This window comes from Schistocerca serialis, chromosome 2, assembly GCF_023864345.2.
Source record: "Schistocerca serialis cubense isolate TAMUIC-IGC-003099 chromosome 2, iqSchSeri2.2, whole genome shotgun sequence".
NCBI lineage: Eukaryota > Metazoa > Arthropoda > Insecta > Orthoptera > Acrididae > Schistocerca > Schistocerca serialis.
Genome location: NC_064639.1, coordinates 1,025,048,073 through 1,026,000,062, shown reverse-complemented (window position 1 = coordinate 1,026,000,062; position 951,990 = coordinate 1,025,048,073). Strand labels below are relative to the sequence as shown.

Below are 951,990 nucleotides of genomic sequence, written 5' to 3'. Positions count from 1 at the left end.
ATTTTAGTGCCTTCTTCAATGTCAGGTACTTTGAGACCTGTCATGAGTGTAAAAAAAAAATGCAGATTCTCTGTCTTCAGTCCTTACTTTACATTTAGCAGCCTCAAAGCACATTCTAGTCAGCCTGGTTGATTTAATAAGATTTCTTTATTATTCCATTATCTTTCATATGCCTTCATAGCCTACATTAAAGTTTGTAAATAGACAGTGGTTTCAGAAGATGATTGTTTGAGAACAAGATATACAGGAAAAAGAAATATCAGTGGGTAGAGCATCTCTCAGTTTCATTTCATGTACTCGCATAGTTGCAGAGCACACCACTAGAAGTTTGTCTTCGTCTGCTATACTTTGATTAAAGTAACTTTGTGACTGACTGCCATGGTGGCTGGCAATGTTGCGAAGTGGAGCACTAGGAGGCTGGTGTGTCACAACGTGGTGAATAATGGAGAGACATGTGCATTTTGTACCCTTGAATTCACTAAATGTGAATCAGTTGTGACAGTCCAACAATGATTTCACACCAAATACCAGGTAAAAGCTCCATCAGACAAAGGAATCAATGGGGGTCACAACACATTCCGTAAGAGTAGCTGCTTACAAAGTGCAAAGAAAACAAGCCAGCTGGGATCATCACTAGACAATGTGGAGCATGTGAAGGAATCATTTGTGCAGATACTGCAGTCAACTGTCTCGTGCATCCTTTGCAAATGCATGCTTGTAAGATAATATTGGCTGCATTTGTTAAATCTGCAGACTAATCAAGACAATAAACTTCATTATTACTTTTGCTATGACTTGCACTGTCTATAGGAGAAAGATAGTTTTCCATAGAAGTTGGTTTTCAGTGACGAAGCCATGTTTCATGTGTCTGGAAAGGTGAAATGTCATACTGTGCATGTTTAGGGCTCAAAACATCCACATAAGATTGTAGAACACGTTCATAATTTATCTAAAATTAATGTCCTGTCAGTGGAGTCTTCATTTTCAAGAAGACTGTGCTCCACCACACTTTCTTTCTGGCATCTGTGATTACCTCTTTGTCTTAGCATTGGATTGAATGTGCTTCCCATCATGACTCGGTTTATCAGGGCCCCATGATCACCTGACTTCACTGCATGTGATTTCTTCTTATTGGGGTTATGTCAGAGACTGTGTTTTCCTGTCTCCACTGCCACGTAATCTGGGAGAGTTGCAAGGAAGGATAATTAATGTGGCCGTGGGTATCAACCATGGCGTATTGGTATGTGTATGGGAAGAGTCTTACTATCACAATTACTTTGCCTATATCACAAATAATGCCCATATCAAGTGCGTGTAATACGAGTTAAAACTTTAGAACAAAGCTCCATCCACATATGTGTGTCTGTGTCTATTTTCTGCATGTCTTTCAGTTTTCCATACTGTTGTCTTCTGAAATACTTTGCACAGCTTTCTTTTGAAACACCGGCAGTACTTAATGAATAATGCTGTGTACCTTATTAACAAATTCCTACTTTTTCTCAATCAGTCATTTGTCTGAGTGTGAATATTGGTCTGCCAATGACATGCTACTCCAAAAACAAGCCTATTGTTCCAAGGTTTTCCTCCATACCAGAGAGTAACTTTTGTAAGACAATGCTAATGAAGATCTTGTATGTACTACATAGTTCACCTCCCTAAAAATCTCATATTTGGACCTTTTCTGTGTGTTATGTATACAGTGAAACTACTATTTTATGTGTTCGTGCAGTCCAGACTTAATGCACAACTGAGAAAAATGTTAAAACCCTTCAAAATACGAGCAAAAAGATGTGGAATTGGCACATATGATGAAAAATCGCAATCCTCTCCAATACATTGTATAAAATATGCATAAGTGAAGGAAATTAAATTACAGTTCTAAGTTTATATAATAATTTGCTGTGATGAATTTCATCAGTGTGTAACAGCAAGTAAAAACTCGTCAAAAAATTGAAAATGGAATTTGGGCACAAGGTAATCGAGCAACTTTCTGACATGCTACGACCACAGATCATACGTCAAAACACACGTTTTTGAGAGATCTTTCCTCTGTGCTCATAAAAAAAAGCAAAAACTGATGAACATGGTAAATTAAAACAAAAATATCACACCAGTTAAGTGGTTAAACCATAGGCATAGATGCAGACATCTGCTTAGTGACAAAATTTGTCAGCATTGCTGTTACTGTTTAATGCTTTTCTTACGAGCCACATTATAGATGCTTGCCACTGTCAAAATGTAGACTGTGTAAAATGTAAATTTGAAAGAAAGCTCAAGGCGTTACTGTTTTGCTTCATGTCCTCTGTCACTGCTGCCAATCGTTACGGTCTATTGTGTGTGGTGCAAAGCATATGTGTGAGTAGTCTATGTAATTGTTGCAATGGTATTGCATCAGAGTTGAACACAAAAATCTTTAAAATGTGCTATAGCGTGTAGCACATGATCTGCATAAAAAGTAATTTTCAGCATTTCACAAAATGCTTTCACCCCTACCTGCACTCCTGTTGTTGAAGGGCCACTCCCTCTCTCCACACCTCTAGCAGGTGAGCTCATTTTGTGTGTGTTAGTGTGGTGTGATGGATGCATTGGATGTTAAGTGACTTAAACAAGTCACCAGCAAATAAAAGCCCACTAGCTGGAAATAGCCAATGTTTCCTCGAATATGAGAGGATATTCAAGACTTAGTGTTTGGATTTAAAAGGTTAACAATTGATATTGTTGCTGAATACAGTACATCAGAAATACATGTAAAAAGATGAGACTGAATGTAAGTGGAATAAGAAAAGTTGGTGACTGGTCCCCTTTGTCACCTATTGGCTGGGTCTGAAACACTTTGCGTCAACTGTTTTGCTTTTCCATTGTTGCTGCAGTCTAGCAGTAGTTGTATCATAATTTCGTGGTGAAGCTAAACTTTGCAGGTTGTACTGGCAACACTGATTGTGGATTATGTCAGCATTTCCTTTCTCATGTCTCCCCTCTCCACAATGGACTAAAATATTCCCTCAACTCTGCCACCACCTGCGGACCAAACCATCTCTTTGTGCCATTTATAACTTGTTCAGTCACTTTAAATGTCAATAGGAAGAAAACGGTATGAAGTCAAGCAAGACTTCGAGTAAGAACTTACTGTATGAAGTCAAGCAAGACTTCGAGTAAGAACTTACTAGGAGGAAATGTAAAATCAGGGAATTTTTAGTATTCGTCTTACGGGTTTTTTGCAAGTGTTATGAATTATGGTGTAGAATTGCGAAAAACATAAAATCGGAGAATGTAAAATTGAAGTTCCGCTGTATTAAGAATTCCGAGAATTAACAACGTGAATATAAAAGAGTGCACTTGAGTGATAACATACCACAGCAGCATATTTGCAGATGACCGACACAGTGGGATATCAAAGTGAAAGCTGGAACAATGGCCTTCAAGTTATTCTACTGTCAGAAATTTTGAGGCTTTACTTAAGGTATCGAAAGGCTTACATTGCACAGGTGTTTATGTTCCCGAGGGTGTTTTCATTCCGTCATCACACCAACAAGAAAATGTGTGTTTTTGTCACCAGGCGTGTTTGCTTTATTGAGGCAAACCATCATCAGTGGTATGTAGCTAAAGATATTTACAATTTGGTTTTGTTTACAATTTGTTGGATTTGCTTACGGTAATTTCTGCTTGGTTTTTACGTGCTTTTTGGAAACAGCACAATGTATGATTAACTAAAAAGTAGGAATAGATATTTAATAATACTAGTACATAATGAAAGCTGAACCTGTAATATCAACCAATACTGCAGCAAACACAGGCTCCCTAAAATGAAGTTCTTGTAATAGTAGCAGATAGTTCATTTCACTTGGAATTTACTAGTGGGTTACTATCTCTTAAAAAATCCATGATTATTTTGCAAGCTATGTATGATGGGATAAAGTAAATCATTCAGATAGTTAAGGGAGATGAAAATTTAATTGTGGTGGGGGACTGAAATTTGATAGCAAGAAAACAAAACTAATGACAAATAATAGGACAACGACAGGGGCGGGGGTTAGCACACTGGACTCGCATTCGGGAGGACGACGTTTCAATCCCGCGTCCGGCCATCCTGATTTAGGTTTCCCGTGATTTCCCTAAATCGCTTCAGGTAAATGCCGGGATGTTTCCTTTCAAAGGGCACGACCGACTTCCTTCCCTGTCCTTCCCTAATCTGATGAGACCGATGACATCGCTGTCTGGTCTCCTCCCCCAAACAACCAACCAACCAACAAACTGCAGATCAAAACTGAAGAAATTGAAGAAAGGCTAGATACTAAGGAAATAGGACCTGCATAAATTGCAAGAAACAGAGATTATTGGAGTTTTAAAGGGAGCATTAGGAAATGATTAATCGAAATTGGGAAATGAATATAACAGAAGATGAATGGTTAGCTTTGAGAAATCAAAAAGCAGCAAAGGATTAACAGCCAAAATGACAAGGTCCTGAATAAATCCTTGGATGAAACATGAACTACTGACTACTTATTTAATTGACAAAAGGATAATATATAAAATGCTGTAGGCAAAAGGAAATGCAGACGTATACAAAAGTTTGACATAAATTGTACAATGCCAAACCAAGAATGGTTAGAGGAGAAGTGGAAAGCTTTAGAAGCACGCACTACTGTGAGAAAGATAGATACGGCCTGTAGGAAAATTAAGAACACCTTTCAAGAAAAAAGAAGAATATGAATACCAAGACCTTGGGTAGCAAAGCCACTGTGAAGCAAAGAAGGGAGAACTGAAAAGAGGAAGGAATATACAGAACTATACAAGGAAAACAAATGTGAAACAGAATTGACAAAATTTTAAAAGTAGAGAGAAGAATTGCTAGAACATGCATAAATAAGAAATATCAAAAAGCTGGGCAATGGCGGATAGTTCCAAATGAAGTGGTATACAGAGAACTGGAGCCCACCACTGATACTATACGAAAGAAAAGGATCTCTTTTTGTGGTCACATTCTGAGGACACCAGAAACCAGATTATCAAGGAAAATTATTGAGAAACTCTGGAATTTGAAACAACAAGGAGGATGGCTTAAGGAAATAAGAGAGGATATGGAAGAACTGGAAATAACTCTGGATGATTTGCAGAACAAAACGCCAAATTTAAAGAAGTTGAGGGACACAGAAATAAGATTTAAACCAAAAATTGACAAACGACATACAATGAAAAGGGTATTTACAGATAAGGAACGACGAAAAGCATCGGAACGAATGAAGAGATACTGGGCCACTCGGAAGGGGAAAATACCAAAGAAGAGGACCAGAAATGATTGACTGAAGTGGTCCAATGAGGCCGTAAAAGCAGAAGAAGAAGAAGAAGAAGAAGAAGAAAGGAAAGAGGAAGTGAGATGGGAGATGTGATAACACAAGAAGAATTTGACTGAGTATTGAAGGGGTTAGTCAAGAAAAGTTCCTGGAGTACACAACATTCCCTCAGAATTAATGAGATCCTTGAGAAAAGCAACCATGACAAAACTATTCCAGTTGGTATGCAAGATATATGAATCAAGCCAAATACTCCAAACTTCAGGAAGAAAGACAAAGTATCGTAGGCAAAAGAGTGAAGTAAAGGAAATATTTGTAGATTTAGAGAAAACATATGACAATTTTGGCGGTACACACCTTTTTTAAGTTCTGAAGACAGTAGGAATAAAATACAAAGAATGAAAAGTTATCTACAACTTGTACAGAAACCAGACTGAAGTTACGGGGAGTAAAGAATTTGAAATGGAAGCAGTAGTTGATAAGGAAGTTAAACAGGTTTGTAACGCGTCCCTGATGTTATTCAATCTGTACATTGAGCAAGCTATGATGAAAACCAAGGAGAAATTTAGAAAGGGAATTAATGTTCAAGGTGATGAAAGAAATCTTTGTGGATTGCTGATGACATTGTAATTCTGTCGACAGTTATGGTCTTGGACGATTAGTTGAACAGAATGGATAATGTTTGTAAATAGGGTATGAGATCAACATCAACAAAGTAAAATAAAGGTAATGAAATGTAGTCCAGTTATATCAGATGATGTTCAGAGAATTACGTTAGGAAATGAGACACTGAAAGCAGTCAATGAGTAACTTTATTTGGGCAGCCAAATAACTGACAATGTCTGAAGTAAAGAGGATATAAAATGCAGACTTGATAACAAGAAAAGCATTCCTGAAAAAGATAAATTTGGCAACAGAAAATATAAATTTAAATGTTAGAAGATCTTTTCTGAAGGTGTTCGTCTGGAGTCTAATCATGTACGGAAGTGAAATGTGGACAGTGAACAGGCGGGACAGCAAGAAAACAGAAGTTTTGAAATTTGGTGATGCAGAAGAATGTGGAAGATTGGATGGGTAGACCAAGTAACTAATGAGGAGATAAAAAAGAAACTTGTGACAGAACTTGACAAAAAGAAGGGGTGAGTTGAAAAGACACGTCCTGAGGTGTGAAGTAATAGTCAATTTTTTTATAGAAGGGGGGGGGGGGGGGGGGGGTGCACGCGTGTGCGGGTGTTGGGGGGTATAGAAGTTCCAGAAAGAGACCATGGCTTGGCTACAATAAGCAGATTCAAAAGGATGTTTCTTGCAGCAGTTACGCAGAGATGAAGGGACTTGCACAGGATAGACTGGTGTGGTGAGCTGCATCAAACCATTCTTCAGACTTAAGAAGACCATGACAAAGATGACATTAGCTCAAGGACAGGACATCTCTGCTTCAGTTTCGTAAATTTGAGTCCATGGTGCTCCTATGTGTCACTGTATGGCATAATATCATGTATAGATTCTTTTTCTTGCCTCCATAAGTCTGGTCACAGTCACAACAGATGCTACCTTTGTATGTGTTTTATGGTAATATGAGAGGGTAATCCTTCACAAATTGTATATGTTGTTCTCACTTTCTACATCTGTGTGCATCCATTTTACATATAATCCCACAGTGCTTACGATGTTAGATATTTGGCACATGCTTGTTCTGTATTAATAAGTGATGGCATTACAGAACTGCTTCAAAATGGCTGCAGACCGAAACCGATAGTGGAATTTACTGAATTTCATATATCAGACAGTTGCCTGGTGAAAATGTTCTCTTTACGCGAAAGGCAGGTAGTTGGACTTCGCCTGGCTGTAGATATACTTTTCTTGTTGTGGTCTTCAGTCCAGAGATTGGTTTGATGCAGCTCCACATGTTACTCTATCCTGTGCAAGCTTCTTTATCTCCCAGTACCTACTGCAACCTACATCCTTCTGAATCTGCGTAGTGTATTCATCTCTTGGTCTCCCTCTACAATTTTTACCCTCCACGCTGCCCTCCAATACTAAATTGGTGATCCCTTGATGCCTCAGAATATGTCCTACGAACTGATCCCTTGTTCTAGTCAAGTTGTGCCACAAATTCCTCTTCTCCCCAATTCTATTCAGTACCTCCTCATTAGTTACATGATCTAACCGTCTCATCTTTAGCATTCTTCTGTAGCACCACATTTCGAAAGCCTCTATTCTCTTCTTGTCTAAACTATTTATTGTCCACGCTTCACTTCATAGAAATACTTTCAGAAATGACTTCCTGATGCTTAAATCTATACTCGATGTTAACAAATTTCTCTTCTTCAGATTTTTTCCTTGCCATTGCCAGTCTACATTTTGTATCCTCTCTACTTTGACCATCATCAGTTATTTTGCTCCACAAATAGCAAAACTCATCTACTGCCTTAAGTGTCATTTCGTAATCTAATTCCTTCAGCATCACCTGATTTAATTCGAATACATTCCATTATCCTCGTTTTGCTTTTGCGTATGTTCATCTTGTCTCATCCTTTCAAGATACTGTCTATTCCGTTCAACTGTTCTTCAAAATCCTTAGCTATCTCTGACAGAATTACAATGTCATTGGCAAACCTCAAAGTTTTTATTTCTTCTCCATGGATTTTAATTCCTACTAAAAACTTTTCTTTTGTTTCCTTTACTACTTGCTCTATATACAAATCAAATAACATTGGGGATGGGCTACAACCACTGCTTCCCTTTCATGCCCCTCAACTCATATAACTGCCATCTGGTTTCTGTACAAATTGTAAATAGCCTTTCATTCCCTGTATTTGACCCCTGCCACTTTCAGTATTTGAAAGAGAGTATTCCAGTCAACATTGTCAAAAGCCTTCTGTAAGTCTACAAATGCTAAAAACGTAGGTTTGCCTTTCCTTAATTTATCTTCTAAGATAAGTCGTAGGGTCAGTATTGCCTCACATGTTCCAAACTGATCTTCCCCCAGGTCGGTTTCTACCAGTTTTTCCATTCGCCTGTAAAGAATTTGTGTTAGTATTTTGCAGCTGTGACTTATTAAACTGATATTTCAATAATTTTCACACCTGTCAACACCTGCTTTCTTTGGGATTGGAATTATTATATTCTTCTTTGAGTCTGAGGGTATTTTGCCTGTCTCATACATCTTGCTCACCAGATGGTAGAGTTTTGTCAGGGTTGGCTCTCCCAAGGCTATTAGTAGTTCTAATGGAATGTTGTCTACTCTCGGGCCCTTGTTTCGACTCAGGTCTTTCAAAGCGCTGTCAAACTTTTCACACAGTATCATATCTCCCATTTCATCTTCGTCTATATCCTCTTTCATTTCCATAATATTGCCCTCCAGTACATAGACCCTCTATGTACTCCTTCCACCTTTCACTTCTTTGCTTAGAACTGGTTTTCCATCTGAGCTCCTGATATTTATACAAGTGGTTCTCTTTTCTCCAAAGGTCTCTTTAATTTTCCTGTAGGCAGTACCTATCTTACCCCCTAGTGATATATGCCTCTACATCCTTACATTTGTCCTCTAGCCATCCCTTCTTAGCCATTTTGCACTTCCTGTTGATTTCATTTTTGAGACATTTGTATTCCTTTTTGCCTGCTTCATTTGCTGCATTTTTATATTTTCTCCTTTCATCAATTAAATTCAATGTCTCTTCTGTTGCAATACACATTAAGGATCAAATGAAACAGACCCACTTAATAAGTAGCACTTAGCAGTGCCTTAACCCAGACGATAGCAACAACACTTTGTGACATGAACTCCAAGAAAATCCTTGCAGGTATCCATGATTGCTAAGCCACCATTCACATTAACAGATTGATAATAGCAGAGTCCAAGGTGCCATGCCAGATGCGCCCAATATATTCTTAAGAGCCTGACTTAACCCAACCCTCTCTCAAGTTTTCTAATAAAATGTATATTTTTATACAAGGTAAAAATATATTTTAAAAAAAATGGTGTGACTTACCAAACGGGAAGTGCTGGTAGAGAGACACAATAAAAAACACACAAACACACACACAAATATCAAGCTTTCGCAACCCACGGTTGCTTCATCAGGAAAGAGGGAAGGAGAGGAAAAGACGAAAGGATGTGGGTTTTAAGGGAGAGGGTAAGGAGTCATTCCAATCCCGGGATATGTCTGTATATGTGAGGATGGATATGTGTGTGTGCGAATGTATACCTGTCCCTTTTTCCCCCTAAGGTAACTCTTTCCGCTCCCGGGATTGGGAAGGGAGTAAGACAGGGTTGTAGCCTGTCCCCGATGTTGTTCAATCTGTATATTGAGCAAGCAGTAAAGGAAACAAAAGAAAAATTCGGAATAGGTATTAAATTCCATGGAGAAGAAATAAAAACGTTGAGGTTCGCCAATGACATTGTAATTCTGTCAGAGACAGCAAAGGACTTGGAAGAGCAGTTGAACGGAATGGACAGTGTCGTGAAAGGAGGGTATAAGATGAATATCAACAAAAGCAAAACGAGGATGATGGAATGTAGTCGAATTAAGTCGAGTGATGCTGAGGGTATTAGATTAGGAAATGAAACACTTAAAGTAGTAAAGGAGCTTTGCTATTTGGGGAGCAAAATAACTGATGATGATCGAAGTAGAAAAGAGATAAAATGTAGACTGGCAATGGCAAGGAAAGCGTTTCTGAAGAAGAGAAATTTGTTAACCACCGAGTATAGATTTAAGTGTCAGGAAGTCGTTTCTGAAAGTATTTGTATGGAGTGTAGCCATGTATGCAAGTGATTTAAGTGTCAGGAAGTCGTTTCTGAAAGTATTTGTATGGAGTGTAGCCATGTATGGAAGTGAAACATGGACGATAAATAGTTTAGACAAGAAGAGAATAGAAGCTTTTGAAATGTGGTGCTACAGAAGCATGCTTATGATTAGATGGGTAGATCACATAACTAATGAGGAGGTATTGAACAGAATTGGGGAGAAGAGGAGTTTATGGCACAACTTGACAAGACGAAGGGACCGGTTGGTAGGACATGTTCTGAGGCATCAAGAAATCACAAATTTAGCATTGGAGGACAGCGTGGAGGGTAAAAATCGTAGAGAGAGACCAAGAGATGAATACACTAAGCAGATTCTAAAGGATATAGGCTGCAGTAAGTACTGGGAGATGAAGAAGCTTGCACAGGATAGAGTAGCATGGAGAGCTGCATCAAACCACTCTCAGGACTGAAGACAACAACAACAACATCATGCATTAACAAAATGAAAATGGCGTGTCAACTGATTATAGGAGTCTACAATAAGATATCGATATCTGTAAATACCAAAATTGAGCACTACCTGCCCTGATGCTCTACTGGACGCCCTTTATGTGGCAGAGGCTGTTAAAGTGAACAAGAATGTCTAATGGAGAAACTTGAGGCCAAATGAAGGAAGATACTGAGAAAAATCCTGGGCACCATCAAAGAAAGCATCACAACCATGAACTATACAAACACATGGAGAAGATAAGTGAAAGGTAGATTGCCTTTTATGTGAATGTGACACAAACGAGTCAAGGAACAGTATCTAAAAGAATATTAACCTACTTTTGAGATAAGAAAACCAGAGGGGCATGGTTCACAGCAGTGAAGTCAAATAGATCTACGGGAACTGAAATTAATTCTAAGGATATCCGGGAGCATGATCCGCTTAAGGCAAAATTACAAATTCACTGACATTTCCCAGGAAAGCTGAATACAGGGAAGGCATAGACCAAAGAGTGAAAAGAACACCAACGGAGAGAAATGTAGGAGCATTGGGCGGCAGGTAAAGTTTGGGAAAAGAGGCAATTGAACTGACATGAACCCTAGTTTGTAGAGATGAAGACATGTGGAAAATGTTTTATGGTGTTTGAAACTTACTGTCAAGTGCTTTGTGTTTTGAAGCATGCAATAATTTCCACTGTATAAATGTACAATATTCACTTACCTCTCAAATTTTATGTAATTTATTTACAAAAGGGGATTAATAAATATGAGTGAAAGAAAATAATACTTTAAAAACCAATTATTATGTTTGTTATAATAGAAACAATTTATCATAGAATTTAAAATACAAAGAGTTCATATGCTATTGTTATTCAGAAGTCGATGGATCACAAATTGCAGTACTGAGGAATTTTCACCATTATTTTCCCTGTCTATAACTTGTAAAATTTCATCAATTTGCAAGGGTATTGGGTCCCCGAAGAAGCCTCGAGCTTTTAAATAGCCATCCATGTATCATCCCGAAAATTCAGGCTGTAGTTTTGCAAAGAAACAGTTGATAGCATTAAGCCGCGTTGATTTTAAATTTATTGGCGCAAAGTTTTTTGTTTTAACAATTTTCATTTTGCTGGAACAGAAGCCAATAATTTTTTTTTGTAAAGTGCTCATTTTCTTTCTTGGCTGAATCACTCATTTGAAAAGTACGAAATCTTGCATCATTAAAACATGTGCACTGCTTTGTGCTGTAATTATATAGAGCAATAAGCTCTTGAACCACCTCAGTTTTTTTGCTGATGAGAAATCATCACCACCTGTTCGCGATGCAAAAGTTCTTTTATATGTTCCGTTCTTTGAAAAAATTTTAGGTCTGACTCATCCTTTATTAGAGAAAGCAACAGCGTAATCACAGCCTGTAAATGTGTGAAATTCTGGTAGACTTAGGTACAATGAGTATCATGTAATTGATGTAGTTAAAGGCTTTATTATTTTTTGTCCTAATTGCTGAACGTGGCAACTAAATTTCAGATTCAGAACATTAAGCATATTGGCCAGCAAAATTATTATACATCAGTATAGGATGCTTTTTCTAAATGTTTAAAGTTGATGGCACTTTGCTAACATGACACATACATTGCATATCCATTTCTTCATGTTGACATTCATAATCTTTACATCAGTTGCATTTAGTTAATACGAGTAGCACTGACTCCCAATGGTTATACAGACTTTGTTTGCTAAGTTGATGCCAAAGTGGTCATTCACAATAATCATTAAAGCCTAAATTGTAGAGGGCCTGTAATTCTATACGGAATATCAAACCATTGATGTCATTCAAAATCCTTGACGGTAGACAATAATTAGCTATCAAATATAATATGTATCTCTGCAACATTACTTGAACAAAGTTTAATTAGAACCAATTGAGCTAACTTACCAAAGATTTGTAGCAAGGAAAATCCAATCTGGCATAAGAAGTAAAATCCATTATTATTTCGACATTAATTTCTGTTGGCTGCTAATGTGGACTTGTCTGCTTTTAACATTTCACTCGTACCCCAGGAAAGAGCAGGCGGCATTGGTGCTAGTGTAAATGTCAGTGTTCAACTTGGCTAATTGCGAGTTGCCGACCAAAGACGTCTTGTTCCATTTTTAGTGCTGCTTGTTTATCTTTATTCAGCTTAACTGTGGAGGTGCACTGTGCAAAATTAAGAATTTTGTTTTGTGATATCAGTATCTCAAATATTCCACTAACAAATTCCATTAACTCCTTCTGCTTTCCCACTGACTTAACAATAAGCAGGGAATCAGTAATATTCTGTATTCATGTCAGCTACATAGGGACTTTAAGCAGCACCAGTGGCAATGAGGGAAAAGGTGTGCCAGAATGGGGTTCGAACCCGAGATCTACAGCTTACTAACCGGTTGTGTTAACTACTGTACCACCAGGACACAGGGTTTATTGCAATTCCATGGACTATCTCTGTATCTCCCTTCCCACCCAGTGTCACCTATCCCCAGTCCCCGTCCAAGTCCTCCACGTTCATTACTTTGAGATTTCTGCAGGAGCTCAAATGTAATAGTACATCTGCGCTGAAGTTGGGGAATTAATTATTTTAATGCGTGGTGTCTGTTTTTTCGGATGTAGCCAAAAAAACATTTCGGACATGTCTGGAAGAACAGCCACCACACATTCAAATACCAAACTGAATCCACATAGAGAAGCAATGTGCCTATCAGTGATCCTTCTAAACAACTCTGCCAACTCCAGTACAGTACTGCGTAACAATTAATTGGAAAGTTACTCCATAGAGTACAATAAAATCAAAACCTTGGCATTCCTGTCATATTGTATTGGAACTCGAGTTATCCAAAAAGATGTGAAAATATGTATGGAAGATGATCTGATTTACCATGGCAATAGATTCTGCCTTAATAAAAGCTAAATTTGGTTTTTAGATACCATGGAAACTGTAACTACTTTGAACACACACACTATTTGTTGCAGACTTTGGAACAAAAGATTGGACTTTTAAGACATTTTTCTCTAATCATTAACAAGCCTGAACTTTTGATATATGTTATCAAACACAGACTCAATGATAGATAATAAAAAGTGAATGCCTATACAACATGGACAGTCATCAGACTCCACCGGTAGATGGCTTCAAAATCCACAGTTGAAATGTTAGTTGATGAAGCCAACTAAATCTTATTGCAGGCCTGAAATATGAGTATTAGTAGCCTGGGGCAATCTGAAAAGCTGTAATTAATGTACTCTAAAGCATATTGTAGTGTTTGTACTGTAAAGGATGAAAAGAAACAAGGCTACAAGTTACTGTATAAAATTTATATTCTCTGTACACTCTTCACTCCTAAGTGGCACAGCAGAAACATCTGGTATTTAACGTACTGTGCTGATACACATTCTGACAAATAGAAACTGTACACTTTTATTCCATATTGACAAGCACCAAAACTGTATTGCTATATGATGAAACAAAATTTTACACTTCTGTTTAGGAATAAACAAGTTACGGATGACGTATCTCAAATTTTGACTTGAAGATGAGCCATATTTGTTCCTCAGAGTGACTTTCACTTCATTTGATGTATTGTTGGACACAATACTGGATGAAATAATAAAACCAAAGTTGAACCACCAGTTTTTAGTTTTTTTTACTTTTATTTTTATTATTATTTACATGAAATATATAACGCTTCATACAAATTAATTCTTATGCTGTGGACGTAGACTCACATCATTTCCTCTGTTTTGTGTTTGGCATCTCAGATGTGTCGAAGTGGCTCAGTATAAGTGGTTCCAACTGTTTATGACACTGTCTAGATATATCATCAAATTTCAATGCCTATTTTTTTAACTAACAAAAATGATGAAAGGTAACTAGTTGCCTGCAAATAATTGATAGACGACACATATGTGAGTGCACAGAAAGTTGACTAACTTTTGAGGCATCATGGTTTTCCGGGTTAAGTACACACAGACATTCAAATGCATGTAGGAACACACACACTCACAGCCACAGTGGGGTGGCACTGTGTGACAGAATGTAAATTTAAAAAAATAAAAATAAATTAAAAAAAAAAGTGGCAACTTGAAGGTGTGTGTGTGTGTGTGTGTGTGTGTGTGTGTGTGTGTGTGTGTGTGTGTGTGTGTGTGCAGATGTCAGACACTCATATCAACCAAACCTCCGATTTCGTTCGTGCTATGTGCTCTCATCCAGCATCTGTGAATAATTAATAGATTTGGCTACTGACTGGAGTTTACAGCAGTGTCCTCTTGGCAGTCTGTTTTTGCTTTGTTTATTTGAAAGTAGTAAATATATAGGGCACATCTGCAGTTTCACAGAATACACAATCGGAACAGAGAAATAAAGAAGCAGTTGCATCACACATGTGGAAGTAATAGTAATACACATAATAAAATTAATAATCGTAATAATAAACAAAATAATAATATGAATAATAAGTACATAATGTTCAAAAATCAAGAACAGTGTCCCCTCACGCTCACACACACACACACAGTGTCATTCATTCAGGAGCAAAGGCTTCACAATAATGGTTGCATATGAAGAAGTGTGACATTTGATGAATCCTACATTTGTGCATCCATCCTATAGATTGCAGAATGATAGCTTGTGTTTAAAACAGAACTTTGTCAAAGGATCTGGGTTCATCAGTAAGTTCAGCCATTATTCACCTGCAATGGTGAGAATTATAGAAACATGGAGAACTCAACTGATTGTATGTGACGGACTGCAGCTTAAGAAGATTATTCTGTTGTTGCAAACTAATCTCTTTCAAAGAATCTCAAGCAGCATCAGATATTTTACATATCATATGCTTGTACATTCTGAAGAAATGAAGATCAAGGGGTTGGCAAATTGAGGTTGTGTTTGCTGCAATTATGTGAGTCATGGTTTTGTCTTCTGGCAAGTTATTCTGTACATGCAGGTCATGCACACTTGCGTCTTTGTGGGGTTCGTAAGAATCTAGTATTAGCACAAGTTTCTCTCCACTGATTTGTTCCACTACGGTTTCTTGTAAAAATGTCCTGAACTGTTCTTTGGTCATTTTGCCAGAAGACTGAGAGTAGATGATTACATTGCCCATCGATGAAAGCAAGGGGATAAATGTATACGTATGGGCTATTGTGTGAACAGACTGTACAAACCCTACAATATCTTTAGAACCTCTAGTTGCAAGAGTGCGACCAACAGGCATCTTATTGAATCTGCTTTCACTGGCATTGTAGATATTTTCTCCTGTGCAGGCTGTCATGAGTGCTCGAGTTGCTCGTTGCCAGTCCTCTACCATTTTCTGGATGTTATTCCTGTTGTGGTACATTTTCACTGTAACAAAAGATTTGTCTTTGTGGTTTACAATATTGTTTTTGCGCTTACTGGTGTCAAATCTTAGGAAATTAAACTGTCTTGCTTTTGTTTTCACCCACAATTGACATTATGAATACATCAACCTGCCTGGTGGTGGTGTTCGAATGTCTCCATCACAAGCATTGTGATATGCTTGTACTTCTCCTTCACAGACATTAACTCTCCACTTTCCCACTCCCGTTTCCGTTCATACAACGTACACTATGCAGAACATCTAGTGTGAAATCTGTTTTTCATTGCAGATGTCATGCGATATGCAAATGTTTGGTTTGGCTTCGGCTGCTTTTTGACATTAAGTCAATATTTGAGGAGTCCAATTTTCTCGTTTCTTGAGTAAAACACTACCCTGTTCTCCTTCTGTGGTATTTCATTATTTACATCACTTGGAAACCCTTCTGGCAATGATATCAAAGAGGTCGACTCTAGTCCATTCACTTGGTAACAAACAAACTATTCCACTCCAACTGTGTTTTCAACAGATTCCATTATTGATCAATTACGTCTAATATGAATGCTGCACACTTTTCTCACCTTCAGTTATTTCTGTTGTTGTACGTACACACCAGTCACTATGCAACAGTTCGATGAGAATGTCATGTCAATAATGTTCCACGGATTCATGTTCCACAACAGCAGTACCTGTACCTTGAAGACTGAACAGCAACTGCAGACCCATTTGTCTGTGTATGCACAAACACAAAACTCTAGCCACAGCTCGCACATTTAATGTACACAGCATTGCCATCTGCAGTCAATAATTATTATTATTGTTAAAATCAAACAGTCGAAAATCCAGGATGGAATGTAACAATATTATGAGAAGGAAAGTTGCTACTCATCATATAGTGGAGATGCTGAGCTGCAAATAGGCACAACAAAAATACTCACAATTAAAGCTTTCGGCCATTAAGGCCTTCGTCAACAATAGACACACAAGCATGTGCACCTACACACACACACACACACACACACACACACACACACACACACACACACACACAATTCACACACATGACTGCAGTCTATTATTGCTACTATTAATTCCGCAGCTGTGATGTAACTTGTTTCTTTATTCTATTCTCTCATTATTTAAGTTTATTCTGTGAAACTAGAAATGCACTAGCTGCTTCATCATGAGTGGTGCCCATTCTGTTACACATATCTGACTGAACACCACACCTACGTATACAAATGTACTCTATAGGTTTGCTATTTCAACTAACGAAGCAAAAGCAGACTGCCAGAACAACATTCCTACAAATTCCGAAAAACCGTTTTACATGTCAGGAAAATGTTCTCCTATATAACAGTTCCACGCCTAAACAATTAAAAAAAATTGTTATTAGGATTTGAACCCATGAGTGTTGGTACGGTGATCTAACACTCTACCAACTCACCCATAGTAGCCACATCTCCCAATGTCTAACAGTCTAACAGATGTGCTTTTCCCATGCTCTGGTAGTTCTGGTGTTACTTTTGTCTAAATTGGAGTTTTCATTGATACTCTATCGACATACAATGTTTGATACCGATCTGTGTGTCTGACATTTGGAGGTTTTATTATGGCACCTTGAAGAAGCAGTTTTTAAGAAATATTATCGAACTACCACTATCTTTCCCACAAGTTCTCACACACATCTGTGGTGACAGTGGCTATTTGCAACTGGCAGCCACAGCTAACAAGTACAAAGAGGAAAGGAGTGAGGCAACTTCTTAGAAAAGGCTTGTGACTTGTTACCTTCTATTCAATTGCTCCCCCTCCTTCCCATTAGTCTGGACAACTACTGCGTGCATATATGTATTTGTGCGCGCCCGATTGGGGTGGCAGGGGTGGGTGCGCAGGCACACACATGTGGGTCCATCGCCAAACGTCATTTAGCTGCATATGAGTGGTAGCCTATCCTCATACATAGCCTACCAATGAAACAAGATAATTTCAGAAAGTAACTGTTCTTGAGGAATTATTTCTTATATTTTATTAGGTATAAATTCAAATAACAAGAACAGCTTATGTATAAATTGAAATAACAAGAACAGCTGGTGTACAATACCAAGAAAATTATTTTCTGAACATTGCGTCTGACAAACATACTCCAACGTCAGTAAAGCTTTACCTCTTGCAGCATATGATGGGATTCCACAATCTCATGTACAAAATGTTGTCAGTACACCAGCCTAAAATACTTTTTTTTGTTTTTACACCCAGAACAAAAGTCAGGGAGTTAAATCAGGAGAACAAACAGGGGCCAATGAATATCCACATTGTCAGAAATGACAATTCAGGAACAAAGAATTTATTCAGGTTGGTGTGCCATGGCTTGTAGCCTCATCTTGCTGGAAAATTATGCTCTCATTTGCTGAAAAAATGTCAAGTTATGGTGTGAGAACATTACACACCATTTCACCTCATCACTAACAGTGACTGAATTATGATGAACACACTATACTAAAAAAGAAAAAGAAATATTGCAAGAAGACAGGATTTTTCAAAGAAAAGCAATTGATGTGTGCAGACCTGGTAGATCATCAAAGAAACAGAACAAAATTTGTCACTGTTTCTTTATAGTAGTAAAACCTGGCGAAGACAAAGGAATGAAAGCTCTACAAACACTTTTTCTTAATCTATCATTGAAAAGATATTCATTGCTGGTTAAGACATGAAAGAAAGTAGTAAGGAAAAAGTTAAAAGGGTTCATCATCAATAGAGAAGAGATGACGGAAGAAATTGTACAGAGGGTCTGAATCCTGTTAAGTTTGCCAGTATGTGTCAGTAATGGAAATGTCAGTACTTGTACAGCATTGGAAAGATTAGATTAGATTCAGTTTTCATTCCATAAAACCAAAAAAATGATATGATTCTTGTGGGTGTGGAACATGTCAGAAAGAATAACATAAAATCATAAAACATTTGAATATAATACTTACTACCATGATCATTTGTCAGGAGATAGTCAAAATAGGTTAATACAATGCAGTAAACTGGAACAGCTAACATTTACAGAATTAACACACTGTCAGAATGAAACACTGTTATGCTCTATTAATAAATTTATCATACACAAAGTACCTAATCTTCACTGATGTGACCAAGTGTTGTCAAAATCGAAATCTAACAGATTACTTAAGCTGGCTTAACAGTCTCCGCTAAGGTATTCATCTATGGAGTAGAAGGTGTTGCCTATCAAAAAGTCTTTCAAACTCTGTTTAAACCGTGCTTTATGTGAAACTAAGTTTGTAATGGTTGCTGACAATTTATTGAAAATGTGCGTTCCTGAATAGTGGACCCCTTTTTGGACCTAGGTAAGTGATTTTAGGTCTTTATGTAGATTGCTCTTATTCCTAGTATTGATACTATGTATTGAACTATTGGTTGGAAATAAAGAGTATTACTTGCAACAAATTTCATTAGGGAATAAATTTACTGAGAAGCAGTGCTTAGAATACAAAGTTTCTTGAACAGGTTTCTACAATACGTTCTTGAATTCACACCACAAATGATTCATATCAGACACTTTTCCACCCTAAAAACTTTTGCTCAGTTTGCTCATGAGAGTTGGAAGTTCACAGTTAGGAGGACATTAAAATAAAGTCCATATGTTAATGGTCAGTTTGGTATAATGTCACACTCTTTACAAATTTGAGTACAGGGATACACACATTTATTTCAGTCACTTCATCTCATATATAAAGGCTGCCTGTGTCTAAAATGTTATACGGTTGATAAGAGTTAGCTTGGAGAGAGAGAGAGAGAGAGAGAGAGAGAGAGAGAGAGAGAGAGAGAAAGTAAGTCATCCTATCATTCATTGCCTACAGTATACCACATGAATGTTTCTCTTTTTCTGCCTTGCTCATCCTGACCCCTTCCTTATTCCCAAGGAAGGGTGTTCTGTTATGGAACATAAAAAGGTTGTCTTATTTCATTTCATTTTTTCTGCTATTCTGCATTGTTGTAGGTTTCATTTCAAATTTTGTAGTTCTAGTGGCCAGTACTTAATATATAATTACATACTCTGATATAACACTTCAGAGTTTGTACAAAGATTACACTAGTCAAAATCTTCCAAGTCCTCAATGTCCCATTCTGATAAGGGTAACTGCTTCATACTCACTGTACTTGAATGAGTTTGTTGTTTCATCTGTGTATACCCTACAAGAGCTTGAGCAGCAGAAGTAGTGGACACAGGTAAGTAACTCAAAGTATCTACTCCTCCTGTTGGCTTTTCCCCTCTAGCAGATATCTGAAAGGCAGAAAAACAAATCTGTATAACAAGCTTCAGAAGTGAGCTGCCTGTAATAACACATAATCACCATTAATAGTACCATGTAATGCCTACAAAGTGTAACTTACTTAAAAAAGAAACAAACCATTATTTATCATCATGAAAGTAGCCCCATTAATTGTTTTAGAAACATCTTTTAATACTATCAAATCAATACCGTGATGTAACCCTTAAGTACTTGCATGATATTATGATACAAAAACTCACATTTGGTCTATTTGACCTGAATCTAAAAGACAAAGAAGAAGACAATACTCCATCATTTTATGAAAGACTTTAATTATTTTAAATATAAATATGGTGTGGAAAGTTCTGGCAGAATGTAAATAATTAGGAATAAAGGAGACAACTAACTATATAGTAGAAGCATTGAGTCACTGACAGATTCACAATAAACAATAAAAACAGGTGTGTGTGTGTGTTTATTTAAAATATACATTTTTATTCCCTAATTTGGAAATAACTGACGATGCAGATATCCCTGCTATATTATGACTAATGTCAACCCTTTTTCCAATGGAGTTGCTGCATGATCCATGCTCATGACCCAGTTGTCAGTAGTCACATTTCTGCTAGTACCTACAAGAGGAATAGTAAGGCATTGCACAATTTCTGAAAGCTTTATATATTTTTTTTTTCTTCTTCACCTGGCTGTGTGCCAACATAAATTTCAAAGTTCATAAAATAATGTGCTCTGGAGCCCAACAGAGCAAAACCTTTGTGCCGTATTTCCTGGCTTGGCTTTTTTGGCAGGTATTATCAGAAGTAACATTGTGTTCAGAATGGAAAGAGTCAATTGTCAGTTGTCACATACTCTCCAAGAGCATACAACTTCAAATGCATGTCTTGCAATGGAGTGGTAAGGTCATGCACAGAAGCTTTCTAGTCAGTTTTGTTTCCTCTTGTCTCTCAATGTTTTTACCATTGAAGCAAATACAATGATATAAAAACAGGATACAATGATACAAAACCAGGACTCTACTATATGGCATAGTAACTGTGAATACACCATGCTCATGCCCATCTACATAGATGGGAAGCTTTGCAAGTTCTGCATATAGCAGGAGGCTCAGGAAGGCATTCACATCCACATGATCTGTATCGTGTGAAAGATTACTCTCCCTTCATTCACTTACACAGGAACAGAATGTACAGAAAAATGATATATTGGACAGCTTTGATGTAATGTCTCCTTCACAAATGTAACAACAGAAGAGACAATCAACATCATTCAGGACCTGATATCTGTAACCTGGTGCCATTATGTTTATCATCAAACTATTTCACCTGGCATGGTAAATATTGCGTAAATGTTATGAACAAATGAACGGAATGGCAACTGTATACCATCTCCCTCCATCTCTACAGACTACGCCGAAAACACCCGAGAGCACCATGAGAGATATAACTAAAACTATTCAATATTGGAAAGGCAACAGTTCTTGATGGCATACAATAAGGATTCTACAAAGAGTATGTGAACTATTAGGTCACTGGAGGAAAGTTCTTTGAACAGATGCACAAAACTATAATCCTATATCAGTGACATGAATCTGTTGTACAATTTTGAAACATGTTTTAAGGTCCCATATTAAGATTTTTCTAGAAACCAAAGATCTCCTTTGTAGGAATCAATATGGACTCAACACAGGCAGTACAAACCAACACCCAGATTGATGCTGTGCTCCTTGATTTCTGGAATGCAGCTGATACAGTTACGCATGAATTAACAGACCACTTTTGTGACTAAATTATAAAGTTCCTGGCAAAAACAGAACACAGACATACACAGATCTGATAAACAGTGGAGCTGGACAAGCTCATTATTCCACTTCTGAGAGGAAAAGAGAGAGAGAGTTGGTAATTGTCATGTGACAGTAAATATGGTCATAATAAAGCATCCCAGTGTCTGTGAGATTAATCAATGTGCTACACTTTGCTTTGACATTTTGTTTTGAGAAACACAAATTAAAAAGTAATAAAAACACCTATGATTCATTACCAATGATATGACTGAAGGAAATGGGGGAGGGGAGGGATCATTTTTCATTTGATCAAGAAAGTTAAGCTACATACTCTTCTAACAATTTTTTTTTTTTTTTTTTTTTGTGAAGGTTTCTGGGGTCATTTTGGTTCATGTATTTATCTTAAGGCTAGCATGACGTAAATGTAATTTGACATCCATATTAAATGATGCTCTTTCCTCATAAGATTCCTCATTCATTCCACATTTTATCAGTTTTCAATAGTGAAGGCATCCCTGAACAAAAGTTTGACTTCCATTGAAAACCTTTACTCTTGGTAATAAATACTTCCCATTAACTAGTTGCAACATTTTGTAAATCAAACTTCCAGGTTCTTCAAACTTCACAGAAATTTTGATGGCACACTACTGCTTAAAACGCTTTTTTGTAATACATTACAAAACCACATTGTCATTTACACTATGTGATTGTCATTTACACTATGTGATCAAAAGTATCCGGCCACCTGGCTGAAAATGACTTGCAAGTTCGTGGTGCCCCTCCATCGGTAATGCTGGAAATCAATATGGTGTTAGCCCACTCTAAGCCTTTATGAAGCTTCCACTCTCGCAGGCATACGTTCAAGCAGGTGCTGGAAAGTTTCTTGGGGAATAGCAGCCCATTCTTCATGGAGTGCTGCACTGAGGAGAGGTATCGATATCAGTCGATGAGGCCTGGCACGAAGTCTGCATTCCAAAACATCCCAAAGGTGTTCTATAGGATTCAGGTCAGGACTCTGTGCTAGCCAGTTCATTACAGGGATGTTATTGTCTTGTAACCACTCCGCCACAGACCATGCATTATGAACAAGGGCTTGATCGTGTTGAGAGATGCAATCGCTATCCCCGAATTGCTTTTCAACTGTGGGAAGCAAGAAGGTACTTAAACATCAATGTAGGCTTGTGCTGTGATAGTGCTACACAAAACAACAAGGGGTGCAAGCCCCCTCCATTAAAAACATACCGTAATACCACCGCCTCCAAATTTTACTGTTGGCACTGCACATGCTGGCAGATGATGTTCACCCGGCATTTGCCATACCCACACCCTGGGTCTGTGGCGGAGTGGTTACAAGACAATAACATCCCTGTAATGAACTGGCTAGCACAGAGTCCTGACCTGAATCCTATAGAACACCTTTGGGATGTTTTGGAATGCAGACTTCGTGCCAGGCCTCATCGACTGATATCGATACCTCTCCTCAGTGCAGCACTCCATAAAGAATGGGCTGCTATTCCCCAAGAAACTTTCCAGCACCTGCATCGCCACATTGTGTACTGTGCTTCATCACTCCACACAACATTTTCCCACTGTTCAATCGTACAATGTTTACGCTCCTGACTCCAAGCAGGGCGCCGTTTGGCATTTACTGGCATGATGTTTGGCTTATGAGCAGCTGCTCGACCATGATATCCAAGTTTCCTCACCTCCCACCTAACTGTCATACACTTGCAGTGGATCCTGAAGCAATTTGGAATTCCTGTGTGATCGTCTGGATAGATGTCTGCCTATTACACATTACAACCCTCTTCAACTGTCAGTGGTCTCTGCCAAGTCAACAAGTGACACCCAATCACCTGACTACGTTTGAAGCCTGTGAGTTCTGCGGAGTGCCCCATTCCGCTCTCTCAAGATGTCTAATGACTACTGAGGTCGCTGATATGGAGTATCTGGCAGTAGGTGGTAGCACAATGTGCCTAATATGAAAAATGTATGTTTTTGGGGAGTCTGGATACTTTTGATGCTACACTGTTCTGAAGGAAAAAGATAAATCTTGTACTGCGTAGCATATCAATAAAGGATTGACTTTGAAATGTGTGAAAGGGAAAGTCTGCTGTGCTGCCACATGTTTCATAACTTTTCTACCACGTAATTTGCACTCCTATAGTTTGGAATCTTAACAAAGAGACTACTTACAGATCTCTGAAGTGACCCATGTTGGAATATGGCTCAAACGTGTGGGATCCATGCCACATAGGACAAACAGGGTGTACTGAACATATAAAAGGAAGGGCAGCTAGTGGTGATGGCATGTTAGACTCAAGGGAGAGTGACACAAAAATGCTATAACACCCGAACTTTGTGCACATTGTGTAACTACAAATTATTTTCATCATTCATGTGCTTAAATAAAGCCCTGGCATCCTTTTCTTTTTCTGGTCTCACTATATTAGTGGTAAATTCCACTGTTGATAGTCTCAGGTTTTTCAATACTCCATTACGGTATTTCTGTTTCCAAAGTCAGAATATTGTATACAGATGTTTGTATGTTAGTGAGCCTAGTACTGAACCACGTGGTTTTTCTTTTTATTTCAGAACAAAATACTTCTAAATTTTATACACACAGTTTCCTCCGTGATACGTTTCTTGAAAACATCTTTGTCATGACCTTGTTTCCACTGCTTTATTAGTTTCTATCCATATGAACAATAAAGGGTGATGGACAACTTCTGCACATCATCATTACTTGTAAAGAAGGCTTCGTTGCTTTCATGCTGCCCAAAGGAATGTACCCTAGTTGTGAAAAGATGAGTAACCTCCATGTGGAACACTCATGCTATCCATAGCAAAAATGACACTACCTTCAAGTTCTTATTCGGACCACCTCGTGAACGGAGAGCAGAATAATATGCTTAACGTGTGGAAAGTCTTTCAATTTGATTTCTAGAACATTATGTATGAATGATCCAATTATGTTGGGGACATTTTTAGCTTGCATTTCCATGAAGCATTACATATATGAGGAGTTGTCATGATGTAGATGAGCACTGAAAGCATATGACCATAACAGACATTTGTAAAAGTGGCGGGTCACATTCAGTTTTGGTACAGGCAAGTTCAATGAATAATCAAACTCAATCACAAGATGCGCAGAGTCAGATTTGGCTTCGTGAATAAAGAATTTCTTAAGTGGGAGGTATGTCTAAGCATTACTTTTATGACTTAAGTACTCTGCTAATCTGGGGTCATTTTTATCAGCTTGAAGGTTTTTTTTCAGAAGCAGTGCAAAAGGCCCAGACATATGCTTTAGGTTTTATGAAGCTGTAGTCACAGTTTAGCTTGAAATACTTAAAATGGGTTACATAACTCATTTTAAGCTTTTCACCTGTAGTTTTAGAGAATCAAGTGAGGGATTTTTTTAAGAAATACATACAAAATATTCCCAGGTGTCTTCCATGAATTGTTCTTGATTTACTGTCAGCTCCTTGTTAAGCAAACTAGATTACTTCACTATACATCGACATGAGATAAGACACCACCTTGTACTGCTTTACCTTGATCTGCGTAGGAATTGTCAAAGAGTTCTTCTTGGTGACTACCATTACTTGAACATAACACTTTTTTTGACAACATGATGACATAAATGATGTTTCTTTCCTTTAATGCGAATGCTGCTGGCAGAAATGTAGCTGTCACTTCTCTGCCATTTTATTTTCCTATTGTCTTTCTCCATATTCAACTGTCATAGGATTGTCATTATTCCCTACCCATTACTACTACTTATTGTTGCACAACTTTGAAATGGGTTTCTTCATAATGTAAACACAATACCAACTGCTGGTACTCCAAGCAAGCTCACCTGCAAATAAACCCTCTATACATTAAACTGAATGAGAAGTATTGCACTCATGCATCAATAAAATGCTGCTTTGACCTCAAGCACTGGGATAATGAAACAAAACCTACATAGATTATTCTTCATAATCTGCTCTTTAATTTTAAACAATTTCCCAAAAAAAGGGCACACAGACCAATGGACCGTTCTTTCAGAAAATACCTCAACTGTCTGTATGCATCATACAAACATTACTGCGTTGTTCTTAAAGGCAGATTAATGTTAAATCTGAAATTCATGGTTACTGATCCACTGCCTGAAATGTACGGGAAATGCAGTTGTGAACAAGGCTGATGGTGTATTTCAAGAAGGTGGGGGGGGGGGGGGGGGGGGCAAGCAGGCTGGCTGCATATTTTTGTAGGATACCAGTATACCAAAGCTGTAATGAGAACATATGGAAATGACACCAACAGTTACTGTCTGCTGGTGCATACTTATTGAAGTATACAGCTGGCTATCAAATGATTGTCAACATAAAAAAAGAACACGTTGAAATTTCTTTCTGAAAACGATTGATGTGTTCTAAGAAGTCTATCACTTCATAACCATCATTCCAAACTGAAAATAGAACCATGGGAATCCATAGACACTAGGAGTGTCCTCTTTATGGAACTGACAATAAATATCACATAAGATGGTGCCTTCGTCTTTTCCACAGTTGTACCAATGACTTGTTTGCATGCCTGCCTTTCAAAGATGAAGAAGTTATTACTGAATGGGAAACTAATTTATAGCTTTTTATTCCCTGTCAACAATTAGTGGTTATTTACTAATGTACTATTTTTCATCTTTTACGGTTATGTTTTTATGATTGTGGTAAGCTTTAAACTATCTGCAGAACATGAACAATCCTTATCTCTATATGGAACTGAACCAGCATATATCACCGAGAGCTCTGTGCCATCAGCGCGGTGTAGCAGTTAAAGTCACTGGCTGGTATGCTGCTGGCCGCCAGTTCAAACCTGACCACCAGCAATTGTTATTTTGAATTTATCATTTCTGGACATTTCTTGAAATATTTTATTTTTTAATGTTTGTACATTTGGAACATTTGATGTTTCTTACACATACTAGCTTCCTGGAATACCAGATGTCTGTATAAATAAATGCACTCTACTTCCAGGAGATTATTTCTGTTCTGGCTGTAAACTGGTGTTAAGTGTTCTACGAGAGCTGTTCAATAAGGAATGATGATAATTTTTTTTGACAACATACCTATAATCATCCTCATAATTTTGATGGTCCTTCTCAAAGTAGTCTCCCATGAATGTGATGCACTTGTCCCAGTATTTCTGGCAGTCTTCAAATACATGCTGGAAACCATTTTTTGAAAGGTCCTTCAAAATTGCCTCTGCAGCCATCACCACTGCTTCTGATGATTGATAGTGCCTCCCACAAAGGCATTTCTTCATGTTAGTGAACAGAAAAAAGTCACATGGGGCTTAATTCAGACTATATGGAGGGTGAGGGATGTATTCACTTTGATTTTTGCAAGATATTCAGCAACATCATTGGCAATATGCAGCCGCACATTATCCAGGCTACTTCACAGAAATGTGGTCTTTTGTGCCAGATATGTTTTCATGACATCCCTGCAATACTGTCCAGTTACTGATGTTTGTGCAGGTACTACATGCTAATAAACCACTCCATGAATATCAGAGATTGCGATTACCCAACTTTCTCAGCAGAAGCAGCCACTTTTGCTTCTTTGAGGGTTGGTGATGAAGGAGATTTCCACATTGAGTTTGCTGTTTGCTCTCAGGATCAAAATGTTGTAGCAAGTTTCATCAGCAGTGATTACATTTGAAAGAAAATCTGGATCTTCCTCTAACATCAATTTTAACTGCATGCAGACCTACACGCGAATGTCCTTTTGTTCGGGAAGCAACAGTCTTGGAACGCATCACGCACAAACACGTGTCATGTGTAATTTTTCTGTCACCAACATGTCGGTGGCACCCAATGAAATGTTCAGTATTTCAGAAGGTGATCTTAAAGTAATTCATCGATCCTCTCTCACAATGACAGCGGCAGTGTTCATGTTTTCTTCCATAACAGCAGTAACTGGAGCACCAGGTCCACCTTCCTTTGAAATTCATTGTCTTCCCTCTTTAAACATTTTAAACCACCTTCGAGCTGTGCTGTAGGGAAGAACAGACTCTCCAGAGGCCTCCTGTAACACTGTATAGGCCTCAACTGAAGATTTGTTGAGACGAAAGCAGAATTTCAAACCCATATATTGTTCCTCGCGTGTTACCTCCATTGCAGCAGTAGGCGATACTGAACATGTATGACCTTGCCTGCCTCTCACAGTTGGGAACCAGGAGTCCCAACAATGAAACTACTATGGCGTGTTTGTTGCACATTAAGCTATTAGAATATCATAAGATTAAATTTTAGTGCGAGAAATTATGACCATAAAAAAATTATGATCATTCCTTACTGAACAGCCCTTGTATTTCACAGATGACCCAGCTTTCAAGTCTGGATGACATAACATTGTTTAGTGGAGACACAGGGTGTTTCAAAACATCTACATCACCGAGTCTCCAATTCGGCAACATAAAAGCCTTCACCTGCAAGGATAGGTACCAGAATACGAACAGTACAGTGTTCCCACGGTCCATATATTCAGGAGGCCAAAAGGTTTCAAGCCAGCAGTAAGTCAGCTCTACATCAGGCATCCATCAGTGTTCTCCAGAGATGCTGGTCAACACACAACAAAATGGCTGAAAAGATTCGACCAAATCACCAAATATAACAGGTGGTATGACATAATGTATTTAGCTAATGTGTACTTCTACTTGGATGGTGCAGCCTAGCAATGGTTTCAGAACAACGAAGAGAAGCTCAATAACTGGGATCAATTCCAGGTCAAATGAAGAAAATGTTTTGTGACCATCAGACAAATATGGTTGAAATTGCATGTGTTTCTCGTAAACCACTTGGCCAAAATGCTACACAAAGACAGATTTGAACGCATGCAAAAAACTGAATCTTTTAACATGAGACATAGTGAAACAAAGTGCAAAATGGGAGAACCCTGGACAGGCACATTATTTTTGCACGTATCTCCTTGTCCAGGGTGGGGACATCCATGCGCCTAAGCACAGTGACCAGTGTGCACAATTCAGAGGCATGCATGACTGCACCGGTGCATCCATCTTCTTGCCTCTTTATGCAGTGGTCACATTCACCTAGTGTGCACAGAAAGTTGCACATGTGAAAATGCACCTTAGCTAATACCAATGACAGAAGCATATACTGCAGTTACCTCTGGAGCATCTGGTACCCATACTGCATGAAGCAGTGTCATTCCACCAATCAACCTCTCGGGAAGGTTCCCGAAGTCAACAAACAGGAATCAATGGATAATAGTCTGCAATGTCACCTCATCTGCTTTGCTGTCACTAAAGCTGTACCAAATGCTACGGCTCAGGAAATTTCAAAGTTCCTTGTAGAAGACATCATTTTGAAGCACAGAGCACCCTATGTGATGATCTCTGATCATAGAAAAGTTTTCCATTCGATATAGTATCACAGATAATTTCATATTGTGACACCCACAGCGTGACACTTACTATCTACAGACGAATGGTCTCACAGTACACATCAATAAGACATTTGCAGATATGCTCTTGATGTACGATGAAGTCAAACAGAGAGATTGGACATTCACATACAACACAGCAAAGCAAGACAATACAGGCTTCATACCGTTCTTTCTGTCCCACGATCATAAGACCAAAAGGACAATGGATACACAGCTCCCATTTTACCCACGTGATACGCAAGACGAATACATGAAACACCTCATCACAAAGACTGACAATGCCATGCAGCTGGCTCACATACGAACCCTGGACGGCCAGGAGAAAGACTGAGAGCGCTATAACACCAAGCACAGCCAGTTAGATTGTAACATTACGTGTATACAAGTGAGCTGATTGGTTGCCTAGAATTGGCATGAGGTAATACGAATTTGTTGAATGGCTGAACATTAGAAGGCCCAGGGCTCTGGGCAAGCTGCAGCCAGCCAGGCTAGTTGATCTTTCTGGCAAGCCAGGTGCCAGAGACGAGCAGCGTCAATGGAAACAGGAAACTCCTGGTATGGCGAATTTGGATGATGTGTCAGTCACTTAAGAGGGCCAACTATGTTCTCAGTAATGGCAGGCTCTGAGACAAACTGAAAGATAGCTTGTTACAGCTCTTCAAGAGTCTATAATAATTCACATGAAGTACTAAAGCAAATTTGATTACATCAGCAATCTGAGATAAATGAGGTGCATCCAATGATACAACAACATTTCAATATCTTTACAATTACAGAAGTTAATGTTTTGCAGTGAATACACATTTACACAATGAACCTCTGAACTAACATCTTTTAACTGATTCATGTGATTACAACAAACAATATCTCAAGGATAGCATTGTACTACACCTATCATCTCTGAAAGCTACTTATCTGTATCTATTTTATTTATTGGTTTACAGCACCTTTTATATCTTTTTCATTATGCAGATGTTTGTCAGAAAATTATATTCTTCACATTTACACAGCATCAACACCTCATATTTTGTCATACTTGTGTGTTTATTTAATGAGCACTTTATTATTTTGCCAGAAATTTTATTCAAATGTTGATTGCAAGTGCCATTAAAAAACTGTGCTAATTTAAAAGTGGTCAACTGCGTGTGTCAGTAGACTCCTCAGTTTTAAAGAGAACCAAAAGATGCCTCTGTCAAAATGTAAATAACTGTTTAAATAATATATAACAAAAATTTGTTATCATTTATAGTGAGTCCACCTGCACAAGAATACTGCCTTATTTATTTATGGTCAAACCTTTATTTATTATCATTGTAAATTATCTGAGGGTGACAGAATATTTATAACATTTCTTCACTTAAATATTGTTATAATATATTAATTTAGTAAGGAAAAGTGGTCATGTTGAATCAAATCATGTCTTTAGAGTTGAAGAAAGATGTATTTTTGGTGAGGATGAAGTAGACACTAGCAGAACACTACGAGAGTCAAGTGGAGCTCAAGGCAGCCATTCTGGACACTTTTCTGTGAGATCTGGAGGGAGGCAGACCTGCTCGTGGTAACAAGTGGTATTCGGTTGTGGAGATGATTAATTCTGGGCAGTGAACGACTGCTACCACACTTTAACTTCTGAAGGGACTTACATTTTGTGAAGTCTGGATGTGCCCCAGCGTAAGACTCTAACTTTTGCCACTTGATTTAGAGAAATGAGAATAGACAAAGTATGAGTTACTACTGTTCATATCACATGCATTAATTTGTGAATCATCATGTTGAACTCTGAGCTCTTTGAGCTGGTGAATATTTCGTGTGTCGTGACTGCAATATGGACTTAGTTTTTGCATATTGTTGGTGACTATTTAGTTTGAGGAATTTGCTACCATTCTTGTAACACTCTCAACATAAGGGTATTTTCTGTCTGTATTTTAAATGAATATTGTAGGACCACTTCTCATTCATTTGGGAAGTGATTTGTCATCTACAGTGGTTACAGATGATAAGATACAACCCTTTCTATTAAATTATTTATTTAACTTTATTTTTTATTTTTGTGTATTTTATTTACTCGCAATTCTAGCCAATGCATAGACTATTTGGCTATACAATCACAGTTGCAAGTTATTTTTGCAGTGAATCAGCTGCAGGGCATGAAAGCAGACACGCGCGGCTCGATTCCGTGAGTACATCGAGTTATTCTTTTTAAACAGAGCCATGCATAGCCCATCTGCCTAGAGTATGAGCAACTGCAGGTAAAGACGCAACTGCTTTGCATGTATGGTCTGCTGTTAGAAAGAGCAACTGCTCAGCAGTAACCATTAGGTACAATTGCAAGACACAGCCTGGGAGACTTGATACAGCTTTTTATGCCTATGTGGGAAGTGGGAATATCAGAAAAGTTACTAAAACATATATCCTTCATCACTTGTCGGATGTAACATACGAAGTCAAGGATTATAATCATCGAGGAGACGAAAGTACAGAAACATCATTGATGTCCTCTGTATGAAACCCTACTTCAATCTAGAGGCTCAGATTGATGATGGGAGCTTCCAGGAAAACGTTGAATCACTCAACTACCGTGAAGCTTCAATAGGAGGACTTGGCTGTGATGGGAGGAGCTCTTTTCAATTCCCGTCATAGCGAAGAGAACATAACAACATAATCAGAAAATGAGTATTCACCTGCATTGCCATACAGAGGATCAGTGACAAGATATACCTGGTTCAGTGCTTGGCTCCAGTGAGGACTTCTGAAACTGCACGTTACTATTTTTACAGGAGAGGGAGCAATGCTGCAAGCTCAGGTGTCATCAGTGTGGTGTAGTGGTTAGCGTTGCTGGCTGGTGTGGTGTGGGTTGCTGGTTCAAACCCGATCATCAGCAATTATTTGTTGTTTTATATTTATCACTTCTGGAAGGTTTTGTAATGTCTATATGTCAGAATATTTGATAGTTGTATAAATACTAGCTTTCTGCAATACTTGATGTTAGTATAAATAACTGCCCTCTCTGTCCAGGAGTCAGTTCTGTTCTGACTGTAAGTTGGTGTTCTTAATAAATGGACCTTCAGTGCTAAGAGTTCTGTTTCACTGATGAGACAACATCTGGATTTAGACTCGAATGTGGCTACAGTGTGACAATATTCTCTCAATACCCATATCTTTTGCATCTGAGCTACTATTTTTTTAATACTATAGGCAGGAGGCAAGATATTAAAAATATGATAGTGACAGGTTAAACTCTTAAAAGTATATGGTTAATACACTCATTTTTTGGAGAACAAAGAAAAGTGCCTATGTTGGATCAAAGTTGTTACGATAGTATGACTGAGGATAAAAACAGGAATAAACTTCAAGTATGCTTCTGCTGTCAGTCACTAACTTTGAGTTTTCAGAATTTATTAAATAATACTATGTTTACTGGATGAAAAATGCAAAAAGGAATATGAAAGGATGAAGGAAATATTCATTAGTGATAGAGGAAGAAACTCCACTCTGTCTCATTATCATACTTTCAAGAAGTCCAATATAATAAATAACAAGTGGCTTGTTTGTGTTTCATATCATACCTTTTGTTGTATTTCTCTGCTTTTCTGAGCAACTATGTTTCCAGGAGAATTACCCTTTTGCTTTGCTGTCTGTAGCTCTGTAGCCATTTTTTCCTGAGGTTTCTTAATGAGCTCTAGTGCTTCATCATCACTAAACAAAAGGGAAAAAATGTCAAGTGCCATGCAGTTTTTAAAGCATAGCAGACATTGTTTCATTAGTCTCTTAATTTATCATAGTGGTTTTGCAAGTATTAATTGAAACATACCATTTACTGCGTGCACAATTCATTCAAACTTTTTCAATATTTCCCTTGTCAAATATATAATGAAACATATAGTTTACCAGGTCATTGCTTCATTCTTTACCATGCAGCAGGGTATCACCACAAAAACAAAAACTACAAAACTCATAAGCTTTGAGAACTTTGAATTCCCTCACCTGAAAGAAAAAGGCTGCAGGCAGTTTGGAAAGATAATCGAGCTAGGAGGAAATTGGACCTTTTAAAGCATTACAATTCTAGAATGAGATTTTCACTCTGCAGCGGAGTGTGCGCTGATATGAAACTTCCTGGCAGATTAAAACTGTGTGCCTGACAGAGACTCGAACTCGGGACCTTTGCCTTTCATGGGCAAGTGCTCTACCAACTGAGCTACCGAAGCACGACTCACGCCCGGTACTCACAGCTTTACTTCTGCCAGTACCTCGTCTCCTACTTTCCAAACTTTACAGAAGCTCTCCTGCGAATCTTGAAGAACTAGCACTCCTGAAACTAGCACACAGTTTTAATCTGCCAGGAAGTTTCATATCAGCGCACACTCCGCTGCAGAGTGAAAATCTCATTCTGGAAACATCCCCCAGGCTGTGGCTAAGCCATGTCTCCGCTATATCCTTTCTTTCAGGAGTGCTAGTTCTGCAAGGTTCGCAGGAGAGCTTCTGTAAAGTTTGGAAGGTAGGAGACGAGGTACTGGCAGAAGTAAAGCTGTGAGTACCGGGTGTGAGTCGTGTTTCAGTAGCTCAGTTGGTAGAGCACTTGCCCGCGAAAGGCAAAGGTCCCGAGTTCGAGTCTCGGTCGGGCACACAGTTTAAATCTGCCAGGAAGTTTCATATCAGCACACACTCCACTGCAGAGTGAAAATCTCATTCTGGAAACATCCCCCAGGCTGTGGCTAAGCCATGTCTCTGCTATATCCTTTCTTTCAGGAGTGCTAGTTCTGCAAGGTTCGCAGGAGAGCTTCTGTAAAGTTTGGAAGGTAGGAGATGAGGTACTGGCAGAAGTAAAGCTGTGAGTACCGGACGTGAGTCATGCTTCGGTAACTCAGTTGGTAGAGCACTTGCCCACAAAAGGCAAAGGTCCCGAGTTCGAGTCTCGGTCGGGCACACAGTTTCAATCTGCCAGGAAGTTTCATATCAGCGCACACTCTGCTGCAGAGTGAAAATCTCATTCTGGAAACATCCCCCAGGCTGCGGCTAAGCCATGTCTCCGCTATATCCTTTCTTTCAGGAGTGCTAGTTCTGCAAGGTTTGCAGGAGAGCTTCTGTAAAGTTTGGAAGGTAGGAGACGAGGTACTGGCAGAAGTAAAGCTGTGAGTACTGGGCATGAGTCGTGCTTCGGTAGCTCAGTGGATAGAGCAGTTGCCCATGAAAGGCAAGGTCCCGAGTTCGAGTCTCGGTCGGGCACACAGTTTTAATCTGCCAGGAAGTTTCATTACAATTCTGTATAAATTCTGTGCACATTACACTTAGGTGAGAGCTGGCAAATAATGATACATCAATCAACAAAAACACAGTTTGTTTAAAAGACTTTCAGTTTCATGTGTTCGAGTTTGCTACTACCTGTTAAGCAGTTACTCATTCTGTAACTATTTGTTAATTGCTAATACATAAGTAACTATGTTAATTTCAAATTCATACACTACTGGCTATTAAAATTGCTACACCAAGAAGAAATGCAGATGATAAACAGGTATTTATTGGACAAATATATTATACTAGAACTGACATGTGATTACATTTTCACGCAATTTGGGTGCATAGATCCCGAGAAATCAGTACCTAGAATAACCACCTCTGGCCGGCCTTGATGCGCCTGTGCATTGAGTCAAAGAGAGCTTGGATGTCGTGTACAGGTACAGCTGCCCATGCTGCTTCAACACGATACCACAGATCATCAAGAGTAGTGACTGGCGTATTGTGATGAGCCAGTTGCTCGGCCACCATTGACCAGAAGTTTTCAATTGGTGAGAGATCTGGAGAATGTGCTGGCCAGGGCAGCAGTCAAACATTTTCTGCATCCAGAAAGGCCCGTACAGGACCTGCAACATGTGGTCATGCATTATCCTGCTGAAATGTAGGGTTTTGCAGGGATTGAATGAACGGTAGAGCCATGGGTCGTAACACATCTGAAATGTAACGTCCACTGTTCAAAGTGCCGTCAATGCGAACAAGAGGTGACCGAGATGTGTAACCAATGGGACTCCATACCATCACGCCGGGTGATACGCCAGTATGGCGATGTCGAATACATGCTTCCAATGTGCGTTCACCGCGATGTTGCCAAACACAGATGCAACCATCATGATGCTGTAAACGAAACCTGGAATCATCCGAAAAAATGAAGTTTTGCCATTCGTGCACCCACGTTCATCGTTGAGTACACCATCGCAGGCGCTCCTGTCTGTGATGCAGCATCAAGGGTAACCACAGCCATGGTCTCCGTGCTGACAGTCCATGCTGCCGCAAACGTCATCAAACTGTTCGTGCAGATGGTTGTCGTTTTGCAAACGTCCCCATCTGTTGACTCAGGGATTGAGATATGGCTGCACGATCCATTACAGCCATGCAGATAAGATGCCTGTCATCTCAACTGCTAGTGATACGAGGCTGTTAGGATCCAGCACGGTGTTCCGTATTGCCCTCCTGAACCCACCGATTCCATATTCTGCTAACAGTCACTGGATCTCGACAATGCGAGCAGCAAAGTCGCGATACGATAAACCACAATCGCGACAGGCTACAATCCAACCTTTATCAAAGTCGGAAACGTGGTGGTATGCATTTCTCCTCCTTACACGAGGCATCACAACAATGTTTCACCACGTAACGCCGGTCAACTGCTGTTTGTGTATGAGAAACTGGTTGGAAACTTTCCTCATGTCAGCACGTTGTAGGTGTCGCCACCGGTGCCAACCTTGTGTGAATGCTCTGAAAAGCTAATCATTTGCATATCACAGCATCTTCTTCCTGTCGGTTAAATTTCGCATCTGTAGCATGTCATCTTCATGGTGTAGCAATTTTAATGGCCAATAGTGTAAATAACTAAAATACCTTCTAAAATATTATGAACAAATTAGAACAGGCCAAAACATAAATTTCTGCATTATGTTATAACACTGTTAGATGTAGGGCATTGTAAATCAGTATACTTGCTGAGTTTACAAATCTTCTACTTCTATAATGACAATGAAAGTGACACTAGACATGTTAGATGTAACATCACTGGTTATACTGTAAGACTACAACAAACGAAGTAGAGGATTCCTGATATAATGAAAACTAGAGAGCTAGCTACAATGCAATAATCACACCATATATTTCAGTTTAAGAAGTAACAAATGTGTGAATTAAAGCAAACTCTGCTGTTAAACTTTTCCTGGAACAGTTAAACATTATTTTTTTAAAAATTGTATCAGATTAAAATTCTCAAATATCCTTCTTTCAATCAACCAACAAAATAAACTTATTATTTTATTCAAGGCTGTAATTTTCAGTGACTTTAGTATACATTTTTCAGAAAATATTCAGTTGTCAGTTGCAAACATATTTTTATTATACTTTACTAGTTTCAACAAATTAATTTGTCATCTTCAGGCACTTAGTATTGATTTAGCAGGTGTCGATATCTTCTTCATAGGTGCGTAATGCCATAAAATGTCCAGAATCACATAGATTTGATCCAGTTTAGGAAATTATCAATCTGTGTTTACAATAATCACATACAATATGTACATTTCTGGACATATCATGGAATTATGCTTCTATGAAGAAGATACTGACATCTGCTAAATTAATAGGGTTGTGGGTTGTTTTTGGGGAAGGAGACCAGACAGCAAGGTCATTGGTCTCATTGGATTAGGGAAGGATGGAGAAGGAAGTCGGCCGTGCCCTTTCAGAGGAACCATCCCAGCATTTGCCTGGAGTGATTTAGGGAAATCACAGAAAACCTAAATCAGGATGGCCGGACGCGGGATTGAACCGTCGTCCTCCTGAATGCGAGTCCAGTGCCTAATGCTAAATTAATACTCAGCTTCTGAAGATGATGAATTAATTTGCCACAAGTGGTAAAGCATAGTAAAAATACCATCTTATTTTCCGTTTTCTGTTTTTCCTTCAAAATTCACACATATATAAATGCATTATGTAGTAGTTACAAGTATGTTACATTTTCTCTTTTTTTTCTAGTTTCTTATGTTAGAAACACCTTTCGCAGCAAAGTTTTGTGAAGTTAACCAAGTCTATTCTGGAAATCTTGCTCTTTGTGCTACCAAAGGGTTGTTTCTGAATTTTGTGTTAATATAATGTGGAATTACATTATTTATTTGTCAAGACTAATTGAACCTGATATGTTGGATGGTCTTGTCGAGTCTGATGTGGGTAGTCTTGAAACTGTTGCATAACATGATGGGAAATGCCTGTCATGGCTGTATTATCACTATTTTTTTCCATTTCCCATCACTTCTTTGCTGCTTCAAAAGTCATGCAGACATGTTCTGCCTTTGCAACTAAATGAAAGGCAGTTTGTTATTTGCATATACATTTCACTTTTTTTCATTTATCAAGCATCTTCAGTGGCCTGTAATACATGTTTAAATCAGTTTTGCAAAATAAATAATGTAATTCAACATTATATTGATGTTAAGGTTAGACACAACTCTTTGGTAGCATGGAGAACTAAATCATTTGCAGAAAAAAATTGGTTATCCTCATGAAATTTGTGCTGCAGAAGCTGTTTCTAACCACAATAAAATGAGAGAAAAACATGAGAAAATGTAATGTAGTAACATATTTGTATGTACTAAATAATGCATTTACTATATACATAGGAACAAACATGTATAATAGGCCACTGAATATGCCTCATAAGTAAAAGAAATGAAACGGATGTTGCAAAAAACAAACTGCCTTTAATTTAGTTACAAAGAGGAAACATAACTCCATGAGCAATAAAAAATATTTGTGTCCGATGACCACATTTTATTCTGGAAAACAAAATAAACCTTAAAATTTTCACATAATGTTATTTCATTTTTTAACATACCTGCTGTCCCAGGTGGCACTATGCCTTTCCTGTTGTTTCTCTGATGGAGTACTGGAGTATTTAACAGCTGAAAGCAGAAGTAGAGAAATTGAGCACTCTGCACATTATCGTACCATTTATATCAATGAAGCTGGCATTCATAAACTTAATATTTTTGTTCAGTGCTCTAACCCAATTGTTTATAAATGGTACTGCACATATTTTTGAATAAGTGCAGTACAATTATCCAAAAATACTAAGTAATAAGGAGAACTTTACAGAACACAACACTGATAAATTATCTTGGTAAAGCATAGTTTGTAAGAGTGAAGTATGGGCATTTGTTTCAGCTTATAGGTTTATAGCTACTTGTAATAAGACATTTTCAGTGATCTGTCTGGTGGTCAATCAAATTTACTCATTTACAGAGGAAGGAGAGCTGAGAGGGTACAAAAAGTATGTAAATACAATACCGGATATAAAACGCAAAAGGCTGTTGATATTTTCACATGAAAATTAAAGAAGGAAGTACATACAAACCAAATTAATAACATGTCGTTATATACTGTATTTATTAGTATTCTGTATTTTGTGCTGTTTTTGGTAGTCACAGGCTCTGAAGCATTGTTCCACAGCCTGACAGACTGAACAAAGCAACCATCCATCAAATACATCACCTAGTATAACTTTACTACTACTCTCACAAGAAGTAATAATCCTATGAAAGAATGACAGATTATTTTCTCGGAACGTCGATCTAGGATTAGCCAAGTTTAGGTCAGACGCACATCATCTCACATTGTCATGTGAACAGCATCAGTGTAAGGCATGTTATTGTGTAACTCAAAACGATAGTAACCACACTAAGGAGGCACTGGATAAAAAAAGCTTACTACATATAATCAGCTATGAACTAAATCTCTCTTCAGATGCAGATCTCTCTCTCTCTCTCTCTCTCTCTCTCACACACACACACACACACACACACACACACACACACACACACACACACAAACACTGTTGTCTTTGGTTGCTAAAATCCAACTGCAACTGTGTTGGACATTAGTACAGAAGAGGTGGGGGATGGGAAGGGGTAAGGATAGCAAGGTAGGAGTGGAAGAAGATACTAGTGCTGCCTGTGGGAGCATGCTGGTATGTAATAGGGACAGGATAGTGGACTGCTAGGTGCAGCATTGACCATTGGAGAGCTGTTCTGTGGTGGAGGTGGAGGGGAAAGGGAAGGGGAGGGGGGTGGGGTGTCAAATGGGAAAGGAAAGAAAAAAAGAAAGAAAGAAATATAGAAGGATAAAGGGCTAATGCAGGTGCTCTGGCAGGAAAGAAGGCATGTTTAGAGCTGAACTGGGAGCAAAGAAGGTGATAGACAGGTGGAGGGCAAAGACTACCAAAGGTTCAGGCTAGGGGTTATGAGAACAAAGGATATGTTGCAAGTGGAGTTCCCACTTCCCCGATATAGAAAAGCTGGTGTTATTGAGAAGAAAATCAAGTTGTGTGGTGAGAAACTGGACTCTTGGCCACAGCTTAGTGATGGCCATTCATGTGGACAAATAGCTTGTTAGATGTCAAGTCCACATAGAATGTGGCACATTGGTTGCAGCCAAGTTGATAGATCACATGCCTGCCTTTGATATGGTAGCAGATGCCTGTGATAGACTGAGTAGGTGGTAGTGGGAGGATATATGGGACAGGTCTTGCATCTATGTCTATAGTGGATTTGAGCCCTGTGACAAGGGACTGGGAGCAGAGGTGAAACAGGGACAGACAAAGCTACTGTGTAGGTTGGGTGGGTAGCAGAATACCACTGTGGGAGAGGTGGGGAGGATATTGCTCACTCCAGTGCATGACAAGAGGTGGTGGAACACTGGCAGGGGATTCAGTTTTTCTAGTCCTGGGTGGTACCTGAGTTATGAGGAGGACGATCCTTTGTGGCCAGACAGTGGGTATGTGGGAAATGGTATGTGACCAGGGAGACAAGCACCACAAATCTGTTTCTGGTCATGATGGGAAGCATAATTTCGGTCTGTGAAGGCCTCAGTGATAGCCTTGGCATATTTGGAAAGATGCAATTGGAGAAGGTGTTATGGTTCTAGAGGAATGTGAGGATAAAGTGTCTTCATCCTCCATCCAGATCTTGAAGATGTCATCAGTGAATCTGAACCAGGTGAGGGGTCTGGGATTGTGGATGGTTAGGGAGAATTACTCTAGATAGTTCATGAATGAATTGGTATAAGAAAGTGCCATACAGGTGTCCATCGTTGTACCATGAATTAGTGACAGGTAATGCCTTCAAAGGAGAAGTAATTGTGGGTGGGCATACAGCTGGTCATGGTGACCAGAAAGGACAAACTTGCGTCCGACCATCCTGATTTAGGTTCTCCATGATTTCCCTAAATGTCTTCCTTTGAAAGGGCATGGCTGACTTTCTTACCCTTCCTGCCCTAATCCAATGGGACCAATGACCTCACTGTTTGGTCCCCACCTCCAAATCAACCAATCAACCATCTAGGAAGGAAGTTGTAAGTCTGGTGTCAGTCAGGTGCTGAGAAAGGCAGTGTTCCATAGCAACAAGAATGGGGATGTTAGTGCAGAGGGAAGTGAGGCATTGATAGTGATCAGCAGGGTGCCAGGTGGTAAAGGGAGAGGAAGTGTGGAGAGTTGGTAGATGAAATGATTGGCGTCTTTTATATAGGAGGGCAAGCAGTTGGTACCAGGCTGAAGGTGCTGGTCTACAAGGGCAGAGATTCTCTCTGTGGGAGTGCAGTAACCACCCACAATGGGCATACTGTGAGGTTGGATTTACATACTTTGGGAATTGCGTAGAAGGTAGGAGTACGGGGAGTGGCAGGTGTGAGGAGGAAGACAGATTCAAGGGAGAAGTTCTGGGATGGACCTAGAGATTTGAAACGTTACTGGAGATCCAGCTGGACTTCTGGTATGTATCGCTGTGGTAGGTCTTGTAGATGGACACATATGACCAATGGCAGAGTTCCTGTGTCAGTTAAACCCTTTGGTTCATAACTACCATGGTGGAGCCTATGTAGGCAAATAGGATTATAAGGCTAGGATCAGTTTTTAGATGGAGGGTTGAAAGTTCCCTCTATGCATGTGAGGTTGGTGTCCATTTTGAGGGATTTGGGGATTGATAGTGAGGCAATGTTTGGGGTTAAGAAATTCTGGGAACTTAACAGGGGATGTTTTGAGGGCAGTGGGAATGGATCAGTGGATCACAGTTAGGTGGAGGAGTAAACTGAGTAACTTTGGGTCTCTCATTCACTAATATTCTTTTATTTGCTGACTCATCATCATCAACATTTATTCTGAGGATTCTCTTCATGTTCTTGTTTTCCCTTTGGACAGAATCACATCTCCATTATTTTTGCTCTGAACCACCACTTTTCTCATATCCTCTTTACTGATTCCACACTACCCTAATCCTTTATTTCTGTTACTCATGGGACTCTTGTCTTTCTAGTTTCCTGGTAAGCCGATATCTTACTTGCAACATTTCTGGTTTCATGCTTTTAATGGATCTATTGACCGGGATCTCATCCCACAAGCAATGATGAGGAGGAGTATGCGGATTGTGAATCTCATTAAAAAAACAGGGCCCAGATGGCCTCAATTTGTTACAGATCCCTGTCTAGAGATACTAATTCAAGATGGTCAATGGTCTCTATGGTGGGGGAGGAAGTATTTCCCTGTGAGTTGAAAGTGCATAGAGAGCAAACCCTGAAGAAACACAATAAAACTAAGTCAGTCTGTTTCCATTTTATGTGACTTCCTAATCAATGGTTGCTCCCATGTAACAAACAGATATTCTTTTACAGCTCCAGGTCTTACAACTCAGTTTATGGGACCTACTGCTATCCCATAAATGCAATCACACACAGTTATCTTGCTGACTATGTAGAAAGAGTTGGATATAATTTTCATTTGGTTAATGAATGACATCTAATTTGGTCTGGGTGCAGAAATGCATTCTCATTCTCAGCACTGGGTGAGTCCATCCCTCTACTCCAAATGGGCATCCACCTCAGTTTGCTGTTGCCTACTGAGCTGTGAGCTTCACCCATTACAAACAAAACATTCTCTACCAGTTTTGGTTACACAACATTATTGGAGGCTTGCACACACTTGCGTTTCTACAGTCTCTCTGAAATGATTTTACAGAAACTATTTGGTAACAAAATTTGATTCTTTTGCCTGTCACAGGCTCTTTCACCAACTTCATGAGGAACTGCCCCCCCCCCCCTTTTTTTTAATTTTTTTTTTATTTTTTTTTTTTATCATCAGTCTTTTGACAGGTCTTATGTGGCTCACCACGAATTCCCTCTTGTGCCAACCTCTTCACTCAAAGTAGCACTTGGAACCTACATCCTCAATTATTTGCTGGATGTATTCCAATCTCTGTCTTCCTCTACAGGTTTTGTTCTCTACAGCTCCCTCTAGTACCATGGAAGTCATTCCCTGATGCCTTAACAAATGTCATATCATCCTTTCCCTTTTCCATGTCAGCGTTTTCCACATATTCCTTTCCTCTGCGATACTGCGTAGAACCTCCGTGTTCCTTACCGTATCAGTCCACCTAATTTTCAACATTCATCTGTAGCACCACATCTCAAATGCTTCGATTTACTTCTGTTATGGTTTTCCCACAGTCCTTGTTTCACTACCATACAATGCTGTACTCCAGATGTACATTCTTAGAAATTTCTTCCTCAAATTAAGGCTTATGCCTGATACCAGTAGACTTCTTTTGGCCAGGAATGCCCTTTCTGCCAGTGTTAGTCTGATTTTGATGTCCTCCTTGCTCTGTCCGTCATGTTAAGTTTCTCACTTTTCTCATTTCTGCTACTTCTCATTACTTTCGTCTCTCTTTGATTTACTCTCAGTCCATATTCTGTACTCATTAGATTGTTCATTCCATTCAGTAGACCATATAGTTCTTCTTCACTTTCACTCAGGATAGCAATACCATCAGCAAATCATATCATTGATATTCTTTCACCTTGAATTTTAATTCCATCCTGAAACTTACTTTTATTTCGATCACTGCTTCTTCAATGTACAGATTGAATAGTAGGGCAAAAGACTACAGCCCTGTCTTACAAGCTTTTTAATCTGAGCACTTCGTTCTTGGTCATTCACTCTTATTATTCCTCCCTACAGCTCACCCCCACTTTTCTCAGAATTTCAATCTTCTTGCACCATTTTACATTGCCGAATGCTTTTTCCAGGTCAACAAATGCTATGAACGTGTCTTGATTTTTCTTTAGTCTTGCTTCCATTGTCAACTGCAACATCAGAATTGCCTCTCTGGTGCCTTTACCTTTTCTAACGCCAAACTGATCATCATTTAGCACATCCTCAATTTTCCTTTCCATTCTTCTATACATTATTCTTGTTAGCATCTTGGATGCATGAGCTGTTAAGCTGATGTGCAATAATTGTCAAAATTGTCAGCTCTTGCAGTCTTCAGAATTGTGTGCATATTTTTCCAAAAGTCAGATGGTATGTTGCCAGACAGTCAACACACCAAAGTGAGTAATTGTTTTGTTGCCACTTCCTGCAATGATTTTAGAAATTCTAATGGAATGTTATTCATCCCTTCTGCCTTATTTGACCATAAGTCCTCCAAGCCTCTTTTAAATTCTGATTCTAATACTGGATCCCCCACCTCTTCTAAATCTTCTCCTGTTTCTTTTTCTATCACATCAGGCAAAAATCTTCCCCCTCATAGAAGCTTTCAGTGTATTCTTTCCATGTATCCGCTCTCTCCACTGCATTTAACAGTGGAATTCCCGTTGCACTCTTAATGTTACCACCCTTGCTTTTAATGTCACCGAAGATTGTTTTGACTTTCCTGTATACCGAGTCTGTTCTGCCGACGATCATTTCTTTTTCGATTTCTTGACGTTTTTCATGCAGTCATTTCATCTTAGCGTCCCTGCACTTCCTCTTTATTTCATTCCTCAGTGACTTGTATTTGTGCATTCCTCAGTTTCCTGGAACATTTTTGTGCTTCTTCCTTTCATCGATCAACCAAAGTATTTCCTCTGTTACCCATAATTTCTTTGCAGTTAAGTTCTTTGTATCTATGTTTTTCTTTCCAACTTCTATGAAGGTCATTTTTAGAGATGCCCATTCCTCTTCAACTGTACTGACTACTGAGTTATTCCTTATTGTTGTATCTATAGCCTTAGAGACTTCAAGCATATCTCTTAACTCCTTAGTATTTTTATATCCCACTTCTTTGCATATTGATTCTTCCTGACTAATGTCTTAAAACTTCAGCCAACTCTTCATCACTGCTACAGTGTGATCTGAGTCTATATCTACTTATGGGTATGCCTTACAATCCAGTATCTGATTTTGGAATCTCGGTCTGACAATGATGCAATCTAACTGAAATCTTCCCACATCACCCGGTCTTTTCCGAGTATACCTCCTCATGTTGTGATTTCTGAACAGAGTATTCACTATTACTAGCTGACATTTATTACAGAACTCAATTAGTCTTTCTCCTCTCTCATTCCTTGTCCCAAGCCCATATTCCTATATTTTGTTAATGGTCATAGTTATTTTAATATTCTGACATTATTTAAGGTGCTTCAAAAAATACAAATAGTTTGCAATGGAAAATATGGGTCACTATGAATTTGCATTTGGTGCATGTTAGGTCATATATTTCTGTGTACAAAATGGAGTTAATAATTTGAATTTTTCTTTAACTTGAGATGAGATCTGTACCTGTCTCCAGCTTCTAGAACATGGAATGTATGTAGTGAACTCATTTCTGATCACCTGCACAAGTAACAGAGTGAAAGTGAAATATTCGTAACATCTCTCTTATCTCATACACAGGGTAGGATACCAAAACAAATTATTGCCTAACTATCTCCTGTGACAGATGAGTGACTATAGATTTTTTTTCCAATTGAATACTGCAATTATTTTCAGGGCCACCAGCAGCTAGTGAGATAACAATTAGTATGTGTTTGTAACAACATAAGTGAAGGATTTTTTTATTTTTATTCCCAGCAAGCGCTTTTCTTAAGCTATTGGCCTTACTTGCCGTCAACTTTTTGTTGAATTGTAGACTGTTTCAGGATCCTGTCGCAACTGCAACTGCATTAGCATGTTAGCAAGGTGAAACTGTGTAAACCCCACAGTGCTTTGACAAAAGAAGCTAATTTTAACATGAGAACAACAAGAAAAAAAGAAGGTGTACAAGAAAGGTGAAAATAAATTGCTGCAGTTTCAGTATAATCCTGTGCATATAACTGGTTGACTTGTCGAATTATTGATTGTACTGGCATAACCTGTTAATAAAATCATTTGCAGATTTTCTAGCTGTAACTTACAAATTCTGCATGGTAGGTGTTTGTGTGTGTCATTCAGCGATAGAACTATGCCTCCCTTACAGTGCTGTCTCATCACAAGGAAGTCCCCACCACTACCATCGTCTCTTCCCCTAACCCATCATCTGGGACACTAGGGACCAAGTAATTTTATACCTACTCTACTAAAAAACTGGGACCCAGCTTGAAGTCCTATGATTAAACATGTCTGTATCTTACCATTTTTGGTTGAGCCCCTTGGGTGTGTCTGCTATATTTTTACTGCTGATATTTACTCATTCCAGTGTTCACATTTACAAAATTCCACATAATCTACCCTCAGAAATTGCATGCCTAGCAGACAGATAAAAAGATATTTAAAATACAGATTAAAGTTGTTTCTTAGGAGCCTCACCTATATCATGCCCAAATCATTGAGCAAATATCTGTCAAGAGAGAGAGAGAGAGAGAGAGAGAGAGAGAGAGAGAGAGAGAGCACTGAAATATATTGACATCTAGTGTTAGTTTAGTGAACATTCCAACACTGGAAAATGAGAGGGTTATTGATATTTGGTAAAGAACATATTTTTTGGGTCATAAGATCTAATGTTTCAACCCCTTGAACACAATTAAATATATGTAGCATTTAAAGATTGCTGTATCAAAACTGCTGCCAACAGAGGGAACAAAATAATTGTCAGAAGAGCAGTGGAAAATAGCAGAAAGTTAATGAAGGCAACTACTGGATTAGAAAACTGATATATCCAGCTTACATAGTACTGTAGAGCAATGAACCACTCTATACACGCCTGATTTGACACAGCAACAAAAATGTTAAGCCTATTCCACAAAATTTCCATTACTGCTATGCCTCACATCATTTCACCAGTAGAAATGAAAGCTCTGTTGTCATAAGCATGCTAACTACACTGCCTGATAAAAAAGTGAGCCACCCAGAAGAGATGGTTGGATGTCAATGCAACTTCATATACATCTAAAAACAAAGATGATGTGACTTACCGAACGAAAGCGCTGGCAGGTCGATAGACACACAAACAAACACAAACACACACACAAAATTCAAGCTTTCGCAACAAACTGTTGCCTCATCAGGAAAGAGGGGAAGGAGAGGGAAAGACGAAAGGATGTAGATTTTAAGGGAGAGGGTAAGGAGTCATTCCAATCCCGGGAGCAGAAAGACTTACCTTGGGGGAAAAAAGGACAGGTACACACTCGCACACACACACATATCCATCCACACATATACAGACACAAGCAGACTTTCTAGTTCATAAACAGATCCATGTCTGCTTGTGTCTGTATATGTGTGGATGTGTGTGTGTGTGTGTGCGAGTGTGTACCTGTCCTTTTTTCCTCCAAGGTAAGTCTTTCCACTCCCGGGATTGGAATGACTCCTTACCCTCTCCCTTAAAACCCACGTCCTTTCGTCTTTCCCTCTCCTTCCCCTCTTTCCTGATGAGGCAACAGTTTGTTGCGAAAGCTTGAATTTTGTGTGTGTGTTTGTGTTTGTTTGTGTGTCTATCGACCTGCCAGCGCTTTCGTTCGGTAAGTCACATCATCTTTGTTTTTAGATATATTTTTCCCACGTGGAATGTTTCCCTCTATTATATTGATATCAGTAATTTGAACCCAACAATTACGTTTTTTATTGTCACTGTTGCATTTCGAATTCTTTTCTGTTGTCTTATTTTCTCTTTCTGTTTTTGCCAGTAGTTTCACTTTGTACTCACCTTCTCCTTTTTACCGTAATCTGCTATACAATTTTATCCCGCCTATATATACTTAATAATACGTAACCCACTTCCAAACCATAACAAAAAAAATTTTTTTACCGCTTTCAACACTACCGCCACTATAAAATCCACCATTTCTAGTTCACAAACAGTTCCATGTCTGCTTGTGTCTGTATATGTGTGGATGGATATGTGTGTGCGTGCGAGTGTGTACCTGTCCTTTTTTCCCCCAAGGTAAGTCTTTCCGCTCCCGGGATTGGAATGACTCCTTACCCTCTCCCTTAAAACCTACATCCTTTCGTCTTTCCCTCTCCTTCCCCTCTTTCCTCATGAGGCAACAGTTTGTTGCGAAAGCTTGAATTTTGTGTGTATGTATGTGTCTGTTTGTGTTTCTATCGACCTGCCAGCGCTTTCGTATGGTAAGTCACACCATCTTTGTTTTTAAATATATTTTTCCCGCGTGGAATGTTTCCCTCTATTATATCAACTTCATATACATACGCACTACCAGTGAGTATGAAATGATTACAGTTGCAATCCTCTGTGACAGGCAGAAAAGCCATCGGAGTGCATTAGTGTTGTTACCAACCATGGTACGGTATACAAGGGATGTGACCAGCATCAGATGTTGAGTGAGATCACTATGAAGGACACGAAGATGCTGCATATTTGGTGAGACAGCATTATCAGCACCAACCAGAGTTTGGAAGAGGCCTCATTGTGCGTCTCCATTTGGTCGGCCGGTCATATTGTGCAATATCTAAATTTGTGTGGCATTCAGATGTGAAAGTGGCCGAATGTTGGACTGCATTGAAATGTGAATGCAAGCAGGTTCACTTTCATTGTGCCTGCCGTCCAAGAACAAGTAATGGGTTCTGCAATGTTTTGTGTCATCTCGCATCATTGGTCACAAACTAGCAGCACCCTAACTAGGAAATTACTGTCCCATGCATAGATTGTTGTTACTTTCTTCTGTTGTAGTTCTACAACTCATTGTGAGCATTGGCTTCTTCAACAATATTCTGCCATTTATCTCACTCTGTTGCTAAAACTCTCCAATATCTATAACCCATTTTCTAGACATCCTCAATGACTCCATCCACCCATCTGATTCTTGGATGACCATGCCCTCTTGTCCTCCTGGACTTCCTTGTACATAATACCTTTTTGGGCACTTCCGCATCATTCACCCATGCTAGATGCCCAGCCTTCCTCAATAAGTAAGATTTCACTAATCTTGTGAGAGGTGGGTCTTTATAAATGATGTAAAACTCATGACTGTATCTTTTCCTCCACATTTCTCTTTCACAAATTGGGCTGACAACTCTCTGAAGAATCCTCCTTTCAAATGCATCCAGTATTTCATGGTCTTTTGCTATTAGGGCCAAAGTTTCGGAGTGATAACTGGTTCTATAACCGTTATGCAGATAAGTAACTTGGTGGTGCAGGTCAGAAGCCTTGATGATTACAGGCCTGATAGAGCAAAATAGCTTCTATTGGCTGCTATTAGTCTCTGATTTAATACAAAGTGTTGTTTAAGCAGATGACTATCGAACCTAGATACCTGAACTGCTCAGCTCTCTCGAAGGTATAGTTTCCCACTGTTATTGAGGCTGACATGTTCTCCTTGTGTGACTTTCTGGCAGCAATGTATTTTGTTTTTTGTTGGTTAGTGTTTAATCTCATGTTCCTGATAGCCTCTTCAAGAGTGATAAATGTCACTTTCACTGCATTTCAGGTTCTTGCCACTATATCTATGTCATATGCATACATTAGTACTAGGACTGATTTCTGAAAGATCATCCCCCCGCTGAAAAGATTTGCATCCCTCACTGTCTTCTCCAGGCTGACATTAAAAAGGAGGCAAACTAATACATGGCCTTACAGTACCCCATTTTCAATGTTTAGTGTATCAGACACACGTGTCTCGTTCATTCTCATTCTCATGAGACTTACCAATTTTCCAGTGACTCCCAGTTCAGCTAAGGCATGATATAATTACTCTGTATCTATACTATCATACCCTGCTTTTAAACTCTAGAAAGAGGTGATGTGTGCCAATCCTGAATTTGAGTTTCTTCTCTAGAATTTGCCTTAGAGTATAGATCTGGCCCGCAGTTGATTTTCCTGGGAGAAATCCACACTGTTACACTCCTGTCCGTTTTTGAATTATTGGGAGGAGATGGTGAAACAGCACATTGGAGAATAGTTAAAATCCCAAGTTAATTAATACAGTTATCACATCCGTATCACTAAGTGACTGTCTCTGAACCCAGAACGAAGGTTGTCTAATGGCCGCCAGAGGCAACAAAAATTTGATTTTCAATATTTCACTTAATTATTGAACAAATTTAAAATGCTACCACAAACTATTCATTAAATGATATAATCTTAGTTAAAAGTTTAACACAATAAGACAAAGATTACAGTTAGAAACTGTATTTGTTTTGAGGCAGCAAAACTGCAGAGGCCCGGGCTTTATTCACTCAGTATTTCAGAATGAGAGCACTTCATGGCTTAAAACAAAATTTACACATAATTTCAAATCTTTATAAAACTTTTTCTCATTGACACCCCACAAAATGATGAGAGGAAAAAAGTTTGTTGCTTCTATATTTTTGCTGTTCATGCAGTAAAACTTCAGCATCAGACATGACATTTTAATCAGTACTTTTTTTTTTACTACCACTATATTTGCAGTGCTGTACCTGCAAAATTATATAGTAGCATGAAAACTGTTCAGGGGATTATGACATCATAGACAATTAGATGAGAGAAAAACAAGCTTTAGTTTAAAATGGCACACAGTAAGACTTCAGCGTCGGGTTGGTTGGTTGATTTTAAAGGGGGGGGGGGGGGGGGGGGGACCAAACTACGAGGTCATTCGATCCCTTGTTCTTCATAAAAAAAATGCCACAAGTGTGAGACTAGAACAGACAAGAGATATAACACAAAACGGAAAGAAAGGAAAAACCACAAGAATGAAGGAAAGGCAACTAACACTAAAAGGAAAAAAGGAGGACAAGAAAACAACAGAGATATGCTAGAAACAGAAGAGAATGAAACAAGAAAGCAGATTACAGTGGCTGGCCAACCATGAGAATAAAAAGGCGAAGCCAGTCACTCTGCAACACATTAAAACCTCCACCCTAAAAGCACTAGAGTGGAGAACACAGAGCCACAAAGGACATGTGCTAAAACTTAGATCAAATGATAAAACTCACCCTCGCGAATAAAACATAGAACTAAATCAGCCAATGAGGCATTGTCAGATAAAATGAGTGGCATTGAATTCGGTAACCCATGATTTCGTTGCTGGGCAGTCAAAGTGGGTCAGTACACCAGAATATGGGCCACTGTCAGCTGGGTGCCACACCAACACAGAGGCAGGTCTTCAAGGCGCAAGAGGTAACCGAGCGTCGCCCAAGCATGGCCAATGCAGAGCCAGCAGAAGAAAACTGATTCCCTGCGAGGGGCCCGCATGGAAGACTTCTACACATTTGAAGTCTCCTTAATGACACGCAGTTTGTTGTGTATACTGTTACGCCATTTCGTCTCCCAAAGCCGAAAAACCCTACGGCGTAGGTCAGAATGCAGGTCAGGTTCAAAGAGGCCCATCTCCAGAAGCGGTTTCCACATAGCCTGTTTGTCCAGCCTGTCGGCAAGTTTGTTGCCTGGGATCCTGACACGTCCTGGGGTCCACACAAACACCACTGAATGGCAGGACCAGTCCAGGGCATAGATGGACTCCTGGATAGACGCCACCAAAGGATGGTGAGGGTAGCACTGGTCGATACCTTGTATGTTGTTCAAGGAGTCAGTACACAGAATAAACGATTCCTCGGGGCATGAACAGATATATTGAAGTGCACAAGATACAGCCACCAGCTCTGCAGTGAATACACTGCAGCCACCAGGCAAGGAATGCTATTCAATATATCCTCCATGGACATACGTGAAGCCGACGTAAGCATCAGCCATTGAGCCATTTGTGTAAACCACTTTGTGGCCTCCGTACTTGTCAACAATCTAGAGTAAGAGGCAGCGGAGATCCGCGGGTTAACTGAGTCCTTAGGGCCATGTGAAAGGTCCAGGTGAAGCTGCGGCCCAGGTGTACACCATAGAGGTGTACGTGAATGGACCTCAAGTATAGGTGGTAAAGGCAAGGACTCCAGTTCAGAAAGAAGGGATCGGACATGAACTGCAATTGGAAGCCCTGACCTGGGCCAGCGATTCGGGAGATAAACCGCCGTGGGTGGGAAAAGGAGACGGTAATTTGGATGCTCAGGAGAACTACGAATGTGTGCAACGTAACTGGCGAGCAGTTGTGCATGCCCAACCTTCAATGGAGGGACTCCGGCCTCCACCAGGATGCTGGTCACCAGACTCATTCTAAAAGTTCCAGTCGCTAGGCAAACGGCACAGTGGTGCACTGGGTCGAGTAAACGCAACGCTGAGGATGCCGCCGAACCATAAACCAGACTCCCATAGTCAAGGCGGGATTGAACAAGGTTGCTGCAGAGCTGCAGCAGCGTAGAGCTATCTGTAGTCCAGTTGGTGTTGCTCGGGCTGTGGAGGGTATTGAGGTGCTGCTTAAGTTGACGAAGGTGAGGAAGCTAAGCCAATCTGACATTGGTAACCAGTCCTAAGAAATGATATGTCTCCACTACAGTGAGTGGATCGTCATTAAAGTACAGTTCTGGTTCTGGATGAATGGTATGACACAGACAGAAGTGCATAACACACGCTTTGCGGTGGGAAACTGGAAACCGTGGGCTAGAGACCATGACTGTGCCTTGTGGATGGCTCCCTGTACATGCTGCTCAGCAACACCAGTACTGGTGGAGCAGTACGAAATGCAGAAGTCCTCTGCATACAGAGAAGGTGAGACGGACGGCCCTACAGCTGCTGCTAGACCATTAATGGCCAGTAAAAATAGAGAGACACTCAATACAGAACCCTGCAGAACCCATTCTCCTGGATATGGGTGGGAACTATGGGATGCACCAACTTGGACACGGAAAGTACGAAGTGACAGGAAATTCTGGATAAAAATATGGAGTGGGCCTCGGAGACCCCACTCGTATAATGTGGCAACGATATGCTGTCGCCAGGTCATGTCATATGCTTTTTATATATCAAAAAAAGATGGCAACCAGGTGTTGGTGTCTGAAAGACACTGTTCAGATGGCAGGCTCTGGGACACAAGATTATCAGTGGTAGAGCGACCCTGGCGGAAGCCGCCCTGACATGGAGCCAGTAGGCCACGTGACTCCAGGACCCAACCCAACTGCCAACTCATACGTTCCAGCAGCTTACAAAGAACATTGGTGAGGCTGATGGGCCGATATCTATCCACATCAAGTGGGTTTTTACTGGGTTTGAGCACTGGAATGATGGTGCTCTCCCACCACTGCGATGGAAAGATGCCATCGCACCACATCTGGTTGAAGATGATGAGGAGATGTTACTTGTAGTCAGATGAGAGATGTTGAATCATCTGACTGTGGATCCGATCTGGTCCAGGAGCTGTGTCGGGGCAATGTGCAAGAGCACTGAGGAGCTCCCACTCTGTAAATGGGGCATTATAGGATTCAATGTGGCATGTAATGAATGAGTGGACTTTCCCTTCCGGCTGGCGTTTGAGAGGGTGAAAGGCTGGGGGGTAATTCTCCAATGCAGAGGCTCAAGCACAGTGCTCAGCAAAGTGCTTGGCAATCACATTTGTGTCAGTAGATAACACACCATTTACGTTAACACCGGGTTCACCTGTTGGGATCTGGTACCCGAAAACACGTTTGATCTTTGCCCAGACTAGGGAAGGTGACATATGGCACCCAATGGTCGAGACATCTCTCTCCCAACACTCCTGCTTCCATCGTCTGATAAGATGTCAAACGCGAGCACAGAGCCATTTAAAGGCTATGAGGTGCTCCAGGGAAGGGTGCCACTTATGCTGCTGCAGAGCTTGCCGATGCTCCTTATTTGCTTCAGCAACTTCCAGCGGCCACCAAGGAACTGTCTTTTGCCGGGGGCACCCTAAAGAGCGAGGGATCGTGTTTTCTGCCACAGAAATGATTGATGTAGTCACCTGCTCAACCATCACATCGATGTTCCCGTGTGGGGTAGAATAAAAGGTGACAGCAGAGGTGAAAGTTTCCCAGTCCGCCCATCTGGGCAGGAATCCGTAGGCTTGATTCTGGGACAGTGACAGGAAGATGGGGAAGTGGTCACTACCACACAGGTCGTAATGTGCTCTCCAGTGGATAGATGGGAGAAGTCCTAGGCTGCAAATTGATAATCAATGGCTGAGTAACTACCTCAAGCCACACTGAAATGTGTGGCGGCCCCAGTATTTAAGAGACAGCTAGTAAGCACAGTGCCACCCCACAAGGAGTTATGGGCATTTAAATCTCCTAAAAGTAAGAAGGGTTTAGGGAGTTGATAAGTCAGTGCAGTTAATACATTCAGGGATACTACACCATCTGGTGGAAGATATACACTGCAGACGGTTATTTATTGTGTTGTCCTTATTCTGACAGCCACAGCTTCAAGAGGGGTTTGAAGGGGCAAAGGTTCATGACAGACTGCGTTTAGGACATAAACGCAAACTCCACCTGACACTCGATTATAGTCGCTATGGTTCCTGTAGTATCCCTTATAGCCATGGAGGCAGAGGTCCATTTCCGGGAACCAGGTTTCCTGGAGGGCAATGCAGAAAACAGGTGTAAAGCTTAACATTTGCCGCAGCTCAGCCAGGCGGTGTTAATAACTGCTGCAATTCCACTGGAGGATAACATCATTATGAGACTGGGAAGGCATAGAACATTCAATGAGGCAGTTTACGCCTCAGTGTCCTCTGCTGCCACCGACTTTTTGCCTGAGTAGTCTATATCCATTTTGTCTGAGGGTCTGGCAAGATCTAGGTCCTCATTGGACACCAAAATCTCTACCTCATCCGCAGACGCAGAGCTTGAATGTAGAGGTGGTTTGGGTGCCACCCCAATTCCTTTGGTCTTGGGGACCTTCTTTTTGGATTTCTATTGCTGTTCCTTGGGTTTCCCTGGCTGGGAGGACTTCACTGATTCAGTCTCCAGGACTGAGGATGAGTGTGAAGCCCTGCAACCAGCTGCTTCTGAGCTCTTCTACCACAGGCAGGTGTCATCTTTCACACTAGCAGAAACCTGTGAAGGGAGTGAGCCAAGGGACCCCTTCCTAGCGAGAGCAGCTAGCAGCAGAAGAAGTTGTACTCTTCTCTCGCTCAGAAATGAGGACGGACATCCTCGATGTTTGGGCGGGGAGGGGGGGGGGGGGTTGCTTCTGAAGTAGGTGGTGCAGGAGCAACAGGGAGGGAAGTGCCCCTCACCATCAAAGTGGCAGGTGTAGTCTTCTGTCTCTGAGAGGTGACTGGGGTTGGTGGAGCTGATGGGGCTAGAACTGTTGTAGCGGGGGTGTAAGAGGATGTCATGCGTACAGGATGTAGGCGTTCAAATTTCCTCTTAGCCTCAGTGTAGGTCAGTTAGTCCAGGGTCTTGTACCCCATGATTTTCCTTTCTTTCTGGAGAATCCTGCAGTCTGGCAAGCAAGGCGGATGGTGATCTCACAGTTGACACAGATGGGAGGTGGGGCACATGGAGTATTGGGATATGACGGGCATCTGCAATCTCGACATGTGACGCTGGAAGTACAGCGGGAAGACATATGACCGAACTTCCAACATTTAAAGCACCGCATTGGGGGAGAGATATAGGGTTTTACATCACAGCGGTAGACCATCACCTTGACCTTCTTGGGTAATGTATCACCATCGAAGGCCAAGATGAAGGCACTGGTGGTAACCTGATTATCCCTTGGACCCTGTGGTGGACACGGCAAACGAAATGTACACCTCGATGTTCTAAATTGGCACGCAACTCATCGCCGGACTGCAAAAGAAGATCCCTGTGAAACATGATACCCTGGACCATATTTAAGGTCTTATGGGGCATGATGGTTACAGAAACATCCCCCAGCTTGTCACAAGTGAGTAACGCCCGTGACTGGGCAGAGGGTGCTGTTTCAATCAAGACTGACCCTGATCTCATTTTGGACAAGCCCTCCACCTCCCCAAACTTGTCCTCTAAATGCTCAACAAAAAACTGGAGCTTCATCATTGTGAAAGATTCCCCATCAGCTCTCGAACATACAAGGTACTGGGGTGAATAAGAGCCTTCGCCATCCTTAGCCTGTCGTCCTCCCACGATGTGGCCAAGGAGGGAACGATTTAGGGTCATACTTCTGTGCACTGAATTGAACCCATGAACGCCTAGAGACTGCTGGTGTTTGGCTCGCTCTTTGGGAAAATTTTGAAAAATGCAGGTCAAACCCTATAGGGGACCATCACATAAAGGCCAAAACGTGTGAGACTCCTTTTAGTCGCCTCTTATGACAGGCCACCTGGCAGGATGGCCATTGCCAGGAGTCCCGATGCCCTAGGGAGATGGGGATCTGTTCCTTGGCATACACGGGGGGTTAACGGTGCAGGTATCAGCAGAGCGATCCCTGTGTGGTCGGGGGCTACAACCAACAGGGTACATGGCAGCCCCACTACAACGGCCTGGCTACCGTGCTGGATATCAGGTGCAACCAAGCAAATAAGTCCATTATCATTGTGAGTGCAGAAAACGATATTGCACAGTTGATGGAAAAATACACACCCAGGAGGGTGACCTCACCCAACAGTTGGAGAATGAGCAGAAGTGCAGATCCGCGTTTACGAAGGATGCGATAGGTCTCGGTGCATGATGGACACAATGCACCATGTAAGGCGCCCTTTCCCAATTGGCTCACTCTTTGGGAACATTTTGAAAAATGCAGGTCAAACCCTATAGGGGACCATCACGTAAAGGCCAAAACGTGAGAGACTCCTTTTAGTCGCCTCTTATGACAGGCAGGAATACCTCGGGCCTATTCTAATCCTTGAACACACAGGGGGCTCTGCATCAGGCACAATTTTTCAATGCAATACTTCTTTACTACTTACTCTATTTACAGCAAACTTTGCAGACAGTATCTACATATCTCACTGAATGTACCTGAAAAATTATTTCATTGTAAAACATATAGTTCTAGAGATACGACATCATAAACAATGAGATGCTTGAAAGACTTGCTTTTGCTTAAAATGGAGTGAAATTTTCCAGACTCTCTTCAACTAGTGTTCCATAATGATAACACTTAGAGACTTCCAACAAACTTTAAATATTATTTCAAACCTTCTCTAAACTTTTTCTTGCTTAATGTCAAACATTTAACACATTAACTCATTTGTAAAGTAATCAGATGTCTGCAGCTGTTTTGTACATGTAAGTTCACATCTTTAAATAATTAGGAGCTTATTGATTCTAACTAACCTTCCTCATATATGGGGCATATTATTTCTTTCCATTGGTGGGCATTTTCCCCCCTTTCCACATCAAAGTAATTGTCTTTAAAGAGATCCCTTGAAGTTCGATCCTCCTGGCTTAAGCAGCTGTGCCGAGATACAGTCTCTTCCTGCTTCCTTGTTGTTTTTTCAGTTTCTTCATGGCAGTTCTCATTTCTTTTAGGTTTGGTGGACCTAGCTCCTTCATGTAACCCTGATGAATCTGTTATTCTGGGGTACAGGTATTTGTCAAAGTGTTGGTGCCATCTTCAACGTATCTCTTTCCCCATACATATTTTATCAGGCTTGTTTTACCACTGAAGGGTTTCAATGTTGCATTCATTCCTCTCTAAAATTTCCTTGCCTCATCCTTACTCTTCAGAAGGCCCATCAATTCATTTTGCTTCCACGCACTCTCTCTTTCTTCTTCAGTTGGCCCTTTTTTCAATCTTCTTTCTTTATAGTCTCTCATCATGCTTCTTGCACACTGTGACTGTAGGATCTTTTTTATGCCTTGTTCTTTTCTATTTCACACTCTGCATCAAACCATGGAGACCTCATATGCCTTAGTTCACTTTCTAGCATTTCATTTGTTGATTTCCCCACTGCTTCTTTAATTATTTCCCACTGGTATTCAATGTTTATGCATTCTCCAGCTTTTTTGAGTAGTTGTGTTATCCTCTCATGGTACTGTTCTCTAATTTTAGTTGATTCTAAACATACTACAGTATATTTAGTCATACTGGGTTGTATTCCTTGCACTGCACTGGAGATCCTAACCTTCATTCAAACCCAAATCAGAAAATGATCCAAATCTATACTTGGGCCTCTAAGGCTTCTCACACCCAATAGATCTGATCTGTGCCTTGCATGGTCAGTTTGACGATGTCAGTGTTCCTTTGTGTATTTCTTTACATGAGAACAGTGTTGAACCCATCACTATATTTCTGGGTGCTGCAATTTATATAAGCCTTGTTCTGTTATCATTACTTATAATATGTTTCCTCTAAAGTCCTAGCGTTGATCTAAAGATCTGTTCTTTCACCGCTTCAGCATTTGGGGCACCAGCTGTTATTCTAATGCCATAACATATTCTTTCCTTAAGTTCATAGAGTGCTACTTCTCTTCTTCCTCCGATTTTTTCATTAATGCATTGACATCAATTATAGAGTAATTAAAGAATTTCCCCTTTACCCTAAGAGTTAATAATCTTGGATTAGTATGTGTAAAGCCAATTACCAAATGTTTTAGTTGGTGATGTACCATGAACCTGTGACAAACTTGTACTTCCTCTCATTGTAGCTGTAAAATATATTAGCTTATCTCGTTTCGAGAATCCCACTTCCACACCACCTTAGTTCTTGCAGCACTATGACACCATACTTCAATTTTGTTATTTGATCCAGCAGCATTCTCACGGCTCCCAGGCAGTACATAAGTCCCACATTCCAAGTTACAATCAATAAATCTAGCTTACTCTCTATGTTTTCTCCCCCCCCCCCCCCTCCCCCTATTTATTTGTCCATTACCATCAATTATTTCCATGCAAAGTCCATCTTGATTGATCTGTCTGGTATCCCTTTTCTGAAGTTTCACAACAGATGTTTTTCTGTGGGTGGGTTGTCAGCCTTACATACAACCTCTGCTGGAGGACGTGTGATTTTTAAGTAGGATTTTCTTCCTTAGCCTTCACAGAGCCAACCCAATCAGCTAAAATGCAGCAACTTCCCTCTTAATTAACCCCGAGACAGAGAGAGAGAGAGTGCCTCTTCTACCAGCTATGCCTCCAAAGGACTCGTTTTCTGCCACAGCTGTCACTGTGACCTTTATCATATTCTTGGTTAGGAGCCCTTACATGGTGCTATTACCCAGGCTAGGTGATCTAAGATTTTTTTAACAAGGTGTTACTCCTCTGATTCCTCCTATACCACACCTTGTGGGACCCCAGACTTACCACCAGTTTAGTGGAGTTAGGCTGCTGTTAATACCACAGCACTAACAGCTGTGTTTCAATGAATAATGATGATTCAAGATTCTGCATTATCCCAGATTACCACTGTTGGCAAGTATGGCAGCAAACTGGGCGGAGGTCCCATTCTTCCAATGTTTTGGAGAGGCACTGTGGTGTTACTTCTGGCATCAAGGTGTGGGGGATATCAGGCATGACTTCATGTCATGGTCAGTACTGACTGAGGAAATCTTAAGGCACAACAGTATACACTGTCACCCTGTGTCGCCATGCGTTACCTCTCATGCAACAGATTCATGGTGCCATTTTCCAACAGGATAATGCTTGTCCACAAACTGCACACATATCTATGAACTGGCTGTGTGATGTTGGCATGCACTCAGAAATTCAGGCATACAGATAGGTGGGGTCATACAGTGAAATTATCTGCAAATTTGACTTGATTTTTTAATCACTGAAATAACATCTAAAACAGCCTCTCAACCCATAGAGTTTCATTTTGTTTTCTTCTTCTGTTCTGGAAACTTTACTTCTTTTATGGGGCAGTGTGTATGGTTGATGAAGAAAATGGTGTTTCTGTAGTGAGCCACCACTGTTCCTGCAGTCAACTCCACTCCACTCTGCAACTGCATGTGTGTGTGTTTGGCATCAACAATATAAGGCTAACCGTCCATCGTACCCTGTGTCAACAGTTTGGGTCAGTGACACCAGCAGTCACGGTGTGGTGAGAAGAAATTGAATATCTATAACTACATCTACATCTACATCTATACTCTGCAAACCACCATGAGGTGCATGGCAGAGGATATGTCCCATTGTAACAGTTATTAGGGTTTCTTCCTGCTCCATTCATGCACGCAGCATAGGAAGAATGATTCTTTGATTGCCTCAGAGTGTGCAGTAAGTATTCTAATCTTATCCTCAAGATCCCTAAATGAGCGATACATAGGGGGTTGTAGTATATTCCTAGAATAATAATTTGAAACTAGTTCTTGAAACATTGTTAACAGATTTTCTCGGGATAGTTTATGTCTATCTTCAAGAATCTTCCACTTCAGTTTCTTTAGTATCTCTGTGACACTCTCCCACTGAGTAAACAAATCTGTGACCATTCATTCTGCCCTTCTCTGTATACGTACAACATGCTCAGTTAGTCTTATCTGGTATGGGTCCCACACACTTGAGCAATATTCTAGAATCAGTGACACGGGTGATTTGTAAGCAATCTCCTCTGTAGACTGATTTCACTTCCCCACTATTCTACCAATAAACCGAAGTCTACCACCTGCTTTGGCCACAACTGAATCTAAGTGATCATTTCATTTCATGTCCCTACAAGGCATTACACCCAGGTATTTATTTATAGCAACGAAAACAAACAATTACTGGCAACATTATTTAATTGGATAGACAAAAAATCTACTCACCAAACAGCAGCAGAACACACACATAAAAGACAGTTGTAATTGGCAAGCTTCCGTAGCCAGTGGCTCTTTCTTCAGGCAGAACAAATGAAGGGGAAGGAAGATAGGTGACGGAAAAGGACCGGAGAGGTCTAGGAAAAGGGCTAGATTTCAGGAAAGTCACCCAGAACCATGAGTCAGGAGAGACTTACCGTACGGGAAAGACTGACTGTTGGGGACTGCATTGGATGAGATTTGAAAACCTGAGAGCTTAAAGATGGAAGACAGGGTAATATGCATACAGACATTACTACTTAAATATCACGCATTAATAAGAGTGAAAACCTAAGTGCATTGTACATAACAGAGGTGGAAGGGGGACGGTGAAAAATTGATGGGAAAGACAATGAAAGATGTGGAAAACTAAAACGGAGTGAAGCAAAGAGTAGTTACAGTAAAGAAATGCTGAGACAGAAGAAATTAACATAAATTAAGGTCAGGTGGAAGGTGAGAACCAAGGATATTTTGTAGTGCTAGTTCCCACCTGTGGAGTTTTGAGAAACTGGTGTCTGGGGAAAGAATCCAGATGGCACATGTGGTGAAACAGGTGCCGAGGTCACGAATGTCTTGTTGTAGAGCATGCTCTACAACAGGGTATTGTAAGTTGCCAGTATACACCCCCCTGCCTATGTCTATTCATCCTAATTGATAATTTGGTGGTAGTCATGGCGATATAGAAGGCCAAACAGTGTTTACCTAACAGCTGGTATATGACATGTCATTTCGCAGGTGGCTCTCCCTTAGGTAGTACCTGTTTTGCCAGTTACAGGAGTGTTATAGGTGGTGGTAGGAGGGTGCACAGGCCAAGTCTCACAGTGGGGGCGGTCACAGGGGTAGGAGCCATAGGTTAGGGAGGTGGGTGCAGAAGGAACATAGGGTCTGACAAGCTATTCTAGATGTGGTGAGCAAAATTTCAGACACGATGGATTTCATTTCAGGGGATATTTTAGGAAGTCATGTCGCTGTTGAAGTAGCTGATTAACACATTCCAGACCAGGATAATACTGAGTCACCAATGGTGTGCTCTGAAGTTGTTTTTTGGAGGGATCAGCAGTACCAGGATTGCATGTGATGGCCTAGGAAATCCACTTTTTAACTAGATTGGTGGGGTAATTATGTGCAGTGAAGGCTGAGGTGAGAATGGTGGTGTATTGCTGTAAAGGGTCTGCATTCAACAAATACATTTGCCTTGGATGCCATGGTTGTATGGGTGGGAATGTTTGACATGGAAAGGATGGCAACTGTAAAAATGTAGGTACTGTTGTTTGTTGGTATGCTTAATGCGGATGGAAGAGAGTAGGTGGCCTTCGGTGAGGACAAGATCAACATCAAGAAAAGTGGCATGGGACTCAAGTGTAGTACCATCTGAAATTTAATAGGGAGAAGGTATTCAGATATTCTAGGAATTTTAGCAGGTCAGCCGCACCATGAGTCCACATGGTAAAGTCATCATCAATGTATCTAAACCAAACCAGTGACTAAAGACATGGATTCAAGGAAAGCCTCCTCAAAGCAACCCATGAAAAGGTTGTTGGCAAACTGCTCTGATCGACTTTTATCGCTGTCTGTTACGTCACTTTAATTGCCAAGGTAAGTAGTTTACATTTTCTCCTATGACATTCACTTCTGTTTACACAGTTCTTAAAATTACACCTGTTTCATGACTTTCCCAATAGATTTTTCCTTTTTTCTTTTCCAATCACTTTTTTTTTCATATCATGTAGACCACACACTCCTTACCTCTTATTAATGATTTTCATATGAATTTTTCCAATTTTTCCAACTTTTTTCCTGGCTATTCTTCCATTTTTCTATTTTTTCCACCCCCTTGCTTATTTATTTGCCACTCCAAGATTTCTAACTCTCCAAACTGTCCTCTCTTGCAATGATGAATCCCATCTCATATTACATCTGTTCTTTTTGAAAACATGCTCTTTTACTATCAAAACTAAGGTCCCACATACTGTTTCTTGAAATCTGCCTGTTCCTTGGAGTTACTCCAAAAGACCTAACATTGTAAGTCCATGTTTCTGGATGCAATACTACACTACACCAGGCTCTTTTACAGTTTCAAATATACCAATCTCTTGGTCTTACCTGGCTGATCTGTGACCTATATGCCTCATCTGCCAATTTACATTCTACCAGACTTCTCTCCTTCTACAAAATCCTGCAGTTATCTGCCCCTCATGTTTCCTTGAATGGTATCATCCACCTAGCCAACTTCAAACTGCAACAACACGCCAGACTTTATCTCAAAAAGTTATCTCACCTCCTCCTAAACTATCTGAACTGTAGTGTTTCCCTTCCTGTCCCTCTGCAGCTTCCTATACAGCCACAACATCAACCAACACTTCTCTCCTACAAACTGAGCTTGGCCAACCTCCTTAACATCCCACAGCCTTCACCACTACCTCCCAGACCAAGAATAACCCGTAACCCCAAGAACCAGTCCCAACAGTACAGTGCCCTTAACCTCTCATCTAAAGCACTCTCCCCTCCTGAATTATGCGTATTATCTAAGGGCTCACTTTCAGCCCTAAACCTGCATTTGAAGATGCTCCTTTGGTGAAGGAGCTACTTTCCTTCACATGTAATATCCATAGGAAATATCACTTTGCAACCCAATCCAAAAACCTTTCCAACAGCAAACCTGGCACTGCACCCTGCCTTGAACAGTTCAGACCACAATCCCAACTTCATCCACCACCACTACCTCAAAATCATCTGTTACATGCCTTCCAAGAATTCCTCACATCCAGCACTGTTTCACAGCCCTTCCACAGATCCCTACAACATGACCCTACCCTGTCCTCTGCAGAACTCCAGGCTCTATGTTCCATAAAAGCTGACAACTCCATCATGAACCTCCCAGCAGACAAAGGATCTACCACTGTAGTACTTGGCCAAAAGGAGTATGTTAGTGAAGGTCTAAGCCAGCTGTCTGACACATACAGTGTCTGCCATCAACATCCCATCTCTGTGATTCAACCTGCCCTGCAGTTCCTTCTTAAAGCCTCAGGCCCCTCACAAGGACTAACACCTCAATCCACAGAACTTCTCACCCCACCCAAAACATGCACCACCATCTTTACCTTCTTCCTTAGACCCACAAACCCAATCATCCTGGCCATCCTATAGCTGCTGGCTTCAAAGCACCCACCGAACGTATATCTGCCTTAGTTGATCAACACCTGCAACCCATAGTATAAATATTCCCCTCCTACATCAAAGAAACCAATCATTTCCTAGATCGTCTGAAATCCTTGCCCATCCCACTCCCAAAACACACTTTGCTTGTTACCATTGACGCCAAGTCACTCTATACCAACATCCCCTACATACATGGTCTGTCTGCTGCTGAACATTTCCTAAGTCAGTGCCCACATGATTCAAGACCTGTGCCATCCTTCGTACTCAACTTTGAGAGGCAGACATACAAACAGATCAGGGGCACGGCTGCAGGGATCAGGATGGCTCCTTCCTATGCCAATCATTTCATGGGTCACTCTGAGGGGGCTTTCCTGGGATTCATAAGTCTTAAGCCCGTGGTTTGTTTTAGATACATTGATGACATCTTTAGCATATGGACTCATGATGAGGCTGACCTGCTAAAATTCCTGGAATCTCTGAATACCTTCTCCCTATTAAATTTCACAGGGTACTATTCCGAATCCCATGCCACTTTCCTTGATGTTGATCTTGTCCTCACTGAAGGCCACCTATTCTCTTCCATCCACATTAAACCTACCAACAAACAACAGTACCTACATTTTGACAGTTGCCATCCTTTCCATGTCAAATGTTCCCTCCCGTACAGCCTTGGCATCCAAGGCAAACATATTTGTGCGGATGCAGACTCTTTACAACTGTACACCACCATTCTCACCTCAGCCTTCACTGCATGTAATTACCCCACTAGCCTAGTTACAAAGCAGATTTCCCTGGCCATCACACTGAATCCTGCTACTGCTGATTCCTCCAAAAAACCACTTCGGAGCACACCCATTTGTGACACAGTATTATCCTGGTCTGGAATGTGTTAATCAGCTACTTCAACATGGCCATGAATTCCTATAATATGCCCTGAAATGAGATCCATTGTGTCTGAAATTTTGCCCACCACATCTAGAATAGTTTTTCGTTGCCCTCTCAACCTCCGCAATATTCTTGGTCAGAACCTATGCTCTATCTGCAATCATCTCCCTACCCTGTGCTCCTACCCCTGTGAGTGTCCCCACTGCAAGACTTGCCCTATGCACCTACATACCACCACCTATAGCAGCCCTGTAACTGGCAAAACATATACTATTAAAGGGAGAACCATCTGTGAAACAACACGTAATTATACCAGTTGTTATGTAAACATGTTCGGCCTTCTACATCGGCCCAACAAATTATCAATCAGGATGAATGGGTATAGGCAGGGGGTGTATTATGGCAACTTGCAATATCCTTCCATGTAGGCTTTCACGGCCGGCGTCTTTATCAGTAAACTCTTCCGGGCTAAGTTGCCGCGGTCGATCTGTAGAACTTCTTCTCCCTGACATTTCGTTCTCAACTACGGAGAACATCTTCCGAGGTGAGTCGACGACTGGCTGCTAGGAGCTGGGGCCGCCGCTTATATAGAGATCGTAGGGGGCGCCACCACAATATCCTGTTGCAGAGCACGCTCTACAACATGACATTCATGACATCGGCGCCTGTTTCACCACACACATCTGGATTCTTCCCCCAGACACGTTTCTCAGAACTCCGCAGGTGGTAACTAGCACTACAACGAGTCCTCGGTTCTTGCCACCCACCTCGCCTAAATTTATGTTAATTTCTTTGGTCTCAGTATTTCTTCACTGTAACTACTCTTTGCCTCACTATGTTTTCGTTTTCTACATCTTTCATTGTCCTTCTCAATTTTTCATTGCCCCCTCCCACCTCTGTTATGTTCAATGCACTTAGCTTTTCACTCTCATTAACTCATGATGATGTTTAAGCAGTAATGTCTGTATGCATATTGCCCTTTCTTCCACCTTCAAACTCTCAGCTTTGCAAATCTCGTCCAATGAAGTCTTTGCTGACCTGCAGGTCTGGATGACTTTCCCAAAATCTGCCCCTTTTCTTAGACCTCTCCACTCCTTTTCCTTCACCCATCTTCTCTTCCCTTCAACCTTTCTGCCTGAAGAAGGAGCCACTGGTTCCGAAAGCTTGCCAGTTACAAATGTCTTATGTGTGTGTTCTGCCACTGCTTAGTGAGTAGATTTTTTATCTGTCCAGTTATTTGTTTGTATGAGTTGGCCAATTCCAACAGTGAATCACTGATATGATTGTCATAGGACACTACATTTTTTTCATTTTGTGAAGTGGAAAATTTTACAGTTCTGAACATTAAAACAAGTTGCCAATCTCTGCATCAAGTTGAAATCGTATCAAGATCTGACTGAATATTTATGCAGCTTCTTTCAGACAGTACTTCATTAGAGATAACTGTGTCACCTATAAAAAGCCTGTTTTTAATATAATATTGTCTACAAGGTAATTAATATACAATATGAACAGCAAGGGTTCCATCGTATTTCCCTGGGGCACATCTGATGACTCTCCATCCAAGATAACATGCTGTGTCCTCCCTACCAAGAAGGTCACAATCCAGTCACAAATTTCACTTGATACCCCCATATGATCGCACTTCTGACAGTAAGCATAGGTGCGGTACCGAGTCAAATGCTTTTCGGAAATCAAGACATACTGCATCTACCTGGTTGCCTTGATCCAAAGCTTTCAGTATAGCATGTGAGAATAGTGTGATTTGGGTTTCACATGATTGATGTTTTCAAATCCCATGCTGGTTGGCACTGAGGAGGTCATTCTGTTCAAGGTACCTCATTATGTTTGAGTTCAGAATATGTTCTAAGATTCTACAACAAATTGATATCAAGAATATTGGACAGTAGTTTTGAGGATCGCTTCTACTACCCTTCTTGTAGATAGGTGTGACCTGTGCCTTTTTCCAAGAACTGGGTATGGTTTTTTTGTTTGAGCGATTTACAACAGTATGTAGTTAGAAGAGGGGCTAACTCAGCCGCAAATTTGGTATAGAATCTGATTGGGATTCCATTGGGGCCAGGAGCTTTGTTCTATTTTAATGATTTCAGCTGTTTCTCAACACCACTGTCACTCCTCTCATATGAAAGGAGAGATGTACAAGTGGTTTCTGTTATTGCAGCCTTCTTAAAGTTGAATGAGTTTGTCATGTGTAAGTGGGTGTTAATGATGAGCTTCTGCCAGTTACTGAATAACAGGTTATTGAAAATCCCTGCAGTTCACAGAGAGATGCATCATTTCACACAAACCAAGCATTATGATTTACATATCACAACATAGTAAAATTGCACTTAACAAGGAAAATATTCCCAAAATGTGAGGCACAACAGGACAACTTAAATACAAAAATACTTAACACTGCTAGCAGTAAGAGTTTTTGATGATAAAAAAGGTGCTATACAATGCAAGCTTTCAGGGCCAGTATTTGTGTCCATGGTGATTTTTATTTTATGGGCATCAATCCATATTCCATAGCATGTTTCTGTCCCTAGCATTTCATCTCTTGATGCTGGACACATTATCAGAGACTGTAACAGCTCAAATAGCACTTTCAAACTTAAACAAGCTCAGCTTTATTTATTTATTTATTTTTACTTATTTTGTGTTCTTTAGGTCCAGATAGTGAGGAAATCACAAGGATATGAAATGGTTCAAATTGTATATAGCTCAGAGGTAACTTACACAAGTACAATACAAGATATAATGTAAATAAAATATCAGGTTACAAACATACACTCAATTAACGCAAAGTTGTGCCACACTGAGGAAGAATCAGTAATATATACAGGAAGCAAAGTTAAGTATTACAATCAATAAATAAACACATGAATTCCAAAACCCAGATTTTTAATGGCTATGATAGTGCTCAAAATGAGTTTTTGTAAAACAATTGTGAGTTTAGTAGTGGTATTTATTTTATCTCAAAAATTAATGAACTGTATAAAAAGATTTCTCTGTTAGGTACTCTTTCAGAACTTGTTTGAATTTTGGCAATTGTTTATGAAGGCATTTGATATGTGGTGGGAGCGCATTAAACAGCTTACTGCTGGAGTAATAAACTCCTTTTTGAACCACAGACTTCTCTTTAATGTGCAAACTGTTTTTCATTCTTGTATTGTGGTCATGATATTTGCTGTTGTCATGGTACAGAGAAAAGTTATTACACACAAAAGTCTGCAAGAAAAAACTTTTATGGGACAAACTAAAGACTGAAATGCCAAAAATTAACAAAAGTGAAAGCTAACAAATATTTATAATTGTAACAAACCACTGTCACTTATATTTTATGCTTGCATTTCAAATGGAAAACAGTAATAAAACTGGTATGGTATGACCTCTCTTTGTTTCATTGTTACAGTAGTCAGTCTATATTTAAAAACACATTTACAACTGTCATACTTACATAAGTCTTGGAAGGCTACATGCTTTTTAGGGAGACTACTGCTGCTGGAAGAATGTTTCAAAGCACTGTTGGGTTTATTGGTGTCTGCTATCTCACACTGATTATCAGTATCATTTATTCTGCTTGGCAGGTGAGAGTTTTCACTCCTGCAAATAATATTCATCATATTCAGTTGCTTCTGAAGAGTTAATCAAATGGACTGAAATAATGAGCCTCTGATGGAATACTTTTTAAAAATATAACAATTTGAGAAACACAAATGTTGCTTTCTCTTTTACCACGTAATTATATAATGGTATTAACATTAATTAAATTTATATTTGTAGTCACAAACACTTCATGATTAAAAAACATAGAATTACATGCCAAAACGAATTGGTGCCAAGGCAATAACAAAAACACAATGGAAATGGTATCAGAGAGTTAGTCCTATTTATGCCTTTCACAGGTACTGAGATACTTGAGGTCTTAGAATCATTTAATAAAAGAAAACTTCTAAGTCAAGTAGCGAATCCATTGAAAGGCATTTTCTATGAATTGTCATGCTCTTTTGCAAATACAGGAAAATATTTTTTATTAAATTTGCAAATTAGTGACTAGAAAAATATTTCTACAGTAAATAAAATGAGTCAAGCTTTTTGCTGTACTTAACCAAAGAAAATAATGGCAGGAGGCCTGAAAGCTATATAATCATTACTTTTCCTCAAAAATCCTATTTAGTTTACTGCCATTTTTGTTCTTCCCTTTGTTTCTTTTGCAGTTCATTGTCATTCTCCTCAACTGTTCTAAATACAAACACTCGTCTACCAGTTCAATAATGATAACGTCAATTTGTACTATTTTATTTTCAGTATGTTGGTTATAAATTACTTTAGTCTCATTGTAGCTGATTTTTTAACTTCTTTCAGATCTACTCTATTACATTCTTCTATTTGTACTTGATGTTTATTGGCACTAGAGGCAAACAGTACAACGTCATCTGCAAAACAAATGTTGTTCAGGTATGTTCCATTAACATTTTTTTTTTTTTACTTTCCCAATTCAAGGATTTATCACTATTCTGAAGAAGTCTAGGGTGGTGTGCAGGAAAGAAGGCAGCTGAGCATTGGTTCTGTACACACACACACACACACACACACACACACACACACACACACACACAGAGAGAGAGAGAGAGAGAGAGAGAGAGAGAGAGAGAGAGAGAGAGAGTTCTGTTTGCTGTCTGTGTGCTGACATTTCAGCCTAGGCAGATGGCTGAATGGGATGCACATGCTTAGCAATACTATTATACATTAGATTTTAGAGACCCCAATTAAAATGCTGTGCACATAGTAGGCAATAAACTACTGCTTTGGTAGACAGTGCAATTGTCTGGTACCGTGACAGAAATATCATAGGACACAACAAGAAAAATAGACTTAGAAATGATTTTTGGACATGAAAATTAAGAAATTGATGGACAACCAAAGATGACAACAATGAGATCAAATGTTATTCCATCTTGTAGAAAAATATACATAATTACTTATCATAAAGATGACACACTGAGTTGCAGACAGGCACAATTAAAAGACACTCACATAAAAAGCTTTTGACCAGAGCCTTCATCAGCAAAAGAGAAATACACACTATTCTTACACACAAGCAAGCACACCTCATGCACACATGACCACCAACTCAGCAGCTCAGGCCGGAATTCGTTTTTACTATTATTAGCTGGAGATATTCTTTTGTGTATAATAAATAAATCAACAGCAAAAAAAAGCACACATAATGAAAATTCATCACAGTAGTTATGTCCACAACTGTAATTGTCATCCACAGCAACAAACACAACAGAAGATGTGACCAAGTTCATACTCTGATATGCTACTGCTATGGTAGCTCTTCCGTAGACCTCTACCTGTCAATCACTTTTTTTAATCTGATTAGGGTAAGTGTGTGTGTAGTAACACTGATATATGCCAGGGGCCAAAATAAAAATAATAAACTATGTGCTGCTAAAAGAGGTTTATTTATCTATATAAACACAATCACTGTTCCAAAGATGGAGCCTTGGCTAGTAATAATTTGCAGTCCAACCACAGATTTAACAGCCACAGTTTAATAAATTCACTTCATCATCTTCATAGTTTGATTAAGATTAGTATGTTTCATAAAGATTTATGATGAAAGGCTCCATAACAGAATTCTTGCTAATTTCTCATTATTAATCTTCGAGTTGCATGTCTTTATCAGTCTGCCCAAGCAGAGACTTTTGTACTTTTGAGAGCTTCATTTCTAAGATTCTCAACATCGCCAATTTTAAATATACTGTTTTTCTCTGCAATGTATGATTGTATCAGTGCCTATTTAACCTCTGCAGGACTGTAATGACTTGGTCTCCATGTTGTTTTGCATTCTTGTCTGATTCACAACAAACGGTTGCAGACTTGTGGGCACTGACAAACAGCAGCACCAATCGCACTTTCTGATAAGTTGTGGGAGAAGCCACTGCTCTATAACTGATGATGATATTTGTTTTCCCAGTATTTGCAGTATGGACTTTGCTGGTTTTCACTGAATGGATTATGGCATTGTCCATCAGAGAGACACAACCACACAAACTCACAATTATCAGAGTGTCATGCCCTCAGTTCATTTAAATCATATTGATCTTATGTCAGTCTGATTTACACGTGTTCATCACTGTAACAAATGTGAGAATTTCCATGTTTCGGATATTTTGTGTTGTTCTTTGCAGTCACATGATCGCTCCTATTCACAAATACATCATTGTACAATGACTGAAGTCCACATCCTTTAATATTCATATTACCCATCATGTTTCATTAACAGCTGCAGCTTCATTCTCACAGAAAACAACATTTTCTGCAATATGGTATCAACCTTTATAATACACATTAAATATTGTGTGAAGGATGATTTTTTTTTTTTTTAGTGACAGTATCACTTCCCTCATTATGATATAAAAGACGGGCACCCACCAATTTTAATGCAAACATTTACTTAGCTCAGTATCCACTGCACAGTCCTCACACACTTCAGTTGCTCTCACCCGGGAATTTACAATACATGGGAATATCTTTTCTGTTTGTGACTACTGAAGAAATCCATACATAGCCCTGTATTATAAAAACAGATGTATGTTTGTGTGTTCCATATCTTCTTCTAAACCACTGGACCTATTTCAATCAAACTTGGTACATGTATCCCTTACTGTCAGGCAACAAGTGCTGTGGGGGTAAGAACCACCTACCTATCATAGTTCAGGAGAGAAAAAAATCATAAACAATGAGATGCGTGAAAAACTGCCAAATCATGCATGGCATTTAAATTTATTACTTCTGAGCTACTAACTCTATTTGCAATATATTTCACAGACAGTATACACGTATGCTGCTAAATGCACCTACAAAATTATATCATTGTGTGACATGTATAGCACATAGATTAGAAGATATGATGCCATAAACATTGAGATATTTGAAAAACTGCTGCATTATGCATGACATTTAAATTTATTACTTCTTTGCTACTAATTTTATTAGCAACATATTTCACAGACAGTATCCACATATGCTGCAGAATGTAACTCCAGAATTATATCATTGTATGACATACAGATTGGGAGATATGATGTCGTGAACACTGAGATGCATGAAAAACTGATGTATCACACATGACATTTAAATTTATTACTTCCTTGTTACTAACTTTATTCGCAACTTATTTCACAAACAGTATCCACATATACCGCTGAATGTACCTACAAAATATATCATTGTGTGACCCATAGTTCAAGAGTTATGACACCATAAACACCGAGATGCATGAAAACATGCTGTATCATGCATGCATTTTTAATACATTTATTCTTTACTACTAAATACTTCTACACTGGAGTCAACTTAAGGAAATCCGTGATACCTGGCAGTGCTTTTGACAGCTTTCAACTGCAAAGCACAAATGGCTGTAGGCCAAAACAATAGTTGTCTATAGAGTTACGAAGAAGTGTTGCCATAGAAATGTTTACAAAACTGCATTGCAGACACGTGAAGCAGCTGCACCCAACATACAGAAACTGTCCTGGATCAACTCAAACCAAGTCTACTGCAGGGGTACATATATGGTTTCATTTCTATTAGAAAATTGGTAAAATGAATACGCGATAAATGCGGGATTTGCCAGCTAGTTATACATACAAAATACTATAACTCTAGCCTGCTAGTGTAACAATGGGTTTATTTATTTTCTGTCATTCTAACAAACATTACCAGAATGATATAGCTGTCAACAAAGGTAGACTCAAGTGATAATCACCAGTGGCGATTCAAAGCAAACTCAGTCACATCTGAAATTAACAGGAATGGAGGAACAACAATACTGGCTGCAGCATTACATGGTTTACAGTTTCTTGTTACTGTGGATCCTCGCATCACCTGTCCTCTAAAAGAAGCAGTAGCATATAAACTCAGTTACTTTTCTATAGATACAGAAAGTACAGATAATTTGCAGACAAAAATTTCTCTTCCTCTCTCTCTCTCTTTGGCTTGGGCAATGGGTTAGACAGTAGACAATAGTTAATGTAAAAAGTTTTTGTTTATACATGATGTGTCTAAAAAGTTTGGTGAATGGTGCCATAACTGAACGGCAACTTGGAGCATGTGTGCGTGCATGCGCAGTGGTCTTCAGAGACTTGAGGAGAATCGATACACAGCATGCACTGCATGTGATTGGCTCTGTAAACAGATTGCAATCAGCTGACTGTAGTCAGTGTGAGAGGAAGTGTCACGGCACAATAGAGCAATGTGTAAACATCTAGTTCTGTTACAAACTGGGGAAGACTGCAACAGAGGCACATGGAATGTTGGTGCAGGTGTACGGGAGGGCAGCTGGGGCAGAAAATGTGTTTACAAATGGTTTAAACAATTCCATGAAGGGAAGGAAACAACTGAGGATGAGCCACGTTCCAGTCAGCCATCGACAATCAGAACCTCAAAAAAGATCGAGAAAGTGTGACAAATGCTGGCACAAGAACGGCATCGGACTCTCACATTGATTGCGGAGGCATTGGGCATTAGCAAGTACATGATGAACACCATCAGCCACGATGATTTGAGTAAGCGGAAGATCTGCTCCTGATTTGTGCCACACAAGCTCACAGATGAGAAGAAAGCAAAACGGATGGAAACTGCTGGTGATTTCATTTCCATGTGTGACCAGGATCCATTGCTTCTGAGCACCATCATCACGGGAGATGAGATTTGGTGCTACCAGTTTGATCCAGAATCAAAACGGCAACTGATGTCATGGTGCTCACCATCTTCCTCATGACCAAAAAAAACCTGTCTGCAAAAATCCAACGTGAAAACACTGTTGATCGCCTTCTTCGACAACAACAGCATCATTCACAAGGAATTTGTTGCTGTAGGTCAGACCATTAATGCTGTGTTTTACCAGTCCATTTTGAACTGATTGCTACATATCCAGCGTTTGGTCCGAGTTGCACAGGACCGGAAAATGGATGCTGCTCCATGACAACACACCTGCACACTGCGCGATCCATGTGCGCCAATTCCTGGCGCAGAAGATGGTAACTGTTCTTGAACACCCTCCATAATCCCCTGATCTGGCTCCTGCCAACTTCTGTTTCCCCACTTGAAGGTGGCCATGAAATGTAAACGTTGTGCGGACGTGAATGCCATCAAACGTCTTGTGGCAGCTGTTCTGTGATCGATTCCACAGGAGGCCTTTGCTGATAGATTTCAGAAGCTGTACGAGTGTTGGCAAAAGTGTGTTGTAGTGGGTAGCGACTATTTTGAAGGGCAATAAAGAACATTTGATGTACGAGGGTGATTTGAAAAGTTCTCAGAACTGAACAGAAAAAAAGTACTTACAACACTGAAATTTTTTTAATTTTTCAATGTAGTCTCCTTGTAGATTAATGCACTTGGTCCAACGATGTTCCACTGCCTTGATCCCATCTCAAAAATGAGTTTCCTCCCGGCCTTCAAAAATAGTTGTCAACTCTGGCTTTCAATTTTCGTTTGAAGTGAATCTTCATCCAACAAGAAAAATTTTCAGTTTTGGGATGAGATGGAAGTCTGATGGAGCCATATCAGTTGAATAAGGTGGGTGTGGCGACAATTCATACCTTAGTTCGTGTAATTTTGCCGAGGTGACAGGACACGTGTGCATCGCTTCACATCAAGAGCCATGGCAACAATTTTGCAGACAATTTTTTCCATTTCTAATTCTTCAGTTAAAATGTGATATACCCTTTCAGATGACATTTGGCAAGCGTGAGCAATTTCACACACTTTCAATCGGCAATCCTCCATGACCATTTTGTGCACTTTTGCAATGATTTCTGGAGTAGTGACACACCTTGGCCAACCACTATGCGGATCATCATCTAATCTCCCCCAACCAAATTTAAATTCTTTTTTCCACTTGGCAACAGTTGAATATTAAGGAGCAGAGTCCCCCTGTGTATTCTGGGAATCAGCATGAATGTCCTTTGCTTTCATACCTTTCTTTACGAAGCACTTAATCACTGATTGAATATTGATTTTTTCCATTTTCGCAAATCACTATGCTGGAACAACAACAGAGCCAGGTCTCCACCACAGCTGTCTTCCAAGAGCACTAACATGGCACATGTTTACACGCAACAGTCCAATGAATATCACGTGAACAACTCATTGTGCTAGCGCTGACCTCTCTTGGCGATTCCGAGAACCTTTCAAACCACCCTCCTATCATTTGTTTCGTTTGTTGTCTGATAGAGTTCACCGGACTTTTTAGACACATCACATATGAATGAGCTTCAGGCACTTCCAGTGGCCAAATAGGAAGCTGTGCACAAATGCCAGAACAAGAAGCTATGGGTGAGACTTCCTGGTTTGGGTTGAAAATATGTAACAGATCTGTACAAGCGAAAGTGTGTCACATTTGCTAGAAGACCCACACCAGTGAATGCCAGAAAAAGTAGGGTTTCCCCAAGTCATGGCCTTCTTTTGCTTCTTGCACATGTTTCATTTAGATAAAGCACCTAGAAATCTTTGTAATGTGTTCATTCTAGATAATTAATTTTATGATCTTACAACTTCTTTTTCATGACCTGCAGAAAAGTAGTGATAGCTCTGTAAATACTGGTTTGTGTTAAAAATAGTACAAACTTTTCAACTGCTTACAGCATTATCTATACACCATTTGATTACCCATATACATAGAAAAGTTAATATATACAGGGAGTTCCCAAGAAACACTGACACACTTTAGGGATCCTTACACCAGAACAAGAAAGAAATATCTGGTAAACAAGGGCTCTAAAGTGCATACCTTAAGAGATATGAGCACTTGTTCATCTTCAATACTATGAAACACATCTCTTTTACTGCAAACTATTTGCTTTTCACAAATATCCCCCAGGCTGTGGCTAAGCCATGTCTCTGCAATATCCTTTCTTTCAGGAGTGCTAGTTCTGCATGGTTCGCAGAAGAGCTTCTGTAAAGTTTGGAAGGTAGGAGACGAGATACTGCAGAAGTAAAGCTGTGATGACAGGGCGTGAGTCGTGCTTGGGTAGCTCAGATGGTAGAGCACTTGCCTGCGTAAGGCAAACGTCCCGAGTGTGAGTCTCGGTCCGGCACACAGTTTTAATCTGCCAGGAAGTTTCATATAAGTTTAAGTTTTGTTTTCTTCATACCTTTTTATGTTTCTCTACTCAATTTTTCATTGTACTTTCTCACAGTCTACTGAAAATATCTACAAGCGCAGTTTTATTTAATTCAACACATTTTATCATATTACTATTATGATTTCCTTTAAATTTTCACCCTCTCTTTAACCCTCGAGCAGGTGCATTGTTTTTCACAACACCAGGAAGGGCTTGGCACACATTGCACACATGTAAGGAATTGCTGTATTTATATTGCCGAGATAAATGTGAATGAGTAAAATTACAGCTTAATCATATTTTAATTAAATTACAATAAAATAAACTAAAATTATTTGAGCTAAATCACTGTTTAATTAAAAATTACAAAATAAACCTTTGATTGTATGACTCTGTTGCTGCACACATCACCCAACCATAATAACATACTCAAAGCATTAAACACTACAGTTGCATCAGATCCCTTATTTGATTCCTAATTATCTCATAGATAATTCCCTCACTGTGAGATTGTGCTGCTAGCTTAGAACCTGGGTTATTTTCTTGCGTGGATCATAAATTTTTTCCTCACTTTATTTGCTGTTTATTTTGTATTACTGTTGATCACTCGGACACCTGAGAACACATTACTGTGGTAACTGAAGCAGTAATGAAGGAATAGGTATGGGCTCACAACTGTAAAACAACTATGAAACTGTACATAACAACATTATATATATATATATATATATATATATATATATATATATATATATATATATATAAAATGGAAGGAAACATTCCACGTGGGAAAAATTTCCCTTCCCTCTTTCCTGATGAGGCAACAGTTTGTTGCGAAAGCTTGAATTTTGTGTGTATGTTTGTGTTTGTTTGTGTGTCTATCGACCTGCCAGCGCTTTTGTTCGGTAAGTCACCTCATCTTTGTTTTCATATATATATATATATAAAAAACAAAGATGATGTGACTTACCAAATGAAAGTGCTGGCAGGTCGACAGACACACAAACAAACACAAACATACACACAAAATTCAAGCTTTCGCAACAAACTGTTGCCTCATCAGGAAAGAGGGAAGGAGAGGGAAAGACGAAAGGAAGTGGGTTTTAAGGGAGAGGGTAAGGAGTCATTCCAATCCCGGGAGCGGAAAGACTTACCTTAGGGGGAAAAAAGGACGGGTATACACTCGCACACACACACATATCCATCCACACATATACAGACACAAGCAGACATATTTAAAGACAAAGAGTTTGGGCAGAGATGTCAGTCGAGGCAGAAGTGCAGAGGCAAAGATGTTGTTGAATGACAGGTGAGGTATGAGTGGCGGCAACTTGAAATTAGCGGAGATTGAGGCCTGGTGGATAACGGGAAGAGAGGATATATTGAAGAGCAAGTTCCCATCTCCGGAGTTCGGATAGGTTGGTGTTAGTGGGAAGTATCCAGATAACCCGGACGGTGTAACACTGTGCCAAGATGTGCTGGCCGTGCACCAAGGCATGTTTAGCCACAGGGTGATCCTCATTACCAACAAACACTGTCTGCCTGTGTCCATTCATGCGAATGGACAGTTTGTTGCTGGTTATTCCCACATAGAATGCGTCACAGTGTAGGCAGGTCAGTTGGTAGATCACGTGGGTGCTTTCACACGTGGCTCTGCCTTTGATCGTGTACACCTTCCGGGTTACAGGACTGGAGTAGGTGGTGGTGGGAGGGTGCATGGGACAGGTTTTACACCGGGGGCGGTTACAAGGGTAGGAGCCAGAGGGTAGGGAAGGTGGTTTGGGGATTTCATAGGGATGAACTAAGAGGTTACGAAGGTTAGGTGGACGGCGGAAAGACACTCTTGGTGGAGTGGGGAGGATTTCATGAAGGATGGATCTCATTTCTGGGCAGGATTTTAGGAAGTCGTATCCCTGCTGGAGAGCCACATTCAGAATCTGATCCAGTCCCGGAAAGTATCCTGTCACAAGTGGGGCACTTTTGTGGTTCTTCTGTGGGAGGTTCTGGGTTTGAGAGGATGAGGAAGTTGCTCTGGTTATTTGCTTCTGTACCAGGTCGGGAGGGTAGTTGCGGGATGCGAAAGCTGTTGTCAGGTTGTTGGTGTAATGCTTCAGGGATTCCGGACTGGAGCAGATTCGTTTGCCACGAAGACCTAGGCTGTAGGGAAGGGACCGTTTGATGTGGAATGGGTGGCAGCTGTCGTAATGGAGGTACTGTTGCTTGTTGGTGGGTTTGATGTGGACGGACATGTGAAGCTGGCCATTGGACAGGTGGAGGTTATATATATATAATACACTCGCACACACGCACATATGGACATATTTAAAGGTCTTTAAATATGTCTGCTTGTGTCTGTATATGTGTGGATGGATATGTGTGTGTGTGCGAGTGTATACCCGTCCTTTTTTCCCCCTAAGGTAAGTCTTTCCGCTCCCGGGATTGGAATGACTCCTTACCCTCTCCCTTAAAACCCACATCCTTTCGTCTTTCCCTCTCCTTCCCTCTTTCCTGATGAGGCAACAGTTTGTTGCGAAAGCTTGAATTTTGTGTGTATGTTTGTGTTTGTTTGTGTGTCTGTCGACCTGCCAGCACTTTCATTTGGTAAGTCACATCATCTTTGTGTATATATATATATATATATATATATATATATATATATATATATATATATATATATATATATATATATATATATATATATATATATATATATATATATAATTAAAAAAAAGCTGTAACTTACCAAATGAAAGTGTTGGTATGTTGATAGAGACAATAAACACACAAATTTCAAGCTTTCGCAACCCAAGGTTGCTTCATCAGGAAAGAGGGAAGGAGAGGGAAAGACGAAAGGATGTGGGTTTTAAGGGAGGGGTAAGGAGTCATTCCAATCCTTGGAGCGGAAAGACTTACCTTAGGCGGGGAAAAGGGACAGGTATACACACACACACACACACATATCCATCCGCACATATACAGACACAAGCAGAGATTTGTAAATGCAAAGAGGTTGGGCAGAGATGTCAGTCGAGGCGGAAGTACAGAGGCAAAGATGTTGTTGAATGAAAGGTGAGGTACCAGTGGCGGCAACTAGAAATTAGCGTAACGTGTTACCCACCAGGCCTCAACCTCCGCTAATTTCTAATTGCCGCTGCTCTTACCTCACCTGTCATTCAACAACATCTTTGCCTCAGTACTTCCGCTTCGACTGACATCTCTGCCCAACCTCTTTGCATTTACAAATATCTACCTGTGTCTGTATATGTGCGGATGGATATGTGTGTGTGTGTGTGTGTGTGTGTGTGTGTGTGTGTGTGTGCGTGCGAGTGTATACCTGTCCCGTTTTTCCCCCTAAGGTAAGTCTTTCCGCTCCCGGAATTGGAATGACTCTTTACCCCTCCCTTAAAACCCACATCCTTTCATCTTTCCCTCTCCTTCCCTCTTTCCTGATGAAGCAACCTTGGGTTGCGAAAGCTTGAAATTTGTGTGTTTATTGACAGCATCTTTGTTTTTAGATATATTTTTCCCACGTGGAATGTTTCCCTCTATTATATTATTAACAACATTATTTGTGAGACTGGCTCACTTTATACACAGGCGAACCCACTCAAGAGTTAATAAATGGGTTTTTAATTTGATATTTAACTAAACAAATTTGAAAGTTTTGAATTTTTCACTATACAGTGTCGTCAAAACATATAAATTGTACAATACATATCGATTTGCATTACTTTTCTTTGGGTACTGTACTCTGGTTTCCAGAGCTTCTGCTGCTGATCACTGTTGAGTCTTGTAACAGGATTCCATTCTGTGAAGTCTGTGACTTCTCCTCATCCCGCGTTGTAGACAAACCAGTTGAAGGAAATGTCAAGCCAGATAAAGAATGCCTCTCCTTGGACCTCCTTGGACTAACAACTGTTGTCACTGATGACTCAGTGCTAGAGTCATCACTCTCACCATTCATGGTAAGTTTTGGCTCTGTTTCTGGCTTTGTCAATTTAGCATTTCCTTCTTTGACACTGGAAGCCTATAAATTAATAGAAACACAGATATGAATTCCAAATACACAGTAAAAATCAAGGTTCTTGCTATTAGTAAGACAAAGAAAAATTTGTGATGAATATACACACTAGTAAAAGAAAAAACAAGCAGTCATCCCAGGAAAGAAGTATAATACACTCATGTTTTTACAGAGTCTGGGGAACTACATATTTAGCACGGCAACATACAACTCTTCATTCCACAACTATAGCAATTTGAAAAACACTCAAAGGATGTGGGGACATTTGGGTCACTTGATCTCAGTTCTACCGAGCATGTCAAACTCTATGTGAGAGATTGCAATGGCTCATGGGTGGCTGAGGGAAAAAATATGTGAATGTCATTGGGCTGCTAATTACAATCCGTAGGCTCTTCTTGTCATTACTGGGGATGATAAATTTAGATTCCCTTTCCTGCATTAGTAATTATGATGATGAGATAAAACTGCTCCTGATGATATTAACTAGTAAGATAATCACTAGGATTAGCCAATCCAGGTGCAAACTACGTGAAATGATGAACTGCATTACAATGTTTCAAAAGTTTATTGTCTTTAAAATGATCACACAATCTCGAAGAATGGTGACACCAACTATTTCACTGAGTGGTTAAAAGGAACTTGAACCCACAATATTGGGGCTGGTAAGCTCATTATATAAAATTTTATAAATTGAAAAACTGCTGAAAACATTAATGAAGATCACTGCTAATTATTAAAGGAGAATAAATCACAGTCTAACTTGCACCTAATTACAGTCAAACTGCACATGACAGGAAATTCTATGTGCTGATAGGTAAAACTGAGACAAAGTTCAAATTTAGTGTTCAGAAATAGTCTGAAACCCACTTAACATAAGAATCACAGTTCCAGACAGTCACCTGGCAGAAAATAATCAGACAGCTAACTAGATCCTGAGTTTTCTAAGTTCACCTACTAAACTAACTGTAAAAACTTTTCTCTTCCTAAAGCATATGCAGCAGGAATCACCTCTCAGCCTGACCAAGATCTTGCTTCAATGAGCTCACACCAAACACTCCCTGACCAGCATAGGTCCATCTCCAACCAGGTCGTACAGAACTCTTCCCACCTCATGATGGCCATCACCCTCACATAGCTCAGTCTATGTGCCTCCACAAAATTCTCCTTTATGTCACTTAACGAGGTTCACAGTTTTCACTAGCATCACTTACATCTTTTTATACAGGGTACTTATGAATGATTTGACTGCGCCATTAACTGTGCACTGAAATTCTAGTCTAAAATGATACATAAAGTTGTATGTGTAATAATTCACCCAATAATTAAAGTTGAATAACTGCAAACTTTGTTGCAGTGCTCAAAAAGGGTTCTTTCACCTTGTACCATTAATGTTACTACAATTATTAATTTGGCACCAATTTCATAATGAAATTTTACAGCTCTTTTTTTTGTATTACTCAGAATTTACATATCTTTAATAGCTCACTAGTTACTAATGAAAATACGCAAAACAACAAACAAACATACAATAACAATTATAAATCTTAAGAACTAATGATTGTAAATTATGTTACAATCTCTGCCAATGTGTATTGCATTGCTGTATGTTAACATATTTTGTAGTAGTTTTTATATCAATTTTCAATTAATTCCAATTAAAATGTGCCTCACTCACTGCTGAATTAATTACACTACAAGCCATGTTAATGTAATAGTTGAAGTGCCTCACTGAGAGCTACAAATTGATTGTCTGATCTTCATTGTACATTAATTAGTAAAGAAATTATTATACTTTTGCACAGGAAAATGTCTCACTGCTGTATCTTTTTATATACAATGGTTACAGATAATATTTATTCATTGGCAGAATTTTAATGCTCCCCTCTTTCACATGATGTATCATCCATCATTGTATGACTAACCATTTGCTTCCTATGAGCACAAATGTGAATAATAGTCAGCCGCCATTGTGCAATCAATGACTGAGCTGATGCCACGTCCATAGTATTTCAACTTTGACAGATAAGCATGGCGCAGCCATTTTACAGTTGTCAGCACGCATGGAAATGGGACCAACACAAGTTAGCGCATGGACCAAATACAGCACTGCATCTGACTACGCATACAAGCCCAGCTGGCAACATGGCTGACCTGTAAGTCATGAAGCATGTGCCATTCAAATGCCACTCACAACCAAATGTCTCTTTCATACATAAACACAGAGTCATGTCACAAGATACATCATGACTATCCTCCAATCAGTATCAGAGAACTTGTGTAGTAAACAGCTAAGTGATCATACTTCTGTACAGCTTCCTATTATTGTTATTGTTCTGTGATGATCTAATGATGAGATCAGAGAGAGTTGAAGTTCAGACATGACTAAAGAGAGATCTCTAATTCAGTAGCTCACAGCGTACATAGACAATGTGCAAAATAAATATGGTCTGTAAAGTGTTTGTAAAGCTGATCTGGGACTGTCCCTTGTTAATGTACAGGTAAACTGCCCATCAGAGAAAATGCTGGAAACCATGATAGCAATGCACCATTCGGTTGCTGCCACGTATCTGTGCATATGCATTTCCTGCATGCTATGTCCTGAGTATTTCACTGTGTCATTATGTATGAATGAGTGAGAGGAGCAGACACGTTTAGTGACTTATTGAATTCAGCACAAAATGATGCTTACCATAAAATAGCTTCCAAATTTTTTTTTTCTTCTCCCCAAAATTATTAGTTTTTTCCTTCAAATTTTATGATATATTCAATCTGTCGATTTTTGTGAAATGTGCACATTCCCTAAAAATTTCAAATATCGACCCAGGGCTTATTCAACTTAACATGAATATCTATTACATGCCTTTGATTATTAGGAGTTAATGAGCTAACTAGTTTGCCCAAAAACTGTGCTAACTGCATCAGTAATTGCAGATGTCATTATCATACTTCATATGTAAACGTACACTTGATTACTGACTTCCTGATAAAGCATATGGCAAAGATGTAGAACTCAGTAAACCACCCATCCAATGATGAAAATATGTTAGCAATTCTTGGAATCACTTAGTTTCAGAGTAATTAAAATTCTTAGTTAAATCATTGTTACTGAAATAGAATCCCATATTTAGACAAACAAGCCAGTATAATTCAATAGAAATTATTTATGTAAATTGTAATTTATGAAAATCCAGCAAACAACAATAGCTAAATTCAGTTCTAATTAATGTGAACTTATAACTGAGGCATATTGGAAGCTTTCTTAAGTCAGGCTGCAGTGAGTTTGAAAAGAGCAAGTCCTATGTCCACCAATATGGGGAATGTACCACAGTCAATGTGGTATAAATTACAAGTTAGAAAATGTAGGATTTCTTGTCTGAGAGTTTATTCAATAATTCAGTGACCGTTTTAAATGATTAATCGGACTGTGAATGTGCTAACTAGTATCATGGGCTGTATCAGATTTCAATAATGATCATCATCACTGTTACAATAAGGTCAGATTGTGAACTGCTTTGTTTCCAATAGTTATTTACTGTGCACATCGCTTTCCTTTCAAGAAAAATGACTTACGAACTTTAATCAATGATTGTGTTAATTATTTGTTTGCCATCTGTGTACTTTTGTGAATAATCACTTCAGTGTTGGGTTATTGCACTCAAACAATCACATCATGCGATATGAACCGAATGTAGTATATACCTATCTGTTTATCAGTGCGTAAATTAAAAATAGATGCTACACGAACTGGCCATAAACATTAGTTCCTTCAGTGATCAATGTGCAATTATGGTGTCTGAACTGTAATCTCAGCGTAGACTAGTTTATTGACAACAGCCTACTTTCAACACCAACTTTTCAGCCAGTTTCAATGGACGCGCAGTTACCAAGGCCAAATTTCTACAGGTAACAGAAAGGCTACAGGGTCAACCATATATCATTCTTATTGTAAATATTTTCTGGGCCAGTTTTATTCTGCCCATCCCATACAAGAATAAACAGAAATATTTGTATCACATTAATAGAAAAAGAAGGAAACATTGGCACAGGTATTTACAGCAAAATTTTCTCTTTCTATCAAAATTTATGACCATGCCGCTCAAATTTTAAAGGGGAAGCTGAAGCCATCAGATTGTAACAAGTCAGCTAAACAACTTTTCACACACATTCAACAGAGTAGTAATATATTTGGATTACAGAGCAGCAGTATCCACAATTATCAATATACGAGATCAAAAAATAATTAAAACACTACAACAGAAGAACAAGATAACTGAAGTTCAGTGGATACCATCTCACTGTCGCTTAGATGGGAACAAAAAGCACATTTTCTAGCCAATAATAGAACAAAAATCAAACAGATTGAGATAGACCACTATTAACAACATATTTCAAGAAGAATTAAAATGATCCAACAAAATTTTATTTGAGGGAAAGATCTGGAAAAACCTCATGTATGACTTGTTAGTACCAGACCAAGAAGAGAAGCAGTAACCATCTTCCACTAGGCTACTGGACATGATTGTTTGCCCGCCCACCTGCATAAGATGTACAGAATGTTTTCTATGTCACAAGATTGGTTCAATCATGAACAAACAACATTTAAAAGAGCATACAAAATTAAAAGACTGTAATTTAAGCCTCAAGACATTGTATTGCGAATCATAGACCCAAATGACAATAAGTCAAGTGCAGGACACTAAAATAATAATAATAATAATTATTATTATTATTATTATTACTACAACAGCTGACAGCTAATATCACATATAGAGAGATCCTTTTATAACGATTGTTGCTGAAATAGTGTCTCTCTATTCCATATCTGCAAAAGTTCTCTTTCATACAACTGAAGTTGGTTGGTACTACAGGCTACTGAGGAACATGGTCTGCTTCCTAACTGCTGTTTATGATAATGTGCTTAAGATATTACTGAAAAATGATAAAGGAGTGCGATGGCGTTAGCATATCAATGTGCTATGTGGCCAATGCTGACTAACAATTAAGCAAAATAACTATGTACCCTTCACATAGCTTTTAATATCTATGAGGCTCCCTGGGTCTTACTCCAGGGCTCCAAATAAGGTAAAATCAAAACACAGGTCTTCTAAGAGGTGAATGATGTGATGTGATGACTTTTTAGTCATGAACACAGGAGAATGGAGGTTTTTCTTCATACTGGGATTTAGAAAATACAATGAGATTGGGAAAAATCTGAATCCAAAGTATCACATGTCACAGTTAGTATGACTAAGAAAAAAGAAAACAGGATCACAGGCGAAGAGAGAGAAGTGAAAAAGAAAGCAGGAATGAATAAATCTACGAGGGACATAATATGAGGTTTTATTTTTTATTTTATTTTACACGTCTAGTTCTTTAGGAACAAATTGAGGAGCAAATCTCGAAGGTCATGGAATATGTCAGTACATGAAATTACAACAAAAAAGTAATAACAGGTAAAATAAAATGTTTATGACCCCAAAAAAGATAAGCCATAAATTTATGCAAACACAATCAACAATACAACACAGGAATCATCTTAATTTTTAAGGACCTCCTCGACAGAATAGAAGGAAGGGGGCTCCTTGACAGAATAGGAGGAATGCATTCAACAGTATAACACAATAATCATCTTAATTTTTCAAGGAACTCCTCGACAGAACAGAAGGAGTGACCCATGAGGAAACATTTCTACTTCAATTTGAAGCACGTGGAATATTGCTAAGATTTTTTAATTCTTGTGGTAGATTATTGAAAATGGGTGCAGCAGTATACTGCACACCTTTCTGCACGAGAGTCAAGGTAGTGTGATCCAAATGCAGACTGGATTTCTGTCTAGTCCTAACTGAGTGAATGCTGCTAATTCTTGGGAATAAGCTGATATCATTAACAAGAAAAAACAGTAAAAAAAAATATGTATCGAGAGCTCAATTTCTGAATACCCAGACTAGTGAAGAGGGGTCGACAAGAGGCTCATGAGCCTAAACAGCTTATTGCCCGAACTGCCCATTTCTGAGCCAAAAATATCCTTTCAGAATGGGAAGAGTTACACCAAAATATAATACCGTAAGTCAGAAGCAAATGAAAATAAGCAAAGTGGATTAAATTTTGTGTCAAACTATCACATACTTCAGATACCGTTCCGATAGCAAAAATGGCAGCGTTAAGTCTTTGAACAAGATCCTGAATGTGGGCTTTCCACGACAGTTTACTATCTATCTATTTGAACTGATCAGTTTCACTAATCATATGTCCATCCTGTGATATTAAAATGTCGGTTTTGTTGAATTGTGTGTTTAAAAACGTAAATACTGAGTCTTACTGTGATTTACCATTAACTTATTTTCTACAAGCCGTGAAGTTAAGTCATGAACTGCACTATTTGAAACAGTACCAATGTTGCACACAACATCCTTTACTACCAAGCTAGTGTCATCAGTAAACAGAAATATTTTAGACTCACCTATAATACTAGAGGACATATCAATTACATAAACAAGGAACACGAGAGGCCCCAGCACTGATCCCTGGGGCACATATCTCTCTCTCTCTCTCTCTCTCTCTCTCTCTCTCTCTCCCCCCCCCCCCCCTCAACCCATGTGACTATGCCCCACTCAGACCCCACATCCCACATCATAGCCATTCACAATGCTGTGTAAATGACCTTTTATTGCTGCCTTGTAACTACTCTCCTTATTCCATAACGGTGCAACCTCTGGATCAATATTTTGTGATCAACACAATCAAATGCCTTAGTTATATAAAAAATTTGCTTAGTGTTTGAAACCTTTTGTTTAATCCATCCACTACCTCACAGGGAAAAGAGAATATAGCATTTTCTGTTGTTAAACCACTTCAAAAACCAAACTGTACATTTGATAGCAAATTATGTGAAATAAAATGATCAATTATTCTTATATACACAGCCTTTCCAATAATTTTAGCAAACACTGATGGCATAGATATAGGTCAACAACTGTCTACATTATCTCTTTCTCCCTTTTTATAAAGTGGCTTTACTATGGAGTACTTTAATCGTTCAGGAAACTAACCATTCTTACAAATATGGCTAAGTAAAGGGCTAACATGTGCAGTGCAGTACTTTAATATTCTGCTAGGTACTCCATCATGTCTATGAGAGTCATTAGTCTTCAGTGATTTAATTATTGATTCCATATCCCCCTTGTCAGTATCACAGAGGAGTACATGGTGTATCAAAAAGAACCATCTGATTTGGCACATCTGTATTTCTGAAACTAATAAAAATATTCAATGGATTTTGTTTTTTGATGAATGGGAAACTCAAGAAGTTTTTTTTTTTTTTCGTACCTTTTCATAGGTGTTCAATATGCCCCCCTTGAGATGCACAGCATATATCAATGCAGTATTCAAACTGTTCAGTGAGCATGTCTTGAATTACAGCTTCCACAGCTGCTGTTATGCGATGTCTCAATTCATTCGCTGTTTCTGGTAACAGAGGCACATAAACAGAGTTTTTTATAAACCCCCACAAGAAATAATCACATACAGTCAGGTCTGGTAACCTTGGAAGCCAGTAATATAAGGCTGAATCATTTGGTCCAGTGCAAACGATCCATCGTTCAGTAACCCTGTGATTCATAAATTCCTGCACTTCCAGATGCCAGCAGGAACCATGTAAAACTCGAGAGTTTGTTCTTTCCAACAGTATGTTTTTCATGCACATATCTCAAATAACATAATAGTTATGATGTTTTTGAATCAGATGATTCTTTTTGATACAACCTGTAATACACTCTGTATTTCAGACATCAGTCTTGGTAAGGCATTTTCCAAGAGAGTTATATGATTCCCTGTAGAAACTAAATTTTTATTTAATTCACCAGCAATTCTCAGAAAGTGATTGTTAAATACTATAAATATATCTGACTTATCAGCAACAGAAATATTTTTACTACGAACTGATTTTATATTGTCGACTTTATGCTGCTGACCAGACACCTCCTTCTATTCTATTCTATCACTTGAGCCTTGTCCCGCAGTTACACAGGGTCAGCCATCGTTAATCGGATTTGACATGTTAATGGTTAAGGGGTGGCAGGATGCCCTTCCTGCCGCCACCCCGTACCCCCCAGGACGGAAGTAGTGTACCCCAACTGTCTGTGTCGAGTGTAATCCACGGAATAGTGTGAAAGTGTTCAGATGTCTGCAAGCCACATAACTGAGGCGGAACATGGGGACCAGCCCGGTATTGACCTAGTGGGATGTGGAAAACTGCCTAAAAACCACATCGAGGCTGGTCAGCACATCGGCCCTCATCATTAACCCACCAGGCAGATTCGATCCAGGGCTGGCGCACCTACTCGAGTCCAGGAAGCAGCGCGTTAGCGCTCTCAGCTACTCTGGCAGGTGACCAGACACTTCCTTTGTGACTGATCATATGGTTTTAACTTTAATTGTACATTAGCTAATCTATTTGTGCACCACATACTCTTTGCCTTCCTAATAACATTTTTAGCACCTTACAATACCTTTTGTAATGGGCTACTGTAGCTTGATTGTAACTACTTGGGACCGATGACCCCAGCAGTTTGGTCCCTTAGAAATTCACACACACACACACACACACACACACACACACACACACACACACACACTTTTTTTAACTAATTCTAAAATTTTGATATAATTCCCACTTTTTTCTACATGATATCCTTATCCCAATAGTCAGCTACCTAGGCTGGCTTTTACTGCTAGTACCCCGCTTAGAATGTTCTAATGGAAAGCAACTCTCAAAGAGCATGAGAATTGTGTTAAGGAAAGCATTATATTTGTCATCTATGTTACTGGCACTATAAACATACTGCTACTCTTGTTCCTTAACGAGGTTAAAAAAAACTCTCTATTGCCATTGGATAAGCTTTCCTACATAGTTTGTAATTATATGTAACTGTTGTTTGAGTACAAAAGCAAGCATTCTGAAGCAGAGGTGGTAATGGTCTTGATGGTTGTGTAAATTGCCTTCCTCCCTCTTCCCATCCTCAATTGTACAGTGCACTAACTAGTATTCATCCTTTAATACAGAGTCTTAATTGCTTTCACATTGGTCACTATTTTCAGCAAAGTTTCCTCACAACAAATATTCTCTGCTTCCTACTCTTCTGCACTCAACATGCTTTCCTCAACTTCTTCACTTTTGTGTTAGGCAAACATACCCAAGCTTGAACCTCTCTGCTTTCTCAAGTCTCCGATCTGTCTGTTTCACTCTGTGGGCCCCTTCCCCCCATGGGCCCCTCCCTCCCACCCCTTTCACATTCCATTCCCGTTAGAGATGTGGTTGAAGCTCTCTCTTCCAGCTCTCCAGCTCTGTAAATCTTGGTGGTTATGTTTTTCTGAGACATGACAGATATAACAGATTAGACAGTCGAGTAGCTGTGTGTGTGTGTGTGTGTGTGTGTGTGTGTGTGTGTGTGTGTGTGTGTGTTTTCACTGAAAGTAAGGCTCTCAACAAAAATTGTCTTATCTGTGTAATATACAATCCACCCAAAGTTGGACTGATCTCCAACTTTGAATCCACACTCTCAGTTGTTTAATCTTTGTATGAGCACACAATTGTACCCAGAGATATAAACATAATTTTTCTAAATAACAGTCCTTCCACAACAAAATTTACTTGTACACTTTCCTGCACAAACCTTACATTGCTTCCAATTGAAAAAACTTGTCATACAACACTCATACCTCTATCAATACAGTTGCAACCAAGTCTCTAAATACAATAATTTGCACTGATCAGATCTCTGTACCTGGCTTGTCTGCTTATGATGTAATATTCATGACTTACTCATTGTGATGTTCAAAGAACAAATCGCAAGTGGTGACTTTTAAAGATTTTAATCACGTGAATATGTCTGAACATACAGCTGCTACTCATGATATTTCTTGGCAGACAATAACTTTGACATGAATTATGGAGTATCTTATTTCACTGAGAGACTCAATAATTTATATGATAAACATGCTCCTATAAAAGCTGTAAGAGATAGAACCTGCACCATGGCTTACCAATCAACTCAAATGTCTTATGGGTATCAGGGAAACAGCACACACTAAATATAAATGACACCCCATCTCTGAGAATCATCTTGCTTACAAGCAACTACATTACTCAGTTTGCGAGAAATGCAAAACTCAGGTTCACCTGCTCGTTAACTGAGGACTTTCATAGGCTCTCCATCTTGCGAAAAAATCTAACGAGGTCTTGGGATCACCAGACCCAAATCCACAGCTCACAGCTGCACCTCTATTTCTTATTCAGGATCTAAATGAATATTTCACCAAGCCAACACCTTTACTTGACCAAGACAAAAAGAGTGCAAACCATCAATTCCCTTAAAGAATCGGGGGTTGGTAGAAATGAAAAATTTATTCTGCATCTGGTAAGCTTTAATATGCCACGAAGTCAATCACACAAATTCATTTGGCAGTGGCAGGACACAACAATACTACAGTGGACATGACCAGTTTCCTCACTGATCCACTTCTGCCCAAGATAACAGACTTTTCAACAATTCTCAGGCCTCCACCATCTTTCCATCAGCCTGGTAGCAGGGGCTCATAAAACCAATACCCAAAAAAGAATCTGCCAAAGAACCCTCCGATTACACGTTCAGTTGCATTCTGCCAACGTTATCTAAGGCTTCAGAATACACAGCTCACAATCGGCTTACAAATTGCTTAACATCAAGTAACCCTCTAGATGAACACCAGTCTGGTTTCTGGAAAGAAATGCAGCTCGATCACTGCTCTTATAAAAGTCACTGTTGACCTGAAGCTAGCTATGGACAAACAAGAGGCAACTGTTATGTGCTTTTCGGATTTCAGCGAATCTTTCAACCCTCTCGACTTTGATATTCAACTTGCTAAACTCAAAATTTTCCTTCAAATGCTGTACAATGGTTTCACTAATACCTTACACATGAAAAACAGTGTGTAATGATTGGAACAAAGAGGTCACAATGGTGGGGTTTTATTTCAGGGGTCTCACAAGACCAGTATTGGATCTGCTACTTTTCTGATCATATTTGTCATATTATCTTCCACTGAAAAATTATACATACACTGGTGACCTACAGTTATACCTAAGAGCTAGTCCCACAAACCTGTGCACAACCATCCAGCATGTAAATGTTGACTTACTCGCTTTAAACCCATCTAAAATGCAAGAAATCTTCATCACTTACAAAAGACATTACCTGTCAGTGCAGAGAGTCTCTTCCACCTTTAGTTCCAAACAGCACAGAAATAACTTTTTCTTCTTCTGTAAGAAAATTGGGGTAATTTTAGACCATCATTTGGGTTTGACTCAACACAACCCACAGACTGAAAGATGTCAGCGTCACTTCGTTCATTACAGAAATATAAAAAAAGTATTTCCTCTCAAGCTTAAAAAGAAACTTGTACAGTCACTAACACACTCCATTCTTGATTATGATTCTCCGAGTGCCCCCGCCCCCCCAAAACCATGGACCACGCCATTGGTGGGGAGGCTTGCGTGTCTCAGCGATACAGATAGCCCATTGTAGGTACAACCACAACAGAGGGGTATCTCTTGAGAGGCCAGACAAACTTGTGCTTCCTGAAGAGCGGCAGCAGCCTTTTCGGTAATTGCAGGAGCAACAGTCTGGATGATTGACTGATCTGGCTTTGTAACATTAACCAAAACGGCCTTGCTGTGCTGGTACTGCGAGTGGCTGAAAGCAAGGGGAAATGACAGCCATAATTTTTCCTGAGGACATGCAGCTTTACTGTAGGGTTAAATGATGATAGGGTCCTCTTGGGTAAAATATTCAAGAGGTAAAATAGTCGTCATTTGGATCACCAGGTGGGGACTACTCAAGAGGATGTCGTTATCAGGAGAAAGAAAACTGCTATTCTACAGATTAGAGCGTGGAATGTCAGATTCCTTAATTGGTTAGGTAGTTTGGAAAATTTAAAAAGGTAAGTAGATAGGTTAAAGTTAGATATAGCGGGAATCGGTGAAGTTCAGTGGCAGGAGGAAGAAGACTTCTGGTCAGGGGAATATAGGGTTATAAATAAAAAAAACAAATAGGGGTAGTGCAGGAGTAGGTTTAGTAATGAATAAAAAAATAGGAGTGTGGTAAGCTACGACAAACAGCTAGTGAACACATTATTGTAGCCAAGTAAGACACGAAGCCGACACCTACCACAGTAGTAAACGTTTATGTGCCAACTAGCTCCTCAGACAACAAAGAGATTGAAGAAATGTATAATGAGGCAAAAGAAATTATTCAGATAGTGATGATGATGAGGTCTCACACTCCAAGGAGTGTAGGGGACGATGCGGGAGACCCTCACTGCCATACTAGGCAAGGTCCTAGTGGAGGTGGTTTGCCATTGCCTTCCTCTGACCGTAATGGGGATGAATAATGATGATGCAGACAACACAACAACACCCAGTCATCTCGAGGCAGGAAAAACCCCTGACCCCACCAGGAATCGAATCCGGGACCCTATGGGCAGGAAGTGAGAACACTACCGCAAGACCATGGGCTGCAGACAGGGAGACAAAAATTTAATAGTCATGGGGGGACTGGAATTCGATAATAGCAAAAAGGAAGAGAAGGAAAAGTTGTAGGTGAATATGGAATGAGGATAAGGAATGAAAGAGGAAGTCACCTGGTAGAATTGTGCACAGAGCATAACTTAATCATAGCTAACACTAGGTTTAAAAATCATGAAAGGAGGTTGTATACATGGAAGAGGCCTGGAAACACTGGAAAGTTTCAGACAGATTATATAATGGTAAGATAGAGATTTAGGAACCAGGTTTTAAATTCCAGGGGCAGATGTGGACTCTGACCACAATATATTGGTTATGAATTGTAGATTAAAATTGAAGGAACTGCTAAAAGGTGGTAATTTAAGGAAATGGGACCTGGGTAAACTGAAAGAACGAGAGGTTGTAGAGAATTTAAGAGAGAGCATTAGGGAACAATTGACAAGAACGGGGAACAATTGACAAGAACGGGGGAAAGAAATACAGTATAAGAAGAATGGGTAGCTTTGAGAGATCAAATAGTAAAGGCAGCAGAGAATCAAGTAAGTAAAAAGAATAAGGCTAGTAGAAATCCTCGGGTAACAGAAGAAATATTGAATTTAATTGATGAAAGGAGAAAATATAAAAATGCAGCAAATGAAGCAGGCAAAAAGGAATACAATGTCTCAAAAATAAGATCAACAAGAAGTGCAAGATGGCTAAGCAGGGATGGCTAGAGGATAAATTTAAGGATGTAGAGACATCTATCACTAGGGGTAAGATAGATACTGCCTATAGGAAAATTAAAGAGACCTTTGGAGAAATGAGAACCTCGTGTATGGATATCAAGAGATCAGACAGAGAAACAGTTCCAAGCAAAGAAGGGAAAGCAGAAAGGTGGAAGGAGTACATAGAGAGTCTATACATGGGCGATGTACTTGAGGGCAATGTTGTGGAAATGGAAGAGGATGTAGATGAAGATGAAATGGGAGATATGATACTGCGTGACGAGTTTGACAGAACACTGAAAGACCTAAGACAAAACAAGGCCCCAGGAGTAGACAACATTCCATTAGAGCTACTGAGATCCTTGGGAGAGCCAGCCCTGACAAAACTCTAGCATCTGGTGAGCAATATGTTTGAGACATGCGAAATACCATCACACTTCAAGAAGAATATAATAATTCCAATCCCAAAGAAAGCAGATGTTGACAGGTGTGAAAATTATCGAAGTATTGGTTTAATAAGTCATGGCTGCAAAATACTAACACGAATTCTTTACACATGAATGGAAAAACTAGTAGAAGGCGACCTCGGGGAAGATCAGTTTGGATTCTATAGAAATGTTGGAACGCGTGAGGCAATATTAACCCTATGACTTATCTTAGAAGATAGATTAAGGAAAGGTAAACCTAAATTTCTAGCATTTGTGGACTTTAAGAAAGTTTTTGATGATGTTGACTGGAATACTCTCTTTCAAATTCTGAAGATGGCAGGGGTAAAATACAGGGAGCGAAAGGCTATTTACAATTTTTACAGAAACCAGATGGCAGTTATAAGAGTCGAGGGGCATGAAAGGAAAGCAGTGGTCAGGAAGGGAGTGAGATAGGGTTGTAGCCTATCCCCAAAGTTATTCAATTTGTATACTGAGCAAGCAGTAAAAGAAACAAGAAATAAAAACTGTGAGGTTCACCGATGACGTTGTAATTCTGTCAGAGACAGCAAAGGATCTGGAAGAGCAGCTGAACGGAATGGACAATGTCTTGAAAGGAGGATATAAGATGAACATCAACAAAAGCAACACGATGGAATGTAGTCGAATTAAATCGGGTGCTGCTCAGGGAATTAGATTAGGAAATGAGACGCTTAAAGTAGTAAATGAGTTTTGCTATTTGGGGAGCAAAATAACTGATGATGATGGTCGAAGCAGAGAGCATATAAAATGTAGACTGGCAATGGCAAGGAAAGCGTTTTTGAAGAAGAAAAATTTGTTAACATCGAGTACAGATTCAAGTGTCAGGAAGTCTTTTCTGAAAGCATTTTTATGGAATGTAGTCGTGTGTGGATGTGAAACATGGATGATAAATAGTTTAGACAAGAAGAGAATAGAAGCTTTCAAAATGTGGTGTTACAGAAGAATGCTGAAGATTAGATGGGAAGATCATGTAACTAATGAGGAGGTCGGGAATGGAATGGGGAGAAGAGAAATTTGTGGCACAACTTGATTAGAGGAACAGATCGGTTGGTATGACATGTTCTGAGGCATCAAGGGGATACCAATTTAGTATTGGAGGGTAGCGTGGAGGGTAAAAATCATAGAGGGAGACCAAGAGATGAATACACTAAGCAGATTCAGAAGGATGTAGATTGCAGTAGGTACTTGGTGATGAAGAAGCTTGTACAGGATAGAGTAGCATGGAGAGCTGCATCAAACCAGTCTCTGGACTGAAGACCACAACAACAACAAAAACAAACAACAAGAACAACAACAATTCTCCAAGGACTTTGCTACAAAAGCTCACGTCTCATAAACTGCTACTGGTCATGAATGCTTGTGAGATACATTTGGAAGAACAGTGTTGATAAGTGAACAAATTGTCTTCCCTTGTGACAGCTATAATGTCTTCTCAATCATTGCACTCCCTCTTATTTATCTTGAACCTTTACATTACTATCTGAACAGCATACAAGAAATACACCTTCACAACAACGTAAAATCCCCTCTGTGCCTCTACACAACACTGCTATGTCCTCTAAATCATTTTCTTTATCAGGAACTCAACCTTGGAACAATTTTTTTCAAAGTATTAGAGAAAGTAAAATCCTTTCAAACTTCAAAAGACAGCTAATGGTCAACCTTCTATCACAAAGCTGTCTCTTTCGTATACTTGTCTGCAGCTCACTCTCATCAACCATCCCTCCCCCACCATTTTTCCTCCCCCTTATCTACAGAATCCTCTATTGAAATTCTGTTTTTTTCCTAACAGCTGTTGTCAGTTTCACTGCAATCTTCTTTTCTTTCACTATCCCTTCCACTTCTTATAATACTGAAAATGGTTTCACAAGTGCTAAACTAATAAATATCATTCTTAATGCCTTTATTTTATTTTTACTATTATTATAACTGAAAACAGTCTACATTAGCTTTTAACTGCCTGCAGGTATGTATTTTTGTGCACCATGCACCAACCCTCTGTAGGTAAATGGTGCCCTCCTTTTATTTTATTTATTTTTCCATTCAGGAATTTCCATTATTATTATTATTATTTCCAATGATTATTTTTATCAATAAGGCAAATTATCATTACTGTGATTGTGACCATAATACTGTTTTGGTATGTATTGTTCCTGGTCAGATGTTAAGAGAGGCTCTTAAAGTTCTAGCTGGTCTTGGTAAATAACCAATAAATAAATAAAATAATGTGTTCATCAGTATATTTATACAAGACTTTGTTAAAATAAATCTTGACTAGTGTCACTGAAACATAACATTCATATGTCATCATAATAAATTGATATTATAATTAAGAGGGGCAAAGGTAGAAAAATGTGATTGTTGACAACTTCACAAATAAAATGAAAGGGCCAGCCACTCTGAAACGTTAATAAAACCTTATCCCCAGCAACTTAGTAAAGAAAGTACTCATTGACTCCAACCAGGCAACTTGAGCTGTTTTACAGTGACAACGATCAGGCATATAATTATAAAAGTTGCACCACATTAACCATCAGCTAAATCAGAGGACAATACAACATTATGCCTGCCATGTGTCCTCCCAGTCAGCCATAATTCAAGAAAAAAATTTGTGATTGACATTCCAATGAGTGGAATGGTGGTGCCAAGCCACCAGTCAGTCACAGTTCTTTTTTAAGTTCCTTGTGTTGAGTGTGCTGCATGTTTTGTAAGCACATGTAGAATCTTGTGAAGTGTAGCTGGCTGCAGATTGGCAACACCGCAGCCCTCCTCTCCCTCCTACTTTGGTCACTACAATCTGTCACTCATTAAATTATTTTATTCGGGCTATATACTAGTAGCATATTACTTGATACGTGCAATACATGAATATGTTACAAAGTCAATAATCTGAGACATCCTTGAGGTACATCTACAAGTATATTCACAAATTTTTGTACTCCAGCGTCACGAATGCACTGAAGGTAAAACAAGTGGACCGGAAAAACAGATGAAACTCATCTATACCTGAAGTGATAGGTTTCATTAAGACTTGAATGTAAGGATATCAATGCGATAGAATCAGACAACATGTTAGAGAAGATTGTTGTCCACTGGCTTACACATATTTTGAGAAGATATGATGAAACATTGTTTACTGGTGTAACAAGTGGTGGGCAAAGAATATGGTGTTTGAGATTCACAGAAAAACTGTAAAATTTGATGGAATGAAAATAAACATAAATAAAATGAAAATAATAAAAGCAAGAGGAGGTGAAAGGTATACATTCATGCTGGATGGAGAGAAACTGAAAACTGTGCAAGATTTCACGCACCTGGGAAACAGAATGTAAAGCAACTGGAGGTGCATCTCAGACATTAAATTAATAAAAACAATTCAAAAAATGGCCTTCTCTAATAGAATGGGGATTTTCTGCAAGAAATGGATTAAGGTAAAGAATGATGAAACACAGGAAGCAGTAGGAGGCTTCTGAAATATGGTTACTGAGGAGAATAGAAAAAATAAAATGGGTAGAGAGAGTGACAAAGAAAGAAGTTCCAGGAAGGACAGGACAAGAAAGGCATTACTACTTTAAATGCAGAAAAAAGTTGTACAGCACATGTACTGAATAAGAAGGAAGGGATTTAAAAAAAAATGTTTTGACAACTTATGTAGCAGAGAGACAAGTGAAAGGCAGAAGGCATCTCAGATCCTGGGTGACCTACTAAACTGATATCAACAAAAGAACTGAAGAACAAAGTGATTGACTGTGAATAATCAAAACAACAACAACTTTCTCAAAGACCAGAAAGCTGCTGCTCCTGCTGCTGCTGCTGATGATGATGATGACATGATATCACAGCTATAGCTTTTTGTCTTATGATTACGATAAACTGAAAAAAAGAGGTAAATACGAAATTTGGGAAACAGTCTGAAAGATGAAATATGAGGTCTGTTCAAAAAATTGTGGAACTCTGTCTACAAAACATTTCCTTGCAATCCCAAAGACATTTTCTCTTCCGGAAGCAGTCTTGGTACGCTTCTTGGTGGATTGTGTGAAGTACCATCTGCGAATTTTCTTTTATCTCATCTACTGTTGCAAATCTTCATCATTTCAATGGTAATTTCAACTTTGGAAATTAAAAAAAAAAAGTCCGCAGGGCCCAGGTCTGGGGAGTATGGAGGCTGAGGCAGGGATGAATGTGCAGGTGCATTATCACAATGCAAATGCCACAACTTGTCTCACCATGTTTCAGGCCGTTTCCTTCTAACATTTTCTTGATGGTGTCACAACATGTCCCGATAGTACCATCAATTAACAGTTTGTTCTTGTCACACTAATCCTTCAAAGTCAAAGAAAACTATCACCATGACTCTGAGATTTGACCTAACCTGATGAACCTCTTTTGGTCCTGGAGAACCTTTCCCAACCCATTGTGAAGACAGAACCTTGATCTCAACATCATAACGTAGACCTACGTCTCATCACCAGTTATGATTCTCTTAAGGAACATCTTGTTCTATTTTGGTTGGTTTGTGGGATTAAAGGGACCAGACTGCTATGGCATTGGTCCCCTTTTCCAAAACTTCAAACACCCACACAGAATAAAAACGAACAATGGACATGACAACAGACGACATAGGACAAGAAAGACGCAGACTGAGACCAGACAAAAGGAATTAAAATCACACAGAGTGTGACAGTGGTTGGTCGACCATAGAGCCAAAAATGAGAAGTCAACCACCTAGAAACACACTAAAAAATAACCCAGTCAAAAATCGTAGGCCAAAGGCCAGACTCAAAAAAAAAAAAAATGACAAACACTCAGATTAAGTGATAAAAACCCCTGCCCGAATAAAAGGCAAAACTAAGCCTGCCATGGCCCAGTGTCATCTGTTAAAATGGTAGGGAGCATATCAGGCAGCACAAATGTCTGCCTGAGCACAGTTAAAAGCGGACAGGCCAACAAAATGTGGACCACTGTCAAAGCCGCCCCGCAGCGACTGAGATAGGGGTCCTCGCGGTGCAGTAAATATCTGTGCGTCAGCTGCGTGTGGCCAATGAGGAGCTGACAAAGGACAACTGAGTCCCTACGAATGGCTCGCATGGATGACCGCCACACAGTCGTAGTCTCCTTGACAGCACGGAGTTTATTGGGTGTGGTCAAAAGAGACAGCACGGAGTTTATTGGGTGTGGTCAGATCACGCCATTCAGCGTCGCAAAGCTCCAAAACTTTGCGGCGTAAGACTGCTCACAAATCAGTCTCCGGGAGGCCAATGTCCAGAATTGGTTCACTGGTGGCCTGTTTGGCCAGGTGGTCAACATGTTCATTGCCCGGGATGCCGACATGACCAGGGGTCCACACAAAGACCACAGAGCGGCCGCAAAGGGCAAGCGTATGGAGGAACTCCTGGACAGCCCTCACCAGATGAGAGCGAGGGAAACACTGGTTGATAGCTCATAATCCGCTTAGGGAGTCACTACAGATAATGAAGGACTCACCTGAGCAGGAGCGGATATAATCTAGGGCACGAAAGATGGCAACCAGCTCAGCAGTGAAAACGCTGCAGCCAGCCAGCAGTGAGTGTTGTTCGTAATGGTCCCCTAGAGTGAGAGCATAACCGACACGACCAGCAACCATCGAACCATCAGTGTAAACAATGCCAGAGCCCTGATACGTGGCAAGGATGGAAAGAAAGCGGCGGCGGAAGGCCTCCGGAGGGACTGAGTCCTTCAGGCCCTCTGCCAATTTGAGCCGAAGGAAAGGGCGGGGCACACACCATGGGGGTGTATGCAGGGGGGCCCGGAAAGGAGGTGGAAGAAGGAAAACCCCAAGCCCGGAGCGAAGCTCTCTGACGCGGACCGCGATCGTACAACCCGACCGGGGCCGACATTCTGTGAGATGGACGACCAACTGAGGGAACAGGAGACGTTAATTAGGATGCCCGGGCAAGCTGCAAACATGTGTAGCATAAGTGGCCAGTAAACATTGGCGCCGTAACTGCAGTGGAGGGACACCTGCCTCCACAAGTATGCTGTTCACAGGGCTGGTCCGGAAAGCTCCAGTGGCAAGTTGGATCCCGCTGTGAAGACTTGGATCCAGCACCTGCAATGCAGAAGGGGATGCTGAACCATAAGCCAGGCTCCCATAATCCAGACGCGACTGGATTAATGTCTGGCAGAGCCGTAAGAGGGTAGATCGGTCGGTGCCAAAGCTGGTGTGGCTAAAGCATCGCAGAGCATTAAGATGCCGCCAACACATCTGTTTAAGCTGCCGAATATGTGGGAGCCAAGTCAACCGGGCATCAAAAACCACACCCAAAAACCGATGTGTCTCCACCACAGCAAGAAGTTTGCCAGCAAGATAAAGCCGTGGCTCAGGGTGAATTGTGCGTCGCCAGCAGAAATGCATAACGCAGGTCTTGGCAGCCGAAAACTGGAAGCCATGTGGTACAGCCCAAGACTCTGCCTTGCGGATAGCGCCCTGCAGCTGACGTTCAGCAGCTGCAATGCCCTTGGAGCTATAGTAGAGGCAGAAGTCGTCAGCATACAACGAAGCTGAGACAGACGTTCCCACCACCGCAGCGAGCCCATTAATTGCAATTAAAAACACGCAGACACTTAGGACAGATCCCTGTGGAATCCCATTCTCCTGAACTCAGGGGGAACTATGGGAGGCTGCAACTTGCACATGGAAGATACGATGTGACAGAAAATTTCGTATGAAAATCGGCAGCAGACCCCGAAGACCACAACCCTGAAGCGTAGAGAGGATGTGATGGCCCCATGTCATATCGTACGCCTTCCGCATGTCAAAAAAGACAGCGACGAGGTGCTGACGGCGGGCAAATGCCGTACGGATGGCTGACTCCAGGCTCACCAGATTGTCGGCGGCAGAGCGGCCTTTACAGAACCCACCCTGAGACGGAGCCAGACTCAAACGCCGGCTCACCATGCATTCGAGCAACTTGCAAAGAACATTGGTGAGGCTAAAGGGGCAGTAGCTGTCCACCTCCAATGGGTTCTTGCCAGGTTTCAAAATGGGAATAACAATGCTTTCCTCCCATTGTGAAGGAAACTCACCCTTGACCCAGATACGGTTGTAAAGGTCGAGGAGGCGTCGCTGACAGACCACTGAGAGGTGTTTCAGCATCTGACAGTGGATGCGATCTGGCCCGGGAGCTGTATCAGGGCAGGCGGCTAGGGCACTATGGAATTCCCACTCACTGAATGGAACATTGTAGGATTCAGGATGGCAGGTGTGAAATGAAAGGCTCCAACGTTCCAAGCGCTCTTTAATGGAGCCGAACGCCAGTGGGTAATTCACAGAAGTGGAACTGACCCACCCCACAGAGGGTTATGGGCGTTTAAGTCACCCAGTAACAGGAAAGGCGGCGGCAATTGGGCTATCAGTGCAGCCAGGACATGCAGCGGGGCATCACCATCTGCTGGAAGATACAGACTGCAGACAGCCTGTGGTGTCCACACCCGAACAGCAACAGCCTTTACAGATGTTTGGAGAGGGACAAACTCACTGTGAAGAGAGTGAAGGACATAGATGCAGACGCCACCAGATACCCTTTCATAAGCTGCCCGGTTCTTATAATAACCCTGATAGCCACGGAGGGCGGGGGTTCGCATCACTGGAAACAAAGTCTCTTGAAGAGCAATGCAGACGAAAGGATGAAGGCTGAGAAGTTGTCGGAGCTCAGCAAGATGATGGAAGAAACCACCACAGTTCCACTGGAGAATGACATTGTCCATTGCTGAGAAAGGCGTGAAGGGACTGGGGAGGCAGATTACGCCACTGGGTCACTTGCTGCTACCGATTCAGTACCCACGCAAGTGATATCCATTGCATCCGAGGGTCTGGCGAGATCCAGGTCTTCAGCAGACGCCAGAATCTCGACCTCATCCTCAGACGCTGAGCTTGTAGGAAGCGTGGGATGGGTGCCACTGATATGGCTGGATTCTTGGGGACCTTTTTCTTTTTCAGCTTTTTGCGCTGCGCCTTCAGTGGTTCTGGCTGGGAGGGCTTCACCGGGTTAGTCTCAGGGACGGACGAGGACAGTGAAGCCCTACGACCAGCACACTGTGGTTGCTTCAGCAAACTGTGGTTGCTTCAGCCACTGGCGGGTGTCCGATTTTCCACTGGTCTGAACTTGCGAAGGCAGGTCCCCAAGAGACCCCTTCCTGGCAAGAGGAGCCAAAGAAGTCTTACGCTTCTCCGACTGGGAAGTGGGAACTGATGTCCCCGATGGTTTGGAAGGGGGGAGGGGGGAGGGGGGGAGGTGTTGCTCCTGAAGTAGATGGAGCAGAAGCAACAGGGAGTGAAGTACCCCCCACAATCAAGTGGGCAGGTGGATTCTGTCGGATCATACAGCCAACCGTACATGACGACACGGGAGATGGGAGAACCGTTGTTGCAGCAGCGGTGTAGGTTGACGTCATTGGCACAGGATGTAGCCTCTCATATTTCTGCTTAGCCTCAGTGTAGGTCAGGTGGTCCAGGGTCTTATATTCCATGATCTTCCATTCTTTCTGGAATACCCTACAGTCCGCCGAGCAGGTGGAATGGTGTTCTCCACAGTTAACACAGATGGAAGGTGGGGCACATGGAGTATTGGGATGCGAAGGATGTCCACAATCTCAACACGTGATGCCGGAAGTTCATCGGGATGACATGCTCAAACTTCCAGCATTTAAAGCACCACATCAGAGGAGGGATATATGGCTTCACATCACAGCGGTAAACCATCACCTTGACATTTTCGGGTAAGACATCACCCTCGAAGGCCAAGATGAAGGCACCGGTGACTACCTGATTATCCCGTGGACCCTGATGGACGCGCCGGACGAAGTGAACACCTCGTCATTCTAGGTTGGCGCATAGTTCATCGTCTGATGGCAGAAGAAGATCCCTGTGGAATATATAGAACCCTGGACCTTGTTTAAACTCTTATGGGGCCTGATGGTAACTGAAACATCCCCCAACTTGTCAAAAGCAAGCAACCTTCGTGACTGCGCAGAGGATGCTGTTTTGATTAGAACTGATCCAGAGTGCATTTTGGACAAGTCCTCCACCTCCCCGAACTTGTCCTCTAAATGCTCCACAAAAAACTGAGGCTTCATCGACATAAACGATTCACCATCAACTCGCATACAGACGAGGTACCGGGTGTGAATAATCTGCACTGCCATCTTGAGCCATATGTTCCTCACATGGAGTGGCCAGGGAGGGAAATGATCTTGGATCATATTTCTTGCCACTGAGGTTAGACCTTGATCCCTTAGAGACTGCTGGTGGAGGCCCACCAGCGAGAGATGATGTACCATGCTTCATTGCAGGTCATCCGCCCTGATGCCACCCACTCCGACCAGGGGCTCTCCCCACAGGTGCCACCCAGCCACAGCAAAGACCACCTGGCAGGATGGCCTTTGCTGGGAGTCCTGATGCCCCAGAGGGATAGGCATCAACTCCTCAACATACATGGGGAGGTAGCAGCTCAGGCATCAGTAGTGCGATCCCTGTGTAGTCAGAGGGCTACCACCAAGATGGTACATGACGACCCCAGCAACACGGACTGGTTACCGTGCTGGATGTCGGGTGTTGAATATCCATGTATATCACGAGGGCGAAGATGGAAGTGCACAATGGAGGGCATGTATGCTACCTGTAACACACTGCAGCTGATGTGGCCGGAAGCTCAGTGAAAGTCCAACTACAAGACAATATCGGGTGTGCCAGATCTTAGGGCAAGATGGATTTAAGATGCACCACGTAAGGCGTCCTTCCCCAAATGGTATGCACTAATGGAAAATTTAGAAATGTAGTGGTCAAACCCCTTAGGGGACCATCACATTAAAGGCCGAAACATTTGAGGCTCCTTTTATTCACCTTTTACGGCAGGCAGGAATACTGCGGGCCTATTCTTACCCCCAAACCTGCAGGGGGGTGTTCTAATTTGTGTGATACAAAAGCTCTTCACAGATTGTGAGGCGAAGGTCTTTCTGGTCTTGACTCATGAGCGATGGGGCAAACTTAGTGGCAATATGATGCATTCCAAGATGCTATGTCAGGATTTAGTGACATCATCCAACTGAAATGTTACGTTCTTCTGCAACCTCTCGGACAGTCAATTTTTGATTGGCATGCACAGTTTGATTAATGTTCCTGACATGAACATCGGCGGTAGATGTTGAATGGCATCCTCAACAAGGATCATCTTTAACTTCCATCTGGCCAGTCTTAAACCATATGAACCATTCGTAACACCGAGTATGGCTTAAGTACTCATCACTGTAGGCTTCCTCCATCATTTGGTGTGTCTCTGTAAGAGTTTTCTTGAGTTTCAAGCAAACTTTAATGGTCAGTTGGTTGGTTGATTGATTCAGGGGAGGGGACCAAACAGCAGGGTCATCAGTCACATCAGATTAGGAAAGGAAGTCAGCCGTGGACTTTCAAATGAACCACCCTGGCATTTGCCTGAGGCAATTTAGAGAAAACCTAAATCTGGATGGCCGGACATGGGTTTGAACCGTTCTCCTCCCAAATGCGAGTTGAGTGTTCCAACCACTGTCCCACCTCGCTCGGTGTAAATTTAATGCAGATGCATTGCTCCTCGAATTTAGCCATCTTGAAATTCGCAAACTATGTGACACAATGTTCTATTCAATGTAGTAGTGAAAAATAACTAACAGAGGTGCAACAATGAAACTCCCAGCAGTTACAATTAAACACATGCATGTGCAGGGATGCCAATCACATTTCGCTCCAACACACCACTGGCGCGAAATTACGAATGTTCTGGAATTTTTTGAACAGAGCTCGTATAGAAGACATTGACATAACTAAAGTATAGTTGGTTAGATAGCCAAGTATATACCAGAAAAATCCATGCCATTTCCAATGTTAAAATGCACTAGTGTTAGATTCAGAGAAGCAAATGATAAGGATGTAGCAGTGACTAGTGTTGAACTGAAAATATTAATGTTACTGGACTTAAAGGAAACAGAAGTATGAAGACACAGAAACAGGACTCAACACCAAGGAATGCCATATGAGGTTTAAATAATTTTGCAATAAATTTTACAGAAGGAAAATAATTAAACACTACAATAAATGAGTTCATCCAGCAAAGACGCCATCATAAGCCACTCATAAAATATATTACTGTAAGAGAGAGCCATACACTAATCTTTCGTCATGTTTGGCACCTCTATTGAATCATATTACTTTTTAGTTCTTTTCTTTTCTTATATTTGTGCTATACGTAAACTGAATGAGTTATAAAACACCGACAAAGGTACATTAACGAGTTTTTTGTGGCAAGGATTTTTGTGGTGTCACCGCCAGACACCACACTTGCTAGGTGGTAGCCTTTAAATCGGCCGCAGTCCGCTAGTATATGTCGGACCCGCGTGTCGCCACTGTCAGTGATAGCAGATCGAGCGCCACCACACGGCAGGTCTAGAGAGACCTACTAGCACTCGTCCCAGTTGTACAGCCGACTTTGCCAGAGATGGATGACGGACCAATAAGCTCTCTTTAGCCGAGACGATAGTTAGCTTAGCCTTCAGCTAAGTCATTTGCTACGACCTAGCAAGGCGCCATTATCCTTTGTTATTATTGCTATTATACTTCTGTATCATCAAGAGCGATGTTCTACAATTATGAATTAAAGTTAAGTATTCCAGAAGCTATGTACTATTTTTGGCTACTCTAATTCCTTGTAATGTTCCAGACCTCACGCCAGTCTGCGTGAGCGTAAATGCGTGCATTTCGGCTTCCTCGCATAGTGACTTGGCTGTCTTGCCAAGTCACAACATATTTGGCGACGAGTCTCAAAAGAGGCTTTAGCGTTCGTATTGCCCTAATTTCCTTGTGTCATGGCTTCGCCACAATCTCCAGATGTACTGTCCGAATTTTATCGCTTGCAGAATCAGCAGACGCAGGCGTTATTGGATGCCCTTGGACAGCTCGTCCAGGGTCAACGTGCTATGCAAAACGATGCGGCAGCCGCCGCTCCACTACTACAGCAGCCACAACACGCAGCTGCACCACCTTTTCGTTATTTTGATGCGGAAATGGAAAGCTGGACGGAGTGGTCATGCCAATTTGGATTCCATCTCGCTGCCTACAGAATTCAAGGTAACGAGTGGCAGCCTCATCTCCTTTCTTGTTTGTGTAGGTGTGTCCACCTACCGTGTGATAGTGAAATTGTTTCCCCGACGCGACGTAGCAACTCTGTCCTACGAAGAAATTTTGTCTGCTTTAGATGCCTATTTCAAAGAATCAGTCAATGTAGTTGCAAAAAGGTATACTTTCTTTCGTACCAAACGTACGGCCGGTCAGACTAATCGGGAGTGGGTTGCAACTTTGCAAGGCCTTACAAGGGATTGTGCTTTTGAGTGTGAATGTGGACTCCATTATTCAGATACTATGGTGCGTGATGCAATTGCACAGAACGTTTCTGATGTTCGCATACGGGAACAAATTTTGAAACTAGTCAATCCCTCCCTTCAACAAGTGATGGACATATTGGATAGGCAAGACACACTTGACTTTGCTCAGGAATCATTTGAAACTTCGCCAGCCGTGTGTCACATTAACTGGCCCGCTGGGCAAGCTGCCCTTCCGCGCAGCCACGTGTGCCGCGCAAGCACGCAAACGCAGTGAAATCATGCCCGCGGTGTGCAACTAGACATTCGCGTGAGAATTGCCCGTCACGCCAAGCTATTTGCTTTTTCTGTAATAAAAAAGGACATGTTCAAAGTGTTTGCCAGAAAAAGCTCCGAACGGACACTACCAACCATTCCAGGCCCTTTGCTTCGCGCCAGAATCGAACCAAGGATACTCAGGCTCGTGGACCTTCGCCCATGGAAATTCATGTAGTTAATTCCACTCCGCACAGTGCCACTCTCTCTAACAGTGACTGTGTTCGTCCCACAAAAAGTGTGCATCGACATCGACGGAAATCACGTCAAGTCGCAAGTGATTGTGTACCAGTGTCAGTCCATGTTGCAAGAGACAGTCGCTCTTGTCATCAACAGGACAATAAACTTTTTGTAGACTTGGACATTAATGGCAACGTGATCCCATTCCAGCTCGATACCAGAGCTGCAGTTTCATTGATCAATAAAGACACGTACAAACAACTGGGCACACCTCCGTTGCGTGCCGCAAATGTTAAGTTACATAGTTATTCCGGACGAGCTATCCCTGTGTTAGGACAGTGCAGCCTTCTTGCAACATACAAGGGACAAACAAAACTTGTGTCATTTTACGTCCCTCGTTCTTCTTCTGCAGTGAACTTGTTTGGTTTAGATTTATTTCAGTTGTTTAAGTTGTCTATCGTAAATCAGGTCCTCTCAGTGAACCAGACTGTGCCTTCAGCCAGTGTTTCTCGTCTATGTGAAGAATTTGCAGACATTTTTGCACCGGGCCTTGGTTGCGCTAAGAACTATGAAGCACATTTGGAACTGAAAGTAAACGCGCAACCGAAATTTTTCAGAGCGCGCAATGTTCCCCACGCATTGCGTGATGAGGTCGCAAGAACATTAAATGATTTGGAATCACAAGGTGTAATTGAACGTGTGCAGGCTTCTCTCTGGGCTTCACCCTTAGTCATTTTGCAAAAACCTTCCGGAAAGTTGAGACTTTGCGTGGACTTCAAGGCAACAGTGAATCCACAACTTGTGACTGCTACTTTTCCTTTACCCTGCCCGGAAGATCTTTTTGACAAACTGTGCCCGGGTAAATATTTTTCGAAGTTGGACCTAGCAGATGCGTACTTGCAAATACCGGTGGACGAAGAATCCCAACGCGTATTGGTGGTTAACACGCATCTTGGATTGTACCGATTCAAAAGACTGTCATTCGGGTGTGCATCCGCCCCTGCATTGTTTCAGCAATATCTGCAAACTGTTTGTGCGTCGGTCCCTACTGCAGCAAACTATCTGGACGATATTGTGATCTCCGGGAAGACGGAAGAAGAACATTTAGCCAACTTCAGAACATTATTTCAGGTCGTGCGACAAAATGGTCTTCGCTTGCGGAAGGAAAAATGTGTGTTTTTTGCTCGTGAATTGCCATATCTGGGACATGTACTCAATGCCCAAGGCATACATCCCAGTCCAGAGCACCTCCGTGCCATACAAGACTTGCCTTCACTGCAGAATTTGAAGCAGCTACTGAGTGTGCTGGGAAAAATTAATTATTACCATGAATATATCCCCCATGCCTCTTCCATTTCAGCTCCGCTTCATCGCTTACGCCGTAAAGGTATTCCGTTCGTCTGGACGACGGAATGCGAATGCGCCTTTCGCCAGTTGAAATCGGCGTTGCTTTCCAATACTTGCCTTACGCCCTTCGATCCCCAGAAACCCCTTTTGTTGATGGTAGATGCATCGGAATTCGGGATCGGTGCTGTGCTTGCGCACAAAGATGGTTCGCATGATCGCCCTATTGCCTTTGCATCCAAATTGCTCTCGTCAGCACAAAGAAATTATTCACAGATCGAGAAAGAAGCTTTGGCTCTCGTATTTGGTGTTACAAAGTTTCATGATTTCTTGTATGGTTGTCACTTTACCATCATCACAGACCACAAACCTTTGACATCGCTTTTTCATCCGCCCAAGCCTGTACCTCCACGTACAGCGCAGAAATTCATTCGCTGGTCTATTTTCCTCTCGCAGTACCGCTACGATATCTTGTATCGGTCCACTGCTAAGCACGGAAACGCCCATGCGTTGTCCCGTTTGCCTGTTGCTGAGGATAGAGCATTCGATTCCTCCGAACTTGCTTGCATGTTCATTGATGCGGAAACTGATGACGTGGTCGAATCGTTTCCGATTGATTTTCGTCGTGTAGCTACAGCCACAGCTGCCGACCCTGTCCTTGCTACCGTTTTGCGTTTAGTTGCTACGCAATGGCCCTTGTCAAAGTCACGGATCGAGGATCCGTTGGTTTGCCGATTTTTTGCTCACAAGGAGAGACTTTTTGTACGACGTGGTGTTTTGTTGTTGCGTTCTGATAATGATCAGTCCCGGGTCGTGGTCCCACATTTGTTACAGTCCTCTGTCTTACGGCTTCTCCACCAAGGACATTGGGGTATAGTGCGAACGAAACAACTTGCTCGTCAGCACTGTACTTGGTTCGGAATCGATGCTGCGATTACGCGTATGTGCTCTTCTTGCATGGCGTGTGCCGAACAACAATCCGCACCACCACGGAAATTCTTTGCAGGGCCAAAAGCCACTTCCCCTTGGCAACGCTTACACATCGATTTTGCCGGTCCATTCTGGAATGCTCAATGGTTGGTTGTTGTTGATTCATTCAGTAATTTTCCTTTTGTTGTCCGGATGTCTTCCACTATGTCTTCTGCCACCATCCAAGCGTTGTCCGCTATCTTTTGCATTGAAGGTCTTCCACAGACTATTGTTTCCGACAATGGCCCACAATTCATGTCCGCAGAATTTCAGTCATTCTGCAAGGCCAATGGTATTCAACATCTGACGTCCGCGCCATTTTCGCCACAGTCAAACGGTGCCGCTGAACGTTTGGTCCGGACTTTCAAGTCCCAGATGTTGAAATTGAAAGAGTCGCATTCTCGGGAGGACGCGTTATTGCTCTTATTGTCTTCGTATCGCTCTCAGCCCCGAGATGGTCGCTTGCCGGCTGAGCTACTTCACGGTCGCCCTCATCGAACCTTGATGTCTTTGCTACATCCGCCGCATCAGGTTCCTGTGCAGCGGCAGACACCTGCTTTTGCTCCAGGCGACGTTGTATACTATCGCGGTTCACGGCGTTGGCTCGCAGGGCGCATTCTTCGCTGCCTCGGCCGCGCTATGTATCTGGTTTTGGGGGCCTCTGGTGAGGTGCATTGGCATCTCAATCAGCTGCGCCTGTCGTCGCATGGGTTCTGCCGCTCCCCGTCTGCTTTCAGCGACGGTGCCGTCCGGTCAGCGCCCTGGGGACCCATCTACTGGCTCGCCTCATCCCTAGGTGTTACCGACAATGCCTTCCATTTTGCCCCATGGCGACATGCCGCCGCCGCCGGCGGTCCTCCCGCCGGTGCCGCCCTCAGTGGACGCATCGCTGCAGCCGCCAAGCGCCTCCCTGGGTCACGGGCCGCCGATCGCTTCCCGTGACCAGCCGTCCTCCGACATGGACCTCTTGCCCGCTCCTGACCAGATGTCGTCTTCGCCCGTCGGGTACCCCGACGCGATGGAGGTCGACCCTTCGGCCCCTCCTGTCTCTCTACGGGCGCATACACCGCATGTTGGCGTGCACCCTGGACTAGGTTTTCAGGCATTTCCTAGCTCCCCTCGGACCGAATGGCCGGGTGTGGGTGGCACAGCCTCACCTGTTGTTGAGCTCCCCACCTCGTCGCATACGTCAACATGGGGTCCTCCCCACAGCGGGCGGAAGCCTTATAACACAACCGTTCGCCGATTTGTGGGGGAGGAATGTGGTCTCACCGCCAGACACCACACTTGCTAGGTGGTAGCCTTTAAATCGGCCGCGGTCCGCTAGTATACGTCGGACCCGCGTGTCGCCACTGTCAGTGATAGCAGATCGAGCGCCACCACACGGCAGGTCTAGAGAGACCTACTAGCACTCGCCCCAGTTGTACAGCCGACTTTGCCAGAGATGGATGACGGACCAATAAGCTCTCATTAGCCGAGACGATAGTTAGCATAGCCTTCAGCTAAGTCATTTGCTACGACCTAGCAAGGCGCAATTATCCTTTGTTATTATTGCTATTATACTTCTGTATCATCAAGAGCGATGTTCTACAATTATGAATTAAAGTTAAGTATTCCAGAAGCTATGTACTATTTTTGGCTACTCTAACTCCTTGTAATGTTCTAGACCTCACACCAGTCTGCGTGAGCGTAAACGCGTGCATTTCGGCTTCCTCGCATAGTGACTTGGCTGTCTTGCCAAGTCACAACAGTTTTGATACATCATTAAATATCTGTATGCTTGGGTCAGTTCATTAAAAGTGTTATAAAAAGTTATTGGAAAAGCAATATTTATTCAGATGGTTAAGAGGTCAACTCATATCTGTTCATCATTACACTCGCAGCCGAGATCATACATCATGAGGTTTGGTGCAGAGAAGAAGAATTTACGCGGTATCCGCAGGAGCGTTCCTGCATCGACATTGCCACAATCAATACTAAGCATAATGGAATTAACGTGAAGCAGTACATAATGCAAAATATGTTTATTGACCTTTAATGTATTGATATTAAAGGTCTGTTGATACTGGTATCAGTTGAACTTCACTCTGGTTCATAAATTACCTTCAAATTTCTTTCAACGATTCTGTTGAATCAATTTTTCCATATTATTCAAGCAATTATAAATCAATTTCCATTCCCACATCCCTATTCAATGTCGACAGTTTAATGAACTGTGTTGAGTGAAATATGAACAGACCGTTCAATTGTTGAGATAAAAATTTTCAAGATAAATGACTCATACTATTGTTACAAGAAACTAATGAAACTTTCATCGTATTTGTTATATGTCCACAGAATTGGAAATGTTAAAAACATTGAAGGAGCAAATTAAAATTAAATTCTGCCTAAAAATGAGATGAGCTGGGAATGCTGATTTCAATGGTAAAGGTAGGCAGCTACTACGCTGTATGCTTATATGGCTGCACTTGGCACCGCCTGTCTGGCAGTAGATAATCTCTTTTCCTTCCAAATAATATCCTTTACAGAAAGTACATTTCTACAGAAAAGACGAAAATTTGTACAAAGTCATCATCAAAGAGCAAGATAAGTCATTCAAATTCCATAAGACTATGTCAGATAATATTCAGGTTCATTAGTAAATACACAGTTAAACCTACTTTAATTTAAAAGTGCCGACACAGACAAAAATTCATTTTTGAAAAATTTTGTCCATTATTTTGTTAAAAACTGTTCACAATGGAATCAAAGGAAATGACCATTGTTGAAAATTCATTACAAAATGCATTATGCCAAGATGTCGGAAATCCAAGCTTGGCAAAAGCTGAATGTAACACACCAACTTGTAAACTTGCTGATGGCAACCAAAACAACGAGGACGGTGTCCCACTATCAATAAATGATGATGACACTGGTAATATAACTAATTACGATGTCACTTTTATGAAGGTTGATGAGACAATTTCTCAGTTCTACACTGGTAAACATTCTTTGAATAGTGAAACTGAAGAGCACAACAGCAAAAATTCCTTTGATTACTTGCTCACGACATTGCGAATGCAAGAAAAGGAAAGAGTTCATAAAAACAATGTAAATACTAGTGAGACATACAATACAATACAACTCGTGCAACAAACAACACAACAGTTTACAAAACAACAGGAATTTCAGGAAAGCGTAACACAACTACTTAAGGGTACAGGACAACAGTTTACACAGCAAAACGGGCATTTAATGATTTCCAGAATAATATTAGTCAACAGTGAGGTGAGGTGAGCAAAACTATACGCACTGAATTATCTGATGAACTATCAGGGACGTTGACAGAGCAGGATAAGCAACTGAAACAAGAAATAATTATCGACATATCCCACAATATAAATACATTAACGGACAGAGAGTCAACCGTAGATGATAAACAGGAACAACTAGCAGGTGAGCTACAAAACCTCAGTGAAGCATATTCCCAAATTCAGGAGAGACAATCCCAAGTCCATGTATCGGTATAAAATGTGACAAATGCAGTCAGTGAGCTGCAAGACATAATGCAAAAACTTACTTAGAGAAGTACAAAACTTAAGGCTAAGAGTGAACCAGTTAAGTTTAGAGTCAAAATTTGCCAAAAAAACACAGAGAGGTAAGATATTTGCGGGTGTAAAGGAAATAATGGAAAAGCTGAAGCTGGGTTGCTGGATAAGGGCAACACCCTTGCTAAAAATGTAGCGTCAGAGTGCAGGATTTGTGTAGATATAGTAGAAGCAGCTCTAAGAGAGAAAGAAAGTCAATTTCTAACTACAAAAGGTTCCGGTTTAAAAGAAGCAGAGGAAAGGTTACAAGGTAGTATTGTTAAAACTACTGATATTCTGAAACAACACTTGATAGAAAACAAACCCATGCTTTTAGAGAAGTTAGATACTTTCACTGGTTACCCACAATAGCTGGCTAGCCTGCCGAAGGAAAATAGCAAAGGTTTCAGAATGCAGCAACACTTGCTGGCAGCTGTACCTGTCAAGTAAGTGCAATTGACATGCACTACACCACAAGCGAACATAAACATGCCTGTCAATGACAGCGCAGCATTTTTGTCAACATAACTTGCAGACAAGGGATTACTTAGGCATCGACAATTTCCAGTATTTACCTCTGAAGGGAAAGGAATAAACCTCGTGGGTGATCTTCGTCAGAGCATTTCGAAATGTTTTACCTCGTACCTGGATCCAATCCCACAAAATTAGATTTGTTGTTGGATACACACAGGGTGACATTCTGCTATGGGCTACGGACATGACGGAACACAGCCACTACTATGAAAAGTTTGAGAAAGCCTTTCTGGAGAAATATTGGACTGAGGCCGTATAAGAGAGGCTCAGATGTGAAGTACTCAATCCAGCTCTGTTCAATAGCAAACATGAAAGCTTAAGGGGTTATTCTGAAAAATATTTGAATAAAACCAGATACTGGACAAACCCGGTATCTCAAGTAGGCGTGCTGAAAATTTTAAAGTGCCGTCTTCCTGCCCACATTAGGGGAAAACTCATCACCATTCCAGAATATGACACAAAATACTTTCTGTCTGTACTGGACTCAATAGATTTGATATATGAAGAGAGACCAGTACAAACCAACCCTGTTAACCTGCAGATAGTGCCACAGAGATTTACGGGCCAACAAGTGAACAGTGGATTCATAGTACAACATGGATGGCAACCTTACCCCACACAGACCTAATGTAACAGTACTGGTAATCACAATGACAATGGCAAAAGATGTAAATTCAAGGGCAGATGTAAGAGAAATGGGCAAAAATTTAACAAAAACAACTACAACGGACAAGTAGAGTATGGCCAGCCTGTACAATATGTACGGACACGAGCTACCAGCAATACCCCCAATCGCTTGGCAAACACAAAACAATACCAAACATTCAAATAATCCACAGACAGTGGAATTCGGCCAGCAAAGGAATGCACATATGCCGAATAACATGCCAAGGCAAAGAGAAATTCAGTTGATAGCCTCACAGGATACTAACCGGCATAATCAAACACCAACAGTCCATATAGTTGAAGTTACCCTAACCCACAGACTAATGCAAACACGACGCCGGATAACTTGAACCAGTCATGGTAGGCCCCCATTCTGTGACTTGGGAGGAGAGCTGGGGCATGTGTTTGATCAACTCTTGCTTTATCAGATACAATCAAGGTAGTGATGTGAAAGATGATCTGTATCAAAATAATGAGTGTAAATTGGAAAACAGAACTGTACGTGGCAACTACTACACACCGGACCATACATAATTACTAAAAACCTTACCTGGGAGAATACAGATTGGTACACAAGAACATGGGTAAAGACGAGGGTGTTTACCCACAAAAAGACTTGAGAACGTTTATATATTTTGTAGAAGAGCTATGTAACCTGTAAGTTGTATATATGTATAATTATATTAGATTTAGGATGCTGGAAAGTCACATTCCAGAATTTATCTTTTTAGTTGTTAAGGAAAATTTCTGCTCGTGTTTTTTCTTATATGTAAAATGTGTAAACGATGAGATGAGTGGTTGTAACAAGGAATAATTTTACTTTAATGTGTCTAGAGACGATGATACTCTAAATACAACGCTTTGCCTTGCGTGTAGCCCAGTTGTAAACAAATGAATGAACTTGTGAAACACACGGTAGTAAGCAATGCAATAAGCAACTTGCCGTGATGCAAGTGGTATCAGGACAACACAGCGCATGCACAGCTGGATGTGCTACAGCCCGCACTAGCAGTTGTAAAGCCCACTCAATAAACAGGGACATAGAAAATTAAGAGACAGTCTATACTACAACTATGACTATCTACACAATACACAAACACACATAGATATTAGGTAAGGGATTATATACACAGGAAAGGGAAGATAAACTACGAGATATTTATTTAAGGCATGCTACTATATACATTATATCTATATATGTTCAATATTTACAAATTTAAGTGTTGAAAGTGCATGTACTAATTATATTTGATGGACAAGAAAAGTCTTATTGCAGGTAAACAAGCGAGTACAGTATAAGTGGCAAACTGAATAAGAGGTCACACCATGTCTCTAATACATTTTATCTTTCAGATTTATAAAGTAAGTAGCGATGCACATATGACATTAAATAAGTTTTGTGATAGCATGACTGTACATTGAAGTGAATGAGTACATGGTTGACTGCATGAAAGAGGTATTAGTAGCCATCGAGCCAGTATACACGTATCTATGAAGAATTAGTTTTAAGTTAGTATCATGTTTTTTCTTCCAGGGGAACGATGAATCGACACGTCCTAAAGTGAAGAAAAATAAATGCTTGTAGAGTGTTAAGTACCATATAAACACAAGAAAGGACCGCACTACAAGTAAATACAGTTGTAAGTTTATGATATGTATAAATGTGTTAGTGTGAAAGTATGTGAAGAAGCAAAGAGTTGCAGTAAATCACATATCACGATGATGAACTAAGGTTGAGTACTACCAAATAATAAAGGGGTTGAAACCCAACTACTTTGAGTGTCGACTACCCATGAAAGCGTCAAAAACCTGAATTACGTTGAAATTTTTATGCACATTTGTTACTTACATGCCCATTGTTTACGCTCATTATATGTAACATACCACATTTGTGATACAATTCTGTAAACCTCAGCACATGAAGTGGTTATCCTTTATACAATGAACATAACAAGTAAATACTGAGCTGCCCTTTATACACTGAATAAATATTTGATATGATTGGTATCATCAGATTTGAGTTGTGTTTATAAACAACAAATTATTTTCTTCTTGGGATCACAGTTAAGTCCATTAATGAGACATAACTGAGCACATAAATGCCTTTCCATGGAATTTCCACAACCCTGTAGTGTGTAGGTCCTTTCTAGAGATTGCTATAGAGGCAAGGCCATGTGTAGTTATCTGAGCGGCGCGTAGTATCAATTGTAGTGATTACGGTTTGCTTCTCTGATTCTTTTGAATTTATAAATATGCTCCGACAAGAAGTCACTGTAAATTGAAATGAAATGTATGTCAATTTATGCTATAAATGAAAATAGACTCTATTATTGTATGAATGTTATATGAACCATGTATAACCAAATGAGAGTAAAATGTGTACTCATGTAATTGGAATCGAATAATGTAACGAAAAAAAAATCAAACAAAATGACAAGTAATGACCCTACATATAAATAGGAGAGAGCATGTGTTACAGACTATAATGTATATGAGCGACGATAATGGCATGTCAACAAATGAATAGGGTAAATGTATTTTGTAATTGAATTTGTATTTTATTATGTTATGTTATGTGTACAGTATGTGGAAAGGACACTATAGAAACTTTATGTAATGCAACTGTATGAAAGACACTCAAAAACAAAGTGCAAAGACATATGAAACCTGGCTCCAAAGTGTAAGCGTACGTGTGTTACGACAATACATGGATGTGCACGTGGTAAACTAAAATTGGCAACACTTCATGTAGCATGAATTTTTTGTGCTCGGCAACTGCATAAAAGCAGCAACGAACTTACCTTGTCGATGGATGTCAGATGTAAAGCTGGTCTCCCCACCGAATAAGTGAGAGCAACAACATGAAATAAATTCCTCAGGCCGCTGATACGGAAACCAGTTGGCACGACATCGAAGATTTCACAAAGGATTATGCTGTTGAACACAAGCTTCACGAATCTGTGCAGTGTAAGCTACTGTAAATCCACGTCATGGACACTCTGGCCTTGTACTGATCATGTGTGCACAGACTGTGACAATACTGGACGTTGGACTGCGCATGCATACTTCTCAAGCTAAACACTGTGCAGATGCTGACTGACAATAATGGGACTATGCAGTTACATCATGCACTTTGTTAGGAGAGAAAACTTTTACATATATGGGTTAAAAGAAGCTAACATACCCATATAAATTGATAACAACTCAGGATAACTCCAACGTCTGAAGATAAAGGCTATGCCCATACCGGCTAGGATTATCAACCTTCAAAAAAGGAAATAAGCTCAGACACTGTGCACCTCCGTATGAAGTCATTGCACAGTGAGGGCAACTGCATTGAATCATATTATTTTTTCATTCTTTTCTTTTCTTATACGTGAGCTATATGTAAAATGCAAGAGTTATAAACACGGCCAAAGGTAAATTAATGAGTTGTTTTGTGGCAAGGATACATAATTAAATATCTGTATGAAACGAAATAAGAAATATGATCTCCAATTTATTATTTCCTGTATCTTCACATTCTCATCTTGAGAAGTGGTAGCGTACGGACGTTGCTTGGATCCGTCATACCAGCATTGTTAAAAATGCGTGCTTCAACCGCATTCATTAAATGTGTTATACATAAAAAGTTATTGGAAAAGCTATATTTATTCGCATGTTTAAGAGGTCAACTCCTATCTGTTCATCATTTCACTTGCTGCTGAGATTCTGCATCAAGAGGTTCGGTGCAGACACGAAGAATTTATGCGGTATCCAGAGGAGCATTCCTGCATTGACATTGTCACAATCAAGATTAAACACAATGTAATTAACGCAAAGCAGTTTATTGACCTAGACTGTATTGATATTGGTATCAGTTAAGCTTCACCCAAGATTGTGCACAGATTCATAAATCACCTTCAAATTTCTTTCAACTATTTTTCCCAATCAATTTTTCCAATTATTCAAGCAATTATGAAACAATTTCTATTCCCACATACCCATTCATGCCATAAAAGTGAGACAATTATTGGTCAGACAAAGGGAACAGGAATCACAGTGAATGAGATCAAGGTCTGAAATCAAAGGAGTGGTAAGCAGTTTACACTCTGTGTGTATGAGTGCAGGCAGATTCGACATCGTATTGATAAGTGTAATGCCTGATGGCATTATGTTTATGTGTGAAGGTTTCAGATCACTGAAAAAGTAAAATAGTGGAGGTGGATTTAGTATGGAACTTAAAATAGCCAACAAAAAAATGGTCCGGTTTAATTTAAGATGAAAGTTTCTCTCTGTAGTAGAATATGTACTGAATAAACCATTATAGCAGATTAAAACTGTACCAACCTAAAGCTTTGCTCTCTATAAGCAGGTCTTTATCAAGGAAAATGAAAGGATCAATTTCCCATCAACAACAAAATCGTCAGAGATAAAGCACAGCCTAGACTGGATAACAATAGCGAAGGAAAGTGGTCCTTTTCAGGAAAACCTACATCTGAATGAGCGGATGGGGATTTTAGCTCCACTGACATCAACTGTGAAGTATTCATATTTCCAACAGTGACATAATGTGTTAAGTTATTGATTTCTGTAACTTCAAAGTTGGTGATAATCATTACAACAAAAATATGTAGACCTAAATATTTCAACAGATCTGTGATTTTCATCAACTTATTTGACCAAGATCTTATAACTTTCTACTCTATTTATTCTTTTTGATGGCAGACCACATTGAATGAAGGATAACAAACAATGAAATGAGTAAAGGTAACAACTCATAATATCATGTAGACACATGGTAATTGTATAGCTATATAAAAAAAAAAGAGTTCAGATTGCAATCTTGTGTTCTTCAGACTACACAGACACATACAGCTGTGTTCTTCTGAAAAGGATGTGCTGGCTTATTCTGGGCCTTTAGCATGTATGATATAGCACTTGAGGAGTGGTTGCCCGTGAAAGCAGCCATATTGTAAAAAAATTTGTTCCAATAACTATACGACCACTAACCAGTTAACGAAGGTAAGTTCACTACCAGTGGCAGAGCCTGTTATTAAAGACAGCACGTTGGACTTGAATGGTTGCTTCACACACACACACACACACACACACACACACACACACACACACACACACACACACACACACACTAGCAATTCAGAATTGTGAAGCTGAAAGGTATCCCTCCAACACATTCCATATATGCTTTATTCCCACAGACCATGTTCTAATTCTATGCATGTTTCTACCTGGCTTACACCCCTACACAGCTTTTCTGTTAGCACATGGTCTACACCTATCTACACAGCTGTTCCCATTCCTAATTCCCCCCCCCCCCCTCCCCTCAATCAACCATTGTATTTTTTGAAAGTGGAAAGTTTTACACTTTTTCTTAGCTTGATAATTATAATTTTAACAAAAGCAGAAAAAGTGCTCCTACCACAACTGTCCAACGAGACTCCTGAACCTTGTTCTGGCCATTGGCTGACAGTTGAGTGCAGGATGGGCATTATATGTGATTTTGGTGCATTTGATGATGGCCAAATCATGGATGGCTTAAGCATGGGACACTCCATCTCTGAGATCATGTAGGTTTTGGGTTCTTTACGTTCTACCATGACAATGTGTATATGGAGTACCTCAATTCAGGGAACATTCTTACCTCCAGAGTTTAACAGCCATGGTAACTGTGGTAACACCATAGCACCTACCACCACATGACCACAAGTCACACGTCACACAGCCTACGGCTGGCTTTTCCTGACTCATGCACAGTGCCACCCAGCTGTACAATGCAGGAGTGGCCCTGCACATAGCTGCCTCCACAGTAACTTAGCAACACCTGGATGGTATACCCACATCAAATAGCTGCACAATGGTACTACACCAATAGCACTATGCCACATCTTTGTAGACTCAGCAAAGGTGAGCATATCTCTCAGCCGCCAGGGCTTTATAAACGCATGCAGCACACCACTTTGCAGTCTTATCTTGTACTTCATTGTTACTTCGCCACTGCTGGTACCTCAATGCCACAACAATTGGTCTTCCCTCATCTAGACTATCGACTACAGCTGGAATTGGACTATTCAGGGATTTCTGCTTCTCGGCACTTAAGTCATAGAGTTCTTCCACAGACTTAGTTGATTGCCGTCCCAGGGACAGTGCTTGCTCAGTTACTAAACTGATGGCAACACAGCAGGTTGAATCTCCAGACTGATGTACAAATTTGCAGTCAGGGTGCACGGGATAACCACAAGCGTGCTCCTGCTGTCACATGCAATCATATCCCAAACCATATTTCCAAGTGTAGGTCCAGTGTGTTTGGCACACAGATAGGTTGATTGCTGGCCCGCAACTGGCCTCCTTGCCAACACATGGCCATCACTGCCATCAAGGCAGAACCAGCTTTCATCAGAATACACAACACACTTTTACTCTACCCTTCAATGAGCTCTCACTCGATGCCACTGAAGTCGCAAATGGCAGTGTTCGGGGGTCAGTGGAATGCATGCTACAGGGCATCTTGCTCAGAGCTATCCTTGAAGTAACCAACCTGTAACAGTTCGTTGTGTCATTGTACTGCCAACTGATGCTCACATTGCTGCTGCATACAAAGTACAATGTGCCATTATGCTGAACACGATGGTCTTCCCTCTCAGTAATGGCACTTGGCCATCCAAAGCTTGGTCTTCTTGTGACCATACATTCCAGTGATCACCACTGCCAGCAATCATGTACCATAGCTACATTCCTGCAAATATTTCCGCAGTATTGCAGAAGGAATATCCAGCTTTTCCTGCCCCTATTACATGATCTCATTCGAACTCAGTGAGTTGTTGATAATGGCATCTTTGTGACCTTAGTCATTCTTAAGTAACGTTAACTCACTACATCTCATTTCTAAGGTAACATGCTCACAACCGTAAGAGCATGTATTTAAAACAAACCCGATTTGCAGCCTCATAGGGCACTACTAGTGACACTCTTATGCAACTGGCGCAAAATGTGAACAGTCACCATCTTTCAGGTGTAGAAACATGCCTACCAACTTTTGTTTATGTTGGACAACTCCTTGGTGTAGCAATTTTCTTCCATCTGTGTAGTACTATTTAGGTAGTTGCTGAAGTAATTCATGTATTGGGGGATATTTACACAACACAAAATGAGACCCTTTTATCTGCCATATCTCTCACTGATCGTGTGCCTCCATTTGTTCGCATTTTGAACTTTGGGAAAACAATCTACCACCCACTGCTCTCGAATCATGTCAAAATGATCTGAAGAACATAGCTGTAAGTATGCTAGTGTGACCCCATTCAACCCACCCCTCCGCAAAGATGCCTCATCTCAATTCTATTGAACACTGTAATGGACTTTACTACAGAGACCTGGCCACCCCACACCCAGTCACCGACCTCCTCTGTAGGAGGCACGCATGTGCCAACTGACTGAAGAGTGATCGCCCCATACCAGACATAAACATTATTGTAAGTGAGAATGTTTTTCTGTGTTTTTGAGTAGAAGGAACACATTAACAGATTAAGGTATGGAAGGGACAACTGAATGCCTCTACAGGACATGAGATGCCACTGTGACGATATGCAGTTTTCCGATTGCTATGAATGCCTTTTAACATTTGCGTGTTTTCTGTTGGTGAGAGATGTAGGCGAAAGTTAGCTGAGGAAGAGGAGATGGTGACAAATGGATGAGACACAGGATATTTATACTTAACTGGCAATCAAGAGTTTCCCCACTGAAGGAATCCCACCTACAATAAAGTCAGTGTGTGGTCTTCCTGTGTGAACTCACTGAACGCTGATGTCAAACTCATTAATTGGAGCTCGAACTCCCACACTGACTGGCAAGCTGCTGTGCGGTGTCCTTTGAAGACATACTTGTATCACGTGGCCTGCAGAGGCAAGCTGCTGCTTGCCAACACATGGCCCTGTAATGTTCCCATATACTGCAGTGGCTGACAACCTACGGAGTAGATGATGGACCATTCAGCTCCCCCTTTATGTAGTCAGCAGCTGCAGCATAGGTGACAGCCAAGGATGCAGCATCCCTGATGTCAAACTCATTAATTGGAGCTCGAACTCCCACACCGACTGGCAAGCTGCTGTGCGGTGTCCTTTGAAGACATACTTGTATCACGTGGCCTGCAGAGGCAAGCTGCTGCTTGCCAACACATGGCCCTGTAATGTTCCCATATACTGCAGTGGCTGACAACCTACGGAGTAGATGATGGACCACTCAGCTCCCCCTTTATGTAGTCAGCAGCTGCAGCATAGGTGACAGCCAAGGATGCAGCATCCCTTTCCTCCACAGAGGAGATGGCTCCACCATCCCTCTGGAATTGGTCAGCTATGACAAACATGACACTGCAGATGCAGCAAACCTTCTTTCCCAAGGGAGAGATGGCAAAGCCATCACAGGGAAGTGCCTCCTCGAGGAAGGCAGTGTCCCAGTGTGGAACTGCAGAGCCAAAATCATGGCAAAGATCTGGACTGGAAGCAGGGAGAAGAAAATATGAGACACCTGTGTGACAGAAAACAGAGAGTAGCAGACCTAGAAAGTAAGACACACAATTCTGTCATCAAAACAGGGTGACCAGACCACTGAATGTGCTGTGACCTTGCGAGACCATGCTTGCACCAAAACTTCCACGATCGGCACATACTGGCGCACTGGGGAAGTCCAACTGAAGACTCATGAAGAGTGTCCTGAAGAGAATAGACATGCACTCTGCTGAGACTGGAGGATACAGGAGATGACTATGACCGAATATGTCCAAGACAGGAAACCTGAGTGCTGGGATGCAGAGCAGGGCCCAGGAGAAAGTGTGTTGTGTTTCACAAAGGCTTTGAGGATGTGAACTAAATGTCTGGAACAGGCAGAAGAGGGGGGGCAAACTAAGGGCAACATGTCCAGAGGGGACAAAGTGTGGTCGGCAGAGTCACCAGTGGACAGAGCATTGTTGCCACCAGATCAAGATGCTGAGGTCACAAAGAGGACAGGACTTGAAGGCACTGGAAGCAGAAGTGCAGGGCCAATGGAGGAAAGCATTTAGTGTGCTGGCAACATGCAGGACAGTGGCATATGGGCTGGTGGTGCGCAGGACGGCAACGTGTGGGCTGGCAGCAAGGAGGATGCCAGTGGAGCTAGAACAGAAGAGAGGCTTGGACTAGTGGCAAGCGTGGTGGCCATCTTGGAACCAAGAGAGACAATGCTGTGGGTGGTGGTGCCAGGGCTGCAGGCTGGAGGTCATGGGGTGGGAGATGTCAGAGCTGGAGATGTTGGAGTGGGGCAGCACAAGAGCAGGTGGCACTGGAGTGGGCAGTGCAGCACCAGAATTGGTGACACTGAATTAGGCAGCACCAGAGTGGGTGGCACTGGTATGGGCGGCATTGGAGCATGAGGTGTCAGGAGTTGCAGGCGGAAGGGGGGGGGGGGGGGGGCGGCACAGGCAGGAACCAGTGGGGGTCGTGGCTCAGAAGCTAGCAGGCACCATGGCAGTACAGGATCTGGTGACACTGAACTGTTGGTGCAGGAACTGGTAGCATTTGAGCAGGAGGTGTCAGAGCAGGAGGGACCCACTGCAGAGGAGCCAGTCGGGCCCTTGACTCAGGAGATAGTGGGACTCATAGCTGAGGAGACAGTGGGGCCCATGGTGCAGGAACAAGCAGGGCTTGTGGCTTAGGGACCAGATAGGCTCATGGTTCAGGATCTGACAGGGCTCATTGTGCAGGAATCTGCAGAGCCCATGCTGCAGGAACCAACAAAGCACTATGTGCAGTAACCAATGGAGTGCTAGGTGCAGGAGCAGGCAGAGCCTGAGGTGCACGAACCAGTAGCCTCAAAAGCAGAGCCTGAGGCACAGAAGTGAGTGCTCGGTGGAACCAGTGGCATGGATCTGGTGGTCCTGGAGCCAGTGGTGCTGGAGCCTGCAGAGGCGCCAGGGCCATCACCAAGTGTGTCAGCAATGTCAGAACCTGAAGAGGTGGTCTCAGTGCAGTGGTGTTGGGGAAGGTCAAGGGAGGCAATGCTGGGGGCAGGTATGCTAAGCAAAGGGAAATAGCAGAAAGATGAAGGAGGTGATCCAGTGCAGCAAGGAAGGCAGGCCATGAAATCAATGTGTTGCTGAACTTCAGAGGGAGTGGGAGCAGCACAGCTGACTCCTGGGCAAGGGTAAATTGAGACAGGCAAGGCACTGTACAAGTAGTTTGGTGGCGTGCAGGAAGTGTTGTGCATGATGTAGAAGCTGTGCTGTTGCATCAGTTGCACATGATGGCAGCACCAGCAAAAAATGCAGTCAAGCAACTGGTGTTGGTGCAACTACTGACATATAACTGCTTCTGAATGAATGCAATAGAAAGATAGTCCAAATCTGATGTCAAACTGGAATACTCAATAACATTTCTTGAAGGTAAAGTTTGAGTACACAGTCTGCACCATAAGGAAACACTACTGTAGATAGTATCTATATCTGCTACGCTACTGACATCCTGGTTCTGACTGGCATGCACTGCACTATGACAAATGGAGCTCAATGAGCAAACCGTAACTCGCAGGCTGAATGGCAAGCTGCTAGGCAACATCTTATAAAGCCACCTAGCAGAGGAGTACTGGAAAGTCATACTTGTGTCATGTGGCCCGTGGATATGGGCTGGTACCAGTAACTTCAGTGCTATGGCATCCACTTGATACCACAGCAGCTGTCACAGGTATGATGAGCTGCAGCTCGGCTGTGTGCGTCTTAGCAGCATAGCAACCTGTGGCACTCTGTTATGCGGCTGGTGACTGGATTGTAAGGTGCCAGTCAAGATGCCACACATCTCTTTACTATGGAGGAGATGGCAGTCATCTCACTGCATAGTTCGGAACTGTGATGTAGGTGACAGCTGAGGGAGTGGCAGTCTCAATACTTTATTGTTTCTGCACCCATTTTCAGCAATATACTACTGTTAAAATTTGTATAGTGTACTGCAATTCCAGTACAATTAGGCTTATTTTCCATTAGCAAACAAATGGATATTTTTACATGCAATATTAAGAACAGGACCCACAAAAATTCGTAATGCACTGATACTTTAATTTAATCCAGTGATGCAGTTCAAACACTTGCGGATGTCAAACATGTGCTCATAGATGCATTTTTTTTTACTCTAAATATGAATTAAAGTATATGCACAAACACAGAGTGAAACAAGTAAAACTCGCACAGAAAATATTTCAGAAATGGGAAGTGCTGTTGATGTGCAGTTTTCACAGAATGAGTTGTTAGTCAGGGGCTTGTACTGTTAGTCGATAAATGGATAGCAATAAAACTTAGAAAGCATATTTTTTGTGCAAACATACACCATATAATGTTATTTATATCAAACATACCCATTGTGCTGGCTCAATGTAGACTTTACTTTGTGAGGGAACATTCGAATTTGTGTGAGAGTTCTTCATAGAAGTTCGTGGGCGATTTCCTTGGAGTGAGGTATTTTTATTATCAAAAGCTCTGGTTTCTAGCCTGTGCTTTGAAGTTGCATTCCTTTCACCAGAAAATCTTTTACCTAAGAGAGACTGTGCCAGTAATCCTGCAAACACAAAAATAATTATACATCTCTACAACTCAGTACTCCAAATGCAGCTCATGATGAACAAAATGTGAAAATTTGAGATACTAAATTAACCTCCCATTAATACAGAAAATCTGAAAGTAATCACAGAATTAATACAATGAAAGGATCGTTCTACTATTGAAGAGTAAAACTGATAAATGAGATGAAGCAGTCACTTGCATTTAATTGTAACTGTCAGATTTTAAAGTAGCAAAATAAATCCCCCCCTTACAATCTGATTTTTAGAAACTAGCTGTAAAATGGAGAACTGTGGTTTTTGCTTTCTTCCCAATGACAGGAGTTCTTATTTAAATTAATGAGGAAAATTGGAAAATTCAAAGCTATAAAGTGTAGCATTCCTAATCTCATTGCAGAAAAAACCTGTCCAACATGCTGAGCAACCCAGTGGCCTATGAGAGAAATAGACAATGCAAAGCATTTCTCATATCATTTGTTGATCTAAACATGACAGCACTCAGTGACTTGCAACAAAATTTACATATAATTTCAAGTCTTTATGGAACTTTTTATCACTGACACCAACCACAAAATGCCAAAACAAAAATGAAGTTTATCACTTATTACATTTTCACTGTTCATGCAGTAAAACTGCTGTATCAAACATGACATTTTTTAATTAATTACTTCTTTACTACTCACCATATTTGCCACACAACTTACATACCACTGAATATACCTATTTATTACGTACCTGTGCGATACATAGTTTACGAGATATGATGTCATGAACTTTGAGATGAGTGAAAAACTAACTTTTACTTAAAATGGTTCACAAATCATGCAGTGTTTGACAATGAGACCACTTAGCGAATTCTGACAAACTTTAAACATATTTTCAAACTTTACATTAGATTTTTCTTGCTTGCATGCTTTATATCAAATATTTGAATACATTAACTTATTCATAAAGTAATCAGGAGTTTGAAGTTGTTTTATACATTGTGTGCTCCGTACACTGGCACCAGCACACCATGTGGCATAGAGGTTACTAGAATATCGAAAGAATCCAACAACAAGACTCGCTGGAAACACACCGCCAATGCCCTCTCAGCTGCCAGTATTTAGGATTACTGCCGTGGACCAGAGGGCTGTTGAGTTACATCAGTTCATTCCAGTTAGTTCGAATCTGTAAGCCATGGAGTTCCAGCATGTCACCAAGACGGAGGAGCAGACTTAGCCTCTAGCACAGAGACACGTAGCACATAGAAACCTCATAGTGAACGTAGTGGACTTCTATTTCAACAGCATTGAGGCTACATGGACTATACAGAAGAGAGCTTGTACCACAGCACATGGAAACTTATGTTAAGTAACTCTTTGTTTATGAATAAAGAACCCAGTTATTAATTGCATGCTGTTTGTGTTATAGGAGGAGGATACCAGCCACTAACCAACATCCCCTCCTAGCTTCCCAAGGCAGAGCTCCACAGAGACAACAAGACAACATAAAAGTGGCTAATGAGAATACAACACATGGGAGTTAAATTATTAAGGAATTGGGGGTTTAGTGGTAATATTAAATAACAAATATTTGCTGGTGATCAGATCTAAACTGACGATACACGGCACCCCAGCCAGCGATACTAACTGCTGCTTCACCATGTGAGAAGCACAACCTGTAGCATTGCTCCCTCTCATGGAGAAAGTTAGATCCACAGTTTCAGAAGCTTTCATTCGAGCCAACAACAGCATCCTACATCTAGATCTTGTCAATGGTCCTCTGCATGACAACACTGGAGGACCCTTGCATTCAGGTCATTTTGTAATATCTTCATCTTCTTCATTACGATGAGCATCAAGTAGCCCTCCATGACCATCAAGTAGGCCTTCTGTTCCCTTGGACAAGAGGTCTCCATCACCAATCTGCACCTTAGGACTGTAGTAGGGCTACATCAGGGGACATAGACAAGGTATCTGCATGTTTTGTCTTCCTGATGAAGGGCCATAATCCTCAACATTGTATATGATGTCTGACAAGCCACAAAGGATATGACACAGCCCAAAGTAACATTTTAGAAACCATCTCATTTTAGAAACCATCTCAACAGTATCTTTTTCCACTCAGGACTAAAAATTCATACCAGGTCTCCCAGGCTGTATCTCATAGGTGGGTGCTTGGTGTTACAGTGGTACTGGTCAGTCTGTTGGGCATCCAGGGGCCGTAAGTGAGCCACCTGTCTTGTTTCATCAGTCCTGGTTATGAGGTGTTGCACATAGTCACTCTGATTACTGTCTGGTGGAAATGGGAACAATGCATCCACTGTTGTTTCAGCCTTGTGACTGTGGAGTAGAAAGAACACTGTGGAGGCTGTAGTGTGCAGCTTCACGGTGTTATATGTGAATGTCACACAAGACAGTATTGTACCCCAATGTCTTATATTAAAGCATTCAGTGAGGCCATTCGGGTGTGGGCAGTATGCATTTGTCATCCATTGAGAGAAGTCGCAACATTAAATTACCTCTGATACTAGTCTCGACAGGAAAACTTTCCAATGATTAAAGAACATCACATGGAGTGCTCCATGCTTGAGACTGATCTCTTTTACATGGAACCTTGCATTTTCTGGAGCTTCAGCACTTGGCACAGCTCTGGTGGCAGCTTAGTGGGTGGAATAATTTTGATTCCTCAGTGGATGGTGCTGCTGCAGGTGACATTTATATCAGATGCCACAGAAGTAACTGTGCCATATGCTTCTGCTGCTGGCACTCTTTACAGTGGCTCATAAAGCATCTAACAGAACAATAGAGACCTGGTCACTGATACCTAGGTCTGATTCTGTTTGAAATCTTCCAGAATACCAAGTGACCAGATGTTGGAGCATCATCAAAATACTTCAAGATAGTCTGCCGTAGATGGACTGAGGCAAAGCCTGAATACCAAGTGACCAGATGTTGGAGCATCATCAAAATACTTCAAGATAGTCTGCCGTAGATGGACTGAGGCAAAGAGCAACCATTCATGCCCATTAGATCACAGTTACTCTTATCCAATTTCCACTTAATAAGTGGCACTCTCCTTTGGTCAGTTCCTCCTTATTCAGTGTTTGATGATTATCAGCGGTGTTGAATCTTTCAATATAACACATATGGTGGCGAGCTATCAGCAACCGAAAGTTATTGAAATCTTATAGTTGTCAGTAACAGGTTGGTTAAGGAGCTGAGGCAAGGTATGGAGGTGCTGAGTCGGGCTGCGGCCAGCCACAGTGACGAGGGTCAAGCGGTCGCCAGCCATGGCGAACAATTTAGAGGAATGGAAGTGGGCTTTACCAAGGCTTGGAAGGGGTGAGATGAGCATTGGCTTGCGTACCAGCACATGGATGAAAGTACTGGAACTGAAGATGGCGGCTGTTGCAATATGGTAGATTGGGGTTACTTACAATGAATCACATCAGAGTAATCTCGGCACTGAGGTGCACATATTGAGACATTAATATCATGTATACCACAAAAACTACAAAAGTTACATCATAACAGTAAGTGACTACTCTTATGAAAATCATTAAAAATTAATAACAATTACAATGGTTCAAAATAAAAATGCCTTTTACATGTTGCACATTAAGTTTTTTATTTAAATTGTGCACAAGATAAATAAAAAAACTTAATGTGCAGCATCAGAAGGCATTTTTCTTTCAGCCACTGTAATTTATATACAGCTGCTGCGAAAATGGCCAGCAGAAGAAACTTGGAATTAATAATTATTCAACACTTATTGTGATCTTGACAAACAAGGTATTACATAATAGCGGAGGATACCAGCTATACCTTTTTAGTTATATAAATGTGCAAGATCATCGTATTCTCCTCGCTGACAGAACATGAATATAGCACGGCATTCCTCATACCTTACCCTTTGTAACTATGTATTATTTATATGACTTAGTATGTGAGTCCTAGTTTATTTAATTAAATATTAAATTTGGGCTATAATAAAGACTCTCAACACTTTACAGTGCTAATTTTAATGTAATATTTGATACCAACACTGAATAAAGCACAAAGGTATGCTTCTATTGAACAGGCAACCTTTATTTTTGATTATGCTTTAATGACAATTTCTTTGTCATTATCATAAGCACATGTGCACAGATTTCATGTTTTATTTTATAGTACGTAAACTATTATACATAGGATAATGTATATGATCTGAGGGGGACTGGGAGAGAAAGACTTTTAACATATATGTTGTAATTGTAGTTCGTATAGCATGTATGTATTTTAAATGATGGTCCCTTTTCCGTACTTTATGTTCGTTGTAAATTTTGGCAGGACAACAAAAGACTTGTAAGTGTGAGCTAATGACAGCTCCAGATCATTCTGGCTGGACAGTCATACGATGCAAATCAGTCTTGGAGGTAACATGAATGTTCAGGAGCTTATAGCACGAGTTTAGGACTTGGAAAGTGATAGGTTTAGGGTTGCAAGTGGCCACTTGAATACTTTCAACATTTTGAGTCGAATGGGACTAAGTCAACTGGAACTTTAACCCTTTGTGAATAGTAGGCAGTGTCGAGTGTTGAACTTTGATTATTTTTGGCTGCAAATCTAGAATTATTATTGAATAGACTGTGGGCATCAACTCATGATCACTAGATTTCTGATATGTTGATTGCCGTAATGAACGTTACTTATTTATGGGCTGGTGAATATTTTGTGTTTAGTTTAACGGAATGGGACTGGGCTTTTTTTCACCGATGTTGTTTAAATAGTAATTGGGGGATCTACTACCACTTTAAATACTCAATCAAGAAATCTGATATTTTTTTAAAATTTTGTTTCTTAGTTAAATGGAATGCTCGTATGGCTTTTATTGGCCGGGGTACCCCCTTCGGGGTTCAGCCGCCGTATTGCAAGCCTTTTTAGTTGATGCCACTTCGGCAACTTGCGTGTCAGTGATGATGAAAGACACCACTTCGGCGACTTGCATGTCAATGACGATGAAAATGACGATGGACACACAACACCCAATCCCCTGCCGGGAATCAAACCCAGCCCCTTTGCATGGTTGGTGGTAACGCTACTGCTGCGCTATGGAGGCAGAATGTTTCATGGTCAAACAATATCTGTAGGACCACCATTTTGATATGTGTATTCTTTACCTGATCAAATAAATCATCAGTGTCAACTACATCAATTTTTCTTATTTCTATTAATTTCTGCTTTTACTGCAACTTGTATTTATTTAAATTCACATTACTTGCTGATGCTTGGATAAATCTGAATAAAATATCACAGGATAGTAATATTTCTACAGCAAATTTAGCTGCTGGGCATGAAAGCAGACTATGCACAGCTCAACCTTACAATGATAACAAGCCAATATTACAAATACAGCCATGCATTGCCTAACTGTCTCTCGTGTTTAATCACATCACAGCGATTTCTACAGGAAGCAGCATTAGGTGAGTTTGAGTTTCAGCAGAAATGTCATTTAATACTTATACTGATGCTTGTAATGTCATTTAATGCAGTGAGGACCGAGATTTCATCTACACTGCTGTGTTCCACTAGAGGATTCATTGAAAGGCGGAAAATGTCCTTATGTTTGTGTGCACTTTTGTATATCATTGTGACATTATATTCCTGAGCCCTCCACACCCATCTCGCATGTCAACCCGACAGCTCCTAAGTTAGCCAGGATAAGGAATACTGGTCCATCAAAATGATGAATGGTTTTCCAAATAAATAAGGAAGGAACTTGTTGATGGCCCATCAACTGCAAGGCAATTTTTCATGGTTTGCCAAATAAATATGGATGGAACTTGTTAATGGCACATCAACTGCAGGGCAATTTTTCTCGGTTGTCCAGTTGTTCATCTTGGACTTGAAGAATACTCTTTAAGCATTGGTAGTAGAACTGCAACTACCCCATAATCATGTGTGTGTGTGTGTGTGTGTGTGTGTGTGTGTGTGTGTGTGTGTTTTATGAGTGCTCAGCGGTGAAGCTGTCTGTACCCTTATAAAAATTAGTAGAAACAAATGTAGCGGTAACTTCAAAAATTTGATAAAAGAAGTGAGAAGCAAGAGGATACAGAACTGCACTCTCTCTTTCCCAATCTCACCTCCGGTCATCAGCGCACTCTCACTGGCTCACATCCTGTAACAGAATGCTAAATGATCAGGTGCTCTAAAAGTGTTAATTAAAACACATGAAACACGAGAAGATACAAAGGAGTACGTGGTTGGCTGATCACTAACAAAAAATATGGATGAGCCAGCCACCCGATAGTACATTAAAAACTTCACCCTAAAGTTTTAGGGAAAAGTACAGCATTTCACAAAATATTAAAACATGTACCACATTTGTCTGATTGTCAATTAAAGTAGAGGGAAAACCTGTTGGCAACTAATTTTCTTCCCTACTGTCAGGCTATAAAATAAAGTCCACTAAAATGTAGCACACCATGATCTGTATGTCACAAGCATTACACATCAGAGAGCCCTCTCACCAGAAAAAGAAGGCGTGCGTCATAGGGCTGTGTTGTATGCCAAGAAAAGTGAGAAGAACCTCATGGCTCGGAGCACTATGGGACTTAACATCTATGGTCATCAGTCCCCTAGAACTTAGAACTACTTAAACCTAACTAACCTAAGGACAGCACACAACACCCAGCCATCATGAGGCAGAGAAAATCCCTGACCCCCCTGGGAATCGAACCCGGGAACCCGGGCGTGGGAAGCGAGAACGCTACCGCACGACCACAAGATGAGGAGAAGAACCTCATTCTGTCTGCATGGATGGAAGGAGGTACACCATGAGTGAGTAGTTAACTTAATCATTTGCAGCTAATTGTCAATTCTAGCCATTCTTCTTCCCATCGACACATGACTCTACACTGCAACAAAGAAAGACACCTGCTTCCCCAGTCTCTGTAGGCGGAGAAGGACATCCTGGATAGTCTATATTAACTTTATCTGCTCGGTACAAATGTTGTAGAGAGGTAAGGGCACTCTGAAAGGTGGAACAGACACAGAATTTTGCATGTCATCTGCTCCATTGCCCTCAAGATCAGTACAATTCTGCATCAAACACAGTGGATTCTTGAGGCAATCAGATCTTGAGGAGTCCATCTGTGAAAACAACAGAGCAACCAACAGCGTCCCCCTGTTTCCTCCCATTTGTGAATACAGCTATATAGCTGTGGGACTCTTTTAAAATGTTGCAAAAGATGGTATTAAGAACACATGCGGGAGTGCAGCCTCTCCCGTACTACACTAAACATAAAATTACTCTGGTCAATTGCAGTAACCAAGGTAGCAGTCAGTTAAAACCGTGGATTTGTGTTTGTACTTGCTCCACACTAAGTGACTACTGTACATGCTTCATGCAAATGCGAAATGACCTTGATGCCTTTAGACAACTGGAGATAAGGTGTTCCATACCTGGACAAACAACATTACCATACACTGGGAAAATGGAAGCATTGAGTATCTTATATGCTTTACACACCATGAGGTGTTGCCACCAGATGGTGAGTGGCACAGAGAAAGGGGTATGGGGCTGGTCCTGTAAAGCACCTGCATACAGTCTGATACCCTCATAATGGTCTCATTGATCCACACACTGAGCACCCACAGCATCATCACACAAAAGCCCTATAAAACTGGAGCACACACACTCTGACAGAACTCCCCCCCCCCCCCCCCCCCCCCCCCCCGAGATCTGTGGCTAAGACATTTTAAAGACATTGTGCTTTCTGGGTCCTCACCTTCAAGTTCTTTAGATGTGGTTACCTCAAACCTCAACAGTTTGGAATCAAAAAATGTGGCCCAGAAACATTGATGATGAAATGAAGTCCCATGCTTCTTTACAGAGCGTAGGGGAACTTTAAGAAGTAGAATGGTGTTTCTCATAGGCAAATCAGGAAAATTAAAAATATTATGATGATGGTTAAAATGAACATACACACACACACACACACACAGAGAGAGAGAGAGAGAGAGAGAGAGAGAGAGAGAGGCAGGCTTATCTGCAGAAAATGTAAAACCCTTCTTTGCGGCCCACTCCTCCGACCTCATCACCTTAAGTCGTAACTGACAAGTTACTGTTGCGGAGTTGGAGGAGGAACAAAAGAAACTGCAAAATCATCCACAGATAAGGAGCACTGCACAGGACTCCTTACCACAGGCATTACGCAGTTTATGGCTATAACAAAGAGGGTGACACTATAAACATTTCCCAAGGGGACACCATCCTCCACCTAAAAACTATATGACAGCATGTCACCAACTCAGTACAGAAAAAGTATGTTTAGATAAGAAGGACCAAATAAATATGTGCAGGTGGCTGTGAAAGCCTCATTGGTAGAGCTCTCCCAAAATATTGTCTCTCTAAGTAATGCCGTACATCTTATTGATGTCAAAAAATATCCCTACACAACGCTGTCTATGGTAAGAAAGCCTGCTGGATAGCTGCCTCTAGCAGGATCACATTGTTGATCAGAAACCAACATCTCTAATATCGAAACTGAGAGCAGCTAAGGAGCAGTCTCATCTCTAAAATCCACACCAGATGCTGGTTGACAATTCATGCCAACGTATTTCCTATACAGATCACGAAGGTGATGCTCCATTAACTACTGGGACACATTTGTTCCTTTTTCTTTTGATTTGAGGAGAGGTATCAAAATTGCCTCCCTCTATGAAATACAAAATTGTCCTTCTGCAACAATGAATTAAAACATTCCAGTAGGACCGGATTCGATGCTGTCTGCAAGTGTTACAGGATGCTGTATCGGATTTGGTCATGACACGCAGAAAGAGCAGTAGTAATACTCAGAATAGTTGACTCTGAAGTTCAACTCATGCTTCCCAATGGTTGCACAGCAGTGGAGGAATGGCTGGTAATGTCAATAATCATCTCAAAATGATCCGCCAGAGTCTGGGAGATGGGCTGTTTGGCACCGCCCCTGCTTCAGTACCACTGCTATAGTTACATGACAGTGTTAAGTATAAAACCTACTGAAGGCTTCCCCAAAATTTTTAGAACAAATGGAGCAGGAATGCATGCAATGATCTTTTCTTACTCTCTCTAAGCATTCATTGAGCTTTGGCTCTTGCAACATGAAAGACTGTGAGGTTTACTGCTGTTGGGCTGCAGCTAAACTGTCAAACAGCTGCATGCCTAACCCAAATTGCTGAGCAGCACTCTTCAGTTCACAATTGCAGGACTTCAGAGTGGATAAGTTTGTGGCATGATGGATTGTACGTGTGATGTCGTCCACCCACTCTTGGACACTGCCTCAGTACTCAAACATAGCCAGGTGGTTGAAAAGCATCAACTTAGCTGTGATTACCATCCATCTTGATAGCTTCCTTTCAAGAATTATGTGGACCTAGAGTGGGACATGATCAATGGAATTGCGTCATTAGTAACCTCTCACTAAGCAAAACCTGTGAGGGCTGAGTAGCAGAAAGAGAGATCTATGGCTGATAATGATCCAGTAACAATACTGAAATAAGTTGGATTGCATGTGTTGAACATGCACAGCCCTTGACACATCATGAGGCTCTCTAAAACTCAACCACTAGGGCATGTAAAGGTTGAGCCCTCTAATACATTATGGGAATTGAAATTTTCCAGTAGGAGAAATGGTTAGCGAAGTTGATCTCTAAGAGCCGTGAAAGCCTCAGGATCTAATGCTTCCTGTAGCAGTCAATACAGGAAGCATATTGTGACCCTGTGACCCACACGAACTTCAATGGCAACTGCTTGCAGGTCAGGAATGAGGATAGAACAGAGGAGTGGTGTGTGTTATTGACAAACACAGCCACCCCTCTCCTGGCCTTTCCCCAGTCAGGTCATCCTTGTGGTGGGGGGTAAAGCACTGTAGCACAGGGGCATCAATAAGCGTAAATCAGTGAGATTTTTCTTTTGCCCTTGCTCTCTGCCTTACTAACCAGTCACTTTTGTTAGTCGATTGCTGGGCTGTGACAAGTCCAAGTTGGCAGAGCCCATTCTTCAGGGCCCATTGAACTGGTGACAAAGATTGGTGCTAAAAATTGATACATCTCTTTTTCAACATTCTCTATTACCTACTGATGTGTGGGTTTAATTCATGGCTGCTAGCTCTCATGTACTCAGTCCAACATTTCTGGCTGCCATAAACTGTTGTATCTCTCCTCATGCCACCCATGTATGAGAAAGGCAAGGTCATGGAGGTTGTCCACAACAGCCCTAGGAAAAACATTCAGGAGTCAGTCATACTTCTCTTGTCCGACTCTTTTCTGTTGGATTTCCTTGATGTCCTAGCATGACTTGAATTCCTCTGCTGTTATGACATCCGTTACCGGAAGAGCTTGGTGGCTGTCTTCTGCAACATCTGAGATTTTGTCAGCTTCTGAACTGTCCTTTGACCAAACAGAATTGCTGCTGATTGTCACCAAATATTTTTCAGTACAGTCTGGAATGTGTCTCTGCTATTGAACTTCTCTTCATGTTCTCAGACCACTGTTTGGCTGTGCCATCCATGTGAAAGTATACATTTACCAAAAACATAATATCATCCCACCAGTCATATTTGGCAATTTGGTTGAATCCTTTGAGCCATTTTGACAGGTCTTGTCCAGCATCTTCGGAAAAAAATTGATGGATGCCAAATGTGCAGCTGACTTACTGCTGTTTTAGTATCCATTGGTCTCATGAACACACAAACCTTAGGAATGAAATACTTCTTGTATTCTGTTCTCTGTCCATGTAGGTGACAGCTTTTACATCACCTAATTGGAGTCACTGTGATGTAGAGGTTTTGAAGTACCCAACGTCTTCGCCATGCAATGTCATGTCATAACCACAACCAAGTCCAAATCCAAAAGCAGGATCAGCAATATACAAGGTGCATTCAAGTTCTAAGGCCTCCGATTTTTTTTCTAATTAACTACTCACCCGAAATCGATGAAACTGGCGTTACTTCTCGACGTAATCGCCCTGCAGACGTACACATTTTCACATCGCTGATGCCATGATTCCATGGCAGCGGCAAAGGCTTCTTTAGGAGTCTGTTTTGACCACTAGAAAATCGCTGAGGCAATAGCAGCACGGCTGGTGAATGTGCGGCCACGGAGAGTGTCTTTCATTGTCGGAAAAAGCCAAAAGTCACTAGGAGCCAGGTCAGGTGAGTAGGGAACATGAGGAATCACTTCAAAGTTGTTATCACGAAGAAACTGTTGCGTAACGTTAGCTCAATGTGCGGGTGCGTTGTCTTGGTGAAACAGCACACGCGCAGCCCTTCCCGGACGTTTTCATTGCAGTGCAGGAAGGAATTTGTTCTTCAAAACATTTTCGTAGGATGCACCTGTTACCATAGTGCCCTTTGGAACGCAATGGGTAAGGATTACGCCCTCGCTGTCCCAGAACATGGACACCATCATTTTTTCAGCACTGGCGGTTACCCGAAATTTTTTTGGTGGCGGTGAATCTGTGTGCTTCCATTGAGCTGACTGGTGCTTTGTTTCTGGATTGAAAAATGGCATCCACGTCTCATCCATTGTCACAACCAACGAAAAGACAGTCCCATTCATGCTGTCGTTGCGCATCAACATTGCTTGGCAACATGCCATACAGGCAGCCCTGTGGTCGTCCGTCAGCATTTGTGGCACCCACCTGGATGACACTTTTCGCATTTTCAGGTCGTCATGCAGGGTTGTGTGCACAGAACCCACAGAAATGCCAACTCTGGAGGCGATCTGTTCAACAGTCATTCGGCGATCCCCCAAAACAATTCTCTCCACTTTCTCGATCATGTCGTCAGACCGGCTTGTGCGAGCCCGAGGTTGTTTTGGTTTGTTGTCACACGATGTTCTGCCTTCATTAAACTGTTGCACCCACGAATGCACTTTCGACACATCCATAACTCCATCACCACATGTCTCCTTCAACTGTCAATGAATTTCAATTGGTTTCACACCACGCAAATTCAGAAAACAAATGATTGCACGCTGTTCAAGTAAGGAAAATGTCATCATTTTAAGTATTTAAAACAGTTCTCATTCTCGCCGCTGGCGGTAAAATTCCATCTGCCGTATGGTGCTGCCATCTCTGGGACATATTGACAATGAACGCGGCCTCATTTTAAAACAATGCGCATGTTTCTATCTATTTCCAGTCGAGAGAAAAAAAATCGGAGGACTTCGAACTTGAATGCACCTCGTAGTACACCACTTAGCACAGGAAGAATGTTTATTAAGGACACTGGAGGGAGACTGCTGCTATTTAGGCAAACACTGAGTATGCAAACATTACATGTATAACATATTTATAAGATCTCTTCGTCAGGAAAGAGGGAAGGAGAGGAAAAGAAGAAAGGATGTGGGTTTTAAGGGAGAGGGTAAGGAGTCATTCCAATCCCGGGAGCGGAAAGACTTACCTAAGGGGGAAAAAAGGACAGGTATACACTCGCACACACACCCATATCCAACCGCACATACACAGACACAAGCAGACATTTGTAAAGGCAAAGAGTTTCCTAATGTCTGCTTGTGTTTGTGTATGTGCGGTTGGATACGGGTGTGTGTGCGAGTGTATACCTGTCCTTTTTTCCCCCTAAGGTAAGTCTTTCCGCTCCCGGGATTGGAATGACTCCTTACCCTCTCCCTTAAAACCCGCATCCCTTCGTCTTTTCCTCTCCTTCCCTCTTTCCTGACGAAGCAACCGTTGGTTGCGAAAGCTTGAATTTTGTGTGTATGTTTGTGTTTGTTTGTGTGTCTATCGACCTGCCAGCGCTTTCGTTTGGTAAGTCACATCATCTTTGTTTTTAGATATATTTTTCCCATGTGGAATGTTTCCCTCTATTATATCCATATTTATAAGATCTTCTAGAAATGATAAATACTAGATAACAAATAAATGTCAGCAATCAGATTTGAAATGGACATCTGCAACATACGAGCCAGTGACACCTACTTGTCTATAAAACACTAGTGCAAATAATGCCACGGCAACATTTAGGCAATTTATAATTAGGGTATAGAAAACACATACAATTTTTCAATTCAATTTTCAGTATATTTGGTATAATCAATCCATGAACTATGAAGAACAGCAAAGCTTTTTTTCATGTTGTCTACTGTACATGCATGTTACCAAATTACTGAGTGAATTAAAATGACACTAGAAAATATGTAGAAAATACTTCATGTGTAAGAACTCCACAGTTTAGTGAAAAAACATAAAGCATATACGGTAGTGCATAAACTATTATTTTTGTGACATTTTACATAAAAATATGATAACATAAATATCTTAATAAAACTTTTAATAGTGCATAATTTCCAAAAGCAGTAGGCAATCACTCATTGTTGCATGAGAGTGAGTGCATGATGTGGAGAGACTGGAGAGCACACTTGTCTTACATTCTGAATTCCAAAACTCATAACAACATTAACGCATCAAACACAAACTGACTTTTCAGTACAAAATCAGATGTCAGCTGTCTTTTCACCAATCAGTTTTCAATTCTGATGAGGACAATGCAGTTAATCACCAAAAGCAAAACTGTCAACTGTATAAGGCATGGCAAGGGATGTGAAACCCACACGGTAAGGTAACTTCCCCAAACTTTTTATTTCAAAATTATCATTAACATGCACAGCAAAAATTTCTAAACTGCTGTGTTTCAGAAGATCTGCCAAACTGTATATCTGATTAATCCTTGACATAAGGAAGGTGATAAAATGGTTTCTAATAACTAATGCTGCATTTAATTGTCTTCATAACATATAAAGTACTATCCAAAGCATGGTGCATGAGGTTAGTGGAGCAGATATATCATCAGCTTGTAGAATACCAAGTGCACTTCAAGAACAAAGATCGCAGAGACTGGAGTGTGACCGAGCGAGGTGGCGCAGTGTTAGCACACTGGACTCGCATTCGGGAGGACGACGGTTCAATCCCGCGCTCGGCCATCCTGATTTAGGTTTTCTGTCATTTTCCTAAATCGCTCCAGGCAAATGCCAGGATGGTTCCTTTGAAAGGGCACGGCCAACCTCCTTCCCCATCCTTCCCTAATCCAATGAGACCGATGACCTCGCTGTTTGGTCTCTTCACCCAAACAACCCAACCCAATCCTGGAGTGTGAAAGTAGCACTGGAAATCAATCTCTGCAAAAATCTAGTAAGAATCTTGATGATGAGGATTGGTGGTGTTGGTGCATGACACCAAGGTCTTTAGCACAATACAAAAAATATTGATAAAAAGCAACTCATGGAATTATAAAATTTCAACTACAATAAAAAAAAAAAAGGATGCAGCAAAACGTGTGTGCGTGCGCACTCACTCACTCACTCACTCACACACACACACACACACACACACACACACACACACACAAAAGTACAAAAATTATGGTGGTATCTAAACCATAAGACTAAAAAAGGAAAAACTGATGGAAAGCACTAAAATAGCATTAACATATAGTTGTGGTTGGTTAATGCTGGAATAAGAAGGATGAGCCAGCCACTCTGCAAAACACTAAAATGTCCAGTATTAAAAGCTTGACCATAATCATCTCAGCATCAGGTAAAACAGAGGCAGACCTCCACTTAAAACTGCTTCTGCACACTTATCAAAATTTAAAATGCACTCATTTAATATGTGACATACAGTGATTTGCACCAAGCCACAGGTAGCACAGACTGGGAGGGGGGTTCTTCTTGCTGGCATAAAAAGCCATGTTTTAGGAGACAGTGCCCAATTGAGAGACAGGTGAGGGCCATTCATCGAGCCTGAATGATCAACATGTGGAACACCACAGCTGGACGGATGGCTTTACCTGCTGCAGCTATTTGTCCCTCTCTGTTAGTCACTCCTTCTCCCACAACTGCATGGATCTCCAATTCACGAGCAAACTGACAGCCTGCATATTGGACCATTTTCTAAGCTGGGTACATAAGCTGCCATGATTGTAAGGCACTAAGGGAATCAAAGTAGATGAGAAACCTTTTGCCTTGACACCTGAGGTAGTCCCATACTGGGATTCATCAGTGTACACAACTTCCAAACTGAAACGTCTATCTCAAAAGTTAAAAAAACAGAGATTTAAATTTAAATCTGCAGTCCACGCTTTCTTGAATTTTGTCAAGTCTTAAATAACTTTGGGCCTCTTTAGTACCCAAGTTAGAGATCTGCTCCAACCTTGGTGTAAAACAACCAGCCACACCCACCTCTAAAAGTTAGCCCTTCATGCAAAGTCCATAGGGCCTCATCACCTATTGTCAATAACAATAAAGCTCTTCCATTCGTGGTCAAGTAAGGGTATGGTGCATAGGTGTGTATGGCATGAAAAGTGTTTCACACACCTTTCATACCATGAGGAGATGTCACCTGATGTGAATGTTCACTGGCCTCAGTGTAAAGGCTCAATATCTGGCTGTTTCTGAAGGCACCAGTAGCCAGCTGAATTCCTGCATAGTGTACATGTCAGATATTTTCAAATAAGAGGGTTGTGGAGATCCTTAAACTGTATGCCCATAATCAGGCCAAGATCACACGAATGGACTGTGAAACTGGAGCTGAAAAATTCAGTCTAGTCCCCTTGAATTTTGACCAAGACATTTTCAAATACTAAGTGCTTTTAGGAACAGTCTATTAGGTGCCTAAGGAGTGGCAACCATGTAAGTTTAGAGTCAAAGGTGCGGCCCAAAAACCACAGCATGTTTTTAAAATTGGAAACAGTATTCCTCATCCTCAACTCAGGAAAGTTTAAAACAGAAAGTGAATAGTTAAAAATAACATTCACAGATTTCTTGGTGGAGAAATTTAAACTCTTCTTCACTGCCCATTCCTCCAACCATCGAATAGTCAGTTACAACTGACAAGTTGTTGCAAGGCTCAAGGAGGGAAAAAAAGGCAGTGAAGTCCTCAACAAATAAAAATCATTGGACAGGATATTTAACAACTGATGTGACACTATTAACATCTATGACAAAGACAGTCACACTTAAAACACTACCTTCAGGGAGATCGTTGTCCTTCTCAAAGCAATCTGAGAGGACACCACCAGTTCAAAACTAAACTAGTGTGGTAAGAGGAAGGACCATATACAGGAGGGAAGACATCATCTAAAACCCCACTCATGGAGCTGCCTGAGCATAATATGCCTCCAATTATTATCCTCAGCCTTCTTAGTGCCAAAAGATACATCCAGTAAGTGATTCTGGTACAAGAAAGCTTGTTGTATAGTCACTTCCATTAGGGTCACGTTATCGAAGGTGGAGCAATATCCTGGGGATCTACAAGGTGTATGATGAAAGTAATGAGACTGAGAAAACTATGAGCAATGTGGCAACATGTGTTGTTGTTCTTGAGTACACTGGTGTGTTCATCCCTTCCAGAGGCTCAGTCCAAGTTTCATCTCCGTACAATTATCACGAGTTTTGAGAGCACCATCAGTGATGCTGTTACGCCATAAAGTTTTGTGTTAAACTTGGGGAATCCATGAGTGTTACCTGTGAAAAGTTTAAACAGGGCTTTGGGGAATGTTTCTTATTAAGAGCACAAGCTTTTTGCTGGAACAGATCATTTTTAGAAGGCCAAGAGCACATTGAAGATGAACCTTGTACAGCAAGATCTTTAACTTCGAAAACCAAGGAAAACATCAACCCTGTGCATGCTCTTGTGAGATCAGACTGATGTATGATGAGTGATTAGTTAAATTTAAACACTTTCACCATACAGCAAATTTTGACCAAAGATTTACACATGTGAAAAGTTTGTGCCAAAATGGTTCCGATAAACTTTACAACTGATTACAAGACTAACTGATGAAACCTGTGCTTTGATCTTCTTAATAAGATTGCCAATGACTACAAAATGTTTTGTCATGTGATCACAGGTGATGAATCCTGGATTTTTGAGTACAATTCTGAGACAAGGTGACAAAGTGAGGAGTAGTACACTGAGACGTCTCCTTGACCGAAAAAAGCTCAAATGAGAAAATAAAAAATCAAACCAATTCTGATTTGCTTTTGTTTTTGGCAGTACGGGTATCGCACATAAAGAATTTCTTCCTCTAGGACAAACTGTTAATCAAGTGTTTTACACAGATCTTCTTGAAAGGCTCAAGAAAAATATGAACTGTGTGAGACCAGACACTGCAGACAAGTGGATGCTGCATCATGACAATGTCCCACGTCTCACAGCCTCTTCCATGACAAAATTCTTGACCTCAAAAGGCATTCCTGTTGTTCCACAGCAGCACCCAATTCACCTGATCTTAGTCGTTGTGACTTTTTTCTTTTCCTAAAATTGAAAAATGTCTTAAAATAACATCAGTTTGAGACCCTGGAGAACATTCAAAGGAATGTGGCCAGTATGTTAAAAGGTCCCACCAGATGAAGCCTTTCCGTGCTGCTACCGAGACTTGGAACAATATCTTCGCTGGTATATAGCTGTTGAAGGGAACTACTTTGAAGAAGATGATGATGACTGGTTTGTGAGGTGCTCAACTGCACAGTCATCAGTGCCTGTAAATTTCACAGTCTAATCTAGCCACTGTCACAAATGAGGATGAAATGATGAGGACAACACAAACAGCCAGTCCTCGAGCAGAGAAAAATCCCCAACACGACAAGGAATCGAACCCAGGACCCCATGATCCAGAGGTAGCAATGCTAGCCACTAGACCACGAGCTGCAGACGGAACTACTTTGAAGGGAACAATGTTGCTGTCTGAAAAAAATAAAAACTTTTAGATAAAAAAATCAGTTTCAATACCCTTCTCACACGCCTTGAATACTGAAAGTAACAGAAGCTGCCTGGATTCTATGATCCCGACAAGGTGACTGACCACCCACTTCAAGTTCTTTCCCAAGCAGCTAACAAGGTAACACCACAATAACTACTCAGGCATGTGCAGTCCTTCCCAGGTTTTAAAAGTGGAATTAAAATTGCCTCTTGCCATGAGTTGGGAAAGTGTCCTGTAGCCCAAATGACGTTAAAAAGCATGAGGAGGATTTCTTTGCTCCACCCTGTGTGGTGCCATAACATATTACAATGGATCCTGTCATGACAAGGTGATGTGTCACAAGCCACAAATAATGGAGAGTCCACCTCCCACAGGGAGAAGGGACTATTGTATTCTTCATCAGTAGAGGAATTGAAGTCCCTACTGCCTGCCCTCTGCAGCCACTCAGTAGCATCAGAAACCTGAATCCTGATTGGAATTTGTTGTAACTGTGGAAAAATAGGCTGCCATAGTCTGGGCAATGTCTTGTGGGTTGGTCTGTAGTCTTCCACTCCTCACTACAGCAGCCACTGTGTGGTGGTCCCACCTGCTTTATTTATTTCGTAGAACATTTGTTGTTCTTGGTGTCGGCATACTGCATTGCTACACTGGCTGAAAAATGGAGTTTGTAATTTGGACAATGACTACTGTAAATAATGTAGCTGACATACGCACAGTTGTGTTTCACTGTCTTTTATTTTCACTGTTTACAACTGCCCCAATATTACACAGTTATATGACCAGTGCACTATTGTTCAACTTTCCATAAGCCTCATTAATAGTGTGCAGGCAAACCTCCACGTACTGCTACAATAGTTTACTATTGAACATCTACAAGCAGTAAAAACCTAACCACAAAGTTCACAATTCTTGAAGAATAGAAAGGTACATATGGAACAGACACTGTCATTGTTTTTACACATGGCCTAACTGTTTAACACTTATTCCACTGTTAATCTGAAGCATTGTTGTTGTCCTAACCAACACAGATTTCTCGTCTGAAACTTGGATGTGGACTGACTGTCTTATGACCAAAAATCGGGCCCTTATATATCATCACAATAATAGGCCCAAAAACTACACACTGTTTCAAGATAAATTTAAATAAATTACAATTTAAACTTAACTCATTAAATTAACTGATCGCATCAAAAAATTCCGTCTTTTTAACAGTTTCTTCTACAACAAGGTTTAGGCCTAATTATTTGTTTAAATGATGAAATTAACATACATCATTATGTGAACAATGCTTCTGAAAAACTGTTAATTACTTTGGAATTAATGAAGGGCTGGCTTTGCTAACACGTTTTCGAATAGAGACAAATAAATACTTTAAGATTACTAATATTTCGTCTTCCAAATGTTTATAATTAGTACATAGCTTATATTTGTTTATCAGTCAACAATAGAATTTAAGTTATGAAACAATTACTGATTTTGTCCTATAATGAAAGATACTAACTAAGAGTAGTCAAAATAAATTATAAAATCAGTTACAAACATAAAACTAGGTACAAAATTAGGCCTGGTGTTATATTTTTTAAAACTACGGGCCAATCTTACTCTTTTATGACAATGCAGATTATATTCACATATGTTAATGGTAACTAGTTAAACATGAAAAATGAAATTAAGGAGGCAGAAGGCAAAACAAGAGGGTTATTACAATTATCCCAGCCTGCTTCGTCACAACTGGGCACCTACCTCCTCTTCCAGAAATCTGCCTGATGGTCTCCCATACAATTAATGGAATGATTGATAGGGCTCAGGAACTGTTGCCACAATCTCCCTTTACTGTCCCTAACAATTCAGCAACATTTCGCATCACTACCGAGAGACTACGAGGTTCTCTGCTGTTGCCCAGGGCTTGAAGCTATGCGCAGAGGGCCCTCTTGTTCCTGCTTGCAGAGCAGCATTTGTCCAGCCACCAAGGAACAGGCTGCCTTTTCAACTGACCCGAACACTGCAGAATGGATGCCTCATTGGTGTGGTGGATTATTTTGATAATATAATCCACCCATTCCTGGACACTGTCACAATGATCGAACACAGAATGTGGGCTGAAAAGTGGCCAGTCTATGCTACAGAGCACCCAATGCAGTGGCTTTCTTTCAGGTGCCACTCTGTCTGGCAGGTGAATTCAGATCAGGAACTTATGCCTCACAAAATGATCACAATGACAATATTTGAGAAATCAGAGTTAATACTGAGACTTACCAACTATCATTCTTTCCATGCACCACTCGCAAGTGAAACAGAGAATCAAGGATCAGTCAGTGGTAACAGAAGTACCCCTGCCACACACCATCAGGTGCCTTTGCAGTATTGATGTAGATGTAGGAAGTGATCGCTTGAGCAAAAGTCTTCAACCATTTCCCACTGAGCAGCGTGTCCAGTGGCTAGAGAGCATACCGACAGATCGAGTACAATGAACGACCATGTTGCATTGCTGAGGTGTGTGTGCTCTATTCCATCTTCAACAAATACACACACACGAGAACATGAGAATGCTCTCAATTGCTCTGCCCCAGGGGCAGCTGACTTAGAGTACCAAAGCAAATTGTGTGTGTTAAAATTACCACAGAGAAGGAAAGGTCAAGGGAGCTGAGTAAGGAATCCACTGGGAGCCCCTCTGTCAAGCACATCATAACGGAAAGGAAGAGTGAATATAGTGTTAACTTATGAAGCACATGTACTGATACAGTGACTGATTCTGGATGGTTGTGAGGGAGAGAAGTGAGGAGGGTAGTTGTTTCTTACGAAAAAAGCCTCTCCTCCTTAGCTCTCCTCCACTAAGATCACCCTTTTCTTGGAGAATGTAGCCACATATCTTGCAGGTATCAGACAATTTAAAATGTGTCTCTTCAAGACAGATACACATTGATTTACTCTGAGCTAATAGATGCAGTTCCTCTAAATGTGTCCTATACCTCTTAACTATAGAAGCCATCTTAATGGTGAGGTTTTCCTCTGTCTTTTCTTCCCCCTGTCGTTTCTCTTTGGTCGAGAGGTTGCAGCAGAGGAGGGACGGAGGGAGGGAGGGAGGGAGGGAGGGAGGGAGGGTGGTGTTACTTGAGGGACTTGCTGGTTTTCTCAGGCAGATGTCAATGTTCGTAGCATTGATGATATGGTTAGCATCTGATCTGTCAGACAGGACCACGGTCATATGGTCTGATGGCTTCAGACTTCATCATCTTAGCCTGTTGGTTTTTGTCCTCAGTTTGGAGCTGGTGGCAAGGCCATTTTAACAAAGATATTTTGCTGTCTCTCTTTTATTGTCTACCATGAGAGTTTGCTATTCTTTCTGATATTAGATTCATTAGCCATCATTACTTCAGTGGTATGAGAGGTTGGTTGTGGGACTAGTGATGCAGGCTTGCAGCTGCACTGACAGGTTCATGTGCTCTGCTCAGCTGTCAAAGTCTGAGTACCAACACTAGTCTTCTCTACAGTCCGCTTTAATACTGAGGTAACTGGATACATGAAAGCAGGTGACTGTGTGGCCTTAAATGCCCCCCCCCCTTTTTTTGCAGGTTAGGAGATTTGTTGGGTGACTTTAATCTAATGTATTTTCTTCTCTTTCATGAAGACAGGACATTCCTTGCTCCAAAGCAGAACAGACTGGGAGCAATTGACATACACACTGGAGGGGCATTACATTAAATACTTGATTTATGGACAACGGGGCAGTGCATCTTTCACATGTGTTACACAGCCTATGGCGGTGTAACCCAGGCATTGAAATGTAAAGCAGCATACTGGATTAGGTACATAGGGCTTGACTTTCCACTTTCCACAATATATACAGGCAACTCTGGTAGATTGAATGTTGAATGACTTTGGTTGCTCATCATAAACACTTTTTACAAAATTCTGTTTTTTGGTGACACATTCGTTTTCCTGTTCCTGTTGGAGTTCCATGGTATCTATATCATTTTATCAAGTTGTAGCACATCACAACTCTTTTATAACACTTTAGCCCAGCGTGCAGTAACTGTTGCTGTTGATAGCATATTCTCCATGTAGTTTAGCGTTCAAGAATTTGTTCACGTGGGAAACTTTCAGTGTCTCCCGCTGGAGTATATGATTATGCAGCCTCTTGAAGACTTAACTTGTCCTGGAACCCCTTCACGAGGTCTCCTTTTTTGAGTCATCCGTCTTCTGATTGGTTTGATGCAACCTGCCAGAATTCCTCTCCTGTGCCATCCTTTTCATCACAGAGTGGCATTTACAATCTATATCCTCAATTATTTGCTGGATGTATTTCAAATCTCTGTTTGCCTCTACAGTTCATATCCTCTGGAGCTCCCTCTAGTACCAAGGAAGTTTTTCTGTGATGTCTTCACAGATGTCCTACCATCTTGTCCCTTCTTTTTGTCTGTGTTTACCATACAGTTCTTTCCTCCAATTCTCTGGAGGACTTCCTCATTTCTTACTTTAACAGTCCACCTGATTTTCAACATTCTTCTGTAGCATGACATCTCAAATGCTTCAATTCTCTTCTTTTCCAGTTTGTCCACAGTCCATGTTTAACTAACATAGAAGGCTGTGCTCCAAATTCTTAGAAATTTCTTCCTCAAATTAAGGCCTAAGTTTGATACTAGCAGACTCCCCCTGGCCAGGAATGCCCTTTCTGCCAGCATCAGTTTGCCTTTTTTGCCCTCCCCACTCTTACAGTCATGGGATACTTTGCTGTCTAGGTAGCTGAATTCCTTAACTCCATCTACTTCATGATCAATAATTCAGGTGTTAACTTTCTTGCTGTTCTCAATTCTGCTACTTCTCATTACTTTCATCTTTCTTTGATTTATTCTCAGTCAATATTCTGCACTTATTACCAAATCTGTAATTCTTCTTCACTTCCACTGAGGATAACAATATCACAAGAAAATCTTATCACTGATATCCTTCCACCTCGAATTTTGATTCCACTTTTTAACCTTTATTTTATTTCTGTCATTGCTTCTTTGATGTATATAATTGACAGTAGGGGTGAAAGACTACATCTCTGTCTTACAAACTTTTTAATCTGGGAACTTTACTCTTGGTCTTTCACTCTTATTATTCCCTCTTGGCTCTTGTACATATTGTATATTAGCCATCTTTCCCTACAGCTCATCCCTATTTTTCTCAGAATTTCGAACATCTTGACATTGCCAAATGCTATTTCGAGGTCAACAAATCCTATGAAGATGTTTTGATGTTTCTTTAGTATTACACCCATTATCAATCGCAAAGTCAGAACTGCATCTCTGGTGCCTCTCTCTTTCTTTTCTAAAGTCAAACTGATCATCATTTAACACATCCTCAATTTTCTTTTCCATTTTTCTGTATTTTATTCTTGTCAGCAACTTGGATGCATGTGCTGTTAAGCTAAATGTGTGATAATTCTCACACGTGTTGGCTCTTGCAATCTTTGGAATTGTGTGCATAATGTTTTTCCAAAAGTTTGATGCTATATCACCAGTCTCATAGAATCTACACATCAATGTGAATAGTCATTTTGTTGCCACTTCTCCCAATGATTTTAGAAATTCTGATTGCATCACTTCTACCTTATTCATTCTTAAACTCATCCAACGCTCTTTTAAATTCTGATTCTAATACTGGTCACCTATCTCTTTCCTGTTAACTTCTGTTTCTTCTTGTGTCACAGCAGACAAATTTTGCCTCTCACAGAGGCCATAAATATACTCTTTCCAATTATTCACTCTCTCCTCTGCATTTAACAGTGGAATCCCAGTGTTACCACCCTTGCCTTCAGTTTCACCAAAGATTGTTTTGCCTTTTGTATAAGCTGAGTCAATCCTTCCGACGATCATTTCTTTTTCAATTTCTCCACACTTTTCTTGTAGCCATTCTGCTCTAGCTTCCCTACACTTCCTATTTATGTTGTTCCTAAGTGACTTGTATTTCTGTATTCTTGAATTTCCATGAACATTTTTGTGCTTCCTTCTTTCATTGACCAACTGAAATATTTCTTCTGTTACTCATGGTTTCTTTGCAGTGACCATTTTTGTACGTATGTTTTTCTTTCCAGCTTCTGTGGAGGTCCTTCTTAGAGCTGTCTATTCCTCTTCAATTGAACTGCCTACTGAGCTATTTCTTATTGCAGTATGTATAGCCTCAGAGAATGAATCTTCCTTACTAGTCTCTTTCAACATTTGCCTACTCTTCATCATTATTAAATTATGATCTGAGTCTATAGCTGCTCCTGTGTAGGTTTTACAATCCAGTATCTAATTTTGGAGTCTCTGCCTGGACATGATGTAATCTAACTGAAATCTTCCCATATCTCCTGGTCTTCTCCAAGTATACCTTGTCCTCTTGTGATTCTTGAACAGAGTATTCACTATTATTAGCTGAAATTTATTGCAGAATTCAATTAGTCTTTCTCCTCTGTCGCTCCTAGTTGTTGTTGTTGTTGTTGTTGTTGTTGTGTTCAGTCCTGAGACTGGTTTGATGCAGCTCTCCATGCTACCCTATCCTGTGCAAGCTTCTTCATCTCCCAGTACTTACTGCCTCCTACATCCTTCTGAATCTGCTTAGTGTATTCACCTCTTGGTCTCCCTCTATGATTTTTACCCTCCATGCTGCCCTCCAATGCTAAATTTGTGATCCCTTGATGCCTCAGAACATGTCCTACCAACCAATCCGTTCTTCTTGTCAAGTTGTGCCACAAACTCCTCTTCTCCCCAATTCTATTCAATACCTCCTCATTAGTTATGTGATCTGCCCATCTGATCTTCAGCATTTATCTGTAGCACCACATTTCGAAAGCTTCTATTCTCTTCTTGTCCAAACTATTTATCGTCCATGTTTCACTTCCATACATGGCTACACTCCATACAAATACTTTCAGAAACGACTTCCTGACACTTAAATCTATACTCAATGTTAACAAATTTCTCTTCTTCAGAAACGCTTCCTTGCCATTGCCAGTCTACACTTTATATCCTCTCTACTTCGACCATTATCAGTTATTTTGCTCCCCAAATAGCGAAACTCATTTACTACTTTAAGCGTCTCATTTTTCTAATCTAATTCCCTCAGCATCACCCGATTTAATTCGACTACACTCCATTATCCTCGTTTTGCTTTTGTTGGTGTTCATCTTATATCCTCCTTTCAAGACACTGTCCATTCCATTCAACTGCTCTTCCAAGTCCTTTGCTGTCTCTGACAGAATTGCAATGTCATCGGCAAACCTCAAAGTTTTTATTTCTTCTCCATGGATTTTAATTCCTACTCCAATTTTTTCTTTTGTTTCCTTTACTGCTTGCTCAATATACAGATTGAATAATATCGGGGATAGGCTACAACCCTGTCTCACTCCCTTCCCAACCACTGGTTCCCTTTCATGTCCCTCGACTGTTATAACTGCCATCTGGTTTCTGTACAAATTGTAAATAGCCTTTCACTCCCTGTATTTTACCCCTGCCACCTTCAGAATTTGAAAGAGCGTATTCCAGTCAACATTGTCAAAAGCTTTCTCTAAGTCTACAAACGCTAGAAACATAGGTTTGCCTTTCCTTAATCTAGCTTCTAAGATAAGTCGTAGGGTCAGTATTGCCTCACGTGTTCCGATATTTCTACGGAATCCAAACTGATCTTCCCCGAGGTCAGCTTCTACTCGTAGTACCAAGCCCATATTCTCCCTTAAACGTTTCTTCTACTCCTTCCCCTACAACAATATCCCTGTCCCCCATGACTATTAGATTTTCATCTCCCTTTATGTACTGAATTAACCATTCAATATCCTCACACACTTTCTCTGTCTCTTCATCGTCAGCTTGTAACATTGGCATGTGCACCTGAACTAATGTTGTAGGTGTTGGTTTGCTGTCGATTCTGATGACAACAGCCATATCACTGAACTGTTCACAGTAATTCACTCTCTGCCCTACCTTCTTATTTACGACAAATCCTACTCCCATAATACTATTTTCTGCTGCTGTTGATATTACCCTATACTCATCTAGAAATCCTTGACTTCTTTTCTTTCAGTTCAATGACCCCCCCACCCTACGTCTAGTCTGAGCCTTAGCATTTTCCTTTTCAGATTTTCTGGTTTCCCTACCACATTCAAACTTCTGAGATTCCACACCCCGACTCATAGAATGTTATCTCTTCACTGGGTATTCAATCTTTTTCTCTCGATCACCTTCCCCTTTGCAGTCCCTTCCTGGAGATCCAATGAGGGACAAGTCTGGAATCTTTTGCAAATGGAGAGATCATCATGACACTTTTCTATTACAGACCACTTGTCCTGCGGATACACCTTATGCATCTTTAATGCAGTGGTTTCCATTCCTTTCACAATCTCATGCCGTTGATCACTGCTGATTCTTTGGTCTTTAGGGGCAGTTTCCCACCTCAAGGGCAAGAGTGTGCTCTGAACCTCTCTCCACTCCTCTGCTCTCTGTGACAAGCCCATTGGCTGAATGGGGTGACTTCGTATCATGGAAGTCTTTGGCCACCCTTGTAGGTGAATTTTATTCAGAATTTCAGCAGTGGCAGGGTTCAAACCCAGGACCGAGGATGTGTTGATTATTAATCAAAGACACTACCTATAGACCACAGTCGCCAAGAGCTTTGCAAATGTAGAAAGCTGACAACTTTTCAGAGGAACCTTTTACTCATTTAAGAACAGTATGTACATTATCTACCAAAGAGTGTGGTCTGCTTCACTGCTCTGTTGTACATCCACCAACATACCAGGTGGACTAGAGACACATGGTCTTTTAGGAGTTGGGGTGTTAATACTGCCCAATGGACCACCAAAACAACAGGGAGTAGAAAAAATGATTTAGGGTTCATGGAAATCCCACGCGTAACTAGGGAATTAAGTGTATACCCAGACAGAGCCTGTTTCTCTGCGTAGGCCTGGTGTGTGTGTGTGTGTGTGTGTGTGTGTGTGTGTGTGTGTCCCAGTTTGGCAAAATAGGGACGAAGTGCCAATTTCAATTTCTTCCCATCTTTTCTTTTCTTTTCCTTCAATATTCTTTCACCATTTTATCATGTCTCTTTTTTTCTTTCTTCAGACCACTTCAGACCTATTCCCTAACTGCTCCTGCCCTTAACACTTTCTTTCCAAAAATGTTTTTTTCTGGTGCTTCTGTCTTTACATTGCGTACATCTAAAACTTTTTTAACTTCTCAAATACAGCTTCTTGTTAATTTTTTTTCCCACAGACACTTGAATATATGTTTTATCGGCATATTGTCATTTATACTATATAAATGTCCAAATATTATCAGTCTTCTGTTCCTCATTTTTTTCTATATTTTGTAAATATGTATTACAGTTTATTTTCTTTTCTTTTCTGACATGTTCTACACTAGTAATCTCCTCACTATTGGTCTACAAAATAAACTGTATATCTAAGCTAATTTTATGAGAGGGAAATGGCTAGGAAGATGATAATGATGAATATTTGAGAAAAGTTGGTTTGAAAATGCCATAAATATTAAAAATAAAATTACAGAGTCATCATATAACTACATGAATACTATTTCTGCTGTATGTTTCTATTAATGAAATATTTATTAATAAGAAAACTATACACAAATAAGTCATTAAATTAAAGATAATTTACTTGAATTTCCAATGTCCTCTGATTGGTTCAAACCATGTGCTTTTCTTTTCACACGGTTTATGATGCTGTCAACTTGCAAAGACCTGGGATTCCTCACAGCAGCTGTCTTCTTTGTTGAAATATCATCTCTCAATGTTTTTGTGCCATTAAGGGTAATGAGTCTCTGTCTGACCTTATTTAGTAAAAATTCTCTGACTTTGAAGTAATCCACATACCTCTGTAAAATAAATCATCATTTTCATCAGCATCACAATCATGTAGGCACAGAAACATATACACACAAGGTTAATGAAGCATATTTTGAATTTCTCTTTTCTTGTGATAATATTTAACTATTCAAGAAGTATTTTGATAAAGGTATATACGATAATTCAGTAATTATATTTTGAGTTTGAAGAATGATTCATTCACACATTGCACTCCATATAGCCATATAGAGAGGATCCTCAACTATGAAGAAAGGGACAAAATATACATTATCATAGAGGTGAAATTATGATGAAGTGTGTCTGTTGATTCCATTAAAAACTACAATGCTTGGAGAAAAATCTATCTATACACTCTCAAAGCCACCTTATGGCAAGTAGTGGACAGTACTTCGAGATTCATTTTTCCTGTCACGATCATCATGTGATAGGTTTGTTGGGGGAGTATTGTGTTGCCCGATTCTTCTTGTAGTGTAAATCCTCAGAATATTACAGTAAACCTTTCATAGCACACAATACTTCTCTTGCAGCATCTGCCACTGGAGTTTAATGAACATCTCTGCATTGCTCTGCCGCTGTCTGAAAAGACACTGATGAAACATTCTACTAGTCTTTAGATCTTCTCTGTCTCCTTTCCTTCTCTGTTCACTGCTATTCCCACTGCAACTGAAAATGCCAAATGGTTCTTGGTTCTAAAAGCTTTCAGCAGTGATGTACCTTCGATTTATGATTTTTTTCTGGTACTAGCAGTCAATATCAAAAACTACTAGCGGATAGGGGAATGCCTCCTAGATATAGGTGGTACCGAAGAAATGAAATACTCGGGGCGGACCAAAACTACTAGTAGCGTCTGTTCCCACAGTGGGCGGCTACAAAAGGCGTCTGCTCCACATGTCAGTGGCGGCCTCAACCAATCTCCTGATCTGGAAAGTCAGGTTGTAGTCGGCAGCATGCCATACATCCAACTACTAAACATTATGATGGTACAACGAGAAAAATCTCATTACCCCGGGCCCCAGTCAATAGACTGGGATTGTCGTGAGCATCGGATTCCGGGGGCTCACGGACATCATGAGAAGAATCGGAGCTTCTCAAACTCCCTCAAGACCAAATGCAAACACTACATCGGCACACTCAACGTGAACACACTGATGAAGACAGGAAAGATGAAACAACTGACAGACACTCTCGAAAAATTTCAAATCAAAATATGTGCACTGCAAGAAACACGATTCACAGACGAAGACCATTTCAACACGGAGAATTTCAGAATATACAAAGGAAAACCATCGAGACAACTGAAATACCTAAGGCTTTTTGGCACAGGATTTGCAGTACACAGGTCCATCACAGACAGCATAATCGACTTTTCGTCACCAAACGAAAGAATCAGCACCATCACAGTGAAATCAGCCAATAAATCCTACACAATAATCAACGCACATGCACCAACTAATGACTACAACAGGAAAAACCCGGACGAAATTGATGACTTCTGGACGACAATGGAAGAAACTATCAGAAAAATTCCTGCACATAGAGTCAAAATAATACTGGGAGACTTCAACGCCAAACTCGGAAAAGAAAAGATATACAGACATATCACAGGAAAACATACTCCACACAAAGACACCAAAAAGAACAGAAAACATCTGATAGACTTTTGCAAAAGCCACGACCTCGCCATTATGTCAACAAAATTCAAGAAACCAACACGAAAACTTACCACATGGAAATTCCCCAGCGGAAAGCAAGAACTACAAATCAACCTCGTAATAGTGCAGAAAGACTCACAAAAAGAAATTTTGAACATAGACACCCGTAAAGGCTACTTCGACTCAGACCACCACCTACTACAGATCAAGATTCGTCTTTTGCCCAAGAAAAAGCTCCAGAAGAACAAAATTGTTAGACCAGATCCAGAATACGTTACTTTAAACCAGACACAAATATTACACAAAATTAAAATGGAGAAAACGACAGACTGGACACAACTTTCACGAAGAATCCGAGAGGCCATGAAACTAGCACAAGCACCACGCACACGGAAACACTGTTGGTGGAACCACACATGTGACCAAGCTACTGACCAACGAATCCGTGCATGGAAAAACTTTAGTAGCCATAAATCCCAAGAGAATTGGATGAACTTCTTGAAAACACAGAAGCAATCAAGCACAATCATTCGCAGTGAAAAACGACAGTATGACAAACGGCGACTGACAGAGATCGAATCGGACTTCATGAAGAACAATACAAGAAACTTCTACAGAACGTTCAGAGAAAATATGACTGGATATCAACCACCCAACTTGTGCTTCAGAAGACTTGATGGAACCCTAGAAACCAATACCAAAAACAATTGTGACATTCTGGCAAAGTACTTTGAAAAACTGCTCAACACGGACCACCCCCCCCCCCCCCCCCCATGGAAGAAATGATGACAGAAACGAGCACATACAATCCAGATAGTGAACCTCCAACTCTAGAAGAAGTTAAAGAAATAATAAAGTCACTCAAGAATCGTAGAGCACCAGGAGACTATGGCATCATCGCGGAAATCTGGAAGTTACAAGACCCAGAACTCACCAAAGACATCAACAGGATCTTGGAAGACATCAGGAAGACCATGAAAATTCCTGACGACTGGAAAACTGCCCTGATACACCCACTACACAAAAGAGGTGACAAGACTGATCTGAACGACTACAGAGGAATATCCCTACTACCGGTCACATACAAGATCCTCTCTAAAGCTTTACTGAACAGACTAGAATGCCAGACCGACCACTTGATTGGGGAATACCAAGCAGGCTTCCGTAAAGGGCGGTCTTGTGCAGAACAAATTTGGAACCTGAAAATAATTTTACAACACAAACAGAACCTGATCATTACCTTTGTTGACTTCAAAAAGGTGTACGACTCTATCGACCGGAAAACTCTCTTCAAAATTCTAGCAGAATACAAAGTAGACAACAAAACACGGGCTACCATAGAGCAAACTTTAACCAACACAACCTCCAAAGTAAAGTTCTGTGGGGAACTATCAGAGCCCTTTGAAATTCGCACAGGTGTCCGACAAGGCGATGGCCTCTCACCTCTCCTTTTCAATCTGGTGTTAGATAAGGTCATAAAAGAATGGGAAACATCACAACAGGGGATAACCTTAGGAAACCTACATATTAAATGCCTGGCTTTTGCAGACGATTTGGCGATTGTCACGAAAGGTATAAAGGAAACAAAAGACGCTATTGAAAAACTGCACGAAATCGCTTCCAAAACTGGACTACAGATCTCTTACGAAAAGACACAGTTTATGAACACAAAGAAACTCTCATCTCGGAACACAAAGTATGGCACGATTTACAAAACGGCAAACTTCAAATACCTCGGTGAAAAACTACAAATGAGTGGACATAACAGAGACTCAAACGAAGAAAGAAAGACTAAACTGGACAAGGCATACAAAGTAGTGTGGAATCATTACAACAAGAAGTCTATCTCACAAAAAGCCAAATTACGCCATTACGACACGTTGGTGCTCCCCGAGGCACTATATGCAGCAGAGCCCACACTAATCCTAGGGCATACACGTATCAGACAACTAGAAAAAGTAGAACGGAAAATACTTAGGAAAATATTTGGCGCAACTAACAACAATGGAATTTGGATCAAGAAACCTACAGAGGAACTGTACAAACATACGGAGACAATCACAGAAAAGATTAGAAAACGCAGACTACAATTCTATGGACACCTATACAGAATGCCATCACACAGGCTGACCAAACAGATCTTTGACTGGGTAACCACTAGAAACAACAAATGGGTGGCAGAGGTAGAAAACGACCTGAACCAACTCAACATAACAGCAGACACAATAAACGACAGAATAAAGTTCAGAAACATCATTAAGAAAAGTAAACTACATGAGATACAATGTGACAAACAAACAGGCATTAAATGGACCGAAGAACGCAAGCAAGATCACAGCCAGAAGATGAAAGAAATATGGGCAACCAAAAAGGCAGTCAAGATGAAGCCGAAGACACAAAGCCGACAAGAAGCATGGACAGAGGACCGGAAACAGAAACACAGCAAGAAAATGAGGGAAGTTTGGGCAGCAAGGAAGGCAGCAAAAGGAACTGGCCATGTAGTTTAGTCAAAATGCGCTCTTTAAGGGCAAAACACCAATAATATATATATATATATATATATATATATATATATATATATATATACGTGGGAAAAAAAATCATCATATATATATATATATATATATATATATATATATATATATATATATATATATATATATATATATATATATATAAGGTAAGTCTTTCCGCTCCCGGGATTGGAATGACTCCTTACCCTCTCCCTTAAAACCCACATCCTTTCATAGTATGAAGGCTTTCACGACCGAATGACATATCTTCTGGTAAACCTTCTGGGATGTAAGGTCATGGTTCATGAAACTCTTCAGCTCCTAACATTTCGTCCAGAGCTGCGCTGGACATCTTCAGAGGGGTGTTTCTCCTCCGGTGAGTCTTGCCGACTGACGGGTCGGATGTCTGAGAGCGACTTATATATCGTAGAAAGTGGGCGTGGCCAGAGTTATACGTGATATGCAGAGATAATCTTTGTCAGAGATAAAACTTAACTATCGATCGTTATCTCGTCACGGATAAAACTGTCTAGCAAGTCTGTAGTGCTACTGTCCAAATATCACTAAGTTTCATGGTCTCTTCTTTCCGATTAAAATTATCCCTATGTTTATCCCTTTATTTACTATGATTCCAGTTAATGAAGTTATGGATTTTATAACGGATATTTTTCCAGAAGATCTGACTACTCTTTTCAGGCATTGTCTTACTTCCTGTCAGTTCCAGTGGAATAATGAATTTTATGAGCAACTTAAAGGCGTAGTAATGGGTAACCCATTGGGTCCTGCAGTAGCTAATTTCTACATGGAGAAATTCGAGCAGTCAGCCTTGGAAAAAGCAGATAAGAAACCATCTCGCTGGTATCGGTATGTAGACGATACATTTGTGGAATGAGATTTTCACTCTGCAGCGGAGTGTGCGCTGATATGAAACTTCCTGGCAGATTAAAACTGTGTGCCCGACCGAGACTCGAACTCGGGACCTTTGCCTTTCGCGGGCAAGTGCTCTACCAACTGAGCTACCGAAGCACGACTCACGCCCGGTACTCACAGCTTTACTTCTGCCAGTACCTCGTCTCCTACCTTCCAAACTTTACAGTGGTCTGGCCACATGGTAGAGAAGCCTTAAACGAAGCCTTAAACGAATGTTTTGATTACCTTAATAATATAAATCCAAGAATACAGTTTACCATGGAGAGAGAAAATGACAACAAAATACCGTTTTTGGATGTTTTAGTTATGAGACAGACAGATGGAAGATTGAAACAACAGATTTTTAGAAAAATAACGCACACAGCAGATACTTACATAAAAACTCTAACCACCATCCACAACAAAAGAGAGGTGTGATTAAAAGTCTCGTTGACAGAGCCAGGCGGATTTGCACGCCGGAGTATCTAGACACCGAATTAAAACATCTGAAGCACGCTTTTGAGAAAAATGGCTACTCAAAGAAAGAAGTAAGCAGAATTCTGCACCCAAACAACAAAAAGCCTAAGGACAAGCCCGAAAAACGAGGGAAGAATACAGTCTCTCTCTCTTTTATAAAGAAAGTAACGGATCAGATTGGAAAGATTTTAAGTAAACATGATATTAGACCTGTTTTTAGACCAACGAAGAAAATTTGTGGCCGGTCTGTAAAAGATAAACGTGCTCCTCTATCAGCCAGAGGCACGTATAAAATTCCGTGTACATGATGTAAAGTTTATATTGGAACAACAAAAAGAAGCGTAAATACACGGTTAAAAGAACACAGAAGTCTTTGCCGATTAGGAAAAACAGATAAATCGGCTGTAGCAGAACACGCTTTTCAGTCAGGAAATCATCAAGTAAGTTTTCCGAAACAAAAATTTTATCTACGACGATGAACTATTACCCACGGCTTTGTAGAGAAGCAATTGAAATATATATACATAGGGATCATTTTAATCGGAAAGAAGAGACCATGAAGCTTAGTGATATTTGGACAGTAGCACTACAGAATTGCTAGACAGTTTTATCTGTGACGAGATTACGATCGATAGTTAAGTTTCATCTCTGACAAAGATTATCTCTGCATATCACGTGTAACTCTGGCCACGCCCACTTTCTACGCTATATAAGTCGCTCTCAGACGTCCGACCCGTCAGTCGGCAAGACTCACCGGAGGAGAAACACCCCTCTGAAGATTTCCAGTGCAGCTCTGGACGAAACGTTAGGAGCTGAAGAGTTTCATGGACCATGACCTTACATCCCAGAAGGTTTACCAGAAGATATACCACATCCTTTCGTCTTTCCCTCTCCTTCCCTCTTTCCTGATGAAGCAACCGTTGGTTGCGAAAGCTTGAATTTTGTGTGTATGTTTGTGTGTCTATCAACCTGCCAGCGCTTTCGTTTGGTAAGTCACATCATCTTTGTTTTTAGATATATATCCCGTGTATCTTCTCCCCTTTCCATGAAACTGAATTGTCCAATCCCACCCTGCTGTTCAGATACTGGATGCAGTTTTGTTGAATCCTCCTTGGAACCAATGCACTGAATCCCGAGTGATATGCAATTACAATATCATTCCCTTTAGCAAAGAAATAGCTCCATTTTTAAGTTTCTTTTTAAAAAATTGTTGAGATGAAATGAATGTGGTTAATGGACTCTTAATAGTTTGTTCATCAGACTACAATACCCTAATTGCACCCAAAACCAGAAGTTACAGAAGCCAGGGTGCAGTTTTATCCGCAAGCTCAGCAAGCTGATATTGAACATTTCAAGCAGTGTGAGTGGAAGCATCATCAACTTGGAAGATGCAGTTCCCAGCTAGGAATTGTTCTCACAGTAATGAATGACATAATGACCGAGTCATGAAAGTTTGCCAGAACAATCAAAAATTGTCTAAGTGCCAATTTTAGCAGTAAGCTTTGTGGCTTTGGTTGAGACTTACAGCACCAAGAGACAAAACCAGTCACTTTCACCAGTTCGGTATGTGACTATATGCATTCAACAACTCCCAATGTTATGATCACTGATTGCAAACTGGACACAATAGGTGACTCAGTCACGAGCCATTTGTAAGGCCAATTATAGCAACAGTAACTGGCTTCTTTCACGATTCATGATTTAAATACCATATTTAGATGTTACTTTGGGTACCCTAATCATTATACAGTGTCAGGCCACTGTGGCAATTTGGTCTGGTAATTGGATGAATCATCTATTAATAGCTTGAAGATACAAGCCTCGTCCATCTTTTATACTTATGTTAAGTGGATCCCAGATTCAAGTAATAAACCAGTGTGTGTGTTTTCGGCATAACTGTGTAAACTTGTGAAGAACAAATAAAAGAAACATGTGAAGAACAATTAAAAGCAGACCAGAAGCCAACGCAGAGTCTCAGTTCCATATCAACACCATATCTACCTCACTGGCCTGACATCTAAGTCATTTTGTACTGTCTCTCACCACAGAGACCTAAAACATCTCAGCCTGACCTTTGTCTCCACCCCAACTCTGCATATATCTACTCCCATGCCAAAGATGGCAGACCTAAAATCCTACATCACATTCAATCTAATTTTGGGATTCAAATTTTGCAAAGCATGTCGGGTTACGAGAATGAAGATGGTATGTTAAAATTCATTTGATATGTACTACAAGTAAATCTTCCTCCCAGTGTAACTACATGACCCAATTTTAGTACTCCTTGTACTATTAATGTCTCTACTTTGTATTACTTTGATTTACAAGAGTTTAGACAGCAGCTTCTCTACCACGAATCTTGTGGCACTGTCACAGCAGATTCAAACAAAATGTTTCCATTGTTTGGCAACAGAGTTTTATGCTCCTCTTTTATTTATGTTTTACTAGTGAGCTGACAAGAAAAACCCTATTGTGAATATTTTCTTCATGCAACTCCCATCAAATCATTTACTCAAAAACACATACATTCCTCTGTCACTTCTGTAGCAGTAGTCTTCTAATATTAGAAGTAACAATCATCCCCAATATCCTGTCCTTATCAGCAGGTAATGTTTTCCTTCTATTACTGTATTTAGTAGATCAACTTTACTAATGAACTCTGTAGTCTGATGAATTCTTCAATCAGTTGAATATCTTGTTTGATGTGTAACAATGTTTTGACAAGTTTCGTATTTGCCATCTTCAGGATATGACTAGTAACAAACTTTGTGCAGCACTGCTGTATGTTGTCCAATTTATCACATTTAATTCTAAAGTGATGAGCCAAAACATTATGACCACTGCCCACCACAAGACTGAATGTCACCTGGTGGAGTTGTGACTATGTAAAGCAGTAAGAAAAGTCTACAAGTGGAGCAGAGAGAAACGGGGAATCATTCTAGTGATGATACGGACCACACATGGGGAAGTCACCCAACATAGCAACTTTGACAAGTGGCTGATTATTGTGGTCCAGTGTCTGGGAATGAGCATTTCAGAAATGTCATACCTGGCTGGCTGCTCATGTGCTGTGGTTGTGAGCATCTGTGGAAACTGGTGGAAGCATGGTGAAATCACAAATAGAAACCAGGTGTTGGTTGTCATTACCTCATCACAGACTGTAGAATTCGGAGGCTTGCCGACTTTGTAAAGCAGGGTAGACAGTGATATGTGGCAGATCAGAAGACAGAGTATAATGTTGGTACTGAAGCAAGTGTTCCTTAGCACACTGTTCAGTGCACAGTGTTAAACTACGCAGCAGTCAACCACTATGGGACCCCATGTTGATCCGACATTGTCAATTACAATTGCAGCACACACAGTATCAATGAGATTAGACCATGTATCAATGGAAATGTGTTGCCAGGTCAATAAATCATGTTTTCTATTACATCAGGTCAATGTCTGAGTCTGGATATGCTGTCATCCAGGCGAATGGCTGCTCGACTCTTGCACATTGTCATTGACACAGGTTAGTGGGGGCAATATTATGCTACTGGAACATGAACCTGGTCTTCCATGCAGTCTGTGGTAGTAATCAAAGTCACCACGACAGCTGTGGATCATAAGAGCATTACTGTAGACTGCCTGCATACCTTCATGCTATATGTTTTTCTCAACAGCAAAGGTATCTTATAGCAGGTAAATATCAACGTCACAAGGCCAGAATCGTACTACAGTGGATTGAGGAGCATGCTGTGTATTCATACTATGCCTTTGCCACCAAATTTACCTGATATGAACCCTATGGAAAACATCTGGGATGTTATCATGCACCAGCTCCACACCCACAAACAATCAGCCTGTAATTTACACGATATGCATAATTTGTGTGTAGACATCTGGTGCCACATACCTCTGGAAATCTACCATGGATTTATTGACTCTACGCTACATAAAAACACAGCTGGGTTGCATTCCAAGAAAGCTGACCAACATACAAGTGGTCATAACATTTTGACTCAGAAGTGTATATGTTGCCATGACTAACAGAGTCTCTGACTGTAACACTTTTTGGTTATGGGTTGTTGTACATTTGAGATACTGGGCAGCACTGATGCTTGCTTGCTTACTTGGTTTAAGGCATTATTAAGCTGGTCAGCACAGTCATGGGTGAGTTGACAGTTCCCTGACGTGCATAAGGGAGAGACCAAAACTGTACACATGTGTCAATGTGTAGGAGTTGGTGCACGAAACACAAATATTATTTATGAAAGGTGAATGCAATGAGGAAGTGTGTTCAGCAAATGAAACATAAAATATAAAAGCAGAATCTGTTTGAATGATCATTAACCATTTAGCGGGTGCACTGGTTTTCATAATCTGAGTGGGCGCATGGTGTGCTTTGTACACATGTAAAGGGTAGCTGTCTTTATGTTACCAAAGTAAACATGTACGAGCAAAATCACAATTTAATCTTGATTTAATTAAATAATGGTAAAATAAACTTATATTGTTTGAGCTATATCATAGTTTAACTAAACAATAATAAAACAAATTTCCATTATATCACTCTTGCAGTCTCTTGCACAGTAATGACCCAATCGGAGCATTAAACCGGCCAGTTACATCAGACCTCCACCAAACATTTATTCCATTACTAATTATCTGATAGGTAACTGATTAATTGGCGATTTGTGCTACTAGCTCACAATCTGGGTCATTTTCTTACCACGATCGTGAATTTTTTTCTCACCTGGTTCGCTGTTTATTTTATATTACAGCTCCTCACTTGGATGTAGAACAACAAGCTTATCACTGTCTTAGAAGAAGCAATAATGAAGGAATAAAAGCAGGTTTGAAATTGTAAAACAGCAATGTAACAGTGAGAAACAATGTTATTTGTGGTTGCTGCACTTTATACGTAAGTGCACCCCCTCGAGGGTTAATAGTTAAATGGTATGTGTGTGACAATGCCCGTTGTGATTGTTACTGAGTGTGACAGTAACTTGCAAGCTAGATTATTCTAAAGCTGGCTATAACAAATACTATTTATTTTTTAAAGAGACCAGTAATTAAAGCAGTAACTTGTTTGGAAGTAAATGTCAGAAAATGTGAATAATCTGTGTGAATTAGACTACAACTTGATAAATACATACCAATGATCTAACTGACAATAAATGCAGGATTCTTTGACCTTTATCACTTGTTTTACATCTGATAACGATTTGTTAATACAAAAGATAACCAAGTTGCACTGTAGTTCAGAGTACGTATTAAACAATAGCTCACAATATAACTGGCCATGAAAGTTACTTCAAAAGGTCAGAGGAAAGTAATGCATATTATTATTAAAATCATTCCTAGTAAAACACTGTGGTGTTCAAATCAACCTTTACGGTGAGCACAGCTTTACTTTACTAACTGAGCTTCATGTTTTCAGTTGCAGCTTTTGCATCTGAAATGCAAAACAAATGTTAGAGGCAGTGAGATATATCAGAGAAAAACAATGAATGACTATTAGAAGGTGACACTAACAGGGGTATATAATGACAATGTTATGAAAAGACTGCTACTCACCATATAGCGGAGATGTTGAATCGCAGACAGTCACAACAAAAAGACTACTACATACGTACAGTGGCAAACCGATCCTTCCAAAAATAGCAGATGCAACTTTACATGTTTAGTAGTCTTCTTGTTGTGCCTGTTTGCAATTTAACGTCTCTGCTATATGGTGAGTAGCAATGCTTTCACAATTTTGTCATTATTCCATCCTGGATTTTCCAGTTCTGATTTTGTCCAACAGCATTATATATGAAAGCAAATGTGGACAGGTGCTATGTGACGTGAACAAACTGAATTACAGTGAAGAATTATAGACCCTGAAAATGGAATGCAAGCTATCAAACTTCAATTTACCATCAGATTCACATTGGAGGAAGTCCACCACTGACCAGCAGAAGATAATGCATCAGTCTACACTTTCAATGTTGCACATGAAGTAAGGGTTGCAAAAATACCACATGCATTTGGAACAGTTTTGATGAAATACCTCCTCTCCACATGAGCAGTGCGCTAGTGCAAAACATGAGAGATGTGAAACAGTTAACAGAAATGAAACAGAATCAAGAAGCCACAGAAAACTGATAAGTACAACTAATTATGGGCATACAAATGCTGGTGTCTTATCACATTCCTGATTGGTCTGGATCCAGAGTTTCATAAAGAGGAATTACTTTGTTTTCACCTAGACATGGAAGTTCAAAATCTTTTTGATGCTGGCTGGACAAACCTTTGGGTCAAGCTTGTCATCCTTTGAGAAATTATTTTGCATTACAAAATCAGGCATTGTTGGGGAAATAGCTCACGTTGTTGCAGCCTGCCCACAGTGTGCCAACTATCAGGTGCCTCCTCGTACTTCTTTGTCACTGTGGCTGGATCCACAGCAGCCTCGGGAATCAACTCTCATAAATATTTGCACCAGAAGGCCTTCCATATATCCTAGTTACTGACAATTGCTCCTAGTTCATATTTCACAAATTTGAAGTTTTTTGTAAAAAAAAAAAAAAATTAAAAAAAAAAATTGTGTTTGTCATGCCATGGTTCCTCCTTTCCGCCCTCAACAAACAGGGATGCAAAATGACTAGTGCGAACATTTAACACTATGCCATCCGGCGACACCACAGTGGAGTCGTGTGGATGGTATTGCTCAGTGGCCGGTGACACCATAGAGGTGTCGTGCGCAAAATAGAGGTCAAGAGCTGGTGACACCACAGTGGTGTCATGTGCATAGTATCGCTCAGTGGCCGGCGACACCACAGTGGTGTCATGAACACGTATTGCACAGTGGCCGGCGACAACACTTTTGTATCTTTTGCATTCTGTTGGTGTTTTGTTTAGGTAACAGTAAGTTACACACGTCATCAAGTTTTTTGCTTCTATAAGTACTTGTGGCCTTTCATCATGGCAGACGAAAGAGACGATATGATTATTTACGACGAATGCGTGAGCATCTTGTCTGAAGTTCCGGACGACTTGGCCGATTGGGAAGAAAAGACTGGATACAGAAAAAATGAAAGTGAAGCAAAATCATCACAAGATAGTGAAATACATCGAAGAAGAATTTGGTGAACGCCACGGTTGGCAACTGATTTGGATGAATTGGACGAAGAAGACAATACACAGTGGTCGGACTTTGATTTACCGAGGACCAATAATGAATTTGAAGGATCTCCGGGTCCAAACATATTTCCCAAAGATACATAGAGTGTAGAGGATATTGTAGAATTATACATTAGGAACAATCTATCTGAATATATTAGCAACGAAACCAACAAGTACTACAGTCAAAATTGCAATATAAGGAAACTGGATTTAAAAAATGTCAAATTTGTTGATGTTACGGGACCCGAACTTAGAAAATGGTTTGGGCTTGCTATCCTTATTGGAACTGTAAAAAAAGCAAGGATCGATGATTATTGGTCAATGAATTCATTGATAGACACACTGATATTTTGCAAAACGATGTCCCATATCCGATACAGACAAATATTATCACTTTTAACATTTTTCCAACAACAACAATAAACGGGATAATGCCGACTGGCTTTTCAAAGTGCAATTTGTAACTGATTATTTTTCCAAAAAGTTTAAAGAACTTTTAATCTAAGTCAAAACACTGATGAAGGAATGTTACCGTGGCGTGGACGATTAAATTTTAAAGTTTACAATCTGTCAAAAATTACAAAATATGGCATACTCATTCGGATGCTGTGTGATTCGAGAATGGGGTACATCTCCTCATTGAAAATATATTCCGGTGCTGGACAGCCTTTAGCAAAAACAGTGGTGGAATTATTGACACCTTCTTATCGAAAGTGGCATCACCTCTACATGGATAATTATTATAACAGTGTAGAACTTGCAGAGAAGTTACTTGAAAAGAAAATTTGAATTTATGGAACGATATGAAAAAATACAAGATTTCCGAAAAAATTAAAGCGCACAAAAGTCAATGTGTGTGCAGATTGTCATCAATGGAAAGGTGAAGTACTTCCACGGGTATGGAGAGCTTTGAAAACTAAAATGATACAAATGACCTCTACAAAACATAATGCCACTTTGACTGACACTCAAATAAAATGTAGAAAAACCAATTACACAATAAAAAAACCTGAAAGTGTATTTGACTACAACAAATACATGAAGGAGTGGTTCAGGCAAACCAATATTTGAGTTGTTACCCCATATACAGAAAAACTATAAAATGGTCAAAAAAGGTTTGCATGTAACTCTTTACTTGTTCATTATTTAATGCATTCTGTACATGTCAGTATTTCAATACACAACACAAGAGTCTCTCCGATTTCATGATTTTTTATTAAAAGTGTCCGATTCGTGGATAAAACACCATGTACCTGCATCTGAGCAAAACTTTGAGGTTGCCACTACATTGTGTACGTCTCATCATGATCCAGTTGACAGACTTTCCAGCCACATAAACCAACACCAACTAATACTTATTTCCAAAACGAAAACAAAGAAACTGCCATTTATGTTCCAAATACAAAAAAATAAGAACAACAAACTTAATGTGCAAGTCTTGTGGAGTTGCATTACATCTTGGAGACTTTTGCTGCATATTATACGAAACAAAATACTAAGTACCAAAGACAATGGAAATCAACAAAAATATGAAAGAAACAAATTTTGTATTTATTTATATATGTTGTTGTTGTGGTGGTGGTGGTGGTGGTCTTCAGTCCAGAGACTGGTTTGATGCAGCTCTCCAAGCTACTCTACCCTGTGCAAGCGTCTTCATCTACCAGTACCTACTGCAGCCTACATCCCTCTGAATCTGCTTAGTGTATTCATCTCTTGGTCTCCCTCTACGATTTTTACCCTCCACACTGCCCTCCAAAACTAAATTGGTCATCCCTTGATGCCTCAGAACATGTCCTACCAACCAATCCCTTCTTCTAGTCAAGTTGTGCCACAAATTTCTCTTCTCCCTAATTCTATTCAGTATCTCCTCATTAGTTATGTGATCTACCCATCTAATCTTCAGCATTCTTCTGTAGTACCACATTTCGAAAGCTTCTAGTCTCTTGCTGTCCAAGTCTCTTGTTGTCCAAACTATTTATCGTCCACGTTTCACTTCCATACATTGCTACATTCCATACAAATACTTTCAGAAATGACTTCCTGACACTTAAATCTATACCCAGTGTTAACAAATTTCTCTTCTTCAGAAACGATTTCCTTGTCATTGCCAGTCTACATTTTTTATCCTCTCTACTTCGACCATCATCAGTTATTTTGCTCCCCAAATAGCGAAACTCATTTACTACTTTAAGCGTCTCATTTCCTAATCTAATACCCTAAGCATCACCTGATTTAATTCGATTACATTCCATTATCCTCATTTTGCTTTTGTTGGTGTTCATCTTATATCCTCCTTTCAAGACACTGTTCATTCCGTTCAGCTGCTCTTCCAAGTCCTTTGCTGTCTCTGACAGAATTACAATGTCATCGGCGAACCTCAAAGTTTTTATTTCTTCTCCATGGATTTTAATTCCTACTCAGAATTTTTCTTTTGTTTCCTTTACTGCTTGCTCAATATAAAGATTGAATAACATCGGGGATAGGCTACAACCCTGTCTCACTCCCTTCCCGACCACTGCTTCCCTTTCATGCCCCTCGACTCTTATAACTGCCATCTGGTTTCTGTACAAATTGTAAATAGCCTTTTGTTCCCATATTATACCCCTGCCATCTTCAGAATTTGAAAGAGAGTATTCCAGTCAACATTGTCAAAAGCTTTCTCTAAGTCTACAAATGCTAGAAACGTAAGATTGCCTTTCCTTAATCTATTTTTTTAAGATAAGTCGTAGGGTCAGCAGGGCCTCACGTTTTACAACATTTCTACGGAATCCAAACTGATCTTCCCCAAGGTCAGCTTCTGTCAGTTTTTCCATTCATCTGTAAAGAATTCGTGCTAGTATTTTGCAGCTGTGGCTTATTAAACTGACAGTTTGGTAATTTTCACATCTGTCAACAGCTGCTTTCTTTGGGATTGTAATTATTATATTCTTCTTGAAGTCTGAGGGTATTTCGCCTGTCTCGTACATCTTGCTCACCATATGGTAGAGTTTTGTCAGGGCTGGCTTTCCCAAGGCTATCAGTAGTTCTAATGAAATGTTGTCTACTCGAGAGGCCTTGTTTTGGCTTAGGTCTTCCAGTGCTCTGTCAAATTCTTCATGCAGTATCATATCTCGCATTTCATCTTCACCTACATCCTCTTCCATTTCCATAATATTGTCCTCAAGTACATCACCCTTGTACAGACCCTCTATATACTGCTTCCAATTTTTCTGCTTTCCCTTCTTTGCTTAGAACTGGGTTTCCATCTGAGCTCTTGATATTCATATAAGTAGTTCTCTTTTCTCCAAAAGTCTCTTTAATTTTCCTGTAGGCAGTATCTATCTTACCCCCTAGTGATATATGCCTCTACATCCTTACATTAGTCCTCTAGCCACCCCCACTTAGCCATTTTGCACTTACCTGTCGAGACATTTGTATTCCTTTTTGCCTGCTTCATTTGCTGCATTTTTATATTTTCTCCTTTCATCAATTAAATTCAGTATATCTTCTGTTACCCAAGGATTTCTACTAGCCCTCATCTTTTTACGTCCTTGATCCTCTGCTGCCTTGACTATTTCATCCTTCAAAGCTGTATTTCTTTCCCCCATTCCTGTCAATCGTTCCCTAATGTTCTCCCTGAAACTCTCTACAACCTCCGGTTCTTTCAGTTTATCCAGGTCCCATCTCTTTAAACTCCCACCTTTTTGCAGTTTCTTCAGTTTTAATCTACAGTTCATAACCAATAGATTGTGGTCAGAGTCCACATCTGCCCCTGGAAATGTCTTAGAATTTAAAATGTGGTTTCTAAAACTCTGTCTTACCATTATATAATCTATCTGAAACCTTCGATATCTCCAGGCCTCTTCCATGTATACAACCTTATTTTATGATTCTTGAACCAAGTGTTAGCTATGATTAAGTTATGCTCTGTGCAAAATTCTACCAGGTGGCTCCCTCTTTCATTTCGTACCCCCATTCCATTTTCACCTACTACGTCTCTTTCTCTTCCTTTTCCTACTATCAAATTCCAGCCACCCATGATTACATATGTATATCTTCGAAATTTCATGAAAGTAGGGGAACAGGATTGAGAACTTATGAGAACTAATGATGAGATTAGTAAAACTTAACAATTTATAATCTCCTGATGTCCGCCCCGGTAGCTGAGTGGTCAGCGTGACAGACTGTCAATCCTAAGGGCCCGGGTTCGATTCCCGGCTGGGTTGGAGATTTTCTCCGCTCAGGGACTGGGTGTTGTGTTGTCTTAATCATCATCATTTCATCCCCACCGACGCGCAGGTCGCCGAAGTGGCGTCAAATCGAAAGCCCTGCACCAAGCGAACGGTCTACCCGAGGGGAGGCCCTAGCCACACGACATTTCCATCTCCTGATTATGTCAAGAATGGCTGACAACAAGCCAAGTAATCTGAATTAGATCTTCTGATGCCAGCAGATAAATTTGTTTGAGACATGTGGACGACAAAGTGTTAAGACTTGGAGCAAAAAATACGTTTTGGTTGTGTCACCAGAAGCAGCTCTTCATCGGTTCCTCAGTTCTTATAGGTTCACCCCTGTTGGTGAAAAGTGTTCAGCAGGGTTGTTGCACAGTCATCAGCCCCAGACTCTGCTGCATCTGCTACCACTGTCCATCAGCACTGGCACCACGATGTTTCTTGTTTGGCACAGCTGTTTGGGCATCATCCACATGGCTGAGCGGAGAGTGTCGTGACGTGTCAACCAGCTATGACCTCGCAAGGGTGGCTGCATACCAGGTGTGCCTCCGCTGCTCCCACATCCTCCGTCTGCCCAAGAGTCTTCCACATAGTGATTAGTGCCCTCGCCATCTCCACTACTGCTGCTGACATTTTCAAAACTGTCCCCTCTGTTGTGGGTGCCCCCTTCAGTTGCCAGGGGCCATGGCAGTCGCCCAGCTCCTGTGGTGTCGCCGCCATGCCTCCGCTGCAGCTGCCGCCATCATCACAGCCGGTGCCACCAGTACCATCACCTTCACCACAACCTCCTTCCCTGGGGTAAACTTCTTAAGTGATGCATTTAATTAATTATAAATCTCAGGTCAAAGGAAAGAAAGGGTACACCACCTTACATGGCTAGTAACAAACTGTGGTACTCAAACTAACATTTGAGGAAGACCAGTTTTAATTTCGACATATGTATAAGAGAGTGATGTGACTCCCATGATGCCTTGTTGCAAATCATACTATCAGTTTAAGCATGGTTCATAAGGACACTCTGACAGCTGTGTAGTTCGGTGTTGCCACCCACTATGGCTTGTACCACTGGTGGTCACTAGTCCGATGCAGAAGAAATACAAGTCGACAGAAAAATCTAATGCAGGGGGCAGTTGATTATTTGGTTGCTTTTGATGATGATTATAGTGAATAAAGAAGTATGGAAGCAATTCATCATCTAATCATTCACAATATAATGGTCAATACATTTTATATAAATTTATTTGTGCTCAATATTTATATTTAAATTTTTTTTAAATTTGTATGTTTTTATGTCTCTGTCACAGTCCACAGCTGGAAATGGTAGTGAAGCTCACTACTGTTTCCCTCTTCAAGGCAGATTAACCTAAATGGGCCTGTATGATGTTACTTCTTCATGACTTCCTTTGTTCCTTTTCGTATTTAACAAAAATGAATCTTTTAAGTTGAGGCCCATAAAAGTCAATCTATACTTATAGAATGATATACCTTAGCAGCAATATGTTGATGATGTTTCAGAGTTGTCATCTTGTGCTGCAAAGAAGCTCGGGGTAAATGAGACCAGTCTGGATCAACACCCATTTCCCGTAGCCGACGATCTAGAATTAGCTGCAGTTCTTTACGCAGGTCAGCTTGCAATTGTTTGCTTGTAGTATGAAACTTTCTCCTGTGTTAGCAAATGACAAAATTACATTACAATCAAGCAAGTAGCAAAAAAATTATCAACTGTTTTCATTCAGATTAAGAGCTCTTGTCAGATTAAAAAATCAATACACATGACAGGTACAGGGAAAGACCAGCTACAAATAGCAAATAAAATTTTATGCAATTTTTAATGCACATGAAAATGAGTTCCACAAACTGTATCTGTTATCAACCATAACTATGCATTTAGGACTCTACTGAAACAATCTTTCAGTCTTCTTACATTAATTTGATATTCATTGCTTCACATCTTCGTTAGAACACTATCATGTTACAATTCATCAAAACAAAGTTAAATGTCTGCTGTAATTATACGTACATAATTAAGTCTAATGACATTTACCCAGGGTTTTCAAAGTACCAGAAAGACTGGAAACCACTATCACATTTATGGAATTGTGAGCCAGAAAGTGAAAAGGGACCTCTTGTGAGACCTTAGTGTCTCCCAGCATATACACTGTTCAAACAATGTTCAAACAACTTACAGAAATGCAGCCAGGTGACTTCTTCAACAAATGCTGATATTTTGAAGACAAAATTGCAGCAAGTATGGACTGTGCAACAGAATTTAATACATCAGTTTTCACAGAAACTCTGTAAAGAATACAAACGCATGCACGCACGCACGCACGCACGCACGCACACACACACACACACACACACACACACACACACACACACACAATGTAAATGCTGCCACCATCAACAACCAAAAACAATTACGTCAGAAACTATCAACACTGAAATTAAAAAATCAAAGGGTGAGGTAGCATAAACTCTGTCGCTCTGTTTTTTGACACGCGAAAGAGCAGGATTCCATGCAGAATCTAAAGAAAAACCACCATCTATATTTGTAAAGTTACTTGCTAATTTAATTCCACCATCTTCCTTAATAACACTATCCCAACAGCTGGAAGTGCAGGCCAGAATCTCGATGTTGTTACATTCCATAGGATGACCAGTGCCGAGACAATGTTCTGCAAAGGCAGATTAGCTCGGTTGATGTAAGCATGTGTGTTGCTTATGCTCAGTATACCAGTCCGCCACAGTCCTAATAGTCTGGCCAATATATGCCAAGCCACAACTGCAAGGAATACAATAGACACTCACCTTACGGAAACCAATATCATCCTTTAAGGAACCTAAAAGGACCCTGATCTTAGATGGTGGTCGAGAAACACACTTCACATTATATTTGCACAAAATACAACCAGTCCTGCTTGAAATGTTCCCTGCGTAAGGCAAGATGGCTATAGACTTTGGTGCTACTTTGGTATTATTATCACTCACCCACTGCATAGCACAACGCATGTCTGACCTGTTTTTCACTATAACCATAATGACGAAAAGTGGTAGTGAGAATTTGAATAACTTTTTAGAACACCTGAATTTAATCCACCTGAATATTTGTTTTACAATGAAGGTGGAAAGGGACAGCTTTCTTCCCTTCCTTGATGTGTTGGTCAGAAGGAAGGTGGATCGCATGTTGTATTTGCAGGCTGACAGTTGTCACCACCTGGCTCAACATGAAGAGGTACTTCATACCTAGGTTCAGAGGGCTCATGTCACTCAGACCCTGCGAGTTTGTCAGCTGACCCAGCCTATTTTGAAGTCACCTTTCATCAGAATGATTATAGTGAAAGACATAGTAGTCATGTGCTGCCCTTTCGACCAACTGTGCACCAGGTGAGTAACGATAATACCGAGGTGGCAACAAAGTCTACAGCCTTTTGCCTCACGCAGGGAGCATTTCAAACAGAACTGGTTGTTTTTCAGTTGTGGCATGTCATATATTGGCCAGACTATCAGGACTGTGTAGGACTGGCATATTGAGCATAAGTAACGCACATGCTTACAACAGCTGAGCAAATCTGCCATTGCAGAACATTGTCTTGGCACTGGTCATCCTACGGAATATAACAGACGTTGGTTTTTGTTTAAATTCTGCATGGAATCCTGTTTTCTCACTTGTCAAATAACAGAGGGACCGAGTTTATGGTGACACACCGTTGATTATAATGTCACTTTGGTTTGTGATGGCACTAGTGTTTACAGTGTGTGTGTGTGTGTGCGTGCGTACGTTACCTTTATGAAGTTTCTGTGAAAACCGAGGTATTAAATTTGCTTGCACTGTGCTTGCTTGCTTGAAAAGGCAGGGTCGAAATATCAGCAGTTGTTGACGATATCACCCAGCTGCATTTCCATAAGTGTTTTGAATAAAGGACCTCTTGTCGAAAATTTTGGATTTTGCGCTATTGTAATTTTTACATTCAGGATTAAATTCTGAATAATCTGAAAAAAAACCTCTGACCCTAAATTTGATTGAATTATAACTGGTTGAATATTGATGATGGAAAATAGGTGTATTGAGATAATGTATTTTAAAGTTTCACTATATTGTCATTGTTTAATTTGACATATTTAAGATACAAATTCTGCATATATTACCCTTAAAATGTCTTTTATAAAATGGTACACAGTTTTTTAAATTATAACAACATATTAAGTGGTTAAACCTTTCAGACCTATAGCACACTGTAGTGTACAAAAACTTAAAACCAAATAAATTGGCCTCAAAGTGAGAAAAATTAGCATACCCAGCACAGATTTTTTTAATGTTTGTTTTTAATATTTATTTATTTATTTTGGGAGGAGAGGCAAAGTACTGGTATTTTTACTTTGTGTTATGTCATCTTTCTGACAAAATTTTGATTACTGATAGAGCATATTTTATAGTGGCCACAGGAGTTGATTTTCTACTTCTAAAATACTTGTGTCTGAAGGGGTTCAAGATCGTTCATGAACATTATTTTTGCCTCTTCCTGTTTGTTTCTGGAATATCTGGCTGGTAAGATTCTTCCTCAGGATCCTCATTCTCACTAACTTGAGATTCTGGTTCAGTTTCTGTTTCCACTTCAGGACATACAACATATTTTTATTCCTCTTTGCAATAGGTCATGATGTTTTTAAAAAGATAATCTTTTCATTGTTTTGTCATCCCTGTTTATAATTACTGCACCAGGAAACTCAACAGATCCACTTGCTTCATGAAAAATGTGGTGCACAAATTCATTTCCATCAATGTCTATTTTGCAATGTGCACTATCTTTGTAGCTACCAATCAATTCAAAGTGGATACATTTAGTTATGTGAGGCACTTTTTTAGAGTTAGTATTCTTCAAGAGATTTAGCCAGTCATATGTTTCCACAGCAACTTCCCCCTTTTCATTTTTAGCAGCAATAGCAGAGTTAACATGTTGTAGGTGTATGTTTTTGTTACTGCAGTAATGTAAGCTATTAGCTGGTGTTTTGGGGTGGGTGGTGACAGCTTTCCTGTGGCCTATCCTGTGTGTAGGCATCTAGTGGATTAAGCGAGATGACTGATCAAGCACGGAGGAGGTCAGCTTGATGTACTGTCACCCAAACGCGACGGCCAAACGCATTGCTGCCTTGTAGCATAACCAGATGAGTAGTAAGAATAGCAAGAAGAAGAATACTTGGGATAAAAGGAAGAAGGCCCCCTGTCAGCTGAGTTTTCATCTGAAACATGAACTGTGGGCATCCCAGATTAATGTCGAGTGTTTTAGCAGACCCAAAGGAGAAATCCTCACTAGACTGGCTACTGACAAAGATGTTGACATACTGGCTCTCCACGAGACATACCTACAAAATATTAACAGTCAGAAAGCACATGGATTCACTGTAGTTAATTGCATTAACACAAAAAATTTGGAATCGCCATACTTGTAAGAAATGGGTTGGAAAATATGACAGATAATCTAACACAAGTACATGAACATGCAGTTGGAGTAAAAATAAATAGAATAGCTATCTACAAACCAACCATCTACATAGGTGGCTTTAACTCGCGTCATGATAGATGGGCCTATGCAACATGCAGCGAAGATGGCCTGAAACTAATGGACTGTGCAGACTTGAACAACTGCCACTTAGTATACACTGGCAAAGATAAATGAACCTTCCCGTCAAAGACTTATGGCACAACAACATCACCCAAACTGTGCTTTATAACAAAGTCAACATCCGGCATAGCTCAACCAATCACAATAGCTCAACCAATCACAAGAAAAGTCTTAGCTCAATTCCCAAAATGTGCAATCATCTCAAGACTCAAAACTACGGCTACAATTACACATTGTAAGAAGTAAACCACTTCAGAAGTGAAAGCTCAGGAAAGCCAACTGGCAACTATTTTCACAGACTGCTGGGAAAACAGCAGAACTACATATGATTTGTGAACTGATACTAAAATCAGCACAAATGTCCATACCTCGATGATGCCAACTGGCAACTGTTTTCATAGACTGTTGGGAAAACAGCAGAGCTACATATGATTTGTGAACTGATACTAAAATCAGCACAAATGTCCATACCTCGATGATGCTATAAGAAATAAGTTACTTCCCGGACTAAATAATGCACAGCCCTACTGAAATAGAATAACAGAACTCAAGCCACAAAAGTTGGCGACTCCTAAGAAAGCTGGGACAAGCCACCCACCAACCCAGATGAATGGGCAAAGTCACTCCAAACAATATTAGTTCTAACATACTTCGGACCTAAAAAATATCTGTGACTACAAAACAAAAGGAAATAATGGCGGAGAACATGAAAGAAGCAATGAATAACTGTGAAGATGAGAATACGGTGACATAAGGCAGAGAAATAGAAAATGCACTAAAATGCACCAAAAATTGGAAAGCAGCTGGTGTGGATCAATTGCTCCCCGAATTCTTGAAGAATATTGGTGAGGATGGAGTGAAATGGCTAACACAATTGTTTACAATCATGATAAACAATTGTAAGATCAAAAAATATGGAAGGAATCTACAGTCATTGCTATCCAAAAGCTTGGAAATACTGGAGGTCACCCGAAACACTACACGCCAATTTCACTGCTGTGCACTATCTGTAAACTGTTTGAGAGAGTATTAATGGGCAGAACAGGACCAATTATCGATCAGATACTACCAGCAACACAGGGAGGGTTGAGACAGAACAGAAGCCGCTGTGACCAGGTCCTAGTGCTCAAAACCTACTATATGTAGAGCAAGGTTTTCAAAATAATTTGAAGACTGGAGAGGTGCTGCTTGACCTCACATCTGCTTATGACCCAGTCTGGATGCAAGATCTTATCTATAAATTAATGAAGGCTCTCAAGTGCAAGAATACTGTGAAACTGCTAATGAATATGTTAAAGAGAATGGAAATTTACATAGAACTAAATGGGAGAATAAGCAAACACAAGGTTCGGAAAAATGGAACACCACAAGGATCAGTACTGGGACCAGCTCTGTTCAATCTTTATATATCTCACATCCCATTTTTAAATTCACAGGTATTTGCATGTGCCAATGACTTTGCAGTAGCTGCACAAGCAATGTTTTTCAAGAGATTAGGAGAACTAGTTAACATGATATGAAAACCCTTGCAAAATACTACAGTGAGTGGCATTTAATCTCCAGCCCAACAAAAACTGTAAGTACCGTGATGCACCTAAACAATAGGGAAGCAAACAGAGAACTAAAGCTAAATGTAATGGGCCAAGCATTAGACATGAGAGAACCCCCAAATACCTGGGAATAAAACTGGACCATATACTAACATACAAGTACCACTTGGAAGAAGAAGCCCAGAAAATGAAAACAAAAAATAATGTAACAGGAAAGCAAGCAGAACAACTTGGGGCAGTTCAGCAGTGGCATTATGCCCTTCAGCACTGGTTCTTGTGTACAGTGTTTGTGACTACTGTGCCTCAGTAAGGGATGGGCCAGGAGCATCCACACAATAAACGTTGACATCCAATTCCATGAAAACACAAGGATAATCTCAGGAACAGTATGATCAATCCCCTTTCCCTGGTTTCCAGTCCTAGTACATATTGAATCTCCACACATCTGAAGATGAGCAGCAGCTCAGCTGTTAGCTGACTCGATCAGACACACCCATCCAACAAAATATTCCCACCAACGACCATCTCAAATCCCAAAAACCCTTCATGATGTATGAAGTAACACCCAAGGATGCAAAGACTACACGGAGAGAAAAATGGCAGCAGATAGTCGTGAAAAATAGCAGCCTGGTGACTGACCTAACAGCGCAAGTGCCAGACTTCGACCTGCCACAGGGGCAGTGGACTGCGGTGAACAGACTGCAAACTGGATCTGGGTGATGCAGACAATTAATGATGGAGTGGGCACTTACCATAGATGCCAAGTATGAATGTGGAATGGAACACACCGAGCACCATATTTTAAGTTGTGATGTGTATGGTTTTCCTGGTGGGTGTCTTAATGACATTCACATACTTACAGACAGCACCAAAGATTTGCAACAAAATTCCATGTTTGTAATGTAATAAAGTATATTTTTGTGCTTTGTTGTTTCTGGTTTAGTTTAAAACTTATTTTAGTAGTCTGAATGTTGAACACAAAATAAATAGTTGGTGTTTTCAGGCTGCCAATTGCAAATTGGAAACATCAATAGCCATTTATAACTCCCACATAAAAAGGGACCACTTACTTGTCTTTTTTAGCATTACTATATTCACAAAACATTCTTCACCTACACAAAGCAACTCTGAGGTCCTCAAAATGCCTGTAAAATTTAGGAGATACTATTCTGATTTCAGGTGTTACGCAGGGAAGTGTCGTAGGACCGTTGCTATTCACAATATATATGAATGACCTTCTGGATAACATCAGAAGTTCACTGAGGCTTTTTGCAAATGATGCTGTAGTATATCATGAGGTTATAACAATGGAAAATTGTACTGAAATGCTGGAGGATCTGCAACGAATTGACCCATGGTGCAGGGAATGGCAATTGAATCTCAATGTAGACAAGTGTAATGTGCTGCGAATACATAGAAAGAAAGATCCTTTATCATTCAGCTACAATATAGCAGGTCAGTAACTGACAGCAGTTAATTCCATAAATTATCTGGGAGTAGGCATTAGGAGTGATTTAAAATGGAATGACCATATAAAATTAACAGTCAGTAAAGCAGATGCCAGACTGAGATTCATTGGAAGAATCCTAAGGAAATGCAATTCGAAAACAAAGGAAGTAGGTTACAGTACACTTGTTCGCCCACTGCTTGAATACTGCTCACCGGTGTGGGTTCCGTACCAGATGGGGTTGATAGAAGAGATAGCACACTTTGTTATAGGATCATTTAGTAATTGCGAAAGCATTATGGAGATAGTGGATAAATTCCAGTGGGAGACTCTGCAAGAGAGACGCTCAGTAGCTTGGTACGGGCTTTTGTTGAAGTTTCGAGAACATACCTTCACCAAGGAGTCAAGCAGTATATTGCCCCCTCCTACGTATATCTCGCAAAGAGACCATAAGGATAAACTCAGAGAGATTAGAGCCCACACAGAGGCTTACCGACAATCTTTCTTTCCACGAACAATACAAGACTGGAATAGAAGGGAGAACCGATAGAGGTACTCAAAGTACCCTCCGCCACACACCGTCGGGTGGCTTGCGAAGTATGGATGTAGATGTAGATGGAGGGATACAGCACGGGAGATCTGTTTTTGTACAAGGTTGGCGGAGGGGGGGGGGGGGGAGGGGGAGAGCTACAGTTTGTGAAGGTCTCAGTGAGACGCTCAGCATATTTAAAGAGGGACTGCTCATCAATACGTAAGCAGCAGCCACGGGTGGTTAGGCTGTGTAGAAGGGACTTCTTCAAATGGGACGTGTGGCAGCTGTCAAAATGGAGGTTTTGCTAATGGTTGGTAGGTTTGATGGAGATACTGATGTAGCCACCTTTAAGGTGGAGGTTGACATCGTGAAAGGTGGCTTGTTGTGTTGCATAGGAATGGAAGAGAAGGTAATGAGGTTCTGGAGGAATGTGGATAGAATGTCCTCACCATCGATCTAGATCATGAAGATGCCATCAATGAATCTGAACCAGATTCCTTTACACTAACATCCCTATGACCATGGTCTTACCTCTATTGAACACTACACCTCCCAACACCTGACAGTTTCCAAACCTACAACCTCCTTCCAAGTCCCCATGACCAATTATAGCCTCACCCAAAATTACTTATCCTTTGGAGGCATTACCTAAAAACAAATCCAGGGTACGGCTATGGGCACCTCATAGCACCATCCTATGCCAACCTATTCATGGGCCATCTAGATGAATCCTTCCTAAACATCCAGAATCCCAAACCCATCAGATACACCGATGACAAATTACAGAGACTGTCTGCTGGCTGGCAGCAATGGGCATGATCTTCTTTGCAAAACATCACAATGTTGTTGGGCATCTTTGCCGGAAATGCTGACAAGTTGTAAGTTTAGCATTGAAGTGACATTGGTGATGGAAGTCCGGAGCACTTGGTTGTCCTGCTGAGCCTGGGCCTGTTCCAGAAAATCGATAGGTCTTGAAACATTGCTGATGCTTGATAGAGTCAGCCACTACATTATTAATGCTAGAAATGTGTTAAATGTCTGTACTAAATTGGCTTATAAACTCAAGAGGATTGTATGATGGAGGGGAGCAGTTTTGCTATTCTGCTTGAAGGTGTAGATTAGGAGGTTTGTGATCCATGTAGATCATAAATTCTCTCTCTTCTGTCTGTGAGCCGAAGCATTTAACTGTCTCATACACAGCCAGGAGTCCACAGTTGTAGGCACTCCACTTCTGCTGTAACAGTGGCAATTTATATGGGAAGTGTGCAAGCGGTTGCCGTGAACCATCCAACAACTGCTACAAAGCCACACTGATGGCTTGAAATGATTACTAAGATCAAGGGTGCGTCAAGTTAGAGGTGTACAAGCAGTGCTGCATTTGGCAAACTTTGCTTTGAGACATTGGAAGCGAGCACACTGCCTCTGTCCACTGCAGTGGGGTGCTGTCTCTGACCTTTGGGCTGGTGAGTGCCATACTTAATGGTTCCTGCAGGTGGTAGATGGTGGCAGTAAAAGTTCAACATCCCCAGGAACCAGCATAATTCCTTAATTGTTGACATCCTTGGAATCTGCAGGATGGCTTCGACTTTCTCAGTTAATGGTAGGGAGCCTGCAGATGATATCTGGTGGCCTAGGAATATGAATTCGGATTGTCCAAACATGCACTTGGCCATGTTTAACATCACACCATACTGTTCCAAATGACTGAATACTTTGTTAAGGAGCTGGTGATGTTGCTCCTTGTTGGCTGAAAACACATGGAAGTCATTGAGGTATGCAAACCAAAACGGCAGGCCTTGCAGGACAGCATCGATAAATCTTTGCCAGGTTTGAACAGCATTCTGTGACCAAAATAAATTAAAAAGCTTTCACATATTAAAAACAGAGTAATAATTGCCATTTTCAAGATGTCTTTCAGCATCACAGGAATCTGCGTGTAAGCTTTGGCGCAGTCCAAAATTCTGAATATTGTTGCTCCATGTAATGTGTAATTGTAGTCTAGCAACAAGAGCACAGGATAGAAACTGGGCACAGTTCTAGAGTTGAGCATATAAAAATCACCATATGGAGTGAGGTATAGAGCAGATGACCAAGGGCTAATTGTTGGTTGGATTATTCCTTCTCTAAGCATCGTGTTGAATTCAGCTTTAGCAATGGCCATGTAATTTGGTGCAAACACCTAGGCCTGGAAGACACTGGCAGACCATCTGTGGTTTCTATGTGATGCACCTATTGTGTAGAGCTTTCTCAAGTGCACCTGGAGGTTTGTAATAATTAGGGCATTGTCTTGGCAGAGAGGTGTACTCCTCATCACACACCTGCACCAGTTTAGCACTGTGCACAGTTGCATTGTGATGAAATCCTGCAGCCATCAGTCCAGTAATGCTGTCAACCAGGCGAATGTTGGCTACATTCAGCAAGAGGTGGTAATGTTCCAAGAGATCCGCTGCTATAATTGCCTCTTTGATGTCCACGATAGTAAAGTGCCAGGTGAATGAGCGGCATAATCCCAAATTCAATTTGATCTGCTGTGTTCCATATATCAAGACGGACAAGTTTTAAACAGAATGCTGTCAGTGGTGATGCATCCCTATCGATTTCTCTGTGGGCGCAATTGACCCCATCAACATCGATGGCGGAAAGCTGGAGCAGACATGCTCTGTGGCAAGGAAAAGGCTTCTAAGCAGTGCTCTGGACGAGAGGTGGGGTTGAATAGAGTTGGAGGTTGGTGAGTGGGACACGAAGTGGCGTGGAAGACTTTGGTGCTCACAGTAGCTCTCCATGTGGCAGTCACAAGAGACTGATGTGGATGATGGAACTGAGCAAGCAGTGCAGGCTGAATACGACACCTCATTTTGACGTGCTGCAATGTGCAGACATCCTGTGGGGTGTGAGGTGTCCAGTAGCAATGTTGGACAGCTGTTTCTATGGTGATCTGGTGCTCTGAACTTTGGAGTACTGTGTTGGCATTGCGAGTCATTAGACATGTTATACAGTGCCTGCAGTGCTTTAATTGCTAGTATTAATCTCACCTCTATTCAAGTGGCTGCTTGTATATGTCTTTACTGGAGGTTTAAAATTGCAAAAGAAGCTCTTTTAGATAGTTGACACATTTCACCGCCAAGTAAAACATTTTTCAAAGAACCATTTTGGTTTGCTGTGCTTGTTGATTGTGCACGTTGGTTTGCTGTATTGCCTCTAGGAATTTAATTTTGTGAATGACTCCAGAAGCTTACAGCTAATCATTTAATAAGGACCCTCCTGCACAATTTTTCTGATTTATGGGTATTACCTTGCACTTATCCATTTTGAAAGAGAGCTGATATTCATTACACCAAATGGAAACAATAAATGCATCACTAGTACAGACTATTTTTCCAGATAGATTACAGTAGGACATTGTGAAACCCCTTACAAGAAAAGGTGACATAAGAGGTATCAATTAGTGATGTTTTTCATTGCTTACATGCTTTTATGGAATGTCTTCTATAAAAATCGAAATCTTATGGAGTTAATAATGTAGCATATGTCTGTCAGACACACACACACACACACACACACACACACACACACACACACACACACAATTTAACCAAAAGAATGAAGATAGCAGGGCTAAATAACTCAGCAAAAGGAGAAAGGGTAACTTTTTGGACTTGCTTGAGAAAATTGGAATTTCACAGTGTTTTACCTTGGATGGGCTGAAGCATGCACAGATACTCACTTCTGCTGAAGGTCATCAGGATCTGTTGCCTTCTTTACCAATTCAGAGGTAATAGATGTTTCAGAGTTATCACCTTCTTCTTCTTCTTCTTCTTCTTCTTCTTCTTCCTCCTCCTCCTCATCCTCCTCATCACCATCCACCTCTTCCTTTTTTTGTTCTCCATCTTTCTCTGTTACATATTCCTCTATTGTCTTTTCTTTCTCATGTATTTCATGCCTTTTCTTAAATTTTGTTGCCACAGGGGATGCATTCAATTTGTTATCTTGATCCTTCCCCTTAACCTGGGATGTGTAGGGAAGAAAATGAAGCTGTTGAATGTATATAGTGTTACTACGAAACAAAAGACAGCACATTTCTGTTTAGGTGTAGATCATATTTTAAACTTAATCTGCATGTAACTATATGGCTTTCTAAAATAAAGCACAACATATATGATCTATACAAGACACATATTAATACATTTTGAATGATTACATAGAATATCTGTTACAAGAGAACACTGTGTGTGTGTGTGTGTGTGTGTGTGTGTGTATGTGTGTGTGTGTGTGTGTGTGTCAAACTTGATGAATTCTACATGAAATATTACTATCTTGCCTGATCTATAAATTCTGTAACAATGATGTCTTGCATAATGTTCTGTCAAATCAACTAATTATTCACACAGAGTTGTCTGTGTAAGGAGGAGTTCATTTAATACACTTGACTGTAACTAATCAGTATTACCTTCTGTGCACCAGCTGTTAGGAAATGATAACAACATTATAAGAGATACAAAATTTCATTTTAATAGTTCTATGATCACCACAGAAAGCAAAAACCTAACTTAAGAATGTTCAACTACAACTTGTCATTGCCAAGTCTTCTTCAGTAAATATGAAACCAACTGTAAGTACCCTACATGAGAGCAATTTGATAACAAGCCTCCATTAGGCTATTTATAAGATACTGGAATTTAAAGCTAATTTATTAGAAAAATATTAAAACTACAGCTTCATATTACCTCTTTACATATCAATCAAATTTTAATATTTATCATATCTCTTTGAAGTTGACAAGCTCCCTCTATATAAATTTCTGCTGTCTGTGACTGCAGACCGCTTGTGACATCATCTTGAAGTTCTTTATCAGAGCAAAAAGTTGGTAACAAAGTAACATTAGCATATGCTCGTACAGGTGGAAATCATTTAGGAACAAGGCCAGGTGATAGTCTAGAAGTTAAAAAATTCTTTTGTTTGCCACACAAAAAGTGACTGAGCACTACACACAAAACATGACACTGGTAGTCAAAAAGATGCATTGCTTGTTTTGAATGGCTCTTCTCAGTTTTCTAAAAATCTCGCAGGAAGTTACTGAATTGATTGACCTTCAATATTCCATAAAAATTACAAACAAGATTCCTTTAGTGTACCAAGAAACTGAAGCAATAATCTTTCTGGCTGGCATGGTTTGGCATGGTTTTATTATTATTATTATTATTATTATTATTATTACGAGGCAGTTTGACGTCTAAATTTGAGCACCCATTTGTCTCTCCATTAGCATTTGAAACCTACATCTCATTACTGGCCACGATTCTGTTCAGTAAGCCTTCTCCTAGAGCATCATAAAAAAAAAAAAGGTCCAGAGAAACAGTAATTTGATACATTTTGGGATATTCATGAAAACCCAACAACCCAGAATTTGTGGAACCCTTCTTAGAAGAAGACTTGCACTCATCACCCATGTGACTCGGCATTGTTGTGTTCAAATGTGGCATGTAGAGTTGCTAAACGGAGAGGGGAGGGCAGTACCTAAAACTTCATTAATGTGATAGTTCATATTCACACTGATTTCAATACATACGAGACACGATCACATATTCTATCTACTAGCACACCAAAACATCACACTTCAAGTTTGTCTACTGTATCACACAGGAATGTAGGGTGGCAGATTATGGTCATTATGATAGTGTTTAACACAAAATGAACCATCACTGTAGTGAGCATCACATTTTGCCACAAGATACACCAACAATGGCACTCACATGCCAATCGCAGTCAGAAGTGTGTTTGACCAATGGAAACCTATGCAATGACAAAAATTTCACAATTCTGCGGTAGCTGGAGTTGTACAATCAATAGTTTGATCCATCCCCACTGCAGTGCTCCAGTGCCAAGCCACCACTGTGGCAAAAGCTATTTGGTCTGTTACTACTACGTGGACAAGAAAGTGATCATCCAGTGGCTCTGTAACATTACACGGTCCACTATCCATTTGTCACTTCATACAGCCTTCTTCTACGAACTGGTTCTACATGCCCATAGTAGCATGCCCTGTACGGTCAGAGTGTAACATTATACCAAACCCATTTACTGGGGATCTATCATTCTGCCCCAGTAAAACTCACTGATGGTTACATTGGGCCCTTTCATTTCAATGAAGCACCCTGGCATTTGCTGTCAGGTTTGAAATTCATTTGATGCCTCTGCATTGGGTGAGATTGGCATAACACTGACTTTCCTACTCAAACAAGGGGGGAATCACAGGTGCCAACTCCATGGGGCCTGAGGGGGCTCGAGCCCCCTCAAAAACTCGTTTCAGGTGATGGAGCCCTCCAATAATTTAAGAAAATTATTAGTTATATTATGCTTAGTAAAATCACAAAATTACGTTGGAATTTTTTATTTTCCTTGTTTGACGATAGCTACCTTTTAAAATACATTCAGTAATGAGTTAAAACAAATAATTATTATGGTAGTAAGCAAGTTAACTAAAAATGAGTGGTGCGAATCATGACAGTGTTACGGTGCTGTGGGAAAACTTAGAATTTGTCCCCTTTTGTGAACCTTCGGGTAAAGTCTGGCGCAGGCACGCCAGCACTGCAGCCACAGCATCATCAAAAGGACTGGAGCAGAAGCACCTGGAACCCTCCCCCTCACGTCACCTTGATGCTTCGAGAGATTACGACGACGCGGCAATATAAAGCTCACCCTGCTGTCACAGTCATTCAGTGTGGATAGTTTCATTCAGTTCATGCTGAAGATATGTTTAGTGTTCCAAATTTAGTGTCTAGTGGACTATTTTATATGACTATTTTTATTCATTTACTTTAGTCTCTTAGTGTATTGAGAATTAAGTTTGCAATGGATAAATTTGTTACCAAAAATGCACGCTTGGAAGTTGATGATACTGCAAGTCAACCTCCTACAATTATTCCGTCATCAATTGCTTCGTCGTCTTCAGGCGAGAACCATTCACAGCCGAAATCTGGACAATCTGATAAGGGAAGATCATTTCAGAAGTCTTGGTTGATCAAATACACATGGCTAGAATATGAAGCATCTACCGAAAAAGTTTTTTGCATAACCTGCACAGAGGCAAATGCTAAAAATCTATTACAATTTCCTTCAAAAAAAGAAGATGCATTTGTTTTCTAACTGCAAAAAGGCTTTGGAAAAATTCCGTCTTCGTGAAAATATGTTTACGCCTAAAGAAGGTGTTCTGAAACTAAATTCTATCACAAACGAAGTGTGGCTTCCCAATTGAATTAACAGTTAGATAGTGATATGAAGAAAGGCCGTTTAGCTCTTGAGACAATTTTTACAACCGTGCAATTTCCATGCCGACAAGGACTAGCAATTAGAGGACACAAAGATGTAAATTCAAATTTTTTCAATTGTTGGAACTCCGAAAGAATGACATACCTAAGTTTAAAGATTCGTTAGGGCGTTCGGGGTATAAGTAGATGTTCCACGATATTCAAAACGAGATCAATGATCTAATAGGAAAGTCTGTGTTGAGAAAGGTATTGGCTTCAATCAAGAAGACTGAACATTTTTCTATTATGGTTGACGAAACAAGGGATTCTTCGATTCATGAACAAGTGTCATTTTGTATTCGTACTGTCGATGATTCCTTAATCATCAATGAAGAATTTATTGGCTTATACGAGACCCCCAACACTGAATCACAAAATCTGTTTAGTATTTTAAAAGACTTTTTACTCGTCTTCATTTGTCAATGTATAACTTATAAGGACAGTGTCTCAAATATGAGAGGTAAGTTCAAAGGACTAAAAAAGTTAGTTTTGGATATACAACCAAAAGCACGATATGTGCACTGCACTGCTCACAATTTAGACTCAGCAGTTTTAGACAGTCTCCGCCATCTTATGTCTATGAGTAATACTATAGCTTTAGCCAAGAACTTAATAAACACTGAAAGCGAATCCAACAAAAGGATGGGACTTTTCAGAAGCATGCGCCATGACAGCGCCAACAACCAAGCTGGTCTACGACCCCTTTACCCGAATCGATGGACTATGCGAGCTTCTAGTATCTTGAGAATATTGAAAAACTTTGAAGAACTTGTAGAGTTTTTTGGAACATTTTCTGCCGATGACAAAACAGAGCATGCAATGAACCCAGTAGAGGATGTCAATGAAAAAATTCAATGCCCTCATCTAAGTGTTGCTGATTTGGAAAAAATATATGAAGGCTTGAATTGTATATTGAATGGAAGGCGTGATAGTGTTGAACACTTTTGGGAATTGTGTTTAAAAGAAAACCTTCACAAGTTGATGATCCTTCGCTTCCACAGAATCAAAGTATACCAAAGAAGTATGAAAACAACGAAGCCAGCTCACCGCACACCTTCAAAACCCCAAACTACAAAGCTATTTACATTGAAGCTTGTGAAACAGTGCAATCTTGCATTACTGAGCGGTTTGCTTTAACTGGACTCGCACAGGTCATTGCAGTTGAACAAGGGTGCTTGCTTTTAGTAAACAGAGGTGAACCAAATTTGGAAAAATCAACTGAGTTTTTCAAAAATGACCTAGACATTGAGAGACTGCACTTACACTTGAATATATTAGCCGATATCACTAATAAAAAACAACTGGTCTTAAAAAAAGTGTGTGATGTACAAAAGTACATTACACAAGAGCCTGCAGTTAGAGAAACGTTATGTGAAGTGCATTAAGCTTTTCTAAGTAGTTCCAATCATGACAGCAACAACAGAACAGTCATTTAGAGCCCTTAGATGTCTGAAGTCATGTCTCCAGTCAACAATGGGACAGAAGCGATTGAACAACTTGGCTATTCTTCATGCCCACTGAGATGTTTTGGATGAATTGGATATCCGACCAGTCATCAATGACTTCATATTCAGTAATCCAGTCAGACAGTCAACATTTGCATCTTTCTAAAGACACTCTAGCGCTAATAATGGCGTTTAGAGCAATATTAAAAATCTTTATAAAATAGAGAATTAAATACACACAAAATGTTAAATTTTCATTTTTAAAATATTAGTACTAGTTTAGTACTGTATTACTATGTTACTATAAAACTGTATTAGTTATTTTCAAATACTTAAATATTCTTAGGGTGTAAGACCCAATTAAAACCCGCTATTTACATACTTTTTGACTGAAAGTATTAGGCATACTGTATTGACCTCATTAACTGTATTAAAGCATTAACTTTGAGATATTGTTTTTATTTAATGAATCCAGGGCCTTATTCAAATGAAGCTTGAATTAGCTATTTCACTTATTAATCAAAGTTCTATTGCTGTGCGACAGCAATATTTTATGTTTTGTTGTTTTAATGATAGTTTACGATTTATTTAAATATAATTTTAGTCTTTTCAGAGCTATACATTCACTGCTTTGTAATAGTCTATAAGCATGATTATCAGTGTAAATTAAATTAGATTTTTATGAAAATATTGTGCATATTTATGTTTTGTTTCTTTTTTCGAAGCCAAAAAATGTGACAGGCTTGTCAAGTTTTCTGGAGTGAGGAGTTATCGAGAGTCCAGTTTTCGGGGTTCTAATGTTGATCATATGACTCTAAAATACTTTTAAAAAACTTTAAAACTCACTATTTTTCATCTAAAATTTAGAAAATTTCCCAGGGCAAGACCCCCAGTATGGGTCCCTCCAATATTTTTTATAAGTCAATGCCCCTGGGGGGAATACATCTAAGATTGTAATTTTGTCTTAATTTCAAGATGCTGATGCACTGTTCTACACATATTCTCCAAGCATGGATTCATTTGGGTCATTATTTTTGGGTACTGCAGTTTCACAGCCATCAGAGTTGTTCAATTGATTCTCAAGATTGATGTTATTGCGACACATTTATATGAGGATAACAAAAGAAAAATTCGGAGTAGGTATTAAAATTCATGGAGAAGAAGTAAAAACTTTGAGGTTCGCCGATGACATTGTAATTCTGTCAGAGACAGCAAAGGACTTGGAAGGGCAGTTGAACGGAATGGACAGTGTCTTGAAAGGAGGATATAAGATGAACATCAACAAAAGCAAAACGAGGATAATGGAATGTAGTCAAATTAAATCGGGTGATTCTGAGGGAATTAGATTAGGAAATGAGACTCTTAAAGTAGTAAAGGAGTTTTTCTATTTAGGGAGTAAAATAACTGATGATGGTCGAAGTAGAGAGGATATAAAATGTAGACTGGCAATGGCAAGGAAATCGTTTCTGAAGAAGAGAAATTTGTTAACATTGAGTATAGATTTAAGTGTCAGGAAGTCGTTTCTGAAAGTATTTGTATGGAGTGTAGCCATGTATGGAAGTGAAACATGGACGATAACTAGTTTGGACAAGAAGAGAATAGAAGCTTTTGAAATGTGGTGCTACAGAAGAATGCTGAAGATAAGGTGGGTAGATCACGTAACTAATGAGGAGGTATTGAATAGGATTGGGGAGAAGAGAAGTTTGTGGCACAACTTGACTAGAAGAAGGGATCGGTTGGTAGAGCATGTTTTGAGGCATCAAGGGATCACAAATTTAGCATTGGAGGGCAGCATGGAGGGTAAAAATCGTAGAGGGAGACCAAGAGATGAATACACTAAGCAGATTCAGAAGGATGTAGGTTGCAGTGGGTACTGGGAGATGAAGAAGCTTGCACAGGATAGAGTAGCATGAAGAGCTGCATCAAACCAGTCTCAGGACTGAAGACCACAACAACAGCAACAACAACAACCACTTCATACATGTCATATAGAATACACTAAAACTACAGCCCAATCTGATCTTGTTGAGGGTGCAGTCTTATGGTGGAAGGTTGTAGATTACTAATTCTACACTTGAAATATTAAGTACATTCATAAGGTACAAGATAGAGTTTCATGGCGGTTGAAGAATGCTAGAAGGGATTCTGTAATAGGTAAACATCTGTTTGTATATATATTACCATGTAAATAGATACAGATCTCTCTGGAGAGCTGAGACATGAACCCTTAGATCCTGGAAAACTGGAAAATTTTCCAGGCATGTGAGCGGTATTCAAGGTGGAGCTAGATGATGAACTTGATGATGTACTCATATGCTGCTCAGTGGCAGTATTAACATACATTTGAACATCAGACTCATTAGATTTAACTTTATGCATGGATGTTGCATCTAAAAGAGCCTTTTTCATTAACTCCAGTTCACTAGATTGTTGTTGGAGCTGATTTTCTTGTTGTAAAGATACTTGATGCAACTGGTTAAGACGGGCTTCATAAATGAGAAAATTTATTTTGTCTGAATGTCCTGCAAATAAAAGAAAACATTGTCTTACTGTATGTCACTATTCAAATGCAAGTGAGGTACAAATACATCAAATTTGGAAGTTCATGTGGAAATTTTAAAGTTCATTAAATAATTTTGAAACAGCAAAACTTGTATCATTTAAAAAATGAGAAAATCACCAAGATATAGTTATAAAGTAACCTGATCATTCAAATCACTTAATATGACTGTGGAAAATTCATATGGAATGTAACAATGTTATGAAAACGATAGTTGCTACTCAGATAGGCACTACAAAAAGACTGTCACAAAGTAAGCTTTTGGCCAACAAGGCCTCTGTCAAAAAAGACCACACACACACACACACACACACACACACACACACAAACGACCACAGTCTCCGGTGCTGAAGCCATACTGTGTTTGTCAGTGAATGTGGCTTCAGCTGCCAGAGACTGTTGTCATGTGTGTGTGAGTTGCATTTGCGTGTGTGTGTGTGTGTGTGTGTGTGTGTGTGTGTGTGTGTGTGTGCGTGTGTGTGTGTTTTCGTCCCTGTTGGCCATAAGCTTATTTTGTGACAGTCTTTTTTTGTGCCTATCTGTGACTCAGCATATCCACTATATGGTGAGCGACTATCTTTTTCATAACATTGTAACATGGTGGGATGTGTGTAACAGCCATTAAGTTACAACAGACATGTAGAACTTTGGATATGATTTATATGTCTTATACAAACTACGTATTTACACCAGAAAGATGGCAGGTACGATGCTGGGTTCAGTTTCTTACCCCCAGTAAAAATGTCAGGTTTCTTGAGGTATAAAAATGAGTTGAAACCACACTGGTATCTTCATTAACATTCAAAACAAGAAATCAATTACCTTCAGCAATGCATGAAAAAAACCCAGCGATATCACCGAGGTATGAATCTTCTTGGCTCTGTGTTAGATACTCACTTTTGATGCATAGTGAACTGGAGAAAACCTTCATTCAGATTTTGTTAAGGCCGATGGAAATAACAAAATGTAACAAGTGGGCACATGCAATTGCTGCAAATGCTCTTGAAGGAGAGATGCTTCTTAATCATATTCACTGTTAGTTTTATAACAAAAGTGACACTCTGTAATGTTGTTGGAATACAATTAAAACCACTGTCTGGGTGTCACCATCTGTGTGTCATATATGCACTGCAGACTGGCACTGAAGCAAGTCTTGATGGTACCTGTGATACCATCGCATGGACCTTTATCATTTAATATGGCGAAGAAATGCCACTCTCCACAGACACTGAAATCATTCTGATAAAAAGATATGTTTGCAAAATTTTTGAAGTTTTTATACTGAGCTACAGCATCATCTGAGAAGTAATAAATGTACTTGCATGTTTAATGGAAACAGGATATCATGGAGTTAACCAAGTGACACTGGAAAATACGAATACTCATCATGTCATATTTATGGCATTCTGATAGGATAACAAATAAAATGTGATCTATTCTATAGGTTTCTGGTTGTCTCTAATAAACAACAAAAGGATGAATAGTAATCTGTGCATTGTTCCAGTGAAATCACTGGATCTAATCGTGCAGGCCAAATTCATAATTCTCTGCAAAATCACATATAACCACGTACTCATTGCCAAAAAGTGTCTCTTTCAGATGTTGCAGAAATTCAAACAGTTAGATGGCTATGAAGGAGTGGAGCAAGAACTTTTTTAATTTGTTGATGAGGTTTTCCAAGAAGTATTCCACAGAAGGCAGGTGAGTCTGGAGAGTTGTTCTATTTGTAGACATCCACAGTTTAAATATTATTTCATCAATTCCATTTTTCTGCACAAGGCAGTAAAGTCTGGAGTGCTGTTATGCTTGTAGATGTTCACAGCTTGTAGATGTTCACAGCTTGTAGATGTTCACAGTTTCATCAATTCCATTTTTGTCAAACAACTCTCCCACGTATGTCAAAAAAGACTGTGTACCTAGGCTGTTCTCATGTGCTGATATAATTACAACACTTCAGCTTGGCGAGATTACAAATGATATGAGCAGGACAGTGTTTGTATGTGTTAAGTCGAGAGTTGGATCACATGTTTACTACTTCAGTCTGGAACCTCCCGACATGAGCTTCACATTTTGGAGAATACTGCACACAAATGAACAATTAGAACTGGTTGCATCAGCCAGAACTCAGTTCTTGGCTTGTAACTGGCAGAATTTGAATAATCCTACTTTCAGTCCTGGGTGTTTATCTTTGAATGCTTGATGCAGCTCATTCAGGTTTCCCAACATCACTCATTTCTTTTATGAACCCTGGAACCATTTTCCTTGACAAAAACAAAATCCTTCTTCCCAGGCAAACAGCGGCTTATGAGATATCTTCTCTTAGGAGAATTCTACGACATACTTCACAATATGTTTACTAAGGACACGCCCAGGTCTCGGATTAGGAGTTACTAAGATATCACAATATGTGACTCATTATCTTGCCTTCCTCATTAAATAGTTTGAGGCACCAAATTCATTTGCAGTCTTTCAAATTCTCCAAAATTTTGGAAAAAGTGTCAACATTTGGATCTTATGGTGGTAGATCTAAATTTCCATTTCAGTTACATTATAATTTCAGTTTCCACATTTGTTTCATCCTCAGCATTTTCTCATATTTACTTTGGAATACTTCAAACATTTCCTTGACATTTTTCTGAGCATATGTTTTCTGTGTCTTCTTTTCCACCAACCACTGTCCAAGGGATACAAGATTATCATTTAATGCAACTAAATTGATACCTTAGGCTACAGATGTGCCTGTATTATCCTTTCTCAGCTAAGTGCCTTTTTCACAAAACATAAACTGCTTGTAGATTCACAGCATGGCTTCAGAAAAGAGCTAAGTACAACCACAGCAGTTACTCAGTTCATCCATGAAGTTTACTATCTGTTGGACCAGAAGATGCAGACTGCAGGTATATTTGTGGACCTGACAAGAGCATAGGGTACTTCTGAAAAAGCTAAAATCTTATAGTATTGGGGATCAAGCCATGAATCTTCTAACCACATACCTGCTGAATCGTAAGCAAAGCCCTAAATTGTCATACAAACTACATAATAAAATCATGAACTCCCAGTCCACCAGTGAACCTGTATAACAAGGTGTACCACAGGGCTCAATCCTTGGACCCTTTCTCTTCCTTATATACACTCCTGGAAATTGAAATAAGAACACCGTGAATTCATTATCCCAGGAAGGGGAAACTTTATTGACACATTCCTGGGGTCAGGTACATCACATGATCACGCTGACAGATCCACAGGCACATAGACACAGGCAACAGAAAATGCACAATGTCGGCACTAGTACAGTGTATATCCACCTTTCGCAGCAATGCAGGCTGCTATTCTCCCATGGAGACGATCGTAGAGATGCTGGATGTAGTCCTGTGGAACGGCTTGCCATGCCATTTCCACCTGGCGCCTCAGTTGGACCAGCGTTCGTGCTGGACGTGCAGACCGCGTGAGACGACGCTTCATCCAGTCCCAAACATGCTCAATGGGGGACAGATCCGGAGATCTTGCTGGCCAGGGTAGTTGACTTACACCTTCTAGAGCACGTTGGGTGGCACGGGATACATGCGGACGTGCATTGTCCTGTTGGAACAGCAAGTTCCCTTGCCGGTCTAGGAATGGTAGAATGATGGCTTCGATGACGGTTTGGATGTACCGTGCACTATTCAGTGTCCCCTCGACGATCACCAGTGGTGTACGGCCAGTGTAGGAGATCGCTCCCCACACCATGATGCCGGGTGTTGGCCCTGTGTGCCGCGGTCGTATGCAGTCCTGATTGTGGCGCTCACCTGCACGGCGCCAAACACGCATACGACCATCATTGGCACCAAGGCAGAAGCGACTCTCATCGCTGAAGACGACACGTCTCCATTCGTCCCTCCATTCACGCCTGTCGCGACACCACTGGAGGCGGGCTGCACGATGTTGGGGCGTGAGCGGAAGACGGCCTAACGGTGTGCGGGACCGTAGCCCAGCTTCATGGAGACAGTTGCGAATGGTTCTCGCCGATACCCCAGGAGCAACAGTGTCCCTAATTTGCTGGGAAGTGGCGGTGCGGTCCCCTACGGCACTGCGTAGGATCCTACGGTCTTGGCATGCATCCGTGCGTCGCTGCGGTCCGGTCCCAGGTCGACGGGCACGTGCACCTTCCGCCGACCACTGGCGACAACATCGATGTACTGTGGAGACCTCACGCCCCACGTGTTGAGCAATTCGGCGGTACGTCCACCCGGCCTCCCGCATGCCCACTATACGCCCTCGCTCAAAGTCCGTCAACTGCACATACGGTTCACGTCCACTCTGTCGCGGCATGCTACCAGTGTTAAAGACTGCGATGGAGCTCCGTATGCCACGGCAAACTGGCTGACACTGACGGCGGCGGTGCACAAATGCTGCGCAGCTAGCGCCATTCGACGGCCAACACCGCGGTTCCTGGTGTGTCCGCTGTGCCGTGCGTGTGATCATTGCTTGTACAGCCCTCTCGCAGTGTCCGGAGCAAGTATGGTGGGTCTGACACACCGGTGTCAATGTGTTCTTTTTTCCATTTCCAGGAGTGTATATTAACGACATTGCACAAACCATTAACTCCTATATTGTAAGCCATGCAGATGACACATCAGTCTTATTCTATGGGAGGGAATCTAATGAGCTAGTATCTCTTGCTACTAGTGGTGTAACAGAAATAACAAAATACCTCAATGATCAGGGACTCTAGGTAAATGTCACCAAATCTCAACTAGTGACATTTAAAACAGGCAGTTCTCACCACAACAATATGAATAGTGTGTGTAATATCTCTGCAACAGAAAATGGTAACTGTAAATTCCTGGGTGTGTATGTTGATGAAAATTTGCGGTGGACATACCACATTAATTTCGTATGTGGAAAAGTCAGTAGTGCCGTATATCTCCACAGCTAGCTCGCAAAGATAGTTCCTAGCCAAGCACTGAAATTAGTATATTATGGAACACTTTAGCCCTTTCTCAAATATAGAATTGAACTAAGGGGCTGTGCAGCTGATGTACATTTGAAAAGGATACTGCTACTACAGAAAAGAGCACTAAGACATACACATGGGATGGGACATAGAGATTCATGTCGTGAAGTGTTTGTGCAGTACAAATATCTAACAATATATTCTCTGTACATCTTCAAAATAGTTGCATTTTTTATAAGTCAACCAACAGAAGCTATCAAGGGCAGTGATGTACATGATTTCAACACTGAAACAAAGTGTATCTATTTCCGTAACAGAACAACGTTAAAGATGACTGGTAGAAGTCCACATATCAGTGGTTTGATTTGGTATAACAAGCTACCAAACGCTCTAACAATGTACACGGGAAATGTTTTTAAAACAAAATTAAAATCTTTTCTAATAGAAAAATGTTTATATTCTTTCAATGAATTTTAAGATAGTGATTGTAACATGAGGCATTAGCATTTCAGTTGTAATGTGATAAATGTAAAAAATAGACATAAGAAGCAACAGCTACAATGTAGTGTATTTTAAAAGTGTAAATATAACCATAGTATTAAGTCTGACATTTGCAAAAGCCATCAATTTCCTACATATATCACATATTTTGTGGTCTGTCATTATGTCACTGATAATATCAATCATCCTCATTTGCACTTTGTATATTACAATTGACTGCTAATGGCCTGTTCATATTGTTACCTTACTGTGAACTGCTATAACACCATCTTTTTAACAGTTTTTCAGTACTTTATGTCATTCTGTTACAGTTTGCATTCAACTGGTATTGCTTTACTGTATCACATTGCTGTAGATATTAATTTATATCTTCTGTTCCAAATGCCATCTCACCTTGATTTTTTACTATGTTATGTAATGTACCATAAAGAAGCAAATACATTTTTTCAGAAATTCTGAAGGTGACATGTTTTGAGATATTCAAGGTAAAAGGTCAACGTCACTGACCTTAATTACACACATTAATGAATATGGCTATGTTGGATGTCTTCTGAAAGCTTGTTATTAATCCTTTCCTAAATTATCTGTTTCACAGCTATATCTCTATTAGAATAGATGTTAAAGCCATTTTTGTCAGCAATGTTTGTCAAATTTTCCGCACATTTTTTAGAACTTTGGGCAGCTATATTTTTGTTTTGCTTGTGCTACAATTCTGAAATTTGGCATTTTCACTCCCTTGACATGTGCAATGAACACATCAAATTTGAGGAAATTTGGACTTGATTGAGTCAAAAATGGTACTTTTCTGTATTGATCTGTCATGGAATGACTCACAAGTATGTACACTTATTCACTTTTATAAGGGACTTTCTTTTCTTTGTTGAAATCCTTACCAATACAACAGCAAAAAGTCTCATATCCTCTCAGTATCCAGAAGATATGGTCAGACATCAATGTAACTTTGTGCACATGCACACCATTGGGAGTATATAAACGATTAGAGCTGCAATTCTCTGTAACAGGTGGAATGGCCACCAAAGTGTGTTACTGTTGTTCACACTTAGTTTTGTTATTAATCTCAGTAGACTGTATAAGGGGCATGAAGAGTCATATCTTGAGTAATCATTGAGTGCTGACTTGTTTTCTCTCTGGCACTTTTGAAATCACTTCACAGCCATTGATTCAGTAGTTCCTCTGCTGCTTCACCTACCATGCATGCACTGCTATCGAGAGGCACTGCTGATGCCTGGAGTGTTCAAGAGGACGGAGTGCTTTCTGGGAGGCTCTGAGTTGCTTGTTGTCAATGATTACAAAAAGAATATTGTTTAAGGACTCTAAGCGTATATGTCGAGTTTTGGTGTTTGCCGTAGTCCTGGTATTCTATTTGGTTCAGCAGAACATGGTTGTAATTCGGATGCCTCGAGATGGTAAAAGGTGTCATTGCTTGTATAGATTAACCACTGCTGATTGGTATGTTTAGTTGCTTGGTCACAGCGAAGGTATGGGCCAGTGTAATCGCCAATAGAGTGGTGCTGTTGGTTCCAAGTGTTCGCTGCCTTGTTTGCAGATCGTTACACTGTTATTGGCAAAGTTGATAATGGTATTTTTAATTTACTGAGTTATGGCTCAGTCACCATTCACATCAATTTACATGAAAGTAAGCAGCAGCCGGCACACAGCCATGAAGGATACCCCTGTTTACATTGCTGCTGTATATTTCAGTAAAACTTGATAGCAACAACAATGTCAGTTTGTGTCAAATAGTTTTTCCTTGCCACAGTGTGTTGATTAATGCTTAATTCATGAAGTTGAGAATCCGAGGCGAGTGTAGCTATGTTTGTGAACACCTACAAGTTAAAATGGCTTTATGCTTTTGACTTCCTTAATCTGGCCATTTTCTGCAATTGATTATTTGAGTAAGTGTTGCGGAGTGTTGACAATTGATCTATGTCTGGTTATGCACCAGCAAACCTTGTAATGAGGAAGGAATGCTGTGGATCTGAATTATGTTGTTGGATGGTCAAGCAATTCCGGGAGCAGACTCATGTTTTGAAATGATTTCATTCTGGCCATTTTTTTATTTAATGGTATGGCTAGGGGCCCCCCCCTCCCTCCTCCTCCCCCCCCCCCCCCCCCCCCCCCCCCGTCAGGCAGACCATTCACAGGGTGGCGGTCTTTCAAATTGCTGCCACTTCAGCTACCTGCAGTCAATGAGGATGATAGGATGATGATGAGGACAGCACAACATCCAGTCCCTGGGCAGAGAAAATTCCCCGACCCAGCCAGGAATCAAACCCGGGCCCAGAGGATTGGCAATCCGTCACGCTGACCATTCAGCTGCTGGGGGCAAACATTCTGGCCATGACTGAGTGTCATACACAGTCTTTATTGACTAAAAAGGATCTTGTGGAAGTTATTCTGTGTGGTACGTTATCAAGAAGTAGTTGTACAATTCCTTGGTTAATCTAGTAGTGGTGAACCACTGTAGTTATCTATTTCATTTAAGTTATTGATTTGACTGAAATTATTGATCTGGGTGCAGTTGCACTGCCTGGTGGTTAACCCATACAACATAGCTAGTCTGATTATTCAAGGGTACACACAGTGGACTGGCATCATACACCTGAAAACGTGTTGTTGTGAGATGTATTTAGTCAAGGCAGCAAAGCCAACCTGTTATCCAGTGGGTCTGCTGTGTGGCCACATTGCACTGACAGAGTGTAGTGTGTCAATTGAGAGATTCTGTGCACCCCTTCTGAAGTTACCATTATCACCTTGATGTTTTGTTATACTCCTATTTTAAAATCACATTGCACTGGCAGTGTGTAGTGTGTCCATTGAGAAATTCTGCACACCCATTCTGAAGTTACCATTATCACCTTGATGTTTTGTTACACTCCTATTTTAAAATACACTTAGCAGGTATATTTGGACAGTATTTCAGTAGAGTTGCATATTTAATTGCTTATTAGGGGCCTTTGTAACTAGTTTGCCAAAGCAGCTTTGGTTATTTTTAAGGTTGTCTAATAACTGACAATTACATAATTCTTTTCTAAATTACATTGGTAAAGTCTTATTCCAGCTTTAAAATGACTAGTTCTAGTTAAATTTATTGCTGAGATATGATGAGCTTGTTGTATCTGTAATTTTAAGGGCCGCTCTTAAATAGTACTCTTGGTTATACAGATTATTAATTTTAAGATGGGTTGCATAGTTCTCGTTATGCACACACAAAGCAACTGTTTTGACTGAAGGAATGATTTCATTAAATATCCTCAGCTTTGAATGGGAGTGCATTCAAGGGCAAATTAAATTGCTCTTAAAGGATTTTCTTTAATGTCATATTGGTCATCAGAGTCTGTACTAAGCTATCACCAATGCTGCTGTAGTGATTTATGGTGATGGTTTCAGGCTCTACAAGGGCACTACATTGGAAATTCTGCTGTGCACAAGTCTCTGCAACCAGGGTGCTGAAGATGCCTCCATGCAGCCTGAGTAACAAGTGGACATAATGTGCCAGTCACCGTTGAGAGCTTCAGCTCTTCTGTCTCAATCTTTAATTAATAAAATCAGGATACAATCAACCTCATCAGAATTAATATCCAGCCCTCCACTCCCACTGTGTGATCATATCCCGGTTCAACTGTGAAGGACATGGAGATGCTGCACACCCATGTGAGATAGTGTCATCACACCTGATACTAGTTTGAAAGGGGCCACATTGTGGGTTTCCATTTAGTCAGCTGGATGAATAGTGCAATATCCAGATTTGATGGTCATTTGGATGTGACAGTGACCCAATGTTGTAATGCTTGAGTACAGGCCTACTCATCATCAACAACTGATTAACTATGTCTGGCCACTACAAGAAAGGATCATTACATTGTGCTCTAAACACATTATAACCCCTTCACATCTGCATCTGCCTCAGAACAAGTAATGGACTCCCTGCAACATTCTGTGTCGTCTAGCACCATTGGTAATTCATCCAGCACCATTGGTCAAAGACTAGCAACAGCTGCATAAATGAATTACCGTCCCACTCGTAGGCTACCTTTAACACTACAACACAAACGGCTGTGTTTGGAATTGTGCCATAACTGGGGAGCATGGACTGCTGATGAATGGCATCACACTGTGTTCAGTGATGAATTGCAGTTCTGCACTACCCTAGATAACAATAGAGGTCCCATTTTCCTAATGTTTTGGAAAGTCATAGTGAGCTTACTTACAGTGTCATGGTGTGGGAGCCAACTGGGTATTACTTAAGGTCACGACTGCTAGTTATTGAGGGAACTTTGATGGCAACAACTGTCTGTTAAGGACATCCTGTGACCATATATGTTACCTTTCATGCAACAGTATCGTGGTGCCATTTTTCAACAGGACAGTGCTTGGTCACTCCTGGCAGGTGTCCCTGTGACCTGTCTGCATAATGTTTAGGCACTCTCAAGACAATCAAGTTTACCAGATCAGTCCCCAGTGTGTGGGACCAGCTCAGATGCCGACTCTATCCCAGTTGCAGTATTTGTGATATTAAGGACCAATTACAACAGTTGTGGACCAGCTTACTTCAGGAGAGCATACTATGGTTTTACGTCATCCTTCTCAACCAAATCAGTGTGTTAAACCAGGTCAGAGGGGGTGCAACATCATACTGACAAGCAGACTCATATTGACAAGTTCTTGGTAAATTTGCATCGATTTTGTAATCACTGAAATAACATCACATACCCTCTTCAATGGTGAAGTTTCATTTTGTTTTCTCCTCCTCTTCTGGGTGATTTTTTTCCAGGCAGTGGAGATACAGCATAACCTCCTAGGGAACCAATGATCAGAATATCCACACAGACTTAAAAAAAGTCGACCTGTCTGGCATAGTGGTAATTTTGTTTACAGGCCATTGTGTAGAGTTTTGCATAAAATTCAGAGAACAATGTTAGGTAACTGAATATCATCACTTACATACAACTCAAAAAAAAATTCAAGCAGTCCATGACAGGAAAGTTTTTAGGAACCAGGATTGTTATCTCTTCCATATTTAATTGGTGTTTGGTGTGACATCTCATGGCAATGACTGGAGCTAATCATGATTTTATTAACACTTAGGCGCCGACGCCCATAAAAATACGGGCGTGCGCGACCTGCCCAAAAGTCCGGCGCCTGTAATTTTATGGGCGCGTGTTCTCATTCTTCCCCTTCTTTCCTTTGTGTGTTCTTACGGCTCCCGCTTGTCTGGGAGGCGCTGCATGGACTGTAGTTCGAGTATTGGTCACTAGATAGTGTGGGCATGCTGTGAAAGGTGTGCTTCCCTTTTTATTTGTCGGGTTTTGTGAGCGGCGATCTTTTCCCGCGCGGTGTCAGTAGCGTTGACATGGTGAAGCGTGGCTTGATGGTCGAAGAAATTGCTCGCGAGTTATATCGTGATTTAGAAGAAATTGACGTTGATTTGTCAGAGGAAAATATTGTAGATGACTCTGATGATGATGATGTGGACTATGTTCAAGAAGAAGATTCTGGCAGTTCAGGTAAAGAAATCTGACAACAAAACATCTATAATTTTTGTTCAGATTTTCACTGAAAAAACTCTCAGTACATAATTATGATTTTATTTGCAAATACTACTCTTCTGATAGACTCAGAAGAGGAGAGCAGGTGTCCAAGCACTTCAGCAGCAAGTAATCCCGTCGATATTGTGCCTGAAGAAAGAGTGAGACTAACAGCGAGAAAGAGTGAGACTAACAGCAAGGGGGAAGCCGAGACATGCGCGCCAAACCGATTCTGAGGAAGGTTGGACGACTACTGATTGTGCACCAGATATCAATCTATTCTCAGGACAATTTGGAATTTGCAATGTTGTCAGTTTAGACCAGAACAGTGCACCTCTAGAATTTTTTTTTTATATTTCCTGACAGACAGTATGATGAAACAGATAAAGGAACAAACTAATCTGTATGCTCAACAATGCATCAGGAAATTATGAAGCACAAATTCCCTTTCACCCACCTGCTCATTATCAAACTGGAAAGGAGTTACACTTATGAAAATAAGGAAGTTTCTGGCAAAGTGTGGCGAAAAGACACAAGCTACCAGTGTAGTGAATGTAAAGTAGCATAGTGCAAAATGCCGCGCATCAAAATTTACCACACAAAGAGCAAAATTGCATCCTAAAAGAGTTACAGGAGGTTACTGTAGATAAGACATACTGTATCCATCATAATTACAATTTTTGTGTAAAAAAAAAAAAAAAAATTCCTTCTAGAAAATACAGTGAATATACCATTGATCAATTTTTCCTTTTTTCAAAAACAATGTTATAATAATAACACTTGTCAAAAGTATGTATTAATTCAAGAGAAAGGTATTATATATGGTTTTAAACAAGAAAGTCTAGGTTTTTCATTAAGAGTAATTTTATTGCTATAACTGAAACCTTTAATGAGTTGTAGTAGCTTAAAATACGTTAAAATCAGCCAGTCTTTACGGTAGACAACCGCGCGCAATGGCTCAGGACCCAAAGTGTTAATATGTTTACAAACAATGTGAACATTCTATGCAAAGTGTGTGTGTGTGTGTGTGTGTGTGTGTGTGTGTGTGTGGGTGCATGCGCGCGTGTGTGCGTGAGAGAGAGAGAGAGAGAGAGAGAGAGTGAGAGAGGGGGAGGGAGAGTGTGTGTGTGTGTGTGTGTGTGTGTGTGTGTGTGTGGGCGCGCACGTGAGAGAGAGAGAGAGAGAGAGAGAGAGAGAGAGAGTGTTTAATTTATAGCATATCATGTATTGGAGGCACGTGCGCGTGAGAGAGAGAGAGAGAGAGAGAGAGAGAGAGAGAGAGAGAGAGAGAGAGTGTTTAATTTATAGCATATCATGTATTGGAGGCACGTGCGCCTGAGAGAGAGAGAGAGAGAGAGAGAGAGAGAGAGAGAGAGAGAGTGTTTAATTTATAGCATATCATCTATTGGAGGCTGGGTGAGTAGGTCATGCCTGAGAACCACAAATAAGACAAAATAAAAATGAAAAAAATCATGCTCGATCTAAATGTTTAGCATATGACAACACTCCCCTCGTAAAACTTGGTAAGCATTAATTCATTGTTCAGACTCACTGCTGCAATTCTTTGTCATGTATGTTTTGTGGTAGACTTTTTCACTTTGCCACATAAAGAACTGAGTCCACATTCAGGTTTGATTCAAGGAAATCAGAAAGCTGAAAGCTTAGTCATCTGCTGCACCACTGAAAACACTTCCTTTATGAAAATGAAGCAAAGTAGCATCACAAAAGTTTTACTTTTTCCATAAAAAATTAAAAACCATAAATTTTGGATTCATGTGTATTTCACCATGCAATTGTTCTCATATGATAGCTTATAATGCTTCAAGATTAAGTAATTCACTGCCCACTGTTCAAAAAACGTGCAGTGAATTGGGTGTGCAAAGTGTGATTGCTAATCTGAGAGAATTATAAATCAACAGTCTGAAATTGTCACCTTTTTTCCAAATGCATCCTCCAAAAATACACAAAAATTTTTCAAAATCGTCTGTAGTCAACCACAAGGAATTTCTGAATCCCATTATAACCTCTATATTTGAGGTGTCGAGAATATCATGCCCATGTCTGTTTCTTCTTTAAGCAGATCACGAATTCACCAACATTTATGAGCATGCTGCTAATTTTTGGTTGCCGCACTTTAGGTTATAAAGTACACTGCTGTTCATAAAATGTAGCTAAAACACTTTTAAAAAAAAAAAAAAAAAAAAAGGGTCATAAAATGCTTATAATTTGTTCTCGCTAGTGGAGATTTGTTTACTGGTCTTATGCATAACTTCACAGCATCCAAACAGCTAGTATCTGAATATGTTAACGTATGTCCACACTGATTGCACAGAGTCGAACATATTCTGCCTGTTGTTGGTACCTCAAAGGGAGTGGAGCATTTGCTGGTTTTCAGTTAGGCTGGAGCTGCACAGAGCTGTGCTTACAAGGAGTTCTGTCAGTCACTGTTAAATCAGCAAGGGCAACATTTTCAAACCAGCAATGTACTTTTATTCATCTTAGCCCCAATCAATTTGCATGAAATATGTATAAATAATATACACAAACTTTCCTTGAGAATCAGTCTATCTGCTAGTAAAAAATGTATTAAAATCCCTACAGTAGTTTCTGAGATTAGCCTGAACATACAGACAGAAAATGTGGTAGCGGATTTTTATTTAAATATATATAGATCAATGTATGATGGATTTAATTGAAATATGTATGGATGGATGGATGGAAGTAGCAAGAGAATTCACTGCATTACATTGTTTACAGCTATTGGACTCTTGATAAGTCCATGTGAATACATCTTGCAAGCAGTTATCCACAGAAAGAAAAACATTGTTCAGTATACACCGAACACGTCTCCTCTACAGATGAGCATTGAACAGATCCAGCCACCACAACAAAAACAAAAACCCAGATTAGTTTACTACATAAGGGAATTAAAAAACAACCAACTTCCACAACTGACCGAAAATAATGGAGAAACACCCTAAAAAATTATCTGTTAGAAAAGAATTTTTGTAATAATATTGTGAAATGGGAAGTTGTCACTCAACATATAGCAAAGATGCTGAGCCACACATAGGCACAATAAAAAATCTGTCCCAAAAGTTTTCGGTCAGTAAGGCCCTCGTCAGAATTAGACGGCAAACACACACATACACACTCACGCAAACACAACTCACACACACGACTGCAGTCTCAGGCAACTGAGGCCACACTGCAAGCAGTAGCACTGGTGCATGATTGGAGTGGCGACTGGTTGGAAGTAAGGAGGAGGCTGAGGTGGGGCGGGGAGAGGGAGGGACAGTAGGGTAGGCATGGCAGACAGTGACGTGCTGTTGGGGAGCATGGAAGAACGAGCTGGAAAGAGGGTAGAGCAGCTACATGCAGTTGGGAGGTTACACAGAGGGAGCAGAGAGGTGGGGAGGTGGGGGTGAGGGATAGCAGAAAAGGAGAGAAGTAAAAAGACTGGGTGTGAGGGAGGAATGAGGACTGTGTAGTGCTGGAATGGGAATGGAGAAAGGGCTGGATGGGAGAGGACAATGACTAACGAAGGTTGAGACCAGAAGGTTCAAAATGTTCAAATGTGTGTGAAATCTTATGGGACTTAACTGCTAAGGTCATCAGTCCCTAAGCTTACACACTACTTAACCTAAATTATCCTAAGGACAAACACACACACCCATGCCCGAGGGAGTACTCGAACCTCTGCCGGGACCAGCCGCACAGTCCATGACTGTAGCACCTTAGACCGCTTGGCTAATCCCGCATGGCAGACCAGAAGGGTTGTGGGGATGTAGGACATATTGCACGGAAAGTCCCCCACCTGTGCAATTCAGAAAAGTTGGTGTGGTGGGAAGGATCCATATGGCACAGGTTGTGAAGAGTCATTGAAATGAAGGATGTATGTTTGGCAGCGTGATCAGCAACAGAGAGGTCCACTTGTTTCTTGGTCACAGTTTGTCGGTGGCCATTCATGCGGACAGACAGCTTGTTGAATGTCATGCCCACATAGAATGCAGCACATTGGTTGCAGCTTAGTTTTAGCATCACATGACTGGTCTCACGGGTAGCCCTCCCTTTGATGGCATACGTGATGTTTGTGACTGGACTGCAGTAGGTGGTGGTGGGAGGATGTATAGGACAGGTCTTGCACCTAGGTCTTATACAGAGGTATGAGCCATGAGCTAAGGACTTGGGAGCAGGGGTTGTGATGATGAAGTTTGGTTTGTGGGGCACTCAACAGCGCAGTCATCAGCGCCCATACAAAGTCCCAGTTTTTACACAGTCCATTTTCTTTTCACAATCCAATCTAGTCACTCTCACAAACGATGATGATGAAGATATGATGAGGACAACACAAACATCCAGTCCACAGGCAGAGAAAATCGCCAACTCAGCAAGTAGGGGTTGTGTAGCGATGGATGACTGTATTGTATCAATTCAGTGGATGGCGGAATACCACTGTGGGAGGGGTGGGTAGGATAGTAGGCAGGACATTTCTCATTTCAGGGCACAATGAGAGGTAGTCAAAACCCTGGCAGAGAATGTAATTCAGTTGCTCCAGTCCTCAGTGGTAGTGGGTTACGAGGGGAATGCTCCTCTGTGGCCATACAGTGGGACTTTGTGAGGTGGTGGGAGACCGGAAAGATAAGGCATGGGAGATTTGTTTTTGTACAAGGTTGGGAGGATAATTACTGTTTGTAAAGGCTTCAGTGAGACCTCAGTATATTTCAAAATGGACCGCTCGTCGCTGCAGGTGCAACGACCATGGGTGGCTAGGCTGTATGGATGGGACTTCTTGGTATGGAATGGGTGGCAGCTATCAAAGTGGACACACAGAATCCAGAACCTAAACAGACCTGAAACACAATCAAGAACCTTTGTAGCAGAAGCCTTAGCCCCACAGAAATATCAGTTCTGTCCAAAGATTGCACTTTTTGCCCCACTCCCAAATTCAATCCCTTTACACTAACATCCCTAATGGCCATGGCCTTACTACTACTGAACATTGCCTTTCCCAATGCCTGACAGATTCCAAACCAACTACTTCCTCCCTAGTCACCATGACCAGCTATATCCTCAACCACAATTACTTCTCCTTTGAAGGCTTAACTACAAACAACTCCACAGTAGGGACAAGGGCACCAGCATGGCACCAACCTATGCCAACCCATTCATGGGCCATCTAGAGGAATCATTCCTGAACATCCAGAATCCTAAACCCCTCGCCTGGTTCAGATTCACTGATGATATCTTCGTGATTTGGATCGAGGATGAGGACACTTTACCCACATTCCTCCAGAACCTCAACAACTTTCCCTCCATTTACTTCACCTGGTCCTACTCAACCTAACAAGCCACCTTCCTAGATGTTGACCTCCACCTGAAAGATAGCTACATCAGTACCTCAATCCATATCATACATACTAACCACCAACAATACCTCCACTTTGACAGCCGCTACCCATTCCATAGTTCCATAGCAAGAAGTCCCTTCCATACAGCCTAGCCACCCATGGTCATCACATCTGCAGTGACGAGCGATCTCTCTCGAAATATACTGAGGGTCTCACTAAAGCCTTCACAAACCGTAATTATCCTCCCAACCTTCTACAAAAACAAATCTCCTGTGGCTTATCTTTCCAGTCTCCCACCAACTCACAAAGCCCCACCAGCCGGCCACAGAGAAGCATTTTCCTTGTAACTTAGTACCATCCAAGCCTGTAGCAACTGAATTACATTCTCTGCCAGGGTTTCAACTACCTCTCATCACGCCCTGAAATGAGAAATGTCCTGCCCACTATCCTTCCCACCCCTCCCACAGTGGTATTCCGCTGTCCACCGAATCTACTCAGTATACTCACCCATCCCTACACAACCCCTGCTCCCAACCCCTTACCTCATGGCTCATACCCCTGTAATAGACCTAGATGCAAGACCTGTCCTATACCTCCTCCCACCACCTTCTACCCCAGTCCACTCACAAACATCACCTATCCCACCAAAAGCAGAGCTGCCAGTGAAGCCAGTCAAGTGATCTACAAGCGAAGCTGCAACTACTGTGCTGCATTCTATGTGGGCACGACAGCCAACAAGCTGTCTGTCCGCATGAATGGCCACCGACAAACTGTGGCCAAGAAACAAGTGGACCACCCTGTTGCTAAGCACGCTGTCAAACATGACATCCTTCATTTCACTGACTGCTTCACCGCCTGTGCCATATGGATCCTTCCAACCACACCAGCTTTTCTGAGCTGCACAGGTGGGAACTTTACCTGCAATATATTCTACGCTTCCGTAACAATCCTCGTTTCAAGCTTCGTTTGTCATTGTCCTCTCCCATGTAGCCCCTTCTCCATTCCCATTCCAGCACTACACAGTCCTCATTCCTCCATCACACCCAGTCTTTTTACTTCTCTCCTTTTCTGCTATCCCTCACCCCCACCTCCCCACCTCTCTGGTCCTTCCGTCTAACCTCCTGACTGCACATAGCTGCCCTACCCTCTTTCCAGCTCATCCCTCAGTGCTCTCCAACAGCATGTCACTGTCTGCCATGCCTACCCTACTGTCCCTCCCTCTCCCCACCCCAGCCTCCTCCTTACTTCCACCCAGTCGCCACTCCCATCATGCACCAGTGCTACTGCTCGCAGTGTGGCTTCAGTTGCCTGAGACTGCAGTCATGTGTGAGTGTGCTGAATTTTCGTGAGTGTGTATGTGTGTGTTTGCCATCTAATGCTGATGAAGGCCTTACTGGTTGAAAGCTATATTTGTGACAGTCTATCTGTGACTTAGCATCTCCGCTCTATTGTGAGTAGCAACTTTTCATTTAACAATATTGTTACATTCCATCCTGGATTTTCCTTTGTTTGAGAAAATCATTTCTGTACTGTCAAGGTTTACCTGAAATGATATTAAAATATGTTGACAATAATGCTAATGATCAACTGCTATTATTAAGATTAATTTTACAATATGTTCAATAGAATAGTGAAGTAAGTGTGTAAACATGTATTAACATATTAAGCACATAACTCAAATAGCTGTACATGTATGCATTGAAGTATTTATACCTTAGTGTTGAATACATTTATTTTTTAACAATATGCTTCAACAATACTGTCTATGAATGGCTAAATTAATAAATAAATAAAATTATTGGTATATGAGGGGTAGTAAAAAAACCACTGCTGTGGGTGGAGCTTGTGTAGTATGCATTTCTGCCATTAGGCATATCTAGTACAACTCACTGCCAGTTAAGAAATACCTGTCCCTTTTTCCCCCTAATGTTAGTCTTTCCGCTCCCTGGATTGGAATGACTCCTTACCCTCTCCCTTAAAACCCACATCCTTTCGTCTTTCCCTCTCCTTCCCTCTTTCCTGATGAAGCAACCATTGGTACAGAAGCAAATAACCAGAGCCACTTCCTCATCCCCCCAAACCCAGAGCCTCCCACAGAAGAATCCCAAAAGTGCCCCACTTGTGACAGGATACTTTCCGGGACTGGATCAGACTCTGAATGTGGCTCTCCAGCAGGGATACGACTTCCTCAAATCCTGCCCTGAAATGAGATCCATCCTTCACGAAATCCTCCCCACTCCACCAAGAGTGTCTTTCCGCCATCCACCTAACCTTCGTAACCTCTTGGTTCATCCCTATGAAATCCCCAAACCACCTTCCCTACCCTCTGGCTCCTACCCTTGTAACTGCCCCCGGTGTAAAACCTGTCCCGTGCACCCTCCCACCACCACCTTCTCCAGTCCTTTAACCCGGAAGGTATACACAATCAAAGGCAGAGCCACGTGTGACAGCACCCACGTGATTTACCAACTGGCCTGCCTACACTGTGAAGCTTTCTATGTGGGAATGACCAGCAACAAACTGTCCATTCGCATGAACGGACACAGGCAGACAGTGTTTGTTGGTAATGAGGATCACCCTATGGCTAAACATGCCTTGGTGCACAGCCAGCACATCTGGGCACAGTGCTACACCGTCCAGGTTATCTGGATACTTCCCACTGACACCAACCTATCAGAACTCCGGAGATGGGAACCTGCTCTTCAGTATATCCTCTCTTCTCATTACCCACCAGGCCTCAATCTCCGCTAATTTCAAGTTGCCGCCGCTCATACCTCACCTGTCATTCAACATCTTTGCCTCTGTACTTCCGCCTCGACTGACATCTCTACCCAAACTCTTTGCCTTTACATATGTCTGCTTGTGTCTGTTATGTGCGGATGGATGTGTGTGTGTGTGTGTGTGTGTGTGTGTGTGTGTGTGTGTGTGTGTGTGTGCGCGCGAGTGTATACCTGTCCCTTTTCCCCCCCAAGGTAAGTCTTTCCGCTCCTGGGATTGGAATGACTCCTTATCCTCTCCCTTAAAACCCACATCCTTTCGTCTTTCCCTCTCCTTCCCTCTTTCCTGATGAGGCAACAGTGTATACCCATCCTTTTTTCCCCCTAAGGTAAGTCTTTCCACTCCCGGGATTGGAATGACTCCTTACCCTCTCCCTTAAAACCCACATCCTTTCGTCTTTCCCTCTCCTTCCCTCTTTCCTGATGAGGCAACAGTTTGTTGCGAAAGCTTGAATTTTGTGTGTATGTTTGTGTTTGTTTGTGTGTCTGTCGACCTGCCAGCACTTTCATTTGGTAAGTCACATCATCTTTGTTTTTAGATATATTTTTCCTACGTGGAATGTTTCCCTCCATTGTAATCATATATATATATATATATATATATATATATATATATAGAAGGAAACATTCCACGTGGGGAAAAAATATGCCTTTTAATATGTCTGCTTGTGTCTGTATATGTGTGGATGGATATGTGTGTGTGTGCGAGTGTATACCCGTCCTTTTTTCCCCCTAAGGTAAGTCTTTCCGCTCCCGGGATTGGAATGACTCCTTACCCTCTCCCTTAAAACCCACATCCTTTCGTCTTTCCCTCTCCTTCCCTCTTTCCTGACGAAGCAGCCGTTGGTTGCGAAAGCTAGAATTTTGTGTGTATGTTTGTGTGTCTATCGACCTGCCACAAACTGAGCTGCTAGTTTGAAAAAGTGATATATTTTTAATGACAAATTTCATTAAGGTATAAATATATTGGGAAGCAGTAGTTAGTATCCCTAGTTCCTTAAACAGGCTTCTGCAGGATGTTCTTGAGTTCACACCACATATAACTCTCACTGCACGTTTTTGTGCCCGGAAAATTTTAGCTTGGCTTGATGAATTACTCCAAAAAATAATCCCATTCGACATTATGGAATGAAAGTAAGCATAGTATGCCAGCTTTTTCATTTTTATATCCCCTATATCTGACAAAATTTGCATTGCAAATAGAGATTTGTTAAGACGCTTCAGCAGTTCTGTGGTGTGCTCCTCCCAGTTGAATTTATTATCAACTGTAATCCCAAGTATTTAACACTGTCCACTTCTTCTATCTGCTTGTCATTGTATGTTTGGCATATACTCGTGGGACACCCCTTACAAGTTCTGAACTGCGTGTAGTGTGTTTTTTCAATTTTTAGTGACAAAGAATTGGCTAGGAACCAGGGATTAATATTCACAAATATTTTATTAGCTGATATTTCTAAGACTACACTTGATTTGCTATTTATTACAATGTTTGTATCATCGGCAAACAAAACGAACTTTGCATCTGGTAATGTTACTGATGAAAGGTCACTGATATACACAAGAAAGAGTAAGGGCCCCAAAATGTAACCTTGTGGGACCCCAGATGTAATTAATTCCCAGTTGGATGATGCCTGATAGCTTGATACATGTCTCTTTCCTAATAACATCCTTTGTCTCCTGCCAGAGATATAAGATGTGAACCATTTTGCAGCATTTCCTGTTACACTATAATATTCTAATTTATTCAAAAGGATATTGAGATTTACACAGTCAAATGCCTTTGACAGATCACAAAATACACCAGTTGCCTGCAATTTTTTGTCTAATGAATTAAGCACATTTTCACGGTAAGTGTAGATAGCTTTCTCAATATCAGAACCATTTAGAAATCCAAACTGTGACTTTGACAGTATGTTATTTGAGATAAGATGGTTATAAAGCCGACTGTACATTACTTTTTCTAAATTTTTTGAGAACGGTGGTAACAGTGAAATTGGACAGAAATTTGATGCTATTTCTTTATCTACCTTCTTAAACAGTGGCTTAACTTCAACATATTTCAACCATTCAGGAAATATTCCACTGATAAACGACTGGTTACACAGATAGCTTAATATGTTAGTTAGTTCAGAATCACATTCTTTAATTAGCTTTATTGATATTTCATCATACCCACTAGACGTTTTTGATTTTAAAGATTTTATGATGGACATTATTTCTGATGGGGTAGTGAGGGTCAAATTCATATTATGGAAGTTTCTTGAAATGTCTGGTCTGAGGTATTCTATAGCAGCATCTACCAAACCTGACAACCCCATCTTTTCAGTAACAGTTATAAAATGTTTGTTAAAAACTTCTGCAACACTATACACATCTGTCACCAATGTATCATTTACTCTTAATGCTATTTGTTCCCCTTCGTGTCTGGTTCTACCGGTCTCCTCCTTCACTATATCCCATACTGTCTTTATTTTGTTATCTGATATTACTATCTTTTCCTTGTAATATATTTGCTTTGATGTCTGTATTACAGTATTTAATATTTTGCAGTATTTCTTGTAATGTGCTGTAGCATCAACATCAGAACTTTTTCGGATTGACAGATACAGTTTTCTTTTTGTTTTACAAGATATTCCTATTCCTTAAGTAATCCAGGGCTTCTTTGTAGACTTTGCTCTAACCTTGGTAAGTTTTGGGGGAAAAACAGTGTTCGAATAAGGTAAGCACTTTATTAGCAAAAGTGTTATATTTTTCATTCATGCTGTGAGCACTGTAAACATCAGTCCAGTTAATGTCTCTGATGAGTGTCCTAAAATAATCAATTTTTGGCTTATTGATTACCCTCTTGAGCTCAGATTTAACAGATTTTATATCCTGTTTAGTATTAACATTTAACAGAAGGAATTGCATGTCATGGTCTGAGAGGCCATTGACTATTGGTTTTGTAATATAATTTTGTTCATTGGACTTTTCTATAAAGATATTATCAATGACTGTTTGTGAGCATTTGGCTACCCTAGTGGGAACTTTACAGTGGGAATTAAGTTGAATAATAGTGTTACTACCTCAAATAAGTTCTTATTGGGAGAGTCTTTAAGGAAATCTACACTGAAATCACCAGCAACCACTGTTTCTTTGTTTTTGGTTGTTAAATGGGCCAGTACAGCGTCAAGGTGGTTTACGAAGAGATTAAAGTTACCTGCATGTGCTCGATACACACATAATATTATGAAGGATTTTTTGTGAAATTCTACTTCTGTTGCGCATGCTTCCATATGCTGTTCTAGGCAAAATTTATGAATGTCTATGTTCTTAAATTTATGACAGTTCCTGATGAATGTGTCAACTCCTCCTTTCTCCATTTCTGATCTACAAAAGTGAGATGCTAACCTAAACCCTGTAACACTTAAAGTTCTATACCAGTGGTCACATGATGTTCAGAGAGGCAGAGTATGTCAGCTGGGTTTTAAGACTCTAATTCATCTATACAGATGCATCTACATCTACATCCATACTCCGCAATCCACCATACGGTGTGTGGGGGAGGGTACCTCGTACCATAACTAGCATCTTCTCTCCCTGTTCCACTCCCAAACATAACGAGGGAAAAATGACTGCCTATATGCCTCTGTACGAGCCTTAATCTCAGTTATCTTATCTTTGTGGTCTTTCCACGAAATGTAAGTTGGCGGCAGTAAAATTGTACTGTAGTCAGGTTCAAATGCTGGTTCTCTAAATTTCCTCAGTTGCGATTCACGAAAAGAACGCCTCCTTTCCTCTAGAGACTCCCACCCGAGTTCCTGAAGCATTTCCGTAACACTCACGTGATGATCAAACCTACCAGTAACAAATCTAGCAGCCTGCCTCTGAATTGCTTCTATGTCCTCCCTCAATCCGACCAGATAGGGATCCCAAATGCTCGAGCAGTACTCAAGAATAGGTCGTATTAGTGTTTTATAAGCGGTCTCCTTTACAGATGAACCAAATCTTCCCAAAATTCTACCAATGAACCGAAGACAACTATCCACCTTTCCCACAACTGCCATTACATGCTTGTCCCACTTCATATCGCTTTGCAATGTTACGCCCAAATATTTAATAGACGTGACTGTGTCAAGCGCTACACTACTAATGGAGTATTCAAACATTAAGGGATTCTTTTTCCTATTCATCTGCATTAATTTACATTAATCTATATTTAGAGTCAGCTGCCATTCTTTACACCAATCACAAATCCTGTCCAAGTCATCTTGTATCCTCCTACAGTCACTCAATGACGACATCTTCCCGTACACCACAGCATCATCAGCAAACAGCCGCACATTGCTATCCACCCTATCCGAAAGATCATTTATGTAGATAGAAACAACAGCGGACCTACCACACTTCCCTGGGGCACTCCAGATGATACCCTCACCTCCAATGAACACTCACCATCGAGGACAACGTACTGGGTTCTATTACTTAAGAAGTCTTCGAGTCACTCACATACTTGGGAACCAATCCCATACACTCGTACCTCAGTTAGCAGTCTGCAGTGGGGCACCAAGTCAAACCCTTTCCAGAAGTCATGGAATATGGCATCCGTGTGATACCCTTCATCCATGGTTCGCAAGATATCATGTGAAAAAAGGGCGAGTTGTGTTTCACAGGAGCGATGCTTTCTAAAGCTGTGTTGATGCATGGACAGCAACTTCTCTGTCTCAAGGAAATTCATTATATTCAAACTGAGAATATGTTCGATAATCCTGCAACAAACTGATGTTAAGGATACTGGTCTGTAATTTTGAGGATCCGTCCTTCTACTCTTCTGATATACAGGCGTCACCTGCGCTTTTTTCCAGTCGCTTGGGACTTTATGTTGGGCAAGAGATTCACGATAAATGCAAGCTAAGTAAGGAGCCAATGCAGTAGAGTACTCTCTGTAAAACCGAATTGGAATCCCATCAGGACCTGGCGATTTATTTACTTTCAACCCATTCAGCTGCTTCACAACCCCAGGGATGTCTATCACTATGTCCTCCATACGGGAATCTGTACAAGACTCGAACGGCGGTATGTTTGTACGATCCTCCTGCGTGAAAGATTTCTCAAATGCTAAATTTAAAATTTCAGCTTTCGTTCTGCTGTCTTCCATTGCAAGGCCAGACTGATCAGTGAGTGACCGGATGGAAGCCTTCGGCCCCTCTTACCGATTTTACGTAGGACCAGAAATTCCTTCGGTTTTCAGCAACATCTTCTGCTAAGGTATGACGGTGGTAGTGGTTGAATGCTTCGCGCATCACTCTTTTTACAGCAGCAAGAATCTCTACTAACTTTTGCCTGTCCTCATTCTCCTGATCTTTCTTGTACTGTCAGTGCAACTGCCTTTGCTTCCTGAGCATTCTCCGAATTGCGCTGTTAAACCACAGTGGGTCTTTTCCGGCCGTAACCCACTTTTTCGGCACATACTTGTCCAATGCGTGATTTACAATGCGTTTAAAATTTGCCCATAATTCTTCCACATCCCTCATACCGGAAGTAAATGAAGTCGATTCATGTACTAAGTGGGATGCTAACAACTGCTTATCTGCTCTTTCTAGTAAGAATACTCTCCTAACCTTCTTGACTGATTTTTCAACTCACATAACCATAGTCATAATGACAACATCATGATCACTAATCCCTGTCTCAACACTGACACCGTCGACGAGGTCTGGTCTGTTCATGGCTACCAGATCTAAAATATTTCCATTACGCGTTGGCTGTCGATTTAGGTGCTCAAGACAGTTTTCGAATTATGTGTTCAAAAGTAATTCACACAACGGCTTGTCTGTACTACCTGTAATGAATCCATAGACATCCCAGTCTAATACTAGGTAGGTTGAAGTCGCCTCCGACTAATATAGCACGATCCGGGTACTTCTGCGATACAGAATGTAGACTCCCTTTGAATGATTCTAGAACTGTCATGGTGGAACCTGGTGGCCGGTAATAACACCCAACAATTAACTTTATTTCCCCTAGCCTTATTAAACGTGTCCAGATAACTTCACAATCACACTCTACTTTGACCTCAGTAGACACAATATTTTTGTCAACTGCAATGAAGACACCACCCCTACGGTGTCTAATCTGTCTTTCCGATACACGTTCCAACCCTCACTAAATATTTTAGAACTTCCTGTCTCAGGGTTCAGCCAGGTCTCAGTCCCGAGAATAATTTGCGCACCACATGCTTCCTGCAGGGCAGTAAATTCAGGAACTTTATTCCGAACACTCTGAAAATTTACTGCGAATATCTTGATAGCTGAAGTGTCTTTACACTGAGCACGTCCTGATTTCCCTGCATGCACGTCGACTGGTGAGTGTTCATCAGAACACCTCGCACTACTGCCTAGCCTAAAAAGCTCCCATGTGCATGCCACAAGTACTCTGCTACCCGAGTAGCCACTTCCTTTGTGAAGTGCACCCCTGACCTATCTAGGGGCATCCTCAAATTCCCCACCCAATAGCGCAAGTCTAGAAATCTGCAGCCAAGACCGTCACAAGAGTCGACGAAGCCATTAGACCCTCCACTTGGCTCCAAACCAAAGGACCGCGATCCACTCTTGGAACAATGCTGCATATAGAGAGCTCTGCTTGCACCCCGAGTTTAAGGCCAGCGGTCTTCACCAAATCCGCCAGCCGCCTGTACGAACTGAGGATCGCCTCAGAACCCAAGGCATCACTGGTGCCGACGTAAGCAACTACTTGCAGACGACTGCACCCTGTACGCTCGATAGCCACAGACAAGGCCACCTCCACATCTTGGAATGAGGCCCCCCGGCAGACAAACCGAGTGCACGTTGGAATTCTTTCCAGCCCTGTACGCTATTTCCCTAAGGGGCTCCATCACCCACCTAACGTTGGATCTCCCAATAACCAGCAAGCCTTTGCCCCTGTGTGCCTGCTCAGGTCCTGCTGAATGAGTGGCCACCTGCCCACTGACAGGACAAACGGGCGAGGCCAGCCGGCCAGCCTCCACATTGACCCTCCGCCTCGAGCAACGTGAACGCACTGCAGTCCACCACTCACCCTGAGGTGAGGGCGGCCCTAATGCACCAGGTACACTAGAAGGTGTCAGCAGACACAGCAAGCGACACCTGGGGTGTCTCAAGCGACGCGCCACATCCTCCGCCGTCGCTGAACCTTGAGGCAGCAGCCTGAAGGCGGCTGACCATGGCCAACAGCACGCTCAGCTGCTCGCGAACTGCAGCCAGTTCCTCCTGTGCCTGCACACAGCACGCACACACCCTATCCATCCTACTGCTAATACCTAAGGACTCCGCGAATTTATACTCTATGGCTATAAATAAGCAATATTACTCCTCTCAAATACGAGAATACACAAGGACTTTATGTAATTAAATATGCAAGCACACAAATAGTTAATTCATTAATTTTATTTCTCAGTCCTTGAATATTTTGATGCAATAAAGACAGGTGACATTTCACACCGACTGAGTTAAAATTGGGTAGAGTTAAAATATCTGCTCACTTGAAAATTCTTAACCAATAGCTGTTTATGCTGACGTAATAAGCTAGAATTATGTTTTTTTTGTTTCTTTCTCAAACTGAAGGTTTGACTCAATTCTAACCTCTCTTAAAATTTGGTTTCTTTCTGTCCTCCCTACCCTAAAAAAGGGTCTTTTCTGAACCCTATAACCACTGGTATTTTACCACTCATGACAGTGCCTCCCCCTTTAACTTTCCTGCTATTTTCCCAGCCAATCTACCCTTCCCCTTCCTGTTGAGGTGAAGGCCATGCCTAGTATAATCCCACCTATTGAGAGAATCAACAGGAACCACACCAATGTGTGACCCTGCACCTGACATAAGCAGCCGTTCCAGCTCCAAATTAACTCTCTTAACAGAAGAGTTCAAATGAGGTCGGTCATGGTGCCCAAGAACAGATACAAACTCAACACTAGTATGCTTCGATGCTGATGTAATCTTTGCCAGGTCACACACTATACTGTACCCAGGATCTCTGTCAATACTGTTACCTGCCCCATCTACTATAATCATGGTGTCATCCTTAGTGAAATCTTTGCAAAGTGATCCTAAATCCTCTGTCACCTGCTCCAGACCAGCACTAGGTTTAAAAAAAATGGTGACCTGGTATTCTGATCCTAGTTCATCCTGCAAAAGTTGGCCAACACCTCTTCCATTGGAACTACCTAACAACAACACTTTCTTTCTCTTTACTGATTTCCCTACATTCTTACTTTTCAATTTGCTGCTGAAAGTTTGTTGTGCCCTGTCTACACCTGCAACTGCTTGAGGCTCACCAGCTTCTAACTGAAGCAACAGGTCAAATCTGTTTTCCACGATCATCACGAAGCTGTCAGACAAAGTTCTAGGCCTGTTCCCCCCGTTGCCTGTTGCCACTTCCCACCTCTCTTTACCCTTCTCCCTCTTTAACCTGTCAAGATCTCCCCTGGCCTTGTCTAACTCAGCCTGAAGGGCAGCAATTTTCCCCTCCTGTTCTAGTATCTTCCTATCTCTACTGCAAATCCTACAAAACCACTGATGAGTCTCATTTACTTCCCCTATTCCCACGCCACTACAGTCACCCACATGGAAAAACCACAGCACCCATCACACCAAAGCCCCGACCTAACAATCCTATGGCAAGTCACGCACTTTTCACTCATGATAAATGTAACAGTTTATTAAGAATAAGTCAGTTAAATTACAGATAAACACGAAAATATGGTTCCATAAATTTGGCCTACACTCAAATGTGTGTAAACAAAAACAACAGTGCAAAGTTTCTGAAACAACAACTTAAACTTTACGCTACTATCTGGAAATGCTAGTTCTACATCTACATCTCCATCCATACTCCGCAAGCCACCTGGCGGTGTGTAGCGGAGGGTACCTTGAGTACCTCTATCGCTTCACCCTTCTATTCCAGTCTCGTATTGTTTGTGGAAAGAAGGATTGTCGGTATGCCTCTGTGTGGGCTCTAATCTCTCTGATTTTATCCTCATGGTCTCTTCTTGAGATACACGTAGGAGGGAGCAATACACTGCTTGACTCCTCGGTGAAGGTATGTCCTCGAAACTTCAACAAAAGCCCGTACCGAGCTACTGAGCGTCTCTCCTGCAGAGTCTTCCACTGGAGTTTATCTACCATCACCGTAACGCTTTCACGATTACTAAATGATCCTGTAATGAAGCGGGCTGCTCTCCGTTGTATCGGCTCTATCTCTTCTATCAACCCTATCTGGTACGCATCCCACACTGGTGAGCAGTATTCAAGCAGTGGGCGAACAAGTGTACCGTAACCTACTTCCTTTGTTTTCGAATTGCATTTCCTTATGATTCTTCCAATGAATCTCAGTCGGGCATCAGCTTTACCGACGATCAACTTTATATGATCATTCCATTCTAAATCACTCCTAATGTGTACTCACAGATAATTTATGGAATTAACTGCTTCCAGTTGCTGACCTACTATATTGTAACTAAATGATAAGGGATCTTTCTTTCTATGTATTCACAGCACATTACACTTGTCTACATTGAGATTCAATTGCCATACCCTGCACCATGCGTCAATTTGCTGCAGATCCTCCTGCATTTCAGTACAATTTTCCATTGTTACAACCTCTCGATACACCACAGCATCATTTGCAAAAAGCCTCAGTGAACTTCTGATGTCATCCACAAGGTCATTTATGTATATTGTGAATAGCAATGGTCCTACGACACTCCCCTGCGGCACACCTGAAATCACTCTTACTTCGGAAGACTTCTCTCCATTGAGAATGACATGCATTCTGTTATCTAGGAACTCTTCAATCCAATCAATCTAGGAACTCTTCAATCCAATCACACAATTAGTCTGATAGTCCATATGCTCTTACTTTGTTCATTAAATGGCTGTGGGGAACTGTACGAACACCTTGCGCAAGCAAAGAAACACGGCATCTACCTGGGAACCCGTGTCTATTGCCCTCTGAGTCTCGTGGACAAATAGCGCGAGCTGGGTTTCACACGATCGTATTTTTTGAAACCCATGCTGATTCCTGCAGAGTAGATTTCTAGTCTCCAGAAAAGTCATTATACTCGAACATAATACGTGTTCCAAAATTCTATAACTGATCGACGTTAGAGATATTGGTCTATAAGTCTGCAGATCTGTTCGACGTCCCATCTTGAAAACGGGGATGACCTGTGCCCTTTTCCAATCTTCTGGAACGCTATGTTCTTCTAGAGACCTACGGTACACTGCTGCAAGAAGGGGGCAAGTCCCTTTGCGTACTTTGTGTAAATTCAAACTAGTATTCCACCAGGTCCAGCAGCCTTTCCTCTTTTGAGCAATTTTAATTGTTTCTCTATCCCTCTGTCATCTATTTCGATATCTACCATTTTGTCATCTGTGCAACAATCTAGAGAAGGAACTACAGTGAAGTCTTCTTCTGTGAAACAGCTTTGGAGAAAAAGACATTTAGTATTTCGGCCTTTAGTCTGTCACCCTCTGTTTCAGTAACATTTTGATCACAGAGTGTCTGGACATTTTGTTTTGATCCACCTACCGCTTTGACATAAGACCAAAATTTCTTAGGATTTTCTGCCAAGTCAGTACATAGAACTTTGCTTTTGAATCCATTGAACGCCTCTAGCATAGCCCTCCTCACACTACATTTTGCTTCGCGTAATTTTTGTTTGTCTGCAAGGCTTTGGCTACATTTATGTTTGCAGTGAAGTTCCCTTTGCTCCTGCAGCAGTTTTCTAATTAGGTTGTTGTACCACGGTGGGTCTTTTCCATATCTTACGATCTTGCTTGGCACATACTCATCTAATGCATATTGTACGATGGTTTTGAACTTTGTCCACTGATCCTCAACACTATCTGTACTTGAGACAAAACTTTTGTGTTGAGCCGTCAAGTACTCTGAAATCTGCTTTTTGTCACTTTTGCTAAACAGAAAAATCTTCCTACCTTTTTTAATATTTCTATTTACGGCTGAAATCATCGATGCAGTAACCGCTTTATGATCGCTGATTCCCTGTTCTGCGTTAACTGTTTCAAATAGTTCGGGTCTGTTTGTCACGAGAAGGTCTAATATGTTATTGCCACGAGTCGGTTCTCTGTTTAACTGCTCAAGGTAGTTTTCAGATAAAGTTAAATAATGAAGAGGTATGCTAAGTTAAATTTCTGGAGAGAGCAAAGAACAACTAAACGAAAATCTATAAATTTGCTGTGGCAAAATGTAAACAGAAAATACGTCTGTACGATCTTTTCGTGTTTTCTGCTATATTACGTAAAGAAAAATGAAACCTTTAATGGTACACTTAAAAGGCACACTAATGCACCTATTTACCACGTAATCAATACTAAACTATATGTTTTATAATCTAAAATGACTTATCTTTACGAGAACACCAAAACTCGTGCTAGTCGTCTGGCTGCAGGGTATATCTGGTTCAGTCGAAATTGCTGAAGGCATTCCAGAGTTATACCGGAATGTACACATACATTTTCACACAGTAATATGGTATGGAAAGTTCTGCCAGCATGTAAACAGACCATTAGACCTGTGCAAGTTGACAACCTACTGTCTCTGCTATTTGGTGAGTTGTTACTTCTTACCTTTACCTCTAAATTATTCTCACACATTAATATACACAAATTTCCTGCGACTGTATCAGCTGTGGAGAGCTGCATTACAGGAACAGTTATGAATACAGTCAGTATTTCAACGGAACTAGCACTGCTGAAGTGTTTATACCTTCTAAAGCCCCTGTACGATTCATCAATTGCTGCGTTAACTCCTCCACCTTTTTAAGAGCTACAGCGTGTTGTTGCTCTAACTCTTTCAAATGGTTCTGCCATTCTTTTTCTTGTGAATCCAACTGTTCTTTGACCGTTTTTTGTGCATTCTCTGCCTGGAAAAAAGTAAGACATTTTAGTGATAGGGAGCTTCTAGTGCAGAAAGAACTGTATCATCATAAAAATAACTGCTAAATCCTTTGTCTTTTCTAGGACAAGTGAGTCAGATGCAAACAATTGTTTTTGGGCTGAAAATTAACATAAATGCATCAAATACAGTACATAGACTCATGACAAGTCCATGACAGTTTTCTGCTTAGGCCTCTGCATAGTAAGATAATACTATCTACACAATACTGTGATGCTAACTCAACCATTAGTTCTTTTTCCTGGAAGAACTGTGATACAAAGTGCTGTGTTAGTATGGGTAATATTTTTAACCAGGCATTAGTCTACAGTCTTCCAGTTAATCTTGCTGGTTCCCCTTTTCTTAGATGTAGTGGTTCTCTAAGCATAGGCTGGTTTGATGTTTTTTAAAGGTTTATTTCTAATCATTTTTCTGCAAATCATGATGATCCAGCACATCACATATATCTCTCTAATCAGCAACACTTCTGTGGAAAGTATTTTGCGAGTTGCCCACATATTATGCTACCCCTAAAAGAGTGCACCTACCTCTGCTTATTGCTCTGATTTAGAATTATTGGATGACTGATATTCCAGCCTCGATTACCTCCAAATCATTGAACACGAAAATCATCAACTAGAGAATCAATGGGTGAAAAGTACTGGCAGTCACTGCTAGTGGGTTTCATTCATAAATGTGTTGTTCTGAAGTACATGCAGTCTCACAATGGCATTAGTGAATTACCACCATTAAAAAACATTAGTCAATTCTGGCAGAACATTTGTAGGAATCTGATCTCTTGTAACTTACCAGATTCTTCAAACAATCATGTGAATGTATTAGTGCTCCATGAGTTATTTCCTCAAGCTAGAAAATTAATTGCAATTTCCAACTGACTAAGTGCATTGAACTCCTGTTAATCAGAAAAATGTAGCAGTAACAATTTTTGATATTTTTACATTCTGCTGCAGTAGCATTCTGATGCAGTTATTCAGTGTATTTGACAGAAGGAGCTGCAACACATAACAGCCTTACATTCACAGCAACTACTAATAACAAGCCTTTGAAATCTATTCATCATCAGCTACCATATATTAAAGTCTACCACCCTGCTTTCCTCCAGAATATTTTTAGCTCACAGCAATACTTTTGTATCAGTCCTCAATTATGGTAAGTGAAATATCAAGAATGGCTCTACCTATTCTGTTCTCCTCACCATCCCTTTTATTTTGCGAGTTAATAATCTGAAACTAAGAATCAAGTAGACATGATAGTATAGATTTCTCTTGATAATGTAGTGGTCCGAGACAAAAATATTCAGGCAAAACTATTTAAATTTAAACATTCAAATAGAAAATATGTTGTCATAACTGAAAATCTGTGCTAGGCAAGGTCTCAAATGCAAATTTCTGCTTTTTACAATCATTAGAATATCTGAATATGCCACTAACCAGACTCAAACTATTACTGTCATTAGTGTTCAACATAACTAAACTGTTTTATGTAAAATGAAGGTGGGGAGGTGGGAGAGGGGGGGGGGGGGGAGGAGGGGACGAGGAGGAGGGGGAGGGAGGAGGGGGAAGGGGGGAAGTGGGAAAGTGGGAAGGAAAGGGAAGGGAAGAAACTATTGACGTCAGCTGTATTGGCACTTCATGCAGAATCAGCAGCGATGAGATTTGAACCTGGGTTATCCTGCTTACTATGCAGTTGCGTTAACCACTGCACCACCCGACATAGTATTTATTGCAATTGCGCAGACCTTCTCAGCTTGCTTGCCCGTCACCTCAAATTACCACCTATGCCACCCACCCATAGGCCCAGTCTCTGTCCTTCATGCTCGTTGCTTTGAGGTTCCCACAGGAGGTTGAACATGTTATGCATCCACACTGAAAGCAGTGGGTTCATTACTCGTGGAGGCAAATTAATTATATGAATATGCAGTGTCTGTTCATTTGGACATGTCCAGAAGAACAGACAACATGCATGCATATAAAAACTGAACTGATTCCACTAATATTACATGTGTCACTGTACTTACTTCAATTTTTTTTCATTTATTTATATTTATCTTCAAATGTATGTATCTTTTATTATGAAAAATTCAATACTTGTCTGTTCTGTTCAGTAGTTTCCTTAAAGCTCAGTTAATATCAAAGAAAATAGTACAGCAATCTTAAGTTTATAACTGCTCCTCTTCCCTATCAGATTTTCCTTTAATTCTGAACTTTCCTTTCATTTCTTTATAAGAACTGAAATGTTGTTCAACATGCATCAGCAAAATTAGAAGGGAAAGAATTAGTAATGTCCAGTAGGCTATCTAATACTTTATCATGAATGAATTGCCTACAGAACTAGAAATGACTAATATAGTCCTCCCAAAGGAGAGTGTAAAACTAATCAGAGAGGATTCCTGAAGCAGCAGAAATAAAAATAATATTTCAGGGAGAGTAAAGGACTAAACTAACACTAAACTGATCACTCTCTCTAATATAAATAGTTTACAATAGGAATTGGGAGTAATTTTACGTTAAATAATCAAGATATTCTGACACACAGTGGCAGGTGATCTAAATATATGTACACTGAAAGACAATTGTCATATAAAAACCGTTTGTAGTTTAATCAGTTCTTACAATCTGATATTTGCAGTACAAAGCCTCATAAGAATTAATGTGCCTCAGAGTAGGCAATCCGCAAGTTAAAAATAAAGCGTAGAAAGATGAGCTTGCAAAAAATATTCGTGAAGTTTAGGCAAACAAAACCAGAAAATTTAAATGAGCTACACACCTCACTGAAGTTAGAAGGCTGGAGAGCAATTGACTCATGTGAGAATATAGAGAACAGATGGGAAGATTTATGCTCAACAATAAGTTGTTATTTAAATCTAGCATGCCCCATTGAACACAAGAATAAAAAGTTAACAAATTAGCATACAAATACTGACAGGCAGACAAAATCCAGGATGATTCTGACATCTAAGAGAAAAAGAAATCAATACAGTAAATTAATAAGGGATACCAAATTTAGAGTTCATCAAAAAATACTTACAGTTTCAAATAGTTTTCTGAAAACTATATCGCAAATACAAATAAAAGCAAGATAAAAATCAAACAATGAAAAATCCAGGATGGAATGTAACAATATTATGAGATGGAAAGTTGCTACTCACCATATAGCGGAGATGTGGTAGGCACAACAAAAAGATTTTCGCACTCAAAGTTTGCGGCCAATGGCCTTTGTCAACAATAGGTACACATGCGCAGGCACACACATGCATGCAAACGCAACTCACACACACGACTGCAGTCTCAGGCAACTGAAACCACACTGTGTCTCAGCTATATGGTGAGTAGCAACTTTACTTCTCATAATATTGTTAAAAACAAGATAAGTTTTCATATCAAATTTTCTCAGTGTTCATGCCATGTCAAATGAGTCAAAGCTGCAGCTTTCAACAGTAACCTCTGTTCACGTTGTCAGGAGCAATTGAAACTCCTCAGCTGTTTTTCTCCTGTATGACAGAGTTGGATCATGTTTTGGAACCTGTATGTATTGTTCTCCAACAGCAATTACATTTTGCTATGATACTCTGCAACATTAAGAAAGACAATGACATTTTTCCCCTCAGCTGGCTGAAACAATTATATCTTTATCTAATCTGAGGTTTTCCTGGTGTATTTCTAATTTATAGAAAACTTGAGTGTCCAGCAGGATCACATCATAATTCCTCTACAATATTTTGGCAAACAGACACGTTGCAATTATCAGGTGGTCCCTGATGAAAGCTGCACTCCTCCCCTCAGCATCCTCAATATGCTGGCCATTACCCCCTCCCCCACCTTGCTTTGCTTGTGGCTGACATGACGGATTGTGGGGGAAGCAGTGTCTCAGTTCGTGCTCAGGTCGGCAGTGTCCGCACTATCTTGGAAAGCGAGCACAGCGAGGTGGTGGAGCGTACAAAAGCCAGCACATATAGGAAGCAGAGAGGAGCAGCGCAGCATTCATCAGGGACCACCTGAAGATGGCAACATGTCTGATTGCCAAAATATTGTAGAGGAGTTACATGACCCAGCCAGACACTTGAGAATTATATAAATATCTTCATCCCTCCACAAAGCACCGAGATGTTCTCTCTCTGCTCTGCTGAAGTTCAACTTGGGAGGAGAGGCTTGACTGCTACTAAAATGTGACATGTGACAAGCCTTATCTCATTGGTAATGTCCTGTGAGTGCCATCGCATCACCTGGTCCACTCCACTAGTAATGTCCACAGTAGACTCTGTAAGTAATGTAAAAGTGATATTCAAACCTGTATTCTTGGCAGAAAGGTTCTTTCATGAAGATTTCTAGCTGACTGATTGATGACTTACATAGGTCTTACTAAATCATCCCAGGCCTAGGGTAGTACAGGGTAAATTTTTGCATTAGTTTTGCTGAGGTGTAGCTAACAGTAACTCTGCTGCTGCTATTGCCCTATTCTTCTTCTTCTTCTTCTTCTTCTTCTACTACTACTGCTACTACCACTACTATTATTATTAATATTAGTGAATATGCCCAATTGGAGTACACAAAGTACTTCCTTTGTGCCCATATATTTTTTTTTTTTTTGCATTCCCTTCCTGTGGGCTTCCTTCTTCTTCTCAGACCACATTGTTCAAATCTTCTTTTGCTTTTCCTGTTGGTCAACTTACCATGTGTGAATTTTGGAACTGTACGCTTAAGCTTCTGGACAAAAAAGTGCTTCTTCAAAAAAAAAAAAAACAAACACACATTTACACAAGCACAACTCACACACACACAGCCACTGTCTTTACATATTCAGGTAATAGTAGCTGGAGACAGTGGCTGTGTGTGTGTGTGTGTGTGTGTGTGTGTGTGTGTGTGTTGTGCTTGCATAAATGAGTGTGTTTTCTACTTACAAAGAACTATTTTGCCCAAAAGCTTAAATGTTTAGCAGTCTTTTTCATTATGCCTGTCTGCAACTCAATGCCTCCTCCATGTGATGAGTAGCAGTCTATCCTTCTCATAACATCATTGTTATTCCAGCCTGGACCTTCCACTGTTTGATTTTGGACCTGAAGGTTTCGCGGTTATGGACCATTTCTGGAGTAACTACTGCCAATTTCATATCAGTTTTGATCTTGGCAACCAATCCATCATGTCCATTTTGGCTGTACACTTATTGTCAAAACAATAAATAACTGTTCTACAACTGGTGGCGCGGCGCTACTGTATCCTGATGTCATGGTGCCAGAAATGACTTTGGTGTTAATGATGCCACTGCTTCTGTGAATTTCTCAGTAATCTCTCGGTGTTAAGAACTCACTTTCATGCACCACTAATGTTACAGCCATAGTCTTGATTACAGCATTTGTTGCAAATCCTGTTCGCTACAGGTTTTTGCTGGCAGACACCCATTAGAGGGCAGCTGTAAGGAAATTGTCCAAATGTGATGTTCAAAATAAACATCAAATAAGATCTCATGAAAGCAACAAGATTACGGAGGACAAGACCAGTCATCATTAAAGAAGGGATAGGGCATATCAGTTATAAATGGGATACTAATTGTCTATGTTCTTGAAATAAATTAAAACAAACTCCAATCCCCCCCAGTTACAATCCAGGTTTTTTGGAGTGTTCCCTTAGTTGTAAGGCATATGCAAGTTCTCGTTATCCCTTCCCAAACATTACCAATGAATATCCCCATTTTCCCACTATCATCTACCCTGGTATTTGGCTGAGAACTGGATTCTACAATAAGTCTGATCTCAAACAACCTGCTCTAGCCTTTAGGGAATACAATGAAATGTTAAAAACAGAAAGATCTGCTTTGTAGAATTGAATAACCTAGTACTTTAATCAAATTTCGGAATCTGCCTAGACAGCCACCATACAGTCAATTTTGTAATTCTTTGGTTTTTAACATTTCAAAATTAAACAAGAGATACAAAGTTTGCTAAACGGAATCTTGCTGTACATCATGTAAAAATATTTAACTGCTAGGCCAGTATTTGGACAGTATTGCAGTAGCATTACTTATGCCTATATCAAGTAACATGTCTCTTTATGATGTCAAAATTGATGTGGGCCTCTTGGTATGCAGGTTGTCATGTGTACACAGTCTGTCAAATGCTAAATGGCCAACTTCTTTGTCGTATTGAACACTACTGTCACTAGTAGAAAATATGGATACAAAGTTACCTAAATAAATTTATTAAAGTATAAATTTTCACACAGTGTTTACCATAAAAAGTGGATAACATGAAGAATAATCCGCAGGATACCACAGTACTCTAATTGGAAATTCAGTATAAATTGATATGATTTTTAATATTGTATAGGTTCTTTAAACGGGAAGTGTAAACCTAATTAAAATTATATTACAAATTCCTGAATAATAACAGCTTTCCAATCTTTCAAACTAGGAGTAGGTTGATATTACCACATCATTTCACCAAAGACCTACTCTCAGCTACACCACAGCAAAATGAACATTTCAGGCTCAGCTTTTTCAGTAACATTTACTTAATACCGAAAGACTGAAATCTAAATTTAACATCAAAAAAAGATTATGCCCTTGGACCTGGAGGTAGATACTTCCACAAGTAGCAGTGGGCCCCCACTCCTTCCTTTATAGATTTTGTTTTCTATCCAGACAATTTCCCTTTCCCATTCCTATCAAGACATAGGCTTGTCTCGTAAAATCTCCTGTAAAACTTCACCTGTCGATGTCATCAACAGAACCCAAATCTATTTTGAACTCTGCAACTGACAGAAGCAATCAATCCAACTCCATATTTACCTGATTTTCAAAGATCTTCAACAGGGGCTAATCACAACTGATTTTTACAGGAACATATTCAATGTTTGCTTGGTTCATTTCCAAAGCTATCTTTATCAGGCTACACTCAATAACATAGGGTTGATACCTCTCAATACTGTTTCCTATCTACCCATTATCACACAATTTTCATTTCCAAAATCCTTGTACAAAGAACCTGTATCCTCTGTCCCTTGGCGAAGACGTGGAGCTGGTTGAAAACATTTGCAACCCTGTACTTGTTTCCCAATTCTTTCTGCAACAACTGGCCCACATCTCTTACATGAACACAGTGTAATAGCAGGACCTCATTAGTTGCTTTGTTCCCTATTGAATGTTTGCCTTTACTTCAGTACACTTGTATCTACTAAAAACTATATACTGATTGTACCTTCACTCTGTGTCTATGACACAATCCTAATCTTGAAGAATAACGACTAAATTTAGTTCAATAGAGGCTTATATAATAATAATAATAATAATAATAATAATAATAAAAGAAATATGGGTGATCATCATCTTTAAATGCAATGGCTTAAATTAACCAAAAATGATCCTACAGTTGCTGAACCAAGGGTATTAATGACAATTTATGTAACGGGGGTCGGGGGTGTGGGAAGATTCTAAAATTGCAATTGTTTATATAACTGGTTGGTATTTTACAAAATGTGTTGTGCCCTATGAAATAACTTTAAAAGAAAATACATATTTCCAGAATGAGACTTTCACTCTGCAGCAGAGTGTGCGCTGCCAGGAAGTTTCGAAATACATATTGTATCACAAATGTCTGATGATTATCCAACAACATTTTTTTGAAGGTAGATATCTAGAAGGTAACTATATTCCATTAGTATGAGGGCTGTTCAATAAAGAACGATTTTTTTTTTTTTTTTTTTTTTTTTTTTGACAGTCTTCAAAAATATGCTGGAAACCATTTTTTGAGAGGTCCAAAATCGCCTCTGCAGCCTTCACCACTGCTTCTGATGATTGATAATGCCTCTTACGAAGGCATTTCTTCATGTTAGGTAACAGAAAAAAGTCAGATGGGGCTAAATCTGGACTATAGGGAGGGTGTGGGATGCACTTCATGTTGATTTTTGCAAGATATTCAGCAACAACATCGGCAATATATGGCCATGCATTATTGTGGTGCATCATCCAGCCTGCTTCACAGAAATGTGGTTTTGTGCCTGATATGGACTTGCAATGTTTTCAGAACATCCCTATAGTATTGTCCAGATACTGATGTGTGTGCAGGTACAACGTGCTGATAAACCATTCCATGAATATCGAAGAATGAGATGACTATAACTTTCTCAGTAGAAGCAACCACTTTTGCTTTTTTGGGGGTTGGTTATGAATGAGATTTCCACACTGAGCTTTGCTGTTTGCTCTCAGGATTAAAATGATGTAACCAAGTTTCATCACGAGTGATTACATTTGAAAGAAACTCCGGATCTTCCTCTAACATCAACTTTAACTGCATGCAGAACTGCACACGAATGTCCTTTTGTTCGGGAATCAACAGCCTTGGAAACCATCGCGCACAAACACATGTCATGTGTAATTTTTCTCTCACCAACGGGTTGGTGGCACCCAATGAAATGTTCAGTATTTCAGAAAGTGATCTTAAGGTAATTCGTTGATCCTCTCTCACAATGACAGCAGCAGTTTTGATGTTTTCTTCCCTGACAGCAGTAACTGGAGCACCGGGTCCACCTTCCATTGAAACTGATTGTCTCCCCTCTTTAAACATTTTAAACCAGCTTCGAGCTGAGCTGTAGGGAAGAACAGACTCTCCATAGGCCTCATAACATTATATAGGCCTCAACTGGAGATTTGTTGAGACGAAAGCAGAATTTCAAAGCTGCATATTGTTCCTCATGCATTACCTCCATTGCAGCAGTAGGCGATACTGAATATGCCTGACCTCGCCTGCCTCTCACAGGCAGCAACCACGAGTCCCAACAATGAAACTACAACGGCGTGTTTGTTGCATATTAAGCTAACAGACTACCATAAGATTAAATTTTAGTGCAAGAAAGAATGGCCACATAAAAATTATGATCATTCTTTATTGAACAGGCCTCATATTATTATGCAAAACAGATCTTCCTATCTTTCTTTGTTATTAATATGAATATGGATGTAATCTTTTGGTTTAAGAATCAATATCCTCATATGCTGCAAGGAGTTCACTGTGAAAGAGAGGAGTTGCCATTTATGACTCGTGTAAAGTTTCACTCAAAAGAATTGATGTACCAAAACATTGTGAAGAACAAATATCTGTGTTGTGCAGTAGGGAAAATAATTTCAGTATAGACCTCTACAGACCCCCAGTTAAGAACACTGGGTTTTACTTTCCATTTCTGGTGCTGTGCTACATTCGGTTCTCAAGAAAGATGTGTGAAGTTGACTTTGTGTGAGGATTTAATACTCATTTTCTGACCGATTCTCCAAATATAAAAATGTTAATGCATTTATTTAAGTCTTTCAACCTGGTACAGACGGTGTGCTTTCCACAAAATGCAAGGAAACAGCAGCACAACATACACAAATTTTCGCGGATTATGATTTTTATTATTACTTATATTGGTCCCATGTATTACCTTTTGTGCAGTTATGTACTTGTAACATAGGCCACAAAATTATTCTTACAATCTAGACAATGTATACATATAATAATATATATAAAAAATACAATGATTTATAATAATGATGTTACCCAATAAAAATGATTTACATTACCAGAGTTTAAACAACATAATTTTTGGATAAAATATTATCTTTGATAGTACATGATAAGTATAAGACAACACTGGGTCTAATGCTAGTTCATTTTCTCTTAATATGGCACATAAAATTTATTATTCACAGAATGAGCATGTAACTTTAGGTCACTACCTATTCATCTCCTCTGCTATCCTATTTTTATATATCTGCTTGTGTCTGTATGTGTGGATGGATATGTGCGTGTGTGCGAGTGTATACCCGTCCTTTTTTCCCCCTAAGGTAAGTCTTTCCACTCCCGGGATTGGAATGACTCCTTACCCTCTCCCTTAAAACCCACTTCCTTTCGTCTTCCCCTCTCCTTCCCTCTTTCCTGATGAGGCAACAGTTTGTTGCGAAAGCTTGAATTTTGTGTGTATGTTTGTGTTTGTTTGTGTGTCTATCGACCTGCCAGCGCTTTCGTTCGGTAAGTCACCTCATCTTTGATTTTATATATAATTTTTCCCACGTGGAATGTTGACCTCCATCTGTCCAATGGCCAGCTTCACACGTCCGTCCACATCAAACCCACCAACAAGCAACAGTACCTCCATTATGACAGCTTCCACCCATTCCACATCAAACGGTCCCTTCCCTACAGCCTAGGTCTTCGTGGCAAACGATTCTGCTCCAGTCCGGAATCCCTGAACCATTACACCAACAACCTGAAAACAGCTTTCGCATCCTGCAACTACCCTCCCGACCTGGTACAGAAGCAAATAACCAGAGGCACTTCCTCATCCCTTCAAATTCAGAACCTCCCACAGAAGAACCCCAAAAGTGCCCCACTTGTGACAGGATACTTTCCGGGACTGGATCAGACTCTGAATGTGGCTCTCCAGCAGGGATACGACTTCCTCAAATCCTGCCCTGAAATGAGATCCATCCTTCATGAAATCCTCCCCACTCCACCAAGAGTGTCTTTCCGCCGTCCACCTAACCTTCGTAACCTCTTAGTTCATCCCTATGAAATCCCCAAACCACCTTCCCTACCCTCTGGCTCCTACCATTGTAACTGCCCCCGGTGTAAAACCTGTCCCATGCACCCTCCCACCACCACCTACTCCAGTCCTGTAACCCGGAAGGTGTACACTATCAAAGGCAGAGCCACGTGTGAAAGCATCCACGTGATTTACCAACTGACCTGCCTACACTGTGAAGCGTTCTATGTGGGAATGACCAGCAACAAACTGTCCATTCGCACGAATGGACACAGGCAGACAGTGTTTGTTGGTAATGAGGATCACCCTGTGGCTAAACATGCCTTGGTGCACGGCCAGCACATCTTGGCACAGTGTTACACCATCCGGGTTATCTGGATACTTCCCACTAACACCAACCTGTCAGGACTCCGGAGATGGGAACTTGCCCTTCAGTATATCCTCTCTTCTCGTTATCCGCCAGGCCTCAACCTCCGCTAATTTCAAGTTGCCGCCACTCATACCTCACCTGTCTTTCAACATCTCTGCCTCTTTACTTCCACCTCGACTGACATCTCTGCCCAAACTCTTTGCCTTTACAAATGTCTGCTTGTGTCTGTGTATGTGCGGATGGATATGTGTGTGTGTGCGCGAGTGTATACCTGTCCTTTTTTCCCCCTAAGGTAAGTCTTTCTGCCCCCGGGACTGGAATGACTCCTTACCCTCTCCCTTAAAACTCACATCCTTTCATCTTTCCTTCTCCTTCCCTCTTTCCTGACGAAGCAACCAGGGGTTGCGAAAGCTCGAATTTTGTGTGTATGTTTGTGTTTGTTTGTGTGTCTATCGACCTGCCAGTGCTTTTGTTTGGTAAGTCTCATCATCTTTGTTTTTAGATATATTTTTCCCACGTGGAATGTTTCCCTCTATTATATATATATAACAAATTTTTCACAGTTGCAGGGAAAGTTTTCTCAGTTTCAAGGTGTTGTAAAGCTCTTTGCATTGCTTTCATCAATCCAATACTGGAGTGCTGAGATCCTTTTTCAAAAATCTATAGGCTATATGAAAGGCACCATAATTGTTGTGTGTTTCTTGTTTTGCACGGATGAACTGGCTCATTAGTTTCCAGTTTTGTGATATCTTATAATGCAGTCAAAATGAACTTGAATATACATAGCAAAGGAAATGTTAAAATATTACAGTCTTTGAAACAACTTTTACAAGGGTCTCTTCGCTCTTTTTTCAATATGGCTTTTTTCTTTATACTGGTATCAATATTCTTTTCATTCCTATGATGGTAGGGTTTCTCCACACTGTGATTCCATATTACACATATGGCTCAAAAAGTCCATGACAGTGCACAAGAGGTCTTAATGTGCATACTGAGCCAGTTGTTTCATTACAATTGTTATTATGCCTAACTTACTGTTTATCTGCCATTTCCAGTTTAGCTCACTGTCTATCAATATATGAGCGTTGGAACTTAAATAGTGGTAACTGTTTATTCACAACTGATACAAAAGAGTTACATGTTTGCATCTGTTACTGTCTTTGAAAGTAGTCATGAGCGTTTTGTAGAACCCATTGCTAGCGATGTGGAAGGTGTAGTATATCGTTAGCAGACCCTGTTCTGTTTATGGTGCGAATGGAGCGGTCTAAAGTTAAAGTGAGTCTTCTTTATTACTGTGACGGTGTTATCCTAACGCATTACGTTCCTGCACGGCAGACCATCAGTGCACAGTATTACTGTTCGTTTTTGGAGCATCACCTGTCACCAGCTTTGCAAAAGAAGCAGCGACACTTCCTGCGCAACCCACCCTTACACAACAATGCGTGGGCGCATACAGTGCAAGCTGTGGCTGCTCTGTTCAGTCAATGGGACTGAGAAGTACTGTACCATCCACCATACTCTCCGAACTTATGTCCTTGTGACTAAGATTTGATTCTGAAGATGAAGGAACCTCTTCGTGGCATTCGCTTCAGAACTGTTCCAGAGATTCAACAGGCAGCAGACCACTCCATTCACACCCTCAACAGAACAGGCTCTACTAACAGTATACTACGCCTTCCACATTGCTGACAATGGGTTCTACAAAACACTGGTGACTACTTTGAAGGACAGTAACAGGTGCAAATATTTAACTCTTTTGTATCGGTTGTGAATAAATAGTTGCCGCTATTTAAGTTCTAACCCTCATATATAGCTAAAAATTTAGCTGAAGCTATTTCTTCCAGTCCTTTTTCACCTACAGGTATATCCATGTGTTCCTCTATTTATTTATTGTTGAAAACCACATAAATAGTTCATTTTTTTCAGGTTAATAATCAGCTCATTTTCCACTAACTACTGTGCTGTATTAATGACAGGTATTAAAATATTTTTCTCAAGTACCTCAAAATTGCTGGCCATGTTCAGACAATCATCTTATTTTCATTTTCATGTGTTTGTACACTGTTTACACGTAAACTGAACAGGATCATATCCAGCAGATTCTCTGCCTTTAGCTTTTTTATTTACTCATCTATTACGTTCTGTGAAACCACAAGCACCAAAGCAACATGGTCAGGGAATGAGTCATTACATAGTTTGTGGAATGCTCATTAAAAAATTTATAAACAAAATAATACAACATGAAAAAACTTTTAAGGGTCTACATGAATTAACAACACATCGCATAGAAAAGGTCTCAACTACTGTGAGGAGCTCCTGAACAGAATAGAAATAGTGTGCCACAAAGAAACCCTTCAATCCTGATTCGAATAACTGGGGTTTATTCACTCAGTTTTTTCTGTTCTGCTGCCTATTGAAAATGAAACTGGCTCAATAGTGTATTATGTTTAAGGAAATGTTATCCAGCTGCAAATCATTTTTTCGTCTAGTTTCCAGTGATGAATGTTGCAGTTTCTACCAAAAATGTCAATATTGTTAACTGATGGTATATATGTACAGGGATGTCAGATCAGAATTCCAAGACACATATAAAAACAGCCTACACAAAATTATGAACTGACACTGAAAATCAATCTGCCTGCCTTTTTCTGAGCTAAGAATGCAATTGTGAGAGCACAAATCACCATACAAGGTAAAAGAGTGAAAGTAAGCAAAGAAATGCAGCATTTGCATTTCAGTGTCAGAGACAGTCGAGGCCATCCTTACATTTAAGATAGCAGTGTTCAGTTTCTGTACAAGTCTTCCACCTACCCTCTCTGACCGCCTTGAGACAGTAAAATTTTACTTTTCCAAGATTTTCATGACAGAAACTGTGTCCATTGTAGTTTGTTGCTGTTAAACATTAATCTGTTGCCTGAAAGTCGTGTGCGGACGTTAGACACTATCCTGTCAGATATATCATTTACATTGCCTTCCATGTCTTTGACAATAACATTTGTTTCACCTTCAAAAGAGAAATATTTTTGAGTCATTGGTCGTGATTAGTGGCAAATCACTGATACATATCCAGAAAAGCCACGGACACAATAGAAACTCATGGCACCTAACACTTTACATGATCCCAGATAGATTCAAACCTCTTCCCTCTTTCTTTGTGTCATTACAAAAATGTTATAAACAATTTAAGATTTTAAACATGGCTGCAGCAGCAACTGTTAAAATTCTTCACAATAAAGGATGGCAGCCAAAAACAGTTGCAGGATAGAATTTTTTTATTAAAATTCTTGACCAAGGTAACCAGTGCATGATGTAATTTTAGAAGTTTTACTTCTGATGAAGGTATATTTATATGTACCGAAACCTTGGTCAAGAATTTTAATAAAAAAATTCTATCCTGCAACTGTTTTTGGCTGCCATCCTTTATTGTGAATAAACAATTTAGTTCATTTTAAGTAAATACTGCCATAACTATAAGATCCTCCACAGATATATAATTATTATTAGCATGAATATCTCTTACCAATCCAACAATTTTGACGAACTCAAACAATCGAAAATCCAGAATGGAATGTAACAATATAATGAAAAGGATAGTTGCTACTCACCTTATAGCAGAGATGCTGAGTCGCAAAGGCACAACAAAAAGACTGTTAACGAGTTAGCTTTCGGCCTACAAGGCCTTTGTCAAAAGTAGACAAAACACACACACACACACACACACACACACACACACAGTCTCTGGAAGCAGACCAGACAGATGTGGCAAAATATATATTTAAGAGCTGTCTGAAATTACTGAAATGATGCACAAATGGTTTTTTTAAAAGGTAGCAAACTGACTGCAAAGATTTATAAAATGTTGTATCATATGTATTAGACTGGTGCATAAGTTCATATCATTTTTCTGTAAGTTTAACAAACACAACAGATACACATAACAGAGACCTAGTCATGAATAATATATTCTCTTTCACTATTTACAACAGTCTGCCAATGCTGGGGTAACTTTTTGAGTGTGCAATTGTAGAAATAATTATGCTTTTGAGCCGAAGAACTTGTCAAACCATGCTCAGAGCGGATTTTGATCTGGAAAGGAAGTTCCCTGAAGGTTGTTTGATAGAGAGCTGGAAAGGTAGAATCCGACAGCACAAGAACAGGTGAATAAGGTGGATGCAGAACGACTTCCCAACCCAACTCCTGTATAGCATTTTTTGTCAGTCTAGCAGAGTGTGGAGTAGCATCGCTTCGCGCAGCCTTCCTGGTGGTTGTTCTTGTATTGTGTCTGCAAGACATCTCAGCCGTTGACAATAAATCTCAGCAGTAATGGTTACAAGTTGGGAAAGGAATTTGTAGTACACCACATCATTGCTGTTCCACCACATGCATAACATTATCATTTGTGGATGCACACAGGTCTTTGTATGGAGAGTTGCTGCTTTGTTTGGGCTCAATCATTCCTTTCTTTTCCTTATGTTAGTGTAAAGATACCATTTCTTGTCACCATTAATGATACAGGATAGGAATGCTCAGCGCTGTTCATAAACCAGTCGACAATGAGCTAGTGGAGATACACATATGGCCACCCACTGATTTTTGTGATTTAGGCTTAGAGTTTGCCATTTCCGTACACCCCATTGTAAAATCTTCCTCACTGCATACAAATGTTGCATGATGGTGGAACGATCATAGTTCATCACCAGTTCTAGATTACACTGATGTGGATTGCTGTGGGTTAATGCATTTAAACAATCTTCATCAAACCCCAAAAATATTCCTGAATGTAGAGAGTCACTTAAGTCAAAACGATCCTCCTTAAAATGAGGAAACCATTTTCTTGCTGTGCTCTGTCCCACAGAATCCCCACCCCCACCCCCCCACACACACACACAGCGCAAATGTTTCTGGCTGCCTCCACTGCCGTCATCCCTTTATCGAACTCAAACAGAAGAATATGTCGGGAATTTTCCGATTTCTCCACTTGGCACACCATTTTCTAGACTCCACAGCTCCACTCAGTGTCTCCAAATGACAATATGCAAACTCAAATAGCATCAGTGAATTACAAATAAAAAATGGCAATCAATACACAAACCAGAATGCCAACATGCAAAACACGAATGCTACAAACCTATGTACCAACCTAATACCATTTTGTCAGGATTCTTTTTCTACTTCATTTTTCCTACACCAGCTCCTCACAATGAAGAATAAATTGGGCCATCTGGCCATAACGCCAGAGCTCTTAGAACAAAATTAAAACTATATTGTCAATTATAAAAGAGCTATTAGAGCAGAATGTGGATACTCCAACATATCACAACTCTCTTATGTGAGAATGAAACTGTCAGCTATCCACCAAAGGTGTGTACAATAAATAACAATCACTTCTTGTCAGTATTCAGGACCCTGCACCAAAATATCATACCAGCAAGTTACTGACATCCAGCAGTTCTGAAATTTTTTTGAACAATTCTTCTCCACAGTTGGCAAGTTAAATCAAAATTTTACTGATGTAGATAAATACGCAGAACTCTTGAAACTGGTGTTATGATGCAACTACGTCACATCCAACAACTCAAAAACAAGCAACAATGAAACTGAGTCAACAATTACATCATTAAAGAGTGAAGATTCTCATGGCCATGACCAGATTTCAAGTACAATTATGAAGACCAATGCACCATATATCAGTTCTGTATTTGTTCAACTTTGCAATTTGTCTTTCAGGAGTGGTCAGCTTCCTAACTGACTGAAATACTAGTTAGTAAAACAATTTTATAAAAATGATGAGAGTGAGGATGTGCACAATTAACGGCAGTTTCTCTGTTACCACAGTTTTCACACATTTTTGACAAAGCAATGTGCAGGAGAGCAGTGGCACATCTCAATACACATAACTTGTTGTCAGAATTGAATCACAGTTTGGTTTCAGGAAAGAGATTGACATCAAAAATGCAATTTATTCATTTGTGTGTAAGACACTAGGAGGACTAAACAAGAGGCTGAGGACAATAGGCATTTTCCCTAACAAAGGTATTTGGTCATGTGGACCATGCAGCGCTTTTGCCAGTGTTGGAACTGTTGTGACAGTGCCACGACATTCAAAAGTGCCGCTACGTTAGTACGCGAACACGGCGATAGAGGCGCTCCGCAGCTCGGCCGAGAGCGGGAGCGCCACCTGGTTATGAACGGCGCCGGCCGCATGTCACGGCCCGGCAGTCGAATGACAGATACGGAGTTAGTAACATGTAACCCGCTAGTGTTTCTACTTTTGTATCTCCACGCACGTTAGTAGTGATTAAAGGTTATAACACTTTTTGGCGACGAGGTCGGATATTTTTTTTCCTGCGTTGTGGACTTGTGTGTTCGTGTCGGGGCAGACATGGAACAGCTTATGCAAGCGCTTATTGAACAACAAACACAGCTGACGGCTGCTATTCAGGCGTTGTCGACGTCGCTTACTCATCGTCTGTCTTCCTCTTCTCCGCCTCCGTTCCCTCCTTATGACGAGGCCGCTGAAGACTGGGAGGATTACGAGAAGCGTTTGCGGCAACACTTCTTGGCTTTCGGCGTTGTCGACGCTCCTATGTGTAAGTCGTTATTTCTATCTTGGATTTCCCCACGGATCTATCAGCTGCTATCTCAGTTAGCCCCTCTGCGGGAACCTGCCTCTCTGTCCTTCCAAGAAATGTGTGACTTATTGTCTAACTATTACCGAAAAAACACCCATGTCGTTGCCGCCCGCGTGGCTTTTTACCGGTGTCGTAAACAGCCCCATCAATCTTACCGGGCTTGGGCGGCGGAACTCCACGTTCTGAGTCGGAAATGTCAGTTTGTCACGGACACTCATCATGAGTCTTACGCTGATTCAATGGTTCGGGACGCTATTTTACGGCTTGCTCCTGATAAAGAAGTTCGGCAACGTGCCTTACAATTGCCAAACCCGTCGTTGTCGGAAGTTCTCAGCATCGCTCAATCCTTTGAAGTGTCTCACGCTGCTGGTGCGCAAATAGACGCGTGGTGTGATGTAGGCGCTGTCCAGACCACTTTCGACGCAGACAATGTGCCTGTTTCACAGGGAAACGACGATGTGGCGGCGGTGCACTCGCGTCAACAACGTCGCGTTGGGCCGCCACGCTCGCAGCGAAAACAGCAACCACAGAAGCAGGTTCGTTCCGCCCTTCCTTCTTGTCCACATTGTTTCGTACAGCATGACAGACCCGCGTGTCCAAAACGTTGGGCCACGTGTAATTCATGTAGGAAAAGAGGCCACATTGCTTCTGTGTGTCAGTCCCCTAAAGTTCCTGTCGACGAGGCATCGGACATGGATGTTAACTGTGTGCTTTCTCAAACGAATAAGTTGTTTGTTACTGTTCGTGTTCTGGATAAAGACATTCGCATGCAAGTGGACACTGGCTCTGCAGTAACTCTCATTAATTCTCGCACGTATTTGGAGTTGGGCTCCCCTCCCTTGTCTCCCGTTACGCGAAATCTACGAACTTATAATAAGCAGAAAATTCCTATTGTTGGCCAGTTTGATGCTTCCACTGCCTACAAGTCTGTTGTTAGGCCCCTCACGTTTTATGTGGTGGATCATGCGGGCACTGAAAACCTGTTCGGTTATGATGCTTTCCAGTTGTTCGGGTTTTCCATTGATGATGATGATGTGCACCTCATATCTGAGGACATTCCGTATCCACAGCTGGATGGCTTGTGTTCTGAATTCTCGTCCGTGTTCTCTGCTGGTCTGGGTCGTGCCAAGGAGTTTGAAGCCCACATTACTCTTAAACCTACGGCTCGCCCTAAGTTTTTCCGGGCACGCCCTATTCCAATGGCGTTGCGTGCGCCTGTCAAAGCTGAGATAGACAGGTTAACAGCTTCGGGGATTCTCCTTCCTGTTACCTCCAGCGAATGGGCATCGCCCATCGTGGTGGTTTCTAAACCAAACGGGAGTCTGCGATTGTGTGGTGATTTTAAAGCCACTGTCAACGCTCAAAGCCTCATTGACACTTATCCTCTTCCCCGTCCTGAGGAGTTATTTACCAAGCTCGCTGGGGGCCAGTTCTTTTCCAAACTTGACTTATCGGAGGCGTACCATCAGTTACCGTTGGATGCATCTTCCAAGAAATTTCTCGTCATCAACACTCCTTGTGGGTTGTATCAGTACCAGCGGTTACCATTTGGCGTCGCTAGCGCGCCGGCCATTTTTCAGCGGTTTTTGGAACAGCTCACGGCGTCCGTTCCCGGCTGCATCAACTACCTGGATGACATTGTTGTCACGGGGGCCTCCACTGAGGAGCACCTTCGCAATTTGCGTTCACTGTTTCGGGTTCTGCATTCAGCAGGGTTGAAGTGCAATCTGGACAAGTCTCAGTTCTTCCAACCCTCCATTGTGTATCTTGGTTTCCACTTGTCCCGTGAGGGTATACGCCCTCTACGACAGCACGTTGCGGCCATTACCGCTCTACCCCGGCCGTCTACGGTCAAAGAACTTCAGGCGTTTCTAGGCAAGGTTGCTTATTATCACAAATTCATTCCCTCCGCGGCGGCGGTGGCTCATCCTCTGCATCAGCTGTTACGCAAAAACGTTCCTTTCTGTTGGACCGCCGAGTGTGAGCAGGCTTTTGTCCGCCTGAAGGCTCATTTGCAGTCGGCGCCTTGTCTTGCCACATTCCGTCCGGGTCAGCACTTGGTTCTGGCGACTGACGCGTCACAGTATGGCCTAGTGGCTGTTCTCGCCCATCGGTATGAGGATGGGTCGGAACGCCCCATCGCCTACGCTTCCAAGACCCTCAACGATGCCCAACGGCGTTACTCTCAAATAGAAAAGGAGGCGCTCGCTATCATTTATGCTTTGAAAAAGTTCAGTGTTTTTTTGTATGGTTCTAAGTTTCACCTCATCACCGACCACAAGCCGCTGGTCTCTCTGTTCAGCCCCTCGGCGTCGCTTCCGGATAAGGCAGCTCACCGCCTGCAACGTTGGGCCTTATACTTGTCTCGTTTTCACTATGAGATTCACTATCGCCCCACGGCCCAGCACGCCAACGCTGACGCGTTGTCGCATTTGCCGATGGGCCCCGACCCGGTTTTCGATCGCGATGAACTCCTCTGTTTCCACATTGATGAGGAAGAACGTCGTGCGGTCGAGGGTTTTCCACTTACAGGTTCGCAGGTCGCGTCGGCTACTGCGCGGGATCCGGTCCTGCGTCAGGTGATCAGTTTTGTTCAGCGTGGTTGGCCGGACAGGACCAAGGGCCGGGCGTCAGATCCCCTTCGCAACTACCATGCCTTGCACCTTCGTCTGTCTGTTCGTGAGGGTGTTGTTCTTCTGGCCACGGATGGCGCATCTCCACGGGTTGTGGTGCCCGCCTCTCTTCGCACAGCTGTTCTCAAACTATTGCATGGGGGCCATTGGGGGATTTCTCGGACTAAGTCCCTGGCCCGCAGGCACGTTTATTGGCCCGGTATCGATTCGGACATCGCCCACATGGTCGCTGCGTGTGATCAGTGTGTTCAACAACTGGCTGCGCCTCTTACTCTGCCCTCTCCGTGGCCTGATCCGGCGCAGCCGTGGGAACGGGTGCACGCTGACTTTGCCGGCCCTTTCCTCGGCACTTATTGGCTACTGTTGATTGACGCCTTCTCGAAGTTTCCGTTTGTTGTTCGCTGTCCGTCGCCCACCACTGCGGCGACGACGCTGGCTTTGTCAGAAATCTTTGCGCTAGAAGGTCTTCCATCCACGATTGTCACGGACAATGGCCCTCAGTTCTCTTCGCAGGCCTTCCGTGATTTTTGTACTGGACAAGGGATTCATCATGTTACAGCACCGCCCTTCCATCCGCAATCGAATGGGGAGGTCGAGCGCCTTGTCCGCACTTTCAAAAGCCAAATGAAAAAATTCCTTAGTGATTTTTCCACACATGACGCTCTGTTGCAATTTCTGAGTTCTTATCGCTTCACGCCTCTGGGTGATCGCAGCCCTGCTGAACTCTTGCATGGCCGCCAACCGCGCACCCTACTGCATCTGCTTCACCCTGTCAGGCCTTGTACAGTGTCCCCTAGTGCGGGAAAATACCAGGTGGGCGCCGACGTGTGGGCACGGGGGTATGGATCTCGCCCTAAATGGATTCCAGGGGTGGTCCAGGCTCTTCGCGGCCGCCGGCTTTGTGAAATACGTACGGACGACGGCATGGTTGTTCGCCATTACGACCAGATGCACCCACGAGTGGTGGCTACGCCGGTACCACCGCCCTTTTTTTCGTCTCCACCAGCCCGAGAAGCCAGTCCTGTCGCTGCTGCCGATCTTCCGGGCGTGTTGCTGCCGCCGCCGTCGCTACCGCTTCCGAGTACGCCGGAACCGGCCCCAGTCGCGACGCCGCCTTCTCCGGGACCCATCTCGCTGGAGCACACCCCCAGGTCCACGACACCTATGGATGCTGCTCCGGAGTTTTCACCCATCATCTCGTCCAGGAGGCACGTTCCACGCGCCAGCTTCCGTCCTGGACATTTTCGACCATACTCTCGTGTTTCTCCGCGGGATCTTCTCGGGACCTCCCAAGAGGCCATGGATGTCTCCGCACTGTCCGTGTCTCCACGAAAGTGAGCGTTTTTTTTTCAAGGGGGGAAAAGTGTTGTGACAGTGCCACGACATTCAAAAGTGCCGCTACGTTAGTACGCGAACACGGCGATAGAGGCGCTCCGCAGCTCGGCCGAGAGCGGGAGCGCCACCTGGTTATGAACGGCGCCGGCCGCATGTCACGGCCCGGCAGTCGAATGACAGATACGGAGTTAGTAACATGTAACCCGCTAGTGTTTCTACTTTTGTATCTCCACGCACGTTAGTAGTGATTAAAGGTTATAACAGGAACATCATGTAATTATGGGAAAAGCTCAATAATGGTTCACTTCGTATCTAGAAAACAGGAAACAGAAGGTTGTCCTCCAGTGTTAACAAACAAGGAAGAGGTTTGCAACTGACAAGACTTACTGTGAAAGACAAAGAACATCATATAACAGATGTAGCTAATAGGATAGTCATTAACATCAGCATGTGGCATTCAGAGAACAGATTAACATTTAATTGTAACAAAATATATGCATACAGTTTCTGACAGGCAACTCTTGTAGAAGCAAAACTTTGTTGTCCCAAGGTGATTAGCCAATGAAATTGTCCATTTTAAATTCACAAGACTGAGGGGAGATGGTTGGCTTTCTTGGAAGTATAACATTCAAGGTATTTTTCAGAAACTAAATGCTACTATTGTCATTATGAAAATGATCTCCACTGTGTCTGATACTGAAATGTAAAGTATTGTTTACTTTGCTTACTTTTACTCATTATCTCATATGATGTTATATTTTGGGATAACTCTGTATACTCACCAAGAATGTTCTTAGCCCACAAAAGGGCAGCCGGACTGATTTGTGGCTGTAGTTCGCAAACTTCCTGTAGGCAGGTGTTCAGGTGTTTCAGAATTCTAACTTTGTCATCCGTGTACATACACTGCTCTGTAAAACTTAACACAGTACCTACTTGGTGGAAATGAGCAAGATTATGGGAGCTTGTTGTTAGAGGTCTCCCAGTCACATACAGAAAGCTTGTCATCACATGGCACGAGGTCAGCATGACTAGTAGTGCCAAAAGGGGCTGGCCCTGAGGCATAAGGCAGTTGAAGGAACAGGAAAGAGATAGTGTATCATCAACGAGCAGTTACCATGCACTGTGGTGGTGGTCTTCGTTCTGGCCTGGGGACATCATTCAGATGACTTCACACTGGGGAAAATTGGGAAACTGAAAGGAAGACAAAGTGTAGAAAACTGTAGCCCAACAGTTTGGTGCTACTCAGAGCAATGATCCACATGCATGGGGAACTTTCCAAACAACAGTTACTGCTGCCTGAGAGAGAGGTGGTGGTCAGCCACAGTCAGCTACAGCAGTAGATGATCGAGATGATGGCTACATTTTGGAAAGGCAAGAAGGGACACACATCAAACAGCGGGTACAATTGAAATCAAAACAGGACTGCAAGGCAGTTAATCTCACGATCCACAGTGACGCAGCAACTACATTGTAGTGGTCCCTCTGCCCAACAACCAGTATGTTGCATTCTGCTGACACCCGCACATCACTGCAATGTGGCAAGGGACTGGATCAACGAGGAGTGGTGCCACTTGCCCATCTCATATGAAAGCAGTTGCAGTTTGAGTAATTATTCTGGTTGCACACTCAAAGGACGAGAGTTGGGTATAAATAATGCACACAAGAACATTGTTGAACATGACTGTTTTGGTGGTCCATGTATTATAGTGTAGGGGGGGGGGTTACAATGCCACATGGGCATACTGACCTCCAAATCTTTCATCATGGTACACTCACTGCTCAATGTATTGCAAAACTGTATCTCACCACATAGCTCTTTTCAGGGGTGCATTCAGCCCTGACTTCATTTTTATGGATGGTAACACATGACCGCATCAAATACCACAGATAGTGAGGCACTTGGAAGCACAGCATATTTAGCAAACAGACTGGCCTATCTGTTTCTTCCTGACTTAAATCCCACTGAGCACCTGTGGGAGGCATGGGGGGGGGGGGGGGGGGGCATATTGCAGCACACCCACACACACCAACAACCATCCAGCCACATTACCAACTTTGTAGCCAGTGAGGAAGCACATTGGAGAGCATGCACTGCTTGTATGGTGATCACACACACTGTTGAGAAGCTTTTTTAATGTCCAGGGGACCATCATAAATTTCATTGATTTCAGTGTAATTACTGTCTTCAAATAAAAGTGTCATTCTTGTTCATCTGCATCTTTGGTTACCTTCTGTGTTATAACTTAGCAGTTCTTTCTATGTATGGTCCAAGTTTCATCAAGCTATGTTACTTGACAATAACACATCATGCAAAAGTTACTTTCATCCTAAAGTATTGCACATCAGTGTATATACCATAATGTGATTTGTTACAGACAATATTGACTTATTCAGGAGAAACTGCAACATTCATTCTCTGAACACTAAACAGAAAAACAATGTGCATTTGGACAACAATTACTTAAGCACTGTACAGAAAGGTGTGCACTATTCAGCAAGTTTAATCTTCAGTAGATGTCCAGCAGAACTTAAAAAATTGAGTCTTAAACCTCAAATATTCAAATATAAGCCGAAAGTTTTACTTGTGGCATTCTCCTATTCGGTATCCTTGCAGTTGTTCAAAACTTTGCTCTTTAATGTGTTATTTAGTTGCATGTCCTGTAATGCCGGAAATGCATATCCTCCTATTTCCATCTATTGTGCTATAATTTTTTTTCCTTGTTTTGGTACCTCAAGATATGACATTTCTGTGTTTTTATATATTGTAATTGTTTTACTATTTGTATACATATGCATTTATGTCGATGTATAATTGGTTTGTTTTGTGAATATTATTTGTATTTATACGCTGGGTCTGGCCTAGGGAAAACTATGCTATCGAACGAATACATCGATAGGTTGTGTAGAGAACCAAAGTGTTTAGCATCTTTGGTAGGGTTAACTCTGTCGCGTGGAGCGCGGGCAGAGCAGAGGGAGTTTGGCTGGAGTAGTGCAGTGGAGCAGGTGTGTTGTGTGACGCTCCCGCGAGTTGCTGCGCTTTCGGGGTTTGGCAGCATGTAATTGCGCTCGACTTGCTATGTTAGTTTCTGACATGGTGTCACGGACGGGAAGCATTAGCTGGCGCACATCAAAAGCCTGTTTCGCCTGGTGACCGTGTCGAGAAGAAGGCGCGCCAACATCCAGCTTCTGCAACAGCGATGGCCGACAATGAGTGACTGTCGCCACCTCCTCAATCGGCGGCTTCAAACCTTCAATCAACCAACAAGGAAGACTGGAAGCACGTAAAGTTTTAGAACTGTATGGCAGACCTCAGCTTTTCAAACTGTTCCATTTGCATCACAAAAATACAGCAACGTAGCATGAACCTTTGTTGTTTATTGTCCAAATTGCATTACCAAGCAGGGTCCCTTCCTTTTCCGGAACAAACCCGAGTGTCGTTGAAATTCAAATGCCAGCATCATTCGATTTCACTGCTTTAATTTCAAAGTTCAGTTAAGGTAATCATAGCTGGCTACAATATTTAGATTACACAAGCACAAATTAAGAGTGCGAGTTTTGTTACTGTGTTTTAGCTTACCTGTGACTGCAGCTCAGCTTGGTACATACTAAATTTTACTATTGTTAATTGTTCAGAATCATTTAATTCAAGTTCAAAGTTAAATCTCTTATTTCTAAATTGCGTAGATTCAAGTAGCTTTTGAAATGATTGTTGAGGTAGTCCAAGACTAACCGTATTTTACTGAATTTCGATGTGCTTCAAAAAGAAAGCTCACTATTAACTTTAGTCACTAAATTAACTTTCGATTTTCCGGTTTTATTAATTCTTTTGCTAAATTAAGTCAGAGTGTAGCGAAATTTATTACTTCTGACAAACTTTCAGTTTTCACACTACACGTGTCAACCTTCAGTTGCCACGCTTCTAGTCCTAATTATATGTGTAATAACCTTTCCTTTTCAGTTACTATAGTAATTGTCCTTACGACTGGCGACCGTAATTTCCCCAAATCTCAAATATCTAATTACCGCTAGTTAACTGTTAACGTAACGGCCGAACATTTACTTTCTTTATTAACTTTACCCCTTTTCAAAATTAATTTCCACCAGTTTCATTTGCATTTTTCCTTTCATTTAGATGTAACCCTTTCCTCCCTCTTTACCGACAAATTAACTTCGGTGACGATTGCTTTTCCCAAATTTCCATTAGGTACACGCAGTTTAATTTTTCACTGTCATTAAGGTCGTTAAGTGAGGGGGAGGTTACAGTCCTCTCACAATTTACTTTGTGTTTTTTTTAATTCTTTTGTCCATAAATATTTTAATCTGCATTTTGAGAACTAAGTTCTGAATATTCCATGATTACGTAGCTTTTGGCACCATGACACCTGATTAATGAAAGAATGACTGAATGAATAAGTAAACAAATAAATAAATCCAACAAGCTTACCGTGTGAGGTGGCACGGTGATAAGAGACTCTTAATTGTTAACTGCGAGGACAGTGGTTCAAATCCCCATTCAGCCACCTAGATTTGTATTTAGTATTATTTCTCGTAATGGATTAAGGTGAGTGCCCACATGGTTCCTTTGAAAGGGAGAGCTTATTTCCATTCTCCATCTTTCCACCTGTCTCTAATGACCTTATTATTGACCTCATATAAAATCCTAATATCTGTTCCTTCTTATTTTCTCAGAAAAGGAAGCTTACCATCCAGACTGTTCCACTCTTATAGGAGCTTGATACACTAAGCTTCCTTCATTTCTACCTTAAGAGTTACACAAAATGAAGCCAAAAATTTATGTCAGCCAATTATGTTTGGTTGACACTAAAATTAAAAATATGAAATAGAAAAAATAAAATAATTCTGATAATTGAGGAAATTGTTTTTCATATCAACAAAAATAACCAGCAAAACATGTCACTAATTAATATTGCTCAAATGGGAGAAATGAAATAAACCTTAAAATACAACTGTAACACATTTTTTCTAGATTAGATTAGATTCAGTTTTCGTTCAATAGAGCCAAATAATGAGATGATTGGTGTGGGTGTGGAACTTGTCAGAAAGTATAACATAAAACACTGAATATAAATACTTACTACCCTGTCAGGAGATAGTCGAAATAGGTTAATACAATGCAGTAAACTGGAACAGCCAATATTTACAGAATTAACATGCTGTCAGAATGAAACACCGTTATGCACTATTAATAAATTTATCATACACAAAATACCTAATCTTGAATGTCATGACCAAGTGTTGTCAAAACTGAAATCTAACAGATATTTTTACTTCAGCTGGCTTAACAGTCTCTGTTAAGATATTCATCTATTGAGTAGAAGGAGTTGCCTATCAAGAAGTCTTTCAAACTCTGTTTCAACCGTGCTCTATCTGAAACCAAGTTTTTAATGGTTGCTGGCAATTTATTGAAAATGTGTGTTCCTGAATATTGGACCCCTTTTTGGACCAAGGTAAGTGATGTTAGGTCTTTAAGTAGATTATTCTTATTCTTAGTACTGACTCTACATATTGAGCTATTGGTTGGAAACAGAGATGTATTGTATTACTTGCAATAAATTTCATTAAGGAATAAATATGCTGAGAAGCAGTGGTTATAATATAAAGTTCCTTGAACAGGTTTCTACAAGATGTTCTTGAATTTAAACCACAAATGATTTTTATCACACGCTTTTGCACCCTTAGATTTTTTCTCAGTTTTATGAGTTGCCCCAGAACATGATCCCATATGACATAACAGAATGAAAGTAAGCAAAGTATGCAAGTTTTTTTATATTTATATCTCCTACATCTGACATCATTCTCACGGCAAATACAGACTTGTTTAGGTGCTTAACCAATTCTGTGGTATGCCCTTCCCAAATGAATTTTTTACCGAGTTGTAATCCCAGAAATTTAACACTGTCAACCTCTTCAATCTGCATGTCTTCATATGTTATACTCATGCTGGAAGGAAATCTGTTACAGGTTCTGAACTGCATATAGTGGGTCTTCTCAAAGTTAATGACAGTGAATTAGCTTTAAACCACTTACTAATGTCAGTGAAAATTTGATTAGCAGCTATTTCTAAATCTGTACTTGACTTGCTAGTTATTGCAAAGTTTTTATCATCTGAAAACAAAACAAACTTAGCATCTGGCAATGTAACAGATGAGAGGTCATTAATATACACAAGAAACAGCAATGGAACCTTGAGGAACACCACATGTTATTAATTCCCAGTCAGATGAAGACTGGCTGCTTATTGCACAGGTATTTCCAACAACACCCTTTGTTTCCTGTTGGATAGATAACATTCAAACCATTTCGCAGCACTGCCGGTGACACTATGACAGAATTTCAGATCTGATCAACTTCATTAATATATTTCATTACTTTAATGCTTATCATTTACAGTGTTGATTAATATAACAAAAGCTGAACAAAAGTGTTGAAAACTTTTGGGTAGGCCCTAATGCAGGGCCAGTATTCCACAAGATGAACACTGGTAACCAGCCAAAGCAACACTCAAATCGACTGGTACTATTGACTGAACAGCCAAGGACTGATTGTTGTCATTCAGTGTTTGACACACAATTGTGCAGTTATACTAACAGGAAAGTAGAATTCATTTGTATACTACATGTCAATTTAATTGTGCAGCAGGGAAAGAGACTGTCTGTATGAGTATTGGGGACGAAAGTCAGGCAGGTATTACTTAACAAAATGAACTGTAGACCTGGCAATAGCAGGAACCAGGTTCATGATGTGACCAGGCACAGACCCATTTCTGAACAAAGTGTAAGTGTTGTAACCTTGCCGTGAAAACAAGGAAGGAGATTATGTACAATACTTTTGCAGGCAGCCATGGTGGTTTGCTGTTAATGTTATTACACTTATTAATAATAAGAAGGAGAAAGGAGAGTAAGTGCTGATGGAAAATGTGATGGAACTTCAAACCTCCCTACTTATTTCTCAAGATTAAATTTACTGTAAAAGTGGCAAACCCTTCTTTGTGTCTGTTTGTATGATGATTGTTGTGCCACTTAGAACAAATATGAGTGGAAGATGACTTATTTATAAAATTATGTTTGTGTACTTTGACATCTTTGTTGGCTTGTCCAATGGAATGATATCTGCCTGCACTACAACATTTAGGTTTAGCTTTAAAATTAGTACAAAAAATGAGCTGTTGCAGGCAATATGAAATCTTGAGATGGTACAGCTTCGATTTCCCAATGTAACAAAACTCCACAGTAAAATATTTCCAACAGTACAGCACAGACTCCGGACTACTACTTATAATAACACATGCCAAAAAACATGTTAGATAAAGAAGGACAAAGATATAAAAATGAGTCAAGATGCAAATTTCACAGTACAGAGATGATGATGTCTGCTTATTGATTTTTTAGTCACAGAATGCAAACATAACACATCATTTACTTTACAAACATTTTCATGTTGTTAGCTAGGGTAAAATACAGAAATAACAATAATGTCAATAATTTCAAATGTAATTACAATTTTGAGTTATTTCAAAAATATGAAAATTAATTATAGTATCATCATTTTTTCTATTTATATTATTTGGAAAAAAATCATGTCCATGTATGTGTCACATACATTGTTTGAACATCAATTTTTTAATTAATGTCACTTCCATTGTTAGAACACCAATTTTTTAATTTGGATATCAATAAAATAATACGCTCCTGTCTCAGGTTCTTCGGCCGACGTTCATCTGACGATTTTACTGGCATTTTTCCAGCACGAGTGGCTGGCATTGTCAAAGCTTCACCTCCACTGCCGGTGGTGAACTGGAGCCGAGCTTGTGGACACAGACTATATGTACCTGGCACGCCAATGTCTGAGGGCTTCTCCGCGGTCATTTACGGTGCAGTCCTGCTCTTGCTACCAGCAATGGTCATCGCTGCAGTATGTTTACATTAAGGCTTTCTTCTTTCTTGTTGAAGCTATTCCCATGTTTGTGTATTTCTACAGCTTCTCTGAACAAGCGGGTGTGATAGTGTTTCTCTAGAGCCAGCACTTCCGTGTTGGTGAATTTTATTACATGGCTGGTCTCATTCAGCATGTGCTCTGCCACAGCGAATTTCTCCACCGGCCCCAACCTGCAATGTCACTTATGTTCTTTGATCTTGGTGTGGACTGATTGTCCAGTCATTCGGACATAAACTTTTCCGCATGTGCATGGTATACAGTATATTCTTGACATTACAAGTGGGCCCCTTTTATCCATTGATGATCTAAGACATTGTTTGATCTTCCTTGTTGCTTTGAAAATTGTCTGTACGCCATGTTTGTGCAATATTCGGCTGATTCTGTCCGTCACTCTGGAAATGTATGGCACAAAGGCCATACCCGACATTTCTTTTTCCGATTTCTTACTTCGTCGAGTGTTTGGCTCCGTTACACTTCTAATATAATTTGTAGAGTACCCACTGCTCCTCAGAACACCTTCCTGGTGTTGCATTTCAGGTGCTGCAGCCCCCATATTCACCCTGATCACGTTATGAGCGTATGAATCATGGCTCTTTTCTGGCTTGGGTGGTGCTTTGATAGTTTGTGCAGGTATTAGTCCGTGTGTGTCAGTTTTCAGTACATATTACGTCCCAAGTTTTCGCCATCCCTTGTGACCAGCACATCTAGAAACAGTAGTTTTTTGTCCTTTTCTACTTCTATGGAAATATTTATGTTGGCATGGAGGCTGTTCAAGTGGTTGGCATGTTCAAGTGTCTTAGGAAGTCACTGAGCTGTTCTTCACCATGGCTCCACACAACAAAGTATCATCGACGTATGTGTACCACACCTTAGGTTTACAAGTAGCTGAATCCAGTGCCTGTGCTTCGAAATGTTCCATGAAGAAGTTGGCCACCACTGGACTAAGAGGATTACCCATACCAACGCCTTCCAGCTGTTCACAGAAATTGCCATTCCATGTGAAATAGCTTGTGGTGTGACATGCATGGAAGAGCTTTATGATGTCTTGCGGGAAAATGGAACCAATGTGCTCCAGAGCATCACTGAGTGGCACTTTCATAAACAAAGAAACAATATCCGAGCTGCCCAGGATGTTGTTTGATGCAAGTTTTAGTTTCTTCAGCTTCTCAATGAAATGTCCTGAGTCCTTTATGTATGCGTCAGTCTTCCCCACATGCGGTTGGAGCACAGAGGCCAAGTGTTTTGCCAGTTTATACTTCAGTGTGCCAGGAGCGCTAACAATCGGTAGTAGTGGAACATAGTTCTTATGGACCTTAGGTAATCCACACAGCTGAGGTGGTAGGGCTTCTGTGTTGTGCAGGTTTCTCTGTATGTCCGCCGGCAGAAAAGACCCCTTGATTAACTGATTTGTATTCTGTGTGATACACAGCATTGGATCTATGCTTAGTTTTTGGTATGTCATTGGATCTAATAGGTATCAGATCTTTTGCTCACAATCTTCGATCTTCATTCAGGGTGTATATGAGGACAAGAAAAAAAATTCCCGGATTTTCCCCGGATTTCCTGTTTAAAATTACACTTTCTCCGGGGTGAAAATACACTTTTTAAGTGACAGTATACTTTTCCTCGGAACTGTAAAACTTATCAATCCTTTGAATGGTTATGGTTTTATACACCAGCATAGTACTTCTCGACCCTTTAGAAAACAAAACTCAGAAAAAAAAAAACCGTTTAGGAAACATGTACGCTGCATACTTTCGTATTATGAAAGTGTAAATTTAAATTCCACCAAACGCCACATGTCACTTTCCGAAGCATTGAAATCAAGATTGCAAATGCGCTTTTGTACCCAGTCATAGTTCATGTCACGTGATCTCACCAGCGGATATTCGAGCATAGGACACGTGATGTAGTCAGCCAATAGCAATGTCACTGTTAAGTAGCGTGTACACACAAATAGGAAACGTTAATGGTTTAAATTAATGTACCTACTGTTACTACAGGAAAAGCAGAGCTTTCACATATAATATTGGTCTCTAAGATTAATAAGCTGCAAGAGAAGCAAAGCTTTCACCTGTAATGTTGATCTTTTTTGCGTGTGTTACACTTTAAGATACGTCCCACAAATGTGACAGTAAAATTTTTAATAAAGACATAAATGTCTGATCTTCTGGGCTTGAAAGTTTTCTAAATGTTCATACTCAAAGACTTGATTTTTAAATGAGTGCCAAACGCTCTGTGATTTAAGAAATTCATCCTACATTCTCAAACATAGTTCATCTTACATAAAAGGAAATTTACTTTGAAAGTAACGCTTTTCAAACAACCATTCCCAATATTATCCCGTGACCTGTTAGAAATAGGCTCGTTTCAGTAGTTAGATAACAGGCGTCACCACACTTGCGCAGCTACTAGGATGCTGGAAGCGCGTATGTTTGTAGGTATAAGACATTAGAAGATCTTACAGTGTCATAAAAGAAACAAGACATCAGAGGATACTCCCAAGAGCATCGAAATTTCGTGGCCCATACTAAAAAGCATAATTCAGCTTAAAGTACACATTCATAAGTCCAGATTTGGATGTAAATTTTATTGGAGTACCAGTACTGTATTATCTCGTGTTTGGTTCTTAATAATGGCATAATGTCATACGTGCTAGAAGATGAAAAACATGCACTTTTGAAATGCATCGAACAGTTGAAACTAGCCAATAGTGTGGAATTAAACACTTCGTTTCAAATAAATTGACTGCCTCAGCGGAAAAGATTAACAAAAGCCAAATTTCTTTAGCAAATTGACAAAAAGAACTTCATTGTTGTGCAAGGTGATTAATGCTTGACTGTCAGAAAGGTGGAAATAAAATAAAATCTGAAACTAATAACATATTTTAGCCTTCCGTACTCACGTCAATGCATGTTAATTCACTTGATAGCTCCCATCCACAGAAATCCATTTTGTTTTCACTCGACGTGAGAGCAATAAACGAAGTGGAAACAGCAAAATCACTAAACGTGAACGCTAGTCACATGGAGATTATCCACTTTCCCACTATAACTCAGACTGCTCTGTGCATCAGGGGGGGGGGGGGGGGGGGGGGGGGGGGGGGGGGGGGGGGGGGGGGGAAACCTCGCAATCAATATTGGATGGGACAATTTGTAACCAGGAGAACAAGAACTCTTCAGAAAATTTGCATTATTTACTGCCTACAGCTAATAACCTGCTTTTTTGTGTGACAAACTTAAATATAGGATACATGAAACTAGCAGAAGAGACAAGCAAGACAGTACACATTCCTTCAATCCTTAAGTCCTAGCATTTTTTCTCTCAGTTCCAGCTTTACATGATGTGCTTTCCTTTCTGGCAAAGAATCTATTACCTCATCAAAGATCATCAAATGTTTTGCTACACAAAAAAAGAAATGTCTTTGTCTAATACTGAAACAGCTAGAATGAAATTTTCACTCTTCAGCGGAGTGTGCGCTGACATGAAACTTCCTGGCAGATTAAAACTGTGTGCTGGACTGAGATTCGAACTCAGGACCTTTGCCTTTCGCGGGCAAGTGCTCTACCAACTGAGCTACCCAAGCATGACTCCGCTCTATCCTCACGGTTTTAATTCCACCAGTACTTCATCTCCTACCTTCCAAACTTTGCAGAAGCTCTCCTGCATACCTTGCAGAATGAGCACTCCTGGAAGAAAGGATATTGCGGAGACATGGCTTAGCCACAGCCTAGGGGATGTTTCCAGAATGAAATTTTCACTCTGTAGTGGAGTCTGAGCTGATATGAAACATCCTGGCAGATTAAAACTGTGTGTCGGACTGAGACTCGAACTCAGCACCTTTGCCTTTTGCGGGCAAGTGCTCTACCAACTAAGCTACCCAAGCACGACTCACGCCCCACCTCACAGCTTTAATTCCACCAGTACCTCGTCTCCTACCTTCCAAACTTCGCAGAAGCTCTCCTGCATACCTTGCAGAACTAGCACTCCTGGAAGAAAGGATATTGCGGAGACATGGCTTAGCCACAGCTTAGGGGATGTTGCCAGAATGAGTCGTGCTTGGGTAGCTCAGTTGGTAGAGCACTTGCCCCGAAAGGCAAAGGTCCCCGGTTCGAGTTTCGGTTCGTCACACAGTTTTAATCTGCCCGGAAGTTTCACTGAAAAAGCTGTTAATGCAGACAGTACCCAAGACTTGTGTGGTTTCTCAATCTGATTACATGTTTTTGTCACTGTCTGCTATGTAAAACAAAATAGGCCTGTCTAATATTGCAGCTATTGTAACAAACACCAAATAAACGAGACTGTTTTGGCACAAATGGTCATTTTTATAACACGAGAAAATATAATTCATGAAGTACCAATATCAAATGCTTATCAGGCCTACTACAAGCAAAAGGTTTTATGTTCGGAAATAGTTTCATACTTCATTCATACGCTCCAGCTTCTCAAGCATGAGATCGAAAAGTATTACTATGAAATTTTTATATAAATTTGGAATCGTCTTATTCTTCCCTAATTTGTGTGATGTCCCTGTTTCTTCTCCTTCCTCATTCTAACAAACAATCTTGTCATCACTAATTACGTAACTTATTCTCCAGTTAACTTCACTAACCCTGCCACAATCAACGGTTCAGTTATCCCGCGTTTATTCTCCGGTTAGGCGTTATTACTTAATCATACAATGCGTTTTCTGCGCTACTCCCAGAATAGAACTCGGGCAGCTGCTACCGGGGACGGTAGAACTGGTTCTTACTAGTGTAGCGGTCTGGCCTAAAATTTTCTATCAAAATTTCATTTTCTTGGATACACCAAGAAGAAAATACGAAATCTTTCTTACCTATCAATCCTGTGTCATTTACTTCCACTCTGGCAATCTGAATCTATGGATTCTGCTGGTAATTATAACAACGCTGATCATTTGCAAACCCAGTCAACCACATAAACAAACAGCGATAGCCATTCACCCGTTCGGGTTTATTTTGCTCAGTTCGTATCGCCCCGTCCCCTTCTGTCTGCAGGAAAGTTTATTTCTAGATGCAAAGGGGATACCCCTGGCAGATACATGACGTACACTATACACACATTCAAAATTCGTCTTATGATTCACTCAGAAATAAACTTAGAATATGCTCAAAAATGTTCAAAAACCAACAGGGATGCGTTTCAAAATCATATGACTAATCAACAGACCAATGTGCGCTGGATATAGGCGCTTTGTGAAACAAGGGTTTTTTCCTCTATGAATTTGGCGGCCCCCTCCCATTCCCTGAAATTGCTGCCCGGGGTAGATTCCCCGGTTTGCCCCCAGTGAATGTGGCAACTTGCACGCGCCAGTAAAATTTTGCCAGGTAACATCTTGCTGCTTGTTGCTGCTGCTGCTTATACAGCTAACAGCCACACTTCTGCAGCCAGAAGCGGGGAGAAAGTACTACACATGCGCGACTCAACAGCGCATGCGCATGAGACCACCCACAACTGCTCAAATGAATCTAAAGTAAACAATTGTGACATCATGCTCATTGGAGACGGAGGCAATTTGTTGTTACGAAGCATTGCACAGTCTTCCTAAGGCCTTTAACACCTTTTGCTGTTGGCAGACGCTTGTATGAGCACCGTGTTTTGTTGTTTTATATGGTGCATTTCCTTTGCAACATAGGATTTTTTTTTTTCTCATTCATGTTTCATTGCTGAAGTATTATTCTGCAGAAGTGGGATACATAATATCTTTTGTTAGAGTACTGTTTCTTACCAGTCAAAATTACAAAAATTTAACTGAAAGCCAAAACAAAAAAAATTCCTGAAATTCCAAAAAATTTACTGGTTTATCCCGGTTTTTTCCCAGATGAAAAAATTCCCGGGTTTTCCCCGGATCTCCAGGTAGTCCTGGGTCATAGACACATAATTACGACAGTCGCATTCCCCTCATTGGCAGGCAGTACCAATATACTCTTGTCAATGTTAAGATTCTTAATAGCTTGTACCTCTTCTTTCTTCAGATTACAAGCTGGTGGTTTAGCACAGCGCAGTATCCTGGATGTTTCAGTGTGTATTTCCTCAGCCCTTTCATAAGGAAGGGTCCGAATCACTGCTTCAGTGTTAGCAATGATGTCCTCAATAGGTATAGTTCACAGGATGATATCGAAATTCCCTCCTTTTTGAAGGACAGAAACTTCCTTGTGATAGTGCACAGGAAGTACCAACAAACAGCCAGGATACAGCACTGATCTAAACCACCAACTTGCAATCTGAAGAAAGAAGAGGTACAAGCTTTTAAGAATCTTAACGCTGACATGAGTATATTAGTACTGCCTGCCGATGAGGGGAATGTGACTGTCGTAATGAAGACCGAAGATTATGCGCAGAAGATCCTAGACCTATTAGATACGACGGCATACGGAAAACTAAGCGCAGATCCGGCGCAGCATATCGTATGGAATACGAATCAGTTAATCAAGGTGTCTTCTCTGCCGGCAGACATACAGAGAAACCTGCGCAACACAGAAGCCGTAACACCTCAGCTGTATGGATTACCTAAGATCCATAAGAACTGTGTTCCAATACTACCGATTGTTAGCGCTCCTAGCACGCTGAAGTATAAACTGGCAAAACACTTGGCCTCTGTACTCCAACCACACGTGTGGAAGATCAACTCATACACAAAGAACTCAGGACATTTCATTGAGAAGCTGAAGAAACTAAAACTTGCACCAAACGACATCCTGGTCAGCTCGGATATTGTTTCTTTGTTTATGAAAGTGCCACTCAGTGACGCTCTGAAGCACATTGGTTCCATTTTCCCGCAAGACATCACAAAGCTCTTCCATGCATGTCACACCACTAGCTATTTCACGTGGAATGGCGATTTCTACGAACAGCTCAAAGGCGTCACCATGGGTAGTCCTCTTAGTCCAGTGGTGGCCAACTTCTTCATGGAACAATTCGAAGCACAGGCACTGGACTTGGCGACTTGCAAACCTAAGGTGTGGTATAGATACATCGATGATACTTTCGTTGTGTGGAGCCATGGTGAAGAACAGCTCGCTGACTTCCTAAGACACTTGAACAGCGTCCATACAAATATAAAATTTACCATGGAAGTAGAAAAGGACAAAAAACTGCCATTTCTAGATGTGCTGGTCACAAGGGATGGCAAAAACCTGGGACACAGCATGTGTAGAAAACTGATACACACGGACCGATACCTGCACAAATTACCAAACCACCACCCAAGCCAGAAAAGAGGCATGATTAATACGCTCGTAACGCAAGCAGGACGAATATGTGAGCCGCAACACCTCAGATGCGAAATTCAACACCTGGGAAGTGTTCTGAGGAGCAATGGGTACTCCACAAATTCTATTAGAAGTGTAACAGAGCCAAACACTCAGCGAAGTAATGAATCAGAAAAAGAAATGTCGGGTATGGCCTTTCTGCCATACATTCCCAGAGTGACGTACAGAATCGGCCGTATATTGAGCAAACGTGGCGTAAAGACAATTTTCAAACCGACAAGAAAGATCAAAGAGTGTCTTAGATCGGCAAAGGAGGAAAGGGACCCACTTGCAATGTCGGGAATATACCGTATACCACGCACAAGCGGAAAAATTTGTCGGAATGACTGGACGATCAATCAACACCAGGATCAAAGAACATAAGCCACATTGCAGGCTGGGGCAGGTGGAGAAATCGGCCGTGGCAGAGCACGCACTGAATGAGACTGACCACGTAATAAAATTCGCCAACACAGAAGTTCTGGCTGTACAGAAACACTATCACACCTGCTTGTTCAGAGAAGCTGTAGAAATACACAAACACGGGAATAGCTTCACCAAGAAAGAAGAAAGCTTTAAGGTAAACGGATCCTGGCTTCCCGTACTGCAGCGAACAACCATCGCAGGTAGCAAGAGGAGAACCACACTGGAAATGACCGCGGAGAAGCCCTCTGACATTGGCGTGCCAGGTAAATATAGTCTGCGTCCACGAGCTCGGCTCTAGTTCATCACCAGCAATGGAGGGTGAAGCTTTGACAATGCCAGCCACTCGTGCTGGCGAAACGTCAGCAAAATCATCAGATGAATGTCGGCCAAAGAACTCGAGACAGATGCAAATAGGTAGTTTGTCAACAAGTGGCCACGAAGGCCTTAACAATTTTGTTATAAAATAATATTTCACTATTTGTTTCTTCAACAGCTAAAATTTACATTATTTCAGGAAAATTTCTCTGTACTGTGTGATCCAGCTGTTTTACTGTATCGGGTACTCCAGGTATTTGTACTTACCAAGTATTCAGCTTGTTTGTGGGTATCATAAAATACAAAACATTTCAAAAATGGCCACAAATCAGTTCCATCACAAACTTATAAGCAACATGTTAATGTTAAGTAAGTTGATGGTGCGCAGATTGTTGGAAGAGGAACACAATGCTGGAAGGAGCAGGATTCAAGTGTGTACCCCAAAGAAGAAGAGGCAAAAAGAAAACATCTCATTAATGATGCGGATACATGTGTTTCTGGATGAAAGTAGCTACAGTACTATGGACAGTACAAATAAATATGAACTATACGAAAAATTAACAAGTTTTGTCACACAGAATTTGTCTTCAAGACTTCCAAGAAAGTTACGTGAAAAAATTTCCTGTCAGTGGGATATGGTTTTACAAGTGCTGGAATAAATGACTCATTATGTGCAAATGAGATGACATAATTTTAAAAATGGCCAGATTACATCAGAATTTCATGAAAAAATATTCAGAATCATGGGGGCCAGTGGTTTATTCAGGAAAAACACTGATTCATACACATCAGATAGTGAATAAATGTTTTCGAAATTACAGTTTGCAGGAAGTTTAGTTAAACAAAAGTGTCAGGCAATATTTAATTTTTGGGCTTTGCAGTGCAAAGACGTGTGACTGTGCTTCAGTTGTAAGAATACTGGGGTGTAACTGTTGCTAACATCCTCCCCCCTTGTCTCCCTCCTTATTTCTCTGACAGAAACACAATGATCCTGTCATTCTGATCTTCAGTTCACTGTTGGATATTATATTGTAGCCAAGCTTTACTTCACACTGGCTACTGAAACTACAGCTTGATAATGGCTATACTACAAAGCAACAAACGAAAGACTGGGGACTCCATTTTAGCAATGTTAACACCTGTCGTGACTGTGAACTGTGATATAGTACCAAAATTACTGACTTGCCCCAGAAGCAGCATAATTTACTTTCATCAGGCTCACAACAAAATGAACCCATGCTATGTACTGGTTGTTAAGGCCCACTGCATTCAGCTGTGCTAAATATGCAGTTTAGGTAGTCATTCTTTGGGGTGAGTGGGAAGTCTGTAATGAGTAAACAGTCTGTACTCTATGTTCTAGGATAATTTAATTCCCCCCCCCCCCCCCCCCCCCCCTCCTCTCACAGGTCCTGCATTTTTTTTTTCTATTTAACTTTACACATTTAGTTCTGCAGGACTAAACTGAGGAGCAAAATTCCATGACCATGTAACGAGTCAGTACTTGAAAATAACACCAGAAAAGTTAATAACATGTAAAATACGTATTTTCTGTTTCCCAGCATTGATCCCCGAGACACTGACAACTTAACTGTAGCCCAGTCAGACACCATGTCATATCCCTTCTCATTACATTTACTGTCTTATCTTAAACTAGTTTTATCTAATATGGGAAAAGGAGGAATCAATCAGACACAACACAAGTTCAAAAACATTGAGACAAGTAGATTTGTAGTGATTAGTGATGAGCACACAGAAGTGTGCACTTGTGAATTAATACTGAAAACTAGCTCACTTGCAATAGTAACTGTATACAGATCCCCACTAGGAAATTTTGAACTGTCTATGATGAATCTGGATTCTTTATTATGCAATCTAAATTAATTGGATAGACAAAAAGACTACTCACCAAGTGGCGGCAGATCACACATACAAAAGGAGGTTATAATTAGGCTCATTTTAACCTTATTTTATGTGTGTGTTCCGCCACCACTTGGTGAGTAGATTTTTTATCTATCCAATTAATTTATTTAGTCAAAAATTGATTGTTTTTGTTGTTTTATTATGCTATCTGTCAAACACCAGCAAGCATTTAAGGGTCTGTGGTGCCTTCAATATAGATTATCTAAAGGACTCTGATAGGAAAAATGATCTGGGAACCTTATTTGGATCCTACAATTTAATCTCAGTAATTAACTTTCCAATATGGGTGGATAAAGATAGTTGGACCCTAATAGATAATGTTTTCTTTGGTGATACACAAAGTAAGAAAACATATGTCTACCCAGTGACAAGTGCTCTCTCTGACCATGATACACAATTAATTAGGACAGATAAGATAGGGTCTTACAGTATGGATACTCCTCAGTGGAAATCAGTCAGAATAATTGATGACTCCAGGACAAACGATTTTGAGAGCAGTTTACATGAGATGACCTGGGATGAAATTTATAATGAACCAAATGCTAACATAAAATTTAATCTATCTCGTGTTGTTATTGTGGTGCAGAGACTGGTTTGATGCAACTCTCCATACTACTCTATACTGTGCAAGCTTCTCCATCTCCAAGTAACTACTGCAACCTACATCCTTCTGAATCTGCTTAGTGTTTTCATCTCTTTGTCTCTCTCTACGATTTTTACCCTCTATGCTGTCCTCCAATACTAAATTGGTGATCCCTTGATGCCTCAGAACATGTCTTACCTACTGATCCCTTCTTCTAATCAAGTTGTGCCACAAATTTCTCTTCTCCCTAATTCTATTCAATACCTCCTCATTAGTTATGTGATCTACCCATCTAATCTTCAGCAATCCTCTGTAGCACCACATTTCGAAAGCTTCTATTCTCTTCTTGTCCAAACTATTTATCGTCCATGTTTCACTTCCACGCATGGCTACACTCCACACAAATAATTTCAGAAAAGAATTCCTGACACTTGCATCTATACTCAATGTCAACAAATTTCTGTTCTTCAGAAGCACTTTCCTTGCCATTGCCAGTCTACATTTTATATCTTCTCTACTTCAACCATCATCAGTTTTTTTGCTTCCCAAATAGCAAAACTCATTTACCACTTTAAATGTCTCATTTCCTAATCTAATGCCCTCAGCATCACTTGATTTAATTTGACTGCATTCCATTCTCCTCATTTTGCTTTTGTTAATGTTCATCTTATATCCTCCTTTCAAGACACCATCAATGCCATTCAACTGCTCTCCCAGGTCCTTTACTGTCTCTGACAGAATTACAATGCCATCGGCGAACCTCAAAGTTTTTATTTCTTCTCCATGGATTTTAATTCCTACTCCAAATTTTTCTTCTGTTTCCTTTACTGCTTGCTCAATATACAGATTGAATAACATTGGGGATACGCTACAACCCTGTCTCACTCCCTTCCCAACCACTGCTTCCCTTTCATGCACTAGACTCTTGCAACTGCCATCTGGTTTCTGCACAAATTGTAAATAGCCTTACGCTCCCTGTATTTTACCCCTGCCACCATCAGAATTTGAAAGAGATCCCATGATAAATTTATATAATTATCTGAAAATAGCTTTCTGTGTAAGCTAATCAGAAAAGACATCAAAAACAGCCATGCAAAAAACTATTGATCACTAGAAGGGATTAAAGTATTGTGAAAGAAAAGGGGAAATGTATCTGTTCTCAAGAACAAGTAGAGATCCTGGAGTAGCTGCATGCTACAAAAACTTCTCCAAATTGCTAAGAAAACTTATCAAAAAAAGCAAGAAACAAGCAGTAATGTCAGAAATCAGTAATCAAGACAACAGACTTAAAAGACTATATGGAATGTAGTGAATCAAGATACACGATAACTAGCCACAGAGCAAGACAACATCACTATTGAACTGAATTGAAGGGCTACAAACGATGAGTCACAGGTAGCAAACATATTTAATAATCATTTCTCAAATATAACAGAGAGGATAAGGGTGAACAGTTCTTGAGAAAAATCCCAGCAATAAGTTGAAGAAACAAATCTCATAAAATTCAATTACATGACTGTATCACCAACTTCTTGTATGGCTAACGGAGTCAAATGCCTTTTCAAAGTCAACAAAGGCAATGCAGAGAGGCAGTTGGTATTCATTCGCTCTGCTTATCACTTCACTAATGGTCAGAATGTGGTCAATAGCGCTAAAATTGCTTCGGAATCCTGCTTGTTCTATAGGTTGGGCTGAGTCTAGGGTGGAACTAATTCGGTTTAACAAGATCTTTGTGAAAATTTTGTACAAAATTGAGAGCAAGCTGACAGGACGGTAGTTTTTAATATTGTGAATACTTCCTTTCTTGTGTATCAATATAATCTTAGCCTTGTTCCACGATAATGGGATTGAAGCATAGTGCAGGCAGGAAATAAATACTTTTGCCAAGTGATTTATTGTTACCTCTCCTGCCAGTTTGAAGATGTCAACACTGAGCTCATCATCACCCGGCACTGTTCCCTTCTTCATGGTATCTAGAGCACACTTGACTTCCGATGGGAGTATATCTGGAACACTAGGTACATCATTTAATTTAGATACACTCAAATTTTCCCTTGGATTGCTATACAAATTGCTATAAAAGTCTCTGATGAACTTCAAAACGTCCTCCTTTTCAGTGATTCGACTGTCATTTCCATCGAGTGCGATGATCTGCTTATTACCGATTGTAAGTTTGCATTTGGCTGACTTTAAACTTGTGTTGTTCTCCAAGCTTGCTCGTAAGGTGTCTTCAGTGAATTTCTGTATGTCAGTTTTCATTTCTCTTCTCACTGCCTTACATAGTTCAGAATACGATACCATGTCACGATCGGTTTGGATTTTCATTTCTCTCCTCTGTTGTAAAAGGGTTTCAGTTTTGGCACTGAATTTCTTTGGTTGTTTATTTTTTTGGCATAGGCCACCGACTTCTTGTGCACTTGAAACAATCATTTCCACCAAATCACCATCTTTAGTTATGTGGAACTTGCTTTGGAGGACTTCTTGGAATTTCGAGGAACGTTCTTCCAGATTTTTGAGGTTGATTACCCTTCTCTTCCCCTTTCATAAGTTTATTCCTTTCATTTCTTACATTGAGTTCGACCCTTGCTCTCACAAGACAGTGATCACTGCCAGTGTTGAACTGGTTTAGCACTGATACGTCTTTTACAATCTGTGGAATGTTTGACAGAATAAAGTCTATCTCATGAAATTTGGGCTCCTCCAAGTCCATTTTCGGTCAGGGTGCTTCTTAAAGAACGTGTTCATGATGGACACACTGGTGTACTCAGCGTACTGGACTAATCTCTCACCTCTATCATTTCAGTCGTCAATCCCATAGTTGCCCACCACTGTGTCGCCTTGTTTCTTGGTGCCAACTTTTGCATTGAAATCGCCAATGACCATCTGGAAGTGACAATCGCTACCTTTTTTACAGGTGCTATCCAGACTTTCATAAAAGGATTCAATTTCTTCGTCATGGTGACTTGAGGTGGGAGCATACACCTGAACAATCTGTATTTTGTACCTATTCGACACCTTCAGGACCATTCGAGCTGTCCTGCTGGAAGTTCCTTCTAAGACAGATACTCTATCAGCAATATTCTTGTTGATTAAGAACCCAACTCCATTGAGTTTTCCTTCTGGGTCGCCACAAAAGTAAAACAAGTTGCCAGACTGCAAACTGAGACAGTCTTCCCCTTTTCGGCGTACTTCGCTTAAACCGACAATACTCCAGTTGATTTTTGTAAGCTCTTTGTCAATCTCTTCTAGTCTGTCGTTGCCCATTAGAGAGTGATAGTTATATGTACAGACTTGAAGAGTCTGTATCTTCTTCTCAGCACCACTGAGATCCGACTGTGGGGCTATTACTTTGGAAAATTTAACATTAATGTCACACAACATAACTCGAAGGTGAGAAGGGAAACTTAGGACAGCACAGAGAACCATGGAGAGATCAATGCTGGGCTATACAAGAAAGGACAGGAAAAGGGCAGATGACATCCGGTCTGTGACGAAGGTTAATGACATCTTAGAGACAGTAGGTTCCTTGAAATGGCAGTGGGCTGGGCACGTCGCAAGAAGAAAAGACAACAGATGGACGAAGCTAGTACTGGAGTGGAGTCCGAGAGAGCACCGGAGGCCTAGAGGAAGACCACCAGACAGATGGGACAAAGACATCAAGAAGATCGCTGGCAACACCTGGCAGAGAACTGCCCAAGACCGTCCCACTTGGAAAAGACTGCTGAAAGCCTACCTGAATCCACGACTCGAAGAGGCCACATTATTTAATGATCGAATTGGCTGATGATGATGATGATGATGATGATCACCAACTTCTCCTGCTGAAATTAAGAATATATATATCCTCTCAAAATAAAAACTCATCTGATTTTGTCAGTGTTTCCAATTTATGACTTTGATCTGTTACACTGCTGACATCATTTTCGAACGTTTTTGAGAGAGTTAAGCATTCTATAATAGCAGCTCACCTGAGCAACAATAATATTCTCAGCAAATCACAATTTGGATTTCAGAAGATTTACTCCACTGAAAATGTCATTTACACGTTAACTCACCAATTTTTACAAGCTTTAAATTATGAAATAGTGCTGGTTCATACTTTCTGTGATTTACCTAAGGCAGATAACTGTGTGAATAACAGCATTCTCCCACATAAACTGAAGTTTTATTGGACTGATTGTATAGCCAACCAATGAATAACATCATATCTAACAAAAAGAATGCAGAAAGTTGTTCTTAGTAACTCAACCAATGAAGACATTATTGTCACTTGTGAGAAATCACATATGGGGTTCCCCAAATAATCTTCCATCTAACATACAACAATCAAAATTAGTTATTTTTGCAGATGAGATGGCATTGTAATCAATCCAAGCATACATACAGAAATGGAAGAAATGGTAAACAAAGTTCTTAAAAGTATCATTGAGTGGCATTCTGCAAATGGTATCCCCCTCAATTTTAAAATGAAAGAACATATTCAATTCTGCACATAAAGAGATACTACACCAATGATAAGTATAACACAGAGTGAGGAAATAATAAAATGGTAAAAGCTTTAAAAAATTCTTGTGTGTCCATATTGATGATAATTTAAACTGGAAAAAGTGCATTCTGGAACTCCTAAAACAACTTAGTTCAGTCACATTTGCACTTAGGATCATTGCAAATCTTGGGATGAGTGTTGGGCTAACATGCTATCACAGTGCTTTAGTACCTTACTAGATACCCTGTCATATCCACGAGTCTTGAGTCTTCAACAATTTAATTACTGACTCAATCTCCCCCTTGTACAACAGTTTATCACAATGAATAAAAAACGTGTGTGTGTGTGTGTGTGTGTGTGTGTGTGTGTGTGTGTGTGTGTGTGTGTGTGTGCGCGCGCGCGCGCGCGCGCGCGCAGGACTATTGCTGTAAAATATTTTACTTCTAAATTATACATATTTAATTATTGTCATCCTCAATACACTCTCCTCCTCTATCCATACGGAACTCCATGCAAATCTTCCATTGATAGAAAAAGTATTGGAAGTCTCTATCCGTGTGCTCCTGGAAGACACATGCCGCTGTTTCTTTCAATGCTTCAATGGACTGATATTCTGTTTAATGCGGTACACGCAAGTGCGTTGTCTTGATGCAGAACCCAAGACTTATTCTTACACAATTCAAGTCTTTTTTTCTTATTTTCTCAGAGTTGAGCACGGACCTCAAGGCAGTAATGTTGGTTAATAGTTTGATCTTCAGGAACCCAGTGAAGATACACAAATCCATAAAAAAATCTTCATTGCTTTGAATCTTGGATTGCCTCATTCAAACTTTTTTCGCTCTTGGTGAAGTTGAGCACTTCCAATGCATGAATTGGCACTCAAAACATGGATCATATATGAAAAACCAAGATCAATCATGTTTTCAATTTTTCCAAGGAATTAGGATCATTTCTGATGGTAATCGAAGTGTCAGTACAATAATTTTCACAAGGTTCATTTTGTTCAACCTTGAGAATTTTTGGCACCAGTTTCACATCCAATTTTCTCATGTTACACTGGTTATGTAAAATATGCTTTATGTATTCTTTCTCAATTCCTACAGTTTCAGCATTTGACTTAATACTCAATCATTGGTCAGATCGAACCACGTTACCTTTTCTATACTTTTCATATGTTTTGATTTTAAGGGCATCCAGAGTGTAAGCCATTTTCAATGTATTCTCAGCTGTATTGGAAACCCATGAGACAGTCAAAAACTTGTGTGCGTGATAAACAGTCTTTGCCACGCACTTCTTTTAGTAAAATATAGTTTTCAGTAGCAGTTTTTAAAAGTTTCATATGAAACTTCATGACAATTCATTGATCTATTATTACACTTATCATTTTCCTGGTAAAAGGAAACAACAGCTCTTACACAAATGAAAGCTATGGCCACACTGATTTGTCTACAGAAACCAGAGTTACTGCATTCAACTGAGAAAGCTTCATGCTTCACAGCTACTGGTTGTTCATTTTTGGTGCAAGCATACTACTTCTGTGACAGCATCAATCCCATCATTTTATAGCCGCACTTTGTACACTGATCAGCTAAAACATAATGAACATTTGCTTAGTAGCATACTGATTCCACTTTGGAATGCAAGACAGCAGTGATTCTAGCTAATATGGATTTGACAAGCCCTTGGTAGATTTCCAAGGGCATCAGATGTCTACACACAGGTCACACAAGTCACGTAATTTATGGACTGAAGGTCAGTTGGTGCAGAGTTGATCCCCAATATATGCCACGTTTTCCAATCAGTTTCAAATGATTGAAAGTTGGTGGCCAAGAAATCAATGTGAGTTTATTATCACATTACTCAAACCACTTTAGCACAATTCTGGCTTATGTGGAGTTATCTTGCTGGACGATGCTGTTGCTGTTGGGGAAGAATCCTTCATGAATGCATGCAGGTGGTCCATAATGTCCATGCAATCCACAGTTGTCATGGTGCCTTTGATTACCACAACTAGTCCAATGGAACCCCACGTCAATCTCCCACACACTCTAATACTGCTTCCACTTGCCTATGTGCATGGCAGGCATTTACCTAGATGATGACTTAACCACACAAAACCAGTTAACTGGTGTAACAAGTAATGGTATTCACCCGACCAGACATGTTTCCACTGATGCACAGTCCAATCTTGATAATTCTGTATCCTCTACAATCATCACTGACAGTGTCATAAGGTCAACATGGGAACACTTAGGAGCCAATGTTGAACTTGAGCCTGCATCAGCACTGTGCCTGCACCATCATTATACTCAGCCACAAGTCATTGCCTATCCTTCTTCCAGAGCTCGCAAATGCCCGACCTCTACGATATGTGACAAGGTGTGGATGCCCAATAATGTGTCAACCACTCGTGGTTTCACCACCCTTTAATCACTTACAAGACTCTTTCCCTCTTGTTCGTGCGGTAAGTCTCCCCTGAACTGCGGTTCTGGGTGACTTTCCCCTAATCTACCCCTCTTTTTAGACCTCTGCAGTCCCTTTCCTTTACCCCTCTTCCTTCCCCTTCAACCCTTCTGCCTGACGAAGGAGCCACTGGCTACGAAAGCTTGCCTAATTACAACCCTCTTTTATGTGTGTTTTCTGCCACCATTTGGTGAGCAGACCTTTTATCTATCCAATTAAATTATTTTGCAATTATATTGTAGAAAATTGATTAATAGAGTTGACAGCATAGTCATGTTACCAAATTTTATCAGTACCTACTCACCTCTAATGTAGATGCTGTCTTACAGTTAGAGATACAACATACAAATGTGATGATGACAAGCATATTATGTTACATTATTTTTAGGGTTTGACATGTATTAAAGCACAATTAGTTCCATTTTATAATAGCCAAATTGTCAAAACTGCAATAGTGGGTTGTTAAAATAAAGAATTTTACCATCAAAGATAAATGTGATGTTATTTTACAAAGTTTTGCTTGACTGTGAAACCCAGCTATGAGAAGCTAATATTTCTATTAACATTAATTGCTGTGTAGGATAGCCCACTATCCTACATCCATTCATACACTAGGTCCTTTCTTGCCCTAACTAAAGCAAAACATATGTGGTCAGTGAGAATTTTAATAGAAATGTAGATCTCTCATACAACGCCAACAAGTTTATAGGACTTATATCTTTTGTGTTCCCTTTCCTATTAGTAATTAAAGGTATTACAATCTTTTTTACAATCACATACAATTTTCTTAAACAAACACTATGTAAATAATTCTCCAAGTATTACATTCACCATATTATACTGTCTTTCTTGTTATTCCATTTTTCCGAGATGTTTCCATTGTTCGGTGTTCTGAACTGGGGGAACTATGCAGAAGTTTTTAGATTCTTTTAATTTCTTTATGTCTTCCATAGGATCACTGGCACCATCTGCCTTCCTCCAACCTATGAACTGTCTTACCCAGACAGTTATAGAGGGAGTTGCAGTTTATTAGACTGCAAATAATGATACAACTTCAGATTTTTCACATACGGAAAGAAATAATAACAGACAAAATCCTGGAACTGATTGATACTGAACCTTCAACCTCTAGGTTTGTAGTCCAGTACTGAGCAAACAACATTAATGTTCTTATTTTTACATGCTTTTGGAAGTAGAAGTACAGTATAAAATCACAGAATAAAATGTAGTTCCCCGTAATACCAATTTTGTACAAAATCTGGTTATAAACAAAGTTTTAAGCTACCCCTCCAGCAGCAAGACTAAAAAACTATCAAATGAAACCAGTCCCCTGAGTGTGCCACAAAAAGCTGTCTGTGGGAGAAACTTAGTGATCTCAAATCCACACCACAGTATTTAAGAACAGGTTAGTTTGTAAGAAAAAAAATTACTACATCAAGAAAGGGTTTAAAGTCATGAGCTGGACAGTACAGATATTTTAAATGACAAAAAAGAACCTATCTGGGAGGGTTGGCCACTAACAACTTTCATACTTATATGACATTAGTACTGCATAATTCTGAGGAACGTGATGCAGATAGCCAAGCAAATTTATTATGATAGACACACCAGGCTACAAAAGAAAATAGCATGTGGTATATTGAAAGAGGAGACAGGTAAAACCGAAATGGAGAAGCAGCACACCACTTCAAGAATAAATCACTCACTGACAACATGTGTAGTGGAAAAATTAATTTTAATAAATACTTTATCTCTGGTACTAATAACACAAAGTTGCCAACTTCAATAAATAATGCTGAGAAAATCTCAACTCACCATTACAATAACTTTATCACCATCAGTATGACACACTTCATGAGAAAAAGAAAAATCTGCCTTCAAATCTTTTGATCTTAACTACTGTAGCTATTCTGATAAATATTAACAAAATTAATTAAAGGGTGTGCCTGTGAGTTTAATAAGATCTTAAGTTATTTATGTAACCAATCATTTATATAAGCAGAACATTACCTGATAAGCCAAGTCACACAGCAGTTAAGCTTCTGTAAAAGGAAAGATATATACCACTAAACTTTTGCCTGCATCTCAAAAATTTTAGAAAAGATTATGCCAAAGTAGTTTCTTAAGCACCTGAAAAGAGGTACTGTACTTTCAATTTCATATTTTGGATTTTGAAGAGTTCTTATATTGAGAACACTATTTCATGAAATGAGAATTTTTTCAACTCATCAAATAAAAAATTAAAAGCTATCAGTATTTTCTGTGACTTGTCAAAGGTGTTTGACTGCATAATTACAAAAAATAATTCATTTTCACTATATTAGAATAGCATGCCATGATAGACATTTTGCAGAATGGTTCAAGATTTTTCTAACAAAAAAAGGGCATTAATATGAAAGAGCAATAAGTATGTTATGACGTCATCTGACTGGAACGTAATTGTGTGTGGTGCACCCATGCTTCAATCTTGGTACCTCTAACCATTGTGTCTATTAATGAACTTTCAAAAATTGCTCCGCAAAATTTCAAATTTGGTTTACCTGAAGACAACAAATGTATCCTCAGAAACATTAAGTGAAATGCAGATTTAAAAAGGACAGCTTATTAAATTTCAAAAAGAATTAGATCCTACAAGAGATCTCCAACCAATGTAAGCGCCACATGGAAAGAGATCCAAAGTATTCACATCATGGGATTACAGCTTGACAATAAATTCAGTTCCCAGATCTCCCCATTATTGGTTTATGGAATAACGCAAACATCTAACGTCCTGAAGTGTTGGTGAAAATAGCACACCTTTATCAGCAGGCAAGGTTGCAGTAATTATAGAAAATAATTAATTTGCTAGTAAAAACACACTGCTGACAGCTTGTTCAAAATTTTTAAGTCTTTAAATGACATATTTTTTTCTTAACAATAATCAAGGAGCAAATGGGTAAACAAGTCCCTTGTAAAGTTAGGGTTAATTGCAGCTTTTTTAAGTGGATGGTGTTCAAACAGAAAAGTATAATTTATACGCTCTAATAATAAAACAAGCTGAAAAATATAGGTAATAACACCTTTGATAAGAAGTTGTAATGCAGTAAAAAAAGGCACACACCTGTGCATTAAGTAAATCTTCCAGATATTTAATTTTTTTCTCTTGTTCCTGTGTTACCTCATGAAGTGCCTTAATTTCCATAGGAGATGCTGCAGTTGTTTTCTGTGAACAACAAAAGTTTTACATGAGACTAATTCCAAGTCAAGAAGGTTGCTATCTAACCAACACATGTCTATCTATTGCAGCAGCAGTCTGGGGGAAAAAAAAAACTTCAGTAACTTTGATATCCTATTTTGTGTTGGGCTTCTATCATTATCAAACTGCGCATCTCCACAACAAAGTGTTTTGTAAAATAAACAGTTGCTAGATAAAATAAAGTTATGTCAAAATAATGAATATTATTTAGTCCAGGAAAGTAAAAGAGAGGTAGAGGAAAGGCAATTTGTGAGGTGTCAAAAAGCAGCTCATGTAATTAAAGTTATACTGTTCTGATTTAATGAATCTAAAAGTATAAAACAGAATATAATTATTTTTTGTTATTTTTTATTACAGCTTATCATATCTATTCCATTTCAACTGTAGCCTCCTACAATTATATTCTAGTGTTCATGCAAATAGATAATTTGACACACATTTCACAGAAATGACACTAATACTCAAGAGACACCTATACAAACAAACAAAAAACACCATTACTAATACTACCGAAAACACTTAAGTTGGCAGTCTGGAGGAAATCAATGTTTTTATGCAGGGGAATACACTGATACTTTCACCAGATGTTGGCCACTGCTCCAAGCTGTGAAGCAGTCAGAGGAGTCTCCTTAACTGTACAAGCAATGGAAATTTCCTCAAGCTTAAGAAAAATTTTTTCTTCCAGTATATTAAGTTAGAAGTAAATACAAGAAATCATAACCTCTGTATGACAAAATTCATAGCAAGCTACAAATCTGGATTAATGAACACTCCACACCTAAAATAATGTTTACTGTGCTCACATACCTCTAAGAATAGTATCTATTCAAACAGCAAACCTGGGTAAATAACTTCAAAAGTAATTTCAAAGGCATTAGAATTAGGTATTAAACAGCCTAACTGAACTCAATGTTTTTAAGATGAGTAGTACACCAGGACTTTGCCACATAGTAAATGTGAGAAACCAGTTATGTAACTGATTCACATGGCAGTCCCAAACAGGCTGGAAGTGTAGATTCTCAACAAGATTTGGAAGCCTTTATATCAACTGAGAAACATTTATTCCCAGCTGAAGAAAGTAACAGAAAATTAACTGGAAAAAATTACAGATTAAGAAGAGAGAAAATTAGAGCAGGTAAGCATCCTGTATAAAAATAATATTTGCCAAAAGTAAATAACTAATTTTGGAATGAAAACAAATTAATTATAAGATTATTAACAATAATTAAACTACTTGGCTTGTTTATCATACAACTCTATAAATAAATACAATGAAATAATTTATCAGTACAAGTGAGGCCTCTGAATAAACAATGAAATTTGTATTTTTGTTAACAATGACATTTAAATAACTGTGAATTCTCAAATATAGTGTTACATATTAAGTGAGATGCTGTGAGTCATAAAAATTTGACTGAACACAATGACAGAAATACTTTCACAAGTATAATAAACTAAGTACATATTACACATTTCCTATGCCTACAGGATATTACACTAATATTTTGTCACATGTTTTTCACAGACATACAGAAGTTTTGTCACCATCAGCATCAATATGGAGAAATCTGTTAAGTTAGACCTTATAGCAGCTGCTGATAGAAATATGGGTATTGGACAAAAGAATATGCTTCCATGGAAGCTCACTTCTGAGTTCAAGTATTTTCTCAAAATTACAAAACCACCACAAGGACAAAGGAATGTCATAATAGTTGGGCACAGAACATGGGAAACAATGGGAGAAGTGGCTACACGTCCCTTTCCTGGTGCAATGAACATAGTTATTAGCAGGTCCATGACTACTGTTCCTTCTGATATATCTGACACAGTAGTGTGCAGTTCATTGGACAATGCAATTAATTTCATCAAGAACCTCCAGCCTCAACCATACAGAGTGTGGGTATTGGGTGGAGCTCAGATATACAAACTTTGCTTGCTGTCACCTTATTTTCATCGTCTGTATCTCACACGAATCAATCGAGTACATCATTGTGATGCATTTTTCCCTGAAGAATTCAAAGTGGAAGAATATGTGAGGGTTCAGGATCCAGATGTCCCACAAGGTATGCAGACTGATGAGTTTGATGGAACACAGTTTGAAATTTATGTTTATGAAAGACGTATACAAGAACATCTAGCAAAAAAGAAATTGTGACAGAAATAACAATGTGAAAAGTAAAATCACAGCCTCTATCAACCAAAAACCACAAATAAATTTACTTTCTCACATTATATGTGCATTTTTGATTATCAAACAGAAAAACTGAAAGAAATAACACTTTCTGTCAGAATATACTTCATAACTATTGTATAAGTTTGTATTATATCATAATTATTGTGTAAGTTTGTATTATAGTTTTCCAGTATAATATGTTGTATCCACCTGTTAGTGCTTAAGATGTTATAAGTACCAACAATAGAAACACCAAGAACACAGTCTTTAATTCTGGTTGGAGTATTTTGCATCTTTACAACTGATTACTACTCGCCAAATAGTAGAGGCACTCAGCAACAGACAGACATGTAGGAAGGTTGAGAAATTGTCCTCCTCCTGACATAACTAAAACAAACACACACACACACACACACACACACACACACACACACAACTTTGAAATGTTAGAAATTTATTGTTCTTTCTACACATCTGTTCACTGGTCAGCATTTCCTCCTATATTTGAGGAGTGTAATCTAGCCTTGCACAAGCATTTATTCTATCCTCGATTTCTTATCAATATACACTTTTAATTTAGGAATGTAACATCAAATGTAGTGTACATTTTTATACACAATGGTTAAAACAGTCTTGTCCAAACAAATATTTTGTTCTTTCCTAGAGAACAATTGGTGATTGCTGTAGTACAATTGGAAATAATCTATGCTTTTTAACCACAAATCATATACTGGTACGTATACCGTGACAGTAGAGATAGAATTCTGACAAAAAGGTTGAAAATGGATCCCCCAAAATTTTTCAGTTTATTATTATCTAGATAAGAATATCTTTAAATTTCATGTTTAAAATAAATGATTCAATAGTTCTATTCCTGGCATTTCCTAAACCCATATTCCTGGTACAGTACAATGAAATGTGTTACTTCTCCTTACAGCACACACAGTCTGCATTACATACAGAAAGTTGGCTGAAATTGATAGCAGCATAATTTTTGGGTAAAATGTAAGTGTGCTGAAATGATACACTAATGGCAAATGGAGGTGGTGTATTTGTCACAGCAGACAAGACGCTCAAATCCACCAAGACAGAAATTGAAGCAGCATGCAAGATTGTTTCAAGTGTATCAGGTGTGGACATAAAATGGTAATTGGATCCTTCTATCACCCACAAGACTACCCTCCTAATGTAACTGGAAACTTTAGAGAAAACCTCAGTTCACTTGCATGTAAATTTCCCAATCATACTGTAATCATCAGTGGAAACTTAAATAATCCAAAAATCAAATGGGAAAACTACAGTTTTGTTAGTGGCATGCTTGACAAGACATCCTGTGAAACATTACTAAATGCTTTCTCTGAAAACTAACTAGAACAGATAGTTCAGAGCCCCACTCATCATGAAAATACAGTGGCCCTAACAGCAACAGACAGACCTGACCTTTCCAAGGATGTCCTTATCAAAGTGACCATGACACAATTGTGGCAACAATGATTACCAAAGCACAAAGGACAAACAGAAGGGACAGACATATAAAAACAGATCAGGGGTACGGCCATGGAAACCAGGATGACTCCTTCCTATGCCAAACCTTTTCATGGGTTACTAGGAGAGGGCTTTCCTGGGATCCATAAGTCTTCAGCCCCTGGTTTGGTTTAGATACATCAATGACATTTTTACCATATGGACTCATGCTGAGTCTGAACTGTTAAAATTCCTCGACACTCTGAATACCATCTCCCAATTAAATTTCACATGGTCCTATTCCGAATCCCATGCCACTTTCCTTGATGTTGATCTCGTTCTCACCAAAGCCCAACTACACACTTCCGTCCACATAAAACTTACCAACAAACAACAGTGCTTACATTGTGACAGTTGCCATACTTTCCATGTCAGACATTCCCTCCCATACAGCCTTGGCAATCTAGGTAAACATATTTGTTCGGATGCAGATTCTTTACAGCAATACACCACCATTCTCATCTCAGCCTTCACTGCACGTAATTAGCACATCAGCCTAGTACAAAAACAGAATTCCTGGGCCATTACATCCAATCCTGGTAATACTGATCCCAACAAAAACCATCTTCAGAGCACACTGCTGGTAACTCAGTATTATCCTGGTATGGAATGTATTGATCAGTTACTTTGACAGGTCCATGACTTCCTAAAATCATGCGTTGAAATGAGATCCATTCTATCTGAAATTTTGCCCACAAAACCTAGAACAGCTTTTTGTTGCCCTTCCAATCTTTGCAATATTGTTGTCAAACCCTATACTCCTCGTTCACCCATCTCCCTACCCTATGGCTCCTACCCCTGCGACCATCCCCGCTGCAACACTTGACCTACGCACCCTCCTACCACCGCTTATAGGAGCCCTTTAACTGGCAAAACATATACTATCAAAGGAAGGGCCATCTGTGAAACAACACGTCATACCAGCTGATATGTAAACACTGTTCAGCCTTTTACATCGGCATGACTACCACCAAATTGTCAATTAGGATGAATGGACATAGGCAGAGGGTGTATACTAGCAACACACAATATCCAGTTGCAGAGCGTGCTCTACAACATAAGAATCATCATCTCAGCACCTGATTCACCACACATGCCGTCTGGATTCTTCCCCCAGACACCAGTTTCTCAGAACTTTGCAGGGGGGAGCTAGTGCTACATGTCCTTGGTTCTCGTCACCCACCTGGCCTTAATTTATGTTAATTTCTTCTGTCTCAGCATTTCTTCACATTAACTACTCTTTGCTTCACTCCCTTTTTTGTTTTCTACATCTTTCATTGTCTTACCCACCCATGTTTTACTGCCCCTCTCCCACCTCTGTTACATAGAATGCACTCTGCTTTTAACTTCTAGTAATTCATGCATGATGTTTAACCAGTAATCTCTGTGTTGAATATTACCCTGTCTTCCACCTTTAAGCTCCCAGGTTTTCAAATCTTGTCTGATGCAGTCCCCAACAATCAGTTTTTCACTTCTCATACTGGGTGGTAAGTCTCCCCTGACCCACAGTTCTGAGTGACCTTCCCAAAACTTACCCCTTTTCCTAGACCTCTCCAGTCCATTTCCTTACCCCTCTTCCTTCCCCTTCAACCCTTTTGCCTGAAGATGGAGCCACTAGCTCCGAATACTTGCCTAGTTACAACCTTCTTTTACATGTGTGTTCTGCTGCTGCTTGGTGAGTAGCTTTTTATCTATCCAATTAAATTATTTTGTCAAAACAAGAAGAAAGATGTATATATTCAGTAAACTAGATAAAAAAGCAGTACTGTCATATCTCAACACAAAACTTGAGACTTTCAGTACAGGACATGAGCATATACTGGAACTATGGCTCAAGTTCAAATAAGTAGTCGTCCATGCATGGAGAGATAATTGCCCAGTAGAACAGCTCATGTTGGGAAGAACCCTCCACATGGTATACAATCACCATAAAAAGCTTCTAAAGAAAGAGAGACTACTGCATAATAGGTGTAGGACAAAGCATAGAGCTGTAGATATAGAGATGCTGAATGAAATGTGTTTGGCTGTCAAGAGAGCAATGTATAAGGCCTTAAATGACAACAATAGCAGAATATAATCAAATGATCTCTCACAAAACCCAAGAAATTCTGGTCATGTGTAAAGGCTGTTAGTGGCACCAAAGTTAGTGGCCAGTCACTCATGAACCAGACAGAAATGAACTTCAGGGTAACAAAGCAAATGCAGAAATGTTTAACTCTGTTTTCAAATGTTTCTGTACACAGGAAAAAAAAACAGGAGAATTGCCCCAATTTAATTCCTCATACCACTGAAGACATGAGTGAAATCAATATTAGTGTCAGTGTGTTGAGAAACAATTGAATTCATTAAAATTGAACAGAGCTCTCCAGGATATAATGGGATCCCTATCAGATTCTACACCCAACTCAAGGCTGAATTAGCCACTGTTCTAACTGTAATCTAACATACATCCCTTGAACAAGAAACAATGCCCACTAGAAGAAGGATGAAAGCACATGTCTCACCAGTTTACAAGAAGGACAGTAGAAGTGATCCACAAAATTATCATCCAATATTCTTGACACTGATTTATTGTAGAATCTTAAAACATATTCTGAACTCAAACATAATGAGGCATCTTGAAGAGAATTACCTCCTCCATGCTAACCAGCATGGATTCTGAAAACATCAATCATGCAGAAGTCAACTCACACTTTTCTCACATGACATACTGAAAGCTTTGGATCAAGGCAACAGGTAGATGCTGAATTTCTTGTTTTATGAAAACATTTGACACAGTACCACATCTATGCTTATTGCAATCAAGCAAAATTTGTGACGGGATTGAGAACTTTTTGGTAGGGAGAATGCAGCATGTTTATTTTGGTTGCAGAGTCATCATCAGATGCAGAAGTAACTTCGCGTGTGCCCCAGGGAAGTGTGTTGGGACCCTTGCCATTCATTTTTTTACATTACTGACCTAGGAGATAATATTAATAGTAACCTCACACTTTTGCAGATACTGCAGTTATCTACAGTGAAGTACTGTCTCAAAAAAAGGTGCATAAATGTTGTCCAATCTTGATAAGATTTCAAAATGGTGCAAAGACTGACAACTTGCTTAAAATGTTCAGAAATGTTACACTGTGCACTTCACAAAATGAAGAACAGTACCATCTGATTATAATATCAACCTGTCACCGATGGAATTGGCCAACTCCCACAAATGCCTGGGTGTAACACTTTCTAGGGATATGAAACACAATGATCACATAGAGTCAGTTGTGGGCAAAGCAGGTGATAGACTTTGGTTTTCGGTAGAATCCTGGAGAAGTGCAATCAGTTTACAAATGAGATTGCTTACATGTCACTCGTGTGACCTGTTCTGGAATATTGCTCAATGTATGGGACTCAAACCAAATAGGACTAACAGGGGATACTGAACATATACAAAGAAGGGCAGCACGGATGGTCACAGGTCTGTTTGACACAGGGCAGAGTGTCACAGAGATTCCGAAGAAACTGAACTGACAGACTCTTGAAGATAGATGTAAACTATCTCGAGAAAGCTACTTACAAAGTTTCAAGAACTGACTTTAAATGATGATTCTATGAATACACTGCAACGCCTGACTTATCACTCACACGGGCTCTGTGAGGACAAGATTTGATTAATTAGAGCATGCAAAGAGGCATTTAAAGAATCATTCTTTCTGCACTCAATACATGAATGGAACAGGAAGAAACCCTAATAACTGGTACAATGTGGCGTATCCTCCGTGAAGCACTTCACAGTAGTTTGCAGAGTACAGATATAGGTGTAGAAACCTTTAAACTAGGAAGAAAATGGGTTTTTTATTGTTTACATATTTTCTTTGTTTTCAAACTATTTTAGTTTCACAAATGACAGCATCTGATAGACACATTGTACTGGTGAGTTGCTGGGACCCTGATGTATGGTACACACACATATTCATAAACATATTTAATATTTCATCAAGCTCATGTGAGTTTTTACAAATAGTATTTCCTTTGTGTGTATGTGTGTGTGTCTATATTATATATAGTATCCATCAAGCTTTTGTTTATCACCTTCACACAGCAAAGGAAGCACAAAAATTGCAATTTAATACTGCAGAGTCACTGTTATGATTTCTCCCCAGGTCAATGCAGTTGTTTCACTGTGTAGATGTGTGAAAATTCATTGCCTGGCATACATTATGAAAGGGCAAGTCTATTGATTACCCTCTTATTTTAAAAGAAATCTGATTAATTATGATAAGGTTAAAAGACATTCCATCAGGAGCAGCTTTCTTGAACTGAAATCACAACTCCATTAATTAGCAGTAACAACTGTCCAGCCACCTGTTTCAAATTGTTCTTAGAACAATATGTAAATGGATGACTACGCAGAATATTTGGCATTTGCGATATTAAACAGATGGCTTAAGCTAAGACAGAGCATTTCTCTGAAAGTCAAATGTAGCTACTACTGTGTTGTAACCTGACACAAAAGAAGCAGGTAGTTACTGTGAATCACAGCATGTCGAAAACAATGTCATTGCTAAATCAATGGTTAAAGAAACAGACAAGAGAAAATGTTATGACTGCAAGTAACATGAACTCAATTTATTACAGGTAACAAAACCAGAATTGCCTTAAACAGCAACACAATCACACATATCTCAAAGTCAGAATCCAGGTTCAGAAAAGTGAGTTCTCTGATACGAGATACAAACTGCAACAGCATCCACAGGGCTGGGTATTTATTTCCTGAAGAGGGTCAACGACCACCCCATATGATGTATTTGCTATAAACCCTGGAGGTTTGTCAGTCGTAAGCAGAACTTTGTGCTACACAAATAACACCACTACCACTCTCCAAATCTGTCTCCATATCGCTGGGGTGGTGGGATATTAGAACAACAACCACAAAAATGTTCCTTACTTCATAGCATACATCCCAAATTTCACTTTATCCATTTTATAACACAGTGGCGTACACCATTTAAAATTTTAACATGTGTAACTGTCTATGAAGAAATCAATCTCAAAATTAAAATGAAACCAAATACCTAATTACACACTTGTGAACTGATCGGCACAATTGCTCAACAAATATCATAGAAATGAATGGGAAGTTCAGTCTGCTTTCCCAACAACACAATGAGGACCACAGATCCAAATGCAGTGCCATCAACTTGACAGCAAGAGAGACACTGGTGCCATTTTGGCAATTAATAAACGAGTTAATTGTACACCTTTGCTGCTGGACTTCCCTCTCTTTGAAATGATATGTGGCATTAAATGAGCAGTTCACAAGTTAACCAGAAAAACAGTGGACAAAATACATGTGAAACAAGTCATATTCCCACTTAAACAAAACCACCAATACCCAAAGTGAACAGGGGTAAGCATAATAACCTGATTGCACTATGCAATGAACAACATAGTGTGGTTCTTTCTGCTGATGAGAGTAGTGCAGTTGTAGTTACAGAACACAATATGAAGATCTGCACGCTACTGGATGAGGATGCCTACCACATGCTTCCATGTGACCCAACACTGTGAATAATGAAAATGACATCCAAATTTCGTGCTAATCACGGGAAGAAAGTATCGTCAAGAACCTTCTTTCTCAGTGTCTACAACCTAATATGGCTTACACTTTACTTAAGATCCACGAGGATTTTACATCCTTCCACCACCAATGGTTCACCAATGTACAAATTTGTGAAATACTTCACTAGCCTCCTCATTCACATGTGGATTTCTTCATGCATAATATAAATAACTCTGAGGAATTACCAATCTTTGGCAAAGTAGTACATTTCATTTAGTCTGCCATTGCTAATGAGATCACTCATTACACACACTTGGTACAAGTTAAAGAGAGAATCAGGTATTACTTCATAAGGTTCAATTTGAATTTGGATGAACTACGGGGTGTTTATAAATTATATATACAAAAGTGGCCTTTAACTGTGACAAGGGTAAATCACTTACAGACAAGTTTGATACAGCATTGAATGCAATATATGTTGAAGTTTTACTCCAACCAAACACTGTTATGTCCTGACATTCCCACTAGGCAACATGTGCAATTGAGTTATTTCAGTGGTCATAATGGAGTCATATAATGTTGCAGACAGTGTGCTGTGGTATTTATGGCTGCATGGACCAAATCTGCTACTACAGCTCAGGGACAATTCAGGACTAAATACCGCAAGCCACCACTTCAAAAACAAACTGTTATTAATTGGTAAACTGTTTTACAACAATGGGCCATGTAGCACATAGGATGCTGGGTCTGCATCAGCCAGCAGTCAAGTTTGGCAGTCTTACATTCTTAGTCCACGTAAATCAATGAGATGTGCTGCTTAGAACTGAATATGCCTAGTGTTACAGTGTGGGAGGTATTATGGAAACACTTGTCATTCAAACCTTACAACTGGAACAGCTGCAAGCTTTAACAGAAAGTGACAAAGGAAAACAACCTGAGTTTTGTGTAGAAATGTTTAACAAAATGCAGACTGAAGATGATTTTCTTAATAAAACTGTGTTCAGTGATGAAGCCATCTTTCAATATCTGTGGTAAAGTGAATCGGCATAATGTTCGAATATGGAGTGGGAAGAAACCGCATCACATAACTGAACACGTACAGGACTCACTAAGGTAATCGTTTTTTGTGTAGTAAACTGTAACAAGGTCACAGTCCCCTCTCTCTCTCTCTCTCTCTCTCTCTCTCTCTCTCTCTCTCTCTGCCAAGTCAAGTTCTGTAAATAGCATGTCGTACCTGGACAAGCTAGAACATTATCTGATGCCTCAATTACAACAGGATATGGGCATAGAATTTATTTTCCAGCAAGATGGCATGCCACCACATTATCATCATGTAGTTGTCACGAATCTCAGTAGGAATGTGTCAGGTTGGATTGTATGTGGTGAAACAATGTCCCGGGCACCATGATCACCTGATTTAACCGCACTGGGCTTCTGTGTATGAAGTTACATTAAAGACGGAATGTTTGTCCCTCTGCTTCCATGAAACGTTGACAAGCTACAAGAACAGACAACAAACAATTGCCATCATATATCTAGACTCGTTTCATAGGGTTTGGAAGCAAACTGATTACAGATGGGACATTTGTCGTGTTCCAAATGGTGGCCACACTGAACATTTGTAAATAAAACTTGAGGATATTCTGCAGTCAGTGCGGTATCAAACATTTCTATAAGTTATTTACCTTTTTCACAATTAAATGTTACTTTTGTATAACTAATTTATAAACACCCTGTATATTACTTATATCTCAAATAGCAATTAGGTTCCCTTCTATTTCCTGGGAGTGGCCTGGTGGTATAACTTAACCATGCACTGTTATTGTATAGTGTATATTGTTTATCCTATGTAGCTTTTGCCAAACTGATGAGAAATTTCATAAATATCTGCTTTCTGTGAAAGTAGCTCATGTTTCAGAGATCCCAAAAGAGCTGCCACCCTGTTTGGTGTGTGGAAGATGCACAGCTCAGTGCATTATTTAAGCATGCACCAACTTCCACCAAGTTCAGTATTATAAACATATTGAAGGTGTCATCAAGGATTATAAACATATATTGCTATGAAGAGACATTTACATAGAAAAGAGGTACAATTTGCTTGAGGATATGACATATTGTAAGGCTGGCAAACATCCCACCAAAGAAAAACTGCTTCAGTTCTGTACTCCAGCTCTCTATCCAAGGAATTTACCAACAGACTGAAGGAACACAGCTCTGGGACTCATAAATTATACAGTCCTCCCAAGGTCGACAAAGTTATACAAAAAAGTGGCTCAGAGAAAAAATCACATCAATATCTCAGCAGATTTTATTAGTGGGTTCAGTATTTTGAAACTTAAATGGCTCTGATTTTCTGGTTAGCTTTGATGTCTCCTTGCTTACTAAAGTACCCTTTGTTGACTCTTTATCATCAATTAGCAGCAAGTCTGAGGCAGACACATCAGCATTATTTAAGCATGCACTAACTTCCACCAAGTTCAGTATTATAAACATATTGAAGGTGTCATCAAGGATAGCCCTATCTCTCTCACACTGTAGCTAATTTATTTATGCAGGATTTTGAAGAAAAAGCTCTCAACTCTGCAATTTTAAAACCATCAGTGTCATGGAGATTTGTCGATGGTACAGTCATAGTTTGGTCTCACTGTGAGGATAAATTAGTGGTGTTTCTTGACCATCACAAGTCCACCCATAAGAACATCAGGTTTGCCATGGAATGGTTTTGGGTGCATCAGTTCGCCATAAGGAGGACAGGTTTTTAAAGCACTGTGTGTACTTTAAGTCCACCCATACCAGTTTGCATTTGGAGGTGTCCAGCTGCTACCATCCCTCACAAATTACGAGGGTACTTAAAACTTCATCCGTTAAGGCCCACATAGTGTCCAATATTAACAGCCTACAGGATGTACCAGTACAAATGGAAGAGGTATTTAGTAAAAATGGATATACAAAACATCCGATTAAGAGAGCTATGCATGCAAAAATGCCACATCAACCAAAGGGAGAGCAGGAAGAAAGAAATTTAAAGACTGCAGCCTTTCTACCATATGTGGGAAATGTTTCTTCAAATATTGCAAGAATAACAAAGAAGCACATAACAGATGTGATCTTCCACACACCAGACAGGGTGGCAGCTCTTTTGGGATCTCTGAAACATGAGCTACTTTCACAGAAAGCAGATATTTATGAAATTTCTCATCAGTTTGGCAAAAGCTACATAGGATAAACAATATACACTATACAATAATAGTGCATCGAACACCAGTGACACAGTGGCCTTCTACAGCTCAACAGATCTGGAGTGGCTGAAAATTACATTTCCACAGGCTAGTCCTTGGATTACGGAAAAGTCAAAATTGTGGCCACAGCCTTATCCTATTGGGATTCATTGGTCAAGGAAGCAGTGAAATTACAAACAGAGGACAACCTGCTCAACCAAGGCGAGGGTTTCCTCTTCAACAAATCATGGAAAACACTCATTTCACATCTGCACTCCCAGGGGAATTATTGTTCTGCATCTTTGGTGTCAAGCATTCCAACATCTTCCCTCCATTTTAATAATCAATCACATAATTTGTAAGCACTATGGATTTGCTGACTTGGCACTTGCTGTTTTATTCTTAGATGCATAAAGTTTCATGGATGACTTATGCTCTTGTGACAGTTGTCTTATCTATGACACAAACACATTAACTCCACACTATGTTTGCATCAAGTGTTTTTAATTCAGACACCAACACACATTTAAAATAGCTGTATGTGTATCAGCTAAAATATTGGAAAAAGAAACAATTATGTCTCAGATGCATGCCCACAAGATGATGATATATTCAGTCAACTGGGAAAATAGCATGAAACACATCTTATTATCAATTTACTTATTAAATGCAAACATACACTGTCTCCACTAATTTTTAATGATAAAAGTGCCCATTTATGTGTCATATAGCCGGAAAACTATTAAGAAGGAAACCAGAGCAAAACTTATGTTTTGTTATTGGTACCTCAATTTCAGCTTGCAAAATTTGTTGCAATTTTGCAAGTTCTTGTTTCTTGCTAGTTTGGTTAACTTCTGCTAATTTATCTTCAATTGCTTTTTCAAACTGTTTCACCATTCCATGGTACAAGACATTTTCTTCCTGTAAAAATAAAAAAAAATACTTTGTATATTTATGGAAAAGACACACACACACACACACACACACACACACACACACACACACACACACACACACAGAGAGAGAGAGAGAGAGAGAGAGAGAGAGAGAGAGAGAGAGAGAGAGTGTCTGGCTGCTGAGGCCACACTGCAAGCAGCAGTGCGTGATAGGAGAAGCACTCAGGTGTTAGAAGATGGGGCAGCGAGGGGAAGGGATAGCAGTGTAGGGGTGGGGAATGGTAAAGTGCTGGTTGTGGGAGCACACAGAAACGAGGTGAAGAGAGTGCAGGGTAGCTAAGTGCAGTCACGAGTTTAGATGGAGGTTGGGATAGTTAGTAGAAAATGAGAGAAGTAAAAAGACTGTGGGTGCATTGGTGGGAAGGATCCAGATGGAACAGGCTGTAAGGCATCCACAGAAATGAAGAACATCATGCTGGGTGCCATGCTAAGCAACTGTGTGATCCAGGTGTTTCTTGTTGGTGACCATTCATCCAGACAAACAGCTTGTTAGTTGTCATGCCCACATAGTATGTACCGAGTGGTTGCAGCTTAGCTTGTAGATCATGACTGCCATCACAGGCAGCCCTGTCTTTGATGGGATTGGTGACGCTTGTGACCAGACTGAAGAATTATTACAGGGATGTGAGCTGTGAGGCAAGGGGTTGGCAGCAGGGGTTGTGAAGGGAGGGACTAGAACATTGTCTAGGTTCAGTAGATGACAGAATACCACTATGAGAGCAGTGGAAAGAATAGTGGGTAGGACATTTCTCATTTCAGGGGATGACGAGAGGTCGTCAAAACCCTGGCGGAGAATGTGACTCAGTTGCTCCAGTCCTGGGTGGTAGAGTGTGGGAATTTGGGAGGTGGCAGGTGGCTGTAAAGATAAGGCAAGGGAGATCTTTTTTTTACAAGGCTGGGAGGGTAATTATGGTCTGTAAAGGCCTCAGTGAGACACTCTGTATATTTTGAGTGGGACTGCTCATCACTGCAGATGCAACAGACACAGGTGGCTAGGCTGTATGGAAGGGAAGGGAATTCTTGGTGTGGAAAAGGGGGCAGCTGCCATAGTGGAGATATTGCTGATGGTTGGTAGGTTTGATATGAATAGAGGTACTGATGTAGCCATCAAGGAAGGTGGCTTGTTAGGTTGAATAGGACCAGGTGAAGCAAATGTCGGAGAAGACTCTGAGGTTCTGGAGGAATGTGGATATGGTATCTTCACCCTCGATCGAGATCACAAAGATGACATCATTGAATTTCAGCCAGGTGAGGGGTTTAGGAAGAATGTAGAAGGTAAGAGTGTGGGGAGTGTTAAGGGTGAGGAGAGAGATGTAGGTTCTGGGATGGGCCAAAGGATTTGAGAAGAGACTGCAGATCCTCCTTGATTTCTGGAATGGGGTCACTGTTGTAGCATTTGTAGGTAGATGAATCTGACAGCTGGCAGAGTCCTTCTGCCAGATAATCGCTGTGGTTCAAAACAACAGTATTGGAGATTCAATGATGACATTTTTGTGATCTGGATCGAGGGTGAGGGCATCCTATCCACACTGCTCCAGAACCTTCTGCCCCATTGCTTCACATGGTCGTGTTTAACCCAACAAACACCTTCCTTGATGTTAAACTCCACTTCAAAGATGGCTACATCAGTACCTAGTCCATATCAAACCTACCAACCACCAGCAATATCTCCACTTCAACACCTACCACCCATTCCATAGCAAGAAGTCCCTTCTATAAAGCCTAGCCAACCATGGCCGTCACATCTGTAGTGGTGAGCAGTCCCTCTCGAAATGTACCAAGGGTCACACTGATGCCTTCCCAGACTGTAATTACCCCCCCCCCCCCCCCGCCTCCACAACCTCATACAAAAACAGATTTCCTGTGCCTCAACTCTCCAGTCACCTGCCACCTCCCAAAGCCTCACCATCCGACCACAGAGGAAAATTCTCCTCGTGACTCAGTACCACCCAGAACGGGAACAGCTGAATCACACTCTCCACCAAGATTTCGACTGCCTCTTGTCATGCCCTGAAATGAGGAATGTCCTACCCACTATCCTTCTAACCCATCCAACAGCAGTATTCTTGTCACCCACTGAACCTACACAATATCCTCGCCCATTTCTACACAACCCCTGCTGTCAACCCCTTGCCTCACAGCTCATATCCCTATAACTGGCCTAGATGCAAGACCCGTCCCATACATCCTCCCACCATCACCTACTTCAGTCTCGTCAGTAACATCACCTATCCCATCAAAGACAGGGCTACCTGTGAAGCCAGTCATGTGATCTACAAACTCGCATGAATGGGCATCGACAAACTGTGGCCAAGAAACAACAGGACCACCCTGTTGCTTAGCAGGCACCCGACACAATGTTCTTCATTTCAGTGACTGCTTCACAGCCTGTGCCATATGGATGCTTCCCACCAACACCAGCTTTTCTAAATTGTGCAGGTGAGAACTCTCCCTGCAATATACCCTATATTCCCATAACCCTCCTGATATCAGCCTTCGTTAGGCATTGTCCTTATCCATCAGCCCTTTCCCTGTTCCCATTCCAGCAATGCACAGCCCTCTATTCCACCAACACACCCACAGTATTCTTACTTCTCTCGTTTTCCACTAACCACCCCACCCTCCGTCTAACCTCTTGACTGCACCTAGCTGTCCTACCCTTTCTCCACCTCGCTTCTGTGTGCTCCCACAAGCAGCACTTTACCATCCCCACCCCTACCCTGAGATCCCTCCCCCTCATTGCCCCAGCCACCTCCTTATTCCCATTAACCAAGTGCTTCTCTCATCATGCACTGCTGTTCACAGTCTGGCCTCAGCAGCCTCATGTATATGAGAGGTGCATTTGCATGTGCATGAGTGGGTGTACGTTTTCTGTTTCCCTTGAAGAACTTGTTAGCCGAAAGCTTACTTTCTGACAGTCTTTTTGTTGTGCCTATCTCTGCTACATGGTGAGTAACAACTATCCTTTTCATAATATTGTTTTATAGGATTTATACTGTTGTTGTTGTTGTTGTGGTCTTCAGTCCAGAGACTGGTTTGATGCAGCTCTCCATGCTACTCTATCCTGTGCAAGCTTCTTCATCTCTCAGTACCTACTGCAACCTACATCCTTATGAATCTGTTTACTGTAGTCATTTCTTAGTCTCCCTCTACAATTTTTACCCTCCACACTGCCCTCCAATACTAAACTGGTGATCCCTTGATGCCTCAGAATACGCCCTATCAAGCTATCCCTTCTTCTAGTCAAGTTGTGCCACAAATTTCTCTTCTCTCCAATTCTACTCAATACCTCCTCATTAGTTATGTGATCTACCCATCTAATCTTCAGCAATCTTCTGTAGCACCACATTTCGAAAGCTTCTATTCTCTTCTTGTCCAAACTATTTATTGTCCACGTTTCACTTCCATACATGGCTACACTCCATACAAATACTTTCAGAAACTACTTCCTGACACTTAAATCTATACTCGATGTTAACAAATTTCTCTTCTTCAAAAATGCTTTCCTTGCCATTGCCAGTCTACATGTTATATCCTCTCTACTTCTACCATCATCAGTTATTTTGCTGCCCAAATATCAAAACTCCTTTACTACTTTAAACGTCTCACTTCCTAATTTCATTCCCGCAGCATCATCCGATTTAATTCGACTACATTCCATTATCCTCGTTTTGCTTTTGTTGATGTTCATCTTATATCCTCCTTTCAAGACACTGTCCATTCCGTTCAGCTGCTCTTCCAGGTCCTTTGCTGTCTCTGACAGAATTACAATGTCATCGGCGAACCTCAAAGTTTTTATTTCTTCTCCATGGATTTTAATACCTACTCCAAATTTTTCTTTTGTTTCCTTTACTGCTTGCTCAATATACAGATTGAATAACATTGGGGAGAGGCTACAACCCTGTCTCACTCCCTTCCCAACCGCTGCTTCCCTTTCATGCCCCTTGACTCTTATAACTGCCATCTGGTTTCTGTACAAATTATAAATAGCCTTTCGCTCCATGTATTTTACCTCTGCCACCTTCAGAATTTGAAAGAGAGTATTCCAAAAGCTTTCTCTAAGTCTACAAATGCTAGAAACATAAGTTTGCCTTTCCTTAATCTAGCTTCCAAGATAAGTCGCAGGGTCAGTATCGCCTCACGTCTTCCAACATTTCTACGGAATCCAAACTGATCTCCCCCAAGGTCGGCTTCTACCAGGTTTTCCATTCGTCTGTAACGAATTCGCAGTAGTATTTTCCAGCTGTGACTTATTAAATTGATAGTTCGATAATTTTCACATCTATCAACACCTGCTTTCTTTGAGATTGGAATTATTATATTCTTCTTGAAGTCTGAGGGTATTTCACCTGTCTCATACATCTTGCTCACCAGATAGTAGAGTTTTGTCAGGACTTGCTCTCCCAAGGCCGTCTGTAGTTCTAATGGAATGTTGTCTACTCCCGGGGCCTTGTTTCGACTCAGGTCTTTCAGTGCTCTATCAAACTCTTTACACAGTATCATATCTCCCAATTCATCCTCATCTACATCCTCTTCCATTTCCATAATATTGTCCTCAAGTACATCGCCCTTGTTAGACCCTCTATATACTCCTTCCACCTTTCTGCTCTCCCTTCTTTGCTTAGAACTGGGTTTCCATCTGAGCTCTTGATATTCATACAAGTGGCTCTCTTTTCTCCAAATGTCTCTTTAATTTTCCTGTAGGCAGTATCTATCTTACCCCTAGTGAGATAAACCTCTACATCCTTACATTTATCCTCTAGCCATGCCTGCTTAGTCATTTTGCACTTCCTGTCGATCTCATTTTTGAGACGTTTGTATTCCTTTTTTGCCTGCTTCATCTGCTTCATTTACAGCATTTTTATATTTTCTCCTTTCATCAATTAAATTCAATATTTCTTCTGTTACCCAAGGATTTCTACTAGCCCTCGTCTTTTTACCTACTTGATCCTCTGCTGCCTTCACTACTTCATCCCTCAGAGCTACCCATTCTTCTTCTACTGTATTTCTTTCCCCCATTCGTAACAATTGTTCCCTTATGCTCTCCCTGAAACTCTCTACAACCTCTGGTTTAGTCAGTTTATCCAGTTCCCATCTCCTTAAATTCCCACCTTTTTGCAGTTTCTTCAGTTTTAATCTACAGTTCATAACCTATAGATTGTGGTCAAAGTCCACATCTGCCCCTGGAAATGTCTTACAATTTAAAACCTGGTTCCTAAATCTCTGTCTTACCATTATATAATCCATCTGATACCTTCTAGTATCTCCAGGATTCTTCCATGTATACAACCTTCTTTTATGATTTTTGAACCAAGTGTTAGCTATGATTAAGTTATGCTCTGTGCAAAATTCTATCAGACGGCTTCCTCTTTCATTTCTTACCCCCAATCCATATTCACCTACTATGTTTCCTTCTCTCCCTTTTCCTATTCTCGAATTCCAGTCACCCATGACTATTAAATTTTCGCCTCCCTTCACTATCTGAATAATTTCTTTTATCTCATCATACATTTCATCAATTTCTTCATCATCTGCAGAGCTGGTTGGCATATAAACTTGTACTATTGTAGTAGGCATGGGCTTCATGTCTATCTTGGTCACAATAATGCGTTCACTATGCTGTTTGTAGTAGCTAACCCGCACTCCTATTTTTTTTTATTCATTATTAAACCTGCTCCTGCATTACCCCTATTTGATTATGTATTTATAACCCTGTATTCACCTGACCAAAAGCCTTGTTCCTCCTGCCACCGAATTTCACTAATTCCCACTATATCTAACTTTAACCTACCCATTTCCCTTTTTAAATTTTCTTACCTACCTGCCCAATTAAGGGATCTGACATTACATGCTCCGATCCGTAGAATGCCAGTTTTCTTTCTCCTGATGACGACGACCTCTTGAGTAGTCCCCACCTGGAGATCCAAATGGGGGACTATTTTACCTCCAGAATATTTCACCCAAGAGGACGCCATCATCATTTAACCATACTGTAAAGCTGCATGCCCTCGGGAAAATTTACGGCTGTAGTTTCCCCTTGCTTTCAGCTGTTCACAGTACCAGCACAGCAAGGCCGTTTTGGTTAGTGTTACAAGGCCAGATCAGTCAATCATCTAGACTGTTGCCCCTGCAACTACTGAAAAGGCTCTGCCCCTCTTCAGGAACCACACGTTTGTCTGGCCTCTCAACAGCTACCCCTCCATTGTGGCTGCACCTATGGTACGGCTATCTGTATCGCTGAGGCACGAAAGCCTCCCCACCAACGGCAAGGTCCATGGTTCATCATCTAAAATATTTACTATGTGAATTTATGTATTCTATTTGAGGCAGATACTTCAGTCCTGCTCCACTTGGCATTGTGCTCATCCTTCCATAATTTGCACACCAGTGACTTACTTAACTTCTGATTTAAATTTCTGTCAAACTTTTTATCAGCACCATTGCACCTTTCTCATTCTCACTGTTAATACCAATAAAATTAATGATGTTAATAGCAAGTTTTTTTTTTGCCATCCATGATCACTTTCTGTGCTTGTGCTGCGAGGTAACAATGCACATTACTTTGAATTGAATCGTAATTATCCCTAGACATGTGACCAGATTAGTTCCCACTTTGGCTGGGTAACCTCACCAAGTTATACATTCAGAGTTAGTAGCAGTAGCAGTAGTAGTAGTAGTAGTAGTAGTAGTTGTTGTTGTTGTTGTTGTTGTGGTCTTCAGTCCTGAGACTGGTTTGATGCAGCTCTCCATGCTACCCTATCCTGTGCAAGTTTCTTCATCTCCCAGTACCTACTGCAACCTACATCCTTATGAATGTGCGTAGTGTATTCATCTCTTGGTCTCCCTCTACGATTTTTACCCTCCACGCTGCCCTCCAATGCTAAATTTGTGATCCCTTGGTGCCTCAAAACATGTCCTACCAACCGGTCTCTTCTTCTCGTCAAGTTGTGCCACAGGCTCCTCTTCTTCCCAATTCTATTCAATACCTCTTCATTAGTTATGTGATCTACCCATCTAATCTTCAGCATTCTTCTGTAGCACCACATTTCAAAAGCTTCTATTCTCTTCTTGTCTAAACTATTTGTTGTCCATGTTTCACTTCCATACATGGCTACACTCCATACAAATACTTTCAGAAATGACTTCCTGACACTTAAATCTATACTCGATGTTAACAAATTTCTCTTCTTCAGAAACGCTTTCCCTGCCATTGCCATTCTACATTTTATGTCCTCTCTACTTCGACCATCATCAGTTATTTTGCTCCCCAAATAGCAAAACTCCTTTACTACTTTAAGAGTCTCATTTCCTAATCTAATTCCCTCAGCATCACCCGATTTAATTCGACTACATTCCATTATTCTCGTTTTGCTTTTGTTGATGTTCATCTTATATCCTCCTTTCAAGACACTGTCCATTCCGTTCAACTGCTCTTCCAGGTCCTTTGCTGTCTCTGACAGAATTACAATGTCATCGGCGAACCTCAAAGTTTTTATTTCTTCTCCATGGATTTTAATACCTACTCCGAATTTTTCTTTTGTTTCCTTTACTGCTTGCTCAATATACAGATTGAATAACATTGGGGAGAGGCTACAATCCTGTCTCACTCCCTTCCCAACCACTGCTTCCCTTTCATGTCCCTCGTCTCTTATAACTGCCATCTGGTTTCTGTACAAATTGTAAATAGCCTTTAGCTCCCTGTATTTTACCCCTGCCACCTTTAGAATTTGAAAGAGAGTGTTCCAGTCAACATTGTCAAAAGCTTTCTCTAAGTCTACAAATGCTAAAAATGTAGGTTTGCCTTTCCTTAATCTTTCTTCTAAGATAAGTCGTAAGGTCAGTATTGCCTCACGTGTTCCAATATTTCTACGGAATCCAAACTGATCTTCCCCGACGTCGGCTTCTACTGGTAGAAGTAGAAGTAGAAGTAGTAGTAGTAATAGTAGTACCTCAGCCTTATGTAGAAGTTGTTCAGCAGCTTGCAGACGGTCCTTCAGTTCATGGATTTCAGTAAACAATGCCACCGTTTCCCTATTATCTTCTTTAGATTGTTTTTGTACTTGTTGTTCAGGGTCTTTAGGATGACGACGAGCAAGATGTGCATCCAAGAATGTCCCATTCAAGAAAGATTTGTCACAATACATGCACTGTAACAAAAATTTGCACTATTTAGATACATACATCACATAAATAATGTCCAAATGCATATAAGGTATAAGCAATAAGAAGGAACACAGGGTAAGAACTAAATTAAAAGTACTCGCAAACACACAGCTCATCAGAGAAACTGATACAATACCCTTTGCATTTAACAATGACCAGCATGTATACTTAATGAAAGCACACTAATGTTTTACATCATTCAGTGAATGTAGGTGATATCTTCTTTACTTTTATTTACTTCCCGTCTCCTTGCCCCTCCCGCCACCACCACCACCCTCCCTATGGATAAGTCATTACTGAAGGCCAGAAAACTGACTAAGGTCCAGTATCAATTATCATACATATCACGAGTTAAAACAGCCCTAATGTAGCTCATTCACTGTAGCAATTGAGGTATTCAGTGTAACATTTTAACACCTTCCTTTCATAAGGACTGCTAAATGAAATTTAGCCAGATGTCAGTGGCTTGATGCAACTATACTCAGTACAGAGCATTCTGGCAATATTCACTTATATACTGGCAAAAGTGCTAATCACACACTTTAACTTGGCTCCCATGCAGACGATTTTGAGAGTCAAAAATTGCGATCAGCTCATAGCCTGGCTCATAGTGCAATGGCTGCTAGGATAAGTGCTGCCTCTGCCTCCTCCTCCATGCCACAGCTTGTGAAGAAAATGAACAAGCAATGGGCTAATGCATCACAGATGTGACTCAAAATTACGCATCACGTAAACAGAAAATGGGTCTTACTGCTATGTAAATGTGGTTGGCAGAGGTCCCTTTGGCTGATGGCCTTGCATGGGATGTATGCAGAGTTCACAATCTGTAGAATTGTTTCCAAAGTTGATACGGGTCCTGTGATTTCGAACTCAGTGGAGGGTCTCAACAAAAAGCTTCATCAACTTTGACGATCTTGGATGGGTTATGATTTGGGAAATTATGGACTCCCCTTGATAGGGGTCAATCCATACCAAGCGGTCCAAGAAAAAAATAACTGGTTGCTTGACCATCTCAGAAAAATTTTATATTTTCTGGGTGAATTCCCCAATGTTTAGTAGTCACAAAAACATTTTTTTAAAATTTATTGTTTATTATTTTGAAATGGAGGCCATATTTGTTCCAGGCCGCATGCATTTTTTTTTCTTATTTGCAAGCATCTACATTTTTTACAATTATTCAGTAGTGGATTGTCCTAAGCCTTTCAGATAAAATGCATTTAGTTCAACACACTCTGGGCTACAAATTAACACCATTATCACTTAGCTGAATGTATTCTTTAATACATTTTTTAATAGTTCCAAGTTATCAGCCACAAATTAAAAAAAACTCAATTCTTGAACAGTAGTTTTCCAAAGAAAGATTAATTTCTTAGCTTCAATATGTTTTCTGCTATTACACTGTATAGTATATTTACTTTTTAAAGAATATCAATGGTGAGCAGCTTACACTTAAAAAATAAACTATTTTAAAAAATGGATTTTTTTTTAATTTTTCCATTTTGTGGCCTGCAATATCTTTTTTGAGGGACCAGATAAAAATCTGAAAATTTCACAGTTTATAGACCTTTATGATATCAAACTTCAGTATAAATTTCAACTTTGAGATTCAATTGGAAGTTACGGAAAAAAATTACAAACACGAGTCAAAAATACGTTTTTTAACATCTGCAATATCTAAGCTTATGGAATAAAATATATCAGTTACAGTATATAATTTAACCAAACCTATGATTACTTACTTTTTTTATTGAAAATAAGCTTACTAATTACATTATTTGTTCTCTTGTTATTTGTTTTTAGTAAATCGCTCACTGAACATCTGAGACATTTGTTCACTCAGTTTGGGTGTTAGATTATAAGTTCGCCCAGTCAACGTTGTAAATTCCATGAGAGACAGTTTCCTTAGTACATTTTTAAGCGGCATCCAAACTTGATCCTTCTCAATTTTTTTAAAAGATGTCCTCGGTCCTGGAGGGTGATAAAATACATCATGTACATCTTGGTTTTGACTCTCAATATTATCAACTTCGCCAATCCACCACTGTTGATCACAAACACAAGCCACTATGTTTTTATTTTGAAGAAATAGTTGTACAAGTTTTCCACACTGACAAAGTTCACTATCAGGAGAAGCTGATGTGATCTTACACTTTAGTAAGTTGTGTAAATACGGAACAAAACAATGAAAAGATCGAGTGCCTTTAATCTTCTGAGAAGAGTTGTACCTTTCCTTCAAGACACTGTCATAGACTTCTTGTATTTCCTCTCATTGTACAAAAACATAGGTAACTCCTTTGATATGTTTTTTTTTACAGAATTCAAACATTTCTTGAGGTGTTATGATATGATTGTCATCGGTCCACTGCAGACTTGCTTTTATGACAGCTCGCTTTGTTGTACCCCCGACACCATCATAAGCATTCTTCCCATGGGATGAAGTGAAAAAGTGTCATTCTACATCAAACCCAAAATCTTCTTTATGATGTTAATAACTTTTTTTTTTATTGACTTGCCGCCCCATCTGAAAAGTACATCAGTTTTTTTATGGAAGGGTGGTGCTGTTTAATGTAGTTTGTTAATTTTAGTTGAAAAATGTGCACTGCTGTAGTGTTGTGTTCAAGGAAGTCACTTATGACACAAAAGCTGTGGCTCATTAGTTTATCTTCATCTTTATAATAGAATACAAATGGATGAACTGTGGCCTGTTTGTTTACCCACTGGTGCCCTTGTACTTCATCTTGAACAACGAAGGAATAATTTTCCGAAAAGTCAGCAAGAACTATGCATTCATCAGCTGCCAAGGTTTGATTTTTGTCTTTCAAAAATTTACTTTGAGCTTTTGCAATAAAATGATACATTTTGAGATTTTCTAAGGTTAGCCACCAACACTTCAAAAAACTCTTCTTGTGATTTTATGACTGTCACCATTTCAGTTCTGTCTTGTGTCACCCATTGTTTGTATTTTATATTGTCAGGCATCAAATCGTCTTCTTCGGATTCTTCAAACGTGTCAAGTAACACTTGTTTGCCTGGACAATCTTCACATTTTCCCTTGATCATACAATTTTAACCGTCAATATTGCATACCATAACTTCCAAAAGGTCTTTATAGTCAAATGTAAGATTGGCCCCACCTATCATCAACTTTACGTTGTGATGATACAAACAAACACAAATATTATGGGTGCCAGATGCCCCTGCAACAATACACCATCTTGGTCTCAACTCACAAAACTTTGATCTTCCAATTTTAATGTTAGGATTTTCTTTTTTAAAATTCAGTGAATATTTCATTTAAATTACACAATATTAACTTTTTTTGTCTTTGAATCTCATAACCATTTTCTTTCACAGAAACATAGTCTTTTTTGCCAGACATCAAACAGCTGTTATTGTCATCGTCATAATACTTAATAACTTTATTGTGTTTTCATCGACCAAATTAGATGCACTTTTCTTAGTAATGCTGGAAAAATTCCCTGTTCTTTTACTAATTGTCTTGTTAACTTAACAAGACATTCTGACATATTACATTCATCACTAACTTTTGCTCGACTCCAAGAATTTGACAGTAAATTGATAATCTTAATTTTATCCTCTCTGTTTGAAGTACTGCACTGAGTTTTTAGTTTTTCTATCAAATCATCATATTCGGTTGGTGAAGTTTTAGAACTTCCATCTGTTTTAGTACAAATTGTATTTTGAAATGAAACTTCCAAATTCTTTCTGACTGTAGCTGCCACTTTCTCAATTTTTGTATTCAAGCACTTGGTCTTTTACCTTGACTTAGTTTCCTAATTTTACTCGCAGGCGATACACTCAGGATTTCACAAGCTGTATCTACTTTTTTAATGGTTGCTGATAAGTCACAAAATTCTGTATCTGAGGTTTCACTATCCTCTCTCTTGTGATTTTATGAGACTGACAAAAGGGCTTTTATTTTTAGAATAATGATCAAATGTTATTTCTCGCAAACCTTTTGTTATAGTTTTCTTATGTTTCTCAAAAGGGTCTGTGCAAGACTGACCAAACAGGTGATGAAATTTTTTTAAGTATTTCATTTCATGGTACTTGCATGTTGATTTGACCATTGGGCCGACTTGTAAGTAAAACAACCCTTTTTCTTCTTCACTGTGATCTTCGATTAAAGTAATGTCTTTAGGATACACTCTATACACACTTTTATGACATGTTTCATTAATAATAACACCAACAGAACACAGACACCATTTTTCAACTGCACACTTCAAGAACTTCTTGCTAAATAAGTGTGAGTAGACAATTGTTGGTGTAAGGGGTAAGACAATAATCAGACTTGTATAGGCTTGCAGATGCAATTGTTAGCCTGCTGAAACAATTACCAGAGCATTGTTTCGACAAAAAATCATTACCTAGTGTAACATGGTGTGTTACATTATGCAATTGGTATACTTTATTTGATTAGCCTACCAGGTATCGCAGATGTTAAAAAACGTATTTTTGACTCATGTTTGTAATCTTTTTTTCCATAACTTCCAATTGAATCTCAAAGTTGAAATTTATACTGAAGTTTGATATCATAAAGGTCTATTAACTGTGAAATTTTCAGATATTTATCTGGTCCTCCATCAAAGTATTGCAGGCCACAAAATGGAAAAACTAAAAAACATTTTTTAAAATAGTGCTTTTTTACGTGTAAGCTGCTCACCATTGACACTCTATAAAAAGTAGCTATACCATACAGCATAACAGCAAAACAAATATTAAAGCTGATAAATTAATCTTTCTTTGGAAAGCTGCTGTTCAAAAATTGTGTTTCTTAATTAGACTGATAACTTTGAACTATTAAAAATATATTAAAGAATACATTCAGCTAAGCAATAATGATGTTAATTTGTAGCCCAGAGTGAGTTGTAATAAATGCATTTTATCTGAAAGGGTTACGACAATCCATTTCTGAATAATTGTGAAAAATGTAGATGCTTGCAAATACAAAAAAACAGCATGTGGCCTGGAACAAATATGGCCACCATTTCAAAATAATAAACAATAATTTTTTTAAAAAAATATTTGTATGATTACTAAACATTGGGGAATTCAGCCAGCAAATATAAAATTTTTCTGAGATGGTCAAGCAACCACTGCTGGACCACTTGGTACGGATTGACCCATAGGTCAGTCAGGCACTACAAAAAAGGAAACAGCTACCCAGGTAGCAGAGCACTTTTGGAGTGCACATGGGAGCTTTTCAGGAAGTAGAAAGCTCTGAGATATTTGGCGAGACATGGAACCTATATTGGAAAGACAGAACAGGCACCATAAATGGGAGAGTGTTCATTGTAGTTGACAGAAATACTGTCTCTATTGATGCTGAATCTGAGTGTGACACTGAAGTTATCTGGTCGTATACAATGAGGTCCAGGTGGAAATCAAATTAATTGTTGGATGTTTTTACCAGTCATCCGTTTCCACAGTGGCAGTTTTAGTCATTCGAAGAAAGTCTACGGTTAGTAATGTAGAATACCCAGATCATACAATATTAGTTGGAGGTGACTTTAACCTACCAAGTATAAACTGGGACATTCATTGATTCAGTGCATGGAGTAGAGAAAAATGGTACTGCCAAGTACTTACGAACACTTTTTCTGAAAATTGTCTTGAGCAGCTAGTCAACAGCACACATGCAGTGGAAATATTTTAGACCTTGCTGCTTTAGCAGGTATGACATTATTGACAATGTCAGTAGAGGGACAGGATTAGTGAGCATGATATCATAGTGACTATTGTTACTAAAGTTAATAAATCAGTCAAAAAGGACAGGAGAGTATCTCTTCTAGAGAGAACAGATAAGCAGCAGTTAACATCTCACTTGGACAGTGAATTGGCATTATTTAGTTCTAGTATGTTGCATGTAGAGGAATTATGATCAAATTTTAAATGGATTATCAATTGTGCTCTGGAGAAGTATGTGCCTAGTAAGTGGATTACAGACAGGAAAGATTCGTCAATCTGTGAAAAGATCTATGTTCGAAGCATACAGCTACAGCTGTCATATCTTATGAAAGATCTGTCAAAGAAGTCGAGAAAATTCTGGTCCTGTCCCACGTCAAATTGCTAAGCAGGTCTAAAATTTCTATTCAATCACTCGTTGTCAAGTCTGTTGTGTCAGTAGAAGATAGCAAAAGGAAAGTTGAAGTTTTAAATTAAGTATTTAAGAAATTTGAGCAGGGGAATCATATAAATATGCCATCATTTGACCATCACTCAGACTCAGTTACAGATGACATAGTAATAGGTAGCGTTGACATAGAGAAACAACTGAAAGAGTTGAAAACAAATAAATCATCAGGTCCGGACAGAAACGCAGTTTCGTTTTACAAAGAATACTCTGTAGCATTTGCCTCCTACTTAGCTTGCATTTATTGTGAATCACTCATCCACTACAAAGTTCCAAGTGACTGGGAAAAAGTGCAGGTGAGACCTATATATAAGAAGGGTAAAAGAACAGACCTGTAGAATTACAGACCAATATCCTTAGCACTGGTGTGCTGCAGAACTCTTGGACTTATTTTCAATTCAAATACAATAAATTTCCTTCAGACAGAAAAGCTGTTCATGAATCAGCACTGCTTTAGAAACTTGGCTTGCCCTTTTCTCACAATATACTATGAACTATGGATGAAGTTCAACAGACAGATTCTATATTTATTGATTTCCAAAATGCGTTTGACCTGATGCCCCACTGCAGACCGTTCTCAAAGGTGGAATAGGTTTCCAGATACGTAAGTGGCTCAAAGACTTCTTAAGTAGCAGAACCTAATATGTTGTCATCGATGGTAAATGTTTGTCAGGGACAAGGGTACCATCAGGAGTACCCCAGGGATGTGTGACAGGACCATTATTATTTTCTATATACATAAATGATCTGGCAGGTAGGTTGGGCAGCAATTCACAGCTGTTTGCTGATGACGCTGTGGTGTACAGGAAAGTGTCATCGTCGAGTGTTTGTGGAAAGATACAAAATGACTTGGACAAATTTTTTAGTGGTTGTGATGAATGACAGCTAGTTTTAAATGTAGAGAAATGTAAGTTAATGCAGATGAGTAGGGAAAACAAACCTGTAATGTTCGAATATAGCATTAGGACTGTTCTCCTTGACACAGTCATGTCGTTCAAACATCTGGGCATGATGTTGCAAAGTGATATGAAATGGAACAAGCTTGTAAGGACTATACAAGAGAAGGGGAATTGCTCAACTTTAGTTTATGGGCAGAATTTTGGGAAAGTGTGGTTCAGCTGTAAAGGAGACCACATACAGAACACTACAGTGCAACCTATTCTTGAGTACTGCTTGAGTGTTTGGGATCCCCACCAGGTAGGATTAAAGGAAGACACCAATGCATTTCAGACACAGGGTTCTAGTTTTGTTACTGGTAGATTTGAACAGCATTCAGGTATCAGGGAGATGCTTCGGGAACTGAAATGGGAATCTCTGGAGGGAAGGTGATATTCTTTTTGAGCAACACTATTGAAAAACTTTAGAGAACCGTCATTGGAAGCTGACTGCAGGATACTCCTACTGCCAACGTACATTTCGCACAAGGATCATGAAGATATGATAAGATAAATTAGGGCTCATACGGAGGCATTTAGACAGTAGTTTTTCTCTTGTTCCATTTTGAGTGAAGCTGGAAAGTAGTGGTACAGGGTACCCTCCAACACACAATGTACAGTGGCTTGCAGGGTATGTTCATTTAGATGTAGATTTTATGCTGAGGTATTTGAAATTAAATTTCTAATAAGCTTTCACAGACTGTCCATTGTAGTGCTACAAATATTGATGGTAACACTGATGTCTTCCCCACATTAATTCTGTCAGGTAAATATTTATAAATCTTTCCTTCAATATATTTACATTAGCTTTATTCCAAAATAGTCACCCAGTTTTGTTTGTTTTCTGTTTCATGTAGAGTTTGTGAGATTATGACTGCATAGTATTTCTCTTTAGACAGTGACTTGCTGTGCTGGTCATCGTGACATACTAGCTTACAGCCAGCGACCATGAGAAAATGGGATTTGTGTTGTCTCGAGCCTTGATGCACACTGTTGTACTGTTGTTGTGGTCTTCAGTCCAGCAACTGGTTTGATGCAGCTCTCCATGCTACTCTATCCTGTGCACACCCCTTCATATTCGAGTAACTGCTGCAACCTCCTTTCTTTCTGTATCTGTTTACTCTATTCATCTCTTGGTCTCCCTCTACAATTTTTACCCTCCATGCCTCCAATATCAAATTGATGATCCCTTGATACCTCAGAATGTGCCCTACCAACCGATCCCTTCTTGTAGTCAAGTTGTGCCACCAATTCCTCTTCTCCCCAGTTCTATTCAGTACCTCCTCAATAGTTACATGATCTATCCATCTAATCTTCAGCATTCTTCTGTAGCACCACATTTCGAAAGCTTCTATTCTCTTCTTGTCTAAAATATTTCACTTCCGTACATGGATATGCTCCATACAAATACTTTCAGAAAAGACTTCCTGACACTTAAAGCAATACTCAATGTTAACAAATTTCTCTTCTTCAGAAACACTTTTCTTGCCATTGCCAGTCTACATTTTATATCCTCTCTACTTCGACCATCATCAGTTATTTTGCTCCCCAAATAGCAAAACTCCTTTACTACTTTAAGTGTCTCATTTCCTAATCTAATTCCCTCAGCATCACCTGATTTACCGGTAATTCGCCTACATTCGATTATCCTTGTTTTGCTTTTGTTGATATTCATCTTATATCCTCCTTTCAAGACACTGTCCATTCCGTTCAGCTGCTCTTCCAGGTCCTTTGCTGCCTCTGACAGTATTACAATGTCATCAGCAAACCTCAAAGTTTTTATTTCTTCATCATGGATTTTAATTCCAACTACAAATTTTTCTTCTGTTTCCTTTACTACTTGCTCAATGTATACGCTGAATAATGTAAGGAATAGGCTACAACACTGTCTCACTCCCTTCTCAACCACTGCTTCCCTTTCACACTCCTTGACTCTTATAACTACCATCTGGTTTCTGTACAAACTATAGATAGCCTTTCGCTCCCTGTATTTTACCCATGCCACAGTCAGAATTTGAAAGAAAGTATTCCAGTCAGAATCATCAAAAAGCTTTCTCTAAGTCTACAAACCCTAGAAATGTAAGTGTGCCTTTACTTAACCTATCTTCTAAGATAAGTCCTAGAGCAGTATTGCCTCGTGTGTTCCCAACATTTATATGGAATCCAAACTGATCCTCCCCAAGATCGGCTTCTACCAGTTTTTCCATTAGTCTGTAAAGAACTCGTGTTAGTATTTTGCAACAATGACTTATTAAACTGACAGCTCAGTAATTTTCACACCTGTCAACACCTGCTTTCTTTGGGATTGGAATTATCATATTCTTCTTGAAGTCTGAGGGTATTTCGCCTGTCTCATACATTTTGCTCACCACGTGGTAGAGTTTTGTCAGGACTGGCTCTCCCAAGGCTATCAGTAGTTCTAACGGAATGTTGTCTACTCCTGGGGCCTTGTTTCGACTGAGGTCTTTCAGTGCCCTGTCAAATTCTTAATGTAGTATCATATCTGCCATTTCATCTTCATCTACATCCTCTGCCATTTCCATAATATTGCCCTCAAGTACATCACCATCGTATGGACACTCTATATACTCCTTCCACCTTTCTGCTTTCCTTTCTATGCTTAGGACTGGTTTTCGATCTGAGCTCTTGATATTCATACAGGTGGTTCTCTTTCCTCCAAAGGTTTCTAATTTTCCTGTAGGCAGTAACTATCTAACCCCTAGTGATATATGCCTCTACATCCTCACACTTGTCCTCTAGCCGTCCCTGCTTAGCCATTTTGCACTTCCTATCACTCTCATTTTTGGGACTTTGTTGTGCTAATAAGATAAATAACTAAATGAAAACACTGTAATAAAGCTAAGTATTTAATGCTGGTTAAGTGCCCAGTAAAATTATGAGCTGGCTGACAGCAGACATGGTCTGTTCATATTGATGATATTTTTATTGTTTACTGTTGTAGATACCCTTAGCACCATGTGTGTAACACATAGCACTTTCTACAAATAAATGGTGTTTTAAGCATTAAACAAAGTGTTTTGTATTCAGCCCACTCAAGATCAAATTATTAACTCAAGCATTACCGATTAGAGAAATTAAACCAATGGAGGTGTTACTTCGGATTCCATTGGCAAAATGCGAAAACCATGAACTTCAAATCTGAAAAATACACACCATGAATATAATGACGTAAATTAATTACTATGAGAGTAAAATCAACATTAATCATTATTTTAAATGATGGTTTTGGTATCATTCACCTCTTATTTGTGTTATGCAATAATGCAGCAGTATTCTACTATAATAAGAATAAACATAAGTATCTCATAACCTCACTTACAACAAAAAGACTCGATACCCTTCTTGCTTTGAACTTTCTTTTATTATCTTTGGGGCACGAGCATTATAATCAATCCTGATAGACATACAGCATCAGAAGAAATTGTAAATATGATATTTAACACTAAAGTGCAAAATTTTTATGGTCAAGATAGAGCGATCCAGATGCTTGAAGCTGAAGAATGTATACTAGTCATTGATAACACCTGGATAGCAATAATTTCTAGATGAACAAACTGACAACAATTTGAAATGGAAAGAAAAAATTCTCGAGTTGTTCAATCAACTCAGCTTCCAAAATTTCAGAGGGAAATAATATTTTAAGTTAACATAGTTTATTTCCCCTCAATAATATCCTGCAATATCATATTCTGGGCAAACTTATTTTTATGATCAGTCATTTGTTATGACACTCTGCAATGAGTGCTGTCTATTTGGTGTGTTCTGGATGTTAATGGGTGTCACAGCAACGTCAATCTATTACTGGTCACTAGATGTTTTCATTACTGGATTATTGCTTTGAACTTAAATGTGCACAAAGGTAGGCTGTTTTTCAGTTTACAGTAATATGGAAGAAGTGACCCATACGTTGAGGCAGAGAACAGTTTGGCTAAAATGCTCTTACAGTGTACCATGGATTTTCCATTGTGTGCTGCTGTCGGCAATTCATTGTTGTTGTTGTTTGTAGCCAATCAGATGGTAGTACATGGCAGCCAACGAGAATCTCTCAATCTAATGACTTGTTTCAGCGGAAGATATGAATTGATTACTTTTGTTTTCAACATGAAGAGTGCAAGATCAACAATTATTGATTCAGTTGTTCTGTATTATAAGACTTGTTGGTGATTTTTGTATTTACTTCTTGCATTGTATATTTCTTGGCATCTGACATGATTCCTTGGCCTAGTATTTCGTATTCCAATGTTATAGTTTTGTTGAGACTTGGTGACGCCAATTAACATGACTACATGACTGAAGTAAAATTGGCTGTGGTGACTGACTGATGCACAGAGTACCCTGATGATCCTTACACAAACTTCATTGCGTGTTTTCAGAAGGCCCCAATTTCCACGGTGGTGGCTATACCGGAACCTAAGAGGACAGTTTAGATTTTACAGAACATTCTGTTTCATACAGCAGCATTCTGCACAATTATTCCATTAACGTGCCACATACTTTCATACATTTGACAGCACGACATTTATTGAAAGCTATTTGCTCATTGGGTCCACCATCTTGTCTTATCATTCATCTCTTGATCCGTCATGTCCATTTCCCCTCATTCACCACACCAATAGGCATCAACTGCAGTATGCAAGAGAAAAGCTGTGGTACACTGTAAGGTGCACTTTTACTGATATTTTGATTCCCTCTGTAAAAGGGTGATTAGAAACATGAGCTATCGCCACCTGTGTGTTGACTGAAGTAATGTGTGGTATTCTTTCCCAATATTGATTGGTGCTTGTTAGCTACATAGAAATGATGATGCTCCCAGAAAACAAGTGAGGACAGATATGTCAGTCTGCAAGAAATATGATAGAGAGAAAGATAATAGCATATGTGAAAGGAAGCTACTGTTGATGTAGAGCTGCAGACTGCTTGGTGTTCAATGTTCTCTGGTTTGAAAGAAGCACTAATCGTGTATTAGTCAGCGAGAAAAGGTTTAACTAGAAACACAGCAACATCTGCAAAATTACTGAATAATACAGTACTTGAAAGCCAGCAAGTGTGACAGTAAGCAGACTAACTTGGAGACACTGCTGAAGAATGTGTGAAATTCTGTGAATGGGCGGTAGTGTGATCAGGCAGGACAAAGGGATACAAGTTGGTGAATTTAAAGTAAGATGAGGACTTTTTTGTAGAAATAAGCATTTTTAAGTCTGTTACTTTGCATGAGCAAGTATGTCGAGTTGATTATTTAAATATATTTAAATATGGAGGGCCACATAATAAGAGCACGACTCTGAAAATGTACAGCTGTCAGTTAAAGTATTTTGCCCATTTTATGATGAATAACATAACAACTGACTGAGCAACCACCACCTTTGATCTATATGAAGGATGACTGAAATACATATCCACTTGCTTTATTAAACTAAACATTATTTAGCACCAAACACCCATTTTGTAAATGGTCAGCAAGCAATCATATTTAAATATGAATCACTCTGGACAGCGCTTATTCCAATTCACTTCTCACATTTACTGTACAAATGATACATGGAACACTGTACACTAAACTGAAAACTTCATAAAATGACATAGCCTTCCTGATTTGTCAGATCATGACAGACCTGAGCTTTCTAAGAACAGCTTCTGGGTCATTTGAAAGCTTCTTTCTTCTCTTCCAAATTGTAGAGACGCTGCTGTTAAATCAAACAGAGCTCTCTACGAACTACTTACGGGTCACTTGGAAGCTTCTATTACTATCTATGTGATTTCTTCTCTTGCAAACTGCAAAGACTCTCCTGCTACCTCCTTTGGAGAAAAGCCTCATTGGATTGGATTCAATAAAGAAAGATTACTGATATACAAGTGTTTGAATTATGGCACAGCAACTCCAATAACTTACGAGATGTTTTAAAAATCATACTGCAGTGGACATTTCACAAAGATATAGTCCTTTATTGAGAACTAAAAGCACCAGTTAGTAGAGCTAGCACAGGTGAAGTTTGAGTTTCTCACTACTTCATACAAGAGTCTCTCAAAGCATACAATTAGTGGCACATCTTGTGTGAATGAACAGCACAAATCTGGAAAAGCTCTTACAGCCACCAATTAAGAGACTAATTCTGAGAAAGTATATGGTACAAGAAAATAGCAAACAAATAATGAAACATGCTGTTCAAAGCAGTTGTCAGACAAACCTGTGGCTAGCATGAGGCAGACATCCAACCGGAACTAAAACATAGCTTGCATATAGACTCAACTGCAACTTTACAAGTCACGTTTAAGGATGGTTGGTAACTTACCTACCTTGAAACATTGCGAAATAAAATTCATATAGTAGTGAGTCTTGTGGTACTGATCCAGAACTTTTTTCATATTTTCCCTCTCTTTCAAGCTTTTCTTCATATACTTTAATTCTTCATTTCTTCTCCTGCATTCATTCTTAAGCTTCTCATTTTCCTGTAACACAATACAATGGTACATCTGTTACACTCCTACTGGTACTTAGAACACACTCGTTAAGCATTTTCATAGTAGCAAGCTAAAGAGACTAGTGTCTTCCTCTTCTTCTTAGTGGCTTTATTCCCATATCTTCACAGGGTTGGCACATTACTCTGGATCTGTCAGCGTCAGGGGCAGGGTACTCTCAAGTGCCGAAAGATGGTCAGGTGCCAAACTAAGAGACTAGTTTATCACCTGGCAACTACATGAAAGACACAGTTACGCTTCACCAGCTCTCAACCAAACTGCCACCTTTCAGCCTAAGCTTGAGCTAGACTAGACAGCAGTCTGTCACCCTACATGCATTGCAAAAAATATAAACACAGAAAAAGAGATTGTCAGTTTTCTGTTCTCCTCCTGTTAGCACATGTATGATGTCACATGCCTCATCATCGTGTCATGATACAAAATGTACATCTGGTATCAATTGACTCACATAATTTGTAAAAGGCTAACAAGGAAATAACAAATTAACAATGCCTACTGAAGGAGCACAAATGACAAAACATCCACTCTGCTGTGGACCATTACCTTAAATAACCTTTCCTGACACGAAGCTTCACACCACGAATTGAACCCTGATCATCTTTCTTCTGATAGCTGTAATCAACCAAGAATTTTTTTAACAGAGCATGTGTGGAATTTGGAGATTTAGGAGCAAGCTCTAAAAAAATGAAGCTTTGTGTCAGAGTGTTAAAATGTTCCCTGAAAACAGAAATTGTCCTGATCTGAGTTCCCGCCCAGCACATTGTTTTAATACAGTATGTCAAGAATACCATAAACTTCCATAAGCACATTACTTGATGAATGTTGAAGACCTATGTTCAGTTCCTTATCATATTGTTAGTCATTGTGTGTTGGCAGTACATAATTTTTTTTTTTTTTTTTTTTTTTTTTTTTTTTTTTTTTTTTTTTTTTTTGCATGTTTAATTTAAACAATATGTTTGAGATTGCATTCATAATTATTTCTCAACCACTCATTCAAATATCTTTACCTACATCTACACAAATAATCAGCAAGCCACGATACGGTGAATAGCAGTGTGTACCCTGACAACTGCTAATCATTCCCTTTCCGTTTCAAATAGCAAATGGACTGAGGGGAAAGCTACTTTCTATAACATAGGGCAGTACGTGAAAGTAAAAATAAGTTAGCCTATGTCTACTATCTTAGTGAATTGTATAATTGTCATCAACATAATGAAGAAAGAGATTATGATTACTTTAGGAAAATACATACAATTTCTATCCTTCGGTTTTCCTGTATCAATTAACTGCTAGTATAGATATTATTTCTATACCTCTTAACTGTCATTACAAAACAGCGACAACGATAAACCAATGTGTATTCATTTGTCCTTTACACTTTACTCGAGGAGTGACAGGCCGTGTTTATGTCAATCACAATCCATTTAGCCACAGACATCAGTTGGTCTGATACACAGGTTTTTTGACCAATTGAGATATACAAAATTCAATAATAGTTACACTATGGGACCTCCCCTCCATTACTTCTTGTAGCTTACGTATAATATTTGTACAGAATATGTATCAAACTAGTGACTAGAGTCTTGTCCTTTATCTAATATATGTTTTTTGTTGTTTTAGCTCTTACAGCAAAAACTGGGTTAAGTGTGGGACAAAAGTAGCCTGATGGCTATGCTACAAATCATTGTTACTACAGCAAACACAGTTTACAGATCTGTCTAAAATCTCCAAGGAACTCTGAAACAACAGAGCAGAATCAGTTCATAACATTACTTGGCTGACAGACTAACAGCAGCATTTCGCTATTCCACGTCTTTTACTGTTAAATAACACTGCTGTACAGTGTATTTCTATTCTTCTGGCTGCATTACAATCTGAAGTGATGTGTTGCAGGTGTAAACCCATTGACTATTACTATTTTGAAGCAAGCTCCACTTTATAACTGTCTGCATAGGAACTGTGGTTTAGGCCTACTGTATGAAACACTGTTTTATTGTTACTGCGACCTCTGTCTACATGTGGAATGAGTCACTTTTACAATGCTCATATACTTTCTCACTGGAAAAATTGGCAACAGGCTGAACATTTACAGAAGTTTTTAAGTTGCAGCTCTTTGCTCTCAGACACTGCTACTGTGTTACATTTATTTTTTCACATATTAAATTGTTCACATCACTGGATATGAGACCAAAGATTTTTATGGCTCAATACCCTCACTCTTTTCTATGCTACACTAAGGGTGAGTAATTGACAGTGTACATCATTTCTCCTTCTGGTGTTATGCTTATGAATATTACTTTGGTTTCCTAATTGTGACTCATTATTAACAATAAGGTTTACATTGGTGTAGATGCACTGTGAAGATGTCAATACTGTCAACTGTTTAATGAGCTGTCCACAAGAGCTTATAGTGGGCACACCACCTATTATTCATATTACATACTTGTGTGTAATTAAGAAAACGTTATTTCCCTTAATTGTTAAAACATAAATCATGCTCTCTCTTTCTATATGACAATTCCTACAATATGTAAATGATAAAATGGATGATAATAAATTGAAGTGTGTGACAATTTTTTTCCTTCAGTGACAAATTGCCCTAGAATATGAAATCATAAGACATTAATGAATGAAAACTGCAAAAGTGCACGTTACTGATAGGCATTTAAGTCAACAATCACGAATACCCAGTAGCTACTATGAACTATCTGCCATCTGGTGCTCTGCTAATCCTCGATATTTTCGTATCAATCTTTTACAACTAGGACCTTTCCAGCTCTGGAAACGATATGTGGAGACAAATACCGACAAACCAACTACTGCTAAATGCCTTTAACTTACCTCCAACGCCGTATTCAGTTGAGCTTGAATTTTAATCATTTGCTTACTCGTATATTCTTCCATAAACCCGAGATAATCAACTGACAGCTGCGCCAATTTAAAAAGCTTCACAAAACTCGGATCCAATACCCTAACATCATATTCTGTTTCCAAACTGTAATTCGTTATGTTGAAAAGATTGGCTCGTATTGTAACTATATCTCTCTCTTGTACTACTCGGTCGATGTCGATCGCATCTGTAAAGAAGTATGAGCAAAAGAGGCATAATTTGGAATCTAAATCATCAACTCCATTCATCTGATTATGTCACAAGACCCTTACTTATTTTATTCCAGTCAATACGTCCTTGCTTCAGACAAAAGTAAAAACCTGCGTCTCTTGCGATTTTGGCATAATATTCAGGTGTCCTAGAAACCTCATCCATCGTCAGTATTTCAGCTTTTAATATCATCTCTCTTATTTTGGCCTTTACGAAAGACGAAATAACCTTGCCATTATACAAAAGAGGTACATATCTATTCAATTGTACTGGTATATCATTGATTTGTATCTTTTCTATTACGCTGAATAACACCTCAGCTATTAAATTATCTACAGCATACAACTTATTTAGTTATTAGACAATACACATTGAGTTCCTAACTTCATTCAAATTGGCGTCCACCTCGAAATGCCACTAATCGATATAACTCGATTACCGACGTGTGTGTCCCACTTGAAATATCCATCTGGTGCTGACTGAAGACGCGAAGAATGCGTTGTACACACATCTTTGTAGTCGTTGATATATTTAATTTTATTTTAAACATTAATACAGTTCAGTGACCGACTTGAATATTATGAATACTTTTGTACTGCCTAATTTGATGTTTATCTTAAGAAGTGCACTCACTGTGAGTGCCAAACAACAGACACAGGTTTACATCGACTGTAATATTTGAAATGACGTTGTCACTACGAAAAATTTTCTAGCTTCAAAAGAAAGATGATTACTTCTTTAATGGATCAGTCTGGTCCCAATTCTTTTAAGATTTTTTTTCATATTCGTAGACGTCATCACTTCAATAATGTTGCGGTGGAGAACAATTAATGAACAAGATTGTTACTTTACGTGACACAGTAAGGTGTTGTTTATTGATGTGACATCTCTTCGCTCCACTAGAGATATGTTTCCGCCTTTGTATATTTACAGTTTGGTTGTTATGGCAACAGTAGTAATATCGTAGCTACAGCAAACTTAGCACTAAATTACGCCGCTTCGGGAAACTGATATTCCGGTTGTTTCACAAAACTCACTTTTATATACATTATAACATTTCGTCTTTCAAAATGCTAAGGAGTATGCCTCTACCCTTCCTTCCAGGATTTACATTCACTAACACGGTAAGTCATATTACGTACAATTTTCACGATTGGTCTCGTCAGTTGCATCTAGAACGATCACTGCTACTACCGATACTAGTAGTAGTAGTAGCAGTAGTTGCGTTTACTTTGAAAACGTAATCTACGCACTCATTCGAAACAAAATATTTTCAGATTGGGCAGACTAGATTTCATAAACCACATCATTTCGAACTCTACAACAAACTCCCGATTTTATCGGTTAGAGAAAAGCCTGGAATAGGAGGAGAATCTGTAACAAAATCAGAATCAGAAAAGCGCATAAATCTACCAAAGCCAGCTGAAGCTCCAGAACTTCCGGCATGGATTGCATATGACAAACAGGTAACGTAGTTTAAGATATTTCCAATTTTCCTTGCACTTGATATGTAATGTTATTTCTTACTGAATCATCCGACTTGACACGAGCAAAGTTTGCCACCCTCTACTACGGAAACAGCGGGGAAAGGGTACTAAAGATCTTACCGCTTGACTTAAAACAGTTTTAATATTTGATATTTACCAAGTGTGGTAAGTAACAGTGACGAAATCCCTCCCTCATGGCAAGTGGTATGTAGTATTTACTGTAAATTTGTAGTGATTCAGTTGGTCCACAGCTTAAGAAATCAGCGAGTATTCTTGATAATACGAAGTTATCCAGATTGTGAAAAATCCTAAGACATGCTATGGTACTAACGATATCCTTACGCAAGAATTCAGTGTTGTTCTGGAAGAGGTCCAGTGCTTTACCGAGTGGCTGGCGAGAGGCCCCCATGAAGGGTGCACGCACAATAGGAGCGCAAAAGCTGACCAAAAAACAAACAAGTCAGAAAGTCGATTTAAGAATCAATCGGGAGAGGTACCCGATGTTCGTCTATTCTGTGTGCAACAATAGCGGGTTGATTCGTGCAAACAGCACCCTAAGAAATCTACTTACATAGCTCGCTCAGGTGCAATAGCGGAGTTCTTGCTACTGCTTCGTTACGGTATTACAGGATCTCAATGGCTTGTGACTGGAGCGAGACGCGACGATGGCAGAAACAAGAAAAATAGGTGAAAGGGGTATGTAATTTATCCTCCTCCAGACAATATATTTGTTGCCTCTGAGTTGTAGGTGGTACGATCTACTGGATAAATAAAGAAAGATCGAAGAATAAATCTTCTGTGACTGACAATAACGTTACAGGAGCTGTTATACTTTGATTACAATAATCAAATAATTTTGCGATTGATGTTTCAGCGAGTGAAGTGGCACCAACGTCGCCGTCACCGAATTATTATTACTGCTTTCTTCTATTCTTTTTATGCCAGTATGGTAGTGATTCTGTTATATGAGGTGGTTTGCAGATGTGATGTATGTATTTACACTTTTCAGTGCTTTGAGTGCTCACAGTAGCTTATTCTACAAATTTACAGGTATTCTAACCTCCTCCCCTCAACCCCTCCAGAGCCATGAGGTCGATTTTTTTCTAATTTTTTTGTTTTTTTTGGGGGGGGAGGGGGGGAGGTGTGCCTTAAAGTCGTTTGGGTTGAAATATAATAGTTATTAGTTGTAATAAGTTAGATTAAATTTTGCATCTTGAACACTTACTACTTTTAGATAGCAAAGTTTGGCAGCAGCGAGAAGTGGGCATGATGTCTTAAGGTTCGTTCGAGTGAGGTTATCACAACCGAGTGCGATAGTTTTCAAAACTGCCTCTATTGCGCATGCGCAGTCTCGCGATCGTTTCGACAGTTCGATCCCTTAAGGTTTCCACGGACGCGTATTTCGCGTTTTTTGTTGCCTGACTACCAGTAGCGCTAGTTGACACCTGTGCTGTCTTGGCATTGCACAAATGTTTATGCTTTAAATAATGATACAGTGCACCGGGTACATATTTTTTTCATACTTAGCCTTACGCATTTCGAGAATTCATTCTCATCGTCAATCGAAAATATTTGCGTAAGTATTTTGTGTGCTTATGTTTTTGGATGGGGTCCGCCTTTAGCAAAACACAATTTTGTTTTTTGTCCCAAACATGTTTCAGTGCAGTTGCAGCATCATCAGTGGGTTTTTTTATTTTATGGCTGTTAAACATAAGGAATGTTCTTTACTGTTTATATACATGTCAGTAGTACTTTTTAAATTGTAGTTACAGATTTTTGAAGAGCACGTAAAATTATGTATTTTTACCTTCTTACCACATAGTGTGGTTTTCCCGCTGTACTACATTTTTACGATGTCTGTTTTTCTTTAAAGTTTGTCATCTGCAACCACATACAACTTAATATAGACAAAACATTTACGCAAAAATTACGATTTCTAAATTGTTGTGGCTATCTCTGAAATTAATTAATTTTATGTGAATAATTTTGTGTGTGTGTGTCTACTTATTGTTTTTATTTGTGTTTCTGTGATTTTTTTACTGTATTCATTATAACATGAAATATATCATAGATTTGGGACCAAAAACAAAATTGTGCTTTGCTAAAGGCGGACCCCATCCAAAAACGTGTGTATGGTTGAAGCAAACACAGACAAAAGAGCTTCAACCTCAAGATGATTTTGTGGGCTGTTTGTCAATTTTGCCAATTTATTTGTTTCCCAATTAGATCCTTTTTTTTTAAAAAAAAAAAAAGGCCATCTGGTTGGGAAATTTAAGATCTGCTTGCTAGTGGGAGATTTAGTCTTTTTAAAACATTATCTGGTTGAATTCTAGTCTTTCTAATATTATATTCTTCGAAAAGTTTATTTTGTTCGTTCTAGTTCATTTCAGTATGCTCAACAGGTTATAGAAGAAATTACTTTCTTGTAACTGCTTATACTATAAAATCTGTTAAACATAAAACGTTCGTTCGAAAGGCTGCTTTCTGGCTACCGCGCATGCGCAGAGCGGAAGTCTCGTTCGAAGCGCGTCTGGTCCCAAATTTGGCTACTTGAAGTGGGGCGCCAGCTGTTTGAAGAGCAACTGGCAAGTAGCATCAAGTAGCCAAATGCTACCTGAGGAAAATTTTCTGGTTCTGTCAAGCTGTCAGTTTCACGCATGCGTGTAATTAAGTGGTTTGTAGTCAGGGTACGTGGCCGCGTTTTTCCAATTGTTTTTCAATTGCCGAACTATTTCTGTATCTACGATAATTGCAAGGTAAGCACTTTATTTGTTCTTATGTTTTATTTTTATTTATTGTTATAAAGTCACCTGTAGAAGTTCAGCTGTTCGTCACTCGGTGACAGTCGATCAGTAAAATGCGTTTGAAGAGGCCAGACGCGAAGCACGGGCTCTTGACGTCAACGTTGATCCGTATGCGCAGTAGCGCCTGTTTGCTGGTTCTTCAAGTAGGTTCCTGGCAACTCTTCGAACGAACCTAAGCTTAATTGCTACAGTTACTCGACAATGTAAATAACGAGTGCAAGAAGTATTTAAGTACAGAACTCTCATACTTTATTTTTGTAAAATTATTTTAAATGTAAGAAAAACTGAAGTGGTAATGCATGATACGTTATAATATTTCTATTATATATTCCTACTGTCGAGGACCGAGCAGCTGGACGAAACGCAAACTGCTTGTTATTATCCAGTTATTGTCGAGTTCGAGTCAGAAGTGGCTGTGCTTAGTGCTTGTTCTTCTCGTCATAGTGATTGATTATAGTCCTGTTAAAATGGGTAAAGTTAAACCTCAATGCACCCAAAAGTTTAGGGAAGAATGGTTAAAAAAACCGAAATTTGTGCAATGGTTATCACAATCTTTAGGAGATAACACAAAGGCATTCTGTAAAGAGCGTCACTGTTATGTAAGAGCTCGGTTAGCAGATATAGAAAATCATGCAGAAAAAAAACATAAATCTGCAGTTTCTTCCTTTTCCTCCCAAAGACAGACAAAAAGTTCATTTTAAACCAGTTCAGGATTCCATACAACGTTACGAAGCTGAAGGGTCACTCGCCCTCTGTATGTCAGCACATTGTGCTATAATGTCCTGTGATGAGTTAGGAGAAATGTGTAAAAAAAGGTTCAAAGAAAGTCTTATTGCAAGTCAGATTAAGTTACGTCGTACAACGTGTAGTGCTACTGTCAAGAATGTTCTTGGGCCCTATTTTACGAACGGTCTGAGAAGTGATGTTGATGGTGGTATGTTCAGTACTTTAATTGACGAATCAACTGATATTAGTGTCACTAAACTTCTAGCAATGGCTATAATTTATCATAGTAAAACATCTCACAAGAAGATAATTTAGATTTAAAGAAATTGCAGGAAATAGGAACAGAAGCACTTTAGAGGGAGATTCTGCATTTGGTACTTATAAGGTGTGTCTCTCGTTCTATGCAGTTGGCAACCTCTGCAGCAACTGCTGAATGTCTCCCAAGAAATTTGGACTTTTTGATTAGGGAAACTTACAACTGATTTTCTCGATCTTCTTCATGACAGCTCTTTTACCACCAGATTTTCTCAGTCCTAAATGATGGGGAGGAGCCACTGAAAACCTCCCACACTTGTGACTCAATATGGTTATCTATTGAACATTCAGTATGTGGAATAATTCATCAATGGCTCGAGTTAAAAACTCATTTTGAAATTGTTAGGCAAAGCGAAAAATGCTACACAGCTGGACTGCTCTATTTAATGTTCAGTGACAAACTTAATTTAGTAAATTCGCTATTTTTGAAACCTATCCTTTCAAGTCTTCAGAGAGTCAATAAGGAGTTCGAGTCAAATGTTATGGATCCATGCAAGTTATTAGATGACCTGGTAATTCTTATTCAATCTCTTCTTAAGCAAGTTGTCATTCCCAACTATCCAATTCAGAGAAAATATTTTGACAATGATTTCGAAAATCTAGATCCAATGCCATACCTTGGATACCTGTTTGAAAAAAAATTCAGAAATTAGAAACAAAATAACCGAAGGTGAAGAAAAAAAATATTAGAGAAAGATGTGTAAAATTTGTTTCTTCACTTGTTAAACAATTACAGCAAAGATTGCCTGATAATATTGAAGTATTGAGGAAATTATCTCTTCTTGCAGTTTCAAAGAGGCTTGTAGCGTTAAAGAACCCTTAAATCCCCTGTTAGAAAGCTCTCACTTGGATAATGATACAATTACAGCAATTGAATTACAGTGGCAAAAAATGACCATCGGCCAATGGGATAATGTTAACAGTTCTGTCGTTTCTGGCGTGAGGCTTTCAGTTGCCATGATGCCAGTGCTGAAAATCCTTTTAGAACTTGCAGAATTTGCGTTATCTAGGCTCATATTTTCTTGGTCCAACGGCGAGGTCGTAAGAATATTCAGCCGTTTGAATCTCGTCAAAACGAAGATAAGGAATCGAATGCGTACAGATATGGTAAATGCCATATTAGAGATTCATGCAAGTCTTCGCGGAAAGAATCAGTGCAGCCATAATTACAAATTTCCTGAGTCAGTTCTCAGAACAATTGGGACAACTGAAGCATATAAATCGAGACCATCAGCTTCTACTGCACCTTCTCTTTTCCATAAGGACGATGGCGATAATGATGTAGACGATGTTCTTATCCAGATTTAGGTAAGTTTAGTAAGAAATATGTTATTTGTGTAGTGTATATCTCGAGTGAGTGGCGTTTCATTGTCATTTCTATGCTTCTGAATAAAAATTTAAACTCTAGTTCTTTTAAGGCATTTTTTAGTCTTTTTTACTCTCAATCTGGTTGGAAAAGGTTGTATACTGTTGGCAACACTGCTGTTTGTATGTGTGTTGTGCTCTCATACACTGTATTGTACCGTCTTTTTGAAGTTAAGATACCGTACTGTGCCAATTGTATTAAGCAGAAAAACGAACTTTGTGAAATTTCACAAACAGTATGAATGATGGTTTTCGTGTGTCTTTTTTCTGCTTGATGGAGATGGCACAGTGTCTTATATCGACAAAGAGACGGCTACAGTGGAAGACAGGCAGCACAACACACACGTACATATGTAAATATTTGATCATGACGATGAGAAATTCTCGAAATGCGTCGTGCAGAGCACGAAAAAACACGTAAGTGGTGCAATGTTTCATTACCATATTTAAAGAATTAACGACAATTGAAGGATTTCCAAAAACATCGATTATGACGAACGAAATTGAATCAAACGTTTCCGCTTTTCACTTGTGGTCGGCACTTCTTGGAGAACCAGTGATATAAAGTGTTAACTGATGACGTTCTTCATTATTCCTGACACCACTTTCCTCATCAACATCCTGTTTTCCTTCACATATTTTGCTTATATGCATATGGTGAAAAAATTTGATCAGCTTGCCTCATCGGTTTTGGTAACACAAATTTTATTGCTGATTCGCAATACATAGCAGATAATTAGTATCAGTGTTAATAAACAACAAGATAGTAAGTGCCGAAGCATTAAAAGTGTCAGACATTATCTAACTCGAAGAAAAATTATCATTGGTGGGGAGTGACCGCAATGTGTTCACTGATGAGGAATGTGGTATACAGCTTAATTTCACAGGATGCTTATCTCTACTTATTCCACCTCCCCTCTAAATGAGCCACACTAATGTGCGTGTGTCATTTATAGCAATGAGTATAGTATGTGACCCCCCATTTCGCCTCTTATGATCGGATCTTTGTATGCAAGAAAATAATTTGCTCGTTTTCAAAGTGACATTAAAAGATAGTGAGATCCTTTTGCTTTTGACTCCCCAGGCTTTATATATGCAACACATTTCTACAGAAAAACTCCTCAAAGGAATAACATTACACGAGGATGTACGGTATTAAATTTTACGAAGTTTGAGATATACAGTTGCTTTAAAAGTGTAGCAGTAATTTGAAACTTCTTATCTTCAACGTGAATACTACGAGACTGAACAGTAAAAAGCTCTGCACATGCGGGCGCTGATATCTTTGCAGCAGGCTCAGTAAAAGCTTTGGAGCCAATCAGAAGAATTTCCTATGATCGGTCGAAATTGTTTGCAACTGTGCATTGCCCACAATTCGAACAGCTTTCACTCAGTCACAAACCATGGGACCTTGGAGAATGCCTGCGTCAGCCGCATTCGCGTAGTTGCAACGATTGCAGCTGTATCTGGAACGAACCAATTTTTTAAGTTGTCGATTCTAAGTTGACCTTTGGCTCCAAACCTGTTGCCGGTACATGTTGATATATTATGTGTCGACTATCTTAAGTTTATTACTGCTGCGAACTGCAGTGATCTAACAGCTATAGCATCGTAGAAGAACGACAAAGAAGTATTGTGTGTGTCAACTGTAAAATAAATAGCGTGACGAACGTGTTCGAACAAGAAAAACTTAACGATATTCTTTCACATAACATTATAACTTCCGTGTGTAATTTACATCATAGCTGCTGATTATCAGTGCACATGCAAGCCTAAAGATGCATCATTGTGCAGCAGACATTTCCCCTCTCTTACGCCCCTCCACAAGTTGCGACGAAGTTCTCCTTCCACCTCACACATTACGTTTATGTACGACACATCTTCCGAACGACTAAAACCGAATTTCGGGAACCGTTTTGCGCTGTCGTGATTACATGTTAAGGTCTGAAGCGGATTTGCTAGCCCAGTTATATATGGCTCCTGGGAAACAGCTGTTGCAGTTTATGATTTAGTCAGCACAATCGCTACCTCTCTTCAATTAGACGAGGTGCAAAGAGCTTCAGTCTAATATCCTGCTTCTCCTTCACTGTGCAAAAGCCACTCCGTCCATATTAGCCAAAAATTTGGTTACGAAATCTGGTTTTGGGAGCTCCATGCACCCCACTTTATATGGGGCCCGCAACACCAGATTACGGAAACCGGTTTCCCAATACCGCTTCTGGGTGGTCATATAAACACTTCAGAATCAGTTCTCGAAATCCGCTTCTAGCTGCATGCGTTCAAATTTCGCAATCGATTTTTTTCTTGACATGCTTTGGTTCTCAAGCTACATCTTGTTTTCAGAATGCTCGGTTAATATGGACTAATCGTGAGGTGAAGTAGGATCAGAAATATCAAACTGAGCATGAAGCTGTCTACCTATAATATTTAAGTGAAGAAAAATAACGATTGTGTCGTGTGATCGGAGGCTTTCCAGCATACGTGTTGTTTCCAAGGCTCTCGGGTGTCCAGCCGGATGTGATAGTTGAAGTCCCATGATATTTCGGCGAATAACCTTTCCGCCATCATCATGTGGTTCAGATGGACTGGTCTGTCTGCTCCTTCCTTGTTCTCTGTGAATGACAGCCTCCCAGAGGTTGCCTAAAATGTGAAGTCTTTGTCATTTGACATTTACTCCAAAAATAATGGGGTGAAGATTGTATCTGGGACAAGAGGAAAGACTGGACTTGCCTGAGCAAGTCAGGATTAAATAACTGGTATGTGCTAGTAGGACTAGCGGTTTTTTTCCTTAATCCTCGCTCTTGGTACCACATCGATGATGCATTGCCAATCACAGGGCGTGAAGATGGGACGAGAATTGATCAAGGCTAGGTCTTTTTTGGAGACGAAGTTGTGCAGGTTTGCGGCTGCCCAACCAAAGACATATGGTTGGTGGGTAAATGGAGGTTTGAGAACATTGGGAGGGGTAAAAGGGATATGGATGGTATAGGTACAAATATGTACCATCTCACAGCGAATATGCTAGCATGTCCATCACCATCTTAGCAGCTTGCGGGTTGTCTGGCAGTGATAGGTGGTTGTGTTAGGCAGCCTCTTCTTGAACCACAGCAGTGATGGCAGCGACTTGTGCTGCTTCTTCCGGCTTCTGTGCCGCCTCCGCCACCTCCTCGACCACCTCTCCAGAAACTTGCGTTTCTGCGTCAGCCAGTGAGGCGGTCGTCTGGGTTTCCACATCTACCCCCATCCTAGTGGGGTTCAGCGCCTCTTCTTTGTGAGTTACAAGGATCAAGGCATTCGTCAGTTGCCACATCTGATGCCGTGCCTCTTCCGGTTCCGCCCTCAGGGACGCCCTATCCTCCGCCATGGCGGATTTGAGTGCAGCGATGGTTACATCCGTGGCTTTCTGTAACGATTCATGGAAATTATCATAGTTGTCTTCTTCGCGGCGGGGCGGCACGCTTTCCATTCTTGGATAGGGGGGTGGGGTGGCTGCCTTGTCTTGTTGGGCCACTTCTTCAGATTTAGCGGCCTCAGTTTTCTTATTCTGCTTGCTCCAATTCTTGATATAGCTGCAGCGACGATGATTTGCAGCATGTGCGCCACCGCAGTTGATGCACTTCAGAGCAGCATCTCATGGCTTATTGCACTTGGGTGTATCATGCGCCTTTACACACGTCATGTACCTGACCGTGTTGCCACAGGACTCTGCTACATGGCCAAACTGTTGGCACTTGTAGCACTGCTGTGTCTTCTTCTTCTCGCTCTTCTTTCTGCTTCACACTTCATCGGCCAGGTGCTCCAGTAGGATGGCAAGAAGGCGGCATCTTGACTTCTCCTTGGCTTTGCTTCCCTTGCCACGACCAGCCATGTCTGCAACGTACACCAATGGCAACAGCGACAGTGACAGTGACGAAGTGAACTGCAGTGAGTCCAGCAGCTGAGTCCCAGTCTGTCTGCTCTCTCTCTCTCTCTCTCTCTCTCACCTTTTACTTTTCCCTCCTTGGGGAAGTGTATGGAGGAGTTTATAGTCTGTTGGCTTTTACTCCATAATGTATGTTGTGTATATGTGATTATCTTTGATTTTTTTGGTTGTCTGTGTATTGTGGTGGTGTTCGGGTGGTGTCTTGTACTTGCCTAAGGTTGGCGAGATGTTGGGTATCTTAAGGATTAAGGATTGGTATTAGGAATTGGAGATTTTGGGATTTTTCTCTTCGGAAAGACAGATTAGACACCGTAGGAGGTGGTGTCTTCATTGCAGTTGACAAAAATATTGTGTCTGCTGAGGTCGAAGTAGAGTGTGATTGTGAAGTTATCTGGACACGTTTAACAGGGCTACGAGAAATAAAGTTAATTGTTGGATGTTATTACCGGCCACCAGGTTCCACCGTGACAGTTCTAGAATCATTCAAAGGGAGTCTACACTCTGTATCGCAGAAGTACCCGGATCATGCTATATTAGTCGGAGGCGACTTCAACCTACCTAGTATAGACTGGGATGTCTATGGATTCATTACAGGTGGTACAGGCAAGACGTCGTGTGGATTACTTTTGAACACATTATCCGAAAACTGTCTTGAGCAGCTAAATCGACAGCCAACGCGTAATGGAAATATTTTAGATCTGGTAGCCATGAACAGACCAGACCTCATCGACGGCGTCAGTGTTGAGACAGGGATTAGTGATCATGATGTTGTCATTACGTCTATGGTTACGAAAGTTAAAAAGTCGGTCAAGAAGGCTAGGAGAGTATTACCAGAAGGAGCAGATAAGCAGTTGTTAGCATCCGACTTAGTAAATGAATCGACTTCATTTACTTCCGGTACGATGGTCGTGGAAGAATTATGGGCAAATTTTAAACACATTGTAAATCAAGCATTGGACAAGTATGTGCCGAAAAAGTGGGTTACGGCCGGAAAAGACCCACCGTGGTTTAACAGCGCAATTCCGAGGATGCTCAGGAAGCAAAGACAGTTGCACTCGCGGTACAAGAAAGATCGGGAGAATGAGGACAGGCAAAAGTTAGTAGAGATTCGTGCTGCTGTAAAAAGAGCGATTCGCGAAGCATACAACCACTACCACCATCATACCTTAGCAAAAGATCTTCCTGAAAACCCAAGGAAATTCTGATCTTAAGTAAAATCGGCAAGCGGGTCGAAGGCTTCCATCCAGTCACTCACTGATCAGTCTGGCCTGACAACGGAAGACAGCAAAACGAAAGCTGAAATTTTAAATTTAGCATTTGAGAAATCTTTCACGCAGGAAGATCGTACAAACATACCGCCGTTTGAGTGTCGTACAGATTCCCGTATGGAGGACATAGTGATAGACATCCTTGGGGTTGTGAAGCAGCTGAATGGGTTGAAAATAAATAAATCGCCAGGTCCTGATGGGATTCCAATTCGGTTTGACAGAGAGTACTCTACTGAATTGGCTTCTTACTTAGCTTGCATTTATCGCGGGACGGATCCTCAAAATTACAGACCAATATCCTTAACATTGGTTTGTTGCAGGATTCTCGAACATATTCTCAGTTCGAATATAATTAATTTCCTTGAGACAGAGAAGTTGCTGTCCATGCATCAGCACGGCTTTAGAAAGCATCGCTCCTGCGAAACGTAACTCGCCCTTTTTCACATGATATCTTGCGAACCATGGATGAAGAGTATCAGACGGATGACATATTCCTTGACTTCCGGGAACCGTTTGACTCGATGACCCACTGCAGACTCCTAACTAAGGTATGAGCATATGGAATTGGTTCCCAAATATGTGAGTGGCTCGAAGACTTCTTAAGTAATAGAATCCAGTACCTTGTCCTCGATGGTGAGTGTTCATCGGAGGTGAGGGTATCATCTGGAGTGCCCCAGGGAAGTGTGGTAGGTCCGCTGTTGTTTTCTATCTACATAAATGATCTTTCGGATGGGGTGGATAGCAATGTGCGGCTGTTCGCTGATGATGCTGTGGCGTACGGGAAGGTGTCGTCGTTGAGTGACTGTAGGAGGATACAAGATAACTTGGACGGGATTTGTGATTTGTGTAAAGAATGGCAGCTAACTCTAAATATAGATAAATGTAAATTAATACAGATGAGTAGGAAAAAGAATCCTGTAATGTTCGAATACTCCATTAGTAGTGTAGCACTTGACACAGTCACGTCGATTAAATATTTGCACGTAACATTGCAGAGCGATATGAAGCGGGTCAAGCATGTAATGGCAGTTGTGGGGAAGGCGGATAGTCGTCTTCGGTTCATTGGTAGAATTTTGGGAAGATGTGGTTCATCTGTAAAGGAGACCGCTTATAAAACACTAATACGACCTATTCTTGAGTACTGCTCGAGCGTTTGGTATCCCTATCAGGTCGGATTGAGGGAGGACATAGAAGCAATTCAGAGGCAGGCTGCTAGATTTGTTACTGGTAGGTTTGATCATCACGCGAGTGTTACGGAAATGCTTCAGGAGCTCCGGTGGGAGTCTCTTGAAGGAAAGGAGGCGTTCTTTTCGTGAATCGGTACTGAGGAAATTTAGAGAACCAGCATTTGAGGCTGACTGCAGTACAATTTTACTGCCGCCAACTTATATTTCGCGGAAAGAGCACAAAGATAAGATAAGAGAGATTAGGGCTCATACAGATGTTTATAGGCAGTTCCCTCTTTCTGTTTAGGAGTGGAACAGGGAGTGAAGATGCTAGATATGGTATGAGGTACCCTCCGCCACGCACCGTATGGTGGATTGCGGAGTATGTATGTAGATGTAGATGTAGACTTAGCTGTCGGAGATCGTCATAGGGCGTTTGTGCTTATCATGGGACATGTCATACCGACCTAAGGAGTGGTTGAGGTTACTTACAGATCTGGAAGAGCTCATGTAGAAAGCCCTTGCTAGATCTTGGAATCTATCCTTGAGGAGGAGGATTTCGGCAGCAGCGTGCAGATTGTTGGTGGGGAATCCCATGGGTAGATGCAGAGCTCCCCTGAGGGTGCGGTTCTGCAGCCTCTGGAGTTTGTTCAGATGCTGCTTCGCCGCATATCCCGAGACAGGACACACATACTCCATTACTTTCCGTATAAGGGCCTGATAGACATTTACTCCTACAGAGCAGGGAAGGGAGCTGGTTGTGTTGAGGACTGGGTATAGGATGGACATTCTGGCACAGACCTTCCTGTGGACATCGTATATGTGGGGTTTCCACGTTAGTCTTGAGTCCAAGGTTTGCTGAGATACTTGGTGGATCTGTGCCAGGGGAATCGGGATCCATGTAGGTGTAACTGAAAGGGGGGGGGGGTTGAGGGAGTCCACATCTCCTGAGAGTCTGGGTGATCAACATAGCTTGTGTCTTTTCAGGGTTGATGGTGATGCGCCAGCGACAGGCTCAGGAGGCGCTCATAGATCTTGCTGAAAGTTGGCAAGAGGCTAATCAGCCTATAATGCTGTGGGAATAAAGGGTCTTTCCCTGGTTTGTGTATCGTGACCACTTCCGTGTGTTTCCGGTAAGCTGGGAACTCACAGGTAAGAGTAATCTCGTTGAAGACGTTCGTGAGGTGTTCGATAGCCGAGGGTGGGAGGTTTTTGACTATCTGGTTGGTGACGCTGTTGTGTCCTGGCTCCCTTTTTGTATGGAGGGACCTAATTGCTTTTGCCACGTTTTTCGGGGCGAAAAGTGGTGGTCTGTCCTCTGGGTCCTCCTCAGCATTGAGGAAGACAACCATCTGACGACAGACTACCTCTTCGTGTCGTTATCCTGGGGTTCTGCCGCTTGAAACTGCTTCTCAAAGGTGTCGGCGAGAGCGTTGGCCTTTTCAGTATGGCTGTAGGCCAGACCCCGCTCGTCGTGCAGTGGCGGCATCCTAATGCGTCTTTTGGTGAATTGCTTGGTTGCTTGCCATAGTGGGTGATCGTCCACGTTGAGGGCTGTGAGGTAGTTTTGCCGTTGCTGGTTTCTGTGCTTGTTGAGCGCTACCTTCAGCTCTCTCTGTAGACGATTGAGAAGCCTCCTGGTGGCCTGATTTCTGGTGATCTTCCACACTTTTGCCACCCTGTTCTTGTGTCAGATTCGAGCTAACAAATGGTCTGGGAGTTGTACTTGCGGGGGTGGACCGTCCCTTTGTGGGGGAGTGGCATCTTCCACTGCCTACAAGATGGTACCTGTTAGGTCTTGTAGCGCTTGTTCTACTGTTTCGGCAGTGGGTGGTGGAGCACGAGCGATATCAGAGGCGACAGTTTCTCGGTATCGCTCCCAGTTTGTACGTTTGTAAGACGTCTGGTACCGTGGGAGTGCTACCTATTCTCCCACATCGACCTCTAGAATCGCTGGGTTGTGGTTAGAGGACATTCTGTTGATTGTCCATGCAGCCACAAACACCGCGATCCTCCTAGTGAGGTCTATGTCTAACATGTCGAGCCTACCTCTATTTTTTGGAAAATGTGTGGGCTCGACCGGACTCCATGTTTCGAAGTGGTGGTTGCATGCTAGTTGTTGCAGTTTGGCGCCGACTCTGGAGATTACTCTAGAGTTCCAATTGCGGTATTTGGCATTGAAGTCTCCTTCTGTTATGAGTTTGCCTTCAACTTGCCCTAGAGCATCTATGTCTCCCTCGTCTATCTCGACTTGTGGGAGGTCAGTAGATTGCAACAATTGTTAGGGGTCCTGTGGCAGTGGTTACTTCCATCGCCCCTGCTTCGATTTTATTGGCAGCTGGTAAGAATACCTGGAGGTGAGGGATCTCTCTTTTTAAGTATATGGCCACTCCTCCACCTTGGGTTGACCTGTCTTTACGGTAGCTAACGTAGTTTGGAACTGTCGCTTTTATTCCCAGTTTTAGGTGGGTTTCCCCCATCGAGCATATGTCGATGGAGAACTCCTTCATGAGTTCTCTGAACTTGACCTGTTGATTAACAATGCCATTTACGTTAAAGACGCACATTGTCAGGTCTCGGATATTTGGTCGTCTATCCATGATGGAGTTTTGAAACTACTGAGGAAGTCACAGAGGGGAGCGACTGCTGGACTGCTGCCTGAAGGACAACGAGGATCTGAGTGTTCTGCTTCTGGGCCTTCCTGAATTCCTTCATCATTTCCATGACGAGGTTCATGGTTATGGGGTGGACTGAGTGTGGGGTTCCGTAGAGCTTCCTCTGTCTTGGTGGACCTGGTCTTTGTTGTATTTTCCCACTCTGCCAACCCACCAGAGCTCTTCCAGCCTCCATCCAACTACCACTCGATAGGACAGTAGCAGAAAATTCCCCCCCCCCCCTCCCAGAACCGATAGGTACATTCTTCCGAAAACGACGCCTGCACCAAGACGACAGACATCAGACAGGGGTCAGGTACCACTACATCAATCCCTAGACAGAGGAGAAGGTTCCCTCAAACGAAACAGGTATGTTAGGGAATCGGAAGAGATAGCCAAGGGCTTGCTAAGAAACGTGGGGTCGGAAGACTCACTAGAGAAGTCCCCTGCAGCTAAGCGAGGCGCCCAAGAAACAGCCCCCACAAAAGCACCCTTGGACATTCCGATAATCGACGACACGGTTCCAGAGACGAACATTAGTCTACCATTCGACAGCGAGCAAGCCAACGAGAAGGGCGACGAGCCGCCCTTCGAAATGGCCAGAAGAACGGCTCACTGTGAGTCACATCCAGGAACAATCCACACCCACCTTCCCACCGAAAACAGGTTCGATGCAATTGCGCCATCTTCCGTGCTGGCAACAGGCGCGCCAACACGCCCGCCACCACCAGCTAGAAAGTACAAGATCCCAGCCATAGTTGCAGGATTTCCGACCACATCCTCGGACCTCAATAACATGATCAAAGAGGCCCTAGGGAACAGAGACTTTCAAGCGAAGTAAGCAGGGGGTGGGGGGGTGGGGGGTGGGGGGACAGGATCAAAATCACCCTGTCAAACAGAGAGGGCTACCTCACAGTCAAAAACGCGTTAAAAGAGCGGAACAGCTCTCTTTACACGTTTAGTATAATCAGAGAAAAGCCACTAAAGCCAGTCTTCAGGGGAACACATATCAAAACAGCCACTGAAGACATCAGGAAAGACCTCATCTCCCAAGGCTTTGAAGTACGCTTTGTTGGGCTACTCAGAAAACCAGGGAGGAGGAAAACAATGCCACTGTTCCTAGCGACACTCCCTGACACCCCTCAGAATAGGAAAATCTTTCAAGTCACCAGAGCAATGGCTGTAGATGTGGCTGTAGAGACACTCAGACAAAAAACAGGCTTCAGGCAGAGCTACAAATGCCAAGGGCTTTCACAAGTTGCAAAAGACTGCGACATGCCCCCCAAATACGTGCGCTGTGCAGAACACCTCCCACCACGAGACTGCCCCACGAAAGAAATGGAGATAAAGTAAAATGTGTCAGTTGCAAACAGACAGACACCCGCTAGCTACTAAGGCTGTGAGGTAATAAATTGGGCAACAGACCGCACGAGAGGAAAAAAACAACAAAACACCTACAAACCAAACAACCGTACAGCACACTCCCAAACAAGGACAGGGAACAACACAGCTAGGCAGGCATCCACTATACAAGCTCCAACTACCACCACAAGCGCACCAGCACGGAACAGGCAGGGAATCGCCGATCTACGTCGAAATAATGTCCCCCAGAGCCAGAACCGATCAGCCAGGAGAGGACAACAGATTAGGCGACAAACACCATTCCGTGTTCCCTGCGTCTGAACCAGTACGACAGTCTAAGGAAGCAAAAGGCATGCAAGCACGACCGCCCAGGAACGACACAATTTGTGACCTGCAACGAATAGCTGCAGTCCGTCCTGCAGCATGCAGCAGCCATTCCGACCTCTAACAGGACACGCAGGTTGCATAGTTGCCCAGTTCAATGAACATAATCATTTTAGCAGTCACCAAGACTCTCGGCATGCTGCAGGAACTAGCAAAGCAACTTGTGCAAATTTCAGCCTCTATGGCAGTCATGTCTTCGCACTTCGCTGCGACAACCCCAGTAAACACCACCTTCCACAAAAATGAATAGAACACACATCCAAGGCCTAACCTTTTGCATCTTCAATGTAAACGGTCATCAGGTTCAGGAATTCAGACAATTCCTAAAAGATGAAGACATCGACGTATGTTTGGTATCGGAAACTCACATGAAGCCAGGCATTAAAGCCTCGGTGCCAGACTAATCTAGTTACCGACAAGATAGGCCACCAAGTCCACTCCCCAGCCACTCAGCTAGAGTCAGTTGCCATAGAGATAGCCACAGCCGCAGGGCCACTGACCACCATAGCAGTATATAACAAACCCTCCTAGAGCATACGAGATGAAGACATCTCGGCAGTGGGTCAGCTAAGAGGCAAACTCCTCATTGGAGGAGACCTCAATGCTAAACACCCGGACTGGCACTCCAGAACCACCAACAGAGCCGGCCGCCAGCTCCGCCGACTTGCGCGCGCACACCACTTCTATGTGTGGGTCCCAGAGGAACCCACACATTTCCCCCTCAACAGAAATCGTGAGGACACCCTAGACATAGCCATGACAAAGGGGGTACCGGGTTTTGTGGCCACAAGTTCACTGAACAGAATGTCAACCTACCACAACCCTGTAGTCCTCGAACTCGACGTAGGCGAATTGCTCCCCATAATGCAGCGTCAGTATCCATGCAAACACACCAGCTGGGAGCAATTCCGTGATGACTTGGCCACGGGCACCTCTGACACACCGCTTCCCACAGCAGGAACCACAGAACAGGCGCTGCACCACCTCACCAGAGCGATCCTACAAGCAGCTCAGGAAGTCACACCCAGGCCTCCAGAAAGCGACGTCCCCTCTAAATAGCTCCCACCGCACCTGCTTGCTCAGATTAGGAACAAAAACAGGATCGTGAAGGAATTGAAACTAACAAGAAATCCAGGCACCAGAAGACTGCTTAACAGGCTCCAGAGAGAGCTGAAAGCAGCCCTCATAGAACACAGAAACCAGGAATGATCCGCACGTCTCTCCACTCTTTAAAGTGGAAGACAACCAAACAGTCTACCAAAAGACGCGCAAAAATGCCCCCTCTGCACGATGAGCGAGGCCACGCGTTCAGTGCTGCTGACAAGGATAAAGCGCTCGCGGACGTTTTCGAAAAACAACCGGCAGAGTCACAGGATAGGGGACACGACGCCATCGTCAGGAGGAAGTTGGCCGCCTTCCTCGCTATAGAAGACGACGAAGTTGACGCACTACCGCTCTTCACCGTAGAAGACGTAGTAGCAGTCATAAAATCGCTACCAACTAGCAAGGCGCCTGGCCACGACAAAGTCACAAACGATCTGGTGAAACAACTCCCCCCCGGTAGCGATTACGCACATTGCGAACATCTTCAATGAGATCACGCAGTCACGCAAGTTCCCTAAGGAATGGGAACATGCAGAAGTGATCGCGATCGCGAAACCAGGCAAAGATCCAATCTTTCCACGACATTACAGGCCAATAAGTTTGCTAACATCACTAAGCAAACTATACGGACGCCTCCTGCTTCTCCCCATACAGCAGCACATAGCAGGAGAGCAGGTACTCCCAAGGACGCAGTTTGGCTTTCAGAGAGGCCATTCTGCCCCACAACAACTAATGAGGGTGACAGAGGCCGTCACCCAAGCCCTTAACCACTGAGGCTACTTTGGAATGGTCCTACTAGACGTAGCCAAAGCTTTTGATACGATCTGGCACGAGGGACTACTAAAAACTGTACACGCAGGGTTTCCCAGGGCCCATAGTCAAATTCATAAAAAGCTACCTCTCAGGTTTAAGTTTCACAATAAAGTCGACAACACACAGTCAACAAAAAGACGCATCCGAGCGGAAGTACCGCAAGGTAGCGTCATAGGACCCATCCTACACAATTTATACACAGCAGACACCCCCACCAAACTGGCAGTAGAAACAGCGCAATACGCTGATGACACTGCCTATTTCGCACAGTGCTCAAATAGAAACCTAGTCACAAGACGATGACAAAATGTACTTCACAAAAAAGACAGATGGGCCAAGAAATCGCGCATAACCCCGAACAGTGAAAAAACTTACACAGTTATGTTTACACATAGAAAAGGAAAGAGATCTCCACGCCGCCGCCCACACCCCATCCTCCATCTCCACAGGCGCAACGTCGAGTGGTGGCCCGACGTAAAGTATCTCGGGGTGACTATGGACCAATGCCTCGCATGGCGTAGGCACATAGAAGCACTGAGGATAGAAGAAAGTGAAAGGCTCTACGTACTATACCCCATTCTAAACAGAGAAAGCAGCCTAGCAGCCAGTGTAGGAGTTAGGGTGTGCTGCAATCTAGTGCGTCCTATCCTCGAATACGCCTGCCCTGTGTGGGGCTACGCTGCAAAAACCCACATAAAAGGATTGCAAGCAATATAGAACAGAGCCTTGAAAAGAGCCATACATGTAGACTCACGTTTGCCCACTGCAGACTTGCAGGCTGCCGTCAACATAGAACCACTTAAAATACGTTTTAAAAATCTCGCCCAAGCATTCTACGATAGATCCAGGCAATCCCCAAATGCGCTGATACGTTCCCTTGGTAACTACAACTCAAGAGAATTCAGGATCAAAACCTCCAAATTACTACTAACATGAAAATTCACAAACTCACTACCTAGTCCCAGATAACCCAGGAAAATAAAACACATCTCTCACAAACGACAGGACCCCACAAAAAAAGCCAGGACCATTACCCTTCCCCTCCAAAAAGCAGAAACAAATGTCACAAAGACAAAACACTTCTACAAATTCAGCCTTCAAGTAAGGCTTATAGTAAGACAGAGGGAGACAGACAGACAGACAGGCAGACCATTTCATCAGAACCACCTCATGATGGCGGAAAGATTATTCGCCGAAATATCGTGGGACTTCAAAGATCGTATCCGGCTGGACACCCGAGAGCCCTGGGAACAACGATTATGTTGACTGAATCAGAAACTGGATTAGCTATTTTCCAGACGCCATATTACCTGAGGTAGCAAATCCACTTCAGACCTTAACATGTAAACACGACAGAGAAAAACAGTTTCCGAAATTCGGTTTTCATCTTTCGGATGATGTATCGCATGTAAACATTGTGATGCAAACAAGGTGACACTCCACTGAGGTCGAAGCTTAACTTAGCAACGATAACTTATACCGACTTCTATCGATATATACAGAGTGGAACTATGGCGCCTGAGATCATTAAAATTTCAAATAAAAGAAACATGGCTTAAACAATGCAGCAAACACCAAAAACCTGAAGGCTTTTAAAACTTTTAGAGTACCTCAAAGTTTAATTTATAGTGATGTAATTACAGTGCACCTAATACTTAAGTTGGACCTGTTTCCAATAGCCCAAAACCACCCAGTGGCTGTGTCCTAGGGTCACTGACCAATCACCCAACATGTGTTTCTTTGCATGAGGGTGAAAAGGCGAATAGAGACTAGGAGTGCAAACAGAGACTGTTGGAGTTGAAAGGAACAATGGAGTTGTAGTACTTGGTATGATTGAAATTCTGTTGATTGTTCAGTTCGCCTGAAGTGGTATTTCATAGGAAGATTCTTTATTTATATTTTGGAAGAGTAAAGTGTTACTAAGCCAGTTGGCGCAAAAATGGTTCTGAGCACTATGGGACTCAACGTCTTAGGTCATAAGTCCCCTAGAACTTAGAACTACTTAAACCTAACTAACCTAAGGACATCACACACACCCATGCCCGAGGCAGGATTCGAACCTGCGACCGTAGCAGTCCCGCGGTTCCGGACTGCAGCGCCAGAACCGCACGGCCACCGCGGCCGGCCCAGTTGGCGCACAAAAAAGGCAAATATGCACCTCTTGACAAATCTCTAACAGACAGACAGAGTACCACCAGCCTCAAGTCTCATTCTGCCGCCTCACCATAAACATTCCGACATTTTCGAGCTCTTTTAATATAGAACATTCTACATCTTTTTACCCAGTCTCCTTTCCTGTAGTAAAACCTTCATACTTAGCATCTCCCTCTCACTGCCACTGTCTGCATACGTCTCTCTCTGTCTCCTTTTTCTCCCATTGTTTTCCAGTATAACCAACTGTCACTGTCTCCTACTGTCTCCTCTCTCATCACTTGCACTGTCTCGCTTTGTCTTCTTTTCACACTGCCACTGTTTCCAACATATCTCGGCAGCTCAAAAATTCTGAGGGTTTAACTTTTTTTGTACTCTATTCACCTGATTAAAATCTCAGTCCAAAATGCCCCCCCCCCCCCCTGTACCCATATATAAAAATTCGCCGGTCTGGGATGGTTCAGAACCCCCCTCCCCCTCCTTCCCCCCAATCCTCTCACCTATATTTCATTTTGACTGTCTCCTCTCTTTTTTGTTCCCACTGCTTCTATCTCCATCTATCTCTCTATCTCTTTTACTACCTCTGACCGTATTCTCACTGAACATCAGTATATCCCCTCCCTTGCACTCTCACAGATATTGTCTTTATTTCTTCTTCTCTTTCACTGCCACTCTCTCTCTCTCTCTCTTATCATCACTGTGGCGTCTCCCTTTCTGTCCCACTAGCACTGTCTTCTCTCTCTTCCACAATCACTGTACCTGCTTCTCTCCTTCAGCACAAAAAGCTTGAATATGTTCCCATGCTAAAATTCTTGGTGAGGAGGATGGAATGAGGAGTGAGGCAGCTAGTTGCTTTTCTGTTTTAAAGAGGAACAGATTCGCATCTTTCCCTGCTACAACAGGGTGCACTGTTTATACAAAACGAATTCTATAAATCAGTAAAGATTGGACTGTTTATTTATCTACTTCTATACATTTATATTCTTTGACACATACAAGCAACAAACGAGTATGCATAATATAATTTTAACACAAAACTGTTTGCTTTGCACTTTTCCTGGATACTTTGCTCATCGCTTGCCATTTAGTCAAATTGTATCTTAGAAGAGAAGGAATGTTATTAGAAATAGTTTGCTGAATTTGCAGTCTTTCCAGTTTTACAAAATATCTGGTGATCATTTTAACTTCTTTTCAGGCATGTTAAGACACTTCTTAGCCCATTTTTGTCCCACTTTGGGCATATTTGTACAGGTCTGAAACGTCCATCATACGGAGACGGCGTATCAAAAAGATTAGTTGGTAAAAAAATGCTGACTAAAAACATAGTTTGGTGACCTCAGAACCGTTGCGATGACCCTAGAAGTAGTAGGACAAAGGTCGTGTCACCCCACTCTCCATTGTTTCCAAATTTATTTAAGATGTCTGATCCAAGAAGGTGACAGTAGATATGGCAATGTTGCAATGATGTCTTGATGGGAAGTTCAAATTTTGGCGGGAAAATAGGTCAATTGGGCTAATTCCATTAACCTAATCCCCTCCCCTCCTCTCTTTCCTCCTCTCCCCCAGAAAATGGCGGGAAGTTCAAATTTTGGCAGGAAAAAGGTCACTTGGGCTACTCCACTAACCTACGAAAATGGCAGGAAAAAAGATCACTTGCGCTACCTCCACTAACCTAAGTCATCTCACCGCCACCTCTTCCTAGGAATTGGCAGGAAAAGGACTCTGTGCTGGGCTGCTGGATAAGATGGACATACGTCTTTATTTTGTAGGCAGTTTGTATTTAAGCAATTTGAGTTGCCATGGGCAGTGTGTTCACCATGAGGTCCAGAGTCCAACTGACATAGTACACATACTGCCACCAGAGGGTGCTGTTGTCCCTCCTGTGACATAATCCAAGATGGCGGTCTGGAGGAAAAATGGTAGGAACCAATAGGAATCCATAATCTAGTCACAAGTTAGACTTCAGCCAGTGGGATGGCTGTGTCTGGTAACGTCACTGGAGGGGGTATAGGGCAGGCACAGTAGGTCTGGGACTTCAGCCTCGCTTAGTTAGCCAGCAGCAGGAGGAGAAGAAGAACCATGAAGTGTCAACAGCAGTCGAAATCCAACACATACATGGAGAACGGGAAAAAACGGAAAAGTAAGTATTCCCTATCACGTCTTTGTCTGTGGTTAGCAGTATTATTATTATTGTTATTGGTTGTTTTGGCGTCTTGGTCCACATGTAATGCTTAATCATCTTTGTTCAGCAGTAGCCTTAGACGTGTCCAAGCCTGCAGGGTCGAGTGCCAACTTACTGACCTCTGCCACATCCAAATCTGTAGCAACCTCAGCTGCCATTTTGTCGAGACCTGCACCGACCTCTGGACCTGTGGCAGCAACAGCCTCCAGCATGTCTGAACCTGTGGCGACCACGTTGGATCCTGTAGCGCACATAGTCCATTTGCTGGAGTAGGACAAGGTGCTGTTGTTTTCTGTCCCACTCATCTATTAGTGTGATGAGGACACGTGATCTGCTCCTAACACATCGAACACTTCTGGTGGTCCTAAACAACAGCAAGATGGAGGACAGTACAGGTCACCAACATATGACCCATTCCAGCAGAAAATTCCTGTGCTAGTGCAGGCACAGAGTGCAGATGCTGCGGATAAGAAGGCATCGAGTGTACCCATACTTTTCAGTCCTACATACAATTTAAATCCCAGTGGAACGAAAAGTGTAAACGATGGTATAGAAGCATATCATATCTGGGGCTTGCATGCGAGAATAGAAATTGAAAATGCATTGAAGGGTGTTAAAGTGCCAATTTCTGAGGTTCACTGGGACGAAATATGTCGTGCAGAACACTACATCAATCAGCAGGTAACTACAGAGTATTATCCAACTCGTTCCCCCCCAGAATTCGTCTTACTGGTGTGACACTATCTATTACAACAGTATATGATAACTCTGCACTATGTGTGAAATCAGGTGACAAGTGTGTTTATCTATGGCAAGCCTCAGTTATGAACTTATATCATCTGAATACTGTGCTACGTATTGCATTGTAGAGAGTGAATCGTTGGTTCTGAGCATAGACTCTGCATACAGTGATGCTGTAAACTCCCTACGTGTGCGTAGTGTGCATGTTGATGATTTGGAGCAGTCCTTTGTTTGCACATGAATGCTGAACTCAAAGAGAAACAGATTAAACATGTGTGTGAAATACCCAAGTACTGTGAGGTATCCATTGGCTTGAGGGAGATACACATGGAATTTATTGCATATCAAAAAGCTTTGTTTGGGAAATACTGTACAGGTGTGAAGAACAAGTTAAAGAAAGAGTCAGACGATTTTTTTAAATACTGCTTCCGATGTATGATATTTACATAAACAGTGTATGTATATATAATCTCAAACTGTGTTTGTGTTTTATTTCATCCCTCTCTCATTATAGTCCAAGTATTATGCCTATTAACATCATTATTTTCAGTGCTACACGTATAATGATGCAGCATCAGCAGCAGACAGTTACCCCAAAATCTCCTCACTGGTCATTGACAAAATGAGTGATCAAATTACTCTATATAGCTGATTCGTCTGTGTAGCCAGTATAGCTCAGTTGGTTAAATGATGGAGTTATAGTGGCTGCACATATTTGTACAGTCCCTACAAGTGTATCTTTCTATATATGCCAACTACTTGTCTATACCTGGCGTAGTTAGCATCATGGCAGTGTGGGCGAAGCATCCTCACCACAAGGACTTTGTTGTTGGTGATTGGTCCTGTGAACATGCAAAACAAAACACGAAGAAGTCGAACGGAATTCTCCTTCCTGATAATATACAAGCAATTATTGTAGATCCACCCAATTGTGGCAAGACTTGTGTTCTCATAACGCTGCTAACACATGTAGATGGAGTCTGACATGAACATGTTTCTGTATTCTCAAAAACAGCCTAAGTATCAGCTGTTACGGGAGATATTGCGCGGTGTAGATGGTGTTACATACACGACATTCAGTGAAACTGGTGATATCCCCCCACCTGAAAAAGCAAAGCCAAACACCGGCTTCATATTTGATGATGTTGCTGTGGAAAACCGAGACCAAATTCGAAAATATTTCTTTTTCGGTCGTCACATGGGTGCTGATGTATTTTATCTAAGCCAAACATATTCCAGAATCCCGAAACAATTGGTTAGGGTTAATGCAAACCTCATTATAGGCTTTAAACAAGACAATCTGAATTTAAAACACATGTACCAGGCACATGTAGGAACTGACATGTCGTTCAATGATTTTGTAAAGATACGTGCTGATTGCTGGAATCATTCACAGTATGGGTTTCTCGTTACTGATAAAACAAGAAAACTGAATTATGGTAGGTACAGGCGAAATTTTCGAGAGTTTCGGTATACATAGCCGGATAGCCTTATAAAAGAGGTTTGTACATCAGTATACGCTGCTCTATTGACAAATTCATGCGCATGTCTAGCTCTCACCCCAAGAGAATGGGTGTACACAGACAGAACATTCGCCTGTACATGGATGCGAAAATTCAGGCTTTTGTGCATGAAGTTGGAGGTATGCTCAGGGAACTAGAGGCATATTACCAGACTCCTCTGAGAATGGTCAATGCGTTAAATGAGTTAGTTAATAAAATCGGTAAGAAAGTAACCGACTTAACTGAAAAGGTCGAGCCTATTGAGGGGAAAATAGACGTAGAGTTCCTTGTTGAGAAGGGAGGGAGCAGGCACGTAGTAAGTGAAAGAAGAGCGGATATATAAAGCCTCACGCTGCGGAGACGTCTGATTAATATACACTGAGATATCAACGAAGCAGTAAGTCATTCAAGCGCGGAAAGCAGTTCGAGAGAAACTACGGTTGCTAATGTTAGAGCATATGGATCGATAATAAACACAAAGAGAGACCTTTAAGCCGGTTACTAAATCTCTCAGGCAGCTCTTAGCAAAAACAAATTCACACGACAACGATGGTGTTGCCATTGACGAATTCATTATCCGTCACGCCTCTGGTCAGATAGATAGAACATCCGGCGTTAGCAGGGGGAGACCGTACATGTTAGGCATGCATCCTATAAATTTAACTGATGACACAATACAAGTTGTTGACAGGCGATTTGAGAGAACACCTGACTTAATGAATCTTATTTTCCTAAGACCTACCAAAAGACCTATAAATTATTCAGTTAATGATAGGGGAATGGGTCATGAAATACTGCATTTAACTCATGTACATAAGATCGCAAAAAGCCTGAGCAACAAGAAATATAAAACCATTATAAAAACAATACTTTATGACGAAAACAGCAACAACAACAGCAGCAGCAGCGGCGTTGGTATTGATATTGAGCGTAAAGCAGTGAACAATAGAATCCCGCAGTATATATATTATGATGACCCCAACGAGCTAATAGATCGACTACGGCTGCTCATGGCATCAGCTGCTGCAGGTAATACGGCTCATTCGAATAAGGCTGTTTCAGTAATCTCTGAGCTAAGAGAGACAGATATCGTCGAATAAGTATGGAGACAGTAGTTCGAGAACTGCACAAACCAGCACGCAAAACATACCCCTGTAGGCATGTTATGATTAAAGGTTTGGATAACTTACGACAAGCTGATCTTATAGATATGAGGGAATATTCACATGAGAATAATGAATTCAAATATATTTTAATGGTTATTGATACATACTCCAAATTTGCCTGGGCATTACCTGTTAAAACAAAAACGGGTAGAAATGTCGAGGATGTGTTTGAGCGTTTGCTACAGACAGGGACGAATCGATACCCAGACAACCTTCAAGCCGATCACGGTGGAGAGTTTTGTAATAGGTATTTCAAGACCGTGATTCAGCGGTATGGAATACATCAGCACTCAATATTCACTCACTTGAAGGCAAGTGTTGTGGAGCGTTTGAACAGAACAATAAAAGGTCGAATGTGAATGCGTTTTAACCTTCGCGGCGCATACAAATGGACAGATGTCCTGCCTGAAATAATTGCTCAGTATAATCGAACCAAACATAGCAGAATAAAAATAGATCAATCGACGTCCACGATAATGGACTCATGGATACTGTGTGCTATCGCATTTAAATGCTGGATCCACGCAGACAGAAATTTAATGTAAGTGATTTGGTACGCATCTCAAAACAGAAGACGGCATTTGAGAAATTATACCTACCGAAATGGTCAACAGAGATATTTGCAGTTTCAAAGGTGCAAAGAACGAATCCTAGAACTTATATATTGAAGGATAGTAAAGGCGAAGAGATTGCAGGCTGCTTCTACACCGAGGGATTGCAGAAAAGCTCAGAACAGGATGTGTTTCTCGTGGAGAGAATCATAAGACGTTGGGGAAATAAAGTACTAGTCAAATGACTTGGTTTTCATGGTGCACAAAACAGCTGGATTGATGCTAACGATTTGCTATATAATGGGGGTGCACAGTCCTCAGCCACCGCAGTAGCACAGTACGCGTGCTAGGAGACGCATTAGAGAAGGTGGTGGTATTCTAGACAAACTACCAGTGGAATTACACATCCCAGGGTATGACTACTGTGGACCTGGTTCAAAGCTTCAGAAACACTTGGCACGAGGTGATAAGGGGGTTAATCTGATCGACAAAGCATGTATGGAACTTGACATTGTATAAGCTGCAAATAAAGATCACTCAAGTCGTCACATTGTTGATAGAAGTTTAGCCGATAAGGCTAAGGCGATACGGAGAAGAAAGGATATTGGTATAGGTTAACGCATCGCAGCATTTGCAGTTGATAAAACCATGGTGGGATAATTAAGCTGGGTTTAGGAGTGATGAATTTCAAACGAGTTATGAATGCTGCCACGTTGTGCACTAAACAAGAAGGACAAGAGCGGGAAGCAGTGCTGTTTGAAGAACTGTATCCTGACAGCGATGTATGCAGCTAAAAACGTACTGAAGCAGAAAGGTGCGGGAAGAAGAAGAAGAGGATCGGTTAAAGCACCTCGAGTTCTACCAATACGCAAGACATCTGACAGTTTTCTTCCATTTCTCATCCCGGCCCTCTCCGCGCTCTCGGCGGTAGGGTCCCTCGCTGTTGGTACTGTAGCTATTGCTCGAACGGTCAAGAACGTGCAAAACCCTCAAGCGCAGTTAGAAGAGGCAGCCTTCGGGAAAGGACTTGATCTATTCCTAAATTTTAAAAAAAGCCCATTAATGGTCCTACCAGATGACCACTCAAAATACTGATCATCTTAAGTTTGTTAGAAAAAAAAATTCAACATTCCAAGATTCCTTGGTGTGTTTGTGCGGGATACATTACCGAAGACTGTGCGGAAAACTGGTGAATGTGATATTTAGAGTTCAGATGTTGCTGCAGGCTCCGGCACCCACTGGATATCATAGATATGAAAAATGCGGACACCGTCTACTACTTTGACTCATTTGGTGACCAGCAACTGCCAGAAGAATTACGATATTTCACTCACAGAAGACGTGTGTTCTACAGTTTTTGGAGCTATCAGGGCTTTAATACATACCTCTGCGGACATCAATGCCTTATGTTTCTCTTGACGTTTACAAAGAAGAAGAAGCATGCTATATAAGGAGGAGCTTTAAACATTCCTTCATCAGTTGAGGTTCAGGTGCAATGTTGTACACCTTGACGTTAAAAGAACGATCGTCTGTATTGTGTGAAAATTACTTCCAACCAATTAATTTGAGCATTGGTGAATGGAGTATTGCATTCATTGGACTGGAGACGTACAACAGCACCCCAAATATCACCGAGAATAACAGCAAACTTCACCTGGATATTAATGGTGAAAAAGATATTGTGTAAATAGAAATGGGTGCATACGATATCGACGATTTAAACGAAGCCTTAAAACAGTCTAGAAAAGACATTGAGCTACGCGCAAACATCAATACGCTTAAATCTGAAATAAGGACTGTCAATGCAACGATTGACTTTAACCAGAAAGGTTCAGTAGGGTGCCTACTGGGTTTCACAAACGGCAGGTTTTGAAGAAGGATCCTAGTAAATTTTAGAAGTCAGATCAGACTGTGGACATACTGCCTGTCAGCACAATCCGAGTCGAGTGTAAAATTGCAACGAACTCCTATCTCAACGGCAGTCTGATTCATACTATTTACAAATTCTTCCCAGTTGCAACGGGGTATAAGATTGTTGAGGCCCCCACCAATGCAATATACCTTCCAGTGACAGCTCAGACACTGGACTATTTCGAGCTGCGTATTGTGAACCAGAATAACCAGCTTGTTGACTTTCGTGATGAGTAAATCATTTTATAATTACATGTAAGACAGGATGGGCGTACGGTATAAAACCAGTGTACGCGATCCACAGCACATCACCTAGCTGCTGAACCCCTAAGTGATAACATGTGCGAACTACGAATTTCTTAAATCACTTGGCTTGAAGCCTCGCAATGATGTCCTCTCCCAATATTACACTTCAACCACATTTAACAAGAATGATGAAATTATAATTGTCATCCAGCAACAAGACACACTGACGCTTCCATGCAAGAGTTTCATAAAGCTAGAGGGATCATTCAAGAAAACCGACGGAAGTGATACAACGGGATCCAAGCTTACATGTAATGCTATAGCATTCTTGTTCCAAGAGATATGCTGTGAACTCAATGGGTCTGAGATCGGCCGTACATGCAATGTCAGCATAACATTAACCCTTAAAACATATGTATCTGCATCACCCGCGGATCTGCATAGTTTAGAAAATGCGGGATGGTTCATAGACGACCCGGAAGATAGAACAGTTGCAGAGTACAAGCGATTTACTGCGTCCATACCTCTAAAAGTGCTTCTGGGCTACTTTGAGGACATGAAGGAACATTATTATGAAGGCGAAAGAGGAACTCATTCTGGTACGGAGTGCGACGGATACTAACTCATACATTCAAGGAGCTGAAGAGGCGCATATGATCACAATCAGCAGGATAATATGGAAAACACCTCACATCAGTGTATCAGACGAGGAGCGTTTGAAGCTCTTAAAAGTCCTGAATTCCTGTACATTTCTATCACTGACATTTCACTCGTGGGAGGTTTTCGACTACCTAGTGTTACCGACTGCAACCAGACAAACATGGGCTATTAAAACCTCTTCGCAGCTAGACACACTTAGATTCATCATACTTGCTTTTCAGACTTATAGAAGAGGGAATATAAAAAAATGATTCCACCATGTTCGACAACTGCAAGTTAACTAATGCCAAAGTCTACATGAATTCAGAATTCTACATATATGACGATTTACACCTGCAGTGGAAAGAAGATGTATACAGTCTAGCATATGACATGTATGCAAGGTTTCGTGCTTCTTCCTATGAAAGTCCATGGAAGTTCAAGGAGCTACCACTGATCATCGTAATAGATTGCTCGAAACAGAATGAGATAATTAAGTCTGGACCTATAGATGTGCGAATTGAATTTGAATCTTCGACAAAGTTCCGAGATCACACTGCAGTGTATGCCCTAGTTCTACATGAGCATGTGATCAACTACTGCTCACTCACTGGTGTTGTGCAGCGAGCTGTATAAATGGACAGGTGCTGCACCATACCTAGAGGATTCCACAATGGCATCTCAAGGTGTGAACATCATTGCAGTCGCTCAGGGTTTCTATGATTGTAAGCGTAGACAGTTTATATTTAAAGATGTTCCATTCATAGCATACACATATGATGAAGGAATAATAGAGACGTTCTCAGCAAACACTGCATCACCAAGGTCTTTCAAGTATGTGAAGTGTGCTAAGACACAGAAGAATGCAAAGTTGTTAACACATTTCTACCATGGAATTCACTGGGATTATCCTGGCATACCCTATAAAGATATGATGATGTCGCTTCAACTATTCGACCACATGGATACCACCATCTATGTGAAGGGGAAGGAGAAGACCACATGGATGCATCGAATCTTTAAGTTTGCTGCTATTCAGGAGCTGGAATTCTACAGTTGTTCTTCTCCTCATCGACTCAAGAACATGTGTGAAAATTGTGTTGCTGTGTCTGCTTATGAAAATGTAAAATTACTTTTAAGTTGGATGAGAAATAAATGAATTTTTACCTCACAATCTCTGTGTTCTTTTTTTTTTTCAATCCTGTTCCCGCTTTGACATTGTACAGTTTTAACGACATGCTATTTCTGTGGTTTTCTTCAAGCACAGGAGATACAATTTTAGGCATGTCTGCTATATATCTGTGGAAGCAGACACAGTCATGTGCCTCCTGCTCCCATAACCCAATTTGTGCTGCATGATAGGTGTAATTCCATCCAACCATTCTATATATTTTGTTGTCTTCCATCTTAAACTTTACCTCTTTAATAGCACTCATCTTCAGCAAAACTAATGTCTTTTGTGAACTGCACATACTTTATATACATACTTAATGCAACAGGGGATAGGTTTCTTTTTTGTAAATAACAACAACAAAGACGTAAGACAAAGGATTATTTTTTCTTCATTCATTCAGTTGACACAAATACAATATAATTCTTGAGGTACAATATAGAATTTAAGGTACAATGCAGTTTTTGAGGCTCAATATAGTATTCTTGAGGTATAAATTGAGTATGCTATTCCAATGCAGAAATACTTTTAACTTACTCACTACAACAGTAACACTGATTGGATTTTTTTTTTACAAATCTACACTAAAAACTTATGCGGAGTTACTTTCTTTACTACAACTAAATTCTACAGCCCCTGTAATTCTGATGGACTTGCACACTTAGAATCCGATTTCAACAGCCCCGATAATAAAGGTTTTTACAATAACAATTCTGATGGACTGTGAGGTATATATACACACTTAAAAACTATTCTGACTTGAATGGCTAGCGGCAGGTGAAAAACTTAAAAGCTATTCTATTTACAAGATGCACATGGAGCATAGACATATACACTCCTGGAAATGGAAAAAAGAACACATTGACACCGGTGTGTCAGACCCACCATACTTGCTCTGGACACTGCGAGAGGGCTGTACAAGCAATGATCACACGCACGGCACAGCGGACACACCAGGAACCGCGGTGTTGGCCGTCGAATGGCGCTAGCTGCGCAGCATTTGTGCACCGCCGCCGTCAGTGTCAGCCAGTTTGCCGTGGCATACGGAGCTCCATCGCAGTCCTTAACACTGGTAGCATGCCGCGACAGCGTGGACGTGAACCGTATGTGCAGTTGACGGACTTTGAGCGAGGGCGTATAGTGGGCATGCGGGAGGCCGGGTGGACGTACCGCCGAATTGCTCAACACGCGGGGCGTGAGGTCTCCACAGTACATCGATGTTGTCGCCAGTGGTCGGCGGAAGGTGCACGTGCCCGTCGACCTGGGACCGGACCGCAGCGACGCACGGATGCACGCCAAGACCGTAGGATCCTACGCAGTGCCGTAGGGGACCGCACCGCCACTTCCCAGCAAATTAGGGACACTGTTGCTCCTGGGGTATCGGCGAGGACCATTCGCAACCGTCTCCATGAAGCTGGGCTACGGTCCCGCACACCGTTAGGCCGTCTTCCGCTCACGCCCCAACATCGTGCAGCCCGCCTCCAGTGGTGTCGCGACAGGCGTGAATGGAGGGACGAATGGAGACGTGTCGTCTTCAGCGATGAGAGTCGCTTCTGCCTTGGTGCCAATGATGGTCGTATGCGTGTTTGGCGCCGTGCAGGTGAGCGCCACAATCAGGACTGCATACGACCGAGGCACACAGGGCCAACACCCGGCATCATGGTGTGGGGAGCGATCTCCTACACTGGCCGTACACCACTGGTGATCGTCGAGGGGACACTGAATAGTGCACGGTACATCCAAACCGTCATCGAACCCATCGTTCTACCATTCCTAGACCGGCAAGGGAACTTGCTGTTCCAACAGGACAATGCACGTCCGCATGTATCCCGTGCCACCCAACGTGCTCTAGAAGGTGTAAGTCAACTACCCTGGCCAGCAAGATCTCCTGATCTGTCCCCCATTGAGCATGTTTGGGACTGGATGAAGCGTCGTGTCACGCGGTCTGCACGTCCAGCACGAACGCTGGTCCAACTGAGGCGCCAGGTGGAAATGGCATGGCAAGCCGTTCCACAGGACTACATCCAGCATCTCTACGATCGTCTCCATGGGAGAATAGCAGCCTGCATTGCTGCGAAAGGTGGATATACACTGTACTAGTGCCGACATTGTGCATGCTCTGTTGCCTGTGCCTATGTGCCTGTGGTTCTGTCAGTGTGATCATGTGATGTATCTGACCCCAGGAATGTGTCAATAAAGTTTCCCCTTCCTGGGACAATGAATTCACGGTGTTCTTATTTCAATTTCCAGGAGTGTATATTTACAGGCTACACATACGTTGCGTATGAACAAATAAATAAATATACAACTTTTTTTTGTTTATGATTTTTAATATATATGTATATATATATATATATATCATTTTTTATCCTTTTTTCTGCACTTGCTCTCTAAGTGTGTATATACATGTGTACATAGTACACATAAATATTTACATGATACACACACTTACAAACTACTTACACTATGATAAAAGAGTCATACTACTACTCTGCAGGTGCACTCTCACTCTCTCTCTCTCTCTCTCTCTCTCTCTCTCTCTCTCTCTCTCTCTTGTCATTAGGCGACAGGCCGATTTTAGACTGCAGCACAGTGTACACCTTATGTCCTATCGATTGGATACTGGTCTCTCATACCATATGCAGTGAATGCGGTGCAGCACTGCGAACACCACTGTACAGGCACCACAAATAGTCTTCGATAGAGAGGGCTCTCGATGCCATATGATGCACACCCTTAGCCCACCTCTGGGTGGTACCTTCCAATGTGCGATACACATAGATTTTTTTAGTGTAGACCTAAAAACTTCACAATCGGCAATCCATTTGCCTCGTCCCTCATAAGACTGATAACCTTTTTGTTCTGTGGAATAAAGCCATAAGGATTATTGGCCGTGTATGAGGACGTGTCGAAATCATTACTGCGCCACCTCATTACTTCATAGGGATCGCAGTTCTTCACCCAATAGTTGAAGCTATCTGTATCCATATAAAGTAATTTAGGATCTGCGAAATGAGTATTCACAAACTCACAATGAAAGCGCTACATGTGGAGTTTGGATAGGTCTAGTATGCACATCCCCACATAAATAGGTTTCATAAACTCTATTGCAGTCTTCGCCATCCCCACAGCAACAAAGTTCTTATTCAGTATGGTGACACGCTTGAAATTTGGTCTGGCAATGCACTTTCTTACGCCATAATGCCCATCCCATTCAGTTCTAATCAAAATTTCATGTCATTCCATCAAATTCTTCATTGTTTTACCAAAAATTGAATTATTAATTAATTTGTAAAAATCTTTCTCAAAGTCATACGTTGCGGAAGCTCTCTGTCTCGTATTCAAATCAATATACTCCTTCAACCAGGGCGACTGCTTGAAGGAGATAGCCCGGGTGATTCTAACCAGCTCCATACAGAAGCTGAGACACTGCTGGAGATTATGGTAATGAATACTGTATCTCCGCTTATCCCCCAGCGTTTTCATCAGTTTTGTCGTGGAGCCACCTCATGGAACTAGTTGCTCTGGACACAGTGGCAAATCAGCGTGCACATCATTCAAACTAATAGGGTGTGTGAGTTCTGCCTCCACCACATACCCTATGTCAGAATCAGCTGCCATATCCCCCATGATTTTTCCATCTAATCCCTTGCATTTGTCTTCAGGCACTCATCAAAACTCGCCAATCGGCGGTGATTGCTTCATGGCATGCCCGTATAAGTTATTTACAACCAGGTACATTGTGTAACTCGGATCAAGGGATGCACTGAACCTGTCACCCATCCGCAGGTTATTTGCCTTTGCGTGCCTATGGACACATTGGCAGTCCTCCACAGATGCCTCACTCAAAGGAAAGAAGCATTGGTCAACAATTCAATGCTGCACTTCGTTTTCTTGAGCATTGCGTCCCAAGACAACCCAGGTGCCATGTAATAAAAGGCAGGATCCAGAGAATATGTGGTCATGCATAGACTCCAGAATTTCTCGAAAATGTCCGCAAGCAAGCACACATCTGTGACCATGTAAAACCCTGCATACTCTCCTAAAATGGAGATGTTAAATTCCCACCAGACATTCACGGCATGCTCATACTGTGCATATGGCATCGCCTGTAAGGTTGCTGAAGTATGCAGTTATGGTGGGTAGCCTGGTTTCGTTGAGTTTTGCCATACTATCCGCATACTCATATGTGGAAAAACCCCTTCCTAGTCACAAGTTGAAATTTTTCCTCGTCGGGAAATGCAGCTCGAGTGATATGCATATCCTCCCAAGGTAGGGTTTCAATGAGTTTCTGGAGTGACGCCTGCAAAAATGTAGCGTATCAAGGAAGCAGAACATAATTCTTGGCATCATTCGTTTGGAGAATGAAATGTATTTCTCGACGCTTTCAGGTAGGGCATTGACGATTTTTCTCCCAATGGAAATCAGCCAAGTGCTCAACCAGAAAGTGAGCGTCATACGCGCTTAAATTATGGAAGAAAATGGGGGTAATAATACATACAGGGTCCTTGGAAACACAGCCTACTTCAAATTGCACGCATTGTGAGCTGCACCACAGAACTTCCCCGTAAGATGACAGTGGTCCCTACGAGGAGTTTCCGCTTTTCTGTCTAATGGCAGCCCACAAATATGACAATCAACCGTATTGTTATACAAATCTTCATTCTCCTTCGATTTAGTAATGGGAACGTCGTTGCTGTAAAGCTTATCAACCTCACATGAAAGTTTTTTGAGCTCAGTGAGCAGCCAAACCACAGGATTATCCCTGACATAAGATTTTTAGCGGTTAAGACTGGAATCATAGGACAACACAATTTGGTACACTGCTGCATATGGTACATGCTTTTCTGTAAATGTGATATGTGGGGCCGCGGGTTCACCTTCACAGCGGGTCAAGGAGCGAGGAGGCACTCAAAGTCGGCATACACTACGAACAGGCATTGCTCCTGGTGGTGAGCATTCTTAAACTTTATGAATTTGTTTTCCTCTGTAGGCGTAAGAACACATACAGGGTCCTTGGAAACATAGTCTACTACATGCGCTTGTCTGAGGAGAAATAATTCAGACACCTTAAGCAAATATTTTTAACACAATGATTAGTCAATAGTTGGTAGGAAAGGAGTCGGGACATGTCTTTGATCCAAACATAGTGATAATTATCACCTTCAGAGAAGAGCAGCATGTTTACATGCAGCTCACGCTCACTGGCAAATTTTGAGAAATGGAGGGGCCCGCCAACAATATGCTTGGCTTGCTCATTTGAATTGCTTTTCTTCTCTAGGCCATAAACATGAACCAATACTCTGGTATTCTGTACCTCAAACTTAGATACGTCCTGGATCTTGCCAGGGAAATCTATACCATCGAAGTTAAAAGACCCACGAATATTATCACATATGTGGTATGTGCTGGGACGCTCAGGATGATCTCTGTAATTGTAATTTCTCTCGCTACCCAGGACTGACCATGCAAAACAAGCCTGATCAGTCTTATTTTCGACATTAATGCGTGCCCTCTTGTTAGCTATATCTTTAGGGAGCTTCATATAGCTTGACCCTCCATTTACCGGATCATAGACATGTGTATGGATGTCCAGGTGTAGTATTCAGCTGAGTGCTTTAGCTGACCCTCTGACCTCCATCTCAGAAAACCGGGCCAGTATAGCACTCAAGGTGGATTTTCGAAACCACTCAGCGGTTGACGAGCTCCGTGTTATCACGCCATTCCCCCCCCCCCCCCCCCTCCACCACCCCCTACCAAGATAATGAAGCGTTGTCTCTTCAACACCAGAATCAACTTTGGGGGTGCTATAGTTTGATGCAGAGCACCACACTGCATTTAATGGCGGGATACTGCGGATCATTGACTACTTTGAGAAGCTCCATTTCCATGACAGGAAGGCATGCCCTTAGAAAAACAGCAAGATCGCCGTACCCTCCAGCCAGGTTCTCGATCTTCGTGAATGAGATTCGCTCCTCAAAGGCGTTTGCAATCACCGAGTATTCTAACTGCGGTATGGTATCACTGACCTTACTTCCTTCTCTAAAAGGATGGGAGAGAGAACTGCCACTAGCCACAGGATCATCTCTATCACTATCAATGCTATTCTGAGTCCATCCCATTGATGATGGTGCTGGGGAGGGGAAAGTCGGCATGCTCCGTAGCACACACGTCTTGCATTTACACCGATTCTGACGAGGCTGATACGATGATGATGACGGAGGAGGATACTGCGATGATATTGGATCAGAGCAGTGGAACAGCCGGGCTTCAGTGATGGTTCCCGATGCTGTTGTTGCTGCTACTGTAGACCCGACCCAGTAACTTGAGGTGTGGTGGTTTGTTGCTCGGCCCACAGACGCCAGAGTTGTGGTGTCGGGGCGGCTGCGGCGGCGGCGGCGGCAGACGGCGCCCTTATAGGCGATGCATACCTTAACAGGCTCCACTTTGTGTTGTGACTGCGGTGACCCCTACAGAAGAAGAGATAAAAAATAATAGTTAAGTACACTGCTTACCGCTGCTGGTGCGGTGAAAGAAAGAATTCTCACAATCACAAGATTATAAGCAGAGTGAGTAATTACCTTTTTGGTTCTGGCTCCAAGACATTAACACTTCATCGGGCAACTTCATTACACCCACAGAGAAGTCATCATCATCATCTTCATCTAATAGGGCCATATCACAGCGCCTTTCCTCCTCTAATTCAGTGGCCCTTTGTATGACCCACTCAGGCATGTCATTGTCCCTGTCAGAATCGACATCTGGCAGTTGGTCTGCCTCGTCTACAACAACAACAGCAAACCAATTACATAAACCTAAAAAACAAGTATGAAAAAAAATTTGAATCGCTACTATACAAGAAAAAATTACAATAAAAATTATACTCACATGGCAATTCTGGCTGGGAACCCAACACAGGATGGTGGACTTCGAGAGTCTGCCACGGTCCTGCCCTCTCCTCACTCTCCAAGTTAAAATCCTGGAGTTGTACTATAACAAGGAGACGGAATTAATAAGGCGAATTTAACATACACACGAAAATTTACACTCAAAATACAAATTATTTACTCACTTAGTAATCCTGTCTCCAGAACGCTATGCCTCTTGCCACTACACTCTGAAGCATTGCTGCAGCAACCTCTCTTCATCTTGGGGAGAGAAAACAACAAGTACACACAGAGACAACAAGATGGGTAGTAGCGGACTGAGGACAATTGAGGTTGGTTGCGGGTTTATATATAGACCGAGGCAACCAATGGAAGAGCTTCATTTGAATGTACAGCCAATGAGAAGCTTTTATGGAAAGTCACTATTTCTGGAATGGCTTGATGCGACCATCGTCTTTCTCTCTCCAAATAACAATAATGCTGTTATGATTAATGGTGTGTTTGCAAGCGTGCACATAGTTGATAAAGGCTTTTAGCGCTGAGAAGTTTACCATTTCTGAGGCGTATGTTGAAAGCAGGACATACGATTTCTGGGAAGGGTAACACATGATGCCTCGTTAGGACCATCAGGAAGAATGCAATCGGTGTTATTTTGGGCTATTTTCGCGAACAGGTCCTGTTAGGACAAAAATTTCCATGCAGACAAGCTGAGACGTCACGAAAGCTCCAACAAAAGCGATGGTTAACTATTTCTGTGACACTTTACTGGACTTGGCTCTTATTTACATAGACATGTGACATCAGTATAACATTGAGAAACTTTTAACTGCACCTGTGCAGGTGAGTTGCTATGCAAACATCTTGCACATCGCAATTAGGTCTGCACTGGACTGGCAGATATGCGTGGTGGCTGAGTAAACATGTGCATGGCCAGAGGCATCTTGCATGTCCAGTTAGGATTGCTAGGGAGAATTCTGGGAAGCATTGCAACACATTTCTATAGTGCGCCCAGAGAAAGACTTGCCTGTTATTTACATAGACATGTGATGTCAATATAGCATTGAGAACCTTTTAGCTGGGTCTGTGAGGGTGAGCCATTATGCAAACATCTCTCTTGACTCTGGACCAGCAGGTATGCCTCAGCTATGGTGGTTAGCTAAATATGTGCATGTCCAGAGGGTGACTTGGCTGTTATTTACATAGACATGTGATGTCATTATAATACTCAAAAAATTATAACTGTATACCCAAAAATACATGGACTTTCACCTGCTTGCTGTAGGTGGCAGCAGCCTGAGACCAATGGCTCACACCCCTGCATTCGTCTCTCCGGTGGTGGCTCATGTCCAGAGTTGGCAGTGTCGGTGCGTGCGCGAGTTGGACCTCTCATATGTCACGGTCGAATTCTTAATGATAGGCTGAAAGCGATTTTACGTGCAATGAGTGTTTGTGCACTACATTATTTTCGGCTGTTTAAGCGTTGTGACCGTGTTGGCAGAGTGTTATATATGCATTATTTTGACAATTTTACTTGTAGTGGACATGTCTGTTGCATTATTTTGTGAATAGGTATGTAGGCTGTGCTATGCATTATTTCGGTAATTTACGAGTTGTTTGCATGTCTGTACATCAGTGTACTGCATTATTTCTATAATTTACAAGTAGTTTGCAGGTCTGTAGGCTGTGTATTGTGACCCCTGGCACGTCAGAGCAAGTGTTTTCTATCAGTGTAATAAATGAAGTATGTGAAATCCGTCCCTAAATAAATTGTTCCAAAATAAATAAAGTACATTTCTTCCTCTCTCCAGCAGCCCAGAACAGGCTGAGTCCTTTTCCCCTCATTTCTCCCACAGACCGCCATGTTAGATTATGTCACGGAAGGGATGACAGCACCCCTCTGGTGGCAGTACTGTGTACTAGGTCAGTAGGGCTCTGGACTTCATGATGAACACACTGGATGGAGCTACTGCCTCAAATTGTTTAAATAAAGACTGCCTGCAAAATAAAGACTAACATCCACCCCATCCAGCAGCCCAGCACAGGCTGAGTCCTTTCCCTGCCAATTCCTAGGAAGAGGTGGCGGTAGCCCAGGTGACCTTTTTTCCGCCATTTTCTTAGGTTAGTGGAGGTAGCCCAAGTGACCTTTTTCCGCCAAAATTAGAACTTCCCACCATTTTATGCGGGAGGGATTGGTTACGTTAGTTGAGGTAGCCCAATTCACCTATTTTCCCGCCAAAATTTGAACTTCCCGCCATGACGTCTTGCGACGTTGCCATATCTACCGCCGCTGTCTTGGATCCGACATCTTGAATAAATTTGGCGACAATGCAGTGTGGGGTGACTCGAACTTTGTCTTACTACTCCTAGAACCCCTGACATCTGTGTGATACATCAGTTAGAACTACATTTACACCTCAGACCAGATGTTATGTGGATATTAATGTGCATAAGTATGGTAACTTTGAACCTCTGGACATTGGTAATGGATAATCGTATCATAAAATTTTTGGAGTTCCCTGAGAATATTGTCTGGAACATATCATAAAAAGTTCGACGATCTACCATGAATGAAAATTACAGAAATAACCATCCCCACAATTTTTACTTTGTGTACCCAAAAATCATGGTTTTTCTGGCTTTTCTCAGGAGTGGCTTGTGAACAAATGGTGCTTTCACAAGCCGCCTAAGGCCCACCCTAGGCCATACCTAATGCAATAGAACTGACAGATTTGTTCAATTTGCGTGGGGTGGAAGAAGTGTGTAATGTTTCAGTTTCAACTCTGTGCTGTAGGATAGCTACAGTATACTCGTTTTTCCTATAGGTTTACGAGTGATCACTATGTCAAGGACTACCCAAAGCAGTTGCCCCTTATCTCTGTGGTCAATAGAACCTGAGATATGACCCCATCAATAATCACGTTTTCGTGCAAAGATTTTTTGTACTTATTCGTACCATGCACAGACTGATAATTGTGAGTTTAATCATGCTAACATTACACGACAGTAAATGCAACTTTGTAACAGCCATTCAATATTAGTGTTAGGGGGCTGCCATTTAAACAAACCACAAATACCGGTAACTTATTTTTAGTGGACTTTTAAATGCATTAAAAAATAAGGGTAATGCTCCAGAAGACATATTCGTTAGGGTCAAAACACTTTAAGAATGGAAATGTGACTTCATGAGTACTGTAAAGTACAGAATAATATTCGCAAACTAACGGAAAATGCTTCATTATTCACCAAATACATGGACATAATTACCATGACCACAAGACCTGTCGTGTGTGAGAAGAGGGGTGCTATATAGCGATCCTCTAGTTTTGTATACCTAAATACATACTTTTGTTTTTTTATTCGTATTTCATTATGGTAATAGTTCCAAAGAGTTGCCGATCCTTTCCTTGATATGACATCTACAAATTGTATGTGAGTGCAGGCTTTCTCGGCGAATTTCATATATGAAGTCTTCACGGGTTGTCAGCCGGGAAGCGCCGAATGTAGGATGCAATGTATAGGACAGACACAACGTTGCATCTCACAGAGCCGCAATGAACACATCAGGTATGTATGCTTGGGTCTGACCAACAAATCTGCTGTGGCGGAACATAGTATTGACGAGAAGCACACCTTCGAATTCGAGGACACAAAGAAAATATGCAGTACAAACGGATTTTGGGACTCAGTAATCAAAGAGTCCATAGAAATACGGTTACACGACAACCTAATCAGTATTACAGTAACTGTGGAAAGAGCGTACAATACTTACTACATTTGAATAGATTTTGTCCTCCTTGGCACAATAGACTCCAACCACCCAAGCACTCTAAAAACTGATGTAGGGGATCGGACGTACTGTGACCAAGCTGTTGGCCATTGTTATTGGACGACATCTAGCAACAATGTCTAGTGACCATTGCTACTGCTTTTGCGGGCACTGCAGAATCTTGCCCGGTGAGACAGGTACACGAAGTGAAGGGGTAAATGGCAAAATGTTTCATCCAGCATAGCTATGAAATATATGTCAGTACGTACTCTTTTGGAATAGTCACCAATAAAACTGCTCAACTTACTAAGCATTTCGAAGTTCACCCTGAGTTATGGAGTGATAAATATTCATACTAATGAATCAACTGCAAAAAATCTTTTCTGAAAAAGACTGAAAACATCTGCAGGAAATTAGTAATGTCAATTTCTCTTCGTAAATACACTCCTGGAAATTGAAATAAGAACACCGTGAATTCATTGTCCCAGGAAGGGGAAACTTTATTGAGACATTCCTGGGGTCAGATACATCACATGATCACACTGACAGAACCACAGGCACATAGACACAGGCAACAGAGCATGCACAATGTCGGCACTAGTACAGTGTATATCCACCTTTCGCAGCAATGCAGGCTGCTATTCTCCCATGGAGATGATCGTAGAGATGCTGGATGTAGTCCTGTGGAACGGCTTGCCATGCCATTTCCACCTGGCGCCTCAGTTGGACCAGCGTTCGTGCTGGACGTGCAGACCGCGTGAGACGACGCTTCATCCAGTCCCAAACATGCTCAATGGGGGACAGATCCGGAGATCTTGCTGGTCAGGGTAGTTGACTTACACCTTCTAGAGCACGTTGGGTGGCACGGGATACATGCGGACGTGCATTGTCCTGTTGGAACAGCAAGTTCCCTTGCCGGTCTAGGAATGGTAGAACGATGGGTTCGATGACGGTTTGGATGTACCGTGCACTATTCAGTGTCCCCTCGACGATCACCAGTGGTGTACGGCCAGTGTAGGAGATCGCTCCCCACACCATGATGCCGGGTGTTGGCCCTGTGTGCCTCGGTCGTATGCAGTCCTGATTGTGGCGCTCACCTGCACGGCGCCAAACACGCATACGACCATCATTGGCACCAAGGCAGAAGCGACTCTCATCGCTGAAGACGACACGTCTCCATTCGTCCCTCCATTCACGCCTGTCGCGACACCACTGGAGGCGGGCTGCACGATGTTGGGGCGTGAGCGGAAGACGGCCTATCGGTGTGCGGGACCGTAGCCCAGCTTCATGGAGACGGTTGCGAATGGTCCTCGCCGATACCCCAGGAGCAACAGTGTCCCTAATTTGCTGGGAAGTGGCGGTGCGGTCCCCTACGGCACTGCGTAGGATCCTACGGTCTTGGCGTGCATCCGTGCGTCGCTGCGGTCCGGTCCCAGGTCGACGGGCACGTGCACCTTCCGCCGACCACTGGCGACAACATCGATGAACTGTGGAGACCTCACGCCCCACGTGTTGAGCAATTCGGCGGTACGTCCACCCGGCCTCCCGCATGCCCACTATACGCCCTCGCTTAAAGTCCGTCAACTGCACATACGGTTCACGTCCACGCTGTCGCGGCATGCTACCAGTGTTAAAGACTGCGATGGAGCTCCGTATGCCACGGCAAACTGGCTGACACTGACGGCGGCGGTGCACAAATGCTGCGCAGCTAGCGCCATTCGACGGCCAACACCGCGGTTCCTGGTGTGTCCGCTGTGCCGTGCGTGTTATCATTCCTTGTACAGCCCTCTCGCAGTGTCCGGAGCAAGTATGATGGGTCTGACACACCGGTGTCAATGTGTTCTTTTTTCCATTTCCAGGAGTGTATATGTCATCAGGAGGAAGAAGTTTCCCAAAGGACTGGGATTTACAACCAGATTAAGATCATGCTCATAAATCTACATTTGCAGCCACTTCAGCATCAAGTAATTTTCAAGACTTACGAAATGTTTCCTCAAGCACAAGCAAGCAGTCTACTACAGCTGTTGCGACTGTACTAGACCTTTTACGCAATGATCCACTTGGCTCGTGTTATCTAGACTACCATCATTTACTGTAATTATGTTTGAGACAGTAGAAATACAGTCACAGCTTCTGCATCTGAATCTCCTCTAAATTCTGGCTCTTCTTTGTGTTCTTTGCAGAAGTTCATTACACAATCAACCAGAACCTCATCTACCATGCAACTATGCCACCTCCATTAAGTCGTTCTTACAGATCTAAAACAAATATACATGAATGTTAGTATGACACCTCTAAATATACAAATCAACAAAAAATAACTGAATAATATTCCTATTACATTCAAGTGTTTGCATAAACTGTTTTCGTCATGTTGCTTATTTTCAGTAATCATCCTAAATGTACACTGTCAGAGAAAAAAATTTATATTATCTCAGCAGCTAACTTTTTCGAGTTAATTTTTAAAATATTACTATATGCAATGATAATTCTTCAGAAGGAAAAGGTTTTCACAGCATAAAAACAGTAAAATTGGTTGTAACTAGGAACAGGACTCACAGCTAAAATGGTTCAAATGCCTCTGAGCACTATGGGACTCAACTTCTGAGGTCATTAGTCCCCTAGAACTTAGAACTAGTTAAACCTAACTAACCTAAGGACATCACACACATCCATGCCCGAGGCAGGATTCGAACCTGCGACCGTAGCGGTCTCGCGGTTTCAGACTGCAGCGCCTAGAACCGCACGGCCACTTCGGCCGGCGGACTCACAGCCATCTGTTTGTTTCCACATACGGCGCAGAAGAAAACTGGATGTAAATGTGCTTTGGGGGCTTTCAAAATACTAAAATGATTGAAACGAGGTGGTGGTGGCCCCCAACTACGTACCCTCCGACTCAGAGTTGCGATATTAAAAGTTTTGTCTGGTTTCGTTGTCTAGGGGCTGGGATACGAAGTTACATCTACATCTACATCTACATTGATACTCCGCAAGCCACCCAACGGTGTGTGGCGGAGGGCACTTTACGTGCCACTGTCATTACCTCCCTTTCCTGTTCCAGTCGCGTATGGTTCGCGGGAAGAACGACTGTCTGAAAGCCTCCGTGCGCGCTCTAATCTCTCTAATTTTACATTCGTGATCTCCTCGGGAGGTATAAGTAGGGGGAAGCAATATATTCGATACCTCATCCAGAAACGCACCCTCTCGAAACCTGGCGAGCAAGTTACACTGCGATGCAGAGCGCCTCTCTTGCAGAGTCTGCCACTTGAGTTTATTAAACATCTCCGTAACGCTATCACGGTTACCAAATAACCCGGTAACGATTACCGCGTTACAGGCCACATACTGTATACGATAAGAATACACACGTGAATCGAATGGTCGAAGGTTTCTATAACTCGGCAATTGTGAATTATGAATGCAACATATAAATTTATAAATGATAGATTGCAATTAAATAAAATCTGCAGTTACTTTCTTAACGACTTCAAATGATGAGTACGACAGTAGAAGTACTTTTGAGAATGCGGTATATTTCTGCAAAACACTTATTGGTGTCGATGGTCCAGCAATTAAATAAAATACAAGTTGAATAACAGGGAAACGATAGACTCCTACTTCCCGTAACTGGTTATGAATAACAACATAGCTTGTGAGATATTCACTTCCAAACGCGTACTACGTCTTCACTGCAAAAGCCACGGAAATCTCACAAGAACAGAAGTCAGCATTACGAAATGTTTCTATCTACTACGATCACGTGCAAACTGCTCCACCCCAAGTCTTTCCCGCGTCTGCCTGTCGCGCCTTTACGTCCAACACTTCCCGCGTCCTGTGCGACTGTCCCTCGCGCTGCACTCCCAAACTGCCCTCTCCCGAGCTCGCTTCCATCCGGTCTCCCCATTCACGAGCGCTGTGATTGGCTAGAACGCTCGCGCCATGTCTTCAAGCCAACGTACACTCACAAACATATTTAAGCACCTACGAAATACTGGATTTACATTTAAATACTTGGAATTAAATAAATTGTCCTACGGCTGGACCATAAACACGCTCTAACTCACATTATTAGATACATAAACAAATTAAATAAACATACATCAATGGAATAGAACAAAAGGTAGCCAATAGCCTAATGTCTCTGTGTTTTTTCTAAAACACAGTAAATATTTAACCAATCTCTACGTTAATAGTAAATATCGGCTATAAACAAAGACATAGATGAATAAATATATTTATAAGCATGCTGCTACCGTTTTTTCGCGTAATTGTGGAGTACTTATGGCCTGACGCGATCGATAGTAATCGGCCACTTTGACTTCCAATAACTCATGTACTATTCAAGTTACATGCCTGTAATTCATACTAATTTAGGTTTACACTAATAGCTTTCTAAAGACACAGTGATCGACAAAATCGGATGAAGCGTTTATATTTTGGAAATTCGTTGCTGGGTGTTACTTGTATAATTTACCGTCTGATTGTTGTTGTTGTCGTGGTCTTCATTCCTGAGACTGGTGTGATGCAGTTCTCCATGGTACTCTATCCTGTGCAAGCTTCTTCATCTCCGAGTACTTACTGAAACCTACATCCTTCTAAATGAGCTTAGTGTATTCATCTCTTGGTCTCCCTCTACGATTTTTACCCTCCACGCTGCCCTCCAATGCTAAATTTGTGATCCCTTGATGCCTCAGAACATGTCCTACCAACCGGTCCCTTCTTCTTCTCAAGTTGTGCCACAAACTCCTCTTCTCCCCAGTTCTATTCAGTACCTCCTCATTAGTTATGTGATCTCATCTAATCTTCAGCATTCTTCTGTAGCACCACATTTCGAAAGCTTCTATTCTCTTCTTGTACAAACTATTTATCGTCAATGTTTCACTTCCATACATGGCTACACTCCATACAAATACTTTCAGAAACGACTTCCTGACACTTAAATCTATACTCGATGTTAACCTATTTCTCTTCTTCAGAAACGCTTTCCTTGCCATTACCAGTCTACATTTTATATCCTCTCTACTTCGACCATCATCAGTTATTTTGCTCCCCAAATAGCAAAACTCCTTTACTACTTTAAGTGTCTCATTTCCTAATCTAATTCCCTCAGCATCACCGTCAAATACTAAACTTTAAACTAATAAAGATATTGAAAATCTGATTACACCATCAGAATCGTCGAGGAAATAATAGTAATGTACATGTTTCTTTTTGAGCTATCATGATTCATCTGGCTACTATTAATTTCTATACGAACTGTGAAATGTCTGCCATTAAGGCTTCACAAAGTCCGCCATCTTTGGCTCTCCCGGCATGTCTCCCTCATTGACACAGCGTCATCATGGAATCTCCAGCCACGTGGCTGGAGCGGCAGTTGTGGGGCATCACGCGGTTGCTAAGCTAAAGTTCAGCACTACGTGGTCGCTACCGGGTCGCGGCTTTGACGAGTGTCCTGTGCGGCCGCCCCAGCTCTGAGCATATTTCCAGGGCGCCACAACTCGCCCATTACCTCACAGCTTACTAACGGCTTCCATACTGATTTTATACTTTACAATATAGGAAATGTAGCTGTGAACTGAATTTATCGTCTTTTAGATCGGAAGTGTAAATCCACATGTAGCAAATACTAACTGAACACAAAAACAGCTCTGAAGATGAGTGCTTCAAAGGCCATCGGCAGATATTCATACCATTACTCACTCATCCACTGCTATCTCAAGACTACTGACTTAGACACGTAAAGATGGTATGCATGCTTATCACAGAAACTATTGTGAATACGCCAATATCAATAGAATAGACTGTTTACAGTAAATAAAATAAGAAAAATAGTATTTAAGACCAGTGGTATATACAGTATATTTGCCAATGTCACTCAAAAGGTCAATCACAAATTTACTTTATTCAAGGTGAAGACGTTTTACCTATTGATAGTTTTACTTTCGGCATCTAAGTTGAACACTCGTCTAAACAAACATAACGCTCTGGTACTGGTGATGATTAGTCATGTGGCTGAAAAGTGACACGACCTAGGTTTGCTGCCATTCCACTTCGGTGCTTCAAAAACTCTAATGAGGTACCTTCACTATTAAGCATCCACGAACAAGGCGCCAAACACTTTTAGACCCAAGGGGAAAGTCATGGGGACCATGATCCACCCCAAAAAACAGTTTATTAAAAGTATTTATATTTTTTGGTATATTAATAATTTCCAAATTATGGCAGGATTGCAGTCCGTTTTGCCTCCTCTACTTAAGAAGGCACCTACGAAAGACACCTGGTGAGCAACTAGCAGCAAGTTTTAATAAACTGTTTTATGGGGTGGATCATGATCCCCATGACTTCCTCCTTGGGTCTAAAAGTGTTTGACGCCTTGTTCTTGGATGCTTAATAGTGAAGGTACCTCATTAGAATTTTTGGCAACAATGTACTGCAACTTTAAGTACTACTAAAGATGCGAGCATAGTTTGCAAACATGCAATATTTCCGTAATCTTCGAGACTTTTACATTCAATAGAACAATTCGTTAGCCATATGCATAATTTTTAAGCAGGATATCAGTGTCAGATGAGGTCCTCACTGGACCACAAGTGCAGTTCCTGGAGAAAACCTTGTGCATGCGGAAATGATTAAGGAATTATTCCCAAATAAGTTTTAGGAGGAATGATCCTTGAACATCGAAGCACTGCAAACTTTCACTAATCCTTCATACACACGTATTCTTATAAGAAAATTCTGCCTCCTTTAGGTGTCACATCTCACAGACATTCACAAAGATGGAGTGGGAAAGGGGGCCACTTGCCACATCTTGAAATCTAGGGTACACACTTATCTACATCCACAGCTATACTCTGCAAACCACTGTGAATTACATGATAGAGGGTACTTGCTATTGTACTGCTTACTAAAACTTCCTCCTGATTCACACATTGAGCTTAAACCTCTCTATGCATCCTGTAATTAGTCTAAACTTGTCTTCACAATTCTTGTGGAAGTGATATGTAGGGGGTCGAAGTACATTCCTAGCCTCCTCACTCAAAGCTGATTCTTGAAACTTTGTAAGTAGGCTTTCACGGAATAGTTTGTGCCTATCTTCAAGAGTCAGCCAGTCCATGTTTTCCAGCACTGCTGCGACACTCTGGCCTGTGATCATTTGTGTTGCTCTTCTAGTACACATTCAACATCCACTGTTAATCCTGTCTTGTAAGTGTCACACACACACACACACACACACACACACACACACACACACACACACACACACAAACATATACACATGCACACTTGAACAATATTTCAGAATGTATCACATGAGTGTTTTGCTAGCAATCCCATTTGTAGACTGCTTGCATTTTCCTAATAGGCTGTCAGTCAACTGAAGTCTGCCACTTGCTTTAGCTACTCCTGAGCCTATGTGATCATTCCATTTCATATCCCCACAAATTGTTACATCCGGGGATTCGACTGAGCTGACTGATGCCAACTGTGAATCATTGAGATTGTATTTTTTATTAACTACAGAATTTTCGTGAATTTCTATACATGATTTTGAGTTTATTAAATGTTGGATTTGGAGTTCTCAAGCACAGTGCGTGATACTATGGCCTTTGCAATCACTACATAACTTGAGTTTATTTGGTTTGAAGGCTATTCATGGGAAACTATCGTTTCCTTGGCGCAGCAGTGGTTTCAGTGATGCCCTGCAGTGAAGTCAGATCTGAACAGAGCTGAAACAAGAGGCTCCAATATTTTCTTTGTAACTTCGTCACACAACTCTTATATAGCTGCAGAAAACCACAGGTTCAGCACCAAGGGAGTGCCATGTATCTAGGGCAGCAGAGAAGAGGGGGTGGGATGGGCTTCAGGGATGAATGCCAACACAGTTTTCATGCCAAATGATTCTAGGTTCACACTACTACTAACTAATAGTCAGTGTTCATTAACATACTGTCTTTCTTGAAACTGATGCCGAACTGATATATTTTTATGTGTGACAGGCCAGGATTCGACTTTGGTTTGTGATGATCACTTTTCGTAATTGGGAGGGGGGACGAGAAGTAGTACCCCCACACCCAATTGGATACAAAAAGTAATGGGTCAGTGGGCACATGAGATAATCTTAACCACAACCTAGAGGCCACTCTGGGGCTCAGCCAATTGTGCTTGTTATGTTTTGCTCACATCAGCACTTTCTTATCATCAAGGCCATTCCAAAGATTATGCCAGCATCACATCTGACCATGTGTACCAAGGCCATTCTGGATATCCTAACATAAGCATCAGCACCTTTTTATTACTGAGGTCACTCCCCTCCCTCCCCAGATCCACACTCACCTTTCTGCATTCCCAACCCATGCACCCCTACCACTGCATACCCGCCCTCAGTGCCCCCGCTATCCAGCTCATCAACGACGTCATGCTGTCAGCCAGTGCATGCAAAGCAGTTTTCCTGCTGCTTATTGTAGAGAAACTGTGATCTGGTGAAGCATGCAACTGCGAAATCACGAGAATGGCTTAATATGTAAAACGCATAGCCCCAACGTAAACGCCATCATATCATTGTCTGTAAGTATGTGTAGGTCTCGAGTTCAATTGACAAGACGCTTGTGTTGAGCAAAGAGTAGTTTGAGAAGTCGAATGGTTGAAAACACCCTTCAGAGAAAGGCACATACAGTTTTCTGCATCAAGAATGAAAATGCATGATAGCGGAGGAGTGTATGACTGTAGACAAGAGATATTTTGTTCGACAAATAATGACAATGCAACAGAATGGCAAGACGACTCATTACTTGACTGGAACCACCAACCTGTCGTGGTGCATGTGCTGGAATTTAAAACATCTATCCAGTCTCCTACCATACAAGAAGAGCCAGCAATCGCAGTAAGTATTCATCCATCTATAATTAACATTAATATGTTTGTATGACGGTATATTTAGGAGTTCATTATTATTACAGTGTTAGCAGAGCTACTACGGGACCAATGCAGGTGTTGACAGCAGCAGCAGTCCACAATCAGATGGAATATTGTAAAAATGTGTTGCCATGTAAGCAAATATATCCTAAGAATATTTTGTTTTGCACCCAACCCGCCACATGCATGAAATTTATAAAGGGGGGGGGGGGGGTGTTCACTGATAGCCATGCTTATAATGGTGTAACAATGCCATGCAGAGTGATATTCAGTACTCAGTGTACATAGTCACAACAACCGCAGCTGCGACTGCAACACACAAACCACCTAGAATAATTTCCTAAATGTTTTTAATATTTGTATTTTAACTACTTGTACCTAGACAAGGGTAACTGCAAATTTAGTATGAAAGATAGTCATAACCTTGGTGAACTGGCAGTAGAGGTCGCGAATAGTAATATGATTACTCTGATCGATAAAGAGTTTACCCAGTTGTGAGACGATTGTCCAAGGTTAAGGATGATGAGATGTATATCAACACTCTCTGCTGTGAGGCACTGTAAATAATAACGCAGTGGTGATGAATAGGAATGTAGTCCAATAAAGAAACAAATATGCTTAACTAATAACTCCTTTTCCTCGCGGGCGAAGTGAAGTCATTCCAGCAACAGCCATCCCTGACATGGAAATAATGGATTCAGTCAAACCTACTGTTTGGAACACCCGTGGCTGTAAGCATGCCAATGTCAGTATGAGTTCGAATTGGTAGTTCTGTCTTATGGTAGTATTTGAAAACCCTCGATTTAATGACATCAACATAATATTATTCATGGATGAGTGGCATTGACCACGCGACATGTCAAAGCAGATTTTAGCCTTCTTTCACGGAATGTTCACTGTCCATCAGTGACACTGGATGATCACACAATCTCTATAAGGGACTCCACTGGGACAGTTAAAATATTTAACGACAGTGAGTGCATACATCTACAGGAGCAGACTTTTAAAAATTTAATGAATACCAGTTACGCAATACAGCATGAATTAGAGGGTCGACTGAGGTGACAACATATGTCCACAGATTCTGATTGTGGAGTAATCTACACTCTCAGAAGGAATCATAGCTCAACGCTATAACGCTTGTTGTGTGTCAATGGAGGTGCAGATGTATGATTCAACTTTGACAGATGTGGGCATAAACTATGATCTTATTTAAGTTTGTTTGTATACTCAACTACATGCAAGTGTTTAGGTATTAAAATAAAAGTTTAAGGGCCATGTGTGAGTTATCTATTTTCCTATAAAACTTCCTCCATCCTAATGTAAATGAACAGTTACCACCAAGACTGAGTAGATGAAACGACCTTGCCATAAGGGTCTTGCAGGAAGCGACTGATCCTGCAATGATGACTCTGGAAGCTGTAGGAAGGGCAGTGGGTCGTTACTTTCTGATAACATAAGTGCTTTAATTATCGAACCTTGTGTTTGTGGGAAGATTAATCATGCTTTAATACTGTTAACATATCCTGAGGGAGTCCTTTTGAGTATGGTTCAGCTAAAATAACGGCTATTGCAAGAGATTTTGTTCAGCATTGAAAGAGTAACATACCAAACGTTCAGCAAAAGTAGTGATACTCCACCACCTGAAAAAGTAAAGCCAGACAACATATTCATATCTAATGCATCTCATTGGAAAATCAGGCTGAGATTCAGAGATATTTCTACTTTGTCTGCTGTATACAAGTCAATATATTTTTATTTGAGCCAGACACACTCGAGGATCCTGAGGCAGTTGGTCTGGGATAATGCAAACCTTATTATCGCTTTCAAACAGGACAATCTGAATTTAAACGTATTTACCAAGCATCAGTATACTGTAGACTACAGAGCAATTCACACATGTGTTGCACTGTCGTTTGTAGTGTGCAAAGCACATGCATCTATATGTCGACAAAAATCGAGGCATTTACGCTAAATTAAAGGAACTGGAATGTCTTATCGAGTCGGTGGCTGGAAATGGTGACGTGTTGGAGCACTTTAATGATAGAATCCAGCAATGTGGTCTATATGTCAATGAGAAAATTGAAGAAATCGACTCAGAACTAATGGACATGTGTGGATATATGAATGTGATAAGTGATAACTAACCAGCTGACTCCCATCTTCATCATCAGTAGTCTCAGAGTATATATAAGTTGTACACTATCTCAGACACGACTTATTGTACAGCAGCACGTCGTCAACTAAGTTACTGAAGCATGGAAGGCTATTCAGCAGAGATTATGATTGCTGAAATTAGGGCAGTTGCAATGAGATCAGTCGCTGACACAAACGTTTAACCAGTAGCTGACAGTCTGAAAAGCCTGTCACACACTATGGACAGAGGAAGGAAATAAGAGCAAGAAGAAGAGGAAGGAGATGAAGATGGTGTATAAGCTACCACTGATTTCATTAACTGATAGACAGAGCACATGGGGCCAGCAGGAAGAAGCCATATATCAGATATTGACCCAGTGTGTTTAAATGAGAATGGAATACGAGTTGGCGATAAGGAATATGAAAGAATGTCTGGTTTAGTAGAGCAACGTCATTAAGTATTTCCCAAAAGAACTAAAATATTACACATGAACAGGAAGCATATGAAGAGCAGCACCTCAAAAGGACGAATGAAAGCGTCAAAGAGTGAAAAATACAAGAATATAATTAAACCAGGGTTAGTAGATGCACATAAGCAGGCACAGGGGTCGAAGTTCAGCATAAAAGAATGGACACTCTACCTGTGGAGTATATATATTAAGATGATCTTAATGAAATCATAGAACACTTATGACTACCTGCCTACTTGCAGCATCAGCTGCTGCAGGAAATACAGATCACATGAAGGAAATCATACCAATCATTTCAGGGCTTTGACAAAGATGCATCATCCAGTAATTATGGAGACAGTTGTCCTTTTGATCTCGACGGGCCAGCACCGAAAATATTGCTATGCAGACATTTTAATATGAGGGCTGGATGATTTATGGCAGCCTGATCTCATAGACATGTGAGAATAGTCACGATCGAATAAAGGTTTTAGGTATCCTAATGGTCATAGATACGTATTCCAAATTCACTTGAGCTCTACTGTGAAGGTAAAGCTGGAGAAGAGTGTTGCAGAGTTGTTTGAACAATTGCTGCAAACTGGAATGAATCAATATCCTGACAATCTTCAAACCAACCACAGAGGCTAATTTTACAATAGGTATTTCAAAGCAGTAATGGAACGATACAGAATAAACAACTGCTCAACATTTCCTCATTTGAAAGCTGGTATTGTTGAATGGTTGAACAGGATGATCAAAACCCATGGGGATGCAATTTAATCTTAGAGGGTCATACAAATGGCTAGACATTTTACCACAATTCATTGACATGTATAATCAGACTACTTGTCGTGCACTTAAGACAAGACCTATTGATGTCCATGATAATGGGCTTCTAAATACAGTATACAGTGGTATTAAGATGGTGGATCCATGGAAGTAGAAGTTCAATGTACTTGATTTGGTTTGTATTTGGAAAAAACAAAATTGTGTTGGAAAAGTCCTACCTATTGACCTGGTCAACGGAGATATTGACAATTTCCAAAGTGCAACACACAAACCCAAGCACTTACTAAAGGACAGCGATGGTGAAAATTTTGCAAAGAGTTTTTACATGGAGGCATTACAGAAAAGACGTGAACTGGACTAGTTCCTTGTAGAGTGGGTTATAAGACATTAAGTGAGCTTGACATTAGTCAAATGGCTGGGCTTCCCCATCAAAGCACAACAGTTGAGAGAACACTTATGATTCGTTGTGTAATATGACACACAAACCTCAAACCACGCAGTAGCAGGACATGAGTGCTAAGGAATGCATAACCAGAGGTGATGATTCTATTCTCAATATCCTACCAGTTGAACTTCATATTCCTGGATAGAACTTTTGTGGACCTGGTACGAAACTGTAAAAGCTCCTAGCTCGAGTGGATAAGGACGTTGATATAGTAGATGATGCGTAAAGGTGCACGGTATTGTGTAAACTGTAAATAAAGATCGTCACATTGCGGACCAAATATTAGCTGATAAAACTGAGCAGACACAAGAAAGAAGAGACCCTGGTACAGGATAACGTATTGCTACACTCGTGGTTGATAAGGCAATGCATGCTAAATTGGTTGCTGGAATGATTGTCAGCCAAATTATGAATGTAGTTCATGGCACACTAAAGAATAAGATAAGACCTATGAGATGTTTAAAAATAACGTCTAATCAGCAGTGGCATCGTACCGTATTGGTGATAGAGTGGCGTATGGAGATGTGGTGTCATCGTAGAGACAGCATAGTTTACATCAAAGGTCATGACAAGATGTCCTGGTTTAAGAAAGTGCATTTATTCAGAATCTGAAGACACAAGTGTGTTCTGCATTCAAGCAGCTGAAGCACAGACATGGACAACATGAGTTTATGAAAGCCTCAGAAAAAGTACAATTGCTATTGAATTGGTTTGCCAATAGATTGTTTCTTTTTTTTAAGTCTTTGTATTTATTTCTTCAGTTCCTATTTCCACCTCCTCGCTTACAGGCTTGATGTAAGTATTTCAAATATGCTCTCTGTACTCCTCTTCAAGAACAGGAGAAATAATTTTGGAGACATCCTCAATACAATGATGGAAGCACCACTGCTGATTACTGCTTTTATCCAGGGGCATTTGCGGGCCTCTCCATATGTAGTAAAATACCAGCCATTCAATATGTGAATTGACGTACACACATTGTGCAGAAAGTTAACTCTTTTTCCAACTTCCATGTCTGAACATGGTACAGTCTTGACTGATAACGAGAAGAGGCTTATCGACTCCTCAGTTCTGAGGTTGCTCCAGCGGGCTTGGTACAGTCTTGGCAGATAATGAGAAGAACCTAACAGACCCAGCTGTTGTCAGGCTGCGCCAGCAGACTCTTCTATTCTTCACCGTAGGTGTCCACACTTAGTTTGCCACACTTTTCGGAAAAATGTATTTTTTTTTACCAGAGTCACTTTCTGCATGAATGTGAGAATGAATGACATCTCCTAGCCACAGAAGGATCGCAGAAATATGCATGACAATATTGTTTTTGTCATGAGGATGAGTGACAGTCCTGGACACAGCAGGAACGACTCGCGTCAGAAAAAAACCACAAAGTTATTTATGTGGAAGCGGTAGCTTGCCTGACGATTTCCGTCAGTACACATATACCCACAACTGTGTGATTGCACATCCTGCCCACCACATATAGATAGGGTGGTCCATTGATAGTGACCGGGCCAAATATCTCACGAAATAAGCATCAAACGAAAAAACTGCAAAGAACGAAACTCGTCTAGCTTGAAGGGGAAACCAAATGGCGCTAAGGGTTGGCCCGCTAGATGGCGCTGCCATAGGTCAAACGGATATCAATTGCATTTTTTTAAATAGGAGCCCCCATTATTATTACATATTCGTGTAGTACGTAAAGAAATATGAATGTTTTAGTTGGACCACTTTTTTCGCTTTATTCATATATAAAAAAAAGAGAAAGAAAGAAACTGCGTAGAGTTTTCTTGTGTGGGAAAGCAAATAAAAGTGTCATTAATGAATATCTTAATAGTCAGCTTCAAGCATTCACCGCAGGACACAAAGATATTGAGCATCTTTGGTCGGAATTTAAAGATATTGTCCACCACATGCTAGAGATGTATGTGCCTAGCAAAGATATAGGGGAGGGAAAGAATCCACCTTCCTACAACAAACATGTTAGGAAGTTGCTGAGAAAGGAGAGAATTTTGCACAGTCGTTTTAAATGTAGTCACTGCCCCACTGACAAACAGAAATTATGCGAAATGAAAGCAGCTGTCAAAAGGTCAATGAGAGATTCTTTTAACGAATTTGAAAGCAATATTTTATCTGCAGTTTCTAAAAAACACCAGAAAATTTCGGTCGTACGTAAAATCTATGAACGCTACAAATAATTCAATACATTCTCTTGCTGACATTACAATGTGTTAACTGTAAGACGGCTGAGTTGTGAAGGGAGTGCGGGGAGAGGAGGAAGCAAGCATTGGCTGGCGAGGGGAGAGGAGCCGTTGGCGGGGGGACAAGGCACGCCTACCAGCTGCAGTGCAGGTGCGCGTCATGCTTACACGAAAGCAGACGAAAGGCTGGGAAGTAAAACTCGCTTTAAATGTTGTTCGTAAACGAAACTGAAATCGTCATATATATATATATATATATATATATATATATATATATATATATATATATATATATATTATATATGGTGAGTCACCTAACATTACCGCTGGATAGATTTCGTAAACCACATCAAATACTGACCAACCGATTCCACAGACCGAACGTGAGGAGAGGGGCTAGTGTAACTGGTTAATACAAACCATAAAAAAATGCACGGAAGTATGTTTTTTAACACAAACCTACGTTTCTTTAAATGGAACCCCGTTAGTTTTGTTAGCACATCTGAACATAGAAACAAATACATAATCAGTGCCGTTTGTTGCATTGTAAAATGTTAATTACATCCGGAGATATTGTAACCTAAAGTTGACGCTTGAGTACCACTCCTCCGCTGTTCGATCGTGTGTATCGGAGAGCACCGAATTACGTAGGGATCCAAAGGGAACGGTGATGGACCTTAGGTACAGAAGAGACTGGAACAGCACATTACGTCCACGTGCTAACACCTTTTTATTGGCCTTTTTCACTGACGCACATGTACATTACCATGAGGGGTGAGGTACACGTACACACGTGGTTTCCGTTTTCAATTACGGAGTGGAATAGAGTGTGTCCCGACATGTCAGGCCAATAGATGTTCAATGTGGTGGCCATCATTTGCTGCACACAATTGCAATCTCTGGCGTAATGAATGTCGCACACGCCGCAGTACATCTGGTGTAATGTCGCCGCAGGCTGCCACAATACGTTGTTTCATATCCTCTGGGGTTGTAGGCACATCACGGTACACATTCTCCTTTAACGTACCACACAGAAAGAAGTCCAGAGGTGTAATATCAGGAGAACGGGCTGGCCAATTTATGCGTCCTCCACGTCCTATGAAACGCCCGTCGAACATCCTGTCAAGGGTCAGCCTAGTGTTAATTGCGGAATGTGCAGGAGCACCATCATGCTGATACCACATACGTCGACGCGTTTCCAGTGGGACATTTTCGAGCAACGTTGGCAGATCATTCTGTAGAAACGCGATGTATATTGCAGCTGTTTGGGCCCCTGCAATGAAGTGAGGACCAATGAGGTGGTCGCCAATGATTCCGCACCATACATTTACAGTCCACGGTCGATGTCGCTCTACCTGTCTGAGCCAGCAAGGATTGTCCACGGACCAGTAATGCATGTTCCGTAGATTCACTGCCCCGTGGTTTGTGAAACCCGCTTCATCGGTAAACAGGTAGAACTGCAACGCATTCTCTGTTAATGCCCATTGACAGAATTGTACTCGATGATTAAAGTCATCACCATGTAATTGCTGATGTAGCGACACATGAAACGGGTGAAAGCGGTGACGATGCAGTATGCGCATGACACTACTTTGACTCAGTCCACCGGCTCTCGCAATGTCCCGTGTACTCATGTGTGGGTTCATGGCAACAGCAGCTAACACACCAACTGCACCCGCTTCTCCTGTGACGGGCCTGTTACGGACCCTTTTGCGTGCTACGACCGTACCTGTTGCATACAGTTGGCGGTAGATGTTTTGCAATGTGCGGCACGTCGGATGCTCTCTGTCCGGATACCGTTCTGCATACACCCTGCGGGCTTCAGCTGCATTTCGTCGACACTCGCCATAGATGAGTATCATCTCCGCCTTTTCAGAGTTCGAATACACCATGGTCACAGTTCCTACAACACTACACTATCACAGACGTCTGGTAACCCGGTGTACTACAGTTGGTCTGCGTGCGGAGACGAATGCAGAATAAAAATAGCAGCAAGCGCTACATGCGGACACTGCGACAGCTAGACCAAACCACAACAGTGCACTACAGCCACACTCGTAAACACGGTCGTCATCGTAAACATGTCCCTGCAGATGCTGCTCGCCGACCGAGCCCCGTGTTTGTTACAACACGCAACTGAACGTCGGAGGTTTCAAGCGTCAACTTTAGGTTACAATGTCTCCGGATGTAATGAACATTTTACAATGCAACAAACGGCACTGATTACGTATTTGTTTATATGTTCAGATGTGCTAACAAAACTAACGTGGTTCCATTTGAAAAAACGTAGGTTTGTGTTAAAAAACATACTTCCGTGCATTTTTGTATGGTTTGTATTAACCAATTACACTAGCCCCTCTCCTCACGTTCGGTCTGTGGAATCGGTTCGTCAGTATTTGATGTGGTTTACGAAATATATCCAGCGGTAACGTTAGGTGACTCACCCTATATATATATATATATATATATATATATATATATATTACAGGGGCCGTGTGGCCGAGTTTACATGGGCCTTTAACACAGGGAGATAACGCCTTATACACAGGCCTGCAGACTCCGCCACAGCGTGTTACTGAGTTCTGCAGCGCCTGGCGTTATATAAGCGAGCGATAAGCGCCTTAGCGTCATTCGCGCTGCTGCTGTCGCACACGCAACTGCATTGGACCGCTGCCAACATGCCGTATAGAAGACGCTTTTCCTTTACACCAAATAAATACAGTTTCATTTACATTAATTTTAGCTCTCTTACGGGTATACAGGACAAAGGGTGAAGGAGACATATATGATGATTTGCCAAAGTCTTTATTAGCATTTTCGGTGACATGATATGTTTTGTAGGCTATGATGTCTCTGTCGACGAAGCTTTCCAGTCCAGATACATTGGGTACACCTGTACCACCTCGTACAATTGCAACAGTTAGCCAGCCGTTCCCATGGGAAAATGTATCATTCAGATCAATACTGAAGTTCAGTCTACATCCACAAAAGACGGCGGGTGAAGGAGACATATATGATGATTTGCCAAAGTCTTTATTAGCATTTGCTGTATATATATATATATATACAGGACAATGAAACTGTGGTGTGTTGTTCTCCGAACGCCCGAAAAGAGTAATGGACAATGTTTCAACAGTTAGGTCACTGTAGCATGCTTTGTTCAAATGGCTCTGAGCACTATGGGACTCAACTGCTGAGGTCATTAGTCCCCTAGAACTTAGAACTAGTTAAACCTAACTAACCTAAGGACATCACAAACATCCATGCCCGAGGCAGGATTCGAACCTGCGACCGTAGCGGTCTTGCGGTTCCAGACTGCAGCGCCTTTAACCGCACGGCCACTTCGGCCGGCAGCATGCTTTGTCCTGTGTATGTAGCAGCTTTCACTGAAGATTTGTAAATGGGGTGAAGCAATTTTCTCTGCTCCCTTTCCCTTTCGCAGCGTTCAATCACACGCAGTACAATTTTGCGAGCATCGCTACGTAATACTGGTTTCCTTCTAACCGTAGGCCTACCGGTAGGGGTTGTTGGCGACTCCCGAGATTTTGATAATGTTTAGCACAACTGCACAATAAAAACACGCAGAACAGTACAGCGCAAAACAATAACGAAGCAGACGACAATGGCTACCTTGTACAACACAGTCAGTCAGGTACGTAATGTTGTCAGCAGTCGAAACTGCGTGCCTACCGAAGCCTCCCGACGTTTACCGACTTCTACCGATTCAGGACTAGGGAGAGGTCTGCCATCTAAAAGTTTACACACTGTACAGGTAATGTAATGGATGATGATAAACAGAAGGCCGGAATTCTAAATCTAGCTTTCAGAAACTCGTTTACGGTAGAGGACTGCAGCACCATTCCCGCTATCAATTATCGAACAAACTCAAGGATGGCTGACTTAGTGTTTAGTGTATCTGGGATTGTAAAACAGTTAAGATCGTTAGATGCCAGGAAGGCATCTGGCCCAGACGGTATCCCCGTAAGATTATACGTTGACTATGCTACAAATATAGCACCATTCTTATCCATCATCTATCAGAGATCACTGGAACAGCGGAAAATTCCACGGGACTGGGAGGAGGTCCAGGTCATAGCAATCTATAAAAAGGGTAAAAATCGGATGCACATAATTACTGGCCAATTTCACTGACGTCGATTTGTTGTAGAGTCATGGAACATATTTTGTGTTCAGACATAATGACCTTTCTAGACTCTGAGAAGCTCATCTGCAGAAACCAGTACGGTTTTATGAAACAGAGGTCATGCGAGACATAGCTGGCCCTCTTTGAGCATGATATACAAGAGGCTCTAGATACCGATTCATAGGTTGATGCCACGGTCTATCCGATGACATATGCCGTCGGATAGGAAGTTTTCTAACAGACACAGAGCAGTATGTCGTCCTGAATGGGGTGACTTCAACAGAAACAAGCGTAACTTCAGGTGTGCCCCAGGGCAGCGTAATAGGTCCGCTGCTTTTTAAGATTTACGTAAACGATCTGGTTGATGGTATTGACAGCGGCGTTAGACTGTTTGCCGGTGATGCTGTAGTCTCCAGGAAAGTAGTATCACACGAAAGTTGTGAACGAATCAGTGAGGATTTGCAGAAAATAAATGTGTGGTATAATGACTGGCAGTTATCTCTCAATATTAGTAAGTGTAACCTACTGTGTATAACAAGGCGAAAATCCCCATTGATGTACGAGTACAAAATAAATTCCCAGTCTTTGGAAGCAGTAGCATCCGTCAAGTATCTGGGTATGACTATTCGAAATGATCTCAAATGGAATGATCAGATTACACAAGTAACGGGCAAGGCGAACGCTAGATAGCGGTTTATTGGTAGAATCCTGAAGCGATGCAGTCCTCCAACAAAGGGAATTGCTTATAATACATTAGTTCGTCCAGTCTTATTGTTCGTCTGTATGGGACCCTTACCAGTTGAGTCCGATCAGGAGATTGAGAAGGTCCAAAGAAGAGCGGTAAGATTCGTGACTGGTACATTTAGCCATCGCGAGAGCCTTACAAATCTCACAGAAAGTTTGAAGTGGGACCCACTTGCAGATAGACGACGCGCTAAACGGAAGGGGCTGCTCACTAAATTCCAAAATCCGATCTTCGCCGAGGATTTAGAGCATATATTATTACCACCAACTTTCAAATCGAGCAATGATCACCATTCAAAGATAAGGGAAATTAGAGCTCGTACTGAGGCGTTCAGACAGTCGTTTTTCCCTCGCTCGATCCGCAAGTGGAACAGAGGGGGTGGGGGGGGGGGGGAATATGACTTTGGCGCGAATTGTGCCCTCCGCCACACATCGCTTGGTGGCTAGCGGAGTATAGATGTAGATGCCAATTGCTGTGCAGTACTAAAGTGGTACCGTCGTGACCCTGCGGCCAAATAACAGTCGTCTCTTTTTGATGTCACAGATGGTCGGCCCTGCCCTGCTCTTCAGGATACTGTTTAAGTCTCTATAAATTGTCACCACATCCGAGAAACAATAGAACGATTCACATTAAGCCTTCGGGCCACATCAGTTTGCGACTGTCCTGCTTCTATTCTTCTTATGGCCCTCCACTGCAGAGAGTCTGGTAGGCGTGTTCTTTTTGCTATACTGCACCGTCTGTGACTATATACACAGCGATTGTGGATGTGGGACTATCTGGCAAACACTACACCGTTTGATAGGTGTCCTGACGTCGTCACTAACTGGTCCATTTACCAGAATGTCATCTTTCATGCTGAACACGATTGTACGGACATCTGTTTACATTTTGTATGATTATACAATGCATTAGACCCAACACAGGGAAACAGCGGTTTGTTGCTTTAATTTTTGACACAAGTGTATTTTTCCCTCTACTTCACTAGTTTTTTTTTTTTCAAATTTCAGAATCCGTCGGTCTTAATCCACCATTCCTGATACTGTGAATCAGAGGGACAGTGTGTGGAGATAACTCCACATGTTGATATGTTAGCCATACCATCTCAGATATCTACCAATAATGATGAAATCATCATCACCACCTCATCTGGGCCCATTTGGCCACCATCCCCAACCTAGAAGTAGCAGGACAGACCTATTATTGATTCAGCTACTGAATTCTCCCTCGTGATCATCATCTCGTCCAGGCCCATGTGGCAATTGTCCTACACCTAGCTGTAGCAGGGCAGACCCATTGTTGATACAGCCATTGACATATACATTACTGTCATGTATCGTCTGGACCTGTCTGGCTACCACCACGAATATAGCATTAGCAGAATGGAACTGTTGTTGCTGCGGCTAATGACATGTATGTCATTGTCATCACCTCGTCCCCAGTCTAACAATAGAAGCCCACAGCCCGCCTTGTTCACCAACGCCCGGTAAATCACACTGCCATATTAGACTACTCATTGGTTGTTGGGGCTTTCATCGATAGGATCTCGCAATCCTGCTTTCATAATGCCAACGTGGGGTATCGAGATCCAGCTACAGTTCTTTATGCATGCCAAGCAGCGTTGGAAAGGGAGATCCTTGAAATCATCAACACTCAGTGGCATCCTGCCATCAGTTTCAAAGCAGTTCTTTGTTGCAAGCTGAGGCACCTTCCTAAAGAAGACAGTAACTATACTGCAGAGAATAGTATCGTCAGACTTTGGGGGCAGGATGACCTGATATTGTGAGGCTAGTCAATTCCAGAGTGGTGTGGAACTTTTCCCGAGAACGTCATCCTGAGGTGCTTTTTCGATACGAATGGAAGAGGCTCTGATTAGGCGCCCAGATGTGCACTCCATCTTGATGTGTACTCACATGTTTGAGATCCAGTCAATGCGGGCTCCAATTTCCTCCCTCTTGCAGACGATATAGCCGTTAAACAGTCATGTATTAATGTCCAGGCTCTAGATCAGAAGGATGAATGCTGCTTCGAATGGTCACTTCTGACTTGTGACATAAATTACTCAGAAAATGCAAGTACATGCATGTACATACAAGACATCCAACGCCTTTGGACGTTATAAATTCGAAGGTATCTCATTCCCCATCACAATCATATATCTGCCAAAATTCGAGAAGCAGAACCCTAATTATTCCGTTCATATTTGTAGTCTGTGTTTAGATGAAAAAAGATGCAAGCCAGGCGATGTGAAGCGTAATGTAGCTGTCCCCTCTACTTTTTCAACGTAGCATGTCATTATCCTAAACACGTAGAATTACTGCTATTCTTTAAAGGTATGGAGCATCACTACTTCTGAAGCAAGAACACGCCTTGCCTACTTTCCACTCAATTGTCCAAACATCATGAGGCAAAAGCATCTGCCAGGAAGTTTCATATCAGCGCACACTCCGCTGCAGAGTGAAAATCTCATTCTGGAAACATCCCCCATGCTGTGGCTGAGCCATGTCTCCGCAATACCCTTTCTTCCAGGAGTGCTAGTTCTGCAAGGTTCCTAGGAGAGCTTCTGAGAAGTTTGGAAAGTAGTAGTATGTGTGTGGAATAGGTTGACGAAGCATTTGTCATGGTTGTGTATGTCTGTGTGTGTGTCAATGATTGCATATGACGTTTGCTTGCAAATTGTATATTATTACGTGTACCATGTACACCTTTTTCCTTGCACACTTTGTATGTGGGGTTCTTCATTGCGGCTGCTAGCTGAAATACACTACAAATATGGTATACAAGACAATTCTGTGGTAGTTGATCAGTTGCCGATATGTAAATATTGTGAGTTTTGTCAATAAAAACTCACTCTCCTCCTCTCTCAGTATAACGCATGTTTGCTAGTCATGTATAGTGTATGGAATATTGTATATAAAAAATCGATAGTAGTTGGTCAGTTACTGTTACGCACATATTGTGTATAAAATCATTTTCCTCGTCTCTTAGCATGATGTACCTCTGCAATTATGATGTGTCTCTCCAATTATTTCTTTGAGAAATGTACTGTTACCGATAATAAACCAGAAGTTAATTTGCTAAATCTGTGTTATTATTTGAGCCTCCCACCAATTAAAGTTATTGTAGAGAAATAGCAAATACACTGCAAGAAAAAGATTAGTACATCCTTTTAGAAGTTTCCAGTCTACTCAAGATTTATTGTTGCAACAGTGCATAAGGAGTAAATGAAATGATAACATTTACAGATCAATAACATGAGTGGTTCTGAGGTAGCAGGTATTGACTCATACTGAAACACACATATCGGTATGTGGTGCAGCCTCCACATTCAGCAATGCAGGGGCTGACTCTGGTATCCAGTTAATCATATGATAGCGGATAATGTCCTGGAGTATGTTTGCCACCCCTGCTCGACCTATTCATGTAGTTCTGTAAGACATGTTGGTTGACAAGTCGCATGAGTCACTTATCGTCCCTTCATATCCCACACATGCCTGACTGGAGACAAGAACGGAGATGGTGTTGGCCAGGGAAGTTGCTGCATATCTTGCAGAGTGTGTTCAGTTTTACAGGCAATGTGTGGGCTAGCATTATCCTCTTGGAAAAACACATCACCTTCCTGTAGCAAGAATGGAAAAAGAATGGATCTAACATCATTCAGCATATACCGTGCAGTGGTTAGCATCCCTTCCAGAAACACCAAAGGTGAACAAGAGTTGAAGTTCGTCACATCCCAGACCATTAGATCTGGTTGGGATCAGTGTGTCTTGCATGAATTCCTCTATGAGACAGAACTCACTAGGTCTACATCGTACACGCAAATGACCATCACTTGCATGCAGGTAGAATCTGCTTTCATCTCTGAGGATCACAGCGCACCATTCCAGCTCCAGGGGATCGTCTATTGGCACAAGTTGAGTCATGCACGTCGATGCTGTGGCGTGAGTGGAAGACGGGCTAGAGGTGTGTGCGCCCGCAGTCCCACTGCTAATAACCAGTTTGCAACAGTTCGTGTGGACACATCTGGTCTCACAAGCCCAGTTCTCCGTGTTGTGGTAGCTGTACAATCTGCCACTGCTGTCCTTACAACACGACGATCCTGGCGGGCATCTGTGCTGTGTTGACGTCTAGAACCTAATTTATGGATGTGAGAATGTTCACGTGACCGTTGATACCACCTTTGTTACACAACCGACGCAGCACGTCCAACTGTGTGGCAGTTCTCCGAAAGGACCGTCCCACCACTCGTAAAGCCACAATTTTACCCCTTTAAAACTTGCTCATTTGGCTGTAGGAAGCACGAGTGCATCTTCATGGCATGGTTGCCTGCTTCCTTCACACGTTTGCACCACATTGAGCCTTCTGACTGTGAGCATTCCCTGTGAGCATTCTCTATTAAAGGGTAGACACAGATGGTGCTGTCTTAGCTATACCACTTCGCCATCTGCTGACATGCGATGCTGATACTATTACCAGCACATCTCCTATCTCCAGGTGGCATATGCTGTCACCAGATAAAACTGATGTCGTCTTTCCAGGCGTAATACTTTTTTATCTGGCAGTATAAAAACAATTTTTCAGAACTTTTTTATTTACACAAATATATACATACACACAATCACTTGGTTTTAAAATACTGTCAAAATAATTGTTTTCTATAGCCCCTAAATTCGGCCTGAATCATACACAAGCCTATAGGCGCAATCATGTATACATGGGCATTCCTTCAGTAAATTCAGACTACACTGATTTTGTAGTTACAGTTTCAACACTTACACACTTTGGTACAGAGGGAATATAGGCACTGATGCATTACTTCACTTGGTCTATATTTACGCTGTTGCTGCGCAAATACTTAACAAATTCATAGTATGTATGAGGAGGGATGGGGTAGGAGTGGGGAGGGGGGTGACCTTGATGACAAAAAGGTTCTGACCATGATGTCAGGATTCCTGGAATGGCCTTAGTGCACATTGCCAGACGTGATGATGGTGGACTTCTGGGAAAGGCTTTGATGATAAATGGTTTTTGCTGTCAGCGAACTATAGCAAGCACAACTGCCTGACCACTGGAATGACCTGTATGTTGGGATCAAGCTTATTTCCTGTGCCCACTGACCCACTAACAGCCCATGTTCAACACTCTGACACACCAAACCTGGTGCTAACTCTCATCACACCATAAACTTCACTCCTGTATACCTCCTTAATATGTGTTGTGATTCCAGAAGCCCCCTTCCCAATAGTTACCATCATTTATTGCACAGTATAATCACATAACTGAAATACTTTTTTGTATGTGGACAAAGGAGGTCCACTTCCTGAGATTACATTCAGTTTTGTGTAGTAGAGCTATTGTTACTGTAAGCTATGATGAACATGACCATGTCATACTGTAGGTGTGATCATCTATATTTCATTTATGGATTTAAATTCATATGACAAAATGAAATATTAGCATTGAAAATAAGTTTTGTCTAACTCTATGATAGTCAACAATTAAATAATCCATCTCATTTTCGTGTCTGTTTAGATTTTTCGGTTTCATTGTCAATTTAACATTTTTGGTACATGACTACAAATATTGTTAGTATTTGGATTTAACAGTATATGATGATGATAATTTCAGACTGTGCAAAGAAAAATAATCATTTACATGGCTGGCTGGCTCTGAGCACTATGGGACTTAACATCTGTGGTCATCAGTCCCCTAGAACTTAGAACTACTTAAACCTAACTAAGCTAAGGACATCACACACATCCATGCCCGAGGCAGGATTCGAACCTGCGACCGTAGCAGTCCCGCGGTTCCGGACTGAGCGCCGGAACCGCTAGACCACCGCGGCCGGCAATAATCATTTACAGATATGTAGAGTATAGCGGGATATATAAACATAAATATAAACTTAGCAAATGTGGATGAAAAATGGTTACCTTTTACGTATCAAAATCGTGTATCTTTTAAAAACGTGTTGAGTGGATAATAATCAATCATTCGATATATAATAAGATTTGCGTGTTTCCTGTCAAATTGCAGTGTACAATACATCGTCACTGGTAGTGGACGTTTTTACCTATCAGTTTTTGTTATAGTCTTCAGTCCAAAGAGTGGTTTGTACGGCTTTCCCCAGGCCAGTTTAAGGTGGCACGAGGTCCGTGGCACCAACCATCTGCAGGGTCTTCTATTCATTAATATGTATAGTTTGTTCATAAAGTTCTGAACGAGGGCTCCCTAGTTCTGGATCGTTTGAAGCTGGTAGAAGTCGGTCGACTTCGGGCCACGTTGCCAGCACTGGCAATCGAACAATGCAGTAGTTGTGTCTAGCGTAGCTCTGGGGAACTTAGTAACCAGTGAGCAGAACCAAACACATTTCTGCTATTGCGCACTTGACATCACTGAGTAACCCTGGGGCACCCAAACTGGTAGTTGGTTGCTGTATGATTTCAATATGCTCACAATCGTAGCACGAAAGGAACTGAAGTAATGCTTCCCCTTGCGATACAAGTTCACAAAATATTTTGATGTTGAAATGCTATAGGAAAGGCCCTGCGAATGTTGCAAGCGCTAGACTGTCTTACAATGTATTTATCGACAATGGTTTCAATCACTGATCGTATCCACAGTGGAAAAATATTGTGAGAACTTCACGTGTTGTACATGCTAATTAACCAGAAAAGCTGCCATAGCTGACTTGCAAACACCAGAAAATATATAAGACAGCTCAGTGTTTACCATGCATTTCTCCAAGTATGTCGATGCTGTTGGCAGTCACCTGAAAAAATTTTTGAGCTAGACTGTGCTATCGACATTTCGAAGAAACTGACTGTGTGGGAGACTTGCGTCGGGAACTGCCAAATTCACGGAAACGAGTGCTTAAGGCTGATGCATTACCGTCGTCTTATTTGCCTTGTAGCAGCACGAGTGACAGCACACCATGTGCAACAGAAGAAACTTAGATTACTGCCAGAGGCTAACCGTCAGCAGTTCAAACATATGGCGAGTGATGGTACCCCTTATGAAAATGGCAGCAAGGGACAGGAAAGCATAACAGGTGCACTGAGTTGAAGAGGCTATTCCGGCAGCCACTGAGGGAACAGGATGCAAGCAGCTGCAGATCGTGGCGCACATTTAAACAAATGATGCCTGTCGTCTGGGCTCCGAGGTCATATTTGGATCATTCCAGTGACTGGCAGAGAAGATTAAGAAGACCAGCCTCGCACACCGAGTTTCAACGAAGCTTACAATTTTCAGCAATGTCACCAAAAGTGATCGTGACCCTTTGGTTCTGAATCGAGTGGAAGAACTGAACCAGAGACTTCGGAAGTTCTGTGACAAGCTAGGCTGCGAATTCCTGGATTTGAGCTATATGGTTGAAAACTGTAGGGTGCCCCTAAATGGGTTAGGTGTGCACTACACATCAGAGGCTGCTACCTAGATGGTTGATTTTGTGTGTGTGTGTGTGTGGGGGGGGGGGATATTAGGCACAGAAAGTTGGTTGAAACCTGAAATTGGTTACAGTGACATTTTTGGGAAAAGGATAGACTGATGGGAAATGGAGGTGGAGTATTTGTCGCCATAGACAAGAAACTCGGACCCACTGGGATAGAAATTGAGGCTACATGTAGGATTGTTTGGGCAAGACTCTGTATCAGGGGTTGGCATAAAGTGATAATTGCATTCTTCTGTCGCCCACCAGACTCATCTCCTAATGTAACGGAGAACCTTAGAGAAACCCCAGTTCGCTTGTATGTAAGTACCCAGTCATACTGTAATCATCGGTGGAGACTTCAATCATCCAACTATCAACTGAGAAAGTCACAGTTTTGTTAGTAGCGAGCATGATAAGACATCCTGTGAAACGTTACTAAAAGCCATCTTTGAAATCTACCTGGAAAAAATACCACTTATGATGGAAACATATTGGATCTAATAGCAACAAACAGACCTGACCTCTTTGAAGGTGTCCACATCGAAACTGGTATCAGTGATCATGACGCAGTTGTGGCAACAATGATTACCAAAGTACAAAGGGCAACTAAAACAAGCAGTAAATACATATGTTCAGTAAACTAGATAAAAAATCAGTAGTGTTACATCTCAGTAAAGAACTTGAAACTTTCAGCACAGGGCAGGAGCATGTTGAGGAACTATGGTTTAAGTTTAAAGGAATAGTTGACCATACACTGGATGGAATGAACCCAGCAGAACAGTTCAAAATGGAAGGGACGCCCAGTGGTATACAGTGACTGTAAAGAAGCTTCTAAAGAAACAGAGATTACTGCATACTAGATGTAAAACAAAGCATAAGGCTATAGATAGTGAGCCAAATGATCTTTCGCAAAACTAAAATAAATTCTGCTCACATGTAAAGGCTGCTAGTGGCACCTTAGTTAGTGTCCAGTCCATAGCGAATAGAACAGAAACTGAAATGGTGGGTAGCAGAGCAAATGCATAAACGTGTAACTCTGTTTTCAAATGTTCCTTTACAAAGGAAAACCCCAGAGAAATGTCACAATTGGATCCTCATACCACTGAAAAGATGAATATTGTATTGTATAGGAGAGGCTCTGTCCCCGTTGCAGCCACAGTGGTCCACAACCCCACGACGACTACCACAGTCCACTTCACCCCTCCGCCGCCCCACACCGAACCCATGGTTATTGTCCGGTTCGGCCCCTGGTGGACCCCCCAGGGAACGTCTCACACCAGACGAGTGTAGCCCTTATGTTTGCGTGGTAGAGTAATGGTGGTGTACGCGTACGTGGAGAACTTGTTTGCGCAGCAATCGCCGACATAGTGTAACTGAGGCGGAATAAGGGGAACCAGCCCGCATTCGCCGGATCAGATGGAAAACCGCCTAAAAACCATCCACAGACTGGCCGGTTCACCAGACCTCGACACAAATCCGCCGGGCGGATTCGTGCCAGGGACCAGGCGCTCCTTCCCGCCCAGAAAGCCGTGCGTTAGACCGCACGGCCAACCGGGCGGGCGAAATGAATATTAGTGTCAGTGGTGTTGAGAAACAGCTGAAATCGTTAAAACTGAACATAGCTCAAGGGCCTGACTGAATTCCGATCAGCTTCTCATTGAATCTAGGGCTGAGGTAGCCCCTCTTATAACTACAATCTACCGTAGATCCCTCGAACAAAAAACCGTGCCTAGTTTTTCGGAAAAAGGCACAGGTCACACCCGTCTACTAGAAGGGTAATAGAAGCACTCCACAAAATTGTCATCCAATATCTTTGACACAGATTTGCTGTAGAATCTTAGAACATATTCTAAGTTCAGACATAATGAGGTATGTTGAACAGAATAACGTTATCATTGCCAACCAGCGTGGATTCCGAAAACATCGATCATGTGAAACCCAACTCGCATAATTCTAACACGACATACTGAAAGCTTTGGATCAAGGCAGTCAAGTAAATGCAGTATTTCTTTACTTTCGAAAAGCATTTTACTCAGTACAACGCCTAAACTTACTGTCTAAAATTCGATCATATGGGGTATCAAGTGAAATTTGTGACGGGACTGAAGATTTTTTGGTAGGGAGGACACAGCATGTTATCTTGAATGGTGAGTCATTTTCAGATAAGTAAGTAACTTCGGGTGTGCCCCAGGTAAGTGTGTTGGGACCCTTGTTGTTTATGTTCTCTATAAATGACCTTGCGGACAATATTAATAATAACTTCAGACGTTTTACAGATAATGCAGTTATCTATAATGAAATACTGTCTGAAAGAAGCTACATAAATATTTAGTAAAATCTTGTTAAGATTTCGAAGTGCTGCGAAGACTGGCAGCTTTCTTTGCATCTTCATAAATGTAAAATTGTGCATTTCATAAAATGAAAAAAACGTAGTATCCTATGACTATAATATCAATGAGTCACAAGTAGAATCGGCCAACTCATACAAATACCTCGGTGTAACACTGTGTGAATGTGAAATGGAATAATCATATAGGCTCAGTTGTGAGTAAAGCAGGTGGCAGACTTCGGTTTATTGGTAGAATACTGAGAGAGTGCAATCACTACAAACGAGATTGCTTACAAAGAACTCATGTGACCGATTCTGGAACATTGCTCAAGTGTGTGGGACTCATACCAGATGTGACTAGCAGGGGATATTGAACGTATACAGAGAAGGGCACCACGAATCGTCACAGGTTTGTTTGTCCCATGGGAGAGTGTCACAAAGATACAGAAGCAACTGAACTAGAAGACTCTTGAAGATAGACGTAAACTATTCCGAGAAAGTCTATTAACAAAGTTTCAAGAAGAGGCTTTAAATGACGACTGTAGGAATATACTACAACCTCCTACGTATCACTCACATACGGATCAGGAGGGTAAGATTAGAATAATTACTGCACGCACAGAGACATCAAACAATCATTCTTCCCGTGGTCCATAAGGGAATGGAACGGGAAGCAACCCTAATAAATGGTGCAGTGGGACGTCCCCTCTGCCATGCACTTTCAGACTATGGATGTAGATGTAGATGTAGAATTGAAGCCCCTGACAATGTATGTGTGACGACATTGGAACTCCAACTACCTAGCAAGATTCCAAGATAAAAAGTGTCAAGGTCCGGCTAATTTTCCACATCCCATCCCAGTGCTGTGCAGAAGAGAAGGCATAGCAAGTGAACTCGGTTATTTTTCCTGTAAATCATATTTTGCTGCGGTGGTTTTCGACCTAATGTCGTTTTTGTGGATGAATTTCGACAACATTCCCACTTTGATAGAAAATCCAAAGGGCTGTGGTGTGACTGAAAGTGTAAAAATCTATGCAGCAGGTAGATTAGCTGATAGAAATGCTTTCCAGAACTAAAGCATTTGAAGAATAACCTGAGTGAAAGCGGCGGCGTCTATAAGTTGAAGGTTTTTTTCCCTACTTATGATGCGTACAAAATGAAAATAGTGTCCTGCTTAAATCTTATTTTCTCATTAAAACTTTCCTCAGGGCCAACTTAGAAAATTGAATGCCTATTTCCAACTTTGACAGAAAACTGCACAGACAGGCTATGTTTTGCGCTTTCTGAGAGCTATACGTGTTCCCAAGGGCCAGTTGCATGAACGTTTTTAAGTCAACTGTGTCTGTTTAAAGGCAGAGTACGTTACAGAATGTAGCACTAAGGTTTTAGCAATAGCAGAATAGGGATTTACGTTTCATTATTTCAGTAGAATCTGAAGCATTCCATAAAAACAGGGTGAGCCTGGGGCTGTTCCTCAGTGACGTCACAGTGTCAGGTAATAGTATCTCAGAACGCTTATTGCTAAGCCTTATTTTTTCTATGGACCCTGTAGTAGACGTTACGAAGGGATTGACGTACCGTGCCGTGCCGAACCAGTAAGCAAACATGCAATGCCAGAACTGCTAGAGGAAAGTACGGCCTGTTTCCCCTGAACCGCCACTCTCTCCGCAACAGTCAATGTACATCTACATCTGCGTGATTACTCTGCTATTCACAATAAATTGCCTGCCAGAGGGTTCAATGATCCACCTTCAAGCTGTCTGCTACCGTTCCACTCACGAACGGCGCGCGGGAAAAACGAGCACTTATGCGAAGCTTGCTTCCTGTGGTACTCGCACTCAACTGAAAACTCGATCAGTACGTCATGAATAAACTATACTTATTTCAAATGTTTTATTTTACTTCCGCATAATAGGCAAAGATAAGGTGAAGATAAGAAGATAACATTTTAGCTCGCCAATAAGGGCACTAATAATTGGTATACAACTTGATTTTTTTATTACACTGCACAATACATTTAAAGCATCACTTTTTGAATTGTCGTAATCGTTTCCCGTTGCGACGTGTAATGCTGAAATTTAGCTCAAAGGTCCCTGCAATCCTCCTCTGTTATGATGCAAACCGTGACGCCCTGCGACGTCATCATCGGGCTTCAAATAGCTAGATCTCAATACATGTGGGAAAAAAAGGTCAGAGTTCAGAAGTACATGTGAACTGCAAGGTTGGTTAATGACGTCACATTGGCACCAAATTTCACCACAACTCTGCCCAACGCCACCACGGACGTGTCACACGATTGGAAGGCCGTCACATCCCCTCTTAAAATTATTTTACCGCTTCTTTTAACGTCTCTACGATGGAGATCAGAACCGCGACGCTCATCGTTGGAATCACGTGGTCTTCTTATGTGTGGACGAGGAAAGCTTATCAGACACACCGTTGCTCAGAATCGACAAGAAAAGGCCTAAGAGGGTGGCATAAAGAGCGTGAATGAAACCACCCCTTCCCTTGACGCTTGAATTCCCACACATGTTGCGGTCTAAAACCACAGTCCACACTGCGATGAGCAACAACACGACGTTGTTGACAATTTTTGACACTGATGACACTCCCAGTTCGAGTCAACCCTTCTCTAATTGCATCATGGTCTAGCAACCCCACTAAATGCGATCGCACCCATTTGGAATGCAGCACGACTGCAGTACACTTTGGTATACTGTATATTTAACCACAAGTCACCGTTCAAAACCAGTCAACGAAACCTGAATGCGATCAGAAGTAGTAAAGGTTGCTTACACCTTTCCAGCCCTCCTGTGGCATGATCACAGAGGGGTCGGCAGTGACACAAGAGTGAATAAAACGGCAGAGGGTCCCTCTAAGATCCCTCAGTTCGGCAATACTGTCAGTGCAATCCGTCCACATTGGTTTAGCACTTTGAAAATATAACTGCACAGAGAAAGCCCATGGGAGAGTCCCAGCCTCCTGCTAGTAGACATGCCAAAATGGAGATGTGTCAAGTGGTTGCACACCTGCAGGCGCCTAAAACTCTCATCACGACTTTTCTCTATACACGTACATTTTTAAAGTGTTCAACAAAAGTAGACAGGTGACACTGAGGGTGCTGCCAAACTCGGGGGTTTTCGAGCAATCCTTTACCGTTTTATTCACTCATATGACAATGTCACACCCCTTCATGATCGCGGCACTGGACAGTGTAAAGCAGGAGGGCTAAAAAAGCACAATAAACCTTTGCTGCTTCGGATCACGTTCAGATTTTGTCGAATGGTTTTGAACTGTTGCCGGCCGGAGTGGCCGATCGGTTCTAGGTGCTTCACTCTGGAATCGCGCGACCGCTGCGGTCGCAGGTTCGAATCCTGCCTCGGGCATGGATGTGTGTGATGTCCTTAGGTTAGTTAGGTTTAAGTAGTTCTAAGTTCTAGGGGACTGATGACCTCACCTGTTAAGTCCCATAGTGCTCAGACGCATTTGAACCATTTTTTGAACTGTTGCTTGCAGTTCATAATGTACACCAGAGTGAAAAATCCTATCACACTGCACACTAAAGGGGTGTGATCACATTCAGTGGGGTTCATGGCCTGCGATGTCTTTAGAAAAGGGTTGAAGCGTCCATGGGATGTATGCAGTATCGAAGATTGTCCAGAACGTCGTCCTGTTGCACATCGCACTGTGAACTGTTGTTTTAGACGGCAAGATGTTTAGGAATCAACGCCTCAAAGTGGTTTCATTCACACCCTTTATGCCACCCGTTGAGGCTTTTCGTACCCATTCTGAGCAGTGGTGTGTTTGAAGTGTTTTCCTCTGCCGCACATAGCAAAACTGCGTGATTTCAAAGGTAGGCGTCGCCATTATAACCTCTATCGCGAAGGCGTCAAAAGAAGAGGCGAAATCTAAGAGGGGGTGCGACGACCTTCCAATCATGTGACACGTCCAGAGTGCCGGTGGACAAAATTGTGATGAAGTTTGGTGGCAATGTGACATCATTAACCCACCTTACACCTCACATGAACTTCTGCACTCTGGCCTTTTCTGCATGTGTCGAAACCTTGCTGTTTGAGGTGTCGCCACGCTTTTGCATCGTTACAGAGAAAGGCTGCAGACACCTCTGAGCCAAATTTCAAATTTATACGTCGCAATGGTAAATAATTACGGGGTTTAGAAAAGTGATCCTTTTAATTTTGTTGCACAGTGTATTATCTGACCATTATGATCATCGAAAGACAGCTAAATGACATTCTTTGGCTATTATCTACTTAGTCCAGAATTAAATTGACTACATGGGGAAGGTGCTGTTACTCTTGTATTTTCTAAGTGAGGAGAATACAGTAACCACTTTAGAAATGCCATTACATAATACCTTAACCTGCTGTGTAAGTTATTCCTTAATTTAAACAACAACTTACAGTAGTATACAGGGTGAACATTAATAAAACTGACAAACTGCAGGGACGGTTTCCTGACTGGAAATGGAGGAAAAAAGGTCCTATGAACATGTGTCTGGAAATGGACGGTGTACGTGCAAGGATAACAAATCAACCCAGATACAGTACAGTGCTGCATCACATCCACGTCATAACAGATATTTCAAAGTGGGCTCAATGGGATTGCAGATGATACGGATAGTAGAAGTTGTCATGCAGGATACACATAATCGTACTTTGTCTTACATCATGTTGGTGGGCCATGTGCCTGGAGCTTGTACTAGTGTAGTCTCAGTATCATGTAGAACCCGGTCCTCCAAATTTGGTGTATGTGAAGTCCGCTGCCTCTCTGCATGTTCGTCTGTTTGGAAGAATCCATGATCGCAAACTCCCAAAAAGAGCTTGAAATGTTGTGTGATGTGGTTGGCGTCTGTGAGGGTACTTGTTGTTTTGGCATAACCGTGCTGCCTCTCGACCGTGTCCATCTACTCGGCTGTACACCATCTCGGCTTGTTCCCGACATGAATACCGGACCATTTTGCTGCTTTAAAGTACGCTGTGTCAATCACACGACTGCAACACGCAAAGAACACACGGCACGTGGTCAGAGGAACTGTCATTCGTCAGTGCCGCCTACTGTGGCCACCGTCCATTTCCAGACACATGTCCATAGAATGTTTTTCCTCCATTTCCTATAATGTCATTTCTAAAGTTTATCGAAGTAGTGGAACACACAAGGTGACCAGTGTTCCAGGTTTTTACCATCTCTCGAATTACCAGCACGCAGAACTGACTTTGGACACCTATGATGGTGCCGGCCTGTGCATACTGTGTCGAAATGGATTACACATTACTACAGCTCACGTGGTGAGGGGGTTAAGAGATACAGTAAGCTGTATTATAAATTATGTAGAGTATAGCTCTGGACAGAACAAAATTTTGACAAAACTCCATAATTCTGTGCTACAAAGCAAAACATTGCGACACACTGACTTAGTGGTGGAAGGTGAAGACGTTTATCAGAAGAGAATGAGAACACTAGCGTATCTGAATAGGTTAAACATTAGAGCAAGCATGGAAAGTTAAAAAAAAAAAATCATTCAGACTTGGGAGACAAATGTGGTCTAAAGGCACATTGCGGCTGAATTAAAAAGTAGAGAACGGAAGGTAAAACACAGTAGCTGAAACAGCACCACGTGAGGTAATTTACCACTAACCTAATGGCAAAATTTAAAACGAAAAAAATGGGGCGCTTGCAATGGGTAATATTAGGGAGGTGAACTACTCATGAAACAAGAATGTTTTGCATGCATTCCACGTTTTTTTTTTTTCGTTTTAAATCTTACAAATATTTTCGCAGCTGTCAATAACTAACAATCACAAATTTTCCCAAGAATGTGTAGGGCGTTAGGAAATTGTATGGGGCTAGGAGAAATTGTGTTATGCTTTGAAGCCAATTCTAAAGCATGGTATATTAAAAACAAATTTTTTATTAAAATAACTATTTTCTGCTTTTTAGTCTTGTGTGTATGAAATTTCTTAATCGAATTTGAACATGTTGATGAGGTTGCTGTAGCGATATGTGATGAATTCCTGGATTATTTCAGTTTCTCTTCACTTGAATCAGTCAATATATTTTTTCCTCATGTGTATCTTTCGTGAAAATACCATTTTTATTTCACACAACGGTTTATCAGCAATCGTTCTTCCTGTGAACCATCTGTGACTGGAACAGAAAACGGTTGACATGGCAGTCCTACGCAAATCACCCTCTGACACACGCCAGACAAGAAAGCGAATTAACATTACTATGTTACTTTGTCGTCCAATTTTGAGCTATATTGAAGGTTTGAATTCTTTAGCTCATAGGGAAGGTAGTTTAAAATGAACAGCGGATTTCTATCTAAGAGTCAAACAGACAGACAAGAAAGCAATCTAATAAAAACATGTTTGTAAGAAGTAAGCTGCAGAATGGGGTCAGCTGAACCTACCTACCTGGATCTTTGTTTTGTACCCAATGGTAGTAGTAGATCAATGTATGTCGTACAAAATTTATGGGATAACTAGCTGGGGTACCAGGCTTCACTCAGGGAGTTGATATGAGATTGTGTAGTAGTTGGAACAAAAGCATAAACTTTAAAGTATAAGAGGTAAAAAAAAATATTGAGAACACATTCTAACTATTTACAATACTTGTTAGAGTATAAGAGGTAAAATTTTTTATTGAAAACATATTCTAACTATTTACAATACTTGTTTATAAACAACATCTTTCATTTTGTTATCTGGGGTATATATGTACAATTTTTCGAATTTCCTACTCGAGAGCAAGCTAAATATAGCTGACTGTGAGAGAAGCAGGAGTCTTTGAGGTTGATGCTGCAGTATTGCAGCTTTGTTAGTTATAAGACTTCAGGCTAATTTGATTGTAAATTGCAATCCTTTGAATTGGAATGACAGTTCAGTAGAGATCAGTGGTGCTCTGTCGATAAATAATGCATGTCCTTGGTACTTTCCACTCATAATTTTAGCTTCGATGATGTTATTTGATAGCTGTTGGAAGATTATCCTTGTTCCATTAAATAATTTTGGTGAGCTGTGATTTCTGCGTAGTATGATCGGAGATCCAATTTTAAGTCAAAGGCAGCTTAATGACGTTACTGGTACTTAAAAGAGTTTAGAAGCACTGTAGGGAAGTTCACACTTTCTTCAATGTGTACCATCGTCTTGATCGACTTGCATATCATTTATTCACAGGGAATTTTCTTTTGAATATTAAAGTCGATATCGTCGACAATATTATTTTTAGTTGCCAATACTGCCCTTTCAAATAGCCAGTCCAGATTGGTACAGTCGTGAACAATGTTTGGATAAATTTGGTTGATGAGTTCGTTTTCAACAGTGGCCAAATTGCTGTTGAGGTTAATGAGGCCGGTCGTCTGTTCAGTAGGATATGTGCCTTCGGCTATTTGTAAAAGTTGTTGAGCAAAATGTGGTGTTGTTTCGTCTTTCGATAGTGCAACTCTCATATTTTTTGTTAGTCGCAGTATTTGTATGTGTGGACAGAGATGTGATTGAGCATACATTGATCTCGTCTGCTAGTATTGACTTGGGGGTAACTGTAAGTGTCCGTCGAAAATCTGCTGAGAGTATGAGTAGGGTTTCCTCGTAAGTCTTGTAACGTTTTGTCCATGGTTTCGAGTGGTTTTTTTTGTGCCATTGTGCATTCGTCCCAGAAGATAATTTTATGTTGCTTTAGCAGTTCACCCCGTCCAGATGCTGTTGAGATTTTACATAGCGGGTCAGTGCTAGGTGTAGGGCGGAATTGGCAGTTCGTCCTCCTTCCACAACTGTGGATGCAATGACGGATGGTGCCAGTGCAAGCGCGATGTGTTGTTTAGCACGTATTTCCGCCAGCAATAGATTTATCAGAAACGTTTTTCCGGTACCGCGTAGTGCGACCAAGTAAATAATTCCACCAGTGTTGTCCACGATGATGTAAATTTGCTTGTGAGTGTCGTTGAGGAGTGTTTTTTGTGAGCAAGTATTGAAGTAGTAGTTTGTTGATGTTATAGCATTTTTCCTTTGTAATTTCGAAGTTCAGCACACTGATAGCATCTTCCAAAGTTGTACTTAAGTCTGGTTTTTTATTGTTAAACATTTTGCTTCTAGCCAAATGAGTGTTTCATTGAAGATGACGTCGTTAAATTCAACGGTCAGTTCAGGATGAGCCTCTAGGGTTTGGTACAGTATTTCAACACTCATACTCTCTTTGAAGGAGTCCCAAAGCTGTTTTGGATTCGATGGGTTACATGTTGTTAGAATTATGGCGAGTAAGTCTCTCATTTGTTCAGCTGAGGCTGTGAGTGAGGCTTCGTGAAGTGTTAATTCCCAGTGGTTGTCGTTTTCCAGTAGTCCTAAGTGTTGGCATGGTTATATGTATGTCTGACATACAACCTAGGTAACCATAAACAGTCTTGAGATCTGTGAAACTTGTTGGTCCCAGCATTTCGTGTAGCAACATCCGGAGATAGAAACATTCAGGGTTGTTCGGATGTACGGTGTATGCTCGGACTAGTGCGCCAGTTTTCATGATTCCTGGATGATTTTCTAGTGGAATAACTTGTTTGCGTCGTTGTAAAATTTTTCTTCCTGTGTTCCATGTATAATAGGTAGGGACGTCGACAGTCAGTAATGTTTTCGAGAATTGATCGTTTGGAACAGTTGGCAAAAAAGCTGTTAATATTGTGTTCTGAGGTGGCTCGCATGCAATTTTTCTGGTGGTGATTTTTGTGAAGTACACTGTCTATCCAATCTCCAAATGTACTGCTAGACGTTGCACAGCTAGTTCGCGTTAGTGTATGGAAAAACTGAAAATCCGTTACGCTGCTTCGTTAGTGTTGATGTTTCTTCCCATTTGGTACATGAAGATGTCGTCGTTTCTGTTTTATTGTTCGCTGTCTTTGGCTATTTGAAATACTACCATGTCACTGCCTTTGTTCACATACTTACAGACATATTTGATGGATTTCACTGAACTGCAGTATTCTAAGTTTATGTGTGCCTGAAACATTTTGGAAAGCAGTCTGTTATATGGCGCTACTCATTAATTATCTATGTCCAGGTCGTCGCTGGCTCGTATTCGTATTTTTGCTGTGAAGCCACCGTTTTTAGGTGATCGTCTTCTGTATTTGGGATAGCCATCAACTGCGGTTTGTGTGTCGTCCAGGTATGGTTTTGGATATTTTTGACATTTTTCTTCCATCAGTCATAAATGGCGAATTCCGGTTTAATGGCCCTCATGGTCCGTGAATCATGTTTTTCACTACTATGTCGTACAGTTCCGGATCTCCATGTCCATTGAGAAGTTCAGCTTGGATGATTTTGTCGATATCCGCGGGGTGAATTCTGGCGTGTAGCCAATGAGACTGTGTGAGTGTTGCAGCCCTCGTTTGTGCCATTCGATTGCGTACATCCAGCATCTAACGGTTTCAAAAATGTGATATTTTGTGATGGCTTCAATAAATCTCATTTCTTTTCGTGAGAAAACTCGGGCCATTACGTCGTGCCGATGCGTGGGGGCTTGTCCGTATCTTAGTTGTTCTCTGATTTCTGGTCATGACGAGTTGCATGTGAACATTACGAAGAGATCGTGTCATCCATATTTTCTTATATAGACCATGGCATTTTGAGTGTATTCGTGATTATGTCTCGGACTTCCTATTATGATGATGGTAAGATTACCATTGTGCCAATGTCCTCATTATGATGGCGTCCTGAAGGTCGATGTTTTCTTCTGTGGGTAGTTTCTTCTGGTTCAGTCTTATGTAAGGTGCCCATTCCGCCTCTAGTTTTGCATACATATCTACCAGGAATTGGAATAAACGGTGAGTGCTGCCGAGGTGATTGTACAGGGTGATTCAAAAAGAATACCACAACTTTAAAAATGTGTATTTAATGAAAGAAACATAATATAACCTTCTGTTGTACATCATTACAAAGAGTATTTAAAAAGGTTTTTTTTGCAGCTCTCTGCTAGCTCTGCGAGTCGATTTTCCTGGGCTGCGAACAAATGCTTGCTGGATGCGTGCTACATTTTCATCACTCGTTCTCGGCCGTCCAGAACTTTTCCCTTTGCACAAACACCCATTCTCTGTAAACTGTTTATACCAACGTTTAATACACCACCTATCAGGAGGTTTAACACCATACTTCGTTCGAAATGCACGCTGAACAACTGTCGTCGATTCACTTCTGCCGTACTCAATAACACAAAAAGCTTTCTGTTGAGCGGTCGCCATCTTAGCATCAACTGACGCTGATGCCTAGTCAACAGCGCCTCAAGCGAACAAATGCACAACTAAATGAAACTTTATAGCTCCCTTAATTCGCCGACAGATAGTGCTTAGCTCTGCCTTTTGTCGTTGCAGAGTTTTAAATTCCTAAAGTTGTGGTATTCTTTTTGAATCACCCTGTATATTTCATTGTCTCTGATCATTAAGCGGTAAGCGTAGAACTCCTTGGAAGTGAGTTTTTTGTTTGTTTCTACGCCTTTTTCAGGTTGAATTTGTTTTCACATTAAAATTATTTCCATCCTCTCCGTGCAGAAATATTAATGGCTATTGGAGGGCATCATATAAACGCAAAGCGCTATAGTCCTTCTTTCTCCGCTGTACAGTTATTTCACAGCTTGCGTTTTCGCTGTCCACAATTACGATGGTGATTTCGTGTATCTGAGGTGCATTAAATCGACGTTCGTCTTCTCCAGCGGTCCTTTGTCGGCTCGAGTCATAACTTTACAGTCGTCAGAAGTGCTGTTTTGTACATGTGAATCAGTTGACTATATTTGTGTAGGATCCTCTGTACATCCTGGACTACTACTAGTCGCCTGCGTTCGAGAAGACCACCAACAAGAGATGGCATGAATTTCAAGAACAGCAACTACAAAACTACCATTGAATGGCAGAAGAGACTTAACGACAAATGCTGCCCAACAATGCCTCCTGTGAAGAAGACGCCGCCACCTGGTTTCAATCTCCTTCGCAGACAATGGTCCACACTAAACAGAATCCAAACCAACCGTGGGAATTGTGAAGCCTCCCACTTCAAGTGGAACATAACTTCAACCCTTGAGTGTGACTGTGGTGCTACACAACAAACGATCCAGCACATCATCGACTGTAGGACGAGAAAGTATAATGGCAGTGCTAGTGACTTTTCTCTCGCGACTCCACAAACTATAGACAACATTCGTTATCTAGACATACAAATGTAAATTTCAGTCATAATAGATGTCGTATCTCTAGACATACGCTAGATAAATAATTGGTAATAATGATCCCATGTTGTGACAGATTTGTCCATGGACAGAAAAAAACATAATCGATTTCATCTATGTTAATGTTGATCGAAGTGACAACGAAAGAAGACATTTGGAAGCAGGCGTTGTACACTCTTATATATACTATGTGATCAAAAGTATCTGGACACCCACAAAAAATACATTTTTTATATTGGGTGCACTGTGCTGCCACCTACTGCCAGGTACTCCACATCAGCGACCTCAGTAGTCATTAGACATCGTGAGAGAGCAGAATGGGGTGCTCCGCGGAACTCATGGACTTCGAACGTGGTCAGGTGATTGGGTGTCACTTGCGTCATACGTCTCTACGTGAGATTTCCACACTTCTAAACACCCCTGTGTCCACTTTTTCCGATGTGATAGTGAAGTGGAAACGTGGAGGGACACGTACAGCACAAAAGCGTACAGGCCGACTTCGTCTTTTTACTGACAGAGACCGCCGACAGTTGAAGAGGGTCGTAATGTGTAATAGGTAGACATCTATCCAGACCATCGCACGGGTAGTCCACACTGCATCGGAATGCACTGCAAGTACTATGACAATTAGGCGGTAGGTGAGAAAACTTGGATTTCATGGTCGAGCGGCTCCTCATAGGCCACACATCACGCCAGTAAATGCCAAACGACGCCTCGCTTGGTGTAAGGAGCGTAAACATTGGACGAATGAACAATGGTTAAACGTTGTGTGGGGTGACGAATCACGGTACACAATGTGGCGATCCGATGGCAGGGTGTGGGTATGGCTAATGCCCGGTGAACGTCATCTGCCAGCGTGTGTAGTGCCAACAGTAAAATTCAGAAACGGTGGTGTTATGGTGTGGTCGTGTTTTCCATGGAGGGGGCTTGCACTTCTTGTTGTTTTGCGTGGCACTATCAACAGCACAGACCTACATTGATGTTTTAAGCACCCTCTTGCTTCCCACTGTTGAAGGGTAATTCGGCGATGGCGATTGCATCTTTCAGCACGATCGAGCACCTGTTCATAATGCACGGCCTGTGGTGGAGTGGCTACACGACAATAACATCCCTGTAATGGACTGACCTGCACAGAGTCCTGACCTGAATCCTATAGAACACCTTTGGCTTGTTTTGGAATGCCGACTTCATGCCAGGCCTCACCGATCCACAGCGATACCTCTCCTCAGTACAGCATTCCGTGAAGAATGGGCTGTCATTCCCCAAGAAACATTCCAGCACCTGACTGAACGCATGCCTGCGAGAGTGGAAGCTGTCATCAAGGCTAAGGGTGGGCCAACACCATACCGAATTCCTGTATTAGCGAAGGAGGGCGCCACAAACTTGTAAGTCATTTTCACCCGGATACTTTTAATCACTTAGTGTAAGTGTTTTGATTCTGGAGTTTCCCCGGTTACGTAATGTAAAAATTCCTGCGGAGGTGCTTCTAGTGGAGGTAATCGAATTTTTCCATTCATGTAACAGAGTACTTCGTTTCTCTACTGAATTTTTTCGTGTTGCAAAATTGGCAGATGTTATCCATTTTTCCGATTACGACGTGTTAGTGTTTGTTATTTTCTTTCGTCGGGTCGTAGTGGAATACTTCTCTTGTTAGGTTGTACTGTTTACTTGTCCTCGTCCGTGCTTCTCGGAATGTGGTATTTTCATGGCTGGCTTGATTTCGCAGTCTTTTATTCTAACATTGTGTCGCAGTTATTGATTCTTCAATCCGTTCACTTCGTTGCCCTTCGGTTTCTCTGCTTCTCAGAGTACTCATTCTCGTTCGTTGGGAATTTAAACGTGCTTCGCGCTCTTTGTCTGTTTCGTTTTTTCGCTGTTCTTTTTGTTTTCGCCGTTTTGCTTCAGAACTGACAAGATTTCTGCTTTTACGTTTGGGCCTAGTCTAAAATATAAATCAAATCAACTTTTTTATAAATAAACACGTTAAGTACATCTACATACATACTACGCAATCCACCATACGGTGCGTGGCGGGGGTTACCTCGTACCACAACTAGCATCTTCTCTCCCTGTTCCACTCCCAAACAGTACGAGGGAAAAATGACTGCCTATGTGCCTCCGTACGAACCCTAATATCTCTTATCTTATCTTTGTTGTCTTTCCGCGAAATGTAAGTTGGCGGCAGTAAAATTGTACTGCAGTCAGCCTCAAATGCTGGTTCTCTAAATTTCCTCAGTAGCGATTCACGAAAAGAAGCCTCCTTTCCTCTAGAGACTCCCACCCGAGTTCCAGAAGCATTTCCGTAACACTCGCATGATGATCAAACCTACCAGTAACAAATCTGGCAGCCCGTCTCTGAATTGCTTCTATATCCTCCCTCAATCCGACCTGATAGGGATCCCAAACGCTCGAGCAGTACTCAAGAATAGGACGTATTAGTGTTTTATAAGCGGTCTCCTTTACAGATGAACCACATCTTCCCAAAATTCTACCAATGAACCGAAGACGACTATCCGCCTTCCCCACAACTGCCATTACATGCTTGTCCCACTTCGTATCGCTCTGCAATATTACACCCAAATATTTAATCGACGTGACTGTGTCAAGCGTTACACTACTAATGGAGTATTCAAACATGATGGGATTATTTTTCCTATTCATCTGCATTAATTTACATTTATCTATATTTAGAGTTAGCTGCCATTCTTTACACCAATCACAAATCCTGTCCATCTCATCTTGCATCCTCCTACAGTCACTCAACGACGACACCTTCCCGTACACCACAGAATCATCAGCAAACAGCCGCATATTGCTATCCACCCTATCCAAAAGATCATTTACACTCCTGGAAGTGGAAAAAAGAACACATTGACACCGGTGTGTCAGACCCACCATACTTGCTCCGGACACTGCGAGAGGGCTGTACAAGCAATGATCACACGCACGGCACAGCGGACACACCAGGAACCGCGGTGTTGGCCGTCGAATGGCGCTAGCTGCGCAGCATTTGTGCACCGCCGCCGTCAGTGTCAGCCAGTTTGCCGTGGCATACGGAGCTCCATCGCAGTCTTTAACACTGGTAGCATGCCGCGACAGCGTGGACGTGAACCGTATGTGCAGCTGACGGACTTTGAGCGAGGGCGTATAGTGGGCATGCGAGAGGCCGGGTGGACGTACCGCCGAATTGCTCAACACGTGGGGCGTGAGGTCTCCACAGTACATCGATGTTGTCGCCAGTGGTCGGCAGAAGGTGCACGTGCCCGTCGACCTGGGACCGGACCGCAGCGATGCACGGATGCACGCCAAGACCGTAGGATCCTACGCAGTGCCGTAGGGGACCGCACCGCCACTTCCCAGCAAATTAGGGACACTGTTGCTCCTGGGGTATCGGCGAGGACCATTCGCAACCGTCTCCATGAAGCTGGGCTACGGTCCCGCACACCGTTAGGCCGTCTTCCGCTCACGCCCCAACATCGTGCAGCCCGCCTCCAGTGGTGTCGCGACAGGCGTGAATGGAGGGACGAATGGAGACGTGTCGTCTTCAGCGATGAGAGTCGCTTCTGCCTTGGTGCCAATGATGGTCGTATGCGTGTTTGGCGCCGTGCAGGTGAGCGCCACAATCAGGACTGCATACGACCGAGGCACACAGGGCCAACACCCGGCATCATGGTGTGGGGAGCGATCTCCTACACTGGCCGTACACCACTGGTGATCGTCGAGGGGACACTGAATAGTGCACGGTACATCCAAACCGTCATCGAACCCACCGTTCTACCATTCCTAGACCGGCAAGGGAACTTGCTGTTCCAACAGGACAATGCACGTCCGCATGTATCCCGTGCCACCCAACGTGCTCTAGAAGGTGTAAGTCAACTACCCTGGCCAGCAAGATCTCCGGATCTGTCCCCCATTGAGCATGTTTGGGACTGGATGAAGCGTCGTCTCACGCGGTCTGCACGTCCAGCACGAACGCTGGTCCAACTGAGGCGCCAGGTGGAAATGGCATGGCAAGCCGTTCCACAGGACTACATCCAGCATCTCTACGATCGTCTCCATGGGAGAATAGCAGCCTGCATTGCTGCGAAAGGTGGATATACACTGTACTAGTGCCGACATTGTGCATGCTCTGTTGCCTGTGTCTATGTGCCTGTGGTTCTGTCAGTGTGATCATGTGATGTATCTGACCCCAGGAATGTGTCAATAAAGTTTCCCCTTCCTGGGACAATGAATTCACGGTGTTCTTATTTCAATTTCCAGGAGTGTATGTAGACAGAAAACAACAGCGGACCTACCACACTTCCCTGGGGCTCTCCAGATGATACCCTCACCTCCGATGAACACTCACCATCGAGGACAACGTACACTTTATACACTTTTGACACTTTATTTTAGATTTATATTCAGCCACTGTATCACTTTGACAACTCACGCGTCTCTGTTCGTTTTTATTCACTCACTGCACTATCTTTTCGGCTTCTCACTTCGTCACTGTTAAGAAATTGACATTCGAATCCACGACGGGTCTTGCTTTATACATACCTACCAATGGGTAGCCCAACCAGAGTCGAATTCGAGAACGTACCAGAAAGGCTTAAAATGGTCCACAATGTTCCAGAACATTCCACAACATTTGAGAGTGTTCTGGAATGTTCTACAATGATCTGGGATGCTCTGGGATGTTCTTGAACATTCTGGAATCTTTCCGAATGTTCGAGACAATTCCCGAATATTCCTGAACATCCCGTATCATTGTGGAATGTTCTAGAAACTTCTAGAGGGCGAAACTTCCCAGCCCTTACATCTTCAAAAGCACACCTGTCAGGTAAATCCCGTCATTTCGTGGGTGTGGGATCTAGGGATACCACACCATATAACTCCCTTGAGTGTACCGAAACTCGTTTCTGAGTTCTAGCAGCATGCACACTGTACACTTACTTTATAATATATATTGATACTGATTACGCCAATGAGGTTTTACTTTCAGGAGAGAGAGAGCCGTACTGCAACACATGGTTAACGCAATCTTCGCCCACCGCTCCCCAGTACTTGATATGTAGCAAGAAAAACACGCCACTCACGTTGATTTAATTTTCGTCAGTAGCTGATAGTCTACAGCTCAGGGACGCAGATGCGGATTGTGGCCGCAGATGGTAGCCTGTGTATGGTAGCCTTGAATCAATTATCACAAGTATGCCAGCCACAGTCAGACATTACTCTGGACACGTTCAAGGGAGGCAGGAACCCCAAAGTGTACCTTAATTCAATTAACACATTGCCACCATCCTGCAAGCAGATGGCAGGGCATTGCGCTGTCACCTGGAAGCACTGCGGCATGTTGGAATGGATAAAATAGCATCACTATTTGAGGGTGGGCTCCGTCGGATTTAAGACCTAAAAAAGTCTGAATTCCCTCCAAAATAGTTGTTCAAATTTCCGTAAACATTGGGAAATTTAAAAATGGTGGGAAAATCTATGATATCTGGATTATTGCAAGAGAAAATTCAAAAATCTCACTTAAGCTTGCTTGTTCCAAGTGCTGCATCCCAGAAAAGTTCAGCGTGTGCAGTGTGAATTTTTACAGTTTTATCTTTACCACGACCGGGCAGTAGAGGCCAGCCCAGCCAATGTGCTAATCAGGTACGTCACTGGACAGTATTTTTGGCATTATGATAAAACACTCTGGCAGGTGGGGGTTTGTGACATCGGTCACAGGTCGAGTGTGTGGAACTGCTAACAAAGACCAAGAGTGAAGTAATATTTTGTAATTCAGGCAATTGTATGCTAGAAAGAGCCTCACTCGTTGAAAATTTAACTGCACCTAGCGACGCATGCTCTGTGCCAAACGAGCCAAGAAAAGCTGACACGACAAGCAATATAAAGCAGATGTACTCATCCCATTTCAGAACAGCTGCTTCAGAAGCATAGTTACAAGGGTATAAATAATCGAGCTTAGAGGCTGAATGCATTCAATTGTCCTGTCATTCTGTCTGTGTCTTGAACTGGAGAGGATGATGGGCTCTTGAATTTCAGAGAAACCATGACTCACCCTTGGTGCTGAAGATCGGCTGACTACCTACTCACTGAATGACTCATCAAGTTCTGGTGAGGCATGCCTACATGTTGCTCAGCGGCAGCGGAAGTTGGGAAACTTCTCCAATGCATGGAGCTGGGGTGCAGGGATTTTGGCCAGTGGACTGCAAACTGTTTATGATCCAACTTGAGGAGGTGTGCCCTCACAGCCCACCTAGATGTCATCATCGACCATCGTCCTGACCGGTCCCTGGAGGGGAAGGGGGTTGACCATGCCACCACTGTTCACTAGTGTGCATGTGGTATTGACTACTGCATTCGAGCACACGACATGGGCCGGCCGAAGTGGCCGTGCGGTTAAAGGCGCTGCAGTCTGGAACCGCAAGACCGCTACGGTCGCAGGTTCGAATCCTGCCTCGGGCATGGATGTTTGTGATGTCCTTAGGTTAGTTAGGTTTAACTAGTTCTAAGTTCTAGGGGACTAATGACCTCAGCAGTTGAGTCCCATAGTGCTCAGAGCCATTTGAACCATTTTGAACACGACATGGGGACCATGAGTAGGTGTGGAGGTGTGTAGCTGGCAAGACTTGAGAGGAACTGGGCAGGTCACACTCATTCTTCACCACTGTTTGCACACATGGTGTCGCCTGCTTGTGGGCTGCTTGGCATTGCAGGAGCTGCTGTCAATGACCCACGCCAACAGGTCACTGATGCATTGGGGCGTCAGCGCATTCTGCAGTCGTCTGCATTTGCAAGCACCCAGTGCAGCCATGAGGACGGCCATAAAGCTGTACAAGGCTGCTTGAATAAGCACCTGTCAATACTACGACTGTTTAACTGTACGCCCTAGTGTAAATCGTCCCTCTCCTTCACCATTTCTCTTCCCCATACTGATGCTTAGTGCCCTGACATACGCTGGGTCTTTACAGTTGGTGTCAGTGAATGGTCCTTATTCTCTACAACACAGGTTGTGTCGGGAAGTGTTTATCCAACGTCCAAACGCTAAGGTCTGCTGAGAGAAGTGCTTGTATGGTAATTTTTGATGTATTGTTTATAACATAAGAACTGACTGCGACAGCTTTTCTCAGACACTCAATTTCGTGAAAGACGTAGGGGTGGAGGAGGGCTGTGGGGAGAGTGTAGCCGGATTACAGGGGAGCACGGGAGAGGGTAATCATGAAAGTGACAGCTCACATGCATAATTGTTCCATAAACTGTGCCAAGACATAAATTGCTCCACTATTGATGATGCTGTGGTGTGATGTAATACATGCACTTGCAGAAAGACAACAGAACACTGCGGATATTTGTTTTACGTGTGTATTATTTTTTTGGGATATGTAGGTTATGGTGACAGAGTGGCTTGTAGTGTAGCCTAAAGTCTTGGCTAGGTTGAAAGGTGACAGACTGGTTGAGGTGAAAATGAAATCTTAGTGGGGTCATGACCCCTCCCCCAAATATAATTTACTGTCATCCTCATTTCTAACGGACCACAGATAACTACGATTTTAATAATAATAATAAATATATAAAATGTTTTAATATAATAATAATTTCTTTATATTAGTACTCAATACATCACTTTAGTACGGTTTGCAGTTCTGAAAATTACACTATTTTAAAAATATTTGACCGAAAATTTTGGAACTTACTAGGTCATGCACTTATGTTAAGAATTATAATAGCAACAAACTCTCACAAGTTTGACAGTGTCATAGTTTACACAACATTACATCGTAGTATGCACTCCCATTATAAGTATTTCACTTAACACTACGACTGCCTACACATTGTGGCTATGTGAGAGTGTAGACGGGGCGGGGGGAATATCGTCCCTCTCTTCATCTTCTCCACTTACTTTCGGGAAAGGCAGTCTTCCTGATGTATATTTTTTTTCTTTCTGATGTACAGGCGTAAGAGAAGAGGAGCCTGGTCAGGATGGAAGAGGGGCCGTGGGAAGGGAGGTGGCTTGAAATTAAAGAGCGAAGTTTACTGTACCCTCTGTACACTGTGCAGAAGAACTTAAGGGTCACTTTTATGAAACCCTGTCATTTTCACTCACAGCGAGGCAGAAGTATAAAATTTGGGTCAAAGGTCACTGCAATGGTCCTCTGGAATAGTGCAAAAGTATGGCAGCCTGCGACCTCACCACATGGCACAGCGACGTTTCAGACTACAAGGTGTCGATACACACGAAAAAAAGGCCAGAGCTGAGAAGTCTATCTGAGATGTACAATGGGTTAATGATGGCACACTGACACCAAATTTCACGACAGTTTTGCTCTTCACTACCATGAACGCGTCTCACGATGGGTAAGTCGTCGCCGCCTACACTCCATTATCCACATCTCACCCTCCCTCTTGACCCCTCTGCGATGGAGATCAGAACCGCGGCGCTCAGTGTTGAAGTGAGGTGGTTTTCTTATTAGTGGTAGAGGAAAACGTTTCACACACAGTGCCGTTCAGAAGCAACACGAAAAGGCCTCAAGAGGCAGCATAAATGGTGTCAATGAAACCATCCTTTCCCTTGAGGCGTTCATTTACACACATTTCGCGGTCAAAAACGGCAATTTGCCGTACAACGTGGAACAGAATGACGTTTTTGACAACATTTGACGCTGTTGACATTCCCTGTACGATTCACCCATTCTCTATGGCCATAGTATGGCTGTAGCCTCATTAAACCCATATTGAAGTGTAACGCGACCGCAGTTTTTACTCTGGTATAGAGGTGGAATCACTAGGGAGCGTTCAAAATTATTCGACCAAAGTTGGACGTGATGCGAAGCAGAAAAGGATGTTTATGGATTTGCAATCCTCCTGTTTCGCGTCCTCCGATGCAGTCATCACTAGGGGTTGCGATATTGACATGTGCATGAATAAAACGGTAAGGAGTCCCTCTAAGACTCCTACTTCGGCAACACCCCCTTGGTGGCACCTTTGGCACTCTACACCTTAGTGACACTCCACTGCTGCCCTAGTGTCTGCTCGTGGTCATGCAGAGTGTGAATGATACCCTCTATGCCCCCTTCTGGTGCCTCTTCGGGTCGTATCTGAACGGTGTGTCAGAAATGTTTTGCTTGGACGTCCACAATAAAGTCGCATGATTTCAATGCTGACCGACGGCGTTCTGATCTCCATCGCAGGTGCATTAAGGGAAGGGGTGGAACATGGGTAAGGACACATCCACCGTGGCGGTGGGCAGAATTCTCTGAAATTTGGTGCCAGTGTGATATCATTAACTCATTTTACACCTCACATGAACTTCTGAGCCCTATCATTTGATTTTCATTGTCGACACCTTGCTGTTTGAAGCGTCGCCGAGCCCGACGTTGACGTCGCACGGCGACTCTCCTTTGTGCTATTACTAAGGAAGGATGAGCATTGGGGGAAAATGACGGGATTTCCAAAAAGTGACCCTTTAATTCTCTTGCAAAGGGTATATTCTGAAATTACGGTATACAGAAGGGCTCACTTGGGGCGGCAGTGAAGGATAACTGCCAGTCTACGTGTAGAAAGGGAGCTTGAGAGGAGGCTGTGCACGTTCCTCTGGCTAGTAGGTGGTCCCGGAGATAAACGCTGTGAGCTTTCCGCTCTAGCAGAAAGCTGAAGTACAAAAGAGCGGCTTCGCTGCTCCCTGCCCTTCAAGACATTCCGGCAACCACACACTTGATTCGTCTCCCATGTTTCCTGTTTATCGTCTGGGTAGCGCATGTAGATAGTTTTGTCAGCACGGAAAGGGTGGCACGGTGTTTACGTATACAGCAACAACAAAAAGAGTGATATGGTGCTGACGTTTACACATTCCACCAGGTATGTACGCCACTGAGAAAGTGTTTGAAAGACGCTGCTGGTAACTTTTGACATAAACATTTTGTAACCAATTCCCAAAATATTCCCAACTGGCTGGCGATCCTGTGCAGTGTCTTTCCTTATGCAACTTCAAATGGTTTGCAGGTCCTACCTATGTACTGCCAGCTTGTGAATGGGGGTCTTTTGCTGGATGGAATATCTTCCTCATCCAGACGAACCACAACTTGATATGTGTCCAGAGCCTCATGCAAGCAACTGAAACACATGCCGCATAGAGTAAAGCTTGTAGTTCCATGCGATTTTCGAGATTCGGTTTTCTGATGTTAACTGAGAAACTTAGAAACTGATACATGTAAAAATACAAATGTGTATAGGAAAATTGTCTTGTTTTGGGACGGGCGGAGTCATGGGCCCTATGACCTCCAATGGGAATTTAAAATTAACAAACATGGAGAACATGGGCGGCGACTGTGAACAGGTGGCGCTAGGAGGGAATGTGAGTCGGACAGGGAGCGAGCCGGGGTAGTTCTCGCATTTGCGATAAACAATGTGTGCAGTTGCCGCAGTGGGTAATGCAACTGCCTATTAAGCACGAGGTTCTGCATTCGAGTCCCGGTACGGCAAGCATTTTCACTCGTCACCGCTGATTCCGCACCAAGTCCCGATGCAGCTGCCGTCATTAGTTCCTTTCCTTTCCTTTCTTCTCTCTCCCCCTTCAATTTACCTAGTAAAATGATTCGGTTACTTAATTATCTCTACGGCCTTCCTGTGCAGCCTTTCATAGTATCAGCTTGTGGTTGCTATTGTAAGTCTTATCAACTCGAATCCGGTGATCTGTCTGCAAAGTGTGTTTGGTAAATCTGAGCTCTCCGTTTTTCCCATTTTACAGTTGCTCTTGTGTTCTTTTAGTCATTTTTCGACCTTTCTTTTAGAAATAGCCACGTACACGTCTCCACTACAACACGCAATCCCGTAAATTGCTGCGTTTTTCAGCGCTTTCCTACTCTAGGTAGCGCCTTTAATGAACATCAGGAAAACCCTGTATTTTACACACTTTCATTTTCGTGGTTTTCTTAATGCTCTCCCTGTCTAACAGACTAATACCCATTCTTCAGCAACCCCTCGGTAAGATATTCAATTCCGCGCCGAGCAGCTGCATTTCACAAATGTTCCTCGCTCTGTCCTCTGTTGTTATTATAGCACCTCGTTTTGTCGTGGGTCGTAATTGGTATCCAGTTGTGGGTAACGGCCCATGTGCCCGGGCGGACACAGAAACAGAATTTTGCTTCAGTCAGTAAGTCAGTTGCAACCCAAGGTGTGCATTGGACCTCCGAAAAAGGTACCACTGCCCCCCTCCCCCCCTCTTTGAAGATGTTCTCCGCAGGAGGCGACGAAACGTTGGGTTGCAAGAAGGTTTTCATCCTACATCGGAATAATAGCGCGGAATATTTTAATACGTCCGACACTTGCTACTGAATTAACACGTGCTCTTGCCGAGGCAAGCTGCGAGATATGCGTTCGGTTTGGCAACTCATTGGGCACACCCTTGGCTCCTTGTCTTTTATTACATACGCTGAAGTGACAAAAGTCATGGGATACCTCCTAATATCGTGTTGGATCTCCTTTTTCCCGACGTAGTGTAGCAACTCGGCGTGGCATGGACTCAGCAAGTCGTTGGAAGTCCCCTGCAGAAATATTGAGTCATGCTGCCCCTGTAGCCGTCCATAATTGCCAAAGCTTGGTGATGCAGAATTTTCTGCATGAACTGACCTCGCTATTATGTCCCTTGAATGTTTGATGATATTCCTATCGGGAGATCTGGGTCGGCAGTTCACTCACGCGAACTGTCCAAAAAGTTCTTCAAGCCAATTGGGAAAAATTGTAGTCTGCTGACGTGGCGCATTGTCACCCCTAAAAATTTCCTCTTTGTTTGGAAACATAATGTCTATGAATGGCTGCAAATGGTCTCCAAGCAGCCGAACATAACCATTTTCTGATAACCATTTTCAGTCAACGATCACTTCAGTTGGACCAGACACCCAGCCCAAACGATTTTGGCGCCACCACCAGCTTGAACAGTGGATTGTTGACAACCTTGGTCCATGGATATGAGGGGTCTCCGGTTAGTTGTTGCCAACCGAAATCTGGACTCATGTGACTAGCCCACGATTTTCCAGTCGTCTAGCCTCCAACCGATCTGGCCGGGAAACAAGGAGAGGCACTGTAGAATATGGTTTGCCGTTAGCAAAGGCACTCGCATAGGTTGTCTGTTTCCATAGCTCATTAACGCCAGATTTCGCCGTACTGTCCTAACGGATACGTTCGTCATACGTTCCACATTGATTTCTGCGGTTATTTCACGCGTTGTTGCTTGTCTGTTAGTACTGACATTTCTACGCAATGCCGCTGCTCTCTGTTGTTAAGTGAAGGTCGTCGGCTACTGCGTTGTAGATGATTAAGAGGTAACACCTGATACTTGGTATTCATTGGAGGCTCTTGACACTGTGGATCACGGTATATTGAATTTCCTATTTCCGAAGTGGAAAGCCCCATGCGTCTAGCTCCAACTATCATCCCCCGTTCAAAGTCTGTTAATTTCCATTGTGCGGCCACAATGACGTCGGAATCGTTTTCACATGAATCACCTGAGAACAAATGACAGCTACACCAACGCACTGTCCTTTTATACATTTTGTACGCGATACTACCGCCATCTGTATATATTCATATAGCTAACGAATGACTTTTGTCACTTCCGTGTATTAAGAAGCTTACAGATGTGCTAGTAGAACAAATATTTGTTACAGTTCATAACTGCATTCTTGTCTTTTTTCATTCAATTACCACTCATCAGGTGGAAAGTGGTAGAAATTGCAAGAGACTACCCTGTAGCAACACTTTTGGTAACTAATATTCAACCAAATACGTCAGGGATATGGTAACTGGCCACTGTGTCACGCGTGTAGGGGAAATTTACGTTGGCTATAAATATGAAACATGGTGCAGTGTAAATTATTCACTGTAAATACATACTAATAGTAACTGTTTTCTGTACTGATCGGTAAAATCGGATGTAGTAGTGGCACTTGTTCTCGAAACTGTTTAAAAAACTACAGCGATCCTGTTATTTTTCAGGTTCTCTGTTTCGATGGCTTCTTTCAAGAGTCTGTTGAAGAAACGAAAGGATACGCCTACCAAATACGAAAGTGCAGAATATATTTTTATCTTGAAGATGGTACTGTGCAAGTTATTGAGCCAAAAGTGGTCAACAGTGGAATTCCGCAAGGTAAGTGCATCTCTCCGCCTTTGAGAACTTCGAACACATCTCATCATCACTCAGTACATCAGTATGCCACTTCTTGCCACATTGATTCATCCTGGACGATACTCTTGAACTTCAGTCTGCCTTTCATCATTACTAAATTGTGAGTTGGTACTGTATATGCTCCTGGATACACCTTATGATCCAGTATAAGATTCGGAATGTCTGTCTGAGCATGATTTCTCCCAGTTGGTATCTACTTTTGTGTCCAGATCTTTTCCAAATATATGTCCTCCTCTTTTGATTTTTGAACAGTGTATTCGCCATTACTAGCTGAAATTTATTGCGTCCTAATAACGTGCTGTAACTCATCAGGTGTCATGTCTGTCTTTTGTCATCATGGTATTAACTTGGCAAGAAATCAGAATCATTGGGAAACCGTTTAAAACAATAATTGACCGTGCATTTGACTGATATGAGTGGTACAGCTGTGTGAGTTCGATCGCTGGGGCAAGGTAGGTGGCCAACCTGCTCCATGCATTGACAGGGACTTCAGATAGAAGTATAGCTGTGCGGGTTCTGAAACAAAGGGAACTACCACCACTCTGTCCCACCTCCAATGACGACATCGATGATATTGTGCATTGTTGCCAGCTTCCTCCCTCTCTGACAATGACCTGTGTATAAAATGGTGTAAAATTCAAAAAATTCAGAGAAATTCAAAACAACCCAATTGTTTTACATGTTGGCTCCCCCCTCTCTCCTTACGATTTCACTCAGGAATAGGACTGTTGTCTTGACTATAAATCGGGAGGAAATCCAAGATAGTGCATTTTTCTGTTGGTATGAAATTCAAGAACAGTTTGTATGACGTCAGAGTCTAAAATGGCGATCCAAAAACGGGACCTTTGCATGCTAAGACAGTCTGTACGACGCCAGAATGCAATGTATCAATCTAAGATAGCACCAGCCGCTTACCAATACAGCCTGTATCATGTCAGAATCCAAGATAGCGATCCAAGATGATGGACAAAACATTGCAAATGTCAGTCATGACCACACAGTGCTCTGTGTAGTTATGAGTGCATTATGCTGGAGCTAAGTGACTTCGAACGTGGGTAAATTCTTGGTACTCATATGATGGTGCTTCCATAACCAAGATAGACAAAGTGTTTGGTGTTTCTAGAGCCACTATTTCGAAAATTTATACCGCGCACAAGGAAAGCTGAAAAACGTCATCTGCTAAGTCGCATTGTGTACGAAAGTGTGTACTGAGTGTTTGTGACCGACGGTTATTGAAGGAAATTGTGACGAAAAGAAAAAGGACAACTGCTGCAAAAGTCACTACAGAACTGCGTGTTGCACTCACGAAACCTACCAGCACCAAAACCACACGACTGGAACTCCATAAACAGGGAACTACAGGGCAAGCTAGAATTCAAAAGCATAAATCTGTGATGCGAATGTCCGTCGGAGGTAAATGTGATGCCAGAGCCATAAAACTTGGGCTGTGGAGCAATAGAAGAAAATCATTTGGTTGGATGAGCCTTGTTGCACAGTATTTCCAATTATGGCTGAGTTTACGTCCCAGGAGAGAAACATTGCGGAGGTTCAGTGATGATCCAGGCAGCCACATCGTGGTATTCCATGTGCCCCATGGTTATTCTGCAAGGCGTCATTACTGTCAAGGATTGTGTGATTATGTGATAATTTTGGCTAGTCTGGTCCATCCCACAGTACAATGTTCGTTCCCCTATGGTGATGCTGTGTTCCAAGACGACAAGGTTCTCCCCTGGGCACCTAAGCCCCCAAATACAGCATTTGCTATACCCTCCCTATGTGTTTCACTATTTTGTGGATTTAATCACAAAAGGTTTTGTTTAGAACTTGTAGATGAAATAAATTATACAAAAGTGAAACTTGCACTGTATTATTTATATTAAAAGACTTGACAACTGCTGTCGATAAAGCAGAAACCACTTTAAAATCTTTGACTTGCTGGTTGGTTATATTAGAAGATATTTTGATAGTTGTAACTTTCACTGTTTTGACAGACAGCGGTAACTCTTTAACTACTTTTTTTTTTTTTGAAGAGCCACACTCAGTGGGCCAAAGAGCCGCATATCACTCACGAGCTGTGGAAAGAGGCCAGAGTGTTTCCAGCATAACATCGCTCTCTACAAGTGGTGCTAACTTACCGATGTGCAGAGACATTTTTGCTTCTCTCACAATCGGTCTCTCTAGTACTGGGATGTCTTGATGCACATTGCCAATAAACTTGGAGTCTTGTGTCAGCTTGCTCTGACTGTTTGGCAAGTGAAGTCTTTGTGTGAACAAGCTCGCTCCTGGTGGTCGCTGAAGTATGAGGACCTGTCTCACAGGAGCGGATCCAGTGAGAGTCATGACGCTTCCCCTCAAAATACACTTAAATAGAAGCATTTACATTTTGTCATAGGCCAGTTACCTAATAAAGGTTTCTCAGGCTTCCAGTCGCGTCAAGTGGTTTAAAATGCACCAGCTTTCGGCCGAGTACTCCTCGGCCGTTGTCAAGTGGTGTTATCTTCTTGTTGCTGCTGCCATCCTTATATAGCCGCGCTGACTTCTGTGACGTCACTGGTACCCGCTCCGGCACCATATATGGTAATGTTTGCGTGTTGCGGCCGCTGCGCCCGCTTCAACCGTCCGATGGCCGGGTCCCGCGCTGTGCTTAGCTGCAGGCCGCCGCCTTTATTGAGCGTGTTGTCACAAATTTTTATTTCGATCGCTTCTTTTATTATGCTATCCCAAAAACTGTTAGTCCGTGTGATAATAGATGTCTCGTCGAATGCAACACGCCGGCCGCGGTGGCCGTTCGGGTCTAGGCGCTCCAGTCCGGAGCCGCGCTGTTGCTACGGTCGCAGGTTCGAATCCTGCCTCGGGCATGGGTGTATGTGATGTCCTTAGGTTAGTTAGGTTTAAGTAGTTCTAAGTTCTAGGGGACTGATGACCACAGCAGTTCAGTCCCATAGTGCTCAGAGCCATTTGAACCATTTTTGAATGCAACACGATAACCGTTTCCTAATGCATGCTCTGCTACCGCTGATTTCTCTGGGTACCGTCGTCAAGAACATCTCTCGTGTTCTACATAGCGCTCTTCAATGGTACGCACAGTCTGGCCGATATAGAACCGTCCACATCCACATGGTATTTTATATACTCCTGGCGTTCTGAGGCCTACGTCGTATTTCACAGGCCTCAAGAGTTGTCGAATTTTTGCTGGAGCCCTGAAGAACAAATCGACTTTATGCCTCTTTAGGAGCCAGCTTATCTTTCCTGTTATTGAACCACAGAACGGCAAGAACGCGAACTTCTTAAAGTCTTTCTTGGAGTCTTTCTGCTTACGTATTTTCGGAAAGATAGTTTGCGAAATCTGGTGGTTGTTGTAGCCGTTTTCCTCGAATACTTTCCGCATGTGGCTCTGTTCCGTCTGAAACTTTTCAGAGTATGAGACGGTTTCGGCTCGATGCACTAAGATCCTCCGAACAGAACTTTTCTCCGAAGGATAGTATAGCTGGTAGCGTGCAGATATCAGTTTGTGTGGGTGGGTTTCCGGTAAACGCTGTGGCTGAGACACCCATTTGCTTTGCTGCGGACGAGGACATTAAGGAATGGCAACGCACCATCTGTCTCTATCTCCATCGTGAAATTGATGTTGTCATGGATGTTGTTGATGTGGTCCAAGAATTCTACCAGCTTTTCACGTCCATGAGACCAGACCACGAACGTGTCGGCGACGTAACGATAGAAACAACTAGGCTTTTCAGGAACCGTGTCCATGGCGATGTTATCAAAGTACTGCATGAACAGATTGGCTACAACTGGAGCTAATGGGCTCCCATCGCAACAACGTCCGTCTGGTTGAAATTTTCACCATATGGAGAAACCTTTGTTAGTACATATCGCCGTGAAACTATGCACTTCTATGCCAGTTACCTTTCGGAGAATAAACTACCATGAAAACTTAGAATCTAGAAAATGGCAAGGAATTCTATAAATTAGAAGCACTAATAACTTTTTATAATACTTTTAATGAACGGTGAAAATACACATTTCTTACAATGCTGGTACGACAGATCCAAACATACATCCGTACGCTACCACTTCCCGAAAGAAAGGGGTGAAGATACATGAATTAATAAATTGAAGAGCGAATTTCTTACTTTGTTTCATACAGAAATTTAACGATGTATCAAAACATTATCCTTGCCAAAAAGCAACTCCTTTTGCGGTGTGCTTGGTTTATAGTTCATTCAGTTTACATATATCTCATATATCATGAAAAAAGAAAAGAAAGAAAAATAATGTGATTCAATACACGGTGTAACATATATGATTGTCAAATACTTGTCTATGTTATGTAGTAGATAGGATCGAGAGAGATGTGCATTATCATAATTATGTAATCACCATGTTGTGCCATGCCAGGGGATTGTAGAACTCCTCGTGATGACTGGGTGTTGTGTGATGTCCTTAGGTTAGTTAGGTTTAAGTAGTTCTAAGTTCTAGGGGGACTGATGAACATAGATGTTAAGTCCTATAGTGCTAAGAGCCATTTGAACAATTTTTTTGATTGTAGAACTGACACCACATCACACTAAGTCCATCAGCCTCTTTGTCTGCAAAGAGCTGTCGCCATTAGGAGTGGCCCCCATGTCAGTAACTGGATGCTCAATAGGTTGCCGGCCGACCACACGCAAGGGAGCCTAGTGTGGAATAACTGCAAGGATACAAGAGCAGCTGACACATCATTTGATGTCATACAGTGTTTCTGTACCCACCCATCTGGCCAGAGCCTGCCTGTACTGACATGTCTATATGATGTTTGGAGTGCAGGTAAACATCTAGTGTTTGGAACAGTCTGTGTTCCCCACTGTAGCCAGCTACATGATTTCACACTTTAGAATGGCGTTGTCTTGTGATGCACGGTGGTCCTCCTCATCTACTGCGACTAGAACACACGTTCTGCACCTCTTTCTCTTCCCGAGTTCATCGAGCATAATAACACAATGTTTATCTTCGCCGTATTGAAGCATAAAGTACATTTCATCACAGGGCCCCACATAACAGGTGTTCACACAGGGGCATTCCTAAGATCTTAATCAATCCTTAATTTTAGAACTGAACAGTACCCTATTGTGTCGACGAGCGTCCATCCTGAACACTCAATAAAATTGCCTCGGTTTCAACTGTTGGGGAGAAAAGTATGACCAGCGTGAAAAATAGGTCTGATGCTTTTCAAAAAAAAAAAAAATCATGAGATAGTTACTTCCCATTGCTTTGTGTGCACACGTTTCCAGAAGAAATTCGCAAAGTCATGAAGTTGATGATGAAGATTGTTAACTCCGTAATACTAAAGCTGTTAATCATCGCTAATTTAAAGAGTTTTTAACTGAAATGGAGAGTGAGTACATAGCTCTTCTGCTGCATAAGAAGGTATAAGGGGCTTTCAAAAAGAAACGAGCCGGAGTCTGGAATGCGCAAACCGGTGACAGGAGGGTAATATCGTGGGGTGTGTAACGAGGTGTGGTTCCAACCAGACCGTGGAAGCTCACAGCCCATCGCTAGAGGGCACACGTGCACGTCAAGTGACTACACAGAGCTAGCAGCAGCATGCATCAATCGTCCAATGCTCCCGGTCGCATTGCAAACAGTGGCATGGAGGCGTCAAAATAAGAACAGAGAGGTGCTGTTCGTTTTCTGACAGCGGAAGGAATAGGAGGAACGGACATTCATCGACGAATGTCACAAGTGTACAGCGAACACTGCATGTCCCTTGCAAGGGTTAAGGCTTGGCACAACCGCTTCAGGGAAGGACCGATGTCGTTATCCGATGATGCACGGTGGATGCACTGATTACCCAGGACCGCCGAGTGACAGTGAAAGCCATAGCCGCCATGGTCGGATTGAGCGTCGGAAGTGTTCACACCATCATGAAGGAACGACTGTACATGCGCAAAGTGTGTGTCAAGTGGGAGCCCCACAGTCTTCAACCACACGAGGAAGCATGTCGAATGGTCCACTGTATTGCTCATCTGCAGCGCTACGCTCGGGAAGGGAATGCGTTCCTGGCACGAGTGGTGGCTGGAGATGAGTCATGGTGTCATCACTTCGAACCAGAATCAAAACGACAATGTCTCCAATGGAAGCTTCCAGGGTCACCACCACCAAAAAAATCCAAAGCCATCCACACGAGTGCAGGAAAGTTTATTCTGACGTTCTTCTTTGACCAAATGGCCCCCTACTCATTCACTTCTTGCGGCACGGGACAACAGTGAATGCCCAGCGTTACTCGCAAACCTTGATCACCCTTCGGCAAACGATCAAATCAAAAAGACCAGGCAATCTCACCCACTGGGTCATTCTGCTCCATGGCAATGCAAAGCATCGTACAGCCAACACAGTCGCGGCACTCCTGCAGAAATTCAAATGGGAGGTTCTCGGCCACCCTCCATACAGTCCGGACCTCTCTCCCTGTGATTAAGCCATTTTTGGTCCCCTTAAAAAGGCTCTAAGGGGCAAACGATTCATCTCGGACGACGACGTCCAGCTGTACATGCGGAACTGGTTAACATCACAGCCCCGAAAATTTTATGAGACAGCCATTCTCCGCCTTGTGTCACAGTGGGACAAGAGTCTCAACAGCCAGGGTCAGTACTTCTAACATACAGGTACTGGTTTCTGCAATTATACCTCCGGCTGATTTCTTTTTGAACGCCCCTTATAATTGATCATCAAGAGGACATGTTCTGAAACGTTTCGTATCCTTATTTAAAAAATTAAAGCATTTCTCCTTGGGAACAATCTTCATTATCCGATACTAACGAACGATCACTGGAACCAAAAAGTTTATTTCTTCGTAGAAACTACGTCTCATTTAAATCGACTAAATCGTAAACTACACGGGAATTTTTAAATGTTAGAGCAAGTTGTTTCATTTGAAAATTTATTATCTCTTTTTGTTTAAGACTGTGAAAGAGAAACTTTGATTCACTTTCGAAGCCTGTTGAAACATCGCCAAGAAAACAATTCTGATATCGACATTTGCACTTTTAAATAGGAGGGAAGCTTTTTCTCAACAGATTTCAGCACTGTAGAAATAACAAAGCAACATTAGCCTTTGTTAGAAAACGTTTAATGCTGTTGTAACGGAATTCAATTTTTCTCCTTTTAATAATGGCAATGGCAACTTTGAAATGCAATTGCTCGATATAAAAAAAACTAATTCTGTAGCTCAAAATTTGAACGTCTTCGTTATGATATAGAAATACTGGAGAAAAAGAAACGTGCATTTACTTCACAGCCTTGGTGGTCTGCTTTGGAAGACATGGAGAAGGAAAATACATTGATTTTTAACATCTGGAATAATATTATTGTCACATATAGTCAAGTGAACAGTCATGTACAAGCATGAACCGTATCTAGAGTAAACTGAGGAATCGAGTTATTCGTGAGAACATAGAATCGCGTTTAAAAAAAAAAAAAAAAAGACACACATACACACACACACACACACACACACACACACACACACACACACACACACAGCATACAAATTTGACCTTCGCACACTTTTCCAGGAGATGCAAGACCATTGTTCACATAAATGTTTCTATCAGTGTCATGATTTAATTGTATGGATACCTCAGAATTTAATTTTATCAATAAATAATATAATTAATAAGTACGATATCGAGTTTTATTCACCGTAACTTCAGTTTAATGAAGACTTAAAACATCAAGTATACGTTATTACTTTAATTTTAGGGATTGTTGTGGAATGAAAGAAAATGAAGTATCGAGTTTTGAGAAAGGTATGTTGAGGTGTGTTGGACATATAGGGAGGATGAACGAAAGGAGATAGACGAAACAAGTATACAATTTGAGTGTGGATGGGAGAGTTTGAGACGGTGGACCTCAGCAAACGTAAGTCAGTCAGACTGAGGACACTGCTAGCAAAGGCCGGTTTAAGAATACTTGAATTTAGTTAATAACAATGTACCTACCTGTATACTTGAACTCTAAAAATTTAGGCTATCAAAATAAATTTCAATCGTTCTACTGCTGAAATTTGGCTCAACTGATTAATGGATCTACACTCCTGGAAATGGAAAAAAGAACACATTGACACCGGTGTGTCAGACCCACCATACTTGCTCCGGACACTGCGAGAGGGCTGTACAAGCAATGATCACACGCACGGCACAGCGGACACACCAGGAACCGCGGTGTTGGCCGTCGAATGGCGCTAGCTGCGCAGCATTTGTGCACCGCCGCCGTCAGTGTCAGCCAGTTTGCCGTGGCATACGGAGCTCCATCGCAGTCTTTAACACTGGTAGCTTGCCGCGACAGCGTGGACGTGAACCGTATGTGCAGTTGACGGACTTTGAGCGAGGGCGTATAGTGGGCATGCGGGAGGCCGGGTGGACGTACCGCCGAATTGCTCAACACGTGGGGCGTGAGGTCTCCACAGTACATCGATGTTGTCGCCAGTGGTCGGCGGAAGGTGCACGTGCCCGTCGACCTGGGACCGGACCGCAGCGACGCACGGATGCACGCCAAGACCGTAGGATCCTACGCAGTGCCGTAGGGGACCGCACCGCCACTTCCCAGCAAATTAGGGACACTGTTGCTCCTGGGGTATCGGCGAGGACCATTCGCAACTGTCTCCATGAAGCTGGGCTACGGTCCCGCACACCGTTAGGCCGTCTTCCGCTCACGCCCCAACATCGTGCAGCCCGCCTCCAGTGGTGTCGCGACAGGCGTGAATGGAGGGACGAATGGAGACGTGTCGTCTTCAGCGATGAGAGTCGCTTCTGCCTTGGTGCCAATGATGGTCGTATGCGTGTTTGGCGCCGTGCAGGTGAGCGCCACAATCAGGACTGCATACGACCGAGGCACACAGGGCCAACACCCGGCATCATGGTGTGGGGAGCGATCTCCTACACTGGCCGTACACCACTGGTGATCGTCGAGGGGACACTGAATAGCGCACGGTACATCCAAACCGTCATCGAACCCATCGTTCTACCATTCCTAGACCGGCAAGGGAACTTGCTGTTCCAACAGGACAGTGCACGTCCGCATGTATCCCGTGCCACCCAACGTGCTCTAGAAGGTGTAAGTCAACTACCCTGGCCAGCAAGATCTCCGGATCTGTCCCCCATTGAGCATGTTTGGGACTGGATGAAGCGTCGTCTCACGCAGTCTGCACGTCCGGCACGAACGCTGGTCCAACTGAGGCGCCAGGTGGAAATGGCATGGCAAGCCGTTCCACAGGACTACATCCAGCATCTCTACGATCGTCTCCATGGGAGAATAGCAGCCTGCATTGCTGCGAAAGGTGGATATACACTGTACTAGTGCCGACATTGTGCATGCTCTGTTGCCTGTGTCTATGTGCCTGTGGTTCTGTCAGTGTGATCATGTGATGTATCTGACCCCAGGAATGTGTCAATAAAGTTTCCCCTTCCTGGGACAATGAATTCACGGTGTTCTTATTTCAATTTCCAGGAGTGTATGTATCGAATTCGAAGTAAGTAAGCTGACAACAACCTTCACGCCACGTGAACTTAATGCTCCAGGGACGCTCATCAACCGACAGCGCATCCCGCGGCCGCCGCCGCACAGCGACGAGTTCTACGACATTCTCGACTTCAACGTCGGCCGCGAAATTGAGCTGTTCGGGCGCGTCTTCAAGCTCACCAGCTGCGACGCCTTCACCCGCGCCTTCCTCAGCCGAATGGGCGTTCCCGTTCCAGAGGCCATCGCTCAACCCATAGATCCGTACACCAACATCAGAGAGCAGGTCAGTAACACGTAAGGAATGAGTCACCTGCACTCAAACATAGAGGAAATGATTATCAAGTACTTATCAGAATGGAACAGTGACCCATTTCCTTTTAATTGGTGTAGTGCTGGCAACTTCCCAGTACAGACAGTAAAGAAACGCTCATAGCTAAAGAGCAGAGGAGTTAAAGGGAAAGTATTTATGACTAAGTTTTAGCAGAAAGAAATTAAAAAAAGTAGTCCAAATAATTCATACACCAATACTCTGTCCGTAAAACCTTATTCTTTTAAGTAAGACATAGTTACTGGAGCAAGTGTACACCTTTACACCTTTACTTGGTATAATATGGTCCATATGTACACTACTGTTTGGAAAAAGTGAAACACAAAGACCGAGAGATGTCATCGCAATGAAATTTGTTCCACCGATTAGGGACATGACACTACACAAATGATTACCATTGCAGACCTGTATGTGCACTGTGACTCGAAATTCAGTATGGAGTAGCGCCACTACGTGCTGCAATCAGAGTCGCTACACTTCATGTCGTGGAATCAAAGAGTGCCCGAATGTGCTGCTGGGGAATACTCTGCCATGTGGTTTGTAAGCGTGTCCACAAAACATCAACTGTGGCTGCAGAAGGACCTGAAGGAAAAAGTTGCTGACCGACCGTATCCCAGACATGTTCGATGGGTGACATGTCAGGCGAACGGGCAAGGCGAGGAATGCAGTGCTACCATCATTCTTTGAAGGAGGCTTGCACATCCCTAACCACATGCAGCTGGGTGTGATCTTGCTGAAATATGGCATTGGAAAAGCCTGCAGGAGGGCTAGTTGTAGAACCTCCCTAATGTAGCGGCAGCTGTTCAGATTGCTCTCAAGACGTAAAGGCGAGATGTGTGTTACAGGCAATGGTACCCCAACCAACACACTTCGCATTTGTACGCCATATCGCCCAGTTATACAGTCTACTGGATTGCGTCTACAACGACGGCGGTGAATAATTATGTGGCCATCACTGTGGGACAAGTTGAAGGAAGACACACCCGGAAACGTTACTTTTTTCCATTCAGCACGCCAATGTCGGCGTTCGCTTGCACACCGCAGTCTGCGGTGTTAGTGGATTCTGGTCACCGGAAGCCGATGCAATTGCATGCATGCAACCAGTCCAGCCTGCAGAAGACGGCGTCGAACCATCAATGCAGACTTGTCCACTTCCGTTGCAGTGACCCACTGTCACACCAACACTGTGGATGAAGCTGTCTGTCTGTTACGCAAGATGATAAGATGGCCGCCATCTCGCGCTGTGATCATATTGTGTCGTCCAATACCCTGTTGGTACTTTGTAATTCCTTCTTCTATCCACTTGTTCCACGTACGCCTCGCTGTTGAAGCAGCATGCCCTGAAAAAGCTGCAGTGTTATGGAACGACAGGTCCACCTCCCAGAGACCAATCATTCTTGTAGGTTTATTCTTACAAAGAAGAAAACAGCAACCAGCCACTATTAATACTGCTATTTATTTAGGCAAATAGCGCAGTTACCGGTTTCGAACTGGCAAGTTCATCATCAGACGGCTGTTCACATGATTTTCAAGATACATTTTACATTATCGTCCGTTTTCGATTTTTATTATTCCACTGTGGCGAAGTAGTTCTGGTGTGTTGTTGCCGTCGAAAATTCCGCGCGATTTTGTTGCGAAGTTGCGCGCAGACCATTGGTTCTGAGTATTTCACGTCTTGCAAACAGTAGTGTATCGTGAAAATAGATGTATGTCTATACTCCACATCTCTTAAACCACTGGACCAATTTCAACCAAAGTCGGTACACATATCCCTTACTGTCAGGCAACAGTCGCTGTGGGGGTAAGAACCTCCTACCTCTCATAGTTCAGAAGATATGACGTCATAAACAATGGGATGCGTTAAAAACTGCCCCATCATGCATGACTGTTATTTTGATTACTTTTGTGCTATTTACACTTTTCGCCAAAAATTTTGCTGACAGTATCCACTTAGCCGCTAAATGCACCTACAAAATTGTATCATGACCCCACGCATAGTTCAGGAAATATGACGCCATAAACGCTGAGATGCGTGAAAAACTACCAGATTGTGCATGATGTTTAAATTTATTATTTCTTTGCTACTAAATCTATTCGCAACGCGATTTTCAGACACTATTCACATATTCTGTTGAATGTACCTACACAACTATACCACTGTACGGCACAGTTCCAGAGGTATGACGTCAGAAATAATGAGATACATGAAAAAATTACATTACATTTATTTTTACTACTAACGAAGAGAACACGGCAGGTGTCATAGCCCGATTTTCCAGAAACTTAGCTCAGTGGAAGAGGAGTTAAAATAAGAGAATGTGTGTCTCGGCTTATCAATAGATAATCGACCGTTTCTGAAAAAACGACGGTCAAAGTTTTCGAGGTATTTTCCAAGTAGTTTATGTGCCTTTTTCCAGCGATACTCTCAGAGGAAACGGTGGCAAAGTGATTAGCGTCGCGGCTTAGTAATTTTGCGCCCCGTGTTCGAACCCGATTACTACTTTTATTTTTGGTTTTCGTTTATATATCCACTAATTACTAAACGACTGTTTTCCAGTATATATTGATATAATATTGTCATTCACCTGCTAACTCTATGTCAGATGAATGAATTTAAAAAACAAGAATGAGAAAATTATTTGAAATTGTTTTTGGTGAAATTCCTGTTGTGTATCTTGAGTCCTAATCAGTTGTAAGCGCGTTTTCAGAAAAGTGCATGGTTTGCCACGAAATTATTTCCAGTGTCCGACATCTTCACCAATTTTAACGACATATCTTTCCCGACTAAGAATCGTATGAAGAAATGTCATTGTGGGGAAACTGCCTTCGCACGATGATCGAGGTGTTCGGAATATCTATGTTTCGAATACGTATGTTTTTGAATAGGGTCGCCTTTAGCAAAACACAATTATGTTTTTTAACCTAAACATGTTTCACTGCAGTTGCAGCATCTTCAGTGGGCTTTTATTTTACATTGTTAAAGATAAATAGTGTTCTTTGCTGTTTGTAAACATGCAGCTATTAGTTTTTAAATCGTAATTACAGATATCTGTAATTACGATTTAAAAACTAATAACTATAGATACCTATAATTACGGTTTAAAAACTAATAGCTACATGTATACATCGGCAAAGAACACTCTTTATCTTTAACAGATGAAAAATAAAAGCCCACTGAAGATGCTGCAACTGCAGTGAAACATATTTGGGTTAAAAAACAAAATTGTGTCTTGCTAAAGGCGGATCCTATCCAAAAACATATGTATTGTTAAAGCAAACACGGAAGAAAAGAGCTTCAACCCCAAGATGATTATGTTTCTAATGTTTCTACGACCGGTATGATCCAAGAAAAGGCACAAAATCTTCGTGAACAACAAAAATATGAATAAAATATAAGAATTTAAGAATTTATATGAGTACGATATATCTACATCTACATCTACATCTACATTGATACTCCGCAAGCCACCCAACGGTGTGTGGCGGAGGGCACTTTACGTGCCACTGTCATTACCTCCCTTTCCTGTTCCAGTCGCGTATGGTTCGCGGGAAGAACGACTGCCTGAAAGCCTCCGTGCGCGCTCTAATCTCTCTAATTTTACATTCGTGATCTCCTCGGGAAGTATAAGTAGGGGGAAGCAATATATTCGATACCTCATCCAGAAACGCACCCTCTCGAAACCTGGCGAGCAAGCTACACCGCGATGCAGAGCGCCTCTCTTGCAGAGTCTGCCACTTGAGTTTATTAAACATCTCCGTAACGCTATCACGGTTACCAAATAACCCGGTGACGAAACGCGCCGCTCTTCTTTGGATCTTCTCTATCTCCTCCGTCAACCCGACCTGGTACGGATCCCACACTGATGAGCAATACTCAAGTATAGGTCGAACGAGTGTTTTGTAAGCCACCTCCTTTGTTGATGGACTACATTTTCTAAGCACTCTCCCAATGAATCTCAACCTGGTACCCGCCTTACCAACAATTAATTTTATATGATCATTCCACTTCAAATCGTTCCGTACGCATACTCCCAGATATTTTACAGAAGTAACTGCTACCAGTGTTTGTTCCGCTATCATATAATCATACAATAAAGGATCCTTCTTTCTATGTATTCGCAATACATTACATTTGTCTATGTTAAGGGTCAGTTGCCACTCCCTGCACCAAGTGCCTATCCGCTGCAGATCTTCCTGTATTTCGCTACAATTTTCTAATGCAGCAACTTCTCTGTATACTACAGCATCATCCGCGAAAAGCCGCATGGAACTTCCGACACTATCTACTAAGTCATTTATATATATTGTGAAAAGCAATGGTCCCATAACACTCCCCTGTGGCACGCCAGAGGTTACTTTAACGTCTGTAGACGTCTCTCCGTTGATAACAACATGCTGTGTTCTGTTTGCTAAAAACTCTTCAATCCAACCACACAGCTGGTCTGATATTCCGTAGGCTCTTACTTTGTTTATCAGGCGACAGTGCGGAACTGTATCGAACGCCTTCCGGAAGTCAAGAAAAATAGCATCTACCTGGGAGCCTGTATCTAATATTTTCTGGGTGTCATGAACAAATAAGGCGAGTTGGGTCTCACACGATCGCTGTTTCCGGAATCCATGTTGATTCCTACATAGTAGATTCTGGGTTTCCAGAAATGACATGATACGCGAGCAAAAAACATGTTCTAAAATTCTACAAGAGATCGACGTAAGAGATATAGGTCTATAGTTTTGCGCATCTGCTCGACGACCCTTCTTGAAGACTGGGACTATCTGTGCTCTTTTCCAATCATTTGGAACCCTCCGTTCCTCTAGAGAGTTGCGGTACATGGCTGTTAGAAGGGGACTTTAAAAAGATTGTAGCCCGTCAACATACTACACACACATGTATAATATAATAAATGTGTGACACGTACTGCGAAATCCAGTTGTATCCGCTAATTTGATGCGAAACATTCGTGTAGCTATCTTTTACCGACGTGGGTAGATAATTGAAAACAATAACCGCTGTGCCACCATTTCGTCCATGGATATCGTGCGGTAAAACGCATACTTAGAAAACTCCGATCGTCATTTTTTTTTCAGAAATGGTCGAGTTTCTACGGATAAGCCGAAATAAGCGTACGCTTATTTTGAATGCTCTTCCACTGAGCGAATTTCCTGGGAAACTGGCTGATGGCACTTGCCGCCTTCACCTCGTAAGACACTCCAACAGTCGAGTCAACTTAACAAAAATCCCTGACCGTTGGAAGCGCTTTTGAGAGCTTTCAGCTGCGCAGAGCAAACAGCCGTAGATGAAAACACTAGCCGCCCGCCTCTGTATTTGCACTGTGAGCGCAGCCGGATTGTTATCCTAAGGGGCTTGGGTTCGGTTCCAGACCGGATTGGAGGTTTTCTCCGCTCGTGGACTGGGTGTTGTGATGCCCTTACGTTTGTATCGTCGAAACTGATATTCCACCGTTGAGAGGGCTATGTAGGCACGTCCAGAAAGCCACTAAATAAATTATAAAAAATCTGTACTTGATGCTTAGGGTAAATGGAATACCCTGATACTACGGAAAATGATTAATGATTTTCTTAATTTTTTCCAGTTTTTAAAGGACTGTTCGTCAGAGCAGTCTTTTTTTTTATGGCCGGCCGTTGTGGTCGAGCGGCTCTAGGCGCTTCAATCTGGAACCGCGCTGCTACTATGGTCGCAGGTTCGAATCCTGCCTCGGGCATGGACGTGTGTGATGTCCTTAGGTTAGTTAGGTTTAAGTAGTTCTAAGTCTAGGGGACTGATGACCTCAGATGTTAAATCCCATAGTGCTCAGAGCCATTTGAATCTTTTTTTTTTTCACAGCTCAGGAGGCTCTATTCTGTGAAGCTTACGTTTTTGACGTGGCGCTGTGCTGTTGCTTGCAGACGGACACGCGGCTGGCGAAGAAACCGAACCGCACGATAGACACTCGTGGGCAGTTCCTGTCTCTGGACCGCAAGGTGCTGCGCTTCTACGGCTACTGGGACGACAGGGAGAGCGAGCACGGCATGCTACACCGGCTCGAGCTGCAGTACTTCCTGGCGGACGACACGATCGCCATCAAGGAGCACGTGCCGCCCAACTCCGGCCGCGACTCGGGCTTCATGTTCTGCCGCCGGGGGAAGCTGCCCAAGGTGTGTACAGCTCTCTGCGCTACACGCCACTAGTTTGTCCCATGCCGTACCGTTTAATTCGACGATGTCCGTGCCCCAGCAGTTCGAGACAACTCACTACAAGCTGACATGTAGATGCTATGACGTAGCTGCACGATATTTTTTCACGGGATACTGCTCTTGTGGCTATATATACAGGGTGGTCCGTTGATCGTGACCAGGCCAAATATCTCACGAAATAAGCTTCAAACGAAAAAACTACAAAAAACGAAACTTGTCTAGCTTGAAGGGGGAAACCAGATGGCACTATGGTTGGCTCGCTAGATGGCGCTGCCATAGTACAAACGGTTATTAACTGCGTTTTTTTTTTAAATAGGAACCCCCATTTTTATTACATATTCGTGTAGTACGTAAAGAAATATGAATGTTTAAGTTGGAAAACTTTTTTCGCTTTGTGATACATGGCGCTGTAACAGTCACAAACATATGGCTCACAATTTTAGACGAACACTTGGTAACAGGTAGGTTTTTTTAAATTAAAATACAGAACGTAGATACGTTTGAACATTTTATTTCGGTTGTTCCAATGTGATACATGTACCTTTGTGAACTTATCATTTCTGAGAACGCATGCTGTTACAGCCGGATTACCTGTATATACCACATTAATGCAATAAATGCTCAAAATGATGTCTGTCAACCTCAATGCATTTGGCAATACGTGTAACGACATTCCTCTCAACAGCGAGTAATTCGCCTTCCGTAATGTTCGCATATGCACTGACAATGCGCTGACGCATGTTGTCAGGCGTTGTCGGTGGATCACGATAGCAAATATCCTTCAACTCTCCCCGCAGAAAGAAATCCGGGGATGTCAGATCCTGTGAACGTGCGGGCCATGGTATGGTGCTTCGACGACCAATCCACCTGTCATGAAATATGCTATTCAATACCGCTTCAACCGCATGCGAGCTATGTGCCGGACATCCATCATGTTGGAAGTACATCGCCATTCTGTCATGCAGTGAAACATCTTGTAGTAACATCGGTAGAACATTACGTAGGAAATCGGCATACATTGCACCATTTAGATTGTCATCGATAAAATGGGGGCCAATTATCCTTCCTCCCATAATGCCGCTCCATACATTAACCCGCCAAGGTCGCTGATGTTCCACTTGTCGCAGCCATCGTGGATTTTCCGTTGCCCAATAGTGCATATTATGCCGGTTTACGTTAACGCTGTTGGTGAATAACGCTTCGTCGCTAAATAGAACGCGTGCAGAAAATCTGTCAGCCTCCCGTAATTTCTCTTGTGCCCAGTGGCAGAATTGTACAGGACGTTCAAAGTCGTCGCCATGCAATTCCTGGTGCATAGAAATATGGTACAGGTGCAATCGATGTTGATGTACCATTCTCAATACCGACGTTTTTGAGATTGCCGATTCTCGCGCAGTTTGTCTGCTAATGATGTGCGGATTAGCCGCGACACCAGCTAAAACACCTACTTGGGCATCATAATTTGTTGCAGGTCGTGGTTGACGTTTCACATGTGGCTGAACACTTCCTGTTTCCTTAAATAACGTAACTATCCGGCGAACGGTCCGGACACTTCGATGATGTCGTCCAGGATACCGAGCAGCATACATAGAACACGCCCGTTGGGCATTTTGATCACAATAGCCATACATCAACACGAATCGACCTTTTCCGCAATTGTTAAACGGTCCACTTTAACACAGGTAATGTATCACGAAGCAAATACCGTCCGCATTGGCTGAATGTTACGTGATACCACGTACTTATACGTTTGTGACTATTACAGTGCCATCTATCATAAAGCGAAAAAAGTGGTCCAACTAAAACATTCATATTTCTTTACGTACTACACGAATATGTAATAAAAATGTGGGTTCCTATACACAAACAGAAATTATAGTTTTCTTGGGCATCTTCAGGTGTGACTCCTGGAGAAGGAATGTAATAGCACCACTCCTGAACGTATATACTGTCCACAAAAAATTTAATTGCGGGAAGAAATACTCAATCCCATGTTGTTTCACTTCGTACTTCGTGTTTCATGCAAATTCGCACATCCTTGTAGAGTGCTTTTTTTTTCTTAGGCACCGGATAGACATGTTTGGTGAATGGGCCCAATATTTCGCTTGGAATTGAAGAAGGTTTTCCACGTTTTTCGCAGTCCGGTAGTTCGACATATTTTTTAAATTACCTCTACCATATTTATTCGGTAGTCAACATGTTTTTCCTTTCTTTGACAGTGTATTTTTTTACAGATAATATAAATAATAATTTTGACAATAAATTCCACCCATTCCCTTATTGTATTCGAGGACGCATTTGGGCTTCACTGGTTTCCTAAACTGTTCGTCTATGTGTTGAACCCTTTCTACCTTCGTGCTTTGTTGATCTCATGTACACTTCACGATTGTCTTTCCATCTTAGAGCCAACAAATTATTACAGCTACTACATAAATATTTTCCTTTCTTTAAAATTTGTTTTTGAATATTTTTGGCATATTTTGCTTATCGCTTTGTACTGACCCGATATCTGTCTTTTCCTGCTGTAATATTAAAAAAGAGGTCGAGGGAGTAGTACCACTTGTCAAGAAACAAAGCATATTGTTCAGTATGGATTATGACAAGTCCATGACAACATTCGGTGATGCTCTATTATTCCTATCAGTTCTATCCTGGCCAGTGTATATTTTGAAACCGCGACAATAATCGCGTTCTTTTCGACCGATTAAGTTGTTTGTATGCTAAACGCCCTTTATATTTCAGTAAGAATTCGTCTATAGTGATATTTTCATCTGGTATGTAAATTTCTCATTCCAAAAGTTCATGAAAGGTCTTACTTTTCGAAGTCGGTCAGTACTGTTAGCAGTTTTCTTGTTACCAATATGCAAGATTCTGGAAATTTGTTTAAATCTTTTACATAGGATTTGGATATTTAGTTTTCTGATTTACACCATTAAAATGCACGGTGCATAGTAGGCCATTTCGTCAAAAGTAACAGGATTACAAGTGTCGTTCACTTTCCGTTTCTTCCTTTCGCTGTCTGTCATCTGACAGGCGAAGAGATTTGTTTCCATAACAAGCATTTCCCACAATTTGTCATCAAACATAATAGAAAAGAGTTCTAATAATCCTGGGTGATTACTTAAATAATTTGAAACAGGTACTTTTACGGCACGAGTGTCAGAATACATCCAAATGATTGGTGTGTTTTTCGCTTCCTGCTAAATGCATGATTTAGATATTGCATTTTCCTCTCCACTTTCGTCGTCTATGTTTAAATGTTTTGCATGCTTTTCCCCTCGTACAGTCACATCAATATTTTCACGTAAACGCCCGTCTATTGACGGTATGTAAGTGTTTATTAAATATTTCTCCAAAAACGAAGGTCTAAAACCACTAGCATCCTTGCTTTATAACATAGATTTAACGAGTGGTGGCTAATTCTTGCGGCTTAATGGTAAGAACTAAAGCAGGATTATAAGTAACAGGTGTTTGTTTCTTCGGTTTCACTTGTGACGTTTGGGTTTGGCCCGACTTTCGTTCCTGCGACTGTGACTCGTGACGTTTACGTTTGGCCCAAATTTTTTTCCGCGAATCGAGAAGTTCGTATTTGGCCCAAAATTGTTATCACGATTCAGACTCGTCAAAGTATGGGAAGGATTTAATTAAATGTCTACAAACGAGAAAATCGTAAGTGGGTGAGTGCGCTTTCACACACAATTTGGTAGTCAATGTCGACTGCTGTGTCGTGTGTATTGTAGACAGCTCTGAAGAATGTCTGCGAAAGGTGAGGTGGAGAGCAAAGAAACACTCCTTCCCACTGCTCTCTTCCGTCCGTGGATGCCTATGGTATACGATATTTTCCGTCTAGCAAACCTCATTGTCAGGTTTCCTGTAGGCCCACTGTGTTCCACTGTTCGCTATTTGTTCTCTCAATTTTTTTTTATAACGGCGTTTCAGAAGGCTCTTACGAAGAATTTTACCTGTATTATTCCCGAAGCCTCAGTGTACTGGAAAAATGTGACTACTTAATACGCTGCCTGACAAAAACGGCGAAACACCCAGAAAGGGAGGATAAACTAAATGAAATTTTGTGAGATGAGAGGGTATTTGATGTTATTTCAGTGATTTACAATATCGAGTCAAATATGCAAAAAACTTGGCTGTCTATCAATATGACGTTCACACCCTCTAGCCTGTTCCCACACATATTCCATGGGGGACAGATAGGGGTACCTTGCTGGCCGTAAGAGTACCTCAACATGATGCAAACCAATTAGTTCATAGAGGCACGTGCTATATATGGACGAGGATTGTCCTTATGCAGGACCTGACCATCATTTTGCAGGACAATGCTCAAGCACGTACAGTGCAAGCTGTTACTGATTTGTTTGACTGATGGGTCTGCTAAGTGCTATACCACCTACTGCACTCCCCTGACTTAAACCCTCGTGAGTTCACCTCGGATTCTAAACTGAAGGAAACATTTCACGACATTCGCTTCAGAACTGCTACAAATTCGTCGGGCAATAGACCGCGCCACTCGAACTGTCAACACAACTGGCACTGCTAAGAGTACCGTACGACTTCCACATCGCTGGCAACGGGTTATACACAATGCTGGTGACTACTTTGAAGGTCAGTAAAACTTTGAAACACGTATCTATTTTTCACGAGCTGTAAATAAATAGTTGCCACTATTAAAGTTCCATTGAGCAGAAGGAGACGTCAAGCAGATATGATTTGCATTTGTATCTGAAGTTAACTTTATTATCCATTAAATCCTTTACACCATTGCGTAGATTGTCAAAGATTTTCATGGCCGAATATCTCACTCCTTTCTACAGAACTAGCAAATTGCGGGTATGTTGATTTCTACGTTTCACCTACGTTCCAAGTAATCTCAGTCATTTTGTGTGGGATTAAGATCAGGTGATTTACTAGGCTAGTGTAGGTGGCGGTAGGATGCCTGAGTGTTCGTCTAATCAGAAACGTATGCTTAGAGCCCTGTGAAACGAGTGCTTTTATCCTGGAAGACGGGACTGTCTACAGCTTACTTATCATGAAGATGTCGAAGAAGGGGCAACACTTAGTCACCAACGATTTTGAAATAAAAGTCCTGGTACATGCTCACGGTAACCTGAATAAGTGATCTCAAGTCATGGTTCAAAAACCACTACCAAAACATCACTAAACTACCCCAACCTGACATACACCATCCACATACTTCAGGTTGAACGCCTGAGTGGACCTTCAGTGTCCTCTACACGTCGTATCATCTGAAACGAGGCAAAATCGCGACTTGTCTCAACCCACAGTACATACTTGAAGTCAGCTTCTATCTAGTTTCTATGCTGTTTGGCCCATCGCAGCGTGCACCTTCGATTTTTTGTGTTTAGTCAGAGAAAAATGGAATGCTAGATTGCATTGTGCCTCAGAATACTACCGTTCTGAAACGGAGAAAATCGCAAGACAGTGAAAATAATTCTGTTTAATTTTGGATTAAGGTATGATTTGAATAATCTCCCTCTATAGCTGACTCTGCGTGCATTACTATTATTTTTCCTGCTGTGATGAAACCACGTGCAGAAATCGCTATAGGAGAGCAGTAATTTGTGTGATGGCTAACAGTGTTGAAATGCAGTACCTTGCAATGAAATATATCGCAGAGAGCAGCAAGAGTATTCGGACTTCGAATAACAAACGATTTAGACTGCAGATTGTAAGATAAAGGCTGCAGATATGCATATGATAGCAAGCTGGTGGCGTGTAATAGTCATATTACCGAACTCAGGCCTCCCAGCGGAATTAGATAGTTGTAACGTGCACGGTGCAACATGTATGAGTGCAGATACTTTTATTTGTGGTGTCTTAATACGTACACACAATACTGTGTTGGTTCTTTTTCTCTTGGCCGGCCGCGGTGGCCGTGCGGTTCTAGGCGCTCCAGTCCGGAGCCGCGCTGTTGCTACGGTCGCAGTTTCGAATCCTGCCTCGGGCATGGGTGTATGTGATGTCCTTAGGTTAGTTAGGTTTAAGTAGTTCTAAGTTCTAGGGGACTGATGACCTCAGATGTTAAGTCCCATAGTGCTCAGAGCCATTTGAACCATTTTTTTTCTTTTTTCTCTGCATTGAACAGCCTTTCCACAAACAAGGCACAAACTTTTCGACCTATTGATTTCTGCTCGATCGTATATGTAGCAGTAAACGCACTACGCCTGTCAGTATAGACTAACCATTTTGCGTCCAACACCTGACCTTCTGTTCAAGGGAAAACAGGCATTAATGGCTTGCTCTTGCCACATGTACTTGGAGGCACTAACCAACGTAAAAACATACGACTTGTAATGGATCTAATTATTACTCTGTAAATGACGTAAATACTGATCTAATGTTGTTCAGTACAGCGTCCTCAGTCACCAACAGAAATCTCTTCGCTTATACCCATCACGCTTTGTATAAGAAATTTGCACAGACGATTAGTGACATTTAAAATATATAATCAATAAATAATAAGTCACTTTTAGCTCAAAAATATGATTATTCTTCACAATTACTTTAAAGACATAAAAATGGCGTTCCTACACGTATCAGTATAAAAGTGGGAGCGGGAAGTAGTAGGACTCTAGTGAACTTCGTTTGTTTCGTACAAAAGAAGAAAGAAAATAATCTATTGACACTAATAGACGAAGATAAAGGATATACACATATCTCTTCATAGTACTCAATTAAACGACAAAAATTAATCTACACTGAAGCAGCAAAGAAACTGGTATAGTCGTGCTTATTCAAATACAGAGATACCAAACAGGCAGAATACGGCGCTGCAGCCGGCAACAAGTGTCTGACGCAGTTGTTAGATCGGTTACTGCTGCTACAATGGCAGGTTATCAAGTGGTTTTATGGTCGGCGCACGAGCGTTGGGACACAGCACTTCCGAGGTAGCGATGGACTGGCAATTTTCCCTTACGACCACTTCACGAATGTACCGTGAATATCAGGAATCTGGTAAAACATGAAATCTATAACATCGCTGCGGCTGGAAAAAGATCCTGCAACAACGGGGCCAAAGAGGACTGAAGAGAAAAAAATGGTTCAAATGGCTCTGAGCACTATGGGACTCAACTGCTGAGGTCATTAGTCCCCTAGAACTTAGAACTAGTTAAACCTAACTAACCTAAGGACATCACAAACATCCATGCCCGAGGCAGGATTCGAACCTGCGACCGTAGCGGTCTTGCGGTTCCAGACTGCAGCGCCTTTAACCGCACGGCCACTTCGGCCGGCTGAAGAGAATCGTTCAACGTAACAGAAGTGCAACCCTTCCGCAAATTGCTGCAGATTTCAATGCTGGGCCATCAATAAGTGTCAGCGTACGAACCATTCAACGAAACGTTTTCGATATGAGCTTTCGGAGCCGAAGGCCCAGTCGTGTACCTTTGATGACTGCACGACACGAAGCTTTACGCCTCGCCTGGGCCCATCAACACCGACACTGAACTGTTGATGACTGGAAACATGTTGCCTGGTCGGACGAGACTCGTTTCAAATTGTATCGGGCGGATGGACGTGTATGTGTATGGAGACAGCCTCATGAATCCATGGACCCTGCATGTCAGCAGGGGACTGTTCAAGCTGGTGGAGCTCTGTAATGATGTGGGACATGTGCAGTTGGGGTGATATGGACCCCTGACACGTTTAGATACGACTCTGACAGGTGAAGCGTCTGATCACCTGCATCCATTCATGTCCATAGTGCATTCCGACGGGCTTGGGCAATTCCAGCAGGACAATGCGGCACCCTACACGTCCAGAATTGCTACAGAGTGGCTCCAGGAACACTCTTCTGAGTTTAAACACTTCCGCTGGCCATCAAGCTCCCCAGACATGAACATTCTTGAGTATATCTGGCATGCCTTGCAACGTGCAGTTCAGAAGAGATCTCCGCCCCCTCGTACTCTAACGGATTTGTGGACAGTCCCTCACGATTCATCGTGTCAGTTCCCTCCAGCACGACGTCAGACGTTAGTCGAGTCCACGCCACGTCGCGTTGCGGCACTTCTGCGTGCTCGCTGGGACCGTACACGATATTAGATAGGTGTACCAGTTTCTTTGGCTCTTCAGTGTATTACAAGCTTTATATGGCCGTGTGAGAAATGGCCTTTCACGAACCTGCACAATTCACTCGGAAAATGGATGAGATGGACCTGGATTCATTGACAATTCCTGTAGAGTTTGAAACCGATTCTCATTGACTAGGCATGGCACTCGTATCCTGCCGCTGCAGATTTTCATGCCACTGTTTGTATACTGTGTTATAGGCGTACGAATAGTACACAATTCCTTCTAAACACGTTGGTTAGCGCATTGATAAACCAGCGAATGGGGTAACTTCTTTCATGGTGTGATCACGGACACGTTGAAACACGATGGCTCCTTTCTGCCATTCTGTCACCTGTCCATGGCGACTTGTCTTACTGCACCGATTCCTCACAGTCGAATGGCACATACACATCACATCAATGGCATGACACCGAGGGAAGTGCAGCACACTGGACTCGCATTCGGGTCGAACACTGTTCAAATTCGTGTACAGCCATCTAGATTTAAGTTTTCCGTTTTTCCTTAAATTGCTCCAAGCAAATACTAAGATGCTTCCTTCGAAAGGGCACGGCCGATCTCCGTCCCCATCCTTCAATCAGTGCGAGCTTGTGCTCCGTCTCTAACGGCCTCTATGTCGATGGGACGTTAAGGGGACGCGGTCGTGAGCGAATATCCTTTGATTCACCATACTAACGTTAGTCATTTATAAACTATTTGTTCAAACCAAACCAAATTTGAAACATACTTAAGTTTTCGTATTTTTTTTCAAGTTGTTTTACTTCTATGACAGTAGCATTGCTATCACAGCAGATATTCGAAAATATCTTTGTTACCTAAAAAACTGGCATTTAAAAAAATAATTTCTAAATATTTGTCAAACTGTTTACTCGAATGCCGTAACTCTATTACATTTTATTTAAAGTGATGTAGTTAATCTCTGTACCAAGTTCCATGAATAAAGATGTATTACTTTCAGAGAAAATTGTACCTATGTCATACCTCAAGGAAAATGCACTTAAAGTTTTTGATACAAATCTTTTCAACCTACATTCAAAGTTTAGACTAGACAGGTCCATAGTTGTCATCGTTGAGGGTTTCTGTATCCTGCAATTTACGTCTGGAGGTCCTCGTTTGAATTCTGGCCTCTTTTATTATTTGTAGTGCACTTTTCTCAGCCTCCTGCACTCTCAGCTGCTCAATTGACAGAAGCGCATTCTTCATGTTCACCCTAGGTTCTATGCCCATATGAATGAAAACTTTCAGCCTGCTGTCTGACCCATCACTGAAACTCAACACTGCATCCATGACACCAGTTTTTAGCGGCTTGAGGCTCACAAATACAGTTTTAGGCAAGCGTTCGCACACACAGTTATTGAAACATTCGATGGGATTTTGTGTTCTCCCGTGCATGCATTTAGCAAGCAAGGTTTTGCTAGCTAACTCTCTCTAGATAGGTGTCAGAACATTTGCTACTGACATTGGTACGGAATTGTTAAGTTCATATACATCACCAGTTACACTAGCTCTCTGATACTTACACCATGACTCGTAGCCCGTTGAACCGAAAGAATGATAGGGATCGTCTTTTACCTTTAACCTTATTTCTACTGTGGAAATTCCTATTCTGCCAATATTTACGATCTGCACAGATAAAACAAAACTATCAACACAGGAAGATTCCCTCCTAAAATCAAGTACTATTTCAAATCACGACTACGAGTGAAACGAAAACAGAACGGTGAACTGATTTTAGCTGTTACCTACATTCGCTTAGCGCCAAGTTGACCAACTTTCGACGTAGTGGTTACAGAATAAAGGCAAGGAACGTCTGCTCCAGCTGGGATAAACACAACTCAATTGACAGCCGACAGAAGGGAGAAGGGGCATGTTGTTTAGAAAATGCTCTTTCTGTCCTGTTAATACAACGTATAAAAGCCATACATATTCTGGTTCAGGAAGGAGTGGAGTGTAACTTATCAGTAAAAAAGAATTCATTTTATCCATTGTTTTTCAGTGTGTCGTCCGCGACTGTTTTATTTTCGTAAAATGAAGAACAAACCGCCTTCAGTCACAAGTTGCGTTTATTTACTGCACTATGCATTTCGAGCCCTGGAGGCTCATCTTCAGATGCTTTTTAGTGATTTACATCAGGTTTTTTAGTTGTTTGCCTGTTGATATTACATTTTTGTGTTACAACATGGTATATTGTAGATGATGGCACTAAAGATGAACTGGAAGAATTCCTCACATCATTCAACTCACTCCACAATAAAATAAAGTTCACAATAGAACATGAAACAAATCAATCCATAAATTTCTTAGACCTCACAATTGTGAATGAACAACAAGAACATAACTTGTACATTTACCGAAAACCAACCTACAATGATATCACAATACATGAATCTTCACACCACCCGAACACGCATAAGTATGGTGCGTGTGGATCAATGTTGAACAGGGCACATACATTACCTTTAAAACCCAGCACACTGACACAATAAATAGATACTATCAAAACAATTGCAGTAAATAATGGTTACTCTGTAAAATCAATTGATAAACTATCTAGAAAAATGCAGACCAACATCACTCACAAAAACACTGAAAAGAAAACTACCGACACAAAACAAATCTTCACAAGCATTCCATACTTAGACACAGTATCACAAAAAATAGCTAACTTATAAAAAAAACGAATATTAAAATATCTTTCTCCACAAACAGCAAACTTGGATACCACTTACCTCACACAGTGAACACAAACAAGCCAATAACACAACACAGTGGAATATATAAATTACAATGTAACAGTTGCCCTGCATTTTACATAGGAAAAACTGGAAGAACCTTCCACACACGGTATAAAGAACACACCGACGCCTTTCGACTAAACCATTTTGAAAAATCTACAATAGCTAACCACATGTGTATTAATAAACACATACTTGACGACATCCACAACAGCCTAACTGTACTTCACACATAACCCAACAGTAAAAAACTTAATCTACTAGAACAGTTAGAACTAATGCTACACAAAGAAAAATATTCCGAAAACTTGTTGACTAAACAAACAGAGTTTAACAGCCACATTTTTTTTCTTCACCTTTAAAAGTTTATTTTTTCCTGAGGAATCAAATCTATAATAATACAAACAGCTGACAACCTACAACATGAGGCCAAATAATTATTTTAATAATACCTGTGTGCTAGTAATACTATATCATATTATCTTCTGTGAAACAAGAAAATCGATTATATTTAGAAGTAGAACATCTATATGAACGAGAATCTTTGGCATGTTTACGTTCTGCTACTACAATGTGCGAAAAAGTGTGTGACAATGTATATATCCCAGTATGTACTGCAAAATTAAAGAAGTGTATTATGTATACCAACTGCACAACAGAAGCAGACATCATACAATGTTAAACTGTAAGTTAGTTTCATATTATTAACGCTGTTAAACTTATATCTACAATATACCATGTTGTAACACAAAAATGTAATATCAACAGGCAAACAACTAAAAAACCTGATGTAAATCACTAAAATGCACCTAAAGATGAGCCTCCAGGGCTCGAAATGCATAGTGCAGTAAATAAACGCAACTTGTGACTAAAGGCGGTTTGTCCATCATTTTTAAAAAAGAATTCCTCATTTCAATGGATTTTTAATTCCTGTTACCCTTAAACTGCAATCTTCCTTTCCTTCTTCACTGCATGACCTATGTCAGTGGAAGAGGCGTTATGGCAGTCTGGTTACAGATCTATGCCATCTACAACGCTCCGCGACCAGTGTGCTCTGTTAACGAGGTAAATAATATTTTGTCCGGTGTGGCTCCTTGTTACTCAGAGTGGGGTATCTTATTAAGGTTAATTCGTTCCACGGTGAACACCAGGTCAGAGAAACATTGTGCATACCTCACATGTTGTTGTTGTGGTCTTCAGTCCTAAGACTGGTTTGATGCAGCTCTCTATGCTACTCTATCCTGCGCAAGCTTCTTCATCTCCCAGTACCTACTGCAACCTACATCCTTCTGAATCCACTTGGTGCATTCATCTCTTGGTCTCCCTCTACGATTTTTACCCTCCACGCTGCCCTCCAATACTAAATTGGTGATCCCTTGATGCCTCAGAACATGTCCTACCAACCGATCCCTTCTTCTAGTCAAGTTGTGCCACAAACATCTCTTCTCCCCAATCCTGTTCAACACCTTCTCATTAGTTACGTGATCTACCCACCTAATCTTCAGCATTCTTCTGTAGCACCTCATTTCGAAAGCTTCTATTATCTTCTTGTCTAAACTATTTATCGTCCATGTTTCACTTCCATACATGGCTACACTCCATACAAACACTTTCAGAAACGACTTCCTGACACTTGAATCTATACTCGATGTTAACAAATTTCTCTTCTTCAGAAACGCTTTCCTTGCCATTGCCAGTCTACATTTTATATTCTCTCTACTTCGACCATCATCAGTTATTTTGCTCACCAAACAGCAAAACTCCTTTACTACTTTAAGTGTCTCATTTCCTAATCTAATACCCTCAACATCACACGACTTAATTCGACTACATTCCATTATCCTCGTTTTGCTTTTGTTGATGTTCATCGTATATCCTCCCTTCAAGACACTATCCATTCCGTTCAACTGCTCTTCCAAGTCCTTTGCTGTCTCTGACAGAATTATAATGTCATCGGCGAACCTCAAAGTTTTTATTTCTTCTCCATGGATTTTAATACCTACTCCGAATTTTTCTGTTGTTTCCTTCACTGCTCGCTCAATATACAGATTGAATAACATCGGGGATAGGCTACAACCCTGTCTCACTCCCTTCCCAACCACTGCTTCCCCATCATGCCCCTCAACTCTTATAACTGCCATTTGGTTTCTATACAAATTGTAAATAGCCTTTCGCTCCCTGTATGTTACCCCTGCCACCTTCAGAATTTGAAAGAGAGCATTCCAATCAACATTGTCAAAAGCTTTCTCTAAGTCTACAAATGCTAGAAACGTAGGTTTGCCTTTCCTTAATCTAGCTTCTAAGATAAGTCGTAGGGTCAGTATTGCCTCACGTGTTCCAATATTTCTACGGAATCCAAACTGATCTTCACCAAGGTCAGCTTCTACTAGTTTTTCCATTCGTCTGTAAAGAATTCGCGTTAGTATTTTGCAGCTGTGACTTATTAAACTTATAGTTCGGTAATTTTCACATCTGTCAACACCTGCTTTCTTTGGAATTGGAATTATTATATTCTTCTTGAATTCTGAGGGTATTTCGCCTGTCTCATACATCTTGCTCACCCGATGGTAGAGTTTTGTCAGGACTGACTCTCCAAAGGCCGTCAGTAGTTCTAATGGAATGTTGTCTACTCCCGGGGCCTTGTTTCGACTCAGGTCTTTCAGTGCTCTGTCAAACTCTTCACGCAATATCATATCTCCCATTTCATCTTCATCTACATCCTCTTCCATTTCCATAATATTGTCGTCAAGTACATCGCCCTTGTACAGACCCTCTATCTACTCCTTCCACCTTCCTGCTTTCCCTTCTTTACTTGGAACTGGGTTTCCATCTCAGCTCTTGATACTCGTACAAGTGGTTCTCTTTTCTCCAAAGGTCTCTTTAATTTTCCTGTAGGCAGTATCTATCTTACCCCTAGTGAGATAGCCGGCCGAAGTGGCCGTGCGGTTAAAGGCGCTGCAGTCTGGAACCGCGAGACCGCTACGGTCGCAGGTTCGAATCCTGCCTCGGGCATGGATGTTTGTGATGTCCTTAGGTTAGTTAGGTTTAAGTAGTTCTAAGTTCTAGGGGACTAATGACCTCAGCAGTTGAGTCCCATAGTGCTCAGAGCCATTTTTGAACCCTAGTGAGATAAGCCTCTACATCCTTACATTTATCCTCTAGCCATCCCTGTTTAGACACTTTGCACTTCCTGTCGATCTCATTTTTGAGACGTTTGTATTCCTTTTTGCCTGCTTCATTTACTGAATTTTCATATTTTCTCCTTTCATCAATTAAATTCAATATTTCTTCTGTTACCCAAGGATTTCTACTAGCCCTCGTCTTCTTACCTACTTGATCCTCTGCTGCCTTCACTACTTCATCCCTCAAAGCTACCCATTCTTCTTCTACTGTATTTCTTTCCCCCATTCCTGCCATTTGTTCCATTACGCTCTCCCTGAAACTCTGTACAACCTCTGGTTTAGTCAGTTTATCCAGGTCCCATCTCCTTAAATTCTCACTTTTTTGCAGTTTCTTCAGTTTTAATCTACAGTTCATAACCAATAGATTGTGGTCAGAGTCCACATCTGCCCCTGGAAATGTCTTACAATTTAAAACCTGGTTCCTAAATCTCTGTCTTACCATTATATAATTTATCTGATACCTTCTAGTATCTCCAGGCTTCTTCCATGTATACAACCTTCTTTTATGATTCTTGAACCAAGTGTTAGCTATGATTAAGTTGTGCTCTGTGCAAAATTCTACCAGGCGGCTTCCTCTTTCATTTCTTAGCCCCAGTCCATATTCATCTACTACGTTTCCTTCTCTTCCTTTTCCTACTACCGAATTCCAGTCACCCATACCTCACATAAGCTGTTAAACTTTGAGGAGTGTGATTTGTGACTTACTGAACTATTTTTTTTTTTTTAATTACTGTGCCACTTTTGCATGTGCGTGATTAATAGTGAACCCAGAAGGTGAGTAAGTGGTAGAAGCAAACTGTGTGGTGTGAAGACGTTCGAGGCGCTGCCGCCGGTGGGGTCGGAGTCTCCGCTGACGCTGCTGAACGTGCTGTCGAGCGCGGGCAAGGGCGAGGGGCCCACCAACTACCGCTACGTGGCCGACGCCCTCGGCTGCGCCGCCGCCAGGCCGCACAACTTCTACCGCGACTCCGACCTGGCCATCGGCGCCTGCATCAACTGCTTCGGCCGCAAGGTCGTGCTCACCGACTGCGACGACTTCACCAAGGCCTACTACCACGCCAAGTACGGAGTCGGTAAGAACTGCGGCCAGGCCTTTTCTGTCCGTCAGTGCTGCATTGTACAGTCTTGGCAGTAAGTCGAGAGATCCTCGAGGTCTACGAAACAATGTTAAGCCGTAGGCACAGGGGCTGTGCATCCGAACGTTGAGCGTTGAGCGTGCCGAGTTTCTGACGTCAAAGCGTGGAAACAGCACATTGGGGAATCTTTACGAACGTGCAGAGCAAAATCTAGTATGTCAGGTATTCTGAACGTGCTCTTGAACGTAGTCCAATGAGGTGGGAGGACGCCATCTACGTCACATGCGCGTCGTCTCCCTTCGGTACAGAGTTGTGAGGCGCCATATTGGCTCCCAGTTGAAGCCCGTAAGTATATATGCAGTTTCTGAGCACAAACAAACTGCAGAGCTCTCGAAAACCCTCCGTTAATTGTGTCATTCGTTGTGATAAAATGACGAGAAACGACATATTCGTGTAAAAGAATTATTGTAACTGGCGTGTTATAGGAGTATCCCATTTGAAATCAACAGCATGTTGAGAATTCATTAACAGCGCATTGTTCATGGTACAATTTGTTATTATTAAATCTCTGTCAGTAATGTAACTACAATTAAAGTATTCTGCAAATAGTAACCTTTTTGTCTCTTATCATCCGCCGTTGTGTAGCGCAAGTTTCGTAACGAAATTCTGAAGTGATGGAGGTTCCCGTCCAACTGCACCTAATTTTTTTTTCTAATCTTCGCGTTTTTAACAGGTTCTGATACCTTCTTATTAGTTTAATACGAGAATATACTATAATATTCAATGTTATATAAATATAAGTGCGTTCTTTCTGAGGGGTGAGTTTGTTCTATTGGCTTAATCTACAGGACACCTTACACTACTTGCAGTAAGATATTTTGCCCTTTTCTCCCTTTAAGTTTTGCAACTCACATGTAGATATTCTGCTGCTGGGCATGCATTGTAATCAAGTAAGAATGACCTTAGGGTTTTACTAAAAAGTGAGCATGATGAAATAATTTTTATCTTATGTGGAGAACTATTGTAAATTTGTATTGCACTGTTTGTAATGGAACTTGTATAAGCCGATGTCCTTACTGACCGGATATGGTACTTTCCTTTTTACCTTACAATATTTTCACGGATATAGAACTTTTTATTTTTGTATACTACAGACAGATCAACCTAATTAGCATATGGACAAGGGAGTAAAAAGTACATTTTAACAGTGCTAATATGGCAATTCTGCGCTCGTCCATTTCGTTAAGAGCGTGATCTAAGAGCCAGATGCAGCCGACGACTGCCATTGGAGCGTGTTGCGATCACGTATACCACGTTGGGACCCACGTACCGTATGCACAAGTCGCATCATTTCTGAGCGTTCACCGGCACGTTGAACTCGCCACGCCGGCCGGTGTGGCCGAGCGGCTCTAGGCGCTTCAGTCTGGAACCGCGCGACCGCTACGGTCGCAGGTTCGAATCCTGCCTCGGGCATGGATGTGTGTGATGTCCTTAGGTTAGTTAGGTTTAAGTAGTTCTAAGTTCTAGGGGACTAATGACCTCAGATGTTAAGTCCCATAGTGCTCAGAGCCATTTGAACCATTTTTGAACTCGGCACGCTCAACGTTAACGTTCGACAGCACGGTCCGTGTGCCAACGGGTTTAGGTACGATAGTAGTGATTACACTAAATGGTGCCCTAGCAATATAGTGACACGTGATACAGTCACAAAGAGACTAGATATACTGGAAAACCGACCATTAAGCGTGAGTGGAAATTAATACGTGTTGTATTCACTGACAGTGGCATACAAAACGTCAATTCGGAGTTTCATGCCTTCGGAAAAAGTGATACAGGGTACGTAACATCTCCAAATACGAGGGGAATTTAATAAGTAATGTCACGCATTTTTTCTCGGCAAATTTCGATTGAAAAAATACGGAATTTGTTGTGGGACATCATGGAATATTCCCTCTTAAGCCCCTATAGTTTCATGAAGTTCCGATAGGTTGCGACGCAATACGTGGCCTTCAAAATGGCGTCTGTAGTGTAGACGCGTTCCAAGCAGTTAGCTGTCATTGAGTTCCTTTTGGCGGAAAACCGGAGTATCTCAGGTATTCATAGACGCTTGCAGAATGTCTACGGAGACCTGGCAGCGAACAAAACACGGTAGGTTGTTTGGCGAGGCGCAACAAGGTCGCGCAAACCTGTCAAATCTCCCGCGTGCCGGCTGGCCGCCCACAGCTGTATCTCCTGCAGAGTTGACACGTGCCACAAAAATGCAAACGAACTTCTCTGTGACAATGCACGGCCTCATACATGTCTGTGTAGCAGAGAGGAGCTCACTAAACTTCATTGGACTGTTCATCCTTATCCTCCCTGTAGCCCGGATCTCATATCTTCCGATTTCCATCTCTTTGGCGCAATGAAAGATGTACTCCACGGAGAACAGTACGTGTATGATGGGTAGGTTATCGACAAAGCAAGACGTTGGCTCCGATATCGCCCAGTAGAGTGGTACCATGCGGGCATTGCGGGCTTTCAAAATAATAAAATGAAATGATGAGTGTGGTGGGGTGGCCCTGAACTACGTACCCTCCGACTCAGAGTTGAAATATTAAACGTTTTGACTGGTTTCGGTGTCTAGGGGCTGGGATACGTAGATGCCGCATTACAAGCCAAATACTGCTGAGTCTACAGTATATAATATGAATATACACATGAATCGAATGGTCGAAGGTTCCTATCACTCGGCAATTGCGAATGTAACGTAGAAATTTATAAATGAAAGATTCCAGTTACATCAAAGTGTCGATGGTCCAGCAATTAAATAAAATGTAACTTGAATAACAGGGAAACAAGAGATTCCTACTGCACGTAATTAGTTATGAACAACAATATAGCTCGCGAGATATTCACTTCTAAACGTACACTACGTATTCACTTGCAGAAGCCACGGATATCTCTCAAGTGCACCCGTCGGCACTCCGAAGTATTTCTATCTCTGGCGACCACGTGCAAATCACTCCACTCTCCAAGTCTTTCCGTGCGTCCGAGGCCCCGTCACGTCCAGCGCCTCACTTGTCGTGTGCTGTGCCCTTCTCCTACTTCCATCCAGTCTCCCGATTCACGAGCGCTGTGATTGGCTAAAGTGCTCCCCCCACGTCTTCAAGCCAACGCACATTCGTAAACATAATGAAACACATACGAAATACTGGAGTTGCATTTACATAACTTGAAATTAAATAAATATTCCTACGGCTGGACCATAAACACGCTCTAACACACATTATTAAATACATAAACAAATTTAAAAAAAATGGTTCAAATGGCTCTGAGCACTATGGGACTCAACTGCTGAGGTCATTAGTCCCCTAGAACTTAGAACTAGTTAAACCTAACTAACCTAAGGACATCACAAACATCCATGCCCGAGGCAGGATTCGAACCTGCGACCGTAGCGGTCTTGCAGTTCCAGACTGCAGCGCCTTTAACCGCACGGCCACTTCGGCCGGCAAACAAATTAAACAAACATATATCAAAGGAATAGCAGCAAAAGGTGGCCAGCAGCCTAATGTCTCTGTGCTTTCTAAAACACAGTAAATATTTAACCAATTTCTTCATGAATAGCATATATCGGATATTAACAAAGAAATAGATAAATAAATATATTTATAAGCATGCTGCTATCGTTTTTTCGTGTAACTGTGGAGTACTTATGGCCTGACGCGATTGATAGTAATTGGCCACTTTGACCTCCAATAACTCATGTACTATTCAAGTTAAATGCCTGTGATTTATACCAATTTATTACAATTACACTAATAGCTTGCTAAAGACTAGTCGATCGAGAAAATCGGATGAAGCGTTTAGATTTTGGAAATTCGTTGCTGGGTGTTACTTGTATAATTTACAGTCAGATACTAAACTTTAAACTAATAAAGATATTGAAAATCTGATTACACCATCAGAACCGTCGTGCAAATAATAGTAATGTACATGTTTCTTTTTGAGGTATCATGATTCCTCTGGCTACTGTTAATTTCTATATGAACTGTGAAATGTCTACCATTAAGGTTCTACAAAGTCCGCCATCTTTGGCCCTCCCGATGCACAAGTCTCTTTCATCGACACAGCATCACCAAGGAATTCCCAGCCATGTGCTCAATGGGCCACACGCAGGGACTCCCCCCATGCTCAGCTTACGTTCGGCACCGCGCGGTTGCTGCCGGGCCGCGGCCCTGACGAGCGACCTGTGCGGCCGCCCCAACAATGAACACAGAATATTTCCAGGGCGCCACAGCTCGCCCGTCACCTCACAGCATACAGGTCCCCCCAGTTAGGTGGTGTGAGACAGTCGCATTGAACAGAGATTATGTTTAAAAATAGGATTTTGCAGCCAGAGGAGTAGGGAATAATATTGTGTATTAGAATCCTCAATAAAACAAACTTTCAGAAAAAACATGTTGCATTACTTACAGAACATCCCTTGTACTTTACATCAGCTCATCCAGCATGACCAGGGATAGCGCCCTCCTTTGCTAGCGAAGTGTTCTCCAGAGATTACCAGTGATTCCTGAAGGCCGTATTAGAGCTTCTGTATTTTGATCTAGAGTGTTCCATATATTTTCAGTCATAGGTAAGTCTGCTCCCCAGAATGAGGTGGTCACTACAGATCTGTGATGTCCTTTGGTTGGATTGTCATCCATCGATTCCAAAAAAGGTACTCGTACTTGGTGATTAATCAAACCTACATCAGCTGTACAATTATACTTTTGTTACGATTAGTTTCATTGTTAGAACATCTCCAGGTTGCCCGAAGTTAAATAAAACAGAAAATTAGCTAAAGCAACAGCATCTTAACGAATGAAATAAGCAACTCACACTGACAGCAGTATTATGCTAAATTCTCTCTGCATTGTGCCAAAACAATGATAAAGTGGTCCGATTGTCGAAGGACCAAATCCAGAAACAATGATCACAAACATTTTGCCGACTACCTGGCAGAAGTAGGCGAACAGCCACGGCATGCTGTGTACAGTAAACTGCGCAGACAGAGCAGCTCCACGAGAGAGATAAACGTCTCAACGTAGTACGTTGTTTGGCCTCTGTCGAGTGCTATAGTAGATCGTGCGATCATAATACGTTACAAGCAATGAAAAAACCGTAAGTACAGAATTGATATTGGAGAGTAAAAAGCCACCACATATTTAATGAAAACAATTGAAAAATAGATGCGAATGAAGGTTAAAAAAGGTGCTACATAAGTAAGATAAAAAGTGTTTAAATGATTAACAGTAATGTATACCAGCCATACATACCATAAAATAATCCGATGTAGTATCAACGTCAAACCAAACATGTAAGACATAGTAAGTGCTGACGATGATCAGAATGCGTCTGGTATTTATACAAAAAGCGTTATGTCTTCAATTGATAAGTCTACCATGTAGCCACAATAATGGCCGTTTACGGCAACAGGGATCGGGTCGGCAGGTAGGCAATGGTGAGCACAGCATGAGGCTACGGAGCGTAGTTGGAACTGGTAAGTCGACGAGTAACTGACAACAGTGCTACAATGCTAGTGGTACTGATACAAATCAGAGCAATGGCAACGATAGGCAAAACAAACATTGCATTATGCCTACGACAACTGTTGTCGAAGTTCATGTTTAGTCATAAAGAAACCCATGAATTTCGCACAGGAGAAAGAAGTGGCAGATGAAATATTAGCGTTACTGCAAGATCAGTCAGTGGAATGTATGGTGTCGTACACGCTCGACTGTGCGGGCAAGCGGACAACGTACATGAGGTTTACAATGATGACGATACGTGCTTAACAACCGAAAGCGATATTGAAACAGCTGTCGAGTCATGTAGTTCATCGTCCTTGTCGGACAGGAAGCCACAAATCTCATCTACAGTAAAACGTAGTAAAGGACAATTGTTGTCGGAGGGGAGGATACTAAACATAATTACGTACATAAAAGATCATCCACAGCACAGTTTTAAAAAAGAAAAAAAAAAAAAACAGTTATCAACAGATGTCGAATAAGTCCACAGCAATATGACGTGTAATGCATAAGAAAAACTACGGATATTCAAGGGAGGACAAGGTACACTTGTTACAGAAACTGGTGTTTGTGGATTTCAAGGATGTTAGATACAGTTTACAGACGCGCATGGTAGTGACCTACTACGTTATATTCATCAAAATGCGCACGACATACAGGGTTATTACAAATGATTGAAGCGATTTCACAGCTCTACAATAACTTTATTATTTGAGATATTTTCACAATGCTTTGCACACACATACAAAAACTCAAAAAGTTTTTTTAGGCATTCACAAATGTTCGATATGTGCCCCTTTAGTGATTCGGCAGACATCAAGCCGATAATCAAGTTCCTCCCACACTCGGCGCAGCATGTCCCCCATCAATGAGTTCGAAAGCATCGTTGATGCGAGCTCGCAGTTCTGGCACGTTTCTTGGTAGAGAAGGTTTAAATACTGAATCTTTCACATAACCCCACAGAGAGAAATCGCATGGGGTTAAGTCGGGAGAGCGTGGAAGCCATGACATGAATTGCTGATCATGATCTCCACCACGACCGATCCATCGGTTTTCCAATCTCCTGTTTAAGAAATGCCGAACATCATGATGGAAGTGCAGTGGAGCAGCATCCCGTTGAAGGATGAAGTCGGCGCTGTCGGTCTCCAGTTGTGGCATGAGCCAATTTTCCAGCATGTCCAGATACACGTGTCGTGTAACGTTTTTTTTGCAGAAGAAAAAGGGGCCGTAAACTTTAAACCGTGAAATTGCACAAAACACGTTAACTTTTGGTGAATTGCGAATTTGCTGCACGAATGCGTGAGGATTCTCTACCGCCCAGATTCGCATATTGTGTCTGTTCACCATTAAGAAAAAATGTTGCTTCATCACTGAAAACAAGTTTCACACTGAACGCATCCTCTTCCATGAGCTGTTGCAACCGCGCCGAAAATTCAAAGCGTTTGACTTTGTCATCGGGTGTCAGGGCTTGTAGCAATTGTAAACGGTAAGGCTTCTGCTTTAGCCTTTTCCGTAAGATTTTCCAAACCGACGGCTGTGGTACGTTTAGCTCCCTGCTTGCTTTGTTCGTCGACTTCCGCAGGCTACGCGTGAAACTTGCCCGCACGCGTTCAACCGTTTCCTCGCTCACTGCAGGCCGACCCGTTGATTTCCCCTTACAGAGGCATCCAGAAGCTTTAAACTGCGCATACCATCGCCGAATGGAGTTAGCAGTTGGTGGATCTTTGTTGAACTTCGTCCTGAAGTGTCGTTGCACTGTTACGACTGACTGATGTGAGTGCATTTCAAGCACGACATACGCTTTCTCGGCTCCTGTCGCCATTTTGTCTCACTGCGCTCTCGAGCGCTCTGGCGGCAGAAACCTGAAGTGCGGCTTCAGCCGAACAAAACTTCCAGAGTTTTTCTACGTATCTGTAGTGTGTCGTGACCGTATGTCAATGAATGGAGCTACAGTGAATTTATGAAATCGCTTCAATCATTTGTAATAGCCCTGTATATTACAGTGATTTTAAAGGATGCACAGAATGGCTGCATAATTTCAAACAGTGCTACAGAATTGGAAGACGTAAAATAACGGAATTTCACCCAAAACGTCAATTTAACGATACACAGCAAATTACGGAATAGGGCTGAAAATTTGTAGATGAGACAAACAAATTTATCGCATCGTTCAGTATGGAATTTGCTTTCAACTCCGACCGCTCGGGATTTGAAGAGGAAATGCAAATTAAAGGAACCCTGGAAATTAGAGGTATAGAGAGTTGTAACAAGATTAACGAACATCAGTGCCTTAACGCATTCATATACAATTATGCCGACTGGATGGTAAATTGGCTGGGAAGTTATTTATTGTGCTGCGAGAAGTTGGAGATGCCCTGCTGCCTTCGATTCTTTCATGTGTGCGTGGTCTTGCAAGGACAGTAGGGAATATTTATGTCACAGCAAGCAAGAGTGTGAAAATGAGTGTAAGAGAACTACGACTATGGTATGAGTGCTGCTTTTGGCCAACTGCTGGTCAAAATAATTTTCTTTTGCTGATTCGTGGTCTGTGTGTAAAAATCGTACTCCTTTAGAGCAAAATATCCTTCCCGAAAAGTGTGTGAATTGCAGTTCATACCCTCTGGAACTACTGGACCAATTCAGCTTCTGGATGTTTGTTTGGTTGTTTTTTCTGTGCCTATAAAACATATTATCTCACTATCTGCAGCTACGCCTTTAAGACAAGCCAGTTTCACGATAAGCTCCACAACAGACTGTTTCGCATTCGATTGCATGCCATCACATTCCATCAGTTCTCATCACGCATTACACGAATATGATTCTATATGCATTCTTTAAGAGTGAATACCTAACTGAACGTCCTGCACGATTTGTAACTCCCAACGAATTCGGCTTCATCTTGATGACCACTGTGGCGCACCGCTTTTCGTTCGGTGTTCCTGGTGTAAGTTAACAGTTTGTTTTGAACATATCTTGAATATCGAAGATGTCCTTTTTTTGTGAAGGATAATACACAAAGCTCATATAACGGCCTTGATACGCCTGGGAATTGGGTCAAACAGAGCTTGGATGGCGTGTACAGGTACAGCTGCCCATGCAGCTTCAACACGATACCACAGTTCATCAAGAGTAGTGACTGGCGTATTGTGACGAGCCAGTTGCTCGGCCAGCATTGACCAGACGTTTTCACTTGGTGAGAGGTCTCGAGAATGTGCTGGCCAGGGCAGCAGTCGAACATTTTCTGTATCTAGAAAGGCCCGTACAGGACCTGCAACATGCGGTCGTGCATTATCTTGCTGAAATGTAGGGTTTCGCAGGGATCGAATGAAGGGTAGAGCCACAGGTCGTAACACATCTGAAATGTAACGTCCACTGTTCAAAGTGCCATCAATGGGAACAAGAGGTGACCGAGACGTGTAACCAATGGCACCCCATACCATCACGCCGAGTGATATGCCAGCATGGCGATGAGGAATACACGCTTCCAATGTGGGTTCACCGCGATGTCGCCAAACACGAATGCGACCATCATCATGCTGTAAACAGGACCTGGATTCATCCGAAAAAACTCGTGCCCCCAGGTTCGTCGTTGAGTACACCATCGCAGGCCCTCCTGTCTGTGATGCAGCGTCAAGGGTAACCGCAGCCGTGGTCTCCGAGCTGATAAACCATTCCGCTGCAAACGTAGTAGAACTGTTCGTGCAGATCGTTGTTGTCTTGCAAACGTCCCCCTCTATTGACTCAGGGATCGAGACGTGACTGCACGATCCGTTACAGCCATGCGGATAAGATTCCTGTCATTTCGACTGCTAGTGATACGAGGCCGTTGGGATCCAGCACGGTGTTCCGTATTACCATCCTGAACCCATCGATTCCATATTCTGCTAACAGTCATTGGATATCGACCAATGCGAGCAGCAATGTCGCGATACGATTAACCGCAATCGCGATTGGCTACAATCGCACTGTTGTCAAAGTCGGAAACGTGACGGTACGCATTTCTCCTCCTTACACGAGGCATCACAACAACGTTTCACCAGGCAACGCCGGTCAACTGCTGTTGTGTATGAGAAATCGGTTGGAAACTTTCCTCATGTCAGCACGTTGTAGGTGTCGCCACCGGCGCCAACCTTGTGTGAATGCTCTGAAAAGCTAATCATTTGCATATCACAGCATCTTCTTCCTGTCGGTTAAATTTCGCGTCTGTAGCACGTCATCTTCGTGGTGCAGCAATTTTAATGGCCAGTAGTGTACTTGTTAAATGGACTATGAAAATCTCTTAACTTACGAACAACAGTGCCATTGCTGTCGTCATAAAGTTCTGAAATTATTGCTATGACATTGGTTAATTCTTTTGTGCCAGTTTGATTTTGTCTTAATTTTACGTTTGCTTGTACTGCCTTATCCCAACTTCTCGTCGGAGGTGGCTAATGCGCACTGGTATAGTGGTTCTTGGTTTGCGGATAAATATTTCGAATCCGGTCATAAAAGAATTTGGCCAACATACAACAAACACATCGGTTACACAGTGATCGATGGAAGGCACTGCTTTAAAATCTGGAAATGAGCAACTCTTTACTTTTTAAGTCGACGGGGCATAGTGATCCCACAAACAATGTTTATTTTATCACTGGCAGGCACAGTGCCCACCATTCAGCCCTTCCCGATTTTTTTTTTTTCATTCATTTTAGTTCGCAACATGACGATGTGCTGACAGCATCTACGTTGCTACTCAGCACCCTGTAATAAGTTAATATAGAAAAACAGGTTGCTACAGCACAATCGTTGAAGCCCTTCATATTAAAACACAATACAGAATGCACTACATTAATGAAATATGATGGTGAGACGTTGATAATATGGAATCCTTAGATAATTTCAGTTTCAGCGAGCTGCTCTTTTCCTAAAGCCGACACATCTCTCTGTCGTGCTTCGGGCAAACTATCTTGTTTAATGGCCAATTTAGACGAGCTCTAGTGTAATTAGTTTGTGCAGGGAAATTACAGTAAGTGATGCTAGACTTTTTCAAATGTTTGTAATACCACCTAATACTTCCAAATTCGTAGACCACGTTCAAAGAGTGCCACAGCAAGACGATTTATATCATCATTTGAATTTTGAAGACTCATCTGTTGATTAAGAACAGAACCACTACGGAACAAATATACGGTCTTTTATTAAACTTTTTCGTTACACATGTCCGTATCATGTACCTCTAACAACTGCTTCAGAGAAAAACAATTTTCATGCGAATATTTGCAAGCAGCAAGCTACAGAAAGCTATTCAAACCTTAAATCTTGAGCATACCAGGCCAAGAAAACATTCGACGGAAGTTCACACAAACGGCCTCGAAATGAAAAGTGCCGCTAGTATGTACCGCCAGTTGCCACCTGTACACTATTTGCCGGCCGGAGTGGCCGAGCGGTTCTAGGCGCTACAGTCAGGAACCGCGCGGCCGCTACGGTCACAGGTTCGAATCCTGCCTCGGGCATGGATGTAAGTGATGTCCTTAGGGTAGTTAGGTGTAAGTAGTTCTAAGTTCTAGGGGACTGATGACCACAGCAGTTAAGTCCCATAGTGCTCAGAGCCATTTGAACCATTTGTACACTATCTGACCAGAAGTGTCTGGACAACTGTTAGTGGACATTAATAACCCTTTACGACATCTTTAATTCTGTTGGGGACCCTGTCAGCGAGGTATCTGCAGAGGAATGACAGTCCATTATTCCTCGACAGACGAAACCACAGAAGTTAATGATCTTTGACGATGAGTGCTGGAGCAAAGTCGACTTTCTAACTCATCCGAAACGTTAATCAGTCACGCTGAGAAAATCTGGGATATCACAACAACCCAGAGGTGTTCTACTGGGTGCAGGTTGGGACTCGAAACAGGCCAGTCCATTTCAGGAATGTTATTGTCCACAAGCCATTACCTCACAGATGACATGGAGCACTGTAATGCTGATACAATCAGCATGAGCGAGCTGTTCCTCTACCGTACGCAGCACACAATGTTGTAAAATGTGTTAGTATCCTTCAGCATCTAGGATTTTCTTAAGCGCAATAAGAGAACCACACTCTAATCAAGAAAAACACCCCGATACCATAATACCACCTCCTCTGTATTTTACTGTTGACACCACACGTGATGTGTAAGTTCTCTCTTCCATCGGACTGCCACAGAGTATACCGCAATGCATCACTACAATTTACTCGTTTTTAGTCACCGACTGTCCAATGGCGTCGCTCTTTGCAGCCTCTCAAATGTCACTTAGCAGTGACTATAGAAATGTGGAGTTTATGAGGAGCTGCTCGACCATGGTAGCCCTTATTTTTAACTCTCTACGTACAATCATTGTACTAACTGGCCTGCTGATAGCACAAGCGGTTCCTTTCGTTAATTTCAACCGATTTTTTAAAACTACCCTCCCCAATGTTCGACGGTTCTAGTCCGTGAGGTCTTCCTGGTCTTAATTTAGCTGTAATTCTTCCTTTCGCGTTTCCACTTCATATTCACATCATCAACAGTTAACTTGGGCAGCTCCTGAACGGCTGGAATTTTCGTGATGGATTTGTTACTGATGAGGTATCCAGTCACTGAGCGGCCCGTTCTGCTGTTATTGCTTTTCTAATTACGACATAATACTCGCCGCCTCCTTTTATACATGTTGGTCCACCTCCCGTGACATCTAGTGGTCAGTTTCGTATTACATAGGGTATCCGGATACCTTTGATTAGAGAGTGTATATTTCAATGTTAACACAGTCAGTTAGTTCCAAAATCGCTCATACAACTGAATATGCCCTCCTGTAGTATAATACGACTATGGAGATTAAGCTACACTACTGGCCACTAAAATTGCTACATCTACAGACGCGAAATTTAACCGACAGGAAGAAGATGCTGTGATACGCAAATGATTAGCTTTTCAGAGCATTCACACAAGGTTGGCGCTGGAGGCGACACCTACAACTAGAGGTGTACATGTCCCGCTTTTAACCCGCCCATGCTTGCCCGGTGGCCAGGCGGGCAGGCCGCCGCTCGTTGTCAACAGAACGGGCAGGCTGCTTCACTCCCAGCCAAGCCAAGCAGAACCCAACCCGGGCAGGCTGCGGGAAACTTGCTTGCCTGCCCATATTACTGCTGAGCTGCGCTACGCAGCCGTTTAGTCTGCGCGCGTCATTGTCGTATTATGAACGTTAATCAAAAGTTTTTATTTTACCTGAGCACCAAAAGACAAACCCCAACATTATATATATATATGTATTAATTTCAGGTAAAAAAAATATTGGTTTTATTTGTATATTCTTCCTTTACGCGTATATTTCGGGCTTCTTATCTATATAAATAAAAATTAATTGCCAAATGTGTTGATAAGCGTAAAACTCGAGAACGCCTGGACCAGTTCGGCTAAATTTTTTTTGCTGTGTTCGTAATTCTCAGGACAAGGTTTTTATGAAATAAATTTTTTCGAAAATCGACCGAAAAATTGGAAAATTTGACAAAAACTGAAAGTGCGTTTTCATTGTGTCCGTGTGTTTGTATTGCATACAATCTTGATGAAATTTTGCACACTATACCTTGAAACCAAGAGGAAGGTCACAGTCTACATAAAATTTCAAATGGTGCATGGCAGAGGTTCCTTTACATAACGGAACTCGACAAATTGTACGTATTTATTCCGATCTTGATGAAATTTGGCACACTTGATATTCAAAGCAGGATGAAGGGCGCTGCCTGCTTAAAATTCTGAATGGTGCATGGCGGAGGGTACTTTAGGTACACACTTCTACACCAACCTACAATTTTATTCCGATCTTGAAGGAATTTTGCACACTTGACCATCAAGAGGAACATCACTGTCTACATAATATTTCGGACAGTACATTGAAGAGAGTACCTTACAAAAGATTTTGACATCGTTTGCAGGTTACCATGAAAGTTCACTATGTACGCATGTTTCCATGGAGAAGGTTTTTGAATATTTACATGTGCATGTATATATATATATATATATATATATATATATATATATATATATATATATATATATATGCGTATATATATGTATATATGTATGTATATGTATATATATATATGTATTTGTCTATGAGTATAGACATTTCGTTTAAAAGAAATATATATATATATATATATATATATATATATATATATATTTCTTTTAAACGAAATGTCTATGATCTTTTTGAAATTTGAGAGCTGTCTGACACATTCACAGTCATCGTGTTGGACAATTCGCGCACAGCAAATGTCATTTAACAGATGCAAACCATTTTTGGTTGAGTGAACGTGTCATATTGGCTGCAAAAAACCTTGATGTTAACGAAATGAATTTTCAGATCCAAAATATGACACCTGGCGAATTGCTGACATACAAGTCGGTTTATTCCGTTACTAACCAAGATGATGTAGTCAACTATCCTACGGAATTTTTAAATTCGCTGGATTTCCCCGGATTACCGCCTCCCAATCTGTAATTAAGTCGGATCGGCAATTATGTTGCGAAAGGTAAACCAGCCACGTCTTTGTAATGGCACCCGGCTTGCGGGGAAGAAGTTAAAGAACAACGTAATCGAAGCCACAATTTTAAAAGGAAAGTACAAAGGTGAGGACAGTTTGATTCCAATATCACTAAGATTCCGACCGACATGCCATTCGACTTTAAACGGTTATAATTTCCAGTGCAGCTTACATTTGCCATGTCGATAGATAAATCGCAGGGGCAGTTGTTATATGTTTGTGGCATCAATCTTGAAAATCATGTTTTTCACATGGCTATTTGTATGTCGCATATTGCCCTGTCGGGACACCTTCAACTTCATTTGTTTACGCACCAGAAAACAAAACTATCAATGCTGCGTATCAAAAAGTACTACAATAAATGCCACCTAGCAATAAACTTTGACACTGATTCACTGATCACCACAAAAGTTGACAGATATATATGAGTTTTCATAGATAGGTGAAGAGGAGATGAACTGAGGTGGCGGAATCCAACAGAGAGAGGACGAGGAGAAGGATAGAGGGTGGGGGTGAGATGGGCCAAGGGATGGGTTCAAAAATGGTTCAAATGGCCCTGAGCAATATGGGACTTAACTTCTGAGGTCATCAGTCCCCTAGAACTTAGAACTACTTAAACCTAACTAACCTAAGGACATCACACACATCCATGCCCGAGGCAGGATACGAACCTGCAACCGTAGCGGTCGCGCGGTTCCAGACTGTAGCGCCTAGAACTGCTTGGCGACTTCGGCCGGCCAAGGGATGGGGAGTGGGGGGGGGGGGGGGGGGGGTGTGGAGATGATCAAAGAGATAGTGGGAGAGGACTAAATGGATAGAGAGAAAATACGGGAGGGAATATGGACTACGAGAGTATGGAATAAATAAATGCCCAGGCAACGCAATGCAGTCTGTGCTGCACTTTTCAACACCGAAACGGATGGATGTTTGTACTAAAGAAGTGAACCTCCACCCCCCAAAAAGAAGATTGGTCACCTCCCCAGAAGAATAAATTATATACGCCCCTATTAACCACTGTACTGCAATGAGAACCAAATTAAGATTTTGGAAGTCTAGATTCTTTAACTTTAGTATGTTTCAGCCAAGTATGACACCAATTATATAAATATTTAACTACGTTTCCAGGATGTATTTTACTGGTTCTGTGAATTCATTCGAAGTTGGAAAAATCATTCTAAATTGCCAAAATGCATTTTAACAAAATCGAAGGACTTGTTTCGTATCCAGTTCGTCTAAAAACTATAGTACTGGGAATACAATGGCGACCCTGAGCCATTTTTCGCGGCTCCTACGTTTGCGTCATGAGAGTCCACACTTGTAGTCTAGGTCTGCATCATGAGGGACCATATTTCGGACCATCATGATGCAGACTAAGACGACGAGTGTTTACTTGCATGATGCAAATCTAAACAACGACTCTAGACCCTCATAACACAGACCTAAACGACGAGTCTGAATCCTCATGACGCAGATATAGACGCTGTGGAGAGTGGCTCAGAGTTTCCATTATATTCCTACTACAATACATTCATGGAAAAAGACGCTCTTCATTTTAGGAGTATTTGTAGTGTCTAGGTCTTCAGCATCTTGACTCTGCATGTGGGATTCCCCTTAATATAGAAATACAAAAATAAAATTACATTTTGCAATGTGTGTGGAACTCAACAAAATAAATTGTAATTTAAACTCATAATGTGTATTGCCTTACTCCACAAATGAATATTTTATTTTGCAGAACACTTTTCAACATAAAATCTTTACAAATTTTCCTTCAGTTCCCCTGAAAGTATTATTTAGGCCAAACCAGATACTCCTAAAAATATTTGGCTACTTTTGCAAACCCAAGTAACAGAAAATGGTTTACAAACAATAATTAATGTCACTTGGAAGGATTGAAATCAAAAAGTTTAGTCTAAAATAAAAATGAACTGTATGCATTACAAAATTTCTATCTCAGAAATTGACGCCCAGAAAGCACAAGAAAGAAATCTGCACTCTTAATTAGTAAATTTGCGCTCAAACTCATAGTTTCCCGTTTAATGTTCTACTGTATTTTCAGTGTGTCTGCTGATTAGTGTTTGAATTAATTATGACGAGATCGTTAAGTCTGTCTGCATTAAGACGTGATCGTTTTTCGCTAATTAAGTTTCCAGCGCAACTAAAAATTCTCTCACTAGACGCACTAGTGGCTGGTATATTTAATATTTTTCTTGCCACACACGCAAGTCGAGGAAGTCGTTGAGAGTTATTTTTCCACCACTGTAGAATATCTCCCTCGTTCACACAGTGTTCTTGCAAGTATCTGCTGACTTCATCATGTAGGAGAGGAGGCTCTTCTGCCCAGTCCTCAAATTTCGCCATTTTGTACGGCCCTGGATTTGTTTCTTGGTTGCTGTGATTGGGCACTTGTACTGAAACTGTACAGGTTCCAATTAATATTTGCAGAATAATGTGAAGATCGTACTACACATAGTTGATATTATAATAGGTTTTAGATGATGCTATCATTTATCGTCCTGTAAAGTCACCAGAAGATCAAAACTAACTGCAGGACGATTTAAATAAGGTACATATTTTTGGTGTGAAAATTAGCACTTGGCAATAAATAATGACAAGAGCGAGGTTATCCCTGTGTGTACTAAACTAAGTCCGTTAAACTTCGTTTACCAGATCAACCAGTCAAATCTAAAGGCTGTAGATTCTACTTAATACCTCTGATTACAATTACGACCTACTTAAATAGGAATGGACACACAGAAAATGCTGTAGGCGTTTTAATGACAAAACACTCTTTTGGAGCATTGCTACGAAGTTGGAGAGCCTTACTATTGACGGAAGAGGTCGAAAGAGTCTAAATAAGGGCAGCTGGTTTGGTATTATCGTAAAACAGGGGAAAGAGTGTCGCGGAAATTACACAAGAGTTGGGGTGGTAATCATTTCAACAATGGCGTTTTTTGACGTGGCGCGATCTATATATGAAATTTCGATCACCAACTTACACCTCCGAATTCGAAGAGATATTGTTGAGTCCCATATACATTGGAAGAAATGATCATCAGAATAAAATACAAAAAAGCAGCGCTCAGACGGAGAGCTGTAGGTGTTCTATCCCGCGCGAAATTCGAGAAAAGGAGACAAATAAGTTGAAAGTGGTTCGATGAACCCTCAACTAAGCACTTGCGTGTGTCTTGCAGAGTAACCATGTACATGTAGATGAAGAATATATGCATTATCTTAGGAGCTTACCTTCAGCACACATCTGTCGTGCTGCTTGGTAAACTTCAATTTTTTCATCCTCGGTTAACTTTCTTAATGTGCGGTAGTTAGCCACCATAAACGTTGCAATTTTATGCAACATACTAACGCACATTTTCTGTTCTAGGAAGGCATCAGCGGCTTGTTTCAAAGGTTTCATGTCCTGAAAATACATTTTCTCAACATACATATTTCACAAGTGGTTCTATAATATTCAGATGGAATAAAATTACAAACCTCTTCATCGTTATCCCGTACGGTACAGTGAGTTTTTAAGGCATAAAACCACGGTAGAACTAAATGTAGGGTTGGATCCTTGTCACTCTCTAGATCAACTGTGGCTTCTTTAAACGGCTTAAGAAATTCTATAAGCTGGCCAGTTATATGGTGGTCATAACCCAGCATCTTATCAGAGGCACCTTCATTATGTAAAACAGCCTTCACTGAATCAATCTGAGAATGGACTGATACAAGCATGTCAAAATAACTATTCCAACGGGTTGAAACCCACTGCTTTAAAGATGAGTTCAGTTTCACACAGAGACCTCTTCTCTTGAAGTACGAAACCGTAGCCCGCACTGTATTAAGAATGGCTAATATATTTGGAACATTTTCTTTCAAAAACTGTTCGCTCAGAACATGTTTCAAGACTGTGTTTATACTATGAGCCATGCATGGAAGACGCTGATATACTTCGAGAGCTTTGACAATGTTACTGCCCTGGTCTGTGACAAACGTAATTTTGGCAATGTCTTCACGAGAAACACCCATAGTTTCTAAGCCATCTTCCAACTCGTTTCGAATATTCGAGCCAGTTTTTGGGCAGTTAGGAAACGCAGAGCACATTAGTACATATTTATTCAAACACCAGTCTGAATTTATGTAATGCATTGTCACGGACATGTAATGCACCCCTTTGTAATTGTCTGTCCATAGATCAATTGTACTGGCACATATACCAGAACGAATCGCATGCACTATATCTGGGAGCATTTTGCTGCGCACTTTATCAGCTAAGGTTTGAACTTTCCTAGCTACTGTCACTCGGGAAGGCATAACATTTTTAATATCAACTGAGCCATATTTTTTACCTATGTCGATCAGTGTCTGCCCTAAATTAAGAAATCCTTCTCCCTCTATACTGCTAAATGGTCTCAGGTCCTTAGCACACATATCGACGCACTTTTCGGCCACTAAATCTTTGTCCTCTTTCAAGATATTTACGGAGTGAGGGAACTGCTTGTCAAATTTGCACACATGTCGTAACATACTCGAGGTTCCCGAATAAGTACTTAAGAGCTTTTTACATAGTTTGCATTGAGACACACCTACCGATTTATTTGAAGCGGCCTCATAAACACACGAAAACGTTTCCCAAGCGGCACTTGTGCTCTGTTTCGTTACCAGCATGTATTCGCCAGTTGTCAATTTTTTTTCAATCTCACTAAAGTTCGACCTATTCATTGTGCTGCCTCCACCGTTGCGATAAATGAACTGCAGGCTAACTACCTGGCTACTCTAGTCACGGTAGCTTGACAGCGCAACCTGTTGTCAGGCGCAGCAACCTGAGCGGGTCCCGTGAAGCTTGGCAGGCTTGCGGGAACCCAGGTAGCCCGGGCTTGCGGGAGCCCGTATCGCCCGCATTGCCCACTATGCCTCAGTACACGCGCACTCTTGTGTTTACATCGCGGCAGGCTGACCTGCATGAATGGTTGCAGAGGTGCTAGGGGCAAGCAGGCTGCAAGGGGAATTTGTACACCTCTGCCTACAACGTGCTGTCATGAGGAAAGTTTCCAACCGATTTCTCATACACAAACAGCAGTTGATCGGCGTTGCCTGGTGAAACGTTGTTGTGATGCCTCGTGTAAGGAGGAGAAATGCGTACCATCACGTTTCCGGCTTTGATAAAGGTCGGATTGTAGCCAATCGCGATTGCGATTTATCGTATCGGGACATTGCTGCTCGCGTGGTCAATATCCAATGACTGTTAGCAGAATATGGAATCGGTGGGTTCAGGAGGGTAATACGGAACGCCGTGCTGGATCCCAACGGCCTCGTATCACTAGCTGTCGAGATGACAGATATCTTATCCGCATGGCTGTAATGGATCGTGCAGCCACATCTCGATCCCTGAGTCAACAGATGGGAACGTTTGCAAGACAACAACCATCTGCACGAACAGTTCGACGACGTCTGCAGCGGAATGGACTATCAGCTCGGAGACCTTGACGCTGCATCACAGACAGGAGCGCCTGCGATGGTGTACTCGACGGCGACGAACCTGGGTGCACGAATGGCAAAACGTCATTTTTTCGGATGAATCCAAGTTCTGTTTACAGCATCATGATGGTCGCATCCGTGTTTGGCAACATCGCGGTGAACGCACATTGGAAGCGTGTATTCGTCATCGCCATACTGGCGTATCACCCGGCGTGATGGTATGGGGTGACATTGCTTACACGTCTCGGTCACCTCTTGTTCGCATTGACGTCACTTTCAACAGTGGACGCTACGTTTCAGATGTGTTACGACCCGTGGCTCTACCCTTCATTCGATCCCTGCGAAACCTCATATTTCAGCAGGATAATGTACGACAGCATGTTGCAGGTGCTGTACGGGCCTTTCTGGGTAAAGAAAATGTTCGACTGCTGCCCTGGCCAGCACATTCTCCAGATCTCTCACCAATTGAAAACGTCTGGTCAATGGTGGCCGAGCAACTGGCTCGTCATAATACGCCAGTCACTACTCTTGATAAACTGTGGTATCGTGTTGAAGCTGCATGGGCAGCTGTACCTGTACACGCCATCCAAGCTCTGTTTGACTCAACGCCTAGGTGTATCAAGGCCGTTATTATGGACAGAGGTAGTTGTTCTGGGTACTAATTTTTCAGGATCTATGCACCCAAATTGTGTGAAAAAATAATCACAAGTCAGTTCTAGTATAATATATTTGTCCAATGAATAGCCGTTTATCATCTGCATTTCTTCTTGGTGTAGCAATTTCAATGGCCAGTAGTGTACATACCTTACACAATCATATTAGATTCTCTGAAAGGTTGCCACTGGGACATAGTCGAGAATAATCAAATGCGGGATAACAAAGCTACATTTATTATATCGATACTCATCAAACAATTGTTGGATATAAGAAGCCACAGTGGAATAAATCGTCACAGGTAGAGCAGATCACGCTTATGCTTTATTTGTCCCGTGATCTTAATTGTTCAAATCAAATGGTTCAAATGGCTCTGAGCACTATAGGACTTAACAGCTATGGTCATCAGTCCCCTCGAACTTAGAACTACTTAAACCTAATTAACCTAAGGACAGCACACAACACCCAGCCATCACGAGGCAGAGAAAATCCCTGACCCCGCTGGGAATCGAACCCGGGCGTGGGAAGCGAGAACGCTACCGCACGACCACGAGATGCGGGCGATCTGAATTGTTATAATTATTAATAGAGTGCTTATATCAATGAAACCACATATCAGTGTGGGAATCCATCAGCTTTGACTGCCAAAATGACTAAGTTAGAGCCTACACTTTACGCTTTCGTCCTGAATCTGGGAAACGCTCCTCTGCTTCCAGATCAGCTGGCCAAGTGGTTGCACCACTGCTTGAAACTGGCCTCTCTCTCTCTCTCTCTCTCTCTCTCTCTCTCTCCCAAAAAAAGGTGGCACTAACTGACCAGCCACGCGGCTTCACTTCTCTCACTAATTCACCTTCCTGTCCTTACTTCGATACTTATTACGACTTTTGCGATTAAATTCAGATACTTGTGGTAACTTCCGAGTTAAATGTGTGAAAACAGCAGTGTCTCGTTCCACTATTGCCTTTTATCCATTTTATTAATCACGACTTTACCTTTGATTGCAGCCTCGTCCTCAGAGACAGCTGCTCAGGTTGTTGTTACCTACTGTTTCCTGCGCTTGGATGACCTCGCTTGGTGCCAGCAAGCTATGGTACCGTTACAAATATGAAAGCGAATGCAGTCTCGCCCTCCGGCTGAACAGCACCTCTCACTTCCTCTATGAAAGCATCGAGATCCCTTCTCTATCCCGACAGAATACAACCTCCAATGCCTTGAATATTATCCTGATATTTTTTGATGAAAAAGGTGAAAACAATGATCCCCAAGGCTCAAAGTCCTGTAACAGACCAATTTGCCTTCTCAATATTTTAAGGAAAGTGCTGTAAAAGTTGCTATGCCGTAAATACGAGAGAAAAGATTTATTTATGAAATCAAGTCCCAACAATATGCGCTTCAGAAGTGGGAAGTCAACAGAAGGCGTTGTAAATGGGGCGGAAGGCACAAAGAAAACGCTCTGTATAAATGTGTTGCAGTCATAATGGTTGATATCGCAAAGCCCTTTCGATCACTTATGGTGGTCAGCTCTTTTTTTACCGTCAGAGGACGTGGACTGCCCATCAGCGTATGCAGTTGTTTTAGAACCGCCGTCAAAACAGAGAAGCAACTCTGTCGTGCCCAGGAGAGACCATTACAAATACTTTCCAAAAGGCTGTCCATAGGGATGTGTAAGTCTCCCTGCGTTCTGGTACTAGACCTAGTATTTGGAAAAATGCAGGACAATGAAGCGCTCGTGTGAGTAGAGACACATGCCAGCACCATGACGGTCTCTGTGAAGGGGAGTTCCAGATTAATCTGAAAGAAGTGTGTGAAACAGTCCTTCAAGAATTACGTCAGTGGTGCCAAGAAGTTAAAATTGTCTGTTGCACCTAATAAGAACATGTACATGTTATTAAAAGGAAATTCCTTAAGAGAGCCGGCCGCGGTGGCCGTGCGGTTCTAGGCGCTCCAGTCCGGAGCCGCGCTGCTGGTACGGTCGCAGGTTCGAATCCTGCCTCGGGCATGGGTGTGTGTGATGTCCTTAGGTTAGTTAGGTTTAAGTAGTTCTAAGTTCTAGGGGACTGATGACCACAGCAGTTGAGTCCCATAGTGCTCAGAGCCATTTGAACCAGCCTTAAGAGATCCGAACACGAAATTAAGCAACAGATCTATAAAGAGAAAGACCGTCACCTGCAGTATCCAGAAATTTGTATATCGATTGAGTTGCGCGGACTAGGTTATTCTATATGCTCCAGACTAAGAAGTTAGGTCCTTCCTCGCAAGAAGAGCCTAGAATTGCAGAAAGCTTAGAATACACTTCAAAAACTGCAGAACCTTGACAAACATACTCTAAGGTTTCCGCCTTTTGTTCGGCAGAGAGGGATAAACAAACGGTACGTCAGGCAAGGAAGCATGCTAAAGTAAAGAACAGTTCTTGTGAACAACCACGGTCACGAATGTGCGCTCCCGTGGAGCAAAAGAGGCAAGTAACTTCCTCACACTGTAGTTTAAGTGCAGAATCTCCATCAAGTAACTGTAGTCAGAATTCAGTGTTACGTAATTCCCGAGGTTCGTTACTTTCTTGCCTTAAGCTAAGATGGTTGTTTCTGTAGGAGAAAACGAGGACACACTAGCAGTATTTGTAACTGTCGCACTTCTCGGAAAACAAAGACGTCATGTGACCGTCTGACAGTGCATAAAATTCAAACTTTAGTTAATCCTTAATCGGAGAAACCACTCAAACTGTTGACTGATCCCGTGTTTAGATAAACCGTAGTTCTTCGAGTGGATTCGAGAAATTCAGCCTCCTTTGTTAACTGGAATGCATTTACAGAACTTGGTTCACCCAATTGCTAAGAGGGTGACAACATATAGTAGTCATAACTTACATAAGAAATGATTTTTTCAGACTGAAGTTTTTATAAGTGTGTAGTCAGACGAATTTCTTTATTGAGGACGGCTCATGAGTCGTGGTTGGATAGTTCAGATGGTACAGTCCCTGCCTGGGAAAGGCAAAGGTGCTATGTTCGAGTTTAGGTCCTGGACACAATTTCAATCTTCCAGAAGGTTTCATATCAACGCACGCTCTGCAACAAAGTGAAAATTTAATTCTGGAAATTTCTTTCTTGGTTATCAGTTCATTAAACACTGACGATATCTTTGTCTTATTCGTTTTCTCAAATTCAGTTTCTCAGTTAATGAAAAAATCCACTTAGTTTTCCCTGACATTCGATCTTAAGATGTCGATGAACTATGCACAAAGTTTCCCAATCTCTGTTCTCTGGGTCTAGGCTATGCGAGGGACATATAGGCTCAGATTCTGCCTATTTTTCAGCACCTACAAGCATTGACAACATGCCTCCTGCTCACAGTCTAAAAGTACTGTACCCGGTTTATCACTAACATAACCCAACTTTTGCATACTCTAAATGCACTGCAAAAGATGGGAGCTAAATTTATCTGGTCTTCAGAGCGCAATAAGACATTCTGCACCCTTAAACAGGCACTCAACTCAGCACTTTCCTTAGTCCTGTACTCCTCAGGGAAACCATTAATACTAGCAACGGATGCCTTGCAGTATGAATAAAGCTGGACTAAGACAGATCCGAATACCATGTCACGTTTTCTCTCGAAGAATCTGAACTCGTCTCAGCAGAACTATCGTCTGATAGAAAAGGGGGCTCTTTCTGTTGTACAAGCTATTCACAAGTTCCATACATATCTGTAGGCCGTGAAGTTTCGTCTGGTGATTGATCACAAATACCTGCTGGCTTTGTTCGTCCCCAGTAGTCACTACCAGCCGAATCACGCAACACTTACAGTGGTGGACCCTGTTCATGTCATTATACAATTATCACACTGAATACTAACCTATTAGTCACCATGCCTACACAGATGCATTATTCAGGCTCATGCCTGGTCCAGATCCTGAGTTCGACCAACAGAACGTCATTTGTTTTAAGACACATGCTGAGACATGTCACTCTGTATAAGATTTCCCGTTTACTGCATCAGTGACTTTGCCAATGAGATTAGGCTGACCTAACGACCTACCCAGTACTGAGAATGTGCAGGCATGAATTATGTTCTAACAGCTCAGGATTTCGTGTGATTTCTTGATATGAGGAATGAGTCTCATCAGGTAGTCGTTCCATCTACACTATGTAGCGAAGCGCATTTGATGCTTCGTGTAGGGCAATGGGATTTCACCTGCATGAAAACCTTGGCTCGCTGTCACGTGTTCTGACCAGTAGTGGACACGAAAATCGGGCACCTGGCCTACGCATGTTCAGAATGTACACCTCACTAGGCTGCCCCTCCTAGCCTTCTTAACTGATTTATTGGCTTTCGTAACCGTATTTGCTATAATGACATCATGATCGCTAACCCACGTTTCTATACTGACATTGTCGATAAAGTGCGGCCCATTTGTAGCTACAAGATCTAATAATTTCCGTTACGAATGGGCTGCCGAGCTAGCTCCTCAACACAGTTTTCAGATGTATTTCGCATGACTGACTGTTTAACCCCCCACCTCCCCACCCCCGGCAATGAATCCATAGACATCCCAGTCTATAGTTGGTAGGTTGAAGTCGCCTCCATGATCTGTGTATTTACACGCTAGTGGCCATAGTCTTTCTTTGCATGACTCTACAACTGTCACAGCGAAACAGGGTGGCCAGCAAAAACGTCCAACAATTTACTTGGTCTCACCTACACCTATTACACGCGACCAGATAACTCCAATATCACACTCAAATTAGATCGCAATAGAGACAATAATTTTGTCAAGAGCAGTGAACACTCCACCTCCTGTGGCCTCTAATCTGTCTTTTCGATGTAGTTCCACGGCTTGATAAATATCTCAGAGCTTTCCACCTCGGAGTTCAGCCAGTTTTCGGTCCAAAGAATAATGTGATTGCGAGAACTTTCCTGCAGGGTAGTAAATTTGGGAACTTCATTACGAATACTTCGACAGTTTATTGATAACATGTTGACGGTGGAAGTGTCTTTATTCTGAACTTCGTCGAACTTTTCTTGTTGTCAACCGACTGGCGAATGTTTATCAGAGCACCTCAAACTACTGTCTGTCCTAAAATACCCTCATGTGCACTCCAAAGTACTCTGCTACCCTAGTAGCTGCTTCCTTTGTGTAGTGCACCCCTGACCTATCAAGGGCAGTCCTACGAATCCCCACACTATAACGCAGATCTAGAGATCTGCAGCCAAGAACGTTACAGAGTCGACGAAGCTTGTGGTTGTGGCCCTCCACTCGGCTCCAACACAAAGGACCCTGATCAACTGTGGAAACAATGCTGAAAATTGCGGGCTCTGCTTGCGCCCCACGTCCGAAGCCACTAGTCTTCACCACCTCCGCCAGCCGCCTGTATGAACTGAGGATGGCCTTAGAACAATGCGACACGCGTCGTTGAAGCCGACATGAGCCACAACTTGCAGATGACTGCATCCTGCACACTGGATAGCCCCAGGCATGGCCGCCTCCACATATCGGATGAGGGCCTCCAGCAGACATACCGAGTGCACATTGGCTTTCTTTACAGCTCTGAACGCTATCTGGCTAATGGGCTCTATAACGCGCCTAACGTTGGCGTTGCCGATAACTAGTAAACCCCTCTCCCCGTGTGCCTGCTCGGACTCTGCTGAAAGTGCGGCCACCTGTCCACTAACAGAGTGAATGGACGAGACCACGCTGCCTGTCTCCACATTGGCCCTCCACCTCGAGCGACGCAAAAGCGTTACCACCCGCCACTCACCCTGCTCTGAGGGCGGATCCACCACATCAGTTGCACTAGGACAGGACTTCACAACATACGTGCTCGCGGAGCAAGCCGTGAGCAGCAAGGCGCGAGCACGGAGCAACGGAGCAACGCGGAGCACGCTACCCCAACTACCGGACCAGAGCGGAAAGTGGGGAGAGTCACGTGGGGCAAACAACAGCTGCCGCCAGTCAATGTAAATCCGCGGCCACCTTGCAGGGATATCACTCACGAATTGTTACTGCGACAAATGAAACAAATAAAGGAGAATGTACATGTGTCACATAATTTTATTAGCTTAGTGTCTGCCTCTACATTCGTATTAATTTGTGAACTGTTACACAATAAAAGGTGTCACTGAAGTGTGGGATTCTCGGTTATCTTGTACTTTTTGTCCTTTACAATTGCGTTTATGTTCGGAGTAATTGTTCTTGTGCATTGTAGGCGCAGCGTGCAGTTTAAATTTCGATCAGACAATGCCTTTCTCAGGCGCGTCTTGTTACATTTCATTGCAGAGAACAGTTGTTCACCAACATACGTGGAACCGAACATTGATATTATTGTAGCCGCCAGTTTGTGCAAACGAGGAAATCTATCCTGAGGGAAGTGTCTGTAGAATTACAAAATGTTTTTCTTGTTCTGAAATTTGCCTCTATTCTCTGTCACACTGCAGGTCAATAATTTCTAGTTGCAGCGCAGGACGAATCTTTTCAATATTTGCTGAATATGGAGAGGCGAACAGATCAAAATCTCTGTCTAGTGCTGTCAGATCTTGAAAGTGTTGATCAAATTCTTCCTTAAAGGCAACTAAACTATGTGAATGACGTTCACAGTCTTTGTGAACATCTTTCATCGATGATAATTTAGGAAAATGAGCTAGATTTCCTGTTTCCAGCTGACTCACACGAAGTGTCAATTTCATTTTAAAAGCTCGTATTCGATCTATGAAATGAGTAATTAGCAGATCTTTACCTTGTAGTGAAATGTTCAAAGCATTCAGATGGCTAGTTAAATCTGCTTAGGACGCGAGATCACATTTCCATGAAGGCTCTTTCAATTCGGGAACACACATGTTATTTATTTCCATGAACATATTTATCTCATCTAATAGGCAAAAAAATCGATTTAATAATTCGCCACGACTAAGCCAGCGGACCTCGCTGTAATAAGGCAGGCTACCATACTGGCTTTCTACACCCTCAAGAAAGCTTTTAAATTGCCTGTGTTGTAGTCCATGCTTCCTTATATAATTGGTTGTACGAACAACAACAACCATCACATTTTTTAGAGTGATACTCTTTGCACAAAAGTTTTCCTGGTGGATCACACAGTGACCGCCCCTTATTTCATTCAGCACGGTCAGTTTTTGCTTTTTCTCCTTCAACAGCGCAACGAAACCTGATTTTTTCCCTGCATTCGGCATGGTCAGTTTTTGCATTTTCTCCTTCAACAGCGCAACGAAACCTGATATTTTCTCTGTCATCGCTGGTGCACCGTTTGTAGACACTGGTACTAACGAATTCCACGACAATCCTATATTTTCAACACTTTCTTCAACACTACTTAATATATCATTAATATATCACCTCCGGTTATAGTGTTCTTCATGGCTACTACATCGAGGAGCTCTTCCCTCACCTGAAGATCTCTATTAACACCTCTAATAAATATGGCAAGCTGCGCTGTTCCAGTGATAACAACACTTTCGTCCAGAGCTAGAGAATACGCTATAAAATCTTTACAGATATTTGCAAGCTGGCTCTGGACTTCGTCTGCCATGTCCTGTATGCGACGCATAATGGTCATGTTAGATAATGGCACAATCCGAAACTGTTCAATTTGAGATGGACACATATGTTCCGCTGCAGCTACCAAACATTCTCTTATTAAATCGCCATCAGTGAAGGGACGCAGGGATTTTGCTAAAAGCAAAGCAATTTTGTAACTCACTCTGAGAGCTGCCTCAGTTGATTTTTCTTCGTCGTCCAGATCTTCTTCAGGTAGCTTCCTTTAAAGTTTAATAACTTCCTGTGCACGATCTGGTCCATCACATTTTCCACTTCCGTAGTCTTTCGCGTGGTACGACATATAATGTCGCTGCAAATTAAATTTCCTGAAAGAATTCAGCGTTTTGTGACATACTAAACATTTTGCAACACCATCTTTTTCTGTGAACAGATACAATTCCTCCCAATGGGGGTTGAACTGCGAATGCATGGTTGGGGTTACACAACGGCGACTTGACATGATTCTTAACCAGCACAATGACTGTTAGAGCTGTCGTAGTGCTTTAAACGTTACACAGTCGGCGCGAATTCAATAGGCACGCTGCGGCCCTATTTAAACGTGCGCTCGCATTTGCCCTCCCTCCCCTCCGTCCCTACTCAGCGACCGTGCACCTGCTCGCGAGCACGTGCCTGAGCAGACGCGAGTACTCGCGCTCAAAACCGGCCAGTTGTTAAGGCCTGCACTAGGAGGTGCCTCAGAAGCAGAACCCTTGGGCAGAACAAGCGCCAAGTAGATTCTTCGCCATCGCTATACCCCGAGGCAGCAGCCTGAACGTGACTGACTGTAGCCCAAAGCACATTTAGCTGTTCGCGAACTGCGGCCAGTTCCTCCTGCATCTGCAAACAGCATGCACACATCCTAACCATCCTAGAGAGACTGACTGAAGAGGTAAACTATAAAAGCAGACAGAATCCTAGATATGCAACTTGCTACCCTCCTGATGCATGCTGATGCATTAGTGAGTTATGTAGCTGGCTATTCAGCGAGAAACTACTGCGTTACAGAGTGAATGAATTTACACTTACAAAAACGCGAGATTCAATCTCCTAAACAGAAAAACACGAACGAAATTTAATAAATATAGCACCAGAAAAACACAGAAAAAGATAGCCGCTTAATTTCGCTCTGTAGATATGTATCAGCCGAGAGCTGGAACCTTGGGCCGTATCGCGCCACCCAAGGAAATAGACCTGGATTGACATGGGCTGGTCCACTCACCGACAACAGTTACGATCCTTCGAAGCAAGGACTCATCCCTTGCAACCAGGCAGCCAGCAGACAACGGGAGAGGCATATTCCACCACACGAACCCTGCAGTGCCCAAGCAATCGTCAGGATGGGCCTATGAACTAGTGAGCGACGGATGCGTTGTGAAATGTGGCAGACAGAAAAACTGGTGTCATTACATTCATAATTAGTTAATAGTGCATATTAATGACAAATAACAGGGAAAAAAACTTTGAGACAGTAGTAGTAATAGTAGTAGTAGGTATAGTCAGGTATAGCAGTACCTGAAGAAAAAGTTACTATAAGGGAAACAGTATTGTGTTAGCTTCAATAATATATTTTGTATCATTAGATGCTAATGTATTGCAAAAAATTTAACTGTTGATAGTAATAGTCTGAATACGAATGAATACAGCTTGTTTTATACTTATAGGTAACATGCTACAGTGTAATAGATAAATAAATAAATATTGTGTAATATATCACCTCGCGTAAAGTCCAAAGCACACGAGAAATGAACGAAAGAACAAGCGATCAGACCTCCGTATGGCCTGTAAACTGACTGGTCTACGAGAAAGCTGAAGCAGAACATTTTGAGGGGCTATTAGCTACACCCGTAACAGTGCCCAACAACGAAGTCTCACGGCTCGGTCAAGTGCTCGTTCGTAGGACATTTCGGGCTTCAGGGGGGTGCTTTTGCGGATATGATCTGCAGAATTAAATGATGTCATGAAACATGATAACTACATTCTCGTAGGAAATGTAGTTGCAAATGGCGAATAAAGCACCACAACAGCTATAAAATTTACTGGAAACAAAAGAAAAGTTATGCCAAACTGGGACCCGAAATCGCATTTTCCGCTTTACACTAACAGTCATCTTAACAACTTCGGGTATCCGAGCACGCTTCACGAACGGACCTAACTTCCATATGTCCCATGTCTACTTCTCGTAGAGCTCGCACAATTATGTTAATAACGCACACGGAGAGACTTACTTAGTTTTTTCGTCAGGTTTCCTTGTTTCTGCATGAAATACCTTAGTGCAGTGTCCGTTCACTGCTCGTCAGCATCTGTTGCTGGTTAAGACAATGAATTTATATTAAAATACCTATTCTTCCGTTCAACACTATTGTAGTTCCAACACTCGAATCAAAATTTCCCTCTTATCACGAGTACCCGCCCCAACGTCGTACATCTGAGCACGTCTCCAGATCTTACTCAAACTTTCATTGCCACTAACGTTCCCGTCTATGATTTCCGAGTGAGACATATACGCTCATATTGCACCGCAGGTTTACTCTTAAACGTTTATTGCGAACCTAGCTAAATTCTCTGTACTGATACATTATTAAATTAGTCTAAATAAGGGCAGCCAACCTCGCATAGATCCGTGAGACTGGGTAAAACTTCTTACTACACCAAAATAAGTAACTGAAAGCACTATAGGTATCTTAGCAACATTCAGAAAGAATCCGAGATCTGACCACTGGAGCGAAAAATGCCACCGTTAACAGATCATACCCCACCTCATCATCATCATCATCATCATCATCATTTAAGACTGATTATGCCTTTCAGCGTTCAGTCTGGAGCATAGCCCCCCTTATAAAATTCCTCCATGATCCCCTATTCAGTGCTAACATTGGTGCCTCTTCTGATGTTAAACCTATCACCTCAAAATAATTCTTAACCGAATCCAGGTACTTTCTCCTTGGTCTGCCCCGATTCCTCATACCCTCTACTGCTGAACCCATGAGTCTCTTGGGTAACCTTGCTTCTCCCATGCGTGTAACATGACCCCGCCATCTAAGACTGTTCGCCCTGACTGCTACATCGATAGAGTTCATTCCCAGTTTTTTTTTTGATTTCCTCATTGTGGACACCCTCCTGCCATTGTTCGCATCTACAGGTACCTGCAATCATCCTAGCTACTTTCATATCCGTACCCTCAACCTTGTTGATAAGGTAACCTGAATCCATCCAGCTTTCGCTCCCATACAACAAAGTTGGTCGAAAGATTGAACGGTGCACAGATAATTTAGTCTTGGTACTGACTCCCTTCTTGCAGAAGAGAGTAGATCGTAGCTGAGCACCCACTGCATTAGCTTTGCTACACCTCGCTACCAGTTCTTTCACTATGTTGCCATCCTGTGAGAATATGCATCCTAAGTACTTGAAACCGTCCACCTGTTCTAACTTTGTTCCTCCTATTTGGCACTCAATCCGTTTATATCTCTTTCCCACTGACATTACTTTCGTTTTGGAGATGCTAATCTTCATACCATAGTCCTTACAATTCTGATCTAGCTCTGAAATATTACTTTGCAAACTTTCAATCGAATCTGCCATCACAACTAAGTCATCCGCATATGCGAGACTGCTTATTTTGTGTTCACATATCTTAATCTCACCCAGTAAGTCTATTGTTTTCAACATATGATCCATAAATAATATGAACAACAGTGGAGACAGGTTGCAGCCTTGTCTTACCCCTGAAACTACTCTGAACCATGAACTCAATTTACCGTCAACTCTAACTGCTGCCTGACTATCCAAGTAAAGACCTTTAATTGCTTGCAAAAGTTTGCCTCCTATTCCATAATCTCGTAGAACAGACAATAACTTCCTCCTAGGAACCCGGTCATATGCCTTTTCTAGATCTATAAAGCATAGATACAATTGCCTGTTCCACTCATAACACTTCTCCATTATTTGCCGTAAGCTAAAGATCTGGTCCTGACAACCTCTAACAGGCCTAAACCCACACTGATTTTCATCCAATTGGTTCGCAACTAATACTCGCACTTTCCTTTCAACAATACCTGAGAAGATTTTACCCACAACGCTGATTAAAGAGATACCTCTGTAGTTGTTACAATCTTTTCTGTTTCCATGTTTAAATATTGGTGTGATTACTGCTTTTGTCCAGTCTGATGGAACCTGTCCCGACTCCCAGGCCAATTCAATTACCCTGTGTAACCATTTAAGACCTGACATTCCATTGTATTTGATGAGTTCCAACTTAATTTCATCCACCCCAGCTGCTTTATTGCACTGCAATCTATTGACCATTTTCTCTACTTCCTCAAATGTGATCCTATTTCCATCATCATTCCTATCCCATTGTACCTCTAAATCTGAAACATTACTGATCGTTTTTTCATCTACATTGAGCAACTCTTCAAAATATTCCCTCCATCTGCCCAAGGAATCCACAGGATTCACCAGCAGTTTTCCTGACCTGTCCGAAATACTTGTCATTTCCTTCTTACCTCCCTTTCGAAGACTGCTAATTACACTCCAGAATGGTTTTCCAACAGCTTGACCCAAAGTCTCTAACCTGATTCCAAAGTCTTCCCAAGATTTCTTCTTGGATGCTGCAATTATCTGTTTGGCTTTGTTTCTTTCTTCAACATAACTTTCTCTGTCTACCTGAGTTCTAGTATGTAGCCATTTTTGATACGCCTTCTTTTCCCTTTTACAGGCTGCCTTGACTGTGTCATTCCACCAAGCTGTTTGCTTCATCCTACTTTTACACACTACTGTTCCAAGACATTCTTTAGCCACTTCTAGCACTGTGTCCCTGTACCTTGTCCATTCCTTTTCCAATGACTGTAATTGACTACATTCAACTAACTGGTACCTTTCTGAGATCGCTGTTATGTACTTATGCCTGATTTCCTTATCCTGAAGTTTCTCCACTCTTATCCTCCCACATATGGACCTGACCTCCTGCACTTTCGGCCTCACAATCCCAATTTCACTGCAGATTAAATAATGATCAGTGTCATCAAAGAATCCCCTGAATACACATGTGTCCCTCACAGCCTTCCTGAATTCCTAATCTGTTATTATATAGTCAATGACAGATCTGGTTCCCCTGCCTTCCCAATTATACCGGTGAATCATACCCCACCTGCATCTGGATAATAGAAACTTAAGCCAGTAACCGCCTGTACAACAAGAAAGGAGGTACACCACCTGACAAGGAAAACTGAAACACCCGCAAGGGGTCTGATAGGGTATGTGATGTCCTTTCATTGATTACAAAATCGACTCAGATTCAAAAAGAACTTGGCAGTGTGAGCCCACTTACCAGTGCGAGGTTGCATCCTTTCTCGCCTGGATGCATGCACTGATTATGCTGGCAGGGTGTCATAAGACTGCTGTGTCTTCTCCTATACAATCTGGGCCACAAACTTTATAACTCCACCTTACTATCCCAGGTACTGGCCCTGGGACGGAGTTGATACCCGATCTGGCCCCACACATGTTCTATCGCGGACAGACCTGGGGATCTTGCTGGCCATAGGGGTACCCCGACATCATCCAGACAGATTATAGAGACACGTGTCATGTGTGGAAGAGCACTGTCGTGTTGAAAAATATTGTTTTGTTGTGTTAACGGCAGCCTACGAGTGGGATTGTGGTTCCCTAGTCCGGCTGCGGCTAGGCTTCCATCAGATAGTGCGGAATGACACAGAATGTTGAAAGGGTCTAGTACTTGTTTTCATACGGCAGGCACAGATATAGGTGTTAAAAAGTACTGCGAGCACAAAACGATGATCCTGCCTTGTGGTTGTCAGACGTGGTCGACCGGAACCTTGACGACGAATCTGCCGGCCCTCACGTTTCCATGCAGTCCAACTTCTGATCACCGTTTTATGTGAATGTCCGAAAATTCAGGATATTGTACGATTGGACCAGCCGACCAAATGGAGGCTCTTGATTTAACCTCCATTCTAACTCTGTCAGGTGCTATCAACGCTGTCTCACATTACTAAGGGGCGTCTCCTTGTCCTTGGCAGTGATCACTCAACACCTGACTTTGTTCATACCCGTTGTATTACATATCCTACCAGGTCTGGTAACAACACGAAAAATTTTCACACCTGCCGATGGTATGTACAGTTAAGAAGTTACATTGATGTCCGACTATGTCTTCAGGTTGCTCCTTTGCCTTGTAACACTAACCAAAACGGCCTTGCTGTGCTGGTACTGCGAACGGCTGAAAGCAAGGGGCAACTGCAGCAGTAATTTTTCAAATGGTTCAAATGGCTCTGAGCACTATGGGACTCAACTGCTGAGGTCATTAGTCCCCTAGAACTTAGAACTAGTTAAACCTAACTAACCTAAGGACATCACAAACATCCATGCCCGAGGCAGGATTCGAACCTGCGACCGTAGCGGTCTTGCGGTTCCAGACTGCAGCGCCTTTAACCGCACGGCCACTTCGGCCGGCTAGTAATTTTTCCCGAGGGCATACAGCTTTACTGTATGGTTAAATTATGATGGCTTCCTTTTGGATAAAATATTCTGCAGGTAAAATAGTCCCCCATTCGGGTCTCCTATCGGGGACTACTCACGAGGGCGTAATTATCAGGAGAAACAAAACTGGCGTTGTACGGATCCGAGCGTGGAATGTCAGATCCCTGAATCGGGGAGGTAGGTTATAAAATTTAAAAAGGGAAACGGATAGGTTGAAGGTAGAAATAGTGGAATTAGCGAAGTTCGGTGGCGTAAGGAACAGGAGTTCTGGTCAGTTGAAGGGTTATAAATACAAAATCAAATATGGGTAATGCAGGAGCAGGTTTAATAATGAATAAAAAAATAGGAGTACGGGTAAGCTACTACGAACAGCATAGTGAATGCATTATTGTAGCCAAGATAGACACGAAGCCCACTCCTACCACAGAAGTACAAGTTTATATGCCAACTAGCTCCGCAGATCATGAAGAGACTGAAGAAATGTATGATGCAATAAAAGAAATTATCCAGATAGTTAAGGGAGACGACAAATTAATAGTCATGGGGAACTGGAAGTCGGTAGTAGGGAAAGGAAGGGAACGAAAATAGTAAGTGAATATGGACTGGGGGTAAGGAGTGAAAGAGGTAGCCGCCTGTTATAATTTTGCACAGAGCATAGCTTAATCAAATCTAACACTTGGCTTAAGAATCATGAAAGAAGTTTGTCTACGTGGAAGGAGTGTAGAGACACCACATAGGTTATATAATGGTAACACAGAGATTTAGGAACCAGGTTTTAAACTGTGAGACAGTTCCAGGGGTAGATGTGGACTCTGACCACAATTTATTGGTTATTAACTGCAGATTAAAATAGAAGAAACTGCAAAAAGGTAGGAATTTAAGGAGCTGGGACCTGGATAAATTGAAAGAACCAGAGTGTTTCAGAGAGAGCATTAAGGAACGATCGACAAGAACAGGGAAAAGCAATACAGTAAAAGAAGATTGGGTAGCTTTGAGAGATAAAATAGTGAAGGCAGCAGAGGATCAAGTAGTTAAAAGACGAAAGCTAGTAGAAATCCTTGCGTATCGGAAGTGATATTGAATTTAATTGATGAAAGGAGAAAATATAAAAATGCGGCAAATGAACCAGGTGAAAAGGAATACAAACGTCTCAAACATGAGATCAACAGGAAGTGCAAAATGGTTAAGCAGGAATGGCTAGAGGACAAATGTAAGGATGTAGAAGCACACGTCACTAAGGATAAGATAGATACTGCCCATAGGAAGATAAAGGGGCCTTTGGAGAAAAGAGAACCACCTGTATAAATATCACGAGCTCAGATGGAAAACCAATCCTAAGCAAAGAAAAGAAAGCAGAAAAGTAGAAGGAGTATACCTATACAGGGTCTGTACAAGGGCGATGTACTTGAGGGCAATACTATGAAAATAGAAGAGGACGTAGATGAAATGGGAGATATGATACTCCATTAAGAATTGTACAGAGTACCGAAAGACTTAAGTCGAAACAAGGCCCTGCGAGTAGACAACATTCCATTAGAACTACTGATAGCCTTGGGATAGCCAGCTGTGACAAGAGCAAGATGTATGAGACAGGCGAAATACCCTCAGACTTCGAGAAGAATATAATAATTGCAACCCCAAAGGAAGCAGGTGTTGGTTTGTCTGAAAACTACCGAACCATCAGTTTAATAAGTCACAGCTGCAAAATACTAACGCGAATTCTGTACAGACGAATGGAAAAACTAGCAGAAGCTGACCTCGGGGAAGATCAGTTTGGATTCCGTAGAAATATTGGAACACGTGAGGCAATACTCACTCTACGACTTATCTCAGAAGCTAGATTAAGGAAAGGCAAAGCTACGTTCCTAGCATTTGTAGACTTAGAGAAAGCTTTTGACATTGTTGACTGGAATACTCTCTTTCAAATTCTGAAGGTGGCAGGGGTAAAATACAGGGAGCGAAAAGCTATTTACAGTCTGTTCAGAAACCAGATGGCAGTTACAAGAGTCGAGGGGCACGAAAGAGAGGTAGTAATGAGAAGGGAGTGAGACAGGATTGTAGCCCATCCTCGAATTTATTCAATCTGTATATTGGGCAAGCAGTATAGGTAACAAAAGAAAAAATTGGAGAAGGAATTAAAATCCGTGGAGAAGAAACAAAAACTTTGAGGTTTGCCGACGACATTTTAATTCTGCCAGAGACATCAGAGGACCTGGAAGAGCAGGTGAACGGATTGGATAATGTCTTGAGAGGAGGATTTAAGATGAACATGAACAAAGCAAAACGAGAATAATGGAATGTAGGCGAATTAAATCAGGTGATGCTGAGGAAATTGGATTAAGAAATGAGACGCTTAAAGTAGTAGGTCACTTTTGCTATTTGGGAAGAAAAGTAACTGATGATGGTCGAAGTAGAGAGGATATAAAATGTAGACAAGGAAAGCGTTTCTGAAGGATAGAAATTTGTTAACATCAAGTATAGTTTTATGCGCCAGGAAGTCGAGTCGTTTCTGAAAGTATTTGTGTAGATTGTATCCATGTATGGAAGTGAAACACGGACGATAATGACACAGGAAGAGAATAGAAGCTTTCGAAATGCCGTGCTACAGAAAAATGCTGAAGAGCAGATGGGTAGATCACGTAACTAATGAGGAGGTACTGAATAGAATTGGAGGAAAGAGGAATTTGTGGCACAACTTGACTGGAAGAATGGAGCGGTTAGTAGGACATACTCTGAGGCATCAAGGGAGCACCAATTTAGTACTGGGGGGAAGCGTAGAGGGTAAAAGTCGTAGAAGGAGACTAAGAGATGAATACACTAAACAGATTCAGAAGGATGCAGATTGCAGTAGTTACTCGGAGATGAAGAGGCTTACTCAGGATATAGTAGCATGGAGAGCTACATCAACCTAGTCTCTAGATTGAAGACCACAGCCGGCCGAAGTGGCCGTGCGGTTAAAGGCGCTGCAGTCTGGAGCCGCAAGACCGCTACGGTCGCAGGTTCGAATCCTGCCTCGGGCATGGATGTTTGTGATGTCCTTAGGTTAGTTAGGTTTAACTAGCTCTAAGTTCTAGGGGACTAATGACCTCAGCAGTTGAGTCCCATAGTGCTCAGAGCCATTTGAACCATTTTTTTGAAGACCACATCAACAACAACCTACTCTCCCTCTCTGATTTGCGTTTTCTGTGGTTTCTACAAAACACTTGAGGCGAATGCAGCGGTAGCTCCTCAAACAAGTCACTACCGCCGCTTTTCTTTATCTTTCTGCAAATGAACTAGTGTCCCGCCCCTCAGAACTCGACGATGACGAGACGGTAAACTCGAACTCTCCATTTCTCTTCTTTTTGCTGTTACTGGTGACACTTATGTCATTAATGCAGCGTTGAAAAAATGATTTTGCCCGTAGTTTACCATCTTTAACACGTCTGCAATAAAGTATTGACTCTGATACCAACTTGAAATGTGAGCACACGCCTTTCTTTTTACTGATTTGGCAATGATAACGCTGCACTCCAGTTTTATAAGAAGCAGCTCTTTCCCGTCTTATTAAATCTACGTCATCAGACTCCGTTAGATCAGACTCTCTAGTGGAGGTGGTTTGTATTGCCTTCCTCCGACCGTAATGGGGATGAATGATGATGATGTTGAAGACGACACAACAACACCCGGTCATCTCGAGGCAGGTGAAAATCCCTGACCCCGCCGGGAATCGAACCCGGGACGCCGTTCGCGGGAAACGAGAACGTTACCGCGAGACCACGAGCTGCGGACACCTCTGGATTGTGTCCCATAAATGTCCGATGGGATTCATGTCGAGCGATCTGGGTGGCCAAATCTTAAGCTCGAATTGTCCAGAACGTTCTTCAAACCAATCGCGAACAATTGTGACATGGTGACATGATCCATAAAAATTCCATCGTTGTTTGGGAACATGAAGTCCATGAATGACTGCAGATGGTCTCCAAGTAGCCGAATATAACCATTTACTGTCAATGATCGATTCAGTTGGAACAGAGGACTCAGTGCATTCCTTGTAAACAGAGTCCACACCATTATGGAGCCACCACCAGCTTCCACAGAGCCTTGTTGACAAAAAAATGGTTCAAATGGCTCTGAGCACTATGGGACTTAACTTCTGAGGTCATCAGTCCCCTAGAACTTAGAACTACTTAAACCTAACTAACCTAAGGACATCACACACATCCACGCCCGAGGCAGGATTCGAACCTGCGACCGTAGCGGTCGCGCGGTTCCACACTGCAGCGCCTAGAACCGCTCGGCCACTCCGGCCGGCCCCTTGTTGACAACCTAGGACAATGGCGTCGTGGCGGGAACCCTAAACATCAACTCTTACCAACTGAAATCGGGACTCATCTGACCAGGCCACGGGTTCCCAGTCGTCTAGGATCCAGCCGGTAAGATCACGAGCCCAGGAGAAGCGCTGCAGGCGATGTCGTGCTGTTAGGAAAGGCACTAGCGTCGGTCGTCTGCTATCACAGCCCATTAACGCCAGATTCCTCCACACTGGCCTAATGGACACGTTCGTCGTCCGTCCAACATCGATTTCTGCCGTTATTTCAAACATTGTTGCTTGCCTGTTTCCACTGACAACTGTACGCAATCCTTGATGCTCTCGGTCGTTAAGTGAAGGCCGCCGGCTACAGCGTTGTTCTTAGAGAGAGGTTAACACTTGAAAGTGGGTACTCTCGGCATACTCTTGACGCTGTGGATCTCGCTATTTTGAATTACCTAAAGATTTACGAAATGGAATCTCTCATGCGCCTAGCTCCAAATACCATTCCGCGTTCAAAGTCTGTTCATTTCCGTCATACGGCCATGATCACGTCGGAAACCTTTTCACATGACTCGCCTGAGTAGAAATGACAGTTCCGCCAATGCACTGCCCTTTTTTATACCTTATGTACGCGTTTCTACCGCCGTCTGTACATGTGGACATTTCTGTTCCATGACTTTTGTCACCTCAGTGTGTCAGTTAAATACAAACTGGGGCTATGGCATAGTAATATTAACTCTTTGTTGTTGTTGTTGTTGTTGTGGTCTTCAGTCCTGAGATTGGTTTGATGCAGCTCTCCATGCCACTCTGTCCTGTGCCAGCTTCTTCTTCTCCCAGTACCTACTGCAACCTACATCCTTCTGAATCTGCTTAGTGTATTCATCTCTTGGTCTCCCTCTACGATTTTTACCCTCCACGCTGCCCTCCAATACTAAATTGGCGATCCCTTAATGCCTTAGAACATGTCCTACCAACCGGTCCCTTCTTCTAGTCAAGTTGTGCCACAAACTCCTCTTCTCCCCAATTCTATTCAATACCTCCTCACTAGTTATGTGATCAACCCATATAACCTTCAGCATTCTTCTGCAGCACCACATTTCGAAAGCTTCTATTCTCTTCTTGTCCAAACTATTTATCGTCCATGTTTCACTTCCATACATGGATGGCTACACTCCATACAAATACTTTCAGAAACGGCTTCCTGACGCTTAAATCTATACTCGATGTTAACAAATTTCTCTTATTCAAAAACGCTTTCCTTGCCATTGCCAGTCTACATTTTATATCCTCTCTACTTCGACCATCATCAGTTATTTTGCGCCCCAAATAGCAAAACTCCTTTACTACTTTAAGTGTCTCATTTCCTAATCTAATTCCCTCAGCATCACCCGATTTAATTCGACTACATTCAATTATCCTCGTTTTGCTTTTGTTGATGTTCGTCTTATATCCTCCTTTCAAGACACTGTCCATTCCGTTCAACTGCTTTTACAAGTCCTTTGCTGTCTCTGAAAGAATTACAATGTCATCGGCGAACCTCAAAGTTTTTATTTCATCTCCTTGGATTTTAATACCTACTCCGAATTTTTCTTTTGTTTCCTTTACTGCTTGCTCAATATACAAATTGAATAACATCGGAGATAGGCTACAACCCTGTCTCACTCCCTTCCCAACCACTGCTTCCCTTTCATGTCCCTCGACTCTTATAACTGCCATCTGGTTTCTGCACAAATTGTAAATAACCTTCTGCTCCCTGTATTTTACCCCTGCCACCTTCAGAATTTGAAAGAGAGTATTCCAGTCAACATTGTCAAAAGCTTTCTCTAAGTCTACAGATGCTAGAAACGTAAGTTTGGCTTTCCTTAATCTTTCTTCTAACATAAGTCATATGGTCAGTATTGACTCACGTGTTCCAACATTTCTACGGAATCCAAACTGATCTTCCCGGAAGTCGGCTTCTACGAGTTTTTTCATTCGTCTGTAAGGAATTCGCGTTAGTATTTTGTTGCTGTGACTTATTAAACTGATAGTTCGGTAATCTTCATATCTGTCAACACCTGCTTTCTTTGGGATTGGAATTATTATATTCTTCTTGAAGTCTCTTTAACAACATCATATTGATAATATATGTTTGTATGAATCTTCTGTGAATAAGATTCCTCTTGTCTTGTCACTGTCCGCTGTTAATGCTTTTCTTGACCCAAATCTCCAGAGGCCTGAAAAGAAAGAGCAATAAGGCTTTGTTGGCTGGGAGATCCCAAAGAACTGTTGTGCCGCCGAATCGGAAAGAGTTTTCTTCTTCCGCACGCGATGGCTCCTTTTCCCGCGATGTATGAAAGTTGAATCTTTGGTGAATTTGATGAATTTAGTTGACTGTAATGAGTGTGTGAATAGTGTGGTGTTGTTTGTGCCTTTGATGATGAGAGAAGGGAGATGTTTAAAACCGGTGGTGGTACATTCCCTACCGTTCTCGAACAGCAATGGGCCCGCAGAGCTTTCAAACTTCCACCCCTGACTGACCCATCACCATCAATATTTTCTCATGCTTTCACTTCGTGAGACACTTCGAAGACGTTTGGAATTTGAACCACTGTATTGATGCAAAGCCTGTTGATCAGAACTTAACGCTACCACCTATCCTCCCTTTACTATTGGCACATATTTCTTTCACCGCCAGGTTTCGAACTGTCTACTTCCGAGTCGAGCGCCAGCGAGCGACCTCAACTGCGAAGGCTGATGAAACCAGTGTGCGACGCTTGATTGATAGCAGTCCCTAGCTGCACATCATCTCCTCTTCAAAGCCTCTCAGATATATCAATCGTGCATTCCACATGTAACAATTCCTTAAATGAATAAATTATATCATAATATTATGAAAAGGATAGATTGCTGTCCGCCCCGGTTGCTGAGGGGTCAGCGCGGCGGTCTGTCACGCCCAAGGGGCCCGGATTCGATTCCAGGCTGGGTCGGAGATTCTTCTCCGCTCAGCGAGTGAATGTTGTGTTGCCCTCATTATCATTTCACCATCATCAGTGTAAGGCAACGGGAAACCACCACTGGGATCGCTTCTCTAGACGCTCATGCGGTGGACCTCTCTGTCGAGCCTTTCCCCATGACAAGACCTGCCGTAAGGCAGAGCACAAAAGTTATAGATTGCTACTCACCATGCAGAGGAGACGCTGAGTCGCAGACAAGAACAACAGAAAGACTGTTATAAATATCAGATTCCGACCATCAGCCGTTCTTGTGTAGTAGAAAACACACACACACACATTCACTCAAGCTTGCCTATTTATTGTGCACGTCTGTGACTCAGTGTCGCCTCTATATGGTGAGTAGCAGTTTGTCCTTTTCATACTATTTTTGTTCTTCCATCCTGGACTTTCCATTGTTCAAATTAAGTATATGTTTTTTATAATTCCACCTTTGTCATTATGTATCTATACAGGATGTAACTGATATAAGTGCAGACATTTCTATTGGTGACTGAGGACGGTGTACTGAACGTCATTACATCAATATTTACGTTATTAGCTGACTAATAAATATAAGTGTTACAAGTTATGTTTTTAGGGCAGAAAGTACCTCCACATAAGCGTGGCACAAGCCGGCCATTAATTCTTATTTTACCCTGGGCAGCAGGTTGAGTGTTGAAGAGTGGAGGCGTGGACACAAAACGGTTAGTTTACACTGACAGTAAAGTTTGTGACGTCTTTTTGGAAAGACTCTTCGATACAGCGGATAAACAACCAACATACTGATAAGTGTACATTTTAAGTTACCCGTTACACTCTATATATTTTATGGATTTTGGCTTACTTCGCTCGATTGTACACAACCATGACTTCATAGCTCTGGCACTGACGATGTTTTGTATTATGTCCTATTCTGTAGCCCACTACCTCTGCTTCATTTACATTGTCCATTTAATTTACCTTGAAAAATGCTAAATGCTTCTCGTAGTTTTGCTATGCTAGGCGTTATTGTTATTTTCTTCTCGTGCCTTCATCCTTTCAGTCACTTTTTTTTATTTCCTTGAAAGTGACTGTATTTAGTTTATATTGCTAACTTTTCTGTTTACTGATCAGGAAATATCTTTAAGAAACTTAAGCAGAAATTTTCAAATTCGTTACGAATCATTTTATATTTTCTTTTGCTCTGTTGCAGGAGACATTAAGCCCATTGAACAGCCAATTTCGCTGGAGGACGCCCCGTGTGAGAAGCCACCACCACGAGAGCTACCGCCTTATAACGGTTATGGATCTTACGAAGATTCCGCTGGAAACTGCCGTACTGTCTTGCCGACTCCACCAAGACGCGACTTCGTCAAGTTCCTGCACAAAGACAGGTCCTAACACTAGTATAATTAACGTAGAAAAACTACTGACTGTTTTGGCATTGCTGTCGTTGCACATATAGAATGTACCTGAAATTTATAACGCATCACCATCAGGTATTTTCATACTTCAGTAGGAAATAACAGCTTCCTATGATGAAGGGAACCCTTGCCGACTCGGCTTCAGAGTTTTGCGTGGAAATGTACATATCTTTCCTGCTGTAAACTGGTGACTAAATTTTGAAATAGTGAGAGAAATGTGTAAATAACCATAAATATCAACACAATAACACTTATCTTTACTGGTATTAATTAAAAACGTAAAATAATTTTGAAGACTTCTGTGCTCTTGCATACAAAGGTGAAAAAATTATTTCTGGACGTCCTCAAAGACGATCAATCCTTGAAATTTTTGCATTACTTTCACTCCTCTTTTTGTTGTATTATTTACACTTTATTTTGTGTTATTTACACTTTCAGAGACGAAAATTTTCTTTAGGGGAGGAGGAACCTTCAGTCGGTCAGCAAGAGCTGAAACAGATTTTTCTCTTTCTCGACTGGAAGTCATCCAAAGATATTGCTGAAACTAAGAATTAAATATCTAAGCTAGGTTAAGGCAAGATTATGTATTGTAATTATTAATTACAATAACTCTTTCCCGTATGAAGGGTTTGATAGTTTTTCCTTATGAAATATAGCTCTTCCCAAGATCAAAAATTTCTCACGTTGTAAGTCTGAAACTACTCTCATTTTCGTGTGTTTATCTGGAAGTGCTAAAGCAGGAATTTCATCAGACATACCACAAGTGTTGACAGAATTTACTCGAAACTGCTTTTGAAACTGACTTCCCAATTTCCTCATGCTTCTTGAACGCTTTCAAGACAAGCACAGACATTTATACGGTGCTCTTACTCCCAAATTGCATTAAAGCTAGGCTTTATAGGATGACGCAATCAGTGAGGAAACATCTTGCAGTTCTCATCTTTCCTTTGCACTGAATAAACTGAAGTTGCAGAAAATATTTTCGTAGATTAAATGGCCCTTGCACTCGTTTCGCTTGATGAATGATTTATTTTAGTGATGTAGTTTCAACGATATTAAAAGCAGTTTGATAATTTGACTGTAGTCCTCCTTCACATTACGTATGCTCAGTGTGCCCCAGCAGAACTTAACGAATTTGTTGAATTCTATATCCACTAACTGTATTTTCTCAGAATCAGTGAATATTTGGATATAATCCATATTAACATTTCTAGTTCTCTTTAAAGTTTCTGAAAAGCAGAAAATCTGGGAAGCTAGTGACTTCATGAATTTCCGCATGAGAGGCTACTCAAAACTAGTTCGTCAAGAGGATAGTGATACGCAAAGAGTAACAGCACTACTTTCAATTTTTGTTCTACGATCGCACAATATCCCTAAAACGAGCTGAACTGGAAGCCTTTATGTAGCAGTACGTCGTTTATACCACGCCCTCTAAAGTCCCAATTTTGGAGCACTTTAAAAATGTAGAGAACTTGCTATATTGCGGGGTAGAAACTAAAGTTTTCACTCATAAGAACACATTGGCGGAAAACTATGTAAGTATGCAGTTCTGTGTACGAGAGCGTAAGTTGATCTAGATGCACTTGTTTTTGCCCGCCAACTCACCCTCTAGCCAAACAATTTGTTATCCTCCTGTAGTGAATGGTTCTCGTTGTGCTATCAATGATATGATGTAAACCTTCTATTTAGAAACGAGCTCATCTAGATCTACTTATGCAGTCGCTCGCAGAATTACGGTCTTAGAAATTATCCCGCCAGCGTATTTTTTATGGGTGAAAACTTTAACTTTCGTTGCTTAATCTCCAAGTTGTTCTTTGTTTTTATAAGCAATAAGTTCTTCCTACGAGCTTCTTACGTCCATGCCAGGTAAAGGTATGCCGACTCAATGGATGGTCGCCATACCGCGAATATTATTCTGAAAATTTGTTTATTATAGCCTCATTGCTCCCTTCCAGGTGAACTGACGAGTTGTTTGTAGAAAATTCTTCAATAGTGAGGCGTAATGCTTTTGTTACAACCTAAAAAATGTAAATATAATCTCTTATGCTCATCTGACAGCTGTCTAAACCTGCAACTTACTTCGGCGTGACAAAAGTACTCCTGCTTCGCTTCGTAGAAGTTTAGGACGGTGTCGGCGTGGATTCACCCGAAAAATGCTCACTTACGTCAGCCTTCCGGTACAACTACTAGACATTAGATTCTGCCTGCCACAGCATGAGCACTGCTTTGTCTAACAGGATTGTACCATGAGCGACACATGATGTTTATGTTCACATATGGATATTATATGGTACCAGTTTCTGTTGTGGAACAGGCATTTCATTCCATGGAGTCCATAACAGTAACTGCTTCTGACGTTACTTTAGAATAAGTGATATGCAAGCATAGTCTCAGTGTTCACATATGTAAACTGGCTGATTTTGTCAGTGTGCGTTACACATGACGACCTTTTATTCTGACATAATTTACAACATTTTCGCACTGGACTGTGTAACAAACTATCCTGCTCAAACCAGTCGTGACGGTGCGTCCTGCGATTTGGCCATTGGAAACTTGTTATACAGACATATCGCAGGTAGCGATACTGCAGATGGAATGATGGAGACCTTAAATGCCAAGTACACTATGTGATCAAAAGCATCCGGACACCTCCAAAAACATACCTTTTCATATCAGGTGCATTGTGCTACCACCTACTGCCAGGTACTCCATATCAGCGACCTCAGTAGTCATTAGACGTCGTGAGAGAGCAGAAAGGGGCGATCCGCGGAACTCACGACTTCGAACGTGGTCAGGTGATTGGGTGTCACTTGTGTCATACGTCTGTACGCGACATTTCCACACTCCTAAACATCCCTAGATCCACTGTTTCCAGTGTGAGAGTGAAGTGGAAACGTGAAGGGACACGTACAGCACAAATGCGCACAGGCCGACCTCGTCTGTTGACTGACAGAGACCAACGGTAGTTGAAGAGGGTCGTAATATGTAATAGGCATACATCTATCCAGACGATCAGGATCCACTGCAAGTACTATGACAGTTAGGCGGGAGGTTACATAATGTGGCGATCCGATGGCAGGGTGTGGGTATTGCGAATGCCCGGTGAACGTTATCTGCCAACACGTGTAGGGCCAACTGTAAAATTCTGAGGCGGTGGTGTTATGGTGTGGTCGTGTTTTTCATGGAGGGGACTTGCATGCCTTGTTGGTTTGCGCGGCACTATCACAACACAGGCCTACATTGATGTTTTAAGCACCTTCTTGCTTCCCACTGTTGAAGAGAAATTCGGGGACGCGACTGCATCTTTCAACACGATCGAGCACCTATTCATAATGCACGGCCTGTGGCGGAGTGGTTATACGACAATAACATCCCTGTAATGGACTGGCCTGCACAGAGTTCTGACCTGAATCCTACAGAACACATTTGGGATGTTTTGGAGCGCGACTTCGTGCCAGACCTCATCGATCGACATCGATACATCTCCTCAGTGCAGAACTGTGTGAAGAATGGACTGCCATTCCCCAACGTATGCCTCCGAGAGTGGAAGTTGTCATCAAGGCTAAGGGTGGACCAACACAATATTGAATTCCAGCATTACCGATGGAGGGCGCCACGAACTTGTAAGTCTTTTTCATCCAAGTATCCGGATACTTTTGATTACATAGTGTATCTATGGTTTATAAACAGATCGAGATACACACAAAACACATGTGCTCGTAAGTCTAAAGCGCCCGTCAGCAGCTGAAGGTATTAATATATAATTCTAATTTCGAATCAGAGATTGTTGCTACTCTGTAGTTGCAGTGCTGTCCAAACAACTTCCTCGTTGGAGCACTCGCTGCCATGTCGTCACAGAGCCCCCCCCCCCCCCCCCTCACCTCTCTGGGGAGTGCAGAGCATAAGGGAGGGCGGGTCGGGGAGGATGCTGTGGCTCAACTTCACACAGGTGTGCGCGACCACTCATGCTGTGGCTGGCTGAATACACAGATGCATGGATGAACTGTTTCTCGCTTCAATAAATGCAATAAGCAGGTGGAACAGGCGTGGTCGGTAGCAGCCAAAAGAGGTGGTACTGCACGAGATGAAATGGAAGCTGATGAGGTCGTCCAAAACGAGAATGACGATTGTGGTAGGAAAGTTATGGTGGCTGAGGTGCGATGGGGGCGATGCAGTGGATGTGTTTTGCTCTTATGCCGGAATTGGGGCTGGGGATGACTTATAGCTACAATGTCTATGAGAAACGCGTCTACAGTAAACGTGAAAGTGACAGAATCCAGATCGACCTCCGAGGAGAGGCAGTGATATTGGAAATGTGCAATCGTGGACATGTTGCACATATTGTAGTCGTCAGGTAGTTTGTCTGAAATCTCTTCAGGTCAGAACTGATGTAAGTTCACTAACTCTGTAATTACTTTGTCGTTTAGGTTAACTGCAGAATACTTTGTATGTGATTCTCCAAGGTGGGTTGGTGATGTCACGCAGGGTCTACGTCAGTTTAAGTCTATTGAAAGTAACAGTGATCACTTTACCATGCAGCAAAATGTCAACAGTATTGTTGTCCTGTCTAATTACTTTATAAGTTCCTAAGTAGAGTGGGTGTAATGTTGGTCAGGCAGCATCATTGTGCAACATTACATGATCACAGTCCTCCAGAGCTTTGTGGAGGAAGATTTTCTGGGGTCTATGTGCTTTTACTGGCGGTATCTTTACGTGTGCAATATGTTCCCTGATTTTCCAAACAAGTTGCAGCAGTGTTTTGTCTGTAGGCAGTTGCAGTATTCCATGAAAGAGTGAGGTTTTCTCCATAAAGAAATTCACAAGAGATGTATGGAGATCATCTTTATAATCTGCACACATGCCTGTCAGCATTTTGGAAAAGAAATGCAGTGGTTGTTGTGTTTCTGCTATTGAAATAAGCACAATTGTGAAATAGCCATAAGTAAATTATGATCCAAATTGTTAAGGTAAATAACCTCTGTACAAAAGCATATCATACTCTGTGTAACTGTATTGTTTATGTAAAATGTTTTCTATGTTTAAAAGTGTACAACAAGTTGTTTGAGAGATGTTTAGTGTGTGTGAGACTCTGTAGAAATCGACCATAAGGAAACTGTAAGGACAAATTCTTCTAAATTTCACCGCTAACTTCACAAAAAGATCGACAACCAACTAAAAATCGCGTGTTTTCTTATATATTGCAGTAAAGTCAACGAAATGAAGCAGAATCTCACACATCGGAAACATCACATAGGAATGACATAACAAACACAAAAGCCCACTTGAAAATGGGAATCATTTCCCGAATCGCGTCGTGTGAAAAATAAAATAAAGAAAATCGTGACTGGTATCAGATGAGTTATTTTTAAACAAACCTATTGTTTTCACAGTCGCAGGCTTTCAGAACCGTTTATAATGGATCAAATCAGATTTGCGTAATTGTGTTATGTAACAGTATCTAAATAATGAAGTCAGTAGCTATTCTTAAGCGTCAAAAATACATTAAAAATCACATCTAAACTAGCCACATCGCTCCTCAAGAGTAGATAGAAACAAGAATTAATTTCTACTTATTTTCTTAATCTGGAATCTGCTGGATGTTGCAGTACTACAGACCATTAACCATGATAGTATAGCATTATTTGAATCACATATCATTGATAATATAGAAACAATAGACATGCATTTTTAAAATGCAAACCGCTCGAAATGTGAAACTGTACATGTTAATTTAAACATTAATGCCGCGCGAGATTAGCCGTGCGGTCTAGAAGGCTGCAGTCATGGACTGTGCGGCTGGTCCCGGCGAAGGTTCGAGTCCTCCCTCGCGCATGGGTGTGTGTGTTTGTCCTTAGGATAATTTAGGTTAAGTAGTGTGTAAGCTTAGGGACTGATGACCTTAGCAGTTAAGTCCCATAAGATTTCACACACATTTGAACAAACATTAATGTGTACTCACGAAACACATATTAGTAGAGACTGCTGTGTAGCTGATTGCATCTCTTGAGGAATTTGAAGTAAAATACTAGTCAAAATAATAACATAGGTAATTAGGAGATTCAGAATACTATAAGCGCATTTTGGAATGATTTCTGTCAAATACACGTTAGTTGCGGGAACGCAGAAATGAATCACACCAGATACGCATATGGTGACGATGGAACAGACATAGCGATAGGCATTTAGGTGCTCCCGTAGAATCTTCTAAGTGTTGTCATTTAAATTATTAGCCTTTGCCGCAAGAAGATATCAGTTGTGCTCATCAACGACAAACAATTCGATCGCAGTAGAAGTGACGACAGAAACAGCGCTTCATTTCAAATTCTTCTCGCTGTATGACATTTATACAGTTATGTGCTGCCATATGTTATATTGCATTGCGTTTTATCCTGTCCCGTGTTCTATGATAATTGTGTCTTCTACAGGCAGGGACTCGATAGCTTCGTGCTGAGATTCAAAGCCGAAATGATCAGCAAAATACCAGAAAACCGAGGACGAATATTCATCATCAGTTATTTTTTATCTGATGACACAATTTCGGTATTTGAAGCCCAACAGACAGGTGAGTGACAAAACAAAGCCTCATGCTACATACATTATGATACTGTACAATACATTTACAATATAACATTTGAGTAATGTTTAATTTTAAGACATTGTTTAATTTTTGGCAGGTTTTAAGGGAGGTATGTTTTATGCACGTGACAAGATGTACAAACCTGGGCAAGATTTTTTTACAAATAAAGAACCAGACGCCTACACTACCCAGGATTTGTTCGTTGGGAACGTTCTCAATATCCACGAATTTCTTTTCCGACTAGTCGCCGCCGACGAATATGCTCTGCGATATATGGAGATTAATTCTAACGAGGTTAGTGATTTCTGATGATTATGTAGCTTTCGTTCGTTTTATTTCTATCTTTGATCTTAACAGATATGGAGCTAAAAAATAAATCGGACATTTATAGAACGTAGAAGTATAACACTCGGTTTGTCCACAGCTAAATTGTAAATTATAGGTTACTGTGCTTGTACAGCTCTCAAGTTCATAACATAAATTTACCATGAGGGTAAGACTGTTATTCCAATTAATCACCGTTCTACTGAGTAATCGTCACTGTTAAATCTGTAATTGCCACAACTGAGTCTGAATTACATTCGTTTTCTTGTTTACCATTAGCTGTAGTTGATGTTTAGTCGAGACCATCCTCTGCCTGAGATATGACCAAGAAAACGTCTTTAATTAATGAGCAAGCGTCACACCTAATTCGAGGTAATAACTGACTCAACCAGGAGTTTGCCGTAATCAGAACTTGCGCGCTAATGGCAGTCATTCAAGTAACTGTACTAACTGAGAAAATCAAAGTTGAATCATAAATTTATTATATTCGTAACAGTTATTTGTCATTGTGTGTACGAAGTAGTATTTTTTATTTTCCTAAAAAGGTATACATTTTATACTCAGTCTATGGTTCAGCGGAAGATTAGAAATCCGTGTTATGGTACCATGAAATTATTCACTTTGAACGACGGCGGTGGATATTATGTGTTATTTTACTTGATGTGGCGGGAACGTACATCATAAAGCAAGTAACCGGAATTAAAAAATACGTGACTGGTATTTTTTATGTCAGTGGCTGAAACTACTTCACTCTGCAGCGCCGTCACGCTCAATACCAGGCATTTCGTGCATGGATAATAGCTAACAGTCATTCAGTTACTACTGTTTGCTGATGAACCCATTTTCACCTTGACAGCATATCGATGACACAACGGAAGTAACATACATTATAGAGGCACATTGTTCAGCATCGCTTGTCTTGAAATGTGTGGTTTTCTGATATCGACAGTCGAATAAGAAGGTGTTATGTCTTGCCCAATCGTCCGTCTATCACAGTCCGTGTGAGGATTAATTCAGCAAACCGAGTTGACACAGTAGAGCCATTGTAAAAGTTCCCTTGGATTCATGGCTGGGCATGAACTTTCAGTGTCTAGGTCAACTAACAAATCTCCTATGGATCGCCCTGTTCATTGGCCACAAGAGCCGACATTATGTTACGTTATTCACTGGCTGGTGGATGAACTTCTTATTCTTACTTAAAGGCACAATCACAGAACACGTTTTTACTCGTGTCTCATTTCGACCCTGCATGGGCTATTTTTAGAAACTTCAGTGGAAAAAGGAACAAACATTTACTTTAAAAACTTCAATATTATGTCAGCTCAACTTACAAATGACGCAAAGTAAATTTCAGAATCTGTCCAGCGCATGCCGATAGGTGTTAACTGGTATACGGCAAACAAATGATTTGTCATGCTAAACAAGTGAATAAAAATTGGGAATCATTTAGGCATACCTTACTTTCTTCACTCCTTGTGCTAGGTGGACGTTGTCTTCTCTATGCCAGTGCTAAATTTGGCATTAAGATACCACCCTCATAATGATACGACAGAATCTCATCAGCAGAATTGCACTTAATAATGCATAGAGAGCCGACAATAACACTAAACTTTGTATCGGATGTTTTAAAAACTAGGGTAAATTGTTGCTGACTACTTTTCATAAATTTCTTTTACGCCTAAATTCTAGTATATGTTACTGTACATCCATTCGAAACTGACTCTAAGTATATATAAGTTTTTAAAAACGAAGCTTTTCGCTCTTCGATTTCCTGAAATATTCATCATTCCGCCTTCAACATTGTAAGTTAGCTGTCTGAGCTTTTGGCTTTTTTTGCATTTCGCTGATCGGTATAAACATATCTGACATGGAGGTAATAAGCTTGGAAAACACAGACGCGACTTGGATTATGCCACATAGAAAACGTATTCTGCTACTCCAGTATAGTTGGATGTTGGTTGAACAACTATTCCGTAACGTCGTTTCTCACTGTTGCGCTGTTGATGTTAACATGGCCATATTTATGCATTAGTTCACGGTTAACACGTTTCAAATTATTTATTACTTTCCTAAATGGCTAAAACTGATCATAAATGCTAGAAACAAGTAGAGTGATATGCTACGGCGCCCATACGATAATCTATAGGAGGGGGGGGGGGGGGGGAGGGAGAGGGGGAAGCTCGACTTGGGGGTATCGAGTATTTTTAATATTTTGCAAGACGTTCACTGAGAGCAAAGTGGGGGCGGGGGGAGGGGGAGACGCCCACTTGCCTCGGGTATGCTCGCCCTTGGCGATATGGAACAGAAGTGAATAATTATAGTTCGTGCTGCAATCTGCTGGTGATTGCTAAGATTAACTCCTCAGTGCCTGCTTTGACGTCATAGCATGGCTGTTGATTGGAAGAGTTTGTTATGTAACAATGAGAACTGGAAATCCTTATCGCAGGGATTCAAAATTTGTGGAGATAAGAAACTTTTATTTGATATTCAGCAGTCTGTTAAAGTGGCGCGACACTTCGCCTCGATTTTCTTGCCTACCACGCCAGCAGCGCTCCAAGCGGCCAGTAAGTTAAACTGTTGAGGTCGGCGCGATCGTCAACACTAGAACCACCGGAACTAGTACTATACTTAGAACCGCCTATGTGGTCAAAGTGGCCACTTTCTTTGTAAGTACATGCTGTTCTGTTTACTGTAAATATTAATGACCTTGATAACAATGTATCACTTTAATTACGTTTAATAACAGTTTCATTGTATTTTACAACAACAATGGGAACATAATACTACTAATATTTAAGAACATAGTTTACAATATTTATCTGGAACCATACTAATTGTATTGCATTAGTTTTAAAATTAATAGAAATTAATCTTACTGGATAAACTAAGTACCCATGACTACGTTAAGAGAAAGACCAATCATAAAATATGACCATGTATAGTGTCTAATCCTACTTACAAGCATTACAAACTACTGTCTTTATTACTTTATATGTACACGGCCCACAAACATATCTCTTGCATTTACTGCACACTTCATTTGTCTTGTTTCTGCATTTCCTCGTTTGGCACATTTTTCTTACTTTCGCAGGAATTTCCGCTTCTTCTCTTTCTTCATCATCATCGTCCTTTTCTTCCTTTTCTTTTCCGTCCCTTGGCATCCTTTCCTGATTTTTGGTTTCCATATAGGCTCTACGTAATTATTCTGCTAGATTTAAGATTAAATTCCGCCTACTTATTTTGATCCCTGTCACTAGCTTATGCGTTGATGGCTGCTAAATCAAGGATATTGTGAAATACGTGTACAGGCCATCGTAGAGTACCAGAGCGGACAAAATACAGGGCGTTTCAAAAAGAAAGAGCAGATTTCAAACATTTATTTCTCAAAAACTACAAATGATAGAAACACAATTCCAACGGTCCTTCACTCAATATGAGTACCAAATGTTACACAACAAATATCAAAACTGTACCTCAATATGAGCACCATTTGTTACACGACAAATATCAAACCGGTATCTCATTTCTTGCCACACACGACGCAACTGGTCTTTAGTTACCGAATTCACGGCCGCAACAATTCGATGTCGTACCTCTTGAAGAGTAGCGGGCATAGGTGGGACATAAACACAGTCCTTTATGTACCCCCACAAATAAAAATCGCAGGGAGTAAGGTCTGGTGACCTGGGAGGCCACAGACGATGACATTGATCTTGTGCTCCTGCTCTTCCAATCCACCGTCCTGGAATGGTGTTATTTAGGTACCGTCGTACAGGTTCAGAGAAGTGTGGTGGGGCGCCATCTTGCATGAAGATGAAGTGATTTGAATCTTCCTGAAGTTGAGGAAATAGCCAGTTTTCTAACATGTCCAGGTAAATGGTTCCTGTGATAGTTTTCTCCATGAAAAAGAAAGGTCCATAAACTTTGTTTACCGAAATTGCACAAAAGACGTTAACCTTTGGTGAGTCTCTTTCATGTTGAATAACGTCCCTCGGAGTTTCACTCGCCCAAATTCGTACGTTATGCCGATTAACTTTACCAGAAATGTGAAACGTTGATTCATCTGAAAAAATTAATCGTTCGGCAAAATTGTCCTCTTCCATGTCCTGTAGAATTGCAGTTGAAAATTCGAACCTTTTGTTGTGGTCGTCAGGACGCAATGCTTGCAATAACTGCAGTTTGTACGGCTTCATGTGCAGACGGTTACTCAGAACGCGCCATACCGTTGTTTTAGACATGTTTAGTTCGTGACTTGCCCGTGCCGTGGATTTTCTAGGGCTCCTTTCGTAAGCTGCACGGACACGCTCGACATTTTCATCCGATGTGCGTGGACGACCCGTGCTTTTTCGCTTGCAGATGCAACCATCTTCTACGAATCTGTGATGCCACTCATAAATTTGCTTATGACGAGGCGGCTGTTTGTTGAATTGACGGCGGAATGCACGTTGCACACCAACAATGGACTCTAACTTTGCAAATTGCAGCACACAAAATGATCGTTCCTGTGGTGTCGTCGCCATTTTCCTACAAACAAACGCCAGCGCCACTGCGGATTTGCATGGAACTTCTGCGCGGACCATTGAAAAACTTTGAACCTTTCTCTGACAAGAAACGTTTGAATTGTGTTTCTATCATTTGTAGTTTTTGAGAAATAAATGTTTGAAATCTGCTCTTTCTTTTTGAAACGCCCTGTATTTCCTCGTCATCTGGTCCAAGACATCTACAGCAAATTTTGTGCTATTGAAGAAGGTCACTGTTTCGGGAAGGTGTTTCAAATTATTTTGTATTTCAACATCTGTGTGCATGGTGCTATACAGAAGAACATTTTTGTTCTTTTTCCCTTGGTAAACAGTCAGAGTAGCACCTCCCCTTTTCAAGAGAACAGACATATAAAGAGGAGTTTTCATTTTTTTTATAGTGTTCGGAATTTCTTTTCTTGCACGGTTGATAGTGCCGACAAGGCTAGTTTTCTCTTTTTCCAGTATCTCCCCAAGTGTGACCATAGTGAAAAAATTATCAGTAGTCACATTTCGCCCCTTATTGCGATATGGAGCTACCTTCTTCATTTCTACTTGTTCTGGAAGTTTCCCATTAGGTGCCCTCTGTTCGTTCTTTCCTACATAAGGGAACCCATTACAAAGATATTTTGTTTCTACATCCGCTAGAAGCCAGAATTTGATTCCGAATTTATCAGGTTTATTCGGCATATATTGCAAATACGGACACCTGGTTCTGCTGGGGAAAAGTTGTACGTCCACAGAGACATTTGATCCTGGTATGTAATTCAGCAGACAGTTTTCTATAAAACGGGTCCAAGTACTTAATATAAGTGCAAATTTGTCACTTTTCAAACTTTCCGACCGTTATTTTTTTCATCAAAACGCAGATATTTCAAAATTTCTCGGAAACTGTTTCTGCTCATTGTGTCAGTGAAAATGGGCCTCCCCACATTTTCGACCACAACTCATCTACTTCAATACATCTGGCACCTAGTGCACCACGAACATATAATGAAGCAACAAATGCATCTAATTCTTCTAAATGCAAACTCCAGGAATCATTTCCAAGAACCCGTTGTGCCTCTGCTTCTGTGCATTTACTTACGTGTTTCAACATTGATTGATCAACTAAAAGGCGCCAGGCACTCGAAACATTATCATTTGAGACGGGCTGCTTTGCGTGTGGAGTACGTCCCCGTGTTTCTTTCAATATATTCTGTTTGACCTATCCTACCTGGAGTAGTAACACCGAAGTCTGCTACAGTCCACTCCGTGATCCCGTCCTTCCCCAGGAGTTTTGAGCCACGTTCTGCAAGTGAACCCTCACTTCATTCTCCTCTTCTACGTCGATTCTGTATTAGTCCACTTACAGGAGGTGCAGTTCCTTTTTTTACCCAGGGTAGGTCCTTCTCTAGCATTGTTTATACTAGTGCTTGGTACTGGTTGAGCAACTGCGTGAGGAAAGAGACAATTAGAAAGCTACAACTCATTATAAAGATAACATACCACAAAATAAAATAGCAGTAACAGAAGTAGCAGTAGAAGTGTCAGCTCTATTATAATAGTGATCATTATTCATATAGTAACAATAATAATAATAACAATAATAATATAAGTGAATGTAAACTACCTTCATCTTCAGTCTCGGAGCTGTCACTCTCCACATTAGCTACAGGGTGGTAATCTTCATCTGTAGAATCTTCCACAAGGTCCTCAACTTCAGGATCATTTTCAGCATCTGATTCATACAAAAGTGTGACAATTTCTTCATCTGAAAGTGGCCGTGGCCGTGGTTTGTATCGCTGTGACATCTGAACCATGTCTGCTGCTCTGAGATCAGTACTCAAATAATCATTCTCCTTTATGCAAAACCCAATAGCAAACAATAAATGACATATTGCATTGTTGAGCTTTTAAATTCAAACAATGCGAATAAACTTCAGTAACCAGCATATTTAGTGTATTGTTCACGGGAGCTAAGAATAAATCCGGGGAGTGACGCACAACAATCTTTAAATAATCTGTTTTCAAATATACATGTAATGTGGTCAAAGTGACCACTCGGCGGTTTTAAGTATAAGTGGCCATTCAAAGAAAACTGATGAAGATAAAATAAATATTGGACTATTTATATGATGTACATAAACATTTAGGAAAAGTCATTAACTCACAACAGCATAGATTAGACATTGACCGAATAATAACATGTTAAAATACAAATAGTGGTCAAATTGACCACTCGGCGGTCCTAGTGTTAAGGCGAGTAGTAGTTGTTTATCTTGATTTCTACAACGGGTTTTACAAGTGGGAGCGCTTGTAACGCAATAAAATTGTAGCAACAACAGGAAGAAGGCACTACAGCTGTCTTTTTTCAGGTTTCATAAGGACCCCGAGACGTATATTCCATCATGTTACTAAACTGTATTGTCAGGATTCCTTTGCAAACTACATGTGTATTAATGATTGATGTTTCATTTTAGGAGCAGAAAATGGCTAGTTAACAGCAGACGAGAAGACCTCATGAAACAAGTCCCAGTTTACCTTTACAATAATATTAAATTTTGTTTGCTACATTTCGAACAAAACCGGTCCATGAACGCAGACAATAATAAACTCGTGTGGAATGCAGTACCCACACTGTTTGATATCTCAAATACGCCACCTCAACTGACGATGAAGAGGAAACTGCCACAAAGGTTCGACAATCCATCTAAAGTTGTAAAACAGTCCACAAACCTTTACATTCCAAAAATCTGGAAACCATTATTGAGATGTCCGTTCTGGAAACCAGATAAACCACCAACAGATGCTAGAAACTATATCATTATTGCGTCTTCCACGTAAGATCTCTGAAAAAATGTTACTGAATCGCTTGTAGCGTATGATGGAGCCAGCGTTAATTCATCAACAAGCAAGTTTCAAACTAGGAAGGAATTGTACATCTCAAATTATTAATCTGGTCTAGTATATAGGAGATGGGTTAGAAACACACACTATTGCAGGTTTTCCTATCATCTACCTGACAGCTGTTTATCATGCTGTTAATGATCATACATTGTTAAATAAGGTCAATGAAATGGAAAAACTTTTTGTAAAAGAGTTCTGTGTAGACTTTCAGGAACAACAGCTGTCGATTGTGACGTCTGAAAAACGGTGTACCACAGGAGAATGTATTGCCTCTAATGTTTTTAACATCTATACTAATGGCTAGCCACTCCGAGACCGCACCACTAGTCTTCTTTGCGCAGATGATCAGGGTTTGGCAACTCAGGCTAAGCCGTGGATGTTCACCTGGGAGATGCTTTGAAGAAGGTGAGCATTTATGACAATAAGAATGAGCTTCACCCAAACTCATTTTAAACCCAACTGTTTGTTTTCCGTCTCAAACACAGATAGGCGAATCGTAAACCCAGTGTCTCATGGAAGGAGTGAGATGCTGTACCATATCCTAACATGTAACTGTGACACTTGTCATAAATTAAGAAAATACTTGGTAGTACATTGGGCTCTCAGCCAAGAACTTAAGAATGATAACGTTATCAGTGCTGCTCCGCAAAAAAATACCTATGCGCCGTCGGGGCACTCCAGACATGTTGACAAGACACTGAATACACGTGGAGATTTAATACGGAATGTTTGTGGCATACGTTTGCGAAATTATATCACCTGGAAGTACTGCTACCATAGAGATCCGTCGTTATGTCGCTGCCACCGTGCAATGAAAAAAACCTTGTTACCAAACGTAGCCTTCTATTACGTGAACCAACCGTTCGAATATTGACATTCAGGAAAAAACAATGAAAAATAGCAACATTCTGCTAACGAGTACATCCGAAGCAAGAATGCAAATGCGGAAAAAAGCTGATCCTCATTGGCCTCAGATATCTGAAAATCTCTTCCCTGGCCTCAAAGAGAAATGAACTCATGCTGTCAATCGTCTATTCTCTGGAGTCACAAGATCCAGACCCTTCAAAAATGGGGATTTCAGTCGTTACAGTCAATTGCAATGCCGAAGACATACTCACTTACTCCACAGAATGTATTACAGAAACGTGGGTGTTGTGAACGTTTTCAACACATATTAGTGTTAAATCCAGCCTAGTCGTTAAATGTGGGGTATCTAGGAAACCTGCTGTCTCGGATCGCTAGACAACATTCGAACAAATTGCATTAATGAGTTTTATTACAAAGAGAAAAGATTAGAATACTTAAATTTGTGTTTCAAAGATGTGTCGCAAGCAAAGGGCGACATCCAAAATAAGCAATGTTCTTCACTATACACAATCCTAAGTCGCTGCTATAGGAGTGCCTAATCTTGAAGCTACTATGGTCGCGGCGCTTATGTCCTTTTCACATAAGGGCCGTTGCTGTCGTGTTGTCGTCCTGGAGAGGGGTCGGTCAGCGTGCAATTGGCTGACGTCTTTATATTTATTTATTTGCGCGTCCAGTTCCGTAAGACCAAAAAATGGTTCAAATGGCTCTGAGCACTATGGGACTTAACATCTGAGGTCATCAGTCCCCTAGAACTTAGACCTACTTAAACATAACTAACCTAAGGACATCACACACATCCATGCCCGAGGCACGATTCGAACCTGCGACCTTAGCCGTCGCGCGGTTCCAGACTGAAGCGCCTAGAACCGCTCGGCCACACTGGCCGGCCCGTAAGACCAAATTGAGCAGGAAATCTCCGAGGTCATGGAACGTATCAGCACATGAAATTACAAGACAAAAGTAATAACAGATAAAAATAAAATGTTTATGAAGCCAAAACAAAGTCAAGTAATAAATTTAAGTAAACGCGATCAACAATATAATATAAAAATGAGCTTAAGTTTTCAAGGAACTCCTCAACAGAATAGATGGAGTGACTCACGAGGTAACTATTCAGTTTAGATTCGAAAGCGCTTTGATTACTGCTAAGATTTTTGATTTCTTGTGGTAGCTTATCGAAAATGGATGCAGCAGTATACAGTACGCCTTTCTGCACAAGAATTGAGGAAGTCCGATCTAAATGCTGGTTGAATTTCTGCCGAGTATTAACTGAGGGAAAGCTGCTTATTCTTGGGAATAAGCTGATATTGTTAACAAGGAACTACAGTAAAGAAAACATATGTATTGAGAGGCCAATGTGAAAATACCCAGACTACTGAGTAGGGGTCGACGAGAAGTTCGCGAACTTACACCACTTATTGCCCGAACCGTCCGTTTCTGAGCCAAAAATATCCTTTTAGAATGGGAAGAGTTCCCCCAAAATATAATACCACACGACATAAGCGAATGAAAATAAGCAAAGTAGACTAATTTACATGTCGAACGATCACTCACTTCAGATACCGTTCTAATAGTAAAAACGGCAGCAAAGTTTCTGAACAAGATCCTGAACGTGGGCTTTACGTGACAGCTTACGATCTATCTGAACACCTTGAAATTTGAACTGTTCGGTTTCACTAATCATCCCAATCCTGTGAAATTAAAACGTCGGGTTTGGTCGAATAGTGTGTTAGAAATTGTAAAAACTGAGTCTTACTGTGATTTTTCTACAAGCCATGAACTTATGTCATGAACTACACTATTTGAAACCGAGCCAATGTTGCACACAACATATTTTACTACCAAGCTAGTGTCATCAGCAAACACGAATATTTTAAAATTGCCTGTAATATTAGAGGACATATCATTTATATAAATAAGAAAAAGGTGTGGCTCCAGCACTGATCCCTGCCACCCCTTCCCCACTTGACCATACCCCACATCGCAGCTATTCTAAAACTGTGAATATTGACCTTTTGCTGTCTGTTGCTAAAGTAGGAGGTGAACCAATTGTGAGCTACTCCCCATATTCCGTAATGGTCCAACTTCTGGAACAATATTTTGTGATCAACACAACCAAACGCCTTAGCTGAAAAAAAAAAAATTTGCCTAGTGTTCGAAACCTTTTGTTTAATCCATCCAGTACCTCACAGGGAAAAGAAAATATAGCATTTTCATTTGTTAAACTACTTCTAAAGCCGAACTGTACATTTGATAGTAAATTATGTGATATAAAATGATCAATTATCCTTACATACACAGCCTTTTCAATAACTTTAGCAAACACTGATCGCATAGAAATAGGTGTAAAATTGTCTACATTACCCCTTTCACCCTTTTTATAAAGCGGCTTTACTACTGAGTACTTTAAACGTTCAGAAAACTGACTTTATAACCATGTATAACAATGTAATTACTGTCGCCCATAAGTCGTCAAAGCACATACACAAACATTGCTCATTCATACGGACGGATGTCAAGCGCGGTACCACTTGCAAAATGTAAGCGGCACTTATTATCATTTTTGAACCACGTGTTTGTTTACCCTTCGTTTGTTTTTCAGCTACATAATCACTGATCGTCATGTTAACCTAGCTTTCCGTCTCTTCGTGGTAGAACGACTTCGTAATGGTACATAAAAAACACAGTATTGTGAGTACTCTGCAGTATACGTACTGTAGAACACACACAAGAATACAGACCGTAGAACGGACACAACTGTGCCACTGTACGCGTTGCCACACAAAAGTTTGCAGAGCGAATCGACACCACGGACAGTAGCGAGGGCTCTCTGCAATCCGCTCCTGAAGACCTCGCCTCCCCTCTTGGCATACCAGCGCCCTCACGCTCAGCTAGCAGGCTCTGAGCACTATGGGACTAAACATCTGAGGTCATCAGTCCCCTAGAACTTAGAACTACTTAAACCTAACTAACCTAAGGACATCACACACATCCATGCCCGAGGCAGGATTCGAACGTGCGACCGTAGCAGTCCCGCGGTTCCGGACTGAGCGCCTAGAACCGCTAGACCACCGCGGCCGGTCAGCTAGCAGGAGCTCTGCCCAGTTCGTGACCTCTTCTGAAGGAACAGCATGTAGTACAGGACCAACGTGATACTTAAAGTTTCTGACGGAACATTGTACCTCAAGAGAACAGTTTGTTAATTAGTGCATCAAGTGATACTGTGCTACTCCATGACAGTCGTCAGCTATCCAGTACTCCTGGGGCACAAAACAGTGTCAAAGCTATGTAAGTCTTTTATTCATTTATGTAATAAAATGAACTAATATTTCATGTGTTATAGTTTGAAGGGCCTTATCCCAGAGCAACCAAAGAACCCACAGTTGTGGCTGGACGAAAGTAATTTTGCCTGGTAACAACAACAATATTGTGCTTTTCATTTATAACTAATCGACATATTTACTCTATTTCTTTTCTCACCGCTGTACATTTAAGTCACAAGTGAATTAGTTCGCTGAGAGGAAGTTAGATATGGAGCATCAGGCATCATAAAGGATACCGAGGAGGATCTCAGATTTATGTTGTAAGGTGTCAGGCAAATCCAACACCTTCCATGAAAACCCTGACATGACAGTAAATCCGGCAATATGTCACATAGCTCCAAATAAATCCTGACATTAAATTAACCAAAGTAATACGATCAACGAGTGAGCAAATTGAATACCCCAGACTAACACAAGAACGCCTAAATGCATGTCATACCTTCCCACCGTGAAACAGGCGCAGTTCCGAGGGGAGAAACGAGAACAGAAGCCGAGAGCAGAGCCGTGTAGGCTAGAAGGCCCTACGATAAGGGACACCCACATCGCCAGACGACCACCAGGCGGTTCATCCCCCAGCCCATGTTAAAAGATAGAGCCCTCCAAAAGAACAGTGTAGATCTTACGATTACACTAAAAGGGCCACACCAGCTGCAAGTTTTAGCGTGTGACTATACGCGTCTCTGTTATGTAGCAAACATTAAAAACATTGCCCCACCACGAAAAGTATAACGTTTCTCATTGGATAGACAGAATTTCTGTAGGCGGAGCTTAAGGTTAACATTGAGACACTGATTGGTCAGTTGAAAACACAGCCAGATACCTTTTTCTTAAACCAACTTCGGTAAACAGTAGTAAGGATAAGTTTGAGAGAGTTGCTACCGAGATGGTGAGGTGTGTAGAGCTCCGCCGCCCGCTGCCCCTGACGCTGCCTAACCACTGACAAGGTAATGAACGCATGCGTAAGAGCGCATAAGGCTTCACTCAGAACTGCAGAAGTCTCATCTGTTACATCCCCTTTTTACGTAATACTGGTGTCGATTGTCAATTTAACTTCGTGGTATTCACATTTGCTACTTGAAGTTAAAATCTGAAACGCGATGATTTTTCTGTCATATAATTACTGAGAAGCCACATCAGCCACTGTAATTTATGACAAGTTAAATAAGTAATTAAAGATAATAGAGGGTCACTGTAGACCATTTTTGATAATTTTCTCTTTTATGAAACTTAACTTAAATCTAGAATATAGATGTGATATGGCATAGGTCAACCTTCAATCCATTATAGAACTTGGTAACCCATTCAGGCAATATTCGTTCACATCTTTGTTGAACGCAGTTGGTTTTTATCATCCTGTATTAAAATATTGCCTTTCATCAATAGTGCAATTTATAAACAATTTTTTGTGAGTAGAATAAAAATTCCAATGGTAAACTTAACTGCTTTTTCGACGTTATTTTACCAGCTAACTAAAAATAGGAAAACCTTGAACCCCTTCCACTAAATTTAGTTAGTATTAAGATTCTTTTACAGGGAGTGCAGTGGAGCTGACGCTGAAATCATTAAGTATTTGATTATATCATCGCTAGTCTCACTGAACTCTTCTGAACTCTACATGTCATGTGTGGTCTGGCGTCTCCTTACCAGCAACAGGTCCCAAGTTCAAACTAGTCAATTCCCTAAAAAACACGCTCAGAGCGTCGTTGCGGGAAAGTGGTAGGGAGACACGACTTAGAACAAACAGACCCCACGCAGAATGTTAGAATGTCTGTGAGGCACCCCCCAGCACCAGTACTGATGGTAACTCGATCTTGTTCCATCTTTCCAGCCCTTAAACTCCTTTGCTGGCTCAGTGCATTTTTTTAAATCTAACCAGATCACGCAGATACCAGCGATTGCGAGCGTTGCCGTCTGTTCTCTGCAGCTCTGTGTCTCTGAAACAGTGCCAATCTAACATCTTTCCTACCTTCCCTTCATTTTCTACGATGTCGAATATCTTCAAAAGCGCATTCCATATTTGGTAGGCAAGTGACAGTCACCATTGAAAACCTTAAATTCTAAATCAGACGAATCTCTCAGATGCATCCCGTGTGGGAAACTGAGAAGCGATCACATCTGGCCCTAAACCCTTCTGCCTTTTGCTCTCTAGAAGGGTCCATGACCGACTTCCAGATTTTCTAAAAAACTCCAAAAAAATGTTTAATATTTGTCACTTTAGCTAGTCAGCTCTGTAGTTGCCAGTTCATTAACCTTTGTTTGTTATGGGGTTTCCATTGGTCTTCTAGCCTATTTCAATAATTACATATGGTGCTGCATTCTGAGAGGACCTAAGTAGTCGATGAAGGTAGTTCCCAGTACAGTGTTGGGCCAATCTATATCAGCGTCAAAGACTAACCCCTCCCCTCCCCTTCAAGAACATACCTTATAGTCACCTTCTCCCTTTTCTAGATCTCCCCCTCATTCTCAATGTTACCTCCATCCCTACCCCCACAATTACTTCTTCCCTTCTCCTCATTACGCCACAATTGCCCCACCCATCCATTCTCTCTCCACTGTCTTCGTGTGCTGAGGTTTATTATTTAAAAAAGTTATTATTGTTATTTTCTTATTGTGGTCTTCTGTCCAAAGATTTGTTTCATGCAGCTTTCCATGTTACTCTATCCTGTGCAAGCCTCTTCACCTCCGAGTAACAACTGCAACCTACATCATTTTCAATCTGCTCTTGGTCTGCCTCTACGATTTTTACCCTGCACGCGTCCCTCCAGTACTAAATTGGGGATCCCTTGATGCCTCAAAATGTGCCCTACCAACAGATCCTTTCTTTTAGTCAGGTTGTACCACAAAGTTCTCTTCTCCTCAATTCTGTTCAATACCTCCTCATTACTTATGTGATCTACTCATCCAGTCCTCAGCATTGTTCTATAACACCACACTTTAAAATCTTCTATTCTCTTTTTGTGTAAACTGTTTATCGTCCATGTTTCACTTCCATTCATGGCGAACTTCCATAAAAATACTTTCAGAAACGACTTCCTGACATTTAAATCTACACTCGATGTTAAAAAATTTCTCTTCTTCACAAACGCTTTTCTTACCATGGCCAGTCTACATTTTATGTACTCCCTACTTCGACCATCATCATTTATTTTGCTCCCCAAATAGCAGAATTCGTCTACTACTGTAAGCGTTTCATTTCGTAATTTAATTCCCTAGCATCACCTGATTTAATTCGACGAAATTCCATTATTCTCGTTTTGCTTTTGTTGATGTTCATCTTATACCCTCTTTCAAGACATTGTCCATTCCGTTCAACTGCTCTTCCTAGTATTTTGCTGTCTCTGACAGAATTACAATATCATCGGCAAACCTCAAAGTTTTTATTTCTTCTCCCTGCACTTTAATTCCTCATCCACATTTTTCTTTTGTTTCCTTTACTGCTTGCTCGATATACAGATTGAATAACATCGGGGATACCCTACAACCCTGTCTCACTCCCTCCCCAACCACTGCTTCCCTTTCATGCCCCTCGCCTCTTATAACGGCCATCTGGTTTCTGTACAAATTGTAAATAGCCTTTCGCTCCCTTTATTTTACCCCTGCCACCTTCAGAATTTGAAAGAGAGTATTCCAGTCAACATTGTCAAAAGCTTTCTCTAAGTCTACAATTGCTATAAACGTTGGTTTGCCTTTCCTTAATTTACCTTCTATGAGAAGTCGTAGGGTCAGTATTGCCTCCCGTGTTCCTACATTTCTTTGGAATCCAAATCGATCTTCCCTGACGTCGGTTTCTATCAGTTTTTCCATTCTTCTGTAAAGAATTCGTGTTGGTATTTTGCAAGCGTGACTTATTAGACTGATAGTAGCTTAATTTCCATATCTGTCAGCACATGCTTTCCTTGGAATTGGTATTATTATATTCTTCTTAAAGTCTGGGGGTATTTCGCTTGTCTCATACATCTTGCTCACCAGATGGAAGAGGTTTGTCATGGCGGGCTCTCCCAAGGCAATCAGTGGCTCTAATGGAATGTTGTCTACTCTCGGGGCCTTGTTTCGACTTAAGACTTTCAGTGCTTTGTCAAATTCTTCACGCATTATCCTATCTCCCTTCTTATCTTCATCTACGTCTTCTTCCACCTTTCTGCTTTCCCTTCTTTGCTTAGGACCAGTTTTTCATCTGAGCCCTTGATATTCATACAGGTGGTTATCTTTCCTCTAAAGTCTTTTTTCACTTTCCTCTAGGCCCTAGTGATATATGCTTCTACTCCTTACATTTGTCCTCCAGCCATTCCTGCTTAGCCATTTTGCGCTTCCTATCGGTTTCATTTTTTAGACGTTTGTATTCCCTTTCGCCTGTGTCATGTATTGTATTTTTATAGTTTCTCCTTTCATCGATTAAATTCAGTATCTCTTGTGTTACCCAAGGATTTGTAATAGCCCTAGTCTTTTTACCTACTTGTTCCTCTGCTGCCTTCACTGTTTCATTTCTCAAAGGTACCCATTCTTCTTCTACTGTATTCCTTCCCCCTGTTCTTGTTAATCGTGTTCCCTAATGCTCCCTTTGGGTTTTTCAGTATATCCAGGTTCCCATCTCCTTAAATTCCTGCCGTTTTGTAGTTTCTGCAGTTTTAATCTACAGTTCATAAGCAATAAATCGTGGCCAGAGTCCACATCTGCCCCTGGAAATGTTTTACAATTTAAAACATGGTTCCTAAATCTCTGCTACCATTATGTAACCTATGTGAAACCTTCCAGTGTCTTCAGCCCTCTTTCACGCATACAAACGTCTTTCATGATTCTTAAACCAAGTGTTAGCTATGACTAAGTTACGCTCTGTGGAGAATTCTACCAGGCGGCTTCCTCTTTCATTCCTTACTCCAAGTCCATATTAAACTACTACTTTTCCTTCTCTTCATTTCCCCACTATCGAATTCCAGTCCCCCAAAACCATTAAATTTTCGTCTCCCTTAACTATCTGAATTATTTCTTTTATCGCGTCATACATTTATTCAATCTCTTCATCATCTGCGGAGTTAGTTGACATATACACTTGTACTACGGTGATAGCCGTGGGCTTCGTGTCTATCTTGGCTCTAGTAATGCGTTCACAACGCTACTCGTAGTAGCTTATCCGCGCTCCTATTTCTTTTATTCATTATCAAACCTACTTCTGCATTACCCCTATTTGATTTTGTATTTGTAAACCTGTATTCACCTGACCAGAAGTCCTGTTCCTTACGCCACCGAACTTCACTAATTCCCACTATATCTAAATTTAACCTATTCATTTCCCTTTTTAAATTTTGTAAGCTACCTGTCCGATTAAGTGATCTGACATTCCACACTCCGATTCATAGAACGCCAGTTTCGTTTCTCCTAATGACGACGTCGTCCTGAGTAGTCCCCGCACGGAGATCTTAAAGGGGGGCTATTTTACCTCCGGAATACTTTACCCAAGAGGTGCCCAAGAGGATGCCATCATCATTTAACCATGCAGTAGAGCTGCATGCGCTCGGGGAAGTTACAACTATAGTTTCGCCTTGCTTTCAGCCATTCGCAGTACTAGCACAGCAATGTCATTTTGGTTGATTTTATAAAGCCAGATCAGTCAGTCATCAAGACTGTTGACCGTGCAACTAACGAAAAGGCCGCTTCCCCTCTTCAGGAACCAAATGCTTGTCTAGCCTCTCAACAGATACCGGTCCATCTGTATCGCTGAGGCACGTAGCCTCCCCACCAATAGCAAGGCCCATAGTTCATGGGGAGGGGGGGGGGTGATATTGTTATTTATTTATAAAGAATTTCCGAATGAGCATTCAGTGTCCATGAACCAAACGCTACGAGAGATGGTTCTTGACTGCACCTGTGTTTGGGGTGAGCAGAGCCACCAACTAGGAATGCTATCTGGCTGGTTTGAACAAGATTTACACTGATGCGCCAAAGAAACTGGTATAGGCATGCGTATTCAAATGCAGAGATATAAACGAGCAGAATAAGGCGCTGCGGCCGACAACGCCTATATAAGACAACAAGTGTCTGCCACAGTTGTTAGATCGGTTACTGCTGCTGAAATGACAGGTTATCAAGATATAAGTGAGTTTGTACTTGGTGTTATAGTCGGGCAAGAGCGATGTGACACAGCATCTACGAGGTAGCGATGAAGTGGGGTTTTTTCCGTACGACCATTTCACGAGTGTACCGTGAATATCAGGACTCCGGTAAAACTTCAGATCTCCAACATCGCTGTGGCCGTGAAAAGATCATGCAAGAACAGGACCAACAACAACTGAAGAGAATCGTTGAACGTGATAGAACTGCAACTCTTCCGCAAATTGTTGCATATTTCAATACTGGGCCATCACCAAGTGTCAGCGTGCGAACCATTCAATGAAACATCATCGATATGGGCTTTTGGAGCCGAAGGCCCACTCCTTTACCCTTGCTGACAGCACGACACAAAGCTTTACGCCTCGCATGGGCCCATCAACAGCGACATGAGACTGCTGATGACTGAAACATCTTGCCTGGTCGGTCGAGTCTCGTTTCAAATTGTATCGAGCGATGGACATGTACAGGTATGGAGACAACCTCTTGAATCCATGGACCCTTCATGTCAGCAGGGGACGCTTCAAGCTGGTGGAGCTCTGTAATGGTGTGGGGCATGTGCAGTTGGAGTGATATGGGACTCCTGGTACGTCTAGATACGACTCTGACAGGTGACACGTACGTAAGCATCCTGTGTGGTCAACTGCAAACATTTGTGTTCATTGTGCATTCCGACGGCCTTGGGCAATTCCAGCAGGACAATGCGGCACCGCACATGTCCAGAATTGGTATAGAGTGGCTCCAGGAACAGTATTCTGTGTTTAAACACTTCCGCTGGCCACCAGCTCCCCAGATATGAACATTATGAGCATATCTGGGATGTCTTTCAACGTGCTGTTCGGAAGAGATCTGCACCCCGTCGCACTCTTACGTATTTATGGACAAAAAAAAAACCGGTTCAAATGGCTTTGAGTACTATGGGACTTAACTTCTGAGGTCATCAGTCCCCTCGAACTTAGAACTACTTAAACCTAACTAACCTAAGGACATCACACACATCCATGCCCGAGGCAGGATTTGAACCTGCGACCGTAGCGGTCGCGCGGTTCCAGACTGTAGCGCCTAGAACCGCTCGGCCACCCCGCCCGCCATTTATGGACAGCCCTGCAGGATTCATGGTGTCAGTTCCCTTCATCACTACTTCAGACTTTAGTCAAGTCCATGCCCTGTCGTGTTGTGGCACTTCTGCGTGCTCGAGGGTGCTCTACACGATATTAGGCAGGTGTATCAGCTTCTTTGACCCTTCAGTGTAGATACATGTTGCAGAACTGAATTGCGAATGTTGTGAGAGGTGTCGGATGACTAACATGCAAGAACCTATCACCAAAATAACAGTAAGAGACGCGGGAGAATCAAGATGAACTCAGCCGGGGACAATGAAGTTCTCCTAGATTTATAATAAATATTCAGTAGCGTAAATTAAGGTAATTTAAGTAACTGCAGAAGGAGGTGTTTTTACGACTGCCGAATAAATCGATAGCCTTCTAGCACCTTAAACAATTCTGCTTGAGGAATTGTTACCAATGCTAATTGCCAAAAACTTTCAAATTTAAGGTGAAGTATGGAAATTTTCGTAGGGCTTAGGTAAATTCTTCAGTATCATTAAGAAGATTAGTTATCTATCAGACAGATCCATCAGCAATTACAACGAAGTATAGTTAAAACGACCAGTAGACATGACTAAAAGATAGAAGACTAGGGAATTCACTCTGTTAAAAAATTATGAACGCGTTTGAGTTTGTCATAAACAGCAGATGCATGTGGTGGACAGAATCGTAACTTAGAATTTTTTCAATGTGTCTATACCTACATGCTGTAAATACGCCATAAATGTCAAATTCATGATCTGTTCTTCAAACCAGGGCGCTGCCAGATGAAATGTGCTTTCGTTCATGCACATGAGGCAGCGAGTAATAATGCTTAAATATATGATCCATCAGTATTAATGGGTTGTCTTCTAAATATGTGTAAGAGAAATGGGAGGTTTTATAACAGTAAGAACAGAAAGAGAGATACTAATGGTCATCTGGTACCATGGTTCAGTACAGTTTGGTACCAGTTCATAAAATGATGTTACATTTTATGTATGTTTCAAATATGATTACAATGAAAAGAACGTCTGCAGTTTGGTAAATTTGTCAAAGAGAGCTCGGCACTTCGGTTTGGAGCCATGAAGCTGAAACAGGCCTACAATGTATCTTTAAAAATTCAAAAAGAAAAATTAAAAAATCTACTACATATTTGCCGATTAGTTACCATGAAGCAGCAAAATCAACAGGTTTGCGAGTCCCTCAGGTGATCAGAGGCATCACAACTGCAAATAGGTGACCTGATTGATAAATATACCAGCAAGAAAAGACTGCACATTGCAGCCCATAGAAAAGAGTTTATCTTTGACCTTGTTTAATGGACCTCATAACTGCAAAAATCAACAGAGATTCAGAAACTGTCAACTGTGAGTCAGCAAGCCATGTAATCTCTTTAGAATGAAACATAAATATGTCATCAACATATTTTAAAAACTGTTTGAAAATCTGTTGTTTACTTATGCATTCTAAGAAAAAAAGTAAATTAATTGTCACTGATACTTTAAAATTATATTTATATTCAATAAAACTTAATCATTCCATGCTGCTAATTATTTTGTAAACACAGTTCTCTGCATTTTTTTGATTCTGCTGGAAATTGTAAGTTATACAGTAGATACGATCCTTTAACATTACACCCTCACAGCATATGTGTGATTATGGATAAATAATATTTTTATTAATTGGTTAACGACATAAAAGCTTATGTTTCTCTGCATACTACTTTTATAAGGAGTGCACGCTGATAATAAGAATTAGTATGTAGAGAAATGTTTATCTGTGTACATATTATTAAAATTAAACAATTTACAGTGCTGTCTCCTAAGCTGTAAGACGTTTTTAATAACAGATTTCACATTTTCAGTTTCCATGGAGCAATATTCACTTTGTCATGGGAAAAGTTCGGGAAGCATTGAAACCTGTGTACAAGGACTTCGTATGTAAACACCTAATTTCCAAAGAGGATAGCGCACAGTCTCGATTAATAACGTTTAATGAACTGAGGTAGGTTCATTGTAAGTCTTCAGTGACATAATCTGTACGATTTTCATTGTATGTAATGTTGGCTTGCTACAACATACTTCTTATCATGAGCCATCACAGATAGACACATTTACAAAGCATTATGCCGCCATAATTAATGAGCTTGTTAAGTTTGCTGTAACAAAGTACTGGAGCCTGATATCGCTGTGTACCATGTCCCACATTAGTTGAATGGCTTGTGAATCAGGCTAATTAAGTAGAATATTAACAGGTGAAGTCAGAAAGAATAATGTCAGACTCAGCACATTAACAACACTAACATTCTTAAAAAACACAACATCAGAAATAATGTTCCCAGAGAATCCAACTCATGGGATGTAGAACGGTGTGCCAGTAATAAGTCATTAAGGGATACACGGAAGCTAAGTGGTACCATCTCTTGCATGACCGAAAGGGTCAGTGTTGCCGCAAGCTCACTGAGTAAAAGGCCACCAAACCAAGTGGAAACTTTAAAGCATGTGTCATTATGATTCTTCGACCTTAAAGAAGGTAACAACATCAGCTGAGTGAGTTTGAATATGGCAGAACAATTGGTCTATCCATAGCTTGTATCGAAGTCATTCCAAGCCTCACGTCTTCGTCTTTGATATGTTTTTCTTACAACAGGCGTACACTTCATGTTTGCAGTGGATCAAAATGGCTTCTGGATCAATAGAGACCATTGTTCTCCTTATCTCTAAGGTCAATGGTCAGTGTCCTTATCTCCAAGGTCAGTGTCCTCCATTGTAAGGAAGTTGTGTGGCTTATCTCCTAGCTCAATATCCTCCCCTTCCCCCTCTGTTCTGGGATAGTTGTATGACCTTAAATTTGAAAAATTGCGAGAGATTTAAAAAATGGCAGAGGACTCACTTGACACTTGCGTGATTTAAAAATGATGACCTATCACTTTTATCAATGATGAATTATGTTACTACTATAATTTATGAGTGCCACCATTAGTTATTACCCAATTATAATGATTTCATGAGGCACTTGTGTTTTCTCTCTCATCCTATTTACAATCCTGTCATCCAATAGAACTGCGTTTTACATTTAGATGATGGCGTTCTATGGTTGAAAGTATGGTTGTAAATAATAAGAAAGAAACAGAGTAACAAAGTTTCTTGACTTATTCATAATATTTTTTGACAGCATTTTAGCACGTTTTTATTACAACTTTTTCTTGTCTATTTGTTCAGTGCATATTTTGAAGTTGATTTTAAACTAACTTGCCAATGAGATAAAGGCTTGAAACTTCCAACATAGCTATGAACTCGATGACAATGCAATATTATCTCATTTTCTTGTCTGGTGTATGGTGGGGGGTACTATGTTTTTCTTTCTGTCTGTTCAGTACAAATTGTGCAATTAATTTTAAGCCAACTTCCCAATGAGCTACAGACTTGAAACTTTCAACATAGCTAATAAAAGTTCAGAAGCACAAATTTTCAGTACTGTCTGTATCGGGTTAGGAATCTTTAATTGACTAGGAAAAATTATTTTAAGTTTTACTAAATTTTAAAAATGTGATATGTTAAAACACCTTTTATTTAAGTAATTATTTTTTGTACAGTGTCCTTTTGGTTACAATATATAATACTTTTCGACATCTTTTTTTCTTTAGTAGCAACATGGTCAGAGGTATTTTGATAATAATGACTAGAAACACACACACACACATATCTATTTACTCTATGACAAAGAGTCCATAATATTCTGTGCACAAACGTACATTTTCACTTTATTTACATCAAATAAACACATCCACTGTTTTTTTCTCTATCATCTGAGTGAATACTGTGAGTATGAAAGGGTTCTCAGTGCCGTTCTCAAAATTTACTTGTTTGGCACCATGGGGCGACAGACCGACTTTCAGTTCTGATACAATGCACTACATCCACATCTATATCATCATCATTAATCCACGAGCCACCTGACAGTGTGTGGCGGAGGGTACTTCTGGCGCCAATAACCCCCTTCCCTTTTCGACTCGCGAATGGCGCGTGGTAAGAATGATTGTCGGTAAACCAATGTATCAGCTTTAATTTTTCGAATTTTCTCATCGTGGTCATTTCGTGAGACGTATGTGGAAGGAAATAATATGTTATCCGACTCTTCCCAGCAAGCGCTGACTCGAAATTTCAACAGCAGACATCTCTTTAATGCACAACACCTCTCTTTAGTGTCTGCCACTGGAGTTTGTTGAGCATTTCTATAACGCTCTCGCTCCGATTCACAAGGGGAGGCCACAACGTTTGGAACGCGGGTTTACTGTTATTTAGTACACTCGTAGTACTCCATGAGGACAACAAAATGTGTAAGCAGTAGCGCGTACTTCTCAAGCGTTACTGAGAAAATCGCAAGATAATTTCGGTCGTCAAATATATATATATATATATATATATATATATATATATATATATATATATGTGCGTGGCCATTTTTACCATGAAGCGGCTGCAGCGGGGTGGTGTCGGCACGGTAGCTCAGCGTGTTCGGCCAGAGCGTTAGCTATCCTTTCTAATAAAATAACTGAGCAAACGTATCAACGAAGAAGGTGAACGGGTGTCATCGGACGTCCGCCCTGAACAAGTTCAACGAACAATATAGAACAAAATGATTTTTTTTTAATGGTTGGCGTTCAAGCTGCTGGATCGCTGGATCGAGTTCAATTCGTCAGTTTTTTTATTTTCAACACAGTCATTTTCTTTGCTATTTATATTACAATTAGAATAATGGGAAAATACGTGTAATCAGATGTACTTTTATTAAATTTACAATTTTATTTGGCAGTCTACTAATTTTTACTATCACAAATAATATAATATTCATAACTATCGACTAGTAAACGATCAAACGCATAAGGTGATACTGGAAATGTATGTTTGTCCGAGTCTTCAAAACTGTTCATATTTAATTGAAAGAGAAATTGCTTCTTGGAAGACGCTATTGAAATACACTCGATACTGCATAACCAATTATTAGCGCCGATTTTTAAGGAAATACTGCGTTATGCATGGTTTGCTTCCAAATTATCGTCTGAAACAGAGGTTTTTGAAAATGTTAACGAGGTTTGTTTTTCCACGGAAAACGTCAAAAGACCTTGCGTATACGGAAACATAGCATTTATTCAATGCAGCTGGTGCCGTTTAACTTCATGTTTTCCATGTTTTTACGTTAAATACCATCCTGCAACTTGTAATGTCGAAAGCGACGATTAATTGTACATCTTTCGAAAACCGTCTGTGCCGGTCAAAACTTGGAGGTAACAAGTCGTTTCGGGCTCCTTCCAGGTATAAGGGATTTCTCAAATCACGGACAAGCACACATTTTCAGTATCACTTTATGCCTTTGGTCGTTTACTAGTCGATAGTTATGAATATTACATTATTTGTGATAATAAAAATTAGTATACTGCCAAATAACGTGGTAAATTTAATAAAAGTTCATCCGATTACACGTATTTTCCCCTTGTAATATAAATAGTAAAGAAAATGACTGCGTTGAAAATAAAAAAAAAAACAGACGAACGGGACTCGATCCAGTTACTACGCGGTAGCAGAAAAGACAATGGTGTTTCTTATCAGGAAAATTAGGAAGACTCCACATCACTGCATTGCAGAGCATCTCCAAGCTACATACAGGTACTGCAGTCTGAAGATGATCTGCATCTTTCAGGGTGTAGTCATGTCTATCACTCAAACATTCTAATCCTCCTCGTTATTTTGTACCAACCAACAGAGGAACTATAAAAGCTCTACTAACGTCACCCAGTAGAGAACTTGATAAGATATTACCACATCCCAGTCTTCCAATATATCAAAAACAAATACCATCTGATTCTGCCATCGATCATTTGTGGAGATCCTATTAAATAGACAAGTATTGCTCCACTGGAGCAGATGGCCTGTGATCGAAGTTGCTTCCACAGACCAGTGTAAAGTTTCGTCATCTGTACTGTAGGACTACTACATCCCACAAACTGTCAATCACAAGAGAGGGTCCCTATGTTTATCTTTCATAAACAATGTGATGTATTTTTTTTATGCTGTAACATATCCAAGCAATGTGTGACTGCAGCTTTGTACACTGCCTTCATTTTGTTTTTTTTCCATCACAACTTGGACATCGCATGATGTAAACAATGCTGCTCTCATAACATAGGATGCTTGAAATAAAAGACAGAGGCAGCGTTTCTTATTGACAAAAAATGTGGAAAATATCGCAACATATGGAAACTGGACGAGTGGGGCATTTCCAAACAGCTGCCCAAAGGTGACTGATGAACTCTACATTTAAAGTCATCTTCCACAGTGACGTGGTAGCAGATGTCTAGGTGTTGCATTTCGATTGATTTCTCATATTGCAATCATGTACATGATCACTGTTTCGTGCAGGCCATCCTAAGGAGGTACTGCTCCCACCAAGACTTCCTCCATATCAAACAAGTGGCATCACTCAATCATTGTGTGGTAATCAACAGCATATCAGTGGACAGATAAGATGGAAAAGCCATTGTCGATATGGGGTGATGTATGGTAACAAGCACCACATTTGATAGTGCAATCAATTTTAGCTATTTTACCAATTTTTCTGCAGTTTCAACACCGACCAGTGGCACAACAGCATGCTTCTCAGTTTCTGTATCATTGCTAAACCACCCATCCACTACTTTGCGTGAGCCATATAGTAGATTGCCAATGTAGATAGATGGCTGTGCAGTATGTCCATTTATTGTTAATTCTCTAACAAATACACCAAAATATACCAGACAGCACCCTGTAATGATGCAGATAGGTTATCTACATATTTCTAGCACTTCGATTATAGTGAGTAATTTATGAATACTATGGCCATCTTTCCATATGTGGATGGGAGTCACAGAGCATTCTCCTATTCTTCAGATAAAATTGGGCATTGAAAGATCTCCCCACATTGTCTTCAACCAACCCTCCCTACAACGATGTCCTCGATTTAATTTGCAAGTTATCAGAAGTAGGAAAGTGCTATACCCACTACGTTCCACATCTTGAGAAGGAACAGAGCGAGCCAAATCCAAAACTTTGTTTAGGGTGGACTGTTCTTACTCATGGTTCCCATCCATTTGCACAAGATCTTTCGAAATGAGTACATGTCGAGGAGGTTAGCAAACATTATTGGTGTGTAGTAGATATAAGAGTGTTGTGATGATGGGGCTCCAGACGCGTGCAGTTTGAAACAGTTTACATAAATCAACTGTGCTATCAGTTCTGAAGTATTGTTCCAATGTTTGGTGTCCACACCAAGAAGATATAGGAAACAGAGAAATGATTGTGAAACATAAACACATTTCAAAGGCTAAATGGTTCTGCACTCAAACATGCTATAACGTTAGAACTGTGCGGTTTCTGACCTATTAGTCATGTGGAATGCAACGCTGTTAGTATTCCAATAAAAGAAACATACACTCCTGGAAATTGAAATAAGAACACCGTGAATTCATTGTCCCAGGAAGGGGAAACTTTATTGACACATTCCTGGGGTCAGATACATCACATGATCACACTGACAGAACCACAGGCACATAGACACAGGCAACAGAGCATGCACAATGTCGGCACTAGTACAGTGTATATCCACCTTTCGCAGCAATGCAGGCTGCTATTCTCCCATGGAGACGATCGTAGAGATGCTGGATGTAATCCTGTGGAACGGCTTGCCATGCCATTTCCACCTGGCGCCTCAGTTGGACCAGCGTTCGTGCTGGACGTGCAGACCGCGTGAGACGACGCTTCATCCAGTCCCAAACATGCTCAATGGGGGACAGATCCGGAGATCTTGCTGGCCAGGGTAGTTGACTTACACCTTCTAGAGCACGTTGGGTGGCACGGGATACATGCGGAAGTGCATTGTCCTGTTGGAACAGCAAGTTCCCTTGCCGGTCTAGGAATGGTAGAACGATGGGTTCGATGACGGTTTGGATGTACCGTGCACTATTCAGTGTCCCCTCGACGATCACCAGTGGTGTACGGCCAGTGTAGGAGATCGCTCCCCACACCATGATGCCGGGTGTTGGCCCTGTGTGCCTCGGTCGTATGCAGTCCTGATTGTGGCGCTCACCTGCACGGCGCCAAACACGCATACGACCATCATTGGCACCAAGGCAGAAGCGATTCTCATCGCTGAAGACGACACGTCTCCATTCGTCCCTCCATTCACGCCTGTCGCGACACCACTGGAGGCGGGCTGCACGATGTTGGGGCGTGAGCGGAAGACGGCCTAACGGTGTGCGGGACCGTAGCCCAGCTTCATGGAGACGGTTGCGAATGGTCCTCGCCGATACCCCAGGAGCAACAGTGTCCCTAATTTGCTCGGAAGTGGCGGTGCGGTCCCCTACGGCACTGCGTAGGATCCTACGGTCTTGGCGTGCATCCGTGCGTCGCTGCGGTCCGGTCCCAGGTCGACGGGCACGTGCACCTTCCGCCGACCACTGGCGACAACATCGATGTACTGTGGAGACCTCACGCCCCACGTGTTGAGCAATTCGGCGGTACGTCCACCCGGCCTCCCGCATACCCACTATACGCCCTCGCTCAAAGTCCGTCAACTGCACATACGGTTCACGTCCACGCTGTCGCGGCATGCTACCAGTGTTAAAGACTGCGATGGAGCTCCGTATGCCACGGCAAACTGGCTGACACTGACGGCGGCGGTGCACAAATGCTGCGCAGCTAGCGCCATTCGACGGCGAACACCGCGGTTCCTGGTGTGTCCGCTGTGCCGTGCGTGTGATCATTGCTTGTACAGCCCTCTCGCAGTGTCCGGAGCAAGTATGGTGGGTCTGACACACCGGTGTCAATGTGTTCTTTTTTCCATTTCCAGGAGTGTATTTCCAGCGTATGACATACATTCTCCCTGCAAGTGTTTCTCTATAATAAACTATGGTGACAAACTGTAAAGTGATAGAACTAGTACTCAGGACACCAAATAAAACATCGATTCTTTGTAACACAAGTACATCATAGGTTTCTATGGGCATATGATGCCTGCTGTTTACAAAGCTCTTACCTGATTATGATTCAGAAAGTACGATATGTTCACAACAGTCCTATAAAATGATCGGCGGCAGCCGAAAATGCATACAAAGAAATAGTGACGTCTTACAAGGAAAATAAACACCATGATCAGTAGCCAGAGGAGATGTAAGAGTCTTATCACAGTTTTCCACCGCTCCTGGTAACCTGCCTCTTGCACACAGAAGTCATGGTCTGGTGTTATGTTATATTGCTCATGTGCAGGATAATGTTGCTGTTTTGCCTTGACACCACATTTCTAGAAGCCTTTTCTTTCCACTATTAAGCTATGTATATATAGCATCAGTCTACTCTCCTCCTCAAGAACACGCAGTTTTATTGATTTTGCTCGCACTCATTTTATGGTATTTCTCTCTAATTTTATACATTCTCAGTCAATTTCCATAATTTTACTAGGATTACATATATTTCATTGTTTTTCTCTCAATTTTTACGTATTTCAGATCAATTTTTCGTGGTTATACCATGTTTTCCTCGAATTTTATCGATTTTATGTCATTTTTCATATTTTTTCCGCAGTTTTCCATATGTATATGGTTATGTTGCTGACATACCCGTATACTCTATGATTTTCTACAAGAATATTTACGCATCTGATACACTAATCTACTAAAAATCCTAAGACTTGCCCTCTCCCCGATGATCCACATACATGTATTTTCGATAGGACAGACATGAAAAGTGTATTAACAGTACCTTTGTACCTATGTGAAACTGAAGGCACGATTTGTGTCTAAGATGTGACAGAGAAATGGAGTACTTCACATACGTCTTCGTTGGTCTAGAAGAGGGTTTTGAAACAGGTTTTCCATTGATGAACATGATTCATCACACATGCTTTGGATGCTCTCAGCTCACATTGGTGTGGAGACGTTTGCTGTTATCGATTGCAGGTAGATTGCGCTCTAAGTCACACACAGAATACACAATTGTATACAAGTCGACCGCAAGTTATACTACACAACCGGTGCATCCTGAGAGAACAACGGAAAAAATGGTTAAGTGTGTGATAAATGACCTGGAGCAGCATCTCCCTGTTTTCACAATGCATCACCACTCTCTCATTAAGTCATACCTCGTTACAACCCCTCTCATCCGATCACTCCATCTACTTTCTATCATCCTTTAATGTAGATACATGTCAAATTACAGGCAGATCGTTCTCTTTTCCAGGAAATCATCAAAGACAGCAGTCAGCTTGTATGTATCACTATTAACTCAATAGACATGGATCTGCATTGGATCTGCATTAAAGGATGATAGAAAGTAGATGGAGTAATCGGCTGAGAGGGGTTGTAACACGGCATGACCTACTGGTAAATTGTGATGCATTCTAGGAGATGTTGCAGCAGGTCATTTGTCATGCATTTAACCATTTTTTCTGCTGTTTTCTTGGGGTGCACAAGTTGCGTGGTAAAACTTGCGGTCGACTTGTATACAATTGCGTCTTCTGTATGTGGCTTAGCGCTATCTACCTGTAATCGTTAACAGTAAACATCCCCACATCAATGGGACCGATGGCCTTTGTAGTCTGGTCCCTTCAACCCACCACAAACAAACAAACCACCCACACCACTGTCAGCAGAGCGCTACCAATGCGTGTGTGATGAATCATGTTCATCAATGGAAAACCCATTTCAAAACCGCCCTCTAGATGAACGAATATGTACGTGAAGCACTCCATTTCTCTGCCATATCCTTCATGTATCACCATTACCTCAATAGACATACAGTAAAATGTTGTTAAAACCATACAGCAGCTGTTCTGTAAAGTATTTGTTAGCTGACACAGTATGATTGTGAACCAAGTGCTGAAAAAAAAATTACTCGCCATGCAAAGTGGTGGCTCTCATGATCAGTTTAATTTATTGGCTTATGAATTTGATATTAATGATGTGCCACCTGCAGGTACAAGCGATGACTGGGGTACCACGGATATGATTCTTGAGTTGGAGTGGTGATAAGGCTTTTTTTATTGTGATGATATCTTTCAACAAAATTTCAGAATCTCAGCTACACAGGGTGAGATGACCATCGTAATAAAATCAGATATAATACCGAATTTATGAAGTGATATGTAGTATAAACCTCATATTTACAATTTCTCTGTTCTGTTACCTTAAGAGACTTCATATGCGGTCAGGCATTTGTTTACATCAAGGGAGGTCGTAAGTGAGGGGGCATCCTGTGACAGAGGTCTTAACACTCCGTCATGAGTCAAAACTGCGTTTAATGTTGTAGTCCTGCGATACATTGCGTAACAGATATTAAGCCGATTAGGACAGATGTCTTTCTACCTGATGAGAAAATACTTAGAGGAAATATAGCCTATGTCATATTGCTACAGGATTTCTACAACGAGTAACGATACTTTAGCGATGTGAAAATGCGTGCACACCCCAGTTTCTACTGTCTTCGAAAATAACTTGTATAAAAGAAGAAGTCCACATTTTGCATGAGAATTTCGAGGTGTACAGTCAACAACATCGTTATCTTGGATTGGATAAAGTGGACGTTTTTAAATTGGAGTATTAGTCGGGGTGAAATTGGTTAGAACTACTGTGTATATCCAAGCTCCAGCTGTTTGTTTTGCAGTGTACGGCGGCTGGCGGCATGGGAGTTCATGAGGAGTCGGCGAGCAGAAGTAACAGATTAGTTCGGCCTGTGACGGGCAGTTGGGTACAAAGAATCAACTGACCTGTCTACTGTTGCCTGTGGCAGCAGGGGCTAGTGAAGTTACCAGCGTGCTGCATGAGCGGCGATAGAAGTAGACGTGTGTGTTGCGTGAGAAGATTCAAAATGACGGGTGTTTGCGCTGGACGGTTATTCCACCCATCTAAATTGATCAATTGACTGCTTGGTGACAGTCTATCTCCAATCTCTGAGCATTCGGTACAGGGGTGCGTGGATGCCGTGGTATGGGCGAGCGGCTACTGTCATACCCGATATTTGTGAGGGTCTCTCCTCACCTGTGCTCGCGAGACGATGCGATGCCCCCTGTTGGTGGAGGATGGCGCGACCACGGCTCCTGGCAGTCGGTGGACGCACTCTTCGCGATCGCGACTTTATGTGATCAGCTGGATTTTTTTCGCCTGATATGTTTAGAGGAAACGTTGTGGAGGAGGAGGGTGTTTGTTTTCTCAAATGTTAGTGCATACAAGACCTCGGATATATTTAGTGCTACGATCTATTTGTGGCGAAAATTTCATTACTTACTTACTGAAAATATTTTCTACTACGAAGAAGGATCATTGTAAGATGGAGGTCAATGTTTTAAGCGACCTATTTGACTTCTGTAAATTGTTAAACAATTAATTTGATAGAATAGTGCAAATGGATTATTTAACTCTATTTTTGATATCGAAATTGCGTCAGCTCTCAGCTTGTGTCCAGCATTAGCCAGCAGGATCACAGTATTCTGAGTAGAGACGTTGGTTCACGCAGTCAAACAGGAAGTGGGCTCTTGAGAGAGACAGAAACAGGAAGCAGGTCTGGAATTTTCCGATCAACAGAATGCCGTCGCTTGACGCTTTGTTTTTGTTTGGGGGGGGGGGGGGGGGCATGAGATCAAAGGAGGCCGATATGCGGTCCCTGTTCGGTGGTCTTTAGTAATGTGATCTGTAATTAGGACATTGAGCGGTTTTTGTCTTCATGTTAGCGCCCTGACGATAGACACTGACGCGAGAGACCCCCAAACGCTACTATACTGCACATAATTCCATTCATGATCTGTAGACCACTTTTTCAGAGTTTAATTGTCAGTGCAATATGACTGCTGTATGTTTCTTGAGCTGTACAAAATAGTTTGGTGCTGAAATTCTCATAAATTTTGTGTCTGCCGAAAGTACTTTCACACCAGCAGCAGCAATTTGGTAGTAAATTCAGAAAGAACCAATTAGAATGCTACAATCTCAGGAAGTTCCATGATGTCAGAGAGTCACAAGACATCCTTTGTGGGAGGGCATAGGAGTCTCTAGAGACTGGTTCGACAAGATGGGGGCAGAGCAATGATGCATCTACAGGAAGTTTAGTGACGTTGGAGACAGGTAGAATTCTGTCCGCCCCCCCCCCCCCCTCCCGCCAACTGCCATTGTGGCTTTAGAGCATCTCTGGACCAATATATGTAGGACATCGAAAATTCACCGAAATTCCTGCCATTTTTCTCGTATGCAGGACAGCATTTCGAATTCTGTTCTTTTTTCTTTCTTTCGCATTCTGTTGTGGGTTTCCAAACATGCCATGATTTTTTAGATATGTAATTGTTCTGATTTTCCTGTCTGTGCTTAGATACCAGTGAGCTTCGAAAAGTGAGGAAAGTAAAAAGTAAATGCCTCAACATCCCTGACTGCAGCAGCTTATATATACTAAGCCCACTCTGCGTTTCCATGTGCGATCAGAATAAAAAAAGCGCCAAAATTGTTTAAGTATTCCTTATTGCCTACTCATCCACAAACTGTTTAAATAAACAGTATTCCATACACTGCGGTCAATTTCCTGACAAATTCTTTATTTAACTAAATAAACTATATTTCAAACACTGCCGTGTATCCCATAAATTGTTTAAATAAACAACATGCCACAAATTGCCTTGTCTACCAGAAATTGTTTAAACAATATTCCATACACTGCAATCGATTTCCTGGCAAATGGCTAATGAGCTGATCCTCTTTCCCGCCAATTTCTAGGTGAGGTATGGGTGGGGATGGGCTAGGAGGTTTCCCAGAGAGGAAGGAGTTAAGTAATTGATCAATATAATTAATTAGTCACTTAATTTGATATCAAAAGTGTGCTTGTATCAGCGAGGGGAATTCCCAGAGGGGTGCAGAGAGGAGGAGGGGGAGGGGGGAGGAGTGGAAGGGGAGGGTGGGGAGGTTTCTTGGAAGGACAGATTAGTCTTAATCCACTTAGCAGAACAATACGTTAAGGATCTGTCAATCAAAAGAGAAAATAGGTGTGGCCCAGAATGTATGTTTGCCCCTGATGCAGGCAATCCACACTAGCAAAATGTGCTCGTAGCACCCTTACCTTACTACTTTCGAATCTTGCGTCCAGCAGACTGTCCTATTTTTCATTATGTTAAACACTTATATGTTTAAAAGTAGGATTTACTATCTTATTTAAACGTCTCACCTCCTTCTCTGGTTTATTGCAAAGCACATTACTTACCATATTGCAACACAGGTAAATGAGTATTAGCTTCCGAATTTCGTTGTTACCAATAAAAGACCTCGTTTTCTTTATTAAATAACGTCTGTAAACAAAAAAAGAAAGAAGAAAAGAAAAGAAACACAAAATAAGAACAGATTTTACTTGGTAACAGCGAGGATAAAAATTCTGTAGCTTTTGTGTTTACAAAAGACTACATTTAAAACAGGTGTTCGAAAATTGTATCGTTTGCTTGAATACAAGTATTGCATCACTCAATCGTCCCTTCACACCCATGCCCAACCGCTTCATTCATGTGTGGCGAGGTACGTCATCTGGTGACATCACATGTTCAACATTTCTTATCCTCTTATCCGTTTTCGGTGTATTTCCCGACATTTGAGACTCCATGTGTCTTATATTAAACTAATCGTCTCAGCGTCATCTACGTGGCTGCGAAGGTCTTTAAAACTTAGTAAGAACCACCCTGTATGTTTCATACTTTCACTAGGATTCGTGGGGTCTGTAGCCCCACAACTAAGCATTTCGTTTCATAAGAATGTCGGTGGATCGAATATCGCTGCCGGTACTTTTTTTTCATTACCACGTACTCAGTCAACAGATACGCGGGATAAACCATGAAATTGTGTGATGACCGACGACAACCGTTTATTAATGTAAACCAAGTCTGTTTTTCATTAGACCCTCTGTGTACTGATGTAAGCTGTCGCCAGCACACCAGTCGGCAAAGATGTAGCACGAAATCGATAATAGGCGCACGTACAAGTTCGCCTATCACAAGACAGGTCAGAGAGAGTCTCACAAGCAACAAGCCGCCAACGTCCTCTTGACAGCAAGTATTCAGGCCGCCGCCACTGACCAGAGGAGTTTAGTCACTAGTCACTCAGTCACTAACTCGCACCCCAGTTGCCATCTGTCAGTTCACATCACTGGCTACAACAGTAAATACCATCAGATTATAGTAAGATTACCGAGATTGTCTGCAAGAGGATTATTTCTGACGAGCTTGTACCACAACACATGGACTCTATTCCAGTTAAGTACAATCGCCAGTTCCTGTAAATAAAAAACCATATTAATCCACATGTGCATTTGTGTTGTAGAAAGAGGATACTGGCCTGAAATAATAACATCCTCTTCCTTGCATCCTTGGTACAAGACTCTACAGTGGCGACGAGTACACCACAGTGGCGGCAGGGACACTGCACTCTGAAAAAACCATACAGATGCAAAAATTCGGCGTTCGTTGAGAACAGTTTGTGAATGTAAACCAAGTCTGTTTTTCAATAGACACACTGAAAAAAAACCATACACATGCAATAATTCGGCATGCATTACAAGTGCTGTATGTTGCAATAACTGTTTTTTATGTTTCTGAGATCATTAGCATCCTGATTCGTGCAGTGTTCCATAGGTTACACACTATACTTGTCACAAAACTAGGTAAAATAATATAAATAAAATAATAACACTTATTTGAGTGAAAGTTTGGGTATCCTTTCTTTCCAGTCTCCTTACGACATATTAAAAATTTGCTTGGTCATAATAAATCTGTTACTAGAATTACGTGCGAATGGAAAAAAAAACGAAGTGTCGGTAGGGAGATTCGATTCAAAGATCTTGCACTTCTGAAACTAAGCGCTAACTCGCTCAGCTGAGATCTTTTTATAACACTAGCGACAGTTTCAAACTTGATTTTCTCGAAAATGTTTGAGAGTTGGCTCTTCCAGATTGCATGTGCTGAAAGTCCTTAGTCACGCCCTACACATCCTATCAGTATGAATCTAATTGGTGAGGGCAAGTTCGTACGGTTCCGTAGTTAGCATCGTATAAACGGAAATTTCTGAAACTTCTTAATCAACACAAACAGGAACTCTGACCACTGTCTCAATCAGGTGCTACTATGAAATATTTCCTATGATCAATTTTTAGAGCATCTGATCTCATATGACTTAAATTATTTTTAACATAATTATTTGTGTGCTTGTAGTTTCTCAGTAAGTTCTTAATTTTTTATGTTTCTTTTTCAACAGAAGCGCTATTAAGGAAGTACTGGGTGATACCATCAAAGAACATGAAATAATAACTCTGGCGCGTCATTACGGCGTGCGATGCAAACGAGAAAAAATAACAAAAGATCAATTAAGGTAAGCTGATCTGCTTCTTAGTAAGCTTAGTGTGTTCTTAACTTTCCAATAGACGGAAAATTACATATGACTCCTGCTGTTGCGAATGCTGTTTTCCTCATAGAATGGCATGCATACTGTTCATCGTATGATCAATAAGAATACCAAGTTCCATATCTGTTCCAGATTATCCTCGTTATTTATTTTCTTTGTGTTGTAAAACAGAATTTGAACTATTTCTTCATACGAGGAATCATTCTGCACATTTGACAAGTTATTATGCTATCTTTGAAAAATGAGCCACCATATTTACCATTACTTATATTTATTGAGACCTAATGTACTATTTTTTAGAGTTCCGTACCTCAGCCGGTAAAAACAGAATCACTTAATTATCCACCAGTCTATGCATCTGTTTAAGACCCCTTTTTCTCAGGAATAGATAGAGGTAACTAGCTGAAATTTCTGTCAAATACTAATTTTAAGCTCTACAGTATTATGGTGGTATAAAAAATTTAAGCTTATAAGTCAGTACATTCAGAATATACGGATATTTATCTCACATATTTTAATTCTATCCAACTCACTCATCAAAACCCATAGATGAAATATCTATATGCATTAACTAAGTTCGTACTGAATCCTTAGACGACGAGTCGTGCTTACACTTCTTTTTTTCCTCTTGTTAACTGGCTTTCGGATCTGGCACGTTCCTCGACAAAGAAATGGCACATTAAGAGACTGCTGTCAGTCTCTTGAAAGTTTTCTTATCGTTAGGGACAACTCGCCCCGAAACGAGAATAACGAGTAGCATTTCAGGATAGCGAGAGCCAATAGGATTTCTTCATTTTAGAAGAGCCTGTGTGTGGTCTGGCGTTGCACCTTTTATGTTCGGTGTTCTGTGGGCGCTGTGGCAAACATTACGAAAGGACAATGTTTACATGTGAAATATTTCTGGAATAATTTGTAGCAAATGATTAATGGAATAGTGTATTTTGTCACTGCGGTTATCTTTGGGAAAAAGGGAAGGAAATAAAACTTGGTCCATATGTTCAATACATTATTGGCTTCTGCCTCAGGTACATTCACGTATTGTACAGATTTACCGAAAACTATATTGTAATTTGTAGCAGTCAGTGTATTGAATTGTTGTCTTGGCGAATAGTGTTGCTTGTTATAGTGAGAGTATAGTTTACCCTTAAACATTTAGCGAGAACTGAAATGGGGAGTACGGAATTTGTGGTACAAAACACAGTTGGACACCATAACCTCAATCAGATGAAGAGGAATATTCGACAGGAGTCGTTGGCTTTGAACTAGTGGCCTAGGAAAAATGCGACAAACGTCATAAACAATATGGTGACTCTAGCGTGATGTTATTGGCGATTTTTTTCAAACGAGATAAGCTGCAGATCAGTCTGTCACCAAAACTACATTTTTTTTTCAATATGACATTCGTTGGCCTCTCCAACTCACAACCAAACCGTCACCTTCTAACCTAACCGAGACCTCGGGCGAAGCTACACATCATTCTGTCACTACAACTAGGTGTATGCAGTTTCACAATCAAACAATCAAATTGTCATCTTCCCACCTAGTGTATACCTCGGGTAAAGCTCCAGATTAATTTGTCACCACAACCAACTTTTTTTCCTTTCTTTCAAATTCGTGGGTTTACTCAACTAACAACAAAACTGTGAATAAACTCTATACAAAACAAAAGCGACGCACCACAAATGAATTATCCGAATGGGACGGAAGTCGGTAGAACCCATGTACATTTACAGACAAATAAATGATTACAATTTCATAAAAAATAGGATGATTTATTCAGGAGAGAGAGCTTCACAAACCGAGCAAGTCAATAACGCTTTGGTCCACCTATGGGCCTTACGCAAGCAGTTATTCGACTTGGCAAACATTGACAGCGTTTCTGGATGTCATGCTGAGAGATATTGTGCCAAATTCTGTCCAATTAGCGCATTAGATCGGCAAAATCCCGAGCTGGTTGGAGGCCCTGCCCAGAATGCTCCAAACGTTCTCAGTTGAGGGGAGATTCGGCAACCTTGCTGGCCAAGGTAGAATTTGGCAAGCGCGAAGACAAGTAGTAGAAACTATTGCTGTGTGTTGATGGGCATTACGTTACTGAAGTGTGAGCCCAGGATGGGTTGCCATGAAAGGCAACAAAACAGGGCGTGGAATATCGCTGTAAGGGTGCCGCAGATGACCATTGAAGGGGTCCTGCTGTGAAATGAACTGGCACCCCAGCCTGTCACTCATGACTGTTGGGCTGTGTAGTGGGCTTGTATTCCACCTCTGTCTGGGGCATCTCCAGACACGTCTTCGCGGTCATCGGCGCTCGGTTCGAAGCGGGACTCATCACGAAAGACATTTCTACTCATGTCAATGAGATTCCAGGCCGAAGATGTGTGATGATCTGGTGTACCATTTCTTTTCACAGTAGGGCCCCTTTGGTTGTCATCCAGTGCTCCCTTACAGCAATTCTATCCCCCATTTTGTTCCCCTTCACGGCAAGCCACCCTGGGACCACATTTCAGCAAGATAATGCCCGCCCGCACACAGCAAGAGTTTCTATTACTTCTCTTCGTGCTTGCCAAACCGTACCTTGGCAAGCAAGGTCGCCGGATCTCTACCCAATCGAGAACGTTTAGAGCATTACGGGCTGGGCTCTCCAAATAGCTCCGGATTCTGTCCATATAACCGGCCATTTGGACATAATTTGGCACATCCCTCAGCAAGACATCCAGTAACTCTATCAACGAATACCAAGCGTATAACTGCTTGCATAAGTGCCAGAAGTGGACTAACATATTATTGACTTGCTCAATTTGTGAAGGTGTTTCTCTTGAATAAATCATCCAATTTTTCTGAAATTGTAATCATTTGTTTGTCTGTATACGTGTACCACACCTACCGATTTCCATTGTATTCGGAAATGCCTTCTTGGCGCGTCGATTTTTTTGGTCTTAAGAGAGTATATGTACCAAAAGGTAACGTGACAGTAGCCATTAACATTACGTCACTGGCCAAAACCGACGACTCGTATCGAACACTCCTTTTGAACTACTTCAGTGTCTATTCTCTTTTTGGGTATGAAGTTCATTTTCAATCGCCGTGTGTTGCGACCTTTGTCTTGATCACTGAATTCACGAGAGTGAATTTAACAATTCGATCGGCGCAATTTAAGCTGTGCGCTTAGTTTCGTGCCTCATCACACCCTCAAAAGTCCCAACATATTCGGAATAAACAGCAAAGTATTTCTGACAAACAACGTTAGAAATATGAATTCTGCTTGTTTCAAACGCAGCAATTTAAGCTGTCCTCTTAGATTCCTGCCCATCCACATCATCAGATATTGCGACGTATTCGGATTAAACAGAAAAATTATTAATAACAAGCTAGAGTACAAATGTTACTGCTGATCGTTACACTTGCAAGAGTTTCGTCTCTTTGTTAAATCAGACTGACGTCAAAAAATCGAAGAAACTCGTTCCTGGGAGAGCACACTCTTATAAGTAAATAACGTCTAATATTACAGAACATGCTTCTATTAGGTGAATAGGAAACAAACCGAATTCTTTACGAATGCGAAAATGGAAAAGAAAGTTAGCATGTAACAGGACACGAAAGTGCTTCCTCTGATACCATAACCACATGTTTCTAGGTCTAATCACAGGACCACGCCCTTCACATACAGCTCTGTCCATTAGTAGCGTATATCTTAGGATCTCATAAAGGATTTTTTTTTTCGCTGGTGTGCTGTTAACTGACAGCTGCTTGTAATAAATCGTCCCATGAGTGACGCTTGTGATAAATCTTCAATGCGCTATTGCCTTGAAACGGCTTGCTGTCATAACACGCATGTTATAATACGAAAACAACAAAAGGCAATGAAATCCAATATCGAGTCTCCAAAGTAGCAAGCGAGGTACATCACGTGACCCGACCAGAATGCCGTGAAATGCTATTACTTATTGTTGTTTCGGACCGAACTGTCCCTAACAATAAGTGAAAGTGTCAGTTATCTTTAGTGTCGTTCCAGCTGGTTTCATACGCCCCACAAAAATGTCCTGTCGTACATAATTCTCTTCATTACATAATAGCACTTACACGCTACAGCATTGATTATTTGTTATATATATTCCAATCTCTGACTTTCCCTAAGGTTCTGATCTCTACGATTCCCTCTAGTAGTCTACTATGAAAGTTAATCCCTGCAGAGCCGGTTTGAGGCCACGCGGAACCTGTATCACTGATGCCCTCCCGCCCGCCTTTCATATTATCCTAAATGTATTGTCTTACTTCCCTATGAAATGCGGAGATAACGTCTAACGAAATTTTATTTCACCAACTTAAGCACCAGCGTGCTTTTTACTAACAAATCTAAATCATAAAACCGAATAAAATTTTTGGACCACTATTTACTTCTTTTATACATTGACGCTGGTAAAATGTTATAGGTCTTACTTTCACAAGACGGAAAGACAGCCTTCCACTGTTGCAGGTTCTTACCATCGCTCGAATTACCAACAAGGAGAACTGACAGTTGCCCGCCGTTGCACGCGGCGACGAGTACAGGCTGTCTTGAAATTGATTATAAATTATTACAGCTTATGTTAAACAGTGAAATGCGGCGTATTATAAGGCCTAGAGTTCTCGCTTCTGATACAACAATATTCCACGACACGCTCCACAGGAATACGCCACACAGTAAATTATCTTGACACACCGTATGGGAAAGCCTGACCTTCATTCGTGTTTAACGGTCGATACCGCTACATATGGTGGGAGAGAATGAACACACTGGCATACCTGAATGAATTAAATATTAAAACAAGTACGAAAACTTTATAAAATTGCACTGGAACACAGCAGACAAAATTTCTGTAAAGGAATAGTGGCTGCACAAATTAATGGAAGGGACGTGGAACAGGATGAGAAAAGCAGCACTATGTGAGCTACATTATCACTAATCTTAATACAAATGAATTTTTGTCATCCCACTGTTTTGCTTAGTGGCCGACGTCGTTTGGTGTGATGATATGATTTGTTAACTGTTTAGAACAAACAATCTCTGCTGACAGTTTTGTGACACTATTTCATAACAATGCGCAGAAGACTAGAGCGGAACAAAACAAACATTTTTGATTCGTGAAATCTTCTCGGGTGATCAGCCGAGTAAAGGCGTCGTCTTCTCGCAACGTTTCGAAGGGTTTCGCACCCATCATCTTCAAGCTTGAAGATGATGGGTACGAAACCCTTCGAAACGTTGCGAGAAGACGACGCCTTTACTCGGCTGATCACCCGAGAAGATTTCACGAATGGAATACGCCGAGAAAGTCTCAAATCACATTTAACATTTTTGATAATTTGTGATACATAAAATGGGGTTTAATAAAGCAGGAGTATGACGATTTTATTGTTAAATATACAGACTGTGTTATGCCGATTATATATTATTTCCATTGCTGCACAACCACAAACCACACGCACGTAATTAACTCCTAGTTCAAAACTATGCGAGCCCCTGACAGCGCACGTGCTATTACGATAGAGCACCTCTGAAGTCTTACAAGTCACTTGTTCTAGACAGTGTGTTCCACGTACACAGAGTGTCACAGATAAAAGGAACACGTGCAAGAATGAAGGAAAAAACGAGGTAACTACAGAAACGAAGGGCTGAAATGGACCTACCATTTATTTACAGTGAAAAATACAGTGAAAAACACATGTAAAGAAGATGTTGAAAAATGACACCCTGCAACATCAGTACACACCTGCGTACGTCTAAGCATATTCAGATACATCCAGAGTAAAGTTCCGACATCGATGTGTAACTTCTCCCTTCCTAATTGGTCTACTGGACTGCGATATAATTGACCGCGATCGCATACGCATAATAAAATGTTACAGTGAGTAATGCTATTGCTACCGAAGGAAAATAATACGGGTTAGTAGGAGGAAAGTGTACAACAGACCCTTCTGGAGGAATAATCTGTTATAAACTTAGTCTAAACACTGATGATAATTTTGAAGTGGGTGGAATATAGTGCAATCGCTCACGAACCACACTGGGAGGAAATAGCTACCACGTAATATTTAATACAAAAAATTCTGATGATACAAAAAATGGTTTAGCTGAAAAGGGAATAATTAAAAGGTCGCCAGACCGCCAGGGCAATGAAACCCCAGACTCTTGAGAAAGGTAATGGCAAAGATATTTAACAAACTAATGACTGGCGCGGCAACAAAAGGTAATCACGCTTTTTCACAACACAACAGTTCACGAGAAAACAACTGAATCAGAAAGCACTGAGTTTGCGGTAACTTATTCTGAAATACTAAATTTTGAAAGTAAAGTTTCATCAAGTTACTGATTAAATATACGTAATTAAAACTTTGTTATGTAAAAAATGACTTTCAGTAACCTCCGTGTAACGTAAAGCAAAACTTAGAAAAAAGCAAGGAATTTACTTTTGATTATTGAAAGACTGAATTGAATTTACTTTAAGCAAATAAGCAACTGATTTTACTTTTAAAATAACGACAATAAAATGCATAGCAAGCCAGCGGAAGTCACTCGCTAATCTCCATAATGAATAAATGACATTGCCCACTCTTTTAATTTGTGCTGTATCTTTAGTTATTAGTTTTGCCAGTGAAATTTTACGTTACTTTAAGTGAATGAAGCTAATACTCAAAACTGCAAATTCGTTAAACCTGTTATGAAATACAAGAATGAATAGTTACTGAGGCAGAAAATTTAGACTGAAACTGGACATTACCAAACAAAACTGGTAGTAAATTGTTAATCAGTTTTCATATTCTTACGACACTCGGTGACTGTATGGAAAGGAAAGGGACCCTGCTTAGTAATAAGAGGACTGGTTCCAATGGCTCTGAGCACTATGGGACTTAACATCTGAGGTCATCAGCCCCCTAGACTTATAACTACTTCAACCTAACTAACCTAAGGACATCACACACATCCATGAGCGAGGCAGGATTCGAACCTGCGACCGTAGCAGCAGCGCGGTTCCGGACTGAAGCGCCTAAAACCGCTCAGTCACAACGGCCGGCAATAAGCGGGCAATGACAACTCAGGTGCCCTAGAAGTTTTAACTATTGCAGGTTATTATTCAAGTTAACTCATACCCTGTGAAAGAAATGTCTCCTGGCAATGCTTCTACAATACTATATCAGTCACTTTACGGTCTTACGATGTTGTAGCTGCGCAAGCGACTAAGAACGTAGCCAACGACAATTCTGAACTGCCGCTATTGCTGTTGCTGCTGGGTGAGAACCCGAATGGTCTGCAGAACCACGCATAATTATGAGACTGGCAACAGTCAGAATTGCAGCTTCCTCCGCCTGTCCACTCTTACCGTGTTCTCAGTGCTCGCGAGTTAACGGACTTGGTGCGCCTACACTGGCGCTGTCTTAGCAGCACATCACGTCTGCGGGAGCGCCCAACAAACACTTCCGCACTCTTTCGTGACTCTAGCTACTCTGCTTTAGTGATGGGGAGCTGGTGAATGAGTCGTTTAAATGAACGCTTCACTCCAGTGAACTGTGAACTAACCACTCAATTTCAATGAACTGGTACTTCAAACTCTTCACAGATAACACACTCCACACTTTTTTCTAGTTCACTCACTCTCTTCCCCTCTCCCTCACCCATTACATCAGCGCTACGTCACTCATCCTCCCTTCACTTCAGTCCCCCCTCTACTGCCTGTCGACGAATCGCGCGGCGTTTGTGAGAAACGATAGGTTTGCGTGGGGTTTTGGTTGCGAGGGGCGAGGGGAAGGCAGCGTCAGCTGTTTCCTGCAGTGCTGACATCATTACCCGTGACTGTTTGTGCAGTTCAGTTATACTTCGCGTCTACCGGTAGCCTACCGTTGGCAGCGCTTGCGGACGAATGAATATTACAGATACGCACAGCCAACATGAAAATAAAAGGTTTGTTAATAATACTGAAATCGTACCAATGACTACAGGTGACAGTTTACGTTTTGAATCTGGAGGGTTATTATTCTCAACAAAAATAAATCTACAGGAAAACTTCTGAATTATTACTTAAAGTAGATATATAGTGTGACAGTGGTAAACATACACATTCTATTTTGGATTAAATTTTAAAAGGAACATAAAATTGGACTGCATTTCGTTGGTAGCCCTAGTTTTCAGTCCATGAATACAACAAATAATGTTTCACTTGGCAGATAAAGACTTTTTTGGGCGCTTCATGAGAAAATGTCGAGCAAGATTAAATGTAATATCTTCTTTGTATGTGACAGGCTTCTCTGTGTATCTTTCCTTTGTCCCCTTCGACCATACTCTATTTAAGTTAGCTCAGACGTTGTAAGAGCGTAAAACGTTGCGTGCGCGTTACTGCATAGTTCGTCCATCTGTTCGTAAAATCATGAAGTATTACGAAGCTTTATTGTACGAGCGAGGCGAAGCGAGCGTAGCCGCGGCTGAGCGGCGAACTGGGCAACTTCGCCAGGCTTCCGTACTTCATGAATGAACTACTTCATTTGAACGCTTCACGGCAAGGAGTGAAACGAATGAAGTAGTTCACGGGAATGAACGATTTCGACCCATCTCTACTCTGCTTCCTCTGCTCGCAGTGCGACAGACGCTCCATACGCAAAGATAAACAATGACACATCTACTGCCATTTCGTCGTTGCTATCGATACATTAAAAATAAACTGTCCTTGGCTATTACCCAGCAATTTACAATATTTACATTATAATTACAATCAATTATATACACTCAGAAATAAATACACAATTACATCCATTACATATTAACTACAGTTTCTGTAAGAAAGCTTACATATTCAGAATCAGAAGTTCACTACAAATTATCAACAGATATTAAACGCCGAAAAATTTTGGATGATGCAAAAGGTATTTTATCTGCCTTTTCGGTGTTATAAAAGTCGACTACTTCACGGCTAATGTTGTCTTTCATTTCCCGTATTGGTCCAAAAAAATGGCTCTGAGCACTATGGGACTTAACATCTGAGTTCATCAGTCCCCTAGAACTACTTAAACCTAACTAACCTAAGGACATCACACACACCCATGCACGAGGCAGGATTCGAACCTGCGACCGTAGCGATCGCGCGGTTCCGGACTGAAGCGCCTAGAACCACGTGGCCACGCCGGCCGGCTTCCCGTATTGTGTGTGTATTTTTTTTTCATAGACCTCGCCCTTCAAGTACCCCACAGGAAAAAATGCATGTTGTTAGATCCGGCGAACGTAGTGGTCATAAATGTTGCCGACAGTTCGTCCCTCAGTGAGGACATCGTGGAGTCATTCCAGGGATACCTCAGAAGTGTGGCATGTTGCTCCATCTTGCTGGAAGAAGCAGTATTGTCTTTCATATTCAGTGAGCTGAATACAAAACGTATCAAAAATTTACATGTATGCAACCGTGTTAAGGGTAGCCTCCAAAAATATCGGTCCAATGACGCAGGTTCCTGTAACGCTGAAATAAACGCCGATTTTTTCATCATGGAGTGGTTGCTGGCGCAGAGGGTTCTCTGTTGGCCAGTGCCTCGTGTTCTGTAATTCACATGGCCGGAAAGATGAAACCATGCTTCATCACTCATGATGTAATGGAAAGGGTCTACCTAACCATCGTTGATGTTATTCAAAAGCCACGTGCAGTAATCTACACGTTTCTGACTGTCATCCTCCAGTAAAAATTGGCTATTTGTGGTAAGATCTTATGGGACCAAACAGCTGAGGTCATCAGTCCCTAAGCTTACGCACTACTTGAACTAACGTAAACTAACTTACGCTAAAGACAACATACACACCCGTGCCCGAGGGAGGACTCGAACCTACGACGAAGGGAGCCGCGAGGGGCCGCAACAAGGCGCCCTCGACCGCGCGGCCATCCTCCGGCAATCGCAGCAGAACCGTCACACGATATGGCTTCAGATTAATACTTTTCAATATTCGCTGGCATCTTCTACTACTTACATGCGCCTGATGGGCCAATTTACGTATGTGTAGTCTTCCTTGCGCCCCGAATAATTCTTCTGCGAATGTCTGCAACAAATTCGGGTGTGCGAACTGCAGGAATTCTTTGTGATTTTACATTTTGCACAGATCCGTAGGTGCGCCAGTTTTTATACAGACTCTGTATTGCTCTCTTTGCAGGCAGTCCTCTATCCAGATACCTGACCCAGAAAATTTCGTGAGTTTCCTTAATCGAAGCTACACTCCTGGAAATTGAAATAAGAACACCGTGAATTCATTGTCCCAGGAAGGGGAAACTTTATTGACACATTCCTGGGGTCAGATACATCACATGATCACACTGACAGAACCACAGGCACATAGACACAGGCAACAGCGCATGCACAATGTCGGCACTAGTACAGTGTATATCCACCTTTCGCAGCAATGCAGGCTGCTATTCTCCCATGGAGACGATCGTAGAGATGCTGGATGTAGTCCTGTGGAACGGCTTGCCATGCCATTTCCACCTGGCGCCTCAGTTGGACCAGCGTTCGTGCTGGACGTGCAGATCGCGTGAGACGACGCTTCATCCAGTCCCAAACATGCTCAATGGGGGACAGATCCGGAGATATTGCTGGCCAGGGTAGTTGACTTACACCTTCTAGAGCACGTTGGGTGGCACGGGATACATGCGGACGTGCATTGTCCTGTTGGAACAGCAAGTTCCCTTGGCGGTCTAGGAATGGTAGAAAGATGGGTTCGATGACGCTTTGGATGTACCGTGCACTATTCAGTGTCCCCTCGACGATCACCAGTGGTGTACGGCCAGTGTAGGAGATCGCTCCCCACACCATGATGCCGGGTGTTGGCCCTGTGTGTCTTGGTCGTATGCAGTCCTGATTGTGGCGCTCACCTGCACGGCGCCAAACACGCATACGACCATCATTGGCACCAAGGCAGAAGCGATTCTCATCGCTGAAGACGACACGTCTCCATTCGTCCCTCCATTCACGCCTGTCGCGACACCACTGGAGGCGGGCTGCACGATGTTGGGGCGTGAGCGGAAGACGGCCTAACGGTGTGCGGGACTGTAGCCCAGCTTCATGGAGACGGTTGCGAATGGTCCTCGCCGATACCCCAGGAGCAACAGTGTCCCTAATTTGCTGGGAAGTGGCGGTGCGGTCCCCTACGGCACTGCGTAGGATCCTACGGTCTTGGCGTGCATCCGTGCATCGCTGCGGTCCGGTCCCAGGTCGACGGGCACGTGCACCTTCCGCCGACCACTGGCGACAACATCGATGTACTGTGGAGACCTCACGCCCCACGTGTTGAGCAATTCGGCGGTACGTCCACCCGGCCTCCCGCATGCCCACTATACGCCCTCGCTCAAAGTCCGTCAACTGCACATACGGTTCACGTCCACGCTGTCGCGGCATGCTACCAGTGTTAAAGACAGCGATGGAGCTCCGTATGCCACGGCAAACTGGCTGACACTGACGGCGGCGGTGCACAAATGCTGCGCAGCTAGCGCCATTCGACGGCCAACACCGCGGTTCCTGGTGTGTCCGCTGTGCCGTGCGTGTGTTCATTGCTTGTACAGCCCTCTCGCAGTGTCCGGAGCAAGTATGGTGGGTCTGACACACCGGTGTCAATGTGTTCTTTTTTCCATTTCCAGGAGTGTATTTGCACCTATGCTTCCACAATTTCACTTCTTTCTACTATCGAAAGTAATTTTGCAAACCGCAAAGAGAAGCGTCCAACTTCGCTAATGAAATAAACTGAAATGCTGAAAGAGGAATGCTAAAAATGGATTTTAGCATAAAACTGTCCATTGTTGTAGCCGTTTATTCGAGAAGTCGAAATATTGCATTCCCTTTCAAAGGGGAGGTAGCCTACTTTTGACTGCGCCACCCTTTACCGTCTCTCACCGATTCTGAAGAGAAACTCCACATTTTTTATCTTATCAGGTCAAGTCGAAGCAGTGACAACACTCAGAAAACGAGCGCATTGCAGCAGATGCAGAAATCCTGCATCCCGCTCCTGGCAAGAACCAAGTTGTGATGGTTAGCCGTTGCCTTGCACAGACCTATTATTAAGTGTCAGCTGCGTATCTGTGTCGTGTAAATGACTGTGGTGAATGCACACACAGACAGTGTAGAGCATGTGTTGCTATAAATGAAGGACAGGGAGAACGTGAAAGCCGGTGCCGACGCATAGTTTACTCATCTACATCTACCTGGATACTCTGCAAATCACACTAAGTGCCTGGCAGAGGGTCCATCGACCTACCTTCACAATAATTCTCTGTTATTTCATTCTCGAAAAGGGCGCGGAAAAAACGAACACCTATACCTTTCCGTACGAGCTCCGATTTACCTGATTTTATTATGATGATCGTTTCTCCCTATGAAGGTCGGCCTCAACAAAATATTATCGCATACGTAGGAGAAAGTTGGTGATTGAAAATTTGTGAGAAGAACCCGTCGCAAGGAAACTCCTTTGTTTTAATGATGTCCACCCCAAACCCGGTATCATGTCAGTGACTCTCTTCCCTATTTCTCGATAACACAAAAGTGCTGCTCCTCTTTGAACTTTCTCGATGTACGCCGTTAATCCTATCTGGTAAGGATCCCACAATGCACAGCAGTATTCCAAAAGAGGACGGGCATGCGTAGTAAAGGCAGTCTTTTTAGTAGATCTGTTGCATCGTCCATGTGTTCTACAAATAAACCGCAGTCTTTGGTTCGCCTTCCCCCTTCCCCCCCCCCCCCCCCCCACCATTTTTTATGTGTTCTTTCCGACTGATGTTGTTCGTAATTTTTATTCCCAAGTATTTTGTAGAATTTACGGCCCTTAGATTTGATTTATCGTGTAACCGGAGTTTAACGGATTCCTTTTAGCACTGCCGTGGATGACCTCACACTTTTCATTATTTAGGGTCAACTTCCAATTGTCGCACCGTAGAGATACCTTTGTTTTGATCTTCTGATGACTTTACTAGACAATAAACGACAGCGTCATCCGCAAACAACCTAAGGCGACTGCTCAGGATTGTTTCCTAAGTCGTGTACACGACTAAGAAAAACCAGAGGGCCTATAATACTACCTTGCGGAACCTTAAACAAAGCGACATCGTAATAAAGGGGGCTTCTAATAAAGGCACTATATAACATTGTTTAGAGGTGGCAGTGAACGCGTGCGCATACGTGTCAGCTATCCACATCTTTCCAACAAGTGGTGTAGTTTCAGGCTATAATGAATTAGTGAGCGAGGAAAGTAGCACAATGAGCGTCACGAAGAGAGCAGAAGTACATGGAAAAGAATTTTCATGTTGCTCAGAGCTGACAACACACGGACAGTTTGCATTCGAAGGCCAAATTATCATGTGGTATGGTAGAGGTGATAAAGTGAGTCCAGTGTTTTACCTATCTTCGACAGCTGTGGTAATAGTAACTTGGGGGGAAGGAAGCAGCGTTGACGTCGCAAGGAACCATCCCGCCATTCTCCTAGACTGAACTGGAAGACCACGGAATATCCGAATCTGGGATTGAACTCGGGTCTTCCTAATGCTAGGGCATTAGGCACTAAGCCGTCCCTCTCAGTGCTGTGTTAGAAATAACAGACGAAAATTGTAACGTTTCGCGATAGCGCAGAATAGGAACGTGTATCTGTGGTACCTGTCACTAGTAATGGATTTAAAATTAAGCATGTTGTAGCATAAGGTCGCTAACGTTCGCAATAGCTGGCTATTGCAAGAAGTTTACCGACTTTTGCCGACACATAGTCCTACTGATTTCACTACAGCTTGTAAAAGTTTTCTTTTCAGTTCCACCCCCTTTTTCTCATCGATACTTGTCGGTGGAAGTCTGAAGTCGTCGTACCGTTTGTGTTCTGTTTGAGGTTGCTGCCAAACTTAGCGATTAACTGAATAAATGTGTTGGAACACTATTAATTTAATTCCATCCTCATTAATACAAATAAGCACTACATTTCAATGTGAACGTATCTATAGTGTGCTTTCATGAAACATTGTTACTACCTCATTTGTTCAGAAAACTCTAGTTTATCAACTTTCGATAAACACTTGTTTCGTCGCCATAAAAGTGCAGTATCTGAGAGTTCGCCAATTTGACGAAAAAACTTCCACAAGGAAAGTTGTGGAGCAATAAGATGTTTTCAGAAAGTCAAACAGAGTGTCGGAAAACCTTGTTGGTTAGTAAATATCACTATTTATCAGTTTTCTGGACACCATTTGGTAAATGAAATCAATTTTTAGTTTCCATTCAGTGGTTTCTTCCAGTATTCACTCTTTCTGTTTCATTTAGTTGCCAGTACAATAATTCTCTGTAGTTTGTTGTCTCTCTGTTGGAAACCTGTGCTTTCTGCCGGGTCTTTTACTGGGCTCTGCTAAATCTGGCAGTGGAGATGGCGTGTTAGTTACGTTCGTCAGAGGAAGCCACTGTGACATCTGAATGTCTTATTTGCAGCGAAAGTGTTGTGTCTAGGAATCCTACCTACTCGATTCGCTACACAACCAATCAAACAACTTGTATTAATGAATTTTATTACAATTAATCAATTACAATGGGAGGTCGGTCAGCGTGCGATTGGCTGACTTCTTCTCACAGCCTTCTCTTCCCTGTCGTTCCCGACTGGCGTGCCAGCGCTGACGTTATGCCATAACAGAAAGTGTTTTGGATGGGGCAGATCTGACATGGTGAGGAAACAAGGCATACAAACGTTTATTGAGATGATTAAGACAAGAAAGGATAGTAAACATATTCTGTTGTTCATGAGAAGTGCAAGAAATCGTATTAAAAGGACCAATGCTGGAACGGATACAATGTAAAACGAATTCCACATTTATCGATCGTCAGTTCAAAATGTTGAGCTTAAACCATTCTGCTTATTTGTGGGGAAGGCTTATCACAGGATTATTTGAAAAATAAGGTGATGAAACCGATTTTTTGTTTAATATTGTTCATGACCATTACAAAGACATTCTCAAGATCGACACTGGAAATAGTCACAGAACGGAATAATGACTGGGGAACTCAAGTAAATTGCCGAGTAGGGCATATTGAAGATCTTCTTGTAGCTGAAGGTAAATAACATAGTAATTGTGCGATTAGGTCTTTCAAATCTGATGCTGCAATTCACAGCAGCGGTGGGCGTCCAAAAGATGATGTCTGCCTGGGTGAACTTCATATGTGAACGTTTGGAACCAAATGAAGATGAAGGACAGTTCGCACTCCAAGACGTTCTGAAGGATTATAAATTCATATTTCCCAAAGACCGAGGTGATACAAAATCGGCTGTTCTATAAGTTATATAAAGATCTGTTATTCGTTGGGACAATAGATCAGCACAAGGAAATCACGATATGTTTTCGGAACACAGGATAGTCCATCCTATTGACTTGCAATACTAGTCCAGAAGCAAAGACTAAAAAGAGGAACCAACTGAATCAGTGAAAGTGCTGCTATAATTATGGAGGACATTAGATCATGAGTTTATGAAGTGGAGACGTTCGTCCCTTCAGATATGTCCCTGGATGAAGTTTAAAGTGATATCCAGAGTCACCGGAATTGCTTCTTACTTGTTAGAATGACAGTTTGTCCAAAGAAGAAAGGAGACCGTTCAAAGATAAAAAGAACAATCAACTGCATTTCACCTTCTGTTGTTTCAACTGCAAGTCGAGATCCTTTGTTTTTAATACATAATTAGGACTTGGGAAAATTTTATATAAATATATTAAAAAATAACTCACCACGATAGTAAAAATTTGTTCAATTTCCAGGAAGCGCGGCCACGATGGTACTTATAAGCTGTTCCCACGTGAATGGATGTTTTCTCACTACACCCAGCCTCAGCATCTGTGATAATTGGTATATGTGGTGTATGGGCTTTGGGTACGTCCAGAAGAACAGACACCATTTTGATCTCATAGCCACTATGAAGTAAGACACAAAGGAATTAATGACATTAGCCGCCAGTGGGAATTAATTTAACCAGTGGCGGAGCTTGAAAATTTGTGCTGGACTGGGATTTGAACCCAGGTCTCCTGCTTGCTAGCCAGATGCGCAGACCTCTCCGAGATCAGGACACAGTGCTCTTCGCAACTGCATGGACTGTCCTAGCACTCCTCCTGTCAGACCCAAATTCTCAACTTACCCACACACTACTAATGATATGCCCACTGCCTCGCGACGTTTTGCGATTCCCGTAAGAGTTCGAGCATGGTATGCATTCGCATTGATAATTGGCTGTCCTCGCCATAATTATATTAGTGATGTCTTTTCTATCTGACTTTAGGCGTCTTCGCCATAATTATATATGTGGTGACATGTCCGAAAGAACAGGCACCACATATATAATTAAGGCGAAGGTGGCCAAGGAACACTTCAGTGCGGATGCACATCACACTCTAACTGTATCATGCATTTTATCTGGTTACAACCGGAACATGAGGTCTCACTTATCTAGTACCCTAGTTGTGCCCACATGTAAAACAAAAACATTCGCAAATTCCTCCTCTGTTGCTACCGTCCCCTTGTGCAATAAACTTCCCTGCTCTGTGCTCACAATCCGATGTCCTGTTGCATTTAAGAAAAAACTGAAGAACATCCTTTTCTCAGTCTCATAAAGTTTCCCCAAAAATGGGTGGATTACCCTCTGCCAAACAGTAAAACAAATGCTCCCATCTTCTCCCAGTTACGCTTCTTCATATTTTAATTTTCAGTCACGCTACTTTCTTTTCCCATATTCTCATTAATCATGTTTTATCACATTCCTTTTTCTCTACCACGTCACCTCTCATGTCCATTGCTGTCAGCTCTCATAGACGAACTCGACTTTCCTGTAATTTGTTCGTGTTGTTATAATTTTCATGAACGAATATAAACTGTATTTTTCTCTGCTACAGCTACTACTGTTTCCAATATTTATATGACATTTATTTCTAAATGCTGAATTCTATATGCGAGATGTAAGATAATGGATGCGATGTGAAACATGTAGCTTGTTAGCTGTAAGAGAAAGCTTGATGGCTCTAATCATGCCACAATAAGTAAATCAATATTAAATAAATAAATCAAATCAAGTTGTGTCATTGATATCCATAAAATTTTACACGAAACGTTTTTACACTGAGGTAACAAAATTCATGGGATAGCGATGGCGGTTGTATCGCTTACACAAGGTATGAAAGGGCAGCACACAGCGGAGCTGTCATTTATACTCAGTGATTCGTGTGAAAAGATATCTAACGTGATTATGGCCGCACGAGGGGAGTTAACAGAGTTTGAACGAGGAATGGTAGTTGGAGGTTGACGCATGGGACATTCCATTTCGGAAATCGTTATGGAATTCAATATTCCTAAATCCGCAGTGTCAAGAGAGTGCAGAGAATACCAAATTTCAGGCACTATCTCTCGCCACGGACAACGCAGCGACGGCTTTCACTTAACGACCGAGAACAGTGGCGTTTCCGTAGACTTCCGGTGCTAACAGACAAACAACACTGTTTGAAATAACCACAGAAATCAATGTGGGACGTATGACTAACGTATCTTTTAGGACAGTGCGACGAAATTTGGCGTAAATGGGCTATGGCAGCAGGCGACCGACGTGAGTGCCTTTGCTAACAGCCTGACATCGCCTGCAGCGCCGCTCCTAGGCTCGTGACCATATCGGCTGGGCCCTAGACGATCGGAAAACACAGATGAGTCCTGATTTCACTTGATAAGAGGTCATGGTAGGGTTCGAGTGTGTCGCAGTCCCCACGAAGCCATGGACCCAAGTTATGAACAAGGTACTGTGCAAGCTGCTGGTGGCTGCATAATGTGTGGGCTATGTTTACGTGGAATGGATTTTGTCCTCTGGTCCAACTGAACCGATCATTGACAGGAAATGGTTATGTTCGATTACTTGGAGATCATTTCCAGCCATTTAGAGATTTCATGTTCCTAAACAACGAAGGAATTTTTATGAATGACAATGTGCCATGTCATCAGGCCACAACGGTTCACAACTGGTTTGGAGAACATTTTGGACAGTTCGAGCGAATCATCTGACCAATCATATCGCCCGACATGAATCCCATCGAACATTTATGGGACATAATCGAGAGGTCGTTTCGTGTATAACATCCTGCACCGCCTACACTTTAGCAATTATGGACGGCTATAGAGGCAGCATGGCTCAATATTTCTGAAGGTGACTTCCAACGACTTGTTGACTCCATGCGCCGCGCAGGATTAGCCGAGCGGTCTGAGGCGCTGCAGTCATGGACTGTGCGGTTGGTCACGGCGGAGGTTCGAGGCCTCCCTCAGAGCCGGCTGCAGTGACTGGGCGGTTCTAGGCGCTACAGTCTAGAGCTGCGCGACCGCTACGGTCGCAGTTTCGAATCCTGCCTCGGGCATGGATATGTGTGATGTCCTTAGGTTAGTTAGGTTTAAGTAGTTCTAAGTTCTAGGGGACTGATGACCTCATAAGTTAAGTCCCATAGTGCTCAGAGCCATTTGAACCATTTTGAACCTCCCTCGAGCATGGGTGTGTGTGTGTTTGTTCTTAGGGTAATTTACGTTAAGTAGTGTGTAAGCTTAGGGACTGATGACCTTAGCAATTAAGTCCCATAAGATTTCACACACATTGAACATTTGACTCCATGCCACATCGAGTTGCTGTACTATGCCGGGCTAAAGAAGGCCGACACGATGTTAGGAGGTACCCAATGACTTCTGCCACATCAGTGTATGAAGATTGCGATTTATAACGACTTTCAGCGCAATTTCTACGTCTGTAGTATCTGAACTATATATTCTCAGCTGGCCTTTTAATTAGACTGTTAATAACTAAGTTCGATAATTTCATTTAAATCACCATTCTGTCAGCAACAAAATTATTTCCCTATGAAGTGGAGTATGCAGTCTTCACAGAATTTCAGGGAACCACACATGATGCAAACCTCCTGAAACCATATCACCAATGCACTCTGGAAAGTCGGGGTTTCATGATCTCCTGGAGAAAAGCACAACGCAGAATAAGGACTGACCGCCTGGTCTTGCATAATTGATATCATTGGAGTGGATTTTGTAATTGGACGATATTATGCTCAATTGCAGCTATTCTGATCTCATTCCCGTGGAGCTGCCTCCTATCTTAACCCAAGACTTGCACCATCCTATGAGTCCCACAAGTATGTAGGTATTCCTTCGAAAATAGTATGAAGAACAGTTAGACTCCTGCTGGATGACTCACGGTACTTCCCAATATCACTTCGCAACTTTTTATAACGACGATACAGTTCCTGTAGTAGTAGGAAAATGTAATCACCTCTATATCCATAAAACGCCCGAAACAAGTAAATCTATCTACGGGAAAGCTGGTAAACTGCTTTAATATGATCTTAGCCTTGCTAAGGAATGGATCTTAATTCTTGAAAGCCCTTTATTTATTCCTAAAAGCGTTCTAACATCACCAGAAACACAGTTTTCGTTATACAGAGTGACCCAAGAGTAATGGTCGGTATTCATGGATATGACAGAAACGCTCTTAAGCAGAAAATATCATTTGGACATGTGGCCTAATCCGAATGGTTTCCGAGACAGAACGCATTTAATGTAGGTACATTTGTTTTTGGGCCAGTGGTGCGCACACATGTGTCTTTTCCAGCCAACCTCTTAAACCTTTCACTGTGTATCAACCTGCCTCGTTGCTTTCAGTTTCTTTGCTCGGGATGTGTTACTGCCATTAAACTAGTCCCTTGAACGTGTAATTGTCCATGGTGCGTTGTGAATGTAGTAGTGCGAGGGATTGGGAGTGTATCAAAGATAAGCATCGTTTAACTGTGTTTCTACACGTGCTACTGAAAATGTCACACATCTACACTAACGAAGAACATTCAGATACGGTGTATGTTTACAGCTTTTGCGATTGTGGTGCTCCTGCTGCTGGCGAAGAATACCGTCCACCCTTTCCGACGTGTCGAATTCCTAATCGTAGGATGTTTACCAGAGTTTTCAGCACATTGCAGGATACTTTGTAAAATGCACGTTGTAATGTTTGCAACATTTGCACTAGTGCACACGTGTCAACCAGACAACGTATTGAATAATACAGAAAATAAATAACAGTGTACATTAAATGTGGTGGATCTTGGAAACCATTCGCAATAGGGCATATGTCCGTATGAAGTTTCTGGCTTCAACTGATCGTTTCTGGCACATTCGTGGATATTGAACACTCCTCTAGAGACACCCTGTATGTAATGTTGAACGTGAGAGTGGTCTTTATCGCCTTATTTGGAGAAAGCCAGCAGCTGTCAAAGTGCTCTGCATCATGAGCAAAACATTTTCATTTTTAATGAAACGTAGAATTTTTTTCGTTACAGTAATGGAGCAAACGAGAAGACTTTTTGAATTATCCTAACAGTCTTCATTTTTTACAGGTCCATAGTCCATACGGAACTTCGCCGGTATCTCTTCTGTGCACTTGATAGAATGATGGAAACATTTCGCCACCTGGATGTAGAACGGACTGGTTTTCTGCCCAAAGATAAAGTTTACCTCACGTGTCGAGCGAGCTGCGTCCCTCTCGACAAGGACGTGCTAGCGGCTGTGTTGGAAAGGTGAGAGAAAGCTCGAAGTACCCAGCCTTATTCTGAAAATCTCGGCAGTAACTAAGCTAACAGTCCGAAGATGAATACAACTCATTCACATTTACGGTTAGGAACTGGCATTCCACAACATATGAAGATGTTTTTAATTAATATAGAATCAAAAGTCACTGTATGAAGCGAGAAATTATTCCCGTGGTTGAAAGCTTCCCGAGTACTCTCAATTTATCCTTTTCCAATTAAGTTATCTCGTAAAATGTTGAACAGAGTCTCTTGTCTTCATATTTCAGAAAACTGACTACACTCTGCACATAGATATTTCACTCGTTCTTAAGGATGGTCCACATACTACAATAGCGCACATCATGTGCATAGACAGGTCGTAGCGTGTACATCGTAAATCGGCGCAAATCTGGTGCCCGACGTGTGTCTGAGTAAGCTGTTTATTCAATCTAGTGCTTCTCGTCTGTGCATGCAAACTGAAATATAAAGTGGTTGTACGTTTCAGTGCTCTAGATAGTTTATTGCCAAGTTTATTGAATTATATAGAGGCCTTATATTTTTGCTTAAAGTTAAGAGCGTGGAATATAACGATCGAGATGAGAAGGCAGCTGCTTATAATTCTAAAAGTCATTAACTGGTTGGTAGTGCATTTAACTCAGGGAATTGAAAATATCCAGCTACTCAGAAACAAAGTATAAGATATCTCACTGACCACTCCAATAATTTATTACAATAATATATGAACTTCCAAATACATCTAAAAATAACAAATTTGCTTGCGTGGCCATCCTCCGCAGCAAGCATAGAAATACTTGTTAACAAGTACATCGAAAAATATTAAAAGCACCTGGAACCTTTCACAAATGATATAATAAAAATTTAGTTACTTTATTTCATGAAATATGCATATAGCTTCGCATATGTTATACATCATTTTGCTCAATACTTGCTTGGACACTGCAGTCTGAATTTTTAATCTTTATAACGTTTTCCTGTTTATAGCAATCGTAATGGCTGTGTAAGCCGTTCATGACCTGAATTACTTCTCTCATGTAAGAATGTTGTCGTACGATGTGTCGAGTACAAGCGACAATAGGTATTTGTATGTACCCATGCCCACCCACAAATAATTTCACCAGTCTTCGACGTTGGCTCGCTACTCGCAAAGTAACTTAATGTATGAAAACTGCAGTGGCGTAAGGAGCCACTGTGTTGACCATTTAGATCGTTTCTCCGCCTGACGCTTTGTTTGAATCGTTTTTACAAGAGAAAATACGATGAATGTTTTTCTGTTGCGAGTCTGTGTTCTGAAGTGAAATGTTCTCTATAGAGCGTAGCAGCTAGCCACTGAATTTTCTTTCGTAAGCCAACAGATGTCAGGCCAGCAACAGATTGAAACTGTGTCGTGAGGACGCACGGGATTTGCATCGATTTATTGCAAGCATGGGTATCAACGAAGACAGATGAAAATTAACTGAATCTCTCTTCAACCATATGAAAAACGATTCGATACTCAGCAATAAACAGAGTAATTGCGGGGAGTAAAGATTAACAATTTGCACTTTCTCAATAGTGTGTTCAGAAAGCGAAATAACGGTGTAGTTATTGATTGAATGTGGTACACTTATATCGATAGTACTGCCTGTGTTGAGAGTGCTCTCACCAGTGAGTGTAGCTATATGTTCGTACAATAAAGTCAGTCAATTCCATGCTGTGAATGTGTTCACTGTGTAAATAGAGATATAAACTGTATTTAACTTTCCATTAGTAAATATTCTTCACAGCAGCATAATTGTGAAATTCCTGTATTCTTTATTAATGAATGTCTGTCAGTCCAAGACAATAATTTGTAATCATTAAATTTTACCTGACTAAGTGGGTCTGGTTTTCTGGTTATAATGATATGAGTAGGATTGAAACCTAAGTTATCTTAGGTGGTTGGATTACATTAAAAGGCATAAATCAGACCAGAACTTTGGACAATAAGTTCTTTATCTTAAAAATAAACAGTAATAATAATAACTAGTTACTGATTCACAGAATATGTTGAAATTTTCGAAACTCGTAGAAGGTTAATGGTAAAAGCCTGAGAATGAGTTGAAAGTATTTTACACTGTTGCATCTTGCATGGTATCCCAACTGTTAATTGTGCATAAGGAATAGCTTCTATGAGTCAAACCTACAAACCTGTGCTTGGTGTGTGTTTAGAAAGATTGTATATGACACATGACAGTAGTCTTTGGTTGTTGATCGTATGTGGCAGTGAAACAATAACTACCAAACTTTCATTATGTATCATAGAATACAATGTAACGCCGGAAATGCATATCCTCCTATTTTCATCTATTGTACTATTATTTTTTTTCCGTGTTTTGTTATCTCAAGATATGACATTTCTGTCTCTTTATATATTGTAATTGTTTTACTGTTTGTATATATATATTTATGCACTCATGTCGATGTATAATTGGTTTGTTTCGTAAATATTATTTGTATTTTTACGCTGGGTCTTGCCTAGGGAAAACTGCTATCGAACGATTACATCGATAGGTAGTGTGAAGACTCAAAGTGTGTAGGATCTTTGGTAATGTTAACTCTGCCGCGTGAAGCGCGGGCAGAACAGTGAGAGTCTGGCTGGAGTAGCGAGTGGAGCAGGTGTGTTGTGTGACGCTCCCGCGAGTTGCCGCGCTTTCGGGGTTTGGCAGCATGTAATTGCGCTCGACTCGCGATGATAGTTTCTGACATGGTGTCGCGGACGGGAAGCATTAGCTGGCGCACATCAAGAGCCCGTTTCGCCTGGTGACCGTGTCGAGAAGAAGGCGCGCCAACATCCAGCTTCTGCAACAGCGACGGCCGACAATGAGTGACTGTCGCCACCTCCTCGATCGACGGCTTCAAACCTTCAATCAACCAACAAGGAAGACTAAAAGCACGTAAAGTTTCAGAACTGTATGGCAGACCTCAGCTTTTCAAATTGTTCCATTTGCCTCGCAAAATTACAGCAACTTAGCATGAACCTTTGTTGCTCATTGTCCCAATTGCATTGCCAAGCAGGGTCCCTTCCTTTTCCGAAATGAGCCCGAGGGTCGTTGAAATTCAAACGCCAGCATCATTCGATTTCACTGCTTTAATTTCAAAGTTCAGCTGGCTACAATATTTAGATTGCATAAGCACAAGTTAAGAGTGCGAGTTTTGTTACCGTATTTTAGTTACCTGTGACTGCAGCTCAGCTTGGTACGTACTAAATTTTAGTATTGTTAATAGTTCAGAATCATTTAATTCAAGTTCAAAGTAAAATCTCTTGTTTCTAAATTGCGTAGAGTCAAGTTGCTTTTGAAATGATTGTTGAGGTAGTCCAAGACTAACCGTATTTTACTGGATTTCGATGTGCTTCAGAAAGAAAGCTCACTATTAACTTCAGTCACTAAATTAACTTTCGATTTTCCGGTTTTATTAATTCTTTTGCTAAATTAAGTCAGAGTGTAGCGAAATTTATTACTTCTGACAAACTTTCAGTTTTCACACTACACGCGTCAACCTTCAGTTGCCATGCTTGTAGTGTTAATTATATGTGTAATAACCTTTCTTTTTCAGTTACTATAGTAATTGTCCTTAGGACTGGCGACCGTGATTTCCCCCAAATCTCAAATATCTAATTACCGCTAGTTAATTGTTAACGTAACGGCCACACATTTACTTTCTTTATTAACTTTACCCCTTTTCAAAATTAATTTCCACCAGTTTCATTTGCATTTTTCCTTTCATTTAGATGTAACCCTTTCCTCCCTCTTTACCGATAGATTAACTTCGGTGACGATTGCTTTTCCCAAATTTCCATTAGGTACACGCGGTTTAATTTTTCACTGTCATTAAGGACGATAAGTGAGGGGGGAGGTTACAACAATTTAAGAAATTGAATGGCTCTGAGCACTATGGGACTCAACATCTTAGGTCATAAGTCCCCTAGAACTTAGAACTACTTAAACCTAACCAACCTAAGGACATCACACACACCCATGCCCGAGGCAGGATTCGAACCTGCGACCGTAGCAGTCCCGCGGTTCCGGACTGCAGCGCCAGAACCGCTAGACCACCGCGGCCGGCGATTTAAGAAATTGGTACTGGTGCCACAGGTACAGTCAACTGTAGAAGATCATACAAACAAATGTAGTAAAACTGATGGTTTCTCAAGTACCTAAAGGTACTTGAAACTATTAGAAGCATGAATGATACAAGTGACAATAATTTAACAGATCCCAACTCGTTGAGTATTATTCCCAATTTTCCCTTATGAATAAGAAAACCTCGAATCAGTCCATATATTATGAAACAGATGTTATGTTACCAACTGGAACCAATGCCTGTCAACTACTTTAACATATTCATAAGTACTTACAATTCGAGAGGATGGCTCCTTCTGTCTCTGTATCTTTTGCCTGTTATTTAATCTAAGGCTAAACCCATAAAAAAGTCCAGTGGAGAAAACGTAAACAATGTTGGTGGTCTTTCATCAACATTACCATGTCTTATCCAGCGGCTTGGATAGGTTTTATTCAGGCACTGACAGATGACTATATGGTGTACTGCACTGAATTAAAATTATTAATCCAGAATTAACAGAAAAAAGCAACTATCTATGAAATTCGTGGTGATTACTGTGAATGACTCTTGTGTTTGTGTAATTTTTGCTATGGAGTGGTCCAAATTATCATCTTTTAACATAAATATTTTCCCTACTGAAACACTCTGTATAGTTAACAACAACATGGTGATAGATTTAGACACATGTGAATACTGAAAATAACAGTGAGAACGAAATTTATTGGGGATATTGATCCTCTTATGCTTGTTTGAACATTATTAACTATAAACCAAGACATTAGTTCTGTTTTTCTTTTTTGTTCACAAATTCATGTCAAAATATGAGTACAAGACCCACAGCAATATTCCAGAATAGAAAGGTAAACTTATTTCATTAATTAAAAAGACATATAACTTTAACTTCATATTAGTACTTCATTTACATTTCTCTGGTTCATTTCGTTGTTTCACTGGTTACAGGATGGAGCATAATGAACGTGGTCACATTTCTTATCTAGAACTGGGTGATTTTCTGAACACAAAGAAGGAGAAAGCGGCTCCTTGTTTACCAGATGATTATAGGGTAAGAAGAGTATTGGAAATAATATAGTTCAGTAACTAAATGTAGTGTGATGTAGTAAGTGATAAAGTATGTAGCATGTATGTGGTATATTTGAGACCTATACAAAAATAAGACATAAAAATGAAGACCAATGAATAGTCATCATCAGTTGTAAATACCTTTTCACACAGTTGTGTCACTGTAAGAGACTGTTGAAATAATTCTAGGACAGAGACTGTCTTGAGAATTCTAGAACAGAGACTGCCTTGAGTCTGCATTACTCATATTAGTTTGTCAATGCATGCTTGAGACAGATAGCATCCATGCATTTTCAGTTGAGTGCCTGTGTGAAAAATATCTTAAAATATGGAAGATATTGTGACCATTATGAGCAACATCTGGATAAATATCATTCTGTTGAAATACCAAGTCACAATAATGTTGAGAGTTAGGCATGATCAGTGGCAGTGAAAGAGTTGCACTATATTAACTGAGACTGAGAGGTCTGGAGCTGCAACCTTAAATGATCAGAAGAGACACACTTTGACAGTGATAAATATGTTCTTTAAACTTGTAGGTACTTCTGTGTGTCTTTTATGTTGTAAAACTGGATCATATGAATGAGCTACTTCGTTCTGATAACTCACAAGGTAGCCATTCATTAGACACATTCTGAATTTTGTTCTCAGAAAGCATGACTGGACATGCATAAAAATGAACATGCATGGCTGGGCACATAGAGGAATAATGTTGTTTGAAGCTGGATATGAAGGTAGTGCTTTTGATTCGAAGTAAACCATCAGATCTCTTAATCTTTCTGAAATTCAAACAAATGTTGCTTATCTTGTTCACCATGTGAGTAGTTCATTTATATAGTAGTAATTACCATACAATTTCATAGAAATATTTAGAGGGGACTTACATCATGAAAAGTATTTTTACTACCATAGTATTCCTGCTGTAAGACTGGCCTGAGAAACGGTACACAATGTTTTATTTTGATTAATGATGTAATAGGAAGCAGAATAACAAAAAAAATCACCTAAACTGATGTTTGAAGTGTTTGATATCTGGTGCATAAAACTGTGGTCCAACTAGAATCTAATAAGGGGAATAAGAAAAGAAACTATGCCTGAAGCTGTTACTAATATAGCTATATAAATATAAACAAGGAGAAGAAAGAATAACTCTGTATAGTTAATCAGATTGGAGTACTGATAATAAAATGAAAATTGGAGCTAGTAATGCACTAACAGAAACAGTGGTATTCATCAGTATATGTTCTACTAGGCTGTTAATTATTGTCAAAATGTATCCATGAATTAACTGTTATGCAACAGTAATTTGTTTTAGTCACTCCCATCAATCCTTCCATTTCTCAACATTATTAATCTATATTTCTCAGGTGTAGGAACTGTTTAATTAAAGATGTTTTATCTTGCAGAGAGACCTGAGTTTCGTGTACACCAAACTCGAGCCAGCGGTTTCTGTTATTGATTTTGATTCTTTTCTGAAGGACCTTGACCTCGAGAAGACTATCGTCGATCAGAGCAGTTGAAAACTTCCATTATGAATGATTATATATAAATCTGATGTACAACTTTGAATCACATACTTTGTATTCCAATGTTAGTTAGGTACTAACTTGAGTTAAGCTGCAAAATTATTGTAATTTCAAGTAAGTAATGTGTTTGGATAAGGTACTGAATTTTTGATTATTTTTTTGAGGTTTGTTAATTTTTTACAGTGTTTTTGATACTTCTATATCCTTGGAATTAAATTTACCTTTTGGACATATGATCTACAGTTATTTTAAACACTGAGCAGGCTACTTTTTTTAGCTGTGTAAACGTTCATACTAAAGATTATATCATTTACATTTGTGGAATACGTCCATCAAAACAATTATATAATTTGTATAAGGTGCCCATTTATGTTATTTAAATAAATAATTCATTATTATGTCCCTACTTCTTCTGTTTCTTTATTTCGCACTCTAAGTGTTATATTACTGTTTCTCCTGTTTCTTTATTTGATGCTCTCAACTTTAACTAAAGAAGAAAAAAATATGGCTTCCTTTTTCATCTCATCATTTGCTGAGAAAAGTGAAACTTTTATTCTGGTGAGTGGCAGTATGTACTGTGAAGTTTGTACAAGAAAACTGTAGAAGTGGTGTACTGTTCTCATTCTTCTGTTTTGATGATCCATTTTGTTCATCCAGTCCCTTATTTTTATATTTTGGATGACCAATGACAAACATGCAGATCTGTGATGGTGTATTCACTTCTAGTGTTTAAGTCAAACTAAGTCAGATGGCAACAAATTTCATATGCCATTATAATATTTTTGTTTATTTGGTCATCACGAATCAAATGAGATGTCTTCCTGATCAGGAATATCAGTTTTGACTTCAAGAAGCGGAATGGGCAATTTCAGAACCTCATATGATTATTTTCAGCGCTGTATATGCTATAACTATGAAGATTCTTGACTTTCTCTTTATATGTTGATAATTCTGTGACTCTATAGAGGATGTGATCTGATTTGTACTTAGTTATCAGTTCATCAGTTCTTAAACACACAGTGAAAAATGAAATGATCGTATGACATTGTTAACCGGGAGGCTCCATTCAGGTTTGGCCACCGAGTGCAACTCTTATTTCAGTTGACACCACATTGGGCGACTTGCTTGCCGGTGACGAGGATGTAATGATGATGAGGACAACTCAACACACAGTTCACGAGCAGAGAAAATCTCCAACCCCATCTGGGAATCGAACACAGGCCTGCTGTATGTGAGGCAAGCATACTACCACTCAGCTAAGTAGGCGGACGTAAGATTATAACAGGAAATGGTAAACCTTAATTGAAAGCTATTTGATATTTGACAGTGACCAAAATACATAAGTTCTCAAATTAAAGATACATACTCAAAGATAAATTAAGAAAACTGATAAAATTTTTCCACTATGATAAGGAATAAGGTTAATTTTACTCCCCACAAATGCTTGACAGTTATGTGGTATGCTTATTATGGAGATGCCATTGCTGAAGAAGAGCTTCTAATAGTAAGGCAAACCCTTGACAGATATTGACAACCTGCTGTTTGTCTTATAAATGTATTTCAGATATGTCAAATGAGCCTTAGATCCAGATGCCTCCTTCGCCAGTCCAGAGACATCACTTCCACCAGAAAAGCTGGAAGTGGTTGGGCTGTATCACCATTGAAAAGGAATTCTGGCTGAGCCGCATCTCCTTAAAGTTGCACATATGACCTAATATCTTATCTCTCTGCTATGGCTGTTAACAGTGTTTCTTTGACTAAAAACGAAGATATGAACTTCCTTAGGCCTGTCCAACATAATGCCTCCCCACAGAAGGGCTCTTTGCATAATTTTTCTGTGGTTTTACCACTTATCATATTCCCTCCTTGCGAATGTGCAAGCTGCAAACTCAAATGGAGTACGTGTGTCTAGAGGTCGCTCCATCATTTATTTATGGTGCAATGTTTAGTCTGCCACGATAAAGACAGGAAGTTCCAGATGTATGGGACGAAGACCAACTGCTCTGATCCATCACTACATAATTAGTCAAGGTGCTATAACTTGTAAGGCAGTTGCTACGTCTACAAGAATTTCTCTTGAAGAAGCATACTAATTTCACCATGGAATTAAGGTCGTATACTGGTACAGGAATACATTTCCAAGTTGCCTAAGTCTTGAAAGGTAGGTATATTCAACACTGCTGTGACTGTGCGGTATGTATGGACCTACTTCAAGGTATCTGATAATGCTACTCTGAATAATTTAGCGAAAATGGCCACTTTCTAGTATTATGTTGAAATTTTCTCAATAATCTACACATTGCCCACAACATAACGTGTAAGCGTAGCTGTCACATCAAATTTGTTGCACTATTCTTCATTGTCGTCGAATCACGTGAATCTCTGAAGCAGGGATCACTCCTTTCCTTTACAGGTAGGACAATGCCAGTTTTTGGACAACTCTTCTAGCTGGTTGGTGGGTGTTTCATCAGTTTTCATTGTCAGTCTTATTCTGTGGTGGTATAAAATGATGGTTCTTAGAGGAGAGAGTGCAGACCAGTGAAACTGAAATTATAAGTGGCATTATCCAAGGAAGTGTGATTTAGTAGGCAATCTGAGCAGCCCCATTCACTCAATCGACTTTCTAGTCTCATTTGGTTTACGTTATATTTGGAAAACCATATTTCTAAAAGACTAGCAGTAAAACACTTATCGGATCCGAAATATATTAATATAGGCGTCCCCCATGGAAGTGTATTTAGCCCAATCCTCTTCCTTATACATATAAATGATTTCCCACAAAGTGTCAGGTATGCAGAAATAATATTATTTGCTGATGACAGCACCATAGTCAGTGCAGAAAAAAAACACAGTTAGCAGAAAAAGCCAATGAAGTTCTCAGAGACGCCCAAAACTGGTCACTAAGGAATAGAGTAACTTTAAAAGTGAAAAAGACAAACTATATAAACTTCTGACTAAATAAAAACCCCAGTCATATTAATGTTCTTGTTGTGGTCTTCAGTCCAAAGACTGGTTTGATGCATCTCCATGCTATTCTATCCTGTGTAAGCTTCCTCATCTCTCAGTACCTACTGCAACCTACATCCTTGTGAAACTGTTTAGTGTATTCATCTCTTCGTCTCCCTCTACGATTTTTACCCTCCACACTGTCCTCCAATATTAAATTGGTGATCCCTTGATGCCTCAGAATATGTCCTACCGACCGATCCCTTCTTCTAGACAAGTTGTGTCACAAATTTCTCTTCTCTCCAATTATATTCAATACCTTCTTCTGTAGCACCACATTTCGAAAGCTTCTATTCTCTTCTTGTCTAAACTATTTATCGCCCATGTTTCACTTCCATACATGGCTACACTCCATACAAATACTTGTTTCGCTTTTGTTGATGTTCATCTTATACCCTCCTTTCAAGACACTGTCCATTCCGTTCAGCTGCTCTTCCAGGTCCTTTGCTGTCTCTGCAGAATTACAATGTCACCGGCGAACCTCAAACTTTTTATTTCTTCTCCACGGATTTTAATTCCTACTCGGAATTTTTCTTTTGTTTCCTTTACTGCTTGCACAATATACAGATTGAATAACATCAGGGATAGGCAGTCTCACTCCCTTCCCAACCACTGCTTCCCTTTCACGCCCCTCGTCTCTTATAACTGCCATCTGGTTTCTGTACAAATTGTAAATAGCCTTTCGCTCCCTGTATTTTACCCCTGCCACCTTCAGAATTTGAAAGAGAGTATTCCAGTCAACATTGTCAAAAGCTTTTTCTAAGTCTACAAATGCTTGAAACATAGGTTTCCTTCTCTTAATCTATTTTCTAAGATAAGTCGTAGGGTCAGTATTGCCTCACGTGTTCCACCATTTTTGCAGAATCCAAACTGATCTTCCCCAAGGTCGGCTTCTACCAGTTTTTCCATTCGTCTGTAAAGAATTCGTGTTCGTATTTAGCAGCTGTGGCTTGTTAAACTGATAGTTCGGTAATTTTCACATCTGTCAACACCTGCTTTCTTTGGCACTGGAATTATTACATTCGTCTTGAAGTCTGAAGGTATTTCGCCTGTCTCATACGTCTTGCTCACTAGATGGTAGAGTTTTGTTAGGCCTGGCTCTCCCAAGGATGTCAGTAGTTCTTATGGAATGTTGTCTACTCCCAGGGCCTTGTTTCGACTTAGGTCTTTCAGTGCTTTGTCAAACTCTTCACGCAGTATCATATCGCCTATTTCATCTTCATCTACATTCTCTTCCACTTCTATAATATTGTGCTCAAGGACATCGCCCTTGTATAGACCCTCTATATACTACTACCACCTTTCTGCTTTCCCCTCTTTGCTTAAAACTGGATTTCCACTTGAGCTCTTCATATTCATGCAAGTGGTTCTCTTTTCTCCAAAGGTCTCTTTAATTTTCCTGTAGGCAGTATCTATCTTACCCCTAGTGATATGCACCTCTACATCCTTACATTTGTCCTCTAGCCATCCCTGCTTAGTCATTTTGCACTTTCTGTCGATCTCATTTTTGAGACGTTTGTGTTCCTCTTTTCTTGCTTCATTTACTACATTTTTATATTTTCTCCTTTCATCAACTAAATTCAATATCTCTTCTGTTACCCAAGGATTTCTATTAGTCCTCGCCTTTTTACCTACTTGATCCTCTGCTACCTTCACTATTTCATCTCTCAAAGCTACCCATTCTTCTTCTACTGTATTTCTTTCCCCCATTCTTGTCAATCGTTCCCTAATGCTCTCCCTGAAGCTCTCTACAGCCTCTGGTTCTTTCAGTTTATCCAGGTCCCATCTCCTCAAATTCCCACCTTTTTGCAGTTTCTTCAGTTTTAATCTACAGTTCATAACCAGTAGATTGTGGTCAGAGTCCACATCTGCCCCTGGAAATGTCTTACAATTTAAAACTGGTTCCTGAATCTCTGTCATACCATTATATAATCTAACTGATACCTTCCAGTATCTCCAGGCATCTTCCATGTATACAACCTTCTTTTATGATTCTTGAACCAAGTGTCAGCTACAATTTAGTTATGCTCTGTGCAAAATTCTACCAGGTGGCTTTCCTGTCATTCTTTACTCCCATTCCATATTCACCTACTACGTTTCCTTCTCTTCCTTTTCCTACTATCGAGTTCCAGTCACCCATGAATATTAAATTTTCGTCTCCCTTCACTACCTGAATAATTTCTTTTATCTCATCATACGTTTCATCAATCTCTTAGTCATCTGCAGAGCTAGTTGGCATATAAACTTGTAGCACTGTGGTAGGCGTGGGCTTCGTATCTATCTTGGCCTCAATAATGCATTCACTAAGCTGTTTCTAGTAGCTTACCTGCATTCCTATTCTCCTATTCATTATTAACCCTACTCCTGTATTACCCCTATTTGATTTTGTATTTATAACCCTGTATTCACCTGACCAAAAGTCTTTTACCTCCTGCCACCGAACTTCACTAATTCCCACCATATCTAACTTTAACTATCCATTTCCCTTTTTAAATTTCTGACCTACCTGCCCAATTAAGGGATCTGACATTACACACTCTGATCCATAGAACACCAGTTTTCTTTCTCCTGATAACAATGTCCTCCTGAGTAGTCCCCACCCGGAGATCCGAATGGGGGACTATTTTACCTAGAATATTTCACCCAAGAGGATGCCATCATCATTTAACCATACGGTAAAGATGCATGCCCCCGGGAAAAGTTACGGGTGCTGTCTCCCCTTGCTTTCATTTGCAGTACCGGCACAGCAAGGCCATTTTGGTTAGTGTTACAAGGCCAGATGCCAATCATCCAGACTGTTGCCCCTGCAACTACTGAAAATGTTGCTGCCCCTCTTCAGGAACCACACGTTTGTCTGGCCTCTTAACAGATACCCCTCCACTGTGGTTGCACCTATGCCACGGCTTTCTGTATCGCTGAGGCACGCAAGCCTCCCCACCAATGGCAAGGTCCATGGTTCATGGGGGTGGGGGGGAGAATGATATTATATTAAAAGTAAATAATGATATACTAGATTGTGTAACTGATACCAAATTCATGGGGATGAATGACGACTTTCAGCTGAAATGGACAGAACATGTGAGAATTTTGACAGAGAAGCTCTCCTCAGCATGTTATGCACTGCGAATTCTTGCACCTGTGTGCAGTATTTCCTGCGCCAAAGAAGCCTACTTTGGATACATGCATTCAATCCTTACTTATGGGGATAACGTTTTGGGGAATAAGTGTTGGGAACATACAGACTACGTTCAACATACAGAGAAGAGCCATATAAATAGTAACAAATAGCTGTAACAGGGCACACTGTAAAGTTTTATTCAAAAAACTAGAAATTCTAACCGTTCTGTCTGAATACATCATTCAAAACATCATGTATATAAGAAAAATCTTAATCTGTATACCACAAACAGCACAATACATGACCATGGAACCAAATCCAGATAGTGTTTACATCCAAACAGAAGAAACAAGTCAAAAACGCAATATTGTGTATTATACTATGGAATAAAATTGTACAACAGACTGCCACAAGAAATAAAAGATGTAGATGATCCCCACACTTTTATCCAAAGCCTAAAAACTATATACTAAATAACAGCCATACACTTTAAATGAATATTTAAAATAATTATAGATTGTAACTTAATGTCATAAACATTGTACTACGTAACAATTTTGTGACTTGATTAGAAAAGGAGAACTAAGTAAAATATTGTAAGAGAATTGTTTACATTAATAAGAAATGTTATACAAACATTTGACGACATCCATACAAGAATCAATAAATCAATAAGAGACAAGTGAGTCTACTGCAGCGCCCCTAGTGTTTCATTCCTGTACCGAGTCTCGTCTGTTTCAAGTGGTCATTTTCGTTTACACGTCAGTGCAAAAACTGTGTATGCATCTGAATAGTGCAAGGTGCAAGTGAGGTTTTGAGGGACTGTCCTCTTTATGAAACACAGTAACAAAATACAGGAACAAGCAATGATGATACGGTACAGTTTTTTAATGACCAAAGCAGCATTCATAGTGGAAGTTTTCATCAGAATTCTTGTGGTGAATTCTTTATGTCCATGATAACTGAAAAAATAGGAAAAGTGTCATCCAGACATTTCAGAACTCATGGGGCTACATTTACGTGCTCGAAAAAATATATATGGTATTTGCAAACACGTGAAACAATGTCTACAACGCAGTTAATAGCACTTTTTCTTTATACTTTTTGTCTTGTTTCCATGCTAAGCGCTAAGTAACATCGAAAATTATTTTTCTCATCATATAATTCTGCCATTTTCGCTGCTGAAATAATTTTCATTAAAACACATGAGTTTATTTATGTTTTTATTTATGCATAATGTAGACTTGTCTCTATAAAACTAAAAACTTTTTTGTTTTTAGATATTTCGCCTCTCATGTATGAGAACACTAGTAGGAAAAATACTGGGAACTTGAGTACCTTTCCAGTGTGTCACAAAAACAAAACAAACAACATAATAAATATTAAGAAGACACAACAACTTAATATCCATTTTTACAATAGATATGAGCTCAGCCAGAATAGGTTAATTTCGGATCATTGTTGGCAATTCAGCCGATTTTCTGATGATTCTGGCAGATTTGTATTCCTTAAAGCCAGAAAATGTTATTCACAGTCAACAGCTGAAAATCTACCATACTTCACATACTAATTAATTAAATACAATTATATAATTTAATTAAGTAATTAGCTCACGTTGTTATTAAAATATTAACGTTCAAAGAAGAAATTCCATATAGTTAATAATGGTATTAGTATTTTGGATGGACTTCCAGAATAGATAGCGTAATACACAGTTAAATAATCAGTATTCTGCTTATTATTGCCCACTCTGTGACGTCTGATGCAATAACAGACTGCAGCGGGATCACAGTGGGTTGGTTGAATAAACAATCGCACTTCTCAATACAGATTGCAGTGTTATTACAGTCATTATTATTATCACGGATACACAGACAGCAGACTAATAGTTGTTATGCATTTACTTAATTCTTTCACTTTGAATAAGAAGTCAGTTTTATTGGTTGTATATACATTTTTAAAAGATGCCAAAGAAACTCCCACATATGCAAAAATTTTGAAGAGTGGTTAAAAGGTGAGGAGTTAAAATACTTGACTCAAAAGGTGCTGACAATAATGCAAAAGAGCGAAGTCATTTTTGTCAATGTCTTCTCAACTGCAAGTATCTAAGACTGAGAGGTCATTCAATCCGACAAACATGTGAAAGCGGCTAAACCATTTTCTGGTGCTAGACAGACTAAACTGAATTTTCAGCCTAAAGTTTTGTTGCATGCCAGCTTTGTATAGGCAATAAAACAGGTAAAATTTTTAATGTCCCAGAGAGGAGCTATCGCACTTCGTTATGGCAATGTGAACATAAGTCGGCCACAATGCACACATTTCGCCGCCGAGAGTGGATCAGGGCAAAACACAATACTGGCGTTTCTGTCGTGCCAGGCAGCAGACTTCAGCAGAATGTAGTGGGTCAGGGCAGCCAAACAGGGTCATGTCACCTTCGTTATGTGACTAAAGAAAGGTAAGGCGAATACAACAAAGAGTACTAAGAGCTTTTGCGAACCATTTCTGTAGTATGACAAACTCTTTAAGCAAGCACAACAGAAGGAAAACCGCTGATACCTTCATAATAGTAAGCCCTATTCTGTCATCACAAATGACTTCAGGTAAACATTAGCCCCTACTTTGCTTCATAAATACCCTAGCAGTTTAACTCCTGAGGGAGTTGGTCAGGCGGATCGATGGCTTACATGATGTTCACACTTGATTCCCTGATTTCGCAAAGTGAGATCTGGTACAAGTCTATTGTAGATTATCTGCATGCTACCGACAACAACAGCTGCTACTGGGAGAATGGCTACCTCACCATAATCACCAGTCGTAGAGTTCAACACCATAATCTGCCTCTGTCGATGATGGGAGGAGCTGGAGGTCTTTCTTTCCCACCAGGATTAGGACACAATCGTTCCTGATATTGTGGCGGACTGAATAGGGCCTACCTGTACGGCAGGCCAATATCGTCGATCTTCACGGCTGTAAGGCAAGCATCATCGTAATACGACGGATGACAAAGAAGGGCAGTGAGCTGGAGGGGACGGAGCACCTCCCAAGTCGGCGCTTGTAAGTTCAGTACATGTATTACCGTCACTCCTGCTGCAGCATCACTTTAAACCCGTACTGGGGCCACCACAAACCACGAATCGCCAGTGCAGCAGCTAGCTGGAACAAAGTATGCAGCGTCAGCTGCCTTGAACGGACTGAAGGCCGCTTTCGACGCGATTCCTTAGCGGGAATTGACAGACAGTGCCAACTTCGAGTCAAGACGCTACCTGTATTTTTACGGAAATAAATAACTAATTCTGAATCCTCTTTCACTCTGCCTGCCGGCGACCACAGATCACTACCATCATTCCGTGGAAAACTGACAAGGAGTGGACTGGGAGACAGCCTCCTGACACAAAACCAACTCTACTTAAGCCCTCCCAATAGTCGCCTCTTGCAAAATTGGCGTCAAGAAGTGGTCGTGCTTCTGGCACTTACAGAATCTACATCAGAAGACTATATGAAGCGTTTCGTACAGAGCCACACCAGAAGATAACAACAGTTGTGGGGTGAGTCGCTGAAAAGCTTTGTTCCTCGCACAAGTCAGTTTTTGTGGTGATCATGTCCAGAATAACACACAGTGGGTTGAGAGTTACTTTTTGCAAAGCCTAGTATCTGAATTTAAGGGGAATCATGGTAAAGTGTATTTTGTACCAGTAGACTGTAAAATTTGTAATTTATTTACGCACAGGCCGCTTTGTAATAGGTTTATTCCCATACTATACTCGACTTGCAGTATGGTCCTGCAAAAGAGAGCTTTGTTAAGTGTCACAGGGTGCCGATGAGACGAAGAAATAAGTCAATTTTGATACTCATTACGGTGTATATTGTGAGTGATGTTTAAGGATTACTGTGACAGGAAAGGAAACTGCACAAATACAACACAAACGCGAGCTGCTATTACAGTGAACACGGTATCAGCTCTGACAACAGGTTAAATTATTAAAAGAACAGCAGTTACACTGTCAAAAGGGAGATCCTTCACAAACAGGCCTTAGTGAAGTTAAATTAAAATTTGGCAGCCTACCCCATTCGTGGAACCACATGTCTTGTTTCGTTTTTTTCTGACATAACACCGGAAGATGTCACTATTTTTATTCAGGTTGTGTTACCCGCAGCCAGCTTGTGCAACTGGTCAGAACAAACATCATTGCAAATGACCACAGTGAGCTTGTCAGGTGAGACTAAGACGAACAACATGTGCCATGAGGTTTTGAGTAAAGCAACTACATTTACAGAGATGGCAAATGCCTTAAAGCAACGGTATACAGAAAACAAAAGAGTGTCCGCTTCTTTTGAGAAAAGTTAACTAATTTGAGTCAGTTGCCAAATGAGACTGTCGAAACGTTTTTGGGTAGGCTATGCAAGTCGAATGGCAAAACTTATGAGATGACTAATAAAGCGGGCACTGATGCAAAGGGTGAGGACAGGGAACTGGACGTGTTCCTAAGAGGCATTTCTCCAGAATTTTCTCACAGAATGAGAATGTAAAATCCACAAGATTTAGCAGCAGCGATACAGGTAGCCAATTATCTACAAGAGATAAATAGTGCTAGTAAGTATCGGAAAGACCAGAAAATGTTTGTGTCGAACAAAGATTGTTATCACTGCAGAAGAAAGGGTCATTTTAAAGCACAGTGTCACCCAACACAGTGTTTTAATTGTCAACAGACTGGTAATAAGGTACAGGAGTGTAGGTCAAAGAAACAGAGTAACTACATTATAATGGGAAAAGACAATGAGAATCTTCCATCCATCGAGAAGCGCTCTCATTAAACTGAAGTGCATTCAGTGCACATACAGAGACGTATTGTTCGTTGGTGGCTTGTTTGAAATGGAAACATTATCAGTTTTTGGTAGATAGAGGGGCACACGTATCGTTTGTCAATCTGAACCTCGTGGATAAGAGCAGACTAAAACGGCAAAGGTATAGGTTGCATGCAATAGGAGCGCTACAGTTGATTCAATCAGGACAACACGGCTCAGGTTTAAAATATAAAACACAAAGTTTCATGAGCAAATGGAAGTGTTGCCAGCTGTGGGACAAGACTTCGCTGCGACACTAGGGGTAGATTTTCTGGTTAGCCATCGGACGATTAAACTCGACGGTAAGTTATTTCTGTTGGGTACAATAGTTACAAATGTTTCTATATCACAAGAAGTACCCATTGCACAGGAGGCATCGAATAAACTGTGTAAAAGAACAATAAAAGTTGTTTTGCATGACAGAGTACCAGCAGGTACAGGAAAACTGATCTGGGTACCAGCAGATAGTAACATTCCATACGGTATTGTGTGTTTGGTAGAACCACTAACAAGTAATGACATGTTTATGAGCAACATTGTTTTGTGCATAAATGTAGAAAGCATACGAGCGAAGTTAATGGTCAGGTTATGGTGCCCATAAGTCTGAATAATTTTTGGGGAGATGAAGCGAGTCTTCCAAAGGGATTACTGATAGCCACATTAGCGGTTCTCAAAGAGGAAGATATTGAGGATTCTAAGGCACAAGGTAGAACAGTGAGCCATCGACATACCTGCATTGCGAGAAAAAGTTGAACACCTTCAGGGTGAAGATAGGTCATTAATGGAATCAGTGTTAATAAATATAAGGTTTTTTTTAAATGCAGAAGAAGTGTTACTTGTTACATCAATCAAACAACATAGAATACTAACAGACACTTATCTGCCAGTATTTAGAAAGTAGTATCGGCTACCTAAGCATTTACGGCATTTAGTAGAGGAAATGGTGAATCAGCCTCATCAGAAGGGATTGTAGAACATAGTGATAGTCCATGGTCAGCAAGTACCATGACTGTGGATAATAAATCACCAGAGGGACAAAGAAACATCGGTTTTGTTGCGACTACAGATTCTTAAATGAAAAAACAGTAAGAGACGAATACCCAATCCCTAACATTACTGACAAGTTAGATAATTTGGGTCAGTGCAAGTTCTTTTCAGTCCTAGATTTAAAAAGTGGTTATCATCAAACTGAGACACACCCTGAACATAGAATTAAAACAGCTTTTACCATGACTTCTAGTAATTACCAATATTTTAGTATACCTTTTGGGCTGAAAAACGCACCAACTACATTTCAAAGTTTATTAGATGGATTCCTCAGAGGTTTAAAACCAAAAAAACGCATGCTGTATCTCGACGATATAATTATATTCGCAAAAAGCCTGGAAGAGCATGTGCAGCATTTGGAGATGGTATTTGACAGGTTGAGTAAGGCTCGACTTACGCTTAACGCTGATAAGTGTTACTTTGCACAATCACAGGTAAACTATATGGCGCACACAAATAGCCAAGATGGAGTAAGGACAGACCTGTGTCTTACATCAGGAGCACATGACTTTCCAGTGCCTCAGACAGTTAAACAATTACAATCTTTTCGTGGATTAGCAAACTGCTGTAGAAAATTCATGAAGGGACGGCACAACCAGTGACACAATTATTGCAGAAAGGTCTTATGCTTAGCTGAATACCTGAGAGTCAGACAACATTTCAAATTTTAAATGTATATTAACTTCAAACCCAGTTTTGATTTTTCCAGGTATTATAATTCACAACATCATGAGATGTAAGTGGTACAGCCTTGTGAGAGATTTTAGGACAAATCATTAATGGGAAAGAACACCCAATTGAATGTGCATCTTGTCAGCCTAATAAGGCTAAACAAAATTATTCTACCACATAAAGGAGATATCAGCATTAATGTACGGAATTTTTATTTTACATGTTATCGAGATAGAAGTGAGTGTATTTGAAATTAAGAGAATATCAATACAATGTGATTCAGAAACCGAGTGTTAAACAAACAAATGCAGACACACCCAGTAGGAAGATTGGGACATTGCAAGTCTCTGGATTTTATCTGTGTATGAACTTTGAAAGATCTGAAGAAAGCACAGACAAACGATAAAGAGTGTCAGGTGTATTTCAAACAGCCATAGTTTGTCATATGAGATGGGGTTTTGTTTAGATCAACCAAATGTGGACGACATGTTGCAGTTCCAGCAGCTTTGCAGACAGAAGCACTATGGCAAGTGCATGATCGTATGTTTTCAGGTCATGGGGATAAGAGAACAACAGATACAGGAGTGGCAGAAAGGTTCTTGAGGAGAACAAGATACACTGACATTCAACAGTACATCAAGAACTGTATTCTATATGAACAATGTGGTGACTTTTGCCATCAAAATATACAATTACAAATATTATCAGAGTCTGACTACCCATTCCAAATGATAGGAGCAAACATTTTGGGACCGTTTCACAAGAGTAAATCAGGTAACGAGTACTGTTAACAACTGTCGATCACTTCTCAACGTATCCAGTAATGGTAGCAATACTCGATAAGAAATCAAGTGCAGTAGCTCAGGCTATTCATTGGATACTTAAATCTGGAGTGCCAAAAGCGATTATAACAAGTCAGGGAGCAAATTTCATGTCCAGTTGCATTAAGCAGTTGTGTCACTTACTGAAAATTAAGAAATTACATACAACTCCATTCCACCCAAGGCAAATGGTCTTACAGAAAGAGTTCATAGGACTATATCTAAGACGCTAAGCCATTATGTGAATTCTCAACTCTTAGACTAGGATGTATATTTAAATTTTGTAATTTGTGCCTACAGTTCAAAAACTCACACAGGAACAGGGTTATCACCTTAGGAGGTGGTACATGGATGCAAAATGCCTACTCCATTTGATCTGATTGAACCAAAGTTGGAAAAAGAAGGTGAACACATTATGGTATTCGAAAAAAACTCAAAAGGAAGGCTGGCAAAAGGTCAAATGGGGTATCACAAAAGAGCCACAATATCAAGAGCCTGTGGACTTAAGTAAAAGGACCTTACCACGGTATCGGATAGGTAAATGGTTATTACTTGAAAGCCTTACACTCCCAAGGGTAAGACAAGGACGTTTTTGACGATGTTTCAGGGCCCTTACCAGGTGATCGAGGTAAAGTCGCCTGTAAATGTAAAGTTACAGTTACCAGGACGAACTTCAGTAATACATATCAGTAGAATCTTATCAAGGGGACAAAGATACCTTTCCTCAAGTACCAGCAGAGATGCCACATGCTACAATTAAGAAGCAAAAGAGTAAAGAAATACTACAGAACAGGCCATATGTATTGAGACCAAGGAATATGTAGTTGTGGATGTAGAGATACATGGGTAGCAGTAGGATTTTTTCTCTGTTTTCATTGATTCATGTAATTTACGTAGGAACATAGGTATTTTGTTGTATTCCCACTTTTTCGAAGGAGGAAGGGAGTCCATATAAATTATTTCTCCTAGGTGATGGCGAGGATGACGCCTAGATGGAGTGCAGCGAGTGTTATAATCTTGCTCTTCGTTGGAGTAAAAGGATTTGTCAGCTAGCCTTTACAGAATGGAGTTTTCTTTGGGCAGCAGCCAGATGTAGTCCTCACGAATCACAGACTGTCGTTGAGACTGATATTCGACATCTTGAAGGTGAGAGACGAAGTGAGACGATAGCTAGATATGTTCTTAGAAATACTAGAGAAGCGAAATGTGGCAGTGTGATAGGGGATACACGAAATGAATATTATGGACTCCAGTTCTATTTGACAGTCTGAGAGAGCAGTTCTAGCAAGTGACAGGTACCACTCCACATTCTCTTGTAAGGAGAAAGAACGGATGGCTGAATGCTGGTGGGAAACTACTAAAAACCGTGTCTAGCACAGCAGATAGATAGTGATGATATTTGAAGTTTCAATAGTACAATAGGCCAGGTGCAAGAAGCAGCGAGACACACAGAAATAATAGTGGATTGGCATACAATGCAAATTATGGGTATGGAACAAGGATTTTTAATCATAACTAGAACAATGTATAAAATAACAATGGAATTATATCAGTATGCCAATGATACAATGACTACTGTAAATAAGGATTTAGGTGTAATACTGAATCATCTAAGAACATTAGACAGCAAAATAGGCATAGTTAGGCTATTGAGGAAATTAGCAAACTGTGTAAGTGATGCTAGAATAGAACTGGAAAGAATTCAAAAAGCTATCTATCATGCTATGCATAAACAATTAAGCACTGCTGACACCGCAAAAGTTTTTGCAGGGGTTATTGCAAGTGAAAAAGGAATTTCCCACAGGTATGCAGCATGTTATTTCCATAAATGAAAGCAGTATAGCAGTTCACTATCAACTTTTCATAGTTGAAGCTTATGCTGATGAAGCACGTATGTATATTAACATCCAGTTCCCTATAACCAGCTTTAAGTCACAATTTGAGTGTTATTCATGCATATCCAATTGGATGGAGTCTTATTAACAGACAGATTAAATTTTCAGTTAATGAAATATTAATTACATATAAAAAAACGTGAAGTGCATATAGTTCTATCAATAGAAGAGCTCGATAAGTGTATTAATCAAATTATTCTTCAGATGGATAACCAATCTTGTGAAATACAACTACTCTTGGGGAATATGAATGCACTATAGTGTAAGAAAATAGTTATGAAACCATGGACAAATTTTCCGTGAGTCAGGGAACATTGGATCTATTCTGTATACAAGCAACAAACAATAATAGTGAATTGTTATAAAAACAAGACTTTTACAGGAATGGCAAGAGTAAAATTACAGCTTAGCGGTATATTAATCAATGGAACTGAATGTGATATAGTGGGAGCAGACTTTCATCTACCAGTAACCATCTTGGATACTACAATAATTGTTAATGTACGACTGACATTGTATTGGCCAGAAAATCCCTTCACCATTTTACCAATTCGGAATATCTCCTTTCTAAATCACACACTAGTTGCTATGGTACTACAGAGCATATATAAATTGATTGTTGCAGAAAAGAGGCAAATAGCTGTCGATTAAATGTTAAGATATATTCAGGAATATCACTGTGGGCGAATGGAGAACACAGTTATCGTCATTGTACCAACCACTAGTATAACTGCAGTACTAGCAGTCTTTTGTGCATTATATCTTTTCTTAAGGAGTAAAATAACGAAAACAGAGTTAAAGCCCAACACGAAATCCCTCTTGAATGGGTTGGAGAAGAGAAATTGTAACATAGGTTAACTTGATAAAGAATTTTATAAGTGGAGAAAGATTTTTATATTAAAGATTATGTTTTTTTGCTTTTCCTAAAAATTAGAGATTTATTATTATTATTATTTAGAAAAGAGGGGTATGTTGTCTGCCAGCCTTGTTCGGCAGCAAAACAGGTAAGATCTCCCAAGTCCCAGAGTGAAGCTATCTTGATACATTATGGCAACATTGGCACGAGACAGTTGCACTGAAAACATTAATGTCACCACCAGGACTGGGTCAGGGCAAGACACAAGTTCGGCATTTCTGGCAAAGCAGGCAGCAGACTTCAGCAGAAGGTAGTGGGTCAGAGCAGCCAAACAGGGTCACGTCATCTTCGTTATGTGATGAAAGAAAGGCTAAAGCGAAAACAATAAACACTACCAAGAGCTTTTATGAACCAGTTCTATACTATAATAAACTCATTAAGCAAGCACAGCAGAATAAAAACCGCTGATACCTTCGTCATGACAAATGATGTCAGGTAAATATTAGCCACTACTTCACTTCATAAATACTTCAGCAGTTTAGCTCATAAGGCAGTTGGTCAGATGGGTCGATGACATACACGATGTACACACTCGATTCCCTGATTCCGCGAAGTGACATCGGACACAAGTCGATTGTGTAGGAGGACCTGGAGATCTTTTGTTCACACCAGGATCAGGGCCCAAGCGTTCCTGGCACTCTGGCAGACTGAATAGGACCTAGTTGGAAGGCAGGCCAATATAATCGTACTTCACAGCCATACAACAACCATACAACTTCCTTAACACTGAGCTTTGTTTTTTTCCAGTTTAACATGAATTCACGTATGCTATAGTATTACTAAAAACAGATTATCTGACACATTCATACAGTTTCAGTTAACGTTATTACCATCATCGGATCTTTTTAGCGTTAGAATTGGGCATACTGCCAGTGTAAAGATTAAGGTCACTTGCTACTGAATCTGCTTAAAAAATTCAAATTTTTCTTCATCTTAAATCAATATTTACAGTTTTTTGAACAAAATGTTAGTTAAATGAATCGATTCGGACATCAGGAATATATTGAAAAACAAATTTAAATATATGTTGGTATGTGAAATACCTTGGAGATGGAGACGCCAAAGGGTTTGAAAATGCGTTGGAAAATATGCATTATGGAAGAACTGTAAAAACTGAAAAGTTAGAGTGTGTTGGTCATGTCCAAAAGAGGATGGACACACGTTTACATAAGCTAATAAATGATATGAAGGGGGAAAAGCTCAGTGATGGCAAACCAATTGCTGGTCGGGGTCATCTTATTAAGGAAGAGGTGGACAAACTGCAGCTCTATTATGGTTTAGCCACAAGAAGGAATCGAGACAATATTGAGCCACGAAGAAAGCCGTATGGGCTACCTTTTTCCATAAAGCTTCTACAGATGACCATCCACAGCATGCTCTCTACGACAGTGGTGTAGACACAAGGTGTGGATACAAAAAAGCAATAGCAAATGGTGAGACTTATGCACACCATCAATCCCTGCCATTTGAGGTATTGGAAGCAATTAAGCCCATATACAGGGACCTAAGTGACACTAAACTATTGTCATGGTGCTTACATGTAGCGACACAAAATGTTAATGAATGTTTCAACCATGTGTTATGGCAAAACCTGCCTAAAGCTGTGTTTATTGGTTTAAATACCATGCGATTAGGTGTATTAGATGCAGTTATTTGCTTTAATGATGGGGCAGTTGGCAGATGTGATGTTTTAGAGCTGTTCAGACTAACTCCTGTTTTCAATATGAGACAAGCACCGATGGCAATTGATTCCTTGAGAGTGGTCGAAGGCGAAAAATGGTTCCTTGAGGCAACTAAAGAGGCCAGAATAGCAAAGAGGAGCAAGAAAAGGAAGAGAGAAGATGAGGAACACATAAACCAAGAATATTATGCAACTGGAGGGTTTTAAGAACAACAGAGGTGAGTGGCAGATGAAATGTACCCTTAAACTGAATTTCCCGAGAATCAAATTTTCTGACATGTTTACTTCATGGAAAAAAAACTATTTGAGATAGAAGTTTGAAACTTTTTGTGATATTTCAGGCTAACATTTGGAGAAAAGTAGACTACAGAACCAGCTTACTATCATCAGGAGGAAAAATATACCCTTATTAATTATAAAAAAATTACCTTAATTTTGACTGTCTAATTTATGTATTTATAGTATAAAAACTATTGATTGAAATCATTTTATTGTGATCTACTTTTTAGATAGGAAACGTCATAAATGTGTTCACAAAGTTTTAAGCATCTAAGGAAAGTAGTTAATAAGTCTATAGACTTCAAACGTAGACTGGCAGGAAAAATTTTAATTACAGAGCGACATAAATGTTTACATAATAAAGTTTATATCAAAGCTATTCAGATTATTCTTCTACCAAAATCTTCATCCTTAAAACACTTTCATTGTCCTCAAATTTCTTTGTATTCAGGGTTCACATTATGTACTTAGAGCCTCATAAGCTTTATGAAAATTCTTACTGTTTTTCCAACCATTCACTGGCAAGTTACCTTAAAAACTTGTCGATAACACAGAGTCCTGCAATAGCCCTTCATTCAGCCTTCGAGGAACAACTAGAACCGCTGTTGCTAAATGTACTATTCATTAGATTAATAAGTATTTTGCATGTTATGATTTCTGAAAATTTAAGTAGCAGACCATGGCACCATATGGTGTCAAATGTACTCATAAGATCAACAAATGCAGCCTTTAGTTTATGCTGGCACTCTGTCTTTATAAAAGATGTTAACGTCATTACCTGATAACAGCAACTGCGATTCTTTCTAAAACAAGTTTCCTGGAGTAGAGGAACAATTAATGGTTGGATTCGATTTAGCAACATTCTTTCTAGCAGTTTATAAGCTGCACTAAGTCGTGATAGAGGTCTATAATATGATACTTTGTTGTCGTCTTTACCAAGGTTTTTTGGCAGCTATTGCCTTTGCAACTCTAAATTTAATTGGTGGTTTTCCAGGAAGTAGGGCCATGTTAAACAGTTGTAAGAACCACTGCTTAGTTTCCAGTACTTTGTTTTTCAGGAACTGGTGGGAGGCGTCGGTATTTCAAGCAGCAGAAACTCAGAACAGAAATTCCTGTGAGAATGTAGATTAGATATAAGTGGATTCCATGAACTGCCTAAATAATATCCCTGGTCCTAACCGATTAGGTTGTATGCCAGATGGTATATCATTCTCTAGCATATTGCTGTAGGCTCAAAAGTATGTCACAGCATTTGGAATGTATCAGATTAATTATCCAAAATAGAGTTAACTTTGTCACAGTTAGATGCCCATAAAGGAATACAAAAAAGATAGATGACATTTTGTGGAGTTGTGGTGAATGACAAATAACGACTGGGGAAAAAACATTTCAGTCAGTAAACATATTGTGACACAGCTGAGGCAATTCTTTGGTGTTACTAAGAGGTTCATACACAAGCATAGAGACTCGAAGAACTACCGTATACCAACAGAAATCAGTGATGAATATGAAAATGACAATTTATATGGAGAACTAATTGGATCCTCCGCAACAGAAAATCGGTGGAGCACAGCACAGGCTCAAAGGATTCATCCTGGAAGGAAAAGTAATGGATATTTTATGAAAAGTTCACAGCTAAGATGAGAGAGGAGATATCTGTAGATGTACAACAGGAAAGGGAAAATTTACCATTAGAGATAAATAACGTTAAATATATTTCGACGACTGTAGTTTCAGAAACACGCAAGTTATTGCTTTTTTCTTCATTCATAAATGTTTCGGTGATTTTACCTTGTTATCACTGTGTTATCCTTTACTTTTATTTAACATCACATTTTGTTGTTCATGTCGGTCTGTATCCTGCAATACACGTGCTGTTTCAGTACAGTTAGTCATTTGCAATTTTATTATTGGTGGTTATAGTTCCCATATTGTTGAAGTTTTATGAATTGTATTCACAACATATACAGCCCATTGAAACTGCACTGAGGTGACAAAAGCAATGGGATAGCGAAATGCACATATATAGATGGCACTAGTATTGCGTGCATAGGGTATAAAAGGGCAGTGCATCGGTGGATCTGTAATTTCGACGCAGGTGATCCATGTGAAAAGGTGTCCGACGTGATTACAGCCGCACTATGGGAATTAACAGACTTTGAACGCGGAATAGTAGTAGGAACTAGACACATGTGAATTCCATTTCGGAAACCGTGACGGAATTCAGTATTCTGCGATTCACAGTGAGAAGACTGTCCCGAGAATACTGTATTTTAAGCGTTACCATTCATCTCGAACAACGCAGCGGCCGACGGCAGAGATCAGCGGGGTTTGCGTAGAGTTGTCACTTCTAACAGACAAGCTACACTGGGTGAATAACCGCAGAACTCAATGTTTGACGTATGAAGAATTTTCCGTTAGAAGGGTGTAGCAAAATTCGGCATTAATGGGCTATAGAAGCAGACGACTGATGCAGGTAAGTCGGATTATATCAGTGTGAGGTATTTTGGTTGGTCAATATTGGGGAAGGGACCTAACAGCGAGGCCATTGGTCCCATCGAATGAGGGAAGGATGGGGAAGAAAATCGGCCATGTCCTTTCAAAGGAGCCGTCCCGGCATTTGCCTGAAGTGATTTAGGGAAATCATGGGAAACCTAAATCAGGATGGCCAGATGTGGGTTTGAACCGTGCCCCCCCCCCCCCCCTCCAGAGTCCAGTGTGCTAACCACTGCGCCACCTCGCCCATTATGTGTTATTTTAATGAATTTTATGTACACAACAGTGTAATGAAATAAAGAACCCTCATGGCTGCTTTGAAAATTTTATTGATATTATTTACTTCTAAAACGAATTCTGCAAAATAAAAAGCCATTAAGCAAATGGCACCATTGAAAGGTAACTGCAATGGATTTCAAATGTTACCTTTCTCTGTCTAAGTGAACCATATAGACGATAAGTAACTTACTTGTGCATATGAGATAATGTGCTATAATAGATACTTATTTCCTCACACGTCATTTTCAACAATCTGAACATTCACACTCAGTACTTTACAGATACCTTTACTGTGCTGCCTACATACCTACATCTTTGAGTGCTACATTTTCTACAAATACGGTAATGGAACATCTTCAATTTTTTGTAGTCCTCTCTTCCTCAGTTACGTGTAATATTATGGCGTACTTATAATTTTTACTTTATGGACCGTCTGACTACAACTGAAAGAAACGTAGTTTTCATGCCATACACATTTCAGCTTGCAGAAAATAAAGGCAAAACGCGTATGGCGCGAAAACTGTGTTTCATTCAGTGGTGGTCAAACGGTCCATAAAGCAAAAATTATCATTATACCGTAACGATAATGGAAGTATGGTAGGCAACTCCCAAAATACTGAAGCTATTACTTTCTATCAAAATTTAAAATCACTAAACAGCCTAGACAGACCCGACAGTACCGTAACACACAAAAATAGCCAGGAAGTCAACATTATCTCATATACATTAACAGGAGCATCATACCACTTCCATTACAGCCAGAGACTACTTCACAATACTGGCACTATCTTTGACTCTATGCAGAGATGTCATATCAATGTTGGTGAATTTAGTCAACAACCTATATAAACGACACAGACAAGCCAAGGCAATGCCATATTTGAAACCAATTGAAAATTTAGCCGCCATGTTTTGTAATGTCGATTTGGGAAATACTAGTCACCTGCTAGCACAGAACCATATGTTTGTTTTTGTTATACCAAAAGCATTTGCAGCTGCTAGTTAACAGAAACGATGTGTTTCGAGAAACGATCCTGATACTGAAGTATGTTTGCCGTACACAATGTCACCTTATGCGTGATATTTGCGATGTGTGAGCTGCTGCATTATTTTGGTAACTTCACTATAATTTAAACAAGCATATGTTTGTAATTACCGATATATCTTTCTGTGCAGATACAGGCGCATATGTTTGTAGCTTTTACATTCGGTTGTCTTACTTGTACTCAGTGATATTTCACCCTTAGAAATGGGCCTCCTGCCTTGCATATTTATCAGAAATACATTCACCAGATCGTTTGTACTGGTATTTATAGTGAAAGCGAATGATGAGTACACAAAAATTACAAACGTGATTCGAATGTTTAATTATCGTTGCTCTTGAGGAGAATTAGACATATGTAGATAGGACTTGATGTTGTTGTTGTTGTTGTAGAATTAAGACCAATTCACACTGGCCGTCATGTTGCATCTCGTCCCATCAAAACATTCTGCAACGCCTTTCAAATGGCAGCTTCTATCACATCATGGCACTGTCAAGTTTTCTTGGGAAAGGAAGTTTTGCTGGCTGATGCCATGTGTCTATTGTTGATCACATGACCCCCACCCCATTCCTCTCAATACATGGCCATTCACAGATCTCCATATTTCATTTCGATGAGATTTTCTTGGTTAACATCAGTTTTTTGTTCGTTGTTTGCTATAAATTGTTTCGTCTCATTATTTATTTAATTGAAATTTTGCCCTCTACCACATTTAAATTGAATTTTTTTATATGTATCAGTACAATATTTAACATCTTACAATGAAATGCACTGCAATTGGCTCCAGCTTGGAAGTGGAAAAAGTACTCTGGGTAGAATCTAATTGATTAATAGGTGGAATTTAGTAACGTGTTTTCAGGCTTTTGTACCATTTCATAAGGAAATGGACTGAAACATTTAGACTCTGCAAGTTATTTGTTTCAATATATGTTTGTGGCAAGCTTATCTATCGTGAAATAGCTCTCTGGATTGCGTGTGAAACAATTTAGCTAGCGTCAGCGATCGACATTCATGTGGTTCCACTAACTGACCTCAGTACAAATAAGGCACTTGAACTATTAAAGACAAGGCGAAAAGGAAACCTACAAATCTTGAAGGGAAAGATAGTGAGACAGAATGTGCAATGGACTAGTAACTAAACTTAGTCTTAAACAAACCAGTTTTTCGTGAGATGTGATGGCAGCTCACAACACTGTGTTCCTTTTAGTAATTTTGGTTCCAATTTGACATAGCAAATGAAAAAACTAATGTTTCGACTTCCTAAGATATAAAATGAAGATTCTTCTTTCTCGAACTCTTTGTATAGAGTGTGAAATTCCACTTCTCTACCACTTGAAGACTTTTATTTTGGACCAACATTCTTTTTTGTGTTGTTTTGCACTTGTCTTCCATCTCTAATATACACGCTATCCCTGCAAGTTGTAAATCATTTGAGACCAAAATATGCCATTTTTGTGCACATGTGGACTCCTGCGTCCATGTACAAGAGCTACAATGTTGTGTATGTGTATTTCGGGTGTAAAAACTGTTGAAAACCACCTTGCGAAGATAGCAATTCCCGCGAAAAGAACAGTTGAGGACAGTCATGCGAGTTGTGCCTTGCAGCTCTCTGGTATGGACAACCTCCTCTGAGGTGGTCTACAATATTGGAGTCTATTGTCAATTGACATTTACTCCACAAGTATAAAGGTAAAATTGGCTGGGATAAAAAATGGTTTGCTAAAATTTGTCAAGAGCTCGACAGGATAAAATACAAAGAGTGCTAGAAAACTAGCGGCGAGAGGAAGAGGAATGTTTGTTCTTCTTCTGCTTAACTCTCGGAATAGCAGCGATTATACGCTGCCAGTCATAATCGGTAAAAATAGGGAAGCGGTTTATAAGGTCCAAGTCCCTCTTAGGAATGACGGCGGTCAGATTTGCAATTGCCCATCCGAAATCATAAGGCTTATGGGGTAGAGTTGGATTAGGAACATTGGAGGCGGTAAAAGGGTACGGGGTATTGTGATGCGCGAACGTCTTGTTACGCAATGATTTTGCGATCATCTTCAGCAGTTCAGGCGCAGTGATCTCTGTCTCTGCAGGCGGCGTGTGGACTACCTCTTCTGTGTCCAGGTCTTGGATGGGCGCAGCTGTTGTGACTTCTTCTCCCAGCAGCGGCAATCCCGCCTTGTCCGCGGAAGGGCAGGCGGGCATTTCGATGCCTTTGGTCCCGTCATCTCGTATTACTGGTGGAGCTGATTCGGAATCTTGCTACCGCTGGGCCTCCTCCTTCGAGGAGGGGGCAGACATCTTGGTTGCCACCTCCATGGGCACCCCCACAGCGCCCTGCGTTACCGCAGGAGCCGGGGGAGCGTCCGTCTGCGTGGCGATGGTGGCAGTCGTAGCTTCTCGCCCCTTGCGAGACTTACAGGCCAGCAACTCGCGAAGATGTGCGAGCTGGAGGCGTACCTCGTCCACCTCGGCCCGAAGTGCAGTCCTCTCACCTGCCATGGCAGATTTGAGAGCAGCAACTGCGTTGGCGACAGCATCGTCGATCTTGTGAATGCTGTTGGGATTGCAGCAGCACAGCCCTCCACTCGCGCCAGCACCGGCAGAAGTGCCAGTGGCACGATGCGCGGGCAGAGAATTTCCCGCTTCTTGATTCCTTGTCACCTCTTCTTGCGCAGTGGTACGCCGTCGGTGTGTGTTCCGCTCCCTCCCGCGGCCACGGCTCTTAAGATAACTGCAGCCACGGTGGTTGGCGGCGTGGGAACCGCCGCAATTACAACATGTAGCAGCGGCTTCCCTGGGCTTCTTACAGTCGCGAGTGAGGTGCGGCTTTGCACACTTCAAACACGCGACTACTCCTGTGCAATCCGCGGCCAAGTGCCCCAACTTCTGACAGCGGAAGCACTGTAAAAGTTTCTTCCTCTTCTGCTTGCTGTCCAGTCCAAGCGCTTGGCCCAGGAGGCTGACGATTGCGGCAGCTTGTTCTCCTCGTCTTCCATGGCGTCCAGACATGTTGGCGCGGCGAGCGAGAATGCGGATCCGCGAGTTCAGATCATGTGACTTGAACTGACTTCACGTGCGGTGACGTGACAGACAGTGCGAACACATCTTTACGCGATGGTCCCATGACGTGACAGTGCTGTGACACCCAGTGTGAATTGGTCTTTATGATGTTTTTGTGTGGCTTTGAACTGTTGCAATGGAAGCCAGGACTGTCATGTTTTATGCCATACTGCATTAGGACATTCGTTTCTCAAAAAAGGGCACTTATGGAAGCCCCTTTGATCAAGGCATTTAGGTTGAATATTCATACAGTTGTGTAACCTACTGCATGTTTTAACATCCTACTGGCCACCATAAATCTATTTTCTACATGCTGCTGTCATCGTATAAAAGCACATATTACTGTTTAACAAACAATAGCATTGATTTTTTAGTGGTAGGTTTGAAGGACCATTTGATAATGGATAAAATGAAACTGAATCATTTTATTGTATGTATGAGCTAAAAAACGGATCTCTACTGACAAACTAATCTTGCTGTTGTAAGGATAATAGGGAAAAACGAAATGAAATAAAACATGTTTATGGTGTACACTAATTGACAAGTATAATAAAAGATAGTGCTTTGTTTAGGTCTACAGATATTTGATACAGAAATGCACCTGAGATTTATATTTCTACATTAATTAAGCCAATCTACAAGAAAGACCTATCATTGCCCTTTAAATAATATTAGCTTCATGTACAGTCGTACTCAAAAGTATCCGAACGACCTGAATTGCATTTCGCCTGATTCACATACAACCCTCATAGCGCAGATGTCTAGCAGGTTCTCTAATCGCTCCTCGCTACATTCGTTTGACTATTGAAAATGGTTCCAACGAATAACCACTAGAAAACACTGCTCTGTATCGCAATAACTCAAGATGTAAAGTAGTAACACGATACTACAAATATTATGGAACACCTTATCACAGATAAGACTGTCCTTAAGGCTTTTAAGCTCACATTTATTACAATAAATGGCGTACCTGAAATGTTACCACTGTCATTATTACATCAGATAGGTAACGAACGTAATTAGTTCGTCATATTCATGATTTCCTCTTCAAAGTAAAATACCGTACTTATTATTTAACACAAAATTACATAAAAAATTTAAGTTTTTCACGAGCTGCTAGTTGAGAATATGTATGAACTTCAAATGACACGACGAACCTTCTCGTTCTGCATATGGACTCAAACCCAGGTCACGCAGACTAAGCAAAGATTTCGTGACTGACGGAAACTAACAGTCATTCCTGACTAGGCATACAGAGAGTGATATACCTCTATTTTAGACAGTATCAGATAGGAAATATCAACTTTAAATTACATAACGTAAACATTTTTAACGGACGCGAATTCCTACCCAGCAACAGATGTCCCTGTTAACGAACTACGAGAGATATTAAATATTGCTTCTTCACAAGTAACTTACATGAAATGCCGTGAGATAAAGCTTTGTGTTGGACAGGGATTCGAACCCAGAACATAATCGGTATTTTATCGAAGCACAATCAACTGTGACATATAGGATTTGCTCAGCAATAGCAAGATGTTTTAACTGAAATGACGAGACGAAACACTAATTTTTTCCTGCCCACGACTCCAACCCGGCACCTATCGCTGTTACATTCTAGAGAAAACGAACGTTAAATATGGGTTTGTTACACCAGCAGCGACATGGGAGCATGTTTGAACTAGAAATAATATGATGAAGAGTTCAGTGCTGACTGGGAATCAAACCCCACACATATCGTTGTTGACTACACACAAAGAGACGTCAGCTACCGAATTGTTCTCCACCAGCAGCACGGAATAACATCCTTGAACTTACAGTGATCTCACAAATAGTTCTGTGTCTCACTGGGAGTCAAAAACATCAGATACCGTTAGTGTTGACAAGAATGAAAATACACTAAAAATCAAAATTATTATCCACCAGAAGATAGGTGTTCTCATGCCAGAGCTTGATAATACATAATGAAAACTTTAGTGCCGGGCCAGGATTCGAATCCATTCAGGCGCAATATGTGGAGATGTTGAGGAATCTGCAGTTTTGAACAAACAACAAATTGTAGTCGAGCTGTATTGTCACGAAGGAATCAAATTCCGTGTTAAGGGCGGTCTGAGTTGCATTCCCAGTTCAGAACCAATTTTATCGACATACAGAAGCTCAAATAAAAGATGGAATAAGTGTCCTGTGACCCTAAAAGCGTTTGTTTCGTCACTAGAAATAAATAACTAGTATAAGAAAGGTTACTGGTGATAGAGTTTCTACATGTCGCCACTCCTGACTTTATTTGGTTCAACCTAATTTCTACTTGGTAAAGAAGGAATATCATGTTTAATGTGAATTTCAGACCACAATGCCATTATACCTTGTTCAATTGGCGTAGCCAGAAGACAATAGAATCTGTCTCTCGTTATCAAAAATCATCAGCAGAAGTTGGAATTGAACACAGACTTTGAATATACGAACCTCTCAGCAACCCAACAGTCCACCAAACACTCATCTCTGTGACTCATTTTTCTATTGTAGCGCAGTTGCGACACACTGAATGATAATTCTGACATACAGGCTCCCTGAGGTGGTTTGCAGCATGTTCAGTACATTCATTAACTTGCTTGACCGAATTGCCATGAACTAGCTGCCTCGGCTACCCAGTGCATACATTCGACTCTATTTTTAATCACCGAAACTAAATCACGTAACTGCCACTTACACAGAACTGCCAACAATGTAGGATAGAGAAATTTAAATAGGAAGTGTTCCTTTCCATTTGAGCAACTCTATTGCGCTATCTGTTTGTTGAAAGCGTCGTGCAGTGCAAAAGAAAAGCTGTAACTGTCTATCTCTCACAAGTCTACATCCACCCATATCCATTATCTCACAACACTGTGGAATGCGGAAGTTCTGTAGGATTTGTTACTGACTTCTTAAGCAGGTGTAGCTACGATTCAGCTAGTAGTGTAGCAGTAAGTGTAATGCACTGTAGACAAAACGTCGCGAGTTCAAATACATTCACTGCCACATTTATAAAACACAATTCTGCTGTCTGCTGAAGTTATCAGTCTAATGGAACTTTGAACATAATTCCCTTCACTTCTCAACTCAAAATATTCGCATGTGGAAAAAGGGCTAACTACTGCGGCATTTTGTTCTTTTCAGGTTTAGTAGACAGCCAGGTCGCAGATGCATCTCGAAACTTTTGTATTATGTTTGGGGAGAGCGCATCGTGCCAAAATATGTCAGAAAAGTATTTTCTACATTGGCTGTCGTGTGGTAGTGGCATTTTATTCTTCTTCAAACCTTGTTTGACAGTTTTAATTCAGAACAAGTTTTCTACATGCATGTAATCAATAAACTGCATGTGCATTGTCAGACTGTTATACCTAATGTCTGAGAATTCGCATATATCGTTGACGAATAATTTCTCTCTCATATTTACTATTGTTTAAACAACACTAAAAAAAAACCTACGAAAATTGTGCACTGTAATATAAGAAATGAAATAAAACAGCCCACGATAACCGTGCGACGAAAGTCTGTTTTAATAAAGCTGAGTATCTGTACACAAGCGTGCCTCTATCGAACCGAATTAGTAAAATACTACTCACTTTGATTTCGACTGAGTCTGTGTTTAATTGGTATGCTGTGTCATACTCAAGAGGTATGCAAATAAAGCATTCATGAATAAAGTTATGTATCCCTAGAAACCCAAAATTTGCTTGTCAGCAACGGAAAGAGGCATTACCTGTTGTGCAGCATTGTAAGTTTTTCACCATTGCACTATGAGCCGAAAGTATTTTCTTGCGTTTTCCTTATCGATGTTTATCTGAATGCTCTTAGCTCTTTCACAGAAGGGATAAAAACTTCGCAGTCAGCGAGACTGTAACCGCGACCCAGGACAGACGCTTTTTTAGAGAGCAGCATGTTACCACAGGGCTAGCAAAGAGGTATACATTTGGGATTCCTATTACGAGGCCAATAGTGACTAGAACTCGTAAATCGCTATTTAAAGGACAAGATTAGTTGCGATTTCCACGTGCAACGACTTTCCTGGGCTGAAAACCGTAAATGTACAGACTTTTGTTACACCTCAAGCGATAATAACTCAGATTATTCAATGGAAATGACAGAAAAAAATCAAGTGAACTTTGAGGCTTAATTCCGTGCACACCAGGAAGTAGCTAGTCGATCACAGAGTTGCCAAACATACCTTGCCTTGTTGCCAAATCTCAGTTACATTACCAGCAGCAAAAGACGAACCATTTTGTTCCTACAGAGGGCTGGGAAGTGACCATAGTTGGCATCTCAAGGATGCGGCTAGCACGGCCTGGAATGCGTCGGATTTGCATTTCTGTAACTAGGTTTAGGGACTGGAGCGTAGTTACTAATAATAATCAGAACTGACTGTAAACTAAGCACCATAAATCAGTAACTCTCATAGTTGTTTATATATTGCTTTCCTAAGTGTACTCAAAAATAAGATATTCATTCATGGACGTTTTCGTGCCTGGCCGATAGCCGAGCACAACAAACAAGAAAAATAAAAAACAATGTGTGTGAGAGAGAGAGAGAGAGAAAGAGAGAGAGAGATAAATATAAAAAAGAATGAGAGAGAGAGTAAATATTGTTGTAAAGAAATTGCATCATGGTATGTAAAGAAATCATTAATTAAAATGACATGTTCCACATTATTACGATATTTCGTATTCATGATCTATGGAACAAATATTAATCGAATCAAATCAAATCTAATCTTATCATATTGCTGACTAGTCATGAAGAATCATGAATTACCGAAAGATTCGCCAATATCGGTAACCAAATCTAAACGTGAAAATAAAAGACCACATTTTTTGTAATAAATCGGGACTCCTGTCAAGACCCTTTCGTCTCTGTTAACTAACCACGAAAGATGTCTGATATACCTTCATTCAGAAGTAACAAAATGTGCATGCATTTAAAGATGAGCGCATGATGTGAAGTTCTGTGACGGAGATACCAAATCTACACGTAATCGGATTGTTAACTAAGTAAAATCAAATGTTATGTATCGGTTTTTCTTACCAGCTGCTAGGTGTTTGAATCTGAAATAAGGATACAAATTTTTGTACTTGAGCGACACTCGAACTGCACACCTACCGTCCTTCTTTATCATCCACGAATATGGCTTAAGTATCAATTGGTTAGTCACCAACAGTAAGATGTGTATGTGTCTGACCAGAAATAAGGATACCTGTTGCGAATGTTGGCAACATATGAACAGACATTAAAAGTGCATATTAATTTTCACTAGCAGGCCGGTATGCACGTGATAGGGCTTGAAATGAAATTATGAATATTTTTGTACTGGATCAGTATTCAGACCCACATACTTACCTTTGGAGTAGACCTAGAGGAGACTGCAGTCTCGGGGAAAGGAACGATATGACTGAACTATACTGTTCCGAGAGATTCAGATCCTCGAGAGAGGAGATGCGAATTCAAATCACAGTCCAGCACCAAATTTTTCTACGTCTGCAGTGCAATCAAGTACATGTAATATAAGAGCCCTGTTCCTTTGAATGGCTATCGGTTCATTAAATAAAATAAAATTTTCTAATGTAAGTTAGTTTACTGGCGGCAGTGTTACTGTTTACCATTTCTTCCGCCTATGTCATTTCCCAACGTAAACTGGCTCTGTCCAGTTGGTAATGAAGGAACGTGACGTTTAATGTGGATTATGAATTATAACGTCTTTCTCTTGAGGTTACCGGAGGTAAAGTAAATCAGTTTGTGCCTCTTAAAAGTAAATGCCTGAACCCACGCATTGCACCTGAGATAGTTCCTTCCACCAGACCATTGTGGCCACATTTCCCAGCCCCAATAGTGTGCTGTAACGGATGATATGCTTAGCTTACAAAATTAGTCACGGTGGAAAACATACGAGTCTATTAAAAGGTTAAGTAGAAGCAATCTTCTGACAGAGATTATGCTATTCTCATATCAGCAGGATGTAAAGACTCTTCTAGGCATCATATCCTCGATGTGAAGCCATTTTGAAATTTTCGCTAATTCAGCAAATTTCTTAGTTCGAGAAAATCCACTGTGAAGTGCGAAGTTACCGGATAATTCGAATATTACCGTCATTATTACTATCATTTTCTTCATACCGCTGCTGGAACACATGCGCTTGAACATCATTTAATGCCTTTTGATCATTATAGAAGTAGTTGCCAGGAACAGGTTCTTTTCCTGTCTACGGAATTCTATTCATGGCTCTGAGCACTGTGGGACCCAACTTCTAAGGTCATAAGCCCTCTAGAACTTCGACCAACTTAAACCTAACTAACCTAAAGACGTCACAAACATCCATGCCCGAGGCAGGATTCGAACATGCGACCGTAGCGGTCGCGTGGTTCCAATCTGAAGCGCCTAAAACCGCTCGACCACTTCGGCCAGCTATTCTTTTCATGTTAATATCAAATATCAGCAATTACTCGTAGATTACATAAAAACTGAAGTAATTGCTAAAGACGTCACTTGATAACACAAACGCACTGTCTTTCTTCATTTACTTGCGCCTAGAAATGGCTATCGAATACTGCCAAACCAATAGCCAAGGGATCTTACTGCCTTCCGATATACGCCGCTGTCAGTTCTTCCATATGATTTGGTCGACGTGACCTGTTTCAAGTTGTGTATGACAGAGAATGTTGTAGAAAATCAATTATTTTCTTTTGCAATAAACAGAAAGATTTTCAGTCTAAACTACCGAAGTTCAAAATTGTCGCAATATCAGTTCAAATTTAATATTCGCTTCTGTAATGTGGGAAAGTATTTCACAGTTGCAAAACCTGCATCCGACCCATTGACCTTACACTTAGTCGCTGACCATAAATTCTAGCTCAGAGTGACACCAGTTTAAGTAACCTAATGTAGCGAAGACTGTTTGCCGGTGCTTTTTCTCACCGGAAAATACGCAATTAACCCATTGGGCTCCATAAGTACACTGTAACAGTAATTTCTGTGTGTGTGCAATGCATACGGATTGTAAAATTTAGTGGTGCTCTCTCTTCCACTTCTATGTACAATATGCCTGATCCAGACGGGCCTTTTATCATCACAGGCCCTGGGCAGTGCAACATTATACTGAAAACAGTAATGTGAAACTTCCTGGCAGATTAAAACTGTGTGCCGGACCGAGACTCGAACTCGGGACCTTTGCCTTTCGCGGGCAAGTGCTCTACCAGCTGAGCTACCCAAGCACGATAGTAATGTGCTTTACTAACAACCTCACTGTTCGTTTTACCAGATTTTGTAATCTTTTAAATAAAACAACATGACCTTCCAGTGGGAGACATTTCGTCCCCCTTTTCGTTGTGTGAAATTTATCAGTAAGCTTTTTGCCTTCCAACCAGCGAAATGCGGCAGAGTACGGTTGGTAAACGATTCACAAACCACGATTTAGTGCCGTTAAGACGATTTCTTTAAACATTGTCGTAGCTGAAGGAATTTAGTTTCTTCTTAAATCGTCCTATGCAGCTACGTTCACAGATATCTCAAATAGGAAAAGCTCTTTATCCAGGTACGAAGGTTGTAAAACAAACTTCCCACAATTTGTGTCAGGTTGATCTTTTCGTCTGATAGCACTGAGTAAGTATTTTGTCTAAGAATTATCACAAGTAGTGTTCATGTAGCTGTGGGAACCATTGGTTGCCAACATTCGCAACAGGTGTCGATATTTTTGGTCAGACACACACACCTCTTACTGTCAGTAAGTAACCAATTACTACTTAAGCCATATTCGTGGATGATAAAGAAGGACGGTAGGTGTGCAGTTCGATTGTCGCTCAGGTACAAAAATTTGTATCCTTACTTCAGAATCAAACACCTAGCAGCTGGTAAGAAAAACCGATACATAACATTTGATTTTACTTAGTTAACAATCCGATTACGTGTTTGTTTCGTATGTCCGTCACAGAACTTCTCATCATGCGCTCCACCTTTAAATGCATGCACACTTTGCTACTTCTGAATGAAGGTATATCAGACATCTTTCGTGGTTAGTTAACAGAGACGAAAGGGTCTTGATAGGCGTCCCGGTTTATTACAAAAAATGTGGTCTTTTATTTTCACGTTTAGATTTGGTCACCGATATTGGCGAATATTTCGGCAATTCATGACTCTTCATGGCTAGTCAGCAATATGATTAGATTTGATTAGATCTGATTTGATTCAATTAATATTTGTTCCATGGATCATGAATACGAAATATCATAATAATGTGGAACATGTCATTTTAATGAAAGATTTCTTTACATACCATGATGCAGTTTCTTTACATACCATGATGCAATTTCTTTACAACAATATTTACTCTCTCTCTCATTCTTTTTTATATTTCTCTCTCTCTTTCTTTCCTCTCTCTCTCTCTCTCTGTCTCTCTCTCTTTCACACACACACACACACACACACACACACACACACACATACACAATTTGTTTTTTATTTTCCTTGTTTGTTGTGCTCGGCTATCGGCCAGGCACGAAAACGTCCATGAATGAATATCTTATTTTTGAGTACACTTAGGAAAGCAATATATAAACAACTATGAGAGTTACTGATTTATGGTGCTTAGTTTACAGTCAGTTCTGATTATTATTAGTAACTACGCTCCAGTCCCTAAACCTAGTTACAGAAATGCAAATCAGACGCATTCCAGGCCGTGCCAGTCGTGTCGTTGAGATGCCAGCTATGGTCACTTCCCAGCCCTCTGTAGGAACAAAATGGTTCGTCTTTTGCTGCTGGTAATGTAACTGAGATTTGGCAACAAGGCAAGGTATGTTTGGCAACTCTGTGATCGACTAGCTACTTCCTGGTGTGCACGGAATTAAGCCTCAAAGTTCACTTGATTTTTTTCTGTCATTTCCATTGAATAATCTGAGTTATTATCGCTTGAGGTGTAACAAAAGTCTGTACATTTACGGTTTTCAGCCCAGGAAAGTCGTTGCACGTGGAAATCGCAACTAATCTTGTCCTTTAAATAGCGATTTACGAGTTCTAGTCACTATTGGCCTCGTAATAGGAATCCCAAATGTATACCTCTTTGCTAGCCCTGTGGTAACATGCTGCTCTCTAAAAAAGCGTCTGTCCTGGGTCGCGGTTACAGTCTCGCTGACTGCGAAGTTTTTATCCCTTCTGTGAAAGAGCTAAGAGCATTCAGATAAACATCGATAAGGAAAACGCAAGAAAATACTTTCGGCTCATAGTGCAATGGTGAAAAACTTACAATGCTGCACAACAAGTAATGCCTCTTTCCGTTGCTGACAAGCAAATTTTGGGTTTCTAGGGATACATAACTTTATTCATGAATGCTTTATTTGCATACCTCTTGAGTATGACACAGCATACCAATTAAACACAGACTCAGTCGAAATCAAAGTGAGTAGTATTTTACTAATTCGGTTCGATAGAGGCACGCTTGTGTACAGATACTCAGCTTTATTAAAACAGACTTTCGTCGCACGGTTATCGTGGGCTGTTTTATTTCATTTCTTATATTACAGTGCACAATTTTCGTAGGTTTTTTTTTAGTGTTGTTTAAACAATAGTAAATATGAGAGAGAAATTATTCGTCAACGATATATGCGAATTCTCAGACATTAGGTATAACAGTCTGACAATGCACATGCAGTTTATTGATTACATGCATGTAGAAAACTTGTTCTGAATTAAAACTGTCAAACAAGGTTTGAAGAAGAATAAAATGCCACTACCACACGACAGCCAATGTAGAAAATACTTTTCTGACATATTTTGGCACGATGCGCTCTCCCCAAACATAATACAAAAGTTTCGAGATGCATCTGCGGCCTGGCTGTCTACTAAACCTGAAAAGAACAAAATGCCGCAGTAGTTAGCCCTTTTTCCACATGCGAATATTTTGAGTTGAGAAGTGAAGGGAATTATGTTCAAAGTTCCATTAGACTGATAACTTCAGCAGACAGCAGAATTGTGTTTTATAAATGTGGCAGTGAATGTATTTGAACTCGCGACGTTTTGTCTACAGTGCATTACACTTACTGCTACACTACTAGCTGAATCGTAGCTACACCTGCTTAAGAAGTCAGTAACAAATCCTACAGAACTTCCGCATTCCACAGTGTTGTGAGATAATGGATATGGAAACAGGAAATCTAGCAGCTCATTTTCCTAAATTATCATCCATGAAAGATGTTCACAAAGACTGTGAACGTCATTCACATAGTTTAGTTGCCTTTATGGAAGAATTTGATCAACACTTTCAAGATCTGACAGCACTAGTCAGAGATTTTGATCTGTTCGCCTCTCCATATTCAGCAAATATTGAAAAGATTCGTCCTGAGCTGCAACTAGAAATTATTGACTTGCAGTGTGACAGAGAACAGAGACAAATTTCAGAACAAGAAAAACATTTTGTAATTCTACAGACACTTCCCTCAGGATAGATTTCCTCGTTTGCACAAACTGGCGGCTACAATAATATCAATGTTCGGTTCCATGTATGTTTGTGAACAACTGTTCTCTGCAATGAAATGTAACAAGACGCGCCTGAGAAACGCATTGTCTGATCGAAATTTAAACTGCACGCTGCGCCTAAGTGCACAAGAACAATTACTCCGAACATAAACGCAATTGTAAAGGACAAAAATTACAAGATAACCGAGAATCCCACACTTCAGTGACAGCTTTTATTGTGTAACAGTTCACAAATTAATACGCATGTAGTGGCAGACACTAAGCTAATAAAATTATGTGGCACGTGGACATTCTCCTTTATTTGTTTCATTTGTCGCAGTAACAATTCGTGAGTGATATCCCTGCAAGGTGGCCGCGGATTTACATTGACTGGCGGCAGCTGTTGTGTGCCCCACGTGACTCTCCCCACTTTCCACTCTGGTCCGGTAGCGTGCTCGCGTTGCTCCGTGCTCGCGCCTTGCTGCTCACGGCTTGCTCCGCGAGCACGTATGTTGTGAAGCCCTGTCCTAGTGCAACTGATGTGGTGGATCCGCCCTCAGAGCAGGGTGAGTGGCGGGTGGTAACGCATTTGCGTCGCTCGAGGTGGAGGGCCAATGTGGAGACAGGCAGCGTGGTCTCGTCCATTCACTCTGTCAGTGGACAGGTGGCCGCTCTTTCAGCAGAGTCCGAGCAGGCACACGGGGAGAGGGGTTTACTAGTTATCGGCAACGCCAACGTTAGGCGCGTTATGGAGCCCCTTAGCCAGATAACGTTCAGAGCTGTAAAGAAAGCCAATGTGCACTCGGTATGTCTGCTGGAGGGCCTCATCCGACATGTGGAGGCGGCCATGCCTGGGGCTATCCAGTGTGCAGGATCTACATCTACATCTACATCTATACTCCGCGAGCCACCTTACGGTGTGTGGCGGAGGGTACTTATTGTACCACTATCTGATCCCCCCTTCCCTGTTCCATTCACGAATTGTGCGTGGGAAGAACGACTGCTTGTAAGTCTCCATATTTGCTCTAATTTCTCGGATCTTTTCGTTGTGATCATTACGTGAGATATATGTGGGCGGTAGTAATATGTTGCCCATCTCTTCCCGGAATGTGCTCTCTCGTAATTTCGATAATAAACCTCTCCGTATTGCGTAACGCCTTTCTTGAAGTGTCCGCCACTGGAGCTTGTTCAGCATCTCCGTAACGCTCTCGCGCTGACTAAATGTCCCCATGACGAATCGCGCTGCTTTTCGCTGGATCATGTCTATCTCTTCTATTAATCCAACCTGGTAAGGGTCCCATACTGATGAGCAATACTCAAGAATCGGACGAACAAGCGTTTTGTAAGCTACTTCTTTCGTCGATGAGTCACATTTTCTTAGAATTCTTCCTATGAATCTCAACCTGGCGCCTGCTTTTCCCACTATTTGTTTTATGTGATCATTCCACTTCAAATCGCTCCGGATAGTAACTCCTAAGTATTTTACGGTCGTTACCGCTTCCAATGATTTACCACCTATCGCATAATCGTACTGGAATGGATTTCTGCCCCTATGTAAGCGCATTATATTACATTTATCTACGTTTAGGGAAAGCTGCCAGCTGTCGCAGCATGCATTAATCCTCTGCAGGTCCTCCTGGAGTACGTACGAGTCTTCTGATGTTGCTACTTTCTTGTAGACAACCGTGTCATCTGCAAATAGCCTCACGGAGCTACCGATGTTGTCAACTAAGTCATTTATGTATATTGTAAACAATAAAGGTCCTATCACGCTTCCCTGCGGTACTCCCGAAATTACCTCTACATCTGCAGATTTTGAACCGTTAAGAATGACATGTAGTGTTCTTTCTTCTAGGAAATCCTGAATCCAATCACAAACCTGGTCCGATATTCCGTAAGCTCGTATTTAAATTGCTGATAGAAATTGGGCAAGTTCTTTAGCATAATCACTGTAGAATCTTAAGGGTATCTCGTCTGGTCCGGATGCTTTTCCGCTACTAAGTGATAGCAGTTGTTTTTCAATTCCGATATCGTTTATTTCAATATTTTCCATTTTGGCGTCCGTGCGACGGCTGAAGTCAGGGACCGTGTTACGATTTTCCACAGTGAAACAGTTTCGGAACACTGAATTCAGTATTTCTGCCTTTCTTCGGTCGTCCTCTGTTTCGGTGCCATCGTGGTCAACGAGTGACTGAATAGGGGATTTAGATCCGCTTACCGATTTTACATATGACCAAAACTTTTTAGGGTTCTTGTTTAGATTGTTTGCCAATGTTTTATGTTCGAATTCGTTGAATGCTTCTCTCATTGCTCTCTTTACGCTCTTTTTCGCTTCGTTCAGCTTTTCCTTATCGGCTATGATTCGACTACTCTTAAACCTATGATGAAGCTTTCTTTGTTTCCGTAGTACCTTTCGTACATGATTGTTATACCACGGTGGATCTTTCCCCTCGCTTTGGACCTTAGTCGGTACGAACTTATCTAAGGCGTACTGGACGATGTTTCTGAATTTTTTCCATTTTTGTTCCACATCCTCTTCCTCAGAAATGAACGTTTGATGGTGGTCACTCAGATATTCTGCGATTTGTGCCCTATCACTCTTGTTAAGCAAATATATTTTCCTTCCTTTCTTGGCATTTCTTATTACACTTGTAGTCATTGATGCAACCACTGACTTATGATCACTGATACCCTCTTCTACATTCACGGAGTCGAAAAGTTCCGGTCTATTTGTTGCTATGAGGTCTAAAACGTTAGCTTCAGGAGTTGGTTCTCTAACTATCTGCTCGAAGTAATTCTCGGACAAGGCAGTCAGGATAATGTCACAAGAGTCTCTGTCCCTGGCTCCAGTTCTGATTGTGTGACTATCCCATTCTATACCTGGTAGATTGAAGTCTCCAGTGTGTCGCAACGGCGTTACAATAGAAAAATGAGTCACAGAGATGAGTGTCTGGTGGACTGTTGGGTTGCTGAGAAGTTCATATACTCATGGTCTGGGTTCGATTCGAACTTCTGCCGATGAGTTTTGATAGGGGGAGAGAGATTCTATTGTCTTCTGTCTTCGCCAAGTGAAGAAGGTATAATGGCATTGTGGTCTGAAATTCACATTAAACATGATATTCCTTCTCTACCAAGTAGACATTAGGTTGAACCACAATAAAGTCAGGAGGGCGACATGTAGAAACTCTATCACCAGTAACCTTTCTTATACTAGTTATTTATTTCCAGTCACGAAACAAACGCTTTTAGGGTCACAGGACACTTATTCCATCTTTTATTTGAGCTTCTGTATGTCGATAAAATTGGTTCTGAACTGGGAATGCAACTCAGACCGTCCTTAACACGGAATTTGATCCCTTCGTGACAATACAGCTCGACTACAATTTGTTGTTTGTTCAATACTGCAGATTCCTCAACATCTCCTCATATTGCGCCTGATTGGGTTCGAATCCTAGCCCGACAATAAAGTTTTCATTATGTATTATCAAGCTCTGGCATGAGAACACCTATCTGCTGGTGGATGATAATTTTGATTTTTAGTGTATTTTCATTCATTGTCTACACTAACGGTATCTGATGTTTTTGACTCCCAGTGAGACACAGAACCATTTGTGAGATCACTGTAAGTTCAAGGATGTTATTCCGTGCTGCTGGTGGAGAACAATTCGGTAGCTGACGTCTCTTTGTGTGTAGTCAACAACGATATGTGTGGGGTTTGATTCCCAGTCAGCACTGAACTCTTCATCATATTATTTCTAGTTCAAACATGCTCCCATGTCGCTGCTGGTGTAACAAACCCATATTTAACGTTCGTTTTCTCTAGAATGTAACAGCGATAGGTGCCGGGTTGGAGTCCTGGGCAGGAAAAAATTAGTGTTTCGTCTCGTCATTTCAGTTAAAACATCTTGCTATTGCCGAGCAAATCCTATATGTCACAGTTGATTGTGCTTCGATAAAATACCGATTATGTTCTGGGTTCGAATCCCTGTCCAACACAAAGCTTTATCTCACGGCATTTCATGTAAGTTACTTGTGAAGAAGCAATATTTAATATCTCTCGTAGTTCGTTAACAGGGACATCTGTTGCTGGGTAGGAATTCGCGTCCGTTAAAAATGTTTACGTTATGTAATTTAAAGTTGATATTTCCTATCTGATACTGTCTAAAATAGAGGTATATCACTCTCTGTATGCCTAGTCAGGAATGACTGTTAGTTTCCGTCAGTCACGAAATCTTTGCTTAGTCTGCGTGACCTGGGTTTGAGTCCATATGCAGAACGAGAAGGTTCGTCGTGTTATTTGAAGTTCATACATATTCTCAACTAGCAGCTCGTGAAAAACTTAAATTTTTTATGTAATTTTGTGTTAAATAATAAGTACGGTATTTTACTTTGAAGAGGAAATCATGAATATGACGAACTAATTACGTTCGTTACCTATCTGATGTAATAATGACAGTGGTAACATTTCAGGTACGCCATTTATTGTAATAAATGTGAGCTTAAAAGCCTTAAGGACAGTCTTATCTGTGATAAGGTGTTCCATAATATTTGTAGTATCGTGTTACTACTTTACATCTTGAGTTATTGCGATACAGAGCAGTGTTTTCTATTGGTTATTTGTTGAAACCATTTTCAATAGTCAAACGACTGTACCGAGGAGCGATTAGAGAACCTGCTAGACAGCTGCGTTATGAGGGTTGTATGTGAATCAGGCGAAATGGAATTCAGGTCGTTCGGATGCTTTTGAGCACAACGGTTCCTCGATCAACACTGCATCGTGTAGTTCACCAGCGTCTTCGTATGTGTGCTTACAAAGTGCAAATTCTGCAACATCTGACGCTAAACGACAAACCACGCCGACAACAATTTGCTGTGGATAAGTTGCAGCGTATTGATGAAGATGCCAGCTTCATGGAAATATGTTTATTCTCAGATGAGGTAACCTTTCATCTATCAGGAAGGGTTAATAGGTATAATGTTCGGATTTGGGGTTCGCAAAATCCCTACATTGTCATTGAACATGTTCGTGATAGCCCTAAACTAAATGTGTGGTGTGGGCTAATGCATGACAGGAGTTTTGGACCGTTTTTCTTTGCGGAACAAACATTGAATGGGTCAGTGTAGCTGTACGTGTTGGAGCAGTTTGTGTACCCTCAGATACAAGACTTCCAACACAACATTATTTTTCAACAAGATGGAGCTTCGCCACATTGGTCAATAGCTGTTCGCAAGTTCCTGGATAGGAAATTTCCCAGTCGTTGGATCTGACGCGGTGGACCCATTGCCTGGCTACCACGTTCGTGAAGAACCGACTGTATGCGACCAAAGTGGACGATATTCCTACGTTGCGACATCGTATCACTAATGGGATTGCAACAATAACAGAGGAAATAATGTTACAAAGAACTTGGCAAGAAATTGAATATAGACTCGATATTCTTTGTGCTACAGATGGTTTACATGTAGAAGTGTATTGATGATAAATAAATAAATTCTTCGTGATGCTCTACAATGTGGTACATTTTTCATTGTCGTATCTACTGTGATTTTTTTCCTGGGTCTTTGAAATCAAGGCGGTTTGAGTGGTACACCCTGTACTTTATAGAGGCGTGGAGGGCTAACAATTCGCTCCCAAGCGCCTGTATTGTTGCTGCCTTGCCATCAGCTTCAAGGAGAAAAGGGCGAGAGGCAGCCAAGCATCGTTTACGTATTATAGTAGTAGGGCGCCGTTTACTGATTGGCTCGCGTCAACGACAGTGGCTCGCGTCAACAACAAGCGCGAGAGGAGCGTCCAAAGCAGGAAGTGCTAGTAGTACCGCTTCAACTCTGACCACATAAAACAAATAGTGGGACAAGCAGATGCCATACTCAGATTCATAGGAAGAATCTTAAGGAAATGTATCTCATCCACGAAAGAAGTGGCTTATAAGGCGCTTGTTCGACACATTCTTGAGTATTGTTCATGTATCTGTGTTACCTGTCAGATAGGACTGATAGAAGAGATAGACAAGATCCAACGAAGAGCGGCAGGTTTCGTCACGGGATCGTTTAGTCGGCACGAGAGCGTTACGGAGATGCTTAACGAACTCCATTGGCAGACGTTACAAGAGAGGCGTTGTACATCACAGAGGGACTTACTATTGAAATTTCGAGAGAGCACTTTCCGGGAAGAGTCAGACAACATATTACTTTCCCCTACATACGTCTCGCAAAAGCAGGAAATTCGAGAAATTAGGGCCAATACTGAGGCTTACCGACTGTCATTCTTCCCACACGCTATTCGCGAGTGGAACAGGGTTGGAGGGGTCAGTTAGTGGTACAAAAAGTACCCTCCGCCACAGACCATTAGGTGGCTTGCGGAATATGATGTAGATGTAGATGCTTCGATTCGCCGTTAGAGTTTTTAGATCCCTGCTGCATGGGGCAAGTGGCAACGATAAAAGTTGAGGATCCCTAAGAACCGGCGCAATTCCATGGCCATTTCTGATGCTGGGGATAGCCTCTATCTTTTCTGGCAGCGAGGGTGAGCTCTCGAAGGAAACAAAGTATCCCAAGAATGTAATTTCTGCCCTACCGAACACGCACTTCGATATATTCAAAACGATTCCAAACTCGCCCTTGTCAAAACCGTTCAAACTTCTTAACTGATACAGATCCCATATCGCGCTGCAGTACGGAGCTTTACCGATAATCATTTCTTTCACGTACGTTTTGTCAATGGAACAGAAAAAAGGAGAGGGGAGAGGCAGTGGCAGTGGTGAAAAAAGTACCCTCCACCACGTACCGCAAGACGTATTGTGGTATGTCGACGCGGGTGGATATGTAGACTGTTGAACAAGCTTTCGTGTTAGTTTTATATCGTGCTGATCGCGAACCAGCATAATATTCTTCTAAACTGGTTGAGAAACTTCCAGGTTCGGTACGCGGCTTAGTTGAAATGCAACGGTCAATAATACTACGTTCTTATTCGATTCAAGATAGTGTCATTTTCTTGTTTCGCATGGCAAATTTTTTACTCCATAAGAGCAACGGATTCTGTAACTGAACAGCAGTGGCTCACGATAGTGAGCTCATTTTGTCGTCTTGGTACTGCACACTGTAGCTGGCCTCTGACTATGTTACACATGTCGCAGTAAGTGTTTTCTTTTCTTTTAGCTGTTATAAGTAAATGTAAGATGCTTACATAATACATAACATAGAGTATTGTACTGAGACAATGAATGTAGGGGAGTAGATGTAGCATCGCCGTCCTGGACAAGCTTCTAATGGTGGTGGTTTGCCAATGCCTTCCTCTGACCTGTTATGAAGTGCCAAGTGTGCAACTCTACAGCGTTGATGACTGTGATGGGTACTTATACAGTGCGGTGTTGGGTTTGTGTTGTTAACGACGAAGGGAAGGGAGAGAGGGTCAAAAACTCCACGTCGTCATGTAGCCTACTCCTCCCGAAAAGCGTGAAGGGTGCCTCCGACTCTCTTATGTCCCCTACGACGGACTGATCACAACAGTGCCACATGCCCTCACCTCATCAGACACTGTGGAATTTAATCCAGATCACTGGTGCAAAGACTGGTGATTCGGGAACTTTACGCCGCCACCTCTCCTCTCCGCCGGCCAAATATTAGCTGTGAAAATATTCTAACAGGATTCTAACATAACAGCTTGGCCCGAGTCGAGCGCCATCACAGAAGCATGCGTTAGCGATCTCTGTTACGGTGAACACTAAGCTAAATGGACAGATTGCGGTTTTTCGAAGCATCCAAATTAATTGGTTTACGGAGACTGAATAAGGCTTATGTTCACAATGGAGACACACGTTTGCTTAGCTCCAGTGGGAATCTACACGTACCGTCAGCATAACACGTTCTGAAACAGAAAACGCTTGCTGTCGTCTGTACATTAAGACACAACGCAAAGTTTTTCTGGTGCGGCATCTCACCAGTAAAAATCGGACTGTCAGAGATTGTTATAAATAGGTTACACTTGAAGCTTCTATACGCTCTGAACAGTGGAGTATTACGAAATTATCACTAATCGTTAAGAAAGCAGAGTCGTATGTCTCTCAATGCTACGCTGACGTTACGTTGGCGAGGAAGATAGTAAGTGGCAATCAATTTTAAGACATAGTAATTTTGCTGCATTTTTCTCTCTCTCGCTCTCGTGCGATTTGTATGTGTGTGTCTTTCGAAATCTGTTTGCTCCCCTATTGTGGCGTCGACGGATCTCTCTTCGTGTACCACAGCTTCATGCAATGCTGTCGGATAGCCATTCACCGTAATCACAGGCGCATTAATGGGACTGTCATGTCAAAATTCAGTAAAAAAACAAGGCAAAGTAAGGTTGTAGTATTTATTTTGCAATTTGTTCTGTACATGATTTATCTCTGTATCGATGGGAGGGGGTAAGCAGTTCCGGCATTTGCCTTACAACCAAGGAAAACCTCCCGAAAACCCTGGTCGGAACTGAGGGTCCGTAGTCAGCTGGACGCACTGGATGGGGCGGCGACGCTAAGCATCTGTCACGTAGTGGCGTCATGCGTGACACAGGCGCGAAGAGTCGGTGGAGTCCCTCTCTGCGTTGGGTGGCCGACACGTAGCAGACCATCACCGGCCCGCAGCGTAGTGTCGCACTGTCCATGGAAAACAGTCCGGTTCGCTCCAGCAGGAGGGCAGCACGGAGCGACGGCAGCTTTACACAGCAGAATTTTTCACGTGAGTGCAGATGAGTTCGTGACACCACAGACCTGCCGACGAATATGCCTCTGCGACTCACGTCTGCGGCTCTTAAATCTGCGAATCACACGCCTGCTCGACTACACATTGGCAGCTATACCTTTCTGTGGTTCAGCACGTCTGAAACTACTCTTTTGTGATTCCTACTTGTATGGGGCAGTACATCTGGGGGGGACAATTTTTGCACGGGGGGTTGTGACTCACGTATTTAGGACTACATACCTGACCCTCCTACGAGTCTGTGCTGTTACATCCGCGAATCGAGTTGTCGGGGACGCTAAGCTGCGCATCTGAGAACCTTCGCAATGAGTCCGCGCTCTGCGAGTCTATACTTGGCATCCAAGAGTCTAAGCGTCAGCGACTCTACATTGCACGGCCAAGAATCTACGCAAGCAGCCTACGCTACACGTACACGAGACTACACTTTGTGCTCACTCGCCAACGGTCAGCCCCGACAGTCTGAAGCACTAACCGTAAAGACCCTCCTGCGAAAGACCGACGAACGGTCCAGCAAGGCTACGCATGGCCTAGAAGGTCCAGCGCAAGGTCTTCTGGGTATTACACGTGGTAGCAACAGGACTGGCATCGCGGCTATAAGGCGTTTGCCATTGCCCTTGCAGTGTTCTTCTCCTGACCGAAGCATCGCGTAAGCTCGAGGACACACAGTGTAGGCTCGTGGACGTTTAGTGTAGATGCATACCGCAGATTCACGAGCGCGTAACTACTTAAGAGTAGCAGATGCGTAGACTTGTGGAGGCACAGCACAGACTCGCAGACCATGTACTGCTGGAAAGATTCTCAGACGCGCGGCGTGGAGTCGTCGACGGCTTCGTTCACAGACGAGCAACGTACAAAAACGCAGCAGTCCTAGATGTGGAGTCCCAAATTCGTCCGAGTCACAGTCCTGTACGCACAAATGGTGAAGTCCCACACGTACTTTCACACACATGCAGGTGTCACAGAAGAGTAGTCCCGCACAGATATGGTGAACCACAGAGGCGTACAGTCGCCAGCGCGTATCGTGCAGGCGTGTAACTCGCAGATGTGAAGAGTCGCAGACGCCAAGACGCGTAGTCGCCGAACAATCTGTAGAGTCACAGACTTGGCTACACTCAGGTGAAAACTCGCAGCTGCCGTCACCCCGTCTTGCCCTCACCTGCTGCTGAACTGCACTAAATTTTATGCACAGGGAGCCTCCTTATATAGCCATCGCGGCTCTGTTGAGCTGCTGTTTCCGAGGAAACCCGTAGCGATATTGTTGCCTCGCCGCCCTGGTTCTAATGTTACAACAATCGGTAGCATATTTCACGTGTATACTCCTTATAATACCTATGAAGACACAGTGAGCCAGATCTTTCCGAGAATGTTGCTTTTAGCAGTTCTGGCGTATATTATTACTGGTTCCGATTTGGAACCTCTAAGCAACTGAAGAAACGTGTTCTCTAATCTCGATCTCCACCAACATCCGTTAGGATTTTCACTCCGAAAACAGCAGACTTCTGTCCGAGCTTCTTTTTTTAGGTCATCGGTCTTCTGACTGGTTTGACGCGGCCTGCTACGAATTCCTATCCTGTGCCAAATTCTTCATCTCAGAGTAGCACTTGTAACCTACGTCCTCATTTATTTGTTGAATGTATTCCAATCTCTGTCTTCCTCTACAGTTTTTGTCTTCTACAGCTGCATACAGCCCCTTCTCCTTCTCAGTGTCTTCCACATATTCCTTTCTTCTCCGATAAAGACGCCATTGTCTGCACCTCAGTGGGTTTGAACGAAGTCGTATAATAAGGTACGAGAAGCTGGATGTTCCTTCTGCGATATTGCAGACAGACTTAGCCACTGTACATGATTGCTAGCAGCGGTAGCCACGGGAACGTATGGTCGCAGGATGACCGGCCTCCGGACGGCCACGCAGCACTTTTTTTTCTGAGTGGTTAGATGCGACCTCCCACGAATTCCTCTCCTGTGCCAACCTCTTCATCTCAGAGTAGCACTTGAAACATACGTCCTCAATTATTTGCTGGACATATACCAGTCTCTCTCTTCTTCTACAGTTTTAGCTGTCTACAGCTCCCGCTAGTCCCATGGAAGTTATTCCCTGTTGTCTTAACAGATGATCTTATCATCTTGCCCCTTATCCTTGTCAGTGTTTCCCACACAGTCCTATCCTGTGCGATTCTGCGCAGAACCTCCTCATACCTCACCTTATCAGTCCAGCTAATTTTCAACATTCGCCAGTAGCACCGCATCTCAAATGCTTCGATTCTCTTCTGTTCCAATTTTCCCACAGTCCATGTTTCACTACCATACAATGCTCTGCTCCAAACGTACATTCTCAGAAATTTATTCCTCAAATTAAGACCTATGTTTGATACTAGTAGACTTCTCTTGGCCAGGAATGCACTTTTTGCCAGTGCTAGTCTTTTTTTTATGCCCTTCTTGCTCCGTCCGTCATTGGTTACTTTGCTGCATGGGTAGTAGAATTCCTTAACTACATCTACTTTGTGGCCATCAATCCTAATGTTAAGTTTCTTTCTGTTCTCATTTCTGCTACTTCTCATTACTTTTGTCTTTCTTCGATTTACTCTCAGTCCATATTCTGTACTCTTTAGATTGTTCATTCCATTCAGCATATCAAGTGATTCTTCTTCACTTTCTTTCAGGATACCAGTGTAATCAACGAATTGTATCACTGATATCTTTCCCCTTGAGTTTTAATTCCACTCCTGAAACTTTCTTTTATTTCCATCATTGCTTCTTCGATGTACAGGTTGAACAGTGTTGGTGTCTTACACACTTTTTAATGCGAACACCTAGCTCTTGGTCGTCACAGAGCGAGGTGGGCCAGTGGTTAGCACACTGCACTCGCATTCGGGAGGACGATGGTTCAAACCGGCTTCCGACCATCCAGATTTAGGTTTTCCGTGATTTCCGTAAATCGCTTCAGGCAAATACCGGGATGGTTCCTTCCGCAATTCGAGCTTGTGCTCCGTATGTAATAACCACGATGTCGACGGGACGTTAAACACTGATCTCCTCCTCCTCTTGGTCGTCCACTCTTATTATTCCATCTTGGCTCTTGTACGTATTGTATGTTACCCCTCTCTCCCTATAGCTTACCCCTATTTTTCTCAGAATTTCAAACATCTTGCACCATTTCACATTTCCGAATGATTTTTCCAGGTCGACAAGTCCTATGAACGTATCTTGATTTTTCTTTAGTCGTTCTTCCATTATCAACCACAACGTCAGAATTCCGCCTCTAGTGCCATTACCATTTCTAAATTCAAACTAATCGTCATCTAGCATATCCTCAATTTTCTTTTCCATTATCATGTATATTATTATTGACAGCAACTTGGATGCAAGAGCTTGTTAATTCTCGTTATAATTCTCGCACTTGTCAGCTCTTGCAGCCTTCAATTTGTATGGATGATATTTTCTCCGAAAGTCAGATAGTATGTCACCAAACTCATACATTCTACACAACAACGTGAATAATCGTTTTGTTGCTGCTTCAATGTACTCTTTCCACCTATACGCTCTCTCCTCTGCATTTAACAGTGGAACTCCCGTTGCAGTCTTTAATGTTACCTCCCTGGCTTTTAATGTCACCGAAGGTTGTTTTGACTCTACTATATGCTGAGTCAGTCCTTCCGACAATCATTTCTATTTCGATTTTTTCACATTTTTCATGCAGCCACTTCGTCTTAGCTTCTCTACACTTCCTGTTTATTTCATTGCTCAGCGACTTATATTTCTGTAGTACTGAATTTCCCTGAAAATTTTTGTACTTCCTTCTCTCATCGATCAGCAAACGTATTTCTTCTGTTACCCATGGTTTCTTCGCAGTTACCTTCTTTGTACCTATGCTTTTCTTCCCAATTTCTGTGATTGCTCTTTTTAGAGACGTCCATTCCTCTTCAAATATACTGCCTACCGAGCTATTCCTTATCACTCTACTATGGCATTAGCGAACTTCAAGGGTGTCTCGTCATCCCTTAGTACTTCTCTATCCCACTTCTTTGCGTATTGATTCTTCCTGACTAATGTCTTAAACTTCAGCCCACTCATCAACACTACTATGTTGTGATCTGAGTCAGTATGTGCTCCTGGGTACGCCTTACAATCCAGTATCTGATTTCGGAATCTCTGTTCGACCTGATGTAATCTAACTGAAATCTTCCCGAATCACCTGGTCTTTTCCAAGTATCCTTTCTCCTCTTGTGATTCTTGAACAGAGTATTCGCTATTACTAGCTGAAATTTATTACAGAACTCAATCAGTCTTTCTCCTCTCTCATTCCTTGTCCCAGTTCCACATTCTCCTGTAACCTTTTCTTCCACTCCTTTCCTTACAACTACATTCTAGTCCCCCATGACTATTAGATTTTCATCTCCCTTTACGTCCTGTATTATCCTTTCAATGCCCTCATATACTTTCTCTGTCTCTAAAAAAATCCTTATTATTTGGATGTTTTAAATGAAAAAGTAATACATCATTCGATCTGCAATCTTTTTGAAGTGAAATACCCTATCTTAATTAAGAATGTTTGCACCTGCTTTCATTTCGTTACACACGAAAAAATGAATACTTTTTTAGACACTTAGAAATTCATCAATAGTTACATAGCGAACACAAAGCCAATATAAACACGTATTTCTGTCAAATCTTCGGGAACCTTTATAGATATTTCGGTGTGTGAGATGATGACTGTGTAACACGTCAGAACATGGAGTCCAACGCTCTACCACAAAAATGAATTCCTGTAGACAATGTACAGGGAATGTGACGGGGTACAACAACAATACAACAACGCCGAAGCTACAGACCAATCATTGGACAGATAACAGGAGCAGAGAGTGGCAGAAGATGTTGTTCTTCGTAACTTTTGTCTTAGGACTTGATGTTGTGATGGCTCTTAGGAGTACCATAGAAACCGCGATGGAGTTCTGATATTGTCAGCTGTTTCCTGTAGCGCCTTACGAAAGTGGTGGAATATCTGTGAAATAACTAACGTCGAAAAGGTGTTACATGTCCGCAACACATCGATGAAAATGGAGTCGTAGTTGTTACCGTTGTGTGATGCAGAACATGTAGCAATTTGAGGCTGAACTGATAGAGAGTTACAATTCTAGAGGCAGAAAATTCGGTTTTGGATAGTGAATCATGGAATCTGTTAAACCAATAACTGGCCGTGTCGGAATACCACGGCTTCTACGACGTTGCCTATTCGAGAAATGTATCTTGGGGCAAACTCCGATGGCTGCAGTGTTACCCTATGGGAAACATTGAAATGTGATACTATCAGAGTGCAGCATAGAAGACATAGACAGAAGTAATATTATCTCTAACCTTTTGAATCCATTAATGAATTATGTCGTTCCCCGAGGGCGCTGCATTTTCCAGAAACTACTGTGATTATTTTTGTTTCCGAATTTGAGGAGCGTCTACAGAATCCAATACGTCCAGGACGCCACAAGATTCTAAAGGCTATGCCAAACGGCTTTCAGTTCTTTTGAACACCAGAGGTAGGGCAACATACATTGGGTATCTGATAACATCGTGGCAAAACACCGTAAAGAGTTTTTCTATTTACAGCAAGTACTTGAAGTTAGGCCAGCCTTCCGATAGTCACCCACAAGGACAGAATAACCGTAACCGTATTCTGAATAAGTCTGAAAAGTAGTCGAGAAGTACTGGCAGAAATGAAGCTCTGGTGCTTGTTGTGAAACGTACCAGGATAGCTAATTTAGGAAGAAAACTGGCCACGAAATGGAAGGTTCCGTTTGGAGATCTGGACCAGCACATAGTTTCAATCCGTAAGCAAGTTTCGTAACAGTGCTCTGAAATGTAGGCATATTTCCTAAGGTTGCGAGACAGGTGTCACTGTAATTAACGGATTACAAAGGAAGGTAAATTACCGTTTTCACCTCACTCACTTTACGACTCATACATCTCGACAAATGTTCTAATTTTAACAAGAACAGGCTTGACAAACATTTATAGATAGTCACATCTCTTAGGAAAGGTATCTATTCAGATGGCAGGTAAGGTAGTTTCCTTTGCTTTCTTATTGACTTTTTATTTTTACTGTCACGACAATTCATTGACAGTAACCAGGATTAGGATTTAACGGCTTTGTTGAAGAAGCTCCAGCTTGCACAGGGCATGGACTGGTCAGTGTCTTTACATCTGCGCCAGTGTAGTTATCCTCAGAGTTACCTATCCGTATTTTCCTTATCACAAAATCATGTAGTTGTCCTCAGAGTTACCTATCCGTATTTTCCTTATCACAAAATCATGTAAGAAAAGCAATAAATAGTTTTCAATTCATGATTATTTCTGATTTCCTTACTCAACTTGGCTCTACAGCTTTACCAAATAATATTTCTGCGAAAAAGTTTTAGACAATTCATGACAATGACGTTATCATAAAAGACATTATTATAAAAGACGTTATTATAAATCTTTCCGATACGACTACGAACACAGGAAAATATTACTCAGGTGTGAGACAGTTTTGCAAAAAATTCCAGCAAAATCGAAACCCCGGTTTACAGAGCAAGTGGGAATTGAATGATCATCATGTCAGAACGTTATCAAATAGGATCTGGGCATTTACTCCCACATGTTTCCTGCTGCACATGAGCTAATGTTCCACACCAACAGTGCGTGTTTAGTTCTCACCGTGGTTTCTGAATGGAAAGCTATCGAGGCATCTCGACCCTTATGCTTTCATATCTTTAGATAAGGATGGGTTCAGTGCGTTCGGGTATGTGAACTCACCGATTACATTCCTCCATGCAAATCCTCATGAAGACTTTGATAAACCGCTGCATATTGTTGAGATTAGTCTTTGTAGCGCAACATTCCGGTCAGTTTCAGTTTGCCCGTTAAGTATCTATTGTAATAATAATTTTAAAAAACTTTGATACATCGTATTACCGTAAGCTACTTTCTTCTGGATTTATCTACGGCTCAGACATTACCAGTTTACATCAATTTCGGCGGTTCTCTCAGTTACGAGGGGACCAAATCCCCGTCTTCTCCGGTCAACCGCATTGAGATTCTGTTTTTTTGTGTCGAGTAGGGGTCGCCAGTTTAGAGAGCATCAGTCCACACCAGGCATATGGATGTGGTCTTAATCGAGTCAGACCACTTGGTTACGGAATGCCTATCACCAACTCCAATCCCAAAGATCTATCCCTTGACTGGTATAGCACCTCCTCCTGTAAGACGCGGAGTGATTCGTAACGCGAGTGCTGCAAATTAGTCTGAAAGTCACTTCAGGTTCGTGTATGGTCGTTCAAGAGAGCAGTGATAAGAGCTGAATGAGAGGATCACTTATCTAGTGACACGGCTTCACCACAAGGCACTAATTCATTTTACAAGCTACGGCGAAATTACGAGTATTTCGGTAAAAAACCTATCAGTCGAATAACACTTCCCAGGTTCTCTTCTCACACCGTCAGTATTGTAACGACAAGAGTAAATCCACACGCGCAAGAAAGATTCCTATGTAGTACTTATAAATAATACTTTATTACAAAAAGTAGAAAATGAACTCATTCGCAACCAATGTCTTCGGGGACGCAACTCCATACGGCGTGAACGCACAATTTTTAATCTCCCTGATTTTTTTGATACAAAAGAAATTGTAAATCTCTGAGGTTGTCGTTCGCTAACGCTAAGCAATAACTCTGAAATTATTGTTTGGTCGGAAGTCTATCACTGATGAACCACTATCACAAAATCAAAACTCCACCGCCGTATACCGTCCAAGGAACACGCTTTCACACTGAGGCCGAGATCAGTAGAGGAGATGGTGTAACACCGATAGGTTAATGTATAATCCATGCAAGGTCTCTGCTGACATTGTAGTCTAGTGTATCGGCATAGTCAAGATTATTGGTTGTGTAAATACACTGAAGAGCCAAAGAAACTGGTACACCTGCCTAATATTGTGTAAGGCCACCGCGAGCACTCAAAAAAGCCGCAACACGAAGTGGCAAGGACTCAACTCAGGTTTAAAGTAGCACTGGAGGGAATTGACACCATGAATCCTGCAGAGCTGTCCATAAATCCATAAGGGTACGAACGGGTGGAGATCTCTTCTGTACAGCACGTTGCAAGGCATCCCAGATATCCTCAATAACGTTCGTGTCTGTCGAGTTTGGTGGTCAGCGGAAGTGTTTAAAGTCAGAAGGGTGCTCCTGGAGCCACTCTGTAGCAATTCTGGATGTGTGGGGTGTCACAGTGTCCTGCTGGAGTTGCCCAAGTCCATCGAAATGCACAACGGACATGAATGGATGCAGGTGACCAGACAGGATGCTTACGTACGTGTCACCTGTCACAGTCGTATCTAGACATACCCGGGGTCCAATATCACTCCAACTGCACACGCCCCATATCATTACAGAGCCTCCACCAGCTTGAACAGCCCCTGATGACAGATGGGGTCCATAGATTCATGAAGTTGTCTCCATACCCACACACGTCCATCCGCTTGATACAATTTGAAACGAGACTCGTCCGACCAGGCAACATGTTTCCAGTCATAAACAGTAAAACGTCGGTGTTCACGGGCCCAGGCGAGATGTAAAGCTTTGTGTTGTGAAGTCATCAAGTACATGACTTGGCATTCGGTTCCGGAAGCCCATATCGATGATGTTTCGTTGAAAGGTCCGCGCGCTGACTCTTGTTAATGGCCCAGCATTGAACTCTGCAGCGATTTGCAGAAGGCTTACACTTCTGTCACGTTAAACGCTTCTCTGCAGTCATCGTTGGTCCCGTACTTGCAGGATCTTTTTCCTACCGGAGCGATGTCGGAGATCTGATGTTTTGTCGGATTTCTAATTTTCAAGATACACTCGTGAAATGGTCGTACGGAAAAATCCCCTCTTCATCACTACCTCGTTGATGCTGTGTTCCATTGCTCCGACTATAGCACCACGTTCAAACTCATTTACATCTTGATAACCTGCCACTGTAACAGCAGGAACCGATCCAACAACTGCGCCAGACACTTGCTGTCTTATATAGGCGTTGCCGACCGCAACGCCGTATTCTGCCTGTTTCATAACTCTGTATTTGAATACGCATGTCTATACCAGTTTCTTTGGCGCTTCAATGTATGTAATAATCATGATAATTATTTTGGCGTTTTAAGAAATTATGTTGCAATTGCACCTCTGGTTTTATGTGTAATAGTCTGTGAACGTAATAATTTGTAAAAACTCTGTATATTTTACTGGTCCATAAGTAGGGAAGCTAAATAAAGAACCTGTAGCAAAGCCCCGCCGCTACGGAAGTAGTTCGACGAGACTGGAAAAGGTGGACTTGACGAGCAAGGCTTTGATATCTTTGTGGCGAGTTAGTCGAGTTCTGACTGTGTTACTGAGTGGTCAGAGACAGTCTTGGTCAGCTATTGTGGCATAAATTGAGGTATGAAGAGCTTGCGAGCATGTAAATTAGCCTCGGATGGAACGTAAAGAGGTCTATCGACCATGGTTTCATTGTTTACCACGTTTGGTTAAATTTACGGTGCCAAGAAGAGCTATATCGCCTTGGCTAACATCAAGACCCATGGTTGCTATACCGACAATTTGATAGCCACTGTAGTTTGCCACAAGCGCTGTCAGTTCCAGCAGAATTCTCATCTAATTATGTACAGTCGTGCTCAAAAGTATCTGAACGACTTGAATTGCATTTCGCCTGATTCGCATGCAACCCACATAACGCAGCTGTCTAGCAGGTCCTCTAATCGCTCCTCGGTACAGTCGTTCGACTATTGAAAATGGTTCCAACAAGTCACCACTGGAAAACACTGCTCTGTATCGCAATAACTCAAGATGTAAAGTAATACCAAGGTACTATAAATATCAGAGATCTCCTTATCACAGATAAGATTGCCCTTAAGGCTTGTAAGCCCACATTTATTACAATAAATGACATACCTGAAATGTTACCACTCTAATTATTACGTCCGATACGTAATGCACGTATTAAGCTCGTCGTATTCATGATTTCCTCTTCAAAGTAACATACCGTACTTATTGATTAACACAAAATGACATTAAAAATTTAAGTTATTCACGAGCAGCTAGTTGAGAATATGTATGAACTTCAAATGACACGGCATATGGATTCAAACCCAGGACACGCAGACTAAGCAAAGACTTCGTGACTGACGGAAACTAACAGTCACTCCTGACTAGGCATACAGAGAGTGATATACTTCGATTTTAGACAGTATCAGTTAGCAAATATCAACTTTAAATTACATAACGTAAACATTTTTAACGGACGCGAATTCCTACCCAGCATCAATTGTACCAGTTAACGAACTACGAGAGATGTTAAATATTGCTTCTTTACAAGTAACGTGCCGTGAGATACAGCTTTGTGTTGGACAGGGATTCGAGCCCAGAATCTAATAGGGTTGTTATCAAAGCACAATCAACTGTGACATATCGGATTTTCTCGGCAGTAGCCAGATGTTTTAACTGAAATGACGAGACGAAACATTAATTTTTTCCTTCCCAGAACTCCAACCTGGCACCTATCGCTGTTATATTCTAGAGAAAACGAACGTTAAATATGGGTTTGTTACACCATCAGAGACATGTGAGCATGTTTGAACTAGAAATAATATGATGAAGAGTTCAGTACTGACTGGGCATCGAACCCCACACATATCGTTGTTGGCTACACACAAAGAGACGTCAGCTGCCGAATTTTTCTCCACCAGCAGCTCGGAATAACATCCTTGAGCTTACAGTGATCTCGCAAATAGTTCTGTGTCTCACTGGGCATCAAAAACGTCAGATATCGTTAGTGTTGACAACGAATGAAAATACATTAAAAATCTAAATTATTATCCACCAGCAGATAGGTGTTCTCATGCTAGAGCTTGAAAATAGATAATGAAAACTTTAGTGCCGGGCCAGGATTCGACCCCTTCACGCGCAGTATGTGGAGATGTTGAGGAATCTGCAGTTTTGAACAAACAACAAATTGTAGTCGAGCTCTATTGTCACGAAGGGATCGAATTCCGCGTTAAGGGCGGTATGAGATGCATTCCCAGTTCAGAACCAATTTTATCGACATACAGAAGCTCAAATAAAAGATATCTTAGTGTCCTGTGACCCTACATAGCGTTTGCTTCGTTTCTAGAAATAAATAACTAGTATAAGAAAGATTACTGCTGATAGAGTTTCAACGTGACGCAACTACTGGCTTCATTGTGGTTCAACCTAACGTCTACTTGCTGGAGAAAGAATATGATGTTTAATGTGAATTTCAGACCACAATGCCACTATACTTTCTTCACTTGGCGTAGCCAGAAGAGAGTAGAATCAGTCTCTCGTTATCAAAAATCATCAGCAGAAGTTGGAATCGAACCCAGACCATAAGTATATGAACCTATCTTCAAGCCAATAGACCACCAAATCCTCTTCTCTGTGACTCATCTTTCAATCATAACAACGTTGCGCCAGACTGGATGAGAATTCTGACACACAGGGTCCCTGAGGTGGTTTGCAGCATGTTCAGTACATTCATTTACTTGGTTGACCATATCGCGATGAACTAGCTGCCTTAGCTACTCAGTGCATACATTCGACTCTATTTTGTAAGCACCGAAATAAAATCACGTAACTGCCACCTACACAGAACTGCCAACAGTGTAGAATGCAGAAATTTAAATAGGAAGTGTTCCTTTCCATTTGAGCTACTCTGTTGTGCTATCTGTTTGTTGAAAACGTCGTGCAATGCATAAGAAAATCTGTAACTGTCTGTCTCTCAGAAGTTGTCAGTCTAATGGAACTTTGAACATAATTCCCTTCACTTCTCACCCCAAAATATTCTCATGTGGAAAAAGGACTAATTTCTGCGACATTTTGTTCTTTTCAGGTTTAATAGACGGCCAGGCAGTAGATGCATCTCGAAACTTTTGTTTTATGTATGGGGAGGGAGCATCGTGCCAAAATATGTCAGAAAAGGTATTTTCTACACTAACTGTGGTGTGGTAGTGGCACTCTATTCTTCATCAAACCTTGTTTGACAGATTTAATTCAGAACAAGTTTTCTACGTGCACGTAATCAATAAATCGCATGTGCATTGTCAAACTGTTGTAGATAACATCAGAGAATTCGCATATATCGTTGATGATTAATTTCTCTCTCATCTTTACTATTGTTTTAACAACACTGATAGAAACCTTACGAAAATTATGCACTGTATTATAAGAAATGAAATAAAACTGCCCACGATAACTGTACGACGAAACTCTGTTTCAATAAAACTGAGAATCTGTATACAAGCGTGCCTCTATCGGCACGAATTAGTAAAATACTATTCACTTGCATTTCGATTGGGTCTGTGTTTGATTCATATGCTGTGTCATACTCAAGTAGTATGCAAATGTGGCATTTCATAGATAAAGTATTGTATCCCTAGAAACCCAAAATTTGCTTGTTAGCAACGGAAAGTGGCGTTACCTGTTGGGCAGCATTGTAAGTTTTTCACCATTGCACTATGAGCCGAAAGTATTTTCTTACAATTTCCTTATCGATGTTTGATCTGACTGCTTGTATCTCTTTCACAGAAGCGATAAAAACGTTACAGTCAGCAAGAATAGAACAGCAAACCATAACAGACGCTTTTTCAGAGGTCACCACATTACCACAGGGCTAGGGAAGATGCATGTGTCTTCATATCCTTTTAAGGGGCCAATAAAAGCTAAAACTCGTAAACCGCTATTTAAAGGACGAGATCAGTTGCGATTTTCACGTGCAACGACTTTCCTGGGCTGAAAACCATAAATTTACAATCTTTTGTTACACCTCAAGCGATAATAACTCAGATTAGTCAATGGAAATGACAGGAAAAATCAAGTGAACTTTGAAGCTTAATTCCTTTCACAGCAGGAAGTAACTCGTCGATCACAGAGTTGCCAAGCATACCTTGCCTTGTTGTCAAATCTCAGTTACATTACCAGCAGGAAGAAAACGAACCGATGTGATCCTACAGCAGGCTGGGAAGTGACCATAGCTGGATTCGCAAAGACGTGGCTGCTACGGCCTTGAAAACGTAATCTGTCTGATTCACATTTCTGTAACTAGTTTTAGGGACTGGAGCGTAGTTACTAATAATACTCAGAACTGACTGAAAATTAAGCTTCATAAATCAGTAACTCTCATAGTTGTTTTCATATTCCGTGAGTGTACTCAAAACTGAGAAACTCATTGATGGACGTTTTCGTGCCTCGCCGATAGTCGAGCACAACATTCAAATAAAAATACAAAAAGAATGTGTGTGTGTGTGTGTGTGTGTGTGTGTGAGGGAGAGAGAGAGAGAGAGAGAGAGAGAGAGAAATAAAAAAGAAAGAGAGAGAGAGAGTAAAATATTGTTGTGAAGAAATTGAATCATGGTATGTAAAGAAATCTTTCATTAAAATGACACTTTCCACATCATCACGAAATGTCGTATTCATAATCTGTGGAACAAGTACTAATCTATTCAAATCTAATCATATCATATTGCTGACTAGCCACGAAGAGGCATGAACTACCGAAATTTTCGCCAATATCAGTAACGAAATCTGAACTTGAAATTACAGACGACAGTTTTTGTAATAAACCGGGACTCCTATCAAGACCCCTTCGTCCCTGTTAACTGACCACGAAAGATGTCTGATATACCTCCATTCACAAATAACAAAGTGTGCATGCATTTAAAGATGAAATGCATGATGTGAAGTTCTGTGACAGAGATACGGACCCAACACATAATGGGATTGTTAACTAAGTAAAATCAAATGTCATGTATCGGTTTCTCTTACCATCTGCTAGGTTTTTCAGTCTAAAATAAGGATACAAATTTTTGTGCCTGAGCGACAATCGTTCTTCTTTATCATCCACGAATGAAGCTTAAGTATCAATTGCTTATTCAGCAACAGTAAGATATGTGTGTGTATGACCAGAAATAACGACACCTATTGCGATTGTTGGCAACACATGAACAGACATTAAAAATGCACGTCAATTTTCACTAGCAGGCCGATGTTCACGTGATAGGGCTTGAAATGATATTATGAATATTTTTGCACTGGATCAGGATTCGGACCTACATACTTACTTTTGGAGAAGACCTAGAGAAGACTGCAGTCTTGGGAAAAGGAACGAAATCATTGAACTGTACTGTTCCGAGATATTCAGATCCTCGAAAGAGGAGATACGAATTCGATTCACAGTCCAGCACCAAATTTTTCAGCGTCTCTAGTTCAATCAAGTACAAGTAAAATAAGAGCCCTGTTCCTTTAAATGGCTATCAGTTCATCAAATAAAATAAAATTTTCTAATGTAAGTAAGTTTACTGGCGAAAGTAGTTTTGTTTATCAACAAATAAAATAAAATTTTCTAATGTAAGTAAGTTTACTGGCGACAGTAGTTTTGTTTACTGTGACTTCTGCCTATGTCATTTCCCTACGTAAACCGGCTCTGTCCAGTTGGTAATGAAGGAACGTTATGTTTAATGCGGATTCTGGATTATAACGTCATTCTTTTGAGGTTACCAGAGGTAAAGGGAATCTGTTTGTGCCTCTTAAAAGTAAATGTCTGAGCCCACGCGTTGCACCTGTGATAGTTCGTTCCACCACACCATTGTGGTCACATTTGCCAGCCCCAGGAGTGTGCTGTAATGGATGATGCGCTTAGCTTACAAAATTAGTCACTGTGGAAAAAATGCGAGTCTATTAAATGGTTAATTAGAAGCAAGCTTCTGATGCGGAGATTATGCTACTCTCATGTCAGCAGGAACTAAAGACTCTTCTAGACATCACAGCCTCGATGTGAAGCAATTTTGAAATTTTCACTAATTCAGCAAATTTCATAGTTCGAGAAAGTCCACTATGAAGTGTGAAGTTACCGGATAATTCAGTTATTACCGTCATAATTACTATGCCTTTTTGTCATTGTAGAATTAGTTGCCCAAAAGAGTTTCTTTCCCTGTCTACAGAATCCTTTTCATGTTAATATCAAACATCAGCAATTACTCGTAGATTACATTAAAACTAAACTAATTGATGAAGACGTCACTTGATAACAAAAACGCGCTGACTTTCTTCATTTACTTGCGCCTATAAATGGCTGGCGAATACTGACAAACCAAAAGCCAACTGATCTTACTGCCTTTCGATATACGTCGCTGTCAGTTCTTCCATATGATTCGGTCGACGTGACCTGTTTCATGTTGTGTATGTAATGTAGCGAAGACTATTTGCCAGTGCTCTTTCTCACCGAAAAATATGCAATTCACTCTTTGGGCTCCATTAGTACACTGCAACAGTAATTTCTGTGTGTATGCAATGCATACGGATTGTAGAATTTAGTGGTGCTCTGTCTTCTCTTCTGTATACAATATGCCTGACATAACGGGCCCTTTATCATTACAGGCCCTGGACAGTGCAACAGCATACTGACAACTGTATGATGTTGCACGCTGACAACCTAATTGTTCGTTTTAGCTGATTTTGTAATCATGTAAATAAAACAACATGACCTTCCAATGGGAGACATTTCGTCCCCCTCTTCCTTCTGTGAAATTTGTCAGTAAGCTTTTTGTCTTCCAACCAGCGAAATGCGGCAGAGTACGGTTGGTAAACGATTCACAAACCACGATTTAGTGCCGTTAAGACGATTTCTTTAAACATTGTCGTAGCCGAAGGAATTTAGTTTCTTCGTAAATCGTCCTATGCAGCAACGTTCACAGATATCTAAAACAGGAAAAGCTTTTTATCCAGGTACAAAGGTTATTAATCAAACTTCCCACATTTTGTGTCAGGTTGATCTTTTCTTCTGATAGCACTGCGTAAGTATTTTGTGTAAGAGGTATCACAGGTAGCGTTCCTGTAGCTGTGGCAGTCATTGGTAGAAAACGAGTTTAACACCAATGGGTACAGTACTGCCAAATATTCAAAATGATTATCCCCCTAAGTCTGAGTTCATCTACAAACTGAGGCGTATTTGTAATACTGAAGCTAGACTGTGTATCCTTGTCTTCCTTGAGTGGGCATTGGAAGACATTTACATACACGTATACAATACTATGAATACTTCGAATTATATAGTTAAAGTTGCTCTCATAAACTAATTTTGTTTTGTTAATTCCTCTGGATCTTCAGCGTGCAATATGTGTTGTAGATACAGACTTAGACAAAAAAATTGACCCCCAAGTCGTTCTCGTAAAGTGGACAATACAGTCGTGCTCCCCTAAGAATTCTGTGTCCAGCAATATGCTCGATCTGGCAATATTGTAGACTGTGGAACTTCTACCATTCCACTCCCGAACAGCGCGCGGGAAAAACGAACACCTATACCTTTCTGTTCGAGGTCTGATTTCTCTTATTTTATTTTGATGATCAATCCTACCTATGTAGGTTGGGCTCTTCGTGGCTAATCAACAATATGATATGATTAGATTAGTACTTGTTCCATATATTATGAATACAACATTTCGTAATGATGTGGAAAGTGTCATTTTAATGAAAGATTTCTTTACATACCATGATTCAATATCTTTACAACAATATTTTACTCTCTCTCTCTCTTTCTTTTTTATCTCTCTCTCTCTCTCTCTCTCTCTCTCTCTCTCTCCCCCTCACACACACACACACACACACACATTCTATTTGTATTTTTATTTGTTTGTTGTGCTCGACTATCGGCGAGGCACGAAAACGTCCATCAATGAGTTTCTTAGTTTTGAGTACACTTACGGAATATGAAAACAACTATGAGAGTTACTGATATATGAAGCTTAATTTTCAGTCAGTTCTGAGTATTATTAGTAACTACGCTCCAGTCCCTAAAACTAGTTACAGAAATGTGAATCAGACGGATTACGTTTTCCAGACCATAGCAGCCGTGTCTTTGAGAATCCAGTTATGGTCACTTCCCAGCCTGCTGTAGGATCACATCGGTTCGTCTTCTTCCTGCTGGTAATGTAACTGAGATTTGGCAACAAGGCAAGGTGTGTTTGGCAACTCTGTGATCGACGAGTTACTTCCTGGTGTGCACGGAATTAAGCCTCGAAGTTCACTTGATTTTTCCTGCCATTTCCATTGAATAATCTGAGTTATTATCGCTTGAGTGTAACAAAAGATTGTAAATTTACGGTTTTCAGCCCAAGAAAGTCGTTGCACGTGAAAATCGCAACTAATCTCGTCCTTTAAATAGCGGTTAACGAGTTCCAGCTTTTATTGGCCTCGTAAAAGGATGTGAAGACACATGCATCTTCCCTAGCTCTGTGGTAATGTGGTGACCTCTGAAAAAGCGTCTGTTATGGTTTGCTGTTCCATTCTTGCTTTGCTGACTATAACGTTTTTATCGCTTCTGTGAAAGAGATACAAGCAGTCAGATCAAACATCGATAAGGAAATTGTAAGAAAATACTTTCGGCTCATAGTGCAATGGTGAAAAACTTACAATGCTGCCCAACAGGTAACGCCACTTTCCGTTGCTAACAAGCAAATTTTGGGTTTCTAGGGATACATTACTTTATCTATGAAATGCCACATTTGCATACTACTTGAGTATGACACAGCATATGAATCAAACACAGACCCAATCGAAATGCAAGTGAATAGTATTTTACTAATTCGTGCCGACAGAGGCACGCTTGTATACAGATTCTCAGCTTTATTGAAACAGAGTTTCATTGTATGGTTATCGTGGGCAGTTTTATTTCATTTCTTATAATACAGTGCATAATTTTTGTAAGGTTCCTATTAGTGTTGTTAAAACAATAGTAAAGATGAGAGAGAAATTAATCATCAACGATATATGCGAATTCTCTGATGTTATCTATAACAGTTTTGCACAGAGCACAACATAATCATAACTAACACTTGGTTTAAGAATCATGAAAGAAGGTTGTATACATGGAAGAACCCTGGAGATACTAAAAGGTATCAGATAGATTATATAATGGTAAGACAGAGATTTAGGAACCAGGTTTTAAATTGTAAGACATTTCCAGGGGCAGATGTGGACTCTGACCACAATCTATTGGTTATGACCTGTAGATTAAAACTGAAGAAACTGCAAAAAGGTGGGAATTTAAGGAGATGGGACCTGGATAAATTAAAAGAACCAGAGGTTGTACAGAGATTCAGGGAGAGCATAAGGGAGCAATTGACAGGAATGGGGGAAATAAATACAGTAGAAGAAGAATGGGTAGCTTTGAGGGATGAAGTAGTGAAGGCAGCAGAGGATCAAGTAGGTAAAAAGACGAGGGCTAGTAGAAATCCTTGGGTAACAGAAGAAATACTGAATTTAATTGATGAAAGGAGAAAATATAAAAATGCAGTAAGTGAAACAGGCAAAAAGGAATACAAATGTCTCAAAAATGAGATTGACAGGAAGTGCAAAATGGCTAAGCAGGGATGGCTAGAGGACAAATGTAAGGATGTAGAGGCCTATCTCACTAGGGGTAAGATAGATACCGCCTACAGGAAAATTAAAGAGACCTTTGGAGATAAGAGAACGACTTGTATGAATATCAAGAGCTCAGATGGAAACCCAGTTCTAAGCAAAGAAGGGAAAGCAGAAAGGTGGAAGGAGTATATAGAGGGTCTATACAAGGGCGATGTACTTGAGGACAATATTATGGAAATGGAAGAGGATGTAGATGAAGATGAAATGGGAGATATGATACTGCGTGAAGAGTTTGACAGAGCACTGAAAGACCTGAGTCGAAACAAGGCCCCCGGAGTAGACAATATTCCATTGGAACTACTGACGGCCGTGGGAGAGCCAGTCCTGACAAAACTCTACCATCTGGTGAGCAAGATGTATGAAACAGGCGAAATACCCTCAGACTTCAAGAAGAATATAATAATTCCAATCCCAAAGAAAGCAGGTGTTGACAGATGTGAAAATTACCGAACTATCAGCTTAATAAGTCACAGCTGCAAAATACTAACACGAATTCTTTACAGACGAATGGAAAAACTAGTAGAAGCCAACCTCGGGGAAGATCAGTTTGGATTAAGTAGAAACACTGGAACACGTGAGGCAATACTGACCTTACGACTTATCTTAGAAGAAAGATTAAGGAAAGGCAAACCTACGTTTCTAGCATTTGTAGACTTAGAGAAAGCTTTTGACAATGTTGACTGGAATACTCTCTTCCAAATTCTAAAGGTGGCAGGGGTAAAATACAGGGAGCGAAAGGCTATTTACAATTTGTACAGAAACCAGATGGCAGTTATAAGAGTCGAGGGACATGAAAGGGAAGCAGTGGTTGGGAAGGGAGTAAGACAGGGTTGTAGCCTCTCCCCGATGTTGTTCAATCTGTAAATTGAGCAAGCAGTAAAGGAAACAAAAGAAAAACTAGGAGTAGGTATTAAAATTCATGGAGAAGAAATAAAAACTTTGAGGTTCGCCGATGACATTGTAATTCTGTCAGAGACAGCTAAGGACTTGGAAGAGCAGTTGAATGGAATGGACAGTGTCTTGAAAGGAGGATATAAGATGAACATCAACAAAAGCAAAACAAGGATAATGGAGTGTAATCTAATTAAGTCGGGTGATGCTGAGGGAATTAGATTAGGAAATGAGGCACTTAAAGTAGTAAAGGAGTTTTGCTATTTGGGGAGCAAAATAACTGATGATGGTCGAAGTAGAGAGGATATAAAATGTAGGCTGGCAATGGCAAGGAAAGCGTTTCTGAAGAAGAGAAATTTGTTAACATCCAGTATTGATTTAAGTGTCAGGAAGTCATTTCTGAAAGTATTCGTATGGAGTGTAGCCATGTATGGAAGTGAAACATGGACGATAAATAGTTTGGACAAGAAGAGAATAGAAGCTTTCGAAATGTGGTGCTACAGAAGAATGCTGAAGATTAGATGGGTAGATCACATAACTAATGAGGAAGTATTGAATAGGATTGGGGAGAAGAGAAGTTTGTGGCACAACTTGACCAGAAGAAGGGATCGGTTGGTAGGACATGTTCTGAGGCATCAAGGTATCACCAATTTAGTATTGGAGGGCAGCGTGGAGGGTAAAAATCGTAGAGGGAGACCAAGAGATGAATACACTAAGCAGATTCAGAAGGATGTAGGTTGCAGTAGGTACTGGGAGATGAAAAAGCTTGCACAGGATAGAGTAGCATGGAGAGCTGCATCAAACCAGTCTCAGGACTGAAGACGACAACAACAACATCTATAACAGTTTGACAATGCACATGCGGTTTATTGATTACGTGCACGTAGAAAACTTGTTCTGAATTAAATCTGTCAAACAAGGTTTGATGAAGAATAAAGTGCCACTACCACACCACAGTTAGTGTAGAAAATACCTTTCTGACATATTTTGGCACGATGCTCCCTCCCCATACATAAAACAAAAGTTTCGAGATGCATCTACTGCCTGGCCGTCTATTAAACCTGAAAAGAACAAAATGTCGCAGAAGTTAGCCCTTTTTCCACATGAGAATATTTTGGGGTGAGAAGTGAAGGGAATTATGTTCAAAGTTCCATTAGACTGACAACTTCTGAGAGACAGACAGTTACAGCTTTTCTTATGCATTGCACGACGTTTTCAACAAACAGATAGCACAACAGAGTAGCTCAAATGGAAAGGAACACTTCCTATTTAAATTTCTGCATTCAACACTGTTGGCAGTTCTGTGTAGGTGGCAGTTACGTGATTTTATTTCGGTGCTTACAAAATAGAGTTGAATGTATGCACTGGGTAGCTAAGGCAGCTAGTTCATCGCGATATGGTCAACCAAGTAAATGAATGTACTGAACATGCTGCAAACCACCTCAGGGACCCTGTGTGTCAGAATTCTCATCCAGTCTGGCGCAACGTTGTTATGATTGAAAGATGAGTCACAGAGAAGAGGATTTGGTGGTCTATTGGCTTGAAGATAGGTTCATATACTTATGGTCTGGGTTCGATTCCAACTTCTGCTGATGATTTTTGATAACGAGAGACAAATTCTACTCTCTTCTGGCTATGCCAAGTGAAGAAAGTATAATGGCATTGTGGTCTGAAATTCACGTTAAACATGATATTCCTTCTCCAGCAAGTAGACGTTGGGTTGAACCACAATGAAGTCAGGATGTCGCGTCACATTGAAAGTCTATCAGTAGTAATCTTTCTTATACTAGTTATTTATTTCTAGAAACGAAACAAATGCTATGTAGTGTCACAGGACACTTATTCCATCTTCTATTTGAGATTCTGTATGTCAATAAAATTGGTTCTGAACTAGGAATGCAACTCAGACCGCCCTTAACGCGGAATTCGATCCCTTCGTGACAATAGAGCTCGACTACAATTTGTTGTTTGTTCAAAACTGCAGATTCCTCAACATCTCCACATACTGCGTGTGAATGGGTTGAATCCTGGCCCGGCACTAAATTATTCATTATGTATTATCAAGCTCTAGCATGAGAACGGCTATCTGCTGGTGGATAATAATTTAGATTTTTAATGTATTTTCACTCGTTGTCAACACTAACGATTTCAGACGTTTTTGATGCCCAGTGAGACACAGAACTATTTGCGAGATCACTGTAAGCTCAAGGATGTTATTCCGAGCTGCTGGTGGAGAAAACTTCGGTAGCTGACGTCTCTTTGTGTGTAGTCAACAACGATATGTGTGGGGTTCGATTCCCAGTCAGCACTGAACTCTTCATCATATTATTTCTAGTTCAAACATGCTCACATGTCGCTGCTGGTGTAATAAACCCATATTTAACGTTCGTTTTCTCTAGAATATAACAGCGATAGGTGCCAGGTTGGAGTTCTGGGAAGGAAAAAATTAATGTTTCGTCTTGTCATTTCAGTTAAAACATCTGGCTACTGCCGAGAAAATCCGATATGTCACAGTTGATTGTGCTTCGATAACAATCCGATTAGGTTCTGGGTTCGAATCCCTGTCCAACACAAAGCTGTACCTCCCGGCACGTTACTTGTGAACGAGCAATATTTAACATCTCTCGTAGTTCGTTAACAAGGACAATAGATGCCGGGTAGGAATTCGAGTCCGTTAAAAATGTTTACGTTATGTAATTTAAAGTTGATATTTGCTAACTGATACTGTCTAACATCGAAGTATATCACTCGCTGTATGTCTGGTCAGGAATGACTGTTAATTTCCGTCAATTACGATGTCTTTGCTTAGTCTGCATGTCCTGGGTTTGAATCCATATGCAGAACGAGACGGTTCGCCATGTCATTTGAAGTTCATACATAATCTCAGCTAGCGTCTCGTGAATATCTTAAATTTTTAATGTCATTTTGTGTTAAATAATAAGTACGGTATGTTACTTTGAAGATGAAATCATGAATACGATGAACTTAATACGTGCATTACGTATCTGACGTAATAATTAGAGTGGTAACATTTCAGGTATGTCATTTATTGTAATAAATGTGAGCTTACAAGGCTTAAGGACAGGCTTATGTGTGATAAGGGGTTCCCTGGTATTTATAGTACCTTGGTATTACTTTACGTCTCGAGTTATTGCGATACAGAGCAGTGTTTTCTAGTAGTGAATGTTGGAACCATTTTCAATAGTCAAACGACTGTACCGAAGAGCGATTAGAGGACCTACTAGGCAGTTGCATTATGTGGGTTGTATGCGAATCAGGCGAAATCCAATGCAGGTCGTTCGGATACTTTTGAGAATGACTGTACATTTGCCTGATCTATTTTCCTCCGTCCTTCATTGATATAGTTTTGCACAAATGATGTAACCTAAAAGTGAAAGTACTGTTTTAACAGCAGTATTATCGGCATACACTAATAGTACTGAATTTTATTTTATCCTGTAGGATTACATGGTGTACAGTGAATGTGCATATAATATAGGACACATCAAAAATAGAAAACATGCGTTCTCACATACTTCCTAACGATTTTTCTAACATTCTAACATCACTGATTATGAATTACAATAGGAGACTGATGACCTGAGATGTTAAGTCCCATAGTGCTCAGAGCCATTTTGAATTACAATGTATACAAATTCAATTACATTCCTCTCCAAATTCAGAGGAAACTATTAGGTGATCAAACCCAGTAAACAAACTTGGTCTGTGTCTCAACGTTCTGAATAGATCGAGATATAAACTTATGAGAAAATTGTTCTATTCTACTGATGTTTGACAATTCCTAAATACCTTTTCTGTAACTTTGAACACACACTGCGCATGATTTGTGATTCAGAAAAAATACTTTTTGTATTTGTTTTCGATCACATAACAGAGCTTCTGTTGCATGAAGGAGATATAAATGTTTGTGTAGGTTGTAGTGTGACAACCACCTCGCCGATACGCCATGTGTGTTGATGTTACAAAATATGGTGGCCAGTGTTGCTTGTTGCTGCCATCCAGAGCGTTGTTCACACATAGATATTCTCTATACGTTGATTACACACCTCTTTGGATTTAGCTGTTTTGTATTATAACTTCCAGTATGCTGTTTCAAGGCAATAGCGCACTGAAGATTTATTATGTATAAATTCAGTTACAATTAAATATCAGTTAATGATGCATCAACAATATAAGCCTTCAAAGATACTAAGATAGCTGACACAAAAGCCGAAATTTGCATGTTTTCAGTGTAACATAACAGATGTGGACCTGGACTACAGAGTTGAAGGAAGTAGGTACACATTCTGTTATATGCTAAATATTTATCTTGTTAGCGTTTCCAATACATTCTTTGACTTCCTTACAAATGTAATACAAGGGTCAGCTGCAATTTGCATGAAAATGCTTTGAGACGACAAGGTAATTTGGATAAATTCTCTTATGTTTTAACCACACTTCTATTTTTCCAACAACACCTTACAGTTTTCGAATTTCCATCATTTTCTAATGCAAAACTGGTTTAAGAAGATATGAAAGTATGATACATTTCACCACTGATAAGATACATAATACAACAACTAAAATATGATATGTCAGCCATATAGAATTGGTCATTAGATACATTTATCATGTCAGCATTCTCAATCACAATACAAGTGAAAACTGCTACCAAGGGAAAATTTTGGAAGGCAAGTGAACTAAGCTGCTAGGTGGTGCTGGTTACTTGGTACACCCTGCAACATTACATCAGATAAGACAATTTCACCAGCAAATGTGGATCACTTTACAATGTTTTACAAGAAGGTATTATTTTACAATACAATGTGTAACAGATCTTTTTCTCTCTTTTTTTTTTTTGAGTGGTCGAAACTAATAGAGGAGAAGGCACTGATTGGCGCTGGACCAACTGCCTATTAACAAACTAATCTCACTTTTTTGGACAACTTACAGCACATAAATTACTATCATCAGTAAAAGTTCATAAAAATTTGATAAAAGTTAAAATTATAGAGATTACTAGAGTGTTGGTTAAAGTTGGCACACATGAGATAACGTACATTAAGATCTTCTGTAGTTGTGTGACAATATAACTGTTTTCTGTGAATAACAAACATTGCAGAGCGCCATGACGCAATTAAAGACGGGTGGGAGGGGTGAAGGGGTACACAATATTATTCTTGACATATTAAAATAACCTGTAAAACTGTTTGTAATGCTGTGACTACAAATGTTTATGAAATGACAACATTAAATACAATAACGCGAAAGCATTGTGGAACAGTTAGCTGTTGTCAACAGTTTTCAACTTTTGTCATGCAGTGTGAGGCGTGAAGCGCTGAGTGACCACTTATGAATATGATGATGTTGATGTTTGGTATGTGAGGCTCTCAACTGCTCAGTCATCAGCACCCGTACAAAGCACCAATTTTTCCACAGTCCAAATTTTTTACACAGTCCAGTCTAGCAACTGCACGAATGATGATGATGATCATGGAATGATGGGAACAATACAAACACATAGTTCCTGGGCAGAGAAAATCCCCAACCCGGCCAGGAATTGAACCCAGGACCCCATGATCCAGAGGCAGCAATGCTAGCCATTAGACCACCAGTTGCAGGTGCACTTATGAATACTCTGGTGGGCTATGACCAATCTGTGCGAAAGACATTCTAAAATAATTAAACTTATACTCATCTTGTGCTCAAAACAAATCAAAGGAGAAATCCACACAAAGGTGCATAGTCGGAGGAAAAATATAGAATTGTACACCATTTATCGCAAAAAGAATACTGTGTAGCGGAGAACTGTAGCACATCACAATCTACCGAAGCCCCAGGATGGTGGAAGAACTGTAAGTGCTGCATAAATAGACTGAAAAACTAGTTCTTTGTGAAATTATTGTTTGTTTAGTATATCTGAAGAAAATTTTGTTTTACTCTGAAAAATCTCCAATTCATAGAGCGCATTTAATAGCAACCCTTTTGGGGGGTTGTGCAGAATTTTAAGATTAATTTGAATTTCGCCCAAAAAAATTTTATTTCTTTGGAAAAGATCCCCTTTGCTGCCATACATATGCTCTCTAAAAAGTTTTTCGGGGTACCTACCAGTCTGTCCTATATAAAGTATTTCACAGTCACCATATTTAACCTCTGCTCTCATAATTATCAAGCCTGACATCAGTCAAGTGTCACAATTTGTTCCCTATTTTACTGTTAGTTTTGTGCCCTAAACTAATATTATGGTTCCTGAATCTATTTACTACTCGCTCAGTGAATGTTCTGTTATATGGAATACTCATCCTTATTCCTTGCTGTTTTTTTTATTGTTGAATGCTTCTGTTATTTATAAGCTTAATATACAGAGACCTAACTTCTTTACTATTACAACGATTCGACCTTGCTATCTGTTCTAAAACATGCAGTTCTTTCTCAACGCCATTCTCATTTAAGGGCAGCTTAATTAACTACGTAGCATAGCCCAAAAATAGGCCCATTTATGCACTTTTGGGAGGCATGAGTCCGCTGGTAAAATGACGTCTGTAAATGTTGGCTTCCTAAAAATGCCAAATGTCAGTTCGTCAGTGGATCTATTTATAGAAAAATGGAGAAAATTTATAGTTTGTTCAGTTTCGTGTTCAACTGTAAAGACTATGTTGGAGTGCACACTATTAAATTAATAAAGTTGTCATTTTATACACATTTGTAGTCACAGCATTAAAACAGTTTTACAGGATTTTCGAATATCTCAAAAGTAATTTTGTGTACCCCTTCACCACTCCTGCTCTTCTTTCATTGCGTCAAGGTGCTCCATAATGTTTGTTATGCATAGAAAACAGTTGTTGTAATATGACTACAGAAGATCTTAAGTACATTATCTTCAGTGAGCCAACTTTAAACAATTCCAACCCTCTAGTAATCTCTATAATTTTAACTTTTATTAAATATTTATAAACCTTTACTTATGATAGTAATTGATGCACTGTAAGTTTTCAAAGAAAAAGAGAGGTTTGTTTGTTAACGAACAGTTGGCCCCAGTACCAATCAGTGCCTTCTTCCAATGAATTAGTTTTGCCCAATCAAAAAAAAAAAAGGATAATTAGATATGCTACACATTGTATTGTAAAGTAACACCTTTTTGTAAAGCATCATAAAGTGATTTTCATGTTTACTGATGAAATTGTCTTATACGATGTAATGATGAAAATTGTTGATTCAAACACTAACAGCGTGTACCACTTAACCTGCATTGCCTAGCGGTTTAGCCCACCTGGCATCCAAAATTTTCCCTTGGTAGTAATTTTCACTTGTCTTGTGATTGAGAAAGCTGACACTATACAATGTATCTAATGAACAATTTTATATGACTGACATACCACTGGTAAGCTAGGAAGCCATATTTTAGTCATTGTACTACATCTCTTGTCAGTGGTGAAATGCATCATATTTTCAGGTCTTCTGATATTAGTTTTGTATCGTATTTTGTTGCCTTTGAAAATGACGGAAAGCCAAAAAGTGTAAAGTGCTGTTGGAAGAATGGAAGTCTGTCAAAACATAAGAAAAGTTATTAAAAGTAATACAAGTATGTTCTGCAGTATTCGATGTTATTTAAATTACTGTCTGATTAGAAATCAAGAATGAAATAAACATCTTGCAGTTTTCGAGTGTGTGGTTAGTCAAGATCCTATGAGGACATTTTAAGTTCCTGCAAGTGAAATGAGCAGCAATAAAATTCATATTTCTCCTTGTCGCAAATATTTGGCTCTTGATTTCGGAATACGTAGTGACTTCTGAGTCTGTCATTAGGTGGGACCCTAAGAGGACAGCTTAAATTCCTGTGAGTGAAACGAGTAGCACCAAATTCGTGGTCCTCCTTGTCACAAATACGAGGCTGTTTATTTCCTAGAGTAGACAAAGATCATGAAGAGACAGATAGTTCACATGTTACAACCAATTGGACTTCCAGCTAACACAATTCTGCCACTAACTACAGGCCAATTTCCCTTTATTACCAGAAAGCTGTTGATCTATCATGTAAGTTAATTATGTGATCCAAAGGACTGATAAGGCAGACGTCATGCACTTAGTTTCATACTTATATGACTTGCATTTGTATAAAAAAAAGACGTTGAAAATTTGTAGGTATGTATATTACTACTTAGTTTTATACGAATATTCTTATCAAACAGAAAAAATTGTCACTGGTAAATGACTTGATCAGTTTTATGCATATTTGTGCGATGTATTCAGTACTTAAATTGCTTGGGGTAATAACCAAAAAGCCTTGATATTCTTCGAATACAATGACAGTTCAGAAGAGGGGAGCAGAGTTTATTGTTCCTTCTAGTAACCTATTTGCATATTTGTCTGGCTTTTGGGTGAAATGGACTACTGATTTCCATTTCTGTTGGAGAAGAAATGTGATATAAGACTGTTGTTAGTATTTTTCCTTAAAATAAGCACAGAATCTATAAGCTGTGACTACGTTAGCAAAACAGGTACTAGTAGCTTTTTTCCCATAGTTAATTTTGCCTGAGTCTAGATTTATTACAAAATATTACTTTAGAGTACATCATTGAAATCAAATATGCAAAATATGGTTTAGGTAGCCTATATTCCACAGTGGGTACTGTAACTTTGACTAAATCAAATAAACTTTTCAATGATAAACAAATTTATTTGTTGAGCCCTTCAGCACATGTCCATCAAAACTTGCAACTTTCTAACCTGTTTACTGTATGAACAGTCCAGAAGAACATTTGAGGAAATCTCATGAGAAAATAATTTAGTAATATATATATATATATATATATATATATATATATATATATATATATATACATTAATGTTCATCTATTAGGTTAATAACTATAACATAATGACAATTCGATAAAAAATCTAGCTCTGTCGTTTGCTTAAATAAGATTAATATGTCAGTTATTCGCAGTTCGAACATCAGAAGACCCTTAGTTGAACCTGGCACATTTGTCCATATAAACACTTCAACTTCTTTTCAAAAAATTATTTAGTCTCATGATCTTTACGCTTAATGAAGAATTATCATCTCAAAATACGTTATACCTTAGTGTATCAATAAATAGTAATACACTGCCTAACAAAGAAAGTATAGCACCCAAAATATATGGCTGAATATCAGTGTAACTTTGTACATGTTCACACCATCAGTCGGTATGTAAAAGATCCCAGTGCTATTATCTGTGACAGGTAGAAGAGCCACCAACAAGCGATAGTGTTGTTCATATTAAGTGTTGTTACCAGGCCTTGAAGGGTAAGTAAGGTATACCACGGGCATAAACAGTGTCAGTTATTGTGTGAGCACTATGAAGGACACAGAGGTACTGCATAGTTGTTTGGTATAGCATTATTAGCATCTCACAGAGTTTGAAAGTGGCCTCCATTGTGTATCCCCATTTAGCTGGTTGGTACAGATCGTGCAATGATCTTATTTGTTACATGTAATAGTGGCCTGATGTCAGAGTGCATGAGAATGTGTGGGCAGGCACACTCATCTTCAAGATTCTTGCCAACCATGCCTGTGAACAACAAGGAAAGATAGCCATATTGTGCACCAAGCACAATGCAGTCCTTTCACATTTGTGCTTGCCATCTGAGAAAAGTAATGGACTCCCTGCAATATTCTGTGTCATGCAGCACCATTGGACAGAGACTAGCAGCAGCTCGACTAGGGAATTACTGTCCCATGTATATTAGCCCTACAACATAAACAGCTGCATCTGGAGTGGTGCCACAACTGAGAAACATGAATTGCACGACATTGTGTTCAATGGTGAATGTGATTCTGTACTACCTCAGATGACTATGTTGGTGAGTATGGTGGGGAACTGGTGTGTGGTCCCATTCTTCCAGTGTTTTGGCGAGGGACAGTGGTGTTACTCTTGGTGTCATGGTGTGGGGAGCAATTGTGTAGGAGTTCAGGTCATTGCTGGTAGTGATTGAGGTAACTTTGATGGCACTATGGTACATTGTGGACGTAATACATCCGCATTTGCTATTCTCATATGACAATATACTGGTGCCTTTTTTGAACAGGGCAGTGCTCATCCAAACATGGTGTGCGCTTATGAACTATCTGTGTGATGCTGAGGTACTCCTGAGGCCAGCAAGATCCCCAGATCTGTCTCCGATAGAATATGTATGGGACCAGCTCGCAGGTCAATTCCCTCCCAGCGGCAGTCTCCTGAATATCAGGGACCAGTTACAACATTTGTGGACCAGGAGAAGGTACAACGACTTTATGACACTCTTCCCAACCGAACAAGTGCATACATCCAAGCCAGAGGGGTCCTAAAGAACAGAAAGTAAGTATTCGTATCGCAATATTATGTGTGGAATTCCTTATTATGAGATGAATTCAGCTTCAAAAAATTTTACGCTTATTACAAGTGTGGGAAGTGGGGTATCGGCGTTGTGATTTCAGAATAGTGACACAGAACAGAGATACGATTTCCACACTATTTATTAATAAGCTCATATGCATAACACACATAACTCGTAAGTGTTAACTGTTATGAGCGTACTGGGCATGCTCCCTTCCAACCCCTCACCGGGCAGCGATCCTCATTTACCGGGTCAGAGATGTTACGCCGCCACAGTAGGATAAATAATCAGATAGGGATTATACCATGGTTGTCATTAATTCCTGCATTGTTTTTGACATCACTTTCTTTTTTCTAATTCATGAGTTGATACGAAACTGAAATTCATATTCTAATCTTCAAAGAAACGTACGAAGTGCTGCAATGATAGTTGTTCGGCGCATTTCGATCTATTTACAATTCTATCGATACTGTGCAGTTTTCGATAACCAATGCAGTTCGAATGTCAAACGCGGAAGATTGACAATGTGTTTAGGTTGGTTGTCGTCTGCAGTAAACAACTTGCGGCGGTAAATTTTTGTATCTTAAAAATAGATTAGTGGCGCTGTTGCAAAGTTAGTTCGCTGTTTGTGTTATCCAGCTCTCAGCGTGATATATCAAAGTAAGTAATGCAAAGAGCTAGTGCAATTAATAATAACTGTTGCTTAAAGACTTGAGTTATGAAGTTGTCCGGAGTGCCCCGAAAACGTTGTTTTGAATGTTGACCAGATACACATCACACAGAGATATTTAATAATTCCAAGCAGTCTTTTACTTAAATAGCTTTTGTGAGTTTTTTGATGCAGTTAAAACATGTTACAGAACTCACAGAATCGTGCAATTAGTCTACATGTAGCATAACTATCTTTAGGAGTAATAAATAAATATTTTGTAAATTGCCGTAGAAGGAAAATGCGGGATGAATCATTTGTTCGGTATTAATCAGATCAGGGAACTGAAATAGTTCATTTGTACAATGAACGAGATTGTTTGGAAGAGCAGCAAGCAGGTTGGCACCTCCTCAGCAGGCACTAGAAGCTGGTAACTGGCGGTAGTGGGTGATGAAGCTCAACAGTGATGAAATGCATTCTTGGCAATTTATTTTCGTGGATGTAATTCCTGTGTTTCTCTTTTACAGTGTTGTACAAAATCCCATTACATGGCGTTGTCCATTAATGTAAAGCCTTTCACCCAGCTCTCTGTATGCAGAAATTTTGGGCCATTGTATTGTCAGCATAAGTGGAATGTGATCTGTAACTTTTTTTAATCTGAGGTGTGATACTGCACTGTACCAAAAACCTGTAATCACTACCAATCAGCTATCAAATAACAAACAAGCAATTAAATATATCCTTCAATACAGGAACTACTACACACAGAAATAATACATAATAAAAAAAATATTTAAGGAATGTATGTAACAGAAGTGGTACACACTCAAAAAATTTGCAACACAGGTAATGAAAAGCCATGAAGCACACTCCACATAGTGAAACCAGCAAACTGAAGACAGCACACATGGAATCATCCCATCCCTCCTTCCCTCCCTCTCTGCATACAAGAAGCAAAGTATAACATATTTACTTGCTATATGAGAATTGTCTACAAATTGGCCTATTATCTTGTTGAAATATGAACATCATAAAGAAAAGCGTTCTGTGTAGACAACATAACATAGAAAACCTTAGAACACACTAATACATAGTTTAAACATGCAACAAATTCAAAACAGTATTTGAGTGGCCAAGAACCCTAAATAGAAACAGTTCATATTCCACATCAATGAGTCATTGAGTCCACAACCATTACCGACATAAATGTAGATACACTGTCAATAATTTATACATCTACCCACAATCTACACAGAAATCTCGCCATTGAAGAAATTCCCACGTAGAGAGAGCACTTTAGTAGTCGGGAAACTTATTTTAAATGAATATATGAAATTCTGAAAAAGCATACTACTCAACACATGCAAGTGATCATACATGAGACAGACAGCCCATGAAATTACACTCAAGGTACTAGATAAAAACAATTGAACAGTGAATGCAGTGGCATATACAGTAAGAATATAAACTTTTGTTGTATGAAATTTGTCTCCAGTGAATCAAAGTGCCATTTATAAATAACATGTGCAGTGTTTTTGATGAACATGTGCACAAAGAGAATAGCACTGAAGAAACTAAATATCTACAGAGAGGGAAAAAATACATACAGTCTAATATAAATGGTTTGTGATTTTCATACTGTCACCTGTCTTACAGAACAACCACGTTGTTGCAGATGAAAAGCTACATAGCAGCAACAAGTGAACATCACATCCTTCTCAACCAATAGTCGTAAAAATTACAATTGTAACACTAAACAAGCTTAGGCTTAAGTTTTCATCAATATTGTTACTTTTTTAAATATTAAAAAAAGTTCATATAATACAGAGGTGCTGTAACGTATACTATTGAGTCAAAACATTATGACCATCTGCTTAATAGTGTGTTGGTCTACATAGTAAGCTTCGATTTTGTGTGGCATGAAATCGACAAGACCTTGGTAAGTTTATGGAAGAATGTGGCTCAAGATGTTTACCCACAGGTCACACGTTTTCCTCAAATTGCATACTGGTGATTTGAGGATACAGAGCTGGTGCCCAAATGTGTCCCATCAGGTTAAGATAAGGAAACTTTAGTGGCCGAGACATCAACATAAGTTCTCTGTAGTGTTTCTGAAACCATTACAACAGAATTCTGGCCTTGTGACAGTTATCTTGCTGGAAGATGCCATTGCTGTGAGTGAAGACATTATGTGTGACGGGGTGAAGGCAGCCCCAATAATATTCATGTAGTCCACAGCTGTTGAGGTGCCTTGAATTTATGGCAAGCCTAAGTGAATGTGCCTCATAGCATAATGCTTCACCCATTGGCCCATTCGTGGTGCAGTGCATGTTTTAAGCAGCTGTTCACTTGGATGGCCACTTATCTGGACATGACCATCAACTTGGTGAAACAGGAACTGATTCATCAGACCAAGTGACACACTTGTAGTGATCCATTGCATATGTAACTGATGATGTCAACACAGGAACACATAGGGGGTCATAAGTGGTGGAAATCCTTGTTCAGTGATGTTTGCTGAATGGTGTGCTTCGAAACACTTGTGCCTTCACTAGCACCATACTGTTGTCAGGCCTGCCACAGATCACCACTCTTGTGTTATAGAGCAGGCAGGCCTCAGACTTCTGTGTTCCATGAAGTGGTGTGTACAGCCAATGCATTGTTACCTACTTATGGTTTCTCCATCTGTGAAACACTTCCCATAGATACTGACAATAATAGCACACAAATAGCTCACCAACTTCATGGTTTCTGAGATGGTCGTTCCCATGTGCCAAGCAACAACAATCTTCCAGGTGGCTTCCCCTTTTATTCTTTCCCCCAGTGTATTTTCTCCTACTGTTTTTCCTTTTTTTTTTTTTTTCATCTTACATCAAGTTCATCTCCCATCAGAATTAAACTTTTGCCTCACTTAACTATCTCAATAATTTATTTTATCTTCTCATACAGTATTTCAAACACTACATCTGTGAAGCTAGTACTGTGGTGGGTGTTGAGTTCATGTCTATCTAGGCTATGATAGTTCATTCACTGTGCTGTTCACAGTAGTTTACCTCCATTATTATTTTATTACCATTAGACCTACTCTTGCATTATTTGATTATTATTTGATTTTGTTTTTATATCCCTGTACCATACTCGACTGACCAGAAGTCCTATTCTTCCTGTTATCACGTTTCACTAGTTCTCACTCCACCTAACAGGAACATGTCAATTTCCCTTTTTAAATTCTATAAGCTAACTACCAGAATCAGAATTTGATTGTCTTGTGATGTACATACATAAATCATTGATTTAAAGTCCAGGAGACTCATCAGTATAGATAATATTCCAGAGATACATACAATGTGTCAAACGAAGAAAAGAAACAATCTTAATTTACAAAAGTTATTACAAATTTGTTCAGTCGCTCTACAAAAAAATCTTTATTATCCTCTAAAAATTCCGCGAGTGAATAACAACATTACTATATTAGGATGGCATGTAATCTTATTTTCAGTAAACCGAGTCCCACACTATGAAAGTTTTTCATTTTTAATTTATTATAACTTTTGACAGCCATTTAATGAGGAATCTCGGAGTAGTGTTTTAGGCTATGGGATGGCAACATTAAGGTATAGTTGTTTCTTGTGTGACACAAGTGTTGAAAATGATTTTCTATAAATAATTGTGGATTGTTATTATTAGAGACAAACAGTTCATAAAGGTGAACAAATGAAATGGAAATTTTTTTAGATCCTTGAGTAAAGGTCAACATGATCTGCTAGCCTAATGTTACATACATTTCTAACGACAGCTTTTCAAAGTAATAATATTCTATTTGCACTACTTGCATTCCCTCCTAAGATTATTCTGTATCGTTCAATGGTTTCAGAATATATGTGGTAAGTAACTTTCCTAGTGTCAGTGTCACTTGCATAGGACAGTATTGTCATCGTGAATTCTAGACTGTTCCAGCTTGTTTGCCAAGTAAATTATAGGCTATGCAGAGACCAAGAAATTTTTTTTTTCTATGAATATCCCCAGGAATTTGACAGATGCAGATTCTTATGGTTAGTTCGGAAGTCACTTGATTTTGACTGTTTAGTTTTAAACTGTATCAGATGTTTTTTTTCCCTTGTTTTAGCTTCAATCCATTTACATCAAACCAATGTTCTAAACTATTTATGGTGTTAATAACTGTTTGAGCAATTTGCCTATGGTCTCACTTTCAGTGATTACATATGTGTTGTCTGCAAATATGATTGAGTGCGATGTTATATTTAGCTGTAAATCACTTAGATAAAATAGAAACAGCATTGGATGGAACCTTGTGGTATGCCCAAGGAAATAATTTTCCATTTGAGAAACAATTTACTGTACTTGATGTTACAACTAATCTTTGATTTCTACCTGTTAAATATGGTTTGAACCATTTCAAAGCACTACCATTTATTCCATATCTTTCTAATTTATATAACTATACAGAATGGTTTACACAGTTAAAAAGCCTTCATAAGGTCACTCAAGATTCCTGTGACATTTTGGGATTTACCCAGAGATGAGCAAATTTTCTCAACAAATTTGTTGGTAGCACTTATTGTAATTTCCCCTACTGGAAGCCAAACTGATTTAATGTGATAGATTTTGTCATGAAATTTCGAATCTGGATTGCAACAACTTTTTTGAATACTTTTGAAAATACTGGAATGAGACTTTCTGGATGGTAGTTTGCATCTTCCTTTGAGTGTTTCTTAAATAAATGCTTTACTACTGCATACTGTAGAGCACTGGAAAGCATAGATCTTCAAGTGACTGGGTTATTATTTTAGATAGGGTTGCGGATGTTACACTTGAAATATTTTAATTCCCCCAGTGGGTATTTCAGGCCATCCAGTCAAATTTTTATTTTTAAGGAAGGATATTACAGTTTCTACATCTTTAGCTTTAATTTTTTGGAGTTCAGTTATAACTTGCTTTTATCGTGACTGACGCCAGAGGGTGGGACATTATATAGGTAAAAACTTACATTAACATCTGATTTTTGATACATTTATGAAAAACTCATTGATACGTTCTTATATTTCTGAAGGATTTACAGTGGATTGCCACCTACCTTAATTTTGGGAATTATTGGTCTGCTGGATATTACACCAAGTTCAGGTGTTCAGCCTTTGATTTATCTGTATGGTTCAGAATGAATTTGTTGTGTGCCATTTCTTTTGCTGCCTTTACCATACTTCTAAATACAGTTTTATACCTTTTTACATAGTTTATAAAATCTGAATTCGTGCAGTTATCTATTTCAGTTTGCTTGTTAGTTTTTATGCAAACTGTTGGGGGAAATAAAACCCAATTAAGGAATATAAATTCCACACACCCACCCCCACCTCCACCTTCCCCCCATAGGGTTCCAGTTATCTTTCTCCTGATGACATCATCCTCCTGTCCACACCCAGAGAGCCAAATGGGGGACTACTTAACCTTTGAAATATTTTACACAGCAGGATGCCTTCATCAGTAAGCCATAAATTTAGACCTGCATACTGTCAAGAAAAATAACACTGCAGTATCCCTCCAACTCTTTCAGTCAATCACAATACAAACATGGCAAGGCCGTGCCACATTTTTTAGGTCTGTGCTTCATGGTGGGACGTAGTTTGTGTGGAAAACATTGGGTGTTTTAAATATTATCTTAGCAATTACAAATCATTTATTACTGGCCAGAAAGATACTATTTTCATAAAATCTAAGATGTTGTTGTTGTTGGGGTCTTCAGTCCTGAGACTGGTTTGATGCAGCTCTCCATGTTACTCTATCCTGTGCAAGCTTCTTCATCTCCCAGTACCTACTGCAGCCTACATCCTTCTGAATCTGCTTAGCGTATTCATCTCTTGGTCTCCCCCTACGATTTTTACGCTCCACACTGCCCTCCAGTACTAAATTGGTGATCCCTTGATGCCTCAGAACATGTCCTACCAACCGATCCCTTCTTCTAGTCAAGTTGTGCCACAAACTCCTCTTCTTCCCAATTCTATTCAATACCTCCCCATTAGTTATGTGATCTACCCATCTAATCTTCAGCATTGTTCTGTAGCAACACATTTTGAAAGCTTCTATTCTCTTCTTGTCTAAACTATTTATCGCCCATGTTTCACTTCCATACATGGCTACACTCCATACAAATACTATCAGAAACAACTTCCTGACACTTAAAGCAATACTCAATGTTAACAAATTTCTCTTCTTCAGAAATGTTTTCCTTGCCATTGTCAGTCTACATTTTATACCCTCTCTACTTCGACCATCATCGGTTATTTTGCTCCCCAAATAGCAAAACTCCTTTACTACTTTAAGCATCTCATTTCCTAATCTGATTCCCTCAGCATCACCTGACTTAATTTTACAACATTCCATTATCCTCATTTTGCTTTTGTTGATGTTCATCTTATATCCTCCTTTCAAGACACTGTCCATTCCGTTCAACTGCTCTTGCAAGTCCTTTGCTGTATCTGACAGAATTACAATGTCATCGGCAAACCTCAAAGTTTTTATTTCTTCTCCATGGATTTTAATACCTACTCCGAATTTTTCTTTTGTTTCCTTCACTGCTTGCTCAATATACAGATTGAATAACATCAGGGAGAGACTACAACCCTGTCTCACTCCCTTCCCAACCACTGCTTCCCTTTCATGTCCCTCGACTCATATAACTGCCATCTGGTTTCTGTACAAATTGTAAATAACCTTTCGCTCCCTGTATTTTACCCCTGCCAACTTTAGAATTTGGAAGAGAGTATTCCAGTCAACATTGTCAAAAGCTTTCTCTAAGTCTACAAATGCTAGAAACGTAGGTTTGCCTTTCCTTAATCTTTCTTCTAAGATAAGTCGTAAGGTCAGTAATGCCTCACGTGTTCCAATATTTCTACGGAATCCAAACTGATCTCCCTGAGCTCGGCTTCTATCCGTTTTTCCATTCGTCTGTAAAGAATTCGCGTTAGTATTTTGCAGCTGTGACTTATTAAACTGATAGTTCGGTAATTTTCACATCTGTCAACACCTGCTTTCTTTGGGATTGGAATTATTATATTCTTCTTGAAGTCTGAGGGAATTTCTCCTGTCTCATACATCTTGCTCACCAGATGGTAGAGTTTTGTCAGAACTGGCTCTCTCAAGGCTGTAATTAGTTCTAATGGAATGTTGTCTACTCCCGAGGCCTTGTTTCGAATTAGGTCTTTGATTGCTCTTTCAAACACTTCATGCAGTATCATATCTCCCATTTCATCTTCATCTGCATCCTCTTCCATTTCCATAATATTGTCCTCAAGAACATCGCCCTTGTATAGACCCTCTATATACTCCTACCACCTTTCTGCTTTCCCTTCTTTGCTTAGAACTGGGTTTCCATCTGAGCTCTTGATATTCATGCAAGTGGTTCTCTTTTCTCCAAAGGTCTCTTTAATTTTCTTGTAGGCAGTATCTATCTTACCCCCTCGTGAGATAAGCCATGTCCTCTAGTCATCCCTGCTTAGCCAATTTGGACTTCCTGTCGAACTCATTTTTGAGACGTTTATATTCTTTTTTGCCTGCTTCATTTTCTGCATTTTTATATTTTCTCCTTTCGTCAATTAAATTCAGTATCTCTTTTGTTACCCAAGGATTTCTACTAGCCGTCGTCTTTTTACCTACTTGATCCTCTGCTGCCTTCACTGTTTCATCCCTCAAAGCTACCCATTCTTCTTCTACTGTATTTCTTTCCCCATTCCTGTCAATTGTACCCCTAATGCTCTCCCTGAAACTCTGTACAACCTCTGGTTTAATCAGTTTGTCCAGGTCCCATCTTCTTAAATTCCCACCTTTTTGCAGTTTCTTCAGTTTTAATCTGCAGTTCATAACCAAGAGATTGTCGTCAGAGTCCACATCTGCCCCTGGAAATGTCTTACAATTGAAAACCTGGTTCCTAAATCTCTGTTATACCATTATATAATCTACCTGAAACCTTCTAGTATCTCCAGGGTTCTTCCATGTATACAACCTTGTTTCACGATTCTTGAACCAAGTGTTAGCTATGATTAAGTTATGCTCTGTGCAAAATTCTACCAGGCAGCTTCCTCTTTCATTTCTTAGCCCTAATCCATATTCTCCTACTATGTTTCCTTGTCTTCCTTTTTTTACTTTTGAATTCCCGTCACCCATGACTATTAAATTTTCGTCTCCCTTCACTACCTGAATAATTTATTTTGTCTCCTCATACATTTCATCAATTTCTTCATCATCTGCAGAGCTAGTTGGCATATAAACTTGTACTACTGTAGTAGGCATGGGCTTCATGTCTATCTTGGCTACAATAATGCGTTCACTATGCTGTTTGTAGTAGCTTACCCGTACTCCTATTTTTTTATTCATTATTAAACCTACTCCTGCATTACCCCTATTTGATTTTGTATTTATAACCCTGTATTCACCTGACCAAAAATCTTGTTCCTCCTGCCACCAAACTTCACTAATTTCCACTATATCTAACTTTAACCTATCCATTTCCCTTTTTAAATTTTCTAACCTACCTGCTGATTAAGGGATCTGACATTCCACGCTCCAATCCGTAGAACGCCAGTTTTATTTCTCCTGATAACGTCGTCCTCTTGAGTAGTCCCCGCCCGGATATCCAAATGGGGGACTATTTTACCTCCGGAATATTTTACCCAAGAGGATGCCATCATCATTTAATCATACAGTAAAGCTGCATGCCCTTGAGAAAAATTACGGCTGTAGTTTCCCCTTGCTTTCAGCTGTTCGCAGTACCACAACAGCAAGGCCACTTTGGTTAGTGTTACAAGGCCAGATCAGTTAGTCATCTACATCCACATTCATACTCCGCAAGCCACCTGACGGTGTGTGGCGGAGGGTACCTTGAGTACCTCTATTGGTTCTCCCTTCTATTCCAGTCTTGTATTGTTCGTGGAAAGGAGGATTGTCGGTATGCCTCTGTGTGGGCTCTAATCTCTCTGATTTTATCCTCATGGTCTCTTCGCGAGATGTATGCAGGAGGGAGCAATAGACTGCTTGACTCCTCGGTGAAGGTATGTTCTCGAAACTTCAACAAAAGCCCGTACCAAGCTACTGAGCATCTCTCCTGCAGAGTCTTCCACTGGGGTCATCCAGACTGTTGCCTCTGCAACTACTGAAAAGACTGCTGCCCCTCTTCAGGAACCACACGTTTGTCTGGCCTCTCAACAGATACCCCTCCATTGTGGTTGACCTACGGTACGGCTATCTGTATCGTTGAGGCACTCAAGCCTCCCCACCGACGGCAAGGTTCATGGGGTGGGGGATCTAAGATAACTCCCATTACTATCCATTACTAGTGTCAATAACAGATTATAGAGGAGGGGGTGGGGGGGGAATTGAAATATTTGTTCCAGGTAAATATTTCAGATCTCGCAGGTAGCTGGGGTCTGCCTTGCCATTGTTTGATTTAGCCAAAATTTTTGCACAGATTTTTTTTATTGGTGTAAGGTAATTCCATTGTCTGGCTGCTGTTAGTCTCCAATCAATGGTGTGGCATGACACAAAATGTTCTGAGGAGTCCATTACTTGTTCTTGGATGGCATGTGCAGATGTGACGGGGTTATGATGGGCTTGGTGCCCGATATGACTGATTTCTTGTAGTAGTCAGAAATGGTTGCCAGGAATGTTAAAAACCAGTATACTTACATTCACACACAGTTCAACATTGGGCCACTCACATCAAAATGCTCCACAAATCTGCATATTGCATATTAGACCAGCAAGCCAAATAGAGATACAAATGAGGCCGTCTTCAAAGTGTCAGGTATCGACACGCTGCAGCATCTCCATGTCCTTAACAGTGAACATTCATCAGATGCTGTTCACACTCCATATATACCCTACTATGACTGGTTGAGTTTGATGATGTAGTCCATTAATGAATGGAAATGTACAGAATAAACTGCTTGCTTTGTTTTTAAATCACCTGTAGCAGTAGTTGTATGCATGCACTATATTATTTTAGGCAGTGGATTTTCCATTTAAAGTTGTTAAATATTCCTAGTTCCAAAAATATAACACTTTCTACTGCTTGTGTTTCATTGTTTGAGGAGATATTTTTTTGTGCTTTATGGAATTCTATGAAAAGTTCTTGTGGGAATGAAGTGGTTTCTGCTGCTATGGTGAAGATAGTAGCATTACAGAAATTTGCGTAACTTCTCTTATAGTAATTAAGAGAGAGAGAGAGCAGATAAGATAGGTACTTTGTACATTCAGAAAAATTTAAAAGCAATTGTTGCATCTTTGAGGAGTGTCAAATGACTTCAGAATGGCACTCCACTGGCTGAAAGAGTTAAATCACAACAAACACAAACTTTTAGGGTCAACAAGGTATGATGGCTACTCTAGAATAACTAAAACACATAGGGGTAGCCACTTACAGCAATATACAGCAATACAAAGGAAACTGACTTAAAAGGAACTTCAAGAAGAATAGTGAAATGTGTTACACAGGGAAAGAACATTTTGAAGAAAGTAAATGGATCACTATAAAAAACAGCAACTTTTTTATTTATTTATTTTTACTGTCGTCTCCCATACTACCAGTGCGTGTCATAGCTGAATTTATCAAGTTCAGAGTTAGACCTCATAACAAGCCCTGTTATTGTGATCTTCAGTCTGAAGACTGATTTTATGCAACTCACTGCACTGGTCTCATGTGCTAGCCTCTTCATCTCTGTATAACTACTGTACTCTACATCCATTTCAACATGCTTGCCGTAATCGAGTCTTGGTCTCCCTCTACAATTTTTACACACCATGCATCTCTCCAACAATAAATTAATGACTTTGTGGTTCCTTAGGATGTACCCTATCAACTGATACCTTCCTTACATCAAGTTGTGCAATGAATTTCTAACATTATGAATTGTTTTAAAAGCCAAAAATTTGGACATGGAACTCTTTATTGTGACTGTGAAGCTGTGTTATGCGGATCTGGACGGAAAGACCTTGAAGCAAATGAATTCTGTCTATCTCGATTAAAGGCTGTAAGTTTTTCAAATGAACATCCATTTAGAACAGGGATTGCTATCTTTATGGCGAGGTAAGAAAAAATAGGGAATTTAAGATGATTGGGGAGTGACTTGTGTGATGAGCCCACGAAAAGGAGTGAGACTTTCGGGGAAAATTTAAGCCTTCATCAGAAAAAAGTGATAGAAAAACACACACACACACACACACACACACACACACACACACACACACACACACACACACACGGCCGCCGTCTGTGGCAGTTCAGACTGGAATGCCATAATAGTCCAAGCTGCTGGAGATGGCGGTCATGTGTGTGTGAGCTGTGCTTGCTTGAGTGAATGAATCTGTGTGTGTTTCTCTTTCTTTTTCTGACAAAGAACGAGACCAAAAGCTAATGTGTAAGTGTCTTTTTATTGTGCCTGTGTGCAACTTCACATCATTTATATGGTATGTAGCAATCTGTCTTTTCCTTACAGTGTTGACACACAAACCTGGAGATTCCATTGTTTAATTGGATCCTTCTATAGGAACACCTCCTGATGTAAATGAAAATATTAGAGAAAATCTCAGTTTGATAGTAATCAGGTTTCCACGTCCTATGATAACCATCAGAGGAAACTTTGGATCCAACAGTCAGTTGGGATTATTACTGTTTTGGTAGCAGTGGGAGTGAAACATCACTGAATGCCTTTTCTGAAAATGACTTGGAACAAATGATTCAGAGCTCCACTCAAGATGGAAATATATTGGATCTAATACACCTGACATCTTTGAGGTACACATTGAAACTGGTCTTAGTGACCATGAGGCAACTGTAGCAACAGTGATTATTGAAGTACAAAAGGCACGTAAAATAAGGAGGAAGATTTATATGTTCAGTAAACTAGATAAAGAAGCAATAATGTCATATCTCAGTGTGAAACTTGAAGTTTTTAGCCTGTGACAAGAGCATGTAGAGGAGCTATGGCTCAAGTTTAAAAGAACAGTTGACCATGCCCTTAATAGATATGTACCCAGAAGAACAGTTAGTGATAGGAGAGACACTCCTAAAGAAACAGACTACTGAGTAATGAGTGTAAAACAAGGCAGAGAGCTGAAACTTCATGGCAGATTAAAACTGTGTACTGGACCAAGACTCGAACTCGGGACTTGTAGGAGATGAGGTACTAGTTGGAAGTAAAGCTGTGAGGACAGGTCGTGAATTGTGCTTGGGTAGCTCAGTTGGTAGAGCACTTGCCCGTGAAAGGCAAAGGTGCTGAGTTCGAGTCTCGGTCTGGCACACAGTTTTAATCTGCCAGGAAGTTCCATAGCAGTGCACATTCCACTGTAGAGTGAAAATCTCATTCTCAAGGGGCGGATGAAACATGTGTGGTGGCCCTGCATCACAGGGTCCCGTTTCGATCCCCAAGCAGGTTGAGGATTTCCTCGGGAAAGCACCGAGACTGGACAGTTCTAAGATACGGAATTTGTATGTGTGGGTACTGATAACCACGCAGTTGAGCACCCCACAAACCAAACAACATCATTATGTAAACACGCTTGGCTGCCAAAAGAGCGGTGTGTTGAGCCTTCAATGACTACTGCAGCAGAATATTTCAAAAAAATTTCCTCACTACCCAAAGACACAATAGTGGTATGTAAAGGCTGTTAGCAATTGAAATGTTAGTGACCTGTCAGTTGCGGACATGACATGAATTTAAATTTAGGACAGCAGAGCAAAGTTCATCATATGTTGTAATGGTGGCATGCAGTAAGTTGGAAAGATGCACTCACTGGTGCAGTTTCATTTTGTCTGTATGGTAATGTACTTACATCTGAACCTGAATTGATAAGGTAGCAATGGTTTACTTGCTTGTACATAATGTTAAAAGGCATGATAATGTAAACCAAAAGTGCTTGATTTGATGCCTGTGTGGACATGGTCAATTTGTCACTGATAACAGGGCCAATTTTGAGGGTTGTGTCTTGTTTAATTTTGTTTGTGTCATCAACAGTACTTCCAAGACTAATGATGGCTCCTGCATTTATGGTTGGTGCTTTTGTGAAACAGTGTGGCCTGCTGCACCTACTGCAGGCAGCTGAATCTGTGAATGTGCATGGAGATGTGCACCTTGTGGTGTGGCTGCCAAGATGCCTGTGGTACCCACACACCTGGGAATGTTGTTTCTCCTGTGCCTTTTGGCCATACATTTGTCTCTGTTGGCAGAATGATTGACTATCTGCTATACCTTACCTGGTGCGGGGCCACTTTTTTACTGTCAATGCAAATAACTGCTTCTGAAGTTTGTTAATTTGATACTGCAGACTTCAGAGCTGTTCGTTAATGTTTGTTTGCTGCGTATGTTGTATATCGGTGATCTCACCCCAGCCAACATGGTTAGCTGCTTGTGTCACCACTCAAGTGTTTGTTCCATCATAACATGAACTTTTTCTGCTACTGATAGTAAAGGCTTAACATCATTTTTCCTCATGACTGTTTTTACGTGTAACGGTAGCTGTACTAGCCAACAATGACATTGCATTGCATCCAACTTTCCTTCTTTCTCAACAATGTTGCTTAGGCGCCACAAAAACATCTGATAGTGTTCTGTTGCCGAAACGTTTAACCAGAATATTTGTTGAAACTTCCTGGCAGATTAAAACTGTGTGCCCGGCCGAGACTCGAGCACTTGCCCGCGAAAGGCAAAGGTCCCGAGTTCGAGTCTTGGCTGGGCACACAGTTTTAATCTGCCAGGAAGTTTCATATCAGCAACACTCCGCTGCAGAGTGAAAATCTCATTCTGAGAATATTTGTTGCTTGTGTTGATTCATTGATTTACACATTTGTCTAAGATTTCCCTCAAGTGGAAATATTGCTGTTATGGGGGTTGCTTTAATACAATATCTGAAACCATTGTGAGTACTTGGGCATCTAAGCTGTTAACTGATATGGCAAATTTTTTGTGATTTCTAGTAACTTTTGCATGAATATCAAATCTAACATAACGAACCGGAGTTCTTGTTTCTCCAGTAGGAATTTTGGAATTTGTACTGTCATTTGCAATATAGAATCTACCAATGGTTTCGGCAAGTGAATTGTTGTCATATTTGTGATTTGTACCACTGCTTGTGGGAATAACTTAATGTCACTGCTTGTTGCAAATTGAGTTTGGAGACCACTAATCTGATTTTACAGTTCTTCTTGTAGTCATAGAATCTGTCTTTCCATTTGAACCCATTTGAAGTCACTAGAGGTCACTGTTTGACTTTGTGTGTTGCTTGGGATGTGTTCCTCTCTACACGGTAATAATTCTGTAACATGCATGTAACTGAATAAACTGATTCTGTTCTTAAGATTATGAAGATAAACTGTGAGAATAGTAAGTGAACATCTTAGTCAGATGAAAGTGTAAATCAGTAAATCAACACGTGCAACAAGTATTTTGGTTTGAACTTATTGGTTACAGATCTGTCAGAATTTTTTTTTGCCACATAAGAAATATCATTGAGAAAGAAGGAAAGTTGGATGCAAAGCTGTCATGTTTAGCTAACACAGCTACCATTACCAATAAAAAGAGTAATGGCTACATGGGAGGAAAAGTGACACTAAGCCTTTACTTTACGTGGCGACACAAGCCTTCTGACTGGTTTGATGCAGCCCCCCACAAATTGCTCACTTGTGACAACCTCTTAATCTTAAAGTAACACTTGCAACCTATGTCCTCAATTATTTTCTGGATGTATTCCAATCTCTGTCTTCCTCTAATGTTGCCCCCAGTACCATGGAAATCATCCCCTGATGTCTTAACAAATGTCGTATCATCCAGCCCATTCTCCTTGTGAGTGTTTTCCACATATTCCTTTCTTCTCCAATTCTGCACAAAACCTCATTTTTTACCTTATCAGTCCACCTTATTTTCAACATTCATCTGTAGCACCACATTTCAAATGCTTGAATTCTCTTCTGTCCCGATTTTCCCACAGCCATAAATGCTGTGCTCCAAACATATATTCCCAGAAACTTCTTCCTCAAATTATGGCCTATGTTTGATACTAGTATATTCTCTTGGCCAGGAATGCCCTTTTTGCCAGTGCTAATGTGCTTTTGATGTTGTCCTTGCTCCATCCGTCGTTGGTTATTTTGCTGCCTAGGTACTAGAATTCTGTAACTTCATCTACCTCGTGACCATCAGTCCTGATGTTAAGTTTCTCACTGTCATTATATCTGCTACTTCTCAATAACTTTCATCTTTCTTCAGTTGACTCTCAGTCCAAATTCTGTACTCATTAGATTATTCATTCCATTCAGCAGATCCTGTAATTGTTTTTCACTTTCACTGAGGATAGCAATTTCATCAGGAAATTGTATAATTTATATTCTTTCACCTTGAATTTTAATTCCACTCTTGAATTTTTCTTTCATTTCCATCACTGCTTGTTTGAGGTATAGATTGAACAATAGGGGTGAAAGACTACATTCCTATCTTACTCCGTTTTCAATCCGAGCATTTTGTTCTTGGTGTTCCACTCATATTATTTCCTGTTGGCTCTTATACATGTTGTATATTACCCAACTCTCCATGGTTTATCCCTATTTTCCTCAGAGTTTTGTGCATCTTCCACCTTGTGACATTGTCAGACACATTTTCCAGGTTGACAGATCCTTTGAATGTCTCTAGATGATTTTTTTTCCCCCTTGCTTCCATTATCAACCGCAACATCAGAAGTGCCTCTCTGGTGCCTTTACTTTTCCTAAACCCAAATTGATCGTCATCTAACACATCCTCAATTTTCTTTTCCATTCTTCTGTATATTATTCTTGTCAGCAACTTGGATGCATGAGCTGTTAAGCTGACTGTTCGATAATTCTTGCACTTGTCAGATTTTACAGTCTTCTGAATTGTCTGGATGATATTTTTCTGAAAGGTAGATGGCATATTGCCAGACTTATACATTCTACACACCAATGTGAATAGTGATTTTGTTGCCACTTCCCCTAATGATTTTAGAAATTCTTATGGACCGTTGGAAACTCCGTTAGGAATATCAACAATGTTGGGAAAGACATATTGCTAGGTTGTGGATCAGGGAGGTGAGGAAAAAAGGAGCAAAATAGAAGACGAGTGGGCAAAGATGGGTGGATGCATTGGTAGAGGACAGCAAATAAACAAGTTAGGAGATGAGAATGGGAAGGAAATGATAGGACAGAGGGGGTGGAAACTGTTGGATGGAAGGTGTGGGGACAGTATGTTACCACAGGTTGGGAGCAGAGAATGTGTTGTAAGGATAACTTCCATCTGCACAGTTCAGGAAAGCTGTAGTGAAGCATCCAGTGAAATCTATTGTTTTATTTTCATCTGCATGCTGTGCCACAGGATGGATGCCTTACTTTGCTCTTCGCCATTATTTGGTGGTGGCTGTTCAAGCTGGTGGACAGCTGGTTGGTAGTTGTACCAATATAAAAAGCTGAGCAATGATTGAAGCAGAGCTGGTAAATGGCATAGCTGCTTTCACAGGTCACCTGGCCTGTGATGGGGTAGAATGAAGCTGTGACAGGATTGAAATAGGAATTGTTGGGTAGGAGGATTGGGCAAGTTTGGCACTTGAGCCTTCCACAGGGATATGATTGTTGTGGCAGGGCGCTGGGATTGGGAATGGCATAGGGATGGACTAGGATGTTGTGGAGGTTGGGTGGGCCACAGAATACCACATTAGGGTAGATGGGAGGTATCACAGGTAGGATGTCCCTCATTTCAGTGCCCTGACAAAAGATGTAGTTCAGTTTTTCCAGTCCGGGTTGGTACTGGTTGATGAAGGGAGGAGAAATGGCATGGGAGATCTATTTGCAGACTAGGTCTGGGTAATAGTGCCTGTGTGTGAAGATCTTGGTGAGACTCTCAGCATACTGATGTCACTGCAGATATGCTGTCCCCAGGTGGTCAGGCTGCATGAGAGGGATTTTTTGGTGTAAAGGGATGACCGCCTTCAAAATGCAGGTACTGTTGGTGGGTTTAATGTAGACAGAGGTGCGGACGGAGCCATCAGAGAGGAATAGGTCAACATCTAGGAAGATGGCACGCTGGATTGAGGACGACCATTTAAGTGGATGGGAGAGAAGGTGTGAAGTTGTGCGGGAACGAAGGTAGGGTGTCTTGGCCCTGAGCCCAGATCAAGAAGATATCATCAATAAATCTGAGCCAGGCTAGGGGTTTGGTGTTTTGGGAGGCTAGGGAGGTCTCGAGATGGCCCATAAATAGGTTGGCATTGGAGGGTGCCATGCAGGTGTCCATGGCTGTATTTCTGCCTGCATGGCACCCTCCTATGCCAACCTTTTTATGAACCAGCTAGAGATGACCTTTCTAGCCGCCCAAAACATCAAATCCTAGCCTGGTTCAGGCTCATTGATGATATCTCCATGATCTGGACTCAAGGCCAAGTCACCCTATCTTCATTCCTCCAGAACCTCAACACCTTCTCTCCCATCTGCTTCACATAGTCCTCCTCAATCTAGCATGCCACCTTCCTAGATGTTGATCTCCTCCTCTCTGATGGCTCCATCTGCACCACTATTCACAATAAAGCCACAACCAACAAACAGTACCTGCATTTTGATAGCTGTCATTCCTTTCAAACCAAAAAATACCTCCCATACAGCCTGGCCACTTGGAGACGGGGTATCTCCAGTGACAAAAACTTCCTTGATCAGGATGCTGAGGGTCTCATCAAGGTCTTCAAATACAGGCACTATCCCGCAGACCTAGTCCGCAAACAGATCTCCTGTGCCATTTCCCTCATACTCATATACTCCCACCATCCACAAGAACCAGCCACAAAGAAGCGTCCCCTTCGTCTCTTTGTACCACACCAGACTGGAATCACTGAACCATATCTCTTGCCAGGGCTTTGATTACCAATTACTATGATCTCCCCATTCTCATCTCCCATCCTGTTTTTTTTTTTTTTTCCTGCCCTCTGCCAATACATCCACCCATCTTTACCTGCTCCTCTCCTGTGTTGCTCCTTTTTTCCTCCATCTCCCTGCTCCACAAGCTCCTGATGCTGTGCATGTTGGCACACCACCAGACAGCATTCATTTCTCTCCCCACCTGTACACATCTATCCCTTTCCTTCCCCACTCCATCCAGATTGCTGCTTGCTTTCCACGTGATAGTTGCATTCCTGCCCAAGATGCTGGTGTTGGTGGTCAAGTGTACATGAGGTGTGCTTGCTTGTGTGTATGAATGGTGTGTGTCTCTCTTTTACTGATGAAAGCTGTTGCCAAAAGCTTTATGTAAGTGTCTTTCAAATTGTGCCTGCCTGCGGCTTAATGTGTCCTCTTTACAGTAAGTAGCATTATGTCTTTTCCTACAGTGTTGATGAATGTTGGCTATCCAAGGTGCCTTATTGGATCTTAAGTCACCCAAAGCTCTTTTAAATTCTGATTCTAATGCTGAATCCCCTCTCTCTTCTATATCAACTCTTGGTTCTTCCACTATCACATCAGACTAGTCTTCTCCCTCAGAGACGCCTTCAGTGTACTCTTTCCACCTATCCACTCTCTCATCTGCATTTAACAGTGGAATTCCATTGCACTTTTAATGTTATCACCCTTGCTTTTAATTTCACTGAAGGTTATTTTGACTCTTCTTTATGCTGAGTCAGTCCTTCTGACAATCATGTGTTTTTTTGATTTCTTCACATTTTTCGTGGAACCATTTCACTTTAGCTTCCCTGCACTTCTTGTTTATTTCATTCCTAAGTGACTTGTATTGCCAGCTGGGGTGGTCGAGCAGTTCTAGGCACTTCAGTCTGGAACCGCGCGACCGCTATGGTCGCAGGTTCGAATCCTGCCTCATGCATGGATGTGTGTGATGTCCTTAGGTTAGTTAGGTTTAAGTAGTTCTAAGTTCTAGGGGACTGATGGCCTCAGATGTTAAGTCCCATAGTGCTCAGAGCCATTTGAACCCTATTTTTGACCTGTATTTCTGTATTCCTGACATTTCCTGAACATTTTTGTACTTCCTTCTTTCATCAGTCGGCCGAAATATTTCTTCTGTTACCCATTGTTTCTTCTCTGTTACCTTCTTTGTAACCATGTTTTTTTTCCAACTTCTGTGACTGCCGTTCTTAAAGACATCCATTCCTGTTCAACTGAAGTGCCTACTCAGCTGTTCCTTAGAAAACTTGGTGTCTCTCTTCATGCCTTAGTACATTCTTATAACACTTCTTTTCACATTGATTCTTCCTGGCTTGCCTCTTGAACTTCAGCCTACTCTTCATCACTACTACATTGTGATCTGAATTTATATGTGCTCCTGGATATGCTCTTTCAATCTAGTATCTGATTTCAGAATCTCTGCCATACCAAGCTGTAATCTAACTTAAATCTTCTCGTATAGCTTGCCTTTTCCAAGTGTAGCTCCTCCTCTTGTGATGGAACTTATGGGTGCTCAGTGGATAAGTTATTAGTGTCTTCTTGTCATTATTGAACAGAGTATTTGCTATTACTAGCTGAAATTTATTGCAGAACTCAATTAGTCTTTCTGCTCTCTCATTCGAATACCAAGCCCATATTCTCCCGTAGCCCTTTCTTCTATTCCTTCCTTTACAACTGCATTCTAGCCCTCATGACTATTAGATTTTCATCTCCCTTTATGTACTGATACTCATTCAGTATCCTCACATACTTTATCTCTCTCTTCATCTTCAGCTTGTGACATTGGTAACGTGTACCTGAACTACCATGGTTGGTGTTGGTTGGCTGTCAGTTCTGATGAGAACAACCCTGTCACTAAACTGTTCACAGCAACTCACTGTCTGACCCACCTTCCTATTCATAATGAACCGTAGGCCCGTTGTACCATTTTCAGCTGCTGTTGATATTACCCTACATTCGTCTGACCAGAAATCCTTACCTTCCTTCTACTCCAATCTGCTGACTATCACTAAATTTAGCTTGAGCCTTAGCATTTCTCTTCTCTTATTTTCTAGCTTCCCTGCCATGTTCAAAACTCTGACATTCTGTGCCCCAACTTGTAGAAAGATATCCTTTCATTGGTTTTCAATAATCAGTATTCAGGAACAGTATATATACTTTTAATTATTACCAAAGTCAATGCTTTTCACAATAATAATAACTTCTCGCACCAACTTATATAGGGTATCATTCAACCTACACACTTGTTTCAGTCTCTGTGGAGTGAACTATGTAGTGGTTCCGCCTGGTTTATTTTCTTTGTTTGTTGTCCTCGGTGTCGACGTACTGCGTTGCTACACTGCTGAAAAATGGGATTTGTAATTTGGACACTGACTACGGTAAATATTGTGGCCAACAAGTGCACAGTTGTGTATCACAGTCTTTTACTTTCGCAACCCCCCAATAACAAACAGTTATATACAGGGTGTTACAAAAAGGTACGGCCAAAATTTCACGAAACGTTCCTCACACACAAAGAAAGAAAATATGCTATGGAGACATGTGTCCGGAAACGCTTACTTCCATGTTAGAGCTCATTTTATTACTTCTCTTCAAATCACATTAATCATGGAATGGAAACACACAGCAACAGAATGTACCAGCGTGACTTCAAACACTTTGTTACAGGAAATGTTCAAAATGTCCTCCGTTAGCGAGGATACATGCATCCACCCTCCGTCGCGTGGGATCCCTGATGCGCTGATGCAGCCCTGGACAATGGCGTATTGTATCACAGGCGTCCACAATACGAACACGAAGAGTCTCTACATTTGGTACCGGGGTTGTGTAGACAAGAGCTTTCAAATGACCCCATAAATGAAAGTCAAGAGGGTTGAGATCAGGAGAGCGTGTAGGCCATGGAATTGGCCCGCCTCTACCAGTCCATTGGTCACTGAATCAGTTGTTGAGAAGCGTACGAACACTTCGACTGAAATGTGCAGGAGCTCCATCGTGCAGGAACCGCATGTTGTGTCGTACTTGTAAAGGCACATGTTCTAGCAGCAGAGGTAGAGTATCTCGTATGAAATCATGATAATGTGCTCCATTGAGCATAGGGGAAGAACATGGGGCCCAATCAAGACATCACCAACAATGCCTGCCTAAACATTCACAGAAAATCTGTGTTGATGACGTGATTGCACAATTGCGTGCGGGTTCTCGTCAGCCCACACATGTTCATTGTGAAAATTTACAATTTGATTACGTTGGAATGAAGCCTCATCTGTAAAGAGAAAATTTGCACTGAAATGAGGATTGACACATTGTTGGATAAACCATTCGCAGAAGTGTACCCGTGGAGGCCAATCAGCTGCTGATAGTGCCTGCACACGCTGTACATGGTACGGAAACAACTGGTTCTCCCGTAGCACTCTCCATACAGTGACATGGTCAAAGTTACCTTGTACAGCAGCCACTTCTCTGACGCTGACGTTAGGGTTATCGTCAACTGCATGAAGAATTGCCTTATACATTGCAGGTGTCCTCGTCGTTCTAGGTCTTCCTCAGTCGTGAGTCATAGGCTGGAATGTTCTGTGCTCCCTAAGATGCCGATCAATTGCTTCGAATGTCTTCCTGTCAGGACACCTTCATTGTGGAAATCTGTCTCGATACAAACGTACTGCGCCACGGCTATTGCCCCGTGCTAATCCATACATCAAATGGGCATCTGCCAACTCCGCATTTGTAAACATTGCACTGACTGCAAAACCACGTTTGTGATGAACACTAACCTGTTGATGCTACATACTGGTGTGCTTGATGCTAGTACTGTGGAGCAATGAGTCGCATGTCAACACAAGCACCGAAGTCAACATTACTTCCTTCAATTGGGCCAACTGGCGGTGAATTGAGGAAGTACAGTACATACTGATGAAACTAAAATGAGCTCTAACATGGAAATTAAGCATTTCCGGACACATGTCCACATAACATCTTTTCTTTATTTGTGTGTGAGGAATGTTTCCCGAAAGTTTGGTCATACCTTTTTGTAACACCCTGTATAGCCAGTGCACTATTGTTCAACTATCGATAAGCCTCATTACTAGTTTGCAGGCAAATCTACACGTACTGCTACTATAGTTTACTGTTAAATATCGACGATAAGTAAAAACATATCCACAAAGTTCACAATTCTTTTGGAACAATCAGGTATGTATGGAAACATGCACTGTCATTGCATTAACACGTGGCCTATTGGTGTTACACTTATTTCACTGTTAAGTTGATACATTGTTGTCATTCTAACCAACACAGGTTCCTCATCTGAAACTCTGCCATGGACTGACTGACTCATGACCATAAATCGGGCCTTATATATCATCACAATAATAGGTGCTGAAACTACACTTTGAAGCTTAATTTACAGAAATTGCAATTAAAACTTAACTCATTAAATTAACTGGCTACATTGAAAAGTTACATCTTTTTAACAGTTTCTTCTACTACAAGGGTTCAGCCGAATTATTTGTTTACTTCATGAAATTAACAAATTTAATTACATAAACAATACTTTTGACAAAACTTAATTACTTTGAATTTAATTAAGGTCTGGCTTTGCCCACTGTGGGCCCGGAGGTTAGAATAGGCCCTAGGTATTCCTGCCTTCGTAAGAGGCGACTAAAAGGAGTCTCTCACCTTTCGGCCTTTATGTGATGGTCCCCTGTAGGGTTTGACCTTCATTTTTTAAAATTTTCCTGAAGAGCAATCTAATTGGGGAAGGGTGCCGTACGTGGTGCATCATGTCCATCATGTATTGAGATCTTTAGCCTACTTTCTCGTCACAGCATTGCACGCCCACTCATCCTCCATCTATTGGGCAAGGACACCTTCCTGGGTGCATTTTCCTCCATCCACTATGCAGTGTCTTTTCTGCACTGACGATGACCATGGAATTCTTCGCACCTCATATCCAGTACAGTAGACAGTCCGTTGTTATGGGGCCACCACATACCCTATTGGTTGTAGCCCCCTGACTACACAGGGATCGCTCTGCTAATGCTTGCCCATTAACTCCCCATGTGTGCCAAGGAGTAGATGCCCGTCACCCTGGGGCATTGGGACTCCCAGCAGTGGCCATCCTGCCAGGTGGCCTTTGCTGCGGCTGGGGAGTGCCCGTGGTCGGAGTGGGTGGCATCAGGGCAGATTACGCGTATCACATCATCACTTGCTGGCGATCAAACACCAGAAGTCTCTAAGTATTCCAAGTTTCCAGTACAGTACAAGGAAGTATGATCCTAATTCGTTCCCCTCCGTGGCCACACCAAGGGAGGAATTCCAGGCTAAGGATGGCAGTGAACCTTATTCGCCCCAGTACCTCTTATGTGCGAGAGCTGATGGGGGGACTCCTTTGTCGCGATGAAGCCTCTGTTCTTTGTATAGCAGTTAGAGGACAAGTTCGGGGAGGTGGAAGGCTTAATCAAAATGCAATCAGGGTCAGTCTTGATAAAAACAGCATCCTCTGACCAGTCACGGGCATTACTCGCTTATGACAAGCTGGGGGATGTTTCCTTTACCACCATACCTCATAAGAGCCTAAATATGGTCCAGGGTATTATATTCCACAGGAACCTTCTTTTGCAGTATGATGACAAGCTGTGCTCCAACTTAGAGTGACGAGGAAGTCATTTCGTCTGGCATGTCCATTGGGTTCTGAGGGATAATCAGGTTGCCACCAGTGCCTTCATTTTGGTGTTCGAGGGTGACATTACCTGAGAAGGTCAAGGTGATGGTCTATCGCTGTGATGTCAAGCCATATATCCCTTTGCCAATGTGGTGCTTTAAATGCTGGAAGTTCGGCCATATGTCTTCCCGCTGTACTTCCAGCATCACCTGTCGAGATAGTGGACGTCCATCCCATCCCAATACTCCTTGTGCCCCGCCTCCCATCTGTGTCAGCTGTGGAGAGCATCTTTCCCCTTGCTCACTAGACAGCGGAATTTTACAGCGAGAAAGGAAAATCATGGAATTCAAGACCCTGGACCAACTGATATACACTGAAGCTAAGAGGAAATTTGAGCACCTACATCCTGTGGCTATGACCTCCTCTTATGCCACCGCTATGAGAACAGTTGTAGCCCCATCAGTTCTGTGAGTTCTGTGAGCTCTAGTCAGCTCTCAGAGCCAGAAAACTACAGTTGCCCCCTTGATGGTGGGGGGCACTTCCCTCCCTGTTGCTCCCGTACCCTACCTAGGGAGAACTATCCCCCCAACCATCAGGGACACCAGTTTCCACTTCTCAGCCAGAGAAGCGTAAGTCTTCTTCGGCTCCACTTGTTAGGAAGGATCCCTTTGGGTCACTCCCTTCCCAGGTTTCTGGTAATGGGAAAGATGACATCCGCCAGTGGCTGAAGTGCCCAAAAGCAGCTAGTCGTAGGGCTTCACGATCATCCTCTGTCTCGGAGATGGAATCAGTGAAGCCCTCCCAGCCAGGGAAACCCAAGGAACAGCAAGAGAAATCTAGAAATAAAACCCCCAAAACCAAAGGAATTGCGGTGGAACCCACACCACCACCGCCTACAAGCTTTGCGTTTGAGGATGAGGTGAAGATTCTGGCATCTTCTGAGGACCTAGATCTCGCCAGAGTCTCAGACACAATGGATATAGCCTGTTCAGGAAATAAGTCTGTGGCAGCAGGTGACCCTGAGGCATAGACTGCCTCATTGAGTGTTTCATGCCTTCCCAGTCTCACGATCACGTCATCCTCTAGTGGAATTGTGGCAGTTTTTTCCACTACCTGGCAGAGCCACGGCAACTGTTAAGCTTTACGCCTGCTTTCTGCATTGCCCTCCAGGAAGCCTGGTTCCCCGCAATGTGGACCCCTGCACTTCACAGTTACAGGGGATGTTACAAGAACTGTAGTGAATATAATAGTGTGTCAGGTGGAGTTTGTGTTTATGTCCTGAACTCGGTACGCAGTGAACCTCTGCCCCTTCAAACTCGTCTTGAAACTGTGGCTGTCAGGATACGGATGACGCAACGTATATCTCCCTCCAGATGGTGCGGTACCCCTGAATGTATTGGCTGCACTGATTGATCAACTCGCTAAAACTTTCTTACTTTTGGGAGATTTTAACGCCCATGACTCCTTGTGGGGTAGCACCATGCTTATTGGCTGTGGCAGAGATGTTGAAAATTTACTGTCGCAAATCGCCCTCTGCCTTTTAAATAATGGGGCTGCCATACATTTCAGTGTGGCTCATGATAATTACTCGGCCATTGTATTATCAATTTGCAGCCCAGGACTTCTCCCATCTATCCACTGGAGAGCATATGACGACCTTTGTGGTAGTGACCACTTCCCCATCTTCCTGTCATTCCATCGGCATCATGCGCACAGATGCCTACCCAGATGGGCTTTAAACAAGGCAGACTGTGTAGCCTTCACCACTGCTGTCACCGCTGAATCTCCCCCATATGGTGGCATCGATGTTGTGATTGAGCAGGTCACTATAACTATCATTTCTGCAGCAGAAAACGTGATCCTCATTGTCTAGGGTGCCCCCAGCAAAAGACAGTCCCTTGGTGGTCACCGGAAGTTGATGAGGCAAGCAATACAGCGACATAAGTGGCACCCTTCAATAGAGCACCTAATAGCCCATAAGTGTCCCCATGCTCGCATTCACCTGCTTATAAAACGACGGAAACAGCAGTGTTGGGAGAGGACCATTGGGTGCCATACGTCACCTTCCCAAGTCTGGACGAAGATCAGACGTCTTTTGGGATACCAGCCATAACAGGTATCCTTGGCATTAACATCAATGGTGTGCCCTCTACCGACGCAGGTGCGATTGCTGAGAACTTTGGTGAGAACTTTGCCGAGCGCTTCGATCGAGTCTCTGAATCGGAGACCTACCCCCCAGCCTTTCACACCCTCAAATGGCAGATGGAATAGAAAGTCCTCTGGTTCACTGCACACCACAGTGAACCCTATAACACCCCCATTACAGAGTGGGAGCTCCTCAGCACCCTTGCACATTGCCCCGATGCAGGTCCTCTGGATCCACAGTCAGATGATTAAACATCTCTCATCTAACTACAAGCGACATGTTCTTGTCATATTCAACCGGATCTGATGCTATGGCGTCTTTCCATTGCAGTGGTGGGAGACCTCCATCATTCTGGTGCTAAAACCTGGTAAAAATCTGCCTGATGTGGATAACTATCGGCCCATCAGCCTCACCATCGTTCTGTGAGCTGCTGGAACATATGGTGTGTCAGCAGTTGGGTTGGGTCCTGGAGTCTTGTGGTCTACTGGCTCCATGTCAGGGCAGCTTCCGCCAGGGTCGCTCTACCATTGATAGTCATTCTACCACTAATAATCTTGTGTCCCTTGAGTCTGTCATCTGAACAGCCTTTTCCAGATGCCAGCACCTGGTTGCCGTCTTTTTTGACTTACATAAAGCATACGACATGACCTGGCAAGATCATATCCTTGCCGCATTGTACGAGTGGGGTCTCCAGGGCCTGCTCCCGATTTTTATCCGAAACTTCTTGTTGCTTCATACTTTCCATATCCAAGTTGGTGCCTCCCATAGCTCCCCCGCGCCCCCGCCCGCCCCCCCCCCCCCCCCTCCCTCCCCCGTATTCAGGAGAATGGCGTTCTGCAGGGCTCCTTATTGAGTGTATCTCCATTTTTATTGGTCATTAATGGCCTAGCAGCAGCTGTAGGGCCATTGGTCTCCTCTTCTCTGTATGCAGATGACTTCTGCATTTCGTATTGCTCCTCCCGTACTGGTGTTGCTGAGTGGAGCCTACAGGGAGTCATTCACAAGGCTGAGTCTTGGGCTCTAGCCCACAGCCTCCAGTTTTTTCAGCTGCGAAGTCATGTGTCTTGCACTTCTGTCAGCTTTGTACCATTCATGCGGAACCAGAACTTTATCTTAATGATGATCCACTCACTGTAGTGGAGACATATCGATCCTTAGGACTGGTTTTTGACACCCGATTAACTTGGCTACCTCACCTTCATCAGCTTAAGCAAAAGTACTGGCAGCTCCTCCATGCCCTCCACTGTGTGAGCAACAGTAACTGGGGTGCAGATTGCTCTACGCTGCTGCAGCTCTACAGAGCCCTCGTTCAATCTTGCTTTGACTATGGGAGTTTGGTTTATGATTCGGCGGCACCCTCAGCATTGCATTTACTCAACTGAGTGCACCTCTGTGGATTCGCCTAGTGATGGGAGCTTTTAGGATGAGGCTGGAGTCCCCCCCATTGTGGATCCAGCATGCATAACTGCTCACCAGTTATGTTGCACCCATTCGTAGTTCTCCTCAGCATCCGAATTACCATCTCCGTTTCCCATCCGCAGCAGTTCATCTCCTGCATTGGCAGCCCAAGTCAGGGCTCATGATTGCGGTTCATGTGCAATCCCTTCTCTCCGAACTGGAGTCCTTCCGTTTACCACCTCTGTTTGAGGTTCATTCATGTACAGCTCCATGGTGTACATCTCACCCGAAGCTTTGTCTGGACTTTTTGCATGACCCTAAGGACTCCGTTAACTCTGCAGCTCTCTGCTGTCTCTTCCTCTCAATTCTTGACATGTTCCATGGCTCTGAAGTTGTTTACACTTATGGCATGATGGCTGATAATAATGTTGGCTTCGCCTATGTCCACAGAGGCCATATTGAAGAGGTACATCCATTCCTGTTCTGGTGAGTCGTTACTTCTCTGTTCTGACTCCTTGAGCAGCTTACAAGCTATTGACCAGTGTTACATTTGCCATCCTTTGGTAGCGAACATCCAGGAGTTCATCTCTGCCCTGGAATAGTCCAGTCGTTCAGTGGTTCAGTGGTATTTGTGTGGACCCCAGGACACTTCGGAATCCCAGCCAACGAACTTGATGACAAGCTGACCAAACAGGCTACGCGGAAACTGCTCCTGGAGATGGGAATCTCTGAAACTGACCTGCATTCTGTCTTACACCACAAGGTTTTTCGGTTTTGGGAGACGGAGCGACATAACAGCATGCACAACAAATTGCGTGTTATTAAGGAGACTGTGAATATGTGGAAGTCTTCCCTGTGGGCTTCTCGCAGGGAATCAGTTGTCCTTTGTTGGCACCGCATTGGCCATACGTGGCTCACACGTGGTTACCTCCTCTGTCGCGAGGACCCACCTCAGTGTCGCTGTGGCTCTTGCTGGACTGCCCACTTTTAGCCACTCTGTGGTGGACTTTAAGCTTTCCCAGCACCCTACCTTCGGTGTTGGACAACAATGCCTCAACAGCAGCTTTAGTTTACATTTTATTCATGAAGGCATGTTTTATCATTTGATCTGAGTTTTATCGCGTGTTCTTTGTCCCTCTGTGTCCTCCACCCTAGGACTTTTAGGGTGGAGGTTTTAATGTGTTGCAGAGTGGCATGCTTGTCTTATTTTATTCTCATGGTCAGCCAGCCATGGGTATCTGCTTTCTTTTTTTGAATCTCTTCTCCCTGTTTCTTGCGTCTCTCTGTGGTTTTCTTGTCCTGTTTTGTCCATTGTAGTGTTTGTTGTCCTTCTATCGTTCTTCTGGTTCTTCCTTTCTCCTGTTATTGTGCTGAATGTCTTCTTTGTTTTCTTCTTTCCCTTGGGTAATTGTTCTACTGGGAACAAGGGACCGATGATCTCGCAGTTTGGTCCCTTCCCCCCCCCCTTTAAACCAGCCAACCAAGGTCTGGCTTTGCTAATATGTTTTCGAATAGAGCCAAATAAATTCTTTAAGAATACTATTAGTTGTTCCTCCAAATGCTTATAATTATTACAGAATTTATATTTATTTATATGTCAACAATAGAATGTAAGTTATGAAACAATTATTGATTTCACCCTATAACAAATGATACTAACTAGAAATAGTCAAAATAAATTGGAAAATCAATTATATACCTAAAACCAAGAACAAAATTAGATCTCGTGTTATATTCTTTAAAACTAAGGGCCAATCTTTCTCTTTCGTTGAAATGTAGATTATACTCATGTTTGTTAATGGTAATCAGTTAAAATCGAAAAAATGAATTTAAGGAGGCAGATGGCAAAACAAGAGGGGGATTAAAAATATCCCAGCTTGCTTCATCACAACTGTTCTAGGTTGTAGCAGTTGCAGCAATTACTCAAGCAGTTTATACTTCATTCTTATTACTCTTTTGTAAACAAACACAAAAGTGCCCTTAACTCACCTGAGTAACTTATGCTACTGTTTCTTAAAAGTTATGTTTCTGTTCAGTGTGCATTTTGTTGTTATTTTATGAGCCACTTTAAATATCCTCATAAAAAAAGATATCCTGTGCAGGTGTCAATCTCACCTTATTCTTACAATTATTTCAGTCAACTTCCGTACTGTGCAAGGAAACACTAGCTTCAATGTATTGCTATAACTGTAATGGAGGAATTAATTTTTCTTTTACAGTATTTGTCTTGCTGATGCTCTCATCCCAGATTGTGGCCAAGTGAACCAACTTAATATATTTGGTTTAACCCTTTTGTGAGTGTGTTTTTTGTAGCAACTCAATGAAGATAATTGTTCTGGTATTGTGTAGAGTTGTGATCAGTTAACTGTTTATTTTTTTAAAATTTTATTTTTGTGATTTAGGACCAGAAACTATGATGGTACATATAGTGAGATGAGTCATGGGATAGTGATATGCAGATGGAGGTAGTATCATGTACACAAGGTATGAAAGGACACTGGATTGGCAGAGCTGTCATTTGCACATAGATGATTCACATGAAATGGTTTCCGACATGATTATGACTGTAAGATGGAAATGAAAAGGGATAAATGTGGAGTGGTAGTCGGACCTAGATGCATGGGACATTCCATTTCAGAAATCATTAGGGAATTTAATATTCAGAGATCAACAGTGTCAAGAATGTGGTGAGATTACCACATTTCAAGCAATACCTCTCATCACAAATAACGCAGCGGCCAGTGGCCTTCACTTAACAACCAAGAGCAGCGGTGTGTGCATAGAGTTGTGACTGCTAACAGGCACGCAACACTGTGTGAAACAACCACAAAAATTCATGTGGTATGTATGATGACATATCCGTTATGACAGTGCAGCAAAATTCGCCGTTAATGGGCTGTTACATTAAACAACCGATGCAAGTGTCTTTGCAAATAGCACTACTGAAGACTTCCTCCGTCCCTCCAGCCAAACACCACCCGAATCTTCCTCTAACCGGAAAGGCTCGAAGAAGTCCACTAAAGGCAAATGTTCTTCTGCTTCACCAACTCGAAGATCCAATTCAATGGTGTCGCCGCATAGTACCTTAGCCCGGCCGACCTCTGTCTCACCAGTGCACACCACCAACCATTTTTCAGCGTTGGACTCCATGGACTGACCACACAAGCACCCCATGGAGCAGGATCCTCCTGCCTCTGTGCCCTGTAGTAGCGACTACACACAGGCTGTCACTTGTCAGCTGTCGAGTTGAGACCCCTACATCTCTTCCTCCTCCTGACTGTCCTCCAATGGAATGTTCACGGCCTTCAGTCCCACAAAGAGGATTTACAGCTGCTTTTAGCATCACAGCATCCCCTTGTACTCTGCCTTCAGGAAATGAAATTGCGCCCTCAGACAGATTTTAGCTTTCACATTACTTACCGATTAATTTTGACCTTCCCCTGAGGTCGATATTCCATCTCATGGGGGTGTCATGGTGCTCATACGGGATGACATTCGTAGTCAGCCCATCTCCCTTACTACCCATCATCAAGCTGTTGCAGTTCACTTCTTCCTTCCTCCCTTCACTTTTTCCCTCTGTACCATTTATTGTCCCTCTGTCATTTGCTGTCGCCTCAGCTTATTGTGCAGCTACCTCCCCCATTTCTGCTACTTGTTAACTTTAATGCACGTCATCCCCTTTGGGGTTCTCCCAGGACCTGTCAGAGAGGTGCCCTCTTGGCTGATCTTAATGAGCTCAACCTCTTGTACCTTAAGGCTGGAGCACCCACCCACCTTCCTTTCCGACTCCTTGCACACTTATCACCTTCTGGACTTATCCTTCTGCACTGCCCAGCTTGCCCATCGTCTTGAGTGGTCCATTCTTCCTGAAACCTACTAAAGTGACCATTTCCTGTATGCTACCCGTTTGCTGACCCCTACACCACATAAATGGCAGCTTACTAAGGCTAACCGGTGGCTTTACTCCTCCTCCCTGGGGACCTTCGAAGAAGAAGATTTCCCTAGTTGTGATGACCAGGTGGAATAACTCTCAAATGTTATCCTTACTGCTTCAGAACGTTCCATTCCTCGCACTTCCTCTTTACCACACTGTGTCCCAGTCCCTTGGTGCATGCCGGGACACAATTTGCACTCGAAGACGTGCTTTCTGCGTTTTTAACTGCCATCCTTCAATGGTAAACTGCATTCATTATAATCAGATGGGTGTAAAATGTTGTTGCATTCTTCGTGATAGCAAAAAAGTGAGCTTAATTTCGTTCACTAGTTCTTTCCACAGTTCCATGCTTTCCTCTGTCGTGTTGGCCAACCTCCAACGGCTCTCTGGGACCAAGATCCACTCCTCAATTTCCGGCCTGACAGTAGCAGATGATGTCATCATGGACCCTATTGCTATGTCCAACAACTTAGGCCACCATTTTTGTGTAAATTTCGTGCACTTCCCACTATCACCCTCCCTTCCTCCATTGGAAACGAGCAGAGGCGGCTCGGGCTATACACTTCTCTCAGAATCGTGAGTGCTACAATGCCGCCTTTACTACGAGGGAGGTAAATCATTCTCGCAGTTCGTCCCGATCCTCCGCCCCAGGGCCACACGCCATCCACGTTCAGATGTCTTTCTCTTGCGGGCAAGCACTTTCTGCTTAACACATATAACCACATCTGGACGGAGGGCATAGTTCGTGGATGCTAGCATGAAGCCACCATCATACCCATACCTAAGCCCGGAAAAGACAAAACCCTTCTTTTTAGATACCGGCCCATCTCTCTTAACAGCTGTGTTTGCAAGATGATGGAACGTATGATTCATGGCCGGCTGGTATGGTGGCTCCAGTCTCGCCATTTACTAATGAATGCACAGTGTGGACTTCATGCTTGACATTGTGCAGTTGACCATCTCGTATCTTTGTCCACCCATGTCATGAATGGTTTTCTGCAGAAGTCCCTGACAGTGGCCGTGTTTTTCGATTTGGAAAAGGCCTATGGCGCTTGCTGGAGAACTGGTATCCTCCATGCTCTTTACATGTGGGGCTCCTGTGGTTGCCTGCCCTGTTTTCTTCGAGCATTTTTATAAGACCGAGTTTTCAGGGTGTGTGCAAGTTCTGCCTTGTCGGACACCTTTATCCAGGAAAATGGTGTGCCTTAGGGTTCTGTCCTGAGTGTTGTCCTCTTTGCAATTGCCAATAACCCTGTAATGGCCTGTCTCCCACTGGACATCTCCGGTTCTTTTTTTGTTGATGATTTTGCCATCTATTACAGTTCTCCATGGACCTGTCTCACTGAGTGGCGCCTTCAGCACTGTCTTGATCTTTACTCTTGCATCATTGATAGTGGCTTCAGTGGCTTTCACTTTTGCACTGACAAAACTATCTTTATGAATTTCTGGTGGGGCAAATGGTTTCTCTGACCATCTCTACATCTTGGGCCTGTTGACCTTCCGTTTGTTGAAACTACGACTTACCTGGGGCTCATGCTTGATAGGAAACACTCTTGGTCCTCGCTTGTGTCTTATCTGGCAGCCTGCTGTACGCGGCCCCTCAATCTCCTGTGTGTCCTCACTGGTACTTCCTGGGGTGCCGATCGAACTACTCTCTTCCGTTTGTACCGGTCTGTTGTTCATTTGAAACTTGACTATGGGGGCTTTCTTTATATGTCTGTATGCCCATCCCTCGTATGCCGCCTTAACACTATCCACCACCGTGTCATACATTTGGCCATGGGCACCTTTTACACCAGCCCTGTTGAGAGTCTGTATGCTGAAGCTGCTGAACTACCACTGTCCTACTGCCGTGGCTTTCTCCTCAGCAGGTATGCCTACCATTTGTCTACCATGCATGGCCACCCATCCTATGCCTCCTCCTTTGATGATTCTTTTGAACACCAGGGTGGGGCACATCCCTCTTCTGTTACCTCCTGGAGTCCGCTTTTGGCACTTGTTTCAGCAGCTTAACTTCACACTACCTGCAACTTTCCCAACAGATGTGAACTCTTCACCACCTTGGCTGCGTGAAGTGGCCCATGTTAACCTTGGCCTTCATTCACTTTCTAAGGACACTATTCCAGTGTCGGTCTATCACCTCCAGTTTCACAACCTTAGCATGGAACTTTGTGGTAGTACCTTTGTATACACTGATGGCTCTCAGACCAACCTTGGGGTCGGGTGTGCCTTCATCATTGGCACTCGTGTCTTTCGATATCGACTTCTGGCACACTGCTCAGTATTTACAGCCGAGCTCTTCGCCTTGTATCAGGCCATGGAGTACACCCAGTGACACAGCATTTACAATTGTGTCCTCTGATTAGACTCATTCAATGCCGTTCAAAGTCTATGTGCACTGTACGCTGCCCATCCCTTAGTGCAGCGGGCCCAGGAAACCTGTGACTTGCTCACTGTTGCTGGAGCCAGTGTCATGTTTCTGTGGGTTACTGATCATGTCGGTCTGCCAGGAAATGAGGCTGCTGATGCTGCTGCTAAGACTGCAGTCCTTGTACCTCAGCCCAAGAGTACCTATATTCCCTCCGATGATCTCTGAATTGCCGTCTGTCAGGAGGTGGTGTCCCTTTGGCATCGCCAATGGTCCTCCCTTCACAGGAATAAGGTTCACCTTATTTAAGCCTCTCCCACTGTTGTTTAAGCCTCTCCCACTGCCTTAGACAACTTCCTGTTGGCTCTCCCGCCAGGAAGAGATTATTTTAACTCTTCTGCCTTTTTAGCCATCGTCATTTGCTCATTGGCGCTACCTCACCACTTTGTACACATTATGCACAAATTTTAACTGTCCACCACTTCCTGCTGGACTGCCCTTTTTTGTAACCATTTACGGTCCAGCTTGGGTTTGCCGCCTGATTTATCAGCCATTTTAGCAAATGACACGCAGGCTGTCAATCACATTTTTCTTTGTATCTGCCAAGCAATATGGTGAAGGCCATTTAAATTTTAGTTTTGGACCTCCATTACTGTATGGTGTTTTAGCCCTTTTTCCACGTGCCTGTTTTTAGCTGTCTCCTATTCTGTCTATTGGGACTGATGCACAGTCATTTAACTCCACTCTGTGTTTGTGTTCTCTTGTTTTGATTTGGGTGTGTATGACCCCAGCTGTTTTTTTGCTTCCTAAAGCAAAACTAAACAAACTCTTCCTGGTCCTTGAATGTATCAATTGGATGCTAGATGACTGGAAAACTGTGGCCTGGTGAGACGTCATGATTTCACTTAGTGAGCTGATGGTAGGGTTCGAGTGGGTGCAGGCTCTACAAAGCCATGGAACCATGTGCAAGCTGGTGGTGGCTCCATAATGGTGTGGACTGTGTTTACAAGGATTGGATTGGGTCTTCTGGTCCAACTGAACCAGACTGGAAGTGGTTATCTTCAGCTACTTGGAGACCCTTTGCAACCATTTATGAACTTCATATTCCCAAACAACACTGTCATGTCACTAGGTCACAATTGTTTGTGACTGGTTTGAAGAACATTCTGGACGATTAGAGCAAATGATTTGGTCACCCAGATCGCCCATCATGGTTTCCATCGGAACATAATCAAGAGGTCAGTTTGTGAAACAATAAAGTATTCTGCAGAAGCAAAGCAATGTGTTCCAACAACGGTAGTGACTCCATGACAGTTTTCATACAATTGGTGCAGTGAACTACCACAAGATGCAGGCATATACAGTGGTGGTAAGACGTATTTCTAAATGCCTTACATACCCCTAAGTTGGTGTAAGTACACTGTGTAAGGACCGCAAAAGACAGATTACTTTTAGGTAAGTATACTTCTCAAGCCCCTTTCAGAAACTACTTTGGTGGCAAGCATACTTCCCAAGAACCCTTAAAACACCATTATTTGGTTGGATATGGTTGAATATATGTTTCCCACAACCCTAAGAGCTATATTCCACAACAAACAGAAACTACAGCTGGTGGAGTGGACTACCACTGTCAGGAGCACACAGAAGTAGTAACACGTATTCCCATAAATGCAGTAGAGAAATATAGTTAGTGGGAAGTATATCCCCTACAGCCCGCAAGTGTTCAAAATAGTTCATCTGGCTATGGTTCTATATCCATAATGGTATGATGTACAATCTAAGTTCTTTAACACATAGAGCTAGGTTAACCTGTAATAAAGACTTTTGTGGGGATTTTTCTAAGATAACAATTTCTCCTGTACTTCTGAGGGCTCTGAGAGAAACTTTGGGCACAATAACACCTTTCATAATGTCAAAATGACTTTTGATAATGTCAGAACGAAGAATTATATAAATATTAAGCTTTTATGAAATATCTCAGTTCAAAACCATTATTATTTTTTTCCAGAATAAAGAAAATCAGATGTCCTTGCTGTGACAAAGCCAGTTTTAATGGATGTCATGTGAGACTGGATTGAGACATGGAATTTCTTCTTTTCTGAATGTGACAAACTTTTAAGTGATTGTGACTATATATTTAAAAAAGTCCTTGAGGTGCCAAGGTATCTACCATAATGTCTGAGAAAGAAAAGCAACGACTTCCACAGAGCAGCAAGAATGAATCATCAGGGTCAGCGACAGGTAATTTTCTAACATTTTTCTGTAAGAGACCACTGTTTCATGACTCATTTATAGTTTTAGTGTTAGTAGCTCTTTTGACTGTGATGTGACACACTATTGCAGATTTTCAGTAACAGCTTAGTATTGATCTTTGTATTTTAATGAAAGAATATTATGTCATTTACCTCTAAGGTGTGCTTGCACTATAAGTTTGTACCAGTTTTTTAATTGCAAAGGTCTGTATCATGTATTTGATTTTGATAATTACATGTTGCAATTCTGTGTCCCTACATTACAAATCACCATAGCATAAAGGGGTGCTTCCTATTGCACTATGTATGAGGGTTTCTTCTCATTCAATTCACATGTAGAGATGCGAAGAATGGCTCATTAAATGCCATTGTGCACTGCGTCATTTATCCAAGGATTATCATAGTGATATAGGACAGGTCAACAGTTATACAATGAAAACCAACCATTCAAAAGTATACATACATGCAGCATACTGTGTATACTTTATGAGGCCAGAAGAGGCATTTGGCCATGGTCTTTATGAAGGAACCATCCTAGCATATGCCTGAAGTGATTCAGGAAAACCACAGGAAATCTAATCAGGATGGCCGGGTGGAGCAAGCTCCATCTTCCCGAATATGAAGTCAGTGTCTGAACACCTGCTCTGCCTCATTCAGTTGGGCTCTATTGTGAAATGTTCTTTGATTTATACACATCTTACTTCAGATTACTTGTAATAACTTGAATACATGGCATCAATAACATCAATACCTACAGTGGAACGTCAATTTTATGTTCTCCGATTTTACATTTTTCGTGATTCTATGCCATAAATTCATGGCACCCATGAAAAACCATAAAATTAAGGCCAAAAATTCCCTGATTTTAAGTTTCTCCCTAGTAAGGTTTACCTCGATTCTACACTCTTACTGAAGTCTCGTTTGACTTCATCCTGTCGTCTTCCTATTGATATTTGATGTGACTGAATGAGCTAGAAGTGTTACAGAAAACAGGTGGATTGCACCATGAAGTTAAGGGAATATTTTAGGCCGTTGTAGAGAGGGGAGTCATGAGAGAGAGGAAATAATGCTGATGTAATCCACGATCTGTGTTACCAACACAACTTGCAACACATAGCTTCATCGCGCGATCATGATAAAACCATTGCTAGGTTGTGGCAGCAATGGAAAAACAGGACAGTTGACACAGTGTCCCAGACTGAACCAGTATGTGATGAAGGTGCCCAGCCGCCACCTTTTTTTTGTGCCACTTATAACTCAGCATCATCTTTTTGCATGGATTTCCGATGTACTGTATTCAGCAACAATCTTGATCATCAACCTTTTAAATTCAAACACCGAATATTGAAGAATATGCTGGGTCAGAATCAAGGAAATGTCAGCCATTTCCACCTGAAACGTCCCCTTAGAAAAATTAATCAATTACTGTGCTTAAACTGACACACAATATTTTTAGCGCAATGCAATATGACTTTCACAATCACTTACCTCACCAAAAATCTTCATTACTCGAACTACTGCAATACAGCGAGCACCACTACTGCCAGCTAAATAAAAGATTCAAACTACGGAAGGCACTAACTACTTATAGGCATAGTTAGCAAATGAAAGATTTTGATAGAGAACAAATGATGTATTTACCTTAATAGTCATAATATATATAGCAGTTCATGACATCCAGTCTTACAAATTTCAGAACTCCGCCATCTCTTTCACCACATCCACCACTGCTGATGGCTCACCTCCAACTGCCGAACGCTATGCGCTGTTAACATCCAACTGCCCAACACTACAATGGCAGACAACAATGCAAACTAGCCACAGACTGCACACAGCACAGCCAGTGATTTTCATAAAGAGCACTACGTGGCATTACCAATAAAAAAACTAGACAGCCTACTTACACACCTAGTGAGCTCTTATTGGCTGGTAACTTGTTACATCATCCAATGGCCAGTGCAGACAACTCACCACACTAACACATGTAAAATGAACTTTCCTGCTGGATTTGTGGAGAGGGGGAGTGGCTCTTCAATGATGGGAGTGCATCAGGGGTGAAAGTATTTTGTGAAGTGCTGAAAATCCACTTTTCGTATAGATCATATGCTGTGGCAGAGATGTCACCGAGAAATAGAGTAAGGGTTTTGCGACAACACATTTTAAAGACTTTAGTGGTCAAATGTGACATGATACAGTTTGCAACAACTACATACACTACTCATTTATATACTTTGCACTACACACAGTAGATCGTAAAGATCGGAGCAGTTACAGAAGACATGAAGCAAAACTTTAGTGCCTGAGCTTTCTTCTAAATGTACATTTTACACAGTATACAGAAATTCACTGAGCTGACTTCTAATAAGCTTCTAATATCAATTGGGGAAGTAAACTCATTTTTCACATCTCTGTTTCTCTCATCAAGCCTAGAATAACACACTGATAGTGTGCACACTTGCCTTTCTGTACCAGCCAAACCCACTTTGTTTAGCTCACTACATAGTAAGTTTGCAGACCTTACCCTACAAAACATTCAAAATTCCTAAAGTACTGGAGTATAAAGTACAAACAGGCACAGAAGCTATAAATCGAAGTTGGTGCAAGAATTTCATTCTCCTCCTCCTAGGAAGCAATTTTACCAACGCTTGTAACATCAACTGACATAACCAGATTGCAAATCCATAAACAAACAAGAAAGAAGTTTCAAAGTATTATGTCATCTAATAGACTTACTAGGAAAAAATGTGGATTTTGCCATTAGTAAAACAAGGGTACGTAACCAATTGATCCATTTCCCAATACTACTACCATAAATTATACTTTACAACACCCAAGTTTGATGGTTCTTTCATTTTTTGTTCACCTCAAAAATAGTAACAAAATTGATAGCCTACATGGTAAAATAAGCTGAAAACTGTGAAAGACAGTGAAAACTGCTGAATTACATCATCTCAAATGTTTGTAACAGATCGGATGTTTGTTTTCCACCTGCAGCCAATAGCTGTATAGCATGGTGATGTTATGCTAGTGCTGTGGCGTATAGCATGATAAACAGTGAGCTTACTTGGTGGCTTGTTCCGAAGTATAGCTGATATGATTGGTGTGTAGTAAATGGAATGACTGCAGCTTCCACTTAGGTTTAATTTGTATAGTTATACCTGGTATGCCCTTCACTATTGTGCATTAATTTTACTTACAGTACTTCTGCTCGTAGCCTGTTGACAGAATCCGGAATGTAGCATGCCTCTACCAACTGCAGCCGATGTAGACTACTCAATTTGCTATGTGCAGCACCACAATTAACAGGACATGTTCAGTGAACAGTTACTGGTATAAAAAGTTCCACATGTGAAGGAAACTTGTGCGTATATATGTGCTTTCACGAAACCTGAACAGAGTTTACAAGCAATACGTTAGAGGTCACTGCTCTCAAGTCACCAGAGTATGCTGCACTGCCATTGGCTACAGATGGAAAACACCTCCCTCCCTCTGTCCCTCCCATTTTAGATTCCAATGCCTTTCACTGTAGTTGACAGTGTTTGGTATAATTAATCATGTTCATCAATTTTTCTTTTTTCTGGGTGAGCACAAAGGAAAGATTTCACATAAATACATGTTTTGATGTGCAATTTGTGGTCGTAGCACATCGGAAAATAGCTCAATTACCTTATACCTAGATACCAATTTCAGCCTTTTGACGAGTTTTTACTTGCTGTTATACAATTGTGATTTTTTAAGGACTGATGAAATTCATTACCACAAATTATTGTATAAATATTGTATTTTACATTTAATTTCCTGCATTTACAAAGATTTTATACACTGTATTGGAGAGGATTACGATCTTTAATCATATATGCCAGTTACATATGTTTCTGCTCTGCTTTGGGGGTTTTAATGTTTTCCTCCTACTGCATTTTTCTCAGTTTTGTGCTTTTTAAGTCTGGACAATACGAAATGGTAAAATAGGGATTTCACTGTCCAGTCTGCTTGGAAAATGGATCCATAAAAATCCAAAGTAGGAAATAGTGAACCAGACATATAGTACTGCAGTCTTGGTTTTCAGGATGGCAGTTATCCAGCAGGGACATCCACTGGTCACCATCACTTGGTAGCAGATGGAGCTTGTTCAGATGGCTCTTTGAGAAAGTCGGGGGGACGGGGGGGGGGAGGTTGGACAAGCCCAGGACCAAAATTCAGGAGGGTCTATCTAGACTAAGGTGCCTGTATCTTTGTCTGTGAGGGGATGGACACAGTGTAGTGGCTTGAGGAGATGGTACCCAAGATATCTCAGTGGAAGGAGGTGAAACTGCTGGTCAAGACAGTGGTTGAGCTCTTCAAGACTACAGAGGTAACAGTTCGGGCACCAATACTTCATAAGGATATCCCCCCAGGAGGCTTGCCACTCATTGGCGCGTTCGTGCTTGGCTACCATGGGGCCCCAGCCTTCGCAGCATCTTTTCCCTTCCATGCTGAATGTCTATCCTCTTGCTATTCTTTTTCCCTTTTCCATGGGGAACACGTCTGGGGTGTTATTGGGAATGTTCCGCGTTGTCTGTCACTGACATAAGAACAGTCTCACTGCTCCCCCCAGGGGGTTCACAACTCTTCTGTGGACACGTGCGTAGCGAGCACGGGACCCCGAGCTAATGTGGCCCTCCTTCCTTTCCGGGCTGCATACCTTCCCTTCCCTTTCCGCATCCTTCCCCGTCCCCCATCTTCGCCCCCCCCCCCCCCTCACCTCTGGCTCTTTCCTTCCCTTTCTCCCCCTCTGGGAGTATGGTTTGTGCCTACGTCCGGAGACGGACGCCCGAAACTGTTCCAATTTCCTTGCTTTCTACACTTGCAAGTCCTCGTCCTTCCTCTGTCCTTCTCTTTTCCTTCCCTCTTCTCCTTGCCCTTTTCTCCGCTGCGGCGTTTGAGACCCCCTCTTCTTTCCTTTCCCTTTCTCTTTTTTCCTCCCTGTGCGTGTCTGAAGGCCGACCCACGCACTTCCATGCGTAGCCGGTGACGGGGTAACGCGTAATTCCCCGCCCCGGGTAGACAGGTAGGACACGTACGTATCCCCTGGTAACGGCCAGGCCCAGGGAGGGGTGATTACCCGAGCTGATACCTTCCGCAAGTGCCGATTGGTCCCTCCGTCCGTTTGTCGGGAGGTGTGACCTGAGGTGTGAACAATCACCTAAGGCGGGTGTGCCCTCGGTGAGGGCCCCCACAAGGGAGGAGCGCGCCATCGGAGATGCCGGTAATCATGGGGGATTCTTCCGCAATGGTTTCCTCACCTTCCACTATGTCTGCTCACAAACGTACATTCACTGAGTCTCAGCCACAGACGGTTCTTCCATCGTTGCCACAGTTCCTTGTTGTTTCTCGGTCTGACGAAGGTCACGACTTCTCCACGGTCAACCCTTTCATTATTCAGAAAGGTGTCGACGCAATTGCAGGTCCTGTAAAGTCTTGTTCCAGATTACGGAATGGCACCCTGTTGTTAGAAACACACAGTGCCCTCCAGGCTCAAAAATTGCTGCGTACTTCTCTGCTCCACACCTTCCCTGTCCGGGTGGAACCGCACCGTACCTTAAATTCCTCGCGTGGAGTCGTCTATACACGCTCCCTCGATGGATTGTCTGACGAAGAAATTCAGCACTACCTGTCTGACCAGGGCGTAACGGCTGTTCATCGGGTTATGAAAAGGGTTGACACGAACATCACTCCAACCCGCACTGTCTTCTTGACATTTGACAAAGTTCAACTCCCATCTAAAATCAAAGCAGGCTATGAGATAATTTCCGTTCGCCCTTATGTCCCAAACCCAACGCGTTGCTATCGATGTCAGCGGTTCAATCACACCAGCCAGTCCTGTTCCAATCCGGCCAAATGTGTTACGTGTGGCAAGGATGCCCAGGAGGGTGCTTGCCCCCCTCCATCCCCTCGCTGCATCAACTGTATGGGTCACCACGCTGCTTCCTCTCGAGATTGCCCCATTTTTAAGGACGAAAAGCTCATCCAGGAAATAAGAGTGAAGGAAAAGGTGTCGACCTTCGCTGCTCGAAAATTATTCGCCAGTCGACAGCCCACTGTGCCTCAGACAGGAAAATACAGCACTGTCCTTGCTTCTCCTCGGCCAACAAAGGAGGCGGCCACGCAGACTTGCGACCTCACCTTTAGTACCACGGTTGTCAGATCGGCCAGCGCAAAGATCGCCCGTTCAGCCTCACCACTTTCGCCTGCCCACTCTATGGCTCACCCTTCGTCGGGTTCTGCTAAATCTCGAGCCCAAAAGTCATACGCCAAGTCTTCGAAAAAAGAGCATACTCGTGACGAGTTTTTACGTACCGCAACTTCACAACCATCGGTTCCTCCTCCATCTAAACATCATACTTCCAAGAAGGCTACGAAGAAACACAGTTCCTCTCCTTCTCCGCCAAGGCGTGTCCCATCTACAGCACCACCTGGCGGAAATCGCCCTCGGCCGTCTTCTGTGTCACCGAGGCGCACTGCTGGTGGCCGGTCAAGCGGCCGATCGCTGGTGGCAGGAGCTGCTCCTGACCAGCCTATGGATCAGGATCTTCTGCCTTCGACTGAATGCCATTCCATGCTGTCGGTTGCAAGCTCTGAGCAGTCGTTCAGTTGACAGCACCCTTGGTCACATTCCTCCATTTTCTGTTCACCCTATGTCCATTATCCACTGGAATATCCGCGGCATTCAAGCCAATCAGGATGAATTGTCGATCCTCTTACGATCCTACTCTCCGGTCATCTTCTGTCTTCAGGAAACAAAGCTGTGTCCCCATGACCGCTTTGTTCTCCCTCATTTTCAGTCTGTCTGATATGACCTCCCCTCTGTTGACGGCACTCCAGCCCATGGAGGACTCATGATTCTTCTCCATGATACTATCCATTATCACCCAATCCCCTAGAACAGTTCCTTCCAAGCTGTCGCCGTCCGTCTTTCCCTTTCTGGATACACGTTCTCTCTTTGTACAGTATACATTCCATCGTCCACACCAATGGCACGAGCTGATCTCCTTCATCTTCTTGGTCAGCTTCCACCCCCCTATTTGCTGGTTGGGGACTTCAATGCCCACCACCCGCTTTGGGGATCTCCACATCCTTGTCCCCGTGGCTCACTATTGCTAGACGTCTTCCACCAAGCGGATCTAGTTTGCCTCAACACTGGGGTCCCCACATTTTTGTCTGCCTCCACGACAAATTTATCTCATGTGGACCTTGCGGTCGGTACTGTTCCGCTAGCTCGGCGCTTCGAATGGTTCGCCCTTGATGATACACACTCGAGTGACCACTTTCCGTGTGTTCTTAGACTGCAGCCTCAACTGCCATATATGCGCTCGCGACGCTGGAAGTTTGCCCAAACCGATTGGACACTTTTTTCGTCTCTAGCGACATTCGATGACCGTCGCTTTCCCAGCGTCGACGATGAGGTCACACATATTACCGACGTTATTCTTACAGCTGCGGAACGTTCAATACCATGCACTTCCGAATTGCCCCGGCACCCCCCAGTTCCTTGGTGGAACGAGGCATGCCGTGACGCAATACGTGAGCGGCGACGTGCTCTTCGCATTTTCCATCACCATCCAACTTTGGCCAACTGTATCTGATATAAGCAGCTCCGTGCGCGATGCCGTCGCGTCATCCGCGATAGAAAGAAGGCAAGCTGGAAATTCTTTATTAGCTCATTTAACACCTTCACTCCCTCCTCGGAAGTTTGGAGTCGGCTCTCAGGCGCGCCTAGTTTCTCCCCGGTCTCTGGGCTCACTGTCGCGCATGATACGTTAGTGGACCCCGTCGCAATTTCTAACTCATTGGGTCAGCACTTTGCTGAGATTTCGAGCTCTTCAAATTACCCGCCAGCGTTTCTCCCGAAGAAACGTGCAGTGGAAGTGCGACATCTTGCTTTCTCCTCTCAAAATCACGAAAGCTACAATACTGTTTTCTCCATGCGGGAACTCCAACATGCCCTCTCTTCTTCTCGCTCCTCCGCCCCAGGACCGGATGGTATCCATGTCCAAATGTTGCTGCATTTATCAACCCATAGTCTGCGTTACCTCCTTCGCCTTTATAATCGAATTTGGACCGACAGTACCTTTCCCAGACGATGGCGGGAAGCTATTGTCGTTCCCGTTCCGAAACCTGGAAAGGACAAACATCTCCCCTCTAGGTATCGCCCCATTTCTCTCACGAGTAGGGTCTGTAAGGTTTTGGAGCGTCTGGTGAATTACCGTTTAGCTTGGTGGCTGGAATCCTGCAGTCTTTTAACACCAGCCCAATGCGGATTTCGAAAGCATCGTTCTGCAGCTGACCATCTTGTTGCTATCTCCACTTATATCATGAACAATTTTCTCCGAAAACGCCAAATGGTAGCAATATTTTTTGATCTGGAGAGAGCATACGATACCTGTTGGAGGATAGGCATCCTCCGCACACTGTTCTCTTGGGGCTTTCGGGGCCGGCTGCCCCTTTTTCTTCACGAATTTATGGCAGAGCGCACATTTAGGGTGTGGGTGAACACTACTCTCTCCCGTACTTTCTCCCAAGAAAACAGGGTACCCCAGGGCTCCGTGCTGAGTGTTGTACTGTTTGCGATCGCCATAAATCCAATTATGGATTGTCTCCTTCCTGATGTCTCGAGCTCCCTCTTTGTGGACGATTTTGCGATCTACTACAGCTCTCAACGGACCAGCCTTCTTGAAAGACGTCTTCAAGGATGTCTCGATCGCCTCCGCTCGTGGAGCATCGAAACCGGCTTCCGTTTCTCACCCAGTAAGACCGTTTGTGTTAATTTTTGGCGACGTAAGGAGTTCCTTCCGCCCTCCTTACATCTCAGTCCTGTCAACCTTCCGTTTTCCGACGTCGCTAAATTCTTGGGTCTTATGTTTGACAGAAAACTGTGCTGGTCCTCCCACGTTCCCTCTCTTTTGGCTCGCTGTCTGCGTTCCCTTAACACCCTCCGTGTCCTGAATGGTACCTCCTGGGGAGCAGACCGAGTGGTCCTTCTCCACCTCTATCGCACCTTAGTGCGCTCGAAATTGGATTATGGAAGCATAGTCTACTCCTCTGCTCGGCCGTCTATTCTTCGGCGTCTCGACTCTATCCACCACCGTGGATTACGTTTAGTGTCTGGAGCTTTTTACACCAGCCCTGTGGAAAGCCTTCATGCTGAGACTGCTGAACCTCCGCTGTCCAATCGGCGGGCAGTCCTTCTGAGTCGTTATGCTACCCATCTGTCTTCTATGCCTGCTAATCCAGCCCATGACATTTTTTTCGACGCCTCCTTTGATGTAGGGTATGCAGGCCGCTCCTCCTCCCTACTACCCCCGGGAGTCCGCTTCCGTCAACTGCTCCATTTGCTTTCCTTCCGCTTTCCTAAAACCACCTTGACAACTTGGGGTACTGCACCGCCTTGGCTCCGTCCCCGGATCTACTTGCTCCGTGACCTATGTCAATTTCCCAAGGATGGTACCCCTACACTTGTTTACCGTCGGGCATTTGCTGCTCTATGTGCACAAATGACGGACGCCACATTTATTTACACCGACGGCTCGAAAACATCGTTAGGTGTAGGGAGTGCCTATATTGTTGGCGACACCCCAAATCACTTTCGGCTTCCCGACCAGTGTTCGGTTTATACTGCGGAGCTTTACGCTGTTCTCCAGGCTGTCCACTACATCCGCCGCCATCAGCGGATACAGTACGTAATCTGCTCAGATTCTCTCATCTCTCTCCTCAGTCTCCAAGCTCTTTACCCTGTGCACCCTCTGGTCCACCAGATTCAGGACTGTCTGCGCTTGCTCCACCTGGGGGGTGTCTTGGTGGCGTTCCTCTGGCTCCCAGGACACGCTGGTATCTGTGGGAATGAGGCGGCTGATATAGCTGCCAAGGCTGCAGTCTCTCTTCCCTGGCCAGCTATTCAGTCGCTTCCCTTCACCGATCTACGGAGCGGTTTATGTCGCCAAGTTGCTCATTTATGGCATGCGCATTGGTCAACACTTCCCCATAATAAATTGCGGGAAGTGAAAGCCCTTCCTTGCGCTTGGACCTCTTCCTCCCGAACGCGTCGTCGGGAGGAGGTAATTTTAGCTAGACTCCGGATAGGGCACTGTCTTTTTAGCCATAGACATCTTTTAAGCGGCGATCCTCCCCCACTCTGTCCCCACTGCTCTCAGCTGTGGACGGTCGGACACCTTTTAATTGAATGCCCCTATTTTAATCCGTTATGCTCCCGTCTACAGCTATCGCCTGATCTATCGTCGATTTTAGCAAATGACACGCGCTCAGCCGACCGCATTCTCCAGTTTATTAGTGACAGTGAAATGACGTCAGTCATTTGAAGCTATTTTGGGGACAACCAACCTCTTTCTGTAGTGGATTTTTAAGCATTCCTTCTGCTTTTAGTTTCTCAAATTTTATGACTTTGTTCCCATTGCTGCTGGTTTTAAATTTCGGTTTTTTCCTGTTTCCTAAGTCACGGGCTGGGCGCTAATGACCATAGAAGTTTTGCGCCCAAAAAACCACAAAAAAAAAAGTCTCACTGCCATTTTTCGTTCCAGTTTCCTTTCTTTGTTTCTCTTCTCCTCTCATTCCTCCGCTTCGGTGTTTGAGGTTCCTCTTTTTCTTCTTCCTCCCTGTGCTCTCCTGAAGGCCGGCCCACGTGTCTGACATGTAACAGGTGACTGGGTAACGCGTAATTCCCAGCCCTGGGTCAATAGGTAGGGTTCAAACATACCCCCTGGTACAGGCCAGGCCAATGGAGGGGTGACTGCCTGAGTTGTAACCTTCCCAAATTGCCGATTGGTCCCTCCATCAGGTATTCAGGAGGTGTGGTCTGAGGTGTGAACAATCACCTAAGGCGGGTGCGCCCCCTTGTGAAGGAGCCACCCAGTTGGAAGGAGTGCACCATCAGAGCCGCTGGCAATAATGGGGCATTTTCTTGCAATGAGCCAATCATCTTCAAAATCAACATCTACAAAACATAAATGGAATGAGGCTACTGATTCAAAGACCCTTCCAGCTGCACCACAGTTCCTCATGATTTCACATACTGAAGACAGTCAGTCCTTCACAACTGTAAATCCGTTTATTATTCAGAAAGGTGTTGGTGCCATTGCTGGCCCTGTGAAATCCTGCTCTCATTTATGGAATAGCACTTTGCTTTTGGAGACTACTTTTGATTCTCAAGCACAACAACTGCTTGCCACCTCAATTCTCCACAGCTGTCCTGTTCGTTTCGAGGCCCTTACAACTCTGAATTCCTCCCGTGATGTTATTTACACTAGGCTGCTCAACAGTCTGACTGAGGCCTCCATCCAGTCTTACCTCTCTGATGAGGGTGTCATTGCCATCCATCAGGTGATGCGGAAGGTAGATTCCTCCTTAGTGCCCACCCACACTCTTTTTCTCACCTTTGATAGAGTGGTGCTTCCGTCCAAGATCAAAGCAGGCTATTAAATTATCACAGTCCAGCTGTACATTCCGAACCCGATGTTCTCCTACCAGTGTCATCGCTTCAGCCACACTATAATGTCTTGTCGACACCCAGTCAAATGTGTAACCTGTGGGATGGATGTGCATGAGGGCGATTGTCCTCCTCCTTCTCCTTGCTGTATCAACTGTAGTAGTGGCCATGCCACCTCCTCTTGGGATTGTCCCATGTATCTTGATGAGTGGGCTGTCCAGGAGATCTGGGTAAAGGAAAAAGTGCCTCACCCAGTCGCTCTCAAGTTTTTGGCTAGTCTCAAACCCTGCATTCTCCCATCTGGCACTTACAGTTCTTTTCTTGTTACCTATCACTCCACAAAGGACTGGACCATGCAGACATACAACCTCAAATTCAGCTCTGGGGTTGAGAAATCACCTAGTGTCAAGGTATTGTCGCCATCCCTCTGTTGAGCTGTGCAAAAAGCCATCAAACTCTTGCCTCAAGGGGCAAAGCCACCAGCTACACAGCTGGTAGGCCGGAAAGGACAGGAAGAGTACTCTTGTGAAGACTTCTACATTCCTCCAGCCAAACAACACCTGAGTGTTCCTCTACTAACCAGAAAGCATTGAAGAAGTCCAACAAAGGCAAATGGTCTTTTCCTTCACTGACTCGAAGATCCTCTTCGACGGCGTAACTACATGATACCTTAGCTCGGCCCACTTCCATGTCACTGGTGCGCACCACTAACTGTTTTTCTGCATTGTACCCTACAGACCGACAGCACAAGCAAGCTGATACTTCTGTGGACCTCATGGAACAGAATAATCCTGCTTCTGTCCCCTGTAGCAGCAAATTTTTGCAGGCTGTCACTCGGCAGCCACCGAGGTGACACTCCCTTTGCTTCTTCATCATCATCTCTCTCCTCCAATGTGATGTTCACGGCTTTCAGTCCCACAAAGAGGATTTACGGCTGCTTTTAGCATCACAGTGTCCCCTTATACTCTGCCATCAGGAAACAAAATTGTGTCCTCATGACCACTTTGAGCTTTCACATTTTTTCCCGGTTCATTTTGATCTTCCACCTGGCATTCCCTCTCATGGGGGCGTCGTATTGCTCATACAGAATGACATCCATAGTCAGCCCATCTTCCTGACTACCCATCATCAAGCTGTTGCAGTTCGCTTTTTCCTTGCTCCCATGACTTTTTCCCTTTGTACCATTTATGTCCCTCCGTCATTCGCTGTCACTTCAGCTTATTGTGCAGCCACCTCCCCCATTTCTGCTACTCCTTAACTTTAATGCACATCATCCCCTTTGGTGTTCTCCCAGGACCTGTCAGAGAGGTGCCCTCTTGCCTGATCTTAATGAGCTCAACCTCTTCTACCTTAAGACTAAAGCACCCACATTCCTTTCTGACTCCTTGCACACCTGATACCTTCTGGACTTATCCTTCTGCACTGCCCAGCTTGCCCATCATCTTGAGTGGTCCATTCTTCCTGACACCTACTAAAGTGACCATTTCCTGTACGCTACCCGTTTGCTGACCCCTACACCACATACATGGCTGCTTTCTAAGGCTGACCAGTGGCTTTAGTTCTCCCAGGGGACCTTAGAAGAACAAGATTTCCCCAGTTGTGACGACCAGGTGGAATATCTCTCAAATGTTATCCTTACTGCTGCAGAACGTTCCATTCCTCGCACTTCCTCTTTACCACACCGTGTCCCAGTCCCTTGGTGGACTGAGGCATGCCAAGACACAATTTGCATGCAAAGACATGCTCTCTGCATTTTTAATTGCCATCCTTCAATGGTAAACTGCATTCATTATAATCAGATGGGTGTAAAATGTTGTTGCATTCTTCGCAATAGCAAAAAAGTGAGCTGGATTTCATTCACTAGTTCTTTTCACAGTTCCATCCTTTCCTCTGTCGTGTGGGCCAACCCCCGACGGCTCTCTGGGACCAAGATCCACTCCTCAATTTCCGGCCTGACAGTAGCAGATGTTGTCATCATGGACCCTATTGCTATGTCCAACATCTTAGGCCACCATTTTTGTGGAAATTTCGTGCACTTCCCACTATCACCCTGCCTTCCTCCATTGGAAACGAGCAGAGGCGGCTCGGGCGATACCCTTCTCTTCTCAGAATCGTGAGTGATACAATGCCGCCTTTACTATGTGGGCGCTAGATCATGCTCTCAGTTCATCCCTATCCTCTGCCACTGGGCCAGACGCTGTCAACATTCAGATGTTACAGCACCTTTCTCTTGCGGGCAAGCAGTTACTGCTTAATAGGTACAACTGCATCTGGGCAGAGAACACGTTTCCTGGACATTGGTGTGAAGCCACTGTCCTATGCACACCTAAGCCCAGTAAGGACAAAAACCTGCTTTCTAGCTACTGGCCCACCTTTCTCACCAGCTGTGTTTGCAAGGTGATGGAATGAATGATTCATGCCCGGCTAGTATTGTGGATCGAATCTCGCAATTTACTGATGACTGCGCACCGTGGTTTTTGAGCATAGCGTTCTGCAGTTGACCATCTCTTACTTTGTCCACCCATGTCATGAATGGTTTTCTGTGGGAATTCCAGACGATGGCCACATTTTTCAATTTGGAGAAGGCCTATGACACTTGCTGGAGAACTGGTATCCTCTGTACTCTTTACATGTGGGACTTCCTTGGCCACCTGCCCTGTTTCCTTCAGGAATTTTTAAAAGACCAAATTTTCAAGATGCGCGTGGGTTCTGCCTTGTGGGATGCCTTTATCCAGGAAACCGATGTGCCTCAGTGTTCTGTCCTGTTATGGCCATTAATCCTATAATGGCCTGTTTTCTGCCGGGCATCTCTGGCTCCCCTTTTTGTTGACAATTTTGCCATCTATTGCAGTTCTCCATGAAGCTGGCTCATTGATGTATCTTCAGCAATGTCTTGATCGTCTTTACTCTGGAGCATTGACAGTGGCTTTCATTTTTCCACAGACAAAACTGTCTGTATGAATTTCTGGCAGTGCAATTGGTTTCTTCAACCAGCTTTACGTCTTGTTGCTCTTCCATATGTTGAAACTAAAAAATTCCTGGGGCTCATGCTTGATAGGAAACACTCTTTGTCCTCCAATGTGTCTTATCTGGCAGCCCGCTGCACATGGTCCTTTACTGTCCTACATGTCCTCAGTGGTGCTTCCTGGGGTGCAGATCGAACCACCCTCCTCTGTTTGTACCAGCCCTTGTCACGTCGAAAGTAGACTGTGGGTGCTTTGTTTATGTGTCTGCACGTCCGTCCCTCTTAAGCCGTCTCTCTGGTACCGAGCGCCGCGGGTTTTGAATCTGCATCAGACAGCAAGTACCTTGATTACCACTAGAGGTCTCTACAGCTATCACGCCGTAAGCTGTGGCTGCGCACGTTCCTGGCTCATTTATAACATGAGGGCACCACAGTGGAGCATGTGGCCCCAGCAGCCAATAGCGATGTACCACATCCTGTATATAAGTGCCTGCCTCTCGCTCAGCTAGGCAGTCTGAAATTCGTGGAATCTGTTGATATCTCAGCAACAGACAACATGTTTACAGTACTTTGTTTTCGTGACTAGTGGACTTTGTGGATTCGTTTGATTGTCTTTTGTCACCCTGTTGCTTCTTGCGTGTTGTTGTCGTAAGGTCTCACTCAGTCGTCCATCGTTGTTCATGTCCGTTCCTTCCCGTTCATTTGTTGTTTCTCAGGTTGCTCCCATATGGTCCCACCGCACTTCATTCTCAGTAACCCTGCAACCATAATGGTCACGGTTACAACAGTCTCAACACTATCGACCATTGTGGCATCCCATTTGGCCACTGGTGCCTTTTACACTAGCCCGGTTGAGAGTCTGTATTCTGAAGCTGCTGAACTATCTGTCATACCACTGTGACTTTCTCCTCAGAGGTATGCATGATGTTTGTATGCCATGCATGGCCACCCATCCTATACCTCCTTCTTCGATGATTCCTTTGAATACCAGTATGGGGCCTATTCCTCTTCTCTGTTACCTCCTGGAGTCTGCTTTTGGCACTTGGTCCAGCAGCTTAACTTTGCACTACCTGCAACTTTTCTGGTGGATGTGAACCCTTCACCACCTTCGCTTTGTGAAGCAGCCCATGTTAACCTTGGCCTTCATTTGCTTCCTAAGGACACTACTCCAGCCTCGCTCTATCACCTTCAGTTTTACGACGTTCACAAGGAACTTACTGATAGTACCTTTGTGAACACTGATGGATCTCGCCCTGACCAAGCTGTCGGGTGTGCCGTTGTCATTGGTACCCACGTCTTTCGATATCGTCATCCGGCACACTGCTCAGTATTTGCAACTGAGCTCTTTGCCCTGTATCAGGCCACAAAGTACATCCGGTGACACAGACTTTTCTATTGTGTCCTGTGCTCAGATTCTCTCAGCACCCTTCAAAGTCTATGTGTGCTATACACCGCCAATCCCTTAGTGCAGTGGATCCAGGAAAACTGTCACTTGCTCACTCTTGGTGGAGCCACTGTGATGTTTATGTGGGTTCCTGGTCATGCCGGTCTGCCAGGAAACAAGGCTGCTGATGCTGCTGCTGACAAGGCTGCAGTCCTCATAACTCTGCCCATTACTTCCTACGTTACCTCCACTGTTCTCTGTACAACTTAGGGTTCTGTAGAACTTAGGGTTCTCACAGTTTGGTGTCAGGATAATCAAAGACCCCAGAAGTGACCAGGAGGCGGTGTCACTTTGGCATCGCCATTGGTCCTCCCCCAGATTATTAAGCCTCTCCCAGTGGCTTGGACGACCTCCTCTCAGCCCTCCTGCTAGGAGGAGCGTTTTAACTAGGTTGTGTATTGGGGACTGCCTTTTCAGCCATCATCATTTGATAAGTGGCATTCTCTCACCTCTTTGTACACATTGCGACCAAGTTTTAACTGTCCTCCACTTTTTGATGGAATGCCCATTTTTTAACCATTTACGTTCCCACCTGGGTTTGCTGTCAGAGTTATCAGCCATTTTAGCAAATGATGCGTGAGCTGTCGACCACGTTTTACTTTTTATCTGTCAAAGCAATATGGCAAAGGCCATTTAATTTTTAGTTTTGGACCTCTGTTTCTGTATGGTGTCCTTAGTAGCACTTTCTCCACGTCCCTGTTTTTAGCTGCCTTCTCTTATGTCAGTTGTGACTGATATATAGTCACTTTTTAATTCCTCACTGTCTTCATGTTCTATAGTTTTGACTTGGACATGTATGACCCCCAGTTGTTTTTGTGCCACAAAACAAAACAAAACAAAACAAACAAACTTCGTAAGGATATTCCTCCAAAGACTGGCAAAATAATGGTGCAGAACCAGAAGGTCTTGCCAGAGGGATTGGATGGTAATTAACTGAAAGGGATTGTACTGGACAGACAGAAGTCAGGGAAAAATTCCTGATGGCAGAGCAAGAACAAGTTCTTAAATTGTACTTAGGGTTCTCACAGTTTGGTGTCAGGATAATCAAAGACCCCAGAAGTGACCAGGGCAGTAAGCTGGAGGCTGCAAGTGTGCAGCTAAACCTGCAACACAGTAAAGGGGCAACTGCCACCCTGAATCTGTTTTCTGGGAAGACAGAAGGTGGATGTGGCCCTCATGTAGGAACCATATCTATATTCAGGTAAAAGGGGGCATTTTGGGCCTCGGAAAAACTGGAGGTAAGATGATTTATGCTAGAAGTCTAAAGAACTCCAGAACATCCATTTATGTGAAGAATGGAATTTCATTCATGCAAATGACAGACTTAGTGACCATCAGGATGAAACAAAGTGAGGAAGGAAGCACGAGGGAAACTGTATTGGCCTCAGCTTACCTTCCTTGAGAGTTCAGTACTACTTCTTCCCAGGAAGTGAGCAGACTGGTAGATAGCTACTCACGGCAGAATGAACAACTGCTGATTGTGATGCCAACGCCCACAACCTCATGCAGGCAAGCAGCGACACAAACAGTGGATATGAGCACCTACCAAAATTTTTACTAGATAATAATCTGGATATCTTAAATAGGGATAGGGAACCTATCTTCAAGAATAGGAGGAGGGAAGAAGTACTTGACATAACTTTTGGGTCCACCCTGATGGACCCACACTTATACAATGACATGTATAGTAAGTTTGAGGTTAAAATGGGTACTAAATAGACCAAGGCCTATAAGGTTCCTAACAAGGGAACCTCCCCATCGCACCCCCCTCAGATTTAGTTATAAGTTGGCACAGTGGATAGGCCTTGAAAAACTGAACACAGATCAATTGAGAAAACAGGAAGAAGTTGTGTGGAACTGTGAAAAAATAAGCAAAATATACAAACTGAGTAGTTCATGGGAACATATCCAACATCAAGGACAATAGAATCGCAGGAGCGCCATGGTCTCATGGTAACGTGAGCAGCTGCGGAACGAAAGGTCCTTGGTTCAAATCTTCCATTGAGCGAAAATTTTATTTTTTATTTTCAGTTTATGTGGCAAACTCTTATGTTTCCATCACTTTTTTGGGAGTGATTATCACATCCACAAGAAAACCTAAATCGGGCAAGGTAGAAGAATCGCCAAGTGTACAAGTTAGGTGGGTCAACAACATATTCCTGTCATGTGGTGCACATGCCTCCTGTGGAGGAATCGGTTGACCTATGACCTTGCGATCAAATGTTTTCGGTTCCCATTGGAGAGGCACGTCCTTTCGTCTACTAATCGCATGGTTTTGCGATGCGGTCGCAAAACACAGACACTAAACTTATTACAGTGAACAGAGATGTCAATGAACGAACGGACAGATAATAACTATGCAAAAATAAATAAAGTAAAATTTTCACTCCAGGGAAGACTTGAACCAAGGACCTCTCGTTCTGCAGCTGCTCACGCTACCACGGGACCACGGCGCTCCTGAGTTCACATTGTGCATGATGTTGCCTATGTGGCCCATGCACTACTCAGTTTGTATAGTTTGCTTATTTTTCACAGTTCCACACAACTTCTTCCTGTTTTCTCAATTGATCTGTGTTCAGTTTATCAAGGCCTATCCACTGTGCCAACTTATAACTAAATCTGAGGGGGGTGCGATGGGGAGGTTCCCTTGTAAGAAAATATGCTACAACTCTTACAGGAAAAACCTATACTCACAGTTACTTGAAGTCACAACTGCAATAAGGAACCCAGTAGATTTTGAGGAAGTGGCATATGCAGCGATGTCTGCCATTATAACATCATATTTAGAAAACTGTCCAATCACAAAGAACAAAAATGTACCTTGGTGTCTTGAAGTGCAAAGGAAGCAGGTAAGAATGTTCAACCTTGCAAGATTGGAAGGACAGTGTGTAATATATCAGGAGGTTCTTGTCAAATACAACCTTGTGATCAAGGAATTGAAGCTATCCCTCTGGAAGGCATTCTGTGAGGAAGTGAAAGGCACAGCTACTTGTACTATGCTTGATAAAATCCTCACTAGATTACCAAATAATGCAGGAGGTACTCTAGGGGAGGAGGATGGTGAGTATGCAACGACAGCAATTTAGATGCTGGATGTGCTCCTCTGGACTTATTTCCCTTGTAGCCTACCTGTTACCTGTACAAATATGTCCTCGGTAAACGTGCATCTCTTGAACCTAACTGAAAAGTTGATGATGAAAACAGGCTATTGTCAACAATGTTGCACTGTCTTTCAGATTTAAGAGTAAAATCAGTTTGAAAACAATGTGTACAGTAATTGTCATTGTCGGTAGTCGTTAATCGGTTGATCTCCTGCCTACCATCAGATAGGTCTCAGCCCCTGGAGCTGCCTGAGTATTGAACAGGAAAGCGGATCCCAAGAGGCACCGTTGCTGGCTTCTTCGTTGAAGTTCAGTTCTGGCAGCACCCTGCAATGTGGTGTTGTCGGAAGACAGTCAGTTTCCCCATCAGTAGATGGTAGGCAGCGAGGAGCATGGAGTTCATCAAGTGAAAGCCATGATCTCGAGTACATATGCCGCTAGTTCATGGACTGTGCTGGAGCATCTAGGACACAGATTCGCTACAGTATTGTAATTTCAAGGTGTACCCAGGAGCAGATATAGACACAGATCACAATGTAATAGTGAAGAAGAGTAGGCTGGAGCTGAAGACATTAGTCAGGAAGAATCAATAAGCAAAGAAGTGGTGTACAGAAGTACTAAGGAATGATGAGATACGCTTGAAGTTCTCTAAGGCTATAGATACAGCAATAAGGAATAGCTCAATAGGCAGTACAGTTCAAGAGCAATGGACAACTCTAAAAACGGTAATTACAGAAGTTGGAAAGAAAAACATAGGTACAAGGAATGTAACTGTGAAGAAACCGTGGGTAACGCAAGAAATGCTTCAGTTCACCGATGAAAGAAGGAAGTTCGAAAATGTTCAGGGAAATTTAGGAATACAGAAATAAAAGTCAATGGGCAGTAAAATAAATATGAAGTGCAGGACAGCCAAGACGAAATAGCTGCATGAAAAATGTGAAGAAATCGGAAAAGAAACGATTGTCGGAACGACTGACTCAGCGTAAAGGAAAATCAAAACAATCTTCGGTGACTTTAAAAGCAAGGGTAGTAACACTGAGCGTGCAACTGGAATTCCTCTGTTAAATGCAGAGGAGAGAGCGCATAGACGGAAAGAGCACATTGAAGGCCTCTATGAGGGGGAAGATTTGTCTGATGTCATAGAAGAAGGAACAGGAGTCGATTTAGAAGAGATAGCAGATGCAGTATTAGTTCAGAATTTAAGAGAGCTTTTGAGGACTTAAGCTCAAATAAGGCAGAAGGTATAGATAAAATTCCATGAGAATTTCTAAAATCATTGGGGGGAAGTGGCAACAAAACGACTACTTACATTGGTGTGTAGAATATATGAGACTGGCGACATACCACCTGGCTTTCGGAAAGAAGTCATTCACACTATTCCGAAGACTGCAAGAACTGACAAATGCGAGAATTATCACACAATCAGCTTAACAGCTCATGCATCCAAGTTCCTGACAAGAATAATATACAGAAGATTGGAAAAGAAAATTGAAGATGTGTTAGATGATGATCAGTTTGGCTTTAGGAAAGGTAAAGGCAACAGAGGCAATTCTGACGTTTCGGTTGGTAATGCAAGCAAGACTAAAGAAAAATCGAGACACATTCATAGGATTTGTCGACCGGGAAAAAGGTTCGACTATGTAAAATGGTGCAAGATGTTCGAAATTCTGGGAAAAGAGGGGTAACTGTAGGAAGAGACGGGTAATATACAATTTGTACAAGAGCCAAGAAGGAATAATAAGAGTGGACGACCAAGAACGAAGTGCTCGGATTAAAAAGGGTTTAAGACAGCGAGGTAGTCTTTCGCCCTACTGTTCAATCTGTACATCGAAGAATCAGTGATGGAAATAAAAGGTAGGTTCAAGGGAGGAATTAAAATTCAAGGTGAAAGAATGTCAATGATACGATTCGCTGATGACTTAGCTATGCTGAGTGAAAGTGAAGAAGAATTACATGATCTGCTGAATGGAATGAACAACCTAACGAGTATAGAATACGGATTGAGAGAAAATCGAAGAAAGACGAAAGTAATGAGAAGTAGCAGAAATTAGAACAGTGAGAAAGTTAACATCAGATCTGATGGTCGTTAAGTAGATAAAATTAAGGAATTCTGCTACCTAGGCAGCAAAACAACCAATGACGGACGCAGCAAGGAAGACAACAAAAGCAGACTAGCACTGGCGAAAAGGGCATTCCTGGCCAAGAGAAGTCTACAAGTATCAAACATAGGCTTGAATTTGACGTAGAAATTTCTGAAAATGTGCGTCTGGAGTACAGCATTGTATCGTAGTGAAACATGGAGTGTGGGAAAACCGGAACAGAAGAGACTCGAAGCATTTGAGATGTGGTGCTACGGACGAATTTTCAAAATTGGATGGACTGATAAGGTAAGGAATGAGGTGGTTCTGCGCAGAATCGGAGAGGAAAGGAATATATGGAAAACACTGACAAGGAAAAGGGACTGGATGATAGGACTCTTGTTAAGACATCAGTGTATGACTTCCCTGGACTTAGAGGGAGCTGTACAGGACAAAAATTGTAAGGGAAGACAGAGATTGAAATGCATCCAGCAAATAATTGAGGACATAGGTTGCAAATGCTGCTGTGAGATGAAGAGGTTGGCACAGGAGAGAAATTCGTGGCGGGACGCATCAAGTCAGTCAGAAGACTGACGACTCAGAAATCGTGATCATGGAATCGAGTGCTATTACTGTGAGTGCCATCAATACCTGACAAGAGCTGGGGAACTGAGGTATTTGAAGGGAGCTCGGTTCGTAATGACCACATGTGTCACCCTTATTCTGCTATATTCACTAAACAAGCTGTTAACTGCTGTGTCGCTTCCTTGCCATGTGCTCTTGTGAAAGTGTGCGTTTCTTGCACCATTTCATTGCTTGGCTCGCTTCCTGTGGTTTCTGCCGCAGTCTTTCTGCTGAATGCGTATCCTCACCCAGCAGTGTCGGTGTGTAGACTACCTGACCCACTTAACGATAAGTTGACTCGCTTCCTGCTTCCACCTTTCTGGCGTGATTTGAGTTTGCCTGCGGCAATGCGATGAGTTTTAATAAAATTTTGTGTTCGCTACTCCTTACTGTTCTGTGCTGCTAACAGTACTGACCAACGAATTCTTCAGACAATTTATCGAGGGTGCAGTTGTTCGTGACCGCTCCGTACGTAACTCCAACGACGATTCTCAGCTGCACAATAAACTGAGCGGTCGACAGGTAGCACATGGGCGTTGTTGTCAAAAAGAAGACAGTGTCCATGCCAGAGCAAATGCGCCAGCGAAGAGTAAGGAAGACAACATCGCTACGTCATAACAAGGTCTTCCTGCATTTCGTTGCAGTGTTCTTCTGTTGCAACCTCACTACTGGAAACTCTACCGTCTGCGAACAGCGTGATGGGACTTCCGATGCTCAAGTTAAGCGGTATTTCATTCTCTTGTAGCTATAAGGAATTTACACTTCGTTTTTACCTCGATTGAGTATGCGTAAGGTTGCCATACGGGACCTGGGACCTCGGACCTCGTCGGGACACTCTGAATGGGGGTGTCGAAATAAAGTAAAAAAATTAATACAACTACTTTTTATTTAGAACACAGTTACGTAGAACTTCTTGCTGCAGAAATAGTTGGTACACCATATTTTTCAGAATAATTCACCTTTTTCAGTAAGTTCTTGTATATATAAAACTCCATGCAAGTCAGCCTGTAGCTAACTGGCACTGTAAGATTGATTCCACAGTTCCTGGCAGCAGTCGATTTCTTTCATCATCCACTGGCCCACATCAGCGAAAATACACTCCACAGTGGCGTAGTGTGCGGGAATAGAAAACAAATGCTCGCACAATTTTAGCACTTGGCATTTGCGTTCAGGATTTTCGGTTTCCTGAGAAATTAATTCTACCTTTCTTCCACGGAGTGTTTAGACTTCCATTCTTTCAAGTCACATTTAGTTTCCAAAAAGCTCTTCAGATACATATATTCCTGAAGACAATTGTAGCCTAAAATCTTCACACTATTTTTAGTTCGGTATACAAGTGTTTTCAATCACCACCCAGTATGGGGTTTCAAATAGCGTCATCTAATCAAATACTCTATATTTATTAAAAGAAATACCTCATTTCTGTAAGTAACCAAATGCTGTGGTATAGACAACCATTGTCTCTTCCTGAGATTTCGAAATAAAATGAATTATTTCTTCGTTAGGGTTGTGCAGATTCATTCTGGTTTGCATGCCAGTTAAATTGGCAGCCTTCCTTTCATTCAAATATCTTTGAGCGTCCATTAATATATTTTTTATTTCATTTATCTACACTGTATTCTTCGCCGCGTTTTTTTTTTTTTTTTTATTTTTCAGACGGAGCCGAGTTTGACTGCAGAAACATTGAAGTAAATTTCAATGAAAAAATTTGAAATTATTTTAGGTGGTCTGTCTTCGGCGTCAAACTTTTCTAATGGAGTCCAAAGCTTAAGAATTCTCTAAACTGCGGCCGTTAACGACAGCCATCTTGTTTTTTAGTGAGACAGAAGAGTCTGATGATTGATATTAACGTATAAGCAGAACTCTTTCAGCTTCTGTCCTCACCGTAAATAGTAAAATATTTTCTTGCTGATTATTTCAATGTCGACAGCAGCGATTGATATTTGTGGAGAATATGGGCAGGGCATGCAATTCCTTCTACATTTTTCCAAGTTCTTTTTATTTTGGTGAAACACATTCCGCTGGCCTTGTCGATGGAGCCCTCCGAAGTTGGTACTAGTATTGCCTCCACAAAAAAAACATTAATTTTTCTAATCGTATGTCTAGTTTTCTTACAGTGTGTAGACAAACCTATGGACTCTGTCAGTTTCAGTGAAGTTTTCAACTACTAAAAGAAACATCTTTTCAGCCTTGTGGTTCGATGCATCGGTCCGTATGCCGTGAAATGAAATTTCTTGCCATTGTTTTATGCATTCGGACGCGGAGTGTGATGCGAGAATATTTTTAACAATCGCTGTGGCTCTGGTCCTGGCTGTAGACTACTTTGCGGCGACTTTGAGTCAGGACGCATTGCGGCATTCAGTTTTGCCATACAGTCAAGAGAATTGAAGGATTGATGATGCTTGACAACTTTATAAGCTGTTGTTAGTTCTGCAGCAGCAACGAGAAATTTTTCCTGGGTATCGTATTTAATCATGAATGTAGGAATAGGCATGATGTCAACGCTACCGCGTATCTGTTTGCATGATTCTTTGTAGAAATGTGATACCCCACATCTACCACACCTCCTTTAGTTACTGAGATGAAACGGCTACAAATCTCACACAACGCTTCCTGATCCGTACGACGTCCTTTCTTGACGAAAGACCGCTCTTTTGTGTATTCATTTGAATAGTGACACTTTCTCTTTCCATACTTAAGCAATTTCGTAAGTTATGATAAGTGTATTAGACGGTAAACAGTAGACAGTAACACTTTCGTCATAGAAGTACACATCACTGTACACTTTACGCCCTTCGTACTCACAGTAAACACTTCTCAAACATTACTTACTTGCATTCGTTGTTCGTATTACGTTTGGAAAGAATCGTCTTATCAGATCGCTAGTCAAATGGGAACTGCTCGGTTCTTCCGTGTGCGCAGCTTAAATAGTTCCAGACCCGTACTACTGGAGAAGTATGGTATTTTCTCGTATGATTGCGCTAGATCTAGAAGATACTTGCATCGTCGATACAGGATACGCAACGTGCAACACCATGTGTGACACGACCGTGTCAACATAAGCTTGTTGATATAAATAAAATTAACTGAGGCCGCATTTACATGTTGCGCTATCGGGTGGTGTAACTTCAGTACTTGAGCCAAGCTCGCAACAGTATATTGCAAAATCGAGACAAAATTGGGTCTTGTCGGATGCCGGTACAAGATGATCAACGCTGACAGTTTCGATATATTGGAACGGGTGACAACTCTACGTGTGCGGTATTTTGTGAGCTTCACTTTCATTGTTTCGCTGTAAAGAATTGGGTGTATATATATATATATATATATATATATATATATATAAAACAGGTCGCGCAAGGTACGGTGGCCGATGCGCAGTGACCACAGCGCTGTAGTCAAGTAATGGGATACTTTTTGCTCGCAAAAAACAAAGTGGAAGATTTTATTTCTTCGTCTTGGGCATCTAGATGGGGTTACGTTGAATCCAAGTTTTCGATCTCCAAACCCTCGGAACAACTTTTGTGGCCAAAAAAACCAATAAATGTTGACACTTTCCTCAGGTTTTCGCCTGTTGTTCAGAAACTATGCTTCCTACTGAAAATTTTACTATTACCAAAATGAAGGAGCGCTAAATTTTGCGTTGTATGACCTACTTAAATGTCAGAATCGGTGCAGCCGTTTGGCCTCAATCAGTTGTCGAAGTTCATTTATTTTTACCAACTTGGCGAAAAATGTCGGCTCCAAAGCCTGTAACTAATAAACGGCTACTCCAAATGAAAAAGTCAAGTTATCAAAGCTGTTCACCATGAAATTTCATGTGACAAAAGTATCCCAAGTTTTTCAATTTTAGGCACTATCAAGCATTCATACACTTGAAAGTCAAAGTAATTCCATTTTATTGTTTTTTTTTAAAATATATATGTAAGTCAAAGTTATTCAGTGAAATGAAATTTCCAGTGGGAAGACGGCTCTCTGTTGAGCACATATGTGTTTTCTCTGTATATTTTTTAATTTTTTGCAGTTACGTGAAATTTTATTCATTTATATTTTTATTAGTTTTTATCCATGCCTTAAATGGTGAGAGTGGGTTGCTAAAATGAAAACCAAGTACATAGTAATGCCCAATATGTATATACATACAAGTTATATAAAAATTTGTACAAATGAACTAATAAAAGGCCATGGTAATATTAAAAAACACAGTTTAAATATCAGTAAGAAGTAATATGACAATACCCGTTTCACAATGGGACACTGGTGACGGTCACCGACAGAGATACATTCGTTTGAACTGCTTTCACACCGGGACACTACACTGGCCCACCGAGCCACTGTGACGCAGCAGTGACTCCCCTCGCCACATGTGACGGACAAGATCACTGTGTTCACGGCAGTCACCGCCGGATATGCATTAGTTTGAATTGGAGTGTTCGCTCTGGGACACAGATCACAGACCAGCGCTGCAGATTTGCCAACAGACGGCAGTCATTTTTGAGACAGTGACGTGAAACATCCATTCTACATTGTACTGTACACATTGTAGCCATGAGTTCAGATTTGATTAACACGGAAGACTTTATAAATGAAGTAGAAACTCGTCCTGCTATATGGGATGTCAAAAGCGACGACTATAGCAACAAAATGGTGAAAACGAATGTTTGGCAAGAAATTATAACGAAGTTTATACCTGATTGCCATAAAAGAGTAGCGAAATTTAGTTGTTACGTCTGTAAAGGCTAGATGGGTAGTAACCTTCAAGCACATTTGCTCCCTTGCCCCTTTTCGTTTGCATTTACCAGTTTTAAGTGTACCTTTACGCAGTCGTAATGCGATAAGAAGGGACAAAATGGATGAGCGTGGAAACCATGAACTCACACAGGGCGAATGAAGAAGAAATTTAAAAAAAAATACTTATTTTTCATAATTTTCATAACAAAATTAAGTGTGCATCTTGTCGTCGGCTTAATGCGCTCCGCCTTATGGTCCGAAAAATACTGTTAAAATATTATTGTCCATTCCTGTAATTTCTTCTTTCACCTCTCTTAGTAGTTCATCAAAGAAGTTATCGACATTCGAAAATACTGAAAAAACTTCTTATCTTCTCTCAGATCAACATAAAGAGTATAAAACAATATTTTCCCCAGCCAATCTCATAGCAGTGGATGTAAGTGTAATGAACGTTTTGTCCTCCTCCTCCTCCTCCTCCTCCTCCTCCTCCTCCTCTTGATTAGCAGTACTAAAAAAGTTCCTCCTCGCTCGAAATCCACTTCACTAACTAATCAGTTAGTAATACCTACGGTGTCGGACACCAGTGATCCAGGAGAGTTCATCACAATTACCTGTGACAGTCGCTGGAGACTGTCACCAGTTTTCCAGTGTGGAAGGGGCCTTACTGCTCTAGTGGACCCATGCCCACTCAAAACTTTATCCAGACCATTTTCAGCAAATATTATGGCCAGGAAGTCTCTCAAGTCACTTCATGCCATTATTATATCGATACACCCCAAGAAGGACTTAAGAAGGTGAACCCACATGTTCTAATCACTGCCTTCGCTTCTTACAAAACCCATCGCCTTCACATAAAGTGGCCGATGGAAAGTGACAAACCATCACCTTTGACCAGTTTTATGCGGTTTTTCAATGCTGTTTGAAGAAATGTACCTGTTGTATCGTACAAAGTTGGAGGATAATTTTAGAATGGGAGGCACTTTATTTTTGAACGAACCGACTGTCGGTGATTTGTGGCTTCTTCCATGAATCCATTCCACTATGGCACGTCAGTGAATTTCTTCCACTTTCCATAAAGCCACAGATCTCATATCCAGAGAGCGATAACTTTAAGCACTCAGGGTCGTCGAAATTGGGATCGCTTATAATAACACTGTTTAAGCCAACATCATTTGCTTTTTGACAGGTGACGAGCTGAGGTCCACCAACTGCAAAGATTCAGAAGCTGAACGTCTTCCTTCCAGATCAGTGTTCTTGTCAGACTCCATAGTTGTGTAGGGAGTGACTGCCATGATTCCTCCCATGAATTGGAAAGTATTCAACCCGCCAATCATGCAGATGTTAAAATCGACATTATCAAAGAAGAACGTGGATGAATCCTTTACTGCTTATATTAGTATGCTCAGGTCATACAGTCGAGGGCATATGGAGCTGCGAATATAATTGGACTAAGAGCGTGGACGATAAGTCTTCATCAGAATATTTTGTACATGAATGTACTGAGCTCAATCAATGGTGAAGACAGAAATGACCGTGGTCTTACTGCAGAACTCAGTGCATGTGACAAAGCAACACTTCTTTCGATTTATCCAGAGTTCCTCGTTCGGTTTTCAAAATCAACGTCTCAGAGAAATGGAGCAATGATTCAGGGATCACTGACTGGACATCAGACGAGAAATCATCGTGTGTGTGTGTGTGTGTGTGTGTGTGTGGGAGGGGGGGGGGGGCTTATTGCACTGTATCATAGAGTTGTGTACAGATGGCCTCACGCAGTAAATCTGCAGCAGCGCGGCCAATTCTCAGACGCTCGTCTCGTGGATGTGATAGCTTGCTATGATAGAAACTATCAGACAGTATCTTACAGCCTGTGCTTTTGAAACACACTACTGTGTTCTTTTTATGTCTGTCAACAATAATTATTTCTGTGGTATCGATAGCTGCGATGCCACAACGTAAGTGCGCTCTCGTAGGTTGGCACTACGAGAGCGGACGAACGACGCCGACCACAGCGCCCTGTAGCCGACGCTTTTTTTTTGTGGTTTTAGGGCGCACAACTTCAATGGTCATTAGCGCCCAGACTACGTTAGGAATGCACCGCGAGGCACAAGTTTAAAACAGCAACTAACAGGGAAAACACGATAAAAGATTGACAGGCATAGGATTAAAAAAAACGGCAGAATCAAATGTCCTTAGACAGGTGTGTCAAGTTAATAAAACGAAGAACGCGAGCAGCTGCTCCTGGGTCATCCACTAAAATGGCATCGAGAGTACATGGTAGGCCAAGATCAAGACGCAGTGTAGTAAAATCCGGACAGGACGTTAAAATGTGGCGGACCGTCAGCAATTGCCCACATGGGCAGAACGGCTGCGGCGCAGCCGTCAGCAGATGGCGATGGCTGAACCGGCAGTGTCCAATTCGTAACCGGGCCAAAACTACCTCCTCCCGCCGAGAAGGGCGTGAGGAGGACGTCCAGGCCGCGGGAAGAGGTTTCAAGGCCCGAAGCTTGTTGTCTGTAAGTGCAGCCCAATCGGCATGCCACAGCGATAAAATGCGCCGACAAATGACCCTGCTACAATCTGATGACGGGACACAACAAGAAGCTGTCCAAGACTGGAGGACCGCAGCCTTGGCCGCGGCATCTGCAGCTTCGTTCCCAGGGATACCGACATGGCCAGGAACCCACATAAAGCTAACCGGGGAACCGTCGTCCACCAGCTGCTGAAGAGAGCGTTGGATCCGGTGCACGAAAGGGTGAACCGGATACGGATCACTGAGGTTCTGGATGGCGCTCAGGGAATCGGAGCAGATGACATAAGCAGACTGTCGGTGGCGGCAGATGTAAAGAACAGCCTGGTAGAGGGCAAAGAGCTCAGCTGTGAAGACCGAACAATGGCCATGGAGCCGGTATTTGAAACTTTGTGCCCCGACAATAAAAGAACAACCGACCCCGTCATTGGTCTTAGAGCCATCTGTATAAATGAAGGTCATATTAATGAACTTCGAGTTCGACAAAACGGGAGTGGTACACCGAACCGGGGGTAACCTCCTTTGGGAGCGATCTGAGGTCAAGGTGAACACGAACCTGAGCCTGGAGCCAAGGTGGCGTGTGGCTCTCGCCCACTCTAAAGGTTGCAGGGAGTGAAAAATCAAGGTGTTGAAGGAGGCGACGAAAGCGAACTCCAGGGGGTAGCAGGGCAGAGACATACAACGCGTATTGACGATCGAGAGAGTCGTCAATAAAGGAACGATAAGACGGGTGGTCGGGCATTGACAGTAGCCGACAGGCATACCGGCAAAGCAGTATATCGCGCCGGTAGGTCAGTGGCAATTCACCGGCTTCAGCATGAAGACTCTCGACGGGACTAGTATAAAATGCTCCGATCGCAAGACGTAAACCCCGATGTTGTATGGAGTTGAGGCGGCGTAAGATGGACGGCCGTGCAGAGGAGTATACGAAGCTCCCATAATCCAGCTTTGAGCGGACGATCGACCGATATAGGCGAAGTAGGACGGTTCGATCCACTCCCCACGACATACCACTGAGAACACGGAGGACATTTAGAGAACAGGTACAACGGGCAGCCAAATAAGACACATGTGGAGACCAGCTAAGGTTCCTGTCAAATGTAAGACCTAAAAATTTTGTTGTCTCCACAAATGGGAGAGCAACGGGACCGAGTCGTAAGGACGGTGGGAGAAACTGTTTGTAGCGCCAGAAGTTAATACAGACCTTCTCGGCAGAAAAACGGAAGCCATTGGCGACACTCCAGGGGTAAAGATGGTCAAGAGAACGCTGAAGACAGCGCTCCAGGGAACATGTACGCTGCCCGCTGCAATAGATGGTAAAATCGTCCACGAAAAGGGAGCCTGATACATCAGCTGGGAGGCAATCCATTATTGGATTGATCGCTATGGCGAAGAGAGCGACGCTCAAAACTGAGCCCTGTGGCACCCCATTCTCCTGGCGAAAGGTGTCTGACAGGACAGAACCCACAAGTACCCTGAACTGTCGATCCATTAAAAAGGAATGAATAAAAAGAGGGAGGCGACCGCGAAGGCCTCATGTATGCATGGTGCGGAGAATGCCCGCCCTCCAACAGGTGTCGTAAGCCTTCTCCAAATCGAAGAACACAGCCGCGGTCGGGCGCTTCCGCAAGAAGTTATTCATAATGAAGGTCGACAAGGTAACCAGATGGTCAACAGCAGAGCGGCACCTACGAAATCCACATTGTACATTCGTAAGTAGGCGTCGAGATTCGAGCAGCCAAACCAAACGAGAGTTAACCATTCGCTCCATCACCTTACAGACACAGCTGGTAAGCGAGATGGGTCGATAACTGGAAGGCAAGTGCTTGTCCTTCCCCGGCTTAGGAATCGGTACAACAATAGACTCGCGCCAACATGCGGGAACATGTCCCTCAATCCAGATGCGATTATAAGTACGAAGAAGGAAACCTTTACCTGCAGCAGAAAGGTTCTTCAGCATCTGAATATGAATAGAATCAGGCCCTGGAGCGGAGGACCGTGACCGGGCAAGTGCATTTTCGAGTTCTCGCATGATGAAAGGGGCATTATAACTTTCACGATTCGAGGAGCGGAAGTTAGGTGGCCTAGCCTCCTCTGCCTCTTTTCTGGGGAAGAAGGCAGGGTGGTAATGAGCGGAGCTCGAAACCTCTGCGAAAAAGCGGCCGAAGGCATTGGAGACATCCTCAGGGGCCACAAGGACGCCATTCGCGACCGTCAAGCCAGAAACTGGTGAGTGGACCTTAGTGCCAGATAGCCGGCGCAGGTTACCCCAGACAACAGAAGAAGGAGTAAAACTGTTGAAGGTGCTTGTGAAAGCAGCCCAGCTGGCTTTCTTGCTTTCTTTAATAATACGACGGCACTGCGCACGTAATCGTGTATAGGTGATACAATTCGCCACTGTAGGGTGGCGTTTAAAGGTGCGTAAAGCACGTCGACGAGCACGTAAAGCGTCTCTACATGCTGCGATCCACCAGGGGACCGGTACGCGACGTGGAGAAGAAGTAGTGTGAGGGGTGGAATATTCAGCAGCAGTGAGAATGACTTCCATGAGGTGTGCGACCTGACGATCGCAGCTTGTGAAGGTTTGATCCTGAAAGGTCGCCCTGGAAGAGAAGAGCCCCCAGTCTGCTTTGGAGAGGTTCCAACTAGATGAGCACGGAGAGGGGGTATGCTGCAGGAGATGGATAACACACGGGAAGTGGTCGCTCGAATATGTATCAGAAAGTGCATACCACTCAAACTGGCGTGCAAGTTGGGTAGTACATATAGAGAGGTCTAAATGGGAATAGGTGTGAGATGTGTCCGAATGAAAAGTAGGGGCGCCAGTATTGAGGCAGACAAGATTGAGCTGGTTGAAAAGGTCTTGAGCTGGTTGAAAAGATCTGCTAACAGGGAGCCCCTTGGGCAGGATGCTGGAGAGCCCCAAAGGGGATGGTGGGCATTGAAGTCTCCAGTTAAAAATGGTGCAGGTAGCTGAGCAATAATTTGCATCATGTCTGCCATGGTAATGGCAGACGACGATGGAGTGTAAACGGTACAAATGGAAAATGGAAAAGTGGGGAGAGTAATTCGGATAGCAACTGCCTGCAGGCCGGTGTGCAATGTGATGGGATCGTAGTAAATATCATCCCGGACCAGCAACATAACCCCTCCATGAGCCGGAATACCTACGTAGGAAGTCTGCACGGGACGGTTCCTTCTTGAAGGCCCGTGCATCTGACTTCTGGGTCTTCGTCTTAGCAGAAGCTGATGAAGGTGCTTGTGTCTAAGGGGTGACGGGAGGAAGAGGAGACGTCGACTGCGCGATCTTAGCACTGGCCGAACGGACGACCGTGGTGCTGAAGGTCAGATCGCATGTCTGTGTTGCCACCTCCCTGGTAGTCCAAGGAGAGGCGAGGACAGTACTGTATTTTCCCGCCGGGAGCAGCGTGCGCTTCCTACTAGCAAATAGCTTGCGAGCAGCCGAGGTGGACACTTTCTCTTTGACCCGAATTTCTTGGATACAGCGTTCTTCCTTGTAGATGGGACAGTCGCAGGAGGAAGCTGCATGGTCACCCTGATGGTTCACACAACGAGGAGACGGAGGTGGACAGTCACCCTCATGGGCATCCCTGCCACAAGTGACACATTTAGCCACATTGGAACAAGACTGGTGAGTGTGATTAAAACGCTGACACTGGTAGCAGCGCGTAGGTGTCAGGACATAGGGGCGAACAGAAATAACCTCGTAGCTCGCTTTGATACGCGACGGCAGCTGAACACTGTCAAAGGTCAAGAAAAGTGTCCGGGCGGGTCGGTACAAGGTCATTGTTGACCTTTTTCATGACCCTATGGACAGCCGTCACGCCCTGCTCAGCGAGGAAAGACTGAATCTCCTCGTCAGTCAATCCGTCGAGTGATCGAGTATAGACCACACAACGAGACGAATTCAAAGTGCGGTGAGCCTCCACCCGGACAGGGAACGTGTACAGGAGTGTGGCCTGAAGCAGTTTTTGTGCCTGAAAGGCGCTCTCAGTTTCTAGTAACAAGGTACCATCACGCAACCTGGTACACGACTTGACAGATCCAGCTATGGCATCTACGCCCTTCTGGATAACGAAAGGGTTGACAGAGGAAAAATCCTTGCCGTCCTCAGATCGAGAAACTACGAGGAACTGTGGGGCAGGCGGTAGCACTTTTGTCACTGGTGGCTGGTCAAGTTTCCGTTTGTGGGCAGAAGTCGAGAGAGAAGAAGATGAGAAATCCATTGCGGAGGAATCCCCCATGATTGCCAGTGTCTCCGATGGCGTGCACCTTCTTTGTGGGGACCCTCTCAGAGGGCCCTCCCACCTTAGGTGAATGTTTACACCTCAGGTCACACCTCCCGAGAAACAGACGGAGGTACCAATCGGCGTGGTCAGAAGGTATCAGCTCAGGCAATCACCCCTCCCTGGGCCTGGCCTTTACCAGGGGGTACGTGCGTGCCTTACTTGTCTACCCAGGGGGGGGGGGGGGGGGGAATTACGCGTTACCCCGTCACCGGCTACGCGTGCGAACGCGTGGGTTGGCCTTCAGGCGCACACAGGGAGGAAGGAAGAAGAGGAAAAAGAAGAGAGAGAGGGAGAGAGAGGACAGACTGTCTCAAACGCCGAGGCGGAGACCAGAGAGGGCAAGGAGAAGAAGGCAACGGAAAGAGTAAGGAAGACAGTGAGATGGAGAAGAACAAAGTAAGGAACCAACCAAAGGAAGGAAGAAAGAAACGAGAAGAAGTGAAAAACCAAAATGACCGCAAATATAGGTCGTGGAACCGTCCGTCTCCGGACGCAGGCGCTAACTACACCCTTGAGGGGGAGGGACTCCTTTTAGTCGTCTCTTACGACAGGCAGGAATACCCCGGGCCTATTCTAATCCCCGGACCCGCAGGGGGGGGGGGGGGGGGGCTAGCCGACGCTGTGGAGCTCGACGATCGCCGCTCCACATTCAGCCCATTGGATCACGAGTAGAAGACCAAGCAACATTGTTTCTATTTCATAGTAGGCGAGCCACTACAGATTTGCCTTTGTAACTTCTAGGAGCTGTTAGCTTTGATACATGAACGGTTTTCACCTACGTGCTCATCTGTACGCAAAGTTAAGTAATATTATAATTTGTATATGTTTACACAACAGTAAAAGAGCTTTAACTTATACGCACTATCGAAATACTTCACCTTCTCCTGCTCCTGCTCCTACTCGCGTCCTTCACTCTCAGCCTATTTTGCTGAAGCAGTTCACAGGAGCAGATCCACACGCCGCCTATCCAGGCGGGACACAAACATTCTTCACCATACTTCGAAAGAGACGGGTTTTCATGGCCCTTACATCCGCCTCCCAGCCATTCGACAGTTATCTCTTAATTCAAGTTTCATCACTTTATAAACAATATTTCACTTTTCATGGGGAAGTCTGCTACGTTTCTCACAGTTAGCATCGATTTCCTCACCACAGCAAAAGCAGTGTTTATTAAAATCAAATACCTTCTATGATGATCGACGAGTTGACACCGATGGTGTTTGTCAAAGATGATCTAATTAGTTTTGGGTTGTTTTACTTCTTCTGACTAGCACCGTGCACTTCAACTTCAGCCAGACTAGTTAAAGATTTTGCTGTATGACTATTATGCAAAACTTCATTATCTACCGTGCTATTCCACTAACCACAGATTTTTCCGATGAAATAATGTAATTTTTAAGGGCCACCGATAGCTGGTGAAACCAGAAATGCTACTTGGAACGACGTAAGTCAAGTCATTACACATTTATTTTGTACTGAGGATATGCTTTTTCATACGATGATGGACCTTATTTTTCCTCAGTTCCTCACTTAATAAACCACTGTTTCAGAACTCTCTCGCAATTGCGTCTGCGCAACATGGTAATGAGGTGAGACTGCGTAAACTCTGCTGAGTTTTGGTAAAAGAAGCAAATTTTAAAATGGTAACGATGTGTAGGTTTTACTCAAAATTCCCCGCTAGTGACACCTCTCTGTAAGTTACAAATGGTTAACAAGGCGAAACTAAATCGCTGGATTTTTGGCAGAATTCTTTTTAGATACTAACCGAAGAAGAGGTGACAGATCTTTTTGAATGCTCACCATGCAAGTGTGGTCATGAAGGAGCCCTGCTTAATATTTGCGAAAAATGTGAGTGTAGGCTTCAGTTTAGGACAGCACTTCACCTCCAGCGCTCAGCATTTGCCCTACAGTGCCTGCCCCCGCAGCCCCCATCACTACCGCTCTCTCCACACATGCCCTACGGTTTGCGCATCTACTGGCCACGGTATTCTGCGTGCAATATTTAAGAACAGGTGCGCTGAGTCCATGCTATACGGAGGGGGTGGGGAGATAGGTCGTTATCCCCCTCCTCCGCCTCCCCCCAGGCGTATGGGTACACACGGCTGCCAAAACTGACCGATGAAAAACTGGAAAAAAAAGACGATTTAAGAATGAACCGAGCGAGCTATTCGCATGTAGAATAATTGGGGGGGGGGGGGGGGGGCATTTATTGGTACCAGGAGTACCCTCTGCCAGAGACACCGTCGGATGCCTTGCGGAGTATTGATGTAGATGTAGCTTCGTGAGTTCTCCTACCCGTCCTGTTCCGCCACCCATGATAAGAAACCCTTCTGTCACCCGGAGACTGTAAATGCACACTCTTGGCACACTTTCGATAGTGGCATTTCGTCCTAGTAGCATCATCGAGAAACCGCTACTATCGAACAGCCACGTGACGCTAACATTGTTAGTGGCAATAATGTCGGTTCACGAACAAGCTGCCTATACAGCTCGCTCGTGTTCAACAATGGAGGTCTACTGCCAGTGTTGCCAGGCCCTCTGGAATTTCGGAATATTTTCCGATTTTGTGAGTTACTCCAAAAAATACATTTTGTGTTGTTGTTGTCGTCGTCTTCAGTCCTGAGACTGGTTTGATGCAGCTCTCCATGCTACTCTATCCTGTGCAAGCTTCTTCATCTCCCAGAACCTACTGCAACCTACATCCTTTTGAATCTGCTTAGTGAATTTATCTCTTGGTCTCTCTCTCTACGATTTTTACCCTCCATGCTGCACTCCAATGCTAAATTGGTGATCCCTTGATGCCTCAGAACATGTCCTTGTCAAGTTTTGCCACAAACTCCTCTTCTCCCCAATTCTAATCAGTATCTCCTCATTAGTTTCATGATCTACCCATATAATCTTCAGCATTCTTCTGTAGCACCACATTTCGAAAGCTTCTATTCTCTTCTTGTCCAAACTGTTTATCGTCCATGTTTCACTTCCATACATGCCTACACTCCATACAAATACTTTCACAAACGACTTGCTGACACTTAAATCTATACTCGATGTTAACAAATTTCTCTTCTTCAGAAACGCTTTCCTTGCCATAGCCAGTCTACATTTTATATCTTATCTACTTCGACCATCATCAGTTATTTTGCTCCCCAAATAGCAAAACTCCTTTACTACTTTAAGTGTCTCATTTCCTAATCTAATTCCATCAGCATCACCCGACTTAATTCGACTACATTCCATTATCCTCGTTTTGCTTTTGTTGTTAATCTTAAACCCTCCTTTCAAGACACTGTCCATTCCGTTCAACTGCTCTTCCAAGTCCTTTGCCATCTCTGACAGAATTACAATGTCATCGTCGAACCTCAAAGTTTTTATTTCTTCTCCATGGATGCACAATTTCGAATAGCGTTTTTGTTTTGCTTGTTGGTAGTCCAGTTGCTATGGGTTTATCTACTGTCATTTTTATTTGTAGTCCATTGTAACCATTTGAGTTTACATATTGTCGTTTTGTCATTTGGAGATAGTGAGTGGAGCTGTGGAGGTTAGAAAATGAAATGCAATGTGGAGAAAATGATTATTTCTGGCATATTCGTATGTTTGAGTTAAGTAGAGTGGTGATAGCAGCGGAGGCAGCCAGAAACATTTGGGCTGTGTGGGGGGGAATGCCACTGGGCAGAGCACTGCAAGCAAATGGTGTTCCCGTTTTAACCTTTAACTAACGTAGTGGCAGACATGGGACACTAACACCCTGGTGCGGTCAATCTGACTTAATTATAGGTGGGTGTAATGTTAACAATTTGAATCCCTTTGAAATTCTATGTGTTGGATATGGCAGAGTTTTTAATACAATGTAAATAAACATGAAAATACAAAAATTAACATTAAATAATTATTGATAAACTGGCATTCAGATATGTTCAATACACATATCTTAAACTAATATATTTATATGTTTTTCATAAGCTAATAACGAAATTAATGCTTCGATAGATTTTGTATTTCTTCTTGAAGAACTAACGGAACAAAAAATGTAACTTTTCAACTTGAAAAAGTACCTCGTGAAGAAGCCGTCCAAATCACAATTTTTCACAACAGTGCTTGCAGACCTGGGAACAGCATTGCATGCTTTTTGGTCTCCTGCAGACGTAGCAAACATGCGAAGTCATCCTTTTCTTGCTGTCTGGGCAGATTCTGCACGTTTTCCAATTCCAAGGGCCCAATTCTGCTTCCACTGCTTCTTCTGTTGGAGCATCGGTGCCTAAAATGCGGCGTGTCATTGGTCGTAACTTCTGCAGAAGTCGTTGGTTCTGAGCTCGCTTTTGCATATGTTTCAGCACAAGACTACGGGTCAGCTCTTTCAGGAAGATACCTCTGTCGACAGGAGCTTCATATGATCCACTCTTCTGAAGAACATATGCATGTACTGTGCTGATGACTTATAAACGATAGAATAAACACATCGGCCAACGTAGAGTTCTTCGACTGCAGGAGTATATGGAGCACTTTTTGTCAAGTTCATCGGCACCTCCTTTAGTGGCGTTGTAGTATGCTATTAGTTCTGGTTTCTGAGAAGTCAAATCCTCAGCTGGGCTATGATGTATGGAAGAGACAAGAAGAACCGCTTTGTTTGTCTTTGGCACATGCAGCAACAGAGTGGTGCCTTGGTAAAACCGTACAAAGACGAACCAACTGGCCTATGCTTATTTGGTTTGAAAGCTTGCGGAATCTCTCTTATTCTTTTTTTAGAGTTCCAACAAAAGTCAATCCTCTTTCCCTTAACTCTTCTACAGCCTGTACTGAGCTGAACCAATTGTCAGCAGTAATGTTGCGGTTACTGCCATAGATTGGTTTACACAATCGCAACAGAGACTGCTGTGGTATCATCAGTTTCTTTTCATTGTCCGGCAAAGTATCGCCATCAGAGCCTTTTCCAGAGTACATAAACCCATTATAAAAGTAACTGGTCCTTGCGTCACACAAGGACATTATTTTTAAACCGTATTTACCAGGCTTCTTTGGCGTGTAGACCACAAATGAGCATTTGCCAGAGGAAACTAGTTGCTCATCTACAGTAGCACATGTGCCTAAATTGAAATATTTTTGGGAATTTTCCATAATTTTTTTTAAGAGAAAAGAGGCTGCTGCCATTTTGTTAACTTTGAGACACTCTTTTCTAGTTCGAAAGTCATCAAACAGTAAGCAGTTCAACAAAATTGGGAAACTGTTCCTAGACATAACACATTTGAAAATTTCCCGACCTGAACCATCAGTTGCAAATATATAATTTACATTTTCGTGGTTCGACTTAAAGACAGAAGAATATATCAGAAGTCCTAAAAAATCCAGGTTCTAAAGTTCAGCTTTGCTTTTGTCAGAGTACTTCTGCCTGACGCAATCCATAGTGCTTTTCCCCATTTGTACTGATTCTTGCCATGGAAGTAATTGCTTATCCGTTGCTCATAACATGGATCACTACTTTCACCAGAGTAATTTTCTGTCGCACTTAGTTCTGACAAAGTGTCATGCTCACTTACAGTGGGTTCAGTTTCTTCAGGATTATCGTCACAATCACTATCGTCTGATGCCTCCAACCCTCTGCTCACAGTTTCCTCAAAGTTTCGGTCTGAAGTGTTCACACGTTGTAAGCTACTTGCATCAGACCCTTTACCTGTAGAATTACTAGGTTCCGCCATTATTTCAAAAGCTGTGAAATGGAAAATATCGAGAATATGTAAGGAAAGTAATTGCAGAAAAAATTACACAAACAACGTAGTGCGGTCAAAATGACCGCGACCGATTTTCAAAAAGATGTTACATCTGTAATAACACCACATGCGTTGCTGGTCAACTCGAAGCTAACGAGCCGACAGGCGCAATAATGGGCAGGTAACTGGCTAAATCGCAATTGTTGACAAAAGCACGCGGTCAAATAGACCGCACCACGTTAGGTAGAGGTTAAGGAGGATTATATTGACATTACTGACTCTCCACGTTCGGGAAGACCTTCGGGGTTTGGTGAAGACCGTTCAAACTCATTAAAAACACAATGATCACCATCAGTATACACGAGAACTGGCACATTTGATGAACTATGATTGTTCCACCATTGTGCGACATTTACATGCACTGGGGAAGGTTCAAAAATTGAGTGTATGGGTTCTGCATACTGTAAGCCAAATATCACGAAAATGTCGCTATATGTGCATCTCTGCTTGCTCTTCATCAATTGGTTTGTGGACCCCCCCCCCCAGGGGGCCCACAGGGCCTCGAGCTACTGCAGTCTCTTTTCTTTTTCCAGACTGCATTACTGTCCCTGTTCCCTTTTTTTCTGTCTTTGCTCCTTTCTCCCTGCCCCCTCCTTTCCGTCTTGGTGGACTTCTGTATATCGACCTGGCTATCCTCCCGGCCTTGTTTTGGCATGTGCTGTTGTTTAGTTTGCTGTTTCCATCTCCTTTTGACCTCCATTTCCAACGTTTTCTGTTCAGTATGAGCCATTTGGGGATGAACTCACAACCTAGTTTCCATGGTGCAGGCTCCCCTCCCCTCCCCCTCCCCCTCCCCCTCCCCCTCCCCCCACCCCACCCCCTCCTCTCCCCCTCCCCTCCCTTTTCTCCTTGCACACTGGCCCCCTTCCTGTCAGGTCACTAGCATGGTAGCCAGTCCGTGTGGTGGGGCTGTTAAGTACCCACTTGGCTGAGCCCCCTGACAACAGAAGTATCACACTGCTAGTACCTGAGCTGTTATGGCCTCGTGTATGCTAAGGAGTCAATGCTCATCACTTTGGGGCATCAGAACCCCTAGCAATGGCTGCCGTGCCAGACGATCCTTGCTATGGTTGGGTGGCGCCTACAGGGTGAGCCCCTGTTCAGAGTGGGTGGTACTAGGGCGGACACCTTGCACATGAAGCGGCAAAACGTCAACATCCTGGCCATTCTGTGGCCGTCTCTAAGAGTGATAGAAGACAACACTCCTTCTGATCCTTCGGCCTTCCCGTCCCTGGCCACCCCAGGGAAGAGGGTCAAGATCGCTGCCTTGGGTTCAAACCTTTCCTTCAGTACCTGGTTTGTACCAGGACAGATGGCGAAAGTCTTGCCACGACCAAGTGTGCTTGTGACTATCTCGGTGACATCCCAGTCTCTGTCGCACCCCACCAATCTTTGAACTTGGTACGGGGCATCATTTTCCACTGGGATATTCTTCTCCAAACTGGCGAGGGAGGATACCCTCCCAGAGAAGGTAAAGGTGATGGTGTATCGGTGTGATGTAAAACCTTAGATTCTACCACCAATGAGATGCTTTAAATGCTTATGGTTTGGACACGTCTTCCTGCTGTACCAATGATCCCCCCTGTGGTGACTGGGCGCCCCCTTCATGAGGCGCCCCCTCCCAGGACTCCTCTTCCTGGCAGCCCCCTGAAAGGCAATCTGCAGCTCCACATTGGCCGCGCGATCTGCAGCCGGTCTGCGCCAAGATTGCCAGGTGTGATTCTGTGCCTGACCTCGCTGCAGTCTGCCCTTCTCTTCCTTCACAATAGAAGCAGAAACACAAGAACAGGGGCAAGGCCCTTGCGGTACCCCACAAGGTGCCGCCTTCCCCTCCTCCAGCCAATGAACCAACAGAGTCTGCCCCACCTATATGGACATTACCCCATCCTTATATGTGACGGATTGTGACTCGGCGGCGTGACCAGCTCCGGTCCATTCACCTCCCATTTGGACTTCAGCTTGAACATCCTCCAGTGGAATTGTAATGGCTATTCGCGTCACCTCCCGGAGTTGCAGCCCCTTCTTTCCTCCTACTCTGCTGTTTGCATTGCTCTCCAGGAGACCCATTTGTCAATTCTTACTCACACACCCATCATGGGTTCCACGCTTTTTGTCGGAACCGAATTGGCCTCTTGCAGGCTTCTGGTGGTGTTTGCAACTTGGTCTGCAAGTACCTTGTTAGTAAATGGGTTCCCCTCCATACCACTCTGGAAGCAATTGCTGTCAGGGTCAAACTGCCAGTCCAATCACAATTTGTAATCTCTACCTCCCGCCTGACAGGCCGCCCACATCCCTTGCTCTAACCACCCTTCTTGAACAGCTCCCTTCTCCTTTCCTGCTTCTAGGGGACTTTAATGCCCACAACCCTCTCTGGGGTAGTCACACGACTACTGCCCTGTGCAGGACAGTTGAAGCTGTTTTGGCAAGGCTTGGCCTCTGTCTCCTAAACACTGGTGCTCCCACACTATTGTTGCACATGGCACTTTCTCTGACATTGACCTCTCCAATTGCAGTCCCGCTCTTCTTCCCTCCATTCAGTGGACACGATCACTTATGTGACAGTGATCATTACCTGATTGTTTTGACCTTCCTTCAGTATATCGCACTCAGTCACCCTCCCAGGTGGGCCTTCTCTAAAGCTGATTGGGGTGCCTTCTCCTCTGTTACCATCCCCCCCCCCTCCTCCCTCGTACTACCTCACAGCAGTATTGATAAGCTTACACAGACTTTGACTGCCGCCATTCATTCCACAGTTGATTCAGCTATCCCTTCTTCCTTGGGTTCCCCACATCAGAATATGGTCCCTTGGTGGACTCCGGAAATTGGTGCTTCTATAAGAGACTGCCAGCATGCACTTCAATGCTTCAAGTGGTACCCTTCTGCTGCTCTCCTTCTGGTCTTTAAACGATTCCGCGCCCGTGTCCTTTACCTAATCAAGTTTCAGAAACGGGCTTTCTGGGAACGACATGTGCTTGCCATAGGACCGCACACCCCCTCTTCACAAGTCTGGAAGAAACTCAGGCAAATTTTTGGCCATTGTCCTCCCACTGGCGTTGCAGGAATTTCTGTGCATGGTGTTGCCCTTACCCATCTGGACTTTGTCACAGAGCATTTCACTCAACACCTTGCCCAAGATTCTACATCAACCCAATATCCACCCATGTTCCTCCTCCTGAAAGAGCACTTGGAACGACTGCCTTTATCTTTCGTTTCTCGCTACTTGGAGCCTTATAATGCCCCATTTAGCAAGTGGGAATTCGCCAGCGCCCTCATCCTTTGTCTCGGCACGGCTCCTGGACCGGACTGGATACACAACCAAGTGCTCCAACACTTAACGATGGCTGGCCACTGTCGTATACTGACCCTTTACAAATGTCTGTGGAGTGAGGGGGTATTTCCTACCCAGTATCAGGAAAGAATTGTTATTCTGGGGTTGCAGCCTGGGAAGGCCCAGTTGGATAGCTACTGTCCAGTTAGCCTTACCAACTCCCTCTGCAAGCTCCTTGAACGCCTGGTGAGTTGACAGCTGTTTCGGATCCTTGAATCCCGCGATCTTTGTCATTGACTTAAGATGGTTTTCGCTGTGGCCGCTCTATGGTGGATAACTTGGTCCACCTGGAGTCTGCTATCCGGTCAGCTTTTGCCCATCAGCAACACCTCATTGCAGTCTTCTTTGACCTGCATAAAGCCTACGACACCACCTGGCACCACAACATCCTCACCACCCTTCACGAATAGGACCTTCGTGGCGCTCTGCCCATTTTTATCTGTAACTTTCTTGCTTGTCGCTCTTTCTGGGTCCAAGTTGGTTCCTCCTACAGCACTTCCAATCGGCAAGGAAATGGTGTTCCACAGGGTTCCATGCTGAGCGCCCCTCTCTTTCTCGTCGCCATTAATGGACCGGTGGCAGCTGGTGGGCTAACAGTGCCCCCTCTTTGTATGCTGACGATTTTTGTATCTATGTCGCTTCCTCCGTCATGTGCACTGCAGAACGCTGTCTACAGGGGGCAATCTACCAGACGCAGTCTTGGGCTCTCTCCCATGCCTTTCAGTTTTCGGTGGTCAAGTCATGTACAGTCGTTGTACAGTCCATCCCCATCCAGACCTGTTCCTTGATGGCCAATCCCTCGAATTGGTGGACACCCATCGCTTCTTGGATCTGGTCTTCGATGCCTGGTTGACATGGCTCCCTCATCTTCGCCAGCTGAAGAGGACATGCTGGTTACATCTCACTGTTCTTACATGTCTCTGCAATACCACCTGGGGTGCAGACCGCTCTATTCTCCTGTGATTGCTCAAAGCGGTGGTCCAGTCTCGTTTAGACTACGGGAGTCCTGTCTGTGTTTCTGCGTCACCTTCGTCATTGCAGATACTTGACCCCATCCACCCCTGTGGGGTACGACTTGCGACTGGTGCCTTCCGGACTAGCCCCATGATTGCCTTCTTGCAGAGGTGGGTATTCCACCGCTGCGAGTTTTGCGCCAACAACAGCTGATATCTTATGCGATCTGAATTCGCTGCACCCCAAAGCACCCTGATTATGGTCTTATTATCCAGACATGGAGATCAGCCTCTCACGGCAGCAGCCACGATGTGGGCTTACCATGGCTGCCCGCATTCAGTTGCTCTTTCTGAGCTCAAGTAGTGATTTCTACCGATGGCTCCATGGTTGCTGGTCACACTGGTTATGCTTACACCTATGTGAGACAAACGGAACTTCATACCTTGCCAGATGGCTGTAGTGTTTTTACTGCAGAATTGGTAGCCATCTTGCGCACACTGGACCATGTCTGCTTCTGTTCAGGACTGTCCTTCACTATCTGTAGTGGCTCCTTGAGCGGTTTGCAAGCTATCAGCCACTGCTTCCCTCACCACCCGTTGGTCATAGCTATCGAGGACTCCCTTTTTCTCGTTGCTCAACGTGGATGCTCAGTGATTTTCGTTTGGACCCCATGCCATGTTGGAATCCCTGACAATGAACTTGCCGATCGACTGGCTAAATTGGCTACTAACGGGCCATCTCTTGCTATTGGCATTCTGGAAGTAGACTTTCGCTTGGCATTATGTCTTCGGATTTTGGGACTGTGGAATGCAGAATGGCACACTCTTTCGTTGCTGAACAAGCTCAGGGCGATAACGGATTCTACAACTATGTGGCGGTCCTCCTTACGGACCTCTCGTAAAGCCTCTGTCATCCTTTGCCGGCTCCGCATGGCCATACTTGGCTGACTCAAGGTTATCTCCTCAGTAGTGAGGATCCTCCTCTCTGTCGTCATGGATCAATGTTGACTGTGGTTCATCTCTTACTGGACTGTCCCGACTTATCCGCCCTGTGACAGACTTTTAGCTTCCCCGATTCGCTACCTCTGGCGTTAGCTGAGAATGCCTAAGCGGCTGATCTAGTATTTCGATTTCTTCATGATGGGGGTTTTTATCGCTTTATTTAAGGTTGGGACCTTCAACCTTATTGGTAGATGGAGGGGATGGCAGGCCGTCTTGCTCCCCTCTTCGCCCTAATCGGACTGGCTTCAACTGGCCTTGGTGGTTTCCTCCCACCCTTTGCCTCCCCACTCCTTTCCTTATGGGGTCTATTTTATCTTGAGTGTTTATCTTGTCTTCCTGTGCTTCTTCGTTCATGCCCCTGTCATTAGTCACTTTCTTTCCCTCCTCCCTTCTTCCTTCCTTCTCTGTCAATAATTTGTAATTTTATGGCCATTGTAGTTCCCTCTTACAGTGTGAGGTTTTATCGGTTTTAGTTATTCCAAGGTCGGAGGGACTGATGACTGCGTAGTTTGGTCCCTTCTCCAATCCAACCAACCAACACCACCAGCCATTCCTATCTTGTTCCGTTAGTGGTGACGAGAAATGGTGTCTTTATGCTAACACAAGCGAAAGAAGGGTTTGGTTGAGCCCAAAGCAGCACCTCCCCATACAGACTTACGCACATCCATGGAACAGTGATGGTGTCTACGACATATTGCTTCCCCCAGTTGTAACTATGACTGCTGATATTTGTCAAAAATTGAAACGGTCTTGCAGATGCAGTCCAAGTACAACTACCAGGAAGACTGCATGAAGTGAAGTGATTCTGCTCCACTATAACACCCTCTCGCATTCTTCTAGAGTGACAATAAACACAATACAGGAGTTGAATTGGGCAGTCATTCAGCACAATCCTCGTTCACCTCATCTTGCACCCTCAGATTTTCACCTTTTCAGCTATCTATGGAAGAACCATCAAGAAACTTCATTTATGGATGAAAGTGTGCTCCGAACATGGCTCGATGAGTTCTGTGCCTCAAAACCATGTTATTAAGCTTACGGAAAAACGCTACAAATTTATGCACGAGCCCAATATATGCTGCTACACAACACATAAGTGATCACAACGAGACACTGCCTTAACAATGACTACCTCTCTACTAATACAGGATTGTTTAGGCGCAAGGACCGGCAAAGCCATGAGAAACAAATATTGCCCAGCTGACCTGTTCAAATTTTGTCGTTGCAGCAAAGGAGCATACGGCTAACAAAGTTGAGTACAAGGCACTGGGCACAGGGTGACGCCATAACCTTATGCAATATAGTCGGATTGTAAATCTGCGGTGAAAGCGCCTAAAACGGTGAAATGTGCTACGAAATATAATCCCAATGGGAAAAATAAACAGTTTAGTGTTTGGATCAGAAGCTGCAAGAAAGGCCCGTATGATGTCTGCTGCTGTGCATGTGATTGTGATCTGAAAATAACGTCTGGTAAAATTGATATAGTAAAGCATGCAACTCGTAAGAAGCAAGTAATTAATTATGGTGCCCAGCTAAGGCAACCTAAACTTACTATTATGTCATCAGTTAGTGGCTACTCAATATTACAAAAAACAGTTTAGGCCAGTGAAATTCGCCTTTCTAGTTTTGTTTCATAGCGTGATAAACCACTTCTGGTTATTGAACATGTACCAGAACTCACCCAGGCAGTGTGTCGTGATTCACAAGTTACAAAACATAATCAGTGTAGCAAACAAAAGTAGGTAGAGTCATAAATAATGTCACAGGCAAGGTGTACGCTCTTCACTTACAGGCCTGTGGCCCTGTGTTAGTACATTTAGTTTTGAGAGTGTAGTGCGAGAGGACTCAATGTCTTCCCCTTGTTTCCACTCATAATAATTAGACCAAAGACAACCTTGTTGATACATAATCACTCTCTTCCGTATTACTTTATAGGTGCAATATATAACAAGTGCACAAGGTGCCCGCGAGCTGCGGCCGCCGGCCGGGGTGCCCGAGCGGTTCTAGGCGCTACAGTCTGGAACCGCGCGACCGCTGCGGTCGCAGGTTCGAATCCTGCCTTGGGCTTGGATGTGTGTGATGTCCTTAGGTTAGGTAGGTTTAAGTAGTTCTAAGTTCTAGGGCACTGATGACCTCAGAAGTTAAGTCCCATAGTGCTCAGAGCCATTAGAACCAGCTGCGGCCTTGGCTGGACGAGACATACGTCTGCTCGCTGCAGAGTCTCTGGGCTACCTGCTGGTTGCTTACAACAGCAGACCAGCTTACTTGCGCGCACAAAGGACCTGGGAAGTCCACTCCTGCACACACAGTTACGATGTTGCCCAAAAGGGAGCAAATTATACCAGTGAGTCTGACCTGCCCAGTTTTCAAACTGTCACTGATGGCTAACAGTGGCAAGTGAGTTTTTCAACTCAACATAATCCTACTCTAAAATGAATCTCCTCATTTTACAAATAGACATAAATTTAGCAAACAACAAGGTTCAAAACAAGGAAAACAATAAATATAATACTAGACAGAAAATCAGGGTACATAAATATGGAAGTCACAAACTTTTGATTGCACAAACCAACCACTGTTACTGTCATACGGGTGACAGACATTAAACACAAAAGCAACAAAATATTACTATCACACTGTATATGAAATATATGAAGTCATTACTGAGAACAGTCAGTCCACAAAAGAAACATGCCCATCGTCTCAAGCTGATATTATGAATTAAGGATTTGTTCCTGTAAATAGCAATTTGGTAATGGATCTTTATCGTGTACCACCACACAAACCTGAGGGAACACTTAACTGAGTCACTGCTTAGGCACGGAACTCAATTTTGCTGTATGCCATTCACCTGCCCATTAACAGTTTTCACGATCAATACACGCACATGATTATCAGGCCCAGGAAACATCTGCTCGATCACGCCCAGCCTCCACACCCCTCCACACCAAGGGAGGCAAGTTATCCTCCTTGATTAGGACTGATCGCATATCTGGGGCTGCCATGCTCCTTCAGATTTCCATTTACTGCGTTGCTGCAGTTGATGCAGGTACTAGTTGGACCACCACCTCCAGAAGGGCTAATGCAGCTGCAGTACAAGTTGCCACCTGTGCAGCCTTTTCGCAGGAATCTCAAGGACAGAGGATTTGGGATGGGCACAAAGTGGCTGTCCAATGAGGAAATGCCCAGGAGTGAGAACAGATGGAGAATGTATGTCATCAGAGAGAGCACACAAAGGCTTGAATTTAGGTATGCTTTTATTTAATACTGTAGTTAGTTCTTCAAAAGTCAGTACTGTGTTGCCAGCGACATGTTTGAGATGTGACTTCATACATTTGACTCCTGCTTCCAACAGTCCACCAAAGTGAGGGGCACAAGGTGGATTAAAATTCCAGTTGATATCCTCTGAGGTCGAAAAGTTCACCCCACCTTCAACTGTAGCATCATTGCAGAAAAACGTTTAAGCTTATTGTGTGCACCTACTAATGTAGTACCATTATCACCATACATGTGAGAAAGTTTTCCTCTCCTCGCAATGAATCTCCTGAGGGCAGCCAGAAATGAGCTGGTTACTAAGTAACTCTAGATGGATGGCTTTGGTTGCCATGCAAATGAATAAGGTAATATAGGCCTTGGCAGTAACCTTACTCCGTCTTCCACGATGCTTCACAGTAACAGAGCCTGCATAATCCAATCCACATTGCTGAAAAGGATGAGACTGTTTTACTCTAGATGCTGGTAGTTGACCCATAAGTTGAACTGCAGTCTGTGACTTGAACCTAAAGCACTTCAGACATTTCCCAATAACTCCCTTGACTGTGTTGTGCCCATTGGGAATCCAAAACCTCCTATGCAACATGTTCAGCCAAAGCTGTGACCCAGCATGCAACAGATTTGCATGTTCATAAATGATGAGAAAATTTTTTCAGATGGTGCTTCCTGTATGCTTGCCACAGTCTAGTGTTGTTAGCAAACCTCAGTGCATAAGCCAAAACCTTGTAGATTTTCTTGAATTAGGAATATTTGCACAGCAATTCATCATCAAGATTAATAAAGGACAACAAAGAAACTTGCACACACCTCCTTTCAGGCGCATCTTCTACCACAAGTGAAGGACAACTGCTGTGGTCCACGTCATAATTGGATAGCCATGAAGGGCCAGACCATCACTGCACAAGTGACCTCAAATGTGCTGGACTATTGCCATGTGATAAGCGATCAGCAGGATTGTCTTTTGATTTGATGTCTCCAGTTGGGAGCTGAACTACGTTCCTGAATTTCAGTGACTCTGTTGGCAACAAAAGTTTTCCAGTGACTAGGATTACGTTGCAGCCAGCAGAGAACTATTATGGAGTCTGTCCACAGGTGGATATCACTATTGTTTATGACGTCTAAGGCATTGGCTACCTTATAAGGAGTCGAGCAAGAAGAATAGTAGAGCACCTCATAATTCCAGTCGTGGAAGATGTTTCAGTTTGATAGGAGCTACACGAGATTTGGCTGCAGCTAATGAAACTACAACCTCGTTGTTGCAAAGAGCACATTTGACATACACGCAAGCACCATTTGCCAGCTGTGAATCATCACAAAAACCATGAATTTCGAGTTTATTTAGGACAGGGAACGATCTTCCTTCCGATCGAAATACCTTTTAGGGAAGGTAGTTGCCTGTAGAGGACATTCCAGTCATCAATTAGATTGGATGGCAGAACTTCATCCCAATCAAAGGTTGGCTGCCACAAGCGCTTTAAGAATATCTGTCCTGCAATGGAATTTTTTCCGTAACCTTGTGACTACTTGGACCCCCCCCCCACCCCCACCCCCAGAAGCAAATAGTTGAGTCTGCTGGATTTGAAGTTCCTGAGCTTCAGTTTCTGTAGCTGATCCACCTAAGAAGCCATCCATATAAAATCTAGACAACAGCGCTTGTAATACCACTGGAAACCTGTCTTAATTTTCCAAAGCCAACTGTTGGAGACATGTAGCCACAAGAAAAGCAGCAGGAGCGGTTCCATAAGTGACTGTAGACAATATATATTCCTGCATCGGTTCAAGCGGTGATTCCCGCCACATAATTCTCTGGAACTTCCTATCATCAGGATGGAGAGACACGTCGCGATACATTTTGTTATGTCAGCTGGCAGAGCCACATTAAAGGATCGAAATTTTATAATAATGGAAAATAAATCTGGCTGGACGGTGGGACCAACCGTCAAGATATCATTGAGAGACACACTATTAGAAGTGGCAGCATAGCCATCAAATATTGCCTTAACTTAGTAGTGGAGCTGCATTCCTTGAAGGCAGCATGATGTGGAAGGTAGAAACTTGGACCAACAATATCCTGAGAAATAGAGACCTCCATGTGTCGTAGTTCAGTATACTCGTGCATGAATGCAGGATATTCCCCCCCTCACGTTCGGTTGCCTCTTAAATCTCCTCTCAAGGTGCTCCAGTCTCCGAGAGGCTTGTTCTCGTGATTCGCCTAAGGGTTTGCAGTAAGGTTTCACTGGCAGTTGAACCACAAATCTCCCATCTTCATCTCGAGCTGTATGGCGCCGAAAGTGAGCCTCACACATTTTATCCTGCTTACTCGTCGTCTTGATAGAAAGTTCCTCTATCTCCCAAAACCTATGTAGTTTGGCATCTAAATTATCACCCCTATTAAATCACGAGGTCACTGTGGAATGAGGCATGTTGCATGAAGTTGAAGGAATCCTACCAGACAAAATCCAGCCGCATTTAGATTCAGTCAGTAATGGATGATTTGGTTTCTCCAGCCTTTCCATTCAAACATCGAAGAAAATCTAGCACCAAGAATTAAATATACTGTGGCAGGGTTGTTGAACTCAGGATCAGCAAGTGGTGGCTCAAGTGAGACATTCCAACTTTTTATGTCTATATGGCTTTGCTGGTTGGTCACAGGGGACATTTTCAACAATAGCAGAAGTGGTTCTGATATTAAAGTCGATAAGTATAGACGACAGTTAAACATTACACTGAGGCTGCAAAGGCATTTTCAATTTTAATTTATCTGCTATACCCTTAGATATAAAGGACAGCTGGCTCGCACTATCTAGCAGCACCCTAAAAGACCGCTGCCTACCCATGCTGTCTTTAATGTTGACAACAGCAGTTGCCATCAAAGCATTACAATTTGTGTTACATCTCCCGTTCGTAGCCTGGTGGACAAGGAGGGGTTCCAGATTCACCAGTCTGTCTATCCGTTGAATCAGCTGACTTGGGAGCAGTATATTGTGCCTTTTCTTACAGGTCTTACAAGGAGAAACTTCGCATTTACCCGAGAAGTGACCAGGGCACACGCACAAAAAATAAAGCTTATTTTTTGTTACAAATGCCCGTCGCTCTTCTAGTGCTTGAAATACCTTGCATTTGCTGTTAGCATGAGGTTCATTACATAATTGTCATGTCGCCTCAGCATCGGCATTAGCCAGATTAGCCTTTGTCACATGCTTAGTTTGATTTGAGTGGCATTTCCTTCCTTATCACGTGAGGTGATGTCCGATCAACTCAAGAGCCTGACATTTTGTTTCCGAAAAATCCATCAGTTGATTCAGTGTGGTGAACGCGGACCCAATCATTTTTACCTCCCACTCATACCGGTCTGTGGGTTGCAAAACAGACAAAATTGCTTCAGAAAGAATCACTTCAGGTTTAAGATCTTCTAAGGCCTTCAAATGGCTATATACCCGATTAATTAATTGCCTATAGTCGATTGCTGTGCCATGGCCGACTACAGGCAGAGTTAACAAAGTCTTTGCATGTCTGGATGCAGTTATTTTTGGATTATCATACCACTGCATGGTAAGTCCCCAAGCAGTTGATAGATTTCCTGACGTTACAGGTATATGTTGCAAAAGGTTTCTTGCTTCACCTCGCAAAGAGGAGTTTATGTAATCAAATTTATGTACGTCTTCAACTCAATTATTGTTCATAGTGAGACTTAAGAAGGATCTCTGTAGGACTACCACTTAAGGTATTCCCCTTCCAAATTCGACAAATTAATGGCAGGTAGTTTTAAAGTACTGGCACTGCTTGTCGGACTCGACTCCATAGGCTGTAGCTCAGCGTGCCTCTTAATTAAACCCTTGATAGTCGATTCAATCAACTTCCACGAATCCTCGAATTCTTCGCTGTCCTTGCTGTGATCTGCGGATTCCTCTTCAATTTCCAGCCGACCTTGAGACGATTCGAAATGGCTGATGCTGCGTCAGTCTGCTTATTTTGCCTCTAGTATTTCAATGCTACCACTATCTGCATTCTGCAAAAAGGCATTATGCGTGCTAGAGCGGCCTTAGCAATCCCTCTCTGTTTGACTAATTTTCTTCTCTCACAGGAACACTTTTTAGGAATGGGCATGTTGCAGCGGAAGTACAGGACAGTACGAACTGGAACAGCAGCGGCATCACGGACTTTGGCAGCTGGCGTGTCAGGGGCTGCAGTCTCCGATGGCGCGAAGTTACGGCGAGAGCAGGAGGGGACGTCACAGATGATGATGAAACCGTCCGTGTCTCTACTTCTCGCGTGTAGAGCTCGAAATGCATTAAAGATCAGCGAAAAATGTCTCCGATCAGCGGTGCTAAGGCTGCTGTTATCGAAGTTCCGAACAGACCTTGGAACACTCCATAGCGCTTACCGACGAAACCGGAGCCTGTGAAACTCACACGTGGTTATCTTCTCGCGGTATTTTATGCGTTCACAAATACCGGAACGAACACGCGCGCGAACGTAACTATTCCGCGTGCTGACAGTATCCGTCCCGGAGGATCAAAAACTGTACGCAGTTCACTTGCAGACCTCTGGTCCTGCGTTAGTTCGTTTAAGTTTTGGGGCATGTAATATGAGAGGACTCCATGTCGTCCCCTTGTTTCCACTTGCAATAATCAGACCAAAGACAACCTTTTTGATATACAGGGTGTAAACGGTATAAGGCGCCAAAATTATACAGATGGTACATCTCGGTGTGCTTGACAAAAAAGTCTAATGACATTTTCTTGAATCATGTACTTTAATTTTGTATTATCAAAACCTAATGTTCGTAGGATAGATAGTATACGCATTTCTGTTTACGTAGTCAACCGACAGTACACGGCGTACCGAGCTTATCGCCTACAATGACGGGGCGGCCAGACAAAGGCAACGAGCCGACCAGAGGATTGAAATCATTAGACGTGTACAACGACGTGGTGTGATAATCAGGTGGTACCGAAAAAAGGAATGTAAACGGTTTTTGGGTTGTCAAAAATGTGTAATTCGCTTTACGTGAATTGAATACAACCAGTCTGTTTCTCAGCAAGTCGATAACGAAGGTCTTAGTAGTAATGACAAGCTAATATCAAACACAATGTATTTCCATTAGTACAAATTCAATCAATCACCAAGTAGATAGTTGTGCATTAATTACAATCAGCTGTTTCATCTTTTTACGGCAATGCCATAACGAATACTAAATTCACATTATTTTCCTTCTGTACAACAACATCGTAACGAAAAGAAAACCCATTACTTCGTTTCCTCTTACACCAATACTACAATAAATGTTCGAAATGACCACCATTCGCTGCTACACATGCTTCATTACGGCGAACCCAGTTTCGTCGCACTCGTTCACACACATGCACATTGGCCTTTGTGGTATTGGCAACATCTAAAATCTTCTGCGTCAGTTGCAAAGTGCGATGAACGACAGTGTGCGATATACCCACGTGGCGGGCGATGCTTCTAGTACTCTGAGAAGGATCCTCCTGGATGCGGTCCAGAATTCTTTCCTCAGCTTCCAATGTACGATCGGCGCGTTGTGGGCTTCTGCCTTCTGCGCGGGGCAGTAAAGAGCCAGTATCTCTCAATCTCAGGAAATTAAATACGTACTCGTCAGTTGTATTCTGTCATGATGTAACAAAAACGGAAAGCATATCAGAACAGAAGATACGTTTCGCATACGGACGAAAATTTACAAAGGTGCAGATAACTACTGTACTTTATTAAGACGTAAATGCATAATAATCGCATACAAGTAGAGAATTACAATGACACAAACCTTTGGTGCACAGCAGCAAATGTCTTTCGTGCAGGAAGTCGTCGTTGTGGGAAGCATTCTCGATAAATTCGTACAGCTGCCCTCGCAACACCTTTTGCCTCGCCATAAATTAAATGCATATCGCATAGTTCAGCTATAGTAAATCTCCTTTCCATCCTAACAGTTAACAGAGTTGCAATAACGTATGCACAGGTTACTCGCCTACTGTCGTCGCCCGGTGTATTACAATGATGCAGCCAATCAGGCCGCAGTTGCCAATGTGTTTACGATTTACGCTCGCGATGTCAATACGCGCAGCGGGCAATAACAGGAACCGATTGCTTACTTACGTGCACGGCCAAGTATCTACTTTTCCAAAACCATTACCTTGAGACGAACTGTTTTTTTTCTGGGACAACCGTAGGAAATACGCAAACATGTTACTAGACTTTTTTGTCAAGTATTGCGAGATGTGCCATCTGTATAATTTTGGCGCCTTATACCGTTTACACCCTGTATAAACACTTTATTCCGTATTACTTTACAGGTGCTATTCAGCAATATTTAACAAGTACACAAGGTGCCCGCGAGCTGCGGCCCTTGGCTGGACGAGACATAACGTCTGCTCGCTGCAGAGTCTCCGATCTACCTGCTGGATGCTTACAACAGCCGACCAGCTTACTTGCGTGCACAAAGGACCTGGGAAGTCCACTCCTACACACACAGTTACAATGTTTCCCAAAAGGGAGCAGGTTATACCGGACAGTTTGACCTGCCCAGTTTTCAAACTGACAGTGGATGGCACTTACTGTGGCAAGTGAGTTGTGGAACTCAGCACAAGGTAAGTTTCGTGAAATTAATTTACTTGAAAAAATAAATTTAGCCTCGTTGTTGATGAATCAACAGATGAGAGATGCATAAAACATTACTATGTTTAGCAGCCTGTGTTCTGAATGAACAAAACGAAATAACGGTAACTGATGCCTTTCTAGTACTGAATCAGGTTATTGATGCTACTAGTGATACTTATGTGAGGAGGTTTTCAAGTTGTTCTGTGACAGTAATATTCCTTACAAAGAGAATATGATTGGTTTCGCAGGGGATGGAGGGATTACTATGTTAGGGACCTGTCATTCCTTAAACTCTTCATTTAAGCAAGATATTCCAGAGCTCTTCATAATAAAATGCATTTGCCATTCATTTGTGCAATGCGCCTCTTACGCTTGCTTAACCCATCCTAAGGGCATAGAAGACCTTGCGAGGGATGTAATTATTTTAAGTGAAACCCTAAACGTCTTGGTAAACTGAAAGAGTTTCAGAACTCCGCGAATGTGAAACAGCACAATTTACTTCATCCCATCGAGAAACGCTGTCCCTCTTTTCATAATTATGGTTGTGTCCAGGCATACGATTTGCTGGAATTGTTTTTATCGATGCTGTGGTTAGTGAGGATTCTGGCAATTTCTACGTAAATAAATGATAATACTACAGGGCTCTTTCTTAATTTTCTGTATTTTGTGTAGCCTGTCACTACACTTAATCTGAAGATGCGATCAGTCTCCTCAATTCCACACCATGTATCAGAACGCTGAGGCAAACCTGAAAGTGGTGTTAGAATGTTACAAGAAGGAAAATTATCCAGAATCTGGATATTATCTAAGCCCCTTGAGAGAAGTTCAATATCGAATTGCCACTTATTTTAAATCTCCCAAACTGTATTTAGGAGCAAGGGTTTCTTTGAACATTGATAAACGTATATATTTGATTTGTGACCAGTTGAAGAGCTTTAAACTTCAGCACTAGACTTTTTGACTGAGAGTACTCAACAGATATTAAACGGTTCCCTTTCAGTGATAATGTTGTAAAAGATTCGGAGGTACAGTACTTGACCCATTTAGCGTTAGGGACAAGATCCCGTCGTATTGCCGGTCTTGCATCAAAGTTTCCAAGTGTAATTAAAGATGGCATTTTAGAAAGTAACACTGAATGGGGCCTGTTGAAAAATGCAGGACTAGGAACGAAGAACACAGATCCGGCTGTATTCTGGAATGCTGTCCGTAAGCTGGAACACGGAGATGGAACACCTACGTTCCCTAATTTACCAGCCATGATGATGTCGCTGTTGTGCTTACTCCATTCATCGGCGACTGTGGAAAGAATATTTTCGGCAATAAACAGAATGTAAACCAAAGAAAGAAACAGGCTCAACACCAGAATGATAACCGGACTTCTACGTTCCAAAAGGAATTAGAGATTTGTTCCCTGTCAAGACTTTCGTATTGACACTGAATTTCTACGTTTCATGACTAACGACATTTAGCAGGTTGGTGGGGAGAAGGAAGCATTCTAGATTCGTGAATGAAAATTATAAAAATATGTCTTCTCTCAGCTTCCGGAACTTTTAGCTGCATCTTCCGAAAAAAAAAAAAAAAATTGGACCCAGGCAACACTGCGCTAATGCTGTTTCGCTGCGGTATTCTAGGGCCTCACAGGCTGACGAGCGGGTACCGATGCAAATATGCTACATATTTGGTCAAAGGCTCCCAAGTTTTGCAGATTTTTGCCGACTGAGGGCTGGAAGTAGATGCGGCCGTGGATGAACCATAAAAATAAAAAGGTAGAAGGGATATGTAATTTCCTTACCCCTCCAGGCAGTACTTTTGCTGCTCTTAGATTTCGTTTGGTACGATCTGGTGTGCAACAGATAAATAATTCAAGAATAATCCTTCTGTTGCTGATTAATGAAATTACGAGAGTCGTTAGTTGTTGTATGTTGACAGCAATAGTCCGTTCATCGTGTGGATGCAGTTTCAGCAGACTAAGGATGGTAAAAGAACGGCATACGGTCGAGTATCGGTGAAAGCAGACCTAACAAATTTAGATATGTTGTCGAGAGAATATGGCAAAGCTGCTAATCTTGACTTCATTGACACAATCAATGAGATTTTCGCATAAAGCAACGTGAAATTATAATAAAAACACAGTTCCTGGAAAAGGATCTTCTCTTAACCTCTAATTATAGACATTGTTTTATTTCTGATCAATAAATTGAGGAGCAGATGAAATCTGATATTAAACACATACCAAAACCAATGTACACTATCTGCAATAAACAATAAGATATAGATTTTGTTTTACTTTACATTTTTTAGAACGTTTATAAATCATGTATTTCTCTAATGTGCCACATTTACTTTGTTGTGAACAATATTTTCATTAATATAGTTCACATAAGTAATATTTTTGGACACTGCAAAATTTTTACTAAACCAACTTGCAGAATTATAAAACTGGCTAAGTCTGCGTAGAAAACGTTTCGGGACGGTAGGTTTGGTGGAGGATGGCGGGGGTGTCAGATTTGGCAGTTTGCCAGGGCTGCAGGACACATCGGTACGGCTGTGTCCTGGGCGGCCGATTGCCAGATTGCCATAGGAGGTTGAGGGGAAAGGACGACACTCGAGACCGATCTTCATATATCGCCACGGGGTGAGAAACCGAGCTGGGGGTTGGGGGAACAAGCCACGTTTGTCTACAGCAGTTGTTGCAGCTCAGGCATCTTATGCTGGCTTCATGCTCCCGCAAAAACAGAAGTCACACACGGAGGTATAAATCGCGTGAATGTTCGTAATCTAAACTGATGTCGTCATACGCACTGACATATTTAATAAAGACCGTAACTGCAAAAAATTAGGTACACTTGTGAGAAGCAAAGGAAACAGCACAAAATAAATTTCAACACAGTACATAACAAAGGCTCTCACACATAGTACAATCAGCTAGGTAACGTTGGCTTCAGCCGAAAACAAATGACTTTGGCCGAAGCCTTCAGATTTCTACTTTAGGGATGGCGGTTATCGCCGAAAGAACTGGTGTCCGGCTACAGTGCGTCTTTTTGTCTCCAGTTTTAACCTGACGGTTAAAACCGCTCTAAATAAGTTTTTCGAATATCGTTGCTGTTATTTTCAGTAATAAGTAGATTTCGAACAAAGATTAAAAAATTGTAATGAAGTTGAAGGAGTAAGACATCAGGGTCGATATGAGGTTGAGGCTGCGGTAGAAACTGGTCTCATTGTCTCAAACAGAGATTGCGAAGGTGGAGGAGACGGGCGTGGCGACAGCGAGAGCAAAAAGTCCCAAGTCGATGACTTCCGTGCAGCGACACTTTTGAATGGGGGTCAGTTTTCGTCGTGAAGTGACACAAAATTAGGGGTTCACTTATTATGCCGAGTTTATAGCTCGTCAATAAAATTACAGATATCTTAATCAAATTTACCTTCTCTTCCAAAGAACATTGTGGATATTTTCTGCTTACATGATCTCGCAAGTTAGTTGTTCCCCCTCCCTTTTTTTATCTTCTAAAGCAAATGGAACGCTGTAATTCGTTCCCACTGCACTTCGTGAAACACTTTCAAGCAAGATATTGGTACCATTCCGGAATACGACAGATGTCTGAGGACGACATTGAGAAATCACAGTATAGATCACGTGGGGACAAGTCTTGCACACAGCGCATCGTCTAATAGGCGACGTCATACGGCAGCAGTTACGTTGTCTCCGCAATGATGTACCAATTCGTATGTCATGTGTTTGTTGCTACTTTCTAACTATGGGCGTCGTAATTATTTCTTTATTTTCTCAACTTCTATAACAATCCTGTATATCAAAACAAAGAAAATTTTACAAACCAAAGTTACTCGTTTTTAAAAAAAATTATTAAAAAAAAAAAATTTAGCAGTGTCTCATTAGCCACAGCATCAATAAAAACAGTTTCAGGGTATCATATTGCTCAACAAGCCTTGGCGCAACCATATTTATGTAAAGAGCGCCCAGCGTTTCTCGATGAGATGAAATAATTTGTGCTGTTTCACTTTTATAGGGTTCTGAAACTTTCATTTTACCGCCCTTAGGAAGAGTTAAGTAAGCGTTAAGAGGCGCATAGCAAAAATGAATGGTAAATGCGTTTCATGACGAGCAGCTTTGGAAATCTTGCTTAGACGAAGTGCATAAGGAATGACGGGCCCCTAACATAGTATTCCCTCCATCCGCTGCGGAACCAATCATATTCTCTTTGTAAGGAATATTACTGTCAGAGAAGAACTTAACAATCTTCTCATGTAATGTATCACTAGTAGCATCAATAAGTTGAATCAGTACTAGAAAGGCATCAGTTACTGGTATTTCGTTTGTTTCACTCAGAACACGTATTGCCAAACACAAATGGTTTATGCACCTCTCACCTGTTGATTCATCAACAACGAGGCTAAATATATTTTTATTCAGTTGACAATTAATGCCACGAAACGTGCCTTGCCTGCAACATTATTTATGATTTTAACTGCTCCTGTTCTATTACAGTGAATGTTTTGCATGTTGAGAGTCAGGACACACTGCCCGGTTGAGTTCTGATAAATCTTCAATAACCAGAAAGGTAAATCATGGCCAACTGGTATGCCGGTTTGTTGACCCAGTTATTAAGAAAGAATGAGAAAAATGTATCACCGAGAATAGATAGATACTGAAAAACCGGGCCGGCCGCGGTGGTCTAGCGGTTCTAGGCGCGCAGTCCGGAACCGCGCGACTGCTACGGTCGCAGGTTCGAATCCTGCTTTGGGCATGGATGTGTGTGATGTCCTTAGGTTAGTTAGGTTTAAGTAGTTCTAAGTTCTAGGGGACTGATGACCACAGTAGTTAAGTCCCATAGTGCTCAGAGCCATTTAAACCATTTTGAAAAACCGGTTATTCAGAACTAAAATACTGGTATCAGTTGTTTTAACCGGTCTGTTTTTCCCGTCCTTACTTCCACCAAGTCAGGACTAGGAAGCGGATCGGTCAATGTTCAGGTAAGATATTTTGTGTGTTTAGTGGGCTATATTGAGGTAACTCTCAAACGAATAAGATTTCTTAGGGACACGCCAAAGATAATCCCATTGACACACATTTAATGCAGCCGTGGAGGGAGAACTTCCGGAATACCGCCACCTCTCTATAGGGTTGTGTGATGCGCTGTGCCGAAGGACAGGTGTTCTATTTCTGGCGCCGTCAGTGCCGGTGCAGCGCAGGACCAGCTGCGCGCCCTGAAGCACCCTTGAGGGCACGTGCTGTTTATTGGCGGCCGCCGCTGAGTGCTCCCAGCTGCCGCCCTGTGTGTGTGTGTGTGTGTGTGTGTGTGTGTGTGTGTGTGTTCGCTTCCCTTGACGCGCTGCTCCGCTGTGCTGGGCTGTCGATAGCACCCAGCAGCCCACTTGCTTCATCCGCCAGCGAAGCACCTCGCAGGGCGAAGAATACAAAAATCATACAGATCCATTTTTTACACAAAGTTTACAAGACTCTCCTCAGCTTACGAGAACCGCAACGAGAGAATGAAGTTGAGGGGTGGGACTATTTCCAATAATACGTAATTAGAATAAAAATTTGAAAACTACGGTGAGCAGTAGGAAATCTAATCCACGAGTGCCGCAATGAGTCAGGAGCAACCCATTGTTGCAATTCCGATTCCATCAGTGTAACAGAAACGACTGCGTGATCGTAATCAGACTCTACACCATATGTTGCTGTATTGTGACGTCATTAGCGACTATCCCTTGCCCACAGCCAGTACTTCCGAGGTGGACATCATCATTGTTTCGCTTCGATAACGTGCCGTTATTGAATTCATTGTTAAAGCGAAAAAAATGTTCTGCCGAAATACACCTCAGACTTTAACGTACAGGTACCTGTGGAGTTGTCTGCATGGGTGCCAGCAGTCTTATGAGGTGGTGAAACATTCCAGAGACGGAAACATGAGAATCCACGGTCAGTCTCGCAGTGGTTGCCGTCGAACTGCCTGCACGGAACGCAACAAGGAAAGATTCTGACTGATATTTCTTGAACCTGGACGAACCACAAATCCTGCCCGCTACATTTAGACACTTTCGAAACACCGTCGTCTATTCCGCGATAAACGGCCTGGCAAGATGATCATCTTGCAGGATAATGCGCGTCCCCACACTGCTCGTGTCATTGTGGTGATCAGGACAGTTGGATGGGAAATTCAACATCATTCCTGTATTTCCGATTTGACACCGTCCGACTTTCAACTTTCTGGTTCTGTTAAGGAAGACAAGCGAGACCAACGCTGCGAGACGATGGAGGATGTTTGACAAGCAGTGCGCCATTGTCTTCAGGAAGCTGGAACGGAGTTCTGTCGTAGCAGTATTTTCGAACTTGTAAAAAAACAATGGGTGAAACGTGTGCAAAGAAAGACTATGCTGCAAAATGACAAAAAACAGGGGTGCGCAAAAATATGAAAACATCAAAAACACACTACCATATGTGTAGCAAAACCGTTGGCACTCAAAACTGCTTCCAACCGTCTCGGAATGGATAAATAAAAGTCCATTATGGTTTTCAAGAGAATCATACGCCATTCTTCCTGCAAAATACTGACAAGTTCAGGGTAACGATGATAGAGGTGGCTAGCGATCACTCACCCTTCTCTCCACAGTAGACCACAAAGGCTCAATAATATTCAGAACTTGTTACTCTGGTGGCCGGGGAAGACGAGACAATTCATCCTCGTGTTCATAAACCAGTCCTGTGAGCAGGACCCCCGTCGCCTCAGAACAGAGCGTCGCCATTGTGGGACCTAACAGTGTACATTGGGACGAACCTGATCAGCCAAAAAATTGTCACATACTCCTTGGTAGTAATGCGACCTTGCAGAGTACACATGGGGCCAAACTAATAAATGATATGCCTGCCCAAATCACTGCCGAAGCCCCACCGTGTTTCATTATTGGGGCAGAAGTTGTAATCAGTGTGAAACAAGACCCATCCGATCAAATGACTTCTTCTGTTGCTCCACAGTCCAGATTTTATGGCTCCGGCACCACTTGTACTGTTACGGGCATTTGTATCCCTAATAATTGACTTTGGAATTCCAGCTCCACCTGCAGTTCGCAGCTTCTGGAGCTCCTTTCGTGTTGTCTTGGTGCTGACAGGTTCGCGAGTGCGACATTCAGTTCTCCACTGACTTTCGCAGCTCTTGTCCTCTTACTTTTAGTTACAGGCCTCTTCAGTGACCATCTGACTTGGTTACCCGATGCACACTTTCGTCCGTGTTGTGACAGGGCGGATGATGTTTTTCGCTTTCTCGCGGTGTTTCCATATTTTTGGCCAACTCTGGTATGTAGATTAGTATGATGTACTAGGTTTGTCTAAAAACAAAGGTTAGAAATTTTAAAAATTGTTGCTCATTACTTCCAGTACGGCCCTCATGATGTGGATGTAACTGTGTCAGTAAAAAGTAGCAGATGTCAGATTATTGGATGGTGGTGAAGATGTTTATTTCTTAATAGCAGTTTTTTTTAGCTCACTGTCGCACTCCAATTATAAAACAGACTGTCTATATGTCTATCTCCAGATATGTGGTCATCACAAAGTGATTATTTACAGTAGGAAACCCTGTGGCCGCTAAATAAATAATACCTGTATTTTTATTGGGGATACCCTCTCGTCGCCTTTTAAGTTGTTATAGCTGCCTGTGAGTGCTCAAGTGGTGTATATTTCATTTAGATGTGGCATTGCTTGCTTCAGTATCAAGTTCAGGGTGTCACGATCAAGACAGTGGTCTCGTGTTTGCGAGGACTGAGGCTCACAACCTCACTAAACCATCTGGATTTTAAACGAATTTCTAAACAGATGTTTGCGGAAGCCAGAATGGTTCCTACAAGATTACGACAGCAAATTCCAAATTTTTTCCCAGTCAGAGTTAGTACTCCGTTTCAAATGAACTGGCAGTCGAAAAGACACACTTTTAACATCAGCGTCTTTTTTATTTTGAGAACACAATGTGAAGTAGTGGGGGCGGGGGTAGGTCGCAAGAGAGTCTGTTAGAGTAAAAGAAACTTCGTTATATGATGGAGGAGCAACACATTTATCGGTACTTTTCTTGAGCGTTTCTTTCTAAACTTTCGAAGCTGAAATATAATGTAATACACAATCTGTTAATGTTTTCAATAACTGAATTTGCAAGTTTTCAAGAACTTTGGATTTTTCCTTGGGTTTTCTTTCGGTTTTATTGTCGCTGCTTCGATTTCCTCTTAAGTGTTTTTAATGGCTGTTTCCCTAGCATACTACTCGGACTGCAAGGATTTGGGCTCTTAATGATGATCAATGTGTAATTTATGTATCATTATCATCTACGTGCATCGACTAGAGAGACTCTTCAGATAGTTTTGACATACCGGCCATCGTCCCGTCATCGTACTGCAATGGAGAAACCCTTATAGGGTCTTCGTTTCATATTCCTGTTTCTCTCAAATATTTTTTCTGCTGTTTTTATTAGTAATTTTCCAATTTTTCGAAGCATACTGCTGCAGAATACGAGGGGTATTCATGAAGTTCATTTATTACCTCAAAGCAATAAAGTAACGTAACTAATTTTTATTTGCTGTCCTGGTAATTACTGAAATCACCGCGCCACAGTAATTACAAACACTAAAGAGGAGATCGAGGTAGCGGCAACAAAATTGAAAGAAAACCCTGGAAAAAATCCATAGTTCTTGAAAAATTGCAAAGCATATCGTACCTTTATTGAAAACATTAACAGATTATGTACGACTGGTGAGGGTACTTTATACGATGGAAAACAAGCAAGGCTATATCCATTTTAAAGAAATATGCCCCATACTTAAGTGGAGAAAGTGTTCGCGTGAGTACGTGTATAGATTCACAGAGCACCCTGGTCTGATATAAATATCGGAAAGGCAAGTTTACTGAAGATGATATCCACCTTTTACTTCCGCCATGTCATCTGTTTCAATTTTAATATTCTGTGAGTAAAAACTTAATTTATAATAAATTTTGCGAATTTTTAACGCGCCCTTAGAGGAGTCAAAGTAGCGCTGCCAGTTAATGAAGTGCAGTGTCGTGCTGTAATTTTTCTGCATTTTAAGGAGACCACCGCTATGACAATTGATGCTCAGTTGGTGAAAGTGTACAACAGTGTACCACCATATAATACAGCAGAATTAGGTGAGATGGCGCAGATGCTCCCAGAGAGGTTAAACAAGTCCGAATAACAAAGAACGGAGAGGCAGAGGATGTGTCTAAGAAGAACCGAGAATCGCAAGAAAAGTGGAGCCTTGTTGCTAGAAGGCCTGAATGTTACAATCGAGGTGACAGTGGGAAAATGAAAATCTCTCAAGGATCAGTTTTAGCATCTTGATCGACATTTTGAACATTACAGCGGTCTCCACCTGCTGGTTCCGCGACTGCTCACACCCAATTGAAACAGCCTCCCGAACCGAGATATCAGCGGTAATGTTGCAGCTGAGCCAGATGACTTCTTTAGCAGTCTATTCGCAAAGAACGCATGTTGGTTCTATGACCATGGCCTCGAGACAACGGGACAAAAAAAAAGGCATTAGGAACACGTCGATTTATCACCGCCAAAAATCTGAAGACCCAACCATCGCCGGCAATATGATGCTGGGTGTTTTTTGCAACTGCTGTAATGTGGTGCTGACATTGTTGTCATAAGGAACAATCAGCCGTAGGAGCATACTACCGAAATCTGACGACGTCACGGGAAGCAGTCCAAGGTTGTGTTTTTGCTCCACAACAACGTTCATCTCATCGTGTACAGGACACAGTGATAAATGCTGCTGCTTTGGGCTACCTATCAAATTGTGCCTTACACCCTGTGCCTTTCTGAAATGACATCCAGTGAGTTCTTATTCTTTCCTTGGATGACGAAACCATTAAGTGATAGGCATTTCCACAATGAAGAAGTAGTGATATGTCAAGGTGGAACGTTTCCTGAACAGCCTACGTGTAAGCTTCTACAAGCAAGGTCTCCACCAAGTCTCCCATGTTGGGGAAATATGTGTCTCATGCAAGGGTGAATATCTGGGGGACTAACACTATCAGCAAGTTTGCTGATCGCAGCTTGATTTTTTTTCCTCCTCAGAGGCGATAATTAAAACTTTGACGACCAATCAAATTTAGTGGTTATTGTGACCTTGCACTCTTGTTTATTCAATTAGCGGTCGCCGTTCTTACTTCGTGTACTGATATTTGTAATTCAAGGATTCACCGAGTGTCGCATTCTTCAAGAAGATTCGCTTAATTTTCAGTTGTTTATCACTTCCGTGAGGTTTAGGCTTACAGGTCGACGTTCTCTGATCATGTAGAGGTGGTTTGCTTTAGTCTTCGTAAGTATTTTCCGCCCATGGATGGTGTTGATTCACTCGTGTCGTGCCCTCCTCACTTACGAGTAGGACAACACTGTAATCACTCCAGATGAATTACTACAGACTGATCGTACGGTTATATTGGAACCGCCAGAGAAATAGCGGGCGTTTTACAGTTAAAACGAACCAACGAAAATTTTTGAAAGATATTGAATTATTTTGTAACTATTTTCTGACAGCGCTTCTAGTACATCGTCGCTATGGAAATCAAACGACTAATTTTTCTGTTCCTTGTGTCTTTTGCAACAAGCTGTTTGAGACCACCTCTTTGAGGCCTTCATCAGCATGAAAATATTACCCTCCGAAAAAGTCATACAGATTTGTAAAAGACTAGATTGTGCTGCATCGAGCATAGAAATTTTGGCAACGAAACTGTAGCGGATTAGTGTTCTCGCGACAACACGAAGTATGCCTTGGTTGCAATAATATTGCTCGTAGGCTTCCCTGCCATCGTTTTCAATCCCACACGTGATTTCCAAGTGTTATATGCCCTCACGTTAAATTAAAGGCTGTGGTCCGGTGCTTCGGAATCGGGAGAAAGTAAGTTTCCGCTGTGCGTTGTTTAGTTTGTAAGGACGTCTATGTACGCATTTTGTTGCAGGTCTTGGGCACTGATCATTAAAGTTCAGCAACAGAACGAAGCTGTTGTTTCTTTCCCAGTGGAAGTTTGACGCTGTTGATTGAAAGATGATGCTTCACTAACGTTTTCTCCATAAAACTCATTAATTTGACGATGAACAGCATTCGCCCCTACAGATAAAACCACGTATCTCACTTTCCAACAAGAAGTGCTTTCAAATTTCTACGACACACACACACACACACACACACACACACACACACACACACACACACACACACACACACACACACCGTCTGTTGAGACCTGCTTTCGGAACATGTTGAATTAATGGTTTTCGCTACTCAACTATTTTGTGCAATTGAAAACAAATTGCTGCACCTTTGTATGTATGTGTCTTTTCTTTTGATGATCCAAACTACTTATGTCATCGACGTCAGCCGCTATATAAACAGCGTGTTGCATCTCTACCTAGGGAAAAAATTGACTTCTTACTGAGCACCTAGAGCTCGAAAGTGGTTTGTATAACATAGTTAAATTGAGAGGCTTTGTGCGAGGCGGGGAACAACAAATTTTTGGAACTATGGTAATATGGCTCCAGTGAAGGAAACTTACGACAGAGCTTTATAGTAACTTTTTTTCGGTGTAATTTTTTACCGCACTGTGATGTTGAGTCCGCCGGAACATGTAGACGGGAATGTTGTACCTAGGAACACAAGATATTTTCTGGTCGGTGTTTCAATCTAGTGGCCGATTTCAGAATAACACGGACGGACACACAGTAGAGACTACCATAAACAGTTTCTTGAATTTTTTACAGTTTCCTGTTGTAAAAAAAAAGGAAAAAGACGCAACATGAAGGAATTATCCGAATGGGGAATGGGGCGGAAGGAAAATGTGATGTACATTTACGGACAAACAGGTGATTGCAATTAAGAAAAATTGAATGATTTATTCAAGGGTAAGAACCTTACAAATCGAGCAAGTGAATAACACATTGGTCCACCTCTGGACCTTGTGAAAGCAATTATTCGGCTTGGCATTCATTGATAGATTTGTTGGATGTCCTGAGGAATATCGTGCCAAATTCTGCCTAATTGGCGCGGTAGATCGTCGAAATCCCGAGTTGTTTGGAGGGCCCTGCCTGTAACGCTCCAAACGTTCTCAGTTGTTGAGAGATCTGGCGACCTTGCTGGCCAAGGCAAGGTTTGACAAGCACGAAGCCAAGGAGCTGAAACCTGCCGAATACGGGCTGAAATGTAAACCCAGGATTGCCATGAAGGACAACAAAATGGTGCGTAGAATACCGCCGACATACCGCTGTGCTGTAAGGGTGCCGCTGATGACAACCAAAAGGGGTCCTGCTATGAAAACAAATAGCACCCCGGACCATCACTTGGGGTTGTCGGGCCGTATGGTGGGCTACAGTCAGATTGGTATACCACCGCTTTCCGGGGCGCCTCCAGGCCTAAGTCATAAACCGCTATTGACTTCCTCAGCTTCTTAAGCTCTTTCTCTGGATTAAATCATTAAGTTTTTCAGAAATAGTAATCACTTGTTTCTGTTCATGTGAAACTACGGATTTCCGTCCTATTGGGATAATTCCTTCGTTGTGCGTTTTCTTTTTATTTCTCTTCTCTTAGAATGTACCGCGCGCGCCATATATTTTTATCCGACCACTCCGTAAACATGTGTGTCGACTTGAAACCTCCCTGATTTTCAAATACAGTTAAAAGGACTGTGAGACGTCGACACTTGCCGTTAACGGAATCATGTAAAGTAATTCAAATTCAAAAAATTAACACACACCTACAAGGACTCATTTCGTAACCCTTAAAATGCCCTTAAGATACTGTACCTCAATCCGTGTTCATAAAAGCACGTCTTTGACGATGGAATTTATTGCATCTACAATTCTTCTGCGGAGATCGCCAGTGTCACGCATAGGAGAGGCATTCACATTTTCTTTCACATAGCCTCACAGGAAAGCATTCGGAAATCGCGGTGGCCAGTTGGCTTAGCCATCGCGTCCTATCCATCAATGTGGAAATGTTCGGTCCTTCGATTACAGTCTGTAAAAAATACACCATGAAGCCATCATAAAGGAAATGCAACGTATTCCAAATATGATACAGTGATCCAAAAGAGGATGCTGTAATGCGCAGAGAATGATTAAGCAAAATACAGTGTAAAAATTGTTATTACGAAGCTACTACAGTTAGATGTGGTTACGTCACATGTTCTTGTTCCGAGGAATGTCATACGCTATGTTTGAAATTTGGTTGTACTGTTTGGCTAAGGGGCGTCCGCCGGAGAACATCTTCAAAGGGCTCCATGCAAGGTGAAGGGCAAAGCCAAAGCAGAAAACTACTGCTAGCACTCAGAAAAACCAGCGCCGCTTAAACCCCTTATACATGAACGACTTTCTTAAATCGACAGACTAGTCATAATAAGTGAATCTGTTGTAGCACCCCTTGTGTGTTATTGCTGTAACTACACTCACTTGTCAAAAGTGTCGTTATTGTTTAAACATGGACGCCAAAATTTACGTGTGAGTGCTGTTTGTGGTGCAATTTGGCACCTGAATGGTGAAAGTGAGGTTATGAGGGACCATCCTTCTTACAAAAGATCGAAATAAAGTGACAGTTAAGGAACTAGCAATTATAATAGGGAGAAACACATTTTTTGTCATTTGTTTTTATTTTTGTGACTTAGGCGTCGAATTATTATCCCATTGCCTAGTATTACCACGAGTAGTCGATCGAGACAAGATAGTACATAATCCTGACCAAAGTCCTCGGATTATTCACTCGGCATTTTTGATGAGAAAAAGTGTAGACAGTATAAAGTATTGGAGGACCACAGGATGGTGTTACTGCTTTAAGAATTACATGTTGGGAAGACAAGAAATGTGTGGTCCATACAGTAACAACAATATCTAGATATAATGAACTCTTATCATGCTATAGAAAGTGTAACAATTGGCAAAACAGTTTTTTTCCCCTCTAATCGTGTTTCACCATGTATCCGCAGTGCACTCAATAAAAATAATAGAGCTTTTTATTAAGCAAAGGAAAAGTTACTTTGGATGTACTTCATAAAGAGCGTGTGGTAAATTTTTCACACTGCTGGGGACTAAAAGAATATGAAAAGTGTCATCTAAACAGTTCAAGACCTCATTTGATTCTACGAGAAAATGTATGCAGTCACATCAAACAAGTCTGTTAGGAGTATATAGCGAGTTTTTACCTTATCTTGTGAATATCAAATAACACCAAACATAATTTTTTCCTTCAGTAGAGTAGATTTTCTCCCTGTTTAAACAACTTTCATTAAAAAAAAAAACGTTTTTCGTCTATTTACATTCTAATTTATGCACAGTGTAAGCATTTTCTTCGCCGAAGTATTGTTAAATCTGAATAACTTTTTGCTTCCAGGTATTATATACCTCTTGGGGAGGAAACGCTATATATATATATATATTCCTCGTGCGAGCTTTCGAAGAGGGGAAAAACAATAATAATAATAATAATAGTAATGAAAAAATCCGTTACTTTGAGTGAGCGAGGCGAGAGTTGGTGAACTTCCGATATTCACTGACGAAGTTGCTCTCTGTTTTTGCGCATGCGCAGTTTTTAGCAAACTCACAATTGATAAAACTCTGCACAATCAGTTGATCATAGACGTGTCCGAACTACTTGCGACACGATTGGCGTCTGACAATCCTTGCGTGTGAATCACACCTGTCACGAGTCGCCTAATTTGATAGAAATTCTTTTGTGCAACACAGGCTTTAATCGCTTTTTTACTGTCCATGCTGATATTGTCCGTACTCTGCACGATGCAGTATTGTGGCAGCAAAAATATCGGTAGGTGGAATGAATATGAGGATCATCCTGACAGCAGTTCGTGCCGCTGCCACAGGAACTTAACAATTGTTTCATATAAACGTAATGTTAGCATCATACCATGAAATGTCGTAGCATCACCAAAATTGGCTCGACTTACATACCATGTCTAATATCAGTTACGACACATTTTCCTAATTGTTCGTTAAAAAAAAATAAAAAACGGTGGATTTAGAAAACTGCCGGCCTGGACTAAGAACATACGAAGAGGCGTCCAGTGTCAATCGATGAAAGATGAAGCGAACACCGACACTTTCGGCTTCTGTCAATGTTGCGACCACTTATCACCTCTTGCTATTATGAAATGTTTCGACAATCGTAGTCTGTCTCCTTTATCCACGCTTTCCCGGGAGCTCTTCTCCGTGGCGTGCAGCGCGCTCCACTGTAGTCATAAGCGAACTCGCCCGTCAGCCTGAGGCACGCGCGCGCGCGCCTATCGCAATCAGTCGAAGTGCGATATTGATCTAGGCGGCGGTGGAGGCGCGCAGGTGGGCGGAGCTGGCGGCGCGCTGTCCTATTGATCTAGATGGCGGTGGCCGGCCGGGCAGTCGTGAGGCGGCGGTCATGCCGTGGGGCTGCTGCGGCCGGCGGTGGGGTGCGGACCGGACGGCGGCGGAAGCGGAGGAGGAGGAAGCAGCGGCGGCGGAGCAGCAGCCGCGGCGAGAGCAAGGGGACGTGCAGCAGGCGCAGCCCCTGCCAACAGGTTGGTCCGGCCGGCGGGTAAACACGGGTCGCGTGGGCGCAAAACGCCCGCAGCATCCGACCATTACGTACCTGCCAACGCCGTGGCGACGGAATTTGCGGTTTCCGTTAGAGCAAGCAAACAAGTGTGTTTTATGCCACTGTGCCGAGGTTTCGAATGAGCTCCGCAGCACCGGACGTTCGTTTCAAATATCTTGAATGCTCGGTTCTCCGCAGCTTTCAGATATTTTTTTAAAGACATTCTATAGACAGTGAGCTGCAATAGAAATGTTTTGTTTCCAAACACCGGGTTTGGGTTTATAACCCATTATCAGTGGCATCTGATACAGAGGAACAAACAAGTGTATTGTGCATCGATTTCTACAAAATAACTGTGCAAATATAGCAGTAATACTAGTCTACTTAAATTATCCACTTTTATAGCAGTGACATGCCTGCCAGTTAATACTACAGGCTCTGAAATATGTCCTATAACATAGCACACAGATTGTTATGCATGTTAGGGCTGGCAACTTTTAGGCAGTAACAGTTCTTCGTGTGTGACTTAACTAAACACGAAACTGACAGGTCAAGGGGTGTAAATTACCTGTCTTTTGTTATTTCTAAAATTATATTTATATGTGTCTATGACACATCATATAATTATGTAAATTATCGTTTTTCACAATTGGTATGTGAAGGTGATACATACAAAAGGTATAAGATTGCAAAATGAACCAATGGAATAAGATGTGTGTACAAAATTACAACAGTGTTTTAATTGAATAATTTTGATTTGGAGTCTGTGTCCTGTCTAATTTGGCCTGATATGTTGGGTCATCTTGCAATGTTATACCTCTTGTATTTCTATCTTCACAAGCCAGTTGCCAAAAATTGTAATTTACATAATTATATGAATGTATATCACAGACGAATATAAATATGATCTTGGAAACTGCGAAAGACAGGTAATGTACACCCACTGACTTGTCAGTTCCGCGTTCACTCTATATGACAGTTATGTCAAACGTTGTCAAGAACTGTCACTGCCTAAAATTTGACAGCAGTAGCATATGTGATAAATTGTGCACACTGTTATAGCACATATTTCATAACCTGTCGTATTTACTGACAAGCATGTCATTTCTATAGAAGTGCATAACATAAGTAGACTTATATTTCTGCTATATATGTACAGTTATCATTTTGTAGAAATAGACGCAAACACAGTTTTTGGTTCCTCTGTATCAGATGCCACTGACCTTTCTAGTGCAGCTCATGTTGTTCGGAATATGTCTTTTAATGAGTGTTGTAGTGTCTCGGTGTATTAAAAGTTGCTTGAAATTGCCCCTTTTGAACCATTCAGAAAAGGTGTATCTGATAAACTGATTCCTTTTTCGAGTTAAAGCGGCGTAAAATTCTGTTGTTTATATCGCAGTCGTCTTTTTTATTGTTTGTAGTGTCTTCCACGATCAATTATTATACCCTTTATTACTTCAAAGCGCCAACTAGCCAGTTTTTTTTAATATAGCTCTATTCGTGCGAAGACGCGTCCGTGTAAATGTATTACAGCGACTGAAAATCCGTGAAAGCCCTAAACGCGCCTCGGCGTGAAGAAAACCATACAAAAGTGGTTATTTTCTTTATTTAGTAAAATCTCAGTCCACAGCCACGGAGCTCAACCACTATTAACATGGACAAATTACTGTTATACCCTTTATTCGTAAGACCGTCCTTGTGGTTGGAATTTATCCAGAAGTGTTTTGCGTTTATTTTTAATTTTCGATTCATCGGTGGTGTGTCATACTCGACAACAATTAATGTACTCAGATACGTGTGAAATAAAATTTTGTAGAATGTTTTACATTTAGTTTATGGCGATACTCCATGCTTTGTTTTAATCCACTTTATGACGCACATCTGTCTCAATTGTTGAAGGGCTGAGTGATGCGAATTAGAGATCCAACAATGTATTCATCACAAACGGAATTAGACATGGAAAAAATAGTGAAACTAACAAGCATTCTTTGGCGGAAGTTCTCTTTGCAAAACACACATATTTCTCGTTGTTACGCTTCATATAAATGTTGACTAAGCTGCGTAATCCTCAGCTGAGCGTTTTTTATATAATGAACAGAAGAGAGATCCGCAATGATTACCGTAAAGAAAACGCAGAATAATTATGGCTTATATTTTAAGGAAAATTTGTTCTTTATATCCTCTTTCTGCAAGCCGCCCGCCCCTGGTAGCTGAGTGGTCAGCGCGACAGACTGTCAATCCTAAGGGTCCGGGTTCGATTCCCGGCTGGGTCGGAGATTTTATCCGCTCAGGGACTGGTTGTTGTGTTGTTGTCCTAATCATCATTATTTCATCCCCATCGACGCGCAAGTCGCCGAAATGGCGTCAAATCGAAAGACTTGCACCAGGCGAGCGGTCTACCCGCGGGAGGCCCTCGTCACACGCCACTATTATTATTATTATTATTATTATTATTATTATTATTATTATTCTGCAAGCTCTCTGTTGCATATCACTTCATTCCCTCTCTCGTCCTGCAGAGGCGCTGGTCTAGGGGTCGGTTGGATCTTGTCGCTGTCCACTCCATCATCCCCTTGCCGCCCCCACCCCCTCCCACCGGGTGTCACTTCGGCTGTGAATGTGCCATAGATGCCTAGGAGTTTTTTAATAATAATAATAAAGCTCTTAATATTTTATCTTCTTCGTATCAGTCCTTAGTACGTTGCTTTCCCATAATATACTCCGGTTCAAAATAAGACATCAGTTGAAACGCATTTGTTAGAAAATTTGAGAACTACATGTACATGGAAACGGTTTGAGAACTGTAATAGGAGGAAACTGGAACAATATCTCTAGTGTATGTGCTTCCCTTGAAATCTTGGATGTAGTGACAGTGATCTGCAGCGTAGCCTGATGTCTGTGCTTGCATACTTTTTTACGCTCTTTGCCGTGTTTAATGTAATTTTCGTCATAAACACTTAAATTGCGAGATAAATTCAGAAATCCCATATTAATAATGGACGAGACTCCCATGACTTTTCCCCTCAGGGGCTCAGCATTCATTTGCTGAGTACGGGCTTGGCGACCCCGGGGTCCTGAGCTGGGGACTGGTCAGCTCCGCCAGTCTCCTGTCACCGTAACCCCCGGACATGCTTCAGCGACCACCGTATAGCGCGGCGGTGGAATGTTGTGTGCTGCGGGGAATGGTAATCTTGGCTTGACCGCCTGGATTGCGAGGAAGGCCAACCTCTATAAAACCCCTCAATCTTACGGTGTGCTCCGCGCCTATGAGATGCATGGTTGTTGGGGTGGAACAGTCGCAAGCGGGCAACCTCTGGGGCACCTGCCGCACCCCAGTTGTATCAGGCTTACTCAGGCACGCGGGGCTCTGTCTGAGCAGACCTTTAGTTCCCTAGCTGCTCGTGGGACCACAATGAACCCTTCGACCTCTACATTTCCCCCTACCAGTGGATTGGGTGGGCCACTGGTAGGAAAACACACCCCATCGAAAAAGCGACTTCGTGATGCGAGTCCTCCAGCTCCTGGTGTTGCTAGAGGTTTATCAGACTGTCGTAACAGAGCACATGCTGCTACTCAGAATGTGTTTTTGATTATTAAACGGAAGGAGGGTAGCTTTGAGAGGGTTTCTCCCTTTTACATCCACAAGCGTCTTAAGGGTATTGCAGGAACACTGAAATCTGTGAAGCGACTGCGCAATGGGACTCTGTTAGTTGAGACTTCTAGTTCCCGTCAAGTCGCTTCTCTTCAGAAAGCAACCTGTCTCAGAGAGTACGTTATCGAGACCGAGCTCCACTCCACTTTGAATTATAGTAAGGGTGTTGTGACATGTAGGGACTTGGTGGATATCTCCACAGAAGAGTTAAAATCTGAGTGGGCTGACGAAGGTATTGTTGACGTGCAGCATATTATGAAACGAGTCGAAGGGGACCTCGTCAAATCCGACTCGTTTATTCTCACGTTCAGTTGCCCGAGACTCCCAGAGCATGTTAAAGCGAGGTTCTTAAGTTTGCCAGTACGACCATATTTCCCCAACCCAATGCGCTGTTTTAAATGTCAGCGCTTTGGGCATACTACGTTGGGGTGCAATGGGATAGCCACTTGCGGTAAATGTGGTCAGCCTGCCCATGAAGGAGCCGATTGTTCATCGCCTGTGAAGTGCGTGAATTGCTCTGGGAGTCACCCTGTCTGGAGCCGGGTCTGCCCCATCTATCTCGAAGAACGGAAGATACAGGAGATCAAAACATCTCAGTGTATCCCCTATGGTGAGGCCAAGAAGCTCTTTAAGGCCATGCAACCTCCTGTGTTTACGACATCTTTCGCTTCCGCTCTGAAAAAACCGGTACAAATGGCCACTGTTGCTACGCAAACGGAGGTTGCTAGTGTTAGCACTAATACCTGCGTTTGCCAATGCACTTGTGCTGCTGCGGTTGTTTCGAAACCTGCGGCTCTCTCCGCAACGTCGGACAAGGCCGTGGTTGCTGACATTGGGGTACTTCCTGCCTCTTCCCATATTGCGCATTCTGCCCAGGCGAGTAAAGCTCCAACTGCTGACAAGGCTCTACATTCTAAGCCCCCCAAGAGAAAGACGCCGAATGTGAAGGTTTTGCCACCTGAGGAGACTGGTCAGTGTCGGTCCGATGACGAGGCCATCGTACTGTCTGACATCTCCTGTGGGTCGTCATCGGAGCTGATGGACATTGATGTCGACCGGGGGCGATCTTCTCGCCCCAGGAATAAATCTCCGGCCAGTACGGGCTCTCCTCCAAAACACAGAGGCAGGGTGAAAGTTCAGCCACCCTGATCACTGGCTCCCATATTACAGTGCAACCTGAATGGGTTCAGGATGCATGTGGCCGAATTACAACTCCTTGTACGAGAGTGCCCTTTGTGCTTATGTCTCCAGGAGACACATTTTCGGGCCACTGATGCTCTTTCTTTACGGGGCTATACCGTATATCGCAAAGATGATCTGACAGGGGAAAGGGCAAAGGGTGGTGTTGCGGTTTTTGTCTGTGACATGCACCCCTCATCTGAGCTCCCTCTCGTTACAGACTTGCAAGCAGTTACAGTTGACCTTCTTGTGGGTCGGAGGCTCACAGTCTGTTCACTTTACTTCCCACCTCAGGATGCGATAGACTCTGAGGCTCTTGCAGACCTTATTAGCCAACTCCCCCGCCCATTTCTTCTTCTGGGGGACTTCAATTCTCATAATGTCTTATGGGGCTCTTCGACTACTTGCCCCAGGGGTCGCATTCTGGAATGCCTCATGATGTCTGAAGAACTGTGCATCCTCAACTCTGGTGCTCCCACTCATTTCTGTACTGCTTCTGGGTCGTCATCAGCTATTGACCTTTCCTTTTGCTCTCCAGCACTCGCGGATTCTGCTCTGTGGGAGGTTGCTGCTGACCTCCATTCTAGTGACCCCCCTTTGGATTCGCCTCCTGGATGAGGCTATGGCATTACCAGTGCCGCCCCGGTGGCACCTCTGCCGTGCTGACTGGACACTTTTCAGCCAACTGGCTGTTTTGGAACACCGTGCCAGCGTCCACGAATGGGTAGACCATGTTACAGCCGTGATCTCCCATGCTCCTGAATTGTCAATCCCACGGTCATCCGGTCATCCCAAGAGGCGTCCTGTCCCTTGGTGGACCACTGAGTGCCGCTCAACCATCCGAGCCCGCCGTGCAGCTCTGCGCCGCTTCAAGTGCCGCCCCTCAGCTGACAATCTTGCAGCCTTTCGGGTGGCAAGGGCCAAAGCGCGGCGAGTGATTAAAAAGAGCAAACGACGGTCATGGCAATCGTTCTTGAACTCCATCTCCCGCTCCACTAGTTCTACGAAAGTATGGGAAGCCATCAGGAGGATTTCCGGGAAACTCGGCCAGCTACCTGTCACGGCATTGCTGCATCAGGGAAGTCTTCTCACGGCGCCGAGAGACATTGCCCAGACACTGGCCATGCATTTTGCGGCATCTACCGCCACTATTAACTATGATCCAGATTTCTGCTGCTACCGCACTGCCATCGAGAGGGGTCACTTGGACTTCCGGTCTCCAAATTCTGAACCCTACAACTGCCCCTTCACAATGTGGGAACTGGATTCGGCGCTGTCTGTGGCTCAAGATACTGCGCCTGGTCATGATCAAATCCGGTACAGCATGCTGCAGCACTTCTAAGGAAGTTCTCCTGAATTGTTTTAATATGAAATGGTTATCCGGCACGTACCCTGACTCGTGGAGGGAGGCGATTTTGATTCCCCTCCTCAAACCAGGGAAGGACCGAATGCATCCCAGTAGTTATCGGAGTATTGCTTTGACGAGCTTTGTCGGAAAGACGTTGGAACGCATGGTCAACCGTCGCCTGGTTTGGCTGCTCGAGACCAGGCAGCTCCTTAGCCCCTCTCAGTGTGGCTTTCGGCGATGTCGTTCCACTATCGACAACTTGACCCTGCTTGAGGCGGCCATCCAGCAGGCCTTCCTACGTAACCAGCATTGTCTAGGTGTATTCTTTGATATTAATAAGGCGTATGACACTACTTGGCGCCGCCTTATCCTCAATCAACTCCATCAGTGGGGCTTTCGTGGCCGTCTCCCCATCTTCATTCGGTCCTTTCTTTCCCACCGCCTCTTTCGATATTGGGTTGGTACTGTGCTTTCTGATTTGTACGTGCAGGAGAATGGTGTTCCTCAGGGAAGCGTTTTAAATGTCACCCTCTTTGCCGTCGCCATTAACAGTATCGCGTCAACTATCCGGAGTCCTGCCCAATGCTCCTTGTTTGTGGACGATTTTGTTGTTTTCTGTTCTTCCTCTAGTCTTGTCACTGCTGCTTGGCAGCTGCAGCTTACGATAAAGCGATTAGAGGCATGGACTGCGAAGACGGGTTTTACCTTTTCTGCAGACAAATGTGTGTGTGTTCATTTTAATCGTTCTCGACGTCTTTTTACCTCCCCTGAATTGCGTCTGAGGGACACCATTCTTCCTTTTCAAGACACTGTGAGGTTCCTGGGCCTCACTTTTGATTCCAAGTTGTCGTGGTTGCCTCACCTTAAAGACCTCAAGGTGCGGGCCCTGAAGGCACTGAATATTTTGAAGTGTCTGAGCCATCGGTCCTGGGGAGCAGATCGGGCGCGTCTGCTGCAATTTTAATAGGACTTTCGTCCAATCGCGTCTAACTATGGTTGCACCGTGTATGGGTCAGCAACGCCTTCGTATCTGAAGATTCTTGACGCAGTACACCATGAGGGTATCAGGCTGGCTACTGGTGCCTTCCGTACTAGTCCCATCCCCAGCCTGTGTGCTGAGGCAGGGGAACCGCCGCTCGCCATCCGGCGGAAACTTCTCATGGTGCGACGGGTGTGTCAATTCCTTGCGTGTCCTACCTCCCCTGCGTACCCTACCGTTGCCCAACCGCCTATGGAACGTCTCTTTTCCAGTCGTCCCAGGGCAACGAGACCATTTGGGATTCGTGCCAAGCATTTGCTTGCGTCCCTTGGTGTGGAGCGTGTGGCCCCCCAACGACTGGGTTTTACCCGTCTCCCTCCCTGGTTGCTCCAGAGGCCCAGCGTCCTTTTAGACTTGTCGGAGTACCGGAGGAGCTGCACTCCTGCGTTTGTTTTTACCTCCTTATTTTCCGATATTTTACACCAGCATCCGGACCATGTACCAGTATTTACGGATGGCTCAAAACAGGGGGACTCTTGTTGGTTGTGCTGTTGTTTTCCCTGATCGAGTCGTCAAGTTACGGCTTCCTGCGGCGTTTACCATCTTTGATGCCGAATTGTTTGCGATCCTGCGGGCATTGGAGCAGATGAGATGTGTTCCCACTCGTAAGTTCCTCATCTGTTCTGACTCCCTGAGTGCCCTTCAGGCCATGGAACACTTGTACCCAGCGGATACGGTCGTCCAGAACATCCATGATGCCCTACTCCACCTGCAACGGCAGGGGAAGGAGGTTTCTTTCTGCTGGGTGCCGGGGCACGTGGGTATTAGGGGAAACGAACTGGCGGATGTGGCTGCCAAAGATGCATGTTCCTTCCCTCACGTTTTTTAATGTGCCGTCCCCCTCCATGCTGTTACCTCCCTCCTGCGTTTTCGTGTTATGCGTCAATGGGAAGAGGAGTGGCTGGCAGTCGGTGGCAATAAGCTGCGTCTGGTCAAGGCCACCACGCGGCCAAGGCGTACGTCCTACCAGTTATGCAGGCGGGATGAGGTTCTCCTCACTCGCCTCCCCATCGGGCACAGTCCCTTCACACATGGTTTTTTACTCCGGCGGGAAGATCCCCCAATCTGCAGTGCTTGTGGCGTCCAGATTACTGTCCGCCACATTTTACTTGACTGTCTTTTATTCTCTGACCAGAGGGCGGTGGTTTCTTTGCCACCGGATTTGCCCTCTATTTTGCAAGAAGACGCAACGTCTGTGGTTAAGGTTTTATGGTTTTGTGTCCTGTCCAATTTGTTGCCTCGGATTTTAGGGAGAGGGTTTTAATGTGCTGCTGGATGACTGGCTCACCCAGATTTTAGGTAAGCGGTCCGCCAGTCACTATTACCTCCTTCTTTCCCTTCGGTTTCTGTTCTCTTTTAATTGTGTTTCCTTTCCTTTTTAGTGCGTTTCTTCTACTCTTGTTTTGCTTCTGTCTGTGAGTATATGGCACTGCGTCAGGTCTGTGTCTTTTAGCCGTTCTCCTTGTTTGCTGTCCGTCTTAGTCCCTTCACTACCTCTGTTCCTGTTTTTATGCGTTTGGGCGCTGATGACCACGCTGTTTAGCGCCCGTAAACCTCAAACACCCCCCCCCCCCCCCTCCCATGACTTTTCTTGCTTACTATGTACATAAACTGCGGAAAAACGCAAGGAAGGTCAGCTACGTAACTTTCATGAATAATTTTCCGAATGTCATAATTTACCCGATGTAATCCAGATGTGCACCCCATTAGCAGTATACATCGCACTAAGATTGAGAATTGAAGTCTGCCGACCGCGACTATGCGAGTATATAATAGTAACGTTGGAGGGAGGCGGTTATTTTACTCTTTTCCACGTACTTTTGGGGAAAGTTTGCGTATTTTTTCCTTAGATGATAGTTTTTGGCTTTCTACCTTGCCTTGCTTAACTTAATGTTTCTCTGTTGTGCCAGTGGTATCACGAAACATGGTGACTGAACACCCCCACCCCCTTACGTGGCTTGAATGCTTTCTGTCGCTTGTCAGGGCGCAAATCCATCCATGTGGGCCAAACCATAGGCAAGATCTGTAAAGTATTCGGTTTTAAACATAGCTTGAAATTATCTAGAATTCGTTGCCATTTTCAGACCCTTAGTGTTGATGTTCTTTTATTCTCTGAAAGTTAGCTGAGAAATTCGGAAATTGTTATATGTAAAAGTAAACGCTTATAGAAAAATGCTGTTTTGCATTTGGATAGGACTTGATCCGCATGAACACCCTCTTCTTTGGATCCGCGCTTGGTTCTGAAGGGGGGCGAGTGTTTGTTACAGTATGATGTGGTCAAATATATCGAGGCACTTGTAACGAAGACATTGACCTATTTCCATGTCGCGCTCCTAATAAACATTTATTCATAGGTCGTAATGTATCTCTTATTGCCATGCAGTCATCTCTGTTCGCCTTGTCAAATAAAGAACATCCAACGAGAGTGACACTAACGGAAAGTCCATTTGTATAATAACTATCCCATTCGTTTCCCAACGAAAGAATGAAGAGTTGTAGAATTCAGACTTTTCTCAGGGAATCCCATTGGACAGTAAGTCGGCGAAAACTCCCAGTTATGTCATTTAAGACCCGTGGAAAGCGTAACGAAATATTCTCTTTAAAAGCACGAACGTATTCATTTGGTAGCGATTTTAATGGAACTAAAAGCCAGACGGTTCTGCACATTATCAGTGAAATCAATCAGTCCATTCCTAACTATCGTTAAAATCCAAACAAAGATCATAGGTAACTTAGAAGCATTATGGGTACAGTGGTCACTGAATCGAATATGAGGTCTGTTCAAGAAATTCTGGAACTTTGCCCACAAAATTTTTCCAAGCTTACCTTTTACTTATTGTACATGATCTCCTAAATACTCTCCTCCCCAAGTGAACACCACACCCAACGCCATTCCAATTCCCGAAGCAGTCTTGGTACGCATCTTGCTGGATCGCGCGAATTTACTTTTAACTCGTCTATCGTTGCAAAGTTTCGTCCATTCAACGGGGTTTGCAGGGTCCAGGTCTGGAGAGTACGGAGGATGGGCGGCTTATTGATTTCTTTTTTTTCTTCTGTAGTAGTCACGCACCAACAGGGATGAATGTGCGGATGAGTTATCGTGATACAAGAGTCATATCTGTCTCGCCACGTTTCAGGCTGTTTCCTTCTCATATTCTCTCGCAGGCGTCGCAACACGTTCCGATAGTGCCATCGATAAAAAATTCGTCCCTGTGACACATTCATGAAAACTATCAGCATGACTTTGACATTTGACCTGACCTGACCTTGCGAGCTAACATCCTAGATTTGTTCGGGGTCACATGCGGTTCCTCTTCGTCGAAATGTCTTGCCTCAAACTCGTGTAGAGGTTGAACCGCACGTGTCCCATTACATGCCCTAAATTAGACACTTGTGACCCTTGGGTTAAATTGTCTGGCTGATGGCAAGTTTGCAAAATACGAAGTTAATATAAAATATGTAACAGTAATAATAATATCGGGAACTAAATTAACGAGCCATAAATGATGTAGGCCACGCAGTTGAATTTGGTTAGAATAGTGTTTATTCGGAAAGCGAACTAATCGCGAAAGTGGTCCTATTTGGAATTAATATTGCACTCGAGCGTATATCCATTTGATGCAATTCGATCATTCAGTTTCATCGTGAATTAAAAGCCCAACACTTCATCTCGTTAACTATGCGAAATGTTTAAGAGTTCACAAAAGGCGTGCGGCTGCTTACCGCTCAGAGACTAAGTCCCGCGGTACCACACAACGGGGAATTTTCGAAGTCGTTTCACTTCCTAGCTGCCTAAAGACCGACTGTCCGCTTTCGTGTCTCAATCCATACTGTACTCTTTGGTGTCTCCAGCCGAACTGTCCGTTTTCGCGTCTCCATCCGAACTGATCACTTCCCTGTCTCGACCAGAACTGCCCGTCTCCGACCGCCTTTCCCGCGCGCCGAACATATTCGCTCAACTGACTAGTGCTGTTCCCTTTCCTGAAGCCGTCCATCTGATTGGCTACTGCTTATTCTACATTACTTTACATTTTAACATATTTAAATAATGACCACTTTCACGTTCTAAATAAAATAACAATAATATCCATTACATAATAAACGTTAAATTCTTTTACATAAAACCAATACAATTTCCTGCGTAACTTTGAATCTCACGGCCAGTAGGCTTGCACCAATCTGCTTTCTGATAAATAATAAAAGTAACTATTATGCACTAAACTTTCCAACAAATATTCTGTTATCAAATGATACAATAAGGTGTCACGCTGTCATCGTTCAATATGTTGTGTGTGGGGGAAATGATGATCTGATGCTTAACTGAAAATACTGATAATTTAAATTTACTGTATCTTTTAAACAAATAAAGTTACAGAGTTGATATTTACAACGTTTGTCATTTTAATGATGCGCTTCTATATGAAATGTCGATCGTTAAGATCGACCAAAGCGCTCAGATTTTAGCATTCAGGTCTTTGTTACAAAACTTGTTAATTTCACTTTAACAGTAAATCCTAAACTATTATAGATATGATCAGTATTAAAGTTTTCTTGGGATCACCAGGAAAATTTATGGAGGATGGCAGATTAAAATTACTGTGGCTTGATTCCCTACACTGCTACAGAATTAAATATCTCTGTGGCGCAGGCTGTCGTCTCACTCGCACACTACAGCGCTTAGGCCTCAATAGATAAACGCCTGTGAGTTTTCCCATCTCGTGGTGAATCTGCGCCCTTTGTGGCATCCGGTCCTGGACGACAGGGTTCGTTTCACAATTCCTGAAGGCTGACTCTTTCGTCCATATACTTAAATGAGAGCGAAATGCTCGTTAACTCGCAACCTGACTAGCTTTTTTGGTCTTGGAGAAACTCTCCCGACACATTGTGAAGATTGAATCTTAGTCTCAACATCATAACCGCAAAGTCATGTTTCATCACCAGTTATGATTCTCTCGTGGAACATCTCGTTCTCATTTGCGCGTGACCCAAAAGCTCTTCACAGATTGCGAGGCGAAGGTCTTTCTGGTCTTGACTCACGAGCCGTGGGACTAGCTTGGCGGCAACACGATGCATGCCAACCTGATGTCAGGATTTGACGACATGATCTAACTGAAATGTTACATTCTTCTGCAGTCTGCGATTGGCACGCACAATTTCTTTGGCGTTCCTGACTTGAGCATCGTCGGAGGACGCGAAAAGGGCGTCTAGAACGAGAATCATCTTAACTTCCGTGCGGCCATTTTTAAACCTTGTAAACCATTCGTAACACTACTCACGCAAAATTTAATGCAGTCGCGTTGCTCGTCTAACTCTTCCATCTCAAAATTTGCAAACAGCTTGACCCAACGTTCCGTTCAGTACAGCACTGAACTATAACTAACAGACATACAACAACGAAATTTCTGGCTGTTACACATTAAACACAGGAGTGTACGTAGATGCCAACCGCATTTCGCTTCAGCACACCATTGGCGTGGAATTACGAATGTTATGGATTTTTTTTAATAGACCTCGTATGTTCCTAGACCTATCCTGTAGGATGAGATTTTACTGCTGAATGTTCCATGTGAGACTCACATTAAACTCTAGAAAAATTTCTTTAGTTTATAATGTGTGCGATCAGTATTTTATATTTTACGGCGCAGGGATGAAGCCACAACCACAAAGAGCACTTTTTTTTAGTAGAAATGAAGGTATAGAATATATTACAATGAAATGAATACCCATAGCTGCATACATGCGTTAGTATGTCAACGGGGTCAGTTGAAAATGTGTGCCCGACTGGGACTCGAACCCGGGAACTCCTGGTTACATGGCAGACGCTCTATCCATCTGAGCCATAGAGGATAGTGCGACTGCAGGGACTTATCTCTGGCACGCCTCCCGTGAGACCCAAATTCCCAACTTATTGTCCCGCACTATATTCATAGTGCCCCTGCCCATTATACTCATTACTCGCGGCTTTTTGCCGATTCCCTTAAGAGTTTGGGCACTGTTTGTGCATCCGTACAGATGATGATGGTCAAATGGCCGTTGAGCCTTAATTATATATAATGAAGATGGTATCTGTTCTTTCGGAAAGTGGTCCAACTAAAACATTCATGTTTCTTTACGTACTACACGAATATGTAATAAAAAATGGGGATTCCTATTTAAAAAAAACGCAGTTGATATCCGTTTGACCTATGGCAGCGTTATCTAGCGGGCCAACCATAGCGCCAGCCATCTGGTTTCCCCCTTCAAGTTTCGTTCTTTGTAGTTTTTTCGTTTGACGCTTATTTCGTGAGATATTTGGGCTGGTCACTATCAATGGACCACCCTGTATGTATTTGAAAAAAAAAAATCTATTCCTTTTTGCATATTATATAGTGCACATACATTTAGTGCTTGCCTTCAAATTTTTTTCATAGTACCGCTACTTTCCTTTTTGCAACACCCAACTTCTGCCACTTAGTGATAAATATCTGCAACTGTGGAAAATTTTAATATCGGTACTATTCACCCGTAACCTTTGTAGCACTTTGTCAGTTTCCTAATACCTTTACAATATCTCAAAGAGATAATTAATTTGTCATAAATCCATATCGTGTCGCAGTTAATGTATGTTTAATAAGCTATACGTCCGAGCTTTTTCGGGTGATACACGTTTTCGCCAAACCATTAAGGACGATATATGCATCTTACGGCTGTGGCTCACTTTTGTCCGTATCTGTTTTAAAATAAAGAAGCTTTGAAAAGCGTACAGTCTTGAACAAATACAACTTTCTTATTTTTCATTCATATATGTTCCGGTGAAGTACCAAAATATTTGTATACCATAGTACAGACGTAAGACAGCTGAAAGAACTTCAGAATATGCTACTATGAGAATAAAAATGAAACTGATGAGGAAGATGAAACTTTACCGAAACTTTTATGAGTGAAAAAGAAGAAAATTTGGTTTGCTCAAAGCAGAAATCTTTTCTAAACCAGTAAGAACAAACTGAATGGTTAATCTCACGAATTCTGGGATATGTAGCAAACCGAAGGTACTACACACATTTTAGGCTGTCAAATAAGAAGATGGTTAAAACTATTACTTTAATAAGAGCTCTTAAAACTGGTTTTGTTTTGGAAAGTTTGTTGTTACATTGCACCAATTCGATGATACCGTCAAAATAACCTTACTGTCACTAACCGGTCGAGTAAAACAAAAGGTAAACAAAAATTTTGATCTCTCAAGTTTTCCCAGCGTTAGTAATAAATGCTGTGAATTCGGATGTTCAGTCGCGTTGTTTCCATTTTTCTGCAGTGCAATCAAAAACTCCAGTGAACACCCGAAAACGCACCATTAAGCAAAATTTTTGATGGGTAATTGACTGGTTTGATGTTATAATCAGGGATGCTTCTTTCGTAAACTTCCTGTTTCAAGAAGAAATTTTTCATTTTAACAGTAAAAAATTAATTTTTGATGGTAAATAATAGTTTTGTTGAAATGTTTTAGAAAACTCTGCCTTCACCTCGTTAGGCTACAGTCTATTTAAGGCGATATTTTCCAGGTTTGTGTGTTGAGATTAGAGACCACAGATCAGTTGCCTAGATCACTTTTTAAGCAGACACATTGAAGATTAGTATCGTATGACGAGAGATATTTACGGTTAAGGGCCAAAGACTGGAGGTTCGAATGTGCTTCGAACAAGCCGAAAATTTCAATATTTGCTGCAGTATACCAAAACAAACACTAGTGTTGTTTCCTATAATTTAAAATTAAAAAAATCGTGGGTGCATTACTTTTAAAATTCGAAAAGTTCATATTTAAGCAGAAAGTGCAAGAATTTTTTCATCACCACTAGTTTAAAATTCGTATATTTAAGCTCAGTCATCATACCAATGTTTGTTTTAATTCACTAGTCCTAGGAAGGTTATTTTGATACTGCTGAATTTATGAAACATTTCAAAACTTTTACCAGGAAGAATATGTTCATTTTTTCGGATTATTTTCACACCATCCATGTTTGCTTCAGTTTCCAACAGATTTCAGACAATGCGGCACCAGACAGTTCATCTGTAAAGTTTTGCATAACTGGCATTTTCACCGAAAAAAAAGCTTGCAGTTTTCGAGTGGCTGGTCGGGAAGTTCTGGGTCCTCTCTCTGTAGCGTTCATTGCCGCGTTAACTCGCTACGCCGAGAACCATTTGTGTTGACTGGACAGCATTCTCCAATGCACTTACTGAAGGTAATTGTCCATGCCATTTAAAGTGCCATCAGCGCCAACAGGCTCGAATTCTGAGCAATCCGTAAGCTTTCAAAAATATTGAGACTCCACGTTCGTATTTATACTAGGTATCTAGCAGGAAAAGTGATACTATCGTAAAAATACTAAAATTGCCTTTCAGTTACACTTTAAATGGCAGAACTTCGGCGTAAATTGATTTTACGAGTAGTAACTGATTAATAATGTTAAATAGGTCTTGTGGGTTGTTATTTGTGAGCCTTCCCTGGGAGCTTCAATTAGAAAATACTTTTGCTTGGGATCATGACTTACACCATATGCAAATGTCGTGCATCGAGACACTTCTCTCGCATAACTCATCAGTTAACGGGAGCTTTTTAAAACATTTCTGCCAGTTGTTATGTATTGTGTTAGTGATTCCGTAGAAAATAACATTTTATGTGAACTTTTTACCCAGGCCGTTACTGTATTTGCGAATATACGTTGTTCAAAAGAATTAGGGGAACACGTGTATCAACGTCCGATATGTTAAATTACTTTAATACAGGCGCTACCCTGTGGTCTTATTGCATGGTTTCAGATCTTCGCTTTCAGTGCAGGCAACAATTAAAATCATTCGCCATCTGTTGGCTGTATTATGCATTACAGTGTCAGGGGGCGTCTCAGAAGGGAGTGACTACCGGTTTCCCAGTGTTTTCTAGTGAGGTACATAGATAGCAATTGTCATTTGTGGACGTTGTATTCAAGTAAGCACTTGTAATACAACATCGTACTGCAGTGAAAGTTGCAAGGGCAGTCTGTTTGATCTAAAAAGGTTGGACATTCGTTCGTGTTGCTGCAGATGCCAATGCCTCTCCATGTGTCATCCATAGGTTTTGGACACACTACAGGGAGAAAGGTCAGTACACAAGGCGAACTGGACAAAGTCGCTGATGCTTTACAGCCCCATGTGAAGACCGATATCTGGCCATCTCTGCGTTGCGACGTCGTACGGATACCGCCAGAGCACTGAAAGACGATCTCAGAATGGCCACTGGAGCCTCTATGTCCGAGCAGACTGTGACGAACAGGTTGCGAGAAAGGACCGTACGACCTAGACGTCCTGTTAGAGTACCCCGCTTGACACATCGTGCCGCTCACCTTCAATTCTGCCGTTCCCATGTCAACTGGCAACTTCGTCAGTGGCGAAACGTATTATCCACAGACGAGTCCAGATATCCTCTGAGGCAAGGTGATGGCTGTGTGCGTGTGTGAAGGCCCGTGGTGAGAGGTGTCTGACAAATATTGTCCAGGAAATAAACAGTGTTTCAGGGTTCTCTGATGTTGTGGGAAGGCTTCAGTGTTTACAACGATACAGATCTTGTCGTTGCCCATGGTCGCCTTATCGCCAGACAGTACATTGAACAGATTTTGTTCGACCATGTGTTGGCTGCTACATACAGTAGTGGCCTTGAATTCCTTCTAATGCTGGGGCCATGTGGAGGTCGTCAGCAGCGAAGTCTTGCAAAGTCTGGACGTTGGAGTAATGGAATGGCCAGCGGTGATTACCACCTTACCACCTTACCACTACCGAGCACATGTGGGACATGTCTGAAACATGTATTTGTAGTCGTCCTGTTCCACAAAGAATTCTCAAGGTCCGTCACTGAAGAACGGGAACGGATGCCACAGGATGACCTCCGTAGACATATGCGGAACATGCCACGTAGGTGCCAGGCGGTGGTGAACTCTTACGGAGGGCATACGCGTTATTTGGATGCGTTAAACATGAATATCACTATTAAAGTAGTCTCCGAGCTCAGTGTTACAAGTAAGTTAGAACTGTACGTTTCACGTTTTTATTACTTTAATCAACAGGATCTATACATTAATTGAACTTACCTAGTTTATTCGCACCGGGTGTTTTTATTTTCCTTGCTGTTGTGGATGGTTTATGCAGTACTCTGTAGCATCCAGCAGGAATCGGCCAACATAACAATAGTCCACTGTCCTGTGTACCACTGTTTCATCAGAGAAATGTTCTGGTGGAACCACTTGCCATGATCATCACTCAATGCACCACAGAATTCTGAGAACACATAGAGGTGGGAGTAAAGGAAGTGCATCTTCGCGGTCACGTTGCTTGTCAATATCTGAATAAACATGAATCAGTTCGTACACAACTTCCATGTAATTTTCGATTCTCATGTTTCCCATCAGAAGTCATGCCACGTTACAAAAACAGTGCCATGCAAGAAGATGATCAGGGGTTAGAGTGGACTCGTGTGTGTCCCTCAACAAGTGGGGTATCTCAATCTCTGTGCTGCGTCGTGAAAACTTCATACAGAAATACTGAACGTCTCTTTCAATCCTGTGCGTAGCATTAAGAAATACTGTTGCGGGTCCCAGCTTAATGTGCAGTGAAGGGAGAACAATTTTGTTCGGATTAACTAGAAGTTCTTCGACAACATTTTTTGATCCAGGCACCAGTGCTGTTCGTGGAGGACATCACCTCTGTATGTAGTGTTTTTCTCTAGCGCGACTGTTCCATTTACACAGATAGCAACAATACTTCATGTAATCCCCCTTGCAAACCAAACATCGTCGCAACGAATTTGAAATCTCCATATACCAGCCAGTCATGCTTATTGTAATTAACACAGTTTACAACGGATTCAAACATGGTACAACTTTCTCTAGGTAAGGCACCGTATGCGACAGGGGTATATGGTCTTTCATTCCTATTATGTAACAGTTCTGTCTTCAAGCTTGTTTGTGAGCTGTCTATGAAGTCTCTCCACACGTCTGATTTATATGTGTGTTTGGAGAGAGAGACTTTTTATTGAGATTTTTTATTTTAAATCGTAACTGGTCCTGAATTTTGCTTACTGCCCCCTTGAATGATCAGCTAGCTTCTGCACCGGTTGGTGTCGTATTACAATTTGGAGGAAGTTATTGTTCTTTAAGGTTTAAAATACGACTCTGTTAGTTACTTGGCCGTATTGCGGAAAGCTTTGAGCCCAAGTTTTCGTAGCGTTTCATACCTAAGGAACCACTGTTGTAAGTAAATAAGATCAAACAGCAATCTGCTTTTCGTGAGAAAAGGAGATTGCTTAGCACACAAACTTCCTTCAAACTACACGTACAGCTACATCAAAATTGGTCAGTGGAGTTCAGCACCATACAATTGTACAAGAACATAATCCAATTACTGTAATTAGGAAATTATGAGAGGTTGTTACTTATTGAATGAAAACTATAGAGAATGCATTTCTTTTCCTGTATTTTAGTGAACTTTGTACACTTTTTAAAATTCTGTCGATTGACAGACGGCGATGACAATGTTCACCTCCTTTTCCAAAACAAGATATTTCTATTCCTCACTTCCAGAAAATTTGTATACATAAATGTTTGGCAACTCTTTCACATACTTTACTCGGTTTTATCACTTAGATATCAATTTTCATTAAATGTAACACTACGTTCTGAGCGACGGCCTAGCAACACGTCCTCTTTCTACAAGATACGGATTAACAATCCTTTTTTTTTTTAAATATATCTTATTGTCTCTTTTTTTTAGAGACCAAACTCGAAGATTCACAACTACTATCGTTGCGGGGATGCGCGCTAAAGAGTTTCTTGCTGTTCAGCTGCGCTTCACTTCAAGTACTTTTTGAATCACATTTACATACGGTATTTACATACATTACCGAGCTTCTCAGAATAAAATCAGGCACAAATTAGTTAAATAAAAAACAAAAAAAAGGGAGGCACACACAACATTACAAGGTGTTCCGACAAACCGTCAAAATCGCTGCAAAATGTAATGTCGCCTTAAGTACTGAAATGACGTTAAAGTTTTTTTTTTTTTTTTTGACGCTCCCGAAACACAAACACACGTACTGTGTCGGCGAGGAGATTCTACTGCTGGAGTCGTGAGGCCGAACGGCTTTACGTTTTAGAAGATCTAAATCTCTTATCAGGTTATTTAGTTCACATTTTCATGTGTTAACCTTTGTTATAAGTTGAGACATTGAGTTTTTCTTTGTTCTCTCTCCAGTTCCCTCCAGCTTTAAATGTTTTTGCAAAACTGAAAACGTGCTGTGTTCTGTTAACAAATGGAATCTTTCATTTAATTGTAAGATTGCCGTGTGAAGTAATAAAAAATAAAATTTTACTTTAAATTACGCTTTGGGTCTAATATGGGCTCATCTGCAGCTTTGTAATTAAAAAGTTGTTTCCGAGGACGTGGACGAGCGGTATCCGTGAATTCAGGTTGACATTCCAAATCTCTGAAGGAATATTTGATCTTTGCAAAGTTTTGTTTATAATGTTAATTTTTGATAAAATGTTGTACCATTACAACTGAACATTCATGAACTCGCCATGTTTCTTGCGTCACGGTCATACCTGTTGCTGATAGAAGTAGCTCATAATGCACAGTAAATTTTATCCATATTAAAGCGAAGAGCTCTTAAAGCATCAACTCTACTTTCCCATCGCGTATTTGAAAGAGGCTCTAATGTCAGTGTAGGTATATGGTTCATAATGGTGTCCAACGTGAATTTGATGCCGGAAAAAATACATATTTTTCATGAACAGCAGAAGAAATTTTCCTATTTTTGCCTCATCATCATATCCTTGGCCTCGTAAATCACCTAGTGCAATAATTCATGATTTTAAGACATCTGACAAATAAGTTGCCAAGACTTGTCCAGTAGTATCAGCGAAAAGTGAAAAATCCAAAAAAATGTTCTTATCTCAGCAAGTTTTGTTGACAGATTAAAATAAACGAACTTTACTATAACAGTAAATTGTTCTACTTGTGAAATGTCAGTTGTACATTCTAGAGTCACAGAACAGCATGTAGATTGTTTTAAAAGATCAACTGTAGTAGTTTTAATTTTTTCAGGAATTAGATTAATCCGTTTCGAATATTATGGCCAAGATAATGGAGCATGCGACTTTGAATTCGTCGATGTGTTCTGATAGTACAGGGTTATTACAAATGATTGAAGCGATTTCACAGCTCTACAATAACTTTATTATTTGAGATATTTTCACAATGCTTTGCACACACATACAAAAACTCAAAAAGTTTTTTTAGGCATTCACAAATGTTCGATATGTGCCCCTTTAGTGATTCGGCAGACATCAAGCCGATAATCAAGTTCCTCCCACACTCGGCGCAGCATGTCCCCATCAATGAGTTCGAAAGCATCGTTGAAGCGAGCTCGCAGTTCTGGCACGTTTCTTGGTAGAGGAGGTTTAAACACTGAATCTTTCACATAACCCCACAGAAAGAAATCGCATGAGGTTACGTCGGGAGAGCGTGGAGGCCATGACATGAATTGCTGATCATGATCTCCACCACGACCGATCCATCGGTTTTCCAATCCCCTGTTTAAGAAAGGCCGAACATCATGATGGGAGTGCGGTGGAGCACCATCCTGTTGAAAGATGAAGTCGGCGCTGTCGGTCTCCAGTTGTGGCATGAGCCAATTTTCCAGCATGTCCAGATACACGTGTCCTGTAACGTTTTTTTCGCAGAAGAAAAAGGGGCCGTAAACTTTAAACCGTGAGATTGCACAAAACACAATAACTTCTGATGAATTGCGAATTTGCTGCACGAATGCATGAGGATTCTCTACCGCCCAGATTCGCACATTGTGTCTGTTCACTTCACCATTAAGAAAAAATGTTGCTTCAGCACTGAAAACAAGTTTCGCACTGAACGCATCCTCTTCCATGAGCTGTTGCAACCGCGCCGAAAATTCAAAGCGTTTGACTTTGTCATAGGGTGTCAGGGCTTGTAGCAATGGTAAACGGTAAGGCTTCTGCTTTAGCCTTTTCCGTAAGATTTTCCAAACCGTCGGCTGTGGTACGTTTAGCTCCCTGCTTGCTTTATTCGTCGACTTCCGCGGGCTACGCGTGAAACTTGCCCGCACGCGTTCAACCGTTTCTTCGCTCACTGCAGGCCGACCCGTTGATTTCCCCTTACAGAGGCATCCAGAAGCTTTAAACTGCGCATACCATCGCCGAATGGAGTTAGCAGTTGGTGGATCTTTGTTGAACTTCGTCCTGAAGTGTCGTTGCACTGTTATGACTGACTGATGTGAGTGCATTTCAAGCACGACATACGCTTTCTCGGCTCCTGTCGCCATTTTGTGTCACTGCGCTCTCGAGCGCTCTGGCGGCAGAAACCTGAAGTGCGGCTTCAGCCGAACAAAACTTTGATTTTTTTCTACGTATCTGTAGTGTGTCGTGACCATATGTCAATGAATGGAGCTACAATGAATTAATGAAATCGCTTCAATCATTTGTAATAGCCCTGTATATTATAAAATTTAGAAATTCATTCTACTAACTTTAAAGAATTTCCATTATTTGATTCGAATCGAAGACTTGAATTTCGACCAGTTAAAAACTTTGTAATGTAGATTACCCTCTACAAAACTGCTTTCCACCTCTTTTTCTCGTGGTGTTTTTGGGCTTGAGCTTGATTTACAGTGTCTACTGTTTGCCCTTTAACTCACTTTTTAGATCTAAAAATATTTTTTGAAGTAAGTATGTGATTAGAACTTTTTTCAAGCCCTTCTTAATTTCTCGATAAATGCCTCCAGTCTTCAAGACCAATCTGACGATTAACACAGTGGTATTTATATTAAAAAGCTTACATTGACGATAAAATACCGAATTTGTAGATTTTGAATAAACAAGTCAATCAAGACGGATATTTTGTTATAAAATAACTTTTTACTATAATACTTATCGTTGAATGATGTATTGTTATCGGCAGAATATGTAGATATTTTAATATGAACTGGTGCATTTTCTATTAAAATCAATCATATTTTATCGGGTATTGTGTGTTGCCAGAGAGCAGGATCATTCACCCTTTTAGTGCCAAATACGATCTGATCGTGATCCAGATTTTCGGCGAAAAATGCCAGTAACGATCTGATCGTGATGCCTTTCTCATTCGCTAGGAAATACTAACAACTTTGCCTTCAAGCGCGGAAAAAATTAATGAGAAAGGCATCACGATCAGATCGTTACTGGCATTTTTCGCCGAAAATCTGGATCACGATCAGATCGTATTTGGCACTAAAAGGGTTCACGATATTTTCAGAAAATCGTGCATCCAATGAAAATTCAAAGGTCACGACTGATTAATCTGGAGCAGGCGAGGTACTAGGGGAGATAAAACCTTTTGAAATATGAGTCCTTTCTATTGAAGTAAGTCTCTCTCTGAAGTAAGTCTCTTCTGAAGAAAGTGTCTCTTCTTATTGTCCAGTTTACGAAGATGTCTCTGAAATGCCAAATATCGTAAATCAACAGTTTGGGCAGGTAGCCAAATCTATCTTAAAGGGCCACCGCTGTTAAAAACCGAGAAAATACGGAAATATGACGGGCAATTTCGTATTTGACTATTTTCTTGAAATAATCTTAAACGGTTAATTACGTTATTTTATGCGCATAATAAGCTTTTTTGCCGATAATTATGTATTTACAACACAAATCGAAAATGAAATCAAAATAATTTGGAAGGCTACAAAAATGCTTCCCTCCTGTCATGTGATACCTTTGACGTAATTTTTTTTATTAGGTTCTGTCTGTACTGTGGAAGCAAAGCCGATACACAGTAGTGGCATGTTTTGGAATTTACGCTGTAAAAAATGATTTACAAATGGTGTCTGGTACCACATTGTTCAAGTACATATATAAAAATTCCGGAAATTTCTTTTTAAAATTGCAAAGAATGGGAATATATGTAAAATATGCGTACAACTTGTTCATAGAGATCCAAACGATGTAGCCGACGTTTCAAATATTTGTGCATGTGAGGATAATTTCGATGTGTAGGTAACCACTTCGGTCAACTCATAAATCTGTTTAATTCTCTATTAAGTACTTAGCTATGTTACTGCAGAAGTGACACACACACACACACACACACACACACACACACACACACACACACACACACACACACACACTAGTTGAGTATTTGTTTACATATGCGAAGTGGTCCTTTCCGGCATGGAGCGCTAACGATTTACGTTTAAGAAACGGCATTTTCGAATGCACGTAACTATCATAAAAATTCATGTTGTGTTAGTAGTATGTAGGTATAAGAAGTGGAGATTGCACTTCGGTCCCTCGCTGTGCTCCGCCTTGAAACCTGCTGCCGCATTAGATACTCCACAGCATTAGCAGACACTCTTCACGATAGCTTCTTATTTACTGTTGTGTACACGCAGCAGTTACTTTAAATAGTAATGTTATGGTGCTTACGTGAATGCCACCGCGTCAGGGAAGCATTTTTTGTTCCCTAAGCCCCGCAGTTAAACTATATTGAAGAAAAAAGGCACCTGCTCGTAAACGTCTGTTTGTATATCAGAATTTACGTCCTTCACATCAAAAAGCGTTGTTACGAAATATGTTATACTGGAATAAATCTTTTTATGTAAAACAGCATAACACCGCACGAGAGACTAGATAACCTTGAGCGCGCAGCGAAACAGAAGAAACGTCGCAGCATGGTAGTCGCGCGATCGACATGTGCTGTGAGCCAAGCGTGCTACAAAATTACCAAGACCTCATATTACACTAAATAAGTAACAGATTATTAATCTTATTTGGTAATTTTCCAGTCGGGGAAAATAAATATTACGATTAGCGCCATCTTCTGCGCCTGTTTTACACTAAAAGTTGCTGTTTCATTGCGATTAAACAGTGCAGCAATTACACTTACGAAACACTCAGACGGGAGTGATAATCACAATGAAAAAAAAAAAAAGCGCACACGAGCCACACTATTTCCTCCGCAGGAAAATTACCTAAAATTTCTTTCTACCTATCCAATCATCATAGACAGCCTACCAGAAACAAATGTATCCAAATCCAACATATATATCACACAGTTTGTTTTAAACTTAACCAAAATGAACTTATTGGATCGAAAAAAAAGTTTCAACCAGAAAAACATATTTTTCTTCTTTCTGCAGTTATCTTTTTTTATTTTGAGCACCCTATAGTTTCTTTTAACCACCAGCTAATTCGGACGTCTACCAATAACAACCAAAGCAAGCACGATAAAATATCTCCCACAGATTATAAATAAAATGCACAGTTATTAAGATGGGTTTCATATTGCACAGTCCTCGCCTCGCTCAAGGAGAGACGTTGCGGAGAGCCCGGCTGACAAAGAGAAGCGTGCCGGGAACTGATGGGCACCTGCAGCCATTAGGACGGAACGTCACGAATGTAAGCGCGAAAGCATGTGAGTTCTCCTTGCACGGTGACTGTCATTTTACCTGCTTTAGAAATCAGGAATGTGCCGACAATTCCAGCACCCCACGGTCACAGGGAGGAGCGTACACAAAGCCCGAAGAATTCGCGCAGGAAGGCGTGTGAAAGAAGTCAGCTTTCTTAAGATGTTTTTCTCGGCAGTAAGGACCTTCCTTATAAATCACGGACGCCAGCCGCAGAGAGAGCGGTTACAAAGAAGTGTTGTGTAGGTACCTTCAAACACGTTCGGAATGCAGAAAAACATCGTAAGAATGTGAAATCTTGAGAAAGATGCCAATTCCGGAGAGACACACCAGCCTGCGCCAGATAGGAAATTTCCACCTGTGGGGAGAGACGTGGCCATGAAACGGCGACCGGTCTTTGGGCTGCACTGAAAATGTTGTCCGCCAATGACAACGCCGAAAGGAAGGAAAAATTTGGAAGAGGAGTTGAGCTGAGAGATGGATTAGGAGCGAAAGGAGGGTGGGGGGAGGGGAGGGCGTATTCCGACACCGTAATATCACAGCTTCGGCCATGCAACCGACAACGGGCAGTTAACCCCGTCGTAAAGCCCGCGCCGCAGAGCTCCGAGACGACGCGCCATACCGAAGCAGCGCCTGCCGCTGACAGCACTACACGACGAATGATAACGAAGAATGGTGAGGCGATTCGTCCTCCCCCTCCTTCCCTTAATAACTGAGTCGTATCCACGTCCAGTCAAATCGGACCTGAGATTTTTAATTGGCTTTGGTTTGTGTAAACAGCACTGAAATAAATAAATTTCGATCATATAAGCAATCTCTTCTACTCTCCATTTTATGTCCAACAGCAGAGAAGAATTCTCAGTTAACCGTGTCATATGATGTCTTCAACTGTCGGCGGTCTCTGTCAGTCAACAGACGAGGTCGGCCTGTACCACTTTGTGCTGTACGTGTCTCTTCACGTTTTCACTTCACTATCACATCGGAAACAATGGACCAAGGGATGTTTATGAGTGTGGAAATCTCGCGTACAGGCGTATGACGCAAGTGACACCCAATCACCTGAGCATGTTCGAAGTCCGTGAGTTCCGCGGAGCACCCCATTCTGCTTTCTCATATCTAATGACTACTGAGGTCGCTGATATGGACTACCTGTCAGTAGGCGGCAGCACAATGCACCTAATATGAAAAAGTTTGTTTTTGGGCGTCCCGGATACTTTTGATCACGTAGTGTATATTATGAACACACATGCACAACGAAATTTGCGAAATCCACATGCATATGGTACCTGTGGTGATCCTCCAGCAGGATAAATGGCATTTGTTGCAACAAGTGTAGCAGGAGGGGGGAGGGAGGTGGGTGTTCGATCCGACGCGGGCACCAACTTCGTGGGGGTGACAGAACTTGGCAGCTTCTGAGGCACCAATAATAAAAATATTTTTTGTCTTTATCTCATTCCTCGTAATATAGCGATGAACTAGAAAGCTTATGGACTGGACCTGACCTTTTCGCATGCGTAAGCGCATATTACCCCTAAAATAGCACACAAATAAAAAAAAATTCTCACATAGTATTTGAGACAATGATGTCAATTATTTTATCTATTTTTTTTTAATGGGGCACTGTTACGTAGTTTCTGTCACTAACCTGTTTTTATGATTTGCTTGTCTATGAAGATTTTCGTGTTGTTGTTATGTGGTAAGGAGATATTGCCAATTGTGAAACAAAGAAAACCAATGCTTTTTTAGCGAATGTATCTTCGAGCGTACAGAAATTGAGGTTGTAGACAGAGATATCCGATTTAGGGCCTTCTGGATTAAAAGAAAAATGATTTTTCTACAAAACGTGTTGCAGAATATGTGTAACGATGTAAGTGCCGGTATATTAAATTATGCATTTCTTGAAGGTCAGATACTGTTGTCGATTGTATGTGCTTGTTAAATCGTGTAACTACTATAGCACTCTCTAGGATTCAGCGTTCTTTATACAATCGTTTTACATTTTTTAAATTATGTTACGCAGGTAGATACTTGCGTTGGATCAAAGTAACGTGAGAGAAGTTTCTTTTGCATATTCCGAAACTTTTTAACATCTCGCGCACGAATCAGACCCGTGAAGTCAGTCGCCACGTTCACATACAAAACATAAAAATTGAAGTAAATGGTTCATTTGTAGGTTATTTGGACCAAACTGGAAAGAAAGCCGGTAGCATAAAGGAAGATAATTTGCAGGTTACTGGACAGAATAGTCTGGATATTAAGTGCGCTGAGGTCAAGGATGCAACAACCCTGCTGCAGTGGCTGGAGTTCAAATAAGAATTTGTGAACTTAATCCTGAGGCATTATTTAGTGTGGCATTATCTGTATCTCTGCGAACTACTCTCTCGATCTGCGGGGATTACAAGCTTTTGCAACAGTTCCATTATGTGTGTGTCTTTTTGGAGCGCTTCGAAAGTTTCTACGTGTTATACTCAGCTTCTACCCACAGATGGGCGACCGTTATGAAAGATGTTGGATTTACAGTTAAGATTGTTTCAGATACACGACGGAGTGCTCATACAAAACTGTTAGGATGGTGTTTCAGTGCTTTAAAAAGATTACCGATGTCCACTGACAACTTCTATGGAAACCACAAACTTGCTTGCATTGTCGTTTTCGGAGTACTGTTTTAGAAGAAGCAAGTCGTGCTCGAAAGTATTTAGGGATTCTTGGAGTCAGCTTCGGAATGTGTGCTACGAAAGTGGTAAGTGTAAAGCTCTTTTTGAAAGACAAGAGAAATTATCTTGTTCACGAAGCACTTCAATTTGTGAAGGACACATGTAACAACATGGGCATTCCTGTGAAGAAAGTAGAACTATCAGGAAGGAGAAAATCATGCCTGTGCCTAGAAAGAAGGCTGCAAATGAGACGGTGACTTCGCACCAGTAGTTAAGAAAGTCAATGTTAGAATTCGTCAGCAGCTTCCTGGAAGAAATCAAGACATGTCGCAAAACCATGGAACGTAGGGGTTCTGCTGCTTTAGAGCCTAGTAGCCTGGTTAACGCCTCAGAAACTGATCTTCCCATGATTGTAAAACGTTTGGTTGACAGTTGTGGTGAGACTCCTGAATATGATACCCTTGCGCCTAAGATGATTTCTGCAAGCTGCCAAAGTCAAAGTTCTCAAGGAAGAGTCTCTTGATTGCACATCTTTAAGGTTCTTACAGTTCGTGAATGGATAAGAATTTTCCAAATTTGTTCCCATCCTCATTTGTTAAGTTTCTCTTAACTTTGTGTGTTTCCGTAGAGTCATGTGAGAATGAGTTGTGAAAGCTCACTCATGATGGATTGTTTTTGTTCCATTACGAGTCAAGCACGACTCTCTAGTTTGGCAGTTTTGTCGATCGAAATTGTGTAGCTAATGGTATCGTATTGGCAACACAATTTCAAAATTTTTAGCAGAAATAGTTCGAAGCAAGAGATTCTTAGCTATATGTTTAAGTCAGCTATCACCGAGAAGACATTTGATTATTTGTGCTTCTGCATTAATAATCAGTTACACTGTACAATTTATAAAAGTGCGGTATGCTTACTTGTTTCGTACCGTAAAAAGCTGTTTACAAAATAATTTTCATACTTTACTTACTTAACCACATGTATAAAAGAACTGCTTCCCCAATAAACTTATTTGATGTTTTTGTGGGCTTGGCGGGTTGACAAGTTAAAACTCTGCACTGGGTGCCAAGCTACTTAGCTACACCACTGGCAACAAAAAAGGCTGTCGGATACAAAGTAAAATTAAGTGCTTAATCATGGTGATTGCCTACCTTTTGCAGACATGCTGTAGGCGGAACAAACGTGTAATAAGAAAGAAGAAAAAAATCGACAAAGGGTGCAAGAAAGTGAGAACCGTACTACAGCACATCAGTAAAACCTTCCCAACTGACAAACCGTAATCGATGCATAAAACTCTTTATTAACGTTTCCTCTCCATCTGCGGGAGACTACTTCAGAGATGAAACTGGTAACTAGCGGTTTTATTTATGAAAGTATTTTTCTTTGATGGGAACAAAACGTTAGTAGTTTTATACATAGACCCTGCCCTATCAGCCCTAAATTTTTAATTGTAGTAAAGATCGGTTGTGAAAGCATTCATTGTATTATAGTTTTACAGCAGTTACAGAACTGTATAGTTAAGTTTTACGTTACTTTAAACAAGTCTAAGTTCAGATATGAATCTTGGTCCATTGTAGATATAGCTTAATGCACCGCGTAACTCTTGTTGGCCGCAGTATTTTGACGTTGTGTTTTACAGTGGCCATCACTGACAGAGTATGCAGAAAATATAATTGCCTGACCTTTAGCACAATGGGCCTCACGTACGCGAGAAGCATGGCTAAGGAGAGAGGGCTCATTTGGTCGTCGTCCACTTGAGGCGCTGCTGCCATTGTCTTCCCTAAGCGGCGACAAATGAACTACGCGCTGTGTTTACCGCTCGCGGCCAGCAGTCAGTCCGCCCTTATGGATGCAAAGCAAATGTTGCGCACGAAGCAATTTCTCTGTAGCCAGGGCCGTAATTACTGTTTTGTCCGCTTGCCCGTAATAATAGAATTTTCCATGTTTCCTTTGACTCAGTCCGGCGCTTTGTGACTGGTTTCACAGCCATTCTGCTCTGTCCTCGAAAATTCTTACCGTATTTACGTCTCCTAAAAGCTTATTGGTTTTCCAACGCGCTGGAGCCTACATGTTGTCTGCTTTTCTTTGGTAAGATCTGATTGACCTGTTCTTAATATTTCCAGAGATGTATGGGTTTAAATGAAAATACACTGTGACGAAATTAATTGGATAGTGATATACACTTCTACAGATGACGATACTCCAGATGACGATAGTATCGCGTACAAAAGGTGAAAAAGGGCAGTACATTGGTGAAGCTGTCACTTGCACTCAGGTGATTTATGTGATAAACTTTCCGACGGGGTTATGACCACACGATGGGAATTAAGACTTGAATGCGAAATGGTAGTTGGAGCTAGACGCATGGGACCATTTCGGTGATCAATATTCCGAGATCCACAGTGTCAAGAGCGTGCCCAGTATACCTAATTTCTGGCACTGCCTCTCACCGCGAACAGTGCAATGGCCGACGTCCTTCACTTAACGACTGAGAGCTGTGGCCTTTGCGTGGAGTTGTCACTGCTAACAGAGAAGCAACATTGCGTGAAATAGCCGCAAAAATCTATCTGGAATGTAGAATGAACGTATCCGTTAGAACAGTGCGGCGAAATTTAGCGTTAATAGGTTGAGGCAGCAGACGACCGACGTGAGTACCTTTGCCAACAGCGCGGCATCGCCTGCAGGGTCTCACTGGGCTCGTGACCATATCGGTTGGATCGTAGACGATTGGGAAAACATGCTCTGGTCAGGGAGTCCCGATTTCAGTTTGTGAGAGCTGTTAGTAGGGTTGGAGTGTGGCGCAGCCTCCATGAAGCAGTCGTCCCAGGTTGTCAACAAGGCGCTGCCCAAGCTGTTAGTTGCTCCATAATGGTGTGAGTTGTGTTTATATGGAATGGACTGGGTCCTCTGGTCCAACTGAACCGATCTTTGACTGGAAACGGTTATGTTCGGCTACTTGGAGAACGTATAAAGCCATTCATGGGTTTCATGTTGCCAAACGACGATGGAATTTTTGTGGTTGACAAAGCGCCACGTCACTAGGCCAAAGTTGTTCGCAATTGGTTTGAAGAACATACTGGACAATTCGAGCGAGTGAATTGACCACATAGATCACCTGACGTGAATCACATCGAACGTTTATGGGATATAATTGAGAGGTTGCACCGGCAACGCTTTCGCAGTTATGGACGACTAGAGATTCAGCACGGCCCAATATTTCTGCAATAGACTTCCAGCGACTTGTTTAGCTGAGCCCACGCCACGTCGAGTTGCTGCACTGTGCCGGACAAACAAAGGTCCGACACGGTGTTAGGAGGCACCCCTGACACTTGTCACCTCAATGTACAGGGTGAGCACAAAGTCTTGTTCTGATTATAACAATTTATTACAGAATAACTGTTTGACATAATTTACATTTGATGCCGTTACATAGGCTAGTGTTATTAGTTTTTTTAAAGACCACTTACACGTTAGTAAACCTCAACTTGTGCTCCCTTGGTAGCTCGGAGAATGTCGAGGCGGTATTCCAGTTCCCGCCAGGTGTTTCGTAAGGTGTTCGGTCACGGTACCCACAGCAGCTTGTATTCTAGCCTTCAGTTCGTCGACGTCAGCAACTGGTGTGACGAAGACTCTGTCCTTGATATAGCCCCCAGAAAAAAAGTCAAGGGGCATAATGTCTGGAGAGCGGGGTGGCCAGGGTGTTGGGCCATTCCTTCGAATCCACCGATCCGGAAATGTTTCATGCAGGAAATCATGCACTATCAAAGCCGAGTGGGGGTGCTCCATCTTGCTGGAAAAGTATCCATGGTTGATATTCTTTTAACTGTGGGGCAATGAACTGTTGTAAAACGTCTAAGTAAATGTTAGCTGTAATGGATTTTTCCGCGAAGAAAAGTGGTCCAAAAACCTTGTTATGCATGAGGCCGCACCAAACATTCACTTTTTCGCTGTCTCGCTGTACAGTAACATGTGGATACTGTGAACCCCATATACGGATATTATGCCTATTTACCATTCCACTGACATGAAAGGTGGATTCATCGGTAAAGCATATGCGATTTAAGTAATCGTTAGCGCCATCAGTGCTGTTGAGAATCTCTGTTGCAAATTCAGCACGTGTCAGCAAATCGTTCGGTTGCAAGGCCTGCACGATTTGTAACCTAAGCCTTTCATGAAGAATCTTCACCACACTTGCTGGTGATATTTGAAGCTCACGTGATGCTTGACGAGTTGATTTAGACGGACTCCGCTGAAACGATTGCCGAACACGATCAACAGATGCATCACTCACACGAGGCCTGCCACTTCGAGGACGATCTTCAACGGTGTCTGTTTCGTTAAACTTTGCGTACCATCGCTTTATTGATTTAACGTCAGGAGGGCTGCGTCCATAAGAAGCCCGAAACTTAGGCTGAACAGTGATGGGCGATTTCGTTTCGTGAAACCAAAGCACACATTGCGCTTTCTCCTGCTTCGACGCCATTTCGCCAGCAAGTAACGTGACCTAACAGACCGCGACGGTGTTGTGGAGCACTTGCGCCATCTATTGGTTACAACAACTAGCAACGTTAACCTATGTAACGGCATCAAATGTAACTTATTATGTCAAACGGTTATTGTGTTATAAATTTTTATAATCGGGACAAGACTTTGTTCTCACCCTGTAGAAATTCAGAGGCATTGCAAAGCATACTCCTCGTCATAAGAATACGATGCGGGTCCCATAAAGCATGTCAATAGTGGTACAATAAGTACCCTCCGCCACACACCGTAAGGTGGCTCGCGGAGTATAGGTGTAGATGTAGATCTTTGAGGGAGGTGGGCTCTCGTTCACAGAAAATTGACTCTAGATTACAAGAGAGCAATAGATGTGCGACATATCTGTATTAAAAAAATCCTTAGAAAGTTACTGCACTCTGTCATGGCTTTTCATTCAAATTAATTTCCTCGATTTGTGTCGTGTCACTAAAGTGATTGTATGTTCATTGTCTTGGAAATTGTGAAATACTGAACTTGCCGATACAGTCCATCTGTTTTGACACAAGACTCGTCAAAATTGCATACATAAACCACTCGTGGAAATCCAGTATACGAAACTTGTCATAAGAAGAATCATAGTTATTCTAATAACACCTTTGTTGGCTGCACCAACTCATAACCACTCATAATCTTGATCTCGGACTGCAGTAAAAATTACCTCACCACAAGTAAGAGTTCCGTTCACATTCTTTGGCCAACTCCCAATCTTCCAAAGTAACCTAGTGTTACGCCAGAGTTTGTCGCCATAGCCTACATTAAAAAACAGATAATACAGAAGCAGAATAAGTGTTAGCAGTAGTCAGTTCTTCTCTTCTTGAGCACGTATGTTACTTGCCACAACATGATTTCGTCACGGCTGGAAGCTGACGTCTGAAATTGGAAATGTAGATTTAGTCGATTAATTCATTCAAACACACATTGGATCCTGTAAATCCCATAGAGCCTTCAGGTATGTGGAAACAATAACCTCCACATCAACAGGCTACAGCAGCCACTGCAGGCTACGTCTCTACATTGACAACGATTCTGGTTGGAGTACACATACGACAGTGGTTTGATAAGTCTGGTAAATTTCCATGAAAGAATGGAACGCTTTGGTAGCGCCTCCATGCTTGGTAAGCTAGTAAGAACAGTGTACAGCGTACAGGTCGTTGTTGGTCAGTGTATCGAATGCGATTAAAAATGGAAATAAGAGTTTCGTGCTGCTTTTAAACATTTTCGTTTGAAGGGACGGACTGTTGCACAAATCAAAACACAATTGGGTGAAGTTCACATGGACTCCGTACCACCACTGAAGAGCATTACTTTTGGATTAATGAATTTAAACGTGGGCGGACAAGCACTGAATACGCAGTTCGCTCTGGCCGTCCAAATGAGGTATCACAAAGGAAACCACTGACAAAATCCAAAATATAGTACTGCAAGGCCGCGGAGTAAATATTTGTGAGGTTGTTGAAACTAGGATCTCTATTGAGCGAGTGCATAATATCCTGCACGGAGAATTGGCTGTGAAGAAGCTGCGTGCGAGGTGGGTTCCAGCGATTGCTCACTGTTGACCAAAAGAGCATCCGGCACATTTCAACACAATATCCGGCGATGTTTAATCACAATCCACAAGACTTTTTGCGTCGATTTGTAACTTTCGGTGAAACCTGGATCCAGCGTTAGACACCAAAGTCGAAATGGCATTCAAGTAAATGGACGAAGGCTGGTGAAAGTGCACCAAAGGCAAGACCATTTTGTCAGCTGGTAAGGTGATGGACAATTTTTTTGGGCTATCCAAGGAATAATTCTCAGATAGTACTTGGAAAAACGCAGAACCATGACTGGACCGTATTATGCTTCATTGCTGTATCGTTTGAAACTTACGGTGGGTGAAAAAGACCAAGGTAGGCACGCAAGAAAGTGCTCTTTCACCAGGAAATGCACTATACCATTAGCAATAACATTTGCGAAAGTGCGTGATTTGGGCTTTGAATTGATTCCTCATCGACCTATTCACTGGTCACTCCAAGCGACTTCTTCCTGTTCTCTAACTTCAAACCTTAGGTTGCTGGGAAGAAACTTTCATGAAATGGGGAAGTTGATAGTTGCAGTCAAGGAGTATTTTGCACAGTTTGACAGAACCTACTTTTTCGATGGGATGAAACTCTGGAGGGTCACTGTATCAAGTTATATCCCTCAAAGGAGGCTATGTCGAGAAGTAAGGTGGATTCTGTACGAAACAAACATTTTTTGTTACTTTTTTACCAGTCTTATCAAACCCTCGTAGTACAGCTCGCGGCACTTCAAGAAGGCGACTGTGCCCAAATAATGTGCTAAAAGCCCAGAGACGCACCATTAATAAGAACTGACTTATTACAAAATCTGCTGCGAAAGAATATTTGTTTTATCAGATTTGTTTAGCAATGATGTAAACGCAAGGATGGAAACAAGAAACAAACTTACGAGGAAGCAACCATTCTCCTGCACATTACTGATGCTAAACATGCAGTGAGTGGTATCTTAAAACACACGTTTAAATCGTGAGACGTTAGTGTCTAAGAGACCCTGAATTGTCAGCCGCCGCTTAATTGGAAAAGTTTTTTTCTTTCTCGCTGGCAGGAACCTTCTTTCGGGAAGCGTGAGAGTTGTCGCAATTATTCATATTCGATTTAGATGACTGTCACGAATGCTTGTAGATTTTATTATTATTGCTGTTGAGTAAGGGGAGGGATTTTAACTCGTTTTCGCGCATAGCCAAATCTTCTAGAATATCTCCAAGCGACCCTTCGAGCTTAACGTCGCCATCCGACGAATGAAAAAAGCAGCATTCTCTCTCACATCCCCGCACTCCGTGAAAGGCTGCAGCACGATTTGAAATTTTAACCATGGTATTATCGTAGTTTCTAATGATGGATAACTTCATGCTTCCATCTCTCCTCCCCTTTCTGGTGAAAAGTTTCACTACAGGGAATCGAATCGTCTACCTCCGGTCAGTCACCCAAGAAAGAAAATGGATACGTTCATTCGATTTGAAAGTAATCAGCATTGTTTACAATAGAGTTGTGACAACCTGTATAAAGCTTCTGGAAATTGAAAAGGCAACTTTTGAAAGCGATTATAAAATTGATGTCTCACGTATTGGGAGGACTTTCGTCAAAATATCATGTACAAACAACTGTGCTCTGCGATTCCAATGCTTGCCCATTTACTCTTGATTGAATTCTTATTGCCCATCTCATCCCCTATGGTGATAGCTTGCAGGAAAAGTTTACAGTATTTCGGGAACATACATCAATGGAATTGTCATTAGTATTCATCGGTGTTGTCTTCTCTATTTCAAGTTTTGCAGTACAATTCGGGAGCAGTTTTTCCACTTACTCGTATCTTTGTGACTGACAGATGTTTGCAGTGCCCCAGCTAATCTCACCTTCCTCCGATATCGATCTCACGTTGTCAGACGTAGTGAACGATTTGTTGCGAATCTCTATCCCACATGGTCGGCTTTTATATCGTTTCGTTCGTTGACGGTCTACGCAAAAATGTACTAGCAACGGTTTCCTTTCCGTTTCGAAAATCTTTGACGCCGTCATAAACTCTGTTTTCTTCGTTATTCCTGTGCAGTGCACTGTAGATGAGTCTTCGGTAGTTTTTCCTGATCTACCAAAACTTCATACGCTTCATTGCACTGTGACGAAAGTTTTTCACTCCCCCCCCCCCCCCCCCCCTGCTCTGTCTCTCTCTCTCTCTCTCTCTCTCTCTCTCTCTCTCTCTCTCTCTCTCTCTCTTTCCGCATGCGAGTCCACATGTTTTAACAAATTTTGGCATATAGATATTGGTCCATTCCCGAGTCTTTTCTGTACAGCTTGAATATGTGAATCAGTAATTAAAAGGGGAGCGATACGGGCTTGTAGCATGTCCCCTATATTATTCATTTGTGCATTAAGTAATAAAGTGAAATTAAGAAAAAGTTTGGGAAGTTTATGGGAAAGAAATGAAACCTTCAAGGCGTGCCGATGACATTGTAATTTTGTTAGAGACTGCAAAGAACTTATAAGATCAGTTGAAGGGAACGCGTAGTCTCTTGGAAAGGAGTTGTGAATATCAACAAACGTAAAACAAGGGTATCATAATAGAATGTAGTCTCATTAAATCAGGCGATGCTGTGGAAATTAAATTGGGAAATGAAACTAAAAGTAGTAGATGAGTTTTGATGTTAGGCAGCAAAACAAATGGTAATAGCAAATAAAACTTTATTGAATAAGAGAAATCTGTTAACGTCGAATATAAATTAGTGGTGTGAAATATTTTCTGGAAGCATTTGTGTAGGCTGTAGCCTTATATGGAAGTGAAACACAGGCAATAAATACTGCAGAGAAGGAGGAAAATATACAAGCTTCCGAAATACGATGTTAAAGAAGAATGGTGAAGATTAGTGTATAGAATAACCAATGAAGAGGTGCTGGATAGAGTCGTTGAGAAATTATGTTTATGGTGCAACTTAACTAAGAGGAGGAGGGGTGCGAGGACACATTCTGAGGCATGTAAGAATAGTTAATTTAGTATTTAATGGGAACGTAGGGGTTAAAAATTGAGGAAAAACCAAGTTCAGCTGTAATAATCAGGTTAAAGTAGATGTAGCTTGCAGTATTTATTCAAATAGAAGAAACTTGTGCATGAAAGACTAGTTCGGAGAGCTGCATCAAACCGATGTTCAAACTAACAGCAAAAAAGTCTTCATTCGGTGAGTGAGTGTCGAGTGTTTCGTGGTATAGGCGTGACATGTATACTCGATATGGCTGCCGTGTCTTTACGAACTTCGACTAAACTATAATACTGCAGGGAAAACCAGGAACACAGAGAAAGTTAACTCGAAATATTAAATGAATAATCTGCCCAAAATACTACGAACTGTTGAATGATTCCTGAAAACAACGTGCTGATATCGATTATTACCGGTATTGAAAAGTCTAGGGGAATCTTACTTGAAGAACTGTAAATCATATCTTCAAAGCAGTGGAATTAAGTTCAGACCAGACCACAATTTCCCGGCCCCTGCGTGACGCTGGAAAACTATAAAGCTCGATACTTCCTTTCTCATGAACATTACACGACAGTCTTAACACACATTCTCAACACTCCCGCTTATTTTTGTTACACTGTGACAGCAGCGTTCCAAGCGGCCAGCAAGCTACACTTACGAATACGACATCGGATGAGTGTGAATAGTATCGTTTATATTGATCTTTAACATAGTTTTTAAAATGGGCAACGTGTGTAGTGCCATAAAGATGTAGAGCCATAAAAATCAACAATAACATAATAAATGGTCCCACATTGTTTGTCTTCAGTTTCCAGAGGTCACTAGGAGGTATGAAACTGTACATTAGAGAACAGTTCATATAAGTAAATGTGAAACGTAGGGAACCTGTATGCAATACAATTATTATTTAACGTAACAAGTAGGCAACCACAAGTATAGCTGAAGGGAGAACCACATAGACGTGATAAAACAAGAAAACTTTCCCAACGCAGAAGAAACCGATCCCACTATTGTTGCTACATTTTAGCCACAGTCGGCAAGATTGTTAAACAAATTATCTTTTGAAACAAAAGTAGTTACATTTACAAAAATACTCGTGTATTGGAAAGTCGATACTTCGTACTAATGTGCGGATCGTTAGACTCCGTATAAAGTTGTCACGTGTCAACGAAAGTGTCTGTCATAATAAGAACAGACAACAGGAGAAATATATGTTTCTCATGCACGAAATTTGTCTATATTTTCGCAATTCAGCGGTATAAGCTGCAGTTATACGCATATTCGAATGTTTTCCTTCATGAATTGTTTGTGGCCTCTGGCACAGAATCATTGAAATTCAGCTGTTGTCACATTTATTTTACGATCGGTCATATCTCCCATAATTTTCTGGCGCTTAGAACGGAAAAAATAAAACTATTCGTTTAAGTTGAAAAATAATTAAAAACAAAAGTAATCTTACGGCCATTTTCTCGCCGCTAGTGTCTTTCCAACTGTCAGACGGTGACAGTTTTAGCAGCAATGAGTGTCGCTACTTTATATGTTAAGACTGTGCGCGTGCTTGGCACGAAGAATAATCCTTTGCTGCAGGGGTAGAATCGTGCCCGGTGGAGCACTTCATTATTCACCCTTAAAATTCGTCGGAGTAATAAATGCAGCGAAGTACTGCCCACTGCTGGACGAATTCCACAAATGACAGCGAACAGAAAGAAAGGTTACGTGCTACAAGAAAAGATAAAAAATGTTTGGCAAGAGAATAGCGTAAAAACTATTCTTGAACGTCCGCTTCCTGCTTCAGATTCTCCACTATTTGACTACCACATTTTAAGAAGCATTGTTACGGGTTTTGGCAGCGGTTCTAATGCTTCATACTGTACGTTTGACTTCAATACAGAAACTGTCATCACACTTATGCGTCAGGCAGCGTAGGAAGTGAACACTGAACTCTTGTTAACCTGCAGGTCACAGAGATTATAGCGCTTCCTTGGATAGTGAAGGTAATTGTCCGTAGCGTCCGATAAGCGTCGTGCCAAACGGCTAGTACATCAGGGGACTGTGCCAGTTTTGGCTAGATAAGTGTTTGACAAATTCGGTTCCTGAGTAAGGGCACGTGAACATGTCTGGGGTTTTTTGCTGTAAACGCTGAAGATGCTATAACGGGCTTCAGGCGATGCGGTACTGGAACGTTGTGTTTTGCAAACAACGAGTATCTTCCTTACTTAAAAAACCTCGCGATGCACTACGTTTACGTGGGAAGGGTGGCTGTTACGGCGGTCCGGTCGTTAGCCGGCTGTCGCTGGGGCACGTGCCGCAGCCCAGTTCTTTGGTGCGCTGTCTTCGTTCATCGATGCTCTGCCTCGATTGACTTTTAATTCCCACATGATGGTGAGGTAAAAGCGACAACCATTAGGGCCTGGTTGCCTACCGGTAAAGCGCTTGACTGGAAGCAAAGTGGTCGTGGGATCGAATTCTGGTAATTTTTCAGTCTGCGTTTCAACTCAACCTTCACCTCCCAACGATGTGAGGACTCGCCAGGAACGACACGCAGTTCGGATTCCACGTTAAACTGTAGGTCCCGCATCCCTGGTTGGATAAATGGGGTGTGTTAGGGACACGCAAGTCGCCAAAGTGGCATCCAGTTGAAAGACGTGCACCAGGACAGTCAGCCATACGAAATTGTTATCATCCCACCCAAAAACCTTATGAGTTGCTCAGGTGGACCCCTGCTTGAAAGTGGCGCTCAACTACCTAAAACAGCTTCACAAACTAATTTTCCGAAGAAATCAAGAACTGAATCTAAATCTGTCATTAGTAACTAGATGTACCTGGATGAAAATGCGTTCATTATAATAAAAAGGGGAGAAGGGAAATTTTGTAGCATGTTATGTTTATAAATACAGTGCAAATTAAAAATGAGACTGCTTTGGTGTAGTGTGCTACTTATTGAGATGACGGGTAAATAAGCTCCTTAGCTGCCGCAACAGCGATACCCAGCTGTGGTCGAAAACAGTAGTAAATGTGTTCTCCTGTGGGGATATTACCAATAATGGCACATGGCACACACAGAACAGTAAAAGGAGTGACAGGATGAATGGGTAACTTCATAGTGATGGACACGGAAATCTTGTAAAAGTGACATTCTGCTATTGGAAGGTGGTAAGTCAGTGAAATCGGCCGTTTTACATTTTTAGGACAGAAGCTAGCTCAAAACCGTAATTGGAAGTATCATGTTATAGGTCTTATGCAATAATCTCCGCTGTCTCTGACACTGAAATACGAAGGCTTGCTTACTTTCCTTGCTTTGACTCTGTTTCCCCAGTGGTATCAAGTATTGGGTCAACGCTGTGATCTCACTAAGAAGAGTGTTAGCCCAGTGAAGGGCGGTCAGTCAGATCTCCAGTGTCAGTTCGCGAACTTCGTGTAGGTCATTGTTCAGGTGACTCAGAATTGTAGCTCTGCTAACCCTGTACATACTGGCCGGCCGCTGTGGCCGAGCGGTTCTAGGCGTTTCAGTCCGGAACCGTGCTGCTGCTACGGTAACAGGTTCGAATCCTGCCTCGGGCATGGATGTGTGTGATGCCTTTAGGTTTAAGTAGTTCCAAGTCTAGGGGCCTGATGACCTCAGATGTTAAGTCCCATAATGCTCAGAGCCATTTGAACCCTGTACATACACTATACTCCATAATGGTATTTGTTTTTGACAATAGTGACACATTCAGAAGGAATTGCAACATTGGAATTGCAACATTCATTCAGTGAACACTATACTTGGATAACAATTCTTTAACCGTTGTGCAGAAAGGTGTGCACTATTCAGCAGATTTCATTTTCGGTAGGTTTCCAGCAGAACTGAAAAAGTTGAAAGGTTTCCATGTTGCACTCTACTCCTATTTCGTTCAGGGAGTTTCTCAGAGCACTTGAGAACTTTCCTTTGTAATGTCTTTTCGTTTACTTCCTCGCAATTTTTTTGTGCTTCATTGATTCTTCATGTTGTTCTTAAATTTTTTAGTCAGCGTTTTGTAAACTATACACTAATTCATTGACCAAATAGGTATTGCTCACATGGTCCCACGGAAGCTGATAAAGAAACAAAACAGCTGAAAGCGATTTAACGACGATTTCGAACAAACTTATGCTTCAATTATAAGCTTTGTCTCGACACGTTAGTGGGCATACACAAAGCCGACGCTAGTAAGAATGTTGGCAACGTTTGGTGAACATGGCGAGGCAGCAGGTTTCACATGCTCGCTCACACTATCTGCGTCAGTTGCTGCGCCGATCGCAGAGCATGTAGACGAAACTGCTCGGTGTACAGGAGGCAATCGCTAAGGTGGCTGCAGTATCACCCACATTCACTTCGTTCTTTGTCTCGGTGGTTAAGACGCCATTAACGAATGTCTGTGTTTGTTCTCTCGGATGCAGACATATAGCGCAGTCATGAATACGTTCTTATGCATGTATAGTTGTAAGACAATCTTTCCTCCCGCTCAGGAGTATATCCATCAGTCGTGCAATGTGTCGAGACCACCAAGAAATTGCGATCTATTTCGATACTACAGCGAAAAAAAATGAATGAAAAGGAAACAAAAGATGACAGAAACTATCAGAACGTACTACGCATTGATGAATACGAAGAGAACCCTTCAACGAAAAAGTTGCTATGAAGTTGCCAGGAGAGATTCAACCAGTTTGTCCATTTTGAAGGTCCACGGCTTCATATGTTGATTGAGGTGTTCGTTTTTTTAACTTCGTAAATAACAAAAGGTTTGCTTAATATTTATCGTTGTCCTGCACAAAAACAACAACATGAGGTCGATCCATTGAAATATCTCGCTGCCTTGTTGTTGCCACCGCCATCCTAGGCAGAAACAATACAGCGCCATCGCGGAAACGTTGCACATCTATCGTCTGCTGAAGCGTCAGGCACCTACAGTCGTCGATATCGTGTCAGGACTCTCACCGCAACGGCTGAGGCTGCTGCTTTTGTTACAGTGACTAGTGATGTCACTGCCATGGCGTCAGAGGATCCCTGCGTCAGAATTACTAAAAGTGTGTGATTCAAATTAAGTTCAGTATATAATTATTGCAATTATTCTTATGACCTGTCGTAGAGAGAGAGTAGTGCATTCAAATGACATTGGGAGTCCCTCAGAAATTGTCGGTTGTGATCACGTGCAAATCGTATTTATAACGACACACTGATTGAACGGTACTGAAAGATGATAGAACATCTATAAACATAGGGAAACAAAAATCACTAGAAAAATGTCAAAATAAAAATCAAATGATTTCGCAATGCGAAACTGACACTGGATTCGGTCTAGGAAAAGTATTACAAAACTTATCAGTATATTTTTATCGATGTTCTGATTAATTAACAGTAATTAATATTTCATATTTTAAGTATAATTATGTTTATAGCCCTAGGCGGCGAGTGAAAATTTGTATCAAGGCCGGCAATCGAACCTGTGTCTCCTGCTTACTAGGCAGGTGCGTTGGCCACTAAGCCCACACTTGCACAGCGGTTCACACAACTGCACAGATTACCCTGGCACGCCTCCCTCCTTGATCCAAATTCTCACTGTCGCATCCAAATTCTCACTGTCGCCCCAGTCTACTTTAAATTCCCCCTTTCCACACGAACAGAATTGCCGAGGCTCTCCACGTTCTGGAATAGCACCTCAGCCTCGAACACGAATGGGGGATCCAGCCTGAAACGCAGGTGCAGGTTATTATACAAATGAAATGACACAATCTCAGAGACTTTACATGCCTCATACAGATATGATTTTATTTATGTAGACCTAGAGGATCCTTAGCAATTCTGTTGGTGTGCAAAGGGGGAATTTAAAGTAGACTGGGGCGGCAGTGAGTATTTTGATCGAGGAGGGAAGCGTGTCAGGCTAATCTGTGCAGTTGTGTGAACCGATGTGCCAGTGTGGCTTAGTGGCCAACGCCTGGTAAGTAGGAGACCCGGTTTAGATTCCCGGCCTTGGTACAAATTTTCACTCGCCGTTTTGGGCTGTATACATAAAATCATAACTGCATGCGACAAGTAAAGTCTCTGAAATTGTCATTTCATTTGGACATTTAATTATTATAATCGAAGTATGTCCATCTCATGCTTCGATTGAAATACATCAATCGCTTCAAAAGGTTTTTCTTAAGTGTCTCAGAATTAAGATTATTCGTGTTGTTATATCAAATTTTGCAGGATTAATTGATGAAACAAATCTCCTACGAAACCTGTTATGTCACTTGGAATAAGAGATTTTTGAATTGCAGTACGTGTTAGTAAAGCTGGGGATCGTTCCAGATACGAAAACTGTGACAGACGAAGAAAGCTGATCAAGTAAACATAGGTAAAAGGTTCGGTATGGAGAGGTACTAATCATTCAAGCTGTTTTATACAGTGACCGAAAGTGTCTGTTACATCAGAACCATCTTTTGTTCAAAATGGTTCAAATGGCTCTGAGCACTATGGGACTCAACTGTTGTGGTCATAAGTCCCCTAGAACTTAGAACTACTTAAACCTAACTAACCTAAGGACGTCACACACATCCATGCCCGAGGCAGGATTCAAACCTGCGACCGTAGCGGTCGTGCGATTCCAGACTGTAGCGCCTTTAACCGCTCGGCCACTCCGGCCGGCCCACCTTTTGTCACATAGAATTTAAATTATGACGGATAAAGTAGTTTTCGTTTGACACAATCGATTTGGAAAAGTAGAAAGGTCGCAATCGGGCTAGGGTTTATGGAAATAGAGGCGAGTTTAGTGTATAATAATATCACTCAGACCCTCCTCAGAACCATCGGCTGCCTATTCTCACAGTTTAGGCAGCAGCAAAAAGGGATGACTGTGGAAAATCCTAACACACGGAATGGCCCCCGTACTGTTGTGGAACGTAGATGGGTTCATGCGAAGGCGGTGATGCTGTTACGAAAGGGGAGGTCCTTGGGACTAGCTCGCCAAGACACGCATGTTACAGACGCTGACGTCCCTGTGCCAACTGCTTACAGATTCCTGGAAAAGTGACCTCAGGGGGGGGGGAGTTAAACGCGGTGTAATCTTTGATCGTCATCTGTACTCTGCAAGCCACCGTGCAGTGTGTAGTGGAGGGTACATAATAACCAGTCTCACTCCAATTCACCCCGCCATCTCCATTCACGGATGGTACGCGGGAAGAAAGGCTGTCGATAATCCTCCATAGGGCCCGAATTTCCCTAATTTTCGAGTCGTCCGCATTACTAACAACGTATGTGGTAAGGGGTAGTCTGTTTCTTGACTCATCTTGGAACTGCAGCTCGCGGGGTTTTGTAAGGTTTTCCGTGATGTACGTTGTTTTTCTCTCATACAGCACTTAGACGAGCATTTCCGTAATGCTCTCACGCTGATTAACCAGATCCGCGAGATTCGTGCAGCTCCTCTTCAACTTATGCTATCTCTTCCGTTAATGCAACTTAGTAAAAAAATACTCGAAATAAGGTCATGTAATCTATCGCTTCCGAGCGTGAATTACACTTCTTAAGCATCACACAATAACTCTGAATCTGAAACCTGCCATCCTCACGGCTGCATTTACATGGCTGTTCCGAAAAATCGCTCCGAACAACTCCTAATTTGTGACTGGTTCCAGTAACTGATCACTGATGACAGCCAAACTATGTCAGAGCTTTTCTTCTAGAATAAATGCATGTACCGATGTGTGTGAAAATATCAGCTGTTACTCTCCGCTTGACCACCTGCAAGTTCGTTTGAATTTCGTAACTAACGGTATCACCACCCAGAAAACAACTGCATTGTTTGCAATAGCTTAACAGAATTAGGCAGTAGCCTCCAGGTAATTACAATAAGGCATCGCACCTCATGCAACCAGAGGCTGCAATTCCGTACGTGCCATATAGGTTTCCAGTCTTCCCTATACTAGCACCCTAAAGGCACTGTAGACGTGGATGCTCATACTCAACTCATCGCTCAGCTCCCCCACAGATTACTTTGTTTTGCGAACTTTGATACTAGTAATGAGGTTCTGTGTTCTAACTCCACTTGTCCCTCGAATCGAGCTGTTGATAGGCTTACTGTCCTAGAATGTGTGTCCTGTACGCTGGGGAAAACTTCCCAGAAGTTTGTAAAGTATGGCAGAGATACTAGAAGTGCCTTAAATGTGAGGTCGGGTTGTGAGCCGTGCTTGGATAGTTCAGTCGGTAAGGGCATTGCCCGTAAAAGGCAAAGCAAAAAACCCAAGCTCCACGTTCTGGCCCTCATGGGCTAATCGGAACGGACCGGTCCTCTACCAGTGGCATCATCGAATGCGGCATGGAGAGGCGTGAGGGTCAGCGCACCGCTTGACCTTGGAACCGCTACTTCCCATTTAAGTAGCTTGACGTAACGAGGCTGAGTGCATCCAGTCCTCCTCCCAAGGAAATATCTCAGTCAGTACTGGTAATCAAATCCAGGTCATTCCCATAGCAGCCAGACACGGTGATCGCTGAGTTAACTGAGGCAGACCGCATAAATCGCAAGGTAGTGGTTTCGAGTCCCAATCCTGAGAAAATTCTGACTGCGGTGTTGTATTAGTACTCCCACCTCCTAACACGTCATTTTTGTCGTATATAAAGACGAAAGAAATATCAACTGCACCAGCATGTATTGGAACAACTGATTGTAAAAGCGCCTGTAGACACTTTTCGAGTGATTAAGGATTTGTACATCTATAATGCTGTTTCTTGTCCACATGAGAGGAATTGGTCCAGATTTCAGCTAGTTTCTAAATTTGAGCTAGCTAGATAATTGCAGACTATAAAGTGCGTGCTAAGTGCCAAAATGAAAGAGTTGAGTAAAAAGTAAAATACCTCCTAAAAACAACAATTTGGGTCTATTTTCAATTTTTTCGCCTTATTCTGTAGAGACTTATCACAGATTGTTCATTCATTTTTTATACTCATGAAAATATTTTTCCTGCAAAGAATAGGAATAGGCATGAAATATATCGACAGTTGCATATATTGACAACCGCTAGCTGTATGGTGGAATGACGACAATGGAAGTGTGTCCTGGACCGGGACTGGAATGTGGATTTCCCGCTTTACGCCTTAATCGCTGCGGCTATCATAGCGCGACTCGCGGCCACATCCAGACTTCCGTATGCCGTCGTCTGTGTTACACCTTCACTCCTAAAGCCCATCGGTGTTATTCCCCTACAGGGAGACATTTGTTTTGTAAGTAGGAGGGCCAGTATCGGCCGATAAATACGAAATTGCAGTGCTTATGCTGTGAAGAAGCGCGATTCAATGCGCCTTCGAAAATGTTTAGATGTGTGTGAATTCCTAAGGGACCAAGCAGCTGTGGTCATCGATCCCTGGACTTACACTACTTAAACTAACTGCGCAGTGGTTAGCACACTGGACTCGTATTCGGGAGGACGACGGTTCAATCCCGCGTCCGGCCATCCTGATTTAGGTTTTCCGTGATTTCCCTAAATCGCTCCAGGCAAATGCTGCCGGGATGGTTCCTTTGAAAGGGCGCGGCCGAATTCCTTCCCCGTCCTTCCCTAATCCGATGAGACCGATGACCTCGTAGTTTGGTCTCTTCCCCCAAAACAACCAACCAACCAACCAACCAACCAACCAACTTAAACTAACTTGTGCTAACAACACCACACACACACACACACACACACACACACACACACACACACACACACACACACACACACGCCCGAGTGAGGACTCGAACCTCCAGCGGGAGGGGCCGCGCAATCCTTGACATGGCGCCTTTAACTGCGCGGTCCTCCGAAAATGCGTGCATGTCTGAAGGAACATCGCATCGTGCGTCTTCACAACACGAGCACTACAGTTTTGTTATCAGAATAGGGGTTTGTGCCGTAACCCATACCGTAAAAACCGGCGTAGGTCCAAAATTCAAATAAATAGAGGGCCAAGTGCGTTTATATTGTTATAATAACGTCGAAAACATTTTTGTATATTGTTCATCTCAAGTTGTCAGCAAAAAACAGGTTAACGTTTATTTTAGAAAAATCTATAAATAGTTTTTACTTTATTACAAATAAAAAAATCTGCGTTAATTTTCTGTAGAAGGTACAATGTTAAAACGAAAGTGCACAAAATCTGTCTCAAAAATAAAACACTGTTATTGACCTCTTTATAGAAAGTTTTTCTCCTTGGAGGTAAAGAATCAACTTTTCAAATCTTCCGTTTTCCTAATTTTCAAACTCCCATTTCCAACAGTGATAGTTCCAATCCTTTAGTTTCTCTTTTAATTTCATTTTGAACACATTTCTCTCCCCCTAAGATTCTACTTTACGAAAAGTTTTTTTTAGTAAAGACGATTCCAAGGTTAGTCTTTGATAATTTCATCCAAGCAATCTTTTTATTTTCCAGATTAATATTGTTGAGATAATCTTTTGCTGCTTTGTCCAGATCAGAAAAATCTCCGTTTTCCATCTTTGTCAGAAAGGGCCCGTTTGTGACGAACTTAACATAAAATTATGACAATATACAAGGTAGCCTCTTAGTTCTCAACCGTTTTTCGTTTTTCAATTGTAGCAAAGGATTTTTCAATTGTAGCAAAGGAGCGGTCAGAGCTTAGGTGTAAATGACCGGAGATGACATATTTGCGATGATTTTCGTCAAAATAATAATTACAAATTAGATAAATCCATAAGATCTACATCATTTTTTGTTCTGGCCGTAGCAGTTGCCAATCCATAGTCAGTTTGTTCTGGCGTATTTTATTTTTAACGTCTCTTAAAATGGAACTCGCAGTGCTATCTCCTCCCCTGCCACTCATGCCCTCGTGCCAGAACAACATAAAACCTTGATTATTGTCAGCGATGTGCAAACCTAGGTTATACAGGACAATTTGCGTAGATAATAGGCTTGACATTGTTAACTGTGGGTAATGATAAAACTTGTTATAAGTCTGTATATAAACTCCTGGAAATTGAAATAAGAACACCGTGAATTCATTGTCCCAGGAAGGGGAAACTTTATTGACACATTCCTGGGGTCAGATACATCACATGATCACACTGACAGAACCACAGGCACATAGACACAGGCAACAGAGCATGCACAATGTCGGCACTAGTACAGTGTATATCCACCTTTCGCAGCAATGCAGGCTGCTATTCTCCCATGGAGACGATCGTAGAGGTGCTGGATGTAGTCCTGTGGAACGGCTTGCCATGCCATTTCCACCTGGCGCCTCAGTTGGACCAGCGTTCGTGCTGGACGTGCAGACCGCGTGAGACGACGCTTCATCCAGTCCCAAACATGCTCAATGGGGGACAGATCCGGAGATCTTGCTGGCCAGGGTAGTTGACTTACACCTTCTAGAGCACGTTGGGTGGCACGGGATACATGCGGACGTGCATTGTCCTGTTGGAACAGCAAGTTCCCTTGCCGGTCTAGGAATGGTAGAACGATGGGTTCGATGACGGTTTGGATGTACCGTGCACTATTCAGTGTCCCCTCGACGATCACCAGTGGTGTACGGCCAGTGTAGGAGATCGCTCCCCACACCATGATCCCGGGTGTTGGCCCTGTGTGCCTCGGTCGTATGCAGTCCTGATTGTGGCGCTCACCTGCACGGCGCCAAACACGCATACGACCATTGGCACCAAGGCAGAAGTGACTCTCATCGCTGAAGACGACACGTCTCCATTCACGCCTGTCGCGACACAACTGGAGGCGGGCTGCACGATGTTGGGGCGTGAGCGGAAGACGGCCTAACGGTGTGCGGGACCGTAGCCCAGCTTCATGGAGACGGTTGCGAATGGTCCTCGCCGATACCCCAGGAGCAACAGTGTCCCTAATTTGCTGGGAAGTGGCGGTGCGGTCCCCTACGGCACTGCGTAGGATCCTACGGTCTTGGCGTGCATCCGTGCGTCGCTGCGGTCCGGTCCCAGGTCGACGGGCACGTGCAACTTCCGCCGACCACTGGCGACAACATCGATGTACTGTGGAGACCTCACGCCCCACGTGTTGAGCAATTCGGCGGTACGTCCACCCGGCCTCCCGCATGCCCACTATACGCCCTCGCTCAAAGTCCGTCAACTGCACATACGGTTCACGTCCACGCTGTCGCGGCATGCTACCAGTGTTAAAGACTGCGATGGAGCTCCGTTGTTGTTGTTGTTGTGGTCTTCAGTCCTGAGACTGGTTTGATGCAGCTCTCCATGCTACTCTATCCTGTGCAAGCTTTTTCATCTCCCAGTACCTATTGCAACCTACATCCTTCTGAATCTGCTTAGTGTATTCATCTCTTGGTCTCCCTCTACGATTTTTACCCTCCACGCTGCCCTCCAACACTAAATTGGTGATCCCTTGATGCCTCAGAACATGTCCTACCAACCGATCCCTTCTTCTGGTCAAGTTGTGCCACAAACTTCTCTTCTCCCCAATCCTATTCAATACTTCCTCATTAGTTATGTGATCTACCCATCTAATCTTCAGCATTCTCCTGTAGCACCACATTTCGAAAGCTTCTATTCTCTTCTTGTTCAAACTATTTATCGTCCATGTTTCACTTCCATACATGGCTACACTCCATACAAATACTTTCAGAAATGACTTCCTGACACTTAAATCAATACTGGATGTTAACAAATTTCTCTTCTTCAGAAACGCTTTCCTTGCCATTGCCAGCCTACATTTTATATCCTCTCTACTTCTACCATCATCAGTTATTTTGCTCCCCAAATAGCAAAACTCCTTTACTACTTTAAGTGCCTCATTTCCTAATCTAATTCCCTCAGCATCACCCGACTTAATTAGACTACATTCCATTATCCTTGTTTTGCTTTTGTTGATGTTCATCTTATATCCTCCTTTCAAGACACTGTCCATTCCATTCAACTGCTCTTCCAAGTCCTTTGCTGTCTCTGACAGAATTACAATGTCATCGGCGAACCTCAAAGTTTTTATTTCTTCTCCATGAATTTTAATACCTACTCCGAATTTTTCTTTTGTTTCCTTTACTGCTTGCTCAATATACAGATTGAACAACATCGGGGACAGGCTACAACCCTGTCTTACTCCCTTCCCAACCACTGCTTCCCTTTCATGTCCCTCGACTCTTATAACTGCCATCTGGTTTCTGTACAAATTGTAAATAGCCTTTCGCTCCCTGTATTTTACCCCTGCCACCATTAGAATTTGAAAGAGAGTATTCCAGTCAACATTGTCAAAAGCTTTCTCTAAGTCTACAAATGCTAGAAACGTAGGTTTGCCTTTCCTTAATCTTTCTTCTAAGATAAGTCGTAAGGTCAGTATTGCCTCACGTGTTCCAGTGTTTCTACGGAATCCAAACTGATCTTCCCCGAGGTTGGCTTCTACTAGTTTTTCCATTCGTCTGTAAAGAATTCGTGTTAGTATTTTGCAGCTGTGGCTTATTAAACTGATTGTTCAGTAATTTTCACATCTGTCAACACCTGCTTTCTTTGGGATTGGAATTATTATATTCTTCTTGAAGTCTGAGGGTATTTCGCCTGTTTCATACATCTTGCTCACCAGATGGTAGAGTTTTGTCAGGACTGGCTCTCCCACGGCCGTCAGTAGTTCCAATGGAATATTGTCTACTCCGGGGGCCTTGTTTCGACTCAGGTCTTTCAGTGCTCTGTCAAACTCTTCACGCAGTATCGTATCTCCCATTTCATCTTCATCTACATCCTCTTCCATTTCCATAATATTGTCCTCAAGTACATCGCCCTTGTATAGACCCTCTATATACTCCTTCCACCTTTCTGCTTTCCCTTCTTTGCTTAGAACTGGGTTTCCATCTGAGCTCTTGATATTCATACAAGTCGTTCTCTTATCTCCAAAGGTCTCTTTAATTTTCCTGTAGGCGGTATCTATCTTACCCCTAGTGAGATAGGCCTCTACATCCTTACATTTGTCCTCTAGCCATCCCTGTTTAGCCATTTTGCACTTCCTGTCGATCTCGTTTTTGAGACGTTTGTATTCCTTTTTGCCTGTTTCACTTACCGCATTTTTATATTTTCTCCTTTCATCAATTAAATTCAATATTTCTTCTGTTACCCAAGGATTTCTACTAGCCCTCGTCTTTTTACCTACTTGATCCTCTGCTGCCTTCACTACTTCATCCCTCAAAGCTACCCATTCTTCTTCTACTGTATTTATTTCCCCTATTCCTGTCAATTGCTCCCTTATGCTCTCCCTGAATCTCTGTACAATCTCTGGTTCTTTCAGTTTATCCAGGTCCCATCTCCTTAAATTCCCACCTTTTTGCAGTTTCTTCAGTTTCAATCTACAGGTCATAACCAATAGATTGTGGTCAGAGTCCACATCTGCCCCTGGAAATGTCTTACAATTTAAAACCTGGTTCCTAAATCTCTGTCTTACCATTATATAATCTATCTGATACCTTTTAGTATCTCCAGGGTTCTTCCATGTATACAACCTTCTTTCATGATTCTTAAACCAAGTGTTAGTTATGATTATGTTGTGCTCTGTGCAAAATTCGACCAGGCGGCTTCCTCTTTCATTTCTGTCCCCCAATCCATATTCACCTACTATGTTTCCTTCTCTCCCTTTTCCTACACTCGAATTCCAGTCACCCATGACTATTAAATTTTCGTCTCCCTTCACAATCTGAATAATTTCTTTTATTTCATCATACATTTCTTCAATTTCTTCGTCATCTGAAGAGCTAGTTGGCATATAAACTTGTACTACTGTAGTAGGTGTGGGCTTCGTATCTATCTTGGCCACAATAATGCGTTCACTATGCTGTTTGTAGTAGCTTACCCGCATTCCTATTTTCCTATTCATTATTAAACCTACTCCTGCATTACCCCTATTTGATTTTGTGTTTATAACCCTGTAGTCACCTGACCAGAAGTCTTGTTCCTCCTGCCACCGAACTTCACTAATTCCCACTATATCTAACTTCAACCTATCCATTTCCCTTTTTAAATTTTCTAACCTACCTGCCCGATTAAGGGATCTGACATTCCACGCTCCGATCCGTAGAACGCCAGTTTTCTTTCTCCTGATAACGACATCCTCTTGAGTAGTCCCCGCCCGGAGATCCGAATGGGGGACTATTTTACCTCCGGAATATTTTACCCAAGAGGACGCCATCATCATGTAATCATACAGTAAAGCTGCATGCCCTCGGGAAAAATTACGGCTGTAGTTTCCCCTTGCTTTCAGCCGTTCGCAGTACCAGCACAGCAAGGCCGTTTTGGTTATTGTTACAAGGCCAGATCAGTCAATCATCCAGACTGTTGCCCTTGCAACTACTGAAAAGGCTGCTGCCCCTCTTCAGGAACCACACGTTTGTCTGGCCTCTCAACAGATACCCCTCCGTTGTGGTTGCACCTACGGTACGGCTATCTGTATCGCTGAGGCACGCAAGCCTCCCCACCATCGGCAAGGTCCATGGTTCATGGGGGGGGGATGGAGCTCCGTATGGCACGGCAAACTGGCTGACACTGACGGCGGCGGTGCACAAATGTTGCGCAGCTAGCGCCATTCGACGGCCAACACCGCGGTTCCTGGTGTGTCCGCTGTGCCGTGCATGTGATCATTGCTTGTACAGCCCTCTCGCAGTGTCCGGAGCAAGTATGGTGGGTCTGACACACCGGTGTCAATGTGTTCTTTTTTCCATTTCCAGGAGTGTATTGTAGAGGTATCACTTGTAGAAACCGTTGACTCTTCCTTGTCACATTTCATTTGTTCCCTGGGTTCCTCTGCTTTCCTGTGGCGAACCTCTGGCAATTACGATAGTCTGCGTTATTTTGCCAATTGTTTAACATCTTACTCCTCAGTAAATCAGTGTTACTCTGGAGACATATTGCGCAAGCCACAGTACAGTGCATGACGGGAGAGCAGACCGTACCACTGCTTGTCATTTCCTTTCTTGCCCGCTCGCAAACAGAGCGAGGGAAAATTACGATCTATATGCCTCGGTATGATCCCTAATTTCTCATATCTTATCGTCGTGGCCCCTACGCGAGATGTATGTTGGAGGCAGTAGAATCGTTCTGCAGTCAGCTTAAAATGTCATTTGTCTAAATTTTCACAGGCGTGTTCCTCGGGCGGTGAAAGCTTAAGAGTTTGTTCTTTTAGTATTTCTTTTTTCAAAAAAATTTGTTAGAATTTATTGTGTTCTGGCCAACAAAGGCGTCATACATTCTTTGATAGTTCAAATATTGGCTTAAGTACAGAAGTGAACTCTTGGCTCCTGTGTAACGACTTTCCTCTTGGACTAAACTTTCAGTGCGTCTAGCTATACGCTGTACATCGTCAGCTGTTTATTTTCTCTCTCCGCTTTTATTGTCGCTACGTCAAAGTAGGTTACGTCACCACACTTTTTCGGTTTAGAAGTGTTTCTACCATACGTCTCGTAATACAATGGATTTACAGCATAGAGTGCTCTATGATTTCCAGAACTGTTTGCTTGTACACTTGTCATCATATTTGCTTTCAGCAACCGTAAAATAATACACTCGCAGTGAGGTCGTACACGGATCCGGAAGGCAGCCTTCGACTTTCTTCCGGATCCGTGTACGACTTAAGTAGTCTACGTTTAACTTCACAAATTCTTAAGTTTTTCCATTAGATAAGAATTTTGCTTGACATTACCTCCTAGTTCATAAAACTGGTAAGATGTTCAGTTTTTGTTCGAAGGCAGTGCCTGTGAATTGATATCGGCACCAGCGTGCAACCTACAAAACAAAACAAAATAAAACAAAAATGAAGTGGAGGTTGTTTTTCAAGTACTATAATGTTTTAGTTGTTCTTGTAGGATTTCCCTTCAGCTATTCTTTAGTTGAGGAACAGTTGCTTCACATCTTTCATGACGTTTCTTTACCACATCCGTCACAGAAAAAGTATTACACGGCTCTAAATAAACTGTTTAGCAATAAATAAAGTTACTGCTTGCTGCTGCACCATGGAATTTTTAACCGAAACTAACAGCAACGCTCACGTGGTCGCTCTGGGTCTTTGGCACTTAGCCCAGATTTTACTTCAGAACTGGTGGCACATAGACCTACGCGCATTTTGTGGCGATTATTTGATCTGCTTCCACAATGGACGCTAAACATCCTGGTGTTAACTGAGTAGTGTCAGGCACATAGCTCATATTTTTATATTAAACTGATATTTTTCAATTTTGGCACCTATTACGGATTTCGTGTTCAGTCTACAATTGGTACTGGGAGGAGCTGAAGCCTACCGGAAACGCTGTAAAAGAGTGCTTCTGGCCACGTCAGCTCTGTAAAATCAGTTCATTGTCGCAAGTGATTGTAGTCATCATAAGCTCAGTTTCGCACATCTTAAAACTTCTGCAGGTATACTTGCAATATTTTTTCATAGTTTGTGTGTTCACGAATAGTCTACTCTGTAGTAACTTTGAGAATATCTTTAGTTTTAATAGCTTCTGTTTTTCGTTGTTTTGAAATTATACTAAAAATTACGTAGTAGTAATGGTCTAAATTCGGGCTGTTAATTATGGTCTAAATTTGGCATGTAGCCAGATTTTGGAGCATTTTGTCAGTACGACCAGTCTATGCCGTATTCGTTCAAAGTCAAAACATATCTCGCAGCGATATGCAGTCACAGAACTCTGGGGACACTGAAGAGGCTTCTAAAATGTGTAACATGTGGACAAAAAACGCAAGAAGATAGTTCATATGAAGCACAGATAGATGAACTGGGTACACCATTCTTTGATGACTTTAACGGTATAGACGCCCCTGCTAGAAAACAGCAAGCCGCGAGACACTGACGCAGAACGTATTTTTTGTGATGGAAACTTTTCTGATGACATGCAAGGAGACCTACGTTGACGGGAAAGGAGGGCTGTGGATTACGTACATCATCTGTAATATGTGGGCGCACAACAGATCTGCAGGGGCTGATAAAAACTTGTATATTTCTAACTTTTTTAGTAATAAAATGTTTTAAATTATGTGACCACATTTTTTTTGATAAACCAGTGATTTAAAAATAAAGATGTGCCATATTATTTTTTGACAGCATTATAAAGTATTTCTAACGATTCCTTCTTTAAATAAACTGTTTTTTATGTGCCGTATTGAACTGTTTCAATGATACCTCAGTGTTTTCAGGACTAGTCCAAATTTAGACCACAAATCTTAAGTTGTCAACTTGATAATCTTTTTTAAAATCCAGAATAAGAAAAGGTAGTGTTACATATCAAAAATGCCTCAAAGCAGGATACGTCAAAGTGTTGTTTGCTGCAAAATTCTTTAACATAATTTCAACAGAACATGAGTTACGTCATAAAAAGTAACCGATAGCTCAAATTTAGACCATTTCCTCTGCTATACTAAAAAAAGTTAGCTGGCTTGTGATCCACGTTCGCTCTACTCAACGAGTAGTACGGAAAGCAAGATAGGTTAAACATTTTACAACCAGTGAGTAAACTGCAGCGGAAACTCGACGCACCGAGGAGGAACGGTGACGCAGTGTTACAAACTTTATAGCGTGGACGTACTCAGCAGCGCGACAACAGCTGAAACCAATTATCGGGATTCTATTCCTGCTACGGCAAAGTGCTGGGATCTGGTCCACACTCAGTTGCAGTGCGTTCCATTTTCGGCTGCTGTGACAGCGTGGCTCCGATGACTTTTTTTGCCTGCATTCACGGACCCAGTGGAGCAGATTGTGCGACACAGAGTTAACAAAAAAAAAAGAGCCAGGTGGTGCAGTGGTTGGCACACTGGACTCGCATTCGGAAGGACCACGGTTCAAACCCGCATGCGGCCATCCCGACTTTGGTTTTTCGTGATTTCCCTAAATCGTTTCAGGCAAAGGGCGGGATGGTTCCTTTGAATGGGCATGCTCGATTTTCTTCCTCACCCTTTCCTAATCCGTGCTTGTGCCCCGTATCTAATGACCTCGTTGTCGATGAGACGTTAACCACTAATCTCCTCTTCCTTTCCCCAAGAAATAGAAGAAAAATAGCAAACATTTTTGCGGAAACACTTTAGAGCACTTACAAGAGAGCGATTTATTTCTTCAGAAAACATATTTCCAATTTGTGTTAGCACTCGTCCCCAGCTTAATAACATCACCAATCGACGAAAATTTGCCTTCTCCTGCACCCAAATAACCGTTTTTCGCGACATAAACACTTGTGACCACATGGAAAGGTGGGGAGGGGGGAATGGAATGTTAAATGAAAACCTATTTAGCATCTCACCTCTTGAATTTAAGCGATCGATGTGTGAGCAGGCACATTTTCTTTTAACAGGAGCACATTTGCACTAATTTTGAATGTTGATGCTTCAACCCAGCACAAGAAGAGTCCAACAACAAGCTCCAGTAGGAGAACACTGTCGTAGGCTTTTCAAACACTCAGTCGTATGTCAAGGTGATTTCCGCGAAAAGCAATATTCTTGTTTAGAGTCCCGGTCCAGAACAATTTTAATCTGCTAAGAACTTGTAAAACAACGTACAATCCGCTTTAGAGTTACAATTAATTCTGGACTATGGTTAAGTCATTGCTCAACAATATCCTTTCCTCCAGGAGTGCTAGTTGTGCCAGGTATCCCCGCTGCGGGTCGGGGGGTTAGAATAGGCCCGAGGTATTCCTGCCTGTCGTAAGAGGCGACTAAAGGAAGTCGCCCTATACGTTCAGGTCCCGTTTTATGGTTTGATCCGCCACTTTCCAAATTATACAGAAGTGCTGGCCATATGGGGAAGGACGGCGTATGTGGCGCATGGGTTATCCATAGTGCCCATCGATTCGATCTCCTGAACCTCTTCTCGTTATGTCTTCGCATCTACACCTAACGTTCATCTATTTGGGCGAGGACACTTTCCGGGGTACGTCATCTTCTTCCGTCGTCTCCTGTCCTCTTCCGCCCCCATGACATTATTGGATTTCTCTGCACCCAATATCCAGCACGGTAGCCAGTCCTTCGTGGTGGGGCCGTCATGTACTCATTTGGTGGTAGCCCCCTGACAACACAGGGATCGCACTGCTGATGCCCGAGTTGTTAACTCCCCACGTATGCCAAGGAGTAGATCCCTGTCTTCCTGGGTATCAGGACACCCGGCAACGGCCATCATGCCAGGTGGCCTTTGCTGTGGGTGGGTGGCGCCCGTGGGGAGAGCCCCTAATCGGAGTGGGTGGCATCAGGGCCGATAACTCGCAATGAAGCGGAGTAAGTCATCTTTTGCTGGAGATCGAATGGCCCCAGCAGTCTCTAAGAAAGGAAAAGTTTATTTCAGTGCTAACAGGTATGACCCTGAATCGTTCCCTCCCTAGCAACACCTTGGTAGGAACGTAAGGCTTCAGAGAGACAGGATCCGTATTCGACACGTCACTAAGTGTGCAGCAGAACTGATGGGTACTCCTTTCTGGAAACGAAGCCTCTATTTTATGTTGAGCACATGGAGGATAAGTTTGGGGAAGTGACACTGCTGCCCAAAATACGCAATGGGTCGATTTTGATTAAGGCGGCATGGCCCACCCGGTCCCAACCGTTACTCGCCTGTGTCAAGCTGGGTGATACTCCTGTTTCGGTCACTCCCCACAAAAACCTCAATATGATCCAGGGAATTATTTTCCATAGCGACCTCTTGTTACAATCCAAAGACGAGCTACGCGCCAATTTAGAACGGTCGGGTGTTCATTTCGTCCAGCGCGTTTACAGTGGAGCCAAAGACAATAGGGTTGCCACCAATGCCTTCATCTTGGCCTTAGAGGATTATTCATTACCTGAGCTCAAAATTATGGAGTACAAGATTCTGGACAGGCTGTCTTACTGCGAAGCTAAGCTCAAATATGAAAGACTTAACCCTGTTCCCATGCGGCATCGCCATCAATGATGATACACCAATCATCTCAGGCTAATCCAGTGGGCCCTCAGGGCCGCACATCTTCCCCCCCCCCCCCCCCCCCTGTCCAGTTGGCTGGGGGCATATCTTCTTCTGTTGCTCCCAAAGCTTCTATAGGAGCATTGGCTACCAAAATGCCAGGAACATCGGTCCCCTCCCTCAGCTGGAGAAACAGTGGCCTCCTCCAGCTCCTCTTATGTGGGCCCCCAGTGGTCCAGTGGACACCAGCCAGTGGTTGAAAGAGCTATTGGCTGCTGGTCGAAGGGCTTCAAGGTCTTCCTTTGTCCCTGAAGCGACTTATGAGAAGCCCTCCCAGCAAGCCCCTAAGGAGTGGCGAGTGGGCAAACTTTCAAAGAAAAAGTCGACTAAGAAACGGGAGCTTCTAGTGCCCCCTACACCAGCACTTCTCCACAGCTCTGCATCAGAGGACGAGATGGAAATTCCGGCGTCCCCTGAGGACCTAGACCTCGTCATCGCCTGGGGTGCCATGGTACTGGATACCAACACTCACCCAGTGGTGACAGGTGATGCTGAGGCCTAATTTGCCTCCTTGGTCACTCCATGCCACCACAGAAGACAGAAAGTGTCATTCTCCAGTGGAACTGTAGCGGTTTTTCTTCCCATCTGGCTGAGTTACGTCAACTTTTAAGCAGTATCCCAGCTTTTTGCGTTGTCCTTCAAGAGACCTGGTTTCCTTTTGTCCTTCAAGAGACCTGGTTTCCTTCAATGTGGACCCCCCACCCTTTGTGGTATCGGGGGTACTACAAAGACTGCCCTGCCTACGACAGACTGTCAGGTGGAGTATGTATTTTCGTCCTTACCTCTGTCTGCAGCGAACCTGTGCCCCTTCATACATCTTTAGAAGCTGTGGCTGTCAGGGTGAGGACAACACAAGGAACTACTGTCTGTAACATCTACCTCCCTCCAGATGGTGAAGCACCACCCCATGTTTTGGCTGCCCTCATTTTGCAACTCCCCCCACCTTTTCTCCTTCTGGGTGATTTTAAGGCTCATAACCATTTGTGGGGTGGAGCCAAGGCTAATGGCCGTGGCAAAGATGTTGAGGATCTACTCACTCACCTCGACCTTTGCATCCTCAGTTCTGGTGTCCCCCCTTCCCACACATTCCAGTGTGGCACATATTTGGCCATTGATCTTTCGGTTTGCAGTCCTGGCCTTCTTCCATCTATCCACTGGAGAGCACATGACGACTTGTGTGGTAGTGACCACTTCCCCATCTTCCTGTCACTCCCCCAGCGTCATGCCCACGGCCACCTACCCAGATGGGTTTTAACCAAGGCAGATTGGGTAGCCTTCACCGATGCTGTCAACGTTGAGTCTCCCCCACATAGTGCCATCGATGTGGTGGTTGAGCATGTCACTACAACGATCGTTTCTGCGGCGGATAACGCGATCACTTGTTCCTTAGGGTGCCCCTGGCGAAAGACAGTACCTTCGTGGTCGCCGGAAGTAGCTGAGGCCAATAAAGAGCGTAGGTGGGCTCCTTTCTCTGGAGCACCTAATAGTTTTTAAACGGCTACGTGCCCGCATTCGCCAGCTTATAAAAAGACGGAAACAGGAGTGTTGAGAGCGGTACGTCTCTACCATTGGGTGCCATACATCACCTGCTCAAGTCTGGACGAAGATCACACGTGGTTTTGGGTACCAGACCCCAACAGGTGTCCCTGGCGTTAACATCAATGGCGTGTTATCTACCGACGCAAAGGCGATTGCTGAGCACTTTGCTCGAGCCTCTGCGTCGGAGAATTACACCCCCCCCCCCTCCCCCCAAGCCTTGCGCACCCTCAAACGGCGGATGGGGAAAGACCTCTTATTCATACACGCGACTGTGCCCCCATAACGCCCCATTTACAGAGTGGGAGCTCCTCGGCGCCCTTCCACATTGCCCTGACACAGCTCCTGGGCTGGATCGGATCCGCAGTCAGATAATTAAACATCTCTCGTACGACTACAAGCGACATCTCTTCGTTACCTTGAACCGGATCTGGTGCGATGGCATCTTTTCATCGCAGTGGCGGGAGAGCACCATCATTCCGGTGCTCAAACCCGGTAAAAACCTGCTTGATGTGGATAGCTAATGGCCCATCAGCCTCAGCAAAGTTCTTTGTAAGCTGCTGCAATGTATGGTGTGTCGGTGGTTGGGTTCGGTCTTGAAGTCACATGGCTTACTGGCACTATGCCAGGGCGGTTTCCGCCAGGGTCGCTCTGTCACTGATAATCTTGTGTCCCTCGAGTCTGCCCTCCAAACAGGCTTTTCCAGACGCCAACACCTGGTTGCCGTCTTTATGACTTACGGTAAGCTTACGACACTACCTGGCGACATCATATCCTTGCTACATTATATGAGTGGGGTCTCTGGGCCCACTCCTGATTTTTATCCAAAATTTCCTGTCGTTCCGTATTTTCCGTGTCCAAGTTGGTGCCTCCCTTAGTTCCCCCCCCCCTAATCCAGGAGAATGAGATCCTGCAGGGTATTGAGTGTATCTCTCTTTTTAGTGACCATTAACGGTCTAGCAGCAGCTGTAGGGCCGTCTCTCACCTTCTCTGTATGCAGACGACTTCTGCATCTCATACTGTTCCACCAGAACTGGTGTTGCTGAGCAGCGCTTACAGGGAGCCATCGACAAGGCGCAGTCATGGGCTATCGCCCACAGCTTCCAGTTTTCAGCTGTGAACTCGAGTGCACTTCTGTCAGCGTCGTACCGTTCATCCGGAGCCAGAACTTTACCTTAATGACGTTCCACTCCCTGTAGTGGAGACATGCCGATTTTTAGAACTGGTTTTCGACGCTCGGTTGACCTGACTTTCTAACCTTCGTCAACTAAAGTAGAAGTGCTGGCAGCACCTCAACGGCCTCCGCTGCCTTAGCAACACCAACTGGGGTGCAGATCACTCTACGCTGCTGCAGGTCTACAGAGCCCTTGTTCAACCCCGCCTTGACTATGGGAGTGTGATTTATGGTTGGTGGCGTCCTCAGCGTTGCGTTTACTACGACCCAGTGCACCACTGTGCCGTTCGCCTAGCGACAGGAGCTTTTAGGACGAGTCCTGTGACCAGCGTCCTGGTGGAGGCCGGAGTCCCTCCATTGTAGTTTAGGCGTGTACAATTGCTTGCCAGTTACGTTACACGCATTCGTAGTTCTCCTGGGCATCCAAATTGCCGTCTCCTTTTCCCATCCACAGCAGTTCATCTCCCGCATCAGCGGCCCAGGTCAGGGCTTATGATTACTGTTCGCGTCCGATCTCTTCTGTCTGAAGAGGAGTCCTTGCCTTTCCCACGTATACTCGAGGTCCGTGCTGTACACATAGGCTGAAGCTTTGCCTGGACCTCTCGCACTGCCCTAAGGACTCAGTTAACACCGCTGCTCTCCGCTGTCACTTCCTCTCGATTTTTGACATATACTGGGGCCATGAAGTGGTTTACACCGGCCGCTCGATGACTGATGGTCACGTTGGCTTCGTGTATGTTCATGGAGGACTTACTGAACAGCACTCTTTGCCAGATGGCTGCAGTGTTTTGATTGCAGAGCTGGCGGCCATTTCTCATGCTCTTGAGCGCATCCGCTCAAGCCCTGTCGAGTCATTTCTTGTCTGTACTGACTCCTTGCGCAGCCTACAAGCTATCGGCCAGTGCTACCCTGCCATTCTTTGGTAGCGACCATCCACGAGTCCATCTAATCCCTGGAATGGTCCAGTCGTGCATGGCGTTTGTGTGGACCCCAGACCATGTCGGAATCGCAGGAAATGAACTTGCCGACAGGCTGGCCGAACAGGCCACACAGAAACTGCTTCTGGAGATCGGCATCCGCGTAACTGACCTGCGATCATTATTACGCCGCAAGGTTTTTCAGTTTTGGGAAACGGAATGGCATAATCTCAGAACGTACAACAAACTGATTGCCATTAAGGAGACTACGAATGTGTGGGCCTCTCGTAGGGTCTCTGTGGTTCTCTACCGGCTCCGCATTGGCCATACGTGGCTAACACACGGTTACCTCATCCGTCGTGAGGACCAACCTCGGTGTCGCTGTGGGTCACAAATGTCGGTCGTCCACCTCTTGCTGGACTGCCCACTTTTAGCCGTAGCGGACTTTTAACTTTCCCAGCACCCAACTTTCGGTGTTAGGCGACATTACCTCAACAAAGCTTCGGTTTTACGTTTTATTCGCCGCCCTCGAGACACCAACTTCGATGCCACTTTTCAAAAATTATGCAAATTTGTAGATAGTTGAGATGAATGTCAATTTTCACTGCTCGATTTGTTGCAGAAAGTTAATAAATGTCTCCCAGAAGATAAGACAATGACTATGAAAACGCTGAAAAACAAACGGACTGAACACCTCGGTGATGGCATCTTTTTTGCCACAATGCAAAAAAAAATCCCCCTGTTGTATGTTTTCGTGGTAATGGCCACAAACTGTTGAATCAGTGCTATAATGAGCGTGCTCTTAATGAAAAAGATGAGAGGATAGTAGAAGCAGCAGCAGCTATCATGTGTGAGTATATAAGAATGACTTTACAGTATTGCCGATTATCCAGATATCAATGACTTGACAGAGAATGCTGAAGTTGTGGTTCCTGACACTTTACACGAATTTTTTAAGGATGTGATTTTGTCAAAAAAGAAAGGTAGTGAACAATCCCCTTTAAAAAAATGTGCAGCAATATCTCATGCGATTTTGTCAGCTACCACTGCATTTCTCCCCCCACTGCAGTGTACTTGTTTCGTAAAGTGGGATCAAAAAACATTTTAGAAATTGTCTCGACTATGGTTTTCTGCTCTTCATATAGCACTGTGGCTTTGAGGCTTCTGCCGTTCAGTTCTGGAAACCTAATATTTCAAGTAATTCGTTCTCGCATTTCGTTTTCGATAATGCTGACATTATATTGCAACAATGACGGGCAAAGGTATATTCCATGTTATGGTTGGAATCAGGTGTGTGACTTCTGAAAGAGCGATAGAACATCAGGAACGAACAAAACTGTCATACCGAGCTCCACTGAAACAGCAAGTGCCCAAAAAATTACTCTGCTAACATTCTGAAGGCAGAATAGAGTTGGAATTGAAGAAATTGTTCTGCAAAATGTCTACTCAAAACAGTCATTCACTAAAGCAACAGTGGCTACCAATCAAGATTTTACGTGGATAATGGGAAAGTTTTTACAACTGTCTATTCCTACATGGCAAGGTTTCATGGAGAAAATCACAACTGGAGAACATTATGCGCAATCAGATGTATTAGCGCTTCCATTCTTCAACAACCTGCCCACAGATTATAGTACTATTTTAACTGCTTTAACTTTGCCATCACGGAGAGTTTGATGATCACACAACAAACATGTATCGTGATGTTTGATCAACCACTCCATATGAAAGCTAAAGATGTAGTTGCAGTAGAGGCTAATGTCGGGAATGAACTATTCACTAATGTAGTTATTCGATTAGGAGATGCCGCCACAGGATCACGGGGTCCTGGGTTCGATTCCCAGCCGGATTGGGGATTTTCTCTGCCTGGGGACTGAGTGTTTGGTTGTCCTCATCATTTCATCATTATCATCATCATCATCATTCATGACAGTTGCTAGATTGGATTGAGTTAAAAATTGGACTGTGTAAAAATTGGAACTTTATACGGGCGCTGATGACCGCTCAGTTGAGCGCCCCTCAAACCAGTCATCATCATCGTCATCATCGGTTAGGAGGCTTTCACTTGACAGTGTGTCCTCTAGGAGGAACAGGATTCTTAATGAGATGCAGTGGACTCTCCCAACTTTTGGAGACTGTATATGCGACAGCTTCTGTTCCAAATATATTTTCTGGTGGTGCATACACGAGGGCAATTCAGGCTCACTTTGCAGTAATGTGTGCTATTTCCATCATAGTACTGGAGGAAATGGCAGTCATGGAGGAGGAGAAGCAACATATTAAAGACTGTATTTCTGATTTGAGTGGAAACGGTGCATCTTTCGGCGATTTGAAAAAAGATCAAGTGATTGAAAAGCTGAAAAATAAATTTGTGAACACAATAGCTGATATTAAGCAAAGAGGGAAAACATCCCAGTTAGGGATACAACACATTCAGCTTGTCATCGTGGCATTGCATTTCATCCCGACAGAGCATATGGGGAATCGGGAGCTCCATATAGAATGTGTGAGAGCTATACTCCCAATATTCCATGCAATTGGACACTTTCCTTTTGCTAAGGTGTGTCATTTGTACCTCCAGAACATGGAAAAATTGAAAGAAACCGTGAAACCCGCCGAGTTCGATAAAATCACCAAGTACAGCTTCTTCACGGTTCGACGCTCTGATAAGTATTGCTGTGGAATATGGACCGACATGACGATAGAACATACGCTTATAAAAAACCTGAAGTGTGTTGGAGGAAGAGATTTCACTGATAGTGTGTTGAACCGATGGATTGCGGTATACCAATAGCCTATAATATATGTGAAGTTATGGAACTTCTGCAATTTACGTTTGGTTGATCAACATGTTGAACTGAGGAGTGGGAGGATAGAAATTGACGAGAAAATTCGCAGAACATTTCATCTGAGGTTGCAACAACACACCTTTGTTTATAAGGAGCGATTGTATTTATTAAGATCTGGATTAGTACCTTCTCAGGAAGTAAACTGCTGCAAAGCTGTGTCTGTTGGTGAAGAAGCTCTTCGAACAATATTTACTCTCTCGCCAAAATTTGGTTCTCTGAAGCTTAAGCGATCCAGCATGGTTAGGGCAATGGGCTTTTCAACTGTTAGGCTTGGAAAAAAAAAACTGAAGTAGATACAACGCAGTTATTTCAGAGAATTCAGATTTTCATTCACCTGATGATTTAAAGGATTGCTTCACGTATAAATTATCCATTGTACCAATGTCTGTTCGACAGCAGTGGATTGATGAGGAAAAAAAAAAGTCTTTGCTGTACTATCTTTTCAATCAAGCACCTGAAAGGAATATTGATAATAATGAATCGAAGTTCTTTGTTACTGATGGAGGGTTTCGTATCCACCATGTCGTGTGGCCCGAGAAGGGAACTTTGGTGACATTTATAAAACCTTATTAGCCTATATTCAGAGCCATTATAAAGTTAATGCTGTTGTATTTGACGGATATTCAGAACGTTCTCTGAACATGAAATCTATTGAACGCCAAAGGCGAACGTTGAACCGGACCTCACGAGAAATTTTCTTTAATGACGAGATGTTATGTGTTGAATCAGTCCGCCTTTCTTAGTAACCTCAGCAATAAGGAAATGTTTATTACATAGCTTGTGCAAAAACTAGACAGTTTTGATATTAAAATTAGGATTGCGGATGACGATGTAGATGTTGAAATTGTTGCAAAATCAATAAATGCCTCAAAACTTTACCAGCAAGTGATTATAGTGGGTCAAGACGGAGATCATCTTGTACTACTTTTCGGTCTTGTTCCAGACAACTCGGACGTAATAATAAGGAAGGTAAACGTGGCAGCAAAACGAAGTGTTACAGTTCTAAAGATGCACGTAACTATAACCCTTTCACCATAAGAATAAACCTGATGTGGCAAATACAAACGCGATGATTGGTCACAAGCCGCAGCTCACGTACGCTGGTGCTGTTACGCTCTTGAAGTAGGTCCTACTTCTGTATTAGATATCTTATTACTAAGTTACGTTAAATAAAACTTCAAGACATTCAAATGTATTAGCAGCCATCAACGTTTTTTCATAATCACGCTTTAGCTACGTAGTTTTTATTCCAAAAATCGTGTACAGTCACAGCCTCTGTAGCGTTGTTCTCTGATTGTCGCGCTGTTAATGCGCAGTATGAAAATGGCTGAGGCCGTTTTCTGTTCCGTAGAGAAACACACGCGTGGGACACGGTTGAAAAGTGCTGAGAAATGGGCTGTTAATGTTTTTCATAAATTTACGGAGATAATCAGCTTTGAAGTTTCCCCACCGTTGTAAATAATGCAGCCGATACAGAAGCAGCCCACATTGAACTTGTGGCGCAGTCGGTAGCGTAATGGAATGTAATGAAAAATCGGATATACGTGCGTTGGTTCAAATCTCCATAGTATAATTTTTTTTCCGCTTTCGGTTTGAAATACCTACATCTCATAATTATAAAACTCATCATCTTTTTTATATATAATGCACGTCGTCTTGTTTCTAATTACAGTTGGACGCGAAATTCCTGTTTCTATTTCAAATACAAATTCTTAATTATCGATGTTTTATGAAAGACTGTTAATAAAAGTTGTTTAATTTAAGGAAACATAACAATTTAATTTTTAAGGCAAAAAGAAAAACCAAATCCTCTTTATTTGGACTGTGTCCATCGTTTTATATCACTGAGGTAGATAAATGTCGTAGTAACATGAAAAACAACCATTTTCACATCATCGAACTACAAATGCTGCAGTTTTACATTTGCTACTGTACCATTACAATATGAACCCAACAGAACTGATCTGGAGCCAAGCTGCGGGATTTGGCCCGTGAAGTAACAAGACTGTTATGCTGCCAGACATACTGGAACTAACGCACGCAGCTTTTTCACACGTCACTGCCGAACGCTGGAGGGATATAGAATGGCTCGTCATAAAAGAAGAAGAGAAAATGCTGCGACTGGTTGGCTTCGTGGATTCTGTTGTTGATAGGCTCGTTATCAGCGTAGCAGGTGACACTTCCAAAACTGAAATGTATTTCTCGGATTCGGATAAGGAAGGAGCTAAGAGATTACTATACGACTGACTGCAAGTAATACCTTCAGTGGCATCAATATTTAATTATATGGTGAAATCCTTCAATACTCTTACGTTACATACAGCTTTATGCAGAAAAATTATCCTTTGGTTAAGTCAGGAATTTTCATCATTCTTATTTTTAAATACAATAGTAAGTTAGCGAAAAACGATAACGTTTTGCGGTTTTCGTGTAGTCGTCTAAGGAGAGTATTGTGGGAGATTTGCAATGTATTACTTCATTCTGCTTAAAAATTAAATGACATTCGAAGATGTGTTGCTCCTCTGCTCGCCTCTGTTTACGTGTGAACTGCAGCTGGCCACGTCACTGCAGGCTAGCTGTACCAGCTGACCGGCCAGTGCTGTCAAAGTTAAATGCGCGGGTAAAGCTGTTGTCCTGTATTATCGCTAAATCGATGTGCGTAACGCACGGCACAAAACATACCCTTATTGTCGTACTTGACAGTACTCGAGACAACTTGGCTGCAGTCCCACGTGAAACGGAAATCCAATGAGGTTCCATCAAACGCGGAAGAATACATAGTGCTGTGTTTACATCAGGATTATTCTTATGATGAACGGATTATAGTTACTTACTCCTGAATGTGAGAATTCAGTTTTGTTTCTTCATGCAGTAGGGGTTGCGGCAGCGCCTCAGCCTTGTTTGGGGAACGAAAGCTGCAAGCTTTCCAACTATTCAACCGGTATCCCCAACTTCAAAATATTACATGGATATTCAACGATCCTGCTTCCTCTTCTGATACCGTTGCAAAAGCAGGAGAGAAATTTATACTGTCTCTCTACACAAAGACAGTAGAGTCTCCTGATGATAACTTAAATGTCATTCGATTTAAATGTTTTGATGTACTTGTGGATCAGGCAAACAATGCTGTCATACACCCTCGTTGGCCACCCACTACTGATGCAAGACGCCTCCACTCTTGCCGAGTTCACCTACAAGACCAACTATGGCTGGGGAATAACTTGGATACAGAAACTGGGGCTGGAGGGAATCAAACTCATCCCTCTCCACGATTCACATGAAACGACCACCTGCTCCAGAGAAAATCCGGCTACTGATTTCATGCGGCTGCACTGAAAGCTGCGGAAGAAAGCGCGAATGTGTGAAGGGTGAACTACACTGCACAACGATATGCAAAAATTGTCGTGGACAAAGCTGCACTAATGTGCCTCACAGTGATTTGACAGAAGATTTGGGTAATGGTTGTATGTAAAAAGAGAATACAAGAATTTGTTTGTTTGATAGATATTGTGGTATTTTCATTGTCTACATGCTGTACACATGATTGTAAATATATATTACAACAAAACTAATTGTTGATTAGTTTTACAGTAACTCCTTATTTTCATGAAAAATGATTTTCATTCCAATAATTTAAGTTTGCATAAATCAAAAGTAAAAGACTATAAAGCAGAATTGTTCCGTATGAATAAGTCTGTGTTAAAAGAAATTTCACTTTTTTTACCTTCAAATTTTAGTACCCATAACTAATTACCTTGCTGAAACATACATTTGACCTTCTCTGAGTAGAGTTTCGCCAGAAATATTTTCTGTCATTTAGATAACATCGTTAAATGAACCATTTTTCGCAAAGTTTGAAAAAAAGGAAAATAAATTACATTAAGGGGTGGGGGAGGGGAAAGCTTCTCCGGTAGGGGAGGGAACTTTTGTGTTTTTTACTTCTACATCCCCTGAGAGAGTTTGCCCAAAGTTTCAAAACTTTATAAGTTTTTTCTCCCATTTTTCCTTATTTGCCTGGTGTAGCAAGTTCGTGACTCGTACTTAGACTGGTGAGCCGCCATGTTAGGTTATGACATGTTCAATATGCCTGCCATCATTGGCGATGATGTGGCGCAGACGAGTAGCGAAATTCTGCATGACCCGCTTAAGTGTGTGTGTGAATCTGTTGGTCGATTATGGAATAACCGTGCTGCGGGGCAACCCGACAGCCAACACAAAGAGTATGAATCGGCTTCAAATTCACTTAATGGGAGATAATTACTACTTGCAGTACTGGAATTAAAGCATGAATTCTTGTTGAAACTAGATTTGGTGCCATGATCAGTCTTACTCGCAGCATAAGAAAAATATAATACAATGTACCAATACTGAACTCACACAAACCGTATTTTGCAGCAAACGTGGTGTTCAAAAGTATCTCAACAATCTGAATTTTGCGCCATCTTCAAAATCAAGCGATTATTTATCAGAAATACGTAAAGATATTGACAATACTGCGGTAAATTGGCACTACTGATCTAACATAAGGTAAGCAGCATTTGTCAAGTGACCTTAGTTCGATCTCTATACCAAACTTGGTGCAAGGCACAATGGAACGCCCAAATATTTCTACATCCAAATTGTCTGTATTATTTATCATAAATAAATAAATTGCATGCGCGTACACATTCCACTCCCGCCCCCCTCCGTCCGCTTTTTATCTATTCTAATAATGAACTGCTTAGTCCAATAACTGAAAAATATATGAACTGCTATGTCTCACTTCGACATTGCAGCAGCTAACCTGTTAAAACTGGCAAGAGATTGTCTCCAACAGCTGAAGTATTAAGTCTCATGGGAAAAAGGTATGATTGAATAAAACATATTGCAATGGAACTTTTAACAATATTATTTATTGGTATGCATGTGACAGAATGTACCACCTGTGTTCCAAAACGCCGAGCATACATCGGTTTCTTTTGGTGGTAGAAACGTAGGGACAAGTGTTTTGGATAGCTCTTGAGCTAGGAACCATTTGTATACCCAACAGAAGGATTATCATAGTGCCACTGTCTTACAGTGCAGCATCAAAATATGAATATCACACAATTTCTCCTGCTTATGCAAATTTAGCAAATCGGTTGCATCTTTTTGCAATTGATGTGGTGTAAGGGACCATCAAGGGGCGTACGGAGGCATCATTAGTTAATGGGCGGTTCCGTAGAAAACCTCCAAATAGGGTTATTTTACAAGTTTTTGTAGCAAAATCGAGCCGCGGATTGAAAGTCGGCTACGCACAGCAAATGGCTGATTTTTTTTGCGATATGTTCGTAAGACCCAAATCTCGAACAACGTTGCAAAATTTTCTTGATATCCATATCCGTTTCCGTGATACAGAGGTTTAAACATACTCTACTTATACACGTAAATTCTGATTGAGGCGAAAACCTAGTTTATAAAGTGAAATAGCGAGGAGAAATATGTTGTGTCTCCGTTATCATCAGAAGGTTTCTGGAAACTGCAAAATTTTTGTCCACGTATAATATGGTCTGAGGTTGAAAATGAGTTTTACTTTTTTCAGTTTCACATGAGTAATGTATCAAAATTTTACTAACCCATTAAGTTCTTCTCATATGAGTGATATATCCTGCTGTGCCAAGGAAAAGAAGGGAACCAAAGGAAAAATGCTCTTATCGAAGCAGAAAACAGACCAGAAGCGAGGTAGCAACTCACCTGGCACCTTTAAAAATTTTCCTGCACATTTTGGCATACAGACATATTTATGCTGTTTTTAACTTGCAACTCACCTATCACTCCCACAAGTTCCCGAATAGTAACTCGTTAAAATGCACTAGTCAACCACTCTTTAAGTCCCACTCATTCAGCCCAACTCTACCTGTAACACTTTGTCGTGTATTGCATGTTAATGCGATATTGATATAAATCGCACAGCTACACCATTCAAACTTTCGCCCAGGTCTTTCGCCAGTTGCATTGTTGTTGTTGTTGTTGTTGTGGTCTTCAGTCCCGAGACTGGTTTGATGCAGCTCTCCATGCTACTCTATCCTATGCAAGCTTCTTCATCTCCCAGTACCTACTGCAACCTACATCCTTCTGAATCTGCTTAGTGTGTTGATCTCTTGGTCTCCCTCTACGATTTTTACCCTCCACGCTGCCCTCCAATGCTAAATTTGTGATCCCTTGATGCCTCAAACATGTCCTACTAACCGATCCCTTCTTCTAGTCAAGTTGTGCCACAAACTTCTCTTCTCCCCAATCCTATTAAATACTTCCTCATTAGTTATGTGATCTACCCATCTAATCTTCAGCATTCTTCTGTAGCACCACATTTCGAAAGCCTCTATTCTCTTCTTGTCCAAACTATTTATCGTCCATGTTTCACTTCCATACATAGCTACACTCCATACAAATACTTTCAGAAATGACTTCCTGACACTTAAATCTATACTCGATGTTAACAAATTTCTCTTCTTCAGAAACGCTTTCCTTGCCATTGCCAGTCTACATTTTATATCCCCTCTACTTCGACCATCATCTGTTATTTTGCTCCCCAAATAGCAAAACTCCTTTACTACTTTAAGTGTCTCATTTCCTAATCTAATACCCTCAACATCACCCGACTTAATTCGACTACATTCCATTATCCTCGTTTTGCTTTTGTTGATGTTCATCTTATATCCTCCCTTCAAGACACCATCCATTCCGTTCAATTGCTCTTCCAAGTCCTTTGCTGTCTCTGACAGAATTACAATGTCATCGGCGAACCTCAAAGTTTTTATTTCCTCTCCATGGATTTCAATACCTACTCCGAATTGTTCTTTTGTTTCCTTCACTGCATGCTCAATATACAGATTGAATAACATCAGGGAGAGACTACAACCCTGTCTCACACCCTTCCCAACCGCTGCTTCCCTTCCATGCCACTCGACTCTTATAACTGCCATCTGGTTTCTGTACAAATTGTAAATAGCCTTTCGCTCCCTGTATTTTTCCCCTGCCCCCTTTAGAATTTGAAAGAGAGTATTCCAGTCAACATTGTCAAAAGCTTTCTCTAAGTCTACAAATGCTAGAAACGTAGGTTTGCCTTTCCTTAATCTTTCTTCTAAGATAAGTCGTGAGGTCAGTATTGCCTCACGTGTTCCAGTATTTCTACGGAATCCAAACTGATCTTCCCCGAGGTCGGCTTCTACTAGTTTTTCCATTCGTCTGTAAAGAATTCGTGTTAGTATTTTGCAGCTGTGGCTTATTAAACTGATTGTTCAGTAATTTTCACATCTGTCAACATCTGCTTTCTTTGGGATTGGAATTATTATATTCTTCTTGAAGTCTGAGGGTATTTCGCCTGTTTCATACATCTTGCTCACTAGATGGTAGAGTTTTGTCATGACTGGCTCTCCCAAGGCCGTCAGTAGTTCCAATGGAATGTTGTCTACTCCGGGGGCCTTGTTTCGACTCAGGTCTTTCAGTGCTCTGTCAAACTCTTCACGCAGTATCGTATCTCCCATTTCATCTTCATCTACATCCTCTTCCATTTCCATAATATTGTCCTCAAGTGCATCGCCCTTGTATAGACCCTCTATATACTCCTTCCACCTTTCTGCTTTCCCTTCTTTGCTTAGAACTGGGTTTCCATCTGAGCTCTTGATGTTCATACAAGTGGTTCTCTTCTCTCCAAAGGTCTCTCTAATTTTCCTGTAGGCAGTATCTATCTTACCCCTAGTGAGACAAGCCTCTACATTCTTACATTTGTCCTCTAGCCATCCCTGCTTAGCCATTTTGCACTTCCTGTCGATCTCATTTTTGAGACGTTTGTATTCCTTTTTGCCTGCTTCATTTACTGCATTTTTATATTTTCTCCTTTCATCAATTAAATTCAATATTTCTTCTGTTACCCAAGGATTTCTACTAGCCCTCGTCTTTTTACCTACTTGATCCTCTGCCGCCTTCACTACTTCATCCCTCGAAGCTACCCATTCTTCTTCTACTGTATTTCTTTCCCCCATTTCTGTCAATTGTTCTCTTATGCTCTCCCTGAGACACAGTAAAAAGTGTCACGAGGGCGGTTATACTTGACTGGAGCGTTAAGGGTTTAACGACTGGCTGGAGCTACAAGGACCTTGAATATGCTGAAAATATTTTACGGATAGATTAGTGTGTGCATAATTTTAGGTATCATTCCCGGTGTTAGCAAAGTATTTAGAAATTCATGGTAAGCTCGAGGAATTGTCTGTCTTCATTATACAGGATGTATCAAAAAGAATCATTCGACTTGGCATGGCTACATTTCTGAAACTAGTAAACATATGCAATGAATTTTGTTTTTTGATGAACGGGCAACTCAAAAAGTTTTTTCATACCTTTTCAAAGGTGTTAAATATGCCACCCTTGAGATGCACGGCGTATTTCAATGCGGTATTCAAATTTTTCCCACACTGCAGTGAGCATGTCTTGAGTTACAGGTACCACAGCTGCTGTCATGCGATGTCTCAGTTCATTTATTGTTGTTGGTAATGGAGGCACATAAATATTCTTTTATAAACCCCACAAGAAATAATTACATAGTCAGGTCCGGTGACCTTGGAGGCCAATAATGTAAGGCTTGTAAGGCTGAATCATTTGGTCCTTTGCGACCACCGAGCCATCGTTCAGTAATTCTTTTATTTACAAATTTCCGCACTTGATGTCAGTGTGGCTGTGCCTCATCCTGTTAGTAAATGTAGTCATTCGAATCAGTCTCCAACTGTGGGAAAAGAAAGCACTCAAGCATATCGAGATATGTGATTCCTGTAACAGTGTTCTCGGCAAAGAAAAATGGACCACATATTTTGCCGTGAAACTGCACAGAACACATTAAATTTTGAAGAGTCCCTCAGACTGGCAGCAGAGCTAAATATGAGCGATAAGAACTGACATGCGTCTACATGCACAGACTTGTCGGCAGTCTTACATGTACACAAAGTTCCAGCCCATGACCCTTTTGCGACTTTGTCAAACTTCATTTAGTTCATGCAAAACTGTTAAACTTCCTTTATACGTAACATTTTATTTGACAAATCTGGCATGATCGTGCAACACTGATGGGAAAACGTGACGTGTAGACCAGCCTTAGAAAGACACAGATACTAACGATGAGTTGGGCTGAATGAGTGAGAATGAGTATGGGCGACTTGCAGTGATGGATTAATGGGTGTGAGCGAGTTACTGTTAGGAGAGCTTGTGGGAGTGAGGGGTGAGCTGCAAGTTAAAAAGAGCGCGAATATGTTCGCATGCCAAAGTTTTTGGGAAAATTAAAAAAGGTGCTGAGAAAGGTAGAATGAGGCAGCTGGTACTCCAGCTTCAGCGTGTTTGTCTCTTTGTGTTCCCGTAGGAGCATTTGTCCATTGTTTTTTTTATATATACAATGAGGTGACAAAAGTCATGGGATACCTCGCAATTCCGTGTCAGGCGTCATTCTGCTCAGCGTAGTGCGGCACCTCGACGTGGCATGGGCTCAACAAGTCGTTGAAAGTCCCAGCAGAAATATTCAGCCATGCTGCTTCTACAGCCGGCCATAACTGAAGGGCCCAGTGGAAAAGGGGCACGTGCCACCAGAGAATGTTGTCAGGAAATGGGAATTAAGGGAATATTATTTTGTATAGTAATGTGAACTCCCGTTGTGATACCAGCAGTTGTTACAGCAACTAGATGGTGTTTTGCAAATACTATCAAATACTTAAGCCACGTTATTACAATTTAAAGTGCAGAAAATGAAATCCTTGTCATTTAGACACATTACGTCATTAATAGTCATCATCAGTGTTTCCTGATCCATTGTATCATCACTTTTCAATGACTGATAAAAACTTGAATATATTGGAGGCACAAATTGCAGTAAGCTTTGAAGGTCCTTGAACTTTTATGCCTTAATTTGACGTCCATTTGGATACTTAGGAACTAACTGGCAGTCTGCAGGCTTCGCAAATCGTCCACTACTCTTCTATAAACTAACTCGCACAGGTTTCTAAGTTTGATTGTGTGAATATTTCATATATACATAATGTTCACCGCTCACTAATCCAAGCACCATTGCGTTTCTGATGTCTGCAGGGTTTTTGTCAACACTAACGTTACGTTTGACGATATTGTTCATTATAGACGACGAAGACACGAAGTCGTCGTTCTTCATTTCAACCACAATTAATGGGTTCTTTTGCTTGCTCTTTCTTATAAGTTCAACCCATTTTGCTGGAGTGTACACAGCCTCTCTCTTTCTTTTCAGCTTCTCAGTAACTCCCAAATCCCTGTCACATGGTAGGAACGTGTGACTACGGAGGAGAAATTTGTGCTCAACAACATCAAAACATTTTTTATCTAGGAGGTAACAACCACAGAGCTAGGATTATATAAATTTTATGTTGTACAATACACGAATCAGAATAAATGATGAGCCTTCTGTGACGTACTTCCTTCATTGTGTCTAAAGCCTTTAAAACGCGGCTAGCTACTTCATCGGCCCCTCTAGATCTAACATTCTCGGACCAGACGCACATGACAGCCTTCTCATCACTACAACGGTGGACACACAAATTATATGTCAAAAGTTGTCTCTTATTTAAAAAAAAAAATAAAAAAAAACTGTTTCCGTTGAAATGTATGGCGTTGGCAGTGGTTGTTGTAAGCCCATGCACAAAACGAGTGCATCACTACCATCCTGTTGTGACTCATTTGAGTCACTTTTCAGAGCACTATACGCAGCTTCAGCTTTCTCAAGGTATAGTTTGATATCTGTGGATTCGGTGTTATTATGTGCCTTAGCAGAATCACAAATACGACATGTATCACTCCGCGACAATTTAAAAACAATATTATATTCCGTGTGGAAAATGGTTTTATTCACATGTTGCTTCACTAGGACTTACTCTGAATTTCTAAGATCTTCACAGTACAAACGATACATTCCAGCAATCGAGTGAACAGAGGTTATGTAGGGCTTGTTCGGATTCTCCTTTCTACTATAATGTGGTGTGTATCTTGGAAACATTTCGATGTGATTTCAAACCTTATTTTTTTTCTTTCGGTATCAGTGGCATGAGGCCTGTTAGAATGCTTGCCTCTTCTATTCTGTCTAGGTGTATGTACAGATACATGTGTTGTAGATGCATGACTCTCCGTGTCACATTCTTCATTGCTACTGACAGACCTCAAACGTTTAACAGAAGTGAAGGCAATCCTTCAACCTCAGTAACTTGAATAGTGGCGGGGGGACTAAGAATGTAATGGAATAACTGAATAACAATTCGCTACTTAAATAATTAAAAGGAAAATTTTGAAAGAGTGATTGAAGAAAATTGGAAGGTAAACATATCCTGAGTGAACTTTAACTGGCTCTAATATAAACATACCTTCAATATTCAGTACACATATTTAGCATTTAACATTCATAAATTTACGTACATCCTTTTCTTGGTTCAAATGGCTCTGAGCACTATGGGACTTAACTTCTGAGGTCATCAGTCCCCTAGAACTTAGAACTACTTAAACTTAAGTAACCTAAGGACATCACACACATCCATGCCCGAGGCAGGATTCGAACCTGCGACCGTAGCGGTCGCGCGGTTCCAGACTGTAGCGTCTAGAACCGCTGGGCCACAAAGCTGGCCATCCTTTTCTTGTTACCCCTATTGTGCATGGAAATTGGTGTGACAATACTGGTTCCGGATCGCCCCTCCTCTGTTCAGGCATATTATTCTTGTCTGCTTCGATCTTGTTGGTGCAGGATTCTCAGCGCGTCGCGGAGAGGTGAACAGGCGGGTATCATCGCCATGAATGAACGAATAAACTTCGCTATCTCGATAATTCTTTTTAATACTTTATAATGCACAATTGGAATACACACACTTTTGAGCAATACCAATGCGGCGGAACTCGTCACACGCCCACCCGCTACCACTTACAGCTACAGACAGAGGAATCCAAAGCAATTAAAAAATTGAAGAGAATCTTTCTACCTCTTTTATTTGTATGTCAATGTTATCACACACACACACACACACACACACACACACACACACACACACACACACACACACACACACACACTATAAACTGGAGTGTCACGAATAAAATACCTGAAAGAAACCTTCCTCGTGTTTGGATACACTTTTTTGCTCTTATTAGGCCGCACTAATCCAAATAAATAAGCATTTTGCTTATTATAATCTCCCAACCGATAAAACTCAGTAAATATCGCCACCTCTTGTTCTTCATTCAATGTTGAGTATTTTCAAAAACTAGTTTTGGAGCATGGAGAAACACTTTCTCGGGCACAATCTTACTTTTTCAGGATTTATATTCTTTTCCATTGTTTCTTAACCTCTTCCTTTAATTATCTTTCCACTCATTCTCTTTAGGAATTCTCTCTTTTTTCTTCTTTTTTTACTGTTGCATTTTCCTCGTGAGTAACGTTAATAGTGGCTCTGAGCACTATGCGACTTAACATCTGAGGTCATAAGTCCCCTAGAACTGAGAACTACTTAAACTTAAGTAACCTAAGGACATCACACACATCCATGCCCGAGGCAGGATTCGAACCTGCGACCGTAGCGGTCGCGCGGTTCCAGACTGTAGCGCCTGGAACCGCTCGGCCACACTGGCCGGCTCCGCGCCACACTCGAACCCTGCTATCAGCTTTTACGAAGTGAGCTCAGAATGCATCTGACGAGACCACAGTTTTCCAATCGTCGAGGGACCAACCGAAATGGCGCTGTCATAGACCATTGACAACAAATTTCGCAGCAGTGCCCTAACGAATATGTTTTGCGGTTATTTCACGCAGTGTTGTTTGTCTGCTAGCACCACAAATCTGCACAAACGCCGCTGTTCTCGGCCGTTAAGTGAAGGGCGTCCGCCACTGCGCTTTCGTGGTGAGATGTAATACCTGAAATTTTGTGTTCTCGACACGCTCTTGACACTGTGGATCTCAGAATATTGAATTCCCTGACGATTTCCGAAATGGAATGTCCCATGCGTCTAGCTCCAACTACCATTTAGCGTCAGAAGTCTGTTAATTCCGGTCGTGCGGCCATAATCACGTAGGAAACCTTTTCACATGAATCACCCCAGTACAAATGTCAGCTCCGCCTATGCACTATCCTTTTATACCTCGTGTACGCGATATTACCGCAATCTGTGTAAGTGCACATTGCTATCCCATGATTTTTGTCACCTGAGCGTATGATTTGTTACAAATTTTATAAACTGTTAATATACATTTTGCACTCTCTTAACTGCAGAAAAGAAACTACTATCATGAAAACATTTATTCTTTTTATTCTACGTCAACCCCATTTATTATCCTGCAGTGTTTTCCAACAAACGTTTTTTATGTGCTTTAAATGCAGCTCACTCAATGCGAGCTGCGTATACTTCAATTACTTACTATTCAACAGCATAAATTAATCAAGTTCGCGCCATATTCCCGCTTGACATAACCTTCTCAGAGTATGACTTTCGTCCGAAATATTTCATAGTAGTCTTCCGAAAACGAAAGTTCGTACAACCCTGTAAATTCGAGGGATGTCGGAAATATTTCAGTGTCTAACTACAGTTGAACACATTCAAATGTCTCGCAGCTTAGCGGGCTTCTAGAATGCCTCCAAGCCTTCTCTCTCTCTCTCTCTCTCTCTCTCTCTCTCTCTCTCTCACACACACACACACACACACACACACACACACACACACAGTCACTTCCCCGCTCATTTCCCGACAGATGACCGGTGAAAGACTTCGTGCTCAAGCGCCCTCATTGAGGGAACTAGATTTGTATTCGTCGGAAATTATTTAGGAATGCTATAGAAACATCTGATGTCAGCTATGGAACGTAAAACACACTAACTGTAAATACTCTGTGATGTGTTGCTATCGTGTTTGCTGAGATCAAATCAAATCTGAGTGAGAAACTACGTTTTGCGTACACGTTCAGTAGTAGGAGAGCAGAGTTAATGCAAAATTATATATATCTCCAAGATTTACAAAGAAAATTCACTGGCTTTGGTACAGTATTCTTGAGTTTCAGCCAAAGAATTGAATGGTTTTGACTCAAATTTCAATGATTTATTATATGTATGCACTTAACTCTGTGTATCCACATTGTCTTCTTTCGTTTTGGGTAGTCGAATTTCTTCATAACTGTCTGTGGCACAAGGAGATAAATATGTTACTGTTGTTTGAAGAGGACTCATGTTGAAGTCAAGAAAATTTTACATATGTGCCTGCCATGTAAGTTCACCAAAAACACATCTTGCTAGCAAATAGCAGCAACAATTCACACCAATCAATTGCGAGCATAGTGGATAGTATTGCGTTTCCATGTGTTGCTGTTGGCTGCTCCCTGGCCTACAGCGTTCATCTTCCATCCGTCAGGTGGGATTGTGCTCTGTGGCTGATGGTGGAAGAGTATTTTTGTTGGCACCACACTCGAGAGATGTTACTTTTGTGACGTCCTTAGGTTAGTTAGGTTTAAGTAGTTCTAAGTTCTAGGGGACTAATGACCATATATGTTAAGTCCCATAGTGCTCAGAGCCATTTTTGTTACTTTTGTCACAAACATTTGCAGCGTTCTTAGTGGTTGCGATTCACCTTGTCAATTCGTGTAAATGTGTTTGGTTCTGAAATGTGGTAGATACAAGGTGGATGCGGGCTTGCTATTGCTTAATTTGATTTGTTTAATACATGAAATGTATTCGCAGTTGCGAATGTGGATAACCATCAGCTGTATAATGGAATGACGGCAATGAAAATTTGTGCTGGACTGGGACTCAAACTCGGATTTCCTGCTCATCATGAGCGTTCGCCTTACCATTAGGCTATCTGAGCATGATTCAGCGCTTGACCCAAACTTCCATGTCATCAGCCATGTTTCTGCAACCTACACTTGTACATCCATTACGTATAGTCCCGTACAGGGAAGATATTTTACTTGAAAGTCACATGCCTGTGTTATTCCGAATAACAGTGGGATGTTCCTTTGGACCTACATGCATGTCCGACGGAAGAGGCACTGTGGAGACTGCAGCCACTATGAAATATACGAAATGTATTCGTAGTTATGAATATGCAAAACCATCAGCTGAATAATGAAATGAGGACAATGTCTCCCATTTACGGGAATACATGTAATGGAGTACAGGCTATAGACACATCGTTGACGACGTTGGAAATATCCTTGGGTGCGTGCATGCAATTTTGGAATAACACAGGCACTTAGATATATCGGAATTATTTAACTGCTGCCACCCATTAATTTTTTGTGGTGAGTAGTACCTGAGGACTGCGCATCTTCAGGTTTTTGAATTTCCTTGCAGATGTTGGTGAGGGCTATTTTTCGTTTTGCGTGAGCACGCTTTCCACATTTTCAAATTTCTCCACCATTTTAACTGAGGTCACATTGGATGTGACTGCAGTGCCACCAACAACATACTTGTAGTGGAAAATGTTGCACTTCACGTTGTATTCGAGTCGGCAACAAGCATTTAGTTTCCTGCAGTGGCTGTGTGTCACTGACTGTGGTGGTGCAGACAGGCTGTGGCACAATGGTCTATGCTGAAGGGACTCGTCACGTATTTTTTATTTAAATACAAATGCAGTTGTTGCTATCCTATACCAGTGGTGATGGTAACAGCACAAGTGGGCTGAAAGTGAATTGGGGGAAACAGTTCAAGCATTAAGTATGAGCATAGCTCAAGTGAACTTCGGACATGTCAGCTCTTCTGGTCCAAACTTAGGGTGGCAATTGTTTGAACTGAGGTGAGGGAGATTGCTTAAATTCGCAAGCTGTGATGTCAGAGAGGTGAGGGAAATTGTTTAAATGTTATTTTAAACTGGGTTGTTTGAATTTCCTACCATTTTAAACTTAGCATAAGTCAGTTGTCATAGGAGAGGGGAAACCAATGATTAGGGTTTCCTGCCATAGGGCAATGAGCCTATGATGTCAGAGAGGTGGAGAATTCTGACAACCATGCAGGCTGCGCCAGTGTCCTCTGGCTCGCCATCTTGGGCTCTGTACTTAGCGCTTCGATTTCCCATCACTGGGATATTTGCTAAACTTGGATTTATTTTTAAATTTTCCCACCAATTTACGCTTAGGACAGTAGGGCTGTGAGCTATGACATCAGCGGGGTTAGTGGAAAACATTGTATCATAAGTGGTTGTTTTGAATTCCTGCAGTTTTTTTAATTTCTTGCTACTTTAAACTAGGGTTGTAGGCTTACGATATGAGAGTGGATGAGGAGAAATGAGGAAAGTCTTAGCTTTCAGTGAAAGGGAAAAATGTAGCGTATCTAGGTGCTCTTCTTTCATGAAAAGATTTAAGTCAGTATTACACTGGTCGGATCTGAAATTTTTTATGGTTACTGACTTAAAAATGCCCCATACCCCCAGGTCTAGGCGCTCCCCCCCCCCCCCCCCCCCCCCTATCGTATGGACCTCCTTGCGGGACAGGGGTGCGTATTTATTGTCCAGATAAGCTTGGTGCCCCGGCCTCTCAGGATATTGGCATCGCGCCCCGAGTCCATCCTTCTGGCTGCTGTTCCCTGCAGCTATACAGAAAAGTGCAGAATATTTCAGCCGCACACGTATCTGCGAAAAGAGAACCTCACAGAGGAATATATTCATGTATGGAATGTAAAAATGTTACATAAGCAATATTTGGTAAGCAAGCTTCTGTTTTCCAATATCTCACCTGACCATTTTACCCTTAATAAAATCTATATTATCGTTTGAAAAACCATGCTCGCACATTTTCATGATAGGACGTATTCCCATTAGTGGAGTAGTGAAATGCTACATTTGTTTGAAGCTTTGTGAGGTGTACCGCTTTATGTTTTTAAAAGTGAAGGGCTACTTGTCAGATTTTTAGCAAGACGATTTTTTTTATTTCAAATGTAGCGGCAAATTAAAGGTTCTTTATGTTCATAATAGTAAGGAAAAACACATTTTAAGGCACTTCGTGCTGTTGTTTCAAAATGGTCGTTTTTGGAAGGAAAGAAAATAAAATAAAAGTTGGATTGCAATGTCATTTGAGACTTACATATAACAAGGTCCAATTGAACGATAGTAGAGGAAGTTATCGGCTGGGCCCTTCCTAAGGAATTCTGCCGTCGTTGTTGTTGTTCCTTCAATCCGCTGAATGTCTACGAACCCTCTCTTGTGTCTTAAGGATTGTTTCAATGTCAGAAAGGAAGTAACCAACATTTGAAACCGGTAATGTGACTTACGAAGGAAAGAAGCCATGACAGTGTGCCATCTAGGAGGATGGATGGATGGATGGATGGATGGATGGATGGATGGATGGATGGATGGATGGATGGATGGATGGATGGATCAGGGTTGCCTTGTTAAAGCAGCCGTTCGTTCTTGCACATGTTTGAAGTGTTTTAGGGAAACGCCAGAAAACTTAAATTTAAAACTGAAATTACTTTTAGGATTTAACCTTCGTAAATCTCCCCAGCCAGGCAAACTCACCTAAATAGTAATTCTGAAGTTATTGCAGAACCTACGCGAACAAAATTTTCTTGTGATAGACCTGCCAGTGGTTTGTTGACTCATTAATTTCATTACAGATCCCATAACTCAATATTTTTCTAACAAAGCCATCTCTGCATTAGGTTTTCGAAATTTTATTCTCTAGACTTTTGAAAGTAGACCTAAGGATATACAGGGTGTCCACAAATTATCTTTACAACGTGAGACTTGAATACTTTTAAAACTATACTAGGTATTAACAAATAGTTTGCAACAAGATATCTCATTTAGTTTTGTTTTCGTATTCATACACATCAATGCGTGCACCCCTAGGTGGCACGGATAATGTCTGTGTCTAATCGGAATTCCATTTCTCTCCTCTTTTACGGTTAAAGATCTCAGTGATGAAACGTTTAAACGCATTGCGAATGCTTGCCTACAAGGAATGTAGATATCTAACTTTAGTTAGGTACACCAGGTCCTTTACAAAACCCCACAGGAAGAAGTCTGGTGATATGAGGGTTATGTTTCAATTGGGTATCAGACGACGTCTGTATGGACCAGGCCACACACTGAGCTTTCTCCTGTGGCGTCGACATTTATCATGTTTTTCAGGTTCACTTTTGCGTTAAAATTGCGTCACCTGGGAAGTAAAAAATTTTGAATTATCACATATTAAAAACCATAGTTTAGTTTCGAAGTTATTAACATCGTAAGTTGTGAAGATAATTTGTGGACGTCCCTAATAAGAAATTCTTGGTGTTTGTCATTCATCAACTCAAAACTACCCCTCAGGGGTCATCCTAAAATGTCGGGCACCTCCCTTGCTGCTCTTGCATAATCAGTTCACATTACGAAACTGATGACCAGTGCGTTATAAGTAGTGTACATATATAATGCCCATCACCTGTATCAAAATGATATAATGATCGTTGGGCCTATAGCAAATAGTTTGAAATGAGTTACGTTCAGGAAACACTATTTTTTTCGGTGTGGTTTGCCACAATTTTATGTCGGCTAAGATTCTTTGTTTGTATTTCCATATTTCCACCGAAGAATTTGATTGCATCCCCCCGACCGCTGTCACCACCTCTCTCTCTCTCTCTCTCTCTCTCTCTCTCTCTCTCTCTCTCTCTGGCGCAGATTTCACGTTCGTGGAGCAAATTACAGAATGAAAAGCCGTTGGCGTTAAGAAATGACCGTCTGCTGAACAGTTTGACAGCTGGCGCGTCTGGGTTAGGTTATAGAGCGTTTGAGAAGGCTGTTTATTTTCACTCTGCGATCCATTTCCTTGCGTAGGAAGTTGTTGTTGATCATTTCCAAAACCGAGATACTTGCAGCTGCTGCTCGGTGTTCGGTAGAAATCGCGTTTTGCGGTGGACCCCCTACTCCAGCGCGTAATATTTCCTTGTTAAAAAGCCTTTGAGAACAAAGTTGTTTGTCTTGTGTTTTTTATTTCCTCCGACCTTCGGACGATTTATTTATTTCGTCGGGACACATTTACGTCATCGCGATTATAGTATTCTCAGATTTTTTTTCTTTTGAGGGTTCTGGAAATTTATTTGGTTGTGGTGTGATCGTGCACAAAGAGGCGATGAAATTATTTTATGTGATATAGCATCAATATATTACACAGTTCAAAAGTAGCTTGTTAAAGTTTCAACAATATATATGTACACACACACACACACACACACACACACACACACACACACACACACACTCATTGACTAAATTTGTATGTAGTGCTTCCTAACTCCAAGGCCTGCATAGTGTGCAAAAATAGCAGATGTTGGTACGAGGTATGGTAAAAATGCAAGAACGGAAAAGACTTAACGTTTAGCCATTGTCTAGCAATCTCCCCACCGCGACGTCTGAGCTCTAATCAAGCGACCAGTGAAACGTCGGGACTGAAAGGCCAGTCAGAAAGGACGGTTTCACCCGCGGGCAGGCTTAAATTTGTAAACTGAGTTACCTGTGCGTTGTACTCTCGCTTTGTTTTTACCTGTTTGAAGCTCGCACGAAATTCACTTTAAGCTGTGCTCTTAGGTTCCTGCCTAACCACATCCTTCGAATTCGCGACATATTCGGAAATAATCAATCAAGTATTTGTGACAAACGAGAAATATAAACGTCATTACTGCTCGTTTCACTCGCTGAAATTGTAGCTGTTGGGTCATACTTTACGGCAATATTTGGCCGCAATAACATTGCCTTCAATATTGCTACAGTGTGGCTAGTAGACGGCAATTTTGCGGTATGACTGGACAGTGCTGCTCATGTCACAGGTTTGTTGCAGGGATTTGCCGACATATTGCTGGGAGTTTGCAGGTATTGTCTGCCGAGGGTGGCGAATATTTCGTATTGCAGGACAAAATGTGTATCTTTCCTTGCCTGTAAACGGTTCTCTCTCGCTCTCACCTTTGTTTCCTACTTCTTTACCGACAGTGTTACAATCAAAAGTGTGAGCAAAAACAGTATGTGTGTCCAACAATGGAGAATAGGACTAACGAGAGGACTATGAATGTTATAAATGCAGTTCGTTTGCAACCAGAGCTATCTGTAAAAACTTTTGACAAGCTGAAACTTCCTGAGAAATTAAAACTATGTGCCGGGCCGAGACTCGAACTCGGGACCTTTGGCTTTCGCGGGCATGTGCTCTGACTGAGCTACCCAAGCACGATTCACGACTCTTCCTCACAACATATTATATTATACTTTCGCCAGTACATCATCTCCGACCTACCAAACTTTACAGAGGCTCTCCAGCGAAACTTGCAGAACTAGTACTCGTGGAAAAAAGGATATTGCGGGCACATGGCTTAGCCACATCCTGGGGGATGTTTCCAGAATGAAATTTTCACTCCGCAGTGGTGTGTGTGTGTGTGTGTGTGTGTGTGTGTGTGTGTGTGTGTGTGCGCGTGCGTGCGCGCGCGCTAATATGAAACATCCTTGGCTAGCTCAGTCGGTAGCACTAGCCCACGAAAGGCAAAGGTCCCGAGTTAGAGTCTCAGTCCAGCACATAGTTTTAATCTGCTAGGAAGTTTCATATCAGTGCACATTCCGCCGCAGAGTGAAAATTACATTGTGGAATTTGACAAGCAGTTGTCAATGAGCTCGGAGTCACGCTTGATGAAGCATACAGGAAAGTCCGAAGTCTTCGAACCTGTGCTAAATGCGAGGCAGAAAAACTGCATAAGAAGAATGGAGGCGCGTGTGGCTCTTCATCCACACGGTTTGCATCTGATGGCGTGATTTTCATAGCATCTCAAGACATACCTGAAGTAGGAATTGGCAGTGTAAACAATGGTGTGTGTCGATGAACAAAAATAAAATAACGAAAATTGTAATCTTACTTCAAACGTCCCTTAATGAAATCTTCCAGTCCTTCTACCAAGGCATTGCATACTTCTGGTAGCAGAGGTTATCGATGAATGGTGAACTTGAAAGAGGGACATTTGACTTCTGTACGAATCACCAGTAGCTAAAAGCCGAAAGGTGGTAGTCATTTGTTGTAGCTAGTATACACTGTGTTAGTTCTGTATCGGTTTTAGCAATCAAGGACAGATTACTTGTATGAGATATTCGGAGTCGTATTCCGACATTCGGGCAATATTCTGGAACAGGTGTGTATTCAGCATAAGTTCACTAGTTACATTTTCTGAAGAATTTCACCCACTTAAATAAGAACACAAAGCCGGCTTTCTCTTGTTCTTTCCAACTTGATTCCTTGTGTAATGCGAAAGTAATTGGGCCGCAATGACTTCACTAGTTCGCCATTCGTCCATTTTGTGGTAATAGTGTAGCCCCTTGCAAAAACTTACGGCTCAGCAATGTATTACCGTATACACCGCTGGGAAATAGTGGTCGATAACGTTATAGTTGTTGTACATATGGCTGCAATTAGTGCGTCAACATTGTCGCAGATGTCGAAGTTTCTTTTTATGATCGGACAACTTTTTCCTATCTTATTCTTCAGTGATAGGAGATGTATATTAGGAGATCCATTTCATGTGGTGCAAACAGAAAGCCTCCACCAACTGCCGCCTTCCTTGTATCCAGCATCCATTGATAGTGGCCCTGTGTCTGTGCTAATTTCTGCCCATTGTGATTTGTAGTGAAATATGTGGATTAATGGCTTCTCTACCCCATACCAAAGATATGGTTCTGAGTGCTATGGCTGCTCACCAGTTATACACTGGCAGAAAAAAAAATTGCAACACCAAATGATCATTCATATAGATTAACGATATTTCAGGAATACGTTTATCTAGGTAACATATTTAAGTGATTAACATTGCAAGATTATAGGTTAATGTGGCCGTGAGAAGCCTTTGCATATGTAAAATGCTGGTACATTAATAACTGGTGTAACTGCCAGAATATTGAATGCAAGCACGTGAAGGTGCATGTTTAGAGTTATGTGGGTGCCAGATGTCAGTTTGTGGGATGACATCCCATGCCTTGTTGTACTTGGTCAGTCCACACAGGAACGATTAATGCTGTTTGTGGATGATGCTAGAGTTGTCGCCCGGTGATGTCCCACATGTCTTCGAATGGAGACAGATCTGGTGATCGGGCAGGCCAAGGCAACATGTTGAGTCTATGTGGTGCATATTGGGTTACAACAGTGATATGTGGGTGACTGTTGTCCTGTTGGAAACACCACCCCCTTCCTCCCCCAGAATTCTGCTCATGAATGGCAAGTCACCGGTTCAAACCACTAGACTGACCTACAACTCTGCAGTGAGGGTGAATGGGATAATTAATAGAGTGCTCCTGTTGTCACACAAAATTGTGCCCCAGACCATAACCCCAGGGTAGGTCCTGTGTGTCTAGCATCCAGATGGGTTGTCTGCAGGCTGTCAACTGGCCTCCTCCTAACCAACACACAGCCATTGCTGGCTCCGATGCAGAACCGCCTTTCATCAGGAAACATAATGGACCTCCACCCTGCCCTCCAATGAGCTCTCACTTCATCTACATCTACATCTACATTGATACTCCGCAAGCCACCCAACGGTGTGTGGCGGAGGGCACTTTACGTGCCACTGTCATTACCTCCCTTTCCTGTTCCAGTCGCGTATGGTTCGCGGGAAGAACGACTGTCTGAAAGCCTCCGTGCGCGCTCTAATCTCTCTAATTTTACATTCGTGATCTCCTCGGGAAGTATAAGTAGGGGGAAGCAATATATTCGATACCTCATCCAGAAACGCACCCTCTCGAAACCTGGCGAGCAAGCTACACCGCGATGCAGAGCGCCTCTCTTGCAGAGTCTGCCACTTGAGTTTATTAAACATCTCTATCACGGTTACCAAATAACCCAGTGACGAAACGCGCCGCTCTTCTTTGGATCTTCTCTATCTCCTCCGTCAACCCGACCTGGTACGGATCCCACACTGATGAGCAATACTCAAGTATAGGTCGAACGAGTGTTTTGTAAGCCACCTCCTTTGTTGATGGACTACATTTTCTAAGCACTCTCCCAATGAATCTCAACCTGGTACCCGCCTTACCAACAATTAGTTTTATATGATCATTCCACTTCAAATCGTTCCGTACGCATACTCCCAGATATTTTACAGAAGTAACTGCTACCAGTGTTTGTTCCGCTATCATATAATCACACAATAAAGGATCCTTCTTTCTATGTATTCGCAATACATTACATTTGTCTATGTTAAGGGTCAGTTGCCACTGCCTGCACCAAGTGCCTATCCGCTGCAGATCTTCCTGTATTTCGCTACAATTTTCTAATGCAGCAACTTCTCTGTATACTACAGCATCATCCGCGAAAAGCCGCATGGAACTTCCGACACTATCTACTAAGTCATTTATATATATTGTGAAAAGCAATGGTCCCATAACACTCCCCTGTGGCACGCCAGAGGTTACTTTAACGTCTGTAGACGTCTCTCCATTGATAACAACATGCTGTGTTCTGTTTGCTAAAAACTCTTCAATCCAGCCACACAGCTGGTCTGATATTCCGTAGGCTCTTACTTTGTTTATCAGGCGACAGTGCGGAACTGTATCGAACGCCTTCCGGAAGTCAAGAAAAATAGCATCTACCTGGGAGCCTGTATCTAATATTTTCTGGGTCTCATGAACAAATAAGGCGAGTTGGGTCTCACACGATCGCTGTTTCCGGAATCCATGTTGATTCCTACATAGTAGATTCTGGGTTTCCAGAAATGACATGATACGCGAGCAAAAAACATGTTCTAAAATTCTACAAGTGATCGACGTAAGAGATATAGGTCTATAGTTTTGCGCATCTGCTCGACGACCCTTCTTGAAGACTGGGACTATCTGTGCTCTTTTCCAATCATTTGGAACCCTCCGTTCCTCTAGAGACTTGCGGTACACGGCTGTTAGAAGGGGGGCAAGTTCTTTCGCGTACTCTGTGTAGAATCGAATTGGTATCCCGTCAGGTCCAGTGGACTTTCCTCTATTGAGTGATTCCAGTTGCTTTTCTATTCCTTGGACACTTATTTCGATGTCAGCATGTACTTGCCACCAGTGATGTCGCAATGGGCAGTGGTTTGGGGTCAGTGGGATGCATGCCACTTGGTGGCTTCGGGCTGTCTTTGAAGTAACCAGTTTGTAACAATTTGTTGTCATTGTGGTACTTACTGCTGCTCAAATTGCCGCTGCAAAGCAGTATGATGCATCAGAGCCCACATCAAACATGATGGTCTTCTCTCTTGGTAGCGCCACGTGGCCATCCGGAGCCCAGTCCTTGTACAACTGTACATTCTCTTGACCACCACTGCAAGTAGTCATGTACAGTGGCAACATTCGTGTCAAGTCTTTCTGCAGTATTGCAGAAAGAGCATAAAGCTTCTCACAGCCCCATTACATGACTCAGTGGCTTGTTGATAATGGCATCTTTGTTTCCTCAAAGGCATTATTGACTAAAATCAGCTCACCACATCCAGTCTCAAAGGTAACTAATGCCCAGACCATTACAGCATGTACGAGGGCAGTTCAATAAGTAATGCAACACTTTTTTTTTCTCCGCCAATTTTGGTTGAAAAAACCGGAAATTTCTTGTGGAATATTTTCAAACATTCCCGCTTCGTCTCGTATAGTTTCATTGACTTCCGACAGGTGGCAGCGCTGTACGGAGCTGTTAAAATGGCGTCTGTAACGGATGTGCGTTGCAAACAACGAGCAGTGATCGAGTTTCTTTTGGCGGAAAACCAGGGCATCTCAGATATTCATAGCCGCTTGCAGAATGTCTACGGTGATCTGGCAGTGGACAAAAGCACGGTGAGTCGTTGGGCAAAGCGCGTGTCATCATCGCCGTAAGGTCAAGCAAGACTGTCTGATCTCCCGCGTGGGGGCTGGCCGTGCACAGCTGTGACTCCTGCAATGGCGGAGCGTGCGAACACACTCGTTCGAGATGATTGACGGATCACCATCAAACAACTCAGTGCTCAACTTGACATCTCTGTTGATAGTGCTGTCACAATTGTTCACCAGTTGGGATATTCAAAGGTTTGTTCCCGCTGGGTCCCTCGTTGTCTAACCGAACACCATAAAGAGCAAAGGAGAACCATCTGTGCGGAATTGCTTGCTCGTCATGTGGCTGAGGGTGACAATTTCTTGTCAAAGATTGTTACAGGCGATGAAACATGGGTTCATCACTTCGAACCTGAAACAAAACGGCAATCAATGGAGTGGCGCCACACCCACTCCCCTACCGAGAAAAAGTTTAAAGCCATACCCTCGGCCAGTAAAGTCATGGTTACAGTCTTATGGGACGCTGAAGGGGTTATTCTGTTCGATGTCCTTCCCCATGCTCAAACGATCAACTCTGAAGTGTATTGTGCTACTCTTCAGAAATTGAAGAAACGACTTCAGCGTGTTCGTAGGCACAAAAATCTGAACGAACTTCTCCTTTTTCATGACAACGCAAGACCTCACACAAGTCTTCGCACCCGAGAGGAGCTCACAAAACTTCAGTGGACTGTTCTTCCTCATGCACCCTACAGCCCCGATCTCGCACCGTTGGATTTCCATATGTTTGGCCCAATGAAGGACGCAATCCGTGGGAGGCACTACGCGGATGATGAAGAAGTTATTGATGCAGTACGACGTTGGCTCCGACATCGATCAGTGGAATGCTACCGTGCAGGCATACAGGCCCTCATTTCAAGGTGGCGTAAGGCCGTAGCATTGAATGGAGATTACGTTGAAAAATAGTGTTGTGTAGCTAAAAGATTGGGGAATAATCTGGTGTATTTCAATGCTGGATAAAACAACCCCTGTTTCAGAAAAAAAATGTGTTGCATTACTTATTGAACTGCCCTCGTATTTAAAACAAACCTGATTTGCATCCTCATAGTGGCACTGCTAGTGCCACTCTTAGGCAAGTGTCACGGAATTGGAGTAGACATCATCTTTCAAATGTAGAAGCATACCTACCAACTTTCATTTGTGTCACACAACTCTTCCTTGGTGTTGCGTTTTTTCTTTTGTCATTGTATTTGTGTGACATTGAACTGGCAAGAGATTTGCTCCTCTAAGCCCCGTATATGTGGCATTGCCCTGGCAGCTGACTTAGGTAGTCAATTCTCTTTGAATTAAGATACTCAAAGTATGCCTGTGCCTTAGTGTCATTTGAATTGCTCAATTTTTGTAAGATCTTGCAGATCTTGGAAAGACGTCATTTGTATGTCTTAAGCGTATATACTGTACTCAACTGTCTCACTGACAGCTAGTACATGCTCTGATAACATCGAGTTAACCAGTAGGTCATAATGCTGTACAATGGCTTACCTGATCATATGTGTCTGGACACATAGTACTAGACATTAATATGGGGTGTGTCCATTCTTCATGTATGTGATGGCCTGAACTCTATTGAGGATGCTTTCGATGAGGTGTGCGAGTGTTTGTGGAGATATGGGAGCCCATTCTTCCACAAGAGCCAAAACCAGGGAAGGTAGTGATTTTGGATGCTTGGGTCTGGAGTGAAATCGTTCTGATTCATTCCAAAGGTGACCCGTTGGGTTCAGGTTTGGACTCTGATCATGTCAGTCCATTACAGGGATCTTACTGTCCACAGACCATCGCCTCACAGATGCTGCTATAAGACAGGGTGCTTTGTCATGCTGTTGCAATGAACCATCTTTCCAGATTGTTACTCTACTGTACGAAGTACCCAATACTGTAAAATGTGCTTGTATCCTTCTGTATTTATGTTTTCTTACGTGCAATAAGGGGACTTCAGACTAACAACAAAAAACAGCTCCATACTGTAACATCACCTCCTCCATACTTTGTTGTTGAATAGGTTTGTTAAATAATAAAATGTACTAAATGTTATAATACAGAAATGATTATGTGCTCATAATAAAATTCATGTATACTCAGCATATTCATTATTTTATTTAGTGCTAATACTGTGAACACAGGTCTGCAGACCATGGCTATGAAAATGAAATGATGTATAGTGTTACTGGATAGGATACCCCATCTGGGACTGGTCGGCCACCTGGTGCAAGTCTTTCTTTTTGAAGCCACTTTTGCAACTTGGTGTGTTGATGAAGGTGGGAGAAAATGGTTGGGACAACACAAACGCCCAGTCCCTGAGTGAAAAAAATCTCTGACCTGACAAGGAATTAAACCCAGGAGTCTGTGATCTAGAGGCACTGACACTAACCAATGGACCATGAACTGCGGACATGCGAATATTTAAGTGGGAATAGTGCTATTCATTTTAGTCATTTCTGGCTGTTGTTGGGAAAGTCAGTGTTTGTTATTTTTCCCATGGTGGAGGCCCTATCCATTTCTGTCTTGCCTTCCTCAAATCCATGTGATCTGCTGGATCTACTTGTGGACTGTCAGATTTGCTGCTGGCAGCAGGTACAGTCAGCCCATGAAGGGGAGCTTTTATAACACTATTTAATAATTTCATGTTGTCCATATTTTATTTTAGTATTGTCACCATTACTCATCGTGACAAAAGTAGTGTTAAGATTAAACAGCTAGTGGTCTTTTGGCTGGAGTTTCTGATCCTTGATCATGGAGTCCTGGGTTCTATTCCCAGTCAGGTTGGATTTCCCCCACTCGGGACTGTTGCTGGATGGGGTCTCCTGGTCAACAAAGTCATAAGCACATTTCATTTCATTTTGATGATATACAAGTGTGGCAGTGGGAAAAGCTAGCCTTAACTAAATTTGAATTAGTTTGTTCCATTGCTGTGATATTTAAAGTGCTTCTGGTGTCTTCATATGACAATTTCGCACTGTGGAACAAAATTTCTAGGGTATTATTCCAACCATATTCTGATCTGTGCACAGTGTCTGTCATTACGGTCATTTCCTCTCTCTGTGTTTCTCAACTGGTAACTGTGTGGGAAACTTGAGCAACTCCAGCTGCTGAGGCCACTCGCATGGTATTATCTGGCAGCAGCTGTCTGCTCATCTATTGCCGTCATACTAGCAGAAGGCAGGAGATGTTCACCTACAGTACTCTCACTTCATATTGAACTTAACATGCTAATTGCAATATTAAGTCACACCAAATACCAAGTGCAGAATTTAAAATAATTTTCTCTTACTTGTCCCAGTGCTGCACTCAGAAATTTCTCCAAGAATTTCCAGTGGTCTGTCCAAAGGAATTAGCTTATTCAATTAGTTCTGACAGAACTCCTTCAAGCTCTCCTTTTGCAATGTTATAGCTTAGCCCATTCAAAAACTAATTCTGTCAATCAATTTTGCCTCTCCTTATGTAAAAACATAGTTTCAAAAGGCAAAAATATGTAAACTACTCACCTTGCTAAAAATTAGCCCAAATCTGAACTTCTTGTTAAGAAAATTTATCTTTGCAGCTTCACTGATGCATATAATGAAACTGGCCCTGCATGCTACCAAAAAAATTAGTAGTATGAGATGTAATGATAATTAAATGAACACCCTAGCTGCAACCAGGCATTGATATACTTAATTGGGGACATGTTGAAAATGTGTGCCCCGACCGGGACTCGAACCCGGGATCTCTTGCTTACATGGCAGACGTTCTATCCATCTGACAAGGAAAGTACTTGGGCTCGAACAAACACAAATACAGCAAAATCGTGTGAGAAATAATGTAAAGGTCTCTTATTGCACTAGTGATACTCCCGCATCTGCAAAACTCTGCAGTCGTCCGTTAGAGGCCTCTGCGTATGCCGTGCCGCATTGCACACTGACCTGCCGGTACGCCAGTCGGGACCAGTAGGGACGGTGCAGTGTGCCTCTGAAGTTACATTTTGTGACATCATGTGTATTGAAGCGTCAGATGGCTCGACGATTGGTAATCAATCCTTCTAATGTATTGTGATTGGTTGAGATGAAGTTACGAAGAACCCTTCTTCGTGAAGAAGGTATTGGTGTAGAAGATGAATCATTCGCATGTTTTCTGGTATCTATTATAGTGCAGAAATATGAGCAGAAGTTAGAAACAGATACTGTTGTAACACTAACACATAATGATGATGATAGGGATGATAATGACGAACAACTCATTGCAAAAAGTAGTGCTACGCCAAGTGCAGGAAGAGGCGATGGAAGCAGTGACAGTGAATACCAACCGTCTCCCAAGGAGAAGGTTAAAGTTGCAAGTATCATCACGGCGTCTGATGACAACACACTGGAGAACGTGTACGATGATTGTTGTGTAAGAGGTTTCGACACATACGACAAGCTTCTGAAAAGATACCCTAAACTGAAGTCTAAAAGCAATATTAAAAACATACTGGATTACGTAGCAAAGAAAAGAGAAGGAAATACAGTTTTCAAAGAAAATCATACACTGCTTTTCGAGACCATCAAGGAGCGTGTAATGGCGAAATTCAATGAAGCGCGAGAATGCAGTTCTGCCGTTAAGTATTGGCATTTACAACATTGGGCATTGGACGTAGCCAGAAATCTCGGGTGTACAAACTTTACAGCTTCACTAGGATTTATTGGTAATTTGAAAGAGGAGTTTAGGATAACATCATGCCGTATTACTATGCTCCAAGCATGAAAAGATAAGGATGACGAAGAAGAGCTGATTGAAAGAGCTCAAACGTTTGTTGCTGATGTCAATGAGCATATCACGAGAGAAAACATTGATATTAGTTCTGTATGGAACTGTGATCAGAGTCAGTTCAACCATGAACTTTCTTGTGACAGAACACTATCCATGAAAGGGGAGAGAAACACTGTCGCAATGTTGCAATCAGTTAACTGTGCAACACATAGTTACACGATCGATGTTGTTATAGCAATGGCTGGATGATTGGCAGACAAACTCTATATTTGCTTCCAAGAATCCAGTGGAAAGTTTGGACCCCGTGTGTCAAGGGAAATAGAAACGCGGTGCCCTCCAAATGTCGTCGTCGATGCAAGTGAGAGTGGGAAGATGACGAAACAACATCTGAAGACGTTTCTTCTGTCAGTTTTGAATCCACATTTGTCGAGAAAGTCATTAGTACTTTGTGACTCCTGATCTGGACATAAGGATGAACGAGTTCTACTGGAAGCATCTGGCGGAAAACATGTAGATTTAAAAATCATTCCGCCTAAAACTACAAAATATGCACAACCTCTGGATGTGTATTTCTTCAGGCAATATAAAATATATGCCAAGAGAATAACAGACTTCATTAAACTACGTTCCAGTAATATGCAGTCGAAATTGCACGACAGATTCTTTATCATGAATATGCATTCTGTCATTTACAATCAGTTATCTGCGGGAGTATACAGACCAATGCTTCATTACGCGTGGCAGAACACTGGCTATGATATTGGTGAACCAGTGAACAACTTCAAAAGTGTCATTGACGTGGCATTCAACACTGATATTATAGAATGTGCAAATACGCCATGCGATCAACTTGCATTTCTTCACTGTGCGTTTTGCAGTAATTCGTATTGCTTGGAGCATTTTAGTGACATATTCCGCATTTACATTTATAGTTAAGATTGCTGCATTGCGTATGGTGTCTACAATTATATCTACAGTGATATCTAGAGCATGACTGCAGAGTTTTGCAGAAAAACGACACCCACCAGCACATTCAGAGGTACATAATGGTCCTGTAACCAAACGTTCATACAGATCTGTTTGTTCGAACCCAAGTACTTTCCTGGTGAGCCACCGAGGGCACAGAGGATAGTGCACCCACAGGGACTTATCCCTTGCACACTCCCCGTGAGATGAACAGTCCCAACATGTCCACACCACTACATTCGTAGTGCGCCTAATAGATGTTTGCCCATCATACTCATTACTCGTGGCAGATTAATCTACCAACTATCTGGTTGCAGCTAGGGTGTCCATGTAATTATCATTTCATTCTAGCAAAAGCTGCATGTTCATCAACTGTAATTGTTCTTTCGGGAACAGATACTACCTTCATATATAGTTAAAATATGGCTTCCCGGCCATTGACCTTCTTGTGCGAACGCACATGCTATGCCCAAACTCTTATGGGGCTTGGTAGATTAATCTGCCACGAGTAATGAGTATGATGGGCAAACATCTATTAGGCACACTACGAATGTAGTGGTGTGGACATGTTGGGAATGTTTGTCTCACGGGGAGCATGCAAGGGATAAGTCCCTGCAGGTGCACTATCCTCTGTGCCCTCAGTGGCTCAGATGGATAGAGCGTCTGCCATGTTAGCAGGAGATCCCGGGTTCGAGTCTGGGTCGGGGCACACATTTTCAACATATCCCCAATGAAGTATATCAATGCCTGGTTGCAGCTAGGGTGTCCATTTAATTATCATTTCATTCTAGAGAAAGCTGCATGGTCATAAATGGTAACTGTTCTTTCAGGAACAGATACTACCTTCTTCTTCTTCTTCTTCTTCTTCTTCTTCTTCTTCTTCTGCTTTTACGGCCTCATTGGACCACTTCAGTCAATCATTTCTGGTCCTCTTCTTTGGTATTTTCCCCTTCCGAGTGGCCCAGTATCTCTTCATTCGTTCCGATGCTTTTCATCGTTCCTTATCTGTAAATACCCTTTTCACTGTATGTCGTTTGTCAATTTTTGGTTTAAATCTTATTTCTGTGTCCCTCAACTTCTTTAAATTTGGCGTTTTGTTCTGCAAATCATCCAGAGTTATTTCCAGTTCTTCCATATCCTCTCTTATTTCCTTAAGCCATCCTCCTTGTTGTTTCAAATTCTAGAGTTTCTCAATAATTTTCCTTGATAATCTGGTTTCTGGTGTCCTCAGAATGTGACCACAAAAACAGATCCTTTTCTTTCGTATAGTATCAGTGATGGGCTACAGTTCTCTGTATACCACTTCATTTGGAACTATCCGCCATTGCCCAGCTTTTTGATATTTCTTATTTATGCATGTTCTAGCAATTCTTCTCTCTACTTTTAAAATTTTGTCAATTGTGTTTTTCTGGGTGACTTTAAAAAGAGTTTCACTTCTGTATGTAACCTCTGGTTGAACCACCGTCTTGTAATGTTTTAATTTTGTTTTAATTGATAGACATTTTTTATTGTACGTAGACCATGTTAGTTTTTGAGCTTTTATCATTTTATTAGTTCTTGCTCGCCATGCAAGTTTCTCGTCCAATTTATGTGTTATAATTTCACCCAGGTATTTAAATTGTTTCACTATTTTAATTTCCCTATTATTCACTGTGATGTGATCTATTACAAGTGGATCCGTTACCATTATTTCAGTCTTTTCAAATGATATCTGGAGTCCTAATTTTTGTGCTATATTTTGTAAGCTTGTTATTTGTTTCGTGGCTTCCTGAATATTATTAGCTAGTAATGCTAGGTCATCAGCAAATCCGAAGCAATTTAGGTTTATTTTATCTTTCTTAGTTCCAATTTTAATATTCATAGGATTTTCCTTGTACCATTCTCTCATTACATATTCAAGAGCACAACTGAATAGCAATGGTGATAAACAATCTCCCTGTCCCAACCCTGTTTTAATCGTAAATGGTTCAGATATTTCTCCTCTAAATTTTACTTTGGATTTGGTGTTTGTTAAGGTTAACTGTATCATTTTTATTAATTTAGGATGAAGTCCAAAATTCCTTAATATTTTCATCATTGAAGATCTATGGATGCAATCATATGCCTTTTTGAAATCTACAAAGGTTATGACCAGTTGTTTTTGTCTTCTTTTGTAGACATCCATAACTAACTTCAAGGTGATTATCTGTTCTGGGCAGCTTCTCCAGGATCTAAACCCTCCTTGATATTCTCCCAGTTCCAGTTCTAGTTGATCTTTACAGCGGTTGTATAGTATTCTTGACATGATCTTATACGTGTAGTCCAAAAGGGAAATTCCTCTATAGTTGTCTGGATTTGATTTTTCTCCTTTCTTATGTAATGGATGTATTATAGCAGTAGTCCAATTTTCTGGTAATTTCTCTTCATTCCAGATTTTTACTATGCATTGGTGTAATGCTATCTTTACTGGTTCTGCTGCATATTTCCAAGATACTACCTTCATGTATAGTATAATATGTATTTTCCCTGTTAAAAATATTTTATACTACATAGCTTATGTCCCATGGAATAACATTCTAATACATCAACTTGTCCAACAGCAACATTATTTATTGATCCCTTTAATTTGTTCATCTTCCTTTCTCTGTTACCTATTGCTGTCTGTATCTTCCCAAAGTTCTCTTGTATTCACTATTTCATTTAGATACATGTTCATTTTTACATTTTATCATTGTATGGGTTTATGTTTCCTATTTCTCACAAATTAGATCTTGTGCCCCTAGATTGCTTTCTACAGCTTTCACCTTTGCTGTTAATGCACTTCCCTCCTCAGTTACGCACTCATTTCTACCCATCAAAACTTCTGGATTATCCTCAATTTGATCTTCCTTTCTCTTAAATCAACATTCCGTCAGACAAAAATTTGTACTGATAAGTGAGTTCACGAATTTTATTGTGAAACTCAGATTCTAAATCCCAGAAAATTCTGTTCTGTTTTATCAAAATCTGACTTCACCTCATCCTCAAATCCGTTCAGTGCAGTCAAAATTAAAGACAATGGATTTCCTACCAGCCATTGACTGTCTACAAACATTTCATCCTTTTGAATTCTAAGACTGCCAGAGTTACTGCCCTCCCAAGCATAGTCAGTCAACAGTTGCTTAGTGTCCTCATCCATGGCTAATGGTCATAATACACACCAAAGGGCAAAGCCTCTGCTGTCTATACTTAAACTGGTAAGGGAGCATTTGGCATATGCCGGCACTTCTGTTTTTCATTAGATATGAAGTCATGCCACAGTCTGCTGCCGATGCGAAGCATTGTTTATCCTAGACTCCCATGTCCTAATCCAGACTTGAAGTGATGTGATGTTTATCCATCATATGATATATTTAGACACATCACCGGCTGACCCTGCGGTCTTTCAGCATGCCTTTGCTGACACTGCTGTGCGATGTGCACAATTGATGTTGCTGCACCCATCATAACTCCAGTGTTTCTGTACACAAATATATGTACCCATACCTAACATCCACAACTGTCTGCGTGCCACAGCAGTATGAAGTTCTATCTCTCAGCCCCCCTTGCTAACTACTTATTTTCCTACATATGTGGATCAGATAGTCTGTGTGGGATACCAGATCTTAAACCTGAGACGTCTAACTGTCTTGAGGATAAATTTCCACTTCCCCTGAATAGTAGTTAACTGGTAAAATAAATGCAGCCAAGTTATTTTAAGAGAATACACACATAAAAGGTAAGGTCAACGCTGGTGATATTTATGCTTTCTGTTGTTTTATTTGCAGGAAATCCACGCAACAAAGTGGCATTGCGGCCTGGTCATTCCCTGATGGACTGGATACGTCTTGGGCAGTCGGGAACCGACCTCACCGGTGTAGGCGGTGTAACACAGGATGTAACTGTTGCTCAATTGGCACAGCACAACACTAAAGATGATGCCTGGATTGCTATTAGAGGTTAATTGATTTTCACTTGTATTGGGGTTTATCACTTGCTTGCTGTTGCTATATGTGTTATGTAAAATGATAAATCTTTCTAAATTAGCTACCACACTTGTGTAATTTGTGTACACCACACTCGTTCAGTGTATGGTTTCTTCTTGTGCTGCCTGCATGTAATAGTAAAAGACAAAAGTGAGTAATCTGTGCACAGATCATTTTGGATATTCACAGAAGATTTTGATCAATATTTATATACTTGATACAGGCACTTCTTAAAATGGGCTTCATTCATGTCAGTCCTCCATCACACACCATAAATCTTAATTTTTTCATATTTATTAGCTTTTTCGTCATACTACCTCTTTTATTGGGCAACTGCTAATGCAGTTGCATTGCATCCATTTGTCTATTTTTATTTCAGTTCAGTAAACAACATAAAGAGGTAGTGGTATCTTATCTCAGTGAGGAACATGTACCTACGGGCAGGAGCCTGTAGAACAACTGTGGTTAAAGTTTGAGAACTGTTGACCATGCACTGTATAGACATATTCCTAGTAAAACAGTTCATGATGGGAGTTGCCCTCCATAGTATACAGTTACTGTAAAGAAACTTCGAGAGAGAGAGAGAGAGAGAGAGAGAGAGAGAGAGAGAGAGAGAGAGAGAGAGAGAGAGAGAGAGATAGACACTACTGTATAATAGGTGTAAAACAAAGCATAGGGATAGGGATGTAGATAAAGAGATGCTGAAGGAAACATATGTGGCTGTCAAGAGGGCGGTACATGAGGTCTTCAGCAATTACTGTAGCAGAATATTATCAAAAGATCTGTTACAAAGTCCAAAGAAATTCTGGTAATACAAGAAGGCCAATGTGTTGTTGTTTCAGTCCAAAGAGTGATTGGCTGCAGCTCTCCATGCTACTCTATCCTGTGCAAGCCTCTTCATTGCTGAGTGACTACTGCAACCTACATCCTTCTGAATCTGCGTAGTGTATTCATCTCTTGGTCTCCCTCTATGATGCTTCCCTCCAGTACTGAATTGGTGATCTCTTGATGCCTCAGAATGTGTCCTACCAATCAATCCATTCTGCTAGTCAAGTTGGGCCCCAAATTCCTCTTCGCTCCAATTCTATTCAGTACCTCCTCATTAGTTATGTGATCTATCCTTCTAATCTGCAGCATTCTTCTAAAGCATCACATTTCAAAACCTTGTATACTCTCCTTGTCTAAACTATTTATCACTATTTCACTTCCATAGATGGCTACAGTCCATACAAATACTTCCACAAAGGACTACCTGACACTTAAATCTATATTTGATGTTAACAAATTTCTCTTCTTTAGAAACACTGTCCTTGCCATTACCGGTCTACATTTTATATCTTCCCTACCATAATCAGTTATTTTGCTGCCCAAATAGCAAAACTCGTCTACTATTTCAAGTGCCTCATTTCCTAATCTAATTCCCTCAGCATCACCCGACTTAATTTGACTACATTCCATTATCCTTATGTTGCTTTTGTTGATGTTCATCTTATATCCTCCTTTCAAGACACTGTCCATTCCGTTCAACTGTTCTTCCAGGTCCTTTGCTGTCTCTGACAGAGTTACAGTCATTGGCAAACCTCAAGGTTTTTATTTCTTCTCCCTGGATTTTAATTCCTACTCCAAATTTTTCTTTTGTTTCCTCCACTGCTTACTCAGTGTACAAATAGAATAACATCAGGGACATGCTACAACCCTGTCTCACCCCCTTCTGAACCACTACTTCCTTTTCATGCCCCCTTGACTCTTATAACTGCCATCTGGTTTCTATGCAAATTGTAAATAGCCTTTTGCTCCCTGTATTTGACCCCTGCCACCTTCAGAATTTGAAAGGGATTATTCCAGTCAACATTCTCAAAAGCTTTCGCTAAGTCTACAGATGCTGTAAGCGTAAATTTGCCTTTCCTTTAACCTATCTTCTAAGATAAGTCATAGGGTCAGTAGTGCCTTGCGTGTTCCTAGGTTTTTATGTAATCCAAACTGATTTTCCCAAGGATAGCTTTTACCAGTTTTCCCACTCGTCTGCAAAGAATTCATGTTAGTAGTATCGTATTTAGTGTCCAGACACTCGTGATGAGACAGGAACTGCAATTGAGGGTATCATAACAAAAACAGAAATGTTGAACTCATGTTTTAAAATGTACTTGTTACAGAGGAAAATACGTGAGTATTGACCCAGTTCAATTCTTATACCACAGGAAAAATGAGTGAATAGGTATGTGTCAGTGCTGTTGAGATAGAGCTGAAATCATTAAAATTGGACAAATCTCCAGGTTCTGATGGAATTACTATGAGATCCTATACCAGATATATGTACGAGTAGGTCCCTCATTGAACAGTTGTATACCAGCGATCATTCAAACAAAAAAACTGTTCCCAGTGGCTGGAAGAGAGCACATGTCACACCTGAACTGATCAACAAAACTACCATCCACTCTCCTTGACATCCAATTGTTGTAGGATCTTAGAATATTCTGAGCTCAGATGAGGTATCTCTAAGAAAATAACCTCCTTCAAGCCATCCAGCAAGGTTTCTACAAACATTTATCATGTGAAATGCAGCTCGCACATTTTTCACATGGCATACTGAAACCCATCTGTCAAGGCAGTTAGATAGACGCAGTATTTCTTGACTTCTGAAAAGCAGTTGACTCAGTACCACAAAGGATTATTATTGAAAGTAAGATTATATGAGGTATCAAGCAAAGTTTGTGACTAGATAGTGGACTTTTTTTTCTAAGGAGGATGCAGCATGTAATCGTGGAAGGGTGTACAAAGGGAAGGGTGTTGGAATCCATGGCATTCATGTTGTATATCGATGACTTTGCAGGTAGTAGTAAAGGAACGTCAGACCTTTTGCAGTTGATGTGGTTCTCTATAATGAAGTAGTTCTGTCTGTAAAAATCTGCACAAATATTCACTCAGAGCTCGATAAGGTTTCCAGGTGATGCAAATACTGGAAACATTCTCAAATGCAAAATTTTTTACAAGAGAGTAAAAACAAACCGTAGAATACTATGCCTGCAATATCAGTGAATCACAGTTTGAATTATATAGTTGTATCAATTTGCAGCAATGTGAAATGAAATGCTCACATAGGCTCCATCGCAGTTAAAGCAGGTGACAACTTTGGTTCATTTGTTGAATATTAGTTAATGCAACCAGTCTACAAAGAAATATGCTTACAAAACACTGGTGTAGCCCATCTTAGAATATTGCACAGGTGTGTGGGGCCCAAGTCAAGTAAACTAACGGGATATTGAACATATATGGACAAAGAAGGGTAACACCAATGATCACAAGACTGTTTAACCAACAGGAGAGTGTCATGGAGGTCCTGAAAGATGTCAACTGGCAAACACATGAAGATACTCAAACCACCCCGTAATGCCTATTTAATAAGTTTCAAGAATCAACTTTGTCATAAATAAAGCACAATGCTCTAGATATTGTTTCGGTAGGGACCAGAAAAACAAGATTAGGATAATTAAAGTGGGACAGAGGCATATTAACCATAATTCTTTTTACAGTTGTAACATTTCTCCTCAATTCTATGACATAGATGAAAATATTGTTCGATGGTGCATTGTACTCTGAATATTAAAGCATTTGCTACCAGTGATAAGAAAACGGTTTTTAACCAGGAAATGATCCACTATTTAAGTATTTATTGTCATATACATAACAGTGCCCTTAATTTTTTATTTATTAAATATAATTGGATACATGGAGGGTCAACATTGCAATTATGCTCTTTGCTGTGACACACTGTGCCTACATGCAGCTCAAATCTGCAAAATTATATGTACCTATGGTTTTAAATGATCTGTAATATAAGAGACAGCCCTAAAAGTGCACCATTACTTAAATTTTGTGTCAGTGGCATAACGTGACATGTTAGCAGATTCCTTAGTTTCTTGTTTGTACTATTGTGTCTCCATTATATGTTCTTACCCATTCTGTTGGTATATTAATAGATGCTTGAGAATGGTATAATGCTGAAATTACAACAGCAGAATAAAATCTGCTACAACCACAAGTGGAAAATAGTACAATAGTTCTACTAATAAATAAATGGTGATGACAGAAGTAAAGAGGATATAAAATGTGGATTGCCTGTAGCAAGAAAAGCATTTCTGGGAAAAAACTGTTATATTAATTATAAAATTAAATTATATACCTCGATGGGTGATGAATCCACTGCCTTCAGTGCGAATGAACAATTCCATTCGACGACATGTGGGAATCACACACTAACAAGAATGGAGGACATGAACGGGGCTGTGGATAGGTGGCGCTCAGTGGGAATATGGGTCAACTGGGAGGTGTGCCGAGATAGTCTGTAAAATTGTGATAAACACTATGTTCAGATGGTGCAGTGGTTAACTGAACTGCCTTGTAAGCAGGAGATCCTGGGTATGAGTCCCCCCCGGTCCAGCACACATTTTCACCCATGACTGCTGATTCCACATAAAATTCCAATGCAGCTGACTTGAATAACTCCCCCTATTGATAGGACACATACTGAGGTCACTCAAGGGGGCTCTCCACTCTTTCCATACTGCCATGGATACTAAGTGTGTGAGCTGCAGTACGAAAGTTAGTTCAGGGGTTTTGTGCAGCTGTTGTGACAGGTGGTTTCATTGGGGAAATTGTAGCAGTGTGGGAATTGGGGAAGCAAACGAGACTCTTCCATTCTTTTACAGGGTTTGCTCAAGAGGTAGGATTATAGCTGAGGATTATAGCTGAACAGGAGGAGAAAATTAGAGCCCTTCAGGCTGATTTGGACAGAGCGAGGGAGGAACTGAAGAGGTTAAGGGGGGAGGAGGGTAAACAGTGGTGGGAAGTGGTAGCTGGGAACAGGGGCCACAGAAAGAGGACAGTGTCTGACAGTTTCCCAATTGGCACAACCAGTAGATTTGCCTCGCTACCACAGTTAAGTAAAAAAGAGGCTCCAGTAGAAGTAGATGTAGTTAAGATGCAACAGTAGAAAGTAAGAGGAAAGTTCTGTTGCTAGGAAGCAGCCATGGAAGAGGTGTGGGTCAGATTTTGTAGGAAATATTAGGTGACAGGTACCAGGTCACAAACTTCTTCAGCCCAAGTGCAAGTCTTAACCAGGTGGTAGAGGATAAAGGTTCCTTGTGCAAGGGTTTCACAAAGCAGGATCATGTGTTGATAGTGGGTGGAGTGGGAAACAGTATTGATAGGGACCAGGGCTACAGTATCGAGTGTGACCTGGTGAAAATAGCCTTGGCAACGACCCATACCAATGTTGGGCTGCTGCCTGCTTTCATGCGGCATGATCAGCCCCAGTTGAACCCCTCTGTCAGGAGGGTAAATATGGAGTTCGATCAGTTGCGTAGGGCGGCCACTCTGTCAGACATTGGATTGATTCCTGTCGAGGCTATTGATGGGGGGGATTTCACAAGGCATGGCCTACACCTCAATAGGAAAGGGAAGGGTAAACTGGCAGGGTTGTTAGCGAAATCTGTAATGGCGGACTCTAGTACTCATGGATGGACCTCTTTTTTAGACTAATATCTGTGTCCAATGAGAAGTTCAGGCAGGCAGGTGCTAAAGAGGTCCAAAACTCACAAAATTATCACAACAGGAAAGTAAATAATAATGTTATCATATTTAACCAAAATATTGGTGGAGTAAAGAAAAAAGTAGATTCTCACAAAAGTAAAGTAAAAAATAATGTTATCATTTTTCACCAAAATATTCCGGGATTGAAGAATAAAGTAGATGAGTTCCTGGTTTGTTTAGAAAACATTGAATCTGATAATGTAATAGATATACTATGCCTGTCTGAGCATCACATTGTGTCTGATATGGAAAAGGTAAATATTAGTGGTTATAAACTAGCTGCACATATGAGTAGAGAGAATAAGGTGAGATGAGAAGTTGCCATATTTGTCAAAAGTTATCACTGTGTAGAAAGCTTAGATACAAAAAAGTTTTGTCTAGAGCAACATATAGGAGCATGTGCCTGTCAACTTAAACTGAAGGAGGGCTCTTTTATAATTGTAACAGTATATAGGTCCCCTTCAGGAAACATTCATTTATTCCTGGAAAACTTGGATGCCTTGTTGTGCTATCTGACAGATAGGGGAAAGCAAATTATTATTTGTGGAGACTTCGATGTTGATTCACTGAAAGAGTGCAATTGGAAGAATGACCTGGAAATCTTGCTCGGCTCTTTCAATTTGACATCCGTCATTAATTTTCCTATTCAGGTAGTAAATGACAGCAGCACATTGATAGATAACACTTTTATAGACCAAGATAGGTTTAAAAACATAAATTCTTGTCCTGTTGATAATGGCCTTTCTGATCATGATGCTCAGCTAGTTACAGTATATGACAGAGCTCCATTCAGTAATTCAAAACTACCCTCCAAAGTTATGTGTTCAATTAATGACTCAACAATTAGAAATATCAGAGAAAATCTTCAGCAATTAGACTGGGATGAGGTGTACAAGGAACCCGATGCTAATTTAAAATATAAGTTATTTCTTGATACACTTGTAAGAGAATTTTAAAACTGTTTCCCCAAGAAAGTAGTTAAATCTAACTATAAGAAACCATGCAAAAAACCTTGGCTTACTAAAGGAATAAAAATTTCTTGTAACCACAAAAGGGAACTGTATCCAACAACAAGAAAGGGTAATGACCCAGAAACAGCCAAATATTATAAAAACTACTGTATTACATTAAGAAAGGTTATTAAAAAGTCCAGAAGCATGTGTATCACATCTGAGATTAATACCTCTGATAACAAAATTAAAACAATTTGGAATAATATTACAAGGGAGACAGGGCAACCAAGAGTACAGCATGACGGCATCACCATCAAAGCGAATGGAAACTTGATAAACAACAAGCCGATGGTCTGACTGAGGGAGAAATCCAAACTTACCTCGCTAATCGGGGCATCACTGCAATCCACTGGGTGATGAAAAAGGTTGAAGCGTCCTTCACAGCTACATGCACTCTTTTTCTCACATTTGATAGAATAATGCTTCCATCAAGGATCAAAGCTGGCTATGAAGTCATCACGATCCAACCATATATATTCCAAACCCGATGCACTACTACCAGTGTCAACGCTACAATCATACTCGAAGGTCCTGTCAAAACATGGCCAAATGTGTTAATTGTGGTAGGGATGCTCATGGGGGCAATTGCCCACCTACTTCTCCCTGTTGTATCAGTGGCAATGGTGACCAAGCAGCGTCATCCAGAGAATGTCCCATGTATCTTCATGAGGGGGCTGTCCAGGAGATATGGGTAAAGGACAAAGTGTCTTACCCTGTCACTTGCAAGTTGGTTAGTCAGAAACTCTGCATTTTACCATCAGGCACTTACAATACCATTCTCGCTACACCTCCATGAAGGACACAGCCACACAGACTTGTCACTTCAAATGCAGCACTGCAGTTGTAAAATTGCCCACTGTCATGGTAGCATCCCATCTCCTCCTCCTCCTCCTCCAGCTGTCCAACAAGCCACCAGATTTTCGCCTCTGGTAGTGAAATCACCTGCTACACAACCAGCAGGCCGAAAAGGACAGAAGGAATACTCCCATTAAGACTTAACATCCCTACAGCCAAAAATACCTGAGTCTTCATCTGCCAAATTCAAAGGCTCCAAGAAAACAAGCAAAGAGAAACGGTCCTCTCCTTTACCGACTCTGAGATCTTCCGTGGTTTCACTGCATGATACCCTTACCCGTCTGACCTCTGTTTTGCCAGTGTGCACCGACAGCCATTTCTCTGTCCTGGAATCCTCTGGCCGACCCAGCAAGAATGCCAACACTTCTGTAGATCTCGTGGAGTAGGATCCCCAGCCTCTGTGCCCTGTAGCAGTGAGTCTTTTAAGGCTGGCGTTAGGCAGCCACCGAGGTGACAATCCTTCATTTTTTCCCTCCTCCCCTTTCCCTGTCATGACTCTGTTCCAACAGAACATTCACAGCGTTAATTCCAACAAGGAGAAATTATGGTTGCTCTTTGAATCGCAGTGTCCACTTGTTTTCTGGCTCCTTGCAACAGCTTTGACCTCCTGCATTTCTTTCTGGTTCACTTTGACCTTCCCCTCAAGGACGACATTCCATCTCGTGGAGAAGTCATGCTGCTAATCCGAGACGACGTTCAGTCAAACCACCTTACTGAATACCGAGCTTCAAGCTGTTGCAGTCCACGTTTTCCTTCCTTGCTTCCACCTTTCTCTTCGTACCATCAACATCCCTCTGTCATTCTGTGTCGCCAGGGTGGACTTACCTTGCCTGTCATCTCAAGTGGTTCACTCTTTCTGACATGTACTTGAGCTACAATTTCCTGTGTGCTATCAGTTTGCTGACATGTACTCGATCTATGCGTAAACCCAATTGGCAGCTTCCAAATGCTGACTTGAGGCTTCACTACTAACTGGTGACCTTTGATGAACAGCATTTCACCAGTTGTGATGACCAGGTATAATACCTTCCAATTGTTATCCTTGCTGCTGCTGAACATCCCATTCCTCGCACTTCACCAGTACTGTGCTGTGTCCCAGTCCGTTGGTGGACTGAGGTGTGCTGTGATGCAGTTCATGGATAGAGACGTGCTGTCTCTGTGTTTCACTGTCTTCCTACGACAGAGAACTGCATCCATCATAAACAGTTGCATGCACAGTGTCATCATATTCTTTGGGATATCAAGAAAGCTAGCTGGATTTTGTTTACTAGTTCTTTTATCAGTTCCAGTCCTCCTCCTGTTGTTGGGCCAACCTCTGACGGCTCTTTGGGACCAGGGTCCATTACCAAATTTCTGTCCCGACCAAAGCAGATGTTGTAGTTGTGGACCTCATTACTATCTCAAACACCTTGGATTGCTATTTTGCAGTGATTTCCAGCTCCACCCACCATCACCCTGCCTTCCTCCATCGGAAATGAATAGTGGTGGCTTGGATTATACCCTTCTCCTCTCAGAATAAAGAATGCTACAATGTCACCTTTACTATGCAAGAGCTAGATCGTGCTCTCACTTCATCCTGATCTTTCCGTGCAGTTTGAGTCGCCATGTCACTGACTGCACGGCCCCTCCCGCCGGAGGTTCGACTCCTCCCTCGGGAATGGGTGTGTGTGTGTGTGTTGTTCTTAGCATAAGATAGTTTGAGTTAGTTTAAGTATTGTGCAAGACTAGGGACTGATGACCTCAGCAGTTTGGTCCCTTAGGAATTCACACACATTTGAACATTTTGAACATCCTGATCTTCTGCCCAAGGGCCGATGATTTTTACATTCAGCTGTTGCAGTACCTTTCTTGTGCGGGCAAGCACTTTCTCTTTCATACATGCTATCACATCTGGACAGATGATGTGTTTCCCAGATGTTGGCATGAAGCCACTGTCACACCCATACTAAAGCCAGGTGAGGACAAACACCCTCCTCCTAGTTACTGTCCCATTTGTCTCACCAGCTGTGTTTGCAAGGTGATGGAATGTATTATTCATGCCCGGATGGTGTGGTGGCTCGAGTCTTGCCATTTACTAACAACTGCACAGTGTGAATTTTGAGTGTGCCATTCTGCAGTTGACCGCCTTGTCATCTTGCCCACCCATGTCATGATTAGTTTCCTGTGGAAATCCCAGACTGTAGCCATGTTTTTTTGATTTGGAGAAAGCCTATGACACCTGCTGGAGGACTGGTATCCCCCGGACTATCGGCATGTGGGGCTTCTGTGGCTGCGTGCCCCATTTCCTTCAGGAATTTTTAAAAGACTGAGTTTTTAAGGTACATGTGGGTTCTGCCTTGTCGGAAACCTCTATCCAGGAAAACGATGTGCGTCAGGGTTCTGTCCTGAGCTTCACCCTCTTTGCTGTTGTCAATAACCCTATTGTGACCTCTCCCCCCATCAGGCATCTCCAACTCCCTTTTCATTGACGGTTTTGCAGTCTATTGCAGTTCTCCATGGACTTGTCTCCTGAAGAGGCGTCTTCAGTGATGTCTTGATTGTCTTTACTCGTGGAGCTTCGACAATGGCTTTCGCTTTCCCATTGACAAAATTGTTTGTATGAATTTCTGGCTGCACAATGGGTTTCTTTCACCATCTTTACACCAGGGGCCTGTTGCTCTTCTGTTCACTGGGACTATAAAATCCCTGCGGCTCATGCTTCATAGGAGACTTTCTTGGTCCTCCTACGTGTTTCAGCTGGCCGCCTGCTGTACAAGGTCCCTCACTGTCCTGTGTGTCCTCAGCGATATTTCCTAGGGAGTGGATCGGACCACCCTCCTCCATTTGTACCCATCTCTTGTCCGTTCAAAACTAGACTATGGGTGTTTCATTTATGCTTCTGCAAGTTCATCCATCTTATGCCATCTAAATACAATTCACCATTGTGGCATTCGTTTGGCCACTGTTGCCTGTTACACTAGCCCGATTGAGAGTCTTTACGTAGAAACTGCCAAACTACCACTGTGATACCGATGTGATGTTCTCCTCAGCAGACAGGCATGCTGTTTGTATGCCATGCTCATCCACACATCCTGTGCCACCTCCTTCAATGACTTATTTGACCACGAGTATGGGGCACCTCCCTCTTCTCTGTTACTTCATGGAGTTCACTTTTGACTATTGCTCTGGTAGCTTAACTTCATGCTACCTGCCACTTTCCTGATGGGGGTTAACTGTTCACCACCTTAGCTTCATGTGGCAGCCTGTGTTCACCTTGCACTACATTCGCTTACTAAGGACACTACTCCAGCCTTGCTCTATTGCTGTAAGTTTCTCAACCTTCACGCAGAAATTAGCGATAGTAGTACTGTTGTGAACACTGATGGCTCTCGGACTGACCGTGGTGTCAGGTGTGCCTCATCATTGGCACCGACCATTTTCGGTATCATCTTCGGGAACACTGCTCAATATGTACAGCTGAGCTCTTCACCCAGTATCAAGCCACATAGTACATCCACCGACACAGACTTTTTGGTTGTCATCTGTGCTCTCTCTCTCTCTCTCTCTCTCTCTCTCTCTCTCTCTCTCTCTCTCTCTGTGTGTGCCCTTCAGAGCCTCTGTGTGCTGTACACAGTCCATCCCTTAGTGCAACAGGTCCAAGAAAGCTCTCACGTGCTCACTCTTGAGGGATCCACTGTGATGTTTATGTGAGTCCCTGCTCACATTCGTCTGATGGGAAATGAGGCTGCTGTTGCTGCTGCCAAGGCTGCAGACCCCCTCCTCCAGCTCACTAGTTCTTCCATTTCTTCTGTGATTATTTCCATGTTGCCATGTGTCAGCAGGTGGAGTCACTTATGCGTAACCACTGGTCTTCTCTTCATGGGAACAGGTTCTGGGGAATTAAACCTCTCCCAGCTGCTTGGGCGACCTCCTCTGGGCCCTCTCACCATGAGGAGATAATTTTAGCTAGGTTGCGTATTAGGTACTGTCGTTTTAGTCATTTCCTGACCAAATATCCTTTTTTTTTAAAAAATCACTTTTGCTTTAATGTCTGTTTGCCGTGTGCGTTATCGGCCATTTTAGCGGCTGACGTGTGGGCTGTTGACCACATTTTACCTATTATTCATTGTAGCAATATGATGGAGGAGATCTGATCTTTAGTTCAGGACCTCTGTTGTCTCTACGGTGTATTTTAGGGACCTTTCTCCAACCGAAAGTCATTGCTTTTAGCTGTCTTTCCTTCTGTTGATTGGGCTTAACATATAGTTGCTTTTAACTCCTTTTACATCTCAGTGTTTAAGGTTCTGATGTGAGCACATATGTCCTGAGTTGGTTTTGTGCCCTAAAACAAAACAAAACAACATACAGAGGCATCTGGGATTGGAAAACTTGGTTGTGGAGAAAATGTGAGGGTAAAAATCAGAGAAGCAAACAAAAGCTTGAATACAGTGAGCAGGTTCAAGTGAATGTTTGTTGCCATAAATGATTAATGGAAATTCTCATATAAAGATATGAAACAAATACTAACAAAGAGATAGAGGGGCTGGCCAGTACTTACCTCAGCTCAGTACAGCCGATAGATACAGAAAAAACAGAACCGAAAATTTACGTTCCTAGCTTTCGGAACAAATGTTCCTTCATCAGGGAGGAGAGGGGAAAGAAAGGGAAGAAGGGAAAGTAGATTCAGTTACTCTCAACCCACGTTATGAAGCAACAGGGAAAGGAAAACAGGGAGGGTAGCAAGGATGGAGGCATGGTTGTCAGAGGGAAGCCAAAGATATTCTACTGTAAGTACTGTGCCAGCTTCAAACCAAAGAGGATGCATACAGAAGTAAAGAGGTATATAGTATAAAGATAAACACAACTATGTAGGATGAAAAGATGCGTGAATGGCTAAAGAGGAAAGGGGAAGAGGAGAAGACTGAAGAGTAAATGGGAGTGAGATTGTTTAATGTAGGTTCAGTCCAGGGGAATGACGGCACGAAAGGATGTGTTGGAGTGCAAGTTCCCATCTCTGCAGTTCAGAGGGACTGGTGTTGGGTGGGAGAAGCCAAATGGCACATACGGTGTAGCAGGTTCCTAGGTCCCTAGAATTATGCTGGAGGGCATGCTCCGCTACTGGGTATTGGACATCTCGTAGGGGGACAGTTCGTCTGTGTCCGTTCATGCGCTCAGCCAGTTTAGTTGTTGTCATACCGATGTAAAAGGCTGTGCAGTGCAGGCATGTCAGTTGATAAATGACGTGTGTAGTTTCACACGTGGCCCTGCCTTGAATTGTGTATGTTTTACCAGTAGCGGGGCTGGAGTAGGTGGTTGTGGGGCGAGGCATGGGGCAGGTTTTGCAGCGGGGTCGGTTACAGGGATAGGAACCGCTGGGTAGAGAAGGTAGTCTGGGAATATTGTAGGGTTTAACAAGGATGTTACGGAGGTTAGGGGGGTGACGAAAGGCAACTCTGGGTGGTGTGGGGAGAATTTTGTCAAGGGATGATCTCATTTCAGGGGTTGACTTGAGAAAGTCATATGCCTGGCGGAGTAATTTGTTGATGTTTTCAAGGCCAGGATAATATTGGGTGACAAGGGGGATGCTTCTATGTGGGGGGGGGGGGGGGGGGGGTGCGCTCCTATTGCTTGTTTTTCTACTTATTTTTCACTGTTTTTTTGGGCTGTAGTCCATGTCACTAAGGTGGCTATTTATGTTTGTCTCTAGTGGTGTTTGCTGTCCTTGCTTTGTTTTATAATGAGTTATCAGCTGTGTAGGCTATTCGCTATTTTCAGTCCTTTTGCTCTACATACACTACTGGTCATTAAAATTGATACACCACGAAGATGACGCGCTACAGACATGAAATTTAACTGACAGGAAGAAGATGCCGTGATATGCAAATGATTAGCTTTTCAGAGCATTCTCACAAGGTTGGCGCCGGTGGCAACACCTACAACATGCTGATGTGAGGAAAGTTGCCAACCGATTTCTCATACACAAACAGCAGTTGACCGGCGTTGCCTGGTGAAACGTTGTTGTGATGCCTCGTGTAAGGAGGAGAAACGTGTACCATCACGTTTCCGACTTTGATAAAGGTCGGATTGTAGCCTACTGTGATTGTGGTTTATCGTATCGCGACATTGCTGCTCACGTTGGCCGAGATCCAATGACTGTTGGCAGAATATGGAATTGGTGGGTGCAGGAGGGTAATACGGAACACTGTGCTGGATCCCAATGGCCTCGTATCACTAGCAGGCATCATACCCGCATGGCTGTAACGGATCGTGCAGCCATGTCTCGATCCCTGAGTCAACAGATGGGGACGTTTCCAAGACAACAACCATCAGCACAAACAGTTGGATGACATATGCAGCGGCATGGACTATTAGCTCAGAGACCATGGCTGCGGGTACCCTTGACATTGCATCACAGACAGGAGCGCCTGCGATGGCGTACTCAACGACGAACCTGGGTGCACGAATGGCAAAACGTCATTTTTTTCGGATGAATCCGGGTTCTGTTTACATCATCATGATGGTCGCATCCGTGTTTGGTGACATAGCAGTGAACGCACATTGGAAGCGTGTATTCGTCATCACCATACTGGCTCATCCCCTGGCGTGATGGTATGGGGTGCCATTGCTTACATATCTCGGTCACCTCTTGTTCGCATTGACGGCACTTTGAACAGTGGACATTACATTTCAGATGTGTTACGACCCTTGGCTCTACCCTTCATTTGATCCCTGTGGAACCCTACATTTCAGCAGGATAATGCACGACCGCATTTTGCAGGTCCTATACGGGCTTTTCTGGATACAGAAAATGTTCAACTGCTACCCTGGCCAGCACATTCTCCAGATCTCTCACCAATTGAAAACGTCTGGTCAATGGTGGTCGAGCAACTGGCTCGTCACAATAAGCCAGTCACTACTCTTGATGAACTGTGGTATCGTGTTGAAGCTGCATGGGCAGCTGTACCTGTACACGCCATCCAAGCTCTGTTTGACTCAATGCCCAGGCGTATCAATGCCGTTATTACGGCCAGAGATGGTTGTTCTAGTATAATATATCTGTCCAATGAATACCCGTTTATCATCTGCATTTTTTCTTGGTGTAGCAATTTTAATGGCCAGTAGTGTTTATTACCAACTTCCTGAGATGCTGCTGCTGTCGTAGGTGTTGAGTGTGTACCATTGATCTATTATTCTGAATACTTCTTACTTCGGTATGTACTGTATGTGTTGACCTGTTGGTGGTGATCTTTCTTTTTCTGCGATAGATTTTTTTTCCCTTATTTTTAAGTTTATTTTTTGTTCAGCTTGTCTATTTTGTTAGGTTTATACCAGTTTTCAAAATCTATTTGTTTGTATGTCTGTTTACTTTTGTAATTGTGTTTGTGAGTAAATTTTACGCAGTCTGTGTACCTGGTATGGGAAATAGTGAACAATATTTGCTTTGTGCCTAAGTTGAAATCATGAAACATATTGCATGGTTGGTTTGGATATAGCCTGCCAGGGTAGCTGGGCCTGTTAAAGTGCCCACTTGTGGGATATAGATAAATGCTCCTGCCCCTGCCGTGTGGTTTAATGATGGGGTTAGGTTAGGGTGTCCATTCGTCCCGTTTTTCCTGGGACAGTCCCGTTTTTTACCAAAATGTCCCACTGTCCCGAAAGTTTTTTTGGGACGCTCAAATGTCCCGTTTTTTTATGATTCCGCTTGGCTAGAGTATTTTACGTTACTGGTTGTTTGACTTGCTATTAACTGCGCAATTATTTGCGCTAGGAAGCATGTGATGACTTCCAGCATACCCCAAACATGTACCGAACTGTCAAAAATCGCAAGTAATTTTAAATGCACTATAGGTTACGAATAACAATGAAGATTCTCCTCTTCTAAATCGATCCACTGAATCCATCCTTTCAGTCCAGAGATACTCTGCATCACTGATACTTGCTCTCTGGCTTTCGTCACCACACTGTTATTGTTTTGCACTGTGCAATCACTGTTTCATTATGCCAAAATGAAAATGTAATTTTAACAGCAATATAAAAAGCAAGTTTGCTTTTATTGCTGGTAGTGGAGAAATTGTAGAATGTACGTTGTGCAGATCAAAATTTCCTATTGGTCATGGTGGAAGGTCTGACACTGTGAATCACATTAAGACGAAGAAACATCGCATGAGTGATCAAACGAAAAGAGCAAATAAATGCATGAGTGACTACTATATAAACTTAAAATCAGTAACAGAAATGGATAGGCAGTTGGCAGCACAAGAAGCTACGTTTGCATACCGCAGTGCAATGCATAACCATAGCTTTAAGTCAATGTACTGTACTACAGCAGTTAAAAAACTTTTCAATCCTAAATTAACATGTGGACACACAAAATGTAATGCAATCATTTCAAATGGGTCCGCCCCCGGTAGCTGGGTGGTCAGCTCGACTGAATGTCAATCCTAAGGGCCCGGGTTCGATTCCCGGCTGGGTCGGAGATTTTCTCCGCTTAGTGACTGGGTGTTGTGTTGTCCTAATCATCATCATCTCATCCCCATCAACGAGCAAGGTGCCGAAGTGGCGTCAAATCGAAAGACTTGCACCCGGCGAATGGTCTACCCGACGGGAGGCCCTAGTCACACGACATTATTATTTCAAATGTTTTTACACTGTATGCAGCTCAACAGGTTTTAAATGAACTGAAAAGTCCTCGATTCATTTCTTTAATGATTGATACATCGAATCATCTGGAGTTGAAGTTGGTTCCTCTCCTAATCAGGTATTTTCACCCTGAAAATGGCATCATGGTGAAAGTGCTCGAATTGGTTAATTTAGCTGGAGAAACTTTAGATTTACTTCAGAATTATGTGCTGGTGGTTTTGAAGAAATATGATCTTGAGGGAAAGGTGATTGCAGTTTCTGCAGACAACACTAACACCAATTTTGGTGGTAAGCAGAGGAAAGGAAAAGCAATTTGTCCTATAAACTGCAACAGAACACAGTGAATAATATAGTAGGTGTTGGCTGTACAGCAAATGTGGTTCACAACTCCTTATAAACTGGCTCAGATTGCCTACTCATCGACTGCCAATTAATTGTAAACAAAATATACCAGCATTTCCACATATACAGGGTGTTACAAAAAGTTACGACCAAACTTTCAGGAAACATTTCTCACACACAAATAAAGAAAAGATGTTATGTGGACATGTGTCCGGAAATGCTTAATTTCCATGTTAGAGCTCATTTTAGTTTCGTCAGTATGTACTGTACTTCCTCGATTCACCGCCAGTTGGCCCAATTGAAGGAAGGTAATGTTGACTTCGGTGCTTGTGTTGACATGCGTCTCATTGCTCTACAGTACTAGCATCAAGCACACCAGTACGTAGCATCAACAGGTTAGTGTTCATCACGAACGTGGTTTTGCAGTCAGTGCAGTGTTTACATATGCGGAGTTGGCAGATGCCCATTTGATGTATGGATTAGCACGGGGCAATAGCCGTGGCGTGGTACGTTTGTATTGAGACAGATTTCCAGAACGAAGGTATCCCAACAGGAAGACGTCGTAGGGAGTGCGGAACATTCCAGCCTATGACTCGCGACTGGGGAAGACCTAGAACGACGAGGACACCTGCAATGGACGAGGCAATTCTTCGTGCAGTTGACGATAACCCTAATGTCAGTGTCAGAGAAGTTGCTGCTGTACAAGGTAACGTTGACCACGTCACTGTATGGGGAGTGCTACGGGAGAACCAGTTCTTTCCATACCATGTACAGCATGTGCAGGCACTATCAGCAGCTGATTGGCCTCCACGGGTACACTTCTGCGAATGGTTCATCCAACAATGTGTCAATCCTCATTTCAGTGCAAATGTTCTCTTTACGGGTGAGGCTTCATTCCAACGTGATCAAATTGTAAATTTTCGCTATCAACATGTTTGGGCTGACGAGAATCTGCACGCAATTGTGCAATCACGTCATCAACACAGATTTTCTGTGAACGTTTGGGCAGGCATTGTTGGTGATGTCTTGATTGGTCCCCATGTTCTTCCACCTACGCTCAATGGAGCACGTTGTCATGATGTCATACGGGATACTCTACCTGTGCTGCTAGATCATGTGCCTTTACAAGTACGACACAACATGTGGTTCATGCACGATGGAGCGCCTGCACATTTCAGTCGAAGTGTTCGTACGCTTCTCAACGATAGATTCTGTGACCGATGGATTGGTAGAGGCGGACTAATTCCATGGCCTCCATGCTCTCCTGACCTCAACCCTCTTGACTTTCATTTATGGGGGAATTTGAAAGCTCTTGTCTACGCAACCCCAGTACCAAATGTAGAGACTCTTCGTGCTCGTATTGTGGATGGCTGTGATACAATACGCCATTCTCCAGGGCTGCATCAGGGATTCCATGCGACGGAGGGTGGATGCATGTATCCTCGCTAATGGAGGACATTTTGAACATTTCCTGTAACAAAGTGTTTGAAGTCATGCCGGTACGTTCTGTTGCTGTGTGTTTCCATTCCATGATTAATGTGATTTGAAGGGAAGTAATAAAATGAGCTCTAACATGGAAAGTAAACGTTTCCGGACACATGTCCACATAACATATTTTCTTTCTTTGTGTGTGAGAAATGTTTGCTGAAAGTTTGGCCGTACCTTTTTGTAACACCCCGTATAAAGTAAGGGCTGAATCTATGAAGTCATTCTGTAAGTTTACTGAAACTGAATACAGAACTGTACTTGGTCACGCAAGACACGGTGGCTATCTCTGCTACCAGCATTGGAAAGAATTGTAGAGATATTTCCTGCTTTGAAATCATATTTCATTTCCCTTGATAAGTGTCCTGTTATCCTTAAACAATTCTTTGATAACCCTGTGTCTATTGTTCTTCTACATTTTCTTGTTAGCCAGCTAAAATCTTTCTCCACAGCAATTAAATATATTGAGAAACAAGAAATTACAATAGTGGAAGTTTATCAAGAAATAAACAAATTATTGGGCGAATTGCAATGTAGAAAATCTGAAAGATTTCTCACATCCTTTGTACATGAGACTCTAAGAAAGCTGGAAGAGGAGGGTGAAATTACTGTAGAACAAGTTCATATTTATGCTGACATCATCTATGACTCTTGCATTGAGTATATTAAAGGATGGTGTTTACCATTTCTCTCACCTTTTAAAGCATTTGATTGGGTTAATACTAAAACGGAGCAGCTACAATGGAAGGATATTCAGGACTGTTGTGCTTTTGTTAAAAGTATTGTTACAAAATTTTCCTGTTGATGAAGACGAACTGTTCGATGAATTTTCGTGTGCACAGAACTTCATAAAAAAAGTGAAGAAGGAGAAAGAAAGTGTTAGTGCAACGTGGTGTAAAATATTTGCTTATTTCAAAAGTAAAAACATTAACATGAAAAACATTATTCATTTGGTGGAGTTATGCCTGGCAATTCCTGGGTCAAATGCTGTTGTGGAACATGTGTTTTCGTTAGTGAACTCTTTGTGGTCAGATGAAAAAAACAGAATGAAAGTTGAAACAGTGAGGGCCTTGCTCATTGTCAAAACACACTTTAATGGTGTATCTTGTACTGAATTTTATGATACAATTTCAAATGAAAATGCACTTCTTGATAAAGTACATAAAAGTGAAAAGTACGGTGATAGTGTGGCAGAATAATTGTAAAAAGTGATTTGGGATCATTTGAGTGCACATTGTAAAGGTAAACTTGTATTTGTATTAAATTTAGTCAATACAATATTTATGTCCCGTTTTTTTTTACTTCATTGTCCCTGGTTTTTCGCTAATTTATTTTAAATGACCCCTTTTTCAAGGAAAATGAAATGGACACCCTAGGTTAGGTGTACTGGCCAGCCTGACTGTGAACCTTTGGCAGTTTTCCACATCCACCGAGGTAAATAATGGATCTGGTTCCTGCATCCCATCTCAGATACATGACTTGCAAACACTTTGAAAAACATTATCCCATGAAACCACATGATATACACTAGATGCAGACAAAATGGCTGCATGTATTTCACCCTGGCATTGATGGTGGGGCTGGTAGTAACTTTAAAATTCCTTTGAGATTGGCAACCCCATCTTAATAAGGGCCTATATAGAGCATCCTTGGAAGAATGGTTATTATTCAGGGATATGAGAGGAATGATCATTCAAAGCAAAATAGTCCAGTAAACTTACTCTCCAAAATGCATACCTTAAGAGCTGTGAGCACTTGTTTAGTAGAAGAGATATTTTACACAGTAGTGGAGATCAACAACTGCTCATAGCTCTTACAAGGTATGCACTTCAGAGCCCTTATTTACTAGACTTTTTTTCCCCTTTTTTAAAATATGCTGACCATGCAAAGAAGTATGGTTGGTTCTCCATTTCACATTAGATGTACCATACCAGTCCTGACCCGACTCTGGCTGTCAGATACCGTAACTTTGATTTCTAATTGCTGACTATAAAAATTAGACACTGCAAAAACTGTCAAATATGGCACATTAGCTATTAATAATTTTGGCCCTGTATGGCTTTTGTACAGTGTATTCTGATATCCCTGTGGGACTATAAAAATTGTAGCTGGACCAGTAGTATGGTTTCAAAGGAACATTCGCATAATTGCTTTATATTTCTATTAATTTTATTATGAGATACATGGAGTGCAATACTTTGTAGTTGAAATTTTTCAACTGCTCTGAACTTCATATGAAGTTGCGAATGGATTCGCAGCTTTTAACTTAAAAAAATCACCTTATCGGAGTATGAGTGGTGCTAATTTATTCTAATTGTGCAACTATCGGCCCTAGTATTAATTTTGATACTTGGACAGTTGCATGAAAGGATTAATCTCTTTATGATTCACATCTGACTTAAACTTGCAGTAATGTTGTTGCTTCAGCTATATGTTCTTGTTTGTTATTAACTTCTTCACGTAATTACATTAACTTTGGCAAGTGATATTACTTCTAGCTCCAAAAATGAAATATGTGTAATTAATGTTGGACCACTGAAATTTTATTTTTCATCAAAAGTTGTAGACTAGGTGTTGTGATGCTGAGTCGAAAAGAAAACAAAACAAAAAATCTTAATTATGCCCCAACTTTCCTAACATTTCCAAACTGAGCTTACTTATCACAAAACATTAAATAAAAATCGGAGCTAGTCATATTTGGCACTGCCACTTTTCAACCTACCAAACAAAAACAGACTTTTCTCTACAGGAGTTGCCTTCTAATTATCATCAAAGATCTCACAATATGACCATTCATAACACTGTGCCAATCGTACTCAAACATCATGTCTGACCTGAGATTCAAAAGACACTCAGAGTTCGTATCTCTCAGCCTGTTAACATAGATATATAGCATGTTACACGTCACTGAGTTCCAGTGAATGGCTCCTGTAAAACTAACAGACCATTTTTCTATGGACAAAGGAGTATCTTTTAATTCTGTATGGAGTTCATAATATTCATTGCTATTGTTGGACTTTGACTGGAGTTTAAGTGCATGATATCTTTGGTGCCCAGTGGCATCTCTGGACCAGCCAGGTTCTCACCAGTAGATGGCTCTGCTGTTGCCCATCCTGCTCAGGACGAGTGCAATACTGGGAAAATAGTAACATACATCTACAGTAGTACTAATAAATTATTATTATTATTGTTATTACAATATAAATGTGTGCCTATAAGATAAAAGTTTATCCTTTTTACATTTCTAAGTAGGCTCTACAACAAATTAAAGTAAAATTGCATCACATTATACTCAACACAAAATTCAACAACAACTCACTCATTCCTAATACAATCTGCAAGTCTTTGCATGTGAGTATAAACTATGTCACCTGCAGTTCAGTATGCCAAACATAAAGTGGAAAGGTATTAGTAGAAACTAGAAGTTTAATAATAGATTTCAAGAATAAGAGTGTTAAAGATTTTCCTAACAGTAAAAAAATGGAACATCAAACTCAATAAATCAGTCTGGATTTAAAGAACAAATAGAGCAAACTGATTCTTATTTTGCCATAAACTGAAAGAAACCATCTGTGACCATAACTTTGACTCACCAGAAGCCCCTGTGTATTTATTTAGATTTTTTTTATGTGGAGCCATGGCTTTTGCAAACGTCGAACTTAATACTATGGTTATATTTACACTTATAAAACACTATATTTTGTAGCTGTTTCTTCTTATGTCTATTTTTTACATTTATCACATTACAACTGATACGCTAATGCCTCATGTTACAATCAATATCTTAAAATTTGTTGAAAGAATATAAACATTTTTCTATTAGAAAAGATTTTAATTTTGTTTTAAAAACATTACTCATGTATGTTCTTAGAGCGTTTGGTAGCTTGTTATACCAAATCAAACCACTGGTATATGACTTCCATCAATCATTTTTAGCGTTGTTCTGTTACGGAAATAGTTACACTTTGTTCTAGTGTTGTGATCATGTACATCATTGCCCTTGATAGCTTCTGTTGGTTGACTTATAATAAATACAACTATTTTGAAGATGTATTGAGAATATATTGTCAGATATTTGTACTGCACAAATGCTTCACGACATGAATCTCTATCTCCCATCCCATGTATATGTCTTATTGCTCTTTTCTATAGTAGTAATATTCTTTTTAAATGTACATCTGCTACACAGCCCCATAGTTCAATTCCGTAATTGAGAAAGGGCTAAAATGTTCCATAATATACTAATTTCAGTGCTTGGCTAGGAACTATCTTTGCGAGCTGGCTGAGGAGATATATGGCACTACTAACCTTTCCGCATACGAGATTAATGTGGTATGTCCACTGCAAATTTTCATCAACAAACACACACAGGAATTTACAGTTACCATTTTCTGTTGCAGAGATATTACGCACACTGTTCATGTTGATGTGGTGAGAACTGCCTGTTTTAAATGTCAGTAATTGAGATTTGGTGACATTCACCTTGAGTCCCTGATCATTGAAGTATTTTGTTACTTCTGTTACACCACTAGTTGCAAGAGATTCTAGCTCATTAGGTTCACTCCCATAGAATAAGATTGATGTGTCATCTGTGTAGCTTACAATATGGTAGTTAATGGGTTGTGCAATGTCGTTAATATATATAAGGAAGAGAGAGGGTCCAAGGATTGAGCCGTGTGGTACACCTTGTAATACGGATTCACTGGTGGACTGGGAGTTCATGATTTTATTATCTAGTCTGTATGACAGTTTAGTGTTTTGCTTAAGATTCAACAGGTATGTGGTTAGAAGATTCATGGCTTGATCCCCAATACTATAAGATTTTAGCTTTTTAAGAAGTACCCTATGGTGTACCAGATCAAATGCTCTTGTCAGGTCCAAAAATATACCTGCAGTCTGCATCTTCTGGTCCAACAGACAGTAAACTTCATGGATGAACTGTGTAACTGCTGTGGTTGTACTTAGCTCTTTTCTGATGCCATGCTTGGAATATACAAGCAGTTTATGTTTTGTGAAAATAGCACTTAGCTGAGAAAGGATAATGCTTTTGAGTATCTTACTAAAAGTGGGAATTAATGATATTGGTCTATAGTTAGAGACATCTTCCTTACTTCCTTTTTTATGCACTGGTTTCACTACACTCATTTTTAGAACTGTTGGATACATGTTTTCTCTAATGCTGCAATTAATGAGGTAAGAGATTTAGAGATTTCTTTTAAGCACACTTTAGTAATAGCACTGGATATTCCATCCCATCCAGATGAAAATTTTTTCTTTAGCATGTATATTGCCCTGCGAACCTCCTGCTCATTCACTTCCAAAAATTCAAATTCGGTACACTGCGTGAGATGGCATCGGGTCTCTATCTGTGAATCTATAATATGGGTTGATTGTTCGCCATAAATGTAGTAGTTATTAAGAATATTACATATAGTATCTGGGTTTTTTATAATGTTACCATCATGTCTAATGCTGAGTGGTTCCATGTTCATCTTGTTGTATCTTTTTGGTATTTGTCGATCAGCTTCCAAGTTGCTTTGCTTACGTTATCAGACTGCTTTATTGTTTTGCTGTTAATCTGCTGCCTTAGGTTGACAATTTCAGTTTTAAAAGTTTGCTTGGCCCTATTGTGTTTTTCTTTGAAATCCTGCATAGTAGTAGCTTTATAAAGCTGGTTTAGATCATGTACTTGCTGCCTGAGCCTAATCAGATTTGGTGGGAGTTTTAGTCTAGGATTACTTCCATTTTTACAGTGTTTAACTACCTTCTGGATTTCTTTGACTGGAGAACTATATTCATAATGATGCAGTAGGGTTGAGTAGAATTCATTCCATTTCTCATCCAACCCTTTTACCTGGTACTCAGAATCCCATTTCTCATTCGCTAGTTTGTCTTTAAGAGCATTAATATTTGAGGTATTCAGCATTCGTTTCTGTAGCACAATTTTTGTTATTTTAGGCACAACTGAATTTATGTGTTCTATCATCTGACAGAAGTCGTCAGAATAAAGAAAATCTAAGTTGTTGTAATTTACCTTATCTATAACGCCTTTGTTGATTATAGCATAATCTATTCTAGTGGAACATTTGTCCGTCACTCTGGTGTCAGAGTTCACCGTATTTACAAGATTGTACGAGGTCAGTACATCGCTGAGTTTCAAGTTTACTATATTGTTTGAGTTTGCATCTATACTAAAGTCACCAAATATAATAAGGTCATTAGAACTGGCCTGACCAACAACACTACTAAGTTCATCCATAAATAGCATTACATCAGCATTTGGTGGCCTATATACTCCAATCCCTTTATGCTTTGGTAACTTAAGATCATTACTGTGGAGTACAATACCTGTCATTTCAATTGATCCTTCTTTGGTGTAGTGTCCAAGAAAGGAATTTTTTTTTAGCTTCTATATCCTTATTAACATAAACTGCCAACCACCACCTTCATGGTTTTGCCTGCAATAACCATTTGCTAGTATGTAACTTTCTAATCTATAGTATATTATTTCACTGCATTTTAGCCCATGTTCCATTATTGCTAGTACATGTGGCAAGTGTTCCTCTATGAATATTTGTAGAATGTCTAGTTTGCTTCTGAGATATTGCACATTTAAGTGCATTAACTTTAAGGGTGTTATCCCTTCTTGTTTATTTACCATCTTGCACAAATCAAAATTGTTTGAGTTACACTTTTTACGACATTTTGCATACTCTGGTTTTCTAGAACTGTCCTGCAATGACTGATCACTTATTTCACAGCCCGGCTTTTCTTTGCGTGAACGGGACTCAGTCATATCTGAAATACATCCCTGAAAACTATTATTATGGTCCTTTATTCTAAAAAAGTCTTGTGGTTGTAGCCCAGAGCAATTGGAGCTTTCTCCACACTGTCCTTCTTGCACAGTTTGCTTATGTGGGAAACTAGCTTGACCTTCCCTTTCCTGTTTAAGTGGAATCCGTGTTTAGTGTGTTCATCATGACTCATCTTACTTAAGTCTGTCAAATGTACATGACTAAATTTATCACACAGTTTCTTTAGTTTGGAATTGTAGTGTCGAATCTCTTTGTTTACACACTACCACAGTGGTAAATCATGTCGCACTGACACGTTTGTGATGACAATGTTTGTTTGAAATAGTTTTGATAATATGTTACGGAAACATCGCAGGGCTGTTGTATACGTCGTTGCCACTGCCAATAATCACAACGTGAGTGTCTTTGTTCAGTTGACTTGTTTCAATTGTAATATTCTCCACCACTGCATTTAACATTGCATCAGGTTTGATTTTTGTGAAAACTGAATGCCAACATAGTATTTATGAATGAACTTTCTTATTAGGGATATAGTTGGGCCTGATATTATGCATTGATGAATTTGTAAGTGTAATGTTAGATGTAAGTGCAGTGTCTTTCTGAAAAAAATTTCTTTGTTGCTTACTAACGCAAACTTTTTCTTTTTGCTTAAAACTTACTCAATGTGTTTTCTATGTTACAGGAATAGTTTACAATGTGACACGTTACATGGATTTCCACCCTGGTGGCTCTGAACAGCTGATGAGGGGTGTAGGTAAAGATGCAACAGATTTATTTAATCAGGTAACTTTATTAGTTGATTTGCTTCATATATAGATTAAGGATATATAAAACAGTGGTATGTTTTGTTGGCTACTCATTATTTAGAGCAAAATTTTCAAAAACAAACACACAGCTATTGAAAAGATTACATGAATTTTCACTTTCACAGAGGAGACACAAGGCCTCTTAAAGTTAGTTAAAAGCTGCAGGAGAATTTTGATGATGATCATCACGGAATGTCTAGTACACTATACTGGATACTGTTGTGACCTGACCCTGAACAGTGATGTTTCTTTGAGTTTAGATAAGACCTTAACTCATCAGCACCATAATTATTATATACCTCATACTCATCTCATACACATACTTCTCTGCCTGGCATAATCCTCAATGTATCATGTAGAGTGATCAGTTTAGCAAACCAGTCATTATGGTCATGAATTCTAGTTATGGTCTTTGTTTTATTCTCATCAGTTCTTCAGTAACATTTCCTACTTGTAAGACAGATAGCTACGATTTTATGCACTTCATTCAGTCTCACTATTCTCACTCAGATGATCACAAATTAAGTGGTTCAAAATTCATTCCAGTAAGACACAGACTGCCTTGGGTGATAATATAGATTTTTTGATCAGTAATTCACTGGACCACATGTATGTTTGCTACTGAGCCATTTTTCCGGAAGCTGTCTCAAACTACCCCCAGTTTCCATGCCTGCAGAGTAAATCATTGTCTCATTAAATCACAAAAGTTCCCTCCTCATTACCTAAATGAGACATTCATCCTTCACTTTGCTCCTACGGCCTTCCTCCTCCCAGTCTGGATGAATGTCTTACTTAGGTAATGAGAAGGGAATGTTTGCAATTTAATGAGACTATAATTTACTCTGCATGCATGGAAAATGGAGATACTTTTAGAAGCTGACCATATTATTTGAAGAAAAAAGATAAAGAAAGGAGGAAGAGAACTTCATGATGGTGACATTCTCTCTGCCTGATCTTCACATGCAGTAGTGTGAAGCACTTTTGTGATTAATATATTGAGAGTCTTGTTCATTAACGCTTTTTATTATGCAGGTACATGCTTGGGTGAATTATGATTCTATTCTCAAAAAGTGTGTTGTGGGGCGCCTGAAGCGAGGAGAGAGCAGAAACGAAGACCTTCGTATGCATCTGTTTGGAAGTAATAAAAAGAAACCACCAGTTCCTGGTTTTCAAAATGGTGAGCACCCTGTTACAAAATATTACTTAGGTTATGTACTCTGTTAATGAATTGTTTCTAGGTTCCAGTGTTAGTCTTCTAGTTGAAACAATAATTATCTGAGTAGTTCTACAAAATTCAGATTCAAACAAAGAAAAAATGCAGCCCTGATGTTAGTCAGTAATTAGTACAATAATTGAAAACAAATTTATTGAAGAAATACTACGTGTTGTATGGTTTTGTTTATGCCAAAATGTGTCCGAGGCATTCACCCATTTTCAGTTAATGTAATGCATTGATATTTTGGTTAACACAGTGTATTTGTCTAATTCATTTTAAACAATGCAGCTGCCTCTTATTTTTTAACCAGTAGCTCCAGGGTGCCATTCAGTGTGCTTCTACATGGACACTCTTGCACCATTTTCAGTTCTCCCCCCTTAAATCAAAGGTGGAGCATTTCTGTTAACCATACTACGGTCCATCCTAATCTAGAGCTCTATCTTGACACCCAAAACCTGACTATGGCCCCCCCTGTTCAGTTTATTGGGTCTTCTTTTTGACAACAAGCTTACTTGGTTGTCTCAGAGTGCCTTCTGAAAACTCAATGTCCTTCGCTTTCAAGCACACTCCTCTTGAGGCACAGATCATTACATTCTTCTCCACGTTTATCAGGCATTAGTTCTGTCTTGGCAGGACTATGGTTGTCAAGTTCATGGATCAGCTGTTCCTTCCATAGTACTCCTCGTGGACCTGGTTCCTCATTGTGGTATCCATTTAGCCACCAGTGCCTTTAGCATTAGTCCTGTCGATAGTCTTGTGATTGCCACTGGGATCCCTCCCCTTTTGGTTTGGGAGTCCCAGCTCCTAGTTTTCTATGCCATCACTACTATCTGCTCTTCTCCTGTACCACCACTATTATCTGCTCTTCTCCTGCTCACCCGTCTTACTCTATTCTTTTTGCGGATTCTGGACGTTGCCCTCCTGCTGCCCGCCCTCAACTAGGTTTACTCTCAACTAGGTTTACTCTCACATCTCTCTGGCACAATTTCAATCTTCCCACCTCGCCCTCTTTGTTGTGTTCTCTCCTGGCCACTTCTTCTTGGTTAGTTCCTCAGCTGCAGTTTTGGAGTCTTTTTTTTTTTTGACACTGATGACTCTAAATCTGTCAGTCATATGGGGTACGCTGTCACATCTTCTGTTGGCATGGAACACCATCTTTTGATGTCTATGTATGAGGTCTTTACCACAGAACTGATGGCTATTATCAGGTCCTCTATTACATGAAATTGTCCTCTGTCACCCAAGTTTCATTATGTATGGACTCAGTGAGTGGCCTTCAGATAATCACTCAGGGGTTTTTCCTTCCAACCCTTTCTCTCTGCCATCCATGACCTTCTCACCAATCTTGGGACTCCTGCTTGTTCAATTGATTTCCCTTGGGTTCCTGGAGATGTGGCATCCCGATAATGAAATGCTGATCGGCCAACTATGTCTCCATGACATCTCTGGGGGTGGATCAGCAGCTTTACATCAAATCCTTTTTGTTCAGGTGTGGGTCGACTCTTGGGAGGCTAACTTCATGCAATCAAGGAGACTCCAATCAAGACACAGACTGCCTTGGGTGATAATATAGATTTTTTGATCAGTAATTCACTGGACCACCCAGTGGGAATCTGTCATCCTCTGCTGTCTTTGTATTGGTTATACTAGATTGACCGAGGCATTTTTACTTCGCTGTGAGCTGTTCCCCATTTGCAGTTTCAGGGCCCTGCTCGTGGTGATCCATATTTCAATGTACTGTCCTTTGGCCCTTCACATTACTAGTGCCCTCCCAGCTTTCTTGTCCTGGGTGTTAGCGGACAGCTCTTGCATGGTTGTGTCTGTCCTTGGTTTTCTTTGTAAAAGTGGTTTCTCTTCCCAGGTTTAAGTACCTGAATTTCTCTCTGTAATTAGAATCTGCTGGTTAATGTTGGTTTTGGTTATGGAGACCTCAGCCTTGCCTCCGCACCAGGCAGGTTCTCCACCCTCCCCCCCCCCCCCCCCCCCCCCCCTCCTCCCCTTTTCTCTATGTTTTGTCTGGTCTTTCGTGCCGTTTGCTTCCCCTTTTTGTGTATCTTCTTCTCTTGGTGTTGTCCCAATTGTGTTGTGATCATGATACCATGTGGAGATCAGGAAGGGTGGCAGTGGTGCTGGTGCCCCAATATGTGTATAGCATCTCTGGGGTGACCCTGTTCCCCTGCCTCTTTTCTGTTCTTTACTTTTGCTGCTGCCCCAGTGTTTCTTTTACCTCTTTGTTTGCCCATTTTCCCTTCACCTTGACTGAACTGTGCTGTTTGTGTAGCTCCTCCGTTGGCTTCTGCCACTTTATAGAACTGATGACACTGCTGTTTGGTTCCCTTCCCCAGTCAACCAACAAACTGATATAATTACTCACCAAAGTCCACATGTGGCAGACATATACTTAATACAGTCACTGAATAAATTTCAGACATTGTCCTTCAGATCCAACAGTCTTACCAATAAAAACATTATTTGCACAGTAATTATCATTTGGAAGCAACACAGTTCATAGTCTGACCTTAGTGTCATAGGTTGCACAAGTCATCGTTGAATTTTAACACTGTCAATAAAAATAGTTAAGCTATTGATTAAAAAATTCCTGGACATGAAATTTAGGTGAAATATGAAGCTTTTCCAACTAATACTTCGTCTCAATCAACTGTGGTATATTTCGCCGTATTGGCGAACAATGATGTTGCTCCATTTAAGCGCACTGTAGACTGAACAAGAACTGAACGAAAATGGATTTTAACGTGCTCCTTATGCAAGTTTACAACCTAATTTGCCTATTGGTGTTCATCAGATTTTCACTAATTATAATTAAAGTTTTACATTTCTGTATAACTGAATAGTGCATGGAGATTTGTTTGTACATGAACTTTCAGATACTGTAATAATTTATGTTGAATTATAGCTAAATTGTGCAAATAATGTGATTCTATTTCAGTAAAATAAATGTCATGTGACTAGGGCCTCCCGTTGGGTTGACCATTCGCAGGGTGCAAGTCTTTAGATTTGACGCCACTTCGGCGACTTGCACATCAATGGGGATGGTGATGGTGATGGTGATGGTGATGGTGATGGTGATGGTGATGGTGATGGTGATGGTGATGGTGGTGGTGATGATGATGATGATTAAGACAACACAACACCCAGTCACTGAGCAGGGAAAATCTCCAACCCAGCCAGGAATCGAACCCGGACCCTTAGGATTGACATTCTGTTGTGCTGACCACTCAGCTACCGGGGGCGGATTCTATTTCAGTAACACTGTTTTATCTTAAGATATTAATTACTTCCAAATTAATTCAGTGCATATTTTTGTTGCTGATTATGTGAATACGTTACTTATTTCTATAACTTTTTTTTTTAATCTATTTTTTCAGGAAGTCAGTAATTGGGTATATTTTTACGTATGAGCAATGATAACAAAATCTGAAACTATTGATACTTTGTATTTAGTACTGTTTTCAGCCAAAGTAATCACATTGACTGAGAAAAACCAAAGTAAGATAATGATAATAATAAAGTTAAGTTGAATTAACCCTGAGTCAATGTTCGAAATTTTAATGTGTTGTGCACATGGCATACAGATGACAATGTTAAAGATATCACAAAAAAGTAGCAGTAGAATAATAATTATAATTATTTGGGGGAGGGAAAGAAACATAACAGGTGGATGTAAACCAACTGCTTTGTCACATATGCACTTGTGTGTAGAAAAGTATTCACCCAGTACTCTCCTGGCCAATGGATGTAGACTTGATACAAATGGAATTTTAAGAATGTGTTTATGAACAAGTTCTTGTGTGATTTCCTTTTTTTGCCATTTCTGATATAATTTTGCAGTGTAATTGTGACTCTTTCACATTAAACTCATACCTCATTCAATTTTTGACATGCACCCATGAGGTAATTTAATTGTCAACTATTGATAATTAAAGCAACATCGATTGTGACAACTGGCAACAGATTGCCTGACTCTAACCTAAATTGATATGATGTAAATTCAGTTTTTTGTACATAAAACATGTTTATAACAACAGCACATCATTGCTGATTAATTGCTGATTCCATACATACTCCCTTGCAGTTGTAGGATAAAGCACTTATTGCAGGTACTTCATATTTCATGCTTTGGATCAACTGCATGAGGGTTTGTGTTGTGAAGTAAAAGAGTTTGCAATCACTTATTTTCACATTTTGCCAGAGGGTTGAGGATATTTTTTTTTATGTAATGATGAATTATCTCTCAAATGTTGCATTTTATGCCTTCTGACTGTTGCTCCAGTATAGTGGCAGTATTCCAGATATTCAGTGCCCTTCATCTTGAGTTCCCTTTACACTGTGTGGGGCAGCTGGTGGAAATTTTAGGTTGCTGTTATTTAATGTTTGGTTTGTAATGTAATGTAGAAAAGAATGCATTTCCCTGCCGTTTAACCATATGTGGGGCGACGGGTGGAATTAATTGTTATATAAATGTTCCTATTAATTATGCTGTCTTTTGCCGTTCTCAACACTGGCTCTCTAACTACAATATTGGCAACCAGAAAGTGATTAGCAAAACGTGAAGCCTGTAATTAGAATTCCTAGTGCCCACTTCATCTGAGAAATACACTTATAGCTACAGCTTATAGCTCTGAGGAATTAGGAGATTGTCTGGGATTCATAATCAAAAATGATCATGAAAAAACGTTCGCTATATTCTGAAAGTCACAGATGAAAAAAAAGAATCCACACAATCCAACTACCAGAGCAGTTCAGAGTCTAATGCGCTGATGCAACTATAACTGTCCAAATTAAATGTTTAAGTGAATGCTCACCATAATTTGATGATAATGTTCATCAAACGCCACGCTAAATAATGGTAGAATATTTGTCCCGCGACGGCACGTGAAAATACGACATACGCAAACTGAAGATAGATCATTAAAGTCATCCCAGAATTAACACTTCACTTGAAAATGATTTCATGGTTATGCGTAACCCGAGTAACTTAATACGGCCTCCGAGGCTGTTTATAGCAATGATACCGACGCGATGCGACTCCCAACACAGGTGGCATGCTATTCAGCATCTGGAGAGAACTGGGGCCTTCCTTTGTCGCGCAACGTTCTTATATATAAAGCCGCGGTGCGGATGGATAAGGGAACGCCTGATCGAATCGGCTCTCTCGACTAGCCGCTGGGTTAGTAATGCACCACTTTAAGTTATTGAATAAATCATCGCTTCCTTTTCTGATGGCCGATTAAGCTCTCAATTTAAATGTGCATTCAGCACACAGGTAAGTAATCATAATAAAAGTCTGTCGTGGCTAAGTCAAATATTTTGGGCGAGAGAATTAATTTAATTACACTACACGCAGTAGACGAGCTCTGAACTTGCGCTTTGGAGATATGCTATCGCTATAGTTTTATAGTTATTCAAATGAAACTTCTCACATCTTTCTGATTATAGCGGATCTCCCTTCTACTTAAATTTAAACACCCTAGCCTTATTTATTAGCCTACTTAATCTATCTTGCTTCCTTAATTTTTAAGACAAAAACCATAAAATCATGAATTTCAACTAAAATCTTAATTTGTGAGATCCAAAGTACTGTTTCTATTAAATTATTATGAAAAAGGACTCTAATAAATGTAAATTTTTAAGTCTCTAGCTCTTTTCTGTTGCGCCAATGATTTTTACAGAAAAACGTCCAAATTTCGAAACTGGTAAAGTTATTGAACTGATATTCAACACATATTGATTTAGTATTACTCCTGACATGCTAGAAACGTTTCAGGTAATTTACTTGATTTTTAAAGTATTGCGCAACATTTGTGACGTCAGAGCTAGTTACAGCGGACTAGGCTGGCACACAATGGAAAGACTGATGAGAATTTTATACGGCGTGAGTAGGCTGCTTCCCTACAACTGGAACAACTGGAAATTAATGCAAATGAGTAGATATTTGCAGACAATTTGCTAGTGTTCACTACCATTCAGTTGTATCTGTGAACAAGCATTCACACTAGAGAGAACCGAAGAGAACACAAGATAATGAACATAGCCTATGAAAGTAGCAATGTTATTCTTTGGCACTAATAATTGGCACATGGGATACACCACCATATACACTGAACAACAAAGAAACTGATACACCTGCCTAATATCTTGTAGAGCCACTGCAAGCATGCAGAAGCGCCGCAACATGATGTGGCATGAACTTGACTAATGTCTGAAGTAGTGCTGGAGGGAACTGACACCGTGAATCCTGCAGGGCTGGCCATAAATCCGTAAGAGTATGAGGGGGTGGAGGTGTGTTCTGAAAAGCACGTTACAAGGCATCCCAGACATGCTCAATAATGTTCATGTCTGGGGAGTTCGGTGGCCAGTGGAAGAGTTTAAATTCAGAGGAGAGTTCCTGGAGCTACTCTTTACCAATTCTGGACATGCAGGATGTCACATTGTCCTGCTGGAATTGCCCCAGTCTGTCAGAATTTGCAATGGACATGAATTGATGCAGGTGATCAGACAGGATGCTTACGTATGTGTCACCTGTCAAGAGTCATATCTAGACGTATCATGGGTCCCATATCACTCCAACTCCACATGCCCCACACCATTAAAAAGCCTCCATCAGCTTGAACAGTCCCCTGCTGACATGCAGGGTCCTTGGATTCATGGGGTTGTCTCCATACCCATACATGTCCATCCGCTCGATACAATTTGAAACAAGACTCGTCCAACCAGGCAACATGTTTCCAGTCATTAACAGTCCAATGTCAGTATTTACTGGTCCAGGCAAGGCGTAAAGCTTTATGTCATGCAGTCAGCAAGGGTACATGAGTGGGTGTTCGGCTCTGAAGGCCCATATCGATGACGTTTTGTTGAATGGTTCTCTCGCTGACATTTGTCGATGGCCCAGCGTTGAAATCTGCAGCAATTTGCAGAAGGGTTGCACTTCTATCACACTGAACAATTCTCTTCAGTCATCGTTGGTCCTGTTTCTGCAGGATCTTTATCTGGCCGCAGCAATGTAGGAGATTTGATGTTTTACAAGATTACTGATATTCACAGTACACTCATGAAAAGATCTATGGGAAGATCCACACTTCATCGCTACCTCAGAGATGCTGTGTCCCGACTATAACACCACATTCAAATTCACTTAAATCTTGATAACCTGCCATTGTAGCAGCAGTAACCAATCTAACAACTGCACCAGACACTTGTTGTCTATAGGGTTGCCAATTGCAGCACTGTATTCTCCCTCTTTACATATCTCTGCATATGAATACGCATGACTATACCAGTTTCTTTGGAACTTTGGTGCACAATGCAAAACTTTCATATTTATAGAGAATTATTTTCTGCTATCACAGCCCAGTGATATCAAAAGCCTGTTGGAAGGCATGGACCTTGACGACAGCTGCTAGGAGGCGCTACTATAATCTGTGAGCGCTGATGCCACAACTGCCTCCTTGGCTATGGAGCCACACCCATCCTACTGGCCTACCATTGCTTGTGGCTACCCTTTGGGGCTAGCAGCTCAACTCTGTCAGTTAGTAATGATTTTACAGCACTCTAGTATTGGTCTCGCTACACAACGTTCTTTTTCATTCTAGATTTGCTGTGTCTTAGGCTTTCGATCTTCGTTTACTTGCTGCACTTCTTACTCTGCTGTGCCATCTCTATTGTTTCTATCCATCTGTGCACACTCAGGTGACTTGCTGTTGTTGACCTTGGTCAGTCATCCATCTTCGGCTGATTCTTCAGTCATTGTAATTGTCAATGAAGTAAAAGGTTAGCAGCATCCCACAGATGCCAAGCTCATGCAACTGGTGCAACAGCAACAGTTGCACTTGCGGCAGCAGCTCCAGCAGCAGTTTCAATGATGACAACGACGACAGCATCAGCAGCAGCAAACTGATTCACCCCATTAGGAAATTCAGCTTTTGAAGGGTCAGCTACAGGTTCAGGGTAACCAACCCATCCAGTTTGTGGTCAATACCTGGGCAGAGAGCTACCCATGTTTCCACTGTTTAACAATGCCAAAGAAGTTTGAGATGCATACTTTCAGTTGCAGAACCAGTACTTTTGGGTTTCTGTTGATGCTCTACAATGGTCGCTTTCCCTTTCTTGGGCTTCCCCAGAACCATTTTTCTTATTAAAGATGTTGGAACCACTCTAGAATCCTGTTGCACTTATGATCGAGATGATCTGTTCATCATTTTTGAAGTCCATATGGTAACTATGCACCTTGAGTTGCACCAATACCTCAAGCAACCCGATGAGTCACATCACTCATGGGTAACAGATCTGCAAGGGGTAAAGTTTCTGTTGTGATTTCACATGTGCAAACTGGTTTGCAAGACCACATATGCAGATTCTTTGACTTGAGATGTAGTGATCTAGTTGGCTTCTGGTATGGTAGTGCATGCTGTGACCCTCACACTGGACAGCTCTTCCTTGGATGACATTTTGAAAATTTCACTCTCTTTTGAGATTACGCAAGTAGTGAATGAATCCCCAATTGCTTGGCCACAAGTAGCAGCGGCCCAGTTCCTGCCTCGGGCAGAATTCTCGTAAGCCTTCTCCCTGTTGACGTCATTGTGATTCGTTGGTTTCTGATATGTCAATGACTTCTGAATAGCCAGTCACACCCCATCAGGGTAAGTATGTGGGTCTTCCGACTTACCCTGATTGCTTGGCAGCAGACGCATGTATGGACTGTCCTGTTTGTTGGCTGCACTGCACCCATTGTGGAAAAGATGGGCATTTCCAAACTGTGTGTCGTAAAGCATTGGTGCAGTTGGGTTCGGCTCGCCACATATGCCAAGGGATGGTGCATAAGCTCCAGGCAGCTGTTTGCCAGGGCGATCCTTCTGTTACTAAGTTGTTTTTCAACCTTACAGCTGCGAACCAGGATGTCTGTTTCCACTTGGACAAAAGAGCTACTGTTTCCTTGATCGACTATCAAACATAAACTCATCTGGGTTCTCCTGACTTGACCCTGTCCTCCTGTACATTGGTTCACTGGACTCGCATTCGGGAAGACGACGGTTCAATCCCGTCTCCAGCCATCCTGATTTAGGTTTTCCGTGATTTCCCTAAATCGTTTCAGGGAAATGCCGGGATGGTTCCTTTGAAAGGGCACGGCCGATTTCCTTCCCAATCCTTCCCTAACCCGAGCATGCGCTCCATCTCTAATGACCTCGTTGTCGACGGGACGTTAAACACTAACCACCACCACCACCACCACCACCACCACCACCACCACCACCACCACCTGTACATTGGTTGCTTATGATGACAGTTTGAATCCTTCATAGTCAATTCACAATCGCTGGTGCCTAGAAAAAATGTCACACACCTGATCACACTGTCTGTTGTTTACAGTCACTCTGCTGGCATCCTTTTCAGTCTGGATGCCTTCTCTCTGTTTGGATTCTCCATCACCGATGAGGTTCAGGCCATCTCTCAGAGTTTCCTTCCAGGAACTTGATAATCTCTGCACTGCCTTCGTGCCTGCGTTCAAACCTGGCCTGGAGTGTGCAACTAATTTCTAGTCTCTTGTATCCCTGCTTCTACACACAATGCACTGTTTCTGTCAGGTACAGCACATTTCTGTCTCCCTACAGATAGCCATTAAGCAGGAGATCGATTGCCTTTATGAAGTTGGTGTGGTTGAACCTCCGATCGCCTCCACAAAGTTGGGGTGATTGAACCACCACAGCTGCATTCTTGATGTTTCTTAGCATACGGCACCACTTCTGTCTGCAATTGTAGCCTGGCAGAGCTACTCCATGAGCAGCAACTGCGTACTCTCTTCCATCTCCGGGCCTAACAGCCTAAGGAACCATGGACCCAAAACGCTGGGTGCTATTGGCTTGCTGAGCTGTGTGGTATATTCATATGGGGCAAAACCCTTATGGATGCTGGCGATAGTGGATGTCACTCACGGGCAGTGCCTTGTGGTGATTAAACTGTGAGGGGATTTGGAACAACAGAATACCAACCAACTCTGTTCGTGCCTTCTGACTGCTGCTGACAGCAGTTCACTTGGATCTTGAAAGGCTGTCTTTGTCGATACTACACTCACACAGGAGCTTACACTCTAGGGCACCTGAGGCAGTTACCGTGGATACGGGTAAGGAAGTGGAGGTGTCACTGCAGCCCCCACTGCCTTGGCCATCATCGCCCATCTGTGTCCTGCTGGCCAACCAGCACTCTTGGCTGCCCTTCAAAAGCCAGAAGCACAGTGACTCAGTCAGTCAGTTATGATTTCCCTGCACTCCGGTATGGAACACACTACATACCGTTGCTTTGGTTCTAGATTCGCTACATCTTCAGGTTTTCAGTTTTGGCATACCCGTTGGATGTGTTATCCTGCTGTGTCATCTCAATTCTACCCCCCTCTTGTTGTCCACCTGTTTCCTTTCAGATGACTTGCTGTTGACATCATTGTCCGGTTGGCCAGTTACTGCTGGTTCTTGAGTCATTCCCAGTCATTTCAGAATTCAGTCGCTATGTACTTTGCGTGGCAAAAGTCCAGAATTTCCCACATATGTCAGTTAACACTATTAGTTGGCTTCAAATTACATTTAGGAGGAAACTTAAAAACACAACACTAATTACTGATTGACAACATAACCTGAAGAAAGCATAGTATTTACAATCTGATTATTAGCAACTTGAGACATGTACATTAGTGACTGCTTCACATTTTAAAAGCTGCTATATATCATATAATTTATGATGTCTGCAATGACGTAAGTGAAGCAATTTCAGGATTTTTCTAAAGTCTGTATAAGGAAGATAATGCCAATACAATACAGTTAATGAACTGGGAAATATATACGAGGTTTGTCCGGAAAATACGTATAAAAGTTGAATATGAATAATAACTTTATTTTACAATTATTCAGGTATTACAATATGGTCTCCTTCAAAGTACTCACCCTGAGACGCGATACACTTCTGCCAATGCCGTTTCCACTGTTGATAACATTGCTGAAAGTCTTCAGTTGTGATGTTGTTCAGTTGCCATGTCGTTTCCGCCTTGATGGCTTCCACATCTCCCAAGTGCCGCCCCCGAAGCACCATTTTGCATTTCAGGAACAGGAAGAAGTCACACGGGGCTAAATCGGGTGAATAAGGCGGGTGGTCTGTCACGGTGATTGAGCTTCGGGCCTAAAACTCGCACACAACGAGTGATGTGTGAGCGGGCGCATTGTCGTGATGAAGGATCCACCTGCCCCCTTTTGCCAACTCTGGTCGAACTCGGGCCACAAGAGCTATGAGACATGTCAGAACTTCAACGTAAAAATTTCTGTTCACACTCTGGCCGGGAGGGACAAATTCCTTGTGAACAATGCCCCTAGAATCAAAGAAAACAATCAACATTGTCTTCACATTGGACCTTGATTTTTCGCGACTTTTTTGTTCTCTTTTCTCCTGCTAGTTTCCATTCCTTGCTTTGAGATTTGAGCTCCACATCGAATTCGTAAAACCAGGACTTGTCTCCAGTGATGACTCAGTTGAGAAAGTCCCCTCGTTCCTCTGCTTCCAACCAATCCTCACAGCACTCAACCCTCTTTACTTTCTGTTCTGGCATCAAGAGCTTCGGTACGATTTTCGCACACAATTTCTTCATTTCAAGTTTTTGTGTCAGGATTTTGTGAATGATTGTTTTGGGTATTGACAGCTCATCAGCAATCATTCTGACTGTCAATCTACAGTCTTTAAGAACACAAGCCCGAATTCATTCAACATTTGCATCGGAACTCGATGTTGACGGGCGTCCTGGGCGAGGGTCATCGTTCACTTCTTGTCGGCCATCCCGGAACCTTTTTAACCACTTGTTCACGGTTGGTTTCTTCAGAGAATTGTCTCTGTAAACCTGTTTCAAACACTCAAAAATCTCACGGCCATTCTTGCCTAGCTTTGCAAGAAACTTGATGTTGACGCGCTGTTCCTCAATCAGAGAGAGCTCCATGCCGATGGCAGGTGAAAGAGGGTAACTGTCAACAAGCTGCCGCACACTCCCACCTTCACGCAGAGTGCTCTGACTCGAACTGAGCGTTGATGGGATTGGTTACAGCAGTAGTCCCACCTGGCGGTGATTGCAACCTTTAACATAAAGACATTATTTAACTTTTATATGTATTTTCCGGACAAACCTCATATATGATTTGTCACACAGACTACTTGTTAAAATCTGTTATGCTGTGTGTTAGAGGACAAACAGTGGGATCCCATGTAAACTACTATTATTTATCATCGGAGGTCTCTGACATAACAGTGATATATCATCCATGTAAGTAATGAGCATAATCACATCGTTCATATAGTTTCAATATATTTTAATCAACCAAATAGAAACATATTTACACTTGTTTACTTTCAAGTAAGTGTATTGTGCTTTTCATTTTCAATAAATAGTATTAAAAAGCTTGTACTTACTCGCTTGGTTCCCATCTAATGACTTGATTGTCTTTCTCACATCCCCAGTAGGACCTCAGAGTGCTTCAACAGTTTTATACCAATCATATTTGGTATTTGTGCTGTATATCTTTTGGAGCCCAGAAAAATTTTCATTGCAGTACTCCTTCGCTCATGCAACTCGTGTAACACAAGCAAATGTGTATCATATATGACTGAATGCCATTTACTCATGCATGCTTAGTGATTAAACAGAAGAGAATTCTTGTTCGCTGTTGTATGTTCACTTGTATTTGCTTCAGCACAAAGGGAGCTTCAAGATATACTGCACAATCTAGTCATTCAAATTTATGTACATGAGGCGGAATAACATGTTTCTTAATATCTGAGCTCAGATTCCTTATTACATCATCACATGTAATAAATTTGATAATTCTGTACATACCATCTCACAAGAATTTATTAGATCTGTTAACAGCAGATGATGCAGAACTTTGTTTTTCAAGTATTTTGCTATTTTAGCTTTGATGTTTCTGAGTATTTTTCTGTGGCTAGTAGTATCTACATCTATGTCTGCATACCACCATAGTGTGTGCCTTTGTACACTTTATTTACTACTTGTAGTACATGTATTCTCCGTTTTTCTGATGATGGTATCTTTACTTATTGTGAAGTATATGCTTAAATATTGCTCTGTGACAAAGACTGGCATACTGATGTAGAAGCTGTTACAAAACCTGTAGAATCAGAAAAGTGGTTACAATATTGTAAATCTCTCTCATTATATGAGACATGTACGGAAAGTAAGTACTGTTTTGGAAAACTCGTAAAACATTTTTCTCGACCAAAATTTATTTTTACAAGGAAGAACATTTCTTATACTCCATTTCTAAATAGTTGCCACCATTGTTCAGATATTTGTCATAGTAGGAAACCAACTTTTCTGTGCCCTTTTCACAGAAAGATGCCGCCAGTGAAGACAGCCATTGCTGAAAACAGTTTTCATTTTTTTATTCTTTGCATTGTTTCTGCTCGTTGAGTTCCTTCCCAGAGATGAAACCATCAGTGCGGTACTATACTGTGACACTTTGAGAAAACTTCGGTACACAATTCAAAATGAAATGGAATGGAATGCTCAGTCAGTGCATTGAGTTGCTTCATGACAACACACATTCCTATTTTGCTGGAGTCACTCGAAACCATATTCAGCGTTTGGCTGGGAGCAGTTTGATCACCTGCTGTACAGCCTCTATCTCTCACTCAGACTACCACTTGTTCTTGAACTTCAAGCAAGATTTTGGAGAACTGGCTTTGTCAATAGTGATGATGCAAAAACATTGTTTAGCAGAGTCTGCCTGCAGTTTTGGCATCTTTCCATGGAGGAGGCATAGAAAAGTTGATTTCCTGTGAAGAAAAATTTCTGAACTATGGTGATAATTATGTAGCAAATAGCTTAAGAAATGGTTTTTCTTGTAAAAATGTGTTTTTATGAGTTTTTTGCCCAAAACGGGTACTTACTCACCGCACATAGTTCATACATACATTTATCTAATTTCAAATTTTCCTTTTGTCTTAAATTGGGATCCATGTGGGTCAGTGAAATTTGCTTAAAAATGGTACATTTTTCAATATCTTACGGGAAACTAAACTTTCTGAATGTGTTACCTGTTTGTAAACATTTGTTTGTCACAAAAGTGTCTCCATGTGTTGTGTATTCATGAGAATTATCAAGTGTTTAGGTGTTACACATTCCACACGGTTTGTAAGAAATTGACAGTTGTGATGTATGTTTGTGCATTCTTCAGATTTGACAATAATACATTATTCCTGATATTTTTGCTACCTTGTTACTGTGTCATACACCCTACCCTACTCCTACAGCTGCAGCTGCAGCTGCTCTCTCTCTCTCTCTCTCTCTCTCTCTCTCTCTCTCTCTCTCTCCCCCCCCCCCTCCCCCCCTCCTCCTCCCCCTCCTCCTCCCCCTCTCCCCTCCTCCTCCATCCCTCCCAGGTTTTTTTCTTTTTTAAAATGTTGTTGTTGTTCAGTTTGATGACTGGTTTGATGCAGATTTCCATGCTAGTCTATCCTGTGCCGCTTCCTCTCTGCATAACTGGTGCAGCCTACATCAATTTGAACCTGCTTGCTTAAGTCAGACTTTGGTCTTTCTCTACAATTTTTATTCCCCACACTTCCCTCTATTACCAAATTTACCATTCCTTGATGCCTCAGGATTTATCCTACCAACTGATCCCTTCTGTTACTCTAGTAGTGCCGTAAATTTCTTTTTCCCCTATTTTCATTCAGTACCACCTTATTAGTTACTCAGCCAACCCATGCAGTCTTCAGCATCCTTCTGTAGCACCACATTTCAAAAGCTTCTGTTCTCCTGTATTCTGAACTATTATGTACAGTAAAAAAGTGTTTTGGATTGTAGACAAATTTGTTATCCAGACATCCTCTGTAGACGTTAAGTTTGGTTAGTGCTCATAGCTAGTTTCAGTACATGTCATAATATTTTTGATACTCATTTGATATTTTGTTTCGTTTGTAGATTTGGTGAATGGAAAAATCCCACAGACAGAAGTGAAGAAAGGTGTTCAGAGACCACGCATGGACTGGTATCAGAAGCTTTCATCGCTTAGTTTAATTTTCTATACTAAAGTACTGTTCCCATATGTAAAGGTGTGTCTTAGTGGTGAGAGAGAACTTAAAGTTATTATCAGAATCGGTGTGGATGTACACTTGTGGCACTACAATCTTTTAGAGGATGTTGTGTGGCCGTGTTCTGTTACTGCAAGTAGGGAAAAGGTAGAGATACAGTTCCAGAAAAGGACAGAAAAAATGTGGCCAAACTTCGGAAGACCGTGTGATGACAATGAAAGCACAAGTACAGTACAAGGTGAACCAGAACATGATATAATGAACATAGAGACTGTATTACCAGTATCCCACAACACCAAATTGTTTGTGTTATCTTTTAAGAAGAAGATATACAGCCTGTTTCCATTGGGTCATCACATAAAACTTCATGCAGACATAGAAGGTTAGCATTGCCCTTGATTACTGTATTGATATTTCACAGGTCACATCAGTCTTAAATATATGAATTTGTAGCAAGTAATAATTAGCACAAGAAGTCATAACTTGTGTATACAAAGTTGTGTCAGCACAGTATCAGTAACTAATCTGTCACTCAAAAAATCTGTCTACTGCATTGTAATGAAAAATATCTTCTTTTTTGTCTTCTCAGTTGAAGTCTATATTCTTATGAAACCATAGTAAAAAGCAATACCAAATCAGTGGGAAGTCAAAGACTGCATAACAGTAATATGGAAAGTGTACACTGCTACTCACTGTGTATAGGAGCTGTTGAGTCCCAGACAGGCAGAATCAAAAAGAATGCTAGAAATACTTGAGCTTTCATCAAGTCCATCTTTAGAAGTAAAACACACACACACATACACACACACACACACAAATGATTTAATGATTTGCACATGCATAGCAACTGTCAACGAACACTAAGGCTTGATTGCAACAGCAACTGCACCTGATGAGGGAAACAGTCTAGTTAGGGTGGGTAGGAGGTGCAAGGAAGAGGCGTGGTGCAGGGAGCTGGAGAGATTACAGGGTACATGCGGGGAAGACGCTAATGCAACCTGTGGGAACATACAGAGGTGTGGGTGGCTAGGCTGTATGGAAGGGTCTTCTTGATGTGGAATTGGTGGTTTCTGTGGAAGTGAAGGTATTGTTAGTGGGGTGCGATGTGAAGAGGGGTTCTATGCAGCAATTCTTAAAGTGGAGATCAACATTGAGGAAGGTGGCTTGTTGGGAAGAGGAAGACCAGGTGAAGCGAATGGGAAAGAAGGTGTTGAGGTTCTGGAGGAATGTCAGTAAGCTCTCCTCATCTTCAGGGTAAGTAGATGTTTATCTTTTCGTACATTGTTGCCACAGTTCTACCAAGATATGTGAAAATATTTACATTCTCAACCCTCTTCCCCTCCAAAAATAAGTTATGTGTAGCATGTGCTCTACTAGTTCGCATTGTCACAATCTCGTTTTGCTCACAGTTAAATTAAATGCTTTGAATCGGTGTTCCACAGATCCAGTTTTCTCTGTACTGTATAACATCTCTCATTGCTTGCCATCTTGTAGAGATATTCTTCTCCCATTTTCCTGAAGGGGGATGTGGTACGAATTGTGAAATCGATTTTAATTGATTTCAGGAAATTTTAGACAGATAATTACCATTTATTGTTATTTTTGGCTTTCTCCACGTATGAATTTTTATCATTATCCATAGGTAAGTCAGATTCTCGTGATCGGCCCATAGAATCATTCATTCACTATGACTTCTTGCCAAAAACCCATCACTGCTGTAGCCAGAGATGCAGTTTTACTTACTCTCACAAATCACTGAAACTGTTGTTCACTAGGCTCATATGCACATCTCAGTATTTGGATGAACTGTGAGAACAATAATATTGTAACTTCCACGTTGGTTTTGCCCCAGATGGTGACTTCATTTGCAAATACAACAGCATTTAGGTCTTCTTTTTCCACTTCTTTGATGTCTTTTGAGTGTGATGTCAAGTAATGGTGGAAAGGAAACTGTCCTGTTGCACATTTCTCTTTTTCGTAAATCATTTTGGCTTTCTGTCTCCTGCTTGTACACTGCTCACACAGTTATCACACAGCATCTGAAATTTTGTTATTAGAGATTTGAGGGCTATTTGATTTTTCCATGCAGTCACATATTTTATACCTTGGCACACTTTCATGTGCCTTTTCTATATCTAGGAACGCTACTATCAGGTCTTCTCCTTTCTCCTAAAATTTTTCCGTCATTTATTGGAATGCAAAATTAAGGGCAGTTGTTCCTTTATTAGTTCCAAATACATGCTGATCTTCTTCAGCTTGCCTTTCTAGGATAAGTCTCAGTGTCTCTTCCTGAATCAATTCCAGTATCTCTAGGGAGTGTGGTAATAATGTGGTCCACTCCAAGTGGAACACTTTTTCATATTTGCTTTTTTAAATGTGGGTATTTAAAATCCCTTTGTACAGTCACTGCGTACCCAGTTTTCTCTCCATATCCCTCCCAGGATTCAGTGCAACAACTGTATTCCATTGATTGCCACAACTTCTATCATATGTGCAATTAACTGATCTGTTGTGGGAGTCAAGAAGTTGTTGATTTTTTTCTGTTTGAGGCTCAGTCTGTGATTGAAAGCTGTTTAAACATTTACTCCTCAGCTGGATTCCTATAGTTTGATTTAAACTAGTTGTCAATTGACTTTTAAGTTCCAAAGTTGCAGCATTATCACATCAAGTAAAGTCTGCAGGCAGCCACCACAGTGCATCACTTTCTGCAATGATAAAAAAAATCACTTGAAAGCCTGTGTCTTCAACAAAAATCAAGTAAAAAATCTCAAATTCGCTTATGATATAGACCTGTACAGTGTGTCTCAGCATGCCAGACATCTATCCTTAATTTTAATTGACGAAAGAGTAACGTTAAGTTTTTGAAACAGATTAAGTTGTACTGTTCATAAACAGCTTCAAACTTATCATGTCATATTTAAAAAACTAACACTTCCACAGCAATAGTATTTTATTTCTGTTGGTTACTAAAATATTTCACTCAGTAACAAATCTTTTAAAATTTTCATACTGTGTTGTGCATGCTTGTGAAAAGGGTGTTTTTACGTAATTGTGTTGGTATTTAACTCATAACAAGGATGAAATTTAAAGAGTCTTGTCACCTACAAAAATAATGTAAAAATTCTGCAATTTACATATAGCATTGATCTCAGTGGTATCTCTAAGCATGTCAAAAATCTTTTCTTAATTTTGGTTAGGGCTGGTGTTACGTTGTTTATTGAAACAGGAAAATTTTCATATCCAGAAAAGTTTCCTTGTTATCATTGCATATCTCGAGAACTATTATGAACATAAAATAATGCTTTGGTGTCTACACAAAATGAAATGTAGTTAAACTGCAGACTAACTTACCATAAGGAGATGGTAGGAGGTGGTTGAACAGTATTCCTTAGCCTCACAACAAGAAAGAGAAACTGACGTCAATAAAGTCACAAACACAAGATGTAATGGAAGTAAGATTTTCATTAAAGTACACTATACACTGCATATTAATCAGACAATGGGAAAACACTGCTTAATTCAGAGTCCAAGCCAGTGAAACTATCAGTGTTACTGCTCTTAGTGACAGATACTATCAACTCTTTGATGCACTGTTGTCACACACCTTCATTGTTCCATGCTTCCTGTATCACTCCTTTCACATGGTTCACTACATTTTGCCTGTCTTCTGGTGTCACTGTTTCAGCTGCATCCTTCAAAAGCCTCTCCACTTCGGTTAGTGTAGTTTTTTAGTTTTTGCAGCAATATAATTTTAACCTGAGCTCAAATCAGTTCTGTTGTACTGAAGTGGCACTGGTAGGGAGGAAGCCTACGCACTTTATGCCTATATTTTTTTTGCTATTCCAACCGCAGTGTGAACAGAGTTCTTTAGCTTGTATTATGACACAAGTTCTAATAATTTTGCCATTGTTGGGTAACTGCCAAACATACCTTACATTTTTCTTGCCAGCAAACAATGTAGTTTTTCTTTGTTGCCTCTGTATGCACCTTGTGTTGTGTATAACAGAATGATGTGGAGCATTATCCATGACAATGATAGTCTTTCTGTTAGGTTTTGAACAACTGTGTTTTCAGATCATTTCACAAAATTATTATGGTTCATCTCTTTGTGGTAATCGGAGGCCTTGTTTAAAGTTAACAGTAGCAGGCAATTAGAAATAAAACCTTTCGAATTTCCGGCATGTGCTACAATTATTCCTTTCCTTGTGCAGATTGGAGTTGGTATACTACAGCTGATGGTATAGTCTGCTCAGCAATTTTTTGAACTGTCCCACATTCACCCATGTTTTATCAAGCCAAATGATACCAAAATCTGTTCCTACTAATTCTCTAAAAAAGTAGCATTGCCAGGCTGCAATATCCATTAATAACATGTGGCCAGAAATGGATTTGTAGAGAAATCCTAACTTTTTCAAGTCACTTGACAAGGATGATTTATTACTGTGAAATAGGTCTGCTGCTCCAAGGGTAGCATGTACCTTTTTGAATGTTTGACACTCCTTCCTTGAATAAAATATAATTTATATTTTGTAATGGCGATTAGATGGTATGGCATATCATTTGGCGAGAGAAGGTAACTCCAGAAGCCTGAGGAGAAGGGAAGTGAAAAGATAAAGAAGACTAAGCCATTTAGTATCTGCTCTGGACAGTAACTCTGAACAAAAGAGAGCCCCCAGTCCCACAGGTCAGGTGGTTCTGCTGCGTGGTTTGATTGGCAAGGCAGTTTTGCTTATAATTTGGCCTGTTCTGTTATGATCCAGTCAGTTGTTGTTACGTCAGCGGAAAGCTTTTACAAATACTGTTCCAAAATCGTATCATGACAAGCAAAGAGCTCAGCGAGTTGCTTTTGACTGAAACAGTGTCTCATGTCTGTGCTGAGACCTACTGCGATTGGGAAGTGAGATACACTAATCGTGGCCTCTACCTGAATAGTAGGGGGAAGGAAAGGTTAGCTGAACACATTGCAGAAACAGTAAGGGGGGGGGGGGGGGGGCAACTAGCACAAAAGACAAAATCCATGTGACTGCAGGAATCAAAGGACAATTTTTTATGTTATAAACAGATTACACTTTATTTCTTTTTATGCTTTCCTAAACCCTGAAATCTGAGAAGTGCTAGCTGACTGTGTCTTAAGAAAGTATGAACCCAGTATGCATGCTGAAAAAGTCTACACATTGACTTTAGATGAGGTTGTCATTTGTTCAAAGAAAAGGTCTACATGATGGGTATCATACTAACTACAGAAAGATACCAGCCACATCCACTGTGTATTCAAAAAGATTCACTCTGCACTTAATAACCTAATCTTACAAACAATAGATTTCGTATGCAAGAATCACGTGGTAGGATTTATCTTTAATGTACAAAAGCTATACATTAGCATTTGGAGGTAAAGCATTTTATTTAATCCACCTGACGGGTCTTAAAAATTTGTATCCATTATTCTTCAGTCCTCCTTAATTCAATGGTACTTCAACAAGATGTATTTAAAGTGCAACATGGTGTGCATGTAGGCAAGTGTGCACAGGCATTGCTGAGCGTCACTGGTCTAGATTGTGGTGTGATTCTCTTATATCTAATTTCTTCCTTGACTGTTAATCCTGCAAGGATTTTTGTTTAGAAACTTCTTGTTTGTATGGCATAAATAAACTCAATACTTCCTTGTGTTACCAAAATAACTCTTGCAGGGACTAACATATACTTGCAGGTGTGTTAGTGGGAAAGTCGATGTGACTGGGAGCAGGGAAGGGAATAGACAAGTGGGAGACGGACTAGTGGAGGTTTAGGCCAGGGGTGGGGATTATAAAAATGAAGGATATGTTGTGGAGAGAGTTCTTAGCGTGTGCAAATCAAAAATGTCAGTGTTAGCAGGAAGAATTCAGGTGACATGGATTGTGAAACGGTCATTAAAAAGTGGAACACATCATGTTGGGTGGCATGTTCAGCAGCTGGATGGTCCAGTTGTCTCTTTCCACAATTTGGCAGTGGCCATTTATGCAAATAGACAGCTATTTAGTTGTCATGACCACATAAAAAGCAGCACAATGTTTGCAGCATAGCTCAAAGGTCACATGGTTGCATTTGCAGATGCCCCTGCCATTTATGCGATAGGAGATGCCTGTAACAAGACTGGAGTAGATGATCGAGGGCAAATGTATGGGACAGGTCTTGCATCGAAGTCTATTCTAAGGGTATGATGCACGAGGCCCGTGGCAGGGAGTAGTGGTGGAGTAGGGATGGACAAGAATATTGTGAGAAGTGTGAGGAGGATACTACTCGTTTCAGGGCACGATGACAGTTAGACAGAACCCCAGCTGAGAATTTGCTTCAGTTGCTCTAGTTGTAGGTGGCACTAAGTCAAGAGAGGAATGTCTTGTTATGGCTGGATAGTGGATGTGTGAGAGGTGGTAGGTGACTGGAAGAGACGATACATGGTAGATATGTTTCTGGACAAGAAGGGAAGCATATAGCCATCCTTAAGGTGGATGTCAACAAGGAAAGTGGTATGTTGGTTTGAGGAGGACTGGGGGAAGCATAGGGGGAGTTGATGAGGTTCTGGAGGAACATGGATAGGGCTTCCTTACCCTCGGTCCTGATCATGAAGATGTCATCAGTGGATCTGAGCCAAGTGAGGGGTTTGGTCTTCTGGGTTGTTAGGAAGGATTCTGTAGGTGGCCCATGAATAGGTTGCCATAGGATGGTATGATGTGAATGCCATTTGCTGTAGCACGAATTTGTTTGTAGATGATACCTTGAAAGGAGAAGTAATTATGAGTGAGGATGTAGTTGGTCATAGTTACCAGGAGGAAGCAATGTAGTTTAGTCAGTTGGGGATTAGGAAATGTAATGTTCAGTAGCACAAAGCCATGGGCATTGGGGATGTTAGAGTAGAGGGAGGTGGCATTGATAATGACGAGCAGGGTGCGAGGTGGTAAAGGAATGGGAACTGTGGAGAGTGGGTGAAGCAGATGGTTGATGTTTTTTATATAGGAAGGTAAGTTATAGGTAATAAGCTGCAGTGTGGATCATTCTGTCAGTGGTGGCACAGCAACCAGTCACAATGGTGCATCCTGGGTGGTTGCATTTATGAACTTTAGGAAGCATGTAGAAGATAGAAGTACAAGGAGCAGTGGTGGTGAGGGGGGTGGGGGGTCAGCGGGGGGGGGGGGGGGGGGGGAGGAGAGAGAGAGAGAGAGAGAGAGAGAGAGAGAGAGAGAGAGAGAGAGAGAGAGAGAGAGAGAGAGAGAGAGAGAGAAATGTTCTAGAATGGACCTAAGGATTCGAGGAGGGACTGAAGATCTTGCTGGATTTCTGGAAAGAGGTCACTCCGGCAGGGTTTGTAGGTGGACACATCTGATAGCTCATAGATTCCTTGCATTAGGTAGTCCCTGTGGTTTGAAAGCACACTGGTGGAACGTATGTCAGTAGTTAGGATTAGAGAATCAGTTTTTAGGTTGTGGGTTGCATCACCTACAAACAATTCTGAGGTACAGGAATGGACACTCATATGGCACGATCCTATGCCAGCCTATTCATGTGCCATCTAGAGGAATCCTTGCTGACTGCCGAGAATCCTGAATGCCTCACCTGATGCAGATTCCCTGATGACTGCATCATGATCTGGACTGAGAGTTTAGGATGACCTATCCACATTCCTCCAGAACCTCAACATCGTCTCCCCCATTCACCTTAACTCATTCTCTTTAACCCAACCTTCCTTGATGTTGACCTCCACCTCATGGAGGCTACATATCTACCTCCATTCACATAAAACATGACAACAACCCATTTTGACAGCTGCCACCCATTACATATTGAGAAGTCCCTTCCGTACACGCTAGCCACCCATGGTCATTGCATCAGCAATGATGAGTAGCCCATCTCTAAATATGCCAAGACTCCGATAGAGGCCTTCACAGACAGAAATTATCATCCCAACCCTGTCCAGAATCCCATGCCTTATCTCTCCAGTCACCTACCACCTCCCACATACCCACTGTCTGGCCACAAAGGAGCACTCCCATCATTACTCAGTAGCATCCATGACTAGAGCAGCTGAATCACATTCTCCAGTAAGATTTCAGCTACCTCTCATTGTGGCCTGAAATGAGGAATATCATACCCACGATCCTTCCCACATCCATGCACTGTACCTATGCAATATACTTGTCCATGCCTATTCCACCCCTGCTCCCACCCTTCCCCTCCCCAACCCTCCCCACCCCTCCCCAACCCTCCCCCCCTGCTCACTGTCAGGCAGCACAAACACTTTCCCCCACCTACACTCTGCTGTCCTGCTTCCTGCCCCCCCCCCCCCCCCTCCCCTCACCCACCACCCATCCGTGATTGTTGCTCCAATGAGATGTGGTCACACAGTCAGGACCGTAAGGCTGTGGCCACAGATGTGCGTGTTTTCTACTGCAGAAGAAGGGCTTTTTGTGAAAGCTTTAATATTTTAGTGGGCTTTTTCATTGTGTTTGTCTGTGATTCAATGCCTCCTGTATATGGCGAGTAGCAATCCATCCTTTCCATATTGTTGTTTTCCCTTTATTGTCACTCATATGTAAATAATCAGCTTGTGGCCATATTAAATACAAATTATGTTAAATAACTTTCTTAATGAATTATTCCATGGCTTCATGATGTATACTAGTGGTACACATAAGGAAGCCTGGCCAGACCAGTCTAAATGTTCTTCCACTGTTTATTATTTTGGTTGGTAAATAAATGAAGCATCTTTGTGTAAACTGGACTTAATAGATAGCTGTTTTTTGTTACTTGATATTTTTAATATAACAAGACACTGAGATGAAAACATTGCCAGGTTTGCAGGTTACACGCTGTTACACTCCAGTACCACCATCATTAAGTCTGGAAGAAATTCCTCCACAGTGGAAAGCTGAACATATATGCCTCATGGTTAAAGAATATACAAATGGACAGCTTACTCCTTGGTTATGCAATCTGGCCCCTGGTAATACCTTGGAAATAAGTGGTCCTGAAGGCTCATTTGACCCATCAAGGTTATCGACTGTGTCTCATTTATATCTTCTGGCAGCAGGGACTGGAGTCACACCAATGCTGTCTCTAGTGAAGTGGGGAGTTGATCCATCTAACAGTATATGGTAAGCCAGTTAGATTTTCCATTTGTTAAATTCTAAAGATGAATTTTGACATTCTTCGTGTGTGTAATTTGTAATAAATTCATGCTTAATAATTTCCTGTAAATATACATGTAGAAGGAATATGTTTTTACATAATAATATAAAATGCCATCTATGTATTTTCACTATGAGTATTCAGCATAATGATCTTTATTTCACGTTATGATTGGCAGTGGTTGGTCGGTTGATTTGGGAGGAGGGGACCAAACAGCGAGGTCATTGGTCCCATCAGATTGGAGTAGGGTGGGGAAGCATGTTGGCTGCACCCTTTCAAAGGAACCATCCCAGCATTTTCCTGGAGCAATTTAGGGAAATCATGGAAAACCTAAATCAGGATGGCTTGAATGTGGGTTAGAACAGTCGTCTGCCTGAATTCGAGTCCAGTGTGATAACTACTGTGCCACCTTGCTTGGTCGTGTTTGGTACTGAGAAACTGCACTATGGAACTTCGAATGCTTGTTGATGAGTTTTGTGAATTTCTGTGGAGTTAAGTGAACTTTGCTTGCATATGTTTTCCTGTATTCGATGCTCTGCTTGCACCACATAGTTCAATTATTGTTAATTGTTTTTTTTTAAATTTTATTTGAATCTGCAGTTTAAAAGAATTCACCATTCACATGTGGATGAACATATTAAATAAACACTTGATTTAAACTCTAACCATCCAGTTTGATCAATAACATTAATCCTACAGGATTTGTGAACTATAGCCTCTGGCTGCTGAGGCTGGATTAGCGTTCTGGCCTCTGCATCGACAGACTGGGGTTGTGTGTGTGTGTGTGTGTGTGTGTGTGTGTGTGTGTAGGCTATTTCTGAAGAAGGCCTTGTTGGCTGGAAGTTTGTTTTCTAACAGTCTTTTTGTTGTGCCTGTCTGTGCCTCAGCATCTCCACTATATGGTAAGTAGCAACTGTCATTTTCATTATGTTGTTTCATTTCATCCTGGATTTTCCATTGTTATGTAATTCACTCGCACTAGGTTGTGCACTGCCCACACTGATAATGGCAAATAAGAGCTGGTTCACATGTGTATGGTTGCTAGGTTATGACTCGGTGCCACCTTCAGTTTTGAAATTGTTGGACTCTGTTCGTTATTGTGTATAAAGACTGGCCACTGGAAACTTGTTTCATAGACAATCTTCTCATTGAAGTGAGGATCTTACCTCTTAAGTTCTGATTGTATCAATTCTTGCTTGCTTACACAATCCCTGTATGAGTATTTTTGAAGCATCAGCCTTCTCAGATCCTTCGTTCTAGGGAGTGTTGATTCCATTACATTTGCCCAAAGGTGGTTTATCAGTTGGAATGTGTCATGAGTGGTTTGGAAAGGGGGGGGGGGGGGGGTAGAAGGCAACCCTGCCTCCTCTGTCAACTGCTTTGATCATCCCTCTTTTACCCTGGTGTAATAACATTTAAATGCGGTTAGTCCTTTTTAGGATTCCATTCCTCAACCTGGAAAAAACGAAACCCATATAGATCCCCTTGTCTGTCTGTGCTGTTTGTCAGACTGTTAAGAACTCATTTTCTCAGGGATAATTAGACGTATTACAGTTCAAATTGATGTCACATATTAAGGTCTAGTGTCTCATGCTAATGTAAAAATTTCAACCTTCCAAGACAATGCAGTCAAAAGATATGGTCATTTATGTCACACAATTTGATACTCGAAAACTCGTTCATCAAGGCCTATAGGGTACTGTCCATTGACCCAGAATCATGAAATTTGGCAAGAAGCAAGGTTTCATAGTACAAGTAAAGGGAAAAATCTGGAACTGTTAATTTTTAATTATATCACACAAAAAATATTTCTTATATGGTATGTGACTTCAAACTTGCATTCTGAAAACTCTTGGAATCTGTGGGATTGATGTCTTGCCAGTATCAATGTCAATAACAGGCAAAAATTCCTCAGTTCCTGAAATGGACAAACTGTCTCTATATGTAATTAAGTTTGTACGGAACACTCAGTGCGGGAGTCGTTCTCGCACATTGCCCATTGCCTTTTTTTTAATACTATTTCAGACATTCTCCTTGATGAAGTCAAGATGTTAAGATTTCCTTATATCTTTGATGTTAACTGATAATGAAGGAACATCTTTAACACTTTGGCTGTAATGGATAAGAGATGAGAAACCTGTTGCTGCATTCTATTCTGTGGGGTATGTTGGATTGTGCCCACTTAGCTACTGACCTGATTATTTCTCTCGCCTTATTTTACTACTAGCCTTTTCCTTGTGTCTTTGCCAGTGTAATGTCTTTCATCTGCCTTGTGCACCACCCCTTCCTCCCTTTTCTCTGTTCGTTGCCTCCTCCCCATCACTGTGTCCATCCCCCCCCCCTCCCCCCCCCCCTCCCCTCTTTTCTATCCATCTCAGACTGTCCCCAGCCATGTTCATTGGCACTTACATCCCCTACAGTACAGTTCAATAAGCAGGCTGCTTCTACACCCTTGACACATCTGTCCCGCAGGCAGTCTACATGTTGTGGCCTGGAAAACTGTTTCTTGCTCCTGACATGAAGGCTGCCCTTCAGACCATGTTGATTTGGCAGGCCAAAACTGTTCCCTTTTCACTTTTACTGTTACAAGTCTTCCGGTTAGGAGAAGTTATTTATTCCATTACTGGCGTGTCTTGCATCAGATTAATGGGAGGTGAGAAGTGGGGGGGAGGTCCCTCTCAGTGTAGATAAGCCCTCTGGGAGCCCACATCTGCTCCGCAACCTGCAGACTGGCCCAGTTCATATACTTTTTCTTTACCACTAAGTTTTTCTGCTCTGACATTGACCATGTTTGCAGATGAACACTGGTGGTATAACCACCTGTTATACAAAATAATGTTTTTCCATATTGACCCAAACATGTTTCAGCACCTTTGTGTCGTTGTCAGTGGGTTTTCTTTATTTAAAATTATAAAGAGTTGAAGATGTTTTAAGTCATAATTAATCTACAAAAATGAATTCAAAATAGTTTCTGTCTGTTGTCATTCCCATTATTTTACATTGTAGGGTTATGCAGGACCCTCTGTACATTATCTTGCACAATCAACCAATCCAGAGATCAGCAACATAGCGAATTGAAGCAGCCTAGGAATGCTCTTACTGAGCTCTGTCTGGTGTACAGTCATGAAATAGGGAATAATGCAACAAATATTGTGTTTGGTGTTTCAAATTTTGTGAAAGCTCAGTTAAGAAGTTCATTAAAATAAAGTTTAAAAATTTCATCACAGGGAAGGAGACTTCAGTTTAAATAGGACTTGAACTACGGCAATAAATATAAGATGTTGCCACCTACTTAACTGATCAAAGCCAAAAATTCTCACTGATTACAGGTTTGCATTGTAGGATAGAAAACAAATGTCCGTAAAATGGAATCTCTGGTGCCAGTTGTTGAATTTTGTTATAAATGGCTGTGTATTGATACCTTGGTCTGGTTGGAGTTAATGCGGTGAATGCAACAATACATCCTACAAGTAACACTACCCAAGATCCACTCATCAATTTTGATACACTTCGAATATGTTGTAGTCTGGTCAAAACATGAGACACACTTTATTTTTATTTGTGACCCCATATGGACGTTGAAGTGGTGAAAACCTTCCTGAAGAAAACGTGGTTGTTATCTTTATGAGCACATATCATTGAAACAGTGGGAGATGTAACAAGATGTTCAACATGATTTGCGTGGTTGCTACTGTACTTTACAATTGTGCACTCACATCTTTAAGTATTTTGATATATTTTGAAATCCTCCCTTCACCTCACAGTTTTTGAAATGGTAAACAGTTTATGTGTAGTAAATCTAATACTATGTTTAACAACAAATTCAACCTTATATGATAAAGTTGCATCCCAAAGTCACAGTGGTCAGACGTAAGTTGGCAGTGCTACTAGATTCTGCTATATGAGCACTCTGTCCACTTTATAATGCTTGTCATACCTGGCGATAGTGTTGTTTGCAATTTCACAGTGCAACCATAAGAGACTGGCTCCTGAAGGATTTAATTGAAACAATAAAGTCTTGCTCTCTGTCGAGTCTGGGAATAAACAACGTGGTTGTGGCGAGAGGCTATTCCATTTTGTTTTCTCATGGTCTTTGTTTTATTTATTTGTTTTTGTTTTGTTTCATTTCTTTGGTTGTCTGATTTTGGGTATTACATTTGATGTCTACTTTGTTATTTTACAGTATTTAGGTTGTGTTGCATTATCTTTGGTAGTCAGTGCAATTAGGAGGTGACATTGTATTATCCACTGCAAAGAAATGCTGCATACACACACACATGGTGCACCATGCCCATCTGGTTATTGTAATAATATTGCACAATTTACAGCATGTATCACAATTTTTAAAGCAACAATTAACAGGAGGTTCACTTTTATCAGGTTTTTCTGTGATGTACCCACTCTTAAACCAAGCATAACTAAAGACGTTCACAAATCGAGGGGATAGAAAATGATTATTAATCAAAGATTGAATTATTCCTCTGGAGCAAATTTATATCAAAGGCATTTTAGAAAATTATCCACAGTCTGAATGTGTAAACATAAAGTGGCTGGCATATGCTGGTTGCTCTAGGAGGAATCATCATAATTTTTGTGTCCTTATTACATTCGTCTATGTTGCTAAATTTCTTTTCCATTTGTCCTATCCAGGAATCCAAGCACAGAACACATCATTAACCAAATGCAGGTCAGTGAACATCTGCAAACCATTTAATAGTGAGATCTGATGTTAATTTACCAGATGTTGAAGCAAAAGAACATCTTGCAGATGGGATTGGCTGTATCTTGTAGCTGTGGGTTAACAAATTCAATGATTGAGTGAGACATTCAATTTTTAGTGTTCCTTTAAAGGATAGGGTATGACCTGTGTGCCCATCCAAATTGAATCCAGATTGATCCGAACTGTAAACATTGTCCTCCCCTAATGATACAATATTTGATTTTGCGTTTACCACAAATGCAGTAGCTTGTTCTACTAATTGTTCTTTATTTGTTAAATGCTTTTGAGTAACAAATTTATTAATCTTCCTGGAAATAATTCTACGCCTTACTTCAAAGTGGTGAACCCATTTTGTAGCTGCCATGAATAAGTGGCACAACAAATAACTTCATCTCTTGCCCTCAAAGCCCATCATTTCATGTCCAAGTCATGAACAGGTTGTGATTTATCGCATGCCTTCTGGAACTGTTCCAATACATATTTGTTAATCTGTAATTGTGTGTTGCTTCATGCCTCATCTTCAGTGACTTGTGTTTCTCATCTTCAGTGACTTGTGTTCCTCATCTGTATAGTGATGTTGTATCCTTAAGCTTTCTGAAATTATGTTGGACTGTTTTTAACTCTTATTTTTCTTCTTTTCGTGCCAAAATGTAACTGCCTTTTTTTTTGTATTCCAAATGTATAACATTTTACTCTTGCCAGTATCTCATCTCCTACCTTCAAAACTTGTAAGGACTGGGCGTGAGTCGTGCTTCGGTAGCTCAGATGGTAGAGCACTTGCCTGCGAAAGGCAAAGGTCCTGAGTTCGAGTCTCAGTCGGGCACACAGTTTTAATCTGCCAGGAAGTTTCATATCAGCGCACACTCCGCTGCAGAGTGAAAATCTCATTCTGGAATTTTACTCTTCTTGTTGTCTTCCACAACATCCTCACAATCCCCTTCAAAAACCTCTTCCTCTGCAACAGCCTCAGGAAATACACTTTTGGCATCGTGGTTCAAAGCTCTATAACTGTCTACAAATACTTCATTGTTGATGGATTCTTTTATCAAATGTAATGCGAGCAATGTTTCTTTGTGAGTAATGATAGAGTTTATATTGTGTTGTGGATGAATGAAGCTTTTGTATAATAGATGTAATACATTTTTTGGATTCATCATGGTGCATTCGGAGTAAACATGTATGCACTCAGTCTGTTATACTATAAATGCTATTATTGAATTTCAGTCCGACATTCGGCCTGCAAATTCTGGCCGCCTCTTTATGGGCACGGTAATTACCAAACGATAGTATGTGCACCTGTAGGCACACAGTTGAAATGCATGCATATTTTAATGCATACCTATCATACTGTCTGGCAGTCCAACACTTCCTCATCACAGTGTTTGCGCTGTGCGGTTCAGTGTCCATACCTGCACTGTTGCATGATGTGGGTTGTTGGAAACATGAGGTGGCCATACATGAGAGTGCGGAGGTAAACTGAGGGCATCATGCTCTTTGTCGCCACCCTCGCCCCAGTGTATGTGGTCACAGCATAGGTTGCAATATACATGTGCTCAGAATAAGTCCATATTAATGCTTCCTACATGCTCACAGTTACCACAGCCTTTGTGATAATTTATAGTGTAAATTGGTCTTTCCCATAATACCCTCTTCTGGTGATCTATCACAAATATATGGAATAAGGAATGTGGACATGCAATGTATGATGATTTCCTGCTGGAAGAACTGGCATAATCCAGCAACTTGATGTTTACACATTCATACCACGGAAGAAGTTTCTAAAACAGTCTGATGTAATTCTACTATATGGCTAAGATGTAAATTTGGGAGTAATATCCTGATAATTCAATCTTTGATTCATAATCAGTTTTTATTCCCTCGATTTGTGAACATGATTAGGTCTGCATGGTTCAAGAGCGGATACATCACAAAAACCTTGATAAATGTGAATCTCCTATTAATTATTGCTTTTAAAAATTGTGATACATACTGTAAATTTGACCAAAATATTACAGTAGTCAGATGCGTGTGATGCACAATGTGCATGTGTATGCAACACTTTTTGCAGTGGATAGTACAATGTCTGTTCATTATTGTACTGACTATCAAAGATAATGCAACACAACCTAAATACTCCAAAATAACAAAGTATATGTCAAATGTAATATCCAAAACCAAACAACTAAAGAAACAAAACAAAACAAAACAAACAACAAAGAAATACAACAAAGACAATGAAAAAACAAAATGAGACTAGTCTTTCACCACCTCCACATTGTTTATTCCCAGACTCGACAGAGAGCTGGACCTTATTGTTTCAATTAAATCCTTCCGGAGCCCCATACTTTATAGTTGCACTGTGAAATTGCTAACAACGCTATTGCCATGTATGACAAGTATCTTATGGTGGACAGTGCGCTCGTATAGCGGAATGTAGGATACTGCAAACTTACATCTGACTACTGCAACTTTGGGATGTAACTTTATCATATGTGGTTGAATTTGTTGCTAATTTTACTATTGTTTAATTGAGCAGATGAGAAATATACTCACCAAGCGGTGGCAGAACACACACATAAGACCGTTGTGATTTGCAAGCTTTCGGAGCCAGTGGCTCCATCAGGCTTAAGGGTTGAAGGGGAAGGAAGAAGGGTGAAGGAAAATGACTGGAGAGGTCTAGGATAATGGGTAGATTTTGGGAAAGTCCCCCAGGATCATGAGTCAGGGGACACTTGCCATACAGGATGAGAAGGAAAAAGTGATTGTTGGGGACTGCATCGGACGAGATTTGGAAACCTGAGAGCTTAAAGATGGAAGACAGAGTAATATGTAAGACAGAGATTACTACTGAAATTTGTGCATGAGTTAATAAGAGCGAGAAGCTAAGTGCATTGTATGTAGCAGAGGTGCGAGGCAGCGGTGAAAAATAGATGGGAAAAACAGTGAAAGATATAGAAAATTAAAACGGAGTGAAGCAAAAAGTAGTTACAGTGAAGAAAAGCTGAGACGGAGGAATTAGCGTAAATTAAGACCAGGTGAGTGGCAAGAACCAATGACATGTTGTCGTGCTAGTTCCCACCTGCGTAGTTCTGAGAAACTGGTGTCTGGGGGAAGAATCCATATGGCGCGCGTAGTGAAACAGGCACCACGGTCACGAGTGTCATGTTGTAGAGCAGACTCTGCAACAGGATATTGCGAGTTGCCAGTATATACCCTCTGCCTATGCCCATTCTTCTTAATTGATAATTTGGTGGTAGTCATACTGATGTAGAAGGCTGAACAGTGTTTACATAATAGCTGGCATATAACGTGTCGTTTCACAGGTGGTTCTCCCTTTGATAGTACATGTTTTGCTGGTTACAGGAGTGTTATAGGTGGTGATAGGAGGGTGCACAGGCGAAGTCTCACTCTGGGGATGGTCACAGGGGTAGGAGCCATAGGTTAGGGAGGAGGGTGCAGAAGGAGCATAGGGTATGACAAGAATATTGCAGAGATTGGAAGGGCAACAGAAAGCTGTTCTAGTTGTGGTGGGCAAAATTTCAGACACAGTGGATGTCATTTCAGGGTATATTTTAGGAAGTCATGGCCCTGTTGAAGTAGCTGATTAACACATTCCAGACCAGGATAATACTGAGTCACCAATGGTGTCCTCCGAAGCTGTTTTGTGGAACTATCAGCAGTACCAGGATTGGATGTGATGGCCCAGGAAATCTGCTTTTTAAGTAGGCTGGTGGGGTAATGCAGTGCAGGCCGCAGTGAAGGTTGCGAAATGACACACACGACCTTGGTGCCTCTTTCACCACACACGCCATCTGGATTTTTCCCCCAGACACCAGTTTCTCAGAACTCTGCAGGTGGGAACTAGCATTACAACATGTCCTTGGTTCTCAGCACCCACCTGGCTTTAATTTACATTAATTTCTTCTGTATCAACTTTTCTTCACTGTAATTACTCTTTGCTTCACTCCATTTTAGTTTCCTATGTCTCATTGTCTTTCCCGTTTATTTCTCCACCGCCACATCCTACCTCTGTTAGGTGCAATGGACTTAGCTTCTCACTCTTATTAACTTGTGCACATGTTTTAGTAGTAATCTTTGTCTTGCATGTTACCCTGTCTTCCACCTTTAAGCTCTAAGGTTTTCAAATCTCTCCCGATGCAGCCCCAACAGTCAGTCTTTCCTTCTCATCCTGTATGGTAAGTCTCTCCTGACTCGCAGTTCTGTGTGACTTTCCCAAAATGTACTCCATTCCTAGACCTCTCCAGTTCTCTTCATTCACCCTTCTTCCTTCCCCTTCAGCCCTTCTGCCTGAAGGAGGAGCCACTGGCTCTGAAAGCTTGCCAATTACAGCAGTCTTTTATGTGCGTTCTGCCACTGCTTGGTGAGTAGATTTTTTAATCTATCCAGTTAAATAATTTTATCAATAATTGGTTATTTTCATAAATATATATATTTAATACACACAAACTTTTTTCCGTTTCAAAAATTTTGTGGTGAGGGGAGGATTTCAAAATAAATTAATATGTTTAAAGGTGGTTAGTTGTAAAGTACGGTAGGACCATGCACATTGTGTTTCAAAGTTTTTGTTATATCTTCTACTGTTGGGATGATATGTGCTCAGAAATACAACTGTGTTTTCTTCGGGTGGGTTTCCAGCACTTCAGTGGCTGTATGGGCATGTATAAAAAATACGTGTCTCATATTTTGACCTAGGCTAAAACATAATTGAAGTGTACTGGAATCGGCGAGTGGCACCTGGGTAGTGTCATTTGTAAGAATGTCGTTTGCAATTATTGATGAAAGTAAGAAGGTCAATACTTTGAGAAATAAATAAATACAATGTTGTCATGTAGGTGCTAACTATGCCTAGTCAACTTTTCTAGGGTTTGGCTCTGAACTGAGAACATACTGGTTACAGCTGTACCAGAAATACTGGTGTATGGGTCTGAACCCCAACATCACAGTGGCTAATTGGGGGACATCCTGTAGGTATAAAAGTCATATTGGCAGTGGGTGGGGATTACCAAATCAGCAACTAGGGACTAACTGTGGAGCAATGGCAAAGTCCAAAGGCTATATCTTTGGATGTACCCTATCTTTACCCTCCTCCCCATGAATCTTCTGACTGCTTTGATGTACTGTATTAATCTACTTCTGCTGTGCCATCCTCTTAATCTTAGAACAGCATTTACACCTAATGTCCTCAATTATTTGATGGATTTATTCCAATTTCTGCATTCCTGTGCAGTTTTTGCCTATTGTGGCGCCATATAGTACATATTCCTCAATGTCTTAACACACATCTTATCACCATGTCCCTTCTTCTAGTAAGCCTTGCCTTCATTACAAGCACAATGTAAGAACTGCTGTCCCGGTGCCTTTACTTTTCCTCACCAATTTTCCGGAGGATCTCATATCATATTTTACCAGTCCACTTTCATCATCCTTCTGTAACACTACATCTCAAATGCTTCAATTCTCTCTCCTCTTCCCCCTCTCTTCCTCCCCCCCCCCTACACACACACACACACACACACACACACACACACACACACACACACACACACACACACACACAGTCAGTGATTCATTTCAACACAATGCTGTACTCCAGAAGTACATTTTCAGAAATTTCTTCTTCAAACTGAGGCCTTTGTTTCATACAGGTAGGATTCTTTTAAAGAGTAATGTGCAAGTCTTACTTCTTAATATCCTTCTTGTTTTGTCTTTTGTGCATTATTTTGTTTCCAACGTGGGAATCCTTCTTGTTTTGTCCTTTGTGCATTATTTTGTTTCCAACGTGGGAAGAATTCTTTAACTTATATATATATATATATATATATATATATATATATATATATATATATATAAAACAAGGAAAAGATTATCCTATCAGATAACAAAATAAAGACAATATGGGATATAGTGAAGGAGGAGACCGGTAGAACCAGATATGAAGAGCGGCAAATAGCATTAAGAATGAATGATACATTGGTGACAGATGTGTATAGTGTTGCAGAACTTTTTAATAAACATTTTATAACTGTTACTGAAAAGATGCAGTTGTCAGGTTCTGTAGATGCTGCTATGGGATACATCAGACCAGACGTTTCAGGTAACTTCCATAATATGAATTTGACCATCATTAGCCCAGCAGAAGTAATGTCCATCATAAAAACTTTAAAATCAAAAACATCTAGTCGGTATGATGAAATATCAATAAAGTTAAAGAACGTGATTCGGAGTTAAGTGACATTAAGTTATCTGTGTAATCAGTAGAATATTTCCTGAGTGGTTGAAACATGCTAAAGTTAACCACTGTTTAAGAATAGAGGTAAAGAAATAGTGTCAAATTTCTGTCCAATTTCGCTTTTGCCAGCATTTTCAAAAGTTTTAGAAAATGTAATGTACAATCGACCATTAAGGCCTTTGTCAGCAATACACACACGAGCGCGCGCGCGTGCACACACACACACACACACACACACACACACACACACACACACACAAATGCAACTTGCACACACATATGCAGTCTCAGTTGAAACCACACTGCGAGCAGCAGCACCAGTGCATGATGGGAGTGGCAACTGGGTGAGGATAAGGAGTCTGGGACGGGGAGGGGGATGGGGATAGTATGGTGGGGGTGGCAGACAGTGAAGTGCTGCAGTTTAGCTGGCCGGTGTGGCCGAGCGGTTCTAGGCGCTTCAGTCTGGAACCGCGCAACCGCTGTGGTTGCAGGTTTGAATCCTGCCTTGAGCATGGATGTGTGTGATAGTCCTTAGGTTAGATAGGTTTAAGTAGTTCTAAGTGACTGATGACCTTAGATGTTAAGTCCCATAGTCCTCAGAGCCATTTTTTTTTTTTTTTTTTTTTTTTTTTTTTTGCTGCAGTTTAGACAGGAGGCAGGAGAGAAGATTGGAGTGGGGTGGGGGGGGGGGGGGGTGGGGGGGGGGGAAGGTAGTGGAAAGGAGAGAAATAAAAAGAAGAAATTAAAAGAAGTGTGGCGATGAAATGACGGCTGTGTAGTGCTAGAATGGGAACAGGGTGGGGGCTGGATGGGTGAGGACAGTGACTGACTGACTGTCCTCACCCATCCAGCCACCTCCCTCTTCCCATTCCAGCAGTACATAGTCATCATTTCACTGCCACACCCAGTCTTTTAATTTCTTTTTATTTCTCTCCTTTCCGCTACTTACCCCCCCACCCCCCACCCCCCCTCACCCCACCTCCTTCCCCTCCTCATCTTCTCTCGTGCACTCCGTCGAAACTGCAGCACTTCACTGTCTGCCACCCCCACCATACTATCCCTCATTCTCCCCACCCCAGCCTCCTCCTAATCCCCACCCAGTTGCCACTCCCACATGCTCTGGTGCTGCTGCTCGCATTTTGGTTTCAGCTGTCTGAGACTGCAGATGTGTGTGTGCAAGTTGCATTTGCGTGCGTGCGTGTGTGTGTTGCTGACAAAGGCCTTAATGGACGAAAGCTATAATTGTGTGAGCTTTTTGGTGTGCCTATTGTGACTCAGCATCTCCACTATATGGTGAGCAGCAAGTTTCCTTCTCTAATATTGTTACATTCCATCCTGGATTTTCCATTGTTCGATTAATTTAAAATCGGCTTTATAACCATCTTATCACAAATAACATACTGCCAAAGTTGCAGTTCGGATTTCTAAAGGGTTCTGACATTGAGACTGCTATCTACACTTACAGTGAAAACGTATTTAATTCATGAGACAAAAAATTGCAGGCACCTGGTATATTTTGTGATCTGTCAAAGGCATTTGACTGTATAAACCACAATATCCTTTTAAGTAAATTAGAGTATTATGGTGTAGCAGGAAATGCAGCAGAATGGTTCAAATCTTATATCTCTGGCAGGAAACAAGGAGTGTTATTAGGAAAGAGACATGTATTAAGCTTTCAGGCATCATCTAACTGGGAACTAATTACATGTGGGGTCCCCACAAGGTTCCGCCTTAGTGCCCCTACCTTTTCTTTTGTATATCGGTGACCATTCATCAGTAACATTACCAGATGCCAAGTTTGTTTTGTTTGCCAATGATACAAACATTACAATAAAAAGCAAATCAATTGTAGTCTTAGAAAGATTGGCTAATAAAATATTTGTGGATATTAATCACTGGTTCCTAGCCAGTTCTTCATCACCAAACTTGGGAAAAACACACTACATGCAGTTCAGAAACTGAAAGGAGTGTCCCACGAGTATGTGCCTAACAAGGAGATAGAAGAAGTGGGCAGTGTTAAATTCTTGGTATTATAGCTTGATTATAAATTCAACTGGGAGGAGCACACTACAGAACTGCTGAAGCGTCTTAACAAATTACTACAGGGTTATTACAAATGATTGAAGCAATTTCACAGCTCTACAATAACTTTATTATTTGAGATATTTTCACAATGCTTTGCACACACATACAAAAACTCAAAAAGTTTTTTCAGGCATTCACAAATGTTCAATATATGCCCCTTTAGTGATTCGGCAGACATCAAGCCGATAATCAAGTTCTTCCCACACTTGGCGCAGCATGTCCCCATCAATGAGTTCGAAAGCATCGTTGATGCGAGCTCGCAGTTCTGGCACGTTTCTTGGTAGAGGAGGTTTAAACACTTCACCATTAAGAAAAAATGTTGCTTCATCACTGAAAACAAGTTTCGCACTGAACGCATTCTCTTCCATGAGCTGTTGCAACTGCGCCGAAAATTCAAAGCGTTTGACTTTGTCATCGGGTGTCAGGGCTTGTAGCAATTGTAAATGGTAAGGCTTCTGCTTTAGCCTTTTCCGTAAGATTTTCCAAACCGTCGGCTGTGGTACGTTTAGCTCCCTGCTTGCTTTATTCGTCGACTTCCGCGGGCTACGCGTGAAATTTGCCCGCACCCGTTCAATCGCTCACTGCAGGCCGACCCGTTGATTTCCCCTTACAGAGGCATCCAGAAGCTTTAAACTGCGCATACCATCGCCAAATGGAGTTAGCAGTTGGTGGATCTTTGTTGAACTTCGTCCTCAAGTGTCGTTGCACTGTTATGACTGACTGATGTGAGTGCATTTCAAGCACGACATACGCTTTCTCGGCTCCTGTCGCCATTTTGTCTCACTGCACTCTCGAGCGCTCTGGCAGCAGAAACCTGAAGTGCGGCTTCAGCCGAACAAAAATTTATGAGTTTTTCTACGTATCTGTAGTGTGTCGTGACAATATGTCAATGAATGGAGCTACAGTGAATTTATGAAATCGCTTCAATCATTTGTAATAGCCCTGTACTTGCAATGCAAATTCTGTCAGACATAGGGGATATAAAAATGAAATAGCTGGCATACTACGCTTACTTTCACTCCATAAAGTTATATGGGATTATTTTTTGGGGTAATTCATCAAGCCAAGCTAAAGTTTTCTGAGCACAAAATGTTCAGTAAGTGTTATATGTGGTGAGAACTAAAGAACATCCTGCAGAGGCCTGTTAAGGGAACTAGGGATACTAACTACTTAATGAAATTTGTCATTAAAATATATCACTTTTCACACCAACAGCAATACTAGAAATAAGAATAATCTCCTCAAGTCTTGTACAAAAAGGTGTGCATTATTCAGGAACACACATTTTCAATCATTTTCCAGCAGCCATAAAAAGCTCAACAGCTAATTAAATTCAGTTTAAGAGAAGCCTATAGGATTTATTGGTGGCCAACTCCTTCTAATCCATTGATGAATTTCTCAGTGAGTGAGTGAGTGAGTGAGTGAGTGAGTGAGTGAGTGAGAGAGAGAGAGAGAGAGAGAGAGAGAGAGAGAGACAATCATTCCACTAGGGACCTGTGGAAGGTACATTAGCTTATTTGTTTTAATTGTAAATATTTGTCATGTATGATTGTTCTTCTGACACGTTCTAAATCTTGGAGGACCATCTCACTACGGATTCATTGGAAGGAAAGTAAATATAATCTACTCTAACCAGTTGTTAAGTGAAGGCTGTTGGCCACTGCATTGTCCATGGTGAGAGGTAGTTCCCGAAATTTAGTATTCTTGGTACACTCTGGGTGCTGTGGGTCTCAGAATATTGAATTCCCAGATGATTTTGGAAATGGAATGTCCCATGCATCTAGCTCCAACTACCATTCCACATTCAAAATGTGTTAGTTCCCATCACGCGGCCAGAATCGCATTGAAACTCTTTTCACCTGAATCACCTGAATACAAATGACAGCTTTGCCATTGCAGTGCTCTTGTGTAAGCAGTACTACTGCCATCTGTATATGTGCATATTGCTACCCATGACTTCAGTCACTGCAGTTTACAGATGTATCTGCGTATGCTGATTCATATCATTTTATCATACAGGCTGACAGTCATTGAATTATATGAAAAAAATGTAAATTAGTTACGAACTAAAACAGACTTTATTCAACATGTAAATGTCATTACAGATATTTGGATTTAGGTTAAGACATGTTTTATATGTCTGCCATCTTTAGTGACAATGTGGCACAGATGAATAGTGAAATTCTGCAAGACCTGCTGAAGCACCGGAACATTGATGCTGTTGATGACGTCTTGAATGGCTGTTTTCAGCTCAGCTGTGGTTTTGGGGTTACTGCTGTACACCTTGTCTTTAATATAGCTCCACAGAAAAGGATTTGCACGTGTTCAGATCTGGAAAATATGGCGGCCAATGGATGCCCATGCCATTGGCCTCTGGGGTACCCAGAGCCACAATGCAGTCCCCAAAGTGCTCCTCCAGGATATCAAACACTCAGCTGCTTCGAAGGGGTCAAGTGGTGTCTTGCATGACAATCAGGGTCACTTTGGATAATGGGGATGAAATCATCTTCCAGAACCTTCACATACCATTCAGTAGTTACTGCAGCATCAAGGAATATCACACCAATTATTCTGTGACTGGGCAATGCACACCACACAGTTACCTGTTGAGGGTGAAGAGACCTATCGATCATGAAATATGGATTCTCAGTCCCCCAAATGTGCCAGTTTTGCTTATTGACGAACCCATCCAAGTGAAAGTGGGCTTTGTTGCTAAACCAAATAATATTACGCACTTTAATTTCCATCATGACCCATGGCCTACTATACCATTCAGAAGTTATGAAGATTTTATTTCATATAGTTCAGTAATTGTCACCCTGTGTCTTATATCAGTGTAATTGTATTACTTTTAAAATATAAATCTGTAAGGCATACAATAAATAAATAAATAAATAAAATATGGGTGCAGATGTGAATGTTGGGGATCCAGTTGTGTTGTTGCGGTCTTCATTCCAGAGACTGGTTTGATGCAGCTCTCCATCCTACTCCATCCAGTGCAAGCTTCTTTATCTCCAAGTAACTAATACAACCTACATCCTTCTGAATCATCTTAGTGTATTCATCTTTTGGTCTCCCTCTATGACTTTTACCATCCACACTGCCCTCCAATATTAAATTGGTGATCCCTTGATGCCTCAGAACATGTCCTCCCAACCGATCCCTTCTTCTGGTCAAGTTGTGCCACAAACTTCTCTTCTCCCCAATCCTATTCAATACCTCCTCATTAATTATGTGGTCTACCCATCTAATCTTCAACATTCTTCTGTAGTACCACATTTCAAAAGCTTCTATTCTCTTCTCGTCTAAACTATTTGTCATCCATGTTTCACTTTCATACATGACTACACTCCATAAAAATACTTTCGGAAGCGACTGCCTCACACTTGAATCTATACTCGATGTTAACAAATTTTTCTTCTTCAAAAATGCTTTCCTTGTCATTGCCAGTTTACATTTTATATCCTCTCTACTTTGACCATCATCAGTTATTTTGCTCCCCAAATAGCATAAGACATCCATTACTTTAAGTGTCTCATTTCCTTATCTGTTTCCCTCAGCATCACCTGATTTAATTACACTACATTCCATTATCTCCGTTTTGCTTTTGTTGATGTTGTTCTTCCATCCTCCTTTCAAGATACTGTCCATTCCATTCAATTTCTCTTCCAGGTCCTTCGCTGTCTCTGATGAATTACAATGTCATTGGCGAACCTCAATGTTTTTATTTCTTCATGTATTGTAATTTCTAATCCAAATTTTTCTATTGTTTCCTTTACTGTTTGCTCAGTATACAGATTGAATAACATCGAGGATAGACTACAACCCTGTCTCACTTCCTTCCCAGCCAGTGCATCCCTTTCATGCCCCTCAACTCATATAACTGCCATCTGCTTTCTGTACAAATTGTAAATAGCCTTTCACTCCCTGTATTTGACTCCTGCCACCTTCAGAATTTGAAAGAGAATATTCCAGTCAACTTTGTCAAAAGCTTTCCCTAAGTCTAAAAATGCTAGAAATGTAGGTTTGCCTTTCGTTACTCTATCTTCTAAGATGAGTAGTAGGGTCAGTATTGCCTCACACGTTCCAACATTTCTTCAGAATCCAAACTGATCTTCCCCAAGTTCAGCTTCTACCAGTTTTTCCATTTGTCTGTAAAGAATTAATGCTAGTATTTTGCAGTCGTGACTTATTAAACTGATACTTAGGTAATTTTGACACATGCTTTCTTTGGGATTTGAATTATTATATTCTTCTTGAAGTCTGAGGGTCTTTAACCTGTCTCATACATCTTGCTCACCAGATTGTAGAGGTTTGTCATGGCTGACTCTCCCAAGGCTCTCAGTAGCTCTAATGGAATGTTGTCTACTCCCAGGGCCTTGTTCCAACTTAGGTCTTTCAGTGCTCTGTCTTCATGCACTATTGTATCTCCCATTTCATCCTCATGTACGTCCTCTTCCATTTCTGTAATGTTGCCCTCAAGTACATTGACCTTGTGTAGACACATTATATACTCCTTTCACCTCTCTGCTTCCCCTTCTCTGCTTAGAACTGGTTTCCATCTGAGCTCTTGATATTCATACAAGTGGTTCTCTTTTCTCCAAAGGTCTCTTTAATTTTCCTGTAGGCAGTATCTATATTACCCCTAGTGATATATGCCTCTACATCCTTACATTTGTCCTCCAGCCATCCCTGCTTAGCCATTTTGTTGTTTCTGTTGATCTCATTTTTGAGACATTCGTATTTCTTTTTGCCTGCTTCATTTACTGCATTTTTATACTTTCTCCTTTCATCAGTTAATTTCAATATCTCTTCTGTTACCTAAAGGATTTCTACTAGCCCTCATCCTTTTACCTATTTTCTCCTCTGCTGCCTTCACTATTTCATCTCTCAAAACCATCCATTACTCCTCCACTGTATTTCCTTCCCTCATTACTGCCAGTCGTTCCCAAATGCTCTCTCTAAAACTCTCTGCAACCTCTGTTTCTTCCAGTTTATCAAAGTCCCATCTCCTCAAATCCCTACATTTTTGCAGTTTCTTTAGTTTTGATCTACAGTTCATAACCAATAGATTGTGGTCAGAGTCCACTTCTGCCCCTGGAAATGTCTTACAATTTAAAACCTGGTTCCTAAATTCCTGTCTTACCATTATACAATCTATCTCAAACCTTCCAGTATCTCCAGGCCTCTTCCATGTGTACAACCTTCTTTCATGATTTTCAAACCAAGTGTTAGCTCTGATTAAGTTATGCACTGTGCAAAATTGTACCAGACAGCTTCCTCTTTCATTCTGTACTCCCGTTCCATATTCACCTACTTCTTTTCCGCCTCTTCCGTTTCCTACTATCGTATTCCAGTCCCCCATGACTATTAAATTTTCTTTGTCTCCCTTCACTATCTGAATAATTTCTTTTATCTCATCATACATTTCATCAGTCTCTTTGTCATCTGCAGAGCTAGTTGGCATATAAACTTGTACTACTGTGTTAGGCTTGTGCTTCATGTCTCTCTTGGCCACAATAATGCCTTCACTATGCTGTTTGTAGTAGCTTACCTGTGCTCCTACTTTTTTATTCATTACTAAACCTACTCCTGCACTACCCCTGTTTGATTTTGTATTTATAATCCTGTATTCCCTTGAACAGAAGTCTTCTGCCTCCTGTCACCGAACTTCACCAGTTCCCGCTATATCTAACTTTAACCTATCTATTTACCTTTTTAAATTTTCTAAACTACCTAACTAATTAAGGGATCTGACATTCCATGCTCAGATTCGTAGAATGCCAGTTTTGTTTCTTCTGATAACAACGTCCTCCTGAGTAGTCCCTGCTCAGAGATCCAAATGGGGGACTATTTCACCTCCGGAATATTTTACCCAAGACGACACCATTATCATTTAACCATACAGTAAAGCTTCATGCCCTCAGGAAAAATTAAAGCTCTTTATTTCCCCTTGCTTTCAGCCATTCTCAGTACCAGCACAACAAGGCCTTTTGGTTAATGTTACAGGGCCAAATCAATGAATCATCCAGACTGTCGCCCCTGCAACTATTGAAAAGGCTGCTGCCCCTCTTCGGGAACCACGTTTGTCTGGCCTCTCAACACACACCCCTCCACTGTGGTTGCACCTACAGTACAGCTGTCTGTATTACTGAGGCAAGCAGGCCTCCCCACCAACGGCAAGGTCCATGGTCCATGGTGGGGGGGATCCAGTATTAGTAAAAATTTAACTGTGGTTTAAGAATGAGATGGAAGGCATAGATAACATTAATTTGGAATTTTTAAAGTAGTCATTGGCAACCAAACGACAGTTAGAGTTGATTTGTAGAATCTATGAATCTGGAGGCATACCATAAGACTTTCAGAAAAATTGAGGATTTGTTAGATGGTGGTCTGTTCGGCCTTAGGAAGGGCAAAGATACCATAGAGAAGTTCTGACATTGTGCTTCATAGTGGAACCAAGACTAAAGACTACATCTATACTCTGCAAACCACTACAGAGTGTATGGCAGAGGATACGACACATTGTACCAGTTATTAGGGTTTCTTCCCATTCCATTCCATTCATGTATGGAGCACTGGAGGAATGATTGTTTGAATGCCTCTGTGCTGTAATGATTCTTAATCTGTCCTCACAATCTATTTGTGAGTGATAGTAGGGGGCCGTAGTGTATTTTTGGAATCGTCGTTTAAAGCTGGTTCTCAAAATTTTGTTAGTAGACTTTCTCGGGATAGTTTATGTCTATCTTCAAGAGTCTGCCTGTTCATTTTGTTTAGCATCACTGTAACACTCTCTGATGGGTCAAATAAACCTGTGACCATTCATGCTGCCCTTCCCTGTATATGCTCAGTATCCCGTGTTAGTCTATTTGGTATGAGTCTCACACACTTGAGTAATATTCTATAATGGGTCACACAGGTTATTTGTAAGTAATCTCCTTTGTAGGCTGATTGCATTTCCTCAGTATTCCACCAATAAACCAAAGTCTACCACGTGCTTTATCCACAACAGAGCCTATGTGATCATTCCATTTCATATCCCTACAAAGCATTATACCCAGGTATTTCTATGCATATGCCAATTCCAACTGTGACTCATTCATATTATAGTCAAAGGATGCAGTGTTTTTTCATTTTATGAAGTGCACAGTTGCCAGTCTTTGCACCACTTTGAAAACTTACCAAGATCTGACTGAATATTTATGCAGCTTCTGTCAGACAGTGCTTCAGCATAGGTAATTGCATCATCTACAAAAAGTCTGAGGTTACTATTAGCATTGTCTGCAAGGTCAATAATATACAACATGAACAGCAAGGGTCCCAACACTTCCCAGGGGCACATCTAGAGCTACCTCTACATCTGATGTAAGTTACCTCTACATCTGAAGTTACCTCTACATCCACGATAACATGCTGCATTGTCTCTATCAAATAGTTGTCAATCCCAGTCACAAATTTCACTGTATACCCCAATGATAGCGCTTTTGACAGTAAGTGTATATATGGTACTGAGTCAAATGCTGTTCAGAAATCAAAAATACTTCTTCTACCTAACTGCCTTGATCCAAAACTATTAGAATTTCATGTGAGAAAAGTGTGAATTGGGTTTCAGATAATTGCGTTTTTCAGAGTCCATACTGGTTGCACTGGAGGCAGTAATTCTATTCAAGCTATCTCATTGTTTTTGGGTTCAGAATATCTCCTAAAATTTTTCAACAAATCGATGTCAAGTGCATTTGACAATATTTGTATGGATTACTTCTACTACCCTTCTTGTAGAGGGATGTGACCTCTGCTTTCTTCCAACTACTGGTCAAAGTTTTTTAAGTTTGTGGAATCTATAATAGGTTCTAAGTAGAAGAGGGACTAATTCGGCCACAAATTCGGTGTAGAATCTTACAGAGATTGTCAGGCCCAGGAGCTTTGTTAATTTATAGTGATTTCAGCTGTTTCTCAACATCATTGACACTTACACTCATCATTTCAGTGTTATGACAATTAAATTGGGGCAGTTCTTTTGGGTTTTCATTTGTAAAGGAACATTTGAAGATAGAATTAAGCATTTCCTTTTCTCGCAGTACTATCCTGACAGCGAAATGTGTTTCATTCAAGATCTCTCTCTCTCTCTCTCTCCCTCTCCCCCTCTCCCCCCTCCCTCTCTCTCTCTCTCTCTCTCTCTCTCTCTCTCTCTCTCTCTCTCTCTCCCTCCCCCCCCTCCCTCCCCCCTCCCTCCCTCCATCCCTCCCTCCCTCCCTCCCTCCCTCCCCCCCCCCCCCCCCAGAGGGTCCCCAACTCTTTTGTGGATACGTGTGTAGCGAGCACGGGACCCCGAGCTAATGTGGCCCTCCTTCATTTCCGGGCTGCATACCTTCCTTTTCTACATCCTTCTCCATCCCCCATCCTCGCCCCCGCTCACCTCCGCCTCTTTCCTTCCCTTTCTCCCCCTCTGGGAGTATGTTTTGTGCCTACATCCAGAGACAGACGCTCAAAAATGTAACACATTCTTGCTTTCTCTGCTTGCAAGTCTTCAGCCTTCCTTTGTCCTTCTCTTTACCCTTTTCTCCGCTGCAGCGTTTGAGACCTCTCTTCTTTCCTTTCCCTTTCTTTGTTTTTCCCTTTCTCTTTTTTCTTCCCTGTGCGTGTCTGAAGGCCGACCCACGCATTTCCATGCGTAGCCGGTGACGGGGTAACGCGTAATTCCCCACCCTGGGTAGACAGGTAGGACACGTACGTACCCCCTGGTAACGGCCAGGCCCAGGGAGGGGTGATTACCCGAGCTGATACCTTCCGAAAGTGCCAATTGGTCTCTCCGTCCGTTTGTCGGGAGGTGTGACCTGAGGCGTGAACAATCACCTAAGGCGGGAGTGCCCTCAGAGAGGGCCCCCACAAGGGAGGAGCGCGCCATCGGAGACGCCGGTAATCATGGGGGATTCTTCTGCAATGGTTTCCTCATCTTCTACTATGTCTGCTCACAAGCGTAGGTTTAATGAGTCTCAGCCACAGACAGTTCTTCCATCATTGCCACAGTTCCTTGTTGTTTCTCGGTCTGACGAAGGTCACGACTTCTCCATGGTCAACCCTTTCATTATTCAGAAAGGTGTTGACACAATTGCAGGTCCTGTAAAGTCTTGTTCCAGATTACGAAATGGCACCTTGTTGTTAGAAACAGTCAGTGCCCTCCAGGCACAAAAATTGCTGCGTACTTCACTGCTACACACATTCCCTGTCCGGGTGGAAACCCACCGCACTTTAAATTCCTCACGAGGGGTCGTTAATACACGCTCCCTCAACGGATTGTCAGACGAGGAAATTCAACACTACCTGTCTGACCAGGGCATAACGGCTGTTCATAGAGTCATGAACAGGGTTGACACGAACACTGTTCCAACCCGTACTGTCTTCTTGACATTCAACAGGGTTCAACTCCCATCGCACATAAAAGCGAGCTATGACATAATTTCCGTTTGCCCTGCGTTGCTATTGGTGTCATCGGTTCAATCATACCAGCCAGTCCTGATCCAATCCGGCCAAATGTGTTACGGCAAGAAGGCCCATGAGGGTGCTTGTCCACCTCCATCCCCTCATGGCATCAACTGTATGGGTGACCACGCTGCTTTCTCTAGAGATTGCCCCATTTTTTAAGACGAAAAGCTCATACAGGAAATCAGAGTGAAGGAAAAGATGTCGACCTTTGATGCTCGAAAATTATTCACCAGTCGAAAGCCCACCATGCCTCAGACAGGAAAATACAGCACTGTCCTTGCCTCTCCTCGGCCAACGAAGGAGGCGGCCATGCAGACTTGTGATCTCACCTTCAGTGCCAAGGTCATCAGATCAGCCAGCGCAAAGATCGCCCGTTCAACCTCCCCACTTTCGCCTGCTCACTCTAGGGATCACCCATCATCGGGTTCTGCTAAATCTCGAGCCCAAAAGTCAGAAACCAGGACTTCCAAAAAAGAGCCTACTCACAAAGATTTTTTACGTACCCCAACTTCACAACCATCGGTTCCTCCTCCATCTAAACATCCTGTTTCCAAGAAGGCTAATAAGAAACCCAGTTCCTCTCCTGCTCCACCACGGCGTCTCTCTTCTACAGCACCATCTGCGGTAGCCGCCCTCGGCCGTCTTCTGTGTCACCAAGGCGCACTGCTGCCGGCCGATCAACCGGCCGAATGCTGGTGGCAAGAGCTGCTCCTGAACAACCTATGAATCAGGACCTTCTGCCTTCGGCTGAATGCCGTTCCACGCTGTCGGTTGCAAGCTTTGAGCAGTCGTTGAGTTGACGGCAACATTGGTCACATTCTTCCAATTTCTGTCTACCCTATGTCTATTATCCACTGGAATATCCGCAGCATTCGAGCCAATCGGGATGAATTGTCGATCCTCTTACGGTCCTACTTGCCGGCCATCTTCTGTCTTCAGGAAACAAAGGTGTGTCCCCACGACTGCTTTGTTTTCTCTCATTTTCAGTCAGTCCGATTTGATCTCCCCTCTGTTGAAGGCACTCCAGCACATGGAGGACTCATGATTCTTCTCCATGATACTCTCCATTATCACACAATCCCCTTAAACACTTCCTTCCAAGCAGTCGCTGTCCGTCTTTCCCTTTCTGGATACACCTCCTCTCTTTGTACCGTATACATTCCATCGTCCACACCAATGGCACGAGCTGATCTCCTTCATCTTCTTGGTCAGCTTCCACCCCCCTATTTGCTGGTTGGGGACCTCAGTGCCCACCACCTGCTTTGGGGATCTCCACATCCTTGTCCGCGTGGCTCACTATTGCTAGACATCTTCCACCAAGCGGATCTAGTTTGCCTCAACACTGGGGACCCTACATTTTTGTCTGCCTCCATGACAAATTTCTCTCATTTGGACCTTTCCGTCGGTACTGTTCCGCTAACTCAGTGCTTCGAGTGGTTTGCCCTTGCTGCTACACACTCGAGTGACCACATTCCATGTGTCCTTCGATTGCAGCCACAACTGCCATATATGCACCCGCAGCACTGGAAGTTTTCCCAAGCCGATTGGACACTTTTTTCGTCTCTAGTGACATTCGATGACCGTCACTTCCCTAGCGTCGACGATGAGGTCACTCACATTACAGACGTTATTCTCACAGCTGCGGAACGTTCAATACCTCGCACCTCCGAATTGCCCTGGTGCCCCAGTTCCTTGGTGGAACGAGGCATGCCGTGACACAATATGTGAGAGGCGATGTGCTCTTCGCGTTTTCAGACACCATCCTACTTCGGCCAACTGTATCCACTACAAGCAGTTCCGTGCGCGATGCGGTCACGTCATCTGCGATAGCAAGAAGGCAAGCTGGGACTTCTTTGCTAGCTCATTTAACGCCTTCACTCCCTCCTCGGAAATTTGGAGTCGGATTCAACGGTTGTCTGGTGCGAATAGTTTCTCCGCGGTCTCTGGGCTCACTGTCGCGCATGATACGTTAGTGGACCCTGTCGCAATTTCTAACTCATTGGGTCAACACTTTGCTGAGATTTCGAGCTCTTCAAATTATCCGCCAGCATTTCTTCCGAAGAAACGTGCAGCGGAAGTGCAACCTCTTGCTTTCTCCTCTCAAAATCACTAAAGCTACAATACTGCTTTCTCCATGTGGGAACTCCCAACATGCACTCTCTTCTTCTCGCTCCTCCACCCCAGTACCGGATGGTATCCACATCCAAATGTTGCTGCATTTATCGTACCATAGTCTGTATTACCTCCTTCGCCTTTATAATCGAATTTGGACCGACAGTACTTTTCCCAGACAATGGCGGGAAGCTATCATCGTTCCTGTTCCGAAACCTGGAAAGGACCAACATCTCCCTTCTAGCTATCGCCCCATTTCTCTCACGAGTAGTATATGTAAGGTTTTGGAGCGAGGTTTTGGAGCGTATGGTGAATTGCCGTTTAGCTTGATGGCTGGAGTCCCGCAGTCTTTTAACACCTGCCCAATGCGGTTTCCGAAAGCATCGTTCTGCAGTTGACCATCTTGTTGCTCTCTCCACTTACATCATGAACAATTTTCTCCGGAAACGCCAAACAGTGACAATATTTTTTGAGCTGGAGAGAGCATATGATACCTGTTGGAGGACAGGCATCCTCCGCTCACTGTTCTCTTGGGGCTTTTGAAGTCGGCTCCCCCTTTTTCTTCACGAATTTATGGCAGAGCGCACATTTAGAGTGCGGGTGAACACTACTATCTCCCGTACTTTCTCCCAAGAAAACGGGGTACCCCAGGGCTCCGTGCTAAGTGTTGTACTGTTTGCCATTGCCATAAATCCAATTATGGATTATCTCTTTCCTGATGTCTCGGGCTCCCTCTTTGTGGACTACTTTGCGAACTACTACTGCTCTCAACGGACCAGCCTTCTTGAACGATGTTTTCAAGGATGTCTCGATCGCCTCCACTCTTGGAGCATAAAAACCGGCTTCTGCTTTTCTCCCAGTAAGACCGTTTGTGTTAATTTTTGGCGTCGTAAGGAGTTTTTTCCACCTTCCTTACATTTAGGCCCTGCCAACCTTCCGTTCGCGGACGTCACTAAATTCTTGGGTCTTATGTTTGACAGATAACTTTGCTGGTCCTCCCAAGTTTCCTATCTTTCGGCTTGCTGTCTGCGATCCCTCAACACCCTCAGTGTCCTGAATGGTACCTCCTGGGGAGCGGACCGAGTGGTCCTTCTCCGCCTCTATCGCGCCTTAGTGCACTCGAAATTGGACTATGGAAGCATAGTTTACTCCTCTGTTCGGCCGTCTGTTCTTCAGCGTCTCGACTCTATCCACCACCGTGGATTACGTTTAGTGTCAGGAGCTTTTTACACCAGCCCTGTGGAAAGCCTTTATGCTGAGACTGCTGAACCTCCGCTGTCCAATCGGCGAGCTGTCCTTCTGAGTCGTTATGCTACCCATCTGTCTTCCGTGCCTGCTAATCCGGCCCATGACATTTTTTTTCGACGCCTCCTTGGATTTAGGGTATGCAGGCCGCCCTTCCTCCCTACTACCACCGGGAGTCCACTTCCGTCAACTGCTCCATTCTCTTTCCTTCCGCTTTCCTAAAACTTTCTTGAAAACTTGGGGTACAGTACCGCCTTGGCTCCGTCCCCAGACCTGCCTGCTCCGTGACCTTTGTCAGTTTCCCAAGGATGGTACCCCTTCACTTGTTTATCGTCGGGCATTTGCTGCTCTATGTGCACAAATGAAGGAAGCCACATTTATTTACACTGATGGCTCAAAAACATCTTTTGGTGTAGGTAGTGCCTATATTGTTGGCGACACCCCAAATCAATTTCGGCTTCCCGACCAGTGTTCGGTTTATACTGCGGAGCTTTAGGCTGTTCTCCATGCTGTCTAATACATCCGTCGCCATCAGCGGATACAGTGTGTTATCTGCTCAGACTCTCTCAGCTCTCTCCTCAGTCTCAAAGCTCTCTACCCTGTCCACCCTCTGGTCCACCGGATTCAAGACTGCCTCCACATGCTGCACTCGGGGGGCATCTTTGAGGCATTCCTCTGGATCCCAGGACACTTTGGTATCTGTGGAAATGAGGTGGCCGATATAGCGGCCAAGGCTGTAGTCTCTCTTCTTCGGCCAGCTATTCGCACGATTACCTTCGCCGATCTACGGAGTGTTTTATGTCGTCATGTTGTTCTTTTATGGCACGCACATTGGTCGACACTTCCCCGTAATAAAAATTGCGGGACGTGAAAGCTCTTCCCTGTGCTTGGACCTCTTCCTCCCGACCGCGTCGTCGGGAGGAGGTAATTTTAACTAGACTCCAGATAGGGCACTGTCTTTGTAGCCATCGACATCTTTTAAGTGGCGATCCTGCCCCACTCTGTCCCCACTGCTCTCAGCTGTGGACGGTGAGACACCTTTTACTTGAGTGCCCCTATTTTACACCGTTACGCGCTCGTCTACAGCTGTTGCCTGATATGTCGTCCATTTTAGCAGATGACACGTGCTCAGCCGATCGTGTTCTCGAGTTTATTAGTGCCAGTGAGATGACGTCAGTCATTTGAAGCTCTTTTTGGGGACAACCAACCCCCTTCTGTAGTGGTTTTTTAAGCTTTCCTGCTGTTTTTACTTTCTCCATTTTTTTGAGTTTCGTTCCCATTGCTGCTGGTTTCCATTTTTGTTTTTTTTACCTTTTCCTAAGTCACAGGCCGGGCACTAATGACCGTTAGCAGTTTTGCGCTTGCGCCCTAAAACCATAACAAAAAAAATCTCTCTCTCTCTCTCTCTCTCTCTCTCTCTCTCTCTCTCTCTCTCTCTAAGCCTATACTTGGTTTTGCACCAATTATGCAGTAATTTATGTTTATTTAGAATTTTCTTTTAAGTGACTGTATACCATGGAGGTTCCCTCCCATTATGATCTGTTCTGCTGGAAAGGTATCTATCCAGTGTGGGGTCAACAATTCTTTTAAATTTGAGCCATAGTTCCTCTACATGCTCTTGCCCTGTGCTGAAAGTTTCAAGTTCCACATTGAGATAGAACATTATTGTACTGAACATATATATCTTTCTGCTTGTTTTAGTTGTGTGTTCTTCTTTGGAAGTCATTGTTGCCAAAACCTCCTCATGGCCACTGATACCACTTTCAATGAGGAAATCCTCAAAGAGTTCAGGTCTATTTTTTGCCATTAGATCCAATATATTTCCATCATAAGTGGGGTTCCAAACTATGTGTTCTATGTAGTTTTGGGATGACATTTAATTATGTTTCACAGGCTGTCTTATCACAACAACCACTAACAAAACTGTAGTTTTCACAATTAATTGTTGAATGATTAAAGTTTCCATCAATGATTACAGTATGATTGGGGAATTTCCATACAAGAGAACTGATGTTTGCTGTAAAGTTTTCGGATACATGAGATGAGTCTGGTGGGCAATAAAAGGATCTAATTACCATTTCATGTCCACCCCTGAACTGAGTCATGCTCAGTCAGTCTCACATGCAACTTCAGTTTCTATTTCAGAGAATTTGAGTTCCTCATCAGTTGTGACAAATACACCACCTCGATTTCCCATTAGGCTATCCTTTTGATATACAATTAAATGCTCTCCAAAGATCTCGCTGCTATCAGTTTCAGGTTACAACCAGCTTTCTATACCTAGTGTTATGTGAAGATCACTGCTTTTCAGGAGCACTGCAAACTCTGGCACTTTGTTGCAAATGCTTCAACAGTTAATCACTAAGATTTTAATACTCTCACAGGTGGGAGGCATTTCTTTCGATCTTTCACCGATACTTGTGGGTTTCCTACTTCTGTCATTATATGGATTGGATGGAGAATCACCAATCCAAAAAACCCTTGTGTGTAACCCATACACAGTCAGATACCTGAGTGCCTCTGATGTTAAGTGCACAGCTGACCCATTTAAGGGGACCATACAGTTCTCAACCCTATGGCACGAGTCCAGGAAGTCGCAACCTAGCTTGTCACAGAACCTTCAAAATCTCTGTTCAGTCCTTCCACTTAACTCAAGACCAAGAGGCCACGATCAATTCTGGGGACAATGCTGCAAATTTTGAGCTTTGTTAAAACTCCATGCGCAAGGCTAGTCTTCTCAACCTTCTCTGCCAATTGCTAGAATGATCCAAGTATGACCTCAGATCCCAGACGACAGGCATCATTTGTTCCTTCATGTTCCACGATTTGCAGTTGGTTGCATCCTGTTCCCTCAGTGGTTGACAGAATAGCCTCAATAACGTGTTGAATGAGGCCCTCAGGCATACACATTGAGTGAATCTGGTGTCTTTTCCTGTCTCTTGCTGCTGTTTCCCTAAGGGGAACTATCATTTGCCATATATTTGCACTGCCAATGATTAATAGACCCCTAACCTGTTGTGTGCCACCTCCTTGATGCAGGACAAAATAGGTTTCTCCAAAATGGATGAAGTTAGCCCCACTGGATCATTTTTGGTTTTAGTGAAAGACAGCACGTTTAACTTGTTGGTTAAGGGGATCAGTAAAACATCCTGAGTCCTCCCTGGTCTGTGTGTACCCTGTACAGGATGCCTAGATCTACCACTGAAATACCACTTGCAGTCAGGTGGATGAATAATGATAGCTCCCTTAATTCCTGCAGAGGAAACAGGATCGACAGAAGAGTTATTGAGGTACATTTGGTACCAGTGCCATTGGTGCATGACTCTCAGGAGCTCTTCCAGCACACAGATTTGCGACAGCTGCCAATTGTTTAATGATAGTCAGGGTGATTTCTAACTGCTTAGAAACATCAACCAGCTCATCCTGTGTTCAAGAATAGCATTCACAGTGGGGCTGCATTTGGCTGGACCAATATATTACAGGACAGTGAACAAATAATGTTAAACTGAGCCTGCTGATCATCTTTTAATCTGTTGAACTACAAAATTATTAATTCTGTTTGAGAACTGAATCAAACGTGTGAAACAAGATTCCTGTTAAGGCAACAGAAAAACCTGTAGTTAAAATTGCTACTTTCCTGAATCTTTTTGAGGTAAATTATAGTTGTTGGCAAACTAGAAAATAGGAGTTAATTTATAATAAATGTATATAATACATACTCCACTTTAAGGGAAAACTAGATGTAACACAGTGTTAGTTAAAATATCTGCTACAGCACCTAAATTGCAAATGCTGCTTTACTGCAAGAGGGATTAAAGTCCCCATCTGTATATCCAGCTTAAGATTTTCAGTAATTTCCCTAAAACTCGCTAGGTTAATGTTGGAATGGTGCTCATTGTTAAGTTTTTACTTCAAAAGATTTATGAATCTATCCTAGTTAATAGAAGCTTTGTATAGTTGCAATGCTTCCCAAGGCTATACACTTGATGAATTGCAGACATCTGTCAACTGCTCCAAGAGCATATATGAGTTTTTTAATTGCACATAGTACAGACTTTTTGCTAGCCATGTTTTATGAATGCCACTTCCTAACACACACATTAGACTTTAAATATGACAGTGGAAAACCCACCACATAACAGTTTTAAGTAATAATTGTAGACTCAGACCACATATATGTACACATAGCTATGAAAACTGGAACTGCTAACTAATGCAGTTCCAGGGAGTGAAGAGCATTCAGTGTCCATGACGTGGTAATTATCTCTAGTGTTGCAACAATATATGAGCATTCTGTAATCACTTCATGAAATTTTTGACTGGGTTATAAAAGTATACATTGTAAGGTAGACACAACAGTGTCATGATTCATTGTTATACATTGAAGTGGCAAAGAAACTGTTGTAGGCATGTATATTCAAATACAGAGATGTGTAAAAAGGCACAATACAGCTCTGCAGTTGGCAACTATTACATAAGACAGCAAGTGACTGGTGCAGTTGTTATATTGGCTACTGCTGCAACAGTGGCAGTTTATAAGATTTGAGTAAGTTTGAACATAGTGGTACAGTTGGCAAACAAGTGATGGGACACAGCATCTCCGAGGTGGCGATGAAGAGGGGATTTTCCTGTATGACCATTTCACGAGGGTACTGTGAATGTCAGGAATCTGGTAAAACATCAAATCTCCAACGTCGCTGTGGCCGGGAAAAGGTCCTGCAGGAAAGGGACCATTGGTGACTGAAAAGAATTGTTCAGCATGATAGAAGTGGAACCCTTCTGCATATTGCTGCAGATTTCAAAGCTGGGCTGGCTTGGACAGGATTTGTGATTGGTGTAAAGAATGGCAGCTAACTCTAAATATAGATAAATGTAAATTAATGCAGATGAATAGGAAAAAGAATCCCGTAATGTTTGAATACTCCATTAGTAGTTTAGTGCTTGACACAGTCACGTTGATTAAATATTTGGGCGTAACATTGCAGAGCAATATGAATGGGACAAGCATGTAATGGCAGTTGTCGGGAAGGCAGATAGTCGTCTTTGGTTCATTGGTAGAATTTTGGGAAGATGTGGTTCATCTGTAAAGGAGACCACGTATAAAACACTAATACGACCTATTCTTGAGTACTGCTCGAGCGTTTGGGATCCCTATCAGGTCGGATTAAGGGGGACATAGAAGCAATTCAGAGGCGGGCTGCTAGATTTGTTGCTGGTAGGTTTGATCATCATGTGAGTGTTATGGAAATGCTTCAGGAACTTGGGTGGGAGTCTCTAGAGGAAAGGAGGCATTCTTTTCGTGAATCGCTACTGAGGAAATTTAGAGAACCAGCATTTGAGGCTGACTGCAGTACAATTTTACTGCCGCCAACTTACATTTCGCAGAAAGACCACAAAGATAAGATAAGAGAGATTAGGGCTTGTACAGAGGCATATAGGCAGTCATTTTTCCCTCTTTCTGTTTGGGAGTGGAACAGGGAGAGAAGATGCTAGTTGTGGTACAAGGTACCCTCTGCCATGCACCGTATGGTGGATTGCGGAGTATGGATGTAGATGTAGATGTAGATGTAGATGAACAAGTGTTAGTGTGCGAACCATTCAATGAAACATCATTGATAAGGACCTCCAGAGCCGAAGACCCATTCATGTACCCTTGATGACTGCATGACACACAGCTTTACGCCTCACATGGACCCATCAAGACTGTCATAGGACTGTTGATGACTGGAAACATGTTGCCTGGTCAGACGGTTCTTGTTTCAGATTGTATTTTGGGATGGATGTGTAAGAGTGTGGAGACAACCTCATGAATCCATGGACCCTATATGTCGGCAGGAGACTGTTCAAGATGGTGGAGGCTCTGTAATGATGTGGAGTGTGTGCAGTTGGAGTGACATTGGACCCCTGATATGTCTAGATGTGATTCTGACAGGTGACACATACGTGAGCATCCTATCTTATCACCTGCATCCATTCATGTCCATTATGCTTTCTGGCAGATTTGGTGAATTCAGGCAGGACAGTGCGACACCCCAAATGCCCAGAATTGCTACAGAGTGGCTCCAGGAAAACACTTCTGAGTTTAAACACTTCCACTGTCCACCAAACTCCCTAGACATGAACATTATTGAGCATATCTGGAATACCTTGCAACATGCTCTTACGGATTTATGGACAGCCCTGCTGGATTCATGGTGTCAGTTCCCTCCAGCACTACTTCAGACATTAGTTGGGTCCATGCCACATTGTGTTGTGGCACTTCTGTGTGCTTGTGGGGGCCCCTACATGATATTAGGCAAGTCTACCTGTTTCTCTGGCTCTTTAGTGTATGTTACTATGTATGTACATCATTGCTGGTGCTGCTGTTGTCATGATTGTTCCTTTCCAAAAAAAAAAAAAAAACCTGCTTTGTTGTAGTAGTGAAAGTTTTTAGTGTAGATTAGAAAAAAAAGATGAGACTCAGAACACAGTATGGGTAGGCCTCTAGTCTGCCACCTTTAGCAGCTGGGCCAACTTCGCTGCTTGACTGCTGCTGCTTTCCTAAGGTATGAAAAGGCTCATAAAATTTTGAACCCACATTTTGCAAAAGTACTTGAGAAACACATTGTACTAGAGCAGCGTTTTTTACATTTAAGTATGTACTGCAATTGTGTAGAAGATGTACAAAATGGATGTATGCTTCCCTTGTCAGAGGATCTGAACTGAAGGGATACTCATTGTTCTACAGTCATATTATTTTATGTAAGAGGAAAACACTACCAGGTGGAGAATACAATATGTGTGTGTGCAGCTTATACTGTCATTTATTCTTCATTTAATTGCATGCTGTGGAGTGCTCTATGGAAAACACATATTGTGATCTCTATTAACATGGCATCTATCTTACTATAAGATTTTATCACTGATGTATTGATTTATTTGTTATTACTTCATTATGCAGTTGTTAGTTTTTATTAGTCTTTGCAGTTAAAGCATATTACAGTGTTTAAGTAGAAATTGTTTTTGTTTACTTCAGATACAAGAATTTTTCTCAAATGTCACAAGATAATCGTGGAGTTATCCCAGAAAGTTTTCCATCATGTGAAAAAATTGCATGTTTGTGAAATAATTACCACTGTCACTTCCACCAAAATGTAAATACTTCGTTCCTGTAAATGTGTTTTGCTTATAATGTAATGTGTAACTTGTGGTCTGATAATTGTAAGGTTTTCTTTTTGAATTCTGTTTGGGTTTGGTTTCTTAATTATATAAAGGACTGTATATTTCTGCCCTAGTGCATGTGAAACATCGTCTCATCTTACTAATTAGGCTCCTTCTGTAAGGATAACGTTCTGATTTATAATAATGGAAAATCCAGGATGGAATGTAACAATAGTATGAGAAGGAAAGTCGCTACTCACCATATATCGGAGTCAGGCAACTGAAACCACACTGGGAGCAGCAAGAGCAAAGGTGCATAATGGGAATGGCGACTGGGTGGGGGAAAGGAGGCGGCTGGGGTGAGGAGGGGGAGGGATAGTATGTTGGGGATGGTGGACAGTGAAGTGAAGTGCTGCAGGTTGGGTGGCGGGCAGGGCAGAGGTGTGGGGGGGGGGGGGAGGGGGACACTTTTTATTTTCCTCTCTGTGTGTCTCCTTTTCTGCTGCTCAACCTGCAGCATTTTGCTGTCCGCCATCCCCACCATACTGTCCCTCCCCACCCCAGCCTCCTCCTTTCCCCCACCCAGTTACTGCTCCCATCATGCACTGATGCTGCTGCTCGCAGTGTGGTTTCAGTTGCATTTTGCATACAAACTCAGATAGTTTAATCAGTGCTGAAAATAACATAACAGTTTGGCAGTCAAATTGAAGTGGCCCCAGTGATTAAAACCTAAGGTTTGCTGTTTCCTCTTTAATTCTTCTTATTTCTATGAAATTTTAGTAATGTGTGTATACTTGAGGTCTGTAAATGATTCTCAAAATAATTCATGATTTTATAGCATTCTCGTCCTTCTGTATTTCACAAGAAAATGGGACGAGTTGAACTTATCAACACCAAACTTAGGCAATGACCTTTAACATGTGGTGTGTGACATTGCAGTGAATAGACGGAGATAGAAAAGAGCACAGGCAATATTTATTTTGCTTCTGTATTCTTTTTTGGAATAAGGTTGTGGTGAAGACTGATCTGTAGCGTAGCCATAGTTTATGTTGTGTTGTAAAGTGATAGCTTGATTGGTAGACAAAGCTACAGAATTTGTTGTCATAAGACTTGCTGTAATTCTTCGTATGGTACATTTTTTGTGCATATTGAGCTTAACCGAGTACTTCATGGCCACAGTTTTGATGACATCCTCGATCAAAACAAGTTTATTGTAACATGGCTTTGGCATATGTTGTAAAATTTTGTTCATCAAATTCAGTATTGAAAAAATCCTAATGAATTTTTAATTGTTGTAGCCAGCAAGTTAACATGATGTTCTTCAACTGCAAGGAGAGAGATATATTATGGAGAGAGCAATTGGATACTTTACAGAAAGAAAATAACAGGTGTGTAATTACTTACATATTTAAATTATTCATTTTACTAATCTTACATCACTGACTTTAAGAAACCTGTTTGGTATTTCATTAGATGTAACATTCATTCACAGTGAATTGGCATTAATCCTTTCAAACCTATCATGTAGTAGACACGGCTTTGTGATGTGGCTGCTGTTTGATTATAAACAGTATAAGGTGAAATACCTAATGAAAGGGGCAGAATGAGGGAGCTTCATTTGTCAGATTAAAACTGTGTGCTGGACCGAAACTCGAACTCAGGACCTTTGCCTTTCGCGGGCAAGTGCTCTACCATCCATGACTCGTGCCCCGTCCTCAAAGCTTTATTTCTGCCAGTACCCCATCTCCTACCTTCCAAACTGTGAGGACGGGGCATGAGTCGTGCATGGGTAGCTCAGATGGTAGAGCACTTGCCCGTGAAAGGCAAAGGTCCTGAGTTCGAGTCTCGGTCCAGCACACAGTTTTAGTCTGACAGGAAGTTTCACATCAGCGCACTCCCACAGATTAAACAAACCTGTGGCCATTCATGCTGTCGTTCTCTGTATAAGTTTAATATCCCCTGTTAGGTCCACCTTGTATGGGTCCCACACACTTGAACAATATTCTAGAACTGTTTGCATGTGTGATTTATAAGCAGTCTCCATTGTAGATTGATTGCACCTCCCTATTATTCTACCAATAAACCGAAGCCTACCACCTGCTTTACCCATGTCTGAATCTATGTGATCATTCCATTTCATATCCCTCAAAATGTTTCACCCAAGTGCTGTACGAGTTGACTGATTACAACATTTTTTAATTTTGTAAAGTGAAAAGTTTACATTTCGGAACATTTAAAGCGAGTTGTCAATCTTTGCAACACTTTGAAATCTTATCAAGATCTGACTGAATATTTATGTGGCTCCTTTCAGATAGTGCTTCATTATAGATAACTGCCTCATCTGCAAAAAGCCTGATTTTATTATTAATATTGTCTGCAAGGTCATTAATATACAATATGAACAGCAAGGGTTCCAACACACTTCCGTGGGACACACCCGTAGTTACTTATACATCTGACAATGACTCTCCATCCAAGATAACATGTTACGTCCTCCCTATGAAAAAGTCCTCAATCCAGTCACAAATTTAATTTGGTATCCCATATTATGGAGTGTGGTACTGAGTCAGGTGTTTTTTTTTTTTTTTTTTTTTTTTTTTTTTTTTTTTTTTTTTCTCCAGAACTTAAGAAATACAGCATCATCTGATTGCCTTGATCCAATTCATTTAGTATGTCATGTGAGAAAAGCGCAAGTTGAGTTTAACATGATCAATGTTTTTGAAATCCATGCTGTTTAGTATTGAGGTGGTCATTCTGTTCAAGGTACCTCATTATGTTTGAGCTCAGGACATGTTCTAACAAGATCAACAACAAATCGATGTCAGGGGTACTGGACAGTGATTTTGTTGCTTCAGCTAGGTATGACATTCCTCAAGAAACCTGAGGACCCTTGTCACTGCTGAACAGAGCAGCAGTGTTAGACAGTTTCAGTATTATGTCTCATGGGAGTGACTAAATTTTGGTCAGGTTTGCTTATCTGGTATTAGTTTTTGAACACCGTCCAAAAATATCTTAGAGCACTGTGGTGCTATTACCACTGTTTAATTTTGAACACTGCTTCATGTACTTCGTTGTTACCAACAGTAACTTTCTCTCAAAAATAATTACAAATCGTAATTGCAATATGAGAATTAAAACCAATATCTGCTTAATGACTTTAACATTAATTTAGAAAGAAGTTAATTGTATGAGTACGGTTGTTTTCAGCAGTTTACCAGAGTTTGTTTTGTATCTTGTGGGAAATATTGTGTATAAGAATGCATTGAAGAACTACTTTTGATTACTACTACTACTATTAAAACTATTAGTACTACATTAAAGAGCATCTGCACAGTAAGTAATATAAAATGAAGTAAATTTCTTTCACAATGGTTATAGTGTAATTCTTATAAGTATGTTATAATATTTAACAACTTTCCTTTTGTATTGTATTTCAGAAATGTATGTCTTTGACTTACTTCCAAATACCAGAGCTTCTATTGGTGCAACGTAATATAGTATGGTTCTTGTAATGCAGGAATTAAACTGCAGGTCTTTGTGTATGATAATGATCTGATATTCCTGCAATGCTCCTTAATGCTTCAGAGATAGAGCAATAGGCATTCAAATGCCATTTTGGTGGTATGGATTTACTTGTACATGAAGTTGTTCCAAAGTACACTGCACAACACAGTTGATGGACCACTTTCTCGAAACTCCATAATTGTCTCCCATTGCAATGCATAATTTTGAAATTTGATACAAAGGTGCGTAAAACTTTCCTCTGTAACAGTGCAAAAGTGTGGCCTCCTGTGATGTCAGCCTGGGACACAGCAACACTTCAAATAACAAGGTGCCAACTCGCAAAAAAAAGGGCAGAGCTCATAAGTTCATGTGAGATGTGAGGAGGGTTAATGATGTCATATTGGCACTAAATTTCACCACACTTCTGCTCAACACCACTGTGCACTGCCTCTTACCCAGATTTCACCCCTTATTTTGATGCTTCTGTGACAGAGGTCGGAACCACGACACCTGGTATTGAGGGAATGTGTCTTTCTTACACCTGCTCATCCTTGTTGAGCATCTTGAAAATGTACTTGCAGAGGCACAATCTGTGATGAGTGTCCTAATCATCTGAGGAAAACATTTCAGACACACCGCCTCTCAGGTTTGACACTAAAGGTCTTAGGGGATGGCATAAAAGGTGTCAATGAAACCAACCCTTCCATTGGGGCTGTGATTCCCACACATTTCACTAACAAAAAGACAGTTTGCAACAGGATGACATTCTTGGGAACTTTTGACACTGCTGACACCTTTCAGATGATTCACCCCTTCTCTAAGGACATCTTAGGCCAGCAAACCCATAGAATGTGATCACACAACAGCACATGCAGTGCATGCACAATTTTTGCTCTGGTGTACTGTGTGGGACCAATAGAGTTTGTTCAGAACCATTCAATGAAATCTGAATGTGACCCAAAGCAGCAAAGGGTGCTCATTTTTTTTTTTTTTTTTTTTTTTTTTTTTTTTTTTTTTTTTTTTTTTTTTTTTTTGCCCCCTCTCTCATCTTAGCCCCTCCAGTGGTACAATCACAGAAGAGTGTGACATTGACACATGTGAATGAAATGCCAAGGGTCCCTCTAAGACACCCCAGTACTGAAACACCCTCATTGACACCTGCTCATCCTTGTTGAGCATCTTGAAAATGTACTTGCAGAGGCACAATCTGTGATGAGTGTCCTAATCATCTGCAGGCAGGTTAGGTTACTGCTGTTATGCCTGCTAATAGGCTTCCAGATTCAGAGCGTTGTCAAAGGGGTTGTCAGTCTACAAGCACCTAGGACTTCATCACAGGATGTCTCTACTCAGGTACATTCTTATAGTGTTTAACAGAGAGCGGCAGGCAGCACTAAGGGCTTTACCAACTAGGGTATCTTAGAGAGATCAATCGCCATTTTATTCGTGCATTTGTTAATGGCACGCTCCTTCATGATCATGCTACAGGAGCTCATGAAACAGGAGGTCTGAAAAAGCATAAGTGCACTTTGTTGCTTCTAACCATGTTCAAATTTTGTCGAATGGTTTTTAACAGTCTGTAGTAGCTCCACACTATACACGAGAGCAAAAATTGTGGTGGCACAGCACTTGAGAGGGGTGCAATCATGTTCCATGGGGTTGCTGGCCCACAATGACCTTGGAGAAGGGTTGAATTGTCTGAAGGCTGTCAGCAGTATAAAATGTTGTCAAAAATGTCAGCCTGTTGTTCACAGCACTGCAAACTGTTGTTTTTGAAACTGAAATATGTGGGAATGAACACCCCAAAGGAAGATGTTTGGGCATTGATGCCTTTTATCCCGATCACTAAGGTCTTTTTGTGTTGATGCCAAGTGATGGTGTGACTGAAATTTTTTCCTCTGCTGCCCATAAGAAAACCACATTCTTTTAATGGTGGGCTTTCATGGTCATGACCTCCACTCTGAAGGCATCAAGAGAAGTGGTGAAATGTGGGTAAAAGGGGGTCTGATGACCTTCTCATCCTGTGACATGTCCATGGCGACATTGGTCAGAATGGTGGAGAAATTTGGTGTCAGTGTGACATCATTAACCCACCTTGAACTTCTGGGCTCTGGCCTTTTTCTTGCATGTATTGACAACTGGGCGTTAAAAACATCACCATGCCAGAAGGCAACATCACAGGGTGCCATGCTTTTGCATCATTACCGAGGAAGGTTGTTACCACCTTTGAGCTAAATTTCAAATGTATGCTTTGCAATGGGAGATGATTATGGTCTTTCAAAAAAGTGATCCTTCAGTTGTGTTGCACAGTGTATAAATTCTCTTCCTTTTCCTCTCCTTCCAATTCTTCTGTCTGAATACACCATTGCCTTCTAGGCATTGTCTTTCTTATTGCTAGCTTACAAATTTTCAAGGGCATCTTTTAATTTTTTCATGCACTCCTCCTCCTCCTCCTCCTCCTCCTCCTACTCCTCCTCCTACCTCACCTCCAACTTGCACCCTGCCACCCTCCTGCACACCCCCACATCCACCAGCCCCAACTCAACCCCTCCTTGGCATGTAACCTGTGTCCCACCTGCTTTGCCTGTTTGTCTACATATGCTGTTTCTGCTGTGTTATGAAGTATTTGTTTAGTGTCATATTGAACATAAATAGTTTATTTTATTTGTAGGTTCACAATCATTAATGTCTTGTCAGAGGCAGAAGCTGGGTGGAATGGTCAACGAGGTCGAGTAGATCTTGAATTACTTCAGAATTTCTTGCCTTTGACAGGCAATGATTCTGGCAGTTACTATGTCTGTGTATGTGGACCAACAGCTTTTACCAGATTAACACAACAGTAAGTTTTAATTACCTCTTTAGGATAGATGTACTATGAAGATTGTGTTACAGAAAACAGGCTAGATTTTGATTCACTGGCTGTATTAGAAGATTTTTTTTGTCTGTGTAGTGTTAAAAGTGAAACAGCGGTTCCTAAAAGATGTCTGCTTGTGGGAAGTCCTCATTATGTTGTACATACAAATTATATTATGACATTTTGGTGTGGTATACTAAATGTGACAAGAATTGCTTTGACGCAGTACAAAAAAGAAATATTTGAATATCTTGTTATGCATTTAAAATTGAATTCAGAAACGTATGTTTACAATATTTGACACAAAAAGCTCATCAAATTACCAACTAGCAAAAACAAAAATATATGGGAATAAATAAATAAATAAATAAAAACTGAAATTGGTCAGAATTGGTGGGGGGGGGGGGGGGGGTGGGTATGTTTAGAGGAAGAGAGAAAAAAGTATAATGGATTGAAACTACAGGGATAAAGAACTACCTCTCATTGACACCACCTGAAAGACCATCCAAACAAGTATGACTAACAGACTGACAAAATACATTAACACAAGGAACAGCTATCACACATATAGTCAGTTATCAGGAAAGAATCTAAAATAAAACTATATTTTGACTATAGAATGTGGTGACCCCTATAGAAACAGAATACTTCATGCTTATCATATTCTTGGACATTCAGTCTGGTTTTTACAAAGTATGGTCTGAATGGACTGCTACTCATAGACAGCAGGAATAATATATATATAAAAGACTAGAAGAGAGGCTACATTATACTGCAGCAGGGGTCAGGAACAGCTGATGAAAAATCAGGATGGAACATTATCTTACCATCTGGATGTGAGCTACAGTTGTGGTGCTGACAGAAATCGTATGACAAACCATCAGTAAAACATCCTTGGTTATAATAGTTCTTTATTCATATGAGTTGTAGGGATGGGAAGATGGTTAGTGGTCTGTGTGATGTAGGTGGTTGTGAGTGTGCAACATGTTGGCTTCAGTATTCTGCCCACATGGCAAACAGGTGCAGGGTGCAGCAACTTCTGACATCCTTGTGGCGGGGGACTCCTGACCCAAGCACCACACAGACAGTGGTAGATGATCTCGACTTGGTTGCTCCATGGTTGCATCAAAAATGCGCCAAGCTAGGTGGTGGTCAAACTGAGATGCTGGACGTGACCAAAGATGATGGCGAGCATGCATCCTGGGTGAAAGCAATCAGTAATGTAGGCCTCTGATGGCTGGATTACAGTGACAAGGTAGCTGGTCAACCAGCCGACCTAGGCTTGAACTCCTGGCCCACTAGGGAGGTGTCCAACAACCACAGCTAGTCACCCAGCAGGTGACCCAATGGAGTGGTGGCATCAAGTTGACTGTATGCAGACCTCAGCTCATGCAAGAACCTGTGGTACTGGTAGCAAAGTTAGCAACGAGAATGGTGGATGGTTTCATCATCTTGCACTGCAAGTGGTCTCTGTCTCGTAGACATCAGTGTTGTAGACTGTGTGACACGATGTAACGTATGAACCTCGATGCTGCAGGATATGACTAACATTGGAGTGAGAATCTGATTTTGGAGGGTATACATGTAAGCTGGTTAGTTAGTATATCTTTAAAGGCAGCACTCCCACTTCGGAACTCATAGCAGACTGGAGCGGCAGGGGTGTTGAAACTGGGAAGCGATGAATTGTACCACATTCCTCCCTCCTTTGAAAAATCTGGAGCCTGGATTGTGACCTGTTCAGTCTTTGACAAAAAGGTGACCATTTCACAGTCTTGGACAAAAGAATCTTAACACACTTCTTAAGTTGACATGAAGAATACAGTATGCTCCATTTTTCCATATTCTAATGTAGCATAAACTTAGTGGTTCATTGGCTGTATATTAATCTAAATGTAACTTTGAATCACTACCCAACATATTATTAAAATACAGCTATGAGATTCTCTCTTCTGAACAAATTTCTTAACAATGATTCAACAGCAAATGTTTCTTCACAATAACTTGTGCTTGGCATTCCTACTTGTTTAGCAAATGTTTTCTCATTTGCTACTTTGGTATGTCATCTATAACTTTCTCTTTGAAACACAAGATTCCCTAACATTTCCTTAGAAAACACGTCTTTGAAACTATGCTCAAACAAAACTACAAAGAAGATGTTGGTAAGTAGTACCATTTATTTCTTTTACTTTGAAGCTAGTTGGACATGACTACTTCTTGCAGTGCTTCTCCTCATACCATCTCTTACCCAAAACAACTTCCCTGCACCCTGCAACAATTTCTCCTGTGGACTGAATCTTAATGATTTCATCTGCAGTTTAGTTGAGCTTGCCTTTGTGATGGGACAACCTTGTGATGGTGTATCATCAGCAGCAGTCTTTCTTGGCTGAATCCGTTTCCTTGAGTTTAACGGTGCACTGTGAAAGGACAATTCATGACTCTTTTTATTATCTTCAGTACCTATAATGTTGCAAGAATCATTAACTTTAAGATCCCTCAATCATCGGGCACAGATTTCTGAAAGGATTCAGCTTTATTGACCCAATCATCAGCCTTACAAGCACTTTTCCTTTTCCTTTTCTCCCTTCCTATCCCCTTGTGAAGACGTGGCACAACCACATGTGGCACTGAATTTGTGTTCTTTAGAAATAAGTACATCTGTGCATCCTGTGCAGTGTCTACAACAAAATTACCATCAGCAGTTCCATTCTGCACAACACAAAAATCATTGGCCCATGTACTTGCCCGTTTCAAGTGGTACAAACTAAGATGTAGTTCTTACAATTTTAAGAACACTGCCTGTGTTTATTTTCTTCATACTGCACATAAGCAGTTAAGTACCTTGCATTTATGAAAACTTTATCCACTAAAAAATATAATATAACGAAGAACACACAAGAGAATGTAAATAGCCACTACAGGCACTCAAACATAACAACACAAAATGCCCTCAATTCTTCCAACAAATCGTATGCCACCTTGACTCTGAACACTGATGAACCTCATGCCTATAATGTTGGCACATACTACATGTCACAGATAATTAATGAATAAAAAGCAACTCATGGCCTCACATGTTACCCTGCTTGCATATCACTGGCCATAAATACTCTTCTATACTGATGCCTTAAACTGAGATGAATCTGCAGGTTGTTCTTCTTTCACAAACAACACATGTAGATTCCTATAACAGGGATTTCTCCATACCACATCTGTGCACAGAAACAGAAGTGGGCAGAAAAAACACTAAGTTCACTCACCACACTCATACTGTTGAAACTGGAAACTGTAGCTGGCAATGTTGTTGTAGCTGGAGTGTGCTGCTGACAAATGGCAGCTGTTGATGCTGGAAATCTTTTGACATCAAAATGTTGGAGTCAGGACATGACCTGTACAATGGTGGGTGAATTGGCTGATGGTAAATCTAGATTGAGCACCTTCTTCTTGTTTGGATGTGGGCTGTGGGGATGTGGTGACTGGAATCGTAGAATGTATTATCAGTAATCCCTGGTTACAATAATTCTTCATTCAAATCACTTATAAGGATGAAGCCAGAGTTGGAGAGGAGTTTAATGTCCTCAATGATCTAGATGGCCATGAGCAGCATGTTGGTGTTAATGTTTCACCTGCCTGGCATGCAGTGTATATGGGGATTCACAACTACATATATCCATGTGGCTTCAGAAACCTGGCACAAGTGCCGCACTGTCAGTCCTGTGGCCACTGTGCCAACACCAGGTTGGACGATGATTAAACTAGGATGCCTGGCATGATCAAAGGAGATGGCATAAATGTGCACTTGGCAGTTGCCAGTAACAGTGTAGTGTGACTGAAATGGCTGAAATTTTAACAAACAAAAGTAGTGGTTCTCATTGTCTACCTGGGAATGATACTTCATCTCCTTTTGTCAGTAAGTGTGCTTTTAAAATAATAAATAATAAAATTTGTTCCTGATATAATGAACTGGACAATCAAATGGTTACTAGGCTGTATATAGGTGTAAGTTACATTAAATAATGAGCCGTAACAACAGTATTTAAATTTTAACTAATAAAAGTCAGTCCGTGAATGTCCACACCTTAATTCACATGCTGGTGAAAACAGATTAGATTAGATTAATACTTGTTCCATAGATCATGAATACGACACTTGGTAATGATGTGGAATGTGTCAGGTTAATAAAAGGTGTCTATACAAGATATTACATTACACAAAATATTACATGACACTAATATGTGTGTGTGTGTGTGTGTGTGTGTGTGTGTGTGTGTGTGTGTGTGTGTGTGTTGGGGAAATTACCCATTTACTATATCCAAAAATTCATCTAATGAGTAGAAGGAGTTGCCATTAAGAAATTCTTTTAATTTTCTTTTAAATGCTATTTGGCTATCTGTCAGACTTTTGATGCTATTAGGTAAGTGACCAAAGACTTTTGTGGCAGCATAATTTACCCCCTTCTGAGCCAAGTTCGATTTAACGTTGAGTAGTGAAGATCATCCTTTCTCCTAGTGTTGTAGCTATGTACACTGCTATTACTTTTGAATTCGTTCGGATTGTTAATAACAAATTTCATAAGTGAAAATATATATATATATATATATTTTGTGAGGCTACAGTGAAGATCTCTACCTCTTTAAATAAGCGTCTGCAGGATGATCTTGGATGAGCTCCAGCAATTATTCTATTTACACACTTTTGTGCAATGAACACTCTTTTACTCAATGATGAGTTACCCCAGAATATGATGCCATACGAAAGCATAGAATGAAAATAGGTGTGGTAAGCTAATTTAGTGATGTATATTGCCAACATTTGCAATGACCCTAATAGCACAAGTAGCTGAACTCAAATGTTTCAGCAGATCCTCAGTGTGTTTTTTCCAGTTCAACCCCTCATCAATGCATACACCCAGAAATTTTCAATATTCTACCTTAGCTACCGATTTCTGATCGAAGTCTACATTTATTAATGGTGTCATTCCGTTTACTGTGTGGAACTGTATACACTGTGTTTTGTCAAAGGTTAATGAGAGCCCATTTGCAGAGAACCACTTAATGATTTTCTGAAAAACATCGTTTACAATTTCACCAGTTAATTCTTGTCTGTTGGGCGTGATAGCTATACTTGAATCATCGGCAAAAAGTACCAGCTTTGCATCTTCGTGAATATAGAATGGCAAGTCATTAATATATATTAAGAACAGCAGAGGACCAAAGACCAAACCTTGCGGCAACCCATTCTTGATTGTTCCCCAGTCTGAGAAATCACCAGTTTTTTGTATATTATGTGAACTGTTTATTTCAACTTTCTGCACTCTTCCAGTTAGGTATGATTTAAACCATTTGAGCACTGTCCCATTCATACCACAGTACTTGAGCTTATCTATAAGTATTCCATGATTTACACAATCAAAAGCCTTTGATAGATCACAAAAAATCCCAACGGGTGACTTCCAGTTACTCAGAGCATTTAATATTTCATTAGTGACAGTATATATAGCATTTTCTGTTGAAAAACCCTTCTGGAAACCAAACTGACATTTTGTTAAAACTTTGTAAAAGTAAAGGTGTGAAGCTACTCAACGATACATTACTTTTACAAGAATTTTGGATAAGGCAGTCAGAAGAGAGAGACTGGGCGGTAGTTGTTGATATCAGACGTATCCCCTTTTTTATGCAGTTGTTTAACAATGGCACACTTCAGTCTATCTGGAAAATGCCCTGCTTCAGAGAGCTATTACATATGTGGCTAAGAATCCCACTTATTTCTTGGGAACAAGCTTTTATTATCCTGCTGGGAATGCCACCAATTCCATGTGAGCTTTTATTCTTGAGAGAGTTTGTTATCTTCCTAATTTCAGAAGGAGAGGTGGGTGGAATTTCAATTGTATCAAACGGTGTGGGTAAGGCCTCTTCCATTAACTGCCTTGCTTCTTCTAATGAACATATAGATCCTATTTTCTCTATAACATTTAAAAAATGATTATTCAAAATGTTTTTGAATTTCAGCTTGTTGTTTATCAAGTTTCCATTCGTTTTGATGGTGATGCCATCATCCTGTACTCTTGGTTGCCGTGTCTCCCTTGTAATAATATTCCAAATTGTTTTAATTTTGTTATCAGAAGTATTAATCTCAGATATGATACACATGCTTCTGGACTTTTTAATAAACTTTCTAAACATAGCACAGTAGTTTTTATAATATTTGGGTGTTTCTGGGTCATTACCCTTTCTTGTTGTTAGATACAGTTCCCTTTTGTGGTTACAAGACATTTTTATTCCTTTAGTAAGCCAAGGTTTTTTGCATGGTTTCTTATAATTTGATTGAACTACTTTCTTGGGGAAACAATTTTCAAATTCTCTTACAAGTGTATCAAGAAATAACTTACATTTTAAATTAGCATTGGGTTCCTTGTACACCTCATCTCAGTCTAACTGCTGATGATTTCCTCTGAAATTTCTAATTGTTGAGTCATTAATTGAATGCACAACTTTGGAGGGTAGTTTTGAATTACTGAATGGAGCTATGTCATATACTGTAACTAGCTGAGCATCATGATCAGAATGGCCATTCTCAACAGGACAAGAATTTATGTTTTTAAACCTATCTTGGTCTATAAAAGTGTTATCTATCAATGTGCTGCTGTCCTTTACTACCCGAGTAGGAAAATTAATGACAGATGACAAATTGAAAGAACCGAGCAAGACTTCTAGGTCATTCTTCCTACTACACTCTTTCAGTGAATCAACATTGAAGGCCCCTACAAATAATAGTTTGCTTTCCCCTATCTGACAGATAGCACAACAAGGCATCCAAGTTTTCCAGGAATAAATGAAAGTTTCCTGAAGGGGACCTATATACTGTTACAATTATAAAAGAGCCCTCCTTCAGTTTAAGTTGACAGGCACATGCTTCTATATGTTGCTCTAGACAAAACTTTTTTGTATCTAAGCTTTCTACACAGTGATAACTTTTGACATATATGGCAACTCCTCCTCTCACCTTATTCTCTCTACTCATATGTGCAGCTAGTTTATAACCACTAATATTTACCTTTCCCATATCACACACAATGTGATGCTCAGACAGTCATAGCACATCTATTACATTATCAGATTCAATGTCATCTAAACAAACCAGGAGCTCATCCACTTTATTCTTCAACCCTGAAATATTCTGGTGAAAAATGGTAACATTATTTTTTACTTTCCTGTTGTGAGAATTTTGTGAGTTTTGGACCTCTTTAGCACCTGCCTGCCTGAACTTCACATTGGACTCTGATATTAGTGTAAATAAGAGGTACAGTTATGCTACTAAGTGATTTAAAGAAAATTACTCAAGCCTCAAATGTATGGGTTATAGAATCCATTACATAAAATAAATTAATTTAAACAACAGTTGGAAAACATAGACCACTCACTCTTAACTTCAGTCTGCGACCTCCATGCTGCTGCTGGTTTGGAGAGAATGACTGCGTGCATCATGTAGGTTGCTACTGCTGGGCCGGCTTGAGGACAATGACTGCGTAGTGTGCTGGAGACAGACCCTCAGTGAGAGAGCTGCACTATGCTGAGTCAGTGGGGACACAACAACCATGTGACAGCTGCTGTGACGCACTGGGGCAGGTGTAGACTGCTGCTTACCAGTGATGGACATGTGTTCACGATGAAGTGGATGAACTCGCAGTCATTACTTCTGAGTAGGCTTTGGATCTAGTTGCCTAGCACACTAAATCATGGAATCAAACCCACACCTGTGACTTAAAATGGGGCTGAATGTTTAACAAAGAATGGTGACTGACAATGATGGCTTTTATCTGTTCGGGGATGATATTTGGTCTCTTTTTGCCCTTAAGTGGGCTTCGAAAATAATATAAATAATAAATTCGACCCCGAAGTCAATATCAGTCAGGAAAATGTTACACTAGGCCGTACATAGATGTAAACTGTGATACATAATGAGCTGCAAAAACAATATTTAAATTTTAACTAATAAAAATGTGCTGTCCATGAAATTTCACATAACAACTTGCAGGCTGATGAAAGCAACTACACTACTAAGTGATTCAAGGAGCATTACTCAAGCCCCAAATATATTGGTTATAGAACTCACTACATAAAATAAATTAATTAAAAAATACTGGAAAAAACAGGCTGTATTCACAGCTAAATGTTAACTGAAGGCAACCTCTCATACAAGCTCATACCTGATCACAGTCCAACCAACACACGATACTGTAACCTAAATGTCAATTAATAGCAAAATATCCTAAGGCACTCATTGCCAAACTAAGTTAAAGTCCAGTCCCAGTGCCCAGAATCAGAGCCCAAAGTCATTTCACATGAAAAATGACAAGTTTTGCCTGGCTGACAGCAGAAGTAAATCAGTCCTGACTAGTGCAGAATTATTCTTAAGCCCACAGTGAAGCCGTGTGAAAAAATATTTCTAAGTGTTGTGACTGACAATGTGAAAATTTCTCTTAACATCAAAAACGTGTATTGCTGGAGCACCAATCGGGCCAGCATATACATTGCCTCAGTCCAGTCATAAAGCACACTGTCCTATTGCAAGATGGCTGGCACCCTTTTATGGCCTGGGACCACCTTTCCAAGGAAAGTCCAGCATCGGCGTCGCTTAATGGATCTGTAATTTCACCAGCCTAATTTACAAAATGTGATACATAAATGATGATAGCACCATTAGCTGCATGTTAAAATTTTAATTAAAACTGATGTCCTACACCTAATTTAATGTGCATTAGTTTGTCCAAAATTTATGGTTAAACAAGTGCAGAACTACATTGCAGCACTTGAAATATCGCAACAGATGTGTATATGACACCATTTTCTTATTGGATGTTTACTCCTCTTTCCATTGCACTATTCAGAATTGTGATATCCATAATAGTGTTCAGGTTATGGTCAAAACCTACACAAATTTGTAGACAATTAATAAAAACAATAAAAAATATGTCTTAAGAACTAAATACTGGATGTGGAATGTAACAGTGTCGAGCAGTGCATACTGCCTTAATGTGTGTGTGTGTGTGTGTGTGTGTGTGTGTGTGTGTGTGTGTGTGTGTGTACTTAGTTATTTTGTTACAAACATGTGAGTAGCTCCATCATTGTGCATTACTGAGAGCTACAGTTTGGGCTCGATTTCTTTTATAAATAAAATAAGATAAAAGTTATATCAGTTTGCTGAATTATGCTTACAGAAAACTTCTTGGTGCTGTATCTTTTCACATATATTGACTTATAGTTTTTATCTGCATACTGTCAGAATTGTATCGCTCTCCTCTCCAATTTGACGTACTGCCCTTCACTATATTTTGGTTTGCACTGTAGATGAGCAAATGTGAACAATGTGTAGGAAGCCATTGTTCATGCTAGCAGCAGAACTGAAGTCGTATCTGCTGGTTTGAATTTTTGGCCATGTGGCTTGGTCAGCCACTAGTCATCCATGCAGCTCACTGAGATCTGCCACTTGGTTGTTGCCACCACACCCCACCCATGGCCAGTCTTCTTGTGCTGAAAACCCATTACTCCTGCTCAAATAATCCATTGTGCCACAATAGGCCTGTACAGGCTGGATTGCAGTGATAGTGTCGCTTGGCAGCAAGGCAGCCTTAATTCAAACTCTTGGCCCACCAGGGAGGTGGTCAACAACTGCAGGTAGCCACCTTTTACCCAGTAGGTGATGCTTTAGTTTCTCAACTTTGCCTTTCAAAGGCACTGGCTGGCATCTTCCACTTTGTCATTGTCCTAAGTGAGTGCCTGTGGACTCTTGAGTATGCTTTCTTGTGTAATGATGCCTGGAATTCAGGCTGATGATTGATTCTCTCTCTGACATCGTTCTGCTGACTGATGCAGGAACAGTTCATTTTCTAGGTAAAGTTGAGGCACAGCAATTCACTGTACACAACAGACATGTCGCTATGACAAGATCTAGAGGAAATTTGCAACCATTTGCAGACAACACAATTTACTGGTACCCTCCATTTTTGACGTATACCATACCATACTGAAAATCATGATAGCACAGCCAATGACTACAGACATTGATTCAAAAGGGTTTATTAAACCAAATGCCGACACAATTCTGATGAACTGTGATAAGATTCAGACCTGTCCATAAAATATAAACTCTGGATCACATCAGTAATACTATGAGACAAGCAAACATGCTGGAATTAGCTTCTATACTTACATAAATATCTTATTATCAAATTTTATTGCAGCAGGCAAAATATTATGCAACAACTTTAAGGACAATTCTCTGGTCACAGTGACATGACAATCACTCTCTCTTACAACATATGTATTACAAGTTTTGAACGTCCTAGTGTTTCTCTTGAAATATGACATACACATAAGAAATTAATGAGGCAGTGAGTATTAGAAACAAAAAAGGAATCTTTATGGATGATAAAGTTGAGACTTCTGACAAAGCCCTGATGAAGAGTAACCAGAAAATACATTTCCTTCTAGGAAATAGTACAAAACATGATAGCCAGCATCGAAAATTGGCAAACTAACTTCAAATCTGGACTTGAATGTCCCTATCCTACAAAACATGAATTAGTCCTCCATGACTTCATGTCACTATTCATGCCATCTGTTCCAACCACTCACAACAGGCTGAAGTTACCAACACTACTAAAACACCTGTGCCTCACTGACAATCAACTTGTTATATAGTTGCAATATTTATTTTCCTCACTCTTTTGTCCTCTTGTCTTCCTACTTAAATTTTGGATTTTAAACTTATATATGCCTCTATTTTTCTTTGCATTGTTATCAGTGGCCATATAAGTACAAAGTTGCTGCTGTAATATGAAATCTGGAACAAAATATTACAATTCTTTAATTTCTATAGAATGTAAGTAAAAACTCTGTGTTGACAGATCATATCTGAACCACCTCACTTTTGCGTATACCACTGTATGGCAGCAGTGACAAACTTCTTCAGTGAATGAAAAAACTTAATAGAGCATTTATTTTCACTGTGGTTGTCACAACATTTGCATGGTATTTATTGTAGGACAACAGATTTGTCACGTAATTTTCTGAGGAATAATGATCAATTTTTATCACTATAAATTGAATGTGTTTCAAAACAAAAATCTTGGAAAGGGCTACAGGCTAAAACTGGTAGTGGAAAAAGTTGGTTATCATACCTCAGACATTTGCTTGAGGAAAACATTTTCATTCCGTTAGTGCGTGTTTGAAAGTAGTACTAAGATCAGTCATAATAAGATTAATTTATCATATAATCAGTATATCAAAAAGGAAATAATACAAATTGACAATGGCGCCAGTTGAATTTTTATATTTAGAGCAATTGAAGACAACTAGATGGATAGAAAAAGAAATAAATAGAAGAATAAAATGGTCTGGAGTGCGTTTGGTAGAATAAATATATTTCAAACCAGCTTTCTGATGCCTGAAGCAAAGCACAGTTTAATGCAAAACCTGGAGAGTACGAAAAGTAGGTGTCAATGAAAGAACAGTCTAATCCAGGGGTATTTCCTGGCAACTTGTTTATTTAATATATGCACAAGTTACCAACCAACACCAGACCACACTATCGTCTACTGGTGATCAGGCTATCACTGCACAAGAAAAGGGCTTTGAGGAAGTAGCAGGAAAACTGGAAAACTCATTACAAATAATACTTGAATATTACCAAGAGAACTCCCTTAACCTAATCCCTCAAAGACATAAGTTAGTGCTTTACACCTTCTCTCAAAACAGGCAAATAAGAAGCTGAATGTCACGTGGTATGATAAGAACCTCGAGATACAGACAAGCCAACACACCTGGGTGTCATGCTGGACAGATCACGACATACAAATATCGTTCTGTAAAGAACTGCCGAAAAGATGATGCCGGGAACATTATCTTGAGAAATGCAGTGAGTAGTAAATCTTGTAATCTTACAGTGGTCCCCTTTGTTGATTCATCATCATCATCATCATCATCATCATCATCATCATCATCATGAACAGTTTCCAGCTACAGGTTGGGTCTGTTACATAAGCCTCACAATCTAGTCCTGTTATCCCATCATCCTTCAGTTTCATTCTGGTCCAGTCCTCACCTCTAATTTTTTTTTTTTTTTTTTTCCCCAACTCACTCCTCCATACCTTTCAGCCACCTATCCCTTTGTCTTCCTCATGTTTGCTTCCTTTGCATCTCCATTTCATATACCTTCTTGAGAATCTTCTTGTTTTCCATTCTCTTTTAAGTGCCCATACCACCCTAGTCTTCATGTTTCTGTCTTGATCTGCAATGGTTCCTCCTTCACTGCTCCCCTTACCCTTTCATTCCTTATGCTATTTCCCCTTGTTACCCCTGTCCTCTCATTGAGGAATTTCATTTAACAGGTCTGTAATCTGCTTGCATCTCTCTTCTTTCTTATCCGTGTTTCAGATACATAGGTCAATATTGAGATGTTGTAACTTCTGCATTGAAGCATCAAAGAAACTGGTATAGGTATGCATATTAAAATGCAAAGATATGTAAACAGGCAGAATATGGTGCTGAGTTCGGCAACACCTACATAAGGCAACAAGTGTCTGTCACAGTTGTTAAATTAGCTACTGCTGCTACAATGGCAGGTTTTCAAGATTTGATTGAGTTTGAATGTGGTGTTATAGTTGGTGCATGAGCGATGGGACACGGCATTTCCAAGGCAGCGATGAAGTGGAGATTTACCCATACAAAATATTTCAAGAGTGTACCGTGGATATCAGGAATCTGGGAAAACATCAGATCTCAGATATTACTGCGGCCGGAATAAGATCTTGTAAGAACAGGACCAATGACGATTGAAGAGAATCATTCAACGTGACACAAGTGCACCTCTTCTATGAATTGGTGCAGATTTCAATGCTGAACCATCAACAAGCATCAATGTGTGAACCAATAAACGAAACATAGTCAATATGGGCTTTTGGAGCCAAAGGCCCACTCGTGTTCCCTTGATGACTGCATGACACACAGCTTTACACCTCACCTGGGCCTGTCAATACCAACATTGGACTTTTGATGACTGGAAACGTGTTGCCTGGTTGAACGAGTCTTGCTTCAAATTGTATCGAGCGGATGGATGTGTAGGGGTATGGAGACAACCTTATGAATCCATGTCCTCTGCATGTCAGCAGGGGACAGTATGAGCTGGTGGAGGCTCTGTAATGGTGTGGGGCATGTGCAGATAGAGTGATACGGGAGCCCTGATACATCTGGGTATGACTCTGACAGGTGATGCGTACATAAGTATTCTATCTGATCACTTGCATCCATTTATATTTGTTGTGCATTCAGACAGACTTCGGCAATTCCAGCAGACCAAGGCGACAGCCCACACATCCAGAAATGCTAGAGAGTGGCTCCAGGAACACTTTCCTGAGTTTAAACACTTCCGCTGCCACCAAACTCCCCAGACATGAATGTAATTGAGCATATCTGGAATGCCCTGCAATGTGCTGTTCAGAAGACATCTCCACCCCCTCTTACTGTTATGGATGTATGGACAGCCCTGCAGGATTCATGGTGTCAGTTCCCTCCAGCACTATTACAGACATTAGTTGACTCCATGCCGTGTCGTGTTGCAGTACTTCTGCATGGTGTGGGGAGCCCTACACGAGATTAGGCAGATGTACCAGTTTCTTTGGCTATTTGGTGTATATATCACTACTTTGCTTTTTTGTGGAACATCTTAGTTCCAAACCAGGCTCCTAATACTTCCCAGGAATGCTTCTATCTATCTGCCACATTCACTGATCTCTTTCTCATTTCTTCCATTTTCCTCCATCACACTTTCCAAGTAGGAATTTTGGACACATATTGAAGTTCCAAGTGATCTTGTGTTTCCAGTAATGTGGACACAACTAAGCGGCATCACAGAATGGAGATCAATAAAAATCAGGAAAGAAGTATTTCTTAGAATAAATATTGGTCATTTTACATATTTTCAGTCAATGTTTTTTGTACCACACATGAATATGAAAGTGTTTTCGGGTAATGACTGGATTTACATATAATGGTAATATAAGCTTTGAGGAAAAGACTGTGACCATGAAGAGTGATGGAGAAGAAATGATAGTTTCGCTGGGGACACTATAAGGAACACAACAGACAGAAGAGACTTGCTAAAGAACTTTTTTCAGATATGTCAATGTGGATAAACAAATAGCAGATTAATGTGCAGCAGTATAACATTTGTTCCACAACGATAGACAAAATTGAACGATTGTTTGACAGTTCATACAGTGGTTTTTTTTAATGAAACTGAATGTAATGTCCATTGGTCCATTACAGCTGTATTTGTTCGGGTCATTTTATAAACCCACATAACTGCTTTTGCAACTCTTAAGTTGTGTCTTCTGGTGCAAATATAAATGCTATGTCATAGGTTACAGAATGTTGCAGAATAACAACTTATGTGGCTACGTGAAGTTCTCAGCCCTCCTCAATTGACAAAAAATGATTGTCAATTGATATAGTAACCATCATAAATGATCAATGTCATGCCTGCATTAAGTTGCAAACTGTACACTTTCCGATTAAAATATGCTCTTGTCAGCCTACATCAAGCAGTGGAATGCCCCTCATAGATGTTATTCAGAGAAGTACTGTGCCATGTAGTGACATAAGATGACATGCTCATGTGTATTTGCCACCAACATAGCAGCTGCCAACATAATCTATAAGTTTCCTGTGAGTTGAAGTGTGTGCTGTGGCTGCTGCCTGTAGTACCTGACGACAGCCACAGCACATGATTCGACACCACATGGGACACTCATAGCTTATGTTGTCAGCTGCTATGATGGTGGCAAATACACATGAGCATGTCAGCTTGTGTCAGTACAGGGCCCAGTACTTCCCTGAACGTTATCTATGAGGGGCATTCCACTGCATGACATAGGCTGACAAGAGCATATTTTAATCAGGGAGGGTACACTTTCTAACTCAACACAGACATGAGACTCATCATTGATGACAGTTTTTTTTATCAATTGACTATGGTTTTTTATCAATTGAAGAGGGCTGAGAACTTCACCTAGCCACAACAATTGTTACTCTGCGGCATTCTGTAACCTATGACTTATCCTTTTTATTTGCTCCAGAAGAAGCAACTTTAGAGTTGCAAAACTGGTTGTGGGGACTGGTAATTGACCTGAACAAATACAGCTACAGCAGATATTTTAATAATTTTAACATCTAACTTTTAATGAACTGTTCACAGTATGAATTGTCAAGCAATCACGTGTAACTATTATAGTTGTGGTTGCTCCAGTTTTAAAATTATTTTTTGAAATTATCTGGACGGAGTTACATTTGGGATTTTTTTCCCTTTAGTTTGATCATGAACACGGCAGGCATTTCAGTGGGGAGCAAGAACGTGAGAGTCTTTTCTGTAACTGAGAATGACTTAAGATTTCTGGACGGTAATCATTTACTGAGGTAGCCTGCTGAAAGAGAGTATTCATTAGATGACTGTTGATTGGTGTGAGAAAATTTTTGTGTATGATGTGCATCACCTATAGGAGATTTATTTAAAGTAAAGTAGATAAGGGGAAGATTTAAATAAGTTGATTATGAGGAAATACAATTATTATTCTTAAAGAATGTTGAACATTATGAATAGCAGCATAAGAAGGTTATTTTGATGAAAAACAGTGCTGAAGGGTGTAAATATGAATAGATATTCAATAGAGTGGTCCTAGTCTCTTGAAATGGGTGGTGTGAAGTCAATGTGTGTTTGGAAGTGTGAATGGTGTGATTTTCCAGCTACTGGAGGTTCAGACTACCTCATACTAATTTTTTTCTTTCCCAACATTGAAATGCCTGCAGGAAGAAATTCGTTTCCCTGCTAGAGATAAAAATTCTTCTCCCATCATTGTTTTGATGATTAGCTGATACATACAATATAACTATAGTAAATACTTACTGCCCATAACCCTTGACACAATACTTCCATAACTATAAGTATGTACTGAAATCCTGCAGATATTCTTGGTAGGAGACCATAGAAATCCTATAGCCACAGGATCCCAAATTAGTCGTGGAACTATTGGGTAACATTTGTATCTATTTGCTTAAGTCCTATATTTACTTTTTACACACAACTCACAAGATTTTACAATTTTCCTTATCCCTCAAGCCATTCCCTTGAAATAACAATATTGTCTCATGTGATTTAGACACTTTTTGACCCCAAAGTGACCATACCACGTATGGATATATGTGGTCATATGTATCACATACTCCTCAGAAATGCATATTCACCAATATGGTATTTCTGCCTGCAGATCACTAAACAGTGTGCCCTCATTAAGTACAAATTTCATCTCCTTTACTTTTTGCCTAAGATTTTTAGCTACCTTCTGCATTTTCTTACCAATCCAGGGATAAAAAGCTTGCTTTTCTTTTACATTTTGTTAATAGTAGATTCGTGTAACTGCTATCTGCAACTCCTTCATGTTCAATGGCATTCTCTAAAAGGTGTCGGCCACTAAATTGTGATTCCTGCTAATGTGTGTTTCTAAGTTGTGTTGTAGTTTCATTGACAGGCAATTAGCATTCTGTTAGCAAAAGCCAGATTTCTTATGTTAGCTCCCTTTTAGTTTCTATCATTTGGTAAGTCTCTGTGCCCAGTCCACATCCTGAAGAATCACAGACAGTGTGAAACTCCTTTGTGAAGTTGAGAGTGTGTAGTCGTACTTAATACTTTTGATATTCTGAATTTTATTATACATTCAGAGGATCAGTACCATGATACAGCTTTCTTTAATGTAAATGGAAATGAAGTCGCATGCTTCCTGATAGAGCATAGGGGAACAATGCGGGATAGCCACACCACCGTACTAGGCAAGGTCCTAATGGTGGTGCCTTCCTCCGACCATAATGGGGATGGATGATGATGATGATGATGATGATGATGATGATGGTGACACAACACCACTCAGTCATCTCGGGCGAGATGAAAATCCCTGACCCTGCTGGGAATCGAACCCAGGACCCTGTGCTCAGAAAGCGAGAACGCTGTCACGAGACCATGAGCTGCGGACAGCTTTCTTTAAAGATTCGCTAAATATACACTACTTAATGTCTGATCTGGAATGATATGCTGGCGAAACCCTGCCAAAGCTAGAAATGATTGTTGCTTTCTGTTCCTCGGTTCTGAATTTTGAAAATGGCTTCAACCTTAGTAGGAGTTGATCTTATACTTTCACTGTTTGTAATGAGTCCTGAGAATATTATTTCACCTTGGCTAAATTTGACCTTTTCCAGATTAACAGTAATATTCTTCTCCTTCACCTTTTCCAACAAAGCTTGTGTAGTGTGAATATTCTCTTCCCATAATGAAGGTTTCTCAGGGCTCCAGCTGGGTGGTAGCAGTGGTTTATCGTAACATTTCGGGAAATGTCATGCTACCTATCTTCGGCTAAGTTTTCCTCCATTTCCATAATAAAATTGATATTCGGATGGATGCTGTTGAGGTGCTCCAGAAACTCATCTAGTGCCTGTTTGCCATGTCCCCACATGACAAAAGTGTCATTGGCATAGCGGAAGAAGTGCTTTGGTTTCTGTCTGGCAGTTTAAAGGGCTACCTCCTCGAAATGTTCCATATAGAGGTTTGCAATCACAGGATCCAGTGGGGAGCCCATGGCCACACTGTTGATCTGCTTGAAGAATTCTCCATTGCACTGAAAGTGGGTGGTTGTTAGTGCATGTTCGAACAGGTTGACTGTGGTTCAGAGTGCTGAGCTAAAAGTGCCAAGGAGCCTTTAAGGAGCACTTTCATGAAAAGCGACATCACGTCGAAGCTCACGAGTAGGTCCTCCCTCTGTAGTCGCATTCCCTGAGTATTTTTACAAATTCGGCTGAGTTTCTCACATGGTGGCTGCAGTGTTCCACAAAGGGTTTGAGCAGTTCACTAGGTATTTAGCTAGTCCATAACTGTGAGATTTGATGGAGTCCACAATCTGTCTCAGAGGCACCCCTTCCTTAGGGATCTTGGGGTGTCCATAGAGGCATGGTATTGTGATAGTGGCAATCTGTTGGGAGCGTGCCCATCAATGTCCTCCGCCGCAGACAGAATGCTTACACCGAAAACCGAATGTGGCCGCCGGGGGCAACCGCTACACCCACGACTGTGTGCATACTGCCAGTCCATCACAGCCTCCCGAGGTCTAGTGGAGGGGGGTGGCCACGCAGATAAATACCCCATTCTCTGCGAATCTTGATACTTCACCAGAAGGTAGGTAGTATGACACTTCCTGAAATGTCGTGATACACAAATGCTACCACCCGGCTGGAGACCTGAGAAACCTTCATCAACAGTTCACACCAGGAAAGCCTACAGTCACATATTCTCTTCCCATGTTTGAGTTCCAGTGAGAGTCATCTATGTACAGAATGATCCAATCTATTATTTCTTGGCCTAATGCCTGGTAAATTCTCTAAAGAATTCTTACATTGACATTTTCAATCCAAAAAGCAAAATGCAGTATTAAACACATCCCTTCAAATAAGAAAGCAGTGTACTTACAGGTTTCAGGAGCCAGTAGCACCTGCCAATACCCCACAATTATGTCCATGTTACTGAAGTACAGTAGAACCTCACTTGACGAGCATCTCCCTTAACACACAATGTGCATAACAAGCAAAACAAATTGTAAAAAATGACTCGCTTAACGAGCAATGTTTCACATGGCGAGTGATGACAATAATGTGATGTCAGCAGCCATTCATGTGCGGCGGTCTAAATGTTCAACAGTATGAACACCTTTCACTGTCGACAGTGGCATACGAACAATGGTTTTAGTACATACTGCAGTCTGGGTTTAGCACACTTTCTGCTACCACCTTACTGCAGCTTTTGATCACACATTTTTCTAAACTTGTTTTCACACAGTATTGTTTTGTGTGCATATTTTAATAACCTTGTAGAAATTTCCTCGAAGATAAAGCCACGAGAGGACAACCACAAGAGAAAGAAAATGAAGTTAGAAATGAAATGTAAAACCACAGAAAAACATGAATGTGGTGTGGGTGTTGCTGACTTAGAATGCACGTACAATCAGTCTACATCAACTATTTGCACTGTCCTCAAGAACAAGGACAAGATTAAGGAGATAGATGATTCAAAGAGAGTGACAAGAGTATCTTGTGGTGTCACCGCCAGACACCACACTTGCTAGGTGGTAACCTTTAAATCGGCCGCGGTCCGTTAGTATACGTCGGCCCCGCGTGTCGCCACTATCAGTGATTGCAGACTGAGTGCCGCCACACGGCAGGTCTAGTGTAGAAAGACTCACTAGCACTTGCCCAGTTGTGCAGCTGACTTTGCTAGCGATGGTTCACTGTCTACATATGCTCTCAATTGCAGAGACGACAGTTTAGCATAGCCTTCAGCTACGTCATTTGCTACGACCTAGCAAGGCGCCATATTCAGTTACTATTGAGATTGATATTGTGAATCATGTACCTTCAAGAGCGACATTCATCATTAATGGATTAAAGTTAAGTATGAAACTAATTACATCCGCTTTCTGAATTCTCATTCCTTGTCATGTTCCAGACCTCACGTCAGTATAGTTCTTCCCTTCTCACGCCAGCCTGCGTGAGCTAAAACGCATGCATTTTGGCCTCCTGTAGTAACACGGTGTTGGCTCTTCTGCCACCCCAACATATCTAAACAGTGGTTTCATATTCTGGATGATGATGAAAAGTTGCTCCTTATATGGATAAATGAAAAGCAAGTGTAAGGCAACACTTAATGAGAACATCATTTGTGAGAAGGTGAGAATGATTTTTGCTGACTCGTTAAGAAGACGCCTGGATCATCAGTGGTCAAAGAAGTGTTTAAGGGAAGCCATGGGTGTTCCAGCAGTTTAATGGAAGAATCGTCATCCACAGCATTGTGAATCATGGCGAAGCAGCTAGCTCTGACACAAAGGCAGCAGAGAACTTCATCAGCAACTTCAAGATGCTTATAGATTCTGAAGGTATCTGCCCAACAGCTTTTTAATTGTGATGAGACGAGTCTATTCTGGAAAAAAGATGCAGAAGTGTACTGTTATAACAGCAGAGGATAATGCCTTGCCCAGTCACAAGGCAATGAAAGACCATCTCACACTGCCATTCTGTGCCAATGCAAGCAGCGATTTGAAAATGAAACCACTGCTCGTTTACCATTCAAGTGTGATGTGGAGGTCCAACAACAAGGATTGGGTGACACAGGATCTTTTTTGTGATTGGATCATGGAGTGTTTGGTCCTTTGGTGAAAAAATATTTGTTTGAGATGAATAGGCCACTCGTTTCTTGGTTGTTATGGACAATACCCCTGCCCATTCCCCAGGCCTTCCTTGAAGAATGTCAATTCATCAAGATTCAATTTATGCCTCCCAAAACCCCTCCGCTACTCCAGCCTATGGACCAGCAGATTATTTCTAGCGTTAACAAGCTCGTCCCTAAAGAACTCCTCAAACATTGCTTTGAGTTGACTGAAGCCACCAATTTGTCTCATACAGCTTTGGAAATATCGCTTCAACTTTGTTTCCCGTGTCAAGATGATCGAAAAGGCATGGGAATGGGTTACCAAGAGAACTCTCACATCTGCTGGGAAGCAGCTTTGGTCGGAGAGCATTGTCTAATGTGACTTGAGGCGTTTGAGTCAGTACTTGGGGAGAAGAGTTCTTCAGAAGCGGGGGCAATAACAGCAATATTCTGGCACAATAAGAGAAATGCTGAAAGCATAGGAATCGGTTGCATTGTACATTGAAAACCATCATTCTCATAATCAGCAGCTTTGCATGCTACAAATTTGACGTTAAATCTGTGTCGCATTTTCGCCAAGTGTAGAAGGGTTGGTAGAAACAAATGTCTATAGATAGCTTCCTAGTAAAAAAGAATTAGTTAAGTATTGTGAATATTAAAGTATGTAATAGTGTATTTATAATTTTCTCTGAATAAATGGCATGAATAAGATAAGACTTTTATCACTTCTTCTGCATGGAACGATTACCATATTTTACATTAATTTATATGGGATAAATTGTTTCGCTTAATGAGTGTTTCACACGAGTAAAATTCTGGAATGAATTATGCTCGCTATGCGAGGTTCCACTTTATTATATCCCACCCATCCCACCTCCCAAGAAATAGACAAAATTTCTTCAGTATTAATTAGATGGTCTGACTCTACCTTGTAAAGCCGAGTGACTGCCCTAGTGTCAAACACTACTTGTATTTCACCACTGGGTTTTTGAGTAGGTACTGTGGTGGTGGTCTCTTTGTTGTTAGAATGACTGGTGTGCTAAGATATTTTGTTCAGCTTGCCCTATTACAGAATCCGTATTAACTACAAAAGTTGGTCTTAGCATTCCTCTTGCTCCCTGTACATCTCTATCAAATATGTATGGTTTCCCTGTCCTATACCATTCTGTCCTACACTTATTTGGTTCATAATTCTGTTTTTGCCACATATTTTGATTTCTATAAACTGGATTTCTCTAATACCTTCCATAAATATTACAATCACTGTGATAGTGATCAACCACTTGATAATATTTTACTTCTTACACATAATTACCCCAATTTTGTTCATTTTTATCTCTACTGAGTTCCATAACTCCACTCCTATCTAACATTATCACTTTCCCATGATTTTTTAAATAATAAAACTGATTTAGCAACTCCAACAGTCACTGATTGTTCTCCCATGTTTGGTAAATTAGTTTTCCTTTCTACTGAAGTCAGTATTCTAGTAAGTGCTTCTGGAAAATTCAGTTCACAAATTGGTTCATATAAATGCCTAGATTGGTCAAGATCCCATTCTGCAAAATTATATACTGGTAATCCATCCCATGGGTTATTATACAATCCTGATCCTAATAGCTGTAACCTTAGTCTCTGCTATGCCCCACTTGACCAATATTTTGACTTCAAATCTCTCCCAAATTGGCTAGCTACATTAAGCAAGTCCCACTGATGTGCATTTCCCTTCAAATGATTTGCTACAGATGCACTTGTTTCTGTTCACCCTATGTATTAGATACAGCCCAATGGAATGCCTTTAAAAATAATACTGGATATGTCTTCCCCTGTCCCCTGTGGATCAAATGTAAGAAACTTTTGGGTTACTCCCTTACCCTACCCAAAATGAAAATCTTCCCAGAAATTGTTGTTATTAACTAACCCTGTATTGGTTTGATATACTGTGCCCATGATGGTGCTGGTTTGCAAATAAGCATTTTCATGTTCTCTAGAATTCCAGTCAACATTTGCTCCCAGATGCCTTACACATCTCATCCTTTAGCTATCCTCTTCATGTTTCTCATAGGATGATGGTGTCTACTGACATGCAATTGTATGCTTTGCATTTTTTTACATGTAAACTACTAAAACTCAGTTTGTATACTCAAACTTCATCCACACAATTTCTTGATAATCCAAGTTTGAGCACCTGCTATTTCTTTTTCCAGTTTCTTGTCTAGTGATTCTAGTTCTTCTCTGACCTAGTGATTTTCTCTTTTGATTTTCACATTTTCTCTTATCTGATGTACCACAACAGCTGTAATGTGGTTTAAATTTTCATAAACCTTTGCACCTGTTCATCAAAATTACTTTACCTTCAGTGTATTCTTAGCGTCCTTCATATTGTCATTAATTTTTTGTGTTACATGTTCTCCAGTCTCCTTCTTAAAAACAGATAATTGGTGCTTCCAGCACTCCACATAATCTTTTCTTTCTTTTGCCCAGTATTACTTCTCCTTTTCTCTCAGTTTTTGTAGATTCCTGTCTTCCCCTTCCCTCTAAACCTTGCCTTTATTTTCAATTAATATCTGATTCGGCATTGAAGCAATTGGTATCCCACAATTCAATCAGCATCTTTTAAACAGGTGCATATTCACCTTTTTTGCTCTGATAGGAGTATTTTTCTACTGGTTTCCTTCTTTTCCCTGCTACAGCAGGATGTGGTACTCGTGTGAGAAAGAAACTTTACGGGACCATAAAATTTTGATAGTTACTTATGTGAAACTGCACTAATGCAAAACTAATTTTACACCCCAGACCACATTTCACGTGGACAAAAATTTTACATATACCAAGTACTACAACATGGGTTTTCCAGAACCCTTCTGATGAGTACTGAGACACTTTATGGCATATTTATCCTTGCTACATCACTTTACAAACTATGTTTTAGCCTCCCACTGGATTTTACATGTATATTTTACATAGACAAGTAGGTTAACTGTGAACCTCTGTATGTTGGAAATAGATAAAGGTATCAAGGTTGGTTCTTTCACCAACTGACTTTCTCCATTTCTCGAAGCAGGAGTATGTGTGTATTCTTCATACTTTGATGTCATACTGTAGGATAGTGACACTAAGACAGTCCTTCTGTTGGGTATACAAGTGGTCCCTAGCTAAAGGACTATGCACAACATTTGACTCTACTTTTCGATTACCAATAAGGACTGAGGGTTGAGCCCCGAAAGAATAAATTTTTTACGCATGGCATTGTGAAACACATTAGGTAGTGCTTGCTGTCCGATGCATAAAGTAGCTACAGTCCCTGCTGTGTGGTTCTCAAATGAAGGATCAGTCAAAGGTCTTTGCGACCACAATCAACAATTCAATTCAGTTACAGTAATTAAATAGTTTAAATTGACCTCCAAAGACTCCTTTAATACAGTATCTAAATCCACCAATGCACATATGCACTAAGATATACTCACTGCTCAAGTATTGATGACAGTTTCTTTGTAACTCTTCGGGCTTTCCCGGCGATCTAATGACATCTTGGGTTGTCGGGTGTTCTGCCGGATATCTGCGTCGTACTTGCACGATATTTCGATCACGTAGCTCATGACCTTCATCAGGTGCAACCTGAGACTGCTCCTCGAGTGGACCTGGTCCAGTATTTATGCCTATGGCCTTCCCCCTCCACCAACGGCTGCAGGCGCTTCCTCTGTGGTCCGCGCCCATTCCCTGTGACCTGCTGGAGCGTTGCTGCTCCGTTTTTTGTCCGCTGCGGTTCTAGGTGTTCCCTCTGCAGTCCGCGCCCACCAAACCCGCTCCTGGGGGTTTCATCTACGGTCTGGGGTACCAAGCGTTCCCCCTGCGGTCTGCGCCCGCTCACCACGACCTTTTGGAGCATTGCCGCTCCGTTTTTCGTCCGCTGTGGCTCTGGATGTTCCCTCTGCGGTCTGCGCCCACCAGTCCCACTTCAGGGTGTTCCATCTTCGGTCTGGTGCGCCTGGCAGTCCATCAGGGGCTTGTTTTCCATCTCCATGTCTCTGGTTCTTCTGTTTGTGTAGTGTTGCAGCTGGCCCCGTTGCTCCTTTAACAATTCCAGAGCCGGATCCCAGGCTCTGCTTAGCTGGTACCCTGTGTCACGGTTCATAAGATCGTCAGCCGTTTTAATTTCTATCGATTCTCTTACAACACTGTCCCAAAATCTGGGTGTTTGTGCTAGAATCTTGGTATCCTCATACTTCGTGGCATGATCTAGTTCTAGACAGTGTTCAGCAATAGCTGACTTACTCACCTGTCTTAATCTAGTGTGCCTCTGATGTTCTTTACACCTGATCTCCACAGTTCTTGTCATCTGGCCAATGTAGGACATGCTACATTGACAAGGTATATTGTAAATCCCTGGTTTTCGTAACACCAGGTCGTCTTTGACACTCCCCAGCAGTCCCCCGATCTTGTTGGATGGACAGAAAACACACTTGATATTGTGTTTACAGAGGATCCTACGGATTCTGGCAGAAATAGAGCCAGCATAGGGCAGATATGCCACCTTCTTTGCTTCATCTTGGTCTTCTTCAGGAACCTGTGGCATAGTGGCTGGTTAGAGTGCCCTCTCAATTTGTCTGTCCGTGTATCCATTCCTGGAGAAAACTATTTTGAGACGTTCTATCTCTATAGGTAGATTCTCTTGGTCTGACAGGGCGCGTGCTTTGTGGGCCAAAGTCTTCAGAACCCCATTCTTCTGTGCAGGGTGGTGACAGCTGCTGGCCTGCAGATATAAATCAGTGTGTGTTGGTTTTCGGTACACACTGTGGCCAATTGATCCATCTGCTTTCCTGTGGACTAGTACATCCAGAAATGGCAGCTGGCCATTCTTCTCCAGTTCCGTGGTGAACTTGATATTAGGGTGGCATGAGTTAAGATGTTCAAGAAACTCATTGAGCCTGTCCATCCCATGTGGCCAGATCACGAAGGTGTCATTTACATACCTAAAGAAGCATGTGGGTTTAAATGTGGCTGTCTCCAATGCCCTCTCCTCAAAACTCTCCATGGTTGGTTGCCAACATGTTTATGGAGAGTTTTGAGGAGAGGGCATTGGAGACAGCCACATTTAAACCCACATGCTTCTTTAGGTATGTGGATGACACCTTCGTGATCTGGCCACATGGGGTGGACAGGCTCAATGAGTTTCTTGAACATCTTAACTCATGCCACCCCTAATATCAAGTTCACCATGGAACTGGAGAAGAATGGCCAGCTGCCATTTCTGGATGTACTAGTCCACAGGAAAGCAGATGGATCAATTGGCCACAGTGTGTACCGAAAACCAACACACACTGATTTATATCTGCAGGCCAGCAGCTGTCACCACCCTGCACAGAAGAATGGGGTTCTGAAGACTTTGGTCCACAGAGCACGCGCCCTGTCAGACCAAGAGAATCTACCTATAGAGATAGAACGTCTCAAAACAGTTTTCTCCAGGAATGGATACACGGACAGACAAATTGAGAGGGCACTCCAACCAGCCACTATGCCACAGGTTCCTGAAGAAGACCAAGATGAAGCAAAGAAGGTGACATATCTGCCCTATGCTGGCTCTATTTCTGCCAGAATCAGTAGGATCCTCCGTAAACACAATATCAAGTGTGTTTTCTGTCCATCCAACAAGATCGGGGGACTGCTGGGGAGTGTCAAAGACGACCTGGTGTTACGAAAACCAGGGATTTACAATATACCTTGTCAATGTGGCATATCCGACATTGGCCAGACGACAAGAACTGTGGAGATCAGGTGCAAAGAACATCAGAGGCACACTAGATTAAGACAGGCGAGTAATTCAGCCATTGCTGAACACTGTCTAGAACTAGATCATGCCATGAAGTATGAGGATACCAAGATTCTAGCACAAACACCCAGATTTTGGGACAGTGTTGTAAGAGAATCGATAGAAATTAAAACGGCTGACGATCTTATGAACCGTGACACAGGGTACCAGCTAAGCAGAGCCTGGGATCCGGCTCTGGAATTGTTAAAGGAGCAACGGGGCCAGCTGCAACACTACACAAACAGAAGAACCAGAGACATGGAGATGGAAAACGAGCCCCTGATGGACTGCCAGGTGCACCAGACCGAAGATGGAACAACCAAAAGTGGGACTGGTGGGCGCAGACCGCAGAGGGAACATCCAGAGCTGCAGCGGACGAAAAACGGAGCGGCAACGCTCCAACAGGTCGTGGTGAGCGGGCGCAGACCGCAGGGGGGAACGCTTGGTACCCCAGACCGTAGATGAAACCCCCAGGAGTGGGTTTGGTGGGCGCGGACCACAGAGGGAACACCTAGAACCACAGCGGATGAAAAACGGAGCAGCAACGCTCCAGCAGGTCGCAGGGAATGGGTGCGGACCACAGAGGAAGCGCCTGCAGCCGTTGGTGGAGGGGGAAGGCCATAGGCATAAATACTGGACCAGGTCCACTCGAGGAGCAGTCTCAGGTTGCACCTGATGAAGGTCACGAGCTACGTGATCGAAATATCGTGCAAGTACGACGCTGATATCCGGCAGAACACCCGACAACCCAAGATGTCGACAGTTTCTTTGTTTAGTCCTGAGAAGAGTTTCAGCTCATAGTTTCAGTATCAGTACTACACCTCTTATTCAGTGTCCATTGGTGTCCTATCATTCGCCACTGCATGTGAGTCATTTTAAACAGTGTTCCTGTTCACTTGCTGGCAGCAGTTTGATTATTGTCTTAAGTATTTGCAGATGCAGTATACCCTGTAGTGTGTACGTAAGCAGCAGTACTTATTCCAACAAATGATGTGCAATTTACTTTTATATTCTCTCAAATTCAACTCCGTGCTGAGGAATTTCATTACATTGGGTTGTTTTCATAATTATGAAAATGTTGGAAAATGTACCCAACATATTGAAAAAATTATGGTCAGTACTCCAGAGTATAAATCTGGCAATTTTTGCGGGTGGCAAAAATCTGTGTAATGTTATTTAAAAACATTACACAGTTCTTAATGGAAACAATAGGTGTAACAACTTGATGTCCTGATATCGGGAGATGAAAAGTATGAAGCGATGACAGAAATATCTGCCTTGATGTTTGTTAGTGGCAATTCTGTTACTGATATGCGTACTTCTCTTGACAGAGGTATTTGTGAATGGCTCAAAATAATAACCATGCAGTGACACATCCCAATGTTTCTTAGGCAGACACTGGTAGACCAGACCATCATGGTGTGTGTGGGAGGGAGGGGTGGGGGGTGCACTCACATACATGAACTTTTTTTTTTTAATTAACAGCAAACTTCTTTGTCATGTTGGTACAGTGAATTTCTGATGGAAAAAAAATCCAGGCAGTATTTTTAGTCTTTCTGTATGTCAATTCAAACTGTAAGTGTTTAGTTATCACTTCTAGTTAAGGTACTGCATAAATAACAAATTGCCACAGAGTTAATAATTTGAAAAAGTTAATGAATTTCCACCATAAGTAAGAACAAATTTACTTTTTTACTGTAAATATGTAATTAGTTATTACAATTTTTTTTCATGTTCGTATGGCTTACCCTCTAAATAGGTAAGAAACAAGGAAGAGCTCTATACAAAATGTCCAAACCTGTAAAATTTGTTTCACTGATATATTCCCCCTCCCCCCCCCCCCCCCCCCATTCAAAGATAGATTTATTACCCATTACTGATTTTGAAGGATCTTCACTGTGATTTTGTATTTTTTAAACAAGTACAGCTGTTGTCTATTCATGTTACCCATCTGACATCAGAAAAATGTTTTGATTGGTTTCTGGCAGTGTTGCTAGAATATATCATTGTCTGTTCGCATCCGTTCTTATAGAAGAAAATGGAAGAAAATATGACTGCATCAATATATGCTCTTACAGCTCATCTTCTACATTTAAGGGGTCTTATTGTGCTTTCAAAATAAGTCTTTGATGTGCATGTTTTGCGACAGTCAAGCAGCACAAGTAGGATCAGTAAGAAACCACATAAACATACAGACACATAAGAAAAATTAAATGATGCATTTATACACCAGCTGGGTAAACTGTAACTTTAAGACTCCCACCTCACGACCACCACTTCCTCAACACCCCAGTCCGCTCCCGTCCCATCCCCTCCCCTCCTTCCACCACCACCACCACCACCACCACCACCAACAACAACAACAACAACAACAACAACACTGCTGAAGTCCACAAATAGCAAATTTACTTTATTGTAGCAATAGGTTGTAATATTCATGTGGAATGTCCAGAATGAAATGGTCTTTATGAAGTTAGGTCACTACATACAAAATCGAAGAGGGCATTAAGCAGCAGCCAAACATATATATAAGTACATTGAAGCCGAGCTGGTAATCCTGCTTTTATACATGACAGCTGCTCAATGTTACTTCTATTCCATTTGCTGCGAATATAAAATCCCTCCATCTGTGTGAATAAACTTGTTCCTCTAGTGACTATTCACAGTTGTGATGATGATTGTCGACACAAAAGTATGATCTAGTCCTCGTCAAAGTGCATTTCAGAAAATATGTTACAGATATTTGAACCCTCTTTCATTATAGACTTCTTCTGTCTGAGTGTAGTCTGTTTACTGAAATAAATAAATTGGGATGGTAAGATAACTAATTAAAAATTTGCGTTCTGCTTTGTCAGCATAAGAAATGACTCTTCTCATTAAACCATGTAAGACAAGTTGTCATAGTACATATATATCTTTGTTTTCCAGGTTTCTGAAGGAAATGAATTATGCAGAAACGAATTATCATTGCTTTGTTGGATGAAGTACTGGATTCTCACAGGCATGTCACACTATCTGCAACCAAAAACTGTATGGTAAAGCAAAGGTTTTGCACTCAGGTTGCTCTTAGCAGCTAAGCAAGTGGGAACATTTGACAAGACAGCTTGAAGTGCAGTGAACTTTTTTTTGGCAGTGTAGACTAATATCTTAGTTTATTTATTCCATATTTTTGCTATATGTGAAAGCTGTGTGAGAGAGACAGTATTTTAAAAATATGCAACTGAGTACATTTTTAAGAATATGAAAACAAATGACATAATAAGTAAAATTTGACGGGATGAGATTTGACTTGTACAAGAGATGTCGACTTTACTAAGCAAAGTAGATGTGAAAATTTAGATTTTGAATGAGTTTCATTTACTGTGCATTTGATACTCTCAACAAAACAGTTGTGGAAAGGTAGGAATTGAAGAGGGAAGTAGGCAAATCGTGACTCAACTACTGTTTAATGAATCTATCTGCATGAACAGCGAAATGGGAATATTTACAGTCAAAGAATTTTGTGTTATTAAGGAATGTACATTGAAAAAACATTGTCTTCAGAAAGGAGAGTAAAATGATGATCAGGTGAATGTTAGACATAGCAACCCAGTTACAATAAGCGGTGGACATAAATTGTGAGGGGCATACCTGACAGTAGTTGTAATAAATTTATATTTTATGAGTGAAACTAATTGATTTGGGGAACAGCTGATGCAGCAGTAAATATACTATATTACTTGGTTATTCGTAGCTGTTTCAGTGGGTTTTTAAATGCAGAATCAGAAAGGGATCCAGTATGTACTTCCATGTTTATAGGTGTACAAAAATCCTGTTATAATATTTGATAAGTTTCAGTGTATATGATTTGAAAAGTTTGTGTCTGGTTTCCTATCTCATATACTTTATAACTTTACAATTACTACTTCTTCCTGTTTACCTACTTATACTGTTTTTGCATATGGTTTCCCTTATACATTCAAAGAGATTTTTAATTTTCTGTATTTCGTCCTTTCATTTATATTACTCCTTCCAGTGTGTGTGTGTGTGTGTGTGTGTGTGTGTGTGTGTGTGTGTGTGGTTTTTTTTTTGCTAAATATGATTGATGACTGTTATATCTATTGAGAAGAAAAAGTTCTAGATGCTCCAATAGCACTTCAAAACACAGTATTCTTGGTAGTTATTACTAAGAAATAAGCAAATCTATATGTGCCTCTGAAAACTGCTACCTCCTACCCTTTATTTTAGAAATCAGACTCACTATCATGCTGGTTTACTGTTTATTGAGTTTCATCCAATACTTCCATAATTTCTTTCATGGAAAAAAATTATAATATATTGATCAAAGTCAAATGTGAGATATTGAGTTACCCACTATGTAAGCACAAATAAGTCACACAGACTGAGCTCAAAAGTCACTTAATTTCATTTTAAAGTATTTCATACAGTTCAGGTAATTAAGCCACAGAAAATCTCATTTATCTGTCCCTAGTAAACATGTATACTTTACCATTCTTCACATGATATTTTATCGGTTCCTTTAGAAGTTTGTCTTACCTTTGTTTCACATTACTGTGGTGACTTTTGTTAGTACTTTAACAAAATTAATAGGCAAATTCAGTGGTTTTCCCTAATTATTGTTGAGGAGACAAAATGTCCCAATATTGTTATAGCAATAATATGTTCGCATGGCTCTTTGAAAGATACTCAATTTTAGCAGTTATACATATGGATATGTAAGTCTTCAGCAAAGGTATAACCAGTGGTGGCCAGTAGTCATGTGCTAATGAGCTGCAGCACACTGTAAACATCACACTAAAAGTACACCATTTCTCTTCAAATGTGTACTGGTACACGAAAAAAATAGACAAAAACATGTTTTATAGCACTCACTCAGTGGTAACTAGAAATCAGTGTCAAGTGCTGAAATGATGGTCAGCAATGCTACTGTCAACTCACAGAAGGGATGCAGCTGTCTGTTTTTGACTGTGCATGCTCTGATGTGACATCAATCCAGCTGGCACTATAGGTGCTATGTCGCTCACAGCAATGGGTCAGTATTTTTCTTCGAAAGTACGAGTAGAATATTGTGCAGGCAACATAGTGAATCTCTAGGTGATCAGCTGAAGAGGCACTTTTCCTGTATATCTTTTGAGGAGAAAGTGAGAGTTAAAGAACTGGTAGACCTAATCCAAATTCAAATCTATCTAGGGGAGGGCATGGGACAGGGCTCAAACTATGTAAGCAGCAGGTAGATGATGCTTTTAAGTTCCTAGAATATTTCACCCAAGTGAGTTATAAGAAAAGGTAAAACATACCGTAAATATTTGCAAGTAGAGCATGAAGTATTTTTGAGTGACACATGCCTTATTGGTGCTATGGCGCAATGGTCAAGTGCACCGACTCATGATTCGTCAGCTCGGGTTCAGTTCTTGCTGCTACCACTATTTTTTTCCATTTTATTTTATTCATCACAATCTTAAATTATTAATTATAAAATTTAAATGTATGTAAACAATTTATATATGTAAAATTAACGTATTCAGTGTGAGTCATGGTTACTACCTTCGTAAGTAAAAAGGCTATAGGTGGCAGCAGAAAAAGCAGTTTGGATCTGCAGGCGTGATGCTCGCAATACAATTTTTTGCTTTCCATGTTTGTTATCTGGGAAAGTGATGTGCGGGGTTCAGGGGGAATGAAACAACCAGGACATGCATTAATAAAAAAACATAGCAAAAGTCATAAACTTATAAAAAACATAATTGATATTAGTACATTAGAGAAAGTTAATACCATAACAATATTAAGCTGCGTATTTACTGTACTCTTGCTGTGTTGTAGCATATCGGTAAAATCATGCACGAGCCTCCACTGGGTGAAACAGTACAAATTATTAGATGACATTACCACTTTATTTACTGATGAAATAAACAGTTTATGAGTTCTAAAAGTGTCTGACTGTACTACATTTCCAATGTACACTGCTCTTCATAAGCCTGGTTTTCATAAAACATGTCTAGACACTATGACTGCCCATCTTTATCATTTTTGAAAATTTACACATTAATGCATTGTGGCCACAGCCATCCCCAGAATCACATTTAAATCTCAGTACATGGTATCTCATCAGTTCACATGTACACTTGTACCATGACTAGTCAGTTGATCAAGATGGGCAATTATATTCACTAATAAAAACAATCACAGACTCATAAATGACTGTATTTATAGACAGAATGTGTTTTATTATTATTTACTTTATCTCATGATGTACAGCTATACTGCTGCTTTAATTTACTATACTCTTTTGTGTATTTTTTTTATCATTTCAATGATTATGAATTATGTTTATAAACATATTCCCCATTTTCGTTCAATACAAAGATTTACATAGACCATGACATGTGCATAACTGTTGTATGTAATAACACTGCAGGGAACTGCATGTGGAATTAGCTTATAGCTTTCATGTTTATTTTATTATTTAATTTTTCTACTATTTTACTGATATCATGGGAAGTTATCTAAAAAAAGGAATTATTGTCTAAATTTGAAGATTTTTATTGAATGACCATGGCACAACATAGGCATGAATCGCACTGTTTTTCCTGTTGGCCAAAATATTTTGCTGTTACAACCTGATTAAATTTGTTTACATGAGTACTATAATCACAACCATATAATGAATTATATTATAAATAATCTGCAGAGATATATAAAGTGCTGATATACCGTATCTTCTGTGTGTAGCATGCATATGACTTTCCTTATTGAGGAGGAACAAGAAGAGTTCACATAGTGCTTCTATGTATCAGTTAAATCTTTGATTCAGTTGCACAAATTGTTACAATTTATCCTGATGTACTTGACAAAAACAGTTAAATATTGAAAAATGGAACAAATAAAGAAAAACTAATTCCACTTTTAAGATGATGTAATGGGAATCAAATCTAGATATTTGAATTTGACTACCATGATTATTATGGCATATTTTCATTGTTTCCAAATGTAGCATATACGTTAGTCACAAGTAAGTGAATATGACTCATTAAGGGTAGTTGTATTCTGTCAGATCGCATTTGCATTAGTTTCTCTCATAGTGCTAGTTCCTAAGTATTGCAAGTAGATTGTCGAAATAAGTTGAGTAGAGGGAACATTCATTAAAATATTCATATGATTACACATTCTGTTATGTTAATGTCTTCATGAAGGAGATCTCTCAGGGATTTGTAATAGTGAACATAATACATTAACACTGCAGCCTGCATCTGTGAAGCATACAAATAAGCAATTCCAATTGAAGTGCTAGTGTACTCACATTGCTCATTACGGGACCTACTTCTAAATTAATATTTTAATGCATTTTAAATGGGGGTACTGCATATCCATTAGTAGAAAAGGAGCTACTTTGAGAAAGATCGTTATCCTTTTATAGGAGACTACTACTGTACAACGCAGACTGCAGATCTCTTCCAGCCAAATATCCGGATTTGATTCAAATCAAGTATTATAAATTGAGCGCTGACCTGCAAGGAGCAATTGTGCTAAAGGTCTAATATTGATTTTCTAATTAATAGTCCTTTTAAAGTAGCAAAACTTGTTCATTTAATGAGTCTGGAGTCCATGGAGAGTTCTCGTGTGAATACATGTTGTTAAAGCAGTCTCATCCAGATTATGTTTCCAGATTTTCAGGTTGTGCTGTATTTAAAAAGAAGTGTTATGTATTGAATATTTATTTATGTATGTATTTATTAAAGTGCAGGTGGCCTGTGTATGACAATCTGAAAGAGATAACCATGTAACTTTTTAAATACATTATTTGTTATGGAGTGGAGCTGGAATGCAGTATGTGACTTTCAAGACAGACTTTAAAAAATGTGTGTTTCTTTTTTTTTGCTTGTTCCAGCTGTGTATCAGTTATAATTCCTAATGAAACCTTTTATAGAAAAGGCAGATAACTTTAATCTGCTTCATAATTTGTGATTCATTTATACTTCACTAGCCATGGACTATTTTTGTGATATAAAACTTTATTAACTGAAATATATGAATCACAAAATATTTTTTGGAATATTCTTTCTTGTAATGAAAAATACAAGAAATCTAGCAACAAACATTCTTCTCTCTTTCATTCCTGGCATTTAGTACGTTATGTTAAACCATTTCTGTACCAGTGCATTTTATATATCATTGTGAAGTCTTGTATTTTTTTTTTTAGGAAAGGTGGAAAAAGGCTTATTACTTTTGCTGTTGAAAGTTCATCAGAGTAGCTGCTGGCCTTTAGAATGGAAGGTA

The 951,990-nt window shown here is 41.6% G+C and overlaps 4 protein-coding genes across 5 annotated transcripts; 3 read left to right on the top strand and 1 right to left on the bottom strand.

Annotated features, from left to right (window-relative positions):
* Nucleotides 1-19,583: 19,583 nt before the first annotated feature.
* On the bottom strand, nucleotides 19,584-309,466 carry LOC126458436 (cilium assembly protein DZIP1-like). 2 transcript variants are annotated; one of them, XM_050095490.1, is made up of 17 exons: nucleotides 309,135-309,466; nucleotides 308,814-309,049; nucleotides 305,790-305,942; nucleotides 292,169-292,366; nucleotides 284,050-284,184; nucleotides 270,672-270,773; nucleotides 220,485-220,641; nucleotides 189,231-189,571; nucleotides 182,025-182,305; nucleotides 170,633-170,810; nucleotides 152,031-152,247; nucleotides 124,468-124,667; nucleotides 79,117-79,412; nucleotides 67,705-67,850; nucleotides 38,278-38,344; nucleotides 32,984-33,113; nucleotides 19,584-20,179 (listed from the first exon to the last, which is right to left on the bottom strand). In XM_050095490.1, the coding sequence occupies exons 1-17, from the start codon at nucleotides 309,262-309,264 to the stop codon at nucleotides 19,988-19,990; spliced, it is 3,159 nt and encodes a 1,052-aa protein (XP_049951447.1). In that variant the 5' UTR covers nucleotides 309,265-309,466; the 3' UTR covers nucleotides 19,584-19,987. The 2 variants fall into 2 exon arrangements, with proteins under 2 accessions (XP_049951447.1, XP_049951448.1); XM_050095491.1 differs by lacking the exon at nucleotides 32,984-33,113 and having other exon boundaries at nucleotides 20,005-20,179.
* On the top strand, nucleotides 271,783-273,019 carry LOC126458437 (dihydrofolate reductase-like). Its single transcript, XM_050095492.1, has 2 exons — nucleotides 271,783-271,941; nucleotides 272,332-273,019. The coding sequence occupies exon 2, from the start codon at nucleotides 272,365-272,367 to the stop codon at nucleotides 272,959-272,961; it is 597 nt and encodes a 198-aa protein (XP_049951449.1). The 5' UTR covers nucleotides 271,783-271,941; nucleotides 272,332-272,364; the 3' UTR covers nucleotides 272,962-273,019.
* Nucleotides 309,467-310,049: 583 nt separating the features above from the next.
* LOC126456692 (EF-hand domain-containing family member C2-like) lies at nucleotides 310,050-548,801 on the top strand. Its single transcript, XM_050092431.1, has 14 exons — nucleotides 310,050-310,196; nucleotides 310,350-310,538; nucleotides 405,125-405,275; nucleotides 414,872-415,095; nucleotides 421,045-421,293; nucleotides 436,161-436,422; nucleotides 479,148-479,328; nucleotides 485,784-485,920; nucleotides 486,033-486,229; nucleotides 506,910-507,049; nucleotides 521,340-521,453; nucleotides 541,889-542,068; nucleotides 547,121-547,223; nucleotides 548,647-548,801. Exons 1-14 carry the CDS (start codon nucleotides 310,143-310,145, stop codon nucleotides 548,758-548,760), a joined length of 2,295 nt encoding a protein of 764 aa, XP_049948388.1. The 5' UTR covers nucleotides 310,050-310,142; the 3' UTR covers nucleotides 548,761-548,801.
* Nucleotides 548,802-623,382: 74,581 nt separating this feature from the next.
* Nucleotides 623,383-951,737, top strand: LOC126458434 (cytochrome b5 reductase 4). The gene is made up of 10 exons (XM_050095489.1): nucleotides 623,383-623,519; nucleotides 658,963-659,195; nucleotides 827,042-827,212; nucleotides 852,640-852,740; nucleotides 853,796-853,940; nucleotides 868,960-869,451; nucleotides 877,894-878,194; nucleotides 912,562-912,651; nucleotides 917,436-917,603; nucleotides 946,645-951,737. The coding sequence occupies exons 2-10, from the start codon at nucleotides 659,129-659,131 to the stop codon at nucleotides 946,697-946,699; spliced, it is 1,590 nt and encodes a 529-aa protein (XP_049951446.1). The 5' UTR covers nucleotides 623,383-623,519; nucleotides 658,963-659,128; the 3' UTR covers nucleotides 946,700-951,737.
* The last annotated feature ends 253 nt before the right edge of the window (nucleotides 951,738-951,990 follow it).

Excerpts from the sequence above, each read along its gene's own strand:
- LOC126458434 (XM_050095489.1), top strand. The coding sequence starts at position 659,129 with ATGTCTGAGAAAGAAAAGCAACGACTTCCACAGAGCAGCAAGAATGAA. Across the intron at positions 659,196-827,041 it reads ATCATCAGGGTCAGCGACAG|GAAATCCACGCAACAAAGTG; the intron begins GTAATTTTCTAA and ends TTTTATTTGCAG. Across the intron at positions 827,213-852,639 it reads TGCCTGGATTGCTATTAGAG|GAATAGTTTACAATGTGACA; the intron begins GTTAATTGATTT and ends TCTATGTTACAG.
- LOC126458437 (XM_050095492.1), top strand. The coding sequence starts at position 272,365 with ATGGAGAAATCTGTTAAGTTAGACCTTATAGCAGCTGCTGATAGAAAT.
- LOC126458436 (XM_050095490.1), bottom strand. The coding sequence starts at position 309,264 with ATGATATTAAAAGCTGAAATACTGACGATGGATGAGGTTTCTAGGACA. Across the intron at positions 220,642-270,671 it reads AAGATTTACTTAATGCACAG|GCAGAGAATGCACAAAAAAC; the intron begins GTGTGTGCCTTT and ends ACTTTTTTCCAG. Across the intron at positions 33,114-38,277 it reads AGTGCCACCTGGGACAGCAG|TGATGATGAAGCACTAGAGC; the intron begins GTATGTTAAAAA and ends CCTTTTGTTTAG.
- LOC126456692 (XM_050092431.1), top strand. The coding sequence starts at position 310,143 with ATGCTAAGGAGTATGCCTCTACCCTTCCTTCCAGGATTTACATTCACT. Across the intron at positions 421,294-436,160 it reads GCCGGGGGAAGCTGCCCAAG|ACGTTCGAGGCGCTGCCGCC; the intron begins GTGTGTACAGCT and ends TGTGGTGTGAAG. Across the intron at positions 485,921-486,032 it reads ATTTGAAGCCCAACAGACAG|GTTTTAAGGGAGGTATGTTT; the intron begins GTGAGTGACAAA and ends AATTTTTGGCAG.